The 1,153,433-nt window shown below is 44.2% G+C and overlaps 2 protein-coding genes, 3 long non-coding RNA genes and 1 pseudogene across 16 annotated transcripts; 4 read left to right on the top strand and 2 right to left on the bottom strand.

The window, feature by feature from the left end:
- The first annotated feature begins 272,818 nt into the window (after positions 1-272,818).
- Positions 272,819-273,935, top strand: LOC144694281 (uncharacterized). The gene is made up of 4 exons (XR_013579702.1): positions 272,819-273,015; positions 273,122-273,287; positions 273,329-273,647; positions 273,731-273,935. It is a non-coding gene; the product is annotated as an uncharacterized LOC144694281 (long non-coding RNA).
- Positions 273,936-277,215: 3,280 nt separating this feature from the next.
- LOC144694273 (uncharacterized) lies at positions 277,216-279,661 on the top strand. Its single transcript, XR_013579700.1, has 4 exons — positions 277,216-278,308; positions 278,421-278,698; positions 278,740-279,058; positions 279,183-279,661. It is a non-coding gene; the product is annotated as an uncharacterized LOC144694273 (long non-coding RNA).
- Positions 279,662-280,222: 561 nt separating this feature from the next.
- Positions 280,223-281,886, top strand: LOC144694265 (uncharacterized). The gene is made up of 4 exons (XR_013579699.1): positions 280,223-280,876; positions 280,989-281,154; positions 281,196-281,432; positions 281,803-281,886. It is a non-coding gene; the product is annotated as an uncharacterized LOC144694265 (long non-coding RNA).
- Positions 281,887-288,403: 6,517 nt separating this feature from the next.
- Positions 288,404-325,561, top strand: zcchc9 (zinc finger, CCHC domain containing 9). 3 transcript variants are annotated; one of them, XM_078564589.1, is made up of 6 exons: positions 288,404-288,518; positions 291,456-291,852; positions 299,349-299,502; positions 310,128-310,220; positions 318,807-318,875; positions 325,207-325,561. In XM_078564589.1, exons 2-6 carry the CDS (start codon positions 291,466-291,468, stop codon positions 325,326-325,328), a joined length of 825 nt encoding a protein of 274 aa, XP_078420715.1. In that variant the 5' UTR covers positions 288,404-288,518; positions 291,456-291,465; the 3' UTR covers positions 325,329-325,561. The 3 variants fall into 3 exon arrangements, with proteins under 3 accessions (XP_078420715.1, XP_078420729.1, XP_078420722.1); XM_078564603.1 differs by having other exon boundaries at positions 288,517-288,761; XM_078564596.1 differs by lacking the exon at positions 288,404-288,518 and adding an exon at positions 288,640-288,765.
- A 120,652-nt stretch (positions 325,562-446,213) lies between these two features.
- LOC144694155 (single-stranded DNA-binding protein 2) lies at positions 446,214-1,033,634 on the bottom strand. Of its 10 annotated transcripts, none has more exons than XM_078564501.1 (18): positions 1,033,520-1,033,634; positions 868,846-868,918; positions 867,795-867,856; positions 794,848-794,932; positions 605,922-606,011; positions 600,356-600,439; positions 596,575-596,634; positions 582,020-582,086; positions 576,123-576,196; positions 575,739-575,830; positions 565,580-565,628; positions 563,203-563,238; positions 531,691-531,745; positions 524,475-524,545; positions 523,723-523,801; positions 516,110-516,138; positions 512,027-512,125; positions 446,214-447,355 (listed from the first exon to the last, which is right to left on the bottom strand). In XM_078564501.1, exons 1-18 carry the CDS (start codon positions 1,033,573-1,033,575, stop codon positions 447,257-447,259), a joined length of 1,260 nt encoding a protein of 419 aa, XP_078420627.1. In that variant the 5' UTR covers positions 1,033,576-1,033,634; the 3' UTR covers positions 446,214-447,256. The 10 variants fall into 10 exon arrangements, with proteins under 10 accessions (XP_078420627.1, XP_078420634.1, XP_078420650.1 ...); XM_078564508.1 differs by having other exon boundaries at positions 575,739-575,806; XM_078564517.1 differs by lacking the exon at positions 446,214-447,355 and adding an exon at positions 460,284-466,419.
- Positions 923,278-924,016, bottom strand: LOC144690342 (ornithine decarboxylase antizyme 2 pseudogene; annotated as a pseudogene).
- Positions 1,033,635-1,153,433: the final 119,799 nt, after the last annotated feature.

Genomic DNA, 1,153,433 nt, shown 5'->3' with positions numbered 1-1,153,433 from the left:
TTTCGGCCTGAATCCAGTGAGCATCTATGCATGTCAGGTCCAAGGGTACACCTATGTTGGAGGCAGCTCATGCTGTCACTCGCTCTCTCCTATCTCACTTACAGGCACCACCAGGAAGAGGGCAAGGGCTGAACCACAGGAAGCACACTCTAGCTCCAACACAAGCCCAGAGAGCAGCGAAGACATCACAGATCACCAAAGTGTACCTGTAGAGGCATCACAACAGACATCTGCACCCTCCACCAGCCCAGAGAGACGCACCTCGGTGGGTATTAGCTTTAGTATAGGACAGGTCTCACACTCTGGTGGTCACCGCACAGACACATGTTTGAAGCAGGAGGAGGCAGGGTCAGCTGAGCTCACAGTGCTTGGAGGAATGCTGCGGAAGAGGCATCTGCGATGTCCAAATCCGATGACGGGCCTCTGGAATCGGCCTTCCAACTGATAGTGGAGATTCAGCAAGAGGCAGAGGAACATCAGGCAGAGGTGTTGGAGGCCCTCAGCAGGATGGCACATGAGGCGGAGGAGGTCGTCCACCTGCTGGCTAATGAAGTGGTGCCAACATGTGCACACATCGAGGTCTCCATGGGTAGGATGGCAGACTCCATGGAGATCCTAGTCCAGCAAATTCTGCCAGAGATGTGCACAGACCTGCACTGCACCGTGGTAGCCATAGGGGAGCATCTGCAGTGGGTATGTGAGAAGGAGATGGGGCATCTCAACCTCCCTCCAGGTGCCCCTTCCCCTCGAGGGGTCAGTCAGGGGCCTTTGGGCATCCAAAGGGACGAGGACCTGCATTTAGACACCCCTGTGACCTCCACTCAGGACTCTTGGGGGCTGTCCAGTCCTTCCGAATCCCTTTGACTCTGCATAGTTGTGACCAGCCCAGCCATGGTGGTAGTGACCTGCTACCTGGACTCTAACGCCTTTTCCCCTTCTTCAGTCATCCACTTCCTCTCCTCCATAACCAATGACCTCCCTGGTATCACGCTTGACCTCCCCATCACCTTCGGTAATGTTCACCTTCCTTCCCGAGAATCCCAGCCCTGTTACCATAAGCTTGTCCACTCTCATCCTGCCCACCCCTGAATCCGTGTCAATCTCCACATCTTCACCAACAACCCCTGATGCCCCTTTATGTGACATTGTCACACCCTCACCCTCCCTCCATACCAGCTCCCACTGCCCCCTTTAAACTTCACCATCCTCTCTCACCATGGTTGCCCTCAGTTTGCACCCCAGGAATCCACCAGTAACTCCACCAACCCTTCCCTCTGAATCCCTTCACACCTCTACACAATGCCCCCATGCCACTTCACACCTCTACACAATGCCCCCATGCCATTTCACACCTCTACACAATGTCCCCATGCCACATCAGACCTGCGCATGCCACCTATCAGCCAGCAACCCAATATGGCCCTTCCCACCCTCCCACTCCATTGCAACTGACTCGTTGAAAGACCGCTTCTGATTTCCTTTTCTCCCAGTACCCCAACCTCCCCCGCCCCCCCTCTAGGTCTGAACCCCACCCCACCTCCTCATTCCTCTCCTATCCATCTTTTGCTCCCCATCCCACAGACCCTTGCTGCCAACATCCCACAGCCTTCCACCTGCAGCATGAAGATTTGATCCCTCTGGATGAAGATCTGCTCCCTGGACAAAGTCTCTGGATGAAGATCCGAGCCCTGGGCAAAGTCTCTGGATGAAGATCCGAGCCCTGGGCAAAGTCTCTGGATGAAGATCCGAGCCCTGGGCAAAGTCTCTGCATGAAATTCCGAGCCCTGGGCAAAGTCTCTGGATGAAGATCCGAGCCCTGGGAGAAGCTGTTGTGCTGAGAAGAAGCACCTCCTGAATGCTGCTGCGAGGAGAAGGTCCACATGGTTGAAGCTCCACCCAGCCCGGTGCTGCATGTGGTGTTTCAGGGTCCGGTTACTGAAGGCCTCCATCTTGTCCTGCATCTCCACAAGCTACCTAAGGCCTACTTAAGATAAGTCCTAACTTTTATATGTCACGTTGGTCCAAACATGTTCTGGACTGGCATGATTTTCTACTGGCATCATGGATGATCGGGTGTGGGGAGGCGATTCTGGTCAGGCCTTCATCTGCATCCCATTCGCAGGATACAAACTGGTTCCACGTCAGTCTCTGGTGGGAAATGTGACCCATTACAATGGGGAGTCCGTTCAATTATGCTCAAAGAGCTGAGCAAAGAGAATGTGGTTTAAAAGGACACTGGAAGACTTACCTTGGCCAAGCGGGGAGGGACTGGACTTGAAACTTAAGACTATGGCTGGATTTTATGCTCCCCCCTCCACCAGCAAGTTTGAAGGTAGAGGGCTTGAAAATCCAGTGGGTGGCCTGTCTGCTACCTACCCGTCCGCCACCCCCCCCCACCACACCCGTCTGCCCCCCGGCCTGTATGAAATTTAAGAGGAGTGGAGACATTGGGCAACTCACCCACCCTTGGGCCTATTGATGCCCTTAAATGGCCAATTAACGGCCACTGCATGGGACTGCAAGGAGGCCCATGGATGCCAGAGTGAGGTGAGTTTGTCCTCTTTGGGGTTGGCTAGAGAGGGATGGGGGGTGTGGGGAGGGGGTGTTCAGGTTTTGAAGGCCAGGAGAGGCACAATGAGGGGTCTACCATCTTGAGTGGGGTTTTGTCCCCGATACACACAGGGCACTCCTGAAGGAGTTACCCCTCCTTCCTCCCCACTTTTTCACAACCTGAAGTGAAAAGGCCGGCTTCCCACTATAGTCTGCCTTCCACTGCCCAGCATATTATGGTAGGGGAGGCAGAATGAGACTCATAATTGCCACTTAATTGGGCAGTTAAGGTCCTCAATAGGCCAAAGGGCAGGTGAGCGCCTTACGCACCTACCATTATGGGTAATGGGTTGGGGGTGTATGGGAAGGAGGTGGGCAAGCCATCTGTCATAATTTACAAGTCTCCCGTGAAAACACGCCCATTGGGGAACCATAAAATCCAACCCAGTAACTCAGCTCCTTCCTCCAGGGATGCCATTTGATCTGCTGAGTATTTCCAGCATTTTCTGTTTAAAGAACAATAGTACCTGTCTTCTGTCCAAGAACAAAGCATAAACAAATACAATGATGGATCTTTCTCTTTTTTTGTTTTTTTATTTGTATTCTATAAAGGAAATTTCATTTTTTTCCGACTATTACTATTGGATACTGAAGCAGGCTTGTGGGGGTTGTTTGTGTGTGGTGTATGTGTGACTAATTTAATTAAACTGAAGACAGTCAGACTGCAAGGTTTAAATTATCATAGGGATTAGGTGTAAAACCAAGCAATGGAGATGGGCAAGCTAGGATGAGATCCCAGTAGATACAGCATGAATGGTAATTTGCATTAAGAGATAAGTTAAGAGGTCATTTGAATTTTGAAAGAGACATAATAGGAAGTTTTACAACTGGCAAAATCATAAATAAATAAGGCAAAGTTATTAAGTTTATTTTTCCTGAAAGTTCTGGCCATAATGACAACATGAAACATTTTTATATCCTGGGAAAGGTAACTTCCAAAGAAAGTTTAAAACAATGGGTTTTAAAGATAAAAATGGAGAAAATATATTTAAGGAAAGATTGAAAGCTGTATGGGGAGTGGACATTTGAGATCTTAAAAAGTGTGCTGTGAAGTAACAGCTTCTAGCCACGCCAGAGAAGTACTTGCTTGCTCCAGAAGGCAAAGTTTTATTAAAAGCCTTGGAATTCCATTGTCAAGTGAAAGGGAGAGAAGCTGTAAAATACCTCCCTTATAGCAACAGTGGGTGCCTTGTGGTAATATTACTTGACATCTTATAGATTAAGAATTTATTTGGACTGTTGCCTGGAAAAAGTTGTTTATTTGGGAGTCTAGCTAAGTAGAAATCTTTTGGAAAATGTTGTAAGACTAAAATTAACTGTGTAACTGTAATCTTGTGCATTTATGTTTTCTTTTCTTTTGTTGATAAATATTTTAATTATTATTTTAAATCCCCAAAAGTGGTAGTGGAATCTTTACATCTGACTTCAGTGCCCATAACATCTCGTAATAAAAATACAAATTGCAAATCATTGTGATAGCTTGGCCAAGTTTCTCTTTGGGATTTAGTCAGCCCAGCAATTACCACCTGCAATATCATAACAGTTCTTGGTTGTGGGTATCACTGACAAAGCTTAGCATTTATCACCCATCCCTAATTGCCCTTGAACGTTTCTAAGAATGTCAGTTTGGTTTGGTAAGAAAGCTAGTAAAGTCAAGTTTACCTTTTGACAAATCAGTAACGTCATTAGGCTAATAATCCAGAGGCCCAAGATAGTACTCTTGGGACAGGGGTTCGAATCCCACCACCACAAATGGTGGAATTTAAATTCAATTAATAAAAATCTGAAACTAAAAGCTAGTCTAATGGTTTGGAAGGTGCTGGCTAAGGAGCCTTGGTGAATTCCTACAGTGCATCTTATAGATGATACACACTGTTGCTACAGTGCATCGGTGGTAGAGGCAGCGAATATTTGAGGGCGTGGTGCCAATCAAGCGGGCTGCTTTGTCCTGGACGATGTCAAACTTCTTGGCCTCATCTTCACCAATCTCCCTGTCACAGATGCATCTGTCCATGTCAGTGTTGGTAGGAATGACCACCGCACAATCCTTGTGGAGAGGGAGTCCTGTCTTCATTTTGAGAATACACTCCATCGTGTTATGTGGCTCGACTGCCATAATAAATGGCATAGATTTCGAACAGATCCAGCAACTTAAGACTGGATGTCCAAGAGGCACTGTGGGCCATCAGCAGCAGCAGAATTGTACTCATCCACAATCTGTAACCTCATGGCCCAACTCTACCATTACCATCAAGCCAGGGGATCAACCCTGGTTCAATGAAAAGGTCAGGAGGGCATGCCAGAAACAGCACCAGGCATACCTAAAAATGAGGTGTCAACTGGATGAAGTGACAACACAGGACAACTTGCATGCCAAACAGCAGAAGCAGCATGCAACAGACAGAGCTAAGCGATCCCACAACCAACAGTTCAGATTTAAGCTCTGCATTCCTGCCACATCCCAGTCGTGAATGGTGGTAGACAATTAAACAACTAACTGGAGGAGGTGGCTCCACAAATATCCCCATCCTCAATGGTGGAGGAGCCTAGCACATCAGCGTGTAAAACACAAGGCTGAAGCATTCGCAACAATCATCTGCCAGAAGTGCCGAGTGATGATCCATCTCATCCTCCTCCTGAGGTCCTCAGCTTGACAGATGCCAGTCTTCAGCCAAACTCGATTCACTCCATGTGAAAGGGAGGTAGAGAGAAAACAGGGAATTATAGACCAGTCAACCTGACGTTGGTAATAGGGAAAATTCTAGAATCCATTATAAAAGATTTAATAGCTGAGCACTTGGAAAACAGTGGCAGAATCGGACAGAGTCAGCGGGGATTTACAAAAGGGAAATTATGCTTGTCAAATCTACTGGAATTTTTCGAGGATGTAACTAGTAGAGTTGATGAGGGGGAGCCAGTGGATGTGGTTTATTTGGACTTTCAGAAGGCTTTCGACAAAGTCCCACATAAGACATTAGCGTGTAAAATTAAAGCGCATGAGAGTGGGGGTAGTGTATTGAGATGGATAGAAAACTGGTTGGCAGACAGGAAACTAAGAGTAGGAATAAACAGGTCTTTTTCCGAATGGCAGGCAGTGACTAGTGGGGTACCACAGGGATCAGTGCTGGGACCCCAGTTATTCACAATATATATTAATGATTTAGATGTAGGAACTAAATGTAATATCTCCAAATTTGCAGATGACACAAAGCTGGGTGGGAGGGTGAGCTGTGAGGAGGATGCAGAGATGCTTCAGTGTGATTTGGACAAGCTGAGTGAGTGGGCAAATGCATGGCAGATGCAGTATAATGTGGATAAATGTGAGGTTATCCACTTTGGTAGCAAAAACAGGAAGGCAGATTTTTATCTGAATGGCTATACATTGAGGGAGGGGAATGTGCAACGAGACCTGGGTGTCCTTCTACACCAGTCACTGAAGGTAAGCATGCAAGTGCAGCAGATGGTAAAGAAGGCAAATGGTATGTTGGCCTTCATGGTGAGAGGATTTGAGTACAGGAGCAGGGATGTCTTGCTGCAATTATACAGGGCCTTGGAGAGACCACACCTGGAATATTGTGTGCAGTTTTGGTCTCCTTATCTGAGGAAGGATGTTCTTGCTATAGAGGGAGTGCAGCCAAGGTTTACCAGACTGATTCCTGGGACTGACATATGAGGAGAGATTGAGTGGGTTAGGATTATATTCACTGGAGTTCCGAAGAATGAAGGGGAATCTCATAGAAGCCCATAAAATTCTGACAGGACTAGACAGGGTAGATGCAGGAAGGATGTTCCCAATGGTGGGGGAGTCCAGAACCAGGGGTCACAGTCTGAGAATATGGGGTAGACCATTTAGCACTGAGAGGAGGAGAAATTTCTTCACCCAGAGAGTGGTGAGCCTGTGGAATTCCCTACCACAGAAAGTAGTTGAGGCCAAAACATTGTATGTTTTCAAGAAGGAGTTAGATATAGCTCTTGGGGCGAAAGGGATGAAAGGATATGGGGAGAAAGCGGGAGCAGGCTATTGAGTTGGATGATCAGCCATGATCGTGATAAATGGCGGAGCAGGCTTAAAGGGCCGTATGGCCTACTCCTGCTCCTATTTTCTATGTTTCTATGTCAAGGAACAGCTGAAGGCACTGGGTACTGTCAATGCTATGTGCCCTGACAACATTCTAGCAATAGTACTTAAGACTTGTTTTCCCATACTATTCACGCCCCTAGTCCAGCTGTTCTAGTACAGCTACAACATTGGCATCTGCCCGGCAATGTGAAAAATTGCCCAGGTATGTCCTGTCCACAAAAAGCAGGACAAATCCAACCTGGCCAATTACTGCTCTGTGAGACTACTCTCTATCATCAGCAAAGTGATGGTAAGTGTCATTGCCAGTGCTATCAAGTGGCACCTACTCAGCAATAACTTGCTCACTGACACACAGTTTGGGTTCCGCCAGGGCCACTCAGCTCCTGACCTCATTGTAGCCTTGGTCCAATCATGAACAAAAGAGCTAAACTCAAGAGGTGAGGTGAGAGTGACTGCTCATGACATCAAGGCAACATTTGACCGAGTGTGGCATCATGGAACCCTAGCAAAATTGGAGTCAATGGAAATCAGGCAGAAAACTCTCCACTTGTTGCAGTCATATCTAGCACAAAGGAAGACGTTGGAGGTCAATCATCTCAGGCACGGGACATCACTGCAAGAGTACCTCAGAGTGGTGTACTTGGCCCAACCACTTTCAGCTATTTCATCAATATTCTTCCCTCCATCCTAAGGTCAGAAGTGAGGATGTTCATTGATGAATGAACAATGTTCAGCACCATTCGTGACTCCTCAGATACTGAAGCAGTCCATGTCCATAAACAGCAAGACCTGGACAATATCCAGGCTTGGGCTGACAAGTGGCAAGTAACATTCGCACCAGACAAGTGCCAGGCAATGACCATCTCCAACAAGAGAGAATCTAACCATCCCCCCTTGACATTCAATTATATTACCATTGCCGAATCCCTCATCTTGAGGGTCCCCATTGACTAGAAACTGACTGGACAATCCATATAAATACTTTGGCTACAAGAGCAGGTCAGAGGCAAGGAATCCTGCAACGAGTTACTCACCTCCTGACTCCCCAAAGTCTGTCCACCATCTACAAGGCACAAGTCAGGAGTGTGATGGAATACTCTGCACTTGCCTGGATGGGTGCAGCCCCCACAACACTCAAGAAGCTCAACATCATCCAGGACAAAGTTTGATTAGCAGTCCATCCGCCATCTTCAATATCTACTCCCTTCATCAATGACACATAGTGGCAGCAGTGTATACCATCTACAAGAAGCACTGCAACAACTTGCCAAGGTTCCTTCATTATCACATTCCAAACCCATGACCTCTACCACCTAGAAGGACCAGGGCAGCAGATGCATGGGAACACCACCACTTGCAACTTCCCTTCCAAGTCACACACCATCCTCACTTGGAACGATATCACCACCCCTTCACTGTCGCTGGGCCAAAATCCTAGAACTCTCTTCCTAGCAGCACTGTGGGTGTCCCTGTAGCACATGGACTGCAGCGGTTCAAGAAGGCAGCTCACCACCACATTTGCCAGGGGAATTAGGGATGGGCAATAAATGCTGGCCTAGCCAGCAATGCCCACATCCCATGAATGAATATTAAAAACAGCTTCTATAACTTCATCTTGTTCAAGATAAAGTACTGATCAAGGGTCAAGAGTGAATCTTTGCATGATTATTCAATCAATTTTTAAAGAAACCTGCCCAGAAGATTATGGGATTTTTTTTTGTCAATTCAATTACCACTTTGACTGTTCTTAAGAAGTATTTCCTTCATGGTCATAGTCAAAATCATTCAGTGTTTTTTTTTAAAAGCAACAGCATCTATTTGTTCTCCATTTATAAACAATCAATTATATGTAACCTATCTTTCCGCTCCATGTACTCATCACAGGTTTATTAAATTGTGTTATTCATTCAAATCAGGCTCCTTCAAATGTGTCCTTGGTTTTTTTGTCTTGAACAATTTTAACCAAAGGGAAAATGAAAGAGAGGTTACTAACCATGTCTCCCTCACTGTTTTTACAGCAATTTATCATTTCCGCTGTGGGACTTAGAGGAGCTACCCATTTCTCCAAAGTGAGCTCCCAAGGCACTCACACTCTAATCTTACTGGCAACTGTCTATAAACCATTTTTTTAACCTCAGTCATAGGTGAAGGGGGAAGGATGATGATAAGTTTTCACATAGTACACTCCAATTAATTTGTAATTGTGATGCATGTATAAAAAACTGGGTTTTGAATATTATTTTTACAGTTTCTAGATTTCTGATTTACAATTCAACAAAAGGCCTGCAGTCACATCGTTTTTAAGTATGGATTTTCGATTTATATCGTTTTCGTCACATTTAAGATCATAATTTGTGACTGCTAATATTTGCATGCAATTTACAGCTAGTTCAGAGAGTGTCTCACTTTAATAAATTGCCTTGGATGAGAGGTTGTAGCAAAGCTATCCCCATAGGGACAGGAATCCAGACATCAGCACTGACAGTTACTAGCTAAAAAAAGAAATTACACAAGTATATGAAGTCATTACTTACCATGCGGAAAACTTGGTGTAACCATTCCTGGCATAAATAAACAAACACACAAAGAAATAGGCTAAATGATGACAGTATTATACGCACATTTAAAATGTAAAAAGAGAGAAAAGACATTTTGTATGTACGCAGCGAGGTATATATCTTTGATTTTGTGCAGGAAGGGACGATTATAACCAAAAGATTTACATATCAAAAGCTGATGATTACAGATAAGTTAATGTATTTACTAACTTTAATTTAGCTGATGTTTTCAGTAATTCTCAGATGAGTGTTAACTATTAGCTATCATACAAAATCTGAAACCTTATTCAACTACAAACAGTAATCATATAGGACAACCAACTATCACTGCAAGGTGTGGGAAATACCTGTCTCACTGAAATAATTGCTAACTTTACAGTAATAAACAATACGGTTGTAATTCAGTGGAGGCTCAGCAGAAATCTGCAAAAGCCAAATGGCCATTTAAATCATTTCTTCAACAAAAACAAAATATGCTGGAAAAACTAGTATACAGACTCGAAACGTTAACTCTGTTTCTCTCTCCACAGATGCTGTCAGACCTGCTGAGTTTTTCCAGCATTTTCTGTTTCAGATTTCTAGCATCTGCAGCATTTTGCATTTAAATCATTTCTTCATTGTTTTCCTCAACCTCCTATCAAAGTTATAGCAGAAGGTTGGGGGAGTACCTCTGGATCTTTCACAGATAACAAGCAAGTCCATCCAGCTTTCCTTGTAGTTTAAGATTATCAGCTGAATCCCTTTACTTATTGCAATCTTCATGAATATTGAAAGACTTCAAATTGCCCAGGAATTTCCTCAGTGCTTCTCCCACCCACTGCCATAAATTTGGCAGCAATGCACCAGAAAACCATTTACAGGCATATCTATAACTATTACCACATCTCTGATGAAGTTACAGTTACAGAGTAGGAGCAAATCCAAGGAAATTCCTGGCCCTTACATGCAACATTCCCGATGGTCAATTGTCTATAATTACAAAAAAATTACATAATTACAACATAACTTTGCTGAGGTTACATTGGCAGAGAATCTGACACAAGGCAGTGAAAATCTACAGCAACCTAAAATCATAATATGGTAGTGTATTAGACTTCACAATATTGTGATATCATTGGATTAATACAAGTGTTATATATAAGGAATTATATTCCTCTAAATTGTAGCCAAATAAAGTTTAATTATCACTGGATTCTTAGTCACATGCTCTGCTATCAATTGAGTATGACTGCTACATTTATTAATCAATTTTGCCTGAACCAATTCAGCCATTTGATTACTCGCCACTCAGCTCCATTGCTCCAATGTACTCATTGGGTAATTAATATTAATATATATTCGAAAGTATGATAAATCTGTGGAAGTATCGGTCAGGTCATTAATTCATCTAATGACAGACTGATAAACTGCTCAAGTTTAAATTTACATCTGTCTCAACCATCTCTTATAAATAAAAACACAAATGCTGGAAGCACTCAGCAGGTCAGATTTAGCACATGGATTTTTGTGCGGTGGGGAGGTTAAAACTGGAGAAATTGACAGCACTTTAGGAAGTAAGTTTCAACTCACTGACTTCTACATTTTGACCTCAGTTCAGCAGGTTGCCTGTGAACAATCATCTCGGAGTGGGTTGTCAATTTCTCTGTGCTAACCTCTCAATTCAAATGATATTGACACATTGCTTTTTGTCTAACGTGGTGTCCAAGCATTTCCCGGACTTCCTGAAACTCACCAGTGAAATCAAGATGGATTCACGGCTGCAATGAGGGAGCTGAAGCAATCTCAGCCAACGAGGCCAATAGATACTTGGTATTCATAAGTGCCTTCTTTCCTGCTGGTGTAATAGGGATTCTTCCAAGGCTTTTCCACTGTGCTGAAGAACACTTTGATGCAGATCAGCGTGGCCAAGGCTAAAAATCTGGCAACCTAATTAGGTAGACATGTGGGCATCCAGAGTCTGCATGGTGCTGTTGAAGGCACGCAGGGACTCATTTGATTGGAGCAAATGATGCTCCATGGTGTTGGCTATTCACTCCATGGAAGGCTTCACCTCAGTGAGCTGTGACACCACAGCCCCCAGCCCTACTCTTGACATAGATTCCTCCATCTCATTGCAATCATGGTGAATCCACTTTGAAGGCTTGTCAGTGCATCACACATTTTACTCACTGTTGAAATCAGGTCAACATGGTATCATATGACATGTATGACATGGCTTTCATTCCATTGTGTCACCAGGAAGCTAGAAGCTCCGCATCTCCCTCTCTCCAATGGCCAGGAATGCCAAAACTCCACTGATTTCCAGTGTCTCCTCCTCTCCGCTTGCCAGTTGCAAGATGTTTAGAGGGTTCCCTCCAATTTGTTCCCTCTCCCTGATGTGCAATGCTCCGCCCTCCTGTAAGGAAGGCAAGAAGAGATGTGTGAATGCAATGGTAAATGTTTATCTGATGGAAGGAGTGTATTAGGTGAGGGGGCAATGAGGAAGAGGAATGAGATTGCATAAGGATAAGGGTGAGTGGGAGTGGTGGATGGACAGATGGTGATGTGAGGAAGTGAGTAGGAAGAGAGGGATGGGTGCATCTGCAAGGTAAGTGGTTGTGAGGAGTGATATGCTGGAGTAAACTTGATAAGGTAGAGTCTGAGGAGGGATCGCATGTGCAGCAAGAGGTAGGTGGACGTACCATGATACATACCCTCCCTGACCTTAAATCGCTTTCCGCACTGAATACAGGAGTGAGGCACCAGCCATGACTTCTTTGTGTCAGCTGCAGGCTTCTTCCTCCAGTTGGTCGGGGAGAGTCTTTTTTGCTTTCTCTCTCTCTCTTTCTCTCAATGTGGAGGCTGCTGGAGTGGGAGGTGAGAACAAGGCCTTCATCATGGTTCTGGGAGAAGGGGATGGATTGTGAGTAAAAGTACAGAAAAGGGGACAGACACAGTCAAGAGCCCTCTCAACCAAGGTGAAGGGGAATCTTCTATGAGGAAAAAGGAATACACATCGTAAGCACTGGTGTTGAAGATGGCTTAGAGCAGATACGATAGTGACGGAGAAACTGGGAGAAAGGAATAGAGTACTTACAGTAATTGAGGTAGATAGAAGTGTAATCACGGTAGCTTTGGGAGTCAGTGTGCTTTTAGTGGATAGTTGTTGACAACCTATCCCCAGAAATGGAATAGGGAAGTTGAGGAAGGGAAGGGAAGAGTCAACGATGGACCATGTGAAAGAAAGTGAGGAGTGGGAATTGGAAGCAAAGTTAACAAAATTTTCCAGTTTGGGCTGAGAGCAGGAAACAGCACCAATACAGTCATCAACATAGTGGAGAAAGAGGTGAGGTAAGGGAGTGGAACTGTGTAGCACTGGGACAAAAATGTTCCACATATCCCATGAGAAGACAGGCTTAATTAGGACACATATGAGTTCTAATAGCAACACCTTTTATCTAAAGGAAATGAGTGATGTTAAAGGTGAAATTGTTCATTCCCCCATCCTCAATGATGGAGGAGCCCAGCATATCAGTGCAAAAGATAAGGCTGAAGCATTGTCTACAATCTTCAGCCAGAAGTGCTGAATGGATGATCCATCTTGGCCTCCTCCGGAGATCCCCACCATCACAGATGCCAGTCGTCAGCCAATTCGATTCACTCCACATGATATCAAGAAATGGCTGAAGGCACTGGATAGTGCAAAGGCCCTGACAATATTCCAGCAATAGTACTGAAGTCTTGTGCTCCAGAACTTGCCACATCCCAAGCCAAGCTGTTCCACTACAGCTACAACACTGGCATCTACCCGGTTATGCAGATAATTGCCCAGGTATGTCCTGTCCACAAAAAGCAGGACAACTCCAACCCAGCCAATGACCGCCCCATCAGTCTACTCTTCATCATCAGTAAAGTGAAGGAAGGGGCCATCAACAGTGCTATCAAGTAGCACTTACTTAGCAATAACCTGCTCACTGACACACAGTTTGGGTTCCGCCAGGGCCACTCAGCTCCTGACCTCATTGCAGCCTTGGTCCAATCATGAACAAAAGAACGGAACTCCTGAGGTGAGGTGAGAGTGAGTGCCCTTGACATCGAGGCCACATCTGACCAAGTGTGGCATCAAGGAGCCCTAGCAAAACTGGAGTCAATGGGAATCAGGTGGAAAATTCTCCGCTGATTGGAGTCATACCTAGCGCAAAGGAAGATGGTTGTGGTTGTTGGAGGTCAGTCATCTCAGCTCCAGGACATCACTGCAGGAGTTCCTCAGGGTAGTGTCCTCAGCCCAACCATCTTCAGCTGTTTCATCAATGACCTTCCTTCCATCATAAGGTCAGAAGTGGGGATGTTCACTGATTATTGCACAATGTTCAGCACCATTGGTGACTCCTCAGATAGTGAAGCAGTCCATGTCCAAAAACAGCAAGACCTGGACAATATCCAGGCTTGGGCTGACAAGTGGCAAGTAACATTTGCGCCACACAAGCACCAGGCAATGACCATCTCCAACAGGAGAGAATCTGACCATCGCCCCTTGACATTCAATGGCATTACCATCACTGAATCCCCCACTATCAACACCCCGGGGGTTAACATTGACCAAAAACTGAACTGAGCTAGCCATATAAGTACTGTAGCTACAAGGGCAGGTCAGAGGCTAAGAATCCTGTGATGAGTAACTCACCTCCTGACTCCCCAAAGCCTGTCCGCCATCTACAAGGCACAAGTCAGGAGTGTGATGGAGTACTCCACACTTGCCTGTTTGAGTGCAGCTCCCACAACACTCGTGAAGCTTGACACCGTCCAGGACAAAGCAGCCCGCTTGATTGGCTCCATATCCACAAACGCTCAGTCCCTCCACCACCCACACACAGTAGCAGCAGTGTGTACCATCTACGATATGCACTGCAGGGATTTACCAAGGCTCCTTAGACAGCACCTTCCAAACCCATGACCACTACCACCTAGAAGGACAAGGGCAGCAGATAGATGGGAACACCACCACCTAGAAGTTCCCCTCCAAGTCACTCACCATCCTGGCTTGGAAATAACTGGGTCAAAATCCTGGAACTCCCTTCCGAACAGCACTGTGGGTGTACCTATACCACATGGACTGCAGCAGTTCAAGGAGGCAGCTGACCACTACCTTCTCAAGGGCAATTAGGGATGGGCAATAAATGCTGGCCCAGCCAGTGAAGCCCACATTTCCTGAATGAAGAAAAAAAAATGTGAGAACAAGTTTAGCCAGGTGGATTGGAATAGTGGTAGATGGGGACAGGCTGGGGGTCCATTATGCGTAAATAATGCATACTTTAAAATATGCTTTTGCATTGTGCAATTACATTTTTCTTTTCATCATTCTGAATCTATCAAATAGCAAGACAACAGGAAAAGTGAGGCCATCCAAAGCCATACCTTTCTTATTCTCCAACAGATTACAGTGGACACACTTATAAACATAAAAACACTGCCATACAGCCTAAGTATCACCATCCAGTTATAAAGGGAGTTTTAAATCTCTCAAATTGGTGGTGGGGGGGGGGGAAGGTACTTGAGAGAAGTTAACATGGAGCAGGTCCTTTTCTCACATAGTTCTCGATAATTTCCCATTTTGTCACCTCTAGTGTGATGGGGCTCTCACGTAAATCGAGATTGGGATCCATGATGTATGTGGTCTGTTGACATTTTAATGCACCCTGTTGATAGTAGGTAGGAGAGAGGATGTTGCAGCTGCCCAGCCAGGTAAAGTTAACAGGATACGAGGGTGCCTATCTAAGGCAAGCTAAGAAATAATTCCTTAATAGGAGCCGAGGAAAGTAGAAAAAGGCTTGTCTGGGCCCCACAATAAATGTCTGGGCCTTTCCTTCTTTCCTCCTCCACATCCAGCCTGAGACCCTAACAAAATCTTCCACCCAGACTTACACTAGATTTAGCCACAAGTCCAAATTCTCTCTCATGTAGAATCAAAAGGCAACAATAAAGCGTTGTAATTTACAATGTGTTGATACATTATAATGCAGACATAGAAACTAATTATGTGTCTACAGATGGTAAGAATACATAATAATGAAATTCAGTAACCCACAAAAGACATTTGGCAGCTATGTTTCTGAGAAAACAGATTTTCTGGCTTGCCTGTTGTTTCTGGCTGCGCTTAACCAACCTCATCAGAGCAACAAACCATAAATCAACATATTTTTGACCATGTAAGAGGCAGCCATGTTATTCCATTGTTATCCAATCTCCCATTATGGACATCAGAAAATTTTCTGATGGTTGATAAAGGGCAGTGAAATGGAATTGTTTAAGTACACAACAATGATAATAGTTGCAGTTACTTACACAGGTCTTGTTACATTGAAGTTAGTTTCTCCAGGTTACTGCACATATGAAGATTATTAATGCTTTCATTTTTATTACTTTTAAAAATCTCTGTGTAATTGAGAGAATAAAATACTTTGTCAGATGAAATAGATGTATCCCCAATCCACCTTTTTTCTTGACATAGTGTGTTCTTGGAGCATTAAAACCAGCAGCAAACGAAGTTCTGAGGTGCACTGCAATCTTTATAATTATGATGGAAATGCCCTCAATTTATTTATTGAACTTAGGGCCATTGATCACAGTATCAGTATTAAAAATAATAAACATTGAGCTTTTTACATTCAGGCTTACATGATTCTCATCAAGCTCTATGTTCACTGCCTCCTTCCTGCATGGTGACTGACTAACAATTTCTTTAGTCTTTCAAGCACAGTATAAAATAATATCATCAGCATACTGAAGGAATTTTATAATATCATAGCACATTACTGCAGGAGGTTGAAAATGCCTCAAAATTCATTTTTCAAATATTTGAATACATACATCTAAATCATCTTAATTGTATTTCAGTAAATCTTACAATATTCAATCAGTTGTCTGAACTTCAAAAATGTGGCAGTTATGTTAATTTATATAAAGTCATGTTATAAAGCTGTTTCTTTAAAGCCATTTACAATGAAAGCAATTAGTTCCAGCGATTTGATTTTCACCTTCTTTAAATGCACCGTATTCAATTTTCTTAATGTTGCAATTTTATAAAGATTAAAATCACTGAAGATGTTATTTTAAATTACAAATTGAAAATTAATTGGAAATACAAATTTAAATATGGCTCTCAGCATCCAAAAGCACACATCTTTACAGCTCATAGAAGCAAAACCTCCACCACAAAAAGCCACTGTCAGTATATTTGATCAAGTGACAGCTACAAGAATGGTACAAAGCATTCTTTTCAATGAGAAACTGAATTATTTACTCCACCATACCTACTATTAAATTTATAACAATTTAGAAATAATGGAGACACAAGAGTGAATGTAAGGCAGCAATGTCATTAAAGCGTTCAAATAATCTGAAGCTGGTGAGCTCTGCAATGCTATGGACTTGTAACTACATCTCCATTTTATAATAATATATGCAGTTAGATTCACAACTTAGGAAACGGTTATTCTATTTGTGGATCTTCTGTGCTATTTCTCACAGTAAATTAGTTATTACATTGTTTTGTAGCAAAGGAATATTATATCTCATAACGATTAATATCTTCCTCTTCTAGAGCTCTGTTTGAGTTGGCCTATCCCTTTAAGACCACAAAGTCTAATTACTCCAAATAAGCAGAAGCCCGAGGGCCATGGCACTTTAATTGCCATTGATGAGTGAAGTAGCAGCTTGCCTGGTTCTCATAAATAACTGGCTCCAGGTCAATCTGAAAATTCCCACATCAATGCCAACTAACCTGTAATTGATGTCAGCATGAAAATGCCTGCATTTGTTTTAATAAATTTCACACTTTGAAATGTAATGTTTGAAGTGTAATTGTGGCTCTTTTTCAGATAGAGCTAGTTTGTGCTATAAAACCAGCAGCTACTTCATGGCATGCATGGAATGAATACAAGGAATAAAGGCACATGCTTGCTTCTTTAAGACTTCGATTTAGAATGTCTTTCCTAGAATGGTTACACAATGAAGGAGGCTATTCAGCCTGATGTGTCCTCTGTAAGAGCAATTCACTTAGTGCCACTCCCCCACCATTCACCATAGCCCTGTACATTTTTCCTTTTCAGATAATGATCCAATTCTCATCTGAAGGTCTTGATTAAATCTGCCTCCACCACACTCTCAGGCAGTGCATTCCAGACCTTAACCGCCTCATAAAAATGTTTTTCCTCATATCTCCATTGTTTCTTTTGCCAATTACTTTAAATCTGTGTCCTCTGGTTCTCAATCCTTCCTCCCATGGGTATTCATGATTTTGAATACCTCTATCAAATCTCCTCTCAACCCTCTCTTCTCCAATGAGAATAGCCCCAACGTTTCCTATCAATCTACATAACTTTATGTCAAACTTGTAATATTGCATGCAGCAAATAAAGTATGGTTTAAAAAAACACATTACTGTCAGATGGGGAAAAGAGGAAATTTGAACCTGCCATGTGTTCAGATGTGTATAATTCCAATAACTTTCACCTGGCTCATCCAATCTCCTTTTGGATTACTTGTTTTCTAGTAGAGAGGGGAAACGTGTCCTTATGTTAAGTTGTGTCCATCTAATTCAGTGTTGTGTCTATATAATTCGCGGTCATCTGTTGGCCAGGGCAGGTTGACAATTGAGAATCACAGTAAAGTATATTGATGAAGGTGACCATTTGGCCCATCGTGTCTGTGCCAACTCATTCAGCGAGCATCCAGTTATTCCCACTCCCCTGCTTTTTCCCCATGCCCAGCATTTTTTTATGCTTCATTTATTTATCCAGTTCCCTTTTGAAGGTTACTATTGAACCCAACACTCTATCAGTTCTTTGCAAATCTGTAGTCTATGCCTCTATTTATGAAGCCCAGGATCCCATTTGCTTTATTAACTGCTTTGTTAACCTGACCTGCTCACTTCAAATTCTTGTGCACAAGTACCCCCAGGCCCAACTCTTCATGCACCCTCTTTAAAATTATACCATTTAACATGTATTATTTTTTCCTCATCCTTCCAAACAAAATGTATCACCTCACAAATTTCTGTGTTAAATTTCATCTGCCATATGTCTGCCCATTCTACCAGCCTGTTATGTCCTCTTGATTCCTATCTTTCTCCCTGTTTATTTCTATACATGCATATATCAAAGTTTTGCACCTGCAAATTTTGAAATTGTGCCCTGTACCTTAAGTCATTAATATATGTGATAAACAGCTATGTCCCTGGTACTGAACCTTGGAAAACTCCACAGCATACATACCTTAATTTGAATAGTAACTATTCATCAGAGCTCTCTGTTTTCTATCCCTCAGCTAATTTTGCATCCAAGTGCTATAACATTTTAAACTATTCTTTCACCTAAGTGAAATCATTAGATCACAAATAAAAGTTTCAAATTCAGAGCATCAGAAGCCAAACCTTGAGTTAAAAGTTAGAATTCATCAAACTATTGCCACACAATTCAATTCTATTTTACTGAAATTCATTGCTCAACAGATACAAAAATGGTTGAGCATTATCAATAGCATATATTGCTGAAAAGAGAGACATGTTACCAAAGCGTTTCATCATGCACTCATCCCACTCATGCCAAATTTCAAACAATCGCATCAATTTATACTACAGGAGAAAAGGGTACTGATTGGTTGGCAACTCGACTCTGATTGGTCAAGGCATTGCTATGGGGAAAGCAACGAGAAACTAAAGGCTCCTCAAGCTCCCAGGTAATTCAAAAAGCTTTTGTTTGCAGAGAATAGCTATATACGTACAGTGAAGCTTGGGAAATTATCTTGTAGCCCAATCTTCAGAGTCCTCATTAAGTTCCATAGCAAATCCTCAAAATGATGTGCGCACATGCCGGATTATTCTTTGCAAGCTAATTATTTGGTCTCTTAACAATAAAAATGATGTGACCACAAATGGTGCCAGCGTTGGACACAGGCAGCATCTTATACTCTAGATTTGATTAATTGGATTTAAATTTCCCCAGCTGCCATGGTGGAATTTGAACACGTGTTCCCAGAGCATTAAGGGGTTACTAATCCAGCTCTGCCTACAAATGTCTAGTGATCTCTTTGGCATGGTTTTGCCCTTTCCTGATGGTAGTTTAAATCTGGCGCCAAGTCAAAGGGATCCCTTGGCATGCAGTTCACGTGGTATCAGCAAACAAATAAACAGCCAATCATATTGAAATATTTACACACAGCAAACCAGGTAGTTAAACGCACCTAATATCCATCACTTTTAATTTAAGTTTTCAAATAGTGAAATAAATGATTATGATTGGATTAAGATGGGAGCTAAAATACAGACAAACAAATTAATAAAAAAGTGAGAATTTTATATATCTATTGAAACAAGCGCTTTTTTTATCATTATGGTGAAATTTGACATTCCACAAATATATAATTAGCTCTCTCCACTGTCGATCAGCCTGGCGGGATTGCACTCGTTTGGTTCCATTCCTTTCGATCTAATCATAGCCAAAAAATCGCCATCAATGGTTTCTGCTTCCATTCCCTCACAGTTACCTGCATTGTCCCCAAAAATTCTGTCCTGTTTCTCATCTACATGCTGCCCCTCAGCGCATCTTCTGAAAACATGAAAGTTTCCGCATCTACTCTGACGACACGTAGTTCTAGCACACCACCACATCTCCCGTCCCCTCTAATGCCTCTAAATTGTCAGATTGCTTATATAACAACCAGTGCCAGATGAGCAGAAATTTCCTCCGATTAAATATTGGGAAGACTGAAGCCATTGCCTTTGGTCCGCAGCACAAGCTGCACTCCCTCATTACCGAAACTACCCCCCTCCCTGACAGCTGCCTGAGACTGAACCAGACTGTTTGCAACATTGGTGTTGGATTTTATCCTGAAATAAGCTTTCAACCATCTATCTGCACTGTTATTAAGGCCACATATATCTTTAACATCGCCCATCTCTGCCCTTTTCTCAGCTCTTCTATTGCTGAAACTCTCATCCCTATCTGTCATATCTCCAGACTTGTCTATTGGATGCACTGCTGGCCAGCCTCCAACATTCTACCCTCCATAAACTTGAGGTCATCCAAAACTCTGCCGCCTATTTCTTAACTCACACAAAATGCCATTCAGCCTTCACTCTGTGTTCGCTGACTTATACTGGCTCCTAGTCTCGATTTTTAAATTCCCACCCTTATTTTCAAATTCCTCCATGGCCTGGCCCCCTCCCTCTCTCTGTAATCTCTTCCAGGCCTACAATCCTCGAGGTATCTGCATTCCCCTCATTCCCCTTGAGCATCCGCAATTTTAATCACTTCAGCATTAGTGTCCGTGCCTTCAGCTGCCTAGGCCTGGACCACTGGAATATCTTCCCTACATTTCTCCACCATCATTGATCATCCGACTAAATATTTCCTTATGTGGCTTGGTGTCATTTTTTTAGTAATGCCTCTGTGAAGTACCTTGGAACGTTTTATTACATTAAATTTGATACATAAATATGAGCTGTTGTTCTTATTGTTTCAGAGCCAGTGAGGGTGTTTCACTATGATTCTGAAGTTTATAACCTGTTAAAACCTAGTTACGCATTTTTCATCAAGGTCGAACTTTTTCAAGGGTTTTTAAAGTGACACTAACAGTATAAGAGTAGAAGTTCTGATCATTCTAATTGATTTCCATTGATTGTAGTCTGGAGATACCTCAAAGGGTACTACTCAACCCTTTGGAGAAATGTAGAATCACTGACATGTTATCCATGAGCAGAATTTTCTGGTTGGCGTGTGGGGGTGGGCCCCATACGCACGCACTTAAAATGACATGCGGTGATGTCGGGTGAGCATCCCGACGTCACCGCGCGCCATCGTGATATTTCGTTGGTGGGCACACGATATACGCCTGCCATTAATTAATGGGCCACTTAAGGCCCTTGATGCTCCAATCAACCGCGATTTTGATGCGCTTGTACGATCTTCGGGTCAGCGCATGGGCACAATGGGCAGGCGAGGACACATTTGTATAAACCTCATCCACGGGTGGGATAAAAGGGGTCGTGAGTGTGATCTGTCAAATATTAATGTTTCAAAGCTTCTGATGCTTTCCTGTGTGATCTGCAATACTTCAGAATGCATATCTGCTGCTTGGTCTGGACTCTCAACCTTCAGGTCAGCACTCTGCAGTGAGGAATAAATTTTCGGCCTGCAGGTTTCAGGCAGCCTTCCCTTAGCCTGGGAATGGGAGCTGAACTCTCCACAGAAGGCACCTCCTCTGAGGAGGAAGGGAGGGCTAGAAGGGGTAGTGGGCTAGGAGTGCACATGCAGCCTCCAGGGGAGCCACCTTTGGGAGGTCAGGTGCAGGCACAAGGGGTGCAAGGCCAAGATGTAGACCAAGGTGGAAGGGGCTGCAGAAGATGCCACTATCCTGCTGCCAGGGTATACAGGCAGCGAAGCAGCTAACTCAATATGTCTGAGGTGCAGTGCCCAAGGAGGCTCCATCTCTCAAGGGAGGCAGTCAACTGTATCTGTCAGATGATAGGGCCTGAGATCTCCGCTAACTGTGTGGGTGGGCACCCCATGCCAATGGCTCTAAAGGTCACAGCTGCCCTCAACTTCTATGCCTCTTGCTCCTTCCAGGGGTTGGTGGGTGGCCTTTGCGGTGTCTCCCAATCAGCTGTGCACACTTGTGTCAAGCAGGTTACAGATGCTCTGTTCAAATGTGCATTGACCTTCATCCTCTACCATTAGGACCAGGCAAGCCAGACACAGCGAGCCAGAGGCTTTGGGGCCATTGTTGGCTTCCCCCGTGTCCAGGGTGCAATAGACTGCACACATGTGGCCATCAAGGCGCCAGCCAGTGAGCCCGGTGCCTTCGTCAACAGGAAGGGCTTCCACTCCATGAATGTGCAGATAGTGTGTGATCACAGGATGCTGATTCCACAAGTCTGTGCAAGGTACTCAGGCAGCTCTCATGACGCCTACATCCTCAGACACTCCCAGGTGCCGGGGCTCTTCAGTGCTCCAGCCCGGCTGGATGGATGGCTGCTGGGTGACAAGGGCTATCCCCTCAGAAGGTGGCTTATGACACCTCTCCGCCATCCAAGAGCAGAAGCTGAGCAGCGGTACAATAGGTGCCACGCCTCCACAAGGGCTGTGGTGGAGAGAACCATTGGTCTTCTCAAGATGCGCTTCCGATGCCTGGACCGCTCAAAGGGCGCACTCCAGTACCCCCCAGATCATGTGTCGGTGATAGTGGTTGCATGCTGCACTCTCCACAATCTTGTGCTGGAAAGGGACAATGCTGTGGACGATGAAGTTGTCGAAACATTGGCTGCAGATGCACACGATGAGTCCAGCAGTGAGTCCGAGGATGAGCACGCACAGGGAAATGCTGAGGGGGTAGACGCTGACCCGGGCATACTCCAGGGAGGCAGGGACACCTGGGAGGCTTTAATCCAATGAGCCTTCAGCTAGCACACCACATATGGATCTCCAGGATAAGCCTGGGCTGTAGGCTCCATATTCAAGACCTAAGTGCAAAATCTGCTTGGTTAGGAACATTAACTGAGGTCCTTGTTAATAAAGCTGAATGTCCCACAAAACACGCATTACATTATTGGAAACCATCCACCTGAAGAACAAAAGAGGCACCCTCAGCCATGGTGACACGTCTGAATTTATTTTTGCAACCAAAGAAACTTAATGAAACAAAATGAAAAAGGTGTTAAAAATCACACCAACTCATAAAAACCTCATAAAAGCCAACACAAAAGCATCAGTGATAAACCCGTGGTGTGCGAAGATGCCTTATGTTTGCGCTTTCAGGTGCTACATCTTGGTGCTGACCCCTCGCTGGGAGTGGCATCTGAGACAGCCTGCTGACTCTGCTGTCCTGTTGGCCTCGATGACTTTGGCAGTCGTCCTCTGGCCCGTGGAGCCTGTGCTGGCCCTGCCTGGGAGGGATCTGCCAGTTCCATAGCTGGCATCTCCCCAGTCATCACAGCCTCACTGGATGTACCGGTCACTGGCAGAGGGGCGGAGGAGCTGCCGCCCTCATCCGGAGCGCCCTGAGAGGACCCCACAGAGACGACAGGCAGTTGCTGCACAGACGTGAGGTCGCTTCGGGCCTCCCTGCTCACCGTGGATGGATGGGCACTGAGTTGGGAAACTTGGTGCCCAGACCATCTCCCATACTGGCACTGACCGCGGGGGGTGATTGTGAGGGCTTGCTGGTCTAACTGCATCCCCAGGAAGCCTTGATTGATCTCCTGGAGGATCCTCTCCACGAGAGTCGCCACTCTCTCCATGGAGGACGCAGAGCGCTCAGGCATGAAGCTCATTGATTCAGCGATAGTCTGCATAGACTCCTCTACCACGGACACCGAGCCAAGCATAGCCTCATATATCTCCCCCAGATGCTCCTGCACACCCGGCCACATTTCCTGCATTTGCTGCGTCACGGACGGCTCCAGAGGCACATAATCAGCCACCGACTGAGCATGTGCCTGGTCCCCTGCAGTCCTTCAACTGCTGGCACCATGGGCACTCTCTGTCTCTGCCAGCTCTTCCAGCGACTGTGAAGTGCCCTCACCGCAGTGCCCCGGAACACTAGCCGATGTTCTAATTCCCATCAAGATGCTAGCATCTGCGCTGTGCCTGCCTGGCAGAGATGGTGTGACGCTGGTGAGACTTCAGAGCCCTCAGGCGTGAGAGGGGGCCTCTGCTGCTCCTCCTCCCGGCCCTGCTCTGCTGATGCTGAAAGGAAGAACAAGGACATTGGATCAGTTAACGTGGAGACAATGACAATGTGTATCCTTGTCCCCCGGATCATTATACCTCATCCTTCCATAAGCAATGGTCAAGCCATGTTGCAAACTTCAATCACTGAACATTCAGCACTGCCATGGCTGCTGGGAGAACAATGGTGACCTCACTGCTGGGCAAACATACCTGCCCGTGGCACCCCAGCCTCACCGATACCGGTGGACCTGGGCGCATGGCGCCTCTCCAAATCTAGGGCCTCCTGTTCGAAACAGCTGAGAATTGCTAACTGTGCCAGCCCGCCACCAGTCCTCACCCGCTCGGCGGCATTGTGTGCATTATTCTCCTAAAAAGGAGAGAAGAGCATTGAATAGTGCTACTTGTACCCGGACTCTATTCGCAGACAGCCCATCCCAACCAACAACTCAGGGCTCCAGTGTCTTCTCACCCCGTTGCTGTCGACCACTCACACAAAGATGCTAGGCCTGTCCTCAACCCCCCACCCTCTTGGCCAAATGCTGCCTACATCGCATCAGGCACCACACAGCATAGCAAGAAGACACAAGCACGTGAAGCGCAGGGGACAGCAGGTCGATCAGTGCCACGCCACCTTGAAGCTCCCCTCCCAGCATGTCATCACCCTGAGTTTGACATGTCCTGGAGTTCCAGCACTGCGCCTAGGTGCAGCTCCTCCAGGTTGCCCCCAAAACAGACATGTGGGTCTCCGTGTACCACATGCTGCGGGGGCAGAACCCATCTCATCACTACCCTCTTAGGGTGACCTCAGCATGGGCAATATCTGCTGGCCCACCCAGCGAAGGACACATGCCACCAATGATTCAATGCCGTCACTACACTCAGACCTGGGGGGAAAGCCTACCTGCTGGGTTAAGTGACCAATGCCAACATGGTACTCACTCTTCCTGAGCGCAACAGGTTGTTGAAGTGCTTGCGACACTGGATCCAGGTGCGCCGCACCACATCGCGGGAGCTCACCACCTCCGCCACCTCCTCCCTGGCATGTTTGGTCATGTGGGGGGGCCTCCTCCTCCTGTCCTGGGGGACCAGGACCTCCTGCTGTTCTGCCACCAACTTGAGGAGGGCAGCAAGTCAATCATCGGAAAAACGAGGGGCACAGTGCCCCCCTGCCCTACCCTCCTGCCTGGCCTGCTCACCAGCAGCGCTCTGGGCAGCCCTTCAACTGGCCGTGATTCACAGCCTTTCAAAGGCTGCAGCAACATTTTAAACAGTTCACTGGGTCACCATTGGACCCCATGGTCATTGCAGACCCACCGCCGCCCACCCACTCCCACTGTCCTCGGGATCCGCGATTCATGCTGGGCCGGCCTTAACTGGCCCGCCCGGGTAAAATGGCGGCACGGAGCCAATCGCGGGCGGCAATCGGGTCTGCGAATGCCCCCCACCCACTCCCGGTCTGCCCCCCCCACCCCCGTCAGCCAGAAAATTCAGCCCCATGTTATTTGTGTGGACTCCAGAAAGTGCTGTCAGTTTCAGTGATGTAATGAAGGCAAACACTGACACTTTTTGCCATCATTACCATTGCAAATTCCAGGTTTTTATATTTTCAAATGTAATTTAACTCATTCTAACAGTTTAGCCTATACTGAAGGATTTTGTTGAATCCAGCTCTGAGCTTGTGTATAATTCAATGCTTCATTAATCAAAGTTATTTTCCTTTTTTAAACTGATAAATGCATCCTCTAAACATAGAAGTCTATAGACACAAGTGTGATGTATAATTTCCTATTTATACAAATGTGTTAGTTATATTCAGCTCAAGCTATGACATTGAACGATTTAGATTTTGTTGAATTGGTACTGAGTATCAGTTTTGTTCACTGTAGTCACTGGCAGGGGATCTTATAACAGTGCTTAACTGTAGTTTTGCAGATGTAATTAGTAAACATTGAATGTTTCTGCATGTTCTTGTATTCCCCCTAGCAACTGCTAGACTTGTTCTTCCGCCTTTAAGTCACATCTATATTAGAACATAAGAAATAGGAGCAGGAGTAGGCCATTTTGCCCCTCAAGCCTGCCCCGCCATTCAATAGGATCATGGCTGATCTGCCCCAGGCCTCAACTCCTCTTTCATGCCAGCCCCTCGTAGCCCTCAACTCCCCGATATTTCAAAAATCTATCTATCTCCTCTTTAAATACTTTCAGTGATCTAGCCTCCACAACTCTTTGAGGTAAAGAATTCCAGACATTTACTACCCTCTGAGAGAAGAAATTCCTTTGCATCTCAGTTTTAAATGAGTGTCCCCTTATTCTGTAACTATGTCCCCTAGTTCGAGATTCCCCCACTTGGAAACACCTTCTCAACATCTACCCTGTCAAGCCCCCTGAGTCTTGTGCTTTTCAATAAGATCACACCTCATTCTTCTAAACTCTAATGAATAAAGGACTAACCCGTTTAGCCATTATTGATAAGTCAACCTTTTCACCTCAGGAATCAGCCTAGTGAATCTCTTTTGAACTGCCTCCAATGCCAGTATATCCTTTCTTAAATACGGGGACCGAAACTGTACACATTACTCCAGGTGCAGCCTCACCAACACCCTGTACAATTGTAACAAGACTTCCCTATTTTTAAACTCGAACCCCCTGGCAATACAGGCCAAAATTCCATTTGCCTTCTTAATTACTTGCTGCACCTGCATGCTAACTTTTTGTGTTTCATGCATCAAAACACCCAAATCCCTCTGTGCTGCTCTTTTTTGGAGTCTCTCTCCAATTAAATAATAGTCTGCCTTTTGATTCTTCCTACCAAAGTGCATGACCTCACACTTTCCTACATTAAACTTCGTCTGCCAAGTTTTTGCCCACTCACTCAACCTATCTATATCCCCTTGCAGATTCCTTATGTCCTCATCACAACATGCCCTCCCACCTATTTTTGTATCATCAGCAAATTTTGATACAATACTCTCTGCCCCCTCCTCCAAGTCAGTAATATAGATAGTAAATAATTGAGGCCCTAGGACTGATCCTTGTGGCACTCCACCAGTTATATCTTTCCAACCTGAAAAAGACCCATTAATCCAAACTCTCTGTCTTCTGTGTGTTAACCAATCCTCAATACATGCTAACATTATCCCCAATACCGTGAGCTCCTATCTTGTGCAATAACCTTTTATGTGGTACCTTATTGAATGCCTTCTGGAAATCCAAATACACAACTACCAGTTCCCCTTTATCACCTCTGCTTGTTATATCCTTAAAGAACTCTAGCAAATTTGTCAAATGCAATTTCTTTTTCACAAAACCGCATTGACTCTGTTTGATTGCATCAAGCTTTTCTAAATGTCCTGCTATTTCTTCCTTAATAACGGACTCTGGCATTTTCCCAACAACAGATGTTAGGCTGACTGGCCTATAGTTTCCTACTTTCTGTCTCCTTCCCTTCTTGAACAGGGGCATCACGGAAGCAGTTTTCCAATCCGCTGGGACCCTCCCAGAATCCAGTGAGTTCTGGAATATTTCGACCAATGCCTCCACTATCTTTAAAACCTTTGGATGCAGGTGATCAGCTCCTGGTGACTTGTCTGCTTTTAGTCCCATTGGTTTGTCAAATACTTTGTCCCTCGTGATAAGACTGTTGCAAGATCTTTCCTCCCATTAGCTCCTTGATTATCTGATATCTTTGGGATGTTTATAGTGTCCTTCACCATGAAGACCGATGCAAAATATTGGTTTAAATTATCAGCCATTTCCCTGCTCCCCATTATCAATTCTCCAGTCGCATCCTCCGAGAGTCCCACACTCACTTTAACCACTCTCTTTCTTTTTACATCCCTGTAGAAGCTCTTGGTGTTTGTTTTTATATTTCTTGCCAATTTACTTTCATAATCAATTTTCTCCCTCTTTATTAGCTTTTTAGTCATCCGCTGCTGGTTCCTAGAAAATTCCCAATCCCCTGACCTACCACTAATTTGGTTAATTTTGTTTAAGACCAGCTGATAAGTTCATCCAAAAATGTTAGCAGATTCACACGGACAGCTCAGTTAATTTGAAACTCTTTCAAGTTATCAACAGTCACAGATTACAACTTCTTTCAAGTACAATCACAGTTCTTGGTTTTCCAGGAGTGGGACATGAACCCACAACCCTCTGATTCAAAGGCAAGGGTGCTATGGACTGAGCCACCAGTAAATTTGAAAGATGGACTCGTTCTGAGTATTTGCTTATGTTAACTAATTGGGAAGCTCTATACAGCTACTGTTGGCTTTGTTAATTCCCAATCTTGCTCATTCATTAGGTCAGATGGAAAGAAGGCTGCAATGCAGGTGTGCAGCCATGTTCAAAATCATGAGGGGTTTGGACAGAGTAGATGGGGAGAAATAGTTCCAATAGGCTCTAGGACTGAAAACCAAAGGCCACCGATTTAAGGTGATTGGCAAAAGAAGCAACAGTGACATGAGGAAAACTTTTTTTATGCAGTGAGTAGTTTGAGCTGAAATGAACTGGCTGGGAGTGTGATGGCAGCAGATTTAATCGAGGCCTTCAAAAGAGAATTAGATTATTACCTGAAGAGAAAAATAATTGCAGGGCTACTGGGAAAAGGTGGGGGATGGGACTAGGCAAGTTGCTTTTGCTGAGAGCCGACATGGACAAAAAGGATTGAATCTGCTCTGTAACAATTCTATGATTCTATGAGTGTGATAGCCTGAGGGTTCCCTGCTCCTCCATTCTTTACATTATGAACTCAACTGAAAGGCAAGCATTTGTTCAGCCAACCTCCTCCCAGCTGGCCAATTCTGAAGCAGTCCAAACTGGATAAGTAAATCAACTAAATGTTTTTATCTGTCTTCACTTACTGGGGTCTTCTCTGTTGCTTGTCAGACCTGTGCATTTGTCACTGTAATATTTTATGTAATACCCAAAAAATACATTGATTATTTAGATGTTTTGCTTTATTTCCAAAGTACTTCTGACCTGGTGTGGTAAAGTGGAGTTCTGTGTACTTTTAAGAGAATGTAGTTGATTGACTGCGTGACTGTATTGACCAATCGCTATACAGCTCGGGCTACTTTGGTAACTGTAAGTCTAGAGCTGAAGGTGATTGAAGACACACACAATGTGTTAGCGTTCTGTTCTTAGTTCCAATAAACCACCAGTGTTTGTTCAGTCAATCAGTCTCTCTGCCTATATTCATCAAGCACCAACTAATGTTTTAATATCGAGGGCACAACTCACATTCGCAGGCTAAAGTGAACTTGATAACCAAAAAAACCGGCGATGAGGATGGGATCGGGTCAATTGACAGCAATCAAGAAAGCTGCAGTAAGCTAGCTACATTACTTCGCCACTGCTTTGAAAGCTGTTTGAAACATAGTTTCCTTATTCATTGAGTATGCCGCAGTTTGGGCGTCTTGAGCCATTTGACCCCTTTTCCAATGACCGATCTCATTACGTCGACTAGCGTTCTTCTTTACTGCTAATGGCATCGCAGGGGAGGACAAGAGGGCGATTCTTTTGTCCAAATGCAGCCTCACGTCACCCAACGCCCCTGATGTGAAAACAGGTGTAAATATTGTAAAAAACCACCTGAAGCCAAAGCCCTGAGTCACTATGCAGCGTTTTAAATTCAATTCGAGGAATAGGCTTCCAGGAGAGACAATTGCTGGCTATGTAGCTACTTTAAATGAATTAACAAAACATTGAGAGTTCAGAATTTCAATTAATAACATGTTGAGAGACTGATTGATATGCGGAATCGGGGACATTGCTATTCAGAAGCGATTACTATCTGAAACTAATCTAGACTTCAGTAAGGCATTAGAATTGGCAACAGCCATGGAGAGCGCTGTTGGAGACTTAGAGGCAGTAACAGGTTACACAACATGGCACTGTCCATCTTGTAGGGCGGGAAGGACTGGTAACAAAAGGCGTGTAAACATCGGACTCTGCAGAAAGGTGGGGAACGCCCACTGTTATGATCCACAGCCTGAGATTACCCCTGGACAAGCCTGATCCTAGGGTGGAAACCAGCTTGATAGATCCTAACTTTTATTTTTGTTTGTTTAGATACGTGGAGAGTAGCTACTGAACAGATGCGCAGGGGTCAGCTGATGAACATTTAACAAAAGAATAAAGCATTTATTAACAAGAAAAGATTAACTATATTACAATACTCCTTCACCCACAACTATACCTTTACAGATGTATACAGGTTTGTAAGGGTAACGCAAGTTACAGATGCTATCTTATACTCTAATGTCCACAGTAAGTACATAGTTCAAGTAAACCTATGGCACCCTGTGGGCAGACACACCAAGTAACAGATGCCTCAACTCCCCTCAGATGCTTGTCACACTGTGAGCCAACCAGTCTCACTGAATTCCATCCATCACATGAGGGATTCCAATCTCCACTCTCCAGGATCTCGCCTTGGTATCTTCTCCCAAACTGATGTTTTGACTCAGACATCCTCCACAAGGGTTCACCTCCAGGGTTTCGAATTCTCCTTCTGATGTTCCACTTCCCTGGGTCACCACATGCATTCAAGCTGTCTTCCGTGCACCATCTCTCATCAACTCAGCCTTAACAGTACGTCATTGCTTCACATGCCCATAGCAAAGAATTACAGACCTTCAGTTGTCTCTTTGAACCTTCTTGCTACTTGCAAGCTGTTCTCAAGTTAAATCTGAAGCTTGGAGTCTTTCTCTCTGCCCCTCACCCTTAACTTCACTTAACAGGACCTTTTCCCAGGTTCCTGTCCTTCCTTTAACTAGAAGGGATTCTTTGGACTTTCTCTTCTTCCACTCTCCTGGACTTTTAGGGTTTTTCTTAGCTTGGGACCTTTTTGTTCTTTTGGGAAATCTGCAGTTCCCTCTCCCAGTGTCCAGTCTCTCTGGGGTCCTGGCTTCAAACTGAACTTAAAACTGTTGTTTCTTTAGTTCTGTGTGTATGTCTGTGGGAAGAACCTGCCTATTTGGCCCCTGTTGCTAGGCAACAGCATTGTTCTTCCTACTCTTGTGTGTTTACTTTCACTTTATAGGGGTCGTAAATGTCTCATTAGAAATGCAAGCAGCCTTTTAAGTGAAACTAAAACTCCATTTGACCTTTCTTAACACACAGTTACAGAAATACAAATCAAACTTAAACTTTAAAGCTAAAGCTCAATCCTAACACTCACAAATACAAATATAACTTACTTAAGCTATCTCTAGTTCCTAATACCCACTATGAACAGACCATTGTAGAACAACAGTACTACAGTGAAAGCCCACAACATTAATGAGAGAAATGCATCCAGGCAGCCTGCAGGCGATCGACAGTTCAGAAATATCGAATGCTTTTTCTGCCACCGCAATGGTCACATAAGGTGGCACTGTCAAGATCGGCTGAGACAGCATTTTAAAACAAAGGTAGAAAGCATGAAATCTATCTCATTGAAGAACCAGAGGAAGCAGAATCTGACATCTATTCATTATACAACCTGAAAGTGGTAGAACTGAGCCAATCCAGGTAGTCATTAGAGTCAATGAACAACCCATCAAGATGGAGGTCGATACTTGGGCATCAATGCCTGTTATAGGAGAAAACACATTTAGATACTTGAATAAAGGAGTCCATCCTTTAAGTTTGGAAGAGTTTGCCACTAAATTAAAAACATATATTGACAAAGAAATAAGAGCGAAAAGGATATGTCAAGTCCTGGTGCAGTATGGGGATCAGTCTGCAAATTTACCCCTTATAGTAGTAGCTGGGGCGGGCCCCAGTTTAATTGGTCACAACTGGCTCAAAAAAATTAAATTGCAATGGGCCGAGATTTTTCAAATCAGAATGAGAAACTTACAGGAATTGTTACAGAAGTACGCTTCCACTTTCAGTGACAGGCGAGGAAGGATTCATGGGCTACAAGCCAAAATCCATGTAGACCCTAACGCAACCCCAGATTTATCAGAGCCAGACCAGTCCATTATGCTCTATGGGACAAGGTTGAGACCGAGAAAAAAACAGGCTGGAAAAGTTGGGTATCTTACAAGTGGTGCAATTTTTCGAGCGGGTGGCATCCATAGCACTTGTACTAAAGCCAGACCAAAGTGTTTGCTTACGCGGTAACTATAAGTTAACCGTAAGCAGAATGGCCAAACTTGATAGACACCTGATCCCGAAGATTGAAGAATTATATTCGAAATTGGCAGGGGGCATCACATATTCAAAACTCAACATAAGCCACGCCTAGCATCAGGTAGAGTTGGAAGGCGGCTCTAGGGAATTCATGACCATCAATACACATCGAGGATTGTATCAATATACTCGACGACCCTTTCGGGTCTCATTGGCATGTGCTATTTTCCAATGTACCATGGAAAATCTACTTCGGGGACTGCCCCATGTTGTTGTTTATCTGGATGATGTCTTAATCACTGAACTAACTGACGAAGAACACTTAGTTACTTTGGAGGAGGTGCTGAAAAGCTTCACACAAGCAGGGGTATGCTTGAAGTGAGAAAATTGTCTTTTCCAAGCCTAAGAGGTAGTTTACTTGGGCCATAAGGTCGACGCACAGGGCCTGCATCCCGTGGAAGAAAAGATCAAGGCTATTCATGAGGCACCTGCACCGAGAAACATTACAGAACTAAAGGCCTTCTTAGGCATGATAAACTACAATGGGCAATTTCTCACAAATCTATCAACCGTACTGGCTCCATTATACACACTGCTTAAGAAAAACCATAAATGGATTTGGCACACTCCGCACCAGGATGCGTTTCTGAAGGTAAAGCAATTGTTAAGATCATTGGCCCCACTGGTCCACTTTGACCCAAAGAAAGAATTGACTTGAACTTGCGACGCATCCCCTTATGGAGCAGGAGCTGTATTTTCACATCAGATGGCATCCTCACATCCTCATCCCACCTCTAATGGCTTGACTGAGCGAGCGGTCCAAACCTTTAAGTCCGGGATGAAAAAGCTGGATGGGGATTCCATCAGCACCAGATTGTCATGGTTCCTGTTCGCATACCGGACGATGCCACACACGACTACCAGTATTGCCCCCGCTCAATTACTGATGAAGAGATGTCTCTGCACCCATCTAAAACTTATCAGGCTGGATTTAGTGGGGAAGGATGAAGAGAAGCCAAGAGGCCCAGAAGACTAGACATGATGGCCATAATCATGGAAGAAATTTCATGATGGGAGATGCAGTTCCCGCGAAGAACTTTGGAGATTGGCCCAATTGGCTATTAGGCGAAGTGAGTGCAGTGACAGGACCTCTCTCCTATAATGCGTCGGTAAACGGCCGAATAATTAGACAACACGTGGCTCATCTCCAGAGACGAGAGACAGTCCCACAAAAAGGAATGCTGTCATCATTTGCGTTTGAGTCTGCAATGCATGTGAAAGAAATGTCACACGATTCGGAAGTACCGGTGGGGCCTGTTGGACCCAAGAAGGTGGAAGACACAAACTTGCTCACTTCCACCTAACAGCCTGGTGGACAGTTGAGAAGGGGGCTAAGAAAAACCAGTCGAGGTCGTTGATCTGCGATGCTCGTCCGAGGAAGCCTCTTGAGAGACTTGACTTGTAAAAAGTTATTCATGTAAATAATTGGGATGTTGTGAAGCTTGTCAATTGCACTTTCAAGTAAAGGGGGAGGGATGTGGAAAAGTAGAGTGCTATACACCTTTAAGAGAATGTAATTGATTGACCACGTGACTGTATTGACCAATCGCTATTCTTGGGCAATTGTAAGTCTAGAGCTGGAGGTAATTGAAGCACACATGGTGCTAGTGTTCTGTTCTTAGTTTCAAAAAACCACCAGTGTTTGTTCAGTAAATTGGTCTCTGCCTATATTGTACCAAGCACCAACTAATGTTTTAATGTCAAGGGCGCAACTTGTGTTTGCAGGACAAAGCGAATTTGATAACCAAAAAAAACATAAAACCCAGCCAGCCTCAATAATGTTAAGCTGAACTGCTTCAAGCACTAACAGTCAGAAGATTCAAGGTCTACGCACTCCTCTCTGTAGCTGCCTTACTAGTGTGGCTTTGTATAATTGCACAGTGCCCTTGCTTTACTCTAATGTTCCTTTACAAATATCTGTCCTTAGTCAATGTAACATTGTCATCTGAAGCCAACAGCAGCATTTAATGCTTCAGAGACAATGGGAAAGTGAGAAGAAAGAGCTGTATTGTTCACTGTGGGAACACTCAGACATGGAATCATGCACCACTGGAAATCTGATAAATTATTTCCCATTTTGCCTTTTCATACCTCATTTCCTTCCTTTCACAATTGAGCAAACCTAAAACCAAGCCCCAGTTATTGAGCGTTCAATCACTTCAATCCAACAGAATCCACACAGCTTTATTGCAAACATTGATTATGCTGTCACTAAGGATATCCTTCCCTAATAACAAATTGTCACAATTGCTTGGTTCATTATTTTACAAATACTTCATATTTGTAATTATTTGTGAACTATCCATTAGATTCCAGTATCTATCATGTGCTTAAGGTTCATTTAAGGTGCATAAAAATGTATGCATTTTCTATTTTTCAGTGTAGCTGTTTTTATTAAGCTTTATCACCTTGGGAGTCCTAAAATTCTTTCACCAGTAACAACTTGCATTTATTTACATAGCCACAATGAGAATTTATTTCACCTATTAAATTGATAGAGCCAAATTTGATCAGTTTAATTTACAATCCAGCGCTGTAAATTGAATAAAAGCACATTAATATCACTCCTTGAAACAATTGGCATTACATTGTCAAATTGTTTAGGAGATGCCCATCGAAGATAAATTAAAACATCCAAATTCTTTTGGTGACATTGCTTTCTGTATGTCAAATCATGTGTTTTGATTAGGGCAAATAAGCATAAAAATACAGTTTGATTAGAATCAGGAAAGGGGAACAAAAAGGTGATGCAACAAAAAATAAAGGCTAATGTGAATTGTCAATTGGCTTTTAGATTAGACAATTAATATTTTTTTAAATCATTTGGAACGTATGGAGACAACATCAATGTTAACTGAAAGGTGTATTTGGAGTAAGGGTGTGACCCACTATTATATGAAATTTAAAGTGGCACTCCAACCTGGAGGAATTTAGAGTTAGAAGCAAGAACAGATTAAAGTCATTTGGCAAAACACCTCATCGCCAGAACTTTTCAACAAGCACCAAGATGTAGCTTGGCTGGTGGTGAGAAAGGCCCTCCCCATTAGATCCTTCCTACACTCCAGGAATCTCGCCCCTCCGCACGTTGCCCTCGAGGTGGCTGTGGTGGGGAAGAGATCGTTTTTCACCTTCTTGTGGAATGTGCCTTTGCAAAGGTCTGGAGATGCAGTGGTTTTTGTTGAGGTTCATCCCGAGCAGTTCTGTGACACAGGACTCTGTTTTATTTTCTATTTATTCATGGGATGTGGGCATTGCTGGCTGGGCCAGTATTTATTGCCCATCCCTAATTGCCCTTGTTCAGAGGGCATTTAAGAGTCAACCACATTGCTGTGGGTCTGGAATCACATGTTGGCCAGACCAGGTAAGGACGGCAGATTTCCTCCCCTAAAGGACATTAGACTCTGTGCTCTACGGGCTGTTCCCAGGGACATACACCAAGACAAACATCAACTGCAGCTTTGGTCTGCCCAAAATCTGTTGGTCTTCCAGTGCAAAGAGTTGTCCCCAACCAAATGTTGCAGACTGGCACATTCCAAGGTTCAGGACTAAGTGCTGAGGGGCACACTAAAGCTTGGGGCAGCCGCCACAAAGGCGCAATGGGGAAAGGTCGCTGTCTAAGACCTTTCTGCCATAGTGCACCAAGGGGCTGGGAATTGTATAGACCCCTCAGGTTGTACGACTCATATTAAATGTATGCAGCGAATGCTACATGCATCGCAATTGTATTGAAGCACCTCACAGTGCAACATGATCTATGTAGATAACTTGATTGTCTGTAATAAGCATGTTGAAATGTCTGTAATGTTCATTGATTGTATTGAAGCACCTCATGATCTATGTGGGAAACTTGAATATTATTGCACATTTTGTGATGACCATTTTGAAATGTTTTGTAATGCTCTTACAGATATTTTATGAATAAAATATATTTTTTTTAAAAAGCAAGAGCAGATTAACTGTGAGTGACTACTTAAATTAAATTACAAATAAATTGCTACCCACCTCTTCCAAAGGAGTTACAAGCAACAAGATCAAAGTGCTTGAGTAAAAGGCGATTAACAGCACAATGGAGTCAGCTTCTGGGCACACTTACATTTCTAGAATTACCTGGAAAAACTCAGCAGGTCTGGCAGCATCGGCGGAGAAGAAAAGAGTTGACGTTTTGAGTCCTCATGACCCTTCAGCAGAATATCTGTAATGCCCTGTCAATCTTTCCACCCCACCCCCACTAGAGCTGTACCTTGAGTGTCCTGCCATCCATTCTTAATTAGCACATTCTCTTAGATAATATCACCACCTTTAATACCTCTTTGTTCCTTTGTCTGTAACATCTTTTGATTATCTGCTCCTATCACTGCTTGCTTGTCCCTACTACCACCACCCCCTCCCCCCCCCCAACTTCTCTCCCCCCACCTTAAACCAGCTTATATTTCACCCCTCTCCTAACTTTACTCAGTTCTGCTGAAGGGTCATGAGGACTCGAAAAGAAAAAAAGTTCTGCTGAAGGGTCATGAGGACTCGAAACGTCAACTCTTTTTTTCTCCACCGATGCTGCCAGACCTGCTGAGTTTTTCCAGGTAATTCTGTTTTTGTTTTGGATTTCCAGCATCCACAGTAGTTTTTTGTTTTTAATACTTACATTTCAGCCCACTTTAACTCCCCCACTCGCACCTGAACCCACACACTGTTCCAAATTAAAACTCCCCACCCCTGACAAAGCATTAGTAATTATAGGGTGCTTCTGTTTTCTGACTTGTTTCATGTCCGCCACTTTTTTATTGACTCCTAAGGGCTGATTTAAATCCGGGCTGACAGGCAGTTGAAATGGCCGATTGGACTTATCGCACCCATTCCACTACCTTATCAGTTCTGATCTTAACTCACTGTTCTGAGCAGGTAAGGAAATCTGCTGAGCCCTTCTTTAAATATGCACATTGGGCTTTGATGAAAGTATCATGGTACAATTGCCATTTTAACTAGAGGTCTGCACTGCAGTCATAGAGGCTTCCCTGCTTAGCCAAACTGGCAGGATGAGGAGCTATGGCCTGCCGGAGCCCAAAGAGGAAAATGGTTATTTATTTTTACTTGTGAGGCCATGAAGGGCAGGAATGCTCCTTTGAAGCCCTATAGGACTTTCATGCCTTGGGTTTCCCTACCCTATCCTGACCACAGGACTCTCCTGAACTCCCTCCTAACTTGTTACAAGTGCAGGGGACATACTGCTCTTGGAATCACCAACAATCACTTCCCACCAAATTCATGAGGGAGTTTGACTGGACCTATGCTGATGAGTCCCAGAAGTTAATATCTCTGGTGCCTCACACTGCAGAGTGGTTTGCCATCCATTTCGGCTCCAACCCTCATAATTTCTATCCTAAGTTAAAAATTGGCTCTGAAAGATCAGCTAATGGACTTGGTTTCACACAGATTTATGTGTGTTTCTACATTTTTTCTGTCTGCCCTATTTGTCCTCAATATCACAATTATCAGGAATAGCGCATTAGTCCGACCTCTGCAGAAGTGTTAGGGTAGATTTTGGCCTTGTGTGACAAAGGCCGGGATTTTCCGTGCCCTCCGCCATTGGGAATGTTCGGTGACATGAGCAGGAAATATTGAGCGATCGGTGTCACGACAGCGTGAAACCAGTTTGCGATCGTCCGCTCAGCACACCAATGGTGGGCCATGTTTCCAGCCATCAGACATCGGGAACCTCATTGTAATACATCAGCATATCACCATTAGGCCAGTCCGCCAGACTCATCCACCCCCACTGGATCGTCCACCCACGTCAGCAGGAAAACACGCTGATGTGTTTCACAACAGCACATAAGCGACGTGCACCTGGTGAGCTACACTTCGCTCGGGACTTCGAGGTTTGTTTGCCTACCTTGCTTTGGGCAACACTCACAGTCATTAGTGCCAGGCTTCACAGACAACACCACATCACTTTTAGGGGGGCCTCACAGCAGGTCTCTGCTTACCAGATCAGCCATATGTGGGTGGTTTTTCAATGGCTACAGACCTAGGGCTTGCTTGGGGAAGGGGGGGAAGTGGCCTCAGGCAAGGGAAGAGGCTGCTGGACGAGAGCTGTACTGGAGAATGGGAGTATTCCAGGGTGTGTGTGGGGCACATGTTGATCTGTGCAATATCCTCAAGATGGTGAGGGCTGAGGAGGCAGTCTCCAGAGGAGATGAGGCCAGGTGGACATGTGAGGCTATGTGTGTGAGAATGGATGGTGATGTCCCTTGAGCTGGCAGTGAGTGAGATGCCAATGAAATTATGATGGGCTTGGGTGTGCGTTTAGAGTGATAAGATGGTTGCCATACCCTGGCTGCACGGATGAGATCATTCATCCTCTATCTGCATTGGATGGCCAATCTCTTCTGTGCAGCATTGACACTGATCACCACTGTCATCGCCTCCCAACTTGGTTGATCACACTGCTGCCCATCCTGTGGCCAGAGTGGGGGTAGAGGACATCATGGCGGGCCTCCATGGTGTCCAAAAGGCATTCCAGTGATGTGTCACTAAGCCTGAGGGCTGCAGTCTTTTTGCCTTTCGTGGACATCTTCCCTGCTGCAGTCCTGGGTGGAAGCACTGAGGTGTATAAGCACGGCTGGACTTTAAATATGGCGTCCGGTTTGATGAAGCGGTGAGGTGATGGCGTGGTGGGCGAATGAGAGCCAAACGGCATGTTTCCTTGGAATGCGTAACTAATGAAGCGGGTTTGGGGTGATACAACGTGAAAACCCGTCATTGCTGCCTACAGGTCAAACCGTCCGCTACCACACATAGAACAAATCTGGAGCAATTCCACACAAAGACTTCAGGTGGAATTTTCCGGTCTCACAAGCAGCGGGAATCCTGGCGGGTGGGGGCACTTAATTTGGCAGGAGGCAAAAAGATCTGTTTCCCGAGGGTGGGATAAACTGTTGGAACTTTGTTCTCCTGATTTCCAAGGCTGGTTAAAAGCTGGTTAAGCTTCCTGATGAACAATGTCTGGAACCCCCATTTGCATTTATTAGCACCTCATGCATGATCATTAAAAGGCCACATTGCCAGAATAATGTTTGCCCTCCAAATTAAGTTCCCCACCAGCAGGAATTTAGTGGAGACAAGCGGAAAAATGTCCATGTGAGGCTTCTTGCACATGGCTGTCATCACCCCGGTCAAAGAGCAATGTCTCCAAACGCATTCATGTATGAACAGGAGGAACACTCATCTCTGGTCTTCCAGCATGCCTTTTACCTGGATGGGGCATGGCAGGGATGCCATGTCTAGATGGAGGCCAGTTGAAGGGCTTAGCGCTTGCCTGCTGGCTCTGAGATGGAGGGAAACCTGTAAAGGATATTTTCACTTAATGTATCACTTCAGTTGATTCACACATCCACTGAGGCATCAATGATGCAGGCTGGTAGGCAACCCTCTCTTAGCAATGGCTCTAATCCAGATGAAGATGAAGAGGGCCCATTGTTATTTGGCAAAGGGCCATGAAGAGCAAGGGCCTAAACAGCAAGAGGCAGCAGGGCCTCTATAAGATCAAGAGGATAGTGGAAATGGACCACTTCAAAAGTGAGCATTAGCCTGACCATGGGTATATTCCCGGTGGTGCCCTTATCTAGAGATGAGTGAAAGGCAATGCTGGATGTGTCCTTGTACGTTCCTGGATGTGGTTGCTCACATCTGCCAGCTTCTCCAGTACGAGCTGCGGCCACAAGAACTCTGGAGGAGTAGTGCAGAGCTCCTGGTCTGCATTAAGTGCATGCCTGTCCGGGTGCCCTTTAAAGATGGCACCAGGATCATGAGGTAAGTGTGGGGCAGTCAACTTCCTGCCCACCCCATCAAGAGATTCACCGAGCTCCTCTGATGCATAAATAATGGGCTGAAAATCAGAAGATCGAGCATGTTCATCTGCCCCGCCATTCAGTGGGAATCGCACCAACTTTCCAGCTCGCCACAGGACTTAGTCTCCAGAAAGGAAAATTCTGTCCTTTGACCTTCTAGATATAATAATTGGGAGAAGTGTAAAGAAGTAAACAGCCCATCAGTCACCTGTCTTTTGCAATTGTGTGCCACTGACTGGAAGATCAAGGATATCTCTCTGGAAGAACGCTGGAAGGATCAGGAGACAAAAAAGTTCAGCATCATGGTCACTTTCATAGCCAGAGGTAATGCATGGCCACGATCCTGCAGGAAGCTGGTGGCCGGTGTTGCACAAAATCTACTTTACTCCATTGATAGGGCGAAATGTTCTGTTCTGCTTCCGCCAGCAAAGGGGATCATGGCGGGCAGGGGCACTAAATTTGGCGTGATGGAAAAAGTTCGTTTCCCACCAACGGGAAATTAGTTTGGAATTTTGTTTTCTCAACTTTGATGTCGGGTTAAAGGCAGCTCGAACTTCCCGCTGATCCATGTCGGGAACTACATTTGCATTCATTTGCATCTCATGAATGCTACTTAAAAGGCTAACTTGCCAGAATTATGTTTCCCTTCCAAATTAAGCGTCCCACCAGCAGATAATTAGAACGGCCTGTTTGACGACTCTATATAAGTGGCATGTACCTGGCAAGCTTCATTTCATTCACAACTTGGAGGTCAGCAGATGTTGCTTTCGCCTTCCATTAAGAGCTTTGCTGCAAGATATCAGGGACCTGTAGCACAAGTTGCGCCAATGCTGGACACAGGAGGCAAGATCAGTGGGGAGCGGGAGACAGAGGCACAACTGGGGGGGGGATGTGTGGAACACGAGAGGGGAGGGGAAGATGGAGGCAGGACACGGCGGGAACACGTGAGTAGAGGGGATGGACAGCAGCAGGCCGGGGGGCAGATACAAGAGCGGAGGGGAGAGACAGAAGCAGGAAAAGTGGGGGGAACACAAGAGAAGACAGGGGAGACAGAGGCAGGACTGGGGGGCGGGGAAACACAAGAGGGGATGGGGAAAACAAAGGCATGACTAGGGGGTGGTCAAGGATCAGAGTGGAGTAGTGAAAGACTGTCCTGGGGCAAGAGTTATGAGACTGTCCAAGAAGAGTCAGAGACTGCACTAGGGATGATGCCATACTGACAGGGGAATATTGAAGCAACCGTCCTGTGGCTAAGGCCACGCTGTCAGGAGCATATTGAAGAGACTATCCTGGGGCTGTACGGGTCATGTTAGAGGGCTTTGGATGGCACACATCCCAGTCTTGTACTGGAGAAGGCCTCTCTGGGCAGTGACAGCTGTGCACAGGGCATGGTCACCTAAGGTATTCGATCCTGGAGATTCGAGGCAGGCGGCACAGTTAAGTTCAGGGGAGGCATCTGGATTCTGTATGTTGGTAGCTGAAAGGTCATGGGGGGGGGCGCTATTAGATGGCCTCATGGTTGGGGATGGTCCCAAAAAGTAAGGGTGCATATGGCCTCAAGAAGGGGAGGGGTCAAGTCGACAAAGGGTATGGGGACATCAACATTAAGGGGTTCGGGGGGAAGAACAGAAATATCCACATGGGCAATGATGGGGTCAAGTGTAACTGGGGAGGATAGTCTTGGGGGAAGGGGAATTAGGAGGTGGTGAGTACAGGGGAGGGTGGGAGGAACTTGGTGGGTGATGGGGAAGTTGGAAGCTGGTTTCATGGATAAAAGTCAGCAGCACAATTTTCGCTTTCACCTACAAATGAAGCAGTTTCAAAAACAAGCTAGAAAAAAATTGTTTGGGAAGGGTTCTCTGGGCTGTGGGACGAGTTCAGCACAGCAATTTTTGGCTCCGATTGAAGGGCACCCAATAAATATCCTGCTCAAACCATGGAAAGCATGGCTCAGCTGAGTACTGGACTTAAGGGTTTAATGCACAATGAATGAGCTTGGCTCTTTTACTCATGTTGTATATATAGGCGGGAATCCATTAAGTTTAGGAGCTGCACTGCATATGGTCTTAATTGGCATCTGATCCTTACAGAGGCATGTGGGAATGGATTTAGGGTCAAACAATCAAGCTGCTGTGCAAAAGCAGCATGGACCCCACAAGCCTCCATGTTCCCAGTATGCTGGCGATGGCATTCAAGGCATCATGCTTGCAGTCATGAAAGAAGTGCAAGGATTGGGTATCATTAGTTATTGTCAAGACCACTGGAGGACAACCACCAGAAGCCTGACTGTGGATTATAGGACATTGGTCTATTGACCCTAATTAAGATCCTCATTGTGAATGCGTAGGGGAAAGCTCAGCTCCTTGGCAGGAGCCTATGAGATTCATAAATAGAAAAGAATTTCACTCTTGAACACTCAGCTAATTTGTGATCATAGAAAATAGATCAAGCATACATTGTGCTAGGTACCCAGGGAGCTCACATAACTCATACATTTTACTCCGAGGTGCCAGAGATATTTGAGGGAGTTCTGTGCTTAAGGGGTTGGCTCCTCGGTGATAAGGGGTACCCCCTCAAGATGTGGCTCAAGACGCCCGATCGTCAGCCACAGAGTGCATCTGAGGAAAGATACCTTGCTGCACATTTTGCCACAAGGTCCTTAATAAAGCAGATTATTGGCCTCTTAAAGATGCATTTCCAATGTTTGGACAACCTCATAACTATAGGATTTCAAGAGGAATATGGTGAAGACAAGTTTTAATGATTGGAGTTCTCTTCGGGCTTCAATGCATGGGACATAACAAAACCTTCATTGTCAGGATCAACATATCATGAAAGGTCATAAATCTCACAATGATCATGGAGCCAGCATAAATCATCTTCATCCCTAACGATGGGATCATCCTTGGAAGGCACCGTAGCCTAAAGAACATATGGCTACTGTGGAATGTGATTAGCACTCGATTAGCTCATCTTCTTAAGCAACTACATGTAGTACAGTCCTTTCAGCCATGACATCAATAAATCAGTGGGTATAACAGCTTTCAAGCAGCTGAATCACCATTGCACACATGGATGAACTCAAGCCAATATGACAGCAGCTTAGCAAGACGGTGCTGGCAGGAAATATATTCGTCAATGGTTAGCGCTTGTCTGTCTCAAGAGGAAACAGCATCTGGACAACAGATTCTCCAAATGCCAGCTTTCATAGATGAATAATGCAGAGACCTCATCTGAGCTGCAATAGGTCTTCGGACATCAGGACGTGGTGACCTGCCACTCTACAGCATGTACCCAAAGCTGCCAGTTATGTTCACATTGTCCTCACAAACAGTGGCTTAGCAGGACCATCATTTAATTATTGACAAACACTCATGACCCTGCACTTGTCAGAAGCCTGTCAAGTCCACGTCCCAAATCACCTTGGCCCAGCCAGTATTGACACAACAGTCGATGACAACTTTCCTTCATAGATTCTGCTGAGCACTCAGGAGATGTGTCAAAGCATTGCTTTCATAGCATTACAGTCCTCGACATTGTCCAGCTCACAAAGGCCAGTCCTTTCAATCTACCCTGAGTCAATGAGTGCACATAATTTCATATCAATTTGCACACTGTGCCTTACAGAAAGATTCCATAAAGCACCATTAGGCAGCCGTTCAGGAGCAAAGTAAGATCTTCACAGGTAAGTAGACAGCTTCATCAGGATGAGCACACGCCTCTGACATCACACACTCATTCCCCTCTAGCAAACCTTTCTAATGTCACCGAGTGGAACCTACTTCCATTGTTCAGCATCATGCATGGAGAGAGAGTGGGAATTAAGGAATGAAAAACATTCAGCCTTAAACATAGAGACGAATACACTCTGCAGGGAGGCATGAAAGGCTAAGTTGCTTAACAATGAATACTACTTTTCCCAAAAACTCAGTCATAATTAAATGACATTGCAAAGTATGCTTGGGAGAAAAGATTCTAACGTTGGTCACGACAAATACTTGTTACATCCACAAACTACAGACTTCAGTATGACAGCATCAGGATAATCATTAACCTTGATGAACAATTCTCCTGGGGCCAAATAATGTCTGCCTGAGATCCGAGGGTCAGCGGTGTGTTATCCAGCCGTCATTTTCACAAATGAAGTGCTTTGTAAATGTTGCAGCTTTTGAAATAAAGGCGAATCACTGTGATGAGATTGAGTAAGACTTAATGGAACTGAGGGACAAGATGGGAGATAACTGGGGGGTGGGGTGGGGGAGGGTGGGTACATTTTGTACCATTGAATGAATGTGGGACCTCGCATCATATCAATTAGCCATTGAATACCTGAGACTTGGAGAGGGACAAATGCGAAATATATTTACAATAATGATGGGTATATACAGTGAATGAACACCCATGCCACCATTGTGCATTCAGAACTTCTTAATTTTTCTAACCCTACCGCTACGTCTAGACGCAGCCCCAACATCTGCTGCAGAGCTCGATGCAGCTTGCTGTCTGCTATGCCCTCTTGTCTAAGATGACTTTGGAGGGTGTCCTCTGGAGGCCCGAGGCCTGGAGGGCCCCAAGCTGGTAAGGGCCTCTTCTGGGGCAAGTGCACCCTCCTCAGCCTGAACTGCTGGAGTTCAGGAGGTCACAGGCAGGGGGGATTTGGAGCAGCAGGACATGCTTGGAATGTTCTGGGTGAATGCCCCTGGGGAATCTGGCAGGAGCTCCTCCTCTGTTTGTGTGCCCAAGGGCCCCTCCCTGACTTCTTGAGGAGAAGGGGCACCTGGAGGGAGGTTGAGGGCCCTATCCCCCCCTCCGTTAGCCAATGCTGGAATGCACCCATGGCTAGAGCGATGGCGTGCAAGTCCAAATGCAAATCCGGCAGAAACCGCTGGACTTGGGTCTCCAAGGTGGCCTGCACCCTTCCAATGGAGACTTCGGTGTGCTTGCAAGCCAGAGCCATGACATCAGACAGAGGGCGGAATCATCGCACATTTGCACTAAGTGCAGTAGCGGGCGGGTTTAACACTCGCCAGATGCTATGGCGGGTTTTCAGGCTGTATCAACCTAATCCTGCCATATTAATTATGCATTCCCGGGAAACACGCCGTTTCAATAGCACACGGGCTCTCATTTGCCCACCTGCCATCACCTCACTGCGTCATCACGCCGGGCGTCATATTTAAAGTCCAACTACACGCACAAATCTCAGTGCTTCCAGACCACAATTATTGCAAGGAAGGTGTCCACGAAAGGCAAGAAGACTGCAGCCCACAGGTTTAGCGACGCGTCACTGGAAGGCCTTTTGGATGTCGTGGAGGCCCACCGCAATCTCCTCTACCCCTGCTCTGGCCGCAGGATGTGCAGCGGCATTACTAACCAGGCTTGGGAGGCAGTGGAATGGAGGTCAGCGCCAATGTCTTGCAAAAGAGGACAGCCACCCAGTGCCGCGACAGGATGAATGGTTTCATCCATTCTGCCAGGGTAACTGACTCTTCTCATCACTTTCAACTCACACACACACAAACCCATTACACATCCACAGGGATCTCACACCTCAAGGGACAACACCACTAACTCTCACACACACCCTCACATCTCCATCAGGCTCATATCCCCTGGAGCTCGCATCCACATGCCGTCCATGGCTCCATTCACCACACAAACATTCCAGGCAGTGCCATGCATCCTGCTCACACTCTCTTCATCTGTTTTCATGCAGGAGAGGCTGGCTCACATCAGCAGGGAGAGGTCCCAGACTGGGAGTGGAGTGGCCCACATTAGGCCTCGCACTCACTTTGAGGAGTGTGCCATCATGCTGACTGGTGAGCATGTGGACCCTGCCTGCGGCGACGATGAGGTCAGCGGCGAACACCCACCTGAGGATCCTGCACCCATCATCCCTCCCTCAACGCAACTGTGAGTGCTCTCTCTCCTGCTTTTGACTCTGCTGCCATACACTATTCATCACTATTTTGGTTCACAGGGAGCTCTGCCAAGGGATCGACACCCTCAGCAGCCAGTACCTCAGCTCCATCCATGTCCTCATCTGCAGCCAAGAGGACTTCTCCTCCAGTGAAGAGGTGGAAATAAGTAGCCCAGAAGTTCCATCACCACAGAGGGAGCAGCCGGCCCAGGAGGGATTCTGGAGGGAAAAGTGTGTGTGTGCAAGCACTCTGCCTGATGTCCCACTGCCTTTCTCTGCTTCTCCAACATTTCTCTCAGGACTGATTCCAGAGGCTCGTCATCGGACTCGGATTCAGCAGGGCCTGGTCTCCAACACTCCTGTCACTTTCACTGCCTCCACCTGCTGTGGACCCGTGTCTGTGAGGTAATCATCAGATTGTGAACCCAAGCCTACCCTAGAACTAGGTCCCACCATATGGACTACAACGGTTCAAGAAGGCAGCTCACCAACAACTTCTCAAGGGCAATTAGGGATGGACAATAAATGCTGGCCTAGCCAGCGATGCCCAGATCCCATGAATGAATAAAAGAAACAGGTGTGTGTGTATCTGCGTTGGTGGAGGGTGCAGGTGAACACAGTGCCCAGTCTTCGTCTGATGGTTCTTTGGCATTCACATTTGTGGTGGTCTGGGACTGGGCTGAGGCGCTTGCTGGCGGTCTTCCTTCACCTTTTCTTGTTGGCAGCTGGAATATAGAGAACAGAGAATTAACGATTGACTTGGCAGGCTCCTACACTATAGGGCACTCACAGTCATTGCCTGGACATGGCCAGAGTATACATGATGTACCCCCACTGGTTTATTGTGGGATGCTGATCTCGACATCAATGCAGGAGCGATCCATCCCCCCCAGCGAACTCTGCCACCTGCTTCACATGGGAGGAGGGTGTTCTGAACTCTGGGGTGCCCCCTCCAGTCGATTGTGGGCCATCTTGTCCTGCATGAAGACAAGATTGACTGTCAGCACTATGGATGAAAGGGCAGTTCAGAAGTATGCATGCCTGTTAAGTGTGTGCTAAGCCCTCCCAAGTAAGGGATTAAGACACTGTTTGTGCAGGAACTTACATGAGATGATGAGCTTAAAGTGGCAGGCAGACATTTAGTCGTGATGTCCCATCTGCTAGTCATGTGCGACATCCCTGTGGACTCTGACTCTTAGATTGCCTGATGCCCTTATGAAAGCGTGAGTTTGAAGTAAGTAGAAGTTTCACTTACCCTGGCAGAGCACATCAGATCATTCATCCTTTTGCTGTACAAGCGTTGACCTCGCTGGCAACCTGCTCCCAGGCCAGAGTAGTCAGGTGGGAAGGCCTTCCGCTCCCATCCCGAGGAAAGATAGCTTCCTGGATAGCTTGGAGGACAATCAACGGGGAGGCCTTGCTGAACCATGGAGCAGAGTGTTTGGTTCTTGAGTTCACCATTGAGAACCAGAATGAAACAACACACCTGGCCTGCAGTGAATGAATATCTTTGTGGGTGCCGTTTAAATATGGCGCCAGGACCTTCGACCCCATGAGGTAACAGCAGAGTGGACAAACCCCTGCCCGCCCCACCATGAGATATCAATGAGCTAATTGTTGATGCATAATTAATGAGCTGAAAAGTGGAAGATTGTGTGGATTATTCTGACCCGCCGCCTAGTGGGAATCATCCCACCCACCACAGCACTTAGTCGCCAGAATGCAAAATTTTGCCCTTCAAGTCTTAATTTAAACCTAATGATATGAAAAATTATGGCAATTATGGAACTTAAGATCAGCAAATCTGTGAATTGAGAACACTTTTCTGGCCTCATGTCATGAAAGGAGGTCTTGTGGTGTTGATGGCTGCTTCCCTGCCTCTGAGCCAGAAGCTCTGGGTTCAAGACCCGCTTCAGGGGTGGAATTTTCCCAGAATTGCACTAAGTGCGGTAGTGGATGGGTAAAATGGAGTCCTACCTGCCGATGAAAATGATGGGTTTTCTGTATCATCCCGAGCCCGCCCCGTTATTTATGCATTCCTGGGAAACATGCCGTTTCCATGGCAGGCGGGGTCTCATTCGTCCGCTCGCCATCACCCTGCTGTTGCATCATGCCGGCCACCATCCTTAAAAGGCAGCCGCCAGCAAAGAGCTCACCACCGCTGCCTAGGAGACATGGCCAGCAAAGGCAAAAAGACTGCAGCCCCCCACTTCAATGACGGGTCCCTCGAGCGACTGCTGGATGCTGTGGAGGCCTGCCAGGATTTGCTCTACCCCAGCTCTGGCCGCAGGATGGGCAGCAATGTCACCAACCCAGCTTGGGAGGCAGTGGCAATGGTGGTCAGTGCAAACACCCTGCAAAAGAGGACAGCCACCCAGTGCTGCAAAAGGATGAATGATCTCCATTCTGCCAGGGTAAGTCACTCTTTTCATCACTCCCAACTCACACACTCACAAACCCATCGCACATCCACAGGGCCCTCACTCACTGTCAGTGCAAGGGACATCACCATTCACTCTTCCACAGACACCATCATTGTCTTCATCCCGTCCATGGGACCGCTCACCACCCACACAGGCCAGGCATACTTATCATCTGGCCTGGCAGGTGTCCTGATACGTTCTCCCAATCTCTATCCATGCAGGACAAACTGGCTCACAACAGGTGGGAAAGGTCACAGACAGTTGGAGGGATGGCGGAGATCAAGTTCTGAAAGAATTTGAAAACAGAGCCATCCTGCTGGTCGCTGATGACTGGGACCAGTTCTGTTCTGATGGTGAGGTCGGTGCTGCTCTATCACGTGAGGATCCAGTAGTGCAGCATCCATCAGACAACCATGCCATGAGTGATGTGTCCTCTTTCACAGGCCACATTTATGCACTAATTATCTCCCCTTGCTTTCACAGGCACATCTGCCAAACAGCCAACAGAGTCCATGACCCAGGGCCTCCAATCAAGCTCCGAAGAAACTTCTGAAGAGGAATCTGAAGGCATCCTCCCTGAAGCTCCATCACAGCACTCACCCACACCCTCCACCAGTGCAGAGACACACACCTCAGTGGAACCTAGCTTTAGAGTAACCTCAGGATTACAATCTGGTGAACACATCGCACTGTCTGATCCACAGCAGACAGAGGCAGGGACTTCCCAGGTCCCCAGCACTTGGAGGATTGCTGGAGGTCAGAACGTTGCTGAGTCCAAGTCAGATGATGAGCCTCTGGACTCGGTCATGTTACAGTTGTTGGGGCTGCAAAGGCAAGCTCGGGAACAACAGGAAGGGATGTCCGCTACACTCCTCAGATTGCGAGGCACCATGGAGGAGTCCATCCGTCATCAGGCTGAGGTAATAGTGCCGGCATTGCAACGCACCCAGGTCAACACTGACAGGATGATGGCCGTCATGCAGACCTTGGTCCAGGACGTTACTCCTGCACTGCTGCACAGGCTAAACTCCATCGCTGATGCCATAGTTGCCACATAAAATGGCGGCGCGCCTCTGACTGGAGGCGTGGATCAGGAACCCGCCCGTTCGCACCCACTCCCACACAACCCCCCCCGACGGGGGGATAATGCTGCCCTATGTTTCAGAAATGGCATTTTAATCCAGTATGACCATTCTTATTTTTTATTGCAGTTTGGTCTATTAAGTAGAACCATATTCAGGCAGGATTTGTTGCATTTCCAGCTAACAGTGGGAGTGATGAGTATGAATGTCTGTACTGAGAGCAGAATCATCCCTGATTTGCATTAAGTGCAGTAGCAGGTGGGAGAAACAACGTTTCCCCCGCCGGCTGCAATGGTGGCTTTTCACACCATATTGTTCCAATCCTGCTGCATTAATTATGCATTCCTTGGAAACCCGCTGTTTCCATGGCGGGCGGGCTCTCATTCGCCCACCATGCCATCATCTCACTGCTGTAACGCACTAAGCACCATATTTAAAGTGCAGCCACGCGCACACCTCTCAGTGCTTCCAGCACACGACTTCTACAAAGAAGACATGGCCCTGAAAGGCAAGAAGACTGCAGCCCCCTAGTTTAATGACGCATCCCTCGAGCACCTTTTGCACGCAGTGGAGGCTCGCTGTGATGTCCTCTACCCCCACTCTGGCCGTGGGGTGGGCAATAAATGCTGGCCCAGCCAGCAAAGCCCACATCCTGTGAATGAATGCAAAAAAAATCACGGTGACGTGGTCGGACCCGCCTTCGGGCAGAGACCTCAAGAAGAATGTTGCGACCCTAGGTGGGCCAGTGTTTGTAGATAATATTAAGAACATGTTATCTCCACAAGCCAATCAAATCAATGATAGTTTAGGCCTGGTAACATTTCTGGCCATTTGTAATGTAGAAAATCAATAATTACAGCTCATTTGTCCAGTAAATTTCACTAGGCCTTTGCTGATCCTCAATAATTATTTCTGAAAATATTCAGCAGCCACATATACTTCAGTAGGCTGATTGCAGAAAAGCATATGATGTGGCACTGTGAGGTTCCAAATGCTTTTAAAATCAGATCTAAGCTTTTTGGTCATTTTGAAATTTGGAGTTAGGGAGAAAACATTGATAAGAGCCTGTGGTCTGCAACAGTTCCGTGATTTAAAGGGGGGCCAAAAACTCAGAGCTAACCCGTCATTAATGAATTCCAGAGGTCTCCTTCATGTGGCTTTCAATACTTTCCCATGTAATATTCAGTGAAATTAATACATCCATAAGCCCATAAGACATAGGAGCAGAAATTAGGCCATTCAGCCCATTGAGTCTGCTCTGCCATTCAATCATGGCTGATAAGTTTCTCAACCCCATCCTCTAGTTTCATGTTACTGCGATTATATACTTTAAAACATCTACACCTATTATGTTCGGATTGTTTGTCCTTTCCTCTTTTAGGTGTAGACTAAGTCATTTTGTTCTTTCAGCATTTTTAACTTTGATTCAAAATCTCCAGTATTTATGGGCAGGATCTTGCATTCATCAGGCAGGCGCACGCCCGGCCCGAATGAATGTAAAATGACACACGAGGACGTCGAGCGAGCGTCCTGACGTTATCGGGCACTCGTGCGATAGTTCTGTCGGCAGGTGTGCGCCGGAGTCGGCAGTGTGCCCGCCGACAATGAACAAGCCTATTAAGGCCATTAAAGCTCTAATTAAATGAAATTTTTTGCTGGCCATCCAACCTTACGGTTGGTGGGCAGGCTAAAAGGTGAAGCGGCTTTTGGATTTTTTGCGAAACCTCACCCACGGGTGGGATGAGGTTTGGTTCAGTGATTTAAAAAATATAAATTTCAACTAATTTCCAACATATCCGTGCTCATGTGACCATGTGACAGAGTCACATGAGCAGGTGCATGTTATTAACATTTTTTAATTCTTTATTTTTAATTTTCAAAATTCTTCAGCTCCCCGTGCGTCAGGAAGCTTTTACTGCACGCACCCGCGCGCATGCACACACTTCCATGCCCGCGCTCCTCTCACCCCCCACCCTGGCAGCAGTGAGTGCTGCAGCGCGGGTTTCATGCTGTCTGGCTGTTAATTGGCCAGTCAGCGTGAAATCCATGTCAGGGCCCAATCACGGGCGCCAGTCGGCTTCACAATGGCTCCTGGGGCAACCCGCTGCGCCCGCCCGACGAGGGCAAAATTCCGCCCAAATGCTTTTGTTTTCAATTGTTGTTTATTCTTCAGTAAAGGCATTTTAATCCAGTATAACCATTTTTATTTATTATTGCAGTTTGAGCTACTACTAAGTAGAACTATTTTCAGACGGGGATTGTTGCATCTCCAGCTAGCACTAGGAGTGATGAATACGAATGTCTATACTAGAGTGGCATCGTCCCAGATTTACACTAAGTGCAGTAGCGGGCGGGAGAAACAACGTTTCTGCAATGACAGCTTCTCACACTGTATCGTCCTAATCCCACTGCATTCATTATGCATTCCTTAGAAACACGCTGTTTCCATGGTGGGTGGACTCTCATTCACCCACCACACCATCACCTCGCCGCTTCATCACGCTGGGCACCATATTTGAAGTGCAGACTTTCACACACCTCTCAGAGCTTCCAGCCCACGACTGCTGCAAAGAAGACATGACCCCGAAAGGCAAGAAGACTGCAGCCCCCCGGTTTAATGACGCATCCCTTGAGCGCCCTATGGACACAGTAGAGGCCTCCATGATGTCCTCTATCCGTGCTCTGGCTGCAGGATGGGCAGCAGCATCACTAATCCAGCATCGGAGACAGTGGCAGTGGTGGTCAGCAGAGGACAGCCACCCAGTGCAGCAAGAGGATGAATAGTCTCATCTATTCCGCCAGGGCACGTCACTCTTCTCATCACTCTCAACTCATGCACTCACAAACCCCATCACACATTCACAGGAATCTCACACCTCAAGGGACAACACCTCTAAATCTCCCACACACTCTTACATCTTCCTCAGGCTCATATCCTCTGGAGCTTGTGTCCTGATCCCGTCCATGACTCCGCTCAGCATACAAACATTCCAGGCATTGCCATGTGTCCTGCTTACACTCTCTCCAACTGTTTTCATGCAGGAGAAGCTAGCTCACATCAGCAGGGAGAGGTCCCAGACTGGGGGCAGTGTGGCCCACATTATGCCCCTTACTCACTTTGAGGAACATGCCATCTCACTGACTGGTGATGACATGAACCATGCCTGCAGTGATGATGAGGTGAGTGGCGAACACTCTTATGAGGATCCTGAACCACATCATCCCTCTCTCAATGCAAATGTGCGTGCTCTCTCTCCTGCTCTCTGCTGCCAAGCATTAATTATCTCTACTTTGGTTCACAGGGAGGTCTGCCAAGCATCAATGCCCTCAGCCAGCCACTCCCTCAGCTCCATCCACATCCTCACCTCCAGCCAAGAGGACACCTCCTCCACTGAGGAGCTGGAAATAAGCAGCCTGGAATGCCCATCACAGCAATTACCCACACCCTCGACCAGCGCATAGACACACACCTCCGTGGGACCTAGATCTGGAGCAGGCTTGAGTTCACAACCTGGTGGACACCGCATGGACAAGTGTCTGCAGCAGGGGGAGGCAAGTTCAGCCAAGCTCCCGGGCACTCAGAAGACTGTTGGGGAAGAGGCATCTGCGAGGTCCGAGTCAGATGACAAGTCTCTGGATTTGGCTTTCCAAATCACCCTGGAGAGTCAGCAGAAGGCATGGGAACATCACGCAGAGCTGTTGGAAGCCCCCAACAGAGTGGGTCACAAGTCAGAAGAGTGCGTCCACCTGCTCTCTGATGAAGTGGTGCCCACATGTGTGCGTATGGAGGTCTCCATGGGGAAAAATGGCAGGCGTCATGGAGACCCTGGTCCAACATAATGCAGAGATGTGTGCAAACCTGTACTCCACCTCAGTAGCCATGGAGAGAGTGGCGAAGTGAGAAGGAAACAGGGCACCTTGACGTCCCTCCAGCTGCTCCTTCCCCTCAAGGAGTCAGGCCAGGGCCCTCAGGCACCCGAAGGGAGGAGGAGCAGCAGCTGGACACCCCTGGGTCATCCATTCATGAATCTCAGAGGCTGTCCACTCCCTCCGAGTCCCCTTTGCCTTGTACCCCCTCAACCTCATCCTCTGACACCATAGAGGGAGCAGCTGTCCCACAGGAAGACAGCCAAAGCAAGCCAGGGCCCCCAAGCAAGGCCTTGGCTCTCCATGGGACCCATGCCGAAGGCATCTGAGGCAACAGGGTCCACCATTGCACAGGCTGTCTCCACCTCTGCTGCCAACGTCAGGGCAGCAACTAGAAGTCTAAGGCGTTCAAAAGTTAAGAAATTCTGATCACAGTTGGCTGCATGGGTGAACACATTTTGTCACTTTCCAATCTGGAAACATATTCATCTGCATTGAATAATGTGTAATGGTGTCTTTCAGCTTCATTGACAGGCTTCGCAAGTCCTCCTACTGCATCTTGCCGCCCCCCCCTAGCAGTTCAGCAGGCGGCCCACGAGTGATGCTGGAGGGAGAAGTGTGAGTCAGAGCCTCATGCCAGCATTCTCCCACGCACGTGGATCCTTCCTGTATCGCACTCATCTCAATGTCCTGAGCAGTTTGAATGCTGCCTGCTGGGATTCGCTTTCAGTTGACCATCTGAGCCGACCTGCATCTCCGCCCACCCATTAATCACACCTCCATGCAGTACCTGATCTCACCCACCACGACTCTCGTTTCACTTTTGATTTAGCAAGCATAGTAGTGCTACAGTTTTTCCTTCACTCCCCCAGACTTTCCCCTCCCCCAGTCACCCATTTCCTTTCCCCCACCACTATCAACCCTCCTGGCATTACCTTCAACCCCCAAACTTTCACCTACCAGTCATAACCCTTTCCTTTCAGGGATGTCCAGGTGAACATGCACGTTCCCTTCCTTCCTGAAAATCCCACCCCCATCCACATTAACCTCCCTGACCTCCTCCTCCCCACGTCCAGGGTCCGTGTCTGCCTCCGAGTCCCCACCAACCAGCCTCGTCTCCCCTTCTACTGCTACTGTCAAACCCTCACCCTCCCATCCTAATGCCTCACTCTGCCCTCGATCATTCTCACTCTTCACTCATTCCACATCCACACTCAGTTTGCTCCCCAAGAGGCAGTCATGGACTTATCAAAGCCCTCCCTTGCATATTCCCCAGGACACCGCCCCCCCCCATCCAGACACCTCCTCACTTTGGAACTCCTGCCCCCCTCAGAACTCATCCCACCCCCCACCCCGGTCTCCGTCCCCCATTTAGTCCTTCGGACTCCCCAGCCCAGGCTTCCCCCCAATTAGTCCTTTCACTTCCTGACTCTTTCAGACTCCCTTACTTCTTCCTCTACCCTTACATCACCCTCTCCGCACTCCTTCCTCCCCCACCGGACTCCTTCCTCCCCCTGGTCTCCCTCCCCGCTCCGAACTCCTTCCTCCTCCAAACTCCTTCCTTCCCTGGGCTCTTTCCTCTCTCTGAACTCCTTCCACCCCCCAGGCTCCTTCGTCCCCCTGGATTCCTTCACATCTCTGCACTTCCTCCTCCTTTGAACCCCTTCCCTTATACTTCCACCCCAGTTGCCATCTTCTGCCCCGTTAACCCCTTCTCCCCCATAGTCCTTCCCCCTCAACCTCCCCCTGACATCTTTGTTTCTCACTTCCCAACCTCACCCCATGCTGACAACTTTGTTTCTCCCCCGCCCTGCCTCACACCCCACCCCCCGACACCTCTTCCTCCCCCAGTTGACCCTAGACCTTCCTCTCTTACCCCGGTACATCTTCCTCTCCCAAAAACAGCTGGACCTTCCTCTCCATCCCATCGACAATCATCCATTATGAGCAAACCCTCAACGCTGACTTTCCACCGTCCATGAGCTGCTTCATGGCAGAGCCACATCCATGAGAATCCTTTCAGCAATCAATGGATATTCCTCCAGGATTCTGTTGCTATTTGGCTCCAGCATCGTCTGCTTCTTGGATGTCCGCAATTTGAGCATGTTTTCCGCCAACGTGGGCGGACGATCCAGTGTGGAGGGATGATTCCGGCAGGCCAGCCTTATAATGATATGCAGATGCATTACAATGAGGGTCACAACGTCTGATGGAGGGAAGCACAGCCCACCATTGACAGGCAGAGTGGATGATTGCAAACTGGTTTCATGACATCGTGAAACCAATTTTTGGCCTTTTCACTATATTGTCCGTTCACGCCACTGAACACATCTGATGCCAGTGTGCATGGAATACTCCGCCTTCAGTTTTTAAAAAAATTTTGTTGCAGTCTAGAAAGTTGTAACCTCACAAACGACATTGAGGGAGGTGCGGGTGATAAGGAAGTGACTGACATTTCCAACTGTTTATTGTATGGCGTTTTTGGTAATGCGCCTGGCAAAATCAGAGGCTAGAAATGAGTGGACTTCATGGGCACGATTGACCGTTTTGTGGCAGAGTAACATCATGACAGTTTCCACCTGCTGTAACCATGACCCATTTTGCTAGGTCAGGGGAAACAAACCCTTTAAAAGAATGGGTTCCCCCAGGGATTACTGCCAACAGGAGAGAGCCCACCACTGCAAGTCTGGAAAATCAGGCAGTGCTGCCTCATGCCCAATTTTGTTCCAATTTCCATTGCTATCTGAATTTGTGCAGGATTATATAGTAAAATCCAGTACCACATGTCGCTTGCAGTAGGAGCGACATGATTGTTTCATGATATAATTCACTGCCCATTAATATTGAGTACAAGAAAATGATGAGCCAAATGCTATGATGAATCCTCAGCTGGCAGATTGTCTATGGCCTGTCTGCCCAGGATCAGCAAGATTTCCTCTGAGACTCTGCGGTTTACGAGGCCACAATTTGATGTCAATATCTATTATGTCTTCTTGAAAAAATTGCAATTGTCTTTTGCACCTGTTGCATAAGAAAGTATGAAAAGAAAACTCAGGAATACCATCCAAATCATGCTATAAGGACATGATATAACCACATACACCATTGACTACTCACCAAGCACACACAGCTAAAAATTGGGTGAGGCCCATTAGTGAGCCTTTTGCTGCCTGCTCATCTTCATGATTGTAGCGCACAACCCAACCCTAATTGCACTGCTGACTGGCTGCAAGCTCAGCAGCAGCCACAGCTTCTACTGCAGCTAGCATTTAAAGCTGGGGTGCAATGGAGCTGCAGGCCAGAGAAAGGGCCTCCAGGTTTTCCCACGCAGTGCTGGAGGCCTTGGTGCAGGAGGTTAAAAGGACATGTTTCCGCTGCGGGTTGGGGAGGCATTCCAGACATAGATTTAAAAGGAAATGAGAACAAGTAACCACGGAGGCCAATGCAAGGGGTCGGGCCCCGAGCGCTGCAAAATGTTCAAGAGCCTCATACAAGGCCACCAAATGCATCTTCAAATTCCATATTCTACCCACTGCACCATCAGCCTCACACTGCCATCACTCATTCATCAGCAATCCTTCATCAACATTATCTTGGATGCATGTATAATCCAAGTTATAGTGTGATGCTCTTCACATTTCATGGTAGTTGCCTTTTTCTCCAATGGGACCATTATGCCCTTCAAATAGTCCTCAGGCTATTCTCCTTTAGTGTCCAGCTCCTTACACAAGTTAATCAACCCTCTTGTTGCCTTCTCTCCAAGTCTTTTTATCATTTCCACAGGGGATTTTACATAGTAAAATACTTTTTCTCAGGTTAATTTCTTTAAGCACTTTCCTATTAAGGCTTCACTTTACTAAGAACCTTTCTTTTTACCTTATGGATACACAAAGTTTCTTTGGACATCAGCATAAATTCAAGTTTATGTTAACTCCAGGGTCAAGCTGATTAGAATAAATAGAGTAAGCTTGAAAGATCTCTTCAATTGAGAGCTCAGCTGTTCCAGGAGGTAAATAACTAACTCCTGCAGGATTTAGAGGTTAGAGGGGAAGAACACCACATCCCTTTTTACTGTGAGAAACCAATTTATTGTTGTCTAAATGCTGGCAAGATCTGTTGCAGATGTTGAAGTGCTGTTACAAATAGTTACACTGGGGAAGGTGGTCTGTTTTAGAACTGACAGATAGTAGGTTTGATGTAAAGCTGTTAAGGGCTGGTAGAGAAGTGGCCAGGGCAGTCAGTGCAGATACACATTCTGCCATTCCACATCAGAAAAGATTTAATAACCTTATCTATCAGGTAAGGCATGTGAAGCCAGTTACACATTACAAAAATCATAGAATCTGAGCCCAGGGTTTTACATGGAGGTGGTGGCTCCGCCTACAAGCCGGAAACTTGGGAGCAACCCCATCTCTGCTGGTTTTGAAAGCCACGACTCAATATTATGTTGTTCAGGCAATTAACTGCCTGCAATCGTGGCTTGTGAGCCTCTGAGGCAGGATGCTCTGCTTCCAGGAGCTGCCAGCCAACCAGGGGGCCACAGCAGCTCTTCAGTCCCAGCCACCCCACCAGAAGTGGTGGCCACTGTTGGAATTGCAGCAGGCCCTGTACCAGTGACGATAGAACAGGCCCAGAGTGCAGCTAAGTGAGGCCGGGGCTTGCTGGAGCCAATCAGGTAGGCCCCCCTGGCACAGGGGGTGGGGGTCGATTGTGAGGTCTTCCAACTCTTGCTGCTGTGGAGAGCTCACCATGGGCCATAAGATGTTAAATCAGGGGTGGGGGTGGGGTGGTGAACAAGTTCCCCAAAGCCACAGGGAGGCCACCAGGTTTTACTGGACAGCTCCCCAAGTGGTGATGTGCCCATCCACTGTTGGTAAAATACCAGCAGCAGTGGGTAGAGGCTTTTAAGCAGTCATTAATAGGCTTCAAGGACCTTAATTGTCCTAAGGGCGGGAAGGCAACACAAACCTACCCCGTTGCTGGTAAAATACCAGTGAAGGCAGGAAGGTGATGGGCATGGAACCCCCCTGTCCACTCATCTGCTCCTTGGGGTGGTGGGAGAGGCATGTAAAATTCTGGCCATAGATTAGCACAGGAGAGAAGGAGCCATTCAGCACATCGAGTCTGTGTCGCCTCTATTGGGGAGCAATACAGCTAGTCCCCCTCCCTGGCTCTTTTCCCAAATTCCTGAAACTTTTTTCTTCTTCAAGTAGTAATCCAATTCCCTTTTGAATTTTTTTGGCAATCACCTTAAATCTGTGCCCTCTTGTTATCGATCCTTCAGCCATTGGAAACTGTTTTTCTTTATTTATTCTATCCAAGCCTTAATTATTTTAAACAAACCTCCTCTTAACCTTCTCCCTGCCATGGAAAACAACTTCAGCATCTCCAGTCTATCCAATTAACTGTAATCCCTTATCCCTGGAATCACTCTATTAAATTTCTTCTGTCCGCTCTCCAACACCCCCAATTCCTTCCTAATGTGTGGTACCCAGAATTGGACTTATGCTGCTGCTGGTGCTGAACTAGTATACTGATGTTCTTTCACCATCGCTGGTCATGACCCTGAAATTACCTAACTAATGGTACTATGGGAGTATCTTCATCAAAAGTACTGTAGAGGTCCTAGAAGGCAGCTTAGCACCATCTACTCAAGAATAATTGAGGATGGACGATGCTGGTCTTGCCAGCAATGCTCATATCCCATGAGTGAACAAAAAAATAGAGGATTATAGAGGTTTAGCATAATTTCTTAGCTTTTTTGCCTTCTATTTGTAAAGGCGAGGATGCTTTATTAACTGAATTGTCAACCTGGGCTTAACCTTCAAAGACATGCACACAAACAACCCCAAACCCTTCTCTTCTTGCACCCTCTTTAAAGTTGTAACATTTAGCATATATTGTCTCCCCTCAATCTTCCTACCGAAGTGTATCACTTCACATTTTCCTGTGTTGAATTTCAGCTGCCATGTTTCCACTCATTCCACCAGCCTGGCTCTGCCCTCTTGGAAGTTTATTACTATTGTCTTCAGTATTTACCACACTTAAAAATTTCATATCATCTGCAAATTTTGAAATTGTTCCCTGTACCTCCAAAGTCCAAGTCATTAATTTCAAAACAGCAGTGGTCCTATGGGGAACTCTTGTATAAACCTCTCTCCAGTCCAAAAATAGTGAGTGACAACTCTGTTTTCTATTGTTTAGTTAATATTGTAGCTGTGCCAATGCTGTCCATTTTATCCCATGGGTTTCAATTTTGCTAACAAGCATATTATGTGATACTTTATCATACACCTTCTGAGAGTCCATATAGACAACTTCACTGCCATCATCAACCCTCTTTATAACCTGATTAAAAAACTCAATCAAGTTGGTCAAACACAATTTGCCCTTAACAGATCTGCGCTGGCTCTCCTTTAGTAGTCCATGCTTGTCCAGGTGTTATTTCCTGAATTATTGTTTCTAAAGCTTTCCCACCCCCTATGTCAAACTGACTGACCTGTATTTGTCGAGTTTATTCTCCTCGACATTTTTGAACAAGGGTGTAACATTTGCAAACCTACAATCCTTTGGTACCATCCCAGTATCTAAGGAAAATTAGAAAAACTAAGGAAGATTGTGGCTAGCAGCTCTGTAATTTCTACCCTTACATCACTCAGCAACCTAGGATGCCACCCATCTGGACCAGGTGACTTATCTACTTTAAACTTTGTCAGCCTTCCGAGTACCTCCTTTTTATCTATTTTTATCTCATCCAGTATCCCAGCAATCTCCTTATTTACAATTGGTTTGTTAAACCCATCTTCCTTAGTAAATACTGCTTCAAAGTGCTCATTTACTACCTAGGCTGTGCCTTCTGCCTCTATCAATATATCTCCATTTTGGTCCCTAATTGGTCCCACTACTCCTCTGGCAACTCTTTTACTGTTAATGTGCATGTGGAAGAATTTAAGATTACCTTTTATGTTAGCCACCAATCTTACCATAATGTCTCTTTGCCACTCTTATTGCCTTTCTCACTTCTCCTCAGTACTTTATTGCATTCAGCTTGATTTCCCCTGGTGTTATCAAGCTGTCACCTGTGATACACCCTCTTTTCCTGCTTCGTCTACTTTCTGGGCAGGATTTTTAGGTCGGCGGGCACAATTAGCGGTCCCAGGATCGGCCGGGGAACGGACCGCCAACCATGATTGGCCCCTGACTGTCATTTCACGCTGGCTTGCCAATTAACAGCCAGCCAGCGTGAAGGGCGCACTGAAATGCTCAGCGCTGCCGGGGCGAGGACGGGCGCTGATATCAATGCAGGCACAGTCGAGCGCAGAATGAAAGCTCGCTGAAGGTAGAGAGCTGAAGACTTTAAAACCAATAAATAAAGGTTTTAAAATCCGTAAAAAAAATGTCCATGCGTCACAATCAGTCATCTGAATATATACATGATAAAAATGCTATCCATAAATTTTTGTAATAACAGAAGCCTCATCCCACCTTTGGATGGGAGTTTCTGCCTCAGCCAGCATTTATTACCATCCCCAATTACTCTTGTTCAGAGAGCACTTTAAGAGTCAACCACATTATTTTGGGTCTGGAGACAAATGTAGGCTAGAACAGGTTAAGGACTGTAGATTTCCTTCCCTAATGGACAATCATGGTCATCATGAGACTTTTAATTACAGATTTCTATTGGATTCAAATTCCACCATTTGCCTTGATGGGAGTTAAACCCCGGTCCCCAGATCATTACCCCAGGTTTCTAGGTTATCAGTCTCGTGACAATATCACTACAGCACCCGCCTCCCCAGTGGGAGAGTAAACAAGCCACCTGCTCTTTAAAGGTACCATTTTTACTTCCCAGTCAAAAGCAAAATACTGCGGATGCTGGAAATCTGAAATAAAAAAAGAAAATGCTGGAAAAACTCAGCAGGTCTGACAGCATCTGTGAAGAGAGAAACAGAGTTAACGTTTCGAGTCTGTATGACCCTTCCTCAAAGCGGAAGCTTCAGCTGCTTCATCCTACTTTCTGGGCAGGATTTTTAGGTCAGCGGGCGAGCGCAATTGGCAGGCCCAGGATTGGCTGGGGAATGGACCACCTGATACAATGGACCAGCTCTGAGGAAGGGTCATCCAGGCTTGACCATTAACTCTGTTTCTCTCTCCACAGAAGCTGTCAGACCTGCTGAGTTTTTCCAGAATTTTCTGCTTTTATTTCTACTTCCCAGCACTTGACTCAAACTTACCTGGCCAAACTGCTTCCCAAATTCACTGAAATTAATCTTCCTCCAGTTAAGTATTTTTATTCTAGATTGTTCCATTCTTTTTCACATTACTAATCTAAACCTTAAGATGCATTGATCACTATTTCCAAGATGCCACCCTGACTGTGACATTATCCACTTGGCTCATTTCATTCCCCAGGACTAGATCTAGCAATGCTTCCATCCCTATTGGGTTGGAAACATACTGATCAAGAAAATTCTTGTGAGCTCACTTCAGAAATTCTTCCCCTTCTCTGCACTTAACGCAATATTTTCTCCATTCAATATTGGGGTGGTTATGTCTCCCATTATCACCACTTTATAGTTCTTGTAATTCTCAGTAATTTCTTTGCAAATATGTTTTTCTGTCTCCTTCCCATATTGAATACAAGTAGCAATATCTCTTTTACTGTTTCTTAGCTCCAAACAAATAGATTCTGTGATTCCTCAAGGACATCCTCTCTTTCTAAGCATTGTAATATTTTCCTTAATCAAAATTGCGAACTCTCCTTTCTTTCCTTCTGTCTTTCCTAATACCTTGTACCCAGGAATATTAAGCTTCCAAAGCTCCCCTGCTTTGAACCAGGTCTCAATTATATTCTCACGTGGCTATTTGTAACTGCAGCTGACCAACTTTATAAACCACACTCATGCGTTTACACACATGCACTCCAAACATAACAGAATAGACCGCTTTGTATTTTTTTGGCCAATCTAATTCTGTATTATTTCTAACTCTGTCTCTTCCAGTTCTCTGTGCACCTTGTTTCTACATTTTCATAGCACATCTTGGTGCCCAATCCCCATAGCACCAGTTAAATTGCCTGTAAGGATATTGGCACTAGTTTTGTTAAAACCTGTCCATCTTAAACAGGTTCCTCCTGCCACAGAGCTATTCTCAATATCAAAGGCATCTGAATCCCTGTTTCCTGCATCATGTCTTCTTCCGCACTGCCCTAGACTTCTACTTGTACTCTCACTAGCACATTAAATTGGGAGTAATCCAGAGATTATGACCTGTGAGGTCCTGCTTTTTAACTTCATCTTGAACACGTTGATGGACCCGAACCCTCATACTCCCTATGTCTTTGCTTACCACATGGACCAGGATTCCTACCTCTTCTCCTTTCCCCACTTTCCATAATGTTCCTTTTCCTGGCACCAGCAAGGCAACATGCAATATGGGTGTCATGTCGACAACAGTAAAACTGCCAGCTATTGAACCACTGCATTCCTACACTTTGTAGTACCCCATGCAGTTCTTTGCATCACAGTTCCAGGCTTGGGACTGTACTCCTTCAAGGTGTCAGGCCTTACCAATATTCAATGCTGAATATAAGTTTGAGGGTGCCACTCTCCCAAAGGATTCTCAAACTGCATGTCTCCTCTTACCCTGCCCAGGAGGTCATCCACTTGCTAATCTGAACTCTAACTGGCTGTGTGATGACCATCTCCTGGAACCTGTGTTACAGAAAACATTCAGCCACCCATACGCTCTGCAGTGAATTCAGCTGCCCCTCCAGCTCAGAAACCATCAGCTGGAGGCACTTCCTGCCTACTGGACAGATGAAGCATCCTGAAGTTTCTACATTATGCAGGAATTGCAGGCTACAGGTTGCAAATGCCCATGCATTCTAATTAGAAATTTAAGATTAAACTACACTGCTACTTTTCTATTTGCTCCTCAAAGTGAGCAAAGACTAAATTATTTATTCACCTTTAGAAGAACTCCTGACACACTAAACCCAAAGAGCCTAACCATTAAGATACCTTGATACTTAACCTAGATACTTATCGTAGAATTCTCAGGTTCTGAGGCTCCAGTTCTTTTGAGCTGGGTATAAAAATCTACCTTCCTCCTCTCTGTTGAATTTCCACTATCACCAAAATCTCACCTAGCTCTGCACCTTTTACATTTTTGGTTATCAGGTTCACTTTGTCCGGCGAGCGCTAACTGTACCCTTGATATTAACACATTAGTTGGTGCTTGAAACAATATAGGCATAGAGACCAATTAACTGAACAAACACTGGGAGTTTATTTGAACTAAGTACAGAGCACTAACACCATGTGTGCTTCTCCGATCACCTCCAGCTCTAGACTTCTTGTTAACCAAGAAGCCTACGCTGTGTAACGATTGGTCATTACAGTCACAAGATCAACTAACTACATTTTCTTAAAGGTACATAGCACTCCATTTTACCACAGCGCTTAAGCTCAATGCACTGTGCTAAGTATGTCTGCTATGTACAATGACTGCCAACATACCCCACTTCTTTTGATGTGTTTCGGGTGATAGTAGATTAATGTGTATGGCTGTCAGTCCCTTTAAATTGTTGTGGACATTTAAAACCTGCAGGAACATGCTACTTCACTCTTCCAACAGGCATGCACTCAATTGGAAACATCTTTCATACTCACTCTATTGATCCAAACAAGCCTAACCCTGGAAATGATCATAGGGTCAGTGCTAGGTGTCACTAGTTGTTATCATGGATCTTGAGCCATGATTTTGGCATTCTAGAATATTAATCTCTGCATTCTTGCAAACACAGAACTTCTAATAGATGTATTGCTAAATGATATAAAAACATAAAACGCTGGAGAAACTGAACAGGTCTGGCAGCACTGTAGAGAGAGGAACAGAGTTAACATTTCAAGTCCGTATGACTCTTCTTCAGAGCAGATTTCCAGCATTTGCAGTATTTTGCTTTGATAAATGATATACCTGTTTTTAGAGTTCTACCTTGGCCTGTATCTGAGGTCATGATGTTTTTCACCCCAATTCAGGCTTCTTCCTAAAGGGAAATATGACTTTCTGTTCAAAACATTCTCGCATGGAAAGTTCCAATGATATAACCCTATCTTCCCATTCAGTGAGATATCACTACAGGACCTGTTTTAAATTAAGTTAAACCGAATTCCCAAGGAAGGCACAGCTGAGGTCAGACAGGCAGTATTGTGTGGTATCTACTTTTGGCATGGCTTTGAGTGTTACTAACTCCCAGCTTGACTCAACAATGCTCGCCACACGTGGAAATATTTCTTCATTTTCCCAACCACTCTGCACAAAACACAACGCATAAGAAACGCTTTGACATAAAACCAATTAGTTCTTCTTGATGGTAATCACTTTGTCCTTGCTTATTTCCCTCAGGCTTGCATTTACTGGGTTAGATCCAGACATCTGCTGATATTACTATAATCTACTCTATGCGATCTTGCGCAGCGGACTATTAAAGCTAGAGAACAGCTGGCAATCTCAAAGGCCTAAGCTAGTCTTAATAAGCGAAAAAAACTTTTTAAAACGTATTAATTATGAGTAGGAATTGTCAGATCAGCATTAAATGTGATACAGCTTCTCCACAAATTTCACTAGCTTTGCTGGCATCTACTTATCACATAGAAATTACAGAAAAAGAAAATTAAGGACAATAATTTTGGGCCCTCCACAATGATTGAAATTAAAAATTAATTGTACCTTTTTTCCAACAGCAGGAGAATAATCGGCAACATTGGACATTTGGGGCCCAATCTATCATATGGTTAAGTTAATAAAAGAAAAAGTGCTGGAAATAGGTCCCCATTTTAAGTTGCCCCACTTTAAGCTGTTTCACTTTAAAGCCACGCTGGTTTTGGGGCTGTTATTCCAGATTTGCCTTTCCCATTTTGATTTAATGTAATTTTGTATTGATGCGTGTCATTTCACGTCATTGCATGTTTTTGCACATTGCTTTGCATCAATGTGATGTTGGGTCCCATGACCCGGTCACAGACATTCTGAAGTAAGTGCGGCTGGAGGTGTTTGTTCACACTCGAAGGTATCACAATCTTTTTTCAAAAAACTCTGAAACACAGTTCTCAGCGATGAATATTCAAACCAACAGGTTTTTTGCAAGGAAGAATTGAGGGCTGAGCTGCCCATTTCTTGACTCTGCAAGCTAATTTTAATTTTGGAGCCCCAGGTCTACCTGTTGTGGAGCTTTACATCTGGGTGAGGCAGAGTGGCCATTTCAAAGCCTGTGAGAGAGAGACATTTGCTACTGTACACAGTAAAATTGCTTTCCTTTTCACAGATCTTGCTTGGGTGAAAAATACAGGGGGCAGTACTCATCCTTCAGGAGGCTGACCCGGCAATTGTCTGATTAATTTCGGAGCCCCAAATCTGGCCCTTGTTCAACACTGCAGCAGGCGAGGCAGAGCCACCATTGTAAAGCCTGTATCAAGTATCAAAGTATCACGGTCCTAATCACTCAAAGCCACCTCCACTGAAATGCTTTAGGGATGTCCTCAAAGCATCCCAGAAGATGCTGACTCATGGTGACCGGCCAAAGTGGGAGGAGGTTCATTCAGGAAGGCATCGAACACAGAGAGACTTCGCCAGGAACATGTGGAGGTGAAGCCAAAGTGATAGACAGAATGCACAAACCTCCAAACAACTCATCCAACTGACTCTCCAAGCAACACCTTGCCTACATGTGGCAGGCTCTACAAATCGCGCATTGAATTTATCAGCCATTTTAGAACCCATCAAACAGTGGAAGCAAGTCATCCTTAATCCCGAGGGACCACCTAAGAAGAAAGAGAGACTGGTGATTGTTTTGAATTTATAAGGTATTTCTTTTATATTTAATGATTTATTTTGCAAGTTATTTCAGCTAGGAGTGGCACTGCACATGTACAGTACAGTATTTCAACTTGTACATTGGTCTTTCTGGGTGAGAAATGTCCAAAGGAACATAACTCCAGGTTTAACATTGACTCCTATGGGAAACCATGATTCACTGCAAGTTGTTTCATTTGAAGTTGTAATTTTCAGGAATGCAACCATAACTTTAAGTGAGGACTTACAGCAGGTCAGGCAGCATCTGCCTCTCAGAGAGAAACAGAGACCATAATTTTACCAGGCCATTTAGGGTGAGTTTGGAGGCAGCATGGGGTGGCCGGGGAGATGGCATAAAATGGGAATAGAAGGCATTTGTCCAGAAGTCCGCTTTCGGACTTTACCAATGGTGGGAATCATGAATGGCAGACTTTGGACACCAAGGCAGCAGGACACCAATCAAGGGACTGGAAAGGCCAATTAATTGCAATTTTACAGGGCATTTTTAATCTTACAGAAAGCACAAATCAACCATGGGGTTTCAGAACTTTGCCTGGTTAATGAGGCAGTTGGGGAGCAGGGGCTAAATTCTGTTTCATTTGAAAAGCTAGCGTTGGCAGGAAGGGTGGTGCACAGAGAGAACCGCCAGATATTCCACAATGAAAAAGAAGTAAAAACTGGGAAATAAGAATACTGGTCCGAATTGGCCTTGTATGCCTTTAAATGGAACACCAGTAAAAACTGGGAAATAAGAATACTGGTCTGAATTGGCCTTGTATGCCTTTAAATGGAACACCAGTAAAAACTGGGAAATAAGAGTACTGGTCCGAACTGTTTTTTCCTTCTGGGTTATCAGAAGTGGGTGGGGGGGCGGAGAAGGTACCATGACTGTGGGAGCATGTTGCCAGGGTTACATAGAGGCATTTGTTCCAGGGAAAGGACCCAGGAACAGGTTTGGGGCTAGGAGGTGGGCACCTGGATTGAAGGCCTAGGAATAAGAGAGAAGCCACCTTCCATGGATCTCATCCACCCAGGGCCTCAGAACCCGCATTGAGGAGAAGGGGCATCTCAGAGGGAGGGAGGTCCAGGCACTGGCAAGGACACACCAGCCTGAGGACCAGCAAGAGAGCCAGCCCAGGGTGGACATGATGCAGAAGGGCACAATGAGACATGCCAACAGACACCTGCGCGCAGAAGAGGCCATCCTAGGAGAGAATGTACTGGCCGAGGCTGATCTCTGCCTCATGCCACAGGACAAGCTAAATCCATGGGGGTTGGTGGACACCCAATTCTATTTGCGCTTAAGATCACCATCGCTCTTAACTTCTATGCCTCTGTTTCTTTCAAGGGATCCACTGGGAACATGTGTGGGATCTCTTGGTCTGCAGCCCATCGGTGTCAATGCCATGCTCAACAATTATGTCAGGTACAGAGGGCCGTTGGGTTTGGGGCTATCTCTGGATTCCCCCAGGTGCAACGTGTCATTGACTGCGTGCATGTGGCCGACAAGTCTCTCAGGGACCAGCCAGTAGCCTTCATCAACAGAAAGGTCTTCCATTCCATCGATGTACAACTGGTCTGCAACCATCGAAAATGGATCCTTCAGGTGTGTCCACGGTTCCTGGGAAGCAGCCATGGTATCTACATACTTCAGCAGTTGCCTCAGCTTTTCTGTCCAACACCTCCCACTCCCCCACTCCCTCCACCAGCCGGGTATCTTCAGGGATGGATCTCAGGGAAAAGGGCTGCCCACTAAAGACATGGCTGCTTACGCCTATGAGGAACCAACGAACGCATACAAAGGAGAGTTATAATACCTGCCATGAGTTAACTAGAACAACCATCAAGAAGGCCATTGGGCTTCTGAAGATCTGATACAGGTTCCTAGAATGATCTCGTTGAGCCCTTTGGTATGCCCCAGTGAATGTCTCACATTTCATGGTGGTCCAGCGTGCACTGCACAACCTGGCACTGCCGTGGGTGGAGGGATTGAATGATGACAATGCTGATCATGTTTCCTCCTCTAATGAGGAGGATGTGGAGGAAGCAGCTGACCAGGTGATGCAAGGTGAGGGATCACTTGGATCACTGGAACAAAGAGATACGCACAATGGAGGTTCAGGATATCCTAATACAGAGCCATTTCCTGTAACCCTGTGTCCTGTCAGAAATAAAGCCTGCCTTTCCTCAGTCCTGCTGTTGCCCCCTTTATTTTGCATTCCATAACCCAGCACCTAGATTCACAGTGGCAAGGCTGAGAGGCTGAATGGACACACCTTAGCTCATCGCTTTGAGCCTCAAGGGAGCAAGGTTGTACATGAGGTCTGGTATGACAGCAAGAATTGGAATAACAAGCAGCAACAGTGAATGAAAGGCTTATTAAGCTGAACAGTTTTACATCAATATTACGTAATCACCGAGGAATTCCAAGTGCAGCTAGGTGCTCTTCTTAACTCTCTTAAGAATGCTCCTACATGGTGCTGCCCCTGTACTTTAGCTGAGGTGGAAGCAGACTGCTGATCGTGCTGCCCATGGCTCAGGATGAACTTGGCGGTTGTCCTCTGACTATCTGAATCTGGAGGACCCTGGCATACTGAGGGGCTCCTTCACAGGTGCAGGATCCTCTACTGTTGTCATGGCAACTTCAGGCGACACTGGCACAGTGGAGACACTGACCATACCAGGCGTGCTCTGGGAGAATCTCAGAAGCAGAAGACAGCCACTTCCCCCAGATCAGCAGTGGGGTACAGGGGCCTGACGGAACCTCCAAATGCCTCACCCCATCTCACCTTTCCACTGCTCATTGGAGCTCAAGGACAAGGTGATGGCATGCAGGTCACCACACACCTCGGCATCCACTGAATGGTCTGCTGGATCTGGCTTTCCATGACGGCCACCAGTCTCTCCATGGAGGAAGCCAAGCACCCACCTGTAACAGACATGGAAGCCACTCATGGCCTGAATGGACTCATCCATTGTCTGTACATGGGTCTGCAATGTCTCTGGAACTCCATCAGATGTTCCTACCTCTCTCTGCAGCTGCAGTAGTTGCCTTGTTGCTGATTCCAGAGGCCCATCATCAGCCTGGGACTCAGCATGGGCCTGGCCTCTGACAGACCTCTAATCATCACAGCCTCGGCTGGCATAGCCTCCAACAGGTGCATCTGTAGTGTGCCTCACCAGGTTGTGATCCTGAATCTAATCATGAATGCACACCCACCATGTTGCAAGTATCTGCACTGGTGGAGGGTATTGGGGAATGATATGTTGGTGCACCCTCTGAAGACCCTTCCTCCTCCTCAGGGGTAGCTGGCTGTCTCCCAGTCTCTCGAGCTCTACGTGCCTTAACTTGACCCCGACCTGCATGGGAAAGCATAAACGTTTAAGGTTTAAGGACTCCTCATTTCCTCATCCCAACTATGTTTGCTGTGGAGATCCATGTGTCCAGCAGTGGTCACATGGGCATTGTGCCTTGTGTGTGCCAGTAGCACCCTGCACACCTGCATTCATTCTCTCACCCTCTTGGGTTGGCACTTCTGTCCCACCATCAGCAATCGCCAACTTCAAGGCCACCTCCTCCATGGGGATCTGGGTGTGCAGGTATGGCATCCATCCACCAGCCTTGGCCCTCTCTTTGTTGTTGTTTTCCATCTTCTCCTGCAAGCACAAGAAGGAGGCTATTAGTTTCACAACGGAAACAGTCATAATCTCTATGCTGTTCACAGCCCAATAGCTCATGATGGGGGCACATGAATGCCACTACATATTGCCACTCTCAAGAACTCAGTCATCAAAGACAGACTGGCGCAACTCACCGAGATGCAGTCATGACTCTGACAGGTTATGTTGTTACTTTATCCCATGGTCACCAACTGAGTGGTCACTACCCCTCCATCAATTGCACCCTCTCACATTGCTAAATGGAAGGCCCAAAGGGAAAAGACATATGGAGTATTCACATTGGCACAGTGGATAAGGTAATTGACGTGCTTGCGGCACTAGATCCAGGACCTCTACAATATCTATCCAGGCTTGCTTAGTCAGTTGAGATCCTTTCCTCCTATTGTCCTATGGAAGAGGACCTCCTACTTGCCCTGGCAGCCTGGATAAGAACCTGTAGGGAGGCATCGCTGAACTGTGGGGCTAACTGGAGTCTTTCTTCAGCCATTCCTACTGGAGATAATAGAATAGATAGAGAGAAATTATTTCCACTGGTTGGAGAGCCTACGACTAGTGGGCATAGCCTAAAATTTAGAAACTTTTAGGAAACATTTCAAGGGAAGTTTGGTACTCTGTCCCCAAAGGCAGTTGGTGCTAGGTCATTTGTAAGTTTTAAAACTGAGATTGATGGATTTTTGTTCATCAAAGATATTAAGCGATAGGAGGCAAAGGACGTTATATGGCAGGTCAGCCATGTTCGCATCAAATGGCACCACAGGCTTGAGGGAGTACTCCTGTCCCTATGTCCTTATGTTCCTAACTCATGTGTGATTATGGGCGTTCCCGTGCTATACGTGTCCGAGCTATCTTTCTTGAATGTACAAATAATTCCTACTCATGTGCAGCAAAAGCTGTACTCGCCTTCTGCTGGACATTTTCTGTAAGGACTACATTTAATTACCATTCTTAATTACCATTACCACATAAATGTTGTTTAAAAGACACAGTGACATCTATGGAAAACATGAAATACGGCACACAGTAAAATATAAAAAATATGTTCGACAGTGAAAGAATCCATTCTTTGCAGTACAAAACAAAAATACTTTAATCAATATAAAGCTTCAAGATAATATGAAACACGGGTGTGTCCCTATTTTACTAATCTAGTGTGCGTGGACAATTCTGGACTATGATTTTCCTTTGTAATTAACTAAGTCACATTTTGGTGCTGATCTTATCCGTACTCTTCACCTATTCCTAAAAATGTTTTCTTACATTTACACAGTTAATCCTTTATGTTTTCCATTTTATGTAAATTATGTGGTTATGGGTTTTATGTGATAAAAAACCCTTATACATCTGGAGTCTGGTGTCCAATTCTAAGCACCACACTTTAGAAAGGATGTGAAAGTATTACTAAAAGTGCAGAAAAGATCTATGAAAATGGTTCCAGGGGTGAGAGAATTCAGTTACGTGAATAGGTTGGTGAAGATGGGGCTGTTGTCTTTAGAGAAGAGAAGGTTGAGGGGAGATTTGATAGAGGTGTTCTAAATCATGAGGTGTCCGGAGAGAGCAGATAGAGAGAAACTGTTCCCACGGGTGGAAGTATCGAGAAGCAGAGGGCTCGGATTTCAGGGCACTGACGAAAGAAACATTGGAGACATGAGGAAAACCTTTTTACACAGCGAGTGGTTAGAATCTGGAATGCATTGCCTGAAATTGTAGTAGTGACAGATTCAATTCTAGCTTTTGAAAGCAAATTGTATAATTATCTGAAGAGAAAAAATTCCAGGGCTGCGGGGAAAAGGCAGCAGAGTGGAAATAGTTAAGAAGCACTTACAGAGAGCTAGCATGGTCACGATGGACCAAATGACTTCCTTTTGTGCTGCAACCATTCTATGATTCTATGAACAATACAGTATATTCTAGATAAGTATGGGCATATTATTTTGTCACCATATGGTCACTGAAACATAGGGCACAAAACTGGAAGGTCAACTGGAAATGGAAAACAAAGGACGGATATATATTTTCTGAAAATCTTTATCATTTTAAGGGAAGCTCTGATAACAACCTAAGACATATCAATACAAGGAGTGCTAGTGACACACTGGAGGCGTGGGATTGCAATATGTGATTAACCCATGTCTTTTGATTGCAATACAGGCAGCATGCCAAATTCATGCTGCTTGCTCATATCATTGATTTCAGAATCCAGCCAATGTTAACCGTACTGTTCATTGGCTGGTTGCATCAGCAGGGACTCAATATCGTGAGTGGCTAACACCACTTAAAGTTAGCCTGCACTGCTTTAAGGGACGTGCAATGTGGCTGGAGTAGGTGCTAGCAATCCTGCAGGAAGTGAATCTGACCTTGGAACCATTGAAGAATGGCTTCATGTGAGAGAGTGGGTTCCACGGTTTTCAAACACAGTCCTGGGGTTTTGATGGAGGAGGCGCAAAGGAGGGGACGCCACAAGGAGACAAGCAACTTCCAGACACATGCTCAAAAGGCAGTGGAACAGTTAGCCATGGAGGTCAATGCCAGGGGTCAAACCCTGGGGACCTGAATAAAGTCACCAAGAAGTTCAATGGCTTTACATGAGTGGTCAAGGTCGCCAATCAAGATCTTCAAATGTCATATCCTACCAACTGAATTAATAGCCGCAGCCCCTGCTCAATTCATCACATCTTCATCAATCACCTATCAACAATCTCTAACAATAATGACTCATACTTGGCATTCATATGCTCCATCACACTCTCAGACACTGAACACTGCTGTAAACCTAACATCTCACAGCTTGGGCACACTGCCAGCTGTTCAACCAGGACAGCCACATCAGCCAAACAGGTTACGCAACCCTCACTGACAGACTTCCCTCTCTCTTGCAGGACAAGGCAACACACAATCAGAAGCAACAGGGGTTAACTGGAGGAGGACAAGCAGGCCTGTATCTCCTCACCCCCATGGAGGAGATGGTGCTGGACATTATTGTGATGCCCATTTCTGAGACAGTAGCAGGGCTGAAACCATCAAAGATTATGGTATCTGCATAACAATCTTCCTTCTGGCATCCCACTTCCCCATCATCTCACACATACTGCAGATAGTGCAAACATGCACCTCTAACTGCCCCCCCTCCCCTCAACACAATCTTACCCTTGTGCCTTTCTCCTTTCAGATAGCTAAGAGGTGTAACCTGGCCAGGTAGTGGAGGAATACCGAATAGATAGTAATGATGAAGATACATCGTCACTTGATTTCACATTCACAGTCATCACCTCAGAAAATGACACTGCATGTAATTTATAGGTGCTTATGGAGACAGGTTCTGCAAAAGTGAAACACCGGCATGAATGGCCTGCAGCCAGGGCCGGAAGAAGAATAGCACACATATCAGCTTTCTGGAGGGTAAGTTCACACACGAGTTATGCTACAGAGGACTTAGATGCATTTTGATGGGACAGTGTACAGAAGAAGAGGAATGCTGAAGGGGTACGTACAATGAAATGCTTGGTATATTAGAATGCCTACCAGAAAGCCAGTGTTCAATGTCAGAGGACATGGAGGAGTCCATGGCCAATGTGGCACAGGGCTTTGGACAGCAATTGGAGTCCATCCTTCCAGAGGAAGTGGTGTCCAACTCCATTATTACAGTTGTAGACCCCCATGGTGCAGCACCTGATTAATTCTATTTAAATAGAGAACATCAGTCACCTCTCTTGTACAATTGTGGGCGGCAAACTGCAAGATGTTGCAAATATCTCCAGCCCCAGCTTGGAACAAGCCAGACTCATAAAAGCTCATCATCACAGTCACCTTCATATCTACAGGCAATGTGTTGCCTCTCCAGTTCTGACATTGTAATTATGGCTGCAGCAGATGGCAGAGTTCAGTCAAGACGGCTTTGTTGAAGTACAGATGTCTCACAATTGTTCTTCACTGAGGATCGGGTGGGATAATTGATCCCTAAATGTGCTAGGTGGGTATGACCTCTTGCTAAGAGCCCTTCTCCCCACCTGCTTCCTCCTCCCTTTTGCAGCAACTTGTACTGCTCTGGGTGGTCTCTGCTCATTCTCCCAATTATTCTGTATTCCAAAAGGAATACCTACTACATGCCCATCCCATCTCTGGCAGCAATTGAATTGATTTGAGATCAGTAAAAAGTACTTCACCACTGCCACACCCCAACCTGTACTTTGGCAACTTGAAACAACTAATAGGAAGCAACAAACTCTTGTAGGAATGTCACAATAGCCAAAAAGATTCAATCAGCAACTAAACTGAAAGTAGTTGATGAACCCTTTAAATAACACTGGTAGAGCTTCCTTCGTTCTGTGGAACACATGTCCAGCTGTACAAGGTTAAATAAGGGCATTAAGTGGAATGCTGACCTCCAAAATAGCACCACTGGTGTCAAATCAGTGTTACATACCAATTAGCATCATGATCTGCCTATTCTTCACACTTTCAGTGGATGTTCATTGTGCACCCACGAACAACTTCATCAATATAGCATCTGGCGCGATTCACCCCAGAAGTGTCATGGACACCATTTTGGAGTTCTAAGGACACTCAGAGCAGCCAAAAAAACGAGCATTACTGATTTCAATTTCTCACTCAAAATTCCGTATTTCAGATGAAAGATTTCAACTTGAACCAGATGAAGCCATGTCAGCATCTGAAAATGCATCCATGTGCAGAAACATTACTGGTGTGTTTATTTTGACAATGCTTTCAATAGCAGACACAAATCATGCACAGCCACACGAGTTACATTAGAACATTCAAATTTTCCATTTTACAATGAGAGGAGTGACAATAAGATTTCATTCTTTTCCTTTCTTCCATTACCATGTTAAACAGAGGGTACATTTTTTTAAAGTAGTTAAACAAAGTTTTATTGAAACATTGCTAATTGACATCAGGCAGTGTTATGTAGGTTTTGTCATAAAGTAGTTTATTATTAAATAAATCACCATTCACAAGTAATTAATCCAGTTTATGCCATATTTTTAGAGCAGCGTTCAACAGGCTTTTCTAGCAGTGGCTCATGGGAGAAATATACCTTTGCTAATAAACCTGATGCCTGGAACTATCCCATGTGTTTAATAAAACATCAGGTCTTAGCATTGTTTTATCTTTCTTCCCATAGCTATATTTTTAGTTTAAAAGTGGAAAACCAAAGTAATAGCAGAGTTCCTAAGTATGCCACACTGTATAGGTCAGTTTATTGCTGTTAAAAATTTATAACATACATCACCCTTTACATTCAAAATCTTTCAACAAAATGTTTTGGGCCATAAATTTCCTTGTCCAAAACTATTAAGGCACTAGGGGATAAAGGTAATGCCATCAAAGCACAGAGATGAAGACTGCTTCCTGAGAAGCATTTTTCAAACAAGGTACAAACTAATATTTCTTCACTGAATGGGGAAAAGGAACATAATGCAAATATGATTGAATGTATTCCTGTGCTTCCAAACTTCACTGACTCAGAAAGAGTAAAGGGAGGTCATAACTGATGAAGCAAGAACTAAATGTATAAAGGAACAATGAGAAAAAAAAATAAAACAAACACAGGGCGGAATTGTCCCAGATTTGCACTAAGTGTGGTAGCGGGCGTGAAAAAAGACGTTCTATCTGCCGGCCGCAATGGCAGCTTTTCACGCCATATCGTCCCCATCCCACCTCATAACTTATGCAGTCACGGAAAACACGCCAGGTTGCTGGCAGACGGCCTCCGATTTGCCCACCACGTCATTACCTCGCCGCTTCCTCAAGCCGGGCACCATATTTAAACTACAGCCACACACGCACTTCTCAAAGCTTGCAGCCCAGGACTGCTCCAGTGAAGACATGGCCCCCCAAAGCCAAGAAGACTGCAGCCTCCTGATTCAGTGACGCATCCCTGGGATGCCATCTGGACATCGTGGAGGCCCGCTGCAATGTCCTCTACCCCTGCTTTGGCTGCAGGAGGCCCATCAGCCTTACCACTCTGGCTAGGGAGGCAGTGGCAGTGGTGGTCAGCACCAATGCTTCACTCAAGAGGTCAGCCATCCAGTGCAGAAAATGGATGAATGATCTCATGCTTGCCACCAGGGTAAGTCAAACGTCTCATCAATCTCAACCCACTCACTCACAAGCCCATTACACATTCACTGGCATCTCGCTCTCTGCCAGCTCAGGGGGCATCACCACTCACTCTCTCACACACATCTCACATCTCCATCTGGCCTCTTCTCCTCTGGAGATAGCCTCCTCATCCCGGCCATGGCTCTTTTCAGCACGCACACACCCCTGGCATCCTTCTCATTTGGCCTGGCATGCTCCTTGCCCACACTCTCTCCAACTGTCTTTATGCAGGACAAGGCCACGCACAATCAATGAGAGAGGTCCCAGACCGGGGGTGGAGTGCCAGACATCAAGGTCCTCACTCCGTTCGAGAGTCAAGCATTGGAGCTGGCCGAAGTGGATGTGGACTGTTTCTGCAGCAAAAGTGAGGTCAGCTACGAACACCCGCATGAGGATCCCGCACCGCATGATCCCTCTCTCAACACTGCTCTGAGTTCATTATTCTGTGTTCAATGCAGTTGCCAAGCACTAATAATCTCCACTTTGTCTCCTAGGCACATCTGACACATCGCCCTCAGGCAGCCTTGATCTCGACCCCAGCTCCAAGGGCACTTCAGAAAAGGACCCTAAGGGCTGCACCGTTGAAGACCTGTCACGGCGCTCACCTACACCCCCCACCAGCACAGCACACACACCTTGGCGGGACCTAGATATAGAGCAGTCTTGGGATCACAATCTGCTGAGCACAACACACATTCTGTTCCACAGCAGGCGGAGGTAGGGACTTCTTAGTCGCTAGCACTCGGAGGACTGCTGGAGGCAAGGAATGTGATGAGTCCGAGTCAGATGATGATCTTCTGGACCCTGCCCTCAATCAGTTGGTGGAGCTGCAAAGACAATCAGGAAGGGATGTCTGGTGCACTCCTCAGGTTGCAAGGGACGATGGAGGAGTCCGTCCGCCTTCAGTCCGAGGGGATAGCACCGACATGGCAATGCACCGAGGTTAACACTGGCAGGATGGCAGTCCCCATGGAGACCTTAGTCAAGGACATTGGCCTCCAACAGTGTCAACGTGAGAGGGGTGCAGGGCAGCTCGACCTCACTCCAGCTTCCCCTTCTCCTCAAGGAGTCAGCCAGAGGCCCTTGGGCACCCATAGGAGGAGGACCAGAGGCTCGACACCCCAGGGCCATCCACCCAGGTGACTCCAGGAATGTATGGCCCATCCAAATCCCCACTTCCTGTGACCCCCGCATCTCCAGTTGAACAAGTCAAGGAGGGTGCAGCTAGCTCACAGCAGGACAGCCAAAGCAGGCTGGGGCCCTCCAGGTCTCGGCCCTCCAGAGGATGCCCCACCAATGTCATCTTAGATAGGATGTAGCAGTCAGCAGGCTGCCTCCACCTCCGCTGTGAATGTCAGGGGAGCACCAAGATGTAGCGGCAGGGTTAGAAAGGTTAAGAAGTTGTAGTTGCACAGCCTGGACATGGGTGTTGATCACTTGCACATAACCTTCACTGTTGTAAATAAACTCCCAAGAGTTCTGGCCTAGCCAGCGCCGCACACGTCCCATAAATAAATTTTTAAAAAGAATGTCTCCCTGCTTATGGATACTTGTTAAGATGAGCAGTGTTCGTGTCACTCAGATGTGAAACCTTGGTTCCTGCACAAGATAAAGGCAAGTGCCTCAGTCCGGGACCCTTCCCTGTGCTCTGTGCAGCCTTCAGATCAAACTGTTGGTCCGGCTTCATACTCACTGGACACATCAATGACATCTGCACCTCGATGGTGCTTGTTATTGCTGCCAGAATGTCATGGGCAGGCATCACAGAGTTCAGGCTGACAAAGGATCAGGTGCATTTAAAGTTTCACTGCTGTGTCTCCATATGACCCCGATCACAGAGCGCAAGCAAGCTGCCCTCAGCCAGACAAGAGTCTAACATTCACAGAAGCTATGTAAAGATCTATGGAGTGTCCTCACTGCATCCTCCTGGAATCTAGTGACGATTCTAGGGCCTCTGCTGCGTCTCCATGACAAGAGCCCGAGCACTGAGGGTATGTGCGCTGCCATCTGCCACATGGGAGTCAAACATTCACAGATGCAAGGTGAATATGTCAGGACTGTCATTGCATCTCGTCATCACCCTTTACAAATCTTGCGGCTATGAGAGCCTCCCGGGCTTGCCTGCCTTGTCTGGCCAGTGCGATAGCCTCATCGCCGGTATCCTCATCTTTCAGGACCTCATCATTGTCATAATATTTGACATCTGCCCCATCAGAGGAGACGTGCAGCTCTTCCATCTCCTCATCAGCCAGGTCCTCCCCCTGTTGCAGCACCAGGTTGTGTAGCGCGCACCAAGCCGCTATGATGCGTGACACCCTCTGGGGACTGTATTGCAGTGTTCCACAGACCTGTCAAGGCACCGGAACCTCATTTTCAAGAAGCCTATCGTTTGCTCCACCAAAATCCGGGACACGGCATGAGCCTCGTTATGCCCTCACTCTGCTGCAGACTGAGGCCACCACACAGGACTCATCAGCCAAGTCCCCTGTGGGTAGCCCTTGTCCACGAGGACCCAACCCTGCAGCTTCTGTGGACCTTGGAAGATGTCAGGGATCTGAGACCTGCTAAGGATGTAGGAGTCATGGATTCTCCCTGGGAATCATGCACAGATCTGTAGAATGCATTTGTGGTGGTCACAGACCAGCTGGACATTCAGCAAGTGAAACCCATTGCTTGTTGCCTTGGAGATCTGAGCGCCACATGAGTACAGTCGATGGCACCCTGCACCTGTGGGAAACCGGAGATCTGCGCAAGTCCCAGCACTCTTGCTTCCTGCCTTTCCTGATCCCGGGCAAAAAGCACAAAGTACTGTGCCTTTGTGAAGATGGCATTCGTGATCTCCTGAATATGCTTGTGCGTGGAGACTTGCGAGATCCTGCACAGGTCACCTGTGGAGCCCTGGACAGAGCCACTGGCATAAAAATTGAGCACCGTGGTCATTTTCATGGCCACTGGCCTTGCGGTGCAAGTTAGGAGAATGCCTGGGCCTGAGCTGAGAGCACAGTGGATGCCCTCCATGCCCCCATGGGGCCAAATCCTACAGCAGGTGGCATATGTGACCGACCAGTTCCTCAAACATGCGCAGTTTGGCGACATTAATTCTCAGTCATCTGCAGGAATGACAGGTACAGTCTGTAGACCCTGGGTCTAGTGAGGTGCTTATGAGCAATGGCTTGCTGTGGATCTCCAACTGCATGTGCAGCAGGCCCTGCCACCCCTACATCTTGAGGGAGGTGCTCCTTCCTTTGCCGAGGCAGGCACCTCCGCCGCTCTCTTCTTCTTCTTCTCTGCTCCCTGTAAGCCATGAAGCATACCGTTAAATCACCAGGCTCCATGTTCCTGATATTCTCCTCCTGCAGGATCAAAGAGAGACAAGTGGGTTAGCATGCGTGTCCTAAGAACCTCTCTTGGTTAAGTCTGAAAGCCCCTTAATGCATGCCCGAGAGTGCTGGCCACCATTTGGATGGCCAATATGTAGTGCGCTCATTGGCTGTCCAAAACCCTCCCCCACCTCCCCCCCCACTCCGCTTGGCCGATTGGCAGCAGCTTTGGTCATTGGACTGCATGCTGTCCTCTCAGCTCAGGTGCAGGCATTCTCCTAACCCGCACTGTAAGGCTGTGCTGTTAGCTTGAACCTAGAGGGACACTGGTCCAAACCTTAATAAAGACGTTGTAAAGGGGCTGTGAGCGCCTCCACCAGTGACTGCGCCATGGCCACCTTTCACAAGGGGAGTCTACAACTTGCCCAGTTGGCCAGTTGTTCTGCAGCCCCCTAAAATGCACATTAATTTGCAGTCAGTGCCTGAGGGGGTGAAAGGTTCTGGAGGATATGGTGGCATTTTCATGCTTTTGCGTTGCTTGAGTGGGCAGAAAAGCTTCAGGGGCCGGACTCCAAGCATGTCAATGGAGCTGCTGCTGAATGGTCTCAGCTGCGGAAGAATGTTCACTTCTGACAAGCTTTTCCAAGTAGGCAGCCACTTCCCTCACCCCCACCCAGCATGTGCTTGTGTACTTCCTTCAATCTGTGCTGCTTTGCAAACCCCCCCCCGCCACCCAGCTTCTCCCCCACTGGAGCCCTTGCTCCACCACCACACCAAAAGCCAACCAGGAAAAAGCGACTTCCTTGTGGCCCCCCAGAATCTTCCTTGATGTTCTACAGGTGATCCTCACGAGTGCTGCACAAGATTGTGTGCACTCGCCTCCATATTCCCCCAAAGTTCAGCTCGCCACAAGCGCGCCTTTTAAAGGCATTCGTGGAGCACGCCGTTCTGAAGTCACACCGACATGGGCAGTAAACATGTTGTGCGGGGATGATTCTGGCATGAGGGCACAATAATGAGTTGCATTAAAATTAAGTTCCCGATGTTGGACGGTAGGAAACGTCATTGACAGGCAGAGCGGAAGATCGCAAACTGGTTTCACAATGGCGTGAAACCGATCTTTAACCTTCTCACCATATTGTCTGCTCATGCCCACCACGACACCAATGGGACCAGATGATCACGCTCACAGTAAGGATGCAAAATACATTAGATAGTCATCAAATTAATGTGATTGATGTTGTCAACTAATTAAAAGAGAATGTAATTAAGTTACAACAGGGACACACTGTTAATCTAACAAGTCAAAAGCTGAAAAATAGACAAAACTAAATTTAAATACAAACTTCTGGGAAATCCTTTCTTTTTCTGCCACAGTATTTGGAACAATGTGCACCATCCTATATATGTAGGAATTTTAACTTAATCATAATGATTGTGGTGAGTATTAATTTCACCAGGTTGTGGTGATCTATGAAAGGAACTTTTAAAAATTAATGGTATTCTCATCACTGTAACTTTAGGCAGGGTTTTCCCATGGACTTCAGTGTCTCGATGTCAGGACCAAGTTTGGGTCCCAAGCCTGCACTTGCCGGGAGCCACACCAAGGTGCTATTTTCCTCATAACTGGCCGCCTCCGTGCTTGCTGCTCTGTGAAGAATGGCAGGTGGTCTTCCGATGCCGCTGGCCCATTCAGAGGAACTCGCAGCTTCAGACCTCAGCAGCCCCACCAAGAAAGGTGGGTGCTGCTGAGCCAGGAAGGAGACCTCAAGCGCACCTCAACACGGAGGCACATTGGAGGCACAAATTTAATCTATAAATTCAGAGGGGAGAAACAGGCAAACATCTCAGACTGGAGGGGAAAACCCCTCTATTGTGATAGCCCCCCCAGTTTACTGCAGGGAGGCTTCCCCCATTCCTCCAGGGTGGCCTACATGGCTACAGACCACTGTGTCACCAATGAACTGGAGAAAATTTGCATCCTAGCCCATCTCTGAGAAGCTTCCACAGCAGTAGGAATGTGATGGAGAGCCATTCCAATGCAGCACCCCACTATTTTCCCAGCCCCCTTCCCCCCTAGTATGCCATCCCAGGACCAGGAAAATTCAGCCCAATGCATTAAGCTTATTATGGTTGCTACATGATTAGATAGACCATTCAATATAAACCTACAAAAGAGTTTGTACATATTCTTAACTTATGTATATTATATAAATGATAAATATTATATCTTATACGATGGACCTCAAAATAATTTAATACAGCAAGTCTGTTTTTTTTATGAAATAATGTCCATATTATGACTCACTACCAAAGAAGCTGTAACGATTATTAATATACTTTAATAGAAATTCTTCAGATAAACTGACAAAGCCACCCACAGCTGTTGTAGAGATGTGAAGCTTTGGGATACTAAGTTATCATGCCTCATGAATTTGATCTCACCAAGTAATAGCTGGCCAAGCAAAACATACTAACATTGATGTATTTTTCACCCTTTGGATTAATCCAGCAGTCATTTCAAACAAACCATAAATACAGCTGTGCAGTGAGGAAATCAGAATGCAGGGTCAGTGAGTGCTTGTAACATGTGAAGAAACTGTTCTTGTCTGACTAAAGGCATGGAGAGTTCACACAAAGAGTTAGTAAGACTTCAGGATAACCAGCAAGATAATGTGAAAATAGAACTGCAAGTGCGGCAGCCTTTTATTATGCATTATATTAACATGTTCCAATCTCACATCTTCATCTTTTAAATGTTGTCATTGGAAATCACACTTTGCCTTGTTCTGAGACAGATATAGTTGTCTGAAAATGTCACAAAGATGGCGTTGGAGTTTTTTAAAATGCCTTACAATGGCAGAAAACCAGTGTAGAAAACCAATGATGAAAAGGCTATGCTCATAATCTGGTGAGGTTTGTTCTCCCAATGATCACTGACAACCAGAACCTCATTCGTGTGGAGGAGCTGCAATGCATACCTCTTAGGCTGCTTCCCTGATAGAGGTAGCGCAGAAGAGTATTCCATCTTGTCTCTTGGAAACCTACACAATTGCAGGACTAAACTGCCTCAGAGCCCATGACAAAGATTCAGGGCGGAATTTTCTGTGCCCACTGGCATCGGGCATCATGGTGGGCATGAGTGGGCAATATGGCGGGAAGGCCAAAAGTCGGCTTCACAACGTTGTGAAACCAGTTTGCAATCGTCCGCTCTGCCCATCAATGACGGGCTGCGTTTCCCACTGCCGCATGTTGGGAACTTCATTGTAATATATCTGCATATCATTATAAGCCCAGCTCGCCGGAATCATTCCCCCAAGCTAGATCATCCGGGCACATCTGTGTGATTACACACCAACGTGTTTCACAACTGAAGCAACATGTACCCGGCAAGCTGCACTTCACTTGGGACTTTGAGGTTTGTTTGCCTACCTTGCTTCGGACAGCACTCGCGGCCGTCAGCGCCAGGCTTCACAGGCAGTACCACATCATTTTTAGGGGGGCTTATGGACAGGTCTCGACTTATGAGACCAGCTTTTCAACAGTTGCCCGGTTATGGCTTGCTTGGGGAAGGGGGAGAAGTAGCCTCAAGCAAGGGAAGAGGCTGCAGGGCTAGGGCATTACTGGGGAAGGGGGGCATCCCAGGGTGTCTGTGGGGAGACATGTTGATCTTCACAAGTGGTTTCAATGAGGGCTGAGGAGGCAGTCTCCAGAGGAGATGAGCCAGATGGAGATGTGAGGGTGTGTGTAAGAGTGAGTGGCGATGTCCCTTGAGCTGGCAGTGAGTGAGCGGCCAGTGAACGTGTAATGAGCTTGTGAGTGTGTGCATTTAGAGTTATGAGATGGTTGCCTTACGCTAGCAGCACGGATGAGATCATTCATCCTCTTTCTGCTCAGTATGGTGAACTTCTTGTGTGCAGCGTTGGCACTGCCCACCACTGCCACCACTTCCCAAGCCAGAGTGGTGATGCTGATGAACCTCCTGCAGACAGAGCAAAGGTAAAGGACATTGCGGGGGGCTCTAATGGTGTCCAGAAAGCATTCCAGCGATGTGTCACTGAATTGGGGAGCTGCAGTCTTCTTGCCTTTCGGGGCTATGACTTCTGTGCAGCAGTCCTGGGCTGGAAACACTGAGAGGTGTGCGCACGACTGCACTTTAAATATGGTACCCAGCGTGGGGAAGTGGCGTGGTGACAGTGTGACAGGTGAATCGGAGGGCGCCAGCCAGCGAAACGGCAAATCTGGGACAATTCCACCCTCAGTCTGTTCCATTTCCATTCCAGAACTTGGTAAAGAAGAGCCATCTCAATCCCCAAAGGCTCATAATATATTTCCAGCATTCATCCACAACACAGACCCTCGTTCCTCATGTAACATGTAGAAGAAATGTTAGAAAATGGCAGAGAAAAAATCACATGCTCTCAAAGGGGGCTGGATTTAATGCAGGCTGTCACAGAGGGAATCATGGCAGTTATGCCCACTTAATTGCAGGCGACCCTGCATTAGTCTCTCAGGATCAGGAGAACATACCCTGATTAAGTCAGAGGGTGGAAGGAGCTGATGCGGGATTCCCAGCTGTGACCGGTGGGATGTCCATTTGGGTCATTAATGAGCCAATTGAACCCCATTAACCCTGAGGCCACCACAACATGTTATTAACATGTTATCATGGTCAGAGACCATGAGGCCGCCTCAACATGGAGATGCCCACAGCGTGGTTAAATGAGATGAATAAATTAGAGGGACCAAGCCAGTCCCTGACTCCGCAACATTCAGATTCAATCAGCCTCTCCAGCTCTCTTTCTGAATCGTTCCCATTCTCCCTCTGCCTCTTACCTCATAGTATGTGATTCACCTTTTTTAAAACCCAGGAACTGAAGCCAGACAATGTGCACTGTATCAAAGATATGTTTCTTTTTATTCATTGATGGGATGTGGGCATCGCTAGCTAGGCCAGCATTTATTAACCATCCCTAATTGCCCTTCAGGAGGTGGTGGTGAGCTGTCTTCTTGAGCCACTGCAGTCCATGTGGTGTAGGTACACCCACAATGTTTTTAGGGAGGGAATTCCAGGATTTTGACCCAATGACAGTGAGGGAATGGTGATATATTTCCAAGTCAGGATGGTGAGTGGCTTGGAGGGGAACTTCCAGGTGGTGGTGTTCCCATGTGTCTGCTGCCCTTGTCCTTCTAGATGGTAGTGGTTGTGTGTTTGGAAGGTGCTATCTAAGGAGGTTTGGTAAGTTACTGCAGTGCATCTTGTAGATGGTACACACCACTGCCACCATGCGTCAGTTTTGGGGGGAGTGAATGTTTGTGGATGGGTTGCCAATCAAGCAGGCTGCTTTGTTTTGGATGGTGTCGAGCTTTTGAGTGTTGTTGGAGCTGCACTCATCCAGGCAAATGGAGCGTATTCCATCACACTCCTGACTTCTGCCTTGTAGATGGTGGATACCATTTGAGTTTCAAGGGGTGATAGTTAGATTCTCTGATGTTGGAAATGGTCATTGGCTGGAACCTGTGTGGCACCAATGTTATTTACCACTTGTCAGCCCAAGCCTGGATATTGTCCAGGTCTTGCTGCATTTGGACATGGACTGCTTCAGTATCTGAGGAGTCAAGGATTTGTGTGGAAATGCCATTTGGTAGTACTTTTGTGTCTGAGTTAGTAGCTGATGGCTTTGAATCCCCTATCGGAGCTGAGATCACAATTCCTCAAGTATCATGAGTTGAATTTTCCCCCACTCAGGGTGGTGGGTTTTGAGGCAGGGGGGTGGTCAAGAAAAATAGTGGTGTCACATTGGGTCCGCTGCCAAGGAAGTTTCCCAGAGGTGGTCAAGGATGGGGATTTGTTGCCCACTGAACGGAGGCAGCCAATTTACATCATTAAGGCTCCAATTAGGGACGATTTTACTGACTCTTTTTTTGGACCTGAAAAGTGCCCAGTCTATCTTAAATACCCTAAAAGGCTAAGTATCTCAAAAATTTAAACAACAGGTTCAACAAGCTATTTTACATTGCTACTATGCAGTGGCCATGCAACTGGCATTCTCCATTAACAGGATGCTGCCATCAGTCCAAAAAGATGTTCTGCCTACCACTCAATTGAGCAACATTGTGTATGGATCTCAGTGCCAGTGCAAGCCAGTTACGTAGGCCGTGCCTTCCAGTGACTGGCTGATCGAATCAAGTAGCATGTTCCTACGGTTGTTTGTAATAGGCAAAGTACAGAGCGTACACTACCAGCTTCCACTTGCAAAGCCAGGGCAAAATGTCTACAGTTAAATGTGATTCTGTGATTGGACAGCATATGCTGAAGAATCCTGAGTGCATTAATAGCTAACCTAACAAACAATTTAAGATAATCAGCCAAGTTGATAGCGTGGTTCATTTATGCTTTCTAGAAGCAACATACATTCACATGCAGGGACATGTTCTCTGCAAACAGAAGGAATGTGTTGAAGCCTTGCTTCTCTTTTGAATTACCTGGGAGCTTGGCGAGCCTATATTTCCCCATTGTTTTCTCCATGACAATGCCTCAGCCAATCAGAGTTGACTTACTAGCCAATCAGCACCCTTTTCTCCTGTAGTATAAATTATTGTGATTGTTTAAAATTTGACATTGTGGCATTTGCTCTGATGAGGGCAAGATGCAAATGCTTGGCAACATGTCTCTATTTTCAGCAATAAAAAATGTTTTCCTCATGTCGCCATAGCTTCTTTTGCTAATCACCTTAAATCAATGTACTCTGTTTCTCGATCCTTCCACCAGTGAGAACAATTTCTCCCTATCTAACCTGTCCAGACCCCTCATGATTTTGAACACCTCTATCGAACTTCTCTCAACCTTCTCTTTTCCAAGGGGAACTGCCCAAGCTTCTTCAATCTATCCACATAGCTCCTCATCCCTGGAACCATTGTCATGAATCTTTTCTGTACCCTTTCTAATGCCTTCACGTCCTTCCTAAAGTGTAGATGCAATATCCAGTTGAGGCAAAACCAATATTTTATACAGGTTTACCATAACTTCAGTGCTTTTGTACTCTATGCTCCTATTTATAAAGTCCAGGATCCCATTTGTTTTTTTAACTGCTCTCCTTGTCTTTCTACTAAAATAAATCACTTCACACTTTTTTGCATTAAATTTCATCTGCCACTTGTCTGCTTAGTCCACTAACCTGCCTATGTCCTTTTGAAGTTCTACACTATCCACTTCACAATTTACAGCACTTCAAAATTTCATATCAACCACAAATTTTGAAATTATGTCCTGTACACCTAAGTCAAGGTCATTAATAGATATGAAGAAGAGCAGGGTTCCTAACGCTCCTCTTTGCTGTGTAACAGTGTTGTCACCTAGTGCTCTGGCCTTTGCACTAATTAATTCAAATGCAGAATTACCCATCACTTGTCAAACCAGGGTTTAGAAATATTTTTCAGACCACAAAAAAAAATTGTCGACCACTTCTCAGTGCCTGAGTACATTTTCATTTTTCCAAGCCTTTCTCTGTTCCCAGGTTTACATTAATGAAAAATTGAGCAAGTTGCAATTGCTTCCAGTTACATAGTAATGTTCTGCTGCCTACCAAGCAAACAAGACATGAGTCTGACACTACTCTTCATAGTGGATGATTGCAAAATAGTTTGAAAAAATGTTGGTTATAAATGAGGATAACCCCAAGCTAAGGTTTTCTCTTCTGGCGACAAACTTATGAGGGTCTTGGCTGTCTGTATAATACTAAAGATCCATTCATTAAATAACTTTTTAAAGCAGAAACCTGGTATTCTGATGATACAATCAGAATATACATATATATTCATAGCTTTATAATAAGCTTCATACTTTATATTCACAGCTTTCAAGAGCTAGAAATTAAACATTTCTATTTTGGTATTTGCATTCCAGATTTATACTGCTCGATTATATTCTAGAATTAATTATTGATTTGCTGTGCAATAATTTTTATTTTTAATGACATATTTATAGGCAAATAGTAAAGATGCTTTCAGAGATTACTTTTAATGTTTAAATCACAAGTAGAATTAGATGAACTGGGCCTAAGACCACCTTCATCCAAAGCATTTTATAATCATTTTGCTTACTTCCAGCAATGTACAAATGGACAGAGAAATAATGGGCAAAATCTTCTGGTCGGTGTGCGGAGACGAGCCCCGCATGCTGATATGTAAAATGACACGCAGTGACATCGGGCATGCGTCCTGACATCATCGCGCGTCATTCCGATCTTCAGTTCGGCCGGTGTGCACCGGAGTCAGCTGCACGCCCGCCAAACTGTCAAAGGCCTATTAAGGCCATTAATCAACTAATTGAAGTAGTTGTCAGGGCTGCCCGTCCAACCTTAAGGTTGGCGGGCAGGCGGACAGCCCAGGCGGCCTTTGCATTTTTCATGAAACCTCATCCACAGGCGGAATGAGGTTTCATGAAGAGTTTATAACTTTTATAAAAATTTTTATTAAAATTCATAGACATGTCCAGTTCATGTGATACTGTCACTGAGGTAGCTCCGTGCCTCAGGGAGATTTCTGCGCTGTTTCGCGCGCAGGCCCCGAATCTCCCTCCTCCCCCCACCTGCACAGGTAGCGCTGAGAGCTAACAGGCGCGCGTCACGTTGGGCGGGCCTTAATTGGCCTGCCCATGCAAAATGGCGGCACGTAGCCAATCGCGGGCGGCCGCGTCCACTCCTACCCAGCATGCCCGACGGGGAGAAAATTTTCCCCAGTGTAGTTCAACATGAATGTAGTAGTGAACAAGCTTTAGATTAAAGCACACTCCTTAGGAAAGCTCGATATAATAGCTCGTTAGAAATACTTAACCCTTGCAATACTTAAAGCCATGATGACTAATATAGGTAAATGAAAATTCCTTTCACAGATAAAAAGACTTTTGTAACCAGAGTTACTCACAGATTTAGAACATCAAGGTGACAATTGTAAAAATGAATAGAATAATTTATTGTGTTCCATATTCAGCCAAAGAAATTAGAATTTGTCAGATTCAGGAATAGGTCAAGTGGAAAATTCTACACATTGATGGCAAGTCTAAAGGAGGAACTTCTGGGATATTTAGTTTAGAAAATGGGTAGAGTAGAGAAATTATAGCTCATATCCAATGGTGTCAGCATGTTATCAGTACTGATTTGAGATTGGGAACAGTGTGATATATGAATCCAAGATATGCTGCTGATTGCACATTGCTTTCTGCACAGTAATAATTTTATTCGGCGCAAGTATGAGCATAATTGGAGGTCTGGTGGTGCAGTGGATTACACCCTTGCCTCTGAGCCAGAAGTTCTGGGTAAAGTCCCACTCCAGGACTTGATGGCCAAAGAAGGTGTATTCAGAACTAAGTCAAACATGTTGAATATCAATCCTTCCAACATACATCAATGGCAGGTGGTAAGAGAGAGAGAGATTCCTGGTCAGCCATGTGACGGAAGGAAATTGGAGCCTCTAGCATCACTATCCACAGCTCCAGGCTACAACATGCTTGTAAAAGTATATGTTGCCACAACAACTCAGACTTCTTGGTGGAGGGATGGTTGGCTCAGTTGGCTGGACAGCAGAATGGACCTGATTGGTGCTAACAGCACGGGTTTCAACCCCTGTTCCAGCTGTGGTGGATTCGGGACCTGCCTCCTTGCCCTACTTGTGGTGGAGATTGCAGCACTCTGAGTTGGACCTGCTATTGGGCGAAAATTGAAGAAGATAAGCAATATAGTCCACTCATTGCATGTTGAATTTTAATCTTATGTCTCTGATATTGGGAGCATTATTTCTTCCTTAAGATTTAAAATACTAATTTTTAAGTTGCAAAAAGTTAAATTGAGCAGCTGGGAACTTTACAAAATTTAGTTTTGCCTCATGTTGTTATTACATCACAACTAAGAGTGTGAGGTGGAAGACCATCTCCTCAGAGTAAAGCACCAAAATATAACTGGGCCATAACATATTGCTTGAAGAATAAATTAAAGCCCATAGAATAAAGGAATAGTAGATTTTTGACAACATATTTGTAGTTCAGAAACTGGATATTCTGCAAGAAGTGATTCACCCCCTGACTCATTAAAACCTTTCCAGCATCTATAAGGCACAGGTCAGTACTGTGGTGGAATACTCTACTTGCCTGGATGAGTGCAGCTCTGACAAAACTCAAGAAGATCAACACCATTCAGGACAAAGTAGCCTGCTTGATTGCCACCTTATCCATCACCATAACGGTAATACAGTAATCATGGGGGGTCTTTAAATTTCATACAGAAAGGGGAAACCAAATTTGCAGCAATAAGAATTTATGAAATGTATATAAGATAGTTTTCTAGACCCTATGTCGAGGGAGCGACTAGAGAACTGGCTATTTTGGACATAGCATTGTGCAATGAGAAAAGACTAATTAAGAACCTTGCAATAAAGCGGCCTCTAGGCAAGGGTGATCATAATACGATAGAATTTCATACCGTGTTAGAAAGTGATATAGTTAAGTCAGAAACTAGGGTCTTAAATCTAAACAAGGCAATGGTTTGTCAATGAACAGGGAACAGAGAACAGAGATAAATGTTTCAAGTTGGAAGGCCACACTGGTGTACTGCAAGGTCAGAGCTGGCACCTCAGCTATTTACAATCTATATTAATGACTTAGACAAAGATACAGAGAGTTGGATGTCTAAATTTGCTGACAATACAAAGCTAAGTGGAATGGAACCTGTGAGGAGGACTCAAAGAGGCTGCAAAGAGATATGGACAGGTTAAGCAAGTGGACAAAAAGGTGGCAGTTGGAGTATAATGTGGGGAAGATTGAGATTATTCACTTTAGTCATAAGAATAGAAAAGCAGAATATGTTTTAAAAGGCATGAAACTTGTAAATGTTGATGTTCAGAGAGATGTGTGTGTACTCATAATGCATAAAGTTGGCATGCAAGTACAGAAAGCAATTAGGAAAGCAAATGGCGTGTTGGCCTTTATTGAAAGGGGAATGGAGTACAAGAATAAAGAAGTCAAAAATTGCTGAAAAGAGGTTTCCAAAGCTTTGCGTTTGCACTCATCAGGACAAATGCAAGAATGGCAAATTTCAAACAATCACAGCAATTTATACTACAGGAGAAAAGAGCGCTCATTGGTTGGCAAATTGACTAGGATTGGCCGAGGCATTGCCATAGAGAAAGCAACAGAAAACTACAGGCTCCCCACAAGCTCCCAGATAGTTCAAAAAAAGGCACAAGACTTGAGCATATTCCTTTTGTTTGCAGAGAACAGGTTCCTGAGTATGAATGTATATTGCTTCTAGCAAGCATAAATGAGCTAGGTTGTGAGCTTGTCGAGTGACCTTTCATTGCAACTGATCACTCGACTTGAAACATTAACTCTGTTTTTTTCCACAGATGTTTCCTGACCTGCTGAGTTTTTCCAGCATTTTTTGTTTTTAATTCAGATTTCCAGCATACAGAGTATTTTGTTTTTGTGTTAGGATACAAGCTCAAATGATTATCTTAAATTGGTAGTTAGTGTAGTTATTAGTGCACTCAGTACTCTTCAGCCAGTACTGCCTAATCTCAGACTCACATCTAAAGATAGATGTTTTGTTTTGGATTTTGCATGCATGGGCTGGTTGAACACAGTCTGTACTCTGCTTGTTATGAACAACCAAAGGAACATGCTGCGTGATTTGATTAGCCAATCGTTGTGACGTATAGCCGGTGGTACGTGAGGTACTCACATAGCACCGGCACTGAAATTCATACACTACATCGCTCAATTATGTGGTAGGCAGAACGCCTTTTTAGACTGATGGCAGCATCTTGTTAGTGGAAAATACCGCTTGCATTGACACTGCATAGTTGCGGCATGGAACAGCTTGCTTAACCCATTGTTCAAACTTTGCCTTTCCAAGGTAATTTGAGGCAGATAGGACACTTTTCAGGTCTGAAGTGGTTGCCTTTGGCCCATTTGTGAGTTTGCATGATACAGAGTGAACAATGATCTGAACAGGATAGCCATTGTCCTGCAGGATAGCTTTGATGCGATCTATTCCTGCATCAAGCTTGCAAGGTGAGAAAATGACTAAGGTCCTATTTACAAGATTGCTGATAAGTCAAGTCTTATAGCATGTGGAGATATACGAATCTCAACATGCATATTGACTGGTGAAAGTAGGCTTGCAGTTGACAGTAGTGGAGAACCAATTAGCGGATTTTTCAACTAGCATATTGAGGAAGGTTAGACTGTTCCACCTCAAAAGTAAATTTGAGTATGGGATGGAGCATATTAAGGTGTATAAGGAAATCCTTGCAACACGGCTGCTGATTTGAAGATCACAGACCTATCATCTATGTATCGGAAATATGCATGGGTTTAAAGAATTGGGCTCAATCCAACAATAATTTTTTTTATTCATTTATGGGATGTGGGCATTTCTGGCTAGGCCAGCATTTATTGCCCATCCATAATTGCCCTTGAGAAGGTGGTGGTGAGCTGTCTCCTTGAACTGCTGCAGTCCATGTGCTGGAGGTACACCCACAGTGCTGTTAGAGAGGGAGTTCCAGGATTTTGACCAAACAACTGTGAAGCAACTGCGATATATATCCAGGTCAGGATGGAGAGTGACTTGGAGGGGAACTTCCAGGTGGTGGTGTTCCCATCTATCTGCTGCCCTTGTCGTTCTAGATGGTAGCAGTCATGGGTTTGGAAGGTGCTGTCTAAGAAGCCTTGGTGAGTTCCTGCATTGCACCTTGTAAATGGTACACACTGCTGCCACTGTGTATCAGTGGTAGAGGGAGTGAATGTTTGTGGATGGGGTGCCAATCAAGTGAGCTTCTTTGTCCTGGATGGTGTCAAGTTTCTTGAGTGTTGGTGGAGCTGCACTCATCCAGGCAAGTGGGGAGTATTCCATCACACTCCTGACTTGTGCCTTGTAGATGGTGAACCGGCTTTGGGGTGTCAGGAGGTGAGTAACTCTCCACAGGATTCCTAGTCTCTGACCTGCTCCTGCAGCCACAGCATTTATATGGCTAGCCCAGTTCAGTTTCTGATCAATGGTAACCCCAGGATGTTGATAGTGGGGGATTCAGTGATGGTAATGCCTGTAAAGGGGCAATGGTTAGATTCCCTCTTGTTGCGCCACCATTTTCCAAATCTGAACTTAAGAACTCAGCAACTTGCGAACACGAACAAACACGGGCACATGAAATAGGAGCAGAAATAATCCATTTGGCCCCTTGAGCCTGCTCCACCATTCAATAAGATCATCACTGATCTGTTTGTGTTTCGAATTTCACGTTCCCATCTACCCCCAATATCCTTTGATTCCCTCATCTAACAAAAATCTATCTACCTATGCCTTAAAAATATTCAATGACCCCGTCTCCATTGTCTTCTGAGGCAGAGTTCGAAAGTTGCACAACCCTCTGAGAGAAAAGATTTCTCCTCATTTCTGTCCTAAAAGGGCGACCCCTAATTTTAAAACAATGTTCCCTAATTCTCACCCACAAGAGGAAACATCCTTTCCACATCCACTTTGGTCGAGACCATTCAGGATCTTATATACTTCAATCAAGTCACCCCTCACTCTTCTAAACTCCAGTGGAAACAAGCCCAATCTGGCTAACCTATTCTCATAGGACAACCCACTCATTCCAGGTATCAATCTAGTAAACCTTTTCTGAACTGCCTCCAACGCATTTATATCCTGCCTTGAATAAGGAGACCAAAACTGTACCCAATGTTCAAGATGTGGTCGCACCAATGCCTTGTATAACTGAAGCATAGCATCCTTACTTTTATGTTTGATTCCTCTCATAATAAAGGAAGCATTCCATCATCCTTCTTAATTACTCATTGTACTTGCATACTAACTTTTTGTGATTCAGGCACTGGAGCACCTGGATCCCTCTGCACCTCAGAATTCTGCAGCCTTTCTCTGTTTAAGTAATACTCTGCTTTTTTATTCTTCCTGCCAAAGTGAACAACTTCACATTTTCCCACATTATACTCCATCCGCCAGAATTTTTGCCCACTCACTCAACCTATCTATATTGTCTGCAATCTCCTTATGTCCTCTTGACAACATATTTTCTTACCTATCTTTGTGTCATCTGCAAATTTAGCTACCATGCCTTCGCTCCCCTCATCTAAGTCATTGATATAAATTGTAAAAAGTTGAGGCCCCAGCACAGACCCCATGGGACTCCACTCACCACATCCTGCCAACCATTTATGCATAGTCTCTGTTTTCTGCCAGCCAGCTAATCTTCTATCCATGCCAACATGTTACCCCCTACACCATGAGCTTTTATTTTCCGCAATAACCTTTGATGTGACACCTTATCAAATGCTTCTGGAAATCCAACTACAGTACGTCTACAGGCTCCTCTTTATCCACAGTGCACATTCCTCCTTCAAAGATCTCCAATAAATTGGCTAAACACGATTTCTATTTCACAGTCGAGCTCAGTTTTAATGACACCATGTATGCCCAATTAGATGGTATAGCCACAGAACCTCTGAGATATCTGCACTCCCCTAATTCCAGCCTCTTGAGCATCTCTGATTTTAATCATTCCATCATTGGCTACCATGCCTTCAGCTGCCAAGGCCCTAAGCTTGAGAATTTCTTCCATCTCTCTACCTTTCGTTCCTCCTTTAAGATAGTCCTTAAAACCTACCTCTTTGACCGAGCTTTTGACCATCTATCAAGTGGGAGCACAGGATGGATAGACAGGAAGGGCAGTTAGGCAGGGTTGAGGACTACTGTGCTGAGTAGGCTTGACAAGGTGGAGTGGGGTCATGCGTGCAGCAGGGTGTAAGTGGATGTACCATGGTACTCCACTATCTCCAACCACATCTACACCTCTGCTGCAGGCTTTATCCTCCTATTGGTAGGGAACAATATCCCTTTCTGAATCCTCATGGCCTACAGCAGCACATCCAGGGAGGCATCATCGAAAGCAGGCATAACCCATCTGGACTCCATTCTGATACTTCAGTTCTTTGGTTCCCAACTCCAAACTCCTTCAACTGCATATTTATGGTGTCACTCTAAATACTGTCATTGAGATCATGTCCTGTGGGTCCACATAACAGCTGCTGCTGCTGATTGGACAGCAAACCAGGAATTAAAATTACAGTGAGGTAGCTGAGTTAAGAAGCCACTGACAGACACAATGCACTTTCAGGTTTCCCACACACATTATCCCCTGCCCCACTCCCAAAAAGCCATGGAATTACAAGGAGGCCTACAATTCTCTGATTTTAATAGTGAAAAAAAAGCTAAATATATCCCAATGTTTATTTTGTCTGACTCATAATTGACTGGTTCCTAAGTCCAGCTTATGGAAATAGAAGAAATTCAATGAAAAAATAATTTTCCAACTTTAAACAACAAACCTCAGGCAATTTTCTGAAAGTATTCTATTTAATAATGGTGTACCAAAGTTTCCCAGAGAAATTAATTGTATTCCTATATGTCATACATAAGAGAACAGCAAAAGTGGAGAATTAGGACTGAATAAGTTTTAGGAATATCTTTTTCATGCATATGTATCTATTACCCTGCTTAAAAATGTTGTGGTATGAAAAATCCGTGTTCTATATGGACTATTTAATAATTTACAACATTAAACATCCTATTAGTTTTTACCAATATAAACTAATAAATATTTATCTTTTATTTTAGCTTTTGTTTTATTATCGCTGTGCTTGATACAGCAGATTATAAATAATTGACAATTAAAAACTAGAGCATAAATTTAGGTAGCCCATTTATATTATAGTCACAATAGGGTTCCACCAATCAACCAAGGATAAAATGTCTTGGAATTTGCAGTCAGCAACAAAGGAAAGGGCCTTGCTGTTTGCCTTGCTGACAGCGATCCTGGCCTTTAGGATAGAGACTTAGGACAGAATCATTCCAGATTTGCACTAAATGCAAGAGCAGATTTGCACTAAGTGCAATAGTGGGTGGGATAAAGGACATTTTACCTGCTGGCCACAATGGCAGCTTTTTGCGCTGTATCGCCCCATTCCCACCTCATTAATTATTCAGCCACAGGAAAAGTGCCATCTTGCTGACAGCCAGCCTCCGATTTGCCCACCATGCCATTACCTCACTGCTTCCTCACACAGAGTACCATATTTAAACTGCAGCCATACACATACTTCTCAATGCTTGCAGCCCAGGATTGCTCCAGTGAAGAGATGGCCCCAAAAGACAAGAAGAGTGCCACCCCTTGATTCAGTGATGTATCCCTGAGATGCTTTCTGGGCACCATGGAGGCCTGTGCAATGTCCTCTACTCCTGCTCTGGCCTCAGGAGGCTGATCGGTCTCACACTCTAGCGTGTGAGGCAGTGGCAGTGGTGGTCAGTGCCAATACTGCACCAAAGATGTCGGTCACCCAGTGCAGCAAACAGATTAATGATCTCATCCATGTCGCTAGGGTAAGGCAACCATCTCACCACTTTAAACTCAGAGACTCACAAGGCCATCACACATTCACTGGCATCTCACTCACTGCCACCTCAAGAGACATCACTAAGATAAAAGCAAAAAACTGCAGATGCTGGAAATCCAAAACAAAAACAAAAATGTCTGGAAAAACTCAGCAGGTCTGGCAGCATCTGTGGAGAGGAGCACAGTTAACGTTTCGAGTCCACATGATTCTTCAACAGAACTAAGGAAAATAGAAAAGGGGTGAAATATAAGCTGGTTTAAGGGGTAGGTGGGACAAGAAGAGCTGGATAGAGGGCCAGTGATAGGTGGAGATAACCAAAAGATGTCACAGGCAAAAGGACAAAGAGGTGTTGAAGGTGGTGATATTATCTAAAGGAATGTGCTAATTAAGGGTGGAAAGCAGGATGAGCAAGGTACAGATAGCCCTTGTGGGGGTGGGGTGGGGTGAAGGAATCGAAAAAGGCTAAAAGGTAGAGTTAAAACAATGGATGGAAATACATCTGGCCCCATCTCCTCTGGAGGCAGGCTTCTCAGCCCTCATCATCTTGAGGCCATTTGCACAGATCAACCCCCACACACACCCTGGGATACCCCCCCTTCCCCTAGCAAGGCCTAGCCCTGTAGCTTTTGAAAAGCCCCTCCCATAGTACCGCTCGTCTGGTAGGTAGAGACCTGCCCGTGAGCCCCCCTAAAAGTTATGCGGTGCTGCCTGCGAAGCCTGGCACTGATGACTGCGAATGCTGCCTTAAGCAAGGTAGGCAAACAAACCCCAAAGTTGCGAAGTGCAGCTCACCAGTTGCATGTCGCTTATGTACAGTTGTGAAACACATAGGCGTGCAATCACGTCAACTTGCCCGGATGATTCCAGCGAGCAGGGCTTAGAATGAGATGCTAAAGTATTAGGTTCCTAACGTGCAGTGGCAGGAAATGCAGTCTGCCATTGACAGACAGAGCAGAAGATCGCAAAATGGTTTTATGATGGCATGAAACTGATTTTTGGCCTTCTCGCCATATTGTTTCCCCCACCCCGTCCTGCCTACCTTGAAACCTGGCACCAACGGGGCTGGAAAATTCCAGCCTTACTCTATCCTGCATCTGATCCAGTGTGGCACCCTCTATACGGCATGTGTGCAAGCAGCACCAATTATCTTCAACCATTGAGATTGGAGAATCCCTACTGAGCTACACAGCGTTTAATCCAGGAAGTATAAAGCAGAGGGAATGAATTAGATTTAAACCATGTGCAGAAAGCAGAATTAAGGTTGTGAAAGAGGGATTGAATTTAAAGAGAGAAAAAGAGACAAACACAAAGAAATCAAAGAATCATAGTAACTTAGAGCACAGAGGGAGACCATTATGCCTGCACTGGTTCTTTGAAAGAGCATTCATGCTTATTTGCACAACCCTGTTAATGTTCCTCAGCCTCAAGTACCTGTCCAACTTCCTTTCAAACTATTCATGGAATCAGCTTTCACTATCTTTTCAGATAGGGCATTCCAGCTCCCAACAACTCTCTGAGGAAAAAAGAATTCTCTTTATCCCTCTAGGCCTTTTACCAATGATTTTGAATGTATGATTCAAGACATTGACCCACTTGCCAGAGCGAATAGTTCTTTTTTTATCTATCTACACTGTCAAAATCACTCATCAGCTTGAAAGCACCTCTTAACCTTAGGAACATAGGAAAATAGGGCTTAGGAGCAGGAGTAGGTCATTCTGCTATTTGAGCCTGCTCTGCTGTTCAAGGCTGAGCTGGTTGTGGTCTCAACTTCACTTCTCTGCCTTCCCCCAGAAACCCTTGTGTTGTAATTCTAGTTCTGATAAATGTAGGACTGTAGGTTTAGGAATAATCCTGTGTTGTAAGGTCACACATTCTGCGTAAACCAAAGAGTTAGCAGCACAGGTAACCTCTGGGAAGGAGTCCATCTTTAGTTATAGAGTTAGATACACACATATTGCTGCTGCTGCTTGTAAATAAACTTCAATGTTTCCACCAAGAAAAGTTGCCTAGAAAATCAACTCTATAACAAACTGGAAACAAGAATAAATCAGATTTGGTGCTGTCCCTCGCCCAGCGATTGTGAGTATCTAAGATAATTTTAAAAAGGAAAATATACTCATCTCAGATGCCACAGTTCGGCAGAATAAATCCCTTTGAACCAACCTCAGATGACTGGTCTCAACGTATAGAATGTCATGTGTTCTACTTTCAAGCCAACGAAATCAAGAGGGAAGAAAAGAGAGCAATTCTCCTGAGTATTTGTGGGAGCAAAACCTACAGTTTATTTGAAAGTTTGACGTCCCCCAATTTCCCTGATTCAAAGTCCTTCAGTATATTAGTAGACCTTGTTAAGTGACCTTTTCCAACCAAGCCCCCAGTCACAATGCAGAGGTTCAATACATGGAATAGAGCCCCGAGGTAAGCCATTGCTACCTACGTGGCAAAATTAAAACAACTAACGGAATATTGTGATTTCTGTGAAACCCTGAATGATTTACTCAGGGGTTTTTTTGGCCTGTGGCATGCAAGGGGATGCTATTCAGAGAAGATTGCTCGCTGAAGTGGATCTTGATTTTAAGAAAGCATTAAAAATAATGCTGGTATGGAAAGCGCTATAAGGGAGTCACAAGCAACTCAAGGTGTGCAAAATGGCATAGTTTTCCTAGTTGGGTGGAAACACTCAGCCGAAAGTGGCATAAAAAGTCAGGACTCAGTGGAAAAGCAGGAAACAGCCCCAGCTAACCAAAAAGTTAGAGGAAACAGCTTAGCAGCAAAGTCGAACACTAATTTTTATCAACATGGAAATAATCATACTCCTAACGATTGGCAATTTAAAAAGGTGTAGTGTTATTTTTGTCACAAAAGTAGGCACATATTGAAACATTGCAAAGCAAGAATAAAACAGGTTTCCAGGCAACAAACAAATATATATATATTCTTTTATTCAGTCACGGGATGTGGGCTTCGCTGGCTGGGTCTGCATTTATTTCCCACCCCTTGTTGCCCTTGAGAAGGTGGTGGTGAGCTGCCTTCTTGAACTGCTGCAGTCCATGTGGTGTAGGCACACCCACACTGCTGTTAGGAAGGGAGTTCCAGCATTTTGACCCAGCGACAGTGAAGGAACGGCGATATATTTCCAAGTCAGGATGGAGGGTGACTTCAAGGGGAACTTCCAGGTGGTGGTGTTCCCATCTATCTGCTCCCCTTGTCCTTCTGGATGGTAGTTGTCGTGGGTTTGGAAGGTATTGTCGAAGGAGCCTTGGTGAATTCCTGCAGGGCTTCTTGTAGATGGTACACACTGCTGCTATTGTGCGTTGGTGGTGGAGGGAGTGAATGTTTGTGGATGTGGTGCCAATCAAGCGGGTTGCTTTGTCCTGGATGGTGTCAAGCTTCTTGAGTGTTGTGGGATCTGCACCCATCCAGGCAAGTGGGGAGTATTCCATCACACTCCTGACTTGTGCCTTGTAGATGGTAGACAGGCTTTGGGGGGTCAGGAGATGAGTTACTTGTCGCTACAAGTAACTACAATTCCTAGCCTCTGACCTGCTCTTGTAGTCATAGTATTTATATGGCTAGTCCATTCAGTTTGCAATCAATGGTAACCCCCAGGATGTTGATAGTGGGAGATTCAGTGATGGCAATGCCAAGATTGGAAGTGTGGAAGAGCCAGAAACAACCAATTCTCACATTTATTCCCTATTCAACATGGAAGTTGGGAAGACAGCCAATTACTGTCATTTGCAAGTGAATGGTAAACCCTTAAAAATGGAAGTAGACACTGGTGCGTCTACCACTGTAGTAAGAGAACACACTTTCAGATATTTAAATAAAGGTGATCTTTAATTAAATTTGGAACAAACCTCTTCCAAGTTGAAAATCTACACAGGCGAAGAAATACAGGTGATAGGTATCACCAGAGTACGTGTTTATTATAGATACCAAACAGCACAACTGCCAGTGATGGTAGTAGAAGGTGAAGGACCAAGTCTTCTAGGTTGTGATTGGTTGAAAGAGATTAAATTAAACTGGTCCGAAATCTTCGAGTTGCGAGTAGGCGGACTGCCAGAGCTGCTAAAATAATATGACACCGTCTTCAAGGGTGAACTTGGAAAAATCAAAAGCTTACAGGCCAAGATTTACGGGAACCCAGATGCAACTCCTCGCATCTTGAAAGCAAGACCGGTGTCATACGCCCTGAGAGAGAAGGTTGATGCTGAGTGGAACCAGCTAGTGAAGCTTGGTGTCATAAAAGCGGTTCAGTTCTCAGAGTGGGCAGCACCCATTGTCCCTGTCCTAAAACCAGATCACACCATCCAGATCTGTGGGGGCTATTACCTAACAGTCAATAAAGCAACCAAACTGGACAGGTACCCTATTCCCAAGACTGAAGACCTCTATGCCAAACTAACAGGAGGGACAACATATACAAAGCTTAAAAGCAAAATACTGCGGATGCTGGAAATCTGAAACAAAAACAAAAATTGCTGGAAAAACTCAGCAAGTCTGACAGCATCTGTGGAGAGAAAGACAGAGTTAACGTTTCAAGTCCATATGACTCTCCATTAGAACTAAAGAGAAATTGAAATGTGGTGAAATATAAATTGTTTAAGGGGGGTTGGACAGGTGAAGCTGGATAGAGGGCCAGTGATAGGCGGAGGCAAAGGAGAGATTGCAAAAGATGTCATAGACAAAAGGTCAAGGGATGTTGATGGCGGTGATATTGGCTAAAGGAGGTGCTAATGGTGACATTAAGAGTAGAAAGCAGAATGAGCAAGTGACAGATGGCCCTAGTGGGGATGGGATGGGGGAAGGGGATCGAAATAGGCTAAAAGGTGGGGATAAAACAATATGGAAATAAATTGTAAAAATAATGATAGAAATAGGTGGGAAAAGAAAAATATATATAAAAAAATATTTTTAAAACTATATATAATAATTATTAGAAAAAAGGGGATCAAAAAGGGGTGAGGATGGAGGAGAGAGTTCATGATCTGAAGTTGTTGAACTCAATATTCAGTCCAGAAGGCTGTAAAGTGCCCAATCGGAAGATGAGGTGCTGTTCCTCCAGTTTGCATTGTGCTTCACTGGAACATTGCAGTAGGCCAAGGACGGACATGTGGGCATGAGAGCAGGGTGGTGTGTTGAAATGGCAAGCGACAGGAAGGTCTGGGTCATGCTTGTGGACAGACCAAAGGTGTTCTGCAAAGCGGTCACCCAGTCTGCATTTGGTCTCTCCAATGTAGAGGAGACCGCATTGGGAGCAGCGAATGCAGTCATCTAAATTGAGGGAAGTGCAAGTGAAATGCTGCTTCACTTGAAAGGAGTGTTTGGCCCCTTGGACGGTGAGGAGGGGAGAAGTAAAGGGGCAGGTGTTTCACCTTCTGCGGTTGCATGGGAAGGTGCCGTGGTACAGGGTTGAGGTGTAGGGGGTGATGGAGGAGTGGACCAGGGTGTCCCAGAGGGAACGGTCCCTATGGAATGCCTACAGTGGTGGGTGAAGGGAAGATGTGTTTGGTGGTGGCATCATGCTGGAGTTGCCGGAATTGGCGTAAGATGATTCTTTGAATGCGGAGGCTGGTGGGGTGATAAGTGAGGACAAGGGGGACCCTATCATGGTTCTGGGAGGGAGAGGAAGGCGTAAGGGCAGAGGCGTGGGAGATGGGTCAGACACGGTTGAGACATGTCAGAAGAACTGTTTTTGAAAGTGGCATCATCGGAACAGATGCAACAGAGGCAAAGGAACTGAGAGAATGGGATGGAGTCCTTACAGGAAACAGGGTGTGAGGAGCTGTAGTCGAGGTAGCTGTGGGAGTAGATGGGCTTGTAATGAATATTGGTGGATAGTCCATCACCAGAAATTGAGACAGAGAGGTCAAGGAAGGGAAGGGAAGTGTCAGCGATGGACCATGTGAAAGTGTTGGAGGGGTGGAAATTGGAAGCAAAATTAATATATTTTTCCAGGTCCACAAGAGAGCATGAAGCGGCACCGAAGCTGTCATCGATGTACCGGAGAAAGGGTTGTGGGAGGGGGCCTGACTAGGACTGGAACAAGGAATGTTCCACATACCCCATAAAGAGACAGGCATAACTGGGGCCTATATGGGTACCCATGGCCACACCTTTTATTTGGAGGAAGTGAGACAAGGTTAAGGAGAAATTGTTCAGTGAGAGAACAAGTTCAGCCAGACAGAGGAGGGTGGTGGTGGGTGGGGATTGTTCGGGCCTCTGTTCAAGGAAAAGGCGGAGAGCCCTCAGACCATCCTGGTGGGGGATGGAGGTGTGGAGGGATTGGACGTCCATGGTGAAGAGAAGGCGATTGGGGCCAGGGAACTGGAAATTGTTGATATGATGTAGAGCATCAGAGGAATCGCAGATGTAAGTGGGAAGAGACTGGACAAGGGGAGAGAGAATGGAGTCAAGGTAGCAAGAAATGAGTTCCATGGAGCAGGAACAGGCTGACACAATCGGTTTGTGGATTTTGGGTAGGAGGTAGAAGCAGGCTGTCCGAGTTTGGGAGACTATGAGGTTGGAAGCTGTGGAGGGAAGATCTCCAGAGGAGATGAGGTCAGTGACAGTCCTGGAAACAATGGCTTGATGTTCAGTGGTGGGGCCATGGTCCAGGGGGAGGTAGGAGGAAGTGTCTGCGAGTTGACGCTCAGCATCTGCGAGGTAGAGGTCAGTACGCCAGACAACAACAGCACCACCCTTGTCAGCAGGTTTGATAACAAAGTCAGGGTTAGACCTAAGAAAGCAGAGTGTGGCAAGTTCAGAAAGAGACAGGTTAGAGTGGGTGAGAGGAGTAGAGAAATTGAGACGGCTGATGTCATGCCGACAGTTCTCAATGAAAAGATCAAGAGCAGGTAAGAATCCAGAGGGAGGGGTCCAGGTGGAGGGAGAATATTGGAGGCAGGTGAAAGTATCCATTGAACCCAGGGAGGACTCCTGCCCAAAGAACTGAGCATGGAGGCAAAGGCAGTGGAAGAAGAGTTCAGCACCGTGACGAGCCTGAAATTCATTGAGGTGAGGGTGTAATGGTATGAAACTGAGTCCTTTGCTGAGCACTGAACATTCAGCATCAGAGAGGGGAAGGTCAGGAGGTATGGTGAATACACGGCTGGGGCTGGGATTAGAAGAGAGGATGGGGTCAGAGGGATGGGCAGGGGTGGAGGGTCCTGGATGGACGTTGGTGTCGTTGAGTAGTTGGAGCTTGCATTCCTTAGCACCTGAAAGAAAGAGACAAAGTTTCTTGTTAAGGCGTCGGATGAGATGAAGAATAAAATGAAACTGGGGGAAAGGGCAGCTTAGAGATAAGGTGAGTTGATGCTGCTGGAGGGAGAGGTCGAGTATGTTCATGCAGCGGCGCATGGCACTGAGTGTGGATCTCAGGATGCGATGAGAACAACAGTCCGAGGAGCGTTGTATGTCCCGGTGGTACCTGTAATCCTGGGTGGGTTCGAAACATAAGGGATGGAACTTCAGTTGGAATCCACATGGGGTAAGTCAGAGACAGAGACAATCACTGAGGAAGGAAATATGGCTGTGAAAGTGAGTTTTAATAAACACCTTGTCAAGCACCAGGAGAGAAATGGAAAGCAATGAGCAAAAGCAATGGGCAAAAGAGACAAGCGGAAATCCTGTCGGAGAGAAGAGCAGCACTTCTTCAAGGTAGGCATTCCTGGAAGAGGAGTGGCAGTCAATTAAACACTAAGATAAAAGCAAAATACTGCGGATGCTGGAAATCTGAAACAAAAACAAAAATTGCTAGAAAAACTCAGCAGGTCTGACAGCATCTGTGGACAGAAAGACAGTGTTAACGTTTCAAGTCCGTATGACTCTTCATCATTTTTTAAAATATTTTTTTTCTTTTCCCACATATTTCTGTTATTATTTTTAAAATTTATTTTCATTTATTGTTTTATCCCCACCTTTTAGCCTATTTCGATTCCCTCCCCCCACTCCACCATCACTAGGGCCATCTGTCTTTGCTCATCCTGCTTTCTACCCTTAATGTCACCATCAGCGCATCCTTTAGCTAATATCACTACCGTCAACACCCCTTTGACCTTTTGTTTATAACATCTTTTGCAATGTCTCCTTTGCCTCCACCTATCACTGGCCCTCTATCCAGCTTCACCTGTCCAACCCCTCTTAAACAGCTTATATTTCACCAAATTTTAATTTCTCTTTAGTTCTGATGAAGAGTCATACGGACTCGAAACATTAACTCTGTCTTTCTCTCCACAGATGCTGTCAGAACTGCTGAGTTTTTCCAGCAATTTTTGTTTTTGTATACAAAGCTTAACATGAGTCACGCATATCAGCAACTGGAACTGGATGATGCCTCCCGAGAATTTGTGACCATAAACACCCACAAGGGGTTATATCAATACACACGCCTGCCCTTCAGTGTTTCTTCAGCTTGTGCCATTTTTCAGAGGACGATGGAGAGCTTGCTACAAGGATTGCCTCAAGTTGTGGTCTCCCTGGAAACTGTACTAATAACTGGATTCACGGAAACAGAACATTTGACTAATCTGGAGGAAGCCCTGAAACAATTTTTAAAAGCAGGAGTGTGCCTAAAGAAGGAGGAATGCACTTTTCAGGCAAAAGAAGTAATTTATTTGCACCACCGGGTAGATGCCCAAGGGTTACATCCTGTTGAAGAGAAAGTTAAACAATCAGAGGGGCACCTTCACCTAAGAACATCTCTGAACTTAAATCATTTTTAGGGATGGTAAATTATTATGGCTGATTTTTACCAAATTTATCAACGGTCCTAGCCCCTCTACATTCACTGCTAAAGAAAAAACAGTGTTGGGTTTGGAAGTCACCCCAAGAAGAAGCCCTCATGAAAGTAAAACAGCTCTTGCACTCTTCAAATTTGTTAGTGCACTACGACCTGACAAAGTAATTGGTGCTAACCTGTGATGTGCCCCCCTATGGAGTGGGAGTGGTACTATCTCACAAGATGGATAATGGTACAGAGAGGCCAATAGGCTATGTATCCAGGACACTTACCACAGCTGAAAAAGGATATACTCAGATCAAAAAGGAAGGTCTGTTGATTATTTTCAGAGTAAAAAAATTCCACCAATACATGCATGGATGACATTTCACAATAGTATCAGAATCAGACCACAAACTACTTTTGGGTCTGTTTAGCGAGGAAAAGGCTATACCCCCCATAGCTTCTGCAGGAATTCAAAGATGGGCCCTAATTTTAGCGGCATATGAATACACCTTTGTGCATAGCCCATGGGTTCATATAGCCAATGCCGATGCTCTAGGTCTCCTTCCTTTGCAAGAGAACAATGACCATGTCCCAATTCCCTAAGAGCTCGCATTAGTGATGAATTTCCTGGATCCCTCACCAGTCTGTGCCAGGCAGATAAGAAACTGGACGAGTTTTGATCCAATCTTGTCTCGAGTGAGAGACCAAGCATTATATGTCTGGTCCCTGGAATCAGTCTCTGATGAATTGAAGCCATTTTTCAACCAAAGACACAAAATGAGCAGTCAAGATGGTATTCTATTTTGGGATGCACAGGTAGTAGTTCCTTCACAAGGAAGGGAACCACTCTTAGTAGAGTTACACAGTGCCCATCCGGGAATCTCAAGAATGAAGACGATTGTGCAAAATTATCTTTGGTGGTGGGAATGGACAGCAATATTGAGAAGGTGGTTAAACAATGTGTGCAATGACAACAGCTGCAAAAGTTGCCAATGGCAGACCTATTACACCCATAGAAGTGGCTTGGTAGACCCTGGGTGAGAGTGCACATAGGTTACATAGGTCCTTTTCTTAGAACCATGTTTCTATTGATTATAGATGCTCATTCCAAGTGGTTAGACATTTATGAGGTTAAGTCACCAATGTCAAGCACTACTATGAAAAAATTACGCCAAGCCTTTCTATGCATGGATTTCCAGAAGTAATCATCTCAGATAATGGTACTGCATTTACTAGTACTGAATTTCAAAGATTTATCAGCCTAAATGGTATCAACCACATGAACATGGCACCATACTATCCGTCATCTAACAGACTGGCAGAAAGAGCAGTACAAACACTTAAGGCAGGAATGAAAAAGTTAACAGGTGAATCGCTGGAAACTAAACTTGCTCTTTTCCTATTTCAATACAGAACAACCCCCAACAGTACGACAGGTGCAACACTTGCAGAGTTACTGATGAGGCGTCACCTTCAAACAAGACTAAGCCTGATACTTCCCAATTTGGAGGGGAGGTTAGAGAAAAGTCAAGGGAATCAAAAAGCGACTCATGAACTTGCATAGTCATGAGTGACAATTTACTGTTGGAGAAGCAGTATATGTAAGGAATTTCGGTGGGGAGGACTGAAGTAGTTACCTGGTAAAGTAAGCCGGATCACCCATGAGCATGCGGATCATTTAAGAAAAAGGGAGATACCCCAACAAAATAATGTAACCATTGATGAATCTGTGGTTCCTGTTGAAGTTGCTCAACCAAGAGTAGACATGCCCAATGTCTCTGTCAGAGCAGAAGACACTGAACTGCCTGTGCCTAATGAGGTACCTGATGTTGATGTGGTTCCAGAGTATGTGGTTCCTGTCAAAGAATCAGAAGTCATGGAACTACGACGTTCTACACGGATCAGGAAACCACCTGAAAGACTGAACTTGTAATTTCATGGCCTGTGTAAACATTGTAATCTCATGAGATAAATATCCTTGTAAATACAAAATGTACAGAAAAGTAAAGGGGGAGGAATGTAGTTATTGTAGCTTTGATAAATGTAGGACTGTAGCTTTAAGAATAATCCTATGTTGTAAGATCACATGTTCTGTGCAAACCAATCAGTTTACAGCGTGAGGAACCTCTAGGAGGGAGTTCTTATTTAGTTATAGAGTTAAATACACACATTTGGCTGCTGCTGCTGCTGTCTTGTAAAGAAAGTTCAATGTTTCCACCAAGAAAAGTTGCCTGGAAAATCAACTTTATAATACTTTGACTCCCTTGTCTATCAAAAGTCTGCCTAACTCTGCCTTGAATAAATTCAATGACCCAGCCTCTAATGTCAAAATTCCACATCCTCACGACTCTCTGAGATGAAAAAATTCACCTCATTTCCACCTTGAAAGGAAGACCATAAACTGTGGATTCTTAAATGGTGTCCCCAAGTTCTAGCCTCCACCACAAGTGGAAATATCTTCCTGGTATATACCCTATAAAGTCCCCTCAGTTTTAATAAGACCAACTCTCATTCTTCTAAACTCCAGTGGGTATGGGTCCAACCTGTTCAACCTTTCTTCACAGGATAAGCCCTTCATCCCAGGAATGAGTCGAGTGAACATCCTCTGAACTGCTTCGAATACAATTATATATTTTTTCAAATGAGAAGACCAAAACTGCACACAGTATTCCAGATGTGGGGTGGAATTGTCCGTGCCCACTGGCATTGGGCATGCTCGGTGGTGTGAGTGGGCAATATGGCGAGAAGGCCAAAAATCGGTTTCACGGCTTTGTGAAACCAGTTTGCGATCATCCGCTCAGCCCGTCAATGGCAGGCCGGGTTCCCTGCCATCGGATGTTGGGAGCCTCACTGTAATCCATCAGCATATCATTGTAAGGGCAGCCCGCCGGGCTCATCTGTCCCCCACCCCACTGGATCATCCGTCCACGTGGGCAAGATTGCATGCTGGTGCAGAACACGTCTTGACAAGTGTGACATCCAGAAGTTGGGACTTACCGTTAGTGCCTTGCTCACATCGTGGACATCCAGGGAGCAGAAGTTGCTGGGGCCCGACAGCAACGGCAAACTGGAGGAATGTCCATGGCATGCTGGGTGGATTCTCTTGGACATGGCTCTGCTATGAAGCAGCCCATGGAAGTTGGAGGGTCACCGTTGAGGGTCTGCTCACAACAGATGATTGTCGAGAGGGTGGAGAGGAAAGTCCAGCTGTGGTTGGGAGAGGAAGATGTACCGTGGGGTGGGAGAGGGAGGTCTAGGCTCGACTGGGAGAGGAAGAGGTGTCAAGATGCAGTGAGGTTGGGAGGGAGGGAATGAATGTGTCAGGATGTGGTGAGGTTGGGAGGGGCGAATGAATGTGTCAGGATAGACTGAGTTTAGGGGTATATTAAGGTGTCGGGGGGGAGGTTGGGAGTAGGAGAGGGAGTGCAGTGGGAGGAGGGGATAACAAAGGAGAAGATGGCAAATAGCAATGTAGGTGTAAGGGGTGGAAGGTGGAAGGGAGCAGCGGAGAGAGGAGGGAGTCCGGGGGGAGGAAGGAGTGTGGAGAGGGGAGTGAGTAAGGCTGGAGGAAGGAGTAAGGCTGAAGGAAGCAGTACGGCTGGAGGAAGGAGTCAGGAAGGAGGAATGACTAAGGGTGGAGGAAGAAGTAAGGCTGAAGGAAAGAGTTGGGAGGAGAGAAGGACTAAGGGTGACAAAGCAAGTAAGGGTGTCTGAAGGAGTCAGGAAGGGGGAAGGACTAAGCAAGAGTCCCGGGGGTGGGTGGGGGGAGGACCAAGGGGGGAGGTCCAGTGGGGTTATGGATTCCAAGGGAGGAAGGGGTTCCAAAGGGACAAGGAGTTCCAAGAGGGGGAAGTCTGGAGGGGAGGACGGGGCTCCAAGTGGGGAAGGGGTCAGAGGGGATGTCCAGGTGAACGTGCAAGGTGGGGCCCTGATGAGTCCATGACAGCCTCGTGGGGAGCGAACAAAGGGTGGGCATGGTACAAGGGAATGGTGAGAATGACCAAGGGCAGGGTGAAGCATTAGGGTGGGAGGGTGAGGGATTGATGGTAGCGTAGAAGGGACGGTGAGGGTGGTTAGTGGAGACTTGGAGGCAGACACAGACCCTAGGGGTGGAAAGGAGGAGGTCGGGGAGGTTAATGTGGATGGGGGTGGGATTTTCGGGAAGGAAGGGAATGTGCACGTTCACTTGGACATCCCCAAAGAAAAAGGGTTGTGGCTGGTAAGCCACAGAGGGGAGGTGGAAGGTGATACCAAGGGGGGGTCGACTGTGAGGGGGGAGAGATAATGGGTGACTGGGGGAAGGGAACTGGCAGGGGAGTTTACGACAAAGCAAATCAAGACCATGCTGTCTAAATCGAAAGTGAACAAACAGTAGTGGTGGGTGAGATCAGGTGCTGCATGGGAGTGTGATCATTGGGTGGGCGGAGATGCAGGTTGGCTCACATGAACCACTGAAAGTGAACCCCAGCAGGCAGCATTGAAAATGCTCAGGACATTGAGGTGAGTTTGATACGTGAAGGATCCGCGTGCGTGGGAGAGTGCTTGCACAAGGGTCTGAAAGACCCTGCCACAAACACACTATCCTCTCCAGAATCACTCATTGACCAGCTGCTCCCTCTGTGGTGACAGAGGACAAGGTTGAGGGGCTCACAGGCAATGGAGACTCGGAGGGAGAGGACGGTCTCTGAGATTCCTGAGGGGATGACCCGGGAGGTACCCAGCTGCCGCTCCTCCTCCCTTCGGGTGCCCGGGGGCCCCGGCCTGGCTCCTTGAGGGGATGGAGCACCTGAAGGGAAGTTAAGGTGCCCCGTTTCCCTCTCGCGTTGCCACTGCAGAAACTCACCCATGGCTCCTGCGATGGAATGCAGGTCTGCGTGCATCTCTGCATTCTGCTGGACCAGGGTCTCCATGGCGTCCGCCATTCTCCCCATGGAGACCTCCATATGCGCACATGTGGACGCCACTTCATCAGAGAGCAAACAAACGCACTCCTCTGACTCACGTGCCACTCTGTTGAGAACTTCCAACAGCTCTGCATGATGTTCCCCCACCTACTGCTGACCCTCCAGGATGAGCTGGCAGGACGATTCCACAGGCTCATCATCTGACTCGGACCTCACAGATGCCTGATCCCCAGCAGTCGTCCGAGTGCCAGAGAGCTTGGCCAAACTTGCCTCCTCCTGCTGCGGACACGTGTCTGTGCGATGACCACCAGATTGTGAACCCGAGCCTGCTCTACATCTAGGTCCCACCAAGGTATGTGTCTCTAAGCTGGTGGGGGGTGTAGGTAAGTGCTGTGATAGGTCTTCCAAACTGTTTATTTCCAGCTCTTCAATGGAAGGGATGTCCTCTTGGCTGGAAGTGAGGACATGGGTGGAGCTAAGGGACTAGGTGAGGGTGTCAGTTGTTTGGCAGAGCTCCCTGTGAACAAAAGTAGAGGGAAGTAGTGCACGGCAGCACAATCAAAAGCGGGAGAGAGAGCACTCACATTTGCATTGAGAGAGGGATGATGCAATGCAGGATCCTCACGAGGGTGTTCACCGCCAACCTCACCGTCACTGTAGGCATGGTCCATGTCCTCAACAATTAGTGCGATGGTACACTCCTCAAAGTGACTGAGGGGCCTACTGTGGGCCACTCCACCCCTGACCTGGGACCTCTCCCTGCTGATGTGAGCCAGCTTCTCCTGCATGAAAACTAATGGAGAGAGTGTGAGCAGGGCGCTTGGCACTGCCTGGAATGTTTGTGTGGTGGGCAGAGCCATAGACAGGATGAGGACGCGAGCTTGAGAGGGTAGGGGCCTGATGGAGATGTGAGGGTGTGTGTGAGAGTTATCGCTGTTATCCCTTGAGGTGCGAGATCCCTGAGGATGTGTGATGGGTTTGTGAGCGTGGGAGTTGAGAGTGATGAGAAGAGTGAATTACCCTGGCGGAACGGATGAGACCATTCATCCTGTAGCGGCATGGGATGGCTGTCCTCTTTTGCAGGACCTTGGCGTTGATCACCACTGTCACTGACTCCCATGCTGGATTGGTGATGCAGCTGCCCATCCTGGGGGCAGGGTGAGGGTAGGGGACATTATAGCAGGCCTCCGTGGCATTCAAAAGGCACTCGAAGGACACATCACTGAAGCGGTGGGGCTGCAATCTTTTTGCCTTTTGAGGCCATCCTGTCTTCTGTGCGGCAGCCCTGGGCTGGAAGCACTGAGTGCTGTGCATGCAGCTGCACTTTAAAAGTGGCGCCCAGTATGATGAAGCAGCAAGGTACTGGCGTGGTGGCTGAATGAGAGCCTGCGCCATGGAAATGGCATGCTTCCCTAGAATGCATAATTAATGTGGCGGGTTTGGGACGGTACAGTGTGTAAAGCCGCCATTGCGGCCGGCAGGCAAAACGGCATTTTAACCCAACCGCTACCACACTTAGTGCAAATCTGGGACGATTCCGCCTGTGATCTCACCAAAGCTGCAGTAAAACTACTTTTATATTCCATTCCTCTTGCAATACATTTGCCTTCCTAATCACTTTCTGAAGGAGTGGGTCTGAGACTATATTTTTAAACTTGGATAAGGGCAATTATGAGGGCATGAAAGCTGAACTGGCTAAAGTGAAATGGCAAATTAGTTTAAGGGATCGATCAATAGAAATGCAGTGGCAAACATTTAAGAGGACATTTCAGAATACACAGTATAGGTGCATTCCAACCAGTAAGAAAAAGTCCAAGGGACGGACACACCATCCATGGTTAACTAGAAAGGTTAAGGATAGTATTAAACTTAAAAAATATATAATTGTGCAAAGATAGGTGGAAGGTCAGAAGATTGGACAGAATATAAGGAACAGCAAAGATTTACTAAAAGTCTAGTAAGGAAAATTTAGAGTACGATAGAAAGCTAGCCAGAAATATAAAAACAGATAGTAAGAGTTTTTATAAATATTTAAAAAAGAAGAGAGTTAACAAAGTGAGCGCTATTCCTTTGGAAAGTGAGTCTGGGGAATTGTTAATGGAAAACAAGAAGATGGCAGATGAATTGAACAGGTATTTTGCATCAGTTTTCACTATAGAAGATACAAGTAACATCCCAGAAGCAGCTATAAACCAGGAAATGGAAGTGAGGAAGGAAGTCAGGAAAATTACAGTCACCAGAGAAGTGGTACATAAGAACATAAGAAACAGGAGCAGGGCTAGGCCATTCGGCCCTTCAAGCCTGCCCCACCATTCAATAAGATCATGGCTGATCTGCCCCTGGCCTTAACTCCTCTTTCACGGCAGCTCCTCATAACCCTCAACTCCTCGATATTTCAAAAATCTATCTACCTCCCCTTTAAATACTTTCAGTGATCTAGCCTCCACAGCTCTCTGGGTAGAGAACTCCAGACATTCACTACCCTCTAGAGAAGAAATTCCTTTGCATCTCAGTTTTGAATGAGTACCCCCTTATTCTGTAATTATGTCTCCTAGTTTGAGATTCCCCCACTAGTGGAAACATCTTCTCAACATCTACCCTGTCAAGTCCCCTCAGAACCTTGTACCTTGTACCTTTCAATAAGATCACCCCTCATTCGTCTAAACTCCAAAGAATAAAGGCCTAACCTGTTTAGTCATTCTTGATAAGTAAACCCCTTCATCCCAGGAATCAGCCTAGTGAATCGCTTTTGAACTGCCTCCAATGCCAGTATATCCTTTCTTAAATACGGGGACCAAAACTGTACACAGTACTCCTGGTACAGCCTCACCAACACCCTGTACAGTTGCAACAAGACTTCCCTATTTTTAAACTCGAACTCCCTAGCAATATAGGCCAAAATTCCATTTGCCTTCTTAATTACTTGCTGCACCTGCATGCTAACTTTTTGTGTTTCATGCACAAGAACACCCAGATCCCTCTGTGCTGCACTTTTTTGGAGTCTCTCTCCATTTAAATAATAGTCTTCCTTTTGATTTTTCCTACCAAAGTGCATGGCCTCACACTTTCCAACATTAAACTTCATCTGCCAAGTTTTTGCCCACTCACTCAACCTGTCTATATCCCCTTGCAGATTCCTTATGCCTTCATCACAACATGCCCACCCACCTATTTTTGTATCATCAGCAAATTTGGATACATTACACTCTGTCCCCTACTCCAAGTCATTAATATAGATAGTAAATAATTGAGGACCAAGGACTGATCCTTGTGGCACCCCACCAGTTATGTCTTTCCAACCTGAAAAAGACCCATTAATCCCAACTCTATGTCTTCTGTGTGTTAACCAACCCTCAATCCATGCTAATACATTACCCCCCATATCGTGAGCTCCTATCTTGTGCAATAACCTTTTATGTGGCACCTTATCAAATGTCTCCTGGAAATCCAAATACACGACATCTACCAGTTCCCCTTTATCAACTCTGCTTGGTATATCCTCAAAGAACTCTAGCAAATTTGTCGAACATGATTTCCCTTTCACAAAACTCTGTTTGATTGCGTTAAGCTTTTCTAAATGGCCTGCTGTTTCTTCCTTAATAACGGACTCTAGCATTTTCCCAATGACAGATGTTAAGCTGACTGGCCTATAGTTTCCTGTTTTTTGTCTTCCTCCTTTCTTGAACAGGGGCATTTTATTAGCAGTTTTCCAATCTGCTGGGACCCTCCCAGAATTCAATGAGTTCTGGGATATTTCGACCAATGCCTCACTATCTGAGTGGTAGTGAGTAATTTGTTGGAGCTGCGAGCTGACAAGAGCCCGGGTCCTGATGGACTTCGTCCTAGGGTCTTAAAAGAAGTGTCTAGTGATGCATTGGTTTTAATTTTCCAAAACTCCATAGATTCAGGGAAGGTCCCATTAGATTGGAAGATAGTAAATATAACTCCATTATTGAAAAAGGGAGGGAGACTGAAAGCGGGAAACTGCAAGCCAGTTAGCTTAACACTTGTCATATGGAAAATATTAGAAGCTATTATTAAAGAAGTTATAGCAGGGCACTTGAATAAGCTCAAGGTCATCAGGCAGAGTCAACATGATTTTGTGAAAGGGAAATCATGTTTAACCAACTTGTTGGAGTTCTTTGAGGAAGTAACATATGCTGTGGATAAAGGGGAATCGGTGGATGTACTGTACTTAGATTTCCAGAAGGACTTTCATAAAGTGCCACATCAAAGGTTATTGTGGAAATTAAAAGCTCATGATATAGTGGGTAACATATTGGCATGGATAGAAGATTGGCTGACTAACAGGGAGCAGAGAGTAGGCATAAATGTGTCTTTTTCGGTTTGGCAAGATGTAACGAGCAGTGTGCCACAGGTATCAGTGCTGGGACTTCAACTGTTCAATATTTATATAAATGACTTGGATGAAGAGATTGAAGGGATGATTGCCAAATCTCCTGATGACACAAAGATAAGTAAGAAAGTAAGTTGTGAAGAGGACATAAGAAGGCTACAAAAATATATAGGTAGGTTAAGTGAGTGGGCAAAGATATGGCAAATGGAGTTTAATGTCGGAAAATATGAAATTGTTCATTTTGGCAGGAAGAATAAAAAAAAATCATATTATCTAAATGGTGAGAGATTGCAAAGCCCTGAGGTGCAGAGGGATCTGGGTGCCATGGTGCATGAATCACCAAAGGCTAATATGCAGGTATAGCAAATAATTAGGAAAGCTAATAGAATGTTATCATTTATTGCGAGAGGAACTGAATACAAAAGTAGGGAGGTTATACTTCAGTTTTACAGGGCATTAGTGAGACCAGATTTGGAGTACTGCGTACAGTATTGGCACCTTATTTAAGGAAGGATGTAAATGTATTGGAAGCAGTTCAGAGAGGTTTTACCAGACTAGTACCTGAAATGGTGGGTTGTCTTATGAGGAAAGGTTGGACAGACTGGGCTTGTATCTGCTGGAGTTTAGAAGAGTAAGAGGTGACTTGATTGAAACATATAAGATCCTGAGGGGTCTTGACAGGGTGGATGTGGAGAGGATCTCCCTTGTGGGAGAATCTAGAATTAGGGGTCACTGTTTAAAAATAAGGGGTCGCCCATTTAAAACAGAAATGAGGCAAAACATTTTCACTCAGAGGGTCGTGAGTCTTTGGAACTCTCTTCCTGAAAAGGTAGTGGAAGCAGAGTCTGAATATTTTTAAGGCAGAGGTGGATAGATTCTTCGTAAGCAAAGGGGTGATAGGTTATCGGGGATAGGTGGGATGCAGGTTACTACTAGATCAGCCATGATTTTATTAAATAGTGGAGCAGGCTTGAGGGGCTGAATGGCCTACTCCTGCTCTTTGTTCATATATTTGTAAACTAACTTTTTGTGATTCATGTACCAGGACACCCAGATCCCTTTATACCACCGAGTTCTGCAATCTCTCTTCATTTAAAAACCAAAGTAGACAAGTTCACATTTCCCCACATTGTACTCCATCTGCCAATTTTTTATCTACTCACTTAACCTGTCTATATCCCTTTGCAGACTCTTTACCTCCTCTTGACAACTTACTTTCTACCTATCTTGGTCTCATCGGCAATTTAGCTACGATACATTAGGTCCCTTCATCTAAATCATTGATGTAAATTGTAAATAGTTGAGGCCTCAGCAATGATCTCTGTGGCACTCCACTAGTTACAGCTTACCAAACCAAAAAAGACCCATTTATCTCTACTCTGTGCTTCCTAACCACTCCTTTATCCATGCTAATATGTTACCCCCTACACCATGTTCTCTTATCTTGTATAGCAACCTTTGATGTGCCATCTTATAAAATGTCTTTGGGAAATAAATCTTCTCTGTTCCAAGTAGAACAGTCCTAACTTTTCCAAACTCACCGTACAAATGAAGTCCCTTATCCCTGGTAACATTTTGGCAAACCTCCTCAGTATCCTTTATAAGGCATATACAACCTTCCTGAAGTGTAGTGCCTAGAACTGTCCACAGTATTCCGTCTCAGGCCTAACCAGTGATTTATAGAATTCTAGCATCATCTTTTTTCTTTTATATTCTCGTCCTCAATTTATGGCAATCCAGAGTCTTTCCACGTTAATCCTTCCAAAGTACATCATTGCATGCTTCTCCACATTGAACTCCCTCTTCTATGCTTCTGTCCATTTCACCATCCTATCTATGTTATCCTGATGTCTAGAACTATCCTCATCACTACTACTTTGTCAAGTTTCATATTATACGCAAACAGCATAGAGTTGCTTCCCATACCCTAGTCTAGGTTGTTTCAAAATATTGAAAATAAATTTGAAATCTCCAACACCAATTAAGTTTTGAAGGAATGAGATTTCATACTTGTAAAATAGAATATTCTGGGCCAGAGAGGTTGTTTGGCAGTAAACATCAAGAATCACACAGTTCAAAATTCATTTACTCTTGAATTCACCAGCTTTTCCTGGTATCTTGAGTGGGGAACCATTGGGCAAATACTCCAAGTACACTGCATTGCATGTATTCCAATTCCTAGTCCATCAGCAAGGACTGCTACAGCATACCACCTGGAGGAGTGGGGGTATTTCTGATAGCGACTTCTAGATTTCAATGTTTAAATGAGCATGTGTGAATGCCAGATGTTGCTGTCCAATTGACTCTGTAATAATGGTGAGCACCATTAGCCTCTCTGTAATTATTAATATAAAATCCCAGTCAATGATTATGAGATTTGCACATTGTTAACATCGATGCCTATATATGGACTGCATTGTAGTATCTTTTTGAATTTCCTTTATTCTCCTATATTAATAATTCACACCCCAAAATAAAATATGTATCCCTCACCCAATCCGGCAACAACTTAATTTCCCCCATGCGGTAACAGCTCATTGGATTTTGCAGGTTCTTTGTGTCAAACCTTTATTTCAATTTCCTGACTGCACAAACCATACAAAAGTAAACAAATCGAACGGAAACACGCAGAAATCTATGCACATAAATTGTGAAAAGATATAAACTCCATCACCCACCTTCCCCACCCCCATTGCCACCTTTTATGACATTAGGCACAAATCGGCTTTAAAAGTTTGTTTTTCTCCAATTATATTAAATCCCACAGTCAACTTTCTAAGTTGTATTCAATTGCCTATTGAAGAATTACTTCAAAACACGAAGATCAAATTCACCCACAGCAGGCAAGGAAAAGAATTGTATCTTGTTACTTCCAGCTGCTCAAGTTGGCCAATGATGTTAGATCATTTTGCAGCCAGAGTTATATCAATCACCAACATATTTGACATCCCTGGTGTAGGTTTAACAAACAACCAAAAATTGTGAGAAATATTAACTGTTACCAGATCATGCTCAGATGTTTCTTGTATATTGCACATTTTCTTCCTGCACTTTCCCTGTATTTCATTGATCATTTTCTACATGCAGACATGAGTGAGAACACACCAAGCAAATTACACAAATGAGAAAATTGAAATTACTTTGATGTAAAGTTATAAGATTCATTAAAAATACAGCTTATCAGATCACATGACACAAACAATTGAGATCATTAATTTCTGAGGCCAATAATAAATATTAGTCAGTATATAAGTGATTTGGAAATTCAATTAGGAAACTTAAAGAAGAAAAATAACATGTTGACAAAAAAACATCTGATTTTGTTTATGCTTATCACATTGGTCTCTATGTATCTCTTTCCCTGCAGTGTTTCAGTAAGTCCTTGCAAATCCTACTCCTATTGTGTATTGTGTGAATACCCATTATAACATCCAAGGTAGTTTAGAAAAGCAAAGCATAAGAAGTGTGAAGTAACACAATTCTAAGTAGTAAATGTTATATTTTTAATAAAGACTTTCAAAATGGCCAAAAGCTATCCTTAACACAAAGATAAAAACAAAAAGCTAAAAGCTACTGCGGATGCTGGAAATCCAAAACAAAACAAAAACAGAATTACCTGGAAAAACTCAGCAAGTCTGGCAGCATCGGCGGAGAAGAAATCAGTCAACGTTTCGAGCCTCCATGGCCCTTCGGCAGAACTGCAGCATAGTTTCAACAAGGGAGAGATATAAATTGGTTTAAGGTGGGTGGGGGGGGGGGGGGTGTGGAAGAGACACATTGAGGGTGTGGTGTGAGCAGATAATAATCAAAAGATGTCACAGACAAAAGGGTCAAAGAGGTGTTGAAGGTGGTGGTCTTTGTCTGAGAAAAGTGCTAATTAAGAATGGAAAACAGGATATTCAAAGTACAGATCTAGTGGGGGTGGGGTGGAAAGACTAAAGGTTTTAGTTTTAGATTTAAAAATAATGGAAATAGGTGGGGAAAGAAGAATCTATATAAATTATTGAAAAAAAAGCGGGTGGGGGGGGGAAAAGAAACGGGGTGGGGATGGGGGGAGGGGGAGTTTAAGATCTAAAGTTGTTGAATTCAATATTCAGCCCAGAGGGCTGTAAAGTGCCTAGTCGGAAGATGAGGTGCTGTTCCTCCAGTTTGCGTTGGGCTTCACTGGAACAATGCAGCAAGCCAAGGACAGACATGTTGGCAAGAGAACAGGGTGGAGTGTTAAAATGGCAAGTGACAGGGAGGTTTGGGTCTTTCTTGCGGACAGACCGCAGGTGTTCCGCAAAACGGTCGCCCAGTTTGCGTTTGGTCTCTCCAATGTAGAGGAGACCGCATTGGGAGCAACGAATGCAGTAGACTAAGTTAGGGGAAATGCAAGTGAAATGCTGCTTCACTTGAAAGGAGTGTTTGGGCCCTTGGACGGTGAGGAGAGAGGAAGTGAAGGGGCAGGTGTTGCATCTTCTGCGTGGGCATGGGGAGGTGCCATAAGTGGGGGTTGAGGAGTAGGGGGTGATGGAGGAGTGGACCAGGGTGTCCCGGAGGGAACGATCCCTACGGAATGCCGTCAAGGGGGGTGAAGGGAAGATGTGTTTGGTGGTGGCATCATGCTGGAGTTGGCAGAAATGGCGGAGGATGATCCTTTGAATGCGGAGGCTGGTGGGGTGATAAGTGAGGACAAGGGGGACCCTATCATGTTTCTGGGAAGGAGGAGAAGGCGTGAGGGAGGATGCGCGGGATATGGGCCGGACACGGTTGAGGGCCCTGTCAACGACCGTGGACGGAAAACCTCGGTTAAGGAAGAAGGAGGACATGTCAGAGGAGCTGTTTTTGAAGGTAGCGTCATCAGAACAGATGCGACGGAGGCGAAGGAACTGAGAGAATGGGATCCTTAACTGTTGGCTAACAATTATCCCAACCAACATTTGAAAATAGGCTTTTATTTCTGCAATAACATAAAGCTAAAAATATCAGCAAAAGAAGTACTGACAAGTCTGTTAAATAGATGAAGCTCAACTTCTACAATTCACAATAAGGCAATTAAGGATTAGTGCTCCAAACATCTGGATGTTAGATCCTGTGGGAAACAGACTGAGGCAAAGGAAGCCATCTTATGGGCTGTGCTGGTAGATTTTCATTGACATTCTCCAGCACCTTTCAAGACATAAATAGAAAGACAACATCTAGCATCTGGCCATTGTCTCTCCTCTCTAAATTTTCTTTTGGATCTTGAAGTCCTCTCCAGCTGTACATGCTGCGAAGAGCATATGCTTCCACTAAGTGAAATAGTCATGTGATTCTGATTAAAGGTCACACTGTCTGGCCTCAAGAAGCTGCTGCACACAAAACACAGAACTGCTTTAATCCTCAGAGCTGTACATGAGCTTTAGTTTTTGTCTGATTTTAGTCATTTTATTTGATTCATTTCCTGCTCTGTTGCATTTTAAAGATGAACAGCAAGGAAAGTTAAAGATGTCTCTCACAATATACATATTGTTTCTAAGGAGCTGTTATACGATAAGATAAGATAGACAATTCACCAGTCAAAAATTAAGCAGAGTTTTTTTATATTAAAAAGTTCACTTAAAATTACATTTTCTTGAATAGTTCAGGTAGAAAAATGTAGGGTTACAACCAAATCTTTTAATCATTGAATTTGTGCAAATGTCTTTATTTCTGTGATAACCATTTCACATATCTTAGTATCAGTTCTTCATAACAACAACATTTGTTATTATACCACCTTTAATATTTCATAATATCCTAAAATACTTGACAAGGGGAATTGTTGGATTTAAAGCTGAAGCTGGAAGTTACCCAAAGGCATGATCAATGAGGCAAGTAAAGGTGGAGAAAGATCCAGCAGCGTGAGTGTCTTTGGGAAGGAAATCTATAGTGTAGGACCATGATGGCTGAAGATTCTGCCATCAATGATGGAGCAAAGGGTGGAGAATATACAGTAGAACCCAGTTCAGAAGGTTGGAGGAGGAGCAATTGATTCAAATAAAATATCAAAAGTAGATACCAATATACTACTGATAGTGTAGTAATGCAATGAGATATAATGATAAGGATAGATGAAAATAAAGAAGATAATTCTCATTCTACAGCAGAATAATCCATTAAGATTAATATCAATGTGATATCAAGATTAGAGGAGCAAAGGAGTCAACACAACAGAAGATACACTTGCAACAGTGGACATTAGAAGAAAATCATGACCTGTAAAGCTTTCTCATATCACAGAAGCTGAAAAGGGTTCTGTTCAGAAGTGAAACGCTGAAACAATGTCAGAGTTAGAGAAGGGCCAGCAGAGTATGGAGGAAAATGAAGAAGTTCTGTAAAGTAGCTGCTATGGTACCTTGGTGCAAAAAAAATGGCTGCCAAATTGCTCTCTCACTCATGATATATGCATCCTTTTGGAATATTTTTAAGAATTTGGGCCCCAAAATTCAGATGCACAGTGTCTGTTTTTTGCGCTACCAGTACCTTTTTGCCTCCAAATTGTTGTGTGTGGGACACAATTTCCATTTCGGTGAGGACATAGAGTTGTGGGGAAGGAAATATCCAATTGGGGTTAGCAGAGCAGGCAGATTGTAACATCAATGTCAATGTTGCCTTTTTGAAGCTCAACATTCGAGCTAATGCTGAAGATGCATTCATCAGCAGGAGCTATTTTCAAGTTAGTTGCTGATCGATTTCTACTGGCTCTTGGTTAAAGTTTGCTGAAGTCTACAGGAAGTGCTGTGGCATGTGCTAAAGGACTTTGTCCTGATTTTATTGATTCTGCACAAATCACTTTCTTTCTGAAATAGGTGCAGTAATTTGTACCCTCCTTGGTCTACAGTATGACAGAGAGAATGAGCAAAGGCAACACTGAGCAGGGCAAGTTGCTGGAAGAGGGAGGAGGAAGAGGCATGGTCGTACGTAATGAATCATGAAGGTCAATACCCGATATCCTGGCAGCAGTTATGATTATTTAATTTTGCAGCAGTCTTCTGTACCATTTGCATTTGAGCCACCACAACAATCCAGAGGGTGGTTACTGAGTGACAAAAGCTATCCACTGATCACATAAATATGACTCTGGTGCACGATCCACATATAAGTGGGCATATAACAAAAACTATGTCAGTTATTCAACCATGGCAGCCACATCAGCCAAAAACATTGCGCCACACTCATTGACAAAATGTGATTGCCCATCGGAATGCTTAAACAATGCTTCTACTGCCTGCCACTCTGGGGGAGCCCAGCGCACCTATCCAGATTTGTCATAGTCTGCTGCATGCTGCACAGCCTCACCATCATGAGGGAACAGCCTTGGCCACAAGACATACAATGACCAGCTGAGGAGGAGGATAAGGAGGCCAGGAGGATTAAAAGAAAAAAGAGGGGGTGGGGGGGGGGAAGAGGAAGGTACAGGAGGCCCTTTCGTAACCAAATCATCCAACTGTGGTACCAGTGAAATCAACCCCAATTCCTCTTTGAACACTAGTATCCGCAGCCATGGTGATAGCTTGTGACACTGCATGGCAGCAGGCTGAGCTTGTATGATTTCAGTCTGAGCTTCCACTTCAGCACCCAGACGATGGGTAGTTCTGCTTGTGCTGCAATGCGAACCTGAGATATTGGTCATCAGACACTTCATCATGGATGGGTTTGCAAGTGTACTCATGGAATATACTTACACATGACTGGAGAGGATGGCCTCCAAGCTCTGTGCAAAGTCTGTGCAAGTAGATAGCAAACCCATCCATGGTCCTTGACATTGACTGCAGGCTTTCCTGCAGGCCAGCAAATCTACCAAACATTTCATTGTGCATACTCACCAGCCTTCTGTAAGTTGCCTCATCTGTGATCTCTGCAGCAGAACTCATGTGCAACCAAGCCCTCCGATAAATGTGCCCAGTTGCTCACCAGGTACAGTGTATGAGCAGGTGGCTGTGATGGGTGATGGCGTATCTTCTTTATCACTGCCTTCCTCTCTTCCAGCTCCTTCCTTTCTACTGCTGCCTAGCCAGATGGAAGCTTTTGCTTATCTGACAGAAGAAAGACAGAAGGCTAGAGCTAGAATTTTGTTAAGGGAAGTAGGGGTGAACGTAAAAGTTGTATGCTTACACCATCTGCAGCTTGTAAATCAGAAGAGATTCTGAGATGAGGGGAAAGTAGAACGGACGAAGGAGGATTAAGTAATCTGTCACCTTGGATGATTTTGGCTGTGCCACTAGACACAGACTCAGTAGTAGCCTCGTCAATGATAGCATCCATCATCTCCTCCATGGGCATCAGGATATGTAGCAGTGCCTGTTCCCACCAGCTTGGTGCTGCTGCATCTGGTTGTATAATACCTTGTCCTGCAAGTGAGGGAAATGTGTCAGTGAGTAAGGAGCAATGTGTTTGATTGAAGTGGCTGTCATAGCTTAATACTGCCAGTGTGCGCAAGCTGTGAGATTTGGCTGAGAGACTTGTAACAATGCTAAGTGTGTGAGGGTGAGGTGAAGCTGTGAATGTTAGGAATGAGTTGTGATTGGTAGTGATTGTTGGTAGTGTGAAATTCTTGGCAAGAAACAGTAAGATTCAGTAAGAAGCAAACCTGCTGCCAATGCTGTTGACACGTCGATTCCTTTATTCTCCTTTCAGACTCCCTGTGCTGATATATATGTATGATAGCCGTAAGTGAACAAAACGCACAATACAATTTTCAGTGCACTATATCCCTCCCCTTTTTATTAAATGAGAGGCATTGCATGTTTCAATGGTTTGTTTCCAAAAGGGTAAAGAATAATCTTTGATGAGTGAGGTCAGGTGGTTCACACACATACTGAACTCACCTCTGTTGAATGGGGGTCTATTGACACTTCTCACTGTTTGAAGGACTCCAAACAAAGTAAAAATCTGGTCAAGTTTTGGATTGACTGCTATAGTTGATGAAGACGTAACTATTTCCATGACTGGAATCTGCCTTCAGTGACAACAAGCAAGTGTTCACCAATGGGCAAAGCTGCAGAATCATCACTGACTTCAATACATGGTCTGGATCAGACATCTTGAGAGGACCATGAAGATTTGACACTGTGGTTGCTTCACATGGCAAACACTGAATTGATTTTGTGTTCTACCAAGCAGTCAATTCCTGGGAACTATACCTTTTCCCTAAGGAGCTGTTTGATTTTGACAGTTTCCTGGTGACTTTCATGTGTTATATCGACAACACATTCCCTTAATGATTGCAGAATAACAATACAGTTGCTGTATAATACAAGATCAGATGAGATTGCATAGGTGAAATCATTTCAAATATTATGAAGACCTTGTAGCATGTGATCTATTTCATTTGTAGACCCTCTCTCAATCACATCTTTCCAGTTTTGCAATTCCATGGCCATCACATAGTTGCAATGCCTCATTTTGTTTTGTTGCTTCTTTGATGTCAGCTAGTTTTAATGACTTTGACACGGCTTTTAGACTTATGTAGTTAACTTTTCTCTGGTTCCATGGTTCTAAGAAGTTGTTTGGCAAAATTTTCTTCACAACTAGTAGGGCTGACTGTCAGCAATAGATGTTGAGAGAAGTGCCTGATGGGTTGATCTTGCCTGACTGGTACTCAGCATGGAACCCATACTCTTGAAGTTTGAGTATCCAACGCTCTACTCGAGTGGGTGGTTTGCTATGTTGATTTTTGAATAAGCTTACAAGTGCATCTATGAGTGGTTAATACTTCAAACTCACTTCCATACACGGATGAAAGTGTAAGATACCCTATGTGTTTGAGAACGCTTCTCTCTTTTTGTGAATAGTGTTGCTCCACAGGGATTAGTGATCTGCTTGCCATTGCAATGATTGATGGGTTATCTGCCTTGTCTTTCTGTATGAGAAATGCACCTAAGCTAACTGGGCTGGAACCTGCAACTAACTGGGTGGTTTTCTAAGGGTCAAAATAGGCATTTGTGCAACTTGATGACAACTGTTTTTTGATCTCATGTTTGTGTGATTTAGTCCACTCCTGTTTGGTGGTTGTAGAGTAAAGGGTTAATGGTTCTGTTAATGAGACAATGATGTTAATGATGATGTAAGCATGACATCAAGAGTCAAATGTCCAAGAAGCGCCAGGAGAGCAAGACACACAATCGTCGATGCTTACAGAACTATGTGCTTACCATAAAGTCTTGTAAATAGTTTTTAATAAATAGTTTTAAAAAAAACTATATACTGGCTATCTCCAGTCACTCATAAAATAAGCAAAACCTCATCGAGGCATGGAGACAGGTCAAGACAGTGGTCTCTTTTATCCTATCGCATAAGAGGGACAGATAACAAAGCAAGATCAAGAATGAAACAACTACAGTATATACAGTTTGAGTAAACTCTGGACTTCCTGTGTGTTTGTAGGTTCAGCAGTATTTACAATGGCTTCAAATTTCTGTGGATCAGGTGATACTCCTTCATCACCAATGATTGCTTGCACACGTGGCTGGCAGCTGTGTCCGAAAGATGGTACAAAAGTACTTTCAGTGTGATCTACTTATACATTCACTGCATTCTCTCACCCTTTTGCTGTGGTGCACATATGGGGCATCCTTCTTTTGGTATTGGTCTTTGACATTGAGTTTGCAGATAAGCAACAAATGCAAGCAAAGTGGTTGTGGTTTCCACAGGTTTTACACTGTGTGCCAGCAGGATGACACTCTGTCCAGTGTGGATAAGCACTGCCACAGTGGAACATTGTTTGGACAAGCCAAAACTCTGTGAGACTGCTGCTATTGCTTTGCAGGTGGGTTCCTGGCACTTGAGCGATGAATAGTGTTCACAGGAGTTGAACTTGGAGGGTGGTAGTCACTGTTGGCAGCCTCACCTTAGTTGTTCTGGACTCTAAAAGTGATAGCAACCTTGTTAACTCCAGCAGCACTGACAACTTTCTGTCTTTCATGAATGCTTTTCGACGTAGTTGACTAGAGCAATAACCTTTAATTATTTACGTTTTGATTTCCTTTTTGACATGTCAAACATCCCCAAAATACTCTTTGTTTACTAGTTGCCTCAATTGCGCGTAGTATTGGCTAATTGGTTTGCTTCTTGCGTAGTGCATTGGAAGACAATTGTTTCATATATTGTATTTTTCTTCTTCAAAAAACTATTTCTTGAAATAGTTTGTTAGACCATTTTTTGCTGAGTTGTGAACATTTTGATCTTGTGCAGGCTTAAGTGTCTCAAAAGTATCTTTCTATTTTCTTGCCTATTTTCCTTCGTCATCTGTGATTGCAAAATCTGCCATCACACCTTTGAAACAGCACAGCCACTTTTGCCAATGTGGGAGTACAGGTGACAGTTCTGAGTACACATCAAAATGTGATAGATTGGACATAGACAATGCTATCTTGATCTGCAGTGCAGTGATAGTGTGTGATTAAGGATCTGGGATCATATTCCTTTCAGAAAAAAAACTCTCTGGAATGATCTGAGATTATTATTTTTTTCTTGGGATGGTTATTTTGGCAAGATCAATGTGTGTGTATGACTGTGCAGGCTTTCCTCTTGCTAAACCCAAGCTGGAGTGCCTCCTGAGTGTCTCTAGCATAGCCTCAATGTATTCCCCAAATTCCCAATTTAACAAAGAGCAGAAACAGTAAGATTCAGCAAGATTCAGTAAGAAGCAGAACTACTGCATGTACTGTTAAAACATATTTTCCACCTAGATTCTGCTGGTGTATGTGTACGGCAGTCTTAAGTTGACAAAATGCACAATGCAATTTTCAATACACTAAAGTAGGTGAGTAATGGGCATGTGATGCATTAAGCAGTGTCTGAGGCTAGTCGAACAGTTACTGAGATATGGAATTTGGAGATACATTTACTGTTGTTGACTACTTGTGCTAGGTCATCCAAGGCCTCAGGGCTAGAGTCCTGGCATTGACTGTCTCAGCTAACTGGTCCCAATGCCTTCTGAGAATTTCTTTGGAGGGCTCCTAACCCCCTGCAGATAGACGACATCTTTCCTCCCCTACACCTCCTCTATCAAAGCCTCCAGTCCAGTGTCTGAAAATCTTGGAGCTATGCTTCCATATTTTACATTAGTTTTGCTCACACTCTCTTCTGCGATCAGTTCTAGCACCTGCTCCAGTTAGAGTGCGCCTCACCACCATGAGGTGCCAGCTGGCTTTAAGTAGTGCAAGCTAGCTTTAAGTGGTCCTAGCCTCTCGAGATTTTGCACCCTCTGCTCAGGCACTGCAATCATTTCAATGAGCAGGCAGCACATTGTTTGCCTGCTGCCTCCATTTCAAGCAACAGGCATGAGTTAACCACATATCTTGATTCCCCAAGCTTGGTTTTGGGCCTTAGCGAATTTTGTGACCATAATATGATGCTCTATAATTTGGCACGTTCTTTCTTTGTATTTGTGCATAGTGGTAACGTCCCTTTGATTTAAGTAAAGCTTTCCTCCTGAGCCACATATGAAAAATTCCTAAACTGTATATATTCTGTATGTCTTCAGATAAACAGAAGAAATGAGAATTAAATTGGTTTCATATACCTGCCAGCTGAAAAGAAACTTCCTTTGTCTATTTTGTTTTATCCAGTGTTCCAATAAGAATCAGCTGACTTCTTTCATTCGTTACACTGCCTACTCAGAGTTAGATAAACATTTTACTGATGGGCCATTATTTCTCTGAAGTGCTAAGATTTGCTAACTTGTGTATAGTAGGGAAGTAGTCAAATTCAAATTGATTCAATGGGGGTATCTGAAGGGGAAAATAGTCAACGTCTCAAAATTAAAACATGAAAATTATTTTGGCATAAAAATAGTGTTATATCTGCTCATCTTTAGTTCAGTGGTCAATACATTTAGTTCAGTTTCTGAAATTGACATTTACAGCTGGGTTTTCCTCCACCATTTCAGTGCAGATGGATAAAATTGTTATGGTAGTGGAAAGGTTATTTATTATTAGCTCTATCTACTCCTCAAATAACTAAGATTCCTGCACCTTGAGCTGAAATGTTGTTGATTTATTAAGCATATAGTATATGCAATACTAATAGAATATACACTTAAAAGATCATACAACCATACCCAATAATGGTTTATTTGGGGATTTAGCCAAATTGTTCTGAATTCAGTATCTGCAGCCTTATACAAATCCAAATTTTCATTACAAAATGTCACTTTTTAGACCTTTTTCTCATGCCCTCTACATAACAATCTAAATGTTTCTGCGTTACATGATTATATACGATTAAAGTACAGCTCCATTTCAGGATAATACAATTGAAGCACACTTTATCAATAACTTTAATTAATAAACAAATCTTCCTGCTTACTGAGGTCCTTTTATCCACTGGGCTAATGAGGTCAATAAACGCTATTACTTTGTTACCTTATCAATGCTTTTGCGTACAGTTGCTATTCTATCAAGTGCAACCTTTATAAGTCTGCCTTTATTTTTATAGCATTCAAAGCCAATTCAAAAGGGTATTGTGTGCCAAGATGTTTTCCTTTGCAGAATGAACTGTTTTCTCACACTTTGTGGTCAAATCATTAAAGATCTCTGAAACCTATTAAATATTAGTGAAATTTCAATGGATCAGTAATCACTACTTCAAAATTAACTTATACCAGTTTAAGAGGCAAAGGTTAAAGGTTAATATAATAACAATAGAAAGATAAATCAATTGTAATATAATATTAGTAGACTTCAGGATAGTCTGAATCACCCTTTCCTCATGCATTTCTATAATTTTGATGAAGCTGATACATTTTAATATGACAAACTCGATCCCAGATGCGCACAGTGATTATTTTTACTTTTCAAGAAGGGCATAATCTTGTTTAGTTTTCTTTATAATAGTCCCTATTTAGGAGTTGAAGTTCTAAATTGTTACCAAAAATATGGCAATATGCCCAATTCACTTGGCTACTAAGTTGAGGCACCTGGATCAGATGGGATTTCTTTGTGGAAGGCATTTAGCCAATAATGGCTGACACTTACTGGAAACCATCCATGGCTCGAGGATGCATACTGACATAGGACTTTACCCAAGGCAAAGAAAGCCTTTTATTTAGCTAAATGTGAACAACTTTGTGGAGCCTTAATGACAATGGGTTTAAGTAAAACTTCTAATGTCGTTGAACATTTTGTTGTCTCCTCAATCAAGGCTCTTCAATCTTATAGCTCTATGAACTCTCCAGCTAGCTTTCCTCCCTTGTCAGAGTACTAAAACAGCCCTAATCAAAGTCACAAATTACATCCTCTGTGTATGTGGCTGTAATCCACTGACTCAGAATGTCATCAGCATAGCGTCCATTTTTTCAGGCACTACTGACCTCCTAAGCCTAAGTAATATGGTGGGTAGGATGTGCAGGTTCGTTGCAGGCCTGAAGTAGCACCCACATATTAGTAAAGGCTGAAAGATTGATGTGCAGTGTCCATGCCTGAAACAAATGTTAATCCTGTTTCAGATGCAAATCCACATCCTAATTTCTGCTTGAGGCCCCACTCGCATGTGCTGGCTGAACTCAGGAAATAAGGTCAAAATTTAGCTTAACAGCAAACACTTAGCCTTTGATGTTTTTGGAATATGTCATCACATTTATTGTGCATTCCTTTGAGAGGCTGGTGCTGAACCTTTTTCTTGAACCGCTGCCGTCCGTGTGGTGAAGCTACTCCGCAGCGTTCCAAGATTTTGACCTGGCGACAATGAGAGGACAGTGATATATTTTTAGGTCAGAGTGGTGTTTGATTGTCTTATAAAGAAAGATTGAGCAGGTTTAGTTGCACATAAATTTCTTGGCCCCGATACTTATTCATCCATATCATCCCCTCTGGAGACTTTGACACAATCCCAACTATTTCCCTCTACTAGCTCTCCTCCATAGTCCAGATGGGGTACTGCAATTCCCTGGTTGTGCTTCTACCTATCTACCTAGTCAGAGCCAGAGTATCTCCGGCAATGGCTTCGTTTCCTGCACCCACATCCTTATCACTGAAGTTCCCCAGGAATATATTATTGCCACATCCCTGCTCTTATGTTTTTTAATTCATTCATTCAAGCATTTATTGCCCATCCCTAAATGCCCCTGTTCAGAGGGCATTTAAGAGCCAATCACATTGCTGTGGATCTGGAGTCACATGTAGGCCAGACCAGGTAAGGACAAAAGATTTCCTTCCCTAAAGCACATTAGTGAACCAGATGGGTTTTTACAACAATTGGCAATGGTTTCATGGTCATCATGACTTTTAATTAAATTCAGATTACAGCATCTGCCATGGTGGAATTCAAACCCTGGTCCCCAGAGCATTACCCTGGGTCTCTGGAATACTAGTCAGTGACAATACCACTATGCCACCACGTCCCCATCACCTGCATAACATCCCTTGATGACATAATCCAAAGACATGACATCAGGTTCTACATGTACAGATCTACCTAACCATAATCTCTTTTGACCTCTCCACTGCATTGTGCTGTCAGACTTATCAGACTTCTGGTCCTGGATGAGATTCAATTAAACATGGAGAATGAAAATGTCATTGTCTTTAGTGAACACCACAAATTCCATTTCCATTGCCATTGATTCCATTTCCCTCCTTGGCCTGCTCAGCTAAATTGAACCTCAGCATCCTATTTCATCCTGAACTGAGCTTCTGACCTCATATTCTCTCCATTTTCAAAATCACCTACTTCACTTGTGTAACACCTTCCATCTCCAACCCTGCCTTAATCTGCTACTGAAAGCCTCTGCCATGTTTTTTTTTTAACCTCCAGAATTGACTAATCATTGCTAGTCTCCCATCTTTCATAAACCTGAGCTCATCCTAACCCACCCCAAGTTCACTCATTGTCATACATGGTATCCTAGTCTCCTAACAACTCCAGTTTAAAACTCAATCACCCTTCCCTATCTCTGTCACTTCCATTAGCCTTAAAACCCTCCAAAACTCTGTGACTGGGATTTTACAGTGGGGTGGTGACCCCACCAGGAGCAACCCTGCCTCTGTGGGTCATGGAAGCCATGACTGCATTTTATTTTGAGCAGGCAGTTAATTGCCTGCAGTTCCACCCCTCTGAGGAAAGATGACCTACCCCCAGGAGCTGTTGCCAATCAGAGGGCAGACAGCACTTCAGTCCCAGCAGTGCCACTAGGAACAGAGGCCAGTGCTGGGACTGCAGCAGGCCTCACAGCAGCCATGATGGAGGAGCCCCGGACTGCAGGTAAGGTGGGTTTGGGATTCTCCAGGCCAATCAGGCAGGTCTTGGCAAGGAGACGGGTCAATCGCAAGGAGAGGAGGGTTTTCAGTTAGGGGGCAGCTGCCACAGAGTGCCCGGTCAGGAGGGCCCTCCATCATGGCTTGTGAGGCCTACTGTAGTCCCAGCACTGGCCACTGCTTCCAGTGGAGCCTGACATCATCGCGCGCTATTTTACACCCAATTGGGTCGGGCACACACCCACCCAAGGGACATAAAATCCTGCCCAATGTCTCACTCACTCGACCCACACACACTATCATTCATAGAAAGAATAGATACAGATGAAGGAAAAATCAAAATAATTTCAAGGCAGTCCCAGTCTCTCTCTTTCGTAGTAGGCCTGGTGATTCTTCAATGAATTGATGCTTGTAGTGAATGTCTTGTAAGCAGAAGGTTGTCCATAAGCTGCAAGGCTTCTCATAGTTGAATTTCCAGGAGGTTTGTTCTCAAGCGAACTTGAATTTGGAACAGGTTGGGGAGAGTCCTTCTCCTACTTCCAAGGTACAGTTGTTTATTACCTTGACTGCGTAGTTAACTTGCAGCTGGTTTGATGGTTGTTTGATGGATTTGGATGGAATTCCTATCACTGTAAGCAGTTTTTGCTGCTTTTAAAGCAGACAGAAAACATGGTTGTGCCAATCTTATGACTTTTACAAGGTCAAAGTCCTTTTCCAAAGAAAGGTGTTGTGTTGATTATACATCCTGGGTTGTCATTTGACACTTTGAAATTTCATCATCGTCTGGCTTGGATGAGGGGACGTCATAATACAATGAAAGGTTGACGTGATCCATTTCATATTCATCGAACACACACCGAGTTTCAATGTTTTGTTTGCCCATGGTGAAACTGAAAGACAGGTCAGCTGGAATGCTACAATTCTTTTCGTTGACGGTCCATCATTAAACAAAGGCATGCGTGAATTTCCCGAAATGGCTGGAGACTCAGGACTGTCTGGTTCAGAAAACCAAAAGTCACGTGATTTTCAGTGGCCATTTTAATAAACTGTTAGTGTCCAACATTTTAAAAGTATTGTCTAAAAGTTCATAATATCCTGGAACGTGATAACTCTTTTTAATGTTTTTGTAGATTAAATACAAGACATTTCTAGCAATTCCTGCAGCAGGGCTGGTACCAAACAGTACTGGTTTCATCCTTTCCTTTGGACAACATTAGCAATGCCAAGAGAGGGACCCCTGAAGCTTGGGCAACTCAGGATCCCCATACTATCTGCCCAGGCCTGCACCATGGAGAGGACGCTCCAGATTTGTGGTTAATATTGGCATAAGACAGGAAGAAACAGTTAGATAAAAGCAAAAAACTGCGGATGCTGGAAAAAGTCATACGGACTCGAAACGTTAACTGTGTTCCTCTCCGCAGATGCTGCCAGACCTGCTGAGTTTTTCCAGGTATTTTTATTTTTGTTTAGGAAGAAACAGTTACTGGCTATAAGCTGTCGCTCAAGTGGCATAAAGCACAAGCGCCAGGTAGCCAGGTATAACTTCTGATGGTGGGAGAGATCATTACATCTCATTGGATAGCTACTGCCTGCCTCAATCCGGGTAGCACCCCAATCAGTTAGGTGCTGTCCCGCCATAGTCTGCTTGCTTCAATGGATGCTTGGATCTTAGAGGGACATCTTGCAACAGGCGGATTGCTAATCTATGCACCACACAAGACAAACTCAAAAAAGAAGACACCAGTCTTTCACACCGCAAGCTGGAACGTAAGGACCATGTGTCCTTGTCTTACTAACAACCTTCTACAGGTTGGTGATACAAGCAAGGCAGCTGTAATCGATGAAGAACTTATAAGGCTTAATGTGGACATTACTGCACTGCAAGAAACTAGACTCGCTCAAAGTGAATTCTTTTTGGCAGGGAAAAATCCAATAGGCAACACATGAGCATGGAGTGCATTTCACAGTAAAAACCATACCACTCGTGAAGATTGAACTCCCCACAGAAAGCTCAGAGAAACTTCTTACACTTCGCTTGGCAACAAACACGGGTCCAGTTAACCTCACGTGTATCTATGCCCCGACACTCACCTCCACCCTAGATGTCAAGGGTTAATTATATGAGGCACTTGACGCTGCCATCAGCAGAATCTCCAGCACTGAGGGATTGTACCTTCTAGGGGACTTCAACGGAAGGGTGAGTACCAACTATACAGTTGGCCAACATGCCTATGAAACCAGGGAATAGGCAAGACAAATGAAAATGGACAGATGTTGCTGGAGCTATGCTCTTAGCATGAGCTCTGTGTGACTAACAGCTGCTTTCAAACCAAGCCTTGCCACAAGGTGTCCTGTAGACATCTGATATCACACCAGTGACCCCAGCTAGATCTCACCATGACCAGACATACCACCCTCAACTGTGTCCTCATCCCTCATAGCTATCACAGCACTGACTGTGACACTGACCACTTCCTGGGGTGTAGCAGATTCAGGCTTCCGCCAATGAAACTATACCACTCCAAGAAGCAAGGTTGTCCTCAGATCCACACTTGCCATACCACTGATCCAGAAAGGACCCAGGAGTTCCTCAACACCAGGCTCTTTTGCCCAAGGCCAGAGTGCAGTGTCAAAGTGGGATCATCTGCACAACACCATCTGTAACTCTGCACTCACTGTATACAGGAAAAAAGATCAGAGGAATATTGATTGGTTTGAAGCTTACTGGACTGAAATGGAGCCAACTACTGCAACCAAGAAGAGAGCCCTCATGAACTACAATCAAGTCCCCGGCAAACAAAATCCAGATGCTCTCAGAGCTGCCAGAATCAAGTCTCAGCAGCCTGTTCAGCACTGCACCAATCAATACTGGTTGAAATTCTGCAACAACATACAATCTGCTGCTGAATCCGGGGTTGCTAGAGGAATATATGAAGGAATTAAGAAAGCAACAGGCCTAGCAGTAATCAAATCAGCTCCCACTGAACCTAGCAAGCAGACAGTAAGATGGCTACAGCATTATCTTGAACTTTAAGCATGGAGAACGTTGCCACTGAACAAGCTCTCAGCGGCATTCCAGACTCTCCGATAATGGAGAGCTGGGCAGCGAGCCCACAATTGTAGAGCTCAACAAGTTCATTGACACCTTGCCCGTGGTAAAGCACAAGGAAACAATGGCATTCCACCTGAAATCATCAGAAGTGGAAAACCAGCACTGTTGCAACATCTCCATGAGGTTTTGTGTCCCTGCTGGAAGGAAAGATCTGGGCCCCAAGTCATACACGATGTAAAAATAGTCACCTTGTGCAAAAGCAAAAAGGATCGCAGTGATTGTAACAATTACCGGTCCATCTCCTTGTAAATATCGTGGGGAAGGGCTTTACTTATGTTGCTCTGACCAGATTGCAGACCCTGGTGTCACACATCGACCCTGAGTCTCAGCGCGGCTTCAGGGCTGGCAGATCGACAGTTGATGTAATTGTCTCATTTTGGCAGTTCCAGAAGAAGTACCACAAACAGCGCAGACCAATTGTCTTCATAGACCTCACCAAGGGCTTCAACCTTGTCAGCCTAGACGGACGCTTTAAACTGCTGCGGAAAATATACTGCCCACCTGAACTCCTGGATGATGCTTCTTCTTTCGACAAGAACAGTTTCATCAGTTACAATGGAGCATCATTGGAGGTTTTCAAGATAAGGGTTATGCAGGGCTGCGTCCTGGCGTCAACTCTCTTCGGCATATTTTTCTCCATGATGCTCTTGTGCACTTTCTGCGACTCAAATGAGGGTGTTTACTAGCTGATATCAAGATATTCAACTTGGCAAGACTGTGCGCCAAGACCAAAGTGTGTAATGTCCTAGTTCGTGAATTGCGGTTTGCTGATAACACCGCACTGGTATCCCATGCTGAAGTTCATTTGCAACAGCTTGTAGATCAGTTCTCCCAGGTCTGCAAGGAGTTTGGACTGACAATCTGCGTCATCAAAGTTATTGGCCGGGACATAGAGACTCCACCTTCCATCAACATTGACAGCCTCACTCTGGAGTTTGTAGGCAGCTTCACATACCATCGATCAACAATTGCCAGGGCCTCAATTTTACCTGTGGCAGGCACGTGTGATTGACAGTTCCAGGAGCGGTCGGAAATTAGACCATCGACCACAATCGGCCTCCGACCGCAATTTCACGCTGGTTGGCCAATTAACGGCCAGCTTGTGTGAAAGATGCACTGAAATCCTCAGTGCTGCTGGGTGGGGCAGGAAGAGGGCGGGCAATGACGTCACTACAGGCCCGGGTGAGCACTTCGAGAAAGCTTCCTGAAGGCAGATAGCTGCCTCAGGGAGTTGCAGACCTGAAAATGCCCAAATAAAGGTTTAAAAAGCTGAAAAAAATGCCCATGCATCACAATCAATCACCTGAAAATATAGCTGATAAAAATGCTGTCCACAGATATTTATTTTTATTTTATTTCATAACGGAGACCTCATCCCACCCTCGATGAGGTTTGATGAAAAATGCAAAGGCCGCCTGGCTGATTCGCCCATCCGCCAACTGTAAGGTTGGACTGGCCACGAAAAATCAGAGACAATTATGCCATTAATAGGCCCTCTTAATTGTTGGCGGGTGCGCTTCTGACTTATGCGAGCGCCCACCGAGCGAAATATCATGTGAGTGCGCGATGATGTCTTCTCATGCGATTCTACGCCCGATCGGGTCGGGCGCCGCACGTAAAATTCAGCCCCAGCAATCTGTTCCTTGATGCTGAAACCAGCACCAGGATTGCCAAGGCTGCAAAAAGTTGAGAAGTCGAGTGTGGACCAACAACAAGCTAACCAAAAATACAAACTCTGGGTGCACTAGGCTTGTGTTCTCAGAACTCTCCTTTTCAGTAGTGAGGCATGGGCAATTTTTGCAAGCCACAAAAAGCAGCTTAACGGCTTTTACCTCCGCTGCCTCGGACGAATATTGGGCATCTCCTGGCAAGGCAGAGTGTGGAATGTGGAAACATACCAACATGTAGGGATCCCCAGCATATTTGCCCTCCTGATTCAGCAGCGACTCCATTGGCTGCCTCAGGTGAGCCAAATGGATGACAGCTGCATCCCCAAAAACATGACCTATGGCAGGCTTGCTATTGACACAAGACTAACAGGCTACCCAAACCTGAGATATATGGGTGTCTGCAAGCTAGACTTAAAGTTGGCCAGGGTCAGAGTCAATGAATGGGAAGTCCTCACTGCTGGCCAGACTGCCTAGAGACAAGCAGTCAGGAAGGAAGTGAAAAAGCAGAGCACTAAAGAAATAATCAGATGGCAGAAAAATGAACCCACTGGAGGGAAGAAACATCAGTTGACCTTGGGTCAATGCTATTCATCAGTGCCAGCTGTGAAAGGAACTGCCAACCACGAAACAGTCCCTACAGCCATTACAGACCATATTTATTATAGGGTGACATACATCCTGGCACAGTCCATCATCTCCTGAGACAGACGAATGCCATCATAAATGCAAGTTGCTATTGATTATTCTCTGTCATACATTCAGATCTGGCCCATTGTCCAGTTGATTTCTGATCTAATTTGGGGAATTATGTTTTAGGGAGCAGTGCAAGCAGACAATAATGATTTGGCAGCTTATCTTACAGTAAATTTGCTGTTGCCCATTTGTGCTGTATGGCAGCATAAATACCACCCCCTTTTCTCTTGTTTGTAATAGATGATGAGTTTGCCTTCTATTTGTTCATCATTCAGCTTAAAACCACTATTGCAAAAGGCAGTTGTGAAGTTTGAGAAATTCAGTTGAAATATCAGGACCATAATATATTTGGTGGATATTTTATCATACACCTTTGACCTCTTGTTATCCCTGCAAATATCATATCCAAGTGGAAGAAGGTTTGATCTGCATGGTTATGATCATTTGCACCAACAATGAGTGGGAGAAATTCCTCTTCTGGACGTTCATTTTGCAGCCACCTCTAAATTTTGTGTCATGGTCTGTTGCGGGGACTAGAAAGACATCAGGTGCTATATGTTCTGACGGGACATTTAACTGTTTAGGGTACCCACCTGAAATAGCCAATAGACTTCTTAAATATACAAACTTGGTTCCGATGACAGTTTGTAAGACCCTGAATGTGAAACTCAGCTCAAATGGGCAATGCTGGCACAATGCATGTTCCACCCCATACCACATCTTGGATTTTAAAAAGTGCAAGAATGTTGCAGATTTAATTGTGGGCGTAGGTAAAACCAGAATGTTCCTTCTGGGCTCACAAAAAAAATCTCTAGCACTCTGCCGGCATATTTGAAGCCATCTGGGATCATTCCCCACTACCACCACCGCCCCCACACACCACAACCAGACCCAACTCCACAAGAGAGCCTGACGGTTTCTCGTCCTCTCCAACCATTTCAGGTGCAAGTTGAATTATTCCCCAGAAAGGACAAATACTGGTCCCTTGTCAAGTAAAAGGCAGCATAAGGGAGAATTTCTGTAAGGCTTTATCAATCTCCTGCCGTAACTTCATATCCTCTTTGAAAAAGCAACAAATGCCATGACAAGCATCGGTTTGTTGAAGTGACAGATGTTCCAAATATCCTGGGAGCAAGGAATTGTGCACATGTGTGTCCAGGACCACCTGCACACAATAAGACTTTAAAGAATAGGAAGTGAATCCATTTCATGAGTTTGCAGATGGTCTGGATGCAAGTAACCAATTACTGCATTAACGTTGTTGCCAAGTTCCCAGGTCTTCCCATGACTCATATCTTCCAGCTGGCCCTGCTTTGGTATGATGATTTACAACACATTGGGCTGCAGAGGATACTTGTCGAGTAAACCTCATTATTGATAGTTTGTAAATTTGGGCTGGACACATTCTCAATAACATCTACATGTTGATTTGATATTTCCAGTTAATGGTTAGCAATCACACACATCCAACAAAAAAAAATTGAAATAGAACTCATTGAGATCAGTTTCCAATTTACACCCAGATTGGGCGTGAATTGGGCAGGGCATTTGCATCTCCCGCTTGATGATGTGGGAAAGAAGGATGAGGCATTTTCTGTACAATACGTCAGCCCTCAGTATCACTTTTGATGGTTATTGGCTGTCAGCCATTTGGGGAACTTAGATGGGATGGGCACCATTTACAGGCAGCCAGCACAGTTAACTGCATTCAGTTAACCAGAGGTACAATGTTCTTGCCCTGTAAACCTTTGTAGTGTAAGGCCTCCTGTGTCCTCTCCTCTTTTACCCTCTTCTCCCTGTAGCTGCAGGCCTCTCCACCCTTGCTTGCTGCTTTCTCCTCTCCTCTTCTTGGTCCGCAAGCTACAATGGCTGACCAACCAGCACAGCCATTTTTCTCCACATTTATGGAGATATCCCCAGCCAGAAATTCTCCCCCAACTCCAGACACCAAAGCAAGAATCCTCACCCTGGATACCAGCTATGCGTCACATGAAGCCACGTGATTCTCCTCTTTTTTACAAACTTGTTGAGATAGCACTTTACTGTGACAAGGCGATTTCAATCATCCAGTAATTTATTTTACATAAAGTCTACAATGACCAATATACAGTTTCTACTGTGTATTATCAGACCTCCTATAGTTCTCACTTGTTGAAAATGATAAAGACACAACTTGCTAATACAAACTCACTTGCTCTCTCTGAAGCTAAGCTGGTCCAGACTTTCAATGCACAAGTAATTGTTTACTGGTTCTGCACTTACGCAGATTATTCTCCATGTGAGAGTGATAGGAGCTACCCTATCCCTAAGATGATAGGATCAGGACTTGGCCCTTGAACTGACAATTAATCGCACTTAGACCATGAGGTAAACATGTAGGCCTGGATTTGCATCCTCAAAGGCAAGTAGCTGGAGTTGGGAAAATTCCCGGCTCAGCCCCGCTGCCTTGGGAGAAAGTACCCGCAAGGGCAGGATTTTCATTGTTGGGATGGTGTTGGGGGGGGGGGGTGTGGTGTAGCCTGGAGTCAGTTTGGAGGCAGCCACAGGGGCTGCTGGGGGCTGCAGCAGTCTGTTTAAAAGGCCCACCTTGGTCCTGTGGGACTTCATCCAGTTAAAATAAAAACAGGAAGGCCCTCCAGCCTTCACCTCTCATACTCCCTCACCCTCCAAACACTCCGCACATCCATCCATGCCACCTACCTCCCATGTCCCCTCATGCCCTGTATGCCAAGGTATGCCCCCCATGGGCTCCTAAGGCCCCTCATGCCCTCTGTACCAAACTATGTCCCTCCACCCACCCCACATAGCCCCTCATGCCTCCTATACCAAGCTTTAAAGAATAGGAAGTGAATCCATTTCATGAGTTTGCAGATGTTCTGGATGGCACTTCCATGGCCATTAACCAACTATACATTCTATACATTTTATAGAACCAATGAACCCTATAGTGACAATAGGATGTGTAAAAAGAAAGCCTTAAAGAACAGTAATTCATGCATAACTTTCTACTGTTTAACAAAAAATTCCTTTTTACTATAGGGCAATAAAAGTGTCAATCACTCAGACCCTTTAAAGTTTCAATAACTGAAACAGCAAGCACTTGAAACCTCTTAACATTATGTAAATAAACATTGTGAAATTGACAGCAGAGATCAGAGAGCCGGAGCCATCAATCAAGCAATGTTTTCTCTGGGTTCAGGTATTTCAACAGACAAATGGATTTTTGAGCTCTCAGCCAAGCTTCATTATGTATTATTGCCTTTCACAAGGGCTTTCACAGCATCACAGTACTCCTGCACTCTCTTCTTGTGCAGAATTGTAGGAGTGTTGAGACATAGCCCTGAAACAATAGCTCCATGGGAAAGGCACTAACTGTCTTATCCCAAGAACTTCCAGTACCATATGTCGGGATAAAACTATTATCACTTGTTAATTTAAGAGGACATAATAGATTTGTAAGCATAGGTTTTGACGAATACATCATTAGCAATAATCCCTTTAGACTTATTATTCTTTGCATTCCAGGCACAAATTGGTTCTACTGAATTATAGTCTGATAACTCCTGTAGAATACAACATGTTGTTGAGATATTTGCAGGAGACTCAGGCATCAAGATCAATTGTCTCAAAAACTGTTTCACATTCTAAATTTAACTGGCTCCTTTAAAAATCCATAAACACCCAGCCTATTATTGTACTTCTCTCAGAGATATCATATACCCAGCCTATTCTTGTACTTATCTCAGAGATATCATATGCCAGTGACATAAGAGCAGAATTTTCCCAAGGGTTTCAGGGTTCTGACATTGGGATCAAATGGGAGTCCCAAGCTCACATTTGCCAGCAGCAAGACCAGCATCGCAATCTTCCAGGAGGTGGCTTCCTAATTGGGCAGGCAGGCCGCCTCCTGATTCTGCCAGCTCAGTCAAAGGGCCGGCAGTTCTAAAGCCTTGGCCTCCCACCAGGAGAGATGGGCACTGCTGAGGCACTCCAGGAAGCATGAGGTGACCTCGCTAGCCTGCACGTCAATCATTAAAAATCTAGCATTTAGACCAGGTGAATTGGGCTGGAGGAGAAATCCCTCAATTGGGTCAGTCTTGGTCATGATTGTGGCCTTTGGTGAATGCAGCCCCATGACCTTCAAAAGTAGCAGGGCCAAACGGCCACAGGAAATGCTGGTGAAGCCACAAAATTGGCCCTAATTAAGGTCTCGGCAATGTTAATTGGCTGCCCACCTCCATGGTGTAGGCAGCCAATCCACTTTCAATGCCTGTCCTACGATATTTCCCCATTGGTGAGAATGCATTGTGGGACCACCCTGATGCAAATCCTCACTATTTTCCTGCCACCCCCGCCTCAAACCTGCCACCATGTGACCAGGAAAATTCAATCCATACTCTCCATTCCTGCTCCCTTAAAAAAGTCGAGTGCAGGCCAGTGAGGATCAGCTAGCAGAACAGTCCAAATAATCCATTGATTTGTTGAGTTTTTTTTTATTTTTGTTCCCTGAACTTGTCCATTCCTTTTCATTTTCCTGAAATGTCTTTTTGCTAACATTTACTAAACATTATATGCCTATTTTTCAGTCCCAGCTATGGCTCAGTTAACAGTATTCTTGTCTCTGAGTCACAGGTCCCACTCCAGAGGCCAGGTTTGCATCTTCAAGATGGATAGCTCGGGTCGGTGTGGGATAAAGTCAGGCCCACCATCCCTGGAAGCAGACCGGAGATGGTCACAGGCGCAGCCCAGTGCCATGCAGGACTGGTTGGAAGGCCCACCTCAGTTCTCTGGGACTTTGTTCTGGTTGTTTGGTTCCATTTTAGGCCCTCTAGCCCTCACCCCTCAGACACAATCACCCATTCCCCCACCTTCATCCCAACTTAATACCAACTCAATGCAACTCATGCCCGGCCCATCCTGGTTGCTCATTATAGCCTCCATGTCAACTCATGGCCCTTCAGTGCCCATTCACTGAGAATACACTATGTACAGATCCAATGAGCCCTATAATAACAATGGCATGTGCGAAGCTGCTTAGAAAAAACACCCATTCATAACTCTTTGAAAAAAACTGGTGTCTCTACAACTCTATAGAACTGTCAATCAAATAGATCATTAAAATATCAATAATAGAAGCTGCAAGTACTTCACCTCTCTTAATTTTGTGCAAATAAATTTTGAGGCATTGGAAAAAGAGGTCATAGAGAGAACAGCTTATAATAACCACATAAAGATGTCAATCAAGCAAAATGAACAGTTCTGTTGAGCTATGCAAACAATGTCCCACTCAAATAATCCCTTTATGAATCTGAGCTCTCAGCCATGTCCCATGAATTGACATTGAATTGGCATGGGGGCTACAAAGGGTCATTGGGATGGGTGGAAGGAGATGATTTGGCATTTAGTTGGCATGGGGGCATAGGGGAGGTATGAGGGGCATGGGATGCGGTGGCTTAGTGGTATTGTCGCTGGACTGGTAATCCAGAGACCCAGGGTAATGCTCTGGGGACCTGGGTTTGAATCTCATCATGGCAGATGGTGGAATTAAAAATCTGATGATGACCATGAAATGATTGTCAATTGTCATAAAAGCCCATCTGGTTCACTAATGCCCTTTAGGGGAGGAAATCTGCCATCCTCACCTGGTCTGGCCTACATGTGACTCCAGACCCACAGCAATGTGGTTGACTCTTAAAAATGCCCCCTGAACAAGGGCAATTAGGGATGGGCAATAAATGCTAGTCAGTGATGCCCAGATCCCAGGAGTGAATTTTTTAAAAATGGGTAAGATCTTTGGACCTATTTGTTGAGTTCTGTTTGCATTCCTTACATTGCAATAGTGACTACATTTCAAAAGTACCTAATTGGCTGTAAAGTGCTTTGGTGTGTCCAGTGTTGTAAAAAGTGCTATATAAATGCAAGTTTTTTCTTTCTTTCTTAGTTGGAATACTCCACTTTTGATTCTTAAGCATTTTATTTTGGATTTGCAAAGCCAGGTTTTTTCTGATGGGCTGACTTGAACTCAGGAGAGTTTATAACACTTGAATAATCATTTAGAATTTGGTTGCATGTCCAAAGCACTTTTTGTTTTAAGCTATAAATTCCAATCCCTTGGTATTGTAGCTTTTAAGTTCTGCTTACAAGAGACATGGACCCTGCTGTTTCCTGCTTTTTTTTGAACACCAGCTCCTAAATAAAAATGTGTGCAATCGCAGTGCAAAAAGTGATAGTTACTGCTGAAATATAATTGCCATGTGATTTAAATGGTTTTGTAATGTGAATTTTGCGTATTTGCAGATTTTAAAAAAAGATTTACTGAGTACCACTTTATCTGACATTATACAACCATAATCTGCCTTGGTACAACACCTAAAGACATTGCTTGTGTCAACAAGCTGAAACTATTGTGTGAAAATTTTAATAAACAGGCTTTGCAGGTGCATTGGATCAAACCACAGAGGACTTGTAACACATTTTGCAAAATTTACATTGGAACTAATATCTCTTTCTGTCTCCCTTCCCCTCTGCCAGAACAAAATACAAAAAAAAAATTCAATGAAGATAGTTAGAAATATCTAACTAGTTAATCAACAGCTCAACCATCCAAAAAGAGAACTAACATGCCTCATTGCTACTTGCAACAAAAAATGATCCAGTGCCAACATCCACAACGATGTTCATAATAACTACTATTGTACAGAAAATGGTTGGTGCAGCAGCCAAAATATAAGACTTCAGTATGTTGAGCTCAGGGAAGCAAAAAACAGCCTCATAATGGAAAATAAGAAATATATTGCTCCAAAAGGGTGTGTAATCTTATATTTGGCTGCAATGGGATAGCTTCATTTCATTGACTGCCTATATAATCTAAATATACAAGCGCAATTATGTTTTACAAATTTCAATTGCATTCAAATTATTTTTTGGGAAAAATATTTAATTAAAATATTTTAAAAGTTGCATGAACTAAATTAGTAATTGATATACTTGACCCCCATCAACTATCCAGGCAGCTACTTTTCTTCACAAATTAAAGGCACAAATTTCATCTTTGTAGCATTGCATCAGCTATACTATAGAAGCCTAGTGCGCTCTTGATAGGTTGTACTGCACCACCAGCCTTTTCTGGCACAGCCCACATGGCATACCCTCTTGGTAAGGATGAAGGCGGCCCCATGGTGTGTCAGAAGCCTCAAAAAAAGTGCTATTCTGACTTCACACAGCCCTCCCTATGGCTGATACGATGCCAGAATGCCTAATTTGGACAATGCAAATCCAGACATTAAATTTGCAGGTCACTCTACAAAGAGCAAGCACTGAGCTGCGGGATGGGTGTTGAAATAGTCATTTTTGGAGGTGTTGTGGTAAGTTCCTAGATTTGCCAGAGAGTGTTGCTGTTTTGTCACAGGGAAGGCAGGGGATTAGATGGCCTCTCCATACAAAGGCTGCAACATATATTGGGATTGCAGTGTCTCTGGAGATGGAGCAGAGGCTGCAGAAAGTGCAAGCTCTGTGCTATGCCTCTGCCAACTTGGTGTCAGTCTCCTCCGTGTTCCTTGGCAATGATCAGAGGCTGTCCAGCAGGCCAGTAAATTCATTCCGCGTTCTCCTGTCTGCTGCCTCACTGAGGGCCTCATCTGACTTGTCTGTAGCAGAGCTTGTCTGCAACCTACCCCTCCGTTAAGCTGGTAAATGAATCATTTATTATCCCTGGTCCAGCTGCAAAACCCTTTCATGCCTGGTGACTTATCGTGTACTGATCCCAAATCTGTAGTTGCCTCCAGGGTACGTGCAGTGTCACTATCTGAGTTGGTGGCTACAAGAGTCAGATCAAGTGATGGGGCCTCCTCATCCATGCTGTGTTGCTGCTCTCTCTCCTCCTCCTTGGGCTGCTGTGGCTGGGCAGGTGGCAGATCTTGGGTGTCTGAAAGTAGGAAATCAGAAAGGGAAGTGAGTTGGTGCTGGAGTGCAAACTCAGGAATCCAGAGGAACAGAGTCTCGGGAGATCAGATTGAAACCCTGCGAGGTGAGCCATTGTTGAGGCTATATGGCCGGAGTGATTTTTGGAGAGAATTACAAGGCAAGATCTTCAAAAGTGAAGACCAAAATCCCTTGTGAGAAACAGAGTTTCAATGAGATTGTTTGGCCCACAGTGTTTACTGATGTCTGGGTGGGTTGATCAGAAAACCATGGCATCTGTCTTGGTCCCACTGGCCATTTATTACGCAGTGTGGTGTGTTCGACTACAATTTGCCTGTTCAGTCACATGTACTTCATATTGATTCTGAATGTTAAGAGTATAAGATAGATATTGTAAATTGTTTTACTTTTCTGACTGTGTATAGTAAAGTTTGTTTATTTGTTCAAAACCCATGCAATCTTGCAGCTTTGTTCTCTTAATAAGTGTCTTGAACCTCAAAATTTGTCAACTTTAAACAAAATGTTATTGGTCCTGAAATGGATCTTACCAAAAACTTGGGGGCCTGATCCAGGATCATAACAAGGATAAATATATCATACTTGAATCTCAAGCATTTGGCAGTAGTTAACTTCACAACTGTGACTTGCATACACTTTGCCTGTTCAGAGAGTTCAGGCGCCTCTTCTTGTTAATACAAATTAGAGGATTATTCCTTGTCCATAATTGAACAAATACAATCTAACACAAATTGAGGGGATCCTGCAAATGCATCATAACATTCCTACCTTTGCTAATTATGGCACTTTATTCAAAAAATAAAGTAAGTGATGCATCATTAGAGATTCAATCAAATTCTACACAGACTGAGATTTTGCATTCATTGCAATGTTGCAATAATTCCTTCCCAGAACTTGAAAGGACCATGTGGTGAGGAATTAAATGTAACATACCTTAAGTCAAATTAATAGGCTGATAGAAATTGTGCCCAACAAGCTAGTCCTAAATATCCAGGATGACCTCTGTGACATTTTTGGACAGTTACCTATGTAACCCAGAAGGTATTTTGTTTTAATATTGATAAAAAGATATAGCTGAATGGCATTGCAATCAGATCTATGAGTCAATACAACATTGAATCCTTAAATGATAAATCTGATATCTGGACAGGCCTGGTGGCTTTGTGCATGATAGAGTTATTGAAAACAATTAAACAAAAATTGGATGGGCGGTACAATGATTGTGTAATCCATTAGATGACTGCCCAGGTAGGAAAGCTGAAAATTAACTCAAATTGTAACAATAAACAAACAGAGGTGAGCTGAGGTGACAGTGTCTGATAATGCGGGGATGGACTGCTGTTGGGAACCACTGTCTTCAATCTGAAACGATGAAAAATTGTCGCTGCTGCAACAGAACTTGTGCAGTCTAAGCATACAGTCAAAGGGAAATTCCAGAATAAAAGCTGCACTGTCACCATTTCAAATAATTTACGTTAGTTAGGTTTTATTTGCATTTTTGTATGCTTAATTATATTTTTATGTTAGCTTTCTCAAATCCTTCATTCACAGTATAAATGGAGATGAAACTTGACCATTTGAAATTTCAGTTTTGTTATACGTGAAAGAACATGTACAAATGCACTTTTCTCAAACATGGGTAGAAGACTTAGAAAACTTCCCAAGATACTTGATAATCATGAGGTGATAGTGAGGGATGAACTTAAAACAGTCATGATCACCAGGAAAAATCTGCGAGGAAAACTATTAGACTAAAGGCTGGCATGTCCCCAGGAAAAGATGGTCTGCATCCTAGGGTCTTAAAAGAAGTGCCAGCGCAGATTGTAGATGCATTGGTTATGATCTTCGAAAATTCCTTGGATTCTGGAACGGTCCCAGAAAACTGGAAAATAGTTAATGTCATGTTTTTATTTAAGAAAGGAGGGAAGCAGAAAGCAGGAATCAATAGGCCAGTTAGCCTAACATCTATCATAGGGACAGTGCTAGAATCCATTATTAAGGATACTTAGAAAATCACAATGTGGTCAGGCAGAGCCAACCTGGCTTTATGAAAGGTAAACAATCTTCAGCCAGAAGTGCCATTTGGATGATCCATCTCAGCCTCCTTCAGAGGTCAACAGCATCACAGATGCCAGTCTTCAGCAAATTCAACTCACTCCACGTGGAATCAAGAAACAGCTGAAGGCACTGGATACTGCAAAGACTATGGGCCCTGACAACATTCTGGCAATAGTACTGAAGACTTGAGCTCCAGAACTAGCCGCACCCCGAGCCAAGCTGTTCCTGTACACGTACAACACTGGCATCTACCCAGCAATGTGGAAAACTGCCCAGGTATGTCCTGTACACAAAAAGCAGGACAAATTCAACCCCATCCAATTATCACCCCATCAGTCTACTCTCCATCATCGGTAAAGTGATGGAAAGGGTCATCAACAGTGCCATCAAGCGGCACTTGCTTAGCAATAACCTGCTCACTGATGTTCAGTTTGGGTTCTGCCAGGGCCACTCAGCTCCTGACCTCATTACAGCCTTGGTTCAAACATGGACAAAAGAGCTGAACTCCTGAGGTGAGGTGAGAGTGACTGCCCTTGGCATTAAGGCAGCATTTGACCGAGTATGACATCAAGGAGCCCTAGCAAAACTGGAGTCAATGGGAATCAGGGAGAAAACTCTCTGCTGGTTGGAGTCATACCTAGCACAAAGGAAGATGGTTGTAGTTGTTGGAAGTCAATCATCTCAGTTCTAGAACATCACTGCAGGAGTTCCTCAGGGTAGTGTCCTCAACCCAACCGTCTTCAGCTGCTTCATCAATCACCTTCCTTCCTTCATAAGGTCGGAAGTGGGGATGTTCGCTGATGATTGCATAATATTCAGCATGATTCGCGACTCCTCAGATACTGAAGCAGTCCATGTCCAAATGCAGTAAGACCTGTACAATCGCCAGGCTTGGGTTGACAAGTGACATTTGTGCCACACAAGTGCCAGGCAATGACCATCTCCAACAAGAGAGAATCCAACCATTGCCCTTTGATATTCAATGCCATTACCATCACTGAATCTTCCACTATCAACATCCTGGGGGTTACCATTGACCAGAAACTGAACTAGACTAGCCATATAAATACTGTGGCTACAAGAGCAAGTCAGTGGCTAGGAGTCCTGCAGCAAGTAGCTCACCTCCTAACTCCCCAAAAGCTGTCCAAAGCACAAGTCAGGACTGCGATGGAACACTCTCCACTCACCTGGATGAGTGCAGCTCCAACAACACTCAAGGAGCTTGACACCATCCAGGTCAAGCAGCTGCTTGATTGGCATCCCTTCGATAAATGTTCATTCCCTCCATCACTGACACATAGTGGAAACAGCGTGTACCATCTACAAGATGCACTGCAGAAACTCACCAAGGTTCCTTAGGCAGCACCTTCCAAACTCACAAAGGGTACCTTCTAGAAGGACAAGGGCAGCAGATATATGGGAACACCATCACCTGGAAATTTGCCTTGAAGCCATTCACCATCCTGACTTGGAAATATATCACTGTTCCTTCACTGTCGCTGGGACAAAACCCTGGAACTCCCCCATAACAGCACTGTGGGTATACCTACACAACAGGGACTGCAGCGATTGAAGAAAGCAGCTCACCACCACCTTCTCAAGAGCAATTAGGGATGGGCACTAAACGCTGGCCTAGCTAGCAAAGTTCACATCCTGTAAAATAGAATTTTTTAAAATCTATTAGTTTTTCGATGAAGTAACATTCAAGGTGGGTAAAGGGAAGCCAGTAGATGTGCATTTCCAAAAGGCATTTGAGCTGTCAAGCTGTCAAGGAATTTAAAACTCCTGTCCTTTAAACTTAAAAAAAAAGTCTGTAATTTAAAAAAAATATATGCTTATTATTTCACACTGTCTGTTGGCATATGTCTGAGGGTTATCATCATAGGATTTGTGCTATATGACTGATTCCACAACCCATCATTATCACAGTGGGGTGGCTATCAGTTCACAGTTTGATTGATTGTTTCAAGTGGTTATAAAGCCTTTGATGTGGGGCTATGAATACAAATGCCTGTTTTTATAAGAAATTAAGTAGTTGAAGGAATTCAAAAGTAGTGAATGGTTCTTTATCAATGAGGTTTTTTTTAAAAAAATAGTGCCCATCAAAAACCACTTAAAATTTTATTTTATTTCATGTCAGCATGGGACCTAAAGCCTGGCCATGGTTGATATTGGGTGAGTTGGCATGGAGAGTGTAAAGGCAAAGAGTGTTGGGTGGGGGAGATGAGTTGGCATGAGTTTGCAGTAAGTTGGCACAGGGGCTATATTGGCCATGGGGTGGGTTGAGGGCATATTTTGGCATAAGGGTATGAAAGGCCTTGTAGGGTGGGTAAAGGGCATGGGTTGGCATGGAGGGTATGAGGACCATGGGCATTTGGTGGGGGGCATGAGATGGCATGGGTTAGCATGGATGGGGCATGGGGGGTGTGTGGGGTTGAGGGTAAAGATCTAAAGAGCTGTTTTTTGTTTTCTTGTCTTTTTCACATCTGGGACGAAGTTCAGGATCACCGAGGCGGCTTACTCACACAGCCCGCCTCAGCACCTGGCAGCCCCTATGGTTGCCTACGCACTCTTTATGGATTGGTAAGGTTTGTGGATTCAGGAAATTTTGCATCTCTGTGCTCCCGACTTGGGAGCAAAAATTCAGACCGTGGGGCGGAAACGTCTGTGCCCATGTGTTCAGCGGCTTGAGCGGACAATATGTTGAGAAAGCCAGAAATCAGTTCCACGATGTAATGAAATCAGTTTGCAATCGTCTGCTCAGCCCACTGATGTTGGGCCAAGTTTCCAGCCATCAGCCATTAGGAACCTCATTGTAATACATCTGCATATCATTATTAGGCCAGCCCACTGAAATCATCCCCCCCAATCCCCAAACCCAGGTGGGTCGTCCGCCCACATCAATGTGATTGCACACCAACGTTTTTCACAACAGCATATATAAGGCATGCACTTGGTAGGCTGCACTTTGTGGGGAACTTGGAGGTGACTGCACAGTATCATTGCGCAGTGCTCACCTGGGTCGCCTGTTGGACTCCAAGACTGAGGTGACTTGGGAGTAGGGGTACGGACTGCCCAGCAGTTGAAGGTAGTGCACAAGCACTTGTGGGGTGGAGGGGGAGGGAAGTGGCCACGCATTAGGGATACCTTGTATAAAGTGACCATTCCTTTGCAGCTGAGACAGTTCAGTAGTTCAGGCACAGCCACACTGACATGAATAGAGTCGGGCCTCTAGCTTATCTGCCCACTCAAGCAACGCAGAGGCATGAAAGTGCCACCAAGTGCTCCAGAGCTTTTCACTCCTTGGGCACAGACTGCAAACTAATGAGCATTTTAGTGGACTGCGGAACAGTTGGATGACTGGACATGTTGTATAATCTCTTTGCTAAAGCTGGCCATGGAGCAGTCAGTAGTGGAGGCGCTCACAGCCCCTTGCAATGTCCATCATCCCAGTTTGGACCAGTCTCCCCCATTGTTCAAGCTAACAGCACAGCTTTGCAGCGCAGGTTAGGAGAATGCCTGCGCCTGAGCTGAGAGCACATCATGCAGTCCAATGGGCAAAGCTACCGCCAATCAGTCAGGTAGAGTGGGCTGGAGGTGGTCGGGGTTTTAGGCAGCAATGCAGCGCACTAAACTCTGACCATCTAAGTGGTGGCCAGCACTCTCTGAGATGCATTAAGTGGCCTTCAGGCTTAACCAAGAGTGGTTCTTAGTACACTCACGCGAGTCTCTTTTTCATCCTGCAGGAGGAGTACATCAGGATCATGGAGCCTGGTGAAATAGCTGTATGCCTCGCAGGATACAGACAGAGGAGACAAAGACGGAGGTGCCTGGTTGGACAGAGGGAGGAGCAGCACCTTCTGGAAGAAGGGGCGGCAGGGTCTCCCACACATGCTGCTGAAAAGCCACAGCAAGCCATCATTGGTCAGCATCTAGCTAGTGTCTATAGACATTGCCTTTCATCCCTGCAGATGACTGACAACCAGTGTCACTAAAGACTGCACATGTCTGGTCAGTCACATCTGCTAGCTACTGCAGGATTTGGCGCCACGTGGACATGGAGAACAGTTTTTTTTTTATTCGTTCATGGGAGGTGGGCATTGCTGGCTAGCCCAGCATTTATTGCCCACCCCTAATTGCCCTCATTCAGAGGACATTTTTAAGAGTCACATGTAGGCCAGACCAGGTAAGAGCAGCAGATTTTCTTTCCTAAAGGACATTAGTGAACCAGATGGGTTTTTACAACAATCGGCAATGGTTTCATGGTTATCATCAGACTTTTAATTCCAGATTTTTATTGGATTCAAATTTTAGCATCTGCCGTGGTGGGATTCGAACCCAGAGCATCACCCTGGGTCTCCAGTCACAATACCACTATGGCACCACTTCCCCCGGCATCCACTGCCAGTGGCCGTGAAAGTGATTGCAGTGCTCAATTTTTACCCAAGTGGCTCCTTTCAGGGTTCCACAGGTGACCTCTGTGGGTTATCTCAGGCCTCCACCAACAAATGCATCCATGAAATCATGGATGCCATCTTTGCGAAGGCACACAACTTTGTGCATTTCACCTGGGACCAAGAGAGCCAGCATGAAAGAGCGATTGGACTTGCCCAGATCTCAGATTTCCAACAGGTGCAGGGTGCCATTGACTGCACTCACGTGGCGCTCAGATCTCCATCGCAACAAGGGGTCAACTATGTCAACCGCTTCCATCCGCTGAACGTGCAGCTGGTGTGCGACCACCACAAATGCAACCTACAGGTCTACGCACGGTTTACAGGGAATGTCCATGACTCCAACATTCTCAGACGGTCACAGATCCCTGACGCCTTCCAGGGTCCAGAGTCTGCAGGGTTGGCTCCTAGGGGACAAGGGCCACCCGCAGAAGCCATGGCCGATGACACCCGTGTGGTGGCCTCAGACTGCAGCAGAGCGATGCTACAATGAGGCTCATGCTGCAACTCGCAACTTGGTGGAGTAAACCATCAGGATGCTGAAAATGAGCTTCCAGTGCCTGGACTGGCCTGGTGGAGCCCTGCAATATAGCCCACTGAGCGTGTCACGCAGCGCTGTCGCCTGCTGCGCCCTTTACAATTTGACGCTGCAACAGAGAGAGGAACTGGCTGAGGAGGAGATGGAGGAGCCGGAGGTCTCCTCCAATGAAGAGGACGTCGACGGTGATGTGGGTGGCAAGGTCCTCGAAGGCGACAATGATTGCAATGAGGCCCTCGCACTGGCTAGACAAGGCAGGCGTGCTTAGGAGGCCCTCTTAGATGCTAGATTTGTGGAGGATGGTGACGTCATGCAGTGAGGAGATGCCACGGATCCTCACATTGCATCAATGAATGTTTGACTCCAGCCTGGCTTATGGCAGTGTACTTACCTCTGTGATAATGCTCCTGTCATTGAGACACGTTAGAGGCCCTAATAGTTGCGCGATTGCAGGAGATGCTAAGGAGCTGGGGCCAGCCCCACTTTAAAAGTGCTGAGAGCACACAGGGAGAATGGCGGAACTCTGTGATGCCTGTCCACAACATTCTGGCAGCAATGACAAGCATCGTCAAGGTGCAGGCATCACTAATATGTCCAGGAACAGTAAGGCCGGACCATCACTTTGGTCTGAAGGCTGCACAAAGCACAAGGAAAAGGCCCTGGACTGAGACACCTGCCTTTATCTTGTGCAGAAAGGTTTCACATCTGAGTGACACAAACACTGCTGATCAGAACCAGGAGCCATAGGCAGGGAGACATTCTTGGGTGTTTATTTACAATAGTGAACTGTGGTAACTGGATGTGTAGTCACTCCCTCCTGCCAATCACGGGTCATGTGATGTACTGTGGGGGCTCCGGCCAGTGAGCTATCAGCGCGGGCAATCCGTGGGGCAGGGTTTTTCCAATGAGAGATCTGATCGGCCGTGCAAGCATTAAAAATGTCTTTGTAATAAAGTTTAACTGTTACTTGATGAAATCAGTCTGTTCTATAGAGTCATCACAGTTGGTAAAATCAGTTTCGACTATGCACCTCGTCCTGTTCCTGTGAGTAAACCAATTTTTTTTTAAAAACTACTCACCAGTCATGCCGCTGTTCGGGAGAATCGATCCATTTGATGCTAATATTGAACATTGGAGCCAATATGTTGAGCGCCTTGGATTTTACTTTGTAGCAAATGAAATAACCGCTGAAGAAAAACAGAATGTGATCCTCTTAAGCGTCTGTGGCAGCAAAACATGTAACCTGATACCTAACCTGACTGCCCCAAGCGCACTCAAATCCAAGTCATATAGCAAAATAGTGGACTTAGTGAAAACACACTTCCAGCCGAAGCCATCCAGGATAATGCAGCGCTTTAAATACAGTCCAAGAGTTCGGGCCCCAGGAGAGTCCATAGTAACCTATGTAGCAAACCTCAAGCAGTTAACAGAATACTGCAACTTCGGAGACGTTTTAAACGATATGCTGCAGGACCGATTGATATGTGGAATTAAGGACAATGTCATATAGCGCTGATCGCTTGCCGAGGTCGATATTGATTTTAAACGCGCCCCGGAAATCTCCCTCGCCATGGAAAGTGCTGCGAGATACTCACAGGCTTTGCAACACATGGATAATGGCACCGTACTTCTTGTTGGGCAGGAACCTGCCACCGAATGTGGCGCGAAAACCAGACCTGCAGAATTAAAGCACGATTCAATGACCATTGTGAGAAACATTAAGAAGCCTAACAGAAACGCTTCATCATCAGTTTCAAGACAAAATTGCTATCGGTGTGGAGGTGACCACAGAGCAGATACCTGTAAATTCAAAGAGGCAGAATGCCATTACTGTCATAAAAATGGTCATGTGGTTAAACAATGCTGGACAAAGTTGAAGCAGTATGAAAAACAGCAAACAAACATGATAGAAGTAATGGGTACAGCAATGGCTGAAGCTGCTGCTCCTACCTCCTGACTGCTGTGAAGGCTGAGCCTATAACGGTGACAGTACAAGTAAATGAGAAGCCACTGACAATGGAAGTGGATATTGATGCCTCAGCTACGGTGTTAGGAGAGCATACTTAATGAAGGAAGACAGCCAATAAACTTGGAGAGGACAACCGCTAAATTAAGAACTTACATGGGAGAATCTATTTACGTAAAGGGCATCGCCATTGTTCCAGTCTCTTACAAATGATTACAGCACAATTGCCTGTAATAATAATGAAAGGAGAGGGACCCAGCCTTTTAGGACGGGATTGGCTACAGAAGATGAAACTCGCCTGGTCTGAGATATTTCACCTAAAATCAGTTGGAATCCCAGAACTTCTAAGGAAATACAACATTGTTTTTTGGGGTGAATTAGGGAACTTAAAATGCAGGCATGCCAAGATACATGTTGACCCTTAGGCAACACCACATTTCTTTAAGGCCAGACCTGTGCCTTATACATTGAAAGAAAAGGTGGATGCAGAGCTGTACAGGTTGGAAAAGCCAGGCATCATCCAACCTGTCCAGTTCTCAGAGTGAGCCGCAACCATAGTTCCAGCAGTTAAGCCTGACCACACCATACACATCTGTGGAGACTATAAATTGACTGTAAATAAGGCAGCAAAACTAGATAAGTACCCCATTCCAAGGATAGACGATTTATATGCCAAACTGTCTGGAGGCAAGTCCTGTACAAAATTGGATATGAGCTACGCCTACAACAATTAGAACTAGATAGAACGTCGAGAGAATATGTGACTATTAACATACACAAAGGTCTTTATCTGTACACTCACCTACTCTTTGGAGTCTCAACAGCATGCACTATTTTCCAGAGAACAATGGAGTGTCTTTTGAAAGGACTCCCATGAGTGGTAGTATATTTGGATGATGTTCTCATCACTGGGTCAACCTAGACTGAACATTTAACCGACCTGGAGGAGGTGCTAAGAAGGCTTTTGGAAGCCGGCACATGGTTAAAGAAGGAAAAATGCACATTTCAAGCACCAGAAGTCACTTATCTATGTCACAGGGTGGATGTCATGGGCTTACATCCAGTAGAAGAGAAAGTTCAGGCAATAAAAGATGCGCCAACTCCATCTAATGTTACACAACTCAAGTCCTTCCTGGGTATGATCAACTACTATAGCCTCTTCTTACCAAACCTATCAACTGTCTTGCCCCTTAACACTCGCTGCTAAAAAAGAACCACCATTTGTCATGGGGTTCACAACAGGAAGAAGCCTTTGTGAAAGCAAAGAAATTGCTGCATTTGCCGTGTTTATTGGTGCACTATGCCCCATCGAAAGAGCTGGTATGGCCATGTGATGTCTGACCTTACTGTGTAGGAGCCATGTTTTCACATAAAATGGAAAATGGATCAGAAAGGCCCATTGGCTATGTCTTGAGAACCCTTTCCTAAGCCCCCGAGAAGGGCTATCCTCAGTTAGAAAAAGAAGGATTATCTGTAGTGTTCAGTGTAAAAAAAGTTTCACCAGTACCTACGTGGACAACATTTTACCAGAGCGTCAGATCATAAACCATTAACCGAATTATTCAGCGAGGACAAGGCCATTCCGCCAATAGCCTTGGTAAGAATACAACACTGGGCACTGACATTATCTGCATATGAGTATGCTTTTATGTACCGCCTACACATTGTATATGTGGACACACTCAGTCGCCTCTCGTTACCAGATAGCATTGTAAATACTCCCGTTCCACAAAAATTAGTGCTATTACTGAATTTCTTAGATTCTTCGCCTGTGTATGCAAAATAAATTAGAAATTGGATGAACAGAGATCCAATATTGTCATAAGTCGAGGACTTTGTTTTGCAAGGATGGTGAAGAATTGTGACCATTCCACATCAGAAACACGAAATTAAGCAGTCAAGGCGGAGTTGTGTTGTGGGGTTCAAGGGTTTTCATACCATCACAAGGTAGAGAGCCACTCTTGACAGAGATCCACAGTGTGCTTCCAGGCATATCAAAGATGAAAATGCTTGCGTGAAAGCTATGTATGGTGGCCAGGCATTGACAGGGACATTGAAAGCATGGTCAGGCACTGTCTCCACTGCCAACAACAACAGAATTTTCCTGTTTCAGCTCCCCTGCATCTGTGGGAGTGGCCTGGACGACCCAGGGTTTGACTACATATCCATTATGTAGGACCATTCTTAGGTACCGTGTTCTTGTTGATTGTAGATGAACATTCACGGAGGAGGCAATGGCATGGTGGTATTGTTGCAGGACTAGTAATCTAGGGACCCAGGGTAATGCTCTGGGGACTTAGGTTCAAATCCCACCATAGTAGATGGTGGAATTTGATTTCAATAAAAACCTGGAATTAAAAGCCTAATGCTGACCATGAAGCCAATTTTGATTTTAGTTGTAAAAACCAATCTGGTTCCTTTAGGGAAGGAAATCTGCTGTCCTTGGCTGGTCTGGCCTACACGTGACTCCAGACCCACAGCAATGTGGTTGACTCTTAAATGTCCTCTGAACAAGGGCAATTCAGGATGGACAATAAATGCTAGCCTAGCCAGCAACACCCACATCCCATGAATAAATTTTTTTAAAAATTCAACGTGGATGTGTCTGAAGTCAAATCAGCAATGTTGAACGCAACTATCGAGAAGCTATCTCACTATTTCAGCATACATGGCTGACCTGAAATTGTCATTTCTGATAATGTTACAGCCTTTATCAGCACATAGTTTCAGAAATTTATGGATCTGAATGGAATCAGGCATATTAAAACAGCCCCTTGGCATCTCTCATTGAATGGTCTAGCCAAGAGAGCTGTACAATCTTTTAAGTCTGGTATGAAAAAATTACCGGATGGCACTCTGGAATCTCGACTTTCACGGTTTCTTTTCAGTTATTGTACAAAGCTACATTTGACTACAGGTTCAACATCGTTGGAGTTATTAATGCCACCCTGTCTGTGTACACATTTACACCTGCTTTTTCCAAATTTAGAGGGGAAGGTGGCGCAGAACCAGAGTAATCAGAAACTTAGCCATGACATACAGAGTAAAGCCTGCACATTCAGTGTAGGTGACCCGGTATACATGCAAAATTTCAGCAGTGGACCCTGCTGGGCTCCGGAAGCCATTTCTTCAGAGACTGGTCCATTATCTTTCCAAGTACAAGCGGGAGATAGAATCGTCTGTAAGCACGTAGATCACTTCCATTCCAGAGAGACATTCCAACAATCATCTGATCAACCTGTGATTAACTTTGAACCGTTCTGATCGACCTAGAACAGACATTCCAGATGTTTCAGAGGAGCTGCCAAATCCTGAACTGCCTAATTCTGATGATGTGTCTCACTGTGCAGCTCCAGATCCTGTTGATTCTGTTCAGAAACCTCCAGTGGTAGAGCTATGCTGCTCTGGCCATAGAAGAAGAGCACCTCAGAGACTTGTTTTATAATCACCTGAAATCGTATTTTGTTTGTTGGACTGTTTGGGATTGTTTAAATGTTTCCTGTAAAGAGTAATTGTAAAAAACTAAATGAATTGAGGGGTCTCTGACCAGTGAGCTCTTAGCTCAGGCAATCTGCAGGGTGGGGCTTTTCCGGTGAGAGATCTGGTCAAGCGTGCAAGTACTGAAAATGTCTCTATAATAAAGTTTAACTGTTTCTCGACTAAACCAGTCTCCTTCATAGAGTCATTACATGAACATTATGTACAAGTGATTAACACCCGTGACCAGACTGTGCAACTACACCTTCTTAATTTTCCTAACCCTGCCACTACGTTTTGGTGCTCCCCAGACATCTACAGCGGAGGTGGAGGCAGCCTGCTGACTGCTACACCCTGTTATCTGTGATGACCTTGGTAGGTGTCCTCTGGAGGGTCGAGACCTGGAGGACTCTGGCCTGCTTTTGGAGTTCTGCTGTGTGGCAGTGGCATCTTCCTCATCGTGTGGAGCTGGAGCTGCTGAGGTCACAGGAAGAGAGGACTCAGATGGGCCGGGCACTCCCGGAGTCACCTAGATGGATGGCCCCAGGGGGTATCACCTGCTGATCCTTCTCCCTATGGGTGCCCAAGGGCCCTTGGCTAACTCCTTGAGGAGAAGGGGTAGCTGGGGTGAGATCGAGCTTCCCGGCACCCCTCTCATGTACACATTATTGGAAGCCAACTATGGTGTCAGCGATGGAATTCAGCCCATGCAGCAGTGCAGGAGCGACATCCTGGACCAAGGCCTCCATGACAATTGCCATCCTACCAGCGTTGACCTCAGAGCGTTGGCATGCCGGCACTATCACCTCAGCCTGAAGGCACACGGACTCCTTCATTGTAATGTGAGGAATGCAGAGAACATCCCTTCCTGATGTTCCCGAGCTTGCCTTTGCAGCTCCAGCAACTGTGACATGACCAAGTCCAAAGGCTCGTCATCTGACTCAGACTGGCCTCCAACAGTCCTCCGAGTGCCGGACACCAGGGAAGTCCATGCAGTCACCTGCTGTGGATCAGAAAGTGGGATGTGCTCACCAGATTGTGATCCCGAGGCTACTCTAAAACTCAGTCCCACTGAGGTGTGTGCCTCTGCGCTGGTGGAGAGTGTGGGTGAGCGCTATGATGGGTCTTCAGGGAGGATTTCAGCAGATTCCTCTTCTGAGCTTCCCTTGGGGTTTGATTGGACCCTGGGTCATGGACTCTCTTGGTTGTTTCCCAGATGTGCCTCCAAAAGCAAAGAGAATAATTAGTGCATGGCAGTGGCCTATGAAACAGGACACATCACTCGCGGCATGGTTGTCTGATGGATGTTGCACTACTAGATCCTCACTTGGTAGAGCAGCGCTGACCTCACCATCAGCACAGGAATGGTCCTGATCTTTGCTGGCCAGCTGGATGGTTCCGTTTTCAAAGTCTGTGAGGACCTTGATTTCAGACAACCCTCCACTGGTCTGCAAATTCTCCCCCTTGTTGTGTGTCAGCTTGTCCTACATGAATAGAGATGGAGAGATTGTAAGCAGGATGCCTGCCAGGCCAAATCATAAGTATGCCTGGTGTGTGTGTGGGTTTTGAATGGTCCCATGGATGGGATGAGGACAATGAAGGTGTGTGTGAGAGAGTGAATGGTGATGTTGGCAGTGAACTTGAACTGACAGTGTGTGAAGGCCCTGTGGATAAGTGATGGGTTTGTGAGTATGTGAGTTGAGAGTGTTGACAAGAGTGACTTACCCTAGCGGAACGGAGGAGATCATTCATCCTCTTGCGGCACTGGCTGGCTGGCAGGTTGGCTCTCCGTCCCTTAACCCACCTTCATTCAATCCAGATGTGGGCGGGTTGCAGGTGGGTTGGGGTAATGCCGGATAAGCATTTTTTAAAATGTTAACATCTGACCCAACTCCCAGCCCACCTATTTTTGGGAGTTAAGGTTCAGACCTGAGTAACAGAACTTAGCCTGAATATATTCTCATTACCTGTTTCTAGTGTCAGCCCTGCTTCAGGTCTCACATCTGAGTCAGAAATTTGTCAGTTTAAGTTCCACTCCAGGACCTGAGTGCAAGAACTAAAGCTGACACCCCAATGCAATACTGAGGGATTGCTGCACTGTCAGAGGTGCCGATGTGATATTAAACCAAGACCCTGCCTGCCCTCTCAGGTTGACATAAAGCTCCCCTGGCACTATCTTGAAGAACAGCAAGGTTGTCATCCTCAAATCCTAGCCAATATTCAAAACCCAATCAACATCACATATACAGATTATCTGGCCATTACCTTGTTACTGTTTGTTGAGTTTGTGTGTGCAAATTGACTGCTGTGTTTCCGATATTACAAAAGTGTTTAAGTTTCAAAAGTACATCATTGGCTGTAGTACATGCTTTGGGGTGCACTGTGGTCATGAAAGTTGCTATATAAATGCAAGTCTATCTTTCTTCTCAGCTAATATTGACACAACACATTTCACCAGGGATAGTGATCAAGTACAGAAAACCTATTTGATAGTTTGACCCCTCCCTACTTCAAGAATGTTGAGACTAAAACTGGGACTACAAGTTCAATGGTTTGTATGGCTTAGGGCTTAACCTGGCATTGTCTTTACCCAATAGACAATTACTGGCTTTTATTGCAATTGAAAAGCCAATCAGTTGCTTTGTTTGTGTTTCCTTTGGGGTATTATTCCAGAACTAATGAGTTATTTAAAGATAGAAAAATACTGTCATTTATTCATAATTTCCTCTTCTTTTATTAAAACCCGCACTCCCCACTTCACACTACGTTAATTTATTTCCCTCCTTTTAAGTGATTCCCTGTTTCGCTGCCCCCCAACCTCAGCTTTCTGTAAGCGGAAGGATAGAAAGGCCTTTAGAAATTTAATTTTGTAGCACAGCACTAGATAAATGAGAGTACTCTAGTTGATTTGCCTGCTGTTGTATCCATTCTCCCTGTGAAGATCCACTTTGTTCCCCTCCAGGCCTCCAGCACATTGTAAGATGCAAAACAAACTAAATGTGTGAGAACCCACAGGTCCAGATCCATATCCTACATTTCCTTAGAATTTTTTTTTTAATTTTAGCTTTCAATTTTTCTTGATTTTATCAAATAATAATCACAAACATTTAGTTATTTGAAATTGACCCAGTTTACATTTTTTTAGGTAAGAATAAATAAAATGATATGAAAATCCTACAGTCAACTTATTTTACTAGTGGCTGATTTAACACTTGGTAAATCACACATTTTCTTGTAAAGCTTGTATTTAATTGTAAGCTATGGATCTATTCCTCCTCTAAACTCTGAGTAATTATTAATCAGCGTCTTTACTTCCAAACTGAGGTCCAATTCTAGTCAGTGCACATTTATCCATTCTATCAAACACATTATAATAATTATATATTACATGAATTTTGTGCTACTGAATTGAATTGGCACAATTAAGCAATAACATTGTGCAGCTGTGCCCTTATTAAAATCAGGCCCTGCAGCTAACCTCATCTGAACCATTTTCTTTCACCAAGTAAATTTCAGTTCTCAGCTAGGCTTCTATGTGAAATGTGACATGACAGTAAGGAATTCCTGATGTGGGGGTGATGAGAAGCACAGCTTGCTCATCTTAATTGATGTCTCCTATCTCTATGACTACCACTCTAAACTATTCATTGAAGCCAGGAAAATTGAAGATAGAGAAAATAGCCTTCAATGTACAAGTTGGATGGATCTAAACAACTGCACATGTATATAATTCTAGAAGGCAGCTGAAAAATTTGAATGGCAAAATATTAAGAACTTCAAAAACGTACAAAATATTGTGTGGACTAATGTTTGCAAGATGTGCAAATAGTAAGCACAGAACCACAAGGTGTAATAAAGGGCTCTGCATAGACAACTTGTTGGCTACAAATCTGAAAAGGTAACAAGGAAGATTTTTATTTTGCTACCACCCCATTCACAGTTAAAAATGCATCCAAAATCATGTGGTGGCTAATCATGCCAAGTTATCGTTGTGTTGACATCCATCACGATTTTCAAATGGACCTGCAGCCTGGCAACCAGTGTTCCTCTCAGGAAGAGACTGGAGACCCTATAAAAATATATGGACATGGTGGTCAAGTGACACACTCAGAAGGTTTTATCTGCCACCGGGTTCCTGCTCCTTCCCAATAACCATGGATCTCACAAGATGGAAGTAACTATTTCCAGCAAGGATTAGAGAAATCCTTGGAGAACTGATGTCAGGAAAAGCTGGATGGACCTTCTCAAGACACTTTTTGGCACTCACTTGAGGATTTTTGCACCTTAAAAGCTTTGGAATGTTGGCACAGAATTTCCTGGGAAGGCACAATATTCCTGTTGCAAATCTACACCGAAATTTCCTGGAAAAGGAATTTGAATCTGCCGCAGTGAGCGTAATGGCACATCAGGGACCTAAGAAGTGACACAGCCAATATTAGATCCCATCTGCAACAATGAACGAATTGGGCAAATCAATAGTGACATTACCCAGGTCATAGAATTCTGAATTTCAAAATCCTTTTACTAAGTTTGATCACCTGCAGAAAATTGTTTGAAGTAATGGCTACACTCAGCTCCCTAAGTGTTCAGAAGCAATGTTAAAGATTTATGGCCCAGATTTTGTCATGAGTGGTGAATGAACAGTGCTCACTATTCATTATACTTACACTTGACCACAGACTTTTGGTGTGCGTCTGTACTGCAATTTGTGGTAATTAGAGAGTCACAGCTGAGCAGGGATCTAGGATCTGTCTGAACCAATTAGATTGAAGGATTCTTATAGAGGCATGCAAAGCCTAAACAAGGGAGTATAAGTGAGAATACTTGATTCAATGTAAAATCACATGCAGAAAGCAAAATAAAGGGAAAGAAAAATGGGGTTAAGAAAGAGAGAAAAGTGACAGAAAAGGTATAAAAAATAAACAATTACTTTTTTTTAACAATCTCCAACATAAATTAATAATGGATTCATAGATTGTTACAGCACAGAAGGAGGCCATTCAGTCTGTCATGTCAATGCAGATTCTCCTCGGGAGCAACTTAGCTAGTTCAAATCCCCTGCCTTTTCCCAATAGCTTTACAATCTTTTTCTCTTCAGATAAGGATCCAATTCTCTTTTGAAAGCCAAGATTGAATCTGCCTGCACCACATGTTCAAGTAGTGCATTCCAGATTTTAACTAAGTGCTGCATATAAGTGTGTTTTCCTCGTCACCTTTGGCTTTTTTGCCATTGACCTTAAACCAATACCCTATGGTTCTCGACCCTTCCACCAACTACCAATGGGAATACTTTCCCTCTATCTACTCTGTCCTTCCACCTCATCATTTTGAACATTTGAAGAGGGCAGATCGATGACAATCAACTTTTCACAGCTGTGCTGAGGTATTGATAGAAACATCTAAAATTATGGTGCAGTGTAAATCATTGCACAACTTACTTGTGCCATTATTCCCTGGGGTTTTTACACTGGAAAATACACCCAATGCCATTGATGCACCACTCCAGTGGTGCAACTCGCCAGGAAATCTTGCAGCATTATGCTCTACGTTATGGGCATGTGTTTCTGATGTTCAAAAGTCTTGCTTCTTTGTATTCCTAGGGCTAAATGCACCTCCATTTTAAGGTCTTACTGAGGGCACTTCACAAGTAGCTACTATGCCCAGTTTCCTAATTCTAGATCAGCAGGCTAATTACAGAGGACACCAACCACATCTCCCGGTCTGCAGAACATAGCTGCTTTAAGCAGGTCACCGATACTGTTTGTCAGGGCTGAACAGCCCATCACCATCCCCACTGATCTCGATAGCCAACATGGGAACATCCATGTAATGTCCTGTGCAAGGTACTGATGCAGATGTCATCTCTCCGGTGAAAGTCTGAGAATCCTGTGCATCACAACCACCAACACTCAATGCTTCCAGAAAAGCAGCAAGATGACTGGTAGGGAACAAGGCATAGCTCTCACATAGATGGCTCATAACACCTCTCTGCAACATGAAAATGTAGACTATTCAAATGTACTCGAATCTGAGCTGTCGTTCAACTAAATCATAGCTGATCTGCACACAATTCTATTTACCTGCCACTGGTCCATATCTACTGATACCTTTCCCTATCCAAACTCTATCTATCTCAGTCCTGAAAGCATCAATTGTCCCAACGTCCACAGCCTTTTGAGGGAGAGGGCTGTAGATTTCTACTACTACTGTTCAAGTAAAAAAATGTTTCCTGATTTCAGTTCTGAATGGCCTGGTTCTAATTTTAACATTGGGCTGAATTATACGAGGCACCATGGTCCCCGCCCCTCCCCCTGCCCCGGCTGAGAAGTCGGTGGGGGAGCCAGCCCAGTGGTAGAACAACTGCCCCACAGTCATTTAACAGCCAATGGCCATTAATAGGCTGGAAGTGGGAATTCTGCCCCTCATGCACAGGAGGTCCTGCCTCAGAGAGCTGCCGGCCAATCAGGTGTACTGATAGTGCCACCAGGAGAGACGTGGACACAATTGGTACAATCAGCACTGAGGAAGCGAGCTTTGATGGATTAGAACTTTAAGTTTTTCGGGGAAAGTGAGGGGTCAGTGAGGGGGAGGTGGGGAGCCAGTATTTGAGAGGCCACAGGAGGGCAACCTGGGTAGGTTACAGCTTGGGGGGGCCCTCAGATGGTCCAGGAGGCCAAATAAGGAGGGACACCCCCTGCCCACCACCACCCTCCACAGGGAACACTGCTGGGCTGGCCGCTTCGCATTAATCTCTCCTGCCGCTGATTAAATGTTGGCGGCAGTGGTGTGACCATTAATTGCCAACTTAAGGACCTCAATTAACCCACTTGTGGGAGGCCATTAGTGCTGGTATAATTGTGGTGGGAGCAGGGATGGGCCGCTAGGTGGCGGGCAGGCTACCTACTGGGTTTAACAAGTGACATTCCCACCTTCAAACAGGGCAACAGTGGATTGTTTAATCCAACCCATTATATCCCAGTGAAAATAACTTCTCCATATCTACCCTATCAAATTCTTCAATCGAATTTCAACACCAAGTCATTCCTCAATTTTCTATACTCAATGGAATAGAAGCCAGCTTTATGCAACCAGTCCTAATTAACCACTAAAATAGATAAAGGATTGGTTAGTTAACAGAAAACAAAAACTAGGCATAAATGAGTCATTTTTGGGTTGGCAAGATGTAATGAATGGTATGCCGCAGGAATCAGTGTTAAGGCCTCAACTGTTTACAATCTATATTAATGACTTGACCAAATGTACGGTTGCTAAATTGACTAATGACAGAAAGATAGTTAGGAGAGTAAGTTGTGAAGAAGATATAACTCTGCAAAGGGATATAGATAGGTTAAATAAATGGGCAAAAGTTTGGCAGAGCCGCAGATGGAGTATAATGTAGGAAAATGTGAACTTGTCCACGTTGGCAGGAAGAATAGAAAAGCAGCATATTATTTAAATGGAGAGAGACTGCAGAACTCTTGAGGTATAGAGGAATTGAGGTCCTGATACATGGGTCACAAAAAGTACAGCAAGTGATCAGCAAGGCAAACAGATTATTGTCATGGGAATGGAATATAAAATTAGGGAAGTTTTGCTGCAGCTATACAGGACATTGGTCAGACCACATTGAGACTATGTACGAACATACGAATTAGGAGCAGGAGTAGGCCATTCAGCCCCTTGAGCCTGCTCCACCGTTCAATAAGATCATGGCTGATCTGAATGTATCCTCAACCCCACATTGCTGCCTACCCCCGATAACCTTTCACCCCCTTGTCTAATCAAAAAATCAATCTAGCTTTGCCTCAAAAATATTCAAAGACTCTTCTTCCACCGCCTGTTGAGGAAGAGAGTTCCAAAGACTCACAACCCTCCGAGGGAAAAAATTTCTCCTCACCTGACTTAACTGAGCGACCCCTTATAAGCCCTGTACAACTGAAATGTAACTTCCTCCCCTTTAGCTGCTTTGCAATATAGGCCAACATTCTATTAGCCTCCCTGACTCTAATTTTTGATATTCACATTCTCTGTATTATTATTAGTCTTAGGGCAGAATCATCCCAGCGCAGTAGCAAGCAGGAAAAAGGATGTTTTACCTGCCAGCCGCAATGGCAGCTTTTCGTGCCATATTGTCCCATTCACGTCACATTCCGCCTCATTAATTATGCATTCACGGTTGAACACACCAGCTCGTTGGCAGGTGGGCTTGGATTTGCCTGCCACACCATGACCTAAGCGCTTCTTTGCTCTGGGTGCCATATTTAAAGTGCACCAGAGCGCATGCCAACTTCAGGTCTTCAGACCAGGACTGCTCCAGGTGGCAGATGGCCCCAAAAGCAAAGAAGACAGCAGCCTCCAAATTTAGTGATGTCTTTCTGGGGCCCCGGCTGGATGCAGTGGAAGGCTGCCATGATGTACTCTGCCCCAGCTCTGGCCGCAGGAGGTCCACCAGAGTCACCGATCTGGCCTGGGAAGTGGTGGCAGTGGCAGTCAGCGCCATCGGAACATTGAGGAGGTCGGACATCCAGTGCAGGAAGAGGATGAGTGCTTTCATCCATTCCACCAGGGTAAGCCAACCACCTCATCACTCTCAAATCACACAGTCACAAACCCATCACACATCCACAGGGATCTCACATCTCAAGGGAAAACGCCACTAACTCTCACACCCACCCTCACATCTCCATCAGGCTAATACCCTCTGGAGCTCGTGTCCTCATCCCATCTATTGCTCCGCTCACCACATAAACATTCCACACAGTGTCATGAGTTCTGCTCACATGCTCTCAATCTGTTTTCATGCAGGAGAAGCTGACTCATAACAGCAGTAGGAGGTCCCAGACCAGGGGTGGAGTGGCCCACATTAGGCCCCCCCACTCAGTTTGAGGAGCGTGCCATTGTGTTGACTGGTGAGGACTTGGACCATACCTGTGGCACTGGTGCGGTCGGCGGTGAGCACCCACAGGAGGGTCCTGCACCACATCATCCCTCTCTCAATGCAACTGTGAGTGCTCTCTCTCCTGCTTTTGACTCTGCTGCCATGCTAATGCTCTGCTAATCATCTCTCTGTGGTTCACAGGGAGCTCTGCCAAGCAACCGACACCCTCAGTCAGCCGGACCCTCAGCTCCATCGAGATCCTCACCTCCAGTGAAGAGGACTCCTCTTCCAATGAAGAGCTGGAAATAAGCAGCCTGGAAGACCTGTCACACCGCTTACCCACACGCTCCACCAGCGCAGAAACACACACCTTGGTTGGACCTAGATCTAGAGCAGGCTCGGGTTCACAATCTGTTGGTCACTGCACGGACATGTATCCGCAGCAGGAGGGGGTAGGTTCAGCCGAGCTCCCCAGCACTCAGAGGATTGCTGGGTCTGAGGCATCTGTGAGGTCTGAGTCAGATGGCGAGCCTCTGTATTCGGACTTCCAACTCATCATGGAGGGTCAGCAGAATGTGGGGGAACATCACGCAGAGCTGTTGGAAGCCTCCAGCAGAGTGGCACATGAGTCAGAGGAGTGTGTCCGCATGCTCTCTGAAGGGGTGCCCAGATGTGCACATGTGGAGGTCTCCATGGGAAGGATGGTCGATGCCATGGAGACCGTAGCCCAGTAGAATGTGGAGATGCACACAGACCTGCACTCCATGGTGGTAGCCATGGGTGAGTTCCGGCAGTGGCAATGCAAGAAGGAAACAGGACACTCCAGTTGTTCCTTCCCGTCAAGGAGTCAGGCCAGGGCCCTCAGGCACTCAAAGGGAAGAGGAGCAGCAGCTGGACACCCCCGGGTCATCCACTCTGAGATCGCAAAGGCTGTCCTGAGACTCCCACCCTTCCGACTCACTCTGTCCCCTCTCATACTCACCATTCCCTACTACCACGCCCACCTTCAGTTCGCTACCCAGAAGGCAGTCATTGACTCCACAGACTCCTCTCTTGCACCTTCACCTAGACATCTCCCCCCGACTTACTCCCTCCTCCACCCTTACTCCCTCTTCCACCCTTACTCCCTCCTCCACCCTTCTTCCCTCATCCACCCTTCCTCCCTCCTCCCCCCGCCACCGCCCCCCTAGACTCTTTCCTTTCCCTGGGCTCCTTCCTCCCCCTGGACTCCTTCACCCCTCTGAACTCCTCCCCTCTACAAATTCGTTCCCTCACACCTTCCTCTCCCTTACATCAACCTCCCCAGTTGCCGCATTCTCCCCTATTACATCCTCCTCACTTGTATTCCCTGACCCCCCATCCCAACCTCACCCCCACTGACTCCTTCATTCACCCCCTTCCAACATCACCCCCCTTCTGGTAAACCTTCCTCTATCAAATCTAGACCTTCCTCCCCCGCCCCTACCCCACCCGGTACACCTTCCTTGCCCACTCACAGCTGGGTCTTCCACTTCCCCACCTCACCAATCTTCCTGAGCAGCCCAGGGCCAAGACCATAATGTCCCGAAGCAGACCCCAGACACCAGCGGGGTCATCCCACCTTCCGTGAGCTGTTCGTGGCAGGGCCATGTCCATGAGAATCCTCACAGCATGCGATGCACATGTTCCTCCAGGGTCCTGTAGCTTTAGGGCTCCAGCATCTTCTGCTCCTCAGATGTCCGCGTTTCGAGCAAGGCCCTAACGGTAAGTCCCGACGTTTGCACACTTGCCCAGACATGTTCTGGGCTGGCATATTCTCCCAACGATGTGGGCGGTAAATTTGATGTGGTGGGATGATTCCGGCAAGCAGGCAAAATGATGAGATGCAAATGCATTGAAATTGGATGAAGTCCTCTTTCCTCGCATGCGATTCCTCTGTCACCTACCTGACCCTCTGTGCACAGCAACCTGCAACATTTTGCTAATGTTGCCTGCTCCCACCTGGAAGAATCCTATTGCAACAGTAATCATCGCAGCCTCTGGGAGGAACGTCCTTGCTATAGTCTGAGCCTCCAGATCTTTCCTCCTGAGGCACTGCTCCTTGCTTGTTGCAACATAAGAGTGGTGCACCCCCAAAGACCCTTTCTAGGCAGTGCCGACATTGGACAGCGGGAAAGACGGCCCATCATTGACAGGTGGAGTGGACGATCGCAAACTGGTTTCACAATGGGGTAAAACCGATTTTTGGCCTTCCCTCCATATTGTCCACTCAGACCGGCCATGACACCCGATGCCAATGGGAGCAGAAAAATCCAGCCTTGGCCTCTGGGTTACTAGACTAGTAGCATAACTATCATCCCCATTAGTTAAATGAACTATAAAATAAATGTTCCTATCCTATATAATTTTGCTCATATAAGGATTTTGTTTGATAATGGCAAGAACAAAATTCTGCTTTTTTTCTGGGGCTGGAAGAGAGCTAACTCGACCACATGAAGCATTATCAGCCTAGTGTGAGTCAGCTTACTTTATACATTGTAGATCCACCACACTATCTATCTTACTGCTGAGTCCTGCATTCTTGTGTAATTACAAAGACAAATAGTTGCCATTTAACAGAGATTCTGAATCATCTCAAACTGACCTGCCTTCAAGTTTTGAAACAGCTGCTCCTTTGTGAAAAAAACATCCTTAAGTTAGTTGTGTTTACCACAAGGTTTAGCAATAAGGTTTTACAAGAGTGACCTCTAGTGTTATGGACAATGATTGTAACACCAAGCATAAATGCCACCAAACGAATGCAATGGGGTATGAGGATCAGCCTTCACAATTAGTTTTAAATATTAAATTGTAATTTTTATTTGGGGTTCAAAGTATCAAATGTAAAACTACAAGGAGGCCAAATTGTATTTTTCCAGTAGGTTGCAATTCACAAGCAAAATACTGCAGATGCCAGAAATCTGAAATAAAAACAGAAAATTGTGGAAACACTGGCAAGTCAGATGGCATCTGTGGAGAGAGAAACAGTGAGAGATGTTTATAAAATCTGTATAATGAGCAATATAATTAGTTTTATGTGCAACGATTTGCTGGACACTAAGTGAATAACTTATGTTTATATGTATGGAGTTAAATGCAGTCCAACTACTAAACATTTTACTGCCAGAATATATACTATTTAGAAATTTTAAAACATTGTGACAGGAAGTGTCCAAAAATGGTTAAATGAACTATTGCATTCTAGGTGTAAAATGCCATGTTGTAGCTCTGCATAGTTTATAATTGGCAAAATTACTGTACTTTCCATATTGTCATGACACTTGACAATTAAGAGACAAAATACCTGTGCCATGCAATGAGTGCAGAAAAACAGCTATGAATCAACATATTGTGCCTTGTTCATTGTATCAAATGCACAGTAAGGAATAACTAAAATATAAGTTAATAGAGAGACACCAGCAACAAGTAAACACAGACAACAATGTTGTAAAGAAGATTTTTTGTTGTTTTATTTTAAGTAAGTTTGACAGAATGGAATCCCTATGAATTCTACAAAACATTCCGGACTCTAATTTAATTCGCATGAAACAGGTTCTAGTGACACTATGAAGACCTGATATTGTACAGCGTGCAAGTCTTCCTGCATTTCCCATACAGCATAACTGAACTAGAGTGGCATACGCCGGTGCCAATCTGTGTGCCCCTGAAGAAGGTGTGACTGTGATATCACCAATGTCAATGAGCTGATGCGACCCTAGGATACCAAAATTGGGCAACGAATGTGCAGGCCTGACTTCCTTATTCACTCCTTCAAACCAAGATGGATCCTGTTCTGGGGCTATTTAGAGGGCCACTCAACAAATTACAGCTGTGGTGCTTGGTCACTTACTTGTGCAGAGGCAAAGTTGGTGGAAGCTCAGTGGTGAGTTGCTGGAGGAGTTTGGAGGTTTTTGCTGACCAGAGAAAGGCAGAAATAACATTGCCTTAGATAAGTAAGGGGGCAGTAGTTGCAGTGCTACTTGTTCTGTAATTCAAGCAGGACATGCAAAGGAGAAGGCAAAGAGGGGAACCTCTACTAGGAGGGAGGAGAGAGAGGGCACTGCACAGAAGGCCCTGCCTAGAAAGGGTCTTTGGGGAGCACCACCATTATGTTGCAAAAAGCAAGGAGCAGTGATCCAGGAAGCAAGATCTGGACGCTCAGACCAGAGCAATGACGCTCATCCCTGTGGCTCTGATGATAACCATTGCCCTTCTTTGCAATAGGATCATTTCAGGTGGGAACAGGCAACATTAGCAAGATGTTGCAGTTTGCTATGCACAGAGAATCAGGGAGGTGACAGAGGCACCATATGCAAGGGAAGGAGACGTCATCTATTGGTCCCTGAGGAAGGAAGACCAGGATGGAAAGATACTTGGGTTCGCCAGGATAACGGCTTCCCAATGGTTCAGTATGCGATTGACTCCACACTCATGGCTCTGTGGGCCCCACACACCAATGGGGGCGATACTATAATCACAAGGGCTACCACTCTGTCAATGAGCAGTTGGTATACAACCACATCAAGAAACTCATCCAGGCAAATGCTTGCTATCCAGGCATCACCCACAATGATTTTATCCTGCAACAGACAGCAATATTAATCATCTTCAGGCCTGCAAGACACACCACAGGATGGCTGCTCAGTGACAAGGTCTAACCCCTCTACACATAGCTCAGGACCCACTTATGCCAGCTGTCCATGTGAGGCCGGAGGGCCTTGAATGAGAGCCATGGAGCTACCCGCGATAGTGTGGAGTGAAAAATCAGCCTCCCATAGATGAGATTTTGCTGCCTAGATCTGTCATGGGAATCTCCGCAGTACATGCCCGAGTGGATATCCATGTTTTTGGTGGTGAGCTGCTTCCTCTACAACCTCGCAGTTATGAGGGTTTAGCTATTCTGTAGAAGTTGGTACTGTTTTCCGTGTGGAGAAGAAAGCTAGAGGAGACTTGATAGAAGTTTTCAAAATCATGAGGGGTCTGGACAGATTAGATAGGGAGAAACTATTCCTGTTCCTAAATGGATCAAGAACCAAAGGGCACACTTTTAAAGTGTTTTGTAAAAGAAGCAAATGTGAAGTGAGAAAAAACTTTTTCATACAGTGCGAGGTTAGGGTTTGGAATGCACTGCCTGGGAGTGTGGTGAAGGCAGTTTCAATTGAGGCATCCAAGAGGGCATTGGATGATTATTTAAATAGAAACAATGTGCAGGGTTATGGGGAAAAGGCAGGAGAATGGCACTAAGTTAAAATGCTCAGACAGCCGGTGCAGACACGATGATCCAAATGGCCTCCTTCTGCACCGTAACAATTCCGTGATTCTTTGATACCTCATGGAATTCGGAGGCCACCTTGGGAAGGGGAGAAAGAAGAAAGAGAAGGAAAAGTAAGAGGAAGATGATGGTGCAGTGGTAATGTCACTACACCAGTAATCTGGAGGCCCAAGTTAATGCTCTGGGGGATGTAGGCTCAAATTCCACCATGACAACTGGTGTAATTTTAAATTTAATTCATAAATCAGGAATATAAAGCTAGTCTCAACAATGGTGACCAGAAACTATTATTGTTTGTTGTAAAAACCTACCTGATTCACTAATGTCTTTCAGGGAAGGAAGTCTACTGGCCTTACCTGGTTTGGCCTACATGGTGTGCTTGACTCTTAACGGCCGTCTGAAATGGCCCAGCAAACCACTCAGTTCAAGGACAAATAGGGGTGGACAACAAATGCTGGCTTTGCCAGCAAAACCCATGTTCCATGTCAGGATAAATTTTTAAAAAAGAAGAGGAGGAAGGAAGCAGATCAACATCTACCACATGCAGCTGAACGAAACAAGAGGGACCATGAGATTTCTCTTCAGCTGAAATGAACATCCCCACTCCAAGACAGACCCACATTCCCCTTTCCACCATCTCATTTCAGGATGAGGGTGAGGAGTGAGTAGAGAAAGTGCATAAGGCAGCAGCTTTTAAAACTGGAGTCAATGGGAATCAGGGGGAGAATTCTCCGCTGGTTGGAGACATTCCTAGCATAAAGGAAGATGGTTGTGGTTGTTGGAGGTCAATCATCTCAGATCTAGGACATCACTGCAGGAGTTCCTCAGGGTAGCGTCCTAGGCCCAACCATCTTCAACTGCTTCATCAATGCACTCCCATCATAGGGTCAGAAATAGGGATGTTCGGTGATGACTGCACAATGTTCAGCACCATTCACGATTCCTCGGATACTGAAGCAGTCCATGTCTAAATGCAGCAAGACCTGGACAATATTCAGTCTTGGACTGATAAGTGGCAAGTAATATTTGCACCACATAAATGCCAGGCAATGACCATCTCCAACAAGAGAGAATTCAACCATCGGCCCTTAACATTCAATGGCAGTACCATTGCTGAATCCCCCACTATCAACATCCTAGGGGTTACCATTGACCTGGTTTAGCCATATAAATAGTGTGGCTACAAGAGATGGTCAAAGGCTGGGAATTCTGCAGGCAGTAGCTTGCCTTCTGACTCCCGAAAGCCTGTCCACCATCTACAAAGCACAAGTCAGGATCATAACGTAATATTCTCCATTTGTCTGGATGAGTGCAGCTCCAACAACACTCAAGAAGCTCGCCACCATCCAGGACAAGGCAGTCAGCTTGACTGGCACCCCATCCACCACCTTCAACATCCACTCCCTCCACCAGCGATGCACAGTGGCAGCAGTGTGTACAATCTACAAGATGCACTGCAGGAACTCACCAATGCTCCTTAGACAGCACCTTCTAAACCCACAAGTTCTACCACCTACAAGGACAAGGGCAGCAGATGCATGGAATACCACCACCTGGAAGATCCCCTCCAAGCTACTCACCGTCACTGACTTGGGATTATGTTGCCATTCCTTCACTATCACTGGGTCAAAATCCTGGAGCTCTCTTCCTAACAGCACTGTGGGTGTACCAACACCACATGCACTGCAGCGGTTCAAGAAAGCAGCTCACCACACCTTCTCAAGGGCAGCTAGGGATAGGCAATAAAAATGGCCTAGCCAGCGATGCACCCGCCCCGTGAAAGAATAAAAAAAATTAGTAGTCCAGTGACATAACCATTACACAAGCATTGTTATTCATTCCTATGATATTGGCATTGCTAACAAGACCATTCCTAATTGACCTTGAAAAGTTGGTAGTGAACTGCTCCAATCCTGACTTGTGCTTTTTAGGTGGTGGAGAGAACTTGTGGAGTAAGAAGTCATGGCACAAATCATGGAATTCCCAGCCTCTGACCAACTCTAGTAGCTGCATTATTTATGTGGCTGGCCCAGTTACATTTCTGGTCAATGGTGACCAGGGATGTTGACGCTGAAGGATTTGCCGATGATAATGCCACTGAATACCAAAGAGAGGTGGTTCAACTCTCTCTTGTTGGGGATGGTCATTGCCAGGCTTTTACGTGGCTGATGCAGCCTATTGGAACTCAGCACTGAGTTGAAATGGCCCTGCTGAGTTCAGGTTTCCCATTTGTGGGAGATACATCCTGCCGCTGTTCTTCCCCTCCCCTCTCTGGAGAAAATGGTTTTTGCCAGATATGGGAGCAGGACTTCCAAATCTGAGATCCGTCTGCCATTTTGGATATGCCACAGAGTTTCCATAATGCTGCAAAAATCCAAGCATTGGTCTTTCATTCCTACCAATGTTGTAATGGAGTGATGCATCTGCATCATGTAGATTGATGAGGACCAAGTCATTAGAGCATTTTCTATTGTTGATTCCATCAGCACTGGCCGCAAGTCCAGTGTGGCAGTTATGTCCTTGAGGACTCTGCTACATCTTGAAGGAGAAAGGAGTGGTCAACTGTGCCAAAAATTGCAGACAGATTGAAAAGGGTAAGGTGGGATAGTTTTCAGATTTCCAGTGTCCACAGTATTTTGCTTTTATCAAGGCGGGGTAGTTACCTTTGTTACAGTCACATAGGATGTCATTTGTGACTTTGATTAGAGCTGTTTTTGTACCGTGATAGGATGGAACCCTGAGAGGAGGACTTCAAACATTGAGTTCCTGCAGATTTCCTTGCCCATGTTTGACCTGAAGCTATAAGATTTCATGTGAAACAGGATCAATGTTGATAACTCCCAGGGTCGCTCCCTCCACCATCCCCCACTTGCAATTGAAAGCTGTCATGTCCTTCTCGCTGGTAGGTCTGTCCTACTGATGGAACTCGAAAAACACAGGGACGGTGACGAGGAAGTTTGGAATATTGGCTGGTGAGTATGACTATGGCCGGAATTTTCCGGCCCAGTTGGCATCGGGTGTGTTGACAGGCGGCAGTGTGTGTTGGGGGTGGGGGGGAGCAATATGGCAAGAAGGCCAAAAGTTGGTTTCACAGCGTAATGAAACCAGTTTTTAATCATCCGCTCCACCCACCAATGGCGAGCCGCGTTTTCTGACGCGGCATGTCAGGAACCTGATTTCAACGCTTTTAGCGTCTCGTTATAAGCCCCGCTTCCCGGAATCATCCCCCACACTGGATCATCTGGGCACATCAGTGTGATTGCATGCTAATGTGTTTCACAACTGTACATAAGCGACGTGCACCTGGTGAGTTGCACTTCACTCGGGTCTTTGATGTTTGTTTGCCTACCTTGCTTCGGGCGGCACTCGCAGTTGTCAGCACCAGGCTTCACAGGCAGCACCACATCATTTCTAATGGAGATCACAGGCAGGTCTCTACCAACCAGGGCAGCCGTAAGGCAGGGGTGGGTTTTCAATGGCTGCAGGGCTAGGGCTTGCTCGAGTAAGAGGGAGAAGTGACCTCAGGCAAGGGAAGAGGTTTCAGGGCAAGGGCTGTACTGGAGAAGGGGAGTGTCCCAGGGCGTGTGTGGGGCACAAGTTGATCTGTGCAAGTGGCCTCAAGATGGTGAAGACTGATGAAGCAGAAGGAGATGTGAGGGTGTGTGTGAGAGAGTGAGTGGTGATGGCACTTGAGCTGGCAAAGATTGAGATGCAAGTGAATGTGTGATGGCTTTGTGAGTGTGCGAGTTTAGAGTGATAAGATGGTTGCCTTACCCTGGCAGCAAGGATGAGATCATCTATCTGTTTTCTGCATGGGATGGCCGACGTCTTGTGTGCAGCATTGGCACTGCCCACCTCTGCCACCACCTCCCAAGCTGGAGTGTGAGACTGAAGGGCCTCCTGTGGCCAGAGCAGGGGTAGAGGACATCACAGCGGGCCTCCATGACATCCAGAAGGTGTCCTGGAGCTGCGTCACTGAATCGGGGCTGCACTCCTCTTGGCTTTTGGGGCCGTGTCTTCATCAGAACAGTACTGGGCTTCAAGCATTGAGAAGTGTGCGTGCGGCTGCAGTTTAAATATGGCGCCTAGCCTGCGGAAGTGGCGAGGTAATGGAGTGGCGGGCAACTCGGAGGCTGCCCGCCAACGAGACGGCATGTTTCCTGTGGCTGCGTAATTAATGAGGTGGGAATGAGATGATACGGCTCGAAAACCCATCAATGTGGCTGACGGGTAAAATGACTTTTTTCCCACCCGCTACTGCACTTTGTGCAAATCTGGAATGACTCCGCCCTATGAGTATGACAAGCTCTACCTTCAGGTAAGTATTTTTAAAATGTACTTTTTTTGGTGGTGGATACCAGTGGTTCCTTTAAGGATTGTTAGTAGGCTGCTGACCTAGAAATTTAAAGGCACCAGGCCAACTTTTAGAAAGCTAAGCTAATCCTCTGGTATGATAGCAGGAAAAAACTAAAATCGACTCTTCAATTACAGCACATCATACGTCACTGCATTATTGTGAAAACTTGCAGGCTGACAGGGAGTCAACTTCATTAAAGGGACTTTTAAAAAATCTTTTTCAATTGATTTTTTGTATGATGTAAATTTCAGTATGGCACATTAAAGCAAAAATCTTCAACTTAAGCAACAAATATCTTGAGTTAACATATAATTATATCACTTTTATCCCCATTTCATCTGTTTGGTTTTAGGCCCAAATGGTGGAGAGGATTTTTCTTCCCCTTTCCTTTTTGAAGTCAATTATTTACCACCATGAATGCGAAGGATGTCAGTGCCGGGGAATTGAACAATTAATCCCCCTTTTCTACCCATTTTTACTGCCGGTTTGGTCTTTTCTCTTGCCCAAGGCAGCAGACAGGCAGAATTTGTAGGCTTCTGCTACAGAAAAACAGCAATTTTATAAAGCCATGTAATTCATTTCTTTAAAAACCAAACTTGGGTGGCCATGACATTGAAACAGTTGAGTGCTTGGCTCATAAGTGAAAGGTTACACAATCAAGTCCAAGTTCTGCTTGTTACTCAGATTCTCTTTGATGGATCACTCAGGATGAGTCACATCAGCTCTGAAGCATGCTGCCTATGCTGTCTCAGCTGTAAAAAAATCAGAGGCCAGGGAAGAAAATGGCATCTTCTGTATTTGCATGAGGGAAGTAAGAAGGAAATTCTATATTTAAAAAACTTAAAATGAATTTGTCACATTATTAGTACATGTAGCATGAAGTAATTACTATAAATTAAGTGTCACCTCAAAATTGAAGCAAATAATTCGATTATGAAAAAGTCCTATGTGTTTCTTTTAAATATATCTGTATTTACAGACTACCACTCTTAGCTGAATCAACACTGCGTGAAATTACATTTAAATCTGATTGTGTGGTGTAATACAGTTCTTAAAGTGAAATAGCAGTTAAGTAAACATAAGGATTCATGAAGTTCCCAAATAGCATGGGTGTAATAAAGGAAAATTAAATGAAAACAGATCTAAATATCTTTTTAAGCAACCTCAACCCTATCATTCATAAAATATGTCATCTAGAAAGAAACATAATACTGCAGTATTTGCTACTGTGATGAATGGGAATATCACTGAGTGCATATTGTTCCAAGTCAATTGGTGTTATTTACTGAACCGCTGGCATGTGTAATCAAGGGGTCGTGATGCTACCCAGCTCTTTCTTCCTCACTCTATGTCTTTATGGAAAATCAATTTAATCCATTCACAATGTTCATATAGTGCTGGCAGGGAACCGATTCAAATCTATTACACAATTTGCTAAATATAGTGCACGATAAAGATTTGTTGCTATTGAGTTGGTTACATATTATGGAGGTTCAAAACTAAAAATATTTCTTTTTTAAAAAACTGTTTTATTCCCATTTTTGATTGCCGGAAAGCAAATTTTCACTTCTACATAAATATCAAATTAAACTTTTTTAAAAAATAAATAGGCATAGATATGTCAAGTGGCAAGTGAAATTTAATGCAGAGATTTTTGTTTTATTCATTCATGGGATGTGGATGACATTGGTGAGGCTAGTATTTATTGCCATCACTGACTCTTCTTTAATCTTGCATGGGGTTTGGGCGTCACAGGGAAGACCAGCATTTGTTGCCCATCCCTATTTGCCCTTGAGAAAGTGGTGGTGAGCTGCCTTCTTAAACCTCTGCAGCCCATCTAGTGTCGGTAAACCCACAGTGTTGTTAGGAAGGGATTACCAGGATTTTAACCCAGCGGCAGTGAAGCAATGGCGATATAGTTCCAAGTCAGGATGCTGTGTGGCTTGGAAAGGAACTTGCAGGTGATGATGATCCCATGCATCTGCAGCCCTTGTCTTCCTAGGTAGTAGAGGTCATGGGTTTGGAAGGTGCTATGGAAGGAGCCTTGGTAACTTGCTGCAGTGCATCTTATATATGGTACACACTGCTGCCATTGTGGGTCAGTGGTGGAGGGACTGAATGCTTAAGGTGGTGGATAGGGTGTCTGTCAAGTGAGTTGCTTTGTCCTGGATGGTGTCAAGTGTCTTGAGTGTTGTTGGAGACACACTTAGCCAGGCAAGTGGGGAGTATTCCATCACACTCCTTACTTGTGCCTTGTAAATGGTGGACAGGCTTTGGAGAGTCAGAAGGTGAGTTACTTGCCACAGATTTATCAATCTCTGACCTGTTCTTGTAGCCACTAAATTTAGATGGCTGGTTCAGTTCAGTTTCTGTCAATGGTAATCCCCAGGATGTTAATGGTGGGGATTCAGTGATGGCAATGCCATTGAATATCAAGGGGAGATGGTTAGATTCTCACTTGTTGGAGATTGGAGATATTGCCTGGCATTTATGTGGCATGAATGTTACCTGCCACCTAGCAATACAAAATAAAAATAGAAAGAGCTGGAAAAACTCAGCAAGTCTAGCAGCACCTGTGGAGAGAGAAATGAAGTTAATGTTTTGAGTCTGTAGTATGAAGGTCTGCCACATAAAGTGTTAATGTGGGACTGAGTACAGTACTGCCCACACAGAGATGTAAGAGAATACATTACACGCACCTAGGGACCAGCGTTGTGTTGGACAGAGCCATGTGTAGAAGCAAGCATGGACACAGCTCTTAGCTTGCACCATTACTGTGCCTAAGTATGTTGTTCCTAATAGTTAATAAATACCTACAGTTGAACTAGCTAAGACTACGAATATCTTAATAGGACCCACCAAACTACACTCACCAACTTACAACATGGTGGCAGCGAATGAAACAACTCAAAGTCTTAAAGAGACTGCTGAAGAAAATTGAAATCCTGGAAAACTGAAAGAAAAATTGAAAGAAGCATTTTGACCTGAAGAAAAGCTCAAGAAGTGAAGGCACAGAACGAAATCGCTAGAGAAAAGCTCCAAAGAAAGGCTAAGGAGCTGAAGGCAAAAAATGAATTCCTCACTGCAGCAGAAGATTCCTTTGAATCCTATGGAAGTCCACCTTCAATACCCAGAGTCTGAAGGGTCAGCAGACCCAGCAGGATTGAGCTAAAAATTTAAAATTCCTGGACAGCACAAGTCCTGAAAAAAAAAGTTAAATACAGCAGTGGTCATAAATTGCCATTTAAATTGCAGTCCGATTAAACTATTTCTGAGTTGGCGCCTGAACATGTGATGGCCAAGCTCGCTCTGAACAAAACATATTACTAATTAATTAAAAATTAATCATGCCTGAGTAGGCAGCTTTAAAAACCCAGCCAAAGCCGGGAATAAATGCTTCCAAGAGCCGAAAACATTGTCCTAAAGCGGGGAAGACTCTAAACAGTCGATCCAGACAACCATTGTCGAAAAAATGTAAACGCTAAGATTGCAAACACCATTGCTGCGGGTGCGAGCCAAAACTGGCAATATGCAGAAAAACCCTTTGCGAAGAAGCGTACAATGGCACCATCTTGGATTTTTTGGAAACCTCTTAAAGCTGAACCTGCAATTTAAAAATTTTAACCCTGGATCAGAAATCCATTCTTCCAGATCAATTTGGACTTATCCAAGACCTAGATCAAACACAAATCTAGGGACACTGGAGAGATTCCTGAGATACATGATTACTTCAAGTCTGGATAAAAAGACGGAAGCTGAACAAGTTAGTACTGCTTTAATTAGTATGCCTGATAGAGGCAAGGAATCAACAAATCATCTGCAAAACCTGATGAAGTTTTAAAATCCTTCGATGCTTATTTTAACCTCAGAAGTAACAAAATCTTTGAAAGGGCTAAATTTGATATACCAGCCAGGAAAACCTGTCAACTCCTTCATCAATGAGCTGTAGAGAATGGCTGAAGGCTGTGATTACAGTGAGCCAAAATCTGAGCTAATCAGGAATAGGATAGTTGTAGGAGTAGCAGACCATGCACTCTCAGACATACTTCAAGTGAAGGAAGATCTAATCCTTGAGAAAGCCATCCAGATTGTCAGGCAATCTGAAATATGTTTGCAGCACAGATCCTTATTAAAAATAGAAAACAAACCGTAGTAGCCCTAATGTCCAGTTAGTGAAACAGCACAGAAACATGGGCAGAATTTTCCGTGCCCACTGGCATTGGGCTTGTTAGGCAGCATGAGCAGACAAAATGGCGAGAAGGCCAAAAATCAGTTTCACGATGTTGTGAAACCAGTTTGCAATCGTCCACTCTGTCCATCAATGGCAGGCCACGTTTCCCACTGTCAGACATCGGGCGCCTCATTGTAATACATCTGCATATCATTATAAACCCATCCAGCTGGAATCATCCCCCCCACGCTGGATCATCCACCCACGTCGGCGGGAAACCACACCGGTACAGAACACGTCCTGACAAGTGTGACAGTATTGGTAGAAGGGATGGCGAGGGTGGTTGGTGGGAACTCGGAGGCAGACAAGGATGCTGGGGCTGGGAAGAGGAAGGTCGGGGAGGTTAATGTGGGCGGGGGTGGGATTTTCAGGAAGTATGGAAACGTACAAGTGCACCTGGACATCCCTGAAAGAAAAGGGTTGAGCGGAGGTGGAAGGTGCTGCCGGGGGCCGACAGTAATGGGGGAAAGGAAATGGGTGACTGGGGGAGGGGAAAGGATGGGGGAGTGAAGGAAAAACTGTAGCACTACCATGCTGGCTAAATCAAAAGTGAAATGAGAGTCATGATGGGTGGGAACAGGTGCTGCATGGGAGTGTGATCGTTGGGTGGGCGGAAATGCAGGTCAACTCAGATGGTCAACTGAAAGTGAACCCCAGCATGCAGCATTGAAAATGCTCAGGATATTGAGATGAGTCTGATGCGGGAAGGATCCGCGTGCATGAGAGAGTGTTTGCACAAGGCTCCAAAAGGCCCTGTCAACACACAGTACTGTGGGTGTACCTACACCAGGTGGACAGCAGTGGTTCAAGAAGGCAGCTCACCACCACCTTCTCAAGGGAAACTAGGGATGGGGAATAAATTCTGGCCTAGCCAGCAAAGCCCACAACCCATGAATGAATAAAACAAAACACACACTTCTCCCTCATCATGGGCTGACTGCGTGCACTGAACTGCTGGTGTTGGGGGTGCAGACGCAGTGGGAGGACTCACGAAGCCTGACAATGAAGCTGAAAGACAACGTTACAGATTACTCAGTGAAAGTGAATATATTTTCAGGTCGTAAAGTGACAAAATGTGTTCACCTGTGCAACCAAATGTCATCAGAACTTCTTAATTTTTGAATGCCTTAGAATTCTAGATGCTGCCCGGACATCTGCAGCAGGGGTGAAGACAGCCTTTGCAATGTTTGGCCCTGTTGCCTCTGATGACTTTAGCATGGGTCCTCTAGAGAGCTGAGGCCTTGGGGGCCCTGATTTGCTTTGGCTGTCCCCGGCAGCACCTTCCACCTCCGCTCAACCCTTTTCTTTCAGGGGCATCCAGGCGCACTTGTACGTTCCCTTCCTTCCGGAAAATCCCAGCTGCTCCCTCTGCGGTGACAGAGGATGAGGTTGAGGGGGGTCACAGGCAAAGGGGGCTTGGAGAGAGAGGACAGCCTCTGACATTCCTGAGGGGATGACCCAGAGGTGCCCAGCTGCCGCTGCTCCTCCCTTCGGGTGCCTGACTGCCCTGGCCTGACTCCTTGAGGGGAAGGAGCACATGGAGGGATGTCGAAGTGCCCCGTTTCCCTCTCGCGTTGCCACAGCATGGCTACCGTGATGGAGTGCATTTCTACACACATCTCCACATTCTGCTGGACCAGGGTCTCCATGGCGTCCGCCATCCTCCCCATGGAGACTTCCATATGCACACATGTGGGCACCACTTCATCAGAGAGCAGGCAGACACACTCGTCCAACTCACTCTGTTGAGGGCTTCCAACAGCTCTGCATGATGTTCCCCAGGCATCTGCTGACTCTCCAGGAAGAGATGGACAGCCAAATATAGAGGCTAGTCATCTGGCTTGGACCTCACAGATGCCTCTTCCTCAGCGGTCTTCTGAGTGCCAGGGAGCTCGGCTGAACCTGCCCCCTCCTGCTGCGGGCACGTGTCCGTGCGGTGATCACCAGATTCTGAACCCAAGCCTGTTCTAGATCTAGGTCCCACCAAGGTTTTTATCTCTGCGCTGCTGGAGGGTGTAGGTCAGCGCTGTGATGGGTTTTCCAGGCTGCTTATTTCCAGCTCTTCAATGGAGGAGATGTCCTCTTGGCTGGAGGTGAGAGCTCGGTGGAGCTGAGGGACTGGCTAGCTGAGGATGTCGCTTGGCAGAGCTCCCTATGAACCAAAGTAGAGATAATTAGTGCATGTCAGCGGAGTTCAAAGCAAGTGAGAAAGCATTCACAGTTGCATTGAGAGAGGGGTGATGTAGAGCAGGATCACTGCCGACCTCACCGTCGCTGCAGGCACATTCCAGATCCTCACCAGTTAGCGCGATGGCACCCTCCTCAAAGTGAGTGAAGGGCCTAATGTGGGCCACTCCACCCCAAGGTCTGGGACCTCTCCCTGTTATCGTGAGCCAGCTTCTCCTGCATGAAAACAGATGGGGAGAGTGTGAGCAGCTCACATGACACTGCGTGGAATGTTTGTGTAGAGAGCGGAGTCATGAGTGGGATGAGGACACGAGCTCCAGAGCATATGAGCCTGATGGAGATGTGAGGGTGTGTGTGGGAGTTAGTGATGTTGTCCCTTGAGGTGTGAGATCCCCATGGATGTGCGACGGGTTTGTGATGGGTTGACAGTGACAGGAAGAGTGACTTATCCTGGTGGAATGGATGAAACTAATGCAGCACTAAGTGGTTGTCCTCTTTTGCAGGGCGTTGGCACTGACCACCGCTGCCACCACCTCCCATGCTAGATTGGTGACCTTGCTTGCTGGCCTTCGCCCAGAGCAGAGAAGAGGACATCATGGCGGGCATCCATTGTGTCCAAAAGGCACTTGAGGGACACATCATTAAACCGTGGGAGGGGTGCCTACTGTCTTCTTGCCTTTTGGGGCCATGTCTTCTTTGATCAGTCATGTGCGTGTGGCTGCACTTTAAATATGGTGCCCAGTGTGATGAAGCAGCAAGATGATGGCATGGTGGGCGAATGAGAGCCCACCCGCCATTGAAACTGCGTGTTTCCCGGGAATGCAAAATTAATGAAGCGGGATTGGGACAATACGGCGTGGAAAGCTGCCATTGCAGCCTGCGGGTAAACCATCCCTTTTCCCACCTGCTACCACACTTAGTGCAAATCTGGGATGATTCTGCCCATGGACACTCCAGGCCAAGGGAAGCAATACCTTGCAATTCTTGATCTTCTCATTGAGAACTGTCAGCGTGACATCGGCCATCTCAATTTCTCTGCTCCTCTCACCCACACTAACCTGTCTCCTTCTGAACTTGCCGCACTCCATTCTCTCAGGGCTAACCCTGACTTTGTTATCAAACCTGCCAATAACAAATGTTGTCTGGCGTACTGACCTTTATCTCGCAGAAGCTGAGTGCCAACTCGCAGACACTTCCTCCTATCTCCCCCTCGACCACCAAACATCAAACCATTGTTTCCAGGACTGTCACTGACCTCATCTCCTCTGGAGATCTTCTCTCCACAGCTTCCAACCTCATAGTCTCCCAACTTCGGACAGCCCGCTTCTACCTCCTACCCAAAATCCACAAACAGGACTGTCCCGGTACTCCGATTGTGTCGGTCTGTTCCTGCCCCACGGAACTTATTTCTTCCTATCTTGACTCTGTTCTCTCTCCCCTTGTCCAGTCTCTTCCCACCTACATCCACGATTCATCTGATGCCCTACATCATATCAACGATTTCTAGTTCCCTGGCCCCAGCCGCCTCCTCTTCACCATGTACATCCAATCCCTCTACACCTCCATCACACACCAGGATGGTCTGAGAGCTCTCCGCTTCTTCCTTGAACAGAGGCCTGAACAATCCCATCCACCACCACCCTCCTCCATCTGGCTGAACTTGTTCTCTCACTGAACAATTTCTCCTTAAGCTGATCTCACTTCCTCCAAATAAAAGGTGTGGCTATGGGTACCCGCATGGGCCCCAGTTATGCCTGTCTCTTTATGGGGTAAGTGGAACATTCCTTGTTCCAGTCCTACTCAGGCCCCCTCCCACAACTCTTTCTCTGGTACATCAATGACTGCTTTGGTGCCGCTTCATGCTCTCGTCTGGACCTGGAAAAATTGATTAATTTTGCTTCCAATTTCCACCCCTCCATCACTTCCACATGGTCCATCACTGACACTTTCCTTCCCTTCCTTGACCTCTCTGTTTCAATTTCTGGTGATAGTCTGTCCACCAATATTCATCACAAGCCTACCGACTCCCACAGCTACCTCGACTACAGCTCCTCACACCCCGCTTCCTGTAAGGACTCCATCCCATTCTCTCAGTTCCTTCGCCTCTGTCACATCTGTTCCAATGATACCACTTTCCAAAACAGTGCTTCTGACATGCCTTCCTTCTTCCTAACCGAGGTTCCCCACCTACGGTGGTTGACAGGGCCCTCAACTGTGTCTGACCCATCTCCCACGACTCTGCCCTCACACCTTGCTCTCCCTCCCAGAAACATGAGAGGGTCCCCGTTGTCCTCACTTTTCACCCCACCAGCCTCCACATTCAAAGGATCATCCTCCACCATTTCCACCAACTCCAGCATGATGCCTCCACCAAACACATCTTCCCTTCACCCCCACCCCCCTGTCGGTGTTCCATAGGAACTGTTCCCTCCAGGACACCCTTTTCCACTCCTCCATCACCTTCAACAGCTCAACCCCTTCCCACGGCACCTTCCCATGCAACCGCAGAAGGTGAAACACCTGCCCCTTTATTTCCCCCCTCCTCACCGTCCGAGGGCCCAAACACTCCTTTCAAGTGAAGCAGTGCTTCACTTGCACTTCCCTCAATTTGGTGTACTGTATTCACTGCTCCCAATGTGGTTTCCTCTACATTGGAGAGACCAAATGCAGGCTGGGTGACCGCTTTGTGGAATGACTTCGGTCTGTCCACAAGCATTACCCAGACCTCCCTGTCGCTTGCCATTTCAACACCCCACCCTTCTCCCATGCCCACATGTCCGTCCTTGGCCTGCTACCATGTTTCTGTGAAGCTCAACGCAAACTGGAGGAACAGCACCTCACCTTCCAATTAGGCACTTTATAGCCTTCTGGACTTAACATTGAGTTCAACAACTTCAAATCATGAACTCTGTCCTCTATCCTCACCCCTTTTTGATCTCCCTTTTTTCAAATATTTACTATGTATATATATACTTTCCCCACCTATTTCTATTATTATTATTTTAAATTTATTTCCATTCATTGTTGATCCCCACCTTTTAGCCTATTTTGATCTTTTTTCCCACACCGTCCCCTCCCCCCACCCCCACTAGGGCCATCTGTCATTTGCTCATCCTGCTTTCTACTCTTAATGTCCCCATTAGCAACTCCTTTAGCCAGTATCACCACCATCAACACCCCTTCGACCTTTTATCTATGACATCTTTTGCAATCTCTCTTTTGCCTCCACCTATCACTGATCTTCTATCCAGTTTCACCTGTCCCACCCCCCTTAAACAGTATATATTTCACCACAGTTTTACTTCTCTTTGGCTCTGAAGAAGAGTCACACGGACTCGAAACATTAACACTGTCCTTCTCTCCACAGAAGCTGTTAGACCTGCTGAGGTTTTCCAGCAATTTTTGTTCTTGTTTCAGATTTCCAGCATCCGCAGTATTTTTCTTTTAACCAAGGAAAGCAATACCATATCCAACCAGTAGAGTGACCATGCCAGCACTTTGGAGCAAAGCACCCCCACAGGCATGATCAATGTCTGGCAATTTCAGCCCAATGCTTTCAATGTGTCCAAATAGGACACTTTGGGAAGCTCTGCATGGCCAACATACCAAAACACACAGTAGATCCCAAGAGGATCCATGAGGTCGAGACAGCACACCAAGAGAACACACCACCATGCTTCATAACTGAGGTTAAAATCCAGGATTTTTGTTCTGGAATGCAAACGTCTCAGTTAATGCCTTTAGCTTCTCGGCCTTTCTTTGGATCTTTACTCGAGTGCTTTCCTTCTGCGCCTTCGATCCTTGAGCTTTCCTTCAGGTCAGAATGCTCCTTTCGTTTTTCTTGCAGTTTTCCAGGATTTTAATTTTCTTCTGCAGTCTTTTTCTCTCTTGAGCAGAGATGCTTGTGTAGCCCTGAACCTCCTCAAAATGGCAGAAAATGTCGAGACAACCACTGTTGGTTGTCTTGCTCCAACAAGAAAGATTCTCTCAACTCGGACTTCAGCTCTGAACTGTCTTCTCTGTTTGCAGAAAGTGTATCCACTTTCATTGCAGGTGCCTGAAGCCCCTCATTGGTTGGACCAGCCAACCACTCAGATAGTTACTATGGCACCTCGAGTCAAGAGAAGAACCAGCAACAAGAAGAGCTTCAACCCCAGCTCCGACATCAGTTGGAGGGATAAACCCTAAGACCACAGAGTAGATACTGCAGTTCCCCAACTAGCATGACAGTGCCACAAACAACACTGGAACCGAGTAGCAGCCATCCATTGACGACAGCATACTTCACAGCCAAACACAAAGGTAAGCTTATTACCAAGTCACACCCTCACAACAGGAAGAGCCATCTTCCATCCCAGCATGCGTCACAAAGGAAAAAGAGGAAAAAACACTATAGAGACAAGCCCAGAGTTGGTCCACCCCGTAAAGAGCAGGATAAACCTAACACTTTTATCACATACAATTGGGGAATCAACAAAGAGCAATTCAATGCCAAAGAGTGGAAAAAGAGGATGAAAGACACCCTGATGCCAGAATGACCTCCAATTCAACAATGTTTACCTGCAGCGACAGAACCTAACACTGCTCTGACAGTAGTGAGAACAAGATATGGAATGGTTATAAGGCCTCTAGACCACCTGAACCTATGAACTCAGAGACCTGGGGTGGGAAGATTGGGTAATAGTAATGATGTAATACATGGGGTAAACTGGGATAACTTGTAAATATGTTGGATAAAGACTTGGAGGAGCTGTAGTATAAGGGTCAGGCATATAAATGGTTAACATGGGTCTGGGTACAGTACTGTTCAAAAAATGAAGTAAGAGAACACATGACCTTCACCTAGGAGTCATGTAGTGTTGTACAGAGCCATGTGTAGAAGCAAGCATGGAGACAGCTCCTAGCTTGGACCTTTACCGTACCTATGTATATAGTTTCTAGTAGTTAATAAATACTTACTGTTGAACCACCTAAGACTATCAATACCTTAATAAGACCGACAACACAATTCAATATGTTATCCAGGTTGTGCTGCATGTGCACACTGACTGCTTCAGTGTCTGACAGTTGTGAGTGGTACTGAACACTGTACAATCATCAGAAAGCATTCTAACATCTGACCATACATTGGAAGGAAGGTTATTGATGAAGCAGCTGAAGATGGTTAGGCCTAGGGCATTGCTGTGTGGAAATCTGTGAGGATGACTGGCCTCCAACAACCATCTTCCTTTTTGCTAGGTATAATTCTAGCCAGTGGAGAGTTTTCCCCGTGATTCCCATTTACTTAGTTTTGCTGTGGTTACATTTAGCCACAAGTTGCCCTGATGTCCAGGGCAGTCACTGTCATCTTACCTTTAGAATTTAGGTCTTTTTTCCATGTTTTGGATCAAGGCTCTCATGAGGTCTGAAGCCAAGTGGTACCAATAGAATTGAAATTAGTCATTAGTATGCAGATTATTGGCAAGTATGTGCCACTTGATCGCACTGTTGGCAACACCTTCCATTGCTTTGCTGATGATTTAGAGTACACTGATGGGATGGTAATCGGTCTGAGTGGATCCATCTTGCTTTTTGCAGACATTGCGTTCTGTAAGGAAGAATGAGGACAGGGAATATAAATTAAATGGTACAAGTTAAAGGGATTGCAGGAACAGAGAGGTAAGTTGGCAAGGCTGTTAAAAGAGTACCTATAGGTCCTGGGCTGTATAGAGGAATAGAGTACAGAAGCTGAAAAGTTATGCTAAACCTTATAAATCATTGATTAAGCTTCAACTAGAATATTGGCCCATAACATCCGAGCTCCCCAGCATCGGATTTGGGGGGTGCCCCAAAGATGTGCTGTGGAATCCTTCTGGGAAGTTCCCAGGTAAGGGTTTGCATGGCAATTGCCCAGAAGTGCACACTTCCTCTGGACAATTGCGCTGTGCTAGGAGCCATGCGAAAACACGGTTTAAATCGTGAACTTCAGATGTTTCTGCCGGGAGTATACCAATAGTTACTCAGAGAAACTTAGAAGAATTAAAATCTCTTCTAACTTCCGAGTAACTATTATAAAGACCCAGGCCAATCCCACAGGACTCCCCCACACCGCCGAACCCCCCCACAGGGATCCCCCCGACCTCCAACACCTCCCCACCCCCGACCTCCGACACCTCTCACCCCCCCAACCTTCTTCACCCCTCAACCCCCCCCGACCTCCAACACCACTCACCCCCCGACCACTGACACCCCCACCCCCAACCTCCAACAACCCCCACCCCCTGACCACCGACAACCTCACCCAATCCAACTTCCGAAACCCCCCACCCCCAACTTCCACCCCCCACAGCCCCCGACATCTGACACCCCCCATCCCCGACCTCCAACAGCCCCACTTCCTGATCTCCGACAGCCCCCAACCCCCGATCTCCAATTGCACCCCCCCAAGCCCCCAACCTCCGACCCCCCAATCCCCCGACCTCCGACCCCCCCCCGGACCTCCGTCCGATTCCCCCCAGATCTCCTGGACCACCGAACAATCCCCCCTTTGACCACCGGTACTCCAAACAATCAATCCCCCCCATCTCCCGGACCACCCCCGCCCCACAAATCCTATGCACTTACCTGAGACACTTAACTTCTCCCTGGCCTGCCAATTTCTCTGGCCCTTTAAAATTACCTGCTTTACAGCAGCAAGTGACATAAAAAATGGGGGCATGACCTCCTTGAATACCCTGGAGCTACACTTCACTGGGTCCTACGAAGAGTCTTTCAATACAGGCCCCAATCAGCTCCAGCAAACAGAAGTGGCAATGTAATTTTCAAGACCAGGTGAGTAGGTTTTTATTTCTTCTAATTGCTGCAGGCCCACACTTTCCGACGCTAGTCGGAGGTTACAACACAACATGGACAAACTCTGGGTACCGTACTTTATGGTCTGAATTTTACCCTTGGCAGGCGTGCGCGATCGGCGGGCCCGGGAGCGGTCAGGAAACAGGCCCCCGACGGCGGTTGGCCCACGACTGCACGTGGAACGCATCTTCCCAATGATCGGGAAGGGCTGGCCGGGGGCGGGGTCCTGACGGGCGTTGGGTTCAATGGTGGGCCGGCAGGCAGTTTACAAACAGCATAGACAGCTACTTGAAGGCGGCCAGGGAAGAATCATATATTCTGCGTTCTGGAGAGTGAAGCTATGGCCTCAACAGCAGCTGGAGACGCCAGGCGAGGAAGCAGGTCAGGTGGGCACTCAGACCCCCAGCCCCCCCCAACACTGTTTTTCAGACGAGTGCTGCACGGTGCTCTTGGAGGACGTGGCTGGCAGGAGGGACATCCTCGCTCCCAGAGATGGAAGGAGGAGGCCACCGCACCAGAGAAAAAAAGCTTGAGAGCAGATGACAGCTGAGGTCAGCAGCCACGATATTGTGTGGCGCACATGGGTGCAGTGTCGCAATAGGTTCAACAACTTACTGTGCTCAGGCAAGGTGAGTACCAGGTTGGCATGGATCAGTGTGGTGAAGTGCTCCACCCCCCATGGAGCTCAGGGGCCCAGGGGGTGAGCCCTGGCTGCTTGGATTGGGTGCCTTGTGGCTCAAGGGCCATGACTTGGACATGCCCTGCAAGGTGCTCCTCAGCTGGGGTTGACCAGGCTGCAAAGGTGCTGCAGGTAGAGAATGGACTAATCAATGCTCCTCTGTCCTTTCAGGAGAATACAAGCCTTAACCACATTGAGAGGTCATGGACAGATAGAGGCCCCAGACCTCATATTATTGACCAGATTTGAGCAGGATGCCTTGGAGTTGGAGAGCCGCTATGCACCACATTCAGCCTGTTGTGGAGAGGCGGGGTGTCAGACGAAGGTAAGAGTGCAGTGCTCAGAGGAGAGAGTTTTGGATGATACAAACATTCTTGTATAGTCTCTTAATTGATGGGAGCCTCAAAACTGGAGTCCCCGTTGATCATTGAAAGACGATAGCACCATGATGCAGATCTCCATGGTCTCACCAGGGTGCCTGGCATGCACAGTGACAGTGTGATGACTTAAACTAATGACATGTTGTTGTTCCCCCTTAGATTCGCCGGTATGCACTCATTTGCAGAACCCCGAAAAGCCACCCCTGACGCCAGAGGACCGCTGGGCTTCAGCTGCACCTGCGCGACACCCTCTCTCCGAACCAGTCACCAGCGAAGATACCAGCACTTCGGTGGGCATTAGATCTGCAGCTAGAATGTCGGTGTACAGCGGTGAGGGCACTTCACACTTACTTGAGGTGCAGGCGGAGGCAGAGAGTGCCCAGGCCGCTGGCAGTCGGAGGACTGCTGGAGACCAGGATGATGCTGAATCGAAGGTAGATGATGAGCCTCTGGAGTTGTCCATTAGGCGCAGATGCTAGATGTCCAGTGGGATATGCGGGATGATCTGGCGGAGATCCATTAAGGTATGTGTGCCATGGTCTTTGTTATGGAGGAGTCCGTGCAGAGCATAAACACTGCATTGACCCACATGGCCGAGCGCAATGCTTCCTCCATTGAGAGAGCGGCAACTCTCATGGAGAGGCAGCTCCAGGGACAAAATCAGGGACTCCTGGGGTTTCGCTCAGGCCTGCAAGCTCTCATACAGGCACTGATCTCAGATGGTCAGTGCCAGTGTGGGAGATGGATGAGGCACCCAGTATCCCAGCTAGGTGCCCGTCCATCAATGGAGTGCAGGGAGGTCCAGAGCAACCTCATGTTGGCACATGAGCTGCTTGTCTTCTCTGCGGGCTCCTCTCAGGGTGCTCTGGATGACGGCAGCAGCTCCTCCGCCCCCTCTGCCAGTGACGGTAGAATCTGATGAGGCTATGATGCCTGGGGATTTGACAGCCGTGGCACTGGCTGCTCCCTCCCAGATGGGGCCAGCAAAGGCTCCACTGGCCAAAGGACGACCACCAAGGTCATCAAGGCCAACAAGACAGGAGAGTCAGCAGGCTGCCTCCAATGTCGCTGCCAGCAAGGAGGGGGGTGGGCGTCGATGACGTAGTGGTATTGTCACTTGACTAGTAATCCAGAGACCCAGAGTAAAGCTCTGTCCGCCATGGCAGATGGTGGCATTTGAATTCAATAAAAATCTGGAATTAAAAGTCTAATGATGACCATGAAATCATATGTCGATTGTTGTAAAAACCCATCTGGTTCACTAATGTCCTTTGGAAAGGAAATCTGCTGTCCTTACCTGGTGTGGCCTTCATGTGACTCCAGACCCACAGCAATGTGGTTGACTCTTAAATGCCCTTTGAACAAGGGCAGTTAGGGATGGGCAATAAATGCTGGCCTAGTCAGTGATTGATTCATCCCATGAATGAATTAAAAAAAAGACACCATGAGCACAACAGGGACTGGTCACAGGTGATCTTCTGTTCTGTAATGTTTTGTTTATATGTTTACTGGTGTGAAAATGAACACCAGAGATGGTAATGTTAATTTGTTTTGAGTGTGAAAATTACATAAATTTTGTTTTTGTCGTAATGGCCTGAATGTGCTTCACCTTTTTTTTGGTGCAGGGTACGCCAGTATGTAATGCTGTGCATGAGTGGCTCTAAAATTTATGGCACAGGCACTGAGTGGACTTTGTATTCAAATGAAAGGGTCATTTCAGACATCTGGGATGGAGGTGGCAGCCCTGCCATGAGGCAGAAGCAGATCTTTGGCAGCCTAGCTGGAGGAACGTTGGATCAAGGTGTCCCTGGTGTCCCTGCCTCCCTGAAGAAAACAGAAGTCTGCCTCCACATCCTCAGTGTTCTCCTCACCATGCTCCTTTTCAGACTCACTACTGGATTCATCCTCTGTGGCCTGTGGAGTTGCCTCAAGATCCTCTGCCTCCAGTGGGTCCCCACTTGCCAGTGCCAGATTGTGGAGAACGCAGCATGCTACCGCCATCAGTGACACCCACTCTGAGGGGTATTGTACTGCTCCCCCTGAACAGTCCAGGCATCGGAAGCGCATCTTCAGAAGACCTCTGGTGTTCTATATCACAACCCTTGTGGAGGCATGACTCCTATTATAATGTTGCCCTGCCTCTGTTATTGGGTGGCAGAGAGGCGTCATGTGCCACCTTTTCAATGGATAGCCCTTGTCACCCAGCAGCCAGCCATGCAGTCGAGCTGGAGCACTGAAGAGCCTTGGCACCTGGGAGTGTCTGAGGATATAAGTGTTGTGGGAGCTGCCTGGTACCTTGCACACACTTGCAGTATCTGCATCTTGTAGTCACACACTATCTAGACATTCATCGAGTGGAATCCCTTCCTGTTGACGAAGGCATCCGGTTGACCTGCTGGCACCTTGATGGCCACATGTGTACAGTTGATTGCGCCCTGGATGTGGGGGAACCAGCAATCGCTGCAAACCCTATGGCTCATTCAGCCTGGCTGGCCTCGTTCATACGGTAAAGAATAAATGTCATTAGCTGGCTGAGCAGAGCTTCTGTCATCAGCTTGATCCTACTGTTGACAGCTGACTGGGACACTCCACAAGGATCGCCCACTGACCCCAGAGGCATAGAAGTTGAGGGGCACTGTGACCTTCAGAGCCACTGGCATGGAGTTTCCACCCACACAGGTGGAGGTGATCTCAGGTCCAATCAAACAAATGAAGGTCATGGTCTCCCTGGAGAGGCGGAGCCTCCTTTGGCATTGCACCTCGGACATATTGAGGTAGCTGCATCACTGCCTGCGAATCCTGGCAGCAGGATAATGGCATATTCTGCGGCCCCTTCCACCTTGGACTACCTGCTGGCCCTGCGCCACTTGTCCCCTCCCACAGGTCCCTCCCCTGGAAGTTGCATAGGGACACCCGGCCTCCTTCCCCTTCAGACCACCTCTTCTTCCTCAGATGAGGTACCTCTAGCGGAGAGCACAATTGGCATTCCCAGGGTGATACCTGGAAGGGTCCACATGGTCAAAATCCTCCGAGGGCCTTGGAGGCACCAATGAGTCCTGAAATGAAGCCTGGAAATGCTAAGGCTGAAGCTCAGAACAGAGATGAGGCTGTCAAGTTCAAATAAGCAACCAACAGCAAACTATCTCCTAAACTCCTCACTACTCTCACTGGCAATGCTGCAGACCCTTTTTATCCTGCCCTTGGGTGAGGTTTTGCAAAATGTGCACTGCCCACCTGCCCGTTTTGCCCTTGCAACGAGCATGAAATCGCACGGGCAGCGTAAAATCAGGTTTCATTGGGTTTTTAATGGCCTTAAGTGGCCTTTGGTTGATGGCGGGTGCGGCTCCGACACCCACAGCGCCCGCCAACCTGAAGATTGCACACATGCGGGATGGCGCAGGAGGTTCACCCGACCTCTTCTAGCGCCATTTTGCACCTGATCGGGTCGGGATAAACAAGCTCCACTGGAGGGCAGTTGATTAGTTAATTGGCTAACTATTCCAATCTAGTTGCTGAGAGTACAGCAAGTTCATAAACTTTAGTTTATGAACTTTGGAAAGATATTGATATACAAAACTCTCCACTCACCAAATATAGAGGTCTGGGTGCAGCTTTGCAAGCAGAGTGCAGATTGCAAGCAGAGTGAAGAGGACATAAGGAGGCTATAAACAGATATAGGTAGGTTAAGTGAGTGGGCAAAGATCCACCAAATGGAGTATAATGTGGGAAAATGTAAAATTGTCCATTTTTGCAGGAAAAATTTTAAAAAGCTTATTATCCAAATGGTAAGAGATTGCAGAGCTCTGAGATAAAGAGAGCTCTGGGTGTCCTAGTGCATGAACTGCAAAAGTCTAGTATACAGGTACAGCAAGTAATTAGGAAAGCTAATAGAATGTTATTGTCTATTGTGAGGGGAATTTAATACAAAAGTAGGGAGGTTATGCTTCAGTTATACAGTATAGTGGCGAGACCACATCTGGAGACCGTGTACAGTACTGGTCTCCTTATTTAAGGAAGGGTACAAATGCATTGGAAGCAGTTCAGAGAAGGTTTACTAAACTAATACCTGGAATGGGTGTGTTGTCTTATGAGGAAAGGTTGGACAGGCTAGTCTTGTATCTGCTGGAGTTTAGAAGAGTAAGAGATGACTTGACTGAAACATATAAGATCCTGAGGGGACTTGACAGGGTGGATGTCAGTGACTCGGGGTCACTGTTTAAAAATAAGGTGTCACCCAGTTAAGAAAGGGATGAGGAGAATTTTTTCTTTCAGGGAGTCGTGAGTCTCTTCTCAAAAAATAGTGGAAGCAGAGTCTTTGAAATATTTTTAAGGCAGAGGTAGATAGATTCTTGATAAGCCAAAGGGTGAAAGGTTATCGGGAGTAGGTGAGAATGTGGATTCAGATTACAACCAGATCAGCCATGATCTTGTTGAATGGCGATGCAGGCTCAAGGGGCCAAGTGGCCTACTCCTGCTCCTAATTCATATGTTTGTATGTCCTTAGACCAGAGAAGTTAAAGGGAAGTTTGAATAGAGTATTCAAAATTATGGAAGGTTTTGAAAGAATACATAGAGAGAAACTGTTTCCAATGGCAGAAGGTCGGTAATCATAAGAATCACAAGATATAAGAGCAGGAATAGGTCATTCAATCCTTTGAGTCTACTCTGTTATTCAATAAGATCATGGCCAATCTTCTACCTCAGCTGCACCTTCCCTCGCTATGCCTTTATCCCTTGAATCCTTTTGTATCCAAAAACATTTTGTTCTCTGACTTGAATATACTCAATGGCTGAGCATCCACAATTCTCTGTGGTAAAGAATTCTAAAGGTTCACATCCGTTTGAGTGGAAAAATTTCTCCTCATCTCAGTCCTAAATGACTGGCCCCTTATTCTAAGGCTGTGACCCCGTGTTCTGGATTTCCCAGCAAGGTGAAATATCCTCTCAACGTCTACTCTGTAAAGCCCCTTAAGAATTTTATGTTTCAAGGAGACCACCTCTCATTCTTCTAAGCGCCAGGGAATAAATAATAATCAACAGTTTTACAAATAATATTGTATTATTATAAGCAAAAAGTGGTATCAAAAATAAAGTTTACTGTGACAGTTATAGTAAGAACGATAAATATCTGGTAACATTGCTGTATTTTAACAGTATAATAGTAACATGATGTCACGTAAATGTGTCATAAAATATGACATGACATAAAAGTTGATGCGGCATAAAATGTGATGTGACAAAATTTACAATGACATAAAATTTGTATCATAAAACCCTATAAATCAGTCATATGGCTTTGTAGATGAGGCCTTCTTTGTGGTTCAGCTCACTTACTTGTTAACATTCATATTTGTATGAAATAAAATTCAGAAAGATTATGTGTCCAGTGTCTGACTGTTTAAAAACAGCTGCAACAACAAAAATCTTCAGTGACAACAAATGCACCCTTACCAGCACAAGATCTGGCAGCACTCTTCAAAAAAAAAACCTGGTTTTTCCATTTGTTAGTGCAAAATGTTTCCAAATGTACCCAGAGATTTCAACCTCTGTAACCTTCTACACAGACCCTCACTTTTTCTCTCTAATATATTGCTCTCCTATGGCTTAGAAATTGGAACAAAGCCTAACTGCCTTTACATGGGGTAATTCAAGTCAAATTTACCAACAGGCCTATTTTGCCTTGCATTACTGAAAAGAGGATTCAATTTCTAAAACAACAACATTCTGACTTGATAGATGAAGATTCTGCTCAACTGATCCAGCTCACTTCTAAGAAACAGTAGCAATGGATCTAACAGCTGTGTCACATGTTTCTAAATCAACACTAGTGAGTGGCATCAGCATAACTTATACCTAGCTGTAAAATGCCATGTTATTTTAACATCTTTTGCACCTACCAGCCAAACAGAAAGTATAATTTATATACCGGACTGTCACATATGTTCATACCACTTAGAAAGCATTTTATAGAAGCAGAAACCCTGGCTGTGATTACATCATACAATCCAACTTGTTTTGCTGAACAAATTCTCAAGTGAATTTATATATAATTAAAACATACATGCCCATTGAAGTCCATGCCAATCATTACCTGAACTATTTGTTAGTAACACTGTTATGTAAAACTGAAAGCATATATCTTTGTGAAGACATCCGTATTAAAAACAAATGGAATTGTCGCAGGCAACTACTCACTTTAGATAATGTAAAAATCAAAATACAAGAAATGTTGATCTTAAAATCAATAATCTATCTACCCACACAGAGCATTATGATGGCATATTCCTAAAGTTTAAAACATTGGCCCATAATTTGCTAAGAAAAATAGCAGCATGTTTCCAACAAATCCTGAACTGCGAATCACCATAAATTTCTGGCTACCCCACGTTAGCTTTACAAAAATAAAATCTCCCCATTGAATTTCATGAAGCTGGTGCACTTGCACCTTATTTGACAATTTAATTCAGCACAGAAAGTGGACCCTATTAATACTAGAAATACATTTAACAGCTTGATCATTGTTAATGACTGCCAATCAACCTCTCTTGCCCAGAAAGTAAATTCAAATTTCAGAGTCTCATTCCTTCAGATAGTGAACTCTCAATGGAGATATTGAATATGTTAAATTGTAATCTATTTTTCTAATTATTCTTTTCTTCCCCTTTTCTCTCTCTCTCTGGGCAGTATTTAATGGAGGTGATGTGCTCTCGAAAGCCATGCGTCACCTTCTTTGGCTGCCACATTAAGTGCCATTCAGGCACTTAACAGGACATGAGCGAGCCTCCCCCGGGATCAAGAGCTCCCAGCCACAGGCTCCTCTCCTGCAAATTCTGGACCAATCTGGTTACCCAAAGTCTTATCCACTTTCAAAGCAACTTTAATGCACAATTTGCAAAAGAAATTCACTCTGTATTTTTTCAAAATAGTTGTATTTTAAAATTGGAGACGTACAAGGCCAAACATGCTTTCTTTAAAATAATTGGTAACCCTCCATGCTTACCAATGTGAGGAATGCTTATCTTTGCAGGCTTTTGCAGAGGTGGCACCTGCGAAAACATCAAACACACTCAAGACAAGCACAGCATCAATTAAATGCTGAATAAAATGACTGATACTTCAGCCAATAATTATTTTTTATCTTCAGCTTTATTGTTATCACCCTAGTATGATTTTTTTCTATTTCCCAAACCATCACCTCCCCCCCCCCCCACCAACCACACACACACATATGCACACACACACACAAAAAACACACACTATGCAGAACAGACAGATCATGACATCAATTAACAAGCAACATAGACTTGATACCAGCACTGCCATTTTGGGACTACACACACAAGCTAGCACTCTGTGTTAACCATGCTCAGGTGAATGTTAAGCAGTATGAAGGACCCCACACCAGCATGATTTAAGGGAATCATCAAGAAGTTACATGTCAGTTGCTGGTTTATTTCATTTGGCTTTTGCTGCAATTCTACACATTTTCGTTGCGTTCTATAATTGTCCACAGATTTTGGAGTGGTAGGTGCTGAAGTACTTTTGCTGGCATCAAGGCTCCTGCACAAACCAGTTGCTCACAGACATGAGTACACCGGGAATGGAACATGACTGGGAGAAATAGCAAAGCCCATGCAAAGACAGATGAATTCATTTAATTCCCTTTTGCCAGAGAGAAGCAGGTGGAGCGAGCACAAGGGTTTGTAAGATTTACAATTTCCATATGCTGCAGGGTGCCATTGACTGTGTGCACATCGCTTTGCATGCACCTCACATCAACTCTGCCTTATACCAGAACTCAGCCTACAGCTGGTGTGTGACCATAGACAGCTCATAATGCAGATCAATGTCCGATATCCTGGCTGCAGTCAAAATGCCTTCATTCTGCTGTAGTCCACTGTGCCAGCTGCATTTCTACCATGACGTCAAAGTAAAGGCCGGCTACTGGGCACAAGTTCTATTCGTTGACGGCATGCCTCATGACTCCGGTGCACAACCCACACACACGTGCACTGTATGCATACAATGGGAGCCATGCTGCCACAAGAAATCTGATAGAACAGACCTTTGGCATCCCGAAACAACAAATCCACTGGCTGCAGCACTCTGGAGGAGTGCTGTAATATATAGCTGAACAAGCCTTCTGGTTTGTTGTGGTATGTTGCATGCTGCACATCCTTGCTATCATGAGAAAACAAACCTTGCCACCACCTATCTTAAGAAGTTGAGGAAAATGAGGACAAGGAGGAGCAAGAGGAGGAGGAGGTAGAGAAGCAAACCCAAACTCCATTCACCAACAGCCCCTTCTCTCTCTCATTGACCATCACATCGTCCTCTTGCCCATAATTCAAAATTAAAAGCCAAAACAAAATACACATTCCAATCCAAATTTGTAAATTAAATCATGCCATATTGCATAAAAAAATAAACCAATCACCCTTCTGAATCCCTTGAATGCCTGTCTTATGGGTGCTAATGCCTGGCCTACCGCTCGTACACAGTGCTACCCAGTGGCTGTAGCAAGCCTGCTAGAAGGCTGCTGGCTTTCAGTGGAGGAGACTGCAGATGACCTTTGATGATAACCTTCAGTAGCTCCGCTCAGAAGTGTAGCAATTTGCAAAAAACTTTTAATAAAATGCATATATTCTTGCAAATAACATCAATGAAAATTACATTCAATCAGCTTCAAGCTCTAGAATTTGACAGAAACATTCATCATTCTCTCTGTAAGGCTGAAAATGAAGTAGCTCTGGTTTTAGGTTTGGTCTAAAAGTTTTGCAATTAGCCTAAAAGAGTTAGAGGAATCCCAAAGCAGATAATAAAAAGCTGGCAGAACACCTCAATGTGCTTCTGAGTCAATGTGTTTTTTGAGTGTAGTCACTCTTGTTAAGTAGGCAATCAAAGCAGTCAATTTACATGGCAATACTGTAAGCATAGTGGCCCTGAATTCCTTAGAAGGAAATTCTACCAATTTCCAGATGTAAGTTTGAGAGATAAGTGGAATTAGAGAAATGGCATAAGTAACTGAAAATGGTTGATTCTGCAAGAGTTCTGCCAATTCATCTACCAAAGTTACCATGATGAACTGGGACAACTGTGGCAGAAATTCAGGGCTAATTTGTTTTGGTGGTGTTGATTGAGGCAGCGATTTTGGCTGGGGCACCAGAGGAACTCTCTAGTCTCTGAAGAGCAGCAGAGGCTCTTTTATATCCACCAGAATAGAGAGATGGGCCTCTGTTCTACTTAATTACATCATTACAAATGAGTACTATAAAGAAGATAATTAAAATATGAATGGGGGAAATGCCGGCCATGACACACAGTATTCTCATAACAGTGGAAAAATCACCAGTAGACAACAGTTAATATTTTCAATAAAATCTATGTGTCTGAAATATATGGGGACACTTTTTTAATGAGCAGCTCTGCTAACCACATTATCTATTTTGGTCTAGTGGCAACATTATGCAAATCTATAGCACTGCAATACATTACTCTCAAGCTTGGCCAAGTTTCTATTCTGTTATGCTCACTTCATCAATGGAATAATTCAATTGCATGTCAGAAGTACAAACATTGACAATAACATACAAAGGACAGTATTTTCTTATTTGGGCTCAATAGCAGGAAAACAGGTAGTGCTTATGCTGCCAAATTACAAAGTGAGAAGTAATGAAGTGTTCCCTTTCATTGTAGGGGTAACATCAATGGTAATGTTATTGCCAAGCAGTACATAACAGGATTAGTTTTGAGTTTTTATTTGCAATTTGGGCAAGTTACTCTCAGGCCACATTAACACAAAGCTTTACTGCTTGCAAAATCTAGGAAGTATATTAGTGAGACTGCATGGCAGTAAAAGAAAAGTTGTACAAAGAGTAAGGTTGATAATAGAAGGAATCCTGAAATGTGCATGTGTGCTGAATTTGTTTTATGCAGTAATATCCTCATTCTGATTTCAGTGGTTGACTGCTCTGTTCAGCCATTTCTTATATTTATACTGATCCATCTTTCAGTTATAGATGCTGCTTCTCAATCCAGAGGGAAGGGAACAATCAATAGCCTACTCAGTGACAAGAATAAAATAAACAACTCTTGTAATCCAATCTGATTAATCAACCAATCTCTGAATAACAGAGCTGGTGAGACAAGATAATAGATAGGAAAGCAGCCCATGAAAGCAAAATCCTACCTCATTATTGGGGTGCCATATCAAATAGTGTATCAAGTGGGGGGAAGAATTTGAAGAGCCACATGAGCACAGGTAAATCCACAATCCCAACAATAACTCAAAGGGTAATGAAGAGAATAATATACTACGTTCATGAACAAAGTTAAGTTCAAGACCTATATTTTGCTGTTTTATTATTACAATATGGTGAATTGTTATTAAATTATACACAATTTACCAAATTGTGGCTTCATACTAAACGGTTCAGATGGCAGGGCACACGTGTGAAATATCAACAGTCCAAAGGTTAATTATTCCACGCACAACTGCTTTAGTTGGAATGGGAAATTATATATGCAATGCAATTAAACCCCTTTCTTGTATTTTACTTGCTGGTGCATTGGCTGTTTGGTCTTTAATACCACCTGTGAATAAAAGCATCTATATGGCAACTGCATTTGGAAAATGTTGCCTGTTGTGACAGATCTTTCTTCAGGCCAAGGCCAAATCATGTTCCTTCTTGGACCTTGTATTGTATTCACATTAAAATGTCCCGCACATGTGCGAGGAAGCTAACACAACTTCATGACCGCAGTGCAGCTAAGTGTTTTCTATATTCAACCTTTCTTTTTTAATAGCTTATTTTCAGTATCTTATTTTATTTTCAATTAATGATAGTGCAGTGAAACCGGATTTGAAGCAAGTCTAAACCGTGGGTAGATTGCAATTTTTGAAATATTAGTGTTAAAACTTGCAGGAATGTGTCAGTTCTGTTTCTCATACTGACCACTCTGCTGAGTAATGGAATACATTCCTCCTAATCTTTCTCATTAATCAAGAGGGGACGAACTACAGAATGGTATAAATATTATTAATAGTCCTCACAATCCAGCCTGGCCTTTGGCTCTCAGAATAACAAGAATAACAAAATTGATTGGACAAGATGCTAGCTAGAAAACTTGGTGTTGGAACCTGGTCACCAGTTTGTTGGGGCTTATAGATCCAGGTTGCACACTAGTTTTGGGTTGGCCGAGTTGGTACAATGGACAGAGTAGGTCAGTAGACGCTTCTTAGGTTGAACACATTCTGTTTATTTACTAAGGTACTCAGCAGCTACACTTGTGTGCTTTCAACTCAAACCCTGTCTCTACATTACAGACTCTAACTATAGACTACTGACTACTGAGGTAGCCCGTGCTACTCTTCTATTGGATACTAAGACCGTGTGGTCTTCCATTATAATATTCTTCTTATACGTATATTACATATCAAATTACCACACTTGGCCAATTAGTACAATAAATTCCTCTGCAGCCAGACGTGTCATTTTTGGGATGCTAAGTCATTTACTGCATCGAGAAAGTAGGGGTTTGAAGAGTCAATTGAGCAGGTAAGAGTTAAAATCTACACTTTGGTGAATCAGATACAAGGCACCAAATTTAATGGAAGAGTTTTCTTGTCAGCGAGCAGGGGCAGGTCTGTAAAATGACACACAGTGACGTCAGGCAGGTGTCCCGACGTCACCGCACGTCATTTAGATTTTCAGTTCGGCAGGCATGCCCGCCGAACTGTCAAAGGCCTATTAAGGCCACTTAAAACCTAATTAATTCAATTTAATGAGCTGCCCATCCATCCACTGGCGAGATGAGGTTTCATGAAGTGTTCTAAAATCTAATAAAAATGTATACATTTATTCTTTGACATGTCCCAGCCCATGTGATAGTGTCACATGAGGGGACATGTTTTAAAAGTGTTAAAAACCTTTATTTAAAACTTTAGCGCTGAAATAAATCTCCCTAAGGCACCTCCGTGCCTCGGGGAGATCTCTGCGCTCTTTTGCGCGCGTGGGCGGAAGAGCACAGGGAGCCTCTCAGGGAATCCACCCTCGCCCGCACAGGGAGCACCAAGCCCGCCCATGTAAAATGGCGGCGTGTCCCCGATCGGGGGTGCCAATCGGGTTCACGCCCGCCCCCGCCCACTCCTGCACAACCACCCCCAATGAGGGGGTGGGGGGGTGGGGGCGGAGGATTTCTAGCCAAAGAGTTTTATTTCAAACATTTAAATTTAGGAAAGAGTATTTTTGGACTTTTAATCATTCCTGCTCTTACAAACTGTAAAACACAGGATGATTCAGGCCAAGTGTGCCATTAGCTATTTAAATGGTTTTAGGGTGGAGATTATTTTTTATTATTTATTCTTCTGCAGGATGTAGGTATCACTGGCTCGGCCAGCATTTATTGCCCATTCCTAATTGCCCTTGTCAATTGTCAGCATTTGCCAACATGACTCCACTAAGACCAACAGCAACTTCGGGTGGGCAAGCACAGAATAACAAGGAAATCCAGAAGTTGATGCTAATGAGTCTACACTGCACCATTATAGAGGTTCTCAAAAAGTGCAGTTTCCCTTGCAATCATAAATTGATGAGAACTTCCACTCTAACATGGTTGGTCTCACTGTAAAATCTCTGGAAAAAGACATACTGAGGTGCAACTGGGTTTTAAATGGTACCTGTGTTAACTTTACAATTCCTGATAAATACCCTTACTAGCCCTGAAAAGCTAATTCTATGTTTGTGGAATGTCAAATTTCTCCACAATGATTAAAAATTCCACGTACTTTTCAAATCATGTTTAATTTTTTTTTTAGAAGAAATTTGTCTTTATTTTAGCTATTATCTCTTAACACAGTCATACATTTATTTCGGTACCTGAAAATTTAAATGAAAAGTGAAGGATTAAAATCAAATTAAAATCAATTAAAAGTGCTTTTAACTTTCTGGTTTGCTGTTTTGTGAATAATTCAATTTGATTGGTTGCTTACCTGCTTGATGGCATCACTGCTGCTGTACACCAAGACCCTCGCACACCTCCCCTCCCCCCCATCCCACCCACAGCACCCTCACCCGCCCTTGATTTGGCGTCAGATTTAAACTACCATAGAGCAAGGGTAATTTCCCATCACAGAGACTGACAGATTTTTGTGAACAGTTTTCTTCAGCTTCAGCAACAAGCACTCTTGCTTTGTCACTAACTGCAAAGTTCAGGCCAACGTTTCATACATACGAACCTACGAATTAGAAGCAGGAGTAAGACACTCAGTCCGTTGAGCCTGCTCCGCCATTTAATAAGATCATGTCTGATCTGATTGTAACCTCAACTCCACATTCCTGCCTACCCCTGTTAACCTTTTACCCCCTTGTTAACCAAGAATCTATCTACCTCTGCCTTAAGAATATTCAAAGGCTCTGTTACACCGCCTTTTGAGGAAGAGTTCCAAAGACTCACAACCCTCTGGGAGAAAAAAAATTCTCCTCATCTCTGTCTGAAATGGGTGACCCCCTATTTTTAATCAGTGACCCTGAGATCTAAATTCTCCCACAAAAGGAAACATTCTCTCCACTTCCACCTTGTCAAGACCCCTCAGGATCTTATATGTTTCACTCAAGTCGCTTCTTACTCTTCTAAACTCCAAGGGATACAAGCCTAGCCTATCGAACCGATCCTCATAAGACAACCTGCCTATTCCAGGTATTAGTCCTGGAAGGACTAATTCTCGGAACTGCTTCCAATGCAATGGAATATTCCTCAAATATTTCAAATTTTATCAGAAGTGACAAAAGACATACTTTATACATTAGCCTAACTTTCTCCTTGTTGATTTGACATCTTTATTTAATAGTCCATCTACATCTTCATATTCTTAGCCTATATGTATCCAAATATGTATCTGCCAGTTAAACACTGCCAAAATGGAAAACATTTCCTAGAAAGCATAAATTATTACATGCAATTGAATAATCATTCCAGTTGTACAGATATCTTTGGTGGTATCTCTTTGTATGAGCTCAGTGCTCTGTTTTTAAGCATAGCTACAGCCATTGTAATGGACTGGCATCGTGGAGAAAAGCAGGCAGTTGGTGCCCTCTGCTGGATTATTGTAGGCAGTTCTGACTATAAGAAGATGCATCTTAGAACATGTCTTGACTACTGTTACTTATTCAGAATCAGCATGTCATCGAAGGTCTTTTTATTTTGGATGTCATTTTCCCACACAATATAATATTTAGCAGAGATAAATGGTGAAAGCAACAAAGTCATGTACACCTGTGGACTATGTTTTATGGTGTGTTATTTATGCATTGGAGCCAAAAATGACCTCTGCTCCTGAAACCATTTGTGGGTTCAGGGCAGCATTACATAAATTACATACTGCGATCTGTAGGATCGGAACCCCCTCCAACTGGGAAATTTATGGAACATAATTTCAAACCCACAGACATGTTTTGACCTCATGATTAGAACTATAAATTACAAAAAGCTAAGTTGCAGTCAGCAGTACAGGGATGGGCAGCAAGGGGTTAATTCGAACATTTAGTAAAAACACAGAGACTCATCAAAAGGGTTTGGACATTGAATAATGCAATCAAGAAGCCTGATTACCCAATACAATGGCACAAAGGGCATATCATCAATACAATACACTCAAGGAATTATGCAACTAAGGTCTGCATTACAGACAAAAGTACTGGAAATCGGGTCATCTAAACCCTCATTAAATTTGGAGCCAGGTGTTGTTACTGTGCCACTTCAAACAGCAGGAGAATTGCTCATACAATGGGAACTGATAATATTCGTCTGGATACATCTTCCATGGAAAACTCTATATTGTTTCAACCAGCAAGAGCTGATGACATTTGTCTGGACTTTGCATGGAATCAACTAAATGGACATTGGAGCAACAGGAAATATATTTTGACATGTCTGAGTTAAATCATTATAAAAGCAGAGCAGATCTGAGTATCTGGGCTGCAGTTGGAAGGTGGGTCAGGGCTGGTCACCTTGATTCAGGCCTACATTCTACACCAGACAGACCAACCATGTTGGGGATTGTAAGTGTCAGCCAAATCATAGAGATATTGGTCTGAGGATTTTGTGAAGGTTTGGGGCGAAAACCTGGTGTTATTTGCTGGTACCTTGTAACTTGTTTCCACCATATCTTGGTGATATCGGTCTGAGGGTTTTTTCTTCAGGTTTCAGGGCAAGATGCGGTGTTTTGCCTGTGTTTTTGTAAGTTTAAACCGAGTCGTCGGGGCTTTGTGTGGAGTTAGCATTTTTGTAAGTTTAAGCCTGAGTCGTGGTGACTTTGTGTCAGGTACTGGGAATGGGTTGTTTTAAATTTTGGAGTTTTGTGCTGTGGGGTTGTGGGTGATTCAATAAAGCAATTGTAAATTATCAGAAGAAACTTGTCTCGCTGGTCATTCCGTTCAAGCCATACACATGTGAATCTGGTGTCATGAGCTTGAGTGTGGAGAGGGTCTCTGAGGGAAAATGGGAACCCCTACAAAACAGGCATGTTGGGAACATCTTGGCACCCACTAAAGAAAGGAAGGGGGGTGCAGGGAAGCAGGAAAAGCAACACTGGAGAGCCACTCACTGGCCAGCTGGCACCACAGCAGAGATTTATTTTGCACAAGTTCCAATTGATCCTCTTTATAAAGGTACCTATAGCAACACTGAAGCAGGAATTAAAATCGGGTCTAGGCCAGGACTCAGGGCTGGACCACACTTGCACTTCTGAGTTGTCCTGAGTATAAGATTCACCCCAGCAATCAGACCGTTCAGGCCAGGGCCAAGAAAATTGTTGGTGTTGGAATTTACCACACCTCATTCCTGCCATCTCAGATGTTAAGGGCTTATTTTTGGCATTGACAGAAGTTCAGGCTCCTGCATGAGCTTGTAGCCAGGGGAATCCAACTGGAAGCTTCGCAATCTGTTTTGCTGCTTCAATCAGACCTCCTACACCTCATTAGCACTGTAAAACTGTCATGAGTAGTAAAAGTCCTTTTCTGCTTATTTAGTTAAATTATAGCCCTAGCTGCTGCTAGTGCAGATAATCCACTAAGGCACATGTTGCTATAGTTAACTAAATATTCTGTTACTGAATTAATTACAGTCACAACTACTGTTCATATTTCTCATTTGCACAGTAACAACTATTTGCAATGATATCATCTGTTTAAAGAAATAAAACATCCCAAATTAATTACTAGAGATTAAATTAACAAGCCTTTGAGAAATGGTGGGAAAAATATTGGGAGTGACGATTAAAGGGTTAAATTTGAGAAGACTTTTAAAAGAGACAAGTGATATCAAGGCAAAAAGGTTTAGGGATTAGGGACAGTGGTAGAGAGTGTGGGTTCGAGATGCTAAAGAGTGCTGTTGTGTGTGCCTGCATGCTGTTGTAATGTTAAGGTGCTCGGCAGAGCAAGGGTTAATGTGGGACTGGAGAATAGCACTGCCCACGGTATGATGTATAGAGTCACATGGTAATAGACTCAGAACAGTCAAGAAGGAACTATGCATGGCAGTAACTGGGATTTGTGCATAGTTAAGGATTACTAATAAATGGTTTATATTTAAACATACAAGTCTCAAGATCTCATCAATGAGACACCAAATGGTGTCACAACATGGTGATCTGTAGTGGTATGAACGGTGGCATTTAAACGATGAACCCAGAACAGAATTCCAAGATACAAAAAACTAAAAGCAGCTGAAGTCTGACCAGAGAGATACGTGCCTAAGAAAAAAAATTGAAGAAACAGTTGAAGAAGAGTCACTACAGACTTGGAAATTGAGGAATCTACAAGACTGAGTGAAGATCTATTGCAAGACCCTGAGCAATGCAGAGCGAAGGAACCTGGTCCTTCCTGGTCACAAGATGGGTGAGCAAAGCTACAAAATAGAAGTTGTACTTACATTGTAGAATAGGCAGCAGTCCCAAGAGCTTAGCAAATTGCAGAAGCTGAAAGATAGCAGCAAGTTAAAAAAAGTTATAAAGGGAAAGCCTGCAAAAATTTGAAAAGTTTGAAAGCTTTGGAAGGGAATGAGGCTGTCAGTCTAAAGAGTCCGCTAAAATCATAAAAGGGCATGAAAAGCAAGAACAAAGAAACCGACAGGCTGCCGATAGCCTGCGTGAAAAAAAATGGTTACTGCCTTAAAGAGGTAATGACATTTAAAGCTGCAACTAGTACAAAAAATACAGCCATGGACATAAAATTAGAAAAGCCAGACCCATTTTGGATAAGGGCCCAAGAGTGGGAGTCTTGGAAAAAATAATTCTTAATTTACAGGAGAATTACAGAATTAAATAAGGAATCCGAAGAAGTACAAGTTGACAAGTTTTTATTTGCATTAGGTTCATTTGCAGGTGAAGTACTCCACAGCCAAAGTATAGATCAATAGTGGACAACATTTGGGGAAATATTAAAAGGCTTTGATAGAAATTTTAAACTCCAAATTGTGGAGAGTGCAGACCCTAGAAGAAGATCCAGCATACCCCCAATAAAGTGCTGTGGGCAACAAAAGACTCCAGATAGAGAGCAACAAAAGGACCCAGGGAGAGGGCAAGAGAAAACCCCAGAGAGGGGGAGCCAACAGACCCCAGGCCAAGGGCGATGGAAAACTCCAGAGCAAGGGAGACAATATTCAAGTAAACCACAAGATGATTGCTGACGATGTCAGTGCAATGAAATGCATGAGCCAGAGTTTAATGCAGAAGGAAGAAATGGTTAAGAAGCAACTGAATGACTTAAAAGTAGAGCTTTTTGAAAATGCTGACACAGTACCCAAACTGCAAAAGCAGGTGGCAGTGTGGATTGAGCAGATGGCTGTGAATGAAGGAAAGCTATCTGAGGTAACTCTAAAGCAGCAAAATATGCAAAAGGTAAATGAAGCTGCTCTATAAGAAAATGTTTGCATGATAGCTGAACTAGAAGATTTGAAGCACAAGATCCAAGCTGAGCATATACCTTTGAAAATGCATAATAAACTGAAGTCTTCAATGAACTAAGCTGTTCGAGATCTGAACAAATAAATTTGAGAGACAACACAAAGGTATCAAGTGGAAATAATGATCCTCAATTTCACAGTTGGCAAATCAAAGCAGGAGTTGGGAAAACTCAACCAGATGTACAACCAGCCAAAACAGCAGATAGAAAAGGCAGGCAAAGAAGTTGCAACCCTGAAAGACAACTTGAAGAATCAATATGTAGCCATGGAAAAACATGAGGAACTAAAACGGACGTTAAATGTTACTTCAGAAAAAACTGTATTGGAACTATCAGTAACAACAAAATGATGCACCGAAGCCCAGACTCAGTTGGCAAGAGGTCAACAAGAAAATAAAAAGTTGAAAGAACAGCTGATTGTCCTTCAAAATCAAATGCAAAAGGAATACGTAACCATTCAGCAACATGAAGAAATAAAGACTGTCTTAAACAGCAGCATGGAAGAACAGCAGAAGAAACTCAACAAGACTCTGCTTAATTACAGTAAAACTCAAGATGAAGCAAGTGAGCTTCATAAAGAAAAGGAAAACCTGTTGATAGACCTTCACACGCTACTAGGATCCCTCAGGTCAAAGTTTGTACCTCTGGAAAATTACGAAGAGAAGCAAAATGAATTTACCGTCACTCTAAACAAGCTAAAGAGCCAATTGGCGAAGAAGACTCAGCAATGTTCAATATCCTAAGAGGAAGGTGAAAGCTATAAGAAAAAGACAGAGGAGCTGAAGAACCAGCTGAATGATAATGAGGAGGCATTGAAAGGAATAGCCATAGAACTTCCCAAGCTGCAAACAGATAATGAAGTCATGAGTAACACAATTACAGAACTGAAATAAGTTAAGACTTCGCTGAAGACAGACCTGGCCAACAGTGAAACCAAATGAAGGACAAGGACAAAGTCCTGCTGCAGACAGAGAAAGAAAAGACAGGAATGAGGTCAGAAAATGTAAATTCGACACTGAAGTGCAAGGAACTAGATGAAGAAATTGCACTGGATGTCTCAGACTTACTGAGAACCAATGAGTTGTGAAAAATGAAATGGCTGAAATTGTGAAACAAGTGGAAATGAATCTTCCATTTGTGAAACATCAACATCTAGCAAAAACATGGCAGATACCATGAGAAAGAAAATTCGAGTCCACTCTAGGGATGAAGGAATGGGACAAACCCACAATGTCCGAAAAAAAGCAGCTGGGTTGTTAATAAAGTGAAGCACAGCTCAAAGGGTCGCAAAATGTGAACCAAATTGAGATAACCAAGTACCAGAAACATAAAAGACTACTACCGTTCCTCAAATGTGACAAACCGAGATGTGAAAGAACTGTCAAGCCTCAAGACAATCTGAATTTATGAAGTCAGAGACTTGAAGTGGGGAGAAGGGTTAGCAAGTTAAGATTGTATTGTAAATAGCTATACTCTGTTGGAAGGGAGGACATTTTTCTTTTGAGAAGAAAAGGAGCTGTTATGTGCGCCTGCATGCCATTGCAATGTAAAGGTGCTCAGCAGAGCAAAGCTTAATGTGGGACTGGAGAATAGTACCATTCATGGTATGATGTATAGAGTCACAAGGTAGTAGACTCTGAGAACAACCTAGAAGAAACCTGCATGGGGGGGTGGGGGGAAGCACTTGGACCTGTACATAGTTAAGGATAACCAATAAATGGTTCATGTTTAAACATACATGTCTCAAGATCTCATCAATGAGACACCAAACAAATCCATAACACAACAAGTACACTTAATATAAAAGCAAAATAGTGCGAATGCTGGAAATCTGAAACAAAAATAAAAATAGCTGGAGAAACTCAGCAGGTCTGACAGCATCTGCAGGGAGGAATACAGTTAATGTATCGAGTCCGTATGATTCTTCATCAGAACGTTCTGATGAAGAGTCATATGGACTCAAAAGTACACTTAATGGGCTGAAATTTGCCGTCACAAGCAGGGTCGGGTCCGCTCGCCGATGTGCGAAATGATGCGGGATGACATCGGGGGGAATGCCCGATGTCATCCCGCCCCATTTAAATATTCAGGAAGGCGGGGGCACGGCCAAATCAGCTGTGCGCCCACCGACCTGTCAATGGCCAATTGAGGCCATTGACGGGAACAATTAAGCAATTAAAGGACCTGCCCATCCAACCTTAATGTTGGCGGGCAGGCCAGGAGCCCCGGCAGCAAATAGAGAAAACATGAAACCTCATCCACGGGCAGGATGAGGTTTCATGCAGGGTTTGAAAAAGTGTAATAAAGTTTGTGTGAAATTTATTAACATGTTCCATCTCGTGTGACATTGTCACATGAGAGGGACATGTTAAAGATTTTTTTTTCTATTTTTAATGTTTGGGCAACTTTCAGCGATCCTCCTGAGGCAGCACTTAGCCTCAGGGAGATGTGCGCTCTTTCATGCAGATGCACGAAAGAGCGCACTCTCACATTTGAGGAAGGCCCCCCCCGCCCGCACAGAAAGCGCATAGCACTTCCCGCTGGGCGTCACACTGGGCGGGCCAATGGCGGCGGGGCCCACTTCTCTGGTGGGGATCGGCTCCCCGCCTGACGGAGATTGGGTCAGGCCCGCCCGCCCGGCAGGCAGAAAATTCTGTCCAATAATTTTGTTTCCTCTCCTATTCTCTAGTCTATGGAAGTTCACTGAAAAGGGACACTACAATCGGTGGATATGCATACCACCATGGAAAAAGTGGATAAAGGAGAAGCACCATGATAATAAAGATCAGAGGCACACACTCACCATTAATTAATATATCACTCAGTTATTGTTCTGTCTTTGTATTTTACTCTACACAAAAAGGGAAAATGTGTGGCTACATACACTGAAGATTTAGCAATAAGAGGAAAGTCAAGGTTTACTATCAATCATCTTCTGGAGCTCTCGCGTGGAGAGGTGAAAACAGGATTGATGCTCTTTACAAGTGAAGCAGTTGGTGGTGGCTTAAGAATGTCTTCATCAGCTGTCAAAGCAGCTTGTCGTTGTTACTCCTCATCTGTCTCCAAATAAGCCATGTTGTGAAAGGGGGGTTAGCCACTGTGTGGTGTCCATCAGTGAGTAAAACGAAGTTACAGCATTCTGCAACAATTCCCGAAGCTGACAACTCATGTTTTATTCAAAGGAACAAAAATAAAGACATTCCCCAATAACATCGGTCTGTCTCTTTAAGATGGATTTCACCTAAATATCATGTTAGGTTTTTTTGGGTGAAGATTTTTCCGTAAACTAAGGAAACCTGATTGGACAGCTTTCTGATACGCGTCTGTGTGTAATTTAGGTCAGGTACAGCCGGCTGCAACGCTCTGAAAGATCAGACAGAAAATTCAGAGGCAGTACCATTCAGGTGCTGAACAAGGTCAAAGGATAAACACCCATTTTTCTGTGCATAGCAACCACTTTTCAGGCCGAATGTTAGCACGAAACCCAGGAAAATCAGTTTCCAATCACAGCTTCCAATTATCTCTTAAAGGAACTCAAGTTTTGTCTCCACTAGTCGACCTACAAGTTCATTCCCAAATATTGCTCAGTAATTGCATGAAAAATATCCTGAGCTCTGTTTTGGTGTTGGTGCCAAATAATGATAGAGCTGAGATACTATACACACAATGGTGTCAATGATAGAGCATTCCAGATGTTGCAAACAACCTTTACGTAAAAAGAAGAAAGGAAATAGCAAATTTGTTTCAATAACTGTTCATCTACATAGAAATGGAACTCAGCATTTGGAGAATTAATAATTAGCACAGGAGTCACAAATATTGAAGCACAGCTATTTGTCTGTCCATATCTAGATATACTATAGTACATGTGTCATCCTGTAGAGCAAAGGGTTAGTGGTTATGTTAATTAGACAATGATGTTTATGATGTTGTAAGCATGATATTAGGGGCAGATGGCCAAGATACTCCAAGGGAGCAAAACACAGAACATTCTACATCTAGAGAGGTCTTGGATGTAAATAGTTCCAAAAAAATATTTTCAAGAAAAATGAACTCCAGACTATCACCAAGTCACTCATAAGAGTAGGTGAAAGCTCATTGAGCCAGAGACAATACAAGTAAAGGACAATAAGCCAAACCATGGTGGCACTGTGACTACAGATTGGTAACCCACAGGTGAAGACCTGAGAATAGCTCGACTTCACAAAGAAGAACAGAAAAAACATGTACCTTGGTAGGGGACAGTGAACAAACTAGGTCAGTGCACTTTTATATGTGATGGGGCCATAGCTGATGATGTACCGGCAAGTCAAGGAGCCCTTAGCATCCTACAAGGAGGTTTTGAGGGCCTTTGATAATTACTTCAGCCCTAAGAAGAATCTGGTCATTGAACGGGTGAAATTCATCCAAAGGAGCCAAAGCCCTGGTGAATCCATTGTCTTGTATAGACACGCCAGTAGTTGTGGCTACAAAGCTTTAAACATGAGTTAATTCATGACCACATTGTAGTTGCTGTGCTCGATGAAGTGCTGTCAGACTTCTTGCAAACTAAGGAGGATTTAGCATTAAGGAAAGCCAAACAGTTTGCAAGGCAGGAGGACTGTAAAAGTAGAATCAGGGTCTACTTCAGGGAGATGTTGTGGCTTGGAGGGGGTCGACCAGTATGTAGGCCCAAAGTCGGAAGCCCTGCCTACCGAAAAGCCTATGAAAAAGCCCACCAAAACTGCATAGGGGACGGGAATAACCCTTCCAACTATTTTAAAATGTTCCAGGTACTGCATCAAAAAACAGCATCCCCATGAAGATTGCCCTGCAGGGGTAGCCAACCGTTTTCTCCGTGACAAGACTGGACATTTTACACAATTTTACAAATCTAAAGCACAATTTAAAAGAAGAAAGCTGGAACAAGTTCCCAACCATTGGAAGTCCACGAAATTGGAAATACAGTATTTTAACCTGACAACTTCCTAAGGGAAACCAAAGATCCTAATAAGCAGTTCTGGTCTGTAGAGCTGTAAGTCCAAGGATACCAAACAGGATTTGAACTGGACACCAGGGCTGAGATCACGGTCTTATCGGACAAATTGGACTGGCTTCAGGACTGGCTTAAGGAAGTAGAAATCCAACCACCTAAAATAAAGCTACAGAGAACAGGGGGCACGGACCTCAAAGTGAAGGGTCATTTCATTACAACCATTAGGAATGAAGATAGAGAAATTAACAAAACCCTTTATATCTTACACAACTAGCAAATTTCTCTGCTCAGCAAGACAGTGTTGTGCAAGGCTTAGTCTTCTACAAAATGTCAAAGAGGCAACAATAGATGAGGCTAGTGCAATACTCAGGAATGAATTTCCAAAGTTGGTCTGAGGACTGGGAAAGCTCAAAACTGCAGCAGAAATTGAAGTCGACTCACTACGCAGTGAGCCAGCCTTTATTGAACAAACTCCATCCATTGGATCACAGCAGGAGACTGCAGATCTCTCACTTCTTTTTGGAGAAAGGCTAGAAGAGGCGAAAACAGGGTGCACTAACAAAGACAGTGACCATCTGCTAGATGAACTTCTGGACCTTGGCTTGCTCTTTTGGGACAAAGCTTTTTGCCTGCCAAAAGCACCGAAGGGGTGGAAAGAGCGATTCCAACTCAAGAGAGTGATGCCGCCGCAGAGGCAGATGATCTGTTGGAAGCAGAGGTTCTCAATCTCACTACACTCTTTGACTTTACTGCCAATGATCATGAAGTCTTTGCTATCACTTTTGAGGAGAACCATCCTTTTGTGGAAGAAGTTAATAAAAAAGTGAATTTGTCTACTTATTCCACGGAGCCCACTGACGATATGCATCAACAATTGCTTGCAGCCAGCAAAAAGCTATCCAGGGAGAATAAGATGCTTCACCCAAAATGGATGAAACCAATAGTGAAAGTTTAGAGTTTATTAATTTGCATAAACATAAGCTGGAGCTTACACTTGGATATCCTCAGCAAGCCATGGATGCACTCAAGCTTTCTTTAAGTAAAAAAGCAGAGGCCCAAACTTTTTTTTATTCAGTCACGGAATGTGGGCTTCGTTGCTGGGCCAGCAATTATTGCCCATCCCTAGTTGCCCTTGAGAAGGTGGTGGTGAGCTGCCTCCTTGAACCGCTGCAGCCCATGTGGTGTAGGTACACCCACAGTGCTGTTGGGAAGGGAGGTCCAGCTTTTACAGCTGATGAGTACCTTAGAAAAACTTAAAGTCAAACATTAAATGGAGCCTGAACATGTTGAAATTAAGCAAGAGTTGGAGAAATCTAACTATATAAAAGAGAATGCCGAACTAAAAGCCCAGCCATTAGCAGTCAGAGAGCACTACCAAGACACAGAGAAGGATTCACACATTAGAAATGGTGCAACAAAAGTAATTGAACATTTTGCTGTACAGGAGTGTATAAATGCTATATATCTAAGGAAACTGCCACAGCCTCAGGCAGAAGAGCTGGCTACCTAAGAAAGGATATACTAGAGGGAGTGCAGCAAAGGTTCACCAGAATGACTCCTGGGATGGCAGGATTGTTGATTGAGCAGAGATTGGGCCGACTAGGCCTGTATTCACTGGAGTTTAGAAGAATGAGAGGTGATCTCATTGAATCATATAATATTCTAACAGGGATGGACCGACTGGATGCAGGAATGATGTTTCCTCTGGCTGGGGGTGGTCTAGAACAAGGGATCACAGTCTCAGGATATGGGGTAGGCCATTTAGGACTGAGCTGAGGAGAAGATTCTTCACTCAGAGGGTGGTGAAACTGTGGAATTCTCTACCATAGAGGGCTATGGAAGCCAAGTCACTGAGTATATTTAAGAAGGAAATAGATAGATTTCGAGCTCAGGCAGTATAGCATCAGCACCTGGAGCATGACAAGCAAAACAATAGCTTCCCTAATCTCCTCCACTGTGGGTTCGATATCCAGCTCTGCATTACAAACAGGCTTTCGATGGTGTTTTGAGCTTCCTCGGTGACAGTGTTCTTTCTAGAATACAGCTCAACATAGTGTTCCACCCATCTCTCCGACAGTTTATTGCTGTCGGTGATGACCTCCCCTGCCTTTGTTTTCAATGGAACCGTTTTCTTTGTTGATGGGCCTTTTTATTCCCTTCATACATGCCCCTGGCATTCCCTGTGCCGAAGGACATCTGGATATTCTGCCAGAGTTGTAACCATTCTTCATGAAATCATGAAGCTCCTCATAGAACTGGTCTTTCACCTCGGTAGTGGAGCACAGCATTGGAGCACAGATATTCACGAGATTGACTGGCCTATTTGAGTTGAGAAGTGGATGGGGAGAACATGTTCTGAACCATTTGTGGGGATTCTGTCATGGAGATTAATAATCCATAATGATTTATCCTTGAGACAAAAAGTTCCATACCAAGGCGTTCCCACGGTTTGGATGGCAATGAGGACACCATCAGTGGTTCCTTGTGGTCTCGCCTATGGATGGCACAAGTAATAGAATTGGAAATCATGCCTCAATAGCATTGGAGATACCTGGCCACCAGACTGAATTTGGGCTCTAGTCCTGTGTCCCTGGTGCAATCATTGGAGAATATCTAGTCTAAAGACCCTGGGAATTAAGATTCAGTAATTATAGATTAACAAGTCATGCTGTTCAAAGTGCTGCTTTAGAATATAATTGCTAGGAACATACGCAGGCCATCTGGTAACACAATACTCCCTCATCTGTGCACACTTGGCATCAGCTTCCTGGGCTACTTCAATTTCTTCTAGTTTCTAGGTGGCCACCGGGAGGAAATTGGACTCCACATCCTCAGCAAAATGTACACCGTTTTGTGCAGGGTTCCCCACAGGAATGTGGAACAACGCATCAGTTGTGGTTTGGTGTTTACCCTGGACATATTCTGTAGTGGCGTCAAACCTCATGAAGCCACAATCGAAACCTTTGAATTCGGGACGGCATCTTCACTAATTCCTTGATGTTAAACAGGGTGACTAAGGGCTTATGATAGGTCTGGATCATGAATTTGAGTCCCAGGATGTGGTCCGGAAACATTTTGCAAGCCCATGTGACCACCAGGGCCTCCTTATCAATGACAGCTGCCACTGCTCTGTTTCTGTCAGTGCCCTCGAGGCATAATATACTGGTCTGCGAGGGTCATCCCGCTGAATTTGTAACAATGCAGTCCCTAGGCCAATGGACGATGCGTCCACCCCAACTATGGTGCAAGGCCTGGGCCAGTGCTTCCATGGGCATGAGCATGTCTTTGATTGTGACAAATGCCCTCTGCTGGTGTTCATCCCAGTACCAGGCCTGGTCCTGCTTCAGTTGTCGTAGTGGCTCGTTGATGCGTGCAAGATTGGGCGAGAACTTCCCAGCTGATTAACCATGCCCATAAAACCTTGAAGCTCTGTAACGTTAAAGGGCAGTGGGAAATCCTTGATGGCTGTGGTTTTCTGGGGATCTGTTTGGATGCCAGATGTATGAACAACGTGGCCTAAGAAGTTAATAATGGTTCAAGAGAACTCGCATTTATGATAAAGTGTAAGGCCCGTGGCCTATAAGCATTGTACTGCTACCACCATGAAGTATCATCATCAGGTCCCAGGTTGTGTTTAACAGAGATTTCTGGAAACAAGGCATTCAGGAACGTCCAAACATTTATTATCTATATATGACTATGCAAAGGGATAGATAAGCATGAGGGTCCTTTCAGAAGCATCTCTCTCTCTGAGTTCCAGTGAGACATGATCTGACATCATTGATTATGTATGTTAGCTATTAGTGTAATAGCTATTAACCCTTTATGCTACACAGCCTATCAAGTTTCATGCCGCTCACAGCTGTCTTGCACGCATTATTGACCACTTGCAGGTCATCTGTCAGTCCCATGCACATGGTCCTGACATTCCAGCTTGCCAATTGAAGAGTTGCCATCTTCTTTCTTTTTGTTTGTTTCATTTATTTGCCTGATTCTGTCCACTTGTTGAGCAGATTACTCTAGGATTCAAGCACGCTTTGAAAGAGATGGACCATGGCAGGTTAACACCTTACTAGTCAGGGGCTGATCAACTTGAGATGGGCGATGGCCAACCAGTGGGACATGATGGCCCTTCCCAACATCAGAGACAGCCCACAGCAGCTGTTCTCTACGCCTGTTGAGTTGAGTTGAGTTTATCACCCATAACTGCTGTCCCCCGTGTGGTCTTAATTTCTGCAGCAAAACTGGAGTGTCCCCTCCAGAGCACAAGCCTGGGCAAAATTTATGAAGACTCTGGGCTGCCCAAACATCAGGGTCCCCTCTCAACCTCCCCAGTTGAGTTCAAAAGAATGCAAAGCACTATGTTTGGCACCGGCTTGGTTGCAGGAGTTGCTGGGAAGATGACATATTTAGACATCAATCCACCTTTGGGCCCAACTTCAGATCTTTTCGTCAGGATTTACTCCCTTAGCCTTCAACTCTCCCTAGGTATCTACAAGACAGTGGAGCTATCCGCCCATAGCTGGGAGTTTGGTTCATGATGCCAGGGTCTTTCCACATGCTGGTGGGCCTGCACACCACATGTCTGGAGACCAAACCTCCTCTGAGATCCTCTGAAGCTTTAACCTGGAGCCATGAGGGACCCAGTTTTCATGTACAGCCACGAGGGGGCACAGCTGAGAACTTGCCGATGGAGAGGCTGTACGCTGACAGGGAGAGACTTACACATTTGGCTCACTTTTTTTCACTTGCTACTAGCCAATATGAAAATAAGAAGTAAACTAGCACGCAAAAGCAGAAAGCAAGTTAAATGTCTTCAGCCATACACTAGACGCATCACATCGACCTGTTCAGTTTGATTAAATATTTAGTTTTCTCACAGGCTTGTTTTACTGAAGCCTGCACTGCACAGGATCCTGGCCAGGGCTTATTAAACAGCAGCCATGCAGTGTCAATATCAGCAGCCCTATATTAGCAGCTGTGGCCAAATTACTATGTCTCAAATGCAAAATGGAGCAGAACAAACACTTATTTTGAATAGGAAATGTTAATAATCACTAAATTGCCAGGCTGGCAGTTGGTGCACAATTTGCATTAAACTGGAAAATTTACTTTTTTTGATTTTATTACGAAGATATTCAGGGAAAATATAACATTCCTCCAAACATGTAATGTTGCAATATTTGAAGAGTTAATATAGTAAATCAATGTCAGGCATCAATCTAGCATGACTTTACACAATGAGTAGTAAGGCCTGGATTTTCACTACTGAGACGAATAGCCCGAGTCGGGAAATTTCCTGGCTCTCCGCACCCATTTCAGTAGAAATGCCCTCAAATGGCAGGTTCTTCTCTCTGGGTACAGATACGAGGTAGGGTCGGGTCCGCTGACCCTGGAAGCAGGCTGGAGGCAGCCACAGGGATGGCTGAATGCCAAAGCAGGCTGATTAAAAAAGACACAGAAAATGCTGGGAAAGCTCAGCTGGTCTAGCAGCATCTGTACAGAGAGAAACAGAGTTAAAGTTTTGAGTCCGTATGACCCTTCTTCAGAGCTGAAGAGAAGTGGAATTGTGATGAAATTTATACTGTTTAAGGAGGGTGGATCAGGTGAAGCTGTAGAGACGGCCAGCGATAGGTGGGGGCAAAGGAGAGATTGACAAAGATATCATGAACTAAAGGACAAAGGGAGGGTTAATGGTAGTGGTATTGGCTAAAAGAGGTGCTGATAGTGGCATAAAAGTAAGAAAGCAGACTGTGACAAAAGCAGAACAAGGGTAGTATTGTGTGAAAGAACAACATGGAACAAGTAACAGATGGCCCTTTTGGGGATGGGGTAGGGGGAGGGGGCGGTAGTGGGGCAAAAAAGGATAGAAAATGGAATAGAAGGGAGGATAAAAAAGGGTATAAACCCACAGATAAATGAATAAAAATAAAAATAAGTGGATAAAAAATAAAAATGAATGTAGAAAAAAGGGGATTAAAAAAGGAGTGAGGATAGAGGAGAAAGTTTATGGTCTGAAGTTTTTGAACTCAGTGTTAAGTCCGGAAGGCTGTAAAGTGCCTAATCGTTTGCCTACCTTGCTTTGGGCAGCACTCATGGTCATCAACGCCAGGCTTCGCAGGCAGCACCACATCACTTTTAGGGTGGCTTACGGGCAGGTCTCTACCTGCCAGACCAGCCATAAGGCGGGGGTGGCTTTTCAATGGCTGCAGGGCTAGGGCTTGCTTGGGGAAGGGGGAGAAGTGGCCTCAGGCAAGGGAAGAGGCTGCAGTGGAAGGGCTGTACTGGGTGATGGGGATATACCAGGGTGGGTTTGGAGGCACATGTTGATCTGTGCAAGTGGCCTCAAGATGGTGAGGGCTAAGGAGGCAGTCTCCAGAGGAGCTGAGGCCAGATGGAGATGTGAGGAAATGTGAGAGAGTGAGCTGGCAGATTTCTCTTGAGCTGTCAGAGAATGAGATGCCAGTGAGTGTGCGATACTTTGTGTGTGTGTGAATTTAGAACGATAAGATGTTTGCTTACCCTGGCAGCATGGATAAGATCACTCATCCGTTTTCTGCACTGGATGGCCGACCTCTTGTATGCAGCATTGGCATTGGCCACCTCTGCTACCGCCTCCCAAGCTGAAGTGGTGAGACTGATGGGACCCCTACAGCCAGAGCGGGGGTAGAGGACACCGCAGCGGGCTTCCACGGCATCCAGAAGTCATCCCAGGGATGCGTTACTGAATCAGGGGGCTGCAATCTTCTTGGTTTTGGGGCCATGTCTTCACCGGAGCAGTCCTGGGCCGCAAGTATTGAGGACTGTGCGCGCGGATACAATTTAAATACGGCATCCTGTGTAAGGAAGCAATGAGGTAACAGCTTAGGCAAATCGGAGGCTGCCCACCAACGAGATGGCATGTTTCCTGTGGTGGCAGATGTGACCGACCAGTTCCCCAGACATGTGCAGTCTTCGGTAACGTTGGATCTCGGTGAGGAGGGTGAGGAGATCCTCGAAGGCAACGGCGATGGGGATGAGGCTCTCGCACTGGCTAGAAGGCAGGCACCCTCAGGAGGCCCTCATAGCTGCCAGATTTGTGGAAGGTGATGATGAAGTGCAGTGAGGAGACCCCATAGATCATCACATTGCATCTGTGAACACTTGACTCCAGTCTGGTTTATGGTTAAGCGCATACCTTCTGTGATAATGCTCCTGTCATGGAGACACAGTGAAGGCCTTAATAGTTGCCCGATTGCAGGGGGATAATGACGACATACAGTGAGGACACTCCATAGGTCTTCACGTAGCCTCCGAGAATGTTTGACTCCTGTCTGGCCGAGGGCAGCTCCCTTGCGCTCTGTGATCAGGGTCATATCATAGAGACACAGCCATTAAACTTTAGAAGCACCTGATCCTTTGTCCTCCTTCAGCACCTGAGTCCTTCAGGAGCACAGCGTCACTGGTCACAGATGCTGAAGAGATGGGGGCCAGCCCCACCTTAAGTGAGGCCGGACCATCACTTTGGTCTGAAGGCTGCACAAAGCATAGGAAAGAAGGCCTGGACTGAGTGTTAGGAAATAGAGATAGTTTAAATATGTTTCATTTGCATCTGTGGGTGTTAGGAATGAGTTTTAGCTTTAAAGTTTAAATTTGATTTGTGTTTCTGTAACTGTGTGTTAAGTGAGGTCACATGGAGTTTTAGTTTCACTGTAAAAGGCTGCTTGCATTTCTAATGAGGATTTTACAACTGCTATAAGGTAAAGGTAAACACACAAGAGTAGAAAAACAGCGCTGTTGCCTAGCAACAGGGGGCCAGATAGGCAGGTTCCTCCCACAGACATACACACAAGAAGAAGAAAGACAGCAGTTTGATTTGGAAGCTGTTGAAGTTTAGCTGGTTTTGGAGTTGCTACCTGGAGACACTGGAGCAAAGGGGACAGAGTGTGGTATGTCTGACCGCAGGGTGCCATAGGTTTACATGGACTGGCTATTTGCATTAAAGTATAAGATAGCTTTTGTGACTTGCGTTATCCTTACAAATCTGTATATATCTGTAAAGGTATAGTTGTGGGTGAAGGAGTATTGTAATATGGTTCATCTTTTCTTGTTGAATAAATGTTTTATTCATTTCTAAAAAGTTCATCAGCTGACTCCTGCAACTCTGTTCAGTAACTACTCTCCACATATTTAAACAAACAAAAGAAGTTAAGATCTATCAAGCTGGGTTCTACCCTGGGATCAGGCTTGGGGTAATCTCAGATGGGGATCATAACACTGCAACACCTGCCTTTATCTTGTGCAGAAAGGTTTCACATCTGATTGACATGAACACTGCTCATCAGAACAAAGAGCCATAAGCAGGGAGACATTCTTGGGATAAAAGCAAAATACAACGGATGCTGGAAATCTAAAACAAAAACAGAAAATGCTGGAAAAACTCAGCAGGTCTAACAGCATCTGTGGAGAAAAAAAAAATAGAGTTAACGTTTCAAGTTCTTATGACTCTTCTTCAGCTCTGATGCTGTTAGACCTGCTGAGATTTTCTAGCATTTTCTGTTTGTGTTTCAGACTTTCTTGGGAGTTTATTGACAATAGTGAACAGTAGGTACAAGTGATTAACACCTGTGCCTAGGCTGTCCAACTAATTCTTCTAAACTCGCGGCCGGGTGTCCCTGGAGAGGGAGAACGCAGTGTCCACCGCAGCATTGAGGCCTTCCATGCTTGGTGGGCACCGCGGGGGCTGGGGTGCTTTATCGATCCCCTTAATCACATTTTGATTTGATGTTTGTAAGTTTTTTTTAAACTTTGTCTTTGGTTTTACAGCTAACCTAACTTAGGGGCTGTGTTTACTTTATCCCTCATTTTGTTAATTTAGTTTACTAGGCTGGCTTTAAAAGAGCTAATTCTTCTAAACTCACGGCCGGGTGTCCCTGGAGAGGGAGAACGCAGTGTCCACCGCAGCATCGAGGCCTTCTGTGCTCGGTGTTTTATCAACCCCTTTAATCACCATTTTGGTTTAAAAACATTAAAAGTTTCCTTTAAATTTTGTCTTTGGTTTTGCAGTTCCCTAATTTAGGGTCTATGTTTATTTTGTCCCTCATTTTGTTTATTTTAGTTTATTTGGTTGACTCCAAAAGAGTTAATTCTTCTAAACAGTCCCAACTCTGCCGTTATGTCTTGGTGCTCCCCGGACATCCACAGTGGAGGTGGAGGCAGCCTGCTGACTGCGACGCCCTGTCTGTGATGACCTTGGCGGGTGTCCTCTGGGAGACTGAGACCTGAAGGGCCCCAGCCCGCTTTCTGGGTCTAGTCATGTGGTAGTGGTACTCTCCTTGGTCTGTTGAGCTGGAGCTGCTGAGGTCAAAGGAAGAGGGGATTCGGATGTGCTGGACACTCCCTGGGTCACCTGGTTAGATGGCCCCGGGGTGTGCACCTGCTGATCCTCCTCCCTTTAGGTGCCTGAGGGCCCCAGGCTGACTCCTTGAGAAGGGGTAGCTGGAATGAGATTGAACTACCCAGCACCCCTCTCACATACACACTACTGGAGGCCAACTATGGCATCAGCGACGAAGTTGAGCTCGTGCAGCAGTGCAGGAGCGACATCTTGGACCAAGGTCTCCATGGCGGCAGCCATCCTACCAGTGTTGACCTCGGTGTGTTGGCATGCCGGCACTATCACCTCAGAGTGAAGGCGGACGGATTCCTCCATCACACCTGGCAAACTGAGAGTGCAGCAGACATCTCCTCCTGATGTTCTCAAACTTGCCTTTGTAGCTCCAGCAATTATGACATGACCGAGTCCAGAGGCTCATCATCTGCCTCAGACTCAGCAAATTTCTGACCTTCAGCAGTCCTCCAAGTGCCGGACACCAAGGAGGTCCCTGCCACCGCCTGCTGTGGATCAGACAGTGCGATGTGCTCACCAGATTGTGATCCCGAGGCTACTCTAAAGCTAGGTCCCACCAAGGTGAGTGTCTCTGCGCTGGTGGAGGGTGTGGGTAAGCGCTGTGACGGGACTTCAAGGAAGGTGCCTCCAGGTTTGGGCCAAACGGCGTGAAAACCCGCCATCGTGGCCAGTGGGTAAAATGCCGTTTTACCCACCCGCTACCACACTTAATGCAAATCTGGGATGATTCCGCCCATGGGTTCAGTCAACAATGTCCTGGATTTGGGGGAAATCCCACATCCCGTTTGAACTCCAGGTCCCCATCCTGCTGCTTCCAGATGTCTATGCGGAAACTGATCAATGTGTTTGCTCTGGCAAACAAGGCATGAGTCACCTGTTTAGTACAAGGATGGACAGTAAACAGTGATGCTGCAGGTTTCCCACGTGGCAGCCTGGAAGGAACTAGCAGAAAAGAATTTCAGGACTATAGGAAGCTTCACTGCAACAGACCATGCTGTGTCAGCTGATTATCTTGGGGTTCCCCCTATTGGACCCAGGGGACCCATAAGGGAGATCCCCTTCCACATGGCGGGCAAATTTAATGGCCTCCCCAAAGGTGATTTTCGTTGGGGGGGGGGGTGCGGGGAGCCTGCCACCTTTCCACCTCAGCCCCGAATAGGTCCCTGGCGGCAACAGCCTTCCCCTGTGCCACCAATTGAGAGCCTTAAATGGACAATTAATGCCCACTTAAGGGCATCATCCCACCACCACAGGTATGCACCCAGCGGTGGGCAGGGTTCTTGCAATGCGGGCAGCCCAAAAAACAAAATCCTATCAGGGTTGCTTGCTTCTTGGGGACAGTGGGGGTTCCATTGTTCAAAGACACTCAATGCCTGATCGAGGGACCCAACTTCAGAAAGGGGGTGCCTGATGAGAGCCGCCCCCACCCCACTTCTTTGCTGCCAACCTCCTCTCCTCCTTCCCCACGACCCCCACCCCACGACCCCCTCCTTCCACCACTCAACTGTGGCCTGGGTCCCTCAGCATTCCTGGGCCTCAGGCGGGTGCATTACCGGCAGCCACTGACGGCTATCTGGTGGTTGCTGGTATAGCTGGGTCTTTGATCCGGGGGAAGGCCCACCGCTGCCCAGTTAGATGCCTGATTGGCACTTAATGACTTCCCCAAAGGAGGCGACATGGGACTCTTGCCAACTCTTCATGGGTGGGCAAGACTCCTGCCACCTCCATTAAATAATGCCTGGCTTGGGCTTCGCCCCGTCATGGGTCAAAATACTAGCGGTGGCAAGATTAGGCCCTTAAATTGCCATTATTGCCCACTTTTGGCCTCAATAGGCCTGACACCTCCCTCCCCCCTCCGCTATAAAATTTCAGACAGCTCAGGTGTGGGCGGGTAGGTGACGGGAAGGTTACCCAGTGAATATTACGTGCCGCCTGCCTTCAAACCCACCGGCAGCGAAACGTAAATTTCATTCTAACATTTCCTGGGTTGCTTTTTGACTGATCTGCTGTGATCTCTTAAAGAGCCTCTGGTTAGGAGTGACCAGCTGCCCCATAATCTGGGCTTTTGTCCCTCGTCCCGCGTCAGGCCTTCCTGGCGCATGTTTAATTCATTTCTGCACATGTTTCCGCCCCCAGACTTTTTTTCCTTAAACCCTGTGCACATATCATGCTGTTGGAGTTCAGATGGTATAGCAGCAACCCCCACCCCCTCTGCACTAACCCTCGTGGTGGCGAACCCCTCCCCTGCTCTTACAGCTCTAGCAGCACCTCCCACCTTCTTCCTTTACATCTCTTGCTCCCACCCCTTGCAGCACTCCCCACCCACTTTTACAGGCGCACCACCATGTCAAGGTGTCTCTTATTTTTCAGTGGGAGTTGGTCACCCTGCTGCTCTGTGCCTGGTAGGTATGGACTGATGTGCAAGATGGTAGGTATGGACTGATGTGCAAGACGCACTCCCTATCTGTTTCTACCTTGAAATTGCAGGGTCCGGTGTACATTATACTCTATCAATTTGCATATTACGAGTAGCCGCCTGCCTGAAACCAGCAGATGCTCCAACCACCCATCTCAAGCCCATCTCAGGTGGCAGCAGCCATGGTGGCGACAAAAACCAAGAAGTCAGTGGCCCAACACCATGGTTGCATTGCTTGCGCCAGTCGGGATGAGTTAAAATTGCCATAATTCAGTCAAAGTAGGCAGCAGCTTATGAGTCATGGTTGCCAGTACCGAATAATATAAGCTATCCGCTCACAAGGAATTCATAAATAATTCATTAATTAGTTGCATGAGACAACATGAATGTTTGTCTAAGCCAAAAAATCTGCATGGGAAAATTACCAATTCAGATTTTGTCTACCAGAGGCAAGACTACAAGGAGGATATCTGCCATTTGATTATAGACAACATAAGTCATTTGACAGCAAGATTTTGACAGGCTCATAGCAAATGTTACACTGAGTCAAGTAACAAGGACAGGAAATACAAAAGCCACGTGCCATCATGCAGTTAAAGCTTTCATTGATGGTGATGTGAAGTGGGCATTCAGATCTTTACCTAGGGGATATGTTAAAGTATTTATTAATGATTATTATTTCAAGAGAACGGATCTTACGAAGGTTATGACTACACATCTCCAAAAATAATTTGATCACAATATTGCAGTGTCATAATATCTTTACAGTGCAGAAGGAGGCCATTCAGCCCACTGAGTCTGGTCTGGCTCTCTGAAAGAGCATTCTACCTAGTCCCGCTCCCCTGCCGTAACCTTGCAGATTCACTCTTTATAGGTAGCAATCCAATTCCCTTTTGAATACTTTGATCGAACCTGCCTCCACCACCCTTTCAGGAAGTTTGTTCCAGACTCCAACCACCCTCTGGGTGAAAAAATTTTTCTTCACATTTATTCCTTTTGCCAATTATTTTGAATCTGTGCCCTCTAGTTCGTGATGCTCACGATGTACCCTGTCCATACCCCTCAGGATCTTGAATACCTCTATCAAGTCTCCTCTCAGCCTTCTTTTCTCCAAGGAAAGCAGTCCCAACCTCTCCAATCTATTTTCATAATTACAGTTCTTCATCCTGTGAATCATTCTTGTGAATCTCCTCTGTACTCTCTCCAATGCCTTCACATCCTTCCTCAAGTATGGCATCTAGAACCAGACGCAGTACTTGAGAAGAGACCTAACTAGTGTCTTGTACAAGTTCAACATGACCTCCTTACTCTTGTACTCAATGCCCCTATTAATAAAGCCTAAGGTACTATGTGCTTAACTGCTCTCTCAACATGCCCTGCCATCTTCAATGACCTATGTACATATACACCGCTGTCCCTCTGTTTCTGCACCTCCTTTCAAGTTTCTCCCTTTATTTTATACTGTCTCACCATATCTTCCCTGCCAAAATGAATCACCTCACACTTCTCTGCATTGAACTTCATCTGCCACTTGTCTGCCCAATCCACCAACATGTCTATGTCCTTTTGAAGTCCAAGAATATCCACATCACAGTTGACAACAGTTAATAATATTTCAATTTCCCCCTACATTGCTCCTTTCTGCTGCTAGGAAAGCAGGACAATCTGAGCCATGGGCTTCCCCAGCGCCAGTTTTACTTTTTGACCTGCTGATAGAAAGTTTCAACAGGAGCTGGCTGCTCCTGGCAATTTTTTCTCCCTAATGAGAGACAACTCCACCATTATATAGTGTTCCATCTAGCAGCTTGGATAAAAATTGGCAACAAACAATTTCAGAGATGATTTCAGGCAGGTTGTCAAACTTGCGACTCCCTGGCTTGAAACTCCAAAGCATTTCACAAAAGCTGCTGATTCCAGAATATTCTAATGCAAGGGAACTTCTGTAATCCTCAGAAGGATTATGCCAATTTGCATGCAATGCCAGTTTGAGCAGTCGGCTGTCAAAGCAGACTTTTCATTGATTCTATTGAAGTTTCTTTCTGAAAGTTGTGATATAAAATGTTCTGTAGATGCCATGAGCTCAATTTAAAAATGGGATGTTCCGTAGTGCACTCAGTCAAACCACAGAGACATTTCTAAGTTTAATGTTGTGCGCTGGACACACTTTACAAAGGAGAAAAATAAACAAACTATCTTAAAGGGAGAAAATATTGTACTTCATGCATGCAAATTTAATACTCTAAATTTATTTAATACACTCAAGAATAAATTTAAGCTATTTTAGTAACAAATTTACGCTGTTATAGATGGAAATGGTCACTAATTTTCCATTGGTAGGATTTTTTGAAATTCAATATATTAAATATACTGGATAATTACAAGGTACAGTAGTTTCTATGTTTGGTATCCCATTCATAATATCCAGGTGATAAGCACAGGCATGTAACAATTTAGGAAAAGGGTAAGAATTTCCCAATCGGATGGTCTGTGATCAATTCTCTTGATTCATTCTAGCACAAAATATGGAACTCAATTAATTAATTCCTCCCCACTCCTGTTCATGACTACAAATACACATAGACAGAAATTCATTCCAGTTAAGCCTTATTGTAAACATTAGCCAGGATTTTGTGTAATCAGCGAAGCAAGGTCACTCACCACTCACCTCGAAGAAAGCCTCGCTGAAAGATCTAATGATATCTCTGGTGAGAACCTAACCTCCTCTCACTGTGCAGTGGATTGTAGCATTGTTCAATAAGATTTCCAGCATGGAGCTGCAGTGATATCACCAAATGGCCAATCACATTAAAGAATTCTCACAGACAGCGAACCAGGAAATGAAAAGCACAAATAATCAAATCACTTTTTAAGATTTTACATTTGAAAAAAAAAGTTGGGAGATGCAATATAGGGTGAAGGCAGAAGGTGAAATATTCTGAAAGACCAATTTGTTTTTAAAGTTTTTTTTTAAACTTTTAAAATTAACAATTTAAGAACAATCCACAAGTACAAAATGACTTCAAGTATCAGTAGAACATTTAGGGGAGTGTGATCATTGTACCAGGAGGTTTAGGTTGGCTATGGAAAAGGACAAACAATAATCCAGAGTAAGAATAATTAATAGGGGAAAGCCAACTTCAATGAGGTAAGAATGGAGCTGGGCTGAATAAATTGGAATCAAAGGTTGGCAGGAAAAACGGTAGCTGAACAATGGGCTGTCTTCAAAGAAGAAATAGTTCAGACACAGTTAAGGGTGCATTCCCTCGAAAGGGAAAGGTAGGGCAAACAAATCCGGAACTTCCTGAATCACAAAGAGATAGAGATCACGAAAAGGAAGAAAAAGTGTGCTTATGACAGATGTCAGGTGGATAATACAATGGAGAACCATGCTGAATAAGGAAGGTTAAGAGGGAATATGAGAAAGCAAATAAGAGATGCAGAGAGAGAGTATGAAAAGAGGTTTGCAGCTAACATAAAAGGGAATTCTAAAGCCTTCTATAGGCATATAAATAGTAAAAGTGTGGTAAAAGGAGAGGTAGGCATTATTAGAGACCAAAAAGGAGACTTACACATTGAGGCAGAGGGTATAGCTGAGGTACTAAATTAATACTTTGCATCTGTCTTTACCAAGGAAGGAGATGCCACACAGGCCATGGTGAAAGAGGAGGTAATTAATACACTAGTAGGGTTTAAAATTGACAAGGAGGTGGTATTGGATAAGCTACCTGTACTTAAAGTTGATAAGGCACCAGGATACATCCAAGGAAACTGAGGGAATTGAGAGTGGAAATTGCAGAGGCATGGCCATAATTTTCCAGTCTTTCTTAGGCTCAGGGTGGTGCCAGAGGATTGGGAAATTACAAATGTTACACCCTTGTTCAAGGAAGTTTAACTTTGGTGGTGAGGAAACTTCTCAAAACAATAATTCGGGACAAAATTAAAAGTCACATGTACAAATGCGGGTTAATTAAGGAAAGTCAGCATAGATTTGTTAAGGGCAAATCGTGTTTAACTATCTTACTGAAGTTTTTTGAAGACATGGTCATGTACACGGCACAAGTTCAACATTTTCAGATGGTACGAAACTTGGAAGCATTATAGAATGTGAAGAGGGTAGTATAGTATAGAACTTCAGAAGGACATAAATAAGTTGGTAGAATAGGCAGACAAGTGGCAGATGAAGTTCAATGCGGAGAAATGTGAAGTGATTCATTTTGGTAAGAAGAGCATGGAGAGACAATATAAAATAAGAGGTACAATTCTAAAGGGTGTGCAGGAGCAGAAGGACCTGGGTGTATATGTGCACAAGTTACTGAAGATAGCAGGACAGGTTGAGAGAGCAGTTAATAAAGCATACAGTATCCCAGGGTTTATTAATAGGAGCATAGAGACCAAGAGCAAAGTGATTATGTTGAACTTGTATAAGGCTTTAGTTCAGCCTCAGCTGGTGTATTGCATTCAGTTCTGGGTGCCACACTTTAGGAAAGATTTGAAGGCATTGGAGAGAGTGCAGAAAAGATTCACGAGAATGGTTCCAGAGATGAAGAATTCCAACTATGAAGATAGATTGAAGAAACTCAGAGTGTTTTCTTTGGAGAAGAGAAGGCTGACAGGAGATTTGATAGATGTATTCAAAATCATGAGGGATCTGGACAGGGTGGTTTGGAAGAAACTGTTCCCATTCATGGTAGGATCAAGAATGAGAGGGCACAGATTTAAAGTAATTCGTAAAAGAAGCAAAAGCGATATGAGGAATAACTTTTTCATGCAGTGGGTGGCTAAGGTCTGAAATGCACTGCCTGAGAGAGTGGTGGAGGTAGGCTCAATCGAGGCATTCAAAAGGAAATTAGATAGTTATCTGAAAAGGAAGAATGTGCAGCATTACTGAGAGAAGGCGGGGGAATGGCACTAAATAACTCGCTCATTCAGGGAGCTGGTGCAGACACGAATGGCCTCTTCCTGCATTGTAACAATTCTGTGATACTTTTTCAGGGCCAGAATAGTTGTTCAGCAACAGCTATCAATCATATCACTGTTAAAAACCTAAGGCGGGATATTTCAGTCTCGCCTGCCACTGGGATCATCCGGTCCAGCCAATAGTCAATGTACTTTTGGCTGGGCAGTCGCATTCCCCATAGCACGTCTCACCACGATGGGGCCGTAATTAAGCCTGAATAAAGATACCTTTATAAGGTAACTAACAGGAATGCAAAAGTGGAAAGGTGGTCAATCTCACCACTTCACCTGTTTTCATTGATTGCTGGCTCTGAGAAGGCAGGGAAGCATACCCTACAGCAGACTACTGAATGAAAGACTGCAACTTCAATATTTCTGCTAAATCTTGAAGTTGCAGCCAGATTCAGAGGGGTAATGACGATGAACACTAGCAGTTCACCATCAAACCCCCTTCAAAATCTTCACCATTGTTGTCTTTGCCTGAGCTATTCTTTGAAGTCACTAGACCAAAATTCTAAAGAATGCTGCAGATAGTTGGAAACCAACCCATTTACCCAGGTCTGGGATCAGTAAGATTTCAAAGCCTAGGCCCAATATTTGAGCCTTTTGTTTTTAAAGGTAAAAAAATGTATCAAAATATACCATAGCATCATATTGGCCTGTAACTTCCAAGCTCGAGGGCAGTGTATCTGGGGGTACCCCAAAGATGCATGAGGAATCCTTCCCAGGGGTTCCCAGGTAAGGATTGCACAGCAATTTCCCAGGAAGTTCAAACTTCCGATGGGCAATTGCCCTGCACTGGGAACCATCAGAAAATGTAATTTAATCACAAACTTTGGATGGTTCCAACTGTGTTACAGTAATAGATACACAGAAAGAGTTAAAAGAATTAAAACTGATTCAAGCTTCTGGGTAACTATAGCGCTGACCCATACCAACCCCACATGGGACTCCCCCACCACCCCCAACCCGCCAATTTCCCACAGGCCACAAGACTCCCTTCAATACACCCCACCACACCCCATTCCCCATCCACCTGCCTCTCCCCCCACCTTCCCACCCCAAAACCCACCTCCCCTCCCTCCCCCAGCCTTTCGCACCACCCCCCCCAACCTCCTCCCCCACTTCCCTCTCCAGCTCCCCCTCCCCCCACCTCCCCCTCTCCCCACCACTCCCACTGCCTCCCCCCTTCACCTCCACACTGCCTCCCCCACCCTACCTCCCCCATCGCCTCCCCCACCCTCCCCCCCACCTCCTCCCCAAACCTTCCCCCTAATTCCGCCACCCCCCCACCTCCCCCCACACCTGGGAAAATTCTGCCCAATGTCTTCTGGTAGGTGATGTACACTAAAACATTGGTGCAGCTTTTCAATAGTTGCACATGGTGTCGGTGATCTAACTTCATAAACACCCATCCACTTAGAATGCACGTCGGTGATCAATAAAAACATGGTACCTAAAAATGGACCTGCATCGTCCATATGTAGTCTAACCTAGGGTCAACCAGGCCACTCCCACGGATGCAGTGGAGCTGAAACAGGCAACTTCTGTTGTTGCTGACACTGGAGACAGTGTTTAACCATTTTTTCTATATCAATGTCTAGGTATAGACCTGGCCACCAGACAGAGCTTAGCGTAAGCATCTTCATTTTCAAAATGCCTGGATGCGCACTATGAAGCCCTGTCAAGAGTGGTTCTCTTCCTCTGAAGGGACAATGACTATTGGCCCCCACAACAAGATTCCATCTTGACAACTTAACTCAGCTTCACAGGCATAAAATAGTCTTATCACTTCAGAGACTGGTGCATTCGAACATCCTTGCAATACCTAGTCTCAAACTTCTGATAAAATTGGAACCCAGTGTGTTCAATTCTTTATTTTTTTAGCACAGACTGGCGAAGAGTCAATTCAACACAAGTACAACTTCTTGTGGCACTGGAGCATGTGCGATGCTGTCTGGCAATGGAAGATGCCTGAGTGTATCTGCATTTGCAATGTGCACATCAGGATGATGCATAAAATTGTACTCATATGCTGACAAAATCAAGGCCCATCATTGAATTCTGGCAGAGGCTTTTGATGGAATTGCTTTATCTTCACTAAATAACCACATTAGTGGCTTGTGATCTGACAATATGGTGAAATATCGACCATACAGTTATTGAAGGAATTTATTTACTCCAACTATTACAGATAAACCTTACCTTTCAAGTTGTGAGTAGCCCTTCAGTTGCAAAGAGGGTTCTGGAGACATATCTTATTGGTTTTCAGAACCACCTTCCATCCTATGTGACAACACTGCTCCCACACCATAAGGAGATGCATCATAGGTTAATATTAATTCTTTTGATGAGTCATAATGTACTAGCAGACATGATGAGTGCAATAGTTCCTTGACTTTTACAAAGGCTTCTTCTTGTTGTGCCTTCCATGACCACCTATGGTCCTTTTTCAGTAATAAGTGTAAAGGGGCTAACTGCTGATAAATTTGGCAAAAAGTGACTAATAATTTATCATGCCCAAATAAGACTTGAGTTTAATGACACTGGTAGGAGAGGGCACCTCCTTGTTTGCCCTGACGTTCTGCTCTATTGGATGCAACCCCTGGGCATCTATTTGATGACCCAAGTAAGTGACTTCAGTCACTGGGAAAGTACACTTCTCCTTCCTCAATTGTACACCAGCATCCAAAAATCTCCTTAAAACTTCTATGTTGGCCAAATGTTCAGCTTCCATTGATCCTGTGATCAGGACATCATCCAGGTACACTACAACTCAGAGAAGTCCTTGTATTGGGCTTTCAATGGTTCTTTGGAAAATCACACAGACAGATAATAAACCAAAGGGTAGGCATGCATATTGGCACAGGCCCTTATGTGTGTTGATGGTTACATATCCTCAAGATGTGCTGTCCAGCTCTAGCTGTTGGTATGCATGGCTCATGTCCACTTTGGTGTAGGATTTTCTTCCAGCAAGCTTAGCATACAAATCTTCAATCCTCAGGATAGGATATTTATCTAATTCTGCAGCCTTGTTCACAGGTAATTTGTAGTTTCCACAAATGCTGCTAGTTTGATCTGGTTTCATCACAGGGACTATGGGTACTGCCCATTCTGAAAACTGGACTGGCTGGATTATTCCTAACTTTTCTAAGTGGCACAATTCTGCATCCACCTTCTCCTTAGGGCGTAAGGCACAGGTCTGGCCTTAAAGAACTAGGGTGTCAACTCCGAATCAACATATATTTTTGCATGTGGGCCTTTTATCTTTCCCAATTTGTCACGAAATACACTGCCGTACTTCCTTAAAAGTCAGGAATTCCTCCTGTTCTAACTTGAAAAAATTCTGACTAGTTGAGCTTAATTTCTTTGAACCAATCGCAGCCCAGAAGACGAGGTCCTTCACCTGTTACAATAAACACAGGAAGCTGGGCTGTCTGTTGCCAGTTGGACACAGGTAAAGAGGCAATGCTTATACCGGTATTGCCTCTCCAGTATATATTTTTTTGAAAAATATACTTTATTCATAAAATATCTGGAAAAACATTACAAAACATTTCTAAATCACCATCACAAAAGGTGCAATCGGATTCAACTTTTACATATGGATCCCGAGGTGCTTCAATACAATCAATGAATATTACAATCATTTCAATATGGTCATTACAGACAGTCAGACAGTGCTATGGTATTGAAGTTATCAACATATATCATGTTGCACTCCGAGGTGCTTCAATACAATTACAGTACAATTAGTATTCAATGCATACATTCATTGTGAGCCATACAGCCCGAGGGGTCTGCACTTTTCCCAGCCTCTCGTTGCACTATGGCAGAAAGATCTTAGACAGTGACATTTCCCCTTTGCGCCCTTGCGGGGGCTGCCCCAAGCTTTAGTGCGTCTCTCAGCACGTAGTCCTGGACCTTGGAATGTGCCAGTCTGCAACTCTCAGTCGGGGACAACTCTTTGCGCTGGAAGACCAACAATTTCGGGCAGACCAAAGAGTGTCTTTCACCGAGTTGATGATCCTCCAGCTGCAGTTGATGTTTGTCTCGGTGTGTGTCCCTGGGAACAGCCCGTAGAGCACAGAATCCTGTGTCACAGAACTGCTCAGGATGAACCTTGACAGAAACCACTGCATCTCTCTCCAGACCTTCTCTGCAAAGGCACAATCCACAAGGAGGTGAACAACGGTCTCATCCCCACCACAGCCACCTCGAGGGCAACGTGCATAGGGGGTGAGACTCCTGGCGTGTTGGAAGGATCTGACAGGGAGGGCCTTTCTCACCACCAGCCAAGCTACATCTCGGTGCTGGTTGGAAAGTTCTGGCAAGGAGGCATTCTGCCAAATGACTTTGAAAGTCTGCTCGGGGAACCATCCGACAGGATCAGGCATCTCCTTTTCCCACAAGGCCTCTAAGACGTTACATGCCGACTACTGCCTGATGGACTTGTGGTCAAAGGTGTTTGTCTGTATAAATTTTTCCACGAGGGACAGGTGGTCCAACTACTTGGAGCGTTCCGCGGCAGCGTGGCCAGACCCATCCTTCGCAACGCCGAGGACAGGTAGAACCTCAGCACACAGTGACAGTTGGTGTTTGCGTACCAAGGGTCTACACACAGCTTGATGCAACCGCACACAAAGGTGGCCATCAGGATGAGGGCGATGTTGGGCACATTTTTTCCCTCTTATCTAGAGGCTTGTACACCGTGTTCCTGCGAACACGATCCATTTTCGACCTCCAGATAAAGCGAAAGATAGCTCAGGAAATTACCATCGCGCAGGAGTGTGGGCCAGACCTGCGCCACGTACAGCAACAGCGAGAGTACCTCACACCTGATGACCACGTTCTTACCCGCAATGGAGAGGGAGCGTTGCTCCCACATGCCCAGTTTTCTTTCCACCATAGCCACTCACTTCTTCCAGCTTTTAATGCATGCCCTGGTCCCTCTGAACCATATCCCCAGCACCTTCAGGCCGTCAGTCCTGACGGTGAAGGGAATAAAGAACCCCCATCGACTGCAGCCGGAGCAGTTTCTGCATGTTTTTCTGGAGTCAGGACATTTCCCTCTGTTCCTTTCTAGCTTTCTGGACGCCTTTGAGGATGAAAAACCCCTTGATGTTTTTCTTGATCACTTCCCACCAGTGTGCCAGGGACTCAAAGAGGGGTTTTGTTCTTCCTTGAACATGGCCTTGCTCTTCCCATGATTTACCTTGGCTCCCGAGGCCAGTTCAAACTGGTCGCAGGTGTGGATCAGTCTGCGCACCAACAGCGGATCCAAGCAGAAGACGGCGACATCATCCATGTACAGGGAGGCTTTGACCTGAGTGCCTCCACTGCCTGGGATCGTCACTCCTCTTATGCCTGGATCCTTCCTGATGGACTCAGCAAAGGGTTCTATGCAACACATAAACAGGACAGGGGAGAGAGGGCAGCCCTGCCTGACTCCAGATTTAATAGGAAAGCTATCTGATTCCCACCCATTGATTGAGACTGTGCTATGATGTTAGTGTAGAGCAGTTGGATCCAGTTGCAGATTCCCTCCCCAAATCCCATTTTGGACAGTACATCCACCATGTGGGTGTGCGATATTCTGTCAAAGGCCTTCTCCTGATCCAGGCTGATGAGGCAGGTGTCCACGCCCCTGTCCTGCACATAGGCAATCATATCCCTGAGTGCGCAACGCTGTCAGAGATCTTCCTGCTGGGCATAGTGCAGGTCTGGTCAGGGTGGATCACCAATTCCAGAGCGAACTTGACCCGATTGGCGATGACTTTGGATAGAATCTTATTGTCCACATTCAACAGTGAAATGGGTCACCAATTTCTAATTTCCTCCCTTTCCTCCCTGTACTTGTAGATGAGGGTGATGATGCCTTTCCTCGTGGATTCTGACATGCTGCCGGCCAGAAGCATACTCTCATACAATTCTAGCAGGTCTGGGCTGATCCAGTCCCACAGAGCCGAATATAACTCAGCCGGCAAGCCGTCGCTTTAGGCTGCTGATCACAAAGCTCTCTCCGTCTACCTTTTGGAAGAAGAAACGTGAGCACATCTCATCCTGCTCCATGGAGCGGACTCTGGACCAGAAGATGATCATGGCGGCCTCCAAGGCAAAGAGCGAGGCTTGCTGGCTCTTCACCTCTTGGAATTCCTCCTTGACATTGACCCCCATCGACTGCAGCCAGAGCAGGTTCTGCATGTTTTTCTGGAGTCAGGACATTTCCCGCTGTTCCTTTCTAGCTTTCTGGACATCTTTGAGGATGAAAAACCCCTTGATGTTTTCTTTGATCACTTCCCACCAGTGTGTCAGGGACTCAACGAGGGGTTTCACGGTTCTTCAACCTTCGCAATCCCTCTTGAGCTCCTCAATGTTCCCTGGGGTCAGCAGTTGCACGTTCAGCTTCTATGTCCCCCTGCCAACCCTCTGGACTTCCTGTAAGTGACAGTCAGCCAACAGTAGTCAGAGAAGAACACCGGCTTGACATTGGTGGACTGACTGCAAACGCACGGGACACAAACAGGGAGTCTATCCTGGAACGGATGGATCCGATTGGCCGTGACCAGGTGCGATATCACACACTCCTGCAGAAACAGCAGGTCAGCTTTGACCTTGGCAAGGTAATCCAAGGTTGCAACACATTGCGTAGTAGATTTAATGCTACGCACATTTATGGATACAATCTTTATCCTCATTTTTAAAGCATTTTGTCACTTACCAAACCTGTTGTCTTTGAGAGTTTCAGACCTTTGGTCTGCTCCTGCATACCCACAGTGTTCACAAATTGTCTCACTTTGGATGGGCTGAGGAAACTGTCCTGAACCACCCCATTGGAGATGTTCCACTCAGGTGGCATCTGGGAGTTCGTGCAAGGAACGAGCTTTGAATTGTTCTCCGTTGGAGAAGTCTCTCCGATCCTCTCCCCCTTTGGGGTGTTGCTGCTCCCGGCTTCCCGGAGCTGGGGTGCACTGAATGCTTCACTGCTCCCAGATTTCTGGGGCTGGGGTGCGCTGGCCTCTTCGGGTTGTGGGCAAAGTTGAGGTGCGCTGGTCTCCTTATTGTCTCCAATGTTCTGGAGCTCGGATGTCTCGTCCTCCAACTCCCTAGAGCTTTGCCGCTTCTTCTGTAGGTGCCACCCTTGCCCTTCTTCATCCGAAGAGCAGCAGCCCTTGTCACCCGTGCCGGATGGGAGATGCCTCTTGCCACTCGTCTGGGAAGCGGCTTGGTCCCTTCTTAGTCCCTTCTTCTTTTTGGCTCTCTTCACCAGCTGCCACTCCCCCTGATGATTTTTTGCTGCTTCCTTCTCCATTGATTCGCTCTGCTGAGGTGTGGGAGGTTCAGGGGACAGTGCAGTTGTTTGGCTGTCTGCTGCCTCAACCTTTTCCTTCATCTTGTCTCTCTCCATGTTCTCCTTTGTCCCATTGTGTTCATTGGAGGCCTTGGTGGTTGGAGGGTTGCAAGTCTCCCTGGTAGTAGTGAGACTAAGAATTTAATCTGCTTCCCCCTCGTTGGCTTTGGCTGCCTGTGCATAAGTGAGGCAGCGTTTGGGGCAAGTCCTGTAGAGGTGGCCTGCCTCGCCACACAGGTTGCAGCACTTAGTCTGTTTGCAGTCCTCTGTCTGGTGCCCTTCCTGCTAGCAATTCTTCCAGAGGGCAACATGACCAGACTTGCCACATGAGCGACAAAGTTTGGGCTGCCCAGTGTAGAAAAGGTAGCCACGGCTTCCCCCGATAGAGAAGCTGGAAGGAGGGTGGAGGACTGCTCCCTTACCATCCACCTTGAGTGTGACCTTGACCTGGCATTTGTTTGTCCAAATCCCAAAGGCGTCTTTAACCTTGGTGCAGCTCCCAACCTTGTCGACGTACCTGGCGAGGAAGGTGAGCACATCGGCGACAGGGACATGGGGGTTATAGAGATGCACAGTCCCCACACGGTCCCGTTGTAACAGCAGAACAAAGAGTGACTCCACCGTCAGGATCCTCAGCTGCGGCTGGTCTCTCTTCTCCTCGAACGCCTTCAGTACTTGACACAGGCAGCCACATTCTTGAAGGTCACGTCGAAGTATCCAACGCTGGGGTGTCCTACAGGCAGTAGATCTCCGCGGCTTCAAATCCACACGACTCCAAAAGGATTTGCTTAATAAAGAAGCCCCGATCCATGGATGTTCGCCCTTCGCTGTCCTTCACCGTCACCCTAATGGTATTACGTACCCCATTGTTTGGGGCTCGACTGGCTATAGCCATCACCTCACTCCGCTTGATCACCTCTCCACTATATGTCTTCACCTGAGCCGTGGTTTGCTCCAGATTCAGTGGCTGGGTAGCTTAATTTAGGTATTTAAAGGGTGTTTTCCCAGCACTGTGGTTGATACTCCTGTGTCAACCTCCATGATTGGAGGCTTCCCATTCACTTTAATGGTGACGGTGACTGGTTCAGTTTTTACTGCTTTGACATTGTATAGGGAATAAATATCAGTATCAGCAGCTTCTGGTTCAGTTATATCGTACACTTCAATCATCTTGGTCTGCTGTCTGATTGGCTGTCTCAGTTTCACCCTGCATTGCTTTATTACATGCCCTTTTTCCAGATAGAAGTGACATTCTGCCTCCTTAAATCTGCAGGTTTCCGCTACATGGTTATCCCCACATCAGTAACAAATTAATTCCTGAATCGCTGGTGAGATGCTTCCAGCATGCCTTTTCATTTTACAGCAGCAGAGACTTTCCCGCTTCGTGGCTGCCTCCCTGGTTTTCGCACCATGCCCGGTGGTAGGTTCCCGCCCCAACTGAAGAACGGTGCCATGTTACACACTCTGCAAATCCCTCTCAGCACTCTCCATTGCTAGCGCTATTTCCATGGCGCGTTTCAGGTCAATGTTAACTTCTGCAAGTTAACGGCCCTGAATGGCATCGTCGTGTATGCCGCAAAGCAAACAATCTCCGAAGTCGCAGTGCTCAGTCAGCTGTTTTAATTTCCTGATATAAGTTGTGATTGACTCACCCGGAGCCCTTACTCTGGAGTTGAACTTAAATCTTTGCGTAATCACCCAAGGCTTCGGCTGAAAATGTGTCTTCACGAGATCTACCAGCTTGCTAAAAGATTTAGAATTAGGTGTGTTCAGGGCCATCAGATGACAGATGAGGTTAAAATTGCTTTCTGCTTCTCCTCCAATGTTATTTCATTCGCCACGAAATAAAAACCTAGGCGCTCTATCTACTGGCTCCAGTCTTTCATAGATGAGCCATAAGGGTGGATTCTGCTGAAGAGTGGCATGATTGGTGAGTATACTTTTCTTCCTTTCCTTAAGAACTGATGTACTCAAATCAGGAGGCGGGCTCCAGTGTTGGAGCTATTTATCCTCATTGCCAACTGTAATAAAGTTGGTGCACTGGACAGGTTTCTTACTTGAAACAGTTAACTTTATTTACAGAGCTCCTGAAGAAGCTACACGAATGAACCATGTCAACGACTAGAAAAGCTCCGCCCCTAAGATTACCCGCACTTCGGGCTGATTCGTCCATACAATCACATGAATGATTGCGAATCACCCGCCCGTGGGTGAGGTTTCATTAAAAATGCAAAGGCCACCTAGCCTATTCGCCCGCTCGCTAACCAAACGGTTGAATGAGCAGCGAAAAGTGCTACTTAATTAATTACTTAAGGACCTTAATAGGCCCCTTAATTGTCGACGGGCACACCCGTCAACCGAAAGATCGCGAGAATGCACGATGACGTTGGGACGCTCGCCCGACGTCATCGCGCATAATTTTACTTTCAAGTGGGTTGGGCGCGCGCCCACCTGCTCAGGACAAATTTCTGCCCATGAGGTCTTTTTATCAACAAATGGGAACAGTATGTATAAATCAACAGATCCAGCTGTGCTACAGCAAACAATGTAAACCACATGTCAGCATTTAATGTGATGAAATTGTTTTCGCTGAACATTTCAACACCTATTCATGTATAAAACCCAAATAGTTAACTTTATAAGTAGAGCTTTTTATTAAGAGATCAATATCAATGTGTATGGTACTTTTCAGCAGTTCCTCAGTTTTCTTTCTTGGCACAGGTGTTACTCGATTACTGGTTAAAGGAGCCCTTCAGCAAAAATCAAGCAGCCAGAGGATGAGGAATTAAAACATCCTTATAAAATCGCTCATCCACTTCAGGGAAGTTTTATTTAACTTATTGAATTCAGCACATATTGGCATTGTATTTTTAATTATTCTCCCAAAATGAACCAAAGCTGAAAAAAACTAAAACCTGAACTGTACTATATTCCGAGACCTAAGTATATCCATTACTGCTATATCATTTCCTAAAACCAAAATTTTCCTCAGCTATGCAGCTTCTCTTGCTAAGTATTGAATTTTAACTTTGAAGTGTAGTCAACAGGTTGGCACAAAATGAATGAATATATTACCTTTGCATCGACCTTAACCCTGGGTATATCGTATTCTAAAAATTTTAAACTGATAAACTTCTAAAATATACCATTTTTTTCAAATAATTTTTAAGTTATTCTGCAATATATATTCTAAAATATAACCAGCATTTGGAGTCTTACCATATTTCTCAGAACGTCCAATACACAAAAGATGAGTTTCAAGTGCATTCACTGTCGGTGTGTAAACAATGGGTAGAATTTTCCAGCCTCGGTGTTGGGCGTCATGGCAGGTGTGAGCGGAAAATATGGCGGGAAGGCTAAAAATCGGTTTCACAGAAACCAGTTTGCGATCGCCTGCACTGCTCGTCAATGACGGGCCGCGTTTCCCGCCACCACACATCGGGAACATCATTTTATACATCTACATCTCATTATAAGCCCTGCTCGCCGGAATCATCCCCCAACGCTGGATCATCCGGGCATGTTGACATGTTTCACAACTGTACATAAGCGACGTGCACCTGGCGAGTTGCACTTCGCTCGGGACTTCGATGTTTCTTTGTCTACCTTGCTTCGGGCAGCACTCATGGTCATCTGCGCCAGGCTTTGCAGGCAGCACCATACCACTTTTAGTGGGGGCACACAGGCTGGTCTCTACCTACCAGACTAGCCATAAGGCAAGGGTGGTTTTTCAATGGCTGCAGGCCTAGGGCTTGCTTGGGAAGGGGGAGAAGCGGCCTCAAGCAAGGGAAGAAGCCGCAGGGCAAGGGCTGTACTGGGGAAAGGAGGTATCCCAGGGTGTGTGTGGGGGCACATGTAAATCTGTGCAAGTGGCCTCAAGATGGTGAGGGCTGAGGAGGCAGTCTCCAGAGGACATGAGGCCAGATGGAGATGTGAGGGTTGTGTGAGAGAATGAGTGGTGATGTCACCTTGAGCTGGCAGAGAGTGAGATGCCAGTGAATGCATGATGCCTTATGAGTATGTGAGTTTAGTGATAAGATGGTTGCTTTACCCTGGTGGCACAGATGAGATCATTCTTCCATTTTCTATGCTGGATGGCTGACCTCTTGTGTGTAGCATTGGTACTGGTCACCTCTGTCACTGCCTCCCTAGCCGGAGCGGTGAGACTGAAGAGACTCCTGCGGCCACAGCAGGGGTAGAGGACATCGTGGTGGGCATCTAGGAGTTGTCCCAGGGATGCGTCACTGAATCAAGGGGCTGCACTTGGCTTTTGGGGCCATGTCTTCAGAGGTGCCCTCCTGAGCTGCAAGCATTGAGAAGTATGCGCACGGCTGCAGTTTAAATATGGTGCCCTGTGTGAGAAAGCGGCGAGGTAACAGCCTGGCAGGCAAATCGGAGGCTGCCCGCCAGCAAGATGGCATGTTTCCTGTGGCTGCATAATTAATGATGCGGGAATTGGATGATATTTGAATGAAAAGTTTGCTTCTGTAAGAAATTAAGTAGTTGAAGGAATTTACATGTATTGAATGGGTTTTTATAAATAAGAGTGTTTTCTTTAAAAGTAAATTCTGCAATAGACACTTAGAACTTTATTTTATTTCAGCTCAGCATGGCTTCTGAGGTCTTCCAATGGTGGATGCTGAGTGAGTTGGCATGGAGCGTGATGGGTGGGGCGCATGGGTCAGCATTAATTGGCACTAAGCTGGCAAAGGGGATATAAAGTGTCATGGGTGTGGGTAGAGGGGCATAGGTTGGCATGGAGGGATGAGGACCATGCGGGTGGGTAGGGGCATGAGATGGCATCGGTTGGCATGGTGGGGCATGGGGAGTGTGTGGGGGGTGATGGGGTATGAGGGGTGAGTGATAGTGGGCTTTTTTTTTGTTTTATTATTATTATTACTACAAGTCCCAGAGAACTGAAATGGGCCTTTCATACCACCCCTGCTTCCAGACCTAGCAGCCCCTGTGGCTGCCTCCAAACTTTTTCCAGGGGCAGCGGGCTGGACTCCTGTTAACACCAGTCCCCCTGGAATGAAAATTAGAACATCCAGGGCACTTCCTCCCAAGTCAAGTTTGTGGAGAGGGGAATTTTCCCAACCTTGCACTCCTGACCCGCGAGCAGAGATTCGGCCCTCTATCTCCATCATTAGACTGGAAAGCTAATTGCATCAGGAATAGGAGCACACTTTAGCGTTTGAATTAAGAAACAAACAAACAACATATATTTATATAGCAGCTTTCGCACCTTCAAGGCATTCCTAAATGGCATCCAATTAATTACTTTATTTTAAATGCAGTCACTGTTAATCACATAACAAATGAAACAGCCAAACTACACACAGCAAGGTGCTACAAACAGGAATGGAGAAAAAAATAAAAAACAGAAAGTGCTGGAAATACTCAGCAACTCAGGCCGCATCTGTGGAGAGAGAAACAGAATTAATGTTTCAGGTCGAAGGCCTTTCATCTGAACTGTTTACTCTGTCTCTTTCTACGGATGCTACCTGAGCTGCTGATTATTTCCAGCATTTTCTGTTTTTATTTCAGATTTCCAGCATCAGCAGCGTGGTAATTATGGTTCCATTCAGTGTGTAATATACCCTTAAGAAAAATGCTTGTTAAGAAAGGTCACATGGGCTGAATTTTCTGGTCGGCAGGGGGTCAGAGCGGGAGTGGGCATGGGCGGGTGGCCAATTAAGGCCCGCCCAACGTAATGCATGACTCCCGAGGATAGCGGGAGTGGGCGGCAGCGAGGGTGCATTGTCCGCCGGGTCCAACGGTGACCCATCGGCCTGTTTATCTGAACCGCTTGCAGCCTTTGCAAGGCTGCTCACAATGGCAAGTGGAAGGGCTCACCAGAGGGCTCCTGGTGTGCAGGCCAGTCCGGAGGGCAGGGCAGCGGGACAGGCCAGGCCGGGCCAGTGGGTAGGGGGGGGGGTGCCAGTGTGCCCCTCGTTTTTTTGATGACTGCCCTGCTGCCCTCCTCGAGGAGGTGGCAACACGGCAGGAGGTCCTGGTACCCCAGGGCGGGAGGAGGAGGCCCCCCCCACATGACAAAACGTGCCTGGAAGGAGGTGGCGGAGGTGGTGAGCTCCCGCGACGTGGTGCGACGCACTTGGATCCAGTGTTGCAAGCGCTTCAATGACTTGTTGCGCTCTGGCAGGGTGAGTACCATGCTGGCATTGGGCATTTAACCTAGCAGGTCGGCTTACCCCCCTGCTGCACCCACCCCCCCAAAGTTTGAGTGTAGTGACGGGATTGAATCATTGATGGCATTTGTCCTTTGCTAGGTGGGCCAGCAGATATTGCCCATGCCGAGGTCAGCCTGAGAGGGTGATGACGAGATGTGTTTTGCCCCCGCAGCATGTGTTACCTTGAGTCCCACATGACTGGTTTGGGGGCAACCGGGAGGAGCTGCACCTAGGCGCTGTGTTTGAACTCCAGGACATGTCCAAGTCAGGGTGATGACATGCTGGGAGGGGAGCTTCAAGATGGTGTAGCAACGAACCATCTGCTGCGCTCTTTGCTCCACGTGTTTGCACCTCCTTGCTATGGAAGGATGTATCGTGTGATGCCTAATGTGAGGTAGGGATGGGGTGCAAAGGAGAAAGTAGAAAATAACTTGGGAAAGAAAGTTAGAGGGATGACTTTATGTAAAATATAATCATTGCTTCATTTGACATCAAAGTCATTTGTTACTTGGAATGAATAGTGATTTCCTTTGATTAAATAACCATAATTAAAACACAAAAGATCTTCTTCTTTGACCCTGAATAATGATCTTTTTTCAATTAGGTCATTTTGCACTTATGAAGAGTAATTGATTATTCTGTTTAAATACTTATTCTGAAGATAAGCAATTTATCATAAATATCTGACAGAACTATAATAGTGAGTCATTAATGCCGTCAATAATTAGTAGCAGAGGGGAAAATCACCAACTGGTTACAGGTAATTATGTTTGATGTTGATGTGGCCAAGACAGGGGGTGGGGGGTTGTGGAGCAGGCCTAGCACCTTTGTGTGAGCACCTTTGGCAGCAGCGGGGTGAGGAGACACTGGATCCCTGATATGTCCAACTCTGGTTGGGGTGGACTGCGCGCGAAGAGAGTCCATGAGAAATTTTCACTAATCGAAGCTCATCTCTCATTTTCAGGAGAATGTTCATAACGCGGCAGAGCATGCGAGGACTAATAGTGACCAGGCTCAGATCGCAATTCTTAGCTACTTCGAGCAGAAGGCCCTGGATCTGGAGAGGCGCCATGCGCCCAGGTCCACTGGTGTCTGTGAGGCTGGGGTGCCACGGCCAGGTATTTATGCCCAACAGTGAGGTCAGCATTGTTCTCTCAACAGCCATAGCACTGCTGAATGTTAATTGATTTAATTTTGCAACATCGCTTGACCATTGGTTATGGAAGGATGAGCATATAATGATCCGGGGGACAGGGATGCACTTTGACATTGTCTCCATGTTAACTGATCCACTGTCCTTGTTCTTCAGGATTCACAATTTCAGCATCATCAGAGCAGGGCCGGGAGGAGGAGCAGCAGAGGCCCCCTCTCACACCTGAGGGGCCTGAAGTCACACCATCTCTGCCAGGCAGGCAACTGCGCAGATACTAGCACCTCGGTTGGAATTGGAACAATGGCTAGTGTCCCGGGGCACAGCGGTGAGGGCACTTCACAGTCGCTGGAGGAGCTGGCAGGGACAGAGAGTGCCCATGGTGCCAGCAGACGGAGGACTGCAGGGGACCAGGCACATGCGCAGTCGGTGCCTGATGATGTGCCTCTGGAGTCGTCCGCGAAGCAGCAAACGCAGGAAATGCTGCCGGGTGTGCGGGAGCATTTGGGGGAGATACATGAGGCTATGCTTGGCTTGGTCTCCGTGGTGGAGGAGTCTACGTGGACGATCACCAATGCAATGAGCCTCATGGCCAAGCACCATGCATCCTCCATGGAGAGAGTGGCGACTGTCATGGAGAGGCTCCTCCAGGAGACCCGTCAGGGCTTCCTGGGGATGTCCTCTGACCAGCAAGCCCTCACATCGGCATTGACCTCAGCTGGTCAGTGCCAGTGTGGGAGATGGTTTAGGCATCAACTTTCCCAGCTCGGTGCCCATCCATCCACAGTGAGCAGGGAAGTGACCTCACATCAGCGCAGCAGCTGCCTGGCGTCTCTGCGGGCTCCTCTCAGGACACTCCGAATGAGGGCGCCAGCTCCTCCCCTCTCCCAGTGACCGTATAATCTGGTGAGGCTGCGACAACTGGGGAGATGCCAGCTGTGAAACTGGCAGGTCCCTCCCAGGCGGGGCCAGCACAGGCTCCACGGGCCAGAGGACGACCGCCAAGGTCATCGAGGCCAACAGGACAGCAGAGTCAGCAGGCTGTCTCAGATGCCAGTCCCAGTGAGGGGTCAGCACCAAGATGTAGTACCTGTAAACATAAGGCACCTTAGGCACACCATGGGTTTATCACTGGTGCTTTTGTTTTGGCCCAAGATGAGGTCCTTAAGATTTGTTTGGATTTGTCTTTTTTTTTAATAAGTTGGTTTGCTTGACATATTAAATTCAGATATGCCATCATGGCTGAGACTGGCTCTTTCCTTCTGCGTGTGTATGGTTTCCAAAACTGTAATGAGTGCTTTGTTGGACATTTAGCTTTATTAACAAGGCCCTTAGTGACTGTTCGTAACCTGGCAGATTTTGCACTTAAGTATCGAATATGGAGCCTGCAGCCCAGGCTTGTCCTGATGGTCCATCTGTGGTGTGCTAGCTGAAGGTTCGTTGGATTAAAGCTCCCAGGTGTCCCTGCCTCCCGGGTGTCCCTGCCCGGGTCAGCGTCTACCCCCTCAGGATTTCCCTGGGCGTGCTCATCCTCGGACTCACTGCTGGACTCATCATGTGCAGCTGCAGCCACTGTGTCGATGGCTTCATCATCCACTGCGTCCCCCCCTTCCAGTGCAAGATTGTGGAGAGCGCAGCATGCAACCACTATCAGCGACACACGATCTGGGGGGGTACTGGAGTGCGCCCCCTGAGCAGTCCAGGCATCGGAAGCGCATCTTGAGAAGACCGATGGTTCTCTCAAACGCAGCCCTTGTGGAGGCGTGGCTCCTATTGTACTGCTGCACAGCTTCTGTTCTTGGATGGCAGAGAGACGTCATGAGCCACCTTCTGAGGGGATAGCCCTTGTCATCCAGCAGCCATCCATCAAGCCGGGCTGGAGCGCGGAAGAGCCCCAGCACCTAGGAGTGTCTGAGGATGTAGGCATCATGGGAGCTGCCTGGGTACCTTGCACAGTCTTGTAGAATCAGCATCCTGTGATCACACACTATCTGCACATTCATGGAGTGGAATCCCTTCCTGTTGGTGAAGGCACCAGGCTCACCTGCTGGTGCCTTGATGGCCACATGTGTGCAGTCTATTGCACCCTGGACGTGGGTGAAGCCAGCAATGGCCACGAAGCCTCTGGCTCGCTGTATCTGGCTTGCCTGGTCCCAATGGTAGCGGATGAAGGTCAATGCACGCCTGAGCAGAGCAGCGCCTTTAACCTGCTTAACACAAGTGTGGACAGCTGATTGGGAGACATCGCAAAGATCACCCACCGACCCCTGGAAGGAGCCAGAGGCATAGAAGTTGAGGGCAGTTGTGAACTTCAGAGCTGCTGGCATGGGGTGTCCACCCACACAGTTCGCAGAGATCTCAGGCCCTATCATCTGACAGATATAGTTGCCTGTCTCTCTTGAGAGACGGAGCCTCCTTTGGCACTGCACCTCAGACATATTGAGGTAGCTGCTTCCCCGCTTGTATACACTGGCAGCAGGAGAATGGCGTCTTCTGTGGCCCCTTCCGCCTTGGACTACCTCTTGGCCCTGCTCCCCTTGTGCCTGTGCCTGTCCTCCCAAAGGTGGCCCCTCTAGAGACTGAATGTGCACTCCTGGCCTCCTCCCCCTTCTAGCCCTCCCTTCCTCCTCAGAGGAGCTGCCTCCAGTGGACAGTTCAGTTCCCATTGCCAGGCTAACGAAAGGCTTCCAGGAACCTGCAGGCCCAAAAAATATTCCTCACTGCAGAGTGCTGACCTGAAGGTTGAGAGTCCAGAAAAAGCAGCTGGTATGCATTTTGAAGTACTGCAGATCACACAGACAAGTTTCAAAAACTTTCATAAATAAATGCTCGACTGTCCACACTTGCGACCCCAGTGAGCCCTCTTATCCCGCCCATGGATGCGGTTCATAAAAATGTGCCCTACCCGCCTGCCCGTTGCGCCCGTGCGCCGACCCGAATATTGCACTGGCGCCGAAAAATCGGTGTCGATTGGTGAGTCAAGGGCCTTAAGTGGCTCGTTAATTAATGGCTGGTGCACGTCAGACATCATCGCGCGCCTGCCCAGCGAAATATCGCGATGGCGTGCGGTGACGTCGGGACGCTCGCCCGACATCACCACGCATCATTTTACGTGTGGATGTGTGGGGCACACCTCCACATGCCAACAGGAAAATTCTGCCCATGATCTTTGGTACCCAATAGGAGAGTAGCGCGGCAACCTCTGTAGTTTGTAGTTTCTAGTGTAGAGATAGAGTTTGAAGTGAAAGCACATGTGTAGTTGCTGCTGAGTACCTTTGTAAATAAACTTCATGTTTCCATCTAAGAAGTGTCCGCTGATCAACTCCATCAATAGTACCAACATGGCCATCTCTCACAACAAACTGGCAATGAGGATCCACAGGATCCAACAAGCAGTATTCTGCTCTTTGATGGAGATAAGATGATCAGTTTATTTATCATCAATGTTGAAGGGCAAATATTGGCTAGGATACGAGGAAAACACACTACTATACTTTGAATAGTAACATTTGCTCTTATGCATCTATCTGAACAGGTAAAAAAAGCTTCAGTTCATTATTTCATCAGAAAGGTGGAACATCTGACAGCACTGCAGTGAAGTGACAGCCTAGATTACGCACTTGAGTGTGTATCGCTATCCTATGGCTTAAAACCATAAGTGCTACCAGCTGTGCCAAACTGACCTTTATAGCTTGTTAAAAACCAAACACAAACTTTTAGAAATCCAAAAGCTAGCAAATCTTGATATTGTGGCTGTCATTACACAAAGCGACAAAAGGGGCACATCAAAATCTGTCAAGAGTTTTGCAAAATCATTATCCCTTCATGGAATGTCTGAGCAACAGACCCTCTTAATGGTGGAACCTTCTGCAAGGTTGAGTTCCACTGGGCCAGCTATCAAAATGGCTAGAATTCCTGAATTGCAACAGGAACACACAAGCATCCCAAGTGGTCCATCAGGGGCAGGTCTAAGCGCAACCCAGAGTGTGCACAATTTTCAGCAAGCATTATATAAGCTTAAAGACCATCAGATGCAGGTTCCATTCCAAATTGCAGCCTTGTCATCCAAATTGTGCTACATTATGTCCTCCCCGGCCAGTTTTTGGCCAGTACATTTCAAAATTGTCACATCATTAACAATTACTGTGGCATTATTTATACTATTTCATATCCATGCCCATCTTTCCCAGAACTTCATGTTTGAATCTTTCCAATCAGGTTCCCGCCATTGCCATCATGTCCAAACAGCTCTTACCAAAGTCACAAATGACATCCAACATGAATGTGACGAAGGTAAACTATCCCTCCTCATCCTCTGACATGGTTGACAACACCATTCTCATCCAGCAAGGTGGAACTGCACTAACCTGGTTCCATTCTTCTTGTAACCAATACTTAATCTAACCATAGTTAAATAATCCTCCCACTGCTGCACCATTACCTCTGGTATCCCCCAACGATCTATCCTTGGCCATCTCCTATTTCACATCTACATGCTGCCCCTTGATGACATCATTCAAAAACACAGCGTCAGTTTCTTCAGGGTCAGAGAATGGCAGGAAGGAACAGAGAGAAAAAACCTAAGAATATATCAACAGTCAAGGCTAGATATTGCAAAGGTAACAAAAAGACAAAGCTGAAGGCTATCTGAATGCACGTAGCATTTATAACAAAGTAAATGAATTGATGGCCCACATTGAAGTAAATAAATATGATCTGATAGCAATTGTGGAGATGTGGCTGCAGGACAACAAAGATTGGATCCTTAATATTGAAGGGTACATGACATTCAAGAAGAATAGGAAGCTATGTAAAAGTGGAGGGGTAGCACTCTTAATCAAAGAAGGCATTGGTGCAATAGTTAGAGATGACCTTGCTTCAGGAGATCAGGATGTAGAATCAGTTTGGGTGGAGATGAGGAATAGTCAGGGGAGAAAAGTCATTAGTGGGAGTGGTCTATAGGCCTCCTAACAGTAGCCACAGTGTAGGACAAAGTATTCAAGAGAAAATGTTGTGTGCTTATGATAAAGGGACAGCAATAATCACGGGTGATTTTAATCTACACGTAAACTGGAAAAATCAGATTGGCAGTAGTAGCTTGGATGAGGAGTTCGTAGAATGCTTTCTAGATAGTTTCTTAGACCAGCATGTTCGGGAACCAACCAGACAGCGGGTTATATTAGATTTGGTATTGTGTAACATGACAGGATTAATTAATGACCTCAGAGTAAAGGCACCCCTAGGTAGCAGCAACAACAATATGACTGAATTTTATCCTATGATTGAATTTTATAACCAGTTTTAAAGGGAGAAGAGCAGGTCTAAGACTAGTATCTTCAACTTAAATAAGGGCAACTATGTGAGGATGAAAGCTAAGCTAGCTAAAGTGAACTGGGAAACTAATCTAGAGAATACATCAATAGAGAGGTAGTGGCATACATTTAAGGGGATGTTTCAGAGTATTCAGAAAAAGTACATTCCTACTATAAAGAAAAATTCTAAGGGGAGGACCCACCATCTGTGGTTAACTAAAGATTTTAAGGAAAGCATCAAACTTAAGGAAAAAGCATACAACTCTACAAAGATGAGTGGCAGGACAGATGATTGAACAGAATATAAAGAACGGCAGAGAATGACGATAAGAAGATCAGGAGAAAGAAATTAGATTATGAGAGGAAGCTAGCTAGAAATGTAAAAATGGATAGCAAGAGTTTCTACAGGTATTTAAAAAGGAAAAGAGTAAGTAAAGTGAGTATTGGTCCTCTAGAGAGTGACAATGGGGAGTTAATAATAGGTAATAAGGAAATGGCAGAAGAAATGAACAAATATTTTGCTTCTGTGTTCACTATAGGGGATACAAAAAACATTTCAGTAATAGCTGCAAATCAGGAGGTGAACGGGAGTAAGGAACTTGGTGAAATTGAAATCACTAGGGAAACAATATTGAGCAAATTGATGGAGCTGCAGGCTGGCCAGTCTCTGGGTCCCGATGGATTACATCCTAGGGTCTTAAAAGTGGTGGCTAATGAGGTAGTCAACGCTGGTGTTAATTTTCCAAAATTCACTAGATTCTGGAAAGGTTCCATCAGATTGGAAAGTAGCAAATATAACCCCTCTATTAAAGAAGGGAGGGAGGCAGAAAACAGTAAACTATAGGCCAGTTAGCTTGACGTCTTGTCATGGGGAAGTTATTAAAATCGATCATTAAGGAGGTTATGGCTGGGCACTTAGAAGAGCTCAAGGCAATAGGGGAGAGTCAGTATGGTTTTGTGAAAGGAAAATCATGTTTAACCAATTTATTGGAGTTTTTTGAAGGAGTAGCATGCGTTGTGGATAAAGGGGAGCCTGTAGATGTACTGTTCTTGGATATCCAGGAGGTATCTGATAAGGTGTCACATCAAAGATTGTTATGGAAAATAAAAGTGCATGGTGTAGTGGGTAATATGTTAGCATGGATAGAAGATTGACTGGCTGGCAGAAAGCAGAGAGTATGCATAAATGGGTCTTTTTCTGATTGGCAGTGACGAGTGGAGTCCCACAGGGATTTATACTGGGGCCTCAACTTTTTACAATTTACATCAATGACTTAGATGAGTGGAAGGAAGACATGGTAGCTAAATTTGCAGATGACACAAAGATAGGTAGCAAAGTATATTGTGAAGAGGACACGAGGAAGTTGCAGATGGAGATCGATAGGTTGAGTGAATGGGCAAAGATCTGGCAAATGGAGTTTAATGTGGGAAAATGTGAAATTGTTCACTTTGGCAGGAAGAACAAAAAAGCAGAGTATTACTTAAATGGAGAACGGCTCATAATTCTGAGGTGCAGAGGGATCTAGGTGTTCCAGGTGTTCTAGTACATGAGTCACAAAAAGTTAGTATGCAGATATAGCAACTAATTAAGAAGGCTAAAGGAATGCTATCCTTTATTACGAGAGGGATTGAACCTAAAAGTAAGGATGTCATGTGTCATGAAGCTATTAATGTATATAATATTTTGGAAAATATTTTTCTTTTAAAATAGAGGTTTGGTCTGTGGGTGTGTCTTAATTGGATTAAAACCAGCCAGTCTGGGTGCTTTGATATGTACTAGTTTTGATATGTAAGAGAGATAGCGTGCATTTGCATTTTTTGAATAGAGCATTCAAGAAGTGGGGTGAAACTTGACGCCTTTCTAGCAGCTACCAAGCAATATGTTTATATTACTAATAAAATTGGTACTATGAAAGGGGTTTCATTGTTAAAAGATGAAGTTCAAAGAGGCTAGTGAGACAATGAGAATTTTAATTCAATCAGTGGTGGTAGGTTTAATTTCAGTAGTTTTCAGGTGTATAGACAGAGGCAATGTAAGATCAAAAGGCAGCTGCAAGCCTCCAACTGGCTCCACAGTGAAAAGAACCTCATTTTGAATTTGTAAGGTGAAAATGGTTTGCCTGGTGTTTGGTTAAGTCTATGGGTTGTTGTTGCCTTAATGGAGATCAGTTTGCGAATTTGTTAAAAAATTATGATAGTAGTAATTTGTAGCCATGTGTATATATATTTTAACCTGTGTAAATTAATAAAATGTTTCATTTAGTTTAATGTAAAACCTCGAGAACTAGTGGTCTAATTCCTGAGTTTAGAGTCGCATCTCAAACAGAACACTTAAAATTATTGGTAATGACAGTTTTTTAAAGTTTCCCTCTGGGATCTTTAAAATAACTCCGCTTTACCAACTGCATCAGTCATAACAATTGGGGGCTGTGCCGTGATAAATTATATTTCTAGTTCCTGGATTGGTTAGGAATTGGTGAATCCAGAACTAGGGGGCACTGCTTTAAAATGAGGGGTCTCCCTTTTAGGACAGAGATGCAGAGAAATTTTTTCTCTCAGAGGAATTGGAATTCTCGGCCTCAGAAGGTGGTGGAGGCAGAGTCATTGAATATTTTTAAGGCAGAAGTGGATGGAGTCTTGTTAGGCTAGGGAATCAAAGGTTATCGGGGTTAGATGGGAATGTGGAAATCGAAACACAAGAAGGTCAGCCATGATCTTATTGCATGGCAGAGCAGGCTCAAGAGGCCGAATAGTCTACTCCTGTTCTTATTTCTTATGTTCTTATGTACACTAACAACATCCAGACATCGTTACCACCTCTCTCAAGTCCTCCTCTCTTACTAAATAATCAGACTGCTTGTCCAGCATCCAGCACAAAATGAGCAAAAATCTCCTCCAATTAAATATTGGGAAAACCGAAGCCATTGTCTTTAGTCCCACCACAAAAACCATTCCCTAGATTTGATATTATCCCTCTCCCTGGCAACTATCTGGGGCTGACCCAGAATTTTCTCAATCTTGGGTGCCGTATTTGACCTCGAGATGAGCTTGTGGCCATATATCCACATCGCCACTAAGGCCGTCTATTTCCATCTCAGCAACAATGCCCAACTCCACCCTTATTTCAGCTCAGCCGCTGCTGAAACCCTAATACCTTACTATTATACTTGACTATTCCAGCGCACTCCACTTCCATCCTCCATGCACTGGAGGTCATCGAAAATTCTGCTACCTGTGTCCTCCCTTGGACCATGTGCCGTTCACCAATCAATCCTGTGTTGTTGACCTACATTGGCTTCCGTTAAGCAACACCTGAATTTTCTCCTCCTTGTTTTCAAATTTCTCAATGGCCTTGTCCCTCCCTATCTCCGAATCTTTTCAGCCCCACAAACTGCTGTGACATCTGTACTCCTTTAATTCTGGCCTCTTGATCATCCCCAATTTGGTTCACTCCACTATTGGTGTCCATGTCTTCATTTGCCGAGGCTCTAAGCTCCAGAATTCCCTCCCTAAATTCTGTGATCACAAGATAAGACAAGACACAGATTCTGCAAATCTGTGCAAGGTATGCTGGCAGTTCCCATGATGCATACATCCTGCAACACTCCCAGGTGCCAAGGCTGCTCGTGGCTCCAGCTCAGCTAGATGGGCAACAAAGGCTATCCCTTGAAAAGGTGGCTCATGGCACCACTCCAGCATCCCAAGACAGGAGCAGAGGAGAGGTACAACAGGAGTCATTCCTCCAGAAGGGCAGTGGTTGAATCACAGAATCACACAGTGCAGAAGAGGCCCTTCAGCCCATCAAGTCTCCGCCTCTCTTTCTTCCTTTAAGATACTCTTTCAAACCTACCTCTTTGCCCAAGCTTTCTGTCATCTGCCCTAATATCTCCTTTTCAGGTTGGCGTCAAATTTTGCTCAATAACACTCCTGTGAAGCACCTTGGGGTGTTTGTTATATTAAAGGCACTATGGAAATACAAATTATTGTTATTGATACTGTTTGTCCAATAGTTGAAAATGTATGAATCTACTCTTTGGTCGGTTTGCATGGCTTTCACTGCTGTAGGATAGGGCTTGATGGTCTGCTGTACAAGTAATAAAATAGTTACTCTTTCCATTCTGCAGATGACCATGAATTTGAAAAAAAAATAATTCTTTGTGCTTATGTCATTAAGCAAACAAAATCATCCCAGTTCTGTCATTCACCAGAGTAATAAATTACAAGTGTGACAAAGTGTGTAGTATTAACATTTAATCCTTACGTGGGATTAGCAGGGTCATCGCCTGGTGGAGTCTTCATAGAAATGAGGGGATTTCACATCGCTTGATGTGGAATATCAGCAGCCATTTTGCACATTTAATTTTCTTTGTTAAAACCAGACAAAAAAGTGAAAACACAAATTATAGAACTATAAAAGCAATACATGTGTCATAAATATGGCATTATTGTTACTCACGAGCTAGACCATAACACACTTTTGCCTTTGTTGCCTGTTAGTTATCAAATTTGCCTTTTTTGTGGAAATAAAAATCTCATTTTGCTGCATTTTATAGCTTGTTCATTGCCATTTCATTCATCCTATTTATGCTCCTGTAAAGCATACAGCACAGACACTAGCACTATTGCTGCAACAATAACTCACAAGGAGAGTTCATTACTTTGGTTTCTTTTCTATTACCTATACATTAGTCAATACTTATTAATAATTTAACAAACAGAACCAAGTGATGTGCTCTAACTGCTTGCTGAATGAGACATAAATTCATTGAGAAGGTAGTTTTACTAATTATTTTGGCTACATTAATATTTATGAAAAGGAGACAAATCTGCTAATGCCACTGCATCTCTTTCAGAAAAACTTCCTGTGTGAGGAAGAGGATGGGTTACAACAATTGCTTTATCACAAAGTAAATTGTTTCAATTCATTCTTTATCATAAATATACATATAAGAACACTTTAAATTAAATAGAGCATTTTTACAACTTCTGTCAATCTATACTGGCACATTTTTCGAGCCTGGATGTAATTAAAGGACTTGATGATTACAGTAACATAGTCGATATGTTACTGGACTCATAATCCAGCAGCCTGGACTAATGTTGGGGACATGATTTCAAATCCCACCACAGCAGCTGGGGAATTTAAATTCAGTTAATTAAATAAATCTGAAATTAAAAAGCCTGTAGCAGTGATGATGACTATGAAATTACTGGATAGCTGTAAAAACCCATCTGGCTCACTAATGCCATTTAGGGAAGGAAATCTGCCATCCTTACCCAATCTGGCCTATATGTGACTCTAAATTGTCCTCTGAAATAACCTAGCAAGCCACTCAGTTGTATAAAACCACTAATCAGTGGTTCAACTGTGTGGTTCATCACCACCTTCTGAAGGTCAATTAGGGATGGACATTCAATGCTGCCCCTGCCAGCGACGCTCATATTCAATGATATAAAAAAAAGGAATTGATGAGGGTTTTGGTAGAGGATGGGTTGAGGTGGGGAGAAGTAGACAATGTATGGAGTTGGAAGTGAGCACTCTGTAATGGAGAGGATATAAGTTCAGAAGCTTAGCTTGGGGTTGAATAAGGCTTTGGGCAAGTGGTCTGATAGCACAGGGGCATTGAAGGGGGTGAGCGGTAGAAATGGTGGTATCATGGCTTTTTATCTTTTGTTTATAACTACCCAATAGTATTCTAGCTTTCTTTTCTGTCATCACTTTATAATAAATTCTTGCAAAAATGTTAACCTTTTATTTCCATTGCTCTAAAAAGGAAAAATCAGTCATGGCCAATTTTTTTTTTAGAAATGTGTGTCTCCCAGTCCACTTCTTACAGCAGTAGGAGACATTTATAGACCCAACTAGGGACAAAACCAGATGTTTTTTCTTACAGCATTTCTTTTGTGTTTTTTTGGCACCAGCCAACAAATTGCCATATTTATTGAATACAATTTTGCAACTTGCAATGGGGGTGATTTAAACTTCCCATCTTTAGGCTGTTAGTTCAACTGCAATGCTACTCGATCCATTTTCTTAATGCAAGCTGGTTGCTGATTCTAGCAAAATATTTCTTGAGAAATCACTTCTACGTCCAACCAGATTCAACTGTGGGTGAAAAACCAAGGCTGCAAAAAGAATAACCTCTAGATGGAGCTGTGGATATGCATAAATGGGAAAATGCTCTATCCACATTAAAGCTGTCTTTTGCTATTCTCTACACAATACTGACTAGGTTAAAAGTATGAGTCAGCCCCTGCCTAAAGATTAGCTACCTGTATTTTTGTATTAGATAGTATGTTTACTGATGTAGAAAAGTAACATTTCTCTGTCATTTTAATGAAATAAATCACTAGAATGTCAACAATGCAGATTTTATAAATCTAATTTTGGATTCTATTATTCCCTAATTCTTCTTCTCCCATTGCTCTGCACTGAGTCCTTCAATCGGAGAAATGGTTTGTGCTAAGCTGTTGTTTTCTCTCTGTTTTTCAAAATGCAGCTCCAAGAACGGTTGAATGGAAGGTCACTGTAATGAACAAACAAAGGAAACCTCCAGTTTATCTGCACAAGGTTTTTTTTTATCAAGGACGGGATTATTCTAGGATCTATATTCAGAGCTAAGTAAATTAATTGATTGTTAGCTAATGTTACCCTTAAGTTATGATTCAGGTTTTCTCCCAACACTTGTGTCTGTGCTCTGGATTTATTCCCTGTTCCTGGTAGTCAGTGATTTGATCCCTGTTTATTTCCTGTTCCAGATACACTTCTCAGGATGATTTAAGACCTGATATTTTGGCGGGTGAAATATTTACAGCTATAAAAGAACTGAACAAAGGATAAGCAGAAGGATGTGTAGGAATTCCCACAGAAATGATAAAATGACTTGGAGAGAAAGCAACAAGAGAATTGATTAACTTGTGTAAGGAGATGTACACTAAAGGAGAATAGCCTGAAGAATTTTTGAGGAATTCAATGTCCCCATTGGAGAAGAAGGCAAATACCATGAAATCTGAAGAATATCACACTATAACTTTGATTATACATGCATCGAAGGTAATGTTAAAGATTCTAGCAAATAGATTGGAAGCTAAAGCAAGCCATTACATCGACTCTGATCAATTTGGTTTTAGGAAGGATGTGGAATTAGAGACGCTCTAGCAGTGATGAGAGTGTTAAGCAAAAGAAGCCATAGAATACCAACAAGAAGCGTACACCGCTTTGTGGATTATGACAAAGCTTTTGGCAGGGTGAACTGCAAAAATGTAGAATGTGCTCAAGGTGATCAGAGTTGACAGAAGAGAGAAATGATTGCAGCTCTGCCCTTGGTACAGACTGCTATATTCATCTTTGATGAAACTGAACCTGGTGTACACTTGGGCGATGGTGAGTGTAGGGGGTGGTGGTGTGTGTCAGTTTCACCTCTGACTTCTGAGCGGTTTGAATCGCTCCCACTCCCTGGGTTCCAGACCTTGGACTTATTTGGGGGTTGTGACAAAGTGCAGCAGACAACTGGTTTTGGTGCAAGAAAAAGACTATGTTTCTTGAAATCACAAATGAACTTAATAACATTAGGATTACACTGAGGTTATACAGACTTACAAAGTACACTTAGTTAAGAATGGGGAACACACGGCATAATGAGGGAAAATCACACTACTATTCCCCTTACCCTTGTCCCACCCCCAAAACCTAACTAAATTGAACTAGGAGAGGTCAGGGATCATGCTCACCAACCCAGGGTTCCTTCACAGTTCGAAATCCAGCCAGGTAAGCCGGTTGCAGCTTTGGGGTACGCTACTTGTGTCCTCTGGGGCCTGCCGTCCCCACATGGTCCTGGTCTGTGGAATCTGCGAAGGTTCTTCAGTTGAGTGGAGGACGCGTTTGTGGGTGGTCGATCTTCGTGGAGGGCTGCAGTTGCGGCTTTGTTGTCTTTGGTTGAGCCTGCCACCCCGTGCCCCTCACCGTGATGTCACCTGCGGGCCTGCAAACCTCTGGATCTTCTTACTTAAACTCTGTTTCAACCGCTCCCAACTGTTCACTGCCCTGTGTCAGCTTCCAAAACTGCAACCCTTCTGCTAGCTGGTTTCTCCCTCCCCTTCGCAACTGACCACGCCAGTTATACTGTTTTTCGAATTTCTTATCGGAATCCAAATCAAGGTTAGTTCTTTGTTTGACTTTGGTGGGCTTCCTTAGGTGATTGTAGTCTCGTTGTTTTTAATGGGCTCGCATGATGTTTATTGTTGACCTCCTGTCCTAGTAACTAGTTTTGAACTGAAAGCCTTTGTATGTGTGGAATATTGATGGGTTTGCATAATTGAATTGATTGTGCCTTCCTGCCTTAGTAGTTAGTAGCGATTATTTATGCAAGATTTTGATGGGCTTCAGTTTCGTATGAGGTGAAGTCTTTCTCTGGGTTGATTATATTAAAGGGAAGAATGTGTATTCTGTCTCTCTTGTCTGGTTTCAGGCAAAACAATCCACACTGCACTCAACAAGCCCGGGCATGTGCAGCCCCAGGCCTTCATGGGCCCAGCCTCCTGTCTGCAGGGTTTTACACTTAACTCAGCAGTTTAAATGTCCAAAAGTCATATCCTTGTTGATGATATGAAAAATGTGGGAATTTTGAGAACCCTTCATGAGACAAGGCTGTCCACTATCACCCTTACTCTTTAACATTTGTGGAAGCCATGATAAAGAAAGAGCTAGATGAAGTACAGAAAGGTGTGAAAGTAGGAAATCATTGGTGAGGTTGTAATGAGGTTTACCATGACCAGGCCCTTGTGGCCAGCACAGTAGGAGATCTACAGATACTAATAGATAGAATGAACGAAGTGGTGAGAGCTTCCAGTATGAAAATTAATGCAAAAAAGGCAAGTTAGGGAGATTGGAAGAAATAATGTCAGGAAAGCAGAGGTCAAGATAAATTGTTAACAGCTGGAACAGGTATCACAAATTAAGTACCTGGGAAGCACCTTATCAGAAGATGGTTATTGGGTTATTGTTGTAGGGTGTTGGATACCATTCAGTAGGTCTGCTTAGATTGACTAGCTGCAGACTTCTCAGTTTCAGCTTTTCTTTAGGGTCGTGAAAGGGTCGAATCCTGGCCTTTGCTGGTCTTTAAAGCTGATTCTTTGGTCGTGATTCTTCCAAATTAAATGATTTTTCCCGTTTTAGACCAGGCTCAGACGCCACATGTTCAGGCACAACTCGGGAATCTGGTTTATCCGACAGAGTTTTTAAATGACAATTTCTGACCACTGAGCTATTTGAAAGTTTCTCAGGACTTGCTCTATCCTGGAATTTAAAAGTGTTAGCTCACCCCTGCTAGGTCTGTACTCTGGGAATTGAAACTGGACTTCCAAGAGATCCTATGGAGTCTTCTGTTGCAGTGAGGAATTTTAAATTTCTGCCTTCCACTTCTAAGCCTTTCTTTGGAGCTTTTCCCTGGTGATTTTCCTCTGCACGTCTGCTTCTCGAGCTTCTCTTCAGCTCAGAATGCTTCTTCAAATTTTTCTTTAGTCTTGCAGGATTTTCATTTCTCTCTGCATTTTGCGAGGTTTTGGGTTTTTCCACTCACTGTTACCATGTTGTAGGGTGTTGGATACCGTTCAGTAGGTCTTAATGAAGGCTTCGTAGTATTAAATAGATTAACTGTATGAAACTATGTACATATATACAGTAAAGGATTCAAGCTAGGAGCTGTCTCCGTGCTTACATGTGTACATGGCTCCGCCCAACACTAGGCTGTCATCTAGGTGCAGGTCATGTGTTCTCTTACATCACTGTGTGAGCGGTACAGTACTCAGTCCCACATTAACGCTATATATGTCTGACCCTTATACTACTATTATTGCCATAAATAAATCACATCTAGAATAGCAATGGTAAAGAATGCATTCTCTAAGCATAAAGGATTGCTCAGCATAGGAACGGGTAGAGATCTTAAGAGAATGATTATCAAGACTGTGATTTGGAGTGTCTTGTTGTTCAGGCTGAAACATGGACCAAAAGAAAAGCTGACATCCAAAGATTAGAAAATTGTGAAATGTTGATTTGGAGAAGAACGGAGAGGATCAGTTGGAGAAAACACAAGCAATGAAGAAGTTCACAGGGTGGTAGAGGAAGAAAGATCCATCTGAGTATCATCAATGAAAGGTAAGGTTAGATTGGCCTTATCCCAAGGCATGAACTTGCTGAAGGAGGTGATTGAAGGAAGATTAGAAGGATGTAGACCAAGAGGGAGAAAGAGAATAATGATGTTAGACAACTTGAAATGGGAGGTTCCTACAAGCAATTGAAGAGGAAAGTGCGAGACCACAGGGCATTTGGGAAATGAACACCTGAGAACCTGCCCATCGGCAGATCTCTGATCCTGGTTCCAGAAGAGCCAGTGTGTAGTAACTGAAGGTATAGCCTCTCCTACTGGCTATCAGGATCATGTGATCGTTCTTGGAGGCACCGACCAATGAGACCTAAGCACGGATAATCCGGGGGAGGGGAGTGGGGGTTGGGGAGGGGCTTCTTGTTGAGGACCTTGTTCAAGTATGTAGCATCAGAAAAGCTCTCTGTAATAAAGTTAACTGTTTCTTGTTCAAACCTGTCTGGTACGTCAAGTCATTACATTTGGTGATGAGGGTAAAATAACTCCAACGCTGCACCTCACTTGTTAACGTGCGTACATCAAATCTTAAGCAAAAAGAAAAGAATACTCACCAGTCATGTCACTCTTCAGCAGAATCGACCCTTACGATGAGACTGGAAGGCTGGAGCCAGTAAGTAGAGCGCTTTGGTTTTTATTTCGTAGCGAACAAAATTACCACGGAGCAAAAGAAGAAAGCAACCCTCTTCGGTGTATGTGGTAGCAAGACATACAATCTCATCCGCAGCCTGACTGCCCCGAATGCACCCAATTCTAATTCCTTTAACGAATTAATGGACCTCGTGAAAAAGCTTTTCCAGCTGAAGCCATCCCACATTGATAGTATCCTCATTCACAATGTCCCCATTGACAATATCCTCATCCACAATGTCCCCATTGACAATATCCTCATTCACAGCATCCCCATTGACAATAGCCTCATTCAGAGTGTCCCCATTGACGATATCTTCATCCACAATGTCCCCACTGACAATATCTTCATCCACAATGTCCCCACTGACAATACCCTCATTCACAGTGTCCCATTGACAATATCCTCATCCACAGCATCCCCACTGACAATATCCTCATTCACAGTGTCCCCATTGAAATTGTCCTCATCCAGAGTGTCCCCATCGACAGTATGCTCATCCACAGTGTCCCCATTGACAGTATTCCCCTCCAGTGTCCCCATTGACAATATCCTCATTCAGTGTCCCCATTGACAATTTCCTCATCCACAGTGTCCCCCTTGACAGTATCCTCACCCGCAGTGTCCCCATTGACAGTATCCTCATCCACAGTGTCCCCACTGACAGTATTCCTCTCCACAGTGTCCCCATTGACAATATCCTCATCCACAGTGTCCCCGGTAATAATATCCTCATCCACAGTCTCCCCATTGACAATATCCTCATCTACAGAGTCTCCATTGACAATTTCCTCATCCACAGTCTCCCCATTGACAATATCCTCATCCACGTTGTCCCCATTGACAATGTCCTCATCCACATTGTCCCCATTGACAATATCCTCATCCACATTGTCCCCATTGACAATATCCTCATCCACGTTGTCCCCATTGACAATATCCTCATCCACATTGTCCCCATTGACAATATCCTCATCCACATTGTTCCCATTGACTATATCCTCATCCACATTGTCTCCATTGACAATATCCTCATCCACATTGACCCCATTGACAATATCCTCATCCACATTGACCCCATTGACAATATCCTCATCCACATTGTCCCTATTGACAATATCCTCATCCACATTGTCCCCATTGGCAGTATCCTCATCCACAGTTGGCTCATTGACATTATCCTCATCTGCAGTATCCCGATTGACGATATCCTCATCCACAGTTGCCCCCTTGATCGTACCCTCATCCACAGTTTACCCATTGAAAATATCCTCTTCCACAGTGTCCTCATTGACTTTAGAAGGCAAATGGAATGCTATCCTTTATTACAAGAGGGATTGAACATAAAAGTAGGGATTTTATGTTTCCATTATACAGGGCATTCGAGAGACTGCACCCCGAATACTGTGTGCAGTTTTGGTCTCCTTATTTAAGGAAGGATGTAAATTCATTGGAGGCGGTTTAAAGGTTTACTAGATTAATACCTGGGATGATTGGGTTGTCTTATGAGGAAAGGTTGGACAGACTGAACTTGTTTCCACTGGAGTTTAGATGAGTGAGGGGTGATTTGAGTGAAGTATACAAGATCCTGAACAGCCTTGACAAGGTGGACATCGAAATGATGTTTTCTCTTCTGTGTGAGTCCAGAACTAGGGGGCATTGTTTTAAAATTAGGTGTTGTCCTTTTAGGACAGAGATGAGGAGAATTTTTTTGTCTCAAAGGGTTGTGCGACCTTGGAACTCTCTGCCTCAGAAGGTGGTGAAGGTGGGGTCATTCAATATTTTTAAGGCGGGGTAGGTAAATTCTTGTTAGGCAAGGGGATCAAAGGTTATCAGGGTTAGATGGGAATGTGTTAATCGAAACACAAGAAGATCAGCTATGATCTTATTGAATGGCGGAGCAGGCTCGAGGGGCTGAGTGGTCTACTCCTGTTCCTATTTCTTATGTTCTTATTGAATAATGCGGAGGTTTAAGTTTAACTCCAGCATTAGAGCCCTGGGAGAGTCCATCACAACCTATATAGCGAAGTATAAGCAGTTGATAGAATACCAGAGCTTCGGGGACACACTCAATGATATGCTGTTGGACCAATTAGTTTGCGGAGTTCATGACGACGCCAGTCAACACTATTTACTTGCAGAAGTCGATATCGATTTGAAGTGCACCATGGAAATAGCACTCGCCATGGAAAGTTCTGCGAGACACCCGCAGGCTTTAAAACATTTACAACATGTTCTTCAGGTGGGGCGGGAACCTACCACCGAAAACCAGAGACACAGCAGCGAAGCGAGAGGCAATGTCCGCTGTTAGAAAAATGAAAAGGCCTCATAGAAACATTTCATCAGTGACTCCAAGGTTAACCTGTTATAGATATGGGGGTGACCACGTACCAGGCACCTACAGATTCAAGGAGGCAGAATGCCATTACTGCCATAAGAAAGGTCACGTAATAAAGCAACCCCAGACAAAATTGAAACAGCCTATAAAGCAGCAAGCCAATATGATTGAATTGAATAATACAATAGAACGTAAAGCTGCCGATACCGACATCTATTCCCTGTAGAACGTCACAGCTGTACAAACTGAACCTATTAGTGTCACAATCCAAGTTAATGGGAAGTCACTAATAATGGAGGTAGATACGGGAGCCTCAAATACAGTGGTGGGAGAGCACACATTTACATGCCTAAATGACGATACCCAGCCACTGAGTCTGGAGCGGACAACTGCTCAATTGAAGACATACACTGGAGAACCTGTACAGATAAAGGGCATCACCACAGTACCTGTGTCTTATCGACAACAGACAGCCCAGCTTCCAGTGATCATAGTGACAGGTGAAGGACTTAGTCTTCTGGGCCGAGACTGGTTACAAAAATATCAAGCTTAACTGGTCTGAAATATTTCACTTGAGAACAGGAGGAGTTCCTGAACTGTTAAGGAAATACAACAGTGTATTTTGTGACAAATTAGGGAAATTAAAGGGCTTGCAAGCAAAACTATATGCAGATTCTCAGGCGATACCCTGATTCTTTAAGGCTAGCCCTGTGCCTTATGCCTTAAAGGAGAAGGTGGATGCTGGTTAGAAAAGCTAGGCGGCATCCAACCAGTCCAATTTTCAGATTGGGCCGCGCCCATAGTCCCAATGGTGAAACCTGATCAAACTATATGCATTTGTGGGGACAGCCAAACAGGATAAATATCATATCCTGAGGATAGATGACTTATATACAAAGCTAGCTGGAGGCAAATCCTATTCAAAACTGGACATGAACCATGCTTACCAACAATTAGAGCTAGAAAGCACGTCTAGAGGATACGTAATCATCAACACACACAAGGAATTTATCAATATACTTCCCTACCCTTTGGAGTATCACCTGCCGGTGCAATCTTCCAAAGGATAATGGAGAGTCTTTTGCAAGGACTTCCCCGAATAGTAGTATACCTAGATGATATTCTGATCACAGGGTCAACTGAAACCGAGCACTTGACCAACCTGGAAGAGGTGCTAAGAAGATTCTTGGAAGCTGCTGTATGATTAAAGAAAGAGAAATGTACATTCTAAGCACCAGAAGTTACTTACCTGAGTCACAAGGTGGATGCCATGGGTTTGCATCCAGTAGAAGGGAAAGTTAGGGCAATCAAAGATGCGCCCTCTCTGTCCTGTGTAACCAAACTCAAGACTTTTCTGGGCATGATCAACTATTAAAGCTGCTTCTTGCTGAACTTGTCAACAGTGTTAGTGTCATTACACTTGTTGTTAAAAAGAAATCACTGTTGGCTGTGGAATTCACAACAGGAAGAAGCTTTTATGAATGCTAAGATGCTATTATGTTCATCATGCTTGTTGGTACAGTACGACCCATTGAAAGAACTGTTATTAACATGTGATGCATCTCCTTATGGTGTGGGAGCTGTGTTATCATATAGAATGGAGGACGGATCAGAAAGGCCCATTGGTTAAGTAAAAAAGGAAATAAGGAAATCAAAGAGAGGGCATGAAAAAAGGTTAGCAAGTAAAGTTAAAGATAACCCAAAGATGTTTTACCAATACATTAATGCTAAAAGGTTAGTTATCAGAGATGAAGATGGAAACTTGTGTGTGGATGCAGAGGCTGTGGGAAGGGTTTTGAATGAATATTTTGTCTTTGTGTTCACAAAGGAAAGGGAGGATGTAGATATAGTAGCCCAGGAGGAACACTGCGAGATATTGGACGGGATAGTCATAAAGAGAGAGGAAGTACTCGAAGGGTTGAAATCCTTGAAAGTTGATAAGTCAACAGGGCCAGATGGATTGTTTCCAAGGCTGCTGAAGGAAGTCAGGGAGGAGATAGCAGATGCTCTGAGGATGATTTTCCAATCTTCACTAGATACAGGATGGTACTGGAGGACTGGAGAAATGCAAACGTAGTTCCATTGTTTAAAAAGGGATCAAAGGAAATGCCAAACTTATAGGCCAGTTAGTCTTATATCGGTGGTGAGCAAATTAGTAGAATCAATCCTAAGAGATAGGATTAACTGTCATGTGGAAAGGCATGGACTAGTCAGGGATGGTCAGCATGGGTTTGTTAAAGGAAGGTCTTACCTCACAAATTTGATTGAATTCTTTGAGAAAGTGACAAGAAGGATTGATGAAGGTAGTGCAGTGGATGTTGTGTACATGAATTTTAGCAAGGCATTTGACAAGGTCCCACCTGGCAGATTGGTCAAGAAAGTAAAAGCCCATGGGATTCAGGATAATGTGGCAAACTGGATAAAAGGTTGGCTTTGTAACAGGAAACAAAGGGTAATGGTCGATGGATGCCCTTGCGAATGGAAAGTTGTCTCAAGTGGTGTTCCACAGGGCTCGGTGTTGGGACACTTGTGTTATATATTAACGATTTGGACGTGAATGTGGGGGGCACGATTGGGAAATTTGCAGATGACACAAAGATTGGCCGAGTAGTGGATAGTGTAGGGGATAGCCATAATCTCCAAAACAATATAGATGGGTTGATGGAGTGGGCGGTAAAGTGGCAGATGGAAGTGTGAGGTCATACATTTAGGGAGGTCAAACAGTTACAGGGATTACACAATAAATGGGAATATACTAAGAGGGGTAGATACAGTCAGAGATCTTGGCGTACAAGTATACAGGTCCCTGAAGGCAGTACACAAGGTTGTAAAGAAGGCATATGGAATGCTCTCCTTCATTGGCAGAGGTATAGAATATAAAAGTAAGGATATAGTGTTGGAATTGTATAAAACACTGGTGAGGCCACAACTGGAGTATTGTGTGCAGTTCTGGTCACCACATTACAGGAAGGACATAATAGCTATGGAGAGGGTGCTGAGGTTTACAAGAATGTTGCCAGGGTTAGAAAAGCGTAGCTATGAGAAGAGATTGGATAGGTTGGGGTTATTTTCCTTAGAACAAAGAAGGCTGAAAGGTGACTTGATTGAGGTGTACAAAATTGTGAGGGGAATAGATAGAGTGGACAGGATAAAATTGTTTCCCCTTGGTGGAGAATTCTAGAACCAATGGACATAGATTTAAGATAAGTGGCAGAAGGTGTAAGGGGGACATGAGGAAGAACTTTTTTATGCAGAGGGTAGTGGGTGTCTGGAATTCACTGCCCAAGTTGGTAGTAGAAGCAGAAACTCTATACTCTTTTAAAAAGTACTTGGATCTGCACCTTAAGAGCTGTAAGCTGCAGGGGTATGGGCCGGGTGCAGGAAGGTGGGATTAGAAAGGGCACCTGGGTGTCCTCGGGCTGGCATGGACAAGATGGGCCAAATGGCCTCCTTCTGTGCTGTAACTTTTCTATGGTTCTATGGCTCTATGTCTCAATAACCCTCTCCACAGCCGAGAAGGGTTATTCCCAACTGGAAAAGGAAGGTTTATTGGATATATTCAGAGTGAAGAAATTCCACCAGTATCTGCATGGATGGCATTTCACCATTGTGTCAGACCATAAACCATTAATGGGTTTATTCAGTGAGGATAAGGCCATTCTGCCAATAGCATCAGCAAGAATTTAACGTTGGGCTTTGATATTATCTGCATATGAATATACCTTAATGCACCATCCTGTCTTCTATATTGCAAATGCAGACGCATTCAGTCATCTCCCATTACCAGATAGCATTGTAAATGCTCCAGTGCCACAAAAAGTTGTGCTGAATTTCGTGGATTCTTCACCTGTGTGTGTGAAGCAAGTTGGAAATTGGATGAACAGAGATCCAATTTTGTCAAAAGTCCGAGACCTTGTATTGCAAGGGTGGTCAAATTCACCAGTGTGTGAAGAGATCAGACATTCCATGGCTGAAAATCAGAGTTAAGTTGTCAAGATGTAATCTTGTTGTGGAGATCAAGAGTTGTCGTCCCTTCACAAGGAAGAGAACCACTCTTGACAGAGCTTCACAGTGCGCATCCAGGCATATTGAAGATGAAAATGCTTGTGCGAAGCTATGTCTGATGGCCAGGCATTGACAGTGACACTGAAAGCATGGCCAAGCATTGTCTCCATTGTCAGCGACAACAGAAGTTGCCATTTTCGGCTCCACTGCATCCGTGGGAGTGGCTGGTCAACCTGGGTTTGACTACATATTGATTATGTAGGGCCATTCTTAGGTACCGTGTTTTTATTGATCTAAATGGATGGGTGTGTATGAAGTCAGATCACGGACATTGAGCGCAACTATTGAAAAACTGCATCAATGTTTTTTTATACATGGCCCACCGGAAGTCATCGTTTCAGATAACAGTAGTCTTTACCAGTACAGAGTTTCAGAGATTCATGAGTTTAAATGGAATCAGGCATAGTAAAACAGCATCATATCATCCCTCATCAAATGGTTCAGCTGAAAGAGCAAACTTTCAAATCTGGAATGAAGAGGTTATCGGAAAGTATCGTAGAAACTTGACTTTCTCTCTTTCTTCTCAGTTATCGTACGACGCCTCATTCAACTACACGTTCAATGTCGTCTGAATTATTGATGAAACGCTGCATACATACAATGTTAAGTCTGGTGTTTCCAAACTTAGAGGGGAAAGTAGAGAAGAATCAGAGTAATCAAAAATTGGATCACGGTATTCATAACAAAACTCACAGATTCACTGCAGGAGACAGTTTTCATGTGGAATTTTGAAAGTGGACCTTGTGGAACAATTATCTCAGAAAGTGGTCCCTTGTTCTTCCAGATGAAAGTGGAAGACTGAATTGTTCGAAAACATGTGGACCATCTTTGGAATAGAGAGACATTCCAACAACCAGCTATTCCACCTGTGATTAACATTGAACAATTAATCCCTGAGGTGACAGATCAACCTAGAATAGACATGCCCGATGTTTCTGTAGAGTTGCCAAACCCTGAATTGCCACTTTCAAATGATGTTTCTGGCACTGCAGTTCCTGATTATGTTGATCCTGTGGAAGACCCTCAAGTAGTAAAGCTACGCCTCTCTAACCGTCTAAGGAAAGAACCTCAGAGACTTAATCTTTAATCACCTAAATTGTATATATGTATATGTTGTGGGATATTCAAATTTTCTCTGCAAAGAGAAACTGTAAAGATCTAAAGGGCGAAGAAATGTGGTCACTGAAGGTATAGCCTTTCCTACTGTCTATCAAGGGTCACATGATTGTTCTTGGAGGCTCCCACCAGTGAGCCCTAAGCGCAGATAATCTGGGGGAGATGACATGGCTTCTTGTCGAGGTCCTGGTTCAAGCATGTAGCATCTGAAAAGCTCTCTGTGTCTTGTTGAAACCTGTCTGGTACGTCAAGTCATTATACAGTGACTGTTCCTGTTGGAATCAGTGATTTTCTCCCTGTTTATCCCCTGTTCTTGTACAGTCAGTGATTTGCTCCATGCTCCCTGTTCCTTCTTGCATCCTTGTTCCTTGAACAGCAGTGATTTGCTCCCAGTTAAGTATTCTCTGTTCCTATGGAATCAGTGATTTTCTCCCTGTTTACCTGCTTCTGAGACAGTCAGTGATTTTCTCCCTGATCCCTGATCCTGGTGCAATCAGTGATTTTCTCCTTGTTTATTCCCTGTTCCAGGTACAGTCAGTGATTTTTCTCCTTGCTTATTCCCTGTTCCAGGTAGTCAGTGATTTTTCACCTTGTTTATTCCTTGTTCCAGGTACAGTCAGTGATTTTTCTCCTTGTTTATTTCTTGTTCCAGGTACAGTCTGTGATATTCTCCTTGTTTATTCCCTATTCCAGGTAGAGTCTGTGATTTTCTCCTTGTTTATTCCCTGTTCCAGGTACAGTCAGTGACTTTCTCCCTGTTCCTGATACAAGTAGTGACGTTCTCCTTGTTTATCGCCTCTCCTGGTACAGCCTGTGATTTTTCTCCTTGTTTATTCCCTGTTCCAGGTACAGTCAGTGATTTTTCTCCTTGTTTATTCCTTGTTCCAGCTACAGTCAGTGATTTTTCTCCTTATTTATTCCTTGTTCCAGGTACAGTCTGTGATATTCTCCTTGTTTATTCCCTATTCCAGGTACAGTCTGTGATTTTCTCCTTGTTTATTCCCTGTTCCAGGTACAGTCAGTGAAATTCTCCCTGTTCCTGATACAATTAGTGACGTTCTCCTCGTTTATCCCCTCTCCTGGTACAGCCTGTGATTTTTCTCCTTGCTTATTCCCTGTTCCAGGTACAGTCAGTGATTTTTCTCCTTATTTATTCCCTGTTCCAGGTACAGTCAGTGATTTTTCTCCTTATTTATTCCCTGTTCCAGGTACAGTCTGTGGTTTTCTCCTTGTTTATTCCCTGTTCCTGGTACAGTCTGTGATTTTCTCCTTGTTTATTCCCTGTTCCTGGTACAGTCAGTGATTTACCCCTCATTTATTCCCTGTTCCAGGTACAGTCTGTGATTTTTCTCCTCGTTTATTCCCTGTTCCAGGTACAGTCTGTGACGTTCTCCTTGTTTATTCGCTGTACAGGTAGAGTCTGTGACTTTCTCTTTGTTTATTCCCTGTTCCAGGTACAGTCTGTGACTTTCTCCTTGTTTATTCCCTGTTCCAGGTACAGTCTGTGACTGTCTCCTTGTTTAATCCCTGTTCCAGATACAGTCTGTGACTTTCTCCTTGTGTATTCCCTGTTCCAGGTACAGTCTGTGACTTTCTCCTTGTTTATTCCCTGTTCCAGATACAGTCTGTGACTTTCTCCCTGTTCCAGATACAGTCTGTGACTTTCTCCTTGTTTATTCCCTGTTCCAGGTACAGTCTGTGATTTTCTCCTTGTTTATTCCCTGTTCCAGGTACAGTCTGTGACTTTCTCCTTGTTTATTCCCTGTTCCAGGTACAGTCTGTGACTTTCTCCTTATTTATTCTCTGTTCCAGGTACAGTCTGTGACTTTCTCCTTGTTTATTCCCTGTTCCAGGTACAGTCTGTGACTTTCTCCGTCATCCTGATACAAGTAGTGACGTTCTCCTTGTTTATCCCCTCTCCTGGTACAACCTGTGATTTTTCTCCTTGTTTATTCCCTGTTCCAGGTACAGTCAGTTACTTTCTCCCTGATACAAGTAGTGACGTTCTCCTTGTTTATCCCTTCTCCTGGTACAACCTGTGATTTTTTTCCTTGTTTATTCCCTGTTCCAGGTACAGTCAGTGATTTTTCTCCTTGTTTATTCCTTGTTCCAGGTACAGTCAGTGATTTTTCTCCTTGTTTATTCCTTGTTCCAGCTACAGTCAGTGATTTTTCTCCTTATTTATTCCTTGTTCCAGGTACAGTCTGTGATATTCTCCTTGTTTATTCCCTATTCCAGGTACAGTCTGTGATTTTCTCCTTGTTTATTCCCTGTTCCAGGTACAGTCAGTGAAATTCTCCCTGTTCCTGATACAATTAGTGACGTTCTCCTCGTTTATCCCCTCTCCTGGTACAGCCTGTGATTTTTCTCCTTGCTTATTCCCTGTTCCAGGTACAGTCAGTGATTTTTCTCCTTATTTATTCCCTGTTCCAGGTACAGTCAGTGATTTTTCTCCTTATTTATTCCCTGTTCCAGGTACAGTCTGTGGTTTTCTCCTTGTTTATTCCCTGTTCCTGGTACAGTCTGTGATTTTCTCCTTGTTTATTCCCTGTTCCTGGTACAGTCAGTGATTTACCCCTCATTTATTCCCTGTTCCAGGTACAGTCTGTGATTTTTCTCCTCGTTTATTCCCTGTTCCAGGTACAGTCTGTGACTTTCTCCTTGTTTATTCGCTGTACAGGTAGAGTCTGTGACTTTCTCTTTGTTTATTCCCTGTTCCAGGTACAGTCTGTGACTTTCTCCTTGTTTATTCCCTGTTCCAGGTACAGTCAGTGATTTTTCTCCTTGTTTATTCCTTGTTCCAGCTACAGTCAGTGATTTTTCTCCTTATTTATTCCTTGTTCCAGGTACAGTCTGTGATATTCTCCTTGTTTATTCCCTATTCCAGGTACAGTCTGTGATTTTCTCCTTGTTTATTCCCTGTTCCAGGTACAGTCAGTGAAATTCTCCCTGTTCCTGATACAATTAGTGACGTTCTCCTCGTTTATCCCCTCTCCTGGTACAGCCTGTGATTTTTCTCCTTGCTTATTCCCTGTTCCAGGTACAGTCAGTGATTTTTCTCCTTATTTATTCCCTGTTCCAGGTACAGTCAGTGATTTTTCTCCTTATTTATTCCCTGTTCCAGGTACAGTCTGTGGTTTTCTCCTTGTTTATTCCCTGTTCCTGGTACAGTCTGTGATTTTCTCCTTGTTTATTCCCTGTTCCTGGTACAGTCAGTGATTTACCCCTCATTTATTCCCTGTTCCAGGTACAGTCTGTGATTTTTCTCCTCGTTTATTCCCTGTTCCAGGTACAGTCTGTGACTTTCTCCTTGTTTATTCGCTGTACAGGTAGAGTCTGTGACTTTCTCTTTGTTTATTCCCTGTTCCAGGTACAGTCTGTGACTTTCTCCTTGTTTATTCCCTGTTCCAGGTACAGTCTGTGACTGTCTCCTTGTTTAATCCCTGTTCCAGATACAGTCTGTGACTTTCTCCTTGTGTATTCCCTGTTCCAGGTACAGTCTGTGACTTTCTCCTTGTTTATTCCCTGTTCCAGATACAGTCTGTGACTTTCTCCCTGTTCCAGATACAGTCTGTGACTTTCTCCCTGTTCCAGGTACAGTCTGTGACTTTCTCCTTGTTTATTCCCTGTTCCAGGTACAGTCTGTGACTTTGTCCTTGTTAATTCCCCGTTCCAGGTACAGTCTGTGACTTTCTCCTTGTTTATTCCCTGTTCCAGGTACAGTCTGTGATTTTCTCCTTGTTTATTCCCTGTTCCAGGTACAGTCTGTGACTTTCTCCTTGTTTATTCCCTGTTCCAGGTACAGTCTGTGACTTTCTCCTTATTTATTCTCTGTTCCAGGTACAGTCTGTGACTTTCTCCTTGTTTATTCCCTGTTCCAGGTACAGTCTGTGACTTTCTCCTTGTTTATTCCCTGTTCCAGATACAGTCTGTGACTTTCTCCCTGTTCCAGATACAGTCTGTGACTTTCTCCCTGTTCCAGGTACAGTCTGTGACTTTCTCCTTGTTTATTCCCTGTTCCAGGTACAGTCTGTGACTTTCTCCTTGTTTATTCCCCGTTCCAGGTACAGTCTGTGACTTTCTCCTTGTTTATTCCCTGTTCCAGGTACAGTCTGTGACTTTCTCCTTGTTTATTCCCTGTTCCAGGTACAGTCAGTGACTTTCTCCTTGTTTATTCCCTGTTCCAGGTACAGTCTGTGACTTTCTCCTTCTTTATTCCCTCTTTCTGGTACAGTCTGTGACTTTCTCCTTGTTTATTCCCTGTTCCAGGTACAGTCTGTGACTTTCTCCTTGTTTATTCCCTGTTCCTGGTACAGTCAGTGACTTTCTCCTTGTTTATTCCCTGTTCTTGTACAGTCAGTGATTTGCTCCATGCTCCCTGTTCCTTCTTGCATCCTTGTTCCTTGAACAGCAGAGATTTGCTCCCAGTTAAGTATTCTCTGTTCCTATGGAATCAGTGATTTTCTCCCTGTTTACCTGCTTCTGAGACAGTCAGTGATTTTCTCCCTGATCCCTGTTCCTGGTGCAATCAGTGATTTTCTCCTTGTTTATTCCCTGTTCCAGGTACAGTCAGTGATTTTTCTCCTTGTTTATTCCCTGTTCCAGGTAGTCAGTGATTTTTCTCCTTGTTTATTCCTTGTTCCACGTACAGTCAGTGATTTTTCTCCTTGTTTATTTCTTGTTACAGGTACAGTCTGTGATATTCTCCTTGTTTATTCCCTATTCCAGGTACAGTCTGTGATTTTCTCCTTGTTTATTCCCTGTTCCAGGTACAGTCAGTGACTTTCTCCGTGATCCTGATACAAGTAGTGACGTTCTCCTTGTTTATCCCCTCTCCTGGTACAACCTGTGATTTTTCTCCTTGTTTATTCCCTGTTCCAGGTACAGTCAGTTACTTTCTCCCTGATACAAGTAGTGACGTTCTCCTTGTTTATCCCTTCTCCTGGTACAACCTGTGATTTTTTTCCTTGTTTATTCCCTGTTCCAGGTACAGTCAGTGATTTTTCTCCTTGTTTATTCCTTGTTCCAGGTACAGTCAGTGATTTTTCTCCTTGTTTATTTCTTGTTCCAGGTACAGTCTGTGACTTTGTCCTTGTTAATTCCCCGTTCCAGGTACAGTCTGTGACTTTCTCCTTGTTTATTCCCTGTTCCAGGTACAGTCTGTGACTTTCTCCTTGTTTATTCCCTGTTCCAGGTACAGTCTGTGACTGTCTCCTTGTTTAATCCCTGTTCCAGATACAGTCTGTGACTTTCTCCTTGTGTATTCCCTGTTCCAGGTACAGTCTGTGACTTTCTCCTTGTTTATTCCCTGTTCCAGATACAGTCTGTGACTTTCTCCCTGTTCCAGATACAGTCTGTGACTTTCTCCCTGTTCCAGGTACAGTCTGTGACTTTCTCCTTGTTTATTCCCTGTTCCAGGTACAGTCTGTGACTTTGTCCTTGTTAATTCCCCGTTCCAGGTACAGTCTGTGACTTTCTCCTTGTTTATTCCCTGTTCCAGGTACAGTCTGTGATTTTCTCCTTGTTTATTCCCTGTTCCAGGTACAGTCTGTGACTTTCTCCTTGTTTATTCCCTGTTCCAGGTACAGTCTGTGACTTTCTCCTTATTTATTCTCTGTTCCAGGTACAGTCTGTGACTTTCTCCTTGTTTATTCCCTGTTCCAGGTACAGTCTGTGACTTTCTCCTTGTTTATTCCCTGTTCCAGATACAGTCTGTGACTTTCTCCCTGTTCCAGATACAGTCTGTGACTTTCTCCCTGTTCCAGGTACAGTCTGTGACTTTCTCCTTGTTTATTCCCTGTTCCAGGTACAGTCTGTGACTTTCTCCTTGTTTATTCCCCGTTCCAGGTACAGTCTGTGACTTTCTCCTTGTTTATTCCCTGTTCCAGGTACAGTCTGTGACTTTCTCCTTGTTTATTCCCTGTTCCAGGTACAGTCAGTGACTTTCTCCTTGTTTATTCCCTGTTCCAGGTACAGTCTGTGACTTTCTCCTTCTTTATTCCCTCTTTCTGGTGCAATCAGTGATTTTCTCCTTGTTTATTCCCTGTTCCAGGTACAGTCAGTGATTTTTCTCCTTGTTTATTCCCTGTTCCAGGTAGTCAGTGATTTTTCTCCTTGTTTATTCCTTGTTCCACGTACAGTCAGTGATTTTTCTCCTTGTTTATTTCTTGTTACAGGTACAGTCTGTGATATTCTCCTTGTTTATTCCCTATTCCAGGTACAGTCTGTGATTTTCTCCTTGTTTATTCCCTGTTCCAGGTACAGTCAGTGACTTTCTCCGTGATCCTGATACAAGTAGTGACGTTCTCCTTGTTTATCCCCTCTCCTGGTACAACCTGTGATTTTTCTCCTTGTTTATTCCCTGTTCCAGGTACAGTCAGTTACTTTCTCCCTGATACAAGTAGTGACGTTCTCCTTGTTTATCCCTTCTCCTGGTACAACCTGTGATTTTTTTCCTTGTTTATTCCCTGTTCCAGGTACAGTCAGTGATTTTTCTCCTTGTTTATTCCTTGTTCCAGGTACAGTCAGTGATTTTTCTCCTTGTTTATTTCTTGTTCCAGGTACAGTCTGTGATATTCTCCTTGTTTATTCCCTATTCCAGGTACAGTCTGTGATTTTCTCCTTGTTTATTCCCTGTTCCAGGTACAGTCTGTGATTTTCTCCTTCTTTATTCCCTGTTCCAGGTACAGTCAGTGACTTTCTCCCTGTTCCTGATACAAGTAGTGACGTTCTCCTTGTTTATCGCCTCTCCTGGTACAGCCTGTGATTTTTCTCCTTGTTTATTCCCTGTTCCAGGTACAGTCAGTGATTTTTCTCCTTGTTTATTCCTTGTTCCAGGTACAGTCAGTGATTATTCTCCTTGTTTATTTCTTGTTCCAGGTACAGTCTGTGATATTCTCCTTGTTTATTCCCTATTCTAGGTACAGTCTGTGATTTTCTCCTTGTTTATTCCCTGTTCCAGGTACAGTCAGTGATTTTCCCCTCATTTATTCCCTGTTCCAGGTACAGTCTGTGATTTTTCTCCTTGTTTATTCCCTGTTCCAGGTACAGTCTGTGACTTTCTCCTTGTTTATTCCCTGTTCCAGGTACAGTCTGTGACTTTCTCCTTGTTTATTCCCTGTTCCAGGTACAGTCTGTGACTTTCTCCTTGTTTATTCCCTGTTCCAGGTACAGTCTGTGACTTTCTCCTTGTTTATTCCCTGTTCCAGATACAGTCTGTGACTTTCTCCTTGTTTATTCCCTGTTCCAGGTACAGTCTGTGACTTTCTCCTTGTTTATTCCCTGTTCCAGATACAGTCTGTGACTTTCTCCCTGTTCCAGATACAGTCTGTGACTTTCTCCCTGTTCCAGGTACAGTCTGTGACTTTCTGCTTGTTTATTCCCTGTTCCAGGTACAGTCTGTGACTTTCTCCTTGTTTATTCCCTGTTCCAGGTACAGTCTGTGACGTTCTCCTTGTTTAATCCCTGTTCCAGATACAGTCTGTGACTTTCTCCTTGTGTATTCCCTGTTCCAGGTACAGTCTGTGACTTTCTCCTTGTTTATTCCCTGTTCCAGATACAGTCTGTGACTTTCTCCCTGTTCCAGATACAGTCTGTGACTTTCTCCCTGTTCCAGGTACAGTCTGTGACTTTCTCCTTGTTTATTCCCTGTTCCAGGTGCAGTCTGTGATTTTCTCCTTGTTTATTCCCTGTTCCAGGTACAGTCTGTGACTTTCTCCTTGTTTATTCCCTGTTCCAGGTACAGTCTGTGACTTTCTCCTTGTTTATTCTCTGTTCCAGCTATAGTCTGTGACTTTCTCCTTGTTTATTCCCTGTTCCAGGTACAGTCTGTGACTTTCTCCTTGTTTATTCCCTGTTCCAGATACAGTCTGTGACTTTCTCCCTGTTCCAGATACAGTCTGTGACTTTCTCCCTGTTCCAGGTACAGTCTGTGACTTTCTCCTTGTTTATTCCCTGTTCCAGGTACAGTATGTGACTTTCTCCTTGTTTATTCCCCGTTCCAGGTACAGTCTGTGACTTTCTCCTTGTTTATTCCCTGTTCCAGGTACAGTCTGTGACTTTCTCCTTGTTTATTCCCTGTTCCAGGTACAGTCAGTGATTTTCTCCTTGTTTATTCCCTGTTCCAGGTACAGTCTGTGACTTTCTCCTTCTTTATTCCCTGTTTCTGGTACAGTCTGTGACTTTCTCCTTGTTTATTCCCTGTTCCAGGTACAGTCTGTGACTTTCTCCTTGTTTATTCCCTGTTCCTGGTACAGTCAGTGACTTTCTCCTTGTTTATTCCCTGTTCTTGTACAGTCAGTGATTTGCTCCATGCTCCCTGTTCCTTCTTGCATCCTTGTTCCTTGAACAGCAGAGATTTGCTCCCAGTTAAGTATTCTCTGTTCCTATGGAATCAGTGATTTTCTCCCTGTTTACCTGCTTCTGAGACCGTCAGTGATTTTCTCCCTGATCCCTGTTCCTGGTGCAATCAGTGATTTTCTCCTTGTTTATTCCCTGTTCCAGGTACAGTCAGTGATTGTTCTCCTTGTTTATTCCCTGTTCCAGGTAGTCAGTGATTTTTCTCCTTGTTTATTCCTTGTTCCAGGTACAGTCAGTGATTTTTCTCCTTGTTTATTTCTTGTTACAGGTACAGTCTGTGATATTCTCCTTGTTAATTCCATATTCCAGGTACAGTCTGTGATTTTCTCCTTGTTTATTCCCTGTTCCAGGTACAGTCAGTGACTTTCTCCGTCATCCTGATACAAGTAGTGACGTTCTCCTTGTTTATCCCCTCTCCTGGTACAACCTGTGATTTTTCTCCTTGTTTATTCCCTGTTCCAGGTACAGTCAGTGACTTTCTCCCTGATCCTGATACAAGTAGTGACGTTCTCCTTGTTTATCCCTTCTCCTGGTACAACCTGTGATTTTTTTCCTTGTTTATTCCCTGTTCCAGGTACAGTCAGTGATTTTTCTCCTTGTTTATTTCTTGTTCCAGGTACAGTCTGTGATATTCTCCTTGTTTATTCCCTATTCCAGGTACAGTCTGTGATTTTCTCCTTGTTTATTCCCTGTTCCAGGTACAGTCTGTGATTTTCTCCTTGTTCATTCCCTGTTCCAGGTACAGTCAGTGACTTTCTCCCTGTTCCTGATACAAGCAGTGACGTTCTCCTTGTTTATCCCCTCTCCTGGTACAGCCTGTGATTTTTCTCCTTGTTTTTTCCCTGTTCTAGGTACAGTCAGTGATTTTTCTCCTTGTTTATTCCTTGTTCCAGGTACAGTCAGTGATTTTTCTCCTTGTTTATTTCTTGTTCCAGGTACAGTCTGTGATATTCTCCTTGTTTATTCCCTATTCTAGGTACAGTCTGTGATTTTCTCCTTGTTTATTCCCTGTTCCATGTACAGTCAGTGATTTTCCCCTCATTTATTCCCTGTTCCAGGTACAGTCTGTGATTTTTCTCCTTGTTTATTCCCTGTTCCAGGTACAGTCTGTGACTTTCTACTTGTTTATTCCCTGTTCCAGGTACAGTCTGTGACTTTCTCCTTGTTTATTCCCTGTTCCAGGTACAGTCTGTGACTTTCTCCTTGTTTATTCCCTGTTCCAGGTACAGTCTGTGACTTTCTCCTTGTTTATTCCCTGTTCCAGATACAGTCTGTGACTTTCTCCTTGTTTATTCCCTGTTCCAGGTACAGTCTGTGACTTTCTCCTTGTTTATTCCCTGTTCCAGATACAGTCTGTGACTTTCTCCCTGTTCCAGATACAGTCTGTGACTTTCTCCCTGTTCCAGGTACAGTCTGTGACTGTCTGCTTGCTTATTCCCTGTTCCAGGTACAGTCTGTGACTTTCTCCTTGTTTATTCCCTGTTCCAGGTACAGTCTGTGACATTCTCCTTGTTTAATCCCTGTTCCAGATACAGTCTGTGACTTTCTCCTTGTGTATTCCCTGTTCCAGGTACAGTCTGTGACTTTCTCCTTGTTTATTCCCTGTTCCAGATACAGTCTGTGACTTTCTCCCTGTTCCAGATACAGTCTGTGACTTTCTCCCTGTTCCAGGTACAGTCTGTGACTTTCTCCTTGTTTATTCCCTGTTCCAGGTACACTCTGTGATTTTCTCCTTGTTTATTCCCTGTTCCAGGTACAGTCTGTGACTTTCTCCTTGTTTATTCCCTGTTCCAGGTACAGTCTGTGACGTTCTCCTTGTTTATTCCCTGTTCCAGGTACAGTCTGTGACTTTCTCCTTGTTTATTCCCTGTTCCAGATACAGTCTGTGACTTTCTCACTGTTCCAGATACAGTCTGTGACTTTCTCCCTGTTCCAGGTACAGTCTGTGACTTTCTCCTTGTTTATTCCCTGTTCCAGGTACAGTCTGTGACTTTCTCCTTGTTTATTCCCCATTCCAGGTACAGTCTGTGACTTTCTCCTTGTTTATTCCCCGTTCCAGGTACAGTCTGTGACTTTCTCCTTGTTTATTCCCTGTTCCAGGTACAGTCAGTGACTTTCTCCTTGTTTATTCCCTGTTCCAGGTACAGTCTGTGACTTTCTCCTTCTTTATTCCCTCTTTCTGGTACAGTCTGTGACTTTCTCCTTGTTTATTCCCTGTTCCAGGTACAGTCTGTGACTTTCTCCTTGTTTATTCCCTGTTCCTGGTACAGTCAGTGACTTTCTCCTTGTTTATTCCCTGTTCTTGTACAGTCAGTGATTTGCTCCATGCTCCCTGTTCCTTCTTGCATCCTTGTTCCTTGAACAGCAGAGATTTGCTCCCAGTTAAGTATTCTCTGTTCCTATGGAATCAGTGATTTTCTCCCTGTTTACCTGCTTCTGAGACAGTCAGTGATTTTCTCCCTGATCCCTGTTCCTGGTGCAATCAGTGATTTTCTCCTTGTTTATTCCCTGTTCCAGGTACAGTCAGTGATTGTTCTCCTTGTTTATTCCCTGTTCCAGGTAGTCAGTGATTTTTCTCCTTGTTTATTCCTTGTTCCAGGTACAGTCAGTGATTTTTCTCCTTGTTTATTTCTTGTTACAGGTACAGTCTGTGATATTCTCCTTGTTTATTCCCTATTCCAGGTACAGTCTGTGATTTTCTCCTTGTTTATTCCCTGTTCCAGGTACAGTCTGTGACTTTCTCCTTCTTTATTCCCTGTTTCTGGTACAGTCTGTGACTTTCTCCTTGTTTATTCCCTGTTCCAGGTACAGTCTGTGACTTTCTCCTTGTTTATTCCCTGTTCCTGGTACAGTCAGTGACTTTCTCCTTGTTTATTCCCTGTTCTTGTACAGTCAGTGATTTGCTCCATGCTCCCTGTTCCTTCTTGCATCCTTGTTCCTTGAACAGCAGAGATTTGCTCCCAGTTAAGTATTCTCTGTTCCTATGGAATCAGTGATTTTCTCCCTGTTTACCTGCTTCTGAGACCGTCAGTGATTTTCTCCCTGATCCCTGTTCCTGGTGCAATCAGTGATTTTCTCCTTGTTTATTCCCTGTTCCAGGTACAGTCAGTGATTGTTCTCCTTGTTTATTCCCTGTTCCAGGTAGTCAGTGATTTTTCTCCTTGTTTATTCCTTGTTCCAGGTACAGTCAGTGATTTTTCTCCTTGTTTATTTCTTGTTACAGGTACAGTCTGTGATATTCTCCTTGTTAATTCCCTATTCCAGGTACAGTCTGTGATTTTCTCCTTGTTTATTCCCTGTTCCAGGTACAGTCAGTGACTTTCTCCGTCATCCTGATACAAGTAGTGACGTTCTCCTTGTTTATCCCCTCTCCTGGTACAACCTGTGATTTTTCTCCTTGTTTATTGCCTGTTCCAGGTACAGTCAGTGACTTTCTCCCTGATCCTGATACAAGTAGTGACGTTCTCCTTGTTTATCCCTTCTCCTGGTACAACCTGTGATTTTTTTCCTTGTTTATTCCCTGTTCCAGGTACAGTCAGTGATTTTTCTCCTTGTTTATTCCTTGTTCCAGGTACAGTCAGTGATTTTTCTCCTTGTTTATTTCTTGTTCCAGGTACAGTCTGTGATATTCTCCTTGTTTATTCCCTATTCCAGGTACAGTCTGTGATTTTCTCCTTGTTTATTCCCTGTTCCAGGTACAGTCTGTGATTTTCTCCTTGTTCATTCCCTGTTCCAGGTACAGTCAGTGACTTTCTCCCTGTTCCTGATACAAGCAGTGACGTTCTCCTTGTTTATCCCCTCTCCTGGTACAGCCTGTGATTTTTCTCCTTGTTTTTTCCCTGTTCTAGGTACAGTCAGTGATTTTTCTCCTTGTTTATTCCTTGTTCCAGGTACAGTCAGTGATTTTTCTCCTTGTTTATTTCTTGTTCCAGGCACAGTCTGTGATATTCTCCTTGTTTATTCCCTATTCTAGGTACAGTCTGTGATTTTCTCCTTGTTTATTCCCTGTTCCATGTACAGTCAGTGATTTTCCCCTCATTTATTCCCTGTTCCAGGTACAGTCTGTGATTTTTCTCCTTGTTTATTCCCTGTTCCAGGTACAGTCTGTGACTTTCTACTTGTTTATTCCCTGTTCCAGGTACAGTCTGTGACTTTCTCCTTGTTTATTCCCTGTTCCAGGTACAGTCTGTGACTTTCTCCTTGTTTATTCCCTGTTCCAGGTACAGTCTGTGACTTTCTCCTTGTTTATTCCCTGTTCCAGATACAGTCTGTGACTTTCTCCTTGTTTATTCCCTGTTCCAGGTACAGTCTGTGACTTTCTCCTTGTTTATTCCCTGTTCCAGATACAGTCTGTGACTTTCTCCTTGTTTATTCCCTGTTCCAGATACAGTCTGTGACTTTCTCCCTGTTCCAGATACAGTCTGTGACTTTCTCCCTGTTCCAGGTACAGTCTGTGACTGTCTGCTTGCTTATTCCCTGTTCCAGGTACAGTCTGTGACTTTCTCCTTGTTTATTCCCTGTTCCAGGTACAGTCTGTGACATTCTCCTTGTTTAATCCCTGTTCCAGATACAGTCTGTGACTTTCTCCTTGTGTATTCCCTGTTCCAGGTACAGTCTGTGACTTTCTCCTTGTTTATTCCCTGTTCCAGATACAGTCTGTGACTTTCTCCCTGTTCCAGATACAGTCTGTGACTTTCTCCCTGTTCCAGGTACAGTCTGTGACTTTCTCCTTGTTTATTCCCTGTTCCAGGTACACTCTGTGATTTTCTCCTTGTTTATTCCCTGTTCCAGGTACAGTCTGTGACTTTCTCCCTGTTTATTCCCTGTTCCAGGTACAGTCTGTGACTTTCTCCTTGTTTATTCCCTGTTCCATGTACAGTCTGTGACTTTCTCCTTGTTTATTCCCTGTTCCAGATACAGTCTGTGACTTTCTCCCTGTTCCAGATACAGTCTGTGACTTTCTCCCTGTTCCAGGTACAGTCTGTGACTTTCTCCTTGTTTATTCCCTGTTCCAGGTACAGTCTGTGACTTTCTCCTTGTTTATTCCCCATTCCAGGTACAGTCTGTGACTTTCTCCTTGTTTATTCCCCGTTCCAGGTACAGTCTGTGACTTTCTCCTTGTTTATTCCCTGTTCCAGGTACAGTCAGTGACTTTCTCCTTGTTTATTCCCTGTTCCAGGTACAGTCTGTGACTTTCTCCTTCTTTATTCCCTGTTTCTGGTACAGTCTGTGACTTTCTCCTTGTTTATTCCCTGTTCCAGGTACAGTCTGTGACTTTCTCCTTGTTTATTCCCTGTTCCTGGTACAGTCAGTGACTTTCTCCTTGTTTATTCCCTGTTCTTGTACAGTCAGTGATTTGCTCCATGCTCCCTGTTCCTTCTTGCATCCTTGTTCCTTGAACAGCAGAGATTTGCTCCCAGTTAAGTATTCTCTGTTCCTATGGAATCAGTGATTTTCTCCCTGTTTACCTGCTTCTGAGACAGTCAGTGATTTTCTCCCTGATCCCTGTTCCTGGTGCAATCAGTGATTTTCTCCTTGTTTATTCCCTGTTCCAGGTACAGTCAGTGATTGTTCTCCTTGTTTATTCCCTGTTCCAGGTAGTCAGTGATTTTTCTCCTTGTTTATTCCTTGTTCCAGGTACAGTCAGTGATTTTTCTCCTTGTTTATTTCTTGTTACAGGTACAGTCTGTGATATTCTCCTTGTTTATTCCCTATTCCAGGTACAGTCTGTGATTTTCTCCTTGTTTATTCCCTGTTCCAGGTACAGTCAGTGACTTTCTCCGTCATCCTGATACAAGTAGTGACGTTCTCCTTGTTTATCCCCTCTCCTGGTACAACCTGTGATTTTTCTCCTTGTTTATTCCCTGTTCCAGGTACAGTCAGTGACTTTCTCCCTGATCCTGATACAAGTAGTGACGTACTCCTTGTTTATCCCATCTTCTGGTACAACCTGTGATTTTTCTCCTTGTTTATTCCCTGTTCCAGGCACAGTCAGTGATTTTTCTCCTTGTTTATTCCTTGTTCCAGGTACAGTCAGTGATTTTTCTCCTTGTTTATTTCTTGTTCCAGGTACAGTCTGTGATATTCTCCTTGTTTATTCCCTATTCCAGGTACAGTCTGTGATTTTCTCCTTGTTTATTCCCTGTTCCAGGTACAGTCTGTGATTTTCTCCTTGTTTATTCCCTGTTCCAGGTACAGTCAGTGACTTTCTCCCTGTTCCTGATATAAGTAGTGACGTTCTCCTTGTTTATCCCCTCTCCTGGTACAGCCTGTGATTTTTCTCCTTGTTTATTCCCTGTTCCAGGTACAGTCAGTGATTTTTCTCCTTGTTTATTCCTTGTTCCAGGTACATTCAGTGATTTTTCTCCTTGTTTATTTCTTGTTCCAGGTACAGTCTGTGATATTCTCCTTGTTTATTCCCTGTTCCAGGTACAGTCAGTGATTTTCCCCTCATTTGTTCCCTGTTCCAGGTACAGTCTGTGATTTTTCTCCTTGTTTATTCCCTGTTCCAGGTACAGTCTGTAACTTTCTCCTTGTTTATTCCCTGTTCCAGGTACAGTCTGTGACTTTCTCCTTGTTTATTCCCTGTTCCAGGTACAGTCTGTGACTTTCTCCTTGTTTATTCCCTGTTCCAGGTACAGTCTGTGACTTTCTCCTTGTTTATTCCCTGTTCCAGATAAAGTCTGTGACTTTCTCCTTGTTTATTCCCTGTTCCAGGTACAGTCTGTGACTTTCTCCTTGTTTATTTCTTGTTCCAGGTACAGTCTGTGATATTCTCCTTGTTTATTCCCTATTCTAGGTACAGTCTGTGATTTTCTCCTTGTTTATTCCCTGTTCCAGGTACAGTCAGTGATGTTCCCCTCATTTATTCCCTGTTCCAGGTACAGTCTGTGATTTTTCTCCTTGTTTATTCCCTGTTCCAGGTACAGTCTGTGACTTTCTCCTTGTTTATTCCCTGTTCCAGGTACAGTCTGTGACTTTCTCCTTGTTTATTCCCTGTTCCAGGTACATTCTGTGACTTTCTCCTTGTTTATTCCCTGTTCCAGGTACAGTCTGTGACTTTCTCCTTGTTTATTCCCTGTTCCAGATACAGTCTGTGACTTTCTCCTTGTTTATTCCCTGTTCCAGGTACAGTCTGTGACTTTCTCCTTGTTTATTCCCTGTTCCAGGTACAGTCTGTGACTTTCTCCCTGTTCCAGATAAAGTCTGTGACTTTCTCCCTGTTCCAGGTACAGTCTGTGACTTTCTGCTTGTTTATTCCCTGTTCCAGGTACAGTCAGTGACTTTCTCCTTGTTGATTACTGTTCCAGATACAGTCTGTGACTTTCTCCCTGTTCCAGATACAGTCTGTGACTTTCTTCCTGTTCCAAGTACTGTCTGTGACTTTCTCCTTGTTTATTCCCTGTTCCAGGTACAGTCTGTGACTTTCTCCTTGTTTATTCCCTGTTCCAGGTACAGTCTGTGACTTTGTCCTTGTTTATTCCCTGTTCCAGGTACAGTCTGTGACGTTCTCCTTGTTTATTCCCTGTTCCAGGTACAGTCTGTGACTTTCTCCTTGTTTATTCCCTGTTCCAGGTACAGTCTGTGACTTTCTCCTTGTTTATTCCCTGTTCCAGGTACAGTCTGTGACTTTCTCCTTGTTTATTCCCTGTTCCAGGTACAGTCTGTGACTTTCTCCTTGTTTATTCCCTGTTCCAGGTACAGTCTGTGACTTTCTCCTTGTTTATTCCCTGTTCCAGATACAGTCTGTGACTTTCTCTCTGTTCCAGGTACAGTCTGTGACTTTCTCCCTGTTCCAGGTACAGTCTGTGACTTTCTCCTTGTTTATTCCCTGTTCCAGGTACAGTCTGTGACTTTCTCCTTGTTTATTCCCCGTTCCAGGTACAGTCTGTGACTTTCTCCTTGTTTATTCCCTGTTCCAGGTACAGTCTGTGACTTTCTCCTTGTTTATTCCCTGTTCCAGGTACAGTCAGTGACTTTCTCCTTGTTTATTCCCTGTTTCTGGTACAGTCAGTGACTTTCTCCTTGTTTATTCCCTGTTCTTGTACAGTCAGTGATTTGCTCCATGCTCCCTGTTCCTTCTTGCATCCTTGTTCCGTGAACAGTAGAGATTTGCTCCCAGTTAAGTATTCTCTGTTCCTATGGAATCAGTGATTTTCTCCCTGTTTACCTGCTTCTGAGACAGTCAGTGATTTTCTCCCTGATCCCTGTTCCTGGTGCAATCAGTGATTTTCTCCTAGTTTATTCCCTGTTCCAGGTACAGTCAGTGATTTTTCTCCTTGTTTATTCCTTGTTCCAGGTACATTCAGTGATTTTTCTCCTTGTTTATTTCTTGTTCCAGGTACAGTCTGTGATATTCTCCTTGTTTATTCCCTATTCCAGGTACAGTCTGTGATTTTCTCCTTGTTTATTCCCTGTTCCAGGTACAGTCAGTGACTTTCTCCCTGATCCTGATACAAGTAGTGACGTTCTCCTTGTTTATCCCCTCTCCTGGTACAGCCTGTGATTTTTCTCCTTGTTTATTCCCTGTTCCAGGTACAGTCAGTGATTTTTCTCCATGTTTATTCCTTGTTCCAGGTACAGTCAGTGATTTTTCTCCTTGTTTATTTCTTGTTCCAGGTACAGTCTGTGATATTCTCCTTGTTTATTCCCTATTCCAGGTACAGTCTGTGATTTTCTCCTTGTTTATTCCCTATTCCAGGTACAGTCTGTGATTTTCTCCTTGTTTATTCCCTGTTCCAGGTACAGTCAGTGACTTTCTCCCTGTTCCTGATACAATTAATGACGTTCTCCTTGTTTATCCCCTCTCCTGGTACAGCCTGTGATTTTTCTCCTTGTTTGTTCCCTGTTCCAGGTACAGTCAGTGATTTTTCTCCTTGTTTATTCCCTGTTCCAGGTACAGTCTGTGACTTTCTACTTGTTTATTCCATGTTCCAGGTACAGTCTGTGACTTTCTCCTTGTTTATTCCCTGTTCCAGGTACAGTCTGTGACTTTCTCCTTGTTTATTCCCTGTTCCAGGTACAGCCTGTGACTTTCTCCTTGTTTATTCCCCGTTCCAGGTACAGTCTGTGACTTTCTCCTTGTTTATTCCCTGTTCCAGGTACAGTCTGTGACTTTCTCCTTGTTTCTTCCCTGTTCCAGATACAGTCTGTGACTTTCTCCCTGTTCCAGATACAGTCTGTGACTTTCTCCCTGTTCCAGGTACAGTCTGTGACTTTCTCCTTGTTTATTCCCTGTTCCAGGTACAGTCTGTGATTTTCTCCTTGTTTATTCCCTGTTCCAGGTACAGTCTGTGACTTTCTCCTTGTTTATTCCCTGTTCCAGGTACAGTCTGTGACTTTCTCCTTGTTTATTCTCTGTTCCGGGTAATGTCTGTGACTTTCTCCTTGTTTATTCCCTGTTCCAGGTACAGTCTGTGACTTTCTCCTTGTTTATTCCCTGTTCCAGATACAGTCTGTGATTTTCTCCCTGTTCCAGGTACAGTCTGTGACTTTCTCCCTGTTCCAGGTACAGTCTGTGACTTTCTCCTTGTTTATTCCCTGTTCCAGGTACAGTCTGTGACTTTCTCCTTGTTTATTCCCCGTTCCAGGTACAGTCTGTGACTTTCTCCTTGTTTATTCCCTGTTCCAGGTACAGTCTGTGACTTTCTCCTTGTTTATTCCCTGTTCCAGGTACAGTCTGTGACTTTCTCCTTGTTTATTCCCTGTTCCAGGTACAGTCAGTGACTTTCTCCTTGTTTATTCCCTGTTCCAGGTACAGTCTGTGACTTTCTCCTTGTTTATTCCCTGTTTCTGGTATAGTCTGTGACTTTCTCCTTGTTTATTCCCTGTTCCAGGTACAGTCTGTGACTTTCTCCTTGTTTATTCCCTGTTCCAGGTACAGTCTGTGACTTTCTCCTTGTTTATTCCCTGTTCCTGGTACAGTCAGTGACTTTCTCCTTGTTTATTCCCTGTTCCAGGTACAGTCTGTGACTTTCTCCTTGTTGATTACTGTTCCAGATACAGTCTGTGACTTTCTCCCTGTTCCAGATACAGTCTGTGACTTTCTTCCTGTTCCAAGTACAGTCTGTGACTTTCTCCTTGTTTATTCCCTGTTCCAGGTACAGTCAGTGATTTTTCTCCTTGTTTATTCCTTGTTCCAGGTACAGTCTGTGACTTTCTCCTTGTTTATTCCCCGTTCCAGGCACAGCCTGTGACTTTCTCCTTGTTTATTCCCCGTTCCAGGTACAGTCTGTGACTTTCTCCTTGTTTATTCCCTGTTCCAGGTACAGTCTGTGACTTTCTCCTTGTTTATTCCCTGTTCCAGATACAGTCTGTGACTTTCTCCCTGTTCCAGATACAGTCTGTGACTTTCTCCCTGTTCCAGGTACAGTCTGTGACTTTCTCCCTGTTCCAGGTACAGTCTGTGACTTTCTCCTTGTTTATTCCCTGTTCCAGGTACAGTCTGTGACTTTCTCCTTGTTTATTCCCCGTTCCAGGTACAGTCTGTGACTTTCTCCTTGTTTATTCCCTGTTCCAGGTACAGTCTGTGACTTTCTCCTTGTTTATTCCCTGTTCCAGGTACAGTCAGTGACTTTCTCCTTGTTTATTCCCTGTTCCAGGTACAGTCTGTGACTTTCTCCTTGTTTATTCCCTGTTCCAGGTACAGTCTGTGACTTTCTCCTTGTTTATTCCCTGTTTCTGGTACAGTCTGTGACTTTCTCCTTGTTTATTCCCTGTTCCAGGTACAGTCTGTGACTTTCTCCTTGTTTATTCCCTGTTCCAGGTACAGTCTGTGACTTTCTCCTTGTTTATTCCCTGTTCCAGGTACATTCTGTGACTTTCTCCTTGTTTATTCCCTGTTCCAGGTACAGTTAGTGACTTTCTCCTTGTTTATTCCCTGTTCCAGGTACAGTCTGTGACTTTCTCCTTGTTTATTCCCTGTTTCTGGTATAGTCTGTGACTTTCTCCTTGTTTATTCCCTGTTCCAGGTACAGTCTGTGACTTTCTCCTTGTTTATTCCCTGTTCCAGGTACAGTCTTTGACTTTCTCCTTGTTTATTCCCTGTTCCTGGTACAGTCTGTGACTTTCTCCTTGTTTATTCCCTGTTCCAGGTACAGTCTGTGACTTTCTCCTTGTTGATTACTGTTCCAGATACAGTCTGTGACTTTCTCCCTGTTCCAGATACAGTCTGTGACTTTCTTCCTGTTCCAAGTACAGTCTGTGACTTTCTCCTTGTTTATTCCCTGTTCCAGGTACAGTCAGTGACTTTCTCCTTGTTTATTCCCTGTTCCTGGTACAGTCTGTGACTTTCTCCTTGTTTATTCCCTGTTCCAGGTACAGTCTGTGACGTTCTCCTTGTTTATTCCCTATTCCTGGTACAGTCAGTGACTTTCTCCTTGTTTATTCCCTGTTCCAGGTACAGTCTGTGACTTTCTCCTTGTTGATTACTGTTCCAGATACAGTCTGTGACTTTCTCCCTATTCCAGATACAGTCTGTGACTTTCTTCCTGTTCCAAGTACAGTCTGTGACTTTCTCCTTGTTTATTCCCTGTTCCAGGTACAGTCAGTGACTTTCTCCTTGTTTATTCCCTGTTCCTGGTACAGTCTGTGACTTTCTCCTTGTTTATTCCCTGTTCCAGGTACAGTCTGTGACGTTCTCCTTGTTTATTCACTGTTCCTGGTACAGTCTGTGACTTTCTCCTTGTTTATTCCCTGTTCCAGGTACAGTCTGTCACTTTCTCCTTGTTTATTCCCTGTTCCAGGTACAGTCTGTGACTTTCTCCTTGTTTATTCCCTGTTCCAGGTACAGTCTGTGACTTTCTCCCTGTTCCAGGTACAGTCTGTGACTTTCTCCTTGTTTATTCCCTGTTCCAGGTACAGTCAGTGACTTTCCCCTTGTTTATTCCCTGTTCCAGGTACAGTCTGTGACTTTCTCCTTGTTTATTCCCTGTTCCAGGTACAGTCTGTGATTTTCTCCTTGTTTATTCCCTGTTCCAGGTACAGTCTGTGACTTTCTCCTTGTTTATTCCCTGTTCCAGGTACAGTCTGTGACTTTCTCCTTGTTTATTCTCTGTTCCAGGTACAGTCCGTGACTTTCTCCTTGTTTATTCCCTGTTCCAGGTACAGTCTGTGACTTTCTCCTTGTTTATTCCCTGTTCCAGATACAGTCTGTGACTTTCTCCCTGTTCCAGATACAGTCTGTGACTTTCTCCCTGTTCCAGGTACAGTCTGTGACTTTCTCCTTGTTTATTCCCTGTTCCAGGTACAGTCTGTGACTTTCTCCTTATTTATTCCCTGTTCCAGGTACAGTCTGTGACTTTCTCCTTGTTTATTCCCTGTTCCTGGTACAGTCAGTGACTTTCTCCTTGTCTATTCCCTGTTCCAGGTACAGTCTGTGACTTTCTCCTTATTTATTCCCTGTTCCTGGTACAGTCAGTGACTTTCTCCTTGTTTATTCCCTGTTCCTGGTACAGTCTGTGACTTTCTCCTTGTTTATTCCCTGTTCCTGGTACAATCAGTGACTTTCTCCTTGTCTATTCCCTGTTCCAGGTACAGTCAGTGATTTTCTCCTCGTTTATTCCCTGTTCCAGGTACAGTCTGTGACTTTCTCCTTGTGTATTCCCTGTTCCTGGTACAGTCCGTGACTTTCTCCTTGTGTATTCCCTGTTCCTGGTACAGTCAGTGACTTTCTCCTTGTTTATTCCCTGTTCCTGGTACAGTCTGTGACTTTCTCCTTGTTTATTCCCTGTTCCTGGTACAGTCAGTGACTTTCTCCTTGTTTATTCCCTGTTCCAGGTACAGTCAGTGATTTTCTCCTTGTTTATTCCCTGTTCCAGGTACAGTCAGTGATTTTCTCCTTGTTTATTCCCTGTTCCTGGTACAGTCAGTGACTTTCTCCTTGTTTATTCCCTGTTCCTGGTACAGTCTGTGACTTTCTCCTTGTTTATTCCCTGTTCCTGGTACAGTCAGTGACTTTCTCCTTGTTTATTCCCTGTTCCTGGTACAGTCAGTGACTTTCTCCTTGTTTATTCCCTGTTCCTGGTACAGTCAGTGACTTTCTCCTTGTTTATTCCCTGTTCCTGGTACAGTCAGTGACTTTCTCCTTGTTTATTCCCTGTTCCAGGTACAGTCAGTGATTTTCTCCTTGTTTATTCCCTGTTCCAGGTACAGTCAGTGACTTTCTCCTTGTTTATTCCCTGTTCCAGGTACAGTCAGTGATTTTCTCCTTGTTTATTCCCTGTTCCAGGTACAGTCAGTGACTTTCTCCTTGTTTATTCCCTGTTCCAGGTACAGTCAGTGATTTTCTCCTTGTTTATTCCCTGTTCCAGGTACAGTCAGTGATTTTCTCCTTGTTTATTCCCTGTTCCAGGTACAGTCAGTTATTTTCTCCCTGTCCCAGGTCCAGTTAACGATTAACTCTGGATTTTGGTCCTGTCAGGGGGGGGGAACGTTTCTGCTGCTCTCTGGACCGGCCGGGTCAGTTTGCGTGCGACACCGGAAGTGAGGAGTCGGCTGGAAGATTCTTGATTTCAGGTAAGACGCCGATTCGATGTTCAGGAAATGTCCATCCGCCATGGGAGGCCGGAGTGGGGTCGGGTCTGACCCTCCCTCCCGGAGGGGAGCAGGGGCCGCCTCCTGACCCAGTCCCAGGACGTTGCTCTGGTGTTGACCCCGTCCTGAGCTCAGGATGGGGTCTGTTCACTGACAATCCCTCCAATTCCCAACCCCTGCAGTAAGGAGCAGCCCGCAGCGCCTGTGCGGGCTCAGACTGACAGGGTAGGTAAGGTAACGTTAGCGCCAGGGTAATGACCACCTCAGAAAACCAGATTATTCCCCTGGCTATCGTGGGACCTCCATCACCAGTAACTTCTTGGCGATCACCTTTGACCAGAAGTTTAACTAGTTCAACAGTATCAACACTTATTGGCTACAAGAGCTGAATCGGGAACTAAGCAATGAGTGCCTCGTGCCTCAAGAAGGTCAGAAGTAGAAGCAGTAGTAGGTCAAGTGCTGGTAAATGGGATTAGGTAGATAGGTGGGTCAGGTGTTTCTCACGTGTCGGTGCAGACTCGATGGGCCGAAGGGCCTCTTCTGCACTCTGATTCTGTGAAAGGAGGACAAAGGGATTGATTAAGAAAGGGAAAATAGGGTACGAGAGTAAGCTTGCGGGGAACATAAAAACTGACTGTAAAAGTTTCTATAGGTATGTGAAGAGAAAAAGATTGGTGAAGACAAATGTAGGTCCCTTACAGTCAGAAACAGGGGAATTTATAATGGGGAACAAAGAAATGGCTGACCAACTAAATACATACTTTGGTTCTGTCTTCACAAAGGAGGACACAAATAACACACCAGAAATGTTGGGGAACACAGGGTTTAGTGAGAGGGAGGAACTGAAAGAAATCAGTGTTGGTAGGGAAATGGTGTTGGAGAAATTGATGGGATTGAAGGCTGATAAATCCCCAGGGCCTGATAATCTACATCCTTGGTGGTCATCTTCCGAATAGTTCCTCCAGATTGGAGGGTAGCTCATGTAACCCCACTAGTTAAAAAGGGAGGTAGAGAGAAAACACAGAATTATATACCAGTCAGCCTGACGTCGGTGGTGGGGAAAATTCTAGAGTCCATTATAAAAGATTTGATAACTGAGCACTTGGAAAACAATGGCAGAATCGGACAGAGTCAGCATGGATTTACGAAAGGGAAATCATGCTTGACAAATCTACTGGAATTTTTTGAGTATGTAACTAGTAGAGTTGATGAGGGGGAGCCAGTGGGTGTGGTTTATTTGGACTTTCAGAAGGCTTTCGACAAAGTTCCACACAAGAGATTATCGTGTAAAATTAAAGTGCATGGTATCGGGATGGATAGAAAACTGTTTGGCAGGCAGGAAACAAAGAGTAGGAATAAATGGGTCTTTTTTCAAATGGCCAGCAGTAACTAGTGGGGTACTTCAGGGATTGGTGCTGGGACTCCAGCTATTCACAATATATATTAATGATTTAGATGAGGGAACTAAATGTAATATCTCCAAATTTGCAGATGTCACAAAGCTGGGTGGGAGGGTGAGCTGTGAGGAGGATGCAGAGATGCTTCAGTGTGATTTGGACAAGCTGAGTGAGTGGGCAAATGCATGGCAGATGCAGTATTATGTGGATAAATGTGAGGTTATCCACTTTGGTGGCAAAAACAGGAAGGCAGATTATTATCTAAATAGCTATAAATTGAGAGAGGGGAATGTGCAACGAGACCTGGGTGTCCTCATACACCAGTCGCTGAAGGTAAGAATGCAGGTGCAACAGGCGGTAAAGAAGATAAATGGTATGTTGGCCTTCATAGCGAGAGGATTCAAGTACAGGAGCAGGGATGTCTTGCTGCAATTATACAGGGTCTTGTAGAGACCACACCTGGAATATTGTGTGCAGTTTTGGTCTCCTTATCTGAGGAAGGATGTTTTTGCTATAGAGGGAGTGCAGCGAAGGTTTACCCGACTGATTCCTGGGATGGCAGGACTGACATATGAGGAGAGGTTGAGTCGGTTAGGATTATATTTGCTGGAGTTCAGAAGAATGAGAGGGGATCTCATAGAAACCCATAAAATTCTAACAGAACTAGACAGGGTAGATGCAGGAAGGATGTTCCCGATGGTGGGAGAGTCCCGAACCAGGGGTTACAGTCTGAGGATACAGGGTAAACCATTTAGGACTGAGATGAGGAGAAATTTCTTCACCCAGAGAGTTGTGAGACTGTGGAATTCGCTACCACAGAAAGTAGTTGAGGCCAAAACATTGTATGTTTTCAAGAAGGAGTTAGAGATAGTTCTTGGGGCAAAAGGGATCAAAAGATATAGGGAGAAAGCTGGAGCAGGCTATTGAGTTGGATGATCAGCCATGCTCATGATGAATGGCGGAGCAGGCTCGAAGGGCCTACTCCTGCTCCTATTTTCTATGTCATCAAAAAAAAATTGCCATTTTTTTTGTCACAATCGTCCCAAGTACAAATGATGGAATATTGTGTCTTTCTAACAATTATTTATTATTTATTCCTGTATATCCTGACCTACAGTCTAGCTACTGTTAGGGGACCTTTATAGTACTCCCACAAGTGACTTCCTACCATTACTATCTCTACCTGTAACTCTACCTCATCCAAATGGCCACCCTGAGCCCAGGTAGCATCAGCAAACGAATAAAACATGGAGACAAAGGAACACTTGACCCTATAGAGGTTCCATCACTTCTGGATTGCTAGATGTCCCCAGTTATTGCCAAAAGAATTTCTGACTAGAGTTTTATGAGGACAAACCTCTAAGATGTTCATTTTTACCAGAAACCCATATCAAGACCTTTTTTATTGTGACTGAATAAGTCAAATTCTGTTTTTATCATTCTCTTGCACAGTGTAATTGTTGTGCTAAAACGTTATGCCTCTTATTTTCATTAAATATTCTCTTACTCTGCATTGTTACAGAAAGAATACAATGACACGTTGGGCTCGTGCTAACAACATCCACAAAAAGAAGCTCCTGGAAGCTACACCATGGAGTCAGATGAAACAGAATGGTGATAATGGCCTGAAAAGGGCAAAACCAAAAAACGGTCGGGTTAAAAAACAGCCGGCCAGAGATTATAAGAAGCCGGAAAAATTCAAACGTAAAGAAAGCGAATGGTACCACAAGAAAGAAGAGTATCAGAGTGAAGATGTTAATGGCTTCATGGATTACCTGAAAGAAACAGGCCAGGTTCTCCATAGAGGAACAGTAGTGTCAGCGGACAGTGAAAAAGTTGATGCAGCACTAGCTCTGAAGAAAGACCAGAGACGGGAGCACAGAAGGTTGAAGAGGCAAATGCAAAAGAAAAATACCATGGTAATTTTCAAATGTTGTTCATTCAACTTGAAATAGCCTTAGAGATTGTAGATACAAGTGTCTCTAAATCTTTATCCAGACTAGTATTTAAGGTAGAGAATTGTGACAACTCAAAAATATAGTTTACCCTTTTCAGCTCTCCTATGTCCATAGAAGTTCTCACATAGGCAAGACTAATGTGCCAGTTTAATCACAACAACTGTGTATAGCATATTAAAGCAGAATTCACAGACTTATGAAGTGACCTTCATACATGATTTTAAAAATGGTATCTTTTATCTTTCTCCTGTCCTTTCAAATGTTTTAAAATACACCTTTTTTCAAAATTTTGGGCAGAGCATTGCTGGGTTTTCAAAAATTGAAAATGACTGGAAATCTCTAACCAGAAAAAATTACTTAAATGCAAAATACTTGTTGTCTATAATAAAACATAAATATTCAATGGGCTAAATAATGCACAAGTGCTATAGTTATCAAGGTATTGTTATATTGAACCAATTCAGCAACACTTCAGGTCCTCAAACTGAGATCAGAAACTCCTGGTGAATTGCAAATACAAACCCATATTGTACAAGTCAACAATGTAGTGGGAAAAGATTTGTGATAATGTGACTTCTAAAGCATATAATGTGTTGAAAGTTGATAGCCTTGGTTTCAGAAGGAACCAGAAAAGAGTACTGAATGCAGCGAGAAGCCATAAGCAAACTTAACAGTTCATGGCTTCTAACCTTAATAATTTAAGTTACTCACCTTTTATCAGTTGTGTATGAGAAATTCTTGCAGTCTGTAATAACATCTTGATTAGACCTCCCAAGACACACACAATTTAAATCCAACAAATTACACTGTCTAAACGATTCTGACATCCTGCAAGCAACTCCAACACGAGTAAACATGCTGACATCTGCGTTGGCATCCCTCAAACTAAGCATGTAAGTAAGTTAGTTGTGAATAGTTATTCATGCAATGTGGAAAATGGTGAAATTAACTGTAAGAAAAAGTATAAAATCATCGAGTTTCTAGGCAATGAATTTTTCTCGGGAGACATAGACAAATGGCCAAGTCTAAAATGCAGGACACCACCAAGACTGAAATAAAGTGAGAGGTGAGGTAAATTAAGCAGTTATGGTCAGGGGACACAAAACTTGCGAATTCAAAAAAGAACTGATGCTTATGAGATGAAAGGCAGACTGAACAGATGGTAAGGAGCTCTATAGTTTAAAGGACCTTGGAAAGAATTCACAGGTTTTGTGCTTTGCTGGCCAGGCTGGCATTTATTGCCCATCCCTAACTGTACAACTGAGTGGCTTGCAGGTCCCTTCGGAGGACAGTTAAGAGTCAATTGCATTGCTGCGGATCTGGATTCACATATAGGCCAGACCAGCAGGTTTCCTTCCCCAAAGAGGACTAGTAAACCAGATGGGGTTTTTCAATAATCTGGGAGCTTCATGATCACCATTACTGATAACGTAAGAATATAAGAAATAGGAGCAGAAGTAGATCATATGGCATCACAAGCTTACTCTATCATTTAACACTTTCATGCTTGTTCTTTTGTCTCAACTCCACTTTCCTGCCCACTCCCTATGTCCCTTGATCCCTGAGTGATCAAAAATCTATCTATCCCAACCTTGAAATATACTCCATGATGGAGCATCCACAACCCTCTGGGATAGACAATTCCAAATATTCACAACCTTCTGAGTGAAGAAATTTCTCATCATCATCAGTCCGAAATGATACTTTTTTTTTTCCAGATTTATTTAATTAATTGAATTGAAATTCCCAGCTGACATGGTGAAGCTTGAACTCCCATCTCTGGACCCTTAGTCAAGGGCTCTGGATTACTGGTCCAGTTACATAACTACTATGCTACTCTACCCACTATGGTAAAAGAAAGTGCCATGAGTGTTAATTTTAACACTGTAAGGATAGAAAGAACAGGAAGAAATCACAGGTTAATTTATTTGCAGTTTAGGAAATATGGAGTGCCGGCAGTCTTTCAAGTCTTTCGCTATGCTGTTTTATACTCATAATTTTGTATGTGGCTTACCCCATTACTATACATTTGTATTGAAAACATCTTCAGGATTGAGAAGTGTTCAGTGAAGCAATGCTTTTACATTAGACTTTACCTACTTGTAAAAGGAAACTTCTACAAATAGCTTTTGTTCTCAATTACCTGTTTTTAGCTGTTAGAATGTGGGTATCATGATTCGGAAAAATTGTTCAATTTGGGGAAAAACTTGAAAATTCCTTTAAATATATGCTTCTGCAATTTATTTTATAACTAAATGAAATAACCTTTAAAATCTATGCATTTCGGAATATCTCCATATCTAAGAGTCTCCATTGAATTCAGTAGAAGATAGTTTGATCTGAAGGTTACACACTGAAGTATTCTTTTAAGTTTTAACTTTTGTAATAAGCAATATTTAACCCAAAGTATGTTCTACTTGATTTACTTCAGTGCATTCCCTAGATACACTTTTGCTGTACAGGCGCATTTAAAAAAAAATAATTGATTTAGATTCCCATGGGATATAGTGCAACTGAGAACATATAATACCTTTATTCTCATTCAGCACTAGCCTAACCTGGGCCAGTCTTCCTCTAAGGTTTTCCCCATACTGACCCTGAACTTGCATCTTTCTGTGGTTTCATATCCTCTCTGGGCTTATCTTGTCCAATAGACCACCTCCTGCTCCCTCGACCCTATTCCCACTAAACTTCCCACTAGTACATGCAAAAATACTTCACTTGCTGGTTCCTGTGTTAGTTAATATCATTACTGGTTCCCTCTCCTCAGCTGCTGTAAACCTCTCCTTAAAGTCTGTTGTCGTCATCCCGTTCCTAACAAATTCAACTCTTTACTTGCAAACTGCAACCCCCACCCCATCTTCAACTTCCCTTTCTTCTCCAAATTCCTTGAATGTGTTGTTGACTCCTAAATTTGTGCCCATCTTTCCCGGAACTCCATATTTAAATCCCTCCTATCAGGTTTCTGCCCTATCTAAACAGCTCTGATCAAAATCACAAATGACATCTTATGTGACTGTGGCAAAGGTAAACTATCATGGCTGATCCTTTATCTCAATGCCATACTCCAGCTCTCTCCCCTTAGCTCTTGATGCCTTTAGTGTTTAGAAATCTGTCCATTTCCTCCTTAAATATATTCAGTGACTTGATCTTCACAGCCTTCTGTGGTAGAGAATTCCATAGGTTCACCACCCTCTGAGTGAAGAAATTTCTCCTCATCTCAGTCCTGAATGGCCTACCCTGTATCTTCAGACTGTGACCCCTTGTTCTAGACCCCCACCACCCCCAGCCAGGGGAAACATCATCCCTGCATCCAGTCTGTCCATCCCTGTCAGAATTTTATATGTTTTATTGAGATCCCCCCTCATTCTTCTAAACTCCAGTGAATATAGGTCTAGTTGACCCGATCTCTTCTCATATGACAGTCCTGCCATCCTAGGAATCAATCTGGTGAACTTTCACTGCACTCCCTCTATGGCAAGTATATCCTTTCTTAGGTGAAGAGACTAAAACTGCACATAATACTCCAGGTGTGGTCTCACCAAGGCCCTGTACAGCTTCGGCTGTGTGAGACTCCTCTCACCTGGGGTCCTTCTTTTCTAATCAGTCATAGCCAGAGAATCATCCGTAATGGCTCTCTTTTTGCTCCTGCACCATTACCTCTCATGACCCAAGGTTCTATTTTATGGCCCCCTTGTACTCTGCTGCCTGTGTCCTAACTCAGACCAGGTCCTGTTCACCTGTCACTTCTGTGCTCACTGACCTACATTGGCCACTGGTTAAGCAACACCTCGATTTTAAAATTCACAACTTTGTCTTCAAATCCCTCCATGGCCTCACCCCACCCCCTCATCTTTGTAATATCCTCTGAGATATCTGCTGTCCTCCCATTCTGACCTCTTTAGCATTCCCAATTTTAATCACTCTAGCATTTGTAACAGTGCCTTCAGCTGCAAATGCCAAAAGCTCTGGAATTCCCTCCCTAAACCTCTCTGCCTCTCCTATTCTCTTTCCTCCATTAAGACGCTGCCTAAAACTTAGGAGAGAATTTTACCCCCATCGAGGGGGTTATGCGCGGGAGGGCACGGACCCGATTGGTGCCCCTGATCGGGTCCGCGCCACCATTTTACATGGGCGGGCCAATTAAGACCCTCCCAGCGTGACACACACCTGGAAGAGCTGTGCGCTCCCTGTGCAGGCGAGGAGGGGTTCCCTGAGTCGGGAGTGCAATACGCGCGAAAGAGCGCAGAAATCTCTCTGAGGCACAGAGGCACCTTTGCCTGCCCGCCAACCTTAAGGTTGGACGGGCAGCTTTCTCAACAGGCTTAATTAGTTAATTAATGACCTTAACAGGCCTTTGACAGTTGGCTGTGCGCCAGCCGAACTGAAAATCTAAATGACGCGCGGTGACGTCGGGACGCACGCCTGACATCACCCCTCGTCATTTTACACCTCGGCGAGTGGGACCCGCCCCTGCTTGCTGAGGCGACGATTCAGCCCTTAGTTTTTTTGCCAAGCTTTTGATCATCAGCCCTAATGTCTTTCTCTGTGGCCTGGTGATAAATGTGTTGATCACGCTCCTGTTAAGCACCTTGGCACTGCTTAAATACAAATTGTTGTTGTTGATCTAAATTCAGTTTAGATGCAGTATAAGGTCTTGGAATACTGTACCAATTTAAACTGTTGAACTATGGATCTTCATAAAGGTGAATTTTACATTTTGTCGTCTTGTTTTAGAATGGTTTTATTTATGATTAAATGTCATATATATTCCTCAAAACCTATAAGGTTCTTGAAGCATTGAGGCCAAGTGTTGATAGTTTAATTATGCATTCGGTACATGCAAAAATACACTTAAAATATAGTATTTACAACCACACCTTATGGCTGGGGACTCGAATGTTTTATAGTTCTGAGCTCAGTATTTAGCTTGATCAAACTCTCTGAATCTGAATCCTCCTTACAAATTGCCACTTTTTATACAACTTGCTTATCCTTCCTACCTGACCCTCAGGATGGCTCCACATTCATAGTTACATCAAATATATCAATACTCAGTTAATCAGCTTTCTTACGTTGAATTAAAGAAATCAGTCTAACTCTTAATTTCAGTTATCATATCATGTTATAATTCTGTCTTTGCTTATGTAGTAATCCACTGATTTGATTTTAGGTGCTGAATAGATATTGATCCAGATTTTTGCTGGAGTGGGGAGTTTCGTAGGTATCACATTAGACTTACTCCTGAACATTTAAGTTTTAAAAAATTTTGCCCACAAAATTGTCCGAAGTGATAACAAGGCAGCAAGGAAAACAGGACATCTGGGACTTTGATGAACAAAAGGGCAAACAGTGTATCTCCTTGACTAATAAAGTTGAAGGATTAAGAAATAAACAAGAACTGAGAAGCAGGTTAAATTAGAATGGGTGAATTTAATGTTATATCAGGTACAGGAAGAGAGGGAAAAATGATTGGATTGAGAGGATAAAAAGAGATAAAGTAAAGTAAGATTTTTCTTTTAATTGACATTTTAAACATCAATAATTTACAAACTGAAGGAATGAGACTCTAAACTTGTAATCATTTATTTTCTGTACAATGGTTTTTTTTGGTAGTCATGGATAAAATCACATTGTTAAAAGATACGTATACTGATGATTACTAAGCTTAACTTTCTTTGGGGAGTTTGATGGGCACTTAATGTGCAAATACAGCAACATCATTAAAATAAGTGTAAGATGTCATTTTCGCAAAGCTAATGGTGGAGTGACAAAAACTGGCCAGCAAGATTGTGGCAATTTGCAACTCATGGGTGTCTTCCTCACTACAAATTGTTGACTGATTTGAACATTAATAATTGCATGCATCTTTCAGCCATTACTTCTTTCAGCAAATTCTGGCCCAATGTTTTACACAGATGTTCTGCCCGTGCAACTGCAGATCACTGCTATTGTGATTGACCTGAATGAAAATAACTCAATCTTCAAAACATTTTTATGTCACATTCCCTTTTTCTCCCCCACGTTCTGAAGTTAGTAACTGAAGTTATAACTATTAGGAGAGATGAATCAAGCTCTTTTCAATCAAGACCGAATAGAGGTCTTTAAAATTATAAAGAGTTTAATGGAGAATATGTGCCCTTGCCCAAAAACTAGGGAACATAAATATAAAGTAGTCACTAATAACCCCAATAAAGAATCTATGAGGAACTTTGTCACCCAGAGTGGTGAGAATGTGGAACTTATGACACGGAATAGTTGAGGTAAATAGATTTTATATAAGTACATGGGGAAGAAAAGAATAGAAGGATATGTTGACGGGGTTACATGAAGTAAGCTGGGAGGAGGCTCGTGCGGAGAGATCAGTTGGGCCGGATTACCTGTTTCTGTGTTGTAAATTCTATTAACCCTTTCTTACCTGTAGCCTCTTATTAACCTTTCTCTTAAGCAAGTAGTGATTTCTTCCTAGAATCCACTGGTACTGTAAGGGCCAATCTCAGTTCAAACTTTCAATGGGCATTTTAGGATATACAGTTTAAGAATCATACTTCTCTATTTAATTAATGCAAATGGAAAATACTGCAATTTAAAAACAAATCGATAATGGCATTATATTAGCACACCTCAAGTCAGTCTGCTTAACCTTTTCTTTGCACTGTTTGCACTATAATTTTTTTTTTGAAAAATGAACACTTTTGCACATAAATCACAAGGAGCAGATATCCAATGTTAGAGCAAATCCACATAAATCCATAATCAGTACCATGGGAAGTTAACTAATATTAAAATGAAAATTCCCTCATAGAACTCCTTGACTTCAACTACATTTCTCAATGTGGTCGTAGCTGAGATGGAATTTGGTACATGGGGAATCTGCTGCTCTGTCAATATCCCACTCCTTTGGAGTACAAATTGATGGTACACTAAACCATTGCATCATCATCAAAGATTGATACAATGAATGTAAATATATATATATAAGAAAAATGATACCATAACATGCAGACATTGTTAATTATCAAAAGCAATGTGGTTTTATTATCCAACGATAATGTTGTAATAATTGCCATTTAAATCAGTGTTCAATCTGCCTACTCAATTCAGCCTGCTCAGTAATATAAGATATTGTAATTATTTTAATGACGTTTATCAGTAGGACAGCAATACTGGTGTCTCAGTTTAAATTGCGGAAGAGTAAAGCATTTGTATTTAACAGTGCATTTTGGACATTATGACATACTGGAGGTGAGATAAAACTATATTTTTGAATTGTGACGCAAGTGTAAGAATTACTGCTCCATAAAACATAAGTGAGAGTCATGGGCAGCTATGCTTCTTTTGTATTGCAGAAAACATTCAGTGCTGAGTGGATTAATAATTGCAGTTGAATGATGGATTAATAATTGCAGTTGAATGAACCATGCTGACATTTTTGTTTCTCTTCTCTCCTTGTAAAGATATGTTTCCACTGCAGAAAAGCAGGGCATGGGATGGAACAATGTCCAGAAATGGACAGAGATGAAGAAGAGATGGGAAGTGGTATCTGTTACCGATGTGGCTCCACAGAACACGAGATCCAGAAATGCAGAGCAAAAGTTGACCCTGCTCTAGGTAAAACTGAGCATAGAACCTCACATATAAGTGGATACACCCACTTTAAAGAGACAGCCCTTTCAGAAGTAGTTTCTTGAATTATTTCTGTGGATCTGGTGCACTCCTTTAACAGAATAGCCAAGTCCTGTTATCTAGTTAAGCAGGACAGCTGATGTTTCGTCAGTTGACAGCACAGTAGCCGTGCAACAACTCTTGTTCGTGTGCCAATGGAACAGTTGAGTCACATGGCTGAATGAAATGCTGGTAGACTAAGGGGATCACAAAAAGACATGTTTGTGCAGCTTCTCTTGAGCGGGCAATCACTTAATCCAGCTAAATCTGTTTCCATTGAGGTACCCTGATCAAATGTTTTTATACATATTGTCCCTGTCCTTGTCCCTGCAGAGCCATGTATTATTTATTAATCTTTGTGTTAATCAATTTGATTTAACATGTCTTTGATTATTTTGTACCATTATCTAAGTGTAGACAGCATACTGAATACCCATGGATAATTAGCTTGAAAGAACTATTTGGTACTGCTGGAAATTGAAAATAAATGTTAAATAGCGGATTTAAAATAGCTTTTCCTTCACCATTTTTTCTCCTCCTCCTCCTCTCTTGATAGCACTGACTCATGCTGGCATATGACTCCCTGAGTGCCAGTCACTATCCTGTATTTTACCTCAACAGTTACTCTTTACTATGAGCTTAGGCATTGAATGCTGCAGGTCTATGTGACCATGAAGGAGCAACCAAACCAAACCTGTCCTCATCCAATGTTGACATGTGGATCCAGCGGGCTCCAGAAATTAACCATCAGGAGCTGGAATGCTGGTTGTTATGTCCCAGCCTGTGAAGAAGGTACTGAGATCAGTTGTAGAATCCTACATACCACACAAGATGAAATCAGCTTGTTGAACAAAGAACGGCTATGGAACCTGAGACATACAAACATACAAATTAGGAGCAGGAATAGGCCATTCAGCCCCTCGAGCCTGCTCCGCCATGCGTTAAGATCATGGCTGACTTGATTGTGGCCTCAACTCCACGTTCCCACCTACCCCCAATTTCCTTTCATATCCTTGTTAGTCAAGAATCTATCAACCTTTGCCTTAAAAATATTCAATATATAAAAATACTCCGCCATTCTCTGGGAAAGAAAGTTCCAAAGACTCTCAACCCTCTGCAAGAAAAAATTCTCCTCATCTCCATCTTAAATAGGCAACCCCTTATTTTAAAACAGTGGCCCCTAGTTCTAGTCCCTCCCACAGGGAGAAACATCCTTTCAGCATCCACCTTGTCAAACCCCCTTAGGAGCTTATATGTTTCAATAAGATGACCTCTCATTCTTCTGAACTCCAATGGATACAGGCCCAGCTTGTTCAACCTTTCCTCATAAGATAAGTCCCCCATCCCAGGTATCAGTTGAGTGAACCTCTGAACGGCTTCAAATGCATTTATATCCTTTCTTAAATAAGAAGATCAAAACTGTACACAATACTCCAGATGTGGTCTCACCAACACCCTGTCCAACTGCATGTAAAACTTGCTTACTTCTGTACTCCATTCCCCTTGCAATAAACACCAACATTCCATTTGCCTTCCTAATCATTTACTGTACCCGCACACTAACTTTTTGTGATTCATGTACCAGGACATTCAGATCCCTCTGTACTGTAGAGTTCTGCAATCTCTCTCCATTTAAATAACATACTGCTTTTCTATTCTTCCTGCCAAAGTGGACAATTTGCATTTTCCTACATGATAGTTCATCTGCCAAATTTTTGCCCACTCACTTAATCTATCTATGTCCTTTTTTTCAAGCTCCTTATGACCTCTTCACAACTTACTTTCCTACCTATCTTTATGTCATCAGCAAATTTAGCAACCATACATTCGATCCCTTCATCCAAGTCATTGAATGTAACATAAGAAATAGGAGCAGGAGTAGAGCACACAGCCCACCGAGCCTACTCCTCCATTCAATACAGTCATGGCTGATCTTGGGTTTCAACTCTATTTTCCTGCTCCCTAGGCCTTTTAATTCCCTGAGGGACCAAAAATCTGTCTATCCCAGCCTTAAATGTGTTCAAAGATGGAGCATCCACAACCCTCTGGGCTGGAGAATTCCAAAGGTTCACAACCCTTTGAGTGAAGAAATTTTTCCTCATCTCAATCTTAAATGATTGGCCCCTTATCCTGGGATGGTGCGCCCTCTGTTCTAGATTACCTGACCGGTGGAAATAATCTCTCATAGTCCACCATATCAAGCCCTTTCATAATTTTGTAGGTTTCAATGAGATCACCTCTCATTCTTCTAAACTGCAGAGAATATAAGCCCAAGTTACTTAGCCTCTCATCATAGGATATCCCCTCATCCCAGGGACCAACTTAGTGAATGTTCACTGTACTGCCCCCAGTGCAAGTATATCCTTTCTTAAATGTAGAGACCAAAACTGCACACACAACTCCAGATGCAGTCTCACCAAAACCCTGTAATGCTGTAGCAAGACTTCTTTATTCTTGTACTCCAAGCCTCTTGCAATAAAGGCCAGCATGCCATTTGCCTTCCAAATTAATTGATGCACCAGCATGCTACACTTTCAGGTTTCTCACCTTTTAAAAAATATTCTGCTTTTTTATTCTTACAACCAAAATGAATAACTTCAAACTGCCCCTCACTATACTCCATCTGCCATCTTGTTGCCCATTCACCGAACCTGTCTATGTCTCCTTGTAGCCTCTCTGTGTCCTCCCCACAGCTTGCCTTTCCACGTGGCTTGGTATCATTGACAAACTTAGATATATTACTCTCTGTCTCTTCATCAAAGTCATTGGGCCTGAACTTCTATGGAATGGCATCCAGAGTCTGATTGCCACTCCGCTCCTACTTTTTTACCTGAAATTATTTTTGATCCCATCTCGCTTGACCTTCTGACTCAGGGCGAGTGAGATCTGCAGCGTGACACTGGGGCCTAGCATCGAAGGCAGCTCAGTCAGATATACGGAGGCCACGTCCCCTTTTTACAGCACTAGCTCCTGTGGGGAGGTCGGTGTAGGTCTGTTCAATACTTGCACAGAAATTGGAAGTGGTTTTAATCCTTCTAACTATCTCTGGGTAACTATTGATGTAACACAGTCGGAACCATCTGAAGTTTGCAATTTAAATCACACTTTCACAGGGCAATTGTCCGAGGGAAGTTTGCACTTAATCTATCTAGATCCTTACCTGGGAACTTCCAGGGGAGTTGCGGGGGTGGGTATGGGTTCCTCAGTGCATCTTTGGGATACCCTCCAGTTTCACTGTCCTGGAGCTCGGACGTTACGGCCCATTAATGTAAATTGTAAATAGCTAATGCCCCAGCATTGATTCTTGTGGCGCTCCATGAGTCGCTGCCTGCCAACTTGAACATGCCCTGTTTATGCCCACTCTGTTTTCTATCTGTTAACCAATCCTCTATCCATGCTAATCTATTACCCCAACTCCACGAGCCCTTATTTTGCCTATTTACCTTTTGTGCTGCACTTTATCGAATGCCTTTTGGAAATCCAGCTATACCACATCTACTGGTTCCCCTTTATCTGCCCTACTAGTTACATCCTCAAAAAACTCTAATAAATTTGTTAAATAGGGTTTCCCTTTAGTAAAACCATGTTGACTTGTTCTAATCATATTATGCTTTTCTAAGTGCATTTTTAAAACTTCCTTAATAATAGATTCGAGCATTTTTCCATCAACTAATGTTGGGCTAACTGGCCTGAAGTTCACTGTTTTCTCTTTTCCTCCTTCCTTGAAAAGCGATGTAATGTTTGCCAACTTCCAATCTAGTGAGACCGTTCCTAAATCTAAAGAATTTTGGAAAATCACATCTAACACATCCATTATCTCTGCGGCTATCTCTGATGGTGTAGGCCATCAAGTCCAGGGATCTGTCAGATTTTAGTCCCTTTAGTTTCTCCAATACTTAATCTCTGCTAATATTAATTTCCCTAATTTCCTCACTCTTTTTAGCCCCTAGGTTATTGCCTATTTCTGATATTAAAAACAAAGAAATTAGGAGGAGGAGTAGGTCATTTGGCCCTTTGAGCCTGCTCCGCTATTTAATATGATCATTGCTGATCCTCTATTTCAACGCCATACTCCCACTCTCCCCATACCTTTTGACACCTTTAGAGTCCAGTAATCTATCTATTTCCTTCTTAAATATATTCAGTGACTTGGCCCCCGTAGCCTTCTGTGGTAGAGAATTCCACAGGTTCACCACCCTCTGAGTGAAGAGGTTTCTCCTCATCTCAGTCCTAAATGGTCTACCCCGTATCCTGGGACTGTGACCCCTTGTTCTAGACACCCCAGCCAGAGGAAACATCATTCCTGCATCTAGTCTGTCCATCCCTGTCAGAATTTTACATGTTTCGATGAGATCACCTCTCATTCTTCTAAACTCCAGTGAATACAGGCCTAGTCGTCCCAATCTCTCCTCTTCCAACAATCCTGCACTCCCTCTGTGGCAAGTATATCCTTTCTGAGGTAAGGAGACTAAAACTGCACACAATACTCCAGGTGTGGTCTCACCAAAGTCCTGTACAGCCGCATTAAGACATCCTTGCTCCTGTACGTGAGTCCTCTCGCAATGAAGGCCAACATACCATTTGCCTTCTTGACTGCTTGCTGCACCTGCATACTTGCTTTCAGTGATTGGTGTACAAGGACACCCAGGTTCCTTTATACATCAACATTTCCCAATTTAACACCATTTCAGTAATACTCTGCCATTCTGTTTTCCCTACCAAAGTTGGTAACTTCACACTTATCCACATTATACTGCATCTGTCATGTATTTGCCCACTCACTCAACCTGTCTAAGTCACCTTGAGGCCTCTTAACACCCTCCTCACCACTCTCATTCCCACCAAGTTTCGTGTCGTCAGTAAATATTACATTTGGTTCCCTCATCCAAACCATGGAACTTGTGACCTCTACTGTGAAGGCAGACAAAAAAGATTTGTTCAATGCCTCCACCACTTCCTCGTTCCCCATGATAATTTCTCCTGTTTCTGCTTCTAAGGGACCAATGTTTACTTTAACTACTCTCTTCCTTTTTATATACTTATAAAAGCTCTTACAATCTGTTTTTATATTTCTGGCTAGTTTACTCTCATATTCTGTTTTTTCCCCTTTTTAGCAACATTTTGGTGGCCCTTTGCTGATTTCTAAAACACTTCCAATCTTCAAACTTGCAACTGTTTTTTGCAACATTGTAAGCCTCTTTTAATCTAATACTGTCCTTAATTTCCTGAGTGAGCCACAGATTGGTCCTTGCTGAGTTTTTGGTCTTCAGTGAAACGTATTCTTGTTGAGCTTTGAATTGTTTCTTTATATGTTTCCCATTGTTCATTTACCTCCACACCTTTTAGTCTATTTACCCAATTAACCACAGGCCAGCTTTCCCCTAATACCTATGCAATTGGCTTTGTTTAAGATTTTTGTTTGTGATTGGAACATGTCACTTTCAAACTTAACATGGGGCAGCATCCCACCCGCCCCCGACCGTCGGGGGTGGTTATGCGGCGCGGGCAGGCAGATTTCAGGGGCGTGCTGCCATTTTATGTGGGCAGGCCAATAAAGGCCCGCTCAGCATTACGTCCACCCAGAAACACTGTGCGCTCCTTGTGCAGCCGGGGGGGGGATTCCCTGAGCCAGGAGTGCACTCTTTCGCGCATGCGCACGGAAGAGCGTACAGATCTTGCCTCAGGGAGCTCAGCTCAAGTTCAAAAATTTTATTGAAGGGAGGAAAAAATATTCCTGACATGTCCCTGCTCATTTGACACTGTCACATGAGCATGGACATGTCAGTTACTTTTATTTAAAAATTTTATATACATTTTGACTCCCTCATGAAACCTCATCCCACCCTTAAGGTTGGACGGGCAGGTCCATTAATTGGGTTAATTACTTTTTTAAAGGCCTTAAGTGGCCGCTGAAGTTCAGCTGGTGCGCAGCCAAGCTGGCTATGCACCTGTCGAACTGAAAACCTAAATGACGCGCATTGACATCAGGTTGCCAACAGGAAAATGATGCCCATGGAATTGAATGGTATTATGGTCACTATTTTCACATAGATCTTTTACTATGACATCACTAACACTGCTTCATTATACAATGCTCGATCTAAGATAACTTTATGCCTAGTTGGTTCCACTATGTAGTACTCCAGGAAACTCTCAAAAACATTCTACAAACTTATCTTCAAGACCATTCTTGCCAATCTGATTGTCCCAGTCTATATGAAGATTAAAGTCCCCCACAACTATTACGTTTAATTTGTTACAGGCAACAGTATAACTACTGTAAGGGGACCTATAAACTACTCCCAACATTATTTTCTGAATCTTGTTATTCCTAATTTCCACCCATACTGATCCTCCTGCATGATCTTCAGAGGCCTGATCCTTTCTTACTAATGTCCTGATGTCATCCTTCACTATAAGAGCTGCCCCACCTCTTTTGCCATTCTCCCTGTCTTTCCGAAATATTGTGTACCCTGGAATATTTATTTCCCAACCTTGATGAACTTGTAACCATGTTTCTGTCATGCTGATTAGATCAAAATCATTTGCCTCTATTAATGCCACTAATTTATCTATCTTATTGCAGATGCTTTGTGCAGTCAGACAAAGAACATTTAATTTCAGTTTTTTGTACTTCTATTCCCTGCTATGATCTTATTCGCTGATGTATATTTTTTTGTTAAACTCTGCTTTTCTTTACCCATATCACTATACTGTTCTGATACCTTGACCTTTCTCTTTGGATTTCTAAGTCTCCCTTCACTTGAATTCCACCACGCCCCCCCCCCCCCCCCCCCGCCCCCCGCTCAACCCCTGTTAGTTTAAAGTCCTGTCCACAGCCCTATTTATACAATTGGCCAGGACAGCAGTCCCAGCCCGGTTCAAGTGGAGCCCTCTCAGTGGAAGAGCTTACTCTTCCCTGAGTACTGATGACAGTACCCCATGAATCAAAACCCCTTCTTCCCACACCACACTTTGAGCCTTGCATTTAATTCTCTAATCTGTTTAACTCTATGCCAATTGGCGGGTGGCTCAGGTAACAATCTAGAGATGAATACCTTTGATGTGTTGCATTTTAATTTAGTCCCAAACTCCTCAAATTCTCTTAGGTAGTACCAGGAATGATGTTCTATGTCTTTGGTTCCCGTGACAACTGAATTCTCTCCCTCCCTGTCCAAGTTCCTCTCTAGTCGTGAGGAGATGTCTTTAAACCTGGCATCGGGCAGGCAACACAGCCTTTGGAACTCCCTGTCACAACTGCAAAGAACAGTATCTATCTCCCTGACTATATTGTTTCTTATCACTGCCACATTCCTTTTTGCTCCACCCACTTGAATGTCATCCTTCGCCATGGCGCCATGGTCAGTCCACTCATCCGCCCCGCAGTCCTCTTCCTCATCCACACAGGTAGCAAGCACCTCGTACATGTTGGACAAAACCAGGGGCGGAGGCTCCTCCATCACTACATGCTAGGTCTCCATACCTGCCTGACCCAGAGTCCCTGACCATTAACCAACTCTAAAGTTGTGCCCAGCCTAAGGGGTGTGATCGTTTCCTGGAATAAAGTGTCCAGAAAACTTTCACCCTGATGCATCGTAATGCCTGCAGCTCACCCCGCAGCTCGATGACTCTGGGCTGAAGCTCCTCAAGCCATACTGCAGACATGTTTGCCCTGGAGCCCCCGCTTTCTGCAGTCGCAACATATCACCTGCCCTGTTATCTTTATTATGTGTTAATTCATTATTTTTCCTTAATTAATTCATAATTAATAAATGCTACTACTCCCAATAACCTTTACTACTGCCAGTAGATCTTAATACTACCAATAAAACCTTACAATTATTAATAAATTACAGTTTTGAAAGATAAAGGAGCAAAATACTCACCAACCAGTCACTTACCTGTTTGCCTGTGACCTCACACTTTGATTATTACTCACTCTCACGCAGCTTTAAAATGGACTTTCTCCTCTCATGCTGTTTTCAAATTCCTGCTGCTCTAGCCTCTTGCGCTGTTTTCAGTTTCCCGCTGCTCTCGCTTCCTGCACTGTTTCAAAATGGACTCTTGCCTCTCGCGCTGTTTTCAAACTCCAATTGATATCAATTGTAAATAGTTGAGGCCCAGCATTGATTCCTGTGGCACTCCACTTGTCACATCCTGCCAACCCAAAAATGACCCAGTTATGCCAACTCTCTGTTTCCTGTTAGCTAACCATTCCTCTATCTATGTTGATATGTTACCCCCTACACGATGAGCTCTATTTTGCATAGTAACTTTTGATGTGGCACGTAGTTGCCAAATATCTTCTGGAAATCTAAATACAGCATGTCCACAGGTTCCCCTTTATCCATGTTGCTTGTTTGACTCGGCCTGATTGCATTGAGATTTCTAAGTGTACCCTGATGACATCCTTAATAATAGATTTCAACATTTCCCCTACGACAGATGTTAAGCTAATTGACTTGTAGTTTCTTGCTTTCTGTCTTCCTGCTTTCTTGAATAGAGGAGTTATATTTGCTATTTTCTGATCTGATGGGACCTTTCCAGAATCTAGGGAACTTTGGAAAATTAAAACCAATGCATTTACTATTTCAGCAGCCATTTCTTTTAAGACCTTAGGATGAAGTCCATCAGAACCTGGGGACTTATCAGCTTTTAGTTCTAATAATTTACTCAGTACCATTTCCCTGGTGATTATAATTATTTTAAGTTCCTCCCTCCCTTTCGTCTCTTGATGTACACTTATTTGTGGGATGTTATTTGGATCCTCTGCAGTGAAGACAGACACCAAAAATCTGTTCAGTTCATCTGCCAATTCCTTATTTTCCATTATTAATTCCCCAGACTCTGTCACTCGAGGACCAACGCTTACTATTTTCCTTCTTAAGTAACTGTAGAAACTCTTACCACCTGTTTTTATATCTCTAGCTAGCTTTCTCTCGTACATTAATTTCTCCTTCCTTATTAATCTTTTACTCATTATTTGCTGTTCCTTATAGTCTGTCCAATCTTCTGACCTGCCACTGATCTTTGCAGAATTATATGTTTTTTCTATCAATTTGATGCTACCTTTAACTTCCTTAGTTAGCCACTGATGGTCCGTTGTTCCCTTTGAGTCTTCCTTTTTCACTGGAATGTATTTTTTCTGAGTATTCTGAAATATCTCCTTAAATGCCTTAAACTTCCCAGTTCATTTTAGCCAGCTCTGTCTTCATGCCCTCATAATTACCCTTATTTAAGTTTAAAACACAAGTGTTAGATCCACTCTTCTCTCCCTCAAACTGAATGTGAAATCCAATCATATTATGATCACTGCCACCTAGAAGTGCCTTCACCACGAAGGTCATTGATTAATCCTGTCTCATTGCACATTACCAGATCTAGTATACCCTGCTCTCTGGTTGGTTCTAGGACGTGCTGCTCTAAGAAACTGTCCTGAAGACACTCTTTGAACTCATCTTCCAGGCTACCTTTGCCAATCTGATTCGTCCAATCTACATATAGATTGAAATCGCCCATGACACTCTGGGTTGGATAGTTAGTTACAGGCTTCTATTACCAACTGAGCAATCATGTCAACTATGCAATTGTAAGAGTTTAAGATTATTGATGATAATCTTGAATCTTTCAGAAGAGCAGTGCAGAGCTGAATTGGCTGTAGTCTGTCAACTTCTGGGAAACAAATTGGCAGAAAGTGGCTCATTGACACTAATTAATAACACTGTAAAGTTAGATAATGTGTGTAATGGAATGTTATTCTAGTGCCGTAGGAGGTGCTTTGCTAACTTTGTGTTTTAGAATATTGTCAGAGTATTGCAAAGAGAGCTGTTTATTGCTCCTGACTCTGGTATAAATGACTTGGGAATACTTAATCCTGCAAGCAAGATGCAACTGTGTTCCATTCTCTATCTTGAAATGTACAAATAAAAACTAAATAGAACTGTGATCATTTCTCCCGTTGTTAATTGCTGATGTGAGGTATATACTCACTGTGTAAGCACAGCACAACAAATACAGGGCTGATATTTTTGAAAACTGAATGCTCCAAAGTTGATTTAAAATCATCCGTTTCTTTCAGTTCCATATGTATACAGAACGTTTATTTTCTATTTTAATTTTTTGTGCTTTTCAAGGTAAGGGATGTCAATGCTGAAGAATGGAACACTTTTTTCTATTTTTGTCTTCCAATGTTTGCATCAAATACTCCTAGCTCAGGTATAGTGCATCCAGATACAAAATAAATTTCCCTTCAATTAGTCTTAATCCCAAACCTCAGCAGAATATCCTCAACTTCAACAATGTGACAACTTATCACATCTACATGAGAGTGAGCCAGTTTGTGGGCAGTGTTGCACTGCTGGCTCATAATCCATAGGAAATGAGTTGAAACTGTCTTCGCGCATCCAACATTTAATATAGAAAGATTTTCATATTAACTGATGCAGTATTTAAGCCCAGAGGTGAATGAACAGATTGCTAACTCATTTAACTAACATATTCCTTGTTTTAACGCATTTCTAAAATAATTTCTCAAAACTTTCTGATAAAATACCATTGCTTCAATTTTGCAGGAGAATTTCCATTTGCTAAATGTTTTATTTGTGGTGAAACGGGACATCTCTCAAGGTCCTGCCCAGATAACCCAAAGGGACTATATGCAGATGGTAAGAATATTTGTTTTAAACTGCTATTTATGATACAGCACATCTGTAGTTCAGTTTACATTGTAAGAATTACATTTTCATATAAATTCTTGTTTTGTCGCATGTTTCAGTAAGTGATAAATGGAGGTTCGAACAAAGCAAACATTTATAAACTTCCTCTCAGTGAAATGGGCCATTCTTTTAGAATGCTTCCCCAAGCTGAAGCATGTTTCTTGCTCTACCTTGTGGATATTCACTAACCCTTTATCAAGGCTAGCAATTTCAAACAGTGTCTACCTCAAGGGCCACTCGGGAATGCTGGAACACACTGCGCCATAAACAGAGTTGGAGCGTGTGAAATCTGACACTGATTCCTGATTCCAAAAGTGCTTGTCTGGACAGTTGCCAAGTAAATGCTAGGCATCTCCTCACAAAAGGAGAGAAGGACTAATGGATTGATACTTACATTAATGCTCTAGACTTAAAGCTTAAAAACAGCACTGAATTCCAGCTCTGCAGAAGTGTAGATCCAGAAATATGCAAAGCAAGAGATCAATCAAGGACCACTGGTAAAGAGAAAACAAGCAACCAATGGCGTTCAGGATCATAAATAATATTAAAAACAAAAAACTGCGGATGCTGGAAATCCAAAAAAAACCAGAAATACCTGGAAAAACTCAGCAGGTCTGGCAGCATCAGCGGAGAAGAACAAAGTTGACGTTTCGAGTCCTCATGACCCTTCAACAGAACTAAGTAAAAATAGGAGAGGGGTGAAATATAAGCTGGTTTAAGGTGGGGTGGGGGGTTGTAGGGACAAGCAAGCAGTGATAGGAGCAGATAACCAAAAGATGTCACAGACAAAAGAACAAAGAGGTATTGAAGATGGTGATATTATCTAAAAGAATGTGCTAATTAAGAATGGATAGTAGGACACGCAAGGTATAGATAGCTGTAGTGGGGGTGGGGTGAAATAAGACTAAAAGGGCATAAATAATGGAAATAGGTGGGAAAAGAAAAATCTATATAAATTATTGGAAAATACAAAAAGGAGGGGGAAGAAACAGAAAGGGGGTGGGGATGGAGGAGGGAGTTCAAGATCTAAAGTTGTTGAACTCAATATTCAGTCCGGAATGCTGTAAAGTGCCTAGTGGGAAGATAAGGTGCTGTTCCTCCAGTTCAACAACTTTAGATCTTGAACTCCCACCTCCATCCCCACCCCCTTTCCGTTTCTTCCCCCTCCCTTTTGTTTTTTCCAATAATTTATATAGATTTTTCTTTTCCCACCTATTTCCATTATTTTTAAATCTATACCTTTTATGCCCTTTTAGTCTTATTTCACCCCACCCCCACTAGAGCTATCTGTACCTTGCGTGTCCTACTATCCATTCTTAATTAGCACATTCTTTTAGATAATATCACCACCTTCAACACCTCTTTGTTCTTTTGTCTGTGACATATTTTGGTTATCTGCTCCTATCACTGCTTGCTTGTCCCTACAACCACCCCTCCCCCCACTGCCCCCCCCCCCCCCCACCTTAAACCAGCTTATATTTCACCCCTCTCCTATTTTTACTTAGTTCTGTTCAAGGGTCATGAGGACTCGAAACGTCAACTTTGTTCTTCTCCGCCGATGCTGCCAGACCTGCTGAGTTTTTCCAGGTATTTCTGTTTTTGTCATAAATAACATTGTTCTATTTATTAACTTGTCTGTTTCATTTATAAATTGCATCATTAATCTTTCTGTTAATATTAACAACTTTGAACTGTGCCATGTTTATGCATATCTTGTCATTTATATTTATTAAATGTATTTACTAGCAGAGATTTGATGTTCAACTTCAAATATTTTGTTTTGCTATAGGATCATACAGCATGTAACATTTCTTTTAAGGGCAGGACTTACTCAAAGCAACTCTTAATATGTGGTTTTACCTTGCAATTGGCATATAATTTCTGTTCACAGTTTCTGGAATGAGGGCTTCCTTTATAATTGATTCATTATGATCCATGTTACTGGTAGGTCAATCTAGATGCACATACCTACTGCTGGTTTGATCTGGCACTTTTGGTCTTCCTGGCTGGTTTCCCATTCACCAATTGCATCGATGAAGAATGTTGACAGAGTGCAAAACAATCAGCGCACCCATTAAAATCAAATTTCTTAATCGCTGCAGCGCCTGGCCAGTGACTAATAAAACAAATCTCTAGAAAGCGAGAAATGTTATTTTAGTACGCGAGTTGACTATACTGTGCATCGCTGCCTCTATACAACACAACAATTAGCATCTGGGCAATGGGAGCTAAAAGGGGGGAATAAGAGGTGGAGCCAGAAAGGGGAGAGCAGCTGGCAGAGAGAGAGGGACTCACTGATTGTATAATCAATTTTCACATTTAGCAGCAACTGCGACATTCTCAATGAAAACAACAAAACAATAATCAGAGGCTCTACTGCAGTACAGGAACTTAACAGCAAATTAAGTTTGCTGGCATTTATAATACAACTAATCATACTTCGTATTTACAACAGAGATCTCTATCAGTGGATCAGACAGATAAATTTATGACACAAGACTACACATCATTCTCCACAGCTGCTTTGTTATTATGCCACACTGCTTGGCGTTACTTGACAGTGTCAAGCAAAAACAGGACTTGAGGCAAATGGTGCCAAATACACAATAAAGTGCACAGAAGTTACTAAAGAATACCATAGAATTAGCATTTTACAGCACAGGAGGAAGCTATTCAACCCATCATGTTGTGCCAACTCTCAGAGACAGCTATCCACTTCCACCTGTTATTCTGCTCAATCCATCACGCTTAATTTTTTTTTTCAAATATTTACCCACTTACCTTTTAAACTCTGATGGATTCTGCTTCCATCACTCTTTATGATGCAACGAAAACTTACATTTTCTAGCACTTTTAACAGACCATAGACTGCAGCATCTAAGTCAACCATTGAAGCTTTCAAAAATGGGGGTCGACTTATATGCTGAGTATAAAATGTGAACTAGTGGTGTTCATGTGGGTGGTCGCCATTTTAAAATGTGACAAAAATAACACCGGTAATACATATTAAATAAATGTGCCACAGTTTATTGAATAAAATATTGAATAAATAACTGTACAAAGATACCTTTAACCACAATGAAAGCATTTTAAAACTGTCAGATTCATTGTCTTTGGCATCTGACATATAGAGTTCATCGAATTCATTCTGAGTTACTTTGGCTATAACATTATAGTAAGGACCCCACTCTAGATCTGATGTGGCACTTTTGCTTTCAGAATCATCCCTCCACTACTAATCATCTTCCTCTCCACCCATTGAATTGGATACTCCACATCTTTTGAATGATTTGATGACACATTATGCACTAATAGTATCCCATAATTTGATAATGAAACCACACAAAACATCATTGTTGAATAGCTTCCTCCTGTGCTGTAAAATGCTAATTCTATGGCATTCTTTAGTAACTTCTGTTCATTTTATTGTGTATTTTGGCAACATTTGCCTCAAGTCCTGTTTTTGCTTGACACTGTCAAGTAACGCCAAGCAGTGTGGCATAATAACAAAGCAGCTGTGGAGAATGATGTGTAGTCTTGTGTCATGAATTTATCTGTCTGATCCACAGATAGAGATCTCTGTTGTAAATACGAAGTATGATGAGTTGTAATTTAAATGCCAGGCTATTTGCTGTTAAGTTCCTGTACTGCAGTGAAGCTTCTGATTGTTGTTTTCATCAAGCAGGGCAGCACGCAAATTTCCACTCTTTGTGAAGGGATTTTTTCTCAGTCAACCATCCTTTGTGTGTGAACATGATCCTTAATTGGCTTGTTGAGGCACACATCCAAAGATTGAATTACAGTGTTAGACTTCCCAGTATAACTGCAATGTGAGTGTTACTTCTTCTCAGGCACCTCTTGATCTCATCGGTTATATGGGAACTGAACATGTCCAACACTAATAAGCTGCATTCTTTGTGTAGGGCCTCCTATTCCACACACATGCCATAACTTCATTCCATCCTCATTCATCCAATTATTGTCATGGACATACACAAAACATACATAAAAACTAATGCGCAAACTTGATGTTTGGCACGGTTTTATGTTTGAAAATTACTATAAGCTTTAATTTAATTCTGTCGACTATGCAAGCTAGTACCACTGTGAATCTTTCTTCTCATGTGCTGTTTTTTTCACTAGAGCTGTTTTCGAACTTTTCCACTCCAGTTTAGCTGCTGGACATATTGCAGTTCATGGGCATTTCATCCATGTTGCCAATGTGTTTTTGCCACTGTGTGATGATGAATCACTTGAAACTGGTATTTTTGGCATTGAGGCCTTTTGGTAGTCTCTGAGCGACCTTGGTCTTCTGCTGCAACACCAGACTGTTTTGTTCCCTCAGATAGCTACACCAACTAGCAGTCTGAAATCTTTGCTGGACTCAGGGTTTGGTTTGGCCCTCTTAACTGTGTGTATATGCATTGCATTCTGGCGATTTTTGAGAACCCACTCTGATACATGCTTCTCAAGATCAGGCAAGTGGCAAGTCCCTGTTCTCATGGCACATTTGGCCTTGGGCATTTTCTTTAAGGCAGATTCCTTCTTCCATTCTCGCACCAATTTTTCACGAACACCAAATTCCCTTGCTACAGCAAGTTATTTGACAAGCTAGCAAATGTTATGACTTTTAGCTTTTAGCATTCACTTTGCTGGTGGACCCATTCCTGTTCGTCACTCGCCATGCCTTGCAGGGTCTGCTCTGCCTGGGCATGTCTTATACGCCAAGTATATGCAAAAGCTTGATTTTTGGCACTGAAAATATGGTGCCATCTTACATGCTGCAATCTACAGTAATAAACATCCCAAGGCACCTCACAGCATTTATCAAACAAAAGTTGACACAAGCTTGGTCAGGGACATACGTTTTAAGTAATGTATTAAAGGAGGGTAGAGAGGTTTAGTGGGGAATAGGTGTGCTTAGAGACACTATTTCTGCCTCAGCTGAAGTATTGCGTCCAGGTCTGGGCACCACAGTTTAGGAAAGATGTGAAGACATTGGAGAGAGCGCAGAAAAGATTCACAAGGATGGTTTCAGGGATGGGAAACTTTAGTTATGTAGATAGGTGGAGAATTTGGGACTGTTTCTCTTGGAGAAGAGAAGGCTGAGAGGAGATCTGACAGAGTTATTTACGATCATGGGCGTAGACAGAGATGATAGAGAAAGACTGTTCCCACTCATGGAAGGATCGAGAACAAGAGGACACAGATTTAAAGTAATTAGCAGAAGTGACATGAGGAAAAACTCTTTCATCCAGGGAGTGATTAAGGTCTTGATTGAAGTGCCTGAGAGTGTGCTGGAGGCGGGTTCAATTGAGGCATTCAAAAGGGAATTAGAATGTTATCCGAAAAGGATGAATGTGCAGGGTTATGGGGAGAAGACGAGGGAATGGCACTCAGTAAATTGCTCATTCGGAAAGCTGGTGCAGACATGATGGGTTCACTGGCCTCCCTCCGCACTGTAACAATTCTGTGATTCTGTAAATTCCAGAGTTTAGAGATCTGGCAGCTGAAGGCATGGCTGTCAATGATGGAGCGGTTAAAATGGAAGATATTCAAGAGGCCAGAATTGGAGGAATATTGAGATGTCAAGAGAGCTATAGGGCTGGAGAAAGTTAGAAGTGGTGAGGGAAAAGGCCACGGAGGGATTTGAAAACTGAGATGACAATTTTAAAACGAAGGTATTACCAGACCGGGAGCCACTGCAGGTCATTGAGCACATGGATGATGGGTGAATGGGATTTGGTAAGATTTAGGATACAGGAAGCAGAGTTTTTGTTCAACTTGAAATTCTTTGGATGGTGGGGTTTCCCGTCCCACCAACCGAAGAGCCCATGGAGTGTTAATTGGCTGGAATTGGGACTCCCACTCCCTCACTCAGGAGATTGGCTGGCAGCACTGTAGGTCCAGCAGTGCCAGTTACAGCAGTGGCCAGGATTGGGACTACAAGCAGTCCCCAGATTCTAATTCCTGGAGTCTGGGACCAGGCATGTGTTGGTGGTCTCACAAGGAGGTGGGGAAAGAGGGGCGAGGGTCTTGATGGAGAGGCCAGAGGGGTGGGAGCACCTGTGGGAGCAGACATTTGGGGTGGGGGGTGGGGGTGCACCCAATGTGAAAAGGAGGTTATTGAGGGAGGTGCCAGCTCCCTCCACACCCAATTCTCAAGCAGGGTGACTTGCCAGGCTTCCTGCTGCCCCCAGACTCCTCCAAACAGTCTCAAAATTGAGGCCAGGCAGGAACTTAAGGGTCTCAATTGGGGAAAGGGCGGGCCTAGGCCTCACTGTACCACCATAAAACTGTAAACAGGGTCAGCAGGAGGGCAGTGGAAAGGCCATCTGAGGAATTTTACAGGTCCCCCTGCCTGCAAACTCACTGGTGGGGGACTGTAAAATTCTGCCCATAGTCATGGAGGATGTGAAGTGCAAGGTCAGCCAGAAGAGCATTGGAATAGCCAAGTCTAAAGGTAACAAAGACATGGATGAGGGCTTCGGCAACAGCTGACCTAAGGTGGGAAAGGAGGTGAGTGAGGGCACAGAGACAGAAGTAGGTGGAATGGATATGGTGTTGGAAGCTTGGCTCAGGGTCAAATAGGATGCCAAGATTGTGAACAGTCTGGTTCAGTCTCAGACAGTGGCCAGGGAGGGACAGAATTGATGGCTAGGGAGTGGTGTTTGTGGTAGGGACCAAAGATGATACCTTTGGTCATTCCAATATTTCACTGGAGGACATTTATGCTCATCCAGTATTGGGTGTCAGAAAACCAGTATGACAAATCGGAGGCAGCAGAGGGATCAAGAGAGGTGGTGGTGTGATAGATCTGGGTGTTGTCAGAGTATATGTGAAACCTGAAATTTTGTTTTTTGATGGTATTGAGGGGCAGGCAGCATGTAGATGAGAAGCAGGAACGGGCCACGGATAGATCCTTGGGGACTCTTGCTGTAATGGTGCAGGAGTGGGGAGAGAAGTCTTTGCTGGAGAACAATTAGAAACCATGTTGTTTTAGTTCAGTAAGACCTCACACCAATGTGCAATAATGTTGCATGTTCTTTGTTTACATTATATGGAGACAAGTTGTACGGATTGAATTAAGTAAGTCCTCTTTACAGAGAAAGCTCCTCTGTTAAAGTGCTCCTTAAAATCTACTTCTTTCACCGAGCTTTTGTTCACCTTCCCTAATATCTTCGTATGTGGCTCATTCTCAGATTTTATTTAAGGATTGTTCCTTGGAGCATTTTAGTATGTTAATGGTGCTATATAAATGCTAGTTGCTGTTGTCCTACCTTAACATCAGCTCTGCATGTTCACTTAATTGTGAAATACAACAGTTTAATAATTTGCATTAAACCAAGTCTTTTACTTGTTCTGCCTTTGGAGAGATTGAAACTTTTTTTTTAAAATATAAGTATCCAGTTCAAAACCTCTCAGACTTGGAATTTCTTTGTTTAGTCCAATTTTGTTCTATTGAAATGAGTACCAGTTCCTCTAGCCTGTCCTCACAGCTGAAGTTTTTCCATATCCTAGTCTTTTTTTACTATCTTGTCTTGTTTGATCTCCTTCACCCTTCCCACTACTTTATTACCTATGCATCGAAAGTTCACTTTTCCTTCCAAGTAGCCTACCATCTTGTTTCACCTCTGTGCCCTGTTACATTAGTTTAGGACCTCCACTGTGAGCCCAATTATGTCCTAGTGGTACTGACATAATTGTCAGAGAAACAAAGCCCTATCTGATTGATTTCCCCCTGTCTCCAACTCAGAAACCCTGTAACAAATTATTGCTATTGTAAGTATGACCAGCTTACCTGGCATAGACCAAGGATCAAATCTGGAATCTAATGAGTCAACATAGCTCAGCAAAGCATGGTACATTTAACTATAGTTGTGATGATTTAAACTATGACTATAAATGCCATAACTGTCAGTTAAATCTAGCTTTAAGTCTGCAATGTTAGAAATTATAGTTAGGGACCATAATATTTATTTAACTTACTCTTGTATTACCATCTTCATTATCAAGTGCTTTGCTTTGACAAGTAACAGTTTACCGATTCTTCAGTATGAAATATAATTTGAACCAATAAAGAATAAAGCAAGAAAAATTAAAAAGAACGATAGCTGTGAAAGTTGAATTGTTAGCTGGGTGTCTGAATCATGAAGATGATCGTACCCATTTGATGACGTTGGTCGAGAGTGTATATTTTCTGACAGACCACTAAATCGGGTGTTGTGAAACGGTTTGACTGGAAAAAGTGAAGGGGAACTCTGGCGTGACCTAGTTCCATCCTACTTCCACCTTTCTTCCCCAGATAGATTTTGCAGAAAAGCATAATTGATGCTTATTAAAATCTACGATATTGATATATTGAAATGATCGTGTGTTACAATTTTATAGTTCCGCTGTAATTCTCTACATTACAAACATGCAAAAATAAAATGTGTAGTTGTTAATATATGTAAAACATATTTATTTTTTGAAAATTCAAAAGATATTCAGCTACCTTTGAGTATTCCTTTACTAAATGGTGCTGTCTTACAGGTCGCTGTTGCAAACTCTGTGGCTCAGTGGAGCACTTTCAGAAGGACTGCCCAGACCATCAGAACATGAGTGAGTATGGTACTGCATAAATTACATTTAATTTTTAGAAATCCTATGGTGTAGAAAATCTCCAAGAGCACAAGCCCAACATAGATTCTAGAGCAAAAGCAAAATTCTATGGATGCTGGAAATTGAAATAAAAACAGAAAACGCTGGAGATACTCAGCAGGTCAAGAGGCATCCAAGGAAAGAGGAACAGAGGTATCATTTCAAATCGATTTTTTTTCCCAGTTCTGATGAAAGATCATCCACCTGGAACGTTAACTCTGTTTCTCTCCACAATGCTGCCTGACCTGCTGAATATGTCTATCATATTCTGATTTTGTTATAGATTCTACAGAACTGATAAACTATGATTGTTAAGTAACAGCACCAAGATGCACTTTTTTTTTAATGTATGATTGTACAAATAGTTTTCTGCTTATTACCTGACCATGTATAACATTCTTGAGGCACTAGTTACTATTGTGAATAAAATGAATGTTTAGTTAAAAAAAAAGATCGGGATCAGAGGGGAAAGAATGAAAGTGCCATTGGCATTTTCAACTTTGAACCAAAAACAGTGTTTTAGCTATAGCCAAATATTGCCAAGTAATTCTATTTTTATACATTGTGTAAGTAAGGTCTCTGCAGGCTCTCAGTATTGGTGACCCCGAAGTAGAGCCAACTCCCTAAGTATGAGCTGTAATGGATAACTTACCTCATTTCCTCTCCTGCTGAGGAGTCTTATCCATCAGAATGTATATCAAAATTCAGGCCAGAATTGCAGATGATTTTCTGACCATTTAAATGAATCATAGGGATACTGTGTATAGTGTTTTCCCACATTTCCTGTGTATCTTCTAGGTGGGTGAGGTTTCCCTGCCAAGAGTATGATGTCAAAAAATTACGCTTGCAGCCTGACTCATGAAGGAAATTGCAGCTGTTGCATAGATTCTTATTTCTATATATTATGCACAGTGACCTAGAAGACATCCTTTCAGATTATTAACACATTTTTTTCTAGGTATTAGTGCAAGGCTTGATTTAATGAGCTTAGGTGTCACTTAGATTTGGGGCAGCATGGCAGCAGGATAATTCACCCTTGGAAACTCAAAATAGCCTGCAAAATATCAAAGGCAGGGTCAAAAAATTCAAAATATTAAGAAAAAAGTTGCCCCATACAGATATCCCCCACTTAACTTTTTACAATTTATATAAATGACTTGGTGAAGGGACTGAAAATATGATGGCTAAATTTGCTGATGATACAAAGATAGGTAGGGAAATAAGTTATGAAGAGGACATGAGGAGGCTACAAAAGGATATAGATAGGTTAAGTGAGTGGGTAAAGATCTGCCAAATGAAGTATAATGTGGGAAGATGTAAAATTGTCCATCTTGGCAGGAAAAATAAAAAAAGAAACATATTATCTAAATGGTGAGAGATTGCAGAGCTTGGAAATGCAAAACGATCTGGTTGTCCAGGTGCATGAATCACAGAAGGTTAGGATGCAGCTCCAGCAAGTAATTAGGAAAGCTAATACAATGTTATTGTTTATTGTGAGGGGAATCAAATACAAAAGTAGAGGGGTTATACTTCAGTTGTACAGGGCATTGGTGAGACCACATCTGGAATACTGTGTACAGTATTGGCCTCCTTATTTAAGGAAGGATGTAAACGCATTGGGAGAAGTTCAGACAAGGTTTACTACACTCATACCAGGAGTGGAAGTGTTACCTTATAAGGAAAGACTAGGCTTGTATCCGCTGGAGTTTGGAAGAGTTAGAGGTGACTTGATTGAAACGTATAAGATCCTGACAGGGTGGAAAGGATATTTCCTCTTGTGAGAGAGTCTTAGAACTAGCGGTCGCTGTTTAAAAATAAGGTGTCACCCATTTAAGACAGATGAGAAATTTTTTCTCTGAGGGTCGTGAGTCTTTGGAACTCTCTTCCTCAAAAGGTTGAATATTTTTAAGACAGAGCTAGGTAACTTTTCACCACCTTGCATATGATGAATCTATCAGTGGTAGGTGGGAATGTGGAGCTGAGGTTACAGTCGGATCAGCCATGATCTTATTGAATGGCGCAGCAGGCTAGAGAGGCCGAATGGCCTACTCTTGCTCCTAATTTGTATGTTCATACATTTGTACGTTCGCATTTAAAGTGCATTCTAATTGCACGATTTGTCAATTAGGGAACTTAGCTTGAATCGAGCTGCCTCCATGGGCAGAATTTTACATTCCCCCACTGGCGGGTTTGTAGGTGGGGGGTGAGTATAAAATTTCTCTTCCTGCCAGCCCCAACATCTCTACAATTTTGCGCATGGACGGGCAAGGCCTAGCCTGGCTTGCGTGCCCTTTTCCCAGTTGAGGCCCTTAAGTGGCCAATTATTGACCACTTAAGGCGGTTTCCCACTCAGCCTCAATTTTCCGGCTGGCGGGATGAGTTCCCAGGCAAGGGGAGGCCCGAAAATAAACCGGATCCAAGCCTCGGATGGAGGGGGGAGGTCTTCCATCAGCAGCCTCCTTTTAACATCGGGCAACACCCCCCATTCCCCCATAAGGTCAAGTCCCTGCAGATCCTGCCACCTCCCCGGCCTCTCCTCCAACAACCACACCTCCCAAGGCCTCACCTACCCTCCCTGCCCTGAGAGCCCCAAAATATATCGGGCCCTGGAATCATGGGCAGGATCTTCTGGTTGGCGAGCAGGGGCGGGGCCCGCTCGCCGACACGTAAAATGATGTAGGATGACGTTGGGTGGAACACCCAACATCAACCTGCGTCATTTCCATTTTCAGGTTGGTGGGGGTGCAGCCGAGTCAGCTGTGCGCCCGCCGACCTGTCAACGGCCTATTGAGGCCATTGGAAAACTAATTAAGGTCGTTAATGGACCTGACCGTCCAACCTTAAGGTTGGCGGGCAGGCCGGGAGCCCTGGTGGGCTTTGGAAAAAGCATCAAACCTCATCCACAGACGGGATGAAGTTTCATGAGGGTATTTAAATTTTTAAGAAAGGTTTCATTAAACTTATGGACATGTCCCAACTCATGTGACAGTGTCACATGAGGGGACATGGCAGGGAAAATTTTTAAGTATGCTTATTAAAAGTTTAAAATCGGAGCTATCTCCCTGAGGCAGCACTTCTCAAGGAGATCTGTGCTCTTTTTCGTGCGCATGTGTGAAAAAGCCCACTCCTGGCTCAAGGAATTTCTCCCCCGCCCGCAAAGCTACCTGGTGGACATCATGCTGGGTGGGCCTTAATTGGCCCACCCATGTAAAATAGCGGCACGCCCCCAATCAGGGGCACCGATCGGAGGCGCCCCCGCTCCCATACTCTCTCTCTTCCCCCCACCCTGGGGGGGGGAAGTTTTTCCCCTTAGGGCAAGACCTGGAACCTGCTTGCAGTCCCAATTCTGTCCACTGCAGCTTCTGGCACTGCAGATATGAGAGAGCTGCCCGGCAATCAGATTGTCTGGTAGCTCTCTGAGGCAGGTCTTGGTGCCGAGTGAGGGGCCGAGATCCTGCCTCCAGCCAGTTAATGCTTGTTGAAGCATTAAATGGCTCAGGGAGCACAGTATCGGTGGAGTTGTGTTCTCTGCCGACTCTTCGGATGGCGGGAAGGGAAACCCTGCCATCTCTAGAAATTCCAGCCGATGTTCATTTTAGCGGGGTTACTACACATGCACTAAGAACCACGCTATAATTCCACATGTTCAGTGCTCAGTATATTCTTTAAACACTTCCCATTGCTTGGCTCAGCATTGCTATCCCAAGCCCCCCCCCCCCACCCCCAACTCACCAGCCCTCTTGGCTCCCTCCCATTCACCAGTACTCCCGACCCCTTGCCGCTCACCGGTTCTCCCGACCTGCTGTCCCCACCAGTACTCCCGACCCCCTCCCACCTGCCAGTCCTCCCCACCCGCTCTCCCCTCCAATCCTCTGGACCCCTTCCCACTCTCCACTCTTCCTGGCCGCCTCCCACTCATCACTCCTCCTGACCCCCTCCTGCTTGCTGCTTCTACCCAGCCCTTGCTTGCTGCTTCTACCCACCAGTCCTCTCGAACCCACCCCTCCCACTCACTGGTCCTCCCAATCCCCTTCCACTCACCAGACTCCCTGAGCCCCTCTCCCCTGTTGGCCCTCCCGAGCCCGTCTTTACCTGCTAGCCTTCCCGATACACCCCCCTACCACCCGCCGGTTCTCGTGGACCCCTCCCACTCGCCAGAACTGCCAAACCCCTCCCACCCCCCCAGCTTGCCTGATCCCTTTCTACTTTTCAGACCTCCCGGCCCCCACCTGTCGCTGGTAGGATATTGACTGGTACTTTTACATTGTTGTATAATTATACTTTTTAACATTTATTCTTTCATGTGGTGTGGATGTCAGTGTCTAGGCCAGCGTTTATTACCCATCTCTAATTATCCCTGAGAAGGTGATGGTGAGCTGCCTCTTGACCCACTGCAGTCTGTTTGGTGTAGGTACATCCACAGTGCTGTTAGGGAGGGAGTTCCAGAATTTTGACCCAGCAACAGTGAAGGAACAGCGATATATTTCCAAGTCAGGATGGTGAGTGGCTTGGAGGAGAACTTCCAGGTGGTGGTGTTAGCACCTGTCTGCTGCCCTCGTCCTTTTAAGTGGTAGGTGCTTTTGAAGGAGGCTTGATAAGTTGTTGCAGGGCATCTTATAGATGGTATATACTGCTGCCACTATGCATCAGTGATGGAGGGAGTGAATGTTTAATGTGGTAAATGGGATGCCAATCAAGTGGGCTGATTTGACCTGGGTGATGTCGAGCTGCTTGAGTTTTATTGGAGCTACACTCATCCAGGTAAGTGGAGAGTATTCCATCACACTCCTGACTTGTGCCTTGTCGATAGTCGACAGGCTTTGGGGAGTCAGAAGATGAGTTACTCCCTGCAGAATTCCCAGCCTCTGACCTGCTCTTATAGCCACAGTATTTATACAGATGGTCCACTTAAGTTTCTGGCCAATTGTGCATCGAAGTCTTTCTGTTTAGCATCTTACAAACAGTTTGCACAATTATTGTGAACAGCTTGAATTATTCCTGAGGAATAAAAGATGTAATAATATATATAAAATGATTGGTTTCTAAAGAGGGTTACGCTCAGCTCAGGGTCAAGGTTGCACACTGTTGGATCAACCTGCTTCATCTGGTATTAATTGTCCTAAACAACATTGTAGATGATGATGGAAGCATGGAACCCAGGAGCAAGAGCGTGAAAAAAATTCTATTTTGCAAAAGAATTAGCTGTTCTGCACAGCACAGCGGTGATATCGCAAGTAAGGTTGCATTCTAAATAATAACAGAAAATTCTGGAAGTAGTCAGTAGCTCAAGCAGAATCAGTGGAAAGAAAAACAGAATTAACGTTCAGCTCCATGATCTTTCATCGGAACTTTATTTCCAGCATCAGCAATGTTTTGTTTTTGCAAGGTTCCATTATTTCACTTACTTTTATTTGTGGGTATGAAATTTCTCTCTTCCCCCCCCCCCACCCACCTTAGTCTCCTCTAGCTACCCATTGATTGGAGTCAAAAAGACAAGAAAGCACCTGCCTCTTGGTGTCTATTAACTGTTTAGATCCTTTTGTTGAGAAGTGCAAAAGACAGCCTGGAGGAAAACTCCACCCCCCACCCTCACCCCCAGTTTTCAACTCCAGAATTCCCCCAGAGCCTTTCCCCATTAACATGGCTGCAATCATAAAGTGGAACGCAGAGGATTGAGCTAGCATCCTAACGTTTCGTATCCTAATGTATTAGAACTCCAAATCACTATGCTCAGCGCTGAGTGTCATGCTGGTTATCTTGGACAATTGCTGCAATAGCATAAAAAGAAACCTTACTGACAGAGTCCATAGGAAGCTTACTGACAGGATTATCTAAGAGTTCCAATTACATTGCATTATATAAGCAATTAAATTCTTTAACAAAGATGAGTGACACATTTATGAAAATAATGATCAGCAAATTCATACAAACAGGTTCATAGGCAGTATCTCTCTGGTGATTTCAGTCCTAAAGTGTTATCATGTAAATCACACTCTACCAAAGAAGACAAAAATATTTAATTCCAGTAAACTAAAAAAAAAAATTGCTTTTCTACCATTCTCAATACTGAATGCAATAGATCCTGCCAGAGGATTGTGCTCAATCCACATACTTTATTCCATAAACTACCTCTTGTTGACACACACAATATCTTCCTCTTAGGCAGTCCCTCAGGATCAAGGATGACTTGCTTCCACTCCAGTTACTTTCTGCAATCATTAAAACATTTGATTTTTCTTTTAATTTGATGTAGTCTATTGTGTTTTTAACTATGCTGTTTCTCACTCTTCAGGCAATTGTGTTTTAACTGTTGGCCGATGGACAAAAGGAATGAGTGCTGATTACGAAGAAATTCCAGTGACTTCAAACGTTCATAGAGCAAAGCAGAAAATTCCAAAGATTGTCAATTTTTAAACAGACCTTTGAAATTAGGATTTCATCGACCTGCCTATAAGGGCATCCAGCAAGTCCAGAACATTTTTCTTGATTTAAAAATCTGGATGTTATATTTAAATGGGAAGCATGCAAAAAATCCGTTTAATACCAGCAGGTGGAGCCATTGTGTGTCAAATTCAGGCCTAATACAACCCAAAACAGTGTTCATTGTACATAATTCAAATAAATGATTCTATGAGGTTGCACTGGGATTACATTTAGTCCATATAATTTAGTGTAAAGTTACAAATAAAAAATTGAACGCGGTGCTTTGCAACAACAACAACTTACATTTATATAGTGCCTTTAATGTAGGAAAATGTGCTTCAGAGTGAGAGAATTGGACAAAAATTGGCACCAAGCCAAAAATGGAAATAGTGGGAATTTTGGTCAAAAAGGTACGTTTTAAGGAGGGTCTTAAAGAGGTAGAGAGACAGAGATGTAGAGAAGGAATTCCAGGGCTTAGGGCCCAAATGGTTGAAGACATAGAGAATAGTGGATGCATGAGAGGCCAGAGTTGGAGAAACACAGAGTTCTCGGAGGGATGTAGGCCTGTAGGAGATTGTATTCTGTTTATAATTTATGTGGGGGAGGAGCAAAGAGGTTGTTCCATGTTTAAACTTGGCTTCATTCTCCTCTGCATTATATCTGTTCCTTATTTTTAAAGATCAGATTCAAATCATTAATTTACAGGGTAGCCCTGACAGCACGCACCAAATACTATATGAAAGGACGGGGCTCACATTTGTAGTCATTGCTGTAACGTTTAAAATATCATAAGATTTGCAAACAGTGAAGTAGCACATGCAGCAATGCCATTCATGAACTGATAATCTGTTTTAGTGATTCTAGTCGAGTGAAATAGTCTAGGCAGGATGCCAGTAGAACTTTTTTGCTCTTCTTCGAGTAGTGCCTTGGGGTCTTTTATTTCTATCCAAGAGGACAAACAGTGCCCTTTTTTAACATCTCATTGGAAAGCTGGGATCTCCAACAGTACATCACTCCCTCAGTGCTACATCGAAGTGTCAGCCTGCAATATGGGCTTGAATCTCTGGAGAGCTCTGACTGGCTAACACCAACAGTGACAGATTTAGCAGTGCTCAGATAGTTACGGTACAAATATCTGAGACTTACAGATCAGAATGATCACAGGTTTGCTTTTCGCACATGAATGATTGCAGCAACAATGGACACCTATGAAAAGACACCCAGCCTGGGGGACAATAGATTCACAAGATAAGGGAAGTAATTTGGCAGAAAAAAGAGAGACAAATCCACCAAATCACCAAGGCATGGCTGTTGTTAGCAATCAAGATTGTGAGGAAGCTCCTGGGATTTGTTAATACAACTTTGATATTCATTTGCTGTAATCAGAGCTTTATCATCAGTCTCAATCCCTTTCTCTTTAACTGTATTTACCTTTCACCAATCCAACCTCGTCAATTACCCGTCAGCCAATTTCCAATCAGTCTCCTCTCAGTCAACTGGTGGCAGGAGTAACCAGCAGTGCTTTTCAAGTGGCACCTACTCACCGATAACCAGATCACTGCTCATTTCAAGTTTCACCAGGACCAGTCAGCTCCATACCTGTATAAGGAACACCAAGATGACTTTAGCAGACATATACAGAGAAGGTTTTTAATCTTTGCTATTAGTGGAGTTGATTATAGCACAATTAACACTCTGCATTTGGATTTGTACTTCTGTGAGTTTAATGTATTTGAATATTAAGGTTGCACGTAGAAAGGTTAAAACTGGAAAATGTGAGCCTGAATTTTGCAGTTGTGATGATGGGGTTCAATGACAGCAACATCTGGGATCCGCACATGCTCATTTTAACTGTGGAAATCCAGAAGTTGCTGTCAGTATTTCCCTGCTCCTTCACAGGCTTTGCTGTTGAAGTCCCCTCAGATGAAGACCTTTGGAAATCATTTGAACTAATGTGAATTTCTACTTTTTGATGTTCTAATCTTGCTTTAAACCCCCTTCCTCCCCCCCCCGCCCCCCCCACAACAAAGTTACACTTTATTGAATAAGATGTAACTGTGTTTTTAATGGCATACTAAATCATAATGACTACCAAACAGCCTTTCTGGCCCTGAAAAACTAAATTTATGTTGGTGTCATTCAAATTTCTCAATTAGGAAATGAAATCCATAGGTTTTTAATTTTAAAAAAATTAAGTTTATGTTATTTCAGCGACCTTAATTCCATGTCCTCTGGGCTGTATTTTACGTGCCCCCTGTGTTTTGTGGCAGGGGGGGGAGGGTGCACGTAAAATAGGGTGCCCAGCCCAACACCTTCCCACTCACCTCCATAATATGGAGGGTGGGTGGGCACCAAAAAGTAATCAAGGGTCAATTAGGCTTGTTATCAAGCCATAAAACATTTGGCATGGGCAGGACTGGGCAGCCCAATTTTTTTTAATAAGTTCTTCAAAGGGTGGGAAGGTGCTGGGGGAGGGGGGGGTTCGCTCTTCAGGGACTGTCCTTTGCTGATGGCGGGGCAGCCCCCTACGAGTGAACCACCCTCTTCCTACCCGACCGCAGCCTTAAACCGATCCTCTCCCCTTCTTCACCTTGCCCCCCTCCCTGACTTACCCAAACCCTCACTGCCCAAGACCCTGGACTTACCTGTTTCTTCCTTCTTCTCCTGCAGTCCCGGTAGCGGCCACTGACGTGCTCTTGGTTGGCAGCTCCAGAGGACGGGACTTCCTCCCCAGTGAGGGGCGGAAGTTCCATTTGGCCCTCATCTGGCCATCCTGCAGTGCTTTATGGCTGCGTGGCATGTTGACATGCTCCATGCCGACTTCTGGGAGGGGCGGCGGGCCATCCAGCCCCCTTTATTATTCAGCCCCTTATTTCACTCTATAAAATGATTAAAAAGTGAAGGATAATCAGTGCATTTTACCCCCTGGTATGCTGACTGTGAAAATTATTCAGTGTGATTGGCTGCTTCACCCACTTGATAACATCACTGTTACTAAATGCCAGAGATCCCCTATTGATGATGCCAGAGTGAAATTAATGTTTGGAAAGGTGAAATCTCCTGTGTAGATCACTAGATCTTTGTGGGCAGTTTTCTTCAAAGGCAGGAGTGAGAACCGTCACTTTGCTGCTGACCAGAACTACGAGTCTTTGTTCTTAAATTTCAGTTAGGAAAAATCTGTGTTCCATTATATGTTCCAGGCTGCAAACACCGGACTGCTCAATTAATGGAAACTATTGAAATATGTTCAAATGTACAACTAACTTAGAGATGTTTTCAACTGGATCTAACGATGTAGATTCAATTATGTGAATTGTCTCAAAAGGTTGACATTAGTAGATCTTAGGCACTAAAATATTATTTAATTTTTTTTGTGTTCAGATGTGTGAGATACTTATTCCCCTGCATTGTACCCAACACTACAGAGGTTCAGCATTAAAATAAGGCTAAAATAAAACATTTCCCCCCCCCCATAAGTCAACAGGACTGTACAGCATGCACAAATTGTTTACCCTCGCTCGTGATTGAGTGATTCACACAACAAGCTGTCACTGAAGGCGGTTAGCCTCATTTTTGATAGATCAACCCCAACTCACCCAGGTTCACATGTAATTCCTGCATCCCTGCACTCCAGAAATGACTTTTATTGTTCCAAACCAGTATACACTGTCCAGCCCAATCACTTACCTTGGGAACATTTGACTACTCAGTTCCAACTGCATTCTACCTGACTCTGTATATATGCATGGTTGTTGAAGCCTTTGCCCACTATAAGCAATTTAATCGTTTGGTAGTACAGAACTTGAGTATTGCTGAAAAAATACTTTTTTGTCAAAGCTTTTCGTTTTGCACACAACAGGGCAATTCCTGATGAGTGCAAGACGAAAAGCTTCAGCAAAAAAATATCTTTTTCAGCAATACTGTAAGCAATTTGTTGAATGAACTGTGTCAATTAGTTTCACAATCTTAAAAACTTCAATTGGACCACCTTAACAGTCTATTTTACCAAGAAAGCTGTTCCAGCACACTTGTTTGAGCCGCCATGGGCTTATATTAAAACAAACTTTCTGGCTTTTCCCTCAAAATTAGTTTTTGATGTTCAATAATCTTTGCTGCTTGCCTTTCTACGTTGATAATATCCTGAGTTTGACCACAGAAGAGCCACCTTCAGTTTGTTGCTTCAGTTTCAGAGGTAAAAGGATGTTTTTTTTAATTAATTCTCAAAAATAGCAACATTGACAAAGCCAGAAATATTGCTCATCTCCAGTTGCTTTGAGAAGAGGCAGTGGGCGGCCTTATTGACCTGCGGCCATGGTTGCTTCATGACAGTGCTGAGAAAGGAATTTCAGGTTTTACCTGGCAACGATGAAGGTATGACAAGTCAGAATGTATGTGACTTGAGGGATACTTTTAATTGATGTCATTCAAACTATCTTGCTGCTCTTAAGCTTCTCGGGGTGGTAGATCCCCTAGGGCAACGAGCTGACATCGAATTAACTTTGTGAGTTGTAGTGAATGGGTCTGCTGGTTTGAGGTCAGGGAAGCTGGAAGGAGGAGGACTGAGGTGGGGAGCAAGATCAGAGTTTTGAGCAGGTCTTGTGCTCATGGTATATAGCCAGGCAACATCAGAAAGGCTAGGGGTCGGGGAATATCAGAAGAGTCCAGTGGGAGCCAGAGTCATAGGAGATCAGAGGGATATCGGGGTGGGTGGTCAGAGGAGATTAGACGTGTCGCAGGAAGGGGAGATTGGAGTCAAGGTTGGGAAAGATGAGACAGTTCGGGGAGTGGTAGTGATCATAGGCCGGGGGTTGGGGATGTGGATCGGAAACCTCATGAAGGAAAACGGAAAATGCTGGAAAAACTCACCAGGTCTGACAGCATCTGTGGAGAGAAAGACAGAGTTAACGTTTCACGTCCATGTGGCTTCTTCAGAGCTAAAGAGAAGTAAAAATGTGAAATATTCCTTTTTTTCATGACATCTTTGTCAATCTCCACCTATTGCTGGCCCTCTATCCAGCTTCACCTGCTCCACCCCCCTTAAACAGTATAAATTTCATCACATTTTTACTTCTCTTTAGCTCTGAAGAAGAATCATATGGACTGGGAACGTTAATTCTGTCTTTCTCTCCACAGATGCTGTCAGACCTGCAGACTTTTTCCAGCATTTTCTTCTTTGTTTCAGATTTCCAGCGTCCACAGTATTTTGCTTTCAACCTCATGGAGGAGGTTGATGAAGCAGGCATGTTGAAACCAGCAGGTTCTGGCAGTTCTTGCCTTTAGCCATTGGATTTCTCCAAGGCCCAGAAAACTTGGCCAGCGAGGATGCTGGTTAAAAATGAGGCACACAGCCTCAATACAATAGTTGAATTTCCAACCTACCTCCTCGAAGAGGTCGGTTCCACCTCCTGAACCACTTCTGTTAAAAACAGAGGCTTGGGGATTCAGATAGAAATATCATTAAAATAATCAAAAAGATCAATGGAACACCACAATTTCTACCGCGAGGGATCAAATACAAGGGGATAGAGGTCACACTTCAAATTAATATAGAGCCCCAGGTAGACTACCCCGAGAGTGCTGTGAGTTGTTCTGGGCACCACACCTTCGAAAGTATATATAGCCTTGGAAGGAGGGTAGATTTAGCAGAATGATTCCTGGACTCCACGGGTTGAACCTTCGGCTCGGCCCCCACATGCCGAAGAGTAAAATGACACAGGGTGACAGGCGTGCGTCCCAAAGTTACCATGCGTCATTTAGATTTTCAGTTCGGCGGGCTTGTTAAGGCCATTAATGAACTAATTGACAACAACAACAACAAAAATAGCTGGAAAAACTCAGCAGGTCTGACAGTATCTGCGGAGAGGAATTTTTGTTTTTGTTTCAGATTTCCAGCATCCGCAGTATTTTGCTTTTATCTTAGTGAACTAATTAAGCCTATTGAGAAAGCTGCCTGTCCAACCTTGAGGATGGCAGGCAGGCGAAGAGCCCAGGCAGCCTTCACATTTTTCATGGAACCTCATCCATGGGTGGGATGTGGTTTCAAGAATGATTTAAAATTTTTATTAAAATTAATGCATGTATCCCAGCTCATGTGACAGTTTCACATGAGGGGACACATCATAAAAATTTTTACAACACTTTATTAAACTGTTTAAACTTAAAACTACTCTTCCTGAGGCGCCTCTGTGCCTCAGGGAGATTTCTGCGCTCTTTCACGCGCGTACTGCACTCCTGATTCAGGTCGTCCCCCCCCCCCCCCCCCCCCCACCCGCACAGGGAGTGCACAGCACTTCTGGGCGCGCGTCACGCTGGGCGGGCCTTAATTGGCCCACCCACGCAAAATGGAGGCGCGGAGCTGATCGGGGGTGCCGATTGGGTCCGCGCACAACCCCTCCAACAGGGAGGAAGATTCTACCCTAAGAGTTTGATTGCAAGATTACACAAACCAAGGTTATGTTCTCTGGAATTTAGAAAGTTAAGGGGTGATTTGATTGTAGTTTACAAGGTATTAGGGAAAACGTGTAGGTAGAGAGAAACTGAGGAACTATTTTTACTGGTTTTACTAGTCTAGGAGGAGGGTGAGCTGTGAGGAGGATGCATATATGCTTCAGTGTGATTTGGACAAGCTGAGTGAGTGGGCAAATGCATGGCAGATGCAGCATAATGTGGATAAATGTGAGGTTATCCATTTTGGTAGCAAAAACAGGAAGGCAGATTATTATCTGAATGGCTATAAATTGAGAGAGGGGAATGTGCAACGCAACCTGGGTGTCCTTGTACACCAGTCGCTGAAAGTAAGCATGCAGGTGCTGCAGGTGGTAAGGAAGGCAAATGGTATGTTGGCCTTCATAGCCATATGATTCGAGTACAGGAACAGGAATGTCTTGCTGCAATTGTACAGGGCCTTGGTGAGACCACACCTGGAATATTGTGTGCAGTTTTGGTCTCCTTATCTGAGGAAGGATGTACTTGCTATGGAGGGAGTGCAGCGAAGGTTTACCCGACTGATTCCTGGGATGGCGGGACTGACATATGAGGAGAGATTGAGTCGATTAAGATTATATTCGCTGGAGTTCCAAAGAATGAGGGGGGATCTCATAGAAACCTATAAAATTCTAACAGGACTAGACAGGGTAGATGCAGGAAGGATGTTCCCAATGGTGGGGGAGTCCAGAACCAGGGGTCACAGTCTGAGGATATGGGGTAGACCATTTAGGACTGAGATGAGGAGAAATTTCTTCACCCAGAGAGTGGTGAGCCTGTGGAATTCATTACCACAGAAAGTAGTTGAGACCAAAACATTGTATGTTTTCAAGAAGGAGTTAGACATAGCTCTTGGGGCGAAAGGGATCAAAGGTATGGGGAGAAAGCGGGAGCAGGCTATTGAGTTGGATGATCAGCCATGATCATAATGAATGGCGGAGCAGGCTCGAAGGGCTGAATGGCCTACTCCTGCTCCTAGTTTCTAGGACTAGTCTCAAGAATTAGAGCCAGACCTTTCAGGAGTGGAATTAGAAAACACTTCTGTGGAAAAAGAGTGGTAGAAGTTTGGAAAGCTCTTCTACAAATGGCAATTGATGCTAGATCAATTGTTAATTTTAAGTCTGATGTTGATAGGTTTGTGTTAACCAAAGGAATTAAGGGATATGGTTAAAGATGGGTATATGGAGTTAGGCTGCAAATCAACCATAATATCGTTGAATGGCGGAACAGGTTTGAGTGACTAGATGGCCAACTCCTGTACCAATGTTCCTATGTTCAGGGGATGATATCTCTGGGATGTAATTATGGTGGTATACAGTTATGCTGCTAATGCATACTGCTAGATTGCTCCTTAGTCCCAGTGTAGCCCAGTGGTAGTACTACACTACAATGGAGGACATTCTCACAGCAGAAACATGTTGTTGGAGCTGCACTCGTCCAGGCAAATGTATTCCAAGAGAGTATTCCATCACACTCCTGACCTGTGCCTTGTAGATGGTGGACAGGATTTGAGGAGTCAGGAGGTGAGTTACTTGCTGCAGGATTCCTAGCCTCTGATCTGACTATACAATAGTCCTACCAATGCTATCATGAATGGATCATGGACAGAAATAAAAGCAGAAAATGCTAGAAACACCCAACAGGTTCTTCAGCATTGCTGGAGAGAGAAACATAGATCGACAGCCTGAAATCTTCATTATCATCAGAATAGGAAGAGGTCAGAGATGAACAACTTTCAAACAAGTGCAGAGCCAGGCAAAGCAGGTGGGGAAATAGCAGAAAGCAAAGGTTTGTAGTTTGGATTAAATAACAAAAGTGATGATGGTTTGAAGGCAAAAGGAAGTGATAATGCAACAGTGTACAAACAGAATATGAGGGAGAACTTTCTCCCCATCAAGGGGTAGGTTGTGCAGGGGTGGGCGCGGAGCTGATCCGCACCCCCGATCAACTCCGTGCCTCCATTTTACGTGGACGGGTCAATTAAGGTCCGCCCAGTGTGACGCGTGCCTGGAAACGCTGAGAGCTCCCTGTGCAGATGGGAGGGGGTGTGGGGGTGGGGGGTTGCCTGTGCCGGGACTGCACTCTTTTGTGTATGCGTGTGGAAGAGCACAGAAATCTGTGCCTCCGGGAGATTAGTTCTAACTTTAAACAGTCTAATAAAGTGTTGTAAGAATTTTTATGACATGCCCCCTCATGTGAAACTGTCACATGAGCTGGTACATGTGCATTAATTTTAATTTAAAAATTTCTGAAAATTTTAAATCACTCTTGAAACTTCATCCCGCCCATGAATGAGGTTCCATGAAAAACCCGAAGGCCACCTGGGCTCTTCGCCTGCCCGCCAACCTTAAGGTTGGACGGGAACTTTCTCAATAGGCTTAATTCGTTCATTAATGGCCTTAACAGGCCTTTCACAGTCCGGCGGGCGCGCAGCCGACTCAGCTGTGTGTCTGCCGAGCTGAAAATCTAAATGACGCGCGGTGACATTAGGACGCACGCCCAACGGCACCCCGCATCATTTTACGCCTCGGCAAGCAGGGCACCAAAGATTCAGCCCATGAGTCCAGAAGAGATGTAAAGGGCTACAGAGGGGGAGGGAAGCATAGAAAATTGGGTAAAGTGGAGTGTACTTCCATAGCCCAGGAAGAAAGGCAAATTGACCCCCAGCTTGACCACCTCACCAGCCATGTACTGATAGGGGATCCCCACCCAAACGGAATCACCGAGATTGGAGGAGCAATGGGCTTGTCCACAATGTTATTCTAATATATCTGATGATATTGGGTTATTAGCATAATCAGATTTTTGATAGTCATTAATGGGATTTGGCCATCGCTGGCTAAACCAGCATTTATTGCACATCCCTAATTGTCCTTGAGAAGGTGGTGATGAGCTGCTGCCTTGAACCTCTGCAGCCCATGTGGTGTAGGTACACCCACAGTGCTGTTAGGGAGGGAGTTCCAGGATTTTGATCTAGTGACAGTGAAGGCATGGCAATATAGTTCCAAGTTAGGATGGTGAGTGGCTTGGAGGCAGTGATGTCTGCTGCCCTTGTCCTTCAAGATGGTAGTGGTCATGGGTTTGGAAGGTGCTGTCTAAGGAACCTTGGTGAGTTCCTGCATTGCACCTGGTATATGGTACACACTGCTGCCACTGTGCATCGGTGGTGGAGGGAGTGAATGTTCGTGGATGGGGTGCCAATCTAGTGGGCTACCTTGTCCTGGATGGTGTCAAGCTTCTTGAATATTGTTGAAGCTGCACTCATCCAGGCAAGTGGACAGTATTGCATCACACTTCTAACCTGTGCCTTGTAGATGATGGAAAGGCTTTGGGGAGTTAGGAGGTGAGTTACTTGCCATAGGATTCCTAGCCTCTGACCTGCCCTTGTAGCCACAGTATTTATATGGCTAGATCAGTTCAGTTTCAGGTCAATGGTAAGACCCAGGATGTTGATAACGGGGGATTCAGTGATGGTAATGCCATTGAATGTCAAGGGGTGATGGTTAGATTCTCTCTTATTAGAAATGGCCATTGCCTGGCACTTGTGTGGTGTGAATGCTACTTGCCACTTGTCAATCCAAGCCTGGATAGTGTCCAGATCTTGCTGTATTTGCACATGGACTGCTTCAGTATCTGAGGAGTCGCGAATGGTGCTGAACATTGTGCAATAATCAGCGAACATCCCCACTTCTGACCTTATGATGGAAGGAAGGTCATTGATGAAGCAGCTGAAAATGGCTGGGCCTAGGACACTACCCTGAGGAACTTCTGCAGTGATGCCCTGGAACTGAGATAACTGACCTCCAACAACCATAACCATCTTCCTTTGTGCTAGGTATGACTCCAACCAGCGGAGAGTTTGACCCCCCGATTCCTATTGGTTCCAGTTTTGTAGGACTCCTTGATGCCACACTCAGTCAAATGCTGCCGTGATGTCAAGGGCAGTCACACTCACCTCAGCTCGGGAGTTCAGCTCTTTTGTCCATGTTTGAACCAAGGCTGTGATGAGGTCGGGAGCTGAGTGGCTCTGGCGGAACCCATACCAGGCATCAGTGAACAGGTTATTGCTAAACAAGTGCTGCTTGGTAGAATTGTTAATGACCCCTTCCATCACTCTACTTTTGATCGAGAGTAGACTGATGAGGCAGTAATTGACTCTGTCTTTCGCTTGTTGCCTATGCTGTTTGGCACAAAAGTAGTTCTGTGTTGTAGCTTCACCAGGTTGACACCTCATTTTTAGGTATGCCTGGTGCTGCTCCTGACATGCCCCCCTGCACTCTTCATTGAACCAGGGTTGACCCCTTGATTTGATTGTAATGGTTTCCTTTGTGTTTTAATTTCTTTACCTCATTTTCGCAGCCTTGTACTTCTTTCTCCATTAGACTTCTTCAAGTGCCAGTCTCATTACATCATAGCCATTTCATTATTCTTGACATTATGTATATTACAGCTGTTTCAAGATGCTGAGAAGGTCTACTTTAACTGTCCATTAGGAGGAAAGACAAAGCTAATAATATGGACCTGAGCACATGCAAAAACATAAGTAAAATGGGACTTTCTCAATCTCCTTTGAGCTATTTAACACAAAATTTGACATGAGGATTAAGTAAGTTTGGGCAATAATACTGATTATTAGCTGTTTGAAAAAAAAATTAAGAATTATAATTGCAGGTGCAACATTATTGACTGCTAATCCACTGCCCAATGAAATGGCACACCTAGAAAGCAATGGTGCATTACTATAATTTTTTAACAATTTGTTAATCATAATAAAAACACTTTTTGCTTAGCATTTTAGATAATAGGAATTTTGGTTCCAAAATTCCTAGCATATTAATAAATGACAACAAGCCCAGCTTTCCTCGACACATGTACAGAATCAGTCAGAGGATTTTCTACAAAAATTGGAAATAATTGTTCTGAGATATGTGTGGCATTAAATATTGATATTTTTGGTGGCATGACACACAGTAGAAAAATAAATTAATAACAAAACAACATCGGGGAAGGAGCTGTCACTTTATGATATGAGCGTTTGATATATGTTAGTGAAAGGGATGGTCAAAATAAGGGTACCTGATTTTTGTTACATTGTGGTTTCAAGTAAAAACACTAAATTTATGTGTGTTGGTGGATCTGCCAAGATTCCCAGTTCAAAAAAGCCATGACTTGATCCAGCTGGTGCTTTATGCATAGTGCTCTATCTCAGTGGAAAGGGTAGCATATCAAAATCAGATTAAATGATGCTGCACAGGGAAAGAAGGAATATAAATTTTTAAAATAAAAATTTATTTACCATCAGCACAACTCAAAAATCTTAAGATCCAGCATTCCTATACCATAACATCACTGATAGCTATTAAAGCAATCAACCAAATAGTTTTACATATTTATAATGTGAAACAAAGAACAAACCATGTTCTTTCTCATTGCTTTCAAACATCCAAGAGATATTACTAGATCAATTTCCCTGTTGCCATGGATAATGTGAACATTTGCTAAACTATAAATATTAACTAGATCAGCCTTGTTGTCTTTCACATATAAATGTGTGTTGCCACAGAAGCAAATGATTTACTTGGTTTGTAAAATAAAAAATGCTGTAATGGTATTGCATGAATTAGGCTGAAGCATTACCATCTAGGGCTTATAAAAAGGTTATACTGTCATTTGGCTTGTGACTACCAAATGTGCCTTGAGTATCTAAAATTAATGTACAAAATAAAGCGAAACCTGGCATATCTGTGTGATGGCAGGAGACTAACCCAGATGTTTGCTCAAAGCAATTGCAGTGAAAATGCAGCTTCAATCTCATAGATGTGCAATCAAACCTATCTGAATAAATTATTTACAAATATGACTCCCTAGAATTAGTGTCATTGCCAGATTATTCTAAAGATACATCACTTAATTTATGAAAACAACACCTATTTAATATGTTGTATTAATGGACATTGATCATTTCAAGTTTTCTACTTGGAAGCATCCTTTTCATTATATCTTTCATGGAGATTGATTGTAATAAATGTGAAATATCAGTTTACTAATGAGGAATGTTTGAGAGATTTCAAGTTTGAGGGGATAGCTGTTAAGAGATATTCAATGGATATCTTACTTAGGTGAGCACTGTAGGCTCTTTGTAGCCTTTCTGTGGAATGAGCTTCAAATTAGCCTACATATTTGTAGATGCCATATGCTCATAACTACATCTTTTTGACAAATGCCACCTTGTTGAGGTGATTGTTCACTTCCATGTTGCTGCTGCTGTAAATGGCGAATGAAGCTGGAGATAGACCCATGGTTGTGGTGTCCTGTGTTTGGCAGCTCTTCCCAGATTTGGATGACAAATATGGAACCCTGTCTGTGTTTCTGGAGGAAGAAACATCAGGCTAACTTGGTCTAAATGCGTTCAGTCAAATAAGTGGCTTTTTTGAATGGGCTAAGTAGCTTATTCAATTTACAGACTTGAGAAGCTGTCTCCCAACAACAGCCACGGACAGCACCTGAACAAAGACCTTCCATTTTGTCAACTTCATTACATTAATTGTTGATGTTGAAAACATTCAATACATATTGATTGTATTGAGATTAAATAGGCATTAAAATCTTTGTTATCTGCTGTTAGAATATTGAAGTTATACATTAGAAGTTGCACAGTATTAAATGGATGTTATTATTGTCCCATTTTATAAAAGTTCTTATGCCAGTGAATGACTTAGAGAACATTATTTTAAAAGTTCTTATTGCTTAGCACAGATATCTTTGAAAGCGTTGTGAAGCCCTGCTAACAAAAAGGGCTTAATTGAAAAAAGGCAAAAGTCATGTGTTTGTTGCAGAGAAAACCAGAACAAGTGTTTGATTTGACTGACATTGCCGAACTGCCCATATCATGATTGCAAACTCCTTCCAGTTACAAATATTCAACACACTGGCTTGGTGATTACACCTGATCTACCCTGGGGCACACCAAAGATAGAGATATTTGCAAAACTTACAGTAGAGTAGCAATTCTCAAGAAAATCTAATCTTATTTATCACTCACATTTCCAGTCTATTATAAGCTAGTGGTGGTGTTGTAGTCAGCTTTGGCAGATGATAATATGTATTAGTCCTGCGGAAAAGTAGGCTGGAATCAGTTGGCCTGCTTCAGATGAGAGCCTACCCTCAACATCAACAATGTGGTTAGCCCGAATGTCATTTTTAACATTAAACATTTACAAAATTTACCAGGTACTTTTGCCAGACCACCACATTTGAGCCATGAACACAAGGATTATTGCAGCTGTGCTTTAACATTCTGTACCAAGCCAAAACATTTGCATAATTCCAGCTATGAGGTTTCACAAACTTTATTTGTAGGGCTCTCTCCCAATACATTGTCAGCACTCGCAACATTCTGCGTGCAGAAATTTAAGCAGATGTCACGCATCAGTGGATGGTAGAGAAGCTGAGGCATATGTTAGCCAATAGCTGCTGACCTTCAATGCACTGATGCAATTTCTCCAATTTTGTTCTTGCAAAAAACACCCTGGCCAACTTTGTGTGATATTGATTTTTACTAATAGTCTCGAAATGTGCTGTATTATACTGCTTAATATATAAGAAACATGCTATGAAAATCATAATCAAAATATTTTCAGAATTTTCCCTTTCAACCAAAGATGGCTTCATCATTGGGAGATTTGAAATCTATACTGATTATGTGGCATTTTACCTATGTGGAGTCCAATTAAAGGAATACCTCAAGAAAAGACCCTGCAATTCCCTTACTCTCAAGATTTCATCTGACACACAAGATCTGTTCGAATGGAGAACTTTCATCCCAATTGATTTTATCCGTTCAAAAATAGTTCTACCATTCTCTAGTTATAGCATCTTTCTGTTTCTCGAACAAATCCAATCTTCGTAGCCTCAATTACCATTCCAGAGAGGCTATTCTAGTTATGAATCACTTTCTGCGCAAAGAAATGCTTCTTAATCTCCAGACAAAATTTTCTTATCACAGCACTGAACTTCTGCTACTTTATCCTGTTACTTGGCGGGCCTAAAGTATTGTTTTATGTTTACTTTCTTTACCCAGTTAAGAATTTTAATAGTACCGTTGAAGTTTACCACACCGGATGAGGCCATTCCACTCATTCAGAGAGCCGGTATAGACACGACGGGCCAAATGACCTCCTCCTGTGCTGTAACAATTCTGTGATTATGCCTGTTCTGGCTCTTTGCTAGAAAAATCCAAAAGTTTTAAAGACCAAAACTGTTATCCTACACCCCCTCTCTCCACAGGTGCTGAGTATTTCCAACACTTTATATATTTATCCCAAAACTAGGCCCACTGCCCAAAAGCCTGGAAAGTGGTGTGCGTTGGGGATGGGGGCTGAGTGATGGTGAGTGATCGATATACTGCGGAATTAGAGAACACTTCCACTCTTCCTGACTCCACAGCAATTTTTTTTAACTCTTATTTTTGAGCAGCAATTGCCTAGCAGGCACTTAAAAATTACATGGTATTATATAGTTACATGTTATTTACAATACAGAAACAGTTCATTTGGCCCAACAATTCCATGCCAGTGCATGAGCCTCCTCCCGCCCTTCCTCATCTAATGACATCAACGTACCCTTCCATTTCATTCTTCCTCGTGCATTTATCTAGCTTCCTGTTCAACCGTTTAAGCAAGTTGCACATTTTAAAAACTTTTTGGGTAAAGAAGTTTCTCCTGAGCTCTTTATTGGATTTATTTGTGACAATCTTATATTTATGGTCCCAGTGAGTTGCAGCATGAGCCTCGTTATACCTTCGTTCAGCTGCAGTCTGAGGTCACCGCGCGGGTGTCATCAGCCACGGCCTCTGTGGATAGCCTGTCTATGAGGAGCCAGCCCTGCAGCTTCTATGGACCCTGGAAGACATCAGGGATATGTGACCAACTGAGAATGTAGGAGTTATGGACACCCCCTAGGAATCGTGCACAGACCTGCAGGATGCGTTTGTGGTTGTCGCACACCAGTTGCACATTCAGCAAATGGAAACTCCTGTGGTTGACATAGTTGACCGCTTGTTGCAGTGGAGATCTGAGCACTACGTAAGTGCAGTCGGTGGCACCCTGCACCAGTGGGAAACCTGAGATCTGGGCAAATCAAATCACCTTTGCATCCTGGCTTTCCTGGTCCCAGTCGAAATGCACTAAGTTATGTGCCCTCACGAAGATGGCATCCGTGACCTCATGGATGTATTTGTGGGTGGATGCTTGTGATTTCCCACAGAGGTTACCTGTGGAGCCCTGAAAGGAGACACTGGTGTAAAAACTGAGTGCCGTAGTGACTTTCATGGCCACTGGCAGTGGATGCCCTTCATGTCCCCATGGCACCAAATCCTGCAGCAACTGGCAGATGTGACCGACCAGTTCCCTGGACATGTGCAGTCTTTGGCAACACTGGTTCTCAGTCATCTGCAGGAATGAAAGGCGGCATCTATAGACCCTGGGTGTGGCTAGGTGCCGGCCAGCGACCGCTTTCTATGGCTCTTCAGTAGCATTTGTGAGAGCCCCAGCTTCCGATTCTTCCTGAGGGTGCTGCTCCTCCCTCTGCCCAGCCAGGTGCCTCCATCACTCTCTTCTCCTTCATCTCCACTCTCTGTATTTTACGAGGTATACACCATGCTACTTCACCAGGCGCCATGCTCCTGGTGTACTCATTCTGCAGGATGAGAGAGAAAGAGAGAGAGATGCATGGGTTAGCATGGGTGTTCTAAGAACTTCTCTTGGTTAAGTCTGAAGGCCCCTTAATGCATCCCAGAGACAGCTGGCCAACACTTGGATGGCCAGAGTTTGATGCACTGTATGGCTGCCCGAAACCCCGCCCTTCTCTGCCCCACCTGACCGATTGGCAGCAGCTTTTTCCACTGGATTGTATGCTGTGCTCTCAGCTCAGGCGCAGTCATTCTCCTAACCCACACTGTAAGGCTGCGCTGTTAGCTTGTACCATGGGACTGGTCCAAACTGGGGTGATGACATTGCAAGGGGCTGTGAGCGCCTCCACCAGTGACTGCTCTGCGATCAGCTTTAGCAAGGAGATTGTACACCGTGCCCAGTCATCCAGTTGTTCTGCAATCCATTGAAACAGTCATTAGTTTGCAGTCTGTACTCAAGGGGTGAGAAGCTCTGGAGCACTAGGTGGCACTTTCATGCCTCTGCATTGCTTGAGTGGGCAGATAAGTTAGAGACCTTTTTTTATTCATTCCTGAGATGTGGGCATCACTGGCTAGGCCAGCATTTATTGCCAGTCCCCAACTGCCCTTGTTCAGAGGGGATCTAAGAGTCAATCACATTGCTGTTAGTCTGGAGTCACATGTAGGCCAGACCAGGTAAGAACGGCAGATTTCCTACCCTAACGGACGTTAGTGAACCAGATGGGGTTTTATGACTATTGGCAATGGCTTCATGGTCATCATCAGATTTTTAATTCCAGATTTTTATTGAATTCAAATTTCACCATTTGCTGTGGTGGGATTTGACCCCAGGTCCCCAAAGCATTACCCTAAGTCTCTGGAATACTAGTCCAGTAATAATACCAATATGCCTGACTCCAAGCATGTTAAGTGGCTGCGTCTGAACTGCCTCAGCTTTGGAGGAATGGTCGCTTTATACAAGGTTTCCATAATGCGTGGCTGCTTCCCCACTGCCCACCCCACACGTGCTTGTGCACCACCATCAAGCACAGGGCATCCCTTGCCCCCTCCTGCCAAGTCACCTCAACCACAGTGCCCTTCCCGCCCCAACTCGCCCCAACCGCAGTGCAGCCCTTTCCCCCCCAACTCACCTCAACTGCAGTGCAGCCATTGCCCCTCACCCCAAGTCACCTGAACATTGAAGTTCAACAGGGGACCCTCGCAAACGCTGCGCAACGTTACTGTGCGCTCACCTCCGAGTTGCCCTCAAAGTGCAGCCTGCCAAGTGCACACCTTATATATGCTGTTGTGAAACACCACGCCGATGTGCTCGGATGATCCAGCATGGTGGGATGATTCCAGCGAGCTGGGGTTATAATGATATATAACGAGATTCCCAACTTCCAACTGTGGGAAATGCGTCCCATCATTGACAGGCAGAGTGAATGTTTGCAAACTGGTTTCACGGCGTTGTGAAACCGAATTTTGGCCTTCTCGCCATATTATCTGTTCATGCCGCCAAATACACCCGATGCCAGCGGGCATGGAAAATTCCATCCCTTGTGTCTTATTTGCTTTATTATGGCCTTATTGGCCTGTGTCATTAATTCTAGTGATTTTAGATCCTTCTTCTCCTCTATCCTATTTTCCTATCTAGACACTTGGGCCCAGATTTTCGCCATGATGAAGGACTCGCCATCGTGGCCAAAATCCCGGAAATGGCCTAAATTTCTAAGTCCCACCCCTGAGCCCAGCATCGCCCATCTTCGTGGGAATCGGGCTGGGGTTTGCGCATGCGTGATTCACAGAGTCAGCTGACCATTTAAATCACCAGCTGCTTCCATTGAAGTGGGATTTTGGTAGGCCAGGAGTGTGAAACCCAGAGTATGCAGATTAGAACAGACAAGAGGAGGCCTGAGATTGGTTGTTTCATTTGGATTGCCAGGGTACCCCTTTGGAGAGGTAAGGTACACTTTTGGATAAGGGCCCAGGACCCTTTTGGGAAAGGCAAAGCACCTTTTGGAAGTGGTAAGGCACCTTTTGGGATTGTTAAAACTTAAAATGTTTGTGCACTTTTTAATGCTCAAACTCATTGAAACTATCCAGCTGTTAAAGAACCGTCAAAGAAGTGTCCAACTGTCAAAGCTGCCAAGGAAGTGTCAAAGCTATCAGGGAACAGCCCAAGGATACTAAGTGAGTTGGCATAGTGGGGGAGTGGGGTGGGGGTGGGCAAGGGGAGGGGAAAGAGTGGTGCTGGGGACATGGGTTGGTACTAAGTTGGATTAGAGTGGGTAGAGGGGCATGGGTTGGCATGGGGGTCTGAGGGGCGATTGGGGTTATTAGAGGGGTATGGGTTAGCATGGGTTATGAGGGACCATGTGGGGTGGGTGGGGATCTATGGGTTGGCATAGGAGATATGAGAGGCCAAGGGATGGGTGTGGGGCATTGATTGGCATAGGAAGTATGTGGGGCCATAGATGGGTGGGTGGGGGCATGGGTTGGCATAGGTTTGCATGGATGGGCATAGGGCATATGAGTGAACGGCTGAGGGCTGGAGGATGGAAGGCTATTTTTTGTTTTATTCTTTTTGTTATTTATTTCAACTCAATGCCAGACCACAGAGGCAGGCCTTCCGCCCAGCCTGCCTCTGCACCCAACAGCCTCTGCAGTAACTTAGGGATTGCCTTCCCCGACTCCTATTTCAACTATCCTACCCCGACCAGAAATCCAACCTGCGGGCCAACATTTTTAAAGGTCGGGTGTGCTGAGCTGGGAAATCTCCCTACTCTGCACATCCAACGTGGGGCGAAAATCTGAGCCTTATTTTTCAATGACCTTTTTGTTCTTACTGAAATGTACCACTTCGACTTATCTGTATTAAATTTAATTTGCCGATTATGTACCCGAACTGCAAGTTTATTAATATCTATCTTTATTTGTCACAGTACTCTTCTATATTAACCATACACCCCAATTTGGGGTTGTCCACAAATTTGCAAATTGTGCTTCCATTCTTGAGTTTAAATCATTTACACACAAGCCAATGTAGTACAAGCATGATGAGTAAACAGGATAAAAGCGAAATACTGCGGATGCTGGAAATCTAGAACAAAAACAAAAATCCCTGGAAAAACTCAGCAGGTCTGACAGCACCTGCGGAGAGGGATACAGTTGACGTTTCGAGTCCGTATGACCCTTCATCAGGACTGATGAAGTTTTGATGAAGGGTCATGAGTAAACAGGACTTGTTTCAAGTTGAGATATGGGCAGCAGAGCTTTCGGTTGCCTTAGTTTTATGGAGGGTGTAAGATGGGAGGCTGGAAGGAATGCATTGGAATTGCCAAGTCTAGAAGTAACAAAGGCATGATGAGGGTTTCAGTTGCAGAGGTTGGGTGGGGTCAGGCAATGTCACATAGATGGAAATAGGCAGTCTTAGTGATGTGTGGAGCAGGAGTTAAACAAGAGACTTTCATGACTGTATTTCATAATACCACATCTCATAGTGTATTGGCCCACTGTGTTTTTAGTATTTCCAAAACTGCAAAGTTCTCCAGATCCATGTTGTAACTCCAGCAGAAGCTTCATAGAAGCCAGACCAAGTGAATGTTAAGGCCATTGACAAGCCTCCTGGTCCTGCAAATCTTTCAATATTTCAGCTGGATCAAGGGAATGAACAGAGCAGGTTGCAGCAGACATCAGAACAACTCAAATAGAGTGTAAAATCAGCACAACCAGGTCCCAACCCAAAAGCTGCCATCTAGCGCTCTCATTGTGTCCAGAACTATCTGAAACATTGCAAGGTTTTAAATCTGCATTCCTATTAATTTGAATATCTCTCAAATTGCTGATGTTCTATGAATAAATCTTCGAGTTTGGATATGGATTTATCCACCAATGGGGCAGCAGTGCCAAAAATAGCCTTTGCAGGCCCCCAAATTTCAAACAGGCAAATCTAAAAAAAGAGTATAAATAGGATTGAGTTGTAAATGCACTGAGATTGTCTGGGTTCAGGAACATAAATAGGACACTCCCAGCCTATAACATATTTGATGATGTGATGTTTCTTTTTATCCTATATGTTAGCTTTTAAGTGCATTTTGAAATGTGTGGCAAATGGCAGATTGTTGAGTGATAATTAGCTGTAGTTTTTCGTTATTTTTGTTTTTTAATGCAGTTAATTATCACCTTTCTGAGCTGTAGAGTTATCAACAACATCTACTGGTTAATGATAAATATAGTATTTCTTTCCAGCAGATGTTAAAGTACGCGTAATTCTAAAATGCACAGTCCTCAAATAGAACTTGAATGTTTAATGCTTCTTTGGCATAATAAAAGCAACATATTTAAATTATTTTAAAAATTTCTGACAGTGTATCAGTTGTTTCTGAAATATTGTGATTTACTATGTGTCAGACACTAGTTTACAGACTCTCTATACAAACTGCAATTGCCTACAATCCTGTTTTCCCTGTCTCTGGTCCATGAAGATGATACTTGTTCCTCTGATTTAGACCAAGCAATGAGACTTGTAATAAACTTCCGATATTATCTGGTCGTAGTAAGGTAGCTAGCAAGTCAGAGTAGAAAATGAAACCATTTGAGTGACAAACCCAATTATGTGTATAATACAACACATAGAAGGGCTTCCTCCTGATTCCTGACCAGTTTCCCTAACATTAATGCAGACTTCAAACAGGTTCTGTGCAATATATGAAAACGTAAATGGCTTCACTTCTTACCAATTGTTAATTCTGTCTAGAGTAGTGGTAGCAATCTGCCTAAGGGCAATTCCTCATTTCTCTACACTCCACAGTTTTGCACTCATGGAAGCCTTTCACTTTCACTTTCAGTTTCACTTTCACTTTCAATTTCAAGTTGTCTAACATCATAATATTCTTCGTCCCTCTTGGTCTTGTCAAGAAGATATAATTATTCTCATAATTTTATTGGAATTTATTGTATAGTAGAGTAATAGTGGGGTCTGTGTCTAAGTCTGTGTGTGTGTATGTGTGAGACTTAATTGAATTAAAGGCTGCTGGTCTGAAGGCTTTGATGTAACAGAAGATAAGTTAGGTGTGAAATGTTAAGTAGGTAAACACAGGTGTAAAGGGAACATTTGCATTTTTAAATAAACCAGACTAGATTGATTTCAAAGGAGGGTGAAATGTGTCACCTAGCCAGGAGAAGTTCAGAAACAGTGTTTATTTTTCCCAAAGATTACTGGTGAAATTGGTACTATGAGAGATTTTTATCATCAGAGCGGTAAAGTCCAAAGACATAGTGAAACATTGTGAATTTGTATTCAAAGGGGAAAATACGTATAAAGGAGTAAAGGCTGTGTGTAAGGGTAGGCATTCTAAGATCTGACAAATGTGAAAACTTCCAGCATCTAAGCCTCAAGCTGCTGTCTACAAAGAACTGAAGTTATGAAAATTCACTTTTAATTGGATTGTTCAGGGTATCATATTTCTTTGCCTGGGCCTTTTAAAATCTTGCTGTTGCCTTAGTGAAAGTGTAACTGGGAGTTACATTAACTAGGGGATTTAGAAGTTACCATAGTAGTAATTTGTAGATCTGTGTGTGTATTTAAAATAATTTCTTCTATTAATAAAGGTTTAATTTAGTTTTGTAAGAAAACTATAAGACTTGGTGGTCTTATTACACTGAACTCAAGGCACGGATCTCAAAATTTATACAAATTGTAAAGCAGTTGTGGCATTTGTTTCAAGTTTCCCATTGGGGTTTGAGCAGCTCAGCATTTACCGTCAGCTATGCCATAACAAAGTTGGGGGCTCTTCCAGGACATATTTGAAATTCCTTGATTGGATTGGAGTTGATGAATTTTAAGGTTACAAGTGTGAGGATCACTTTGAATTCAGGAGTTGGTGTGAGGTATTTTTAAAGTGATAAGACTGCAATATGACTTTGGTGGTTGACGTTATAACTTTGGCTGGTTTACAAAAGGTAACTAAAGCTAAGTTAATAGAGTTGGCAGGTCAGTTACAATTGGGATTACCTGCAGGGGCAAAGAAAGCAGACATAATTTAAGGTATAGCACAGCATTTAAAGTTGTAAGTGATACCTGACATTAGTGAGTCACAGCTGAAGGTAGTGAGACTTCAGTTAGACATGAAGGACCCTGAACTTGAAGAAGCAAAGGAAATGAAAAAAACTTGAGCTTAGAGGCAGCAGAGAAGGAAATGGAAGATAAAGAAAAAGAAAGGGCAGGATGAAAGAAAGGAAACAGGAACTAGAATTCCAGGTAATAGAGAAGGGTAAAGAAAGAGAGGCAAGGGAAAGAGAGAAGGAAAGAGAAAGGGCATACCAGCTTAAAAGGCTGGAAGTTAAAAAAAGAGATCTCAGATTCTGAGGAAAATTCTGATGAGGAAAAAACATTTAACCTAAAACCCAGGGGAGAGATGTTTAAATTTGTACAAGCTCTTCCAAAGTTTTGGGAAAGAGATGTTGAAGCATTCTTTATTTCATTTGAGAAGATAGCTAAACAGATGAAATGGCCACAGGAAGACTGGACATTGTTGTTACAATCCAAGTTGGTGGGTAGGGCACATGAGGTTTATGCTTCACTGTCAGAAGAAATGTCGGTAAATGATGATGTGATTTAAAAAAGGCAATTTTGAGTGCATTTGAGTTGGTCCCTGAGGCGTGTAGGCAGATCTTTAGGAATATGAGAAAACAGCCTGGGAAAACTTATATTGAGTTTGAAAGAGCAAAACAAAGTAATTTTGATCAGTGGATATGGGCATTAAAGATAGAGACAACATATGCAGCTCTTAGAGAGGTAATTCTTTTGGAAGAATTTAAAGATTCTTTTAATTCCTTTGGTAGTGAGAACAGAGTGGAGGAACAGAGAGTTCAAACGGTAAGACAAGCAGCAGAGATATCTGATGATTATGAGTTAGTTCATAGAGCTAAATGTTTTTTTCATCACCCTTTTAAATCAGAAAAGGATAGATAGTGCGAAGATGAAAGGAAGGCAGGTAGTTAGGGAAGAGGAGTAGGTAAAAATTCACAGGAAGTTTTTTTCTCAGAATAAAAAGGAAGGTGCTGAGGGTAGAAGTGACATTCAAAAATTGAGATGTTTTCATTGTAATAAAGTTGGACTCATGAAATCTGTGTTGGGAATTGCAGGGAAAATCTGTTGGAATTATAGGGCTACAGAAAAGTTCTGAAAGCAAAAGTTCCTTCAGTTCTGAGGTTCAGGCACAGGAAAAACCAATGGTTTGTGTACAGGTAAAACAGGAAGAATTAGTGATAGGTAAAGAAGTGGGAATGTGTTCAGAATTTACCCAAGAGAATTTTGAGGACCAAGTTGCAGAAATGTTTAAAGATTTTGTATGTGATGGGGAAGTCTTTCTATGTGTACAGGGTGGAGTAGGTAAAGATGTTAACATTTTAAGAGACACAGGGGCTAGTCAATCCTTAATGTTTTGGGATAGTGATGTTTGTTGTTCAGAGGGAGTATTGCAGAAACATGGGTTCATGGAGATGCTAAATCTATTCCATTCTGGAAGGTAAATGTAAAGAGTACGTGGAAAACAGGTGATGTGATTGTTGGAGTAATGGAAAAAAATGTCCATTGCAGGGGTTCAAGTTATTTTGGGTAATGATAAAACTGCGTCACAAATGTGGGTGATGCCTATGGTAGTTGAGCAGCCTTTAGAAGTGTTCTCAACAGAAGTGTTGCAGAGCGAGCATCCTGGATTGTTTCAAAATTGTGTGATAACGAGATCATGGGCTCATAGATTGTAACAAGAAGAACAGGAAGTTTAAAGGCAGAGGGAAGATGTAGAAGTCCAATTTACTGACACTGTGTTTGATAACATTCAGAAGGAAAGGACAGAGGACAATTCAGCTGAAGTGTTTAATTCAAGGTGGTTAGTGGAGTTATGAAAAAGGATTCGCAAATACAACATTTGTATCAGACAGCTTACTCAGAAACAGGTAAAATGTATTCCAAAATGTACCTTAAGGGTAATGTTTTAATGAGAAAATGGAGGCCTTATCATGCTTCAGCAAATGAAAGCTGGAGGGAGGTGCATCAGATGGTAATAACGTTTGGATATAGAAATGAGATTCTAAGGATAGCTCATGAAATTTAGGGGACATTTAGGAATTAAAAAGACACAGGCAAAGATACAAAAACATTATTTTTTTTGGTCTGGATTGCATAGGGATGTAGTCAAGTTCTTTAGAACATGACACACATGTGAGTTGATAGGAAAACCACAAGCCGTGATTAAGTTGGCACCTTTAATTCCCATTCCAGCATTTGAAGAGCTTTTTACTAGGGTTATGATTGATTGATTGTGTAGGACCCCTCCCTAAGACTAAAGGTGGAAGTCAATACTTACTGACAATAATGGATGAGTCTACCAGGTTTCCTGAAACAATACCTCTAAGAAATTTTACAATAAAGACATTTGTGGAAAAGTTAACAACATTTTTTACAAGTAATGGTTTACCTAAATAAATACAATCAGATCAGGGTTCAAATTTCATGTCACAGCTGTTTAAGAAAGTAATGAACAGTTTGGGGATAAAACAGCTTACCATCCTGAGTCACAAGAGGCTTTGGAAAGATGGCATCAAACTCTAAAACTATGATGAGGACGTATAGTCAGGATTATCCACAGGATTGGGTTGGGGAATTCCATTTTTGTTATTTCCCATTAGGGACGTTCCTAATGCATTGACAGGTTTTAGTCCTTTTGGACTAGTTTATGGTCATGAGGTGAGATGACCACTGAAATTGATTCATGAGAAATTGGCGGGTCAAAATTCAGAAACTACTCTCCTGGATTATGTATCAAACTTCAGAGAGAGATTGGATAGAGCATGTGAGTTGGCTAGGGAACATTTAACGATGCCAAAACCGATGAAACACAAAGACTGTGTGTGGACTATCGAAAGGTGAATGCGGTGACAAAAGCGGATTCATATCCTATACCACGATTGGAAGATTCTATTGAGAAAGTGGGATGAGAAAATCTGATTGCAGGTGCATTGGGCAGGATTTTACACATCAGCGAGCGGGGGCAGGGCCCACTCGCGACATGTAAAATGGCGCACGGTGACGTTGGGGGGAGATCCCAACGTCACTGCACCCCATTTAAATTTTCAGGAAGGCGGGAGCGCAGCAAAATCAGCTGCACGCCCGCTGACCTGTCGATGGCCAATTGAGGCCATTGACAGGGTCAATTAAGTAATTAAAGGACCTGCCCATCCAACCTTAAGGTTGGGGGGCAGGCCAGGAGCCCCAGCGGGAACTAGAAAAAACATGAAACCTCATCCACGGGCGGGATAAGGTTTCATGTAGGCTTTAAAAAATTTTAATAAAGGTTTTGTAAAAATTATGGACATGTCCCAACTCATGTGAATTGTCACATGAGGGGACATGTTAGGGAAATTTTATTTTTCTATTTTTATCTTTTTTACATTTACAGCTGATCTCCCTGAGGCTGCACTTAGCCTCAGGGAGATGAGTGCACTCTTTCGTGCGCATGCGCGAAAGAGCGTATTCTCAATTTTGGGATTCCCTGCCCACCCACATAGTGGGCGCATAGCGCTTCCGTCCAGACATCACGCTGGGCAGGCCTTAACTGGCCTGCCCATGTAAAATGGCATCGCGCCTCCGATCGGGGGCGCTGATTGGAAGCGCGCCTGTATGTGCCCGCCCTTCAACTCCCCCCCCCAATGGGGGGAAAATTCAGCCCATTGTCAAGAGTTTGAAGGTTAAAGGGAAAATTGGACATTTAAAACCTGGCTGGACACTGGAGTAGAATAATTTCTGTTGATACCAAGGATTTGTGTATATATTGTTAGGTTAGTAGATGAATCTGATAATGTAATAGTGTAATAAGTAAAGGAGGTAATTTAAGATGGGTTCAGAAATGAAGCCGTCTTTTTAAATTATGGTGGTTCATTTGTTTAATAAGGAGGGGGATGACCGAAAGATATAATAATTCTCATAATGTTATTGGAATTTATTGTAAAGTAGAGTGATAGTGGGGTCTGTGTCTATGTCTGTGTCTATGTCTGTGTGTATGAGTGTGTGTGACTTAATTGAATTAAAGGCAGCTGACCTGAAGGCTTTGATGTATTAGAAGATAAGCTAAGTTTGCAATGATAAGTAGGTGTAAAGGGAATATTTGCATTTTTAAATAAACCAGACTAGACTGATTTCAAAGAAAGGGTGACATGTGTCACCTAGCCAGAAGTTCGGAAACAGCACGCAGAATTTTTTGTCCTGCAGGCGGGCACGACCAATCCAATCAGGAGTAAAATAGCGCGCGAAGACATTGGCAAGCATCCCGACGTCATTATGCATTTGCATGGTATTTTGCTCGGCAAGCACATACAGGTGCCGGAGCGACACCCACCATTAATTAATAGGCCCTTAACAGTCCAATTGACTGTGATTTTACCTTGCCCATGCGATTTTCTGCTCATCGCATGGGCAAAATGGGCAGGCAGCCAGCTGACATTTTCACAAACCTCATCCCAGGGCGGAATAAAAAGGGTCAACAGCATTGCCAGTGTGAGTAGTGAGCAATTTTGGTGATAGTTTGCAGCTGGTTGCTTATTGGTATTTGGCAGCTTCATCTCTGTTCAAGGCTTCATTCTTGCCATTTCCAGCTTCAATTCAGGAATCATTGCTGTCTGCCAATGCCCCGGAGGATTCAGGCTGTGTGGACCCTTCCAGGTATCAGACAGCCTTCCCTTACCCTTGGAATGGGGATTGTGGTCTCCACTGGAGGCACCTCCTCTGAGGAGGAAGAGAGGAGCAGAAGGGAAAGGAGGCCAGGTATCACTATGCAGCTTCCAGGGGAGGGACCTGTGGGAGGAGAGGCGCAGGCACAAGGGGTGCAGGGCCAGCAGGAAGTCCAAGGCGGAAGGGACCACAGAAGACGCCACTATCCTGCTGCCAGGGTTTACAGATGGCAATGCAGCTACCTCAGTATGTCTGAGGTGCAATGCTGAAGGAGGCTCTGCCTCTCAATGGAGACCGTGACCCCCATTTGGCGGATGATTGGGCCTGAGATCAGCTCTAACTGTGTGGGTGGACACCCCATGCCAATGGCTCTGAAGGTCACAGTGGCCCTCAACTTCTAAGCCCCCAGCTCTATCCGGGGCTCAGTGGGGGATCTTTGTAGAGTCTCCCAATCAGCTGTCCACAGTTGCATCAAGCTGGTGATAGAAGCTCTGTTCAGGCAGGTACTGACCTTTATTTTTTACCACATGGATGAGGCCAGCCAGGCTGAGGGAGCCAGAGGGTTTGCACCAATTGCGGGTTCCCCTGTGTCAACTACACACATGTGGCCATCAAGGCGCCAGCAGGTCAGCCGGGTGCCTTCATCAACAGGAAGAGATTCCACTCCATGAAGTTGCAGATAGTGTTTGACCACAGGATGCAGATTGTGCAAGTCTCTGCAAGGTACCCTGGCAGCTTCCATTACGCATACACCCTGAGACACTCCCAGGTGCTGTGGCTCTTCAGTGCTCCAGCCCGATTGGATGGATGGCTGCTGGGCGACAAGGGGAAGTCATTGAAGAGATGGCCCATGATGCCTCTCTGCCACCCAAGAGCAGAGGCAGAGCAGCGTTACAATATGAGCCATGCCTCCACAAGGGCAGTGGTAGAGAGGACCATTGGTCTTCTCAAGGTGCGCTTCCAACGCTTGGACCATTCAGGGGGAGCACTACAATACACCCCAGAGCGGGTGTCACTGATCATGATTGCATGCTTTGCTCTCCACAATTTGGCACTGACAAGGGGGGCCCACTGGAGGAAGGGGATCTTGACACAGCTACACAAGCCACAGATGATAAGTTCAGTAGTTATTCCGAAGATGAGCACAGTGAGGTGAACACTGCGAGCATGGAGCCAGAACTCTGTAACCTCCAGGGAGGCAGGGACACCAGGGACGCCTTGATCCAATGATCCTTCAGCTAGGCTGCCAAAGATCAGCTTCAAACATATGCCAGGGCTGCAGCCTCCATCCCGGCTGTCTGAAATGACCCTTTCATTTGAACACAAAGAACACTCAGTGCCTGTGCAATAAAGTTCAGAGCCACTTACACCCAGCATTACATACTGACATACCCTGCAGCAATAAAATAAAAAGGTGAAGCATACACAGGCCATAACGACAAAATACAAAATTATCTCCTTGTGACAGTTCAAACCTATTTACACAAACGTTCCTGGTCTTCAATCCCAGACCAGTATAGATAAAGTAAACAGAAATGAACATAACATCATCCATGACCTGTCCCTCTTGTGCTCATGGTGCTTTTAATTTACGTTTGCAAGTGCTACATCCAGGTGCTCCCCCCTCGCTGGCACCGGCATTGGAGACAGCTGCTGACTCTGCTGTCCTCTTGGTCTCGATGACCTTGGCGGTCGTCCTCTGGCCAGTGGAGCCTGTGCTGGCCCCGCCTGGGACGGAGCGGTCAGTGCCACGCCTGGCATCTCCCCAGTCGCCGCAGCCTCATCAGATGGTGGCTGGCAGAGGGAGCAGAGGAGCTGCTGCCATCATCCAGAGTGCCCTGATGGGAACCCGAAGAGACAACAGGCAGTTCCTACACCAACATGAGGTCACTCTGGACCTGTGAGAAGTAACAGCTTTACAGTGACATCTGGTAAGAAATGAAAGAACTGTAATGATTATTTGCAAAACTAGTGACACTACAGTGAATCTCAATGAAACGGCCTATGGCAGAGAGCTACCACAAGCCTCAACAGTAAGGTTGAGGGGGCTAGGGTGGAATCGTTCCAGATTTGCACTAAATGTGGTAGCGCGCGTGAAGAAAGACCGGCCGCAATATTTTCGTGCTGTATCGTCGCCTTCCTGCCTTATTAATTATGCAGCCACAGGAAACACACCGTCTTTCTGGCTGGTGGCCTCTGAATCACCCGCCATGCCGTTACCTCACTGTCTCCTCACTCCGCGTGACATATGTAAACTGCAGCCGCCCACATAGTTCTTAATGCTTGCAGCCTAGGACTGCTCCAGTGAACACATGGCCCTGAAAGACAAGAAGAGCTCAGTGACTCGTCACTGGAATGCCTTTTGGAGGCTCGCCGTGATGTCCTCCACCGCACACAGTGGCAGCAGGTCCAGCAATCTCACCGCTCCAGCTTGGAAGGTGGTGACAGTGGTGGTCAGTGCCAACGATGCACAGAAGAGGTTTGCCATTCAGTGCAGAAAGAGGATGAACGATCTCATCTGTGCCGCCAGGGTAAAGCAACCATCTCATCACTCTAAACTAACACACTCACAAGGCCATCACACATTCACTGGCATCTCACTCACTGCCAGCTCAAAGGACATCACCATTCATTCTTTCACAAACACCCTCACATCTCCATCTGGCCTCATCTCCTCTGGAGACTGCCTCCTCAGCCCTCAACATCTTGAGGCCACTTACACAGATCAACATGTGCCCCCACACATACCCTGCCCCAGTACAGCCCTTGCCCTGCAGCCTCTTCCCTTGCCTGTGGCCACTTCTTCCCCCATCCCCAAGCAAGCCTCAGCTCTGCAGCTATTGAAAAGCCACTCCCATCTTATGGCTGATCTGGTAGGTAGAGACCTGCCCCTGAGTCCTCCTAAAAGTGATGTGGTGCTGTCTGCAAGGCCTGGCGCTGATGACTGCGAGTGCTGACTGAAGCAAGGTAGGCAAACAAATCTCAAAGTCCCAAGTGAAGTAGCAGCTCGCCAGGTGCATGTCGCTTATGTGCAGTTGCCCAGTGTGGAGGGATGATTCTGGTGAGCAGGACTTATAATGAGATGCTAAAGCATTGCAATTAATTTCCTGAGGTGCGGTGGTAGGAAAGGTGGCCTGCCATTGACAGGTGGAGCGGACAATCGCAAACTGCTCTCACAACGGCATAAAACTGATTTTTGGCCTTCTCCCAATATTGTCACCAACCCCCCCACCCTGCCCACCATGATGCCTGATGTCAATGGGCGTGGAACGTTCCAGCCCTAGTCTGTGATCGCACACCAGGTGCATTGTACTCATGGCAGGGAATGAGGCACTATTTGCTATACAGATGTACATTGAAATACACAGATGTTACAACTTGGAAACAGGCCATTTAGCTCAACCAGTCTGTGTAGGTATTTACCTTCCTCATAAACTAGTTTTCATCATAATACCTAGGCTGCTCCCCTATTTCTCCAGTTCTTTTTCCTTTATCCACCAACCCATTTAATGTTGAACACTGGCATAGATTTTGGCTTAATTACTAACCCTGGGAGTGAATTTTACAGCCTATTATCATAAGCTACTTAATGTTGCAGCTTAAATTTCACTCCTCTTTCCCTGCTAGGATCACTGATGACTTCTCCTTCCCCACACACACATGCAAATGCCAATAAGGAGTAGTTGCAATCAAGGTCTGGACCCATTTCCCTCCTGTGTGTCCCCATTACTGTAAGTCTGGATAGGAGGGAGATGAAAACAAAAAGCTAAAAGCTACTGCGGATGCTGGAAATCCAAAACAAAAACAGAATTACCTGGAAAAACTCAGCAAGTCCGGCAGCATCGGCGGAGAAGAAATCAGTCAACGTTTCGAGCCTTCATGGCCCTTCGGCAGAACTGCAGTTCTGCCGAAGGGCCATGAAGGCTCGAAACGTTGACTGATTTCTTCTCCGCCGATGCTGCCGGACTTGCTGAGTTTTTCCAGGTAATTCTGTTTTTGTTTAGGAGGGAGATGGCCTGGTTATGGCCTTCTCTCCCTCCACATAAGCCCTAACTCACCTCTTTAGATCTCAGGCTCTGATCAAGGCCTACATGAGGACCTATTGATCAGTCCTGCAGTACTGTGGGGATCCTGGGCAATGCTGGTTTCCTCTTAGCAATGGGAAGCCCCATGAATATCCAACGTCTTAATGAGTTAAGGAGATGTATCAAGGTAGAAGTGAATCAGAGGGGCAAACAGAAGTCTAGCCCTGTTGCTACTCTACCCCAAATAAAAATTACAAAGAAGGATATCTTCTATAAACAAGAGTAATGAGAAGTCGATGGGAGAAGTGAGAGTGGTGTGTTGTGGTTGTAAATAAGGTGATCTGAGGTGATAAAGTGTGAAATGAGGGAATGATGTAACGTTGCAGTAACCATGCAAGTTGAGAATGCTTTGGAAATGTTTGCATGCTGTGTACTGAACTGGCCAGTGAATACAAACCATGTGCTTTGATAAATTGCAGTCTTTGCTAATTTGTTATTAACCGAACTTGATAACAAATGCCACATGGTGTCAGAATGGAAATAGCTCACTCTGAACCTGCCAGAATATTTTGCTGGAGAAAAAAAGAAAGAGAATGGTTGGAAGCCAGAAAGGCTACTTCCTAAAAGACCATATCCAGATCAGCAGTGTAAGTCTATTCTAAACATTTGTTTTATTCGTTTATGGGATGTGGGCGTTGCTGGCTGGACCAGCATTTATTGCGCATCCCTAGTTGCCCTTGAGAAGGTGGTGGTGAGCTGCCTTCTTGAACCGCTGCAGTCCCTGTGGTGTAGGCACACCCATAGTGCTGTTAGGAAGAGAGTTCCAGAATTTTGACCCAGCGACATATATCAATTTGCTTGACTGTCTCTTTTTCTCACTGTATCAGTTGAAAAATAATTTTAAAACAAGGAATTAAAATGTGCAGTAATGGGAATTTAGTTATTGTACGCTTTTGTGCATTCATTATTCAAAGTGTACTGCTCTCAATGAAACTAAAGGTGGTAGGCAACCTTACCAGCAATTGGAAAAGTTTTTAAAGAAAATTCTAAGATTGCATTAGAGTCCTGAAAAGATGTCAGAATTGGGGCACTGATTTACCTGTATGAGACATTTGAAAGTATCGGATGCTCTTCAGCTTGAGACAAATGAAGACAACATCATCGGTGTGTTCCCAAGGAAATCCACTTCTTGGCAGTCAGTCGTAGAGATCGGTCGACACTATTTGTGGAGTTGGCTGGAGTGTGATGGTATTGTAGAGTAAGCAAGGTGGGTGGTTCCGAGCGGTTCTCGGGATATGTGGATGAAGGAAATAGTGACAGTAGCGAGTGAAATAAAAGTAATTTCTGGAATAATTGAACTTTATAATGTAATTTTACATCTGATGTATTCAGCTTAAGTGTCAAGTTCTATTACATATCAAACTATTGAACTTTTGCTGGTAATAATAATTTGTACTCAATGACATCAGACAGCTCCATTCCAAAGCTTAATTTGTAGATTCTGGACAATAAACTACAGTCCAATTCATTGCAGCAGCGCATAACTGTGGTAGTAGAATTTACAAGTGTCAGCCTTAAGGCAGATTAATTACATAATCCATGCTAATATTTCCATGCAGTACTGAGGAGTGCCGCATTCTCAGAAATGCTGATATTTAGATGAGATGGTAAACCTTGGTCTCATATCTGTGCTTTTGAGAGACTATTTGAAGAAGAGGAGAGTTTTCCTAGTGTATTAGCCAGCATTTATCCATCAATCAGTGTCACTAAAACAAATTATGTATTAATTTACCTCATTATTGTTTTTGGGACCTTTGGTATGTGCAAATTTGCTGCCATAATTCCTCACATTCCAACAGTGACTATGGTCTTGATATTAATTGACCCACAACAGACCAATAAAAATAGTTGGGATGGGAGGTTAAAAAACACGAAAGATGGCCCCAATTTGATGCGTATGTGCCTGCCATCATTTTTACATAGCAACACATGCAAATGTTCCATGTTGGAGAGGCAGGGAGCTTTGTTAAGATATTTAAGTCTGGCTCTCACAGTTCCATTGGGAGCCTGATGCAAATTTAACTGCTGCCAGCTGGGTTTCCAGGACTCAGGAAATCCAGCAGTGATATGGAGGCGGGAACAGCCAGTTCCAGAGCTTAAGTGCCTTAGCACTCCTTGTGGACCGGGAGGAGCAGGAGTGCACCCCCCTGCACCTCAAAGAAGCCTTTGGCCTCCATCCTTCCAATTGCACCCCTTCACTAGCCCATGTCACATCACCGACCCCCCAAATACCTGATGACCTCGGGGCTGACTGCGCCCTCCAATACGTAAATCTGTAGTCTGCCCCCTCCCGATTGCCAGGGACGGTGGTTGGAGATAGGGTGAGAAATGGAAAACAAAAATGCTAATGAGGACTTGCCTTTAGATTCATCAGGACCACCACACCCCCAGCCTTAATGGGTTAATTGACCACATTTGGCCTCTTGTACCCTCCCTGGCACCCTGTGAATACTGGAAATCTTATATTTAGAACTTTATTGGTTGTGAAATGCTTTGGGATGTCCTGCGAATGTGAAAGGCACTAAATAAATGTAAGCGCTTATTTTAAAAAAGCACAGGAGATAATGCATAAAATTCACAAATGTGTGCCTTTGAAATAGACATGTTCATTTATATTTTCATTGGACCTTTAGAAGCTGTGGTAACATTTAATAATTGATGCTTCTTTCTTTAAAATTATATGTTGCAGCTTATTTAAATAGGACTTTTTGATATTTTCTAGTGTTGTGGAGTATTAGCGCATGCGCCTCCAATCTGTCTAATACGTGGGCGGGATTTTATGTCCCTTGGGTGGGCATGTGCCGACCCAGTCGGGGGTAAAATCACATGTGATGACATCGGGTGAGTGTCCTGACGTCATCGCGTACTCGTGATCTTTCGGTCGGCAGGCCTGCACGAGAGTCGGCAGCGCGCCCGGCGACAATTAATAGACTATTAAGGCCCTTAAGCAAGTAATTCATTTGCATTTTTCACTGCCCGTTCAACCGTTTGGTTGGTGGACGGGCGAATAGGCCAAGGGGCTTTCGTATTTTTTATGAAACCTCATCCACAGGCGGGATGAGGTTTCCAATGGTAAATAAAAAACCAGGAAAAAAATTCCAACTTCATTTTAAACATGTCCCTCTTCGCGTGACTGACTCACATGTGGGGACATGTTTATATCAATTCTAAAATCTTTATTTTTGTTTCCACAATTCTTCAGCTCCTGAGGCAGATCTGTGCCCTCAGCGAGCTTTCAGTGCGCGCTCCCCTGCACATGCGCAGACTTCCATGCTTGCCCTCCTCCTGCCCCTACCCCGGCAGCACTGAGTGTTTCAGCATGCCTTTCACGCTGGCTAACCATTCATTGGCCAGCCAACGTGAATTCATGGTCAGAGGCCGACCATGGGCGATGGACCTTTTCCCGGCCGCTCCAAGGCCTGCCCACCGCGTCCACCCGACAAACGGAAAATCCTGGCCCAAATGTTTGCACAGAAATGCCAACACCCTATATCACATCCATCCAGATATATGGCTTTGTCCCAATTTTTGCATTTGTATCGCATTTTTCATGATTTTAGCACAGCACAAAGTGCTTAAAACCAACAAAGTACCTTTGAAACGTAGTCGATGTTATAATGTTGGAAACACAGCATAACAAGGCCCCACAAGCCGCAATTAAGTAAATGACTGGATCATCTGTTCCAGATGTTGCTTAAGGAATAAATGTTGGCCAGGACGCTAGACAAATTCCCTTGCTCCTCTTTGAATTGTGCATTGGAATCTTTTACATCCACATGAGGAGGCAGGTAGGACCTTGGTCTGTTGATTCATCCAAAAGGTAACACTTCCAACAACACAGCACTCCCTCAGTTCTGCACAGAAATACCAGCCTTGATTATGTATTCAGGTTGCTGGAGCAGGGTTTGATCTCATACAGTCTGACTCAGAGGTTAGAGTGCTAACAGTGAGCCAAGGCTTTATGTTGGAACTGACTGGATAGATTGCAATGGTCCTTTTAAGCGCTGAAGATTCCTATGTTCCTATGGATCTGTGCCACAATTACAATTGAATGTCTACTTCGCAAAATACATATTGTAGAATAATATTTGTTTCTCATTCTTATTTATTTTTTCTTATTGGGCCAATGCCACTCTGTAATTGCTCACTTGGAGATGCATGAGAGCAGTTTATGTTTATGTCCCTCAAATATTTCCTCCCCACCCACCGGCAAGATCCTGATCTGAAGTCAACTTCTGATCCTGACAGCTTATGAACACTTGCCAATCAATCAGCATGAACCTGTGCCCTATAGTCTAAGGACTGCTCCAAATTCAAGCTGCTTCCGTCTTTATTTTTTATTATTCAGAGAGGAATATTGATAGACATATGACGACAACTAAATGGAATTTAATGAAAATTATCTGTCTGGTAAAACTGGGTATCAGACTGATGAACTGTTATCAAGTGATATGGGCGGTATGGTGTCATTCCACATGCTGTTTTTATTTGCAGCCTTGTTTAGTGGTGCAGAACGAATCACTTTGCTTCACTGTACAACTGGAATTCATATTTAAAACAAAATTGCACAGGTCAACATTCTAGAAAATTGATATTTTTCATTTTTACATTGTTATCCCTTGGCGCTGTAACATAGGATGGAATTTTCCAAGCCCACTAGCGCTAGGCGTGTTTCGCGGCGTTAGCGGACAATATAGTGAAAAGGCCAAAAATCGGTTTCACAACGTCTGCAAACCAGTTTACAATTGTCCACTCTGCCCATCAATGGCGGGCCGTGTTTCCTGCTGTCGGACGTCGGGAACTTCATTGTAACACATCTACACATCATTATAAACTCAGCTCACCAGAACCATCCCCCACGCTGGATCATGCGAGTACACCATGCCGACATGTTTCATAACTGAACATAAGTGACGTGCACTTGGCAAGCTACACTTCACTCGGGGTTTCGAGGCTTGTTTGCCTACCTTGCTTCTGGCAGCACTCATGGTCATCAGCGCCAGGCTTCACAGCCAGCATCACAATACTTTTGTGGGGGCTCACTGGCAGGCCTCTACCTACCAGACCAGCCATAAGGCGAGAGTGACTTTTCAATGGCTGCTTGGCTAGGGCTTGCGTGGGGAAGGGGGAGAAGTGGCCTCAGGAAAGGGAAGGGGCTGCAGGGAGGGGGCATTACTGGGGAAAAGGGTTACCAAGGGTGAGTGTAGGGGCACATGTTGATCTGTGCAAGTGACCTCAAGAGGGTGAGGGCTGAGGAGGCAGTCTCCAGGGGAGATGAGGCCAAATGGAGATGTAATGGTGTGTGTGAGAGAGTGAGTGGTGATGTCCCTTGAACTGGCAGTGAGTGAGATGCCAATGAATGTGTGAGGGTCTTGAGTGTGTTTAGAATGATGAGATGGTTGCCTTGCCCTGGCGGCACGAATGAGATCACTCATCCTCTTTCTGCATTGGGTGGCCAACCTCTTCTGTACAGCATTGGCACTGATCAACACTGCCATTGCCTGCCAAGCCAGAGTGGTTAGATTGCTGGAGCTCCTGCGGCCAGAGGGGAGTAGAGGACATCACAGCAGGACTCCACAGTGTTCAAAAGGCTTTCCAGGGACACATCACTGAATTGGGGGGTTGCAGCCTTCTTGCCTTTTGGGGCCAAGTCTTCTGTGCAGCAGTCCTAGGCTGGAAACACTGGGAGGTGCGCATGCAGCTGCACTTTAAATATGGCACTCGTTGTGATGAAGTGGCGAGGTGATGGCGTGGCAGGGGAATGAGAGCCGGCCCTCCATCAAACTGCGTGTTTCCTGGGAATGCATCATTAATGAGATGGGATTGGGCTGATAAAGTGTGAAAAGCCGCCATTGTGGCCAACGGGTAAAACGTTCTTTTACCCGCCCGCTACCTCACTTAGTGCAAATCTGGGACGATTCTATCCATAAATGTTAAAACGTACAACTCTAGACAGAAGTTATGAAGGTTGGAAGAAATAATGGTGGGAAAGCTGAGGTCAGGATAAATTGTCAATCATTGGAACAGGTATCACAATTTAAGTACCTGGGAAGCATTTTGTCAAACACATCTAGTCACCACATTACAGGAGGACATAATTTCTCTGGAGAGAGTACAGAGGAAATTTACAAGAATGTTGCCAGGGCTGGAAAATTGCAGATATGAGGAAAGATTTGATAGGTTAGGGTTGTTTTCCTTAGAACAGAGGAGGCTGAGGGGTGATCTAAGTGAGGTGTACAAAATTATGAGGGGCCTAGATAGGCTAGAAAGGAAAGACCTGTTTCCCCTAGCTGAGGGGTCAGTTACCAGGGGGCATAGATCTAAGATGATTGGTAGAAGGATTAGAGAGGACATGAGGAAAACCTTTTTCACCCAGAGTGGGAGGCATCTGGAATTCACTGCCTAAGTTGGTGGTTGAGGCTGAAATGCTCAACTCATTTAAAAGGTATCTGGATCTGCACCTGAAGTGCTGTAACGTGCAAGGCTACGGACCAGGTGCTGGAAAGTAGGGTTAGAAATGAGCAGTTTGTTTCTTTTTCCCTCTTTTTTTGGCTAGTGCAGACACGATGGGATCTTTCTGCACAGTAACTTTTCTATGGTTCTATGGTCATTACCATGAATAAATCACAGCTAGAATAGGAATGGTGAAGAAAGCATTCTACAAGCATAAATGATTGCTCAGCATGGGAATGAGTAGAAATCTTAAGAAAATAATTATCAGAACTGTGATTTGGAGTGTCTTGTTTTACAGGATGAAAACTTGGACCTTGAGAAAAGCAGACATCCAAAGTTTTAAAAGTTGTGAGAAATGGTTCTGGAGAAGGATGCATCAGGTCAGTTAGAGAAAATACAGGAACAATCTCAGGATGTTTGAGGGTGAAGGATGGCTATAGTGAATATCATCAAGGAAAGGCAACTTTTACAAATTTATTCTTTCATAGGATGAGGGTGTGGCTGGCTTGGCCAGTATTTATTGCCTACTCCTAATTGCCCTTGAGAAGTTGGTGGTAAGCCACCTTCTTGAACTGCTGCAGTCCATGTGGTGTACGTACACCCACAGTGCCGTTAGGAAGGGAGTTCCAGGATTTTGACCCAGTGATCGGGGAGGAATGGCGATATAGTTCCAAGTCAGGATGGTGTGTGGCTTGGAGAGGGACTTGCAGGTGGTGGTGTTCCCATGCATCTGTTGCCCTTGTCCTTCTAGGTGGTAGAGTTTGCAGGTTTGGAAGTTGCTGTCGAAGAAGCCTTGCAGATTGTACACACTGCTGCCACTGTGCATCGGTGGGAATGAATGTTCAAGGTGGTGGATTGGGTGCTAATCAAGTGAGCTTCTTTGCCCTGGATAGTGTTAATCCTCTTGAATGTTGTCGAAACTGCACTCATGCAAGTACAGAGTATTACATCACACTCCTGACTTGTGCCTTGTAGATGGTGGACAGGCTTTATGGAGTCAAGAGCTGAGTTATTCGCTGCAGAATTCCCAGCCTCTGACCTGCTCTTGTAGCCACAGTATTTATGTGGCTAGTCCAGTTCAGTTTCCGGTCAATGGTAACACTCAGGATGTTGATAGTGGGGGATTCAGCGATGATAATGCCATTGAATGTCAAGGGGAAATGGTTAGATTCTCTCTTGTTGAAGATGGCCATTGCCTGGCACTTGTGTGGTGTGAATGTTACTTATTACTTATCAGCCAAGCCTGGATATTGTCCAATTCTTGCTGCATTTGGACATGGACAGCTCAGTATCTGAGAAGTCGGAAGTGGTGTAGTGGTGTTGTAACTGGACTAGAAATCCAGAGACCCAGGGTTAATGCTCTGGGGACCTAGATTCATTTCCCACCATGGTAGATGGTGAAATTTGAATTCAATAAAAATCTGGAATTAGGAGTCTGATGATAATCAAAAAATGTGACCCCAGACTCATAGCAATTTTCCACGGAGTGCATCCCCTAGCAAGAATCTGCACACAAAGTCTTCTAACATGGAAGAGGCTGCTGCACTGCAGCTACCACATGATTCTGGCTGACCAGGAGACTCTGCTGCTCTTACCACTTGCCATAGACATTTTGGACATCCATGTTATGAATGCACCTTCCATGATCTTCAAGTCCTGGGGTGGGACTTAAACCCAGAGCTTCTGGCTCAGAGGTAGGGACACTACCCACTGCGCCACAAGACCTTAAATGACTCTTTGCTGTGGTTGACTCTTAAATGCCCTCTGAACAAGGGCAATAAATGCTGGCCTAGCTAGTGACGCCTACATCCCGTGAACGAATAAATAAGATATAGTGCAATCATCACTTCTGACCTTATGAAGGAAGGGAGATCATTAATGAAGCAGCTGAAGATGGTTAAGCCTAGGACATGATTGGGTTGGCTGTATTCTAAGGCATGAGAACTTGCTAAAGGAGGTGATTGAAAGAAAATTAGAGGGATGTAGACTGTTATGGCACAGCCAATGGTAAATGCTGAGCTGCTCAAATGCCAAAGGGAAACTTGAAACAACTGTTTAACAATTTGTATAAATTTTGAGATGCATGCCTTGAATTCAATAGTAATTAGAACATCAAGTTTTATAGGTTTCTTACAAAACTGAATTAAATCTTTATTAATAGAAATGATTTTAAATACATGCATAGATCTACAAATTACTACTATGATAACTTCTAAATCCCCTAGTTAATTTAACTCCCAGTTACACTTTTGTTAAGGTTACAGTAAGACACATAGATTGTAAAAGATTCAGGCAAAGAAATATGATACCCTGAATAATCCAATTCAAAGTGAGTTTTCTTAACTTCAGTTCTTTGTAGACAGCAGCTTGAGGCTTAGATTCTAGAGGTTTTTACGCTACCCTTACACACAGCCTTTGCTCCTTTATATATATTTTCCCCTATGAATGCAAATTCCCATTGTTTCACTATGCCTTTGGACTTTACCTCTCTGATAATAAAATTCCCTCATCGTACCAATTTTACCAGTAGTCTTTGGGAAAAATAAACACACTAGCCAAGATTTTCCCCATGTCAGGTGGGCATGGTGGGCAGGCCTGGGAGCAGCTGCGAAACTGACCGCCGCCCGCGATCAGACCCCGACTGCGATTTCACGCTGGCGGGCCAGGGTGAAACGCAGCTCTGCACTTGCCAGGAAGGGCCGAACAGAAGCGGGGGGTCTGTCAGCCGCTAAGCCCAGTGGCGACCTGGTGGCCGGTTTAAAAATGGCCCAGGCAGCCCCAGAAAGGCTGCCAGGGAAGGACCTCTGTCTGCCGTTCTAATGATGGACTCGAGTGCAGCTACAAATACTGGTCGGGTGGGCACTTGGCCCCCTACTTTTCTGCTGAGTACCTCTCTGTCCTCCTGGAGAAGGTGGCTGCCAGGAGGGACGCTCTTGTCCCCAGAGATGGAAGGAGGAGGCTACCTCACATCACCAGGAGGGCATGGGAGGAGGTAGCAGCCCAGGTGAGCAGCCATGATGTGGTGTGGCGCACCTGGGTCCAATGCCGGAAGCACTTCAATGAATTTCTGTGCTTAGGAAGGGTGAGTGCTGTGTCGGCACGGGGTAGTGTGCAGATGTGTTAAGGTCTGGCTGTCTCCCTGTGGACCTCAGGGGTGCAAGAGTCTGAGTATCAACTGTTAATCATGCCGGAGCTGGCCAAGGGGGTGAGCCCTCGCTGCTTGGAATGAGTGCCTTGCTGCTCGAGGGCCACGACTTGGATGTGCCCTGCTAGGTGCTTCCCAGCTGGGGTTGGCCAGGCTGCAATGGCACTGCAGGTAGAGAGTGGACTAATCAACGCCCCTCTGACCTTTCAGGAAAAGACAAGCCATAACCAAGCCCAGATGGCACGTACCGGCGGAAGCCCACCCAACCTGCTGCTGCTCTCCCGGTTCGAGCAGGATGCCCTCCAGCTCGAGAGCCGGCACGTTCCCCATGCAACTGGGCGTGGAGAGGTGGGGGTTCCAGGCAAAGGTAAGAGTGCAGTGCACAGAGGTGAGACTTTCGGATTGTGCAACCATTCTAGTGCAGCCTCCTCATTGATGTGAGCCTCGAACCTGGAGTCCCCATTGGTCATTGAAAGACAATGGCACCGTCATGCTGATCTCCATTGTCTCACCAGGGTGCCTGGCATACACAGTGACAGTGTATTGACTTTAACTAATGACATGTCCTTCTTCTCCCTTTTATGTTCATCAGCAGGTGTCCAATCTGCAGAACCTGAAGGGCCACCCCTGACACCAAAGGACCACTGGGCATCATTTTCAACTGCATCACACCCTCACTGAAGCAGGCACCAGCGCAGATACCAGCACCTTGGTGGACATTATATTGGTGGCTAGTATCTTGGTGCACATTGGTGAGGGCACTTCACAGTCACTTGGGGTGCAGGCAATGGCAGTTGGAGGACTGCTGGGGACCAGGACGATGCTCAGTTGAAGGCTGATGATGAGCCTCTGGAGTCGTTCATTAGGTGACAGATGCTGGATATCCAGCGAGATATGCGGGACGATCTGGCAGAGATTCATGAGGGTTTAGGTGTCATGGTCTCCATGATGGAGGAGATGGATTCTTCCTCTGCATGGAGCAGAGTGTGAGCATTGCTTTGACTGTCATGGGCGAGCGCACTGCCTCCTCCATTGAGAGAGTGGTGACTCTCATGCAAAGGCAGCTCCAGGGACAGAATCAGGGGTTCCTGGGGTTGCGCTCGGACCTGCAAGCCCTCACACAGGCACTGACATCAGGCGGTCAATGTCAGTGTGGGAAATGGATGAGGCACCCAGTATCCGAGCTATGTGCCCGTCCATCAATGGTGTGCATTGTTCTCCAGTGTTAAAAAATTATTTTCCCTAAACTGCCTCTGACTCTTGGAATTTTCCTTCCTTCATCAACAAGATTTGTGTTATCGTGTCTCAAAAACTTTCTATTAATCACTTTGAGATTGAGCAGTGGTTTTCTTGTAAGCAAATGCAGCAGCCATTTTGTCAACAACAACAACAGCACATAGCAATCAGATGATTGACCAGCTAATCTGTTTTTTGTCAGGTAATTGGAGAAATCTTCGCTCTATTCGCTTGGGGATCTTTAATGTCAACCTGTTCCACTTTAGCAAAATGACAGGACCTTGACTTTAGCATCTTATTCAATGAACAGCACTCATCCAGTATTGCAGTAGAATGTTAGTCTAGATGTTGAGTTCAACAGTGGTATAAAGCATGAAAATATAAGTTCTGACTCATAGACAAGGGCACTATCAACTGAGCCAAGTTGACACATGTTAGGTCTTGTAAGAAGGGAGTGACCCAGAGTATACAGGCTACCTTACACTAGTTGAACAGCAACGTTACTTCCTTGCCTCAAAATCTGTAAGTTGCAAGGACTTTTTACTGATTGCACTGGCCAGAAGTGAAGTACCACTCTATGGACAACTTAAGAGCAGTTGATGCTGTAAATTCTTTCAAGTCTTTCACAACCAGTGTTACAGAGATCTAGGAACAGCCTCAATACCAATTCCATCAGATATAAACCATGTACAGCATACTTCTAGCAATTACTCAGTGGTCACTTAAGTAGCATAACATCAGTTGAAATTAACAATGAAGTTAATTATGTTTTGCATGCCCTAATATCAATTCTGAAGTAAAATTAATTCTAATTTATTTACTTTTTCGAGTAAAATCTTGGTTTTTCCAACTCTCCACCTGGTATTTCTTTTAACCTTGATTCCACAAACTTTTATAATATTGTCAGACTTTTAAAATAAACGTATGGTGTAAATCTTCACTTTCAGTGCTCCTAATTACCAATAAGTGTTCCCAGCACACAAAGAGCAAAACTGAAGTTGTCAGGTGCTCCAGGGTAAATTTACATAACTGTTAAACAGAAAGGCGAGAAATTCTGCCAATCCCTTAAGGGCTTGCTTGCACTGGTACCCCAGGTCCCAGGATCGGGTCATTTAAGTATTTGGACTGTCTGTCCCACAAATAGAGTCCCCTGCTTTGGCAATGGAGCTAAGAACAATAGCCTGCAACTCCAAGGGAGTCTTTCATGTCAACACCTCTTTGTCCTTTTGTCTATGACTTCTTTTGGCAATCTCCACCCTCCACCTATCACTGGCCCTCTATCCAGCTCTACCTGTCCCACCTCCCCCGCCCCCTTAAACCAGCTTATATTTCACCTCTTTTCTATTTTTCCTTAGTTCTGATGCAGAGTCATTCAGACTCGAAACGTTAACTGTATTCCTCTCCGCAGATGCTGTCAGACCTGCTGAGTTTTTCCAGGTATTTTTGTTTTTGTTCTAGATTTCCAGCATCCGCAGTATTTTGCTTTTATCTTTTTGCTTTCATGATTGTAGGTGGCTGTAGAAACCCCTTTGTGCTAGTACGTAGTGAATGAGTACCTTGCTGTCATTACTCAAAATGGCTGACCACTACACTCTTGTTAGTGAGTCACCACATTTTTCTTATGTACTGCTTGCCCATATATATGTCCCTCTCATTTTCTCGGCACTTTGCCATTATACCGGAGGGAAACATTTTTTCCAATAAATTTCTTGACACCATTATATAGAGAAACATTACAATTCTCCTAATTATACCAATTCTCCTTTTTATAGTAGAGCTTTGTGATAAAAGCTACCTTTTTAAATGAGATTGAGGGCACTTTCAAAACACATCAGCTATGAACAAAGAAATCTGCCAGAGTTAAAACATAGAAAATGTATCTGCTGTATAGTTTTGTAGAATACCAGAGGGATTTTTTTTTTCTTCAAGCTTCAGAAATTTATATCTCTAAAAATATAAAATTGCCAAAAGCTTTGTGAATAGATTAGTGCAACGTAATAATAATTGCTTTACTTCATGCATCAGTGATGAACAGGTACAAATCTAAATAATGGCAGATTTCTGTTCTGTAATGCTTCTGGCTTGGTTCCCAACTTGTGAGAGTGCTTTTTAGACTTAATGCAGTACTTACAGATAGTGCTTGTCCCAACAGTGCCAGAGGCCGAGGTCGAAGCGGGGATGGAAAGCTTAGATTGCTGACATCAGTGCATTTATTGCTACTTTTGCTGATAAGGTGTCGCACTGTTTGTCGATAAAGGTTCTGATCCTCAGTAATGAAAACATGGGTTAAAAGTTTAAGAATTAAATTCTTCACTTGATTATCCCACCTGATTATTTTATGACAGCTTGATTTAATATGGCAACTTATGTTAATGGGTAATATAAAATCTTATACCACAAAACTGGATCTACAAAGTGCAAGATATATTCATGGCACTGCATAGTCCCTATTCAACAAAGCTTGCAGTTATATGAATAAAACATTGACACCTGGGTCGGGAGGGATGTGGGGGAAAGGTGGTGGTCTAGCAATCCAGAGGCCAAGACTATTGCCCAAGGTGCACGGATTCAGTTCCCATTATACAGCTGTCGGAATTTAACTTCAATCAATAAAAAAAAATTTGGAATTGAAAGCTAACCTCAGTAACGGTGACCATGAAACTGTCATTAATTGTCGTAAAAACCCATCTGGTTCACTAATATCCTTTAGGGGAGGAAATCTGCTGTCCTTGCCTGGTCTGACCTACATGTGACTCAAGACCTGCAGCAATGTGGTTGACTCTTAACTGTCCTCTGTAATGGCCTAGCAAGCCACTCAGTTCAAGAGCAATTAGAGATGGGCAACATATGCTGGCCTTACCAGTGATGCCACATTGTTGCAATTGGGATGGGAGGAGGGCTCAGCTGATCTAGCCCCACTACTCCACAAGTCATAACATTAGTTTAAATGTTCAATTCACTCACCAAAATGGCCAATTATTTACCTTCACTACTTTTACTCAGAATAAAAGAGATTTTAACCAGGCTTCTTTCAATAAACAACAAACTTGTCAGTTTATTATGAAACCAGTCTTGTCGAATAGAAAGGCAAAGCTACATACAACATGAAATATTAAATTATATTAATTACTCTTTTGAGATACCCTAAGTCTCACACACACACACACACAAACACACACACACACACACACACACACACCAATGAAATAAAAATAGAAGTGGAGTAATTCAGCCAGAGGTTAAAAGTCAATGGTTCAAAGACAAAGGATAGATGGTGGAGTTCTTGGAATGGCGTCCAGGTTATATGGTTGGTCTCTCAGCACTGATCCACGAAACAGTCATTGACTCTGGCACTGCTTTCCAGGTGGACTCAAGGATTACTTGAGGGTACTTTATTCCAGCGTGTAGAGCATCTTAGGAGCAGCTTATATTCACTTCCGGCTGTGGACTGGCTCTGGGCTGCGAAAAGTCTGCTGTCTTCCTTCTCACGCAGTTGGTCCTTCTGTTTTCAAAAGCAAAAGCAAAGCCCACCTTTAAAACACAGCCTTCCAGGCATGGTTTTTTTTCAGAGTCATAAAAACCATGTGATCCCCTTTGTACGCAGTGCACCAGGGTCAAGAATTTTCCAACCTTTTTTTCAACTGCTTAATTATTCTTTCATGTAAGGGGATACTTTTTCCACGAATAGCAATCAGATTTCTGCATTAACCCTTTAAGGGACAGTGTCTTTTAAAACACAAATTCTTTCAGAATGTCCTTAGTCCTTGAAGATAAACCACTTTCTGTGATTAAAGTGTTCATGACACTTCTGACCTTGGAGAACTTTTTTATTATCCATTCTTGGGATATGAGCATCACTGGCTAGGCCAGCATTTATTGCCCATCTCTAACTGCCCTTGAGAAGGTGGTGGTGAGCTGCCTTCTTGAACTGCTGCAGTCCATGTGGTGTACTTGCACCCACAGTGCTGGCAGGGAGGGAGTTCCAGGATTTTGACCCAGCAACAGTGAAGGAACGGCAAAATATTTCTAAGTCATAATGGTGAGTGGCTTGGAGGGGAACTTCCAAGTGATGGAGTTCCCATGCATCTTCTGCCCTTGTCCTTCTAGATGGTAGCTGTCATGGGTTTGGAAGGTGTTGTGTAAGGAGCCTCGGTGGGTTCCTGCCGTGCATCTTGTAGATGGTACACACTGCTGCTACTGCTCGTCGGTGGTGAAGGCAATGAATGTTTGTGGATGGGATGTCAATCAAACATACTGCTTTGTCCCTGATGGTGTCGAGTTTCTTGAGTGTTGTTGGAGCTGCACTCATCCAGGCAAGTGGAGAGCATTCCATCACACTCACTGACTTGTGCCTTGTAGATGGTGGACAGGCTTTGGGAGTGAGGAGATGAGTTACTCACCACAGGATTCCTAGTCTCTGACCTGCTCTTGTAGCCACAGTATTTATATGGCTAGTCCAGTTCAGTTTCTGGTTAATAGTAACCCCCAGGATGTTGATAGTGGGGGATTCAGTGATGCTAATGCCATTGAATGTCAAGGGACGATGGTTAGATTGTCTCTTGTTGGGGATTGTCATTTTGTGGCATGAATGTTACTTGCCACTTGTCAGCCTAAGCCTGGATGTTGTCCAGACCTTGCTGCATTTGGACATGGACTGCTTCAATATCTGAGGAGTCGCGATGTGTAATCATCAGCGAACATCCCCCCTCCTGACCTTATGATGAACGGAAGGTCATTAATTAAGCAACTTGAGCCGAGGACACCATCTTCAGCTGCTTCATCAATGATCTTCCTTCCTTCCAAATGAAATGCTATATTCATACGTGTTTCATTACAATGTGTAATAAAACATAAACAAAAATACTAAAACACACCCTCACACTCATTCGTTCACTTTTTATACAAAGCTAATACAGTTACTTTTATAATTTTGGCCTTTAGCAAATTTAAGCCAAATTTAAATTCGAAGAAAAGCTTCAGCAATTACATTGTTTATCCCCACAATGTGCACAATCTTTAAGTGATAATGCTGTAATAATAAACTCCATCAAAATAGTCTGCATTCTGGTTTATAAATTTGTTCACAAAGGGTTATGATCATTATATACCAGTGTCTCCCTGTATCCATGGAGGACATACATGTCAAAATGTTTAAGAGCCAATAGCAAGCCCAGGGTTTCCTTTTCCACTGTGGAGTATCTTTTTTGGTGTTGATGCAGCTTTTTGGAAAAGTATCTCACTGGCCTTTCAATGCCCAATTCATCTTCTTGTAGCAGGACTGCAACTTGCCGAAGTCACTAGCATCAATTGCTACTCTGAAGGGTTTAGTGAAATTTGGAGTAGTCAGCACTGGCCCATTGATCAAAATTGCTTTCAGCCTTTCAAAAGATGTTTGGCACTCTCCTGGCCACACTACCTCGGCTTTCTTTTGTAGTTAGTCCATCAGTGGAACAGCCATGGTACTGAACTTTGGTACAAATTGTCGGTAAAACCCACACATCCCCAAAAACATCATAATATCTCACTTAGTTTTGGGGGCAGGGAACTCCAACAATGCCTGTACTTTTGCTGTTCTTGGCAACACTTGTCCTTGCCCTACGGATGCCCTAAATAAGTTATTCACGCTTTCGCGAATTCACTTTGAGCAAAGTTCATTACCAAATCCGTTAACTGTAGTTTTTTTAAACAGGCTTCTAGTTGTTTCAGATGGTGTTTCCAAGTGTCACTATATATCAGTACATCATCAATATAAACCACGCCATTAGGACACTAGCTACCATTTGGTTCATTAGCTTCTAAAAAGTTGCTGAGGCATTTTTTAGCCCAAATGGTTCACTCAGCATTGGAAAAAACCGTCTGATGTGACAAAGGCTGATATTTCTTTAGCTCGGGGGTTAAAGGAACCTGCCAATATCCCTTTAAAGATCTATTTTGGTAAGAAACATGGCACCACCTATGATGCCAATACAGCCTTTCAAGCAAGGAATTGGGAAGAATCTGCTGTGTTACTGCATTGACCTTTCTGTAGTCTATACAGAATCTGGTTGAACCACCTGGTTTAGGTGCTAACACAACAGGGGAACTCCAGCTACTTTGGCTGGGTTCAATGAGGTGATTTTCCAACATGTACTGGATCTCGGCTTTCACCTGAGCCTGTTTCTCTGTCCCTAAGCGATAAGGCTGCTGTTTTATAGGAGGGAATTCTTCTATATCCACATCATGGCCTGAATTTTTCTGTCGGCAGGCGGGCTCAGCAGGAGCGAGCGGGGGCAGTCACGTAGCTGACCGCCGCCAACGATAGGCTCTGCACCGCCATTTTACACAGGTGGGCCAATTAAGGCCCACCCAGCATAAGATGCTCAGCGCTACCTGTGTGGGCTGGGGGAGGAGGGAGAGTCGGGACCAGCGCTCTTTCATGCGCATGGAGTTCCTCAGGGCCACTATTGAAATTATTAAATAAATGCATTAAAAATTTATTTAAACATGTCTCCTCATGTCACATGAGATGGGATATGTTTTTATATTTCGGGAAATTTTTTATTTAATTAGTAAAAGCTTTAGGAAACCTTATCCTGCTCCATGGATGAGGTTTCCTAAAAAACGTGAAGGCCGTTTGGCCTTTTCGCCTGCCCACCAACCTTAAGGTTGGGACAGGCAGCGTTAATAATTACATTAATTACTTCCGTAATGGCCTTAATAGGCTGTTCAAATATCGGCAGGTGCGCAGCTGACTCCAACGCGTGCCCACCAAACAAAACATCGCAATGACGTCGGAACACACGCCCAACATCATCGCGCGTCATTTTACGCGTCAGCATGTCAGGCCCGCCTCTGTACGTCGACTGAAAAATTCAGGCCCACGTATAGCTGAGTTTGTACATCATGGTTTGTGCCTACAGATTCCTTTAAATTCTGTAAATAACCTTACTATTGTGGGGAGGTGGTGGCATAATGGTATTGTCACTGGACTAGTAATCCAGAGACCCAGGGTAATGCTCTGGGGACCTGGGTTCAAATCCCACCATGGCAGATGGTATAATTTGAATTGAAGAAGAAAATCTGGAACTAAAAGTCTAGCGATCACCATGAAACCACTATCGCTTGTCATAAAGACCCACCTGGTGCACTAATGGGAAGGAAATTTGCTGTGTGACTCCAGACCATAGCAATGTGGTGGACTCTTACATGCCCTCTGAAATGGCCTTGCATCAGTTATATCAGACCACTAGAAAGCCCAGAAGAAATGGAACTGGACAGACCATCCAACAATGGCAAGCTCAGCCCTGTTGACCCTGCAGAGTCTTCCATAATAACATCTGGGGGCTAGTGCCAAAATTTGGAGAGCTGTTTCACAGACTAGTCAAGCAACTGCCTGACGTTGTCATCCTCACAGAATCATACCTTACAAATAATGTCGCAGTCACCCCCATCACCATCCCTGGGTATGTCCTGTCCCACTGGCAGGGCAGAGGTGGTGGCACAGTGGTATACAATTGGTAGGGAGTTGCCCTGGGAGTCCTCAACATCGGTTCCAGGCCCCATGAGGTCTCATGGCATCAGGTCAAATATGGGCAAGGAAAACTCCTCCTGAATACCATGTACCACCCTCCCTCAGCTGAATCAGTGCTCCTCCATGTTGAACATCACTTGGAGGAAGCAGTGAAGGTGGTAAGGGCACAGAATGCACTCTGGGTGGGAGACTTCAATGTCCATCACCAAGAGTGGCTAGGTAGCACCACTATAGTCCAAGCTAGTCGAGCATTAAAGGGCATAGCTGCTAGGCTGGGTCTGTGGCAGGTCGTGAGGGAGCCAACAAGAGGGAGAAACATGCTGCAGATGCATCTGTCCATGACAGTATTGGTAGGACTAACCGCTGCACAGTCCTTATGGAGACAAAGTCCCGTCTTCACATTGAGGATACTCGCCGTTGTGTGGCACTACCGCCATGCTAAATGGGATAGGTTTCAAACAGATCTACCAGCCCAAGAATGGACAACCATGAGGCACTGTGGCATACCAGCAGCAGAATTGTAACCTCATGACCTGGCATTTTCCTCACTCTACAATTACCACCAAGCCAGGGGTCAACCCTCGTTCAATGAAGAGTGCAGAAGGGCATGTCAAGAGCAGCACTAAACATACATAAAAATCAGGTGTCAACCTGGTGAAGCTACAACACAGGGCTACTTGCATGCCAAGCAGCATAAGCAGCAAGTGATAGACAGAACTAAGCAATACCAAAACCAAGGATCAGATCTAAGCTCTGCTGTCCTGCCACATCCAGCTGTGAATGGTGGTGAACAATTAAACAACTCACTGGTGGAGGAGGCTCCACAAATATCCCCATCTTCAATGGTGGGGATCCCAGCACATCAGTGCAAAAGATAAGGCCAAAGCATTCACAACAATCTTCGGCCTCCTCCAGAGGTCCCCGGCATCACAGATGCCAGCCTTCAGTCAAATCAATTCACTTCTCGTGATATCAAGAAAAGGCTATGGGCCCTGACAATATTCCAGCAATAGTACCAAAGACTTGTACCCCACAACTTGCCACACCCATAGCCAAGCTGCTCCAGTACAGCTACAACACTGGCATCTACCCAGCTATGTGGAAAATTGCCCAGGTATGTCCTGTACACAAAAAGCAGGATACATCCAACCCGACCAATTACCACCCCATCTGCCTACTCTCTATCATCAGTAAAGTAATGGAAGGGGTCATCAACAGTGCTTTCAAACGGCACCTGCTCACTGATGACCAGCTTGGGTTCCGCCAGGGCCACCCAGCTCTTGACCTCATAACAGCCTTAGTTTAAAAATAGTAAAAAGAACTGAACACCAAAGGTGAGGTGAGAGTGACTGGCCTTGACATCAAGGCAGCAAGGGGCCCTAGCAAAACTGGAGTCAATGGGAAGCAGTGGGAAAATTATCCACTGTTTGGAATCATACCTAGCACAAAGGAAGATGGTTGTGGCTGTTGAAGGTCAATCATCTCAGCTCCAGGACATCACTGCAGGAGTTTCTCAGGGTAGTGTCCTAGGCCCAACCATCTTCAGCTGCTTTATCAATGACCTTCCTTCCATCATGAGGTCAGAAGTGGGGATGTTCACTGATGATTGCACAATGTTCAGCACCATTCATGACTCCTCGGATAGTGAAGCAATCCATGTCCAAATGCAGCAAGACCTGGACAATATCCAGGCTTGGTCAGACAAGTGGCAAGTAACATTCATGCCACACAAGTGCCAGGCAATGACCATCTTCAACAAGAGAGAATCTAACTATCATCCCTTGACATTCAATGGCATTACCATCACTGAATCCCCCAATATGAGCATCCTGGGGGTTATCATTGGCAAGAAACTAAACTGGGCTAGCCATATAAATACTGTGGTTACAAGAGCAGGTCAGAAGCTAGGAATCGTGCAACGAGTAACTCACCTCCTGACTCCCCAATGCCTGTCCACCGTCTACAAGGCACAAGTCAGGAGTGTGATGGAATACACTCCACTTGCCTGGCTGAATGCAGCTCTAACAACACTCAAGAAGCTTGACATCACCCAGGACAAAGCAGCCTGCTTGAATGGCATTCCATGCACAAACATTCACTGCCTCCACCACCGACGCACAGTTGCAGCAGTGTGTACCATCTACAAGATCTCACCAAGCATCTTAGACAGCATCTTCCAAGCCCACAGCTACTACCATCTAGAAGGACAAGGGCAGCAGATACATGAGAACACCGCCACCTGGAAGTTCCCCTCCAAGCCACTCATCATCCTGACTTGGTTCTTCAATGTGGCTAGGTCAAAATCCTGGAACTCCCTCCCTAACAGCACTGTGGATGTACCTACACCACATGGACTTTGTCAAGGGTATTTAGGGATGGGCAAGAAATGCTGGCCCAGCCAGTGATGCCACATGGCATGAAGGAATTAAAAAAAACCTAGACCCTCTTGTCATCCTGTCTCTAAGTATGAAAGTATGGTGTTTAAGTGTTCTAATATTTCAGTATTAGCTAACTGGATAGTAGGAGTTTCAATTTATGAACTGTCTAAATCTCCTACCACTTCACTCTCACTGTCTCTTCGTTCTGTGCTTTCGTTCTGTGCTTTCTCTTTGACAGACTTGCTCCTTCTTATCCTCTTCCCTATGATGACATTGTTTCAATGTATTGATATGACACAGCTGATTCTTTTTCCTACAGTCTGGAATGTCTATCAAATAATTTACTTTACCAACCCTCTTAAATACCTTGTATGGACCACTGAACCATGCTTTCAGCAGTTCCCCCTGTAAAGGCAATAACGCTAACACTTCATCTGCTGGTTGTAATGTTCGGGTCATAGCTTGCCATTCTCCCGTTCCTTCATCTTTGTTTAAGAAACATTAAGATGTTCTTGAGGCATTTTGCAGTCTCCCGTGAGCTGTTCCTGGAACACGGACACATAATCTAACATTGAGGATTCGTCGCTCTGTCCTAAAAACTTCTCTTTGATTAATTTCAAAGGGGCTCTTATCTCATTGCCATAAACTAATTCAGAAGAAGGAAATATTCGACCTTGAAGTACAAAATATATTTTCTAGATACTGAAATATTAACTTTAATTTTATTTTTCTATAATTCATTACCACATAGGTAAATGGAAAACTTGGTCACCATTTTCCCAATTTTTGAATGGAATCTCTGTTTTTTGTTCTTCTTGTTAATACATCTTTTAATTTTAAAATCCTAAAAGTGTTACTAGGAATCCATGTTTCTGGGATCAGTATTTTTCCCCTCATTTTCAAAATATAAAAAAAAGTTACAATCAGTAAGACAGGCTTCCCTCTGGAATTTGGCTTGCTCAGTGAATAACATCGGCTGCGGTAGTAACAAGGATAAGATCAAACAGGGCTCCATTGCCAGCTGATTCAGGCTCAGTCCGTCATTTAGGGCTCAGTTGGCTCAGTCAGGCTTATCCCATCCATAGCAATTTTGGGCCCAGATTTTTGCTCCAGGGTCATGTGTGCAGAGTCAGGAGAATTCCTGGCTCTGTGAACCCGACTTCTAAAAATGTCCGCCCAAACTTACCATTTTAGGTTCAGGGGGGCATGCTAGAATAGGAGTCAGGGCAGGCCAACCCAGGAATAGTGAAGGGTTGGAAACAGGCCCAGCATGGATTGGGAAACTCAGGCACAGGTAAAAAGTGGGCCATTCGAAAGGTTCTTTTGAGACATTGGTCATCAATGCTGAAGTCCCAGTGCCTTGGAGGAGATGTAATTGTCTTGTCAGGTGAGTGTCCAAGCTGTAAATGTTGTCCAACTGTTAGGTGACACTGGAACAGATCATGGGATTTCCCTATGGGTGAATTGTCATTGTTGTTGCCTAATCAAAGTGTACCCTACTGAACCACTGAAAGCATGGAGTGGATTCACAAGACACAGCCATGGAGATGGCATAAGCTTGCCACCACTACCTGGTACAGATATTATGTAGTCATGTAGTTAGCTGCAAAGACACAGTGGGTGGATTAATGATGAACAGTGCTGTATTAATTATCCCATCCGCTTACCCTCTTGCCAAACATCAGGATGCACCTACACTGCTGACCCTTGACCAGGTCCCTCACAGCTGCACTCTGACCTGGTATAACAGTGTGACAGTGAGGGAGGAAGCCAGTAGGGCTGTCAGCGATCGCAAAGCACATCATGCTACCTTGGAGTTACTGCTGCAACACACTTGGCACCAAGCATTTGAGCAGAGCCATTTTCTCCACCAAACCTTGATAGCAATCATTGAAGATGTGGTGAAAATGGGTAGTACATGCAAGCATACAAAAGTGAATAAGAGCATTGTAATCTGAATGGCTCACAACTCTGCACCTTACATTTTTATTCATAGCATCTCACACAGAAGAGACATGGGGGAAGGGATAGGTCCAGCTGTCCAATGCTTTTCTGACCATGACCTTCAAGTTTTGGGGGAAGAGGTCCAGAAAAGGGGACCAGTCCTCTACCCTCCTGGCTACCGTAATGCCCCTGCAGCAACCAAGAAGGCCTCCTAGAGCACTAATGGGTTCACTGGTTACACTTTTCATATTATATATAGCAGAGTTGAGCACTTCTTGAATATATTTACTTACACTTGTACATAACTTGGTGCGTATTTATATACTAGAGAACTCTCCCTGGTGAGGGCATGAAAGCAGAGCTAAATAAAGTGAACTGACAAATGAGGTTAAGGGATAAGTCAACGGAGATCCAGTGGCAGACATTTAAAGGGATATTTCAGAATACACAGAGTAGATACATTCCAATGAGAAAGAAAAGTTCCAAGGGGAGGACCACTATCCGAAGATTGGACAGAATATAAAGGACAGCAAAGAATGACTAAAATATTAATGAGGGAAAAATTAGAGTACAAGAGAAAGCTAGCTAGTAATATAAAGAAATAAGAAAAGGGTTAACAAAGTGGGTGCTGGTTCTATAGAAAATTCGTCTTGGGAATTAATAATGAAAAATAAGGAGATAGCAGATGAGTTGAACAGGTATTTTGCATCGGCCTTCACTATAGAGGATACAAGTAACATCCCAGAAATGGCTGCAAATCAGGAAATGGAAGAGAGGGAGGAATTCAAGAAAATTACAATCACCAGCAAAGTGGTGTTGAGCAAATTGTTGGAGCTGCAGCCTGACAAATCCCCAGGTCCGGATGGGCTTCATCCTAGGGTCTTAAAAGAAGTAACTAATGAGATAGTTGATGTATCGGTTTTAATTTTCCAAAATTTCCTAGATTTGGGTTTGGCTCCATTAGGTTGGGAAATGGCAAACTTCATTAAAAAAAGGAGGGAGACAGAAAACAGGAAACTACAGACCAGTTCGCTTAATATCGGTCATAGGGGAAATGATAGCAGCTATTATTAAAGATGTTATGGCAGGGCACTTAGAAAAATTCAAGGCAATCTGGCAGAGTCAACATGGTTTTGTCAAAGGGAAATCATGTGTAACCAACTTATTGGAGTTCTTTGAAGAAGTAAGATGTGCTGTGGATAAAGGGGAACGGGTGGATGTACTGTACTTATGTTTCCAGAAGGCATTTGATAAGGTGTCACATCAAAGGTTATTGAGGAAAATAAAAGCTCATGGTGTAGGGGGCAACATATTGGAATGGAAAGAAGATTGGCTAGCTAACAGGGAAACAGAGAATAGGCATAAATGGGTCATTTTCTGTTTGGCAGTATGTAATGAGTGGCGTGCCACGGGGATAGGTGCTGGGGCCTCAACTTTTTACAGTTTATATAAATGACATAGATGAAGGGACCAAAGGTATGGTTGCTAAATTTGCTGATGACACAAAGATAGGTAGGAAAGTAAGTTGTGAATAGGACATAAGGAGGCTACAAAGGGACATAGATAGTTTAAGTGAGTAGGCAAAGACCTGGCAAATGGAGTATAACGTGGGAAAATGTGAAATTGTCCAAATGGCAGGAAGAATAAAAAAGAAGCATATTATCTAAATGGTGAGAGACTGCAGAGTTCTGAGATACAGAGGGATCTGGATGTCCTAGTGCATGAATTACAAAAGGCTAGTATGCAAGTACAGCAAGAAGATTTACAGTTCTAATTTGCAAATGTGAAGTATGCCTACCTGCAGTATAAGCATGCATAATGAACAATGGAAATATTGTTTAATGAAATCTCTGTGAAAGGCCTTGAGATATTTTTATGTGTTAATGGTTAAAATTGTTGTAACTGATAATTGAAGGAAGACACTTTGTAGGCGCATGTTTTACACATAATCTTTCTGCATGGCACTGTTTGCCTCAGCACAGTTTGACGCCTCAGAATTCCTATGCATTAAGTTTCATGTGCACTGCGTGAAGTTGTTAGCTTCACCATGGCTACCATCTCAGGCACTGTGCACTGTGTCTTTAGCCCTCTGCCTCCTCTTCTGTGGATAAATGTCTTGGAATATTGAACCCTCCTTTAGCATACCTTTTTCAATAGTACCCCTGGTCTATTTCTGAAAACCCATGTAGCTTTCATCTTATATGGCTCCATCACAGCTTCGGCCTACAGCCCTTTAACCCTGAAGCAAAAAAAAATCTATGCTCCAGCCTTTCAATTTCTGCCCCTGTATAAGAAACCCTTGCCTCTCCAAATGTGCAAGCTCTGAGCCGTGGGCTCAAATCATGCTTGATTTTCACTCTGCATAGTTAATAAAAAGATAGACTTGCATTTACATGGTCTTTCATGGCCACAGCCCATCCCAAAGAACTTAACAGCCAATGAAGTACTTCTTGAAGTGATTACTGTTAAAATGTAGGAAATAAGTCCTGATCTGGAAATTTGGGCAGAAGTTTCCTCCCATTGCAGGGGGGGGTTATGCGGGGGTGGGCAGGGGCGGGTGTGAACCCGAACGGCGCCCTCAATCGGGCCCGCGTCACCGTTTTACGTGGGTGGGCCAATTAAGGCCCGCCCAACGTGACGCGCACCCGGAAGCGCTGAGCGCTCCCTGTGCGGGCGGGCGGGGATTTCCTGAGTGGTTCCCTGCGCTTTTTCGCGCCTGCGCACGGAGGTGCCTCAGGGACATTTGTTTAACTTATGGAAATTTGAATAAAGGTGGGAAAAAAATTTAAGGACATGTCCCCTCATGTGAAATTGTCACATGAGCTGGGGCATGTCCATTATTTATTTCAAAAATTTTTATTAAATAATAAACCCTTCATGAAAACTCATCCCATCCATGGATGAGGTTTCATGAAAAATGCAAAGGCCACCTGGGCTCTTCGCCTGCCCACCAACCTTAAGGTTGGACGGGCAGCTCAGTTAATTACGTTAATTACTTTTTAACAGGACTTAATAGGGATGCACGCCCAACGTCACCGCGTATTATTTTACATGAGAGCAAGTGGGCCCCGTCCCCAGCTCCCCAACCCAAAAATTCTGCCCCATGTGTCTAATTTGCGTGTGTGTGTGAACTGTACATTCTGCCAATCACACCACTGTCAACTATCATGTAATTTCTACTGTTTTGTGTGAGGTTGTGCATTGTCAGCATTAACCACATCAGGAATTTAATATTTTACACAGAAATGGCAAGAAGTTAGCGAGCTCCCAGGCTCTCAATTGTCTGGCCTCTTTCACTCAATATCTGGTAGTGAAATTTCATCAGCTAGAATTCCATGATAGAATTTTTTTTTGTTTGATTTTATATTAAATCATTTTCTAATTCAAATTTGCCATTATAACCCTAGAGGTAAAGTGTATTTCTGGCTCATCACATTGCTGGTGGAGAGTCTTACCCACTGGAAGCATATAGCAGACATCTGAGTGTGCATTGCGTATGATTTTATAATCATTATTTTAAGAGATGTGATGAATATCTAGTTCATGGCTCATGTTAATATTTTAGAGGAAATGTTTAGTTCAGGGAAAATTGTTGTTGTGAAGGTGAGATAACTAAAATGCTGTGTTTTAGAGACTGCCAGAACAGCTAAAAGAAAATAGCAGTTCAGAAGCTTACCAATGTTTATTTAATAAAATCAGAATAGAAGAGGTGGAGCCATAAAACATCAGGTGGGCTTACTTAGCCATAAAACTGGAGATGTGATATCTACACTGCTTGCAAAGAAGTGGAGTCCGAGAGATGTTTTGTTTTGGGAGTTAAAGCTAAATTAGTTTAAAAGCATTCAATGAACCCTGAAAGGCTATGTCATCATGGAGATGGGTGGAGCTTAAGAAGGTTCTCTGTTTCAATTTACCTGTTAGGGCTCAGCAGGAGTTTTGGGAGCCATTTATAGTTTGGTGCAGCTAGAGACTGGAGTTCGGAGAAACCCAGGGGCAGTGCCAGCTTAGTGAAGCTAGCAGACTATGAAAGGACTGGAATTGAGCTGGTAATTAGAGGCAGGAGTGCAGTTTTGTGAATCCCATGGAACACAGTCTCAGGAGAAGAGATTGAACCATTGGGAGCTGAGCAGTCATTGAGGCAGTCTGAGTCAGAGCAGCTTTTGAGGGAATTCAGAAACTAGATCTTCAAAAGTGAGGAGTTGAAATCCCTTGTCAAGGAGACAGAGTTTTAATGAGATTTTGTGATTCAGAGTGGTCACTGGATGGGTTGCTGAGAAATCCATGGGATCTGTCTTGGTCCCATCTGCCATTAAATGTGGTGCAGTGAGTTTGACCACAGTTTTCCTGTCACTTCATATTTACCTCATGTTAATTCTGAATGTTAGAGTATAAGATAGATATAAATTGTTTTACTTTTCCAACTTTGTATAGTTAAGTTTATTTTGTTTGTTTAAAACCGTGGAATCTTGTGGCTTTATTCACTTGGTGGGTAACTATGATTTCAAAATTTGTCTACTTTAAAGAAAAAGTTGCTGGTACCTAACCAAATTGTAACTGTGTTCAGAAAAATGAGCCCTATAACTTTTAACTCCCTATAATATGCTTCAGGCAGAGAGATATAATACGTATCATGAAAAACCCAGTATTTTTACACCGATTTGGTGGTATCTAATGAAGACAACCCGGGTCTCTTCACCTCCTTTGGGTAAGGTTGGTATTAAGTGACTCTCAGCACCGTGGTGGGCTTTCCTTGAGAGCAAGAACCACTGAGGTGGAAATCCCTCCACCTAAGGGCTGCCAGCCAATCAGAGGACAGCAGCTGTCCATTGCAGGCAGTGCTAGTGGGAGTGGTGGCAGCTACTGGAAATGCACCCAGGGAGAGGTATGGTATCACTAAAGGACCAAGACCACAGGTGAGTGAGGGCAGCATGGGGGGCGGGGGGCGGTGGGGGGGTGGGGGGGGTGGGGGGGGTCACAGGGAGGGAGGTGGAGGGTCAGAAGAAAGGTTACGGGAGTCCCTCTCAGTGGGCATCCCCCTTCCCGATGCAGGGTCCCTTGAACAGGCATCGAGAGTCTTTGAATGATGGAACTCCCCCATCCCCAAAACCTCCACCCGGGAGCCCGGAAGCAACCTCGACAGGGTTTGCTTTTTAGGTTTCTTGAGTGACAGCTGTCCCGCCCACTACTGGTTGAATAGCAGTGCCAATGGGATGTAGCCTTTAAGTGGATATTAATTGCTCAGTTGAGGGCCTCAATTGGCGGTGGTGCAGAAAGGCCGTCCACAAGCCTTTCTGCCCCAGACTTAATTGGGGCAGAGGTGGGATGGTGGCGGGGTCCCCACCTGGCACCCTCCCACCTGATTAAATATCCCCCCACCTCCAAACTCTCCTCAGGAGAGGGCATTAAATGCCACCTACTGTGTGTATAACATGCAGGATCTACCTATCATCTGTACGGTTGATATGGGATATATTTTCTATTTATGTGGCAGAGATGCAATACAAAAGAATATCAGCTCAAGTATCACCAATCCAGTCTGTCTTGCTCTTTGATAGCATCTGCTTTGCCAGCATGGGTGTATAATAAGCCCAGTTTACAGCGTCCATGTACAAGCTGCCAGTGAGACAAGTGTGAGCCACACAGTACCAGCTGTGCATCGTGTGCAGCCAGTCATGTCATCATTTATCTCAATACTATATCTGACCATTTAATCTGCTTTTATTCCCAGTCTCTGCCAGGCATATTTAAGCTACAACTATGTTGCAGCTCTGACAGTGTCAAGTTGTAAATGTGGATAGGAAATGGCTCACACACAAAGAGAGGTACATCATAACAAGATATTTCAAAACAAAAAATCAATTGCCTTTTTTATTATTTTATTACTTTCCTCTCCTAGTGGGCAATAGTCTGACAGCTATTGAAGGAAGGGCTACGTTGAGGAGAAGCAGCACAACCTTATCTGCCAGAATCCCTATCTGTTACTTCCAGAGTGACAGAATGACTTTTGTTGGCTTTTGCCTGCTGCATACTAACAGACTTCTTTTGCAGCATTTGTACGTGCCCATGACTTTACATATTAGAATAGCACATGTGTACCAAGATCCAAAATCTAACAAGGTGCATTTATTCGGTTTTTTTTCATACCAAAAATTTGCTCTGCAGATTATGACTATGATGTACACCATGCAGCATCTCATCAGGCAGGCATCTGTAAATTATCATTTTTATGCTCTAATTTATAACTAGAACATCGTCATGATCTGCAGAGCAAATTTTTGGAATAAAAAAACTTACGAATAAATGCACCTTGTTAGAATTTGGACCTTGGTACATGTGTGTTATTCTAATATGTAAAGTCAAGATTATAATTTAGGGATGAGGGCCAGAAATCCGAACTAAACAGCATTTAATTTGTGTCATCAAGCTAAAACTAGGGGCAGAATCTAAAGCTGCTCCCTGGAGCAGGAAACGAGGCATGCAGGGAAACTAAATTGTGGTAGATGTGAAATTTCAGCTTCCCCCATGTCAGGATTAAAGGTGAGAATTAATCAGAAGTGGATTGGAGGCGGATTGGTGTTCCTAACAGCAAGCGACGCGGACCTATTGGTGTTGCATTTGCATGTCATGCATATTCGTTAATGCACATGGTCGCCAGATTAAACTGTACTTCTGTGATTAATTCGACAGTAAATAAGAAGCTATTATTAAAGAAGCTATATCGGGGGCACTTGGATAAGTTCAAGGCAATCAGGCAGAGTCAATATGGTTTTGTAAAAGGGAAATCATGTTTAACAAAGTTATTGGAGTTCTTTGAGGAAGTAACATGTGCTGTGAATAAAGGGGAAACGGTAGATGTAATGTACTTAGATTTCCAGAAAGCATTTGATGAAGTGCCACTTCAAAGGTTATTGCAGAAAATAAAGGCTCATGGTTTAGGGGGTAACATATTGGCATAGATAGAAGATTGGCTGGCTAACAGGAAGCAGAGAGTAGGCAAAAATGGGCCTTTTTCAGGTTGGCAAGATGTAACGAGTGGTGTGCCACAGAGATCAGTGCTGGAACTTCAACTGTTTACAATTTATATAAATGACTTCGATGAAGGGATTGATGGGATGGTTGCCAAGTTTGCAGATGACACAAAGATAGGTAGGAAAGTAAGTTGTGAAGATGGCATAAGGAGGCTACGAAAAGATATAGATTGTTTAAGTGAGTGGGCAAAAATCTGGCAAATGGAGTGTAATGTGGGAAAATGTGAAATTGTCCATTTTGGCAAGGAGAATAAAAGAGAAGCATATTATCTAAATGGTGAGAGATTGCAGAGCTCTGAGATGCAGAGGGATCTGGGTGTCTTAGTGCATGAATCACAAAAGGCTAGTATGCAGGTACAGCAAGTAATTAGGAAAGCTAATAGAATGTTATCATTTATTGTGAGGGGAATTGAATACAAAAATAGGGAGGTTATGCTTCAGTTATACAAAGCACTAGTGAGACCACATCTGGAGTACTGTGTACAGTATTGGTCACCTTATTTAAGAAAGGATATAAATGCATTGGAAGCAGTTCAGAGAAGGTTTACCAGACTAATACCTGGAATGGGCGGGTTGTCTTATGAGGAAAGGTTGGACAGGCAACGTTTGTATCTGCTGGAGTTTAGAAGAGTAAGAGGCGATTTGATTAAAACATATAAGATCCTGAGGTGTCTTGACAGGGTGGATATGGAGAGGACGTTTCCTCTGGTGGGAGAATCTGGAACTAGGGGGTCACTGCTTAAAAATACGGGGTCGCCCATTTAAAATGGAGATGAGGCAAATTTTTTTCTCCCAGAGGGTCATGAGTTTTTGGAACTCTCTTCTTGAAAAGGCGGTAGGATCAGAGTCTTTGAATATTTTTAATGTAGAGGTGGATAGATTCTTGGTAAGCAAGGGGGTGATAGGTTATCAGGGGTAGGCAGGAGGCAGAATTGAGGTAAGTATCAGATTGGCCATGATTTTATTGAATGGCAGAGCAGGTTTGAGAGGCTGAATAGCCTAACCTGCTCCTTGTTTGTATGTTCATAAGTAAACGCGTGCTTTCAGATTCATAACTGGTTAAAGGTGGTGTGCATCAGGCAAGGTAGTCTTCATGGTGGATTTATTAATGAATAGAAGTGGCTTTTCTTGCATGGGGAACTTTGTTGAACCGGGAGGGAGAGGAGGTTGAGCTGTTACATTGAGCTTGGGTGCTGGTTGTCCAGGCAGGTCAGGCATGGCTGTCAGTGGAAGGAGGACAGGTTATGGCGGTCCTAAGAAGAGTCATGGAGGAACAGAGGAAGGAAGCTGGACAATGCAGGGAAGATGAATCTCTACCGACGGGAGATCAAGCATGATAGAAGGAAGATCAAGAGTGATTGAGAGCAGGTCAGTGCTGGGATTGGGAAAGTTAAGGCCAGGTAATAGGTGATGGAGGGAGGGTCAAAGATGATGGATGGCAGGTTGAGGGTAATGGGGGTGTAGGTCAATGGTAACAGACAGTTGATCAAGGATGATGGTGAGTGATTCGAGGGTCACTAAAGGCAGGGCAAGGGTGATGGAGGGAGGGTTGAGGGCAATGGAGAGAGGTCAAAAGAGAGGCAGGATGATGGCTTGTAGCTCCAGTGTCAGAGTTGAAATGTCCAGGGACATAGCTGTGACTGCTGGACAAGGTGGCCAGAGACTGGGTTGAGGAGGAAGTTGGCCACAGTGGGGATGGGGGGGGAATGGGGTGTAGTCGATGCACATCAGTGGGCTCCACCTTGGTCCACAGTTATCAAATCAGAAGGAGGGTCAGATAGACTGTGCTGACCAGAGCTTTCAAGATGGAAGCTGGAAACATTGCAAGCCTGATGATTTCTTTTTGCTTCATTGAAGGAAATGGAGGTTGGAAGTTCCTGCGGTGAATTTTACTCCTCGCAACTGTAGATTTCTGGCTTTGCTCTGGTTGAAGTTGTGGCTTGGTTCTGCAGATCTGCAGGTAAAAGCATAGCCTCACTTTTCTGCCTGTTAATGAGCTTCAATTCGGGGTTCTTCCTTTGCTGCGTGGGATCTCTTCCCTTTGAGTCCCTTTATCTCCCAGGCTGACTGACATAAGACTGCTTTATAAGCTTGTTTCTGTCAGGTGAGCATACTGTCAGTGTCCACATTATCCACACAATTGGTCCCTGACAAGGTTAGTACTGACAGACAACAGGGTTTGAATCTTGGCCATTTGCATCTCTTTGTGATCGAATGCTTTTTTTCTTCAGACCAGGTTTATGGATTTCATTCTGCAGCCACAGTGGGCGTAATTTTCTGTGCCCATTGGCGGTGGGTGTGTTTGGCAGCGTGAGTGGTCAATATGGTGGGAAGACCAAAAATCAGTTTCATGGTGTTGAAACTAGTTTGCAATCGTCCGCTATGCCCGTCAATGGCGGGCCCTGTTTCCAACCATCAGGCCTGCAACGTTTCCAGCTTCCACCTTGAAAGCTCTGGTCAGCACAGTCTATCTGACCCTCCTTCTGATTTGATAATTGTGGATCAAGGGGGAGCCCACTGCTGTGCATCAACCACACCCCATCCCCCCACCTCACCCCACTGTGACCAACTTCCTCCTCGACCCAGTCTCTCGCCACCTCGTCCAGCAGTCGCAGCTATGTCCCTGGACATTTTCACTCTGACACTGGAGCTGCAAGCCATCATCCTGCCTCTCTTTTGACCTCCCTCCATCACCTTTGGGCATCAGGAACTTCATTGTAATACATCTGCATATTATTATAAGCCCAGCTCACTGGAATCAGCCCCGCACACTGGATCATCCGAGAACATCGGCGTGATTGCACACTGACATGTTTCACAACGGCATATATAAGGCATGCACCTGGCAAGCTGCACTTTGCTGGGAACTCAGAGGTGAGTGCACAGTAATGCTGCGCAGCTGTCACGAGGGTGGCCTGTTGGGCTTCAAAGTTGAGGTGCCATGCATTCAGGTGAGGCACAGGCAAGTCGCTTTTTCCCAGCTGGCTGACAGTGCTGCCCTGTGGTTAAGGTGACTTGAGGATGGGGGGAGGGGGGTGGGGGGGTGCGCGGTGGGGGGCGGGGGGGTGGATGGGGGTGCAGGGCAAGGGCTACCCTGTGGTTGAGGGGAGTTGGGGGGGTTGGGGGCAAGGGCTGCACCTTGGGGTCAACTGTGGTTGATTGTAGTGCACAAGCACGTGTGGTGTAGAGGGGAGGAAAGCGGCTATGCATTCGGGATACCTTGTATACAGTGACCATTCCTCCGCGGCTGAGACAGTTCAGATACAGTCACATTGACATGCTTGGATTCAGGCCTCGAGCTTATCTGCTCACTCAAGCAATGCCGAAGCATGAAAGTGCCACCAAGTGCACCAGAGCTTTTCACCCCTTGTGCACAGACTGCAAACTAATGAGCATTTCAGTGGACTGCAGAACAATTGGACGACTGGGAAAATTGTACAATCTCCTTGTTAAAGTTGGCCGTGGAGCAGTCACTGGTGGAGGCGCTCACAGCCCCTTGTAATGTCAGCATCCCAGTTTGGATCAGTCTCCCCCATGGTTCAAGTTAACAGTGCAGCCTTACAGTGTGGGTTAGGAGAATGTCTGTGCCTGAGCTGAGAGCACATCATGCAGTCCAATGGGCAAAGTTGCTGCCAATCAGTCAGGTGGAGTGAGGCGGAGGTGGGTGGGGTCTCGGGCAGCCATGCAGCGCACTAAACTCTGGCCATCCAAGTGGTGGCAACACTCTCTGGGATGTGTTAAGGGGCCTTCAAACTTAACCAAGAGAGGTTCTTAGAACACCCATGCTAACCCACGCATCTCTCTCTTTCATCCTGCAGGAGGAGTACATCAGGAGCATGAAGCCTGGTGACCGAGCTGTATGCCTCATGGCTTACAGAGAACGGAGAAGAAGCAGAAGAAAGTAACGGAGGTTCCTGGCTGGGTAGACGGAGGAGAAGCACCCCCCAGGGAGAAAAACGGCTGGGGCTCCCGCACACGCCACTAAGAGCCACAGTGAGATGTCATTGGTCAGTGCCTAGCTAGACCCAGGGACGATAGATGCTGCCTTTCATTCCTGCAGATGATTGAGAACCATTGTCACCAAAGAATGTGAATGTATAGGGAACTGGTCAGCCACATCTGCCAGCTGCTGCAGGATTTGGCGCCGCGGGGACGTGGAGGACATCCACTGCCAGTGGCCATGAAAGTGACCACAGCGCTCAAATTTCAGGGCTCCACAGGGACCTCTGTGCGATCTCACAAGCCTCCTTGAACAAATGCATTAATGAGGTCACAGACTTTGCAAAGCTCACAACTTTGTGCGTTGCAGCCGGGACCGGGAAAGCCAGAATGCAGGAGAGCTGGGATTTGCCCTGATCTCAGGTTTTCCACCAGTGCAGGGTGCTATCGACTGCACTGACGTGGCGCTCAGATCTCCGTCACAACAAGCAGCCAAACTACATCAACCACAAAGGCTTCCATTCACTAAATGTGCAGCTGGTGTGCGACCACCACAAACACATCCTGTAGTTCTGCGCACGGTTCCCAGGGAGGATCCACAACTCCTACATCCCAGTCGGTCTCAGATCCCTGACATCTTCCAGGGTCCACAGAGGCTGCAGGGTTGACTCCTCAAGGACAAGGGCTACCTGCAGAGACCGTGGCTGATGACACCCATGCAGCGGCCTCAGGCTGCAGCAGAGTGAAGGTGTAACAAGGCTCATGCTACAACTCGCAACTTGGTGGAGCAAACCATCGAGATGCTGAAAATGAGGTTCCAGTGCCTGGACCGGTCTGGTGGAGCCCTGTAATATAGTCCACAGAGAGTGTCACACTTTGTCGTCACCTGCTACACCCTTCACAAAGAGAGGAGTGGGCCGAGGCCAAGATGGGGGAACTGGACATCAACTCCAATGAGGAAGACGTTGACGGGGATGAAGGTGAGGCCATCCTTGAAGGCAACAATGACGGCAATGAGGCCAAAGCACTGACCAGATGGGTCAGGTGCACTCGGCAGGCCCTCATAGCTGCTAGATTCGTGGACGATGATAACGACTTGCACTGAAGAGACACCATAGATCCTCACATTGCATCTGTGAACGGTTGACTCCAACCTAGCTGGTGGCAGCGCCCTCTGTGATAACGCTCCTGTCATGGAGATGCAGCGGAGGCCCTAATAGTTGCTAGATTCCAGGAGGATAATGACAACATGCAATGAGGACACTCCACATATCTTGACATTAATTCTGCGAATGTCTGACTCCTGTCTGGCTGAGGGCAGCTCGCTTGCGCTCTCTGATCAGTGTCATATCATGGAGACGCAGCCGTGAAACTTTAAATGCACCTGATCCTTTGTGAGCCTTCAGCACCTGACCCCTTCAGGAGCACAGCGTCACTGGTCACAGGTGCTGAAGAGATGGGGGGGCCAGTCCCACCTCAAAGGTGCTGAGAGCTCATAGAGAGAATGATGGAACTCTGTGACACCTGCCCACGACATTCTGGCAGCAATGACAAGCACCATCGAGGTGTGGGCATCAGTAATGTTTCCAGTGAGCGTGAAGCCAGACCATCACTTTGGTCTGAAGGCTGCACAAAGCACCGGGGAGAGGCCCTGGACTGAGACACCTGCCTTTATCTTGTGCAGGAACCAAGTTTCACATCTGAATGACAAAAACACTGCTCATCAGAACAAGGAGCCATAGGCAGGGTGACAGTCTTGGGAGATTATTTACAATCGTGAACATTATGTACAAGTGATTAACACCCGTGCCCAGGTTGTGCAACTATAAGACCATAAGACCATAAGACATAGGAGCAGAAGTAGGCCATTCGGCCTATCGAGTCTGTCCCACCATTCAATGAGATCATGGCTGATCTGATAATCCTCAATTCCACTTACCTGCCTTTTCCCTATATCCCTGATTCCCTTAATATCTACATCTTCTTAACATTCCTAAGCTTGCTGTTTCATCTTGGATGTCGGATCCACAGCAGAGGTGAAGGCAGCCTGCTGACTGTTACGCCCCATCTGTGATGACCTTGACGGGTGTCCTCTGGAGGACTGAGACATTGAGGGCTCGGCCTGCTTTCAGGGTCCTATTGTGTGGCAGTGGCACCCTCCTCGGCCTGTGGAGCTGGAGCTGCTGTGGCCACAGGAAGAGGAGAAATGAAAGCAGGAGTGCGATCGAGCTGCCCGCACATCTTTCGCATCGATACTGCTGGAGGCCAAATATGGCATCAGCGATGGAGCTGAGCCCACGCAGCAGTGTAGGACTGATATCCTGACCAAGGTCTCCATGGCCACCGCCATCCTACCATTGTTGACGTCAGTGTGTTGGCATGCCGGTGCTATCACCTCAGACTGAAGGCGGATGGACTCCTCCATCGTGCCTTGTAATCTGAGGAGTGCATTGGACATCCCTTCCTGATGTTCCTAAGTTTGCCTTTGCAGTTCCAGCAACTCAGGTAGGACCTTCCAGAGGTTCATCATCTGACTCAGACTCAGCAGATTTCTGGCCTTAAGCAGTACTCCGAGTGCCGGACACCTGGGATGCCCTTGCTGCTGCCTGCTGTGGATCAGACTCCGTCGGCTGCTTCGCAAATCTGCCCGCAAAAGCAAAGGGAGATAATTAGTGCATGGCAGTGGCCTATGAAAGAGGACACATCACTCACGGCATCGTTGACTGATGGATGTTGACTGATGGATCCTCACTTGGTAGAGCAACGCCGACCTCACCAGCAGCACAGGAACAGTCCAGGTCCTCACCGACCAGCCGGATGGCTCTGTTTTCAAAGTCCGTAAGGACCTTGATTTCAGGCATTACTCCATCAGTCTGCAACCCCTCCCTCTTGTTGTGTGCCAGCTTGTCCGCATGAATAGAGATGGAGACAGTGTTAGCAGGATGTCTGCCAGGCCAGATGGTAAGCATAAAAACAAAAAACTGCAGATGCTGGAAATCCAAAACAAAAACAGAATTACCTGGAAAAACTCAGCAGGTCTGGCAGCATCGGCAGAGAAGAAAAAAGTTGACGTTTCGAGTCCTCATGCCCCTTCAACAGAACTGAGTAATATTAGGAGAGGGGTGAAATATAAGCCCCCCCCCCCACCACCCACCTTAAACCAGCTTATATTTCACCCCTTGCTTAATATTACTCAGTTCTGTTGAAGGGTCATGAGGACTCGAAACGTCAACTTTTTTCTTCTCCGCCGATGCTGCCAGACCTGCTGAGTTTTTCCAGGTAATTCTGTTTTTGTTTCAGATGGTAAGCATGCCTGGCATGTGTGAGTGGTGAGTGGTCCCATGGATGGGATGAGGACAATGAAGGTATGTATGAGGGAGTGAATGGTGATGTCCCTTGAATTGGCAGTGCGTTAGATCCCTGTGGATGTGTGGTGGGTTTGCGAGTGTGTGAGTTAGTGATAAGAAGAGTGACTTACCCTGGAGGAACGGAAGAGTTAATTCATCCTCTTTTGGCACTGGGTGACTGTCCTCTTTTGCAGGGCGTTGGCACTGACTACTGCTGCCATTGCCTCCCATGCTGGACTGGTGATGTTGCTGCCCCTTCACCAGCCAAAGCAGGGGTAGCGGACATCATGTTGGGCCTCCACGGCATCCAAAAGGTACTCGAGGGACGTGTCACTAAACCAGGGGGGGCTGCAGCCTTCTTGCCTTTAAGGGCCATGTCTTCTTTGCAGCAGTCGTGGGCTGGAATCAGTGAGAGGTGTGTGAGTGTCTGCACTTTAAATATGGCACCCGGCTTGATGAAACGGCTAGGTAATGGCCTGGTGGGCGAATAGGAGGCCACCTGCCTTCGAAACGGCCTGTTTCCTGCGAATGCATGATTAATGAGGCAGGATTTTTCCTGCCCACTACCACACTTCTGGGACGATTCTACCCTATGTCTATGTGGACATTGTAGATCAGTTTTTGTATTTAGAAAATAGTAGCTGCTAAGTCCACAGGAGAGATCTGTTGCATTTTTAATGTCTTCAATGGAATGCCTCAAAAAGGTAATTTACATTTTGATGTCCTGTCCAGACACTTGCACAGGTATAACCACAGACAATTCTGATATTTGAGAGAGCCAGCAGTAGAAAAATTACTACAAATCAATCAGATTGTCATAAAAATCCAAACAGTTCATTAATGTCCTTCAGGGAAAAAAACTTACCACAGCTACTTGGTCTGACCTACAAATGACTCCAATCCCAAATTATATGATTGACTCTTAAATTCCTCTGAAGTGGCCTAGCATGGCACATAGTTGAAGGACCAATGCAACAAAATAAAACAGAACCATAAAAGTAATGTTGGGAGGATCTATTGGCAATTACCATGGCCTCGGCTCTCCCAATTCTGTCAGCCCTCCAGTCCTGCAATGCTCTGAGATCTCCTCATTCCTACAATTCTGGTCTCTTGTACATGCTTAATTTCCATTGCCCATCACTGAAGGCCCTGCCTTCAGCTGCCTATACCCTAAGCTCAGAAATTCCCTTTGTAAATCTCTCAGCCTCTCTGCCTTTCCTCCTTTAAGATGCTTCTTAAAACTAACTCTTTGGCTAACTTTGTGGTCACCTGTTTTAATAATTCTTTCTATTTCTCAGTGCCAAATTGTGTCTGATAATGCTCCTATGAATCACCTTAGATCTTTTACTATTTTAAAGATGCTACATTAGTGCAAGGTGCTGGGAATCATTGTCCAGTTGATCCAGCAAAGTTCTCCTCACCAACAATAGGGGACTGGTGTCCAAGTTGAGGTTACTAACCCACAGACCAAGCAACAATAGCTTGCTATATTGATATTTACAGGCCTAGCTACTGACCAACATCCCAGCCTCCTCTATCATCATCACTGGGTATGTCCTGTCATGTCCCATAGGATAAACCTACTAACGATTAAGCTATGGTGGTCTAGAATTGAGTGAGCTTGGCCCAGGGAATCTTCAACATTGATTGTAAACCCATGAAGCCTCATAGTTTCAAGTCAGTTAAAATGAGTAGAACTTGCTACTGATCACCTTCAGTGCCCTTCAGCTTCATAATCAGTGTTCCTCCATTTTTAGTGTTACAAAACTATCGTACTTTTTACAATAATTTTGTGGGATATTGTAAGGTAAGTTTATGGTTGTGAGTGTGGATTGTTCTTTCTGTGTGACTGATTTAATTGAATTAGAATCAGATAGACTGGAAGGTTGAAATTATCAGAAGTCAGGTGTAAAAAAGGGCATTTAAAATTTAATGAGTGAGCTAGAGTATGAGTCAATGGATAAGGGGTGAATGAAATTTGCACTTTAAGATAAATGGGGAGTTGTTTGATTTTCAAAGGGATGATAGGATGTTTACAATTAATAAGATAAACAGGACAAGGTTATTATGTTTATTTTTCCAAAAAGGAAAGAGGCCATATTGGAAACATGAAAGATTTTTATATTATGGGAAAAGTAAATTTCCAAAGACGTAGAACAATGGGATTTTATACGTTAAAGAGAAAAACATATATAAATAGGGATAGAACAAAGGGATCTGGGAGTTCAGATACATAATTCCCTGAAAGTGGCATCACAGGTAGACAGGGTTGTAAAGAAAGCTTTTGGCATACTGGCCTTCATAAATCAAAGTATTGAGTATAGGAGTTGGGATGTTATGGTGAGGTTGTATAAGACATTGGTGAGGCCAACTTTGGAGTATTGTGTGCAGTTCTGGTCGCCTAACTACAGGAAGGATATCAGTAAGATTGAAAGAGTGCAGAGAAGATTTACTAGGATGTTGCCGGGTCTTAAGGAGTTGAGTTACAGGGAAAGATTAAACAGGTTAGGACTTTATTCTTTGGAGCGTAGAAGAATGAGGGGAGATTTGATAGAAGTTTACAAAATTATGAGGGGTATAGACAGAGTAAATGCGAGTACGCTCTTTCCACTTAGATTAGGAGAGATAAACACGAGAGGACATGGCTTTAGGGTGAAAGGGGAAAGGTTTAGGGGGAACATTAGGGGGAACTTCTTCACTCAGAGAGTGGTGGGAGTGTGGAACGAGCTGCCATCTGATGTGGTAAATGCGGGCTCACTCTTAAGTTTTAAGAATAAATTGGATAGATACATGGATGGGAGAGGTCTGGAGGGTTATGGACTGGGTGCAGGTCAATGGGACTAGCGGAATAATATTTTGGCACAGACTAGAAGGGCCAAATGGCCTGTTTTTCTGTGCTGTAGTGTTCTATGGTTCTATGGAAGGCTGTGTGTGTGTGTGTGTGTGTTTGTGTGGGGGGGGGGGATGGGGGGGTGGGGTGGGGGGACCATGTAACACCTTGAAAGATATAACGTGTAAAGCAACCTTGGAGAAAAGCCTCTAGCCACTTTTGCAGATGTCTACTGTGTCAAGTGACTAAAGTTATGTTAAAAACCTTTGGAATTCCACTGTCAAGTGGGTGCTGTAGTAACCTTGCTGGATTGCTTATTTAAATTTAAAATCTATTCTGGATTGTTGACATAAAGGGGGTGTGTAGTTGGGAGTCAGGTTAATTAGGAATTTTGGGATTTGTTATAATAGCAAGTAACTGTAATCTTATGTCTGTGTTTGAATTCTTTTCTTTTGTTAATAAATGTTTTAATCTCTAAAGGCTTTAGTGGACTCATTACTTCTGAATTCAGTGCACAAATTTTCTCGTAATAAATACAAATTGCAAAACCATTGTGATAGTGTGGCCAAGTTTCTCTTGTGGATTTGGTCTGCCTATCACACATCATCTGCCACGTCATAATGGTGACCATGAAACTATCATCGATCGCAAAAACCCATCTGGTTTACTAATGTCCTTTAGGGAAGGAAATCTGCCATCCTTACCCAGTCTGGCCTACATGTGACTCAGACAGGAATGTTGTTGATTCTTAACTGCCCTCTGGAATGTTCCATTCAAAGGCAATTAGGAATGGGCAACAAATGCCAGCTTTGCCAGCAATGCCCACATCCAATGGAAAAAGTAAAGAAAAAAAAACTACCAAGGGAAGCAAAGAATATACTCTGGGTGGAGGAATTCAATATCAAACATCACAGGCCAGATTTTTGCCACAATAGACAGCCTCTCAGAAATAGCAGAACTGTCCGAAATTTGTAAGTTCTGCCCCCGAAATCGGCACTTTCCATTTTGCCTTGGTGAGGCATGTTTTGTGAGTCTTATTGAGGCAGCTGGCCATTTAAATCATCAGCTGCCTCCTCTCTAGTTGGATTTTGGTAGCCTAGGAGTGTGAAACCTAAAGTGTTCAAAGTAGACCTGGTAAGAGCAGGTCTGAACTTGGTGTATTTCTCTGGACAGCCAGAGGCCCCTTTGGAGAGGTTGTCGGGGGACCCCTGTGAAATTTGCTTTAAAATGTTATTCACAGCCCCAGACATAACAGGAAATAAATTGCAACTGTCTTCCCTTAACCCAAGGGAATAGGAGGGTGGGGGCTTCAGGTCTCAAGGGCAATTATTGTTGCCCCCACTGACTTCAGCATTCAGGCACCAGGAAAATCTTTGTGCTGGAGAAAGGCACATAGCGGTTTCTGTGAAGATAGAAGATGAGCATGGCACTGTCGTACATAGAGGCCAAATAAGCCAGTCACCATGAGCAAGCCACAGGCCAAAGAGAGGGCAGAAGGCCAGGAAGAAGAGATCACTGTACATGCACCAGGAAGGAGGAGGAGGAGTGGCAGGACAACCAGGTACTACCCTGTGGGAAGGATGTACAGATCTAGAGCATCCTACCTCAATATGACAGAGAACCAATGCCGAAGGTGACTGAGACTGAGCCATGAGGTGGTGACAGACATGTGTTGCATGGTCCAGCAGCAACTTGAATCACAATTCATCAGCCCCCATGTCCTGCCAGTGGCAGTGAAGGTAACTGTCACTTTTAACTGGATCTTTCTGAGGATCATCAGGAAACCTGTGTGGTATATCCCAGTCAGCAACATGCAGCTGCATTAAAAGTGTAACTAATGCCCTATTTGCTCATGTGGGAGATCACATTAATTCCTCTATAGATTTGACATCTCAGAGGCAGAGACAGCTTTTGCCCAATTAGCAGGCTCCCCTCAGGCAGGGTGTTATTGATTGCACCTATGTTGCCATAAAAGTCCCAACTCAGCATACAGACACCTTTGTCAACTGGAAGTCCTTTGTGGTTTGTGACCACAAAAAGATCTTACTTCATTTGTGTGCAAGGTTCCCTGGCAGCTTCCACGACTCCTTCATACTAAGGAGCTCACAACTCCCTAAGATATTTCAGCCGCCAATGAAGATCCATGGTTGACTTCTAGGAAACAAGGGGCTTCCCCTTAAGATTTTGGCTTATGATCCCCTTTGGGAGCCCACAAATGGAAGCAGAATGTGACTACAACAGCAGCCATGTCATCACCAGGAGTACCATTAAGCAGGCAATTGGCATTTTAAAGATGCACTTCAGACCCCTTGATCACGCAGGTGGAGATCTGTAATGTGCCCCAGCAAGGGTATCAAGGAGAATAGTGGTGTGATGTATACTGCAGGGGAAACCAATTTGATGACGATGACACCATGGGCAGAGCTCCAACCTCTGAGGAGGAGGAAGATGAGGAGAGGAGGAGGAGGAACATATGAATTAGGAGCAGGAGTAGGCCACTCAGCACCTCGAGCCTGCTCTGCCATTCAATAAGAACATGGCTGGTCTGGTTGTAACTTCAACTCCACATTCCCACCTACAACCAATAACCTTTCATCCCCTTGCTCATCAAGAATCTATCTACCTCTGCCTTAAAAATATTCAAAGACTCTACTTCCACTGCCTTTTGAGGAAGAGGCTTCCAAAGACTCACTTCCCTCTGAGAGAAAAAAATTCTCCCCATCTCTGTTTTAAATGGGTGACATCTTATTTTTAAACAGTGACCCCTGGTTCTAGATTCTCTCACAAGAGGAAACATCCTTTCCACATCAGCCCTGTCAAGACCCCTCAAGATCTGAAAGGTTTCAATCAGGTCATCTCTTACCCTTTTAGACACCAGTGGATACAAGTCTAGCCTGTTCAACCTTTCTTCATAAGACAATCTGTCTGTTCCTGGTATGAGTCTACTAAACCTTCTCTGAACTGCTTCCAACAGATTTACATCCTTCCTTAAATAAGGAGACCAGTACTGTAAACAGTACTACAGATGTGGTCTTGCCAATGCCCTGTACAACTGAAACGTGACCTCCCTACTTTTGTATTCAGTTCCCCTCACAATAAATGATAACATTCTATTAGCTTTCCTTGCTTGAAAGATGAGTCCTGAGAAAATTCTTCCAACACACTCACTGAGAGTCAGGATACTGTAGATATTTTGGTGTCACTGTATGTACTTTTACAATTTCCAACATCGCAACACTACTCCTGTGCTTATGTGACAAGTGAAACTTTGTGATATTTTGTTTTGTGATATATACTCAGCACATGAATCTCTTTTTTCCTGTGCATATGGCAAAGAAACCATAAAAACAAGAACTGGACAAAACGCATTAACATAAAGTCAGGAAATCATGGAAGGAATGTACCATTATTGAAGTTAAGAGGCAAAGTTTGAGCAAAAGGTCTTCGACCCAGATTTTGCAGTTATAATGATGATGAAAGTGAACATCATTGCTGTCAGTGATTCCCTGCTCCTCCATAGGGTGTGCTGTTCATTCCCTGCAAATGGAAATCTTCCGAAATCACTTGAAGAGACATAAACTTCCATTTTTATGGTGGTCGTCTTCCTGAAAAAACCTTGAAAAAGTTTGGTCATGACATTTCAGTTTTTACCTGAATCCTATGTATATGTGCCAATCTTTATTACAATCTCAGCAAAATTATTAAAAAATGAAAGTAATCATTTTACTTGCTGATTTATTGATTGTGAGAATTCTCCAATGCGAGTGATGGCTTAGCCTGCTTGATGACATCATATTGTTGGATGCCAGAGATCCCCTATAGGTGGTGCCAGACTCATATTAACATTGGGAAAGGTGAAATACATGTCATTGTGATTGTTAGACTGTGATGTGCAGCTTGCTTGGAAATCAGCAGTGAAAACTGTCACTAGGTTGCTAAATGCAAAATCTCGGCCTTGATTTTAGTCTGAGGGCAGAATTTTCCTGGCGTTAGGGTTATCTGGCGGAGTGGGCAGGCAATATGGGGAGAAGACCAAAAGTCGGCTTCACGACGTCATGAAAGCAGTTTGCATTCATCCACTCTGCCCTTCAATGGCGGGCCACGTTTCCCGCCGTCGGATATCGGGGACCTTATTGTAAGACATCTGAATATCATTGTAAGGCCAGCCCAAAGGAATCATCCCCCGCACCCCCCAAACTGGATCGTCTGCCCACGTCAGCAGAAAAACACCTCAGTGTAGAACACACCTTGACAAGTGTGACGTGCAGAAGTTGGGACTTACCGTCAGTGCCTTGCTCACATCGCGGACATCCGAGCAGCAGAAGTTGCTGGGGCCCAACAGCAACGGCAAACTGGAGGAACATCCATTGCATGCTGGGTGGATTCTCTTAGACATGGCTCCGCTATGAAGCAGCCCATGGAAGTTGGAGAGTCACCATTAAGGGTCTGTTCACAACAGATGATGGTCGAAGGGGTGGACGGGAAGGTTCAACTGTGTTTGGGAGAGGAAGGTGTACCGGGGGAGAGGGGGAACAAAGGTGACGGGCGGGTGAGTTTGTTGGGGGTGGGGGGGGAATGAAGGTGTTGGGGGGTGAGGTTGAGAGGGTGGGAATGAAGGTGTCAGGGTGAGGTTGGGGGGGGAAATGAAGGTGTACCGGGGGTTGAGGTTGAGAACGGTGGAACAAAGGTGTAGGGGAGATGGGGTTGGGAGAGGGGAATGAAGGTGTTGGAGGGATGAGGTTGGAAGGGGGAACAAAGGTGTCAGGGGGGTGAAGTTGAGGAGGGGGGAACAAAGGTGTTGGGGGGGTGAGGTTGGGAGGGGGGGAACGAAGGTGTCAAGGGGGCGAGGTTTGGGGGGGGATGGGACTACAGGCGGGGGAGGTGTTAATGGGGGAAAGGACGGCAACTGGGGAGGTAGGTGTAAGGGGGAAGGAAGGTGTAAGGGAAGGTGTTTGGAGGGGGGAAGGAATCCAGGGAGGAAAAGGAGTCCTGGGGGGAGAAAGGATTGTAGCAAAGGGAAGGAGTCCAAGGGGAGGAAGGAGTGCAGAGAGAGAAAGGCATCTGGGGGAAGGAAGGAGTAATGGTGGAGGAAGAAGCAAGAATGGCTGAAGGAGTCCAGAAAGGGGAATAATTAAAAGTGGAGGAAAAAATAAGGTTGGAGGAAGGAGTAGGGGTAGAGGAAGGGTGTCAGAAGAAGTAAGGGTGTCTGAAGGAGTCAAGAAGGGGGAAGGACTAAGGGACAGGGGAGTCCGGGGGTGGGGGGAGTCCGGGGGGATGGAGGGGAGGAGTTCCTGGGGGGGATGTCCTGGGGGGGGTGGGGAGTTCCAAAGGGGGAAAGGAGTTCCATGAGGGATAGAAGTTCCAAGGGGGGAAGGAGTCCGGAGGGAGAATGTCCAGGTGAATGTGCAGGGGAGGGCTCCAATGAGTCCATGAATGCCTCTTGGGGAGTGAACTGAGGGTGGGTGTGGTAGGAGGGAATGGAGATAATGACCGAAGGCAGAGTGGGTTGGTAAGGTGGGATGGTGAGGGTGAGGGTGCAACAGAATCGGTAGAAGGGACGGTGAGGGTGGTTGGTGGGGACTCAGAGTCAGACACGGACCCTGGGGGTGGGAAGGAGGAGGTCAGGGAGGTTAATGTGGATGGGGGTGGTGTGATTTTCAGGAAGGAAGGGAACGTGTACATTCACCAGGACATCCCCGAAAGAAAAGGGTTGTGGCTGGTAGGTCATGGAGGGGAGGTGGAAGGTGATGCCAGGGGGGTCAACAGTGATGAGGGAAAGGAAATGGGTGACTGGGGGAGGGGAAAGGACAGGGGAATGCAGGAAAAAATGTAGCAGGATCATGCTTGCCAAATGGAAAGTGAAACAAGAGTCATGGTGGGTGAGATCAGGTGCTGCATGGGAGTGTGATCATTGAGCGGTTGGAGATGCAGGTCAGCTCAGATGGACAGCTGAAAGAGAACCCCAGCAGGCGGCATTGAAAATACTCAGGACATTGAGATGAGTGTGATGGAGGAAGGCTCCATGTGCGTGGGAGAGTGCTTGCACAAGGCTCTGAAAGACCCTGCAACAGACACACTTCTCCCTCCAGAAGCACTTGTGGGCCAACTGCACGCAGCTGAACTACTAGTGGGGGCAGATGCAGTGGGAGGACTCACAAAGCCTGTCAATGAATCTGAAAGACACCATTACACACTGTTCAGTGAAAGTGAATATATTTCCAGATTGGAAAGTGACAAAATGTGTTCACCCATGCAACCAACTGCTCAGAATTTCTTAACTTTTGAACACCTTAGACTCCTAGTTGCTGTCCTGACATTGACAGCAGGGGTGGAGACAGCCTGTGCAATGGTTGGCCCTGTTCCCTCTGATGCCTTCAGGTCCTCTGGAGAGCCGAGGCCTTTGGAGCCCTGGTTTGCTTTTGCTGTCCTCCTGTGGGCCAGCTACTCCCACTGCGGCGACAGGGGACGAGGTTGAGGGGGTGAAAGGCAAAGGGGACTCAGAGGGAGTGGACAGCCTCTGAGATTCCTGTGTGGATGACACAGGGGTGTCCAGCTGCTGCTCCTCCTCCCTTCGGGTGCCCGAGGTCCCCAGCCTGACTTCTTGAGGGGAATGAGCACCTGGGGAGACATTGAGGTGTCCTGTTTTCCTCTCACGTCGCCACTGCAGGAACTCACCCATGGCTACCGTGATGGAGTGCAGGTCGACGCACATCTTCACGTTCTGCTGAACAGGGTCTCCATGGCGTCCGACATCCTTCCCATGGAGACCTTCATATGTGGGCATCACTTCATCAGAGAGCAGGCAGACACACTCCTCCAACTCAAGTGCCATTCTGTTGGAGTTTCCAACAGCTCTGCGTAATGTTCCCCCACCTTCTGCTGACCCTCCAGGGTGAGTTGGAAGGCCAAATCCAGAGGGTCTTCATCTGACTCGGACCTCACAGGTGCCTCTTCCTCAGCAGTCCTCCAAGTGCCAGGGAGCTCAGTTGAACCTGCCTCCTCCTGTTGTGTTCATGTGTTCGTGCAGTGACCACCAGATTGTGAACCCGAGCCTGCTCTAGATCTAGGTCCCACCAAGGCGCTGGTGGAGGGTGTGGCTAAGCACGGTGACGGGCTGCTTCTTTCCAGCTCTTCAATGGAGGAGGGGTCCTCTAGGCTGGAGGCGAGGATATGGCTGGAGCTGAGGGAGTGGCTGGCTGAGGGTGTCGGTCGCTTGGCAGAGTTCCTGTGAACCAAAGTAGAGATAATTAGTGCATGGCAGCACAATCAAAAGCAGGAGACAGAGCACTCACATTTGCATTGAGAGAGGGATGGTACAGAATCCGCATGAGGGTGTTCACCGCCTACATCACCGTTGCCGCAGGTACAATCCACATCCTCACCAGTCAGTGTGATGGCACGCTCCCCAAAGTGAGTGAGGGGTCAAATGTGGGCCACTCCACCCCCAGTCTGGGACCTCTCCTTGCTGTTGTGAGCCAGCTTCTCCTGCATGAAAACAGATGGAGAGAGTGTGAGCAGAATGCATGGCACTGCCTGGAATGTTTGTCTGGTGAGCGGAGCCATGGACGGGATGAGGAAGTGAGCTCCAGATGTTGTGAGCCTGATGGAGATGTGAGGGTGTGTGTGTGAGAGTTAGTGGCATTTTCCCTTGATGCACAAGATCCCTGTGCATGTGTGATGGGTTTGTGAGTGTGTGAGTTGAGAGTGATGAGAAGAGTGACTTACCCTGTCGGAATGGAAGAGATCATTCATCCTGGCAGAATGGATGACACCATTCACCCTGTTGTGGCACTGGCTAGCTGTCCTCTTTTGCAGGGCATTGGCACTGACCATCGCTGCCACCGCCTCCCATGCTGGATTAGTGATGTTGCTGCCCCTCCTGCGGCCAGAGTGGGTGTAGAGGACATCGCGGTGAGCCTCCACTGTGTCCAAAAGGTGCTTGAGGGTCGCATCATTAAACCTGGGAGCTGCAGTCTCCTTGCCTTTCAAGGCCATGTCTTCTGCGCAGCAGCCCTAGGCACTGAGAGGTGTACGCGCAGCTGCATTTTAAATATGGCGCCGAATGTGAGGAAGCAGCAAGGTGACAGCATGGCAGGCAAATGAGATCCTGCCCACCATCGAAACGACATTTCCCAGGAATGCATGATGAATGAGGTGGGATTGGGACAACACGGCGTGAAAACTCGCCATTGCAGCAGGCGAGAAGAGCATTCTTTTTCCCGCCTGCTACCACACTTAGTACAAATCTGGGACGATTCCACCCTAAGTGTATAAGTATGTATAACTAAAATTTATTTTTAGGAACCATATATGCTATTTCAGAAGTTTTGATGAAAAAAGAAAGATGCAATTTAAATTACTAATTTGGGTTTAAAGCCCCTTCCTCTGGCAGCTTATATAGTGTGTATTTAATAATTGTGTCTAGGAAGCAGTTCTATTTGAACTAAATTTAAAAGCAGACCCACAATGGTCACAATCCCTGAATTGCTACCTGATCCATGAGCTAGCTGGCATAGGTTAAATAGGATCAGAGAGCTGAATGCGTAGCTCAAAGATTGGTGTTGGAGAAAGGGCTTTCAATTCATGGGTCACTGACACCAGTATTGGGAAAAATGGAAGCTGTGTCGTTGGGACAGCCCTCGCCTGAACCGTGCTGAGACCAGAGTATTGGTGATTCAAATAATGGCCAATAACTAGGGCTGTAGAGAGAACTTTAAACTGAATAGTGGGGCTGGAGGGCTCATTTAAAGGGAGATTTGGAAAGTTAAAGAGAAAGGATAAGGCAATAATACAGGGTAGCGATGCAGATAATGATAATCAGAATGTAACAAGAAGGAGCAGAGTACACAAACATAGGGGAGAATTTTTTGGATGGCAGGGGAGTGGAACGGGAGTGGGCGCAGGTGGGCACAGACCCGATCGCAGCTCGCAATCGTGTCCACACCACCATTTTACGTGGGTGGGCCAATTCACGACTCCCGGGCATAATGGGAGCAGGCGGGCGACGGCGGGCGCGCTCAGCCCGCAGGGTCCAATGGCGACCTGGCAGCCTGTATAAAGGAAGGCCTGGCAACCTTGGAAAGGCTGCTCGCAATGGCTGGACGAAGGGTTCTGCAGAGGGGCAATGGCGGTTATTCAAGTCCAGAGGCTAGGCCATTGGGGCAGGCCAGGCCGGAGGGTAGGGCGGGGGCCAGTGTGCCCTTCGTTTTTCCAATGACTGCCTTGCTGTCCTCCTCGAGGAGGTGGCAGCACGGCGGGAGGTGCTGGTTCCCCAGGACAGGAGGAGGAGGCCCTCCAACATGATGAAACGTGCCTGGGAGGAGGTGGCAGAGGTGGTGAGCTCCCGCAACGTGGTGCGGCGCACCTGGATCCAGTGTCGCAAGCACGTCTCAGGGAGTTCCGGATGAGGGCGGCAGTTCTTCTGCCCTTCTCCCAGTGACTGTTGCAGCCAGTAAGGCTGCGACGACTGGGGAGATGCCAGTTGTGGAACTGGCAGCTCCCTCCCAGGCGGGGCCAGCACAGGTTCCATGGGCCAGAGGACGACCGCCAAGGTCATCGAGGCCAACAGGACAGCAGAGTCAGCAGGCCGTCTCAGATGCCACTCCCAGTGATGGGGCAGAACCAAGACGTAGTACCCGAAAATATAAGCATATTATGGCACATTACGGGTTTATCACTGGTGCGTTTGTGTTGGCCCGAGATGAGGTTTTTATGATTTGCTTTGAATTGAAACACTCTTGTCATTTTGTTTCATTAAGTTTTTTTGCCTGTGATATTAAATTCAGACATGTGGCCATGGCTGAGGGTGCCTCTTTTCTTCTGCTTGTGTATGGCTTCCAAAAATGTTAGGAGTGCTTTGTGGGACATTCAGCTTTATTAACAAGGCCCTGAGTTACTATTCCTAACCTGGAAGATTTTGCACTCAGGTATCGAGTATGGAGCCTACAGCCCAGGCTTGTTCTGGAGGTCCATATGTGATGTGCTAGCTGAAGGTTCATTGGATTAAAGCCTTCCAGGTGTCCCTGCCTCCCTGGAGTATGCCCGGGTCAGCGTCTACCCCCTCAGCATTTCCCTGTGCGTGCTCATCCTCGGACTCAGTGCTGGACTCATCGTGTGCAGCCACAGCGCTGACATCTTCATCATCCACACCGTCCCCCCTTTCCAGCGCAAGATCGTGGAGCGTGCAGCATGCAACCACTATCAGAGACACACGATCTGGAGGGTATTGGAGTGCGCCCCCGAGCAGTCCAGGCATCGGAAGTGCATCTTGAGAAGACTGATGGCTCTCTCCACCACAGCCCTTGTAGAGGCGTGGCTCCTATTGTACCGCTGCTCAGCCTCTGTTCTTGGGTGGCGGAGAGGCGTCATGAGCCACCTTCTGAGGGGATAGCCCTTGTCACCCCAGCAGCCATCCATCCAGCCGGGCTGGAGCACTGAAGAGCCCCGGCACCTGGGAGTGTCTGAGGATGTAGGCATCATGGGAGCTGCCTGGGTACCTTGCACAGACTTGTAGAATCAGCATCCTGTGATCACACACTATCTGCATGTTCATGGAGTGGAAGCCCTTCCTGTTGACGAAGGCACCAGGCTCACCTGCTGGCACCATGATGGCCACATGTGTACAGTCTATTGCACCCTGGACGCGGGGGAAGCCAACAATGTCCGCGAAGCATCTGGCTCACTCTGTCTGGCTGGCATGGTCCCAACGGAAGTGGATGAAGGTCAATGCACGCCTGAACAGAGTGTCTGTCACCTGCTTGACACAAGTGTGGACAGTTGATTGGGAGACACCGCAAAGATCACCCACTGAGCCCTGGAAGGAGCCAGAGGCATCGAAGTTGAGGGCAGCTGTGATCTTTAGAGCCACTGGCATGGGGTGTCCACCCACAGTTAGCGAAGATCTCTGGCCCAATCATCTGACAGGTATAGTTGACTATCTCCCTTGAGAGACAGAGCCTCCTTCGGCACTGCACTTCAGACATATTGTGGTAGCTGCTTCGCTGCCTGCATACCCTGGCAGCAGGATAGTGGCATCTTCTGTGGCCCATTCCACTTTGGTCTACCTCTTGCCCCTGCACCCCTTGTGCCTGCGCCTGTCCTCCCAAAGGTGGCTCCCCTGGAGGCTGAATGTGCGCTCCTGGCCTCCTCCCCCTTCTAGCCCTCCCTTCCTCTTCAGAGGAGGTGCCTCCAGTGGGGAGTACAGCTCCCATTCCCAGACTAAGGGAAGGGTCCCAGAAACCTGCAGGCCCAAAAAAGATTCCTTACTGCAGCGTGCTGACCTGAAGGTTAAGAGTCCAAACAATGCAGCTGGTATGCGTTTTGAAGCATTGCAAATCACACAGGCAAGTTTCAAAAACTTTGAAAAATCAATACTTGAGAAGGCACACTCGTGACCCCAGTGAGCCCTCTTATCCCACCCGTGGATGAGGTTTATACAAATGTGTCCTACCCGCCTGCCCGTTGTGCCCATGCGCCGACCCAAAGATTGTACGGGTGCTGAAAAATCAGCGTCGATTGGTGAGTTAAGGGCCATAAGTGGCTCGTTATTTAATGGCGGGTGCGCAGCAGATATCATCACGCACCTGCCCAACGAAATATCGCGATGACGGGCGGTGACGTCAGGATGCTCGCCTGAGGGCACGTGCGTCATTTTACACGCGGACGTCCGGGGCCCACCCCCACACGCCAATGGGAAAATTCTGCCCATTAGAATGCACCAGCAAATAATGTCATAGTAAGAAAACATGGTCAAAAAACAGAATTAACGGCTCTTTATCTGGATGCATGCAGCATTTATAACAATATGGACGAATTGATAGCACAAATAGAAATAAATATGATGTGATAGCCATTGGGGTTGCGAAGTGACCAAGGCTGGAACCTGAATATTCAAGGGTATTTGACATTTCAGAAGGATACTGAGTGCAACTTTGAATAGAGTGCTGGGAGTTGGGTGAGTGAGGGAGTTAGGTGAAGAGTTCAGTGAACTTCTTCACTCTGTAGGAATTGGCTCTTACTCTATTATAGGGGAAGAAGCTAACTGTTTGGTGAGTATCTGGTGAGTATCTGATAAGTTGTTAAGGTCTATTCTATTCCATGGTTTAAAATAGTACACAAACTGGTGGTAAGGTTAATAAAATAATAAAAAAGGAAAATAATTAATTGAATAAAATAATTAAGGAGTTAATTAAGACACATTAAGGATGGCAGGACAGGTGATGAGTCATAGCTGCAGATGTGGGAGCTCTTGGATGCCAGCGAGATCCAGGTCAAACACACCTGCAGTAAGCGTTTGCGGCTCAAGGAACTTCAGCTGAGCTGGAGGCTGAACTGCAGACACACGGTGCATCAGGGAGGGAGAAAGTTACCTGGACACTTTGTACCTGGAGGTTGTCACACCCCTTAGGTTAGGGTCTTCTGATTTGGTCAGTGTTCAGGGTGCGATTGCGAGTGAGGCAGGTAAGGGGACCCAGAGGACAGGAATGCAGGAGCCTCAGCCTTTCCAATTGTCCAACAGGTTTGAGGTTCTTTCAGCTTGTTTGGATGAGAGTGGAGGCTGCAGGGTGGATGAGCTGACTGGCTGTGGCACCATGGTACAGGGAGCCATTCAAGAGTGAGGTGCAAAAAGTGGTAAGAGCTAAAAAGAAAGGTGCAGATAATGGCAAAGGTGAGAAAGCAGAGTGTGATAATACTAGAACAAGGGTAAGCACTCTCAAAAGAACAACATGAACAAGTAACCGATGGCCCTTGTGGGGGTGGGGTGGTGGGGGAAAAGGATCAAGAATGGGATAAAAAGGGGGATGAAAAAGGGGATAAAACAATGAATAAATGAATAAAAATAATAATAAATAAAAAATAATTAAAGAAATAAAAATAAGTGTAGAAAAAATAAAAATTAACTTTGTAATAGGGGCCAAAAAGGGGGCGAAGATAGAGGAGAGAGTTCATGGACTGACATTGTTGAACTCAATGTTAGGTCCAGAAGGCTGTAAAGTGCTTAATCGGAAGATGAGGTGCTGTTCCTCCAGTTTGCGTTGGGCTTCACTGAAACATTTCATCAGGCCAAGGATGATCATGTGGGCATGAGAGCAGGATGGGATGTTGAAATGGCAAGCGACAGGAAGGTCTGGGACACACTTGCGGACAGACCGAAGGTGTTCCGCAAAGTGGTCACCCAGTCTGTGTTTGGTCTCTCCAATGTGGAGGAGACTGCACTGGGTGCAGCAAATGCAGTAGACATTACCACTACCATTAACACTCCTTTTGTTCATGACATCTTTGTCAATATCTCCTTTGCCCCCACCTATCGCTGGCCTTTCATCCAGCTTCACCTGCTCCACACCCCCCCCCCACCCCCAACTTAAACAGTATAAATTTCATCATGTTTCTACTTCTCTTTAGCTCTGAAGAAGAATCCTACAGACTTGAAACATCAGCCAGTTAGTTTAACATCTGTCTTTGGGAGAATGCCAGAATCTATTATTAAGGAGGTAGTAGCAGTACATTTAGAAAACCAAATTATAATCAGACAGAGTTAATGTGGTTTTATGAAAGGGAAAGAGTGTTTGATAAATTTATTAGAGTTCTTTGAGTATGTAACAAACAGGGTGGATAATGAGGAACCAATACATGTAGTGTATTTGGATTTCCAAAAGGTATTCGACAAGGGGCCACATAAAAGGTTACTGCACAATATAAGAACTCATGATGTTGGGGGTGCTATATTAGATGCATAGAGGATTGGCTAACTAATGGGAGACAGAGAATGAGGATAAATGAGTCATTTTCAGCTTGGCATACTGTAACTAGTGGTCTGCCACAAAGATCAGTGCTGGTGTCTCAACCATTTACAATCTTGGATGGAGGGACTGATGGTATTGTAGCCAAGTTTGCCTGTGATATAAAGATAAGTAAGGAAAACAATTTGTGAGAAGGTTACAAAGAATCTGCAAATGGATAAAAATAGGTTAGGTGAGTGGACATAAAATTAGCAGATGGAGTATAGTGTGGGAGAAGGTGAGGTTGCCCCATTGGCAGGAACAATAGAAAAGCAGAATATTATTTAAATGGAGAGAGGCTGCAGAATACAGATGAATCCTGGTGTCCTTTTACATGAATTGCAAAAGGTTGCAGGTGCAGCAAGTAATTAGGTAGGAAAATGGAACGATGGTTTTTATTTCAAGGGGGATGGAGTATAAAAGTGGAGAAGTCTTGCTAAAAATGTACAAGGTATTGACAATTCTGCACCTGGAGTACTGTGTACCGTTTTGGTCTCCTTACTTAAGGAAGGATATACTTGCATAAGAAGCACTTCAGAGAAGGTTCACGAGGCTGATTCCTGGGATGAAGTGGTTGTCTTATTAGGAAAGTTTGGGCCTATACTCATTGGAGTTTAGAACAATAAGAGTTGATCTTATTGAAACATAAGGTTCTGAGGGGGCTTCACAGGGTAGACGTTGAGAGGCTGATTCCTCTCATTGGGGAATTTAGAATTATGGGAGCATAGTTTTAAAATAAGGGGCAGGATTTTGCCGTCAGCGAGCATGGGGCGGGGCCCGCTCGCCAACGCGTAAAATGACGCGGGATGATGTCGGGCGGAACTCCCAACGTCATCCCGCCCCACTTAAATTTTTAGGAAGGCGGGGGCGCAGCAAAATCAGCTGCGGGCCCACCGACCTGTCAATGGCCAATTGAGGCCATTGACAGGATCAATTAAGCAATTAAAGGACCTGCCCATCCAACCCTAAGGTTGCGAAAGAGCGCACTCTCGAGCGCTTCTCGTGGCCTGCCCACGTAAAATGGCGCTGCACCTCCAATCGGTGGCGCCGATCAGAAGCACGCCGGCCCATCAACTCCCCCCCCACCGATGGGGGGATAATTCAGCCAAGGAGTCTCTGGAGATGCAGAGGAATTTCTTCTCTCAGAGGGTGGTTAGTCATTGGAAATCTCTTCCACAGAGACCAACAGTGGCCAGGCCATTGAATATATCAAGGCTGAGTTAGACATATTTTTGATTGACTAGGGAGTTAAGGCTTATGGGCGAAAGGCAGGAAAGTGGAGTTAAGGCCACAATCAGATCAGCCATGACCTGATCGAAGGCGTAACAGGCTTGATAGGCCGAATGGCCTTCTCCTGCTCCAATTTCTTATGATCTTATGACCTAGCACTGATTATCTCAACTTTAAGAACATGCAGATTGTTAATCTTATATCATTGACTACACTGTCAAAGGGCTCAGTTCAGTATCTAAAATGAATAAACTTGCAAGAATTGCAGTGGTACAGGCAGACCTGCTGATGTTCAACTGTGCAAACCACCACCTAACAGCTATCTAGTTCTGCCTTTACATAACATGAGGTTGTAACACCTGACCCTCTCTAAACTATTCAGTTGAAACAAAGGCTTGGATTTTTGCTTACATTACCCACCCAGAAAGTGTGGTCAGAAACTTGTAGGGAACCCTGGAATTCACCCTCATGTTGTGGGTGACTCCACAGTGTTCATGTGATGCCATCGATCGGTTCCCTGCCATGACTGATTGATAGGGAGGCTCCCAGTCAGACGGGAAACTGATCGGTGAAAGCCCCGGGACCAGGTAAGTTCATGCGAGGCATGGGTTAGGGGGGTTGTGGCAATCACAGAGGAGAGGAAAGGGGTTGAGTATTGGTCCTGGAAGGGAGGAGGAATATCTTTCAATCCCAGAGTTAGGCCTCGATGGCAGGGAATTGGAGGGCTGGGGGCAGGGGAGGGGAGGCCTGCGGAAAAGACTGGAGGTTTTAGGAGTTTGGGAACTCAGAAGTCTCATGGGAAAGGTCAGTGGAGCCTACTGGAAGGGGTTGCTTAGGGAGCAAGGTTGGATCCAGGAGGTAGGTATAAGGCGCTCACCTTTCGGATCACTAGGTCCTTACCTGGTTGTCATTGCCATTTTCCCAAAACTCAGGAAACCCAGCCAACAACAGTTAGAGTTGAATAGTTGAATGGCAATGAGGCTTATAGTCTCATTATGATATTTAAAATACAAATTTGGCTCCTGGGAGTGGGCTGATTGCCCAGTCACATTCCTGCCTCGGTTAAAGCTGGAAATGGCTTTGCTGGCTGTGGGTTTGAGTTGGGAATCTGGTAATGTGCAATGAGATAGGATTAATTAATGACCTCATAGTAAAGGAGTGGCAGTGTGCATAACATAGTTGAATTTTGTATTCAGTTTGAGGGAGACGAGTGGGTCTAAAACTAGTGTTTAAAACATAAATAAAGGCATTTGTAAGGATACAAAGATAGCTGGCTAAAGTGAACTGGGAAATTAGGTTAAGGGGTAGATCAATAGAGATGCAGTGGAAAACATTTAAGGAGACATTTCATAACACTCAGCAAAGATACATTCCAGTGAGAAAGAAAGATTCTGGGGAAAGGATTCATTATTGTGGCTAACTAACGAAGTTAAAAATAGTATCAATTGAAAGAAAATGCAAACAATTCCATGAAGATTAGTGGCAGGTCAGAAGATTGGCAGAATATAAAAACCAGCGAATAATTGCTAAAAAATAGGAGGGAGAAATTAGAGCATGAGAGAAAGCTAGCTAGGACTATAAAAGAAAGATAGTAAGAGTTTCTACAGGTATTTAAAAAGAAAAAGTAACTAAAGTGAGTGTTGTTTCTCTAAAGAGTGAGTCTGGGGAATTGATAATGGGAAATAAGGAAATGTTGGATGCATAAACAGATATTTTGTGTTTGTCTTCAATGTAGAAGACGCAAATAACATCTTAGAGATAATTGTACAGAAAGACGGTAAAGGGAGGGAGGAACTTAAAACAATACAATCACCAAGGAAAGGGTACTGAGAAAATTATTGGAACTAAAGGCTGACAAATCCCCAGATCCTGATGAACCTCTTCCTAGGGTGTTAAAAGTAGTGGCTGCTGAGATAGTGAATGCATTGGTTTTAACTTTCCAAAATTCCCTAGGGCAGAATATTTCGCTTGTTGGGCAGGCTTGCGCCCAACCCAGATGAGCGTAAAATGATGCACGATGATGTCAGGCGAGCGTTGCGATGTCATCGTGCACTCACGCGATATTTCAGTCGGCAGGCGCGCACGGGAGTCGGCAGCACGCCAGTCGACAATTAAGGGGCCTATTTAAGGCCATTAAAGACATAATTAAAAGAAATTGTTGCTGCCTGGCAACCTTACGATTGGTAGGCAGGCTAACCGGCCAGGTGGGCTTTGGATTTTTTGCGAGACCTCATCCACGAATGGGAATGAGGTTTTGATCAGCTGTTAAAAGAAAAATACAACATTTTCAAACTAATTTCCTGTGCCTCAGGGAGCTTTTACTGCGCACACCCATGCACATGCACAAACTTCACAATCACCTTTCTCCCCCTCCCACCCCGGCAGTGCTGCAGCGTGCCTTTCATGCTGGCAGGCCCTTAATTGGCCAGCCAACGCGAAATCGTGCTCGGGGCCCAATCCACTCGCCTCTGCCAAGCCCGCCCAAAGACCAGAAAATCCTGGCCCTAGATTCTGATAAGGTCTCATCAGATTGGAAAATAGCAAATGTAACTCTTCTATTCAAGAAAGGAGGGAGATAGAAACTACAGGCTAGTTAGCCTAGCATCTGTCATAGGAAAAATGCTGGAACTTATGATTAAGGAGGTTATAGCAGGGCACTTCGAAAATCTTAACACAGTCAGAGCCAACCTGGTTTTGTGAAAGGGAAATTCTTTTTGACTAATTTATTAGGGTTCTTTGAGGAAATAACAAGCAAAGTAGATAAAGGGGAACCTGTAGATGTGGGCCGTGATTTTCTGTGCCCGCCGGTGTCATGGGGTTCGGTGGTGTGAGCAGACAATATGGTGCGTTTGGTTTCACAACAGTGTGAAGCTAGTTTGTGATCGTCCGCTCAACCTGCCAATGGCGCGCCACGTTTCCCACCATCGGACGTCGGGAACCTCATTGTAATACATCAGCATATCATTATTAGGCCTGCCTGCCAGAATCGTTCCCACCCCACCCCCACTGGATTGTCTGCACACGTTGGCAGGAAAACACGCCGTCGTGTTTCACAAAAGCACATAAGCAACGTACACCTGGCGGGCTGCACTTTGCTCAGGACTTCAAGGTTTGTTTGCCTACTTTGCTTTGGTCAGCACTCGCAGTCATCTGAGCCAGGCTTCACAGACAGCACCACATTACTTTTAGCGGGCTCATGGCAAGTCTCTACCTACCAGATCAGCCATATATGGGTGGCTTTTCAATGGCTGCAGGGCTAGGGCTTGCTTGGCGAAGGTGGGGAAGTGGCCTCAGGCAAGGGAAGAGGCTGCTGGGATGGGAGGTGTACTGGAGAAGGAGCGTAACCCAGGGTGCGTGCGGGGGGCACAAGTTGTGCAAATGGCCTCAAGATGGTGAGGACTGAGGAGGCAGTCTCCAGAGGAGATGAGGAGAACTCCCTTCCTAACAGCACTGTGGGTGTACCTACATCACATGGTCTGCAGCAATTCAAGAAAGCAGCTCATAACCACCTTCTCAAGGGCAGCTAGGGATGGGCAATAAATGCTGGCCCAGCCAGTGAAACCCACATCCCATGAATGAATTTTAAAAATATGTACATGTGAGGGTATGTGTGTGAGAATGGGTGGCAATGTCCCTTGAGCTGGCAGTGAGTGAGATGCCAGTGAATGTGCGATGGGCTTGTGTGTGTGAATTTAGAGTGATGAGATGGTTGCCAAGCCCTGGCTGCACGGATGAGATCATGCATCATTTCGGGCAGCCATGCAGTGCACTAAATTCTGGCCATCCAAGTGCTGGCCAGCACTCTCCGGGATGCATTAGGGGCCTTCAGACTTAATCAAGAGAGGTTCTTAGTACAATGCTAACCCATGCGTCTCTCTGTTTCATCCTGTAGGAGGAGTACATCAGAATCATGGAGCCTGGTGACCTAGCTATATGCCTCATGGTATACAGAGCGTGGAGCCGAAGGAGAAGAGAATGGCTGAGGCGCCTGGCTGGACAGGGGGAGGAGCAGCACCCTCTGGAAGAAGGAGCAGCCGGGGCTCCGTGGCACACTCTGCTGAAGAGCCACAGCAAGTCACTGTTCGGCGCCTAGCTAGACCCAGGGTCTATAGACGCTGCCTTTCATTCTTGAAGACTCTGAGAACCAGTGTCGCCGAAGGCTGCACATGTCTAGGGAACTGGTCAGTCACATCTGCAGCTTCTGCAGGATTTAGCGCCACGTGGACATGGAAGGCATCCACTGCAAGTCGCCGTGAAAGTGACCGCAGCGCTCAATTTCTACGCCTGTGGCTCCTTTCAGGGTTCCACCCACAAATGCGTCCAAGAGGTCACGGATGCCATCTTCACGAGGGCACAGAACTTAATGCAATTCACCCGGGGCCAGGAGAGCCAAGATGTAAGAGCAATTGGATTCGCCCAGACCTCAGGTTTCCTATAGGTGCAGGGTGCACATGGCACTCTAATCTCCATTGCAACACATGGTCAACTGTGTCAACAGCAAGAAATTCCATTCGCTGAGTGTGCAGCTGGTGTGCAACCACCAGAAACACATCCTGCAGGTCTGTGCACGGTTTCCAGGGAGCGTGCACAACTCCTATATTCTCAGTTAGTAACAAATCCCTGACATCTTCCAGGGTTCATAGAGGCTGCAGGGTTGGCTCCTCAGGGACAAGGGCTACCCACAGAGGCCATGGCTGATGACACCCCTGTGGTGGCCTCAGACTGCAGCAGAGTGAAGGTATAATGAAGCTCATGCTGCAGCTCACAACTTGGTGGAGCAAACCATCGGGATGCTGAAAATGAGGTTCCGAGGCCTGGACCGGTCTGGTGGAGCCCTGCAATACAGTCCACAGAGGGTGTCATGCATCGCCATTGCCTGCTGCTCCCTTTACAACTTGGTGCTGCAAAGGGGAGAGGAGGTCTCCTCCGATGAGGAGGACATCGATGGTGATGAGGGTAAGGAGGTTCTTGAAGGCAGTAATGACGGCGCTGATGGCGATGAGGCCCTCGCACTAGCCAGATGAGGCAGGCGTGCTCGGTAGGCCCTCATTACGGGAGCCCCTCATAGCTGCTAGATTTGTGGAGGATGATGATGACATGCAGTGAGGAGACACCATAGAGCCTCACATTGCAACTATGAACATTTGACTCCAGTCTGGCTTATCGCAGCATGAATACCCTCTGTGAGAATGCTCCTGTCATGGAGACGCAGTGGAGGCCTTAATAGTCGCTCAATTGCAGGAGGATGATGACGACATGCAGTGAGGACACTCCATAGATCTTCAAATAGCCTCTGAGAATGCCTGACTCCTGCCTGGCTCGCTTGTGCTCTGTGATCAGGGCCATTTCATAGAGATGCAGCCAAGAAACTTTAAAAGCATCTGATCCTTTGTCCTCATTCAGCACCTGAGCCCTTCAGGAGCACAGCATCACTGGTCACAGATGCTGAAGAGATGGGGGCCAGCTCTACCTTAAAGGTGCTGAGAGTACACATGAAGAATGAGAGAACTCTGTGATACCTGCCTGCTACATTCTGGCATCAGTAATGTGTCCAGGGGGTGTGAGGCCGGATAATCTCTTTGGTCTGAAGGCTGCACAAAGCACAGGGAAGAGGCCCTGGACTGAGCCACCTGCCTTTACCTTGTGCAGGAAGGTTTCACATCTGAGTGACATAAACACTGCTCATCAAGACAAGCAGCCACAGGCAGGGAGACATTCTTTGAAGATTATTTACAATCGTGAACATTATGTACAAGTGATTAACACCCGTGCCCAGGCTGCGCAACTACATCTTCTTAACCTTCCTAACCCTGCTACGTCTTGGTGCTCCCCAGACATACCCAGTGGAGTCAGCCTGCTGACTGCTACTCCCTTTCTATGATGACCTTGATGGGTGTCCTCTGGAGGGCTGAGAACTGCAGGGCCTCAGCCTGCTTGCGGGGTCCTACTGTGTGGCAGTGGCACCCTCCTTGGCCTGCAGAGCTGGAGGGCACAGGAAGAGCTGATTCAGATTGGCCGGATATTCCTGGAGTCACATGGATGGATGGTCCCGGGGGTACACCTGCTGATGCTCCTCCCTATGGGTGCCCTAGCTGACTCCCTGAGGATAAAGGGTAGCTGGAGTGAGATCGGGCTGCCCCGCACCTCTCTCACGTACACAGTGTTGGAGGCCAACTATGACGCCAGGGATGGAGTTGAGCCTGCAAAGCAGTGCGGAAGCACTGCCCTGGATCAAGGTCTCCATTGTGGCCCTATCCTACCAGTGTAGACCTGGATGCATTGGCATGCCGGCGCTATCACCTCAGAGTGAAAGCAGACGGGCTCCTCCATCGTGCCTTGCAATCTGAGGAATGCAGCGAACATCCCTTCCTGATGTTCCCGAGCTTGCCTTTGCAGCTCCAGCAACTGTGACATGACCGAGTCCAGAGGCTCGTCATCTGACTGGGAATCAGAAAATTTCTGGCCTCCAGCAGCCCTCCAAGTGCCAGACACCTGGGAAGTCCCTGACGCCACCTGTTGTGGATCAGACAGTGCGATGTGCTCAGCTGATTGTGATCCCGAGGCTACTCTAAAGCTAGGTCCCACCGAGGTGTGTGTCTGTGCACAGGTGGAGGATGTGGGTGAGCGCTGTGACAGGACTTCAAGGAGGGTGCCTCCAGATTCCTCTTCAGAGGTTTCTTCGGGGCTTGATGGGAGGTCCTGGGTCATGGACTCCATTGGCCGTTTCCCAGATATGCCTGCAAAAGCAAGGAGAGATAATTAATATATGGCAGTGGCCTGTGAAACAGGACACACCACTCACAACATGGCTGCCTGTTGGAAGTTGTACTGCTGGATCTTCACATGGTAGAGCACCGCCGACCTCACTGTCAACACAGGACTGGTCCAGATCCTCGCCGGCCAGCTGGATGGCTGTTTTCAAAGTGCATGAAGACCTTGATTTCATGAATTCCTCCACCAATCTGTGACCTCTCCCACTTGTTGTGTGCCAGCTTGTCCTGCATGAATGGAGATGGAGAGAGTGTAAGCAGGATGCCTGCCAGGCCAGATGATAGATGCGCCTGGCATGTGCGGGCGGTGAGTGGTCCCATGGACGAGCTGAGGACAATGAAGGTGACTGTGAGAGAGTGAATGGTGATGTCCCTTGAACTGACAGCAAGTAAGGACCCTGTGGATTTGTAATGGGTTTGTGAGTGTGTGAGTTGAGATTGATGAGAACAATGACTTACCCTGGTGGAACGGAGGAGATCATTTATCTCTTGAGGCACTGGGTGGCTGTACTGTGCAGTCACTGCCTCCCAAGCCGGATTGGTGATGTTGCTGCCCATCCTGCGGCCAGAGTGGAGGTAGAGGTAATCACAGCAAGCCTCCATGGTGTCCAAAAAGCACTCAAGGGACGTGTCACTAAACTTGAGGACTGCAGTCTTTTTGCCTTTTGGGGCCATGTCTTCCATGCAGCAGTCGTGGGCTGGAAGCACTGAGATGTGTGCGCACAGCTGGACTTTAAATATGGCACCTGGCATGGTGAAGCAGCAAGGTTTTTTTTATTCATTCACAGGATGTGGGCGTCGCTGGCTAGGCCAGCATTTATTGCCCATCCCTAGTTGCCCTTGGTGATGGTGTGGCAGGTGAATGAGAGCCCGCCTGCCATGGAAACGGCATGTTTCCCAGGAATGCATAATTAATACCGCTGGTTTTGGACGATATGGCATGAAAAGCTGCCATTGCGGCCAACAGGTAAAATGTTGTTTTACCCATTCACTACCGCACTTGCTTAAAATCTTGGACGATTCCGCCCAATAACTTGGATGATGGGACTGATTGTATGATTGCTAAATTTGCTGATGACACAAAGATAAGTAGGAGAATGAGTTGTGAACAGGACATAAGGAGTCGGCAAAGGGATACAGATAAGTTGTGAATGGGCAAAATTTTGGCAGATGCAGTATAATGTGGGAAAATGTGAACTTGTCCACTTTGGCAGGAAGAATAGAAAAGCGTTATGTTATTTAAATGGAAAAAGCTTGCAGAACTTGGTGGTGCAGCGGCATCTGGTTGTCCTGGTACATGAATCACACAAAGTTATTATGCAGGTACAGCAAGTGATTGGGAAGGCAAATGGAATGTTGTCATTTATTGAAAGGAGAATGGAATGTAAAAATAGGGAAGGTTTGTTACAGTTGTACAGGGCATTGGTGAGACCACATCTGGAGTACTGTGTACAGTTTTGGTCTCCTTATTTAAGAAATAATATAATTGCATTAGAAGCAGTGCAAAGAAAGTTCACTTGACTTATTCCTGGGATGAAGGGGTTGTCATTTGAGGAAGGGTTGAACAGGTTGGGCCTGTATCCACTGGAGTGGAGAAGAATGAGAGATGGTCTTATTAAAGCATATAAATTCCTGAGAAGACTTGACAGGATGGATGCTGAAAGTATGTTTCCCCTTGTGGGAGAAACTGGAACTAGGAGACATAGTTTAAAAATAAGGGGATTCCCATTTAAGGAAGAGATGTGGGGATTTTTTTTTCACTCAGAGGCTGTGAATCTTGTTATGATATGGCAGATGGTATTTGCTAGGTTGGCCAAATCCACAAGGGAAACTTGGCCACACTATCACAACGATTCTGCAATTTGTATTTATTATGAGAAGGTTTGTGCAATGAAGTCAGGAGTAATGAGTCCACTACCACCTTTAGAGATTTTAAAGATTAAATTAAAACATTTATCAACAAAAGAAGAACAAACTTACACACACAAGATTACAGTTACACAATTCCCAAAATGTCTACTTAACCAGACCCCCAACTACACCCCCTTTAAGGCAGCAGTCCAAATAGATTACAAATACATAAAGTCATCCAGCAATTTTACCACAAGCACCCACTGGACAATGGACTTCCAAAGGTTTTTAATACAACTTTGGTTATTGGAACAGCAAACTTCTGCAGGGTGGCTAGAGGCTTTTTCTCCAAGTCTGTTTCACACAGTCACCTTTCATGATCTCTCTCGGACACACCTCACACAGCCTTCCATACTTCTTTAAATATATTTTAATTCTTTTGATTTGTAAATCCCATTGTTTCCACTTGTCTTTAGAAGTTACTTTTCTGAGAATATAAAAATATTTCATGTCATTACAGGAAGGACATAATAGCTCTGGAGAAACTGCAGAGGAGGTTTATAAGAATGTTGCCAGGGTTAGAAAAGTGTAGCTACAAGGAGAGATTGGATAGGTTGAGGTTATTTTCCTTAGAACAAAGAAGGCTGAGAGGTGACTTGATTGAGGTGTACAAAATTATGAGGGGAAGAGATAGAATGGACAGGATAAAATTGTTTCCCTTGATGGAGAATTCTAGAACCAGGGGACATAGATTCAAGATGAGTGGCAGAAGGTGTAGGGGGGACATGAGGAAGAACTTTTTTATACAGAGGGTAGTGGGTGTTTGGAATTCACTGCCCAAGTTGGTGGTAGAGGCAGAAACTGTAAACTCTTTTAAAAAGTACCTGGATCTGCACCTTAAGTGCTGTAAGTTGCAGGGCTATGGGCCGGGTGCAGGAAGGTGGGATTAGAAAGGGTACCTGGGTGTCCTCGGGCTGGCATGGACAAGATAGGCTAAATGGCCTCCTTCTGTGCTGTAACTTTTCTATGGTCCTATGGTTATCATTATGGCTAGCACTTTTGGGAAAAATCAACGTAATAACCTTGCCTTATTTATCTTGCTAGTTGTAAAAATCGTATCATGTCACTTTGAAAATCAAACACTTCTCCACTTGTCTAAAAATGCAAATTTCATCCACACCGTATCTATAGACCTCATCCTAGCTTTACTCATCTCCATTTCAAACATCTGTTTTACACCTCACTTCTTTGATAATTTAAACCGTACAGTCTAATCGTCTCTAGTTTAATTACATTAGCCACACACACGGAACCAAGCACACACACACACATAAGCCTGCTTTAAAATATCCCACAGTAATATCAGGAAAAATAGGATAGTTTCTGGACAGTCTGTTGAATTCTCTTCCCCAGAAAGCAATGGCAGCTGGCTGATTGAGTATTTTTAAGGCTAAGTTAGATAGATTCTTGACTGACAAGGCAGCCAGAGGGCATAGAGTTAGACAGGAAACTAGAGGCCACAATCAGATCAGCCATGATTTTATCAAATGTTGGAGCAGGCTCAAGAGGCCGAATGTCTATTCCTGCTCCTATCTTGTATTTTCGTATGTACATACGTTCATATTTTTTCGTCTCTAACCCACACCCAACTTAAAGCTACCTTTTTTAGCTAAAACTCCCCCTAAATTTTCTACACAAACACAATTTAGTCCCTGTATTATTTTTTAATACCTCAAATCAAATCACTCCTAAATCTGTGCATCTCTAAAATTCTCTATCTTGGTAACTATGATGCTTTGCTTTACAGTGTGAACTATGTCAAGAACTCAACTGATTATAGTAAATTGGTTGATTATTGGCTGATTGATTTTCGTAACGTGGTTCATTCATGCTTGCTAGAAGCGACATACATTCTTACGTAGGGACCCGTTCCCTGCAAACAAAAGGAATATGTTCAAGCCTTGCGCCTTTTTAGAATTACCCAGGAGCTTAGGGACTCTATAGTTCCCTGTTGCATTCTCCATAGCAATGTATCAGCCAATTGGAGTTAACTTGCCAACCAATCAGCACCCTTTCATACTGTAGCATAAATTGTTCTGATCATTTGAAATTTGGCATTCTTACTTTTATCCTGATGATTGCAAGTTGAAAAGCTTTGGCAACATGCCTTTCTTTTTGCAATATTCATTTTCACATTGCTACCAAAGTTGTCCATGATGCTTTTTCCATTAACCTTTTAGCTAATCCAAAAGCAGCTTTCATATATCTTTTAGCTCTTTCGGGTAGCTCACTTTGTTTTTTTTTTTGTTTATTATATGCCTTCACTTTGGAAAAAATATTTTTGTTTACATCTGATTTGTCTTTGGACATGGTCAATCAGTCACCTTGGGTTTTACTTACAGCAGTGTCTTATTTTGACTTTTGAGTATGTGCATATCTACTACATGTTTTACTTTAGATTTTTGTAGTTAAAACCAAGAGGTGGAGATGCAACTTGTGTACATAAGTTACTAACCTTTCCTTTGAGGTTGCACTTCCTATCAATAATAAAGCTAGAAACCTGGCCAAAAAATAGTACAAATCAGAATTGTAAATTTATAAAGCATTCTTACAGTTATCAACCTCCCACATGTCGTAATGAATCATATTCAGAGGTAATTTACTTTTCATGGCTTAACTTACATACAAAATGGTACAATCTTACTCCATTTCTTGCTTGTTAGCATACAATCAACATATGCACGCACAAGTCTCAAGTGTAAGATGAGATATTATTATGAAATGACAACAGCAGACAAATAAGCAATTAGAAGAGTCAACAGATGTGTCACCTTAATTTGGGTGCTAGTATATTGTTTCCTAATTGTTGCATCTGTATGAAACCCTTAGGCATAACTCTATTATAAACAAGTGATCAAATTTATCTAGGATATCCTGTACAAATGTTTACAATAAATAATGCAATGGAATTAATATTGAAATAAAAATATATTGATTAATTTGAAAAAAGTCAATAGTATTATTTGTAATTACTTTAGGATCTTTCAGTACTGCAAATGCACTCTCCAAATTCATGGGAGTAATACTAACCTAAACTACTAGGCTGGGAAAGGGTGGGTTTTATCTCAATGGAGTATAAAATTGGGTAGCTTGTAAAACAGATGCCTGGCTTGAACCTGTTTCCCACCAAATTGGTTAGATTAAAATTGCCCCTAAAGTGGCACAATACTGCAAGTAATGGTGTATAAGATCAACACATCTCCAAATGAGTATTAAAATGACTCAGGTGATTCAATCACAACTGATTCCACTGGCTGGAGCAGGTCATTAAGCTTAATGATCCACCTCAACCAAGCATCTCAGAGGAACTTGTGTCACATCCACTTTACTTTAGCAAGTATAAGCTTATATATGTCCATTCCAGAGAGGTCTGTTAGTGAGTTGATGATCTCCTAATGATATTTGAATAAAAGGGTAGCAGCAACATTGAAAAATAGAAACAAAAACAAAAATACCTGGAAAAACTCAGCAGGTCTGACAGCATCTGCAGAGAGGAGCACAGTCAACGTTTCGAATCCATATGACTCTTAAGAGACCTGCTGAGTTTTTTCCAGGTATTTTTGTTTTTGTTTCATTAAGAGTCATACGGACTCAAAACGTTGACTGTATTCCTCTCCGCAGATGCTGTCAGACCTGCTGAGTTTTTCCAGGTATTTTTGTTTTTGTTTCAGATTTCCAGCATCCGCAGCATTTTGCTTTTATTGAAAAGTAGAATCCTGTTTGCATCAATGAATCTACCAATGATCTCAGAGAGAGTAGCAGCGGACACCTCAGTGAGGTTGTACCTTATAGAGGGTAAAAGCTGACTTGCAGACTATAATGCAAGTGGGAAGGGAGAGGCTAGGACTGCTGATAAGCAAATGAATGAGGAGGTTTGGTCTATTTAGATTGTTTTCTTTCTAATTTGCTCTTCTCACTTAAATCTTTCCTTTTAAAAAAAATAGCTTTTCTAAATTTTGTTTTAGTCATTCATGGAATGTGGTGTTGCTGACAAAGCCAGCATTTATTGCCCATCTCTAATTGCTTGTGAGAAGTTGGTGGTGATCTGCCTTCTTAAACCACTGCAGTATGTGGTGTAGGCACACCCCCACAGTGAAGTTAGGAAGGGAGTTCCAAGTTTTTGATCCAAAAACACTGAAAGAAAGGCAATATAATTTCAAATCACAAAGGTGTGTGGCTTGGAGGAGAACTTGCAGGCAGTGGTGTTCCGATGTGCCTGCTGCTCTTTTCCTTCTATGTGGTAGAAATTGTGGGTTTGGAAGGTGGTGTCGAAGGAGAAATGGCGAGATGTTGCAGTGCATCTTGTCGATGGTACAAACTGCTGCAGCTGTGCACCAGTGGTAGAGGGAGTGAAAGTTTATCATGGTGGATGGAATGCTAATTGAACAGGCTGCTTTGTCCTGGATGGTGTCGAGCTTCTTGATTATTGTTGGAGCTGCACTCGTCCAGGCAAGTGGAGAGTATTCCATCACACTCCTGACTTGTGCCTTGTGGACAGGATTTGATGAGGGGTTGAGTCACTTGCCACGGAATAACCAACCACTTATCTGTTGTAGCCACAGTCTTTATGTGACTGCTCCAATTAAGTTTCTGTTCAATGGTGACCCCCAAGGATATTGATGGTGGGAGGTTCAGAAATGATAATACCTGTGAGTGTCAAGGGGGAGTGGTTAGACTCTCCCTTGTTGGGTATGCTCATTGCAAGGTTCTTGGGTGGCACAAATGTTACTATCCACTTATCAACCCAAGTCTAAATGTTGTCCAGGAATTGTTTCATATAAACACAGCTTCAGTATCTGAGGAGTCTCAAATAGTACTGAACATTGTGTAATAATCAGTGATCATCCTCATATCTGACCTTATAATGGAAGGAAGGTCACTGATGAAGTAGCTGAAGATGGTTGAGCCTAGGACAATGCCCTGAGAACGATGTCCTGGAGCTAAGATGATTGTCCTCCAACAACCACATCCATCTTTCGTTGTGCTAGGTATGACTTCAGCAGTGGAGAATATTCCTCCTGATTCCCAATGCTTGCAATTTTGCTAGGGCTCCTTGATGCCACGTTCAATCAAATGCTGTCTTGATTTCAAGAGCAGTCACTCTCATCTTACTGCTGGAATTCAGCTCTTTTGCCCAAGTTTGGACAAGTATGAGGTCTGGAACTGAGTGGTCCTGACAGAACACAAACTGAACACCAGTGAGCAGGTTATTGGTGTGTAAGTGCCACTTGACAGCAATGTCCTTCTATTACTTTGCTGATGATCGAGAGTAGACTAGTGGGTGGTAATGGGCTGGGTTTATCCTGCTTTTTTGTGGTCAGGACATTCTTGGGCAATTTTTCACATTGTCCAATAGATGCCAGTCAAGCTGTAGTGGAACAGCTTGACTCAAGGACTGGCTAGTTCTGGAATACAAATTTTCAGCAATACTGTTGGGATATTGTCCTGGCCCATAGCCTTTGTTGTATCCAGTGCCTTTAGCTTTCTCTTGATATCATGTGCTGTGAATTGAATTGGCTGAAGTCTGGCATCTGTGATGCTGGGGATTTCAAGAGGAGGTCGAGATGGTTCATCCACTCGGCACTCCTGGCTGCAAATATTTCAGCTTGGTATTTTCACTGATGTGCTGGGCTCCCCCATCATCGAGGACGGGAATACTTGTGGTGCCTCCTCCTCCAGTCTGTTGTTTAATTGTCCAGCCTTTCACTACTGAATATGGCAGGACTGCAGAGCTTTGATCTGATCCTTTGGTTGTGGGTTGTTTTGTTCTGTCTATAGCATGTTGCTTCCACTGTTTAGCATATATGTGGTCCTGTCTTGTAGCTTCGCCGGTTTGGCACCTCATTTTTAGCTATGTCTAGTACTGCTCCTGGCATGCTCTTCTACACCCCTCATTAAACCAAGGCTGATCCCCTGGCTCAAAAGCAAAACACTGCAGATGCTGGAAATCTGAAATAAAAACAGAAAAATGCTGCATGTACTCAGCAGCTCTGGCAGCATCTGTGGAAAGCAAAACAGAGTTAGTATTTCAGGTCTGTGATCAGGTTCTGATGAAAGGTTACAGACCTGAAATGCTAATTCTGTTTTTCACTTTTCAGATGCTGCCAGACCTGCTGAGTATTTCCAACATTCTTTATTTTTATTATTGAGCCTCTGGCTTGATGGTAATGGTTGAATGAACGGTACGCTGGCCCATGAGATTATAGATTGCAATGGGGTAATTCTACTGTTGCTGAAGCCCCACAGCACTTCACTGGTGCCCAGTTTTGAGTTGCTGGATCTGTTCTGAATCAATCCCATTTAGCACGGTGATAGTGCCACACAGCACAATGGAGGGCGTTCTCAATGTGATGGTGCAATTTCACCTCCATGAGGACTGCATGGTATTCAATTCTACCAATACCATCATGGATAGACATATTTGGTATTATTGAGCCACTCTTGGTGATGGACATTAAAGACCCCATCCAGAGTATAATGTTTGTTCTTGCAAATCACTGCTCCCTCAAACTGGTGTTCATCATGGAGGAGTCAGCTGAGTAGGGGTGGTAGGTGGTGATCAGCAGGAGGTTCCCTTATCCATTTTTGATGAGACTTCAGGGTCTGGAGTCAATGTTGAGGTTTCCCAGGGCCATACCTTCCCTGTATACCACTGTGCCGCCAACTCTGGTGGACCTGTCTTGCTGGTGGGACAGGACATACCCAGGGGTGGTGATGGAGGAATCTGGGATATTGGCTGAAATGTTTGTTTTCATGAGTATGATTATGACAGGCTTTTGGTTGACTCGTCAAGGGACAGCTCTCCATTTTGGCAGAAGTCTCCAGATGTCAATGAGAAGAACTTTGCAGGTACAACTGTGTCTTTGTCATTCCCTGTACCCAGTTGATGCCAGGTTGCCTGTCTGGCTTTATTCTTAGACATTTTTGTAGCGGTTAGACACAAATGAGTGGCTTGCTAGGCCACTTCAAGGGGCATTTAAGAGTTAAGTCAATTACTATGGGTCTGGAGTCAACATTGGCCAGACCAGGTATGGACAACAGATTTCTTTCTCTAAAGGACATTAGTGAACCAGATGGGTTTTTATGACAATCTGGTGGTTTCACATTGCTTTTTATTCCAGATTTAATGAACTGAGTTTAAATTCCCCTGCTGTCATGGTGAAATTTGAACTCATGTCTCTAGAACATCACCACGATGCTACCATACCTCTAGCTTGAAGTTACTTCTCCAAGTAAAGGTCCTTAGTTCTGGGAAATGAAACACGTCTATCTTAAATTCATACCATTCATATCATGCACTTGTAAGTTAGCTATAAGACAGGTAGAGAGAGTAAAGCTCCTCCTCTGTCCCTCAACCCAGAAGTTTCATTGTAACATTGTCAAATCCTTTAGCCACTGAGATTGCTAAACTTGTGACAAGAATCCATCCTCATTAGGAAATGAATTAGATGGCAAACACTCATTTCACAAAGGACTATGGCAGCAGCCAACAAAAAGAGACTTTCATTCCATTAGTTTGAACTGATCTTGAACGCAGGGTATTGAAATGAAAGATCAATGTTGTGATAGAATCCATGGTTTCAAAGCTTGTATTTTTTTTTTGCATCAGAACCTCAATGAAAGGGAAATTGAACCTTCAGATTTTAATGGAAATTATAACGGAAACTGAAATGGAAACTTCAGGTTCCTGTGAAAACTGAAGCTGTTTGACACCAGGTAAAAAGAGACAAATCCAGCTCAGCGTGACCCAGTAGTGCAGTGCTGGCAGGCTGAAGAACACAAAGGCTGGATCTGGGAGCAGAAATAAAGGAAATGAAGCTATTGTCGCTGCTTCAGTTATTTTAAATGAACTAACTGACAAGATTCAGCCCATTTGCGCACAGGGTGGGTCCATTCTGTCAAGACTATAGTGAGCAGAGTTGAGGAGGGTCTGCAGGAGTGCATTATTTTGGTAAAGACTATGACCCTCAAAGTCTGGTAATTTGGGAGCTGCTGAGGGATGAGAATTGGTGGCTAAATCCCTGAAGAAAAGGAGCTGGAATTTTACTTGAGGAAGTTAAGAGTTTTGAAGGACTCTGCAGCTGAAATTTGTGCCATATATGCTGAATGGATTGCCCAGTAAATCCATGAGATCCATCATTGTTGTATCTGCTATTTGATGTGTATTTACAATATAAATTGACCGTGATTTTCCTGTTAATTCATATTTTGTTTAAGTTGATTTTGGTTCGATTGTTAACATAAAAGTTATAAAAATGAAATCTTGTCCAAAGGTCTTTCATTAGGGTCATTCAGTAAATTCAGTCTTTCTAGTTTGTTGGTCTCCATGGAGATCCTAACCCATCTTCTGAACCATTCACAAAACATCCAGACATCACCTATGTAATAAACTGGGTGTGGAACAAGCCATTAAACATGGTCACTTTGGACAATGGACCCCTGCTGAGAAGGGAACTCTATCAGCCGTACTCTAATCATTTCTAAACAATAGACCTAGAATCAGCTTGCTTTAACTATTTTTATTTAACTCTTTTTCTATTTTTCCTTAGTTCTGTTGAAGAGTCATACAGACTCGAAACGTTAACTGTGTTCCTCTCCGCAGATGCTGTCAGACCTGCTGAGTTTTTCCAGGTATTTTTGTTTTTGTTTTGCCTTAACTATGTTTGCTTAACTGTTTGTGAGGGGAGATCATGTGATGAGCACACTTTGTCTTTGTCTTTAAGAAACTGCTTTCTCCAAGCCAACCAGAGAACAAGAGTGTGGGACAGAGTGTGAGATCAGAAAGACCCTGAGTGCCTGCTTGTTGTTCGACCAGCCACACACCACGGGTCATAAATATTAACCCAGCAGCTGCTGACTCCAGAAGAAAAGATAGAAATCATCCATTGTCTTTATATAACCTCAACGCAGAACCCAAAAAGATCATCGAGCCCAGTCTGAAACTATCCAAGTCGTCACTCTACAGGATCCATATACAATGACATATGTGGCTTCTTATCCAATTTAACATACCCTCCCACTTTGTAACTTATTTGTGTGTGTGTGAACTCTGGAATACACATGTGTGTTGGAGCATTCTTATTATTTTATTTAAATCGGGTGTTAAGAACACCTGTTTGTGTGTGTCTTTTACAGTCATAGCACTTAAACTGTTAAACACATACTGAATCGACAAGTAAATTCTTTAATAAAATACCTGTTGCGGCCAAGTGAGGAATGGAAAGAGAGGGGAGCCATTCTACCACTTCTCAACTAAGCATAACACTAATGAAATGTGGGGAGATGGAGAATACCATATCAACTGCATGGAGTATCATCTGTCTTTACCAATACATTTGACTTCCTGACTCTTAAGCAGGTAAAGCTTTCAGTGTATTATCTCAGTATGGAGCCAATAATGGCCACTTGTCAGGATCTTGCAGACTGACTTAGGGAGAAATTCTTTAGTGACAATCACCCAGCTTGTTGTCAAGAAAGCAAATCCAGCATCTCTGTCATTTTGCTCATTTCAAATATCATTTATAAGCAACACAGGCAGCAGTCAATCTGAGCTGTATAAGTGTATTAGGCAGGTGACTGTTTCAGTGGACAGTAGCAGATCACTCTCTGGAATAATGGTTGCACAGAAAACAAGACATGAATTTGACAAATTCATCCTGAACATTAAATACTGACACTAGTATTCATCATCCATTTGAAATTGATCTGAGCATTATGGTGATGTTGTGCCTCTCTTCCACACCAGCCCACATTTTACAAGCAGAAAAAGCCTAGGTGGTAATAAGACAGGTGACAGTGATTCTGGTTTGAGGCTTCAGTTTAAATGGTCCTTTGCCCCAATCCCACCAACTCTACCGAACAGTTTCTATTTCATGTACAGCATAAATCAGTTTCCAATGTGTGCATAACACAAGAGTTTCTGATCAGAAGTAACATTATATCTCAATGATATATTGTGTTCTCTACTATATTGCCTTATACGGAATATGGGTGGATAATAGACTTAACTGTGGAACCGCTGGGCACTTATGGACAACAGGCTGTGACTTTACATGTCTCTGTACCTTGAACAGTTGGATGTGCAAGAGACAATGCAACTAAGAGGCTATTTGAACAAAATATTTACAATCACTGCTAATTTCCTGTAGTTATTACTTACAGAGAGAACAAATCAATATCCAAAAAATGAAGGACTGAAATGGTAACACAAATATGATATCTTGTGCTTCACAAACATAGCGGTACTCTCCACCCCAACCAGAAGTCACATAATTGCCTGGAAAAGTAAAAAGAAACAGATGAAAATCAACGTCAATTGGGAAAAAAAATGTGGAAAATTCATGGCCAACTTGTCATATGGGGTGATCTCCGCTGTTATGATTTTGGTAGAGACCAATTATGGTTTTATTTATTTATTGTTTTAGAAGGCTTTAAACATTGCCCTTGAAATCCAACCTCCCCTGACCCCTCTGTGTCACCCGCCCACCCAGCCCCCAAGCCTGATACCCAAAGTCTTAAAAAGGGTGGGAAAAGGGTATTGAGCACATAGGTAAAGCAACATTTGAGATCCATAAATACAACTGAGAAATAATCAGAAGAAAAGGAAAAGGAAATTGAGGATGAAAGGACTAGATTGTGCTTATGTAGACAATTGATTTCAGCTAAATAGGTTAGGGTGGACAATATGTGTAAAGTTAAATTATGTAAAGGCAGAACTAGGTGAGATGTTAGGAGATCTGTGTTAAACTGGGAGTCTGCAACTATGGGAGAGTTGGAGGAGATTTGAAGGGAAAACCTTGCTGGAAGTAAGCAGAAGGGCCAAGAAATCTCAACCCTTATTCAAATCTTTGAAACAGCACTCAAACCAAATGGCTAATTTGGAAGGTTTGGTAAGCATCTGATTTCAGCTTTTTGGGGTCTAATTCAAATGACTGCAGAAGCAATTTGAATTAAGAAGTTCGGTTTAAAGTGTAAGCATCTGCGTTCATTATACTTTTAATGTCTTTAATGTAACTGACTATTTAAGATAGAGTGTTAAGATAGAGTATTAGTGTTCATGTTCTTTGATTTTTGTGTAGTAAAATTCTTTTGACTGAAACTGTGAACATTGTGGCTTCATTCTTTTACTAAATACCTGGGATTCCCAATCTAACACCACTGTGAGAGTACCATCACCATAAAGAGCACGATGGTTTAAGGAGAAGGCCCACCACCACATTTTCATTATTCATTCACAGGATGTGGGCTTCACTGGCTGGGCCATCATTTATTGCCCATCCCTAGTTGCCCCTGAGAAAGTGATGGTAGGTACACCCACAGTGCTGTTAGGAAGGAAGTTCCAGGATCTTGACTCAGCCACAGTGAAGGAATGCCGATATATTTCCAAGTCAGGACGGTGAGCGATTTGGAGGAGAACTTCTAGGTGGTGGTTTTCCCATCTATCTGCTGCCCTTGCCCTTCTAGATGGTAGTAGTCGTGGATTTGGAAGGTGTTGTTGAAGGAGCCTTGGTGAATTCCTAAAGTGCATCTTGTAGATGGTACACACTGCTGCCACTGTGCATCGGTGGTGGAGGGAGTGAATGTTTGTGGATGTGTCTGCTTTGTCCTGGACGGTGTCAATCTTCTTGAGTGTTGTTTGAGCTGCACCCATCCAGGCAAATGGAGAGTATTTCATCACATTACTGCCTTGTGCCTTGTAGATGGTGGACAGGCTATGGGGTGTCAGGAGGTGAGTTACTCGTCGCAGGATTCCTAGCCTCTGAGCTTGCTCTTGTAGCCACAGTATTTATGTGGCCAGTCCAGTTCAGTTTCTGATCAATGGTAACCCCCAAGATGTTGATAGTGGGGGATTCAGTGATGGTAATGCCATTGAACGTCAAGGGGCAATGGTTAGATCCTCTCTTCTTGGAGATGGTCATTGCCTGGCACTTGTGTGGCGCGAATGTTACTTGCCACTTGTGAGCCCAAGCCTGGATATTGTGCAGGTTTTGCTGCATTTGGACATGGACTGCTTCAGTATCTGAGCAGTCGCGAATGGTGCTGAACATTGTGCAATCATCAGTGAACATCTCCAGTTCTGGCCTTATGATGGAAGGAAGGTCATTGATGAAGCAGCTGAAGATGGTTGGGCCTAGGACACTATCCTGAGGAACTCCTGCAGTAATGTCCTGGAGATAAGATCCTGGAGATAACTCCAAAACCACAACCATTTTCCTTTGTGCTAGGTATGACTCCAACCAGCAGAGAGTTTTCCCCTGATTCCCATTGACTCCAGTTTTGCTACGGCTCCTTGATGCCACACTCGGTCAAATACGGCCTTGATGTCAAAGGCAGTCACTCTCACCTCACCTCAGGAGTTCAGATCTTTTGTCCATGTTTGAACCAAGGCTGTAATGAGGTCAGGAGTTGAGTGGCCCTGGCAGAACTCAAACTGGGTGTCGGTGGGCAGGTTATTGCTAAGCAAGTGCCACTTGATAGCACTGTTGATGACCCCTTCCATTACTTTACTGATAATCGAGAGTAGACTGATGGGGTGGTAATTAGTTGGGTTGGATTTGTCCTGCTTTGTGTGTACAGGATATACCTGGGCAATTTGCACATAGCCGGGTAGATGCCAGTGTTATAGCTTTACTTGAACAGCTTGGCTAGGGGCATGGCAAGTTCTGAAGCACAAGTCTTCAGAACTATTGCCGGAATATTGTAAGGGCCCATAGTCTTTGTATTATTCAGTGCCTTTAACTGTTTCTTGATATCACGGGGAGTGAATTGAGTTGGTTGAAGACTGGTATCTGTGATGCTGGGACCTCCGGAGGAGGCCGAGATGGATCATCCACTCGGCACTTATGGCTGAAGATAGTAGCAACTGCTTCAGCCTTATCTTTTGTACTGATGTGCTGGGCTTCCTCATCATTGAGGATGGGGGTATTTGTAGAACCTCATCCTCCAGTGATCTGTTTAATTATTCACCACAAACAGGACTGCAGAGCTTAGATCTGATCCGTTGGTTGTGGGATTGCTTAGCTCTGTCTATCACTTGCTACTTATGCTGTTTGGCATGCAAGTAGTCCTGTGTTATAGCTTCACCAGGTTGGCCTCATACTTAAGTATGCCAGGTGCTGCTCCTGGCATGCCCTCCCGCACTCTTATTGAACCAGGGTTGATCCCTTGGCTTGATGGTAATGGTAGAGTGGGGGATATGCCGGGTGATGAAGTTATAGATTGTGTTTGAATACAATTCTGCTGCTGCTGATGGCCCACAGTGCCTCATGGATGCCCAGTCTTGAGTTGCTAGATCTGATCTAAATCTATCCCATTTAGTACAGTGGTAGCACCACACAACATGATGGAGGGTATCATCAATGTGAAGGCGGGACTTCATCTCCACAATGAGTGGTGGCCACTCCTACCGATACTGTCATGGACAGATGCATCTGCGGCAGGCAGGTTGGTGCGGATGATGTCTAGTTTGTTTTTCCCTCTTGTTGGTTCCTTCTCCATCTGCCGCAGACCTGGTCTATGTCCTTTAGGACTCGGCCAACTTGGTCAGTAGTGGTGACACTGAAGACCCCACCCAGAGTACATTCTGCGCCCTTCCACCAAGTGGTGCTCAACATAGAGGAGCACTAATTCATTAGCTGAGGGAGGGCAGTACGTGGTAATCCATGCCCATTTCCTTGCCCATGTTTGATCTGATACCATTGACGACTCCCAGGGCAACTCCCTCCCGACTGTATACCACTGTGATGGTGGTGTCTGGGACATTATCTGTAAGATTTGATTCCATGAGGATGGCTACGTCAGGCTGTTGCTTGACTAGTCTGTGAGACAGCTCTCCCAGTTTTGACACAAGCCCCCAGATGTTAGTAAGGAGGAGATTGCCGGGTCAACGGGGCTAAGTTTGCCGTTGTCATTTCAGTGCTGAGTGGTCCGTCCGGTTTCATTCCTTTTTTGAGGCTTTGTAGCGGTTTGATACAACTGAGTGGTTTGTTGGGCCATTTCAGAGGGCATTTAAGAGTCAACCACATTGCTGTAGGTCTGGAGCCACATGTAGGCCAGACCAGGTAAGGATAGCAGATTTCCTTCCCTAAAGGACATTAGTGAACCAGATGAGTTTTTACATCAATTGACAATGGTTTCATGGGTCATCGTTAGACTTTTAATTCCAGACTTTTTTTGAATTCAAATTCCACCATCTGCCATGACGGGATTTGAGCGTGTGTCTCCAGACCATTACCCTGGGTCTCTGGATTACTAGTCCAGTGACAGTACCACTATGCCATCGCCTCCCCCCTGAGGGCATCTGCGGTGGTAATAATTGCGGCTTTGCCAACATTGTCCACAGCTTAAGAGCAAAGATTTTCTAAAAAAATTGGTTACTCCTGATAATAGGAAGATCCATTGAGTTTATATATATACTTTGTGCAGTTCCCAGCAGTGAATGAAACTGGAAGCTGATCTCCATGAAGTGACAATTTGCAGATCAGCAAAATTTACAGAGTAGCAAATACAGTAATTTACAGTGGCTTGGACCCAACTGAATGCGAAAATTGGTATTCAGCAAAAAAAACATCCAGAGGTCACTTCATAAATAAACGTATCCATAAAACATCAGGAACAAAAAGTTACATTAAAATTGTAGAGGGCTGAGAGTTAACAGAGTTACAAAAAGCTTTTGGAATGAAGTGTGATAAGCGTCAGTGAGGATCAAGCTGGGACATGGTAAAATATGCTTTAACTAGGTATTGCTTGTCTGATAGACGCGCTCTATATATACTCTGTTCAGAAACCATTTATTTTGCAATGAGAATATATTATTATGGATGTTTTATATGATATCTGCATTACTGATAGAATAGAAATCAATGGATGTCAAAGCCAGGCTTCTTATATTTGTTAGATGCTTCTGTATCAGCAAAGTGAAGATTTTAATGTTCTGAGCGAGGCTTTGAATAAAAGACTACCATAGTTCAGAATTTTTGTGCACTAAAGAGATTTTGTTCTGATATAACCATCAAATATTACTACCCACTTTACACCTACAGTAGTTCTCAGTGTTAATTAATTGCCGGTCTATTACATTGATACTAATAAATAACATTTACATTTAGATTAATCAAATTGCTTACATTTGTATGTGTAGTTCCTGTTTACAGTTGTAAATTAAAATTAAACCATTTCTACTTACCATTTCCTACATTAAATTATTTAAAAGTTTTTCATTGAAGATGTTTGCTGCCTGTACTCTAGGTGGTCTTTTCAAATGTGACATTTAATAACATTAACAAAACTGTTTTAAAATCAAGAGAGTATACACACTTACACTCAGTTCTGAATCAGCCCTTTCATGGAGTTCTGGGAGGGTTAAGGGGGACTGTCTCAGGGGATTCTCTTTTTGACATGAAGGGCAACTTCCTGTTTCTTTCTGCCTTGCATAGAGTTATTGTGTTCCTTATATTACTGTTTGTATTCCTCCCAACCTATTATCCTGACCATTCCATACGTCTCAGCTTAGTACAGTGAGTCTTAACGGATATTTACAAAATGAAAATATACCCTATTTGAGTATCATCATAGTTCTGGCCTGTCTCTTTTCAGCACCATTTAAGTGGCTGTTTATGAGGTAACCACAAAAAGAACAAATATTTTTGTAATTAATGTGGAGTGTCGAAGGACACAACCTGAATAAAGGCAAATTACATTTTAAGTGAGAATAATAAATTACAAAAATTGCAGAATATAGAAATACAAGTACAACATTAAGCTCCTTGAGATGTTCTATCCTTGGATGAGATCATGGCTAATCTGTTTTCTTAACTCCATCCCACTTGCCTTGGCTCCATATCATTTTATACCCTTATTTAGCAAAAATAGGTACAGAAAGAAAAAGGGAAAACAAAGGAGGATAATATTTTGTGCACTATGCTGAGTCTATGGCTTAAACAGGTTCTGAAATCTCACCTTAATATCAATGGTACATTGCCTGAATTTCATGCTCCTCTGCTGACGGGTTTCTAGGCTGGGGGGAGTGTGAAACAGAGCAAATGGGTTCCCCACTGGGTTCCCACCTATCTCGACCTCTCAGCAATTTTATGTTGGGGCGGGCGAGGCCTCGGACGGGCTCTTTCTGTCCTTGCCCCATTGAGGCTCTTACGTGGCCAGTTATTGGCCACTTAAGGGCCATTTCCTGCCCAGTCTCAATTTTTAGGCCTCGGGTGGAAAGCAAGGAGGTGGATGTACACCTCCATCAGAAGCCCCCTAATAACTTTGAGCGCCCCCCCACCCCTCCCCACCACCTCCCCCCACAAGAAGATCCAGTGGCTACTGGGCCTTCCTCTCCCCTGACCTCACTCCCGACACCCCAATCACTCACTATACAGCCCCCCAAGCCTTCCCTACCCTCCCCACCCTGAAAATTTATCTTTCCATTCAGTCCCAGGACTTAGGCTCTGATGTCTTCAGGATGTTCCTCTTCTGCACAGTGCAGCTTCTGTCGCTGAAAGGACTAGAGAGCTGCCGGCCGATCAGATTGGCTGGCAGCCCTGTAAGGTGGAACTTCCTCCCTAGTGAGGGGCAGAAGTCCCGCCTACAGCCAATTGACACTCATTCAGGTGTGAAATGACTGAGTGGGCTGGCAGAGTTGGTGGGGATATGTTCCCCGTCGACTCTTCAGGTGGCATGATGGGAAACCCCACCATCCGAAATATCCTGACCCTGTTGTTAGCATTTGTGTAATATTAATAATGTTATTAAGTTTTATGAATTTACATGTTGCTGTAGTTTGTCATTGTCTCTCATTAGCTATTTAACATTATCATTTAATTATCAGGATTTTTTTCTTACTTTTACTTATAAGGGTTTTCAACCTTTGGGCCTGGAATTTTCCGGTGGCATTTAAAATGGGTGGGAACCAATTCTGGGATACCCACCCCCGTTCCCGATGCCCCCAATTTTTGCTGGAGTAGTGAGCCTGCATCCTGAACTCCTGACCTGACCAGCTCTATTGCAGGGATAGGCACCTCCAAGCTCTTCACAATTTTCATGGAGTTGGACCAGCTTCTCCATGACATGTGGTTCATGGCTCCTCAGAGGGGTCCTGAAGAATAGTCTGGATTAAAGAACCTTTTGAAAGGTATGCTTGAAAGGTCTTACCATGCCCCCTCTATTCCAACCCAGTGTCAACTCATGCTCCCCACCAACCCCCATGGTCCCTTATAGCCTTCATGCCAACTCTTGCCCACCCATCCACCACCACGCCCTCCTCCATGGCTCCTCATACCCTCCATGTCAACTCATGGCCTTTCCATATCAGTTCATCCAGTGTACACTAAAGACAGAAACAATGAGGCATATAGTACCAGTGGCATGTGTGCAACTGCTCAGAAAAAATATCCATTCATAAATCTTCTTTTGAAAACAAACTGCTCTTTCTACAACTCTATAAGTGTCACTAAAATAGGCCTTTAAAGTATCAATAACAGAGGCTTCAAACACTTTACACCTCTTAACCTTGTGAAAATAAACATCATGACATTAACATAAGAGATCACAGAAAGAACAACTTGTTATGACCCCATAAAGATGTCAATCAAGAAAAGCCAACAACTCCCTCCAGCTGTCAAAACAGAACCCCTCCTGCTGAGATAATCCTTTTATGAGTGTGGGCTCTAAACCAAGCAGCATAATGAAGACAGGTATACAAATTCTTTCAGTAGAACTGGATGGCCTCATTATATCACATAGGAACACTGCCTGGATTGTACAAACACATCCTCTGGGGGCAGGAGCAGGCGCAACTGCAATGTTCTCACGGTTCTGTAGCCTAGAATTCTGTAATCTCTTTTGTTAATATCATGATGTTTATTTTCACAAGATTGAGAGGTGTAAAGTGTTTGAAGCCTCTGTTATTGATACTTTAAAGGCCTGTTTTAGTGACACTTATAGAGTTGTAGAAAGAGCAGTTTGTTTTCAAAAGAAGATTTGTGAATGGATATTTTTTCTGAGCAGTTGCATACATGCCGTTGGTACTATATGCCTCATTGTTTCTGTATATAGTGTACACTGGATAAACTGACATGGAAAGGCCATGAGTTGACATGGAGGGTATGAGGAGCCATGGAGGAGGGGGTGGTGATGGATGGGTGGGCAAGAGTTGGCATGAGGGCTATAAGGGACCATGCGGATGGGTGGGGAGCATGTGTTGTATTAGAAGAGTTGCCACTGCTGGTGCTTGAAAGAGGTTCTGGTGCCTGTGGATTTTACTCCAGTATTATTCATTGTTTTCAGGAGGGGAGGAAATTGGAAAAAGAAATAAGGTGACCAGATTTTTCCCTCTGTCCTTAAGACAACAAAGATCCTTCTCCTGAACATCAAACATATAATCTTGGAACACTTACTTCTTACAGGGCAAGCCACCATAAAGGATTGAAATTAGCCCAGAGTCTCCATTGGTCATGGAGTGATAAGGAAAACTGAAACAACTGCAGACAGACCAGGCTTCTGGCCAGACAGCAGCCAGTCAAAGGACTAGAGTCAATCAATGACCCTGCCCTTGGACATAATTCTCACTGCAGCTGTCAGTAAAAACCACCACACCAGCATGCATGATACTTCTTACCTTTTAGAGACTTGTTTCAAGGTCTAGTGAACACAAGCTATTAACAAATTGAAGTATGTAAAAATATTTAGATCAACTGCCATTTTGCATTACCAAACATAATGGGTGGAATTTTCCATTTTTGAAACTAAGAGCGCTGGCAGGAGTGTTCCGCGGCACGGTTCCTGCAATGTGGTGCGGTGGGAAGTCGCGCCCAATTTCATGCTCATTTGTTTATTAGTTATGTGTAGACGAGTTTCACTCCGAATCACATGGCGAGTCGGGAACTGATTCATCTGCCCCACCGACACCTAATGGGTTCAAAGGTCTGGGTGCCATATTTAAACACCAGCCTCATTCTCTCCAGCCCAGCTTTCAGAAGGAGACATGTGGAAATGGCGGCTGCAAAGAAGAAAGCTGCTCCTTGGTTCTGCAATAGCTCCCTGTAGGCTCAGATAGATGGTGTGCGGAAACACAGGGACACCCTCTACCACAGGGACGGCTCCAGAAAGTCCACCACCCTCACCTTGCTGGCCTGGGGATGCCACTGCGAGTGCGGTGAGCGTATTGGGAAACCACCTGCAATCCAGTGCAGGAGGAGGACGAAAGATCTCGTCTGCTTTGCAAGGGTAAGACAACCTTCTCCTCAATCCAATCTCACACTCTCATAATTACATCATGCACTCAAGGGGTTACACTGCTCGAGGTTCTCACACAATATTAGCAGGAGACACATCGCCACTAATTGTCTCACGGACATGTTAACATCACCAGCATCCCATCTATCATGCTGCACAAACTCCATCCTCACCCCTTACTGGGGAGGGCTCAGCACACACATTAGGCATGCCTGCTTCCCACCCTCTGCTCCATCTCTTCGCATCATATTCCATCTACTTTTCTTCATACAGGCCAAGCTCGCGCACAACAAAAGGGAGAGATCCAAGACCGGAGGAGGGAGGGCAGATATTGAGGACCTCACAAAGCTTGAGGACGGTGCTGCCGAATTGGCAGGGGAGGACAGGGACCGCTCCTGGGGGGAAGGTGAGATCAGCATCTCACAGCAAGCCAGTATAGATCAGCCCTCCTTGAGTTCATCACATCCTCACATTCTCAGTGAGTGACTTGCAATGTTGCATTTGATCTGTTCCTGAACTAAATCTATCTGCTCTCCCTTACAGACACCAGCAGGTCCACACAGACACTGCCAGACCCAACATAAGCCCCAGCCCCCAGGCCACCTCAGGCAAGGAAGCTGAGGATCCATTCGAGGAAAACCCTTCACTACATTCACCTGCACCCTCCACCAGCTCAGGGACATTCACCTCGGTGAGTCCTAGTTGTCAAGTAGGCTCAGGGTCACAGTCTGGGGAACACCTCACTGACACATCTCCCGAACAGTCGGAGACAGTGACAGCCCAGGTCTCTGGCACTGAGTGGACTGCTGGAGAACAGGCATCTGCTGAGTCCGAGTCTGATAATGCACATCTGGAAATGACCATGGCACACAGGCTGGAGATGCAACAATGAGCGACACAAAATCAGGTGTGGTGCGAGAGGTAGTCAGTAGTGTAGAGTGAACGAAGGAGGAGTCCGTCCCCATTCTTTTTGCTGATGTAGCTCCGACATACGAGTGCCTCGATGTCTCCATGTGAAGGGTGGTGACCGCCTTGGAGACCTTGGTCCAGCAGGTCCTGCTGGAATTGCCCTTGGACCTGCATTCTACAGACATAGGCATTGGTGGGATCCATCAGTGGCTAGGCGAGAGGGTGGCAGGGCACCTTGGCCTCCCTCCAGGTACTCCTTTTCCTCAGGAGGTCCCTTGGGCACTCATAGAGAGGAGGACCAGCAGCTGGACACAGCAGGGCCAACCACCCAGGTGACTCCGAGAGAGAATCCAGTCGATCCCAGTCACGGCCTGTGACCCCATCACCTCCAGCTGTACAGGCCGAAGGCCTGCCCCAGAGCTGGACACCCAAAGCAGGCCAGGGCCGTCCAGATCCCAACCCTCTAAAGGCAACAGCACATACTAGGGAGCAGGCTGCCTCCACCTCAGCTGCTGATGTTGGGGATGCACCAAGACATAGTGGTTGGATTAGAAACTTTGACATCACTTCTGGGTCACGGGTGCTTAATCACTGTAAATACATTTGCTGTTAATAAGAATGATGTATTCATTTGAAAGCATTTTACATGTGCATCTATCTGCCCTCTTATTGCGAGGGTGATCCATGCTCCCACTCAGTGTTCACCTTCCTTTCTGAGCCTGACATTCATGTGATCTGTAGCTGACTTGTGATAGTTTCTCTACCCTTGTGTTATGTCAGGGACATGCCAAACTCTTTACTGAAGTGTCTGCAAAATGCACTAGCAACCATGCTCCTTACAAGAAAACATGGAGTTAGGCATTCTAACTAGCCTTGCAGTGGTAGCTGTAATTGCCTCACCAAGTGACAAGGCTGCCTTTATTGTTAGTGCTAAAGCACTAGATATGCAGCCATGATGGTCTCTCCAACCATGTGCACACCTTAGTGTCCGCAAAAAGCTTCCCATAAAGGTGGCGACCACTATGTCAAGTCCTTTCACGCAGCGTCTGCACTGTTGTGGTGACTATCACTTCCCATAGCACACCAATGGAGGGTTTGCCGCTGGCCTTCCCAACGAACAGGGTCTAAGGTTTGAAGGTGCAAGGCCGGATGGTGAGATTGCTGCCAATGTCACTGTAAAGGCCTTTCAGTCTACTGACATGGCAGCAAGAGACAGAAGGAATGTTACAGTGTTCCATTGCCTGTACCTTAATAATCCTGGAATCATGTGACTATCAGTTTGTCATGGGCATGTCTTCCATGCCGTTCTTCTTTGAGAGCATCCTCATATGGAAACAGACCCTCATCTCCCAATTCAATTTCCTGCCCATCCTGCTCTTCATCAGTCGAGGAGCTCAGCCTCCTCCATGTTTCCCACTGGCAAGGGACACCCAGCTTGAAGCGCCAGGTTGTGAAGGGTGCAACATACTATGATTATGCGGGACACCCTCTGTGGAGAGTATGTACTGAAGAGCCCCACCTGAGCAGTCCAAGCATTGGAACCGCATCTTCAGGATGCCAATAGTATGCTCAATGATGGATCGTGTTGCCTTATGTGCCACATTGTGTCGTTCCTCTGAGTGACCCAGAGGACAATGTACTGGTGCCATGAGCCATCTTGTGAGTGGTACCTTATCCCCATGCAGCCCTCTATTCACTGAGGCCTCTCGAATTTGTGAGGTACCTTCGAGTGCCTCAGGATGTATAAGCCATGGGAACTCCCAGGGTACCTGGCACAAATGTGCATGATGTGCTTCTGAAGATCGCACACCAGTTGAAAGTTGATGAAGTGAAACCCCTTCTTGTTAATGAACATCAAGGGCTGCTGCCATAGAGCTCTCAAAGCCACATGTATGCAAACAATTGCACCCTGTACTCTAGGGAAGCCTGAGATGTCTGCAAACCCCCAAATTCTAGCAGCCAGGCTAGCTTCATTGAATGTGAAGTTGACATAATGTCATACAGTAGACAGCACCTGTCACCTCCTTGACACATTTTTGTGCTGAGGATTGTGAGATGCCACACAGGTCCCCTGTGGATTCCTGGAATGATCCACAGGCAAAAAAATGAGTGCAGCAGTGACCTTCAGGAGCACTGGTAGGAGATGTCCTCCCAGTCCATGGGGCATTAAGTCCTCCTGCAGAATGCAGCAGATGTGATCCACCAGCTCTCTTGGCAAGCACAGGTGGGCGTGGCATTGCCTGTCACTCTTCTCCAGATAGGTGAGTCTTCTTCAGTAGACCCTTGGTTGTGCGAGTCACCTCCTTGGGATGGGTCTAATCTCCTCATCCTGTGGTTGTTGCTGGGGATCCCCTGCACCATCAATAAGGCACATTGACCACAGGTTCCACCATTCAATCCTCCTTCTCCCTGGGGAATGATAGATGCAAAAGATTACTGAACACTGGGCAGAAATAGTTGCCCTTCCACTCGCGCACAGAAAGACAATGCCATGCCGCAGAGCTGTGCCAGTGCTAATAGTGTTTTGCTGAAACAGCCTTGCAGCTGAGGCACACACTCACATATTTAGGTGCCCACGATACCAACCCTGACGGTTCACATCTCAATCCCACAGAGCTTGTGAGAGCTTTGTACATATTACGGATTGTGAGACCTTACCGAAGGAATTCCTGCAACCTATTATTTTGTTTGCTGATCAACGTTAACTTGCACATCAGCAATGACAGGATGCCCTTTGGCCATTCACCCATGCCAATTGGATGATGCACATTACAGGCTTTCATTGATGATCTGGCACAGCTGTGCTTCCTAGACATTCTCATATACATCTGTACTGAAGCTGAAATGGAGCGACTGCAATGTCTAGCCAGTGACTCCTGCAGTCTCTCGTTAAAGTGCAAAAAGAGGCCATGCCTCCAATGGAACCTTCTTAAGGAAATGTTCTTCTTTTCTATCAGCTCTGACTCCATTTCAAGCTTTTGAGTGCAAGCAGGTTGAGGCTGCCTCATGAATTGGGCCCCTGAGTTCAGCCCTGGGCTACTCCCACAGTGACTCTGACCCACCCCATCCAGATTCTTTTCCACTTTCAATTTGTTACTGCGCCATTGCCTCGTCTAACCAAGATGGTGGTGATTTGATTTTACTATGAGACCAGCTTCAACCCTCCCTCTGTGTGTTTGTGTCCCTCCAATGTTCCTGGAATCCTACAGTGTGCAGATAGAGCTCCCTCCCGTTATTCTCCAACCTCCCCAGTAATCCTGAATCCCATAGTTATAGTGTTCGATATTCCAATCTCCCACCTGAACCCATAATTGTTGATGTCCCCATGCCCATTGTAGACCTCACCTCAGTGATGCTGTTTCTGGTAGGCTCTGAATGTTGCACTCACCTTGAAGTCAGGAGCAAAGTGCATGCCACTTATTTGCAAACATGTTTCAGACCGGTCTAATTTCCTGTGATGTGGCTGGATTGGGAGGGGCTACGTGATTCCAGCGAGTAGCATTTTTAATGACCATTTGTGAGATGGTAATGCATGTGTCCCAGCCAGAAGATAGGAAGGAAAATATATATTTCAACCTGACTACTTTATAAAACTATTATTTTATTTTGAAAATGGACAAGGCATTACCCTGACTAGCCATGACTCATAATAGAGGAATTGCTAACCTTCAGAAACCAGCGGGGATTTTGCTATCTTTAAAGAGGTGCTAGTGCATCTTGAGGCTGTGTGCACAGTCTGTTACAGAGGAGATGCCCCCCTCCCCACCTCAGGAAAGTTTTGAATACCGCCTCTGGATTACCTTTTCCCCAGTACAGTCTGCAGATGCCTCCTCTAACCCTGACCATCCCATCTGCAGCCCAGTACCAGGCCAGACATGACCATGGCCAGCAACATTAAGATCATGACCACGCCCTGCACACCAAGCTGTGCCTTATCCCAACTGAGCACACAGCCCTTGCCCCTGCTTAGAGCAGGACTACAATGTGCATGCCATGCATAGCCTTGTAGCATGGCCTGCAAAGCCCCAGGACTTATTTCACTCTCGCACCCTGATTATCAGGTGCACTAAGCCCCAGGACTTGGCCCTAGGCAAGGGAATATGACTGTCTTTCTCTTTGCTCTCCCATTCCTTCTTGACTGCTGACAACACAGTGTTCCTCCCCACCCTGCTCCATGAGTCTCTGTGCAACCTGTTCCTCATGTGCAAGCCTACCCTTCCCCCACCTCCATCAGTCTCTGTACAAGTCTTACCCACTTATGCCATGCTAACACAACCCACATCATATTACACTGTAATCTGCATGCATCCTCTCGAATTCGTACAGTTCTGTTCCCATTCCACTCGCCACTGTGCCTGTGTTCCAGTCTTTTTTGTTGGGCTCCAACTTCCCCACCCTTGGTTTCCCCTCTGCCTGCCATCATTTGCCCCCCTCCCCCAACCCCACCTTTGCCCATTGTCCCCTGTGTCTCATTCCTTGTTCCCCCCTTCCCCGGTTGCAATGCTGGTCTCTGTTTGGGTTCCTGCTCTGCCTTAGCATGCAGATAACACCCTCCCAGACAATGGAGGAAGCCAATGAGGGGAGCAAGCCCACACCCCCACCAGTGTAGTGTCTCAGTGGCTTTGGTGAGAACCCAGAATGGTGCTATTTCTGGTAGGCTCTGAATGTTGCACTCACCTTGAAGTCAGGAGCAAAGTGCATGCCACTTATTTGCAAACATGTTTCAGACCGGTCTAATTTCCTGTGATGTGGCTGGATTGGGAGGGGCTACGTGATTCCAGCGAGTAGCATTTTTAATGACCATTTGTGAGATGGTAATGCATGTGTCCCAGCCAGAAGATAGGAAGGAAAATATATATTTCAACCTGACTACTTTATAAAACTATTATTTTATTTTGAAAATGGACAAGGCATTACCCTGACTAGCCATGACTCATAATAGAGGAATTGCTAACCTTCAGAAACCAGCAGGGACTTTGCTATCTTTAAAGAGGTGCTAGTGCCCTCTATTATGGCTAACAATCAAATTCCAAAGAAATGCCCCGACCTCTTTTGCATTTCTAAGCCAGAGCTCCGGCCAACGGAGATGGTATGTTTGCAAAGGACAAAAGGGACCTGACTCCTCTATTAAACACCTCAAGATTCCAGACCTGGGAAAATATATCTCTTGTCCGACACCGAGGAGAAGAAATGGGGGGTGGGGGGGTATTTCACATGACTTCTCCCAAGCTCCCGGAACCTGTAATATTTCTGTGTGGAACTGAACCCAGGCAGTCTACAATTTATCATCTAACAGGTAGCAGCAGAAAGAGCTCTGTCCAGGTGAAGTGCCTGGCCCATCATCTACACTGTGAACTACTGGAACATTGGAATTTCTGTATCTGCGCTTTCAAGACTAATACATCTCTAAATGCCTTCTCCCAATGTGGAAGTCCTTGCTTCTGGAAAGTCCGATCACCCTGCAACGGTTTCAGCCTGCTAACCTCTGAAGGAATACGCCACGGGACTTTTGATTCTGGACTCTGGACTCACGTGAAACCATAAATCTTATTTTTATTGTGGTCTTGTCTTGTACCCTTTTTTTTAACCTTTTATTGTATGAGTGCATAAAGGGGCAGATATTGTGAAAGTCCTTTCCCAAGCAATAAAGCAATCATCTTATTTTACCTTATCTCGAGTTTGCTGTGGAGTTATTAATAGGTGATTGGATCACCCTAAACTGAAGGGTTGGGGAAAACATGCCACCACTTATGAAGGAGGGAAATAATAAAAAAAGCACCTTGCTGTTTACGGATGGGTGATGAGAGGAGAAATCAGGGCTATTTAAATTAAGCCTCCTCTGGTCCACAATGCATGCAAGTGGGTTTCCCGCCAAGGAACAGCAGGAAACTCGACCCGCCATCCACCCGCCATGAAAGTGGCGAGGGGAAAATTCCAAACTGTTTTCCCGCCAGTGGGTTTCCAATTTTTGGCTTCTGTCTGAATTTTCCAGCCCCACCTGCCACAAAACCTGTCATGGACTGGATGAGAAAATTCCACCTCATGTTTATGAAACCAGCATAGCACCCCTGTGGTTTAGAAACATTGTTATGAAAACTTTGGCCATGTAAACAATTAACATGTCAACCTCTCTTTTATTTGACAAGAATTTGAACTTGGATGCATATTAATTGATTCTTGGCCTGTCTGACTGTTATATGTATTCCTGCACCTTAAAGAAACCAAAATTCACCCTGTGTTTATTGTCCAACAATAAATAATTCAATTGATAAATGAACATGGACAAAAATGCTTTATTTTGGTGCACTATTATCTCAAAGGTGTAACTCAGACTCACTGGTATAATAGTCCCTCAATGATACAATAATAGCTTTCCACCTGACCATTTATCACTAAAAGTGACTTCCTTTTTTATTCCTTTACAACTCTGATAACAAGGTACCTTCTGATCCCTTATAGAGGTAGCTAATTTCCTGAATTGCCAAAGGCAACAGCAACTTCCTATATGGTTTACTGCGCTGATAGCATACTTGCTCGTTGTCCCTTAGAAGTGATGTATTCTTAACATTCTGCAGCAACAGGGAGTCAATTCTCTTTTGGTTCATTATAGTTAAAGTTTCCATCTTAGTCTTAAGCATCAATAGTTTCCTTCCTGGCCCCTCACAGAGGGGACAGCTTCCTTCCATCAATAGTAACAGTGGTGCCTTTCCTCCAGGTCCCCTGAAGTGGAGCTAGATGACGTCAGAATCCTTTCTCCAATGTGGATGGGACCCAAACTGCAGTTTTTCCTTTTAAAACCCTCATAGTAGTAGTTAATTGTGTCAGTTGTGGCTCAGTGGTAGCGTGTTTACCTCTGAATTAGAAGGCTCCAAAGCATGAGCAAAATATAGCAAGTATGACACTCCAGCGGAGTACTGAGGGAGCATTGCACTGTTTGAGGTGCCATATTTTGATGAGATGTTAAACCAACACCCCATCTGTTGGCTCAGGTGGATGCAAAAGATCCTGTGGCACTACTTAATCCTGGCCGATATTTGTCCCTCAATGAGTAGCACAAAAAAACAGATTACCTGTTCATTATCATATTGCTGTTTGTGGGAGTTTGCTGAGCTCAAATTAGCTGCTTTGTTTCCACAATACAATAGTGGCTACACTTCAAAAAGTACTTCACTGGCTGTAAAGCACTTTAAGACATTTGGTGGTCATGAAAAGAGCTATATAAATGCAAGTATTTTAAATTTCCCCTGCATCATTGTTCCATGCAGTCAGTCCAATTCTCATGCAGAACACAGAAACAACTGTTTCACCAGTAGACTAAGTGCACAACTGAGACAATCTCGGTGACTTGTGATACTCTGAGCACATCAAGGAAAGTGTCAAGCAAGGCCCTGTTCTCCTCAGGAGGAAATGTTCCTGTAGAAAATATAATAGAACAACTTTACCAATATTTAAAATAAAAAGATACTCTGGAAATAGAATACTTATTATTGTGGTTAGAATGTCCCTCATAGCTTGTTCATGCTATATATACATGTGGAATGCCAGTTTGATGTGGTGGAGAGACTTGTGCATTCCAATGGTTCCTTGAGTGATTCCATCAGGGCCTCCTTGCTCCTGGGAGGGCCGCCCATGGTGGTAATTTTGAGGGGGAGGTGCCAGATGAAGTGTGGCCCAAAAAGTCCTCAACGGCAGAACAGGTGAAGGAAGACTATGCATCTCACTAGCTATGAAGGGGAAAGATGGCTGCAGCAGCAAGATGGTCCCAATCATCGTGATTCGACATGTCATCAAAATCTGACCATGAATTCAACCAAATTGTGTGAACACTGATGGCGTCTCAAGATCCTCATGTTAAATAAAGTTGCGCACAGGCTTCTACCAGAGTCCAACTACCCAGTCCTGTGGTGATTGAGAATTGGCAATGGCTGCAGGGCTGTGAACTTGGGAGTCCCTATTCAGGAATCTGCGCTTAGACAGATGGATGAAGGATTTTGGACACCTGTGTTGGAACCGAGGTGTCCTTGGGCAGCAGCATCTGTGACTGAGTAGTCCACATCAGGATACTGTCTGTTCATTCCAAAAAGAGAAGGAGCTAGAAAAGGTACCCTAAAAAATAGGCTGTCCCACTTTCTCTTAACTGGGGGACCCAGTGGAATCAACAACTTGGTGGGCAAGAAAAGAAAAATACAGATTTTGTTAGAAAGCTCATGGATAATCTCAAGAGTGACCATCCAGAAAGAGCCACTATCACATTAGGTGAGCTATCAAGACTGCAAATTGACATCACTGCCCTCCTGAAGAGGGGCAGGTGAGGAACAAGCAGGGAGATACACCTTCTACTGGAAAGGGAAGACTGACAGTGACCCTCTTGCCCATGGAGTTGGTTTTTCTTTCCAGAGTAGGGTCTTAGATATATTGCCAGAACTCCCTAGTATCAATGAAAGACTCATGACACTTCATCCACAGCTCAGCCATAGCCAATATGCCACTGTCATCATCGCTAATGGCCGACCATTGACTCCAATAAAGATGTTAAGGAAAAGTTCTATTCTGACCTTGATGAAGTCCTCACTGCCATCCTAAAAGGAGAAAAAAAATCATTCTTCTTGGGGGCTTTAATGCCAGGGATGGTTGATTCCAAAGTCTGAAACTGAACCATTGGAAAAAATGGGGTGGGAAAAGCCAATGCAGATGGCAGCCTCCTGCTAACATACTGTGTTCAGCATAGCCTCATTATAATTAACACCCACTTCTCCCAGAAAGACAAATACAAAACCACATGGGGCATCCTAGATCAAAGCATTGGAACCTCCTGGATTATGTCAATGCTCAGGTCAAAGATCTAAGTCATGTCTGCATCACTCGATCCATGTGGAGGACTGATGCCTGTTACACAGGTCATTGGTTTGTTCAATTGGTGATGAACATTTACCTAGCACCAAGATATCGCAAGGCCCAAAGGTCTAAGAGGAATAAGATCAATGTCTGAGCCCTAAAACAGCCCGACAGAAAAGAGGATTTCCAAGAACAGCTCATGACCAATCTGGAAAAACTTCACACATCAAACTCAACTCCAGAACAACGGAATCAAATAAAGTCAGCTGTACTAGGCCCCTGTGCCTAAGTCATTGGGTTCAAGCCTCATCGTCATCAGGATTGTTTTGAGAAAAATGATACTCAAATATATGACCTCCTGGAAAAAAAAAACCAAGCAACCTTCAGTGCCTCACAGAACAACCCAAGGTTACAAGTGAAAACTCAGAAATCCAACAGCTCAAGACTGACTCACATTGACAATTCTGGAAGATAAAGAACATTTGGTGGACAGAGAAAGTCCAAGAGATCCAACAATACGTTGATCATCACGACATGCAAAACATTTTCGAAGCCATCAGGGTCATCTATAGACCAAGGTCAGATTAACAACATCATTTTCATTCACAAAATAGTGTTTCCCCTCTTAAGGATGACAATTCCATCTATCAATGGTGGAAAGAACATTTTGAACAACTCAGCCATGAATCCACAGTGGCATCTGATACTCTCCAAGCTATCCTCAGTACCATGTGGCGGAATCCATGGGTTGACCACCATTGATGGGAGAAGGGCAACAAACAATCAAACAGATGAAAACCAACAAAGCCTGAGTCCCAGCTGAGGTCTTCAAAGCTGGTGGACTTATGCTCACACCTAGACGCCATGCATTCATTTTTTTGGGAGGATTTGGAGAAGAAGAACTCTCTTGTTCAAGGGATGGATTTTATGGACCCCACAGGGCATGTTTTCAGCAGGGGGGAAGGCTTGTAAATTATAGGTAGACCATTGCCTTCCTGCCCACCCCCAACTTGGTCCCCATAATACAGGGCTGGATAGCCCACCTGCTCTTCAGCCTATTGAGGCTCTTAAGTGGCTAATTATTGCCCTCTTAAGGCCCTCAATCTGTCTCCAATGCTGTAATATGCTGGGCAGCAGAAGGTGGAAGAGCATGGGCCAATTTTTCACCCTAAAGGCGGGGGGGGGTGGGGGGAAAGGGGTTACATCCTTTGGGGAGTGCCCTATGTGCATTGGAGGAATCCCCCTAAGATCACATCCCCACTTTGTGCTTCCAAAACCCAATCCCCCAACACCACTTGTCACCTCCCTAAGGGGCCCAATCCCTGCCCAAAAAGCCTAGAACTTACCTGTTTCTGGCATCCATGACAGGGGATTTCTTCCACTGAGGAAAGGAAGTCCAACTCTCAGCTTGTTAAGGCCACCCAGAGCGTCTTATTGCTGTGGTGAGGCCTTTTTTAAAGTCACTCAGATTCCAGGGGAAAAATTCAGTCCCAGGAATGCGACAATGCAACTACCTTCAAGAAAAATATAAATCATGCTGTGGAAACTATCAAGGTGTTTCCCTCTTATCCATTGCAGGGAAAATGCTTACTCACATTCTCTTGAATCACCTACTTCCTGTGGCTAAGGATATCCTCCCAGAGACACAGTGTGACATTAGGTCTTCCTTAGGAACCTCCAGCATGGTTGACAGCCTGTCCACCATCTACAAGGCACAAGTCAGGAGTGTGATGGAATATTCTCCACATGCCTGGATGAGTGCAGCTCCAACAACACTCAAGAAGCTTGACACCACCCAGGACAAAACAGCCCATTTGATTGGCACCACATGCAACACCTTCAACATTCACCCCAGCCACCAAATATTCACTCCCTCCACCATCAATGCACAGTGGCAGCAGTATGTACCATCTACAAGATCCACTGCAGCAACTCACCAAGGTTCTTTCAACAGCACCTTCCAAATCTGCGACCTCGGCCACCTACAAGAACAAGGGCACGAGATGCATGGGAAAGCTACCACCTGCAACTTTCCCTCCAAGTCACACACCATCCTGACTTGGAATTTTTGGAACTATCACCTTGGGTCAAAATCCTGGAGCTCTCTTCCTAACAGCACTGTGGGTGTACCTACACCACATGGGCTGCAGTGGTTCAAGGAGATGGTTCACCAGCACCTTCTCTTGGGAAGTTAGGGATGGGTAATAAATGCTGGCCTAGCAAGCGATGCCCATATCCTGTGAAGGAATTTTTTTAAAACCAAGAAAAATGTCAAGAACAACAGCAGGAACTCTTCATGGCATTCATCGACCTGACCAAAGCATTTAATTCAGTAAATAACAAGACGCTATGGATTGTGCTCCAAAGATTTGGATGTTCAAGAAACCTAATCACAATCCTGCAATTGCTGACTGATGAAATTATTGTAACTGTCTTGAGCAGGAGATCTGACCCAGCCACCTTTGAAATCCAGACCAGAGTGAAGCAAGGTCGTGTGATAGCCCTCATACTATTTACATTCTACCTGACAGTGGCTCATCACCTCATCAAAGATCAAGTGTCCTCCAGTGTCAGTATTAATTATATCTAGATGGAAAACCTTTTAACCTTGGTCACCTACATGCCGAAACTAAACTGACCACCATAGGTATGCGTGACCTACAGTTTATGGATGACTGCAGTGTCGTTGCCCATTCTGCATCAGATTTGCAAACCACTCTCAATTTCATCAATTCTGCATACAAGGAACTTGGCTTGTCCTTGAATATTGTTAAAGCAAAACCTATGCAAAAACCACACCTGGTCAGCCAAATATTCTACCTTCAATACATGTTGAAGAAGAGATTCTGAAATATGTTGAGCACTTCCCATACCTCAACAGTCACCTCTCACAAAAGACCACCATTGATGAGGAGATCCAACACCCGATCAACTGTGTCAGCTCAGTCTTCTACAAACTATGGCAGTGAGTGCTTGACAACAAAGGCCTCTGCAAGGCAACAAAGGTCTTGGTGTACAGAACAATTGTCATCACCACACTCAAGTACTGCAGCGAGGCCTGGACTGTGCACCAGTGACATTTAAGAGTGCTAGAGAAATTCCATCGGCAATGCATCTGCTGCACCCTCCCAACACATGGGAGGACCATCAGAAAAACTCTAGTGTCCTTCTTGAAGCCAGGTCCACAAGCGTTCAGGCAAAATTCATGAAAAATCACTTTTGATGAACTGACCACTGTGCGCAAGGCCAAAAATCATCTACCCCCCACCAGGTTTTGTTCTTTCAACTCTCAAATAGCCAATGTTCCAGGGGAGGATAAGGAAAACACTTCAAAGACCCTCAACTGGCAATGAAGTGAGGCAGCATTCACCTTAATGACTTGTAGGAGCTTGTTGTCAATCGCTCAGAATGGCAACAACTTGTCCATCAAGCTGCACCATGCTTTGAGACCCAACGTCTTAATGATGAGGCAGAGCAGCAGAAAGGGAGGAAAGAAAAGGAAGCAAATCCTGTATTCTAGATCCCATTACCATGTGGGACGTCCTGCCCCATGTGCCCAAAGATCTGCAGATCGAAAATTGGCTTGTTCAGTCACATGAAGACCTATGGCAGAAACTCATGACTCTGAGTGGACCTTGAATCAAAGGGCAGCTGATGAAATTATATAAACATATTTTCCTTCCTTGGTTCTCTCCCATGCATAGCGGCAACAGATAAATCACATGCTTATGTCTGTTTCCATGGCAAGGTTTTCCTGAAACAGGTCACCAGAGGCTATATAAGGGGCACAATTCCACACCAAGCATGGCTGAACAGGAGACTCTCCCACCTGCCATTGGTGCATTGGAAGGATTTACAGGTTGATGATCAACTTGTTTGGCCACATTATAAACACATTTTCCATGGCCATCAAGTCCTGGAGTGGGACTTGAACCCAGAGCTTCTGGCTCAGCTGCTACCCATTGCGCCAGAAGACCAGTTATAAACATATCCAGTCACGCTTTGTTTGTGGAAATAATTTTTTGAGCTTACAGTTTGAAAATGTCATTTAGGTATTCACGGAAAAGCTCATTGCGATATCTGTAGTACAAAACAAAACATTCACTATACTCAAATTTTAAAAATGCATCTTGGCATAGTGGAGTTTCATATGTTGCATTAAGCAGTATGCAGCAAATAAGTCAAACCAGAACTCTCCAGTTTCACTCAAGAATCAAAAAGAACAGTATCCAATGTTTCAAACGTGTAGCATCCTCTAATTATTGGGGAGAAATAATGAAATAATACAGTGGCATCTTAAAAAAAAAAACAATTAGACAAGCTTTAAAAGGTTCCACTGAACCAAGTTTTTAAGTGATAGCACAAACAAGCAGCTTTGGGCTCAGTCTGCATGAGGCAAGTAGCTGATTAAAACCTAAAAGCTCATCACACATATAATATCATTAATGTGTACCACTGAGCTTCTGGGAGTTTTTGTGCTATGTTGGATCCCTGAGGAGATAGTTTCATCATAGCATTATTTCATTAGAGCATTCAGGTGGCCTGCACCTGAGATGCTCTCTCGCCTGCCAGGTAAGAAAAAAAAATCAGGTACTGAACTGAGCAACTTCAGTAGCTTTGAGCCAGATTGTATGAGCATAATGATGGTAGTCAGTCAGACATCCTATTCCGGATGGAATATAGTTTAATGAAGTAGCAGCTAGTCAAAATATTAATTAGCATAAAGGCTGAAACTCTGTGCACAAAGATAACAAAATCCATTACTTTTTGTTCTAGAATTTGTACCATTAATTACAGCAGGTATGGGGAAATTCATAGGATGGTTATTGGAAAATTAAACTTTAGATGTGAACAGAATAATATACACTATAGCACAAAAAAAGTATCCTTAAAAGCTCCTATGCAACCAACAGGAAATCTAGTTATGCAGAAAGATGGTCCTGTGACAGATCACAGAGTGCGTGCATGGAACAATGAATATCAAAGGGAAGCAACTACTGGCACATATTTTCATATGTTCAGTGACTGTGAACCTTGATGAAGTGCTTAGCTGGGATTCATAATGAATTGAGAAGTGTGGGTGGTTCATGGAAAAGTGTAAATGAAGAAAGCCTAGAACAAATGAACAGTGACTGGCAGATAACACAAGAACACAGCTAGAAATTGAAATGCCTGTTAGATCATTTCCCAACTAATGTAGTGCATGTAATTGAAGAATGTACTATCACTGTTTCATAGATATCCCTGTCAACAAATCCAATTTCCTGAAGTCAACACTAAATAAAAGTAGCTAACAAGCTGAAATGTGCTGTCCTTAGATGGCAGAATATGCTGTAGGTTTGAAGTACTCAACGATAAAACATTGCACAGAACACGACTGCCAATCCAAATAGTTCTGGTTAAGACATAGTGGTCCAACACATTCCTCTAATATTAATATTTTGCAATTGCACTATCACATGGTATGGTATTTTGAAATAATATGTTACCATCAGCAACATGTTTTCCATTATTAGAATTCTTTCCCTTACAACAGGCTGTTGTGTTTTCTACCTTACAAAAATACACCAACCACACAAAGAGGACTGGTAACTCAATTAGGTGGGTTCTTGAAGAGATGAAATTATATACAATATCTGGGAGGCTAGTTAAACACGTCTGGTCTCTAGGGCAGCTCCTATCTCCTGCCTGATGATTACATGAGTATATACATCACATCCTGTCTGGTGGTGGTCTGCAGTTTTAGGTCCGGCCCTTAAAGGAATACCACAACACCCCCTTTTTACTAACTTAAAATTGTGTACTTAAATAATCAGAACTATTTACATCACATCAAAAAAAACTGTTAGGCGTTTAAACATACAATTATACAAAGTGATAAACTAATGAGTCCCTGAAGTGTAATTTGCAGATATGCCCAGACTTGGTTACTGTGAAATTGGTTTGAGATCACTGTGTGTTCTCACAATTCTGGTTGACTGTATGAGTGTTGCATTTGGATCATGTCTTAGATCATGTTCTACTTCAATGGGGTTAGTGCTTCTTGTCGGCAGTTGGTGTATAATGTCAGAAAATGTGAGGTTTTCCACTTTGGCAGGAAGAATAGAAAAGCAGTATATTACTTAAATAGAGTGAGATTGCAGAACTCCATGATACAGATATCTGGGTGCCCTGGTACATGAACCACAAAAAGTTAGTATTCAGGTACAGATTACGAAGGCAAATGGAATGTTGTCATTTATTGCAAGGAGAATGGTATAAAAAGGTAGGGAGGTTTTGCTACAGTTGTACAGTGTGTTGGTGAGACCACATCTGGAGTACTGTGTACCGTTTTGGTCTCCTTACTCAAGAAAGGATATAATTGCATTGGAAGCTGTTCAGAGAAGGTTGACTTGACAGATTTCTGGATGAAGGGGTTGTCATATGAGGAAAATTTGGACGGGTTGGGCCTGTATCCATTGGAGTTTAGAAGAATGAGAGATGATGCTGAAGTGAATGCTGAAATGATGTTTCCCCTTAGGGAGAGATTAGAACTAGCGGACACAGTTTAAAAATAAGTGGTTTCCCATTTAAATCAAAGATGAGGAGAATTTTTTTCTCTCAGAAGGTCATTAGTCTCTGGAATTCTCTTCCCCAGAGAGCGGTGGAGGCTGGGACACTGAACATCTTTAAGGCTGAGTGAGATATATTCTTGAATGACAAAGGAGTCAAAGTGGGAGTCAAAGGGGGTAGACAGGGAAGTAGAGCTGAAACCACAACCAGATCAGCCATGTCATTGAAGCATTTTGTAATTGAAGCATTCAAAAGGAAATTACACTGTTACCTGTAGAGGAAGAATGTGCAGGGTTGCAGGGAGAAGGGGGAAGATTGGAGGATTGTGCAGACATGAGGGCCTCCTCCTGCACCGTAACAATTCTGTGATTTTGTAAAAACGATCTTATCAAATGGCAGAGCAGGCTCGAGGGGCTGATTGGTCTACTCCCGCTCCTAAGTTATATTTTCGCATGTTGTCTGGTACTTTCCCACATTTGGCATCGGGTTCTTTGCAATGTCATGCTGTTGGGTGTTCGTGCTTATATGCTTGTGGTTCTGGACAGATACTAATGATTTCAGCTGGATTCCATGTTCCATCGGTTAGGTGTTGTATTCATATGTCCAATGTTTGAGTTGGGCAATTCTTTGCCTACATGCCAGTCATGTGCATCCGTCATTTTCCCTTGTTTTTCAATGAATGCATCTCGTGCTTGGATGAAGGGACTGAAGGTATGGTTGCTAAATTTGCTGACGACACAAAGATAGGTAGGATAGTAAGATGTGAAAAGAACACAAAGGAATATAGATAGATTAAGTGAATGGGCAAAGATCTGGAAAATGGAGTATAATGTGGGAAAGTGTGAAATTGTCCATTTTGGCAGAAAAAATAAAAAATAAGCAAATTATCTAAAAGGTGAGAGATTGCAGAGCTCTGAGATGCAAAGGGATCTAGGGGTCCTAGTGTATGAATTGTAAAAGGTTAGTATGCAGATACAGCATGTAATTAGGAAAGCTAATAGAATGTTATCATTTATTGCTAGGGGAATTGAATAGAAAAGTAGGGAGATCATGCTTCAATTATAAAGGGGATTAGTGAGACCACATTTGGAGTACTGTGGACAATATTGGTCTCCTTGTTTTAAGGAAGGAAATGTGTTAGAAGCAGTTCAGAGAAGGTTTACTAATACCTGGATTGGGTGGGGTATCCTTTAAGGAAATGTTGGATAGGCTAGGCTTGTATTTGCTGGAGTTTAGAAGAGTAAGAGGTGACTTGATTGTAACATATAAGATCCTGTGGGATCTTCACAAGGTCGATATGGCGAGGATGTTTCCTTTTGTGGGAGAATCTAGTACTAGGGGCTACTGCTTAGAGATAAAGGATCACCCATTATGACAGAGTTGAGGAGAATTATTTTTCTCTCAGAAGGTTGTGAGTCTTTGGAACCCTCTTCCTCAAAGGTAGTGGAAGCAGAGGCCAGGATTTTCCCCTCGGCGATTTGGGGGCGGGGCCCGGTCGCCGAGAGGAAAATGACGCGGGATGATGTCGGGAGGAATCCCCGACGTCATCCCTATCCATTTAAATTTTTAGGAAGGCGGGTGGACAGCGAAATTGAGGCCATTGACAGGCTATTTAAAGTAATTAAAGACCTGCCAGTCCAACCTTAAGGCTGGCGGGCAGGCCAGGAGCCCCAGCGGGCTCCAGATTATTCATGAAATTTCATCCACTGGCGGGATGAAGTTTCATGTCCGTATTTTTAAAAATTAATAAAGTTTATGTGGTCCCATCTTGTGTGGCGTTGTCACATGAGGGGGACGTGTTAATAATTTTTTAATTTTTGTATTTTTAAAGTTTTTCGGACTGTCACTGATCTCCCTGAGACACCACTTTGTCTCAGGGAGAAGTGCGCTCTTTTGCGCGCATGCATGAAAGAGCGCACTTTGACAGTTGGGGAATCCCTCCCCCCACCGCACAGGGAGCGCATAGCACTTCCCGTTGGGGATTCCGCTGGGTGGGCCTTAATTGGCCCGCCCACTCAAAATGGTGGCTGGCCCCGTTTCAGTGGTGGGGGTCGGCTGCCATCCAAGGGCAAGATTCTGCCCAGAGTGTTTGAATATTTTTAAGGCAGAGGTAGATAGATTCTTGATAAGCAAAGGGGTGAACAGCTATCGAGGGTAGGTGGGAATGTGGATTTGAGGTTACAGTCAGATCAGCTATGATCTCATTGAATGCCGGAGTAGGTTCGAAGGGCCTGAGTGGCCTACTCCTGCTCCTGATTCATATGTTCATTTGTACTCCTGGAAGTATCGATGGATGATGATAGGAAAAGGTTGTTCGCACTTGTCTGAACAATAATTCTGCTGGTGAAGGAATGGTTGCACTGAGCTGTGTGGCTCTAAGGTGTAACATAGTGACGTGCAAATGTTGTTTCGTTTGCCAACATTATATAATTAAGGACTTTACTGTACATACCATATATTCCGCCTCACCATTGGACCTGGGATAGTGTGGTGATGAGATAGTGTAGTTAACTTCAACTTTTCACACATTGCCTTGAATGGGTTTCCAGCATATTGGGGTTCATTGTCCAAAACAACCTCTTGTGGTGGCCCCAATAGACTAAACTTTGAACTTAATGGGCAGAATTTTACTGCCGCATTTCGGCAGAGACGGGGCCGTAAAATGCGGCAAGCCATTATGAACCCCATTGAAGACAGCGGGAACGTAAAATCCCGCTGTCGTAAAATTCTGCCCAATGTGTCTGCAATGGTTGTGCTGGATGTGTTGTTAAATGACAGATAATGGGAAAATTTGATAAATAACCAGTCGCAACCAAGAAGTCTTCTCCAATGCAATTCTGGTCCATCGACATTCGGGTGCTTTTGTGAGGTAATAATGGTTCTTTGCGATGACTGGAGTAGGCTTGGCATACCTCACATTCCCCCATGGCTGTTTCGATGTCTCCATTCATCTCTGGCTTGTATACTGTTTTTATAGCCAGTATCCCGGTTCATTCTATCCCCATATGCACTTGGTTCTATTGCTTTAGGAGGTCAGGTTTAAGGGGTTCTTGAATAGAGAGTTGCTTGCCTTTGAAGATAATACCTTGGGATATCCTGAGCTCATTTCTACCATGCCAAAATGTCTTAGAACCTCTGGAAAGTCTTGGAAGGATTCTGGCCAGCCACCAAAAACAGTCCTCCATAATTGTTGCAATACGGGATCACTGGATATTTCTTGGTGCAGCTGCAGGCATTTATACTGCCCAAAACTCATGAGGTCGATATGTAAGGTGTCTTCTATTTCAGTATCGATGAGATCTACTTGTAGGTCTAAGGAAATATCTGCAGTTTTAGACGGGTTGAGTCAACGACTTAAAGTATCAGATGTGACCATGGAACTGCCCGGCTTGTTGCATATGTCACTGTCATAGCCTTGTACTTTGATGAGTAAGCGCTGTAATCTGGGTGGTGTACTAGTTAAAGGTATTCTCCAGATCATCTCAAGCAGTGTGCAATCAGTTTCCATGATAAACTGTTTTTACAAAAGATTGGAAACATTGGATTCAAAAAACCAAGGCTAATGTTTCCTGTTCGATATTCGAAGATACACCCTGGAATTTCATATATGATGCAGTCTATGACCAGAATTTTTGGCTTTGCGAGCAGGGGCGGGGCCCGCTCACCGAGGTGTAAAATGACGCGGGGTGACGTCGGGCATGAGTCCTGACGTCACCGTGTGTCATTTAGATTTTCAGTTCGGCAGGTGCGCAACCAACTCGGCTGCGCGTGCGCTGAACTGTTAAAGGCATATTAAGGCCGTTTAAAGACTAATTAAACTATTAAACTGAGCTGCCCATCCAACCTTAAGGTTGGTGGGCAGATGAAGAGCCCAGGCGGCCTTCGCATTTGTCATGGAACCTCATCAACGGGTGGGATGAGGTTTCATGAAGTGTTTAAAAATTGAATAAAAATTTTTATAAAAATTCATTGACATGTCCCAGCTCATGTGACACTGTCACATGAGGGAACATGTCTTAAAATTTTTTTTCTATATTTAGGTTTTTAAAACAGTGCCTCAGGGAGGTTTCTACGCTTTTTCGTGCGCATGCGTGAAAGACCACAGTGAACCCCCCCACCCGCATAGGGAGCGCACAGCGCTTCCGGATACATGTCACTCTGGGCAGACCGAAAATAGCAGCATGGACCCGATCGATGACACCCCATCCATCCTCGATGGGGGGAAAATTCTCCCCTGTGTGTTGTTGGAAAAGACCTTGGCTTATGAAAAATCCAAATGGTAATCATTGGAAACAGTGTCTTCCAAATGGCATGCAGAATGTCATTAGCTCCTGACAGATCTTTTCCAAATATACCAAAAAAGATGGCTTGATATGAGACCTGTAGTGGGTTCCAAAGACTCACAACCCTCTGAGAGATATAGAATATCTAGGATGACCATAGTGAGTTGTTGTAGTGATATTGAAGTGTGATGGATACCAGGGATAGAATCTCTGAGCTAATATAGGCTGTGAGCTTGGCAGTGATTGGTTGAGCAATCACTTTCCACTTCTGTGTGTACATGTTTTTCAGTATGCAAAGTGGAACAATGTTAGCACTCGCACCCATATCAATTTCTGTCCATAGCATATGGTTCCTAAGCTTCTGTGGGCATACAATGTGAATAGTTACAAAGGCTTCGGATAGTACAACGGTGTCAATACGCTCTGTGCTGTTGACTGTATGAATGCCTGCTCACTGTGTATGTTAATGCTCTGGTCATCCACAATCCACAACAAAATTGTGCAGACACTAAACTGTGCAAGAAATTTGGCCCACAAGTTTTCACCCTCAGACCACTGATTCACTTGGATAGGCATATCTTTAAAATAATTCCAAGTCTTTGCCTAATAGCAATATCTCTACTTAAGAAACTTGGCACATATCTAATGTTTAAATCAAGGAACAAGGCCTATTATACATTTGTTGTAACAGTTTAATGAGCATTTTTTCAATCTAAGAAATTTTACAATTTAAAGAACATACAAATGGTGTAATACATAATGTGCTGAACAATAAACCAGGACACATCGCTAATTAGTACTCAGGAACACAAAGAAAAGTGAAGGTAAAACTATTAAATACAATACTGTTGTGCCTGCAGGAACAAATACAAAAATGTAAAACATTGGGGTAAGGAAATTCATTTTACACATAGTTCATGCAATGTTGTGCAGTGCTGGGCAGCCATCAAGATATGCTTCAAACTTTATACAGCAACTTCTATAAGCCATCTGCATAAATTAAATTTGCCCTAAAAACCTAAAGTTATATTACTTTTCAATTTTAAATGGGTACTGAACTGATAAGTTGATTCTTTCACATACTCATGGACAACACATAATAAAGGTTGGAATTTGCAATATGTATTGTTAAATTAACTGAAAAGTAAGATATGTATTGATTTTATTCTTAATAGAAGAAACAAATGGAAATTCAGAATGTTTAGTGACTGCTTATTATATCAAATTGATTTGAAGAACAAAGTAAAAAAAGCACATTCTTTTCTTTTGTGTATAATATAGTTGTGGCAATGTCACCGGTTAATAGATCTGTGACAGTTTCCAGTAAAATCACTAGAAATCATGAATTTCTACCTCCTGGAGTTTCATTCTAACCCTACACACACAGAAACAACTCTTTTCAGCAGTTTCTTCAGATCAGTTGGACCTCAGCAGTTGACACCAAGTACAAATGCAATCCAAATACTGTGACTTCCCCTACTACTGTACAAATAGTTTAGAGCAAATGGTTATCTTCTTTAAGCCTACCTGGCAACACAAATTTAACTGGTTAAAATATTATTTACCATTTTATATGCATTAGAATAAAAGTCAGATTACCTGTTTTCCAGAATGAGAGTCTAACTACCCAAGTACAGCACTAATGGAACAGTGAATTTGATTCAGAAAGAACCGTACTAAAAAAATCAAGTTGTCTGAAAAACACAGTATGGCTGCTCTTTGGCCCAACTCAGCTAAATGGATATTTAAAAAAAACATTACTATACAACAGCTTTTAGAGTAATTCATCTATGTTTTCTTCAAGAAATTCAGTTAAGTTTTAAAGTGTGGATCACTCAAAATAAGTCAAAACAAAATAACTTCCAATGCACTTAATTTTCTGTAAGTATATGAACTTCATAAAAAGTTTAGGTTACATAAAAAAGAATGTGCGATTTATTTGATACTTAGGAGAAAGTATAAACCAATAAAGAGAAAAATCAAAACAAAGCAGGCCCATAAGCATTTATTTGATATTGTACCTCCTTCTGTAAATTAATCGTTTGGAAAACAAATTGTTTAGCTTTGCAGTTTTTATATAAGTGCAATTTACATTATGTGTCTATAATGGAACATATCACTGGATTCTACAGGGACATGCATCTTTATTAATGTTTAATCTAGAATTTGCCATTTTAAAGTTAGAGGAAAATATACTCAATTGTTCTTTTCATTAAAAAAAACTATAGATATTCAGGGCAAAATGATATTTCAATTAGAAGAGCTGAATTTAGTGTTTCTGGCAGTTTGTTTAGTTGGCTGAAATCTTTAATACAATCCACATCAGAGATTCCAGAATTGGTTAAGCATGCTCGACAAGGCAAAAATCAAATACAAAAAGAAAACCAAAATAATAAAGAATTGGCTAATTCAGTGACATACTAACAATAACTACAGAAACACACGCTACATGGAATCAATTTGCGCTTTACAACAGTATTTTACAGTATAAACCATAGTCAAGACAAAGTTTCTTACACAAACTACATTATTTTACATAACACACCAGAACGACTTTTGGAACAATTACCACTCTGTTATTGCAGCTACCTATCCATCGCAGAATTAAATTTATTTATATTTACCTTTAATAATCTCTTGTGCAAATGTTGGAAAAATAGTGGCAAATGGTAAAAGATCACTTGATTTTCTGATTCCAAAAGTGTGTGGCCTATTAGATCCTAAGAGTACTGCTTAAGGGAATTTCCCATTAGAGGTGGGATTTCCTCTCAAATAACCATTTCTCAATGAGAGGCACAAAGTAAAGGCAATATTATAGAAATCATGGCAAAACACATGGGAAAACTGTCACAAAATTATTTTTCATAACTAACTTACATGGTTTACAAGTTGGCCTTTTGAACTTCACTGACTTGAACAAATCCTGCTAATCGGAAATATTCTGTGTTGTACTGTGGTTCTACTTACACAATTGTAACATAATTGAACTAGTTTTAGCATGTGACCTGAATAGATACCAGTCAAATGTGAAATATAATTTCAGTTAAAAGCAAAATACTGCAGATGCTGGAGATCTGAAATACAAACAGAAAGTGCTGGAAAAACGCAGCAGGTCTTGCCGCATCTGTGGAGTGAGAAACAGATTTAATGTTTTAAGTCCAATATAACTCATATTGAAGAGTCATATTGGACTTGAAACATTAACTCTATAATTTCAGATATTTGAATGAATATTCATCATTGTACATTTTGAATTAAGCAAAATATCCCTACAGCCAAACAATTCGGACAAATTAAAAGTATGTATCATAAATAATTGGCTGTTAAACATGTTCAATTGCTTGGTGGACATGAAGCAATTCCAATGGTCTGAAGCCAGGAGAGGGACTGAGAAATTGGAAATGTACTTTATTAAAGTTATTGACCTAACAAATATGATACAATGACATACTGGGCTAAACCGGACTCCAGTTTAGAAAAATAAACAGTGCTACCTCATAATATTCAGTGCTTATATGAACATAAGGGACAGACCATGCATATACAAATAATGAATGCAGTTAATATAGGCCCTCTAAACAAACTACCCCTGTGGGTAAAACAATAAAAAAAAATAAGGTGATTTTCATCTAGGTTTTGGGCAGAAACAGGTGGTAGTGGAATATAAATCATGGTATAGCTCCAGCCACCCTATTCCCGCTGACAATCAGCTAACTGTGATTTTGGAGCAGTCTGGGAAACAGGTGAGCAGTGTCCTGCCTGAAATAAGTAGGAGATTACTTACATTGTATGAAAACCAGGGGGTCTTACACCATATTTAGGATCTCAATGCAAATTTAGTTAACAGTGGGTGAAGTACACACTTTGAGTGGAGCTATAAGCATTGAAATTTTTTAAAGCTCTTCCTGTTCATTGCAGGGCTCCTGTAATTTCCCACTCGAACCCCGTTAACGTCTGGCTTGGCTCCACAGAGCAGCTGCAAATATCCCAACTGTTCCCAACCTGGTTATTCAGTATTGGAAGTTCACCAATATTACTGAAATGAGGCTTGATCATGCAATGATTCAGACCTCATGCTGATGACAATACCTTGTCCACCCCTGCCAGATTTATGCAAATTTTAAAAATCACCCCCGTTGTTTTAAGAATAATTTTGATATACCTTATTTCTCAGCAAGAAAATCAAATGAATTTCAATGAGTTATAAATAGTTTATAAAATGGAAACAATAAACAACAAAGCAAGAAAGCGCATTTTCTTTCAGGTTGTTGGTGGTGGGCAGTGGCTTATGAAAATATAAACCAGTTATCTGCTATCAATATGTAACCCAAATACTTAATGCGCTAATGCTGTGATATCTTTTTCACTTAAATCGTTTAATATAACAAGGCTAGATGAACCACTTGGATGAGTAACACTGATCATCCCAGCTCTAAAGAACAACTCTCCAGAATTCTAAAACAAGACAAAATATAACTAAGTCTTAATGCACTCAGGATTCCATGAAGCTTACAGAGATAGTAGCATTTTGGCCTGGTTCAGTAAAAAAAAGTCTGGAAGTTCAAAATGTCTTTCTTTAGTACAAGCCATGGCTTGTACAACAATATTACTTGCATGCTCAGATCATTTGGTGAGAACAGGCCAGTTCTTCCTAGAACCAGAATGCTCTAAATCACAACATTAAATATGCCATACTGGCATAACTTCACAAAAGTCACAAAATTGTCATCATATTTCAGCAAACTGTCACTAAAAGAAAGCTAACTATAACCACCTCAACAAATAGGCATTGTATTCAGACTGAAATTCAAAATTGTATGTGATTACTAAGCATTTGACTTGGTACTGGCATTACATTTCTGGTTAATATATAAATCATCTGCAAAAGATAATACAAGAAAAAGGTCTGACTGACCATATTAAAGTTCGTTTTTTGGGGTGTGGCGGTGCCTTTTTTGTTTCACTTATACATATCATTTCATGCAAGCAAAAGATTATAATGATCAAATTGTTGTACAGAAACTCCATACCTGTTAGGGCCTTTTCAAATGAGGAACCATGGAAAGGATTACATGAACAATTTTCTTATTTTGTTATTTCACTAAGTGTTCACTGATTGCTTAGTTTCACAATACATTTTAGAGGGATTCACTGCCATAATTATAACTGATCACCAAATGTCACAATTACATTGATCAGTGACAAAAAATTGCCCCCGGTGTTGTATTGGGCAATCATTATTACTAGTTCCCACGTTGAAGTCTTTGAAAAGTTAAAAAAACACGTTCTATACTTAAATTTATTGGCCTCCAATAGAAAATTGTATTAGTAACAAGAGATGTCAACTGCAGTGAGTCAGTTAACCTCTAACAGTTACAGTATAATTGTATAATTCTTTAATATATATAATTAAAGTGTATTTTAAAATCATTATTCCATGTGGGAAAATGTTGGTAATTCCCATTGAAATATCTTCCTTTTATGTGGTCTGAGAACTGAAAAAGTTAGCCTGCATTTTGTACAAAAATTTTACACTGATTTCACTCTCAGTCCAGAAAATATTCCCATAGGAAAAGGCCCTAACTGCAGTAACTTTGAGAACCCTCAATCTCATACACATACAAATCAAAAACCAAACAAAACAAAAACTGCAGTTTGTTACAATCTACACAATGTACATTTACAATATATCATTTTGCACAGAAGGAAGAATAAGGAATACATGAAAATTTACAAAAGATAGTTTCATTTTCATTTTTTTTAAAAAGAGGTAATGGCTAAAATGCAGATCTTTATGGGGTGACATTAAATAAGGAAGATTGGCCATCTTCTGTTAGTGGTGGACCAAGGTCACACAGGTTGTACAATTTACCTCAAATATTCCTAGTCGCACTCCCAGATCACTATGTCTTAGCATATTTTACTGTTATCAGGGTAGAGAGGAAAAAAGAGAAATAAAAAGAATATTCTGCAATTTCTGAGCTGCAATGACTATAGCACTTATTGGCTATTATCAGTGACCATAAGCATATCCCATGTAGTGTTCAACACTGATATGCCAGAACTGTATTTATGGACCTGAATCCACCACCACACTCTATGATTAAAAGACAGGCTCTCTCCTATAACACAGGACAATTAATGTAGTTCTAATTCAATGAATAACACTTACTGAACACAATGTTAAGTGCAAGCTTTTCATTTGCTTTTCTTTTTCCCTTCCATGTTTATCTTATCCTATGGTGTTTGGCTAGTATATTTGCTCTGCTAACCAGCAATGATATCTCATAAAGCATAAAAAGAGGTATTATTGGGAGCCTGTTTATGCAATACAAAATTACAAGTAACATAACTTGAGATACTTAGACTAAAAAATGAATTTGGAAGGGAAAAACAGAAGAAAGAAGACTCACATTAAGCCGTGTTTCTGATTGTATTCTTTCAAACAGCTGAATCAAGCACACCATGTCTTATTAAACTGTGGGAGGTCATGTAAGTTACTGTGTGATGCCTAGATCAGGCATCTCCTACATTTAAATGATTGAACTGTTCAGTCTCTGAGGTTTTGTAAACTTAAAAAGAATATTTTGGACCCGCTTTCAGTACACATTGAGACACTATTGTCATTTACAGAAGAACAACAGGGTCTTTGCTAGAGTCAAAACCTCTGTTTCCTGTAGACCTTTGTAAAATATTTCATTCTTCTCTTGGATGTACTTATTTCATCTTTTAAGAGGGAAAACCATTCTGGTCTTGATCAAGAGGATGGATACAAGATCACACACTCATTGTCATGCTTGGTGAATACTGTGAAGAACAAACAAAACAGCATATAAATGTCATTTAAGGATCAAGTGTTTTGTTTTATCAGCAAATATATGGAAACAATGTCAACATATTATGAATGTAAACATCTATACTAATCAATTCTGCTTATTGCATTCTAATCAATATATAACCATGATTTAGAATATTTTACACTGGTCCAGGAAAAAGCATTATGAATTCAAGTCTGCTCAAATTCTCCCACTAGGTGAGCTATTAGAGGTTTAAACAGGTACTGCAATGTTAATTGGAATGGGGGACAACTACAGGCATAATACAGCTGGCATGAGCGATACAATGGAATTTGCTTGATATATGGATTCTGAGTGCTGCTGATGATTCGAAGTTGTTCCCATCTCCATTTTGTACTGGGTTGCACGGCACTTAAACTGAAGCTCTAACAATGCTTCATCAGAAATCTATCATTATCCAACCTCTTCCCCACAGGAAATTTGATTGAATTAATGATTGAATTTTTTGAAGAGGTGACTAGGTGTGTAGATGAGGGCAATGCATTGGACGTAGTCTACTTGGGCTTCAGCAAGGCTTTGGATAAGGTCCTGCATGGGAGACTGATAACGAAGGTAAGAACCCATGGGATCCAAGGCAATTTGGTAAATTGGACCCAGAATTGGCTTAGTGGCAGGAAGCAGAGGGCGATGGTCAAGGGGTGTTTTTGTGACTGGATGCTTGTGTCCAGTGGAGTACCACAGGGATTGGTGTTGGGTCCCTTGCTGTTTGTGGTATATATAAACCATTTAGACTTGTATGTTTAGAATGTAGTGTAAATTTGTGGATGACACGAAAATTGGTGGGATGATAAATAGTGAGGATAGCCTTAGATTACAGGAGGATATAGACGGGCTGGTCAGATGGGCTGATCAGTGGCAAATGGAATTTAATCCGGATAAGTGTGAGGTGGTGTTCTTGGGCAGGACAAACAAGGCGCGGGAATACACGATGAATGGTAGGACCCTGAGAAGTACCAAGGATCAGAGGGACCTTGGTGTGCATGTCCACCAGTCCCTTAAGGTAGCAGGACAGGTAGATAAGGTGGTTAAGAAGGCATATGGGATACCTACCTTTATTAGCCGAGGCATAGAATATAAGAGCAGGGGTGTTATGCCGGAACTGTATAAAATGCTGGTTAGACCATAGCTAGGGTATTGCATGCAGTTCTGGAATCCGCATTATAGGAAGGATGTGATTCCACTAGAGAGAGTGCAGAGGAGATTTACCAGGATGTTGCCTGGGCTGGAGAGTTTTAGTTATGAGGAGAGATTGGATAGACTGGGGTTATTTTCCCTGGAGCAGAGGAGATTGAGGGGGGACATGATTGAGGTGTATAAAATTATGAGGGGCATAGATAGGGTAGACAGGAAGGAACTTTTCCCCTTGGTGGAGGGATCAATAACCAGGGGGCATCGATTTAAGGTAAGGGGCAGAAGGTTTAGAGGGAATCTGAGGAAGAATTTTTTCACCCAGAGGGTGGTGGGAATCTGGAACTCACTGCCTGAAAGGGTGGTAGAGGCAGAAACCCTCATAACATTTAATAAGTATTTGGATGTGCACTTGCGATGTCATGGCATACAAGGCTATGGGCCTAGTGCTGGAAAATGGGATTAGAATCGTTAGGTACTTGTTTGACTGGCACAAACTCGATGAGTCGAAGGGCCTTTTTCTGTGCTGTAGACCTCTATGATTCTATGAAACTGTGGCAACTCACCAAACTTACTATGACAGCACCTTCCAGCCAGGTGACTTCTACCACTGAGGAGGACAAGAATGCAAATATCATTGGAACCCCACCAAGTCAAGGTTCCCCTCCAAGTCATACACCATACTATCCTGAACTCTGTTCCTTGAAGCATTTCTGTTAGAAAACTCAATCTTCAATTATCCACTTTCTCATGGCTCTCAAGCTCTTCTTCCTCAGGAGACACATCTATTTGCTCTGTCTACTTAACTCCACAACTCATACTGTTTAAGTAAAGAAGCTATTTCTGAAGTCCCTATTTATTACTTTTCTTTTTTTAAACATGTGTCCACCTGGCATTTGAACCGTTAAGCATCATCAATTTACACTGTCAGAATTGCTTAATATTTGAAAATCTCACTTAAAAAATTAACTTTATGCAGTTTTTGAACAAAGATTAAAAATAGACAGAATGTTGCTGAATACATCTAATCAAATCGCACATAAGAACTCAAGTCACAGAAAGGCTTAGGGAAACAGTGGGAGATAGAGAATGCTGACAAACAGAAAGACTTGAAAGGGAAGGGGCAATACTGGACCTGATATTAGGGAAGGAACCCGGCCAGGTGGTCGAAGCTTCAGTGGGAGAGCATTTCGAGAAAAGTGACCATGATTCAATAAGTTTCAAGGTACTGGTGGATAAGGATAACAGGAGTCCTCGGGTTAAGGTGCTTAACTGGGGGAAGGCTAATTATAACAATATTAGCCAGGAACTGAGGAATCTAGACTGGAGGCGGATATTTGAGGGCAAATCAACAACTGACATGTGGGGGGCTTTCAAACGTCAGTTGATAAGAATTCAGGACCGGCATGTTCCTGCTAGAATGAAGGATAAGCATGGCAAGTTTCAGGAACCTTGGATAACGAAGGATATTGTAAGATTAGTCAAAAAGAAAAGGGAAGCATTCATAAGGGCTAGAAGGCTGGGAACAGATGAAGCCCGTGGAGAATATAAAGAAAGTAGGAAGAAACTTAAGCAAGGAATCAGGAGGGCTAAAAGGGGTCATGAAAAGTCATTGGCAACCAGGATTAAGGAAAATCCCAAGGCCTTTTACACATATGTAAAAAGCAAGAGGGTAGCCAGGGAAAGGGTAGGCCCACTCAGGGACAGAGGTGGGAATCTGTATGTGGAGCCAGAAGAAATGGGAGAGATACTAAATGAATACTTCTCATCAGTATTCACCAAAGAGAAGGAGTTAGCGGTCGATTTGCCTCGGGAAGAGTGTGTAGATAGCCTGGATCATGTTGAGATCAAAAAAAAGGTGTTAGGCATCTTGAAGAATATTAAGGTGGATAAGTCCCCATGGCCAGATGGGATCTACCCAGAGTACTGAGGGAGGCAAGGGAGGAGACTTGACAGAAATCTTTGTATCCTCACTGGCTACGCGTGAGGTCCCAGAGGACTGGAGAATGGCCAATGTTGTTCCATTGTTTAAGAAGGGTAGCAGGGATAATTCAGGAAATTACAGGCCGGTGAACCTTATGTCAGTGGTAGGGAAATTATTGGAGAAGATTCTTCGTGACAGGATTTACTACCATTTGGAAGCAAATGGGCATATTAGTGAGAGGCAGCATGGTTTTGTGAAGGGGAGGTCGTGTCTCACTAACTTGATCGAGTTCTTCGAGGAAGTGACAAAGATGATCGACGATGGAAGGGCAGTGGATGTTATATACATAGATTTCAGTAAGGCCTTTGACAAGGTCCCTCATGGCAGACTGGTACAGAAGGTAAAGTCGCACGGGATCAGAGGTGAGCTGGCAAGATGGATACAGAATTGGCTTGGTCATAGAAGACAGAGGGTAGCAGTGGAAGGGTGCTTTTCTGAATGGAGAGCTGTGACTAGTCGAGTTCCGCAGGGATCAGTGCTGGGACCTTTGCTGTTTGTAGTATACATAAATGATCTGGAGGAAAATGTAACTGGGCTAATTAGTAAGTTTGCAGATGACACTAAGGTTGGAGGAGTTGCAGATAGTGAAGAGGATTGTCAAAGGATACAACGGGATATAGATCGGTTGGAGACTTGGGCGGAGAAATGGCAGATGGAGTTTAATCCGGACAAATGCGAGGTAATGCATTTTGGAAGGTCTAATACAGGCAGGAATTATACAGTAAATGGCAAAACCGTTAAGTGCATTGACGGGCAGAGGGATCTGGGTGTACAGATCCATAGGTCACTGAAAGTGGCAATGCTGGTGGATAAGGTAGCCAGGAAGGCATATGGCATGCTTGGCTTCATCGGCAGGGGTATTGAGTATAAAAGCTGGGAAGTCATGCTGCAGCTGTATAGAACCTTGGTTAGGCCACACTTGGAATATTGCGTGCAACTCTGGTCGCCACATTACCAGAAGGACATGGAGGCGATGCAGAGGCTGCAGAGGAGGTTTACCAGAATGCTGCCTGGTCTGGAGGTTATTAGCTATGAGGAGAGGTTAGAGAAACTCGGATTGTTCTCACTAGAACGACGGAGATTGAGGGGCGACTTGATAGAAGTTTACAAAATTATGAGTGGTATGGACAGAGTAGATAGTCAGAAGCTTTTTCCCAGGGTGGAAGAGTCAATTACTAGGGGACATAGATTTAAGGTGAGAGGAGAAAACTATAGAGGAGATGTGCGGGGCAAGTTTTTTACGCGGAGGGTAGTGAGTGTCTGGAATTTACTGCCAGAGGAGGTGGTGGAAGCAGGTACGATAGTGCTGTTTAAGAGGCAGCTTGACAAATACGTGAATAGGATGGGAATAGAGGGATACGGACCCCGGAAGTGCAAAATGCTTTAGTTGACGGGCAATATGATCGGCGCAGGCTTGAGGGCCAAAGGGCCTGTTCCTGTGCTGTACTTTTCTGTGTTCTTTGAAATGATCAGAAAGTGCCAACTTGCAGTGGGGCTTTTTGACTGTCAGAACATAAACAAAATTTATTAACAAAGATGCTGGGTAATGCTAATGAACAAATGACTCCAAGATAAAAGCAAAATACTGCGGATGTTGGAAATCTGAAACAAAAACAAAAATTGCTGGAAAAACTCAGCAGGTCTGACAGCATCTGTGGAGAGAAAGACAGAGTTAACATTTCGAGTCCGTATGACTCATCTTCAGGACTAAAGAGAAGTAGAAATGTGGTGAAATATATACTGTTTAAGGGGGGGGGGCGGGACAGATGAAGCTGGAGAGAAGGCCAGTGATAGCTGGAGGCAAAGGAGAGATGCAAAAGATGTCTTAGACAAAAGGTCGAAGGGGTGTTGATGATGGTGATACTGGCTAAAGGAGGTGCTAATGGTGACATTAAGAGTAGAAAGCAGGATGAGCAAGTGACAGGTGGCTCTAGTGGGGGTGGGGTGGGGGGAGGGGATGGTGTGGGAGAAAAGATCAAAATAGGCTAAAAGGTACCGGATAAAACATTGAATGGAAATACATTTAAAAAATAATAATAGAAATAGGTGGGAAAAAATTGTATATATAAAAATTAATATTTGAAAAAAGGGGATCAAAAAGGGGTGAGGATGAAGGAGAGAGTTCATGATCTAAAGTTGTTGAACTCAATGTTAAGTCCGGAAGGCTGTAAAGTGCCTAATCAGAAGATGAGGTGCTGTTCCTCCAGTTTGCATTGAGCTTCACTGGAACATTGCAGCAGGCCAAGGACGGACATATGGGTAGGAGAGCAGGGTGGTTTGTTGAAAGGGCAAGCGACAGGAAGGTCTGGGGCATGCTTGCGTTAACTCTGTCTTTCTCTCCACAGATGCTGTCGGACCTGCTGAGTTTTTCCAGCAATTTTTGTTTTTGACTCCAAGATAAGTCTTGAACAGTTTAAATTCCACTCAACAGTGAAACCTCATTGTTCATTCACAGGATGTGAGCTTCACTGGCTGGGCCAGCATTTATTGCCCATCCCTAGTTGCCCTTGAGAAGGTGGTCGTGAGATGCCTTCTTCAACCGTTGCAGTCCATATGGTATAGGTACACGCACAGTGCCTTGGTGAATTCCTAAAGTGCATCTTGTAGATGGTACACGCTGCTGCTACTCTGCGTCAGTGGTGGAGGGAGTGAATGTTTGTGGGTGTGGTGCCACACAAGCGGGCTGCTTCGCCCTGAATGGTGTCAAGCTTCTTGAGTGTTGTGGGAGTTGCACTCATCCAGGAAAGTGGGGAGTATTTCATCACACTTCTGACTTGTACCTTGTAGATGGTGGAGAGGCTTTGGGGAGCCAGGAGATGAGTTACACGTCGCAGGATTCCTAGCCTCTGACCTGTTCTTGTAGCTATAGTATTTATATGGCTAGTCCAGTTCAGTTTCTGGTCAATGGTAACCCTCAGGACGTTGATAGTGAGGGATTCAGTGACGCTAATGCCATTGAACATCAAGGGTGATGGTTAAGTTCTCTCTTGTTGGAGATGGTCATTGCTTGGTACTTGTGTGGCCCGAATGTTACTTGCCACTTGTCAGCCCAGGTCTTGTCCAGGTCTCGCTGCATTTACACATGGACTGCTTCAGTATCTGAGCAGTCGCAAATGGTGCTAAACATTGCGCAATCATCAGCGAATATTCCCACTTCTGACCTTATGATGGAAGGAAGGTCATTGATGAAGCAGCTGAAGATGGTTGGTCCTACGATACAACCCTGAGGAACTCCTGCAGTGATGTCCTGGAGATGAGATGACTGACCTCCAATAACCACAACCATCTTCCTCTGTGCTAGGTATGACTCTAACCAGCGGAGAGTTTTCCCCTGATTCCCATTGATTCAAGTTTTGCGAGGGCTCTTGATGCCACACGCAGCCAAATGCGGCCTTGATGTCAAGGGCAGTCACTCTCACCTCACCTCGGGAGTTCAGCTCTTTTGTCCATGTTTGAACCAAGGCTATAATGAGGTCAGGAGTTGAGTGGCCCTGGTGCAACCCAAACTGGGTGTCAATGAGTAGTTTATTGCTAAGCAAGTGCCACTTGTTAGCACTGTTGATGACCCCTTCCATTACTTTGCTAATGATCGAGAGTAGACTGGTGGGCCAGTAATTGGCCAGGTTGGATTTGTCCTGCTTTTTGTGTACAGGACATACCTGGGCAATTTTCCACATATCTGGGTAGATGCCAGTGTTGTAGTTTTACTGGAACAGCTTGGCTAGGGACGTGGCTAGTGCTGGAGCGCAAGTCTTCAGTACTTTCCACTTAGATTAGGAGAAATAAACATGAGAGGACATGGCTTTAGGGTGAAAGGGGAAAGGTTTAGGGGGAACATTAGGGGGAACTTCTTCACTCAGAGAGTGGTGAGAGTGTGGAACGAGCTACCATCTGACGTGGTAAATGCGGGCTCACTCTTAAGTTTTAAGAATAAATTAGATAGATACATGGATGGGAGAGGTCTGGAGGGTTATGGACTAGGTGCAGGTCAATGGGACTAGTGGAATAATATTTCGGCACAGACTAGAAGGGCCGAATGGCCTGTTTTCTGTGCTGTAGTGTTCTATGGTTCTACTATTGCCGGAATATTGTCAGAGCCCATAGCCTTTGCAGCATCCAGTGTCTTCAGCTGTTCCTTGATATCACGTGGAGTGAATTAAATTGGCTGAAGACTGGCATCTATGATGCTGGGGACCTCTGGAGGAGGGCAAGATGGATTATCCACTCGGCACTTCTGGCTGAAGATTGTATCAAATGCTTCAGCCTTATCTTTTGCACTGATGTGTTAGGCTCCCCCGTCATTGAGGATAGAGTCATACAGTTACACAGCATAGAAACAGGTCGTTCTGCCCATCATGTCTGTACCGGCCATCAAGCACTTATCTATTCTAAGCTCATTATCCAGCACTTGGCCCATAGTCCTTTAAGCTATGATGTTTCAAGTGTTCCTCTAAATACTCCTTAAATATTGTGAGGGTTCTTGCCTTTATCACCGCTTCAGGCAGTGTGTTCCAGATTCCAATCACCCTTTGAGTGAAAAAATGTTTCCTCAAATCCCTCTAAACCTCCTGCCCCTTACCTTAAATCTATGCCCCCTGGTTATTGACTCCTCCACTAAAGGGAAAAGTTTCTTCCTATCTATCCTATCGATGCCCCTCATAACTTTGTACACCTCTATCAGGTGCCCTCTCAGCCTTCTCTGCTCTAAGGAAAACAACCCAACCCATCCAGTCTCTCTTCATAGCTGATACGCTCCAGCCCAGGCAACATCCTGGTGAATCTCTTCCGCACCCTCTCCAGTGCAATGCCCAGGATGGGGATATTTGTGGAGCCTCCTCCTCTAGTGAGTTGTTTAATTGTCCACCACCATTCATGACTGGATGTGGCAAGACTGCAGAGCATAGGTCTGATCCGTTGGTTTGGGGTTGCTCAGCTCTCTCCATCACCTGCTGCCTATGCTGTTTGGCATGCAAGTTGTCCTGTGTTATAACTTTACCAGGTTGACACCTCATTTTTAGGTATGCCGGGTGCATGCCCTCCTGCACTCTTCATTGGACAGGGTTGATCCCCTGGCTTGATAGAGTGGGGGATATGCCGGGCCATGAGGTTACATATTGTGTTCGAGTACAATTCTACTGCCGCTGATGGCCCCAGCACCTCATGGATGTCAAGTCTTGAGTTGCTAAATCTGTTCGAAATCTATCCCATTTAGCACGGCGGTAGTGCTACACAACACATTGGAAGGTATCTTCAATGTGAAGGCGGGACTTCATCTCCACAATGATTGTGCGGTGGTTACTCCTACTGATACTGTCATGGACAGATGCATCTGTGGCAGGCAGGTTGGTGAGGATGAGGTGAAGCATGTTTTTCCCTCTTGTTGGCTCCCTCACCACCTGCCGCAGACCCAATCTAGCAGCTATGTCCTTTAGCGCTCAGCCAGCTCGTCAGTAGTGGTGCTACCGAGCCACTCTTGGCGACGGATATTGAAGTCCCCCACCCAGAGTACATTCTGCATCCTTGCCACCCTCAGTGCTCCCTCCAAGTGGTGTTCAACATGGAGGAGCACTGATTCATCAGCTGCGGGAGGGCAGTATGTGGTAATCAGCAAGAGGATTCCTTGCCCATGTTTGACCTGATGCCATGAGACTTCATGAGGTCCGGAGTGGATGTTGAGGACTTCCAGGGCAATTACTTCCCGACTGTATACCACTGTGCCCCCACCTCTGCTGGGTCTGTCTTGCTGGTGGGACAGGGATGGGGATACCCAGGGATGGTGATGGTGGCGTATGGGATATGATTCCGTGAGGATGACTATGTCACGCTGTTGCTTGACTAAAAAGCTCTCCCAATTTTGGCACTAGCTGCCAGATGTTAGTAAGGAGGGCTTTGCAGGGTCAACAGGGCTGAGGTTGCCTCTATTGTTTCTGGTGCCCAGGTGGATGCCAGGTGGTCCATCTGGTTTCATTCCTTTTTTGAGACTTTGTAGCGATTTGACACAGCTGAGTGACTTGCTAGGCCATTTCAGAGGGTGTTTAAAAGTCAACCTGGAGTCACATGTAGGTTAGACCAGGTAAGGACAGCAGGTTTCCTGAAGGACATTAGTGAACTAGAACTTTTACAACAATTGACAATGGTTTCATGGTTATCATTAGACTTTTAATTCCAGATTTTTACTAAATTCAAATTCCACCACCTGTTGTGGTGGGATTCAAGCCCAGGTCCCCAGAGCATTACCCTGGGTCTCTGGGTTACTAGTCCAGCAACAATACCACTATGCCATCAATACAAAGCTGTAGCAAGTATATTCAAGGCACTTCATTTCATTTTATTAAGGATTTAGAACTGTGAAGTGGTTTCATTATGAAATCCTATGAACCATATGATCCTGTTAGTTTGCAGTGACATTACAGTAAACACAGCATTCAATCAACATGACTTTAGCAAAAGCTTAAAATATCTTGCATTGTTTCAGAAATAATAAATCTGTTCAACAAGAAAGGATTAATATAAGGCTTTAATTTAATCTCAAGATAACATCATCCATAAACTATTCAGGTTTTGCTCTCATGGATAATGACGCCACATGAATTCCCCATTAAAATTATAGCCTTATTGCTCAATCCATAGCATCCATTATTGCAGGTGTTGAACACTGTAATATCTCACACATAGAAGTAACAAATACATCAGTAATGGTTTCCAATCTTCCATGCTACCCAGCAATTTCTGCTATCAATGTGTGTGGAGTTAGGACACAGTCAACCTCAGTTATGAGGGCCCTATGGTTGAACAGGCAGCCAATAATAATCACAGATGATGAAGGTTTATTTTCATGAGGTACTTATGGGAACCTGCACCAATGGAAACATAGGGAAGAATCATCCCAGAATTGCACCGTGCGGTAGCGGGTGGGAAAAAAAGACGTTTTACCTGTCAGCTGTAATGTAATGGTGGCTTTTCGCACCGTATCGTCCTATTCCCGGCACATCCCACCTCATTAATTATGCATTCACGGGGAACACACCAGCTCACTGGCAGCCAGGCTCAGATTTGTCTGCCACTTTGTGACGTTAGCGCTTCCTTGTTCCAGGCGTCATATTTAAAGCATACCAGAGTGCCCCCTACTTTATGTTTTCAAACCAGGACTGCTCCAGGTGATAGATGGCCCCAAACGCAAGGAAGACGGCAGCTCCAAAATTTAGTGACGCCCTTCTGGGGCGTCTGCTGGACGCAGTGGAATGCGCCGCGATGTCCTCTATCCCCGCTCTGACCGCAGTAGGTCCACCAGAGTCACCAATTCAGCCTAGGAGGCAGTGGCGGTCAGCACCAGTGAACCACAGAGGAGGCCAGCTATCCAGTGCATGAAGAGGACGAATGCTCTCATCCGTTCCGCCAGGGTAAGGCAACCATCTCATCATTCACAACTCACACACTCACAAACCCATCACACATCTACAGGGATCTCACACCTCAAGGGACAACACCACTAACTCACACACACCTTCACATCTCCATCAGGCTCATATCCTCTGGAGCTCACGTCCTCACCCTGTCCATGGCTCCGCTCACCACACAAACATTCCATGCAGTGCCATGTGTCCTGCTCACACTCTCTCCATCTGTTTTCATGCAGGAGAAGCTGACTCACAACAGCAGGGAGAGGTCCCAAGCCAGGGGTGGAGTGGCCCACATTAGAACCTCACTCACTTTGAGGAGTGTACCATCGCACTGATTGGTGAGGACATGGACCATGCCTACAGCGACGCTGAGGTCGAAGGCAAACACCCATGCGAGGATCCTGAACCACATCATTCCTCTCTCAATGCAAATGTGAGTGCTCTCTCTCCTGCTTTTGACTCTGCTAACATGCACTAATTATCTCCATTTTGGTTCACAGGGAGCTCTGCCAAGCGACCGACACCCTCAGCCAGTCACTCTCTCACCTCCATCCAGGTCGTCGCATCCAGCCAAGAGGAAAACTTCCATCATTGAAGAGCTGGAATTAAGTAGCCTTGAAGGTCCCTCAAAGCGCTTACTCACACCTTCCAACAGCGCAGAGACATACACCTTGGTGGGACTTAGATCTAGAGCAGGCTTGGGTTCACAATCTGGAATGGAAAATGTGCACAGCAGGAGGAGGCAGGTTCAGCCGAGGACCCTTGCACTTGGAGGCACTGTTGAGGAAGAAGCATCTGTGAGGCCCAAGCTAGATGACGAGTCTCAGGTTTCAGCTTTCCAATTCATCCTGGAGAGTCAGCAGGAGGCGGGTGAACATCACGCAGAGTTGTCGGAAGCCCTCAACAGAGTAGCACACGGGTCTGAGGAGTGTGTCCACCTGCTCTCTGAAGAAGTGATGCCCACATGTGTGCACATGGAGGTCTCCGAGGAAAATATGACAGACGCCATGGAGGCTCTGGTCCAGCAGAATGTGGAGATTCATGCAGACCTGCACTGCACTGTGATAGCCAAGGGTGGGTTCCTGCAGTGGCATTGCGAAAGGGAAATGGGGCATCTCAACATTCCTCCAAGTGCCCCTTCCCCTCAAGGAGCCAGGCCGGGGCCCTTGAGAACCAGAAGGGAGGAGGACCGGCAGTAGGACACCCCTGGGTCACCCACTCAGGAATCTCAGAGGGGAGAGGAAGGTCCAGGTTCCCTTCGCCTGTGACCCCCCTCAACCTAGTCCTCTGTCCCCGCAGAGGGAGCAGCTGGCCCACAGGAGGGCAGCCATAGCAAGTTGGTGCGCTCAAGGCCTCAGCTCTCCAGAGAACGCACGCCGAAGTCATTAGAGGCAACGAGGCCAACCACTGCACAGGCTGTCTCCAGCCCTCCTGCGGATGTCAGGGCAGCACCTAGAAGAAGTGGTAGGCATAGAAAAGTTAAGAATTTCTGATCACAAGTGGTTTCACGGGTGAACACATTTTGTCACTTTATAATCTGAAAATATATTCACTTCCACTGAATAATGTGTAATGTTGTCTTTCAGCTTCATTTACAGGCTTCACGAGTCTTCCACCTGCACCCGCCTACACTAGCAGTTCAGCTGCACACAGCTGGACCCTGAATGATTCTGGAGGGAGAAGTGTGTGTGTGGCAGGGCCGTTTGAAGCCTCATGCAAGCACTCTTCCACACACACGGAGCCTTCCTCCATCACACTCATCTCAATGTTCTGAGCATTTTCACTGCTGCCTGCTGGGGTTCTCTTTCAGTGGTCCATCTGAGCTGACCTGCATCTCCGCCCACCCACTGATCACACTCCCATGCAGCACATTTGTCCTTCCAACAGAGGCTCTGCTCACTTTTGATTTCAAATGCCATGGTAGTCATTAAATTTCTTTTCAGCTCGCCCATTCCTTCCCCTCCCCCAGTCACCCATGTCCTTTCCTCCATCACTGTTGAGCCCCCGGCATCACCTTCCACCTCCCCACCATCACCTACCAACCAGAGCTCTTGTCTTTCTAGGATGTCCAGGTGAATGTGCACATTCCCTACCTTGCTGAGAATCCCAACCCCATCCACATTGACCTCCCCGACGTCCTCCATCCCACCCCTGGGGTCCATGTCTGCCTCCGAGTCCCCACCAACCACCTTCAGTCTCCCACCCTTATGGCTTCATCTGCCGCCTCTCACATTTACCATTCCATCCTACCACGCCCACCCTCAGTTTGCTCCCCAGGAGCAGCCATTGACTCCACAGATGCCTCCCTTGCACATTCACCTGGACATCTCCCCCAACCACCTTACTCCCTCATCCACCCTTACCCCCTCCTACCCCCTCTTAACTCCCTCTCCAACCTTACTCCTTCCTCCCTCAACTCCTTCCCCCCACACCAGAACTCTTTCCCCCCCGAACCCCTTCCCTTACATCTTCCTCCCCCCTTACACCTACCTCCCCACTTTCCGCATTCTCCCGTTTCACCCTCCCCCCCCCGTACTCCCTCCCTCACCTCCCAATCTCACCCCCACCGACACCTTAGTTTGCCCCCTCCCAACCTCAACCCCCCCGACACCTTCATTCTCACCACCCCCTCCCACCCCACCAGTACACCTTCCTCTCCCACTCACAGCTGGACCTTCCTCTCCCCTCTTCGATGATCGTCCGTAGCAGCCGATGGCCAAGATTGTGATTTTCCGAAGCAGACCCAAGACATCAATGGAGATCTCCCACCTCTGTGAGCTGCTTCGTGGCAGAGCCTCGCCCATGAGAATCCGCCCAGCATACAATGCACCTGTTTGACAAGGGTCCGGTAGCTGTGGGGCTCCAGTATCTTCTGCTTCTCAGATGTCTGCGATCTGAGCAAGGCCCTAACAATAAGTCCCGACTTCTGTATGTCAAACTTGTCGAGACGTGCTCTGGGCCAGTGTGTTTTACTGCTGACGTGGGTGGTAAATTGGACATAGGCAGATGATTCCGGCATGCAGGCAAGATGGTGAGATGCAAATACATTGAACTTAGGTTCCCACCGGCGGCCTGCCATTGTCGGGTGGAGTGGACGATTGCAAACTGGTTTCACGACAGCGTTAAATTGATTTTTGGCCTTCTCTCCATATTGTCTGCTCACACTCGCCATGTTGCCCGAAGCTACGGGGGTGAAAAATTCCAGCCACAGTCAGTAACTAGTAGTAAGCAGATAAGTAGTCAAAAGGTAGAGAAACTAGAAAAAAGTGGAAATTAAAAGAAAGCTGTCCATGGGACATACAATCTTCTTGACATTATGAACTGAATGCTCAATGCTTCCGAAATGTTTAAGTGCCATGCTAAATAAACCACAATGCATTGGCCTGAAAATATAATTATAAATCCAAGTAATAATTTTGGTTAGTCCAGTGTAGAACAGAATCAGAGGCTGCTGTTATGATGTTCCCAGACCCTTGTACAGAATGCACTGCACGAAAAAATAGATCTTTGTTTATGTGCTTCAATGCATGCAGCTGATTTTAGCATTTGTCTTTTCTTAACATTTAAAATACTATTTTCAAAGCTTTAAAAATTCCCAAGAGTATAACAGACTGCTCAAGCACTTCTGAAATGTGGGCCAGAATTTTCTCAAATGCAAGGTTGCCCTGCCGCTGGGGCCGGATGTGGGTGGCGAGCCCACGGGGATGGGCTATGAGTCTACAGGAGTAATATTACCAGAGGCGACCAAGTAAGAGGCCGCTGCCAGGACTGCTGTCTATTTGAGGATCGCAGCCCACCTCACAAAGCTTGTCAGCCAAATCAGAAAGTGAGCAAAAATAAAAATACGTGGAAAAACTCAGCTGCTGAGTTTTTCCAGGTATTTTTTATTTTTGTTTTGGATTTCCAGCATCCGCAGTTTTTTGCTTTTATCAGAGAGTGAGCAGCTTGGCAACGTCACTGGGAGAGGAAGAAAAAGAGGCCGGGAAAGCTATTTTATTTAATGTGCTGGGGGCAGATAGACTGGTCCCAGCGATCAGAGAGTTGAACCTTCCAGCAGTGGTGTCCGAGCATGAGTGGCAGCCACTGATGCTTTGAGGCCCCTCTTTGGGCCATGGTCCTAACACCGGTAAAATGCCGTTGAGGGTGGGAAATGGTCCTTAATTGGTCTATTAATGGGTTGAACTGGTCATCCACCTCTGGTCGGTGGGTGGCCACATCACAGCCATTCCTGCCATTCAGAAAATCCAGTGGTGGCAGCAAGACATCAGGCTCTCCTCCCAATACCTTCCGCCACCATTTTACAAGGCCTCCCACCTCTCTGCCCATCTACAGAGGGCCGACAAAATCCAGCCCACAAGTTCACACTGGTTTAGCGATTTACTATAGCCAATGCAAAATCAAAGTGGTGTGAGAGACCCTCTTGGAGATGGTCTTGTTCTCTGATTCTCAGGTTTGGAAGCAACACCCCAGCTATGCTGTCACATTGCACGTTAAAATCACTTTCTATCAATGAAAAAGTGGTGTATAATTAAAAGACAATGTGTTCATAGTAATGAAGCATATCAATATTGGCCAATTCACTTGCATAATGATCATATTAATTAAAATGTTTAATCAATCATTACTAATTTGTATAACATGTCGCAACTTGACACTCATTTAATCACTGAAAAATTATAGTGATCCACACAAGTAAATCTCTTCACTGTTTCAGGTTTGGCTGAGTGGTAGCATTCATCTCTGAGGTCAGATGGTCACAGATTGAACTCCCACATTTGAGACATAGTGACATAATCTAGAGTGTTGCTTCAGTTCAGTACTAAGATCTTTTTTGTTGACATCTGTTCCATTATTCTAAAGTGGGCGAGTGGGGAGGCTGGGGTGTGTGTGCGTGTGTGTATGCGTGTGTGTGTGTGTGCGCGCACACTCAGGCACATAAGGGCATGTATCACAACTGTGCCCGAGTCCGAAGGTTCTGTGTTCAAAATCCACTCCAGGAGCCTAAGCACTTAATCTTAGCTGACATTTTAGATAATGATTGTGCAATTGCTTTATTGTTGGAGGTGCCATCTTTTGGATCAGATGTTAAACTAATTCCATTGCGTTATTCAAAGAAGAGCAGTGGCATATTCCTAATGTCATGGCCAACATTCACCATGAACAGATTAGCTAGTCATTTATCTACTGTAATTGCTGTATGCAGGCAAATCACTTTAGGGCATCCTGTGTATGTGAAAGGTGCTAAAAATGTTATTTATTTTTCTCTTTTGAATGTATGGATTTCCTCGAAGCTTATTGAATGTGCTTCTGCAAACACTGGTTAAATTAATATCCACATTGTCAATGCTTCTTCCTACCATAAATATCTGAATAATGACTTCAACTTATTTCTGATGAAAACAAAGCCAATTGTGTGGGTCTCTCTTCATAATTCAAGGATCCCAGTTCTTTAAATAACCCTACTTGAATTTCAAACATCTTTATCTAATCCATTGGATATCGTTCCCACTCAAAAAAAATCCAGATCGATGAGGCATGACCAATTCCTTCTATAACCATATACCTTTTTTATGTACCTTCTGTATTTGACACAACTATTGAATGCATTCTGTACAACACCATGCAGCATTTGCCCCCAGCATGGATCTTAAACTAATAAATCTATAATTACCAGGAATCATGAATCACTCTGAGATTGAATATTGGAATAAAACCCTCGATCCTCCAATCTTCAGGTGCAGCCCATACAACAAAAATTTAAACCAGGGCCTTGCCTATTTCATCCCCTGATTTGAGTATTCTAGGGGGTATGCCATCTGACCTAGGTACCTCATGGAGAAGTCTGCACTACCCTGTCCTTCCAGTCAAAGGTGATGCAGATGCTAAACAATCAGCAAAAATGTTTCAGTCAATATACAAAATAGTAGCAGAATTCAAATCAAGTCAATTAGCACTTGCTCTTAATTTCTCCACTGTCAACTGCAGCTTTGTAAAAAAATATTAGATTTCATCTTTGCGAACATATGAAATAAGCTTGGTAAAATCAGCTACAGCAAATTGAATCTAAGTAAGACTTGAAATGGGTATTCAAATATCGAACTTTTCACAAAACTATGGTTGAATCACGAAACTAGCATTAACATATATCAAGTCACAATTCTTGTATTATATGTAATAATGGAAAGTATAGGTACTTATTCCTAAGGAAGAAACCAATTATATTATGTCAATATTGATTGTTAAGCGAACTATTGAACTTTCGGGCATAGAATTGGACTCAAATGTGTTACCATACTCAAATCCAAGGTTTAAGTATTGTACACTCAAAACCATTTTTGCCACAGAAGAGGCCTTCAGCTGTAATCAGTATTTGTTTGACTAGACAGTTTCCATAATTTAGTAGTTAGCTTTTCATAAGATATGGACACATGATTAACATAATTTGAGGAAAACAAATTGGAAAGTTGAAAAACAGTGACAGGTTACACAGAGTTCTAAACAGACCTTGCAAAGAAATCATTAAATGATATTCTTAACTATTTGCTACCGTATAGTTTAAGACTTTGAAGGATATTTATTTTGAAATCAATATTCAAACATGTTTATTTACAAATTACACTAGCATCATTTCCATAAACTTACTTCTGCCAAAATAGAACCAAAAGCTGTTTTTTTCATAAAGCTTGCTCTTGGCATGCAGACAACACTGGCATGACTGCATATATTCCCCTAATTTCCCTGAAAAGGTGGTGGTGGTAGCCCTTTTTCTTAAAAAACTGCAATCCTTCACTTCTGGTCCTCTTACCATGAGTGGGGAATTAAGTAGGGTACTCCAGAATCTTAACGCAGCAACAATGAAGGAACAACCATATTTGGTGCTGCTGCTTTTTTTGTTTCCTGAGAAACTCCTTCAGTAATGTCATGGACTGGCACTCTAGTGGTTGGCCAAAACGAAGCATTATCGTCTTTCTTTCTGTCAGGAATGACTATAGTCATATATAGACACATAATAGTGGAGTTTGGATAGTTTCTGTGTGTGTGCGGGTGTGTGAGACAGCTGGTCTGGAGGCTTTGACTCATCATCAGAAGCAAGGATTGAAATGCTAAATATGTAAACATGGCTGAAGTCTTAGAATGTGAGGTGAGGAGAATTTGCAATTTTAGATAAATCAGAACAGTTTGAATTTCAAAGAGATGGTAGGATGTTATACCTAGTCAGAGAAGCTAGGCCAAACAGTGTGTTTATTTTTCCCAAAGATTACTGATAATATTAGCACCATGAAAAGATTTATATTATGAGAAAGGTAAAGTTCCAAAGACATATGAGAATAAAGGGGTTTACATTAAAAGGGAGAAACATGTATAAAGGTGGATAAAGGTAAGCATGCAGGTGCAGCAGGCAGTAAAGAAGGCAAATGGTATGTTGGCCTTCATAGCCAGAGGATTCAAGTACAGGAGCAGGGATGTCTTGCTGCAATTATACAGGCCTTGGTGAGACCACACTTGGAATATTGTGCGCAGTTTTAGTCTCCTTATCTGAGGAAGGATGTTCTTGCTATAGAAGGAGTGCAGTGAAGGTTTACCAGACTGATTCCTGGGATGGCGGGACTGACATATGAGGAGAGATTGAGTCGATTAGGATTATATTCGCTGGAGTTCAGAAGAATGGGGGAGGGGGATCTCATAGAAACCTATACAATTCTAACAGGACTAAACAGGGTAGATGCAGGGAGGATGTTCCTGATGGTGGGGTCATTCAAAACCAGGGGTCACAGTCTGAGGATATGGGGTAGACCAGTTAGGACTGAGAAGAGGAGAGATTTCTTCACTCAGAGAGTGGTGAGCCTGTGGAATTTGCTACCACAGAAAGTAGTTGAGGCCAAGACATTGTATGTTTTTAAAGGAGGAGTTAGATATAGCTCTTGGGGCAAAAGGGATCAAAGGATATGGGGAGAAAGCGGGAGCAGGGTATTGAGTTGGATGATAAGCCATGATCATGATGAATGGCGGAGTAGGTTCGAAGGGCCGAATGGCCTACTCCTGCTCCTATTTTCTACGTTTCTATGAATCAGGCTATGTGTAAGGAAAGACATTGTAAGATCTGCCAGAAGTGTGAAAACCCTCCAGAATTTGTGCATTAAGCCTGCTGGCTACAGAAACCAAAGCTGGGAAAAGGCACTTTGAATTCTACTGTCCAGGATATTGTGTTGACTTGCCTGGATCTGTTTAAATCTATTTTTTTTTTACCGTTGCCTTAATGGGAGTGTAACTGGAAGCCAGACTAATTAGGGGTTTTAGGAGTTATTATAGTAGTAATTTGTAAACCTATGTACGTGATTAAAATCTTTTATTTTGTTAATAAATGTTTAATGTTGTTTTCTAGAAAATCTCTGAAGTCTTGGTTATTACTACTGAATTCAGGGCACGCATCTTGAAATAAATACAAATTGCAAAACCATTGTGATAGCAGGATCAAGTTTCCCTCTTGGATTTGATCCGCCTGGCGCACATCATCTGCCGCTAACAGTAGGAGGTTCATGGGGTAGCAATGGTCAGGTTTCACTTATCCTACTTTTTGTGAATAGGACTTACCTGGTCAATTTTCAATATCTGCTAGATGGATAACAGCGTTATTGCTGGGCAGAGGTAAGCTCTAGTGCACACACCTTTAGCACTACAGTTGAGATGTTGTCAAAGGTTCAGAGCTTTCTGTGTGTCCCATGCACTGATCATTTCTTAATGTCAAGTGGAGTGAACAGCATGGATCAAGTAGGACTGCCCACCCTTCACTTATAGGTGAAGATGTTTTCAAAATGTATTCTATTAGATGGCCTCTATTTGGCACAGAATTTTAAGTGTTAGCCTTGAAGCATTTAAACTGAAAAGCACAATCATAATTAAAGCGTGAACATTATGAAAGTAAATTAAAAACAGAAATAACTATACCTCATACAGTCCTTTATAAATTGGCATCTAAATTAAAGAAAGGGGTTTGAGGAGAAAAAGAAATATTCGATATGGTAACAATGCAGAAGAGCATTAAGATGGGAGAGCATGGGATTGGGGTAGTATTTTGAGATGGATAGAAAACTGGTTGGCAGGCAGGAAACAAAGAGTAGGATTAAACGGGTCTTTTTCTGAATGGCAGGCAGTGACTAGTGGGGTACCGCAGGGATCAGTGCTGGGATCCCAGCTATTCACAATATATATTAATGATTTAGATAAGGGAACTAAATGTAATATCTCCAAATTTGCAGGTGACACAAAGCTGGGTGGGAGGGTGAGCTGTGAGGAGGATGCAGAGGTGCTACAGTGTGATTTGGACAAGCTGAGTGAGTGGACAAATGCATGGCAAGTGCAGTATAATGTGGATAAATGTGAGGTTATCCACAATTCACAATCAGTCCGAATGCCCTCATTTCTGAAAGCAATTTAAATGATTTTCACAAGCAATTCCAGCAGTACTCTTTTCATTACCACATTTAAAGGCTTACTTTAAACGTTTCATAATATTAAACAAAATACTGAGTTTTATATTTTCTGTTTGTGAACACATTTCCATAGTTTTCTTAGCTTTCAGAATCTTTTTCAACAAGGCTATACTTTTCACCAATTACCTGGCTTCATGCCATAATGAAAGAGACATAAGCTTGGCTTTTTCCCCACTTTGTATGGTAACTGCCCCTCTCTGATTCAATCTCAGCTATTCCTGGGATGGCGGGACTGACATATGAGGAGAGATTGAGTCGGTTAGGATTATATTCGCTGGAGTTCAGAAGAATGAGGGGGGGGATCTCATAGAAACCTATAAAATTCTAACAGGACTAGACAGGGTAGATGCAGGAAGGATGTTCCCGATGGTGGGAGAGTCCAGAACCAGGGGTCACAGTCTGAGGATACGGGGCAGATCATTTAGGACTGAGATGAGGAGAAATTTCTTCATCCAGAGAGTGGTGAGCCTGTGAAATTCGCTACTACAGAAAGTGGTTGAAGCCAAAACATTGTATGTTTTCAAGAAGGAGTTAGATATAGCTCTTGGGGCGAAGGGGGTCAAGGGATATGGGGAGAAAGCAGGAGTAGGCTATTGAGTTGGATGATCAGCCATGATCATAATGAATGGTGGAGCAGGCTCGAAGGGCCGAATGGCTTACTCCTGCTTTCTATATTTGATCTCAGAGAGAAAAAAACCATGCTGAATGGTTAAAAAGTTGCAGTCTAAATATGATGCTGTGAAAAACAGAATCACACACACAAGGGTGAGCTTCACAGCAAAAAGAAACCCGGGAAAGAAAAACAAAGTATATTTCTCAACAAAGGAATTACGAAGAAACTTTAATTTGTCTTTATAACTTTAAAAACAGTACTTTTGCTGAAAGAGACATACTGTCTTAGCTTTTCATCTTGCACTCACCAGGACAGATGCAAGAATGCCTAATATCAAAGGGAGCAGCAGTTTATACTGCATGAGAAAAGGGTGCTGATTGGTTGGCATGTCATCTCTGATTGGCTGAGGCATTCCCGTGGAGGATGCACCAGGGAATTACTGTCCACCATGCTTTTCTTTAATTCAAAAAGATGCAGTTTCTTTACATGTTCTTTTTGCCTACAGAGGCCAGGACCATGCGTATGTATATACGTAGCTCTGAGCTAGCATAAGTGTGACACATTGTGAGCCATCTGATAACCTTAAATTGGTTGTTAGTGTAATTCTTAGCATACTTGGGATTGTTAAGCAAGTGCTGTCCAAAATCACAGAATCACAGCTAACATTAGACATTATATTCTGAGTTTTGCAGGCATGGGCTGGTTGAGTACAGTCAGTGCTCTGCCTATTGCGAACAGCCAAGGGCATGTGCTTTTTGATGAAATCTATAAATTGTTGGGCTGTACGGCCTACATACCTGGCATTGCACCTACACTGAAATTCCTATGCCATATTACTCATTCTTGTAGTAGGCAGAATGTCTTTTTGGCTTGATGGCAGCATCCTGTTAGTGGAAAATACCATTCATGCTGGAACTGCATAGCGCTGACAGTAACTTCTCTGGTAGGAGCCTCCTTCCTGGTCTTTGTAATCCAGTCTTTTCCCATGATCTTGATAATATAATCAAACGCATTGAAGGAGGACAATTGGGTCTTTTCACGGTTAAGTCTCCTCATCTCCACCTGGACTTTTACATCCCTCACTGCTTTAGCTAAGTGATTTTGCATGCCCCTTGTTCCTTTGAAGGAGGGATTCTGTCGAACATATCCACAAGCTCAAGGGATACTGAGACTAAGTCCTCACCTTCAGACTGTTTATGCCTGTAGAACTTCTGCTGCAGCAGACTACTGCTGCCCCCAGTCACCCTCCTGCTGCCCCCAGTCACCCTCCTGCTGCTCTCAGTCACCCTCTTGCTGCCCCCAGTCACCCTCGTCAGGGCTTCAAAGATCAATTGCGGGCTCCTTTGGACATCAACACCTCTCTCCAGTCTTTCTCTATGAGCTTTCCTGAACAGGTGCTCCATTAAGAAAGCCGCCTGCTCCCTCTCAATGAGGCCGCTGGATGCCATGACCACCTGTGCATCCTTAATCCAGTCTTCAGCCAAAAGGTTGTTTGCATTTCCAATCTCCCTCCAAATCTATCCAGTTTCCTTACAGTTGGTAGGTAGAATGTCCACAAAGGGGTGTTTCTTCCCTCCTCTGCTGGGTTAATAGGAGAAACATTGGGAGCCTTCTCCTGGTCCTGGCTTAAATGTTTGACTTACTCCTCTAAAACCTGTACTCCCTAAGATTCTGGAGCTGCTTTGGCCTCCCTCATGGACATAGTCAGTTTCAGTTCCTCCACTGTCTCTCCATCTCATCTACCATGATTCAGACACTGAGTATTTCACAAGAGTTTGAGCAATGGCAGTGTCACTCTGGACCTTGGCAACTGCACTTGGAGAATTTTTTTTAGGTTTGATACCTGCATTGTGGAATCCTGTCAACTATGCCAAAATGTAACACTGGATTTAAGCACACAGAATGGAATGCACAAAAGTTCCAGCACAGTGATCTTTTATTCCACTGGCATCAAACCGATATATTCATATAAAAGCTTATCCCAAAGAAACAAACAGCGGACAACCATCACTCGGCACTACAGAACGCAGAAAAACCATGGAGAGCTCAACTCCTTATTTTGAATCAACAGTGTTGCAGACTTGTTCGTTAAACAATGGGAGCTGGTGTGCCTTGAGTTCCAGAGGGGTGCCTCATCGTGATCCTGAGCCTTTTCCTGTTATGCCCTAACCCCACTCTTTGCAAAATGGGCTTGGCATAAACTGGACATGAAGCACAGCAGAGAAACAAAGTTGAGAGCTGGCATGTTCCTAGCACTCCTTTCGCTAGTTCCCTTTGACCACGCAAGCCAAGTTCCAGCCTGCGAGCAGCATCTCCATCTTCTCAAGGCTCCTCAAGCTCTGGGGGGGATTCTGAGCTAGCTAGACCTTCCTTCTTGTTCCCCATCAGCTGGATGGTCTAGGCATATAGGCTCAGGCTGATCACTCCTGCTTCTACTTTAGCCTGCTCCTCATGGCCTCTGGCTCTGCACCCCGCCTGCTAAAGACACCACTTCCTAACCTGGAGGGACCCACAGAGGCTGACAATTTACTGCCCAGTGTTTGCCCCAACCATCAGCACCTGCTGGCGTGACTCCCCCTCAGCCTTAAATATATTCAATGAAGACGCCTCTACAATCCTTTGAACTCAGAGGATTCACAACTCTTTGAGTGGGGAAATTCCTCTGCAGACTTGATTGAGGATGTACAGTGTTACGACTGGGATGGGAGGATTGCGCAAATTATCAAGCCCTACTACTTCGTGGGCTGTACCATTAATTTAAATGTTTAATTTTCTCACCAAAATGGCCAATTGTGTACCTATACCTCTAGTACCCATCAGAAAAGAGACCAGGCTTCTTTCAAAAAATTCAGAATGATTAATTTATGTTTAAAACAAAACTTCTTTTAACAAGTTGCAAGTGCTGGTTAACACAATTGTAATCAGGAAGTATAACTATCTGTCTCTTCCTAAAGAATTCCTCCATCACACATACAGGAAAACGAAGGACAAACAGAGAGAGTCTCTCTGCAGAGATGGACTTTGGAGAATGGGCGTTATAAAATAAAGGATAAAGTCCGCAGGGTCTCGACGCTGTCGACCTAGCATTCTCTTGTGTGACGGTGGATGCCTGGAAGTTCTCACCAGCTTGGCTCAGCTTTGTTGGTCCAATTGCTGACTAGTTACACACAGATGAGGGTTTTCTGACTACAGGTTGATAGCCACATGCAACTTTAGGCAAGGTAGAGAGAAGGAGCCAGTCAAGGAAGCCTTCCTTTCTCAGCTTGTTCTCCAACAAAACTGCTTTCAAAACAAACAGGTTCACAATTTAAGTTTTTTCCCTCTCTCCCATGTGAGTTATTTTGTCTCCCAGCTTTGCATTGATTAAAGTGCTTTACAGTTCAACACAAATAAACAACTTCTTCTCAAGTACCATAAAGGACAGGTGATTTCTTGGAAGAGGCCTGCTTGTTGACAGTTCGAAGGTGAACTTGTGACCTTCTTTAAAAAAACATCATAGGTTAGCATCCACAAGTCCAGATCGTGCCAAATTCTTCCATTTTGTAAAAGAAAACTTGAGTCTTGAGAGATATGATTCTAACTACAGATGGTCAGTATAGGCCTTTCACTGTGGCTGACTACAGGCTTACTGGCGTCGCCCTTTCTACAATTCACTCAGTTTCACTCAACGATGAGTTCCTACTGTGCACTCACCTTCTCAAACCTGGTGATGTGCAGATACAGCACGGAATCCATGCACAGTTGGGAAAGGGGGAATTTTATTTTTAATTGCCTCAATTGTTTTCCTGCCAGACCCATGGGGGTTTTCCGTTGGGTTCAGAACCTGCCAAGTGGAAAGCGGAAGAGGGGGAGATGATGGTGGGGATCCTGACCAGACCTCTTTACCACCCCGCATGCACTGGATGCCATCTCCACTTGGCTGGGAACTCTGCTATCTTTCCTGGGTGTTCACTTTGCATTGTAGTAAAATTTTTATACAACCTCCCCCTTTAAGGTCCTGGCTGCCTTTAAAAAAGCAGGCTGGCTGCAGAACTTGTCCTGCAAACAACGTTGCTGGGGCCTCCTACAGCGCACAGAGACTGCAGGCATCTTAGGAAGCAAAGGAGCCATGCAAGAGCACCACTGGAGGTGCAAAACCCACTTCTATCAGTCAAATGTGGGGGAGGCAATGGCATAGTGGTATTGTCACTGGACTGGTAATCCAGAGACCCAGGGTAATGCACGGGGGACCCGGGTTCGAATTCCACCACGGTAGATGCTGGAATTTCAATTCAATAAATATCTAGAATTAAAAGTCTAACGATGACCATGAAATTATTGTTGATTGTCATAAAAACCCATCTGGTTCACTAATGTCCTTTAGGGGAGGAAATTTGCTGTCCTTACCTGGTCTGGCCTACATGTGACTCCAGACCCACAGCAATGTGGTTAACTCTTAAAAATGCCCTCTGAACAAGCGCAATTAGGGATGGGTAATAAATGCTGGCCTAGCCAGTGACGTCCATATCCCATGAACGAATAAAAAAAAATGAGGTGGGTGGACAAAAATTATGTCCTTCCCACTTCAATTTCAACTGCGTAGGCAGGTTGTGAATCACAATCCCAATGCCCAAAAACCACAGAACACTAAATTTTAGCTCTAAATTTCTTTCATTGCTTATCATACATTTCCATATTCCATCAAGGCACAAAGTCGAGCTTTACATATTTAGTATATTCACATTTTGAAAGAGCCTGATGCATAAGTACATTGTAACAGAGACTACCTGCAGGATGTATGATCACTTATTGACATAAATAACTTTTCTTCCATTGGGAAATATAGCAAGTGATGGCTTTGAGTGGCTATATGGGAATTTCTATTTGGTGAAAAGTGCCAATCTATGGGTCAGTCACCTATATGAAATATGTGAAAGCACACATGCCGTCAGTGAGCATGATTCTTATACTAGACTCGAAAGAGACGGAACTGAAAGAAAGTTGAGCAAGATGGTGACCTGGAATGCCTCTGTGGCGCAGTTGTCCTTGTGGTGCATTGCACAGATTTGCATATAGCTCTTTGCTGACTCCTGGATCTTACAGGGCCAATTTCCATAATGATGGACAGGTCGTTCTGCTGACAATATGGCAGATATTACCAATCTGGGTGTGGTACCTGCTAATCTCCATTGCTTACCTTCTTTCATTTTAACCATAAAACAATGCATTGTGGTGAAAAGCTAACCATCATTAATTTAAACAACTGTCAAAGGGCACTATACTCAGGTATCTTATTGCTGCCCTCGCTCCCATGAAAGCTTGTATGCCAAGAACTTGTTTGTCATTTTCCTCTCTTTTCTAGCTCATCCTATTCTGCCTTGGAAATGCTTTAATTACGGTCAGCTTTCCAGTGAATCTGCTCACAATATTTTGTTATTTTAACATAAACAACAACAACCTATATTCAGGCAGCACCCTTAACATAATAAAACATTGTAAGGCACTTCACAGGAGCACTTTAAAGCAAAGTATGCCACATAAAGGGATATTAGGACAGATTACTCACAGCTTGGTCAAAGAGGTATATTTTAAGGACTGTTTTAAGGGAGGAAAGTGAAGTAGAGTGGCAAAGAGGTGTAGGGAGGGAATTCCAGAACTTAGGGCCTAGGCAGTTGAAGGCACCAATAACAGAATAATTCAAATTGGGAATGCTGAAGAGGCCAGAATTAGAGGACTGTTGCCAGGGAAAGGGATGGAGTTGGTAGCAAGAGAATGGAATTAGGAACAGGGCCCAAAAACAATTGTTTCAGTCTTTCTAATATTTAATTGGTGGAAATTTCTGCTCATCCAGTACTGGATGTTGGACAAGCAGTCTGATAATTTAGCAACAGTGGCAGAGTCGAGAGGGGTGATTTCTATGTAACTCTTTCTAATAAGGAAATGATTAGTGAGTGTCTACAAAATGAGTATCAACACTAAGGGCAGGATTTTGTCCTTGGCAGGGGTGCTCAGCAGGGGTGGTCAGGAAGCACAGCGATTTCACGCGGGTGGGCCAATTAAGGCTAAGCGCTGCCTATGCAGCAGGGGGAGGAGGGGGAGCTGGGCCTAGCGCACAGTTCACACATGCATGAGAAAGAGAGTTTCAATCTCCCTGAAGCACGGAGCTGTGTCAGGTAGATTGAAGCACTGTGTAAAAAAAAAATGAAGTGAATAAAAATTTAATAAAACATGTCCACTCATGAGCTGGGATATGTTTTTAATTCAAAAATAAAGTTTTTATTTAATGTTTATTTGCTTTAGGAAAGTGGATGAGGCTTCCTAAAAAATGTAAAGGCTGCTTGGTCTTTTCGCTTGCCCGCCAACCGTTAGGTTGGACGGGCAGCGTAAATTTGAATTTAATTGGATTGTTAATGGCCTTAATAGGCTTTTTAATTATCGGTGGGCATGCAGCTGACTCTGGAGCACCCCTGCCGAACGAAATATCGCGAGACTGCGCGATGACATTGGGATGCATGCTCGACATCATTATGTGTCATTTTATGCTCGGGCGTGTCGGGCGCACGCCCACACGCCGAGTGTAATATTCTGACCTAAAAGTATACTGTAAAATTGGTAATAAAAGGGTAAAAAGACAGAGAAATGTGGGGAAGGAGTTCCAGATTAGATTTCTAAATGGAAGGATTAATCCAAATTCTAAAGAATGCAGAAAGAAAGCTACTTTCTGCAATTGTAGGAAAAGGAACAAAATATATTACAATAGAAGAAATGAAACAAGAAAATAAAGTGGCACCTGATGAAATTGGTTAATGATCACTTTGCATGCAATACAGGATTAAATTTCACTCAGAAACCAAAAAAGAGTGGAAGAAATCTTCAACTTTAGGATTCAGTTTCAATCAACCATCAAATTATTTCCACAACTTGTTTGGTGGTGTGTTACAGTTCACTCAGCGGGTCCAAGTTGCCATGGCAACATACATCTTTTGCATGCATGTTGTACTTTGGAGCTATGGATAGTGACAGTAGTGGCTTCAATATTATTTCCATCATATGGCTGATCAGGATTCTCTTTTACCCTTACCGCCTGCCATTGGCATGTGCTGGAAGGATTTGCAGTTTGATACTCGGCCTGTTTGGCTGCGTTATGAACACACCTCCCTTGGCGATCAAGTCCTGGGGTGGGACTTGAACGTAGAGCTTCTGGCTCAGAGGAAGGAACTCCACCCAATGCACCACAAGACTGCCTCAATTTATTTAAATCATTTTAAATCATAATTTGATTTAATTTTTTTTACATTAGCTGATGTATTATTATATTAGAATGTATTATATATTGGAATAGAAAAACAAAAACCTCTCCTGGCCATCTTCCCGACACCCAATTTATGTTATTTGTGTTTAAATCAATTTCATTTTTTTTCAATCCAAGGAAATTTGCCATTTACTTCATGAAATAGTTATGCCAATATAGGAACAGTAGAGGGCACCAGCTTGTCACCGAGAAAGCAAAAAATGGAGAAATCTAAAATTTTATGTATTGGGAGTAATTGATGATGGGATCATAATTTTGCACTAAAAAATTAAGTCCACAAGACTACAACAGAAGTTGCGAAGACTTTTGTAATAACAGTGCATTTTATTAAGATGCTGTACCTCAGGCACATTTTAAAATTGACAATTATAACATTTAGTCAGCTTTTCAAATGGAGTGAATTAGAAATCTAAGCTCACACTTGCCATCCATTCAAAATTAAAGATACTGGGGAATGATTAGCTCAGGATATCCACCTTCCTCCCCAACAGAGCTACATCCATTACAATTTACTCATACCCTTCATACACAATATGAACCATGGAGTTATAATCTTGTGAGGACAATGTATGAAGTACTATGTAAACACAATCTAAACTGACTGAATCTATTATGTTAAAGTGTTTCATGTAATGTATTTGCCTGAAAGTAAAATTTAAAAGTAAGAAATATGTTAAAACTGCAGCTTAAAGATCATCTGATAAAACTTCAGGATACTAACTCATCCCCAGATCTCCACTATTCTACCTGGGCTAACTACCTTTTTTCCAAGATAATGTTATCACCTAGCCTCAGCAGTACAAGAACCATTTTGCCCTTGAAGTGGAGAGAATTATTTACACAGTCTTGCTTTAAACAGGTTAATTTGTGGCTTGTTAATTTTAAAACCCATGTCCTCTGGCTCTGTGCTCATACAATAACCTGACACAAATATTCTGCTGTATTTATATCAATGCTTATCAACATTTTATATGTTGCTTTCTTCCCTCATTCTTTTTCATGCAATGAAAACAAACTCAACTCTGAGAATCTTTCTTATAACAAGGAACCTGCACCCCACTGTGACCAAGTCCCAGAATCATCTTTGGTCATCTTTTCTGAACTTCTCCCATATATTAATGCCCAACTAAAAATAGCACCCAAATTTGCACACAATATTCCAAATGTGCACTCACCAGCAACTTAAATTAGGCAGAATGACTTCTTCCTACATATAGTCAAATGCCCTTGAGATGGTTCCTAGTATTTGATTTGCTTTCTGATAATAGCTTCATCTTTACTTTACAGTGAATGAATAGTAATTATACCATTTCATTGTTAATATTTTACTTGTTTCCTATTCCAATACACTCATTTAAATGAAAGTGCATGTATTGTTCCTTAAACAATTAGAATGAATGGTCTAGAATCTTGAGCTTTCTAAATCTTCCTTGTGTTTTCACACTGATCACAAAGCTTAGTATCATGTTTACTATTTTACAGTAAGTATTCTCTAAGTTATTTACTAACAAAACCAGTAGGCCTGAGCAAACTCCAGTTTAACTCTGCTAGTTAGTGCTCCTCGACAGAACTTTCCCATTTATCAGCTTGTACTTCCTCGTTCCAAAACTTTACACACAGAACTTCTTTTAAATGCTTTCTGGAAATTATAAGCAATATTCTCATCCTTTAGTACAGTGACTCGTTCGAAGACATTTAGCTGATGAACCAGGCATGACCTATTGGTTCCAAATCCACACTGAATATTTCTTAGTGCTTAAATAATGTTTAGATGATCACAGGCAACATTATGTGTAGTAACATAAAAAATAGGATTGGGTGTAGGCCATTTTTTTTTATTCATTCATTCACGGATGTGGGCTTCACTGGCTGGGCCAGCATTTATTGCCCATCCCCAGTTGCCCTTCAGAAGGTGGTGGTGAGCTGCCTGCTTGAACCGCTGCAGTCCATGTGGTGTAGGTACACCCACAGTGCTGTAAGAAAGGGGGTTCCAGGATTTTGACCCAGCGACAGTGAAGGAACGGCGATATATTTCCAAGTCAGGATGGTCAGTGACTTGGAGGGGAACTTGCAGGTTGTGGTGTCATCTATCTGCTGCTCTTGTCCTTCTAGATGATTGTGGTCGTGGGTTTGGAAGGTGCTGTCGAAGGAGCCCTGGTGAATTCCTACGTTGCATCTTGTGGATGGTACATACTGCTGCTACTGTGCGTCAGTGGTGGAAGAAGTGAATGTTTGTGGATGAGGTGCCAATCAAGTGGGCTGCTTTGTCCTGGATGGTGTCAAGCTTCTTGAGTGTTGCTGGAGGTGCGCTCATCCAGGCAAGTGGGGAGTATTGGATCACACTCCTGACTTGTGCCTTGTAGATGATGGACAGGCTTTGGGGAGTCAGGAGGTGAGTTATTCATCGCAGCCTCTGACCTGCTGTTGTAGCCACAGTATTTATATGGCTAGGTCAGTTTCTGGTCAGTGGTAACCCCCAGGGTGTTGATAGTGGGGGATTCAGTGATGGTTATGCCATTGAACATCAAGGGGCGATGGTTGGATTCTCTCTTGTTGGAGATAGGCATTGCCTGACACTTGTGTGGCGCAAATGTTACTTGTCACTTGTCAGTCCAAGCCTGTATCTTGTCCAGGTCTTGCTGCATTTGGACATGGACTGCTTCAGTATCAAAGGAGTCGTGAATGGTGCTGAACATTGTGCAATCATCAGTGAACATCCCCACTTCTGACCTTATGATGGAAGGAAGGTCATTGATGAAGCAGCTGAAGATGGTTGGGCCGAGGACACTACCCTGAGGAACTCTTGCAGTGGTGTCCTGGAGATGAAATGACTGATCTCCAACAACCACAACCTTTGTGCTAGATATGACTCCAACCAACGGAAAGATTTCCCCCCTGATTCCCATTGACTCCAGTTTTGCAAGGGCTCCTTGATGCCACACTCGGTCAAATGTGGCCTTGATGTCAAGGGCAGTTACTCTCACCTCACCTCGGGAGTTCAGTTCTTTTGTCCATTTTTGAACCAAGCTTTAATGAGGTCAGGAGCTGAGTGGCCCTTGTGGAACCCAAGCTGTGAATCAGTGAGCAGGCTCCTGCTAAGCAAGTGCCGCTTGATAGCACTGTTGATGACCCCTTTCATTATTTTACTGATGTTCGAGAGTAGAGTGATGGTGCGATAATTGGTCGGGTTGGATTTATCCTGCTTTTTGTGGACAGGACATACCTGGGCAATTTTCCACATAGCAGGGTAGATGCCAGTGTTGTAGCTGTACTGGAACAGCTTGGTTAGGGGGCAGGGCAAGTTCTGGAACACAAGTCTTCAGTACTATTGCCGAAATATTGTCAGGGCCCATAGCCTTTGCAGTATCCAGTGCCTTCAGCCGTTCCTTGATATCACGTGGAGTGAATGTAATTGGCTGAAGACTGGCATCTGTGATATAGGGCACCACGGGAGGAGGCCGAGATGGATCATCCACTCGGCACTTCCGGCTGAAGATTGTAGTAAATGCTTCAGCCTTATCTTTTGCTCTGATGTGCTGGGCTCCCCCATCATTGAGGATGGGGATATTTGTGGCTCCGGGCTGCATATTGCAGGTGGGCGGCGGGGTGGCTCACCGCCACCCCCCCCACCCCCCAACCGCCCCCAGAAGCAAAGACTGCATGGAGCTAACCTGTTCCACATCGGCCTGCCCCGCGGCCATAACATGCTGCAGGCAGGCTAAACAAGGGCTGAATGGGATTATAGCCCCTCACTGGGGAGGAAGTCCCGCCCTCTGGTGCTGCCAGCCAATTATCAGTGGCAGCAGCTGGGAGTGCACGAGGAGGAGGAAGGCCCATGGATCCCAGAGACAGGTAAGTTCAGGATCTTAGGCAGGAAGAGTTTGGACAGGTCAGGGAGAGGGGAGGTGGGGCAGGTTCAAGGCTGTGGGTGGGTAAGAAGAAAGGAGGAGTTCTATCTTACGGGCACCAGCCTCCGATATGCAAAGGGCAGCCCCTGAAGGTAGGGTCCCTCACTTTCATTCCCACCCTTTGAAGAGATTATTTAAAAAATCAGGCTGTCCACTATCTCCCAACTGCCTAGGCTAAATCTTTTAGGACTTGGGCATTAATTGACCCTTGATTATCTATTTAAATATGACAGGCAGGCTGTGATTGTGGCACCTGCCCATCCCAATGTATTATGAGGGTGAGCTCAGGGGTGGGTGGGAAGGTGGTGGGGTGGGCACCCACCCTATTTTATGTGCCTCCCCCACCGAAAAAGCACTGACGGGGGCACATAAAATGCAGCCCCCTGTCTGTCTAAGAATGTTAAACATTTCAATGAAATCACTTCTTATTCTTATAAACTTCAGAGAATATGGGCCCATTTTACTCGATCTTTCCTCATCGGACAATCCTCTCATCCCAAGGATCAATCTAGTGAACCTTTGTTGCAACATATCAAAGGCAAGTCTCCCCTTCCTTAGACAAGGTGCCAAAACTGTACACAGTACTCCAGGTGTGGTCTCATCAAAGACCTATAGGATTACAACAAGGCCTCCCTACTCTTATACACCAACCCTCTAACAATAAAGATTAACATATCATTTGCCTTCCTAATGCTTTGATATTTCAATATCTAGATGACAACTTTCTGTGATGCATATACAAGAACACCCAAACCATTCTAAATACCAACATTTACTAGCCCCTCACCTTTTAAAAATATTCTGGTTTTCTATTCTATATAGTGGATAATTTATAAAAATGGGTAATTTCACATTTTCACACATCATACTCCATCTACCACATTCTCGCCCAATCACTTAACTGGTCTATATCCCGTTGCAGCCTTTCACAGCTTACATAGGAACATAGGAAAATAAGAGTGGGAGTAGGCCATTTGGCCCCTCAAGTCTGCTCCGCCATTTAACTAGATCATAGCTGATCTTCTAACTCAACACCATCTTCCCGCACCATCCTCGTATCCTTTGATGTCATTGGTATCTGGAAATCCATCAACCTCTGCTTTGAACATATTTAATGACAGAGCATCCACAGCCCTCTGGGGTAGAGACCAATCATCAAATTTCCTACCTACTTTTGTACTCTCAAGTATTTCCACAATCCAGTCATTAGGGTAACTGATAACTTATTTTCATATTCATATCCTGTTTTTTAAACATTGAGGTAACAATATTTGTTGTCAACTGCTTCCAGCATTTATAAAGATTCTCTTTTCCTTGAAGATCCCATGATTTATCCCATCCGGCTTGTGCACCTTATAGACTTTTAATCTTAGAGTTTTTTTAAAGATCAAATTGTTTTGGCTCCTGACCACAATGACTCAAATTGTGTTCAAACTGACTCCTGGCCACAATGGTGCTAGGTAGGAAATTCCAGGGTTTTGACCCAGCAATGAAGAAGTAAGCAATAGTTATATTTGGTCAAACCAAGATTTAAAGGGCATCTTGGAGGGAAAGCTGATCCCACAACATTGCTATTCTTGTTCTGCTTGATGGTTGTAAGATTAAAGATATTTTGATGAGTTGCTGCTGTGCATCATACAGGCTGCATATACTGCAGTCACAGTGCACTCATGAGTACAAAACCAATGGCAGCGAGGTGCACCCTCTTGGATGGTGTTAAGCTTTTTAAGTGCTATTGCTGCTAAAACCATCTGAGCCAGTGCGTGATATTCCAACATGCTTCTGTAGATGGTGGATAGTGATTGAGGTTTGAAGAGATGACATAGTGATCACCGAATACCCAACCTTAGTCCTGCTCTTGTAGTCTCAATGCTGTTAAACATCTGGTCAATGATGAACCTGAAGATGATGGTAGAGGCACTAGTGATAATGGGGCTGTAGAGGGTCAGTTGGCTGGGCCCTCTCTTGTTTGGAATGGTGATCAATCATTTGCCAATTAGTCATCTAAATCTGGATGTTGGTCCAAGTCTTGTTATATAGAAGCACAGAAAATAGGAGCAGGAGTACGTCATTCGGCCCTTCGAGACTGCTCCACCAATCAATATGATCATTACAGTATCTTTACAATGCAGAAGGAGGCCATTCGGCCCATCAAGTCTGAACTGGCTTGCTGAAAGAGCATTCCATCTAGTCCCACTCCCCTGCCTTATCCCCATAACCTTGCACATCCTCTCTTTTCAGGTAGCAATCCAATTCCCTTTTGATTACTTTGATCAAACTGCCTCCACCACCCTTCCAGGAAGTTTGTTCCAGACTCCAGCCACCCTCTGGGTGAAAAAGATTTTCTCACATCACATTTACTCCTTTTGCCATGTATTTTGAATCTGTGCCCTCTAGTTCTTGGTGTTCTCTTGAGTGGGAACAGTTTCTCACTATTTAACCTGTTCATACCCCTCAGGATCTTGAATACCTCTATCAAGTCTCCTCTCAGCCTTCTTTTCTCCAAGGAAAACAGTCCCAACCTCTCCAATCTATCCTCATAGCTACAGTTCTTCAACCCAGCAATCATTCTTGTGAATCTCCTCTGTACTCTCTCCAATGCCTTCACATCCTTCCTCAAGTATGGTGCCCAGAACTGGACGCAGTACTCCAGATGAGGCCTAATTAATGTCTTATACAAGTTCAACATGACCTCCTTACTCTTATATTCAATGCCCCAATTAATAAAGCCTAAGATACTTTATGCTTTATTAACTGCTCTCTCAATATGTCCTGCCATCTTCAATGGCCTATGTACATATACACTGAGGTCCCTCTGTTCCTGCACCTTCTTTAGAGGCTCTCCATTTATTTTATACCATATCTTCCCTGACAAAACGAATCACCTCACACTTCTCTGCATTAAACTTAATCTGCCACTTGTCTGCCCAATCCACCAACATGCCTATGTCCTTTTGAAGTTCAAGACTATCCCCATCACAGTTGACAACATTTCCAATCTTCGTATCATTTGCAAATTTTGAAATCATGCCCTGCACACCACAGTCTAGGTCATTAATATATATCAGGAAGAGCAAGGGTTCCAACACTGACCCCTGAGGAAGTCCACTACAAACTTTCCCCTAATCTGAAAAACAACCATTTATCACTGCTCTCTGTTTCCTGTCACTCAGCCAATTTTTTTATCCAAGTGCCTCCTTTCCCTTTTCTTCCATGACCTAGAATTTTGCTCACAAGTCTGTTGTGGGACACTGTATCAAATGTCTTTTGAAAATCCATATACACATCAACAGCGTTTCCTTTATTAACATTCTCCTCAAAAAACTCCAGCAAGTTAGTTAAACATGATTTTCCCTTGATGAATCCATGCTGGCTTTTATTAATTATCCTGCACTTGCCTAAGTGATTATTGATTTTATCCCATACTATAGTTCCTAGAAGTTTCCCGATCACAGAGGTCAAACTGACTGGCCTGCAGAGTACCTCCCGTGTGTCTAGCTGGGAGGTTATCACTAGGGCCTCAGCAATTTCCATTCTCACTTCCCTCATTACCCTTGGATGCATCTCATCTGGTCCTGGTACCTTATCTATTTTAAGTAAAGATAGCCTTTCCAACACCTCCTTCCTCTCAATTGTAAGTTCTTCTCATGGACCAGTTATCTCCTCTCTCACCTCGGCCTGGGTAGCAAGTTCTTCCCTTTGTAAAGACAGATGCAAAGTGCTCGTTCAACATCTCCGCTATTTCTCCCTACTCCACATGCAAGACCCCTTTATTATCTGTATTTGGCCTCTTTCTTTTACCACCTGTTTATTATTTACATGCTTATAGAAGACCTTGGGATTCCCTTTTATGTTAGTTGCCAGCCTCTTTCCACGCTCTCTCCTTGCTTTTTATATTAGTTTCTTCACTTCCCCTCTGGTCTTTCTTATTCAGCCTGATTCTCCATTGTATTTTTTACATCTGTCACTTCTTCTATTTCATCTTCACCTCTATATCTCTCATCATCCAGGGCATTCTGGATGTATTTGTCCTACCTTTACCCTCCAAGGGAATATATCTGCAATATTCTTTCTTTGATGTGGCCCATTGTTCAGCCACTGTCTTTTCTGCCAACATTTGATTCAAACTCACTCAACTCAGATGCATTCTCATCCCATCGAAGCAGGCTTTCCCCCAGTTAATTATCCTTGCTTTGGATTGTTCTCTGTCCTTATCCATGATTATCCTAAACCTTATGATACAATGGTCACAGTCCCCTAGAGGCTCTCCCACTGATATTTGATCCACTTGGGTCAGCTCATTCCCTAGAACCAGGTCCAAAAGTGCATGGCCTCTCGTTGGACTGGAAACATACTGCTGTGGAAAATTAGCTTGAACATATTCCAGGAACTCTTGCTCCCTTGTCCTTTTGTACTATTCCTATACCAGTCTATATTTGGATAATTGAAAACCCCCATTGTGATTACACTATAACTCTTGCACCTCTCTATAATTTCTTTGCAAATTTGTTTCTCCACGTCTCTTCCACTAATTGGTGGTCTATATACTACACCAATCAGTGTTATGGCACCTTTCCCATTACTTACCTCTAGCTAGAGAGATTCTGCCCTTGACCCCTCTGGAGCAACCTCTCTGTCCAGGACTGTAGTGCCATCTTTAATGAATATTGCTAATACCCCCCTTTTCTTCCTTTCCTGTCTCTCCTAAACATCTTGTACCCCAGAATATTTAACACCCAGTCCTGCCCTTCTTTGAGCCAGGTCTCTGTTATAGCAATAATATCGTAATTCCATTCGTCAACTTGAGCCTGCAGTTCACCAGTCTTATTAGTCACACTCTGTGCATTCACATACATGCACATTAGCCCTGATTTAGGCTTTTTTACTTTCCCGCTTACTCTGACCTATCTAATGACTTACGGTTGCCCACTCTAATCCTATCAAACTCACCAAGTATTCTATCTACCTTAATGCAACTCTCTGATTTACCCTTGTTATCAGTTGATACTTCACTACTCCACTGCCAGCTTTTCTCCTCTGCACTCTGAATTTCCCCCCAGGTTCCCATCCTCCTGCCAATCTAGTTTAAACTCTCCCCAACAGCACAAGCAAACCTCCCCGCAAGGACACTAGTCCCAGTCCAGTTAAGGTGTAACCCATCCTTCTTATACAGGTCCCACCTGCCCCAGAACGATCCCAATGCCTCAGAAATCTAAAGCTCTCCCTCCTACTCCATTTCTCCAGCCACATGTTGAATTGCTCAATCTTCCTATTCTTATATTCACTAGCACATGGCACTGGGAGTAATCCTGAGATTACTGCTCTTGAGGTTCTGATTTTTAATTCCCTTCCTAACATCCTAAAATCTGCTTTCAGGACCTTATCCCTTTTCCCACCTATGTCATTGGTGCCAATGTGGATCATAGCCTCTGGCTGTTCACCCTTTGTGACATCATTGACCCTGGCACCAGTGAGACAACGTCCTTGGAGTCATGTCTGCGGCCGCAGAAATGCCTGTCTGCTTCCCTAACTATGGAATCCCCTACTGCTATAGCACTTACACTCTTCCTCCTCCCCTCCTGTGCAGCTGAGCCAACTGTGGTGCCACGGACTTGGCTCTGACTACAGTCCACTGAGGAACCATCTTACTCACCAGTCTCCAAAACGGCTGATCCTCTATCTCAAAACAGTACTCCTACTTTCTCCTCATACCCCTTGACACCTTTAGAGTCCAGAAATCTATCTGTTTCCTTCTTAAACATATTCAGTGACTTGGCCTCCACAGCCTTCTGTGATAGAGAATTCCATAGGTTTGCCACCCTCTGAGTGCAGAAGTTTCTCCTCATCTCAGTCCTAAATGGTGTACCCCAAATCCTGAGACTGTGAACCCTTGTTGTAGACCCACCAGCCAGAGGAAATATCATTCCTGCATCCAGTCTGTCCATCCCTGTCAGAATTTTGTATGTTTCAATGAGATTCTTCTAAAATCCAGTAAATCCAGGGCTAGTCGGCCCAATATCTCCTTATATGACAATCCTGCCATCCCAGGAATCAGTCTGGTGAACCTTCGCTGCACTCCCTCTATGGCAAGTGTATCCTTTCTTAGGTCAGGAGACCAACATTGCACACAATCCTCCAGGGGTGGTTTCACCAAGCCCCTGTACAGCTGCAGTAAGACATCCTTGCTCCTGTACTAAAGTCCTCTTGCAAGGAAGGCCAACATATCATTTGCCTTCTTAACTGCTTGCTCCTTTGTACATCAACATTTCCCAATCTATCACTATTTAAATAATACTCTGCCATTCTGTTTTTCCTATCGAAGTGAATAACTTCACACTTATCCATGTTACACTGCATCTGCCATGTATTTGCCCACTCACTCAACCTGTCTAAATCTCCTTGAAGCCTCTTAACACCCTCCCCATCACTCACATTCCCACCTAGTTTTGTGTCATCAGCAAACTTGGAAATATTACATTTTGTTCCCTCATCCAAATCATTGATATATATTGTGAATAGCTGGGGCCCAAGCACTGATCCCTGCAGTACCTCACTAGTCACCGCCTGCCATATTCCTACTCTCTGTTTCCTGCCTGTTAACTAATTCTCAATTCATGTCAATACATTACCCTCATCCCATGTGCTTTAATTTTACACACTAACCTCTTATGTGGGATTTTATCAAAAGCTTTCTGAAAGTCCAAATACACTACATCTACTGGTTTGCCCTTACCTATTCTGCTAGTTATGTCCTCAAAGAATTCCATTAGATTTGTCAAACATGATTTCCCTTTCATAAATCCATGTTGACTTTGTCTAATCCCAATGATATTTTCTAAGTGTCCTGTTATCGCATCCTTTATAATCGACTCTAGCATTTTCCCTACTACTGATGTTAGGCTAACTAATTTCCTTCAATTCCTCCTTCTCACTAAACCCTTAGTTCTCTAGTATTTCTGGGAAGTTATTTGTGTCTTCCTCTGTGAAGACAGAACTAAAGCAGTTGTTTAATTGCTCTGCCATTTCTTTGTTCTCTATTATAAATTTTCCCGTTTCAGACTCTGAGGGAGCTACATTTGTCTTCGCTAATCTCATAGAGTCATAGAGTTATACAGCATAGAGACAGGCCCTTCAGCCCATTGCGTCCGTGCCAGCCATCAAACACCTATCTATTCTAACCCCATTTTTCAGCACTTGGCCCACAGCCCTGTTTCTTTTTACATACTTATAGAAGCTTTTACAGTCTGCTTTTATGTTCCTTGCAAGTTTACTCTCATACTCTATTTTCCCCTCTTAATCAATCGCTTGGTCTTCCTTTGCTGAATTCTAAACTGCTCCCAGTCCTCAGGCTTGCTACTTTTTCTAGCAACTTTATATGACTGCTCTTTGGATCTAATACGATCCTTAAGTTCTTTTGTTAGTGATGGTTGGGTCACTTTTACTGATGTATTTTTGCACCAGAAAGGAATGTATAACTGTTGTAATGCATACATTCGTTCATTAAATATTAGCCATTGCCTATCCACAGTCATGCCTTTTAATGAAGTTCCTTAATCTATCTTAGCCAACTCATGCCTCACACCTTCGTAGTTTCCTTTGTTAAGATTTAGGACTCTAGTTTCAGATCGGACTACTTTACTTTCCATCCTGATGAGGAATTCTATCAATGTTCCCCTGCACAAGATTATTAAATAAACCCTTCTCATTGCACAATACCAAATCTAGGATAGCCTGTTCCCTAGTCGGTTCTTCGACATACTAGTCCAAAAAACCATCTCATACATGCTCCAGGAATGCATCTGCCACAGTATTATTGTTAATTTGGTTTGCTCAGTCTATATGTAGATTAAAGTCACCCATGATTACTGTAGCACCCTTGTTACATGCATCTCTAATTTCCTGTTTAATGACATCCCCTATCTTATCACTGCTGTTTGGAGCCCTGTCGACAACTCCAACTAATGTTTTCCACCCCTTGTTGCTTCTGAGCTCCACCCAGACTGATTCTATATCTAGATTTCTGAGCCAATATCCTCTCTCACTATCGCACTGATTTCATCCTTAACTAACAATGCCATGCCACCTCTTTTTCCTTTTGCCTGTCCATCCTAAATATTGAGTACTCTTAGATATTCAGTTCCCAGCCTTGGTCACGCTGCAGCCATGTCTCCATAATCGCATTCATATGGCACCTGTTTACATCTATTTGCACTGTTAATTCATCTACCTTATTGCAAATGTTCCGTGCACTGAGATACAGATCTTTAGACTTGTCTTTTTAACATTTTTACACATTTTTTTGTACTATGGCTCTATTTGCTGCTAGCCCTTGTTTCCTTTGCTGTCCACTTTTGCTTTCTACTTTTCAGTCTTTCATTCCTATCTTTGTTTCCCTCTCTTGTGTCTCCCCACTCAGGTTCCCATCCCCTGCCAATATAGTTTAAACCCTTCCCCACAGTACTAGCAAATACCCCCGCAAGGATATTGGTCCTGGTCCTGCTGGGGTGCAACCTGTCCAACTTGTACAGGTCCCATATTCCCCAGAATCGGTCCCAATGCCTCAGGAATCTAAATCCCTCCTTCCTACGCAATCTCTCCAGCCATGCATTCATCTGGTCTATTCTCTTATTCCTGATCTTGCTAGCAGGTGGCAGTGGGAGTAATCCTGATATCACACCTTTGAGGTCCTGCTTTTTAATTTATTTCCTATATCCCTATTTTCTGCTTTCAGGACCTTTTACCTCTTTTTACCTTTGTCATTGATTGTTGTGGGATAACATTAAGTTATTTCACATTAGAGGAGTAGTGAAAGGAACTTTAACAAAATTGTTAGTGAACAGGCCCATTTCTGAATTTATGGCAGATGTAAAATCACTGATGAAGCTACTGAGCATTGTTCGCTGAGGACTCTTCCCTGAGGCACTCCTGCAGTGAATTGTGATGACAAACACACCCTCTTCTTTTATGCAGAAATCATAATATTTATTATTTTGCTCTTCCATACTGCTTCTCAAATAATTTCTTAAAGGGCCATCTGGTCTTTAACAAACAGGAGTAAAGTTTCAACTGCCATTCTTGGCAAGGGGGGGGTTTGTGTTCCAGGAATACATAGAAATTAAGAATTCGGGTTTGTACTTTCCACTATTTTCTATGCATTCCAGATCTGTGCCAGGGGCATTAGAGACAACAATTTAGCCCACTATCTACTTTGATCACAGCTAAATAAATCTTTAGCTGTTATCTGCAATTTTGCCTTTCTACTGTCCCTTACTTTTTCTGATGTATCATGACTCACATTTCTATGTCTCCCATCTTTGCTACTTTTTATTTCCTTGTATCATTTAAAAATATAAAGGGACGAGTATTGGTTTCAAGCAAGTGTCATGGATGCCTGGGAAGCTAATACAGCAATTTTATCCATTCTGTCAATAGCTGCTGTAGCCAACCAACAGCTCTCAAAAACATGAGGATTAACACACTATCCTTTCACCTCTGGTACCTGTACTTAAATCAAGCCCCACAATAATAGGATTAAATTTTCCTCTCTGTTTGGTAAACCCATATTAATTTCTGTAGTCTTAACCTCAAGGCATGGAGGTACATCAATAAAGTACACACAATATTGTGGCAAGTGCTACCCTTCCAGAGTACATTCTGTCTTTACACCTTCTGTACTTTATGTTCTCCATTTCACCTCCAGTTTGGCAGCAAACTTGAGGATACATTATACATTATCTGGTCAGTGGGATCTCTCCTACTGCCTTACTAGTTCACCAGAAATACTAAACAAGGGGCCGGATTTTCATACCTCCGTCAGTGTTGGTATGGAGGCTGGCAGGGTTTAAAATGGCGGGCAGAACCCAATTCTAGGAATTGCGCCCCTATTCCCATCATGTAGGATTTTTAAAGGTGCGATAATGAGCCTGCACACAGCAATCCCGCCCTTGCCTACTCCATTGCAGGGGATGGGAATTTTAAACCCTCGACTATTTCCATGGAGTTGGGTGCATTTTGGTAGACGACGTGGTTCACCACACCTCAGAGGAGTCGTGAACCATGGGGAATGCCTAGTCTGGAGTCGGAAACTTTTTGAAAGCTAAGTTCAAAAGTAGTTAACAATTTCACATGTCATAAAGTAATGGTGTAGAATAAGTTGAATGTTTTTAATAGCAATTGATGATAAGTCATTGTTTAGAAAAGGGAAGTGACTATTCAATTAACCAGCATTGTGGTAGTATTCAGATGCATTAGAGTACTTTATCCAGTGGATGCAAACAACAGTATTAAAATTCAGATTTTAACATATCAGTTGTCACCTATGATTTAATCTTTTCTCTCACTGAATGTCCAGCCATCTGTTGAGCCTTTGAAATAGATGAACAGATGGCTGCCTTCTTTGACAGGCAGCCCAGTCATCTGTTGAGTCTTTGAAACAGTGGAACAAATGGCCATCTGACCATTAAGATTCTAATTTAGTCAGCTCTAGAGGCTTTGTTTATACAGCCATGTAATGTAAATCCAATTATGAATGCTCGGCTGAGCTCCAAACCCCAGTAGTGGATTCAGATCAGCAAGGGTTGTTGATACAGTTGCTAATGGGACTGTGAATTTTGTTTTGATTGACAGTTGTATGAGCATCTAAAAGGATAGCGCTTTTTTTCAAGTGGAGATTGAATAGCTGTGTGTTTGATTGACAGTTTTATGCACTCTCAAGAGGATTAAAGTTTTTGAAGCGGTTTTAAATGACTGGTTAGCTTGACGGTTTCATGAGCATCCCAAGTCTTCCCAATGTTATGAGAGGGTTCATGCATTCTTTCCATAGTGGATACTGGATGAGTGGACATGGGTGATAGGGGCGCACTGAGGTGTGGAGGGGACATTGAGGGATGGAGGGGGAATATTGTGACATAAGGAGGAATGAGGGGAATATGGTGGGGTATGGAGGTGGGTGGGGTGAGGGGCGGTGAGGGATAGGATGCCTAACACTCATGTACAGAACTGGGTCAAAATCCCAGTGAACTGAGGGAGGCCTTTTAACCTGCCCACCTTGGCATCTGTCCATCTCCATTCCTGCCTCGCACCTGCTGCAGGAAGCAGATGCCCTGCATCCAGCTTGTGAAAACAGCATGGGCGGGCGCTTTTGGGCAGGAGGCAGGATTGCAACATCAGGAAATAGCCTGACTCGCAATTCCTGTCTTGAGGAAGAAAATCTGGGCCAACAAGTAGTCTGATGGAATTACAATATTAAAATACATTTGAAATTTGCTTGAACATAAAATTACAGGGATGATGATGCTAAGCAAATGACACATTTTCAAATTAAAAGGAAACAATAGACTTTTTGGGGAAAGGGGGCAGGGGATAGGAGAGTAAATTGAAACAAAATTTGTCCACTCTCAACTTTAATATCAGATTGGCTCAATACACAATACTTTGCTAAAAACGTTCTGGGTCAAGTCACACATTGTCACACATTAAGAATTGAGCTAATAATCTAGCCCGATGTTTCAGTACAGCTGAGGTAGTGCTGCAGTGTCTGATGAGGCATTAAGCCAAGTCCTCAAATGACTGCTCAATAAGACATAAATGATCACTCAACATTATCTGAAGAACACAGAGTTCTCTTGGATGCCTAGCCAGCATTCCACCCTCAAGTAACAACACCAAAAACATATACACTGCCATTGCTTCATTTTTGCTGGGTTATTATCCAACAATTCCCTACCTAACACCACTGTGAGAGTACTGTCACCACAGGGACCTTAATGATTTAAAGGAGAAGGTCCACCATCATCTCAGGATATTTAGGGATGGCCAATAAATGAGGCTTTGCCAGCATCACCCATATTACAAGAACAAATATTTTAAAAGTTTGATCGTTCATTTTCTTTTTGCTGCTTGTAAAACTTACTACACACAAATTAATTACCATATTTACCCATGCAAAAATATTAACAACTACTGAAAATGCAATAAGGTGGAGTGTATACACACACACATGCGCACACACACACACGCGCGCGCGCGCACACACACACACACGTTAGTTCTGTTTTCTTTCTGGAGAAAGAACAATTGTCAATGAGGTTTTATGGAGGCCCAGCACTGGGCTTTTTGAATGTTGGCTTCATCTAGGACATCCAGGACCATGAACTCTACTGATTCACACTTAACTAAATCAAAAAAGGGTCCAAGTGTGGCCTGTCAGACATATCAGCCTAACAAGTATTCTCTTTCTCACAGACCAAACATAGTTAATTTCTAGAAGATTGCAGTTACAGCAGTATATTAAAGAATCCCTCAGGGATTACTGCTTCATCTTCTCCCTTCCCCACAGTTATTTCCAATGGGACACATTAGTTAAAAGTAGTGCCAAAATTTATTTAATTTTAACTATGAAAGTTCTATGATCCTTTATGTAATAGTCCAACTGCTTCCACATGCTCACCAGATCGTACTAGTAAAATATTCAATTAACAACATTTTAACACTTTCAATTCCATATATTAAATAAATATATTTCACTGTTTATGATAATCAGAAACTGGTTACCAAAGGTGTGATTTTCAAAATTAATGCAGTATTGGCGTAGAACAGTACAAAAAAAAACACTCACATACAAGTCCTGCCATATTGAAATTACAACTTGTATTGGGTCATTCTATCAAAATTCAGAACATTCAGACCCCAAGCCTCATTGTAGAAGGGGATTACTTATATAGTCGGGTAACCAAAAGGAGACAATTTCAAGAGAAAGTTGTTTTTCTTAACCATCTGTCACTCTAAACAAAATACGGAAAATTGATGACTACTAATAACCAAAGAGTAATTCTGCAGGTATTTGCAGGTTTCAAAAGAAACTTCTAGATGAGAACATAAGAAATAGGAGCACGAGTAGGCCATTTGGCCCCTCAAGCCTGCCCTGCCATTCAATAAGATCATGGCTGATCTGCCCCAGGCTTCAACTACTCTTTCGTGTCAGCTCCTCACAACCCTCAACTCCCCGATATTTCAAAAATCTATTTACCTCCTCTTTAAATACTTTCAGTGATCTAGCCTCCACAACTCTCTGGAGTAGAGAATTCCAGACATTCAGTACCCTCTGAGAGAAGAAATTCCTTCGCATCTCAGTTTTAAATGAGTGTCCCCTTATTCTGTAACTATGTCCCTAGTTCAAGATTCCCCACTAGTAGAAACATCTTCTCAACATCTACCCTGTCAAGCCCCTCAGAATCTTGTATGTTTCAATAAAATCACCCTTCATTCTTCTAAACTCTAATGAATAAAGGCCTAACCTGTTTAGCCATTCTTGATAAGTCAACTCCTTCATCCCAGGAATCAGCCTAGTGAATCTCTTTTGATCTGTCTCCAATGCCAGTTTATCCTTTCTTAAATACGGGGACCAAAGCTGCACACACTACTCCAGGTGCGGCCTCACCAACACCCTGTACAATGGTAACAAGACTTCCCTATTTTTAAACTCCAACTCCCTTGCAATACAGGCCACAATTCCATTTGCCTTCTCAATTATTTGTTGCACCTGCATGCTAACTTTTTGTGTTTCATGCACAAGAACACCCAGATCCCTCTGTGCTGCACTCTTTTGGGGTCTCTCTCCATTTAAATAATAGTCTGAATAGATGAATGATAGCTGCACTTACTCCCCATATGTTTTATCCAAGTAATGAATCTCATGTGCTTAGTGGTACATTGGCCATTAAAAAGCATAAAAGAATACTTACGCTGTCACTCTGAAAGGGATTCAGGAAGTTGCCACCCATCTCTCCGTCATCACGTGGAGTGCCAGGCGGATTACTCATACTTATGTTACTGGGAGAATTCTATGGGCAAACACAAGTAAATGAACATTCTTCAATCTGAATGCAAGCTTTAATCACATTACATTGTTTATGAGGCTTGTTAAAAAACTAATAATAACTTCTGCTAGACGTTCTTATAATATGTATATTAAACAGAGTTTTCACACATTTCATTCTTGGCTGTTCCTATTTGAAACCAGAACGTCTGTGTAGCTATAAAACTGTTTTCACATGACAAATTCCTTAAACAATTAAAAGTAAATTAAACTCCTAGTTAGCTGCAGGTCTCAATTTGTTTCTGAAATGCAAATAAAATGATGGCCACATTTTCTTAACAATTGGTTGTACAAATATACTTGTGCATGGTAATAACGCAATATGCGTCCTTTTCAACAATTTGCACAGTTGCTATATTCTAATCTATATCGCTTTAGTCCTCTTTTATATGTATTGGAAAAAAACAATGCAAATTTGCTACATTTGAAATGATCATTCTTATGGACATTCTTGTTTCCTTCCCTTACTCTCCGTATTACCGTGTTTTTTGAAAAGGGGGAGTTGAATGTTTCTTAATCCATGAATGTGTGTACAATTTGAATAACCAGCAGCAAACTTTTCATGGATTTAAATAGAATTATTTATTCACATTTTCACCCTGAAAATCTAACACTATGTCACTCCTTCACCCACTCAAGGAAAATACAGTTAGGGAGAGTAGTGCACTTTTACAAGTTATAAACAAAAGAATAGTTTGTATTTCACATGATTGGCTTGTCTTGGAAAACACATGGTGCAGGCCTGGTGAACAAGAGGATTTTCACTCCTTTAGTGTAGTTAGGTGAATTTAATAGTTGAAGCTGAATACCCGAGTTGTTGTAGCATTCTTTTGAAGAGATGGACTTGCTGCAAGTCACAAAGTTAGTGACTTGTTATCTTGTTACCAGGCAGTAAGTTTTCTGATGAAGAGTCATTCGGACTCGAAACGTTAACTGTGTTCCTCTCCACAGATGCTGTCAGACGTGCTGAGTTTTTCCAGCTATTTTTGTTTTTGTTTGAGTAAGTTTTCTGTATTGGTGGATTTGTAAAGGAAGAGGCTTGGAGGCCTTATGATGTTGCAATCTCCAGGTTTTAAGGTGCAAATGTTGCTGCTCTTGCTGTTGCTGATGTTGTGCAGTTCTGGAGATTTTGTGTCCTTTTGCAGCACTTAAGGATTAAAAGGGAGACCAAAATGGCTGCCTTACCATGTGGTTTATCACAATGCCCATATCCAAACATGGTGCTGTGCTTCAGTGAATTACCCACAACCTGGGCTATTGTTTGCAGACACTCACCCTGGGGGTTTGAGACAATCATTATCTTGGTTTCAGAAAGACCCTTTCAAGTAAGGAAACACCTTTTGGGTGATTTCAGGAGATAAATGGTGACACTTCTTAGTCTGAAATGTGTAATTTTGAACTTTCGAGACAATGTGGTAGTTTAAATCCACAGACCAAGTCAGATAACTCTTGGCACCTATCTTTTGCAGCATTTTAATGTCCATTTTTAAAAGAAAAGTCAATTTCAGAAGATTCCATACTGATTACAGTTCATGTTTTAAAGTTATGGATAGGGCATGCCTTTACTGGGCATGGCAATCATAATTAATCCAGAGGTCAGAATTTGTACTAGTATAGTTGTACATCATACTTACTACGACATGCCTAAATCAGAGTTGCATTACAAACTTTAAAACAGCTATCTTCTCCTATCAAAGGATATAATGCCATGCAATTGCTACCATGGTGTATGGCATTTAGCAAATATGAGTTTGGCTTTTTTTTGTAATGGTTGTTATGGGCATTTATATCTTTCTCATAAAAGCATAAAGTCATCATACAGAATGTTAATTGAAACGTAATAAGAAAATACATTTTCAGGTTTTAAAAATTACCAGTATAGTATATAAAGGTAAACTTAATGCTTAGTGAATATACCACTGCCTGGAAAGCCAGAGCCAACTGACACCTCTGCTCTTTCCTGAAAGTGCAGCCTACACTTCCCACATTCTGGCCACCCAAAACTGAGTCAGAGGGCAGGACTTTTGTCTCTATATATGGGGGGTTGGCGGGGGGAGGGGTGGAGATTACGGAGGTGGGCAGGTCTGTAATTTTGAGGCACCAGCCAGTGTGTTGGCTCCACCTGATCCCCAGACATTTTGCAGGAGGCCAAATTGGCAGCAGAATGGCTGCTTAACTGCTTATGCTAATTAAAAGACCAATTAAGGCCATGGATCAGAGCGGCTGAAATTTTTCAGTCGACTTATCAGCCTCCCTGTGGCACTGGCAACACGGCAGTTGCCTGGATGCAGTGGTGGGTGGGGGGACAGCACTCTAGGCTAACCTTGAGGCACCTGCCACCAGGCCCCTCTCAACTCCTACCTGGCTACAACTGCGGCTGCATTCTGCCCTGTGGAGGGATTTTCCTTCCAATTGGTGGCGCCCTCTTTCTTCCTTACATGCAAGAGCAGACTGCAACTCCTTCTGTGCTGGAGGCCATTTTATCGGCCCTCCTGGAGGGCCTCTTGTTGCCTGTCAACGCGCAAATTGGATGGCGAACGTGCCCTCTGACCAATAATCAAAACAAAGTCACTGTCGGGTGACTGCTCCCGACAAAGTGTGGGGCCGGGTCCTGCATTTGACCCCGACATCGGGGTCCCAGCCCTAAGCACAAAATCCTGCCCTGAGTAACCTGGTTCTCCTCAACCAGGTACTTGGGTAGACACTTCCCACTTGAGGTGCGAGAGCACTTCAAGGCCACTTGAGCTATCCATTGCTGCAAATCAATTTTGAGGACTATAGACTAAATCACAATAATCTGGAGCTTCCGGCAGAGGCAGCTCCCTGAAGGCTGCCAGGGGAGAATCTTTGGAGTCTGTCCACGAAACCATTTCATTTGAACAATGGCCTCACTAGCAGCTGGAGATGTCAGGTGGGAGGGCAAGTCAGGTGAGCACTCAGCACGCCATTTCGCCAGTGAGTGCCGCGTGGTCCTTGTGGGGAAGCTCAGTGTCAGGCGGGACATTCTGGTACCCAGGGATGGCAGAAGAAGGCCACTGCACCTAACCAAAAAAGCCTGGAGAGGCGGAACCTCCTTCAGCATTGCACCTCGGACGTGTTGAGGTAGCTGCATCGCTGCCTGTAAACCCTGGCAGCAGAATAGTGGGGTCTTCTGCGGCCCCATCTGCCTTGGACTACCTGCTGGCCTTGTGCCCCTTGTGCCTGCACCTCTCCTCCCTCAGGTCGCTCCGTTGGGAGCTGCATAGGTACACGTGGCATCCTCTCCCTTCTGCCCCTCTCTTCTTCCTCAGAAGAGATGCCACCAGAGGAGACCACAATCCCCATTACCAGGATAACAGAAGGTTGTCTGGTGCCTGGAAGGGTCCACATGGTCAAAATCCTCCGGGGGCCTTGGAGACACCAATGAGTCCTAAAATGAAGCCTAGAAATGCTAAGACTGAAGCTCAGAATAGAGATGAAGCAGTCCAGTTCAAATAAGCAACCAGCAGCAAACTATCTCCTAAACTCCTCACTACTCACAATGGCAACGCTGCAGACCCTTTTTATCTCGCCCTTGGATGAGGCTTCATTAAAAGTGGGCTGCCCTTGCGACGAGCATAAGCAACATTAAATCGGGATCAATTGCCTTTTGAATGGCCTTAAGTAGCCCTTTAATTGTTGGTGGGCGCGGCTCCGACACCCACGCGTGCTCACTGACCTGAAGGTTGCTCGTGTGCAGGATGATGTCAGGACGCTTACCCGACGTCATCTTGCGCTATTCCACGTTCATTTGGGTCGGGCGCGCGCCCGCCCGCAAAACATAAAATTCTGGCCACGGTATTTATAACATTGAATCTTAAAACATCAAGCCCTAAAAATTTATTAAGATTGTAACAAAAGTTGGTCTTCTGTATATTTAACTTTTATGTGAAAAGCTAAAAATAGCATGCTTATTAAACATGATGTTTACCTTGGAAATGCCATCCATGTCTCCAGAGCCTGAAATTAAAAGACAAACATCCTAATTAGGTTTTGTTCCATCCATCTGAACTCTATTACTTCCCTGCAGCACTTGATGGAGATCTTTCAGTCAGGTAAAACTACTAGCTGCACAGGAAAGGTTGAGGTAAATTAAATCAGAGTACATCTTGGCAACATTAATAGCTTCATTGTTTCAGAGCCACTGGCCAAAAAATGACATTGGTTTGCAAAAAAAAAACATACAGGTGGTTTAACTTCAGGTTTCCTTACACCTTCAAGTTCACTAGAGTTTAATAAAAGTAGGATTGCACTTTATGCGCAGAAACTACCGTAAAGAGACGGGATTAACATTTTCAGCTTGGCCTTCAAACTTCACATTTATATCATATGCAAGCCTCATGAGTCTCCATAATTTAAAAAACATGTTACTAGAAACTGAACATTCACACATTAGATCCTGTAAATCATTTCAGGTGACAAACATGTATTGGCCCAGATTTTGTAGTTAGAGGCAAAGTGAGCACGCTCGCTGCTGACCTCGGGAAAGTTGCCCACAAAGATCCTGCAAATTTTGTAGTATAGATGTCATTTTTCTCAACCTAAGTTGAAATCCAGAGCCAAGTCAAGAGGACCTCCAGGTGTCCAGCAACAATGGTGTCATTAAGCATGGTAAGCAGCCAAACAGACCAAAGTATTCCCATAGACAGCAAACCAGGAAGTGAAATGTACTGATATCCATCACTTTTAATTAAATGTTATAGACACTGAAATAAATGATTGGGACATACACATGGGTTTAATGTGGGAGTTGAAATGTCATAAGCAAGCTTTAAGAAAGTAAGCACTATAAACCATATTTTTAAAAATGTGTTTTTAGGAAGATAGGAACAGGAGAAGGCCATTCAGCCCATTGAGCCTGCTACTCCATTCAATACGACCATAGCTGATCGAACACTTCAATGCCTATTACCCACACTATCCCCATAACCCTTTACATTATTATTAATAAGAAATCTATCAATCTCTACCTTAAACATACTCAATGACTGAGCTTCCATGGCCCTCTGGGGTAGAGAATTTTGTTATTTTAATGGAGAAATTTGACATTCCACAAATATGAAATTAGGTTTCCAGGACGAGCAATGCTCATCAGCAGTAACTTAGTACACCAGTCACATCTCATTCAACAAAATGTAATTTTTTCAAGGGTTTTTACGGCAAGACTAATAATGTTTAAAAAGGAAGGTTCTTGTCAGTTCACTCATTTCTATTTGATTGTAGTCTTAGTGACCTTCAACAGCCTACCCAAAAGAAAAGCATCTGGATTTCCACATTTAACTGCATGGGCAGAATTTTCTGGCTGGCGGGCAGGTGAAGTGGGAGCGGGCAGGCGCGGACCTGATCGCTGCCATTTTATGCAGGCGGGCCTTCCAGCGTGAATCGCAGCTCCCGAGGACAGCGGGAGTGGGTGGGCGGCGGCGGGTCTGCAATGAGCGCCGGGTCCAATGACGACCCGGTGGCCTGTTTTAAAAAGCTGCTGCAGCCTTTCAAAGGCTGACAAACATGGTTAGTGGAAGGGGTTCCCAGAGCACTACTGGTGAGCGGGCCAGGCAGGAGAGTAGGGCAGGGGGGCACTGTGCCCCTCGCATTTCTGACGATTGTCTTGCTGCCCTCCTCGAGGAGGTGGCAGCACAGCGGGAGGTCCTCGTACCCCAGGACAGGAGGAGGAGACCCCCCCACATGACCAAACGTGCCTGGGAGGAGGTGGCGGAGGTGGTGAGCTCCTGCGACGTGGTGCGATGCACGTGGATCCAGTGTCACAAGTGCTTCAACGACCTCTTGTGCTCGGGAAGGGCGAGTACCATATTGGCATTGGTCACTTAACCCAGCAGGTAGGTTTTCTCCTCTGGTGCGCCTTCCACCCCCCCGAGTCTGAGTGTAGTGACTGCACTGAATCATTGATGGCCTGTGTCCGTTGCTGGGTGATCCAGCAGATATTGCCCATGCCGAGGTCATCCTGAGAGAATGGTGAACAGATGGGTTCTGCCCCCGCAGCATGTGGCACACTGAGACCCACATTACTGTTTTGGGGGTAACCTGGAGGAGCTGCACGTTGGCGCAGTGCTGGAATTCCAGGACATGTCAAAGCCAGGGTGATGACATGCTGGGAGGGGAGCTTCAAGGTGGCGTGGCACTGATCGACCTGCTGTCCCCTGCACTTCACGTGCTTGTGTCTTCTTGCTATGGAAAGTTAGGCTGTGTGGTGCCAAATGTGATGTAAGCAGCATTTGGCCAAGGGGGTGGAGGGGAGGGGGGGGGACAGGCCTAGCATCTTTGTGTGGGTGTTCGGCAGCAGCGGGGTGAGGAGGCTCTGGAGCCCTACAATGTCCCACTCTGGTTGGGGTGGGCCGTCCGCGAAGAGAGTCCAGGTACAAGTAGCACTAATCAATGTTCTTCTCTCCTTTTCAGGAGAAGAATGCACATAATGCCGAGCGGGTGAGGACTGGTGGAGGGCTGGCCCAGGTGGCGATGCTTAGCCAGTTCAAGCATGGCGTCCTAGATCTGGAGAGGCGCTATGCGCCCAGGTCCACCGGTGTCGGTGAGGCTGGGGTGCCACGGGCAGGTATGTTTGCCCAGCAGTGAGGTCACCATTGTTCTCCCAACAGCCATGGCAGTGCTGAATGTTCAGTGATTGAAGTTTGCAACATGGCTTTTCCATTGCTTCTGTAAGGATGCGTGCATAATGATCTGATGCGCATTGACATTGTCTCCACATTGACTGATCCAACATCCTTGTTCTTCCTTTCAGCATCTGCGGAGCAGTGCCGGGAGGAGGAGCAGCAGGGGCCCCCTCTCACACCTGAGGGCCCTGAAGTCTCGGACTCACCAGCGTCACACCATCTCTGCCAGGCAGGCACAGCGCAGATACTAGCACCTTGGTGGGAATTAGAACATTGGCTAGTGTCCCGGGGCACAGCAGTGAGGGCACTTCACAATCGCTGGAGGAGCTGGCGAAGACAGAGAGTGCCCAAAGCGCCAGCAGTCGAAAGACTGCAGGGGACCAGGCACATGCTCAGTCGGTGCCTGATGATGTGCCTCTGGAGTCATCAGCGATGCAGCAAACGCAGGAAATGCGCAGGGTGTGCGGGGGCATCTGGGGAAGATACATGAAAATATGCTTTGCTTGGTCTCCATGGTGGAGGAGTCCACGCGGACCATCGCAAATGCAATGAGCCTCACGGCCAAGCACCATGCGTCCTCGATGGACAGAGTGGCGACTCTCGTGGAGAAGCTCCTCCAGGAGACCAATCAGGGCTTCCTGGGTATGTGCTGGGACCAGCAAGCCCTCACATCAGCATTGACCGCAGCTGGTCAGTGCCAGTGTGGGAGATGGTCTGGGCGCCAAGTTTCCCAGCTCGGTGCCCATCCATCCACGGTGAGCAGAGAGGTCCAAAGCGACCTCACGTCGCGCAGTAGCTGCCTATTGTCTCTGCGGGCTCCTCCCACGGTGCTCCAGATGAGGGCAACAGCTCCTCAGCCCCTCTGCCAGTGACCGTTGCATCCGGTGAGGCTGTGACGACTCAGGAGATGCCAGCTGTGGAACTGGCAGCTCCCTCCCAGGCTGGGCCAGCACAGGCTCCACGGGCCAGAGGACGGCCACCAAGGTCATCGAAGTTAACAGGACAGCAGAGCGAGCAGGCTGTCTCAGATGCCACTCCCAGCGAGGGGGCAGCACCAAGAAGTAGCACCCGTAAACGTAAACATGAGGGACCTTAGGAACAACATGGGTTTATCACTGGTGCTTTTGAGCTGGTCTACAATGAGGTCTTTATGAGTTGGTGTGATGTTGAACACCTTTGTCATTTTGTTTTCTAAGTTCCTTTTGTTATAATATTAAATTCAGGCACGTCATCATGGCTGAGGGTGCCTGTTTTCTTCTGCAGGTGGATGGTTACCAATAATGTAATGAGATATTTGTGGGACATTCAGCTTTCTTGACAAGGCCCTTCTTCCAGGTCGATTTAGCACTCAGGAATCAAGTATGAAGCCTGCAGCCCAGGCTTGTGCTGGAGGCCCATATGTGGTGTGCTAGCTGAAGGTTCGTTGGATTAAAGCCTCCTGGGTGTCCCTGCCTCCCTGGAGTATGTCAGGGTCAGCGTCTACCCCCTCAGCATTTCCCTGTGCATGCTCATTGGACTCACTGCTGGATTCGTCGTGTGCAGCTGCAGCCACTATGTGTCTACACCTTCGTCGTCCAGAGCATCCCCCCTTTCCAGCGCAAGATTGTGGAGAGCGCAGCATGCAATCACTACCAGCGACACACGATCTAGGGGTTGCTGGAGTTGGCCCCTTGAACAGTCCAGGCATCGGAAGCGCATCTTGAGAAGACCAATGGCTCTCTCCACCACAGCCCTTGTGGAGGCGTGGTTCCTATTGTACTGCTGCTCAGCTTCCATTCTTGGATGGCGGAGAGGCGTCATGAACCACCTCCTGAGGGGATAACCCTTGTTACCCAGCAGCCATCCATCCAGCCGGGCTGGAGGGCTGAAGAGTCATGACACCTGGGAGTGTCTGAGGATGTAGGCATTGTGGGAGCTGCCTGGGTACCTGGCACAGACTTGTAGAATCTGCATCCTGTGATCACACACTATCTGCACATTCATGGAGTGGAAGCCTTCCTGTTGACAAAGGCACCAGGCTCACCTGCTGGCATATTGATGGCCACATGTGTGCAGTCTATTGCACCCTGGACGCGGCAGAAGCCAGCAATCGCCACGAAGCCTCTGGCTCGCTGTGTCTGGCTTGCTTAGTCCCAACTGTAGTGGACGAAGGTCAATGCATTCATGAACGTAGCGTCTGTAACCTGCTTGACACAAGTGCGGACAGCTGAGTGGGAGACACCACAAAGATCACCCACCGACCGCTGAAAGGAGCCAGAGGCATAGAAGTTGAGGGCAGCTATAACCTTTAGAGCCACTTGCATGGGGTGTCCACCCACACAGTTCGCAGAGATCTCAGGCCCAATCATCTGACAGATATAGTTGACTGTCTTCCATGAAAAACGGAGCCTCCTTTGGCACTGCACCTCAGACATATTGAGGTAGCTGCTTCGCCGCCTGTACACCCTAGCAGCAGGATAGTGGCATCTTCTGGAGCCCCTTCCACCTTGGACTACCTCTTGGTCCTGCAGCCCTTGTGCCTGTCCTCTCAAAGGTGGCTTCCCTGGAGGCTGAAGGTGTACTCCTGGCCTCCTCCCCCTTCTAGTCCTCCCTTCCTCCTCAGAAGAGGTGCCTTCAGTGGAGAGTTCGACTCCTCTTCCCAGGCTAAGGAAAGGCTTCCAGAAACCTGCAGGCCCAAAAAAGATTCCTCACTGCAGAGTGCTGATCTGAAGGTTGTGAGTCCAGTCCAAGAAGCTGGTATGTGTTTTGAAATATTGCAGATCACAGAGGCAAGTATCAGTAACTTTGAAAAATAAATATTTGACTGAGCACACTCACGACCCCACTGAGCCCTCTTATCCCGCCCATGGATGAGGTTTATGCAAATGTGTCTTACCCGCCTGCCTGTTGAGCCCGTGCGATGACCCGAAGATCGCATGGGCGCCGAAAAATCACCATCAATTGGTGCCTTAAAGGCCTTAAGTGGCCCATTAATTAATGGCGGGTGCACATTGGATATCATCGCGCGCCCGCCCAACGAAATGTCGCGATGGCGCGCGGAGATGTCAGGATGCTCGCCTGACATCACCATGCGCCATTTTATGTGTCGGCATGCAGGTCCCGCCCCACGCCAACGTGAAAATTCTGCCCCATGTGTGGATTCCAGAAGTTGCTGCCAGTTTCAGAGAAGTAATAATGGCAAACGCTGCCAGTTTTGCCATAATTACTATTGCAAAATCCCAGCCAGAGAATTATCGGCCTCTCACTGCTTTTGGGCTTCTGTGACATAAAACTCAGGCCTGTAGATGTAATTGAGGTACAGCTCAATCATGATCTAATTCTGAATCAAAAACAAAAATAAAAATACCTGGAAAAACTCAGCAGGTCTGACAGCATCTGCGGAGAGGAATACAGTTAACGTTTCGAGTCCGTATGACTCTTCAACAGAACTTTGTTGAAGAGTCATACGGACTCGAAACATTAACTGTATTCCTCTCCGCAGATGCTGTCAGACCTGCTGAGATTTTCCAGGTATTTTTATTTTTGTTTTTGTTTTGGATTTCCAGCATCTGCAGTTTTTTGCTTTTATCTAATTCTGAATGGTGGACCAGGCTGTAATACACATTCTACAATTAAAGCAATCCATTGTTTCCATTTCAATTTACCTGCACTCCAATTTTCTTTGAATGCTTGTCCCTGTAAGTGGCATCTACCAGCACACTTTCTCCACCAGCTCTACAGACAGAACTTCTTACTTAGGGCTGTTTACTTCATTCAACATGACTCAACAATCAGTACAGCAGCAAGCCAAATTCAAGAAATGCAAATAATTCTGTCCAGTTTCTCCTCCCTTCCTCCAAATGGAATGTCTCACTTCCAGCTGCTTGGTTGATAAAATAAAAACTTTATCCAACTGAGGCAGTGAGTCAGAGTAATAGGTCAGAGATTTGAACTTGCAACATTTGGCACCCAGACACTAACATTCTGTACTGGCCCATACTTACCCTGTGATTATAAATCAGGAAAATAATAAAGATCAAAAGGATGTAGAATATAAAATATTCACTAGTAGAGAATGAAAGGAAGGCAAAAAGACTATGCAGTGTTGGATAGCGCTGTCCACTCAGTTCTTGATTAAAAACACCGCTGTGTTTCTGCACTATGATTCAATCTGCTCTTAATACCTTGCTTTAGTTTTCCAAGATACATTCAAAGATACATTGGTAATGCGGATGTGCTGTATTGGCGGGCATGCTAATCTCAAAGATGAAAAATCATTTTTTCTGGTTAAAATCAAATTCAATATGAATAATAATATTATCACAACTGAGACAGGACAGAAAAATAGTAGAATGCGGAAAGAGTAACCAAGTATTTTCTTATCAATATACAATGTGCAGCTGAGCCCAAGAGCTTGCAAGAAAGGATTTCTCTTTTCTTTTACCCTCGGTAATGTTTTCCCTACCATAAACAAATAATTAGTAAATACAATAACTACCATGATAAAATATATTTGCTGAAGTGTCAGGAGAGAAAAATACATAAAAGGATCACTTGTAAATGTTCAAATTGAGCAGTTTGCTTAATTCTTTTTCTTACTCTCATAATCAGACTCAGAGTAAACAAGATCAACCAAGGGGTAAAATGACATTAGGAAATGTTACTCACCTGAGGGTTGATTATAATCAGAGAGCAGCTGTCTTATGTTGGTGTATCACATTAATACTGAATGAGATATGCCAACTTAAGGTTGTTTGTGTGGATTGGAATCAAGCCCCTCTGGTATTGTTGTATACACATCAGGAAGTTTTTGAAGTGCATTCATAATTATCATGAGGTTCACAAGAGAGTTAAAAAGCTACCAATTTGGAGAAATACAGCAGAATAACTAATATGGCAAAGTGAGTAAAAATTCATTATGCTTTATTCGTGTTCTCTTTACCTAATGATCCGTTCATGTGATGCGGTTCCATTCCACCCATTGCCCCTATTGGACCATCTGAGCCAGGACCCATTGGAAACTACAAATAAAAAGCACAATCTAAATGTACCTTTTGTCAATGGGACTTACTGCATATACAACAGAGTACATTTACATGCATGCTGTTCAATTGCTTCAACTTCCTTATTAGTTGCATTAAAGGAAGTTTATTTCACAATTCATTTGATACATTAAGCATGAGTAGTCAATGACAGAGGCAGCCACATGGAAATCTTGCATTCGTGTCTATAGTCTTTTCTTTTTTGTAGTAAACACTACTTAAAGCGGCTTTTTTACATGCTATGATGCCACCAATCATTTCGGTGTGATCCTGGCAAACAAAACTGGAAGACTATGGTAGTCAACTTCAGTTTGACAAATATTGTTGGTGAATGCTCCACTTCCCAATGATACTTGCATCATGGTTCCCGGTGGCATCAGAATGAGATGTAAATGCCTGATCAACCATTATAATGGAAGATCCTTCAGAAGCATCACAAGCAGAACATGCTTTACATGCTATAGATGCCACAAAACATGCCTGTGGGTCCTGGCAAACAAACCTGAGAATGACTGAAGAGAAAAATCACCACTAATGTTTAGTGGATCTTGAGCACAAGTTCACCTTTCATATCTTATGGTGTACTGAATTGGAAAATTTGTATTAAAATTAACTTGAAATTAAACCAAAAGTTAATGCTTGTTTCACTTACATTAGACCTGCTGGCCCCAGGAGGTACAGCATTCATCATTGTGTACATATTGTCACTGGAGTTTGTTGAATCTGAAATAACCAGAAATACAATTTGTTAAAAGCAATCTTTCAAGGATACCACAGGGTATTTATACTGGTAGTACACACATTTACTGCTTTTGTCTGCCTCAAAGGAATAATGAGAGGAGCAGATGCTCATCTGTTGCTGGATCCCTCATCCAAGCCTTTATTAATTCTAGACTTGACTATTCCAATGCACTCCTGGTTGGTCTCCAATGTTCTGCTCTCCATGGCCTTGAGCCTCCATAGCTCTGTAACCTCCTCCAACATGACAACTCTCTGAGATAACTGCATTCATCTAATTCTGGCCTCTTGAGCATCCCAGATTTTAATCAGTCCACACCGTTGGTGGCCATGCCTTCAGCTGCCAAGACCATTAGCTCTGAAATTTCCACTCTAAGCCTCTCCATCTCTGTGCCTGTCTTTCCTCGATAAGGCGCTTCTTAAGATCTACCTTTTTGACCAAGCTTTTGGTCATTTGCTCTAATACCTCCATATGTTGGTGGGTGTCAAATTTTGCTCCATAAAGCTTCTGTGAAGTGCCTTGGGGTGTTTCGTTGCATTATAGGTGCTATTTTCTGTCCTTGTTAGGGTACCAAGTGGAGACAAGGAGCTTTTTTACAAGGAATTTTCATATGATATCCATATGATAGTAAAATTAGAGACAACTTTAATCTGTACTTATCCATTTTTTATTCTCATGCAAAATAATCCATCATATCTAAAGTGAACTATTTTAGGCACCACATGATTCTATTAAGGAATGCAAATGTCAGTAAAGGTATTGATTGGTTATGTTGCACTCTTCTTTTTTCATTTAGCTGATTAATTAAACTGATGAAATACTCCAACCCAAGACAACCACTGAAATAAAACATAGATGCCATGACAGAACACAGCATGAATAGTATGCAAATTGGGCTGAATTTTCATCTTGGAGTTGGGAGACAGGAGTTGGAACTGTTTCCAGGTCCCGAACCCGTCCATGGAGGGAAACAGTCGCTCATTGGGATTTTGAAAGAGGTTCCCCCTTAATTAACATGGGGACAGGTTCCCTGCCCAATTAAGATTAGAGGGCAGGTTCTAGAAACTGGAGGGCTAATCAAAGGCCTTCTAGCTTGAGAAGGGCAGAGACTGCAGTAAATGGTAAATAACTTCAGCACAGAGGCAGTCTCTGTCCCAACTTTTTTAAAGCTTCAAGTGAATAATAGGTAAAACAGTCATGCCATTGTGAGAGTGGTGTGGAGGGAAGGGGCTAGGATCCCCCTGCAGGGCAACCATTCATGCACCACATGCAGGCAAGCAGGGAGGGACTGTAGGCCTGCCTTGAGAACTTACTCCCTGGTCTGCCACTAGATGCATGACTCCAGGCAGTGCAACGGCCCCCACTGCATTGGGAAACTGGAGTGGAAAATCCCAGTTAGCTTCCGTTAAATGTCCTGAACAAGGTTCTTAATGAACCTAATTGGCTACTTGCCTGGTGAGGGCAGGTAGCAATGCTGGCTCAGACCCTGCCTCTGTAAAAAAAAAGTCACATGCATGGAATAGGGTTAGGAAACTGGCACACCGGCTGGTGCCAGTATTTTGCAGCTCCTTCACCTCTGTTTTCAAACTCGGCAGGGCCCAAAAATTCAGCCCACTAAGTTTTCTTCTCTTCTTCAGGTGCCATGCTTCACAACATCAGTGGTCATGGGTCTCCAATTTTCACAGTCCTTGACAGCAGCCAACATTTTGGTGTTTTCAAATCTTGTACCTGTTCTGCTTCTTAAGCTGTTGGTGTATTTTCTTCTTTGTCTCCCCTACCCTCAATTTTACCGGTCACTACCAGATATTCTGGTTTCTCTCTCCTAAGTACCTGCCCAGAGAATTGTAGTTGCCTCTTGGTGTTCAACTGCAATAATTCTTCTTGTGTGCCGGCTTTCCTCAAAACTTCCTCATTAGTTGCATGCATGACAAATCTGTTAGAATTCTTTGAGGAGGTAATGAGTAGGTTAGACAAAGGAGAGCCAATGGATGTTATCTACTTGGACTTCCAGAAGGCCTTTGACAAGGTGCCGCACAGGAGGCTGCTCAGTAAGATAAGAGCCCATGGTGTTAGAGGCAAGATACTAGCATGGATAGAAGATTGGCTGTCTGGCAGGAGGCAGAGAGTGGGGATAAGGGGGTCCTTCTCAGGATGGCGGCCGGTGACTAGTGGAGTTCCGCAGGGGTCAGTGTTGGGACCACAACTTTTCACTTTATACATTAATGATCTAGATGAAGGAACTGAGGGCATCCTGGCTAAGTTTGCAGATGATACAAAGATAGGTGGGGGGACAGGTAGTTTTGAGGAGGCGGGGAAGCTGCAGAAGGATTTGGACAGGTTAGTTGAATGGGCAAAGAAGTGGCAGATGGAATACAACATGGGGAAGTGTGAGGTCATGCACTTTGGTAGGAAGAATAGAGGCATAGACTATTTTCTAAATGGGGAGAGAATTCAGAAATCTGGAGTGCAAAGGGGCTTGGGAGTCCTAGTCCAGGATTCTCTTAAGGTTAACTTGCAGGTTGAGTCGGTAATTAGGAAGGCAAATGCAATGTTGGCATTTATTTCGAGAGGACTAGAATATAAAAGCAGGGATGTGCTGCTGAGGCTTTATAAGGCTCTGGTCAGACCACATTTAGAATATTGCGAGCAATTTTGGGCCCCGTATCTCAGGAAGGATGTTTTGGGCCTGGAGAGGGTCCAGAGGAGGTTCACTAGAACGATCCCAGGAATGAAAGGCTTAACATATGAGGAACGTTTGAGGACTCTGGGTCTATACTCAATGGAGTTTAGAAGGATGAGGGGGGGATCTGATTGAAACTTACAGAATACTGAAAGGCCTGGATAGAGTGGATGTGGGGAAGATGTTTCCATTAGTAGGAGAGACTAGGACCCGAGGGCACAGCCTCAGAGTAAAGGGAAGATCTTTTAGAACAGAGATGAAGAGAAACTTCTTTAGCCAGAGAGTGGTGAATCTATGGAATTCATTGCCACAGAAGGCTGTGGAGGCCAGGTCATTGAGTGTATATAAAACCGAGATAGATAGGTTCTTGATTGGTAAGGGGATCAAAAGTTACGGGGAGAAGGCGGGAGAGTGGGGTTGAGAAACTTATCAGCCATGATTGAATGGCGGAGCAGACTCAATGGTCTGAATGGCCTAATTTCTGCTCCTATGTCTTATGGTCTTGTTCAACTAATCCTCATCAGCATAATGGAATGCTATCCTTTATTACGAGAGGAATTGAATATAAAAAGCAGGGCATTGGTGAGACCACATCTTGAATACTCTGTGCAGTTTTGGTCTCCTTATTTAAGAAAGAGTGTAAATGCGTTGGAGGCAGATCAGAGGAGGTTTGCTCGATTGATACCTGGAATGAGCGGTTTGTCTTATGAGGATAGGTTAGACAGACTGGGCTTGTTTCCACTGGAGTTTAGAAGAGTGAGGGGTGACTTGATTGAAGTATATAAGATTCTGAATGGTAGTGACAAGGTAGATGTGGAAAGGATGTTTCCTTTTGTGGGTGAGAGCAGAACTAGGGATCACTCTTATAAAATTAGGGATCGCCCTTTTAGGACAGAGATGAGGAGAATTTTTTTCTCTCAAGAGGGTGTGCAACTTTGGAACTCTCTATCTCCGAAGGCTGTGGAGGCGGAGTCACTGAATATTTTTAAGGCAGAAGTAGATGGATTCCCTTGCCTAACAAGAATCTAAGGTTATCGGAGTGAGGAATGTGGAATTCGAAACACAAACAGATCAGCTATGATTAAATTGAATGGCGGGGCAGACTCAAGGGGCTGAATGGCCTACTTCTGCTCCTATTTTACATGTTCGTATCATATATTTTCAAAAGCACATCTCCCTGTTGCCTTTTATTTATCTTGCATTGTCTGGCTTATATTCCAACTTATGCATCCATATAGTAATGTTAACCAGATGTAGCATTTTCGCAATCTCGTTTCTGCTTTCTACAGATATGTTCTTATTCCTTAAGAGGTCTGACATTTTTGTGAACATCTGTTTTGTAAAGCCTTATGCACTTCCTAAGTCTTGATCACATTTCCAATCCAATGTTATTAGGCTACCCAGGTAAGAAAATGGTTCTACTTGTTTTACTTCTTTTGATTCCACTGTTATTTTGCATCCAGTAAGTCTACCTTTCCTTTTCACTAAATACCCCTTTTATTTCTTAGAAGCAGGGTTTTTTATGGCTAAAGTTAATAGCAGAAACATCAAAGTGAAAACACTCAATGTAAATTAGTAGACTTCTTGATATCTATCATGGTCTCAATTTATTTATTTCACATGTTGTCAAATTATTATGACATAATTCAAGCACATCTTTCAATGTGTTATAGAAATCTATTATTTCACTCTACTGGTTTGATTGTGAATCTGTGCAAATACCAAAAGCCTGTAGTTACAGATGTATTCATATCATTTATGTACATATATTTTTGATTAATTCTTCTTTACATAACAATTCAAATTCTCTGAACATTTAATACTTATCAATATAATGCACGCTCAGGATGTACAGTAGGGTCAGGTCTGAGATCATCCATGCCAATGAGGCCTCATTAAGTTTGTGGTGGAGGCAGTAAGTGGAGACTGGGTACTTCTGTATGTTAGGAAAGGGGAAAGAAGACCCTCTAGCAAACTGTATAAGAATGCCATCAGTGAAAAAGATTGAAAGCTGAGGGTGGGAAAAACACAACAGAAACCTAGACTATCACTGAGAATTAGAAAATGCTTTTGACCAGATTAAACGACGGTGTTCCCTCTCACAACTATACAAATTTGGTCCAAGTCCAGCCTTCATTAAAGGGATTTGGAAAAACCTGTATCACTTGCTAAGCTTCACCAGTGGCAGATGGACTTTCCTCGAACCCTTCCAAGTGTAGACAAAGAAAACCACAGGGCTGCCTTACATCTCAATTGCTATTTCATTAACACTAGACCTCCTAGCTGGAGCCATCAAGGCAGTGTGAAAATCCAAAACCTTTCAATCAAGGATCATGAATATAGGCCCCAAATTTAACTGGGTGAAGTGGGGCTTGGGGACCTGAGTCCCAGTCACTGAACCTGAGGAATCTGGCCAATCTTATAAAAGTACATTCAAAATTAAAATGACACAGTAGGTATGGCAGGTTTACATTGAGGTTACAGCTGGCTGCATGGCATCCACGCTTTGAGGACTGGTGGCGCAAACACAATGCTTACATCAGTAAAATGAAGATTGCCTGTTTTTGCAGAGGTCTTATTAACTACTGTCACAAAGAAGCTGCAAAGTGATTATTAAACCAGTAACTGCTTCTTCGTTAAAAGCAAAATACTGTGGATGCTGGAACTCAGAAACAAAGACAGAAGATGCTGAAAAAATTCAGCATGGCTGACAGTGTCTGTGGAGGGAGAAACAGAGTTGACGTTTCGTGTCTGCTCTGAAGAAGGATCGAAGCAAAAACAGCATTTTCTGTTTTTGTAACTGCTTCTTTGTGTTAGTGGTTAGTGTATATGTGATTTTTCGCTGTTAACTAATGACTCCCTTCCCCCTTCAGTTAGTTCAGCCCTATATAGGGTGTCAGTGCCAGTTCTTCTGAAAGATTACATTCAAAATGCCAATCTATCTTTTCTATTTTCATATGAGAATGGCTGTGTTGTGTATTTCCAATATGTTATTTTCAGTTGTAAGCCTTTATTGTAACATTGGGCAGAATTTCTCTGATCCCACCCGGCCAACACCGAAATCAGTAGGGAATGCATCCCCGCCAATCAGGGCTGCCCTGCTGCCAGTTAACACTCCAGAAGGGAAGAGTAGAGAGGAGAGGGGTGTAGAGGGGAGGGTGTGGGGAGGAGGGGAGGGAGAGGAGGCCTGGCAGGGTGGGGGCTGTGATTTAAGGGGCAGAAGGGGGAAAGGTTCAGCCAGGGGCCCAGATGTTTGCAGGGGCACCCAATCTGGAAAGAAATGGAGGTTTCCCCATCCCACTGCTGCCTGAGCAGGATAACATGCCAGGCTTTCCCCCATCCCTAAACCCCTCCTGCCAACCTCAAAATTGAGGCCATTAATTGGACCCTTAAAGCCCTCAATTGGGGTGTCGGTGGGCAGATGGTCCTTGCCTTAACCTGCTCCCTGTAAAACTGCAGATAGGTCGCTGGCGGGAGGGCAGCGGGAAGGCCACTTGGGGAATTTTATCTGCCTTGGGGGCTTGTAAAATTCTGCCCAATTTGTAATTAAGTTTGTTTTACTTAAATGAGTCTCCAACATGCCACATACTTTTTCATGCTTGCTTTTAAATCAGTTGAGAAAGAGAAAGATTACTTATAAAACCTAATGAAAGTCTTTACCAGTGTGGCTCTCCCTAAAAGCACATATATTTATCTTTGCAAAGTGGTTGCATTTAAGGACTTTGCTGTTGAGCCTTGTGGGTAATAAATTGAATGAGTGAGTGAAACAAGGAAGAGAGGATTTGTGTAATGGAGTTGGACAAGGGGACTCTTTTGGAGGTTATATGTTCCCTGGCGATAATTCCCTCCCCAACCTCTGTTGTGATACCTGCATAACTTTAAAAACAGAGACTTATCTGCATGCTGCAGGTCAACTTCCTCACCAAGATTTGTGTGAAGTAACAGTTGGCTGGCGAGTGGGAATGGAAAAGAACATTGTCAGCAAAAAGCTATGATGTGATGGGAGGCTCTAGGAGAGTCTCGTCGGAGGGAAGATGGGGGAGCCAGTATTGGTCAGACATGGGAGCTATAACATAAATGCCTGGTTCTCCAACTAGTGCCCTTTGCTATGGGCATCTGAGCACAAAATTAACTCTAATATTTCAAACAAAAATGGCAATTTACTTCTTACTGACACTAGTTCAACTCAAAATAAATTTATTTTGTTCAAAAGGTTCACAACATCCTGCAAATTACAGCTTTTAAAAATAAGGCAAATGGTATTCGTTTACTTCCCATTGACTCCTTGTAATCAGGTAATCTAATAATTTGGAAATAAATCCAAACACTTTTGATTCTGTATTTGCTATCGATGAAGGCAGCAACAAATGCATATTCATTACTCATCAAATCCTGCAATATCCTAGAATGACAAAAGGAAACAGAAACATACAAGGTAACTTTTTTTACCTCCTGGGCTAGGCATGATGGGAGTTCCTGGAGGCCCTCCACCACCAGGGGGTCCCTGCAAAACAACAGTCATCAGGAATTTAGTACACACAATACCCATCTGAAATGCAATAGATATAATCTGCTAATTAAGTACAACCATGAACTTTTTTGTGTTTACAGCCATGTCTAAAATAAAATCAGCTAATCTGTGCTACACAGCACTAGCTTATTTTTTTCAAATGTAGAAAAGACTGGCACTATACATATAGATCTACACAGCCAGATGCTACCACTGGTCTCAATACCTCCATGCTGGGCAAGAGGGCGAAATTAGCAATGGTCTATCTCCTGATTATTATCCAGTGACCTCTGCAGGAAAGTGTGCAGATGTGAATGTCAGGATCAAACTGATCGATGATTATTCTTACAGTTCAATAGCCTGGCAACACACACTGTCTAGGAAAGTGTATGATAATTGGTCACTTGAGCCTGGACCAGAAACCATCTGTGCTTGTGAAACTGCACCTTACTAAAAATGAATGGCTCCAAGATCGGAGGAACAAGTTGTCCACAAAGAATGACATTTTAACCAATCTGAATTATTGATTTGATTATAATGCTTATATCATGGTAATATTAGCTTATTTAAAAAGAACATGATTTATATAGCATCTCTAATAGTGTCATGACATCCCAGAGTGCTGTACAACCATTGAAGTACATTTGAAGTGTCATCGCTGTTCTAATTTATGAAACACGGTAGCCAATTTGTGCACAGCCAAGTCTCACAAACAGCAATATGGGTAATAACTAGGTAATCTAGTTTTAGTGATGTTGTATCAGAAGCAAACGTTGGCTAGAACACTGGGAGAACTCCTCTGTTCTTCTTCAAACAGTGCCAAGGAAAAACAGGTGGAACATCTCTGAAGGATGGTGCATCAGACAGTGCAGCATTCTCTCAGTATTACACAAAATTGCCAACCATGAATTTGTCCTGATATCTTTAATTTTGACATTTGCAACAGTTGAAACTTGTGTATAACGTGTAAAGTTGTACAAAAACTGAACTAAAGGGGAAAAAAAATTAAGGTAGCAGACAATCAAGCTCAGTATCACAACAGATGCAATACCCTTTGTCCTTGATCATGACAGCTGAACATGTACCTACACCACATGGACTGCAGCAGTTCAAGGGGGTGGCTCACCACCACCTTCTCAAAGATAATTAGGGATGGGCAACGAATGCTGGCCTAGGCAACGACGTCCTGTGAAAGAATAAATGTATGAAGTAGACACCAGGAAACATCAATGTCAATTCAATCTTGGGCCTGAATTTTACCTTTGGCAGGCATGCGCAATCAGCGGGCCTGGGAGCGGTCGGGAAACGGACCCCCGACCGCAATTGGCCCCCGACCGCAATTTCATGCTAAAATAAAGGTTTAAAAAGCTGCAGAAAATGTCCATGCATCTCAATCAATCACCTGAAAATATAGCTGATAAAAGTGCTGTCCACAGATATTTATTTTAATTTTATTTCATAGTGGAAATTTCATTCCACCCTTGGATGAGGTTTGGTGAAAAGTGCAAAGGCTGCCTGGCCGATATGCCCATCCGCCAGCCGTAAGGTTGGATGGGCCACAAAAAATCGGAGACAATTGCTCCATTAATGGGCTTAATACCCCTTTTAATTGTCGGCAGGTGCACTTCTGACTTTTCTGTGCGCCAGCCAAGTGAAATATCACGCGAGTGCATGATGACGTCGAGACGCTCGCCCAATATCTTCTCGCACAATTTTACCACCGATCGGGTTGGGCGCGCGCCCACCCACGAGACATAAAATTCAGCCCTTGAAGTCCCAACATTCATAAGTCATTTAAGTTTTTCATGGTTTGTGACATTAGTAAAGTTCCTTGGTTATGCTATTTTCTTATAACTGTATAAATGCAAATCCTTTTTACATGCTTTGAAAAAACACCTGTTATACTAGAAATACAATCATTTTAGTTTGAATCACATTATTCAATCATAGAATCTTATACCTGCCTGAAACGTTGGTCTATATTTGCTGATGCTGCAACTGCAGAGGCTGCACTCCTTGTACATGTAGTTGCAGTGCTTGTAATGTCACTTCTGTCATCACAGGCACTGCAACTGCATGTGCAGGCACACACAGTGTATGAAAAGCACACTCATTCACATGTTATTCGTCACTCATTTAAAGTAGTAACTGATCCAAAAACAAGTGACAATGTAGCATTGAGCTCCTAGTCTGCAGCCCACCTCACTGATTTAGAGAACTTTCGAATGGTGTTTTGGAGCAATTACTTGATTCAGGATGGATCTGATTGAAACAGAAAATGCTGGAAATATTCAGCAGGTCAGGCAGCATCTGTGGAGAGAAACAGAATTAATGGGCGGAATCTTCTGTTCCTGAAGGAAGTGAGGAAGGAGGTGGGAGGGTGGGGTGGGGGTGGGAGGGGGTGCGGGGTGTTGCTCCAGCAACTGCCACGGCCTCTGATTGGCTGACAGCTCTAGGCAGGCGGGCGGAATGTCGTACACCAGGGTCCTCAGTTGGGATAGTGCCTGATGGGCAGAAGGTACAATGGGCCTTCATCCTAAGAGTAAGTTTCGGTATCTCAGCGCTTTTTCAGGCAGCACACAAGCCACCTGCTGAAAACCGAAGGTTCCACCCAATGGGCAGAATTTTGCCCTCAGATGGCGGGCGGGCCCCAGCGGCTCGGCGGCGGGCGGACGGCCGACCCCTGCCACCAAGATAGGGCCCTCTGCCATTTTGAGTGGATGGGCCAATTAAGGCCCGCCCAGCGTCCTGCCTGACAGGAAACACTATGCGCTTCCTGTGCTGGGGTGGGGAGGGAATCCCCATCTGTCAAAGTGCGCTCTTTCGCACAATGCTCCCTGAGGCAAAGTCCTGTCTCAGGGAGAGCACTGACAGGTAAGTAAAGTCTAAAAATAGAAAAATATTAAAATTATTAACATGTCCCCCTTATGTGACAATGTCACACGAGATGGGACATGTTAATCATAAACACTTAAAATTTATTACATTTTTAAAAAACGGACATGAAACTTCATCCCGCCATTGACAGATGGCGTGTGAACAGCTGATTTCGCTGTCCGCCCACCTTCCTAAAAATTTAAATGGCCTGGGATGACGTCGGGGGTTCCTCCCGACGTCATCCCGCGTCATTTTCCCCTCGGTGAGCGGGCCCCACCCCCAAATCGCCGAGGGGAAAATCCTGGCCAATGTTTCAGGTCTGAAACATTAACTCTGATTCTCTCCACAGGTGCTGCTGAACCTACTTAGTATTTCCAGCATATCTTTTTTATTGATTTCCAGCATCTGCATCAGAGGAGCCTGGGTGTATATGTGCATAAATGATTGAAGGTGGCAGGTGGTGGAGAGAGTGGTTAACAAAGCATACAGCATCCTATGTTTTAGTAATAGGAAGGTTGGGAGGAAATTTAATAGACATATACAAAATCATGATGAGTCTGAACAGAGTGGATAGGGAAAAACTGTCCCTTTTGATGGAAGAATTGAGAACAAGGGGGCACAGATTTAAGGTGAATGTCAAAAGAAACAATGGCGACATGAGGAAAAACTATTTCACACAGCGAGTGGTTGGGATCTGGAATGCACTGCCTGAGAGTGTGGTGGTAGCAGCTTCAATTGAGGCATTTAAGAGGAAATTGGATTGTTATCCGAAAAGGAAGAATGTGCAGAGCTACGGGGAGAAGGCCGGGGAGCGGCACTAAGTAAATTGCTCCTTCAGATAGCCAGCGCAGATACAATGTGCCGAAGGTCACCTTCTGTAATCATTCTGTGATTCTGTCACCTATGTAGTATTTTGCTTTTGGATCCAATTGGATTTGTGCACAGGTCAGAGATGGAGCTGTAATCCCATGAATGTCTATTAATCTCAGAAGGGAAGGTTCGGTAACTTTATTCTGTACCCAAAACAATAAACGAATTGAGCTCTGGTACAATAGCAACATACAGCGGATGCTGGAAAACTGAAATAAAAACAGAAAATGCTGGAAATACTCAGCAGATATGGCAGCATCTGAGAGTGGAAAAGAATTAAAGTTCAGAATTTTACGCCCTTACTGGGAGCAGGCTGGCAGGGGGGGTGAGAGGGAGAGAGGTATAAAATCAGGTGGTATGGCGGGAGGGCAGTGGCATGCCTTTCACCTACCCTGTTCTACTTGAGTTTTACCAACAGCAGGTTACTTGGCAAGCTCAACCACTCTTCGTCGAATTGAATCCCTTAAGTGGCCATTGAGGGCCTCCTCCTGCCACCACTAGTATTATATTCAAGGCTGAGACAGATCTTTAATCAGTAAAGGAGTCAAGGGATATGGGGAAAAGGCAGGAAAGTGGAGTTAAGGATTATCAAATCAGCCATGATCTCATTGAATGGCAGAGCAGACTCGATGGGCCGAATGGCCTACTTCTGCGCCTACACCTAATGGTCTTATGGGTGCCCATGCCATTTGGTGAGGTCACCAGGTAAACCCTGGCAACCTGGCTGTGGGTGTCCCTTCTACTGGGAGTCCAACCGAGGGCCCCTCATTGTGATTGCAAAACCTCCCCTTGATCCCCAATCCAATTGCAGCTCCCCCCACCCCCCAACCCACTCACTGGGGCTTGCCTGATTGGCCCTCACTTACCACAGAATCCAGTTTCCAACAATGATCTTGCTGTCCACAACAGTGGTACCACTCCCAGTACCAGTGGTACAGCTGGGAGTGTAGTGCTGCCGACCATCGCAGTTCTCTGGCCAGCAGTTCTCTGAGGCCGGACTTCCACGGGATGGGGACGGAGGCTGCAACCTGAGCCAATTAACAGCCAGCAGGTAAAATCAAATCAGCTTTCTGACTCTGCCTACGGAGGTGGGTTCACCCCAGACTTTTCAGCTGGGAGGTGGGGTCACTGCCTCTGCAAAAAGTTCTGGACAATGTTTCAGGCCTGTGACCTTTCATCATGTGTCTGTGAAGCTCACCAGCACTTAGATTTTTCAGCCTGCAACAAACACAGGATTGAAGAGTAGACTGGGGAAGGCTGCTCCCCCATTCTCTCACTCTGAACTAGAGATCCTGCTGAGTGATTTGAGGGACTGATGTGTGGATGTAAGTGGCCAAGGAAGTCAGCAGCAGAATTGTGATCCCTCCAACCTGGAGACAGTGCATGAAGGGGATCTAGGACCTCAGGAAGGTATGACAGGTGAGTGGCATAATACTTCCAAATGCCAAGCCCCAGACTTGCCCAGCATTCTCCTGCACAGCCAACTCAGGTTGCCACACCTTGAAACCCCACTTATTCCTCTCACTGCAGGCACCTTACATCACCATCTGATCAGCGTACACTCACTCTCATCCTACTGCTCTCTCGCATGCATGCCTCACAGATACTCTCCTCAAATGATGCCCTTCCTTCCTCTCCACATAAGTCATTATGGACATTCACAGCTCTGGGCTGAATTTTGCCATCGGCGAGCAGGGAGCAGGGCCTGCTCGCCGACCCGTAAAATGACGCGGGATGAGGTCGGGGGGAGCCCACGCCATTTAAATATTCAGGTAGGCGGGGGCACAGCAAAATCAGCTGCGGGCCAGCCGACCTGTCAATGGCCAATTGAGGCCATTGACAGGATCATTAAAACAATTAAAGGACCTGCCTGTCCAACCTTAAGGTTGGCGGGCAGGCCAAGAGCCCCCGGCGGCAAATAGATAAAACATGAAACTCATCCACCGGCGGGATGAGGTTTCATGTAGGGATTTAAACAATTTAATAAAGTTTTAGTGTAATTTATGAACATGTCCCATCTCATGTGACATTGTCGCGTGAGGGGGACATGTTGAGGATTTTTTTTCCCTTCTATTTTTAACGTTTTTAAAACTGTCAGCGATCTCCCTGAGGCAGCACTTAGCCTCAGGGAGATGTGCGCTCTTTCGTGCGCATGTGCGAAAGAGCGCACTCTCGCATTTGGGGAATCCCTCCCCTGCCTGCACAGGAAGCACATAGCACTTCCCGCCGGGCGTCACGATGGGCCAGTCCTAATTGGCCCGCCCACGTAAAATGGTGGCGGGGATCGGCTTCCCGCCCGCCGGAGATTGGGTCGGGCCCACCTGCCTGGTAGGCAAAAAATTCTGCCCTCTGTTTTTCCTTCTTGCAGAAAAAAACAGACTTGGAAAGAGGCAGAGAGCCAGAGAGAGGTTGGAGGGAGGAGGGTTGGTGGGTGGGTGCTCGCTTGTAACCGGCACCCCGTCGGTCATTCGCAATGTGTGCCCACCTGGCCCACTGGGACGGAGGTCTTGTTCCAGGGGATTGCAGATGTCAGCAATGACCTCCAGTGACAGCCGGACCCTCCTGACGCAGTGCTGCTCTGACACGTCGAGAGAGCTGATCCTCTGCCTGTGGTGCCTGTGTTTGAGGTCTCACCACCTCCTGAATCGAGGTGTCAATGCCTTCTGTTCTGTGGAAGGCCTGTGACTGAAAACGCAGCTGGTGCTGTGCTGATGGTGGTGATATTACTTCTGCTCTTGTCCCTCATCAGAGGTGCAAGGTGCAGCTGCATAAACTGCTTCCAACTGTGGTGAAGGCTAATAGATGGGAAGTGAACCTGAAGGTGAGTGAAATGCTGCACAGGTGAAGTGCCGTCCAAGAAGTTGGTAATTACTTGTCAAGCACTAACAGCACTCTCTGAGAAAGTGTGTAGTGAGCAGCAGCCTTTCACCTGGGCATGGGTGCAGCTCTTCAGTTTCACTGATCAAAGCCTTCCTAGCTGATCGGTTTTACTGAAGAAGTTCTTCCTGCTTTGCATGCACCTCGTTGACCCTGGAGAATTGCTGACATGTTGGGAAACAGTTGCCCTGGATGGGAAATTCAGAATTGAGGGTTAAAACATTTTTAACTAGCTTCTTATCACTTATCCAACAGATCCAAGGGGGTCCCCACTTGCCTTTAATCCCACCCCACAGAAATATGGAGGAGGGCAGAATGATGTCAGGATCTCAACCCAACATCAAGCTCAGGGGTTTTAACTCCCCACATGCATGCAAATCTGCTTCCCTTTGCCTCAGGAAAATCCCCTGTGGGGCTGAAATTCACTGTTTTCAATGCCAGCAGTTACCCCGGGATAGTCCTCACCAGCGCTGCTCCCATTACTACAGGAACTACAGCAACTCAGATACCCAACTGCAGGAGGTTCCCCTTACATGGTCTAGCAGGATTTCTTAATGGCAGGTAAAACTTTTTTTGGGTTCTGGCGTTTTCCCGATCTGTTCTGCCAAACTCAAACTACAGAATTGCCTAGGAAATTTATATGCCATCTATTCCTTAAAATCAAAAAACACAAAGCGCTTTCTGAATCTTTTTATCAGAGGTGTACTTCCTACTTGACTTTCACCCTCCAAATTCCATTTTGGAACAGAATAATCTCTGACACACCACGGTGAATACCACCAGAGTTCAACCAGTGTGTATCTGGTGTGCCTGATCTGCCTTAGTTGGTAACAATCTCACTTTGACTGAGAAGATTGTAGGTTCAAGTCCCACTTCTGGACATGAGCAGAAAAATCAAACCTGGCATTCCAATGCCGTAGAGGGACTGCCACACTGTTGGTAGTGCCGCCTTTCAGATGAGACGTTGGGTGGAATTTTCCATGCCCGCTGGCATGGGGCGTCATGGCGGGGCCTGAACAGACAATATGTGGGAAGGCCAAAAATCGGTTTCACGACATTGAGAAACCAGTTTGTATTTGTCCGTTCCACCAATCAATGGCGGGCCACGTTTCTCGCTGCCGCATATCGGGGACGTCATTGTAATATATCTGCATATCATTATAAGCCCAGCTCACCAGAATCATCACCCACTTTGGATTATTCAGGCACGTTGGCGTGATTGCACGCCGACGTGTTTCACAACTGAACATATGCAACGTGCACGTGGAGAGCTGAACTTCACTTGGGGCTTTGAGATTGTTTGCCTACCTTGCTTCGGACAATTTCAGAGACCAGCCATGAGGCAGGGGCAGCCTTTCAACTGCTGCAGAGCAATGGCCTGCTCGGGGAAGGGGAAGAAGTGGCCTCAGGCAAGGGAAGAGGCTGCAGGGCTAGTGCATTACTGGGAAGGGGGTATCCCAGGGTATGTGTGGGAGCACATGTCGATCTGTGCAAGTGGCCTCAAGATGTTGAGGGTTGAGGAGGCAGTCTCCAGAGGAGATGAGTCCAGACGGAGATGTGAGGGTGTATGTGAGAGAGTGAGTGGTGCTGTCCCTTGAGCTGGCAGTGAGTGAGATGCCAGTGAATATGTGATGGCTTGTGAGTCTGTGAGCTTAGAGTGATGAGATGGTTACCTTACACTGGCAGCTCGAATGAGATCATTCATCCTCTTTCTGTACTGGATAGCGAACCTCTTCTATGCAGCATTGGCACTGACCACCTCTGTCACAGCCTCCCAAGCCGGAGTGGTGAGACTGCTGGGCCTCCTGCGGCCAAAGCGGGGTTAGAGGGCATCACGGCAGGCTCCAATGGTGTCCAAAAGGTGTGACAAAAATGCGTCACTGAATCGGAGGGGCTGCAGTCTTCTTGCCTTTCGGGGTCATGTCTGTTGTGCAGCAGTCCTGGGCTGGGAGCACTAAATCAGTGCTCCGCCATGTTGAATATCACTTGGAGGAAGCACCGAGGGTAACAAGGGCGCAGAATGTACTCTGGGTGGGGGACTTCAATGTACACTACCAAGAGTGGCTCGGTAGCACCACGACTGACCGAGCTGGCCATGTCCTAAAGGACATAGCTGCCAGACTGGATCTGCGGCAGGTAGTGAGGTAACCAACAAGAGGGAAAAACATATTTGACCTCGCCCTCACCAACCTACCTGCCGCAGGTGCATCTGTCCATGACAGTATTGGTAGGAGTGACCACCACACAGTCGTTATGGAAACTAAGTTCCAGCTTCACACTGACGATACCCTCCATTGTGTCGTGTGGCATACCACAGTGCTAAATGGGATAGATTTCGAACAGATCTAGTAACTCAAGACTGGGCATCCACGAGGCTCTGTGGGCCATCAGCAGCAGCATAATTGTACTCCAACACAATCTGTACCCTTATGGCCCGGCATATCCCCCACTCTATCACTGCCATCAAGCCGGGGGTCAACCGTGGTTCAATGAAGAATGCAGGAGGGCATGCCAGGAGCAGCACCAGGCATAACTAAAAATGAGGTGTCAACCTGGTGGAGTTATAACACATGACTATTTGCATGCCAAACAGCATAAGCAGCAAGTGATAGACAGGGCTAAACAATCCCACAACCAACAGATCAGATCTGAGATCTGCAGTCCTGCCACATCCAGTCGTGAATGGTGGTGGACAATTAAACAGCTCACTGGAGGAGGAGGCTCCACAAATATCCCCATCCTCAATGATGGAGGAGCCTGGCACATCAGTGCAAAAGATAAGGCATTTGCTGCAATCTTCAGCCAGAAGTGCCAAGTGGATGATCCATCTTGGCCTCCTTCGGAAGTACCCAGCATCACAGATGCCAGTCTTCAGCCAATTACATTCACTCCACGTGATATTAAGAAATGCCTGAAGGCACTGGATACTGCAAAGGCTATGGGCCCTGACAATATTCTGGCAATAGTACTGAAGACTTGTGCTCCAGAACTTGCCGCGCATCTAGCCAAGCTGTTCCAGTACAGCTACAACACCGGCATCTACCCAGCTATGTGGAAAATTGCCCAGGTATGTCCTGTCCACAAAAAGCAGGATAAATCCAACCCGGCTAATTATCGTCCCATCAGTCTACTCTCCATCATCAGTAATGTAATGGAAGGGGTCATCAACAGTGCTATCAAGTAGCACTTGCTTAGCAATAACCTGCTCACTGACGCCCAGCATGGGTTCCACCAGCGCCACTCAGCTCCTGACCTCATTACAACCTTGGTTCAAACATGGACAAAAGAGCTGAACTCCCGAGGTGAGGTGAGAGTGACTGCCCTTGACATTAAGGCATCATTTGACAGAGTGTGGCATCAAGGAGCCCTAGCAAAACTGGAGTCAATGGGAATCAGGGGGAAAACTCTCCGCTGGTTGGAGTCATACATAGCACAAAGGAAGATGGTTGTGGTTGTTGAAGGTCAGTCATCTCAGCTCCACGACATCACTGCAGGAGTTCTTCAGGGTCGTGTCCTTGGCCCAACTATCTTTAGCTGCTTCATCAATGACCTTCTTTCCATCATAAGGTCAAAAGTGGGGATGTTCGTTGATGATTGCATGACGTTCAGCACCATTCGCAACTCCTCAGATACTGAAACAGTCTATGTACAAATGCAGCAAGGCCTGGACAATATCCAGGATTGGGCTGTCAAGTGGCGAGTAACATTCGTACCACACAAGTGTCAGGCAATGACCATCTCCAACAAGAGAGAATCCAACCATTGCCCCTTGACGTTCAACGGCATTACCATCACTGAATCCCCCACTATCAACATCCTGGGGGTTACCATTGACCAGAAACTGAACTGGACTAGCCATATAAATACTGTGGTTACAAGAGCAGGTCAGGGGCTAGGAATAGTGCGACGAGTAACCCACCTCCTGATTCCCCAAAGCCTGTCCATCATCTACAAGGCACAAGTTAGGAGTGTGATGGAATACTCCCCACTAGCCTGGATCAGTGCAGCTCCCACAACACTCATGAAGTCTGACACCATCCAGGACAAGGCAGCCTGCTTGATTGGCGCCACATTCACAAACATTCACTCCCTCCACACCAACTCACAGTAGCAGCAGTGTGTACCATCTACAAGATGCACTGCAGGAATTCACCAAGGCTTACCAGGAATTCACCAAGAAAGCACCTTCCAAATCCACCACTACATCATCTAGAAGGACAAGGGCAGCAGATAGATAGGAAAACCACCACCTAGAACTTCCCCTCCAAGTCCCTCACTGTCCTGACTTGGAAATATATCGCTGTTCCTTCACTGTCACTGGGTCGAAATCCTGGAACTCCCTTCCTAACAGCACTGTGGGTGTACCTACACCATGTGGACTGCAGCGTTTCAAGAAGGCAGCTCAACCACCACCTTTTCAAAGGCAACTAGAGATGGGCAATAAATGCTGGTCCAGCCAGCGAAGCCCACATCCCTTGAATGAATAAAAAAAAGGGTGCAGGTGGCTACACTTTAAATATAGCGCCCGGTGTGAGGAAGCAGCAGGCTGATAGTGTGGCCGTTGAATCGGAGGCCGCCTGTCAGCGAAATGGTGTGTTTACTGGGAATGCATGACTAATGAGGTGAGATTGGGACGATATGGTGCAAAAACCTGCCATTGCGGCCAGCGGGTAATGCATCCTTTACTCTGCCTGGTACTGCACTTGGTGCAATCTGGGACGATTCTGCCCATTAAATTGAAGCCCTGTCTGCCTTCTCAGATGGATGTAAAACATCCCATGGCACTACTTTGAAGAAGGGTAAGGAAGTTATCACCAATGTCCCAGCCAATATTTAATCCTCAATCAACATCACAAAACAAGATTATCTGGTCATTATCATACTGCTGTTTGCAGGTTTTCACTGTGCACAAATTGGTTGCCACATTCCCTACATGACAACAACTACTACACTTCAAACGTACATAATTGACTTAAAGTGCTTTGGAACATCCCGTGGTCATGAGAAGCTCCAAGTAAATGCATGTTTTTCTTTATCTAGTATTGTTTTGTCCTTCACAGTTGATGCATCACACTTCCTGTGTCACATGTACTTATATGCATACGTTTTGTCACCCTTAGACTTTTTTGTTTCAAGTTTCAAATTCATAAAGCAACCGAAGAGGTAGGAAATGTGCCGACCAACATATGGCCAACAGGAATATTACCATAAAATTATTAACTTGATTGATACTATAACAATTTCTGTCCTTAAAATGTACTAACAATACTTGCATTACAACAGTGACGACACTTGAAAAGTGATTTGGGACATCACGAGATTGTGGAATACAATATATAAATGTAAGCTTTTTTTTCAATGAAAGCAGTGAGTTATTCCTTCTGACTTTTTCTGTACATTGAATGCGTTAGTTTCAAGAAACACAAACCTGTGGCGTTGCAACAAACTGATGCCTGCAACTCCATAAGTGTTGAGTTATTGATTTTGCCCCCCATTTTCTTTCTTTCAACACAAAATAATTTTGTTCACTATTTTTTGATATTGATGCACTTTTTGCAATCTACTCTGAAAGCATCACATTCAGCTACATTACTCAAAATCTGAGTGAGCAACTAAGGAGCCAGTATTAATTTTTCACACCTGAGGGCTACAACCTTGGTCCTGATGCATTTTATGAGGCACGTCTGGCTAAATGACTTCAATATATTCCAAGTGGAATCTAAGCAGTACAATTAAAAATTATTCAAATCCACCTGTGAATGATGAGTTTCAACTTTCTGAGTATTGTTTAAAACAATTAAATTGATCTGATGTTGAGCAAACTCAAATCATTGTAGGTATTTCCAGGGTGGCAGGTGGGGGAGGTGGGCAATGAGAGGGAGGGTAAGTGGGAGGGGGGCACAGTGGGAGAGTGAGTGAGAGGGCGAGGGCAAGGGACGTTCAATTGTTTGGCTTTTGTGCACTCTTACAGGTGACAGTCCAACTGCATTGATCAATACTGTTACGATCTGGTTAGGGATCAGTAACTTTTTGTTTAAAGTGGACAAAGTTTGAAATCCCAGATGCCCATGAGGAGAGTAAAGTCATAAGATTTCACGGTTTTAAACAAACAAAATAAACTTTACAATACAAAGTCAGAAAAGTAAAACAATTTATAATATCTATCTTACTTGTAACATTCGGAAGTAACAAAGTAAATATGAATTAACCAGCAAAACGTGGTCAAACACACTACACTGCACATTAAATTGCAGATGAGACCAAGAAAGATCCCATGGATTTCTCAATAGCCCACCCAGATGTCAGTGACCGCTGAGAGTCACAAAATCTTGTTAAAACTCTGTCTCCCCTCATGAGGGATTTCAACTCTTCACTTTTGAACATCTAGCCTCTGAACTCCCTGGGAAGCCGCTCTGACCTGGACTGCCTCAATGAATGATGGTTCAATTCCTTCTCCTGAGACTGCATTCCATAGGATTCACAAAGCTATACTCCTGCCTCTAATTACTGGCAAAACCTCAACTCTTTTACAGATGGCTAGCTTCACTAAGCTGGCACTGCCTTTGGATTTCTCTGAACTCCAGTCTCCTGGCTGCCATGAGCTATAAATGGCTCCCAGGGCTTCTCTATGCCCTTACTGCTTGGAGCCTGCTAATAGCTCCCAATACTTCTTCCTGTGAGCTGCAAACCAAAAGAGGCCCACATGCAACCAACAGCTGCACCAATGGCTCTCAGGACTTCTTCAACCCCTAGCTGTCCGGAGCCTGCTAGCGGCAGTACCCTTATGGTATAGTCTCGTGCTGCAGGACACTCAGATAAATTGAAACTGGAGAACCTTCTTAAAGCTTCACTCATCTTCATGCCAACATAGGGCGCAATCGTCCCAGATTTGGACTAAGTGTGGTAACGGGTGGGAAAAATAACATTTCCCCCCCTCAGCCGCAATGGCGGCTTTTCACGCCATATTGTTCCAACCCTGCCTCATCAATCAAGCATTCCCAGGAAACACGTGGTTTCGATGATGGGTGGGCTCCGATTTGCCCCCCACGCCATCACCTCGCTGCTTCATTACACTGGGCGCCATATTTAAAGTGCAGCCGCTCGCAAACCTCTCAGTGCTTCCAGCCTAGGACTGCTGCAAAGAAGACATGGCCCTGAAAGGCAAAAAGACTGCGGACCCCCAGTTTAGTGACATGTCCCTTGAGCACCTTTTGGATGCCGTGGAGGCCCAACGTGCTGCCCTGCACCCCCACTGTGGCCGCAGGAGGGGCAGCGACATCACCAATCCAGCATGGGAGGCGGTGGCAGCAGTGGTCAGTGCCAATGTTGTGCAAAGGAAAACAGTCACCCAGTGCCGAAAAAGGATGAATGATTTCCTCCGTTCTGCCAGGGTAAATTACTCTTCTCATCACTCTCAACTCACACTCACAAATCCATCACACATCCACAGGGATCTTACTCGTTGCCAATTCACAGGACATCACCATTCACCCTCTCATACACACCTTCATTGTCTTCACCTCGTCCGTGGGATCACTCACCACCCACACATGCCAGGCATACTTATCATCTGGCCTGACAGGCATCCTGTTTATGCTCTCTCTATCTCTTTTCATGCAGGACAAGAAACATAGGCCAGAATTTTTCGCTGAGCAGGCGGGCGCGCACCCGACCCACTCGAGTGTAAAATGATGTGCGATGACGTCGGGTGAGTGTCCCAATGTCATTGTGCACTCGCGCGATATTTCAGTTAGCGGGCACGCGCAGGAGTCTATTAAGGTAATTGAAGTAATAATTAAATGCACTTTTTCACTACTTGTCCAACCTTATGGTTTGAGGTGTCAGCTGTGGCTCAGTTCATAGCACCCTCGCCTTTGAATCAGAGGGTTGTGGGTTCATGTCCCACTCCCGGAAACCAAGAACTGTGATTGTACTCGAAAGAGTTGCAATCTGTGACTGTTGATAACTCGAAAGAGTTTCCAACCTTATGGTTGGCGGGCAGGTGAATCGGCCAGGCGGCTTTTGGATTTTTATGAAACCTCTTCCAAGGTAGGGATAAGGTTTCCAACAGGAATTAAAAATAAAATTAAAATGTTTAAATCTCATTTATAACATGTCCCTGCTTTTGTGACAGAGTCACAGGAGGGGACAAGTTTTTAACATTTTTAAATACTTCATTTATGTTTTTAAATTCTTCAGCTCCCTGAGGCAGCTCTGTGCCTCCAGGGAGCCTTCAGTGCATGCTCCTGGGTGCATGCACAAATTTCAGCGCTCGCCCTCTTCCCGCCCCCACCCCGGCAGCACTCAGTGTTGCAGTGCGTGATTCACACTGGCTGGCCACTAACTTGCCAGCCAGCATGAAATCGTAGTAGGGGCCCAATCGTGGTTCAGCGGTAGATTTTGTGACTGCTCCCAGGCCCACCCGCCGCACCTGCCCAACGAGGTAAAAATACTGCCCACAGAAACATAGAAGCAGGAGTAGGTCACTCAGCCCTTCGAGCTTGCTCTGCCATTCAATACGATCATGGTTGATCCTCTATCTCAACGCCAAACTCCCACTCTCTCCTCATACTCCTTGATGCATTTAGAGTCTAGAAATCTATCTATTTCCTTCTTAAATATATTCAGCGACTTGGCCTCCACAGCCCTCTGTGGTAGAGAATTCCACAGGTTCACCACCCTCTGAATGAAGAGGCTTCTCCTCATCTCAGTCCTAAATGGCCTACCCCGTATCCTAAGATTGTGACCCCTTGTTCTAGAACAACCCCCCCAAACCAGAGGAAACATCATCCCTGCATCCAATCTGCCAATCCTTGTCAGAATTTTATGCATTTCAATGAGACCCTCTCTTCTAAACTCCAGTGAATACAGGTCTAGTTGCACCAATCTCTCCTCATACAACAATCCTGCCAACCCAGGAATCTGGTGAACCTTCGCTGCACTCCCTCGATGGCAAGTATATCCTTTCTTAGGTAAGGAGATCAAAACTGCACACAATACTCGAGGTGTGGTCTCACCAAGGCCCTGTATAGCTGCAGTAAGATATCCTTGCTCCTGTACTCAAGTCCTCTTGCAATGAAGGTCAACATACCATTTGCCTTCTTAACTGCTTGCTTTACCTGCATACTTGCTTTCAGTGATTGGCGTACAAGGACATCCAGGTTGCTTTGTGCATCAACATTTCCCAATCTATCACCATGTAAATAATACTCTGCCATTCTGTTTTTCCTACCAAAGTGGATAACTTCACACTTATCCACATTATAGTGCATCTGCCATGTATTTGCCCACTCACTCAACCTGTCTAAATCACCCTGAAGCCTCTTAACATCCGCCTTACAACTCACAGTCCCACCTAGTTTTGTGTCGTCAGCAAACTTGGAAATATTACATTTGGTTCCCTCATCCAAATCATTGATATATATTGTGAATAGCTCGGGCCCAAGCACCAATCCCTGCCGTACCCCAATAGCCTGCCATTCCGAAAAAGACCCATTTATTCCTACTCTCTGTTTCCTGTCTGCTAACCAATTCTCAATCCATGCCAATATATTACTCCCATCCCATGTGCTTTAATTTTACATACTAACCTCTTATGTGGGGCTTCATCAAAAGCTTTCTGAAAATCCAAATACACCACATCTACTGGTTCTCCCTTATCTATTCTGCTAATTACGTCCTCAAAAAACTGCAGTATGTTTGTCAAATATAATTTCCCTTTCATAAATCCATGTTGACTTTGTCTGATCACATTGATATTTTCTAAGTGTCCTGTTATCACATCCTTTATAACAAACTCTAGCATTTTCCCTACTACTGATGTTAGGCTAACTAGTATGTAATTCCCTGTTTTTTCCCCTCCCTCTTTTTTTAAATAGTGGGGTTATACTTGCCACCCTCCAATCTGCCAGGACTATTCCAGAATCTACAGAATTTTGGAAGATGACAACCAACGCATACACTATTTCCATGGCCACCTCCTTTAGTACCCTGGGATGTAGATTATCAGGCCCTGGGGATTTATCGGCTTTCAGTCCCATTAATTTCTCCAGCACTGTTTTTTTTTTACTAATAATTAATAATAATACTAATAATTAATACTAATTTCCTTCAATTCCTCCTTCTCACTAAACCTTTGGTTCCCTAGTATTTCTGGGAAGTTATTTGTATCTTCCTCCGTGAAGACAGAGCTAAAGTAGTTGTTTAATTGCTCTGCCATTTCCTTTTTCTCCAATATAAATGCTCCTGTTTCGGACTGTAAGGGACCTACATTTGTCTTCATTAATCTTTATCTTTTTACATACTTATAGAAGCTTTTACAGTCCTCTTTTATGTTCCTTGCACGTTTACTCTCATATGCCATTTTTTCCCTCTTAATCAATCCCTTGGTCCTCCTTTGCTGAATTCTAAACTGCTCCTATTCATCAGACTTGTTACCTTTTCTACTTTATATGACTCCTCTTTGGATCTAATACTATCCTTAATTTCTTTTGTTAGCCATGGTTAGACCACATTTCCTGTTGTGTTTTTGTGCCAGAAAAGAACATATAACTGTTGCAATGCATACATTCATTCCTTAAATATTAGCCATTGCCTATCCACTGTCATGCCTTTTAATGCTTTTAATGAAGTCCCCCAATCTATCTGAGCCAACTCACGCCTCATACCTTCGTAGTTTCCTTTGTTTAGAGTTAGGACCCTAGTTTCAGATTGGACTATTTCATTTGCCAACCGAAGGAAGAATTCCACCATGTTATGGTTACTGTTCTCTAAAGAACCCTGCACAACAAGATTATTAATTAAACCCTTCTCATTGCACAATACCAAATCTAGGATAGCCTGCTCCCTTGTTAGCTCCTTGATGTACTGGTCTAAAAAACCATCTCATACACACTCCAGGAATTCATCCACCGTAGTATTATTGCTAATTTGGTTTGCCCAGTCTATATGTAGATTAAAGTCACCCATGACTACTGTAGCACCCTTGTTACATGCATCTTAAATTTTCTGTTCAATGACATCCCCTACCTTATCACTACTATTTGGAGGCCTATAGGCAACTCCCACTAATGTTTTCCCCACATTGCTGCTTCTCAGCTCCACCCAGAATGATTCTACGTCTACATCTACAAGCTGGCATACAACAAGAGAGAGAGGCCACAGACTGGTGGAGGAAAGCCTGAAATTAAGGTCCTCATGGACTTTGAAAATAAGAGTCATCCAGCTGGACGGCGAAGATATGGACCATTCCTGTGTTGACAGTGAGGTTGGTGGTGCTCTACCATGTGAGCATCCAGCAGTGCAACATCCATCAGACAACCATGCTGTGAGTGATGTGTCCTGTTTCACAGGCCACTGCCATGCATTAATTATCTCTCCTTGCTTTCGCAGGCACACTTGGGAAACAGCCGAGGGAGCCCAGGGCCTCCAATCAAGCCCCAAAGGCACATCAGAAGAAGAATCTGAAGGCACCCTCATTGAAGATTCGTCTCAGTGCTCACCCACACCCTCTTTCAGCGCAGGGACACACACCTCAGTGGGACCTAGTTCTAGAGTAGCCTTGGGATCATAATCTGGTGAGCACATCACATTGTCTGATTCACAGCAGGTGGTGGCAGGGACTTCCCAGTTTTCTAGCACTCAGAGGATTGCTAGAGGCCAGGAATCTTCTGAGTCTGAGTCAGATAACGAGCTTCTTGACCAGGTCATGCCTCAGTTGCTGGAGCTGTAAAGGCAAGCTCGGGAACATCAGGAAGGGGTGTCCTCTGCACTCCTCAGATTGCAAAGCACGATGGAGGAGTCCGGCTGCCTTAAGTCTGAGGTGATAGCGCCGGCATGCCAATGCACCAAGGTCAACTCTGATAGGTTGGCGGCCACCATGAAGACCTTTGTCCAGGACATCAGTCCTGCAATGCTGCGCAGGCTGAACTCCATCGCCAACACCATTGTTGACCTCCAGCAGTGTCAACACAAGAGGGGTGCAGGACAACTCGATCTCACTCCAGCTTCCGGGTACCCATAGGGAGGAGGATTAGCGGGTGCACATCCCAGGGCCATCCACACAGGTGACTCCGGGAATGTCCGGCCCATCTGAATCCCCTCTTCCTGTGGCATCAGCAGCTCCAACTCCGCAGACCGAGGAGGGTGACACCGCTACGCAGCAGGACCCCGAAAACATGCCAGGCCCTCCAGGTCTCGGCCCTTCAGAGACACCTATCAAGGTCATCACAGACAGGGTGTAGCAGACAGCAGGTTGCCTCCATCTCCGCTGTATGTCAGGGGAGCACCAAGATGTAGCGGCACGGTTAGGAAAGTTAAGAAAATGTAACTCTTTCGAGTTATCAACAGTCACAGATTGTAACTCTTTCGAGTACATTCACAGTTCTTGGTTTCCGGGAGTGGGACATGAACCCACAACCTTCTGATTCAAAGGAGAGGGTGCTATGAACTGAGCCACAGCTGACACCTCATTAAGAAAAATGTAGTTGCGCAGCATGGGCAAGGGTGTTAATCACTTGGAAATGATGTTCACTATTGTAAATAAACTCCCAAGATTGTCTCCCTGCCTATGGCTCCTTGTTATGATAAACAGTGTTCATGTCATTCAGGTGTGAAACCATGGTTCCTACACAAGATAAAGGTGGATGTCTCAGTCCAGGGCCTCTTCCCTGTACTTTGTGGAGCCTTCAGACCAAGGTGGTGGTCTGACATTACACTCATTGGACGCATTAGTAATGTCTGCACCTTGATTGTGCTTGACATAGCTGCCAGACCGTTATGGACAGGCGTCACACAGAGTTCCAGCATTCTCTCTGTGTGCTCTCAGCAACTTTAAGGTGGGTCTGGTCCCCATCTCTTCAGCATCTGTGACCAGTGACGCTGTGCTCCTGAAGGGCTCAGGTGCTGAAGGCTGACAAAGGATCAGGTGCATTTAAAGTTTCACGGCTGTGTCTCCATGATATGACCCTGATCGTAGAACGCAAGCGAGCTACCCTCGGCCAAACAGGAGTCAGACATTCACAGAGGTAACGTGAAGATCTATGGAGTGTCCTCACTGCACATCGTCATCATCTTCTTGGAATTAAACGGCTATTAGGGCCTCCACTGCGTCTCCATGACAGGAGCTTTATCACAGAGGGTATTTGCGTTGCCATCAGTCAGACTGGAGTCAAACGTTCGCAGAGACAATGTGAGGATCTATGGTGTCTCCTCACCGCATGTCATCATCATCCTCCATGAAGCTAGCAACTATGAGGGCCGCCCGAGCATGCCTGCCTCATCTGGCCAGTGTGATGGCCTCATCAACGTCATCGTCGCCTTTGAAGACCTCCTCACCTCATCCCCTTTGACGTCCTCCTCATTGAGGAGACCTCCAGCTTCTCCATCTCGTCCTCAGCCAGCTCCTCTCCCTGTTGCAGTACCAGGTTGTAAAGAGCGCAGGAGATGACAACAGTGCAGGACATCCTCTGTGGACTATAATTGCAGGGCACCACCACACCAGTTCAGGTACCGGAACCTCATTTTTAGCATCCCGATGATTTGCTCCACCAAGGTGTGAGTTGCAGCATGAGCTTTGTCATACCTTTGATCTGCTGCAGTCTCATGCCACTGCAAGAGTGTCATCAACCATGTCCTCTGTGAGTGGCCCAATTCTGGATCCAGAATTGGGCTCCTCAGTCATCTGGTCTCACCAAGCCTAACGGATGTCATCCTCTATTCCAAGGGACTGCTGCTGCCGACCTTCACTCTGCTGCAGTCTGAGGCCCTGCACAGGTGTAATCAGCCATGTCCTCTGTGGGTAGCCCTTGTCAGAGGAGCCATCCCTGCAGTCTCTGTGGACTCCGTAAGACAGCAGGGATCTAAGACTGGCTGAGAATGTAGGAGTCATAGACACTCCCTGGGAACCGAGCGCAGACATGCAAGATGCGTTTGTGGTGGTGGCACCCTAACTGAACATTCAGTGAGCGGAAGCCCTTGCGGTTGACATAGTTGACTGCTTGTTGCTACAGAGATCTGAGCGCCATGTGAGTGCAGTCGATGGCACCCTGCACCTGTGGAAAACCTGAGATCTGGGCAAATCCCAGCGCTCCTGCATCCTGGCTTTCCTGGTCCCAGACGAAATGCACAAAATTGTGTGCCCTCGCGAAGATGGCATCCATGACCTCATGGATGCATCTGTGGATAGAAGCTTGCGATATTCCACAAAGATCGCCTGTGGAGCTCTGAAAGGAGCCACTGACGTAAAAATTGAGTGCCATTGTCACTTTCACAGCCATGAGCAATGGATGCCCTCCATGTACCCGTGGCGCTAAATCCTGCAACAGGTGGCAGGTGTGACCAACCAGTTCCTACACATGCACAGTCTTCAGTGACACTGCTTGGTCATCTGCAGGAATGAAAGGTGGGATCTATAGACCCTGGGTCTAGCTAGGCACCAACGAGTGATGGCTCGTTATGGCTCTTCAGCGGCTTGCATGGGAGCCCCAGCCGCCCCTTCTTCCTGAGGGTGCTGCTCCTCCCTCTGTCCAGCCAGGTGCCTCTGTCTCTTTCTTCTCCTTCGTCTCTGCTCTCTGTAAGCCATAAGGCATACAGCTAGGTCACCAGGCTCCATGCTCCTGATGTACTCCTGCAGGATGAAAGAAAGAGATGTATGGGTTAGCTTGGGGGTTCTAAGAACCTCCCATAGTTAAGTATCAAGGCCCTTTAACAAATGCCAGGGAGTGCTGGCCACCACTGGGATGGCCAGAGTTTAGTGCGCTGCATGGCTGCCCGAGATCCCGCCCAATCCGCCCCACTCCACCTGACCAATTGATGGCAGCTTCGCCTAATAGACTGCATGCTGTGCTCTCATCTCAGGCCCTGGCATTCTCCTATCCCACTCTTCAAGGCTGTGTTGTTAGCTTGAACCATGGGGGAGATTGGTCCAAACCTGAATGATGGCTTTGCAAGGGGCTGTGGTCGTCTCCACCAGTGACTGCTCCATTGTCGTATGAGGAGGGATTGGGTCGACTGGGCCTGTATTCACTGGAGTTTAGATGAATGAGAAGGGATCTCGTTGAAATGTATTAAATTCTAACAGGGATGGACAGGCTGGATGCAGGGAGGATGTTTCCTCTGGCTGGGGGTCTAAAGGAGATGGGGTAGGCCATTTAGGACTGAGATGAGGAGAAACTTCTTCACTCAGAGGGTGGTGAGCCTGTGGAATTCTCTACCACAGAAGGCTGTGGAGGCCAAGTTGCTGAATATATTTAAGAAGGAAATAGATAGATTTCTTGACTTTAAAGGTGTCAAGGGGTGTGGGGAGAGAGCGGGAGTGGGCATTGAGATAGAGGATCAGCCATGATCATATTGAATGATGAAGCAGGCTTGAAGGGCTGAATGACCTATTCCTGCTCCTATTTTCTATATTTCTATGGCCAGCTTTTGCAAGGAGATTGTACAACTTGCTCAGTCGTCCAACTGTTCTGCTGTCCACTCAAATGCCCATTAGTTTGCAGTCTGTGTGCGAGGGGTGGAAAGCTCCAGAGCACTTGCTGGCACTTTCATGCCTCTGCGTTGCTTGCTGGCCAGATAAGCTCGAGGCCCGACTCCAAGCATGTCACTGTGGCTGTGTTTGAACTGTCTCAGCTGCGGAGGAATGGTCATTTTATATAAAGTTTCCCTGATGCGTCGCCGTTTCCCTCCCCTCCACACCACATGTCCTTGTGCACTACCATCAACCGCAGGGCAGCCCTTGTACCCCCGCCAACTCGCACCAACCGCAGGGCAGCCCTTGCCTACCCCTCCGCCCCCCTCCCCTAAGTCACCTCAACAACAGGGCAGACCTTGCCCCCCTCTCCCAAGTTGTCTCAGTCACCTCAACCACAGGGCAGCCCTTGCCCCGGCACCGCACAATCAGCCAGCCAGGAAAAAGCAAATTTCCTGTGTCCTTGCTTGAATGCACAGCGCTTCAACCTTGAAGTCCAACAGGTGACCCTCACGAGTGCTGCACAACGTTACTGTGTACTCACTTCCGAGTTCCCCTCGAAGTGTAGGTCGCCAAGTACAGGCCTTATATATGCTGTTATGAAACACGTCAGCATGCTCAGATGATCCAGCATTGGGGGGGATGATTCCGGTGAGCTGGGCTTATAATGATATGTGGACGTATTACAATGAAGTTCCTGACTTCCAACTGTGAGAAGCATGGCTCGCCATTGACGGGCAGAGCAGACAACTGCAACCCTGTTTCACGATGTCCTGAAACCGATTTTTGGCCTTCTTGCCACATTGTCCACTCATGCCACCAAACACGCACGCTGCCAATGGGCACAGAAAATTCCACGCATAGCCTTTCAGGCTTCACTGAATACTTTTAAACTAATTTAGCTGTAACTCCCAAAACAAAACATCTCTCTGGACTGAACATCCTCTCCACATGAACCCTGTCAAGACCCCTCAGGCTCTTAAAGGTTTCCAGTAAGTCGCCTCTTACTCTTCTAAATTTCAGTGGGTACAAGCTTAACCTGTCCAGCCTTTCCTCATAAGCAACCTGCCCATTCCTGTAAACCTTCTCAAAACTGCTTCTAATGTATTTACATATTTCTTTAAACAAGACGACCAGTACTGTACACAATACTCCAGGTGTGGTCTCACCAATGCCCTGCACAACTGAAGCATAACCTCCCTACCTTTGTAATCAATTCTCCTCACAATAAATGATGACATTCTTTTAGCTTTCCTAATTACGTGCTGTACCTGCATACCATCCTTTTGTGATTCATGCACTAGGGCACCCAGATCCCTCTGAATCTCAAGAGCTCTGCAATCTCTCAGCATTTAGGTAATAAGCTTTTCTTTATTCTTCCTACCAGAGGCCCAAACAAGCAAACCTGCTGTGTGATCCCACAACCAACGGGTCAGATCTAAGCTCTGCAGTCCTGCCACATCCAGTCATGAATGGTGGTGGACAATGAAACAACTCATTGGAGGAGGAGGAGCATTCAAAAACATCCCATCCTCAATGATGGGGGAGCCCAGCGCATTGGTGCGTAAGACAAGGCTGTAGCATTTGCAGCCACCTTCAGCCAGAAGTGTTGAGTGGATAATCTTGGCCTCTTCCAGAGGTCTTCAGCATCATAGATGCCAGCCTTCAGCCAATTCGATTCACTCCACTTGATATCAATAAATGGCTGAAGATACAGCAAAAGCAATAAGCCCTGATAACATTCTGGCAATTGTACTGAAGACTTGTGCTCCAGAACTAGTTGTGCCCTTAACCAAGCTGTCCCAGAGCAGTTACAACATTAGCACGTACCCAGCTATGTGGAAAATTGCCCAGGCATGTCCTGTACACAACAATCAGGACAAAGCCAACTTGGCCAATTACCACGCTATCAGTCTACTCAATCATCAGTAAAATGATGAAAGGTGTCATCAAAAGTGCTATCAAGCTGCACTTAATCAGTAATAACCTGCTCACTAACACTCAGTTTGGGCTCCATCAGGGCCACTCAGCTCCTGACCTTATTCCAGCCTTGGTCCAAACATGGACAAAAGAGCTGAACTCCAGAGGTGAGATGAGAGTGACTGCCTTTGACATGAAGGCAGCATTTAACTGCGTGTGGCATCAAGGAGCCTAGCAAAACTGGAGTCAATGAGAATCAGGGGGAAACCTCTCCACCGGTTGGAATCCTATCTAGTACAAAGGAAGGTGGTTGCTGGAGGTCAATCATCTCAGTCCCAGGACATCACTGCAGGAATTTCTCACAGTCATGTCCTAGGCCCAGCCATCTTCAGCTGTTTCATTAATGACCATCCATACATCATAAGATCAGTGAGGATGTTTTCTGATGATTGCACAATGTTCAGCATTATTCGTGACTCTTCAGATACTGAAGAGGTCTGTGTCCACCTGAAGCAAGACCTGGACAATATTCAGGCCTGGGCTAATAAGTGGCAAGTTACATTCATGCCACATAAGTGCCAGCCAATGACCATCTCCAACAAAAGAGAACTTAACCATCTCCCCATGACATTCAATGGCATTAATATTGCTGAACCCCCCACTAACAACATCCTGGGACCATATAAATACTGTGGCTACAAGGGTAGGTCAGAGGTTGGGAATTCTGCAGAGAGTAACTCACCTCCTGACTCCCTAAAGCCTGTCCACCAATTGCAAGGCACAAGACAGCAGAGTGATGAAATACTCTCCATTTGCCTGGATGAGTGCAGCTCCAACAGCACTCAAGAAGCTCGACACCATCCAGGAAAAAGCAGCCCACCTGATTGGCACCCCATCCACTACCTTAAACATTCACTCCCTCCATCACTGCACAGAGGCAACAGTGTGTACCATCTACAAGCTGCAATGCAGCAACTCACCAAGGCTCCATCGACAGCACCTTCAAAACCCGCGACCTCTGCCACCTAGAATGACAAAGGCAGCAGATACATGGGAGTACCACCACCTCCAAAATCCCCTCCACACCATCCTGACTTAGAACTATATTGCTATTCCTTGTCGCTGAGTCAAAATCCGGGAACTCCCTTCTTAACTGCACTGTGGGTGTTCCTACTACACATGGGCTGGAGCGGTTCAAGAAAGTAGCATACCACCACCTTCTTAAGGGCAATTAGGGATGCGTAACAAATGCCGGCCTAGCCAGCGACACCCACATTCCATGAACGAATATTAAAAAATACCCGGCCCTCACCTTTTCCCACCAGCATTAAATTTGTAGCCGGGTGAGATATGGTCCTCATTATGCATTCTTCACTGAGAGCCCATACATCCATTAGAGTATTGAAACACCTGAGCCCTGTTTTACTACTTTACTGACAGCCCTGGCTCTCTGATCTATGCTGTCAACTACACAATGTTCATTTACATAAGATAAAGAGGGTTCAAGTGCTTGTGATTTCAGCTATGGCTACTTTAAAGGGTCTGGTTGATTGATACTTTTATTGGGCTGCAGTAAAAAGGAGTTTTATAAAAGAAATTGTAAAGATATCAATGCATTTTAAAGCTTTTTTTTTACACATCCTAATGGCACTATAGACTTCATTGGTTCAATATAGTGTATAGTGGGTGAATGGGCATGAAACTGCCATAGTTTGACATGGGGGGCATGGGGGCCATTAGAGTTTGGTTGGGGGGGGGCACACTGGGCATGAGGGGCATGAAGAGGGCCTTTTGAACTTACCTTTCAAATGGTTCTCTCAAGCAGACAATGGTTCATCATACCTCTGAAGCTCATGACCCAAACCAGCACACACCCTTAAAAGGCCCTGCTGAAAATTGGAAACCTCAGGAATGGGGTCAGGAATCCCGGAATCAGGTACTGGCCGCCATTTTTAACTCTCCATGGAGTCTCCCCGACTCCATGAAAATCCATTCGCTGTGTCAGTGGAACCTTCCTGTGCAGAATTCACAACAGGTCTGTCAACCAAACTAATTATATCCTCTCCCAAAAGTATATTCTTCACTGACACATCATACTGTGTCCACATGAATAGAATTTTCTTCACCACAATGTCTGTTCGTGCTTGTTACTTGTCTGAGATAAACTGCAAAATTGCACAACATCCTCATGCAAATGTTCCTGGGCTAAGGGAACAGTTCCTCAGTATATTAGTCTGAAATACACTGAAAACTGTGGCATTTCCTTAACTGACTTGTCTGCTTTAATACATAGTCTTTTTTCCCGAACATGTGTGAATTCATTTTTAAAAAAAAGCATAACTAAAACCGAAGAGCCTTTCAGTGAAGCAAAATGATCAAAACACCCAAAACCTGACAAGCATTTTGGGTTCTGGGCACAAAATACAAGAATAAACAAGTAATAATAAAATGATACAAAATATCTGTGGAAATCAATTTGAGAACTGCGAGTAGCTTTGAATGTCCTTATAAAAGGAACACTAAAACTATAGAGAGTGCATCATGGAGATTCCAGGTTGACATATTTATTGATGAGAGATTTGATTTGCTTGAGCTTGAAGCAAAGAAGTTGAAGAGGAGATTTTATGGCAGTGGGGGTTTAAAATTATGGTGCATTTGACAGAGTGAACAAAGAATTTGTCCTCTGGTTAGAGGATCAGCGATCAATTTAAAACTGTAATAGAGTGAAGGCTGAATCTAGGCAAACTTTACGCATAGGACTTGCTCCAGGCTTGAGCACAAAAATCATGGCCAGAATTTTACGCTCCCCCACCAGCAGGTTTTCATGCAGGGGAGGAGAGTGTGAAATTGAAGGGGCAGGATTCCCTCCACCCACCCCGACCACACAGCAATTTTACGCAGAGGCAGGCAAGGCCTCGGATGGGAAGCCCGCCCTTGCCCCAATTAAGGCCCTTAAGTGGCCAATTATTGGTCACTTGAGGGCCATTTCCCTCCCAGCCTCAATTTTTAAGCTGGCAGGAGGATTGAACTGGGAGGGAAGCCCCCTTCAAGTTGGGCACACTCCCCTTAATGTTTGGTGGCCTCCGGACTTCCCTACCCACCCTGGCCTCTCCCCGAGACCCCGATCACTCCCTTCGCACCCCCCACGTTACCCTCCCCTCCCTGGGGCTCCTTGAACTTTCCTGGGCCACTGCTCCCTGGATTTAGGGTCCGAAGTCCACCTAAAGTTCCTCTTCTGTCCACTGCAGTGCTGTTGCTGCAGGGTCTGGAGAGCTGCCGGCCAATCAGATTGTCTGGAAACTCTCTAAGGTGTGACTTCCCCCCGAGTGTGGGGCGAAAGTCCTGCATACAGCCACTTAATGGGGCAGTCAGACCCACCGACTCTTCAGATGGTGGGAAGCGAGACCCCACCATCTGAGGAAATTTAGGCCCAAGGCTGCCACACCACTGCAATTTTGCAGGTGCCTTCGTTTGGCTGACATTAAGCCAAGGCCCCATCTGCCCTCTCAAGTGGATGTAGAACAGAATCTTCTGGTCGGCGTGCGGGGGCGGGTCCCGCACGCCGACATGTAAAATGATGCATGGTGACGTCGGGCGTGCGTCCTGGCATGATCGCGCATCATTCCGATCTTCCGTTCGGCAGGCGCGCATGGTGAGTCAGCTGTGCACCCGCCGAACTGTCAAAGGCCTGTTAAGGCCATTAACAAACTAATTAAAGCAATTGTCAGGGCTGCCCGTTCAACCTTAAGGTTGGTGGGCAGGCAAAGAGCCCAGGCGGCCTTCGCATTTCTCATGAAACCTCATCCACGGGCGGGATGAGGTTTCATGAAGGGTTTATAAATTAAATAAAATTTTTTATTAAAATTCATAAATATGTCCCAGCTCGTGTGACACTGTCATATGAGGGGGCATGTCTGAATAATTTTTTTTTAACATCTTTTGCACTGAACTTAATCTCCAAGGCACAGAGCTGCCTCAGGGAGATTTCTGCGCTCTTTCGTGCATCACGCTGGGCGGGCCTTAATTGGCCCACCCACATAAAATGGTGGCGTGCAGCCGATCGCGGGCGGCGATCGACTCTGCACCCTCTCTCGACCTGCCCGCCCGATGGGGAGAAAATTCTCCCCATAGTGAAGGCGCCCCTAGGTAGCAGCAACCACAATATGATTGAATTTTACATTCCATTTGAGGGAGAGAGGAGAGGGTCCAAGACCATGTTTTTAAACTTAAATAAAGGCAATTATGAGGGCCTGTAAGCTGAGCTGGCTAAAGTGGATTGGCAAATTAGGTTAAGGAATAGGTCAATGGAGATGCAGTGGCAAACATTTAAGGGGATATTTCATAATACACAGAATAGATCCATTCCAACGAGTAAGAAAAAGTTCAAGGGACGGGCACACCATCCATGGTTAACTAGAAATGTTAAAGATAGCATCAAACTTAAACAAAAAGCAGATAATTGTGCAAACGCAGGTGCAAGGTCAGAAGATTGGATAGAATAGAAAGAACAGCAAAAGATTAATAAGGAGGGAAAAATTAAGAGTACAAGAGAAAGCTAGCCAGAAATATAAAAACAGACAGTAAGAGTTTCTATAAATATTTAAGAAAGAAATGAGTTAACAAAGTGAACATTGGTCCTATAGAAAGTGAGTCTGGAGAATTGATAATGGAAAACAAGAAGATGGCAGATGAATTGAAGAGGTATGTTGCATCAGTTTTCACTATAAAGGATACAAGTAACATCCCAGAAGCAGTAATGAATGAGGAAATGGGAGGGAGAGAGGAACTCAGGAAAATGACAATCACCAGAGAAATAAGTGGTATTGAGTAAATTGTTGGCGCTGCGGGCTGACAAGTGCCCAGGTCCTGATGGGCTTCATCCAGAGTCTTAATAAAAGTGGCTAGTGAGATAGTTGGTGCATTGGTTTTAATTTGCCAAAACCCTCTAGATTTGGTGAAGGTCCCATTAGAATGGAAGATAGCAAATGTAACTCCACTATTCAAAAAGAGAGGGAGACAGTAAGTGGGAAACTACAGGCCAGTTAGCTCAGCATCTATCTTAGGGAAAATGTTAGAAGCTATTATTAAAGAAGCTATAGCAGGGCACTTGGATAAGTTCAAGGTAATAAGGAAGAATCAACATGGTTTTGTCAAAGAGAAATCATGTTTAACCAACTTATTGGAGTTCTTTGAGGAAGTAACATGTGCTGTGGATAAAGGGGAATTGGTGGATGTACTGTACTTAGATTTCCAGAAGGCATTTGATAAAGTGCCACATCAGAGGTTATTGCATAAAATAAAAGCTCATGGTATAGGGGGCGTTACATATTGGCAAGGATAGAAGATTGGCTGGCTAACAGTAAACAGAGATTAGGCGTAAATGGGTATTTTTCAGGTTGGCAAGATGTAATGAGTGGTGTGCCACAGGGATCAGTGCTGGGACCTCAGCTGTTTACAATATATATAAATGAACTGGATGAAGGGATGGATGGGATAGTTGCCAAATTTGCTGATGACACAAAGATGGGTAGGAAAGTAAGTTGTGAAAAGGATATAAGGAGGCTACAAAAATATATAGATAGGTTAAAGTCAGTGGGCAAAGATCTGGCAAATGGAGTATAATGTGGGAAAATGTGAAAATGTCCATTTTGGCAGGAAGAATAAAAGAGAAGCATATTATCTAAATGGTGAGAGATTGCAGGGCCCTGAGATGCAGAGGGATCTGGATGTCTTAGTGCATAAATCACAAAGGGCTAATAAGCAAGTACAGCAAGTAATTAGGAAAGCTAATAGAATGTTATCATTTATTGCGAGGGAAATTGAATACAAAAGCAGACAGGTTATGTTTCAGTTATACAAAGCACTAGTGAGACCACATCTGGAGTACTGTGTATAGTATTGGTCACTTTATTTAAGTTTGGATGTAAATGCGTTGGAAGCAGTTCTGAGAAAGTTTACCAGACTAATACCTGGAATGGGAGGGCTGTCTTATGAGGAAAGGTTGGATAGGCTAGGCTTGTAACCGCTGGAGTTTAAAAGGGTGACTTGACTGAAACATTTAAGGTCCTGAGGGGACTTGACAGGGTGGGTGAGGAGAGGATGTTTCCTCTTGTGGGAGAATCTAGAACTAGGGGTCACTGTTTAAAAATAATGAGTCGCCCATTTAAAACAGAGATGAGGCGAATTTTTTACTCTCAGAGAGTCATGAGTCTTTGGAACTCTCTTCCTGAAAAGGCGGTGGAAGCTTGAATATTTGCCTTTGAATATTTTTAAGACAGGGGTAGATAGATTCTTGGTAAGCAAAGGGTTGATAGGTTATCGGGGGTAGGTGGGATGCAGATTTGAGGTTACTATCAGATCAGCCATGATCTTATTGAATGGTGGGCAGGCTCGAAGGGCCAAATGGCCTACTCCTGCTCCTTGTTTGTATGTAACCTTCCTTGGTGGTGACAAACTTTAATTGTCTTCCAATGTTCTCATGGAAGAGCAGTTGCATTGTTATGTTTTCAGGTCACTTAATTCAAATAGAAATCTTGAACAGGTAAAACATGCCAACAAGCTGGGTCAAAATCTGGAACTCCCTCACCACATGGACTGCAGCAGTTCAAGAAGGCAGCTCACCCCCACTTTCTCAAGGGCAATTAGGAATGGGCAACAAATGCTGGCTTAGCCACATCCCATGAACAAAAATAAAAAGCGAAGAAGTTATTAGAATAAAAACAAGACTTTGGTGCCTTTTTTCTTTCCTTGAAAATAGTATCACAATATATCATGTGTTTAGCACAAAAAGCTGTATTGTTTAAGCAATACACTTCTCTTTTTAGCCAGTTATCAGGGGGCACAATTTGTGTGGATCAGTTTAAAAGTCCTTTTCCACTAGTGTACTGAATACTACATTTCTAGCCGGGGACACCATCATAGAATTGACAAAGCTTGCCAGGAGTCCTACCTCATAACAATCCAAGAGTTCAAATTGATGGCATCATGTTTAGGAGTTTCCTCCACCACATGGCATACATTTTGATGTTGAGTCTGAATATTGCACTGTTTACTAACAACTTGCACATAAAACATGTACAAACTATTATGAGCAAATCAACTTCCTTCTATTAAAGCATTTTTGATGTCATTCAAATTTAAATATGCAAACGCCTGTTGCCAGCAATGTGTTGTCTTTTCTTGTTTATTTTCGAAGACAATTTGCCATAGCACCATATGCTGATGCATAACAGTTCTCAGAGCAATTTTGACCAGACTGATTACTGATTTACTAATGAACATCAACATATGCAGTATGAATGCCAGACAAAACAACCAAACACAAAAATCAGATGTTCACTTCTCAGCCAAAACATTTGGCACTGCTGTTAACATCTGGACAACTATTTCCATATTTGGGACTAAACAGCATAACCCACAAAAACAGTAAAATACCACTCACCACATAATTGCCAGGCGATGCCGATGAATATGGTATCTGTAACAAAAAAAAACTGTCAATTCACCTTTTCTCCCTTTCCAATTTGACAGTTAAAGCCTAAATCAGAAAGAATTCTGAACAAGTAATTCACAATTGCTTTGCTGTTACTTAACTGATCACAAATAAACTACATGGGCAGAATTTTACGGCAGCGGGATTTTACGTTCCCGCTGTCGTCAATGGGGTTTAGAATGTCTCGCCGCATTTTATGGCCCCGTCCCCGCCAAAGCGGGGCCGTAAAATTCTGCCCCATGAATTCTTCGGTCTTTCTTTCCCTCTATGGGTTTCAATTACAAATATGTTTTAACCACGATTATCATTATTCAGGTAGATAAACTAAAATTTTATACAAATTTATGTCTGTTAATAGACTTTGATTCTGAAGCCTAAGCTCAACTGGAGCATCACTGATGATACTGATGCTGGAAAGACACACAAATTCTGATGTAAAGCTAAACATACTAGAATTACTAAAGCGATACAAGAGAAAAAGCTTGACAATTAGTTACCAACCAGACAGTTTCTTGGCAGTTTTTGTCAGTGGTGGTTTGCCGTTGCTTTCCACTAGCAGGGGCAGGGCAAGGAAGCATGTCCAAAGTCTACCTCAGCCGGAATGGGAATCATAAGGCCATAAGACATAGGAGCAGAAATTAGGCCATTCGGCCCATCGAGTCTGCTCCACCATTCAATCATGGCTGATAAGTTTCTCAACCCCATTCTCCCGCCTTCTCCCCGTAACATTTGATCCCCTTACCAATCAAAAACCTATCTATCTCGGTCTTAAATACACTCAATGACCTGGCCTCCACAGCCTTCTGTGGCAATGAATTCCATAAAATCAAAACCATGCTGTTGCTGTCATTCTGAACTACATATTAGCCATCTAGCCAACTAAGCTAACCTGCCCTAATCTACTTAATATGTACTGGAAAAAAATATTAAGGTGAATTTTCAGTCCCCCGCCAGTACTTGAAGGCGGGAGCGGACATGTAAAATAAAGTGGTTGGCCAGCCCACCGCCTCCCCACCCACCCCTGACCTGTTCCCCTATGCTTTGGGGGCATGTCAGGTGTAAGGCAGCCACCTTCCCTTAAACCTACTGAGGCCCTTAAATGGACAATTAACTGCCCTCTTTAGGGCCTCACACTGCCTCTGCTGCAATTTTTCAGCCTGTGGGGGAAGGTGACAGCTTTGAGAGTGTGGGCCGCTATTGGGCAGGAAGGTTGGCCTACCTCCCATTGTGCTCATTGGGCGCATCCCCCCCAAGATGGTACCCCCCACCCCTTTTGTCCTTCTTACCCCCGCACCCCCCCAGCCTCTCTAATCCAACCAACCACCCCATTCCCTGGGGTCTCAGAGCTGTGCCCGCCCCAAATCCCCGGACTTAACCTCAGGTCTGATATCTATCTTTACTTCTTCTTTAGGACTGATCGTAGTCACAGCAGTGGCCACTACTCTCTTCTCGTGCTGCTAGGACTACAGAGCTACTGGCCAAAAAGATTGGCCGGCAGCTCTCATAGGCAGGACTTCCTGTCCCTGGGGTTGAAAGTCATACTCTTAACTAATTAAGGCCACCCCCAACATAATATCGCTGCAGGACAGCCGAATTCCACATCTGTGAAGCGCTGACAGACTTTTAGGCTGGTGGGGCGGGGGAGGTGGGGGGTGTGGGTAATCACATTGCCCTGTAAAATCCATCCCATCATTTCTTAGGTGCGGTCATATGATTAAAAATGGAAACTCATTCTTTAGAAAGAGATTCAATGCAATACCGTAACACGAAGCCAGCATTTTTATATCCAATCATGAGTGCAACCTTTTGCAAAGTCATCAATGGTCGCCTTGCATCTTGCTCAATATAATGACAATAATTACTTTGAGAAACACTCAAAGTAATAAGGCAAACAAGCAGCATGGAAGATGTGCTGTTCCACCCAAATACGTTGACTCCACATACTGACAGAAATGTTCAAATTTTATTTTGTGAAATGTTCATAAATTCACTGAAAATAATGCAAAATTTAAAAGCAGCAAATCACTATCAAGTTTCCAGGAACCAAAGAACACTGGGAACCAAAAAAAAAACAAAAGGAAGAACTGAATTTCAAAAGAAAAAAAATGCATAAGATTCCATTCACTGTTGCACCACATTGCTTGCCTAGAGGAGTTCAGTTTTTTTTTTAAATGGTGGAACAATTCCTGTAATTATGAAATAAATGTTTTTATAATATGAGGAATAATATTTCAGCATGTGCATCACAGCTGACCACTTAAATACACAGAGCTACAGGTGTATTCCTTGCTGTGTGAGGTTCACACGAGCATTAAGACATACTTACTGAGTTGGCATTAGGTGGATTTGGCCATGGTCGACCGCCTCCGGGACCCCTGTAAGAAACAGTGACAGATGGAGTTTTAATTCAAATAACCAAACAATCTTTGGCACTCAACCAACAAGCAAACCATGCTACTGAGAAACAAAATGTTACTGTCTCGCTGGCAACAACAGCCTTTCCAGTAATCCTCTCCCTGATGCAAATGCAATCACCTTTTACTGTCATCTTCTCAGGTGCCATTCAAGTAAGCAGTTCTCAAACTGTATCACCATATAAGCACAATCTCTATGGTCGGATTCACATATGGATGCTTTCACAAAAAAACGAGGAAAAACCAAGATTAAATGGTTGAAAAAATGGCAAGCCAAACAGTGAATCAGCATTGGTAGGTATTTAAATAGGAGATGGCGAAGAATCAGGTTAAATACATTCCTACTAAGAGTAAACAGGGTTTGTCAAATGCTGGGTTTCCATGGATAAAAAGCAGAAGAGGCAAATGATCAACTTACAGTGCATAATTTGGAATAAACCTTAAGAAATATGAAAGGTATAAAAGAGAAGTAAAGAGAGAGATTAGGTGGCTGGAGTACAAAAGAAAAATGGCAACAGCTTTTATAAGCAAATAACTGAAAGGATAGACAAAGAAGTGGGACCACTTAAGATGAGGGGGATCATCTTGTACTTGTGTATCAGGGTAGGCAATTCAGCCCTGGAACCTGCTCCCCCATTCAATGAGATCATGGATAATGTGTATCTTAATTCAATCCAATGGCCTTGGCTCCATTTTCTTTTATTCCCTTGTCTAGCAAGACTGTATTGATCTCAGAATTAATATTATCAGTTGAGTTAACATGTACTGCTTTTTGTGGGAGAGATTTCCACACTTCTACCACCTTTTACATGAAGAAGCGTTTTCTAACTTCTCTCCTGAATGGCTCGGTTCTGATTTTAAGGTTATGTCCCCTTGTCTTAGACTCTTCTACCAGTAGAAAATTTTGTTCTATTTACCCTGTCATTTCCTTTCAAAATCCAAAAAAAACTCAATCAAATCACCCTTTAACTTTCAATATTCCAGGGAATACAAGCCTAGTTTATGTAATCTCTCCTCAAAATCTAACGCTTGGACTCCTGGTAGTATCCTGGCGAAACTGAGCTGCACCTCTTCCAATGCCAATATATCCTTTCTAAGGTGCAATGATCAGAAGGGAAAGGCGGAGATGCTGAACAAGTATTATGGTTCAAAATTTGCAGCAGATGGAAAAGCTGGGACTGAAGGAATTGGGGAAGTGCCATCAGTGAAGATAAATATTTAAACGGAAATTGTACCAAAAATGTTAATGAACCTAAAATTAGGAAAGTCACAATTGTAAAATTAGGCTTTTCCTTGTGGACTAATTGCTTGTGTGGCATGGTGTCAAAGGCTTTGCTCAAATTTAAAAATAGCACACACACACAATTTCAGTCATCAGAAAAGCCCTTCTTTTCTTTTAAAAACTCCAGTGAATTTATTAGAGGCCATCCTTTGGTCCTTTCAATCCATTGAGACTTACGTCAAACTGTGCCTTTCCATCAGTTGCGTTATTTGTTCTTTCAGGAGACCTTCAAAATAATTTAACCACATTTTTACTACAATTTCCTTTAAAATATTATCTCTAGTAGCAGCTCTTCCACAACCCCCTCAGATACCTCTACAGTTCCATTTACTTCTTTCTCTGTTAAAATTGAGTTGTAACACTTCTTAAGGATTTCCATGTTTCACTCAGGCTCAAGCACACACATAAAATGCTACACCTGTTTTCAGTTTGTCTTTTCTACCTCTGTAAATGATTTGTATCACTACATTTAGCCTACATGTGTCATTGTTGAATCATATCTTCATGATGCCCTGGATAATATTGCTTCCCTTGCCAGCAAAGATTTCCAGATCACAAATTTTATTCTCAAGAGTCTTGGCATTCATCTATAAAACTCAAAGGTATTAATTTCCCTCACATCCTAGGCTGGGCTCATTAATTTTGCCATTAATTTGTTGTGAGGTCATATCCTTACACTCTGTAGTGGGTAAATAAAAGGGATAAACTTAACCAAATCTTGGCAAGACAAGGGCGCATCAGGGCAGGTCAATGCAGATTTGAAAGAGAGCATTTCATGCTTGACTATGTTTTAAATTTTTGTACATCAGCATGTACAGATAAAGAGAATTTATTTTAATGGGTAAAAAATTGTGAGCAGTGTGCCACAATTTCCTGAAGAAGGTGGTTGGTGGCCCAGGATTCGTGTTATGTATTTGGATTTTCAGAAACATTTGATAAGATGCCACATAAGAGACTTATTATGAACGCTGGTGCACATGGTATAAAGGAGTGCAGTCATATCAATAGAGGGCTAGCTGGGAAACAGAACAAAGTTGCAAAATGAGATATGGGGGAAAATTTTCCTCCCATCGGGGGGGGGAGTGCGGGAGCGGGCGTGGGCGGGCATGCCTCTGATCAGCACCCCCGATTGGGGGGTGTGCCGCCATTTTACGTGGGCAGGCCAATTAAGCGCTATTGTGCGGGCGGGGGGGGGGGGATTCCCTCAGCCGGGAGTACGCTCTTTCGCGCCTGCATGTGAAAGATCGCATTGACCTCTCCGGGGGCTAAGTGCTGCCTCAGGGAGATCGGCTCCGTATTAAAATTTGCAATAAAAATGATAGGAAAATTTCCCTGACATGTCCCCTCATATGACACTGTCACATGAGTTGGGACATGTCCATAACTTTAACTGAAACCTTTATTAAAAATTTAAAAACCCTCATGAAACCTCACCCCGCCCGTGGATTAGGTTTCAGGTTTTTTCTGAAGCCCACCAGGACTCCCAGCCTGCCCACCAACTTTAAGGTTGGACGGGCAGGTCCATTAATGATTTTAATTAGTGTCTCAATGGCCTCAATAGGCCGTTGACAGTTAACTCGGCTGCGCCCCCACCGACCTGAAAATGGAAATGACGCGGGGTGACGTCGGGAGTTCCACCCGACGTCATCCTGTGTCGGCGAGCGGGCCCCGCCCCCACTCGCCGACTGGAAGATCCTGCCCATGTAGTCAAATTAAGAAAAACATATAGAAACAGCATAGCTATAATAATCAGTAACTTTGATTACCTAAAGATTTTTAAAAATTCTTTCATTGGATGTGAGCGTCACTGGCAAGGCCACCATTTGTAGTTCATTCCTAATAAATAATAGATTAGGGGTAAAGTAATATAAGGGAAAAAGAGTGGTTGTAGAGTGCTTTATAGATCTGTGCTGAGACCTGTTTGTTTTCCATTTATATAAATGATTTGCACACAAGCATAAATAGAATGACAATAATAAATTAGGGGGCATGGCAAACTATGAGGGAGAATGCAGGAGATTGTAAGAAGATATTGACAGGTACGCAAAATGATATTGCAGCTCTAACCATAAAATTGAAGTTGTGCATTTGGCAAAAAAGACCAACAAAGAAAGAATAACCTCAACAGCATGATTCAAAACCAGATGAGAAACAGAAAGATCTAAAGAAATGGAGAGACTTAAATCTTTAAAGGCGGAGGTGCAGTTAGAAAAGATCATGGAAAGAAAAATGCGAATTATACATAAGGATATTGACTATAAAAGCAAGAAAATGATAGGAAATTTGCACAAAACACAGTTGACAAAGATTGAAGATTATTGTTAGATGAACAGAAGGTAATATTTGAAGAAATGTTATCTCCCAGAGGGGTATTAGAACATGGATGCGACAAATTAACTCTTGAGGCAGACAGTACATCATAATTTATAAAATAATTGAGTTAATATTTAAAAATGAAAAATAATGAAATATGGGGAGCAGACAAGGAAATAAGATTAGAGCAGATAGCTTCAAATGGAGAGCTAACACTGGAACAGGTGTGCTGAGCCAAGTGGTATGTTTTTGTGCTGTAATTCCTATGTTCCTAAGAAACAGGTCTGACAGCATCTGTGGAGAGAAAGACAGAGTTAACGTTCGAGTCCATATGACTCTTCTTCAGGACTAAAGAGAAGTAGAAATATGGTGAAATATATACTGTTTAAGGAGGGCGGGACAGGTGAAGCTGGATAGAAGGCCAGCGATAGGTGGAGGCAAAGGAAAGATTGCAAAAGATGTCATAAACAAAAGGTCGAAGAGGTGTTGATGGTGGTGATACTGGCTAAGGGAGGTGCTAATGGTGACATTAAGAGTAGAAAGCAGAATGAGCAAGTGACAGATGGCCCTAGTGGGGGTGGGGTGGGAGGAGGGGAAGGTGTGGGGTAAAAGATCAAAATAGGCTAAAAGGTGGGGATAAAAGAATGAAGAAAAAAGGAAATACATTTTTTTTAAAATAATAATATAGGTGGGAAAAATATATATATATAAAAATTTAAAAATAGATATCTGAAAAAAGGGGATCAAAAAGGGGTGAGGATGGAAGAGAGAGTTCATGGTCTGAAGTTGTTGAACTCAATATTCAGCCTGGAAGGCTGTAAAGTGCCTAATCAGAAGATGAGGTGCTGTTCCTCCAGTTTGTGTTGAGCTTCACTGGAACATTGCAGCAGGCCAAGGACGGACATGTGGGCATGAGAGCAGGGTGGTGTGTTGAAATGGCAAGCGATAGGAAGGACTGGGTCATGCTTGTGGACAGACCGAAGGTGTTCTGCAAGGCGGTGACCCAGTCTGCGTTTGGTCTCTCCAATGTGGAGGAGACCGCATTGGGAGCAACAAATGCAGTAGGCCAAATTGAGGTAAGTGCAAGTGAAGCGCTGCTTCCCTTGAAAGGAGTGTTTGGGCCCTTGGATGGTGAGGAGGGGGGAAGTAAAGGGGCAGGTGTTGCACCTTCTGCGATTGCATGGGAAGGTGTCATGGGAAGGGGTTGAGCTGGAGGGGGTGATGGAGGAGTGGACCAGGGTGTCCCGGAGGGAACGGTCCATGTGGAATACCGATGTGGGGGAGGGGAAGGGAAGATGTGTTTGGCGGTGGCATCATGCTGGAGTTGGCAGAAATGGCAGAGGATGATCCTTTGAATGCGGAGGCTGGTGGGGGCAAAGAGGACCCTATCATGGTTCTGGGAGGGAGGGGAAGGTATGAGGGCAGAGGCATGGGAGATGGGCCGGATATGGCTGAGGGCCCTGTCAACCACCGTGGCTGGGAAAAAGTCCAAGGGCCCAAACACTCTTTTCAAGTGAAGCAGCGCTTCACTTGTACTTCCCTCAATTTAGTCTACTGCATTCGCTGCTCCCAATGCGGTTTCCTCTACATTGGAGAGACCAAACGCAGACTGGGTGACCGCTTTGCAGAACACCTTCGGTCTGTCCGTAAACATGACCTAGACCTTCCTGTCGCTTGCCATTTCAACACACCATCCTGCTCTCATGCCCACATGTCCGTCCTCGGCCTGCTGCAATATTCCAGTGAAGCTCAACGCAAACTGGAGGAACAGCACCTCATCTTCCGATTAGGCACTTCACAGCCTTCAGGACTTAACATTGAGTTCAACAACTTCAGACCATGAACTCTCTCCTCCATCCACACCCCTTTTTGATCCCCTTTTTTCAAATATTTATTTTTAAATTTTTATATATGTATATTTTTTTCTCACCTATTTTACTATTACTATTTAAAACATTTATTTCCATTTTTATTCATTGTTTTATCCCCACCTTTTAGCCTATTTTGATCTTTTTTCCCCACACCTTCCCCTTCCCCCACCCCACCCCACCCCCACTAGGGCCATCAACACCCCTTCGACCTTTTGTTTATGACATATTTTGCAATCTCTCCTTTGCCTCCACCTGGCCTTCGATCCAGTTTCATCTGTCCTGCCCCCTTTAAACAGTACGTATTTAACCATTTTTACTTCTCTTTAGTTCTGAAGAAGAGTCATACAGACTCGAAATGTTAACTCTGTCTTTCTCTCCACAGATGCTGTCAGACCTGCTGAATTTTTCCAGCACTTTTTGTTTTTGTTTCAGATTTCCAGCATCCGCACTATTTTGCCTTTTTCTAGGCAACAGATTTGTTACATAGTCTGGAAGCAATTCAAAATAAAATTAACTGACTTTAGTTAGGATGGTGCAAAGACACAAATTCCAATCCATTTTAAGTGTCTATTTACAGTTCTATTTTCCAAGCCACATTTATTTTGCTGAACTAGGTGGTTATTGTTTAACAGAATTAAATTTAAAACATTTTGGAGCTGGTACTGAATCTCTTTACCAACTAACTGTGGAACATATTGTTATGATCCCCAAAGTTTAAATAGCGACCAAAAACATTTTGTTTAAAGTAAACGAAGTTTGAGATTTAAGTCACTTGGTCAATGAATAAAGCCACAAGATTCCATGGGTTTTGAACAAACTAAAATAAACTTCACTATACAAGGTCAGAAAGATAAAAGAATTTACAATATCTATCTTATACTCTAACATTCATGGTAATTATACTTAAGGTACATGTGAATCAACATGCAAACTACAGTCGAACACATCACAATGCACAGTAAATGACAAATGACAGAGTCCACAACAGAAAGCACAGTGAGATTTCTCAATAATCCACCCAGATGTCAACCAATCTCGCTGAAACTCTGTCTCTCTCATGAGGGATTCTAGTCTTCACCTTCCAAGATCTAACCGGGAAATTCTCTCCAAAGTCGCTATAACTCAGATGGCATCAACAACAGCCCACCTCACAGGGTTTCAATCTCACCTCCCGAGATTCTGTTATCCTGGATTCCCAAATATACACTCAAACGCCAACTCATAAACACAACTTCAGCTGTTTGGCCACACTGAACAGAACACTACTGCTCCAAAGGGGTATCTTTGCCCCAACGGCTGATAGCACGGAGTCACCAACCTTTGGCTACCTTCTTGGATCTTCACAGGGCTTCCCTTGCGCCCTCTTCATTTAAAGTCTGCTACCTACAGCCTTTTTCCTATTTGGAGTCTTTTTCTCTACTCCTGTCTTTTTAACTGCACTGGGACCCCTTTGGTTTTTAACAGTACAAAACGACAAAAAATGGGATAATTTGTACTCACACCCATAAAAACCATTAAGATAAGTAAGGCTGATATTTTGAATTCACGTTACTAACCAGGAGCCTTGCCTCCCAGCAACACAGAAAGAAATTGTGGGTATGCCACCAATTAATTTTAATGGATGAAAATTCGCAGGTAGTGTGCCATGATTTTGCCATTGGGGCAGGTTTCCTGCTGTAGCACTAACTTTGAAAATACACCTAATCGAATGGCACTTGCTTAGAACTAACCTGCTTATTGACGCTCAGTTTGGGTTCCACCAGGGGCACACAGCTCTTGACCTCATTGCAGCCTTGGTTCAAACATGGACAAAAGAACTGAACTCCAGAGGTGAGGTGGGAGTGACTGCCCTTGACATCGAGGCAGCATTTTACCAAGTGTCGCATCAAAGAGCCCTAGTAAAACTGGAGTCAACGGGAATCGGGGAAAACTGTTTGGAGTCATACCTAGCACAAAGGAAGATGGTCGTTGTTGAAGGTCAATCATCTCAGCTTCAGGACATCACTGCAGGAGTTCCTCAGGGCAGTGTCCTAGGCCAAACCATTTTCAATTGCTTCATCAATGACCTTCCATCCATCAGAAGGTCAGGTGTGGGGGTGTTTACTGATGATTGCACAATGTTCAGCACCATTCACGACTTCTCAGATACTGAAGCAGTCCATGCCTAAAGGCAGCAATCCCTGGGCAATATCCAGATTTGGGCTGACAAGTGGCAAGTAACATTAGTGCCAGGCAATTATCATCTCCAACAAGAGAGAACCTAACCATTTCCCCTTGACATTCAAAGGCACTACAATCGCTAAATCCCCCACTATCAACATCCTGGGGGTTACCATTGACCAGAAACTGAACTGGACCAGCTGCATAAATATTGTGGCTACAAGAGCAGGTCAGAGGCTAGGAATCCTGCAGCGAGTAACTCATCTCCTGACTCTCCAAAGCCTGTCCACTATCTAGAAGGCACAAGTCAGGAGTGTGATGGACTACTCTCTACTTGCCTGGATGAGTGCAGCTCCAACAACACTCAAGAAGTCTGACACCATCCAGGACAATGCACCACCTGGAAGTTGCTCCCCAAGACACTCACCATCCTGACTTGGAAATATATCGCCGTTCCTTCACTGCCACTGGGTCAAAATTCTGGAACTTCCTTCCTAACAGCACTGTGGATGTACCTACACCACATGGACTGCAGCAGTTCAAGAAGGCAGATCACCACCACCTTCTAAAGGGAAACTAGGGATGGGCAATAAATGCTGGCCTAACCAGCGAAGCCCACACCCCATGAATGAATAAAAAAAATTGCTCGTGCTAATCATATGTGGAGTGCGTTTGTGTCAATATTTATGTTGGGCAGAATTTTCTGCCTGTTGGCAGGTGGAGCGGGAGCAGGCGGGCGCGGAACTTTTCAGTGCCCCCGATCAGGTCCGCGCCGCCATTTTACATGGGCGGGCCAATTAAGGCTCACCCAGCGTGACGCACATCTGGAAGCGCTGCGTGCTCCCTATGCGGGCGGCGTGGGGGTTGCCTGAGTCGCGAGTGCGCTCTTTCGTGCACATTCTCCCTGAGGTGCCTCAGGGAGATTAGTTATAAGTCCAAAAAGTTGAATAAAGTGAGAGAAAATTTTTTATGGCATCCCCTCATGTGAAACTGTCACATAAACCAGGACATGTGCATTAATTTCAATAAAAGTTTTTGTCAAAATTTAAAATCATTCATGAAACCCACCTGCGGATGAGGTTCCATGAAAAATGCAAAGGTCCGTCTGGGCTCTTCGCCTGCCCGCCAATCTTAAGGTTGGACGGGCAGCTCCGTTAATTATTTTAATTGAGAGTTAATGGCCTTAATAGACCTTTGACAGTTCGGTGGGCGTGCAGCTGACTGACGCGCCGTGACGTCGGGACGCACGCCCGACATCACCACACGTAATTATACGCCTTGGCGAACGGGTCCCGCCCCCGCTCGCCGAGCCGAAGATTCAGCCCATTGTCTAAGTGAATAGCTGCATTCATACATCAAAATGTTTAGCCAGCAAAACTGAAAATTTGTGCTTGTCTCTTAGTAAATTGCTGCAACTAATTTCACAACACACAGCAATATAACTATATTTCAGCACTCTTCAAAAGGAGACAAACATCAAGGCACAAATTAGCATTACACTAAATCAATGTATTTATTATAGTTCCCTGATAGTGCAAGTTGCTTCAATATTGCCTCCTTGTAAGCTGTTGGCTATTAACATTTTTCTAATTTCATGTAGCTCTCTTTGATAATTATATTTTCATGAAAACGTTTCAAGCGCCAGCTCTTTAGTATACACTTCATTCCTTCATAGTAGAGAAGACTGTGTACCACATGCCTTTGGAGATCTTTTCTGATGTTAGCTGGCTTTTTGATACACATTACATCCCAATGGAAAATTGCTGAGCCTTTCGTTGGGCTTCAGCTTGCTGAAATTGATCAATACCTTCTATCATGTGATCAGAGAAGCAATAGTTATGGTAAAATTATAGAATCCCAGTGATAGGATATGAAATTAAGAAAAGAAATATGGATTACAAATATAATAGTCAAGATTTTAACTTTACTGCAAGAAGCACAATTACTAAAATGTAAGTTCAGCAATTAGAAAATGAAAAGCTGAATTTATGATGTTAATAAATTGTTATTGTATATAATATAGTATATCAACAGGTCCATACTTGTTTCATTTACAAAGTAAAGTTAACCCAACGATCTGTTACAAATCTTGAACTGTTTATCACTGAACAGAATTACCATAAATTACAATGTCCGCATTCAATTGAGGATGAATTACAATCAGCAATTAATCAGGCTACTGAATTGTTAAAAAATCTAAGTCAGAAAAATTTCCAGCCTTAACCTGCCTAAAGTTACCATATCTGTAACAGTGACATAGCGACCCCCACAGCAACTTTAATGCAAAACAAGCAATCCAATTATTTAATATAGTTTAAAATACAAATGGACACAAATTAAACAATGGTCTACTTTAGTTTGGCCCCATTTATGTCCATGTTCTATTTTCTAGTTAATGTTTCTCTGTGAAAGGCTACATGCAATAAGCATCATGGCTTTACTTACATGTTCATGCCAGGCATGCCTGGACCACCTAAAGCATTCAGCGGGGGCCTCATTCCTCCTCCGTAACTCTGCAATGATAACCAAGGGTCAGACTACCATAAAGAAAAGAAAAACCAGAGAGGAAGGGGGAAAGAAAGGAAAGTAGGTTAATGATTTCCCTAGTAAAATTCTAGGACAGTGGCCTGTGTTTTCAACATGAATAATACTGAAAGTTCAGTGGAAACTTAAAGCTTCACATCTACATCAAAGAATGGATTACTTGCCAGACAGGATTTTTTGAAATATGTACAACTTAGCCAATTACAAATAAATATATTGCATCTCTGACCAATTAATACACAAACTTTAACATCTGCAAATAATATAAATACATTTACTTATTACCTGTGGTCCTAAGGGGGGAACCATGCCCCGTGGAGGAGTCATTCTCTGCATCGGTCCACCCATGGTTGGATGTCCTGATTGGTAAAATATTACAAATGTAAATTAACTCTCCCATGGTTTACCAATTCCTTCAGGACATCATAAAGAACTATGGAAAGGGTAGTACATTTCAGTTGCTATGGATTTCATCAATTAGAACATACATTATGCAGCAATAAAATTAGTAGCAAAGTACTAAATATCCCTATCAAAAGAATTAATAGAATACAACGTTTTAAATGCAATAATCATAACATATACAAATGCATGTACATTAAAATAAAAAAATGCTAAGTAGATATATGCAAAAAGCTTCCACTCAATATAGTGTCATCAAGGTAAAATTTTCTGGAACTTGGATTTGCTTTATACAAGTATAACACTGGTTACGCTTGGCGCCCCCGCAATAATAATGGTGGTGGGTTTGTGGGTAAGAAGAGGAGAAATATAGTATATGCCATCTTCACCAATTTGAAAAATCACCACTGTAGTCCCATAGGCTGCTCTCTCATTAGAGAGAGAGAGACAACTGGTGGAGAGTTTAACCTGAGGGTCACCACACCTCAGGCAAGGGGTAAGGTTGAGAAGGCGGGGCCTTCATGGATGACCTCAGCCAGTACAGGAATTGAACCCACACTGTTGGCATCTTTCGACATCACAAACCAGCCCATCCAGCCAACTCAGCCAACTGACCAATTTAGGAGGCACTATATTCAGCCAGAAGATGCAATTTGTTATGCATCTTACAAATTACAGGTAATACTTTTAGTAAATATTGTGAATAATCTTTCCATACTGTACTGTAAACATTTCTAATATTGTCTTGTCCGTATAAGGGTAGTTTTTTGGAGACTTTGGGCCTGATTTTGTGGTCCTTATTCGGGACTGCATGGAGCCAGGTGGGAGAAAGAAAGACGGCCAGGGCCAGTTATTTTCAGTGGTGCTGGTAAGGGGTTGGTGTGGGAATTTTATACACTTCTGTTTAGAAGTTGCAGGCACCATTCTAGAAGTGGGCATTTCAGCACTTCTGCAATTTTCATGGAGCCTTTCTAAAGCATATCAGGTGAGTGGTGACATCAACCATGGATTGAAGGTGGGAAGAATATAAAAGGTGAGTAAAATGGTGTTGACCTCTTTACAGTTCATCATTAAATTCTGTAGCCTGAGTTATATCTGTGTTTACTAAAGTGAGTTGTGATAGTGCTGTGATTGGAAAAAGTGACCGTTACACGATGGGCGGAATGTTCCGTGCCCGTTGGCGCTGGGCTCATGGCGGGTGTGAGCGGACAATATGGCAGGAAAGCCAAAAATTGGCTTTATAACGTCGTGAAAGCAGTTTGCAATCATCCTCTCTGCCCATGAATGGCGGGCCGCATTTCCCACCATTGGACGATGGTAACTTCATTTCAATATATCTGCATAACATTATAAGCCCTGCTTGTCGGAATCATCCTCCCAGGTCAAATTTACCACCCACGTCGGCAGGAAAACATGCTGGTGCAGAACATGTTTTGACAAGTGTGACGTGGAGACGTCAGGACTTACCATCAGGGCCTTGCTCACATTGTGGATATCCGAGGAGCAGATGATGCTGGAGCCCGACGGCAACGGGACCCTGCAGGAACATCCATCGTTATCTGGGTGGATTCTCATGGACATGGCTCCGCTGTGAAGCAGCTCACGGAAGGTGGAAGGTCACCGTTGAGGGTCTGCTTCGGGACACCAGTGTCTTGGCCATGGTCTGCTATGGATGATCATTGAGGGGGTGGAGAGGAAGGTCCAGAGCTGTGGGTGTTCAGAGGGGGCAGGACTTCGGGGGAGGAAGGAGTAAGGGTGAAGGTAGGAATAAGGGGGGTGGGGGGGATGTCCAGGTGAATGTGCAAGGGAGGGGGTCTGTAGACTCGATGACTGCCTCCTCGAGAGCAAAATCAGGGTGGGCGTGATAGGAGAGATTGGTGAGGATGGGACAGGGCAGCGTGAGCCAGTACAGTGGGAGGATGAGGGTGCGACAGTAGTGGTACAAGGGATAGCGAGGGTGGTTGGTGGTTGGACTCTGAGGCATGGGAAGGAGAAGGTTAGGGAAGTCAATGTGGATGGGGTGGGATTCTCAGGAAGGTAGGGAACATGCACATTTACTTGGACATCCTGGAAAGAAAATGGTCCTGACTGGTGGGGGAGGTGGAAGGTGATGCAAGGGGGGGGATCAACAGTGGTGGGAGAAAGGACATGGGTGACTGGGGAGGGTAAAGGATGGGGGAGCTAAAGACATACTTCACCAGTACCATTTTGCAAAATCGAAACTGAAAGGAGTCTTGTGTTGGGCTGGAGGAGGAGCTGTATGGGAGTGGGATCAGTCGGCAGGCAGAGATGCAGGTCAGCTCAGATGGACAACGGAAAAAGAACCCCAGCAGGCAGCATTGAAAATGCTCGGAACATTGAGATGATTGTGATGGAGGAAGGATCCGCGAGTGTGGGAGAGTGCTTGCACGAGGCTCCGAAAGGCCCAGGCCCTGCCATACTCACGCTTCTCCCTCCAGAGTCACTTGTGTACCGGCTGCGTGCAGCTGAACTGCTAGTGGGGAGGGGATGCACGGGGAGGACTCGTGAAGCCTGTCAATGAAGCTTAAAGACACCATTATACATTATTCAGTGAAAGTAAGTATATTTTCAGAATATAAAGCGACAAAAAAAATGTGTTCACCCATGCAACCACTTGTGATCAGAAATTCTTAACTTTTCTAGGCCTACCACTTCTTCTAGGTGCTGCCCTGACATCCGCAGCAGGGGTGGAGACAGCCTGTGCAAGGTTGGCTCTGTTGCCTCTGATGACTTCGGGATGGGCCCCCTAGACAGCCGAGGCCTTGGAGTCCCGGCTTGCTTTGGCTGTCCTACTGTGGGCCAGCTGCTACCTCTGCAGTGACAGAGGTTGAGGTTGAGGAGGTCACAGGCAAAGGGGACTCGGAGGGAGAGGACAGCCTCTAAGCATCCTGAGTAGATGACAAAGGGGTGTCCACCTGCCACTCCTTCTCACTTCGGGTGCACAAGAGTCCCGGTCTGACTCCTTGAAGGGAAAAAGCAGAAGGGACGTCAAGGTGCATTATTTCCCTCTCGCATTGTCACTGCAGGAACTCACCCATGGCTACCATGATGGAATGTAGGTCTGCGCAGATCTCCACATTCTGCTGGACCAGGGTCTCCATGGCGTCTGCCATCCTTCCCATGGAGACCTCCATATGGGGACATGTGGGTACCACTTCATCAGAGAGCAGACGGACGCACTCCTCCGGCGCATGTGCCACTCTGTTGAGGGCTTCCAGCAGCTCTGTGTCATGTTCTCCTGCCTTCTGCTAACTCTCCACGGTGAGTTGGAAGGCCAAATCCAGAGGCTTGTCATCTGACCTGAACTTCACAGATGCCTGATCCCCAGCAGTCCTCCTCCTGCTGGAGATCTCGGTTGAACCTGCCTCCTCCTGCTGTGGACACATGTCTGTGTGGTGACCACCAGATTGCCAGATTGTGAATCCGAGCCTGCTCTAGATCTAGGTCCCACCGAGGTGTGAGTCTCTGCGCTAATGGAGGTTGTGGATAAGCGCTGTAACGGGTCTTCCAGGCTGCTTATTTCCATCTGTTCAATGGAGGAGCTGTCCTCTTGGCTGGAGGCGGGGACCTGGATGGAGCAGAGGGTCTGGCTGGCTGAGGGTGTTGGTCGCTTGGCAGAGCTCCCTGTGAATCAAAGTAGAGGTGATTAGTGCATGGCAGCAGAGCCAAAAGCAGGAGAAAGAGCGCTCACAGTTGCGTTAAGAGAGAGATAATGGTGCAGAATCCTCACATAGGTGTTTGCCACCAACCTCACCTTCACCGCACGCATGGTCCATGTCCTACTAGTCAGTGCAATGGCACGCTCCTCAAAGTGAGTGAGGGGCCTAATATGAGCCACTCCACCCCTAGTCTGGGACCTGCCCCTGCTGCTGTGAGCCAGCTTCTCCTGCAATGAAAACAGATGGAGAGAGCGTGAGCAGGACACATGGCACTGTGTGGAATGTTTGTGTGGTGGGCGGAGCCATGGATGGGATGAAGCCGTGAGCTCCAGGGGATATGAGCCTGATGGAGATGTGAGGGTGTGTGTGAGAGTTAGTGATGTTGTCCCCTGAGATGTGAGATCCCTGTGGATGTGTGATGGCTTTGTGAGTGTGTGAGATCAGTGTGCTGAGAAGAGTGACTTACCGTGGCGGAGTGGATGAGACCATTCATCCTCTTTCTTCACTGGGTAGCTGTCCTCTTTTGAAGGCCATTGGCACAGACCATCGCTGCCACCGCCTCCCATCCAGGATTGGTGATCTTGCTTGGTGGTCTTCGTCCAGAGCAGAGGTAGGGGATACCACAAAGGGCCTTCACGGCACCCAGGACACGTTCCAGGGACGTGTCACTGAATCGGGAGGTTGAAATTTTCTTGCCTTTTGGGGCCATGTCTTTTGTGCATCAGTCCTGGGCTGGAAGCACTGAGAGGTGTGCGTGAAACAGCACTTTAAATATGGCGCCCAGCTTGAGGAAGCGGCAGGGTGATGATGTGGTGGCCACAGAAGCCACCCACAAGCGAAATGGCATGTTTCCCGGGAATGGATGATTAATGAGGTGAGATTGGGGCAATACTGTGCGAAAGCCCGTGATTGCGGCAAGTGGGTAAAATGTCCTTTTTCCCGCCTGCTACTGCACGTAGTGCAAGTCTGGGAGAATTCTGCCCAATGTGTTTGTCAAATTGTTACTGCTGGCAACTGGCAAACTTTCAAGTAAAAGAACAGCATTGTAAAACTGGAAAAGTCTTCAGATGTATTAGAATAGATCATCCACTGGCTAAAGTGTTATTCTGCATTGTACACTATTAAAAGCATAGCCCCATGTGAGATTAGTAGCTAATTGTCAAAACTTTTCCCATGGCTTCCATTCATTTTTTACAGAAGAGCTCAGCCATACGTTTGGTTGTTTCAAAGCTTTGACACGTCTGAGCTTTCATTCATTTTTTAAAGAACAGCCCCGCCAACTGTTTGGCTGTCTGAAAGGTTTGACAGATGTCTGAATTCCTGGCTGCCTTCAGAAGCACTAATGGATTCTGGACTGCAAGGTTTGCTTACACAACTGTCCAGGAGAATGTGAGCTTGTTTACCTTGACAGATTTATGAACTTCTAAGAGAATAATGGCTTTTGAGTGCTTATTCAAGTGATTTTTGATTATTTCTGACAGGCCTATGAGCAAAGACTTACAAATGTTATTATAGGGCTCATGAGTTCTGTTTATAAAGTGACCGGGTGAGGAGGGTGAAAGGGGCTGAAGGGAATATAAGGTCTGCAGAAGTTGGCCAATGTCTCAGTGAATGGAAGACAGGCCTTTTAACCTGACCCCGCTTCAGCATCAGCCTGAGAGGCAGCTGGCCTGACTCCAGGCCATTCCTGCCTCCCATTGATGAATATCCTGTCAGCCGGCCCTACTAGGACGGAGGCGGGGTCGCGACAATGGGAAAATTCCCAACTCTTGATTCCCGCCTCCATGATGAAAATCCAGCTCTTTGTTCCCAGTGCAAAGTCTCAATCAACTTGAGTGCAGGTCAGAGACTGACCTCTAAGCAGCCTATTCACCAATCCTGCAGTGGGAAAATCTGCACTGGGAGTGATTTTGTCAAAAATGGACCATGTACATTAAAGTCAATTCAAATTCTAGACCTCAACCATTTCCTGGCTTCAATTCCACCTCTCTGCCACATAAATAAACACAAAATGTTAGACCTGTTTTAAAATGTTGGAGCATCTTGTAAAAGCAGTGACAAGAAATGTGAAGTATTTATAGAATTGGGAAAGGTACTTACCTTGCTGTCGCGTTGGATCTATCCCACTGGGTAGCAATGGTTGTGTTCCTGGGACTCCTCCAAGTGACTGTTGGCGATAGAAGAAAAGAAAAAGAACAAACCCACTTAACTAAAAATGTATTTATTTCAATTCTAAAGGCACGCTACTCGTTCAACCAAAATGTTAATGTACCAAAATTTAGATTTTTAGATGTAACTGTTCACCACATACATGTATTACTCTCAATCCCGCCTGTTTTACACAATAATATGAGTAGATTCAGCAATTCTACAGTGCTGTTGTCCATTCTCAGTCTACACTCCCATCGAGTAAAATTTAGCACTGGGAACATAGGATTATTGTACAAACGCAATATTCTGGAAACAAAGAGTTAGCATAATAATGTACATTGAGTTTCCTTTGATACTTTTTGGAACGCAGTTAAGATGTTCAACAGAGACATTAAAAACAAGCTAGAGAGTACCTGCGTATTGCCATTTATAAAAGGCAAATCGTAAAGAAAAAATGACAAAAGGCGGAAAAGGCCAAAAAGCCACCATACGGCCTATCTACACAAAGCATTATTCACAGTATCACTGTATGCACTGAGGATATTAAGAGGATAGACAATAGAGGAATAGAACTACATTTTCAGGGCTGCAACTTTTTTTAAAAAATTATCCAAAGTCTGCAGGTCAGGAATAAAAGGCAACAAAATTTGGCTTTTCTGGTGTCAGCACTAAAGAAGCTTGGTGACGAAAAATTGACAGAGCATTTGCCCCCAACAACCTCTGATGCAGCCGGTGCTGATCACTATGGGCAGAATATTCGGCTCGGGGGTGGGGCCTGCTCGCCGAGGCGTAAAATGACATGCGGTGATGTCGAGCATGTGTCCCAACGTCACCGCGCATCATTCAGATTTTCAGTTCGGTGGGCATGCACCCAAGTCGGCTGTGCACCTGCCAAACTGTCAAAGGCCTATTAAGGCCAGTTAACTATCAATTAAAACAATAAACTGAGCTGCCCATCCAACCTTAAGGTTGGCGGGCAGGCGAAGAGCCTAGGTGGCCTTCGCATTTTTCATGGAACCTCATCCACGGGCGGGATGAGGTTTCATGAAGGTTTTTAAAGGTTTGAAAATTTTTAAAATAAAATTCATAGACATGTCCTAGGTCATGTGACAGTTTCACACGAGGGGACATGTCCTAACATTTTTCTTTCCTTTAATAAATTTTTTTAAACTTAAACTAATCTCCCTGAGGCAACTCTGTGCTAGGCAAGCCTTAATTGGCCTGCCCATGTGAAATGGTGGCGCCCAGCCGATCACAGGCGGTGATCGGCTGCGCACACGCCCATGCCCGCTCCAGCACAACCCCCCTGACAGGGAGAATATTCTCCCCTATGTTTTGAAGGGCAGTAGCGCAGGTGTCCCACGTGTGTGCCAGAAGAATACAGAGAGTGGACAGAAGGTGGCGTCAGTCAGTGCCGAATGCTGATTTGCCATTTTGGTCCTCACCAGTCCTGTTAACACCCATGCTTAAACATACATAATTAAATATTGCTCAGAAGCTTGAAGGACCGCACCCAACCCCACCCCCCCTCCCCCACCCCAGCATTATTTAAAGGCATTACTATTTAATTTTCAGATGAGGTGCTTTCGACTTCTTTTTTGCTGCTGCACAGTTAATGGAAGTACTGTGTTGACAGAGGAATTGACTGAAGTTCTTTCAGTGCAAAGGGAGTGGTGCTGGACCTTCGGAAAGAGAGTTGTGCTTTTGAAAAGCCTCAGAATACATGAAGCCAGTCTTGGAGGCTATAGTTGCAGTTCCTCTTGGGCTGCAGCATGACAAGGAGCTGGAGCAGAGGCAACAGAGAGAAGCTGTTCCCAGAGGAAGGAGGAGGTTAGCTTCCATACCCAACTCGGGTCTTCAGAGAACACTCTTCCTGCCTGGACAGCAGCCATGAACAGTGTCTGCCTCAGCTATGTTTCACCAAGGAGGTGGTCACGGAATTGAGCTAACTCCTCAAACCGGATTGACAACCACAGAGCAAAGTGAAGACGGTGATGCCAGTTGCCATTAAAGTCACCGTAACCTTCAATTTCCATACCAGTGGATCTTTCCAGGCTGAAGTCAGCAATATTACCAACATATCCCAGTTCACCATCCATCATTGTATGCGGATGTTCCTGAGGCCCAGTATGCCACAACAGGGGACTTCATTGACTTGTCTCTAAGCAGAGAGAAGCAGGAGGAGCGGGCATGTGGCTTTGTCAGGATAGTTGGCTTCCCCATAATGAAGGAAGCCTGCACGTATGTGGCTCTGTGGCCACCACATCTCAATGGGGAGATGCTCTACAACTGCAAAGGGTCTCCACTCCCTGAAGATGCTGCTGGTGTGCAGCCACACAAATCATTGTTACTGGAGTCCAATTATCCTGCCAACAGACAGGATGTATTTTCCTGTGCTAGTCAGCCGTTCCAGCCACCTTCGAGCCACCACTTTGAGCCAGAGGTTGGCTGCTCAACAACAAACACTACTTGCTGATATATGTGGCTGATGATTCCCCTCCGCCGCTCAATCACATGTGCACAGCACTTTTACAATGCTGCTGCAACTAGAAATATCTTGGAGCATACCATCTGTATTCTGAAGCAATGGTTTCACTGCATGAACAACTCGTGGGGGCCTTCCATTCTCAGTGGAGCGTGCCTCCTGATTTGTGCTGATCTGCTGTGTCCTCCGCAACCTGGCCATCATGAAATGTGACCACTTCAGGAGGACGACGAAAAGGAGGAGGACGGGGAAGCATCCAGGACATCATTGCTCCAGATAGGTTGTCCCTGAGTATCTCATCAGACCCAGATTTCCCTGAAAAGGTCCCCAAATCACTGTTGCTCCACCATTCCCCACCTCACCATCCCAAACATTTCAGTGTCCTGTTGGTTAGAATCCTGAAATATAGGCAACACAAACAAAAAATCCATATCAACTTTATCCAACAACACTTCAAATATTACATACAATAATCAAATTTTCAACCTTGTGCTTTCCCTTGGTGCCTGTCTTCGTCAGGCCTAATGCTCCAGATAGTGGTACTCCTGTGGCTGCAGCATGGCTGATGGAAGACTTTTGACTTTCAATGGGGAAAGACTGCAGATAGCCTTGCAGAATGTCCTCAAGCAGCTCTGGGCCTTGAGGGCCCAGCTTCAGACTGTACCATCGCAGCATGGGAGGCAGCAGTCTGTGCTGGCTAGCTGACAGGCAACACCAGGACCACTGCTGCTGCCATCCTGAGCGAAGACAGCAGGATTGTGCACCAGAGAGCCACTATCACTCCCTGGGACCCTGCCTCAGCAACCCAGTAATCTGTTGGAGGACAGATTGCTGGACTGATGTGAAACCCTGCAAGCCCCTTTGAACACCGGTATTCACAGCCAGGATGGCAGCAGTCTGAGTGTGAATGGCAGAGAACTGAGCTTGCAAGGCAACAGGCTGAGATCCCACTCAGACTTTTGATGAAAGCTTCCCGTTCTGCAATTGGAGTCATCAGCCATCATTCGCTGTATTATGGATGGGTTCATTTGTGTGTTGATGGAGTTGGCCACAAAGTTGGAAAAGATGGGCTTCAAGGTCTGTGCCAAAGCCCTGTGTCAAGTTGTGGATAGACTCCACCATGCTCCTTGACACTGAATGCAGGCTTCCGGGCAGGCTAGCCAATGCACCAAGCATTCTGCTGTGTACAGCCTTTAGCATCCTTCTACATCCTGGCCCAGCAAACTACCCATCTAAGTCCTCTGCATGCACTCACTCTTCAGTGAGCTTGGACTACCCTTGTCTCTGCCATGGCTGCTGTGTGCTTGTACTCAGTGTTCCATGATGTGCAGACCCTGCCTCTATGCTATCTAAAATATGCACATTTTTAGTATCTGAGCTGTTGTAGCGAGTGCAAAATCAAAAGATGGTGTGTCTTCATCATTACTATCTTCTTGGTCTTCCTCCAATGCCTAGCTAGGTTCCACTTCTTGGGTTATCTGAAAGGAAAATGGAGCAAGGGTAAGACTTTGGTAAGGGGAGGGAAGGGGAAGTAAGAGATGCTTACACCATCTGCAGCTTGTAAATCAGAAGAGAATGTGGGATGTGAGAAGCAGGATTAAGTTTGAGGACACTTTATCTTCATTGGATTCAGCTGTGCTGTTGGCCACAGCCTCAGCAATGTTGCTTCCCATATGGGCCATAACCACCTCCTCCATGGGGCTTAGAACGTGGAGGTGTGCCTCTCTACCTCTGGATAGTTCCTGCTGTCTCAGGTTTATGCCATCTTATCCTGCAAGAGAAAGGTAGCGTGTCAGTGAGTATCATAGCGTATGCTTGTGTGATGTGACTGCCATGGTTGAATAGCTGGCAGTGTGGGCAATTTGTTAGGCTTGCAGCAGGGTTAAGTATGTGAGAATGAGGTTAAGCATATGAATGTCAGTTATGAGTCCTGATTAATAGAGGCTGTTGATAGATGAGTGATGGGGGTGTGGTGAATTGAGCAGTGGCTGAGGTTGTCACTGATCTTGACCACATGTGGGAAGCAATTAAACTTCTTGCAGCACTGCATCCAGTTCCTCAGGGCTCAACTCCTAGCATTGATTGACACAATTATCGTGTGTCTCGAGAGCTTCCTACCCTCTGCGAATACAGGACGTATCTCACCTCTGTTCCACTTCCTCCACCAAGACCTCCAGTGCAGTTCAGAAAACCTTGGTGCAGATTCCCTCCCATGATCAGCCATTGTTGTTTGTTGATCCATTCTATTCCCAATGATGTCAGCACCTCCGGCTGTCACAAAAGATGCAGACTAGCTTTAACTGGTGCAGGGTAGCTTTAAGTAGTGCTAGCAAGGAACGATATTGGGCCTCTTGCTGATGATGTAGCCAAAGTACAGCATGGATAGCACTGTCTGCACGCAGTAAACATTACAATGTGCAGGCTGCATGAAAATCGCACAAAGTGCAATTCCCACAACCCTTTTCGGAAGCGATCCAATTTAGCCCCCAAATAATTCAGCATGTGGAAAATTACAAATCACAACACTCTCTACTGGTGTGCAGTAATGCACCACCGGAATGCATTTGTTTTTCCTGCTTTCAGTTTAGCCTTTACAATAACATTATTGTTCAAGTACAGAAAAATGAGCTAGTTAACTAAAATATAGTGTAACCAAAAAAGTGTAACTAAAATATATTTTCAGACTGCTCTCACTTAGTTTCAGCAGCGATATCAAAAAACTAATGAACATGAGGAGAAAGCTTCTCACGTTTATCACAATATAACAAATCCATTACTTGTGTAGCGTCTAAGACTTGCTAATAAAAATGTTCCAGTCATAAACTTAACTCTTTGCAGTGTCTGAACCACGTACATTATCATCAACTCATTTAAGGATACAGATATACAATTAATAAAGAATGTTTAGTTTTGAATCCGATAGGTTTTCCAAGCCAATTCTCATTCATCTGCAATTGTGGTTGATTAAACAAAATCCGTAATAAGACAGCACATTAACAGGTTATTCTTTCATTGTTTACTAAATTCCCTGCAAATTGATTTGATTTAGAGGATCACTTTGCAGTTTGGTGAGCACAGCCTGCATACTATTTTTCATTTAAATTCCTATTACATTTCAGCACAGTTCCTTTCTGTCCTTAGCCCCAATGGAATATATAATGTTGGTGTTTTTAACATCACCAACTGCAGACCATTTCTGCAACACCAGTTTCTGTACATTCAGCAAACATAAAGGGGGAAATTTGAACATGATCCACTGGTTGGGAATCTGACATGATCCGGTGCAATGATGGTTTTATATCCTGCTCGGGTGTAAAACTGATGTTCCACCCATTCCATAGATTTTCCAGCCAGTGAATTATGTTACAATTATCCCCCAAAAATCCAAAATTTTATGGATTGTCAAAATCTTTGGCAGAGTATTTGTATATTTAAATAAAGGCCCAGCACAAAATGAATATACTCAGATAGCACTTCCAGTAGTGCAAGAAATTTACACTGTCTATTAACAAATTGTATCATGTATCTCTTTTTATTTTGTAAGGAACATATCTTTTTATTTCTGTTGCACTGTTGTAAAGAATATAGCTTTTTATTTTCTGTTGGACTGGGAATTAAAATTACAATGGCTGCAAGTTGAAAGACATGTCCACTGGAACAGGATGAGAGATATATACAATGTTGCAGTCCTGGAACATAGTGTGCCATGAAAGACAGGATGGTGCCGGAAAGGAGTCCTGCAAGGAAGCTGCCTGACAAAAGCATTTTAACTGGCTCCTGACCAGGTAACTAGGTTTTGTGTGAGAGCAGAGCAGAATAGCTCCTAGCCTGAAAGGAACAAGACCTAAAACCTCTTTCTCCTGTGTGTGGAAGATTCCAATAATTCCACAATAATAGCTAGCTGGTTTTATTTCTTCTCATATCTCTAAAACCTGCTCTCTCTCTGAAAACCCCTGTCAAAAGGCAAAGGGGAAAATCACTGTTAGAGACATTGAAAGGCAAGTGCTCAACCAGTGAACTAAATACTAAAAGTGCTGGAAGACAACCTCATGTCATCAACAAGAACTGAAAGGAATTTGGATGACATCGATCAAAATCAACCCATCAAATGCTGTAGTCTGGAATTTATACTATTGAGCTGTTTTATCCCACCCTTAAAATCCATATTTTTGTGTGTCTTATGTGTCTTGTGTGTGTATAGGGATTTAAGAAGGGGTAGAGTTTAAGTTATAGTGTTAGAAATTAGCGGTTCATATTTCTTTCTTTTGCCACTGGTTAACGACAGTTTGTCCGATAAACAGTTATTTACTTATTAAGTTTACAAAACTGGTCTTGTATTCTGTTAACCTAAATTAAACAGTTAGGTAGAATTGGGGCAATCTGGTGGTTTGGTCAAACTTTTCACATTTGTCATGGCTCGGGGAAAGGTGGGGCTTGATATTACAGCGCACCATCCCCCGTCAGTTGTGACAATTTGAAGTTGATTAGTTAAAAAGTAGCAAAAGCATTTGCACAGATGTCTTTGTTATATCCTTTTATGGGCCAGCACTTTGTGTCCTATTCCTATAAACAGGAAGGAAATTGGATTCAAAATGAACTGCTGGATTTAGAATTACTTTATTATGCTCTTGACCCCTCCTATCTTTAAAATATCAGACTGCTTATGAGACATCCAGCACTAGATGAGCAGAAATTTCCTCCAACTAAAAATGGGAAGCCATTGGACTGAATTTTCCTACTCCCCCACCCGCCATGGTGACAGGGCTTGGAATCAGTGCGGCTGGGAAAATAGGAGGTTGCAGAGGTATTCCTGCTGCATAGGAATGTTCCTAGGGTAGTTTGGGAAGCAGGCCGGCTGCCAGCTCCTGGGATGTGGTCTGCCAATTTACATGGCTAAGGCGCCACTTAGAGATGATTTTGTGGCATCACTAACATTTTGTCAGTGGTCCAGCGGCCCCCACCATGTGCGGAAGCCACCAGCTCAAAGGAGGTTAAAGCAGGCTGGGAGAGCCACAAAGAGTCGACAGCATTCCTAAACAAACGCCAAGACCAATTGAGTGGAGGGGTTCATCTTTATTCCTATGTACCTACGAGCTTGGGACCTTTTTTATTTGCTTGCTGCTATGCAGGCCAGTGTGGCCAGCTCTGTCTTAAGGCCTCAACTGGGCCCACCACACTTTGTGGAGCTGCTGTGGCTTCAGAGCTGCCAGCCCTCTGATTGGGCTAGCAGCATCGGAAACCCTCCCACCATCCAATTAAGGCCCTTTTGGAAACCGACTCTGGGAGTGTTGTTCCATTAGTCTCACTGCAGGCGCAGGATCCCCATTTGGTCCCAATGTCAAGTTCTTGAAATCTGTGGCAAAATTTAGCCTATTGGAGTCTGCAGTCCCTGGCAACTGTCTAAAACTGAAACAGACCTCAAGATGAGCTTCTGACCACATTTCCGCATCATCATTAAGACTGTCTATTTTCACCTCTGTAGGTGCCCAACCATGCCCCTTCCTCTGCTCATCTGCTGCTGAAATCGTCAGCCGTACCTTTTATACCTCTAGACATTAGTATTCCAACATGCTCTTAGTAAACCTCTGCTTCCTTAAACTTGAAGCCATCCAAAACCTTGATGCCACATCCTAACTTGAACCAAGTCTTGTTCATCCATCAGCCCTGAGCTTGTGGATCTATGTTGGCTCCCAGTTAAACAATGCCTCAACTTTAAAATTCTCAATCCTTTTTTTCAAATCCCTCCATGCCCTCACTCCTAACAATTTCTGTAATCTCTTCCAACTCTGCAGTCCTCCGAGGTATCGTATTCCTCCAATTCTAAGCTCTTGTGTGTTCCTGGTTTTAATCACTGCACCACTGGCGGCCGTGCCTTCAGCTGCCAAGGCCCCAAGTTCTGAAATTTCCTCCTTAAGCCTATCCTCCTCTCTTTCTCTCTTTCCTCCTTTAAGATGCTGCTTAAAACCTACCTCTTTGACCAAGCTTTTGGTAATTTCGCCTAATATTGCCTTATGTGATTTGGTGTCAAATTTGGTTTTATACACTCCTGTAGCGCACCTTGCGGCATTTTATTATGTTAAAGGCGCTATAAAAATACAAGTTGGTGTTTTTGAAAATATGCTACACTATTTGGATAAGACTTAAGCTTGGATTTCATGAGGCCCCAGCAAGCATGCTGGGATGTTGAGGGAGGGTTGGGGGAAACTGGATGGGATTGAGGCAGTGCTATGCCTGGTGCCTTCCTGCTGCCACTGGCATGTGGGTGTCGCTGGCTAGGCCAGCATTTATTGCCCATCCCTAATTGCCTTTGAGAAGGTGGTGGTGAGCTGCCTTCTTGAACCACTATAGCCCATGTGTTGTAGGTACACTCACAGTGCTGTTAGGAAGAGAGTTCCAGGATTTTGACCCAGCGACAGTGGAGGAACGGCAATATATTTCCAAGTCAGGTCGGTGATTGATTTGGAGGGGATCTTCCAGCTGGTGGTATTCCCATGTGTCTGCTGCCCTTGTCTGTCTAGATGGTAAAGGTCGTAGGTTTGGATAGTGCTGTCTAAGGGATTTGGTGAGTTCCTGCAGTGCATCTTGTACATGGTACACACTGCTGCCGTGGTGATGGAGGGGACGAATGTTCGTGAAACAAAAACAAAACTCCTGAAAACCTCAGCAACTCTGACAGTATCTGCGGAGAGGGATACAGTTGACATTTCGATTCCGTATGACCCTTTATCAGAACTAAGACATATAGAAATGAGATGAAATATAAGCTGGTAGAAGGGGGTGGGACAGCAGAGCTCGATAGGGGGGCCAGTGATAGGTGGAGGCCAAGAAGAGACGGCCAAAGATGTCATAGACAAAAGGACAAAAGGGTGTTGATGGTGGTGATATTATCTAAAGGATGTGCTAATGGGGGCATTAAGGGAAGCAAGGTAGTGGCAGATGGCCCTAGTGCGGGTGGGGTGGGGGGAAGAGATTGAAATGGGCTAAAAAATGGAGATGAAACAATAGATCGAAATACATTTAAAAATAGGAGGGAAAAGAAAAAAATATAGTTGTAAAAAAATTATAAATTATTGGAAAAGGGGGGATCGGAAAGTGGGTGAGGATGGAGGAGAGAGTTCATGATCTGAAATTGTTGAACTCAATATTAAGTCTGGAAAACTGTAAAGTGCCTAGTCGGAAGATGAGGTGCTGTTCCTCCAGTTTGCGTTGAGCTTCACTGGAATATTGCAGCAGGCCAAGGATGGACATGTGGGCATGAGAGCAAGGTGGTGTGTTGAAATGGCAAGCGACAGGGAGGTCTGGGTCATGCTTGCGGACAGACCGAAGGTCTTCCACAAAGCAGTCACTCAGTCTGCGTTTGGTTTCTCCAATGTAGAGGAGACCGCACTGGGAGTAGCGAATGCAGTAGACTAAATTGAGGGAAGTGCAAGTGAAGCGCTGCTTCACTTGAAAGGAGTGTTTGGGCCCTTGGACGGTGAGGAGAGGGGAAGTAAAGGGGCAAGTGTTACACCTTCTGCGGTTTCATGGGAAGGTGCCGTGGGAGGGGGTTGAGGTGTAGGGGGTGATGGAGGAGTCGACCAGGGTGTACCGGAGGGAACGATCCCTGCGGAAAGCCGCCAGGGAGGGTGAAGGGAAGATGTATTTGGGCTGAGCGTCAACTCGCAGACGCTTCCTCCTACCTCCCTCTGGACCATGACCCCACCACTGAACATCAAGCCATTGTTTCCAGGACTGTCATTGACCTCATCTTCTCTGGAGATCTTCCCTCCACAGCTTCCAACCTCAGTCTCCCAACCTCAGACGGCCCGCTTCTACCTCCTACCCAAAATCGACAAACAGGACTGGCCCGGCAGACCGATCATGTCAGCCTGTTCCTGCCCCACGGAACTCATTTCTTGCTATTTTGACTCCATTCTCTCTCCCCTTGTCCAGTCTCTTCCCACCTACATCCACGATTCCTCTCACGCCCTAATTCCTATCAACAATTTCCAGTTCCCTGGCCCCAACCGCCTCCTCTTCAACATGGACATCCAATCCCTCTACACCTTCATCCCCCACCGGGATGGTCTGAGGGCTCTCCGCTTCTTCCTCAAACAGAGACCCGAACAATCCCCATCCACCACTACTCTCCTCCATCTGGCTGAACTTGTTCTCTCACTGAACAATTTCTCCTTAAACTCATCTCACTTCCTCCAAATAAAAGGTGTGGCTATGGGTACCTGCATGGGCCCCAGTTATGCCTGTCTCTTTATGGAGTATGTGGAACATTCCTTGTTCCAGTCCTACTCAGGCCCCCTCCCACAACACTCTCTCCGGTACATCGATGACAGCTTTGGTGCCGCTTCATGCTCACGTCACGATCTGGAAAAATTTATTAATTTTGCTTCCAATTTCCACCCCTCCATCATTTTCACATGGTCCAATCACTGACACTTCCCTTCCCTTCTTTGACCTCTCAGTCTCAATTTCTGGTGATAGACTGTCCACGAATATTCATTACAAACCTACCGACTCCCACAGTTACCTCGACTACAACTCCTCACACCCCGCTTCCTGTAAGGACTCCGTCCCATTCTCTCAGTTCCTTCGCCTCCATTGCATCTGTTCTGATGATGCCACTTTCCAAAACAGTTCCTTTAACATGTCTTCCTTCTTCCTTAACCGAGGTTTTCCACCCACGGTGGTTGACAGGGCCCTCAACCATGTCCGTCCCATCTCCCGCGCATCCGTCCTCACACCTTCCTCTCCCTCCTAGAACCATGATAGGGTCCCCCTTGTCCTCACTTATCACCCCAGCAGCCTCTGCGTTCAAAGGATCATCCTCTGCCATTTCCGCCAACTCCAGCATGATGCAACTATCAAACACATCTTCCCTTCACCCCCTCTGGAGGCTTTCCACAGGGATCGTTCCCTCCGGGACACCCCGGTCAACTCCTCCATCACCCCCTACACCTCAACCCCCTCCCACGGCACCTTCCCATGCAAACGCGGAAGGTGCAACACCTGCCCCTTTACTTCCCCCCTCCTCACCATCCAAGGACCCAAACACTCCATTCAAGTGAAGCAGCGCTTCACTTGTACTTCCCTCAATTTAGTCTACTGCATTCGCTGCTCCCAATGTGGTCTCCTTTACATTGGAGAGACCAAACGCAGACTGGGTGACTGCTTTGCAGAACACCTTCGGTCTGTCCGCAAGCATGACCCAGACCTCCCTGTCGCTTGCCATTTCAACACACCACCCTGCTCTCATGCCCACATGTCCATCCTTGGCCTGCTGCAATGTTCCAGTGAAGCTCAACGCAAACTGGAGGAACAGCACCTCATCTTCCGACAAGGTACTTTACAGTCTTCCGGACTTAATGTTGAGTTCAATAATTTCAGATCATGAACTCTCTCCTCCATCCTCACCCACTTTCCGATCCCCCCTTTTCCAATAATTTATAATTTTTTTACAACTATATTTTTTTCTTTTCCCTCCTATTTTTAAATTTATTTCGATCTATTGTTTCATCTCCATTTTTTAGCCCATTTCAATCCCTTCCCCCCACCCCACCCGCACTAGGGCCATCTGCCACTACCTTGCTTCCCTTAATGCCCCCATTAGCACATCCCTTAGATAATATCACCACCATCAACACCCTTTTGTCCTTTTGTCTATGACATCTTTGGCCGTCTCTTCTTGGCCTCCACCTATCACTGGCCCCCGTATCGAGCTCTGCTGTCCCACCCCCTTCTATCAGCTTATATTTCATCTCATTTCTATATGTCTTAGTTCTGATGAAGGGTCATACGGACTCGAAATGTCAACTGTATCCCTCTCCGCAGACGCTGTCAGACCTGCTGAGTTTTTCCAGGTATTTTTGTTTTTGTTCTTGATTTCCAGCATCCGCAGTATTTTGCTTTTATCTTAGTGAATGTTTGTGGTTAGGATGCCAATCAAGTGGGCTGCTTTGTCCTGGATGGTGTCAAGCTTCTTGTGTTTTTGGAGCTGCACTCATCCAGGCATTTTACCAGCAGCCAAATGGCGGGTGACCCACTTGCCTTTAGGCAAATTGAGGCCCTTAAGTGGTGAATTAAGGGAAACTTAAGAGCCCATTCCTGCGAGTAGACACTTCACTATATGGGGAAACCATCAGGTAAACCATGGTGGCTTTCTTCTGTGCTTGGGGGGTGGTGCTGGGGAATGGGCGCTTCTTATTGGATACTCCGTGGCCCATGGAAGGCACTCTCCAGCGGCAAGGGCCACCCTCTCGGTAGTACAACTTGTGTGTTCTTCTTTCCCTTGCCCTTCTGTAACACTAAATTATGCCTAAGGTTCAACTATCAAATTAAGATTCTCCCTGGTGATTATTGAGAAAAATGGCACACAATGGGAGAAAACTTGTGGAGACCGCCAGCTGCAGGGGCTTTTTAGGAAGGTCCGCCACATCTTGTGCCACTCAAGCACGTAGCAGGCCAGCAACAGGTCCTCCCCTGGGGGTCAAGGGCCCCAGGGATGGAAGTCACGCCTGCTGAGAGCTGCCACCCAATCAGAGGCCAGAATAAAAACAGAAAATGCTGGAAAAACTCAGCAGGTCTAGCAGCATCTATGGAGAGAGAAACAGAGTTAACATTTCGAGTCCAATATGGTACTTCTTTGGAAGTGAGGCAAGAAGCTCTTCCGTACTCAGTAGCACCACCAAAGGGGCAGTGGCTGCAGCTGGTACTACAGCCATCCAAGACCTCGCATCGAGGAAGGACCCAGGCACAGATCAGTGATGGTGGGAAAGGACTCCCAGGGTGGGGGTTGTAGAAGTTGGGATTGGCAAGCCCCCTGCCAGTAAACTTGGGCAGAGTACAAGATTCTGCCCATGTTTTGGTGAAAATGAAGCAAAAGGATCAGTGCAGCAATTTGTTCTTGAGAAATCATGAACAATCCATTTAGTGCATCTGCTTTTAAAATATTTCTTCATTCGCTGCCCCAAAGAAGGAATAATATTACAAATACAGTTTTTTACCCAATCCTCACCAACAATCAGAATGGCTATTGAAAACCGAAGACTACAAGCAGCATATTATGGGAAGGTGGCCATGATGCGCTGCAGGTGGGCTAAAATGGGGAAGTGTGGGACTTCCGTCCCTCACTTGGGAAGAAGTCTCACCCTTGGGAGAAAATCGGATTGGCCGGCAGCGCCATCAGTCCTGGCAATGCCAAGGGCGCATTTGTGAGCGGCGTCAAGATTGCAAGCAGGCCCAAGAAGAAGGTCCATGGATTCTGCAGCCAAGTAAGCCTGGGGTCTTGTGAGGTTTGGGCAGTTTAGGGAGAGGGGCTGGGGGAGTGGGGGTGATACGTTTTATAGAGCAGGCAGATCGGAAGAAAGGTGGGGGGGGGGGGGTACTATCTTAGAGGGGGCTGCCCCCCAAAGCGCAAAGGACACTTCCCAAAGATAGCACCTTGCCTTCCTTCCTGCACTTTGAAAGAATGTTTTTTAAAAAGCAGCCTTTCCACTCCCGCCCGACTGCACACGCCAATCATTTTAAGGCTTAGGCAGCGTATTATTGGGGCCAATTGGCTTGTTAGCAAGCTCAATCGACCCCTAATTATTTTCTTAAATATGATGGCGGGCTGCTGATTTCGACGCCTGTCCACTATCCCCTGTATAATGGGGTGAGCTCGAGGGTAGGCAGGAAGCTGATGGGGTGGGAATCCACCCTATTTTACATGTTTCCCCCCTCAATTGCCGAAAACACGTCTGGTGGGGAACATAAACTGCAGCCCTACATTTCTTAGCTTTAAGTATATGAAGTATCAAGATTACAACAGTTCCTTTTTATTTGGAAATGTAGCTTGTAATGTGTTGTGTCTTTATTTTATTTTCTGCAATTGTAGCCCATACCAAAGAATTGTTAAAAAAGAGATATTTCAACAGAACAAATATTTGTAACAATACAGCAAACAGCAATGAGTATAACCTTTCATAAGATACAACATAAATATGAAGGAAGTTTTTAATATCATGCAGTAGAAATTTAATTTTACCTGGTTAGGTATTCTGAGGGGCGGCCTGGGGCCTCCTGGATAACGAGGTGACATGAAAGGCTGCAACAGGAAAATAAATGGAAAAATGTGCTTTTTAACAAAAATAATTGAAGTTCAGCACCATGCTTATTTTTAAGTATCCAATTTCATTTTATGTTCTACTTTCACAGGCTCTTTCCTCTGAAAAAATCTTCAGGAGAGAAAGGGGGCACTAGATCATGGATGTTCAACATCCACTTAACTGCATTCATCCTCGAAAAGTTCACTGTTCCAGCTAGTTTTCTTTTCTCACACAAATGGTGGTGGTGTTATGTTACAGATCACTCAGGGAGGTTGGGTTGCTGTGGCAACATGCACGTTTAGATGCATGTGGCAGCCTGGAGCTTTTGGATAGTGACAGAGGCTCCAGCTTTCTTTCCTTTTTTTTTCGTTTGTTCACAGGATGTGGATGTCGCTGGCTAGGCCAGCTTTTATTGCCCATCCCTAATTGCCCTTGAGAAGGTGGTCGTGAGCTGCCTTCTTGAACTGCTGCAGACCATGTGGTGTAGGTTAATCCACAGTGCTGTTAGGAAGGGAGTTCCAGGATTTTAACCCAGCGACAGTGAAGGAATGGCGATATATTTCCATGTCAGGTTGGTGAGAGGCTTTGAGGGGAACTTGCAGGTGGTGGTGTTCCGATGGGTCTGCTGCCCTTGTCCTTTTAGGTGGTAGCGGTCATGGGTTTGGAAGGTGCTGTCTAAGAAGACTTGGAGAGTTCCTGCAGTGCATCTTGTAAATGGTACACACTGTTGCCAATGTGCGTCAGTCGTGGAAGGAGTGAATGCTTGTGAATGGGGTGACAATCAAGTGGGCTGCTTTGTCCTAGATGGTGGTGAGCTTCCTAAGTGTTATTGGAGCTGCACTCATCCAGATAAGTGGAGAGTATTCCATCAGAATCTTGACTTGTGCCTTGTAGATGATGGACAGGCTATGGGGAGTCAGCAGGTGAGTTACTCGCTGCAGGATTCCTAGCTCTTGTAGCCGCAGAATTTATATGGCTAGCCCAGTTCAGTTTCTGGTCAATGGGAACTCCCAGGATGTTGATAGTGGGAGATTCAGTGATGGTAATGCCACTGAATATCAAAGGCAGATGGTTAGATTCTCTCTTGTTGGAGATGGTCATTGCTTGACACTTGTGTGGTGTGAATGTTCCTTGCCACTTGTCAGTCTAAGCCTGGATATTGTCCAGGTCTTGCTGCATTTCGACATGGACTGCTTCAGTTTCTGAGGAGTCGTGAATGGTGCTGAACATTGTGTAATCATCAGTGAATGTCCCCACTTCTGAGCTTATGATGGAGGGAAGGTCATTGATGAGGCAGCTGAAGATGGTTTTTCCATCACATGTTTAACTAGGAATCTCTCCCACTCTTACCACCTGTGACTGGCATTTGTTGGAAGGATTTGCACGTTGATAATCGACTTGTTTGACCATGTTATGAACTCACCTTCCTCAGCCATTATGTCCTGGGGTGGGTCTCCAACCAGAGTTTCTGGCTCAGAGGCAGGGTTGCTGCCCACTGTGCCACACAACCTCCCTTTCTCCCATAACTAGGAAGCATTATTATCAGAAGTGAAGAAAATTCATCACGCATTCAGCCAGGGAATCTTAACATGAACCATTATGGGGTCACAAGCCTACTCACAGTGATATGAAGCAAGCTTCTTAATTGTTAAGTCAATAAGCCAAATGTGGTTAATTCATAGTGTCAAACATTCTCAGGTTTATCAGCTTGTAATTTAAACAGTAAATAAATCTGTGCAAATTGAAAATGTACAAAACCCAACAGCTATCTGCACATTTAAACTGTACAGCAAAAACAAGCCAACGTGCAAAATAAAAAGCAACTCAGTTGATTTGCAAATGGTTGTGCCTCAACCTGTTGCCCACAGCAACAACTACAAATCAAACACCATATAAATATCCCAATATATTCCTCGTTAAGTTATACTGTTCTTAGATAACAAGAGAAACCATACACTGCAACAATTGTAGTAACAGTTTGGTACGATATCAGCCTTCTATATTCATTACCTGGACACTATCTCTGCCTTTGTGCATCTCTCAATTGTTGTAAAAGTAAAAAGGAAAGGCACATCAACAAGCTTGGTGAACGTCAGGATGCTACTTCATACTGATAATTCCCATTCTGAACTGGCTCAAATTCCTACACTCTGGACCATAAAAGTGATCTCAAGCAAGAGGGTCCACTACTAATAGGCTACACCACAGTGGCAAACTTTTTTTTAATATTTAGAATATTTAGAATTTGCCAGTTCTAAATACTTAATCTCATATGCTAAAGCAGTTTGTTGCATTGTGCTGTACCACACATCTTTGCAGGTTTCTGATATTCTTTTTAAGTCAAGTAATTACAACAAGTAACATCTAGCGTTAACAAAATTATTTTCAAAAGGAACATTTAGTTTTAAAAGGAAACTAGTCAGGCTGCTTAACCTCTCCACGTGAATTTAACAAATTGGCAACTGACAAAAAATGCACATACTTATTGTATATTGTTTTTAATTTTTCATTAATTAAACATGTAGCTATATAGAATAATAGGCATTCTGTAATATTTAAAGTATTTAAAACTGAACTAATGTTTACAAACATAAAATCGCAACCTACTTTTTAAAACTTATTTTTTAGCACTTATTTTAGAACTTATTTTAAAGGTGACCTTTCTAAAACATCGATAAAATACTTTTTAGCACAGCACACCCTCAAAGAAACCAATTTCCATTTGTTTTCAGTTGCCATCAGCACACTGGGGTCATCCAAGATTAGTTTCAAGTACCAAATATGATTGAACACAGATTGAATAAACAGCTGCCAACTGTTTTCTAAGAATCAATGACAAACTGGTTGTGGGTAGGGATGGGGTAGGTAAGTGGGGAAAGCAAAGAAAACAGTTGCCAGCGTTTTTTTCTCAATTAAGTAAATGCACAAACATTTGATAGACCGACATGGTGTTAACTTCTTTGGCTTTTTAGCAATAGCTTGTTACAAAAAAGGATTATTTGTGGCACAAGTTTCATCTTCATTGAATACCTGATAAGTTATTATTGAGTGCAAAAATTTTTTATGCATGCTTTGATACGCAATGTTTGTGCTGTGAAATACTAACATTTGCTTGGACTTTAAATTTGTTTTCCACTTATAAAAAGACATAGGCCGGGATTTTCCAGCCCCGCTGTGGCAGACTTGGCGAACCATTCAAATGTCCATTGACTTCGGTGGGACCAGAAGATCCTTTCAGCGGCAGCAGCCGGAAAACTCTGGCCATAGTATTAATATCTAGCATTAATTCTCACCAAATTTCAATGTTTGGCAGATCATGTTAATGCTCAGAAACATTACCTGTTAATTCTAAATATAATAATTAGAAGAGAAGCTACTTTAAACAATAAACCAATGCCATTGATTTATCTGCTAAAGAGATATACTTAAAACAATGCAGCTGTTAATCTGACCTGGAATAACTTTTATGATGTTATGCAGGAAATATATAGATCTGTGCCAGTGAGAAAAGTTAAAATTTCTCACCAAGCTACAATAAACATGCAGGTCAATGAACATAAGCCAATGCTGCAGACGAAAAGAAAAACTTTAAGAGCCAAATCATAGCACTGCTGGAAGTGATGCATTAACAAGCCACAAGACCGACTATTGGTGCTATCAGAGATGGTACTCAAACAACCTTGGTTTGTTTGTGCTGATTAGCTACTTGTGTCTTCCTACCTGGCTGTGAGGTCCCATCATGGGATTGCTGGGGTTGTGTGGTGGAGGCTGTGCATGTGGCGAGGGCTGTGAACCTGGTGGTCCCTAGAGATAATTGCAAACATAAATTAGCCAGCAGCACAACTATTAACAAAATTATTGACCAGCTATGTCGAGAGTTTCTCAAATTGAAAACTGGTTATACCTTTTTAAAATCTTTTCATTCTTGAGCACTTAAGTTTCATTATAGTAAACAACTAATAGCTCTGCCAATAAGTGTTCCCGGTATTCTAAACTGTGGTAGAAATATGTCACTGGGCTGAAACCATAGATGTCATCATCAAATTCCTAAAATAAATTGTGAAAAAATAAGGATGTAGCCTACAAGTGTTATGAACAGCCGACTTTAGGACAAACGATGAGATATGATGAATGTAAATTTGCTGAAATTTGCATCACTTCTCATTGCTGGCTGTAACACACCTTAATTTCTTTCCAAATATTCTCCAGTCTATGAAGCATAATCTCCCACTGAAACAATTTAAAGATCCCTCATCGTGCAATAAAATTATTTAAAAAACAAGATTAAATACCAAGAAGACACTAAGAATAGCTCACTAGTGATATGGAGCTATTCTACATCTTTCATGAGAGACTTAGCAGTCAGGAGTGCCTTAAATGATCTTTCACACTAAATGTGTGTATTTTATAATGTTTCCAATTTAAGTGCACTAGAGTTATTGGTAGAAATACTAATACAGTGATCATCACAGTGGTAAAACAATCCACAAAAGTTTTTTTAATACTTTCTTCACTTCTTTGGAAAGGAAGAAAAATCCACCCTGAAGCACACTGACTGCTAATTGTCTCTTCCTTTTCCACCAGCCAAGCTTGACACTATTTCAATAAGAATGAGTGACAAACCCTACAGGCTCACTGATTTACTTGACAACACATCTGAACTTAAATAACCTCAGTTTAGCACCAGATCAGCAGGAATTGAGGGTGTGCTGATGTAAAATTATTTTCAATTGAATTAAATTATTACATAATTACACATAGCTTATTTGCACTGTTGTGAATGATGAATAATAGGACATGGTCTCATAGCTATGGTTTCCAACATAGCAAGTTGCAGATCACAAGGGTGAGCCACCCAAATCAACTACTATGATTCCCCAAGCTAGTTACACATTGGAATTGGGAAGAGGGATACCAACAGGCCCTCAGTCATAGAATGGTGCATAGCTTCGGGGAAATGAAAGATGGAAACAAAAAATATTCCTTAATGGGGAAAAATGTAAATGACAAGGTCTAAACATATTTCTGCTCACTTAAATAAATGAAATTAAACTGTATACTGCTGCTGACCACAATTGCTATTGCATATTTTAATCATTCTGCTGTTTCACACATTCAAAGTACTGTCAACCCAACATATAGTAAACACCAGTTTGGCATGCTAAATATTCATTATATCTGAACATTCATTCAATGCAGGGTTTAAAGTATTTCTTAGTAACTAAGGTTGCTGGCAATCATACAATTTATTCTAGTCAGGACATCTACCAATCCTCCTTTTCAATTTCTTTCAAAATACCCATTTTTTTCTATACTCAGTTGGCAGCTACAATTTCCTTGCTCACCCTTAGGCCTGTCATTCAGATGGCACCCAGTTACTCGGGGTTGATGCTATCAATTAACTAGCTCCTGGAAGCCCATGCTTATTCTTACAGTCATACTAACATAGTGTAAGACTGTTCCTTGTAACCAGTTCACTTTCATGGGATATTTTGATCATTATTGCAGCATACATTTTCCAAATTGCATTATATTACCACTCATGTCACATTGGAAATAGGTAGCTTATTCAATGAGAATGAATAGAAATAGGTATTATTTCACTGAATTCAAATGGGGATGCATTAATATGGTGTTTATTGTTGGGCACTTGTTAAACTGGGTATGTTATTAAAGGTTCTAGTGCATCATGAATAGAACAACATGCTGATGTTCCAATAAGCTTCATCAGAGAATGGTAGTATATCCATTCATAATCTATTATTTCTTAAATTGAAAATTTCTAGATCCATCCTGTAGCATCAGGAAAGGGTTAAGTCAAAGTTTAGTATTTTCTCAAAGGTAAAGAGGGGAAATTATAGGCTAAGTTATTCTCTGTTACTCTCAACCAATTCCTTACTGTTGCTTTCTCAGAATCATAGAATGGTTACAACAGAGAAGGCCATTCAGCCTGTCATGTCCATGCCAGCTCTCTGCGAAAGCAATTCATCTCGTCCCACTCCCCGGCTTTTTCCTGTAGCCCCGCAATTTTTTTCTCTTTTTTCTCCAGTCTTCTTTTGCAGGTCTCAATTGAATCTGCCTCCACCTTAATCTCAGGCAGTACATTTCAAATGCTAATTCTTCACTGTCTAAAAAGGTTTTTCCTCATATTGCCGTTGTTCTTTTGCCAGTGACCTCAAATAAGTGTCCTCTGGTCCTCAATCCTTCCGCCAACAGGTAGAATTTAAGAAATGGACATAATACTCCAGTTGAGGCCAAACCAGTGTTTAATACAGGTTTATCATAACTTCCTTGCTTTTGTCCTCTATGCCCCTATTAATAAAGCCCAGGATCCTGTATGCTTTATTAGCCGCTTTTTTAACCTACTTTGTCGCCTTTAATGATTTATGCACATAGGTCCCTCTGCTCCTGCACCTCCTTTAGAATTGTACCTTTATTTTGTCTCTCCTCGTTCTTCCTGCCAAAATGAATCATTTCACATTTCTCTGCATTAATTTCTTCTGCCACTTGTCTGCCCATTCCACCAGCCTGTCTATGTCCTCTTGAAGTTAATCACTATCCTCAGTTTCATAATATTTCCAAGTTTTGTGTCAAGTGCAAATTTTGAAATTGCGCATTGTAGGAAGTTCCCTTGTCCACCTTCTTAGCTGGAAAATGATGTTTATACACGGAGTTTGAACAATGGGATGGTTGGGCGGGGGGGGGCATGAGGGAATACTGTATTGCTGTCAGCAAGATAATTATTAATCCTATTCAAAAAGTATTCCAAAATACATAACAAACAAAACAATTGCATGCAAGTATTTGCATAAATATCATGTGCACACATGTCTGCTGTAGGTATGTAGGTAATTTAGGATCTTGTATGTGAAATGGATGCTTGTCATAAAGCAAACATATTCCCCCAAAACATTTATGGCCGGGGAGGTACCAAAATGTAAATGTTAATTAAGAATGTTAAATATATTGAATTCAATGTATGAATGTTTGGTTATTTAAACAACATGAAAGAAGGAAGAAGACCATATACATTATTTGAATTTTTTTTGACTTGATGGAAAGAAATAAACATATTGAGCTGAATACCACAATCTTACTAGCTGCTCTACTAGTTTCTGTCTGTATACTAAATGGAAGATCACCTTCCACTAGGAGGCAATAATACTCCACTAACCTAACAACAGAACAGATACAAACACATTCTAAATTTTACTACATTAAGCTGTGAATGTAAATATTAACCTATTTTGAGGGGGTTTTTTTATAACAGAACTACACTGAAAATCTGCAATGAAAATCAAAGTCTTTATTCAATTACAAAGCATACTTACTATTTTAATAATTACCAAATACAAGAACATAAAAACAAACTGAGGTGAATTGGTAAAAGTGGTTAATCCTGTTAGCAAATGCTCACTTGTGGTTTGAGAATAACAAGATGATGCGAGGGTCTGAAGATGGGGGATGTGAAAGAGATCAGTCATATGTACAACTTATGCCCAATTTATCATTTTCTGCAAATCTACAGAACAGCAACAACTGTATAAGTATAAATAGTAAGAATTTATCTTTGTTGACCTCCAAATCATAGCAAAATCTCCTGGCTTTTCCTTTAGAGATGTCTGGGGCTATGAAGCAAGACCTTTTGCATCAGACTGTATTGAATGAGAACCTCCTGCTGATTTTAGCTGGAAATCAAGACCCAGCGCATGCGTAGGTAAGTCATTTAGGATCTTATGGTGCATGAGCTGACTCGGGCAGCTCTTAGTATAAACCCTGGGGGGAATTTTATTCAGTGCAGGTCATCCTGACCTGCAATGAATACAATCTATATTAGCATTGAAAATAAAAACAGGCCTTCTGTCAAATTCTGAATATTTTGAATTTAAATGATACATCAAGCCTGAATGAAATTTGTTGTATGCTGTACATTGTTACAGTGATATAATGTAATTTTTCCTTCTTTCCTTTTTCACTTGTAGCAACAAAAGTGTAAAAAACTTCCATTTGTCATTTTTTCTTTCAGATTAAATTGCAAAATCAAGCACTGTAAAATTAATATGAATGATTGGAATGGATGCTGGTGGTTTTCGTTGAACAAAAAAGCATTCAATGGATTGTTTCCCAGAGAAATTAACTAAGTTACCACAAAACTCTTTGGACAGCAAATAAACCAGGCAAAAAATAATGAAACCCAAAGAGCATTATGAAATGCTGAGAAAGAACCTACAATAAGAATCTATCAGCCTTGACACATGGCATCTCTGTACCATTGATAAATATGGCATCAATTCAGGTCTAGAAATTTGTAGTCTAACCTACACATTTTATAATATCGCTTTTACATAAACTTTCACTGTTATAATTACGCACGTTTGTGCTTTTTTTGAATAGAGAGCATAAAGCACAGTCTCCCAGGTGATTCAGGTAAAAACCCTCAACTGTCAGAGCTGGAAAAAAAATTGCCTTTTTTTATACAATCTGAAAATGTGCTATGCTATGTTCGCTCCTTCAGTGAAGAAAACCAAGTATATGTCCAGAGGTTATTTTTCTGAAGATTGCTCCCTCCCTTAATTTTCTTTTCTTCAACAGTATGTACAGAATGCAGTAGGTCAGTGTAACTGAGATTTAGGCTCTCTAAAGAGGTATCCAGAAGCTAAGTTTAATTTACTTTTTGTGGAACGGGAAAAGCAGGAGACCGCCCCCCCACCCCCGCCACTGCCCACATCCTTAGACCTTCCTTTCTCCAGACCCAGAGGCTAGCCCTGCAGCACAATGTTGCAGTTACCCTGGGACAGTGGGCTTCCCCAAAACATTTTTTTCTACCTGAATCCCAGTCATCCTAGGTTCACTACGCTGCCCTTGAAGCCAGGTCCAGTTACAAGTGGGCAGGAATGTCTGTTTGCAAAATGGGAGCACTAACAGAGTTAGCAAAGTAGAACTCTGTTTTGAAGAGATATTTTTGTTTATTGTAGTAGTATCAGAAATTCGACCATTAATATCCCCAATTCAGGGGATACTTTAAAAACAAAAATACATATATAGAGTGATTATCAGCAAATTAAGATGCACAATTCAATGTGTTTGTGGTTTAATTTGAACCTTATAAAAACCCACCCAGATTCATGCGTGTCATCCTAGGAGTTTTGGAGTCCACCATCTGCTTCAAGTGGATTATATTTTTCAGTGATAATTTAGAGGGATTCTGCACAGGTCTCTTATTCTTATTTTGGAAATCATTTAGTCACATGAAAAGGCTTTTCCTATTGCTTAAGTCTCTTATTACCTGAAAGAATCCCGGTGGTACCGGGCCTACTGGCATTCCGTCTCCTGGGGGAATGTTTCCTAGCACTGGACTGGGAGCTGCGGCTGCACTCTGAAAAGAAAGGCAACTCCTGTGTCATTACATCCTGTAACAAGGAATTGGCATACTTCCTAAGCGTAAAGAATAAAATAACACATACTCTGAATCAATTAAACTTATGACAAAAACAAATTTAAATATAACTTCTATGTGTAGCAAGTGTTTACACAGATATACCAAAATCGTAACTATATTTAAAAATTTAGCTGTTTATTTGAAAAACAGGCCAATCTTCTTTACTATGAATGGCTGGTTTTGCTAACAATTAGTGCTACCTAAATCATGTATTAAATTTGCACATCTGAGCATTTATCACTATCTACCATAGTCACAAAATAACATTTCCAATTGCACAATACAATTGCTAGGGTGGAGGGTTGGGGTATGTGTGAAGGGAAGAGCCAGCGTAGGATTCAGTAATTCTGGTTTGTTATATTGAAAGTGTTCTCCTACATTCTGCTGTTTATAGAAGTTATGTTTAACGACCAGTTGGAATTTTTTTGGTAAAACTGAAATTCCTGAGGTATTGTCAGATTTGGAGGTAACTGAATATTTCTTTTTCACTGAGTTCACCACCTCTTAAAAGCCAAAATACTATCCCATGGGTTGCAAGTGGCCACATTTCAACAATACCTTTCTCTTGCCAAAGTTTGAAACTATTTGAGGCTCGAGCTTCTGAAAGTTCACTGTTTTGGCAGATGGGAAAGAGGACTTGACATACCATAGAAAATCTTCAGCAAATGTCACCATATATTTTCAATTCGATCAATTGTTTTTTTTGCTGGGGGGGCGGGAAGGGTGGTGGTGGTGGGGAGGGGGGAGTCAATGAAGAATAGATAATATGGGGTAAATGGAAGGAAGCTTCAGTTTCAGGATCAACATGTTTTATGATGAAAGACTGCATTTCAGGAAATAATTCCACAGAATGGGACTGGCAAGTGATAATACCTAAAAGGTTGGGAGGTATTGTGTCAGGAGTTTAGTCTGAGCCTTTTTATCAATCTTATCAGTACAGTCAATATGCATGTTTAGTTCCTAAAAGTGCTGGCTATGAGTCCCAGATTGATATCATGGGCAAAATTTTACGACAACGTGATTTTACGGTTCTGCCTGAAGTCAATGGATTTTAGAATGGCTCGCCACATTTTACAGCCCCGTTCCCGCCACGACGGGGACATAAAATTCCGGCCCACGTCTTATGAAATGATGAAGAGAAAATATTCATCTTTCACTATTTAGCTAGCAGAAAGATGAGCATGGTATTCTTATGTAATAATAACTTAGTGAGAAATATATGTAATTGGTTTTGAAAGCAAGGATGCTTCACAATCCTCTTCAAATTTGAATCGTAGAATCATAGAAATATACAACACGGAAAGAGGCTATTCAGCCCATTGTATTCATGCCTGCCAACAAATAGCTATCCAGCCTAATTCCACTTTCCAGCCCATGGTCCAGAACCTTGTAGGTTAATAATCAACACAAACAGAATTCCCGATGATATGGTTTGTTTGGACTTACAGGAAGTATTTGACAAAAGTCATATTTGATAGACATGTAACTAAAATTTAGAGGTAGTAATCCAGTTTAGAGGTAATAGAAAATGTCAAACTGAAGGCAAGAGTTATGCGGAGGTGGGAGTGAGAGAGTTGGGTGTTGACATTGAGTGGAGTCCTGTACAGTTTAGCATTTGAATCCCGATGTTCCTAGCATTCAGCAATAATCCTGGATACCAAACTTAAATGTAAACTTTTAATAATTGCTGACAACACTAAAAGGGAGAGAGCAATAGAGACAGTGATTGGAAAAAAATATAGATTGGTTTAGATCAATTTTGTAATTGGGCAGGCGAAGAGCAAATGAAATGTAACAGAGAAATATAAAGCTGTGCACATTGATTGATACCGCAATGTATAATTTTTCAATGAGTTGAACTGAGTTAGAAGAAAACATAAAAAAGAACTAGGGAGTAACAATATATTCATAATTATCAATGTATAATATAGAAAAACAATTAAAAATCAAACAGAATATTAGATAGAATAGTTGTTTTTTAGGAGGGATATGGAAAAGCAAGAATGCATACATTGAATCCCTTACTATTTTTGTGCATTGGAATTATTTCCACGGAAATAATTTTACAAATAGTAGCGCCAGATCAGAGAGAAAGTTTCTTAAAAAAGCTTTCCTCCTCTCTTAAAGACAGCCCTCTGAATCATATCTCTGTAGCCAATATTCATAATTGAGCCTTGACTGGGAGTGCCAATGGGTGTTCAACTAAACATCGCTGTTTAGCTTGAACCTGTCCTCTACCAACATCTATATATTGGGCAGAGGATGCAGGGATAAAAAGCAGGAATCTTGAGTAATTTTGCCCTCCCTAAAAGGTGGGCACTTCTCAATTGAGAACAGCTAAACAAGCGCAGACTGATATTCAAACTTGGAACATTCACTGACTGTGTGACTCAGCTACTGACAGGTAAACTCATTGAGACATTGGAGAGCTCTTGGAAGAAAAGCTTCATTAGACTAAGTGATGAACATGTTGGATTCAGGATCTCCCAGGTTACAGGTCTTTTACCTCCATGTGGGCCTCCTCCAGAGAGATTGGGGAATCCAAAGACTTTGAATCAGTCTCTGTGAAATGATGAGGGTGACATGGGAAGTTAACTAGGTACTGTTCTGTTTCTTGTCAAGGGGCCCAGGATCCTGAGGCATATAAGGTATTGCAGAAGTCTGCAAATTCTCTGTTGATCATCATAGAATCAAAGGAGCATTTGCCATCTGTTTTCCTGACTATTGCAATTTCTTTGCCTTGGGCCTATTTATGCAAGGTGCATGCAAGAAGCTTTCACAGTTCATCATCCTGTTCATAGTATTTAGGTCTGGTGTAGCCGAGCAGTTTTTCTGTGCCTGCTGATAACAGACTGCTTAACTGTCCTCTGGTTTGGATTAGGGCTCTTTCTATGCTCTCTGACTGGCACTTCCTGCAGCGACTCAATTTTTGAAAATGTTATCACCTTTATGTAAAAAAAATATACTTCATGGACTTGACATCACTACTGAGACCAGATGGCATTGTGGAGGGCTGATTTATAAAATTCACTTTTAAAATTAAGAACTATAAGACCATAAGAAAATTAAGAACTATAACACTATAAGAAACCATAGTCTGTGAGCTATTTCTAAGTTATGATGCGAATGATAAATTACTACTTGCAACTTATGAGAAGATAGACTTCATAAATAGCAAGGAGGAAAGAGATTCATTATAAAATTCTCCGTCATAATTGAAATCAATTTTGTACTCTCATTCTATTGTATAACATGTTTATGTCATTTAAAAATGTTTAATTACATAGGCCACTGCGTATGCAATTTATTTTTTCCATACGTGGGGATGGCATTTCAAGCATCTTCCGAGATCACAGGATATATGAAGATAAGAAATGCAATTGTACCCATCCCAGCTCACCCTGCAAGGAACAACTACAGTCCCAGTCTGCCCACCCATCCACCTCTACCGGTCATAGTATCCAGCTACTTACCAAAGGACTCCACTGTTTTGACCTTCACAACTCTACCCAGAAATCTACTCTGCTATCGATCCCATTTTACATCAAAAACCTCCAAACATTAGTTGTAAATACTTTGTACCAATGTCCCCCCTCTTGTATTTTCAGAGTTTCATCTGAAATGTTATTCTGAACCTACTGTTTCCATACATTTTACCAGCTTAAATTGGTAGATGAAATCCACTCTCAGGTGTCTTTATTCCAGAATAAAAAAAAGATTTTTCAGTCTTATTTTTCATGTCAGTGCCCTGACACAAGGGGCTTGATTCTCTTGGCCCTGTAGAGAAGGGGTTGGAGGTGAGGGTGGAGGTGGGAGGCAGGATACTAGGGGGGACATGCTTTGGGATGGCTCCCCAATGAATTCCCACCACCAGAGACCATTCCCAGGGCCAGGCTGGTCACAGGATCGGCTGGTCTCTCCACAGAGGCAGGCAGCCATTTAGGGTGGTTAAGGCCCCAGTAAGGTGTGATTTTGCTGCCTCATGGGAACTTTCCCGCTAGTAGAACAGCCCACCAGCTCCCTGGAGGTGGCCTCCTTGTGACAGGGGTTATAAGTAGTATTAGGGGTTGATTCTAAATGTGTGATACACTAATGAGACACAGTATAGTATACGTCATCACAGAAAGCGATGCATGCCTCGTGATCTTGCTCTCTATTGTACAACCTCGTGGTGAGATGTAGCTCACAGTGTTTCAATAAAGTTAATGTTTCTGTGCCTCAGCACAGTCTGTAAATATTCTGTGATACCACAACGAGACTAAGAATATAACCACAGCCCACCCATCACCTCTGTCAAGGTCTAGCACCTACACTGCAATTTTGTGGCCTGCTTCATAAACTGGGCAATAGTGGAAATTCACTTGGCGGGAGCCCGCCAATGACCTCCTTCCCTATGAAGGCTCATATTTCAGCAGGGTCAGCAGCAGGATCACTGGCCCATAGCTATTCAGGTCTATAAACTATAATATCTCCCACTTCCAGTAACATACCACAGAATCACAGTACAGAAGAGGCCCTTTGGCCCATCGAGTCTGCACCAACACGTGAGAAACACGTGACCTACCTACCTAATCCCATTTACCAGCACTTGGCCCATAGCCTTGAATGTTATGATGTGCCAAGTGCTCATCCAGGTACTTTTTAAAGGATGTGAGGCAACTCACCTACACCACACCCCCAGGCAGCGCATTCCAGACCGTCACCACCCTCTGAGTAAAAAAGTTTTTCCTCACATCCCCCCTAAACCTCCTGCCCCTCACCTTGAACTTATGCCCCCTTGCGACTGACCCTTCAACTAAGGGGAACAGCTGCTCCCTATTTATCCTGTCCATGCCCCTCGTAATCTTGTACACCTCGATCAGGTCGCCCCTCAGTCTTCTCTGCTCCAACGAAAACAACCCAAGTCTATCCAACCTCTCTTCAAAACTTAAATGTTTCATCCCAGGCAACATCCTGGTGAATCTCCTCTGCACCCCCTCCAGTGCAATCACAACCTTCCTATAATGTGGCGACCAGAACTGCACACAGTACTCCAGCTGTGGCCTCACCAAGGTTCTATACAACTCCAACATGACCTCCCTACTTTTGTAATCTATGCCTCGATTGATAAAGGCAAGTGTCCCATATGCCTTTTTCATCACCCACTAACATGCCTTCAGAGATTTATGGACACACACACCAAGGTCCCTTTGTTCCTCAGAACTTCCTAGTGCCATGCCGTTCATTGAATACTTCCTTGTCAAATTACTCCTTCCAAAATGTATCACCTCACACTTTTCAGGGTTAAATTACATCTTCCATTTATCTGCCCATTTAACCATCCTGTCTATATCTTCCTATTGCCCAAGACACTCAACCTCACTGTTAACCACTCGGCCAATCTTTGTGTCATCCGCAAACTTACTAATCCTACCCCCCACATAGTCATCCATGTTGTTTATATAAATGACAAATAATAGGGGACCCAGCACAGATCCCTGTGGTATGTCACTGGACAGTGGCTTTCAGTCACTAAAGCATCCTTCTGTCATCACCCTCTGCCTCCTACAACTAAGCCAATTTTGAATCCACCTTATCAAATTACCCTGTATCCCATGTGCCTTTCCCTTCTTTATAAGTCTCCCATGTGGGACCTTGTCAAAGGCTTTGCTGAAATCCATATAAACTACATCAACTGCACTACCCTCATCTACACACCTGGTCACCTCCTCAAAAAATTCAATCAAATTTGTTAGGCATGACCTCCCTCTGACAAAGCCATGCTGACTATTCCTGATCAAACCTTGCCTCTCCAATTGGAGATAGATACTATCCTTCAGAAATTTCTCCAATAGTTTCCCTACCACTGACGTGAGACCCACTGGCCTGTAGTTCCCTGGCTTATCTCTACAACTCTTCTTAAATAGCAGAACCACATTTGCTGTTCTCCAGTCCTCTGGCACCTCCCCCGTGGCCAGAGAGGAATTAAAAATTTGGGTCAGAGCCCCTGCGATCTCCTCCCTTGCCTCCCTCAGCAGTCTGGGACACAAATCATCTGGACCTGGAGATTTGTCCGCTTTTAAGCCTGCCAACACCTCCAATGCCTTGTCACTCCCTATATCAATTTGCTTAAGAACTTCGCAGTGTCACTCCCAGAGTTCAGTACCTTCATCCTCATTCTCTTGGGTGAAGACGGACGTAAAGTATTCATTCAACACTCTAGCGATGTCCTCTGGCTCAACCCATAGATTGCCCCCTTGGTCCCTTATGGGCCCTACTTTTTCCCTGGTTATCCTCTTCCCATTTATATATTTATCAATTTTCCCTACTTATACCAGCCAGAGCTTTCTCATATCCCCTCTTTGCTCTCCTAATTGCTTTCTTAAGCTCCACCCTGCAATGTCTGTACTCCACTAATGCCTCTGCTGATTTGCTTCCCTTGTACCTTCTAAAAGTCTCTTTTCCTTCTCATCGTAACCTGAATATCTCTCGTCATCCATGGTTCTCTGGGCTGGTTACTCCATCCTATCAACCTAGAGGGAACATGTTGAGCCTGTACCCTCCCCATTTCCTTTTTGAACACCCCCCACTGTTCCTCTGTAGATTTCCTCACAAGTAACTGTTCCCAGTTTACCTTGGCCAGATCCTGCCTTATTTTAGTAAAATCCACTCTCCCCCAATCCAAAACATTTTTTTGCAACTTGTCGCTTTCTTTGTCCATAACAAACTTAATCAAAAGTTATAAATTTAATAAACCAAAGGAAACAGCAAAAATAGCAATGGAACCGGAATTAAACATGAAAAAATTCCAAAGAGCATCAGAAAATGAGGGATTTTTGATTATAAAGGTTAAGTTGCATTTAAGAAATGAAGATGACCATGTCCCCGGCAGGAAACTTATATTCTTTCCCATCAATTCAATTTCCACACACAACAGAATTATGTCCAACTAGTGCATGTAGTGGAGGTGGGAAATTTGATTAATTGAATATTAAGGTCACATTGGCAAGCAGCACCAAAGTGCTCATCGTTTCATACTATCAAATCAAGATAATACTGGACTTAGAGGCATTGACAGCAAAATTCTGAAGTATGTTGACCTCAAAGCTAACCACAGTACAAGCATAATGAATTTTAACTTTCCCTGATGGTTCTAACCTCTAAAGATTATTATGTAACTTAATTTGCTAATCACTGTCTAGCAATATGTTTTCCTAAGGTTTTTCTATAAAATCAAAAAATTACCGAGACTGGTGAAGGTCCCTTTTTCTACATAAATAAGCAGTAATACTTCAAAAGTGTTATATCCAGGAATAAATAGTAAAGCTTATACAGTTTGGATTAAATTGGTAGATGTGCTTTGACAATTGCCCTATTTGAATGCCTACCAACAGAGAATAAAGCTCATGAACTGCAGGTTGGCATTACAGCAAGAAAGGTAAATGCAAAGCTTTTGTCAATATTCTGAATACGGATGTGATTTGTTAACTTCCCTTTTTACATGCTGAATCTCAAGTACTTTCAGTGGGATTCCTGAATTCTGATGCAAAATTGATCACCATCAAGGGCCAGGAGTTTCTATTCCATTGTCCTGTGTTATCAGCCTAATTTTCCCAATATCAATGTAAACAATGAAAAAAAATTGCAACATTTCAAATATTCAGCACAACACAATTTTTTGTGATCTTTTGGGCTACTTTTAAAAACATCACACTAGAAGCAGGTCTGACCCAAAACTGGCCATATGTCCCCCAGGATGAATTAATCACCATTAAGAGTTTCCACTAATTGTGCTCTTTTGTAGACCTTCGAAAAGGCTTCAACAATTAAACTGCATCTTTTGGGTGCAAGGTAATCATAGGTATGTTTAGAAAGTTCAGATGATTTGCTTTTATGTTTAAGGATCTGGCTATTGCACCCCAATCTGACTAGAAAATAGTTCTACATCTTTTTTTGAAAGTCATTTTCTGTTATTTAAAATCAGGCTACCTAGAGGTGGTGAATTGACACTGTGACTTAAACTTCTTTACTTTGTGATAAACCCATTTTCAGCTGCATTAATCAAACTTTATCAAGTTATCACTTTTAAATATATCGAGGAAATATTTTAAAGCAATTTTTTTTTAAAGGAGGATTTAACTTCGGAGCTTCATTTGAAAGACCCAAGACTCACTCCTGCCTGAACACAAGCAAGGAACAGCAGGGGGCCACGATTTAGAACCTGAGGGGATGGCCCCTGGGACTAAGTTCAGTGCAGTGTTGGGGGTGAGTGAGTGTCCAGGGACAATCATAGCTAGAGGTAGGGGAGACACAAAGTTCCGTTTCTGAAGGCCTGGAGGTTCATTCATGCTCCATCCAGCCAATAAGAAGGCTTTAAAAATTTAAAGTATCAACTTGGCTGGACTTCTTTGGCCAGGAACCTCCTTGCTGCCAGATTTCACTGGTAGTTCCAGCACAGGGCATTACTGCCATGTTCAGCAGTCAAGATCATACTGGGTCCCAATAAAACCACCGGACTCAGAAATTTAAATATTAATGAGGAGAATAAAGAATTAATTGGAGACCCCAATATCAGCAATTAAAACGGCGCTGAGCGCAAATGCGTCAGATGCACAGAGTACCCAGCTGTCATTTTAATCACTTGCCCGTCCCATTCCCACTAAGTGCACAAGATCAAAATTAGGTTTAGGGGTCTCATAGCTCTTCTCTGCTTTGAGTTTGAATGTCTCCCGTGTTTCAGCACCAAGAAGTGACAAAGTACTCCAGGTATGATCCAGTCAGAGTACTACACAGTTTCAGCATGAATTCCCCTTATGTATTGTGTTTCTTACATAATTAAGCATTCTATTTGCTTTGTTGATTGCTGTTGTGCAGCAGTTGAAGAAGTCTACTCGAGCTCCTTGCTCTTTCATCCTTAGCTATTTGAATACCATTTATGGAGCTTGTGTGTCACAAAGTCTACACTAAATTCCATCTAAAATGGTTTTACCTCCTTACATATTTCATCCAACTCATTTTGTAATTTCTCAGTTATATATGTATAAAAGCTTCATCAATTTGTTCTACTTTTAAAGATTTCTATATTTGTACCCCGTAAATCTTTGAGCTCTTTGCTCCTCTTAAAGTTATGCTATTTGATGTATATTTGTTCTCCTTATGTTTCCTCCCAAAACATTTTACTTCACATTTATCACATGAAATTGAATCCTACGTCTATATATGTAATTTATTAGCCTGGCCATATTTCCAAGAATTTGCTTATTCTTCAGAATTAACTACTTTTATCATATGTGGCATGCACAAAAATATTAATAATATGACTCCTAAGTCCAAGTCCAGATTATTTACATAGTGAAGAGCAAAACCAACATCTTTCAAGGCTAGGCTGGTCCTTGTGCTCTCACAACTTGGGTTGAAGAGGAGCTAAAGAAACTAGAGAGAAATGGCATGCTGTGAAAAATTATCACAGTTATTGGGCAACTCCAATTGTAGTCATGTCCAAGTCACACAAAATCATATTATGACTGGAATTTTACAGTTTCCCAGGTGCAGTATGGCTGATCAGGATGGGCATAAAATTGAGCATCATGGCAGCAGCGCATGCCCATTGCCTACCCCCCCCATCCCTCCCCTGCCCCCATGCCTACCTGCCCCAGCTGCGATTTTACCAGTGGTGGGGGAGGCTCAGGCAGCGTGCTCTGTACTGGGCCAATTGAGGCCCTTAAGTGGCCAATCAATGGCCACTTAAGACCCTCTTTCAATCACCACTGGGGTTTTACCCTCAGTGGCGGATGTCAGTGCCAAGTGTCCAGCTGCCAGATGGTATAAGAGACTGGCCCCCAAGGTATTTCTCCCCCCAGATTTCCCCTTCCCCCTGCCCTAATGATCGAGGACCCCGCAACCCCATCCCCAGAGCCTGCCAGTCGGGGCCCGATAAGACTCCAGACTTACCTTTAAGTCTGGGCTCCATCAGCTTTGGAACTGCCTGCAGTTCTAGCAGTGGCCATTGCTGTTGGTGGCGCTGGTGAGAAACAAGTGCTCCCAACTCTCTGACTGGCTAACAGCTCTCAGAGGCAGGACTTGCTCTTAGATGGGGGCAGAAGTCCTGCTGTGAGCCAATTAAAGACCTGATGGCCGTTAAATGGCTGCAGGGTGAGCCAGCCAAGAGGAGATGGGTTCACTACTGACTTTAATACTGGGGGGCAGGGATCCAACCCCCAGTGTAAAATTCAGCCAAGTATGGAGGCTACAAAGTCATGATCAACGAGACAGTGAATGAAAAGCAGTATACATTACCAACCTCCCAACATGTGTATGCAGAGTTTGCAGGATTCAAGCTATTCACATATGTGGATTTGTTCCATGCTTATGCACAGCTCAATGTGGATTCAAAGAGTCAATATCATCGCAAGATAAAGACACACATAGGGCAGGATTTTACCGTCGGCGAGCATGGGGCGGGGCCCGCTCGCCAACGCGTAAAATGACACGGGATGATGTCGGGCAGAACCCCCGACGTCACCCCACCCCATTTAAATTTTCAGGAAGGCAGGGCGCAGCAAAATCAGCTGTGCACCCGCTGACCTGTCAATGGCCAATTGAGGCCATTGACGGGATCAATTAAGCAATTAAAGGCCCTGCCCGTCCAACCTTAAGGTTGGTGGGCAGGCCAGGAGCCCCGGCGGCAACTAGAAAAAACATGAAAGCTCAACCACCAGTGGGATGAGGTTTCATGTAGGGTTTTAAAAATGTTAATAAAGTTGTTATGGAAATTATGAACATGTCCCAACTCATGTGACATGAGGGGACATGTAAGGGAATTGTTTTTTTTTCTCTATTTTTAATATTTTTAAAAGTCAAGGCAAACTCCCTGAGGCTGCACTTAGCCTCAGGGAGATGAGTGCGCTCTTTCGTGCACCTGCGCGAAAGAGTGCACTCTTGATTTTAGGGGTTCCCCCCGCCCGCACAGGGAGCGCAAAGCGCTTCTGTGCGGACGTCACGCTGGGCAGGCCTTAATTGGCCCGCCCGCGCAAAATGGAGCCACGGCCCTGATTGCCAGCGACGATCAGGTCCGAGCCCGCCCGCGATTGGGTCAGCCCTGCCCGCCCGACGAACGGAAAATTCAGCCCATAGGGTTATATTCCTACACAAAGTTGTTCCATGGTGTGAAGTCTTCTCCAAATATCTTCCAAGCTACAAGGGATAAGATTTTGTAAGGAGTGCCACCCTATATGTTACAATCCTTATCTTCCTTCTCGAACAGAAGTGTTAAATTGCCATCACACCAGGCATCTAACACAACTGTAAAATAAAAGCAAAATACTGCGGATGCTGTAAATCTGAACTAAAAACAGAAAATGCTGGAAAAATTCAGCAGGTCTGGCAACATCTGTGAAGAGAGGAACAGAGTCCACGTTTCGGGTCCATATGACTCATCCTCAGAGCTGGAGAGAGGTAGAAATGTGATGGGTTTCATGCTGTTGAAGAGGTGCAGGGGGCAGGTAGAGCAAATAGAAGGTCAGAGATAAGTGGGAGCTCAGGAGGGATTTGACAAAGATGTCATGGACACAAGACAAAGGGAGTGGTAATGATATTAAAGACTAAGGACAGAAACATCCCAGATTTGCACTAAGTACGGTAGCGGGTGGGAAAAATGATGCCTTACCCACTGGTCGCAATGGCTGGTTTTCAAGCTGCATCATTCCAATCCCACCTCATTAATCATGCATTCCTGGGCCACACGCTGTTTCACTGGTGGGCAGCCTCTGATTCATTGGCCATGCTGTCACCTCGTTGCTTTCTCATGCTGGGCGCCATATTTAAAGTGCAATCATGCACACGCCTCTCAGTACTTCTGGCCCAGGACTGCTGCACAGAACTCATGGTCCTGAAAGACCACCCCCACCCCCCCTACCCCCTTCAGTGGTGCATCCCTGGACGCCTTCTGGACACCTTTGGAGCCCGCCACGGTGTCCTCTACCTCCGCTCCGGCCGCAGGAGGCCCATGAGTCTCACCACTCCGGCTTGGGAGGCGGTGGCAGAGGTGGTCACTGCCAATGCTGCACAGAAGAGGTTTGCCATCTAGTGCAGAAAGAGGATGAATGATCTCATCAGTGCTGCCAAGGCAAGGCAACCATCTCATCATTCTAAGGCCATCACACATTCACTGGCATCTCACTCACTGCCAGCTCAAGGGACATCACCACTCACTCTCTCACACACATCCTCACATCTCCATCTGGCCCCATCTCCTCTGGAGGCTGCCTCCTCAGCCCTCACCCTCTTGAGGCCACTTGCACAGATCAAAATGTGCCCTCACACACACCATGGGATAACCCCCTTCCCCACTAATGCCCTAACCCTGTAGCCATTGAAAAGCCATCCCCACGTTACGGCTGGTCTGGTAAGTAGAGACCTGCCCGTTAGCCCCCTAAAAGTGATGTGGTGCTGCCTGTGAAGCATGGCGCTGATGACCATGATTATTGCCTGAAGCAAGGTAGGCTAACAAGCCTCAAAGTCCCAAGTGAAGTGCAGCTCACCAAGTGCACGCCGTTTATGTTCAGTTGTGAAACACACTGGCACGATCCAGCTGGGGGAATGATTCCGGCGAGCAGGGCTTATAATTTCACAACGTTGTGAAACTGATTTTTCGCCATATTGTCTGCTCACGCCCACCATGACGCCCCATGCCAACGGGCATGGAAAATTCTTTCTTAAGGCAGGTGTTAATGGTGGCATAAAGGTCATATAGCAGAATGTGTTATTAGCAGGACAAGAGTCAGTGCTCTCTGAAAGCAAAACATGAAAACAATTTACAGGCTGACCCTTGTGTGGAGTTTGGGAAACAAAAATATCAGAATGGAGGGCAGAGTTCATGGTCTGAAGTTGTTGAACTCAATTTTAAGTCCAGAAGGCTGTAAAGTGCCTAATCGGAAGAGGAGGTGCTGTTCCTCCAGTTTGCGTTGGGCTTCACTGGAACATTGCAGCAGGCCAAGGATGGACATGTGGGCATGAGAGCAAGATGGTATGTTGAAATGGCAAGTGACAAGAAGGTCTGGGTCATGCTTGTGAACTGAGCAAAGGTGTTTTGCAAAGCGGTCACCCAGTCTGCATTTGGTCTTCCCTATGTAGAGGAGACCATGTTGTGAGCACCCAATATACTAAATTTTTAAAAATGCAAGTGAAGTACTGCTTCACCCGGAAGGAGCATTTGCGGTCTTGGACGGTGAGGAGGGTGGAGGTAAAGGGGCAGGCGTTACACCTCCTGCGATTGCATGGGAACGTGCAATGGGAAGGGGGCGAGGTGTTGGGGGTGACAGAGGAGTGGGCCAGGGTGTTACAGAGGGAATGGTCCCTATGGAATGCTGACAAGGGAGCTGAGGGAAAGATGAGTTCTGTGGTGGTATGATGCTGGAGTTGGCGGAAATGGCAGAAGTGATCCTTTGAATGCAGAAACTGGTGTGGTGAAAAGTGAGGACAAGATAAAGCCTATCATGGTTCTGGGAGGGAGGGGAAGGGGTAAGGGCAGAAGCGCAGGAAATAGGTCAAACACGGTTGAAGGCCCTGTCAACCACAGTGAGAGGTGGGGTTGTGGGGGGAACCTCAGCTCAGGGAAAAGGAAGACATGTCAGAAGTGCCATTGTGAATGGTAGCATCATTGGAACGGATGCGATGGAGGCGGAGAAACTGGGAGAATGGAATGGAGTCCTTACAGGAAGCAGGGTGTGAGGAGGTGTAGTCAAGATAGCTGTGGGAGTTGATGGGCTTGTAATGAATATTGTTAGACAGTCAAACACCAGAAATGGAGACAGAGAAGTCAAGGACCTTGAAAACTTGATCAATTTTGCTTGCAGTTTCCACCCTCACCTTCATGTGGTCCATCTCCGACACTACCTTTCCCTTCCTTGACTTCTCTGTCTCCATTTCCGGTCAAATCTCTCCTGAACTCTCACCTATCTCTGACCTTCTATTTTGCTCCAGCTGCTCCACTCCCTCTCTTCAACATTATACAACCCATTACATTTCTACCTCTCTCCAGCTCTGAAAAAGAGTCATACAGACTTAAAATGTTCACTCTGTCTCTCTCTCCACATATGCTGCCAGAGCTGCTGAGTTTTATCATCACTTTCTGTTTTTATTTATATCTAACACAACTCTCTGAGAAATGCAAATTTGGAGCCAATCAGCTGTGAAGAATTTATATTTAAGAGAGGGACCACTTGAAATGTGACACAAAGTATGATGGACATGTAAGAAATGGGCAGAGTTGCACATCTTTATCCATAATAATGTGTTAAAAATATTCCATATTGCACATATTTCTAGTTAGTGTTACACTTATACCTCTACAGTTTCCCTGTTTCATGTTTGTTGATGGGCAGGACTTTCACCCCAAAATGGGGCCAGCAACTGAGGTGGGTGGGTGTGTAATTTCGCATTGTCAGCCGGTGTGCCATACTGGCACCATAACACCCCCCAGCCATTTTCCTGGAGGCGGATTGGGGCAAAACGGCTATCTGCCCACAAGTGGCAGGTAGCTTGTTAAGGTGATTAAGAGGCCTCTTAAGGCCATTGATAAGAAACTGGCTGGAATTTCAATTCTTTTTCAATTTTTTCAGTTTAGTGTACTTTATTTGCTGCTCACAATGCAGTCTCCTCTATACTGGGGAGATGCAGGTTAACTGATCGCTTTTGTGGAACTCATTCATACAGTCCGCAAACATGATCCCAAGCTTCTAGTTCCTTGTCATTTAATTCTCCGCTCTGCTCCTACTCTGACCTCTCTGTCCTCGGCTTTCTAAAGTGTTCCAAATAAGTTCAGCATAACCTCAAGGAACAGCACTTCATCGTTTCAGTTCGGCGCTTTACAGCCTTCTAGACTCAACACTGAGTTCAACAATTGTAGGCCATATTACTGCCCCATTTTTTTCAGAAAACAGCTGTTGGTAATGATTCTGCTTTTCCAATTTACACCTCCTGTTTCTTGTCCCATTACCATCTCTTTTTACCTTGCATTATCATCGTCATTGTTATTTCATCTTACCCAATCACAGACCCTTCCTTTTGTTCTTTCCCCTCTCCCATCATTGCTGCCTCTGTACTTGCTTAAAATATGTTACATCTCTAATATTTTTCAGTTCTGGCAAAATGTCATTGACTTGAAATGTTACATCTGCTTCTCTTTCCACAGGTACTGTCTCACTTATTGAGCATTTCCAGCATATTCTGCTTTAATTGCAGATTTCTAGCATTCATAGTATTTTGTATTTTAATAAATACTGTGGACGCTGGAGATCTGAAATGTAAACAAAGTACTGGAACTGCAAAGAGTCATATGAGACTCGAAACACTAGCTCTATTTCTCTCTCCACAGATGCTGCCATACTAGCTGAGCTTTTCCAGCACTTTCTGTTTTCATTAAGTTTTTTTAAGATTTGGTTACATTATTGTAAATGACCTTCATTGTTCAACCCATATATACAACTAGTATTAATGCTCAGATTCAAACTACTTTCCACTTTTCATTACTAACTGTCCTGGGACTAATATTAATAAAATATATTACAGACTTCTCAGATTCCTAACTAAGTTAGAACACTTCTATTTATTTTGGAAATACTCCTATTCTGTAATTGATGTAGATTGGCTGATGTGGAACAATGGCATGAATGTAGGACTCATGACAAACCAAAAATTCTGCTCAACAAGTTACTACTATTTCACTGCTTCTCACTCAAGAATCTTGAAAATAATTTTTTCAGAAATGCTTTGGAGCCCACCCAATCCATTTGATCAGAAAACCTAGTTTGTCTTATCTGAAATCACCATGTGGTTGTTTTCATCTCTCCTCTTTTGCCTGTATCACTCATTTTCTCTTCTCTGTTGCATTTCTTGGACTCAAATCTTATTTTTGTTTCTATACATGTCCTCTGCTGCTTCTCTCTCTAGACTTAACTTTTGGGCGTGAGGTGCTATATACCTTGGTGTGGTGGGGAAAGGAGCTACCGATGATTGCTAGCTATATTTGGGGTGGATGTTACAGACAAACTGTCATACTGAGCAATTTCCTTCACCGTGCCACTGCTTCAGGTCCCACGGTACATCTGCTTCCTAACACCCCATCTCACTTCAACCATTACTCTTACCGATTCCACTTTGGACTACCCATTCAATCCCTTCACTTTCTCCATTGTTGCTCACCTTGCCCAAACCCTCCATCTAGTTCCCAAGGGCGGATGAAGGCCAGAGGTATCACCCCCTCAACCAATGTCCTTCTTTCCTTCCCCATTCTACCCACCACTTTTCTATCCATTTCCGTCAAAGAGGTTTTTCTTGCTTTCAAAATTTAACTTGGTGCAAGTTTGGATACAAGCAGCAAGTACCATTCACTCTTCACCTTTGTGTTTACTGACCTAAATTGGCTCCTTAATCCATCAATGTCTTTAAAGCTCACATCAGTGTGTTCGAACCCATCAATTTCTTCACACTTCCTAATCTCTGTGATCTACACCAGCCTGAAAGCCCCCAAGAACCTCTGCATTCTTCCAATTTTGGCCTCTTGAGCATCATTGAATTCCTTCATCCATCACTGGCAGCAATGCCTTCAGTCATCTAGGCCCTAAGCTCTGAAATTTGTTCCCTAAACCTTTCCATCTCTCTCCCATAAGACACCCCTTAATATGTATCTCTCTGACCAAGCTTTGGATGATCTGTCCTTCTTTGGCTAGGTGTCAATTTTGCTTGCATGACTACACTCCTCTGAATCGCATTGGGGTGTTTTACTATGTTAAAGGTGCTATATAAATGCAAACTGTCAGTTTTAAAAAGAACTTGAATTAGAATAACAAAGAAACAACCTGTTTTCTATTCATGTATTTTTCTATCTCTCATGGACGCACGTCTACTGGTTGGAAATTAGAATCTCTGTCTCGTGGATGTACAAAATTAGCTTTGGCCTTTTCTGTCAACAAGCAGAAATAATTTGTTGCTTTTGAAATGTGTGTTATTATTTGTAAAATTGAAGTAGCATTAAATGATGAAAGTCACACATTCTCTCTGATGCTGCTTCTCTCACCCCGACACCAATCTTTTTCACTCCTCAATTTTATAAATGTTATAGAACATAAAATCAAAGCTACAACATGTATGAAATCAGAACACGGTCACCTGTCTCTCAGACACACAACTTCTGTTTAGTTAAAATATAAATTTTAATTCAGTAAAACTTCTGAAATTTGTCTTCTTTCAAAAAATATTTGTACATGCACATTTGTGGTGTATCTAATGCTAAATAAAAATACATGCTACAGGGAATGGTTCTAAAGCCTGTGATGAAAGAAAAAGATTTGGGTCTTAGAGTGCATCAATCTTTAAAGGTTCACAACCAATTCCCTGCAGCTATATCTAAAGCGAACAGGGTTCTAGGCTGTACTTGCAAAACACAGAGGGGACTCCTTCTCCCTCTTCCCATGTATTCAGCTGAATGTTGAGGAAGCCCACCCGGTGACAGGAAAGGGGCAATAAGGTCCTGAAAATTTCCTGTTTGTTTCTAGGGGACAAATAGGTGTGTTCCTTTGAGCTCCACAAAAATACTAAAGGTTGCTGCGGGCCTGGGTTCGCCCTTCCTTGGCCTCATGCTTCCTCTTTCTCCCAAAGCACAAAGATAACTGCTACCGGCATGCAGCCAGTTGACATTCTTGTTGCCCAAAGCCAGCAAGGTGCCTCAGATGTCCGTTCGGAGTTTGCAACTGACTGGTTGGATTGAAATAAGACACTGGTCTTAATATGTCAGTGGCCTTTAAGCCCCCACCATTCTCTCCCATGTAACTGCTAATAAATTCACTCAACATTCTGTGACCCTTCCTGTCTCACCCCACCCTTCCCACTAGACAGCATATCAGCCGCTGGGAACCCTCATCCACCATGATGGAGAAGGGAGGACCAAGAAGATAGAGGAAAATAGGAGGAGGAGGCTTGTAGAAGGAGGTGAGAAGCAAAGATAAAGAGATTGGGATGTGTGTGGGTTGCGGGGGTGGAGTGGGGTAGTGTGGGTTATGAATAAGCCAGGGGAAGGGGACAGAATGAATATTAAAAATCATTCCAACCCCAGCCTCTTTTTAACTGAACTGCCTGTTCAATCCCTGCACATTCCCTTCACCCATCCTCATACCCAATTCTACTACTTCCCCTCCCTCCTCCTATCCATCATATTCCATCATATCCTGGCAATGGGGCCTTATGTGGCTGGCCGATCCCACCTACCCGTTGCTCCACCAATCTCATGGATGTCACACGATGTATCCACCCTGCATCCACTCAGTGGTATGCTCCATGCGTCCCTCCATGAAGATCGCCACTCTCTCAAAGGAAAAGGCCAGAGAAATGGCACTACTCATGACATGGATGGACTTCTCCATTGTTTGTCCATGGCAGTGCATTGCCTCTGGAAACTCCAACAGATGATCATACATTTCATTCTGCTGCTCCAGCATCTGTCGCTTCGCTGATGATACCAGAGGCTCACCATCTGCATGAAGGTCAGCATCGCTGGGCCTCTCCTCACTCCTCTGAGGTGAAGTGGCCATCTCCGGTCACTACCTTCATTACCTCTTCCTGCGTGTCTGTGTTATGCTCACCAGGTGGTGCCACCCCTTCTAGACACATGACAATGTTCACCAATGTGAAGGTATCTGTGTTGGAGAAGGCTGTGCTGGATTGAAATGTTGCTGAATTGTTAGATAGCAGTGGATTTTCTGAGATGTTCAGTGGACCAGAATCCCTAGTCTCTGTCTCATTCACTAATGGACATGCTGGAGAGACATGATGTAAGTGAAACAGCTATTCCTCAATATCCCCTGGTGCCTACCCTTGATCAGGAGCTTCCAGTGATGCGAAAGACCCACACAGATGCTAAAGGTCAAGGGTATGATGGATAAAACCATCACTTCACTCACTCTCCATGGGCTCTACACCTGTCTCATCCCCAGTGACAGGCTGCCCTGTTGTAACTCACCTAATCTTCATCATCGCCTAGATAAAAGCAAAATACTGTGGATGCTGGAAATCTGAAACAAAAACAGAAATTGCTGGAAAAACTCAGCAGGCCTAACAGCATCTGTGGAGAGAAAAACAGAGTTAACATTTCGAGTCCGTATGGCTCTACTTCAGAGCTCATATTGGGACCTCAACACAAACATTAAACTCCGGCCCAAAGAATAATACAGCACAGAAGGAGGCCATTAGGCCCATAATATCTGTATTGGCTCTTTTGTAGAGCTATGCAAATTATCCCACTGTACTGCTGGTTCCTCGTCGTTCTGCAATTTTTCCCTTTCAAATATTTATCCAATTTTCCTTTGAAAGCTACTATTAAATCTGCTTCTGCCACCCTTTCAGGTGGTGCATTCCAAATTATAACTAGGGCCCTATGTAAAAAAACTGTTTCCTCATGTCACCTCTGGTTCTTTTGCCAATCATTTTAAATTTGTGTCCTCTAGTTATTGATCCTTCTGCCACAAGAAACAAATTGTTTCTTATTTGCTTTATCAAAACACTTCATGATTTTGAACCTCTGTCTCAAATCTTCTCTCAACCTTCTCTGCTCTCAAGGGAACAACCCTAGACAAGTACCAACCCCTGAGGAACACCAGGAAAAACAACCGTTCGCTAGTACTCTTTGCTTTCTGTCTCTTTGGCAACCACAACAAATATTTATATTATGCCTTTAAGGTAATAAAATGTCCCAAGGCACTTATTTTGTATCCACACTGCCAATGTCCCTTTAATCCCGTGGGGTTTAATTTTGCTAACGTATCTATTATGTGGTACTTTGTCAAACAATTATTGAAGATCCATATACACATCAACCACACTACCCTCATCAAAACTCTATACTACTTCATCAAAGAACTCCATCAAGTTAATCAAACATGATTTGCCTTTGACAAATCCATGCTGACTTTTATTTATTAGCCCATACTTTTCTAAGTGCCAATTAACTTTGTCCCAAATTATGATTTCTAAGAATTTTCAAACCACAAATCGATTCATTGGCCTGTAGTTGCCAGGTTTATTTCTTTCCCCTTTTTAAACAGGGGTGTAATATTTGCAATCCTCCAGTCCTCTGGCACCACTTCTATATCTAAGAAACTTTTGCTACTGGGGGGGTTTCTATTTTACTTCACCGCTGCTACACAACTGAAAGCAACTTTAGCATTCCAGTATACCTACACGCAGCTAAATGACATCGTATCATGTCTCCCATTCATCAGGAGACAAAACTATACCAGTCTGCTGCTTCACCAACATCACAACAGTGGCATGTTTACAGCCCTGTACTTTTACATCGAGGATTAACCCTTCAAGTTGCAGTCACAATTTCAATTTCTGTTGGTGAATAATAATCAAACAGAGAAACAAGCACATGACCCCAAAGTCATTCTCCTCCTAGTACTCCCTCATATCAGGACTGTCTCCCAGACAATAATTCCAGCACATCTGATTTCTGAAGTACAAATACACGAGAGGAATCTTCAGGACAAGAGGCCAGATCACAAAAGAGTTGAATTCTCGTTGCAGTAGGATGGGGCAGAATTGTTGACAGGATTTCTCCAGCAGTAACTGGAGGAACATTTTTTTTTTGCAATATCAATATTCCATTCTAGTTTAACTGATACCAATTTCCCAAATCACTACTGGAGAAACCCTTTAAACAATCATCCCCCAAGCCAAGACCAAACCATTTCACCATTGCCAAATGTGCTCACCGCTGCTTCAACAACTATAATCTCTCCCCAACAAACACTCATGACCATTGCTGAAAAAAAAAGACATGCGGTCTAAGCTTTTTTGCCTTACACTGATCAGGACAGATTACAAGACAGTAACTCTTTCGAGTTATCAACAGATTGCATGTAACTCTTTCGAGTACATTCACAGTTCTTGGTTTCCGGGAGTGGGACATGAACCCACAACCCTCTGATTCAAAGGTGAGGGTGCTATGAACTGAGCCACAGCTGACACCTCTTTGCAAAGCACAATGGATTAGCAGTCCATTGCCTTAACCTCTCGGCAATTTAAACTGAATGAGAAGAGAGTGCTGATTGGCTGGCAAGTGGACTCTGATCGGTAGAGGCATTGCAATGGAGAATGCAGCAAGGAACAGTTAACTACCAAGCTTTTGTTCAAATTCAAACCAGGCAGGTCGACTCTAATTGATAAAGGCATTGCCATGGAGAATGAACCAGAAAATGGCTGTCCCCGAAGCTTTTGTTTCATTGAAAAAGGCGCAATGCTGTCAAAGAATTGTCAAGATGTAAAAGACCTGCGAAAGCTGTCAAAGAACTCAAAGCTCATTGGAACTGTAATAGCTGTCAAGGGATTTAACTCTACTGGACTTTAAAAAACAGTGCTGGCTATTTCCCTCTGCCTGTTGACATAAGCCTGAGGGTTATCATTATAGGATTTGTCCTGCATAACTGATTTTGCAGCTTGACATTATCACAGTGGGTGCCTGTTAAGTGAGCAGTTTGATTGGCAGCTTCAATTAGATATAACATAGGGATGTTTGTTTTCATAAGAGATTAAGTACTTAAATGAAATGTTTGTTCTCATAAGGGATTAAGTACTTAAGTGAAATGTTTGCTTTCATACGAGATTAGTGGAAGGAATTTCAATGTATTGAACATTTTTTTTATCAATGAGAGTGTTTTAAAAAAAAACGATGTTATTAATAGTCAGATTATTTTATGTCAGCATGGCTTCTGAGGTTTGCCTAGGGTGAATACTAGGTGAGTTGGCATGGAGGGGGTAAGGTCAAAGGGTAGTGGGTGGGGGCCATGGGTTGGCATGAGTTCGCGCTAAGTTGTCATAGAGGCTATAAAGGGCCATGGGGATGAGTGTGGGGCATGGGTTAGTATAGAGGGTGTGAGGGGCTGGGTTGGGTAGAGGGATATAGGTTGGCATTGAGGGTATAGGGGTTCAGAGGAGTGGGAAGAGAGGCATATGTTGACATGAAGGGTATGGGGAGTTGGTACAGAAGCATGAGGTGTTATGGGTTGGCATGAATGGGGAATGAGGAGTATGTGATGGGAATGAGGGCTGAAGGGCTTTTTTTGTTTTCTTGTTTTCTTTTCAATCTCTCACATAATGCCAGTTTACCGAGGCAGCCCTTCAGGCCAGCCTGCCTCTGCACTTGTTCAGGGGGGACAGGCCCAACTTCAAATCCAGCCATTCACCACATTCCTCCCCCCCACCGCTGCCACCACCACCCTTATCCCCCTCCCCGCCCCCCACAACAACCCCGGAACAAAAACCTCAACTCCCGGGTGTCTTTTTGCTGGGTTGAATTCACCGAGTTGGAAAAAGTCATGATTCTGCTTTCTTGACTCAGAAGCAAAACTCCAGGCCAAAGAGCCTGATAGCACCAGGGCAATTAAAAGATCGAAACAAATAGTGAAGCAGTATAGCTTCACATCACAAATATACAGGTAAAACCTGACCTCTGGTCTGTAAATGATGTTAGCAAGGTATGGCGTATAGATAAGGAAGAGAAGGTATTTTGGATGGATTCTCTAAAACTTATTAAAAGTTTCTACATATAATACACATGGATACCAACAGTACTGAAGAGCAATAAAAAGTTAGCACTTCAGACTTTGCTGCTGGTATATTGTGCAATTGGTTATATAATAAAAAGGAAAATAGCCATGGCACTAGCAAGACCACATTTATTGTCCATCACTAGGATGGTGGTGACTCTTCTTCCTGAATCAATGCAGTGTTTGTGTTGATGGAGGGGTGGTGGTGGTGGTGGTGGAGAGGGGGTGGGGGAGAGTACAAGGAGAGAGAGGGGGAAGAAATCTGAGGGAAAGTCAGTCTAGGCCTCTCCCAACTTTTCTTGCAGCAATCATTAATTATGGAGCTGCCAAATGCCAAGAAGCAGTAGCAATTCCTCTGCCTCACATCAAAACTGGGGAGATATTTTATGGTACAAGGTAGTGAGTGAGGCAGCAGAGAAGCACGATGAACCTATGAGGTACAATATAGTAGAAAAAGTTGACAGATTTGAGTTTTAATATGTTTACTGCTTTGACATGCTCCATAATTAAACGCAAACCATTGCTTTCTGTGCTTAACAACTGACAATATACCATTAGAAATGTTATGCATATTTCTGCCAACCACCATATGTGACTGTTGGACAGATATTTACATCTGTATAACATTTTACACAGTTGACAGCATGCTTCTACATATCATAATAATCTCTTATTGGCAAACTAGTTTACATTCTAGCAAAACATTATCCTCCATACGTGTAATATGAAGGTTCATTAAAATAGAAATTCTGGAATTAAGTGCAAAAAAAAATACAATTTAAAAAATAGTTTTCAGTTTTTCAGCGCAACTGCATATAATCAGTCATAGTTTATCCAGAAATATTTGGTCAATGGCATAAGAAATACTAGCAGGCTTCATCAAAAAAAAAATGCAACTTTTTAAAAATAAGACTATTCAACTAAATGAATACCTTACTAACATAGGGATACATTAAATGTTTGATAATTAAATGTTTGATACATTAAATGCTGATGCATCAGCCATGGTTCAGTTGGTAGCATTGTTGCCTCTGATGTGGGTTCACATCCTGCTCCAGGATTTGAGGACATAAATAAGGCTGATATTCCAATGCTGTACTGAGAGAGTGCTGCACTGAAATGTTAAACCAAGACCCCATCTGCCCTCTGAGGAGGAAATAAAAGATTCCATGAGACGATTTCATAGAAAACTAAGGGAATTATCCCTGGTGTCCTGACTAAAATTTATCCCTCAATCAACATCACCAAAACAAATTACTGGTCATTATCACATCGCTGTTTGTGGGAACTTGCTACGTGCAAATTGGCTGCTGCATATCCTACATTACATCAGTGACTACGCTTCAAAAGTACTTCACTGGTTGTAAAGTGCTTTGGGACAGCCTGTGGTCATAAAAAGTGCTACCATAAATGCACATTTTTCTTCTTTTCTTTGTGTATACTAAATTAAATGTTAGGAAATGTAACAGTAGACATGCTACAATGATATTTAAAAACATTCCATAAAATAGTGCTTCCAGCATTTTCTGTCTTTATTTTAGATTTTGGGCACCACAGTATTTTGCTCTATTAAAAAATAGGTTAAGGCCTGAATTTTTCAGTCGGCGGGCAAGCTCAGCGGAAGTGGGTGAGGACGGCCGTGGAGCCGACCGATACCCGCGATCGGATCCGCGCCGCCATTTTACCCGGGCAGGCCAATTAAGGCCCACCCAGCATAAGATGCGAGCAGTAGCGCTCAGCATTACCTGTGCAGGCGGGAGGAGGAGGGAGAGTTGGGGCCAGCACTCTTTCGCGCTTGCCTCAGGGAGATTGAATTGATATTGAAATAATTAAATAAATGGGGAAAAATTTAATTAAATATGTCCCCTCGTGTGACTGTGTCACATGAGATGGGACATGTTTTTATATTTCACAAAACCTTTTTATTTGATTCATAAAAGCTTTAGGAAACCTCATCCCGCTCGTGGATGAGGTTTCCTAAAGATCGTAAAGGCCGCTTGGCCACACTTGGAATGAAGGGAAACACACCAGCCAATCTTCACAAAGAATCAATGACCAAATTATTTCTCTTAGATTTTGTTTGAAGGATAAATATTGGACAGGGGGACAATATGTAGAATTCCCCTGCACTTCTTTGAAATGGTGCCTTAGTATCTACCTATATACCTAAGAGGGTAGACAAGGCAGAACTTCAAGTGCTGCACTCCCTCAGTACTATGCTGAAGTGTCAGCCTAGATTATATGCTCATGAGCAGTGTTTCTCACTCTGAGGTGAGCATCAACACTGAGCCAATTCTGACACGTTAAAACTATGATGTTTATTTTGTGGTGAAACTTAAACAGGGTAAAGGGTTTCAACCAGCTATATAAAACGTAGACTAAGGGCAGAATTTTTAGTTTGGTGGGCACGCACAATTGGCGGGCCCAGGAGCAGCCAGGGAACAGACTGCTGAACGCGATTGGCCCCTGACCATGATTTCACACTGGCTAGCCAATTAACGGCGAGCTAGCGTGAAACACGCGCTGAAATGCTCAGCGCTGCTGGGGTAGGGCCGGAAGGAGGGTGGGCACTGACACAAGCGTGGGCGAGGTGGGGGGGAGCACAGAATGAAAGCTCCCTGAAGGCAGAGAGCTGCCTCAGGGAACTGAAGAATTTAAAAGCAATCAATAAAGATTTTAAAATCCAGAAAAATTGTCCATGATTCAGAATCAGTCACCTGAACATATAGGTGATGAAAACTCTGCCCAAGCATTTTTTAAATTTAATAACAGAAACCTCATCTCGCCCTTGGATGAGGTATCATCAAAAATGCAAAGTCCGCCTGGAGGATTCACCTGTTCACCAACCGTAAGGTTGGACAGATCACGAAAAATCGGAGTCAATTGGAACTTTAATGAGCTTAATTGTCCTCTTAATTATAGGCGGGCACGCTTCCGACTTTTGTGCATGCCCACCGACTGATATATTGCTGGAGCGCAGGACAACATCGGGACGCTTGCGAGACATCACCACATGCTATTTTAACGCTCAAGGGGGTCGGGCACGCGCCTGCATGCCAAGCTAAAAATTCTGCCTGCAGAAGGCATAACTAACAAACTGTACTATGGTCACCTGTAGCTCTTTCAATGAACTGGGGAGGGACAATCTGTACGTTACCCAACGCATAGAAATTTTCAATTTTACCATTAAGTGGGGTTCAAGTTTAGAAATTTTCGGTTTTATAATTAAATCTACATCTATAGTGGGGCTCTAGTTTAGAAATTTTCAATTTTATAATTAAATCTGCATCTATGATGGGGTTCAAGTTTCTCAGTTATATTCTTCTTCGTCAATTAAATATTTGTTTTTGTGCTTCTTATTTCTAATTTGCGATTTTTTTAACCAATTATATTGCAAACAATGATTTTCTTCGGCCAGAATTTTTACCTTGATGGGCGAACGGGCCCCGCCGGCTCAGCAGTGGGTAGGCAGCCAAACTCTACCGCCGAAATGGGGCCCGCCGCCATTTTGAGTGGCCCGCCCAGCGGGCTATGTGCTTCCTGTGCAGGGGGTTGGCGGGGGAGGATTCCCCATCTGTCAAGGTGTGCTCTTTCACGCATGCACACGAAAAAGCACACTGCTCCCTGAGGCAAAGTGCTGTCTCAGAGAGATTACTGACAGGTAAAAAAATTCCAAAAATAGAAAAATATTAAAATTATTAACATATCCCCCTCATGTGACAATGTCACACGAGATGGGACATGTTAATAATAAACACATAAACTTTATGCAACTTTTTAAAAATGGACATGAAACTTCATCCTGCCAGTGGATGAGGTTTCATGTATAATCAGGAGCCTGCTAGAGCTCCTGGCCTGCCCGCCAGCCTTAAGTTTGGACGGGCAGGGCCTTTAACAAGTTTAATTATCCTATCAAAGGCCTTAATTGGCCATTGACAGGTCGGCGGGCGGACAGCTGATTTCGCTGTCCGCCCGCCTTCCTCAATATTTAAATGGACCGTGATGACGTCGGAGGTTCCTCCCGACGTCATCCCGCGTCATTTTCCCATCGGTGAGCGGGTCCTGCCCCCAAATTGCCAACGGGAAAATTCTGCCCGAATTCTCCCACTATATTGCACACAAGCCCTTCAAAATAACTTTTTAGTACAATACAACTTATCATATTAAAAAATTGTACTGATACAAATGTAACAGAAGCATAAAGCTCCCTGATGAGACCCTGAACATCATGGTCTGCCAACCCCAAAAAAGATTGAGACAATTCATTAAATCTGTCCATCAGTTATCAGCCATGTTTCTTTCTTTGTAGAGAAACTCCCAGGAAACAAAGTGTGCCAATCAGTTACTTCCATTTTGCTTGCTTCTGCTCCCTTGTATCCTCGTACCTGACCACCCCCTGCCCTCCCCACTTCTTACCTCTTTTCCAGTTGTCTACTGATGTTGAGCTTACCTGTAAAAACGGACGCTAGGGTGAATATTCTGAAAAGCATACTCAATTGGATTACTTTTCTCCCAGTCTCTCTCTGCTTTTTCAGCGCATCAGCCCCAGAGCTCCACTTCCCCCTCCTCTTCAAGTCTACTTAAAATTCATTTTGACTAAGTTTTTGATCATCTCTCCTAATATTTGCTACGGCTCAGCATTATTTTTTATTATTTGATCTCTGTGAGTCACCATGGGAAATTTTACTATAGTATCATAGAAATTTATAGGACAGAAGGAGTCCACTCAGCATATCATGCATGTGCCAGCTCTTTGAAAAAAACTATCCAATTAATCTCACTCCCCTATTCTTTCCCCACAGTCCTGCATTTTTTTGCTTTTCAAGTAATCAATTTCCTTTTGAAAGTTACCATTGAATCTGTTTTAACTACCCCTTCAGGGAGTGCATATGCATAATCATAAACCTCTATTAAATCTCCTCTCAACCTTTGCTACTCTAAAGAGAAGAATCCCACCATCTCTAGTTTCACCAAATAACTGATACTCCTCACCCCTGGCACCATTCTACTAAATTTCGTCTGTACCCTCTCCAGAGCACTGGCATCATTCCTAAAGTGTGGTGCCCAGAATTGGACACAATATTCTAACTGAAGCTTCACTAGTGATTTATAAAAGTCTAGCATAATTTCTTTCCTTTTTGCCTCTTTTGCCTCTATTTTTAAAGCCCAGGGTCCCATATGCTTCTTTTTTAAACAGTCACAACAACTTGTAATACTAGGTTCAAAGATTTGTGTATGGGAACCTCCATTAAAGGCACTACTTAAATGCAAGTTGCTTTTCCACTACCCTTTTAAACAGCAGGAATGTGCAAGAACAACAGTGGATTTTTGGCCTCTCTGGTTGAAATTCCTCCATGTGCTATTTTTAGCATACTAGTTAATATGGTTGTTTAAAAATGTGTGTGCAAGTTGCCAATCTGTTTCAGAACTAACTGGCTTTAAATCAGTGGATGGACTCACAGGGCTTACACCAATGGTTAGTGTAGGAAACTTCAGGTGTCATGCTGTACCAATTAAAAAGTTCTTCTAGCAGGGGCTTCATTGGGACAACCTGCATCTGAGGCCTAAAGTTTTGCTCCCATTGGGAAACTTCCTGACTCCACAAACACGACTCAGGAGAAAGTGCCCCAGATGGTCTGATCTACGCTCTGGGGTCCAGGGAGTGGGGAGGGGGTGGGTGGTGTTGTTAACAGGGGTCAGGCCACCAACCCCAGAAACAGCCACAAGGGCTGCCAGGTACAGAGGAAGACTGCCTGATACGTCTTCCTCAGTGCTCCAGCACTTTGCCCTAGCTGTAAAAACAAGCAAGTAAACAAAAAAAAGCCCTCTAGCTCTCATCCCTCAGACCCTCTCACTGCTCGCACACTCTCCATAACCCATTCAGGTCAACGCACGCCACCTCATACCTGCCACTCATCCCCATGGCCCTTCATATCCTCCATGCCAACCTATGCCCTTCTACCCACCCTACATGGCCCCTCATATCTCTATGCCAGCCTTTGCTTCTCTACCTAACCCCTATGGCCCTTTATTGCCCCTATGATAACTTCGTGCCAATTCATGCCAACCCATGCCCTCCCACCTACCACCTTTTTCCTTTACACTCTCCATGACAACTCACCCAGTATCCACCCTGGAAAGACCTCAGAATCCATGCTGAGATTAAATAAATTAAAGTTCTAAGTGTCTATTGATGATGTCACAATTAAAAAAACACCGTCAATGATAAAAACTCATTCACTACATTTGAATTGCTTCAGCTACTCAATCCCTTGTAAAAACAAGCTTTTGTATTCATAGTCCAACATCAAAGACTTTATAACCGCTTTATAATCAAACTGTGAACTGACAGGCACCCCAATGTGGCAATGATAGGTTGTGGAATCTATCATATCAGACAAAACCTATAATGATAACCCTCAGGCTTATGTCAACTGAGAGAGTAAAAAAGCAAGCACTGATTTTTTTTTAAACTACAGGCTGTTTTTTTTTAATTTAAAAGGCCAGAAGGTTTAAATGCCTTGACAGCTTGACAGTTCCAATGCATTTATCCACTTCTTACACACATTCATTTCTACTTTTCGGAATCCCAAAAGGCATTTGGCTTCTCCCAAATGTGTCCCTGGACCTATCTAAAAGGGTACCTTACCACTCCAAACGGGTAACCTACCTCTCCAAAGACCTCCAGTAAGTTTAGACCTTGTCTTGAAAAGTGTAAAGCCCACAAATCGCAGTTTGGACTTCCCATTAACAAAAATTGAATCTGTTTGAAGGCAGCTGTACTTTTACATGTGCAGTTGTCTCCATGAACCACAGTGTGCAAACTACAACTCACTCCCATTCCCCATCCACTCCCAGAGAAAATTATGAGTGCCGGGTTTGGGACGGGACTTCTGGAATCGAGGTTTCAGTGCCATTTTGGCTAAGCTAGAGACCCTCTCCACCATTGCAAAAATTTAGGCCTAAGTTACTCTACTTCAAATAAATCAAAAAAGAGATTTTATTAGCTAATAATGTTCAATTTATAGTGATCACAAAATCATTGTTTATTTTTTCAGTAAATTAGATACATTTCATGGGATAATTCAAATCTTGTGAACTACACTTTTATGCAAGTACAGGTTTTGCTTATTCAAAGTCAATTGGTATAAAAACAGGCTTGCGTATTCTTAAACATTATCTTTCAAGGTCAAGAAATGTTTTAGGAGTATGTTTGATGTACACTATTCGTCCTCCCACCCCAAATCTGAATAAGGACTAAAAAATGCTTAACTTTAACTTGTTTGATATTCAAAGTTTTTGTTATTTTTCATCTCTTGCATAAATTTGTTACTTTAGTTTGAAGTTAGATTGCCATAATGGATCAAATAGACCTAATTAATTTATAGTAAGCTTTTTTTTTAAACGTGTTTCAAAGTACCCCAAACACTATTGAACAATGAAGAAACAACAATGAGCTTTGTTTTGCAACATCTCAGAAGTTAACGTAGGCCAAATGTAGTGTTGCCAAGACTCCTGTTTTTCAAATGATGCATGTGGCTGTAATCTCTCAGCTAACCCTGTGTTGTAAAGTGAAGCAATTTCATTATAATAAATATTCAGTACTCATGGCAGACAACACATGATAGGCTTGGGAGCATTACATCAACTGCTCTTAAAGGGACGCTGATGGCTTTTAAAGCTTTCTTGCAAATAAAACGGCTAGTGACTGACAAAAAGTACAGAACTCCAAGATTCAGTGACGCTGTTTTGAAGGTTTTGCAAAGAAGCAAGGTTGTTTTCAGAAATGAAAGGCACGCTGCAATAAAAGAAGAGTACCAGGGCAGTATGGCTGGAAGAGACAGAGTGAGTGAATATTGTCTCACCTGTCTGCAACCTGGGAGCAATCAGGAAGAAATTTGCTGGGCTACACAATGTTGGCAAGATAAGTGTGCATACACGTGGCTTAATTTTACAATGTTAGCTTACAATTTAACTTTCCTGCAGTAAACTCTAAGCTTGATGCATTAACCTTGCACTATGCAAAGGTATAGTTTATGGACAGAATTTTACGCCTCACGGGTGGGCGCGCGCCCGAACCGATCATACGTAAAACAGCGCGAGAAGATATCGGGGGAGCGTCCTGACGTCATCCCACATGCATGCAATTTTCAGATCAGCAGGCGCGAGGGGGAGTCGGAGCCACGCCCACCATCAATTATGAGCTACTTAAGGTTATTAAAAACCCAGTCAAAACTGATTTTACGTTGCACATGTGATTTCATGCTTATCGCATGGGCAAAAAGGGCAGGCAGGCAGTCCACATTTTGCAAAATCTCATCCAAGGGCAGGATAAAAAGGATCAGCAGCATTGCCAGTGTGAGTAGTGAAGAGTTCAGGAGATAGTTTGCTGCTAGTTGCTTATTTGAACATGACAGATTCATCTCTGTTCTGAGCTTCATTCTTAGCATTTCTAGGCTTCATTTCAGGACTCTTTGGTGTCTCCAAGGCCCCCAGAAGATTTTGACCATGTGGACCCTTCCAGATATCAGTCAGCCTTCTGTTACACTGGTAATGGGGATTGTGGTCTCTGCTGGTGGCACCTCTCTGAGGAGGAAGAGAGAACTAGGAAGGAGAGGAGGCCAGGTGTCCCAATGTAGCTTCCAGGGGAGCGACCTGTGGGGGGAGAGGCACAGGCACAAGGGGGGCAGGGCCAGCAGGTAGTCCAAGGCAGAATAAGTTGCAGAAGACGCCACTAACCTGCTGCCAGGGTTTACAGGCAGCAATGTAGCTACTTCAGTATGTCCGAGGTGCAATGCAGAAGGAGGCTCCGCCTCTCCAAGGAGACCATGACTTCCATTTGTCAGATGCTTAGGCTTAAGATCATCTCAACTGTGTTGGTGGAAACCCCATGCCAGTGGCGCTGAAGGTCGCAGTGGCCCTCAACTTCTATGCCTTTGGCTCTTTCCAGGGGTCAGTGGGGGATTTTGTAGAGTGTCCCAATCAGCTCTCCACAGTTGCATCAAGCTGGTGACAGAAGCTCTGTTCAGGCGGGTAATGACATTTATTCATTCCTGTATGGATGAGGCCAGCCAGGCTGAGCGAGCCAGAGGCTTTGCCACGATTGCTGGGTTCCCCCGCATCCAGGGTGCAATCAGCTGCACACATGTGGCCTCCAAGGCGCCAGCGGGTCAGCCGGGTGCCTTCGTCAACAGAAAGGGATTCCACTCAATGAACACCCAGGTAGTATGTGACCACAGGGCACAGATCCTGCAAGTCTGTGCACGGTACTCTTGCAGCTCCCATGATGCTTATATCCTCAGACACTCCCAGGTGCCAAGGCTCTTCAGTGCTTCAGCTCGACTGGATGGATGGCTGCTGGGTGATAAGGGCTATCCATTGAAAAGGTGGCTTATGATGCCTCTCCACCACCCAAGAATAGAGGCAGAACAGTGTTATAATCGGAGTCATATCTCCACAAGGGCAGTGATAGAAAGGACCATAGGCCTTCTGAAGATGCGTTTCCAGTGCCTGGACTGTTCAGGGGTAATGCTACAATAACCCCAGAGTGGGTGTCACTGATAGTGGTCGCATGCTGCACTCTCCACAATCTGGCACTGGCAAGGCGGGACCCACTGGAGGCAGAGGATCTTGAGGCAGCTTCAAAGGCCACAGAGCATGAATCCAGTAGTGTCAGAAGAGGAGCACGGTGAGGAGAACACTGAGGGTGTGGAGACAGACCTCTACATCCTTCAGGGAGGCAGGGACACCATGGCCTCTTGATCCAACGCTCCTTCAGCTAGGCTGCCAAAGATCTGCTTACACCTCTTGCCAGGGCTGCTACCTCCATCCAGGATGCCTGAAATGACCCTTTCATTTGAACCCAAAGTCCACTCACTGCCTGTGCAATAAAGGTTAGAGCCACTCACACCAAAAAAAGTGAAGCATACTCAGGCCCTTACGACAAAAACAAAGATTTATCTCATTTTGACAATCCAAAAAAATTAACATAACCTTCTCTGGTCCTCATTCCCAGACCAGTAAACATAAACAAAACATTACACAACAGAAGATCACCCGTGACCTGTTCCAATTGTGCTCATAGTGCCTTAAACTTACGTTTGCGAGTGCTACGTCTTGGTGTCTTCCCTCGCTGGCAGCGGCATTGGAGGCAGCCTGCTGACTCTGGTGTCTTGTTGGCCTTGATGACCTCGACGGTCGTCCTCTGGCCAATGGATGCTTTTCTGGCCCTGTCTAGGAGGAGTGGCCCCTGCCACAGTTGGCATCTCCCCAGTCATCACAGTCTCATCAGGTGCCATGGTCACTGGCAGAGGGGCGGAGGAGCTGCTGCCAGTATCTGGAGCGCCCTGAGAGGAGTGCGCAGCGATGACAAGCAATTTGTGCACCAATATGCGGTCATTCTGGGCCTCCCTGCTTGCCATTGATGGACGGGCACTTAGCTGGGATACTGGGAGCTTCATCCATCACCCACACTGGCACTGACCACCTGAGTTCATTGCCTGTGTGAGGGCTTGCAGGTCTGAGCGCAACCCCAGGAACCTCTGATTCTGTCCCTGGAGCTGCCTCTCTATGAGAGTCGCCGCTCTCTCAACGGAGGAGGCAGTGCACTCGGCCATGAGGGTCAATGCAGTGCTCATGCTCCACATGGACTCCTCCACAACAGAGACCATGGCACGCATACCCTCATGGATATATGCCAGATCCTCCTGAACATCCTGCTGGACATCCAGCATCTGCCGCCTAATGGACGACTCCATAGACTCATCATCTATCTTCAACTCAGCATCACCCTGGCCTCCAGCAGTCGTCCGGCTGCCGGTGCCCTGGGCACTCTTTGCCTTTGCCTGCTCCTCAAGTGATTGTCAAGTGCCCTCACCAATGTGCACCGACATTCTAGCTGAAAATCTAACACCCACCGAGGTGCTGGTATCTGTGCTGGTGCCTGGTTCAGAGAGTGGGTGTGATGCAGGTGCATGTGAAGTCTGGCGGTTCTCTGGCGTCAGGGGTGGCTCTTCAGGGTCCTGCGATTAAGTGCGTGCTGGCGAATTTAAGGGAGAACAACAACATGTCATTAGTTTAAGTCATCACACTGTCACTGTGCAAGCCAGGCACCCTGGTGAGACAATGGAGGTCCGCATCATGGTGCCATTGTCTTTCAATGATCAAAGGGGAATCCAATCTTGAAGTGCCCATCAATGATGAGACTACACAAGAATGTTTGCACCATCCAAAACTTTGTACTGCACTCTTAACATTGTCTGACACCCCAGCCTCTCCACGGCTGGGCGACCGAGGTGCATGTCGCCTCTCCAGCTCCAAAGTGTCCTGCTCGAATTGGGATAGGATTAGGAGGTATGAGGGGGCGTTCGCCTGTCTGTGACCTTTCAATGTTGTTATGGGTCGTCTTGTCCTGAAAGGACAGAGGAGCATGGATAAGTCCACTCTCCACCTGCAGGGCCATTACAGCCTGGCCAACCCCACCTGAGGAACACCTTGCAGCGCACATCTGAGTTGTGGCCCTCGAGCTGCAAGGCACTCAGTCCAAGCTGCCAGGGCTCACCCCCTTGGCCAACTCTGGTGTCGTTGACAGTTGGCACTCAGAACACCCCTGAGCTCCACGGGGGTATGGCCAGACCTTAACACTTCCACACATTGATCCATGCCAACATGGTACTCACCTGAGCACAGCAGGTCGTTAAACCTTTTGTGGAACTGCACTCATGTGTGCCGCACAATGTCGTGGCTGCTGACCTGCGCTGCCACCTCCTCCCAAGCTCTTTTTGTTATGTGCGATGGCCTCCTACTTCCATCTCTGGGCTCAAGGGTGTCCCTCCTGGCAGCCACCTCCGCCAGGAGGACTCCGATGCACACGTCTGAAAACCGGAGGGCCGTGTGCCCACCCATTCTGTCCTCCCACCTGATGTGTCCAGTCGCACTTGAGGCCATAATTTTGATGTTCAGAATGCTGCAAGTATGTTCTTCCCTGGCAGCCTTCAAAGAGCTGCCCGGGTCTTTTTTAAGCTACCCTTGGGTCGCCATTGGACCAGCGGCCGACAGGCCACTGCCCCCACCTGGCCCTTCCTGACCATTGGGAAGACCCGTTTCATGCTGGGCAGGCCTTAATTGGCCAGCCAGCGTGAATTTCCGGTCGGGGGCCGATCACAGGAGGCGGCCCATTTCCCGACTGGTCACGGGCCCACTAATCGCGCCCGCCCGCCAAGGGTAAAATTCAGGCCTATGTTGTTTCTGGGTACCATGTAATGTTGTCAGATCACAGCATTGACTTGTGCCTATTAAATGTGCCAAGCAACAAGCACCAAATACACCAACACAAAGAATCATGCACGGTCTTAAAAAAAGTTGGCTGTTGGCCTGGGCACTCCTTTGGCATGCATTTACTCTTTCATCCCTCTTTCTAACATATGTGCTTTTATAATTGCTTGCAGAAGGCTACACATAATAAGAGGCAATGCATGGAGAACGAAAGATCACCAAAGCTGAAATCCAAACTAAAGAAGCCACTTAGGCGGCATACAATTAATAATTAGTGCTTAGTCTATTGATAGCTGTTCAGACACTCCACTTCGGTGTATTAAACTTGAAAGTTTCATCAACAAAGCACACAACTGATACTTAGGCCTGGATTTTCACCTTCAAGGCAGGAATCATAAGTTGGGCCATTGCCTGACGTAAAGATCCAACTTCCTACCAGTCCATTTTTGTAGTGGGATGGTGGGAACGGGCTGGATTCAGGCCGCAGGATGGAGGTGAAAACAAAAGCGGACAGATGCTGAGGGAGGCAAGTTAAAAGGCCCGCCTGCATTCACTGGAACGTTGGCTCAGTTCTGTACACGAGTGTTAGGCACCCTAGCCCTCACCATTTATCCACCCAAACACACTCCATGCCCCCTCCTATCCATCCATGCCCCCTCCATACCCCCAGTGCCCAGTATCCACTATAGACAAAACTCATGAGCCCATAAGAACATAGGGAAGTCTTTGAGATGCTCATAAAACTGTCAAAATAAACAGACATTCAAAAACCTCAATCCTCTTGAGTGCTCATAAATCTGTCAATAAAACACAGCCATTCAAAATCCATTTGGAAAAAATAATCCTCTTACGTGCTTATAAGACTGTCAAAATAAACAAACAGCCATTCAAAACCTCTTCAAAAGCATAATACTATTAACTGCTTACAAACCCATGAATCAAAACAAAGCTCACAGTCCCCTTGACTGCTGTGTCAACGAGCCCTGCTGAGCTGACTCCATCCACAAGGTTTGGAATTCCACTGCTCCGCTGCTGCAAAGGCTCGACAGATGGCTGGACTGTCAATCAAAGAAAGTATTAAACCACTGGGTAAAATGTATACTTTTAATCCAGGCGACAGGGGTCTTGTCCTCCTGCTGGGGAGCCAGCAAGAGACCCACATCGCGTCCTATGGTATTAACTGCCAATCAGTGGCCAGCAGCAGGCCTGCCACAGGATCAAGGAAATTGTTCCCACCCCGAGAACTGCTGGCCAATCCATTAGTTAAACACAATTTGTCTTTAACAAATCCATGCTGGTTTTCCTTCATTAATCTGCACTTGTCCAAATGACTGTTAATTTTGTCCTGGATTATCATCTCTGAAAGATTTCCAACTGCAGAGGTTGAACTGTAGTTGCTGAGTTCATCCTGACACCCTTTTTTAAACAAGGATGTAAGATTTGCAATTCTTCCATTCTTTGGTACTACCCCTGTATCTAAGGAGAATTAGAAGGTTATGACCAGCGCCTCCGCTATTTCCACCCTAACTTCCCTCAGCACCCTTAGATGCATCCCATTCGATCCTGGTAACTTATCAACCTTAAATACAGCCTTTCTGATATCTCCTCTTTATTAATTTTCAGCCCATCCATTGTCTCAACTACCTCCTCTTTCACTAAGAATTGGACGATGTCTTCTTGCTTGCGGAAGACAGATGCAAATTATTGATTTAGCAAGTCAGCCATGCCCTCTGCCTCCTTATGCAGATCTCCTTTTTGGCCCATCCCTCCTTTTACTATTAAATGCTTGTGAAGAATTTTGGATCCCCTCTATTGCTAGCTGCCAGTCTCTTCTCATGCTCCCTTTTTGTCTCTTTGACTTCCTTTTCCACTTCTCTGAAGTTTCTATATTTAGCCTGGTGCTCAATTGTATTATCAACATGACATCTGTCATACACTTCATTTTTCAGTTTCATCTTACTCTTCATTTCTTTCATCATTCAGGGAGCTCTGACTTTGTTTGACCTACCTTTCCCCTTCATGGGTATGTACCTCAATTATACCCAAAATATCTTCTTTTTAAAGGCTGCCATTGTTCTTTTGTAGTTTTGCCTGCTAATTTATCTGGGACAGATCTGTTTTCACCCCACTGAAACTGGCTCTCCTCCTGTCTAGTATTTTTACTTTAGATTGCTCCTTATCCTTTTCCATGACTAACCTAAACCTTATACTTAACTGATCTTTGTTCTCTGACTAGTGCTTGATCCACTTGACCCACCTTTTTCCCAAATCAAATCTAGCACTGCCTCCTTCCTCATTGGGCTGGAATCAGACTGATCGAGAAAATTTCCTTGAACAAACTTCTCAAACTCTTCACTTTCTCTGTCTTTACACTATTATCATCCTAGTCTATATTCGGATGACTAAAGTCCCCCATTATCACCATGCTATAGTCTGTGCATCTCATGGCTGATCTGCAGGCTCACTCCATATCTCCACCTTTGCCTGATGTCTCTCATACCTTTGGTTAACAAAAATCTATCGATCTCAAATTTAAAATGAAAAATTAATCTGGCATCAATTGCTACAAGGGCCTGCAAATGTTGTCAATGAGAAACATAAAACAGAAATCTGGTGGCTGCAAAACTCCACTTGCACTTGTACACATGGAATAAGATGACAAAGTGATTACGAAGCAGAAACCCAGCACTGCTGCAATGGCATTTAAATCTCAGTATCCCAGACACGTAGTCATTGGTACATGTTGAGACATGTTGATGTAATAGCCTGTTCAAAACATATCTAAGCTGAGATACTGAAGGTTAAATTACAACCGAGCAGAGGACCATTAAAGCATACACAATCTCTGGGGAAAGTGGAAATACAGTCTGATCCATATCTTTCCAGTTTAAATCACTGGTCTGAAAACCTTCTTCAAACATCTGAGCACTATGCCATCAGGATATCTAAAAGGGAGCAAAGTCTGTTCAGATCGGTATATTATTGTCCTGTGATGTAATTTGAGCGCTTCATGTAAATTGTGTCTAATAGGTTGTTTAAACTGATTGCAGTCATAAAGGCAGATGAATAAAAGAAAGAGCTTGCTCCACCATTAAATAAGATCATGGCTGATCTGATCTTGGCCTCAAACCCACTTTCCTGCTTGTTCCCCACAAACCTTGATTTCTCTATGGTTCAAGGGTCAAAAATCATAATGATTGATTCTATTGTACCGTATTTCAGTATGGTTGACCGGTGTCACTGGGGCAGTTTTAGAAAGATGGAAGAAATTAAAGTCCTTAAATAAAAGTTTATAACCTGAAATCAGTTTAGTATTTGGTGATCCATGCTTTACAAAAACTATAGGACAAAAAGAAATGATAGAGAACGGAAACAGTCTAAAATTTAGTTTTAACTCCAGGGCTTTTAAACCTTCTAATTCTCTTTAATAAACAGTACAGGAGATGTGAAAAAACTATGGTCGATGTGACAATTCCAGCTCTCAAGTCGCAGCAAGTGGCCCATAGAAACTAAGCAATTTATTTGTCCTTGTATTTCTTACTCTCAGAAGGGTCCAAGCACTATTCTAGAGACTTAAGCACATACTCTAAGTTGATGCTCAGTGCAGTACAAAGGGAGATGCTGCCCTTCAGATGAAACTTTAAACTGAGGAACTAAAGTGAATGTAAAAGATCCTAATACACTATTGGAGCAGGGCAGTTCTCCTGATATACTGGCCAACACTTATACCTCAACCAGCATTCTCAAAAACAGATTATGAAATCATTTATCAGGTTACTGTTTATAGGACCTTATTGTTCACAAGTCTCTATGATGCCACAAAAATCCAGCCCATGGTCTTTTTTCACTGGATTTCATGCCACATAAATTCTATAGGTATTTAAAGTCATTTCATTTGCACATAAAAATAATCTTATAACCCAAAAAAGAATAGCCTTGAAAGAGATTGACAATCAACATCATTCAGAGAGGCCATGTCACATCACAAACCACAACTGTATAGGGCATTGGTAAGACCAAACCTAGAGTACCGTAAAGAGTTTGATCTCCTTATTTAAGAAGGGATATACTTACATTGGAGGCAATTAAGAGAAGGTTCACTCGGTTAATTCCTGGGCTGAAGGAGTTGTCTTATGAGGAAAGGTTCAGCAGGTTAGGCATCTACTCAATGGAGTTTAGAAGAATGAAACAGATAAGATTCTGAGGGGGCTTGACATAGTAGATGCTGAAAGGATGTTTCCCCTGGCAGGAGAATCTAGAACTAGGGGGCACAGTTTCAAAATAAGGAGTTTCCCATTTAAGATAGAGATGAGGATGAGGGTGAAATTCTTTTCTCAGATGGTCATTAATCTTTGGAATTCTCTACCCAAACAGCAGTGAAGGCTCTCAGTCATTCAATTTATTCAAGGCTGAGTTTGATGGATTTTTCATCAACAATGGAGTCAACGGTTATAGGGGATGGGCGGAGGCAGGAAAGTGGAAATGAAGCCACAATCAGATCAACATTGATCTTATTGATTGACGGAGCAGGCTCAAGGGGTCAAATAGCTCTAACCTCTAACTCCACCCACCCCACCCATGATTCCAATTCTCCAAACCCAAATCTGTGACTTCCTGTGATTTCCAATTCCGCTCACCCTGACTCCCCCAAGCCCCTGTAATCTCTGGCTTGTCTTACCCCAGCTCCCCTGAGCTACAACTCCCCCAGTCTCTGCAATCTCTGACTCCACCCACCCTGATCTCTGACTCTTCCATGATTAGCTATTTTTTTAAAGCACTTTTTAAAGACTGTAACTTACCTCTTTTCCTTTGAAAAGTTGTAGCAGCAAAAAGGGACAAAGCCTTCCAATTATTTTTGTGAAGAGCTTTTGCCAAGTCAGCAGTACAAGTTTGTTGTGTGCCCTAAAGTTTAAATATTATTAAAAATGTGCTTTCTTGAATTCCTGAGCTAAACAGTGGAATAGCTTCATCCATCCCTTTTTATTAGATCCAGACACCATCCATAGTAATCCTAAATCCTTGAACTGTCCAGCTCCAAAATAGTAGGCTTGCTCATGGTCACCAATGATTTATTTATCATTCTGAGACAGGTTGCAACAATCCTCCTTCCTCTGAGTTTCTGCTTATGTACTAGCTATTTTATAAACTCAGTGGGATAGTGAATCCTTTAATCTAATTGCGCAAAATCATTGGCAGTTGTTTTCATGTTTATTCTTGAAACACCAAAGTTTCCAGAAGACATTCCAGACATTCCTGTATAATTTATATTACCCTCCATTTTTTAAATCTCTAAGCCAAGAACCAAGTCAGTAAAAGGATGACAATCTCCCAGGCCATCAATAATGCACTTGAGGCAGCCCCATAAAGATGCACCTGAATGGTCCAGGGACAGTTCTCCTTCCCTCAGCTCAGTGCTTCAAATAGGAGTATGAATAAGGTTGGGAATGAAGAGTGGCAATTATTGCGCCTGCATCCTACATTATATGCTACTGTACACGGGTGCTTCAAAATACTACACCATCTCACTGTCAAATTTTATTTTAGATTTTAAAAATTAAACAGTTGAATGCATTCTTCTATTGAAAGAAAATGCAATTTAAAGGCTGTTCCAAAGTACTTCTCTAATGGTCATTGTGTTTTTAACTCAGATTCTTGCTTCATTTCTTCCCAGCTCAGTTCTATTCTTTGGAAGTCTTTCTTAATCAACATTCCTCTGGAACTATTCTGGTCACGTTTACCTTAAAACTCTTTCTTTTTCCTTCAAATTGGTTTTCTTTTCTCCACTGCTAAACTTCATTTCTTTCTCATTAGGTTACTCATTATGTTCCTCCTAAGTCCCCTGCTCACTTGCCTCTGGATCATTTGAAGCAGCCATACTTTGCATCTGTATGGATCCATTCTATAAAATGAATTTTTTTTCCCAAATAGGTTGTTCTCTCTCACCAATATTAAGACAAATGACAAATGAAGCGTTGATCCATTCTTCTACTCAAAAGAATGGAAAATCTTAAAACTTCCACGCACAGTCATATGATTTCAGCTTAAGAAACTGTTATGGGAGAAAGTTAATAGCAAATACTTTGTTACAATTGTAAGAATACAATGGATTGTGATTTGAGGCTTCTATGTGTGAAGTCTAATTTGACTGAAATAGCTCAACACAATTACAAGAACACATTTAATTTTTGGCTCACATGACACAGTGTAACAAACAACTAATTGCAGCTTTAATGGACAAGTTCTCATCTCAGCCTGCAGATGTTCCTCAGGTTAGTGTCCTAGACCCAAGCATCCTCCGTTGCTTCATCAATGGCTTTCCTTCTATCATAAAGTCAGAAGTGGGATGCTCTCTGATGATTGCACAGTATTCAATTCCACTGGAAACTGCTCAAGTAATGCAGCAGCCCATGACCGCATATGGCAACCCTGGACAACATTCAGCTTGGGCTGATAAGTGGCAAATAACATTACACCACACAGGTGCAAAACAATGACCATCTCCAACAAGAGAGAATCTAACTACCTCCCCCTGACATTCACTGGTGTTATCATCATTGAATCCCCCAATCTGGGGCTTACCATTGGCCAGAAACTTAACTGGACTAGTCACATCAAATACTGTGGCTGTAAGAGCAGGCAAGAGGCTGGGTATTCTGCGGTGAGCAATTCACCTCTTTATTCCCTAAATCTTGTCTGCCATCTCCAAGGCACAAGTCAGGAGTGTGAAGCAATACCTTACACTTGCCTGGGCGAGTGCAGTTCCAATAACACTTCGAGTAGGACCTGGATTACTCTCAGTGCCACACACTGAGAGTAGAAATAGGAAGACAGGGAGGATCAATACATAACCTGAGGCATGGCGCAGAAGGAAGGGCTTCAGATTCTTGGGACACTGGGACCAGTTCTGGGGCAGAAAGCACCTATTCAAAAGGATGGGTTGCAACTGAATAGGACTGAGGCCAATGTGCTCATGGCAAGGTTCACTACTGTGGCTGGGGTGGGTTTAAACTAAAATTGACAGTGGAATGGGGACCAACATATAGAAGTAGAAAAGGGGAATAAGGTGCATAATGCAGTGAGAGCCTTGGATGGTATAAGAGAAGGAAGTCGTACCATATCAGATAGGGGCAGACAAAAAATTACCACGAGGAGCACAAAAACAGGTTCACAATACATGTATGTAAATACACAAAATGTGGAGAATAAGGTTGGCAAGCTATAAGCACAAATTGCCTTTTGGGACTATGATGTAGTGGTAACAATGGAAACAAGGCTTAAAAACTATGAGGACTGGATGCTTAATGTTTAAGGATATAAAGTGCTCAGAAAATATAGGAAAGAAAAAAAGGGAATTGGGGTAGCAGTACTGATTAGAGAAGACGCTGACATGTTGGAAAAAGATGTCCTAGAGGGGCAAAGACAGAATCAATTTGGCTTGAGTTGAGAAGCAAAAAGGAGATGATCACACTTTTGGATGTATTCTACAGATCACCAAATAGTGAGGGACAAATAGAGAAGAAAATATGAAAGGAAATCACGAAAACACAGTTGGACTTCAATTACCCAAGTATCAATTGAGATAATGTTACAGTAAAGGGTAAGGAGGGAGGGGCATTTCTGAAATGTATTCAGGAGGACTTCCTTGACTGGTATGTTCTCAGTCCTACAAGGAAGGAGAGATTGCTGGATCTGGTGCTGGGGAATGAAATATGCCAAGTGGACCAAGTGGCTATGAGGGAACATTGGTTAATAATGATGTTGTACCATAAGGTTTAGATTAGCAATGGAAAAGAGCAAAGAACAATCTAAAGTAGAACTTCTAAATTGGAAGATGGCTAATTTCAATGGGATGAGAGAGGATCCAGCCAGGGTAAAATGGAATCAAAGATTGACAGGAAATATGTATTGGAACAATGGATGATCTTTAAGGAAGAGATGTTTCAGGTACCGACCAGCTACATTCCAACAAGGGTGAAAGATGAAGGAATCTTAAGCCAGGGCTCCTTGGATGACGAGGAAATAGAGAGTATGATGAAATGAAAAGAGAAGGCGTTACAATGCATGTCAGGTGAATTTTCTAGGTGAGAACCAGGGCAAATACAATATGTTGTGAGGGCCAGTAAAGAGGAAAATATGCTGGCAATGATAGAATACCAGAATAAAATGGCAGTCATCACAAAAAGGAACCCAAAAATCTTCTACTAACATATAGACAAATAGTAAGCAGGTAGTAAGCGGTGGGGTAGTGCCCATTAGGGACAAAGAGAGTGATATATACTTAGAGGCGCAGGGCAAGACTAGAATGCTTGATGAGTGCTTTGTATTGGTGCTTACCAAGGAAGAGAATGCCGAGAAAATTTCAGTAGAAGTGGAGATGATACAGGTAGTGAGTAGGGTGGAAATTGATAGGAAGGACATAGTGGAAAGGCTGGCTGTGCTTAGTATGGATAAATCACCTGGTCTGAATTTCATGCAACTAAGGTTGTTAAAAGAAGTTAGAGTGGGAATAGGAGGAATCACTTACCATAATCTACCAAGCTTCTCTAGATACAGAGGTGGTGCAGAAGATTAGAGAGTAGCAAATGTGACACCCTTATTCAAGGAAGGGTGTAAGAACGTTCCTAGTAACTGCAGGCCAGTCAGGTTATCATCAGTGGTGACTAAGATTTTAGAAACAAAAACCAGGGGGAAAAAATCAACAGGCACTTGGAGAGGTTTGAGTTAATTAAGGATAGACAGCACTGATTTGTAAAGGCAGATTAAACTAATCAAATTTTTTGATGAATTAACTGAAGGCTGTTGTGAAAATCTAGTTCATAATTCGTATGTTTTAGAATATAATTCTTAGTTTTAGCAATATAACTTTTGGTTTGGGAACTGGAACTATTCAATTTAGTTAAATGGTAAACACAACAATGGCAATGAGCAATCAAAGGGTTGGGGCTATGTTGACTTTTTTTTATTCTTTCACAGGACATGGGCTTCACTGGTAAAGTCAGCATGTGTTGCCTTTTCCTAATTGCCCTTGAACTGAGTGGCTTGCTAGGTAACTTCAGAGGGCATTTAGGGATCTACCACATTTCTGTGAGTCAGGAGTCACAGGTAGGCCAGGCTGGGTAAGGATGGCAGATTTCCTTCTCTAAAGGACATTAATGAGCCAGACAGGTTTTTACAACAATCAATGATAGTTCCATGGCCACCATTACTGAGACTAGCTTCATATTCCAGATTTATTAACAGAATTCAAATTCCATAAGCTGCTGAGGTGGGATTTGAAACCACATCCCTACAGCATTAGCCTGGGCCTCTGGATTACTAGTCGAGTGACACTGCCATTTTAACACTATCTCCCCATTAGAGTCAGGGCTAGAAAGGTAAGATGATAAACAGCAGGGAAGTTGCTCTTAGCTTTGTAATGGTGACAGTAAGTCTAGGAAGTATGATTCTTTCTTTGTTAGAAATATAAGTTAATCATATGGGTCCCCAGAATCAAGGAAAACTTTGGGACTGAAAGGTAGTTAATCCAGGATTTCTACCTGGCAACAGGCTGTGTGTGTCACAATGCCAGTGGGAAAGTGATTCAGGGTGGAGCCCTAGTTCGAAGGCTCTTTTGATTAATTTATCAGTGTGTGTTTACTGACAGAAACAGGTAGGTCAGTTTGGGGAACAGACAGAGGCAGCTTTGCTGTGGTCTAGACTGCTTTTCCATGGATTGAGAGCGCCAAAGGAGATGTTAGCCAGTTAGGCCAGCAATTCAAGCAGAGAAAATACTAACTTCATCGTTCACCACATGAAGGGTGGGTGGGGCTCAATCTCAGTTTGGATTTTGTGAGGGAAAAGCAGCTAGAAGAAGAATATGTAATGAGACTTGGCAGAGAGCCCAGATATTCATTACTCCAATGAAATGTCTGAGCCCCAGGGAAAACACGACTTGATTGACAGCTCTGGCTCTCTGATCTCTGCTGTCAATTGCACAATGTTTATTTCGACATAGTTAAGAGGCTTCAAGTGCCTACAGTTTCTGTTATTGATACTTTAAAGGGTCTGGATGACTGACACTTTTATTGTCCTGTAGTGAAAGGACTTTTTTAATATAGTGGAAAGTAATGAATGAATGACTGTTTTATCAAAGCTTTTTTTTTCCACACATCCTATTGTTAGTATAGGGCTCATTGGTTCTAAACAGTGTATAGTGAGTCACTGGGCATGGAAGTGCAGTAGCTTGGCACAGAGGGCATGAAGAGCCATGGGAGGTGGGTGTAAGGCCATAGCTTGGCATAAGGGGTATGAGGGGCCAAGGTGGGTGTGTTGGTGGTATACCTTGGCATGGGGAGCATGAGAGGCCATGAGGTGTGAGTGAGGGGGTACTGCCTGGCATGATGGGCATAGCCAGGCATGTGGGAGGTGAGGGGGTGTGAGGGGTGAGGGTTGGAGGGCTTCCTGTTTTTACTTTAATTAGGATGAAGTCCCACAGCAATGAGCTGGGCCTTTTAAACAGTCCGCCTCCACACCCGGCAGCCCCTGTCGCCTCTTTCCCAGTTTGGTTGGCGCATCTGCAGCCTGCACCCACCCCTCGACAATGAAGATCCTGCCATTGTGGGCACTTTCTCCTGAGGTGGGCAGGCAAAGCTGGGAATTTTCCCAACTCCTGCAACCCACCTCATTGACGAAAATCCAGACCGAAGACTTCTTTTCCTTAGTTTTTTTTTCTTAGTTTGCTTTTCTATTTCTTTTTTATCCTTCTTATAATCTCATCTTTCTTTCGCTCTATTTATTTCTCTTTCTGTGCCTGATTGAAATGTAATTTACCTTTGGAGTACTTTCAATGCTAAGGTTTTCATCCATTGGTTTCCCTTAAAAAAATTAGTTTCAATATTTCAATTAAATTCAATTGGAAATATTTCTGACAGTAAATGATACCATTATCCTCATAACAGACATAATTTTATTGTATTAAAGTAATGAGTTAATGGTCATCGGTCTCTGATATTTTATCTCTTCTACATGACCCACTCTTGAAATCGTTTGTGAAGCAAGTAGAATTCTGGCTTTAACTCTACATCATAACAGAAGTCTAGAAAGCCAGTGAAGCAACTCTAATTGCCTAAAAATTGCTATATTCTGCATTATATAAATTTACCAGGTGATTTTAACAGCAAATTTCTCTCTTCTACCTCTTCCCTTCACCAAGACATCAAAACTGAAGTAGTAATACACCAAAAAACAACCATGACTGTTTTAAAGTTGAGCATTCAAAGAACAGACTGGCCAAAAACTTCACTTTTAACAGAAACAGGTTACAGTTTCCAAGCAATAAAAATAATTCTCTATGTACATTGTTTCCAAACTGCTAAACATCCATTATGCTATCTCCTGATTCCCTGGTTGGGTGAATCCACTATTGCAGAATTAAGATCAGTATAATTTATAAACATTGCATTTTACAGTTCTAAGTCTCACTTAGAAAAGTACATTTCTATAGTTTGCATTGCAAATGTGATTCGTAAAAAGGTACTTGCTTAAATTATGTGCCTTTAAAATTATGACCATCAGCAAGTTATTACGGCCTAATTAATTGTTAATCTAACGACCCTCATCTACAGAACATTATGAACGAGATGAGCTTTTGACCTCACATTTGCACCATCACTAAGGCAGCCTGTTTCCAACTCCGCAATGTTGCCTGATTTCACTCATTTCAGCTCATCTGCCGCTGAAACTGTCATTTATGCCTTTGTTACCTCTAGACATTACTATTCCGATGCACTCGTGGTTGGTCTCTCACATTCTACCCTCGTTAAACTTGAGGTCATCTAAAACTCTGCTACCCCTGTCTTAACTCGCACCAAGTCCCGTTGGCCTATAACCCCTGTGATTGCTGACATACATTGGATCCTGGTCAAACAATATATTGACTTAAAAATTCTCAATCTTGTTTTCCAATCTCTCTATGGCCTTATCCTATCTATCTCTGTAATCTCCTCCACCCCTACAACCCTCTGGGACATCTACACTCCTCTAATTCAGGCCTCTCAGGCATCCTCGATTTTAATCACTCTACTTTTGGTGTGGCGCCTTCAGTTACCTAGGCCTGAATTTTTCCCATGTCGGTTGGGCTCGGTGGGAGCAGGCGGGGGCAGTCATGGAGCCAAGCACCACCCGCGATCGGCTCTTCACTGCTGTTTAACGCGGGCGGGCCAATTAAGGCCTGCCCAGTGTTATGCATGAGCAGTAGTCTGTGCGGGCAGGGGGAAGAGAGAGAGTTGGGTCCAATGCTCTTTTGCGCATGCGCGCTGTCTTACTGAGCTGCTTCAGGGAGATTGAAGGGCTTTTGAAAAAAATAAATGAATGTAATAAAAATTTAATTTTTGTGTCACATGAGATGGGACATGTTTCTATTTTTCAGAAAAACTTTTTATCTAATTCGTAAAAGCTTTAGGAAACTTCATCTGCTCGTGAAAGAGGTGCCCTAAAAAACATAAAGGTTGCTTGGCCTTTTCGCCTGTCCGCCAACCGTAAGGTTGGCCGGGCAGCGTAAACTTGAAATTAATTACTTCGTTAATGGCCTTAATAGGCCTATCAATTATTGGCGGGCGCACAGCCGACTCCGGCGTGCGCCTGCCGAACAAAACGAGACGCACGCCCGACGTCACTGCGTGTCATTTGACGTGCCGGCATGTCAGGCCCGGCCCCGCATGCCGACTGTAAAATCCTGGCCCTACTCCCCAAGCTCTGGGATAAAATCCCTACACCTCTCCGTCTCTCTTTCCTCCTTTAAGACATTCCTTAAAACCTACCGCTTTGACAAAGCTTTTGGCAATCTGACCTTATAACTCCTTATGTGGCTCATTTTTTTTAATGTTGCTGTGAAGGGCCTGGGAAGATTTTATTATGTTAAAGCAGCTACGTAAGTATAAATTGTTGCTGCTGTATTAGTCAGTCAGTAACATATTTAACCATTAACCACATATAACAATCATGTACATTTTCTGCCCCAACAGTGGTCAGAACTTTCCGGCCTCGAAGGCTTCAGTCGTCCTGGCGAGCAGGGGGGCTGCAATATGGCAAGAAGGCCAAAAATCGGTTTCATACTGGTGTGAAAGCACAGCGGGATCATCCAATGGTGTCTGCCAGGCAGAATGCCAATCCTGCTGCAGGCTGGTGTGAACCCACTTTGCACCCCACTAGTGGGATGCAAAGTAAGGGCAGACCAGAATCGTCCCCCTACACCAGATTTTCCATTACGCTGGCAGGAAAATACACCAGCCCAGAACGTGTCTGGACAAGTGTGACATGCAGAAGTTGGGACTTACTGTTAGGTCCCTGCTCAGATCGTGACATCCGAGGAGCAGAATATGCTGGAGTCCTACAGCTACCAGACTCTGGAGGAACACATGTATTGCTGCTGGGTGAACTCTCAGAGGTATCGCTTTGCCACAAAGCAGCTCACAGAATGTGGGAGGTCTCCGCTGTTGTCTCGAGTCTGCTTTGGAACATCATCGTCTTGACCATGGGCTGCTATGGATGATCGGTGAAGGGGGACAGAGGAAGGTTCAGCTGTGAGTGGGAGAGAAAGATGTACCGGGGGCTGGTGGTGGGGGAGGAAGGTCTAGGTTTGACTGGGAGAGGAAGGTCTACTGGGGTGGCAAGGGGAAACAAAGGTGTTGGTGGGGTAATGTTGGGAGGTGGGGAGAAGGTGTCAGGGAGGTGAGGTTGGGACAGGGGAATGAAGATGTCGGAAGTTGGGACGGGGTAGGAGGGAGGAACAGGGGAGAGTGTGGCAACTGGGGAGGTAGATTTAAGGGGGTAAGAAGGTGTAAAGGAAGGAGCTCAGAGGGGGGAAGGAGCTCAGAGGGGTTTAGGACTCAGAAGGGGGGAAAGAATTCGGAGGGGGGAAGGAGTTTGGAGAAGGGAAGGAGTCTGAGAGGAGGAGGGAAAAAGGGTGGAGGAGGGAGTAAGGGGGAGAATGTCCAGGTAACCGTGCAAGGGAGGGGTCTGTGCAGTCAATGACTGCCTCCTGGAGAGCAAACTGAGGATGGGCATGGTAGGAGGGAATGGTGAGTATGAGAGGGGGCAGAGTGAACCAGAAGGCTGGGAGGGTGAGAGTGCAGCAGTAGTGATAGAAATGATGGCGAGGGAGGTTGTTGGGGACTTGGAAACGGACACAGACCTTGGGGGTGGGAAGGAGGAGGCCGGGGATGGTCAATGTGGATGGGGGTGAGATTCTTAGAAACATAGGGAATGTGCACGTTCATCTGGACTTCCCGAAAAGAAAAGTGTTCGGGTTGGTAAGTGACGGTGGGGAGGTGATGCCAGGGGAGTCGACTGTGATTGGGGAAAGGACATAGGCAACTGTGGGAGGGGAAAGGACAGAGGAACTCACTGGAAATTTGACAACAACTATTATTTTTAAATTGAAAGTGAGTGGTGCCCCGTGTTGGACAGGCACAAGTCCTACATGGGACTGCGATCAGTGGACGGGTGGAGATGCAAGTGGACAATTGAAAGAGAACCCCAGCAGGCAGCATTGAAAATCAGGACATTCAGATTAGTGTGATGGAGGAAAGCTCCGCATGCGTGGGAGAGTGCTTGCACAAGCCTCTGTCACACACACTTCTCCCTCCAGAATCCACTGTGGGCCGGCAGCGTGCCGACTGGCGTGAACTGCCAGTAGGGGGGATTGCAGAGGAGGACTCGCAAAGCCTGTAAATGCAGCTGATAGATAACATTACCCATTATTCAGTGAAAGTGAATATATTTTCAGATTATAAAGAGACAAAATGTGTTCACCTGTGCAACCACTTGTGATCAAAATTTCTTGACTTTTCTAGGCCTACCACTTCTTCTAGGTGTTGCCCAGTTTTCCGCAGCAGGGGTGGAGACAGCCGATACAATGGTTGGCCCTATTGCCTCTGATGACTTTGACGCGCATCCTCTGGAGAGCCAAGGCCTTGAGGGCCCCGGCTTGCCTAGGCTGTCCTCCTGAGGTGACAGGGGACTTGGAGAGAGAGGACAGGCTCTGATCCAGGGGTGTCCAGCTACTGTTCCACCTCCCTTCGGGTGCCCAAAGCCTGACTTCTTGAAGGGAAGGGGCACCTAGAGGGACAACGAGGTGCCCTGTTCCCCTCTTGCATTGCCACTGCAGGAACTCACCCATGGCTACCGCGATGGAGCGCAGGTCTGCGCACATCTCCGCGTTCTGCTGGTCAGGGTCTCCATGGCGTCCACCATCCTTCCCATGGAGACCTCCAGATGGGCACATGTGGGAGCAGGTGGATGTACTTCTCCAACTCATGTGTCACTCTGTTAAGGGCTCCAAGCAGGTCTGTGTGATGTTCCCCCACCTTCTAACTGTCCACAATGAGTTGGAAGGTCGAATCCAAAGGCTCGTCATCTCACTCAGACCTCACAGTATTCCGAGTGCCAGGGTGCTCGGCTGAACATGCCTCCTTCTGCTGTGTACACATGTCTGTGCGGTCACCACCAGATTGTTAATCCAAGCCTGCTCTAGATCTAGGTCCCACTGAGGTGTGTGTCTCTGCACTGGTGGAGGGTGTAGGTAAGCGCTGTGATGGATCTTCAAGGCTGCTTATTTCCAGCTCTTCAATGAAGGAGATGTCTTCTTCGATGAGGGTGAGGACATGGATGGAGCTAAGGGACTGGCTGGCTGAGGGTGTCGGTCGCTTGGCAGAGCTCCCTGTGAACCAAAGTAGAGATAATTAGTGCATGGATGAAAAACAGGAGGGAGAACATTCATAGTTGCGTTGAGAGAGGGATGATGTGGTGCAGGATCCACACGTGGGTGCTCTCTGCTGACTTCACCGCTGCCGCAGGCATGGTCCATGTCCTCACCATTTTGCACAATGGCACTGTTCCTCAAAGTGTGTGAGTGGCCTAATGTGGTCTTGGACTTCTGCTGTTGTGAGCCAGCTTCTCCTGCATGAAATCAGGTGCAGAGAGTGTGAGCAGGACATGCTGCGCGACATGGAATGTTTTTGTGGTGAGCGGAACCAAGCATGGGATGAGGGCACGAGCTTCAGTGGGTATGGGTCTGACGGAGGTATGGGGGTGCGTGTGAGAGTTAGTGGTGTTGTCCCTTGAGGTGTGAGATGTATGATGGGTTTGTGAGTGTGTATGTTGAGAGCGATGAGGTGGTTGACTTACCCTGACGGAACGGATGAGAGCATTCATCCTCTTCCTGCACTGGATGGCTGACCTCCTCTGTGGTCCAGTGATGCTGACCGCCGCTGCCAATGCATCCTGGGCCGGATTGGTGACTCTTTTGGACCTCCTGCAGTCAGAGCGGGAGGTAAGGGGCATCGTGGCAGCCTTCCACTGCATCCAGCAGGCGCCCCAGAGAGGTGTCACTAAATTTGGGTTCTGCCGTCTTCTTTGCTTTCAGAGCCATCTGTTACCTGGAGCATTCTTGATCTGAAGACATGAAGAAGGCATGCCCTCTGGTGCGCTTTAAATATGGTGCCCAGAGTGAGGAAGCTTTGAGGTGGGCAAATCCGAGCCCGCCCACCAGCGCTCCAGCATGTTACCCAGGAATGCATTATTAATGAGGCGGGATGCGCTCGGAATGGGACGATATGCCGCAAAAGCCACCATTGCAGCCGGCAGGCTCACCATCGCACTTTGTGCAAGTCTGGGATGATTCCGCTCAGTATGTTCGTACAATTCCGTTTAGTAGCAAATTATTATTAGCTGGAGCAACCAATGTTTTGAAATTATGCTCAGTGCCTCATAATTCTTGACTTTGCCCATCACATTTACTCTTGTGAAAACAGAAATATTGTAATAAGTGCTCACAAAACAACTGAATAAAACAGCATAAAATGAATTCTGTTTAGAACTAATATTCTGAGGATATTCACAAGCTGTTATTGAACATTATACATTCTAAGCCTGAAAAACTCCATTTTATTTAACTCACTGTGTAACTGTACAATAGCAAAAGGGTACATTTATTAGCTAACCTGAAGGACAAATAATGCAACAATTGTTAGCATTACCTACCATTCTATATATTGCTCAGACAATCTTGCTTTAAGGTTTTCCAAGATTTGTTAACTTTTTTACCTTAATTATTCAACAGCAACTTGCCCTTATACAGCTTCTTTAACCTGGTAAAATGTCCCAAGATGATTCACAGGGGCGTAATTTAGAATTCTTTAGCAACATTTATTTAGTTTGGATAAGCCTTTGACTAAATGTATTCTTGATGCAAAGCACCATAAAAACCATCAACATGTTAAAAAATATAACTGTACCCAGCAACTAAAGTAGTTTGTGAAAGTTAAATGACTATGCAAATAAGTGTTTCTCAAATAAATGTGTTGTTGTACAGCTACTTGGTTTTTTTTGATAATATCTATAACCATTATTTCCAATTCCAAGGTCGGAATTTCGCGGCCCCATGGCGGGGGAGGGCCGGGGCCATAAAATACGGCGAGCCATTCTAAACTCCACTGACTTTGGCGGGAACGTAAAATCCTGTTGGCGTAAAATTCAGCCCCAAGTTTCAAGAGGAGTTGTTTCATTTAACACAATAAAAAATGGCCAAAGCGCAGAGCAGCACTAGGCTTTTATAAGTATGCATGTACTTTTAGCACCTTGGTTGTCTGACCAGGAAATTGTTTATTTAGTTCTTGAACCCTGTAGAAAGTAGAAAAATCAAGCTTATTCTGTTCATGGTAAATATTCCAAGCTATGGTATGTTTAAAAATGCCCCCAAGTGTCTCATTTATAATCAAAGGCGTCATTTTTGTTCATATGAACAGAGCAGTTTTCAAATCTGAATCAATCCCAATATGACCAGTTCAAATGTAAGATAATCAAGTTTTGCGGATTGTTAAAAAGCATGTTAGCTGTATTGCATCAAAATTTTTGAAATCTTTTAGCATAGATAATTGGGTAGGTAATCCCTTTCAGTGACCTTTTCATTTTTTATGCATTCAATTTGTGCTGTATTGTTGTGGATCTGCCCATACACTTCCTTGTTGGTCTGTGAAGGTGTTGAAAGCATCAATTTCCCTGGTGATCCAATGAGATTACTTTCGTTTACAACATGCATTTTACTTTTAAAAAAATTTGATTTGAGCTTTGCTCGTTTCAGCAGCCAGAAATGTTAGAAGTGGCTATGAAGTATTTCAAAAGTATGTGAATTTTATAAATGTGTGTGCATATATTAATATTGATGTTAAAGCATCTTCTTGTTTCAGTTATAAAAGCAGATTCGTTTTTACAGCTGGATGTAAGTTCATGTCTACAACTATGCAGGAAGTAAAAAAAAAATACATTTCTTAGGAAGGAAGTTGATGCATTCCCCTTGCCATTGTCATTAGAACACTTCCTGAATAGCTCAGGATCCCATTAATTCAGGGAGATGAAACAGGCAATGTTAGCCACAGTCTGCAAAAGGAAAAAGCTATGCTGCTGTAATTAAGGAATTTATACTTCTTGCAGATTACTTCCAAAGCTTTAAGGAACTGCAGTATTTCCCCACAGCTTTTTACACATGGAAATTCCTTAAATTATAATAGCACTTCGTTTTCTGGTTACCAACTGTGAAAAATAGCATTTTTCAGTTAAAAATTTTATAGTGATCTTACTGAATTTGTACTGTTTACAATGCAGCTGTCCTTTATCTTTTCAGGACATTTGATGCTTAAAGCAACAGCATCCCATTAACAACATGTATCCACTCCAGGTTCATTTCACATATTTAATGGCATGCATCACCATTTTTGTCGGGTCCAACTGATTTAGAACAAACATCATCAGTAAAGAAATCAACAAAATTTTAACTCCTTCTAAAAGCTAATCAAGTGTGTAAATTCAAATTAATGACAATATTATTTTGTTATATATTTTTACAAACATAACATAAAAATTCAGAAGGAAGGTTCAGCATTAGTTATTGAAACAAAGAATGGATGCAGTTTCCACTGAAGGAAGCTCTTTGGGATACACATCTCATGATTTTACAGATGATCCAACTGGTGATCTTACGGGACCCCAGATGTGTGAAAGAACCTCAGTTCTAATTAGGGAGATCCATGGAAGATACTACTCATCTGTACCCAATATGATCTCCAATTTATTTTAAAACTCAATGACAGCAAATGGTAGCGTGGTACACAGGAGGCATGCATGTTGTGCAGTTGTGTGAGTTTTATACCGCAATAAATATCCCAACACCATGAACACAAATGTAAAAATCGGAGTGTCAAGGTCAGCAACCTTGAATTTATTTTCTAACAAAGACCTTCTGTAATAAGGTCGGGGTACATGGTGATTCACAATTTTGTGCATTATGGCATTATCCATTTATCACATCCTCAAACAGATCCAAAAAGCACAGATGGCAAAAAATGATCAACACAGACAAACATTGATTAGGAATTTCTCAGTCTGCCTCAATTACCATCTTACAGCATTCCTAAAAAAGACAAAAAAAAATTGGATAATGCTAAAGCAGATTATGGTCTTTGTAAACTTTTTTTCTCATTAGCTGGAAATGGATGATGATAACATAGCTGTGCTATACCATTCAAAAATGTTCAAGGTTTATATGTCAAGGTGTTCATTGTCCACTGTGTTAAATGTGGAGGAATGCTGTGTTGAAATTGTGGTGAATAGAGAACACAAAATAAGCAGATAATGTTGGTATATTGAAATGTACAATACAAATGAAATGCCAAACTGAAAGGGTTAACTTCCTGCATTCAGCCATTTTTCTCCCGAAGGACTTGAAGCAACCTTTACAATTCTAGAGTGAGTATTTTTTCTTCTTGCCTGTGATGGGGAGGGGTAGGAAGGTAGGTTGGACAAAGGTTGTAGTCATTTCCCTTGCTTTGCAGATCCTAATCATTACTGATGACCAAACAGTAAAACAGACAAAAGTCAAACTTCTAGTTTGCTGAAGCTCATTTACAAAGTCGCAAAAAAGCTGCCTGCCTACTCATAGCCAAAACCAATAAGCCTTGGGCTACAAGACGTTATAAATCCCACCAAACATTACTGTGCACAATCAAACAACTTTAAAATTATTGAGAGGGAAACCTTCTAGTGCCTTTAATAGCAGTCTGAAGCATGCCTGGGTCAGTGCCAAAACTACTAGTCCTCTCAGACCACATTTTGTTTATGACAACCATATGCAAACAGAAAGAGAAATCCAAAACGATACAGGCTGCTGTTCAGCAGCCACTTCACATGTTTTTCACCAATGGCAAGCGAAAAAAAGACAGACACGGTTCATTTAAACCATCTACATGCCAGTAAATTCTAACTTAATTTACGCTTCTACGAAGCATTGTACAAATTATGTCCTAAATCTCCACAATGATTTGGAAAACAGTTAATAACTATACTAGGGGTAAAATCTTCGGTGCGGCGAGTGGGGGCGAGGCCCACTCGCCGGGACGTAAAATGTCGCGGGGTCACTTCGGACGAGTCAGCTGCATGCCCGCCAAACTGTCAAAGGCCTATTAAGGCCATTTAACAATCAATTAAATCATTGACCTGAGCTGCCCGTCCAACCTTAAGGTTGGCAGGCAGGCGAAGAGCCCAGGCGGCCTTCGCATTTTTCATGGAACCTCATCCACAGGTGGGATGAGGTTTCATGAACGTTTTTAAAGTGTTGGAAAATTTTTTATTAACATTAATGGACATGTCCCAGTTCATGTGACAGTTTCACATGAGGGAACATGTCCTTAAATTTTTTTTCTCCCTTTATTCAATGTTTTATATGTGAAACTAATCTCCCTGAGGCACCTCTGTGCCTCAGGGGGATTTCTGTGCTCTTTCGCATGCATGTGCAAAAGAGCACACTCTCCGACTCAGCCTACTCCCCCTGCCCGCACAGGGAGCGCTCAGCGCTTCTGGGCGCGCGTCATGCTGGGCGGGCCTTATTTGGCCCGCCCACGTAAAATGGCGGCGCCCAGCCAATCGCGGACGCCGGTCGGCTGCACGCCCGCCCGCGCCTGCTCCTGCACAACCCCCCCAACGGGGAGAAAATGCTCCCCTAGCATTTTTGTGGAATTTTTTGTTTCAGTGAACAGTGGGAGACATATTTCATTATTGGGAAAAGAAGGAAAACTGGACACATTTCCATCTTCAGCTCACAATACAATTACTTCTCAGGAAGATAGTGCATTTTACCCAACAAACTACAGTAATGTTTTTACTGTTGAAATTACAAGCTTTTTGGCATCTGCATTTGAAAAAAGATGTTACACATACAGCTCATTCCATGATATCTAATTATGGATTAAGGTTAATTAGGGCCTCCACTTTTCATTAAACAAACTGCATTTTACATTTCAATTGACAGAAAAATTTGCTTTATTATTTAAGACTCATATGTGTCCGAGTCAGCAGGTCAGTATTTCTTTACATTGAGGAAACAGTCCAACTAATTTTCAGGCTAACTCATGAGGGCAATGGCATTAGCGAGAAGGAAGGGTATATAACGTTCAAATGCATTCCTAGATCTCGTTCCAATTTCACAAAGTAGCTGTATTATTAAAATTTCACTTCACACACTGTAACTATTTACCAGTCCCGTATCACCGTAACTTCTACTGGGACACTGTAATTATCACATTATTTCTCACTGCAACCAGCTTTATTTGTTTTTTCATTTTTCTCAGTTTCCAAAATACAATAAACTTTGGTTAGAAAACTCTCTTAACGTACAAAGACCTCTAAAAAAAAAATCAGGAGGCCCCCTGTTATCAGAAGCCATGTAAACAATCTTCTGTAACACAACCCTTGTTAAAATATATACTTTTGCATGACTATAAAATAAAGCAGTATAGAGAGAAGGCTCATGCACCTTCATATACATATATTTCACCAGACAAAGCAATGATTTTTTTTAGAATTAACATAATAGCATGATTTTGGACTTTTTAAGCCTAGCACACTAATCACTGCCATGGCAGAAATGAAAAGCAAAATGGTCCCTCTATAGCAACTAAGCACAATTTACTATGGCTGGATTTAGTGGAGTGTTTCCTCCCCCAACCGCTAACATAATTGTTCTGGCTACTGTATTGCTGGAACTATAGATCACACATCCTTATAGGTCACATATATGCATTCACAGCATTTGAGAAAGAAAGGAGGTAACTAGGCAACATACCACATACCCATTTTGACAAAGGACATATCTACTTATGTGCACCTGTGGTCTTAATACTGGGGTCTAGCTGGAAATTGAGTGCTGAAACAACTAGTTCTAAAGAACTGCAGTTGACAGGGAGTGAGTCAGTGCTTCATAACTTGTTACCTCCTCATATCTAGACTTAGTTTTGTAATATTAGAGTAAATTCTGCAATCTCAGTAGAAAAGAATGTAGGTCAATGTAGCAAAGACTCTTTACCATGACTTTCAATGGTTCATGGAATTACCCCAATTCAGCTTATGATGTCCTCCCTATGAACAATTGTACCGAACTTAGTCAAAGCTCACAGTTACACCACCAACTTCTCCCTGTCCTTCCCGCAGCTCCGACCACTTCTACCCTCTCCTCCTCTGGTTATCCTGAGCCTCAGAGCAACTATCACATCTGATCTGAGTCACTAGGTGGAATCTTGCATTCTCACTCGTGAGAGCTTGGAGGCAAGAAGGGCATGTAATTAAGTGGGATGGTAGCATACCTTAACCCTGCCGTCTTCCTGTCTCCACCAGAAGTAAGTTCTGGGCAGGAAGGCCCATGGTTGACCATCCAGTCCTGCCTACTGAGACCTTTAAATGGTCAATCAATGACCACTTAAGGGTGTCATTCCCCTGCCGCTGTTATAAACCCAGTGGCGGGCCAGCTTGTCGACATGCAGCGTACACAACAGGTAAAACTGAGTGGCTAACTTGTCACCTCTGCGGGGTGGGTTCCTCAATCAAAGGCATTCAGAGACCAGCCCCCTGCCCTTGCTGCCGACCCTCCCTACATTCCTCTCCCAGTGGCCCCCAACCCCCAACATTACTTACCAGCGACTTGGGTCACTCTGCAATCCTGGGACTCTGGTTGGTGTTCGTCCTGCAGCAGCCATTGCTCCCCATGTGGCACTGGTGAGCAAATAAGCTGCCGGTCTCTGATTGGCCAGCAGCTCTCAGTAGGCGAGACTTCCGCCCCAGGATCTTGAATCCAGGGGAAGGCCACTGCCTGATTAGCTTGTAGTTCGGTGGGCCTTCCCAAAATGAGGCAATGCAGCTCCCTCATTGGATGCCTTAACAAGATTCCACCCATTGAGTCACAAGCACAGGTCATGCTTCTTGTAAAACTCTGCAGACAATCTAAATTGCAAGTTAATGCATACATTTGAGGCATTTAAAACATTTGGTCATAATGTAAATTTCATCTGCCGCTATTATAGTGTTTATTCAGGGGAAAAATACATGCAGTAAAGATCACAAATGACTATAGAGGATGCCCCAGTTACTTTGAAACACAAAGGGCTGGATTTTCATGTCTCCGTCTGTGTCTGAATAGAGGGGTGGGAGATTTAAAAATGACGGGTGTGACCCAATTCTGGGATTCCTGCCCCATTCCATTGTGCGAAGTTTTTATGGCCTTGGAATAAGGGTATGGTAGTAAGCTTGCACACAGCAATCCTGCCCTTGCATACTCCATTGCGGCGGTGGGCATTTTAGACGCTTCACTATTCCATGGTGTTGAGCCTATTTTGTTGGGAGATGTGCTTCATGGCGCCTCAGAGGAGTTGTGAACAATGGGGGAGCTTAGTCTGGAACTGGGAACCTCTTGACAGGTAAGTTCAAAAGGTGTTGACAACTTCATATATCATAAGTTAAATATGTTTTCAATAGTGATTAATTATAGGGTTTTTTTCTTAAAAGGTAAGTGATCATTAAATTGACCTGCATTGTGAAAGTGTTCAGATGTATTAAGAAACTTAATTAAGTAGATAAAATGCTCTTCTGCATTCAACAATATTGAGATTAAGCTTTTAATTTGCCATATGGATCCCGCACTTTCATATTTACATTGATTTAGAGTCCAGCCAATTGTTGAGCCTTTGAAATAGGTGATCTGATGCCCGACTTTCTTTCATAAGTCTTTGAAAAAAATGAACATATAGTCACCCGTTAATGCAACATCAAAGACTATTGTATTGGGATTTGGAGGATTTGGTTATTCAGTTGTGCAATGGAATCTCATTATGAAAGCTTAAATGATCGTTGATCCCAACTAATGAATTTAGCTCAGGAGGGTTTGATTATACAACTGTGAAGGGTAATTTATGCTTTGTATGATTGACAGTTTTATGGGCAGTGAATATAATTAAAGCTTTGAAATGGTTTTTAATGGCTGTTTGTTTATTTTGACAGATTTATGAGTGCTTCAAAGACTCCCCAGCATTATTATAGGGCTCATGAGATCTGTCCAGGGTGGATACTGGATGAGTGGGTAGGAAAGGAGCACGGGGTTAGAGAGGGGGCATGGTGAGGAATAAGGGGCAATGGAGATATGAGGGGGTATGGAGAGGGCATGGTGGGATATGAGGGGGTATGGAGAGGGCATGGTGGGATATGAGGGGGTCTGAAGCAGAATATGAGGGGATGTGGAGTAGCGTGGGAAATATGAGGAGGTATAGAGAGGACATGGGTGATACGAGTGATATGGTGATGGCATGGAGGATATGAGGGGGCAAGGGAGATATGAAAGGCATGAGAGATGTGAGAGGATTTAGAGGGGACATGGGAGAGTGAGTGGAGGGTGGGAGTGTGAGGGGGGTGAAGGGTGAGGGCTAGGGTGCCTGACGCTCTTTTACAGAACTAGGCCAATGTCCTAGTGAACCTGTGGCAGACTTTCTAACCAGTCAGCCTCGGCACTTGCCCACTTCTGTTCCTGCCTCTTGCCTGCTTCTAGCAGCGAAGGCCCGAACTCCAGTCCTCCTCCCCACCCCAATATGAATATAGCATGGGCAAGCACTGCCAGGCAGGAGGCAGGATACCAACTCACATTTTCTGCCTCGGGGATGAAAATCCGAGCCAAAGCATTATAACAAGTTGCTGCCTACAGTTGCAGAAATACAGTGCTATCTTGCACTTTCTAATTCACTAATTCTTTGTTCTGACCTTAATAGTAAGCTCAACACCGAGTTACCCTGGCTTTATTTTATGGAATATTGTATATTATATTCAATTAAATTGCAAGAAATTTCCCCTCAGCACAACAGTCTGTAGAGATGAAACAGCCACAACTATTTGAATATTTTTCCCAATTAAACAATTGTTGCACAAAGGAGCAAATTTGAAGGAACAGGTCTATGAGCTGTATTTAAGAGCATTTTTTACTTTAGCCAAACAATATAATTTTAAACTTTAAACTGTGAAAAGGTTAATTACAATTAATTTCATGTCAGGCTGTCCCTTGCAGTACTCACTTATTCACTGAAAGAATGGCTGAAAACCTGCATAATCAACAGTGAACAAGCCAGTTCCTGCCAATCATGCCTAGCCTCATTTCACAACAATGAGAAAGAAACCATTGCCATGGTAACTGGTCAAGTAGTTTGCAATCCCTATGGCATATGGCTTTACACAAGAATCAAATTATGTTTGTGTCCATATTTTACTTCAATAACAATTTTTAAGTTGATGCCAATTTTTTTAAATTAAATTTGCACATTCTTTAAAAAAACTACATTTCCTTGTGTTAACTGTTACCTCAGTTAAGCACTGAAGTTTCAGTGGGATATTATGACACATAATGTGTTGATATACCACAATACATTAAACCAATGATTAGTTATCCCTCGGTGATATCAGATCATGATATATACTCCAATTCCTCATCAATCAACCCTAACTTTGTGCAACAATTGAGAATCCAGATTAAAATTATGAAGAGCAAATTGGCCACTGCTTATTAAAAAGATCAAAAACAAAAACCAATCTGGAGAAAATTGAATAATGAAAATATTTGAAAGGGCAGAGAAAGAAAAGGAAAATAATTATTTAAGAAACTCTTGTCCCAATGTTTATAAACAATCTATTTAACCTTTCCAGGATTTGAGGTTTGGGCAATGGCTTGAGAAAGAAACTGATAATTGATACTTATGTTTTTATAAAAACAAATTCCAAACAGACTTCAATTTTAGAAAGTAAAATATGTTCAGAGCATAGATACAAAGGTCATTTAAAATGACCCATTAACACACTTAAAAATAAATTGGTTCATATCTTTACTAAAATGGAAGAGAAAGGAATTTCACAGAGTCCAATTAAATATTTGTCTGTTAGTATCCCACGGTATAATTTCAGTACCATGCTGTCTTTTAACACACCTGGACAGAAACAAGAACAACCTGCACAAAGTATCAACCATTATAGGTTTGTCAAATGCTTGAAGTTTTTCATGGGTTTTTGTTGCTTGTGATATGACAAAACACTCTAAGTAATGTGTGATATTCAGTAAAATGTACACTGAAACAAAGTAATTTTTGTCTTCAAAATAAATTATTGGGTTTTTAAGTTAAATAAAGAAAAGCTTTAGTAAATTCGCATACACAAATAAATCTTTCTTTTATAAGTCTATAAAATCTTGCTATAATGATTGTCCACAACTAACACTATATTGTATCACTCAACAATTATGCTTTTTTTGCCCAAGTGGCCACCACTGACCTCTGGAATAGTGTTTCACCTCTGCATTTGAAGGCCGTGAGGTTCAATCTCAAATGATGAACTTCAGGCCAAACATAATACTAAAAGCTCAGTATAAAATGAAGAGGTCACTGCCCCCTGGGAAGCACTGTGTTTCAGATAAAATGTTAAAACAGAGGTCTTGTCTGCCTGTTCTGGAGGGCAATTAAGATTGTAAAGATAAGAACACAACTACTGTCCTCGGCATTTTCTCTGAAAAACCCTCTATTACACTGTACAGCTCACTTTCTCTTGTTACCCTCCCAGTGACATGACAGGACTTAAAAAAGATGCCATGGTTAAAATACCTTAAAAAGCAGCAATATTCACCACTCCTACTCCTCCTTTCATAATCCTAATGTCCAGCTATCATTGATATACTAAGACATCACACAGTAAATGGGTCATCTTAGATCTACATTGCATCATTTTATCCAGTTGTTTTATTATTGTAAAAGGATTTAATTTTGATTATTGCGTTCAAATTGCTGAGTTAACACTATATGCAAGTAATATGTGACATTAAAGTAATGCCACCATAGAAACTGGCATATGGATATAAAGAAAAAAGATGTGAGCAATATTTAAAATATTTTAGGAATTGCAAGTAATTTTAAATATAAGCCAATGCGAATTACTTAAGCTGAAATAGCATCAGACGATATACAGTGAATGCTGATGTTAAAAACTGTATCAGTGCAGCAATAACTAGTGACGCTGATAACACTTTCAAAGCAGAGGCCAAAGACAAAATTTATAACAACTGAATCAATACAATTAAATTTTGAATGGTAAATCCTAAATAACTGCCTAAATAAGGATGCAGTTGCAAAAACAAAAGAAACACACATTCCTACCCCCATCCCAAGAGGCAAAGACCCCCAAATTCTTGGGGCTGCAGAAGGCATAAGTCACAAAGGAGCTGAAATATTTCAGACCCTGGTTCCACCACAATAGTTCCATCACCCAGTCAGAGTGTTTCCTGATGATTCTGCTCTCTCTCAGAAGGATGGTTCAGATTGGCTTAAGCAAAGGCACTTATCATTGATATACTCTTGCAGGTACCGACTATTTTTTAATTCGTTTATGGGATGTGGGCGTCGCTGGCTGAGCCAGCATTTACTGCCCCTCCCTAATTGCCCTTGAGAACTGAGTGGCTTGCTAGGCCATTTCAGAGGGCATTTAAGAGTCAACCCCATTGCTGTGGATCTGGAGTCACATGTAGGCCAGACTGGGTAAGGACGGCAGATTTCCTTCCCTAAAAGATATTAGTGAACCAGGTGGGCTTTTACAACATTAGTTTCATGGTCATCATTAGACTTTTAATTCCAGATTTTTTATTGAATTCAAATTTCACCACCTGTAGATCCCCAGAGCATTATCCTAGCTATCTAGAGTACTAGTCCAGTGACAGTACCACTACGCCACCACCTACCCTGTGATGCAAATAACCCTATCCCTGGAATTTGGGGTGGGATCTCTAGCGTGGGTGAAGATGGCAGGAGTTCCATTCTGTCATACCTGCACTGGTGATGTGACAGGGTTACAGGAAGAAGGGTGGGAGGGGACTCAATGTGCAGCATACACATTCTGGTATGGACGTTGGACCAAATGGCCTGTTTCTGTGATGTAAATACTGTGTAAAACTTCAATCCCATTACGTGAATTGACACAAAGATGAGGACCTGAAATTGAGTCAAAACAGTAACAACTTTGAAATCAAAGGTTCTTGCTTCAGCAGAAACCTTCTGACTATGGTGCTTGTTGGAGGAACTTTTAAAGCCTAAAGCATTATATGCGCCCTTGCCATACCTGACAGTCAACCGCACTAACAAAATGCCTTAGGTCCAATAACACATGCCAAAATCACTGTCTCAGGGCAAGAAGTAGAACATGACTGCTGAACTGTATAAAATGCTTTTTTCTTGTTAGCCATCTAAGGTAGCATAGTACCTCCTTGACCATGCTGTAATAACTGACTTGTCCTATAGCCAAGGATAAGTCATCCACTGGCTTTCAATTACTAGACGGGTGCTGTTGCAACAACAGTCAAACAACAGAGATCCTGAAATCCAGGAACCCTGGCTACAGTGTGACCTGGGCAAATGATGGTTACTGAGGTGGCCTGGGTCTGACTGCTCTGTCTCCAGTGTATGGAACCTTGTGTCTGCAGCTCAGCTCATTTCTCCGGACTCTGAAAGCCCTGCTGGAGATGCACTGACCACGTTTGATTGAAATCTGAACTAAATTATCACTGAATCTTCCTTAAAAAAAAAAGTCAACAAGCTCCACACCATCCAGGATAAAACAGTCCACTTGTTCGGCACTCATTCCAGAGAATGCAATGCAGTAACTCACCAAGGATTCTTTGGCAGCACCCCACAAACCTGTGACTTCCACCAAGAAGGACAAGGGCAGCAGATAAATAAGAATACTATTACCTCCAAGTTCCTATTCAAGTCACACAACACCCTGACTTGGAAATATATCACTATACTTTCATCATTGCTGGGTCAAAATCTTGGAACTCCCTATGTAACTAATGCCAAAAGTGAAAGTCCTTTGTGAAATCTCCCTACTAAGGAAGCAACAGAAAAATTGTCTGGCAGGACAAAGAAAAAAACTAACAAACTAATCTGAAGCTCTGTACAGCTTACGACCAGGGGTTGGAGTGGCTATAATGAAAGTGCAGAAAACAAAGGTGTAAACCAACATATTCAACAATCAGTAAAAATTCCAGTTACAATAATTTCATATCTCATGCTCTGCCAATGCTGGCCAATACACTTTCTCTCCTATAACATTTATCAGTTCCATGTCATGCCTTTATCAATGCTGAGTTTACATTCCATTGACTCAAACTAATTCCTTCTGCTATAAATTATATGCTTTTATGTGAAGGAAGCCAGTAGATATAAAACATGATGGAGAATACCTCCACACACGCACAGCAGGTGCTGATGTGATTCTTTTTTTTAGTGGAGGCGCAGTCAGCACCTTACCAATCGGCTGTGTTATATTGTGCACTGCATCTCCCGAATAGCCAAGTTTATAAATTGTCAAAGTTTCTATTCTGTCATTGTTCCTAAGTATTCTAAAACAATGCCTTAAATGAATGGGAGTGGAATTTAAATGATTACTCTCTGTAAGACTTTATAGCAGCTGCAAAATTTATCGTATAATAGCAATTAGATTTTAAAGACTCATTTAACATATACCACCCCCACTTACACAGCTGGTACCTCCTGACAAGTAAACAATTTACAGCCTGACCTGCCACAGCACATTCTGATACAGGAAATCAAATTTAGCGGTGCTAGCCTTTTTACATGGTCAAACATCAAATTACTTTGCTGGTAAACAAAATTAAATTGGCATTCTGGAAGTGGGAGATTTTGTTGCACAACGAATTTGTCAACAAACCCACAGAACATAGATGCCCACAAGTAATTCAGCAAAGCTGTTGATTCACTTACAAAAAAATAAATTAGCAGCTCGGGTAAAAACAAAACATAAGAAGGAAATACCCCTGTGGCTTTACCAATGCGACAGTCATCTTCACTGGTGTCATACAGGAAAGACTTTAAGGACAGGATTTTGAGTTCGGCATGCGGGCGCGATCAGCGGACCCAGGAGCGGCCGGGAAATGGGCCGCCGCCTGCGATTGGCCCCCAGCCACGTTTTCATACTGGATGGCCAATTAACGAAATTAATGAAATGCTCAACGCTGCCTGGGTGGGGTGGGAGGAGGGCGAGCGCTGAAGTCAGCGCGGGCGCAGTGAAGCACTCACACAAAGCTCCCTGAGGGCAGAGAGCTGAAGAACTCAAAAGCCATAAATAAAGATTTTAAAATGCCGAAAAAAGTGTGCATGAATCAGAATGAGTCACCTAAACATATGGAGGCTGAAAATACTGTCCAAACATTTTAATCTTTTTTAAATTAATCTCGGAAACCTCATCCCATCTTTGGATGAGGCTTCCTCAAAAAGACAAAGGCCACCTAGCCAATTTGTCCGCCAACCGTAACGTTAGATGGGCAATGAAAAATCCCCGGTAATTGCAGCATTAATGGCCTTAATAGGCCTCTTAATTGTCGGCAGGCACAGTGCCAACTCTTGTGCACGCCCTCCAACAAACCAAAATATTGCGCGAGTGCGCGATGACATCAGGACGCTTGCCTGACGTCATCACGTGCTTTTTCACGCTTGAGCATGTCGGGCGTGCACTCACACGCTGAGTGAAAAGTTCTGCACTAAGAAAGCAAAATTTTAAACGCAACTCTAATCAAATTTTGTAAAATTAAATGCAATTCTGACTTTGCAATATGAAAAAGATGTGCATTCCCAGAAATGATTGCAACCACAACAGGCTTCTAGCCAATGTTCGGTCTTTCCTTCCATTTTCTTTCCTCCACTTTTAAGGAGTGTCCCTGCAGCACACTATTTTAAGAAAAAGAACATAAGCAGGTTGGAACTGACGTCAGGAAAACAGCACTCTTGATTTTTCTACTAGAAAGCATGATGGTGATGAAGCGGACTTTCCCTTTGATATCCCCTCCCCAGCGGATGTGCACTGCATCTGCTCATTGTCTCCTCTCAGCAGTGTAGCAAACATTGCAAAAAGCTTTGTGAGGAACTCTGGTTTTACCAGTCAGTAGTACATCGCATTTCATCAACACATTGGTTGGAATTTTACAACTCTCCAGACATGGGCTGGCAGGTGAGGTGGTGAGGGAGCATAAATTGGGTGAGATTATGAGGGTGCCATGCCCGTCGCCTAACCACCTCTTGGGACAATTGAGGCCCTTAAGCGGGTCTCCCCCTACAGTGGCAAGGATTGCCCCTGCTTGAACCTTCCCCTTCCCCCCCATCACCTGCCTCTTGATTGCCTCAGCGAGCCCACCCACTTTAAGTATGGGCATCCAGCAATGTTCCAGGTCCAGAGCCTACTGCAGTCCCAACAGTGGCCGCTACACCCGATGGCGCTGCTTGGACTGAAGAGTTGCCAGTCCTCTGATTGGCTGAGCAGCTTGTAGGCAAAATATTCTGTCTCAAAGGGTCAGAAGCCACAACTTCTGGCAACTAATTGCATGAGCCAAGTAAAATTCAGTTGCGGCTTCCAAGGCAGGTGGAGGCAGGTTCACCCCTGACCTTCCAGCTTGTGGGCAAGAATTGTCGCTTCCGCGTTAAGTTCCAGGCATTGTATCTGCATATAAATAATCTCCAGCAAATATGTAGCTGTTCTTTTTTGTTTCAATTACTATGCCCTACAAAACATATATCTTCAAAAGAGAAAGGCAGAACTTGGCCAGTGGGGTAAAGAGGGTGGACTTTAAATGTAAAATACTCCCTCTTGAATTATTATAATTTTATAGTCAAATTTAAGTCCAATTGCATTCCAGCTACATATCCAAAGTATTGCGGCTGTGCAATAGCATTGTATCAGATCTCGTATCATATCAAAACTGCCACAATTCTTCAGGATACAATTTGTATCATGACACCACGGTTCACATTGGATCTATCTTATAATGACTTACCAGTGAGTGTGTCCCAACTTGTTAAATGGTGTTCCAGGCAGTTGCTAGACATAAATGCATTTAGGTTTTGATAACTACATATATGTGGCACACTTAAGAATGGCCTGCCCACATGCACAGGAACATGTACAGCCATGGCACACTTAGGAGCTACTCATCTGCCTATAAATACACAAGCAGCACTCAGGATTTCCACGATCCATGAAGATAATACAACACAGTTAGTGCAACTGAATTGATTTCTTTTACTGAATCTCACTCGTTGCAGCCAGCCAGCATAATTAGACCACATGTGTACCAAACACCACAAATTTCTAGCACAGGAGAAAATGTCCTTGCTTCCATTATCAATTTCACCTGAGGAGGTCCAACATTTCAAGTTTCTCTCACAAAAGGAGCCTCTACCATAATTTTACAAGTGCTCCATAAGGAAAACCTGAAATTGGCAGGCATGAGACACATATAGGCCAAAAGAAATCAGTACCAGCTATTTATATTATTAATATCCTTGATACAGTGGAAAGATAAATCCAAAAATGAAAGCCTGTGATTTTGTATTTACGAAATGTTCATAATTCATATCACTGATAAACATTGTAATGATGAATGGAATTAAATGAAAATATGAAATATACAATGTATATTACTGTAATGAATTGAAATTACTGGTGCTTTTTCATTATCCACCCATAGTGAATATTTTCACATTAGTATTTAGCAGTCTTTAAGATTTTGAATGAGCAGGATTAAATCACTTCCAAACTATTGGTTTGTAACAATTTAGAAGTAATAGTAAGAAGATATCAAAACATGTAACTCAAGTTTGTAATTATTGGTAATTTATTTAAAATCCAGCAGTGCACACACAAGATCCTGCTGCTGTCTCCTAATTCCTGGGGAGCTGTAACATATGCGTTTGTTGGAACTGAATAAGTAGCCTAACACTAGAAAATTTCACACTGGGGCATCAGCACAATAGAAACAAACTCATAAAGGGGATACACTACTCTCTCTCAAGAATGATTTACACAGTGGGTAGAACTTGTTGTGTATTTGCATCCAGAGACACTTGTAAGTGGGGCATAAACTTTAAAGCATAAAGCGTTCCAAAAATTGATTCCTGTGGCAGAATTTTACGTTCCCCTCCATGCAGGTTCTTCTCAATTTCTCTGCAATTTTATGGTCCTAGGTCGGCCCGCCCACCCTTGCCCCAATTGAGGTCCTTAAATGTCCAATTAAAGACCATTTAAGGGCTGTTTCCAACCCAGCCTCAATTTTCAGGCTGGCAGGAGGAGTTCATAGGCAGGGGGAAAGCCCAGAAAATGACCCTGCTCAGGCAATGGGTGGAAAAGGGTAGGGCAAGGTGCCTCCATCACTGATCTCCTTCCAACATTGGGTGCCCCCCCCTCCCACCCTATCCCCTAATCACAAAGTCTGGCTTCCTTGGGTGCTCCAGTCCCCCGATCCCAGCCCTTCCACCAACAACACAGCCCCCTCTCCTCTGCCCACTACTCCAGGCCTCACCTCAACTCCCCACCCTGTGACCCCCCCCACATTTACCTGGTCCTGGACTCCTGGGACTTAGACTTTGGGGACTGCTTGCAGTCCCACTCCTATCCACTGCAGCTTTGGCGCTGCTGGGACTAGAGAGTTGCCAGCTAATCTAATTGGCCGGGAGCTCTCTGAGCCAGGACTTTCTCCCAACTGAGGAGCAGAAGTCCTGTCTCCATATAATTAATGTTCTTTGGAGCATTAAATGGTTGTGAGGCAGCCAGTATTGGTGGCAATGAAATCTCCACCGACTCATCAGGTGGCAGGGTGGGAAACAGCCTAAAAACGTTGGTCCTGATATACCACATGAGTGTAAAATCTATGCCACTGTGCCTAGTGAGCACAAATGTAAGTTGAAATGTTAATTTTCATACCTAAAGAAGGAATAAAGAAGGACATAGGTTGGTGGAATGAGCAGACAAGTGGCAGATAAAATTTAATGTGGAGAGGTGTGATGTGATTAATTTTGGTAGGAAGACAAAGGATACTAAGGGAAGTGAGAGTGGAAGTTGCTGAGGCACTGGCCATAATGTTCCAACCTGACTTAAACTCAGGGGTGCTGCCAGAGGACTGGAAAATTGCAAATGTTACACCCTTGTTCAAGATAGGGTGTTTAGATAAGCCCAGCAACTACAGGTCAGTTAATTTACCCTCGGTCGTGGGAAAGCTTCTAGAAATGATAATTTAGGACAAAATTAACGGTCAATTGGGCAAATTCAGGTTAATTAAGGAAAGCCAACATGGATTTGTTAAGGGCAAATCGTGTTTAACTAACTTGCTTGAAATTTTTGATGAGGTAACAGAGAGGGCTGATGAAGGTAATGATGTTGTCATGGTGTACATGGACTCTCTAGCAGGTTTCAAGAGGTGATCACACCACAGGTTAGGCACGTGCAAACAGAGAAGGAATGGGTGACCGCCAGGCAGTCTAAGAGAACCAGGCAGGTAGTGCAGGAGTCCCCTATGTCGATCTCGCTTGCTAACCAGTTATCCAATTTGGGTATTGATGAGGGTGATTGTTCCTCAGAGGACTGCAGCAAGAGCACCTTATCAGGACTGGGACTAACATCTTCACATGGAGGTTTGCTAGTGCTATTGGGGAGGGTTTAAACTAGATTGGCAGGCGGATGGGAACCTGAGAGGGAGCTCAGGTTGGAGGGAAACAAAACTGGTAACAGGGAGTAGAAAAGCAGAAAGCAAAATTAGAAGGCAGATGAAAGAAAGGCAATCATCAAATTGAGTCAGAATGTGGGATAATGTTAAAAAGACAAAGTTAAGGGCACTCTATCTGAATGAACAGAGAATTCGCAACAAGGTAGATGATTTGAAGGCACAAATAAAGGTCAATGGGTATGATTTAATTGTCATTGCAGAGATATGGTTGGATGAAGGATGACCAGGACTGGGAACTGAACATTCAGGGATATTCGTCATTTAGGAAGGATTAGCAGAGGAGAAAAGGAAGCGGGATAGCACTGTTAATAAGGGATGAGATCAGTACACTAGTGAGCGAGAATCTTAGAATGAAGAATCAAGATGTAGAATCAGTTTGGGTGGAGCTAAGAAACAGCAAGGGGCAGCAAACATTGGTGGGAGTTGTTTACAGGCCATCAAACTATAATGGTAATGTTGAGCACGGTATAAATCAGGAAATTAGAGCTGCATGTAACATGGGTAATACAGTAATAATGGACAACTTCAATTTACATATAGACTGGGTAAACCTAATTAGCACTAATGTTATGGAGGATGACTTCCTGCAGTGTGTACGAGATGGGTTTCTGGAGCAGTGCGTTCAGGAACCAACGAGGGATCAGGCTATTTTAGATTTAACATTGTCTATTGAGAAAGGGATAATCAATAACCTTGCTGTAAAGGAACCATTAGGAAATAATGACCATATATGATAGAGTTTTACATTAAGTTTGAAAGTGATGTAATTAATTCTGAAATTAGGGTCCTAAATCTGAACAAAGGAAATGATGAATGTATGAGGGGCAAGTTGGCTATGGTTGATTGGGAAAATTTGATGGTGGGAAGACAAGTTTTTAAAGAAGTATTACATGGTCTACAGCAAATATAGATTCCTCTAAGACAAAAAACCCAACAGGAAAGGTGAATCAGTCACGGATAACAAAAGAAGTTAAAGATTGCATTAGATAAAAGGAAGTTGCATTAGGTAAAAGGAAGTGGTTTATAAGGTTGTCAGAAAAAGTGATGAGCCCAAAGATTGGGAGCAATTCAGAACACAGCTAAGGATGACCAAGAAACTGATAAATAAAGGGGAATGCAAGCTAGTGAGTAACATAAATATGGACTGTAAAAGCCTCATTAGGTATGAGAAAAGGAAAGGATCAGCAAGGATAAATCTGGGTCCATTACAGCCGAAGACAGGAGAATTTATAATGGAGAATAGGGAAATGGTGGAGAAACTAAACAATTACTTTGTGTCTGTCTTCACAGAGGAAGGTACAGAAAATCTCCCAGAAATACTAAGAAATCAAGGGATAGTGAAAATGAGGGACTGAAAGGAATTAGTATTAATAAAATCAAATCAAATATAGTATTAATAAAATACTTGAAAAATTAATTGGATCAAAGGTTGACAAATCCCCTAGACCAGATGAGCTGCATCTCAGAGTATTAAAGGAGGTGGCTACAGAGATAGTGGATGTATTGGTTATCTTTCAAAATTCTATAGGCTCTGGAAAGGTCCCTGAAGACAGGAAAATAGGAAATGTAACCCAACTATTTAGGAAGGGAGGGAGAGAGAAATCTGAGAACTACAGACCTGTTAGTTTAATGTTAGTGGTAGGGAAAATGTTAGAATCTATTATAAGGATGTGATAACTGGACACTTGGAAAATAATGATCTGATTGGGCAGAGTCAACATGGATTTATGAAAGGGAAATCATGTTTGACAAACCTATTGGCGTTTTTTGAGGATGTTCGTTGTAGTATAGATAAAGAAGAACCAGTGGATGTGGTGTATTTGGATTTTCAGAAGACTTTCGATAAGGTCCCACACAGGAGGTGAGTAAACAAAATTACAGCACATGGGACTGGGGGTAATATACTGGTGTGGATTGAGAATTGGTCACAGACAGAAAACAGAGAATAAAAATAAATAGGTCATCCTAAGGATGGCAGGCTGTTACTAGTAGGGTACTACAAGGACCAGTGCTGGGGCCACAGCTGTTCACAATCTATTGCCATGAACATTTTAATCACAGAAAATGGTCCACCTTCAAGGGCTAATGGGAGGTGTCAGCTGTGGCTCAGTTCATAGCACCCTCGCCTTTGAATCAGAGGGTTGTGGGTTCATGTCCCACTCCCGGAAACCAAAAACTGTGATTGTACTCGAAAGAGTTGCAATCTGTGACTGTTGATAACTCGAAAGAGTTTCAAGGGCTAATGACACTCTGGAACACACTGTTCCTTAAAGGGTTAATGCAGGATTCTGATTGCTTTTCCTGGAAAAGGCATTCTTTTATAAGAAAGGGTAATTAAGCAGTCGAGAAAAAGGCTGGAAACCTCTTGACTCTGGTGGACTGTGTACAAAGGGGATCACATGGTTTAATGGCTCTGAAAAAAAACCATGCCTGGAAGACTGTTTAAAAAGTGGGTTTTGGTTTTGCTTTCGAGAAGAGAAGGACCAACTGCTTAAGAAGGGACATAGCAGCCTTTTCACAGTCCAGAGCCAGTCCACAACCAGAAGCGCTTCTAAGATGCTCTACAGCTGGAATAGAGTACCCTCGAGTATTCCTTGAGTCCACCTGGAAAGCAGTACCAGAGTCATTGATTGTTTTGTGGATCAGTGCTGAAAGACCTTACACCATTTTAAGAACTCCGCCATCTACCCTTTACCTTTGAACCATTGACTTTTAACCTTTGGCCGAATTCCTCCGTTTCTATTTTTACTTCATTGTTTTTGCGCGTGTGTGAGAGAAACTATGTGTGTGTGACTTAGGGCATCGAGAAAGAATATTTAGTATAATTTCATATTCCATGCTGTATGTTGATAAGCTTTGCCTTTCTATTCGACAAGACTGGTTTCATAATAAACTAATAAGTTGGTTATCTATTGAGAGGTCTGGTTAAAGTCTCTTTTTTCCTGGGTAATAGTAGTGAAGGTAAATAATTGGCCTTTTTGGTGAGTGAATTGAACATTTAAACTAATGTTGTGACCTGTGGAGTAGTAGGGATAGATCAACTGCGCACTCCTCCCATCCTGGATGTAACACTATATAAATGATTTAGATGTGGGGACCAAATGTAATATTTCCAAATTTGCTGATGACACAAAACTAGGTGGGAAGGTGATTTGTGAAGAGGATGCAAGGAGACTTCCAAGAGGATTTGGACAAACTAAATGAATAGGCAAAAACATGGCAGATGCAATATAACGTGAATAAGTGTGAAGTTATCCACTTTGGTAGAAAACTCAGAAAGGCAGTATGTTTATTAAATGGTGAGAGGTTGGGGAATGTTGATGTCCAAAGGGACCTGGGTGTCCTTGTTCATGAGCCACTAAAAGCTAGCATGCAGTGCGAACAAGCAATTAGGAAGGCAAATAGTATGTTGTCCTTCATCGCAAGGGTATTTGAGTACAGGGGTAAAGATGTGTTGCTGCAATTGTATAGAGCCTTGGTAAAACCACATCTGGAGTATTGTGCAGTTTCGGTCTCCTTATCTGAAGAATATATTTGCCATACAGGGAGTGCAAAAGAGGTTCACCAGACTAATCCCTGGGATGTTGAGATTGTTTTATGAAGAAGGATTGAGGAAACTGGGCCTGTATTCCCTAGAGTTTCCAAGAATGAGAGGCGATCTCATTGAAACTTACAAAATTCTTACAGGGCGTGACAGGGTAGATGTAGATAGGATGTTTCCCCTGGCCAGTGAGTCTAGAACCAGGGAACATAGTCTCAGAATAAGGGACAGGCCATTTAAGACTGAGATGAGAAGGAATTTCTTAATTCAAAGGGTGGTGAATCTTTGGAATTCTCTACCCTAGAGGGAAGCTTAGTCATTGAGCATGTTCAAGACTGAAATTGATAAATTTCTGGATACTATTGACATCAAGGGATATGGGGATAGAGGGAAAAATGACGTGAGTGGTAGGTGATCAGCCATGATCTGTTTCAATGGCGGAGCAGGTTCAACAGGCCAAGTGGCCTACTCCCACTCCTATTTCCTATTTTCCAAAAGGCATTTAATAAAGAGCCACACAACAGACTTGTGAGCAAAGTTAGAGCTCATGGAATAAGAACGTCAGTAGCAACAAGGATACAAAAATTGCAGAGCGACAGGAAACAGAGTGTGGTCATTAACAATTGTTTTTCAGACTGGGGATAGATTTATAGTGGATTTACCCAGGGATCAGTGTTAGGCCACCTGCTCTTCCTGATATATATTAATAACCTAGACCTACAGGGCACAATTTCAAAATTTGCGAATGAATTGTGAAAAGGATAGTGTTAAACTTCCAAAGGACAAAGACAGGTTGGTTGGCTGGGTGGACAAGTGGCAGATCAAATTTAATTCAGAGAACTGTGAAGTGATTTATTTCAGTAGGAAGAATGCGAAGAGGCAATATAAAATAAAGGGTGCAATTCTAAAGTGGGTGCAGGAGCAAAGGGACCTGGGTGTATAAATGCATAAATCATTGAAGGTGGCAGGACAAGTTGAGAGAGCAGTTAATAAAGCATGTGACATCCTGGGCTTTATCAATAGGGGCATCAAGTAAAGAAGCAAGGAAGTTATGTTAAATCAGTATGAAACACTGGTTTGGCCTCAACTGGAGTATTGCATACAGTGCTGGGCACCACATTTAAGGAAAGATGTGAAGGCATTAGAGAGGATGAAGAAAAGATTCATGAGAATGGTTCCAGGGATGAAGAACTTCGGTTACGTGGATAGATTTGAGACATTGGGACTGTTCTCCTTGGAGGAGAAAAGTTTGAGAGAAGATTTGATAGAGGTATTCAACATCATGAGGGGTCTGGACAGAGTAGATACGGGAGAAACTTTTCCCATTGGTAGAAGGATTGAGAACCGGAGGGCACAGATTTAAAGTAATTGGTGAAAGAAGCAATGGCGAGGTAAGGGAAAATGTTTTTATGCAGCAAGTAGTTAGGATGTGGAATACACTATATGAGAGTGTGGTGAAGGCAGATTCAAGCATGGCTTTTGAAATAGAATTGGATTATTATCTGGAAGGGAAGATTGTGCAGGGCTACGGGGAGAAGGCAGGGTGAATTGCTCCTTCTGAGAGCCAGCACAGACATAATGGGCTAAATAGCCTGCTGTGTTGTAACCATTCTATGATTCTATGAAAATAAAGGGTATAATTCTAAATGGGTGCAAGCGCAGAGGGACCTGGGAACAAAATGCACAAAACATTGAAGGTGGCAGGACAGATTGAGGGAGTAGTTAATAAAGAATGGAGTATCCTGGGCTTTATCAATAGGGCCATCAGGCACAAAAGTGAGGAAGTTATGTTAAACTAGTATAAAACATCAGTTCAAACTCAACTGGAATACTGCTTCCAGTTCTGGACACTACACTTTGGATGGTTGTGAAAGCATTAGAGAGGGTGCAGAAAAGATTCCCAGGAATGGTTCCAGGGATGAAGAACTTCAGTTAGGTATATAGTTTGGAGATTATTGTTTTAAACATTTCCCCACCACTGATGTTAGGCTAACTGGACTGTAATTGCCAGATTTTCCCTCTCCCCTTTTTTGAATAGGGGTATATCACTTGCAATCCTCCAGTCCTCTGACATCACCCACATATCTAAGGAGCATTAAAGATTTGTGGATAAAGCCTCTGCAATTTCCACTCTTACCTCACTCAACAATTTCAGATGCACCCTATTCAGATGGGGCAACATTTCTACTTTCAGCATTTTCGTTCTCCTTGGAAAAAAGGTTGAGGAGAGATTTGCTCAAGCTATTCAAAATCATAAGGGATCTGGACAGAGTAGAGAGGGAGAAACTGTTTCCAGTCCTAGATGGGTTAAGAACCAGAGGATACCGATTTAAAGTGACTGGCAAAAGAAGCAATGGGGACATGAAGAAAAGCTACTTCATTTAGTGAGTGGTTAGTATCTGGAATGCACTGCCTGAGAGTATCATGAAGGCAGATTCAATTGTGGCTTTCAAAAGAAAATTGAATCATTATCTGAAGCCAAAACATTTGTAGGGCTGTGGGGAAAAGACTGGGGAATTGCACCAGGTGAACTGCCCACGATGGGCCATATGGCCCCTTCTGTGCTGTAACCATCCTGATTCTATAAGAAAATAGATAGAGAGAAGGTTTTTAAAATGCTGAAAGTAGGAATGTTACACCATCTGAATAGGACACATCTGGAATTGTTGAGTGAGGTAAGGGGAGAAAATGCAGAGGCTCTATCCACAAATCTTTAATGCTCTTTAGATATGGGGGTGGCTTCAGAGGACTGGAGAATTGCAAATGACATACCCCTATTCAAAAAAGGGAGGAGAGAAAATCTGGCAATTACAATCCGGTTAGCCTAACGTCAGTGGTGGGGAAATGTTTAAAAACAATAATCAGGGACAACATTTATGGCACTTTGAAAAGTATGAGCTAATAAATGAAAGTCAACATGGCTGCTAAAGGCAAATCCAGTTTTACTTACTTGATTGAGTCCTTTGATGACGTAATAGAAGTTTGATGAGTGTGATGTGGTTGATATTGTGTATCTGAACTTTCGCAAATCTTTGAAGGTGGCAGGACAAGTTAAGAAGCTTGTTAAAAAAACATCGGATCTTTGACTTTATTAATAGAAGCATAGACTGCAAAAGTAAGGCAGCTATGTACCTTAATAAAACACTAGTTAAGTCTCAGGTCGAGTATTCTGTTCAATTGGGGGCACAACACTTTGAGAAGGGTGTCAAAAGCTTAGAGTAGCTACAGATGTGATTTACTAGAATGGACTCAGTTAAATGGAAAGACTGGAGAAACTTGGATTGTTCTCCTTTGAGCAGAAAAGATTGAGAGGAGATTTGATGAAGGTGTATAAAATCATGAATGAGTAAATCAGGTGAGACCATTTCCAGTGGCAGAACCAGTGGTCACAGACTTAGTTAGAGTGATTGATGAAAGAATCAGAGATGACTTGAGGAAACTTTTTATTGCAGCGAGATGTTGTGATCTGAAATACACTGCCTGGTTGGGTGACGAAAGCAGATAGAATAGTAACTTTCAAATGGGAATTGGATAAATACTTAAAGAGAACAAAATGGTAAAAGAGCAGAGGTGTGGGTCTAATTGGATAGCTCTCAGAAATAATCAGCATGGACACAACGGGCCATAAGGCTGCCTTCTGTGCTGTATAATTATATGATTTAATCATGAGATTGAAAGTAGATCAGCAATACATCATTTGTGCTGTCATGCTAATTTATTTTAAAGAGATCCACGTTACAGAGCAAAATTCAGAGTTTTTTTAGAATGATTTTATATAAATACTCATTTGGTAGTACAGAACTTGAGTACTGTTGAAGTGACATGCTGTCGAAGCTCTTCATCTTGCTCTCTTCAGGACCGGTTCACAAGAATACCAATTGTAAGGGGAACAACAATTTATACTGCATGAGAAGAGAGTGCTACTTGGCAAGTGGATTCTGATTAGTGAACACTGTCAAGGAGAATGCACCAGGGAACAGTTAACTGTCAAGCTTTTGTTTAAATTTAAACCAGGCAGGTCAACTCTGGTTGGTCAAGACATTACCATGGGGGTTGGCTGTCCTTCAAGCTTTATAGTTGAAAGAGGCGCAATGCATGGACATGCTCCTTCTGTCTGCAAATGTCAGGACCCTGTGTGTGAGTATTTGCAGCGTCTAGCACGCTTAAGTGAGCCACGCTGCAAGCCCGACTGATAATCTTAAATTGGTTGTCAGTGTAATTCTTAGCACAATCAGGATTGTTTAGCAAGTGTTGCCAATTGCAGAATCACATCAAGTGTTGGACACAATGGCCGGGATTTTCCATGCCCGTTTCCGTCGGGCGTGTTTGGTGGCATGAGCGGACAATATGGCGAGAAGGCCAAAAATTGGTTTCATGATGTCATGAAACCAGTTTGCAATCATCCACTCAGCCAGCAACGGCAGGCCACGTTCCTTGCCATTGGATGTCGGGAACCTCATTGTAATACATCAGCATATCATTATAAGGCCAGCCGACCGGACTCACCCTCCCCAGCTGGATCGCCCACCCACATCAGCAGGAAAACACATTGACGTGTTTTACAACTGCATATATAAGGCGTGCACTTGGCGGGCTGCACTTCACTAGGGACTTCAAGGTTTGTTTGCCTATCTTGCTTTGGACAGCACTTGCAGTCATCAGCACCAGGTTTCACAGACAGCCCACATCACTTTTAGGAGGGCCCAAGGGCAGGTCTGTACCTACCAGATCAGCTATATGGCCTTTTCAATGGCTGCAGGGCTAGGGCTTGCTTGGGGAAGGGAGAGAAGTGGCCTCAGGCAAGGGAAGAGGCTGCAGGACAAGGGGTGAACTTGGGAAGGGGGGGTGTCCCAGGGTGTGTGTGGAGGCACATGTTGATCTGTGCAAGTGGCCTCAAGATGGCGAGGTATAAGAAGGCCGTCTCTAGAGGAGATGAGGCCAGATGGACACGTGAGGGTATGTGTGTGAGAATGGGTGATGATGTCCCTTGAGCTGGTAGAGAGTGAGATGCCATTGAATGTGTGATGGGCTTGACTGTATGAGTTTAGAGTGATGAGATAGTTGCCACATCCTGGCTGTATGGATGAGATCATTCACCCTCTATCTGCATTGGAAGACCAACCTCTTCTATGCAGCACTGGCGCTGATCACCTCTGCCACTGCCTACCAAGCCACAACGGTAATGTTGCTGCCCCTCCTGCGGCCAGAACGGGAGACTGAGGACATCACAGCAGGCCTCCACTGTGTCCAAAAGGTGCTCGAAGGCTACAGTCGTTTTGCCTTTTGGGGCCATGCCTCCTTTTCTCAGGCCTGGGCTGGAAGCACTGAACACAGCTGTACTTTAAATGAGGTACCTAACATGATGAAGTGGCGAGGTGATGGTGTGGCAGGCAAATTGAAGCTTGCCTGCCATTGAAATCGCGTGTATCCTGGGAATGCAGAATTAATGCAGCCGGTTTGCGATGATACGGCATGAAAAGCCGCCAATGCAGCCAGTGGGAAAAATCTGGGGTGAGTCCGTCCTCTGTTTTGAGTTTTGCAAGCACAGGCTGGTTGGGTACAGTCAGTACTTTCCCTGTTGTAAACAGCCAAAGGTATGTGCTGTTTGATACGATCCGTTGTATCAAACAGCACATACCTTCGGCCGTTCGCAACAGGCAAAGTACTGGCCGTACCCAACCAGCCCGTGCTTGCAAAACTCAAAACATAGTGTCCAATATTAGATAAGATTCCGCAATTGGACAGCACTTGCTAAACAATCCTGATTGTACTAAGATATACACTAACAACCAATTTAACATTATCAGTCGGGCTCGCCGTGTGGCTCACTTATGCATGCGAGCAGCTACTCACAGACAGGGTTTTGTCCTTTGCAGACAGAAGGAGCATGTCCATGTATTGCACCTTTTTCAACTAAACAAAAGTTTGGAAGACAGCCATTCCCCATGGCAATGCCTTGACCACTCAGAGTTGACCTGCCTGGTTTGAATTTAAACAAAAATTTGGCAGTTAATGTTCCCTGGTGCATTCTCCATGGCAACACCTCTACCAATCAGAGTCCACTTGCCAACCAATCAGCACTCTCTTCTCATGCAGTATAAATTGTTGTTCCCTTCACAATTGATATTCTTGCAAACCTGTCCTGATGAAAGCAAGCCGAATAGCTTCAACAGCATGTCTCTTTTTTCTGTAATTTTGTGTTAAATTTTCTATTAAATAGTTAAATACAATGCTAGAAGTTTTCACTAGCTGTATGTAACTCTAAATCATGGTTAACTTCAGGCTGTAAACACTTGCATTGTTTCAGTGGAATATTTATTTTGTAATTTTAATATGTTCAACAAATTTCCTTATAGACAGGTGGAAACTGCATCTCATAACGTGAATCCTTTATGTGCTAGCTATAATAGTTCCAGTTAATGAGCATATTTAAGAAATAGTGAATGAAATTGGTTTTGGGCAGTCATTTAAAAATGTGAATCAGCAGAACCTTGATTGGATCACATTGAAATACTATGTCCAGTTCTTGCCTCCATACTACAAAAAGGATATTGAAGCATTGGGGAAGTGCAGAAAAGATTGATAAGGATGCTGTCAGGAGTCAATGGAATAAAAATGGAAGTAACGTATAAAACATACTGCTGATTTGCTATCGCTGGTTTTGTTCTATTGCCAAGACTAATTTCATCTCCAATATCTTTAACTTTAAAAATATAATTATGTAAATACTGCGGGGCTAATTATGGACTATTACTTTCATTCTGCTCATATTTATAACTGGAAAATATAATGCATTCACAAGCACGTAAGATTAGGGTTATAACTCCGTGAGCTTTAACTCACCTGTCTATTTTCTGAACACCTGTGTAGTTGCTCAGTAACATGCGTTCTTAAAAATATTACTAAAATATTGTCTTCATTGATAAAGTTGTATAGCAAGTACTGAAAAGTATTTATGCCTATAGCAGATTTAACTTAAAACTTGAACTTCACTTTCCAGCTACACTTTCCTGAAGGCACCAACCATTGCATGTTTGTCATCAGTACAACCTCCTTGTTGTTTCAAGGAAGATAGTTGAAGTAGTGAGGCAAGGTTTTATGAATCACATTTCTTCCAGATTCATAAATATATATTTTATTATGAAGCATGACATGGAATCAGTTGGAGGTTATAGTACTGTTTCCCCCAGGAAACAATAGCACTTTGTTAATCAACAAAGTTTAATGATATGCAATGTGATGGGCCGAGAGGATTAGCACTTGGCATGTTAAACCGCTAAATGTTGTTTTGTGATAATAATATTGTGCCCTTTATTTTATATTGCCTCTCCATGTTCTTTCCACCAAAATGAATCACTTCCCACTTCTCCACATTTAATTTCATCTGCCACCTGTCTGCCCATTCCATCAACCTGCCTATGGCCTTTTTAAGTATAACACCACATCCTCACTGTTCACAATCCTTCCAAGTTTTGTGCTAGCCACATATTTTGAAATTGTACCATGCATACCAAAGTCTAGGGTGTAGATTTTTGCAGAGTTGTGGAGACTCCTTGGACAATTATAAATGGCAGGCGGGACCGAGATCCAGAAGTCCCGTCCCTATTTCCGACAGATTTCACTTTTGCTGGTCGGACAAAGGCCACCCCTGCAAGGAGCAAGCATTTTTCAAAGGATAAGAAGCTGCTGGGAACTGATTGCTGCCAAAGGGAGGAAACATGCTGCCCCCAGATTTAGCGATGCCTCCCTGAAGTGCCTACTGGATGCAGTGGAGACCACCGCAATGTCCTCTACCCCTTCTCTGGGAGAAGGCCAGTAAGCAAGGTAACCAATCCAGCATGGGAGGAGGTGGCAGCGGTGGTCAGCACCAACGCCCTGCAAAAGAGGACAGCTATCCAATGCAGGAAGAGGATGAATGGTCTAATCTGTTCTGCCAGGGTAAGTCACTTTTCTCATCACTCTCAACTCACACACTCACAAAACCATCACACATCCACAGGGATCTCACACCTCAAGGGACACCACCACTAACTCTCACACAAATCCTCACATCTTCCTCAGGCTCATATCCTTTGGAACTTGCATTCTCATCCCGTCCATGGCATCGCTCACCACACAAACATTCCATGCAGTGCCAAGTGTCCTGCTCACACTCTCTCCAACTGTTTTCATGCAGAAGAAGTAGCTCACAACAGCAGGGAGAGGTCCTAGACTGGGGGTGGAGTGGCCCATATCAGGCCCCTCACTCACTTTGAGGAGCGTGCCATCATGCTGACTGGTAAGGATGGGGACAGTGCCTGCGGCGACAGTGAGGTCGGCGGCAAACACCCAGGTGAGGATCCAGCACCACATCATCCCTATCTCAACGCAACTGTGAGTGCTCTCTCTCCTGTTTTTGACTCTGCTGCCATGCACTAATTATCTCTACTTTGTTTCACAGGGAGCTCTGCCAAGTGACTGACACCATCAGACAGCCAGACCCTCAGCTCCATTCAAGTCTGCACCTCCAGCCAAGAGGACACCTCCTCCATTGAAGAGCTGGAAATAAGCAGCCTGGAAGACCCATCACAACGCTTACCCACACCCTCCACCAGTGCAGAGACACACCTCACTGGGACCTAGATCTAGAGCAGGCTCAGGTTCACAGTCCGGTGGTCACCAAACAGACACGTGTCAGCAGCAGGAGGAAGCGGTTCAGCCGAGCTCCCCAGCACTCAGAGAACTGTTCTGTGAGGTCTAAGTTAAATGACGAGACTCTGGATTTGGCCTTCCATCTCATTGTGGAGAGTCAGCAGGAGGCAGTGGAACATCACGCAGAGCTATTGGAAGCCCCCTACTGAGTGGCTCACGAGTCGGAGGAGTGCATCCGCCTGCTCTCTGAAGTTGGGAAGTGGTGCCTACATATCCCTGTATGGAGCTCTCCATGGAAAGGATGGCGGACATTATAGAGACCCTGGTCCAGCAGAATGTTGAGGTGCGCATAGGCCTGCACTCCATCTTGGTAGCCATGGGTGAATTCCTGCAATGGCAATGCAAAAGGGAAACAGGGCACCTTGATGTCCCTCCAGGTGCTCTTTCCCTCCAAGGGCCCTTGGGCACCCGAAGGGAGGAGAAGCAGCAGCTGGACATCCCTGGGTCAACCACCCAGTAATCTCAGAGGCTTTCTGCTCCGTCCAAGTCCCCTTTGCCTGTGACCCCTTCAACCTCATCCTCTGTCACCACAGAGGGAGCAGCTGGCCCACAGGAGGACAGTCAAAGCAAGCGGGGCTCTCCAGAGGACCCACGCTGAAGTCATCAGAGGTAACAGGGCCAACCATTGCACAGGCTGTTTCCACCCCTGCTGAGGATGTCAGGGCAGCACCTCAAAGAAGTGGTAGGCCACAGGTGAACAGATTTTGTTCCTCAGCCAGCCTACGAGTGATTCTGGAGGGAGAAGACTGTGTGTGGCAGGGCCTTTCGGAGCCTCATGCAAGCACTCTCCCACACACGCAGAGCCTTCCTCTATCACACTCATCTCAATGTCCCATGCATTTTAAATGCTGCCTGCTGGGGTTCTCTTTCAGTTGTCCATCTGAGTTGACCTGCACTGATAAGAGCAAAATACTGCAGATGCTGGAAATATGAAGGCTCACTTGCATCTCTGCGCACCCACTGGTCGCACTCCCATGCAGCACCTGTGTCCACCCAGCACGAGACTCCTTCCACTTTCAATTTTACAAGATGGTTGTTGTGAAGTATGTCTTTAGCTCCCCCATCCTTTCCCCTCCTCCAGAAACCCATGTCCTTTCCCCCAGTACTGTTGACCCCCCTGGAATCACCTTCCACCTCCCTATTGTCAACTACCAGCCAGAACCCTTTTCTTTCCGGGATGTCCAGGTTCTCTATCTTCCCGAGAATCCTACCCCCATCCACATTAACCTCCTCAACCTCCTCCTTCCCATCCCCAGGGTCCATGTCTGCCTCCAATTCCCCACCAACCACCCTCGCTGTCCCTTCTACCGTTACTGTTGCACCCTCACCCTGCCACCTTACAGGCTCACTCTGCCCTCTCTCATTGTCACCATTCCCTCCTTCCATGCACACCATCATTTTGCTTCCCAGGAGTCAGTCAGCAATTCCACAGACCCTTCCCTTGCATGTTCACCTGGACACCACCCCCCCCACCTTACTCCTTCCTCCTCCATCACTCCTTCCTACCACCTCCCCAAACTCCTTCCCCTCTCCGAACTCTTTCCCCCCCACCGGACCTCTTTCTCCCCTCTCTGCACTCCTTACTCCGCCTGAACTCCTTGTCCCCCTCCAAGTTCCTTCCCGTGCACCTTCCATCCCTCCCTTACACCTACCTCCTCAGTTGCCACATTCTCCCTGTTACACCCCCGTCCCTGTACTCTCTCCCCCACAACCTCGCTCCCGACACCTTCACTCCCCCCCCTCGCAAACTCACTCCCCCCGACACCTTCATTCCCCCCTGGCAGCCTCACCCCCTCCCAACACCTTCACTCTCCCACCTCCCAACCTACCCCACCCCCCCCGTATCCCTTTCTCTCCCAGTTACACCTAGACCTTCCTCTCTCACCCCGCCAGTACACTTTCCTTTCCCAGTCAAACCAAGACCTTCCTCTGCACCCCCCTCAATGATCATCTGTAGCAGACCATGGTCAAGACACTGATGTCCCGAAGCACACCCCGGACATCAACAGTGACCTTCCACCTTCCGTGAGCTGCTTCGCGGCAGAACTATGTCCATCAGAATTGACTCAACATGCAAAGCACGTATTCCATCAAGGTCCAGTAGCTGTAGAGCTCCTCAGATGTTCACAATGTGAGCAAGGCCGTAACAGTAAGTCCCGACTTCAAGACGTGTTCTGGGCTGGTGTGTTTTCCTGCTGACATGGGCGGTAAATTTGATGTGGGGGGATGATTTTGGCGAGCAGGGCGTATAACTAGATGCAGATGTATTAAAATGACGTTCCGACGCGTGGCAGCGGGAAAGGTGGCCCGCCATTGACAGGCGGAGCGGACGATCGCAAACTGGTTTCACGACGGCATAAAACCGATTTTTGGCCTACCTGCCATATTGTCCACTCATGCCCCCCATCATGATGCCCAACACCAAGGGGGATGGAAAATTCCAGCCCTTGTTTTCATTGTATCAAGGACCTTAACATGCTGTATGAAAATTAAGAACTTTTCGAGTATTTGTAAATGCTCTTGAAGAGCAGATGTGGTCTGTAAACTGTCAAACTGTGAAGTTATTCAAATCCTTTAAAAATTAAAAAAAATAGGCTGCCTGTGCCAGTGGGAGTTGAAAAAATCTGGTATTGCAGTTAGAATAGCTCTTTGTTGACATTACCAAAGGGTTATTTTTTATTCACTCATGGGATGTGGACATCACTGGTGAGGCTGGCAGTTATTGCCCAGCCCTAATTGTCCTTGAGAAGGTGATGATGGCCTGCCTTCTTGAACCACTGCAGTCCATGTAGTATAGGTTTCAGACTTTAAGAGGCAACCACATTGGTCTGTAGTCACATGTAGGGCAGACCAAGTAAAGACAGCAGATTTCTTTCTCTAAAGGGCATCAGTGAACCAGATGGGTTTTTACAACAATTGTTTCATACTCATCATTAGACTTTTAATTCCAGATTTTTATTGAATTCAAATTCCACCATCTGCTGTAGTGGGATTTGAAACCAGGTCCCCAAAGCATTACCCTTTGTCTCTGGATTACTCCAGTGAGAATACCACTACTCCACTGCCTCCCCATTATCTTTATATCATTATTAACGCTTGCCTGCTTTCCACAACAGATCCGTATCTCAGTAGAGAATACTAAGTTCACAGTTTGATTAACAGCTTAAACAGGTTATTAAAGAGTTAGCTGTCTCTGATGTGGGGCCATGAATGTAAGTCTGCTTGCTTTTATAAGCGATTAAGTACTTGAGGTATTTAAATGTTTTGAATGGTATTTTTTTTAATATAGTGAAGACTATAATGGATATTTAGAACTTTACTTTATTTCATTTCAACATGGGACCTGAGGTCTGCCCATGATGGTTACTGGGTGAGTTGGCATGGAGGGTGTAAGGGAAAAGATGGTAGGTGGGTTGGCATGGGGTGCTATAAGGATTGAGTGAGGGCATTGTTAGCATGGAAAGTATGAGGGGACATTGGGTGGGTGGGGGCATGGGTTGGCATAGATGGGGCATGGGCAGTGGATGGGGTGTGAGGGGTGAGGGCTAGAGGGCCTAAAATTTAACAAAACAACTGGGTTGAAGTTCTGAAGAACCGAGGCATGCCTCAGCACTTGAGATCCCACAGCTGTCTCCAACCTGTGTCTGTGGTGGTGGTGGTGGTGGTGGGTGGGGGGGGGGGGAGCACTCCATCCCCTCCACCACAAGACCAACCTGGAGATACCGCTATTTGGGTGAGTTTCTGCCATGGTAGGTGTGACTAGCCAGGAGATTTCCCAAGTCCTGCTATCTGACCCAGTAGCAAAAATCTGGGTCTGGGTTATTAGTATATATCAAGAAGAGAAGGGGTTCCGACACAAGCACCTGGGGTACCCAGTACAAACCCTTCCTCCAGTGAAAGACAACCATTCACCACTACTCTCTGTTTCCTGTCACCCAGCCAATGTTGTATCCATGTTGCTACTATCCCTTTTATTTCATGAGTTTTAACTTTGCTGACAAGCCTGCTTTGTGCCATTTTAGCAAATGCCTTTTGGAAGTCCAGGTACACCATATTAACCACATTACCCTCTCTGTTACTTCATCAAAAAACTCAAGCAAGTTAATTAAACATGATTTTCTGCCCAATATCGCTGCTTCCTTTATGATTACTTCATTTGCACCGTCCTTTTCTCTCATGAAGACAGATGCAAATTACTCATTTAGTACCTCAGCAATGTCCTTTGTCTTCAGATGATAACTCCTTTTTGATCCCTAAATGGTCCCAAACTTGCTTTAACTATCTTTTCATTATTTATGTGTCTATGTTTCTAAAATTCATAAATAGTATGCAAATGCTGGGAATTTAATGAACTTAACCTGACAACATATGATGTACAGACTTTAATAAAAAAAATGCAGAGTGTAGAAGACTTTCAGCTCTATCCTGTAAATTAAGGAGGCCTTATTTTGCAACGTGTTGTAATTATTTGTGTGCTCAAATGTTCATAATTGTGCAATTATTTTATTTTATACTTCATTTTAATTTTAATGATTGTTGATTATAATGTCATGAATTCTGGTTACTTGCTTTATTTGTATCGTCATTACAAATGATAATTTTTCAATAAACCAAATATCTATCTGTCTAAAAGACTTTTTGGGTTCCCTTTCACGTTAGCCACTAATCTTTTCCCATATAATCTCTCTTTATCCATCTTATTCCCTTTTTTTAGATCACTAATTTAATTCCTGTATTCAGCTTCATTCTCTGCTGTATTATGTATCTTACATTTGTCATAAGTCTCTTGTATCAGTCTCATTTTAACTCTACACTATTAGTCATCCTGAGAGTTCGAGCTTTGGTAGCCCTTTCTTTTCTGCTTCTGGTAATGTGCCTACTCTGTACCTAAACTATCTCCACTTTGAAAGCCTCCTTTTGTTCAACTAATGCTTTGCCTACCAGTTTTTGATTCCAATTCACCTTTGCTGGATCTGTTTACAACTCACTAAAATTTGTCATCCTCCAATTAGGTATTTTTACATTGTTCCTTGTCCTTTTCTGTAACTATTTTAAACCTGGTGATATTATGATCACTGTTTCCCAAATGTTCTCTCACCGAAGCATGCTCAGCTCCTCCCACTTAATTCCTTAGAACTGGATCCAACACTGCTTCCTTCATGAGACTGGAAACAGTGATAAAGAAAGTTCATGCACACATTTCAGGAATTCCTCCCCTTCTTTTGTTGTTACTATCCCAGTCAGGATAATCAAAGTCTCCCATTATCACTACTCATAGTTCTTGCATCTTTCTGTAATTTGTCTGCAAATTTACCCCTCTATCTGCTTCTCACTATTTGGTAACCTATAGTGTAAGAGCTTGATAGCTCCTCTATTATTCCTGAATTCTAACCAAGCAGATTCTGCCCGTAACCCCTCAACAATAACATCCCTTTCCAGTGCTGTAGTCGTTTATTTGATCAATATTGCCAACCCTTTCCTTTTCTTTCTTCCCTATCTTTCCTGGATGCCTTGTACCTAGGAATATCAAGTTTACAATCCTTCCCTTCTTTGATCTAGGTATCTGTTATTGCCACTAACCTAGCCCCATATGACCATAACAACATAAGATCTGCCATTCAATAAGATTATGGCTGATCTGATTGTGGCCCAGATTTCACTCTTCTGCCTGCCCCCCACAATCCTTGACTCCCTTGTTGATCAAAAATCCGTCTAACTCAGCCTTGAATATTTTCAATGACATAGTCATGTCGCGACTTGTGCCTGCAGCTCACCAGCCTTGTTTACCATGCGACATGCATTTACACATATACACTCCATACCCACCTTAGACTGCCTTGCATTTGCCCCTGTCAATCCCTCTTATTTTTAGTTTATTCACTAGTCTAATGCTATTTGTTTCTCCCAGTCTTCTATGTACCTTGTTCTCGCCACTGTTTCATCCAAGTACCAAACTACCCCCTGCCAAGTTAGTTTAAATGCTCCTCCCACAGCACGAGTGCAACTTTCTGTGAAGGCAATGGTTGCAGCTGAAGAGGTCCATCTTAAACAGGTTCATCCAACCCCAGAACTAGTTCCAATGTCCTAGGAAGCTGAAGCTAACCCTCCTGCACCACTTCCTGAGTCATGCATAATCTATTTTATCCTACTAATCCCAGTCATTGGCACATGGCACTGGAAGTAACCCAGTGATTATTTTTAACTTCCTGTTTTCTTTAACTTTCTCTCTAGTACCTGAAGCTCTGACTGCAGAACCTTTTCCAATAGTAACAGTAACTTACATTTATAAAGTGCCCTTGACATATTAAAATGTCCTAAAGTGCTTTACAGGAGGATAATCAAAAATAATTTGACAGTGTGCCATATGAGATATTAGAAGAGGTAGGTTTTCAGGAATGTTTTAAAGGAGGAAAGATGGGCTAAGAGAATGAAGGGAGAGAATTCCAGAGCTTTGCTCTTAGACAGCTAAAGGAATGGACGCCAGTAGCACAACGATTACAATCAGGGATGCACAAGAAACCAGAATGGAGGACTGCAATGATCTTAAAGGGTTGTAGGTGTATGTCACTGGTTCCCACGTAGACCTTGAATCCTGGCTGTTCCCATTCTCTTTACAGAATGTTCTACACCTTCTCAGCGATGCTGTTTACCCTGGCACCAGGGCAACAACACACCATGTGGAATCAAGCTGGCGATTACAGAAATGCCAGTCTAACCTCCTGACTACTGAATCCCCGATAACCAGTGTATTAATAAAGTTTTCAATTAGTAATTTTAAGTCAACATTTGGGAATATTTAGGTATTGTCACATTGTAAAGTAATTTTCTCACAACAAAATATAAATTTTATTACTTTTGTAGTAATAATATCACAGGTTCTTAAACAAAAATCAAAATCTCACTGGGTGGGTTTTCATTATATCAATCAATCATCTCCTGGGGATTAGGCTGAAAGTTGAGCTGGTCATAATATTATTCTATAGATAGCCATAATATTTTTTATTATATCAGGCTAAAGGCCACATGACTACTATAAGAAGTGATAAAAATACTTTTAAAGTTACTGAATTGCCAAATTAATAGTCACAGATGGATTGTCAGCACTAGGTCATAAATTTCCCTTCCAATCGCACAATGAGGGGGAAATAAAAGGGGAAGAAAGCTTATTGATCTAAAACTCACACTGAATAGTCTGTCACAATAATCTTATTTATCACTAGAACAATGGATATATCCCCCTTTTCACACTCTTGCCAAATTCCTCACTCCAAAATATGCCACCATTCCACCACTACATATTAAGATTAAATTTTATCCTCACTTTTTTATTTATCCATGGTGTCTCATTCTTGGCTAATTTCTTCTCGTTTCATAGTGAAATATATTTCTCCTGAAATGTATTGATTCCTCCTTTAACAACACGCTATTGTTCTACTCCTTTGTCAATATTTTCCTCCAATTTACATCCCTTAGTTCCATTCTTATTCCCTCATATTGGCTTTTATCAAATTTACCACTTTGATCTTTGTACTATCTCTCTCTCTCACTCCCTCCCTCCCTCCCTCTCTCGCTCTCAATCTTTACCTTCAATCTTATTATACTGTGATCACCACTCCCTCAGTGTTATTCCACATTCACTCTCTTATCCTCTGTGGTTCATCCCCATCACTAGATCCGGTAATGTGTTCTACCCTAATGGGCTTTTTTCACATTTTGGGTAAGAAAGGGTCTTGCACACACTAAAATCTACAAAGTCTTTTCCCCTTTCAGTCCCTCTCCATACTAGTTTAATAGTGAATAATTTGGATTCCCTATGATTCTGCATTTATTACTCATTTCATAGATTTGGTACATATTTCTCCCTCGTCCTTCCTCTCCACTATTTGGTGGTCTTTTGTATACTCTGAAAAGTGTGAACAATCCCATCTATTCTCTATTTCAATTTGTATGGAACTTGCTTCTATCTGTTTGTTAGTTACGTCCTTTCTTCTATTGTCATTATGCTGTATCTGCTTAACAGCTACTCTATTACCCTTTCAACCTTGTCTATCTTTTCTAAATCCATTGTAACATGCGATATTTAACTGCTAACCCTGCCCTGTTTGCAGCCATGTTTCTGCTGTCCCTATTTTATCTATTTCTTCAATTCTAACTACTGCTGACAATTCCCACATTTTGTTACTGATGCTCTGTACATTGCTATACATACAATTTAATATTCTATTTTTCATTACTCTTAACTTCATCCTTAACAAGTAAGACATATGTAAAATATATAATAATAAGAAAGGGTGACAACCGGGGCACGTGAGGAATAATTTTTCACGCAGCAAGTGGTAATGACCTGGGACTCGCTGCCTATGGAGGTGGCGGAAGGGGAGTCGGCCTACAGTTTCAAAAGAAAGTTGGAGAGGCACTTGAGGGAAATAAACTTTCAGGGCTATGTGGAGAGAGTGAAAGAACTGTTCCCATTGGCAGAAGGGTTGAGTACCAGAGAACACTGATTTAAGGTGAATGGCAAAAGAACCAAAGGCTAAATGAGGAAAAACTTCCTTATGCAGTGACTGGTCACAATCCAGAATGCATTGTCTGAGATTGTGGTGGAGACAAATTCAATCAGGGCAAAGAGAAATGGATAATTATCTGAAGAGAAAAATTTTGCAGGGCTCCAGAAAAGGTGGGGGAGTATATTCATGCTCTTGCAGAGAACTGGCAAGGACACAATAAGCACAATGGCCTCTTTCCATACATTCTATGATTCCTGCTGCTCTTGGTGCAGCCAATGTGGTGGCATGGATTGATCCCTCATGATGGCAAAATTATGGTGCAATACCACAAATCTGCATACCTATTCAGGGAAGTACTGAAAAGTTCACCTGAACCATGCAGACAGTAGAGATGTTGCTTGAGCACGACAATTGTTCACCCAATGATGTTTCAGGTGGTAGCATGGCTCTCATTGTAGGCCAGGCCTGCATCTGTCCCCGGGTTCCTGACAGAAGTCATCAATCAGGTTTGGAGCAGATATTTCTTATCATTCAATTGCCTTCCTGCAAACTGACAGCCAGAGCATTTCCAGCACTTTATGTTTTTATATCTTGAGAAGATATCTAGCTGTTCCTCCTGGTGTAGAGAGCTTCAGTGACCACCCTGATGGAATTCAAACTATGATATGTCACTGAAGTTAGCCCCTGCAGCCTGAAGGAGCTAGTGGAATATAAGTTAAGGGCCATGGCAGTCTTGAGAGCCATAGGCAGTGCTGTCCATTCCCTGCTGCAAGGCTCAAATCATGTCAGTAGTAAGTGACATAGCTCAGTTACAACCTTCTTTATGAAACAAAGGCACCACATACATTGTTGCTCTGAGAAGTTCATCTGGAAGTGTGCTCCCTGAATACCCACTGTGGGTATGGCCTTCTGAGCAGGCCCTCTTCTTTCTTCTGGTCACAGCTGCTCCTATTGTCCCTTTGCCTTGCTGCTCCTCTTCCAACCCCAAAGGCAGCCTAAGCAGACAACTTATACTTGTAACACAACTTTTGTGAAGGCAGTTAAGTACAATGCCACACTTCTTCACAACCATCAGAATGAAGTCTTTAGACTCAGATTGGAGGCCAAAAATACCCAGAAGTTAGCTAGCAGCCTGAAATGCTGAAAAAGCAGCAACTAACCATTAAATACTGCAAGAACCCATAAAATAGTACTAGTGAAGGTTCCTCCCTGTCCATTTGCACCATGAATTGCTAAGCAGGGTTAGCACTTGCCGGGTTGGGTGTAGGGGTAATCCAAGATCACAAACAGGTACCAACAAGCGTCGGACCTCAATTTGAATATTTTAGTCATTGCTTTGAGACCAACGTGTAGGTAAGGTGACTTTGAAGAACTTCTGCTATTGCAAAGTGTCTGAAAGTATTCTGGATTATTTTTGGAGGTGTTGTGTTGAGTTCCAGGATTTGACAGGAAGTGTTGCTGCATCCTCATAGGGAGGGCAGAGGAGAAGGAAGTCTGTCCACACAGAGACAATAAGATTTTGGGGGTGTAGCATGATGGGGAGATATAGCAGAGACTGTGTAGAGGACAAACTGTGTGCCATATCCTAAGCCACTTTGCAGCAGGACTCCTCCATGCTCATGACAATGACAGGAGGCTGTCTGAGAGGCCAAGAAATTCACTCAGGATCTCAGTGTGCACGCTTATCTGCATTCTCTTGTATGCTGCCCCATGAAAGTCCTCATCTGAGTCACTTGTCCCAGATCTCATCTGCGATCTTGCCCTCCTGTGAGCTGGCACATGAACCATCCGTTACTCCTGGCTTGGCTGCAGCCTACTCATGCCTGGTGACTCATTGTACAAAACACTGTACAAGTCTGCAAAGATTAGTGGTAGGTCAGAGGATTGGACAGATTTTAAGAACTAGCAAAGAATGACTAAACAGATAATAAAGAGGCAGAAAGAAGAGTATGAGAGAAAGTTAGCAGTAATATAAAAACAGATAGAGTTTCCACAAGTATTTAAATAGGAAAAGAGTAACTAAAGCTAGTATTGGTCCTCTAGAGAGTGTCTGGGGAATTGGCAATAGAAAACAAAGAAATACAGAGGTGTTGAACAGGTATTTTGTGTCTGTCTTCACCGTAGAAGACTTAGAAAAATTCCCAAAGATACTTGAGAACCAAAAGGTGATGGGGAGGAATGAAAAGAACAAGCACCAACACCAGGGAAAAGTGCTAGGAAAACTATTAGACCGAAAGGCTGACAAGTCCCCAGGACTGGATGGCCTGCATCCTATGGTCTTAAAAGAAATGACGGCACAGATAGTAGATGCATTGGTTCTAATCTTCCAAATTCCTTAGATTCTGGAACAGTCCCAGTGGATTGGAAAATAGCTAATGTAACATCTTTATTCAAGAAAGGAGGAAGGCAGAAAGCAGGAAACTATAGGCCAGTTAGCCTAACATCTGTCATAGGGAAAATTCTAGAATCCATTAGTACGGAGGTTATAACAGGATTCTTAAAAAATCACAATGTGATCAAGTGGAACCAACACGGCTTTTTAAAGGGGAAATTATGCTTAACTAATCTATTGGAGTTTTTTTGATGAAGTAACATTCAAGGTGGATAAAGGGGAACTGGTAGATGATGTGCATTTAGATTTCCAAAAGGCATTTGGTAAGGTACCATATCAAAGGTAACTACACAAGATAAGAGCACATGGTGTAGGGGGTAATATATTAGCATGAATAAAATGAGATCAGAATAGATAGGTGTTTGATGGCTGACACAGACACGATGGGCCAAAGGGCCTGTTTCTGTGCTGTATAGCTATATATATATAAAAGATATGGAGTGCACTTGAGATGCATACAGAACAGCCTGATCCAATATGGTGGGTGATGCACGTCCAGTTCCACTAAGAATATACTTCCTTCCCACTATATTAGACAGCTGATCATCCTGAAAAATTGGTGCAGCATAGTCGAATTTCCAGACAATGTTTTCTCAAGCTTTATCGTTTTAAATACAACTAAATGATACACTGCATAATTCTCAAAGCACTGCATAATTTTAATACCTTAAATTCTCTTAAAATTTCTAATTTCTAAATATTCTGCTTGCAAACAGATGCATGCATTACAACATTTATTCATTTCATACTCTGAATCAGACATTGCTTGAGTGAATCACGCTATGACTCAAGTTCAGCAAATCTTTTCCCCTCTCTAGACTAATAATACGCAGGAGAAAATGTGCATATAATAAGCAGTCTGATTCTCTGGTCACCTGGTAGATCTGGGCCATATCACTATGGCAACTCCATCTTGCATATGTAAAACTAGGGTGCTTTGGGACTATAAATGACGTCATTCATCCCCTCACTCCCCTGGTCTGGAGATGGCAGCTGCAAGGAGGCAGGGAGTGATCAGCTATACGTAAAGAACAGAATTGTAAAATTGTAAAATTAATTTGAATTTTTCATCATTTTTAGGCATACATGCATGTGTGTCACTTGTTCTACAGTGAAAATAAACACTGGAATTGAAAAAATTAAAATTATTTTTAAGCAAATGGATATGAAAAATCAATTGCTAATCACAGAATAACAAAATATACTCATTCAAGGTGATCCCATAAAACAGAAAGTACTCATATAAAATGCACTATTTTTGGCCAAGAAAATTTCAACAACAATCCCGCAAAGGTTCTCCAATGGATTGCTTTTTAAAAGCAAAGGAAATCTATACTTTAACCTGAAGCACTTCTGAAAAATATTAGTGGTTTCTGGTATATAAAAATATTTCTGAAACCTATTCTCCTCCCCAGCGTTTATCCCCAAGCTAGAATTTATTCGGTAATTGTCACCCCTCCCCCACATTGATTTTATCCAAAGAAAATGGTTTTAAGCGGGTGGAATTACACTGTGTTCCCTGCTCCCATACATCAGATATCATGGCACAGTTGAAGCAAAATATTCAAAGCTTAGATTCCCTTTCTTGGACTTGACAACATAATGATCAAAGCTTCAGATTTGTAAAGCCTGCTCTCCTTATGACTGTAAAAAATGGTTAACAATATGTATGTTTTTAAGTTAATGTTTGGTAATTTCATATCATGAAAAAAATATGATCGAAGCTGCAAATTTCTAACTATAATAATTTAAGCCATCTTAATTAATAACAATAAACCAAAGCGTTATTTTACAAGTGGGCTCTTTACAAAAACATTTAAATTAAAATAAGTATGGTGAGGTCTACATCAATTAGTACTTAAAAAATATTTTTGCATAGGCACTTAAAAGCAAAGAAGCAGAAACCTATTTTTAAAGCCTTAAGCACAGACAGTGATGCGAGTGTAAACCTCACTAAATAAAAGGAAAGCTCAGACTATGCTCTAAGTCTTAAACATCACTGCGATTGCACGGTTTAGATCTTAATTTTTTAAGATTATATATATTTCAAATTTTGCATCATCTGATCACTGAATCCTATCAAATGCATAGTCATTTTGTGCTGGTAAAATGAAATGATATATATTCAAATTCTATGTTTGGATCAGATATACATGCTCCTCGATCCTCTGTCCTCACAAAGTACATCAAAAATATAGGAATAACATAAAAAGTTACAAAGACTGTTCAAGTTGCTTTAGCTTGCTGCCCCATTCATATGCAGTTATCTGAATTTGTGTGTACAATTTGCCGTTGCTGCAAAGCACTTTAAAGCTGTGCTGACACAAGAAATTGGAATTGAGCATGTTTTTTGTGTGTCACAGGTCTGTTTGTAAGTTCCCTTTCTCTTTTTAATCTGTATAAAACAGATGATTCACATTTAACTGGTCATTGAGGGAAGAGCAGAAAAGATGTTAGACAGTGTATATACATTTATATATATGTGTGTGTGTGTAGATGGCACCCAAACAGCCTGCAGCTAAAGCCTGTACTTCCTGCAATTACTGAAACAGAAACAGATGAAACCTGGGCGGTAAATGTCAAAACAGTTTTGTGATCTCAAAATCTTCCAATAATGCTCAAGTACCACACACAACTCTTGACATCACTTCTCATCTAACGCTGAAGAACAATGTAAATTTAACATCTGCAGATTTGTTGAAGGAGCTAATACTACAAGAACACTAAATACAAACTTCATTTAAACTAAAGCAGTATAGCATTAACAATATTGTCATTTTCTTTATTTATTCATTCTTCTAACAATACCTGTTGAGAAAGCCATTTAAAATATTCTATCATTCTAATGAACTTCGAATCATGTTTAGTTAATATATGGTCAATTATCACCGTACTTGGTAAGAGCTGAACTTGCCATAATTTCATCTAGCAGTGATGTAAAAGGTTGGTGTAAAGGAGGCAGTCACAAGATTGGGCTCAGTAGTCCCTGTTGCTTTTGCACCACAGGGGGCCATTCAGTAACCAAAATGTTGCCCAAAGGATGCGTGCACACTTCTATCATGAATCATCCCAGATGCTATATTGCTGAAGGCGTTAGTAGGTGTGAATATAACATCTGCTAGGAGAATGCAGAGGAGGATCATGGCATCAATCAGTGTGCAACATGGATCTAAATGCCAGCACTGCCATTTAGGAGCTGAATGCTTCAGCCAGAGCCCTCTTTCAACCTTGCACAACTAACCATACCTTAAGCAACAGAAGGACCAACCTCCACCCCAGCTCATCAACAGTATTTAAAGGGATTATCAACTCAGTTTATTTACTGGTTGATATCTTCTTTGTTGCTATGATTCTACAAATGTTTGGTGCTTTCCATATAGTTCTTTCAAGTTGGAAAATATCTACAGGGAGTGGGCTGAAGGACTCGTCACCGACTTCCAGGTTTCTGTATAAATCAGCTCAGAGACATGGGTGTATTAATAGGCATTCCCCTTGGAATACTGCAAAGACCGCATTGCCAATGACTGTGAAGGTAACAGTGGCAATTAAATTTTTGCGTGTGGCTCCAGGAGACCTGGGGATATCTGCAACATTTTGCAGTTTGCCATCCACTTTTGCATAAGACAGATCAATGATGCTCTCTATTTAAAGGGAGATAACTACATTTCATTGCCTGTTGCCAGAAACCAAAAGGCAGAGCGAGCATGCAGCCACCATGATTACAGGATTCCCAAGGTACAGGGTGCCATTGATTGCACACATGCTTTGAAAGTGTCACATATCAACTGTGCCATATCTCGTAACCATGTACGAACTTTGCCACATTCCACTCCCTCGACTATAACTATAGGCAGTGCATCGTGCAGGTCATGAATGAAATCATGGCACATTGTGTACAAATGTAAACTAGTCACCCTTGTGCATCCCCTTAGTGTCTATCTTCCATGTGTCTTTATCTGACCTAATGCTCCTATGCAGTGGTACCTCAGTGGCTGTGGCACAACTGGTAACAGGCTCCTGACTTTCAGTGGTGGAGGCTATAGATGCCTTTTGCAGGATGACCTCAAGCAGCTCTGGCCTGGAAGGCCCAGCTAAGACTGCATCAACTTGGCATCAGCAGCAGCACCCTGCGTTGGCTGGGTAATAGGCAACAGCAAAGGCTCTGGCAAAGTGTCAGAGTGGGAGGAGAAACACCATCATCCTGAGAGAGGAAAGATGGTTCATGTTCCATGGGAGCTACTGCTGCTCCTCTGGGGCAGTGCCTCAGCAATCCTAGTAATCTAGTGGAGGACATATTGCTAGACTGCTGTGACACCCTCTAACACCTTTTGAACACTGGAATCCACAGCCATGATAGCAGCAGTCTGAGCTTCCTCTGCAGCACTCAAGACATTGGGTGGCTGCTACTTGTGCTGCAATTAAAGTTGCACCACTGGCAATCAGAAGCTGCATCATGTTGGATGCACAAGTGTATGAACAGAGTTGACCATGATGCTGAAAAGAATGGGCTCCAAAGTTCAGTGCAAAGCCCTGTGCCAGGATAGTGCTGGACTCCTCCGTGGCCCTTGACATTGACTGTAGGTTTTCTGGCTGGATTCCCAATGCATCAAGCATTTTGTTGCGCATACCCATCAGCCTTCTTCTGTGCTTTGCTCCAAAAGTCCTCAACTGAGATTTCTGCAACACAATTCAAGTGCAGCCTCACCCTCAGGCGAACTGATTCATGAGCGATCCTTGTCCCCTGCCCTGGCTCCAGCATTCTTGTGCACAATGGATCATCACATGCAAATCCCACCTCTGAGCTGTAAGATGCAGCTCAGCACCTACTGCAGCCACAATACAAATTTCCTTCATGAGGTGCACACTAACTTTAAACAGCACTGGTTAGCTTTAAATGATGCTAGGGCTTCACGATTTTGGGCCCCTTGCTGCTGTGCCCAGCCAATGAACAGTGTGGTTAGCCCTGGTTGCACACAGAAATCATTATAATGAGCAGGCTGCATGAAGCTGGCACGATGCCTAAATTTCAATTAATAGACATGGGTTTGTCACAATCCAGGCTGTCTTAACGATCAAGACAATAAGCAAATTCAAATGAACAAGTTAAGTTTTTCTCCTTTATACAATTATGCCAATTAAATTCAGAAGACCTTATGCTACTCAGATAAAAATATGTGCAATACAACGATAATTGTAGAATGATAGAGCTCCAACTGACTTGCTCAGTCAATAAAACTATGGAGGCACCACTGCAAAATATACTTATTAAATTATGTGAAGGTATCAGAATATTTAGGCATTGGTTACTCCTGTCAAACCAAGTTAAGTAGGGGAAGAGGGCAATAATGCACCAGATACGAGTTAAAATCCAAAACAGCCATATAAACAATCCACTCAACCCCAAAAAGTGAGCTGGACTTAGCAGCTCACAGAGATTTGATGCTATCTGGATTATGTGAAGGGCATGAGAAAGCTAAGGAGGGTTCTGAATATATTCGGGGAAGCAACAATTTGGTGGATCAGAATATAACGGGCTTACTGCCTCAATCTCCTTCTGCTTGAATATTGGATACCATTTTTCAAGTGAAAGGATAAATGGAGTGATTATATAAAAGAGGGCATTAAGTCAAAAAGAAACTACACAAATTACAGTCTAGGGTACAGTAACAATGGCTGGAATTTTATGCCGCCCCAATCCAGAAGTTGGCTGGCAGACAGGTGAGCGCAAAATCAGGTGGAAAGACAGGGGGACACTTTTTCCATTGCCTACCCACCGCCATTGGTATTTTACCAGTGGCAGAGTTGGTGTCGGGCAGCCGGCCTGCCTCGGGCCAATTGAGGACCTCAATCACAGAATCACACAGTGCAGAAGAGGCCCTTCGGCCCATCAAGTCTGCACCGACACATGAGAAACACCTGACCTACCTACCTAATCCCATTTACCAGCACTTGGCCCAAAGCCTTGACTGTTATGACGTGCCAAGTGCTTATCCAGGTACTTTTTAAAGGATGTGAGGCAATCCACCTCCACCAACCTCCCAGGCAGCGCATTCCAGACCGTCACCACCCTCTGGGTAAAAAAGTTTTTCCTCACATCCCCTCTAAACCTCCTGCCCCTCACCTTGAACTTGTGTCCCCTCGAGACTGACCCTTCAACTAAGGGGAACAGCTGCTCCCTGTCCACCTTGTCCATGCTCCTCATAATCTTGTACACATCAATCAGGTCGCCCCTCAGTCTTCTCTGCTCCAACGAAAACAACCCAAGTCTATCCAACCTCTCTTCATAACTTAAATGTTTCATCCCAGGCAACATCCTGGTGAATTTCCTCTGCAACCCCTCTAGTGTAATCACATCCTTCCTATAATGTGGCGACCAGAACTGCACACAGTACTCCAGCTGTGGCCTCACCAAGGTTCTATACAACTCCAACATGACCTCCCTACTTTTGTAATCTATGCCTCAATTGATAAAGGCAAGTGTCCCATATGTCTTTTTCACCACCCCATTAACATGACCCTCCGCCTTCAGAGATCTATGGACACACACGCCAAGGTCCCTTTGTTCCTCAGAACTTCCTAGCGTCATGCCGTTCATTGAATACTTCCTTGTCAAATTACTCCTTCCAAAGAGTATCACTTAAGTGGCCAATTAATGGTTCTTTCCAATGCCACTGGGAGGTGCCAGGTAAATGCTGGCAACCTGGCTGCAAGCTCAAAGGGATGGGGATTGGCTTCCATTCAGGCAGCATGTGTTCAATGTGGCCACCCCTATTTCAACACTTCCCAATTGCTGTCCCCTCCCCTTGTCTGGGGCCTGCCTGACTGGCCCAAGCAAGGCCAGCCCTCTTACCTTCCAGTTCAGTCCCCTATATGGTTCCTCATCAGGGACCAACTGCAGTCCCAGCAGTGGCCACCACTCCCAGTGGCATTGCTGGGACTGGAGAGCTGCTGGCCACCTGATTGGCCAGCAGCTCTGAGAGGCAGGACATCCTCCCACATGACCTCAAGCAATTAACTGCCAGTCGTGGCTTCCTGGGCCAGCCAAGGTGGTTTCACTCCCAATGTTTCAGCCAGTGGGCCACTGTATCCGCATAAAATCCAGCCCAATACTATGTACAGTTTGTGTGCCCTATTTTAGGAGGATGATAAGGCCATGGAGAGGTTTCAGAAATGATTCATTGAGGGGATGAACGGCTTCAATTATAAGAGATTAGAGAAACTGGAGGTTGTTTCATTCCAGCATAAAAGTTTAGAGGATATCTAAGAGATGCGTTTGAAGTTATGATTAGTTTTGATAAGGTAACTATAGCAAAAATACTTCCATTCGTCAGTGAGTCAGTGACCAGAAGCACCAAATTTATTATCACCAAACGAACAATGTGAGAGGTTATTAAAAAGTTTTAGAGGGCTGTTAGGACATGGAATGCTCTAACAGCAGTGGAAGCAGGATCTATGGTCTACAGAAATATGAGAAAAAGAAACATTTAAAGGTTATGGAGAAATAAAAATAAAATTCAGAATTTGCTCTAAGTGGATAGATTTATCAGAGAATCATACAGGCATGAAGAGTAGAATTACCTTCTTCTGTATTGTAAAGATCTATGATTCTATGCCATAGGTTTATAAAGTAGGTACCTGCATGGTACTGTGCCATTACAGTACAACACCACAATAGTTTCTGGAAACCTGGCTAATCAGACATAAGGGTGAAAATCAAGACACAGGTTATTTGCAGCTTGGAGGGGCAGGGGTAAAAGGATCTACTCAAGAACTTTAGTAGCATATTATCAAAGATGTTAAAACAAGTGCAACATTCAAGGCCCAGTAAAAAGTCAAAGGAGTTCAGAAATCCAGAGAAGGTAATCTTCTAGTGACTGAAGAAACATCTACTGATGTTCACCTCTCCCCCAAAAATATATTATAAGCAGGCTGATATATCAATCCTCCATTAGATAGACTAGAACTGGTGACCAAACCGACGGGAGGGATTCCTCAAGCACCACCGAGATGTTAAAGTTGTGATTTAAAAGTTGCAATATTCTGCCAAACAGACAGAGCATTATACAGATTCTAATTATGCTCCTTTCCCACCAGACAGAAATATCAAGAAATTAGAGTTACTTCTTTATAGTATTACTTTAAAAACTCTTGCCAGTTTTAGAGTAGAAAACAACATTTGCTTTGAGAATAGCTCTGGAACAACAGCTTGTTCAACAATAAAAAATTTTGAATGTAAACATAAACATGTTTTGTCACCATAAAACAAGATCTTTTGTACATATCATTAATGTTACTGTGTTAAAAATATAGTGTAAATTGTCAGAAACCAAACATGTCGACCCCAATACTTACAGAGAGACAGCGAGGATTTGGGGGGAAAATCTTTGACAATGGCCTCAAGCCTCAAGGTGGAAAAGTGCAAGAAGACAGCAGTCTATCTCTCCAAGCTGTCCAATCAGAGGGCAGTAGCTCTGCAGCCTCAGAAATGCCACCGATAAAGGTAGCTGCTGCAGAAACTGCAAGAGGATACAGAGGTCGCCATCAGAGGGCTAAAAGAAAAATTATTCATGTGCCGGGCCATGCAGGTGATTGGAGGGGCCACAGGAGTAAACATTGCTGCCGCTGGCCCCCTCCAGCAAAGGATGACTTAAAAAAAGGGGAGAAATTGGAATATAAGAGAAAGCCAGCAAGAAATATAAAAACAGACAGTAAAAGCTTCTACAAGCGTATAAAGAGGAAAACGGTAGCTAAAGTGAGCATTGGACCCTTAGAGGGTGAGACTGGGAAATTAATAATGGGAAACTAATGGAACTAAAGGCTGACAAGTGCACAGACATGGTGCCTGCATATCCTAAGGTCTTAAAAGAAATGGCTGCAGAGATAGTGTACGCATTGGTTGTAACCTTCCAAAATTTGCTACATTTTGGAAAGGTCCCACCAGATTGGAAAACCACAAATGTAACACTTCTGTTCAAGAAAGGAGGAAGACATAAAGTAGGAAACTGCTAGTTAGTCTAACGTCTGTCATTGGGAAATTGCTAGAATCTATTATTAAAGAGGTAATAGCAAGACTTTTAAAAAATGATAATATAATCAGGCAGAGTCAATATAGTTTTGTGAAAGGGAAATCACGATTGACAAATTTAGTAGAGTTCTTTGAGAATGTAACAAACAAGGTGGATAAAGGGGAACTAGTAGACGTACTGTACTTGGATTTCCAAAAGGCATTTGATAAGGTGCCACATAAATGGTTACCACAGAAGATAACAGCATAATAGCATGGATAGAAGACCAGCTAACTAACAGGAAACAGAGAGTTGGGATAAATGGATCATTTTCAGGTTGGCAAACTGTAACTCGTGGAGTGCCATAGGGATCAGTCTATATTACTGACTTGGGTGAAGGGACCAACTATATTGTGGCCAAATTTATTCATAATATGGAGATAGGTAGGAAAGCAAGTTGTGAGAAGGATACAAAGAGTCTGCAAATAGATAGGTTAAGTGAATAGGCAAACATTTAGCAGATGGAGTATAATATCGGAAATGTGAGGTTGTGCACTTTGGCACAAAGAATAGAAAAGCAGAATATTACTTAAATGGAGAGACACTGCAGAAAGCTGCAGTACAGGGATGTTATGACCGATGCAGTTGGTAAAGCTGAGTTATTTAAAAATTTAAAGAGGGAAATTTTAAACAACTGTCATAACCCATAATTTTAAGTGTTATTTATGAGATGTGACTCTAAATTCAGGAATCAGATCATTATTATTTCCCCAGCCTCATTCTCTAAGGGGCCTATGTTCGCTTTGGCCTCACTCTTTTTATATATTGAAAGAAGCTCTTACTGTCCATTTTTATATTACTTGCTAGTTTACCCTCAAAGTTTATTTTCTCCCTCTTTAATTTTTTTTTGTCATCTTTTGTTGGTTTTTAAAACTTTCCTAGTCCTCTGGCTTACCACTAATCTTTGCCACATTATATGATTTGTCTTTCAATTTAATACTATCCTTAACTTCCTTGGTTAACCATGGTTGGTTTATCTCCTTCCTAGAATCCTTCTTCCTCACTCGGATATATCTTTGTTCTGAGTCATGAACTATTTTCTTAAACATCTGCCATTGTTCATCAACTGCCTTTTCTGCTAAACTCCTTTCCCAGTCTACGCCAACCAACTCTGCCCTCAGTCCTTTGTAATTACCCTTATTTAAGTTTAGCACAGTTGTTTCTGACCCAAGTTTCTCACTCTCAAACTAAATGCGAAATTCTACCATGTTATGGTCACTGTTTCCTAAGGGATCTCTTACTCTGAGATCATTTATTAAACCTGCCTCACTACACATTACCAGATCCAAAATAGCCTGATCCCTGGTTGGATACACAAGATATTGTTCTAGGAAACTGCCCCGAATATACTCTATGAATTCTTGCTCATGGCTACCTCTGCCAATTTGATTTTCCCAATCTACATAAAGATTAAGCCACCCATGATTAATGTACTGCCTTTTTTACATGCCCTCATTATCTCCTGACTTATTCTCTGTCCTACAGAATAGCTACTGTTAGGGGGCCTATAGACTACTCCCACCAATGTCTTCTTCCCCTTGTTATTTCTTTCCTCCACCCCTATGGATTCTGTATCTTCTGATCCAAGATCCTTTCTTGCCATTGTACTTATTCCATCTCGTATTAACAAAGCTACCCCACCACCCTTTCCTTCCTGCCTGTCCTTTCCAAACGTCACATACCGCTGAATATTTAGTTCCTAGCTTTGATCTCTTTGTAACCATGTCTCTATAATGGCTATAAGATCATACCCTTTAACCTCTATTTGTGCCATTAATTCATTTATTTTGTTCCAAATACTACGTGCCTTCAAGTAAAGAGCCATTACTTTTGCCTTTTTAACATTTTTTACTCCTTTACCGTATTTGCTGTTTTTTTTATGTTTGTACACTCTGTCCCTTCCTGTCACACTCTGGGTATCATTACCTAAATAGCTGCCCTGCAGGGCTGCCATGTCCTTTTGCTTTGTAAGCCCATATATCCTCCACCCCCAGAAGCCCCCCCCGCTATTTATTTTAATGCCCTCTCTAGAGCCCTAGTTATTCGATTCACCAGGACACTGGTCCCAGCATGTTTCAAGTGAAGCTCGTCCCACCGGAACAGCTCCCATCTACCCCAGTACTGGTGCCAGTGCCCCATGAACTGAAACCCATTCCTCCCACACCAATCTTTGAGCCACATCCTTAACTCATTCACTTTATTCACCCTATGCCAGTTTGCCTGTGGCTCAGGTGGTAATCCTGAGATTATTCTCTTGGAGGTTTCGCTTTCTAATTTAGCTCCTAACTGTTCAAATTCTTTCAGTAGAACCTCTTTCCTAGTCCAATGTCATTGATACCAACATGGACGATGACAACTGGATCCATCCCCTCCAACTCCAAGTTCCTCTCTAGCCCTGAAGGAATGTCCTTACCTCTGGCATCATGCAAGCAACACAGCCTTTGGGACGCACACTCACGGCTGCAGGGAACAGTATCTTTCCCCCTAATTATACTGTCCCCTACCACTGCTACGTTCCTATTTCCTCCTCCCCACTTGAATGGCTCCCTGTTCTATGATGGCGTGGTCAGTTTGCTCATCCTCCCTGCAGTCCCTGCTCTCATCCACACAGCTTGCAAGAACCTCATAACTGTTGGACAGTTGCAGGGGCTGAGGCTCCTCGAACGCTACCCCTGGGGGCCCCATTTACATCTCATCTGCAGTCACACCCTCCTGTCCCTGATCACAGACCAAATTTGAATGACCTAATCTGCGGGGTGTGATCGTCTCCTGGGGCAAAGTGTCCAGGTAGTTTTCATCCTTCGTCATGTGACGCAATGTCTGCAATGCGGATTCCAGCTCCTTAACTCGGATCCGAAGTTCCTCAAGCTGCAAACATTTACTACAAATGTGTTCACTCTGGATCACCTTGGTGTCCAGCAGTTCCCACATGCTGCAGTAGCAGCACATCGCCCGTCCTGCCATCATTAACGTATTTTATTTATTAATTAATTACCCTAGTATCCCTGTTCTTTACAGTCGAGGAATCCCCCGCTCTTTACACTTGATTGTAATTATTTTTTACACCAGTATCGATCTTATACTTAAGAAGCTATTTTTAATGGACTCTCGTCTCTCTCCCTCTCACGCTCTTCAATGGACTCTCATCTCTCTCCCTCTCTTTAATGGTCTCTCGTCTCTCTCTCCGCACTCTTTAATGAACTCTCGTCTCTTCCTCTTGAGCTCTTTAATAAACTCTTGTCTCTCTCCCTCTCACGCTCTTTAATAATCTCTCATATCTCTCTCTCCACACTCTTTGATGGACTCTCGTCTCTCCCTCCGCACTCTGTAAACAACTCTTGTCTCTCTCTCCACACTCTTTAATGAACTCTCGTATCTCTCTCTCATGCTCTTTAACGAACTCTCGTCCTCTCGCTCTCACACACTTTAACAAACTCTCGTCTCTCTCTCCTCTCATGCTCTTTAATAATCTCTCGTATCTCTCTCTCCGCGCTCTTTAATGAACTCTCATTTCTCTCTCCACGCTCTTTGCTGGACCCTCGTCTCTCTCTCTCTTCGCACTCTGTAAGGAACTCTCGTCTCTCTCTCCGCACTCTTTAATGAACTCTCGTCTCTTCCTCTTGTGCTCTTTAATGAACTCTTGTCTCTCTCCCTCTCACGCTCTTTAATAATCTCATATCTCTCTCTCCACACTCTTTGATGAACTCTCGTCTCTCCCTCCGCACTCTGTAAACAACTCTTGTCTCTCTCTCCACACTCTTTAATGAACTCTCGTATCTCTCTCTCATGCTCTTTAACGAACTCTCATCCTCTCGCTCTCACACACTTTAACAAACTCTCGTCTCTCCTCTCATGCTCTTTAATAATCTCTCGTATCTCTCTCTCCACGCTCTTTAATGAACTCTCATTTCTCTCTCCACGCTCTTTGCTGGACCCTCATCTCTCTCTCTTCGCACTCTATAAGGAACTCTCGTCTCTCTCTCCGCACTCTTTAATGAGCTCTCATCAATGACCTCTCATCTTTCTCTCTGCGCTCTTTAATGAAGTCTTGTCTCTCTCTCCGAGCTCTTTAATGGACTCTCGTCTCTCTCGCCATGCTCTTTAATGAATTTTTGTCTCTATTTCCGTGCTCTTTTCCCCCTCACACCTCTTAATGAAGTCTCACTGCGCTCTCTCCCTCTCATACTCTTTAATGGTCTCTCGTCTCTCTCTCTCCGCGCTCTTTAATGGTCTCTCTCTCCGCGCTCTCTAACAAACTCTCGTCTCAGTCTCTGTGTTCTTTAATGAACTCTCGTCTCTCTCTCTCCCTCTCACACTGTTTAATGGACTCTTTCCTCTCACTCCACGCTCTTTAATGGACTCTCATCTCTCTCTCCGCGCTCTTTAATGAACTCTCGTCTCTCCCTATCGCGCTCTTTAATGAACTCTCGTCTCTCTCTCTCTCTCCGTGCTTAAATATATACAGTTTTGGTCACCTTACTTCAGAATGGATATACTTGCTTTGAAGCAGCTCAGAGGAGGCCCACTAGGCTGACTCCTGGGATGAAGTGGTTGTGTTATAATGAAAGGTTGAGCAGGTTGGACCTATACTCATTGGAGTTTAGAAAAATGAATAATGATCTTATTGAAACATGTAAGATATTTAGGGGCTTGACAGAGTAGATGCTGAGAGGATGGTTCCCCTCGTGGATGAATCCAGAAATAGGGGGCATACTTTCAAATTAAGGGATCTCCTATTTAAGATGAGGAGTAATTTCTTCTCCCAGGCATTCATGTATGTTTGGAATTCTCTTCCCCATCGAGGAGTGGATGCAGGGCCATTGAATATATTCAAAGCTGCATTAGACAGATTTTTGATTGATAATGGAGTCAAGGATTAAGGGAGACAGGTAGGAAAGTGGAGTTCAGGCCACAATAAGATCAGCATGGTCTTTTAAATGGTGGAGCAAGCTCAATGGGCCAAATGGCCTACTCCTGCTCCTATTTCTTATGTTCTTGTGTTCTTATGGTGCATGGGCCACGGAACCATCAGAAAGGAGGGACCCCCACTCCCCCCACCACCCTCCACCATTCCCCGTTTGCTTAAGGAGACATGCTGTTGCTTGCTCTGTTCATACAATTCCCATGTAGGAGTTCCCACGTTATTTTAGCATACTAATTATCGCAAATTGCCAAAAGGGAAGGTCTGTGATATAGGGGTGGCAGGAGAGAGTAAATGATTAAAGGAATTATTGGGAAAAGAAGCAATGGTGACATGAGGAGAAACTTTTTATACAGTCAGTGGTTAGGATCTGGAAAGCACTGCTGAGAGTTTGATGGAGGCAGATTCAACCTTCGAAAGAGAATTGGATAATTAGCTGAAGAGAAAAAAACTGCAGGATTATGGGGAAAAGACAGGGGAGTGGAACTAAGTGAGTTGCTCTTGCAGAGAGCTAGCACAGACATGACAGACCAATTGGTCTCTTTCTGTGCTGTAACTATTCTATGGTTCTGTAAAGTTTATATCTAAAGGGGGTGTAAACAAGAATCACAGAACCAGTACCAACAGCTGCTGTTGGAAAAAATGGGGCAGAGGATATGATCTAAAATTGTTGAATTCAGTATTGACTCCTGAAGGCTGAAAGTGCCAAATTGAAAAATCAGGTTCAGTACCTCAAGCTTATGTTGAGTTTCTTTGGAACAGTGTAGGAGGCCAAGAATTAAAATGACAGGTGACTGGAAGCTCATGGTCATGGTTCCAGACTGAATGGAGATATTCAAAACAGTCAATCAATCTGCATTTGGTCTGCCCACTGTAGAGACCACATCATGAGCAGCAAATACAGTATAACAAATTGAAAGAAGTACAAGTCAATTGATGTTTCACATGAAAGGAGCGTTTGGGGCCCTAAACAGTGGAAAGGGAGAAGGAGAAAAACAAGTGCTGCATCTCTTGACCTTGCATGGGTAGGTGACATTGGAAGTGATGAGTTTTCTGAGGGCGATTGAGGAGTGAACCAGGGTGTTGCGCAGGGAGGAGTCCCTTTGAAATGCAGAATGGGGAAGGAAGGAGAAGATATGTTTGGCGGTGGCATTACACTGGAGGTTGCAGAAATGGCAGAGAATGATGAGTTGAATTTGGAGGCTGTTGGGATGGAGGAAGGGAACAAGTTGAACCCTGTCATTGTTCTGGGAGGGAGGAGAAGAGGAGAGGGCAGAAGTATGGGAAATGGAATGGGGGGAATTCTAGGTATGAAAAAGGAAGATATAATGGGCACACTGGTATGGAAGGTGGCATCATCAAAACAGATGCAACAGAGGAGAAACTGGGAGTTGGTCAATGATCAGGGACTAGAGGATGTGACTGTGAGTCATGCAGTTATGTAGATCCAGGACACTGTGATAGAGGACCATATGGTCAGAGGAATAGATGCTGTACTCTGCAGCTGTCACCGGGAATTCTGAAGGTAGTACTGCCTTTCCAATGCTAGGGTTTAAGACATCTCCTCAAGAAAAACTTGGAGAGGAATGGGGAGGATGCGGTTGTTAAGGGAAGGCTGGGTCTGACTAACATGATTAAATTTCAGTGAGGGTAGGGTATTTCATTTAGTCTATATGGATTTTAGCACCGATTACAAAAGTAAAAACCCATGGGATCCATGGCAAAGAGGCATGTTGAATCCAAAATTGGCTCAGAGGCAGGAAGTAAAGGATTATGGTCAATGGGTCTTTCTGTGACTGGAATGTTTTTCCATTGGTTTCCAAAGGGTTCAGTGCTGATCCCTTGCTTTTTGTGGTATATATCAATGATTGAACCCCACACTGATAAGTTTTGTTTCATCTGCAAACTTCTTAATTATACCCCCACGTTCATCAGTGTGGTTGATAATGAAGAAGAAAGTATCAGGAAGATATGAATAGACTTAGTCAGATGGATGGAACAGTATCAAATGGAGTTCAATTCAAAGAAGTGTTGTATGAGGTATTGCATTTGGGGAAGGTTAGCAAAGCAAGGGAATAAACAATGAATGGTACAATACTGAGAGGTGCAGAGGAACGGGGACTTTGAAATGCATTTCCATGGATCCCTGACGGTGACTGGACAGGTGGATAAGGTGGTCAATAAGGCACCTTAGGATTCCTTTATTAGCTGAGGCACAGAATATAAGAACTGGGAGGTTATGCTGGAAATGTATAAAACACTGGTTAGGCCATAGCTATAGTACTGTGTGCAGTTCTGGTCACCGCACTATAGGAAACATGTGCTTGCACTTGACAGGGTACAGAAGAGATTTATGAACACATTGCCAGGACTGGAGAATTTTAGCAATGAGGAAAGATTGGATAGGCTAGCGTTGTTTTCTATTGAAAAGAGGAGGCTGAGGGGAGGCCTAATTGAAGTGTAGAAAATTATGAGGGGTCTAGATAAAGTAGATAGGAAGATCCTAGTCCCTTTGATGGAGGGGTCCATAGCCAGGGGACACAGATTTAAGATAAGAGCTAGGAAGTTTAAAGGGGATTCAAGGGGAAATGTTTTCAACTAGAGGGTGATGGGGAGCAGAAACTCACTGTCTGAAAGGGTCGCATTGGTAGAAACGCTCATAACCTTTTAAAAAAGGCCTTACTTTATTCATTATAACTGGGCCAAAGTCCCACAGCACTGAGGTGAACTTTCTAAACAGCCTTCCTTGTCACCTGGCGACCTCTGAACTTTATCCTGGGTTGGCTGGCCTGATTGCAGCCTGCACCAACAAACCCCACCCCTGCCACAGACTGAAAATCCCATCTTTCCTGGCTCTTTCGCCTGGGATGGATGATTGAGCCGGGAATTTTCCAAAATCTCGCTACCTGCCTCGAGGATGAAAGTCCAGTTCATAGATTCAGAATAAGACATTGGCCACTTGGCACTGAAATTAGAAGAAATTTCATCACTCACTGGGTTGTGAACCATTGAAATACTCTCTCGCAGATGCTTAGTCATTGAATATATTCGCATTAGGGAGCTTAAGAAAGCAATTAGAAGAGCAAAGAGTGGGTATGAGAAAGCTCTGGCTGGTAAAAGTAGGGTAAATCCCAAGATTTTCTATAAGTATATCAATGGGAAGAGGATAACCAGGGAAAAAGTAGGGTCCATGAGGGACCAAGGGTGAAATCTATGGGTGGAGCCACAGGACATCGCTAGAGTGTTGAATGAATACTTCACGTCCGTCTTCACCCAAGAGAATGAGGATGAAGGTATCGAACTCAGGGAGAGAGATTGCAAGGTTCTTAAGCAAATTGATAGAGGGAGTGACAAGGTATTGGAGGTGTTGGCAGGCTTAAAAAGTGGACAAATCTGCAGGTATGGATGATTTGTGTCACAGACTGCTGAGGGAGGCAAGGGAGGAGATCGCAGGGGCTCTGACCCAAATTTTTAATTCCTCTCTGGCCACGAGGGAGGTGCCAGAGGACTGGAGAACAGCTAATGTGATTCCGCTATTTAAGAAGAGTTGTAGAGATAAGCCAGGGAACTACAGGCCAGTGAGTCTCACGTCAGTGGTAGGGAAACTACTGGAGAAAGTTCAGAAGGAGAGTATCTATCTCCAATTGGAGAGGCAAGGTTTGATCAGGGATAATCAGTTTGGCTTTGTCAGAGGGAGGTCATGCCTAACAAATTTGATTGAATTTTTTGAGGAGGTGACCAGGTGTGTAGATGAGGGTAGTGCAGTTGATGTAGTTTATATGGATTTCAGCAAAGCCTTTGACAAAGTCCCACATGGGAGACTTATAAAGAAGGGAAAGGCACATGGGATACAGGGTAATTTGATAAGGTGGATTCAAAATTGGCTCAGTTGTAGGAGGCAGAGGGTGATGACAGAAGGATGCTTTAGTGACTGGAAGCCACTGTCCAGTGGCGTACCACAGGGATCTGTGCTGGGTCCCCTATTATTTGTCATTTATATAAACGACATAGATGACTATGTGGGGGGTAGATTAGTAAGTTTGCGGATGACACAAAGATTGGCCGGGTGGTTAACAGTGAGGTTGAGTGTCTTGGGCTACAGGAAGATATAGACGGGATGGTCAAATGGGCAGATAAGTGGCAGATGTAATTTAACCCTGAAAAGTGTGAGGTGATACACTTTGGAAGGAGTAATTTGACAAGGAAGTATTCAATGAACGGCATGACACTAGGAAGTTCTGAGGAACAAAGGGACATTGGCGTGTGTGTCCATAGATCTCTGAAGGCGGCGGGGCATGTTAGTGGGGTGGTGAAAAAGACATATGGGACACTTGCCTTTATCAATCAAGGCATAGATTACAAAAGTAGGGAGGTCATGTTGGAGTTGTATAGAACCTCGGTGAGGCCACAGCTGGAGTACTGTGTGCAGTTCTGGTCGCCACATTATAGGAAGGATGTGATTGCACTGGAGGGGGTGCAGAGGAGATTCACCAGGATGTTGCCTGGGATGAAACATTTAAGTTATGAAGAGAGGTTGGATAGACTTGGGTTGTTTTCGTTGGAGCAGAGAAGACTGAGGGGCGACCTGATTGAGGTGTACAAGATTATGAGGAGCATGGACAAGGTGGACAGGGAGCAGCTGTTCCCCTTAGTTGAAGGGTCAGTCACGAGGGGGCATAAGTTCAAGGTGAGGGGTAGGAGGTTTAGGGGAATGTGAGGAAAAAGCTTTTTACCCAGAGGGTGGTGACGGTCTGGAATGCACTACCTGAGAGGGTGGTGGAGGCGGGTTGCCTCACATCCTTTAAAAAGTACCTGGATAAGCACTTGGCACGTCATAACATTCAAGGCTATGGGCCAAGTGCTGGTAAATGGGATTAGGTAGGTAGGTCAGGTGTTTCTCACGTGTCGGTGCAGACTCGATGGGCTGAAGGGCCTCTTCTGCACTATGATTCTGTGATGTGATAGATTGTTGGATACTTTGGGAATCATGGGATATGGAAAAAGCATGGGAAGATGTAACTGAAGTATGAAATCAGTCACAATCTTACTGAACGGCAGAACATATTTGAGGGGCTGACTGGTCTACTCCTGTTCCTATTTCTTATGTCCGATGTAAAAAGAGGTGAGGGATGAAACTTAAGTAGAACTGGGACAGAGGGTGGTAGTGAGAAGTGACTGAGAAGCATTCTGGGAGAAGTCAGCGCAGTCACCGCAACTCAGAAGGGAATCGAGGAGAAAGGACCCTTGCACTCAACAGGAGGAAGAGCATCCAACAGAGGGCGGTGGTGAGAAGTGACTGAGGAGCATTCTGGGAGACAGGACTCTGTGCTCTACGGGCTGTTCCCAGGGACACACACCGAGACAAACATCAACTGCAGCTGGAGGATCATCAACTCGGTGAAAGACGCTCTTTGGTCTGCCCGAAACTTGTTGGTCTTCCAGCGCAAAGAGTTGTCCCCGACCGAGTGTTGCAGACTGGCACAATCCAAAGTCCAGGACTACGTGCTGAGGGACGCACTAAAGCTTGGGGCAGCCGCCACAAAGGCGCAATGGGGAAGGGTCGCTGTCTAAGACCTTTCTGCCACAGGGCACCAAGGGACTGGGAACTGTTTAAATCCCCTCGGGCCGTACAGCTCAAAATGAAAGGCTGTAAATGATTGTAATATTGTTTGTACTGATGCACCTGGTGATACATTTTGTAAAAGTTGAACCGGATTGTACCCTTGTAATCGTGTTTTTGAAATGGTTTGGGATGTGGTTGAAGATATTTTATGAATTAAGTATATTTTTGCAAAAAAAAAAGCATTCTGGGAGAAGTCAGCGCAGTCACCACAACTCAGAAGGGGTTCGAGGAGGACCTACTGTCAAAGAACGGAATAGCCCCAAACATTACATTGCTGTAGTGTTTCCATCCCTCCTCCTCAAACCAAAAGAAAGATAAAAAGGGAGAGGCAATACCTTCAGGAGTGCACCAGATCTGCGAGGGACACTCTTTTTAAAGTGGATTTTTTTTAAAAAGCAGCTGACTGGTGAGTAAATCCTGGTGAGTTGTTTTCTCCAATCTATTATAGTAATTCATTGCTTAATACTGAGGTGGGAGCTAAAAAAAAGTATAGAGTAGTACTGTACAAGTATAATTAGTCAGGAAACAAGGTTCCTAGCTAACATAAACAAGGCCCCGAGCTAGCCTATTTTTTTAAGGGAGTAACTAGCTAAATCATAAGACCATAAGACATAGGAGCAGAAATTAGGCCATTCGGCCCATCGAGTCTGCTCCGCCATTCAATCATGGCTGATAAGTTTCTCAACCCCATTCTCCCCGTAACCTTTGATCCCCTTGCCAATCAAGAACCTATCTATCTCCGTCTTAAATACACTCAATGACCTGGCCTCCACAGCCTTCTGTGGCAATGAATTCCATAAATTCACCACTCTCTGGCTAAAGAAGTTTCTCCTCATCTCTGTTCTAAAAGGTCTTCCCTTTACACTGAGGCTGTGCCCTCGGATCCTAGTCTCTCCTACTAATGGAAACATCTTCCCCACATCCACTCTATCCAGGCCTTTCAGTATTCTGTAAGTTTCAATCAGATACCCCCCTCATCCTTCTAAACTCCATCGAGTATAGACCCAGAGTCCTCAAACGTTCCTCATATTTTAAGCCTTTCATTCCTGGGATCGTTCTCGTGAACCTCCTCTGGACCCTCTCCAGGGCCAGCACATCCTTCCTGAGATACGGGGCCCAAAATTGCTCACAATATTCTAAATGTGGTCTGACCAGAGCCTTATAAAGCCTCAGCAGCACATCCCTGCTTTTATATTCTAGTCCTCTCGAAATAAATGCCAACATTGCATTTGCCTTCCTAACTACTGACTCAACCTGAAAGTTAACCTTAAGAGAATCCTGGACTAGGACTCCCAAGTCCCTTTGCACTCCAGATTTCTGAATTCTCTCCCCATTTAGAAAATAGTCTATGCCGCTATTCTTCCTACCAAAGTGCATGACCTCACACTTCCCCACGTTGTATTCCATCTGCCACTTCTTTGCCCATTCTCCTAACCTGTCCAAATCCTTCTGCAGCCTCCCCGCCTCCTCAATACTACCTGTCCCTCCACCTATCTTTGTGTCATCTGCAAACTTAGCCAGGATGCCCTCAGTTCCTTCATCTAGATCATTAATGTATAAAGTGAAAAGTTGTGGTCCCAACACTGACCCCTGTGGAACTCCACTAGTCACCGGCCGCCATCCTGAGAAGGACCCCCTTATCCCCACTCTCTGCCTCCTGCCAGACAGCCAATCTTCTATCCATGCTAGTACCTTGCCTCTAACACCATGGGCTCTTATCTTACTGAGCAGCCTCCTGTGCGGCACCTTGTCAAAGGCCTTCTGAAAGTCCAAGTAGATAACATCCATTGGCCCTCCTTTGTCTAACCTACTCGTTACCTCCTCAAAGAATTCTAATAGATTTGTCAGGCATGACCTCCCCTTGATGAAACCATGCTGACAATGAACACGTGGCTGGAGAGATGGTGTAGCCGGGAGGGATTCAGATTCTTGAGGCACTGGGGAAGGTGGGACCTGTACAAACCGGACAGGCTGCACCCAGGCAGAGCTGGGACCAGTGTCCTTGCGGGAGCTTTTGCTGGTTCTGTTTGGGAGTATTTAAACTAGTGTGGCAGGGGGATAGGATCCCAGGAATAGGATCAGATAGGTCAGATTCAGATCAGAAAAATGGAGGGAGAACATTAGCTAGGGACGTTGTGATAGACATGGAGTTACAGGAGAAGCAAAGGTTAAAAAGTGTCCAGCAAGGGAAATTGACGGGGTTAAACTGTAATGCAAGGAGTATTACAAACAAGGTAGATGAGTTAAGGACACAGGTAGACACAGGGCAGCAGGATGTCATTGCTATAACGGAGACCTGGCTAAAGGAGGGACAAAACTGGCAGCTTAATATCCCTGGTTATAGAGTCTTCAGACACGATAGAGTAGGAGATAAAAAAAAAGGGGGGGGAAGTTGCACTAATGGTTAAAGAATCAATTCCAGTTGTGAGAAGGGATAATATACTAAATGAGTCAACAAATGAGGCTTTATGGATTGAGCTTAGAAATAAAAAAGGGGCAGTCACACTACTGGGAGTATACTACAGACCCCCAAATAGTGAAAGGGAGATAGAAGAACAAATATGTAGGCAAATTTCTGCTTGTAAGAATAAAAGGGCAATAATAGTAGGAGACTTCAACTATCCTGATATAAATTGGGATTCAAACAATATAAGGGGCACTGAGGGAGAAAAATTCATACAGTGTGTCCAGGAAAATTTTTTCAACCAATTAGTGACAAACTCAACGAGAGGAGATGCAATTCTAGACCTAGTCTTGGGGAACAAAGAAGGGCAAGTGGGTGAAGTTGGCAACCATATCAGGGACAGTGATCACAATTCAGTTAGATTTAGCATTACCATGGAAAAGGACAGAGATAAGGCAGGAGTAAAAGTCTTGAACTGGGGGACAGCAAATTTTGCAGAAATGAGAAGGGACTTGGCTGAGGTGGACTGGACAGCACTGCTGGAGGATAAAACAGTGGAAAACCAGTGCACTAAAAAGCAAGATCCTAATTGTACAAAGTAGACATGTCACCTACAAAACATAAGAGTGGTACTGCCAAATCTAGACTCCCCTGGTTGTCTCGAGGAATACAGGGGAAGATCAAACAGAAAAAGAAAGCGTACGATAGGCACAAAGAACTAAGCACTGCAGATAGCCTAGACGAATATAGGAAGTGTAGGGACAAAGTAAAAAAGGAAATAAGGAAATCAAAGAGAGGGCATGAGAAAAGATTAGCAAGTAAAGTTAAAGATAATCCAAAGATGTTTTACCAATACATTAATGCTAAAAGGTTAATTAAGAAAAAAGTGGGATCTATCAGAGATGAAGATGGAAACTTGTGTGTAGGTGCTGAGGCTGTGGGAAGGGTTTTGAATGAATATTTTGTCTTCATGTTTACAAAGGAAAGGGAGGATGTAGATATAGTAGGCCAAGGGGAACACTGCGAGATATTGGATGGGATAGTCACAAAGAGAGAGGAAGCACTCGAAGGATTGAAATCCTTGAAAGTTGTTAAGTCACCAGGGCCAGATGGATTGTTTCCGAGGCTGCTGGAGGAAGTCAGGGAGGAGATAGCAGATGCTCTGAGGATGATTTTCCAATCTTCACTAGATTCAGGGGAAGTACCGGAGGACTAGAGAAATGCAAATGTAGTTCCATTGTTTAAAAAGGGATTAAAGGAAATGCCAAACAATTATAGGCCAGTTAGTCTTACATTGGTGGTGAGCAACTTAGTAGAATCAATCCTGGGAGATAGGATTAACTGTCATGTGGAAAGGCATGGACTAGTCAGGTATGGTCAGCATGGATTTGTTAAAGGAAGGTCTTGCCTCACAAATTTGATTGAATTCTTTGAGGAAGTGACAAGAAGGGTTGATGAAGGTAGTGCAGTGGATGTTGTGTACATGGGTTTTAGCAAGGCATTTGACAAGGTCCCACATGGCAGATTGGTCAGGAAAGTAAAAGCCCATGGGATTCAGGGTAATGTGGCAAACTGGATAAAAGGTTGGCTTTGTAACAGGAAAAAAATGGGTAATGGCCGATGGATGCCCTTGCGAATGGAAAGTTGTCTCAAGTTGTGTTCCACAGGGCTCGGTGTTGGGACCCTTGCTGTTTGTGTTATATATTAACGATTTGGACGTGAACGTGTGGGGCACGTTTGGGAAATTTGCAGATGACACAAAGATTGGCTGAGTAGTGGATAGTGTAGAGGATAGCCATAATCTCTAAAACAATATAGATGGGTTGGTGGAGTGGACGGTAAAGTGGCAGATGAATTTTAACATAGAGAAGTGTGAGGTCATACATTTAGGGAGGTCAAACAGTTACAGGGATTACACAATAAATGGTAATATACTAAGATGGGTAGATGAACTGAGAGATCTTGGCGTACAAGTACACAGGTCCCTGAAAGCAGCAGTTCAAGTAGACAAGGTTGTAAAGAAGGCAAATGGAATGCTCTCCTTCACTGGCAGAGGTATAGAATATAAAAGTAAGGATATAATGTTGGAAATGTATAAAACACTGGTAAGGCCACAATTGGAGTATTGTGTGCAGTTCTGGTCACCACATTACCGGAAGGACGTAATAGCTTTAGAGAGAAAGCAGAGGAGGTTTACAAGAATGTTGCCAGGATTAGAAAAGTGTAGCTACGAGGAGAGATTGGATAGATTGGGGTTATTTTCCTTAGAACAAAGAAGGCTGAGAGGTGACTTGATTGAGGTGTACAAAATTATGAGGGGAATAGATAGAGTGGACAGGATAAAATTGTTTCCCTTGGTGGAGAATTCTAGAACCAGGGGATATAGATTCAAGATAAGTGGCAGAAGGTGTAGGGGGGACATGAGGAAGAACTTTTTTACGCAGAGGGTAGTGGGTGTCTGGAATTCGCTGCCCAAGTTGGTGGTAGAGGCAGAAACTCTGAACTCTTTTAAAAAGTACCTGATCTGCACCTAAAGTGCTGTAAGCTGCAGGGCTATGGGCCAGGTGCAGGAAGGTGGGATTAGAAAGGGCACCTGAGTGTCCTCGGGCTGGCATGAACAAGATGGGCCGAATGGCCTCCTTCTGTGCTGTAACTTTTCTATGGTTCTAACTTGATCCACATATCCTACGAAAAGTCAGGCAAAGCTAGAAACAATACAAGCTTGCTTAGCGACAGCTTTTACTTGGAAGAAGTGAGTAGATAGAGTTTTTTTTAAATCAGGCAACAGTAAACAAAAACAAATGTCTGACAGATTGACTGTATTGTTCAATAGAAACTCAGACAAATTTGGTGGAATTATTTTGGATTATCAAAAGTCAAGCCAGGTTTCTCTCAATGTCCAGTACATGCTCCAACAATCCTGATTTAACAAGTGATGGATGGTAACTGCATTGGAAAAAAGGTCCAGGCAATGAAATAAGAGTTCCACCCTGGCAAGAGAAGTAGTGTGCAATTCCAGCCAACATCCCTGTGGCTCGATCACTGTAATCAAAGCTGCAATCTTGGCTTGACATCGAACATGGAGCTGCCCAATTCAATAAACTATGTTAAGAGTTAACAACACAACTGATTCCATTCAGTAGAGCCAGTCCAGATTACCTCCTCTTCAATAATGCATGGCAGCAAGTGAGACCAATTAGCAAAACTGAGGTCGAAGCAAAAAAACAAAACAAGATGCTCAAGGACGTCAGAAGCCAATCAACACTGCCTCAGAACATCATTGCATGGCGACATATCATTATTGAATCCCCCATCATCAACATTCTGGGGGTTACCATTGACCAGAAACATAGTTGTGCCAACCATATAAATACTGTGAATATAATAACAGTTCAGAGGCTCGGAATTCTGCAGTGAGTTACTCAACTCCTGTCTAGCATCTACAAGGCACAAGTCGGGATGGGGTACTCTCCACTTGCCTGGATACGTGCAGCTCCAACAACACTCAAGAAGCTTAACACCACCAAGTCAAAGCAGACCAGTTGATCTTTCTCCTGTTTTTGACTCTGCTGCCATGCACTAATTATCTCTACCTTCGCTCACGGAGCTCTGCCAAGCAACTGACGCCCTCAGCCAGCCAGTCCTTCAGCTCCATCCATGTCCTCACCTCCAGCCAAGAGGGCACCTCCCCTATTGAAGAGCTGAAAATATGCAGCCTGGAAAAGCTGCCACAGCACTTATCTACACCCTCCACCAGCGCAGGGACACACACCTTGGTAGGACCTAGATCTAGAGCAGGCTTGGGTTCACAACCTGGTGGTCACCGCACGGACACGTGTCTGCGGCAGGTATAGCTGAGCTCTGCAGCACTCAGAGGATTGCTGGGGAAGAGGCATCTGTGAGGTCCGAGTCCGATGACGGGTCTCTGGATTCAGTCTTCCAACTCACCATGGAGAGTCAGAAGAAGGCAGGGGAACATCAAGCAGAGCGGTTGGAAGCTGTCAACAGAGTGGCACGTGAGCTGACGGATTGCGTCCGCCAGCTCTCTGATGAAATGGTGCCCACATGTGCCCGTATGGAGGTCTCCATGGGAAAGATGACTGACGCCATGGAAACCCTAGTCCAGCAGAACGCAGAGATGCGCGCAGACCTGCACTCTATCGCAGTAGCCATGGGCGGGTTCCTGCAACGGCAACGCGAGAGGGAAACGGGGCACCTCGACATATCTCCAGGTACTCCTTCCCCTCAAGGATTCAGGCCAGGTCTCTCAGGCACCCGAAGGGAGGAAGAGCAGCAGCTGGGTCAGCCACTCTGGAATCTGGGTGCTGTTCGCTCCCTCTGAGTCCCATTTGCCTGTGACCCCCTCAACCTCATCCTCTGTCACCGCAGAGGGAGCAGCTGGCCCACAGGAGGACAGCCAATGCAAGCTGGGACCCTCAAAGCCTCGGCTCTCCAGAGGACCCACTCTGAAGTCATCAGAAGCAACAGGGCCAACCAATGCACAGGCTGTCTCCACCCCTGCCGCAAGTGAGAGGCCAGCAACTAGAAGAAGTGGTAGGCCTAGGAAAGTTAAGAAATTCTGATCACAAGTAGTTGCACGGGTGAACATATTTTGTCACTTTATAATCTTAAAATATATTCACATTCTTTGAATAATGTGTAATGTTGTCTTTCAGCTTCATTTACAGGCTTCGTCAATCCTCCCCCTGCATCACCGCCCACCACCACCGCAACCCCCCACCCCTAGCCCAAGCAGTCCAGCTGCACGCACCTGTACCAGGAGTGATTCTGGTGAGAGCCTCATGCAAGCACTCTCCCATGCACGTGGAGCCTTCATCCGTCACACTCATCTCACTATCCCGAGCATTTTCGTTGGTGCCTGCTGGGGTTCTCTTTCAGTTGTCCACCTAAGCTGACCTGCATCTGCACCCATCCACTGATCACACTCCCATGCAGCACCTGTGCCCGTCTGACACGAGGCTCCACTCACTTTCGATTTGAAAAACATGGACGTAGTCAGATTTCTCATAAGTTACCCCATCCTTTTCATTCCCCAAGTCACCCATGTACTTTTCCCCATCGGCATCACCTTCGACCTCCCTATCCTTACCCTACAGCCCGAACCCTTGTCAACCAGGATGTCTAGGTGAATGTGCACGTTCCCTACCTTCCTGAAAATCCCACCCCAATCCACATTGACTTCCCCAACTCCTCCTTCCCAACCCCAGAGTCCATGTTTGCCTCTGAGTCCCCACCAACCACCCTCACTGCCCATTCTACCTGTATGAATGCACCCTCACCCTCCCACCCTACTGGCTCCCTCGGCACCCCCCGACACCTTCGCCTCCCCTCAACCTCACTCCCCACTGACACCTTTGCCTACCCCCCCAAGCCTCACCCCCTGATACCTTTGCCCCCCACTAGGCCTGACCCCCCCTGACAACTTCTCCCCCAGCCTCTGCCCCCAACACCTTAACCCTTCCCAACTTCCTGACACCCCCGACACCTTTACGCATCCGCCCCCCAGCCTCACCCCCACTGATACCTTCACCACCCCATTCCCAGCCTCACCCCCCGACACCTTCACCACCCCCCCATTTCCATCCTCACCTCCCCCCTGACACCTTTGCCTCCCCCCAACACCAACCTCACCCACCCCCCCCCCCCCACCCCACCAACCACCGCCACCCCGGGTGCACCTTCCTCTCCCACTCACCCTTGACCTTCCTTTCCTCACCCCTCCCTTTGCCGATCACCTGTACCAGACCATGGCAAAGTCTATGAAGTTCCAAACCAGGCCCAAAGCATCAACAGAGACCATGGGAATGGTACGAGCCTGTGGCAAAGTCCGTGGAGGTCTGAAGCCCCAGCAAAGTTGAAGCTGCTGCGAGGAGGCCTCCCACCTTCTGAGAGAGGCTTTGTAGTGGAGCCATGTGCATGAGGATCCACCCAGCATGCCACACGTGTGTACCTCCAATGCTCCAACATCATCTTTTCCTCGGATGTCCGCGATCTGAGCAATATCCTAAAGTTAAGTCCCAAATTCTGCACATAACACTTGTCCAGACGTGTTTTCCCATCTCTGGCCTTACCTTGCATCCCATTAGCGGGACGCAAATCTGGTTCAAGCTGGCCTCCAGCATTATTCACGATCCACCATGGCAGATGCTATTGAATGATTCCGCTGTGATTTCATGACAGCGTAAAACGGATTTCTGCCCCTCCCACCGAATTCTCACCCCCGTCCTCCATGATGCCCGCCGCCAACAGGTGCAGAACATTCCGGCCCTAAGGGTCGATTTTAACACAACCTGCCTGGAATGAACAGACAGTTATGGTTAAAATGGCATTTGCACAACTACTAGCATTTTAACAGTCAGGACTTTGGCATTGTCAGAGGCCTCATTAATATTTAAATGTAATGATTATATGACGCAATTAAAATCACAACGGAACTTTACTCCAGATCGTGGCAGCCGTTTACAGTGCCAGACCCGCCAGTGAAACCTGGGGCCGGATTTTACCCTTGGCGGGGGTGCTCAGCCCATGATTGGCTCCACACTGCGATTTTACACGGGTGGGCCAATTAAGGCCAGCCCTGCGTGGATCGCAAGTGGCAGCAGTGAGCGCTGCCTGTGCGGGCAGCTCTGTGCCTCAGGGAGATTGAAGCACTGTGTAAAAAAAAAATGAAAAGAATAAAAACGTAATAAAACATGTCCCTTCATGTGACTCTGTCAAATGAACTGGGACATGTTTTTAATTCAAAAAACGTTTTTATTTAATGTTTATTTGCTCCAGGAAACCTCATTCTGCTCGTGCATGAGGCTTCCTAAAAAATGTAAAGGCTGCTTGGTCCTTTCGCCTGCCTACCATTAAGTTGGAGGGGCAGTATAAATTTGAATTTAATTAGATTGTTAATGGCCTTAATAGGCCTTTTAATTATTGGGGGGTGCTCAGCTGACTCCGACGCGTGGTCCCTGAAAGAGATATCGCAGGGCTGCACGATAACATCAGGACGCACACCTGAAGTTATCGCGCGTCATTTTACATTCAGGCGTGTCGGGCATGCGCCCGCACACCGAGCGTAATATTCTGCCCCTGGTTATAAGCAGAAGGTGAGCTAGAAGAGAACCAGGAAGGTGTTTATTTTTAATCTTAATATGGTTTGATTGGAGACCAGAAGTCCCCCTTTGTGCAGAACAAAGAAATTATTGGCCTCCCCTCCCCCAGACAAGTTACGATATCACTTCAAATCTTCTGCTCTATAGCAAATGTTTTATATTTTATAAAATTGGTACTTCTCCAAGACCTTCTGTCTTATGTAAAAGAAGTTTTACATTTGTCTTCCTATATTTCCTTCCTTATTCCTATATTAGGTTAAGGGAAGGCAGCCTAAAACCAGGGCAAAGCAACATGAAGACATAGGGCAGAAGTGTGGTAGCGGGCGGGAAAAAGGACGTTTTACCCGCCGGCCGCAATGGCGGTTTTTCACACCGTATCGTCCCATTCCCGATTCATTAACTATGCAGCCACGGAAACACACGGTCTCGCTGGCGGGCAGCCTCCGATTTGCCCGTCACACCATTACCTCACCATTTCCTCATACAGGGTGCCACATTTAAACTCCAGCAGCGCGCACACTTCTCGATGCTTGCAGCCCAGGAATGCACTGGTAAAGACATGGCCCCAAAAGCCAAGAAGAGGGTAGCCCTCTGATTCAGTCTCGCACCCCGGGACACCTTCTGGACACCATGGAGGCCTGCCAGGATGACCTCTACCCCCACTCTGGCTGCAGGAGGCACATCATTCTCACCACTCCGCTTCGGAGTCAGTGGCAGAAGTGGTCAGTGCCAATGCTGCACACACGAGGTCGGCCATCCAGTGCAGAAAGCAGATGAATGATCTCATCCGTGCTGCCACGGTAAGGCAACCATCTCATCACTCTAAGCTCACACACTCACAAGCCCTCACACAGTCACTGGCATCTCACTCACTGCCAGTTCAAGGGATATCACCATGCACTCTCTCACACAAACCCTCACATTACCATCTGGCTTCATCTTCTCTGGAGACTGCCTCCTCAGTCCTCACCATCTTGAGGCCATTTGCACAGATCAACATGTGCCCTCACACATCTCCTGGGATACCGATTTCCCCACTACCACCCTCACCCTGCAGCCTCTTCCCTTGCCTGAGGCTATTTCTCCCCCTTCACCAAGCAAGCCATAGCCCTGCAGCCATTGAAAAGTCACCCCCGCCTTACGGCTGGTCTGGTGGGTAGAGACCTGCCATGAGCCCCCTTAATAGTGATGTGGTGCTGCCTGCAAAGCCTAGCGCTGATGACAGCGAGTGCTGCGCGAAGAAATGTAGGCAAACAAACCGAAGTCCCAAGCGAAGTGCAGCTCACCAGGTGCATGTCGCTTATGCACAGTTGTGAAACACGTCGGTATCCAGCGTCGAGGGATGATTCTGGTGAGCAGGGCTTATAATGATATGCAGATGTTTCAAAATGAAGTTTCCGACGTCCGGTGGCGGGAAAGGTAGCTGCCATTCATGGGTGGAGAGGATGATTGCAAACTGGTTTCACGACGGCGTGAAATCGATTTTTGGCCTTCCCAGCATATTGTCTGTTTATGCCCACCTTGATGCCCAATGCCAAGGGGCATGGAAAATTCTGCCCATAATATACAATATAAATAAAACTGTTATCACTTCTTTGCAGAGAAACTACTAGGGAAATAAACAATTCACGGATTTGCCTCCATCTGTTTTAAATATTACGTAATCAGTTTTGTAAAAATTATAGTGCCACTTATTTCATAAAAGTTTTCAAGTTTACACTCGGTGCACCTATAAAGTATTATCTAATTATACAGTTCCATTTTTGTCAGGTCTTTCTTTCTCTTCCTCTTTTCTCCCGCATTCCATCCCCAACCCCTCATGCTCATTAACTGGATAACAGCCATTGCTGAAATATAAACAGAAAATGCTGAGATAACACAGCAGGACAGGCAGAATCCACGAAGACAAAAAGAGAGTAATGGACCAGATTTTTGCAGAGTCAAGGAAGACTTTAAAAATGGCAGGTGGGACTCTGATATGAAAGTTCTACCCCCATTTCCGACAGATCCAATGTTTTTCGGTAAGGGAAAGGGGGCGGGGTGTGATTAACATAGCTGGGGAACCCGAACTGAGCAGGACCATTTAAACTCAGTACTGAGTTCAAACAGGCCCAATTTTGGCTTATCCAAAGGTCTTAACCCTCAATGTGGGAGTTACAAATTGATGGGATGGACACATGATCTGAAATTTTTTAAATTCCCCACTCTTTAAACTTAAAAAAAAACAGGCTGCAGGTGTCAGTGAGAGTTCAAAAGAACCCTCTGCCGAACTGCTTTGTTAGATGGGCATAGACTAGGGAAAAAGGATATCGTCTGGTCATGCAATTTCAATAGAGTTCTTTATTGACATTTTCCCAAGAGCTAGCACTATGTCATTTTGAATGTTTGGCTGAGTTCCAAAAGCTACAATTGTCTCAACAGGGTTTCTGAGCTCACAGTTGATTGACAGCTTAAAGAGGCTGTTAAAGAATTAGCTGTCTTTGATGTGGCCGCTAAATAGAAGTTTGTTTTTATAAGAGATTAACCACTTAAGGAGATTTAAAAGCTTTGAATGGATTTTATGAAGAGGAGTTTATTTCACTAACAAGTGTGAAGGAGTGAGAGCTGTGTTAGATTGAAAGAAGTTTATTTTTTCTCATCCCCACATGGCTCCTGAGGTGTGCCCATGTTGGATGCTGGGTGAGTGGCTATGAAGGTGGCATAAGGGGTATGAGGGGCCAAGGGGGCAGGGGGGAGGAGAGTGGGCGGATTGAGACGGTTTGAGGGATGAGAGCCAGAGGGTCTAACAACTTTTAAAACAACTGGGACAAAGTCCCTGAGAACTGAGACAAGTATTCTAACCAGTCTGCCTTGGCATTTGCCAACCTCCATAGCTGCCTACACTTTGCTTCTGGGGTGGGCGGACCAGAATCTATCCTCCCCCAACCTGCCAGAGTGAAAATCGCATGTTTTAGGGTACTTTCTACCGAGGCGGATCCGGCGAGTCACGGAATTTACGTACTCAAGCCACCAACCTTGATAGCCAAAATCCAGCTCAATGTTTCAAGTCAATTACCTTTATTGGAACAGCCACTGATGCTTCTCAACAGAGATCAGCTGTTGACCTGTGAACAGTTTTTGTAACTGCTGTGTGAGGGAATGAGTGACTGAGTGACTTCTCTAAAAAAATTATTCCTTCCCTTTTCTATGTTTTTGCAAGTTCTGCCCATTTAAAAAAATCATATTCCCATTACAATCATTTTAGAGAAAAGATACAGTTTGAGTAAACATGGCTGTTGTATAGATATAAGACATGTTTCACGGTTTTTACTTGGCGTACTTCGTAAAGGAAAACAGTCTGTTTTGCGTAGACTGCCTTCCCATGAACTAACATGGAAAATACAAAGAAGATAGAAATTTTGCATTTTATGTTTTGTGCTACCTAATGGAATAGCATATCCTGAATATCTTATGTATCTAGCAACAGATTAGATGTCATGCATCGATATGCACATCCTGTAAGTGTCGCACTTACTCTTCGCAATACTCCACTGCTATGACTATTTCTATCACACGAGTCTGTGAAACTTAATTTATTTTACTTACCTCTAACTGAATCATCCAAACTTACTCTCTGATGTAGGTGGTGCTGTGGCTTCCTTACATAAACCTCCAAACTACAGCTCCAATACAAGTAGCAATACTGCCTGGAGTACCAGCAACCTTATACAATCATAGAATGGTCACAGTACAGGAGGCCAATCAGCCCATCACATTCTTGTCAGCAATCTGGAAGAACATTTCACCTTGTTCCACTCCCCCACCCTTTCCACCTAGCCCTGTAAATTCTTTATCTTCAAACAATTATCTGAAGGCAATGGTTAAATATGTTCCCACCATGTTCTTGTGTATTCCAAATCCCAAACGCTTGCTGTGTAAAAGGCTTTTTCCCATGTTATCTTTGATTATTTTGCCACTCACCTTAAATCAATGACATCTGCTACTTGACTCTACTGCCAGTGGGAACAATTTTTCTCTTTCTACTCTGTCCAGACCCCTTCATGATTTTTAATCAGCTCTCTCAAAGCTCCTCTCAACCTTCTCTTCTCTAAAGACAACAATTCTAGCTTCTCCAATCTATCCCATGTAATTGAAACCCTCTTTCCTGGAACCATTCTCCTAAATCTTTTCTGCACCTTCTCTAATGCCTTCACATTCTTCCTAAAGTGCAGACCTAGGATTAAACACAATACTCCATTTGAGGCCGAACCAGTGTGTTGTAAAGGTTCACCATACTTCCCTGCTTTTACTCTCTCTGCCTCTGTTTATAAAGATCTGGATACTGTGTGCATTATTAACCACTTTCTCAACCTGTCCTGCCACCTTCAACGATTTGTGCACATACCGCCAGGTCCATCTCCCCTTGACAATTGCATCCTTTATTTCACATTGCCTTTCCTCCTTCTTCCTACCAACTCTATCACTTCACACTTCTCTGCATTAAATTTCACCTCCCATGTGTCCACCCATTCCACCAGACTGCATATGTGCTCTTGAAGTCTATCACTATCCTGCTCCCAGTTCATAATACTTTGAAGTTTTCTGCTTTCTGCAAATTTTGAAATTGTGCCCTGCACACTCAAGTCTAGCTCATTGATATATATCAAGGGACGAAGTGATCCTAGTAACGACCCCTGGAGAACCCCACTGTATACCTTCCGCAAGTCTGAATTGCAAGCATTCACTACTACTCTTGGTTTTCTGCCACTCAGCCACTTCACCTCCATGCTACCACTGTCCCTTTAATTCCATGAGCTTTTACTTTGCTGATAAACCTTTATCAAACGCCTTTCGAAAAGTCCATGTGCACCATATCAACCACATTACCCTCAACAAGACTCTGTTACATTATTAAAACCTCAATCAAGTTAATTAAACATGATTTGCCTTTAACAAATCCATGCTGGCTTTCCTTGATGTATCCACATTTGTGAAAATTACTGTTAATTTTTTCCCAGATTTTCACTTTTAAAAGCTTTCCCACCATCGATGTTACACTGTCTGTCCTATAGTTGCTGGGCTTATCCTTACATCCTCTTTTAAACAAAGGTGTAACATTTGCAATTCTCTTGTCCTCTGGCACCACCCCTGTATCAAAGGAGGACTGTAAGATTATTGCCCGGGCCTCTCCAATTTCCTCCCTTACTGCCCTCAGCATCCTTGAATGCATCTCATCCAGCCCTGGTGATTTATCAACTATAAGTACATTCCTTATACAGAATTTTCTAATATTGAATTAATAATTCTAATAATAATCAGTATTTCTAAGACTTTATCATTATCAATTTTTAGCTCATCCAGTGTCTCACCTATCTCCTCATTCACAACAATTTGGGCCGCATCTACCTCCTTGGTAAAGACAAATGCAAAGTACTCATTTAGTATCTCAGCCATGTCCTCTGCCTCTATGCTTAAATCCCTTTTTTGGTCCCTAATCATCCTCATCCCTCCTTTTACTACCCTTTCACTGTTTATATGCCTGTGGAAGACTTTTGGATTCTCTTTTATGTTAGCTGCCAGTCTCTTCTCATACTCTGTTTTTGCTGCTCTTATTAATTTTTCACTTCCCCTCTGTACTTTCTATATTCGCCCCACTGAAAATAGTGACATCCCTCCCCCACAATCAATTATGTTTACTTTGGAATGCTTCCTCTCCTTTTCAAAAGCTAACTTAAACCTTATGATACTATTATCACTGTCCTCTAAATGTCCCTGTAACTACACTCTGAAATAGTCCAGCAAGCCATTCAGTCGCATCAAACTGCTAAAGCAAAATCTTATAAAAATAAAAGCAGATGGATCACCTGGCATCTTTCTAGGCATTGGAAACGGCTAAGGCACATCCTGCTCAGTTGACCCTTCAAAGTCCCCCTTACTAACGTCTGGGGACTTGTTCCAAAATTGGGAGCACTAACCTACACATAAGTTATGTAACAGCCTGACACAGTCATACCTACCAAATCATAAATTACAGGGCAGTGCACTAGGCATCACCATCAGAGGTGGTGGTATAGCGGTGTACAATCAAGGGGGAGTGGCCCTGGGAGTCCTCAACATTGACTCCAGACCCCATGAAGTCTCTTGGTATCAGGTCAAAGATGACTAAGGAAACCTCTTGCTTATTACCACCTAATGCGCTCCCTCAGCTGATGAATCAGTGCTCCCTCATGTTGAATACAACTTGAAAGAAGCACGGAGGGTAGCAAAGGCACAGAATATACGCTGGGTGGGGATCTTCAACATCCATCACTAAGAGTGGTTCAGTGGCACGACTACTGACTAAACTGGCCAAGTCCTGAAGGACAGATCTGCTACACAGGGCCAGCATCAGATAAGTGAGAGAACCAAAAAGAGGGAAAACCTACTCAACCTTGTCCTCACCAATCTACCTGTCGCAGATACATCTGTTCATGACTGAATTGGTAAGAATGACCACCGCACAACCTTTGTGGAGATAAAGTTCTGTCTTCACATTGAGAACATCCTCCATCATATTGTATGACATTATCACTGTACTACATGGAACAGACCTGGGGCAGATCTAGCAGTTCAAAGCTGGGCATCCATGAGGTATTGTGGATCATCAGCAGCAGCAGAATTGTATTCAACTACATGTGGAACCTCAAGGCCTTACGCTACCATTACCATCAAGCCAGGGTTGAACTTTGGTTCAATAAGGAGTGCAGGAGAGCAAGCCAAGAGCAGCGTCAGGCATACCTAAAAATGAGTTAGCAACCTGGTGAAGCTGTAACACAGGACTCGAGCACATAAAACAGCAGAAGCAGCATGCAACAGACAGGGCTAGGCAATCCCACAACCAATGGATCAGGTCAAAGCTCTGCAGTACTGCCACACACAGTTGTGAATGGTGGTGGACAATTAAACTACTAACTGAAGGAAGAAGCTACAGAAACATCCCTATCCTCAATGACAGAGGAGCCCAACAGGTCAGTGCAAAAAGCAAGGCTGGAGCATTTGCAACCATCTTCAGCCAGAAAAGCCGACTGGGTGATCCTACTTGGCCTCCTCCTGAGGTTCCCAACATCACAGATATCTGTCCTCAGCCAATTCCATTCACTTTACGTGATATCCAGAAGCAAGTGAAAACACTGGTTGCAAAGGCTATGGGCCCCAACAATATTCCGGCTGTAGTACTGAAGATTTGTGCTCTGGAAATAGCCATGCAGCAGGCAAATTATTCCAGGACAGCTACAACATCTGTTAATGTGGAAAATTGCTCAAGGATGTTCTGTCCACAAAAAAGCAGGACATACTGTTATAATCCCAGCTGATGTTACTACTGGACAAGTCGGATCCCAGAATGGAACCCAGCTTGATAGATCCTAACTTATATTTTTGTTTAGAAACCTGGAGGGCGGCTACTGAACAGAGTCACAGGAGTCAGCTGTTGAACTTTTAACAAAAGAATAAAACATTTATTAAACAAGAAAAGATGAACTATATTACAATGCGCCTTCATCCACAACTATACCTTTATAGATATATATACAGATTCGTGAGGATGATGCAAGTTACAAAAGTTATCTTATACTCTGACATTCACAGTAAGTACACAATCCATGAAAATCAATAGGCAACCTGTGGTCTGACAAACCACACTCTGAAACCAAATTACCGATGCCACCTCAACCAGATGCTATGGATCTCTCATCAACTCTCTTAGACGCTTGTCACACCGTGACCCAATCAGTCTCACTGAACCCCGTCTTTCACAAGGGGGTTTCCAATCTCCACTCTCGAAGAACTCGCTTTGGAATCTTCTCCCAAATGGCACTTTCTCTCGGATGCCTACCACAAAGGTCCACCTCCAGGGTTCTGATCTTTCGTTCTGATGTTCCTCCCCCCTGGATATCCACAGGCATTCAAGCTTCGCCTTCCAAGCACTCTCTCTCAGATACTCAACTATGCCAATAGAATACCGTTGCTTCACATGCCTATAGTAAAGAGTTACAGACTCACCAGCTGTCTCCTTAGATCTTCTGGCTTCTCACAAGCCTCTTTTGCTTTAATTCTGCTTCCTGCAGCTTTCTCTCTTTAATTTGAGCCTTCTCCTCTGCTTCTTACTTTAATTTCACTGAACAGGATCTGTTTTCGATCTCTGTCTTTGTTCCTTGACTTAGCTGTCCTTTTGGGACTTTTGTTGTACCCACTCCCTGGTTTTTGGGCTTCTTCTTTAGTTTGGGGCTTGCTCTCTGTCCCTTCTCATGTCCTGCCTGTTCTGGCACTTTCTTCTAACTGAACCCGAATCGGCTTCTTCTGTCTGTGTAGCCCCGCCACCCCCCGTTGCTGGGCAACAGCATAGTTTTTCCTACTTCAAGAGTCAGAAAACCTCATTAGAATGCAAGATTACAAACAAACCCCCCCCCTCCCCCAGAGTTACAGGCATCAAGTTAAAGTGAAACGAAAACTCAGGTTCCCTTAGCACACAAATAAAGAAATATAAATTAAGCTTAAACCTATACCTAAACCTTAAACTTAAAGCTATAGCTTATTCCTAACATCTACAAGTGCAAATACAATTTACTTAAAACTATCTCTAGTCCCCAACAATACCCAATCCAGCCAATCATCATCCCAACAGACTACTCTCAATCATCAGCAAAGTGATGATAGGAGTTTTTGACAGTGCTATCAAGTGACACCACTCAGCAGTCTCTCAAATACATGCTCACCTTTCCCAAAACTCCATATTTGAATCCCTCTTGAATCAGGTTTCCACCTGCCATGGTACCAAATCAACTCTTATCAATGTTATAATTGACATTCTATATGACTGTGACAAAGGTACACTTTTCCTCCTCATCCTGCTCAACCTGTCTGCAGCCTTTGGCACGATTGACCACACCATCCTCCTCCAATGCCTCGCCACTGTAGTCCAGCTGGGTGGTACAGCTCTCACCTCGTTTCATCCATCTAATTAGAGTCAGAGAGTCACTTGCAATTGTTACCTCTGGTGTCCCCAAATTCTGTTCCTTAGATAATCTTCTCTAGCCCCACAAACCTCCGTGATATCTGTGCTCCTCTAATTCTGGTCCCTTGAGCATCCCTGACTTTTATCACTTCACAATTGGTGGCCATGCCTTCAGTTGCCTAAACCCTAAGATCCGGAATATTCTCCCTACACCTCTCTGCCTCACTTTCCTCCTTTAAGACAGTTCTCAAAACCTACTTCTTTGACCAAACTTTTAGCCATCTGACCTAATATTTCCTTACTTGGCTCGGTGTCATTTTTTATTTTATAATTCTCCTGTGAAACACCTTGGAATGTTTAATTACGTTAAAAATGCTATATAAATATGTTGTTGTAGTTGTACCTGTATGTAAGCACATTTCTTAAAGCATTATTAAAACACTCTGCATGCAATATTTTAATTTTTGAGTATTATATAGTACTAAAAAATCAAAATGTTGCATGCAGAGTATTTATAGTATTATAATTTAGATGGGGGAGGGGCCTTGGTTTGTGATTACTAATCTAATTGCAAAGGGATCCTCCAACCAAAAAAAATTGAGAACCACTGATATCGAGGCATCACAGCTAAATCTAATCCTGTTCTCATCTAATTTACACACACGCGAACTGGATAACAACTATCTGCAAGAAACCACCAGAAACCCTGACACCCCACTGACATTGGCTAACTCAACACAGATTAGGGATCAAGTATATAACTGTCCTCATCGCTATAGCTCATGCAATACACAACAGTGTACTTACCCACTGAGTCATCAAATAATTTCTTTCTTTCCAAAGGAATAAATTATGGGTTATTCCAGTTATAAAGTTTGACTATAATATTTTGACAAATTAACACCAATTGACTCATGTTTTAAAATGGTCCTTCTCATTCAGAAGTCTCCAGTGTTATTCTAAAGGAACATTATCACTCAATTTACTTTGTGCACACAAAAACCAACTGACATTTTGGTTTGAATTTCTCTGTTTACGTAAACCATAAATAATAATTAAGGCTTTATCAAGCAATTATTTTTGTAATTGACAATTATCGACCTAGTCAAAAGGACTGCCATGTCCATTGAACAATGAAAAAGTATTAGTTTGCATAAATAATACTCATTCTTTTGCATGGTAACATCAAAAAGTTTAACCATGCATCAGCTTTTCAGCTAATAGATATCTATTTTTACCTCAAATAATCAACTCAAACATATAAATCATGTATTTTAGCCGTTGGTTAAAACAAACAGCAGCAGCGTTCTATAGAATACAAGCTGAATAACTAAGTTCAGAGTACTTACAGTTATATATCACACTGAGTTCTGATAGGTCAACTAAGCAAACCTATTTTTAGTACATTTGGCTTTCAAAAGAAGTCCAAAATAATTGTACATAGTCAACCATTGCTAATAGGGTTTACATTTCTTTGAAGTAATCTTTTTTACTGATAGTACCTGTCATAACGCAAGCCAGACAGAAACATCAATTTGGGATTGCCACTGCAAGGTTTGTCAAAGTAAAGAAACACACAATGATGCAAAATACAATCAGTTCTCCTTTTCTTCCATCCACCTTTACTCCTAAAATTGGAAAAACCCTATTATGTCAGAATTCACGATAGCATACATTTAAACAAAGAATGGTATTAACACACAGGTGGTTTTAACCCACTCCTCCTGTCATGAACAGGGCAGGCATGCAGTTTAAATTGCCCCAAAAAATGTAGCTTCCAACCTGCAAAATCCTGCCTAAAACATAGGAACAGGAGTAGGCCATTCAGCTCCTTGAGCTTGCTCTACCATTCTATTTGTTTAAAACATACCTGTCTCACAACTCCATTTACCTACCATTGAACCATATGCCTTGATGCCTTTATTTAACAAATAGCTATCAAGCTCAATCTTCAAAATTTTAATTCATTGTTAACCTTTTGGGGGAGTTCCAGATTTTCACTACCCTTGTCTAAACAACTGCTTCCTGATTTCAATCCTAAATGACCTAGTTCTAATTTTAAGGTTCGTCATCTGTGTTGTTGTCATCTTGTTCTGGATTTAGTGGAAATAGTTTATCTGTACCTATCTTTTCAAATCTCTTTAAACAGCTCAATAAGATCATCCAGCAACCACTCAAACTCTTGGGAAAAGAAAACAAGTTTATGCAATGTCCTAATAGTTTAACCCTTTAAGCCTTGATATCATTCTGGTAAATTTGTGCTGTATTCTCTCAAAAGCCAATTTATCCTTCCTGAGGTTTGTTGTCCAAAACTGAATGCAATAGTCCAGATAGAATTGGGCTAAGGCTCTGTATAACTAAAGCATCACTTCCTTAGTTTTGTATTCCAACTCCTTCAAGCCAAAAGCCAACAATCTATTATCCTTTTTGATTAGTTTTTGTGCCAGTGCACTAGCTTTTCATGATTGGTGTACACAAACACGTAATATCTTTGCTGCTCCTCTCGCTATTAAGAAGATATTCTGATTAGTGTTTCTTGGAGCCAAAGTAGCCTCATACTTACCCACATTCAACTCAACTGCTACAGTTTTTCTCACTCATTTTCTTTTCATTCTTTCACTTAACGTAGGCTTTACTGGTAAGGCCAGCATTTTGTTCCCATCTATATTTATTCTTGAAAAGGTGGTGGTGACCTGCCTTCTTGAATAAAAGTGAGTGGCCATTTCAGAAGGCAATTAAGAGTCAATCACATCGCTGTGAGACTGGAGTCACATATAGACCAGGCTGATTAAAAATAAGTGGTCTCCTACTAAGCTGGAGATGAGGAAGAATTTCTTCTCTCAGAGTGTTGTTAATCTTTGTAATATAATACCGCAGAGAGCAGTGGAGGCTGGGTCACTGAATATATTCAAGGCTGAGTCACAAGATTTTTGATCTACAAGGATCAACATTGAGGGTTATGAGGAGTAGGCAGGAAAATAGGAGTTTAGGCTACAATTAGATCAGCCATGATCTTGCTGAATGGCGGAGCAAGTTCGAGGGGTAGAATGGTCTACCCCTGCTGCTATTTTTTATTCTTACGATCTTTGTAAGGGCAGTAGATGTCCTTCCATACAGGACATCAGTGAACCAGATGGGACTTCATGACAATTTGGTAGTTTCATATCACCACTGATGATGATACTAGCTTTTTATTCCAGAAATATTGAATTAATTGAATTTAAATTCCTCAATTGCCACTGCGGGATTTGAACTCATGTTTCTAGATCATTAGTCCAGGATCACTAGTACAGTAACATAACCAGTATGCTACCAGACCCCTAAACTTAATCTTTCTAGGCCCCTTTCTAACTTGCTGCTCCCATCTGTATTAACTCAATCTGCCTCCTTAGTGTCACCTACAAACTTGCATATACAATGTCCTATTTTGTTTTCTGCATTATGCCTACAGTATAGTACAGAAGTACTTCATTAGCTGTAAAGCATTTTGGGACGTTCTGAGGTCATGAAAGGCACGATATAAATGCAATATCTCTTTCTTCCTATTCCTTTACCTATTCATTTGATAAATATAGTGAAACGTTGGGCCTCAGTACAGATCCTTGGGGAACACCACTCATCACCAGCTTTGAATAAGCACAGGCCAGTGGAATATAAATAGGCTTAGAAATTAAAATAAACCACATTTCACGCTGATGCTGTTGAAAGGGTTTGTTGCTCACTCCACCTTCATGTTTGCCCAAAATCTAGTCCTGGTTAAAAATATCTCCCAGCGGCAAAAACCTCCCTGATTTAAGTTGAAGAGTGGAGGGGGCTGACACGGGATTCCTGGATGCTGGCAACGGAATATCAGATAGGCTAATTAATGAACCAATTGACACCCATAATCTCTGAACCCACCCAATTTAGTGGTGGCTCAAGGATTAACTGGGGGCCCCATGGCTTTCCCACACTCTCAGAAAGCCGCCCAGAAAACCCTGTCAGCCTCCGAGGAAGGGAGGTGGGGGTCCCTTGTAGTCACGCGCTCTGTGCTTAATCAAGGAAGCAGCATTAAGGCATGGGGATGACTGTTGAAAGCCACACTACTGCCCTTGCTTCTGACCCCACTTCCCCCTCCCATGAGCCTCACCCTATGAACCGCAGCCCACCCTCACTCACCTTTGACCTGGAGGTCCTGCGATGATCCTGGGCCTCTGGTGGGTGCATTGCCGCTCGCAGCTACGTGGCCTCTTGACTGGCAGCTCTCAATGAGCGGGACATTGTTGGAGACCTCAGTCGCAGGTAATGTCCGATGGTGGCCACTTAAGCACCTGAAGGGGAATTGGTTCCATCAGGCAATCCCCACGGAACTGACAGAGGTTTCCCCAGCAGGTAGGCAAGACCCCCGTAGGCCCAATAAAATCCCAGCTTTTGTTCATCAAAGAAAGTTAAACCAAATCAGTAGAAAAATCTTATAATCCTATGGCTGCAATATCTAAAAAAACACCATTTCAAATTTTTAAACTCAAAAATCCTCATGTATTTTTATAGCTGACAGCACAAATAAATACCAAAAAGAAATAAAGGACATTGACAGTGAATGGTTACAAATTTTAAGATGACTTTGAAAAATATATGTCATCTTCTCAATGCATTTCAAAATTTAACACCAATTTTCTTAGTACAAACTTCTTCTACCCACCAGATGACACAAGTGGTACAATGAGGAGAACATAAATTATAAAAACAAAAAACTACTGCAGATCCTGGAAATCCAAAACAAAAACAGAATTACCTGGAAAAACTCAGCAGGTCTGGCAGCATCGGCGGAGAAGAAAAGAGTTGACGTTTCGAGTCCTCATGACCCTTCAGCAGAACATAAATTATAATAGCCTATGCCACAGTATCTTAAGAAAATCACATTTTATCATTCTTGTAAGTACTACATCTATCTCCCAGTAGGGAATGGCTTTGTATCAATTAAACAGTTTTCCCAATCCATGCAAAGATAGTTTATTCTATAGCAATGTTGGAATCATTTCAGCTTCACAAAAATTCATGGGCAACAGACTTACATGGCACTCCACAGTGTGGATGAGAATAAATTGTCTGATTTTTTTTTTTGTGACTGCCTGGACTTTCTGATTTGCCTGTTATCCTCAGCTGTCTGTACTCTTCGCTGTTCGAAGGAAGCAACGGCACTACTTGAGATCGCTCCCCAGCTAGTTCTTTCTTGCGTATTTTTCGCCCAGTCCATGATGAACATGCAAATTTCCTCTCCCGCAAACCCCTAATCTCCCCAGCAACGTACAAGTACAATGGCCAATTTTGGACACCACAATTTAGGAAGGGCGTCATGCTTTAGAGAGGGTGCAGAGGAGGTTTCTAGAATGGTACCAGGAAAGAGGAATTTTAGTTACATGGAGAGACTAGAGAAATTGTGGTTGTTTTCTTTAAAGAAGAGAAAGTTGAGGGGAGATTTGATAGAGATTTACAAAGTCACAAAGGGTCTTAATAAAGTACATAAGGAGAAACTGTTTTCGGTGGCAGAAGGATCAGTAGCCAGAGGACACAAGTTTAAGGTAATTGGCAAAAGAGTCAGATGTAACACAGGGAAAATGTAAAAAAACAGGTAAGTTGCTATGATCTGGAATGCAGTGTCTGATGGGTGGTGGAAGCAAATTCAATAATAACTTTCAAAGGGGGATTAGATAAATACTTAAAAGGGAACAATTTGCAGATCTATGAGAAAAGACTGGGGTCGTGAAGTTAATTGGAAAGCAAGATCAGTTGAATGGTCTCCTTTTCCATTGTCTCATTTGGTGATTCCATAAATTATTCACACTATCAGAAAAAAAGGTCAAAATAAAAATTTGACTGGGAGAGTTCCAATATGTAGCATGTCAAATCTTTGGTATTTGTTCTTGGGAGGTGGGTAATACTGAGAAGATGAATATAATTTTGTCAAAAGTTTGCAAACAGAAAGTTGATTTTGTGAAAGTGAAAGAAATGAGTCACATTAGTTACTGCAAAAAAAAACAATAATCCTCATGCAATCAAGATATTATATATTAAAATGGATAGGTAAGTTACAACTTCCACCCGGCCCTCTGTGACTGGAAGAGTTTTTAGTGTTTTGAAAGCATAGTCAGCTGCCACTGGGGCAAATCAAAAATCATCAGAAGATGAAAGCACCAATATCCTGCATTTAATAGGATTATTACTTATCTGCTCGGAGAAAGGCTACTGTTCAATCAGCATGAGATAGATTCAACCCAGTTCATAAAGGAAAAATATACACTTTTCACTGGGCAATGGAGTTCACCATTGCAGTGTCCCTTTGGGGTGAGATGGCAAGCCTGGCAGTGGTAGGCTGGAACTGAGCCAACATTCAGTAGCAGATTTGGTATCTATTCCCTGAATCAGGAAGATCCATATACTCCAAGATGCTTGACAGTTGAACAGCTAGCTGAGATCTTTAATGAGACCCTGAGGAGTGAGGTTAGGGAAAGCAAGGATTCGTTCCAATGACTTAAAATAGACTTGACAGCCAGTTACCCAAAATTAAGAATACTCACGGCTAGATCAACAGCAGGAAGCAAACTCTGGCTGGATGTATTTCTGGACGTTTCACCATAGATCCCCTGCTTCCAAATATCCTGGCCAGTTAAATGGCTTTTCTCCCCAATTTCCAACATTTGAATATATAATACACTAAATTGTTCAAAAAAATGTATAAAAGCAGAAATTTTGTAATGCTCCAAGGATTTTACTCTTTGGTTGCTTACATTAGCATCTAGGAAATTAATCTTTCATTCCTAGAGACTCCAGAACAATCCTGGAGGTTCGGTACTGGGAAACCCATCAGTGGTCTGGGCTAATTAGTTTCCAGTAGTGCCACCATGCATACTTGGAGGTCCATAAACCCTGGTTCAAACAAATTTGTGCTTAGGTTCTCTGAACTGAATTATGTGGGGTGCAATTCCACAAGGAAACCACATGCACTCCATTCATTTGTCAAACAGGGACTCTGCCTGCATGGATTTTTCAATAGCATACTGATGGTCTACTGTATATGTCAGAAATTTAGCATTATGCCACTGTATGCTGTGCACACTGAAAGCAGCTGCATTATTAAGAAAATGCAATAAGAGTGTATTGTGATTAACTAACAGGCAACAAATGCTATAACCATCGCAAGATTTTTTTGAGAAAAGATTACAGAATTAAAATAATGCACATATATTTTTCCAGGAATAAACTGCAAATAATTTTTTGATGAAGCTATAATAACGATGAGAATTATTAATTGCTCTATAGTAAGGCTTCTTGCAAATCTGCAATAGCTTGTGCAAAATCAGAAAAAATCTAAAATGTTAAAACAAGGTATTATGAAATAAGGTATACTACACATAACAAGTAATACAGTGATCTCAATCTAATGCAATCTAATATTCACAATACAGTTACAGCTCTTTCAGCTTCACCCTGATATCACCAGAATTAAATTACCATTTATTATGAATTAATTCTCAGGTATTTTTCTATACATATACTGTACCATATAATGCAAGATTGTGTTGCATCCTATAAAACTGTTACAATAGTCTCATATCTTCCATTAGATGTGCAATCTGTTGTATATAATATTTTTTGCATACCACAATGTTTAGTAGTCTGCTTATGAGCCTTATTCTGTGGCTACAGATGGTACATGACTTTTTGGTTCAGTGATATTAACTATAAACTGAGTGCCATCCTATCAAACTAGTATTACTGCAGTAAACATAATCATTTTCTATATTAAATAATCTTTCAGGTTATACAAATTTTACTCTCAGTATATTGGTATTAAATAACCCTTAGTACAGCCCAATAAATTAAACAATTAACTTCATAATTAAGTTAATTATCTAATTAAAAGTTTATAAAGGCACCCCAAGATGGAACACTTAGATTTGATCAATCAAATTCAAAAAAATTACAGAATTAAATATCAGCAACAATTGCAATAATTATTTAAACAAAATTCTTTAACAAAATAAGCAAAATTTCAGGAATTCTTCTTATCAACAAACATGCTCTCTTCTTTTATGTCTTAGGGTTAGAAATAGGAAGAAAGCAACCAACTGCTCTCAGATTCTCCTTTCTAGCATTTTTTCCCAAGCTCTCTCACGTCCATCGCAATTTAACTCCTAAATGTCCAAACTTCTGTGATTTCAATGCTACAATTCTCATACCACTTAGAGCAACTAAGCTTTTTCATGATCATTCTGATACCAATTCCATTCTTCTGCAAAAAATTGAAATACAGGTTTACCTTCATTTTCAAAGTGCTGTTCCTAAGCCTAACTGCACAACCCAAATGCCAACTCCCAAAATTCAGACAGCAGTATAGGCAAACACACAGTATTTCATTAGCTGTAAAGCATTGGAAACATTCAAGTGGTAGTGAAAAGCACTATACAAATGCAAAACTTCCTTTCTTTCATAGTAAAGAGTACTTGTCTACTACTATCTGCTTTTCGAGATGTGGTATATTGTTCAATATATTGTAATACAATATATTGTTGAACTATGAAGGATCTTAACGATACATCATCCAGCATCAAAAACAGTTTGTGCATTCCAAGGTGAAGCTAGTGAAGCAGAATCAGAATACAATTAAAGGACTGAAAAATAATAAAACCCCTGAGACAGAAGGACTGTTTCCCAAGGTACATTTTAGAGGTAGCAGTTGAACTATAATTGAAGCACTGGTGCAGTTTCACTTCACATTGATATTGAGACTTAACATGTCCAATCAATGCACAGCAGAAATCAACAAAGCCAATAGAACGTTTAATAGCATAGCCAAAATAGTACAATACAAGTCAGAAAATTACGACCAAACTGTTGTGGTGTTCTGGTCTGATTGTACCTTGCATATTGTGTTCAGTTCTGGTTGGTAAGACGTTAAGGGTTACAGCTGAAGAGATAAGTCACAAGGCTGTAGAATGTCCCACAATGCCTCGAAGAGGAGTTCTTGAGGTTTTCGAGTCAACCTTTCTCCAGCAACCAACACCAGAAAAACAGATTAACTGGTAATTCATCTCATTGCTGTTTGTGGGGTGATGTTGGAACAGAGTGATCCTTAATTTTATTTAGAAATCAACAGTGCCTGCATTTCAAACATAATTCATTGGCTGTAAAGTGCATTGGGACACCCGGACATTAAATCAAGCATGAAATAAGTGCAAGATCTTTCTTTACATTTGATTTCTTGATCTCTACATTGTAAGTTTTCAAGCATTGAAACTATTTTGCACCAATGCTAAACTACAAATGACAGTTTTACAGAACAGCTCATTCCATCCATTATGCCTCCATTGCCTCTCTAAAGAACACTATCCATTAGTCTCATTACCCAGCCTTTTCAAAAAAAAAATAATTGCCAGTTACCTTTTGAAAGATATTAAGGATTCTGCTCCCAAATACTGTGCAAAAAATGGGGGTCATTTACATCCAATTTTTGGCAGCCCTTCATGCTCCAAAATGGCAGCCACAGCAGCGTGCATGGATAGGTTGAGTAAATCGCGCTAGATACCATACTCCAGTAGGTAGTGAAAAACTGCCAAAAAAATGCAGAGCAGGCAGGGCATGAAGTCAATCAGCAAAATACTGATTTGGTGCCAGCTCTGCCATTTTGGAACAACACTTCAGCTAATGCTATCTTCGGGTCACACAAGTGAACATCCATTTAATAAAAGGTAAAAGAAAAACAACCAGCAATATTCAGAGAGGTTTGAAGGGTTGCTGGTTGATTTCTTCTAGCTGCTGCTTCATTGCGAGGAACAATGCAGCCCATCACAGCAGCAAACATGACAGCCTTTAATCATAGGATAAGCCCGCATCAGTCTCCCTGAGCCAGCAAAACTTCCCTCGATTAAGCCGGAGGGCATAAGAGCTGACGTGGGATTCCCGACCTTCAGCAGTAGGGTGTCAATTAGGCTCATTAATGAGCCAATTTCTACCTGTTAGCCTAAGCCCACTGCAATTCAATGGTGGCTCAGGGATTTAACTGAGGCTGTATGGCTTTCCCATGTCCTCCGAAGGCCACCCAGCAAAGTCAGGTTTGCCTGCGCCCTCCTGCATCTTGGCGGGGGGAGGGGGGGGTGGTAAGGAAGAATCCACGTAGAAACTCTGTGCTCAATCAAAGGACCAGGCATTGGGCAGGGAGGGCATTGAAAGTCACCCTCTGCACTTGCCTCCTAATCCCTCCTCCCTCCAGACCCCAATGCCGCAAACCGCATCCCGCCTTCACTCACCTTTGGTCTATGCTCCCGCAATGATCCTGGGTCTCTGGTAGGTGCATTGCCACCAGAAGCCATCTTTCCCACTGGCTCCAGCAGCATGTGGTGAGGTACACCCACAGTGCTGTTAAAAAGGGAGCTCCAGGATTTTGGCCCAGCGACAGTGAAGGAACCAAGATATATTTCCAAGTCAGGATGGTTTGTGGCTTGGAAGGGGAACCTCCAGGTGGTGGTGTTCCCATGCATCTACTGCTCTTGTCCTTCTAAGTGGTAGAGTTCGCAGGTTTGAAAGGTGTGTTAAAAGAGCCTTGGTGATTTGCTGCAGTGCATCTTGTAGATGGTACACACTGCTGCTACTGTGCATCGGTGGTGAAGGGAGTGAATGTTTGTGGATGTGGTGCCAATCAAGCGGGCTGCTTTGTCCTGGATAGTGTCGAGTTTATTGAGTGTTGTTGGAGCTGCACTCATCCAGGCAAGTGGAGAGTATTCTATCACACTCCTGAACTTATGCCTTGTAGATAGTAGACAGGCTTTGGAAAGTCAGGATGTGAGTTACTCACCCCTGAATTCCCAGCCTCTGACCAGCTCTTGCATGCACAGTATTTATATGGCTGGTCCAGTTCAGCTTCTGGTCAATGGTAATTCCCAGGACGTTGAGAGTAGGAGATCCAGCAATGGTAATGCCATTGAATTTGAAGGGAGATGGTTAGATTCTCTCTTGTTGGAGATGGTCATTGCCTGGAACTTTTGCAGTATGACTATTCCATGCCACTTACCAGCCCAGCCTGAATGTTTTCAAGTCTTGCTGAACATGGACATGAACTGCTTCAGTATCTGAGGATTCATGAAAGCTACTGAACAATGTGCAAGCATCAGTCAACACCCCACTGCTGGTGAAGGGAAGGTCATTGATGAATCAGTTGAAGATGAGGATTACACCTTCCAAACCCACATTCTCTTCCACCTAGAAGGACAAGGACAGCAGATGCATGGGAGCACCACCATCTTCAAGTTCCCCTCCAAGCCACACACAATCCTAACTTGAACTTATACTACAGTTCCTTCTTTGCCACATCAAAATCTTGGAACTCCCATCCTAACAGCACTGTGGGTGTTCCTTCAACAAATGTAGCGGCTCAAGGCTTGCCACCACCTTCTCAAGGGCAATTAGGGATGGACAATAAATGCTGGCCTTGCCAGCAATGCCCGCATCCCATGATCGAATTAATAACTTTTAAAAACCCTGAGAAAGTCCTGCTGCGATATCTGGGACTGAGAGGATTGACCTCCAACAACCACAACCACCTTCCTTTGTGTTAGGTATGACTCCAACTAGTGGAGAGTTCTCCCCCTGATTCCTAGTGGTTTCAGTTTTGCTAGGACTCCTTGATGCCACACTTGGTCAAATGCTGCCTTGACGTGAAGGGCAGTCACTCTCACCTCATCTTTTGAGTTCAGCTCATTTGTCCATGTTTGAACCCAGGCTGTAATGAGCTCAGGAGCTGAGAGGCCCTGGTGGAACCCAAACTGAACGTCAGTGAGCAGGTTATTGCTTTGTAAGTGCCGCTTGACTTCACTGTCGACGATATTTTCCATCACTTTGCTGATGATCCAGAGTGGGCTGATGGGGCAGTAATTGGTTGGGTTGGGTTTGTCATGATTTTTGTGTACAGGGCATATCTGGGCAATTTTCCACATCGCCGGGTAGATGCCAGTGTTGTAGATGCACTGGAACAGCTTGGTTAGGGATGTGGCTAGTTCTGGAGCACAAGCCTTTCGTACTGCTGTTGGAATGTTGTTGGGGCCCATATCCTTTGCAGAATCCAGTGTCTCAAGCCGTTTCTTCATATCATGTGGAGTGAACTGAATCGGCTGAAGAATGGCATCTGTGATATTGGGAATCTCAGGACGAGGTAGGGACGGGTCATCCAGAAGGCACTTCTGGCTGAAGGTGTTTCAGAATGTTTCAGCCATGTCTTTTACACTGATGTGCTGGACTCCCCCATCATTGAGGATGGGGATATTTGTGTAGCCTCCTCCTCCTCTGGTCAGTCTTTTAATTATCCACCGATATTCATGACTGAAAATGGCAGGGCTGCAGAGCTTTGATCTGATCCATTGGTTGTGGGATCACTTAGCTCTGTCTACAGCATGCTGCTTCCATTGTTTGGCATGCAAGTAGTCACCTGGTGAAGCACAAAACTGCTTCCTAGTTCCCTTACCAATATGCAATTTCACTCAAAGGCCAAAGGATAGATTGTGTAGGAAATAGGAAATAGAAAATATCCATTTGTTTTTCTTAGATTTTAGCTGACTGCATCTTGTTGGACAGAGTAATGGGAATTTTCATTCCTCCAACAAACACCTCATGTTGACAAAGGGAAATGTTCCATTCCACAGCACAACCATCCTCTCTTTGATGAGAAACAAATTCATAGTTTTGTTTTTAAATCACCTCTGTACCAAATGTACATCAATATTCGGCGTGGCTTTAACTAACTCTGGAAAGAAAGAAACACCCTTTTTGATCCTGAATTCCACTGAAAAATATAAGCAAATTGAAAATAGGATATTCGCTAGACATGGTTGTGTTGCAAAAGGTTGTCATAGAATTGTATCACAGAATCATAGGATGGTTACAGCGCAGGAAGAGGCCATTTGGCCAGTTGTGTCCTTGGTAGTCTTTGCAAGAGCAATTTAGCTAGCCCACCGCCCTTCCCCCACAGCCCTGCATTTCTTTTCTCTTCAGGTGTTTATCTAATTCTCTTTTGAAAGCCATGATTGAATCTGCTTCCACCACGCTCTTAAGGACTTCATTCCAGATCCTAACCACCTGCTCTGTTCTTCTGTCAATCACCTTAAATCGGTGTCTTCTGGTTCTCCACCCTTCCTTCAATGGAAGCAGTTTCTCTCTATGTCTAAACCCCTCACAATTTTGAAAACTTCTAATAAATCTCCTCTCAAACTATCCTTCTGCGAGGAGAACAACCCCAGCATCTCCAATCTATCCACATTACTAAAAGCCTCTATCCCTGGAACCATTCTTGTAAATCTTTTTTGCATCTCTCCAAGGCCTTCATATCCTCCTCTCCTCCAAAGATTAAAAAAAAATCCTAAGAACTAAATTGGATGGTAAGATGTGACATCCACCACATCCAGGATATGGTTTCAACACTTCAATTGGTGTGAGAAGACTATTCAATGATGTTAGAGCAATTAATTACAAGGATTTTTTTTAGATTAATCTTTGACACTTTATTTTTGTAACATACATTTGTAGACATGTAGGCCCAGGTTTTTGCTGAAATTTCTAAGTGCTGCCCCTGAAGCCGGCATTTCCCATCTTTGCGGGGGCAGGACAGGAGTTGGGCTGGGGTTCACGCATGTGTGATTCGCAGAGGCAGCTGGCCATTTAAATCACTAGCTGCCTCCACTGCAGTGGGATTTTGAAAGAACAGGAGTGTGGAATCTGGAGTGTGCAGAATAGAACAGGTAAGAGGAGCTCTGAACTTGGTGGATGCGTTTGGATAACCAGAGTATGCCTTTGGAGAGGTAACACACCCCTTTGGATGGAGTCCTGGGACACCTTTGGGAGGAGTAATGCATCCTTTAGGAGAGTTAAGGCACCCTCCGGGATTGTTAAAAGTGAATGTGGTTATGCACTTTTTATGTACAAAATAATTGGAACTGTCAAGGAACTGTTAAAGAGCTGTCCAGCTCTCAAAACTATCCAGGAAGTTCAAAGCTGTCAAAGCTATACAGGATGTGTCAAAGATGTCAAACCTGTCAAAGCTATCCAGGAAGTGTCAAGCCTGTCAAAGATGTAAAAGCCATCAAGGAAGTATCAAACCCCTCAAAGGTGTCATTGCTATCCAGGAAGTGTCAAAGCTGTCCAAGAATACTAGGTCAGTTGACATGGAGGGGTAAAGGCAAGGGGTGGTAGGTGGTGGGGCATGAGTTGGCACTAAGTTGGCATAGGGGTTATGGGGGCCATAAGGTGGGTGGGGAGGCATGGGTTAACATAGGTTGGCAAGGATTGGACTTAGTGAGTGTGTGAGGGTTGCAGGGTGAGGGCTGGAAGAATATTTTTGGTTTTCTATTATATCTTATTTATTTAAACACAATGCCAGGGCACAGATGCTGGCCTTACGCCCAGCCCGCCCCCGCACCCGGCAGCCTGCGCATTTGTTCCGGGGTCGCCCACCCAGACTCCTGTTTCAGTCTGCCTCCGCCGACCAAAAATCCGACCTGCAGGCAGAGATTTTTAAAGGTCGGTTTCATGAGCTGGGAAATCTCCCGATTTGGTGAACCTGACCTGGGGATGAAAATCTGGGCCGTAGTTTACAAAATGGACCCAAGATGTCCATTCTCACAAATCAAATTCAGTCAACTGATGGAAGGAAACGAAAACAAATATAAAATGTCATGGCACCTGTAAAGACAGATATGAAACGGCATGCACCTGTCATGGGTAACAAGTTATCCCATGTCACGAGAACTTTTGGCTGGCACTCTTGCAACAGCTGTCCTAGCTCGTGTATTTCTACTACCGCAGTAAACATGCCATCATTAGCAGCTCCCATGAAACCGGAACAAAACTGCTCTTCATACAGCCAAGCAGAGTGGTTGAAAGTGTTAAAAACAAATGTTCAGCTCTGTTCAATCCTTCAGGCTCAGGGGTAAAACTTTAAAACCTTTCATGGGCAATCAAATGTTTTGGTAAACGAATAGAAGGCATAAATTTCATGGATATTCCTGTTTCATGATTTTATTATATATTCTAGAAAGACATCAATGCTTTAAGAGCTGTTTGCTACAAACAGTTGATTGCCAGCCAAACCAAAATAGACAAAACAAACTCTTCAAATCCACCTTTTTGAGTCAGCAATAACAGACACTATCTCAAATTCTGCTTAGGTGGACAGCTAAAACAGAATAATTTTTGCAAATTAGAGCCAAACATCATCATTAAATGCTAATAAGTTACTGCTATCATGGAAATCTGACTAAGCAAATAGAGGAATAGGTATTGTTGTATTACTGCATTGCGGTTGGACACAAAAACAAACACGGTGTAACACTATTCTTCAGCTCAAGCATCAGGTATTTCCAATTTACACAAATATTTAATTTTATTCAAAAAATCTGTGATCATTATGTAAACAGCAGTAACATCAGTATCACATTTATGAAAAGGCTATTCAATGATGTTAGAGCAATTAAATATAAGTATTTGTTTGAAATTAATCCTTGATATTTTACTTTTGTAACATTCATCTGTAGACATGTAATTTCATTTAATGTACGAATAACTGTATTATAAAAATGGACTCTAAGATTCCATTCTCATAAATCAAATTCAGTCAACCAATGGAAGGAAACAAAAAAATAAAAATGTTATGGCACCTGTAAAGACAGATATGAAATGGTATGCAAAAATGGAAATGAAAATGAAGGAAAACTATCTCATCTTGTTCTTAAACCCCACAAGAAAAAATTGGAATAACTTGGCGTAAATGTTATATAATGGTTATGTACCCCAAGTATAAAAATTTCTCCCTATTTGATGGTTAAAACTTTACAAAACACATCAACATATAAGCCACTCTGCTATATGTTAAGGACATTCATAAGTTACTTAAGTATAACTATGCGAATACTAGCAACAGCCTTACAAAAATTCCTTATGGTACTTTGTTAAGCATTAATTAAAAGGAAAAAAGGACAACATCCATGTTTTAATCAGCTTTGCTTAATAGCTACTGTATTTACTAAATAATCATTGACTTATGAAATTTTCTGCTTTAACATTAATGTAGCACGTTAATTTTTTCCAGTACAACTAAAATGATTCCTGAGAGTAAAAAAGATGTATGATTTGTTACCTTATGTTACCTAAATGTAAAAAGATGTTATTGTTTCTTGTTCATAACTGCAGTTACAGCAATGGAAGAAACAGGAAATTGCCCAAAGATACTTGAAGCAGGCAAAGCCAGAAGGTGCAACATTGGGGAAAACATGACAAATGCTAAAGTGACCAGGACAGTATAGATATAATTCCAGGCTATACTAACAAGAAAGTATCTGCATGCTGCAAACAATTCTATTGGTATTGGTTACCATTAATATCAAGGTTACCCGTTATATTCTTGTATTAAGGCTGACTTGCACTTGAGAAGCCAGAATTTTGAATGGTAACACAAAATTATGTTAAAATATAAACTTCATATTTCTGATGAGCATGTTTCCAACCATTCTGAAATGTAATATGCCTACTGATATTCAAACTGGAAACTAAAAAGGGATAAACAAGCACGATATGTGTTTGTCTAGATTTTGTGATGCCTCAAAAGGACTCTTTTTGAATGGAGTACAGGACAATGCCTCCAAGTTTCATCACTTTTTCAGTATTTATTGTGAAAATAGTAAGGAGTTCACAAGTATCATGAATATGTATCTGAAATTGCAAGACAGATACTACTTATTTGAAATAAAATAGAAAATACTGGAAATACACAATAGGTTATAACACATGTTAGGTAACATTAACCTATTTTTGCTACTTGCTGATGCTGGCATTTCCTGCTCAGTGTGTCTAGCCTTCCTGTTTTATTTCAGATTTCCAACATCTTCCATCTTTCTTTTTAATAATTTAACTGCATTTCCTTTGTAAAAGGTTACTTTTTCACTTCTAACACATACTTAGTTAGGGCCTGTTGTATGATATCATCTTCAGTTGTTCAGCAAATATTGAACTGTTGCAGTATTTTGTTATGTACGTATAAGCTATGTGGAAAGCAATGAATATTTCTAAAAATAATTATTTTAACAAAGGTTTCAATTTCATTACTAAATGAGCAAAATGGTTGCCATAATAGGTGTCAGCTCATACAGGACCCTCTGGATACTTCACGGGGTACAATCTTGTCTTCACCACATAGACAATAACCTGGCACAGCAGATTGCCTGCCCATTGCAGAATCTTTTACCTGTGCCAGAAAAAGCACAATTGAAAAGCATATTGCAGATTGACTCCTGAGAAGACGACTTGTTGTAACCATACCTACCAGCATACTAAGAAGGAATAAAGATTAATTCCCATTTAAGCCAATCACAGTGAACAATAAATGTTACCTCCCACAGCTTGTAATATTAGTAAAGAGTGCATTATATTCTAGTTGGAGTGTCTGTGAAAAAAATGTTTGCTTCACATCAGCTGTACATAGGATTACATAAAGCATATGAAACATGTGGCACAGAAACAGGTAATTCAGTCTGACTTGTCCATGTTTACACTCCAGTCCAACCTCCTCCCATCTTTCCTCATCTAACTCTATCAGCATAGCCTTCTAATTCCTTTTTCATATGCTTATCCAGCCTCCCCTTAAATGCATCGTGAACCTTCGCTTTAACCATTCCCTGTCATAGCAAGTTCCACATTCGCACACCTCTGGGTGAAGAAGTTTCTACTAAGTTACCTATTTGATTTCTTGGTGACTATCTTATACTGATGGCCTCTTGTTTTGCTCTTCCTCACGAGTGGTAACACTGCCAACTATATCAAAAATGTTCATAATTTTAAAGACCTCTAATAGGTCACCTCTCAGTCTCCTCTTTTCAAGTAAAAAGAGGCCCAAACTATTCATCCTTTCCTGATAGGTAAATCCTTGCATTTCTGGCATCATCCTTGTAAATTTGTTTGGCATGATGTTCAGTGCCTCAATCTTCTTCTTCATAATACACTTTTTATAATATGGCAACCAGAAGTGTACACAGTACATTATTTCTCTACTTTTCAATCCGCTTCCTCTGCAAATAAACCCTAGTGTTTGGTTTGCTTTTTTATGGCCTTATTAACCTGTGTTGCTACTTCTAGTGATTTGTGTTTTTGTACTCTCAGGTCTCTTTGCCTTTCTACCCCTTTTAGATTCTTATTTCCCAAGTAGTATGTGGCCTCCTTATTTTATCCTTCACAATTAACTGTTTTGAAACTCATTTGTCAATTATATGGTCATTCTACAAGCTTATTAATGTCTTCTTGCAATTTGCTCCTTGAAATTGACTGCCACCCTACCTACTTTCATCAAAATATTACTTTATAATATTGAAGTCACAAAGGTATATCAGTGAAATTATGCAAATATTTTTATTTTCTTTCATGGGATGTTGGCATTGGTGGAAAGGCTAGCATTGTTTTTTTTTCCATCCCTTGAGAAGGGTGACGAGCTGCAGTCCACCTGCTTTGTTATACCTACAGTGTTGTTCGGAAGGGAGTTCCAGGATTTTGACCCAGTGACAGTGAAGAAACGGTGATAAAGTTCCAAGTCAAGCTGGTGTGTGCCTTGATGAGGAACTTGCAGTGCTGTTCCCATGCAGCTGCTGTCCTTTATCCTTGTAGATGGTACAGGTTGTAGATTTGGAAGCTGCTGTGGAAGAAGCCTTGGTGAGTTGCTGCGGTGCATCTTGTAGATGGTACACACTGCTGCCACTGTGTGCCGCTGGCAGATGGGTGCCAATCAAACCGGCTGCTTTGTCTTGGAGCTTCTTGAGTGTTGTTGAGGTTGCACCTATCCAGGCATGAGGGCAGTATTCCATAATACTCCTGACTTGTGCCTTGAAGACGGTGGACAGGCTTTGGGGAGTCAGGAGACGAGTTACTTGCTGCAGAATTCCCAGTCATTCACCAGCTCCTGTAGACACTGTATTTATGTGCTGATCCAGTTAAGTTTCTGGTTAATAGTAACCCCCAGGAATTTGATGTGGGAATTCAACCATGATAATGCCATTGAATGTCAAAGGGAGATAGCTAAGTTCTCTTTTGTTGGTGCTACACATAATGAGTGTTTTAATAGTGCTTTTAAGAAAACAGGTATTTACTTACAGATATCAGTGAGATGGGTATGTCTGCATATGTACTGCCCTAAATACTTACATTTTTAAATGTTTAAAAAACTCCCCTCTCTTGAACAGGGCTCAAATTCACCTGGCGCCCTCCACAAGCCTTGGTAATGGCAGGCCCACCTGACAATCTTCAGCACTCTCAGCACTCCTCTCCTAGGTGAAAAGGCCAGCCCACTCTACACTGAACATGTAGAGGCCAACGTCATACCCACTTCCCCTTCTTCAATTATTTTGCAGGCAAATCTCTACAGACCCCAGGACTCTGTAGACATCAGCTTGAGAACCACTGATTTAAGTTAACAGAGCGGCCAATTTGTGCACAGCAAGCTTCAACAAAAAGCAATGAGACACAGACCAGATAATTTATTTTTTAGTGATGTTGATTGAGAGGTAAATATTGGCCATGATACTGGGAAAACTCCAGTTATTCACCACTTGAGAGGGCAGATATGGCCTTGGTTTAATGTCATATGAAAGATGGCACCTCCAACAGTGCAGCACACCCTCAAGTACTGCAATGATATGCTCAAGTCTCTAAAATGGGACTTGAATCCACAACCATCTTAGGCAAGTATGCTACCGCTGAGTCAAGGCTAACATTTATGAAAGCTTTTATGTTGTGCTAAAAAGCTTTGAGCATCTGATTGGGAGACACAGAGAATGAAACAACACAAGGCGATCATAGAAAGGATGTCTCAATCCATCTAGAAAGAGCTATCTAACATATTGACCAGTAGTCTGTGGAGCCTTTTAATGTGAATCTGAAAAAGCAACAGGGAGTGAAGCAAACTTTGAGAAAAAATTCACCTTCTGTCACAACACAGGATTGGATGCTTCAACAAAATTTAGGCACCATGTTTTATTGCTTCCAATAAGCATAAGCAGTTGGGTAGGTATGTGATGGCAACTCACTCTCAGGTTTCTCCTAATACAGCACTAAATCAACCATGAGGTAACATGTAACTGCAGCCACTGATGATTCTGCTGGAGGATTTTTTTTATCTATATGATCTTACTAGCACCTAACTTTGTTCAATGCATCTTCATAACACCAAACTGAAAATCAAAAACTTAAACAAATGGAAAGAAGGAAAAGCCTACCCAGCGGAACTGAAGCTTTAATATATGGCTTCACCTTGTCATCTATATTTGGGCATTATTTTACAATAACTGCCGTTTATAATAGAATTGCTCGGCAGTAAAGAAAGAGCTTGCATTCTTCCTTTCACACCTTCAAGACCAATGAATTAATTTTGAAATGCAGTCACTGTTATGCCTGATTGGCATAAGATAAGGCAGGCCTTCCAAAGAAGAGGCAGTGCAGGATTCTTGCCAGCTCTCCAGGCGGCAGGCAAGACCCTGGCCACCAGCAGAAGATTCTGCCCGAGGTTAATAACCATTTGACCTATATTAGTGTTGAACAAAGGGTTAACATCAGCCAGGATAGCAGTACACCATGGACTGAATTTTGCCACGGGTTCTGGTAACCCAACGTCGGGGTCATTTTCGGGTTGTGAATCTGCTCAAGGCAGCAGTGCAACATTTGGCAGAACTTGACTCAAGATGGCCAATTAGAAGGTCATCTTCAAGTTTGTAATCCAGTTAGGGATGGTGGGCAGGAGGCTGCAGCTGCACTTAGTGCGGCCCACTGCAGGGGAGGCTGGCAGCCCTTACTGTAGGACCAGTGGAAACGCTGCTGAGGTCCAAGAAATAGGAAGGGGGAATCATTGGAGCTGCCATCAGTATTTGGGGAGCAGTTGAGACCTCATTAGACCCATGATGATCAAAGATATCCGTCACCAGGAATTGCACATTCAGTGGCAAGGCTGTGAGACATGGGAAGACGCAGCCTTGTCATTTTCTGCCAGAAATATTTAGATCTCCTTCAGCTGTAGTGCAGCTGCCTCTTTTCACTTGCTGCGTTGTGGACACAGTGGGGGCCCCTCATGACATTGGCAAAATCACCGTGTGGTGCCAATAATTAGTCACTCAACAACCCTAATTGGCATACTGCCACAGACATGCCAGTTGCCGGCATCAGGCACAGCCTTCCCCTAGGAGAAGCAGGTGGAGGCAGGAACCACCCCCAACACATTTTTTCTAGAATTTCCTGCCCTTAGCGAGTAGCCAGATGATAGAGGCTAAAATATTCCTGACTTTATTTTTCCTTTCTTGAATACACTTGATGCCTTGAAATGTTACAAATGGACAACAGTCACATGCTGTGTTGTGTATGCTACAAGTGCTTCATATGGAGCAACTAAGTCTTTGTGAGTGCAGTTGATTAATTATGAACTGAACACAGGGGAAGCCTGGTATTTTGGAAAATAGACCTAGAAGTCCACAAGCAGTCATAAACAACCAACCAGAGGTAACTACACACAGCTGAGGATCCTTTTAAATAACGATAGCCTAGCCTTCTTCTGAATTGCTGTCGCGAAGGGTTTGTGAGTTTGTTATCAACAGTAGAGTGCTCCCCAAGTTCAATTTCATAGAAGGGTCCTTAATCAGGTGCAAGACCCCAATTTGCATACATTAGGCACCCTCTGTTTTAATAAATAGTCCTGAACAACTAAAAGTCTGTTAAGTTAATTTGGCATTCAGCACAGTTCAAGCATATTACAAAATAAAATTACATAGTCTTAATTCAATTTTACGCTAATAAGATGGATGGCTGTGAGTTGAATTTCTGCTGCATTGTCACGTTGGCCAAAAAGATCCTAACATGCATGAAATTGGGCAATAGGTCAAATGCAACAAAGAAATTAAATAGAAATACACAAATTCAAGGGAATTAAGAAGCACAACTACATGAAATATAGAAATTTACATTTGAATTTCAATAAAGAAAAAGGAAAGAGCTTGAAATTACAAAAGGCCTTTCATATTCATTGGAATCCCAAAGCATTTCACTTTTGAAGTGCTGTCACTATTGTTATGTACACAAACATAAGAGCCCAATTGCACAAGACACAAGTTACATACCAGAAATAGAGAGTAATCTAGGGGTTGATAAGAGTGAGGAATTTAAGCTAATTAATATCAGCAGAGAAAAAGCACTGAAGAAACTGAACAAACTGCAATCCGACAAGTCCCCAGGACCTGATGGCCTACACCCTAGGGTTTAAAAAAACACAGCTGCAGAAACAGTGGATGTATTGGCTATGATCTTCCAAACTTCCCTAGATTTTTGAATGGTTCCAGAAGCTTGGAAGTTAGCAAACATAACACCGCAATTTAAGCAAGGAAGGATAGAGAAAACAGGGAACTACAGGCCAGTTAGCCCATCAGTCATCAAGAAAACGCTGAAATCTATTATTAAGGACATCTTAACAATGCACTTAAAACAGCATAATATGATTAGAGTAAATAAGCATGGTTTTACAAAAAGGGTTTCCTGTTTAGACAAATTTATTAGAGTTTTTTGAAGATGAAACAGCAGGGGAACCAGTAGCGTGGATTTCCAAAAGGCATTTGAAAAGGTGCCACACAAAAGATTAATGCAGAAGGTATGGGCTCATGCAGTTGCAGGTGATATATTAGCGTGGGTAGCAGATGGGTTAATGAACAGGTAGCAAAGAGTAGGGATAAATGGGGTATTATCAAACTAGTAAGCTGTGGTTGGTGGAGTGCCGTAATGATCAGTGTCGGGGCCTCATTTACAATCTATATAAATGACTTAGACAAAGAGACGGAGAGTAATATATTTAAGTTTGCTGATGACAGAAAGCTAAGTGAAAATGTAAGCTGTGAGGAGGGCAAAGAGAAGCCGCAAGAGATAGAAATAGGTTAAGTGAGTGCGCACAAGATGGCAGATGAAGTATAATGTGGGTAAGTGTGCAGTTATTCACTTTGGTCATAAGAATAGGAAAGCAAAATATTTTTTAACATTTACACATTTCATGCCTTTGATCTTCAGAGAGACTTGGTTGTGCTAGCACAAGGAAAACAAAAGTTAGCATGAAAGTGCAGCAAGCAATTAGGCAATTTTGATCTCTGGATTTAAGGAAGAATCTACTTACACTGGAGGTGGTACAGCGAAAGTTCACTAGCTTGGTCCCTGAGATGAGAAAGTTGTCCTATGATGAGAGGCTGAGTAAATTGGGCTTATATTCTCTGGAGTTTAGAAGAATGAGAGGTGATCTCATTGAAACATACAAGGGACTTGAAGGGACTTGACAGTGCAGACACTGAGAGGTTGTCCCCACTAGCTGGGGTATCTAAAACATGGTGACACATTCTCAGGATAAAGGAACGATCATTTAGGACTGAGAGGCAGAACAATTTCTTCACTCAAAGGGTTGCGGATCTTTGGAATTCTCTACTCCAGAGGGTTGAGGATGCTCCATAGTTTAATATATTTAAGGCTGAGATGGAACAAATGTTGGTCTTCTTTTACTTATTCATTCATAGGATATTGCTGTTGCTGGCTAGACCAGCATTTATTGCCCATTTTTAATTGCCCTTGAGAAGGTGGTGGTGAGCTGTCTTCTTGAACCACTGCAGTCCATATGATGTAGGTATATCCACAGTGCTATTAGGGAGTTCCAGAATTTTGACCCAGTGACAGTGAAGGAACAGTGATATGGTCCTACGTCAGGATAGTATGTGGCTTGGAGGGGAACATGCAGGTGGTGGTGTTCCCATGCATCTGCTTGCTGCCTTTGTCCCTTCTAGGTGGTACAGGTCACGGGTTTGGAAGGTGCTGTTGAAGAAGCCATGATGAGTTGTTGCAGTGCATCTTGTAGATGGTACACACTGCTGCCACTGTGTGTCGGTGGTGGAGGGAGTGAATACTTAAAGTGTTGGGTGGGGTGCCAATCAAACAGGATCCTTTGTCCTGGATGAAATAGAGCTTCTTGAGTGTTGTTGGAGATGCACTCAACCATGCAAGTGGAGAATATTCCATCACACTCTTGATTTGTGCCTTATAGATGGTGGACAGGCTTTGGGAAGTCAGGAGATGAGTTACTTGCCACAGAATTCCCGGCCTCTGACCTATTCTTGTAGCAACAGTATTTATATGGCTGGTCCAATTTGTTTCTGGTCAATGGTAACCACCACGCCCCACCCCGCCCCATGATTTTGATAGTGGGTGATTCAGCCGTGGTAATACTAGTACATGACAAGGGGACATGGTTAGATTCTCTCTTGTTGGAGATGCTTCTGGCCTGACACTTGTGTGGTTCAAATATTCTTTGCCACTTATCTGCCCAAGCCTGAATGTTGTCCAGATCTTGCTGCATGAATTGCTTCTGTATCTGAGGAGTCACAAATGGTGCTGAACACTGATGCAATCATCAGCGAACATCCACACTTTTGACCTTATTATGGGGGAAAGGTCATTGATGAAGCAGCTGAAGATGGTTGGGCCTAGGGCACCATCATGAGGAACTCCTGCAGCAATGTCCTGCTATAGAGATGATTGACCTCCAACAATCACAACCATCTTCCTTTGTCCTAGGTGTGACTCCAACCAGTGGAGAGCCTTCCCCCAATTCCCATCAGCTTCACTTTTGCTAGGGCTCCCTGATGCCACACATGGTCAAATACTGCCATGATGTAAAGCAGAATCACTCTCACCTCACCTCTTGATTTCAGCCCTTTCCTCAATGTTGGGACCAGGTAATGTGTTCAGGAGCTGAGTGGCCCTGGCGGAACCCAAACTCCGCGTCAGTGAGCAGGCTCCTTCCATTACTTTGCTCATGATCGAGAGTAGAGTGATAGGATGGAAATTAACCAGATTGGATTTGTCCTGCTTTTTGTTGTCAGGACATATCTGGGAAATTTTCCACATTGTCAGGTAGATGCCCAGTGCTGTAGCTGCAAGAGCTGGAAAATCTTGGCTAGGGGCATGGCAAGTTCCGGAGTACAAGTCTCCAGTACTATTGCTGGAATTTTGTCCAGGCCCATAACCTTTGTAGTATCCAGTGCTTTCAGCAGTTTCTTGGTATCACGTGGAGTGAATCAAATTGGCTGAAGTTTGGCATCTGTGATGCTGGGGACTTCAGGAGGAGACCGAGATGAATCATCCACTCCGCACTTCTGGCTGAAGATGGTTGCAAATGCTTCAGCTTTGTCCTCTGTACTAAAGAGCCGGGCTCCCTCATCAGTGAGAATGGTGATATTTGTGGAGCCTCCTCCACCAGTTAGTTGCTTAATTGTCTACCACCATTCACGACTGGAGAGCTTAGATCTAATCCACTGGTTGTGGGATTGCTTAGCTCTGTCTATCACATGCTGCTTCTGCTGTTTGTCATGCAAGTAGTCTTGTGTTGGAGCTTCAGTAGGTTGACATCTCATTTTTTAGGTATGCCTGATGCTGCTCCTGGCATGCCCTCCTGTACTCTTCATTGAACCAGAGATAATCCCTCAATTTTATGGTAATGGTAGAGTGGGGGATATGCTGGGCCGGAGCTTACAAATTGTGGTTGAATACAATCTGCTGCTGCTAATGACCTAAAGCACATCACGACTGCCTAGTTTTGAGTTGATACATCTGTTTGAACTCATCGCCACAAGGGCTGTGCAATGGTAACTCCTACCAATGCTGTTGTGGACAGATGCATCTGCGACAGGTAAACTGGTGAAGATGAGGTCAAATAGGTTTTTCCCTATTGTTTGTTGCATTACCACTTGCCGCAGACCCAGTGTAGTAACTGTGTCCTTTAGGACTCAGTCTGTTTGGTCAGTAGTGGTGCTACTGAGCCACTCCCGGTGATGAACATTGAAGTCCCCCACCCAGAGTACATTCTGTGCCCTTGCCACCCTCAGTGGTTCTTCCAATTGGTGTTCAACATAGAAGAGTTTTTTTTAATTCATTCATGGGATGTGGGAGCTGCTGACTAGGCCAGCATTTATTGTCCATCCCTAATTGCCCTTGAGAAGGTGGTGGTGAGCTGCCTTCTTGAACTGCTGCAGTCCATGTGGTGTAGGTACACCACATTAGGAAGGGAGTTCCAAGATTTTGACCCAGCGACAATGAAGGAACACCGCTATATTTCCAAGTCAGGATGGTAAATGGCTCAGAGGGCAACTTCCAGGTGGTGGTGTCAGTCAAATGCTGCCTTGATGTCAAGGACTGTCACTCTCATCTCACTTCTGGAGGTCAGGAGCTGAGTGATCCTGGTGGATCCCAAACTCAGCGTCAGTGAGCAGGTTATTGCTAAGCAAGTGCTGCTTGCTAGTACTGTTGATGACCCCTTCCATTACTTTACTGATGATCGAGAGTAGACTAATAGGGCAGTAATTGGCCGGGTTGGATTTGTCCTGATTTTTTGTGGAGGGCATACCTGGGCAATTTTCCACATAGCCAGGCAGATGCCACTGTTATAACTGTACAGGAGCAGCTTGGCTAGGGGCGTGGCAAGCTCTGGAGCACAAGTCTTCAGTACTATCGCCGGAATATTGTCAGGGCCCATTGCCTTTGCAGTATACAGTGCCTTCAGCCATATCCTGATATCACGTGGAGTGAATCGAATTGGCTGAAGACTGGCATCTGCGATGCTGGGGCCCTCTGGAGGAGGCCAAGATGGAGCACTTCTGGCTGAAGACTGTGGCAAATGCTTCAGCCTTATCTTTTGCACTGATGTGCTGGGCTCCTCCATCACTGAGGGCAGGGATATTTGTGGAGCCTCCTCCTCCAGTGAGTTGTTTAATTGTCCACCACCATTCACGACTGGATGTGGCAGGACTGCAGAGCTTTGATCTAATCCGTTGGTTGTGTGATCATTTAGCTCTGTCCATCACTTGCTGCTTATGCTGTTTGGCATGCAAATAGTCCTATGTTGTAGCTTCACCAGTGTGATAACTCATTTTTAATTATCCCTGGTACTGCTCCTGGCATGCCCTCCTGCACTCTTCATTGAACCAGGGTTGATCCCTTGACTTGATGGTAATGGTAAAGCGGGGGATATGCCGGGCCTTGAGGTTACAGATTGTGTTCGAGTACAATTCTGCTGGTGCTGATGGCCCACAGTGCCTCATGGATGCCCTGTCTAGAGTTGCTGATCTGTTCAAAATCTATCCTGTTTAGCAACGTGGTAGTGCCACACAACACGATGGAGGGTACCCTCAATGTGAAGGTGGGACTTTGTCTCCACAGCAACTGTGCAGTGGTCAATCCTACCGATACTGTCATGGACAGATGCATCTGCGGCAGGCAGGTTGGTGAGGATGAGGATCAAGTATGTTTTTCCCTCTTGTTGGTTCCCTCACCACCTGCCGCAGGTGAGTTTAGCAGCTATGTCCTTTAGTACTTGGCCAGCGGTGCTACTGAGCCACTCTTGATGATGGACATTGAAGTCCCCCAACAAGAGAACATTCTGTGCCCTTGCCACCCTCAGTGCTTCCTCCAAGTGGTGTTCAACATGGAGGAGCACTGATTCATCAGCTAAGGGAGGGCAGTACGTGGTAATCAGCAGGACGTTTCCTTGCCCATGTTTGACCTGATGCCATGAGACTTCGTGAGGTCCGAGTCAATGTTGAGGACTCCCAGGGCAACTCCCTCTCGACTATATACCACTGTGCCACCACCTCTGCTGGGTCGATCCTGCCAGTGGGATAGTTCATACCCAGGGATGGTGATGGTGGTGTCTGGGACATTATCTGCAAGATATGATTCCGTGACGATGACTATGTCAGGCTATTGCTTGACTAGTCTGTGAGACAGCTCTCCCAATTTGGCACCAGCCCCCAGATGTTAGTAAGGAGGACTTTGCAGGGTCGACAGGGCTAAGATTGCCATTGTTGTTTCCAGTGCCGAGGTAGATGCCAGGTGGTCCATCCGGATTCATTCCTATGACTTATCCCTACACCTTTCTTTGACATTTAAAATCAATGAGTTCTAAAAAAAAAGTCACATCGGAACTTTGCGTTTAAAGCGGTGTTGATAGGCTGCACGATAATTGTAACTACCTATAGAAATACTGATTACAGTTCATGGTCCCATCTGTGTTTTTCTTTAAAGCTGATATTTGTTTTACACTAATCAAATTTTTCCCTAAGTGCTGAATGGTTATATACATTGTAAATAAGTCCCAATGAGATTTTGTTTCTTCAGATGTATCACTGGGATGCAAATCTCTCTGATGTGTCCCTCTAAGGACACATTCTACAGTATAAACTAATACATTTCCTGGGGCTATACCAGTAATGACTTTCTACCAAATATAGGAAAAAAATCAGTTCCAAGTGAAAACAAGGTGGCAAACCTCCTTAGACGCCTTTGCTAACTTACTTCACTACAAAAACATGCCCGAGTTATACAAGTAGCTATTTACAGGACAAGACCAATGCTAATGACAGTACTTCACTAATTTAAAACAACTGTTCATCATATTGGCAACATTGCACATCATACCGCTCTCGCCCCCTTTAAGACGCTCCTTAAAACCTCCCTCTGATTAAGCTTTTGGTCTCCTGTCCTAATATTTCCTTGTGCTGCTTCATGTGAATTTTTGTTTACTACTGTAGTGCTCCTGTGAAGCATTACTCAACAGGTCAGGCAACATCTGTGGATCCACATAGGCTGCCTGGCCTGCTAAACATTTCCAACAATTTCTGTTTTTATTCTATATAAATACAAGTTGTTATTGGTTGTGATACCCATTGACTAACATATTCAAGCTTTCAAACAGTCAATATCATAGCAATTCTTTGAGAGCTATCACTGTCCTGCTTTCGCCGCTAATGTTCCTGTGCTTCAAATGTTTATCTACTCTTCCCTTGAAAAATGCAAAGATCTGTTACCTCGATTACTTCATAGGATAGGCCATTCCAAGCTCTAATAATTCTCAGAGAATGAACCTCTGCCCTCATTCTGTTAAAATGATGACCTATTGTTACTGACTTTCCAACCAGTGGAAAAATATCTTCTCTAGTCATCCTATCAAAACCCATCATGATTTTAAAACATCCATTTATTTATTTTTATTTGTTCTCATGATCTGGCTGACACTGGGAAGGTCTATATGTTTGCTTCCTGTCCCTAATTGACATGTGGTGGTAATTTTAAGGCTTTCTCTTTAATTTCTGCACTCCCTATTGTAATGGTGCAACCTCAATAGTGTTAGTTGAGGAATTCCAGTATATTGACTCACTGATGAAGGAATGGTGCACATGTCCAAGTCTGTGAGGTGACAATATTCCTATGACAGTATTGGAGTAATCAGGACAAGTCCAGAGGTGACAAAAGAATGGATGCAGGTTTCAGAGGCAGCTGAGATAGGGTCTCACCCTTAATGAGGTAAACTCTTAAATGTCTTTGGAGGTTGTCCACCAAGCCACTCAGTCAGATTAACTGGGTATAGGCAATAAACACCAGCCTTGCCTGTGATGCTTGCAACACGGGCTAAACTTTCATTCAGGGCTTAGGGACTCGGCATGATGACCAGTTCCAGCTAACAACCCAACAGACACGTCCACCATTATTTCGAAATGGGAAGCCAATAAAAGCCCAGGGAACGAGCTTGTCATCCAATCAGGGAAGGCAGGCAAGCTCCTGATGTTGGAAGAACAATGGGAGGCCCTCCTGCACTCACAAATGAGCTCTGCAAATGAGCACAATTACTGGAATATGCTAATTGTGATTAATTCATCCTTGGGGCATGGACAGCTTTGTAGATATGGCTGGCTTCTACTGCAATGTTCTTTTAAGCTAGTGCAAAAGGATTGTGAAAACCTGAAATAAAACAGAAAATGCTGGAAAAACTCAGCAGGTCTGGCAGCATCTGTGGAGAGAGAAACAGAGGCCTAAATTTTTCCCTCGTCGAGCCGGCTCGGCGGGACAGGGAGGGGGTGGTCGCTGAGCCAACCACTGTCCACGATTGGCTCCACACCACCATTTTACACAGGTGGGCCAATTAAGGCCCGCCCAGCGTAATATGTGAGTGGTAGCACCAGTGCTACCTGTGTGCGCAGGGGGAGAAGGGAGTGTCGGGCCAGCGCTCTTTAGCGCATGCGTGCGAAAGAGTGCTTCAATCTCCCTGAGGCACAGAGCTGCCTCAGGGAGATTGAAGCGCTTTTGAAATAAATAAATAAATAAATGGAATAAAAATTTAATGAAACATATCCCCTCATATGACCATGTCACATGAGATGGGACATGTTTTTACATTTCAGAAAAAGATTTTATTCAATTTGTTAAAGCTTTAGGAAACCTCATCCCGCTCGTGAATGTGATTTCCTAAAAAACGCTTGGCCTTTTCGCCTGCCTGCCAACCATTAGGTTGGGCGAGCTGCATAAGTTTGAAAGTAATTACTTCCTTAATGGCCTTAATAGGCCTTGTAATTATCGGTGGGCGCGCAGCCAACTCCGGCGCGTGCCCGCCAAACAAAACATCGCAAGACAGCACGATGACATCGGGACGCACACCCGGCATCATCGCACTTCATTTTACGTGCCCATGTGTCGGGCCCACCCCCGCACACCAACTGAAAAATCCTGGCCAGAGTTAACATTTTGAGTCTAATATGACTCTTCATCAGAGCTTGTCATGTGCGTTTAAAATTCTGCCACGTTTGACATGGATTATGCCGCTTTCGGGTGAAATACACTGAAAAAGTAAGTGTAACAAGCAGAAACATCCAGGTATTAAAAGTTACTATTCACATTTAAATATATAATTTTAAGTTACTTAAATTAATGTATTGCATAACAGAAGATGTGAAATTGGTGAATATCATCTAGATTGTATGCGTGCTGTAGACTGAGAGTTATCTGGTCAGCCTGCTCACTTGATATAAATCATGTCCCACTTTTGCACAACACTCATTATTTATTCCTTGGACATAGTTCCTTACAAGAACACAGGGTCTGGGGCTTTAGAAATGTTTAGCAATGTAAGTAATACAGGATTTAGACATATTTAATTCAAATCAGTCTTGTCCAACAGAAGATGCATTTTTAAAATAGCTAACGGAAAAATTAGCACTGCACAATTCAATTAGTGCATGATAAAGGTTACTTATTTATAGGACAATAGTGGCTTAGATGATAGATCTTGCCCCCGGAGTTTATCTGTAAACCATTTCAAAGTCTGAGATCCAATAACAGGTATTGGATGAATACAGAGGTCTTGTGATGAGCTGTATTGATCTCTTAAAGTCTCTCAGCGACTCTTTACAGAGTTGCTTCACACATGAAAATGAGCAATAAAAAGACCCAAACTGGTAGTGATTCCAAGTTACAACAAACTTTGAAGATTATGAATGATATTTGCCTTTAACAATTAATAAGAGCAGCTGTATATTTAACTATGAGTCTGTAGTGTGAGCAGAAGCAAAGTTGGCAGTGAATGAAGTGTAAGAAAACTGTTTAGCAAAAATTGTCCATTCCAGGGAACACAAATGATAAATATATATATATATATATACACACATACATATAATTACACATATGTATATATATATAAAATATATAAATGCATATGCACACATATTGACACACCAATAATTTCACATCTACCAATACTACCTGTCTTGTAACAATATTTTTTGTCATGTCTGTACATCTGTGATTTTCTTCTTTGTAAATTAAGTGTCCATTTTTCTGCTTTCAAAATGGATAACCTCACAAAAATGGTTTAATAAATTCTACCAAAAAAATTTTCCTTTCTGAGTTTTTTCATTCACCAAATATATTCCACAAAAAAGAAAAAGCAGCTGCCATGACAGTTATCCACTCGGAAAATGTTGGCTCCAGCCACCTAATTGGAAAGTTCCATATAGGAGAGAAGAACAATTTTTGTCATGGTCCTCACATAAAGGATGATGACACTGGAGAGATTTACACTGTGGAGTAGATGTTATACATGAGGAAAGTAAGGAAGAAAAGATTGGGGTCAAAGACAGAGTTGAAACAAATGGCTCCGAGAAGGATTTTCAAAGCAGAGAGGGAGGTTGGTCTACAAAGGGATCTAGGTCAAGCAGGGACTAAAAGAGCAGCCACAGAGTATCTACGAGAACTGGAGCAAATGCATTGTGGAACTGCTATCAAAAAAGTAGACAGTATGACTGGAAATAATTCCTTAAGTAGAACAGCATTAGGACATGGTGGGATTTGAAATCGTGGATAGGATCTTGAAGTTGATTTACTGTGGCATTGAAAGCTGGTGAAGCTCAGAGAGAAAGGAACAATGTGACTGTAAGAGATAGAATTGGTGGAAAATGAAGGCTCAAGGTCACAAATATGTGTAATAGGATTTTGTTGATGATGGGGAAAGAGATGGAAGAAACCAGTCTTGGGTAATGAAACAAATGTGGTAAAAGAAGCTCAGTTTGGGGTCAAGCACTAGTTCAAGGCTCCATATACCAGTCTTGGCCAAAGATGGCAGCTATGGAGGTCAATAGTATCAAGGCATATAACACCTTATGGGAAAAGAATGCAGTTGTTATTTCTGACATTAAACTGAACAACATGTTGCTCAGACAGGTGTCACTGTTGGACTGACATTTGGAGTGCACAGTAACAGCCTTTAGATTGAAGGAAGAGGCAGCAAAGTACACCTGGGTGTCATTAGTATATATCTGGAAGTTGACGCTATAGATTCAGATGATGATCATCAAGAGAATGGATGACGGAAATGGTGGAGGTCATTGATGGAGGCATTTGTGCACACAGAGATGGAAGGCGATGTAATAAGCATGATGTGATGGATAGGAGTAAAACCATGAAAGAGCAGTACCACAGACTTCAAAGGAGAAATGTTGGGAGAGAATGATGTGGTCAATGGTGTGAAAGGCACTGGAAGGATCATAAGGTTAAAGAGAGATAAATAGGCAGGGTCACAGTTCCAGAGGATGTCATGTGTCAATTTACCCAATGCAATCTGTGTTGTAAGTGGCACTAAAGGCAAATTGTCAGACCATGGACAAGGATTGACAGGCACCAACAAGAAAATATACTTATTTAGCACCTTTAACACAATAAACCAAAATATAACATGAGATATTACAGCAGTTGACCAACACCTTGTCAAAGAGTTGGGTTTTAAGAAGAGTCTTAAAGGAGGAAAGCAAGGCAGAGGCAAAGAGGTGCAGGGAATGTATTCCAGAGCTTAGGACCTAGGCAACCAAAGGCACAGCAACCAGTGGTGCACCGATTAATATCGGGTTGCACCAGAAGCTAGAATTAGAGGAGCACAGGTATCTTGGAGGGTTGCATGGCTGGAGGACATTACAGAGATAAGGAGGGGTGTGGCCATGGATTTAAAAACAATGATGACAATTGTAAAATCAAAACGTAGCTTGACCAGGAGGCACGGTTGATTAGTGAGCACATTAAGCATTGTACTGTTTAAAATCACCAAATTAAAAATAGTCAAGCATCTCTAACAACAAATCCAACATTCCAATTTGACATTACTAATTTGGACATGATTATTCCATTTTGTGAAAATTTTGTCTTAAAGCAATGAAAAGCAGGAACTTATGGGCAGAATATTGAACTCAATGGGCGGGCACGCGCCCAACTTGGCCGAGCATAAAATGACATGTGATGACATCGGGCGAGCATCCCAACGTCATCGCGTCGTCCCGCAATATTTCGTTAGGCGAGCACGCGCCGGAGTCGGCAGCGCACCCGCCGACAATTTAAAGGCCTATTATGGCCATTGGAAAGATAATTAAATTCAAATTTATGCTGCTCGTCCAACCTTACAGTTGGCAGGCAGGCAAAAAGGCCAAGCGGCCTTTGCACCTTTTATGAAACCTCATCCTCACTCATGGCCCTGTATAGTCCCTATGCCAATGTGCTGCTACCTTATGCCCACCTGTGAGCCCCCAAACACCATGCTTTGCCCTTACACCCTCCATGCCAACTCACACAATATGAACCAAGGGCAGACCTCAGGAACCATGTTGATATAAAATAAAATTTTAAGTATCTATTACAGACTGCACTATATTAAAAAAAACGCTCTCATCGGTAAAAGCCCATTCATTACATTTAAATCCCTTCAAGTAGTTAATCCTTTATTTAAAAAATGTTTCCTTCAAGTACTTAATCCCTTATAAAACAAATGTGTATTTGTAGCCCAACATCAAAGGCAGCTAATCTTTTTATGACCATTTGGAGCTGTTAATTAAACTGTGAATTTACAGCACCACCACCACCCCCTCCAATCCCATAGTATGATAATGATAGGTTGTGGAAGCAGTCAATCAGCACTAATGTCATAATGATAACCCTCAGGCTTATGTGGACAAGCATCTACTGAAATTGTAATCACTGATTTTTATCACTTGTAGGCTTTTTGTCAATTTTAAAGAGCAAGAGATTTAAATGACTTAACAACTTGACAGTTTCACAGGCCTTATCCAATTTTTACACGAATTCATGTGTACTCTTAACAATGGGGTACCTCGACCGCTCCAAAATGGTATCTGATCTCATTCAAAGGGTACCCAATTACTCCCAAAGGGGTACCTGATCTTTCCTGAAGGGTACCTTACTTCTCCCAAAGGGTATCTTACTTGTCCAAAAGGGTACCTTACCTCTCTAAAGAACTCTGGTAGATTTAGACCTTTTCCTCAAATGTCTAAAGCCTACAAGTCATCTTCTGGAAATCCCAGTAAAGAAAGTTACTTCTTTTCGAAGGCAGCTGGACTTTTGAATATGCTTCTGCCTCCATGAACTGCAGATGTGTGAAATACCTCCCCCACCATTCTCCCCCCACCCCTCAGATGAAAATAGTGAATGTCAGGTTCAGGGGCAGAACTTGTGGATTCCAGGCTCCAGGGCTATTTTGGGCTAAGACATAAAGCCCTTCCAACTTTGTGAAAATTCAGGCCTATGTTTACTTATTGAGCAGCAGCAGGATTAAAATTGATTTATGTAAAGATTTTACTTTGAATATGACTACACTGCATACATTACTCATGTAGCTCAAAGGGAAATTAAATCCAGTTGTAAATAGTTTCAATAAACATGTGGAAATATGTTGATTTCCAATGGTTTATTTCTCACCCATTTCTTTTAAGCAAAGAACATGTATGCTTTAATCAAAGTTATTCTGCAACTCAGTGGGCAGAATTTTTTTTTTTATTCATTCACGGGAAGTGAGCTTCACTGGCTGGGCCAGCATTTATTTATTTATTTATTTATTTTGCAAAAATATACTTTATTCATAAAATATCTTCAATCACATTCCAAACCATTTCAAAAACACCATTACAAGGGTACAATCCAGGTTAAACTTTTACAAAATGTATCACCAGGTGCATCAGTACAAACAATATTACAATCATTTACAGCCTTTCATTTTGAGCTGTACAGCCCGAGGGGCTCTAAACAGTTCCCAGTCTCTCGGTGCGCTGTGGCAGAAAGGTCTTAGACAGCGACCCTTCCCCATTGCGCCTTTGCGGCAGCTGCCCCAAGCTTTAGTGCGTCCCTCAGCACGTAGTCCTGGACTTTGGATTGTGCCAGTCCGCAACAATCGGTCGGGGACAACTCTTTGTGCTGGAAGACCAACAAGTTTCGGGCAGACCAAAGCGCGTCTTTCACCGAGTTGATGATCCTCCAGCTGCAGTCGATGTTTGTCTCGGTGTGTGTCCCTGGGAACAGCCCGTAGAGCACAGAGTCCTGTGTCACAGAACTGCTCGGGATGAACCTCGACAGCAACCACTGCATCTCTCTCCAGACTTTCTTTGCAAAGGCACAATCCACAAGGAGGTGAACAACGGTCTCTTCCCCACCACAGCCACCTCGAGGGCAACGTGCAGAGGGGGTGAGACTCCTGGCGTGTAGGAAGGATCTGACGGGGAGGGCCTTTCTCACCACCAGCCAAGCTACGTCTTGGTGCTTGTTGGAAAGTTCTGGCGATGAGGCATTCTGCCAAATGACTTTGACAGTCTGCTCGGGGAACCATCCCACAGGGTCCACCCTCTCCTTTTCCCTCAGGGCTTCTAGGACGTTACGTGCTGACCACTGCCTGATGGACTTGTGGCCAGCATTTATTGCCCATCCCTAGTTGCCCTTCAGAAGGTGATGGTGAGCTGCCTTCTTGAACCGCTGCGGTCCATGTGGGGTGTGGTGCACGTGAAGGTCAGTCTAGGGCTGGTCGGGTAGTTGGGGCGGGGGGGTGGTTGTAGTCGGGTTACCCAGGTATTACACTAGCTTTTAATTTGTCTAACATTTCCTGGGTAACTACCCAGCTAAGTACTGCAAAACTGTCCGAAGTCTCTAACTCAGTGCCAGAGACATTCACAGAGGGTCTCGTGGAGCAGGGGAATTGCCCATTGGAAGTTGTAACTTCCCAAGCAATTCCCACATAGGTCCGCACATCAGAGCTTCCACACAGTCCTGACACACATCTTTGGTTGTACGTCCAGTCTTCAACAATGCAGAGGTGGGTAGATTTGGCTCATAATATTTTTCCACCCAAAACAAGACTAAAGATCATCCATGTGTATTTTCATCAATTTGCTAAGAAGGGTTGAGAAATATAATCTGATACCGAATTACAAATTTGCACACTGTGACAAGCATATTGTGATTCTCAATTTTAACAAGTTTAACTTCAGTGGCTGGGAAACTCCTAAAAACAATAATTCAGGACAAAATGAATAGTCACATGGACAAATGCAGGTTAATTAAGAAAAGCCAGTATGGATTTCTTAAACGAAAATCATGCTTAGCTTGCTGGAGTTTTTTTGAAGAGGTAACAGAGAATGTTGATGAGGCAATGCTGTTAATGTTCTGTACATGAGCTTCTAAAAAGCATTTGATACAGTGCCACACAAGACTTGTGAGAAAAGTTGTAGCTCATGGAATAAAAAGGGCAGTAGCAACATGGATACAAAATTGGCCGAGTGGATAATATTAATGACCTAGACCTTGGTGTAGGGAGCACAATTTCAAAATTTGTGGATGACACAAAGCCTGGAAGCATTGTGATATGTGAGGATGATAGTGTAGGACTTCAAAAGGACATAGACAAGTTGGTGGAATGGGCAGACAGGTGGCAGCTGAAGTTCAATGCAGAGAAATGTAAAGTGATTCATTGTGGTAGGAAGAACATGGAGAGAAATATAAAATAAACAGTACAGCTCGAAAGGGGATACAGAGGGACCTGGGTGTATATGTGCATAAGTCACTGAAGATGGCAGGACAGGTTGAGAGAGCAGTTAAAAAGCATACAATATCCTAAGCTTTATTAATAGGGGCATTGAGTACAAAAGCAAGGAGGTTACATTGAACTTGTATAAGGCAGTAGTTTGGCCTCACTGGAGAAGTGCGTCTAGGTCTGGGCGCTGCACTTTAGGAACGATGAGAAAGCATTGGAGGGTGTGCAGAGAAGATTCACGAGAATGGTTCCAGGGATGAGGAGCTTCAGTTATGAAGACAGATTGGAGAAATTAGGATTGTTTTCTTTGGAGAAAAGAAGGTTGAGAGGAGATTTGATTGAGGTATTCAAAATCATATGGGGTCTGGACAGAGTAGACAGAGAGAAACTGTTCCCATTCGTGAAAGGATTGAGAACGAGAGGGCACAGATTTAAAATAATTGGCAAAAGAAGCAAAAGCGATATGAGAAAAAACTTTTTCACGCAGCAAATGTTGAGGTTCAGAATGCACTGCCTGACAGCGTGATAGAGGCAGGTTCAATCAAAGCATTCAAAATGGAATTAGGCTGTTATCTGAAAATGCAGATTATGCAGGGTTACGGGGAGAAGGCTCATTCAGAGAACTGGTGCAGCAGACACGATGGGTCGAATGGCCTCCTTCTGCATTGTAACAATTCTGTGATTCTGTGAATTTGTCTACATAGCTATAGTTAAAGGGAGCAAATTACCTTTTTAACTGAGAGTCTTGTTCTGAAATGGTGCTTCCTTCCTGGACTCTTCTTTCTTGGGCCTGAATTTTCAGCTCAGCAGGCCGGCACGATTAGCGGGCCCGGGAGCGGTCCAGAAACAGACCCCCGACCGTGATTGGCCCCATACTGCAATTTCACGCTAGCTGGTCAATTAATGGACAGCCAGCGTGAAACGCATGCTGAAAAGCTCAGTGCTGCCGGGTGGGGGCGGGTGATGACACTTCAGTAGGCAGAGGCGAGCGCTGAGAGAAAACTCCCTGAAGGCAGACAGCTGCTTCAGGGAGATACAGACCCGGAAACCATGAAATAAAATTCTGAAAATCAGGAAAAAATATGTCCAAACATCACAATTAGGTATCTGAACATATAAATGATAAAAATGCTGTCCATAGATTCACCCATCTGCCAACTGTAAGGTTGGGCGGCCCATGAAAAATCCGAGATAATTGCACCATTAATGGGCTTAATTGCCCTCTTAATTGTCAGCGGGCACGTTTCTGACTTTCGTACGCGCCCGCTGAGCAAAATATTGCATGAGCACAGCTTGACGACAGGACGCTTGCCCGACATCTTCTCGCGCGATTTTACGCCTGATCGGGTCAGGCACACGCCCACCCATGGGCGTAAAATTCTGCCCTTGGACTCTATCTTGGTACTTGGTTCATAGGCACAGTCATAGATTGTAGACATACTCTGTTATCTGCTTCACACTTGTTTACTAGTACTACTTCTAAACATGTTGCAGAATAGGCATGTTGCACCTAGGCAGTGTTCCAGCTTCTCTCGAGAGACAGTCTAACGCATGACTGACTGATGTCAGTGATACATCATCATCTACATCATACATTAGCATATCCCATCTGTTAAGTATACTATCCTACTTTCAACAACAATATGAAACTATGCCATTAGCTAGTTACACTGCAACTCCCTTTTTACAACTACAGATTCTCCAACTCGAACTCCTACTCTTCCCCTCCCCAAGACACAGCCCTGGGGGATTCAACCTCACAGAGTATTCTCAGCCCTTAGGGAGATATCTTGGAGACATGAGGGCTTTCTTCTGCATCTCTTAGGACACCATCATCTGCAAAATAAGGCTGCACTTCGGCAGCATTGCTGGGAAGCAGTGTAAAGGTTGCAGGATGACTGAACTGTAAGGACAATGAAGACTTCTGAACAAAAAACTGATCCAACAGAGAAGACTGAAGAGCATCACCCTTTGGACTCTCTAAGGCTAGAAGAGAATAATTTAGGACACCTGAGGAACTTGTTACTCCCTCAAAAGACCTTCAGAAGAAGAATGATCTTCAACTTCAGGGAAGACTGTCACAGCCGTGTCATCAGCTGCTGTGTCGATGACTGAAAAGGCATTGAAGATCCAAGATTTCGATGAACTTAGACGACGAAGGAAAAATTGACCACATTCCTGTAAGACTGTCAGGAAAAGAAGAAGAAATTATTTCCCAATGATATTTTGGGAGGTCTGTACACTTTCAGTAGGCAGTGAGAACCACACTTTTTCTCTGTTCAAGGTTGCTCCACTACAGAAAATGGGAAGTTGTTGAGAACACGAAAACAAGGCAGCCTCATCTTCTGTAATAAGACAAATTTCCTGTAGACAATTAATCTGGGACAAGATTGCTGTACAGGATTCTGCAGTTTCAGAAGTGCTAAAGATTCTGCTGCAGCTTCTCTGATGATCTCCAGTTCTGGAGGGAAGACGACTTTCAGCTGGGACTTAAGTATGGGAATCAATTGAGTTTCACCCCGGAAGGTACCAGCTCTTTAACAGTGTGATCCACTATGGACTCTGTCAAGGCATTCTCTACGTAAGACATTTCATGGACAACAAGGGATAGGTTAGGCAATACATTGGTAGGTTCAAAGATATGCTACTCCTGCACTACCCATGCCCCCTTTTCCCAAGAAAATGCTGACCTGGTCCTGCGTCTGAAATTCCAGCTTCATCCCATTTTGTCATGTACTACTCAATAGGAACCTTACATTATACGACAAAGTTTATAGCTAACGGAAGCAACATCATCATTTTTTACTGTGCTTCTTAGATTTTTATTAAATGTTGCAATTTTCATTTACATATGATCAACCTTTCTCATTGATTACACCTACCAGTGTCAGAGAGCTAGGGCTACATAACCGGTCCCAACGAGTAGGAGAGTTGTCCTAAGCAAGCTGGAAACTGAGCCACAGAACCAACGAACCACAAAAAAGTTACGGTGCAGAAAGAGGTAATTCAGCCCATCGTGTCTTGCCGGCCAAAAAGAGAAAAAAGAAACTAGTCTTTCATTTTTAATTCCACTTTTCAGCGCATGGTCCGTAGCCTTGCAGATGCAGATCCAGGCACCTTTTAAATAAGCTGAGCATGTCAGCCTCAACCACCAACTTAGGCAGTGAATTCCAGATGCCTATCACCCTCTGGGTGAAAAGGTTTTTCCTCATGTCCCCTCTATTCCTTCTACCAATCACCTTAAATCTATGCCCCCTGGTAATTGTTCCCTCAGCTAGGGGAAATAAGTCTTTCCTGTCTACCCTAACTAGGCCCCTCATAATTTTGTACACCTCAATTAGGTCACCCCTTAGCCTCCTCCATTCTAAGGAAAACAACCCTAGCCTATCCAATCTCTCCTCATAGCTGCAATTTTCAAGCCCTGGCAACATTCTTGTAAATCTCCTCTGCACTCTCTCCAGAGCAATTATGTCCTTCCTGTATTGTGGTGACCAGAACTGTACACAAAATTCCAGCTGTGGCCTAACCAGCATTATATACAGTTCCATCATTTACATCCTTACTTTTATATTCAATACCTCACCCAATAAAGGAAAGCATTACATACACTTTCTTGACCACCTTGTCCACCTGTCCTGCCACCTTCAAGGACCTGTGGACATGCACTCCAAGGCCTCTCACTTCCTCAACGTCTCTCAATAACTTTCCATTTCTCGAGTATTCCATTGCTTTGTTTGCCCTCCCCAAATGCATTACCTCACACTTATCCAAATGGAATTCCATTCACCACTTCTCCGCCCACTCAACCAAACCATTGATATCATTCTGGAGTCAACAGCTTTCCTCTTCATTATCAACTACATGGCCATTTTTGTGTCATCTGCAAATTTCCCAATCATGCATCCCACATTTAAGTCTAAGTTATTAATATATACAATAAACAGCAAGGAACCCAACAGTGAGCCCTGTAGAATGCCAATGGAAACCATTTTCCATTTGCAAAATCATCCATCGACCATTACTCTTTGTTTCCTGTCACTGAGCCAATTTTGGATCCAACCTGCCACCTTCCCCTGTATCCCATGAGATCTCACTTTCCTGACCAGTCTGCTATGTGGGCCTGACTGAATCCTTACTGAAATGCCTTACTGAAATCCCTGTAGACAACATCCACTACACTACCCTCATCAATCCTCCTTGTTACTTCCTCAAAAAATTCTATTAAGTTAGTAAGGCGCGATCTTCCCCTAACAAAACCATGCTGACTATCCCTGATCAATCTGCCTTTCTAAGTAACAGCTTATCCTGTCTCTCCGAATTGTTTCCAATAATTTGCCCACCACCAAAGTCAGACTGACTGATCTACAATTATCTGGCCTATTCCTTGCACCCTTTTAAAATAATGGTGCAATGTTCGCAGAACTCCAATCCTCCTTAATGAAGGAGGACAAAGTACTCATTGAGAGCCCTGCCCAAATCTTCTGAATAAACCCACAAGTTACCATGTATATCTCTGATAGACCATACCTTTTCCTTAGTTATCCTCTTGCGCTTAATGTACTGGTAAAACATCTTAGGATTTTCTTTGAGCCGATATATAGGTGATGTAAGAGAGGATATTCCATCTACTATATAGATGCAAGCTATACTGAGATATGCTGTACCTAAAATGTGAGATCTTTGTTAATTAAAAAATTGTCTGGAAGGAGCACTTGCAGCATTCTCTCAGCATGTGGATTTTTTAAATTAAGCGATTCATCTCCTATCCAGTAAGAGAGATCTTTAGTTTAGTCACTCACTTATTCTGATCCCACTCAAATACAGAGGGCAGAATTTTAAGGCCCCTCCTGCTGGTGGGATCTTCTGGACCCGCCGAAGTCAATGGACTTTTGAAAGGCTCGCTGCATTTTACGGTGCCGCCCTCACCACGACGGAGCCGTAAAATTCCGCCCAGGGTCTGTTTTTCAGCTTCATTTTACAGATAAAGTAACAGTTTGGAATGAATTAAATGAATTGCTAATAAGATTGTTATCCTTGGCTGAAAAGGCATGGATGGAGGTGCTGGAAGACAGAGAGCCTGACAACATTTTGAAATTTCCTTTTGTAAAGCATACTGTATAGTTATCCACAGTACGACATAGCCAGGGGAGTAGGGCAAAATTTGAAAATATACCCAAGGATTTTATTTTTTACAACAACTGTACCATCACTTTTTGTTCCACTGTAAAAAAAAACACATCAATCAATGCAGGGGGAAAAGTAGGTAACCAGAGAAGTTAATTAAATTAAGGCACAGAATATTAAAGGGATATGGCAGGATGGAATTGGTTGAAGGGTAGGAAACAAAGAGCAATTATTAAAGGATGTTTTTTTACACTGGAGGGATGCAACATAGTAATGTCCCCCAGGATTCAATGTTAGGACATTGCTTTTCTCGGAGCTCTGGAACTCAATATAGGGAGCATGTTTCTTTTCTTATTCATTTACAGGATGGGGTGTCACTGGCAAAGCAGCATTTATTGTCCATCCCCAACTGCCCTTGAGGTGGTGAGCTGTCTTCTTGAACACAACTGCTAGGCCATTTCAGAAGGCAGTTGAGAGTCAACCACGTTGCTGTGGGTCTGGACTCACATTTAGGCCAAACCAAGTAAGGAAGGCAGTTTCCTATCCTAAAGGACGCTAGCACCCAGATCGCTTTTTATAACAATTGGGTAGTTTCATGGTCATCATTACTGATGCTAGTGTTTTTATTCCGGTTTACTAACCTAAATTTAAATTCACCAGCTGCTGTGGTGGGATTTGAACATACATCTCCAGATTATTAGTTTAGACCTCCAGATTACTGGCCAAGGACTATGCTACTGCACCTCTGTATATAATAACAAAGGTGACACAAAGACAGGGAGCATGGTTTTACTATCAAAGGAGCTGTAATCAAATTAAGGAAGGCAGAGACAGGTTAGTAAATACACGTCAGCTGAAATGTGGATGTAAAAGAGCCTATTTCAAAGAAGAGCAGGAGATTCTCCCCACCGTCATGCCCAATATTTATCCCTCAATCAATAGCTAAAAAGATATGATCTGGTCATCATCACATTACTGTTTGTGGGAACTCTCTGTGCACAACTTGTTTGCTTCATTTCCTACATTACAACAGTGATAATTGTAACAGTACACGCCAAAAACTACTTCACTAGCTATAACGGGCTTTGGGATGTTCTGAGGTTGTGAAAGGTAGTATATAACTGCAAGTCTCTTATTTTTACTAATTGTACAGCCAATTTATTCAACTATTTTATATACTGCACGATACTGTTTACACATGTACAACTATTTTTATGGCATTTGTGAGCACAATCCTCTTGTTGTATTGAAGGTATCTGCTGTAATAGAATCCATTGTCAACATACAGCTGAAAATACAACATGAAATATACACTGATAATATAAAACAGAATTTCATACTGCTGTAATCCATTTAAAAAACTGAAACAATCACCCACACATCTAACACTAAATATATAACGCTGATGATTCAACGAGATGATTAGGTTTCTTTGTCTCAGGATTGCTCACTCAAATCTACCTGTAAGAATTCTTGTCCAAAATATTACACATTGGGATAGCAGGAAGAGCATCAGGAGAAGACGACACTGACCAATTTCTCCAGGTCTAAAATTTGAACAACAGATTAAGCAATATATCACACTGCTACTATGCAATGGCTATGGAGTAGTATTTTCAACTAACAGGATGCTGACTTTGTTCTGCCTACCACACAATTGAGCAACACCATTGTCGGTGCAATGCCAAGTACATAGGTTACATGTCCCAAAGATTGTCTGACTGAATCAAACAGCACGTTCCTTTGGTTGTTCGTAATAGGCAGAGTACAGAGCATACTCGGCCAGCCAACGCTTGCAAAACCCAAGGCAAAATGTCTACTCTTAGATGTGATTCTGCAATTGCGCAGCACCTTCTGAACAATCCCGAGTCCACCAGTAACTACACTAACAAACAATTTAAGTTAATCAGTCAAGCTCATAATGTGGCTCAGTTACACTTGCTTGAAGCGATATACATTCATGTGCAGAGACCTGTTTTCTGCAAACAAATGGAATATTTTCAAGCCTTGTGCCTTTTACGAATTACCCAGGAGCTAGGGGAGCCAATATTTTCCCTGTTGCTTTCTCTATGGCAATGCCTTGGCCAATCAGAGTTGACTTGCCAACCAATAAGAACCCTTTTCTCCTGTGGTATAAATTATTGTGATCAATGTGTAGCATCCTTGAATTTGTCCTCATGAATGTAAGATGAAGGGTTCAGTAACATGTCTCTCTTTTCAGCAATATTAACCAAAAAGCCAAAAAAAGAATACAGGGATAAAGTCCAAAAGGAGGAATGTTTGACCAAAAAACAAGGAAATGATTAACCAAAAAGTTAAATATAACATTTTTTTATTCATTCATGGGATGTGGGCTTCACTGGCTGGGCCAGCATTTATTGCTCATCAAGAGTTGCCCTTGAGAAGGTGGTGATGAGCTGCCTTCTTGAACCGCTGTAGTCCAAATGGTGTGGGTACACCCACAGTGCTGTTCGAAGGGAGTTCTAGGATTTTGACCCAGCAACAGTGAAGGAACGGTGATATATTTCCAAGCCAGGATGGTGAGTGACCAGGAAGGGAAATTCTAGGTGGTGGTGTTCCTATCTTTTTGCTGCCCTCGTCCTTCTAGATGATAGTGGCTGTGGGTTTGGAAGGTACTGTTGAAGGAGCCTTGGTGAATTCCTGAATTTTGAAGATGGTACACACTGCTGCTACTGTGCATTGGTGGTGGAGGGAGTGAATATTTATGGATGTGGTGTCAATCAAGCAGGCTGCTTTGTCCTGAATGGTGTCAAGCTTTGTGAGTATAGTAGAAGCTGCATTCATCCAGGCAAGCGGAGAGAATTCCATCACACTACTGACTTGTGCCTAATAGATGGTGGACAGGCTTTGGGGAGTCAAGAGGTGGGTTACTTGTCGCATGACTCCTAGCCACTGACCTGCTCTTGTAGCCACAGTATTTCTATGACTAGTCCAGTTCAGTTTCTGGTCAATGATAACCCCCAGGGTGTTGATAGTAGGGGGTTCAGTGATGGTAGTGCCATTAAACATCAAGGGGCGATGGTTGCATTCTCTCTTGTTGGAGATGGTCATTGCCTGACACATATGTGTGCGAATGTTACTTGCCACTTATCAGCCCAAGCCTAGATATTGTCCAAGTCTTGCTGCATTTGGACATAGACTGCTTCAGTATCTGAGGAGTCGCGAATGGTGCTGAACATTGTGCAATCATCAGCGAACATCCCCACTTCTGACCTTATGATGGAAGGAAGGTTATTGATGAAGCAGCTGAAGATGGTTGGGCCAAGGGCACTACCCTGAGGAACTCCTGCAGTGATGTCCTGGAGCTGAGATGACTGGCTTCCAAAAACCACAGCCATCTTTCTTTGTGCTATGTATGACTCCAACCAGCGGAGAGTTTTCCCCCTGATTCCCATTGACTCCAGTTTTGCTAGGGCTCCTTGATGCCATACTCTGTCAAATGCTGCCTTGATATCAAGGGCAATCACTCTCACCTCACCTCTGGAGTTCAGCTCTTTTGTCCATGTTTGAAACAAGGCTGTAATAAGGTCAGGAGCTGAGTGGCCCTGGCGGAATCCAAACTGGACGTCAGTGAGCAGGTTATTGCTAAGCAAGTGCCTCTTGGTAGCACTGTTGATGACCCCTTCCATTACTTTACTGACGATCGAGAGTAGACTGCTGGAGCAGTAATTGGCCAGGTTGGATTTGTCCTGCTTTTTGTGTACAGGACATACTTGGGCAATTTTCCACCTAGCCGGGTAGATGCCAGTGTTATAGCTGAACTGGAACACCTTGGCTAGGGGCACAGCAGGTTCTGGAGCACAAGTCTTCAGTACTGTTGTTGGAATATTGTCAGGGCCCATAGGCTTTGCAGTATACAGTGCCTTCAGCCGTTCCTTGATATCACGTGGAGTGAGTCGAATTGGCTGAAGACTAGCATCTGTGATGCTGGGGACCTCTGGAGGAGGCCGAGATGGATCATCCACTTGGCACTTCTGGCTGAAGACTGTAGCAATTGCTTCAGCCTTATCTTTTGCACTCATGTGCAAGGCTCCTCCATCATTGAGGATGGGGATATTTGTGGAGCCTCCTCCTCCAGTGAGTTGTTTAATTGTTCACCACCATTCACGACTGGATGTGGCAGGACTGCAGAGCTTAGATCTGATCCGTTGGTTGTGGGATCACTTAGCCCTGTCTATCACTTCTGCTTATGCTATTTGGCATGTAAGTAGTCCTGTTATATCTTCATCAGACTGATACCTCATTTTTAGGTATGCCTGCTGCTGCACCTGGCATGCCCTCTTGCACTCTTCATTGAACCAGGGTTGATCTCCTGGCTTGGTGGTAATGGTAGAGTGGGAGATATGCCGGGGCCATGAGGTTACAGATTGTGCTCAAGTACAATTCTACTGGTGCTGATGGCCCACAGCAGCTCATGGATGCCCAGTCTTGAGTTGCTAGATGTCATGAAGCTATTAATGTATATAATATTTTGGAAAGTACTTTTCTTTTGAAGTAGAAGTTTAGTATGCGGGTCTTTCTTAATTGGGTTAAAACCAGTTAGTCTGAGTACTTTGATGGGTACTAGTTTTTATATGGAAGAGAGTTAGCGTGCAGTTGCATTTTTTGAATAGAGCATTCAAGAACTGGGGTGAAAACTTAACACCTAGCAGATACAAAGCCATATGTTTATATTACTAATAAAATTGGTATTATGAAAGGAGTTTCACTGTTAAAAGGTGAAGTTCAAAGAGGTTGTTGATACAATGAGAATTAACATTCAATGGGCTGTTAGGTATGACTTCAGTAGTTTACAGGTGTGCAAGCAGAGGCAATGTAAGATCAAAAGGCAGCTGCAAGCCTCCAACTGGCTCCACAGTGAAAAGAACCTCACTTTGAATTCATAAGGTGAAAATGCTTTGCCTGGTGTTTGGTTAAGTCTATGGGTTGCTGAGCCTTAATGGAGATTAGTTTGGGAATTTGTTAAAAGTTATGATAGTAGTAATTTGTAGCCATATGTACATATATTTTAACCTGTGTAAATTAATAAACTGTTTAATTTAGTTTAATGTAAAACCTCAAGAACTAGTGGTCTGATTCCTGAGTTTAGAGTCGCATCTCAAACATAACACTTAAAATTATTGGTTATGACAGTTGTTTAAATTTCCCTCTGAGATTTTTAAAAATAACTCCACTTTACCAATTGCATCAGTTATAACATTAGATCTGTTTGAAATCTATCCCATTTTCAACGGTGGTAGTGCCACACATTATGGAGGATATGCTCAATGTGAAGCCGGGACTTCGTCTCCACAGTGACTGTGTGATGGTCACTCCTACCGATACTGTCATGGACAGATGCATCTGCGGCAGCTAGGTTGGTGAGGATGAGGTCAAGTATATTTTTCTCTCTTGTTGGTTCCCTCACCACCTGCCACAGACCCAGTCTAGCAGCTACGTTATTTAGGACTTGGCCAGCTTGGTCAGTAGTGGTGCTACCGAGCCACTCTTGGAGATGGACATTGAAGCCCCCCACCCAGAGAACATTCTGTGCCCTTGCCACCCTCAGTGCTTCCTCCGAGTGATGTTCAACATGGAGGAGCACTGATTCATCAGCTGAGGGAGGGCGGTACGTGGTAATCAGCAGGGGATTTCCTTGCCCATGTTTGACCTGATGCCATGAGACTTCATGGGGCCCGGAGTCGATGTTGAGGACTCTCAGGGCAACTCCCTCCCAACTGTATACCACTGTCCCACCACCTCTGCTGGGTCTGTCCTGCCGGTGGGACAGGACATACCCAGGGATGGTGATGGTGGTATCTGGGACATTATCCATAAGGATGACTATGTCAGTCTGTTGCTTGACTAGTCTGTAAGACAGCTCTCCCAATTTTGGCACTAATCCCCAGATGTTAGTAAGGGTTGACAGGGCTGAGATTGCCGTTGTCGTTTTTGGTGCCTAGGTCGATGCCAGGTAGTCCGTCCAGTTTCATTCCTTTTTTGTTACTTTGTAGTGTTTTGTTACAACTGAGTGGCTTGCTAGGCCATTTCAGAGGACATTTAAGAGTCAACCACATTGCTGTGGGTCTGGAGTCACATGTAGGCCAGACCAGGTAAGGGCAACAGATTTCCTTCCCTGAAGGACATTAGAACAATCAGAATTTGCGGCCATTAGTGGAAATTATTACCCAAAATGCACGTAGACAGTAAACTGAAAGCTACAAAAATGAGTGAATAGTGGGAAATCATTAACTGAAAGCAAAATAAATACCTGCAGAGAGAAAATTCATATGTGCCTTACTGAAAAAATGTTGCACTCTGTGGGAGAGGGCTTGGAATTGTTATTTGTTCATAGAATGTGGGCATTGCTGGCAAAGCCAACATTTATTTCCCAAACTTAATTGCGCTCAAGGTGGTGGTAAGCCACCTTCTTGAACTACAGCAGTCCATGTAGTGTAATTACTCCTGTTAGGTAGGGGGTTCCAGGATTTTGACCCAGTGACAGTGAAGGAACAGTGATGTAGCCCCAAGTCAGGATGGTGTGTGACTTGAAGGGGAACTTGCAGGTGGTGGTGTTCGCATGCATCTGTTGCCCTTGTTCTTCTATCTGGTAGAGGTCGTAGGCTTGGAAACTAATGTTGAAGGAGTATTGGTGTGTGGCCTCTTGTAGATGATTCACACTGCTGCCATGCAGCAATGTTGGTGGAGGGAGTGAATGTTTAAGGTAGTGGACAGGGTACCGGTCAAGCGGGTTGCTTTGCCCTGGATGGTGTGAACTTTCTGTTATTGAAGCAGCACTCATCTAGGCAAGTGGGGAGTATTCCATCACACTTCTCATGTGTGCCTTGTAGATGGTGGGCAGGCATTGGGGAGTAGGGAAGGGAGCTATTTGTCACAGAATTCCCAGCCTTTGACTGGCTTCTGCAGCCACATTATTTATGTGTTGCTACAGTTAAGTTCCTGGTCAATGCTGACCAGAACAGTGATGTTGATGGTGGGGGATTCAGCGATGGTAAAGCCGCTGAATGTCATGGGGTGGTGGTTATTCTCTCTTGTTGGAGATGACCATTGCCTAGCGGTTGTGTGTTATGAATGTTACATGCCACTTATCAGTCTAAGTCGGAATGTTTTCCAGGTCTTGCTGCATATAGGCACAGACTGCTTCATTATCTGAGGAGTTGTGAATGATATTGAACATTGTGCAATCCCCACTCCTGTCTTTATGATGGAGGGAAGGTCATTGACGAAGCAGCTGAAGATGGTTTGGCCTAGAACACTGCTCTGAGAAATTCCAGCAAAAGGAGATAATTGGCCTCCAAAAACCACAACCATCATCCTTTGCGCTAGGTATAACCCCAGCCCGTGTATTCGCCCTGATTCCTACTGACTTCAATTTTACCACACTCAGCTGAATGCTGCCTTGAAGTTAAGGACAATCAGTCTGATCCCACCCCTGGAATTAAGCTCTTTTGTCTGTGTTTGGACCAAGGTTGTAATGAGGTCTGAAGTCATGTGGTGCAACCCAAACTGAGAGGAGATTCATTTATTCTTTCATGGGATGTGAGCATCGCTGGCAAGGCCAGCATTTGTTGCTCACCCTTAATTGCCTTTGAACTGTGTGGCTTGCTAGGCCATTTCAGAGGGCAGTTAGGAGTCAACCACATTGCTGTTGATCTGGAGTCACACTCCAGGATGGCAGAATTCCTTCCCTAGATTAGTGAGCCAGAGAGTTTTTTACAACAATTGATGATCATGCCATAGTTACCATTACTGAGACTGGCTTTATATTCCAGATTTATTAATCAAATTTCAATTCCACCAGCTGCCATGGCAGGATTTGATTGCATGTACCCAGACGATTAACCTGGGCCTCTAGATTACTAGTCCAGTGACATATCACCATGCCACTCTCGCCCCAGAGACATTTTACTCTAGGGATCTGAGTCTAAGTTCCTCCATGAGTGGCTTGTTGGAAAACCTGACACTGGTGTCAACCCTATATTAACTTTGGGCAGGATTTTTTGGATGGTGGGGTTTCCTGCCTCACCACCTGAAGAGTCAGCAGGGAACGCATCCCCACCGATACCGGCTGTCCCACAGCCATTTAACGTTCAGTAGGGTGTTAATTGGCTAAGGATGAGATGTCTACCCCCATTTGGGGAGGAAGTCCCACCTTAGAGAGCTGACAACAATCAGATAGCCGGCAGCTCTCAATCCTAGCAGCACAAGGTTTGAACAGTGGCCACTGATGAGGCTATTGCTAGTCTACGAAGAAGAGGAGCTAATGGAGGCCAAACTGAAGTTAAGTCCGGGGTATTGGCGGGGCCTGTCTGGGGTGAGCGGCAGGCCACAGTGAGGGGTGAGCAGGTTGGGGGCCAGGTTTGAGAGGTTGGTGGGGGGGTTAAAGGGGAGTATGACCTTGGGGCCGTGCATCCGATAGGCACAGTGGACCCCCAAAGTAAGTGCATCCATCTTGCCTGAACCAGCTATTGATGCCGGGCTCCCCACATAGTGTGGGTCTTCTCCTGCTGCGGGTGATATAGCGATGGGAATGCGATGAGGCCCTTAAGTGGCCATTAATTAAGACCCTCAAAAGGCGCAATGGCAGGTGGGCCACCCAATTCCTCCATCACCACCGCATAAAATGAGACAGGTCCAGGGCAGGCAAGTAGGCAACAGATGGGCCATGCGCTGCATTTTACGAGCCCAGCACCAACCCTACCCCCAACCCCGTGCCTTCAAACACATCAGCAGGGCACCTTAAAATTTGTAAAAGTCCATCCTTTGGGTTGATCTCCTCCAGCTCAATAACAAATGAAATAGCTTGCTGAGCTGGGGAGGGCAAAAATGAGCCTATGCTGCTGCACCCTTGATGGATGGAGCGACAACAGAGAAACAGAAAACCACTTTCTATCTGACAAATCCATGAGCCATGCCCGGCCATCCTGGTTGTGCCATTTGGACTCGCCAAGGTAAAGGGGCACCAATCAATACTGGAACTAACCCTATCAGCCACCAGCAAGCGGTCACCAAAATCTATCAAGGCGGATCTGTTGAACCACAGGAATCAAGGCTGCCCCACCATCAGTCACCTTGCCTCCGAATTGAATTTTAAGTTCATTAGTCAACATTTCTGGGGTATTCTGGTCAGATGCATTTTGCTCTCGAGTTCTCAGTCCAATTTGGCAACCCCTTGAAACCTTATCACTGACCCCCAGTTGAGAATTGTTGATCTAGACCACAATTGCAGCAAACACATGGCTGTAAACCAAGCTTGAAACTTTATATGAAGGCTGCAATAATAGCACATGCTCATTTAAAAATAATACATTTCACATAATTCTTGTTAAATCTACTGCAGCTACACAACAGGATGGAATCCATTAGTTAAAAATATCTGATGGTCAACATGCCCAGGGACTGGTAAAATTGAAGAAAAAAATATGTTTAAAGGACACCAACAAATATATTTTTAAAAAATCAACCTACACAAGCATTTTTATTGACTCACTTACAAAAAAGTGTTTTCGAATCTAATAACAACTGGATTAGAATCAATTCTAAGGTACACCACAATGCCCTGTATGTGTTATACTATTCTCTGTGGGTTGACAAATAGAAAATATTAATACAAGGAAATCTTGCAAATTGGGGCATTATAATTTCTGTCTATAACATATAATTAGATGCATTATCTACTATTAAATGGAACAAAATGCATGACAAATATGCTTGAATCTTTACAACTGGACAGCAACAGTAAAAACAGACAAATGTTGGTGCATTTTCATTCAAAATATTTCATTTAACCATTGAGCATTTTCTCAAATGCTGTTTTCTTTTTACAAGTAACAAATAACATGTAACAAATTACTAAGCTTTGTCCTAAGGCAAACTTTATTTGCCAAACAAAAAGTAATGGAATTAATTATGATATCCAGGTATCATTTGAAGCTTTAGCATTCTGCTTATTAAAATAGCTAACATGAGTTACTTATTTCGTATATAAATACCTAATATCTGGGAAACGAGAGATGGGAATCTCATAGACATATAATGCAAATAAATATTTTTGTAGGAATTACAATTTCCCATACATGTTCAAATATACTTTCTGTGAATATCACCATGAACTTGTAAGATTACTGGGAGTGCAAACCAGGTTTCACAGTACATTGAACTTCCAGAAAGTAGTTTCATATATAAATATTATGGTAAGTAATGCCAGTGTTTTGATTTGTATGTTATTTAGGATTAATATGTAAAATAGATTAAGAAATCAAATGAAGCCAGTTACATTATTCAAAATGTCCAAGCTCCTCAGCATTCACAAAACTGTTCACATATGGAAACAAAACTTGTTTGTTATTATCCCAATATAATCCCTCAAAGCCTCTGGATAATCCCAGTAATCATCAGAAAGATGAGATGTGTTCTGCTTACAGGTGACCTCCAACTATAACTTAATACCATCAAAAATCACAATAATTAATATGCAATTGTTGCATGCAACTATCATGTTTGGTTCAATAGTTGGGTTACATATGCATTTTATTCTCTTCAACCCTGTAAGTGTCCTCACATAAAATGAATTTGCAGTTTCAGCCTCATCCCTGGTGGCCATTGGCATAAATTTGCCCCTTAATTTGGAATTAAACTGGCAATGGGCTGAATTTTGTCATAGTAATGACACTGAAAATTCACTGTTCGCCTTTGTTACTCCTATGAAACTGACAACAACCTCTGGAGTCCACACCTAACCAGGTAAACATAGAGATGTAGAAGGTGCTGTCAGTGATTCTACTCTTGTTCATAGGGTGTGTTGTTGCAGTCTCCACAGACTGCAATCAAATAGAAATCGTTGAATTGTTAATAACTTGCATTTTCAGGCTGACATGATAATCATCACTGTTGCTGGATGCCTGGAGATCCCCTTAACTTGGTCACAAATTCAAATGAAAGTCGGAAAAAGGGAAATCTGCACCACAGAGATTTCTAACCTCTATAGGCAGCTTCCTTCGAGGTCAGCAGCGAGCACTGTTGCTTTGCTGTTGACCAGAAAATTCAGGCCAGTGTATCACAGAAAGACCATAAAAAGAGCTAGTATATGAAAGATGCAAATATCACATTTGCACAGCATTCGGTGCTATTCTGAGATTGTGGCAAAATGGAGGGAATTTTAGTCTTTAGCTGACTGGGAGTGCTTGTTTGATGGCATTAGGCACTTCAAATGTGAAAAATATTGAACGTCCTGACGTTACCTATTTTAATAGATAAATAACTCCCAAAAGAAAACTGCTAAGTTATATATGGAAGATAGAGAAGCTGATATACTAAACAATTTTTAAAATCCCCCAAGTGAGGCTTGTTTTCAATTGTTAGGCTCAAACCATATTGGTAGATTTTCTTGCACATTTCGAACAATTAGAGTATGAGACATGCTAATGCATTGGATAAAATCTAGGCATTTTGGAATACAACTGCATAAGTGCAACAGGCTAGATTTATGAGGATGATTTAGGTTCAGAGAATTAGTATGAAATTAGCTAACTGGATTGAGAACTAGCTTGGGCATAGAAAGTAGGTGATGACAAATCAAAAAAATATCTGGCTGGGAATACTAAAGCAGGGAAGACTAAGAGGAAATTTAGTAGAGGTTTTTGCCATTCTGATGAGCTTAGATAAAGTAACTAGAGACAGAATGGTCCCTCTCGTTAGAAAGTCAATAACGAAGGGTCGCTTCCAGCTAGACGGTCACAAATTTGATTGCCTGTCATAAAAGGTCATTGGGTCAGGGGTAGAAGAGAACACAGATAACAGTCTGGAGACCACAGAATGGCAATCAATAATAATAGTGTGGAAAAGTGCTGATCAACATGAGTAAAAAAAATATTCTTTTTTCTATTAATTCATGGGATGTGGGCTTCGCTGCTGGGCCTGCATTTATTGCCCATCCCTAGTTGCCCTTGAGAAGGTGGTGGTGAGCTGCCTTTTTGAACCGCTGCAGTCCATGTGGTGTAGGTACACCCACAGTGCTGTTAGAGAGGGGGTTCTAGGATTTACCCAGCAACAGTGAAGGATCGACGATATATTTCCAAGTCAGGATGGTAAGTGACTTGGAGGGGAACTTACAGGCAGTGGTGTTCCCATCTATCTGCTGCCCTTGTCCTTCTAGGTAGCAATGGTTGTGGGTTTGGAAGGTGCTGTCGAAGGAGCCTTGGTGAATTCCTGCAGTGCATCTTGTAGACAGTACACACTGCTGCTACTGTGTGTCGGTGGTGGAGGGAGTAAATGTTTGCGGATGCGGTACCAATCAAGCGAGCTGCTTTGTCCTGGGTGGTGTCAAGCTTCTTGAGTGTTGTGGGAGTTGCACTCATCCAGGCAAGTGGGGAGTATTCCGTCACGCTCCTGACTTGTGCCTTGTAGACAATGGACAGGCTTTGGAAAGTCAGGAGATGAGTTACTCATTGAAGGATTCCTAGCCTCTGACCTGCTCTTTGTAGCCACAGTAATTATATGGCTGATCCAGTTCAGTTTCTGGTCAATAGTAACCACCACCCCCCCACCCCAAGGATGTTGACAATGGGGGATTCAGTGATAGTAATGCCATTGAACATCAAGGGGTGATGGATGGATTCTCTTGTGTTGAAAATGGGCATTGCCTGACACTTGTGTGGCGCAAATGTTACTTGCCATTTGTCAGCCCAAGCCTGGATATCATCCAGGTCTTGCTGCATTTGGACATGGACTGCTTCAGTATCTGAGGAGCCATGAATGGTGCTGAACATTGTGTAATCATCAACAAACATTCCCACTGCTTATGATGGACCTTGATAAGGAACATTGAATAAAGACCAAGAGGGAAGTCAAAAATTGTCCAAAGATTTTATGAGAAGATGCACCACCTACATAATTCTAGCTCATGATCTTATGACAGTAAAATGTGTTACAGCATGAAAAGAATATCAATGATCTGTGCTGGATTATTTCTGGAAGAATTTATTAAAACCATAACCGAGAGTGAAAGAAAAGGGAAAACCCACAGGGCACACAGTGTGTACCAGAATGGCAGCAACTTTTGAAACTGATTTGTAGACACAGAATATAGAACTTCCCAGCACCACAAGAAGCCTATCAGAAGTCAAATTTCACATTGCACACTTTAAACCTTAAAAGCTCCGCAGAAAAAAAAAACTAGAAATGTCAGGGAACGAAAAGGATGAATCCGTACAAGAATCAAAATGAAGAAATTGGCTGTCATCTCAATGGTTATTCCTGAACTTCCAAAATAAAATATCCTCAGTTCCAAAATGAAAATGAATATAAATGCCACTGTATATAAAAGAAATGTAAAAGTGAACCCATACTTATAGAACGCATTCCACTGCAACAATTGGGCTATGCGGAGCAACATTTCTGATTATGAACTTACATCGCCACTGGAATACTACAAAGTACTCAGGAACTTGAAGCAACGTAACAAATATGCAGTATGATTAGACCTGCAAATTCGACAAAAGATGGTGTCTTCACAGCAAGCATTAGCACCCCCAGAAAAAGGCATAAAAATGCAGACTGAGCCAAAAGACAATATTGAAAAATTATACCAAACTCACCAACTCAATTAACGTATTACAAGGGACTAATAATTACTAAACAAGATTTCAGTTTGCTTAGCTAACTAAAAGCAAAAGCAGTGTTTGACCCATTTAATTATCATGCGTATTAAGTAATACAGATCAAGTAGCCTTTATCCAAGCATCCGAAAACCGGGCACATCCAAAAACTGAGCTTTTTTTGCACAGGAGGTCTGTGACCCGAGCCGATACAAGCCTCGCCCACCGGACCCGGCCTTTAGCGAGGGAAGTCAAGTTGTTTGCCTTACCTTGTGCCCAGCTGCTGTGAGAGTTTTTGCTTCTGACCCAAACCCTACCATGGTAAGTTCAACCAAGAAAATGCTGCCCCTCAGGAAAATAACGATATCTGATCCAAATGGAACCAACAAGTCTCTGGAAGTACAGGTATGAGTGTAAAGCCCGGTCTGCCAGAGGCTGCTTTCTCTTGCTTCACAAACTGTTTAACGTACCACTGAGGGACACAAAACCTTTTCCCCCAACTCTTCATTACCAGCTAGGGTTCCACAACTCACTACTTATTCATCCTAACTATATTCAATACGATAGGCAAATAAAATCCAAAAACTGAAAATAACCGAATATCAAAAAACAATCAGCCCAGAGGTTTCAGATAAAGGACACTTGACCTGAACATACACTCCTAACCCTGGTACTATAAAAATAAACCAGAATGACAAAAAAGCAAAACAAGTCACTATCAGCCACAGCTACCCTAGGCATTTCTACATTTTGATAACATAAATGCGAACCTTGAGTCAATATTTACTTCTGCATTGGACACACCTCACATAAGAGGTGAAGAATACCTCATCTTATCAATGATTCTTTGGATGAAGATTCAAATTTTAATTAACAAATGCTCTGGTTTGTTGAAATTATAACTAAACAAAATTGCTCCTAATTTTACTTCTACAAGTTCTACGTTTCCCATATTGTCTAATTATTCAACATTATTGATATCACAATAAAAATACCAAATACTAATTGCAGTTTTGAATACTCACAACATGTATAGAAGTGAACCCATACAACTATGCTAGTCTTTCACAATGCCAAGTCCCCAGAAAATAAAGTCATTATGTTGTTTTTTTTAAAACAAAAAAATTGTAAAATTCAGACAATTTATTGTACAATTAAGGTGCACAATGGACTTTGGTGGTGTACCAAAAAGATGCAACACCATGTCAAGCCAATCAATATATTTCACTTACCTGCATTTTATTTTTCAGTAAATCACCAGGATCAATTACACCCACCAACAGTTTTTAAATGGCGTACTTTCAGTATAACATTCAGTGGCGCTCAGCTTATTTATCAAAAGCTTTGAATTAACTGAAAGGTACTTGCTCACAAAAACAAAATTGCACCAGCTGTGAGCCAAGTAATCAGTACGAGAGGTTACAATACGGCAAGATCATCAAGGTTTCAAATCAGAGGGTGAAGAAAGTCAGGAAACTTTTGCAAGTAAAAATAGCTTATTTTTGTCAGTTTTACAATTAATTTTTGCTTCTGCAACACAACTCAAATTATAATTGAAACTCAGAACCTTATTACAGTCCACTAGAGACCTCCAGTGAGCTGACAAACCCATTTACTTCCAGGCAGAAACTTGACTCTGACAACTTTGCTAAAACTAAGATCTGAACTAGATCACAGTTGTGAGGCAATAGGTTCAAACCGCTAAACTTCAGGCTCATGATATGAAAATGGATTGTTGTCACTGAAGGATCCCCAGATTTGATCTATGACTTACGTAATCGTGAAAGGCTTTTGCTTCACTTGAATGTTCACAAGTTTCTCTTCTTTCAGGTGCCGCACAGTAAAGGTCCCAAAATACACTGCAAGAAATAAACTTTTATTAACAATACTCCATATAATTCCATCTTTGTTTTGAGAGAATGAAAAAAATCATATATTTTATTTATATTTATCTCTAAAAATAATCAGTTTTAAGACCATTAAAATCATTCAGATTTATTTACATAGGTTTAGTTGACAAACTATTCTAATGAATACTTCCAATAAAACAGCAAGGCAAGTCAAAATATCCTATAGGTTCGCCTTTATTGACAGTTTTTAAAGAACTGCAAAAATCAAAGCAAAGCAACTTTTAATGATACAGACTTTACTTAGAATGAGGTAGTTTGTGGTACGGTACCCAGCCTTGGTAACTGGCCACTTAAGGACCTTAATTAGCTCACAGGTGAGTGGGCCGCCTGACACCTCTCTCACCACGGGTAAAATAGCTGTGGAGGTGGGTAGGCCAGCAGTCACAACGTCACCGCCAATGCACCCAATTTTACCCCCTCCAATCTGCACCATCGCAGCCCCAGGGGAAGCATAAAGTTCCAGCCACACTGTTTTGATTTCCCACACACAAAAAGCTCATGAAAATTGAACAGGCATGTCTGACTTATGGTGGGTGCTGCTTGTCCCCAACCTCTAGCAAATTCGGGTCCAATAATTTTGAAACAGCAATGAACCACTTGGGACCTAGAAATTTAAAGAACTTTGAAAATCCAGGGCCTGAGTGGTCCAAAATGGCTCTGATTCAGCAACAAAATCAGCATGTCTGCAAGTTTTGACAAGTACTTATCATGAAGTGCTGCAAGCCCAGCATGGTGAAGAAGGCCAACTCCTTCCGTCTCCACAAGCAGAGAAAGCATGAACTGAGATGATCAATCAAGTTTGTCACAGATATGGGTACAGAACTTCTGCATGCTCTGAAGCTTTGTAGGTGGCTAGGCAGTCATTTAGCTGGGTTTCAACTTCAACTATGGGAATGCTCAGGAATTTAGAACATTCACCATCAAGATGAATAAGGTCACAATGAAAACAAAATATTTCACAAAAACACATTAATCAGGCACATTACCAGCACTGTACAACTTAAATTGGTTACTAAAAAGCTGTGGTAGCATCTTTTATGCTGCTTGGACACAATGGTTCCTGCATGTGAGTAGACAGGGGTCATGTGTGGCGATTAACAAAGCTGGAATCCTTACTTGCCCATCTGTGCTTTCTTCATTTTCATGCCAGGATATTGCAGAAGAGGCCAGCTGCTGAAGGAGTGGGTGCGGTGGCGCCCAACCTCTGCGACCAGGACCTCCAGATTCTGATCAATGATGTGCAATGAAGAAGGGAGATCTTCATATACTCCAGAGAAAGCCGACAGCCTACAGTGGCAAAGAGGGCGTGGCAGGAAATTGCATCCACTGTGAGCACAGCAGGTGAACATCAACCCTCCTGCATCCAATGCCACAGGAAGCTTCATGACCTACTGTGCTCCGGCAAGACAAATTGTTTGTGGTGAATGACGTCTGAATGCTGCACCTTGGCACAAACTTGGTGCATACAATTGTCCATGTTATAGGAAGGGTATGCCTAAGGCACTCATGTAGATGTGGGTTGACATCTGAATGGCCACATTGAAATGCTTTGTCCCTGATGGCACGACAGAATAGGCTTACATCACTCAGTATGTTGCATTTGCAGGACAAGACCTCACAACGTCAGAGAGATGGCCCAGACTGGGCATAGGTCCATGAGGCTTCTAGCAATTCGCAACATCGAGGAGACAGCAATGGAAATAGCAAGGGTTCCAGCTGAGCTCATTATCGGTGATGGAGAATCGCCAATAGCAGGTGACAAAGGTGCTGTTAGAGGCACTTTTGGACATAGTGTCAATGGTGGAGGTGATTCTGTTGATGCACTAAGCAGAAGGAGGCATTGGTGTGAGGGAAAGTGCAAAGGGTGGGTTGCATGATAAGAGTTCTGCAAAGATGGTTGAAGGCAGTGGCCTGGATCCATGGGCAGAATTTTGAGTTTGGTGGGCAGACGCTATCGGTGGGCCCCGGAGCGGCCGGGAAAGGTGCCTCCGCCCACGATCGGCCCCCGACTGCGATTTCACGCTGGCGGGCTAATTAAGGCCCGCCGAGAATGAATGGCGGCTCCCCAATGGTCGGGAGGGGGCAGGCAGGGGATGGGACCTGTTTAAAACTGGCACAGTCAGGTCCTGAAAGGCTGCCAGCGACGAAGACATCATCGGTGTTGTCAACAGGAGATTATAAATTATGGATTCAAATGCGGCTGCATACACCAGGCAGGAGGGCAGGTCAGGTGGGCACTTAGCCCCCCAGTTTTCTGATGAGTGCCTCACAGTTATCCTGGAGGAGGTGGGCTGCCAGGATGGGACACCCTTGTCCCCAGGGATGGTAGGCGAGGCCACGGCACCTTCCAGCTTGGAAGGAGGTGGCAGGGCTGGTCAGCAGCTATGATGTTGTGTGGCGCATCTGGGTCCAGTGCAGCAAGAGGTTTAATGACCTGCTGCGCTCAGGAAGGGTGAGTACCGTGTTGGCATGGATCAGTGTGTTGAGGTGTTAAGGAGTGGCTGTCACCCTGTGGAGCTCAGGGATGTTAGGGCCTGAGTGCCAACTGTCAATAATGCCGTAGCTGGCCAAGGGGGTGAGCCCTGGCTGCTTGGACTGAGTGCCTTGCGGCTCGAGGGCCATGACTCGGATGTGCCCTGCAAGGTGCTCTTCAGCTGGGGTTGGCCAGGCTGTAATGGCGCTGCAGGTAGAGAGTGTACTAATCAAAGTTCCTTGGTCCTTTCAAGAGAAGATGGCCCTTAACAACATTGAAAGATCGTGGACCAGCGGAAGCCCCGCAAACCTCCTAATCCTAACCAGATACGAGCAGGACGCTTTGAAGCTGGAGAGGCACCACACAACTCGGTCAACCGGCCGCGGAGAGGCTGGGGCTTCAGACGAAGGTAAGAGTGCAGTGCACAGGGATGAGAGTTTTGGATGGTGCAAACATTCTTGTGTAGTCTCATCATTGATGGGAGCCTCAAAACTGGATTTCCCATTGATCACTGAAAGATGATGGCACCATGACGCAGATCTCCATGGTCTCACCAGGGTGTCTCGCATGCACAGTGACAGTGTGATGACTTAAACTAATGACATGTCATTGTTCTCCCTTAGGTTTGCCACCATGCACCCAAGGTCGAAGGAACCCAAAGACCCACCCCTGATGCCAGAAGACCGCCAGGCACCAGATGCACCTGCATCACACCTGCTCTCTGAACCAGGCACCAGCACAGATACCAGCACCTCGGTGGGCATTAGATCTTCGGCTAGAATGTCGATGCACAGCAGTGTGCGCATATCACACTTGCTTGAGATGCAGGCAGAGACAGAGAGTGCCCAGGGCGCCAGCAGTCAGGGGACTACTGGAGACCAGGACGATGCTCAGTCAAAGGCAGATGATGAACCTCGGGAGTCGTCCATTAGGCGGCAGATTCTGGATGTCCAGCGAGATGTGCGGGAAAATCTAGCATACATCCATGAGGGTATGCTTTCCATGGTCTCCATTACAGAGGAATCCATGCAAAGCATCAGCACTGCATTGACCCTCATGGCCGAGCAAATTGCCTCCTCCATTGAGAGAGAGGCGATTCTCATGGAGAGGCAGCTCAAGGAACAGAATCAGGGATTCCTGGGGTTGTGCTCAGACCTGCAAGCCCTCACACAGGCACTGATGTCAGGAAGATATTAATAATTTTATTGTAAAGTAGAGTAATAATGGGGTCTGTGTCTATGGGTCTGTATGTGTGAGAGACTTAATTGAATCAAAGGCAGCTGGTCTGAAGGTTTTGATGTATCAGAAGGTAAGCTAGGTTTGAAATTTTAAGTAGATAAACATGCATGAAGTGTTAGAATGTAAGGTGTAAAAAGAAAATTTGCATTTTTAAATAAACCAGAATCAAAATTCAGAATTGAATCAGAGTTCAAAAGAAGGGGTGAAATGTTTCACCTAGCCAGGAGAAGTTAAGAAACAGTGTGTTAATTTTTCCCAAAGATTACTGGTAAAATTGGTACTATAATTGCTTTTTATTATTCGAGGTAAAGTCCAAAGACATAGTAAAACAATGGGAATTTGCATTCAAAGGTGAAAATATATATAAAGGTGAGAAGGCTGTGTGCAAGGGAAGAAATTCTAAGATCTAACAAGTGTGAAAAGCCTCTAGCCTCTGTACCCAAACTGCTGCCTGCGAGAACTGAAGTTAAGAAAACTCACTTTGAATTCGACTGTTCAGGGTATTGTGTTACTTTGCCTGGTCTTTTAAAATCTATGTGTCTTATTATTGCCTTAACGGAGTTATAACTGGGAGTTAGATTAATCAGGTGAGCTAGAAGTTTATTATAGTAGTAATTTGTAAACCTATATATGTGCTTAGAATTATTGTTTTTATTTAATGAAGGTTTAATTTAGTTTCTAAGGAATCTATAAGACTCGGTGACCTTTTTACTGAATTCAAAGCTTGCATTTTAAAATACGTAAATATTGCAAATAGTCGTCGCAGCTGCTTCAGATTTCCCTCTGGAATTTGGGCAGCTTGGCATTTACCATCTGCCTGCCATAACAACTGACCTCAGGTGGTCAGTGTCTGTGTGGGAGATGGGTGAGGCACGCAGTATCCCAGCTCGGTGCCTGTCCATCAACGGTGTACAGGGAGGTCCAAAGCGGCCTCATGTTAGCACACAAGCTGCCTGTCATCTCTGCGGGCTCCTCTCAGACTGCTCAGGATGATGGCAGCATCTCCTCTGCCCCTCTGCCAGTAACCGTGGCATCTGATGAGGGTGCAGCGACTGGGGAGATGCCAGCCGTGGAGCTCCCCACTCCCTCCCAGTCAGGGCCAGCACAGCCTCCACTGGCCAGAGGCTGATCGCCAAGATCATCAAGGCCAACAGGAGAGCAGAATCAGCAAGCTGTCTCCAATGCTGGTGCCCACCCGGGGGAGTACCAAGACGTAGCACTCGCAAAAGTAAGTTTAAGGCACCATGAGCGGAAGGGGGACTGGTCACGGGTGATCTTCTGTTGTGCAATATTTTGTTTGTGCTTACTGGCCTGGGGTTGAAGACCAGAGAAGGTTCTGTTAATTTGTTTTGACTGTCAATTGAGATAAATTTTCTTTTGTCGTAATGGCCTGGGTATGCTTCACCTTTTTTATTTAATGTGGTGCAGGGTATGCCAGTGTGTAATGCTGCACAGGGGTGGCTCGAAACTTTATTGCACACTTAGTGGACTTTGGGGTCAAAAGAAAGGGTCATTGCAAACATCCAGGATGGAGGTGGCAGCCCTGTCATGAGGTGGTAGTACTTATTTGGCAGTATAGCTGAAGGAGCACTGGATCAAGGTGTCCCTGCCTCCCTGGAGCTTATAGAAATCTGCCTCCACAACCTCAGCATTCTCCTCACCATGCTCCTCTTTTGACTCATTACTGGATTCATCATCTGTAGCCTGTGCAGCTACATCAAGATCCTCTTCCTCCAGTGGGTCCCCCCTTTCCAGTGCCAGATTGTGGAGAGCGCAGCATGTGACCACGATCGTTGACACCCACTCTGAGGGATACTGTACTGCTCCCCCTGAACGATCCATACTTCGGAAGCAAATCTTCAGAAGACCTATGGTTCTATCACTGCCCTTGTGGAGGCATGGCTCCTGTTATGCCGCTGCTCTGCCTCTGTTCTTGGGTGGCGGAGAGGCGTCATTAGCCACCTTTTCAATGGATAGCTCTTGTCACCTGGCAGTCATCCATCCAGTCAGGCTGGAGCACTGAAGAGCCTCAGCACCTGGCAGTGTCTCAGGGTGCACGCGTCATCGGAACTGTTAGGGTACCTTGCATAGACTTGCAGAATATGCATCCTTCACACACTATCTGCACGTTCACGGAGTGGAATTCCCTTCCTGTTGACGAAGGCACCCGGCTGACCCGCTGGCGCCTTGATAGCCACATGTATGCAGTTGATAGCACCCTGGATGCAGGGGAACCCAGCAATTGCTGCAAACCCTCTGGCTCACTCAGCCTGGCTGGCCTCGTCCGTATGGAAATGAATGAAAGTCAATACCCACCTGAACAGAGTTTCTGTCACCAGCTTGGCGCAACTATGGGCAGCTGATTGGGAGACTCCACACAGATCCCCCACTGACCCCTGGAAAGAGCCGGATGCATAGAAGTTGAAGGCCACTGTGACTTTCAGAGCCACTGGCATGGGGTGTCCACCCACACAGTTGGAGGTAATCTCAGGCCCAATCATCTGACAGATGGAGGTCACTGTCTCCCATGAGAGGTGGTGGCATAGTGGTATTGTCGCTGGACCACCTGCCATCACCCTGTCACTGTCTCCTCCCTTGAGAGGTGGTGGCATAGTGGTATTGTCGCTGGACTAGTAATCCAGAGACCCAGGGTAATGCTCTGGGGACCTGGGTTCAAATCCCACCACGGCAGATGGTGGAATTTGAATAAAATAAAAATCTGGAATTAAAAGCCTAATGGTGATTGCTGGCTGTTGCAAAAACCCATCTGGTTCACTAATGCCCCTTTAGGGAAAGAAATCTGCTGTCCTTACCTGGTGGGTTGACTCTTAAAATGCCCCCCTTAATAAGGGCATTTAGGGATGGGCAAAAAATGCTGGCCTAGCCAGTTACACCCACATCCCATGAGCAAATAATAAAAAAAATTGCACTTTGGACATATTGAGGATCTGCATTGCTGCCTGTAAACCCTGGCAGTGGGATAATGGTGCCTTCTGTGGCCCCTAACACCTTGGACTGCCAGTTAGCCAAGCACCCACTGTTCCTGCACCTCTCCTCCCTCAGGTTGTTCCCCTGGAAGCTGCATTGGGACACTTGGCCTCCTCTCCCGTCTGCCCCTCTCTTCCTCTTCAAAGAAGGTGCTACCAGCGGAGACCACGATCTCCATTATCAGGATAACAGAATGCTGTCTGATACCTGGAAGGGTCCACATGGTCTGAATTCTCCAGGGTCCTTGGAGACAAATGAAATGAAGCCTGGAGATGCTAACAACGAAGCCCTGAACAGAGATGAAGCTGCCATATGCAATAAGTCACCAGCAGCAAACGATCTACCAAACTCCTCACTACTCAGACTGGCAATGCTGCTGACCCTTTTTGTTCCGCCCGTGGATGAGGTTTTCAAAATTGTCGGCTGGCTGCCTGCCCATTTTGCCCACGCAACGAGCGCGAAATCGCACGGGCAATGAAAAAATTGGCGTCAATTGCCTTTTTAATGGCCTTAACTGGCCTCTTAAATAATGGCAGGCGCGGCTCTGGCACCTGCGCACGCCTGCTGACCAAAATATCACGCGAGTGTGGGATGATGTCGGGACGCACTATTTTACACTCAAGAGGATCAGGCGTGCCCACCTGCTCAGCGAAAAATTCTAGTCCATGTATATTCGCAAAATGTCAAGGACTTACTCTAATTACCCCCTTCTGTGTTTCACACTGGTTCCAGCAGCACTTGCCCACCCTTCCTGACTGGCTCATCCCTCAGGCATCAGGAAGAGGAAGAGATGCAAGGTCACATCTGACCAGCCTACTATCCACCACACAGATACTCACACGTGTATGGATATAGAGCACGTATAGAGTCGGTGGCATGTGGTGAAGGGCACCTCACAGATTGCAGGAGGAGGTGTCCAAGTCAGAGTCATCTCTGCACAATCCCCCTCAGAACAGGGAGGGCAGTAATGATGAGGATCCCGTGGGCATTGAGGTAGGGCCTCAGAAGTCATCTTACAGGGCCCAGTGCTTGGAGCATCAGCAGAGATGTGTGGACATCTGGCAGATTTCCCTGAGGCATTGAGAGCTCACATGCTTCGAGTGGAAAAGAGTCCATCGTGGTGATGACCACTTGGGCAGAATCATCCCAGATTTGCACTAAGTGAGGTAGCAGGCGGATAAGACGATGTTCCACCCGCTGGCCGCGATGGCAGATTTTCACGCTGTATCATCCCAAACCCGCCACAATATTTATGCCTTCCCGGGAAACACACCGCTTCCACAGTGGGCAGGATCTCATTACCCACCTGCCATCACCCTGCCGCTGCATCGCGCCAGGCGCCACGTTTAAAGTCCAGCCACAAGCACACATCTCAGTACTTCCAGACCACCACTGCTGCATGGGAGACATGGCCCTGAAACTGAAGAAGACTGCACCCCCGGGTTCAGCAATGCATCTCTCAAGCGACTTCTGGACGCCATGGAGGCCCGCCAGGATTTCCTCCAGCCCCCGCTCTGGCCGCAGGATGGGCAGCAACACCACTAACCTGGCTTGGGACGCAGTGGCAGTGGTGGTCAGCACCAACGATCTTCAAAAGAGGACAGCCACCCAGTGCCGCAAGAAGATAAATGACCTCCTCCGTTCCACCAAGGCAAGTCACTCTTCTCATCACTCTCAATTCATACACTCAAAAACCCATCACACATCACAGTGATCTCACTCAATGCCAGTTCAAGGGGCATCACCATTCACTCTCTTACACTCAATGTCATTGTCTTCATCCCATCAATGGGACCACTCACCACCCACACAGGACAAGCAAACTTATCATCTGACCTGGCAGGCATCCTGCCTACAGTTTCTCCATCTCTATTCACGCAGGACAAGCTGGCACACAAGGGGGAGAGGTTGCAGACTGGTGGCAGAATGCCCGAAATCAAGGTCCTCATGGACTTTGAAAACAGAGCCATCCAGCTGGCCGGTGAGGATCTGGACCAGTCCTGTGCTGACGGTGAGGTCGGTTATGCTCTACCAAGTGAGCAGTGCAACATCCATCAGACAACCATGCTCTGAGTGATGTGTCCTGTTTCACAGGCTACTGCCATGCACTAATTATCTCCCCTTGCTTCCACAGGCACAACTGCCAAACAGCCGACGGAGTCCACGATCCAGGGCCTCCAATCAAGCCCCAAAGGAAGTTCTGGAGAGGAATCTGGAAGCACCCTCCCTGAAGTCCGGTCACAGCGCTCAGCCACACCCTCCACCAGCGCAGAGACTGATACCTCGGTGGGACCTGGAATAACTCCAGGATCGCAATCTGGTGAGCACATTGCACTGTCCGATCCACAGCAGGTGGAGGCAGGGACTTCCCAAGTTTCTGGCACTCGGAGGACTGCTGGAAACCAGAAATGACAAACCTCTGGACTTGGTGATGTTACAGTTGCTGGAGCTGCAAAGGCAGGCTCAGGAACATCAGGAAGGGATGTCCGCTGCACTCCTCAGACTGCAAGGCACAGAGGCGGAGTCCGTCTGCCTTCAATCTAAGGTGATAGCGCTGGCATGCCAACTTGCCAAGGTCAGCACTGGTAGGATGGCAGCCGCCATGGAAACCTTAGTCCAGGACTTCGCTCCTGCACTGCTGTGCGGGCTCAACTCCATCACTGATGCCATATTTGGCCTCCAACAGTGTGTACACAAGAGGGGTGTCGGGCAGCTTGATCTCACTCCAGCTATCCCTGCTCCTCAAGGAGTCAGCCTGGGGCCCCCAGGTACCCATAGGGAGGAGGAACAGCAGATGCACACTCTGGGCCCATCCATACAGGTGACTCCAAGAGTGTCCAGTCCATCCGCCTCCCCTCTTCCTGTGACCTCAGCAGCTCCAGCTCCACAGGCTGAGAAGGGTGCCACTGCCACACAGCAGGACCCCAAAAGTAGGCCAAGGCCCTCCAAGTCTCAACCCTCCAGAGGATGCCCGCCAAAGTCATCACAGACAGGGCGTCACAGTCAGCCGGCTGCCTCCACCTCCGCTGTGGATGTCCGGGGAACACCAAGACCTAGTTGCAGCGTTAGGAAAGTTGAGAAGAATTAGTTGCACAGCCTGGGCACGGGTGTTAATCACTTGTATGTACTGTTCACTATTGTCAATAAACTCCAAGAATGTCTCCCTGTCTATGGTTCCTTGCTCTGATGAGCAGTGTTCTTGTCACTCAGATGTGGAACCTTTCAGCACAAGATAAAGGCAGGTATCTCAATCCAGGGCCTCTTTCCTGTGCTCTGTGCAGCCTTCAGACCAAAGTGATGGTCCAGCCTCACACTCCCTGGAAACATTACTGATGCCTGCACCTCAACAGTGCTCATCATCACTGCCAGAATGTAGTGGGCAGGTGCCACAGAGTTCTCTCATTCTCTCCATGTGCTCTCAGCACCTTTAAGGAGGGGCTGGACCCGATCTCTTCAGCATCTGTGACCACTGATGCTGTGCTCCTGAAGGGCTCAGGTGCTGAAGGCAGACAAAGGATTAGATGCTTCTAAAGTTTCATGGCTGCATCTCTATGATATGATCCTGATCACAGAGCACAAGTGAGCTACCCTCAGCCAGACAGGAGGCAGACATTCTCAGAGGCTATGTGAAGATTTATTGAGTGTCCTCACTGCATGTTGTCAACATCCTCCTGCAATCTAGCGACTATTAGGGCCTCCAATGTGTCTCCATGACAGGAGCATTATCACAGAGGGTATTGACGCTGCCATAAGCCAGACTGGAGTCAAACATTCACAGATGCGATGTGAGGATCTATGGAGTCACTTAACTGCATATCTTCATCATCCTCCACAAATCTAACAGCTATGATGGCCTCCCGAGCCATATCAAGGTGGCTGCGCCTGAACTGTCTCAGTTGCAAAGGAATGGTCACTTTATACAGGTTTCCCTAATGCGTGGCCACTTCCCTGGCCCTGAATGCTTATGCGCTATATTCAACGGCAGCACCCTTGCACCCCCACCCCCCCGGTCGCCACCAGTCGCCTCAACGGCAGGGCTGCCCTTAACCCCGGCCCCCCCGATGCCCCTGAAGCTCGACGTCCAACAGGCGACCCTGGCGAGTGTTGCACAAAGTGCAGGCCACCAAGTGCACGCCTTTTATGTGCCGTTGTGACGATTCCAGTGGGTTGACCTGATAATGATGTGCTGATGTATTACAATGAGGCTCCCGGCGTCCAATGGCGGGAAACATGGCCCGCAAATGGCAGGCTGAGCAGACGGCCTTGAACTGGTTTCCCACCTTCGTAAAACCGATCACGCCATGTTGTCGGCTCACGCCACTGCCCAATGCCCAATGCCAGCAGGCATGAATATTCTGCCCCTTGCCTCAGGGGCTCAATCATACGAACTCCAAACATGAGAGAATGGCCAATCTCATGGAGACACATATGCAGCATCACACAGAATAAATGCAAGAGCAATGTGACACTCTGCAAAGGGTTCATGGCTCACTCAGTAGCCTGGAGCAGGCTGTTCATAGTACGACCGCTGGTCTCCAAGAAGTCTGCGAGGATTTGCGTACCATAACAGGATGTTCGTACTGGTGGCGCAAGGGTGACTGAAAGAGATGACTGCTGTGCCACAACCTATCCCAGCCTCACCTATCCCGTGTGAAAGCCAGGAACCGCGCATGTGTGGAACACGTGCCCCCTTTCCCCTATCAGCAAAAATGGATTCTCCCGGCAATGAGGGCAGGGCTTATGAATCCAGGCACCGGCTATTTTTGAATGCTGCACGGAGTCCCTACAACTCCGTGAAAATCCAGTTCACTGCATCAGCAACCCAGCAGCCCAGGCACAGTGTCTGCACAGCAGGAGTTTGAAACTGTGTGAAATTTTTTTAATGTTTATCACCAATAAGTAGCCATTCCCATGTCACAGCATCAGGATCCCCAGAGATTGACATCTCTGATAGTGCTTATACTGATGCAGTACCAGCCGTTACCCTGATCATGACAGCATCTCCATTACATCCCTGTCACTCCTGCTGCTTGCCTTTCAGCAGCATTCTCACTGGTGACACTGAAGGCACTGGCCGATTTAGCAATGGTCTGGTGCTTTATCCACCTTCCACTTCCAGAAACCACCCATCCTCCCTCATGCGATGAAAGTCCTGGAGGTGGGTTCTTAATTGGCCAATTCACGTAAGATCAGGCCTGAAATCCCGCTGCTGGCAATGGGAATATGATCCAAAAATGATACCAACGACCAAACATTTTCAATGCCCGAGTGATTCAGTCCATCTTCTCTACATTTTTGTTGCATTTTCAGTTACCACATGTAAATTATTTCCAAATTTCATATTAATACTGTGATCATGGATGCCCTTCATTAGAAACACTGGGCTGAGTTTTACGACCCGTGGGTGGGCACACGCCCAACCTGATCGGGCGTAAAATCGCACAAGAAGACGTTGGGCGAGTGTCCCGATGTCACTGCGCACTCGCACTATCTACTTCACTCAGTGGGCATGCTCAAAAGTCGGAAGTGCGCCCGCCGACAATTCAGCGAGCAATTAAGCCCATTAATAGCGCAATTGTCTCCGATTTTGTGGCCCATCCAACCTTATGGTTGGCAGACGGGCGAATCGGCCAGGCAGCCTTTGCATTTTTCATCAAACCATATCCAAGGGCGGGATGAAATTTCCGCTATGCAATAAAATAAAAGTGTAGGCAGCACTTTCATCAACTATATTTTCACGTGACAAAAACAGAATTACCTGGAAAAACTCAGCAGGTCTGGCAGCATCGGTGGAGAAGAAATCAGTTAACGTTTCGGGTCTTCATGACCCTTCGGCAGAACTGAGTATAGTTAGAAGAAAAGTGAAATATAAGCTGGTCTAAGGTGGGGGGGCTGGGGGAGAGAGAAGTTGAGGGTGTGGTGATCGTGGAGATAAGCAAGCGGTGATAGGAGCAGATAATCAAAAGATGTCACAGACAAAAGGATCAAAGAGGTGTTGAAGGTGGTGATATTGTCTGAGAAAAGTGCTAATTAAGAATGGAAGACAGGATACTCAAGGTACAGCTCTAGTGGGGGTGGGGTGGAAAGACTAACAAAGTTTTAGTTTTAGATTTAAAAATAATGGAAATAGGTGGGAAAGGAAGAATCTATATAAATTATTGAAAAAAAAGGGAGGGGGGAGAAACGGGGTGGGGATGGGTGGAGGGGGAGTTTAAGATCTAAAGTTGTTGAATTCAATATTCAGCCCGGAAGGCTGTAAAGTGCCTAGTCGGAAGATGAGGTGCTGTTCCTCCAGTTTGCGTTGGGCTTCACTGGAACAATGCAGCAAGCCAAGGACAGACATGTGGGCAAGAGAACAGGGTGGAGTGTTAAAATGGCAAGCGACAGGGAGGTTTGGGTCTTTCTTGCGGACAGACCGCAGGTGTTCTGCAAAGCGGTCGCCCAGTTTGCGTTTGGTCTCTCCAATGTAGAGGAGACCGCATTGGGAGCAACGAATGCAGTAGACTAAGTTAGGGGAAATGCAAGTGAAATGCTGCTTCACTTGAAAGGAGTGTTTGGGTCCTTGGACGGTGAGGAGAGAGGAAGTGAAGGGGCAGGTGTTGCATCTTCTGCGTGGGCATGGGGAGGTGCCTTCTCCTCCTTCCTAGAAACATGATAGGGTCCCCCTTGTCCTCACTTATCACCCCACCAGCCTCCGCATTCAAAGGATCATCCTCCGCCATTTCCACCAACTCCAGCATGATGCCACCACCAAACACATCTTCCCTTCACCCCCCCCGACGGCATTCCGTAGGGATCGTTCCCTCCGGGACACCCTGGTCCACTCCTCCATCACCCACTACTCCTCAACCCCCACCTATAGCACCTCCCCATGCCCACGCAGAAGATGCAACACCTGCCCCTTCACTTCCTCTCTCCTCACCGTCCAAGGGCCCAAACACTCCTTTCAAGTGAAGCAGCATTTCACTTGCATTTCCCCTAACTTAGTCTACTGCATTCGTTGCTCCCAATGCGGTCTTCTCTACATTGGAGAGACCAAACGCAAACTGGGCGACCGCTTTGCAGAACACCTGCGGTCTGTCCGCAAGAAAGACCCAAACCTCCCTGTCGCTTGCCATTTTAACACTCCACCCTGTTCTCTTGCCCACATGTCTGTCCTTGGCTTGCTGCATTGTTCCAGTGAAGCCCAACGCAAACTGGAGGAACAGCACCTCATCTTCCGACTAGGCACTTTACAACCTTCCGGGCTGAATATTGAATTCAACAACTTTAGATCTTAAACTCCCCCTCCCCCCATCCCCACCCCGTTTCTCCCCCCTCCCTTTTTTTTCAATAATTTATATAGATTCTTCTTTTCCCACCTATTTCCATTATTTTTAAATCTAAAACTAAAACTTTGTTAGTCTTTCCACCCCACCCCCACTAGAGCTGTACCTTGAGTATCCTGTCTTCCATTCTTAATTAGCACTTTTCTCAGACAATATCACCACCTTCAACACCTATTTGATCCTTTTGTCTGTGACATCTTTTGATTATCTGCTCCTATCACCGCTTGCTTATCTCCACAATCACCACACCCTCAACTTCTCTCTCCCTCCGCCCCCCCACCTTAGACCAGCTTATATTTCACTTTTCTCCTAACTATATTCAGTTCTGCCGAAGGGTCATGAAGACCCGAAACGTTAACTGATTTCTTCTCCACCGATGCTGCCAGACCTGCTGAGTTTTTCCAGGTAATTCTGTTTTTGTTTTGGATTTCCAGCATCCGCAGTAGCTTTTAGCTTTTTGTTTTTATCTCTATATTTTCACGTGATTGACTTGCAGCTTTTTAAACCTTTATTTTAGCATTTTCAGGTCTATTGCTCCCTGCAGCTCAGCGGTCGGGGGTCAACCGTAGTCAGTGGTCCATGTGCCCGCCGATCGCGCACACCCACCAAAGATAAAATTGAGGCCATTCAGCAAGTATGCAAATGCATTTTACATCAAAACATTCAAAATGGGTATCACTTTCAAAGTAAATGAGAAGTAGAATATTTCCACTGCGCATGAGAGAAGACAGAACTACCCATTCACAAACAAGTACCTGAGATAATTTGGGCCGCCCACCAATGGGCCTAAAAACAAGTGACAACCTTGCCTCACCGGTCTGCGGGATCCTGGGTCACATCTTGTCAGCTGCAGGCAACTAATTTGGTTGCCACTGAGGCAGATGTCCCTATTAAGAACGGCTGACTGCTCCCAGGAGCTGCCAGCCAATCACAGGGCTCTCAGTTCAGCAGCTCCACCAGGAGCAGTGGCCACCGATGGAACAGTACCCAGAAGACGAGGAAGCAATGACATATAAGCAAAATACTGCGGATGCTGGAAATCTGAAACAAAAACAGCAAATGCTGGAAAAGCTCAGCTGGTCTAACAGCATCTGTGGAGAGAAAAACAGGGTTAACGTTTCAAGTCTGTATGACTCTTCTTCCAGAAGGAGTAACAGGTTGGCACCCTCATAACCAGGTGGGTATAGGGCGCATGGGGCCAGAGTCAGGCAGACCCCGAAGCGGGAGGTGTCAGATGTTGAGGGCAGACAGGGCTGTTGCTATGGGAACAGCCATGACACCGGGTTGTGCTCCATGGGCCGAAGAGTTCCTAAACACGAGGGTTTCAGCCACCCCACACCCCCCAGCTACACCCCCCAAGCCCACTAAGAGGTAACCAGGTTTACCAGGCAGTCTCCCCATGTGGTAGAGGGTCACTCCCACAGCTGGTAAATGCCAGCGTCAGAAATAAGAGGCTCCTTAATTGGCCACTTAAATGGCTAAATTTGTTCTGGGTGGGAGGGGCATCTGCCACCTCCCCGCTACTGGCAAGATGGTATGTCCGGGGGAAAGCAGGCACAACACCCACTTTCCCATACCATTTTAGGCCCACCCCTACCTCTAGGTCTGTCCCCAGAGGGCTGGTAAAATCCAGCTATGTTTCTATTTCAGTGTTCATTCATTAGACATTTTTCATTGCCTGAAGTTCAGAAAAAGCACACAAAATACATCAGATGAAAGTTTGGACTTCAATCAGCAGGTTATGCATTTGCTGGCAATGATTTTGTTTTTTGAATTATGTTTTTCAGCATCATACTACCCATAAAACCACTGTTTACTCAGAACCCTCCCTCAGCACAGCAGTATTTTAGGGCCAAAATTAAATAAGGCACAAATGTATAAATTAATCCAGGAGTCAGTTGCTTAAACCTAAGTTAATTTCTCAATGCTTCCAGCAACAAGTAAAAATAGCTGTAATAGAGACATGTCTTATGATCGCCAACTGTTCAATTGATCTTTCAACATCTCACAAATCATATACATGACATCTGCTTCCCACGTGCATTCTAGTATTTTCATTTGGAGGAAACACTTGCAAACAGTCCATAAGGACATAAATTTGGGGTTTTAATTCCAGCCAATGCATGTGGACTTGAGTTTTTGTTTCATCAGTATCAATAAAAACCATCATACTGCTTCCATGAACGTAATGTTGCTGGGATGGCTTCTGGGAGAAGCAGAGGATAAGTAACCATTGCATTTCAAAACCATTTTTTCACCCTTCCTCAATAGAGCTAATTAGCACAGAAAATGTAATTAATTGGAACTCATACCAGCTAAGTCCACTCGTTGGGCCCAAAGTTACTCTTCCCCTCCCATTTTTATAGAATCTACAACGCAGAACAGTCCATTCATCCTAACTTGTCCATGCCAGAATCTATGCTCCACACAGGCCTACTTCCACTGTAATTACCTCTTTGTACCACATCCCCATACCCACCTATTCCCTTCCAACTCATGCATGCAAACTCATAAATACACTCAAATAAAAGCAAAATACTGTGAATGCTGGGACTCTAAAATAAAAACAGAAAATGCTGGAAAAATTCAATAGGTCTGGGAGCATCAGTGGAGAGAAAAACAGAGTTAACGTTTTGAGTCCAATATGACTCTTCTTCAGAAGTTCTGAAGAAGTCTTACTGGACTCGAAATGTTAACTCTGTTTCTCTCTCCATAGACGCTGCCAGACCTGCTGAGTTTTTCCAGCATTTTCTGTTTTCATTTCATAAATACACTCACCTGATTCCATTCTTATCCATCCAGTCGTAGCCAGAAAATCACTTTTGTTGCCTTCTCATCTCACTTCTGCATCGTTATCTCTGGTATCAACCAAGCATCTAATCCTGCCCCCTCCTAATTCTCTTCTACATGTTGCACTAGTGGCATCATCCAAAATGTCAGTTTTCATAAGTATATTGACCCAGCTCTACCTCACCACCATCTCTCTCAACCCCTCCACTGTCTCTAAATTGTTGGACTGTTGATCATTCAGTCCTGGATAAGCAAGAATTTCCTCAAATTAAATATTGGGTCACAGTAGGCAATAATTAGCCAGGAGTTTCTTGGTTTTATTTATCCGGTAGCCATGACGTTTCTTGAGGCCTGGAACCAATGTTGAGGAATCCCACCTGACGGTATGCCACTTTGTCCTACAATTGTGGATCTGCTATCTCTGCTACAGACATAACTAAGGGTAATGGACGTGTCTGGAACGTTAGGCATTATTCTATGAATATGACTACGTCAAGTTGTAATATCTATCAGACTAGTCTCCTAACTTGAGAACCAGTTCCCTAAATGGTCGGAAGAAGAGCTTGGCAAGCTGACATTATTTTAATACTTGTTCTTGGGATCTGTGTGATCTTATCAAGGCTGCACCCTTACTTGCCCTGACATTAAACTTCCAGTCTCCAGTTCTCAGTTTTCAGTTTCTAATCTTCAGTCCTTAGTTTATTCCTAGTTCTAATAATACTTTGTCTAACATATGTACAAGGTCGTCTCTGTAAAATTGAGAAGTTAATCTCTGAGAAAGTGAAAAGTTACAGAAGTTAAGGCTGTATAGCCATTCTAACTAAATATATGCAGATGTGCGCCAATCAGGTATGCAACTCATGAAATCGAGGAACATGAAACTTAAGCCCAATAATCTAGAAACAGCTACCAATGCAAAAGATGCATTCAACCAGAAGCAGAGGGTCCAGGAGGAAGAAAGAAGACATCAAAACAGAGACATTTCTATGTCTCAGAAGGCAGAAGTGCTATTGCTTTGTGGATAGAAACTGAAACCTTACAAGAGGGGTTTCTCTAGAATAAGCAAGAGCTACATGGCAAAGGATTGTATCAATGGAAAATTAACTAAAGAAATTTTACTTTTAGTTAGAAGTGAGTTCTCATTTAAAATGCACTGATGTTATATGGCAAATGTCATCCTCTATATTTATTAACAGGGCACCCAAAGAATTCTCCATAATTTTAGATCCTAATTTTGTTGATATAACTGCATTAAAGCTATTTTTAAAAGTCTGCTTTAATTCACCCTTAGTTTGTCTATTAGAATTGCAACAACTAAAATGGTAAGAATATGCATGTACATATTGAATATATTTGGTTGTCACAAATGACATCAGGCAGAATCTTTCTGGCCCATGGAGGTGGGTTAGGAGGTGGGATTGGGGAAAATTGGGAAGATTAGGAATTAGTGCATTGGATCTTCTACCTGAAACTTTCATGCTTTCCACTTCCATGCAATTTTGACGGAGGTGGTGTGATACCAGCATCAGCTACATGCCCGGCAGAGTGGCGAGCAGCTAATGATAAACAATTATGGGCCCGCTTATGGACTGCAACGGTTCTAGAAGGCAACTCACTGACATTTTCTCAAGGGCAATAAGGTATGGGTAATAAATGCTGCCCTTGCCAGTGACACTCATATCCCACGAATAAATAGGTGAAAAAAAAATTGGTGACATGCCACTAGGATTTTACCAGCAGAGGACAGACCCTCCTGGCTAAGGAAGAAGCCCAGCAGGTACATAAAGGCAGCCTCCCAACAACGGGCCAGGGGAAGGGGAGGCAGCACGACCTGCTTCAAATGCCTCTTCTTTCCCCTTCATGCCCACACGGATGGCAAAGGGCCGCAAACCTTCCTGTGGAGCGGTTCCCCTCCACAATGTTGGCCGAGCAGCTGTGGCCAGTTTATTAAACTTTTAATTGAAGTAGATAGGGAGTGCCTCCATCTTAGGGCGCCCTTGCAGTTTCCCCCCTACATCTGGTCCTCTTACCAATGCAGTCCGCTCACCATCCTTAATTGAACAGGGCTCTCGAAGGCAGCTTGTAATTGGTCACCTCTGGTATGATTGCGCAGGCGGAGGGTCTCATGGATCATCAGAGACTGGATCCAACACTGGCCCAACCTTCATTTGAAAACTAAGAATCCACCCATCGTTACCTGAATTACAGATGCTGGTGTAACACAGGGCAGAATTCTCCCTTCAGTGACCAGGGGCGGGACCCGCTTGCCGACACGTAAAATGACGCACAGTGACGTTGGGCGGACGTCCCAACGTCACCACGCGTCATTTAGACGTCGAACTGTCAAAGGCCTGTTAAGACCTATTGAGAAGTAATTAAAACAGTTAAAGGAGCTGCCCATCCAACCTTAAGGATGGCGGATAGGCGAAGAGCCCAGGCGGCCTTCAGAAAAAACATGAAACCTCATCCAAGAGCGGGATGAGGTTTGATGGGGGATTTAAAGTTTGTGTTACATTTTTAATAAAACTAACTGACATGTCCCAGCTCATGTGACAGTGTGACATGAGGGGACATGTCAATAAAATTTTTCTCTTCATTTATTATATTTTTAAAAGTAACACTGATCTCCCTGAGGCAGCACTTAGCCTCAGGGAGATCTGTGCGTTCTTTCACGGCTCAGGGAATCCCCCCCACCCGCACAGGGAGCGCATAGCGTCCACATAAAATGGCGGTGCGCCCCCCCCCAACCTGGGGCGCTGATCGGGAACCCGCCCGCTTGCGCCCGCTCCCACACAACCCCCCGACAGGCGGAAAATGCTGCCCATACTTACTCTGTGAACTGACATTGTGGGCAGAATGTTGCCCTTGATGGGCGGGTGGCCCTGACCGACTCACTGACGGGCGGGGAGCCGATTGCCGCTGCCGAAACAGGGCCCGCCGCCATTTTAAGTGGGCGGGCCTTACGCCCAGTGTGGCGCCCGACGGGAAGCGCTATGCGCTCCCTGTGCGGGCAGGGGGGGATTCGCCAACTGCCAGAGTGCGCCCTTTCGCGCGTGCGCGTGAAAGTGTGCACATCCCCCTGAGGCAAAGTGCTGCCTCAGGGATATCGCTGAAACTCTGTGAAACTCTAAAAATAGAAAAATTTTAAAAATCATTAACATGTCCCCCTCATGTGAAAATGTCACACGAGATGGGACATGTTAGTGAAGAACGCAAACACATTATTGAAAGTTTTCAATAACTGATATCAAACCTCATCCCGCCACTGGATGAAGTTTGTAAAAAAATCACTTACCCGCCTGCCTGTTGGGCCCGTGCGTCAACCTGAAGTTCGCACGGGCCCCTCAAAATCCATCTCGATTGGAGAGTTAATGGCCTTAACAAGGCCTTTAATTAATGGCAGGCGCACGTCCCACTGCATAGCGCGCCCGCCGACTGAAATATCGCGATGCCGCACGCTGATGTCGGCACGGTCGCGTGACATCAGCACATGATATTTTAAGCATTGGTGTGCGGGCTCCGCCACCCGCACGCCAGCCAGAAGATTCTGCCCTGTATCTGCAGGATAGAATGCTTATTTGTGCTTGTAAGGGGTGACAGAGCACTGCAAAAGTACAATCTCGCATAATCTTTTTGGAGAAAATTGATTTTAATATTATTTTCGATCCAGTTTCTACTGGTGGATGAGGTGGTTATTCACAACTAGGTTATCAGTGGAAATGAGGACAGTGATGATAGGAGGTCACTGTCCTTGTCAATTTGCCATACCACGCAGTAAATCAAGGAGTGAAACAAAGAGGTATCCAGGGGCTAGATTGTGCGTCTCTTGGGATCAAAAGAGTGTACTATGGACACAGGGAAACAGGGACACAGCCTTTGTTCAAAAATGGACAAAACAGCTGAACTCCAGAGGTCAGCACAAAGGAAGATGGTTGTGGTTGTTGGAGGTCAATCATCTCAGCTCCAGGACATAACTGCAGAAGTTCCTCATGGTAGTGTCTTTGGCCCAAACATCTTCAGCTGCTTCATCAACGACCTTCCTTCCATCATAAGGACAGAAGTGGGGATGATCACTGATGATTGCACAATGTTCAGCACCATTTGCGACTCCTCAGATACTGAAGCAGTCCATGTCCAAATGCACCAAGACCCAGACAATATCCAGGCTTGGGCTGACAAGTGGCAAGTAACATTCATGCTACACAAGTGCCAGACGATGACAATCTCCAATGCGAGAGAATCTAACCATCGCCCCTTGACATTCAATGGCATTACTATTGCTGAATCCCCCACTATCAACATCTTGGGGTTTACCATTAACCAAAAATTAACTGGACTAGCTATACAAATACTATGGCTACTAGAGCAGGCCAGAGGCTAGGAATCCTGTAGAGAGTAAATCACCTCCTGACTCCCCGAACTCTGTCCACCATCTACAAGGAACAAGTCAGAAGCATGATGGAATACTGTCCGCTTGCCAAGATGAGTGCAGCTCCAACAACACTCAAGAAGTTTGACACCATCCAGGACAGAGCAGCCTGCTTTATTGGTATCCCAGACCCAAACATTCACTCCCTCCACCAGCGATGCATAGTAGCAGCAGTGTGTACCATCTACAAGATGCACTGCAGAAATTCACCAAGGCTCCTTAGACAGCACCTTCCAAACCCACGATGCTATCATCTAGAAATACAAGGGCAGCAGATTCATGGGAACACCACTACCTGACTTGGAAATATATCATCGTTCCTTCACTGTCGCTGGGTCAAAATCTCGGAACTCCCTCCCTAACAAACACTGTGGGTGTACCTACACCACATGGACTGCAGCAGTTCAAAAAGGCAGCTTGCCACCACCTTCTCGAGGGCAATTAAGGATGGGCAATAAATGCTGGCCTAGCCACCGATGTCCACATGAATTTTAAATGTTGGATAAGTTAAAACATATTGCATTATATATTACGAAATGCAAGCAAAATGTGCATTTGTTTACTTGATTTTTAATGCAAATTCATTGAACTGAAAAGTGTTGCTTTATCGACTGCATTTAAACAGTAGTGCTCCTACAGTTTTGGAAATTCTGCCAAAAAGTGAAGGAAATTAGTTGAAGCTGTATTTCTTCATGGTACTACAAAGAAAGACTTGCATTGATATAGTGCCTATCAGACCACCCCGAAGAATTTTTGCAGCCAGATAGTACAACTGAAGTGTAGTCACTGCTGTAATACAGTAAATTATTAGTATAAAATCATTATTAATTGCAGGGCAAAATGGACAATGTAAATTAATCTCTATCTATTGAGGTAGAACGCACTGATGATAATTTTGACTTTGTGTGATAACTGTGAATCGGCTTTAATGTATTTACCTATTTTAAATATTTTTGCTGATTTAAATTGACTTTGAAGTCAATGGAAATAAAAACTAAGAGATGTATAAAGGGTTGCTGACTCACTATCACACAAAGTGAACGGTATCCCCATTGTTTTTGTATGCCATTTCACTGAGTGTTAGCCAAACACCTCCAAGCTATAGCATGGACATGTGAGTGACAGATTAACTACTGAGTTTGAATGTATAACTATCCAGGTGGGAAATAAACGTCATCCTATTTTTAGTATCAGGATGTCATTGCATGATTAATTTTAATAGAAATATATTTTCTTATTTATCTACTACAATTCCTTAATTGAGCAATGAAATTGCTAAGTGTTTTAATTTAAACAGTTGCATGGTAGTACAGAACTTGAATGTTGAGTCTTGCACTCATCAGGGCAAATGCAAGAATGCCAAATTTCAAACGATCACAACAATTTATACTACAGCAGAAAATGGATGCTGATTGGTTGACAAGTCGACTCTGATTAGCCAAGGCATTGCCAAGGAGAAAACAATGGGGAATTACGGCCTCCTCATGCTTCCGGATAATTCAAAAAATGCACAATGCTTGAACATATTCCTTTTGATTGCAGAGAATGGGTCACTGCGTACTAATGAACATTGCTTCTAGCAAATATAAATGAGCCACATTATGAGCTTGACTGATTACCTGATATTGGTTGTTAGTGTAGTTAGTGTAGTGTTAGTTTTGGTGCATTCAGGATTGTTCAGCAAGTGCTGTCCAATCACAAAATCGCATCTAACAGTACATGTTTTGGTTTGAATTTTGTAAGTGCAGGCTGGTTGAGTACTGTCTGTACTCTGCCTATTACGAACAGCCAGAGGAACATGTTGTTTGATTTGATAAATCAATTGTGCCTGGTCTACCTCAAATTACCTTGGAAAGGCATAGTATCTAAAAAATTTTAACAATATGTTAAGTGAGCCATTTCATGCTATTATGATGCAGTGGTGACTCAAGTGGTACTTTACACTAATAGGCTGCTGCCATCAGTCCAAAAAGAAGCTCTATCAACCACACTATTGAGCAACATATGAACTTCAGTGCCCGTGTGATGCCTGGTATGTAGGCCATATGTTCCAAACGATTGGCAAGAATGAGAGTTTTTTTGAAATCAAGTTTACTGAGAAAAGTGATCCAATGGAGTGAAGATGAAAAGAAAGAAGTAATCATAGACCTACATTCTGACTTTCCCATTCTGAGTTCCTCTACCTCCATAGAAGCTCCAAACTTTCCTCCTTGTGGGCATGAAAGGGGTTGAGGTTGACAGGTCTATCAACTGTGGCCAAGCTCTCTCTCTCATGTTACTTTATTTTTCAGGAAGAACGCACAGTTTAGTGCGTTACATGCATGCAAATGGGTGAATAAAACACTTACACAATGAAGATTGCAAGTGTGGATGACTGTAACACCTCTTGGAGATTTATGGTAAACTCTTATAACATCAACAAAGTTACCAAGTGGCAAATGTAGCTCATGTTCATTCTTGGAACATGTGGTTTACTCATCTTACCTTAGCAAACCTGGTAATGTCACTGCTCAATTGACTTGCCGTGTTTGGGGTCATGAATTTGGCTATTATTTCTATCTCTTCTGTAGTAGCTGAGCACTACTTTGTGACATCTTCCTATTCTCTATTATATTAAGAAAACCCCTCCTCAAACTTCATTGGGTCAGCAGCATCTTCGCTGAAGCATCAGATATTTCAAGAATGCTGTGCAGACCTGTCAGTGCAATAACTGTCAATACTACTTGCAGGGGAAAAAAATGGTTCAGAATGCTGAAAGCCTTTTCATAGGGTTAGAGCATTGCTTGCAATACCAGCGTTTGTTGCCCATCACAAACTGCCCTTGAGGAGGTAATTGGGAGCTGCTTTCTTGAACCACTGTAATCCATCTGGTGTAAGTACACCCACAGTGCTGTTAGAGAGTCCCAAGATTTTGATTCAACGATGGGGAAGGAATGGTAATATAGTTCCAAGTCAGGATGGTGTGTGGCTTGGAGTGGAACTTGCAGGTCGTGGTGTTCCTGTGGATCTGCTGCTCTTTTGCTTTGAGGTGGTAGAAGTTGTAGGTTTGGAAGGCGCTGTCAAAGGAGGCTTAGCTAGTTGCTGCAGTGTATCTTGCATATGGCACACATTGCTGCCACAGTCTGACAGTGGTGGAGGGAATGAATGCTTAAGTTGGTGAATACAGTGCCAATCAAGCAATCTGCTTTGTCTTGGATGGGGCGGACCTCCTTGAGTGTTATTGGAGCTGCACTCGTCCAGGCAAGTGAAGAGTATTCTATCACACTCTTGACTTGTGCCTTGCAGATGGTGGACAGGTTTTGGGGAGTCAGGAGGTGAGTTATTTGCTACAGAATTCCCAGTCTCTGACTTGCTCTGGTAGCCACAGTGTTTATACGGATGGTCCAGTACAGTTTCTGGTCAATGGTAATCCCCGGTGATGTTGGTGATGCTCCAGCGATGTGTAGCAGTGCTAAGACTTCACACTCTATTTTTTTATAACATATATATCCTCATAGCTACTTTCTAAAAGTTTAAAACTAGACAATGGCCTTTGAAAATGACTGAAGCTATGTCTGGCTGTAACTCTCGAACATAAGAGCAATCAGAGCAGTATCGCAGAGGCTTGCACCTCTTTATCTCTGAATATATGCTAACAACCCCTGTGAACTGCAGAGACAAAATTCAAAGGGAACTATACAAAGGCCATCTCCATTTCATAAGCCAAGCCTGGCCAACCAGAGCCGAGTCATCTGCTAAAACAAAGGACTCTGCAATGTTCCTTTCAAATTATTAATGGTAGGTACATTAACAATCTCAGGAACCCAAACAAAGGAATATACACCCTTTGTCAAAGGCAAAGTGATGAGGTGGGTGTCATGTGATGCAACTCTTGTCTTGCTGTACTACAAATCAATCTGCCATCTTCCATTTACCAAGCAGCAGCAGAGAAGAGGGGCCCTTCTGTGTTTTGCGTGTATGCGAATAAACTAACCCTCTAAGTTCAACCCAACACGAGTTTGCTGTGGGGTTATTAAAAGAAATCGGATCACATCCTAACTGAGAGGTTGGGAATATGCCGCCACTTATAAAGGGGGAAATTAAAATCAAAACACCTTTCTGTTTACAGATGGATAGTGAGAGGAGATATCAAAGCTGTTTAAATTAAACCACCTACTGTCTGTAACAGAGGGTAATGCCATTGAATGTCAAAGAGAGATGGGTAGATTCTCTTATATTGGAGATGGTCATTGCCTGACACTTGTGTGGCTCGAATGTTACTTGCCATTTACTAACCCAAACCTGCACATTGTTCAGGTCTTATTGCATGTGGACTTCTTCAGTATCTGAGGAGTCATGAATATCCAAACTTCTGACCTTATGACAAAGGGAAGGTCTTTGGGTGAAGCAGCTGAAGATGGTTGGGCCATGAGGAATTCCTGCTGAGAGGTCCTGTGGCTGAGATAGTTAGCTTCCAACAATCATAACTATCTTCCTTTTGTGCTAAGTATGATCCAACCAGTGGAGAGTTCTCCCCCAAGACGATTCCCATTGCCTTCAATTTTGCAAGGGCTCCTTGATATCACACTCAGTCAAATGCTGTCCTGATATTAAGGGCAGGCACTCTCAGCTCACCTCTTCAATTCAGCTCTTTTGTCCATGTCTGGACCAAGGATATAATGAAGCCAGGAGCCAAGGCGCCATGGCGGAATCCAAACTGAGCATCAGAGAGTAGGCTATTGTTGTGTAAGTGCTATTTGATAACACTGTCGACATCATCTTCCATCGCTTTGCTCATGATTGAGAGTAGACTGATAGGACAGTGATTAGCTAGATTGGATTTATCCTGCTTTGTGTGGACAGGACAAACCTGGGCAATTTTCCACATTGTCTGATGGATGCCTGCGCTTTTAAATCAAGCAGCCCACCTGAAATGGGCAAAACCCCAACCACAGGCATTGATGGTGCCAGCATCTTCTCAAAATATTCAAAGGATGCTATCCCTACACAAGATATATAAAAGCAGGCATTAAAGTATGTTGTGAAAAGGACATAAGGAGGTTGCAGACGGATATAGATGGGTTGAGTGAATGGGCAAAAATCTGGCAGATGGAGCATAATTTAAGAAAATGTGAAGTTGTTCACCTTGGCAGGAAGAATAAAAAAACAGAGTATTGCTTAAACGGAGAATGGTTGCAGAATTCCAAGGTGCAGAGGGATCCAGGTGTTTTTGTGCATGAGTCACAACAAGTTAGTATGCAGGTACAGCAAGTAATTAAGAAGGCTAATGGAATGCTATCTTTTATTACAAGAGGAATTGAACATAAAAGTAAGGATGTCATTCTTCAGTTAGACAGGGCATTGGTGAGATCACATCTCTAATACCGTGTGAAGTTTTGGTCTCCTTATTTAAGGAAGGTTGTAAATGCATTTGAGGCAGTTCAGAGGAGGTTGACTAGATTGATACCTGGAAGAGTGGGTTGTCTTATAAGGAAAGGCTAGACAGACTGGGCTTATTTCCACTGGAATTTAGAAGAGTGAGGGGTGACTTGATTGAAGTATATAAGATCCAGAGCAGCCTTGGCAAGGTGGACGTCGAAAGGATGTTTCCTCTTGTGGATGAGTCCAGAACTAGGTGGCACGTTTTTCAAAATTAGGGGTTGTCCATTTAGGGCAGAGATGAGGAGAATTGTTTTACTCTCAGGGAGTTGTGTGACTTTGGAACTATCTGCCCCTGAAGGCGGTGGAGGTGAGATCAGTGAATTTTTAAAAATTCATTCATGGGATGTGGGTTTGCTGGCTGGGCCAGCATTTATTGCCCAACCCTAATTGCCCTTGAGAAGATGGTGGTGAGCTGCCTTTTTGAACTGCTGCAGTCCATGTGTTGTAGATGCACCCACAGTGCTGTTAGGGAGGGTGTTTGAGGATTTTGACCAAGCAACAGTGAAGAAACAGCAATACATTTCCAAGTAAGGACGTTGAGGGGAACTTCCAGGGGGTGGTGTTCCCATATATCTGTTGCCCTTGTCCTTCTAGATGGTAGTGATCGTGGGTTTGGAAGGTGCTGTCTAAGGAGTCTTGGTGTGTTTCTGCAGTGCATCTTGTAGATGGTACACACTGCTGCCACTGTGCGTCGGTGGTGGAGGGAGTGAATGTTGGTGGTTGGGGTGCCAATCAAGTGGCCTGCTTTGTCCTGGATGGTGTCAAATATCTTGAGTGTTGTTGGAGCTGCACCCATCCAGGCAAAGGGAGAGTATTTCATCACACTCCTGACTTGTGCCATGTAGATTGTGGACAGGCTTTGGGGAGTCAGGAGGTGGGTTACTTGTCGCACTATTCTAGCCTCTGACCTGCTCTTGGAGCCACAGTATTTATATGGCTAGTCTAGTTCAGTTTCCGGTCAATGGTAACCTCCAGGATGTTGATAGCGGGGGATTCAGCGATGGTAATACCATTGAACATCAAGGGGTGATGGTTGGATTCTCTCTTGTCGGAGGTAGTCATTGCCTGGCACTTGTGTGGCGCAAATATTTTTAAGGTATATATTCTTGTCAGGCAAGGGAATCAATGGTTAATGTAGGTAGATGGGAATGTGGAATTCGAAAGACAAACAAATCAGCCATGGGCCAGGATTTTCCCCTCGGCAATTTGGGGTGGGGCCCACTCGCCAAGGGGAAAATGACGTCCGGGATGACATCGGGAGGAACCCCCGACGTCATCCCAGTCCATTTAAATCTTCAGGAAGGCGGGCGGACAGCGAAATCAGCTGTCCGCCCACCGACCTGTCAATGGCCAATTAAGGCCATTGACAGGCTAATTAACCTTGTTAAAGACCCTGCCCGTCCAAGCTTAAGGCTGGCGGGCAGGCCAGGAGCCTCAGCGGGCTCCAGATTATTCATGAAATTTCATCCACTGGCGGGATGAAGTATCATGTCCGTTTTTTAAAAATTTAATAAACTTTATGTGTTTCTTATTAACATGTCCCATCTCATGTGGCATTGTCACATGAGGGGGACATGTTAACAATTTTAATATTTCTCTATTTTTTGACTTTTCTTACCTGTCAGTAAACTCTCTGAGACAGCACTTTGCCTCAGGGAGCAGTGCGCATGCGCGAAAGAGCGCACTTTGACAATTGGGAAATCCCTCCACCCCCCGCACAGGAAGTGCATAGCGCTTCCTGTCGGGAAGGCCGCTGGGCAGGCCTTAATTGGCCCGCCCACTCAAAGTGGCGGCGGGTCCCGTTTCGGCGGCGGAGTTCGGCTGCCTGCCTGCCGCCGAGCTGGTGGGGCCCGCCCGCCATCCAAGGGCAAAATTCTGCCCATGATTTTATTGAATGGTGGAGCAGGCTCGAGGGGCCGAATCCCCTACTTCTGCTCCTATTTTGTATGTTCCCCTGTTCATATGTCTCACCTTGCCACAATTCTACCAGCAATTACACCAAAGACACTTCTCTCCTCAGTCACCAAGCCACAATATAATCTATCTCTGCAAATTGGCGGAATTAGTTTACTATGAGCTCTGTCAAAAGCCTTATTAAAATCTAAGCATATAACACGTGCTTTCTAATTTTTCCTATGCCTTTGTTACTTTATCAACATTTTTTATTAAATTGTTCTGACCTCCTATTACTAATTTCAGGTCTGCATTAGATAGCTAGATGTATAATTGTGTTACTTATCATTGTTTGAACTGAGTCCTGTAATCTCACACTTGTGCCCAAATGTCTCATCTTCCAGAAGGCAGAATGACTTCTAGCGAAACAAAGTCAAGGCAAAGTTATTTTATCTTGAATATGCAAACAGACAGGATAATTTAATTTAAATGTAATCTATTCATTGTATTCCTCATAACAGAAAAAATAAACTACATCACACTATCCCCATAGGCTGAATTATATGAGGCGCCGATTCCCCCCACCCCCCACCAAGCTAAAAAGGCAATATGGGGGAACCCAGCGAGGGATCACCTGCTGCCCCACAGCCATACTGGAGGCAGGATTTACGTCCCTTAGGTATAGGCCTCAATGAGAGGCTAGCAGCTCTCCAGCACTTTGGGCATGCGGATCTGGCACCGTGTGTCACGTTGGCAGACCCTGTAAAGGGGGCTGGGGTCTAGGGTTCAGGGGCCATGTAGTCGGGGGGGGATAAGGAGAACTGGGTGGGAGGGTAAAAATTTGGGGAGCCCTCTGCTGAGCCCAGGGGGCCCCGTTAAGGAGGGGCCTGCTCCTGCCTGCCAGCAGTCCACACAGGAAAACCTTTGTTCCAGGCTGTTCGATGTGGGCCTCTCCCACTACTGGTTAAATTATGGCAGTAGCAGGCTGAGGCCCTTAAGTGGACATTAATTGGCCTGATGCCACCCCCGCCACTGGTAAAATTGCAGTGGAAGCTGAAATGGGCAGGAAAGTGGTGGCCAGGCTGTCCACTGGATTTAACAAGCCCCCAGCCTTCAAACCCACCGGCAGGGAAGTGTTGAATCCAGTCCAGCTAGCGGGTTATATTCACTTTTCTGACTAGCAAATCTCTAAGTTAGTCAGTGCTAAACTTAGAAATATAGTTTTCACTCTGTATTAGACCGTCATTCTATCAATTTATCACCATCCCAGATGTGGATTCTTGACAGTTGTAGCAACCCAGGATGGGCTCATAGAACTGCAGCCATTGCCAAAAATAGATGAAAGTTCACTGGAATGTGTTAATAAACATTCAAGCTTACATCAGTAGGAACCACAATTTCTCCAATCTATGGATCGATTCCACATTCCCATAAGTTTTTTATGCAGATTTGTCCCTTGTTTTATAGATTCAACTTGATAGTATCATCTTGCTATAAATTACCCAAAATTACCCTCCTTTGGTAAATAGTCTAAAATGTCAAAATGTCAGACTTCAATTTTTTTAAATTTATGTTAGGTTGTGGGGACTGATTAGCTCAGTTGGCTAGGTGGCTAGTGCGTGATTCAGTGTAACACCAACGGCGTGGTTTCAATTCCGATTCCAGCTGAGGTAGACTTCTCAACCTCCTCACCCTGCCCCTGAGAGTGGAAGGTAATAGCCACCACCATGAAGGAAAAACTGCCAAGGAAATCACGCAGCATGAAGCAGCAGCAGACAATGAGCCAAAGGACCTGTCTTTGGGCAGGGCAGGCATGTATAAATGTTAAGTTTTACCAATTGATATATGTAAGTGTTCCACTACCATTTCCTTGGCAATTCTTTGTAAAATTCTCCTTGGCACCAACGTGAGACTAAGTTGGTCTCTAGCTAACTCGAGCCTTTTAAATATGGCATCACATTTTCTGTTTTCCAGAACCACTATTTTTTCTAATGAGTTGCTAAATATTTCTGCTTTACTGGTGCTAGTACATCCCTGAGATCCATCCAAACTAGGTGTCCTATTCACTTGATTCTTAATCTAGTGGCCAACTGCCATCTCAATAGTGTAGCTAATTTTTATTATTTGGCTCAACCTGTCTTGGAACATATACTTTGTTTTTACTTTACACTTCTGTTTAATATTAAACACAAGAAAAAAAATAATTTAACTTCAAATAGTAATGTTGATAGCAGATAAGGCACAATGTTAAACAAATGACCAAAAATGTATATTTGTAAGACAAGAAAAAATGGTATCCTGTTTTTAAAAATGTAGTTTGCTAAAGCATCTTCTTAGGAGACACAAAATATGTTCTGCTTTGCGGAGAGTGAAGGAACAGAAAAGGAGAAGTAAAAAGACAGGGCAATGTGTAGGGGAGGGAGAAATATAATGGGCGGGAAGATAAATGTGGAGAAACAGGGAAATGGCTTTGCAGACGGAGAAAAGCTTGGCACAGTGCTTTGGCAGGGAAGAGAAAAATGCTGAAAATGGCATTTCAGGAGGCGGAGAAACAGGGAAGAAACCAGGAATGATGGAGGAAGGAAGAAGAGTGCCAGTGTCAACAGGAGAGGGAAAGAGCCAACCTAAACTTGGAGGGAGAGGAGACAGCTTGAACTAAGACAGTTGGAGCAAGTGAAAAAATAAAGAGAGCCAGCTTGAAATGGGGGCTGACTGGGGTTGGGGCTGGAGAGGAACAGGGAAAGAAGAGTTCCAAAATGAACTGGGAAAATTGAGGAAGGAGACAGAGGTACTGTTAACACTTATTATGAGTGGATTTCACTTTATTTGGAAGCTAAAGTGTAATAAAGTGTAATAAAGCCAAACCCAACCCGCATCGAATCCACCTACCTCCAGTTTTAACAGAGGTGGGATCGAGGCGGCAGACAACCAATCCATCCTCAGGAGACAAGTCCTTCACTTAAACATTTCAATAAGGATGCGGGCATCAGATTTTATTTCTGTTCCAGCTTTAACACTGGCCAGCCAGGTTTCCCGAGCCTCGGGGAATCCAGCAGCTGAGCTGAGACAAGGACTGCTGAATGTAACAATTATGTGTCTTTCTAGCACTTCTTGTTCATCAGGAGGAACAGCAATGCTTCTTCTTGGTCCTCTAAGCTATGTTGTTAACGTTCGCGGCAACCAGACCTACTCCCACCCTGTCAACTGGACCATCCAACTGCCCCCATCTTACCCCCACAAACTTTATGACTGCTAACTTATCTCCCCAGTTCCTCTGATACCTCAGCCAACCAACCTACAATTTTTTCATGTCCCCTGCGCACTATACAAGTCAATCCGACCCATGATCTCTCTCTGGGTTCCCCACCAAGTTCATCCTACCATTTCATAATAGAGTATTTTCTAGGAGAGCATATCCTAGGAATAAATCCTGATCCCTAGAAACCTCTCACTACCACGCCTCCACAAACCCCCCAACCCCACCACCTGCCTCCCCGCCTGCTAACATCACAAGCTTATATAGACATTAGGAAGGAATGTGCACAACTCAAAATTTACTGCCTACAGACCTGTCTAAAACAACGTACTAGAGAGAAAAAAGAGCCAAATACTTTTTAAAAATTAATTTGCAAAATTGCAAAATTCAAGAAATGTTTCCTTTTTAAATAGCAAAAAATAATGCCCGTGTGAACTACAAACTACTAGAAAATATAAAGTGTCAAAAATTTGCATTTCCTGGTAGGAGGGAAACGTTCCCAGACATTCAAACATAAATTTACAAATCTTCCATCCCCTATGTGGTGAAAGTAGAAGCTACTGCTATTCGCTAGGTAATTCATGATCAATAACAGAACAAAGGCGTTTTCCCTCCTGTACTTAGGAGAACAAGATCTCCAGGTACAGCAGGAATAATGTAGCACTTTTAGCACTGCATTATTATTCTAGCTTTTCATAACACTCATCAAAAATTTATCCCGGTGAAAAAGAAGGACTCGATGAAACGGATGAACCACCCATGGTTAACAAAGGCGGCCACAGAGAGTATCCAATCAAAAACTAAGGCTTACAAAGTGGCAAAAACTAGTGGTAGGCCAAAGGATTGGGATTTTTTAAAGAACCAGCAGTAGATGACTAAAACGCTAATAAAGAAGGAGAAAATTGATTAAGAAAGTAAATTGGCAAGAAATATAAAAACAAACACCAAGAGCTTCTATGGGTATATAAAAAGAAAGTAGCTAAAGTGAGCCATGGGACCCTTGGAGGATGCGACTGGAGAATTGATAACGAGGAACAGGGAAATGGCAGATAATTTAAACCAATATTCTGCATCAGCCTTCATGGTGAAGGACGCTATAAACATTCCAAAGATATCAGGTAAGCCATAGAGCCAATGGGAGGAAAGATCTTGTAACAGCCTCTGTCACGAGGGACAAAGTATTTGACAAACTAATGGGACTAAATGCAGCCAAATCGCCAGGACCTGATGACCTACATCCAAGGGTTTTAAACAAAGTAGCTGCAGAGATAGTGGAGGCATTGATCGAAATATTCCAGAACTCACTAGATTCCAGGAGGGTCCCAGCGGATTGGAAAACTGCTAATGTGATGCTTCTGTTCAAGAAGGGAGGGAGACAAAAAGCAGGAAACTATAGGCTAGTCAGCCTAACATCTGTCGTTGGGAAAATGCCAGAGTCAATTATTAAGGAAGAAATAGCAGAACATTTAGAAAAGCTTCACACAATCTAACGGAGTCAACATGGTTTTGTGAAAGGGATGTTTGACAAATTTGTTAAAGTTCTTTGAGGATATAACAAGCAGAGTTGATAAAAGAGAACCGGTAGATGTATTTGGATTTCCAGAAGGCATTCGACAAGGTGTCACGTAAAAGGTTACTGCACAAAATAGGAGCTCACGGTATTGGGAGTAATGTATTAGCATGGATTGAGGATTGGTTAACACACAGAAGACAGAGAGTTGGGTCTTCTTCAGGTTGGAAAGGCGTAACTAGTGGAGTGCCACCAGGATCAGTCCTAGGGCCTCAATTCTTTACTATCTATATTAATGACTTAGAGAGTGGGCAGAGTGTAATATATCCAAATTTGCTGACGATACAAAAATAGGTGGGAGGGCATGTTGTGATGAGGACATAAGGAATCTGCAAGGGGATATAGATGGGTCGAGTGAGTGGGCAAAAACTTGGCAGATGGAGTTCAGTGTAGGAAAGTGTGAGGTCATGCACTTTGGTTAGAAAAATCAAAAGGCAGACTATTATTTAAATGGAAAGAGACTCCAAAAAAGTGCAGCACAGAGGGATCTGGGTGCTGTTGTGCATGAAACACAAAAGTTAGCATGCAGGTGCAGCAAGTAATTAAGAAGGCAAATAGAATTTTGGCCTGTATTGCTAATGGGTTGAAGTTTAAAAATAAGGAAGTCTTGTTACAACTGTACAGGGTGTTGGTCAGGCTGCACCTGGAATACTGTATGCAGTTTTAGTCCCCGTATTTAAGAAAGAATATACTGGCATTGGAGGCAGTTCAAAAGAGATTTACAAGGCTGATTCCTGGGATGAAGGGGTTGACTTATCAAGAACAGTTAAACAGGTTAGGCCTTTATTCATTAGAGTTTAGAAGAATGAGGGTTGATCTTATTGAAACATACAAGATACTGAGGGGGCTTGACAGATGTTGAGAAGATGTTTCCATTAGTGGGGGAATCTCAAACTAGGGGACATAGTTACAGAATAAGGGAACACTCATTTAAAACTGAGATGTGAAGGAATTTCTTCTCTCAGAGGGTAGTGAATGTCTGGAATTCTCAATCCCAGAGAGTTGTGGACGTTAGATCACTGAAAGTATTTAAAGAGGAGGTAGATATATTTTTGAAATATCAGGGAGTTGAGGGTTGTGAGGAGCTGGAACAAAAGAGGATTTAAGGCCTGGGGCAGATCAGCCATGATCTTATTGAATGGCAGGCCAGGCTTGAGGGGCCGAATGGCCTACTCCTCTCCTATTTCTTATGTTCTTATGTGCAGCAGCTTAGAAAATTCAACATTATTTTCGTAGATCACATTAGTGCTCCAGCATAATTTCTAAGTGTTAGACCCTAGATTCTCCTCCACAATCTCCCACAAAGTGTTTGTGGTTCGTCTGGGGAGGCTGTTTTCTACAGCCCCATTTTTCACCATCTGGGAATATGTAGGCTTTCTTCGCTCACAATTAAATTAATGTATATCTTTCTTATAAAACTCCTACAAAGCGCAAGTCTTTAAACAGCGAAAAGCTGACGAGGACCTCAGACATCTGCAATCTTGGCAGGCTGATAGGAATGAGATCTTGTCAACAAGTTGTCTTAATAAAGACACATATGGAGCTGGTGAGGACCTTGGTGGATTAACACCATAAAAGTTTGGCACAAAAGGACTAATGCTCTCGAAAGAATTCAAACAAAGAATGATTCTAAAACTGAAAATGCACTCACTTCATGGAGCTTGTCCTCGATAAAGGTAGAGAAAGGGTATGATCCAGGTATTCAAGTTGCTGAGATATGTGGATAATGTGCTTAATAATCTGTTACTTAGCTTGGATGGTAAGCATGGGACTAGCAGGCAAGTACAAGATTAACACGCCCAAAAGTAGAGATGAGAATAAAATCACCCCCATCCCCCAAGCCCACCCAAACAGATTCACGAACATCTGGGCGTTACTTCCACCAAAGTAAGTTCATTCCTTGCAAAACAGTTAGGTGAATATCTGGTTAGGAGTGGAGTTCATGATAAAAGGGATATATATTGGTGACAAATCAGAAAGCCCATGGAACACAGCATTTCGTTTGCTGCCTGAACTAGTGGAAACTAACCAGCCAGGGCTGAATGTTGTGAAGTTACATAGCTAATCTGGGTTTTCACTTTGGGCATTAGGGAAAAATTTTGAATAACCCTTCCAAGAAAGTTAAAGAAGATTTTAACAATAAGAGATATTTAAGAGTGTCACTTTCTTTTTAACAACAGTTTCCCTAAATGAAGTTTGTCACCAAATACTCCCAAAGCTTGAAATTTTTTTGATATTTTGGGCCAGATTTTCATGCCTCCATCCATGTTGGAATGGAGGTGGGTGGGCTTTAAAATTGGCAGACAGGACTAAAGTCTGGGATTCCCGCTCCCTTTCCTGCCACTGGCTACTTTTAGTGGCACAGAATAAGGGGGTGGGTAGCGAGCTGGCATGCAGCACTCTCAACCTTGCGCCAGAGCAGGGTTTGCTATTTTCATGGAGTTGGGCTCATTTTCATAGGCAATATGGTTTGCAGCATCTCAGAGGAGTTGTGAATCTTGGGCAGACCCTAATCTAGAGTTGGGAACTTTTAAACATGTAAGTTCAAAAGGCTTTCCCAACTTCATGTGTCATGATCTAATGGCGTATGATAAGTTAAATATGTTCTTAACACAGTGATTTGAGATGGGCTTTGTTTAGAAAAGGCAAAGAGACCATTAAATTGACCAACATTGTGAAAGTGGAAATCTTTTCAGATGCATCAGAATACATTATCCGCTGGATAAAGTGCATTTCTGCATTCAGCCGTGTTGACATTCAGATTTTACTGTGCCAATTGCACCCTGTAAGTGTTTTCAGGAGAGGTTCTTTGAACAATGCATATGATACCACCCAGGGAATAGGCTATTTAAAATCTGGCAACGTGCAAGGAGACTGAATTAATCAATGATCTCATCGGAGTACCCTCTGGGGAAGAGTGATCATAACATAATAGAATTTCATATACAGTTTGAGAGTGGGAAATATGGGTCTGAAACTAGTGAATTAAACTAAAATAAAGGCAATGACAAATGTGTGAAGATGGAATTGACTGTAAGCGGATTGGGAAACATAGATTAAAAAGTAAGACAGTAAATAAGCAGTAGTAGACATTTAAGGAGCTATTTCATAATTTGCGACAAAGATATATTCCATTGGGAAAGAAATAGTCTACAAGAAGGACGAATCAACTATATCTAACTAAAGAAGTCAAATTGAAAGAAAAGGCATACAACGTTGTGAAAATTCGTGGTAGTCCAGAAGATTGGGAAAATTATGGCGAACAGGCAGGTAAGTGGAGTTCAGGCCAAGGTCAGATCAGCCATGATCTGAATAACAGAGCAGTCTGGATGGACCATATCGCCTACTCTTGCTCCTATTTCTTAAGTTCTTACAAAATTAATAGTATCACGTTTTCAATCATCGATCTACAGAATTAGCTGCAGACCAGCACCAGGTTGAATCAGCAGAATACCAAATTCAAGTCAGAGTATTTTTGTTGAAAAAAAAGAGTAAGGAAACCAAAGTAAAAGAGTGAAATATTAAACAATTCAACAAAAACGAATGAGCAATTTTCTTACAAGATGTCAAAGAATAAGGGGACGCACGTAGAGGAGATTACACCTGAGTGTGGCGTGGACCAAGTACAAAGTAAGGAATTTGGTTCACGTGGAAATCTGGTGCAGAAGGGAAAAGAGTTGCTCCTTTTCTATCTCCTTTACAGCCTCCAGTAGCTGTAGAAGACACAAGTTTCATAACAGAAATAAAGGGTAACCTAAAGACAGTGTGACATAAACAGGAAAGAAGGTGCGTGTTTGGTTGGTGAGTATTTTCTCTTTTTCTCTTATCTAAGATCGGGAATTTTAATCAGGGTACGTTTAGCATTAATTGAAGTAATAAGAATAAGAAGAATATAAGCACAAGCAGGACTACAGACACTAAAATTTCATTAAGAAAATAATTAGTTATTTAGTTAAGATGAGTTCATAGAGTGTATTTGGAACAATCTCTTAGAGCAGTTCGTTCTAGTACCAACCAGGGAGCAGGCTATTTCAGACCTGGGAGTGTGCAATGAGACACGATTAATGAATGACCTCATAGTAAAGGGGCTCTAGGCAACAGTGATCATAACATAATATAATTTCACATTCAGTTTGAGAGTGAGGAATGTGGATCTCAGACCAGTGTCCTATTTTTAAATGATGGCAATTATAAGGTTAGGAAGACAGAGTTGGATAAAGTGAGCTGGGAAAATAGGTTAAAAGGTAGGACAGTTGAAAAGCAGTGGCAGATGTTTAAGTAGATATTCCATAACTCTAAGCAAAGATATATTCCATTGAGAAAGAAAGACTCAATGAAAAGGGTGTATCATCTGTAGCTAACTAAGGATGTTAAGGATAGTATCAAATTGAAAGAAAAAGGGTGCAATACTGCAAAGATTAGTGGTGGGTCAGAAGACTGAATACATTTTACAAACCAGCGAAGAATGACTAAAAAAAGGAGAAATCAGAGTATGAGAAAAAACTAGCTAGAAATATAAAAACAGATAGTAAGAATTTCTACAAGTATTTAAACAGGAAAAGAGTAACTAAAGTGAGTGTTGGTCCCTTAGAAAGTGAGATTGGGGAATTCTTAATGAGAAACAAGGAAATGCTGAAAGTGATGAACAGGGATTTTGTGCCTGCCTTCATTGGAGAAGACAAAAACAACCCAAGGATAGTTGAAAATCAAGGGGTAAAAAGGAGGAAGGAGCTTAAAATGATCACAATCACTCAGGAAAAGGTAGTGGGAAAACTATTAGAGCTAAATGTTGACAAGTTCCCTGAACCTGTAGGCTTTCACCCTAGGGTCTGCTGCAGAGATAGTAGATGCATTGGTTGTGATCTTCCAAAATTTCCTTGTGTAGAATTTTCCCCCTGTCGGAAGGAAGTTGATGGGCGGGCGCGAGTGGGCGTACTTCTGATTGGCATCCCCGATTGGAGGCGTGGCGCCATTTTACGTGGGCGGGCCAATTAAGGCCCGCCCAGCGTGACGTCCGCAGGGAAGCGCTAGGCGCTCTCTGTGCGGGCTGGGGGGAATGCCTAAAATCGAGAGTGCGCTCTTTCGCGCATGCGCACAAAAGAGCACATTCATCTCCCTGAGGCTAAGTGCTGCCTCAGGGAGATTTCCTCTACTTTCAAAAGTATTAAAAATAGAAAAAAAAATTCCCTTACATGTCCCCTCATGTGGCAATGTCACGTGAGTTGGGACAAGTTCATAATTTCCAAAAAAACTTTATTAAGATTTTTAAAACTCTACATGAAACCTCATCCCGCCTGTGGATGAGGTTTCATGTTTTTTTTACTTCCCACCAGGGCTCCTGGCCTGCCCGCCAACCTTAAGGTTGAACAGGCAGGTCCACTAATTACTTAAATTGATCTGTCAATGGCCTCAATTGGCCATTGACAGGTCGGTGGGTGTGCAGCTGATTTTGCTGCGCCCCCGCCTTCCTGAAAATTTAAATGGGGCGCGGTGACGTCGGGAGTTCCGCCCGATGTCGCTGCGCGTCATTTTACATGTCAGCGAGCGGGCCCCGCACCCACTAGCCGACAGTAAAATCCTGCCCCTTGATTCTGGAAAGGTCCCAGTGGATTGGAAAATCACTAATGTAACACATTTATTCAAGAAAAGAGGGAGACAGAAAGAGGAAACTATAGGCCAGTTAGTCTAACATCTGTCATTGGGAAAATGCTAGAATCCATTATTAAGGAGGCACCAGCAGGACATTTAGAAGGACAGCTGTCACATAGTCTATACTTCGGTGTGGATTATGATGTTATCAGAAAGTTGCCAGTTCAAGTCCTGCTGCAATAAATCTGTTCCAATTCAATGAAACCAAACCACAATAATACTTATTTACTGAAGGCCCTGCTTTGACTCACCCAAAGACGAGCGGGAGCAAAGACAGGGGCGGACCTGGAAAGGAATTGCTCGGCCAGCTGCAGCAGAACGTTAGGTTTGAAAAAAAAAAGTCAAACCGTGACATCACAAGCAAGTCATAAGGTGACTGGCTGGTGAGTATTACTGCTAAGGGGCTGAGTCTAAACAACTGAGAGTTTTAAAAGACGTTAGAAATATTAACTATTAGTAACAGGTAACAAGTGGGTAACTGGTTAATCTTATCTTCGATTTTTAAGTAAAGTTTACTAACATTAGTAAGGTGAATTAAATATTTGTAGCTTTTATCAGTACTGGTAAGGTTTATCAATAGTAGTAAGGTTTTCAGTATTGGTAAAGGTTTATTATTATTGGTAAGGTTTACTACCAATATTAAGTTTAATTAGCAATAACATTATTAGTTAATAAATAAAAAAATGGCAGGGCTGCTCCAACCTTATAAGGGTCTACAGGGAGACAGGGAATGGGTGACCACCAGAGAGTCAAAAAGGAACAGGCAGGTAGTGCAGAAAGCCCCTGAGTGCATCCCACACTCTAACCAATATTCAGTTCTGAATGTTGGTGAGGGTGACAGTTCATCTGATGGCTGCAGACAGAGCCAAGTCCATGGGACTGTGGGTAGCTCAGCTGTATAGGGGGGATACAAGGAAGACTGGAAGACCAATATTTGATAGGGAGTACTACAGTTAGAAGAGCAGACGGGCGTTTTTGCAGCTGCAGATGTGAATCAAGATGATATGTTGCCTCCCTGGTGTCAGGGTCATGGATGTCACTGAGTGGCTGCAGAACATTCTGGAGGGGGTGGATCATCAGCGAGAGGTTGTAGTCCATATCGGTACCAATGACATAGGTAGAAAAATGGACGAGGTCCTGTGGGCAGAGTTTAAGGAGTTAGGAAAGACGTTAAAAAACAAGATAGTAATCTCCAGATTAATCCCAGTGCCACTCGCAAGTGAGTGTAGAAACAGATTAGAGCAGATGAATGCATGGCTGGGGACATGATGCAGGAGCAACAGCTTTAGATTCCTGGGGCATTGGGACCAGTTCTGGGGGAGGTGGGACCTGCACAAGCTGGATAGTTTGCACCTCAACAGGGCCATGACAAATAGCCTGTGATGAGGTTTGTTAGTGCTGTTAGACTGGGTTTAAATTAGTTTGACGGGGGGGATGGGAACCTGAGGGTGAATTCAAGACGGGAAAAAAACAGAAATGGAAGTGGAAGTCAGAAAATTAGTGATTGAGTCCGGAAGGCAGAGGAAACAAAGCTTAAATTTTTTTTTTAAAAAAGCTTGGCAGTGCTCCAACGCAAGGGGTATAGCAAATAAAGCACATGAGCTGAGGACACTGATAGATATCATATATGATATCATATAGTATATCATAGCTCTGGGTTTTCAGAGGAGATAGAGATGGGATAAAAAAGGGGAGGTGGCAATTCTGCTCAAAGAAACAATTTCAGCTGTGAGGAGGGATGATATGTTAGAAGGATCATTAAATGAAGCCATATGGATTGAGCTAAGGAACAAAAAAGGGGCAGTCACACTACTGGGAGCGTACTATAGACCCCCAAACAATCAGGGGGAGATAGAAGAGCAAATATGTAAGCTAGTCTCTGAGAAGTGCAAATACAATTGGGCAGTACAAGTAGGAGATTTTAACTATCCTAATGGTGTAAAAGGAATGGAGAAAACAGAATTCTTAAGGTGCATTCAGGAGAACCTTTTTGGCCAGAATGTAGCAATTCCAACAAGAGAGGGCCGGGTTCTGGACTTAGTTTTAGGAAATTAAGCTAGGCAGGTAGAAGGAGTGGCAGTGAGAGGGCATTTGGCGGTAGCAGTAATAATTTGGTTAGTTTTATCATAATTATGGGAAAAAGGACAGAGATAAAACAGGGGTAAGAGTTCTAATTTAGGCTAAGGCCAATTTTACTAAGCTGACGAGTGATTTAGCAAAAGTGGACTAGAAACAGCTACTTTAAGGTAAATCAGTGTTAGAGCAGTGGGAGGCATTCAAAGGGGAGATTCAAGGGGTTCAGAGTAAATATGTCCCCACAAAGAAAAAGGGTGCGACAGCCAAATCTAGAGCTCCTTGGATATTAAACAGCTTACAAAGTACGATAAGGCAGAAAAGGAAGACATACATCAGACACCGTGAAGTCAATGCTACAGAAAGCCGAGGGGAGTATAGAAAGTGGAGGGTGAAGCCAAAAAGGAAATTAGGAAAGCAAAGAGAAGGCATGAAAGAATATTGGCAAGTAAAATCAAGAAGAGCCACATGATGTTGTATCAATACATTAAGAGTAAGAGGATGACTAAGGAAAGAGTATGGGCAGAATTTTCCATTGTGGGGGGGGGGGGAGAGCGGGTGCGGGTGGGCGCGGACCCGATCGCCGCCCGTGATCAGGTCCACGCCGCCATTTTATGCAGGTGGGCCAATTAAAGACTGCCCAGCATATTTGCCGACTCCCGTGGATAGCGGGAGTGTGCGGGCAGCAGCGTGCGGGCAGCGGCGGGCGTGCACAGACCACCGGGTCCAGTGGTGACCCGGCAGCCTTTTGTAGGCTGCTAACAATGGCCAGTTCGAGGGCGCACCACAGAGGGTCGGCTGAGCAGGCCAAGCTGGAGGGAAGGGCAGAGGAGAAGGCCAGGCTGCAGGGTCTGCCACAGGAGCAGGGCAGGCCGCAGGGTAGGCCAGCAGGGGGCCAATGTGCCCTCGTTTTTCAGATAATTGCCTTGCTGCCCTCCTCGAGGAGGTGGCAGCATGGCAGGAGGTGTTGGTCCCCCAGGATGGGAGGAGGAGGCCCCCTACATGACCAAACATGCCTGGGAGGAGGTGGCAGAGGTGGTGAGCTCCCACGACGTGGTGCGGAGCACCTGGATCCAATGCCGTAAGCGCTTGAAGGATTTGTTGCACTCTGGCAGGGTAAGTACCACGTTGGCATTGGGCATTTAACCCAGCAGGTAGCCTTAGCCTTTGAGGCTCCCCCACCAAGTCTTACTGTCGTGACTGCATTGAATCATATAGGGCATTTTTCCTTCGTTGGGTGGCAAGCAGATAGTGCCCATGCTTCGATCAGCCTGAGTGGTTCATGAGGAGATGAGTTCTCCCCCGCACCATGTGCTGTTCTTAGTCGCACATGACTAGTCTGGGGGCAACCTGCAGGAGATGCAGCTAGGCGCATACTCAGGACTCCAGCACATGTCCTATTCAGGGTGATGAGATGGTAGAAGGGAAGCCTCAAGATGCCGTGGCAAAGGACCATCTGCTGCCCTCGACGCTGCACGTAGTTGCACATCCTTGCTATGGGAGCAAATACCGTGTGGTTCCTAAAGTGATGTACCCAGCATGTATCCAAGGGGCCGTTGCGGGGGTTGGGAGCAGGCGTACTATCTTTGTGTGAGTGATCAGCAGTAGTGGGGAAAGGAGGCACTGGAGGCTTGATATGGCCCACTGTGGTTGGGGTGCGGCGTGCGCATGCAGAGTCCATGTGCAATTTGCCATAATGAATGGTATTCTCTCTTTCTCAGGAGAAGAATGCTCATAATGCCTCGGAGCATATGAGGACTGCAGGCAGCCAGGCACACCACCTCATCTTAAGCCAAATCGAGCAGGAGGACTTTGAGCTGCAGAGGCAGCATGCACCCAGGTCAACTGGTGTCGGTGAGGCTGGGGTGGCACGGCCAGGTATTTGAGGCCAACAGTGAGATCGGCAATGTCCTCCCAACATCCATAGCACTGATGACTGTAAAATTTGTTATTGTTGCAACATTGCTCGGTCATAGAATTATAGAGTCAGAGGTGTGCAGCGCAGGAAAAGGCCCTTCGGCCCATCGAGGCCCATCTTTAGGTCAAACACGTACCTAACTATTCTAAGCCCATTTTCCATCACTAGGTCCATAGCCTTGTGTGCCATGGCATCACAAGTGCACATCCAAATACTTAGCATATGTTATGAGGGTTTCTGCATCTGCCACCCTTTCAGGTAGTGCGTTCCAGATTCCCACCACCCTCTGTGTGCAAAAGTTGCTCATCACATCCCCTGTAAACCTCCTGCCCCTTACCTTAAATCCATGCCCCCTGGTTACTGATCCCTCCGCCAAGGGGAAAAGTTCCTTTCTGTCTACCCTATCTATGCCCTCATAAGTTTATACACCTCAATCATGTCCCCCCTCAATCTCCTTTGCTCCAGGGAAAATAACCCAGTCTATCTAATCTCTCCTCATAACTAAAACTCTCCAGGCCAGCCAACATCCTGGTAAACGTCCTCTGCACTCTCTCCACTGCAATCACATCCCTCCCATAATGCACATTTCAGAACTGCATGCAGTACTGTAGCTGTGGCCTAAGCAGTGTTTTCTACAGTTGGAACATTACCTCCCTGCTCCTATATTCTATGCCTCGGCTAATAAAGGCCAGTGTGCCATATGCCTTCTTAGACACCTTATGTACCTGTCCCGCTACCTTAAGGCACCAGTCGACATGCACACCAACGTCCCTCTGATCCTCGTTACTTCCCACGGTCTGACCATTCATCATGTATTCCCGTGCCTTGTTTGTCCTGCCCAAGTGCATCACCTCACACTTATCCACATTAAATTCCATTTGGCACTCATGAGCCCATCTGACCAGCCCGTCTATATCCTCCTGTAATGTAAGGCTATCCTTCTTACTATTTGCCACCCCACCAATGTTCGTGTCAATTGGTTCTGGAAGGTTGAGGGCATAATGAGCCAGGGGGACAGGGATGAAGTTTGTCACTGTGTGCACACTAACTGATCCACTGCCCTTATTGTTCCTTTTAGCATCACCAGAGAACGGCCGGCAGGAGGAGCTGAAGATGCCCCCTCTCACACCTGAGAGCCCTCAAGTCTCACCAGTGTCACACCATTTCTGCGAGACAGGCGCCAGCGCAGATACTAGCACCTCGGTGGGCATTGGAACATCAGCTAGTGTCCCGGGGCACAGTGGAGAGGGCACTTCACATTCGATGGAGGAGCTGGCAGAGACAGAGAGTGCCGATGGTGCCAGCAGTCGGAAGACAGCAGGGGACCAGGCACATGCTCAGTCGGTGCCTGATGATGTGCCTCTGGAGTCGTCCGCAACAGAACAGCTGCAGGAAATGCAGCCGGGTGTGTGGCAGCATCTGGATGTGATACATGAGGCTATGCTTCGCTTGGTGTCCATGATGGAGGAGTCTATACGGATGCTAGCCGAAGCTATGAGCCACATGTCCGAGCGCCATGCATCCTCCATGGCGAGTCTCGTAGGGAGCCTCCTCCAGGAGACCCGCTAGGACTTCCTGTGGATACGCTCAAACCAGCAAGCCCTCACATCGGCAATGAGCTCAGCTGCTTACTGCCAGTGTGGGAAATGGTGTGGGCATCAAGTTTCCCAGCTCGTTGCCCATCCATCCACGGTGAACAGGGAGGTCCGAGGCAACCTCATGTTGGCGCAGCAGCTGCCTGTTGTCTCTGCGGGCTCCTCTCAGGGCACTCTGGGTGCGGACACCAGCTCCTCCGCCTCTCTCCCAGTGACCGTATCATCCAGTGAGGCTGCGAAGACTGGGGAGATGGCAGCTGTGGAACTGGCAGATCCCTCCCAGGTGGGCCCAGCACAGGCTCCACGGGCCAGAGGACAACCACCATGGTCATCGAGGCCAACAGGACAGCAGAGTCAGCAGGCTGTCTCAGATGCCACTCCGAGAGATGGGGCAGCACCAAGACATAGCACCCGGAAACGGAAACGTAAGGCACTTTAGGCACACCACAGGTTTCTCACTGGTGTTTTTGTGTTGGCCCAAGATTAGACCCTTAGAATTTCTTTTTGCTTGCCTACAGTATTGTTTAATAATTGGAAGATCTTCTGATCTGAAAATTAAAATTCAGATCTGTGACCATGGCTGAGGGAGGCTGGTTTGTTCTGCAGGTGCATGTTTAAGAAAACTGTCATGAGTGTTTGTTTGGACATTCAAATTTATGCACAAGACCCTTAGTTCCTGCTGATGACCTGACAGATTTTGCACTTAGGTGTCGAGTATGGATGCGCCAGGCAAGGCTGGTCCTGCTGATCCATTTGTGTTGTGCTAGCTGAAGGTTCATTGGATTAAAGCCTCCCGGGTGTCCCTGCCTCCTTGGTGTAGTCCCGGGTCAGCGTCTACCCCCTCAGCATTCCCCTGTGCATGCTCATCCTCAGAATCAGTGCTGGACTCTTCATCGTCCACTGCGTCCCTTCTTTCCAGCGCAAGATTGTGGAGAGTGCAGCATGCAATCACTATCATCGACGCACAATCTGGAGGGTACTGGAGTGTGCCCCCTGAGTGGTCCAGGCATCGGAAGCACATCTTGAGAAGACCGATGGCTCTCTCCACCACAGCCCTTGTGGAGGCATGGCTCCTATTCTACAGCTGCTCAGTTTCTGATCTTGGATGGCGGAGAGGCGTCATGAGCCACCTTCTGAGGGGATTGCCCTTGTCACCCAGCAGCCATCCATCAAGCCGGCCGGCAGCACTGAAGAGCCCCAGCATCTGGGAGTGTCTGAGGATGTAGGCGTCATGAGGGCTGCCTGGGTACCTTGCACAGTCTTGTAGAATCAGCATCCTGTGATCACACACTATCTGCACGTTCATGGAGTGGAAGCCCTTCCTGTTGACGAAGGTACAGGGCTCACCTACTGGCGCCATGATGGCCACATGTGTGCAGTCTATTGCACCCTGGACGCGGGGGAAGCCAGCAATGGCCACAAAGCCTCTGGCTCGCTGTGCCTAGCTTGCCTGGTCCCAGCCGAAGTGGATAAAGGTCAATGCACACCTAAACAGAGCGTCTGTCACCTGCTTGACACAAGTGTGGGCAGCTGATTGGGAGACACTGCAATGATCACCAACCGACCCCTGGAAGGAGCCAGAGGCACAGAAATTAAGGGCAGCTGTGAACTTCAGAGCCATTAACATGGGGTGTCCGCGCACACAGTAAGGGAAGATCTTAGGGCCAATCATCTGACAGATATAGTTGACTGTCTCCCTTGACAGTCAGAGCCTCCTTTGGCACTGCACCTCAGACATATTGAGGTAACTGCTTCGCCGCCTGTATGCCCTGGCAGCAGGATAGTGGCGTCTTCTGCAGCCCCTTCCACCTTGGACTACCTCTTGGCCCTGTGCCCCTTGTGCCTCCGCCTGTACTCCCAAAGGCGGCTCCACTGGAGGTTGAATGTCCATTCCTGGCCTCCTCCTCCTTCTCGCCTTCCTTTCCTCCTCAGAGGAGCTGCCTCCAGTGAACATGTCAGATCCCATACCCAGGCTAAGGGGAGGCTTCCAGAAAGCTACAGGCCCACAAAATATTCCTGACTGTAGAGTGCTGATTTGAAGGTTAAAAGTACACAAAAAGCTGCTGGAATGCATTCTGAACTACAAGCAAAACTACAGGTAAATCACACAGGCAAGTTTAAAATACTTTCTCCAACAAATACTTCACAAAGCAGATCGATGACCCCACTGAGCCCTCTTATCCCACCCTTGGATGAGGTTCATAGAAAAGTTTCTTATCCGCCTGCCCATTACACCTATGCGCCGACCCGAAGATCACAGAGGCGCCTAAAAATCAATGTCGATTGAAGACTAAAGGGCCTTAACTGGCCCGTTAATTAATGGCGGGCGCGCGTCGGACTTCATTGCGCACTTGCCCAGCGAAATATCGCGATGGCGCATGGTGACGTTGGGACGCTCGTCCGACGTCACCACGCATCATTTTACACGCGGACGTGTGGGGCCCACCCCCCACACGTCAAACTGAAAATTCTGCCCTATGTCTAGAGGCAGAAGATGTGGCTTTCATACTTAATGAATACTTTGCAACTGTCTTCACAAAAGAGGGGTAAAATGCAGACACTGTAGTTCAGGAAGAGAAGTGTGAAACATTGGATGCGATAAACGTAGAGAGAGAGGAATGTTAAGGGGGTTAGCATCCTTGAAAGTGAATAAATCACCAGGGCCAAATGAAATGTACTCGAGGCTGTTAAAAGAAGCAAGGGAGGAAACAGCAGATGGTCTGGCCATCATTTTCTAATTCTCACTGGATGCAGGTGTGGTGCCGGAGGATTGGAAGACTATTAACATTGTACCTTTGTTTAAAAATTGAGTGACGGGGAGACCAAATAATTCCTGGTCAGTCAACCTAACCTCAGTAGTGAGCAATTTATTGGAATCAATTCTGAGAGACAGGGGAAACTATCATTTAGATGGGCATGGAGTAATAAAGGGCAGTCAGCATGAATTTGTTAAGGGAAGATCATGTCTGACTAATTTGAATGAATTTTTTGAGGAGGTAACGAGGAGGATTGATGAGGGCAGTGCAGATGATGTCATCTATATGGATTTTAGTAAGGCTATCGACAAGGTCCCACATGGCAGACTGGTTAAAAAAATAAAACCCTATGGGAACCAGGTATATGTAGAGAGCTGGATAGAAAATTGGCTCAGTGGCAGGTAACAAAGAGTAATGGTTGACGGAAGATTTTGCGACTGGAAGGCTGTTTATAGTGGGGTCCCGTGAGCTCAGTACTTGGTCCCCTGCTTTTTGTGGTGTATATTAATGATTTGGACAGAAATATAGGAAGTATTATCAACAGATTTGCAGACAATACAAAAATTTATCATGCGGTGTTACGATCCCAGCTGATGTTAATACTGGACAAGTCAGATCCCAGAGTGAAACCTGGCTTGATAGTTCCTAACTTTATTTTTCTGGAAACCGTGGAGGAAAGTTACTGAACAAATTCACAGGAGTCTGCTGATGAACTTTTAACACAAAGAATAAGGCATTTATTCAAAAAGAAAAATGAACCTTTTTGTTTACTTTTTTCACTGTTATGGCACGGCGGATGGTAAATGCTGAGCTGCTCAAATCCCAGAGGGAAACTTGAAACAGCTGCCAAAACATTTTTTGCAATTTGTATAGCATGACGAGTGGTTCTGAAATCAGAAAATGATTTCCATGACTACTTGTGGTGGTTTTATAGTAAAGTAAACATGTATTAAAGAATAAAGGAAAAGAAACACAATTACATTTAAACACAAGAATAGCTTCACACGGTAAGCAGTACTTTAAAACAGTTCCACAAATCTTAACTTAACTATCCCCAGAGCTAACCTTTCCCTTTTCTGTTCAGCAACTATCCTTATAGATTTCAAAACCTATAGAATTCCAATAATTTTTACCACACCGTGCCTTTTTCCCTTGGGGTGTCCTTTAAGATTGACAGCAACTGGGTCTTCAGGTCTGGCCTTGTTCACATTGTTTTCTTGGAGTTCTGCCAGCAATCCTGCTGCCTTCTGGAAAATCTGACCAGCTGATCTGCTGTTTTTTGAGAAATCTGACCAGCTAACCCTTCACATAGGCTTCAGTATTTCCTTAAATATGTTCCTTCCCTTTGATCTCTCTATTGTTTCAATCGGTCTCTTCAGAAATGCTTTCTTCCCAGAATTGATTAAATCATCCTTTGCATTAGCGCTTGGACTTATACAAAGAAACTTACTCTATCTTTACCTCACTTCCTTACACCTTTTTACAACCTGCATATATCCCCCTTTGAACTAAAACAACTCAAATCAAATTATTCCTGTTACTGCTTTATGTAAAACTCTGATTGAAGTTCCTCTTGGTTCATTAACATATCAAAACCATGTCTTACTGTTGACTTTAGACCCTTGCCGTCACTCTAGCTCTTAATCCAATTACAGTCTGACTTCCAGTACATAAGCAAATATGCCAGGGTTATTACCAGAGGAAAAAAATTACAATTTCTTGTTTTCTTGACATCATTCATGGGATGTGGGCATTGCTGTCCAGGCCAGCATTTATTGCCCATCCTTAATTGCCCTCGAGAAGGTGGTGGTGAGCTGCCTTCTTGAACCGCTGCAGTCCATGAGGCGTAGGTACTCCCACTGTGCTGTAAGGGAATGAGTTCCAGGATTTTGACCTAGCGACAGTGAAGGGACTGCAATCTATTTCCAAGTCAGGATGGTGAGTTGCTTGGAGGGGAACTTCCAGGCGGTGGTGTTGCTGCCCTCGTCCTTCTAGAAGGCAGCACTCATGGGCTTGGAAGGTGTTGTTTAAGGAGCCTTGGTGAGTTTCTGCAGTGCATCTTGGGTGGACGTTGAGAGATGTTTTCCCTTGTGGGGGGCGTCTAGAACTAGGGAACACAAATTAAAAACTAAGGGTCTCCCATTTAAGACTGAGAAGAGGAGGAATTTCTTCTCTCAGAGGGTCGGTCAGTCTGCATAATTCTCTTCCCCCAGATAGCAGTGGAGGCTGTGTCATTGAATATATACGAGGTTGAGTTACATAGATTTTTGATCGACAAGGGAGTCAAAGGTAATGAGGGGCAGACGCGAAAGTAGAGTTGAGGCCGCGATCAGAGCAGCCATGGTCTTATTGAACAGGGGAACAGGCTCAAGGGGCCCAATGGGCTGCTCCTGCTCCTAATTCTTCTGTTCTTTTCAATTACGTCTCCTGATGTTCTGCGAAAGCCTTCTGAGAAGCACAAACTTTGATTAGGTGAATTCTTTTCGACTTCTCTTGTTTTTCTTGCCATCTCTGTATTTTTGAAAATAAACTTCAATTTGCACAAGCCCGAAGTCAAAGAATTTATTTATTTTTTTGTGTGGCTAAATTTCAGAATTCAGAGATGGAATGCACTATTTCTTTTTAAGAGTCCTTTTTTAAGCTTTTTTAACTCTTTTGAAATTAACTGATCAAATAAGGTTTGACGGCTTTACATTCATAATTACAATTCGCAATGTTTCAATGATATACATTTCAAAATATACAAACAGCTTATGGCAAATAATTAAACATGATATGCTACAGACATCAAACCATAATTCTCATCTACATAGTTCAACACTATTTGCATATAACGAAACTTAGAATGAAACATCACGTCAACCAGGATAAGCTACTTGCGCTGAACGGGTCATCCGTACTTTACACCAGCATACTAATTTAAAGGAACATAGAACCTTCTTAACCCTCAAATAATCACACTTCTTTTTTTGTTGAAAAAACACAAGTACCACCACCCAATTGCAACTTCTCGTAAAGTTTATGCTTCAAAAGAAGAAAAGGCATTCATGTCTCAGAAATCACAGAATCACACAGTGGAGGAGAGGCCCTTTGGCCCATCAAGTCTGCACCGACACATGGGAAACACCTGACCTACCTACCTAATCCCAGTTACCAGCACTTGGCCCATAGCCTTGAATGTTATGATGTGCCAAGTGCTCATCCAGGTACCTTTTAAAGGATGTGAGGATCAGATAAATTTGGAAGAATTCCAAGAGAGATACTAAAGCCTTGAAATTAAACTGCACATTAGTAAATATGAACACTTAAGTGTATTTATTGGAAATGCTCTTCCACTATTTTAGTTGGGCTATAATCAGTTTAAAATAAACAGGTTACTAATTCTGTTAGAATAGTAGAGCGGGGAACATAATAAAAAGAGCAAAGGTAAATTGTGAAAGAAAACTAGCACAAAACGTAAAAACTGATAGCAAAAGCTTCTACAAGTATATAAAAGGAAAGAGGGTAGCTAAAGTGAATGTTGGTCCCTTGGAGGATGAGACTAGGGAGTTAATAGTGGGGAACGCAGAAATGGCAGAGACGATTAATCAATATTTTGCCTCAGTTTTCACGGTGGAGGACACTAGTACCACCCCAATAGTAACAGGTAGTGCAGAGGGTATAGAGAAGGAGGAACTTAGAACAATCACCATCACTACAGAAAAAGTACTGAGCAAGCTATTGGGATTAAAGGGTGACAAGTCCCCAGGACCTGATGGCCTACATCTCAGGGTCTTAAAGGAAGTGGCAGCGGAGATAGTGGATGCATTGGCTATAATATTCCAAAATTCCCTGGATTCTGGAAAGGTTCCAGTGGATTGGAAAAATGTTAATATAACGCCCTTATTCAAAAAGGGGGGAGGCAGAAAGTAGGAAACTACAGGCCAGTTAGTTTAACGTCTGTCATTGGGAAATTGTTGGAATCCATTATTAAGGAAGTAGTAATGGGCATTTGGAAAGTCAAAATGCAATCCATCAGAGTCAGCATGGTTTTATGAAGAGTAAATTGTGTTTGACTAATTTGCCAGAGTTCTTTGAAGATGTGACAAGCAAAGCAGATAATGGGGATCCTGTAGATGTAGTATATCTGGACTTCCAGGAGGCCTTTGAAAAGGTGCCGGACAAAAGATTAATACACAAGATAAGTTCACACAGAGTTAGGGGTAATATATTAGCTTGGATAGAGGATTGGCTAACCAACAGAAAGCAGAGAATCAGGATAAGTGGGTCTTTTTCTGGATGGCAAGCTGTAACAAGTGGGGTGCCGCAGGGTTCAGTCCTTGGGCCCCAACTATTTACAATCTATATTAATGACTTGGATTCAGGGATAGAAGGTACTATAGCTAAATTTGCAGATGACATCAAAATAGGTGGGAAAGTAAGCTGCAATGAAGAAATAAGAAATCTACAAATGGATATGGATAGGTTAGGTGAATGAGCCAAAATTTGGCAGATGGAGTTTAACGTGGCTAATTGTGAGGTTATCCATTTTGGTCGGAAGAATAAAAAGGCGACTTATTATTTAAATGGAGAGAAACTTCAGAATGCTTCAATGCAGAGGGATCGGGGTAGCCTTGTGCATGAATCGCTGAAAGCTAGTACGCAGGTACAACAGGTAATAAGGAAGGCAAATAGAATTTTGGCATTTATTGCTAAAGGAATAGAGTATAAAAATAGGGAAGTGTTGTTGCAAGGCATTGGTGAGTCCGCACCTGAAGTACTGTGCACAGTTTTGGTCCCCTTACTTGAGGAAGGATGTAGTTGCATTGGAAGCGGTTCAGAGGAGGTTCACTAGATTGATTCCAGAGATGCGGGGCTTGTCTTATGAGGAGAGATTGAGCAGTTTAGGCCTATACTCGCCAGAGTTTAGAAGGATCAGAGGAGATCTAATTGGAGGTATATAAGATGCTAATGGGCATAAACAAAGTAGACATGGAGCAGATGTTTCCCCTTGTGGGGCATTCTAGAATGAGAGGCCATAGTTTTAAGCTAAGGGGTGGTAGATTTAAATCAGAGATGAGGAGGAATTACTTTTCTCAAAGGGCCGTGAATCTGTGGAATTCATTACCTCAGAGGGCAGTGGATGCTGAATAAATTTAAGGTGGAGATGGACAGATTTTTAATTAGTAACAGGTTGAAAGATTATGGGGAGAGGGCAGGAAATTGTAGTTGAGGCCAAAATGAGATCAGCCATGATCATATTGAATGGCAGGGCAGGCTCAAGGGGCTGAATTGCCTACTCCTGCTCCTAGTTCTTACGTTCTTATGTTCTATAAAGTGCTAGTGTCTATCTATTCTGTATTAAAAACAATGAGTGAAAAATCTTGGTAACTGCACACCAGAACAGTGCAAAAACCATTAGCTGACTTAGCGATCCTATGTACAAGGAGAGGAATCATCTCAGAGAGAGCACTGAATGAGGAGAACAGGCCTTATACAAATTTATCTTTGGTCCGTAATTCAGCAATTTTCAATTTCATGCACAAATCTCATTAAGATCCCAGATTTCTTGCAAAAATATTGAAATGAACACATAGTGCAGTTCATGAGTATTTCGATTGAATTTGCTTTTTTTCCTTTATGTACCCATTTTGAACACATAATGGTTTCTGTAATGTTCCAGTACCTTTTAGTGGTTTTTGGTCAACATTTTGTGTAGAAATTTGAACATTTTTATTGATAGTCATGTTTTAAAAAAATGCAATTTTTTCCTTACTCTTTCCAGTAAGTTTATTTTAAAAGTACATCAAAAACAAGTCTTTCATGGATGAGGTGATACAAGATGAAAGAAAGCATGCCAAGATCAATTGGCCTCTCAAATTCACAAAGGCCTGTTGGTGACTTAGGAAACTGCCTCAGATTGCTACAGGTGAGTGCACAACTAGCAATATAAAGGCAACAACAGAAAATGCCTTGGAAAAACTCAGCAGGTCTAACAGCATCTGTGGAGAGAAAAAAACAGAGTTAACGTTTCGAGTCAGTATGACTCTTCTTCAGAGCAATATAAAGGATTCCCTAAACAACTGGCAAGGTCAACAGTGCTCTCAATGCTGTGCCTATTCTTCATTCCTGGTTAATTACAGTGCTTCCCACATACAGATCAGAAAATGTCAGCACTTTCATCTCTTTAGCATTGAATGTGTGTCACAGCTGCTCAACATCGCCATCTTGAATTATTTCTGCAGCAGGCAGAGGGTAGTCAATGATGGCTGCCATGTGCTGAAACTGCAGTACTCGCCTCACCATGGTTTTAACTGCCAACTCTGAGTTCCATCCTGACTGTGCATCCTTCCACAGTAAGAGTATATGTTAGATACAATGGATAAAACTGTACAGTTTTGCAATTTGTTACAAATATGAAGTTTGTAGGATTGTTATGTTTTTGGACTGTCTCTTTAATTTTAGGAAAAATGGAGGAATGAAGGGGTCATATGACCTGTTCTGCTCAACAAGAAGCTTGGATGGCTTGGTTGTTAAAGGTTAAAGGAGGGCCCAATTGTCTTGCTGATAAGAAAATGTGAGACAATCACACTGGTAAAAGAATGACCAATATAGTGGACTGTAATTTGACTTTTGCCTCATGTAGGAATTCTGGACTGGCGTCTGGCACTTCACTCTTAGTGAATGTTCCGTCAACACTAATATCCTGGTTGAGGTTTAAATCTTGGTCCGTTTCATTTTATTTACCAGTGGGTAACCCTGTATGGGTTTCACTGATATTCCCCTTGTGGTCTCTGCATGTATTATTTGTTTTGGGTATATTCCCTTCCATTCTCCCTTTATTTTGGGAATGGGCTTTCTCCTAAACTGTTCCATATCCCCTGGAACACCACTGCCCCCAAGTTCAGCTCCGTCTGTACTCCCCTGTGGCTCTTCAACTGAATGGGCATCACCCTCACTCCTTCTCGGTCTAGTTGGGAACTTCCCTGACCCCCATTTAAATCTGCCATGAAGATGGCTGCTAAACCGATCACTGGCTCTCTTCCCTCATCCTTTTTAACCTTTACAGGCCCTACATGGACCCCTTTTACTTCTACTGGCCTGGCTTCAGCCTTTTTAAATTCATGTGGCTCTCTCCATCACTCTAACCCTCACAGGTTTTACTGCACCCTGTAGGGCTTCCAAAATTCCCTTGGTTCCCTGCAATTCAGCAGATTCTTGCTGGCTTTCTCCAATCTTTTCAGCCTCTCCGGACTGTCTTTGACATTTTGGGAGTATTATTCTCCAGCCTGCCCCAGCTGCCTCTACCTCCTTAAGCAGTTCACGCAGTCTTTTCTCCCTTTATGGCAGTCTTTTGTGGAAAGCCTGTTCTCTATGCCTTTCTGCTTTTCTTTCCTCTCACTCCCTTCCGTCCCTCTTTCTTTTAATTTTCACTTTCCTCTCTCTTCCTTTTCAATGCTTGGAGTTCTAGCTATATTTGTCTCTGTTCTAGCTGTAATTTTGCTAAAGCTTTTTTTTCACTTTCACTTGTCTCAGGTTTGCAATCCAATTCTCTGGCCACTAGTTTTAAAATTTCAAATTTCCTGGCTTTTGGGCCAAACTCTACCTCTAATCCCTAACTATACTTCTTAACTCCTCGACAGGCAGAACCTTTAAATCCTCAAAAGGAATTTCCATCTATTTTAGAAAGGCACTGGCTTTGAATGTGAACATTTTGTTAGTTCAGTTGGGGTACTGGAGGAGGATTAATTTAAACAGTCCTGATTTCTCCTCTCACTACCTGTCCGTTTCTGATTTCCCCTTTTATAAGTGGTGTGTTTTCCCCAACCCTTCAGTTTTGGAGTGATCCAATCCTCTATTAATAACCCCACAGCAAACCCGAGATAAGGTAAAATAAGAGGATTGGTTTATTTTACACACACACAAAACACAGGAAAGGGCTTTGACAACGTCTGCCCCTTTTTTTACTCAAACAATAAAACAGGGATAAGGGAAAGAAAGGGGTACAGGACAAGGCCACGATAAAAATAACAGTTACGGTTACATGTGAGTCCAGAGTCCAAAATCAAAAGTCTAATGGAATATTCCTTCAAGAGGGTAGCAAGCTGACTATTGCAGGGTGACCTGTCTTTCCCAGAAGCAAGGACTTCCATGATGAGAGAAGGCACATAGAGTTGAATTAGTCCTCGAAGCACAGATACAGAAGTCCCAATATTCCGGTAATTCACAGTGTAGGTGAGGCCCAGGCCACTGAATTGGACAGAGCTCTTTCTGCTGCTCCTGTTGGATGGTAAAATGGTAGACTACCTGGGTTCAGTTCCACATGGCATTATGGCACAGCCGATGGTAAATGCTGAGCTGCTCAAATCCCAGAGGGAAATTTGAAACAAGTTCCACAACTTGTAATGCAATTTGTAAAAATTTTGAGATGCGTGTCTTGAATTCAGTAGTAATAAAACCACCAAGTCTTGTGGATATCTTACAAAACTAAATTAAACATTTATTAATAGAAGAAATGCTTTAAATGCATACATAGATCTACAAATTACTACTACGATAACTTCTAAATCGCCTAATTAATCTAACTCCCAGTTACACTTTCATTAAGGCAACAGTAAGACACATAGATTTTAAAAGACTCAGGCAAAGAAACTGATACCCTGAACAATCCAATTCAAAGTGAGTTTTCTTAACTTCAGTTCGTTGTAGACAGCAGCTTGAGGCAAAGATGCTGAAGGATTTTCACACTTCTTAGATCTTAAAGTGCCTGCCCTTATACACAACCTTCGCTCCTTTATACATATTTTCCCCTTTGAATGCAAATTCCCATTGTTTCACTGTCTTTGGAATTTACCTTTCTGATAATAAAAATTTCTCATAGTACCATAGTACCAAAACGGGCCCCGCCGCCATTTTAAGTGGGTGGGCCAATTAAGGCCCACCCAGCAGGCCACCCGACGGGAAGCGCTATGTGCTTCCTGTGTGGGTGGTGGGGGGGAGGGGGAAATTCCCCAACTGCCAGAGTGCGCTCTTTTGCGAATGCGTGCGAAAGAGCGCACATCTCCCTGAGACTAAGTGCTGCCTCAGGGAGAGCGCTGACAGTGTTTGAAAGTTTAAAAATAGAAAAATATAAATATTATTAACATGTCCCCCTCATGTGACAATGTCACACGAGATGGGACATGTTAATAAATATCACAGAAACTTTTTTAAAGTTTTTTAAAACCGACAAGAAACCTCATCCCGCTGGTGGATGAAGTTTCATGTTTTCTCAGGAGCCCGATGGAGCTCCTAGCCTGCCCACCAACCTTAAGGTTGTTTTTTTTTATAATCTTTAGAATTGTCTTCCTAAACAGAGTTGGTGTATTTGGTGACCGCTTTGGTGCCTTCGGAGACGGCGTCTTTGGCCAATTCCCCTGGTAGCATGAGGCGGACGGTGCTCTGGATCTCCCGGGCCGAGATGGTGCGGCGCTTGTTGTAGTGAATGAGGTGCGACGCCTCGGAGGTGATGCGCTCGAAAATGTCGACAACGAAGGAATTCATAACACTCGTGGCCTTGGACGAGATCCTGGTGGAAGGGTGGACCTGGGTCAGCACCCTGTACACGTAAATGGAATAGCTCTGCTTGCGAGATTTTCTTCGCTTCTTAGGCGGCTTCTTGGTGACTTTAATCAGCGACTGTTTCGGGACGCACCGCCCTTCGTCGCAGCCGCCAAGTCAGGCATTGCACTCAACTCGGACCAACACAAGGGACGGGCAGGTCCTTTAATTGATTTAATTATCCTGTCAATGGCCTCAATTGGCCATTGACAGGTCAGCGGGCGGACAGCTGATCGTACTGTCCCCCCGCCTTCCTGAATATTTAAATGGGGCGGGATGACAACGGAAAAATTCTGCCCACTGTTTCTGAACTTCACCTGGCTTGGTAACACATTTCACCCCTCATTTGAAAACAATCCAGTGTGGTTTATTTAAAAATGCAAATGCTCCCTTTATCCCTATGTCTACCTATTTAACATTTCAAACCTAATACATCTTCTAATCTAATGCATCAAAGCCTTCGGACCAGCTGCCTTTAATTCAATTAAATCACACACACAGACATAGGCTCAGACCCCACTATTTCTCAACTTAACAATACATTCCAATAACATTATGACAATTATTAAAGCCTCCTTACATTGCCCGCCTTAAAAAATGAACCATCATAATTTAAAAAGACAGCTTCATTTTCTGAACTCATCTTACACTACCTTCTATACTTATTACACTATTACATTACCAGATGTGTGCATTAACACAATAATAGATACACAGATCCTTGATATCAATAGAAATCATTCTACTCAACTGTCAAATTGTCCCTTTAAGCTTCAAACTCTTGACAATGTATCTGCATCAGATTTTCTCATCCCACTACATGTATAATCTGTAGATTAAATGATAATAAACTCCATCTGAATAGCCTTGCACTTCTGTCTCGCAATTTGTCCAGAAACTTTAAAGGATTGCGGTCTGTACAAATAATTGTTTCTGACGAGTGGTTTTCAATGTAAATTTCAAAATGCTGCAATACTAACACCAGACCCAAAGGGCAGGATCTTCCAGTCGGCGAGCGGGGACAGGGCCCAGTCGCCAACACGTAAAATGACACAGGGTGATGTCAGGCGGAACTCCCGACATCACCCCGCATCATTTCCATTTTCAGGTCGGCGGGTGCGCAGCCGAATCAGTTGCACGCCTGCCGCCCTGTCAACGGCCTATTGAGGCCATTTAAAAAGTACTTAACATAATTAATGGACCTGCCCGACCAACCTTAGGGTTGGCGGGCAGGCCAGGAGCCCTGGCGGGCTTAAGAAAAAGCATGAAACCTCATCCACGGGCGGGATGAAGTTTCATAAGGGTTTTTAAATATTTAATAAAGGTTTCACTAAAAGTGATGGACATGTCCCAACTCGTGACATTGTCACATGAGGGGACATATCAAGGAAATTTTGTTTTCATCTCTTTAACATTTTTAAATTTGGAGCTGATCTCCCAGAGGCAGCACTTAGCCTCAGGGAGATGAGTGCGCTCTTTTGCGCGCATGCGTGTAAGAACGCACTCTCGGCTGAGGGAATCCCCACCCCTGCACAGGGAGTGCATTGTGCTTCCTGGCGGACATCATGCTGGGCGGGCCTTAATTGGCCCACCCAGGTAAAATGGCAGCGCGCCCCCACTCGGGGGCGCCAACTGGAGACGTGCCTGCCCGCACCTGCTCCTGCACTTCTCCACTGACAGAGGGGAAAGCTTTTCCTAAGGTCTCCTTTTCGATCATTGAGTATCTTCTCTATTGTAAACTCAACTTCAGTGAAAAATACCCTGTCGGTTTTTCAATTCCAGCGTCATCTTCTTGTAACAGTTCAGCCCCAAGGCCTATATCACTTGAGTCAACGGCCAACTTAGATTGCTTGGCGTAACTGGGTACTGCAAAAACTGGTGTTGTAGTTAATACAGTTTTCAGACTGTCAAATGCCTTCTGACACTCCTGTGCCCACTGAAACTTCTTGTTTTTTTTTAATAGTTCAGTCAATGGAGCAACCACACTGCTAAAATTTGGTACAAATTTCCCATGAAACCCACTCATGTCCAGAAATCTCAAAACTTCTCATTTTGTTGAGGCACTTGAAAATCCATGATAGCCTTGACTTTCACATCTCTCGGAGCCACCTTACCATGCCCAATGGTATGGCCTAGATACATAACTTGCGCTTTTGAAATTTCACTTTTAGCCAAGTTCACCACCAAATTAGCTTCTTGTAATCGAGTAAATAATTCTTACAGATGTTGTAAATGCTCCTCCCACATCTGGCTGAAAACTATCAAATCATTAATATAAACAGCACAATTGCTCTGACCTGCAAATACTTTGTTTGTCAGTCTTTGAAATGTGCAGCCGCATTTTTCATACCAAACGGCACAACTTTAAACTGATATAGTCCATTTGGCATCACAAAAGCCAATTTCTCCTTTGCTCTCTCCGATAATGGCACTTGCCAATATCCTTTTAGCAAGTCAATCTTTGTGATAAATTTTGATTGTCCCACTTTCTCAATACAATGGGCAGAATCTAGCTCTTGTCTGGCGGGCTCGGCAGGGGCAGGCAGGAGCAGTCAGGAAGCCAACCGCCACCTGCGGTCGAGGCCGGAAAGCGATTTCATGCTGGCGGGCCAATTAAGGCCCACCCAGCATGAAACACGAGCCGAGGCGCTCAGCACTGCCTGTGCGGCGGGGGGAGGAGGGCGAGCTGGATGAGCGCGAACTTCGCACATGTGCCTGAGTGCGCACTTGAGAATCTCCCTGAGGCACAGGGCTGACTCAGGAAGATGAAGCGTTGTGAAAAAACAAGAAAAGAATTGAAAAATGTAATAAAACATGTGTATGGCTCTGTCACATGAGCAGGGACATGTTATTATTTAAATTTTAAAACCTTTATTTTACTTTATTTGCTTTAGGACACCTCACCCGCCCGTGGATGAGGTTTCCTAAAAAGTGCAAAGGATGCTTGGCCTTTTCGCCTGCCAGCAAAAAATTTATTTTAATAGCCTTGTTAATGGCCTGAACAGGCCTTATAATTGTCGACGGGCACGCTGCCAACTCCGATGCGTGCCCGCTGACCGAAATATCGTGTGACTACTTGTTGACATTAGGATGCTCACCCAATGTCAACACACATCATTATACGCTTGAGTGGGTCGGGTGCGTGCCGGCTCGCCAAGCTAAAAATTTTGCCCAATCTTCCAACCGTGGTATGGGATATGAATCTGCTTTTGTCTCTGCATTCACCTTTCGATAATTCACACACAGTCTTTGTGTTCCATCTGGTTTCGGTACCAGTGCAATAGGTGAACTCCAGTTACTACAACTAGACTCAATGACATCATTTTGAAGCATTAATTCGATTTCTTTCTGCACTTGTGATAACTTTGCTGGATTTAATCTATAAGGATGTTGCTTTAGCGAAGATGAAACTTCTACAGACACATCATGTATAGCTAAACCTGTCCTTCCCAACTTATTTCCACAAATAGATTTGTGCGACTGCAATAGCTTCTCCAAATCACTTTGACACTTATCTGGAAGGTAACTCAATATTACATTTAAATTTTCAAGTACAGTATGTCAAACATCTCCGGTTCATATCCTCACTGAAATCTGCCACTTGCTGCAGCACAATGGCAGCCTCAGAGCAGAACAAGGACCATATTGCTAGTGGCTCTGAATGTCAACATGATCATGAATGTTTATACTTCTGGTGACTTCCAAACAGGAGCAGGTAGTATTTGTATCAGCTTCTCAGTCTGCCGTACACTATTGCATAAGGGAAGTTAATGAGGTTCTATATTCCAAGACAGCTAAATACATTTCATTCTCTCTTGCCAGAGAAAAGCAGATGGAGTGAGCACACACAGCTTTACAGGGATTTCAGGCTTCCCCATGTCACAGGTGCCACTAAAAGAATATGAATATTACTTCTAAGTCATGGGCCTGAATGTTTCAGGTGGCGGGCAGGCTTGGCGAGGGCGGTCGCAGAGCTCAGCACTACCTGTGCGGGCGGGGGGAGGAGGGAGAGTTGGGGCCAGCGCTCTTCAATCTCCATGAGGCAGCTCTGTGCCTCAGGGAGATTGAATGGATATCGAAATAATTTTTTTAATGGGTCAAAAATTTATTTAAGCATGTCCCCTCATGTGACTGTGTCACATGAGATGGCACATGTTTTTATTTTCAGGGAAAGTTTTTTATTTATTTAATCAAAGCTTCAGGAAACCTCATCCAACTCGTGGATGAGGTTTCCTAAAAAAACGCGAAGGCCGCTTGGCCTTTTCGCCTGCCCGCCAGCTTTATGGTTGGACAGGTAGCATTAACAATTACATCAATTACTTTGTTAATGGCCTTAATAGGCCGTTTACATATTGCGGGACCGCGCGAGGATGTCGGGATGCACTCCCGACGTCATCGCCCGTCATTTTACATGTCGGCGTGTCGGGCCCGCCCCCACACGCTGACTGAAAAATCCTGCACAGGGTTAATATAGATTATTGTCAGGCGAGTCAAGAGGGTGTGGTGCACTGAATAGTGCACGGGGCTGGTAGTGCAGTTGGTGGGAAATGATATTTGAAGATGTATTCACTGCCTTGACAGTAAGCCCTCACTTTAAGTTGCCCGCTAAAGTTGTTTCATTTTAATGTTGTTTATTCTTTAGGGCCTGTTTTTCCAATTTGCATCGCCATTTTCAGTTTTACATCATCTGCACTCTAATCCAGTCGGATTGTGTGATAATTATGGTTTTATGTAATGTGTAGTATACCTTTAAGAAGGATTTATAAAGGAAAATCATGTGATCTATGTAACCAATAGAGGAATAGCACGGGCTACCTCTGTAGTCAGTAGTCTGTAGTTAGTAGTCAGTAGTATGGAGATAGGGAAAGCATACATGTGTAGCTGCTGAGTGCCTATGTAAATAAACAGAATCCACCTAAGAAGTGTCCACTAATCAACTCTATCTATTGTACCAACTCCGCCATCCCACAACAAGATGTTGTTGGGATCCCATTCCATAAATCCCAACAAACTGGTTAACTAGGATCCAACAAACTGGCAACGAGTAAAAAGCGAGGAAAAGCCAAGGAAAAAGCAGGGAAAAATGAGGATAAAGCGAAGATACAATAAACTGGCTTTATGAATAAAACAAGTTAACGAAATAAATCAAGGGAAATGAAATTGGGCTGTACCTCGCAGTGTAATTGTAAGCAGAATTTCCGTCCTAATCATCAAAGCAATCCCTTCACAGAATGCAACAATTTGGAAGAATTGATCCTTTCGATCCAGCCACGGACAGTTAGTCTCATTATATTGAATGCTTTGCGTTCCTTTTCCAAGCGAACGACATTTTGGGGGAAAAGAGACAAGCGATCCTCTTATCTATGTGTGCGAATAAAGCCTACGGCTTGGTTCGTAGTTTGTCAATCAATGCCCCAGATTCGAAAAGTTTTGAGGAATTGGTGGGCCTCATGAAGGGTCATTACCAGCCAAAGCCCTTGGTAACGATGCAACAGTTCAAATTTAACTCAAGAAATAAAGCCCTGGGGGAAACAGTTGTTATGTGGCAAGTTTGAAACAGTTAACAGAACACTGCGAGTTTGATGCATCTTTAAATGACATGCTCATAGATCGCTTAGCGTGCGGTGTGAATGAGGACACGATTTGGAAGAGATTACTGTCTGAAACAAATTTGGATTTTAAGAAGGCTCTAGAGATAGTACTGGTCATGGAAAGCACAGTAATGGATTCAAAAGCCATACAGGGAGCACAAAAAGGCACCGTCCTTCACGTTGGGCAGGAAACCCCAGCCAAAAAAGGGTGCAAAAATGCAAGGCTCTGCCAAGCAGCGGGAATCAGCCACCCGCTAGCAGAAAAATAAAAATAAGTGACTAAGCAGTGAAAACAAGGAATAATTGTAACAGAGGTGGAAACAAGCAACCTTATAACAATTGGCAGTTTAAAAAATCAAATGTTTTTATCGTCATCAAAACAGATACATAATGAGACAGAGCAAGGAAAGAATCAGGCAGACTTTCAAACAAACGAAAATACCCCAGTGAGATCTACAATGTAGAAGAGCCTGAAGCAACAAATTCAGATATTCATTCATTATTTAATTTGAAGGTTGTAAAGGCAAAACCAATACATGTAACAGTGAAGGTAAATGGCAGGCCTGTTAGAATGGAAGTGGACACAGAAGCTTTCACGACAGTAATTGGTGAACACACCTTCAAATATCTGAATTATGGTGAACAGAAATTAAATTTGGAAGAAACTAGTTCCAAATTAAAAACTTACATGGGTGAAGACATCCAAGTCAAAGGCATAAGCAGAGTTACTGTCCATTATGGAAGCCAATTGGTAAAACTACCTTTGATGGTGGTAGCAGGCAAGGGGCCAAGCCTTCTTGGATGAAACTGACTAAAGGGAAGTTAGAATGGGCTGAAATTTTCCAGCTGAGAGCAAGTGGGTTACCAGAGCTACTTCAAGGATGAACTTGGGAAGATCCAGGGGCTACTAGCAAAAATTCATGCGGATCCAATGACCATCCCCCGATTCATGAAGGAAAGTCCAGTACCTTATGCACTGCTGGAAAAGGTCAACATCGAACTGGACAGGTTAGAGAAACTAGGCATTATACAACCTATGCAGCTCTCAGAATGGGCAGCACCAATAGTCCCCATCCTTAAACCCGACCAAAGCATTTGAATTTGTGGAGATTACAAATTGACAATTAATAAAGTGGCTAAGCTGGACAGACACCCCATACCAAAAATGTATGCCAAGCTGGCAGGTGGAACTGGCTACACGAAGCTTGATATGAGTCATGATTATCAACACTTAGAATTAGAGAAGGCCTCCTGGGAATTTGTCTCAATTAATACACACAAAGGGCTGTACCAATATACCTTTGAGGTGTCAGCTGTGGCTCAGTTCATAGCACCCTCGCCTTTGAATCAGAGGGTTGTGGGTTCATGTCCCACTCCCGGAAAACCAAGAACTGTGATTGTACTCAAAGAGTTGCAATCTGTGACTGTTGATAACTCGAAAGAGCATACCTGTTGCCTTTTGGCCTCTCCTCAGCTTGCACCATATCGCAGAGAACAACGGAAAGTTTACTGCAGGGACTGCCCCATGTTGTAGTTTATTTACATGATGTTCTGGTGACAGAGCTCATTGAAAAGGAGCATTTGGCGAACTTATAACAAATCTTAAAACGTTTCTTGCAGTCTGGAGTGCATTTAAAAAAAGAGAAGTGCACGTTCCAAGCAAGGGAGGTAATCTATTTGGGCCACCGGGTAGATTCACCAGGCCTCCACCGGTTGAGGAAAATGTGAGAACCATAAGAGAGGCACCTGCGCCAAAGAACACCTCCAAGCTCAAATCATTCTTAGGGATAATCAATTGTTATGGGCAGTTTTTACCCAATTTGTCGACAGAACTGGCACCCCTGCATTATCTACTCAAGAAGAACCAACGTTGATCTTGGCAGGCACCACAGAAAGCAGCTTTCATAAAGGTGAAACAATTGTTGCACTCGTACAACCTATTAGTATATTATGGCCAGAGGAAAGAATTGACATGTGACACATCTCGTTACGGAGTAGGAGCAGTGCTCTCCCATCAAATGGACAGTGGCATAGAATGGCCCATAGGATAAGTATCAAGAACGTTCACCACAACAGAAAAAGGATATTCACTGATAGAAGAAGCATCAATCATCTTTGTCAATTATCTTTGGTGTCAAGAAATTTCACCAGTATGTACACAGCCATCATTTTACTATTGTTTCAGACCATAAACCATTGCTAGGATTGTTCAGTGGGGACAAGGTTATACCATCCATAGCCTCAGCAAGAATACAACGATGGGCTCATCCTGGCAGCGAATGAGTATACTTTCATCCATAGGCCTGGAAATCAGATTGCAAATGCTGATGCACTGTGTCATTTGCCCCTACAAGAGAAAGATGAGGATGCCCCAGTTCCACAAGAGCTAGTTTTATTGTTAAATTTTTTAGATTCATCGTTGGTATGTGCTAGACAGATCAGAGACTGGACAAGTCAAGATCCAGTCTTATCCAAAGTACGAGAACAAGTACTTCATGGTTGGTCACAAGAGCAGGTATCTGACAAAATGAAGCCGTACTTTAAGAGAAGACATGAAATAACCAGCCATGATGGTATCTTATTATGGGGAGCACGGGTGATTGTTCCTCCAAATGGAAGAAAGCCATTGTTAATTGAACGACATAATGCTCATCCAGGAATTTCCCGAATAAAGACCACAGCATGCAGCTACAGAGGTGGCCTAGGATGGATGAGAAAATAGAGAGCTTAGTGAAGAATTGTGTGCAGTGTCAGCAATTGCAAAGGTTACCTTCAACAGCTCCATTACACCCTTGCGAGTGGCCAGGAAGGCCATGGGTGCAGTTACACATTGACTATGTGGCACCTTTCAAGGGAATAATTGTTAATGCCCACTCAAAATGGATAGACATATATGAGGTGAAGTCACCAGCATCTTCTGCTACAATTAGGAAGTTACGTCAAAGTTTTATCATTCACAGACTACCAGAAGTAATCGTATCTGATAACGGCATGGCATTTATGAGTGCTGAGTTTCAACAGTTTATCAGCCTTAACGGTATCACTCGTAAAAACTTCACTGTACCACCCTTCCTCAAATGGAATGGCCGAAAGAGCAGTTCAAACATTTAAGTCAGGCATGAAAAAGCTAACTGAAGATTCCATAGCAACCTGGCTAACACACTTTCTTTTCCATGATAGGACCACCCCTCACACAACAATTGATGAAACGCCATCTCAGGATGAGATTGAGCTTAATAATGCCGAATTTAGAGGGGAAGGTGGAAAGGAGTCAGAGAAGTCATAAGCCTAGACATGAATGGCATAGTCGCGATGGGAAGTTTACCGTGGGAGAGACGGTATATGTGAAAAACTTTGGAGATGAACCAAAGTGGTTACCGGGTGAAATAATGCAATGACTGGACCTCTATCTTACCACGTGAAGGTGGAAGGCAGGGTCATATGGAGACATATGGATCATCTAAGGAAGTGAGAAACAAATCACCAAGAAATGATTCTGCCAGTGTTCACGACCAGGCCAATGTTTCCTGTTGAGAGAACTCAACCTAATACAGATGTGTCTGATGTGTCTGTTGTACCTGTAAGAGTTGAGGAAACAAATTTGCAGGTTGCCGCCGAAGAGCTTGAAGTTCAGTCAACTTCGGAAAAGGAGGTTCCTGACAAGTCGTCTGAAGTTGTAGAGCTGAGACGTTTTACATGCATAAGGAAACCCCCAGAAAGACTGAATTTGTAAATTACTTAACTGTGTAAATAATTTGCTATTTTGAGAAAATTGTACTTGTAAATGTACAATGTGTTTCCGAGTAAAGGGGGAGGGATGTGTTAACGATGCTTTATGCAATGTGCAGTATACCTTTAAGAAGGATATTATAAAGGAAGATCACATGATCTTATGTAACTAATAGAGGAGTAGTGCGGGCTACCCCTGTAGTCACTGGTATGGAGATAGGGTTTGAGTTGAAAGCACACAAGTGTAGCTGCTGGGTACCTTTGTAAATAAACAGAATGTGTTCCACCTAAGAAGTGTCTGCTGACCAACTCTGTCTCTCGTACCACCTCAGTCACCCCACAACAAGCGTACAACCCAAATCCATAAGTCCCAACAAACTGGTAACTAGGATCCAACACACTGTGTGCTGCATTCTGGACCAGCTGCCACCATGTTTTGATGCCGAAGCCACTGCTGCTGTCACCAGAGGCCAAGGCTGTGGGGAGAGCCGGGAGCAGGAACGCAGGGCAAGGACAGGAAGCTGCCAAGCGCCAATCAGATAGTGAAGTTTAAGTAACCCAGGGGCAGTTGGGGGGCAGTGGGTGGTGGGGGTGGGGGGGTGATTGAAGGGAGCAAGGTCCCTGGCTCCATCCCACCTCCACCTCCTCACCTCAGGGTCCATCCGCTGCCCCCTCCCCCAGCTCCATCCGCAGCCCGGGACAGGGCCTTAGCTCTCTGCAGAATGTCAGGAAGAGGACCAGGCTCCCAGTCTCAGGTGGGAATTAGCCAGAGCCTCAGGTTGTTAAATCACTTACTGGGCTGGGCTGGGCTGGGGTGAGGATGAGGAGGGTGAGGTGATACAGAGTGGGAAAGGAGAGAGAGGGGCAGAGAGAGAGACACACACAGAGTGGAAGGGAGAGGGACAGAGTGGGAGGGAGAGAGAGTAGGAAAGGAGAGACAGAATGGGGAAGGAGAGGGAGAGAGACAGAATTGTAAAGAAAAGCAAGCAAAAACTTAAGCTGAGTTTCAGTAGTGCTGTGGGTGAGATACAGAAGCGGTGCTACTCAGGGCTTGTTTGGGTGATGTAGTGTTATCTAATTTGAATTTATAAAGTATTTTCTGTTAGATCCAGTGAATTATTTTACTTTGCAAGTTATTCCAGCTAGGAATGCACAGTGCTGCACATGTATGGTACAATATTTCAACTTGTACATTGGTTTTTCTGGTCAAGAAACGTCCAAACCCTAACAACGGCTTTAACATTGATTCCTAGGTTCACATAAAGTTGTTTCACTTAACGTTGTGATTTTCAGAAACACATCCACAACTTTAAGTGACAACTTACTGTATTCATGTGAGGTCACTGAATTACTTGTGCCACTGCATCCAGATCCTCAGGGCTAAACTCCTAGCATTGATGACCATGGTTATCTACTTCCATTAAGGAAAAACCAGCAAAATTCGGGAAATGACTGGTACGCTCCTGGACTGGCCTTGTACACCTTAAAATGGAACTCCAGCTTGGACCAGTATCAGTCATTTCCAAGTTTTGCCAGTCATTCCTTCTGGCAAGTGGGCCCCTCTCTCCTTCTGCACAGCCCCAGAGAACCTTTGAGACTGTTCTCTAGCCTTTGTGCCTTTAATGTCCTTCTTGCACACACCCTCTTCTGCAACCAGTTTCAGCAGCCACGTCAACCAGAATGCAGCTCCCCTGTAAGAGATGCAGGCCAGCTTTAAGTACTGTGGGCTTGCTTTAAGTGGTGTCTGCGTTCAATAAACTTGGATCCCCTACAGAATCATGCAGCCATTTAGCAGCACAGCTAGCATTGGTAGCACGCAGTTATCATGCAAATCAACAGGCAACTATAATTATCACGCATCATGATACTCGCTGCCATTTTCAAGGCCGGTCCAATTTCATGTCCTTGGTATTTCGTCAATGAGTTAGCTCAAATTGTGAATTAGTTACTCCTCAAATTAGAAAGCACTCCCCTCTATTTTTAAATCTTCTTTCATATACGCTAAGGAGTACAAGTAAACATTAACTCCTACTGTCAGACAAACAAAAAAAAACAAAGAGGCAGGGGCGGAAAAGAATCTGCCTGTGTTGCCTTGTAAACTATACTTCTCACTGTGAGTGCAATCAGTTACAACAGAACAACCACATTCAGTGACCTCCAACTATGGCACACAATTGATTAAATCCAATCTCTGTTTGTGCTGGATACATCAGAATCCAGAGTATACTGATGAGAGGGGAGGGGAGGAATGATAATGATTTATATGATTTCCAACTAACGGTTAGGAAGCAAGCAGTCAGTTTCTGACAGTCTAGTGGATATGTTTTCCTGGTTTCAAACCGTCACCCTCCAAAAAAAAACTTAATTACATTTCGCTCCTGTAAACTTTTATAGTTGTTAACCATTATTATATCTAAAAGGTTACATATTTTCACTAATACTTTTGCCTAAATATGATACTGACAGTCAATACTATTTAAATAAATGATGCAGCCATTTATATCAAAACTTATATTTTAGGAATGCTATTGTACTGAATAACAAGAGAGATGTCAGTGATGGGAATTCTATTTTACACATTTGTCATCCACCATGTGCAGCAGGCACTCCAAAGCCAAGTACTACTGCAGAATAAATCTTTCTATTTCAACTTACATTATTCTCAGCTTCAGGAGACCATCCAATTTCCATCAGTACATTTTACCATTTGTACCCCAACCATCCTTGTGGCCCAAATGAGTTTGCCAAATGTGACCAAAGTGCACCAAACCGCGAACAGCAACTGCTCACATATATTTCATTTGGAATCCTTGATGCCAACACACAGTGACAAGCCTTTCATTCCATCAGAAATGATCAGATCCTAAACCAGGTCCCAAAGGTGAAATGATCTGATTTTAACTATATTGCTATACAAATAAAGCTTGCATTTTTTTAAAAATTAATTCACGGGATATGGGCTTCGCTGGCTGGGCCAACATTTATTGCCCATCCCTATTTACCCTTAAGAAGCTGCTATCTTGAACCGCTACAGTCCATGTGGTGTAGGTACACCCACAGTACTGTTAGGAAGAGAGTAGCAGGGTTTTCACCCAGCAACAGTGAACGAATGGTGATATATTTCCAAGTCAGGATGGTGAGTGACTTGGAGGGAAACTTCCAGGTGGTGGTGTTCCCAACTATCTACTGCCCTTGTCCTTCTAGGTGGTAGTGGTCGTGGGTTTGGAAGATGCTGTCTAAGGGGCCTTGGTGAATTTCTGCAGTGCATCTTGTAGATGGTACACACTGCTGCTACTGTGTGTCGGTGGTGGAGGGGGTGAATGTTTGTGGATGTGGTGCCAATCAAGCAGGCTGCTTTGTCCTGAATGGTGTCCAACTTCTTCAGTGTTGTAGGAGCCAAACTCATCCAGGCAAATGGGGAGTATTCCATCACACTCCTGACCTGTGCCTTGTAGATGGTGGACAGGCTTTGGGGAGTCAGGAGGAGAGTTACTCATTGCACAATTCCTAGCCTCTGACCTGCTCTTGTAGCCACAGCATTTATATGGCTAGTCCAGTTCAGTTTCTGCTCAATGGTAACCCCCAGGATGTTGATAATGGGGGATTCATGATGGTAATGCCATTGAACATCCAGGGGCGATGGTTGGATTATCTCTTGTTGGAGATGGTCATTGCCTGACACTTGTATGGCGCGAATGTTACTTGCCACTTGTCAGCCCAAGCCTGAATATTGTCCAGGTCTTGCTGCATTTGGACATGGACTGCTTCAGTGTCTGAAGAGTTGGGAATGGTGCTGAACCTTGTGCAATCATCAGCGAACATCCCCACTTCTGGCCTTATGATGGAAAGAAGGTCATTGATGAAATAGCTGAAGATGGTTGGGCCTAGGACACTACCCTGAGGAACTCCTGCAGTGATGTCTTGGAGCTGAGAATACTGACCTCCAACAACCATAACCATCTTCCTTTGTGCTATGAATGACGCCAACCAGCGGAGAGTTTTCCCCCAATTCCCATTGACTCCAGTTGTGCTAGGGCTCCTTGATGCCACACTCGGTCAAATGCTGCCTTGACGTCAAGGGCAGTTACTCTCACCTCACCTCGGGAGTTCAGCTCTTTTGTCCATGTTTGAACCAAGGCTGTAACGAGGTCAGGAGCTGAGTGGCCCTGGCGGAACCCAAACTGGGCATCAGTGAGCAGGTTATTGCTAAGCAAGTGCCACTTGATAGCAATTTTGATAACCCCTTCCATTACTTTACTGATGATGGAGAGTAGACTGATGCGGTGGTAATTGGCCGGGTTGGATTTGTCCTGCATTTTGTGTACAGGACATACCTGGGCAATTTTCCACGTGGCCGGTAGATGCCATTGTTGTAGCTGTACTGGAACAGCTTGGCTAGGGCCGCAGCAAGTACTGGAGCACAAGTCTTCAGTGCTAATGCCAGAATGTCGTCAGGGCCCATAGCCTTTGCAGTATCCAGTTGCTTCAGCTGTTTCTTGATATTATGTGGAGTGAATCGAATTGGTTGAAGACTGGCATCTGAGATGCTGGGGACCTCCGGAGGATCATCCACTCGGCACTTCTGGCTGAAGATTGTTGCGAATGCTTCAGCCTTATCATTTGCACTGATGTGCTGGGCTCCTCCATCATTCAAGATGGCGATATTTGTGGAATCACCTCCTCCAATGAGTTGTTTAATTGTCCACCAACATTCACGATGTGGCAGGACTGCAGAGCTTAGATCTGATCCGTTGGTTGCGGGATCGCTTAGCTCTGTCTATCACTTGCTGCTTATGCTGTTTGGCATCCAAGTAGTCCTGTGTTATAGCTTCAGCAGGTTGACACCTCATTTTTAGGTACACCTGGTGCTGCTCCTGGCATGCCATCCTGCACTCTTCATTGAACCAGGGTTGGTCCCCTGGCTTGATGGTAATGATAGCGTGGGAGATATGCCGGGCCATGAGGTTACAGGTTGTGATCGAGTACAATTCTGCTGCTGCTGATGGCCCGCAGCACCTCATGGATGCCCAGTCTTGAGTTGCTAGATCTGTTCGAAATTTATCCCATTTAGCACGGTGATAGTGCCACACAACACGATGGAGGGTATCCTCAATGTGAAGGTGGAATTTCGTCTCCACAATGACTGTGCCATTGTCATTCCTACCAATGCTGTCATGGACAGATGATTCTGTGGCAGGCAGGTTGGTAAGGCTGAGGTCAAGTATGTTTTTCCCTCTTGTTGGTTCCCTCACCACCTGCCGCAGACCCAGTCTAGCAGCTATGTCATTTAGGACTCGGCCAGCTCGGTCAGTAGTGGTGCTACCGAGCCACTCTTGGTGATGGACAATGAAGTCCCTCACCCAGAGAACATTCCGTGCCCTTGCCACCCTCAGTGCTTCCTCCAAGTGATGTTCAACATGGAGGAGCACTGATTCATCAGCTGAGGGAGAGCGGTACGTGGTAATCAGCAGGAGGTTTCCTTGCCCATGTTTGACCTGATGCCACAAGACTTCATGGGGTCTGGAGTCGATGTTGAGGACTCCCAGGGCAACTCCTGACTGTATACCACTGTGCGCCACCTCTGCTGGGTCTGTCCTGCTAGTGGGACAGGATATACCCAGGGATGGTGATGGTGGAGTCTGGGACATTATCTGTAAGACATGATTCCGTGAGGATGACTATGTCAGGCAGTTGCTTGACTAGCCTGTGAGACAGCTCTCCCAATTTTGGCACGAACTGAAATGTCAAATGTGTCTTTTTTTTATCCATTAAAAGTCATGACCCTTTCATTTCAGTCTCATGTTCTGTTGTCTGTCTTTGCTTCAAGATGGTAATAATTGTTTGTGCATTTAAAACTGGGTTTTAATTTTTAAATAAACATTAGAACATTAATTTCTAAAACGATCAATAAAAATTAAAAACTTGTGTACAAATCAACTGAATTATGCATTTAAACACCTCTGAAATAAAATCCGAATTGTACAATTGAAAAAGCTCTTTCTTGCAGGCTGCTCAGTGTAAATATCTGTCTGATATACACCATTATCAAAACAAGTATGTTGCCAACATATGCAAACAACTCAGTTGACAATGCATGCATACATTGTATCAAGAATCCGCACATCAAAGTGGAATTTGTACATTTGTATCATGTATTTAAAGCATGAAAACAGATGGGCATTTTTAATATCAAAGCAAAATACTTTGGATGCTGGAAATCTGAATTATAAGCAGAAAATGCTAGAAATACTCAGCAAGTCTGGCAGCATCTGAAGAAGAGTCATATTCAACTCAAAACATTAACTCTACTTCCCTCTTCACAGGCGTTGCCAGGCCTGCTGAATATTTCCAGCACCTTCTGTTTTTACTTCGGGTATTTTCAACACAGCAATAAGACATTCGGCACATGAAGTTAATTATTGAATAATCACAATGTATGCTAAAATCATTTAATAATATCCAGCTCTATAAATGATATCAAAGTCCTGGAAGGAACGTATGAGATATATTTATTTATTATTAAAATAAACTTACCACCACCATGAATGTAAGAATCCTGGTGGTTCTCCTAATGTAATGTTTTTCTCCCATCGTATCTAAAAGATAAATTGAGATCACACCATTGTATCTACAGATGTACACCATGTTTACAACAACAACTTTGTATAGCGCTTTTAACGTAATAAACATCCCAAGGCACTTCACAGGACCATTGGAAGCAAAGTTTGACACCGAGCCACACAGGGAGATATTCGGTCAGATGATTAAAAGCTTGGTCAAAAAGGTAAGTTTTAATGAATGTCTTAAAGGACAAAAGCAGAGTAGAGAGGCAGAGAGGTATACAGAGGGAATCCCAGAGCACTGGGCCAAGGCAACTGAAAGCACAGCCACTAATGGTGGAGCGATTTTAATTTTGAATGCACAAGAGGCCAGAATTAGAGATAATTAGAAACTAACAAAAAAATTATTAATATAATATCCAAAATATATCCACCCACCCTACAGTCACTAACTTAAAAATGTGATTTTATACCACACTGACATGTTGGATGTGAATCCAGGTTTGTTGTAAATTTATGGTCTTTCTTCATCATAATATACCATGTAACCAGTACACATTTGTGTACTTCAATTTAAGTCAGAATTTAAACATACATCTCCTGAAATTTAAAATTGGCTCTAAAAAGCAACTGGATGCAAATTCAAGTCCCCTCTTTCAGATTACCCTGTGTATATAACAGCACAGTTGCCAGTTTGTAACAGCATAGCATGGTGTGAGGTCTCTGCATTGATTTAGGGAGAAAGTTCCATGTGAAGTAATCAAAACTGAATCGTATCTGAACATAGGATATTAGGAATGTTGCAAATGTCTGCCTAAACCCACAAGGGTTTACAATTATTCTAACTTATTTTCACAGCTATAAATAACATGCATACTATGTTATTTAAAATGTATGCAAAGTGGAAATCCTATTTAAGGCATATTTGAACCAGTTTATTGCACAAGGCAGAATCTGCAAGTCCACAGACTGAAAATTCATAACAAACAGAACCAAAAATACGTTAAGCTTAAAGGAAGGCTCACCTCTGATAAAAATGTTTGTGCTGATTTTTGTGCTCCTACATGGAGTAGATATTCATATACATACAGTGCTAACCTGAAATGTAAACACAAATGGTTTCAGTGTTTTACCAATTTTGAATAAATAAAAGTTTCAACTTAAAACTATTCACAACCATATATGGCATGTTTCAGCCATCTCAGCCATGGTATTATATTAATGTACCAACATTAAAAAAATTAAGACATTTTAAAGTTTTTTTTTAACAAAATTTAACGGCAGTCAGCAGAAAAACATTGATCGTGTTAATGCCAAGGTTTTATAAAATTCTGATGCCTTGAGTATAGTAATCCTTCTGAGTTAATGGATACAATTTTCACCAAAACTGAATAGAAATTATAATTTTTATGTTAAATCCCAATATTTGTTTTCAATTTTGATGCAATTAGTGTCCATGTGCAACAAGTTAATTTACAAATTGAATAAAAAGTTAAGGGAGAGCTATCAGGAAATTATAGCACTTGAAACCATCACCAAGAAAACATTCTAAAAAAGAAAAGCCAAGCATTCCCCACCTGAAGTGTTGTAAACTGGACTTATCCACAACATAGCAGATTGCATTCAGAAAGTGCCAGTTTTTACTGATGGTGCATTATCATTGAAACAGAAACTTACTGAAAATGCGATAGACGCCTGTCAATTTTATTTGGTGATGGTGCCCTGTAATATGAAATTTTCAATCTAAGGCTATTTTCTTTAAAAAACAGCACGTTTTTATACCATGTATTTACTGCATGTAATGCTCCCGTTCTGTGATAAGAGCGAACAAGAATGCCACTGTTAGGTCACTAAACTCTGGCACATGTGTAATAACTTTAGAAGAAGGCCTTCTCTATCTGATCCTCATTTCCAGCAAAACAATAAAGACCATGTTAGATGATTTGACTTAATCTCAGACGCCGATCGATCAAACTTATTCTACAATGTCGATTTCATTGTGGACTGTTTCAGCAAACAAACAAATTCCAAAACCAAGTTATTCCACCAAGAGCCAGGAACGTACTGGATGATGGTATGGAAAGCAAAACACAAACAAACAAACACACATACACTATCCTCATCTTTTTGGGTCTCCCTTTACCAAACCCCTTGTTGCACTTCAACTATGGCATCAGGTAGACATTCCATTTTCAGACCCTGGCTAATTTCAATATATGAACACACGAATTAGGAGCAGGAGTAGGCCACTCAGCCCCTCGAGCCTACTCCACCATTCAAAAAGATCACAGCTGATCTGATTGCAACCTCAACTCCACATTCCCACCTACCCTTGCTTCTCAAGAATCTATTTATCTCTGCCTTAAAAATATTCAAAAACTCTGCTTCCACCACCGTTAGAGTTGGAGAGTTCCAAAAACTCATGGCCTTCTGATCTCATCTCCGTCTTAAATGGACAACCCCTTACTTTTAAAACAGTGACCCCTAGTTCTAGATTATCCCACAAGAGGCAACATCCTTTCCACATCCACCCTGTCAAGACCCCTCAGAATCAGAGTCTAGTCTAAATTATCAATTCTTTGCATTCAGAGAAGTAGTTCTTGATATCAGTCCTAAATATACTTTAAAAATTTGATTCTGCATTCCCTAGCTCTACTCCACAATTAATTTAATGTAATATTCCAGGCTACCTTTTTCTATATAATTAGCAACTTCAGGAACATTGGACACAGGGGCAGGAGCAGGCCATTGGCCCTTCGAGCCCACTCCGCCATTCGATAATATCATGGCTGATCTGACTGTGGTCTCAACTCCACTCCCCTGTCTGCCCCCCATAACCCTCGACTCCCTTGTCTATCAAAAATCTATCTAACACAGCTTAGAATAAATACAATGACTCAGCCTCTACTGCTTTCTGAGGAAGAGAATCCCACAGGCTGATGACCCGCAGAGGAAGAATTTTTTCTCATCTCCATTTTAAAGGGACACCTCATATTTTTAAACTGCTCCCCGAGTTCTAGACTTTCCTGCAAAAGAGGGGACATTCATCCTCTCAAGTCCCCTCAGGATCTTATATGTTTCAATAAGATCACCTCTCATTCTTCTAAACTCCAACAGGTGTAGACCCAACCGGTTCAACCTTTCTTCATAAGATCAGCCCTTCATCCCAGGAATGAGTCATGTGAACCTTTTCTGAACTGCTTCTAACACAATTATATCTTTTTTCAAAAAAGGAGACTAAAACTGTACTTTAAGTCTCACCAAGGCCATTTACAACTGCAGTAAAACTTCCCTACATTTATATTCCATTTCCTTTGCAATAAACACTAACATTCAATTTGCCTTCCTAATCACTTGCTGTACCCGCATACTAACTTTTTGTTGTTCACGATCCCTCCCTGCCACCAAGTTCCGCAATCTCTCTCAACATTTAAATAACATAACGCTTTTCTATTCTTCTTGCCAAAGTGGACAAGTTCACATTTTCCCACATTATACTCCATCTGCCAAGATTTGGCCGACTCACTTATATCACTTTGTAGACTCTTTACCTCCTCTTAGCAACTTACTTTCCTACCTATCTTGGTGTTATCGGCAATTTAGCTACCAAATATTCGGTCTCATCATGGGACAAATGGCCTCCTGTGTTGTATGGTTCTATGATTCTCTGATTGATATTGCACACCTTTTTTTATTCATTCATGGCATGTGGGCTACGTTGGCTAGGCCAGAATTTCTTGCCCATCCCTAGTTGCCCATGAGAAGGTGGTGGTGAGCTGCCTTCTTGAATGGCTGCAGTCCATGTGGTGTAGGTACACCCACAGTGCAGTTAGGAAGGGAGTTCAGGATTTTCACCCAGCGATAGTGAAGGGACGGCGATATATTTCCAAGTCAGGATGGTGAGTGACTTGGAGGGGAACTTCCAGGTGATGGTTTTCCCATCTATCTGATGCCCTTGTCCTTCTGGATGGTAGTGGTCTTGGGTTTCGAAGGTGCTGTCTAAGGAGCCTTGGTGAATTTCTGCAGTGCATCTTGTAGCTGCTACTACTGTGCGTCGGTGGTGGAGGGAGTGAATGTTTGTGTCAATCAAGTGAACTGCTTTGTCCCGGATAATGTTAAATTTCTTGAGTGTTGTGGGAGCTGCACTCATCCAGGCAAGTGGGCAGTATTCCATCACACTCCTGACTTGTGCCTTGTAGATGGTGGACAAACTTTGTAGAGTCAGGAGGTGAGTTACTTGTCGCAGGTTTCCTAGCCTCTGACTTGCTGTTCAGTTTCTGGTCAATGGTAACCCCCAGGATAGCGGGGGATTCAGTGATGGTAATGCCATTGAACGTCATGGGGCGATGGTTAGATTCTCTCTTGTTGAAGATAGTCATTGCCTGGCACTTGTGTGGTGCGAATGTTACTTGCCACTTGTCAGTCCAAGCCTGGATATTGGCCAGGTCTTGCTGCATTTGGACATGGACTGCTTCAGTACCTGAGGAGTCACGAATGGTGCTGAACATCATGCAATCATCAGTGAACATCCCCACTTCTGGCCTTATGTTGGAAGGAAGGTCATTGATGAAGCAGCTGAAGATGGTTGGGCCAAGGACACTATCCTGAGGAACTCCTGCAGTGATTTCCTACAGCTGAGTTGACTGATCTCCAACAACCACAACCATCTTCCTTTGTGCTAGGTATGACTCCAACCAGTGGAGAGCTTCCCCCCTGATTCACATTGACTCCAGTTTTGCTAGGGCTCCCTGATGCCACACTCTGTCAAATGCTACCTTGATGTCAAGGGCAGTCACTCTCACCTCACCTCGGGAGTTCAGCTCTTTTGTCCATGTTTGAACCAAGGCTATAACGAGGCTGGGAGCTGAGTGGCCCTGGCGGAACCCAAACTGAGTGTCCGTGAACAAGTTATTGCTAAACAAGTGCAGCTTGACAGCACTGTTGATGACCCAGTCCATTACTTTACTGATGATCGAGAGTAGGCTTATGGGGTAGTAATTGGCCAGGTTGGATTTGTCCTGCTTTTTTTTTTGTGTACAGGACATATCTGGGCAATTTTCCACATAGCTGGGTAAATGCCAGTGTTGTAGCCATACTGGAATAATTTGGCTAGGGGCAGGGCAAGTTCTGGAGCACAAGTCTTCAGTACTATTGCCGGAATATTGTCAGGCCCCATAGCCTTGGCAGTGTCCAGTGCCTTCAGCCATTCCTTGATATCATGTGGAGTGAATCAAATTGGTTGAAGACTGGCATCTGTCTTGCTGGGGGCCTCCAGAGGAGGCCGAGATGGATCAACCACTCGGCACTTCTGGCTAAAGATTGTTGTAAATGCTTCAGCCTTGTCTTTTGTAGTGATATGCTGGGCTCCCCCATCAGTGAGGATGGGGACATTTATGGAGCCTCCTCCAGTGAGCTGTTTAATTGTCTACCACCATACACGACTAGATGTGTCAGGACTGCAGAGCTTAGATCTGATCCGCTGGTTGTGGGATGGCTTAGCTCTGTCTATCACTTGTTGCTTATGCTGTTGGGCACGCAAGTAGTCCTGCATTGTAGCTTCACCAGGTTGATACCTCATTTTTAGATATGCTGCTCCTGGCATACCATCCTGCACTCTTCATTGAAACAGGATTGGTCCCCTGGCTTGATGGTAATGGTAGAACGGGGGATATGCCAGGCCATGAGGTTACAGGTTGTGATCGAGTACAATTCTGCTGCTGCTGATCACCCACAGTGCCTCATGGATGCCCAGTCTTGAGTTGCTAGATCTGTTCGAAATTTATCCCATTTAGCACGGTGATAGTGCCACACAACACGATGGAGGGTATCCTCAATGTGAAGGTGGAATTTCGTCTCCACAATGACTGTGCCATGGTCATTCCTACCAATACTGTCATGGACAGATGATTCTGTGGCAGGCAGGTTGGTAAGGCTGAGGTCAAGTATGGTTTTCCCTCTTGTTGGTTCCCTCACCACCTGCCGCAGACCCAGTCTAGCAACTATGTCATTTAGGACTCGGCCAGCTCGGTCAGTAGTGGTGCTACCGAGCCACTCTTGGGTGATAGACATTGAAATCCCCCACCCAGAGTACATTCTGTGCCCTTACCACCCCCAATGCTTCTTCCAAGTGATGCTTGACATGGAGGATTCATCAGCTGAGGGAGGATGGTATGTGGTAATAAAGATATTTCCTTGCCCATGTTTGACCTGATGCCATGAGACTTCATGGGGTCCAGAGTCACTGTTGAGGACTCCCAGGGCAACTCCCTCCTGACCGTATACCACGGTGCCGCTACCTCTGCTGGGTATGTCCTGTCCCACCGACAGGGATGGTGATGGTGGTGTCTGGGACATTATCTGTAAGGTATGATTCCATGAGGAGGACTCGCTGAGGCTATTGCTTGACTTTGTGACTAGCCCCCAGATGTTAGTAAAAGAGGACTTTGCAGGGCCATTGTCATTTCCGATGCCTAGGTCGATGCCAGGTGGTGCATCCGGTTTCAGTCTTTTTTTGAATCAACCATTCTCTGGTCACATGTAGGCCAGGCCAGGTAAGGACGACAGATTACCCTCCCTAAAGGGCAGTAGTGAACCAGTTGGGTTTTCACAGCAATCATTAGACTTTTAATTTCAGATTTTTATTTAATCCAAATTCCACCATCTGATGAACACTGGTTCCCGGAGCATTACTCTGGGTCATTGTATTACTAGTCCAGCAACAATATCACCACACCATCGCCTCCCCATGATCAGTTTTATTCCTGATAATCAATTTCATTAAGTTACATGAAATGCACAACTAACGGGTCTATAGTTTCTATTTGCTTCATCACCCTTTTTGAATACGAGATCTACATGACCCAGTTTTTATCTGCAACAACAGATATCTTCAACATCAAATAACTCCCTCACATTGAATATCAGTGCCTCACAAATCTCCTCACTCGTCTCTCTCAGCCCTTTGGGATGAATGCCATCTAACCCAGGGACTGATTTTTTTAAGAGCTTTTAACTCTTTTCACAGCTTTCATCTTATTACTAGGTTTAAGTTATTAATTTTACTTGAGATATTTTTGATGAAGGCAGGATGCTTATGACTTCCCCTGTGATTATTTGGACGAAATAGTCATTCAGAGTATGCACTATGTTTTGCTTGTTCTCTGTTTCCAGGCCCTTTTCACTTTTTATGATTTTAATCTCTTCACTGACTGCTCCATTGCTGTTATGGTATTGAAATATTTTTTGTATTGTTATTGCTCAGTTTTGGCAGCTATGTCTTTTTGCAAATCTCTGTTGAATGATTGAGGGTCACATTTCTTTAGACTGAGCATGTTCCTTTTGGGAATGAATTTATCCTGCATGCTCAGCATTTTACCTTTAAAGGTATTTTATGTATCTTATAATGAAGTGTTCTAATCCAGTCATGCTCCATAACACGGTTAATATTTTTCTCAAAAGTATTTTCTGAACTCCACAGAGTTGTTTCCACAGGTTTTAGTACAAACAGGGTGGAATTGTACAAAGTTTACAATTTATACAAAGCCGTCTCCATTTCACATCAATTTAGGCACAAGGACAAGAGTAATGCACGAATATAAATGAGTACAGCATAGTAAGTAGCAGAATTCTGGATGAGTTAAGAGTTTGTGTAACACCTGCTTGCAAGGCCACAGAGAACACATTGAAACAGTTGATCATAGTGATAATAAACGTGCAGACTAAAATTTTAGTTCAGCTGAAGGTGAAGTTGGGTCACTTATAGGTAATCATTCAGAGATGAAAAATGGTAGTTTAATGATGAACTGAACCTTGGGATTTAGGTCCCTGAGTGAGCAGCATATTGAGGCTACACACCATTAATTTCATCCTGAGTGATTAAACAGAAACAGGGGTGGATCAAAGTGTTCAGTCGAAAATTTCTGCCAAGAATCAAACATGGCTTCAGTCTTGCTTATGGTTCAGGGAACCTCAAACATAATATTGAGGTTCAAATTACCTAAATAATCTTGAATAATATCCCCCCCCACCCCACCTCCCTGATTTCTCTTCTCCAGAGTAAACAATCCCAGACTTCTGAATTTCTGCTCATAGCTTCGATGTTGAGAACTCAGTGTTGGTAGCATTATCCTGCACTGCCTCCAATGCCTGAATGTCTTTTTATGGTTCTGTAAAGAGAACTATACACTCTAGAAATTGAAAACATAATAAGAGTAGTCAGCAGGGATTTCTAAAGGGAAGATCATGCTTGGACAACCTTCCTGATTTCTTTGAAGAAGTAACCAAAATAGTAGATGAGGATAATGCAGCTGGAGTAATATATTTGGATTTTCAACAGACTTTCCATAACAGCATGATTCATGACTAATGTCAGAATCAGAAAAGAGGTAGAAGACTGGATAGCAAGCTAACTACAAAACAGAAAACAGAGGGCAGGATTTTCAAAGGCCAATGAGGGTGGGACTGTAGTCTGACGGGCCCAAACTTGACACTGCTGGCTGGCATGCTGGTTTTTAAAAAATCATTCACGGGATGTAGGCTTCACTGGCTGGGCCAGTAGTTATTGCCCATCCCTAGTTGCCCTTGAGAAGGTGGTGGTGAGCTGCCTTCTTGAACCGCTGCAGTCCATGTGGTGTAAGTACATCCACAGTGCAGTTTGGAAGGGAGTTCCAGGATTTTGACCCAGCGACAGTGAAGGAACAGCGATATATTTCCAATTCAGGTTGGTGAATGGCTTGGAGGGAAAATTCCAGGTGGTGCTGTTCCCATCTATCTGCTGCCCTTGTCTTTCTAGATGGTAGTGGTTGTGGGTTTGGAAGGTGCTGTCGAAGGAGCCTTGGTGAATTCCTGCAGTGCATCTTTTAGATGGCACACACTGCTGCTACTGTGTGTCAGTGGTGAAGGGAGTGAATGTTTATGGATATGGTGCTAATCAAGCGAGTTGCTTTGTCCTGGACGCTGTCAAACTTCTTGAGTGTTGTGGAAGCTGCACTCATCCAGGCAAGTGGGGAGTATTCCATCGCATTCCTGATTTGTGCCTCGTAGATGATGAACAGTCTTTGGGGAGTTAGGAGGTGGGTTACTCGTCGCACGATTCCTAGCCTCTGACCTACTCTTGTAGCCACAGTATTTATATGGCAAGTCCAGTTCAGTTTCTGGTCAATGGTAAACCCCATGATGTTGATAATGGGGGATTCAGTGATGGTAATGCCATTGAATATTAAGGGGTGAAGAGACTTGTATGTTAGTTTTTTGGGATTCATGCATGAGGGCTCTCAAATCCCTCTGTGCTGCAGCTTTCTGCAATCTTTCCCCATTTAAATAATATTCAGCTCCTCTATTCTTCCTGCCAAAGTGCATAACCTCACATTTTCCCACATTATATTCCATCTGCCAAGTTATTGCCCACACACTTAACCTCTCTATATTCCTCTGTAGACTCTGTGTCATCCTCACCACTTGCCTTCCCACTTATGTTTGTGTCAACCGCAAACAAGGCGATAGTACATTCACTTCCCTCATCTAAGTCATTAACATATATTGTAAATAATTGTGGTTCCAGCACTGACCCCTGTCGCACTCCACTAGTTACAGGTTGCCATCCTGAAAATGCCCCCCTTATCCCAACTCTCTGTCTCCTATCCTCTATCCATGCTAATATACTATCCCCAGCATCATGGGCTCTTATCTTATTAAGGAGCCTTATGTGTGGTATCTTATTGAACGCCTTTTGGAAATCCAAATATATTACATCTACTGGTTCCCCTTTATCTATCCTGCTTTTACCTCCTCAAAGAATTCCAATAAATTTGTCAGGCATGATTTCCCCTTCATGAAGCCATGCTGACTCTACTTGATTATATTATGCATTTATAAATGCTCTGCTCTTACATACTTTATAGTAAACTCTAACATTTTCCCAATGACAGATGTTAAGCTAACTGGCCTACACTTAGCTGTTTTTTGCCCCCCTACCTATTTGAATAAGGGTGTTACACTGGCAGTTTTCCAAGCTTCTGGGACTTTTCCAGAGTCTAAGAATTGTTGGAAGATTACTACCAGTGCATCCACTACTGTGTAGCTACTTCCTTCAATATCCTAGGAGTAACCTATCAGGTCCAGGGGACTTATCGGCCTTTAGCCCCATTAGTTTCCCTAGTACTTTCTCTCTAGTGACAGTTATTGGGCAGAATTTTCTGCCTGTCGGGCGGGTGTAGCGGGAGCGGACCTGATCGCTGCCCATGATCAGGTCCGCGGCACCATTTTACACGGGCACGCCAATTAAGGCCGGCCCAGCATGAATCGTGGCTCCCGAGGACAGCAGGAGTGGGCGGGGCAGTGCAATGACCTGGGGTCCAATGGCGACCCAGTGGCCAGTTTTAAAAAGCTACTGCAGCCTTTCAAAGGCTGCGAATCACGGCCAGTGGAAGTGCTCCCCAGAGCGCTGCTGGTGAGCAGGCCAGGCAGGAGGGTAGGGCAGAGATGCACTGTGCCCCTCATTTTTTGGATGATTGCCTTGCTGCCCTCCTCAAGGAGGTGGCAGCACGGCGGGAGGTCCTCGTACCCCCCCCCACATGACCAAACGTGCCTGGGAGGAGGTGGCGGAGGTCATGAGCTCCATCGCCATGGTGCAACACACCTGGATCTAGTGCCACAAGTGCTTCCATGACCTCTTGCGGTCAGGAAGGGTGAGTACCATGTTGACATTGGCCACTTAACCCAACAGGTAGACTTTTCCCCCCTGGCAGCCTCACCCCCAAGCCTGATTGTAGTGACGGGATTGAATCATTGACGGCATGTGTCCTTCGTTGGGTGGGTCAGCAGATATTGCCCATGCCTAGGTCACCCTGAGAGGGTGGTGAAGAGATGGCTTCTGCACCCGCAGCAGCATGTGGTACGCTGAGCCCCACATTACTGTTTTGGGGGCAACCTGGAGGATCTGCGCTGAGCGGAGAGCTGGAACTCCAGGACATGTCAAAGTCAGGGTGATGACATGCTGGGAGGGGAGCTTCAAGGTGGCGTGGCACTGATTGATCTGCTGTCCTCTGTGCTCCATGTGCTTGCGCCTCCTTGCTATGGAAGGTTAGACCGTGTGGTGCCAAATGTGATGTAGGCAGCATTTGGCCAAGGGGGTGGGGGGGAGGGGGGGACAGGCCTAGCATCTTTGTGTGAGTGTTTGGCAGCAGCGGGGTGAGGAGGCACTGGAGCCCCACAATGTCCCACTCTGGTTGGGGTGGGCCAGCTGCAAAGAGAATCCAGGTACAAGTAGCACTAACCAATGCTCCTCTCTCCTTTTCAGAAGAATGAACATAATGCTGCTGAGCAGATGAGGACTGGTGGAGGGCCGACCCAGATGGCGATGCTTACCCAGTTCGAGCAGGAAGCCCGAGATCTGGAGAGGCGCCATGCGCCCAGGTCCACTGGTGTCGGTGAGGCTGGGGTGCCACGGGCAGGTATGTTTGCCCAGCAGTGAGTTCACCATTGTTCTCCGAACAGCCATGGCAGTGCTGAATGCTCAGTGATTGAAATTTGCAACATGGCTTGACCGCTGCTTATGGAAGGGTGAGCACATAATGATCCGGGAGACAGGGATGCACATTGACACTGTCCACGTTAACTAATCAAATGGCTTTGTTCTTCCTTTCAGCATCTGCGGAGCAGGGCCGGGAGGAGGAGCAGCAGGGGCCTGAAGTCTCGGATTCACCAGTGTCACACCATCTCTGCCAGGCAGGCACCAGCGCAGATACTAGCACCTCAGTGGGAATTAGATCATCGGCTAGTATCCCGGGGCACAATGGTGAGGGCACTTCACAATCGCTGGAGGAGCTGGCGGAGACAGAGAGTGCCCATTGCGCCAGCAGTTAGAGGACTGCAGGGGACCAGGCACATGCTCAGTCGGTGCCTGATGATGTGCCTCTGGTGTCGCCCGCGAAGCAGCAAACGCAGGAAATGTGACCGCATGTGGGGAGCATCCGGAGGAGATACATGAGGCTATGCTTGGCTTGGTCTCTGTGGAGGAGGAGTCTACGCAGACTATCACTGATGCAATGAGCCTCATGGCTGAGGACCATGCCTCCTCCATGGAGAGAGTGGCGACTCTCGTGGAGAAGGTCCTCTAGGAGACCAATCAGGGCTTCCTGGGGATGTGCTCGGACCAGCAAGCCCTCACATCAGCATTGACCTCAGCTGGTCAGTGCCAGTGTGGGAGATGGTCTGTGCACCAAGTTTCCCAGCCCAGTGCCCATCCATCCACGGTGAGCAGGGAAGTCCAAACCGACCTACGTCTGTGCAGGAGCTGCCTGTCGTCTCTGCGGGCTCCTCTCAGGGCGCTCCGGATGAGGGCGGCAGCTCCTCCGCCCCTCTGCCAGCGACCATTGCATCCGATGAGGCTGCGACAACTGGGGAGATGCCAGCTGTGGAAGTGGCAGCACCCTCCAGGCATGGCCAGCGCAGGCTCCAAGGGCCAGAGGACGGCTGCAAACGTCATCGAGGCCAATAGGACAGCAGAGTGAGCAGGCTGTCTCAGATCCCACTCCCAGCGAGGGGGCAGCACCAAGGTGTAGCATCCGAAAGCGTAAACATAAGGCACCTTAGGCACACCATGGGTTTATCACTGGTGCTTTTGTGTTGGCCTGCAATGAGGTGTTTATGAGTTGGCGTGATGTTTAACACCTTTGTCATTTTGTTTTCTTATTGTTATACCATTAAATTCAGACATGTCACCAAGGCTGAGGGTGCCTCTTTTCTTCTGCAGGTGGATGGTTACCAATAATGTTATGAGTGTTTTGTGGGAAATTCAGCTTTATTGACAAGGCCCTTAGTTAATGTTCCTATCAAGGCTGATTTAGCAGCCAGGAATCAAGTATGAAGCCTGCAGCCCAGGCTTGTGCTGGAGGTCCATATGTGGTGTGCTAGCTGAAGGTTCACTGGATTAAAGCCTCCCGGGTGTCCCTGCCTCCCTGGAGTATGCACGGGTCAGCGTCTACCCCCTCAGCATTTCCCTGTGCGTGCTCATCCTCGGCCTCACTGCTGGACTCATCGTGTGCAGCCACAGCCACTACGTCCAGATTTTCTTCGCCCACAGCATCCCCCCTTTCCAGCGCAAGATCGTGGAGAGCGCAGCATGCAACCACTATCAGCGACACACAATCTGGGGGTACTGGAGTGCGCCCCCTGAATGGTGCAGGCATCAGAAGCGCATTTTGAGAAGACCGATGGCGCTCTCCACCAAAGCCCTTGTGGAGGCGTGGCACCTATTATACCACTGCTCAGCTTCTGTTCTTCGATGGTGGAGAGGCGTCATGAGCCACCTTCTAAGGGGATAGCCCTTGTCACCCAGCAGCCATCCATCCAGCCGGGCTGGAGCATTGAAGAGCCCCGGTACCTGGGAGTGTCTGAGGTTGTAGGCGTCATGGGAACTGCCTGGGTGCCTTGCACAGACTTGTAGAATCAGCATCCTGTGATCACACACTATCTGCACGTTCATGGAGTGGAAGCCCTTGCTGTTGACGAAGGCACCGGGCTCACCTGCTGGCGCCTTGATGGCCACATGAGTACAGTCTATTGCACCCTGGAGCGGGGGAAGCCAGCAATCGCCGCGAAGCCTCTGGCTCACTGTGCCTGACTTGCCTGGTCCCAATGGTAGTGGATGAAGGTCAATGCACGCCTAAACAGAGCGTCTGTAACCTGCTTGACACAAGTGTAGACAGCTGATTGGGAGACACCGCAAAGATCACCCACCTGGAAAGACCCCTGGAAGGAGCCAGAGGCATAGGAGTTGAGGGCAGCTGTGATCTTTAGAGCCACTGGCACAGGGTATCCACCCACACAGTTAGCGGAGATCTCAGGCTCAATCATCTGACAGGTATAGTTGACTGTCTCCCTTGAGAGACAAAGCCTCCTTCGGCACAGCACCTCAGATATATTGAGGTAGCTGCTTCGCCGCCTGTATACCCTGGCAGCAGCATAGTGGCGTCTTCTACGGCCCCTTCCGCCTTAGACTACCTCTTCGCCCTGCACCCCTTGTGCCTGCGCCTCTCCTCCCAAAGGTGGCTCCCCTGGAGGCTGAACGTGCACTCCTGGCCTCCTCTCCCTTCTAGCCTCCCTTCCTCCTCAGAGGAGGAGCCTGCAGTAAAGAGTTCAACTCCCATTCCTAGGCTAAGGGAAGGCTTCCTGAAACCTGTAGGCCCCAAAACGATTCTTCACTGCAGAGTGCTGACCTGAAGGTTGAGTCCAGTGCAAGCAGCTGGTATGCGTTCTGAAGTATTTCAGCTCACACAGGCAAGCATCGGTTCCTTTCCAAATTAAGTATTTGACAGTGCACACTCGTGACCCCACTGAGCCCTCTTATCCCATCTCTTGGATGAGGTTAATACAAATGTCTCTACCCGCCTGCCCGTTGCGCCCATGCAACGTCCCGAAGTTCACACAGGTCTCGAAAAATCGCCGTCAATTGGTGTCTCAAGGGCCCTAAGTGGCCCGTTAATTAATGGTGGGCGTGCATCGGAGATCATCGCACGCCCACACACTGAAATATCGCAATGACGCATGGTGACGTAGGGAGGCTCATCCGACATCACCACGTCATTTTACGCGTTGGCGTGCAGGTCCCGTCCCCGCACGTCAACGAGAAAAGTCTGCCCATTGTATTTATTTCCTCCCCCACTTTTGCCCCTTTGTTATTTAGTATTTTTGAAATGCTATTGGTGTCTTCTACCATGAAGACTGATGCAATGTGTTGATTCAACTCCTCTGCCGTTTCTTTGTTCCCCATTATTATTTCCCCAGACTCATTCTCTAAGCGGCCTATGTTCACTTTGGCCCCTCTCTTCCTTTTAACATACTTAAAGAAGCTCTTACTGCCCATTTTTATATTACTTGCTAGTTTACCCTCAAAAGTTTATTTTCTCCCTCTTTATTATTTTTTTGATCATCTTTTGTTGGTTTTTAAAACTTTCCCAATCCTCTGGTTTACCAATAATCTTTGCCACATTGTATGTTTTTTCTTTCAATTTGATACTATCCTTAACTTTCTTGGTTAACCATGGTTGGTTTATCCCCTTCCTAGAATGCTTCTTTCTCACTGGGATACATCTTCGTTGTGAGTCATGAGCTATTGTCTTAAACGTCTGCCATTGTTCATCAACTGTCTTTTCTGCTAAACTCTTTTCCCAGTCCACTCAAGCCAACTCTGCCCTCATTCCTTTGTAATTACCCTAATTTAAGTTTAGCACAGTTGCTTCCAGCCCACGTTTCTCACTCTCAAACTGAATGCTAAATTAAACCATGTTATGGTCACTGTTTCCTAGGGCATCTTTTACTCAGATATCATTTATTAAACCTGCCTCATTACACTTTGCCAGATCCAAAATAGCCTGACCCCTGGTTGGATCCACAATATATTGTTCTAGGAAACTGTCCAAAATACATTCTATGAATTATTGCTCATGGCTACCTCTGCCAATTTGATTTTTCCAATCAAATGAAGATTAAAGTCACCCATGATTAATGTACTGCCTTTTTTACATGTTCTCATTATCTCCTGATTTATTCTCTGTCCTACAGTATAATTACTGTTAGGGGGCCTATAGACTACTCCACCAGTGACTTCTTCCCCTTGTTATTTCTTACGTCCGCCCATATGAATTCTATATTTTCTGATTCAAGATCATTTCTTGCTTCCGTACTTATTCCATCTCGTACTAACAAAGCTACCACACCACCCTTTCCTTCCTGCCTGTCCTTCGAAAAGTCACATACCTCTGGATAGTTCGTTCCCAGCTTTGATCTCCTTGTACCCATGTCTCCATAATGGCTATACGGTCACACCCACTAACCTCTATTTCACAGAATCACAGAATTTTAATGGCACAGAAGGAGGCCATTTGGCCCATTGTGTCTGCACCGTCTCTCCAAATAAGCATTATGACCTAATGCCATTGTCCTGCCTTTTCCCCATACCAATGCACATTGTATCTATTCAAATAATCATCTAATGCCCTCTCTTCAATGCCTCGATTGAACCTGCCTCCACCACACTTCCAGCAGGTGTATTCAAGACTCAAACCACTCGTTGTGTGAAAAAGTTTTTTCTCACGTCACATTTGCTTCTTTTGCAAATCACTTTAAATCTGTGCCCTTTCATTCTTGATACGAGCAGTAACAGCTTCTCCCTAGCTACTCCGTCCAGCCCCCTCATGATTTTGAACATCTCTATCAAATCTCCTCTTAACCTTCTTCTCTCCAAGGAGAACAGTCCCAACCTCTCCAATCTATCCTAATAGCTGAAGTTTCTCAGCCCTGGAACCATTCTTGTAAACCTCTCTGTACTCTCTCCAATGTGTACACATCCTTCCCATAATGTGGCGCCCAGAACTGTACACAATATTCCAGCTGAGGTCTAACAAATGTCATATAAATTCAGTACAACCACCCTGCTCTTGTACTCTATGCCCCTATTAATAAAGCCCAGGATACTATATCCTTTATTAACTGCTCTCTCCACCTGTCCTTCCATCTTCAATGATCTATGCACATATACACCCAAGTCTTTCTGCTCCTGCAACCCCCTTCAAAATTTCACCCCTTATTTTATAATGTCTGTCCATGATCTTCCTACCAAAATGCATCACCTCACACTTCTCCACATTGAACTTCACCTGCCACCTATCTGCCCACTCCACCAACTTGTTTATGTCTTCTTGAAGTTCCACACTGTCCTCGCAGTTCACAACACTCCCAAACTTCATATCATCTGCAAACTTTGAAATATCCCACTGCACACCAAGATCTAGATCATTAATGTATATCAGGAAAAACATGAGTCCCAATAGCGACCCCTCGGGAACTCCACTACAAACCTTCCTCCAGCCCAGAAAATATCCATTGACCATTACTCTCTGCTGCCCATTTTCCAGCCAATTTTGTGTCCATATTGCTTCTGTCCCTTTTATTCCGTAAGCAATAACTTTTCTCACAAGTCTATTGTGTGGCACTGTGTCAAATGTCTTTTGAAAGTCCACATCAGCATTACCCTCATCAACCTTTTCTGATATCTCTTCAAAAAACTCCAGCAAGTTAGTTAAGCATGACTTCCCCTTCAGAAATCCATGCTGGTTCTTCCTTATCAACCCATATTTTTCTATGTGATTACTAGTTCTATCCCAAATAATTGTTTCTAGAATCTTGCCCACCACTGAAGTTAAACTGAGTGACCTGTAATTACTGAGCTTATCCTTACAACCTTTTTGAACAAGGGTGCGATGATTGCAATTCTCCACTCCTCTGGCACTACCCCCAAGTCTATGGAAGACTGAAAGATTATGGCCAGTGCCCCTGCAATTTCTCCTCTCACTTCCTTCAATATCCTTAGATGCATCTCATCCAGTCCTGGTTGCCTTGTCAACTTTAAGTACCGATACTCTATTCAACACTTCCTTCGTGTCAATTTTGAACCCTCCTAATGACAGAGTTTCCGAATCTGTCACCATGGCCTGCATAGCATTTACTTCCTTGGTAAAGATGGATGCAAAAGTATTCATTTAATACCTCAGCCATGGCCCCTTCGTCCATGTGTAAATTCCCTTTTAGGTCCCCAATCACCTCTACTCCTCCTTTTACCATCCTTTTACTATTCATATGTCTATAGGAGACTTTGGGATTCCCCTTTATGTTGGCTGCCAGTCTTTTCTCAACATCTCTCTTTGCTTCTCTAATATGCCTTTTCACCTCCCCTCTGAACTTTCTGTATTCCTCTTAGTTCTCAATTGTATTTTCTACCTGACACCTGTCATAAGCACATTTTTTCTTCTTTATCTTAATTTCAATCTCCTTTTTCATCCAGGGAGTTCTGGATTTGTTTGCCCTACCTTTCCCTTTCAATGGAATATACCTTGACTCTGCCTGAACCAATTCTTTTTTGAAGGTAGCCCATTGTTCAGCTACAGTTTTTCCTGCTAATCTTTCGTTCCAGTCTATCTGGCCCAGCTCCATTCTTGCCCCATCGAAGTTGGCTCTTGTCCAATTAATTATTCTTACTCTGGATTGCCTATCGTCCTTTTCTATCATCATCCTAAAACATACAATACAATGATCACTGTCTCCTAAATGTTCCCTCACTAACACTTGGTCTACTTGGCCCTCCTCATTTCCAAGAACCAGGTCCAAAAGTGCGTCTTTTCTGTTGGACTGTACACATACTACTGTAGAAAATTCTCCTGAACACAATCTAGGAAATTTTGCCCCTCTCCGCCCTTTACACTATCACTGTCCCAGTCTACATTCGGGTAATTAAAGTCCCCCATTATTACTTCTCAATAATGCTTGCATCTCCCTGTCATTTCCCTGCAGATTTGTTCCTCTACATCCTTCCCACTAGTTGGCGATCCATAGACTACACTGAGCAATGTAATTGCATGCTTTTGTTCCTTAGCTCTAGCCAAATTGATTCTATCCTTCAACCCTCTGGGATATCCTATTTCTCCAGCACTGCAATGCTCTCCTTAGCCAATTCAGCCACCCCTCCTCCTTTCCTTCCTTTCCTATCGCTTCTGAACACCTTGTACCCGGGAATATTTAACACCCAGTCTTGCCCTTCCTTGAGCCAGGTTTCTGTTATCGCCACAACATCATATTTCCATATGGCAATCCGCACCTGTAACTCCCCAATCTTATTTACTATACTCCGTGCGTTCACGTACATGCATGGCAACCCTGATTTAGGTTTTGTTACTTTCCCCCTTGCCCCGACTTTACCTATTAACTTCCTATTCTCTATGTTAGTGCTATCTATCCCTCCCAGCATTTTGTGCACCCTGGTATTCCTCTCTAATATTTTCTCTTGGTTCCCATAACCCTGTCAAGTTAGTTTAAAGCCCTCCCAACAGCACTAGCAAAACAACCCGCAAGGAACTCAGTCCCGGCTCTGTTCAGGTGCAACCTGTCTGGCTTGTACAGGTGGCATCTCCCCCAGAGCCAGCCCCAGTGTCCCAGGAATCTAAAGCCCTTCCTCCTGCACCATCATTCCAGCCATGCATTCATCTGCCTTATCCTTCTATTTCTGTACTCACTGGAACATGGCACTGGGAGTAATCTGGAGACGACTACATTTGAGGTCCTGCTTGCTAATTTTCTACCTAGCTCCCTAAATTCTGATTGCAGGACTATATTCTCCTCCCTACCTAAGTGATTGGTACTTCTGGCTGATCATCCTCCCCCAGAAGGATGTCCTGCAGCTACCTGTGACATTCTTGACCCTGGCACCAGGGAGGAAACATACCATCCTGGAGTCACGTCTACGGCCACAGAAACGCCTGTCTGTTCCCCTAACCAAAGAATCCCCTATCACTATAGCTCTTCCTTTCTTCTTCCCCACCTCCTGTAGAGTCGAGCCGCTTGTGGTGCCACAAACTTGGCTCTGACTGCACTCCTCTGAGGAACCAGTGCCCTCACCAGCTTCCAAAACAGGAAACCAATTTGTGAGCGGGACCCCAGGGGGCTCCGGCACTACCTACCTACTTCTCTTGGACTGCCTGGTGGTCATCCATTCCATCTCTGTCTCCAGGCCCTTAAGCTGCGGTGTGACCACCTCTCTGAACGTGCTATCCACTTGGCTCTCAGCCTCATGGATGTGCCACAGTGGCTCCAGCCGTTGCTCGAGCTCTGAAACCCGGAGCTCAAGTTTCTACAGCTGACAGCACTTCCTGCACATGTGATCAGCTAGGACACCGAGTAGCGTCCATAACTTTGCACATATCACAGGACACGCATTCCACTTGTGCCATTAATTCATTTATTTTGTTCCGAATACAATGTGCATTTAAGTAAATAGCTGTTAATTTTGCTATTTTACCATTTTAATCCCTTTGACCCTATTTGCTGCTTTTTTAATGTTTGTACACTCTGTCCCTTCCTGTCACACTCTGGGTGTCATTACCTGAATAGCTGCCCGGCAATGCTGCCATACCCTTTTGCTCTGTAAGCCTACATATCCCCTCTCCAGGACCCTCCACTGCTCTATTTAGTTTAAAGCCTTCTCTACAGCCCTAATTATTCGATTCGCCAGGACACTGGTCCCAGCATGGATCAAGTGAAGTCCATCCCAACGGAACAGCTCCCTTCCACCCCAGCACTGGGGCCAGTGCCCCATGAACTGAAACCCATTCCTCCCACACCAATCTTTGAGCCACGCATTTAACTCCTTGACTTTGTTTACCCTATGCCAGTTGCCCATGGCTCAGGTAGTAATCCTGAGATTATTACCTTGGAGGTTCTGCTTTCTAGCAGAAACAGCTCTTAGCTGTTCAAATTCTTTCAACAGAACATCCTTTCTAGTCCTATCAATGTCATTGCTACCAACATGGACAACGGCAACTGGATCTCTCCCCTCCCACTCCAAGTTCCTCTCCAGCCCTGAGGAGATGTCCTTAACCCTGGCACCGGGCAGGCAACACAGCCTTTGGGATGCATGCTCACGGCTGCAGAGAACAGTATCTATCCCCCTAATTATACTGTCCCCTATCACTACTATGTTCCTATTTCCTCCCCCCACTTGAATGGCTCCCTGTACTATGGTGCCATGGTCAGTTCGCTCATCCTCCCTGCAGTCCCTGCTCTCGTTCACATAGTTTGCAAGAACCTCATAGCTGTTGGACAGTTGCAGGGGCCGAGGCTCCTCGAACACTACCTCCTGGGACCCCATGCCTGCTTCACCTGCAGTCCCACCCTCCTGTCCCTGATCACAGACCAAATTTTATTTACCTAACCTGAGGGGTGTGACCACCTCCTGGAACACAGTAACTTTCCCCTTCCTGATGTGGTGCAATATCTGCAGCTCGGACTCCAGCTCCTCAACTCGGATCCGAAGTTCCTCAAGCTGCAAACACTTACTACAGATGTGTTCACTCTGGGTCACCTTGGAATCCAGCAGGCCCCACATGCTGCAGCAGCAACACACCACCCGTCCTGCCATCGTTATCATATTTTAATTTATTTATTAATTAATTACTCTAGTATCCCTGCTCTTTACGCTTGAAGAATCCCCCACTCTTTATGCTTTATTGTAATTATTTTTTACACCAGTAGTGAACCTATATTTAACAAGAAAAAGAGAAAGACTAGAGACCTAAACGCAAACTAAAGACCTTACTTTTAATTTAAAGCCTAGAAATACTAACCAATACTGCTCACCAATCAGTTGCTCTCCATGCTCTTTTCCCTCTTGCGCTCTTTAATGGTCTCTTGTCTCTCTCTCTCTCTCTCTCTCTCTCTGTGCTCTTTAATGGCCTCTCGCATCTCTTTCTCCGCTCTTTAATGGTATCCAATCAGGAATTCATTCATGTTCATTTTGTGAGGTTGCACGAGATTAACAAATCTTCATTCTCTGACCAGGAATTGAACCCGGGCAACAGCAGTAAAAGTGCTGATGCCTAACCACTAGACCACCAGGAAAACTAAAATCCACTCTGCACTTCTGGCTGAAGATTGTAGCAAATGCTTCAACCTTATCTTTTGCACTGATGTGCTGGGCTCGCCCATCATTGAGGATGGGCATATTTGTGGAGCCTCCTCCTCCAGTGAGTTGATTAATTGTCCACTACCATTCACGAATGGATGTGGCAGGACTGCAGAACTTAGATCTGATCCATTGGTTGTGGGATTGCTTAGCTCTGTCTATCATTTGCTGCTTATGCTGCTTGGCATGCAAAGAGTCCTGTGCTATAGCTTCACTAGGTTGACACCTCATTTTTAGTTATGCCTGGTGCTGCTCCTGGCATGCCCTCCTACACTCTTCATTGAACCAGAGTTGATCCCCTGGCTTGATGGTAATGGTAGAGTGGGGGATATGCCGGGCCATGAAGTTACAGGTTGTGCTCGAGTACAATTCTGCTTCTGCTGGTGGCCCACAGTGCCTCATGAACGCCCAGTCTTGAGTTGCTCGATCTTTTCAAAATCTAACCTATTTAGCATGGTGGTAGTGCCACACAACACGATGGTAGGTATCCTCAATGTGAAGGCGGGACTTCATCTCGACGGCTGTGCGGTGGTCACTTCTACCGATACTGACATGGACAGATGCATCTGCGGCAGGCAGGTTGGTGAGGATGAGGTCAAGTATGTTTTTCCCTCTTGTTGGTTCCCTCACCGCCTGCCACAGATCCAATCTAGCAGCTATGTCCTTTAGGGCTCGGCCAGCTCAATCATGGGGCAGCACTCCAGAAAGAATCCCACTCCACAATGGCAGCCTGGCAGCTGTGGATGATCTGATTATTCAAACTTTTCAAAGTGCTGACAAGACACCTCCATCCTGAGGCACACTCAATCACTCACTCTTGCATCAGCAGGCTGCAGCTCTCTCGGTGCTGGAGGGTCTCCTGTTGGCTCTCCAGCTTTGGGTGCACTCCCACCATCCTTAATTGGATAGCAAGTGCACCGTCTGGCCATTAATTGGCCACTGCTACAAAGAACCATGTCGGGTGCCTGTTTCCGACATGGTGCAGGGTCAAGACCTGGAACTTGTGTCGCGTTGGCTTTCCAACTCCAAAACTAAAATTCAACCCAGAGAGTAGGGGTGTTTTGGCTGCAGTTTCTCAGAAGTCTGAAAGAAAATCATACCTTTAGACACAAATCTTGGAGCTTAGATTGAGTAACTTTTTCCTATCTGATCATGTGCTGCAAAATGATACACTTTCTATGGCTGAACCTCGAAGCAAGGAGGATGGACGCAAGGGTTCCATGGCAAGAGCTTGCACATAGAGTCTTTTAACATGGGGGTTCTGGTTTGCTGCATAGATCAAATGGTGCTAGCTGACCAGGAAACTCTCCCTCTCTTCCTGCCTGCCATAGGTGTGTTGAAACGACTGACAATCAACCTGCTTGGCCAAGCCATGAATACACCCTCCGTGGCCATGAAGTTCTGCATGGAGTGGGACTCGAACCCACGGCTTCTAGTTTAGAGGTAGGGATGCTCCTCACTGTGCCACAAGACCTACTGCAGAATGATGCATTGTTACTTTGTACATTGATTGTAGTACAGTATTAAGTGATGGGACATGTATACAAGCACATAACAATATAGTTCCTAACTCTTTTTGAATAAGATAACAATATAACAAGTGGTTAAGGGTAACTACTCAACTTGGCAAAGGTGTCCTACAGGTATCAGTGCTGGAAACAATGTTGTTCACAATTTACATTACCAATTCGGACTCTAGAATCAGAAATACAATTTCAAAATACGCAAGCGACACCAAATTAGGAGTGTACTTAACACAGTATATTAATCATGGGTGACTTTATTTTTCATGTAGATTGGGAACATCAAATTGGCAGAGGTAGCCAAAAGCAAGAATTCATAGAATGTATTTGGGACTGTTTCCTAGAACAATATGTTGTGAATCCAACCAGGGATCAGGCTATTTTGCATCTGATAATGTGCAATGAGGCAGGTTTAATACATGGTCTCAGAGCAAAAGATCCCCTAGGAAACAGTGACCATAACATGGTGGAATTTAGCATTCAGTTTGAGAGTGAGAAACTTAGGGCTGAATCTTACCTTTGTCGGGGGGGGCTGGGCGTGAGCGGGCATGGAGCTGATCGCCGCCCGCGATCAGCTGCGCGCCGCCATTTTACGTGGGTGGGCCAATTAGGGCCCGCCCAGCATCATGCGCAGCCGACAGCGCTCAGCGCTATCTGTGCAGGCGGGGGGAGGAGGGAGAGTCGGGGCTTGTGCTCTTTCACGCACATGCGCGCGAAAGAGTGAAGCAATCGCCCTGAGGCACGGAGCTGCCTCAGGGAGATTAAGTTGTTCATAAAACTTGTTCATAAAGGAAGTAAAACATTATTTAAACATGTCCCAACATGTGACAGTGTCACATGAGCTGGGACATGTTCGTGCATTTTACAAAATTCATTTAATTTTTTTATGAAGCCTTCAGGAAACCTCATCCCGCCTGTGGATGAGGATTCCTGAAAAAAGTGAAGGCCGCTTGGGCTCTTCGCCTGCCCGCTAACCTTAAGGTTGGATGGGCAGCACTGTTAACAATGTCAATTACTTTTTTAATGGCCTTAATAGGCCTTTGCACTCACCAAACGCAATATCGAAATAACGTGCGATGACGTCGGGACGCACGCCCAACATCATCTTGCGTCATTTTACATGTCAGCATGTCGGGCCCGCCCCTGCACGCCGATGGAAATATTCTGCCCTTACTTTGGAAACAACTGTGCTAAACTTAAATAAGGGTAATTACAAAGGAATGAGGGCAGAGTTGGCTGGAGTGGACTGGGAAAGGAGTTTAGCAAAAAAGACGGTCGATGAACAATGGCAGATGTTTAAGAAAATAGTTCATGAGTCGCATCAAAGATATATCCCAGTGAGGAAGAACGATTCTAGGAAAGGGATAAACCAACCATGGTTAATCAAGGAAGTTAAAAATAGTATCAAAGTGAAGGAAAAAACATACACTGTGACAAAAATTGGTGGTAAACCAGAGGATTGGGAAAGTTTTAAAAACCAACAGAAGATGACCAAAAAATAATAGAGGGAGAAAATAAACTTTGAGGGTAAACTAGAAAGTAATATAAAAACGGACAGTAAGAGCTTCTTTAAATATATAAAAAGGAAGAGAGGGGCCAAAGTCAATAGAGGCCCCTTAGAGAATGAGGCTGAAGAAATAATAATGGGGAGCCAGGAAATGGCGGAGGAGTTGAATAAATACTTTGCACCAGTCTTTACAGTAGAAGACACTAATAGCATACCAAAAATACTAAATTATCATTTGGGCAAAAGGCGGGGGGAGGAAATAAATGCAATAACTATCACTAGAGAAAGAGTACTAGGGAAACTAATGGGGCTAAAGGATGATAAGTCACCTGGACCTGATGGGTTGCATCCTCGGATATTAAAGGAAATAGCTGCAGAGATAGTGGATGCACTGGTAGTAATCTCCCAAGAATCCTTAGATTCTGGAAAAGTCCCAGAGGATGGGAACACTGCCCTTAGTCAAAAAGGGAGGGAGACAAAAAACAGGTAACTATAGGCCAGTTAGCTTAACATCTGTTATTGGGAAAATGTTAAAGTCTATTATAAAGGGTGTAACAGCAGAGCATTTAGAAATGCATAATATAATCAAGCAAAGTTAGCATATCTTCATGAAGGGGAAATAATGCCTGACCAATGTATTAGAATTCTTTGAGGTGGTAACAAGCAGGATAAAGGGGAACCAGTAGATGTAATATATTTGGATTTCGAAAAGGCATTTGATAAGGTATCACACATAAAACTACTTAATGAGATAAGAGTCCACGGTGTTGTGGGTAGTAAATTAGCATGGATAGAGGACTGGCTAACTAATAGAAGGCAGAGAGTTAGGATACAGGGGGACATTTTCAGGATGGCAACCTGTAACTAGTGGAGTGCCACAGGAGTCAGTGCTGGGGCCACAATTATTTACAATATATATTAATGACATGGATGAGAGAAATGAATGTACTATCGCCAAGTTTGCAGTTGACACAAAAATAGGTGGGAAGGCAGGTGCTGAGGATGACACAAAGAGTCTACAGAGAGATATAGACAGGTTAAGTGAGTGGGCAAAAACTTGGCATTTGGAATATAATGTGGGAAAATGTGAGGCTACGCACTTTGGCAAGAAGAATAGAAATGAATATTACTTAAATGGAGAAAGACTGAAGAAAGCTACAGCACAGAGGGGTTTGGGGGCCCTCGTGCACGAATCACAAAAAGCTAGCATACAAGTTCAGCAGCTAACAGGTAAGGCAAATGGAATGTTGGCCTTTATTTCAAAGGGAATGGAGTATAAAAATAGGGAAGTCTTGATAAAACTATACAAGGCACAAGTTAGACCACACTTAGAATACTGTGAACAATTTTGGTCCCCTTATCTAAGGAAAGATATACTGGCATTGCAGGCAGTCCAGAGAAGGTTCACCTGGTTGATCCCAGGAATGGGGGCACTTTCTTCTGATGAGAGGTTGAGTAGATTGGGCCTGTACTCATTGGAGTTTAGAAGAATGAGAGACGACCTTATTGAAACATATAAGATTCTTAGGGGGCTTGACAGGGTAGATGCTGAGAGATTGTTTCCCCTTGTGGGAGAGTCTAGGACCAGAGGGCACAATCTCAGAGTAAGGGGGCACCCATTTAAAACAGAGATGAGGAAGAATTTCTTCTCTCAGAGGGTAGTCAATCTGTGGAATTCTTTACCGCAGAGGGCTATAGAGGTTGGGTCGTTAAGTATATTCAAGAGATAGACAGATTTTTAATCAGTAAGGGAATCAAGGGGTATGGGGAAAAGGCAAGAAAGTGGAGTTGAGGATTATCAGATCAGCCATGATCTCACTGAATGGCAGAGCTACTTCTGCTCCTCGGTCTTATGGTCTGTCACATGATGGGGCATGTTTAAATAATTTTTTACTTCCTTTATTAACAAGTTTTATTCTCAACTTAAATCTCCCTGCGGCAGCTCCATGCCTCAGGCAGATTGCTGCGATGCGCGCGAAAGAGCGCAGGCCCCGACTCTCCCTCCTCCCCCCTGCCCGCACAGGTAGCGCTGAGCGCTACCGGTTGCACGTTATGCTTGGCGGGCCTTAATTGGCGGCGCACAGCCGATTGCAAGCGGCGATCGGCTTCGCACCCGCCCCCGCCTAGACGCCCGACATAGGTAAGATTCAGCCCAGGAAGTTGTTGGTATCTGGATAAAGTAGATTGAATAGATAGAGTCATGAAGTCATTTACAGCACAGAAGGAAGCTATTTGGCCCATCAAATCCACGTTGCCTTCCCCTGAAGCAATCCAGTCAGTCCCACTTCCCTGCTCAGTCCCCATAACCCTGCAAGTTTATTTCCTTCAAGTGTTCATCCAATTTCCTTTTGAAATCTTTGATTGTCTCTACTTCCATCGCCCTCGTGGGCAGCTTGTTCTCGGTCATTACCATTCACGGTGTAAAAAAGTTCTTCCTCTCATTCCCCCTGCACTTCTTGCCCAAGATCTTTAATCTGCCCTTGTACCAGCAGCTGATAGGAAGGGATTTTCCTTGTCCACCTTATCTCAGTCTGTCATAATCTTCTGCACCTCTATCAAGTCTCCCCTCAACTGCCTTTGTTCCAAGGAGAACAACCCCAGCCTTTCCAATCTAACACTTGTATTTAAACCCCGCCTCCGCGGCTCCCCCACTAAACTGGAACCATTCTGATAAATCTCCCCTGCACCTCTCAATGATTTTCACATCTTAAAGTGTTTCCTAAATTGCTGTCTTTTCTGTCCATTAAAAGAAGCTAAAACGGAAGTTAAAAGTTACTTTGAATCGAAATATGTTACAGTAATAAAAGCAAAAACTGATTTCATAAATAATTTAAAAGGGGCTTGGACTGCTACTTGAGTCTAAGGAAATTACAGGATTATGGACAAAAAGCGGGCTTGTGGAACTTATCACAACTGTTCCTTCAAAGAGCCAGTACAAACAAGAAGGGCCAAATGGCCTTCTGTGCTCTAAATATCTATGATCCTATGAGGTCTTTAAGATTTTGAAAGGTTTTTTTTCTTTAATTTGTTCATGGACAATATGGGCAGGACGAACATTTATTTCCCTCCCTAACTGCCCTTAAAAAAAGGTGGTGTTGAGCCACCTTCTTGAACCACTGCAATCATTAAAATCCAACTCCATTCCATTACATCATGAGATGAAGACCAATTTTCTAAATAAAAGGAGTCAATTTAAAACACTGCAATCCCTCTCAACTAAAGAAGAATGTACTGCAATAGAATGAGTAGTGAGACATTAAGGGGGATGGATTGAATAATAGAAGTGCAAAAACTCAAAAAAGTGTTGTTTTAATTCTAAACTTATCACCATAATTTAAATTTTCATCTTTTAGAACTAGCATACAAACAAAAATGGTGCAACACCCCAGAATCAATGTTACTCCTCCTATACATACATAGTAAAGTCACACATTTTTTGGCAATAATTTTGCCCCATTTTAAGAAATGAACAGGTCTCAAACAGCTACATTACCAGTCCAAGGTACTTCATATCTCATCATCCCTAAAAGTAAACTAACCATCCCTCTGTTGCCAGTTTCGTCTCGTACTGGCTTGAATTAAGGGTGTAAGTATATTGGCACTTTCACACTGATGCAAAGCTGTTTTGGTTGTGCAACAATGTGCAAAACAGCTGTATAACTCAGGATTCCCTCCCAATCAGATATCCATACGCATAAAAAAATAAGCACTGCAAGATCACCTCCAAGAGAGTGCTTCACAACACTTCAGCTTCATCATATAAAGACCTGTAGTGTAATACGAGCCTAATACAATATCAAATTTCAAAAGTGCAAAGGCAGTCCCCTTTGAAATGGTTTCAATGTTAGAAAATAGTGGACACTCCCACTATGATCTCCAAACATTAGAAGTAGTTGGCACTGGGCAACAGGTCTATGCATGTGTGAGTACAGATGCACAGTTCTATTATCACTGTGCTTGGGTGCCAGTCGTTATTATAATTAGGGTCTAGTGACTGCACATCATAGCCAGTGTCAGCTATTGGCTACACTGCAACTTGCAGCCTGAAACTTAATAAGACCACCAAAGGCTGCATAAAATTAGTTCTATTACTTCTGGTTTCAGGTTTTGCAAATTTACAGATTTTCAGGTTCCCGGCCACTTTTTACTTCAACGTTTTTCCGGGACTTCCTCAAATTCTCTTATTTATCTTCATTAACAGAAAAGAGACAGGGGGCTGAATATTCCTACCCTATTAGAGACTGGCTGGGTGGCAGGATGACTAGAAATATGGCAGGGGAAGGCATCCAGCAGAGAGCCCATGGTGTACTGTCAGCAGCGGTAACCTTGGCGACGTGGCCACTCACGAGGCAATCAATTGAGCCACAGAACTACCCAGCTTAGGATCGTATCCCACCTTGCAAGCATTTTGCTCACATCAGGAGGGCTGTCACCATATGGAGAGAATGCGAATGGGTTCCCAGGGGCCCTCCTTAATGAGTGCTCCATGGCCCATTGGCACCAATGGCCACCCCTGCACCCAAGGTGATACTTCCTTAACAACCCTGCAGCACAGCACCCCCACCCCTCCAGCCTCCCCGATCAGCGGGGCCAGACTTTGGCCTCTCCAAAGGAACTTACATGGCTTCAAAGGCACCTCAACATTGAAGTGCCCTATCCCTGGCGATGCAACCTCAACACAGGCAATCGCTAGTGGTGGCGCTGCTAAGAGCTTCTGGCACTAATTGGCTGAACAGGTCTTGGGGACAGGCCGCCCCATCCCCAATTCAACAGTGTTGCTTGAGGCAGCCTGTTAATTGGGCACTGCTGGTGAAATGCTGCCCCTGGGCCCCGCTGCCTGCCAGAGTGAGGTTGACTCTCCTTTTCGGCCCCAAAGGCAGGACTTCAGGTGATTAGTAGATGAGGAAAAACTTTTACACCCAGAAGGCGGTGGCCATCAGGAATTCACTGCCTAAGTTGATGGTTGGGACTAAAAACACTCAATTCATTTAAACGGTACCTGAATATTCATCTGAAGTGCTGTAACCTGCAAGGCCACAGACCAGGTGCTGGAAAGTGGGATTAAAATGAGTGGTTAGTTTCTTTTTTCTCTTTTTTTTAATTCATTCACGGGATGTGGGCTTTGCTGGCCGGGCTAGCATTTATTGCCCATCCCTAGTTGCCCTTGAGAAGGTGGTGGTGAGCTGCCTTCTTAAACTGCTGCAGTCCATGTGGTGTAGGTGCACTCACAGTGCTGTTAGGAAGGGAGTTCCAGGATTTTGACCCAGCGACAGTGAAGGAACGGCGATATATTTCCAAGTCAGGATGGTGAGTTACTTGGAGGGGAACCTCCAGGTGGCGGTGGTGTTCCCATCCACCTGCTGCCCTTGTCCTTCTAGGTGGTAGTGGTTGTGAATTTGGAAGGTGCTGTCTAAGGAGCCTTGGTGAATTGGCCAGCGCAGACAAGGTGGGCTGAATGGCCGCTTTCTGCACTATAACTTTTCTATAGTTCTATGGTTCAGCCTCCACAGGAAACCCATTTTTGTATGAATTTGCCATGATTCCACATTTACGATGTTACTTTTGATAATAGGAAATAGGAGCAGGATTGGGCCATTTGCCCCGTCGAGCCTGATCCGCCATTCAAACAGATCATGGCTGATCATCTATCTCTTACACCCATTTTCCCCACCAATGCCATATCTCTTGATGTCATTAATATCCAGAAATCTATTGATTTCTGTCTTGAACGTGCTCAATGACTGAGCTTCCACAGCCCTCTGACGTAGAGAATTCCAAAGATTCACCATCCTCTGAGTGAAGAAATTCCACCTCATCTCAATCTTAAATAACCTGCCCCTTATCCTGGACATTTGCCCTGGTTTTAGACTCACCAATCAGGGGAAACATCCTAACCACATCTACCCTGTCACATCCTGTAAGAATTTTGTAAGTTTCAATGAGAACATTTCAAAACTTCGAAACTCTAGAGATTAAAGGCCCAGTTTCTTCAATCTCCCCTCGTAAAACAATCCTGTCATCCCAGGGATTAGTCTGGTGAACCTCCAGTGCACTCCCTCTATGGCAAGTACACCCTTTCTTAGGTAAGGAGATCAAAACTGTACACAATACTCCAGCTGTAGTCTCACCAAGGCTCTATACAATTGCAGCAAAACATCCTTACTCCTGTACTCAAATCCCCTTGTGACGAAGGCCAACATACCATTTGTCTTCCTAATTGCTTGCTGCACATGCATGCTAGCTTTAGTGACTCATGAAGGAGGACACCCAGGTCCCTTTGGACATCAACACTTCCCAACCTCTCACCATTTAAGAAATACTCTGCCTTTCTGTTTTTTCTACCAAAGTAGATAACTTCACACTTACTCACATTATATTCTATCTGCCATGTTCTTGCTCTTTAACTTAGCCTGTCCAAATCCCCTTGAAGCCTCCTTGCATCCTCCTCACATCTCACATTCCCACCTAGTTTTGTGTCATCAGCAAATTTGGAAATATTACATGTGGTCCCCTCATCCAAATCATTTATACAGATTGTCAACAGCTGTGACCCAAGCAGTGATCCTTGCAGTACCCCACTACAGACAACCTGCCATCCTGAGAAGGACACATTTATCCCTACTCTGTTTTCTGTCTGTTAACCAATTCACAATTCTTACCAGTATATTACTCCCAATCCCACGTGTTCTAAATTTGTTTACTAACCTCCTGTGTGGGACCTTATCGAAAGCCTTCTAAAAATCCAAATACACCACATCCACTGGTTCTCCTTTATCAAAGCTATAAGTAATATTTTTAAAGAAATTCTGAAAGGTTTGTCAAAGATGATTTCCCTTTCATGAATCCATGTTGACTCTGCCCAATCATATAATTATTTTCCAACTGTCCAGTTATCACATCCTTTATAACAGATTCTAACATTTTCCCTCCTACTGACATCAAACTAACAGGTCTTTATTCTCTGTTTTCTCTCTCCCTCCCTTCTTAAATAGTGGGGTTACATTTGCTACTTTCCAGTCTGCAGGAACCTTTCCAGAATCTACAGAATTTTGAAATATAACTACCAATGCATCCACTATCTCTATTGTCACCTCCTTCAACACTCTGGGATGCAACTCATCTGGTCCAGGGTATTTATCAGCCTTTAATCCAATTTTTTTTTGAGCACTACCTCTTTAATAATACTAATTTCTTTCAGTTCCTTATTTTTTCAAGTCCCTTGGTTCCCTAGAACTTCTGGGAGATTTTCTGTATCTTCCTCCATGGAGACAGACACAAAATAATTGTTTCGTTTCTCCACCATTTCCCTATCCTCCATTATAAATGCTCCCATTACCAGTTAATAAAGTTGAGCTGAACGCTCTAAACCATGGTTGCATTGCAAAGCTTGTTTCATTCCCTCAAAAGAATGCCAATATTAAAAAACACAGCTGAGTTCTTAATATTGTTAAAAACACTGGAAGAAACTGTGAGAAGATGAAATATCAAATCAATGACAAAAGGTTAGGTTATTTTACCTGGGGTTGGGTATAGGGGGTTGCAAATGTCCCTCCTGTGAACCCGGAGTGTGAGAGGGCAAGAGTCCTCCCTTTTCATCTATTTATCTATGTATTAGAAAGTTTTGCATTTAATGCTCGCCTGTAGGGCAATAAATGCACCACTGAATAAGAAAGTTTGTACGGTACAAAGAATCCAAATGCTTTTAAGTGAATGGAACATTTAAACCAATTAAACACCAATCCATTTAAAAAATTGTAAAATCAAACAATGAACAACCAGTCACTACAAACGCAATCACATAAATCACTTGAAAAGCTACTTTGGTTGTCTATCCAACAATCTGCATATCACTAAAATAGAATAATAAACAATTAAAATTATTTTTAAAATTCTAAAAACTTTAACTCAGATTATAAATTTTGCTTTCCAGTCTTTCAATAATTCCAAAGACATCCCTCTGCACAGGGCTTCACTTTCCCTGAGGCTTTGGATTTATCATCTGTTTTGTTCCCAAACCTTGGATATTTAAGTTTGATCTTCCATCCCAATATTTGTCAGGAATTTTTATGCATACTTCTTAGAATACCTGTCCTCCTGGTCTGGGTTGGATATAAAATGATAATATACTTTTTTTTCAATTCTTACCAAATCAGAGCCTGCTTTTTTCACTTTTTCCCAAGTTGTGTTGACTCAGAACATAAGCGGTAGGAGCAGGGTAGGCCATTTGGCCCCTCGAGCCTGCTCCGCCATTCAAGAAGATCATGGCTGATCTGACTGCGGCCTTAACTTCACTTTCCTGCCTCCACTCCATAAACCTCGGCTCCCGTGTAGATCAAATCCTTGTGGCTCATAGGTCAAAAATCTGTCTAACTCAGCCTTGAATATATTCAATGACCCAACCTCCACTTCTCTCAGGGGTAGAAAATTCCAAAGATTAATCCTCAGAGAAAAAATTCCTCCCCATCTCTGTCTTAAATGGGAGGCCACTTATTTTTAAACTGTGCCGCCTGGTTCTAATTGCCCCAATAGAGAAAACATTCTCTCAGCATCTACTCTATCAAGCCCCTCAGAATCTCATGTTTTAGTAAGATCACCTCTCATTCTTCTAAACTCCAATGAGTATAGACCCAACCTGATCAACCTTTCCTCATAAGACAACCCTTTCATCTCAGGAATCAACCTAGTAAACCTTCTCTGAACTTTTTCCAATGCAAGTATATACCCGCTTCATTAAGGAGACCAAAGCTATATGCAGTACTTTAGGTGCGATGTCATCACTGCCCTGTACAGTTGTAGCAAAACTTCCACACTTGAAACAAAGGCTAACATTCTATTTGCCTTCCTAATTACTTGCTGTACCTGTATGCTAACTTTCTGTGATTCCTGTACAGACACCCAGATTCCTCTCGACAGCAGCATTCTGCAGTCCCTCTTTGTTTAAATAATATTCTGCTTTTCTATTCTTCCCATTACATTATATTCCATCTGCCAAATTTATGCGCATTCGCTTAACCTATCTGTATCCCTTTGCAGGCTCTGTGGGCAGTATTTAATACCCTCCCCCAGGGTGTGTTTTGTGGCAGGGTCCATTTAATCAGGCGGGGGGAGAGGGCCTTGGACCCCATCACCTTCCTGCCTCCGCCCCGAATAAGTCCATGGCAAGAAAGCCTGTGAGCAGTCTTCTAGCCAGCTGTCAATTGAGGTTCTTAAGTGAGCAATTAAAGGCCTCATCCCGCCACTGCTGTTTTTAACCCAGCGTTGCATGGGGGGCTCGCCACGTGGGGAGCACGACAAGCAAAACGGGGTCCCTTGTCAAAGGCACTCAGTACCTGATTGAGGGATTCAGCATCAGGAGGGGGGCTGGAGCCGCTAAAAGCCAAATCTTGCCCTTGCTGCTGATGCCCCACGCCCACAATATCCACACCACGACTCCGTCCCACCAACAGTCACCTGTGGTTTAAGAACCAGCGACGATCCTAGGCCTCAGGTTCATGTCGTACCAGCAGCAGCTCCCAGAGGCACTACTGTTCAATTGATCTGCCAACTTCAGATGGGTCCCCAGCTCTCGACAGGCAGGACTTCCAACCCCGGGGTCCTTTATCCCGGGCAAGGCCCATTGCTGTCCAGTTAAGTGACTAATTGGCACTTAATTCAGTGGGCCTTCCCTAAAAGAGGCAATGCAGGGCTCTAGCGGCTCTCCAACCAGCGGAAGAGTCCCTAGTTGCCTCCGTTAAATACCGCTCTTTATGTCCTCCTCACAACTTGCTTTCCTATCTATCTTTGATTTGTCAACAAATTTAGCTACAGTACACTTGGTCCCTTTCATCCAAGTAATTGGTAAAGATCATAAATAGTTGAGGCCCAAGCACTGATTCCTCTGGCACCGCACTAGTTACAGTATGCCAACCTGAAAATGACCCATTTATCCCAATTCTGTTCCCTGTTAGTCAACCAATCCTCTATCCATGTTGATATATCACCCCAACACCATGAACTCTTATGTTGTGTACTAACCTTTTATGTGGCACCTTATCAAATGCCTTTTGGAAATCCAAATGAAATACACATACCAGTCCCCCTTTCTCTACCCTACATGTTGTATCTTCAAAGAACTCTAATAAATTTGTCAAACACTATGTCCCTTTCACGAAACCAAGCTGACTCTGCTTGATTCTATCATGATTTTCTAAATGTCCTACTACTATCTGCTTAATAATGGATCCTAGCATTTTCCCAATGACAGATGTTAGGCTAACTGGCTTATAGTTTCCTACTTTCTGTCTCCCTCTTTCTTGAATAGAGGTGCTACATCTGCAGTTTTCCAATATAGTGGGGCCTTTCCAGAATCTAGGGAATTTTAAAAGATTACAATTAATGCATCCACTATCTCTGCAGCCCTCTTAAGACCTTATCTCTTAAGATCCTAAGATACAGGCAATCATGTACAGGGGACTTGTCAGCCTTTAGTCCCATTGGTTTTCCTATTACTTTTAGTGATTGTTTAAAGTTCCTCCCTCCCATTTTCCCCCTGATTTTCTATTAGTTGTGTGCTTTCTACCTTGAATACAGATCCAATTGGTGAATCGATATCTAGGCTGGTGAATCTAGGAGTAGTTTCATGCTTCCACCTGATGCTCTCCACAAACATGAACAAAAGCCACAATCCAATCTCAGTTGATCCTAAGATTCTCAGGATCTTTCCAGCACCCAAGCCACCATTTCCAGCACTGAAAGTCTCATGAACTTGCATAAGAATAGCACAGGTGGCATGATTCTCCATTGGTCTTTAACCTCCGTCTCACCAAACGATTGTAAAAAGCTGCATTCTGCAGCATTCCTAATTTTTACATATAAAGGTCTGTTTGGGCCACACCTGGAGAACTGCAATCAGGTTTGAGCACCATACCTCAGGTGGGAGATATTGCCCTTGGAAAAGGATCAGTGCAGATTCACCAAAATACCAAGGTAAAAGAAGTTAAAAGATAAACATAAAAGGTTCAGGGTCAATCTAATTGAGGTGTTGAACCTCTGCTCTAAGTCATTAAATAATATGCCAGAGTAAATACAACTTTTGAGTTTTACCAGATATATACTTGGTTATTTTAAAAAAACTTAACATTTTAGATTACTAATTTTTGTGGGGAAAAAAAGAGCTAAAAAGGGAGACAAACTAGTTTAAAAGGAAAAAAGACAAATCTGAAAACTGGACATAATAACTGCAATGGGTATGTACCTTGTAAAAACTGGCAGGTATGTTTTAAGCATTTATTCTTGTGCCTAAATGACAGAGTAGCATTATTAATTTTCAGCAGGTAAATTATTTCACGCTTAAAGTTGATCCTTTATAATCTGCTTAATATTCAGCAAGTTCTACACTGGATAATAGTGAGTTTAACAGGTCATCAGATTTCTGTATTTCACTGTATTGACTTACTGACTTGCTGTGTACACTGCAATGATACCCTACTTTCCTATAGGTAACTCACACCGTCTTTCAGAAAGATAGATAGGCTGTCCCAGTGAGTGTGTCAATACTGAAAGGCGATCTCCCTCGCAGAAAATATTGAATACCACAACTCTGATCTAGGGCACCTCAAATGTGAAATGTTATTTGAAACTGGGATTCAGATTCGAATCTACAAAACAGACAAAAGTCAAATGGTCAAGTGCTGTAACTATACTGTCAATCTTTTCTGTAAACTTTTTTCATACATTTAAAACTTAACCGAATAACCATTTCAAATAAAAGCTAATATTTGTACAAATGCAAAATGCTGCGGATGCTGCAAGTCAGGTATCATCTGTGAACAGAGAAATAGTGGGTGGAATTTTACGGCACCGTGGAGGTGGGGATGGGGCCGTAAAATGCGGCAAGCCGTTCTAAAGTCCATTGACTTCGGCCGGACCATAAAATCCCACCAACGTAAAACTCAACTTTGTGTTAATGCATCAGACAGAACATGAAAGAACAATGGTAAAGGTGTACAATAAAATCGAGGACGAGTGATTTTTCATGACAAAAAAGATGATGGTGGAAGGCAAAAGTTGGTGATAATCTCTTTTTATTCTTTCATGGGATGTGGGCATTGTTTGGAAGGCCAGCATTTATTGCCCATCCCTAACTGCCCTGAAAAGTTGCTATTGAGCCACCTTCTTGAACCAATGTAGTTCACGTGGTGTAGGTACACCCACAGTGCTGTTGAAAAGGGAGTTCCAAGATTTTGACGCAGCGACAGTGAAGAAACGGCCAAAGAATCCCAAGTCAGGATGGTGTGCAACTCGGAAGGGAACTTGCAGGTATTCCAATGCATCTGCTGCCCTTTTCCTTATAGGTGGTAGAGGACACGGTTTTAGAAGGTGCTTTTGAAGGAACCTTGGTGTGTTGCTGCAGCGCATCTTGTATATGGTACACACTGTTGCCACTGTGAGTCAATGGTGGAGGGGGTTAATGTTTAGGGGAGGGATGGGGTGTTAATCAAGAGCACTTCTTTGTCCTGAATAGTGTCGAGCTTCTTGGATAGTGTTGGAGCTGCACTCATCCAGGCAAGTGGAGAGTATTTCATCACACTCCTGCCTTGTGCCTTGCAGATGGCGAACAGGATTTGGGGAATCAGGGGGTAAGTTACTTACCACAGAATTCCCAGCCTCTGACCTGCTCTTGTAGCCACAGTATTAATTTGGCTGGTCCAGTTCAGTTTCTCGTTAATGGTAACCTCCAGGATGTTGATAGCGGTGATGCCATTGAATATCAGGCAGGGATGGTTAGATTCTCTCTTACTGGAAATGGTCATTGCCTGGCACTTGTGTGGCACAAAAGTTACTTGCGACTTATCAGCCCAAATCTGTTGCGTCCAAGTCTTGCTGCATATGGACACAGACTGCTTCAGTATTTGGGGAATCACGAACGGTGCTGAACATTGACGATCATCAGCAAACTGGCAAAGGAGGAGATGGTGGCATAGTGGTATTGTCACTGGACCAGTATTGCTGAGGCCCAGGGTAATGATCTGGGGACCGGGTTCAAATCCCACCACGGCAGATGGTAGAATTTGAATTCAATAAAAATCTGGAATTAAAAGTCTGACGATGACCATGAAACCATTGCCGATTGTTGTAAAATCCCATCTGGTTCACTACATGTGACTCCACAGTAATGTGGTTGACTCTTAAAATGCCCTCTGAATAAGGGCAATTAGGTTTGGGAAATAAATTCCGACCTAGCCAGTGATGCCCACATCTCATGAACGAATTAAAAAAAGGATCCTGTGACCCAGGCATGTACCAGAAGAATGGCCAAGGGATGTGAACCACTTTGCCTCTGGTGTGAAAATGAAACAGAACTTCTGCACTGCAAGATATCCAGCAAAGACAATTTGTTCCAAAACTCAGCTGTTCCTATTCACTGCACTGTCTTTAGATTGCAAGACTGCTTGTCCAACATCCAGTATCGGATAGGCAGAAATTTCCTCCATTCCTCCAACTAATTCACAAAGTCACTGTCTTTGTTCCCCACCACAAAGTTTGTTCCAAAGCCACTAAATCCACCCATCTTCATGGAACTATTTGAAGCTGAACCAGACTGTTTGCAATCTTGGGTGTCATATCTGACTACGAGATGGTCTTCTGACCACATATCTGCCTATTTCCATCCTCATAACATTGCCCAACTCCATCGCACCTCACCTCATCTGCTGCTGAAGCCTTTGTTACCTCTAGACCTGTCTATTCCAATTCACCTGGTCAGCTTTCTGTTCTACTTTCTGTAAATGTGAGTCCATCCAAACTTCTGCTGCCCATGTCCCAACTTGCACCAAGTCCTATTCGCCCATCATCCCAGTACTCACTGACTTACAATGGTTCCTGGTAAAACAATGCATCCATTTCAAATTATCACTCGTTTCAAATCCCAGGTTGATAACTCTTGATGGGCAGTTCTAATGAAAAGCTGACCTGAAACATTAACTGTTTCTGCTTGATCTGTTGAGTGCTTTCCAGCATTTTCTATTTTTGCTACAGGAAGGCATTATCTGGAGGGCAAACATATATCCAGAATTCTGTGGTTGCAGGTTACACTGCAGTGAAATGAGCAAATGTTGCTCAAACTCTACAAATTCAATTAGTGGATGGGACAAGTGTATGCCCATGTTATAGTGGGAGGGTAGTGAAAATATACTTACACATTTTACGCTGTGCTGCATTACTCACCTTGCTACTCATGAGATTCCCAGAGGGAGGTAGAAGGAAATGTCTACCTGGCTCCAAGGTGACATGCTTGGTAATAGAAGATTGGAAGGTAGTCAACCCTCTCAGGGAGACTTGGAAAGATGTTAGTTCTGTAGCACTCAGCTTGGCTCACTGGGAGACCGTCACCTCGAAGAACAATGTGAAGTTCAAACCACACTCCATGAAAGAAACTGAAAGAACATGCATTTATATAGCATCTTCCATGACCTTAGAGCATCCCAAAGTGCTATTACAGCTAATGCACTACTTTAAAAGATAACCACTGTTGTAACATAGAAATTGCAGTAGCCAATTTGTACAAATTAACAACCACAAAATCCAGTACAGGTAACCAAATAACCTGGGTTATTTTTACGTGATGTTGCTTGAAGTATAATATTCACCAGTACACCGGAGAAAATTACCCCACTCTTCTTCAAAATGGGATGCCATGGGGTCTTTCATGCCCATTTGAAAGAGCATACAGGCCTCAATATAACATCTCAACAGAAAGATAGCATGTCTGACAGTGCAGTGCACCCTTGCTACTACACAAGAATGTCAGGAACTCGTCTGGACCTGGAAAAATTTATTAATTTTGCTTCTGATTTTCACCCCTCCATCATTTTCACATGGTCCATCTCTGACACTTCCCTTCCCTTCCTTGACCTCTCTGTCTCAATTTCTGGTGATAGACTGTCCACCAATATTCATTATAAGCCTACCGACTCCCACAGCTACCTTGACGACAGCTCCTCACACCCTGCTTCCTGTAAGGACTCCATCCCATTCTCTCAGTTCCTTCGCCTCCGTCGCATCTGTTCTGATGATGCCACTTTCAAAAACAGTTCCTCTGACATGTCTTCCTTCTTCCTTAACTGAGGTTTTCCACCCACGGTGGTTGACAGGGCCCTCAACCGTGTCCGGCCCATCTCCCACGCATCCGCCCTCACACCTTCCTCTCCCTTCCAGAACCACGATAGGGTCCCCCTTGTCCTCACTTATCACCCTACCAGTCTCCGCATTCAAAGGATCATCCTCCGCCATTTCCGCCAACCCCAGCATGATAGCACCACCAAACACAACTTCCCTTCACCCCCCCCAGCAGCATTCCACAGGGATCGTTCCCTCCAGGACACCCTGGTCCACTCCTCCATCACCCCCTACACCTCAACCCCCTCCCACGGCACCTTCGCATGCAACCGCAGAAGGTGCAACACCTGCCCCTTTACTTCCCCTCTCCTCACCGTCCAAGGGCCCAACACTCCTTTCAAGTGAAGCAGCATTTCACTTGCACTTCCCTCAATTTACTCTACTGCATTTGCTGCTCCCAATGCGGTTTCCTTGACATTGGAGAGACCAAATGCAGACTGGGTGACTACTTTGCGGAACACCTTCGGTCTGTCCGCAAGCATGACCCAGACCTCCCTGTCGCTTGCCATTTCAACACTCCACCCTGCTCTCATGCCCACATGTCTGTCCACGGCCTGCTGCAATGTTCCAGTGAAGCTCAATGCAAACTGGAGGAACAGCACCTCATCTTCCAACTAGGCACTCTACAGCCTTCCGGACTGAATATTGAGTTCAACAACTTTAGATCATGAACTCTCTCCTCCATTCCCACCCCATTTCCGATCCCCCTCTTTTCCAATAACTTATATAGATTTTTCTTTTCCCACCTATTTCCATTATTTTTAAATGTATTTCCATCCATTGTTTTATCTCTACTTTTTAGCCTATTTCGATCCCTTCCCCCCACCCCACCCCCACTAGGGCTATCTGTGCCTTGCTCGTCCTGCTTTCTACCCTTAATGTCACCTATTAGCACATTTCTTAGCTAATATCACCACCATCAACACCTCTTTGTCCTTTTGTCTATGACATCTTTTGGTAATTTCCACCTATCACTGGCCCTCTATCCAGCTCTACTTGTCTCCCCCCCCTCCCCCCCCCACCTTAAACCAGCTTATATTTCACCTCTCTTCTATTTTTCCTTAGTTCTGTTGAAGAGTCATACGGACTCGAAACGTTAACTGTATTCCTCTCCGCAGATGCTGTCAGACCTGCTGAGTTTTTCCAGGTATTTTTATTTTTGTTTTTGTTTTGTTGTTTTGTGACAGGAATGTCAGCCTAGGTTTTGTGCTCAAGTCCCTCCAGTGGGACACACAAACTCCTAACTCAGTGATGAAAGTGCTACCACTGAGCCATAGCTGAGCATAGCTGACAGTACTGAAGGTGTTGTCTTTCACATGAGATGCTAAAATACAAAGCTCTATTTAGGTGAATATAAAGTTCTTCTGGCTCTTTGCAAAGTGAAACAGGGAATTCCTGGCGTCCTGAACAATCTGCCTTAACTAATACCGCCAAAAACAGATTGGTCCTTTATCACATTTGTTGTTTGTGGAACTTATATGAAAAATGTCTCATTTTTCCTACTGAACATAACTTCAATAAGTAACTCTCTGCCTGTGAATCTTTGGGACTTGCTGTGGACTTAAAATGTGTTGCATAGATACAAGTTATTTTTCTTGCTTCTCCTCCAGGCTATCACTGGCACCTGACCATCCAGCCTGGCTCATTAGTGGTACCTGAAAAAGGTGACCTGTCACTTAGAGTTAAGATTTCTCCCACTTGGCTCACTGCAAAAATCCTCTTTCTGATTGGAAAAAGTAGGAGGCTTCCTAGTATTCTGCTGATTTTCTTTGATTCTAGCTCAGCAAATTGCAGTCTTAACACTTGAGGTGAAGGGAGAGGGAAGGTGATCCTTAGTTCTGGCTCTCTCCCATCTGCACCTAAACTCTCTGGATTTAAGTGGATGTATCCCTATAGAAAGAGTCTGTACATGTCAACAATCAAAACCTCTACTTCTTTGGATTTTTTTTCAGTAGGTTCTTTTGCATTCTCTTCTTACATATACATTTCCACTAATGTCAAGACACCCAGCTGACCAATAAAAAAACAGCTAAATCAGCACCCTCTGTGGATTGAGACCAGTTTTTATTAACTTAAGACATCTGAATATAGCTAATTCTCTCATTACTTGACATTTTAGAAGACTTAGAAGAGGAATTGCTCAAGAGAAAAAAACATTCCCAGAACTAGGAGTAAAGTACTTCAATTTTAATATTGATGCTGCAAACAAATATTCTTATCATGAACTTCCAACATTACACACCTGTAACACTAAAATAATCTTCAACAACAGTACTTTGTAAGTTCAGGTATTTAAAGCAAACATCCCAAACATCAGAACAAACCTTAGAGTTCACTTAATCTTAACAGGGTGGATTTGAAAGTACTGTATCTAAAACTGCCTGAAAAGATTATATGCCTCTTACCCTAGTTACACAACTCCAAGAACTGAGGATTTAGTAACTAGCAGTTCTTAGCAGAGTCCAATAAGGAACCTTGGACAATGTTCCATCTTTTATAGGTCACTGAATGGATACTCAAGTTGAAATGAAATGATTCATAGCATCGCTGCAGCATTTTCCCCTTTGGCTTTGACATTAAGTTCATACGAGGGAAGGGTGACAGAGAATAATTGCGAGTTCACAATTCAAATACAAGGTGCTCAATAGAAATCTGAACCAGTCAACGGTGAGAAAGGATAGAACAGGAGATGTGGATCTATCTCTTTATATTCCCAACTGAAATAGAATCACAGAATGGTTACAACACAGGAGGAGGGTATTTGGCCCATCGTGTCAGTGCCAACTCTCTATAAGAGACATTCAGGCAGTCCCACTCCAATGCCCTTTTTCCCCACAGACCTGCATTTCTTTTTTTAGGCGCTTAACCAATTCCCTGTTGAAAGCCATGTTTAAGTCTGCCTCCACCACAACCTCAGGCAGTGTATTCAAGGTCCTTATAACTCACTGTGTAAAAAAGCTTTTCCTCATGTTGCCTCAGGTTCTTTTGCCAATCACCTTAAATTGATGACTGTTTAAAATTAAAGTACAGGATTGCAGGCAAAGCTGCAGAAGAGCCATCAAATTCAGTGAACTGAACTCATGACTCATTAACCATTACAATTGTGGATTACAGAAATTATCTCATGAAATTAATAACTAGTCACCAGTCTCTTCTGAAACAGTGGGCAGAATTTTCCATTCTGGAGACCAAGGCCGGGGCCGGGCAAGAAAGTAGGCGTGATTCCCACTGGGTGGCGGGGCAGGTGAACATGCACGATCTTCTGCTTTTCAGCTTATTAATTATGCATCAGCGAGGAGCTTGGCAAATCTCATGGCCATTACCTCATGGCATCAAAGGTCCTGATGCCATATTTAAAGGGCACCCGGACAGGTATTCACTCAATGCAGGCCAGGAGCACTGCACTACACCTCCTTGCAGCCGCAGATCGTACTGGAGAATATGGCAAATGTGAACAATCACATCCAAGGATATACAAGGACATCTCCAGCATTGCCTTTTGTTCATTACTAGATAAGAGCACCGCCAGCAACACACCCATGATCAGGCCAATGCTTGCCATTGCAGTGGTCTATGTTCACCAACCCCTTGACCTTATAGAGGCCCCGCTGCCTCTTGCTGCTCAGGCCCTTGCTCGTCATGGTCCTGTGCCAAGTGGCAACGAGTCCTCCTTGTCCTCATCTGGATGAGAGCCATTACCAAGGCAGGGTTTCCTGCAGCCTGCACCATCAACGCCTCAGTGAAAGTCTGAACAAATTGAAGTGATACATTAAGTGAGCACGTCCTTTACAGGTTTCCCTCCATCTCAAAGCCAGCAGGCAAGTGCTAAGCCCTTCACCTGACCTCCTTCTAGACATGGCATCCCCACCTTAGCCCTTCCACATAAAGGACATCCTGGAAGAGCATAGATGGGTATTCCTCCCGTTCATAATGAATGCATGTGGAGACATTGCTCTTTGGCCAGTGTGATGACAGCCATGTGCAAGAAGCCTCACGTGGACACTTTTCCGTTTGTCTCCACTACTATAGAGACTCTACAGAGAGACCATTGCCTTAGCAGCATGGAAGACTAACTTCATGATCCCTTGTCATCCATGACCATTCACCCAGGAAGATGGAAGTCTGGAGTCGCGACTTGGCCGCCCTCCACTAGCCGTGCGCATTGGAGGCATTCCACCTCCCTCCCACCCTTCATCCCTGCCTTTAACTGCAGCCGGTGGCAAATGACACAGAATGAACAGCAGCTCCGCACCTTGCTGAGATCTTAATGTTATGAGACGGGATCAAACCTGCTGCAATATGGGCTTCACAATAGAGAGGAGAATACAACTGAGCATCTTTAACATCCAGTTGCCTCATAATTATTTGGGTGGCCCTTTAGTCAGCCACTTGTGCTGACCTTGAACTCCAATCACCCAAAAAGACCCTCGTCCCACCTCGAAAAATCTCACTGACTGACTAACTGCGTGGTCAAGGTCAGTTTGGAAAAATGATGTGTGTCACCTTCCGAACTTGGTCCACCACCTTCTACCCTCCCCCGTCACCCACCAACTTCCCCCATCACCATAGAGTCACCCAAAATCACCATTCTTCTCCCCTCTGTCACCCTTGAACTACGCCCCGTCATCCTCGACTTTATTACGATTCACCTCCACATGCCTTTCCTCTCCTCAGAGTCGACACCTGGTACCATCCTCAAGCCCACCCTGTACTGCCCCTCCCGTTATCTGAGCCACCTGTCTTGTTCCCCTCTGTGACCCACCCGATGAGACTTTCATCTACCAAACTCTCACCCTGGACCTGCCACACTACCACATCCCATCCTCCTTCTGACTGTGAATGTTTCCTCCTATCACCAGTACCCTGAGTTCTCCCCTCTTTTCTACTGTGTTTTAAATGGCTACGGCCGATTTAAAAAAAAACATAATTTTGATACTTGAAAAAAAATCTACACTTGAAAAAATCTAACCACCTGCCTCCTTACATTGATTGACAGGCACTCTGCTTTGAAACTGAAATAAGCACATGCTGTTCTCTCCTTCCATGAGAGTAGTCTATTGTTTGGGCAGCTGTGATCATTATCAATGCCCGGCTGATCACACCCTCTAAGACATAGTCCCATACTCCCCCTGGCCTTCCAGACATTCTCCCATCCCTTTTCCAGACATTCTCCTCCCACTTTTACAGATATTCTACCCCCTCCCCCGAACACTCCCCCCACCCTTCCCCCTTAGGCCTGCCTCCCTTGTCCTGCCTTCACTCTACCCTTCCAACTGATGAGCCACCCCACCACCGCACCCCACCCCACCCAGACGCCACCTGCCTCCCTTGTCCAGCCTTGGTGCAGCGTTTGCAAACGCCAATTGCGTGAAGTTATGCAAGGTCCCCAAAAAGGAAGCAACATCTATGGAATTTAAAGTCATGGTAAGGCGAAGCTCGCCAGGTGCTTCTCTGTAAATCTGAACATTCTAAATTCTCACTGGTGAGGAACATAATTTGGAGGGTAAACTTAATTCCAGCAAGATGGCCTGTTAATGAGCATGCATGAGATGCTAATGCATGCAAGCAGTGCTCCCGGCATTGTTTGTCAGGAAGCTTGCCTTGCCTTGAAGGTCAGGGTAACAAAATTCCAACAGTTTATCCCGCCGTTGGGAAACGGATTTTTTGCCTCCAGCCAAATTAAGAGCCCTTGCCCGCAATGATTCCCACTGCTGGCGGGAGCAGAAAATTCTGTCAGTAACTTTGTAATTTTGCAGCGCTAAATAAATTCAACAGTCAGAACAACAATTTTAAAAAGTAAAAGCAAACAGTAAATCAACTGCCACTTATAGTAAGGTATTCCATGTTTTCTACAAAAAGATTCTGATTTCCTCTTTGTTCTTCCAGTGATAGTCCTGACTTAATGACAATTGTTATGAATTCACCAATGATGATATTTTTTTCCGTTTATCCACTCAAAACCTTTTATGATTTTAAAAGGTCTTTAGATTCCTTGGGTTGAATTTTTGTCTGGACGTGGAGGTGCAATTCAGTGCGTGAATGACCACATTTAAGATTTTTTTTGGAAGAAATCCGATTTTCCTCCACAAACTCAACCCTCTGCCATTTCTGCCTGGCCTTTTGGAGGGGCAGAAATGCCTGGTGTGGGATACGCACATCTGCCCCAGCTGAGGTCAGGTTCCCCATTTTAAACGGGGGATGAAAACTGAATTTCCTCCTGCACACCATTTTTGACTGGTACTGCGGAGCTTTGAAAGTCAATCAAAAGCACAATAGGTTCGAGAATTCATGAACAAAATGGAAAGTGTGCTGAGGAGTTGGGAACATTCTGAAAGGTAAGAGTAAAGTGTCGTCACGCAATCGAATGTCACTATTAGGTGCTGAAATGTGATGTAGATGCGTTTTCAATGCACTGATTCATTATAGGCATGTGTCCTTTAAAGGTTAGTTGACCCTTACACTGACCAGCCTTGTGTATTTGTTCACACACATTATAGTGATTTTCCAGTGGAGAAAACACCATAATGCAGTGAAAAATCTTACAAAATGTCCTATCAGTCTGTGCTGTCATCTTTTCTACTGTGTTTTAAATGGCTATGGCTGATTAAAATAAACCTGGTTTTGGCACTTGCAAAACCAATCACACTTGAAAAAAATATAACGAACTGTCCCCTTACATTAAATAACAGGCACTCTGCTTCGAAACGGAAATGAGCACCTGCTGCTCTTTCCTTCCGAGAGATCAGTTTATTGTTTGGGCAGTTGTGGTCATTATAAATGCTCAGCTGAGTACAAGTTTTTTTTAATTCACTCATGGGATGTGGGTATCACTGACAAGGCCAGCATTTATTGCCCATCCTTAATTGCCCTTCAGAAGGTTGTGGTGCGCTGCCTTCTTAAACCACTACAGTCCATGTGTTGTACATTAACACATAGTGCTATAAGGGAGGGAGCTCCAGGATTTTGACCCAGCGACAGTGAAGGAACAACGACATATTTCCAAGTGAGGGCAGTGAGTGGCTTGAAGGGGAACTTCCAGGTGGTGGTATTCCCATGTATCTGCTGTCCTTTTCCTTCTAGATGATAGTGGCCGTGGATTTGGAAGGTGCTGTCTAAAGAGGGTTGGTGAGTTCCTGTGTTGCATCCTCTGGATGATACACATTGCTGCCACAGTGCATTGGTGGTGGAGGGAGTAAATGTTTGTAGATGGGATGCCAGTCAAGTGGGCCGCTCTGTCTTGAATGGTGTCAAGCTTCCTGAGTGTTTTTTGGAGCTGCACTCATCCAGGCAGTGGACAGTATTCCATCACACCCCTGACTTGTGCCTTGTAGATGGTGGACAGGCTTTGGGGAGTCAGGAAATGAGTTACTCGCCACAGGACTCCCGACCTCTGACCTGCTCTTGTAGCCACAGCATTTATACAGCTAATCTAGTTCAGTTTCTGGTCAATAATAACCCCAGGATGTGGATAGTGGGGGATTCAGTGATGTAAGGTTCATTGAATGTCAAGCGCTGATGGTTAAATTCTTTCTTGTTGGAGATGGTCATTGCTTGGCACTTGTGTGGTGCAAATGTTACTTGCCACTTGTCAGCCCAATCCTGGATATTGTCCAGGTCTTGCTGCATTTAGACATGGACTGCTTCAGCATCTGAGGAGTTGCAAATGGTGCTGAACATGTGCAATCATCACTTCTGGCCTTATGATGGAAGGAAGGTCATTGATGAACCAGCTGAAGATGGTTGGGTCTGGGACACTACCCTGAGGAACACCTGCAGTGATGTCCTGGAGCTGAGATGATTGACCCAAGAACCGCAGCCATCTTCCTTTGTGCTAGATATGACTCCAACCACTTTCCGCTCCCCACCCCCCACCTACCGATTCCCATTGACTACAGTTTTGCTCACGCTTCTTGATCCAGATTCAGTAAAATGCTACCTTGATGTCAAGGACAATCACTCTCACCTCACCTCAGGAGTTCAGTTCTTTTGTCCACTTTTGAACCAAGGCTGTAATGAGGTCAGGAGCTGAGTGGCGCTGGCGGAACACAAACTGAGCCTCAGTGAGCAGGTTATCACTAAACAAATGCCGCTTGATAGCACTGTTGATGACCCCTTCCATCACTTTATTGATGATCAAGGGTAGACTGATGTGGTAGTAATTGGCCGGGTTGGATTTGTCCTGCTTTTTGTGTACAGGACATACCTGGGCAATTTTCCATGTAGCCAGGTAGATGCCAGTGTTGTAGCTGTAGTGGAACAGGTTGGCGAGGGGCGCGGCAAGTTCTGGAGCACAAGTCTTCAAAACTATTGCCAGAATATTGTCAGGGCCCAAAGCCTTTGCAGTATCCAGTGCTTTCAGCTGTTTCTTGATATTACATGGAGTGAATCAAATTGACTGAAGACTGGCATCGGTGATGCTGGGGACCTCCAGAGGAGGCTGAGATGGATCATCCACTTGGCATTTCTGGCTGAAGGCTGGTGCAAATGCTTCAACCTTGTCTTTTGCACTGATGTGCTGGGCTCCCCCATCACTGAGGATGAGGTTATTTGTGGAGCTTCCTCCTCCAGTGAGTTGTTTAATTGTCCAACACCATTCACAGCTGGATGTGGCAGGACTGCAGAGCTTAGATCTGATTTGTTGGTTGTGGGCTCACTTAGCTCTGTCTATCACTTGCTGCTTATGCTACTTGGCATGCAAGTAATCCAGTGTTGCAGTTTCACCAGATTGACACCTCATTTTTAGGTACGCCGCATGTTGCTCCTGGCATTTCCTCCTGCACTCTTCATTAAACCAGGGTTGATCCCCTGGCTTGGTGGTAACGGTAGAAAGGGGGATATACCAGGCCATGAGGTTACAGATTGTGTTCAAGTACAATTCTGCTGATGGCCCACAGCACCTCATGGGTGCCCAGCCTCGAGTTGCAAGATCTGTTCAAAATCTATCCCATTTAGCACGGTGGTAGTGTCACACAACACAATTAAGGATACCCCCAATGTGAAGACAGGACTTCATCTCCACAAGGATTGTATGGTGGTCAGTCCTACCAATACTGTCATGGGCAGATGCATCTGCAGCAGCCAGGTTGGTGAGGATGAGGTCAAGTATGTTGTTGTTGGTCCCACGTGTTGGTTCCTTCACCAACTGCCGCAGACCCAGTCTAGCAGCTATGTCCTTTAAGACTCCACCAGCACAGTCTATGGTAGTGCTACTGAGCTACTCTTGGTGATGGACATTGAAGTCTCTCACCCAGAGTATATTCTGCACTCTTGCCACCCTCAGTACTTCCTCCAAATGGTGTTCAACATGGAGGAGTACTGATTCAGCTGCTGAGGGAGGGCGGTACATGGTAATCAGCAGGAGGTTTCCTTGCCGATGTTTGACCTGATGCCATGAGACCTCATGGGGTCTGGAGTTGATTTTTAGGACTTCCAGGGCAACTCCCTCCCGATTGTATACCACAGTGCCGCCACCTCTGCTGGGTCTGTCCTGCCAGTGAGACAGGACATGGTGATGGTGGTATCTGGGGCATTATCTGTAAGGTATGATTCTGTGAGTGTGACTTTGTCAGGCTGTTGCTTGACTAGTCTGCGAGACAGCTCTCTCAATTTTTGGCACTAGCCCCCAGATGTTAATAAGGAGGACTTTGCAGGGTTGACAGGGTTGAGTTTGTCATTGTCATTTCCAGTGCCTAGGCTGATGCTGGGTGGTCCATCCGGTTTCATTCCTAAGTACTAATGTGTTTCAGCAGGGTAGATGCTCCATTCATCTGAGAAAGAAACTCTTTCGAGTTATCAACAGTCACAGATTGCAACTCTTTCGAGTACAATCACAGTTCTTGGTTTTCCGGGAGTGGGACATGAACCCACAACCCTCTGATTCAAAGGCGAGGGTGCTATGAACTGAGCCACAACAGATTGTCCCTTTGATAGGTTTCTGGTGTGTTGACACAAGCTAATAGGATTAGAACTATTACAAGGTTTCTTTCACATGGCAGAAAGCATTTTCTCTCAGTATCAATGATTATGGAGGCTTTTATTAGATGCTCAGAGGTTTGTTATTTATCCCAAGGAATGCAAAATATCTTCCCTTCATATTGCATGGAAACCAAAGGCTGTACATAGTGCATACTAGGTGAGTGGCTATCGAGGATAGACCAGGGGCATAGAGGTGCCATTGGGTGGCAAGGGTGATCTGAAGAAGCATGTAGGATATATGGGTGGGGGGGGGGTGGGGGGGGGGGGGTGTGGCATTGTGTAGCATGGGTGATTTAAAAGGGGCATAAAAGGTTAAGGGGCCAAAGAGGTGGCTTGGGCGATTGGTGGGGGCATGGACTGGCATAAGGGGTGGATGGGGTGTTGAGGGAGGTGAGGGATGAGTTCTAGGGAACATTTAAACACTTTTACGAGCTGGGATACTGCATTAGAGAACCAAGACGAGTCTCCTAACCGACCTTCCTCTGCACTCACACTCCTCACACACTCCCATGCAGCTTGCAAACTTCATTGCTAACCTGACCCCGGTGTGAAAAGACAAAAATGGCATGTGAAGTCACACATTAGTCCAGTGTGCAGTTTGCAGGGGACTGGGGGTGGGGGGCAATAGGGGTGGAGTTTTACAGCCCCCCCTCCCCCCCCCCACCACCATCCTATTTGAAAGAGAGGGCTACATGTAAAATAAAGCCAGCCCATCACCTCCCAGCCCAACCCCAACCTGTCCCCCATATTATAGTGGGCAGGTAGGGTGTAAGGCTGCCCGCTCGCCCTTAGGCCTACTGAGGTCCTTAACCAGCCAATTAAGGACCTCTTTCCACCTTCACCACCATATCACGTTGGGCGCATGGAAGGCAGAAGGAAAGTGACCACCCTGTAACTTTCCTTACTTGGAATAAAAGGTGGGAAGGAAGGTGGGGGTACCGCTTTTGGGGGAGTCCCCTTGCCCATCAGGACACTGCCTCCAAGATAGCACCCCACCACCCCCCCAACCCTTCTGTGTCTCCCTGTCCTTGGCTTCCATAATTTGAGCCCCCCACCTCCCTCCACTCTCTTGCTAGTGTCCCCAATCCCTCCCCTGGACTTACCTAAGTATGGTGTCCATGCTGCCTTCTTCCCAGGGCTCCTTATAGTCCCAGTAGCAGCCATTACTGCATTCTGGCACTGTTGGGACTACTCAACTGCCAGCCAATCTGATTGGCTGGAAAATCTTGAGAGCAGGACTTCCTGCTCACCTTGTTAAGACCGCCTCCAGCGAATTATTGATGGCACTCCACTGAACTACCTATGTCCTCTAGTAATTTCATTCACCTTTTGCCTTTACGCAAATCAATTATATAAATGGAAAACATAACATCAAGGTCCAAGTACAGTTCCTTGGGGCACACTACTAACAGCAAGCTACCAACTAAAAATGTCTATTTACCACAAATCTTTGCTTTTTGCTATATATATGTAATTACATTCCTTTTAATTTTTGCAGCAAGTCTTATCACTTTGTCAAGCACCCTCTGAAAAACATGTCTACATAACATCCATTGAATCCCTTTGTCTTGTAAATTGCTGTTTCCTAAAAATAAAGCAACTGAATTAGAGAAGCAAAACTTGCCCTTAACAAATCTATGCTGACTGACCTTGATTATGCCTTTCTAGCTGTTCGTTAAAGTTCATCCTGCGTTAAGGACTCCAGGGATTATCTACAACTGAAGAAAGATTAGTTTGCCTAAAATTTTCTGGCTAATCATTTTCATATTTCTTGAACATAATTCCCATTTCTGTCAATTTTTAGAAAAGCATATATGGTTAATATTTCTGCTATCTCTTCACCAAACTACTGCAATAGGTTGAAATGCACATCATTTGGATATGGTGGCCTTTTTTTAAAGAAAGAACTCCTTTCTCATCTCACAGCCAACAAATTATATTTGGTACAATCACCATTGTTTTGTAGACGAATTTGGTATCCAAATTGCATAAAGCAAGATCGCACAAAAGGCAATGAGATAAGTGATTAGATAATCTGTTTTTGGTAAAGAAATTAATGTTGGCCATTTTCGGTGGCATTCGTTATAGTGTCATAGAACATTATGAGCAAGGAAGCAGGGATTTGGTTTAACATCCCATCCAAAAGATGGCATCTCTGACAATGCTGCATCTCTTTCATATTGCACTAAAGCAAGAAGCAAGACCAGGGAAGGAGTCACAAGTTTCTGACTCATCGGCAAGTATATTGCCATTCGATCAGCTGCCAAATTAGTTTTAGTTCATTAACATTTTAATTATTTGTCCAATGTCTTTTGAATAATTATCTCTAATAGTGGTCCACCTCAGCAACAGTCCTACTCGTTGCACTTTCCCCATATTAAGCATTTCCACCATTCCATCATTCTCAAGCGCAAAATGTCCACTCATCAAGTCTTTTCTATCATCTCTAAATGGTCCCAATCTTTTTTTGACTATGCTTTTACCTCTCAAGTCATTTTAAAATACAGAATTTTCCTTTACGTTAATGGCAGCTCCTTTTTACATTCTTGCCAAGCCTCCTTGGGCTTCGTGACTCTTTTCCATGCTTTTTATAGTTTGAAATTTCTTCTGCACTATACTCTCAGCCCACTGGATATTTATCGCATGCCACTCTTGAATCTCATTTCTATCCTAAACTTGGAATTTATCCATGTAACCCCTATATGATACGCATTTATCCCTGGTTAGAATTAATTTAATCTCCCACTGCTGATCCACTGTTTGATCTGTCATTTCTCCAACTAATTAATCTGGGCTTGATCCCCTTTCATCTGACTGAAATTAGCTGATTGCCACTCCAACATCTTTATCTTTGATTCCCCTTTTGTTTCATATCTATTGTTAATACGAACATAATTAGATTAAGGTCACCATTTCCCAAGTGTTCTACTGTAAGGTCATTTACTTGTCCTACTTCACTACCAGAATCAGATCGAGCACTGCATTCTTCCTGTTTACACATGCAACAGAGTAAGGAACAGTCTTGGATGGATTAGAGAAACATTGTCATATTTTGATCTCCAAAGTTTGTCTTATTGCAGTCCACCTCAGGATAGTTATGAAATCCCCAATTGTTACGACTGTAAATTGTCAACAAATCTCATTCTTCATCTTTTTAACTATTTGTTATCTATAACATACTCCCAATATAACACATTCCCTTTTAATTCTTAATTCTACCCAGGCAGACATTACCTGTGTCCATTTTTGGATGGAATTTAATCCAAGTGACGGGGTCTCACCCACCCAAGTCACCTCCTTTGAGTGGCCTGAGTCAGGCCTTCCCCAGGATCAAGGATCACGGGGATTGAAATCTCGCCCCAAGAGCTGCCGGCCAATCAGAGACCAGCAGCTCTCATTTGCTGACACAGGATGAGGGTCACGGGGAGGTCAGGGTGTTTAGAAAGAAGGTGGGGAGTCGGCCCTCATGGGCCCCCTTCCCAATGCCAGGTCCCATGATCAAGCACTGTGCCTTTGAACAAGGGACCCACCCTCCAAGAGCACACAAGCAAACGTGACGGTTTGCTTATCGGACTTCCCTGCCTACCGCTGGTTGAATACCAGCAGCAGCTGGATTAGCCCCTTAAGTGGGCATTAATTGCCCACTTAAGGGCTTTAATTGGCAGCAGGGCAGGAAAGTCGTCCATGAGCCTTCCCACCCAGCAGAGGCGATAAGATGGTGGGGTCCCCACCCCATATCCTGAGCCCGATTAACTTGCCTTGGAGGAGGGCATTAAACTCCATTTTCATTTTTATGTTCTATGGTTGTAAATTAATCTTTAATTATTATTGGCAACTTTCCAACCATTTATTTCCCTCTCTACATCACTGAAAATTTTTCTAACAAGGAATACTGATTTCCTAATCTTGCCCCTGCTGAAACAAAAGTCAATTCTACATCATGTCCCTCCACATTTTTCTACATATCTAGCCAAATTTTGATTTGGGGGCTAGTTCCAGGTCCTGATCCTGCACAGCAAGCTTCAGACACATCCACTGGCATTTTAAAAGCTGCGTCCAGCTAAAGTCCTGGCAGTGGGCTTTGCTGTCCAATCAAGGACAGCAGGCGGGATCCTGTTGTTGGAGCTCTGAGGTAGGAGCTGCCGATTTGAAGATTGAGAGAGAGGGAAAAAGTCAAGTACGTTTTAACTACTGTTTAAAAAAGCCACAGCTATGTGGCCATGGTCCTAGGTGGGAAACCCCTCCAGGGGTTACCACAGCTATGGCCTGGCAGCTGTTATGGGTTGGGGCGGTTGGAGGGGTGGGGAAGGAGATTTCCATCACATGATCCACCGCTCCCACAACCTCATTTCCCACCCTGAGTCCACAATTCATCAGCCTGGACATAGTTCAAGCCAATGTGGGTTGCCCATTTTGCTAATGGAAAATTTTTGTAGGTATGAGAATGGCCCTTATTAGGACCCTGTAATTATCAATACTTGGCCTCAATTGGCTGCCCACTGGGAAGCAGTGAGCAGACGATCCAACCCCAAACCACTATCATTGAAAATGGCTCAGAGTTGGGATTGTGGTGGCGAAATGGCATGGAGGCCAGTGGCACCAAATTGCGCACCTGCCTGCCTCTGATCCAGACCCCACACTAATGTAAAAATCGCAGTCGTATGATCTATTTCTTCATCAAGAACCTAAAGTGTGGCAGAGAGTATAATTCTGCTTGTCAGATTGGATCAGTGATAACAGTCAGAAGGTTTTGAGTTCAAGTCCCAGAACAAGATTTGAGTACATTATCTAGACTGATGCTGAATGGAGAGTAAGGGCAGAATTTTCATGGACCAAATCGGGTTGAAATGGAGGTGGGTGACCAAAAAAATTGCACTGATGACCTGTGTGCCAGTCTGTTGTTTCCGTTCCTGGCCCAAGTGATTTTCGTGAGGGTGAGAGAGGTAGGCTAGGGAACAAAAACAGCTGCTAATACTGAATTAACAGCTAGTTGCTAAAATCGCAAACAGTCTAGTGAATACATTTCCAAAATAATAATTTAGTACTTATTCAATCATTTACTCCAATTCAAACCGAACTTCCTCTTGTCACTCAACTTCCTTCTTGCAACTAAACTGGCAAACATCCTTACAACATTTTCTGTAAACAGCAAAGACAAATAGTCACACAGTTCAAGAGACAAATGACAAAAAAAAACTTGACAAATTTGTAATTCGAGACAAACTATTCCTGCTCAGTATCAACCCAAGAAGCTGAATTCAGCCCAGACTGCCTAAAGAACATCTAGGCAAGATGAGGACTCTGGGTCTATACTCGATGGAGTTTAGAAGGATATGGGGGGATCTGATTGAAACTTACAGAATACTGAAAGGCCTGGATAGAGCGGACGTGGGGGAAAATGTTTCCATTGGTAGGAGAGACTAGGACCTGCGGGTACAGCCTCAGAGTTAAGGGAAGACCTTTTAGAACAGAGATGAGGAGAAACTTCTTCAGCTAGAGAGCGGTGAATCTGTGGAATTCATTGCCACAGAAGGCTTTGGAGGCCAGGTCATTGAGTGTATTTAAGACCAAGATAGATAGGTTCTTGATTGGTAAGGGGATCAAAGGTTATGGGGAGAAGGCGGGAGAATGGGGTTGAGAAACTTATCAGCCATGATTGAATGGTGGAGCAGACTCGATGGGCCGAATGGCCTAATTTCTGCTCCTATGTCTTATGGTCTTATGATAACATTTTGCCTCATTTTGCAAAACACAACAAAAATCTGCACCTTTTACAGGCCGTAGCTATGGGTATTACACAGCATTTATACTAAGGACTACCCTCTCCCAATAGAGCTACAATAAAAAGTAGGAAACAGTAAAGTGTTCCTTGATGCGGTTACTCCTCCTCAGACAATGACTACTCAATGGAGGACACCAAGAACAAGACATCAGGCCAAGCTGGAACCGAGGGATGGCCTGGTCTCACAATCTCAAAGCCCATGAAGCTGAATATCCTCAGAAGCAAGGCTCGATCCTCTCTGTTTTTGTGGAAGCAGCAAATACATATTCCACCTTCATTTTCTCCTCAACAAATTCTAACAGCGCAGTTAACCATTCTTTGCTTCCTTCTGCCAAAACGCCATTAGGAATTTCCACAAAGAGATTCTTATTGGAGAAAACTGCATCCCATTTGGGGACCTTTGAGTCTGTTAACTTGTACTGAAAATGGACAATATGCTGCTTTCCATTTGCCAGTAGCTCTTGCGTTACAGTTAGCTTCTCATCTGTGTGAGAGAGCTGTAAGAGTGTGATCCCTTCCATTCCCTCGCCCACCCGGGATCTTCACTGAACGGTGAGGGGCATCAGGGGCACCACAGAGGCTCTGGACTGAGGTGTCTGCAGTACTGTTGCTGAGATGTAGACCTCAAGGAAGGAATACTACTCTCCTGGGTATTTATCATGGAGGAAGCTGGGCTCTTGTCTCTTTCTTTTCCGAAGTAGTGGCTGTTGAGTATCTGTTCGACGGAGCTTCTCACCATCCGGTTGCAGACAGCCCGCTCGCTGGGTTACGCTGCCAGTGGCTGCCCCTCCATCCACTCCGCACCCTCCGCCTTCCAGAAACTTCAGCAGGAGCACACATTGTTACAATGACTCAGCCAATCAAGCCTGCAGGCAGTTAAGCACACAGTAAGTGAATTCCGAAGTTCAATCCTTGATTAGTTGACTTCAACAATGGTAGTGGTGGGGTTTGCTGTTAGTGACCCCGAGTTAGGGGGCAATTTAAAAAAAATATTCAGATGGAAGGTCATCAACTTGAAACATTAACTCTGGTTCTCCCTTCATAAATGCTGTCAGACCTGCTGATTATTTCCAGCATTTTCTGTTTTTATTTCTGAATTTTCAGCATTCGCAGTTTTTTACTTTTGTATTGGTGTTTAATTCACTACCACGTCTTCCTGCCAGGAATGCCGAGCTTGACGAAGTTCTGCTCTTCTCTCAGGCAGTATTTTCATTTGTCTCTTTTACCAGGTTCACCTACATTACTTTTCATTTCCATTCTCATGTTTGATTAAGTAGGTACCAAAACTCTCCTTCACAGCCACATCTCTTCTCATGGTAACTGTCTCTGCCTCCAAATGTTCTGATGAAAGGCCATCAACCTAAATGCCAGACCTGCTGAGTATTTCCAACATTTTCAGTTTTTATTAAAAAGCACTTTGCCTGGACTCCCACTTTTGAGAGACCCTCACTGAGACGAATGTATGGGCATTGAATATTAACAACATTAACTGTTATGCTGCTTCCAGTTAAATAGCTAATTGATAATAAAACTGACCACTAATAAGTTAACAATAACTACTTGCATTTATATCGTGCTCCAAATATAGAAAAATGTCCCAGGGTGCTTCACAAAAGTATAATTGACAAAAATGGACATCAGCCAAAAAAAGATGCTTGTTGAACAGCATCCAGCAGGTAGTCAATGACATAAAGGAACAGGAGAAAATTGGCAGAAATAAAAGCGGGAAAAATATAATCATTTTGTATTGCTGAAAAATGAGACATGCTGTCAAAGCTTTTCATCTTGCACTTATCAGAGCAGACGAAAAATGCTAAGTTTCAAATATATATGACCCTTGCATATTTCCAACATAGATGACTCGTTTGGTATATTTAAATCTGTAGCTGCATGTATGAATTTCCTTACATACCTTTATACATTCCATTCTATACTCAAATGCACCTTTGAAATGGAGTAACCTAACAAGCACTTTTTCCTCGACGTGCTAGGTGAGAAATCCACTAATGGGTTCTCTGCTACCATCCACCGCAAGCCTACCTTCACTGGTCAAAATATCCGTCAGGATTCTTGCAGCTCCACATGCTACAAGATTGGCCTTATCAGTAATCTCGTAAATATGGCCCAAACCACCTGCTCACCGTGCAAGCTTGACTCCAAATTAAGGCACATCAAAGCTATCCTGCAAAATAATGGCTACCCTAATCAGATCACTGCTCGCTGTGTACTGTGCATACCCATGAATGGGCCTAGGGCTGCCACTTTCGGACCTGAAAGGTGCCCAGTCTACCTCAAATTATCCTAGAAGAATAAAGTATCTCAAAAATTTGAGTAGCAGGTGAAGTAGCCTACTATGCAGTGGCAACAGCAGTGATGTTTTCCACTAACAGGATGCTACCATCAAGCCAAAAATGTGTTGGGTAGAATTTTCCATTCTGGAGACTAAGTGCGGTGGCGGGCAGGAAAGTGATTCCCGCTGGATGGTGGGTCAGATTTATTCGCCTGATTTCGTGCTTTTCAGCTCATTTATTACGCATCAACAAGGAGCTTATTGAATCTCATGGCAGGGCCGGCAGGGATTTGCCTGCCCCGCCATTACCTCATGGGGTTGAAAGTCCTAGGGTCATATTTAAACGGCACCCACACAGACATTCACTTACTGCAGGCCAGGTGTATAGTACAGTTCTGCGTCACCATGGTGATAAAAAGAACAAAACCGTCTGCCCCACAGTTGAGCAAGGCCTCCCTGGGGAATTGTCCTCCAGGCAGTCCAAGAAAGGCAGGAGGTCCTCTTTCCTCAGGACGGGAGCAGGAGGTCCTCCAACAGAAAAAGATCGCCCTGCAGTGCAGAAAAAGGATGAATGCTCTGATGTGCTCCACCAAGGTAAGTGAAACTTCTTCTCACTACAAACTCACACTTTCATAAGGACACCTGGCAGTTTAAGAGATAGAGTCCACAGGGGTGTCACACACAACCAGCAGATGGGACAACAGGACTGAATGTCCGCCAGCCACTTTAAGCTCACCATTTCATGTAAGATTCTGCACAAACGGTGTCCTAGTCCCATACAGGGAAGGGCTCAGCACACACAACAGGCATGCATGCTCCTGAAATGCACTTTCATCCATGGTGCTCACAGTTAATTCTTCTGTCTTTATGCAGGACAAGATCTCTCACAATCATGGGGAGAGAGTGAAGACCAGTGGGGGGTGTTGGGAACCCCTGAGCTGAGGACACTTTCCTCTCACGAAGAGCTCGCTGGAGAGGATAGGGATTGTTCCAGCATGCAAAGCGAGATCAGCCTCCCACAACAAGCCTGTGAAGGTGCATCCAGTATACTTCGACAACATGCGGACAATAACTCTGAGTGACCTATACTGCTGGAGCCTGTCTAGTCAATCCCTAATTATCTCTTCTCTCTATTCCAGCTACCAGCAAGAAAAGGCAGAGGAAGAGTTCCAGCAAGTGCCTCAGCCCCAGCCTCCACAACACCTCCAAAGAGGAGTTAGAGGAACCATCCAATGAAGACCTGTCACTGCATTCACCTATATCCTCCACCAGTGTAGTTACATGCGCCTTGGTGGGTCCTAGTTCTAGAGTAGGCTCGGGTTCATTATCTGGTGATCACCTCACCGACATGTGTCCACAGCAAGCGGAGGCAGTGCCAGTCAAGGTCTTTGGCACTTGGAGAACTGCTGGGGATTAGCCCCCTGCTGAGTCCATGAGCACGATTTTCCCGTCGGCGAGCGGGGTAAAATGACGCGTGGTGACGTCGGGTGGAACTCCCCACGTCACCGCGCCCCATTTAAATTTTCAGGCAGGTGGGGGCTCAGCAAAATCAGCTGTGCGCCCGCCGACCTGTCAATGGCCAATTGAAGCCATTGACAGAGTCACTTAAGTAATTAATGGACCTGCCCATCCAACCTTAAGGTTGGCGGGCAGGTTGGGAGCCCTGGCGGGCATTGGAAAAAGCATGAAACCTCATCCACGGGCGGGATGAGGTTTCATGTAGGTTTTTTAAAAATTAATTAAAGCTTTTCAAAAAATTATGGACATGTCCCAGCTCATGTGACAGTGTCACATGAGGGGATGTCAGGGACTTTATTTCTCTATTATTAATAATTTGTACAGTAGAGACGATCTCCCTGAGGCAGCACTTAGCCTCAGGGATATAAGTGTGTTCTTTCATGTGCATGCGCAAAAGAACGCGCTCTCAGGTTTAGGGAGTCCCCCCGCCCGCACAGGGCGCGCATAGCGCTTCCGTGGACGTCACGCTGGGTGGGCCTTAAATGGCCCGCCCACATAAGATAGCAGCATGCCCCCAATTGGGGGCGCTGATCGGAGGCACACCTCTGCACACCCGCACTTCAACTTCCCCCCCGATGGGGGGAAAATCCTGCCTCAAGTCTGATGACGAGCCTTTGGAATCAGCCTGAGAGAAATGTTGGAGATGCAAAGATGGGCAGGGGAACATCAGGCAGAGTTGTCAGAGGTCATCATAAGACTGGAACGAAGGATGAAGGAGTCAGTCCACTTTCTGTCTAATGTTGTGACTCTGGGGGGAGACGGAGGCAAAATTATTGTGCTGAACTCCTCCCACACGCCCAGAGATGCCTCACCGATCAAGCTTTTTCTAGCTTCTTTTTCGAACTGCATCATTCTTAAGTGAGATTGAAAATGGTGCTGTTGACTTTCGTCTGTGACACCAGCTTCTAACCTTCACCAACACCCACCAAATCCCTCCCATGCTCCTCCATACTCACTGCCTCCAAATTCTCCTTCCTCCTGCCACTATCCAGTCTCCCTCTGTTACACTTGACCCCATAATTGTCCAAGTGGATATTCCTGTTCTCCTCGAACCCTTTAATGATGGTGTCCCCCACACTCTTTGTCGACCAGCCCCCTCTCCCCTTCTTGAGGGCACCTGCACCCAGAGACGCCCCAATGAGACTATCCGATACCACCATTGCTTTTCAGGTACCGATGCCTCCCTGAAGGTTACTATGCCATCTGCCTCACAATACCATGACTCAAGTCCCCAGGACCAAATTCCTTAGGTGACTGATCATGCCCTCACACCATACTGTGCACAACCGTCACTGCCCAGAGAGGCTTTCCCCCATACAAGGCAGGGACCAAAACATGGCATGCCATCCGGAGCCCTCTAACATGGCCCGTACAGCCATGGACACTCTCTTCAATACACTGACAGCATGGTCTCAGCTCTAGGACAGTTTCTTCAATATGTCCCCAACAGTGTGGCCTCAGCTCTAGGATGGTCTCTAACTCTTCCTTGGACTTCCTTATAACTCTTACCCCAGGACAGTCTTTCACCATTGCACTCTGTTCCTTGACTACCCCCTAGCCCTGCCTCCATCTCCCCTTTCTACTCTTGTTTTGCACCCCCTATGTCCTGCCTCCATCTCCCTCCTCTGCCCTCATGTTCCACACAAAGCCTGCAACCCCCAGTCCTCCCTTCATCTCCTCCCCACCAGCTCCCCCGTCCCCTCTCATGTTCCACACAGGCCCCCAAGAGTCCTGCTTCCATCTCCCCTCTCATGTTCCACACATCCTCTCCTGCCTCACACCCCACCCTCTCCAGAGTCGTTACTCCGTTTCCCTCGCACCTGCCCCCCTCCACCCCACTGGCCTTGCCTACCGTGCACAGCCTTGGTGCAGCTTGTGATACAGGCACTCGATACCTCGCAGCAATGCTCTTAAAGGTAGGTGAAAGTAATGTCTACTCACCTCCAAGTCGTTGGTGAAGTGAAGCTTGCCAAGTGCGTGCCACTGATATACAGTCAGGGAACAGACCGTTCTATCTGCTGGCAGGGCAATTAATTTGGAGGTGGATAGTAATTCTGGCGAGTTGACCTTTTAATGCGCGTTCATGATATGCAAATGATAACAAATATGGTTCCCAACATAGATCAGAAGGAAACTCGAGCCGCCTTTAACCCACCATCAAAGTCAGGAGAACAAAATTCCAAACTAATAAAAGAAACTGACTCTTTCCGTTGCACCAAATTGAGTCCCCCACACTCACCATGATTCCCACCGCTGGCAGGAGCGTAAAATTCTTCCCATTCTGTCAACCACACAAATGAGTAATGTGATATATGATCTTCAGTGCCACTGCGAAGCCAGGTACATAGATCCACAATGACTGGTGGATCATATCAAACAGCATTTCCCTTAGGCTGTTCACAATAGGCAGAGTACTAGCCATAATCAACCAACGCGTGCTTGCAATACTCAGAATAATGTCTAACACTAGATGTGATTCTGCAATTGCACAGCACTTGCTGAATAATCCCAAGTGTGCCTAGAGTTACACTAACAACCAATTTAAGATTATCAGTCGGGCTCACAATGTAGCTCACTTACACTTACTAGAAGCTTCATAGGTTCATACGCAGGGGCCTGCAGGCAAAAGGAATATATCCGGACATTGCACCTTTTTGAATAGCAAAAGCATGAAGGACAATAGTTCCCTGGTGCATTCGCCATAGCAATGTCTCAACCAATCACCACCTCTTATCTCATGCAGTATAGGTTGTTTTTCCCTTTGAAATTTAGCAGTCTTGCAATTTTCCTGATGAGTGCAAGATGAAAAGGTTCAACAGCATGTCTCTTTTTCAGCAATACTCAAGTTCTGTACTGCCAAGTGATTGACTCATTTAATATGTATTTGTAAACATTTCAAATCATACATCAAACCAGTTGAAGGCTTCCAAAATGTCTAGCTGCACCAAGGTCTATTGAGAGTAAAAGCATTCACATACACTTCAGATACGCTTACATGTGACCACAAAAGTGCTATGGAGAGATATGATTTCAAAATCAGCACAGGAAAGTCATCAGCCATTCACTTTAATTCAAGTATTCTATCACTTCTTACAGATATTCACTGGCATTATCACTGCTAAGTTCTCCACTATCAATATCCTGGCGAGCCAGCATTGAGCAGAAACTGAACTCATAGACTCATAGGCTCATACACATTTACAGCACAGAAGGAGGCCATTCAGCTCATCATGTCCACGCCAGTCAACAAAGATCGGGCTACAGTAACCCCACTTTCTAGCTCTTGACCCATAGCCCTGGAGGCTATGGAACTGGAGCAACCACATAAATGTAGTGGCGACAAGTCAGAGGCCAAGGACTAGATTTTCGCCCCTGAGTCAGGTAGCAGGAATCAAAACTTTCCCAGCTCACTGTGCCTGCCTCTGGAAATAGTACCTAGAATAGCAGGATCTTCAGTCCCGTGGGTGTGGGTGTGGGGGTGGGTGTGAGGTGGAGTTGGGCTTGCTGCCCTGGATTCAGATTGGAGGTGGCCACAAGGACTGGTGAGTGTCAAGCTGGATGCTTAAAAGAGCCGCCTTGGTTCTCTGAGACTTCTAGTCCTCACCCCTCACAATCCCTCACCCACCCCCTCCCCGCTATCCGCTACCCATGTCAATACATGCCAACTCATGCCAACCCATGCTGTCACCCACTCCCAACGGTATCTCATACTCTCCACCCATCTCCACGGCCCCTTATATTCCCAATACCAATTTATTGCCAACTCATGGCCCCGCCACCTGCTTCCACAGCCCATTATAACCCCTACGCCAACTTAGTTCCAACCCACCCCAACTCATGACCCCCCAGCCATCCTCACAGCCCCTTATATCTCCAATGCAACTTAGTACCAATTCATACTAACTCATGAACATCCCCACCCATCGTTATTGCCCCTAATAACCCCAAGCAAAATTAGTGCCAACTCATGACCCCCACTCACCACCCCTTGTTCTTACACCCTCCATGCCAACTCCCGAGCATCCATCATAGACAGATTTCAGGAGCCAGACTGAGATCAAATAAAATTAAGTCTAAATATCTAAAACAGACTTCACCATATAAGATCCCACATCCCCATTCATGAAAGCCCATTCAATAAATTTTAAATCCCTCAACTACTTAATCCCTTATAAAAACAAACATTTGCATTCATAACCCCATATCAAAGACATTAACATGAGATCGCAGGATTAGACCATTCAGCCCCTTGAGCCTGCTCCTCAATTCAATAAGATCATGGCTGATCTGGTTGTGTCTCAACTCCACTTTGTTGTCGGCCCCCCATAACCTTTCACTGCCTTGCCTATCAAAAATCTGTCAAACTGTACCTTGAATATTTTCAATGACTCAGCCTCCACTGCTCCATTGAGGGAAAAAAATTCTACTCATCTGCAATTTAAACAGTATAGCTCTTAATCTTAAACTGTCTTCCCTGGTTCTAGTCTCTCTCAAGTCAAATCATCCTCCTGGTATCTACCCTATCAAAACCCTTCAAGCAATATGCTTCAATAAAATCACCTCTCATTCTTCTAAACTTAATGGGTATAGGCCCAAACTGTGCAACCCTTCTTCATAAGATAAGCTCCTCATCCTAGGATTGAGTCAAGTGAACATTCTCTGAATTGCTTCTAATGCATTTGTATCTCTTTTCAAATACGGAGACGCAAACTATACACAGTATTCCAGATGTGGTCTCACCAAGGCCCTATACAGCTGCAGTAAAGCTTCCCTACTTTCATATTCCATGCCCCTTGCATTAAATGCCAAAGGACAGCTATCCTTTAATAACATCTTTGAGCTGCCCATCAAACTGTGAACTTACCCCCACTGTGATGACAGGTTGTGAAAAGCAGCCAACCATTAGTAATGCTATAATGAGAGCACTCAGGCTTCTGCCAACAAACAGCTATTGAATCAGCTAGAACAGGTTTTTTTCAACTCTCACTGACACAGGGAGGTTTTTTATCAATTTTTAAAGGGCTGGCCATTTAAATAACTTGACAGCTCAACAACCTGCAGACCCTATCCGCCCTTCAAGAGCATTTATGACCTCTAATGATTTGTAACTCCCACATTGCAGGATAAGGCCCTTGCTCCAGGAAAAATGGGGTTTGTCTGAACTCAGCAGTATGTCCCACATGTGGGAGTCATATCCCTCCCCTATTCCCTCACACTCCCCCCTCCTCCCCGGAGTGAAAATAGAATTTGTCGGAAATGCGGGTGGGACTTCAGGATTCAGGTCCCACACACCATTTTGGAAGGTCCACAGAGTCTCCATGATGCCGTGAAAATCGAGGCTTTGGTATTCTGCAGTGAGTGGCTCATCTCCTGACTTCCAAAAGCCTCCATACAACCTACAAGCACAAGTCAGGAGTGTAATAAGACCATAAGACATAGGAGCAGAAATTAGGCCAATCGGCCCATCGAGTCTGCTCCGTCATTCAATCATGGCTGATAAGTTTCTCAACCCCATTCTCCCGCCTTCTCCCCGTAACCTTTGATCCCCTTACTAATCAAGAACCTATCTATCTCCGTCTTAAATACACACAATGACCTGGCCTCCACAGCCTTCTGTGGCAATGAATTCCATAGATTCACAACTCTCTGGCTAAAGAAGCTTTTCCTCATCTCTGTTCTAAAAGGTCTTCCCTTTACTCTGAGGCTGTGCCCTCGGGTCCTAGTCTCTCCTACTAATGGAAACATCTTCCCCACATCCACTCTATCCAGGCCTTTCAGTATTCTGTAAGTTTCAATCAGATCCCCCCCTCATCCTTCTAAACTCCATCGAGTATAGACCCAGAGTCCTCAAACGTTCCTCATATGTTAAGCCTTTCATTCCTGGGATCATTCTCGTGAACCTCCTCTGGACCCTCTCCAGGGCCAGCACATCCTTCCTAAGATATGGGGCCAAAAATTGCTCACAATATTCTAAATGTGGTCTGACCAGAGCCTTATAAAGCCTCAGCACCACATCCCTGCTTTTATATTCTAGTCCTCTCGAAATAAATACCAACATTGCATTTGCCTTCCTAACTACCGACTCAACCTGCAAGTTAACCTTAAGAGAATCCTGGACTAGGACTCCCAAGTCCCTTTGCACTCCAGATTTCTGAATTCTCTCCCCATTTAGAAAATAGTCCATGCCTCTATTCTTCTTACCAAAGTGCATGACCTCACACTTCCCCACATTGTATTATTCTTTGGCCATTCTCCTAACCTGTCCAAATCCTTCTGCAGCCTCCCCGCCTCCTCAATACTACCTGTCCCTCCACCTACCTTTGTATCATCTGCAAACTTAGCCAGGATGCCCTCAGTTCCTTCATCTAGATTATTAATGTATAAAGTGAAAAGTTGTGGTCCCAACACTGACCCCTGCGGAACTCCGCTAGTCACCGGCCGCCATCCTGAGAAGGACCCCCTTATCCCCACTCTCTGTCTCCTGCCAGACAGCCAATCTTCTCTCCATGCTAGTACCTTGCCTCTAACACCATGGGCTCTTATCTTACTGAGCAGCCTCCTGTGTAGCACCTGTAATACTCTGGATGAGTGCAGCTCCAACGCTGAAGGAGTTTAATACTATCTAAGACAAAGCAGTCAGTTTAATCAGAACTACATCCAGTGGCTTTAACATCCATTCCCTCCACCATTGTAGTGGTGCAGTGTGTGCTATCTAGAGGATGCATTGCAGCAACTCGTCAAAGCTTTCTCAGCAGCACCTCCCAAATACATTGCCAACACACCAGAAGGACTGGGATAGCAGATGCATGGAAACATGATCACCTCCAGCCACACACCATCCTGACATATATCAGTGTTCCTTGTCGCTGGGCCAAAATCCTAGAACTTGCAAACTTACAAAATTTTGGGAATATCGTCACCACATTGACTGCAGCTGTTCAGGCGGAAGGCCCACAAGTCAAGGGTAACTACAGCTATATTCCAAGAATGAATTTTAAACTGAAGATGTGTATTTTTAAAGGATGGAAAATGTGACAACATATACCTTCCAGACAGATTAAAAGCAATTCCCCAAACCCAAATTATGCAATTATTTTATTCTCACACAATATGGAAGGGGTCATCAACTGTACTATCAAGTAGCATTTGCTTAGCAATAACCTGCTCACTGACGCCCAGTTTGGGTTCCACCAGAGCCACTCAGCTCCTGACCACATTACAGCCTTGTCCACACATGGACAAAAGCACTGAACTCCCAAGGTGAGGTGAGAGTGACTGTCCTTGTCATCAAGGCCGCATTTGACCAAGTGTGGCATCAAGGAGCTCTAGCAAAACTGGAGTCAAAGGGAATCAGGGGAAAAACTCTCCGTTGCTTGGAGTCATACCTAGCACAAAGGAAAATGGTTGCAGTTGTTGGAGGTCTGTCATGTCACCTCCAGGATATCACGGCAAGGGTTCCTCAGGGTAGTGTCCTAGGCCCAACCATCTTCAGCTGCTTCATCAATGACCTTCCTTCCATCATAAGGTCAGAAGTGGGAACAATGTTGAGCATCATTCGTGACTCCTCAGATACTGAAGCAGTCCATGTCCAAATGCAGCAGAACCTGCACAATATCCAGGCTTGGGCTGACAAGTGACAAGCAATATTCGTGCCACACAAGTGTCAGGCAATGCCATCTCCAACAAGAGAGAATCCAACTATCGCCCCTTGATGTTCAATGGCATTAGCACCACTGAATCCCACACTATCAACATCCTAGGAGTTACCATTGACCAGAAACTGAACTGGACTAGCCTATAAATACTGTGGCTATAAGAGCAGGATGGAGGCTAGAAAAAGTGTGACGAGTAACTCACCTCCTGAATCCTCAAAGCCTGTCCACCATCTACAAGGCACAAGTCAGGAGTGTGATGGAATACTCTCCACTTGTCTGGATGAGTGCAGCTCCCACAACACTCAAGAAGTTTTGACACTGTCCAGGACGAAGCAGCCCGCTTGATTGGCTAAACATCTACAATCATTCGCTCCATCCACCTCCAGCACACAGTAGCAGCAGTGTGTACCATATACAAGATGCACTGCAGGACTTCACCAAGGCTCATTTGACAGCACCTTCCTAACTCACGACCACTACCATCTTGGAGGACAAGGGCAGCAGATACATGGGAATACCACCACCTCCAAGCCACTCACCATCCTGACTTGGAAATATATCACCGTTCCTTCACTGTCGCTGGGTCAAAATCCTGGCACTCCCTTCCTAACAGCACTGTGGGTGTACCTACACCACATGGACTGCAGCGGTTCAAGAAACCAGCTCACCGCCACCTTCTCAAGGGCAACTAGGGATGGGCAATAAATGCTGGCCCAGCCAGCGAAACCTACGTCCTGTGAATGAATATAAAAAAATACTTAATTTTAAAAAGTTAAATATATTATCCCGGGTATTCAGGAGACTTTAATATTTTTGCCCTTCTTGCCCACAGTTCTTGATCCCAAAATGAATCATGAGTTTGAATCAGGTTCTGGTCACAATATTTTGCAAATTGTTTGTTGGTCAGTTTGGGAGTATCACAAATGATCAAATAATTTGCAAAACAGATATGCTCTCTTACCTCAAAACTCCATGAAAAGAGCTACAAGGCTATCTAACGTTTTATATTTGTCACTAGTTTTAAAAGCAAAAGCTTTAGCTTTTCGTGCCAGGCCTTTCATAACAGAACAGAGTTAAATAACTTCATATACTCCAACAGAAGTGTTCAGTCATCAGTTATGGTCTTTAATTAGCAAGAAATCAAATTAATGCAAATCCAGAAACACAAAACAGAAGGTCAATAGATAAGTAACTTTCACTCCAACTCTGACCACTGAAATCTAAGCGTGTTTAATTAAGCCAAAGTTTGTCCAAGTCCTAGAACTGTCATCTATTTTGGGTTTAGGACATGCAGCCTGTCTGCTAAGAGAACTTAGCGGTGGAGTTTATGTAACTAGAAATGCCATCTTCAATTAAAATACATATAGTTACAAGCTATTTAAATGCCCAGAACCTTTGTCCGGTGTAAGTACCATGCCAGTCATATAGATCAAATCTAGAATAGGTGCATGCATATAACAAGAATCACAGATGAAGGGATTTGCATACTAGCCTTTCATCAAAAATGTTCAGGGGGGAGGAGGCACTGATGCATTGAGATTGGGCGGTGGCAGGGCAGGGAGATGGAAGGTTGAGGCTGATGAAGGGAAGGTCAAAGGTGGCAGAGGGAGGGCACAAGGTGATGGTTTCCAGCTTCAAGGTTAATGTGGGAGTATCCAGGGACATCGCTGCAACAACATGAAGAGATCTCCTTGAGTACAGGTCAAGGATGGAAATGATCATGGTGGGGTGGGTGCAGATCAGAATCTGGTGGCTGCAAAGTATAGGGCTTCCCACCAGTTAAAAGTTCAGAGGTCAGGAGGGAGATTCTCCTGCTGCCATCATACATAGATACGAACATATAACATAGGAACAGAAGGAGTCCATTCGGCCCTCGAGCCTGCTCTGCCTTTAATTCCCTTGCCTAACAAGAATCTATCTACCTCTGGAACCCGTCTCCACCGCCTTCTGAGGCAGAGAGTTCAAAAGTCGCACAGCTCCCTGGGAAAAAATTTCTCCTCACCTCTGTCCTAAAAAAGGTGACCTGTATTTTAAAACAGTGCCCCCTAGTTCTGGATTCACCCACAAGAGGATATTCCTTTCCACAGCCACCGAGTCAAGGCCATTCAGAATCTTATATGCTTCAATCAAGTCGTCCCTCAATCTTCTAAACTCCAGTGGAAACAAGCCCAGTCTGTCCAACTTTTCCTCATAAGACAGCCAGCTCATTCCAGGTATCAATCTAGTAATCACTGGGAAACAGGAGCTCCTGCCCATTGTTCCTAGACAGACTGGAGGAGTAGCTGCAGGGAGGCATCACTAAACTGTGCGGCCACTCATTGTCTACTCCGAGACATCACTCCAGGATAGCAGGTGGTAGCTGCAGTCGTAGTTATCGTGGGGACAAGATGAGCAGATGGTAGCAGCAGTTGAGGTTATTTGTGGGGGAAGATCAGAAGATTCTAGCAGTAGCTGTTGTCTCAAGGCATCCAGTCACACAGTCAGGTTCATGTTGCTGGATTGCAGGAATGAATGTCTGTCTGGGTGCCCTGTAAATAGGATGCCCGGATCTTCAGCAGTAGAACTCGCTGAAAACTCCAAAATTAACTTTAGTTTTAACTGCTTAAGGAGCCTTTATCCCATTAGTTTGGAGTTGAGTCATTGAGTAATAACAGCACAGAGGAGGTTATCCAGCCCCTCAAGTCCTTGTCAGCTCTCTGTAGAGAAATCCAGTCTGTTCCATTCTCCCACTCTATCCCCGTAGCACTGCAAGTTTATTCCCCTCAAGTGCCCATCTAACTTTCCTTTGAATTCATTGATCATCTCCTCTTCTACCAAGCTCATAGGCAGGAAGTTCCAAGTCATTACCACTCACTGTGTAAAAACATTCTTCCTCACATCCCCCCTGAATCTCTTGTCCAGTACCACAAATTGGCATCCACTTTTCCTTGTACCATCAGCTAATAAGAATAGCTTTTCGTTGCCTACCTTATTACAATCTGTCATATTCTTGCACATCTCTATTAAATTCCCCCTCAATGTCCACTGCTCCAAGGAGAACAAGCCCAACTTCTCCAACCTAACTTTGTAGCTAAAATCCCTCACCCCTGGATCCATTCTGGTAAATCTCCTCTTCACTGCTCCTGTACTCGAATCCTCTCGCTAAGAAGGCCATTTGCCTTCTTTATCGCCTGCTGCACCTGCATGCTTACCTTCAGCGACTGGTGTATGAGGACACCCAGGTCTCGTTGCACATTCCCCTCTCTCAATTTATAGTCATTCAGATCGTCGTTCATATTTTATAATGGACTCTAGAATTTTCCTCACTATCGACGTCAGGCTGACTGGTCTATAATTCCCTGTTTTCTCTCTACCTCCCTTTTAAATAGTGGGGTTACATTAGCTACACTCCAATCTGTAGGAACTGCTCCAGAGTCTATAGAATCTTGGAAGATGTCCACCAATGCATCCACTATTTCTAGGGCCACTTCCTTAAGTACTTTGGGATGTAGATTATCAGGCCCTGGGAATTTATCGGCCTTCAATCCCATCAATTTCTCCAACACCATTTCCCTACTAATACTAATTTCTTTTAGTTCCTCCCTCTCACTAAACCCTGTGTTCCCCAACATTTCTGCTATGTTATTTGTGTCCTTTGTGAAGACAGAACCAAAGTATATATTTCGTTGGTCAGCCATTTCTTTGTTCCCCATTATAAACTCCCCTGCTTCTGACTGTAAGGGACCTACATTTGTCTTTACCAATCTTTTTCTTTTCGCGTACCTATAGAAACTTTTACAGTCAGTTTTTTATGTTCCCCGCATGGCTTATGTAAATGTTTGACTCCTGTCTGGCTGATGGCACCTCACTTGCGCTCTATGAACAGCGTCTATCATGGAGATGCAGCGGGGAAACTTTAACTTCTCCTGATCCTATGGCATCCATCGTGAGCTGAACCCTTCAGGACCACACTGTCACCGGACACAGATGCTGATGGGATTGGGAGGGCTGGTGGAGCGGGCAGCTGTATTTCAAAGTTGCTGGAAGTACACAAAATAACGGAACTTTGTGCCGCTGGCCCAGGTCATTCTGGCAGCATGAGGTGCAGGCATGATTGATGTGACCAGTGACTGTGAAGGCATACCATCAGTGTGCCAAGGAGGTTGCACAAAGCACATGGAAGAGGCCCTCAACTGAGACACCTGCCTTTATCTTGTGCAGGGACCAAGGTTTCACATCTGAGTGACACGAACACTGCTCATCAAAACAAGGAGCCATAGGCAAGGAGACACTCTTGGGAGTTTATTAACAAAGTGAACATTATATCCAAGTGATTAACACATGTGCTCTGGCTGTGCAACTACATCTTAATCTTGAGGTGTCAGCTGTGGCTCAGTTCATAGCACCCTTGCTTTTGAATCAGAGGGTTGTGGGTTCATGTCCCACTCCCGGAAACCAAGAACTGTGATTGTACTCGAAAGAGTTGCAATCTGTGACTGTTGATAACTCGAAAGAGTTTCCTACCTATGAATATTTACCCTTTCTGATGAGGTGTCAGCTGTGGCTCAGTTCATAGCACCCTCGCTTTTGAATCAGAGGGTTGTGGGTTCATGTCCCACTCCCGGAAACCAAGAACTGTGATTGTACTCGAAAGAGTTGCAATCTGTGACTGTTGATAACTCGAAAGAGTTTCCTACCTATGAATATTTACCCTTTCTGATGAGGTGTCAGCTGTGGCTCAGTTCATAGCACCCTCACCTTTGAATCAGAGGGTTGTGGGTTCATGTCCCACTCCCGGAAAACCAAGAACTATGAATGTACTCAAAAGAGTTACATCTTAATCTTGAGGTGTCAGCTGTGGCTCAGTTCATAGCACTCTCGCCTTTGAATCAGAGGGTTGTGGGTTCATGTCCCACTCCCGGAAACTAAGAACTGTGAATTTACTCGAAAAGAGTTACATCTTAACCATGAGGTGTCAGCTGTGGCTCAGTTCATAGAACCCTCGCCTTTGAATCAGAGGGTTGTGGGTTCATGTCCCACTCCCGAAAACCAAGAACTGTGATTGTACTCGAAAGAGTTGCAATCTGTGACTGTTGATAACTCGAAAGAGTTTCCCGGAAACCAAGAACTGTGAATGTACTCGAAAGAGTTACAATCTGTGACTGCTGATAACTCGAAAAGAGTTACATCTTAACCTTGAGGTGTCAGCTGTAGCTCAGTTCATAGCACCCTCGCCTTTGAATCAGAAGGTTGTGGGTTCATGTCCCACTCCCGGAAACCAAGAACTGTGAATGTACTCGAAAGAGTTACATGCGATCTGTTGATAACTCGAAAGAGTTACATCATAACCTTCCTAACCCTGCCTCTATATCTCAGTGCTCCCCAAACATCCACAGTGGAGGTGGAGGTAGCCTGCTGACTGCTATGGGCTGTCTGTGATGACCTTGACGGCGTCCTCTGGAGGGCCAAGACCTAGAGGGCCCCGGTCTGCTTTCATGACCCTGCTGTGTAGCAGTGGCACCCTCCACAGCCTGTGGAGCTGGAACTGCTGGGGTCACAAGAAGGGGGGATTTGGATGGGCCAGACACTCCCAGGATCACCAGGATGGATGACCCCAGGGTGTGCACCTGCTGATCCTCCTCCCTATGGATACCCAAGGGCCCCTGGCTGACTCCTTAAGGAAAAAGGGGAAGGTAGTGCTGGAAACCTGGGAAGTCCCTGCCTCCGCCTGCTGTGGATCAGACAGTGCGATGTGCTCACCCAGTTGTGATCCCGAGGCTACTCTAAAGCTTGGTCCCACCGAACTGTGTGTGTCTGCACTGGTGGAGGGTGCGGGTGAGCACTCTGATGGATCTTCAATTAGGGTTTCAGTAGATTCCTCTTCTGAGGTGTCTTCGGGACTTCAGTGATGGACCTGGGTCGTGGACCCCTTCGGCTGTTTCCCAGATGTGCCTGAGAAATCAAGGAGGGATAATTAGTGCAGGGCAGTGGCCTGTGAAACAGGACACATCACTCACAGTATGGTTGTCTGATAGATGTTGCACTGCTGGATCCTCACTTGGTTGAGCACTGCTAACCTCACCATCTGCACAGGAATGGTCCAAATCTTCACCGTCCAGCTGCATGATTCTATTTTCAAAGTCTGTGAGGAGCTTAATGTCGGGCATTTCTCCACCAGTCTGCAACCTCTCTCTCTTGTTGTGTGCCAGCTTGTCCTGTGTGAATAGAGATGGAGAGAGTGTAAGCAGGACGCCTGCCAGGCCAGATGATAAGTATGCCTGGCATATGTGGGTGGTGAGTGGTCCCATGGATAGGATGAGGACAATGACGGTATTTGTGAGAGAGTGACTGATGATGTCCCTTGAACTGGCAGTGAGTGAGATCCTTGTGGATCTGTGATGGGTTTGTGAGTGTGTAAGTTTAGAGTGATGAGAAGAGTAACTTACTCTGGCAGAACGAAGATCATCCATCCTCTTTTGGCACTAGGTGGCAGACTTCTTTTGCAGGACGTTGGCACTGACCACCACTGCCAATGCCTCCTGGGCCGGATTGGCAATGTTGCTACCCCTCATGTGTCTAGAGCTGGGGTCGAGGACATCACGACGGGCAAAAAGACGTTCCAGGGACACATCACTGAATCGGGGGGAGCTGCAGTCTTCTTGCCTTTTGGGGCCATGTCTTCTGTGCAGCAGACCTGGGCTGGAAGCATTGAGAGGTGTGCACTTTGAATATGATGCCCGGTGTGATGAAGCAGCAAGGCGATGGCATGGTGGGCGAATGAGAGGCCGTCCGCCAGCAACCCGGCGTGTTTCTTGGGAATGTATGATTAATGAAGCCAGATTGGGATGATATGGTGTGAACAGCTGCCATTTCGGGCAGCAGGTAAAATGTTGCTTTTCTCGCCTGCTACCACACTTAATGCAAATCTGCGTCAATTCCACCCAGAATTATAATTGTGCCTCACCCAAAGAGGGTGATTGGAAATTCAATCTTAAACAGAGCAGAGCTGTAGCAGTGTAAGCTTGATAAGTGAGTTTTGAAGATGAATGTGTGCTTATCCCTGTTTTTTTGAACAACCTTCCAGTGGGACTATGCTTTGCAAAAAATGACTTTATGAATTTACTGGCTGGAAACATAAAGTGAATTTTTAAAAAGGCTAAAGCCATATTCCAATGACTTGAAATCACAGTCAAAGGTAGCCAAACATTTGCATCACTGTACCTTCTACATTCCAAAGCCATTGAAATGGAAAAAACCTATCAGCAAAGCCTCACCTAAAGCCATTGCCTTGAAGGAGTATTAATGGGGGCCATCTTCTATCCCATTAACAAAGCATCCAGACAATCACCTAGCTACTCAACTGGGTGGAAACCATTAAACATAATCACTTGGACAATAACACTCTGGCTATGAAAGGAAGTTGTCCAGGCATAATCTAATCATGTGATCCAGGCAACTGGAGTCCACTAGCCATGAGAATATTTGTGTCAATGGGCAGTTGGAGAGAGGGACATGTGACAAGCCAAGTGAACCTGTGTGTGTGTAGACCAGGTTAAGTACATTAAATACTGTTATGTTTCTTTTTAAAAACTTAAGGAAGCTTGTCATTGTGTTTTTTATAGTCACAGCATGTAAACAGTTAAACATTCACTGAATTGCCAAACATATCCTTTTAAAAAAAACACAAGGGGCTGAGTTTACATCCTGCAGGCAGGTGCACGCCCGACCCGATCGGGCGTAAAATCACGCAAGAAGACGTCGGGTGAGCGTCCCGACGTAATCACGCGCTCGCACGATATTTCACTCAACGGGCGCGTACAGAAGTCGGAAGTGCACCCGCCGACAATTAAGATGGCAATTAAGCCCATTAATGGCGAATTTGTCCCCGATTTTCCGTGGCCTGTTCAACATTACGGTTGGCATGTGGGCAAATTAGCCAGGCAGCCTTTACATTCTTCATCAAACTTCGCCCAAGGGCAGGGTGAAATTTCCATCAAGAAATAAAATTAAAATAAATATCTGTGGACAGCATTTTATCAGCTATATTTTCAGGTGCTTGATTGTGATGTATGGACCTTTTTTTGCAGCTTTTTAAACCTTTATTTGAGCATTTTCAGATCTGCAGCTCCCTGAGGCAGCTGTCTGCCTTCAGGGAGCTTTCTCGCAGCGCTCACCCAGGGAAACGTCATCGCCCACCCTCTTCCAGCCCCCACCCCAACCCCAGCAGCACTGAGCTTTACAGCGCGCATTTCACACTGGCTGGCCATTAATTGGCTCTCGGGCCCGTCAATCGCATGCGCCCACCAAAGGTAAAATTCAGGCCAAGGAGTGGGAAGAGAGGGGAGTCATTCAACCCCTCCTCACCTGATTGTAACACTCTCAATATGAACTGCCACCTTCAAAGATCTATACATACTTTTTAGAACTATGACATTAAGATTATATTGCTTCACCCTATCCCCGCTGCCAAATTGCATCATTTCATATTTCTCTGTATTAAATTCCATCTGCCACATCTGTTGATTCTGCTGGCCTATGTCCTGTTACAATCAATTGGTATCATCCTCACTGTCTGCCATACCTCAAAGTTTGGTACCACCGGCAAATTTTGAAATTTTACTTTGTATTCCTAATATCCAATACATTTATCGCAAAAATCACAAAATCACAGAACTGTTACAACACAGGAGGCCATTTGGCCCATTGTATCTGTTCAAGCTCCCAGAATGAGCAATTCCCCCGCCTTCTCCCTGTAACCCTGTACATTCTTCCTTTTCAAATAACAGTCCAATTCCCTTTTGAATGCTTCGATTGAACCTGCCTCCACCACACTCTCAGGCAATGCATTCCCGACCTTAATACACACTGCGTTAAAAAGTTTTTCCTCATGTTGCCTTTGTTTCTTTTGCCAATTACTTTAAATCTGTGCCCTCTCATTCTCGGTCCTTTTATGAGTGGGAACAGTTTTTCCCTATCTATTCTGTCCAGACCCCTCATGCTTTTGAATACCTCCACTAAATCTCCTCTCTGCCTTATCTTCTCCAGGGATGACAGTCCCAACTTCTCCAATCTATCTACGTAACCTAAGTTCCTCATCCCAGGAGCAGTGGTCCTAGTACTGAACCTTGGAGAACACTACTGCCCACCATTCTCCAGTTTGAAAAGCAATCATTTATCACAACTCACTTTTTTCTATCCTTAAGCCAATTCCTAATCTAAACTGACACAAAGTCAAACATAAAAGATGAAAGGATTGTATTTAACCAATTCTTAAATTTATATTTGTAAACAGCATAGTCTTATTTCTGAAATGAGTCAAAGCCTATTTTTTTTCATTGATGAAATGTGGGCATCGGTGGCTAGGCCAGCATTTATTGCCCATCCCTAGTTGCCCTTGAGAAGGTGGTGATAAGCTGCCTTTTTGAACAGCTGCAGTCCATGTGGTGGAAGTACATTCACAGTGCTGTTAGGGAGGAAGTTCTAGGATTTTGACCCAGCAATAGTGAAGGAATGGTGATATATTTCTATGTCAGGTTAGTGAGTGGCTTGGAGGGGAAGTTTCAGGTGGTGGTGTTCCCATGTGTACGCTGCTTTTGTCCTTCTAGATGGTAGTGGTCATGGGTTTGGAAGGTGCAGTATGAGGATGCTTGGTGAGTTTCTGCACTGCATCTAGTAGATGGTACGCACTGCTGCCACTGTGGAGGGAGTTTGTGGAAGGGGTGCCAATCAAGTGGGCTGCTTTGTCCTGGATGGTGTCAAGCTTCTTGAGTGTTGTTGGAGATGCACTCATCCAGACAAATGGGGAGTATTCCATCACACTCCTGATTTGTGCCTTGTAGATTTTTTTTCCCTCTCTCATTCCCGAAAAGCTGTAAATCTCTGTCCCACACACTCTCTCTCCATTCTCACTCTGCTGTACCTAATATATATCCTCCCAATTCTCCTGAAGGTGCTGAATCATGCTGATCAACAGAACCATGTTCACTGGACTAAAAATGTGTAATTTACAGCACTGTGTTACATGATTAGAATAAGATGTTTATTTAGCGAGCCAACAGTCATGAGCTGGAACTCGCTGCCTACAAAGTTGGGGGGGAGGGGGGGCGTTCGAACTGGAGATGATCAATGGTTTGAAAATGAAATTGGATAGGCATTTGAAGGAAATAGACATTTTGGGAATGGGCAAATAAAGATGGAATGGGGCTGACTGGATTGCTCTAGAGTGTCAACATGGACTCAAGTTACCGAATGCACTCCTTCTGTGCCGTAATGATTCTATGACTGGAAATATACAACGTAGTGACAGTATTACATCATCAGATTAGAACAACTAATGGTGGACAGGCTTTGGGGAGTCAGGAGGTGAGTTACTCGCCACAGGATTCTTAGCCTCTGAGCTGCTCTTGTACATGGCTAGTCCAGTTCAGTTTCTAGTCAAGGTAACCCCCAGGATGTTGATAGTGGGGTTTCAGCAATGATAATGTCATGTTACAGTAAAATTGTGAGACAGAACAATTACATGAATTAACAAAACTTGAATAAATACTGCAATATTGAATCACAGCAAGGTTATGGTCACCATGAAAATTATTGTCTTTAAACAAAAGTTATGCTGATAACTCTTGCCAAATAATCGTTGACCACCCAGTTTCAACAGTTTACATAGAATTCTTGGACAAATTGTATACTGTGCAAGCTAAAAGTTGCTATCAATTCAGTCCCTTTCAAAAGAAAATAAGAGTGCTGATTATTTTTTGCAAGAAAAGAATGTCAGATCTAGGCACAATCTCTCAAGAGTGCAATTGTTATGACTTGAACATATGCACATCTTATAAGTGAGCTGACATTCATATGTATAAAGAAACAGTTCACGTATTGTAAAGCTAACAATTTTAAAACTTTTCAAGACATCCAAATGCTGTCATGCATTAAATTTCATGGAGAATTCAATTGTAATTATGCTAAACAATGAATTACAATACAGCAATCAACATCTATTATACGTGTAGTAAGTCCTTACATATATTCTTATGGTGTTTGTTATGATCCTTGGCCGGACCCCTAAGTTGTTGGTAAGATCCGGTTAGGGGCTGATAACATTTTGATTAAGTTTAAGTAGACAAAGTTTGAGATTCAAGACACTTGCTCAGTGAATAAAGCCACCTGATTCCACGTTTTGAACAAGCAAAAATAAACTTTACTATACAAGGCCAGAATGATAAAACAATTTACAGTATCTATCTTATACTTTAAGATTTAAGGTAAATATGATGCACATATGAATCAACAAGCAAACTGTGGTCTAACAGACCACACTACACAATAAATACCAAATGCAACCAAAACACATACTACAGATTTCTCAACAACCCACCCAGATGTCAGTAACAATGTGAGTCAACCAATCTCACTGAAACTCCATCTCTTTCACGAATGGTTCCAGTCTTCCGCTTCGAAGATCTTGTCTTGGAATTCTCTCCAAAGTCACTCCAAATCGAACAGCTTCAACAATGGCCCACCTCGCAGAGTTTCAATCTCGTCTCCCGAGATTCTGTTCCCTTGGACTCCCAAGTCTACACTCAAGCACCAACTCACAAGCACAATTTCAGCTCTTCAGCTGCACCAAGCAGAACACTACTGCTCCAAAGTGGTGCCTTTGCCCCAACGGCCCACAGCACAGAATCAACAAGCTTCGGCTACCTTCTTGGATCTTCAGGGCTTATCTTGAGTCCTTTCAATTACCAGATTTGGACAGCATCAACAACGGCCCGCCTCAGAGGATTTCAATCTCATCTTCCAAGATTCCATTCTCCTGGATTCCCTGGTACTCACTCAAGCACCAAGTTATAAGGACAACTTCAGATCTTTGGCTGCAGGGTGCAGAACGCTACTTCTCCAAAGGGGTACTTTTGCCTCAATTGCCCGCAGCATGGAGCCATCGACCTTTAGCTGCCTTCTTCACTTAGAGTCTGCTCCCCACAGCCCTTTTCCTTTTTAGAGCCTGTTTCTCTGCTCCTACTTTTTTAACTGAACTTAACTGGAATCTATTCCTGTCCTCTGTCTCTGGATCCAACCTGGGATTCTTCTTTTTGGGGCATCTCCCTGTCCCCTCTCCCCATCCCCTGCCTTGGACACTTGCGCCTCACCCAATCACCTGACCTGGGTTTTTGCGCCTTTTTTTCTCTCTCTTTTTCTCGGCCTGTCCTGGGCCCAAAAAAGTTACAAGTTGCAGAACTACGCATGTGCAGCCCGCTCCTGGCCTGCACATGTGCTGAAAGATGTTGGGAGATGAAGTTCCCGACCTCCAAGCTCAACTAGGTACGTATAAGCTGTCATAATTTATCCAGAACACCCACATATTTCTCAGATTGTTCTTCATTACAAAAATCAAGGATTAGTTTAATGATCCAAGGACAAAATGTGGTGTAACTTTAGCAATATTTTAATGCTACATTAATTTGAAAGATTTAATTTCCTTTGCCCGTGCTAAGCAAAACAAGCTAAGCATCTTAAATCAAGTTTCACAAGAATCAAGATCACTGTATTTCATCAATTTTAATGTGAAATTTCACCAAGCAATAGATTTGTACATCTGTGTATCTCTAGAAGTACTCAGTGTTTGTAGAGCTCATAAGCTACAGTGTCAAGACAATCTGAAAAATATATAGGCCAATACCCTCTGGAAAGGTTTCTACTCCTCTGTATAATACCAAAGCAAGAGGCGAGGGTTGGATGCTGAAAAGGGAAAAGGAGGCATAGAAATTAATGAATGAGTTTTATTTGAGCACCTTTAGCAACCACAAAAAAACTACACCACAGAAGGCGGCCATTCAGTGCATCTTTCCACATATGCTGCTGGCATCCACTCCAATCCCATTTCCCTGTTCTTTACCTGCATCTTTTCATATTTTTCCTTTTCAAATTCTTATCTAATTTCCTCTCAAGCAAAATTATGCCTTTAATTCAATTTATCCTTGTAGAAAATCATTTTACGTTCTGCTAATCCTCTACATGAGAAAAAAATACTTATTTCTTTCTTTATTATTCTTGCATTAAGCCTGGGTATATCCCATTCCAGAACTTCAGCATAAAAATCAAGGCTAATGCACTATTGGAAGTACCATTGGAGGTACCACTATTGGAAGTACCCTGTTTCAGATGAAGCTCTGTCCTCCCAGGTGGACAGAGGTACCATGGCATTATTTATAACAGCAGGAGAGATATCCCCAGTGTCCTAGCCAATGTTTATTCCTCAACCTTTCACTAAAAGGGATTATCTGGTCATCATTACATTGTCGTTGGTGATAGCAACCTGAATGCAAATTGGCAGCTACATTGCCTCTGTTACAACTACACTTCAAAAGTGCTTCACTGGTTGTAAAACACATTGGGTGGGCTGGTGGTCATGAAAGGCACTCAATAAATACACATCTTTCTTTCTTTACATGAGAACTTGTCAGTTTGATAACCAGTGGAAACACTCTTTTCCTATTTATTCTCTCAACAACTATCATAATTTTGTAAACAACGTAAGATATTGCCCCTTTAGCCTTGTCAATTCCAGTAAAGACCCAATTTTAGAAACATTTCTTCATGATTAAAACCTGTCATTCCAGGTATCATTTGAGTGACTATCATTCCATGGCTCTAACACCCTTCCTATAATTGTATGCCTGGAATTGCATAAAATATTCTATGTTTCATACAAACTCAACATTACTTGCTTGCTTGCTTGCTTTGGCATTCAATGTCCCATGCATACAATTCAGAATCCCAATTTACCTTTCTACCTGCGGTCCCAAGATCCACAGATCTAAATCTCTCTTGTTTCTCAAGTCATTTATTGTCTTCTTTCTTTTACTAATCTTTATGCTCAAATACACCATTTCAAATTTCTTTGCATTGACTGGTGCCCATCACATAACTGGCAACACTGCTATCCTATGTCCTTTTTAAAATTCAGAACTTCTCAAAAGATGGGTAGGGTAAGGTCCATAATAGGTTACACTGTGCCTGGAAGAAGCAGCAGACATAAAGGCCATTCTCATATACAAAAGGTGGGCCTAGAAATTATGAATAAAATGAAATTTATATGGCCCTAGGGGACAGTGACAACAAATTATAAGGATAAGCATCATCTGGGAATCTGAAATATCCCCAAGACAAGCAGCCAGATTCTTAACTTTGAAAAGGACAGCTAATTTCAATGAAATGAGACAACAATTACAAAGAGTAGATTGGGAGAAAGTGTTCAGTAACACTTCACAAAAAGACAAGGGAATCAGTTAAAAAGTCACAATACTTTACATACAGGATAAAAACATTCCTAAAAACATTGAGCTTATACTGACAAATATGAACCTACATCAATTAACATACAAACGAAAAGTGAGACAAAGAGGGAAGATGGCCAGTACAAATCCTCAAAGTACTTGCAAGCAAAGACATCAGCAACATATTTCCTTGAAAGAAATCCCAAGTCAAATCAATGACTCCAATATACACAACTTTTTTTAAAAAATTAATTCATGGGGTGTGGGCATCGCTGGCTAGGCCAGCATTTATTGCCCATCCCTAATTGTCCTTAAGCTGGTGGTGAGCTGCTATCTTGAACCACTACAGTCCATGTGGTGTAGGTACACCCACAGAGCTGCTAGGAGGGAGTTCCAGGATTGTGACACAGTGACAGTGAAGGAACAGTGATATATTTCCAAATCAGGATGGTGAGTGACTTGAAGGAGGACTTCCAGGTGGTGGTGTTCCCATGGTGCTGCCCTTGTCCTTCTAGATGGTAATGGCCGTGGGTTTGGAAAGTGATGTTGAAGGAGGCTTGCTGAATTCCTGCAGTGCATCTTGTAGATGGTACACACTGCTGCCACTGTGCATCGGTGGTGGAGGGAGTGAATGTTTGTCAAAGAAGTGCCAATCAAGCGGGCTCCTTTGTCCTGGATGGTGTCAAGCTTCTTGAGTGCTGTTGGAACTGCACTCATCCAGGCAAGTGGAGAGTATTCCATGATGCTCAGGAGGGAAACTCTCCGCTGGTTGGAGTCATACCTAGCACAAAGGTTGTGGTTGTTGGAAGTCAATCATCTCAGTTCCAGGACATCACTGCAGGAGTTCCTCAGGGTAGTGTCCTAGTCCCAACCATCTTCAGCTGCTTCATCAATGATCTTCGTTCCATCATAAGGTCAGAAGCGGGACATTGATGATGCACACACATCAGGCTAGTGAAGAATATTCCATCACACTCCTGACTTGTGCCTTGTAGATGGTGGACAGAGTTTGAAGAGTCAGGAGGTGAGTTACTCGTCACAGGATTCCTAGCCTTTGACCTGCTCTTGTAGCTACAGTATTTATATGGCTATTCCAGCTCAGTTTCTGGTAACCGCCCCAGGATGTTGCTAGTGGGGGATTCAGTGATGGTAATGCCAATGAATGTCAAGGTGTGATGGTTAGATTCTCTCTTTTTGGAGATGGTCATTGCTTGGCACTTGTGTGGCGCGAATCTTATTGAATGGCGGAGCAGGTTCAAGGGGCCAAGTGGCCTACTCCTGCTCCTAATTCATATATTCGTATGAATGTTCCTTGCCACTTGTCAGTCCAAGCCTGGATATCCCGATATTGTCCAGGTCTTGCTGTATTTGGAAATGGACTACTTCAGTATCTGAGGAGTTACAAACAGCCCTGAACATTGTGCAATCATCAGCGAACATCCGCACTTCTGACCTTACGATGGAAGGAAGATCACTGATGAAGCAGCTGAAGATGGTTGGGCCTAGGACACTACCCTTAGGAAATCCTGCAGTGATGTCCTGGAGCTGAGATGATTGGCCTCCAACAACCAAAACCATCTTCCTTTGAGAGTTTTCCCCCTGATTCCCATTGACTCCAGTTTTGCCAGGGCCCGCAGATGCCACATTCGGTCAAAGGCTGTCTTGATGTCAAGGGAGGTTACTCTCACCTCGAGTTCAGCTCTTTTGTCCATTTTTGAACCAAGACTGTGATGAGGTCAGGAGCTGAGTGGCCCTGGCAGAACCCAAACTTAGCATCAGTGAGCAGGTTATTGCTAAGCGGGTGCCGTTTGATAGCACTGTTGAAGACCCCTTGCATCACTTTAATGATGACCGAGAGTAGAATTAAGGGGCGGTAATTGACCGGGTTGGATGTCTTGTTTTTTTTGTACAGGACATACCTGGGCAATTTTTCACATCGCCGGGTAGATGCCAGTGTTGTAGCTGTCATGGAACATCTTGGCTAAGGTCGCAGCAAGTTCTGGAGCACAAGTCTTCAGTACCATTGCCAGGATATTGTCAGGTCTCATAGCCCTTGCAGTATCCAGTACCTTCATCTGTTTCCTGATAGCACATGGAATGAGTCAAATTGGCTGAAGACTGGCATCTGTGATCCGGGGACCTCCAGAAGAGGCCAAGATGGATCGTCCACTCAGCACTTCTTGCTGAAGATCATTGCAAATGCTTCAGCCTTATCTTTTGCTCTGATGTGCTGGGCTTCCCCAGCATTGAGGATGGTGATATTTGTGGTTCTCCAGGGAGTTGCTTAAGTGTCCACCACCATTCATGACTGGATGTGACAAGACTGCAGAGCTTAGATCTGATCTGTTGGTTGAGGGATCGCTTAGTTCTGTTTATCGCTTGCTGCTAATGCTATTTGGCACACAAGTAGTTCTGTGTTATAGCTTCACCAGTTTGACACCTCATTTTTAGATACGCCTGCAGCTGCTCCTGGCATGCCCTCCTGCACTCTCCAATGAACCAGGGTTAATGCCCTGGCTTGGTGGTAATGGTAGAGTGGGGCATATGCCAGGCCATGATGTTACAGATTATGTTAGAGTACAATTCTGCTTCTGCTGGTGGTCCACAGCACCTCATGGATACCCAGTCTTGAGTTGCTAAATCTATTCAAAATCTATCCCATTTAGCATGGTAGTAATGCCACACAACACAATGGAGGGTATCCTCAATTTGAAGACGGGACTTCGTCTCCACAAGGACGGTGGTCACTCCTACCCATATTGTCATGGACAGATGCATCAGCAGCAGGCAGGTTGGTGAGGATAAGATCAAGTATGTTTTTCCCTCTTGTTGGTTCCCTCGCCACCTGCCGCAGATCCAGTCTAGCAGCTATGTGCTTTAAGACTCGGCCAGCTAGGTCAGTAGTGGAGCTACCAAGTCACTCTTGGTGATGGACATTGAAGTCCCCCACCCAGAGTACATTCTGCACCCTTACCACACTCAGTGCTTCCTCCAGTTGGAGAAGTATTGATTCATCAGCTGAGGGGTGGGACAGTACATGGTAATCAACAGGAAGTTTCTTTGCCCAAGTTTGATCTGATGTCATGAGACTTCATGGGGTCCGGAATCAATGTTGAGGCCTCCCAGAATGACTCCCTCCCGAATGCATACCACTGTGCCACCACCTCTGCTGAGTCTGTCCTGCCGGTGGAACAAGACATTCCTGCCGGTGGAACAAGACATACCCAGGGATGGTGACGGTGGTGTCTGGGACATTATATGTAAGGTATGATTCCAGGAGTATGACTATGTCAGGCTGTTGCTTAACTAGTCTGTTCCAGATAGCTCTCCCAATTTTGGCACTCCCCCCCGCCCCCAACCACTGAAGCACCACCACTGATGTCAGTAAGGAGGACTTCACAGGGTCGACAGGGCTGAGTTTTCCGATGTCTTTTCCGGTGCCTAGGTCGATACCGGGTGGTCCGACAGCTGTGCAGAGAAATAATTGACATTTTAAAGAGGTTGTAATAACTCATTCCGCCTTTGATATGGTTTCTGAGTACATGGCTGTTTGTTTCCACAACTTTATGGCTACTTAAGGGATTGAACTCTTATTCCATAGAAGTACTGTTTTACTTTGCAGCATCAGTGACAGGTTTCTGCATGAACTTTATTAGATTGTCAAAGGTTTAATATTTTTACATCTGCATTTAAAAGAATTCCCATTTCTGTTACATGGCTCACAAAGACTGTACATAGTGTATACTGAGGAGGCATGAGACAGTGTGTGAAAAAGAGAGGGCAATGTTTATCAACAAGGGATAACCCAATTCTAAGGCAGACGTAGCCTCAATTCAGGCAGAAGGGGAAAACGAGATGTCTCGTCAGACAGCGTGCGAAAGGAGGGCAACGTCCACCACTTACAGTCATTACTCTTAGTAATGTAAAGTCAGTGAGAAATAAGATTGATGAGATTCAGACTTACACAAGATTTTTGTCAAAATTCAGTAAGTCAAGTGTGCTCTGTTTCACATACTTGGTTAACTTCAGTCATTCAAGACAATGCCAATGATATTGATGGATTTCATCTACAATGGCAGGATGAATCCACTACTGCTACAAATAAATCTGTAGGAGGTGCTATATGTATGTAAATAAATGTTGGTGCCAAAATTTTCAGGTTAAGAAACTTATTTGCTTTGCTAACACTGAATTACCGTGTGTAGCTTTTAGACCTTTCCATCTACCCCTTGAATTTAATTACATATTATTTTGGTATATATTCCACTGGATGCAAATTCAAGGGATGGCAGGAGTTGTATATTAAAACAGTCCAAGAAATGGCCGCTCCTTCTCCAGATTCCCCAAGGATCATCCATTGTGGTATGAAGCATTGTGGCTTTACTTTGAGGGATGCTCCGTAACTGCACTAGGTGGGTTGACAAACCAACTCATGGAGAAAAGAAACTGAATCAATGTTTTTGAACCATTCTTCGCTTTTACAAGTCTTTGATTTGACCGGGGATTGAAGATTCAGATCATAATGTTGGGCATCTCCTCCCTAAATATCGTCAAAAAACTGAAAACAGTAAAACCTGTTAGGAAAGCAGTTAAAGTTTGGGTAATGTGGCTATTCACGATCTGCAAATTTGCTTTGATAATACGAATTGGGATATTTTTCTGGAGGATGAAGACATAAATAAGAGCACAGCTATCATAAATGATATACCTGTGAACAGCTTCATGTCCAAATTAACACATTTAAGATATATCTAAATGAGAAACCCTGGATTACAAAGGACTTGAAAGCAATAATGGAGGAAAGACAAATCGCATTTAGTGCAGGGGATCAAGACAAGCTAAAAATCAAGGTGAGGAAGGAAATTCAGAATGCAAAAGATGAGTATGGAGATAAGCTGCATAACTGTTTTGGGATAAATAATCCCAGAGATGCATGGAAGTGTATGCATAAAATGTCAGGATTAACCAAAAAAAGAGGAATGACCCTTCTTTTGTCTACAGATAATCCTCATGATGTTGCGAATGAATTGAATGGATTTTTTAGCCAGTCTGAAAATGATGAATTTAAGGAACATGTGATTCTGCAGCAGGCTTCACATCATGAACTAGGATCTGGTGTTGCTATCAACAAATGTGAGTTAGAGAAGTAATTCAAGCAAGTGAATCCACGGAAAGCTTGCAGCCCAGATCAGATCAATGGAAAAATTCTTAATGAACTCATTGGTTGACAGTTCTTTTCTCTCTGGTCTTTCAGAAATCATTTGACACGCATACTGTTCCTTGCTTTTGGAAATCAGCCATCATCGCCCCGGTTGCTAAGAACTTGCAGCCTGCTGAGCTGAATGATTACCGACCAGTTGCTCTTACATCGATAGTCGTGAAATGTTTCAAGCGTATTGTGTCAAAGCAGCTTTTAAACGCTCTTTTTCCATATATAGATCAGTTTCAGTTTGCCTATCAACCTCATAAGTCAATGGACGATGCTGTTCTGACCTTGGTCCATCTTATTCAACAGCATATGGATATATTAGACAACTATGCTCATGCTACCTTTGTTGATTTTGCTTCAGCTCTTATTACCATGCAGCCATTCAAGCTTATTAAAAAATTGAAAAGCCATGATGTCAATCCTACTTTCCTACTTTGGATCAGTGGTTTCCTTCACAATAGGACTTAACGTGTGTTAGTTTCTGGGATTTACTCAGGGCCCCATGTTAACGAATATTGGGTCTCCTCAGGGTTATGTACTGGCATCTTTACTTTTCATCCTCTGTACAACTGATTGTCAACCAGAGTATGATGACATAACAATCCTGAAGTATGCTGATGATACAGTACTCATGGCTCTCATCAGGAATAATCAAGTATACTATAGAAACTCAGTGCAGAAGTTTATAAAATGGTGCAATAACAATTCTCTTAAACCGAATGAAAACAAAAGAGCTAGTTATAGGCCTTAGGAAAAAGCCTGTAATGATACAGTTCCTGTGAAGATTCATGATGTGGAGATTAAAATAGTTATTAACTACAAGTATCTAGGTGTAAAAGTAGATGATAAATTGAATAGGAGGCAACACTGTACAGATGTAGGGGCCAAGGGACATATGCGATTATACTACCTCACAGTTGAAATATTTTCAAGCGAATCCTACAATTATGAAGCTCTTCTATACAGGTGCAGTTGAGAATGCTATTCTTTGTGGATGTCTCTGTTGTCTTAGGAAAGCAGACTCTTTAGGAGAGCAGGGATTATTGCACAAGGCAGGAGGGGTATTTGATGAGCAGATCTCTTTTGATGAAATCTGCTCTCAAAGAATTTTGACAAAAGTAAAGAGTGTCATGAACAATGAGATTCACCCCTTGTCTCAGTATTACTGCTGGTTGCATTCAGGGAAAAGACTGCAATCCCTCAGATGCAGAAAAAATATGTTCCTGAACTTGTTTATGCCCCGCTCCATAAGAACTAACAGGAGTTTGATGTATGGACAAGGGTAAGCACTCAGGGTGAGACTCACTGGCTGATCATTTTAATGCATTGGAATAGTTTTTTTAGTACATATTTAATTAAAGTTAGATCCCTGTGGTGGGGTAATTTTCTTTCTTTTATTGTTATTTTTCATTTATATATAATTTCTTTTCAACCAATGAGCAATGCTATCCAAAATTAATTTCAGAATGAATTTCTATATGGACAATAAAGTTAAACTGATTGACTGATTGATCGATTGATTGATTGATTGATTGATTGAAACAGTTCTTACAGCAAGACAGAAATAGACATCAGATTTCCACACCAGGAAAACACATTTGAAACTGAAGTGCTATTACAGCCTGAAATTTGAACCGCAGGAATAGAAGTCTCATTTCACAGTATTTTGAAAATAAATCATTATGTTGGCACTTTGGGTATTGAGAAAACTGAATTTGCGCTGCTAAAAATGCAACATGTGACAATATCGTTAAAATTTATTGCCTCAGCCTTTCCAGACTTCGTTCGGGTCTAGAAAGAAAAGTTGAATTGTGTGATCCACTAAAAAGATGCATCAAAACAAAACCTTAAGTTCATTACCACAGAAGTTATATTAGAGCAGAAGGCCATTCAGCAGGTGTGTCAGTGGTAATGCTTCAAAATTGGAGCAATCAACTGGACTCCAATTCCCCTCCTTTTATCCACTCTTTTTTCCTGTTGAGTACTTGTTCAGTTACCTTTTCAGTAATGCTAAAGTCTATTTCAATCATTATAAGCATTCCATGTTCTAACTGGGGAGAAAAAAATCTTCTAATTTCCTCCTCTCTTTTAGCGTTAATCCTCAGTCTATGTCCTTCCTATCAATTGATAAACCAGAGAAACAATCTTTAACTTTCAAAACATTTCAGAAGTTTGAAAAGTTATATTAGATGTCCCCACAGCTTCCCTATTCTAGAGAAAGTACTCCATATTTTTGGTTCTTTCAAAATTACATCCTCACATTCCCAGGGAATCTTTTCTGTGCCCTTCCCATGACTCTAATATACATCCCATTATGGAAGGACTAGATTGCATTCCAACTGTAGCCTAACCAACATCTTGTACAAATTCAGTGTCATTTCCTTGCTTTAGTCTGTATTTAATATTTCAGCATTTTCAAAAATAGTGCCTAGGTGGTATTAAACATATTCAATTTAGTAAACAGATTACAGTAAGAAGGGCAAATGTTAAAGATTGGGGTCATAAAACTCTGCAAAGGCAGATTACTGAAAACAGCTGCCCAACATACAAAACAAAATCTGCTTATGGAGCTGGGAAACTTAGGGAAAAGAACATGAGGGTATAAAATATCCAAAACTATTATAATGAACTTGAAGGCATTAATTTATTTACTCTCCTACTGGATGGTATTGCTCTAAGTTACTTACAAAGGTAAAAAATAGCCATGAATTTTCTATTTAGTCCATAAAGGAAGTAACCTGCCGTGAACAGAATTTATAACATCAGATATGAAGAGCTACACACTTCTTTTTGCCTTTAAATTCTGTCCATATCATTCTCGAAGATACTGATTTATACTGATACTTCATAATTCAAGCATTTTAAATAGTTTTCAACAATTGTATACTACTTTACCTAGCACAACCCTACAAAATACTCATAAAAATACTCTTACAAAAATTATGTTGCGCAGCCACCCATGCGCAGTATCTTAAAGGAGACAACTTGTGAGTGGCCTATGCGGTACTTTCAGGTTGCCACACGGCCACGCATGTACAATTTACAGGGAACTTGCAAAGATCGCTTGAGAGTTTCTTTCACACTCCCTTTTTGCAGTTCTGCTTTGTTATCCTTTGTTGCTCTTTGTATCTTTCTCATTTGTCAGGTGCTGTGCGATTATTTTAGTTTTATGTCATCTTTTACCTCTTTCGTTATCCATGGCTATTTATTTTGGCAGGGTGAACTCTTGCCCAGTATGATGTGGCTCTATTATGCTAAATTCTTTTCTGAACATTTCAAAGTGATGTCTGTCACTTTGCCCATTAACAGATTTGTCCAGTTTAATGTCTCATCCCATTAAAGACAGCATTCCCTAAATCTTAAAGAATTTTGTAGCTGTTTCTCATTTCCCCCTTTCAAACAATACGTTGAACTCGATCATATTATCGCTCTTTGATAAGTGTCCACACACAAACTAAACAATTTAGTTTGTTAACTAAATCTGGCTCATTATTTACTAAAATCTGATGTGGCATGTCTCCTTGTTATTTCCAGGAAATATTGTTGCAGAAAACTATTCTGAACACGCTCAAGAAATTCACTCCCTTTCTGACATGTGAAGAATTAAGAAATAACCAAAGTGCAAGACAACAATGTTTATAAGAACTTGGTATATTCTTTTCTAAAACAATTGGTCCTTCAGCTATTAAAGAAACATTGGGCAGAGATTTCCAAGCCAGTGAAGGCAGGTTCAGAGGCGAGAAAGGTGACTAATTCCCAGAAAGTGACCTTGGGTCGGGATCCTGACATGATCCCTTATTCTTCCAACTTTCCCCAGGAAAGACGAATTGGAAACCTCCTTAAGATCTGTTGGATAAGTAGTTAAAAGCTTGTTGAGGTTGTTAATAATTATAAAGTCCTTTAGCCTTGATTCCTGAATTTCCCAGCCTGGGTCACTGTGGTGTTTACACAGCAGGTAGAGCTTCCTTAGGGCAACTAACAAGATGGGAAGGCTTTACTCAGTGACACTGAAGAGCTCCAGCCATGGCCATTCAGAGACTGCTGTTCACAGCTGTTTTTCTGCCAGAGTCCTATCACTGCTTGGCAGTGATTGTCAACTGTTTAAAAGGCACTTCACCTGTCTAGTGCTTCACTTACCTTCAGCTGTATCTCCTTCTGCCAACCTTTACCACAACAGGGTGATGCTTATCCAGTTCCATCTTCCACCTCTGATGAGTAGAGCTGAGCCAATACCACCGGCAACTTCTCCAGCAGTAGCAAAAGCAATACCAGGAGTAACAGCAACAGCTGCCTTCTCCTCATACCCCTTCATTGGCCAGAGGAGATGAACACCAAGATCCAGCTGGAAGGAAGGGAAACTCCCAACACAAGGTCTACAGACAGAGGATCATCTCTCTCAACATGTCTGAGCAGCAGTGCCTCAGGAGGCTCAGGCTCTCACGCCAGGTCGCTGCTGAGATCTGCAGCCTCCTGGAAATGTACCTCCTTCCCAGTGGAACAGGTGGCCGCTCATAACCAATGGTCGCAATGGTTCCTTCCACTGAAGAGTCCCCAAGTCTCTGCCTTTCACTAAGTTGTATGTTCTCTTCTTCTCCAAGGAGAGGAAGCAGAGAGATGTGCCCTCATAATGGCTTATGTGCAGAAGAAGGAAGGACACAATTCTTCTTTCGTAAGGCTGGGTACAGAGCAACAACCATAATTTTACATCAAGGTGGTCAAGCCAGGGTATTACATCAGAAGTGATGGTGTGTATCACTGTAATACATGCTTTGCATTTATGCATTGGACACTAAGTTGTTTTGTGTTCTATGGTCTGTTCTGGGCAACCACAGTCGCACACAGGAGAGTTTTTCATTTTCCATTTGTGCATCAGGTATCCTGAGCTTTGTGGGACGTCAAAACCGTTAGGTCTTTCGCAGGGTATTTGTTCCTGACTTTTTGTGAAGACCATTCATTTTTCCAAGCTTCCTCAGGGTTGAAATTGCATTGCCCAAGGTTGACTGCATGGGTCCAAAAGAGCTTACATGACTTCAAGCAGCAGTGTGGGATGTTGGTGAGATCCGAATTAATGGGGAGGCATTTGTTTTACTCAATTTGCTGAGCTTCACGGAGGGTTGCCGCATTGTGGCAGATCAATGGGAAGGTGATGTGTGCCAGCATGGGTAACCAGGGTGTAGGGGTCAGCTTGAGGGTTCCAGTGATGCATCTCATTGCAGTGTTCAGTTGCACATCAACCAATCGAATGTGGCTACTTCTGGTCCATACCAGTGCAGAGTACTCAGCCACGGAGTACACAAGGACTATCAGTGCTGAGGTTTGCCAACTGGTGTTTGCCACTTTCTAGATCAAGTTAACTCTTCAATTCCTCCTGGTGACTAACTTCTTCAGGTGGTCATGGAAGGTTAGCATGCAGTCCACCTTCACTCCAAGGTAAGTTAGACTGGGGTCATGTTGTACAAGGTGCTACAGAAGGTCACACTCAGGGTGCATTTAGCATTCTTGTCTTCACGATGAGATGTGGTGACTGTTGTTTTGTGGGAGTTTGGTTTGAGCCTCCATTTCTGGAACTACTCAGCCATGAGTCCTTCAAAGTGGACTCAATGTCGTTGAAGATGGCTGCTTGCGTTGTTAGGACAAGATGGTCCGCATATGCAAATTTGCGCGGCTTTGTTGGCGGCATGTCACTCATGTAGATGTTGAAAGGCGTCAGTGCCAGTACTGAACCTTGTGGCAGTCCATTGTTGAGGGATTGAGGTGAGCTGACTTTGTCACCAAGATGGACACTTAGCCGTCTATTGCTCAGCATCGCCCAAAGCAAGCATAGTGTTTTGGGGCAGGGGATGATCATTGCGGGTTTCAGCATCAGGCCTTTAAACTAGGCTGCGTCATAAGCCAATGACTGGTCTATGAGGGCTGCACCAGTCTTGAGTTCCCTCTGCAAACCAGCTCACTGTGCATTGTGAGGGCAAGAGTTTGGCCGAAGCAACTACGTTTAGGCCGGAAACCCGTTTATTCTTCAGGGATCGTGGCCTCGACAAGAGGGCTAATTCTCCATAGAATGATATGTTCTAGGAGTTTGTAAGCTGTGCAAAGTAATATTGGCCTACAGGACACCATTTATGGAGGGTGACTGTGAGGCATGGGTGTGAGAAGGTAATAAACTGAGGGTAGGCTGTTCAGATGGGGATAGGATGTGCCTGAGGGAGAAGAATGAGTGGAGCTGGAAGGTATTTTGACCCGAGGAGTGCTGTGCAAGAAACTGTTGGGCAAGTCAGAGTGTGGGACTTGGCACCTGCAAGTGTTTTGTCACTCATCCGTCAGGCGTCCTCGGTCCTAATTCCTCTTGGTGCAATGTCTCTGGGTCAATAGGAAGCACACTCCTGCTGCGGACTTCCTCAGCCCCTCCCAGCCATACCTGCTTGGATGGAGAGGTTGTCCACTTTCTCCCATCCTTTGTAGAATTCACCTCACAGCAGTCCCTCAGATCTCTCAGCAGGACCTCCAGCTAAGAGTGAGAGACCTAAGGTGTAGCATTCCCAGTTCTCCTCTCCATTCCTGTGGTTGTCACAGGCTGAAAAATGTAAGTGCTATATGAGCTTTTCTGGCCAATGCCATCATTCCTTGAATTAGAAACCCTTCCTTTGACAGAATTGACACATCATCCCACCCTCCTTCCCGAATTGGTCAAGGTGCCCGGAAGCAGGATGTCAATTTATTTGTTCTGCTAAAGAGCAACTGCCACACACGCTGTGCAGAGAGTTGGGTCCCAAACCTCAAAATGGTCCCACTGTTGTGGCAGGGATTAAGGTCGTAAGAATCTACCCATTGTTTCTTTTCTAACTACAAGTAGACTAAAAACTGACCATCTTTCTTCAATGCACTGTTTAGTTGAAAACATAAGAACAAAAAAAAATAACAGGAGTAGGCCATTTTGCTCTTCAAGCCTGTTCCGCCATTCAATAAGATCACAGCACATCTTCTACCTTCAACTATACAACTATACAAATGTATGGTGGCTAAATTTGCTAATGATATAAAGATAGGTCGGAAAGTAAGTTGTCAAGAGGACATAAATAGTCCGCAAAGGGTGTTAGTGAGTGGGCAAAAATTTGGCAGATGGAGTATAATATGGGGTACAGAAAGTGCAGGGTGGAGCTTAAGAAAGCAATTAGGAGAGCAAAGAGGGGATATGAGAAAGCTCTGGCTGGTAAAAGTAGGGAAAATCCCAAGATATTCTATAAGTATATCAATGGGAAGAGGGTAACCAGGAAAAGAGTAGGGCCCATAAGGGACCAAGGGGGCAACCTATGGGTGGAGCCAGATGACATTGCTAGAGTGTTGAATGAATACTTCACATCTGTCTTCACCCAAGAGAATGAGGATGAAGGCATCGATCTCGGGGAGAGAGACTGCGAGGTTCTTAAGCAAATTGATATAGGGAGTGACAAGGTATTGGAGGTGTTGGCAGGCTTAAAAGCGGACAAATCTCCAGGTCCGGATGATTTGTGTCCCAGACTGCTGAGGGAGGCAAGGGAGGAAATCGCAGGGGCTCTGACCCAAATTTTTAATTCCTCTCTGGCCACAGGGGAGGTGACAGAGGATTGGAGAACAGCTAATGTGGTTCTGCTATTTAAGAAGGGTTGTAGAGATAAGCCAGGGAACTACAGGCCTGTGAGTATCACGTCAGTGGTAGGGAAACTATTGGAGAAAATTCTGAAGGAGAGAATCTATCTCCGCTTGGAGAGGCAAGGTTTGATCAGGGATAGTCAGCATGGCTCTGTCAGAGGGAGGTCACGCCTAACAAATTTGATTGAATTATTTGAGGAGGTGACCAGGTGTGTAGATGAGGGTAATGCAGTTGATGTAGTTTATATGGATTTCAGCAAAGCCTTTGACAAGGTCCCACATGGGAGACTTATAAAGAAGGCAAATGCACATGGGATACAGGGTAATTTGATAAGGTGGATTCAAAATTGGCTTAGTTGTAAGAGACAGAGGGTGATGACAGAAGGATGCTTTAGTGACTGGAAGCCAGTATCCAGTGGCGTAACACAGGAATCTGTGCTGGGTCCCCTATTATTTGTCATTTATATAAACGGCATAGATGACTATGTGGGGGATAGGATTAGTAAGTTTGCGGATGACACAAAGATTGGCTGGGTGGTTAACAGTGAGGTTGATTGTCTTGGGCTACAGGAAGATATAAACGGGATGGTCAAATGGGCAGATAAGTGGCAGATGGAATTTAACCCTGAAAAAAGTGTGAGGTCATACACTTTGGAAAGAGTAATTTGACAAGGAAGTATTCAATGAACGGCATGGCACTAGGAAGTTCTGAGGAACAAAGGGACCTTGACGTGTGTATCCATAGATCTCTGAAGGCGGAGGGGCATGTTAGTGGGGTGGTGAAAAAGGCATATGGGACACTTGCCTTTATCAATCGAGGCATAGATTACAAAAGTAGGGAGTTCATGTTGGAGTTGTATAGAACCTTGGTGAGGCCACAGATGGAGTAGTGTGTGCAGTTCTGGTCGCCACATTATAGGAAGGATGTGATTGCACTGGAGGGGGTGCAGAGGAGATTCACCAGGATGTTGCCTGGGATGCAACATTTGTTATGAAGAGAGGGTGGATAGACTTGGGTTGTTTTCATTGGAGCAGAGAGGACTGAGGGGCGACCTGATCGCAGCATACAAGATTATGAGGGGCATGGACAGGGTGAATAGGGAGCAGCTGTTCCCCCTAGTTGAAGGGTCAGTCACAAGGGGGCATAAGTTCAAGGTGAGGGGCAGGAGGTTTAGGGGGCATGTGAGGAAAAACTTTTTTTACCCAGAGGGTGGCGACGGTCTGGAATACACTGCCTGGCAGGATGGTGGAGGTGGGTTGCCTCACATCCTTTAAAACAGTGCCTGGATGAGCACTTGACACGTCATAACATTCAAGGCTATGGGCCAAGTGCTGGTAAATGGGATTAGGAAGGTAGGTCAGGTGTTTCTCACGTGTCGGTGCAGACTCGATGGGCCGAAGGGCCTCTTCTGCACTGTGTGATTCTGTGGGAAAATGTGTCCAATTTGGTAGGAAGAACAGAAAAGCGGTATATTACATAAATGGAGAAAGAGTGTAGAACTCTACGGTACAGAGGATCTGGATGTCCTCGTACATGAATCACAAAATGTTTGTATGCAGATACAGCAAGTAATTAGGAAGGCACATGGAATGTTGGCGTTTATTGCAAGGGGAGTCAAAAACAAAAGTAGCGAAGTGTTGCTATAGATGTACAAAGCCTTAGCGAGACCGCATCTGGAGCACTTTATGCAGTTTTAGTCTCCTTACTTAAGAAAGGATATAAATTCATTAGATATAGTTCAAAGAAGGTTCACTCAAATAATTTCTGGAATGAAGGGGTTGAGGAAAGGGTGGACAGATTGGCCTGTATCCACTGGAGTTTAGAAGATCTTGTTAAAACATGTAAGATCCTGAGCAGACTTGGCAGGGTGCATGCTCAGAGGATGTTTCCCCTTGTTGGGGCGTCTAGAACTATGGAACACTGTCTTAAATGGGAGACCCCAATTTTTAAACTAAGATGAGGAGTTTTTTTTCTCTCAGAGAGTCATTGGTCTTTGGAATTCTCTTCCCCAGAAAACAGTGGAGGCTGGGTCATTGAATATATTCAAGGCTGAGTTAGATAGATTTTTGATTGACAAGGGAGTGAAGGGTTATGGGGACAGACAGGAAAGTGTAGTCGGGCCACAATCAGATCCATCATGATCTTATTGAGTGGCAGAGCAAGCTCAAATGGGTCAAATGGACTACTCCTGCTCCCAAATCTGGTGTACCTCAACTACCCCTTCAAGCACTATCCTGATATCCCTTGATTCCCTTAGTATCCAGAAATCTATCCATCTGTCTTGAATATATGTGTTTTTATTCTTTAATGCAGCGTTGGGGAGCTTTTTTTCTTATCAAGGGCCACAAAATCAGTCACGGGCAACACACATATAAAAACCAACTTTATTTATTTTTAAAGAGAGAATACAGAAACATTCAACTAATCCACTGCTTTAATGCGATGGCTGAGTTTGCTTTTCCTTAATGAGCCTTGTTTTGTCTGCTGGCACTGAAGGTGTTGCTACTTGCAACTAGCTTTTCTTTCTCTCTCTCTCCTTTCACACACTCTCTCTCTCCTTTCCCACTCTCTCTCTCTCTCTCTCTCTCCTTTCCCCCTCCCCCCCGCACACCTCTCTCTTATCCCTTTCTCCCCCTTCTTTTTCTCTCTCTCTCTCTTCCTCTCCTTTCCCAATCTGTCTCGCCACCAAGCCAGCCCAGGGCAGTCACTCAACAACCCAAGGCTCTGGCCAATTGCCAGTCTGAGGCTGCACCTGGGCCTGTAGCCTGGGCCTCTTCTTCGGACAACAGGGGCTGAGGCCCTGTCCTGGGACACCAATGGAGCTGGGAGGGCGTGGGGGGTGGAGGGGAGTGAGCCGCCAATGGAGCAGGGTGTCTTGCTCCCTTTCTCCCCCACCCCGGGTTACTCACACTTCACCACCCGATCAACAGCCGGCAACTTCTCGTCCCTGCTGTGCGCTCCTGCTCCTGGATCTCGGGCCTCGCTCTCTCCCCACAGCCTGGGCCTCAGGTGGCTCTGGCCGAGGCTCAGGCATCAGAACATGGTGGCAGCTGGCCCAGAATGCAGCACACGGGGAGATGCGAGGCCGGATTTCGACAGCTCTTGGGAGATGGGCTGGGAAGTGCAAGCCCTAAAATGGCGGAGGCATAGACAGCATACGCACATGATATATTTTTGTTCAAATCTTACCACTGTCAGGGAGCTCCCCATCCCGGCTTTAACAGGATGTGGGCATCACGGGATAGGCGAGCACTTATTGCCCAAAATCAACAACATTACATCCACAGCTCTCAAGAGGTAGAGAATTCCAATGATTCACATCCCTTTGAGTGAAGAAATTTCTCCTCAGCTCAGCTCCAAATGACCAACCTCTTAATGTGAGATTGTGATCCCTGGTTCTATACTCCTTTGCCAGGAGAAACATCCTCTAAGCTTCTACCCTGTCAAGCCCCTCAAGCATTTAAATGTTTCAATGAGCTCACCTCTCATTCTTCTAAATTCCAAAGAATATGGGCCTGGTGTACTCAATGTCTACTTGTTGGGCAATCCCCTCATGGCAGGAATCAGTGCACAGTGCAGTGAATCTTGCTCTCCCTCTTAAGCAATTAGTATATCCTTCTTTAGGGAAAGAGACCAAAACTGTAGACAGGTACTCCAGGTGTGGTCTCACTATTGCTCCATACAATTGCACTCAGACTTCTTTACTCTTACAATCCAAACCCTTTGAAATAAACATTAACACACCTTTTGTTTTCCTCATTGCTTGCTGAACCTGCATGTTAACTTTCTGTGGTTTGTGTACAAGGAGAACCAGGTTCCTCAGTCTACCAACATTTTTCTGACTCATTTTTTAAAAAATGTTTTTCTTTATTTTTTTCTACCAAAGTGGATAACTTCACACTTCTCTGCATTATATTCCACCAGCCACAATCCCATCCACATCTCTGAAGCAGAATATATCTTTCTGCAGCATCCTTGTGTCCTTGCAACTTACTTGCTCACCTAACTGCATTGTCAGCAAACTTGGATATATTACAGTAGTAATGAGCACTTGCCCTATACTGCTTTTTCAGATGAACTACCATCTTCTTTCAATAAATACATTGTTTTGTTGATGAGTACTTGCCCTAAACAGCTCTCAGGCAAGCTTAAGGTTGATGCTCTCCAGTCATAAAATATTGCTTCTTTTAAACACTTTTTTCCCTTTTGCAGTTTTGCAATCAATTGAGGTACACAACAAAAGTCACACTTAATCTGATTATAAACTTCCTTAGAGATTTTTCACATAATAGCAATTACCTTTCACACTTAAAAATGTGAACCTGCCAATCATGTCTGAAGGACCACATATAAATCAATACTGTTTGAAATTTAACAATTGCAATTGTTTATATATAACTGTTAGCATAAAAATCTAATTAAACAAACACAAAATCAAAACATAAGCCTTCTGGCTCTCACAATGTTAATCATTAAAAAAATGATAGGATCTATTTTGATTCTGGTTACAAGAAGCAAAAAAAGTAAACAATGTTTTCAATTCCTGTCATATGATGAATATCACAGCTGCCTTCAGAACTTCAACCGAGTGGCTATTTTCCCATGTGAGCTGAAGCAGTGAATGGCAGCAGATTATTTGACGGTGGGCCAGATGGGGCATCACAGCCAAGCCTGATCTTGTCCTTAATCAACACAAGCATGCACACTTCCTGACACAAGACATCCACGCCAGGTGTAGGCACTCTGACTGCATGATTGATGTATTTGGCTACTGGGATACTGAGGACAATTGTTTTGCTCTTACATCTGTCCAGCAGAGATCAACTAACTCAGAACAGGCTAGGGTCCAAACCAAGGCTCTTTTGTTTGTGTCAAACCTGATAATCAGATGGATAGAACCTTTAGATGAAATAAACAACCTATATTAATTCATTGTTGTGATCATGACCATATCACCTGATCCAAACGTTGCGCTCCTGAGATATTTTCCGAAAGATGAACTTGAACTAGTTTCTCATTTTCAAATTTCTCAGCTGTGAATACTCTGTGAAAGCCTTTCAGCATATTGAAAAGTTGTCATGGCTGACAAAAGTTGAGGATTTCATTATGTAATTTCTATTGCTTCTTTGACAGTTTTCTATTTTGCACCCATGCGAGTCACGAGTGACTTTATACTTCCAATCTGTTTGGCACTAGTACTCTGGGCGCTGCAACGTGCCCAACTGTTCAATTTTCGCTAAGCCTAGGCAACCAAGTGCGCCTGAGCACAGGCCCTGGAAAATCACCTGCTGTGGAAAAGGGAGGGAATTGAATTTGCAATTGTTACGATCGGAATGGGAGGAATGCGTAGTTTCTTTAGCTCCACTACTCCACAGGTCGCACCATTAGTTTAAAAGTTTAATTCGCTCACCAAATGGCCAATTATTTACCTTCACTACTATTAGACCCAGAATAAAAGAGACATTTACCAGGCTTCTTTCAATAAACTCAGAATCATTAATTTATTACAAAACAAAACTTATTTAAAACATCTTGCAAGAACTGGTTAACACACAATCATAGTCTGGAACTTTGGCTATCTATCCCTTTTAAAATTCCCCAGCATACACACAAACAAACAAAGGACAAACAAGTCGAGTCTCTGCAGAGATGGATGGTTGAAGAAAAGCTTTTAAAGAAAAGAATCAAGCTCACAGGGTTTCAACACTGTCAATCTGGTGCTTCCTTGTGTGAAGACAGATCGCTAGTCCCAGTAGATGCCTGGAGGTTCTCACCAACAGAAGTTCAGCATGGAGGAGAATATAGCTGAATCAATCCTCCTTGTCTCAGTCTCTCGGGTTTCCAGAGACAGACAAGTTCCACTGAAATGAGGACTCCTAGCTGATAACCATTCCATTTCAAGCAAGGCAAGGAGAGCACGAGTTGGGCAGCTTTTCCCTTCTCCGTTAATTCCCAACTGAGTTCACAAAAAAATTCAAAACTTGAAGTTCCCCCATTAGGTGATTTCCAGTAAATCACCAGGCCTTTACCTCTAAAACAGTTTTTTTCAGCAATTAAAGTGATTGCAGTTCAATAAGCAAACAGTTCCCTCCCCGCAAGCACCATGCTGGTGAGGTGATTGCTTGGGAAAGGCATGCTTGTTTCAGTCCAAGATGAATTTAAGACCTTTTTTAAAAAAAATCTAGGTCAGCTTCTAAATGTCCAAATAATGCAATGTCCTTCCAAATTTTAAAAGAAAATATTGTCCTGGAAGATATGGTTCTAACACAATACAAAATTGTTTAACATGTGCAGAAGTATTATTATTTATATTTGGAAATGAGCGAACTAAATAAAAATGCCACTGCTATCTATTTTTAATTTTCGAAGCAAAATAAGTTTTTTCAGACTTTTACTTCCCCTACTTAAAAAGAGAATTTATTTGTCCATTAGAAAGAGAACTATGGTGTTAAGTGTTAAGATCTAGCATTCCTATGTAACATAACTGTCAACATTTAATGTAGTGATAAATGCTGCAAACCAATGGATCCCACAAGCAACAGATCAGATCTACGCTCTGCAGTCCTGCCACATCCAGTCGTGCATGAATGGTGGTGGACCATTAATCAACTGACAGAAGGAGCAGGCTCCACAAATATCCCCATCCTCAAAAATGGGGAGGCCCAGCACATCAGTGCAAAAGACAAGGCTGAAGCATTTGCAACCATCTTCAGCCAGAAGTGGTGGTAGATGATCCATCTTGACCTCCTCCAGAGGTCTCCAGCATCACAGATGCCAGTTTTCAGCCAATACAATTCACTCCACTGGCAATACCCAGTGCCACTGCAGGCAGTGGATACTGCAAAGACTATGTGCCCTGATAACATTTTGGCAGTAGTTTTTTTTTAATTCGCGGGATGTGGGCATTGTTGGCTAGGCCAGCATTTATTGCCCATCCCTAATTGCCCTTGAAGTGGTGGTGGTGAGCTGCCTTCTTGAACTGCTGCAGTCCAAGTGGTATAGGTACACCCACAATACTGTTATGGAGGGAGTTCCAGGATTTTGACCCAGTGACAGTGAAGGAAAGGCGATATATTTCCAAGTCAAGATGGTGAGTGGCTTGGAGGGGAACTTGCAGGTGCTGGTGTTCCCATGTGTCTGTTGCCCTTGTCCTTCCAGATGGTAACGGTCGTGGGTTTGGAAGATGCTGTCTAAGTACTGAAGACTTGTGCTCCAGAACTAGCCATGCCCCTAGCTAAAACAAAAACAGAATTACCTGGAAAAACTCAGCAGGTCTGGCAGCATCGGCGGAGAAGAAATCAGTTAACGTTTCGAGCTAGCTATGCTGTTCTATTACAGCTACAACACTGGCATTTACCAGGCAACGTGGAGAGATGCCTAGGTATGCCCTGTCCACAAAAAGCAAGACAAATCCAACCCAGCCAGTTACCACCCCATCAGGCTTCTCTCAATCATAAGCAAAGTGATGGAAGGTATCGTCAAAGTGTTATCAAGCAGCACTTACTTAGCAATAACATACTCACTGACATTCAGTTTGGGCTCCACAAGGGTCACTCAGCTCCTGATTTCATTACAGCCTCGATCCAAGCATGGACAAAAGAGCTGAACTTGAGGTGAGGTGAGTGACTGCCCTTGACATCAAGGCAGCATTTGACTGAGTGTGCACCAAGGAGCCCTAGCAAAACTGAAGTCAATGGGAATCAGGGGGAAAACTCTCCACTGGTTGGAGTCATATCTATCAAAAAGGAAGATGATTATGGTTGAAGGAGGTCAATCATCTCAATCACGGGACATTGCTGCAGGAGTTCCTCATGGTCCTGTCCTAGGCCCAATCATTGCAGGTCCAGTGAACACATTCTCCTAAGCACTCACTGCTGAACATAAGAGGGAACCCATATCACTAGTATTATTTAAAGGGCCAATCAGCCAACTTTCAGATGTTATGCTACTGACTTACTATTGCTTGGGCCAAGTTTGTGGAAATACTGTGGTGTGTTTTGGAGGAGTTTAATATCGAGCTAGACTGGGAGGTTAGAGGAGTTTTGTGGCCTGACTGATAATTGTATATTAATTGTATGCAGGTGTTGGGCATTAGCTGAGGATTTACTTGTGTTCCTAGGAATAGATTGAAGCAAATGGAATGTTGGCCTTTCTTTCAAAGGGAATGGAGTATAAAAATAGGAATAGATTGAAACTGTGGTAGGTGGGTTACAAGGTGCATGTTTCTAATTTGTGTTTCTGTAATTAAAGCTTATTGAAAATGTGTAAAGGTAGGCTCCTGTTCTATCCTTCACCATGTGGCTGTTGGGAAAATAACATGGTCCACAGAAAGACTGTTGTAGTTATGGAGGCCATAGTTGTAGTCCTCCATAAATGGGGAGATGTTCCTTAACCGCAAAGGGTTCTACTCCATTAATGTGCAGTTAGTGTGCACCATATCCAGACCATCATGTAGGTGGGTGCCCACTATTCTGGCAGCCTTCATGCTGAGGCAAGTTGGTCATTCCCGTCGTCTTCAGGCCTCCATGAAGAACCAGAGGCTGATAGCTTGGAGACGAGGGATATCCTCTGTACAAATGGCTCATGACTTCCCTCCGCCACCCAACCACACAAGAACAACGGGCCTACAATGAAAGCCATGCTGCCACCAGGAACATCATAAGGCAGATCATCAGTTTTTGCAAAAAATTATTCCGCTGGCTGGACCCTTGCAAGATGGTGAAGTAGGGGAGCCCTACAATATCTGTGGGAACATGACTCCAAGTTTGTGGTAATCTGCTGCATCCTGCACAACCTCGCTATTGAAGGTGCAGTCCTTGCCACCAGGCATACGGAGGCCACCTTAGGAGGAGGAAGAGGAAAAAGAGGAGGAAGGTAGGGGGGAAGGGTATCAGGTACCACTTCACTCTGGATAGGCTGTCCATGAGCACCTGCTAAGACTCTGGTTGCCTAAAGATGCCATCCCACCATCACCATTGCTCCACAGTTTGCCCTTCCCATCTTTCTGCAATATTCCATGACAATGTCCTCTTGGTTAAAGTTCGAAAATAAAAGACGGCAACAAAAAACCTTTCCGTAATGACTTTATCCAACAATACATCTAAAAATACAAACAAAAGCCTTTGTGGTTAAGGAACATCTCCCCATCTATGGAGGACTACAACTATGGCCTCCATAACTACAGCAGCCTTTCTGTGGACCGTGTTATTTTCCCAACAGCCACATGGTGAAGGATAGAACAGGAGCCTACCTTTACACATTCATCCTTATGCCTCCCCTTTGCCTGTCTTGCAGTTGTCTTTGCCTGGCCTAGCGCTCATATACAATGCTACCCCAGAAGCTGAAGCTGGTGAAAGGCTGCTGACTTTCACGGGAGAGACCACAGATTACCGTGCAGGATGACCTTGAGCTGCTCAGGGCTCTGAGGACCTGGCTTTGGGCTGAACCAACTCGGCATGGGGAACAATAGTCTAGGTTGGCTGGCTGAGAATGGCAGTGATGGCAGCACGAATGCTGTCATCCTGAGACAGCAAATTCATACACCATGGAGTCACTGGCACTCATACCAGCAGGTGCCTCATCAATTCTAGTAATTTGTTCACGTGCAGTTTGTTGGGACTGCTGTGACAGCCTACATACCCACATCCACAGCTATGGTGGCAGCTGTCAGAGCCTGCATGGCAACAAGCATGGATATCATTGACCTCCATCTGAGTTTCCATTGCAGTACTGAGACATTGAGCATCACCTACCTGTACTGCAATGGAAGCTGAGACAGTGGCCACCAGACAACAACAACAACTTATATTTATATAGCACCTTTAGCATAATGAAATGTCCTCAAGTGCTTCACAAAAGCATTACAAAACAAAATATGGAAACAAGCCACGTAAGGACATATTAGGTCAGATGACCAAAAGCTTGGTCAAAGAGGTAGGTTTTATGGAGTGTTTTAAAGAACGAAAGCGTGGTAGAGAGACGGAGAGGTGAAGGGAGGGAACTTCAGAGCTCAGGGCCTAAGCAACTGAAAGTATGTGCACCAATGGTGGAGCAATTAAAATTGGGGATGCTCAAGAGGCCAGAATTAGCTGAGTGCAGATATCTCAAAGGGTTGTGGGGCTGGAGGAAATTACTGAGGTAGGGAAAGGGGAGGTCATGGAGGGATTTGAAAACAAGGATGAAAATTTAAAAGTCAAGATACTGCTAGATTAGGAGCCAATAGAAGTCAGCAAGAACAGGGCTTATAAGTGAAAGGGATGGTGAGAGTTAAGACAAGGGCAGCTGAGATTACCTCAAATTTACGGAGGGAAGAATTTAGCCAGAAGTGCATTGGAATATCAAGTCTAGAGGTAACAAGGGCATGAATGAGGATTTCATCAGATGAGCTGAGGCAGTGGAAAAGTTAGGCAATGTTACATGGGTGGGATTAGGCGGTTGTAATGATGCTGCAAATGTGTGGTCAGAAGCTTATCTCCAGGTCAAATATGACCCCAAAGTTGCAAATTGTCTAGTTTAGTCTCAGAAGTTGCATCACAGCAGAGTCCGCAAGTGCTCTCATAGAGCTGGCCACCACTTTTACTCTGAGAAGGATAAGCTCCAAACTCTGTGCAATGCCCTGTGCCACGCTGGACTCACACTCCTTCATGCACCTTGACAAGAGCCTGTCTGGCAAGCCTTCCAATGCATCAAATATCTAGTGTGTACGCTCATCAGCATTCTCCTGTAAGCCACCCCATCCAGTCCCCTGCACATGAATTCGTCTGCGGGTTCGCCTTCCTGAGAGCTCGCTCACAAATTATCCTTTCCCCTTGGCTTGTGTTAGCATGTTCCATGACTCACCCCATGCAGAACTTGACTTTATACTGTGTTAGTAACTGAGGTGGTGATTGAGAGTGTCAGATCAAGTGATGGTGCTTCTATCTTCTGTACTAACTCCTGCCCTTCCTCATAAAGACTGCAGTAGCTGGTTAGGCAACAGGCTTTGGGTACATGAAAGCAGGAAATCAGGAGGAAAGGGGGTGGGAGCGCAGGTGTGGACGGAACTGCAAGAGGTCCATGGTCATACTAACTGCAGCTTGCATTTTATGCCAGATAGCAGGATCAGGATAAGGTGGGATTTGAGAAGTGCCATAAGACAGGAACATACCATCATCCTTAATGTGCCCAGTGAATGCAACGACCTCTATGATGGCCATGATCAGAGCAGTCTCCTCCAGTGGGCCTAGGTGATGTAGACATGCCTAACCCCCTCAAGTTCTGCTCTGCTCCCTGCGGTTATGGGCCACCTTGTCCTGCAAGAGAGAGGGAAGAATGGCAACAAATGTGTTGCACTGTGTCTGGGTAAAGTGCCTGCTGAATAGCTGAAGATATATGGAAGCAGCAAGAGGTGCATGCGAGGTTGGCATCATTGGCAGGTATGTGAGGATGAGGTGGATCATCTGAATATTGGGCTGAAGTCCTGACTGCCAAAAACAACAAAAAAAAAGACTTGTATTTATATGACACCTTTCACAACTTCAGGACATCCCAAAGTATGTTATAGCCAATGAAGTACTTTTTAAGTGTAATCACTGTTGTAATGTAGGAAGTGCCAATTTGAGCACAGCAACCTCCCACAAACAGCAATGTGTTAGGGATCAGATAAGCTATTATTGAGACATTGATTAAGGGATAAATATTTTCCAAAATGTCCAGGTTAACTCCCCTGCTCTTCTTCGAAAAGGTGCCTTGGGATCTTTAACATCCACCTTAAGGGCATACAGGGCTTTAATGGCTAATGCAATAGGTGGCATCTCCAACACTTCCTCAGTACTCCATTGGAAAGGGCAGCCTAGATTTTTGTGCTCAAGTCTCTAGAGTAGGTCTTGAACTCACAACCTTCTGACTCAGAAGCAAGAATGCGAGCAACTCAGTCACAACTAATACAACTGCTAGGGATTACTGATGGGTGAGTGATGGAGGTGTGGTGCATTGAGCAGCGTGGAAGGTTGGTAAAAGCAAAATACTGCAGATGCTGGAATTCTGAACCAAAAACAGAAAATGTTGGAAAAACTCAGCAGGTCCAAAAGCATCTGTGGAGAGAAAAACAGAGTTAACGTTTCGAGTCCGTATGACTCTTCTTCAGAGCTAAAGAGAAATGAAAACGTGATTAAATGATGGCCCTTGTTGGTGTGGAGTGGCAGGAGGGGACGGTGGTGGAGAAAAAAGATCGGAAATAGGGTAAACGGTGGGGATAAAACAATGAATAAATGAATAAAAATGAAAATAAGTGGATAAAAAATGAAAAATAAAAACTTAAGCTTAAAAAATAAAAATGAATATTGGAAAAAGGGATAAAAAAGGGGTGAAGATAGAGGTGAGAGTTCATGGTCTGAAGTTGTTGAGCTGAATGTTAAGTCCAGAAGACTATAAAGTGCCTAATCGGAAGATGAGGTGCTATTCCTCCAGTTTGTGTTGGGCTTCACTGGAACATTGCAGCAGGCCAAGGATGGATATGTGGGCATAAGAGCAAGATGGTGTGTTGAAATGGCAAGTGTCAGGAAGGTCTGGGTCATGATTGCGGACAGACCGAAGGTGTTCCGCAAAGCGGTCACCCAGTCTGCAATTGGTCTCTCCAATGTAGAGGAGACCGCATTGGGAGCAGCGAATGCAGTAGACCAAATTGAGGGAGGTACAAGTGAAGCACTGCTTCACCTGAAAGGAGTGCTTGGACCCTTAGACGGTGAGGAGGTAAAGGGGCAGGTGTTGCACCTTCTGTGACTGCATGGTAAGATGCCATGGGAGGGGGACGAGGTGTTGGGGGTGATGGAGCAGTGGACCAGGGTGTCCGGAGGGAAAGGTCCCTATGCAATACCGACAGGGGAGTGAGGGGAAGATACGTTTGGTGGTGATATCATGTTGGAGTTGATGGAAATGGCAGAGGATGATCCTTTGAATGCGGAGGCTGGTAGGGTGAAAAGTTAGGACAAGGGGAACCCTATCATTGTTCTGGGAGGGAGAGGAAGGTGTGAGGGAAGAGGCGTGGGAGATAGGTCGGACACGGTGAGGGCCGTGTCAACCACAGTGGGTGGGAAACCTCAGTTAAGAAAGAAGGAAGACATGCCAGGAGCGCCATTTTGAAAAGCAGCATCATCAAAACAGATGCTACGGAGGTGAAGAAACTGAGAGAATAGGATGGAGTCCTTACAGGAAGCAGGGTGTGAGGAGCTGTAGTTGAGGTAGCTGTGGGAGTCAGTGGGCTTGTAATGAATATTGGTGGACAATCTATCACCAGAAATTGAGACAGAGAGGTCAAGGAAGGGAAGGGAAGTGTTGGAGATGGATCATGTGAAGGTGATGGAGGGGTGGAAATTGGAAGCAAAATTGATAAATTTTTCCAGGTCCAGGCAAGAGCATGAAGCGGCACCAAAACAATCATTGATGTACCGAGAAAAGAGTTGTAGGAGGAGGCCTGAGTAGGACTGGAACAAGGAATGTTCCAAATACCCATAAAGAGACAGGCATAACTGTGGCCCATGCGGGTACCCATAGCCACACCTTTTATTTGGAGGAAGTGAGACAATTTAAGGAAAAATTGTTTAGTGAAAGAACAAGTTCAGCCAGACGGAGGAGAGTGGTGGTGGATGGGGATTGTTTGGGTCTCTGTTCAAGGAAAAAGTGGAGAGCCCTCAGACCATCCTGGTGGGGGATGGAGGTGTAGAAGGATTGGACGTTCATGGTGAAGAGAAGGCATTTCAGGCCAGGGAACTGGAAATTGTTAATATGACGTAGGGCATCAGAGGAATCACGGATGTAAGTGGGAAGAAACTGGATAAGGGGAGAGAAAATGGAGTCAAGATAGGAAGAAATAAGTTCCGTGGGGCAGGAACAGGCTGACATGATCGGTCTACCTGGACATTCTTGTTCATGGATTTTGGGGAGGAGGTAGAAGTGGGCAGTTGGTAGAGCAGTGGGTTGAAGGTGAAAGGTTGGTCATGTGGTGGGTTGGAGGTATCATGTGAAGATATATTCACTGACCCTGTTCACCCATACAATGTCAATTAACTTCTTGCAGTACTGCTGTGAGGTTCTTGGGGTGAGACTCTAGGAATTTACCTCTGGCCACATGCTCCTGTTGCCTTCTCAAGGGCTTGAGGGCTTCCTGGTACTCCGCAGAAATAGGGCTACTCTCCTCCTATCAACCTCCCAGACTTAAAGCCTCCAGTGCCGCATCTAAGAATCCGGGAGCCCTCTCTCTCGGCTGTTCTCCTTACATCCACTTGCACCACTGGTAGTCAGCAGCAGCTTCCTTGTAATTAGAGCAGCACTCCTTTACAGTGGGCAGACTGCTAAAAGAGGTGCAAGGACAAGTGCTAATTATGCACACTGCTGGGCCCCATGCCGAGCATCCAGCCAGCCAGCAGTGCAGGTCGTTCTCGGCTGAATACTACAATCATTTAAATGAAAAGGCAGTACAAAGTTTGTGTATCACCTGCCTCAATAGGAGTGGGTTCAAGTTGATCGAGCATCATAACCCTGTGCCCAAAAATGGGAGCAAGCTAATTTTTAGTCCAGAGAGATGAATTATTTTCTTCCTTCCCTTCCAAGCTCAGGACTTCCATTTCCCAAACCCCCAATCACCCATCTACTACAAACCAGCAGAGAGAAGTATCAGCTAAAGTTGCTTAACTACTTCCAGTTACATAAAATCTCCACTGATATTAGAAGTTTAATAAATTGAGAACAAAACAGCTGGGAAAAAGTGGTGCAGAGATGGAGCAATACTTCAAAGTTTGTGCACAAGGACAGAGTTAGGACGAAGGGAACAAACATTTCTTGTAAGCAATTTAACAGCTTCTTTGCATTAATGTTACCTCCATTAAAGTATAATCAAAGTATAAATTTTTAGTGATGCAGATGCGAATCCGTGTTTCATGTCACTGGTACAATGTGCTCAATCTATTAATGCAATACAGCCAGGTAATATTGTGACACTCTCAACAAAAAGAAAATGTTGGATTGATTTCTGCAGCTCAACTTTGGAAGTGATCATTTATCAAACCAAGCAAGTATTTATTGCAAAATATTTAAGCAAATTTAGCCAATATCACTGTTAAACTTCTGACAGACATATCTTCCACCCTTCACCTACAAACACTGAAACACCTTAAGGCCAGGATTTCCTGGTCAGCGAGCGAGGGGCGGGGCCTGCTTACCGACACGTAAAATGACACGAACGCGCCCGCACCTAAACTTCCCCCCACCAATGGGGGGGAAAATTCTGCCCTAAGAGAATTCTCCTACAGGGCTTTGCACGTCACACTGGCACAAAACAAGTTACTTCACTGGTAACCAACAGGCATTGTTTTCATAGAAAATAATTGCCATTTTAAAGTAGAACACAAAAGATGTGGGGGCTTTCTACCAAAGTAGGAAGTTCTGGTACACTCTTACAAAGTATATTTGAAGTGGGTCTTTTCTAACTTGGTTCTTAAAAGACTCAAAAGATCTCATAATAGTGCAGAACATTAAAAATGAGCTGGGGGAAAAGAGATCAAAAAGAAAAATTATACATTAGCCCAAAATAGAATAGCTGTAGCAAAAAAAGCCAGCATTTGTCATTGCAATCATAAAATATAGTAAAGAAACACATTGTCACCCAATAATTTTAATGCAATGTCACACTGATTTATGAAGAATTCAAAATAGCAGATATTCATCATTTCAGAAATATTCAACACATTGGAAAAGTACTTGTGAAATATCCAACAATTTGCCATTGAACGATAGCACAATCCAGCCATCCAAATTACATGGTGCAGTGTTTATGGGCAGATAAGTGTGAGGAGAGCTTCCAAAATGTTAACATTTAAAAATGAATGTAGTCTAATGTCAGGAGTTCACTTAGCATTTTGGTAAAAGTTTATTAAGACATTGTTTTATTGAGATGATAAGTTAGTCTTCAGACATAGAACTGAAAAGTACCAGAACATGAATTTTAAATATTTACTCTATCATGCCCACCTTCTCTTGAATTATTAATGCTTTGTAAATAACTTTGTCCTGTAAACTTACTTCTAAAGCACATAACTGCTTTTTTAAATCTACTGATAAATTGTCAAAACCAGAGAGAGCTCTAAAATAAACTGTTTCAGACATATGATATTAAAGGCACATTTTTACAGTTTAGTGGTATAATTCTCCCATTCAAAACATTTATCAGATTCCCTCCAATAATCCAGATTTTGATACTTAGTTAAATAATTACTTCAATTTTACCAGACAAAACAGTACACAAGCCACACCTTTCTTGATATCTTACTCTACGTAAGGGAAGTTATAATATCACGTTTGCAATGGCACTTGTGGTTTTGTTTCCAAACAGACACCAAGCAATAGGCTAAATCAGGTACCAGGTCTTGATTTAACAGTGGAATGGATTAAGCGTAAGCGATATAAGATCCACTCTCAGGGAAGCAGTACATCTCCATTGTGCTGTGCAGCTCAGTTTATAAAGTGCTCAAGCAGTCTGCTGGATGTTTTAAAGTTATACAATCTTTGCAATAAGAGAACAATGTTTCCATTTGCACCCTCAAAATGTGGCCAGAGTAGAACTCCACACTTGTGCAAAAAAAAGGCGCTATTATTTCTTCTGGTTGATACAATGTAATTTGCCTTTAATATCACATGGCTCTTAATTGCTGCACTTAACACTGCTACTGCCAGATTCTGATTACTAATGCAATAAAACAGCAGGCTATGACACAGTAAAGTCAACCTCATCTCCTAATATTTATAGGTTTTCAAGTGGACAAGTGACAATGGAGAAACTTAAGGTGAAGGAACCCTTAGGAGGAAGTGACCATAATATGATAGAATTTACCCTGCAATTTGAGAGGAAAAAGCTGGAATCAGATGTAACGGTATTACAGTTGAATAAAGGCAATTACAGAGGCATGAGGGAGGAGCTGGCCAGAATTGACTGGGAGATGAGCCTAGCAGGGAAGACAGTGGAACAGCAATGGCAGGAGTTTCTGGGAGTAATTTGGGAGACACAGCAAAAATTCATCCCTAGGAAGAAGAAGCATACTAAAGGGAGGACGAGGCAACCATGGCTGACAAGGGAAGTCAGGAACAGCATAAAAGCTAAAGAGAAAGCATACAATGCGGCGAAGAGCAGTGGGAAACCAGGGGATTGAGAAGCCTACAAAGACCAACAGAGGACAACTAAAAAAGAAAGAAGGAGGAAGAAGATTAAATATGAGGGTAAACTAGACAGTAATATAAAAGAAGATTGCAAGAGTTTTTTTTAGATATATAAAGGGTAAGAGAGAGACAAAAGTGGACATTGGGCCGCTGGAAAATGACGCCGGAGAAGTAGTAGTGGGGAACAAAGAAATGGCGGAGGAACTGAATAGGTATTTTGCATCAGTCTTCACAGTGGAAGACACGAGTGACATCCCCAAAGTTCAATAGACTCGGGGGGCAGAGGTGAGTATGGTGGCCATTACCAAGGAGAAGGTGCTAGGAAAACTTAAAGGTCTGAAGGTGGATAAATCACCTGGATCAGATGGATTACACCCCAGAGTTCTGAAGGAGATAGCTGAAGAGCTGAAGAGATAGTGGAGGCATTAGTGGCGATCTTTCAGGAATCACTGGAGTCAGGGAGGGTCCCAGAGGACTGGAAAATCGTTAATGTAACCCCTCTGTTTAAGAAGGGAGTGAGGCAAAAGACGGGAAATTACAGGCCAATTAGCCTGACCTCGGTCGTTGGTAAGATTTTAGAGTCCATTATTAAGGATGAGATTTCAGAATACTTGGAAGTGCATGGTAAAATCGGGCAAAGTCAGCATGGTTTCATCAAGGGGAGGTCATGCCTGACAAATCTGTTAGAATTCTTTGAGGAGGTAACGAGTAGGTTAGACAAAGGAGAGCCAATGGATGTTATCTACTTGGACTTCCAGAAGGCCTTTGATAAGGTGCTGCACAGGAGGCTGCTCAGTAAGATAAGAGCCCATGGTGTTAGAGGCAAGGTACTAGCATGGATAGAAGATTGGCTGTCTGGCAGGAGGCAGAGAGTGGGGATAAGGGGGTCCTTCTCAGGACGGGGTCCTTCTCAGGACGGCGGCCGGTGACTAGTGGAGTTCCGCAGGGGTCAGTGTTGGGACCACAACTTTTCACTTTATACATTAATGATCTCGATGAAGGAACTGAGGGCATCCTGGCTAAGTTTGCAGATGATACAAAGATAGGTGGAGGGACAGGTAGTATTGAGGAGGCGGGGAGGCTGCAGAAGGATTTGGACAGGTTAGGAGAATGGCCAAAGAAGTGGCAGATGGAATACAACGTGGGGAAGTGTGAGGTCATGCACTTTGGTAGGAAGAATAGAGGCATGGACTATTTTCTAAATGGGGAGAGAATTCAGAAATCTGGAGTGCAAAGGGACTTGGGAGTCCTAGTCCAGGATTCTCTTAAGGTTAACTTGCAGGTTGACGTGGTAGTTAGGAAGGCAAATGCAATGTTGGCATTTATTTCGAGAGGACTAGGATATAAAAGCAGGGATGTGCTGCTGAGGCTCTATAAGGCTCTGGTCAGACCACATTTAGAATATTGTGAGCAATTTTGGGCCCCGTATCTCAGGAAGGATGTGCTGGTCCTGGAGAGGGTCCAGAGGAGGTTCACGAGAATGATCCCAGGAATAAAAGGCTTAACATATGAGGAACCTTTGAGGACTCTGGGTCTATACTCGTTGGAGTTTAGAAGGATGAGGGGGGGATCTGATTGAAACTTACAGAATACTGAAATGCCTGGATAGAGTGGACGTGTGGAAATTGTTTCCATTAGTAGGAGAGACTAGGACCCGAGGGCACAGCCTCAGTGTAAAGGGAAGACCTTTTAGAACAGAGATGAGGAAAAACTTCTTTAGCCAGAGAGTGGTGAATCTATGGAATCCATTGCCACAGAAGGCTGTGGAGGCCAGGTCATTGAGTGTATTTAAGACCGAGATAGATAGATTCTTGATTGGTAAGGGGATCAAAGGTTACAGGGAGAAGGCGGGAGAATGAGGTTGAGAAACTCATCAGCCATGATTGAATGGTGGAGCAGATGCGATGGGCCAAATGGCCTAATTTCTGCTCCAAGCATACAGGCAAGCACGATACTGGGGCTTTCACTAACTTTATATTTTGCAGCTCTCCAGGTGGATGGTGGAATGATACATTGGTGTTTTGGTACATTGAGTCAGGGAGGGTCCCAGAGGTAAATTAGTAAATGGTATGGAATTCTGGGTATAGATGTTTGCCTACACATTACAATATAGTTCCAAAATCATATTGGAATAATATGACAATATAACATCCCTCTCTCTTTGAAAAAATATAATGCTTCTTTATATCAACTTAACTTTTCCAACCATTAACTTTTTTTCTATATATTATTGCTAAACTAAAGAAAATTTACAATCAACTTTTATTATTAAACTTGAAATTTCAATATGGTTTGCTTTCTTCTCTCAAAAAACATTATTCAGGGTATCACTCTAGTGGTAATCCATCTCATGGATCTGATATGCCTCCATCTTGTGGTTTTGATATTCATTGCTATCAGCCCTCGTGCAGATGATCTACTTGCAAAGCAACAGGTTTCTCTCTCTATGGTATATGATGGACTTGTCTCCTTGCACATTACTACTTTGAGTTTGTTGAAACTCCTCCCATGTGACTCTGACCACTGGTACTCAGCATCTTTTCTCATCAACTCATAGGTTTGCTGTGTGTTCTGACAGGAGGTATGAAAGAACTCATACTGGACCAAAGAAGGAAACTTCTCAACTCTTTCTTGACTTTTGGGGCTTCCACCTCAGGGTAGGCATAGCTTTTCCAGGACTCGGCTTGATTCCGTCAAATGTGTACACCATTCTGAAGAACTGGCATTCTGTCACCTTCACAATGCATTTGTTTGCATTTGGCTTGATCCCAGCTTTTCTGGACCTCTCCATGGCTTCATGTAGATAGTAGTCATGATTTTTTTTCATCTACACCATCGACCTGGATATCATCAGCTATGCCAACTGCTCCTTTGAATCCCTTGTATGTTTCATCTACTTTCTGCTGGAACACATCTTCATTCACCTTAAGGCTGAAAAGTATAACAGGAATTTGTACCAGCTAAAAGATGTGCTGAATGTTGTCAACAGTGAAGGTTCCCCACCCAGCTCCAAATTCCAATAGCCATTTCTAGCATCAGGCTTGCTAAAAACTTTTGCCCCTGCCAATGCTGGTGTGATTGCTTCCAGTGTTGGAATAGGGCATTGATTTCTCTTTATTGCATGATTAAGATCTTTGGGATCCAGGCAAATTCTTAGCCGTCCATTTGGCCTCTCTCTCACAACAACAGAATTTAGAATTCACAACAATAGAAACCCAATCTGTTGGCTCTGTGACTCTGGCAATTGCTTTCTTTTCTTCTATCTCTTAGAGCTCACTTTCAAGCTTTTCTTATAATTCTACTGGTACTTTTTGTGGGATGAATCACTGGTTTCTTCTCTGGATCAATGGTGATGTGATACCCAAAATCTCACAAGCATCTAACCATCTCATTAAAACATTCCGGATACATTTGGATCATTTACATGTTTCTTGCTTCTGATTTTCTAATCTTCAGTGACGCCAACTTCATTTATGGTTTACTGAGATCAGCTGCAGAAATTCACAACTGTTCACAACTCCAGGATATCAGGACCATATGTTTCAGTGACATGGAACATCTTTTCTTCTGTGTGTCCCTCTGATTTATGTTGTTCCTTGCTGTTGAATCTGAGTTTCACCATATGCCATCAACATGATTTTACTCGGTTTTAGTGCACCTTTCTTTGGGTAACCACTCTTCTTTCAAATTTTCAGTAAAGATCTTCTGGTCAAGTCTCAGTGGGATGTTATTAACCTGTACTTCAGTATCAAGCTTCAGCTTCAGATTTATGGTTATGGGCTTATTTCTCACCTTTTCCCTAATCTGAATGGCTTTGTGAATTTCTTTTCTCTGAGAACTGTCACATCTAGATATTTCTTCTAGGCATATGGTTCCTAGGAGACTTTGTGGCAGTAGTGCCCCTACCTCTGGACCTGAAGACCTAGGTTCAAGTCCCACTTCAGGACTTGATGGCCATGGAAGGTACATTCATAATATGGCCAAGCAGGTAAATCCTTCCAATATGCCTGATGGTAGGTGCTAAGAGTGGGAGTGTTTCTTGGTCAGCCATACTGTATGGCAAACCACTGCAGTACTTTGCCAAGCATAATCATGGACCAATCCAATGGAAGTCCAGGGCATGGTACCTGGAGGAGGTATGGTTTCAACATCTATTGTGTCCTCAAATTTACCTGTCATCTTCCAGGGCATGGATGTATTGTACCTTTTCTTTCTCATTTGGTCTGTTGCTCTGCCTCAGGTAACTCGTTTACCATCTTCTTTCCTTATTCTGCATATCTTTTCCTAGTGATTGGGTTTTCCACAAGCTCTGCAGTTTGATCCATATGCAGGATATCTCCTTCCATCTGTGAACTCATGTGGTTGTCCACAGCACTTGCATACCTTTCTCTCCGTATGGTGTGCTTTCTTTTGTGCTATTTCACTACATGAACCCTGCAACATTTCCTTTGACTTAACTGAAAGCTAGCATAGTCAGCGTCTTCAAATGTCTGCTCATGGCTTCATGTGGTCTGGTATTGCCTACACCTTGCAATATCATCAGCTTGTCTTTTCGAATCAGAGCTTTCTGTACATAAGAGTATGCTGAGTCCTGTTTCATCTGTTACCTTGAATTTACATTTGTTAGCTATATTTCTCAATCACATTTAGAATTTTTCAGCAGGCTCACCTGATTCCTGCCTCAGGCTCTGAAATTCATATCAGTGGATCCAATGGTTTGACTTTGGCTGCCGAAATGTGCTGAATTTCTCAAAAGTTTTGTCCGAATTTTACTGTCAACTTCACTCATCTCCCAGCTATCGAAAAGATCTAAAACATTCCTGTCCACAAAAGTATGTAGCTGACCCTTTCCTCTTCATTGGTGCCTTTTAGAAAGCCAGTGAATGTCAATCTGCACCTTTGTTTAAACTTCTCATCTGCCTCTATGACATCGTCAGCCTCCCAATTCATCCTGAACTGGAGCTGCATGCTCATTGCTGTGGAGGCGGCCATTTCGTTTTCATCTGACTCACTCAGTTTTTTTCTCTCTTTCTGGCACTAATTTAGGTTAATTTTTCCCAATCTAATTCAGCATTTATTTTCTTTATAATGTTTGGATTTTATTCACAAATACCTACCGCCACCTGTTATGTACTGCGATTCCCAGAAATTTTAAATAATCATACATTTAGGCTCAATACTAGATCTTTAATTGGCTGCATTTCTTACAGCTCTCCATGTAGGCGCTTTGGTATACTGACAGTAGTGCAGTGGTGTGTGATGTGACACACTGGATATATACACACACCTATGCATTACAATATAGTTCCTAAATCATTTTAGAATAATAGAAAAAATATTAATGACCAATATCCCTGTATGTTCGCCAGGCAACAAGTTAAAATAATTCATGTAGACAACCAAACCATAAACAGTACAATATTAAGTCATCTATAAATTAGTTGCTTTATACCATGAGTGGTTCCACAGAGTTATCATAAACTGAGAGCATCAAAAACAGAGTGTAAAGTCAGCAATCTAGTGAGAGTGGAGCTCTCAGAAAAGTAGTGCGTGAGTTAGTCTCACTCAGAAATTTAGTTTAACATTTAGCACTTAGGACTTTAATAACTGTAAAGGAAACTGCAAGTTTGTCAATAGTTACCAGAAACTGCCTCTCTTAGAGTTAACAATCAATCAACTCCAAGTGATTTCCTGAATAAGGGGTAATTACTGTGCTTAGGAATCTGAGTGAGCACTTGTAACTTGGGCAGGACTTGAAAAGAAGTATGAAAGTTAGCCACATCTGCTGACACACAGGGTGGAATTTGCTGATTGGGCTGGTAGGCTGGAAATCTGGTGGCAACTCCACAGTAGCCATTCCACGGCACCAAACCTGATTACCTGGTTGGCAGTGGGGTTCTCATCATGGTCAGGGAGATTCCCAACTCTGAGAGCTGCTGGCCAGTCAGAGCTTGGCAAGTCTTCAGAACCGGCAGTGCCACTGGGAGCAGTGGCCACTGCCAGTACTGCAGTAAGCCCAGGCTGCAGGATCGTCGCTGGAGCCTGCGGTGAAGTTACATCAGGCAGGCTCACCAGGACTAGTCAAGTATATCCTGGTGAGGGGATAGGAGGGGGGACAGTTTAAAAGACAGGTGGGGCTCTTCATATGTGTGCGGCCCTTGCTGCCAGTGGATCTCTCCATTGGACATGGGCTGTCCAAGTAGGAGGGCCCTCTCCCACCAGGCCACAGCCATACCTATCAGTGTTTAGCTGTCAGGTTGCCCACATGGCATAGCCCTTACCCACAGCTTGTAGAACACCAGTTACAACGGGATGAGGCCCTTAAGTGGCCACTTAAGGGCCTCAATCGACCTCCAGGCAGAAAGACCATCCTCAAACCATCCCACCCCGGACTTAATTGGAGAAGGGAGTCAAGAAAGCAGCTGGCTCTTCACCCTGCACTTTCCCACCTGATTACACTGCTCCCTGCCTCCTGGTGGAGCATTAAATTCCATGCACAGAGTAGTTATCAGTGCAGTGGATCATAAACAGCCAGCTGTTCCACCAACTCCAGCATGATGCCATCACCAAACACATCTTCCGCTCATTCCCCCTGTCGGCATTCCGTAGGGACCGTTCCCTCCGGGACATCCTGGTCCACTCCTCCATCACCCCCAACACCTCATCTCCCTCCCAAGGCACCTTCCCATGTAATTGCAGAGGATGCAACACCTGTCCCTTTACCTCCTCCCTCCTCGTCATCCAAGGGCCCAAACGGTCCTTTCAAGTGAACCAGCACTTCACTTGCATCTCCTTCAATTTGGTCTACTGCATTCGCTGCTCCCAATGCAGTTTCCTCTACATTGGAGAGACCAAAAGCAGACTGGGGGATCGCTTTGCAGAACACCTTCGGTCTGTCCGCAATCATGACCCAGACCTTCCTGACACTTGCCATTTCAACACACCATCCTGCTCTCATGCCCACATGTCCATCCTTGGCCTGCTGTATTGTTCCAGTGAAGCTCAATGCAAACTGGAGGAACAGCACCTCATCTTCCGATTAGGCACTTTACAGCCTTCCGGACTTAACATTGAGTTGAACAACTTCAGACCACGAGCTCTCTCCTCTATCCTCACCCCCCTTTATAGCCCCTTTTTTTTTCCAATATTCATTCTCACTTCTTAATTATTTTTCATTTTTATCGACTTTTTTTCCTAATTTTATTTAAATTCATTTTTATTCATTGTTTTATCCTATTTTCAAGCTTTTTTCCCACCACCGTCACCCCCCCCCCCACCACCCCCCCCACCCCACTCCGGCCATCTGTCATGTTGTTCCTTCCAGAATGCTTACCCTTGTCCTCCCATTATCACATTCTGCTCTCCGACCTTAATGCCACCACTAGCACCTCCTTTAGCCAGTATCATTATCATTAGCACCCCTTTGTCCTTTTGTCCATGACATCTCTGGCAATCTCTCCTTTGCCTCCATTTATCACGGGCCTTCTATCCACCACCCTTAAAAACAGTATAAATTTCATTACATTTTACTTCTCTTTAGCTCTAAAGAAGAGTCATAAGGACTCGAATCTGTTTTTTTTTCTCCACCGATGCTGTTAGACCTACTGAGCTTTTCCAGCATTTTCAGTTTTTGTTTCAGATTTCCAGCATCTGCAGTATTTTGCTTTTATGGATCATAAACCGTGTTGAGTTAGGAAATTGGGTGAGAGTGGAAATTTGATGCAGACGTTAAAGGAGCTGCTGCTGCTTGCCTCCAATACCTATGGATTTGTGTAAGCTTGAGGCAGTAAATATTTGAAATTTTGTCCAGTGCTTTAGTGATAGCGCAAGGTAGTGTATGAACAAAAAACTTAGAACAGACTACAAAGTAGATATGAATAAGTTAAGATATATGGCAGAGCAGGTTGTGTGTCTGGATTGCAACATGTGGGAGTTTGGGGACAGCGTGACTATCCCAAGCAAACATGTAGATATCACTGGCTCGAATCCCTCTGGCTCAATCATTGAGCTGGAGTGGGAGTTTAAGGCATCCCTACAGGAGAGGGAGGGGTAGTGTCTGGACAGGTAGTGTCTGGACAGTGTGCTCCCAACGAATTGTACTGAGTAAGGTGATCCTAGGTGAGATAAGAGAATGAGATTCCGCAGAAACTAATCCTATCCAGCAGGCACTTGTTACCTGGGAGGATGAGGATAAAGCGAGAATTCTGACTTTGGTATCTTTGAGCAGGAGTCTGCCCAAAAGAAATGGTGGGAAGGGGGGATGGTGAGTGGAGAAAGGAGAAGATGAGGAAAATAAGTGTAATGTGGTAGTCCTAGGGGATTCAATAATTAGGGGGACAAAGTAGGATTCAGAGATCCACCTGATATGTTGTCTGCCTGGGGCCAAAGTAACAGACATCTCAAACTGGCTTGAAAGTATATTGCAGAGGGAGGGTCCAGTTGTTCTGTTCCATGTTGGGGCCAATAGTACAGAAAAAAGGTCCTTGATCCTTGAGGTTTGGATGACACCTGGAGCTAGAACTAACTTAAAGAACAGGACCTCAAGAGTTATAATTTCTGAACTACATTCAACCGAGTATAGGAATAAGTAGATTAGGGAAGTGAACACATGGCTGAAAGAGGAACTCCTTTTCATGGGATACTGGCACCAGTACTGAGACAGGAAAGAACTGTACTTTTGGCATGGGTTCCACCTGAGCAAGACTGGAACCAGGCTCCTAGCAGTAAGGATAAATAGTGCAGTCATGATTACTTTAAATCCGTAAGTGAAGGGGAAGATTCAGATGGAAAGGCTAGTATAAATAATAATTTGAAAACAGACCAGAGGGAAAAGAGTAGAGCAATAGTCAGAAATTATGCCTGAAGTGACAGGTAAGGGGAAAACTAAAAGATGTGAAGTAATTAAATCAGGAGAGGGAAATAAGAAATGTGTGAGTAAAACATTATAGCAGGACAGGTCAGAATTTGTGGCCCAAATAAGCTCACTATTTATACAAATACACAGAATACGGAGAACAAATTGAATGAGTTACAGGCACATGTTCAACTTCATGCATATAATGTAACAGCCATTATTGAAACAGGGCTGCAAGAAGGTTAGTACTGGGGACTAAATACACCAAATTGTATGGTCTACGGGGAAGATAGAGGAAATATGGACAGAGGTGGGGGAGTAACCTTAGTGATTAAGGGTGTTATGATCCCAGCTGATGTTACTACTGGACAAGCCAGATTCCAGGGTTGATAGATCCCAATTTTTATTTTTGTTTCGAAACATGGAGAGTGGCCACCGCATAGGAGTCTGCTCACAAACTTTTAACAAAAGAATAAAACATTTATTAAACAAGAAAAGATGAATTATTTTACAATACTTCTTCACCAACAACTATACCTTTACAGATATATGTAGATTCGTATGGATAACAGAAGTTACAAAAGCTATTTCATACTCTAATGTTCACAGTAAATACACAATCCATGTAAACCAAGAGACGACCTGTGGTCAGACACACCCAATTCTGAAACCAAGTGACAGATGCCACCTCAAACAGATACTATGGATCTCTCATCAACTCCTCCCAGACACTTGTCACACCAAGAGCCAACTGATCTCACTGAACTGCGCCTTTCATACAGGGTTTCCAATCTCCACTTTTGAAGGGCTTGCTTTGGAATCTTCTCCCATATAACACCTTCTCTCAGATGCCTTTCATAAGGGTCCAGCTGCAGGGTTTCGAGCTCTCCTGGATCACCGCGTGCATTCAAACTTCTTTCCGTGCACTGTCTCTCAATGACTCACCCATGCCAACAGAACACCACTGCTTCACATGCCCATAGTAAAGCGTTACAGACCTTCGGCTGTCTCCTTAGATCTTCTGACTTCTTGCAAGCCTATTTTGCTTTAAGTATGCTTCCAGCAGCTTTCTCACTTCAAGCCTGGAGCCTTTCTCTGCTCCTCAGTCTCAACTTAACTGAACAGGACCTTTTCCAGGTTCCTGTCCTTGTCCTTTAATTTAACTGTCCTCTTTGGGCCTTTCCTGTTCCACTCCCCTGATTTGGGGCTTCCATCTTTAGTTTTTGGAACCTGCTCCTTGCAGTTCCCTTTCCTGTGTCCTGCTTCTCATGGCAGCTGGTTTCAACTTTAATTTGGGACTTGCTATCTGTCCCTCCCTGATGCTGGCAACTGCTTCCAATAGAACACCAACTGCTTTCGGTTTCTATGCGCTGAATTTTCTGCTTGGCAAGGGGGCGGAGCGGGAGCAGGCGCAGAACCGATCGCTATCCATGATCGGGTCCGTGCCGCCATTTTACGTGGGCTGGCCAATTAAGGAACTCCCAGCGTAATGCGTGACTCCCGAGGGCAGCGGGAGTGGGCAAGCGGCGGTGGGAGTGCATTTTATGAGGAATGTTTGAGGACTCTGGGTCTATATTCGATGGGGTTTAGAAGGATGAGGGGGGATCTGATTGAAACTTACAGAATACAGAAAGGCCTGGATAGAGTGGACATGGGGAAGATGTTTCCATTAGTAGGAAAGACTAGGACCCGAGGGCACAGCTTCAGGGTAAAGGGAAGACCTTTTAGAACAGAGATGAGGAGAAACTTCTTTAGCCAGAGAGTGGTGAATCTATGGAATTCATTGCCACAGAAGGCCATGGAGGCCAGGTCATTGAGTGTATTTAAGACCGAGATAGATAGGTTCTTGATTGGTAAGGGAATCAAAGGTTACGGGGAGAAGGCGGGAGAATGGGGTTGAGAAACTTATCAGCCATGATTGAATGGTGGAGCAGACTCGATGGGCTGAATGGCCTAATTTCTGCTCCTATGTCTTATGGTCTTATGGTCTTTTCCGCCGGGTCCAATGGTGACCCATCGGCCTGTTTATATGAACCGCTTGCAGCCTTTGCAAGGCTGCTCACAATGGCAAATTGAAGGGCTCACCAGAGGGCTTCTGGTGAGCAGGCCAGTCCAGAGGGTAAGCCAGCAGAGCAGGCGAGGCTGGAGGGTAGGGCAGCAGGATAGGACAGGCCAGGCCAGAGTGTAGGGCAGGGAACCAGTGTGCCCCTCGTTTCTCAGATGACTGCCTTGCTGCCCTCCTCGATTAGGGTGCAGCACGGCGGGAGGTGCTGGTTCCCCAGGATGGGAGGAGGAAGAGGCCCCCCCCCCCCGCCACATGATGAAACGTGCCTGGGAGGAGGTGGTGAGCACCTGGGTCCAGTGTTGCAAGCGCTTCAACGACTTGTTGCACTCTGGCATGCCATGTCGACATTGGTCATGTAACCCAGCAGGTCGGCTTACCCCCACCCCCGTCGCCACCACCCCCCACACCTGAGGGACCTGAAGTCTCACCAGCGTCACACCATTTCTGCAAGGCAGGCACCTGTGCAGATACTAGCACCGCGGTGGGAATTCAAAAATCGGCTAGTGTCCCGGGGCACAGTGGTGAGGGCACTTCACAGTCACTGAAAGAGCTGGCAGAGATGGAGAGTGCCCATGGGTGCCAGCAGTCGGTGGGCTGCAGGGGACCAGGCACATGCTCAGCCGATGCCTGATGATGTGCCTCTGGAGTCGTCCACAACGCAGCAGGTGCAGGAAATGCGGCCAGGTGTGCGGGAGCATCCGGGGGAGACACATGAGGCTGTGCTTGGCTTGGTCTACGCGGATGATCGCTGAAGCAATGAGCCATATGTCCTCCATGGAGAGAATGGCGACTCTCATGGAGAGGCTACTCCAGGAGACCCATCAGGGCTTCCTGGGGATGCGCTCGGACCAGCAAGCCCTCACTTCGGCATTGACCTCAGCTGGTCAGTGCCAGTGTGGGAGATGGTTTAGGCCTCAACTTTCTCAGCTCGGTGCCCATCCATCCACGGTGAACAGGGAGGTCCGAAGCAACCTCATGTCGGTGCAGCAGCTGCCTGGCGTCTCTGCGGGTACCTCTCAGGATGCTCCGGATGAGGACGGCAGCTCCTCCGCCCCTCTCCCAGTGACCGTTGCATCCAGTGAGGCAGCGACAACTGGGGAGATGCCAGCTGTGGAACTGACAGCTCCCTCCCAGACGGGGCCAGCACTGGCTCCACGGGCCAGAGGACGACCGCCAAGGTCATCGAGGCCAACAGGACAGCAGAGTCAGCAAACTGTCTCAGATGTCACTCCGAGCAATGGTGCAGCACCAAGACGTAGCACCCGGAAACGATAACATAAGGCACCTTAGGCACACCACGGGATTTTCACTGGTGCTTCTGTGTTGGCCCAAGATGAGGTCCTTATAATTTGTTTTGTTTGGTAACACTATTCTCTTTTTTTTGGAATAAGTTAGTTTGCTTGACATAATAAATTCAGATGTGTCACCAAGGCTGAGGGTGCCTCTTTTCTTCTGCATGTGTATGGTTTCCAAAACTGTAATGAGTGCTTTGTTGGACATTCAGCTTTATTAACAAGGCCCTTAGTGACTGTTTCTAACCTAACAAATTTTGTACTTAGGTGTCGAATATTGAACCTGTAGCCCAGGCTTGTCCTGATGGTCCATCTGTGGTGTGCGAGCTGAAGATTCGTTGGATTAAAGCCTCCCAGGTGTCCCTGCCTCCTTGGAGTATGCCCGAGTCAGCGTTTATCCCCTCAGCATTTCCCTGTGCGTGCTCGGACTCACTGCTGGACTCATTGTGTGCAGCCGCAGCCACTGTATCTACGTCTTCATCATCCACACCGTCCCCCCTTTCCAGCGCAAGATTGTGGAGAGTGCAGCATGCAACCACTATCAGCGACACACGATCTGGGGGGGTACTGGAGTGCGCCCCCTGAATGGTCCAGGCATCGGAAGTGCATCTTGAGAAGACTGATGGCTCTCTCCACCACAGCCCTTGTGGAGGCGTGGCACCTAATGTACCGCTGCTCAGCTTCTGATCTTGAATGGCGGAGAGACGTCATGAGCCAACTTCTGAGGGGATAGCCCTTGTCACCCAGCAGCCATCCATCAAGCCGGGCCGGAGCACTGAAGAGCCCTGGCACCTGGGAGTGTCTGAGGATGTAGGCGTCATGGGGTACCTTGCACAGACTAGTAGAACCTGAATCCTGCGATCACACACTATCTGCATGTTCATGGAGTGGAAACCCTTCCTGTTGACGAAGGCACCGGGCTCACCTGCTGATGCCTTGATGGCCACATGTGTACAGTCTATTGCACCCTGGAGCGGGGTAAGCCAGCAATGGCCGCAAGGCCTCTGGCTTGCTCTGTCTGGCTGGCATGGTCCCAACGGAAGTGGATGAAGGTCAATGCACGCCTGAACAGAGCGCCTGTAACCTGCTTGACACAAGTGTGGACAGCTGATTGGGAGACACCGCAAAGATCACCCACCAACCCCTGGAAGGAGCAAGAGGCATAGAAGTTGAGGGCAGCTGTGACCTTTAGGGCCACTGGCATGGGGTGTCCACCCACACAGTTAACGGAGATCTCAGGCCCTGTCATCTGACAGATATAGTTGCCTGTCTCCCTTGAGAGACGGAGCCTCCTTCGGCACTGCACCTCAGACATATTGAGGTAGCTGCTTCGCCGCCTGTACACTCTAACAGCAGGATAGTGGCGTCTTTTGCGGCATCTTCCACCTTGGACTACCTCTTGGCCCTGCGCCCCTTGTGCCTGCGCCTGTCCTCCCAAAGGTGACTCTCCTGGAGGCTGAATGTGCACTCCTTCTCCCTCTTCTAGCCCCCCCTTCCTCCTCAGAGGAGCTGCCTCCAGTGGACAGTTCAGCCCCATTCCCAGGCTAAGGGAAGGCTTCCTGAAACCTGCAGACCCAGAAAAGATTACTCACTGCAGAGTGCTGACCTGAAAGTTAAGAGTCCAGAAAAAGCAGCTGATATGCGTTTTGAAGTACTGCGGATCACACAGGCAAGTTTCAAAAACTTACAAAAATAAATACTTGACTGCACATTCACGACCCCAGTGAGCCTTCTTATCCCACCCATGGATTGGGTTTATAAAAATGTGGCCTACCTGCCTGCCCATTTTGCCCATGCGCCGACCCGAAAATTGCATAGGTGCCGAAAAATGGGTGTCAATTGGCGCCTCAAGGACCTTTAAGTGGCCCATTAATTAATGGCGAGCACGTGTCGGACATCATTGTGCACCCTCCCAGCGAAATATCGCGATGGTGCGTGGTGACATCGGGATGCTCGCCCGATGTCACCTTGCATCATTTTACGCGCAGATGCGTGGGGCCAGCCCCTGCACGCCAAAGGGAAAATTCTGCCCTATGTGTCTAGGTGGGGACTCTGTCTCTGGACCCTTGTTTCTCGGTAACGGCACAGTTTTTTTTCTATTTTGTTTGTTTTAATTCTCCTTCGAGAGTCATAAACCTCATTAAAATGCAGGCATCTTTTGAAGTGAGACTAAAAGTCAAGTTCTCCCTTTCTTAACACATCAATACAGAAATACAAATCAAACTTAAACATTAAAGCTAAAACTCATTCCTAACACCCAAAAATACAAATATAGCTTGCTTAAACTATTTCCTAACAAGGGTGAAATCACTTCAATGATAAGCAAGGATATAACAAAAATTAGCAGGCAGCGGAGACTTTATGGGTAGAATTAACTTAATGCATTGGAATTAAGAAACAGAAAAGGATTTAAGCTTGTAGCGAGAGTTGTGTACAGACACCCTGATAGCAGCTGTAAAGTGGTAAAATGCATAAATGCAGTAAAGGCAGAGTGGTTTCAATGGGGGGTTTTAACTTTCACTTAGATTGGGATAAACAGACAAACTCATGCCAGAAAGGTAGTAAATTTCTTGAGTATGATCAGAATAGTTTTCTGCAACAATGGCCAGGATTTCCCACTCGCCAATGCATAAAATGACGCAGGATGACGTCAGACATCCCAACGTCACCCCGCCTCATTTCAATTTTCAGGTCGGCGGGGGCTTAGCCGAATCAGTTGTGCGCCCACCAACCTGTCAATGGCCTATTGAGGCCATTGACAAAGTAATTAATGTAATTAATGGACCTGCCCATCCAACCTTAAGGTTGGTGGGCAGGCCGGGAGCCCTGGCGGGCTTCAGAGAAAGCATGAAACCTCATCCATGGGCGAGATGAGGTTTCATGTAGGTTTTTAAAAACTTAATAAAAGTGTAACTAAAGTGATGGACATGTCCCAAAGCATGTGACAGTGTCACAAGAGGGGACATGTCAGGGAATTTTTTTTTTTCTGTTTTTAACATTTTTTAACGTGGAGCCGATCTCCCTGAGGCAGCACTTAGCCTCAGGGTGATGAGTGCGCTCTTTCGCGCACAAAAAGAGCGCACTCTCGGCTCAGGGAATCCCCCCCGCCCGCACAGGGATTGGCCCACCTACATAAAATGGCAGCGCGCCCCCAATTGTGGGCACCAATCGGAGGCGCGCCTCCACACGCACACGCCCACTACTGAACATCCCCCCCCAATTGGGGGGAAAATTCTGCCCAATAAGTCTGAGAACAAACAAGAGGGCAGGTCATATTAGATTTAGTAATGAGTCAGATTCAGTTAAGAGCCTAATGGCACGTGAACACTTATCTAAAAGCAATCATGAAACAAATATACAACAATCGTACATCAAATTTACATTCCTTTAAGGTACAATGACCCAGCAGGAAACGTGATCCAACCATAGCTAACAAGAAAGTTAAGGATTGTATGAGGATTGGGAACATTTTATAATTCAACATAGGAGAACCAAGAAACTGATAAAGAAAGAAAATAGAATGAAAATAAACTAGCAGGAAACATAAAGTGGACTTTAAAGGACTCTATCCTCACGCTACTTCAGGTAACATGCCCTAACAGGGTGTTGGCGGCCATGGACTTCCATTCGATTGGTCCGTGACTATGTCTGGCAAAATACTGCAATGGTTTGCCATTGCCTTCGACAGTATGGCTGACCAGGAAACTCTCCCGCTCTTACTGCCTGCCATCAGGTGTACTGGAAGGATTTACAGGCTGTTAATCAACCAGTTTGACCATTTTATGACCGCATGTTCCATGGCCATCAAATCCTGAAGTGGGACTTGAACCTGGAGTTTCTGACCCAGAGTAGGGAGTCTACCACTGGCCAGCAAGACCTTGAGAGGCTTCTTTAGGTATGTAAAAAGGAAAAGATTAGCAAAGACAAATGTGGGCCCATTACAGGCAGAGACAGCAGAATTTATAATAGGGAATAAGGAAATGACAGAGAAACTAAACAAATACTTTGTGTCTGCACAAAGGAACTGGACGGCAGCAGTTCAAGAAGGCAGCTCACCACCACCTTCTCATGGGCAAATAGGGATGGGCTATAAATGCTGGCCCAGCCAGCGAAGCCCATATCCTGTGAATGAATTTAAAAAAGGTACAAAAAGCCTCCCTGAATTACTAGAGAACCAAGGGACTAGCAAGATTGAGGACCTGAAAGAAATTAGCATTAATAAAAAAGTAGTACCAAAGAAATTAATGGTACTGAAAGTAGAGTGCTGAAAGAGGTGGCTGTGGAGATCGTGGATGCAATGGTGGTCACCTTCCAAAATTCTAGATTCTGGAACATATCCTGCAGATTGGAAGGTAGCAAATGTAATGCCATTATTTAAGGAGGGAGAGAAAAAACAATGAACTACAGACCTGTTAACCTAATATCAGTAGTAGGGAAAATGCTAGAATCTATTATAAAGGATATGATAACTGGACAATTAGGAAATAATGTTAGGATTGGCAGAGTCAACATGGATTTATGAAAGGGAAATCATGTGTGACAAACTTGCTAGAGCTTTTTGAGGATGTAGTTAGCAGAACTGATAAGGGAGAACCAGTGAATGCGGTGTATTTGGATTTTCAGAAGGTTTTCAACAGGGTCCCACACAAGAGGTTAGTAACCAAAATTGAACACAACAGATTAGGGGCAATATACTGGCATGGATTGGTTAACAGGTGGAAAACAGAGAATAGGAATAAATCGGTCATTCTTGGGTTGGCAGGCTGTGACTAGTGGGGTATTGCAAGGATCAGTGCTTGGGCCGCAGTTACTCACAACATATATCAATGATTTAGATGTGGGGACCAAATATAATATTTCCAAGTTTGCTAATGACACAAAATTAGGTGGGTGAGTTGTGAGAAAGATACAAAGAGGCTTTAAGGAGATTTAAATGGGGTAAGTGGGTGGGCAAGAACATGACAGATGGAATATAATGTGCAAAAATGTGAAGTTCTTCACTTTGGTAGGAAAAACAGAGTATTTCTTAAATGGTGGGGGATTGTCACGTGTTGACGTTCAAAGAAACCTGGATGTCCTTGTCCATAAGTCACTGAAAGCTAACATGCAAGTACAATAAGCAAATAGGCAAATGGTATGTTGGCCTTTATTGCAAGATGATTAGAGTACAGGAGTAAAGAGGTCAGGCTGTAGTTGTATAGAGCCTTGGTAAGACTACACCTGGAGTATTTTGTACAGTTTTGGTCACCTTATGCAGGGAAGGATATACTTGCCATGGAGAAAGTGCAATGAAGGTTCACCAGACTGATCCCTGGGGTGACAGGATTGTCCTATGAGGAGACATTGAGGAGACTGGCCTGTATTCTGTAGAGTTTAGAAGATTGAGAGGTGAAGCGCACAAAATTCTTACAAGGCTCAACAGGGTAGATGCAGGAAGGATGTTTTCCCCGGCTGGTGGGGGCGAGGGGGCTGCAGGGGTGGGGCCAGTGTCTCAGAATAAGAGGTAGCCCATTTAGGACTGAGATGAGGAGGCATTTCTTCACTCAGAGGGTGGTGAATCTTTGGAATTCTCCACCCTAGAATGCTGTGTAGGCTCAGTAATTGAGAACACTCAAAATAGATTTTGATATATTTCTAGATATTAATGATATCAAGGGATATGAGGATAGTGCAGGGAAATGGTAGAAAATCAGCTATGATCTGGTTGAATGGCAGAACAGGCTCAAGGGGACAAATGGCCTACTCCTGCCCCGATGTTCCTATAATATAATAAAATTCAACATGGTGTTTGAAATGGAGAAGTGTGGAACATCTACTAAGATTCTAGATTTAGGTAAGGATGACAATGTGTTGAAACAGAGATTGTCCACAGTAATAAAAAGAGAAAACACTGGAAATGCTCGGCGTACCTGGCAGCATCTGTGGAGAGAGAAACAGAGTGAACAATTCAGGTTGATGACCTTTCAGATGCCAAGAACATATATAAAAAAAAGTTCAAAGAGAAAAAGAAATTCAAATCCATTGTCAGCTTTGAATCATTGAAAATTTGCCATTTAATATGTTTGCACAATTTCCACTTTTTTTTATTATTAATTCTCGGATTATGAGCACCACTGACAAGTTGAGCATTTATTGTCCATCCCTAGTTGTCTTGAAGGTGATGGGGGCACCTTCTTGAATCGTTGCAGTCCATGTGGTGTAGGTACACCCACAGTGGTATTAGGAAGGGAGTTCCAGGATTTTGACCCAGCAACAGTGAAGGAACAACAATGAAATTCCAAGTCAAGATAGTGTGTGACTTGGAGGGGAATGTGGTCATGGTGGTGTTCTCATGCATCTGCTGCCTTGTTCTTCTGGGTGAAAGAGGTCGCAGGTTTGGAAAGTGCTGCCACAGTAAATGCAATTTACTATCTGCAGAAAGTTATGGAATTGCTTTGGGACTAGGAAACAACATTACAAGTGATATAAGAACATAAGAGATAGAAAAGGAGTAGGCGATTCAGTACTTCGAGCATACTCCAACATTCAATACAATGATGGCTGACCTTCTACCTTAATTCCACCTACCTGTACAATTTCTCTTAAGCCTCAATTCCCTTTGTATCCAAACAATCTATTAATATATATTCAAGATGTTGTTTCTTAAATCTCAAGATGTTTTACTCAAAAACAATTGGATAGATCCCTTCACAATGTATTGACAACAAATAACAAACACGGAAAAGTTTCTGAAGATAACTTTAAGTTTAACATAAACTGGATGTGTAGGGCAGAATTTAATGCCTTTCCCATGGAAAGTTTGGTGGCGGGGGTCATTGAATCAGGCGGAAGGTGGCGGGTGATGACCCCACCGCCTTCCCCCCATAACCCATATTAAGTCTATGGCAGCAAGATGAGGCCCTGAAGTGGGTAATTAAGTGGGGCTCACTATGCGGGAAGCACAACATTCAAATCGGTGTGGGGTTGCTTGCAGACTTGCTGGGGGGGTCCCTTGTTCAAAGCCACTCAGTGCCTGACCTGGCACTGAGGGGCCTGGCATTGGGAAGGATGAGATACACTGAAAGCTGCCAATCTCGCTCTCCCCCTCCCCCAATCGCTTACCTGTGGCCTGAGATCCAGCCTCGGGTAGATGTCACCTGGTAGAAGCCACTGCCTTCCCAGTGGCACTGCTGTTCAATAGAGCTGCATGCTAGGCGGGATATCTGTTTCCCCCACCACCTCAACCCACCAGCCCGGGCCCTTGATCCCAGGGAAGGCCTGCCACTGTCCAGTTAAATGCCTGAGTGGCGCTTAATATGGTGGGCCTTTCCTAAAAGAGGTGACGCGGTGTTCTCGCCTGCTCTCCAGCTGGCAGGCTCCAGTCGCCTCCATGAAATACTATCCATAGATTCACAAGAGCAGGAGCTACTGGGAATCATGAAGAACTCATATATTTGGTAAGATTATGAAACTCTCCATCACATGGGGAGGTTGAAGGGGATGTCATTAATATACATTTAAAGAGAGGCTTCTTGCACATATGAGGGAGAAGAGAATAGGAAAGAGGGGACATGGTGGGCCAGACAAGCAGAGTGAGAGGAGGATTGTGTGAACTACAAACACTGGCACAGACCATTAGGAACAAATAGCTTGATTTTGCACTTCCAGGTAAATGATATGTAGTTCAATGATATGCATAAAAATAGTAATTTGGATAGTAATGGACAAGAGATTTTTTTTTAAAAAGGGATGTAAAAAAAGTAGTTTTGTGCAAGAAGAATTGATTTCCACATTGGATAAATGAAACTCAAAATCATTTAATAACACACAGCATCTAAATACCATAAATCAAATTATATTTTCTAATTTTGTGTCTGTAATTTATCACCATTTTATTTCCCTCCCTCTCTCCACTCCACAAAGCTTTGTTCAGTACCCTCCACGGTCTCGTCCACCTTGTCATTTCTCACTTTAGAACTTCAACAGTGACCGTCTGTAAGTTATTATATCACAGTGGTGTCACAGCCAAGGCTAATATGCTGTTGTCACCTGATGTCCACATATACACCTCCAACAGGGTAACTGGAGAGTAACCAAAAGCAGAAACTCTGGCTGCTTTTTCTCTCTCTAACTAGCATTGTGACTTATCTCGGTGTCCCAAATGCTGCCCATTTGTGAGATCAGCTATTGCAGCACAAACCAGGCAATAAATTTCCTATACAAAAATAAAAATACCTGGAAAAACTCAGCAGGTCTGACAGCATCTGCGGAGAGGTACACAGTTAACATTTCAAGTCCGTATGACTCTTCAACAGAACTAAGGAAAAATAGAAAAGAGGTGAAATATAAGCTGGTTTAAGTGGGGGTCGGACAGGTAGAGCTGGATAGAGGGCCAGTAATAGGTTGAGATAACCAAAAGATGTCACAGACAAAAGGACAAAGAGGTGTTGAAGGTGGTGACATTATCCAAGGAATGTGCTAATAGGTGACATTAAGGGTAGAAAGCAGTACGAGCAAGGTACAGATAGCCATGGTGGGGTGGGGTGGGGGGGAAGGGATCGAAATAGGCTGAAAGGTAGAGATAAAACAATGGATGGAAATACATTTTAAAATAATGGAAATAGGTGGGAAAAGAAAAATCTATATAAATTATTGGAAAAAAGGGGGATCAGAAAGGGGGTGGGGATGGAGGAGAGAGTTCATGATCTAGAATTGTTGAACTCAATATTCAGTCCAGAAGGCTGTAAAGTGCCTAGTCAGAAGATGAGGTGCTGTTCCTCCAGTTTGCGTTGAGCTTCACTGGAACAATGCAGCAGGCCAAGGACGGACATGTGGGTATGAGAGCAGGGTGGAGGGTTGAAATGGCAAGCAACAGGGAGGTCTGGGTCATGCTTGCGGACAGACCGAAAGTGTTCCGCAAAGCAGTCACCCAGTATGTGTTTGGTCTCTCCAATGTAGAGGAAACCGCATTGGGAGCAGCGAATGTAATAGACTAAATTGAGGGAAGTGCAAATGAAATGCTGCTTCACTTGAAAGGAGTGTTTGGGCCCTTGGACGGTGAGGAGAGGGGAAGTAAAGGGGCAGGTGTTGCACCTTCTGCAGTTGCATGGGAAGGTGCCGTGGGAGGGGGTTGAGGTGTAGGAGGTGATGGAGGAGTGAACCAGGGTGGCCCGGAGGGAACGATCCCTGCGGAATGCCGCCGGGGGGATGAAGGGAAGATGTGTTTGGTGATGACATCATGCTGGAGTTGGCGGAAATGGCGGAGGATGATCCTTTGAAAGCAGAGGCTGGTGGGGTGATAAGTGAGGACAAGGGGGACCCTATCATGGTTCTGGGAGGGAGAGGAAGGTGTGAGGGCGGATGCGCAGCAGATGGGCCGGACACGGTTGAGGGCCCTGTCAACCACTGTGGGTGGAAAACCTCAGTTAAAGAAGACATGTCAGAGGAACTGTTTTTGAAAGTGGCATCATCAGAACGGAGGAGAAGGAACTGAGAGAATGAGATGGAGTCCTTACATGAAGCGGGGTGTGAGGAGCTGTAGTTGAGGTAGCTGTGGGAGTTGGTAGGCTTGTAATGAATATTGGTGGACAATCTATCACCAGAAATTGAGACAGAGAGGTCAAGGTAGGGAAGGGAAGTGTCAGAGATAGACCACGTGAAAATGATGGAGGAGTGGAAATTGGAAGCAAAATTAATAAATTTTTCCAGGTCCAGACGAGAGCATGAAGCAGCACCGATGTACTGGAGAAAGAGTTGTGGGAGGGGGCCGGAGTAGACTGGAACAAGGAATGTTCCACATACCCCATAAAGAGAGAGGCATAACTGGGCCCATGCGGGTACCCATAGCCACACCTTTTGTTTGGAGGAAGAGAGTGGAGTTTAAGGAGAAATTGTTCAGTGAGAGAACAAGTTCAGCTAGACGGAGGAGAGTAGTGGTGGATGGGGATTGTTCGGGCCTCTGTTCGAGGAAGAAGCGGAGAGCCATCAGACCATCCCGGTGGGGGATGGAGGTGTAGAGGGATTGGACGTCCATGGTGAAGAGGAGGCGGCTGGGGCCAGGAAACTGGAAATTGTTGATATGATGTAGGGTGTCAGAGGAATCACGGGTGTAGGTGGGAAGGGACTGGACAAGGGGAGAGAGAATGGAGTCAAGATAGCAAGAAATGAGTTCAGTGGGGCAGGAACAGGCTGACACAATCTGTTTGTGGATTTTGGGTAGGAGGTAGAAGCGGGCCGTCCAAGGTTGGGAGACTGAGGTTGGAAGCTGTGGAAGGAAGATCTCCAGAGGAGATGAGGTCAGTAACAGTCCTGGAAACAATGGCTTGATGTTCAGTGGTGGGGTCATGGTCCAGGGGGAGGTAGGAGGAAGTGTCTGCGAGTTGACGTTCAGCCTTTGCGAGGTAGAGGTCAGTGCACCAGACAACAACAGCACCACCCTTGTCAGCAGGTTTGATGACAATGTCAGGGTTGGACCTGAGAGAACGGAGTGCAGTAAGTTCAGAGAGAGACAGGTTAGAGTGGGTGAGAGGAGCAGAGAAATTGAGATGACTGATGTCACGCCGACAGTTCTCAATGAAAAGATTAAGAGAAGGTAAGAATCCAGAGGGAGGGGTCCAGGTGGAGGGAGAATATTGGAGGCGAATAAAAGGATCCGTTGAACGGGGAGAGGACTCCTGCCCAAAGAAGTGAGCACGGAGACGAAGGCGGCGGAAGAAGAATAAATTTCCTATTCTGTGTGATGCTGTCACTCACTGTCTTAATTTGCTGAACCATTAGCAGAGCCCTAGAAATAAAACCTAAACTACTAAAAATGCTTTTATCACAATTATCACAAAATGATACCAACATTTCAGGAGCAAGATTAGAACAATATGAATATTTCAACATGCCTGTCCACAAGAAAATTGAGCTCCATGCAAGTTATCAAATTCCTAGTATGAATCACATCCCCAACCCAATCAATAATATAATAATAATAATGATCAATAAAGCAAATAATAATAAAACCAGACAGAACACCTGGCATCGACCTAGGCACCGGATACAACAAAGCCACCAGCCAGTCAACCCAGTAAGGTCACATTAACATCAAGGAATTTGCCAAAATTTATAGGATGTCCACAGACTAGCCAAGCAACAGCTTGGCATAGTCATACTCACAGAATCATACCTTTCAATCAATGTCCCAGACTCCTCCATCACTATCTCCGGATATGTTGTTCCATCGACAGAACACTCACCAGAGGTGGTGGCATAGTAGATTACAGTTAGGAGGGAGTGACTCTGGGAGTCCTCAACATTGACTCTGGAGCCCAAGAAGTCTCATGTCATCAGGTCAAACATGGGCAAGGAAACTGCCTGCTGATTACCATCTATCGCCCTCCCTCAGATGATGGTTCAGTAATCTTCCATGTTGAACACTGCTTGGGGGAAGCATTGAAGGTAGCAAGGGCACAGAATGTATTCCAGGTGGGGGACTTCAAGGTCCAACACCAAGAGTGGCTCAGTAGTACCACTACTGACCGAGTAGCCTTGTCAGGAAAGGAAATCTGCAGACTGGGCCTGCAGCAGGTAATGATTGAACCAACACGAGGGGAAAACTGACGTGATCTCTTCCCCACCAATTTAAGTGCTGCAAATGCATCTGTCCATGACAGTACTGACAGGAGTTGTTAATTGTATATTAAGTGTTTGCAGGTGTTGGGCAATAACTAGGGATTCTCTTGTGCCCCTGTGTGTTCTGAAAAAAAATAAAAATAAAAAAAAATAAAGAGGGATAGACCGAAACTGTGGTTGTTGGGTTCAGAGGTATATGCTTGTAACATGTATTCTGTAAATAAATGCTGATAAAAGTGTTTAAAGATTATTTCTAGTTCTAGACTTTACCAGCTGGCTTGCTTTCTGGAATAGAACATCATAGCAGAGGATGGCTGCCTAAAGGTGAAGCTTGCGGGACATAAAATCCTGCCCTTTATGTCTTCTTCACAACATATTTTCCTACCTATCTTTGTGCCGTCTGCAAATTTAGCTACCATGCCTTCGCTCCCCTCATCTAAGTTGTTGCTATAAATTGTAAAAGGTTGAGGCCCCAGCAGACCCCTGCAGGACTCCACTCATCACATCCTGTCAATCAGGCAATGACCCATTTATGCATACTCTCTGTTTTCAGCCTACAGCCAATCTTCCATCCAGGCTAACATGTTACCCCCTACACCATGAGTTTTTATTTCCCGCAATAACCTTCGATGTGGCACCTTATCAAATGCTTTCTAGAAATCCAAGTACAGTATGTCTACAGGCTTTACTCTATCCACCACACATGTTACACCTTCACAGAACTCTAATAAATTGGTTAAAATGATTTCCCTTTCATAAAACCATGCTGATTCTTCCTGATGATATTTTAGCAAGGGTAGAGGATTGGTTGGGCAGTTCATGCATTCCAGATAGTTGGAGGATATAATTCCTATCAATTAGATTATGGGCAAAATCCCAACTTGCCTCTGGACTTTGCAATAGTCCTCCTGGGCTACAAGGTACTACAATTAGTTCCACTTTTCTTTCTGCACTTCTGAATGCTTTACATGTAGAAAGATAGGATTTCATCAACTCAGAGATCTCAGAGAAAATTCAGAGAGCACCGAGACATCATATAAGAGCATCTCAGACAGACTTTAATTCAGGAGATTTAGTATACTATAAAAGAGGGGGGGTCATAGGGAATAGAAAGGCCCAATAAGGTAATAGGCCATAATGATAAGAAAATCTTATCAAACATGGCAATCAAGAGAGGTTAAAGAAAGAGTTAAATAGTTGGAGAGAGTTTGAAATTTATTCTGAGGTACCAGATAAAGGGCAACCAGCTTTGTCATGTATGTGCATTTGAAGAAGTCCTTGCAGATGGGACTTATAAGGCTAAAGTGTGGCTAGTTGCTAGGAGGTTGAAGAGCAACTGGGTGATGCAGATGTGAGAGTGGATCCTCCCACAGCTGCAAAAGCAATATTAAAGATATTTTTAGCTCGTTTGGCCTCACATTCATGGGAGCGTAGTTCAATTGACAGAAAAGTCAAATTTCTGCAGCATGATACCTTTCAGAGAGAAGTCTTTCTAAAACCACCCAAAGAGGCAGCAGGTGCAGAAGGAAAACTATGGAAACTAAACAAATGTGTCAATGGCCTGAATGATGCCTCCAGGTTTGATATTTTTCAGTGAGATTTGTTTTGCTGAAAATAGGTTGTGTTCAACTGAAAGCAGATCCCGTAATGTTTTACTGATATCACAAAGGAAAACTTTCAGGCATCTTCATGGTGCATGTTATGATTTCTTTTGGGGTAGCACTGTGGAATTAGAGACATTTGTTATTAATAAGATTAGATTTGAATTTAAAATTGGAAGTCAGACTTCTGCAGCTTTTAAATATATTGGTTTAGATATTAAGCAAAGTAGGTCTGGAATAACTTTAAAACAGAAATCCTATTTGGAGAGTGTTACTCCCTTCATGATTAATTGCACAAGGGCACAGAAAGATCACGTTATATCTAAAGAGGAGACAGAGGAATTGTGAAAGTTGCTTGGTCAGTTGAACTGGTTGTGCACTCAGCCTAGGCCAGATGTTAATTCTGACATTTCCAAGTTATGTACCATGATGAAACACCCTAAAATAGAGAATGCATTAAGGGCAAACGCTAGTCTCATTAATAATGACCATGAAACTATTGGATTGTTGTAAAAACCAATCTGGCTCATTGATGTCCTTCAGGGAAGGAAATCTGCTGTTCTTTCCCGGTCTGGCTATGACTCTAGATCCACAGTAATGTGGTTGACTCTTAACTGTCTCAGAAATGGCCTAGTAAGCCACCCAGTTGTATCAAATTGCCACAGAAAGTAGCACTGTGTGTGTACCTTCACTAAAAGGACTGCAGTGGTTCAAGAAGGCAGCTCACCACCATTTTCTCAAGGACAATTAAGGATGAACAACAAATGTTGGCCTAGCCAGCAACGCCAACATCCCGTGAATGAATAAAAAAAAATTGTTTTGATATTTCGATTGTACGTAAAACTCTTTTTTCATTTAAAGAGAAAGAGGATAATCTCTTAGTAATATTTAATTGTATGCTGGTGGTGGGCATGAGTTGGAGATTCATTTGCACTCCTATGGAAAGGAACAAACTGAAACTTCAATCAATGGGTGAGGAGGTACATGTCTGTCTCTGTAATAACTGCTTGTAAAAGTGCTTAAACATTCTTTTTTGTTCTATCTTTCACCTCCTGGCTTTCTGGAATATAACAGGAGTAACCACCATACAGTCCTTGTGGAAAGAAAGTCATGTCTTCACACCTAGGACACACTCCATCATGTTGTTCAGAACAGATCTAGCCACTCAAAATTGGGTGTGCATTAGGCACTGCAGGCCATCAGGAGCAGAACTACATTCTAGCACAATCTGTAACCTCTTGACGCAGTACATCCCTCAAATTACCATTACTAGGGGCCCAACCCTGGTTCAATGAAGAGTGCCAGAGAGAATGCAAGAGCATCACCAAGCATACCTGAAAATGAACTAACTCGGTGAAGCTACAACACAGGACTTCATGTATGCTAAACAGCAGAAGCAGCATACTATAGACAGAGCTAAGCGATCCCACAACCAACAGATCAGATCAAAGTTCTGTAGTCCTGCCACATCCAATCATGAATGGTGGTGAATAATTAAACAACTAATCAGAGGAAGAGGCTCCACAAGTACCCCCATCCCCAAAAATGTGGAAGCCCAGCACTTCAGCGCAAAAGAAAAAGCTGAAGTATTTGCAACCATCTTCAGCCAGAAGTACCAAGTGGATGATCTATCTCAGCATCGTCCAGAGCTTCCCGGAGCTCCACAGCATCACAACTCCCAGTCTTCAGCAAATTTGATCACTCCACATAACAGCAAAAAACAGCTGAGTGCAAGGATACAGCAAAGGCTATGGGCCCCAACCACAGCCCAGATATAGTGCTGAAAACCTGTGTTCAGAACTATCCGCAACACTAGCTAAGCTGTTCCAGTACATCTACAGCATTGGCAGCTACCTGACAAAGTATCACTGGCTCAATGGGTCGAATAGCCTCCTTCTGTGCCATCAGGACTCTATGACTCTATGAGGTCTGTCCTGTCCACAAAACGCAGGACAGATCCAATACAGCCAATTTCCACTCCATTAATTTACTTTCAATCATCAGCAAAGTACTAAAAGGTATCATCGACAGTACTAGTAAATGGCACTTGCTCAACAGTAACCTTCTCATTGCTCGTTTTGATTCCGTCAGAACCATTCGGCTTCAGTTCTCATTACAGCCTTGGTCGAAATATGGGCAAAAGAGCTGAATTTCAGAGGTGAGGTGAGAGTGACTGCGCTTGACATCAAACTTGTCTAAATATTGCCTTGATCAAGGAGCCCTAGTAAAATTGAAGTCAGTGGGAATCAGGGGGAAACTCTCCATTGACAGGAGACATACCCAGCACAAACTGTGGTTGTAGTTGCTGGAGGCCAATCATCTCAGGCCCAGGGTGCTGCTGCAGGAATTCCTCAAGCAAATGTGGGCAAATGTGAAATTGTCCATTTTGGCAGGAAGAATGAAAAAGAAGCATTTTATCTAAGTGGTGAGAGATTGCAGAGCTCCAAGTTTCAGAGGGAATTGGGTGTCCTTGTACATGAATCACAAAAGTGTGCAGGTATAGCAAGACATTAGGAAATTTAATGGAATGTTAGTGTTTATTGTGAGGGGAATTGAGTATAAAAGTAGGGAGGTTATACTTCAGTTGTACAGGGCACTGGTGAGACCACATCTGGAGTACTGTGTACAGTATTGGTCTCCTTATTTAAGGAAGGATGTAAATGTGTTAGAAGCAGTTCAGAGAAGGTTTATTAGACTAACACCAGGAATAGGCAGGTTGTCTTATGAGGACAGGTTGGACAGATTAGATTTGTATCCACTGAAGTTTAGAAGAGTAAGAGGTGACATGATCGAAACCTTTAGGATCCTGAGGGGTCTTGACAGAGTGCATTTGGAGAGGATCTTTCCTCTTGTGGGAGAATGTAGAACTAAGGGTCACAGTTTAAAAATATGGGGTTGCTTATTTAAGACAGAGATGAGGAAATTCTTTTTCTTTCAGAGGAACTTGCTTCCTCAAATGGCAGTGGAAGCAGAGTCTTTGACTATTTTAAAGGCAGAGCTAGATAGATTCTTGATTAACAAGGGGGTGAAAGGTTATCAGGAGCAGGCAGGAGGTTACAATCAAATCAGCCATGATCTTATTGAATTGCAAGTAGGCTTGAAGGGCCAAGTGGCCTACTTCTGCTCTATGTTCTTATGTTCATAAGCGTACGAGGCACATATCCAAGACAGCTATCTCCTTTTAACATTTAAAGACATTACTATCGCTGAGTCCTGGAGTTGACCATAAATAATATGACTACAAGAACAGATCAGAGTCTGGGAATTCTTTGGCGAATTCTTCTGATTCCCCAAAACCTGTCCACATCTTCAAGGCACAAGTCAGGAGTGTGATGGAATACTTCCCACTTTCCAGGATGACTGCTGCTCTAACAGTCAAGAAACTTAACATAAACTAAAACAATGTAGTTCACTTGATTAGCATCCCATTCACCACCTTAAACATTCACTTCCTCTGCTGGTACAGAGTGGCAGCAGTGTGTACCATCTTCAAGATGTACTGTGGAAACTTATCAAGGCTCCTTCGACAGCACCTTCCAAACCTCTACTACCTAGATTCTATACAATATGCATACACTCATTGAATGCAAGAGCAGCAGGCGCATACACCACCTGATAGATCCCTTCCACCACCACCTTCAACATTCATTCCTTCCACCACCGACGCACAGTGGCAACAGTGCATACCATCTACAAGATGCACTGTAGCAACTCACCAAGGCTCCTTCAACAGCATCTTCCAAATCCGTAACATCTCCAACCTAGAAAGATAAGGGAAACAGATACACGGGAACACCAGCACCTGGAAGTTCCCCTCCAAGCCACACACCATCCTGACTTGGAACTATATCGCCATTCCTTCACCGTCGCTGTGTCAAAATCCTGGAACTCCCTTCCTAATAGCACTGGGGGTGCTCCTACAACACATGGATTGCAGCGGTTTAAGAAGGCGGCTCACCACCACCTTCTCAAAGGCAATTTGGGATGGGCAATAAATGCTGGCAAAGCCAGCGATGCCCACGTCCCATGAATGAATAAATTTTGAAAGTCACACATCAGCCTAATTTGGAAATATATCACTGTTTACTAAATACATACCTTGGCTCTGTCTTCACAAAGCAGGACACAAATAACATACCAGAAATGTTAGGGAACACAGGGTTTAGTGAGAGGGAGGAACTGAAAGAAATCAGTATTAGTAGAGAAATGGTGTTGGAGAAATTGATGGGATTGAAGGCCGATAAATTCCCAGGGCCTGATAATCTACATTCCAGAGTACTTAAGGAAGTGGCCCTAGAAATAGTGGATGCATTGGTGGTCATCTTCCGAGATTCTATAGACTCTGGAACAGTTCCTACAGATTGGAGGGTAGCTAATGTAACCCCACTATTTAAAAAGGGAGGTAGAGAGAAAACAGGGAATTATAGACCAGTCAGCCTGATGTTGGTAGTGGGGAAAATTCTAAAGTCCAATATAAAAGATTTAATAGCTGAGCACTTGGAAAACAGTGGCAGAATCGGACAGAGTCAACATAGATTTACGAAAGGGAAATCATGCTTGTCAAATCTACTGGAACTTTCGAGAATGTAACTAGTAGAGTTGATGAAGGGGAGCCAGTGGATGTGGTTTATTTGGACTTTCAGAAGGCTTTTGACAAAGTCCCACATAAGAGTATAAAATTAAAGCGCATGGGATTGGGGGTAGTGTATTGAGATGGATAGAAAACTGGTTGGCAGACAGGAAACAAAGAGTAGAAATAAACGGCCCTTTTTCCGAATGGCAGGCAGTGACTAGTCGGGTACCGCAGGGATCAGTGCAGGGACCCCAGTTATTCACAATATATATTAATGATTTAGATGAGGGAACTAAATGTAATATCTCCAAATTTGCAGATGACACAAAGCTGGGTGGGAGGGGGAGCTGTGAGGAGGATGCAGAGATGCTTCAGTGTGATTTGGACAAACTGAGTGTGTGGGCAAATGCATGGTAGATGCAGTATAATGTGGATAAATGTGAGGTTATCCACTTTGGTAGCAAAAACAGCAAGGCAAATTATTATCTGAATGGCTATAAATTGAGAGGGGAATGTGCAACGAGACCTGGGTGTCCTCGTACACCAGTCACTGAAGGTAAGAATGCAGGTGCAGCAGGCGGTAAAGAAGGCTAATAGTATGTTGGCCTTCATAGCGAGAGGATTCGAGTACAGGAGCAGGTATGTCTTGCTGCAATTATACAGGGCCTTGATGAGACCACACTTGGAATATTGTGTGCAGTTTGGTCTCCTTATCTGAGGAAGGATGTTTTTGCTATAGAGGGAGTGCAGCGAAGGTTTACCAGGCTAATTCCTGGGATGGCGGGACTGACATATGAGGAGAGGTTGAGTTGGTTAGGATTATATTCACTGGGGTTTAGAAGAATATGGGGGGATCTCATAGAAACCTATAAAATTCTAACAGGACTAGACAGGGTAGATGCAGGATGTTCCCAATTTTGGGGGAGTCCAGAACCAGGGGTCACAGTCTGAGAATACGGGGTAGACCATTTAGGACTGAGATGAGGAGAAATTTCTTCACCCAGAGAGTGGTGAGGCTGTGGAATTTGCTACCACAGAATGTAGTTGAGGATATGGGGAGAAATCAGGAGCAGGCTATTGAGTTGGATGATCAGCCATGATCATAATAAATGGCGGAGCAGGCTCGAAGGGCCGAATCGCCTACTCCTGCTCCTATTTTCTATGTTTCTATGTTTCCTCATTGCCTTTGTTTCAAAATCCTTCAACTCCCTCTCTAACAGCACTGTGTGTGTACCCCCACATACACTGTAGCAGTTGAAGATGATGGCTCACCATCGCCTTCTCAAAGGTAATTAGGAATGGGCAATAAAAGGTGGCCTCACCAGCGTTGCCCAAATCTCAAGAACAAATATTTTTTTAAATCTGATGGTATGAAAAGAGGATTGGTACATTTTAAGAAAACAATCGGCGAAATTTAATGCCTCTCCGGAACTGGGCTGGGAGGCGGGAGGGCCATATAATTGGGCAGGACGGTGTAGGGCCCGTTGTCTTCCCAACTACCCACTAAGGCTGGAACAAGAAGGAGGCCAATTGAAGCCTTTAGTGGCTACTTAAGTAACTCATCTGGCTACTTAAGGGCCTCATCCTATAGTCTCTAGTATTCAACCAGCAGCAAATGGGAACCATGCTACATGGGCAAACCGCCTGGTGGGTATGTCTGTGGCCTGGTTAGGGGGTTCCCTCCCTCTCAACCACCTTGTAGTCCGGCAGTGGCCACCACCTCAGTGGCGCTGCCAGTATTTGTTAGCTGCCGGCCTCCGATGCGCCCACAAGTCTCGGAGCGGGACATCCACCCTGCAGGAAAAATTGCTGTGGGAACTCTGGGAACCCAGAAGGCCATTAAATTTCACCCAAAGTGTCTTCAGGAACCTCAACGCGATATTATTTAGGTTACACAAGTGTATTCGAAACTACCTTCTGTAGGACAAAGTCAAATAACTTTTGAATTTCAAAATCTGTAATTCATAGGCTTCACTATCTTTATTGTTATATGGGATGTGGGTGCTACTGGCAAGGCCAGCACCTGTTGCCAATCCCTAATCGCCTAAGTGGTTTACTGGGTCATTTCAAAGGGCAGTTAAGAATCAACCATATTGCTCTGGATCTGGAGTCACATGTCGGCCTGAACTTGTAAGGATGACCAATTCCCTTCCCTAAAGGGCATTAGTGAACCAGATAGGTTTTTATGACAATCCATGATAGTTGTCATGGTCACTAGAGTTACCAATCCTCCAGAATTGGTCTGGAGTCTTCAGAGATTGAAGATCAATCTCCAGCACACTGCTGTGTGCAATCCTGGAGAAAAATCATAAGGACATTAAAAAAAGATAGGCCAGGATTTTTACGGCCCCTCCCGCCCAGTGGGATATTACAGTCCTGCTGAACCCAATCGGGATTTAAATGGCTCACTGCATCCACCGGGGGAGACACACCATGGCGGGGCCGTAAAATCCTGGCCATAGTCTTTTTTTTAAATTTCTTTTAACATCTTTCTTTACCAGATATAAACATATTTAAAATGGGGGGAAAAGAAAGGCTACTTGGCTGACAGTCATGACTTATTATCCAATTGGCTAAATTATTTTGCTTTCCAATTGGTGTAGGAAGGCAGTGTGTCACAAGGATAGATGTAACAAGGACTAGCCATTATGTGATGAAACCTCCAGGAATACATTTACTCACAGTTGGCAACCTTAATGGTCAGCATTACTGAGAGTAGCTTTATATTCCAGGTTTATTAATTGAATTTAAATCCTACCAGCTGCTGAGGTGGGATTTGAACCAACGTCCCCAAAGCATTAGCCTGGGCTTCTAGATTACTAGTCCAGTGACATTGCCACTACACCACCATCTCCCCCATAAAAGGTTAATATTAAATATTAGTATTAGATTATTACGTATTTGAAGACCAGACAAATCTGCTTGCTGTTTCAGTCCACTTGCAACATCCTCATCAGTTTTATCGAACTGCCAGAATTATAGAAAATTCAACTTCACAACATTACAGGAGGACACAGAGCTTAATGGTAGAGTGTTTAAAAAAAAGATTTGTGCCAAATGGCGATACTGCCAAGTGTGTGTACGCTTGTGTGTGCATGGCACGTGTGTGCTGCTTGAGTGAACATAAACCACAGAATATTCAAACATCTATAAAAGATTCTCTGTCATGCTCCTGGTGACTCTTGACTCTACATGATGCAATCAATGGATTTTCTACGCTTCTAATAGATTCCTCCACATGGGAATTAGTCACAGATGTTATGACTGCCAAGGTGCAAAACCCTAATGTTTAGGGATTCTGGAGAAGTAGCATAATTTCTAGCCCAGAGAGTACAGAATATTTCTACCTGACTTTGTATGCTCTGGTAAATCCAGTAATGTTGTGTGGTTCTAATAAGAAAAAAAAGGTTAGAAATCGCAGGCTTCATTTGTATTCAAGTATGTATCGCACAACTAGAAGTTCCCAGTCAATTTTCAAAACAAGCTGAGTCTATGGGATGCTTGGATAATAAGTAATTCCAAGGTCAAACAGTAGAACAGAATTAATCAGAAAAAAAATCAATAGCCCCCAAAAACAGGCATGATGATCACAATGCATGATTAACCCATGCCCATTACCTCCAATTCAGGCACTATACAAACTAGGTGCTGCCTGCTAATTTAAATGATGATAGCTCGCAGCCCAATGCTAAATGCATTGTTGAGTGGCTGCACGTCTCAACAGGGGGCCCAAGTTTGTGCGAGTCTAGCACAACTTAAAGTTAGTTTCCACTACGTAAAGCCAGCCAGAACCTCTTAAAGGGGATGTGCGTCCTGGCTGCAACAGGCACTGGAAGCGGCTGGCAAAGGGAGTCAGACCTGTAAAAAGGCGAATGGTGAAACAGTGACTAGAAGACTAATGGTGAAAGTTCTTAAACACAACACTGGTGGCCTTAATGCAGAAGATGGACAAGAGGAAAAATGGCCTTTATCCACAAGGAATCAGAAGACCCTTCACACAAACTCTGAGAAGGCACAGGAACAGATAGCCATGGCAGACAATGCAACAGCGTAACCTGAGGACCTGGATTCAGTGCCACATCGGGGTGAATTTTATGTTGCTCAGCGGTGGGCAAGAGTCCAATACGGAATTGGGTGTATTACCAACTCATGCCCCCGCCTTTGAAAGATGCCTGACAATGTGTCTTTCATCCAATTAGCAAGCAGCCGATGGGACACAGGCCCACATCAGTGAGAAATGTTGGGCAGCACATCCAACCAGCAATTCAAGGGGGCAGAAGGGCGGAAGTCAGTCACGGACAACCATTTTAAAGTACCCCTGGCATGGCACTGTGGCACCTGCAACACAAGTCATAATTTAGAGGGCTGTTAATTGGCCCAGCAGCATGAAATCATGATTGCCGTCGGCGACCCATTTCCCGGCCGGTCCCCGGCCCGCCCAATGTGCCCACCCGAAAATCCTGCCCCATGACTTCTTTAGAAGGGTGAGCGTCTAAACATTTCAGAGGTAGACCTAGATAGAAGGGTGTGAGGGTGAAATGATTTGAATGTGGGGCTGCCTACTGTATTGCCCAAGTGTAGAAGGCAGCAGGATGCAGACATGCCACTCTGCATGACAATAGGGCTTTGGTAGGGTGGGGGAGGGGGAAGAAGATGGTTCTGTAGCATCTTTTAGCTGACAAGGAGCATTGAGAAATGTTGACCCCCTGACAAAGTACATGTTGGCTACAAATTTGAAGGCATGACTGCAGCACAGCAGTCATTACAATGTCCTTTTTCATTTCCAGGGATAGAAGGCACACAATGCAAGGGAAAGGGCCAGACCAGAGGTGGTCAGTCCAACCTGGCCATCTTCACACCACTACAGGAGGCGGTCCTGGACCTGGGGGCCCATCACTGGAGACAATCCATTGGCCAAAGTGAGGCTAGAGGAAGTCCCAGAGCAGTGAGATTCCAAGGGCTCAGAGCTCTCGCTTGAAAACTGTGCTTTGGGGGTAAGGAGCAACTGTCTTGGAAACTGGGGAGGCTGTTGGGCAGGCGGCATTAATGGATTTTACCTGAACAAGCATCAGCCACTACCCTGATGCAGTGATGCACAGCCGGCTACAAAATCCCAGGTCTCCAGCTGAAGCCTGCAAGGGCACGGTGGCAAATAAAATTCAGGGTCACTGTGATCTTCAAGGCCACAGGCATCGAGCGTCCGCCTACACAATTAGATGCAATGTCGGCAGCCAGCTTGTCACAGATTGTTGTGACTATCTCCCTGGACAACTGGAGTCTTGGGGGCAATGGGTGCTCTGTAAGTATGTCATCCTTGAGTCTATTGGCAGGATAGTGCCTTCTCCTCTGTCTGCCTGCCTACTGCCGCTGCCTCCTCTCCACTGGCCCTTGCTTTGCAGCAGGCTGCCTACCTTGCTGGACCACAGGGCACACCTGTTCCTGGCCACCTGCTCTCCTCCTTTTCCTCCTCACTGGAGGAGGAGCCTCCCACTGAATGTACAATTCCCAAATGGGAATTGAACAATGTTCAGCACTATCCTGTAGTGCAAAATATTGGTTGCAGCACCTCCTGATTGCCCCTTCCCTTCTGCAATGTTATGGAAATCCAAAATACCAGCAGTAGCAAGGTCTCCCAGCACTATTCTGATGACAGCAGCCATAATTTTACTCACAGCCTTTATACCGCCTTTGCATCACTTCCTGATTAAAAAAAAATAACTCGCACCAACCAAGTTTCCCATGCACCCATTGCATTACGGCGTGGGCAATGCAAAATTGTGGCCAATAGCCTTGTTAACAAGCCTAACAGCTTGATAATTAGTTTTTTTTAAATGCTGGATAGTGGGCGGACTGCCAATTTCAGCACCCACCCGACTTCTGTATTACGGCAGACTTGCATGTTGATGTCGGGCTCGTGACCCAACATCATGACGCTAGATTTTACACATGCACAGGACAGCAGCTGTCCCAATTCCCAAGTGTAAAATTCACCCCATAAAGTTTGATTACCTCACACGAGTGGTTAAGGTCATTGAACTCATCTTCGATCACAAGATTCAGATACACACTGCTCCACCACCCAACCCATGCCCTTGACTCACCTACCAACAATTTTTATCAATCAAGATTCATTCATATCTAACATTTACAGCTTCATGTCACCCTCACACACTGAGCAGTAAGCACTGATGCAATCCTCACACTGATCTCCCAGTTTGCACACACTGCTAGCTATTCAAACATGACAGGCACATCACCCAAAAGATTGCCCCACACTTACTGACACATTTCCCTTTCTCCTGCAGAAGAGGGTGCCATATAACCAGAGGCAACAGCACCTAACCTGCAGGGGACAGGCGCGCCTGCATGTCCTTAGTCCCATGGAGGAGAGGTCTATAATTGGAACAGCCATTATCGAGTCAGTCGCCAATGATGGGGCTGAAACAGAAAGCTTGTACCTAATCCTTCTCTCACGCACTTACCGCTTATCCCACAATCTCTTCTGATTTGCAAGCTGCACACGTACCCCTTGCATTCCCCCACTCCCTTCACCACAACCTCTCCCTTGGCATTTCTGTCCAAGGCAAGAACTGGCAACTGTCCAGACAGTGGTGAAAAAACAAGAGAAGGAAGAACAGGAAGGCAGCAATGAGGAATAAATACTGTCACTTATTCTTGCACACGCAGTCGCCAACTCAGATACTAACACTGTGCGTACTTTAGAGGGTAGCACAGAGAAGGGATTGGCATGAATGGCCTGCAGCCAGAGTACAGGACAAGGGTAGCACAGGGGCTAGCAACATGGAGAGCGAGATCACACCTATGTTCTGTTGCTGAGATAAGGACTGCGTCGGAGTAGCCTACAGAAGAAGGCCGATGAGACTGCACACCAAACTGTTTGTGGGGAGAGAAGGGGGGATGGCAGCAGTGGCATAGTGGTAGTCGTATCGGACTAATAATCCAGAGACCGAGGACCATGACAGATGCTGGAATTTAAACTCAATAAAAAACCTGGACTTAAAAGTCTAATTTTGTAAAAACCCATCTAGTTCACTAATGCCCTTTGGGGAAGGAAATCTGCTGTCCTTATCTGGTCTGGCCTACATGTGACTCCAGACCCACAGTAATGTGGTTGACTCTTAACTGCCCTCAGAAATGGCCCAGCAAGCCACTCAGTCGTATCAAACTGCTATGAAGCCTATAAGGGATGAAGCCAGACGCACCGCTCAGCATCAACTTAGGCACCGGAAACAACAAAAGCAAACGCAGCCCTGTTGACCCTGCAAAGTCCTCCTTCCTAACATCTGGGGTCTTGTGCCAAAATTGGAATCAAATGCCTGACATAGTCATATTCATGAAATCATACCTTACAGATAATGTCCAAGGCACCACCATCGCTGGGTATGTCCTGTCCCACTGGCAGCACAGGCCCAGCAGAAGTGGCAGCACAGTGGTATACAGCTCGGAGGGAGTTGCCCTGGGAATCCTCAACATTGACTCCAGACCCCTTAAAGTCTCAGGCATTGGGTCAAACGTGGGTGAGGAAACCTCCTGCTGATTAACACCTACCGCCCTCCCTCACCTGATGAGTCAGTACTCCTCCATGTTGAACATCACTTGGAGGAAGCAATGAGTGGGGTAAGGATGCAGAATATACTCTGGGTGGGGGCACTTCAATGACCATCACCAAGAGTGGCTTGGTAGCACCACTACTGACCAAGCTGCCCGAGTCCTAAAAGACAAAGCTGCTCATCTGGGTCTGCAGCAGATGTTGAGGGAACCAACAAGAGGGACTAACATACTTGACCTCATCCTCACCAATCTACCTGCCGCAGATGCATCTGTCCATGACGGTATCAATAGGAGTGACCACTGCACAGTTCTTGTGGAGGCAAAGTCCCGTCTTCACATTGAGGATACCCTCTATCGTGCTATGTGACACGACACCATGCTAAATGGGATAGATTTCGAACAGATCTAGCAACTCAAGACTGGGCATCCATGAGGTGCTGTGGGCCATTAGCAGCAGCAGAATTGTACTCGAATACAATCTGTAACCTCATGGCACCACATATCCCCCACTCTACCATTACCACCAAGACAGAGGATCAACCCTGGTTCAATGAAGAGTGCAGGAGGGCATGCCAGGAGCAGCACTAGGCATACCTAAAAGTGAGGTGTCAACCTGGTGTAGCTATAACACAAGACTACTTGTGTGCCAATCAGTGTAAGCAGCATGCGATAGACAGAGCTAATCGATCCCACAACTAATGGATCAGATCTATGCTCTGCAGTCCTGCCACATCCAGTCATGAATGGTGGTGGACAACTAAACAGCTCATGGGAGGAGGAGGCTCCACAAATATCCCCACCCTCAATGACAGGGGAGCCCAGCACATCAGTACAAAAGATAAGGCCGAAACATTCGCACCAATCTTCAGCCAGAAATGCCTAGTGGATGATCCATCTCAGCCTCTGCTGGAGGTCCTCAGCATCACAGATGACACTCATCAGCCAATTCAGTTCACTCTATGTGATATAAAGAAACGGCTGTACGCACTGGGTACTTCAAAGGCTATGGGCCCTGACAATATTCCAGCAATAGTGCAGAATATTTGTGCTCCATAACATGCCGCGCCCCCTAGCCAAGCTGTTCCGGTACAGCTAAAATACTGGCATCTAACCGACAATGTGAAAAATTGCCCAGGTATGTCCTGTACACAAAAAGCAGGACAAATCGATCCCGGCCAATTACATCTCTATCATTCTACTCTCAATCATAAGTTAAATGATGGAAAGGGTCATCAACAGTGCTATCAAGCAGTAGTTGCTCAGCAGTAACTTCTCACTGATGATCAGTTTGGGTTCAGCCAGGATCACTCAGCTCTTGACCTCATTACAGCCCTGGTTCAAACAGGGACAAAAGGGCTGAACTCCAGAGATGAGGTGAGAGTGACTGCCCTTGACATCAAGGCAGCATCTGACCAATATGGCATCAAGGAGATCTAGCAAAACTGGAACCAATGGGGGCAGTAGGAAAACTCCCCACTGGTTGGCGCCATACCTAGCACAAAGGAGGATGATTGCGCTTGTCAGAGGTCAATGATCTTAGTTCCAGGACATCACTGCAGGAGTTTCTCAGGGTGGGCCCAATTATCTTCAGCTGTTTCACTAAATACGCTTCTTCCATCATAAGGTCAGAAGTGTGGATGTTCGCTGATGATTGCACAATGATAGAAGTTTACAAAATTATGAGTGGCATGGACAGAGTAGATAGTCAGAAGCTTTTTTTCAGGGTGGAAGAGTCAATTACTAGGGGACATAGATTAAAGGTGAGAGAAGAAAACTATAGAGATGTGCGGGGCAAGTTTTTTACGCAGAGGGTAGCGAGTGTCTGGAATTCGTTACCAGAGGAGGTGGTGGAAGCAGGTACAATAGTGGTGTTTAAGAGGCAGCTTGACAAATACATGAATAGGATGGGAATAGAGGGATACGGACCCCGGAAGTGCAAAATGTTTTAGTCGACGGGGCAATATGATCGGCGCAGGCTTGGAGGGCCGAAGGGCCTGTTCCTGTGCTGTACTTTTCATTGTTCTTTGTTCAGCACAATTCATGACTCCTCAGATACTGAAGCAGTCCATGCCCAAATGCAGCAAGACCCGGACACTATCCGTGCTTGGGCTGACAAGTGGCAAGTAACATTCGCGCCACAGAAGTGCCAAGCAATGACCATCTCCAACAAGAGAGAATCTGTCGCCTCTTGACATTCAGTGGCATTACCATCGTTGAATCACCCACCATCAACAGCCTGGGGGTTGCCATTGACCAGAAACTGAACTGGACTAACCATATAAATAATGTGGCTACAAGAGCAGGTCAGAGGCTAGTGATCCTACAGCGAGTAACTCACCTCCCCAAAGCCTGTCCACAAAGCATGTCAGGAGTGTGATGGAATACTCCCCACTTGCCTGGATCAGTGCTGCTCCAATAACACTCAAGAAGGTGGACACCATCCAGGACAAAGCAGCCCACTTGATTGGCACCCCATTCACAAACATTCACTCCCTCCACCACTGATGCACAGTGGCAGCAGTGTGCACCATCTACAATATGCACTGCAGGAATTCACCAAATCTCCTTAGACAGCACTTTCTAAACACACAGCCAGTACCATATAGAAGGGCAAAGGCAGCAGACACGTGGGAACACCACCACCTGGAAGTTCCCCTCCAAGCCATTCACCATCCTGACTTGGAAATATATCACTGTTTCTTCACTGTCACTGGGTCAAAATCCTGGAACTTCCTTCCTAACAGCACTCTGGGTGTACCTATACCACGTGATCTGCAGAAGTTCAAGAAGGCAGCTCACCACCCACTTCTCAAATGCAACTAGGGATGGGCAATAAATGCTGGCCTAGCCAGCGATGCTCACATCTCATGAATTAATAATAAAAGCAAAATAATTAGCATGCCTGTTAGAAAACCTGCATCAAATTCAAGGACCATGGTAGAATCCAACACCAGCTTAACATGGCTTTGCGCAAAGCTTGCAATCCATCCTCTCCAGCATGCAAGTGGTGGCCACTTGTGGACCCATCCATAACACAGATGTCTCAGCTTCCACTGCAGCACAAACTGAAGCTACTCAACATTTGGATGCTGCCATTCAAGTTCAGATTGCTCTCATGCCAGATCATTGTCACGCAAGCTCAGATGGCTTCCTCACTCCTTTTTACCCCCTTTTTCCAATATTCATTTTTATTTTTTTATTTTTTATCCACTTATTTTTATTTATTTTCATTTTTTCAATTATTCATTGTACTATCCCCATCTTTTTATCCTATTTTCGATTTTTTTCTCCCCACACCCCACCCCCACAAGGGCCATCTGTCACTTGTTCATGTTGTTCTTTTCAGGGTGCTTAGCCTTGTCCTGCTCTTATCACATTCTGCTTTCTTACCTTAATGCCACTATCAGCATCTCCTTCAGCCCTTACCACTACCATTAACACCCCCTTTGTCCTTTTGTTCATGACATCTTCCCTCTGGGACACCCTGGTCCACTCCTCCATCACCCCCAACACCTCATCCCCTTCCCACAGCACCTTCCCATACAATAGCAGCAAGTGCAACACCTGCCCCTTTACCTCCTCCCTCCTCACCGTCCAAGGGCCTAAACACTTATTTCAGGTGAAGCAGCACTTCACTTGCACCTCCTTCAAGTTAGTCTACTGCATCCGCTGCTCCCAATGTGGTCTCCTCTACATCAGGGAGACCAAACGCAGACTGGGTGACCGCTTTGCAGAACACCTCTGCTTTGTCCACAAGCATGACCCAGACCTTCCTGTCACTTGCCATTTCAACACACCATCCTGCTCTCATGCCCACATGTCCGTCCCTGGCCTGCTGCAATGTTCCAGGTAAGCCCAACGCAAACTGGAGGAACAGCACCTCGTCTTCCAATTAGACACTTTACAGCCTTCTGGACTTAACACTGAGTTCAACAACTTTAGACCATGAACTCTCTCCTCCATCCTCACCCTCTTTTTTAATCCCCTTTTTTCAGCATTCATTGTTTTTATCCACTTATTTTTATTTTTATTCATTTATCTGTGGTTTTATCCCCTTTTTTATCCCCCCTTCTATCCCATTCTCTATCTTTTTTTTCCCCACCACCGCCCCCTCCCCCCACCCCATCCCCAAAAGGGCCATCTGTTTTGTTCCAGGTTGTTCTTTCACACAATGCTACCCTTGTTCTACTATTATCACATTCTGCTTTCTTACCTTTACGCCACTATCAGCACATTTTTTTAGCCCTAACCACTACCATTAACACCCTCTTTGTCCTTTAGTTCATGATATCTTTGTCAATCCCACCTTTGTCCCCACCTATCGCTGGCCTTCTATCAAGCTCCACCTGCAACCACCCCCCCTCCAAAACAGTATAAATTGCATCACATTTCCACTTCTCTTCAGCTCTGAAGAAGGGTCATACAGACTTGAAACGTTAACTCTGTTTCTCTCTCCACAGGTGCTGCTAGACCTGCTGAGTTTTTCCAGCATTTTCTCTTTTTGTTAAAGGCAAACAGCGACTAAGGGAATGCACAAGTATGATGACGACTTTTGCATAGAATATGGGATGGGTTGATGTATAAATTTGGTTTGGAATGTTTGTTTTGTGGTGGCATTTTTTTTTTAAGTGTGAAAAGCGGATGCTGTGATGGTCAGAAACAGAGGGAAGGTAAGGTGTGGGATTATTGGTGAATGGGCGATTGAGGTTGCATTCATTGGGACCGCAGTCAATGTTGATCACTGACACCCTGGCCAGAATGTTGGTTACCTCTTCCCTTCCTCCTCCTCCTCCTCCTCAGCTATTCAACAATGGCTGTGCCCTCAAGATTAGGTCGTGCAGGATGCACCAGATCAGCACAAATCTTCTGCCGAGTAATGCTGGGCTCCTCCAGTGTTGTCCATGGCAGAAGCATTGTTTAAGCATCCCAACAGACTGTTTGATCACATTTCTTGTAGCAACATGCCTTTCGTTATTTGTATGTATTCCGTGTGTGTGTGATTTGTGCAGCAGAGTCACGAGCCAGGTGGTCAGCAGATAAGGCTCGTCGCTCAGTGGCCACACTCTGGTGCATCATGGTGGCTCGAATGCAGATGGTACAGCATAGTGGCACAGAATTCAGGCATTATTACTGTTGCTGCAGGATACTGAGCAATGACCTGCATGATGTGCTGAGGATGGTCACACACCAGCTGAAAACTGAGGGAGTAGATCCCCTCCGGTTGCGGTACATCTCAGAATTTACATGCAACACATGTGACATCGATGCAATCAATGGCATCCTGCACCATGGGGAAGCCTGTGAAACTCACAAAGCCACATCCTCACTCTGCCAGCTTCTCTCTGGCTAGACAGATTGAAATGTATTCATCTCTCTTTGCATACAGAGCCTCAGTAACCTCCCTGTGAACTGTGGGATATTATATAAAAGGAACCCGACACATAAGAGTTCATGGTCACCTTCACAGCAAATACCCCACTTGCCCTGTCCTGAAGCTGCATTTCTTGATGCAAGAGGTAGCAAATTTCAGTGAGCTCCTCCTTACTGAAGCAAAGACATCTGATACACTGTTCCTCACTGAGGTCAAGGTCAGAGAATTGCTAACCGAAGACTCCGGGTGATATGGCCTCCTGCTGGAGCCCTTCTCCCACCCACCCCTCCTCCTTCTCTTCCATCTTTGAGCAGCTTATTCTCCTCTGTGCAACTGCTGCTCATTCTCCCTTCACTGGTGCAGACGAAGGGGGAATATAACCTATTGTACCTACATCTGGGAGCAAGTGGTCTAAGCAGAATTCTTGAAGTAAGGACCAAATTCTTTCACACCTCAACACTACTCCCTGTAAGCTCAGCAACTCTAAATAACACTACAAGCCATCAAACTCTTCTAGAAACTCAGTAATAACCAGTAGAAATTAATCAGCAACTAACCTGGAAGTAGTTTATGTTGGGGTCCTTCCTGCTGCTGAATGGACGTTCAGCTACGCAAGGTTAATGGACAGCATTAGCTGAAGAATTAAGCTCCAAAATGGTGGTGCTGATGTCAAATGCTGACTGACATCCTAATCTGCCTACTCTGCATACTTGCTGTACCTGCACCAATGCCCTCCCCAAGATAGCATCTGGTATGACTCACATCATGGATGCCATTTTGGAATCAAAATGGTGCCTATAGTGCTGGAAAAAATGGGTGCAATAATCTTTTTCAGGCAATATGTCCTCGTTTTGTAAAGTATGAAATAGCAATCAAAACAAATGTCAAGAATGACACTTTCACCAATGAGATAATATCTAGGTAAAAGGACAAAATGTTGGAATAACATTGTCACCAAAGCAGCCAAAACTATCTCCAGGAGCAAAGAATCCAATTCTCCTACCTAGGCTAAAGGGTCTTAGGGTCCCTGAAGAATGCAGTGCCATTACAAGACTAATCATTTGTAGAATCCAAAACAAATACTCAAAAAAAATTTCAGGGCACTTATTTCATATTATGATTTTTGTATCTGGTTCCATTTTCATAACATTAAAAGGCCACAGGAATTACCTAATACAAAAAAATTGCTGACTTTTAACTCCATCTTCTATCTTTTCGTAAGTTATTAAAGTAACATTCATTTCCTACATTCTGTACTGCATTATTTTCTATTCTACACATAAATTGATATAATTATTGTAAACTAGATATCAAATTTAAATACATGATTGGAATTTGCTCCCAAAGAATCTTAACTCTACAATTCAATTTCTGGCTTCAGCAGTAGAAGTAGTCAGCTGCTTAAATGCCGGAGAGATAGAATTAACAGCAGAGAAAGGAATACTGAAGCAAAGCTAAGTAACAATGTGGAGTTTAAAACCATGCTTGTTAGGTCTTGACCTCCTTACACCCCCAATACCAGGCAAATAGAGAATCATAACTAAACTTATATCTCTATACAAACTTTTTAATGGTTAGTGTCATGATACATTATTATGCAACTGTTAATGTCACAATGTTGAGAACTGATGTTTGTTTACATTAAACATTGCTTTCAAAGGCAGTCCATGTAAACTAAATTTATCTTCAAGTTATTTATTACTATCATTGTGTAGAACACTATACTGAAGAGACACGTGTTCCTAAGAGACAACTACAAGGTAAAATCAAACTATATCATCTCTCCCAAGAACCACCAAATCAATTGATTTTAAGTAAAACACTGATGCAAATTAAGCATTTTTTAAACATTTGTAAACATTCCTCAGTTTCAGGAAAAATATTTTCAAATTTATTCCTGCACATTCCAAAAAGGAATCACCTAAGCAGTTTATATATAGCCCTATAAACTAGACAGACTTAATTCCCTCTTGCACAACTGGTGGATTCTTCAAGCCACTTATCAGTAGAATGTAGACCACATATGCTGGACACGGTAGTTACTTGCAGTTACAGGAAAGGATTTGATACCATCTTGTATGCATAATGGAAATCTCAATTGGCAAAGTGTTTTGAAACACATTAAAACATACACGCCTAAGAAGTTAAAAGCAATTTTTTTTAAAATGAGGACCTTTGATTATCATAGTAAGATGGTAGGATTTCAGTATTCCATATTGTGCCTGAATCAATTTATAACTTTCATTTATATAGCACCTTTAATGTAGAAAAAGCATCCCAAGAGGCTTCACAGAGAAGTAATCAGACAAAAATGGATGCTGAGCCAAAGACGATATTAGAATCGGTGATCAAAAGTTTGATCAAAGAAGTGAATTTTAAGGAGAGTCTTAAAGAAGAAGAAATTGGTGGAAATTTGAAGGAGATTTCCAAAGCGTCTGGGCTAGGCAGCTAAAGGCACTGCTGGAAAAGGTAGTGTAAGGAGGGAGGGACTGGTAGACAAGAGGCCAGAGTGTCAGAAGAATGGAGAGCCTATGGTGGTTGGGGGGCGAGGGGGGGGGGGGGGGGGGCGGGGGGGGGGGGGGTGTGGCAGTTTTAGGGCTGGAGGATGTTACAGAAAAATGGCTTGGTCAGGCCTTGAAGGGGTTCAAACACAAGGCTGTGAATTTTGAGATAAAAGCAAAATACTGTGAATGCTGGAAATCTGAAACAAAAACAGAAAATGCTGGAAAACTCAGCAGGTCTAACAGTATCTGTGGAGAGAAAAACAGAGTTAACGTTTCGAGTCCGTATGACTCTTCTTCAGAGCTCTGAAGAAGGGTCATACGGACTCGAAACGTTAACTCTGTTTTTCTCTCCACAGATACTGTTAGACCTGCTGAGTTTTCCAGCATTTCCTGTTTTTGTTGCTGTGAATTTTAAATTGGACATGTGGGTGGGCGGGGGGAGTGTGGCAATCATAAATGGGGGTAAGGGTAGGCTAATGTGCTGGGTGATGATTTAGTATGGGAAAATTATATGGGTAACAGAATTTTGGATGAGCTGAAGATTACATAGGATGGATAATGGGAGACGGGTCAAGTAGCATTGGGATACTCAAGTCTGAAGGTGACAAATTGCATAGATATGAATGATAGTGGAAAATGGACTGAGGTCCAGATGGAGACCGGTAATGTTACGACGGCGGGAGGAGCTCACTAACCAATGTTATAAATATTTCATCAAAACCCTTCTACTGTAGAACTCAGATGTAGAATATGCAACACTAGTATACGCAACACAAGTACACTGCAGAGTCTCTTGTCTTGCACAAGTCTCAGATAGCCAATAGGACAATCTAAACATGTCACCCTCATTTCCCATAAACTTGTTCAATAGAAACCAAAGGGGAAAAAAATCAACTGTCACTTTTTGAACCACTCACCTCTGAAAGGTATGAAAATGTATTTTATAGTGTTACATTTTATATTAGTATATTGTGAGGAACACAACTAATATCAGCCACTATCAGGAAAAACAAAATTCACTAAATTACTTATTTTAGAATAAATTCTTTTATTATTTGTAGTTTACTAAAACTTGTAGGAAGACTTCACAAATTAGCATCTAGTACTGCAACCAGTACATTAATAAAGTAAGCAGCAGCAGCCTTGATCCACCCTAGCACCATAATCACTGTATACATTACCAAAGTCGATAAATAACCATTGTAACAGGGTTCCACAAGGTCCCTCTCCTGCAATATTCAATTACCTAATGCCTCCCCTGCGGTATTTGACATTGACATCAAGCTTGGAACCTCATGTCTAACTTATCTGGCTTCAGAGGACTAATAATTAGATTATTTGGGTGCGGGGATCATTATTCGTGACCTGCCTGCACCAGTTCCGGTGGAAGCAGACAGCACGTAAATTTGGTGCTGCCTACTTCAATTACCTGAATGTAGTGTAGGGCCAAGCATTTGTCGTGCTGCTGAATGCCTCTGCACTCGACAGGAAACCAAGCAATATGCTCTCATGTTCTTAAAGGAAACCTGTCCCTCAGAAAGGAGAGCTGTACTGAATTACAGGAGGCTGTTGCCGGATAATATTGCTGCAATTCCAAACAAGGAAAATGGAACAGCGGACATTGAGAGGGCTCCAGGGTCATGAATGTGGCACTGGAAGTCTCAATGGTGAAGGCAAACAGTAGGAGAAATACCATGGTTCCATGGGAGCCAAGAGGCCCTCAAGGACAACACTTAGAAGGCACTGAGAGCTTATGGTAAAGAAGAACAATTGCAGATTCTGCAGTTGAGTATCTACAGCAGTACCTCAAGCTAAGTGAATGCATCTTCACATGACATCTCCTACCCACTGTTCCACCAGCCTCTCATCCTGCTCAATGCAACACATTTCTTCACTCACCCAGCACCAGTCCCTGTCACTCAGGACTCATGCTGCCAGTCTCACAATCACCTCTCACCGCCTCCACATACTTGCAGCTATTGAGCTATGGCAGGAACATCACCCAGACACAATGCAACACAATATCTAGCATTCCCCTTTTCTCTTACATGACAAAGTGGCATACAATAGGAGAGAGCAGAGCAGGGCTATGAGGGGACAAGAACACCTGGAACTCCTAACCCTTACAGAGCAGATGGTTCTCTACATCATGGGGCTAGCTGCAACACAGCCTGTGGAATTCCACAGCACTGAGAGCGTTCAGGATAATGGTACGGTCTTGCCTTATGCTCCTTCTCAACTCCCAGCTCACCCTCATGCTGCTATCGGGCAGAATGGGCAAGCTGCTGATGGTCTCATTCCAACTTGTTTCCTCCACCCCAACCTTCCCCTTCTGGATTTTCTGCTTTCAAGCAACCAAGAATTGCCATTTGCCCAGCCACTGCAGTCATTATAGGAAAACAGAGAACAACAGTACTGATGAAGAGGTTCAATCATTCGATCTAACACTTGCAGCCACCAGCTCAGATAATGACACTTAGAGGCTAGCACTGAGTTGGGGTCAGCACTTGGCGAGTCATAGGAACATAGGACTTAGGAGCAGAAGTACAACATTTGGCCCTTTGAGCCTGCTCCGCCAATCAATATGATCATGGCTGATCTGGTTGTGGTCTCAACTCCGCATGGCCCTCATAACCCTTGACTCCTTTGTCTATCAAAAATCAAACAGCCTGGAATAAATTTAAAGACCCAGCCTCCACTACTTTCTGGGGAAGAGAATTCCACAGGCTAATGACCCTCAGAGAAAAAAATTTTCCTCATCTCTGTATTAAAAGGTAGACCTCTTAATCTTAAACTATGTCCCCTAGTTTTAGTCTCCCCCACAAGAGGAAACATCCTCTGGGTATCTACCCTGTCAAATCCCCTCCACATCTTTTTTGTTTCAATAAGATCACCTTTCATTCGTCTAAACTCTAATGGGTATAGGCCCAACCTGTTCAACCTTTCTTCATAGGATAAGCCCTTCATCCCAGGGATGAGTCAAGTTAATCTTCTCTGAACTGTTTCTAAAGTAGTTATATCATTTTTTTCAAATATGGAGACCAAAACTGTACACACTACACCAGATCTGGTCTCACCACAAGGCCTTATACAGCTGCAGTAAAACCTTCCTATTTTTCTATTCCATTCCTCTTGCAATAAATGCCAACATTCCATTTCACTTCGTCATCACTTGCTGTACCTGCATACTAACTTTATGTTATTCATGTACCGGGACACCCAGATCCTTCTGCACCACTGAGTTCTGCAAACTTTCTCCATTTAAATAGTATACTGCTTTTCTATTCTTCCTGCCAAAGTGATGTTCACATTTAGCCATGTTATACTCCATCTGCCAATTTTTTGCCCACTCACTTAACCTGTCTATTTCCCTTTGCAGACTCTACCTCCTCTTGACAAATTACTTTCCTACCTATCTTAGTGTCATCAGCAAATTTAGCTACCAAACATTTAGTCCCTTCATCCAAGTCAGCGATATAGGTCATAAAAATTATGGGTCCAGCATTGATCCCTGTGGTACTCCACTAGTTACAGCTTGCCAATCCAAAGAAAACCCATTTTTCCCTACTCTCTGTATCCTGTTGGCTAACCAATCTTTTATAGAGTCATATAGTTATACAGCACAGAAACAGGCCCTTCGGCCCATCATGTCTGTGTCAGCCATCAAACTGTGTCAGCCATCAAACACCTATCTATTCTAATCTCATTTTATTCATGCTAATATGTTAACCCCTACACCATGTGCTCTTATCTTGTGTAGTGACCTTTGATGTGGTACCTTACCAAATGCCTTTGGGAAATATAAGTGCACCACATCTACCAGTTCCCCTTCATCCACCTTGAATGTTACTTCATCAAAAAAACTCCAATAGATTAGTTAAGCATAATTTCCCTTTTAAAAAGCCATGTTGGCTCCACTTGATCACATTGTGATTTTCTAAGAATCCTGTTATAACCTCCGTACAAATTTTCCCTATGACAGACGTTAGGCTAACCGGCCTATAGTTTCCTGCTTTCTGCCTTCCTCCTTTCTTGAATAAAGATGTTACATTAGCTATTTTCCAATCCACTGGGACTGTTCCAGAATCTAAGGAATTTGGAAGATTAGAACCAATGCATCTACTATCTGTGCCGTCACTTCTTTTAAGACCATAGGATGCAGGCCATCCAGTCCTGGGGACTTGTCAGCCTTTCGGTCTAATAGTTTTCCTAGCACTTTTCCCTGGTGTTGGTGCTTGTTCTTTTCATTCCTCCCCATCACCTCTTGATTCTCAAGTATCTTTGGGAATTTTTCTAAGTCTTCTACAGTGAAGAGACACAAAATACCTGTTCAACACCTCTGCATTTCATTGTTTTATATTACCAATTCCCCAGACACTCTCTAGAGGACCGATACTAGCTTTAGTTATTCTTTTCCTATTTAAATACTTGTTGAAACTCTATCTGTTTTTATATTACTAGCTAACTTTCTCTCATACTCTTCTTTCTGCCACTTTATTATCTGTTTAGTCATTCTTTGCTAGTTCTTAAAATCTGTCCAATCCTCTGACCTACCACGAATCTTTGCAGACTTGTACAGTGTTTTGTACAATGAGTCACCAGGCATGAGTGGGCTGCAGCCAAGCCAGGAGTAACGGATGGTTCATGTGCCAGCTCACAGGAGGGCAAGATCGCAGACGAGATCTGGGACAAGTGACTCAGATGAGGACTTTCATGGGGCAGCATACATGAGAATGCAGATAAGCGTGCACACTGAGATCCTGAGTGAATTTCTTGGCCTCTCAGACAGCCTCCTGTCATTGTCATGAGCATGGAGGAGCCTGCTGCAAAGTGGCTTAGGATATGGCACACAGTTTGTCCTCTATACAGTCTCTGCTCTATCTCCCCGTCATGCTACACCCCCAAAATCTTATTGTCTCTGTGTGGACAGACTTCCTTCTCCTCTGCCCTCCCTATGAGGATGCAGCAACACTTCCTGTCAAATCCTGGAACTCAACACAACACCTCCAAAAATAATCCAGAATACTTTCAGACACTTTGCAATAGCAGAAGTTCTTCAAAATCACCTTACCTACAAGTTGGGTGCCTGGCTCTTTAGGTAATGTTAATGCTGGGTCCCTCACAGTTGAATGCTTATACTTTCGTAAGTAACATGCAATTTTGTCAAATAGACTGCATGGTCCAAACTTGGCATCTGGGTTCACAACAGCCTGTGGGGCTGTATGATATCATGATAGGATGAGTTCAGAGGTTTCCAGACGGTAACAGGGTACACCGACACGAGCACCCTCCTTAAGATGGTGCACCACTGCAGACTGCAGCCATGGCAGCAGAAGGTGGTGGCGCAGACTACACTCCCCGGAGGACGATCGGCCTCCGTAGCAATATGCCTCCAGTAACCTACAAATTTTGCGCCCAGAGGGTTTAGGTAACACAGTAACTGTGAGTATTTTTAAAAATACAGATGCTGTAAGCACATCTAGTTGATCCATAATGTTTTATTTTACAAAACTACTTTCCATTCATTTCCCATGCAAAATTTACAAATCAATTCATAGTACACACTTAAATGGAAAACTTCATTCACTTCAATGGCCAAACAATACTAAAGTTTTATAAAGAACAGTTTTATAAAGGAATCGCTACTTTTACTTATATTTCTCAGTAATCCCTTTATTATTGCTTCATGTGGCTGGTTAGAGAAATGGGGAGAAGATCTATTAGTCCAGAACTCTCTGCTGGCGATTAGCGGATGAACGTCTCACTCATTTGCATGAAATCCCTCTGCCAGCTATTTTAATGGAACTGTCCTCTCTTTTTAAATGGGCTATTATCTATGACATTCTTCTGTCCAATATTTTAACAGAGTTATGTTAAGTGTTTGTCCATCAACATGACCGAAAGTAATTTTTATCCTTTTGCACAGAATTCCTTGTAATATCACTGGAGCAGAACCATTGCAAACTCAGGGAGTTACCACTAATATACTATTTTATAGTCTTCACTCCACTCAAGTACTACTAATAAATGTTTCTCAGAACTACCATTCCAATGCACAATCAAGCAAATGTAAAGTACCAGTCAAATATTAATTGTGTAACTAAATTCCTGTCCAGTCCAATGTCATGTTACTGTCACAGGGCTCCTAACCTTTTAGTCACATGACAGTTTCAACTGCCCAGAACTGAACAGCATAAATGAATGCCTTCCAGCAGCAATTCTAGTTCAATATCACTACATTTGAATTTGAAATGTTACCATTGTAAGGAAACCCATAGAAAATGTCAGCATCCAGGCTTCCTCCAACCAGTACTTGTGATGAAACTGATAATTGAGAATCCTTAATGTACCAATGTCTACCCTTATCGCATTTGGGAATTGCATGTCAGTTCAATAACCGAAGTCTCTATTAACTTTGGAATGTCTTTTATTTTGGTGTACAGATAATTTAACCTGTAAAAATGTATTTCCAAAGAAGCATCCTCTACTTTTTTTTTATTTTGTTAATATTGATCCATACGTACCAAATTTGCAAAGAAAGGTTTTCATGGGTAGTTTCCTTTAGATTATGTCTGTACACAGAAAAGTGTGAATTACATGGAACTACAATTTTAGCTACTAATTCCTGATACATAATATCAACAAGATATCTTGTACAGCTACTGCACATGGCACATTAAAAGATATTGAGTATTGTAGGTGGTTTTAGTTTCGGCACAGAGTAATTGCTTAGTCAACTGGTGGTGCTCTCATTACTAGACTAGGAGGTTTTGCATTCCATGATGTCACCGCTCTAAAAATCAGCATATTGTTGTCATAACTGCATCATCATTTCCATGACTGACACCCAGTCTTGCAGATCAAATGTAAACAATATCTTGGTTTACAAATGTGAAAACGTTCACGCTTACAAACATCAAATGATTTTTAAGTTAAGGATTTTGTTTTGTTACCACCTTGAACTTGTATATTTCTTTTTCAATCCTGCTATTAAAAAAGTATGTTGAAGTAATATTTTAGCCACTTACAAAGTGCATAATTCAGCTAAACATAAAACTGTATTATAAAATAATAGTTAATAAAGGTTTGCATGATTTTTTCCCTCACAAGTGAGATAGGTGGTAAGTTGGCAACTACTTGTGAATGAGATATGATCATCTCATTAGAAAACCATATAGTATAACACGTTTCCATTGTCGATCAAAAATGCCAATATTCAATAAACTGAATACATTATTATATTTTTCTTTGAGGCTAAAGGTCAGTATCAAAAGGCCAAATATATTAGTAAATAAGACAAACTTTAAAAAAGCACTTTTTCATTTACAAAACACACTTTAGTTTCACAATTAACTGAGAGTAAACAAACACTAGAACTATATATTGCATAACTATTCATTGAACAATTGATGTAAGCTTTCATTTGGAAAGCAGCACTTTAGAAACTTGAATGCAATCGTAGTTTTGCATTTCCTGACGTTACCAGCTTTTTTATTTACTATATTGTTTTTCCCCTCTGATACGTTTTCAATTTGAACAAACAATATACAGAGATCACAGACAGTCCTAAGTGTAATGTCTTCGTACTGCAAGCCAAAATTGAGGTTAGACTTAAACATGCTCCTTACAAGCGGCACGACTACTACAACTTTAAACGCTTCACACTTCAGTGGATAAGTAAACCACAAAAAACTTCGGCCTACCTTTCAAGAAAATGCAATAATCTTCTTAAATAAGCGTGTAATAAATTACATTAGTACTTTTTGTAAAGTTGTATTGTTCTTAATTACAAACACCGCTATTTTAAGACTCGTTTTATTGGATTGCTTTGCACTTACTACACAAGTAGAAAACAATAACATTACAGTTCTGTTCTTGCTTCAAACTAATACTAATATACAGCTAAATGCAATTTGAATTAGTAATTAAAAGTAAATGGGTATTATTTATTTTAATTAAAAAGTTACAGATGGCAGATTACATTCACTTGTTTTCTTCTTCCATGGTTCCCCTAAAGCAGCGTGGTGTAACATGGCACCAAGAGAGTCTCAGTTCAATGCAACTTAAAGACTTGGTTGCTCACTCGCTCAGAATGCAAGTATTGTTTGCCAACAAAAAAAAACACATTTATAAAATTCTGAAACATATGATTAAAACCAAGGAAAACCCCGAATCCAAGAACTTCAAGACATCGGTTGGCTTTGTCTTCGCGGAAATAAATCTAGATCCACTAATGCTAAATAAGCGAAATGATGTAAAACAATATGTGTTACTTGTATGTGTTTGTTTTATTACTCGTCGCATTACCAACATGACTTTTCCAGTTCAATGAACAGCATCTTGTATAGGACGACCTAGTAGAGAGCAGTAACAGCTAGTTGTGTCCTAACTCCAGCATAGTGATAATATGGAAGAAAATATTTATTTGAACTATTATACTTTACAAACTTTCCTTCCACAACACTAATATTACTATCACTGCTTAAGTCGTTCATCTGTATTTTTTCCATCTACGACACGATATGTGAACTTCCAGAACTGTAACTAATGTATCTTAGTACAAGATGCAATTACAGTGCAAAATAAAGCATTTTTGCTTAACGCCTTTTCCCCCCTCAAACCTTTTGTTGAACTCTATTTTGCTTTGCCCCTTCTCCCACGTTTTGATCATTCTTGAGCTAAGTTCACCGTGCACCTCTGTAGCTGCAGCTCTCCCTCCTCCAGGACTTCCAAAAAAAGTGTAAATAACCCATTGCACAAAGTGACAGAACACCAGCACAAACCCCGAAGAAACCGGTACAACTTATTGTACTGCTTTCTCCATCAATACGTGTTACTTTTTCTTCCCTGGCAGCATTTCTATGCCCCCCCCCCCCCCCCCCACAAAGCAGCACCCTGTACCTTATGTTCTAATACCAAGAGAACAGCAGCTACTTCTTGTCCTGGAGTCAACTGAGTGTCAGAATTAAACTTAATGTTTTCACACAAACCCCACAGTCCCGAGTTTGACATCTCACTATACCATTCCGGACCCGCCGGAGTTGAATCCGGGGTCAGTTTCCCCGTAAAAGCTGAGGTAAACTTACTTTTCCCTGGCTTGGCTGTCAGAAGGTACAGTGTTACTCTTGCCTTTGGCGTACATGCTTGAAGAGCTGGATTGTCACGCACCTGTCAAGCCATCAGGTCCCGGGAACAACCCCGTCACCATAGCGACAAAACGACGGCTCTCCGCCATTGGCTGGCGCCGGAGCCGAGGCCGCCCCTTCGCTATGGCAACCGGGTGATCGACAGGCCCGATTGGTAGGGTGAGCGGCTGCTTCTCTTTGGGGGAGTTTGAAACCGTTGAAGTTCGGATTTTTGAAAAAAAGGCCCGGCTGTTCTGGTGAAAGGCTCCAACTCCCCTGCACAGGTGACGCAGAAAACCCGGACTGGATCACCAACCAAAAAAAAGAAATAAAAACAACAGCAATTGATACAGTATCCCAGTGAGTTATTCGACTGTACGTCCACGAAATAAATACCAAAAAAAAAATGTTACAATGATTACACTTAAATGTATTACTTTTTTTAATGATTACATACATGGGTCACAAAGGTTAGCCTGAGTAGCACAATTTGTCGCATCTTCGTCTGTCACCCAAAACAAATGTATGTTTCCCTGATACCGAACCTTCTGGAGTTTGCTAACACTGTCTGGCCAAAAGATTATTTCGCTGTTTAGGGGGCTGCCAGGCAAAGGAGGCAAACGTACACCAATTGAAGGAGCTGGTGTTGTTATCTAAACTCGTATCTAATTTCTAAACTGTTGATTGATCATTGTTCAAAGATGTTCACAAAATTCATAAATCTTGCACAGCAGTAAAATACACTGTATTTTTCATAGTTCACTTTTGGGAAGGTTCACGGTTTATTCTACAACACATTTTCCTCAGGAAAAGGAGGATGGGGTTCTCTTAGAAATGACGTGCCTTATATTACCACTGTGAATGTCACTCCATGAACGAGGACACAAGGGAAACATTTTGAGAAGTGTGTGCTAGAGTATGTAAGTTTTTGTTTGTCTAAATTTCATTTAGTAGCCCAAATGAAAGCTTACCAAATTGGCCTAATAGAGTTAAACAGTCCTGAGGATCATCCTGTGAGCTTCATTGTGACAATCAGAAGAGAGAAAATTGTCAATAAAAATGTTACAAATGTTTTTTTTTACTTTATTTTACTGCTTTACATCTCCCTTTTGTTACAAACCTACATACACCCATTTTACTTGGTCAGAAATATCCCTTCCATTGCAATTCCATAGTTGCTTATTGGTTAAGCTCAATAGGAGACAGATATCAACAAAAATATTCAGCAAATTTTCCTTTCTTCCACTATGAAACTGATCTGGGATTAGTGATACTGTCTAATACAAGCCCAAGTGCAAATAGGCTTGTCAAGGCAGTATTTATTGTCCATCCCTTGTTATCCTGAGAACATTAAGAGTCAAACACAGTGCGGAACAGGAGTCCCATGTAGGATGGTAGATTCCTTTCTTAGGTGGCATTAGTGAATCATTTTCCACAGTAATTTTTTTCTCTTACTAGATTTGAATATTGCTGAAAAAAAGAGACACGTCTAAGCTTTTCATCTTGCGCTCATCGGGGCATTTCACAAGAATACCAATATAAGGGGGAAACAACAATTTACACTGTATATGACAAGAGTGCTGATTTGTTGGCAAGTGGAATTGCCATGGAGAATGCACCAATGATGGTGACTGACAGTTAACTGCCAAGCCTTGTTTGAAATTTAAATCAGGCAGCTTGACCCTGATTGGTCAAGGCATTGCCCTGAGGAATGAGTCAGAGAATGGCTGTCACTTATTTTGTTTAGCTGAAATGGGCATAATGTGTGTTCTTTCTGCCTGCAAAGAACAAAGCCCTGTGTATTAATATATGTAGCTTCCAGCACACGCAAATGCGCCACACTGGGAGCATTGTTGTCAGCATAATTCTTAGTACACTGGGGGTTATTTAGCAAATGTTGTCCAATTGTGGAATCACATCTAATGTTGGACACTGTGTTTTGAGCTTTGCAAGCATGGGCTGGTTGGGTACAGTCTGTACCCTGTCTATTGAAAAATGCAGCACCTATTTTATACAGAAATTACAATATGGTGCAGGCCATTCAACACAACCAGTTCATGTTTACATTTATCTTCCATCCATGTGCCTGCCCTTTTCCCATATGGCTTTATCCACCTTAAACCACCTTCCTAACCTATTCTTAAAAGCTAACACAGGTTCTACTTCAGGTATACCATAGCCTCACAACCCTCTGTGTAAATAAGTTTCTCCTGTTCTCTGTTCTAAATTCAGTTTTAAGGTTCTTAAGGTCCAACGAACAACATAGAAATTAATAATCAGTTGATCTTTTCCTGATGGTGTTTGTTGAGGCAGAATGTTGGCATTGATAGCAGGAAAATTTCCGACTCTTCTTTAAAGAATACTATGATATCTTATACATTTACCTGAGCAAGAAAATTGAATTTCAGTTTTAGGTGCAGCCATGGCTCAGTTGGCAGCACTCTTGCCTCTGAGTCAGAAGGCTGTGGGTTCAAGTCCCACACCAGAACTTGAGGGCAAATATCAAGGCTGACACTCCAGTAGCACTATCTTGCAGGAGAGTTATCCCAGTGTCTTTGCAATCTTTTATCAACATCATAAAAGATTATCTTGTCATTATCACATTGCTGTCTGTAGGCTCTTGCTGTTTGCAAAATGGCTGCCACACCTCCTACATTACATCAGTGACTACATTTTAATAGTACTTCAATGCCTGCAAAGCGCTATGACATGTCCAGTGGTCATGAAAGACACTATATAAATGCAAAACTTCTTCTTCTTCTATCATTCTATTTCTGATAATACCCGTATTCCCCTATTACTGGGGAGAAATGCTTAGAATCAAGTCCTGGATGTTTTTTCTTCAGTGTGTCTGGCGCTGTATCATGGATAAACAAAGAAATTAATGGATGGAGAGGAACTGGTTAACTAGAATATATGTAAGGATAGGTGGACATCATTTCTAATATTTACCGGTATACTAGAATTTCCATTTAAGTGTTAAAAATTCACAATTACTACTTGTTTCATCAATCAGTCAATAAACTAGTATGAATCTGAAGTACAACAATTTATAACATATGTCCAAAGTATTAGTATTGTTTCAAATTGTTCATTAGCAACCAAATGGAGTGAAAGTCATCCACACCAATTCAATTCTGTTCAGCAGGTTATAAATATGACATACTTCCATAAAACATGGACAACTATTTCATGTACACAGAATAAATTCTCTATTCCCTGTATAAGAAAGAATGGGGTAAATTTCAAGAGTTATATTTTCCATTGCGTTAAGGCTCGCTAAACAGAGTAGGTCAGATAAGCGAGGCACAGGTGGTACGCCCAATATGCAGCCCTCCTGACATTGTGATCATTAAAATTAATAACTGGTAAATAGGGAGGGTTTGAGTTGGCACATTGACTTTGTCTCCTGATAATCTAATCTACCACCCCATCAAAAAGGCTACCAAAGAATATTCCACAATGAGGGTTCTAATTCATAAAATTTACCCCACCATAAAATGTGTTCCACTATCGCTTTGCAGGCTGTTAAACATATTCATTATTTCACAGTTCTTCCTGTTTTGATACACAAAATAGGAAGACTGTGACTTATAAATAAGACAATCTCTTTCTCCATTTTTAGATCAAAACAGGAATATAATTTTTTATTGTTACATGATTACACACTGTTTATGTTTTAGTTCATATTTCAATAAAAGTTTCAGTGTGTGATCTGAAAACTTACAAAACTGCCCAACTCAGCAGAATACCCATTTCTCTAGGCCAAATAGATCAACTCTCTTTTAGAAAATGGAAGTCCCATGTTGCAGTGGCTATACAACCATGAGAACACACTATTCTAGGGATACAAGGTGTTTTTAAGGTGAGTAGATCCTGTAAAAGAGCTGGTTGATGCAAAAATATTGGCATTTTGTAACAAGATGCTACAGGCTGGTTGGAAAAGTTATCAGACACAAATGCTGTGAGAGATCTAGGCAAAGATCATGAGAGTAAAAATAGACCACAGACAGTGGAAACACTTATGCAAGGGCTCTCTTTCAATAGCTTGAAATGTCTGACTTCGCTGCCGACATATTGCAAAACCAACAAATACCATTGCATAGTATTACACCAGAGTGATTGCCATTATCAGTGATGCTAGGGCTTTCATGGTAGGGCGCACATTGGTACTGAAGAAAATCTGGAGGAAAGAAACCTAGAGCAGAATTTTACGCCCAGCAGGCGGGCGTGCACCCAACCCAATCAGGCGTAAAATTGTACGAGATGACATCAGGCGAGCATCCTGACGTTACCGTGCACTCGCGCAATATTTTGCTTGGTGGGCGGACACAAAATTCAGAAGCGTGGCCGCCAACAATTAAGCGGGCAATTAAGCCCATTAACGGCGTAATTGTCTCCGGTTTTACATGGTCTGTCTGACCTTGCGGTTGGCGGACAGGCGAGTTGGCCAGTTGGCTTTTATATCTTTCATCAAACCTCATCCAAGAGCGGGGTGAAATTTCCATATAAAATAAAAATAAAAGTCTGTGGACAGCATTTTTATGAGGTATGCCTTCAGGTGCTTGATTGTAATGCACGGGCATTTTTTTGTAGGTTTATACACCTTTATTTCACCATTGGCAGGTCTGCAGCTCCGTGAGGCAGCTGTCTGCCTTCAGGAAGCTTTCTTGCAGCGCTCACCCGTGCCCACGGTGACATCATCACCCACCCTCGTTCGGCCCCCACCCCAGCAGCACTGAGCTTTTCAGCGCGTGTTTCATGCTGGCTGGCTGTTAATTGGCCAACCAGCGTGAAATCATAGAAACATAGAAACTAGGAGCAGGGGTAGGCCATTCGGCCCTTTGAGCCAGCTCCACCATTCAATACGATCATGGCTGATCCTCTATCTTAACGCCATATTCCCGCTTTCTCTCCATGCCCTTTGATGCCCCTAATATTCAATAAATTATCAAATTCTTTCTTGAATATACTCAGTGATCCCACCTCCACAGCCTTCTGTGGTAGATAATTCCACAGGTTGACCACCCTCTGAGTAAAGGCATTTTTTCACATCTCAGTCCTAAATGGCCTGCCCCATATTCTGAGACAGCGGCCCCTGGTTCTAGAGTCCCCACCAGGGGAAACATCCTCCCTCCATCCAGTCTGTCTAGCCCTGTTAGAATTTTATACGTTTCAATCAGATCCCCTCTCATTCTTCTAAACTCTAGTGAATACAGGCCCAGTCGAACCAATCTCTCCTCATACGACAGTCCTGCCATCCCCAGTATCAGCCTAGTGAACCTTCGCTGCACTCCCTGTATGGCAAGTATATCCTGGTGTAGGGGTTACATGGTATGGTGGGTATATCCCATGCATCTTATTGTTTTTTGGATTTTGGGTGGTCCATGTCTAAAGCATGTTTGGGACAATAATTGAATCCTTCTGAGACAAGAAATTCTCACTGTTCCATAAACACCTTGAAGTTATATCAGAAATCTAGGGTCAAATTTTGGGTCAAAATCCTAGAATTCCCTCCCTAACAGCATTGTGGGTGCACCTACACCACATGGACTGCAGTGATTCAAAAAGGAAGCTCACCACCACCTTCTCAAGGGCAATTAGGGATGGGCAATAAACGCTGGTCTAGCCGGCAACGCCTGCAACCCATGAACAAATTTAAAGATGCAACTTAGCTGCAGGGATTGGGAAAATGTTACCTGAGGCAAACTTTTTTTAAAAATTAAAAGTTTTGCTGGGCACTTCAACTAAATGAGGCTCTATTCTGACACAAGCTGCTTTATTTTCCACAATATTGAGTATGATTATTGTCTCTTTACTGCTCCAATTATGCTGGAAAAAATAGAAGTGGTGGATGAAAAATAGTGTTTTAATTTTGGTTATCACTGATGTTCCATCTTACCTGATTTTCCAGGGGATGTAATTCCTAGCGACCGGAGCTGTGTGAAGCAAGCAGGAGCCTCATGAAAGTATTCAAATGAGAATCAGGTAACATTGTTACCACACTCACTTCACTTTCCAATTTTTAATGCCTGATTAATGCCAGTTCCTGTTCCAGCCCACTGACCATGGGCAGTACTAATCCTGAGATGGCCATTTCAAACACTATTTAAAATGATCCGTGGCTGTTTGCAGCTAGAGCTGTGCTGAGTTATGGGGCTTTTCATGTTAGTTCTGATCTTTAAGGATTTGGAAATGCTTTTAAGTTAGTATTATACATTATGAATTCATAAGGAATTTAAGTATTGTCATTTTTTTATGGGGGCTCTTCTAGGAATCCCACTTTGGGAGAAGATAGACAAGGAAAAAGAGAAGGAAGCAGCAAACAGAACAACAGCAAATGGGAGAATAAATAGATGAAGGCATGCTTGGAGGAATCCTTGCCTTTCTCACAAAGTTTATCAGCCCTGAACGATATTGCTACAGTTCTCTCAGGAAAACTGTATAATGAGGCTCTGATTCTCCATGGAGACAGTGAGAGTTGCATGATCTCCTGCAAGAAAACCTTCAGGTAACTGCTGCAGCCAGCATAGCATTGCCTGTGAAGTGAAGCCTCACAACAGCCCTTCTTGTTTGTCAGAGAAAACATGTTCATCATTTTTCAAATTAAAAAAATAGGGCACAGTTGCTCACACTAATTGCAGGAATTGCTCAGGTCTAAGGCATCATTGACTGCACCCATATTGTCTTGCCTACACCACCTTCACGAAGCACAAGGATTCCCATTCCATTGTTGTGCAACAGGTATGTGGTAACCAGGAGCACATCTGCATTTGCTTTTCTAGGGCCTGTCAAGATGCTTCATTGGTAAGTCGATCATCCATTCTTCCACCCCACCATTATTTGTCCCTGCACAACAAGTCAACAGTTGGCTGCTTGATGTCAAGAGCTATCCTCTGCACACATGGCTCATAGTGCTACTTAGGAAACCATGCTTGGCTGCATAATTTTGCTACACAGAGGCCTGGATATTCCGCTTGAACTTTCCTCTGCCTCAAAGCTGCTCTGCATTTGTTGCCAGGTCTTCCGAGCTGGGTTTTACCAGAAATGCACAGTGCAACATCCTTCCAAGAGTTCCATTGCAGTGCTGTAGAGTTGTGGGGAAGACAGGACTTGCCCCATTTTTATGGCACTAGCTGCCATATGGTAAGCTTAAATGTCCAGTGTGAATGTTAGTGAATGGGTCAATGGATGAATGAGTAGGTTGGTAGGGCGATTAAGTGGGTGAGTTAAATGGGTAAGTAGGTGAGTTAAATGGGTAAGTAGGTAGGGTAGGTGAGGTAAGTGGGTAGATGGGTAGGATGGGTGAGGTGCTAGGAGGTTGAGGTGGTGGGGGAGGTGGCAAGTGGGTGAAGTGGCAGGTAGATAGGGTTGCAGGTGGGTGAGGCGGCAGGTGGGTAGGATGGCAGGTGGGTGTGTGGGTAGGTGGGTCGAGGGGCAGTCAGGTCAGGTCGGAAGGGGTAGTCAGGCTGGAGGCTAGTCAGGTTGGGTTAGGGTGTAGTCAAGTGATCGGGGTGGTAGTCAGGGGGTCTGTGGGGGTGGTGAGATCAGTTCTGGTCTGGGGATAGTTAGGAGGGTCAAAGGGGTAGTTGGGGGGGCGGTGGTGGCAGGGATGTAATCAGGTGTTTGGGGATTGTCAGGGATCAGGGTAGTCAGTGGGTTGGAGGGGTAGTCGGGGTATTCAGGAGTTCAGTGTGATTGATTGTGGGATCAGTTCTAGAGTCATCCAGGAGTTTGACTAGCTTTTCTCTGCCTAACATTTCCTGGGTAACTTCCTAGATAAGTGCCACGAATCTATCCAAAGTCTCAGATGACCTGGAGACTGGAAGATTTGGGTCCTAGTTCTATAGGTCAATTAGAACCTTCATCAAACAGACCACTGAAGCCCCGAAATTAATCAATTGTCTGGATGGAAATAAAAACAGTATCTGTGGAGAGAAACAGAATTAACGTTTCAGGTCGATGATGACCCTTCATCAGTTCACCCTGAGCCCAGATGAAGGGTCATCATCGACCTGAAATGTTAACTCTATTTCTCTCCGCAGATGCTGCCTGACTTGCTGAGTACTTCCAGCATTTTCTCTTTTTATTTCAGATTTCCAACATCTGTAGTATTTTGCTTTTAAATTGCCTGGGTAGGTCTGGTGGCTTTCTGAAATACAGGAACTATGTTCCATGTCACTGTGGTTTGCTACAAACTTGGCTCTGCAACAGGGACAACACATGGAGCCATATTTGGAGGTGTGTTAAGCACAATGAGGCAGATAATGCTGATGACATAGGAAATGGCAGGGACACAGGAGGGTTCCAACAATTGCCTGCAGCCATAGCTGTTCGGCAGCAGCTCATTGAAGAGAACTTCAACTGAACAATCCGTGCTCTCCTGCAATTAACAGTCATGTCTAACATATGTCCCAGTCCTTCCACCCTGAACAGCATCTGCTAAATACCAAGATTGATATTCATGTCACCTAACATTGCAAGATCATCAGCGACTGCAGAACACTCTGAACAGTATCTAGCTAAAAGAAAAGGCTTACACCAATGTAAGCAAAAGCTAAAATCCAGCAAACTAGGAGAGCTATAAAAAAAAAGCATAAAAGATACAAAAGAAATAAGGAGGTGCAAAAAGGCAATACTAAAAAGCTTGAAGGGATATCAAAGCAAATGGTAAAAAAAATCTAAATATATTAAAAGAAAGAAATGGGAAAAGAATAATGTGGATCCATGAAAGACAGGCACAGGTAAAACTATAATACACAATAGGGAAATTGCAAACTTGCTAAATGAATACTTTTTGTGTCTGTTTTTAGGGTGGAGGAAGAGGACAAAATATCAAGTGAACCTAAATAAAAGACAAGAGGAACTCAGCTGATTTAACTATTTTTTTAAAATGGTAATGTTGAGGATAACAAAATTTCAGATAAACGATTCTCAAAGAACTGACTTTTCCATCCAAGATCCTCATTTATATCAGGGAGAAAATTGCAGATGTTTTTCTGCAGATTAATTTCCAAAGTTTTCTAGATGCAGGAATAGTGCCTTTGGGTTGGAAAATTGCAAATGGTACTCCACTATTACGAAGGAAGGGAAGGAGAAACCAGATAACCACAGAGATATCAGTTTAACATCTTAGATGGGCACTTCAGTTCCTTGAGACTCTTGCTTCAGTTGTTCATTGCCTTGGTCAGACCACATCTGATTATTGTACTGAACCTCCAAAGAGAGGCATTAGTCCTGGAAAGGGTATCGTGAAGATTCACCAGATTGATAGTCAGAGCTTAAAACGCTGAATTCTATGAACAAGTTGCATAATTTTCATTTGTATTCCCTTGAATTTAGAAGATTGAGGGATGATCTATTTGAGGTCTTTAAAATGATATTTGACAGTGTAGATATAGAGAAACAGTGAGAGAATCTAAAACAAGTGAGAATAATTTGAAAAACAGAGCCAGTCCATTTAGAAGTAAAGTTGGGAAATATTTTTCAGGCAAAGGGTAGTGGAAGTATGGAACTCTCTCCTCAAAAGGCCACGGACACTGGAACAATTGAAATTTTCAAGCCGGGGGTTGATAGATTTTTGTTAGGTAAGGATATCAAAAGACATGGTGTAAGATGGGTAAATGAGGTACAGTTCAGCCATGATTCAATTGAATGGCAGAACAGGCTTGAGGTGCTAAATGGCCTACCCCTCTTTCTAAGTCCTTATGCACACAAAAATTTTAAAGTGCATTATGGCTTTACTGGCTAACAGGAAGCCTACAAACAATTTCTCATTCTGATGTGAACCCCTAGTGCCTGCCTACCTGACATGTTATTTTATGTACACTAATGTTTCTATAGGTGTTTTCTGACTAGCTGTGGCATGCTTGGAGGAGGGCTGTTGTGCCTTACTCAGGAGCTTATGGAATGGTCATGATTGGCAAATTCTAGAAGCTTGGGCTGAGAAGGCCCAGATTCAGATTGCAACTTGACAACAGTGAAGCAATGAAGTAAAATTGACCCTGTGGGGTGGGTGGCAATGGTGGGGAGGGAGTGCGGTGGCAATGGTGAGGAGTAAGGGAAAGAGAAAATGAAAGATAATAAAATGGGAGGGAAGGAAAGGAGAATAGATGACAACAAGGGAAAGGAAATTGATGCAATGAAAGGGAGATGGGAAAACATAGCACTGAAGTGTAGAGGGACACATCAGAATCCATGAGTGGTGTTATGAGTGGACAAAGGGTCGAAGTTATTTAAATTTCAGAGGAGTTATGAACAAAGTTGAATAATGTAAGATCATCACCTTGTGATTGAGGGATGGTCATTGATGAAGCAAATGAAGATGGTTGGGCCGAAGACACTGTCCTGGCGAATTCCTGCAACAATATTGAGATGGCTGTGCTTTTTAACCTCCTTTGTGTAAGGTATAACTCAAACCACTGGAGAATTTACCCATGACTTCCATGTGTCTCAGTGCTGCTGGGCCTCTTGGGTGTCATACTGTGTCAAATGCTACATTGAGTCAAAGGCAATTACTTACATGCCTCCTTCAGCACTTAGCTTATGAATCAAGGCAGTGATTCAATGTGGAGCCAATTAATTTTGTCAGAACATTGCCTGAGCTTTGGTGAGTAGGTTATTGATGAATAAGTGTTGCTTGATAGCACTTTCGATGTCTCCTTCCATCACTTTACTGGTGACTATAAGGAAGTTGAGAGGACAGCAGTCGGTCAAATCAGATCTATCCTGATTTTTCTGAATAGAACATACCTGGAAAATTCTCTATATTGTCAGTTAGATGCCATTGGCATAGTTATACTAGAACAACTTAACTAGGGAAGAGTCTCTAGTTCCAATGCACAGGTCTTTAGCACTACAGTTGGCATGTTGTTAGAACCTGTGCACTGTCCACTTAGCTGCTTCTTAATGTGACGCATTGTGAACAAAATTGGCTTGGTCACTGGTTTCTATGGTAAGAAAGACTAGGAGGCTGAGGGATTATCCACTTGGCACTTTTAGCTGAAAACATACGCAGACAGGAACTCTGTCTCTTGTACTCATTTGCTGGATCCAGCATATTGAAGATGGGGATACTTATGAAGACGCCATCTCTTGTTAGCATCCACCACTGTTCTCAACTAAGTTTTGTTCTGATTTATAGGCTAACGGAACACTTACCTCTGCTAATAGCCTGCTGATTTTGGCATTTAGCACGCTGGTGGCTTCATGTTTGCTTCATAGGATTGACATCTCTTCTAAAGTGTATTTGGTGTTACTCTTGGCACATTTTTCTGCACTCTCCACTCAATCATGATTCACCTCCCAGCTTGACCATAATAGAAGGGCATTGAGTTAGGCCATAAAGTTACAGATTGTGGTAACATACAATTCTGTTCCTGTAAATGGTGAACAATTCCTCATGGAGTGCTAGACCTATTGTTGATAGCAGTGGTGCCTGCCACACTAGAAAATGGAGGCTGTTTTGATTATGAAAGCAAGACTTTGCCTTCACAGTAACTGTGCAGTTATCTCCCTACCAATTCTATTGTTGGCAGATATGTCACAACAGGTAAATTGTTGAGGATGAGACCAAGAAGGTTACTCCCTCATGTTAGTTCCTACACTGGCTATCCCAGAGTACGGCAGGTAATAGACCTTAACCAGCTCTGTCAGGACTTGAAGAACATTCTGCTTTATGGCTAACTTTAATACCTCTTGCCTCCTTAGCATGGAGAATTACTGGCTTGTTATTTAGGGAAACAGTAGAGGTAATCTACCAGTGGTATACTTGGCTTTATTTCTCTTGGAGTCATGAGACTTCATGGGGCACAAAATCACTGCTGAGGAATCCCAGAACCAATCCTACCATGATTGTATACCACTTTGCCCTAATTCTGTGGATCTCCTATCTCTCGAAGAGACAAACTAAGGATGACAGAAGTATCTAAAATGTTGACTGATAGTCATACTTATAGAATAATGCCTATGTCATGTTGTAGTTTCTGTCAGATAGATCTCCTAACATGAATATCAGTTCCCTATATATGACTTGGTAGTCTGAGATTATTTTAGCATTTGTTCGTGGGATATCTTAGAATGATTGCATCCTTAGTTTCCCTGACATTAAAGTTCAGTTTCCAGTTTCTAATCTTCTGTCCTTAGTTCTTAACTTAGTCCTTTGTCTTTAAAAATATTTTGTCTATACATAGAAGGGTATTGCTGTAAAATTGATCTCCGAGAGAAAAAGAGAAAGATTACAGAAGTTAAGATTGTATAGCTATTCCAGCTAACGTTATGATCCCCATAGAGACCAATAACTTTTAAAAATAAATTTGAGCTTTTCCAGTTAATAGCTGAACAGATACACAAGATTTCATGCTTTAAGACTTCTACTGTAACAAACAAATTAAAAGCACCATGGGCTAAACACCATTTTTGTAGGAAATCATACTTTAAACTACAGAACAGAAGGTTTAGCACAACCAAAAAATTCCACCATCACGTATATGTTACACTGTCCTTTCAGTAAAAATTCAATTCTCCCAGAATCAGTCCAAAATAATTCTTAGCTTCCGATGGTTTACCTTTGATCTTTTCTTTTCCCAGCCTGGAAACTTTTAACTCCAGAAATGTCTTTCACAGTGCAAGCTTTCCTGGATACTTCTCCCTCTAGCTACAGCTAGGCAAATCTTCCAGCCTTGTTTTAACTCCCCACAAATTTGGTCTTCCAGTCTGAGTGCAGCCTCCCAGTCACACTCCTGCATTGTGATCCAAAGGGCTGAATTGTCCCCCCATCAGGGGGGTTGTGTGGTGGTGGGTGGGGGCGAGCGCGAACCCGATCGGCGCCTCCAGTCAGGTGCGCACCACCATTTTATGTAGGCGGGGGGGGGGGATTCCCTGAGTTGGGGCCTGCGTTCTTTCACACATATGTGCGAAAGAGTGCAGAAATCTCCCTGAGGCACCTCTGTGCCTCAGGGAGATTAGTTTAAGTTATGAAAAATTTAATTAAAGAATAAAAAAATTTTAAGTACACGTACCCTCATGTGAAACTGTCACATGAACTGGGACATGTCCATTAAATTTTTCAAAAGTTTTTATTTAATCAATAAACCCTTCATGAAACCTCATCCCGCCCATAGATGAGGTTTCATGAAAAATGCAAAGGCGCCTGGGCTCTTCGCCTGCCCGCCAACCTTAAGGTTGGACGAGCAGCTTTCTTACCAACTTTAATTACTTTCTAAATGGCCTTAATAGGCCTTTGACAGTTCAATGGGTATGCAGCCAATACAGCTGCGCGCCCGCCGAATTGACAATCTAAATGTCGTGCGGTGACCTCGGGACATCCACCCGGCGTCACCGCGCATCGACAAGGCCCCACCCACCTCGCCAACTGGAAAATTCTTCCCATAGTGTCTTGCTGCTTATAGCTGCTCTTCCTCTTCCAGATCCTGGCAGACTATCTGTATCTGTGAGTTTTCAAGGATATCTTAGAAATCCTTCCAATCTGTAAGCCCATTTCCATGACAACCTGCATCACAAGGGCCTTGTATCCAGGAAGAGTTGCTGATTGGCTATCCTTGAGACCCAAACTCTCTTTTATCTTGGAAGGAAATTAACACTTTAAAGCACAACTATTTAGAACCCAACATGCTCAACACTTTTCTGGGACTTTAGAGATGTAGAGTCTATCCACTATTAGCACACAGGCTGCTGCCATTGTCTCCAAGTCTAAACACCTTGCACCTTCTTCCCAGTAAAACAATCTGGGAACTTTTTAATCTCTAACAACCAAATCATCCAGGCTTGCTGTCAGGCAGATTTCAGAACAGGTCACATAACCCACCCCTTCATATTTCCCTAAATTAAAAACACAGTCCCAAAACATAATAACCTTATAAGCCTCATAAGTGCAACATTAGATACATGCAGATAAGTATCAGGACTCCATTGACTAAAATGGAAATAGTATGCACATATATACTTTCTGTATTTTGTCTGTCATTGATGACATTGTTACCTGTGTTACAGATGTTGGTGTAACATACCTATTTTGTATCTGCAGGGCGCAGTAAAATCCAAACGCTTCACAGTGCTTGTAAGGGGTGGCTGAGTACTATAAAAAATACCATCTTGCATGATTCATTTGGAGAACCTGGATTTTAATATCATTTTCAATTCGGTTTCTAAAGTTGGATGAGTTGATTATTCACAGTTAGGTTATCTGTGGAAATGAGGAGAGCGATGATGGGGAGTTCAGCTTTCACATCAATTTGCCAAACCATGCAGTAAACCAAAGAGTGACAGTGAACCAAAGAGATATCCATGGGCTAGATTGTGATTTTCTTGTGGCTAAAAAAAAAGATGCTGTGGATGGAGAGAAATGTGTTGGTTTAAAGCAATATAAGAAATGCAGACAAAATGTTTATTTTAATGTAAATTTATCGATCTGAAAAGTGTTGGTGTATCAATTGTGAATAAACAGCAGTAATGGTACAGTTTTAGAAATTCTACTACAGTGAGAAATAAATCAGTTGAAGTTGTATTGCCTCATGATATTTATAAGAACCTGCATTTATATAGTGCTTTTCAGGACATCCAAAGAGCTTTAACAGCCAATTTCGTAATTTTGAAGTGTAGCCACTGCTGTAATACAGGAAATTATCAATATATGATTATTTTAACTACTTGCAAAGAGGAATAGACAATGTAAACTTATCTCCATCTTTTGTGGTAATGCGCACTGGGGATAATTTTGACTTTGTGCCATAATGTAAAACAGATGATAGCAAATCAACTGTCTACTTAATATCTCGCCTGACTTGTATTTCCATTGAAGTCAATGGAAATAAAAATTAGGAGAGATGTATTAATAGGCTATTGAGTCACTATCATCTGTTTTACGCTATCACACAAAGCCAACATGATCCCCATTTTTTTTTGTACGACATTTCGCTGAGATTTAGCCAAACTCATCCAAGCTATAGCATGGGCATATGAATGACAGATTAACTACAGAGCTTGAGCCTATAACTATTCAGATAGGAAATAATAATTATTCTATTTTCAGTACCAGGATGCCATTGTATGATTTATTTTAATAGTGTTTTAATGTTTACAAACTGGCTACCGTGTTCCCTACAGTGTAATAGTGACTACAATTCAAAACTATTTCATTGCTGCAAAATACCGTGAGACATCCAGTGGTCACTGAAAAGCGCTACATAAATGCAATTATTTCCTCCTTTCTTTTAATTGTGCTACAGTGGAGAGATTATATTGAAGATAATTTCACAGCATAATACTTGTTCTTTTACTGCTCTCTTCAACTTAAAATTAATCCCAAGTATACACGGCAAATTCAGATCCCTAGCCACTGACTCCGTCCCTTTTCCTGGCAGCTATATAAGGCTGAACCTGACTGTTCACAACCTTGGTATTGTATTTGACCCTGAGATGAACTTCTGATCACATGTCTGTGCCACCACTAACACAAATTACCTCCACCTCCATAGCATCAGTCAACCCCTCCCCTCCATCTGCTACAGCCCTATTCTATGCCTTTGTTACCCTCATCTATGCCTCTGTTAGCTCTAGGTGACTATTTCTAATGCACTCCTGATTGCACTCCCATCTTCCACCTTCCATAAGCTTCAGATCATGCAAAACTCTCCCGCCTATATCCAAACTCGCACCAAGACCTATTCACTCAACGCCCCTACATTCATTAACCAACATTGGCTCCCAGTTAAGCAATGCTTTCATTTTAAAATTCCTACATGGCCTGGCGCCTCCCTATCTCTGCAGTGTTCTTCAGCCTAGCAATAGTCCAAGATGTTTATGCCCCTCCAATTCTGGGCTCCTGCACATCCCCAATTTTAATTATTCCATCATTGGTGGCCGTGCCTTAAGCTGCTAAGATCCCAAGTTCTGGAATTCCCTCCCTATACCTCTCTGCTTCTCTACCTCTCTTTCCTTTTTTAAGATTAACCTTTACGCCTGCCCTGTTATCTCGTGATGTGGTTTGGTATCTAATTTTGTTTCTAAATGCTCCTATGAAGTTCATTGGAGCATTTACTTTGTTAAAGGTGCTATGTGAATGCAAGTTGTTGTTGTTGGCATTATCAATTTTATATTCTACAAGGATCATAATGGCGAAGTACTTCAACTTTCATTATTCCACTCTGTAACACAAAAAACACACCTACTGGTCATTGTATGGGTATCCAAAGTTAATTGTTGATTTGATCCTTAATTACTGCTGTAAACATAAAAAATCCTCTATCTCAAATGTAAATGTACCTCGAAGTGACTATGCACCCAACCTCTAGACACATTATATAATGGTATTGCTGATACTGTAATATTTGGTCATTTGCATAAGTACCATGGTAACCTTAGCACATTCTGTTATGCAAAGCCCTGAACTTGCATATTTCTCTAGTTACTTTGACAATGAGACCTATCTCCTGCTCTATTGATCCTATTCCCACTAAACTACTGGCCATACAGCTTTCCTTCCTGCATTGGTGGCTGTGTCTTCAGCTGCCCGGGCCCGAAGCTCTAGAACTCCCTTCCTAAATCTCTCCACCTCTCCGCCTTGCTTTCCTCCTTTTGCCCAGCTTTCCCAGAACTCCATTTTTGAATCATTCAGACCAGTTTTCCACCCCACCATAGTAACAAAACAACTCTTACCAAAGTCACAAATGGCAACCTATGTGTCAAAAACAAACTATCTGTCCTCCCTCATAAGCTATTTGCAGCTCTTAACGTGGTTGACCACATCATCCTCCTCCAGAGCTTCTCCAACATTATCCACCTGGGTGGGATTGCACATGCCTGGTTCCATTCTTATCTATCTAGTCACAGCCAAAAAATGATATGCAATGGCTTCTCTCTCCACTCCTGCTCTGTTACCTCTGATGTCCATCAAGGATCTATCTTTAGCCCATTTCTATTTCTTACCAAAATGCTGACCCTTGATGATATTATCAGTATCCAGGGCCAGAATACAAGTCATGGCTCTACAAGGGCAGTAATTGAGAGGACCATTAGGGCTGCTAAAGGTGAGGTTCCGTTGCCTGGACTGATCAGGGAGCAGTTCAATATCCTCTAGAGCTCATCTCACTTATTGTCGCTGTGTGCTGCGCATTGCACAATCGGGTTCTGTCAAGGGAGGGACCCAATGGAGGATGAAGACAGCGAGGCAACACCACAGGTTGCAGAGGACGGCTCAGGTGATGGGCCTGAGGAGGAGCCGGAGGAGGCCCAGGTTGAGGACACGGGTGCAGAAGTGAGGAGCCTTATGGGAGGTGAGGAGACCAGGGAGTCTTTGATTCTCCGTTCTTTCAGCTAGGCATCCAAGGCATGGCTTGAAATTGATGGCAAGGATGATGCCACCTTACTGAATGTTCCTGATGAGGCCATCCTGTGATCCTTATGTCAAGTAACGACCTCTGAAATAAAGTTTGCAGCACTTCCTATCTGTCACAAGCCACTTCCATGCCCATCACCTATGAAAAACATGAAGCACAATCAGGCGATGTCACATAATGAGATCTTGGTGTCCTGTTAACACAATTTGTACAGAGTAGAGGCATAAAGTTATATCACCCGTGACAACCCCCCTAGTGTTTACTGTGCCTTAAACTTCCGCTTGTGAGTACTGAGTCTTGGTGCCCACACCCCACCCCCCCAACCCTCACTGGCAGCGGCATTAGAGGCAGCCTGCTGACTGTGATGTCCTGTTGACCCTGATGACCTCGGTGGCCGCCCTCTGGCCAGCTAACCTGTGCAGGCACTGTCTGGGAGGGAGCGTCCAGCACCGTGGTTGGGCACTCCTCAGTCATTGTAGTCTCATCAGGTGCGATGAACACTAGCAGTGGGGGGGGAAAGGAACTGCTGCCTTCATCCGGAGCGCCCTGAGAGGATCCCGCAGATGTGACATGCAGTTCATCTCCCAGCGTGAGGTTTGTTTGAACCTCCCTGCTCACCAGTGATGGTTAGGCACCTAGCAGAGTAACTAGGTACCTCATCCATCTCTCACACTGGCAGTGACCTGCTGAGCTCGCTGCCAGTGTATGGGCTTGCAGGTTGAGCACAATCCCAGAAATCCCTGATCCTGTTCCTGGGGCTGCATCTTCATAACAGTCACCACTCTCTGTATGGATGGGACTGTGTGCTTGAAGCTCCAGGCCAACGCAGCGCTCATGCTCCGCATGGACTTCCCCATGACAGACCATGGCACGCAGACCCTCAGAAATCTCCGCCAGATCTTCCTGCACATCGGTCTGGACATCCAGCATCTGCCACCTGATGGATGACTCCAGAGGTTCATCATCTGCCTCACTCTCAGCGTGGTTTGGTCTTCAGCAGCCCTCCGACAGCCTGCGCCCTGTGCACTCTCTGCCTCCACCAGTTCCTCATGCAAGTGGATTTGCCCTCACCACTGTACACTACCATCTGAACCGACGCGCTATTCCCCACCAATGTGCCTGTGCCTGAGCTTGGTTTGGAGAGAGGATGTGACGCTGGTTCTTCTGTCCTTGACTCATCCTCAGGTGTCAGGGGAAGGTCCTCAGAGTCTCTCTGGTGTCATAAGGACAACGCATCTGAGGGAGGAAGAGAATATGTCAATTGATAACATCATTACAAAGTGACTGCATATCAATGGTTGCTTGTCACAATGGACAACTAACTCACTAGGCATTGTGGTTGGACAAGCAATGAGAGCTCTTGGTTTGAACTTCTCATTGGAGATGCCATGATCCTACAGCTCTTACACACTCCCCCAGTCTCTCACTTGTCCGCTGGACTCTTACCTTCCTCTGAGACCCCTGCCTCTCTGTGACCTGTGGACCTTGCTCCAAGCTTGCATTCCATGTCCAGGGCATCCATCTCAAATTTTGAAAGGATCAGGAGGTTGGCGACACCACCACCCATTCATGTGTGCCCCTGTGCACTATGGCTTTTCTTCTCCTGTACAAACAAAAGTGCTTCCATTTGTCCACCACTACCTGCCACACCATACAAGCCTCGTGCTGGCCCCACCCCAGGAGACCCAGGTTGAGGTGCCTGTCAGATTGGCACACCTCACCCTTGTGCACACCCAAGGCAAGAGGGCACATCTCCCAGCTTTGGCCGCACATTTGGCACTCTGTATCTCACACCCCTGAGTGCCATGAAGAATGGCCATCCTCCAAGACACCTATACACAGTTCCATGCCAAGTCAGCACTCACCCTTGCAGAACACAGAAGGTCATTGAACATTTTCTGGCACTGGATTCATGTGCAGCGCACAACATCATGCCCGCTCACCTGGGCAGCCACCTCCATCCAGGCCTTCTTCATTTGGTGGGGTGGCTTCCTCTTGCCATCCCATGGCATGAGGATTTCTCACTGGGCACTCACTGCCTTCAGGAGAGCATGCAGGCTGTTGTCAGAGAAGCGGAGGGCAGAGTACCCACCGGCATTGCCCTCCTGCCTGGTGTGCCCAGCGACTGCTGAGGCCATAACTCCTGCCAATTAAAAATGCTTCACGTCTCTCTTGAACAGCTCCCTGAGACACCTCATCAACCCCTGGCAGCCTTCAGGGAGCTGCCTGTGCTGTTTTTAAACCCCCTTCCAGGTCCCCAGTGGACCCGGCACCCGCCACGCTCCTGCTCCTGCTGGCAGCGCTGAGCTACTGTCAGCTCTTAATTGGCCAGCCAGTGTGAAATTGGATTCAGCTTGCGATCGTGGGCAGGAGCGGGTATTGCATCCGCTTCTGGGCCCGTCGATTGCACGTCCACAACGTTGGCAAAATTCACAATCACTTTCAAAGCCACATGTATTTTGATGATACCCAGACCTACCTCACCTCCACCTCTGTTGATCTCTCCACTATCTCAAAATGTCAGGCTGCTTGTCTGACATCCCGTATGGATGAGCATAAAAATGTTCTCCATCTAAATATTGAGAAGATGAAAACCATTGTCTTCAGTCCCTGTCACAAACTCCATTCTCTTGCTACCAACTCCACCCCTTCCCTTGGCAACTGTCTGAGGCCAAACCCACCTATTTGCGACCGGTGTGTTATACTTGACACAAGAACACAAGAATTAGGAGCAGGAGTAGGCCATTTGGCCCCACAAGGCTCTCCGCCATTCAATTAGATCATGGCTGATTGGATTGTGGCCTCAAAACCACTTTCCTGTCTGCCCCCTGCTGTAGGGTGTTGGTTACAATTCGGTAGGTCTGAAGAAGTCTTTGTAGTCATACGTTGGTTAACTGTAGGTCTTTATTGACTCTTAGAACTATTAACAAATATACAGTAAAGGGTACAAGCTAGGAAATGTCCCCATGCTTGCTGGTGCACACAGCTGCATCCAACACTCAGCAAAGCCGGGGTGCAGGTCATGTGCTCTCCTATATCATTATGTGGGCAGTACTGTACTCAGTCCCACATTAACCATTTATGTGCCAGACCAGTATACTACACCCTCCATAACCCATGACTCCCTTGTCGATCTTAAGTCTTTCTAACTCAGCCTTGATTGGACTCACTCTCTCAGCTGTAGAGAATGTGTCTATCCTTCTGACTATAATGTCCCCTATTCCCACTACATTTTTATTTACTTCCCTCATTTTAATGGCGCTCTAAACCATAGTGCCATGGTCAGTTCACTCAGCCAATCTGCAGCCCCTGCTTTCATCCATACAAGCTGCAAGAACCTTGAGCCTGTTGGACAATTGCAAAGACTGAGGTTCCTCCACTTCTACTTTTGAGACCCCATACCTGCCTCACTTGCAGTCATTTCGCCCTGTCCCTGACTACGAACCAAATCAGATGACCCTAGCCTGAAAGTAAGGAACAAAGTGTCCAGGGGCAGGATTTTCCCGTCGGCGAGCAGGCCCCGCTCCTCGCTTGCCAACGCGTAAATTGATGTGCGATGCCAATTGAGGCCATTGACAGAGTCATTAAACTAATTAATGGACCTGCCCCATCTAACCTTAAGGTTGGTGGGCAGGCCAGGAGCCCTGGCAGGAATTAGAAAAAGCATGAAACCTCATCCACGGGCGGGATGAGGTTTCATGTGGGTTTTAAAAAATTTAATTGAAGTTTTTAAAAATATTATGGACATGTCCCAACTCATGTGACAGTGTCACATGAGGGGACATATCAGGGATTTTTTTTTTCTCTATTTTTAATATTTTTGATAGTAGAGGCGATCTCCCTGAGTCAGTGCTTAGCCTCAGGGAGAGGAGTGCGCTCTCTTGTGCGCATGTGCGAAAGAGCGCACTCTCAGGTTTAGGGATTCCTCCCCGCCCACACAGGGAGCGCACAGCGCTTCCATGCGGACATCACGCTGGGCGGGCCTTAATTGGTCCGCCCACGTAAAATGGCACCGTGCCCCCGATTGGGGGTGTTGCTGCACTTCAACTTCGCCCCCAACGGGGGGAAAATCCTGCCCCAGGTAACTTTCCTCTTCCCTAATACATTGCAGTGTCTGAACCTCAGCCTCCAGCTCATTACCTCTGAGCTGAGGTTTCTCAAGCTGCAAACACTTAAACCCAGATGTGGTTGCTGTGGATTACACCAGCTCCCATATGGTACAGCTGCAACATGACTCTCAGATGAGCTTCCTACCACATATCTGAGATATCGCTGTCTATTTCAACCTCCAAGCAGTGCCCGAATCCGCCCTTGCCTCAACTTATCCACAGCTGAAACCTCATGCATGCCTTTGTTACTTCTAGACTCGACTGTTCCTATACACTTCTGGCCAGCCTCCCTTGTTCTGCCCTCCACAAATTTGAGGTCATCCAAAGCTTTGCTACACCAAGTCCTGCTCACCAACCAACTAGTGCTGTTGTGGAGAATTTAAACCAACTAGGCAGGGGGATGGGAAGCAGAACACCGATTCAGAAGGGAGATAAGAAGAGCTGGAAATGGAAGGCAGAAAATTAGCAAAGCAGTTTGAAAGACAGAGCAAACAGACAAAAAAATGTTCAGCTGTGCTTAATGGTATATACCTAAATGCAAGGAGTATCAAGAATAAAATAGATGAGCTGAGAGAACAGGCTGACATGTGGAAGTATGATTTTCAGTTATGAATGAAACATGGCTTAGAGAGGGGCAGAAATGGCAGCTTATTGTTCCTGGTCACAGGATTTTCAGATGAAATGGGGGCGGGTGGGGGTGCAATAGCAATATTGATTTAAAAAACAATTACAGCCATGAGAAGGGAACCATCAAATGAAGCTACATGGGTTGAACTAAGGAACAAAAAAAGGGGAAATCACCCTGCTGGAAGTGTATTACAGACCTCCAAACAGTCTGAGGAAGATAGAAGAGCAAAGTTGTAGGCAGGTTTCTGACAAATGCAAAAACTATAAAGCAGTAACAGTGGGGAATTTCAATCACCTTTATATTAGCTGGGATACAGTCAAAGTAAAAGATCCAGGGGGCACAGAATCGTAAATTGATTTTAAGAGAATTTTTTTTTAGCCCATATATGGCAATAGGGGGGGAGGGGTAATTCTAAATTTTGTTTTTGGGAATGAAGGTGGATAGGTGGAAGGATTATTGCTGGGAGAGAACTTTTATGTAGTGATCATAATTCAGTTAGATTTAGCTTAGTTATGGAAAAGGACAAAAATAAAATAGGAGTAACGATTCTAAATTGAAGGAGACCCATTTTACTAGGCTGAGAAGCAATTTAGCAAAAGTGGACTGGAAACAACCACTTGAAGGTAAACTGGTGTCAAAGCCGTGGGCATTCAAGGAGGAGATTCAAGGGGTGCAAGATAAACATGTTCCCACAAAGAAAAAGGGTGGGACAGCTAAATTTAAAGTTCCCCGGATGACAAAGTGCATACAGGGTAACAGAAGACAAAAAAGGAAAGCTTATGTCAGAAACTGAGAGCTTAACACTGCATAAAGCTTCGAAGATTACAGAAAGTGCGAGCGTGAAATTAAAAGGGAACTAAGGAAATGAAAGAGAAGGCATGAAAAAATACTGGCAAGTAAAATCAAGGAAAATACAAAGATGTTCTATAAGTACATAAGGAACAAAAGGATAACAAAGGAAAGAGTAGGCCCTATTAGCGACTGGAAAAGTAACACATTGCCAAAATTTTGAGTTCGGCGGGCGGGCGCAGTCGGCGGGCCTGGGAGCGGGTGGGAAATGGCCCCCGACTCTGATTTCACGCTGGCGGGCCAATTAAGGCCTGCTGAGCATGAACAAAGGCTTCCCAATGGTCAGGAAGAGATGGGCGGGGGCCTGTCGGCCACCGGGTCCAATGGCGACCCAGCGGCCAGTTTAAAACCAGCACAGTCAGGCCCTGGAAGGTTGTCAGCGACGAAGACATCTTCAGTGTTGTCAGCACGAGATGAAAAGTTATGGATTCCAATGCGGCTGCAGACACCAGGCAGGAGGGCAGGTTGGGTGGGCACTCAGCCCCCTGGTTTTCTGATGATTGCCTTGGGGTCCTCCTGGAGGAGGTGGCTTCCAGGAGGGGCACCTTTGTCCCCAGGGATGGAAGGAGGGGGCCACCCACACCTTACAAAAAGAGCTTGGGAGGAGGTGGCAGTGTTGGTCAGCAGCCAGGATGTTGTGTGGTGCACCTGGGTCCAGTGTAGCAAGAGGTTTAATGAACTGCTGCGCGCAGGAAGGGCAAGTACCATGTTGGCATGGATCAGTGTGGAGAAGTGTTAAGGGCTGGCCATCCCTTCATGGAGCTCAAGGTAGTTAGAGTCTGAGGGCCAATAGGCAATGACACCGGAGCTGGCCAAGGGGGTGAGCCCTGGCTGCTTGGACTGAGTGCCTTGCGGCTCGAGGGCCAGGACTTGGTTGTGCCTGGCAAGGTGCTTCTCAGGTGGGGTTGGCCAGGCTGTAATGGCCCTGCAGGTAGAGAGTGGACTAATCAATGCTCCCCTATTCTTTCAGGAGAAGACGGCCCTTAACAACATTGAAAGGTCGCTAACCGGTGGAGCCCCTGCTAACCTCCTAATCCTAGCCAGATATGAGCAGGATGCCTTGGTGGAGATGCACCACGCACCTCAGTCAACCATCCATGGAGAGGCTGGGGTATCAGACGAAGGTAAGAGTGCAGTGCACAAAGGTGAGAGTTTTGGGTGGTGCAAACATCCTTGTGTAGTCTCAGCATTGATGGGAGCCTCAAAACTGGATTCCCCATTGATCATTCAAAGACGATGACACCATGATGCAGATCTCCATGGTCTCACCAGGGTGCCTGGCATGCACAGTGACAGTGTGATGACAACCTAATAACATGTCGTTGTTCTCCCTTAGGTTTGCCACCATGCACCCAATCGCAGGACCCCAAAGACCCACCCCTGATGCCCATCTTCAGATGCACCTGCATCACGCCTGCCCTCTGAACCAGGCACCAGCGCAGATACCAGCACCTTGCTGGGCTTTAGATCTTCGGCTAGAATGTTAGTGCACAGCAGTGAAGGTACTTCACAATCACTTGAAGTGCAGGTGGAGGCAGAGAGTGCCCAGGGCACCGGCAGTCGGAGGACAGCTGGAGACCAGGACAATGCCCAATTGAAGGCAGATGATGAAGCCCTGGAGTCGTCCATTAGGCGGCAGATGATGGATGTCCAGCGAGATGTTCGGGAGGATCTGGCGGAGATCCATGAGGTTATGCGTGTAATGGTCTCCGTAATGGAGGAGTCCATTCGGAGCATCAGCACTGTATTGACCCTCATGGCCGAGGGCATTGCCTCCTCTATTGAGAGAGTTTCAACTCTCATGGAGAGGCAGCTCCAGGAACAGATTCAGGGGTTCCTAGGGTTGCGCTTGGACCTGCAAACCCTCACACAGGCACGTCCTCAGGTGGTCAGTGTCCATGTGGGAGATGGATGAGGTACCCAGTATACCAGCTAGGTGCCCGTCCATCAATGGTGAGCAGGGAGGTCCCAGAGTGACCTCACATTGGCACACGAGCTGTCTGTCTTCTCTGTAGGCTCCTCTCAGGGCACTCAGGATGACGGCAGCAGCTCCTCTACCCCTCTGCCAGTGACCGTGTCACCTGATGAGGCTGCAGCGACTGGGGAGATGCCAACCGTGGAACTGGCCGCTTCCTCCCATGCACCCCGCAAGGCTCCACTGGCCAGAGGACGACTGTCAAGGACCGCAGAGTCAGCAGACTGTCTCCAATACTGGTGCCAGTGATGGGGGAGCACCTAAACGTAGCACTCGGAAAATTAAATTTAAACTTAAGGCACCAATGGTCATGGGTGATCTTCTGTTGTGCAATGTTTTGTTTATTTTAACTGGTCTAGGGTTGAAGACCAAAGAAAGTTCTATTAATTTACTTTGACTATCAACATGAGATAAATTTTCTTTTGGCCTGGGTATGTTTCACCTTTTTTATTTAATGTGGTGCAGGGTACGCCAGTATGTAATGCTGGACGTAGGTGGCCCAAAACTTTATTGCACAGGCACTGAGTGGACTTTGGGGTCAAAGGAAAAGGTCATTGCAGACACCCAGGATGGAAGTGGCAGCCCTGGCATGAGGTGGTAGAGCTTATTTGGCAGCCTAGCTGAAGGACCTTGGGTCAAGGCATCCCTGGTGTTCCTGCCTCCTTGGACATTACAAAGATCTGCCTCCACGCCCTCAGAGTTCTCCTCACTGTGTTCCTTTTCTGACTCACTACTGGATTCGTCATCTGTGGCCTGTGGAGCTGTGTCAATGTCCTCTTCCTCCAGTGGGTCCCCCCCTTTGCCAGTGCCAGATTGTGGAGAGCGCAGCATGCAACCACTACCAGTGACACCCACTCTGGGGGGTATTGTAGTGCTCTCCCTGAACGGTCCAGGCATTGAAAGAGAATCTTCAGAAGACCTATGGTTCTCTCTATCACTGCCCTTGTGGAGGCATAACTCCTGTTATACCACTGCTCTGCCTTGGTTCTTGGGCGGTGGAGAGGCGTCATAAGTCACCTTTTCAAAGGACAGCTCTTGTCATCCAGGAGCCACCCATCCAGTCGGGCTGGAGCACTGAAGAGCCTCGGCACCTGGGAGTGTCTGAGGATGCATGTGTCATGGGAGCTGCCAGGGCACCTAGCACAGACTTGCAGAATAAGCATCCTATGGTCACACACTATCTGCGCGTTCATGGAGTGGAATCCCTTCCTGTTAACAAAGGCACCCGGCTGACCCGCTAGCACCTTGATGGCCACATGTGTGCAGTCGATTGCACCCTGGATGAGGGGGAATCACTGCAAAGCCTCTGGCTCGCTCAGCCTGGTTGACCTCGTCTGTACAGATATGAATGAAGATCAATACCCGCCTGAATGTTGCTTCTGTCACCAGCTTGACACAACTGGACAGGTGATTGGGAGACTCCACACAGATCCCCTACTGAACCTGGAAAGAGCCGGAGGCATAGAAGTTGAGGGCCACTATGACCTTCAGAGCCACTGGCATGGGGTGTCCACCCACACAGTTAGAGTTGATCTCAGGCCCAATCATCTGACAGATGGAGATCGCTGTGTCCCTTGGGAGATGGAGCCTCCTTCGGCATTGCACCTCAGACATAATGAGGTAGCTGCATCGCCACCTGTAAACCCTGGCAGCAGGATAGTGGCATCTTCTGCGGCCCCTTCTGCCTTGGACTGCCAGCTGGCCCTGCACCCCCTGTGCCTGCGCCTTTCCTCCCACAGTTCACTCTCCTGGAAGCTGCATAGGGACACCTGGCCTCCTCTCCTTTCTGCCCATCTCTTCCTCCTCAGAGGAGGTACCTCCAGCAGAGAACGTAATCCCTATTACCAGGTAACAGAAGGTTGTCTGATACCTGGAAGGGTCCACACGGTCTGACTTCTTGGGGGCCCTTGGAGGCACCAAGGAGTCCTGAAATGAAACCTGGAAATGCTAACAATGAATCCCCGAACAGAGATGAAGCTGCCATATAATAAATCACCAGCAGCAAACTATCTACCAAACTCCTCACCACTCACACTGGCAATGCTACTGACCCTTGTTATCTCGCCCTTGGATGAGGTTTATGAAATTGTCGGCTGGCCGCCTGCCCGTTTTGTCTGTGCAATGAGCACAAAATCGCATGGGCAATGAAAAATCAGCATCAATTGACTTCTTAATGGCCTTAACTGGCCTCTTAATTAATAGCAGGTGCAGCTCCAGCACCCGCGCCCGTCTGCCAAGCAAAATGTTGCATGAGTGCGCGATGATGTCGGGCCGCTCACCCAACGTCATCACGCCCTATTTTACGCTCAAGCGTGCAAAAAATTCTGTCCCATGTGTGGAGACGGAGGATTTAGGTAAAGTTGTCAATGAATACTGTGTATTCACAAATGCTTCATAAAAGAGGGGGCTGGTGATGACATTGTAGTTACGGATAAAGAGTGTGAAATATTGGATGGGATAAACATTGTAAGAGAGGAAGTATTAAAGGGCTTGACATCTTTGAAAGTATATAAATCACCAAGTTGGGCTGAAATGTATCCCAGATTGTTAAAGGAAGTAAGGAAGGAAATTGTGGAAGCTCTGATGATCATGTTTCATTGCTCTCTGGTAACAGAAGTGGTGCCAGGATGCGGAGGACTGGCAAAAAGTTGTTTAAAAAGGGAGGAAGGGATAATCCGAATAATTATTGGTCAATTAGCTTAACTTCAGTGTGGGAAAATTATTGGAGTCAATTCTGATGGATAGTATAAACCTGCATTTAGAAATACATAGAGTAGAATTTTCGGCCGCAATCGAAGGGCCCGGGATCGGCTGGGGAATGGACTGCCGACTGCGATCGGCCCCTGACTGCGATTTCATGCTGGCTGGCTAAATAACGGTCAGCCAGCGTAAAAGGCGCGCAGAAAGGCTCAGCGCTGCTGGGGTGGGGGTGGGGGGAGGGCGAGTGCTGGAGTCAGCACGGGCACGGGGAAGTGCAGAAGAAAAGCTCCCTGAAGGCAGAGACCTGCCTCAGGGAGCTGACAAATTTAAAATCAATAAAAACAAAATTTAAAATCTGGAAAAAAAAGTCCACGCATTTGAATGAGTCACCTCAACATATAGGTGCTGAAAATTCTGTCCAAACGTTTTAATCTTTCTTTACATTAATCTTGGAAACCTCATCCTGCCCTTGGATGAGGTTTCCTCAAAAAGACAAAGGCTGCCTGGCTGATAAGCCTGCCCACCAACCATAAGGTTGGACGGGCAGCGAAAAATCGCTGTCAATTGCTACTTTAGTGGCCTTAATAGACCTCTTAATTGTTGGCGGGCTGCTGCCGACTCTCGCACCTGCTGACTGAAACATCGCGTGAGTGCGCGATGATGTCGGGACACTCGCCCAATGTCATCGCGCATTATCTCACATTCGAGCATGTCGGGCCTGCGCCCACACGCCGAGTGAAAAATTCTATCCATAGATGAATCAAGGAAAGTCAGCATGGACTTGTTAAGGGAAGGTGATGTCTGACTAACTTGATTGACTTTTTTGAGGTGGTGGCAAGATAGGTTGATGAAGGCTGTGCATTAGGTGTGGACTACATGGATTTTAACAAAGCTTTTGGCAAAGTCCCACATGGCAGGCTGGTCAAAAAAGTAGAAGCCCTTGGGATACAAGGGGGAGGGCTAAATTGTTTTCAGAATGGATTAGCAAAGGATAATGGTGACGGGTGTTTTTGTGACTGAAAGGTTCTGCAGGGCTTGCTCATCAGTCCCTTGCTTTTTATAGTATATATTACTGATTTAGATTCAAATGTAAGGGAATGTGATAAAGAAGTTTGCAGATGATACAAAAATTGTCTGTTGACCATGAGGAGGAAAGCTCTAGACTGCCAAAGGATATAGACAGTCTGGTCATTTGGGCAGAAAAGTGGAAAATGGAATTTAATCAGGAGAACTGTGAGGTAATGCATTTTGGAAGGTGCAAAAGGCAAGGGAATACACAATAAACGTAAGGATACTGAGTAGGAACAGAGGGACCATGGAGTATATGTCTACTTACCCTTAAAGGTAGTTGGATGGATCAATAAGGCGGTACAGAGGGAGATTTACAAGGATGTAGCCAGAAATTGAGAACTTTAGCTGTGAGGAAAGATCAGATCATCCTGGACTGTTTTCATTTGAGATGTCTAAAATTATGAGGTGCCTTTAGATAGAGTAAATAGCGATGACCTATTTGTCTTAGACAAGGGATCAAAAAGTAGGATTAGAGGGGAGATGAAGAAAAAGACTTTCACCCAGAAGAGGGTGATAGGGATCTGGAACTCACTGCCTGGAAGAGTGATAAAGGCAGAAACTCTCACCACATTTAAAAAACACTTAATGTCTACTTGAGGAGCCGTTACCTGCAGGGATATGGACGTAGTGAAGGAAGGTGGGATTAAATTAAGTAGCTCTTCACCAACTAACAGGAAATGATGGGCTGAATGGCCTCCTTCTGTGTCATAAATTTTATATGATCTCCCCTGTGCTCACTGACCTATATTGATCCCAGTTAAACAATGCCTCGATTTAAAATTCTCATCTTTATTGGTAGCATGCACACCGCTGAGTTAGAAGGTTGTGGGTTCAAGTCCCAGTTCGGGACTTGAGCACAAAAATCAAGGCTCATACACTGTAATGCACCAGGGATATGGAAAGTTACCTGGACAATTTATTTCAGGAGGCAGTCACACCTCTTAGGCTAGGTATTTCAGATTTAGTCCATGATCGGGGACAGGAGGGTATGACTATGAACGAGGCAGGTATGGAGCTCCAGTAGATAGTAATGAAGGAGCCTCAGCCCTTGCATTTGTCCATCAGGTTTGATGTTCTTGCAGTTCTGTGGATGAAAGCAGGAACTGTAGGGAGGACGAGCAAACTGACCGTAGCACTGTGGGGTAGGGGGCCATTCAAGTTGTGGGAGTAAAAAGGAATGTAGTTGTACTCGCGGACAGTAGAGTTAGGGGATGGATACTGTTCTCTGCAGCCAAGAATGTGAGTCCCGAAGAATGCAATGCCTGGCTGGAAAGGAGCTTGGAGTGGGAGGGGAAGGATCCATTTGCCATGGCCCACTTGGATACCATGACGTAGGTAGGACTAAGAAACAGGTTCTGGTGATGTTGTATGAGCAGCTGTGGGCTAAACTAAAAAGTGGGACCACAGCAAATTGGCATCAGGTAAATAAGATCAGACAGTTGCATGTGTCTAAAAGATTAGGGTGTGGGTGAAGTGGGTTTCGATCATAGGGCACTGGCACTGGTACTGGGAAAGAGGGAGCTTTACTGTTGGAACAGCCTTCATCTGAACCATGCTGGGATCAGTGTTGTGACAAATCATATAACTAGGGCTGTAGTGAGGGCTTTAAACTAAATATTAGCGGGTGGAGAGTTCACATGAGTGGAGGTTTGGAAAGCTAAGGAGAAAAGACAAGGCAATAGTGCAGGGTGCAGGGTAGCAGTACGTGTAATGATAACCAGAGTGTGACAGGAAGGGACAGAGTGTACAAACATAAGAGTGCACCAGCAAATAGGTCAGAGGAGGGAAAATGGTAAAAAAACAGATTTAAAGGCTCTTTATCTGAATGCATGCAGCATTTGTAGCAAGATGGATGAATTGATAGCACAAACAGAATAAATAAGTATGGCATCATTGACGTTACAGCGACATGGTTACAGGGTGACCAGGGCTGTGAACTGCATATTTCAAAGCTGACATTTTGGAAGGACAGGAGGAAAGGAAAAGGAGGTGGGGTAGCTCTGTTAATAAAGGATGAGATCAGTGCAGTAGTGAGAAGTCATCTTGGCTTGGCAGATCAAGATGTAGAAACAGCTTAGATGGAGATAAATAGCAAAGGAAAGAAGTCACTGCAGTTTAAGGGCTTTCAGGAAGAGCAAGGGTTAACATGGGACTGGAGAACAGTACCGCCCATGGTATGATGTAGAGAGTCACATGATGGTAGACAATGTGTAGTAGAGTCTGGAAGAAACCAGCATGGAGGCAGCACCCATGCAGGGCTGTACCTTGGAAACGTATATAGTTATGGGTTACCAATAAACAGTTTATGTTCAACTATACAAGCCTCCAGACCTCTTAGTGAGACAGTCACTGGTGGGAATAGTTTATGAGACCCCTGACAGTAGCTACACTATTGTCAGGAAACAATGGAGTAAGAAAGGTGTCACAATAATCATGGGTGATTTTAATCTTCATATGGATAGGATAAATCAAATTGGCAAAGGTAGCTTGGAAGATGAGTTCATAGATTGAATTCGGAACAGTTTCTTAGAACAATATGGTTTGGAGCCAGCCAGGGAAAAGGCTATTTTAGATCTGGTAATACGTAGTGAAACAGGATTAATTAATGACCTCATGGTAAATGTTATGATCCCCATGGGGGAACTGTAACCCAAAATAACCAAATTTATTGAATGACCCCAAAATTGGGAAATTACTAACAAGATTTTACTCTTTGTAACTTTTACTTTAACATGAATCAGAACCAAAATAAATTAAACATGAATTAACAGACAAATGATACTTCAAATAAAAAAGTAAATTTCGCTTTAAATAGTCAATATAACAAAGATACATCTTCACAACCACAAGCATGCATGGGATTAAGTAGCTGCACAGTTCCCCAATATGCCATTCTTTATTAATGCAGGGTAGGTCAGGAATCCTATCCGACAACAGCTTTCAGCTCCAAGTTTCACTGGTATGATTATCATCAGCAAGGCACACATTCACAAACCCTCTCTCCCTTGACAGCCCTGATGTTGTAGCTTTTCAGAGTTCCTTTTCAACTGAACAACCAATAACATGCTGGTTCACGGTTTGACTGCTTTTGGGAAAACACCCAGCTCTTCAGCATCTCCTAACAGTTCACACAGCTTTCCAGGTTTTAGACCTTTTTAACCAGCTCCATATTGTCTTCAAGATCTATTGTCTTTTTTTCTGCCAAACAGAAAAACCAACCCCTTCCTGAGAGTGATATGGTTCTTCACCTCATAAGAATACAGTGTGCTCCTCATTCTGACTCTGTCTGCTCTCTCTTTGCGCCTGCATCTGAGTCTTCACCGTCCAGCTCCTATGCTTGTAGCTAACACTTGCATCTGCAGGTCTCCTTTATGTCTGGCTACACAGCTTCTTCATATTCCTTCGTGTTGGTACTGCTTCGAGGTCAAGGGTCACTAGGTCACATGGACCAGTATTCTTATTATTCAAGAAACTTCCAATTGATCCCATTACAATTGATGCAAGTGCGTAAAAGTCCTTTCCAAACATTCTTAAAACAATTAGGAATTCCACAGATAGCTTAAAGAGGTTACACATTTTCCTTGTGGTACTGTTTCTGGGTCAAAGTTCATCACAGCAGAGTAATCAAACATGATAGAATTTCACATTGAATTTGAGGGTGAAAAATGTGGGTCTGAAACTATTGTCTTAAACTTAAATAAAGGCAATTATAGTGGTATGAAGACAGAGTTGGCTAAAGTGGGTTAAAAGGTCAGACATTAGAGCAGTAGCAGACATTTAAGAAGATATTTCATAATTCTCAACAAAGATATATTCAATTGAGAAAGAAAGACTCTACAAGAAGAATATACCAGCCATAGCTAACTAAAGAATTTAAGATGGTATCAAAGTAAAGGAAAAAGCATGCGATATAGTGAAGATTAGCAGTGGGCCAGAAGATTGGGAAATTTAAAAACCAGCAAAGGATGAATAATAAAGAGGGAGTAATTAGAGTATGAGAGTAAACTGGCAAGAAATATAAAACCAGGCAGTGAAAGCTTCTACAAGTATAAAAAAGGAAAAGAGTAGCTAAAATGCCTTAGAGGATGAGACTGAGAACTTAATAATGGGAAACAAAGAAATGGCAGAGATGTTGAACAAATATTTTGTATCTTTCTTCGCAGTAGGAGACAAAAAAGCATTCCAAGAATAGTAAAAAATCCTAGGGCAAAAGAGAGGGAGGATCTTATAACAATCAATTTCACTACAGAAAAAGTACTGGAAAAACAAATGGGACTAAAGGCTGACAAGCCCCTTGGATCTGATGGCCTGCATCCTGGGGTATTAAAAGAAGTGGCTGCAAAGAAAGTGGATGCATTGGTTGTAATCTTCCAAAAAACTCCCTAGATTCTGGAAAGATCCCAGCAGATTGGAAAACCACAAATGTAAAACCTCTATCCAAGAAAGGAGAGGGAGACAGAAAACAGGAAACTATAGGCCACAGCCTAACATCTGTCATTGGGAAAATGCTGGAATCCATTGTGAAGCATGTAGTAGCAGGGCATTTAGAAAATCAGAATTCAATCAGGCAGAGTCAATGTGGTTTTATGAAAGGGAAATCATGTTTGACAAATTTGAGGATGTATTTTGAGGGGGTAACAAGGGGGTGGATAGAGGGGAATCAGTAGAGGCATTTGATAAGGTTCCACATAAAAGGTTACTACACAAGATGGAGCTCATGGTGTTGGTGGTTGGGGGGGAGGGAAGGTTGGGGTGAGTGAAGGGATATATGCATGGCTGGAGGATTGGCTAATTAACAGGAGACAGAGAGTCAGGGTAAATGGGTCATTTTCAGGTTGGCAAACAGTAACTAGTGGAGTGCCATAGAGATCAGTGCTGGAGCCTGAACTATTTACCATCTATATTAATGGGCTGAATTTTTCCCACATTGGGTGGGCTCGGTGGGAGCAGGCAGGGGTGGTCGCAGAGCCGATTAAGGCCCACCCAGCATAAGACGCGAGCGGTAGCATCAGCGCTACCTGTGTGGGCGGGGGGGGGGAGGAGGGAGAGTCGGGAGCCAGCGATCTTTTGTGCACATGCGCGCGAAAGAGCACTTCAATCTCCCTGAGGCAGCTCCATGGGAGCTCAGGGAGATTGAAGTGCTTTTGAAATAAATAAATAAATGGGGAAAAAAATTCATTAAACATGTCCCCTCATGTGGCTGTGTCACACGAGATGGGACATGTTTTTATATTTCAGAAATTTTTTTTATTTAGTTCATCCGCTCGTGGATGAGGTTTCCTAAAAAACGTAAGGGCCGCTTGGCCTTTTCGCCTGCCCGCCAACCGTAAGGTTGGACGGACAGTGTAAAGTTGACCTTAATTACTTCCTCAATGGCCTTAATAGACTTTTTAAATATCAGCAGGCATGCAGCCTTCTCTGGCATGCGCCCACCGAACGAGACATCGTGAGACAGCGCAATGACATCGGGGCACACACCCGCGTCATTTTACACGCCAGTGTGTCAGGCCCACCCCCGCACACCGACAGAAAAATCCTGGCATATGACTCAGATGAACAGACCATGTATTGTAGCCAAATTTGCAGGGGATACAAAGATAGGTAGGAAGGCAAGTTGTGAGCAAGATGTAAAGGGCAGAATCATCCCAGATTTGCACTAAGTGCGGTAGCGGGCGCGAGAAAAGCTATTTTACCCGTTGGCTGCAACCGCGCTGTTTTGTCCCCTTCCTAGTGTGCGTCACCTCATTAATATGCATTCACGGGAAACACTCCGGATTGCTGGTGGGTGGGCTCAGATTAGCCCACCACATCGTGACCTCAGCGCTTCCTCACTCCGAGCGCCACATTTAAAGTGCACCAGAGCATAGCCTACTTCCTGTCTTCAGACCAGGATTGCTCCAAATGGCCACGAAAGCAAAGAAGACAGCAGCCCCCAAATTTAGTGACGCCTCTCTGGAGCACCGCTGGACACAGCAGGAGGTTTCCGTGATGTCTTCTACCCCGCTGTAGCTGCAGGAGGACCACCAGAGTCGCCAATCCAGTCTGGGAGGTGGGGCAGTGGCAGTTATCACCATCGGAGCACAGAGGAGGTCAGCCATCCAGTGTAGGGAAGGATGAATGCTCTCATTCATTCCACCAAGGTAAGTCAGCCACCTCATCACTCTCAACTCACACACCCACAAACCCACCACAGGAATCTCAAACCTCAAGGGACAACACCACTAACTCTCACACACACCCTTACATCTCCATCATGTTCATATCCTCTGGAGCTTGCATCCTCATCCTGTCCATGGCCCCGCTCACCACACAAACATTCCATATAGCATCATGCATCCTGCTCACACTCCCTCCATCTGTTTTCATGCAGGACAAGCTGGCTCACAACTGCAGGGAGAGGCCCCTGACTGGGGTAAGGGGGTGGGGAGTGAGGGGGTGGGGGGGGGGTGGGGGGGGGTGGTGGTTGTTGGTGGAGTGGCTAACATTAGGCCCCTCACTTACTTTGAGGAGCGTGCCATTGCACTGACTGGTGAGGACGTGGACTGTGCCTGCTCCGATGGTAAGGTTGGCGGCGAATGCCCATGTGAGGATTCTGCACCACATCATCCCTCTCTCAACGCAACTGTGAGTGTTCTCTCTCCTACTTTTGACTCTGCTGCCATGCATTAATCATCTCAACTTTGGTTCACGGGGAGCTCTGCCAAGTGACTGACGCATTCAGCCAGCCAGTCCCTCAGCTCCAGCCATGTCTTCACCCCCAGCCAAGAGGACACCTCTTCCATTGAAGAGCTGAAAATAAGCAGCCTGGAAGACCTGTCACAGCGCTTACCCACACCCTGCACCAGTGCAGAGACACACGCCTCTTTGGGGCCTTGATCTAAAGCAGGTTCGGGTTCACAATCTGGTGGTCACTGCATGGACACACATCCGCAGCACGAGGAAGCAGGTTCAGCCGAGCTCCCCGACATTTAAAGGACTGCCGGGGAAGAGGCATCTGTGAGGTATGAGTTAGATGACGAGCCTCTGGATTTGGCCTTCCAACCCATGGTGGAAAGTCAGCAGAAGGCAGGAGAACATCACATAGAGCTGTTGGAAACCCTCAACAGAGTGGGACATGAGTTGGAGGAGTGCATCTGCCCACTCTCTGATGAAGTGTTGCTCACATGTCCACATATGGAGGTCTCCATGGGAAGGATGGCTCACGCCATGGATACCCTGGTCGAGCAGAACATGGAGATGCGTGCAGACCTGCAGTCCATTGTGGTAGTCATCAGTGAGTTCCTGCAGTGACAACGCAAAAGCAAAATGGGGCACCTAGGCGCCCCTACAGGTGCTCCTTCCCCTCAAGGAGTCAGATCAGGGGTCTCGGTCACCCGAAGTGAGGAGTGGCAGCTAGACACCCCTGGGTCATCCATTCAGGAATCTCAGAGGCTGTCTGGTCCCTCTGAGTCCCCTTTGCCTGTGACCCCTTCAACCTCATTTTCTGCCACCTCAGAGGGAGCAGCTGGCTCAAAGGAGGACAGCCAAAGCAAGCCGGGGCCCTCAAGGCCTCGGCTCTCCAGGCAACAGGGTCAACCATTGCAAAGGCTGTCTCCACCCCGGCTGTGGATGTCAGGGCAGCACCTAGAAGACAATGTAGGCCTAGAAAAATTAAGAAATTCTGATCACAAGTGGTTGCACAGGTGAACACATTTTGTCACTTTATAATCTGAAAATATACTCACTTTCACTGAATAATGTGTAATGTTGCCTTTCAGTTTCATTGACAGGCTTTGCAAGTCCTCCCACTGCTTCCCCTGCCACTAGCAGTTCAACTGTAGTTAGCCGGATTATAAGTGATTCTGAAGGGAGAAGTGTGCGTATGTATGGCAAGGCCTTTTAGAGTTTCATGCAAGCACTCTTCCACGCACGCGGAGCCTTCATCTATCACATTCCTCTTACTGTACCGTGCATTTTCACTGCTGCCTGCTGGGGTTCTCTTTCAGTTGTCCATCTGAGCTGACCTGCATCTCCGCCCACCCACTGATCACAGTCCCATGCAGCACCTGTTCCTGCCCATCAGGAGGCTCAGCTCACTTTCGATTTTGACAGTCTTGGTAGTTGTTCAGTTTCTGATCAGCTCCCCTGTCCTTTCCCCTCCCCCAGTCACCCATGTCCTTTCCCCTAGGCACTGTCGACCACTGCTGGCATTCACCATCCACCTCCCCACCTTTACCTACCAACCCAAACCCTTGTCATTCCAGAATGTCCAGGTGAACATGCACGTTCCCTACCTTCCCTACTCCCATCCACATTGACCTCTCCAACGTCCTCCTTCCCAGCCCCAGGGTCCGTGTCTGCCTCCCAGTCCCCACCAACCACCCTCGCTATCCCTTCTACTGCTACCAACGCACCCTCACCCTCCCAACCTCCTGGCTCCCTCTGCCCCCTCTCATACTCACCATCCCCTCCCACCATGCCCACCTTCAGTTTGCTCCACAGCAGGCAATCATTAACTCCACAAACCCCTTCCTTGCACATTCACCTGGACATTCCCTCCCCTGACTCCCATCTGCACCCTTATTCCCTCCTCCCCTGGACACCATCCCCTCTCCAAATGCCCTACCCTGCCTGGGCATCCCCCCCAGACACCTCCCCAACTTCGGACACCTTCCTCCAGCCGGACACCTCTCCCTTCTGAACTCCTTCCTTCCCCCAGACACCTTCCTCCCCTCGGACACCTACCCCCTCTGAATTTCTTCTCCCCTCTGAACTCCCTCCCTTACATCTTCCTCCCCACTTACATCTACCTTCCCACTTGTCGCATCCTCCCCTGTACTCCCTCCTCCCCCCACAACCACACCCCCAACACTTTTGTGCCCCCCTTCCTCCCAACCTCACCCACCCGACACCTTCATCCGCCCCCCCCCCACCCCCCTCCCCACAACCTCACCCCCCCGATATACCTTCCTCTCCCAGTCAAACCTAGACCTTCCTCTCCCACCGTCCCCCAACCCCCGGTACACCTTCCTCTCTCCACCCACAGCTAGACCTTCCTCTTCCCCCACCCCACCACTTCACCGATCATCCGTAGCACCCATGGCTAAGGCCATGGTGTTTTGAAGCAGATCCGAGACATCAGTGGAGACCTCCCACTTCCGAGAGCGGTGGAGACATATCCCTGAGAATCCACCCAGCTTGCGGGGCATGTGTTCCTCCAAGGTCCGGTAGCTGTAAGGCTCCAGCATCTTCTTCTCCTCGGATATACACAATCTGAGCAAGGGCTTAACGGTAAGTCCCGACTTCCGCACATCACACTTGTCCAGGTGTGTTCTGCGCTGGCATGTTTTCCCACCGGCGTAGCAGTAAATCTGGCGCGGGGGGCGGGGGGGACAATTCCGGTCGGGCCTCACTTTGCATCCCATCGGTGAGACTTATTTTCCCCATGGCAGAGAACATCGGATGATCCCACTGTGCTTTCACGCGAACATGAAACCAATTTCTGCCCCTCACGCTGAATTGCCCCCCCACCTGCCATGACACCTGATGCCAATGGGGCCAGACAATTCTGCCCAAAGAGTCTGCAAAGGGATATGGATAGATTAAGTGAGTGGACAAAAAATTGGCAGATGAAGAACAATGTGGGAAAATGTGAGGTTGTCCACTTTGGCGGAAAAATTAAAAAACGGAATATTATTTAAATGGAGAGAGAATGCAGAATGCTGTGGAATAGAGGGATCTGTGTGTCCTTGTACATGATTCACAAAATGTTAGCATGCAAGTACAACAATTATTAGGAAGGCAAGTGGAATTTTGGTCTTTATTGCAAGGGGGGGGTGGAATATAAGAGAAGGGAAGTCTTGCTACAGCAGGGCATTGATGAGACATCACCTAGCGTACTGTGACCAGTTTTGTCTCTTTACTTAAAAAGGGATATACTTGCATTGGAAGCAGTTCAGAGAAGATTCACTTGGCTGATTCCTGGAATGGAGGGGCTGTTTTATGAGGGAAGGTTAAGCAAGTTGGGCCTAAACTCATTGGAGTTTAGTAGAATGAGAGGTGAACTTATTGAAACATGCAAGATTCTGAGGGAGCTTGACAGCGTAGATGCTGAGGATGTTGCCCTCATGGGGGAATCTAGAACTAGGGGGCACAATTTTTAAAAAGTCTCCCATTTAAGATGGAGATGAGGAATTTCTTCTCTCAGATGGTCGTTAATCTTTGGAATTCCTTTCCCAGAGAGCAGTAGAGGCTGGGTCATTGATTATATTCAAGGTTGAGTTAGATAGGTTTCTGATCAACAAGGGAGACAAGGGTTATGGGGGATGTGGTTGGGGGTGGGGGGAAGGCAGCGACAGGAAAGTAGAGTTAAGGCCACAATCAGATCAGCCAGGATCTTATTGAACAGCAGAATACGTTTAAGGGGCCGAATGGCCTACTCCTGCTCCTATTTCTCATGTTCTTAAGGCTGGTACATCAATGAGATACTGATGGGATGCTGCACTCTTGAAGATGGCATCTTTCAGATAGAAATGTAAACTGAGGCCCCATCTGCCCCCTCAGGTTGATGTAAAAGGCACCAGCGCACTATTTCAAAGAAAAGCAGGTGACTTATCCCCATTGCCCCAGTCAATATTTATTCTTTAATAACTATCACAAAGGCAGATTATCTGGTCGCTATCACATCTCTGTTAGTGGGAGCATATTGTGTGCAAATTGGCTGCCACATTTCCTACATTACAACAGCAATTGGCTTTAAAGCACTTTGGAATGTTCTGAGGGCATGAAAGGTGCTATATAAATGCAAGTCTTTCTTTTCTTTCTTTTGTTTTCAAGCTCTCCATGGCTTTGCCCAATGTTTCTCTAAGCTGTGCAGATGCATGCCACACAACAGTCAGGAATGTGCCAAACAGAGAACTAATAGGTCGAGCACAAACAGGGGTCCCTTTAAGTGGCATGTTTGTATGGCCACATGACAATCATAAAGGAGCTACACAGTACTGCATATGGTCCATGCATAGCGAAGGGACCCCTTCCTATCTCTGTGATATCCTCCAGCTTTACGGCTCCCCCAAAATCTCTGTGTTCCACCAATTCTGGCCTCTTGAACATTCCCAATTTTAATCGCTCCACCAGTGGCTGCTGTGCCTTCAGCTGTGAAGGTTCCAAGCTCTGGAATTCGCTCCATAAATCTCTCCGCCTCTCTACCCCTCTTTCCAACTTTAAGACGCTCCTTAAAACTTACTTCTTTGGCCAAGCTTTTGGTCATCTACCTAATATCTCCTTCTGCAGTTCAGTGAAATTTTGTTTCATAATGCTTGTAATGAGTCATGGTTGTTTTATTATGTTAAAGGTGCTACATAAATGCAAGCTGTCATTGCTGTTGTAGAGTTTGCTAATAATCTTCAGTTCAAGGGTAACTGTAAGCCTACAAACCATCTATTCATCTTGCTCTTCTTTAATCAATTATACTTCACTGTGTCTCAAATCTCCTGGCATTATAATGCTTTCTTAATTTGACTTTTGACAGTCCCACAGATTGGGTCATTGGTTTATATGATTACTCTATCACTATTTCTTCACACTAACATGTAGCAGATCACTGAGTTCTGGAATCAATTAGGAATAGAGTTCAGTGGTCATATGTGCAATTTATGGCATTCCAGTGGTAGACTGCTATTCTGCCTTATTCCTAGTCAGTTCAAATGTGAGTGGCACTGTGGGAATCTACTTTTTTCTGAATTAACAACCAACATTTATCTATCCTGTGAACCATGTTGCTTATAGGACTGACATTTACCAGCCATTTTCCTCAGCAATTTTAACAAATTTATATATAATAATCCATATCAATAATTATCAATAACACCAGGCACCAGTTGTAGCTGAACTTAGTATATATACATTAATGTTGAATAATTACAAAACTGTTTATATTTTCAAATCACCTTCATAAAACATTTTCTTCTAGTAGGGAGTTTTCCTTTCTTAAATGTTCATAATACTGTGCTACATTAGGTTATCAACCCTATCAACAGTTAAATATACTGCTGCTCCTTGTACTTGTTTCATCAATTACCACCAAGATGCATTTACAAGCAAGAAATTGTTTTATCCATTAATCACATGTGCATTCTAAACAGAACTACATGAATACATATTTACATAAAAGTAAGATTATCTAAATGTTGGTCACATTTAGGATTAGAAAAATATTTATGCCTTAAATGTTGTAGTTTGTGAGTCCACAAAGCAAGTTAATACATTACATTTTATTTCAATAGCAATGCAATTGTTCAAAAATAGGATTTTGACATATGATCAAGTATATCGTTTTTCATATACGTTTTTTTTAAAAAAGCGAAGCATATTTATCAGTTTTGCCACGCTTCGTAGTTTCAAATTACTTCTCAAGGAGCTAATTCACACGGCTTTTCACTCAGAAACATGATCCATAGTTCCGGGTTTTTGGAGTAGCCCGTCTCTAATAAGGTCGAACTAGGAAAGAAGTTTTAGAGCGAGTGGAAGTAACTCCCTCCGCTGCATCAACTACTACTACAAGCATATTCTTCCATATTTTGAAACTACTGATCGTAAAACAATCAGAAGGTTTAATGTATTTTTGCATTAGTATACATTAAATATAAAACGCACTATATTGGAAAGCTGACAAAAAAAATCCTAACTTTATGTTGTAATGAAACTATATATCTCAAAACGGGACAAATGTGACATGCCACTGCGAAATGGGCTGTTGTTTACGCATAGAATGTGGTGCTGAGTTCACTGCTGTCCGCTTTGGACATCAATATTTTATATATACTTTCAGAAAGGGTTAGCTGGTAAAAATGTATTTAAATCTCAACCCCGGTAAAATAATTACCAAAACGAACCCAATACAGGTGTCCTTCGTGAAAGTGAAACACACTTCCAATGTTCCTTCAGCCTAAAACACTTTTTTTCTTTAAATCCCCCGAGATTTCCCTAGCATTCGCTGGCTCTTTTATTGCCCAGTGGGAGCAGTGAAAACAATAGAAACCTTTAAATAATCACTCCATTCGCCTTAAAACAGTGTATATTTGACCACGACTGTACAGGGGAGTTTGTGCCCAGAAAATAAAAATATTTAAGGGTTGTGTGGGATACCAATTTTTGGCAACTTTTTTTTAAAAAACAGCCAATATATAAGAGCAGGCACATGCACAATACGACGTTAAATGAGTTGGGATTAAAGCAATCATTATTGATCTGTACAGTGAGCTTTATTCGTGGCTCGGTTACAAATTCTGCACAAATTACGGGTTGTTCTGTGCGTCACTGTTTCAGCTGTAGAATGACTCATTCGGACAACAGGTTAGATCGTTTTCTGTTGTCTCAGAAAAGACATGTTGCTCTATACTCGGTGAGGATGGTCTATGTGCACAGGGCAACATGCGCTTTGCAACGGAAAGAACCAGTTTATAAAATTCTGCAGTATATCGTTGCTGCACGAGGAATAATTCAACATGTGTACGTTTCTTTTTTTGGCTACACTGAGCCGCCCACTGGATTGCCTTAAGATTCAAATTGGAGGTTACAGAATCTCTGGTTGAGCATAGTGCCAAAGTTATCCTATTGTTAATAGTCTTCAAGGTATTTGCTGAGGATACAAAGCTAAAACATAAACCCACGGTCCAGATTAACCAACACTTGTTCGAAGTCAATGCAGTTTTTCCCCCTCTAGATTTTTAAATATTCATGACCCCAGCCAGCTAGCCTCCTGTGTCTTTGCCCCTTGTAAATTGGCAGAGTGCCAAAACCACAGATTTCCATGGAAGGTATATTTGCCAGTTTTTAATTTATCTAACAAGATACGAGTCGGGTGTGCTTCCCTCAAGAATGCGCTGGGACAATGCTATTTGCATAATGGTACAGGAAGGAGGTGCAAGCGTTCACGATATCACACAGGTAAAAGCGTGGAGGTTTAGGTCATGCATAGTAAAAGTACGTACACAGAGCTAAATGTATCAGCCTCTTGCACTACCACTACATCCTCCGATAACTAAAAGGGCCTGGTTTAACAGGTTTTTTTTTGTAATTAGAAAGGAATTAAACGGCAGTTTAGGAGAGCAACTATTTTTTTTAAAGTAAGGCTGCGGAGGCTGTTGCAATTATACAGGAACCGCTAGATACAAAAGCATTACAGTCGTAAGAGTTGGTGTGAGTCAAGATTGCAGTATTTTACTGCACTTTCACAGATTGCACTAGTCCCAAAATATAACTAGAGCATAAGACCATCCAACCAAGACTGATAAACGTTACCCTTCAGAGGAAGCTGAGTGTGAATGCCCAGAGCTGCAGCTGCCATGTTACACTAAGATCAAATCCTGTTCCGTTAAAACATTTCTTGGATGCCACATAATATAACTAATTAAATAACAGACACCAGAATGTTTGCCTTTAACTGCAACAGTGTTACTAGATCATTTTTTTTAGCAAAAGCAGAAGATTAGAACCAGAATGAGCAAGAATGGTAAAAAGTCAAATCTTAAGGCTCTTTATCTGAATGCATGCAGCATTTGTAACAAGAAAGATGAGTTGATGGCACAAAGAAAAGTAAATGATTATGACTTGATAGCTATTACAGAGACGCGGTTGCGGGGTGACCAAGACTGGGAACTCAATATTCAAGGGTATTCAACATTCTGGAAAAATAGGCAAAAAGGAAAAAGAGGTGGGGTAGCTTTGTTAATAAAGGAAGGTAACAGTGCAGTGGTGAGTAGGGATATAGGTGCAATAGATTGTGATGTGGAATCAGTTTGGGTGGAAATAAGGAATAGCAAGGGGAAGAAGTCACGGGTGGGAGTTGTCTATAGATCCCCGGAGAGTTGCCTCACTGTAGGACAAAATATAAATCGGGAAATAATGGAGGTGTGTAAGAAGGCGTGTCATGGGTGATTTTAATCTATATATTGACTGGACAAATCAGATTGGCAGGGGTAGCATGGAAGACGAATTTGTAGAGTGCATCAGGGATTGTTTCTTAGAGCAATATGTTGCAGAACCTACCCGGGAAAAGGCTAGTTTAGATCTATTAATGCGTAATGAAGTGGGATTAATAAGAGATATTGAAGTTAAAGATCCTCTAGAGGGGAGCGATCACAACATGGTAGAATTTTAAATTCAGTTTGAGGGCGAGCAACTCGGGATTCAAACCAGTGTCCTCAACTTAAATAAGGGCAATTACAGAGGTAAGAAAAAAGTGTTGTCTAAAGCGGGCTGGGAAAACAGACTAAGGAGAAGGTCAGTGGATGAGCAGTGGCAGACATTTAAACAGATATTTCATAACGCTCAGCAAAAGTTTATCGCGGTCAAAAAGAAGGACTCGATGAGGAGGATGAACCACCTGTGGTTAACAAAGGCGGTCAAGGAGACGTAACTAGTGGAGTGCCAAAAGGATCAGCCCTAGGGCTTCAATTATTTACTATCTATATTAATGACTTAGAGGAGGGGGTAGAGTGCAATGTATCCAAGTTCACTGATGATAGAAAAATAGGTGGGAGGGCATGTTGTGATGAGCACATAAGGAATCCGCAAGGGGATATAGATAGGTTGAGTGAGTGGGCAAAAACTTGGCAGATGGAGTTTAATGTAGGAAAGTGTGAGGTCATGCACTTTGGTAGGAAGAATAAAAAGGTAGGCTATTATTTAAATGGAGAGAAACTCCAAAAAAGTGCAGCACAGGGGGGTTGGGTGTTCTTGTGCATGAAACACAAACAGTTAGCATGCAAGTGCAGCAAGTAATTAAGAAGGCAAATGGAATTTTGGCCTGTATTGCTCGGGGGTTGGAGTTTAAAAGTAGGGAAGTCTTGTTACAACTGTACAGGGTGTTGGTGAGGCAGCACTGGAGTAGTGTGTGCAGCTTTGGTCCCCATATTTAAGAAAGAATATACTAGCATTGGAGGCAGTTCAAAAGAGATTCACTAGGCTGATTCCTGGGATGGAGGGGTTGACTTATCAAGAACAGCTAAACAGGTTAGACCTTTACTCATTAGCGTTTAGAAGAATGAGGGGTGGTCTTATTGAAACATACAAGATTCTGAGCGGGCTTGACAGGGTAGATGTTGAGAAGATGTTTCCAGTAGTGGGGGAATCTCGAACTAGGAGACATAGTTACAGAATAAGGGGACACTCATTTAAAACTAAGATGTAAAGATGAAGGTAAACCCGAAGGGTTTCTACAAGTATATTAAGAGTAAAAGGATAGTAAGGGACACAATTGGTCCCCTTGAAGATCAGAGTGGTCATCTATGTGTGAAGCCTCATGAGATGGGGGAGATCTTAAACAGTTTTTTTGCATCAGTATTTACTCAGGAAACTGGCATAGTGTATAAGGAAGGAAGGGAAACAAGCAGTAGTGTCATGGAACATATAGAGATTAAAGAGGAGGAGGTGCTTGTTGCCTTACAGCGAATAAAGGTAGATAAATCCCCCGGGCCTGACATGATATTCCCTCGGACCTTGAGGGAGACTAGTGTAGAAATTGCAGGGGCCCTGGCAGAAATATTTAAAATGTCTTTAGCCACGGGTGAGGTGCTGGAGGATTGGAGGGTAGCTCACCTTGTTCTGTTGTTTAAAAAAGGCTCCAAAAGTAAACCAGGTAATTACAGGCCAGTGAGCCTGACGTCAGTAGTAGGTAAATTATTGGAAGGTGTTCTGAGAGATCGGATATATAATTATTTGGACAGCCAAGAGCTGATTAAGGATAGTCAGCATGGCTTTGTGCGTGGTAGGTCGTGTCTAACGAACCTTGGAACCTTGTAGAGTTTTTCGAGGAGGTTACCAAGAAAGTAGATGAAGGAAAGGCTGTGGATATTGTCTACATGGACTTTAGTAAGGCCTTTTACAAGGTCCCACATGGGAGGTTAGTTCAGAAGGTTCAGACACTTGGTATCCATGGAGAGGTTGTAAACTGGATTCGAAATTGGCTGTGTGGGAGAAGACAGAGAGTGGTAGTGGATGATTGCTTCTCAGACTGGAGGTCTGTGACTAGTGGTGTGCCTCAGGGATCTGTGCTGGGACCATTGTTGTTTGTTGTCTATATCAATGATTTGGATGATAATGTGGTAAATTGGATCAGCAAGTATGCTGATGACACTAAGATTGGAGGTGTTGTGGACAGCGAGGAAGGCTTTCAAAGCTTGCAGAGGGATCTGGACCAACTGGAAAAATGGGCCAGAAAATGGCAGATGGAATTTAATGCGGAAAAGTGTGAGGTGTTGCATTTTGGAAGGACAAACCAAGGTAGGACATACACAGTAAATGGTAGGGCACTGAGGAGTGCGGAGGAACAAAGGGATCTGGGAGTTCAGATACATAATTCCCTGAAAGTGGCGTCACAGGTAGACAGGGTTGTAAAGAAAGCTTTTGGCATACTGGCTTTCATAAATCAAAGTATTGAGTATAGGAGTTGGGATGTTATGGTGAGGTTGTATAAGACATCGGTGAGGCCAACTTTGGAGTATTGTGTGCAGTTCTGGTCGCCTAACTACAGGAAGGATATCAGTAAGATTGAGAGAGTGCAGAGAAGATTTACTAGGATGTTGCCGGGTCTTAAGGAATTGAGTTACAGGGAAAGATTTAACAGGTTAGGACTTTATTACTTGGAGGGTAGAAGATTGAGGGGAGATTTGATAGAAGTTTACAAAATTATGAAGGGTATAGACAGAGTAAATGCGAGTAGGCTCTTTCCACTTAGGTTAGGAGAGATAAACACGAGAGGACATGGCTTTAGGGTGAAAGGGGAAAGGTTTAGGGGGAACATTAGGGAGAACTTCTTCACTCAGAGAGTGGTGAGAGTGTGGAACGAGCTACCATCTGACGTGGTAAATGCGGGCTCACTCTTAAGTTTTAAGAATAAATTGGATAGATACATGGATGGGAGAGGACTGGAGGGTTATGGACTAGGTGCAGGTCAATGAGACTAGCGGAATAATAGTTTGGCACAGACTAGAAGGGCCGAATGGCCTGTTTTCTGTGCTGTAGTGTTCTATGGTTCTATGGTTCTATGTGAAGGAATTTCTTCTCTCAGAGGGTAGTGAATGTCTGGAATTCTCTACCCCAAAGAGTTGTGGAAGCTAGGTCACTATTTAAAGAAGAGGTAGATAGATTTTTGAAATATCAGGGAGTTGAGGGCTATGAGGAACTGGCACAAAAGAGGATTTGAGGCCTGGGGCAGATCAGCCATGATCTTATTGAATGGTAGGGCAGGCTTGAGGGGACGAATGGCCCACTCCTGCTCCTATTTCTTATGTTCTTATGGTTCTACCAGTTATGCCATGTATGCGGGCTACATTTGTGATACTCTTTGGCTTCGTTTTTTGACAGTATCATTTTCTAATAGGTTGAGGGTAGCCACTCTTAGTATCACTTACATCTTCATTATTACATGCACGTTTTTCACTCTTTAAAAAAAGTGATCAAGTCGTCAATATAAACTGTCTCCAATAAGAGGAGCTGACATGTGCTGGAAAGAGTTTTGTCTTCCCGTCATATCAGTTGACATCTTGCAACATTTTATAACTCCAGTCATGTCCCAAGATAGAAATTTGCTTCAGATTTACTTTTAGAGTAGCAGGAGTCCCTAAATCCCAATCCTAAATCTAATGTAGAAAAGACTGGGGCACCAACCAGATGGTCTTGCTTGGAAAGGGAAAAAAAGGTGAACAATTATTTAATTAATCAACGGCAGTCAATACAAATCCTACTTTTCTTTTTGTTGCAAGCTATATTGGGGATTTGGTAGAAGAGCATAGTGATTCACGATAAAGTAGTAAGAAAAAAATCCCTGACAGTATAGAGCATGTTTCAGCAAGCAGATTAATGGGGATGGGGTATGTATGCCTATGTCGGAAGACCAGGACTGTTGGATGGTCCTAACTAAGAAAAGGCAATATAGAGGTCTAAAACTAAGGTTGTAGGCCTGAGGCCTGCAGGCCTGCAGCCACTAATTTTTGAAATGTTGTGTTTTTGCATTTTATTTCTGCTTTACCCTCGATTTTAAGCCTATAGTGAATATTTAAAGTTATTTTGTATTAAATCTTACTTGGTAGACATTGATCTTCACCCAGCTTTGATTGTGCTTTGATTAATTAATCAATAATAATCAGGAGTGACCTGTTCTCCCAGACTTTTTTTTTTCATACCGGCTATGCAAAGCTGGTATTTAGACAACATCTTTGTTTTCCATTTTTCAAGCTAGAATACTAAAATAAGTTGTCTTTTGTTTATCATTTTTCTTACTGCATTCAGTGACCCTTGGACTACAGGCCAGGGCGATGAGTAACCTTATGGTGGTCAGCTAGTATGGTCATCAGAAAATGAAGTTTGATTGATGGACAGAACACTTGAAGGATGACAGATGAGAATATCTGAATGAAAGTGTAATGGGAGAATGGCAGATCAAGCAATTAAAAGAGAAGGAACATAATAATAAGGTTGGGTGGCATCCATAAGCACTCTAATTATGCTCACTGACTGGCCTTAGTAATCCACGGATAATTGCTGACTTCAATTGCCTCCTTCCTGCGTTGAAAGCAGGAGGTCCCATAAGGGAGTGATTCAGGAAGATGGCAGATACAATAGAGCAATCTCCACCATCTTAAGAACTACAACACAGTGCAGTATTCACACCCATGAACTGAGCTGGTGCTGGTGGACGGCAATCAAGAACAGAATCCATAGAATTTCAGAGCAATAACAACCATATGTAGCACCTTAAACATGGTAAAACATCCCTAAGCTCTTCACAGGCGGATTATCAAACAAAATTTGATATGGAACCACAAAAGGAGATATGAGAACAGATGACAAAAAGCTTGATCAAAGAGATAGATTTTAAGAAATGTCATAAAGGGGAAAGAGGTTTAAGAAAGGAATTCCACTGCTTAGGGCGCAGGCACAACTGTAAATGGTGAAGTGATTAACTTCAGAGATGTACAAAAGGTCAGATTTGGAAGAGTCCTGTAAATTAACGGGTTGGTAAGTATTGGCCTTTCCCAACTCGGCACAGAGGAGACGATTGGTGAGCGAAAGGTGAGTTATTGTATTATACCATACTGTAGCAAACACTTTATATAAAGTTTAAAGTATGTGAATGCAGCTTGGCCATGTGGAATGTGCAATCTGTGGGATGTGCAAAGTCATGCAGGCACAAAGTGCCCTCGATGACTACATCTGCAGATGTCACCAGCTGCAGAAGCTTGAGCTCTGGTTCGCGGAACTTGAGCAGTGGCTGGAGTCACTGTGGTGTATCTGCAAGGCTGAGGATTATGTGGCTAGCACGTTTAGAGAGGTGGTCATGCCGCAGCTAAGAAGTACGCAGGCAGAGAGGGAATGGGTGACTGCCAGAGTATCTAAGAGAAACAGGCAGGTAGTGCAGGAGTCGCCTGAGACTATCTCACTCTAACCGTTTGTCCATTTTGGATACTGGTGAGAGTGAGATGGTTCCTCAGAGGACTGCAGCAAGAGCCAAGTACATGGCACCACAGGTGGCTCAGCTGCAGGGGAGGTGGAAGAGTGTAAGTGCTATAGTAGTAGGGGATTCCTTAGTTAGGGGAGCAGACAGGCATATCTGTGGCCGTAGACTTGACTCCAGGATGGTATGTTGCCTCCCTGGTTGCAAGGTCACAGATGTCACAGAGTGGCTGCTCTGGAGGAGGGTGAACAGCTCGGGGCCAAGGCCCACATTGGGACCAATGACATAGGTAGGAAAAGGGATAAGGTCCTGAAAGCGGATTTTAGGGAGTTAGGAAGGGAATTAAAAGTCAGGAACTCAAGAGCAGTAATCTCAGGATCACTCCCAGTGCTACATGTTAGTGAGGATAAGAATAAGAAGATTGAGCAGTTCAACACGTGGCTGGAGAAATGGAGTAGAAGGGAGGGCTTCATATTTCTGAGGCATTGGGATTGGTTTTGGGGCAGGTGCGACCTGCACCTGTGGAGAGGTTTGCTAGTGCTGTCGGGGAGGGTTTTAACTAAATTAGCAGGGACATGGGAACCGGAGAGGAAATTCAGAGTGGAGAGGAGAGGAATTGGCAGTGGGAAGTGGAGAAGTATTAATTGATAAGGACGATATATTAGAGGGTAGTATCAAGGTAGATAGAATACTTGGAGAATTTGAAAGAATTAGAGTAAGCAATAGTAAGTCATTCAATAGTGTCAGAGTAAGAAGGAAAGTAAAAAAGCCTAAATCTGTCTTTACAAAGGAAGAAGATGCTACCCAGGCTGAGGTGAGAGAGGAGGTAACAGGTACACTAGAAGAATTTACAATTGAGAAGGAGGAGGTTTTAGAAAGGCTACCCTTACATAAAATTGATAAGGTACCAGGACTAGAGGAGATGCATCCAAGGGTACTGAGGGAAGTGAGAGTGGAAATTGCAGAGGCACTAGTGATAATCTTCCAGTCTTCCTTAGACACAGGGGTGGTGCTAGAGGACTGAAGAATTGCGAATGTTAAAATGTCAGAAAGGGGTGCAAGAATAAAGCCCACAATTACAGGCCAGTCAGTTTGACCTCAGTGGTAGGGAAACTTCACAAAATTGTAGTTTGGGACAAAATCGATAGTCACTTAGACAAATGCAGGATAATTAAGGAAAGCCAGCATGGATTCATTAAGGGAAAATCATGTTTAACTAACTTGCTAGAGTTTTTTGAGGCGGTAACAGAGGAGGTTGATAAGGGCAATGCCGTTGATGTGGTGTATATAAATTTTCAAAAGGCATTTGATGCAGTGCCACACAACAGATTTGTGAGGAAAATTCTAGCTCATGGAATAAAAGGGAGAGTAGGCATTTGGTTAAGAAATTGGCTGAATGACAGGGAACAAAGTAGTTGGATGCTTTTCGGACGGAGGAAAGTTTGTAGTGGAATTCCCCAAGGGTCAGTGTTGGGACCCTTGCTCTTCCTGATATATATTAATGACCTAGACTGTGGTGTTCAGGGCATGATTTCAAAATTTTCAGATGATACCAAGATTGGAAGAGTTGTCAACTGTGATGAGGATAGTCTTGAACTTCTTGAAAGGACATAGACATGTTGGTGGATTGGGCAGAAAAGTGGCAGATGTAGTTCAATGCAGAGAAGTGTGAGGTGATTCATTTTGGCAGGAAGAATATGAAGAGACAGTATAAAATAAAGTGAGAAACTCGAAATGAGGTGCAGGAACAGAGGGACCTAGGTGTAAATGTACATACGTCATTGAAGATGGCAGGGCATGCTGAGAGAGCAGTTAATAAAGCATATAGTATCTTAGGCTTTATTAATATGAACATTGAGTACAAGAGTAAGGAGGTCATGTTGAACTTGTATAAGACACAGGTTAGGCCTCATCTAGAGTACTGCATCCAGTTCTGGGTGCCATACTTAAGAAACGATGTGAAGGCATTGGAGAGAGTATAGAGGAGATTCACAAGAATGATTCCAGGGATGAAGAATTGTAGCAACGAGGATAGACTGGGGAGGTTGGGAGAAAATAAGGCAGGGAGGAGACTCCAAGATCCTGAGGGGTATGGACAGGGTGAGAAACTGTTCCCACTCAAGGTAGCATCACAAAATAGAGGGCATAGATTCAAAATAATTGGCAAAAGGAGTAAAAGTTATATGGGGAAAAACATTTTCACCCAGAGGGTGGTTGGAGTCTGAAACAAACTTCCTGAGAGGCTGATGGAGGCAGGTTTGATTGAGGTATTCAAAAAGGAATTGGATGGCCATCTGAAAAGAGAGATTGTGCAAGGTTACAGGGATAAGGTTAGGGGAGTGGGACTAGGTAGAATACTCTTTCAAAGAGCCAGTGCAGACTTGATGGGCCAAATGGCCTCCTTCTGCACTATAAAATTTCTGTGACTCTGTGATTTTGTGAGCAGGGATCATGGGAGATTTTAGAGCTCGAGGAGGTTACAGAGATAAGATGTCACGAGGTCGTGAACAGATTTGAAAAATAAGGGAGATAATTTTAAAACTTAGGTGTTGCTAGACTGGGAGCCAATATAAGCCATAAAAAACGTAAGAAATGGAAGTAGGAGTAAGCCATTCAGCCCCTTGAGCTTGCTCCACCAATCAATAAGATCATACCTGATCTGATGTGGCCTTAACTTCACTATCCTGCATGTACCCTGTAACTCTTGACTCCCTTGTCAATCAAAAATCTGTCTAACTCAGCGTTGAATATATTAAATGACCCAGCCTCCACTGATCTCTGGGGAACACAAATCCAAACACTAATGACATTCCGAGAGAAGAAATTTCTCCTCACCTCCATCTTAAATGGGAGAACTCTTATTTTGATACTGTGCCCCTCGTTCTAGATTCTCCCGTGAAGGGAAAAATGCTACAAACATATGAACATATGGGGGAGAACTTTCCCCATGTCGGGCAGGTCATGGGGGAGCGGGCGTGGGCAGGCGTGGACCTAATCGCCGCCAGCGATCAGGTCCATGCTGCCATTTTACGCGGGCGGGCCAATTAAGTCCCGCCTAGTGTGTTTTGCGGCTCCTGGGGACAGCGGGAGTGGGCGGGCGGAGGCGGATTGGCAATTGTCGCCGGGTCCAATGGTGACTTGTTTAAAGGCCAAGCTGCAGCCGTACCAAGGCTGCTGTACATGGCCAGAGGTCGGGGCCAATGCAGATCCAAGCTGGCCATGCAGGAGGGTAGGGCGGGTGGTCAATGTGCACCCAGGTTTTCGGATGAGTGCCTTCCTGCCCTCCTCGAGGAGGTGGCAGCATGGTGGGAGGTGCTCGTCCTGGAGGACGGGAGGACGAGGCCACCCCACTTGACAAAACGTGTGTGGAAGGAGGTAGTGGAGGTCATGAGCTCCCACGATGTGATGCGACGCACATGAATCCAGTGCCGCAAGCGCTTCAAACGTCCTGCTGCACATGGGAAGGGTGGGTAGCATGTTGGCACCGTTCATTTCACCCATCATGTAAGCTTCTCCCCTGTCCCGGCGCCCCACCCATGTCTGACTGGCCTGAATGCAATGAGTCATTGACGGCATGTGTCCTTAGCTGGGTGGGCCAGCAGATATTCTCTATGTGTTGGTCAGCCTGAGAGGGTGGTGATGTGATAGGTTCTGCACCCGCAGCATGTGGTGGACTGAGACCCACATGACTGTGGTGGTGGCAACCTGGAGGATCTGTACCCAGGCGCAGTGCTCAAACTCCAGGACATGTTGAAGTCAGGGTGATGACATGGTGGGAGGGGGTCTTCAAGGTGGCGTGGCACAGATCGATCTACTGCCCTCTGTGCTCCACGTCATTGTGCCTCCTTGCAACGGCAGGTTAAACTGTGTGCTCCCAAGTGTGATGAAGGCAGCATGTGGCCAAGGTGGGTGGTGGGGGGTGAAGGATAAACCTGGCCTATTTGTGTGAGTGTTCGACAGCAGCGGGGTAAGGATCCATTGGACCCTTGCAATGGCCAACTGAGCTTGGGATGGGCCGGCTACGAGGAGATTCACGGTATAAGTATCACTTATCAATGCTCTTTTCTCATTTCCAGGAGAAGAATTCTCACAACACCGCTGAGCAGGTGAGGACTGGTGGTGGGCCAGCCCAGGTAGTGCTGTTTAGCCACTTCGATCAGGAGGCCCTCGACCTGGAGAGGCGCCATGCACCCAGGTCCTCCAGAGCCGGAGAGACTGGGGTTCCACGGGCAGGTATGTGTGGCCAGCACTTATGTCACCAGTAGTCTCCCAACAGCCACAGCTGTGCTGGTTGTTGAGTGAGTGACGTTACCAACACGGCTTGCCCATTGCGTGTGGAATGATGAGCGCATGATGATTCGGGGGACAGGCATGTACATTGACATTATCCGCATGCTAACTGATCGAATTTCCTTACTCTTCCTTTCAGCATCATCGGCGCAGGGCCGGGAGCAGCAGCAGGGGCCTCCTCTGACACCTGAGGGCCATGAAGGGTCAACATGACAAGTGTCACATCATCTCTGCCAGGCAGGCACTAGCGCAGATACTGGCTCCCCGTGGGCATCAGATCTTTGGCTAGTGTCCCGGGGCACAGCGGTGAGGGCACTTCACAATCGCTGGAGGAGCTGGCAGAGACAGAGAGTGCCCATGGCGCCAGCAGTTGGAGGACTGCAGGGGCCCAGGCACATGCTGAGTGCATGGCTAATGATGAGCCTCTAGAGTCGTCCGCGATGCAGCCAACTCATGAGATGCGGCCGGGTGTGCGGGACCATCTGGTGGAGATACATGAGGCTGTGCTTGGCCTGGTGGAGGAGTCAGCGGACCATGGCCGATGCATTGAGCATCATGGATGAGCGTCAAGATTCCTCCATGGAGAGAGTGGCAACTCTCATGTAGAGGCAGCTCCAGGGACAAGATCAGGGGTTCCTGGGGTTGCGCTCGGACCTGCAATCCCTCACAATGACAATGACCTCATGTGGTTAGTGCCCATGTGGGTGGTGGTTTGGGCACCAGGTATCCCACCTCAGTGCCCATCCATCTACGGTGTGCAGGGAGGGCCGAATGGACCTCATGTCAGCTGCTGGTGCCTCTCAGGGTGCTCCGGATGAGGCTGGCTGCTCCTCTGCCCCTCTGCCAGTGACCGCGGCACCCAATGAGGCTGCGACGACTGGGGAGATGCCAGCTGCGGAGCTGGTAACTCCCTCCCAGGCGGAGCCAGCACAGGCTCCACGGGCCAGAGGACGTCCGCCAAGGTCAACGAGGTCAACAGGACAGCAGAGAGAGCAAGCTGTCTCAGATGCCAGTGCCAGCGAGGGGGCACCACAAAGACTTAGCACCCGCAGCTGTAGAATTAAGGCACCTTAGACACACCCTGTTTCATCACTGGTGGTTTTTTGTTGGCCCCCCCATGAGTTCCTTCTGATTGTGTATCCAGTGCGACACCATTTTATTTGTGTTATGTTAAGACACTTTTGTGAAAGCATTAAATTAAGATCGTCTAACATGATTAGGGTGCCTCTTTTCTTGGGCAGTTGGATGGATTCCTGAGATTTGATGAGTGATTTGTGTGTCATTACATTTATTGACTGGGCCCGTCGGCAATGATCCTATCCTGACAGATTTTGCACTAAGGTCTCCAGTATGGAGGCTGCAGCCCAGGCTTGTGTTGGAGGTCCATATGTGCTATGCTAGCTGAAGTTTCCTTGGATTAGAGCACCCCTGGTCTCCCTGCCTCCCTGGAGTATGTCCAGGTCAGTGTCTACCCCCTCAGCATTTCCCTGTGCATGCTCATCCTCGACTCACTGCTAGACTCATCGTCCTCAGCCACCGCCACCCCATCTACATCTTCTTTGTCCACAGCGTCCCCCCTTTCCAGCACAAGATTGTGGCGAGCACAGCATGCAACCACTATCAGCGACACTCAATCTGGAGGGTACTGGAGTGCGCCCCCGGAACGGTCCAGGCATCGGAAACGTATCTTGAGAAGACCGATGGCTCTCTTCACCACAGCCCTTGTGGAGGAATGGCTCCTATTGTACCGCTGCTCAGCTTCTGTTCTTGGATGGCGGAGAGATATCATAAGCCACCTTCTGAGGGGATAGCCCTTGTCACTCAGCAGCCAACCATCCAGCCGGGCTGGAGCACTGAAGAGCCCTGGAACCTGCAAGTGTCTGAGGATGTAGGCGTCGTGGGAGCTGCCTCGGTACCTTGCACAGACTTGTAGGATCAGCATCCTGTGATCACACACTATCCGCACATTCATGGACTGGAAGCCCTTCCTGTTGACGAAGGCACTGGGCTCACCTGCTGGCGCCTTGTTGGCCACATGTGTGCAGTCTATTGCACCCTGGACGTGGGAGAAGCCAGCAATCTGGCTAACGTTGTCCCAGCGGTAGTGGATGAAGGTCAATGCCCACCTGAACAGAGCATCTGTAACCTGCTTGACACAAGTGTGCACAACTGATTGGGAGACACTGCAAAGATCACCCACCGATCCCTGGAGAAAACCAAAGGCATAGACGTTGAGGGCAGCTGTGACCTTTAGAGCCACTGGCACATGGTGTCCACCCACACAGTTAGCTGAGATCTCAGGCCCAATCATCTGACAGGTAGTGTTGACTGTCTCCCTTGACAGATGGAGCCTCCTTCAGCATTGCACCTCAGACATATGGAGGCAGCTGCTTCGCCGCCTGTATACTCTGGCAGCAGGATAGTGGCATCTTCTGCGGCCCTTTCCACCTTGGTCTACCTCTTGGCCCTGCACCCCTTGTGCTTGCACATGTCCTCCCAAAGGTGGGTCACCTGGAGGTTGAATGTGCACTCCTGGCCTCCTCCCGCTTCTAGCCCTCCCTTCCTCCTCAGAGGAGGTGCCTCCAGTGGAGAGATCACCTCCCATTCCCAGGCTCAGGGAGGCTTCCTGAAACCTACAGGCCCCAAAACAAATCCTCACTGCAAAATGCTGACCTGAAGGCTATGAGTCCAGTCCAAGCAGCTGTTATGTGTTTTGAAGTTTTCTAGCTCACACAGGCAAGTTTCAGTAACTTTTGTACAATAACTTTTAAATCTGTAGCATCGCGACCCCATTGAGCCCTCTTCTCCCGCTCGTGGATGAGGCTCATACAAATTTCTGCCACCCGCCTGTGCAATGAGCCGAAGATCGCACGGGCGCCAAAAAATCCCCGTTAGTTGGAGGCTCAAGGGCCTTAAGTGGCCCGTTAATTAATGGCGGGTGTGCAACAGAGATCGTCACGCGCCCGCCCACCAAAATATCATTATGGCACGCGGTGACGTCGGGACACTCGCCCGACATCACCATGCATCATTTTACATGTCGTTGTGCGGGTCCCACCCCCACACATCAACGGGTAAATTCTGCCCATGAATTAAGAACAGAGGTAGGCCATTCAGCCCCTCAAGCCTGCTCCACCATTTGATAAGATCAGGCTGATCTGATTGTGGCCTATAATTTCCTGTTTACTCCCTAAACCCTTTTACTCCTTTGTCAGTCAAGAATCTCAAGAATCTATCTAACTCAGCCTTAAACATATTCAATGACCCAGCCTCCATTGCTCTCTGGGAAAGAGAATTCTACAGACTAACAACCCTGTGAGAGAAAAAAATTTCCCCTCACCTCCATCTTAAATGGGAGACCCCTTATTTTTAAACTATGTCCCTCAGTTCTAGTCTTTCCCATAAGGGGAATCATCCTTTTAGCATCCAACTATCAAGTCCCCTCAGGATCTTATATGTTTCAATGAGATCATCTCTCATTATTGTAAACTCCAATGGATATAGGCCCAACCTGTCCAATCTTTCCTCATAAGACAACCCCTTCATCCCAGGAATCAGTCGGGTGAACCTTCTCTGCACTGCCTCTAATGCAATTATATCCTTTCTTAAATAAGGAGATCAAAACTGTACCCTGTACTCCAGACGCAGTCTCTGCATTTGCTACAACTGTAGCAAAACTTCCCTACTATTACATTCCATTCCCCTTGCAATAAATGACAACATTCCATTGGCCTTCCTCATCACTTGCTGTGCCTGCATACTAACCTTTTGCGATTCATGTACCAGGTCACCCAGACCCCTCTCAGAGTTCTGCAATCTCCCTCCACTTAAATAATATGCTACTTTTCTATTCTTCCTGCCAAAGTGTTCAAGTTCACATTTTCCCACTTTATGCTCCATCTGCCAAATTTTTGCCCATTCACTTAACCTATCTATATCCCTTTGCAGACTCCTTATGTCCTCCTCACAACTTACTCTCCTACCTATCTTTGTGTCATCAGCAAACTTAGCGACTACAATCAGTCCCTTCATCCATGTCATTAAAATAGTTGAGGCCCCAGCACTGATCCCTGTTGCATTCCACTTGCCATTCTGGGTCTCAGGTCTTGCCAACCTGAAAATAACCCAGTTATCCTTACTCTCTGTTTCCTGTGAGCTAACCACTCTTCCATCCATGCTAATATGCTACCCCTAACACCATGAGTCCATATTTTGCGTAGCAACTTTTGATGTGGCACCTTGTCAAATACCTTTTGGAAATCCAAGTACAGCGCACCTACAAGTTCCCTTTTATCCATATTGCTTGTTACTTCCTCAAAGGACTCTAATAAATGCGGGTGGGAACCCATGAGGTTTTGAGTGAGTTGTTTGACATTGAGCTTTATTGACAAGGGCCTAAGTTAATGTTAGTATCCAGGCTGATTTAGCACTCAGGTATCGAGTGTGGCGCCTGCAGACCTGATATGTGTTGAAGGTCCATCTGTGATGAGCTAGCTGAAGGTTCTTTGGATTAATGCCTCCCAGGTGTCCCTGCCTCCCTGGAGCATGCCCGGGTCAGTGTCTATCCCCTCAGCGTTCTCCTGTGCGTGCGCTTCCTCGGACTCACTGCTGGACTCATCGTGTGCAGCCGGAGCAACTGCGTCTAGTCTTCCTCATCCACTGCATTGCCCCTTTCCAGCGCCAGATTGTGGAGAGCGCAGCATGCAACCACTATTAGTGATACACAATCCGGGGGCTATTGGAGTGGTCCAGTCATCAGAAACGCATCTTTAAGAAGACCGATGGTTCTCTCCATCGCAGTCCTTGTGGAGGCTTGGCTCCTATTGTACTGCTGCTCAGCCTCTGTTCTTGGATGCAGAGAGGTGTCATGAGCCACCTTCTGAGGGGATAACCCTTGTCACCCAGCAGCCATCCATCAAGCCGGGCTGGAGCACTAAAGAGCCTCAGCACCTGGGAGTGTCTGAGGATGTAGGCGTCATGGGAGCTGCCTGGGTACCTTGCACAGACTTGTAGAATCTGCATCTTGTGATCACACACTATCTGCACGTTCATGGAGTGGAATCCCTTCCTGTTGACGAAGGCACCGGGCTCACCTGCTGGTGTCTTAATGGCCACATGTGTGCAGTCTATTGCACCCCTGGACGCGGGGGAAACCAGCAATCGCTGCAAAGCCTCTGGCTTGCTCTGTCTGGCTGGCCTCGTCCCAGCGGTAGTGGATGAAAGTCAATGCATGTCTGAACAGAGCATCTGTCACCTGCTTGACACAAGTGTGGACAGCTGATTGGGAGACTCCGCAGAGATCATTCCCACTCCCAGGCTAAGAGAAGGCTTTCTGAAAGCTATAGGCCCCAAAAATGATCTTTACTGTAGAGTCCTGACCAAGGCTTTTACTCCTGTCCAAGCAGCTGGTATGAGTTTTGAAGTATTCCTGCTCACACAGGCAAGTATAAGTAGCTTTCACACTTAAATACCTGAAAGATCATGACCCCACTCATCCCTCTTATCCTGCCCGTGGATGAGGTTTATACAAATGTGTCCTACCAGCCTGCCCGTTGTGCCACCTGTCCTGAAGATTGCACGGGCTGCGAAAAATCGAATTCAATTACTGCCTCAAGGGCCTTAACTGGCCCATTAATTGATGGCGGGCACGCACCTGAACTTATAGTGCGCCCGCCTTCCCAAGTATCGCAATGGCGCGCGGTGATGTCGCGACGCACTGCGTGTCATTTTACGCATCGGGATGTGGGGCTCGCCTCTGCACGCCAACGGGAAAATTCTGCCCATAGGGCGGAATCATCTGGTCCTGTTGGCGGCGGGCGTTGTGGCGAGTGTGAGCAGACAATATGGTGAGAAGGCCTAAAATCGGTTTCACGCCGCCATGAAAGCAGTTTGTGATCGTCCACTCCACCTGTCAATGGCGGGTTGCATTTCCTGCCAACACATGTCGGGTACCTAATTTCAATACTTTAGCATCTCATTATAAGCCCTGCTCGTTGGAATCAACCCCCCTCCATGTCAAATTTACCACCCACATTGGCGTGAATTCAGAACGGCGTGCTTCACAACTACCTTTAAAAGACGTTCACCTGGCGAGCTGAACTTCGATGGGAACTCGGAGGTGAGCGTCCACGTCCTTGTGCAGTGCTCATGAGCATTGCCCATAGGACATCAAGGAAGAGCACCACACATGTGGCAGGGTGGTGGGGCGTGAGGGGTTGCAGGAGCATCAGCAAGTCAATTTTTCCAAGCTGACTTTCAGTGCAGTGCCGGGGCAAAGGCTGTAGTGCAGCTGAGGCTGGGGGGAATGAAGGGGTGGTGGGGGCAAGGCAGCACAGACTGGAGGAAGTACACAAGCACATGCCAGCATGTGGGGAGGTGGCAGACAGGGAAGCGGCCTCTGACTTGGAAAAGCTTGTCAAAAGTGAGCATTCTTCCACAGCTGAGAATGTTCAGCTGCAGCTCCATTAACATGCTTGGAGTCGGCCTCTGAACCTTTTCTCCCCACACAAGCAGTGCAAAAGTATGAATATGCCACTAAATGCTCCTGAACTTATTGCAGGCTGCAAATTAATGTGCATTCTAGGGGGCAGCAGAACGGTTGGCTGACCGGGCAAGTTGTAGGATCCCCTTGCAAAAGGGGCCATGGCGCAGCCACTGGTGGAAGCATTCAGAGCCCCTTGCAATGTCTTTATGAATGTTTGGATGAGTATCCCACGTGGTTCAAGCTAACAGTGCAGTTTGCAGCATGGGTTAGGAGAATGCCTACACCTCAGCTGAGAGCACAACATGCAGTCCAAGGCTGAGCTGCTGCCAATTGGTCAAGTGGAGTGGGGCAGAGGTGGGTGGGAGTTTGGACAGCCATGAAGTGCACTGCACACTGGCCATCCAAATGGTGGTCAGCACTCTCCTGCACACGTAAAGGGGCTTTCACACTTAACCAAGAGGGGTTCTTAGGACAAATATGCTAACCCACGTGTCTCTCTCTTTGATTCTGCAGGAGGAGAACATCAGGATCATGGAGCCTGGTGATTAAGTGGTATGCCTCATGGCTTACAGAGAGTAGAGAAGAAGAAGAAGAAGAGTGTGGCGGATATTCCTGGCTCGGCAAAGGGATGAGGAGCACCTCCCTCAAGTTGAATGGGCGGCAGGGCCAGCTGAGCACACAGCTGAAGATCCATGGAGAGCTGTTGCTCACTAGACCCAGGGTCTGAAGACAGCTCTTGCCATTCCTGCAGACAACTGAGAACCAGTGTCGTCAAAGATTGCGCATGTCTAGGGAACTGGTCGGTAACATATACCACCTACTGCAGGATTTGGCACCACAGGGACACGGAGGGCATCTACTGCCAGTGACCATGAAAGTGACCACAGCGCTCAATTTTTATGGCAGTGACTCCTTCCATGGCTCCACAGGTGACCTGTGCAGGATCATGCAAGCCTCCACGTACAAGTGCAGCCAGGAGGTCATGGACGCCATCTTCGAGAAGGCACAGACCTTTGTGCATTTTGCTCGAGATCAGGAAAGCCAGGAAGCAAGAGCACTTGAGATTTAAGCTGATCTCAGGCTTCCCATAGGTGCAGGATGCCATCAACTGCACTCACGTGGTACTTAGATCTCCGTGGCAACAAGCAGTTAACTATGTCAACCACGAGGGCTTCCACTTGCTGAATGTTCAGCTGCCGTGCAACCATCACAAATGCATCATACAGGTCAGGGAGCGTCCACGACTCCTACACCCTTAGCAGGTCTTAGATCCCTGCTATCTCCCAGGGTCCACAGAGGCTGCAGGATTGGCTCCTTGGAATAACGAGGCTCATGCCGCGACCCAGACTTTGGTGGAACAAACGGTAGGCATCTTGAAAATGAAGTTCCGGTGCCCTGACAGGCTCAGTGGAGCACTGCAGTAAGGTCCACCGAGGGTATTGCGCATCATCGTAGATTGCTGTGTACTACAAAACCTGGCACTGCAACGGGGGTGGACCTGGCTGAGGAGGAAACAGAAGAGCTGCACATCTTCTCCGATGAGGCGGACGTCGAAGGGGATAACAGTGATGAGGTCCTCGAAGGCGAGGATGCTGTTGATGAGGCGGGACAATATAATGTGAAAACCCGCCATTGCCGTTGGCAGGTAAAACATCTTTTTTCATGCCCACCACCGCACTTAGTGCGATTCTGGGGTGATTCCACCCATATGGCTGAGAGGAGATTCCCTGCACACCTTATCAATCATGAAATGAAAATGAATGATGAGAAGGAAGAACGATAACTTCAAAATAGGGGAAATTAAGATAAATGAAATTAAAAATTTAATTTATTCTTATGTAAAATATTATATACTTTGTACTGTACACTGCAAACTCCTATGAATACATTTATACAGTAGAAAGCCCAATTGGATCAAAAACGGTTGTTTCAGGCAGGTCTTAGAAAATGTGTATGTTTAAATCATCTTTTGATGATTGCATGGTATTGTAGATGTTACAGTAAAGGATGAAACCCCAAATATGCACTGGGGAGAAATTCTTGCCAATTCAAGCTTAAGTCTTGTAACAATCACAACTTTTGATATACAGAAATAAAAACTATTGCAACATTGTGGCAATCTTCATATCTGCCAGCATCTTTGATTATTTTTTAATGACTGCATTTGTTTACAGGAAGGCCTGACAGCCATCCAATAATTGTCGCTGATATTGTCTCTTCAGTTTTGAAGGACTTTTTAAGCTACCAAAACGTACTTCTTTAAACTTCTTCAAAGGAGTCTCTTTAAAGAGCTTTGCTGTGTTTATGAATGTACGTGTTACTAGTAGGAAGTAAAAACTGGGGATAAGTACAATATTACTTAATTCAGAGCATTCTATGATTAACAACCACCCCTGCCGCCCTCAACCTTCCCACTACCATTGTGATCACTGTAGAATTTGAATTGGTGCCGAAACACCACTGCAATCGTTAAAGGACTAAAATTCTAGCTTCTATTTAATGGAGGATCTTGCCTGATTCATATCATTAGTGCAAGAAATTCATAATATTGCTATTATTTATTTATTTTATACACTTGAATAAAAAGATTTCCATCAGTCAATGATTTTGAACATGTGTCAGTTCAGGAACTAAATATCAGTATTTTCTCTCCTTCTGCCTCTCCACAATCAGTTCCTATTTGAAATAGTGCATGGTATAGTGCTACTCCAGTACTTTTCCTATCACATTTCTGACACAATGAACTGAGAACATAAAAAACAGAAAATGCTGGAAATAGCAGGTCAGGCAGCATGTGTGAAGAGAAGCAGATATAATGTGTCAGGTCGATGACCTTTCATCAGAACTGATGAAAGGTCAATAACCTGAAACGTTGGCCGGAATTTTCCAGCCCTCCCGTGGTGGGGCCGTCGCGCCATTGAAATCTTTGTTCACATCAGCGGGACTGGAAGTTCCCACCAGTGTGAAGGGCTGGAAAATTCCGGCTGTTAACTCTGTTTCCCTCCACATATGCTGTCTGACCTGCCGAGTATTTCCAGCATTTTCTGTTTTTATTTCAGATTTCCAGCATCTGCAGTATTATGCTTTTGAACTGAGGAACATTATGGTTTTGATCATTAGAAAGGTTTTGCCCTCATTTTTATTTCATTTTATTTGTATCTATAAATAATATATTAAATATCCATTGTTATATTGAAAACTGTCTGTGTAAACTCAGAGGGCGGAATCTTACCAGCATTGAAAAGGCAGCTTTGGAGGCAGAGAGAGGGGAATTTGTGGAAGTTTCAATTGTGCGCCAGGTTGTCTACCTAATGCATCCCTCCTCTGAGCAACCTTACTGACGTGGGTTTAGAACGGCAGTATCTAGCAGCGTGGCAGGGACAGGAGCCAATTATTGGCAGTTGTGCCTAATTGGGTGCAGAATGTTCATGTTGGCGGAATCTTCCCAACAGCGGATCGGCACCCCAGCCGCCAGAGCTTGGAAGATTGCTGGAGGCAGCCTTCCAGTGGCAGGCTGGAGGGCCAGCAAGCCCTTCTTTAATTGCACTCCCACCCCCACCCCCCTCCCCACCTCAGCTGTGGTTTCCAGAGAGTCACAGAGCAATTCCATCTTGAGGTGCCCTCTGAAGATGGAGGTGCGCTTTTGTTTCCTTCCCACATCGGCATTGTCTACCTCCCTGATAACGTTGCTGACTGTCCACTGTCCATAATTGGACAAAGTTTCTCAAAATGGTTTCTTAATGGCCAACCAGGAAGATCAGCAAGGGTCGGTACTTGGACACCATCGCGGTCAGGATGCACATTTGGTCCCGGTGCCTGAGAATCTTCTAAGGTGGTTAGATTCTGCCTATAGTGTTTGTTGACACTGCTGTGCCAACAAATGAGTTGCACTCTGTCAGCAAATGCATTAGAGGCAAGGCAGATCAGGACTATGGTACGACTGAGAGTGCATAGTAAATTTTACAACAAAGTAATATTCGTGTCACACAAGTGCCAGGCAATGATCATCTCCAACAAGAGAGAATCTAACCATCTCCCCTTGACATTCAATGGCATTACCATAACTGAATCTCCCGCTATTAACATCCTGGGGTCACCATAGGCCAGAAACTTGAACTGGACCAACTATATAAATACTGTGGCAACAAGAGCAGATCAGGGGCTGGGAATTCTGCAGAAAGTAACTCACCTCCTGACTCCCCAAAGCCTGTCTGCCATCTACAAGGCACAAGTCAGGAGTATGACGGAATATTCTCCACTTGCCTGGATGAGTGCAGCTCCATCAACACTCAAGAAGCTCAACATCATCCAGGACAAAGCAGCCCACTTGATCGACACCCTGTCCACCAGCTTAAACACTCACTCCCTCCACCAGTGACAGCAGTGTGTACCATCTTTAAGATGCACTGCAACAACTCATCAAGACTCCTTCGACAGCACCTTCCAAACCCGCGACATCTACCACCTAGAAAGGCAAGGGCAGTAGATGCATAGGAACACCACCACCTGCAAGTTCCCCTCCGAGTCACATACCATCCTGACTTGGAAGTATATCACCATTCCTTCACTGTTGCTGGGTCAAAATTCTGGAAGTCTCTCCCTAACAGCACTGTGGGTGTTCTTACAACACATGGACTGCAGCGTTCAAGAAGGCAGCTTGCCATCAACTTCTCAAGGGCAATTAGGTATGGGCAATAAATGCTGGTCCAGCAAGCGACACCCACATCCTGTGAAAGATTAAATTAAAGAAGTCTAATTACTCAGCAAACAACAAAGCACAGAAGAAAATGCCGATGTAGGAAGGTAGCAACGAGGGCACCTCAAGATGGAGGTCCCATCTGAAGAATTTTTTTATTCAGAAAACAGTAAAGCAAACAAGGTCTATTTACAAAGTCTACTTAAAAAGAATCTGTACAGATTGCAGCAAACAGATCTCATGATCGAAATTGCAGCAACTTCTCCTGATTTCTCCAGCAAAATGCAGAGTGGAGGATAGTTCTCTATTACAACTTATGAGCATAAAATCAATCCCAGTCATTTACAGTAATGTGGTTTCCAGCTGTGATTGATGAGAAATAACCTTTCATCTCTATTCAGACCAGGAATAATGCTGTCACTAAATGAAGCCATGTAAACTCTTCCTTCTATAATTACAGCCTCTATGCTGTATAGCCTCAATTTTCCATCTCGCCATTCCTCAACCTATACTGCACAGATATCTCTATACTTTCTGCTTCTGAAATTGTCAAACTTTTCTATTTAACTTAAGACCATAAGACCATAAAATGTAGGAGCAGAAGTATGCCATTTGGCCCATTGAGTCCTCTCCGCCATTCAATGATATCATGGCTGATAATCCTCAACTCCACTTTCCTGCCTTTTCCCCATAGCTCTCAATTCCCTTCCTGATTAAAAATCTGTCTATCTCAACCTTGAATATACTTAATGACCCAGCCTCTGTGGTGAAGAATTCCACAGATTCACGACCCTCTGAGAGAAGAAATTCCTCTTCAGCTCTGTCTTAAATGGGCAACCCCTTACTCTGAGATTATGCCTTCTGGTCCTAGACTCTCCCACAAGGGGAAACAACCTCTCAGCATCTACCCTGTCAAGCCCTCTAAGAATCTTATATGTTTCAATATGGTCGCCTTTCATTCTTCTAAACTCCAATGAGTACAGGCCCAATCTACTCAACCTCTCCTCATAAGAAAATCCCTCCATACCCGGGATCAACCTAGTGAACCTTCTCTGGACTGTCTCCAATGCCAGTATATCTTTCCTTAGATAAAGGGACCAAAACTGCTCACAGTATTCTAGGTATGGTCTAACTATTGCCTTGCATAATTTTAGCAAGACTTCCCTATTTTTATACTCCATTCCCTTTGAAATAAAGGCCAATGTTCTATTTACCTTCCCTATTACCTGCTGAACTTGTATGAACTTGTATCACTTTTCGTGATTTATGCATGAGGACCCCCAAATCCCTCTGGGCCACAGCTTTCTGCAATCTTTCTCCATTTAAATAATATTCAGCTCCTCTATTCTTCCTGCCAAAGTGCGTAACCTCACATTTTCCCACATTATATTCCATTTGCCAAGTTTTTGCCCATTCACTTAACCTGTCTATATCCCTCTGTAGATTCTTTGTGTCATCCTCACCACTTGTCTTCCCATCTATTTTTGTGTCATCCGCAAACTTAAACTATAATATTTGATTAAAAATCTTACATCTTTGTGTCCTTGTCCAATTATCACCTACCATGTACCTCCTGCTTCACTTGAAAGCTACACTTTGTGTAATGCCTTTGAAGGTCATCTAATACATTAAAGAAATTGCCTATAGCTCCTTTGTCTATCACTTTCACTGTTTCATAGATCCTGTGTCACACACATGTACAGGTATGTATGCAAATTTATTTCACTTGATCATCTCAAATTTCATATCATGAAGCAGCAACATATTATAATTGAATGGGGCAGGAATTCATCTGGGCCACACTTGGCACAGTGTACCCCAAACAGGAGGTCCATGACTGGCCTGCAATTGAGCCTCAAGCCTCATTAACATTTTATATGTGAGATGCTGGCATCTGTTGTGGCTCCACAGGCAGTTCAGGCATTGAATTTGGCAAATGTTGAGTCACTTGACCCACTGGCAGAAGCAGATCTAAGTTCCAAAATGCGGTCAGAGCTGGCTACAAGATCGAGTCAAATGTGATGACTGCAGAGTCTGGGGAGTTCTTCTGTTCCGCCTAGCTTCACAAGAAGTATTTAAAAGTACGGTTTTAAAAATGTGCCTTTCATTGGCAGTTACATGGGTAGCTGATGAATTCTGAAAAGGGCCTGGAACCTATTTCTCTAATTGTAATAAAAATCCCAGAGAGGGCTTTCAACATGTGTTAGGCCCCTACTTAACGTATGCAGGGGGCCTAATACCTGTTTACACTGGCCCTTGGGGCATTTAAAAAATGGTTGTGATGAATTTAGCAGTGGCCTGCATGCAAGTGCAGATTAGAGGGGGCAGTCTACTGCTAAACTTGTCAGTGTTGTACTTGCTTAGCACCGGAAAAGCAAATGCAACAGATAGCAATTTCTAAATCTCCATATTTAAAATGATATTGCCTTTTTTGAGTTTTTACATCTTATAATTTCCTCCAGTTCCATCACAGATCTTTCCTGTAAATCTTTTGTGCAGATCTTTCGTGCTACATGTGACCTAGGTTGTATCTTTGCTTGGCAAATTTTAGTTAGATGTGATAAGCCCAGGGGCCAACGGAGAACCTTCATCACTGCATTCGAATTTATTGGATATACCACGTGATTTCCTTGACTTTGGTAGTTGAAAGAATAAATACTCTGTTAGACCTTGGCTTAAGCTATAAATTATTACTAAGATTTATTGATCAGTAACCAACAAATGAACAATATTAAATACAAACAGTAAATTTACAGTAATCAGACTTCACTATTATCCTCAGAATATCAAAACACTCAACACAAAACCTCACCATTGAAATAAAATGCCCATTCACTGTTTTCTTCAGAATAAATATTGACTACGAGAAAGTTAGCCTCAGAATCAACATTCAAATCCTTTGAAGATACATTGAAACAAAGGATGATTCAAATTTATCTCTCATAAACACAATAGATAATCAGTCACTCAAAAGCTCCAAAACTATATTTTCTCACACAAATATAGCTGCTATTTGATGGCAAATTAGATTGGTGAGCTGCGGACATGAATTATCACATAGATTATGATGCGGTGGTAATAACAGAGCTTGGACCCAATCAAAGGAAGATATGGCACTTAATGTTCCTGGCTGCAATATATTCGGGAAAGATGGGGAAGAGAAAAAAGAAGGGAGTTGGATTGGCAATATTGAGCAAAGGTATTGTTATAGCACCAGGAAGGGGATGTACTTGGGGGTTCAAAGATAAAATATCTTTGGTTAGGATTAAGGAACAATCGAGGAGCAATTATGTGTGAAGAAGATAGAGGAACAGATTTTCAAGCAAATTGCAGCAAGATGCAAGAACTTTCAAGTAGTATTAATGAGGCACTTCAACTTTCCTACTGGAGGTATGGAAAATAATAGTGTAAAGGGCAATGAGGGGTGAGTGATGTCTGAAACACAGAAGTACTTTCTTAATCAGAAAGTTTCCAGCCCAAAGAAGAAGGAAATAGTGCTGGATCTGCTTCTGAAATTGGAATTGGAGCAAATAGAGTGTGTTTCAATGCAAAAGCATTTGGGAAACAATGATTGCAATACAGAATGAGACAATTCAGTCCATCAAGTCGATGCTGCATCCCTGTAGAGCAATCCAGTCTGTCCCATTCTGCCGCTTTATCTCCGTTACCCTGCAGGTTTATTTCCCTCTTGTGCCCATCCAATTTCCTTTGAAATCATTAATCATCTCCACTTCCAACACCCTCATAGGCAATGGGTTCCAGGTCATCACCACTAGCTGTGTAAAAAAAAAGTTCTTCCTCACATCCCATGTGCATCTCTTGCCCAAAATCTTAAATTGTATCTCCTAGTCCTTGTACCATCAGCTAATGGGAACAGTTTTTCTTTTTCTACCTTATCTAAAACTGTCATAATCTTGTATACCTATATCAAATCCTCCCTCAATCTCCTCTACTTCAAGGAGATCAACCCCAGCTCCTCCAACCTAACCTTGTAACTAAACTCCCTCATAACTGGAACCATTCTTGTAAATTTCCTCAGCACCCTCTCAAGGACCCACACATCCTTCCTGAAGTGTGGTGACCAGAACTGGATGTAATACTCTGGTTGTGATCCAACCAGACCTTTATAAAGGTTCAGCATAACTTCCCTGCTTCTATACTCAATACCTCTTTTTATGCAGCCTAAGATCCCATATCATTAAGCTTGGAGTAGTAATAGAAAAGGACAAGGAAAAATTAAATGTGAAAATATTACATTCTTTTACATAGTATTTACAGCACAGGAACAGACCTTTGATCCAATAGGTCCATGGGCAGGATTTTTAGATGGCTGGGTTTCCAGTCTGCCATCTGAAGAATCAGTGGGGAAAACAACTTGGCTGATGTCGGCTGCCCTGCAGCCATTTAACGCTCCATAGGACTTTAATTGGCTGAAGACAAGACTTTCACTCCTCACTTGGGAGGAAGACCCGCCTTTGAGAGCTGCCAACCAATCTGATTGACCGTCAGCTCTGAAGGCCCCGCAGTGTAGTTTTGAGTGGTGACCACTCTGGGTTCTACAGGCAGTCACTGAAGAAGAGGAGCTAATGGAGCCCGGCCTTCAGCTAAATCCGAGGTTTCGGCGAGGCCTGGCTGGCAGGCCCCAGTGAGAGGGGTGAGGGATGTGGGGGACTGGGTTCGAGAGGCCAGAGAGTTAAGGGGGGCTTATGACCTTGTGGGGGGGCGGTGTCTCCAAAGGAGGTTTTCCCCTTTGCCCGGCACCAACCTGCCCAGTAAAAGCTGCTGCACTACTCCCTGCTGCAGTTAAAATAGTGGCAAGGGTAGGATGAGGCAATTACATGGCCATTAATTGGTCACTTAAGGGCCTCAATAGGCCCAAGGCTGAGTGGGCCACCCAACGCCTCCTCTGCACTCTGTAAAATGGAAGACAGGTCGGGGCAGGCTAGTAGACATCGGGTAGGCCACAAACTGCACTTTATAAGCAGCATCCCCCGCCTTCAAACCCACCGAAGGGGCCCTTAAAATTCTGCCCCGTGTATTTATGCTCCATACGAGTCTTTAACCCCATCAAAATATTTTTATATTCCCTTCTCCCTCATGTGTTTATTTAGTTTCTCCTTAAATCTATCTACGCCAGTCATCTCAATTAAGTAAGGGGTGCAAGGTGAGGAGAGGACACCTGAGTGCAACATAGACTGAGTGTGAAGTCAGGGATTTGGTTCACGTGGGAATTTAGTACAGAGGTGAAAAGAGGTCCTGCTTTTTCTACCTTTTTTCAGCCTCCAGTAGCTGGTGAATCTTCTTCCTTTGTCTTAAGTCTGAATGTAACTTCCTATTACATTAACTGTGTAAATGAATAACTAATTGACTAAATAAATAAGGTTAGACAGACATAGTGCTGTGACATGACTGCAGCATGTAGGAATCTGTGGAATGCACTGCAATCTCAGACAATCATATCTACAGTAAGTGTCTGCAGCTTGCACAACTTCAGCTCAGAATAGAGTTTCTGAGCTGGAGTCTGAGTTGATGACATGCAGGGTGTCAGGGAAGGGGAGAGTTACCTGGATGCTTTGTTTCAGCAGGCAATCACATCCCTTAGGTTAAGCAGAACTTTAGAATTGCTCAATGGTCAGGGACAAGAGTGTGTGACTGCAAGTCAGGCAGGTATGGGGAACCAGTATGTAGTGATAGAGAAGGCTTAGCCCTGACCTTGCCCAACAGGTACAAGGTGCTAGCTACCTGTGTGGATGAGGAGAAGGGCTGCAGGGTGGTTGAGCGGAGTGACCATGGCACCATAGTAAAGGATGTCAATCAAGTGGGGGCAGAAAAAGAAATGTGGTACAAGGAGACAATATAGTCAGGGGGATAGATACTGTTCTCTGCAGCCTCAACCAGGAGCTCTGAAGATAAAAACAAAAAGCTAATAGCTACTGCGGATGCTGGAAATCCAAAACAAAAACAGAATTACCTGGAAAAACTCAGCAGGTCTGGCAGCATCGGTGGAGAAGAAATCAGTTAACGTTTCGAGCCTTCACGGCCCTTCGGCAGAACTGAAGCATAGTTAGGAGAAAGGAGAAATATAAGCTGGTTTAAGGTGGGGGGGCGGGGGTAGAGAGAAGTTGAGGGTGTGGTGATTGTGGAGATAAGCAAGCAGTGATAGGAGCAGATAACCAAAAGATGTCACAGACAAAAGGATCAAAGAGGTGTTGAAGGTGGTGATATTTGTCTAAGAAAAGTGCTAATTAAGAATGGAAGACAGGACACTCAAAGTACAGCTCTAGTGGGGGTGGGGTGGAAAGACTAACAAGGTTTTAGTTTTAGATTTAAAAATAATGGAAATAGGTGGGGAAAGAAGAATCTATATAAATTATTGGAAAAAAAAGGGGGAGGGGGGAGAAACAGGGTGGGGATGGGGGGAGGGGGAGTTTAAGATCTAAAGTTGTTGAATTCAATATTCAGCCCGGAAGGCTGTAAAGTGCCTAGTCGGAAGATGAGGTGCTGTTCCTCCAGTTTGCGTTGGGCTTCACTGGAACAATGCAGCAAGCCAAGGACAGACATGTGGGCAAGAGAACAGGGTGGAGTGTTAAAATGGCAAGCGACAGGGAGGTTTGGGTCTTTCTTGTGGACTGAAGGTTTGCCTGCTTGATACCAAGGTTAAGGACATCTCGTGGCTGGAAAGAAATTTGGAGTGGGTGGGCGAGGATCCAATTGTAGTCCATGTGCGAACCAACAACATAGGTAGAACCAAGAATGATGTTCTGCTAAGAGAGTTCGAGGAGTTAGGGTCCAAATTAAAATGCAGAACATCAAAAGTACTCATCTCTGGATTGTTACCTGAACCACCTGCCAATTGGCATAGGCTTAAACAGATTAGAGAATTAAATATGTGGCTTAAAGAGTGGTGTGAGAAAAAAGGCTTTTGATTCATGGGGCACTGACATCAGTACTCAGGGAAGGGGAGCTATTCCATTGGGATGGGCTCCACTAAAATCAAGCTAGGACCAGTGTCCTGGCCAGTTGCATAACTAGGGCTGTGGTCAGGGTTTTAAGGTAACAGGGTGTGGAGAGGGTTCAGATGAAGAGAGATTTAGAAATCCAAAGAGAAAGGTCGAGGCAATAGACGATGGATTGTAACAATGCGGGTACAGACAGGCAGAGTGGGACAGGGAAGGACAGAGAGTTTAACATTTTTTGTGCACCAGTGAATATGGTCAATGCAGAGAATAGTGGTTTAAAAAATGAAATTAAAGATTCTTTATCTGAATGCACTAAGTATCTGCAATAAGATAGATGAATTATGATAGATGCACAGATAGAGGTAAACAGTTTAGATTTAATCACCTGAGAAATGGTTGCATGGTAATCAAGGTTGGAAATTAAGCATTCCAGGGTACACAATATTTTGGAAAGACAGACAGAATGGCAAAGGAGGAGTAGTCCTGACAGTAAAGGATGACTAGTGAGAGAGGGTCTAGCCTCAGAAGATCATGAAGTAGAATCTGTATGAGTGGAAATTAGGAATAGCAAGAGTCAGGAAATGCTGGTATGAGTAGTTTAGACTCCCTAACAGTAGTTATACCATTGGACAGAGCATTAAACAAGACGTTAGTGGAGCTTGTAACAAAGACAATGTAATAATTGATATCAGCAGAGAAAAAGGTATTGGGGAAACTTAAGGAATTAAAATCCGACAAATACCCAGGACCTGGTGGCCTACACCTCAGTGTTCTCAAAGAGATAGCTGCCGAGATAGTGGATGTGCTAGTTATGATTTTCCAAAATTCATCAGATTTGTGAACAGTCCCATCAGATTGGAAGTTGTCAAATATAACACCACTTTTCAAGAAAGAAGGGGGCGAGAAAACGGAACTGCAGACCACTAAGGCTGATGTCAGCTGTTGGGAAAATTCTGTAGTCTATTCTTAAGGGAGTCTTAACAATACACTTAGAAAAGCATTGTATAATTAGAACAAGTCAAGAAGGCTTTACAAAAGGGAAATCCTATTTGACCAATTTATTAGAGTTTTTTGCGGATGTAACTAATAGGGTAGATAAAATGGGACCAGTAGATGCAGTATACTTGATCTCCAAAAGGCATTCAATAAGATGTCACACAAAAGATTAATAGGCAAGATCCAACATGGCGGGGCGGGGGGGATGATTCCAGCGGGCAGGCAAGATAATGAGATGCAAATGCATTGAAATTAGGTTCCTGATGTTGGATGCAGGGAAAGGTTGCCCGCCATTGACGAGATGATCACAAACTGGTTTCACAACGGCATAAAACCAATTTTTGACCTTCTCGCCATATTGCCTGCTCACACCCACCATGATGCCCAACGTCAACGGGGGTGGAAAATTCCAACCAGAGAGTCTGCTGATGATACAAAGCTAGGTGGAATGGTAAACTGTGGGGAGGACACAGAGGCTGCAAAGAGAAATAGACAGGTTAGTCAGTGGCCAAAAAGATGGCAGATGTAAGTAAAGTATGGGGAAGGGTTAAGCTATTCACTTTAGTCATACAAGGAACATAGAAAGTAAGCATGCAGGTACAGCAGGTAATTAGGGAGGCAAATTACAGGTTGGCCATTATTGCAAGGGGTTTAGAGTACAGGGATAAAGAAATCTTGCTACAATTGTACAGAGAGTTAGTGAGACCACATCTGGAATATTGTGTGCAATTTTAGTCCCTGTCATGAAGCTATTAATATATATAACGTTGGAAATCATTTTTTTTTTAAATAGAGGGTTAGTCTGTGGGTGTGTCTTAATTGGATTAAAGCCAGCTAGCCTGGGTGCTTTGATGTATACTAGTTTTGTGATGTAAGAGAGGTAGAATGCATTTGCATTTTATTGAATAGAGCATTCAAGAAGGGGAGTGAAATCTGGCACTTAGCTAGCAGAGACCAAGCAATGTTTATATTACTAATAAAATTGGTGCTATGAAAGGGCTTTTATTGTTATAAGAGGTGGAGTTCAAAGGGGCTGATGATACAATGAGAATTTACATTCAATGAGATGTCAATGAGATGTACTGGGTATAACAGATAGCAGTTTTTTGTGTGCAGGGCAGAGGCACGTAACATTGAAGCTTGTAAGCCTAACACTGTCTACAGAGGAACCAAAGTGAAAGGAACTTTGTTTTGAATTTATAAGGTGAAAATGCTTTGCCTGGTGTCTGCTTAAAGTCTATAGGTTGTTGATGCCTTAATGGAGATTAGTTTGGGGATTTGTTAAAAGTTATGATAGTAGTAATTTGTAGCCATGTGTATATATTTAACTTGTGTAAATTAATAAATGTCTCATGTAGTTTGATATAAAAACCTCTGGAGAGCAGGTGGTCTGATTCTTGAATTTAGAGTTGCATCTCAAACATACCACTTAAAATATAGGTTATGACAGTTATAACTCAGCTTTACCAACTGCTGTGACATAACAGTCTCTAAGGAAAAATATGCTTCCATTGGAGGCAGTACAACAAATGTTCACTAAATTGGGTCCTGAGATAAGTGGATTGTTCCATGATGAGAGGATGAATAAATTAGGCCTACGCTCTCTGGACTTTAGAAGAATGAGAGGCAATCTCATTAAAACATACAAGATTCTGAAGGAGCTTGATTGGTAGATGTTGAGAGATTGTTTCCACTGGTCACAGAATCTAAAACATGGGGTCACAATATCAGGATAAGGGGCTGAAATTTCTTCACTCGAAGTGTTGTGAATCTTTGGAATTATCTACCCCAGAGGGGTGTGGATGCTCTATCGTTGAATACATTTAGGACTGAGATGGAAAGATTTTTGGTCTCTCAGGGGATCAAGGGATATGGGGAGCAGGCAGGAAAGTGGAGTTGAAGCCCAAGATCAGCCATGATTGTATTGAATGATGGAGCAGGCATGATGGGGCGTATGGTCTACTCCTGCTCCTATTTCTTTTGTTCTTGTGTTTTCCATGTGGCAGCAAGTTCCACATTCTAACCACTCTCTGGAAAAAGAATTTACTCCTGAATTCCCTATTGGATATATTAGTAACTATCTACTAATTATGCCTCCTAATTCTGGGTTCACCACAAGTGCAAACATCTGCTCTAACAAGCCCTTTCTTATTCTTGAACATCTCTTTTCAGGTCACTTTTCAGTCTTTTTTTACCTGGAGTAAAGAGCCCCATTTTTTTCAATCTTTCCTGATAGCTATAGCCTTTCAGTTCTGGTATCATTCTAGTAAATCCTTTTTTACATATTCTTCAATGCCTTTATCTTCTTGTTATAACATAAAGGCCAGAACATTTACTTCAAATGTGGTCTAAACAAAATTTGATACAAGTTTAATATAACCTCTTTGTTTTTTAATTCTATCCCTCGAGAAATGATCGCCCGTATTTTTTTGAATGGCTTTATTAACCAGCATCACTACTTTTGGTGATCTGTGTATCTATACCCCTTAACCCCTTTATTCCCTCTTTCCAATTTAGACACTTATTTTCCAAAGAATATATGACCTCCTTAATCTTCCTTCCAAAATGTACCACTTCACAAGATGTAGAAGTCCATTTGCCAAATACCTATTATGCTAGTTTATTAATGTTTTCCTGTATTTTGTCACATTTCACCCATGTTGTAACTATACGCTCCCAATTTGTTGATGTCTGCAAATTTTGCAATTGTACTTCTGGGTCCCGAGTCCAAATTGTTTGTGCAAATTGCGAACAACAGCAGTCCCAGCATTGATCCTTGTGGGACACCATTTCCCACCTTTTGCCAGTCTGAGTAACTGAGTATTCAACTGGAGGGGTGGGGGGTTGCGGCCGGCGGGGGTGGGGGGGGGGGTGTGGTGTGGCGGGGGGGAGGGCAGGTTAATTTCAATGAGATCAAAGGGATCTGATTCAGATGGATTGAAATCAAAGATCGACAGTAAAACAGTAAATGAACAATGGGAGGCCTTCAAGGATGAGGTCATTTGGATACAGAGTAGACACATTGCTGGGAAGATGAAGGAAAAGTTATTTGGGTGACCAAACATATAGGGCAGAATTTTTGTTGGCCGACAAAGGGATTAGAGGAGGGGATGGCCCTAATTTCAGATCCCTGAGTGATGTGCCAGATTTCCGATGTGGTCCCACCTACCAGCAATTTAAGAAGGACCATCAGTACCTGTGTACCAGCAATTTGCTCAAATGTGGCAGTTCAGCAATTAATCATGCAAATGAGCTAATTAATGCCTGCTTAAAGGGCAGAAAGAGGTTTTTATTTGGAGGCACAGGAAACACAAAGAGTCACAACCAGGCCACTAAATAGGAGGCAGCAATGCAGCAAGAAGGCAGTTGAGGAGTTGAGCCCATTTATTTTCATTTCATAGAAGGTGGGGGGGGGAACTCAAGGAGTTGCTCAAGCAGTGCCATACAGCAGCCACTGAGTATACAGAGATTGTATAGGGTTAGCTCTATAGACACTGGACCTATTGGGAGGGAATGACCCAACAGGGGCAAATGGGGCATGGCAGGGTGCTTCAGGAAACTGTGATAGTCCTTCTGGAGGCAAGGAAGGCCACCTGTGGACATGAGGCTGAGCTGGAGATAAGTAGCAATGAGAAGCAGCTCTCCAAGGCCACGAGTCTTGAGGTACGTAGAGGTGTTGCATGAGAGGCATGGAGGGAAAAAAGGCACTACCATCCACACAGGCTGTACCAACAGCCCAGGAGCTTCCTGAGCCTAACAAAATGCCAGTGTTGCCAAAGAATGCACCTATTAGGGCAGATGCCAGCACTGTTGTGTGCCCTGGTGAATGGCCACCTAACTCCTCGTCAGGCAGCGAATTTTTCTAACCTGAACTTTGGTATTGGGCAGCTTTTTGCTTCCCTGATTGGTTTGCCTTTCAATACCCTGATTGGCCATTCAGTCAGAATTCTCCGATTGGCTAATTGGGGATTCCGAGGACACGCTCAATTTGAAAGTGCTCTAGTGCATGTGGCAGAATAGAGATCCTGTTTAGAAGAATTCACTTTGCTAAAAAGAAATCACCTTTTACCGACCTCTACTAGAAAGAAGGATATGGCTCAGGATAGTCAAGGGAATCCTTTTTCGAATACTGTGAAAGTGAGTCAGATTAGTGGAGGTTTTGTTTTGAAGGGAGAAGTGTTCCCTTACTTCTACAAAACAAGTAAACAAATTAACATTTTGAGAGACACTGGGGCAGATCAGTCATTGATGGTGGCTGATGATAAAATTTGTGTCACCACTGGTTTAATGAAGGAAAAGGTATTAATAGGGGTTATTAATGGGAATTTTGAACCTGTTCCCTTATGTAAAGTCAATTTATGAAGTGACTTAGTAAATGGAATTGTTACTGTGGCAATTGTTCCTAGTTTGCCTATTGAAGGGTAGAATTTATATTGGGTAATGGTTTGGTTAGCGTAGCCAGTAACATGGATATGATTGTGTTGCAGCAGGCACTTGATCATGCTGAGCTTGCCAAGCTCCTAAATTTTATTTTTATTCTCTCATGGGACATAGGCGTCACTGGCTAGGCCAGCATTTTTATTGCCCAACCATAATTGCCCTTTAGATGGTGGTGGTGAGCTACCTTCTTGAATCGCTTCAGTCCATGTGGTGTAGGTACATGCACAATACTATTTAAGGGGGAGTTCCAGGATTTTGACCCAGCAACAGCGAAAGAATGGTGATATACTTCCAAGTCAGGAGGGTGTATGGCTTGGAGGGGAACTTGCAGGTGGTGGTGTTCCAATGCATCTGCAGCCTTTGTCCTTCAAGGTGATAGAGGTCGCGGGATTGGAAGGTGCTATCAAAGAAGTCTTGCTGAGTTGCTGCAATGCATCTTGTAGATAGTACGCACTGCTGCCACTGTACACGATGGTGGAGGGAGTGGATGTTGGAGGTGGCAGATGGGGTGCCAATCAAATGGGCTGCTTTGTTCTGGATGGTGTCAAGCTTCTTGAGTGTTGATGGAGCTGCACTCGTCCAGGCAAGTGGAGAGTATTCTGTCACACTCCTGATTTGTGCTTGCATAAGCTTTTTAAAGATTTGTGCTCCAGAACTTGCTTTGGAGAGCTTTGGGAGTTGGGAGGTGAGTTACTGTCTGCAGAATTCCCAGCCTCTGACCTGCTCTTGTAGCCATAGTATTGATATGACTGGTCTAAATCAGTTTCTGGTCAATGGTAACTCCCAAAAAGTTGGTAATGCCATTGAATGTCAAGGGGAGATGGTTGAATTCTCTCTTGTTGGAGATGACCATTGCCTGGCACTTGTGTGGCATGAATGTTACGTGCCACTTATCAGCTCAAGCCTGAACGTTGTTTAAGTCTTGCTGCAAATGGGCATGGACTGGTCCAGTATCTGAAGAATCGCAAATGGTGTTGAACATTGTGCAATCATCAGTGAACATCCTCACTTCTGACTTTATGATGGAGGGAATGTCAATGATCAAGCAGCTGAAGATGGTTGGACCTAGGACACTACCCTGAGGAACTCCTGCAGTGATGTCCTGGAGCTGAGATGACTGACCTTCAGCAACCACAACTATCTTCCTTTGTGCTCGAGATGACTTCTCCAGTGGAGAGTTTTCCCTCTGATTCCCATTGACTCCAGTTTTGCTATGCTGTCTTGATGCCACACTCGGTCAAATGCAGCCTGGATGTCAAGGGCAGTCACTCTCACCTCACCTCTTGAGCTCAGCTCTTTTGTGCATGGTCAGGAGCTGAGTGGCCCTGGCAGAACCCAAACTGAATGTCAGTGAGCAAGTTCTTTCTGAGTAACAGCCGCTTGATAGCACTGTTGATGACCCTTCCATGGCTTTGTTGGTGATTGATAATAACTGGCAGGTTTGGATTTGTCCTGTTTTTTGTGGACAGGACATTGCTGAGTAGATGCCAGCATTGTAGCTGTATTGGAACGGCTTGGCTAAGGGTTCAGCAAGTTCTGGAGAACAGGTATTCAACACTATTGCTGGAATATTGTCAGGGCCCTTAGCCTTTGCAGTATCCGGTGCCTTCAGCCGTTTCTTGATATCACGTGGAGTGAATCGAATTAGCTGAAGACTGGCATCTGCGATGCCCAGGACCTCCAGAGGAGGCCGAGATGGATAATCCGCTCGGCACTTCTGGCTGAAGCCTGTTGCGAATGCTTCAGCCTTGTCTTTTGGACTAATATACTGGGCTCCCTCATCATTGAGGATGGGGATATTTGTGGAGCGTTCTCCTCCAGTGAGTTGTTTAATTGTCTACCACCATTCATGACTGGATGTGGCAGAACTGCAGAGCTTAGATCTGATCTGGTGGTTATGGGATCACCTAACTCTGTCTATCTCATGCTGCTTTCGCTGTTTGGCATGCAAGAAGTCCTGTGTTGTAGCTTCACCAGGTTAACGCTTCATTTTTAGGTATGCCTGGTGCTGCTCCTGGCATGCCCTCCTGCACTTTCATTGAACCAGGGTTGACCCCGGTTTGATGGTAATGACAGGGTGTGGGATATGCCAGACCATGAGATTACAGATTGTGGTTGTGTACAATTCTTCTGTTATGGATGCCCAGTTTTGAGTTGCTAGATCTGTTTGAAATCTATTCCATTTAGACTGATGGTAGTGCCATACAACATGATGGAGAGTATCCTCAATGTGAAGGTGGGACTTTGTCTTCACGAGGACTGTGCGGTGGTCACTCCGACCGATACTGTCATGGACAGATGCATCTGCAGCAGGCAGGTTGGTGAGGATGAGGTCAAGTAGGTTTTCCATTTTGTTGGTTCCCTCACCACCTGCCACAAAGCCAGTCTAACAGTTATGCCCTTTAGGACTCGGCCAGCTCAGACAGTAGCGGTGTTACCGAGCCACACCTAGTGATAGAAATTGAAGTCCACCACCCAGACTATATTCTGTGTCCTTGCCACGCTCAGTGCTTCCTTTACATGGTGTTTAACATGGATGAGCACTGATTCATCAGCTGGGGGAGGTGGGGGGTTGGGGGGGCAGGGTGGGTAGTGCGGTGGTATGTGGTATTCAGCAGGATGTTTCCTTTCCCACGTTTGACCTGATGCCATGAGTTTTCACGGGGTCCAGAGTCGATGTTGAGAACTCGCAGGGCAACTCCCTTCCAACTGTATACCATTGTGCTGCCATGTCTGGTGGGTCTGTCCTGTTGGTGGGACAGGACATATCCAGGGATGGTGATGGTGGTGTCTGGGACATTATCTGTAAAGTAGGATTCAATGAATATGACTATGTCAAGCCGTTGCTTGACTAGTCTGTGGGACAGGTCTCCCAATTTTGACATAAGCCCTCAGATGTCGATAAGCCAGACTTTGCAGAGTTGACAGGTTTGCCACTGTCATTTCTGGTGCCTAGGTCAATACCGGTTGGTCCATCTGGTTTCATTCCAAAATTACTGTGGTCAAACATGAGAAGCTTATTAGCAATAACGAGCAATTGAAGGAAAATCTGATTATTGTGGAGGACCAACTTTCAAGCATGAAAGGTGAGTTTGCTGATGAGAAACAAGAACTGATGAGAACACTGGAGCGTCAGCCACAGGAAAATGAATTGCTGAGGAATCAGAACAGCTGGCTGAAAGCAGAATTAAATAGCAAAATTGATGAAGTGTTGAACTTCATTATGAAAAGAGCAATGAAATTCTTGAACTTTGATGCATCCTGGAGAACATGAAAGATGAGATATGTAGTATAGAAGGGCAAATCCAGACTTTATAAGCAGATGAGAAAAATTTGAAGAAACAGATTGAGGATGTACGAGTGAATTGAAAGAAGTCTAAGGAGCAGTCAGTGACCATGGAAGAAAGATGCTGAAATGAACTGAATGCCCAGGTGATGTTGTTAATCTTGTATAAGGGTTCCTCAAATGACTTTGAAACAAAGGTAACTGAATTTTTAAAAAAATATTCCATGGGATGTGGGTGTTGCTGGTTAGGCCAGCATTTTTACTGCCTATCCATAATTACCCTTGAGAAGGTGGTGGTGGTGAGCTGCTTTCTTGAACTGCTGCAGTCTATGTGGTGTAGGTACACCCACAGTGCTGATAGGGAGGGAGTTCCAGGCCTAAGCAGTTGCTGAGCTGAATGAAAGGATTAATAAACTTTAAAAATAGTGGAAAAATAAGAGAGTAAACAAATATATGGATAAAATTGTGAAAGAAATGGAGATGAATGTTCAATTTTTCAACGAGCAGAATATGAACGCATGCAGAAGACTGTAGCATATCTCTTGGATAAAATAAAAAATGATTTGAGTAAAGGGAGGAAAACTCCCTCATTGCAAGTTTATTCATCTAGTGTTGATCAGAACATTGAACAGAGAAAGTCTGTTGTGGCGTAAGAGAATGAAGAAGATAATTTTGAAGCTAGTTGCCAGTCCAGCATACATGGTTTCCATTGCAAACTTAAAGGACCAACTGAAGGCATGTTTCCATTAACAGAGGAGAAGAATAAGAAAAATCTCATGTTCTTCTGTATTAAAGTTGAGAAACTTATGCAAAAGTCAGTTATAGCATATAGTGTGACTAATAAGCATCCATATAAGAAGGGACGACCACTAGAGTATTGGTTTGCAGTCACACCAGCAAGCTTGAAAAACCCTGGTACAAAATAGAAATAGAAGCTGGTCAAGATGTTGCTAAAGAAAACTTTAATGTATCTTCACTATCTTTGGTTGATCGTGAAGATTATGGCCAAAAACCATGTAACTGTTGATGTTCTATTCAGAGTTAAAGAACGGGTGTAGGAGGCAAGGCAGCTTCTGAACTGTGATAATTCTATGATGTTTAAATCCTGCTAATCCCACCTGTTACATGTATTGGCTTTTGTTTTGGTTAAACCTTTGTAACTTGAGAATACAATGCATGTAACTGTGCAACAAAATGAAAGGTTATCTATATAATATGTAATAAGCTATTTGTTAGAAGTTTATGATGTTAAATACTTAAGAAAGTGTAAAGCCATTGTAAAGAAACTTTCTCTGTAGTGAAGCTTTCTTTCTTCCAAGGGAAAAGGTGTTATGAAAGTCAGACTTACCTAAATGCTGAGAGCGGAAGTCAAGAACTTCAACCCCCAATGGGCCTCAGAGCTCTTGCACATGCGTAGACTGAGAGTGGGCTGCACATGCATAGATTGGCATTTTTACGTTCTTTGGGCTTAGTGCACCTGTGCAAGAAGGAAAATGGTGCGAAAACTCAGGTCAGGTGACTGGGAGCAGAGAAAAGAAAAGAGTCCCAAACAGGGAAGAGGGAGAGAGGACAGAGAGAGATTCCGAAGGGAGAGGGGACAGGGAGAGGTCCTAAAAGAACAGTGCCAGAGAGGGGACAGGGACAGGAGCAGGAAGAGGTTCCAGTTCAGTTAAAAAGAGAGGAGCAGAAAACAAGGCTCCAAATAGGAAAAGAGCTGTGGGTAGCAGACTTTAAATGATGAGGGCTCAAGCAAAGCCCTGGTAATTGAAGAGGGCTCAGGAGAAACCCTAAAGATCAAAGATGGTAGCCGTAGGTTGGTGACTCTGCTCTGAGGTGAAGTGGTAGTGTTCTGCTTGGCATAGCTAATGATTTGAAATTGTGCTTGTGAGTTGGTGCTTCAGTATATACTCGGGAATTCAGGGGAATGGAATCTCTGGAGATGAATTTGAAACCTGCGAGGTGGGCCATCGTTGATGCTGTCCAAGTTGGAACGACATTTGTAGAGAATTCCAAGGTTATATCTTCGAAGGTAAAGACTGGAATCCATCATGAGAGAGACAGAGTTTCAGTGAGATTGGTTGACTCACAGTGTTATCGACATCTGGGTGGATTGTTGAGAATTCCATGCACTCTGCCTTGGTCAGATTTGCCATTTATTGTGTAGTGTGGTGTGTTTGACCACAATTGGTTTGTTAATTCACATGTACCTCATACTTACCCCGAATCATAGTGTATAAGAATCACAGGCTCCAACCACCCTCTTGGTGAAAAGGTTTTTCCTCACATCACAATTCTCCTTTTGCTAATTATTTTGAATCTGAGCCCTCTTGTTCTTGAGTGGGAACAGTTTCTCACTATTTACCCTGTCCATACCCCTCAGGATCTTGAATACCTATATCAAGTCTCCTCTCAGCCTTCTTTTCTCCATGAAATAGATATTGTAAATTGTTTTATCTTTCTGACCTTATATAGTAAAAATATTTTTTGTTTGGTTAAGACCCATGGAATCTTGTATCTTTATTCATTGGTCTTGAATCTCAAACTTTGTTTACTTTAAACAAAACATATTGGTCCCTAACCTTAGATCTTACCAACAACTTGGAAATCTGGTCTAGGAACCTAACAATGTTCACCCTTTAAGACAAGCCTGCTGCATCAATCTCCCGCCTCCTCACCACATCCACTGTCCCCAATTGGACAGTGAACACGTAATCTGGGTACTGATTGGCCAGGTCATTGAAAATCGTGTTAGTGAGAATGTGCTAACACAACATAGGGTAAGCACCCTGAAATGGTCCCGACACAGCGAGCCTAACCCAAAGTGAAAATTCTAGCCATATAAGTTCAAATTAAACAGAAAACTGTTTAACTAGGTTAAACTGACTGACCTGTAATCAATGAGCTTAGCCTTGTACCTTTTCTGGATAAGCAGGTAACATTTGCAATTCTCTAGTCCTCTGGCATAAATGGCCGGTTAACAAAATTGAGGATTATGGAATAGGAGGGTCAATATTAGATTGGATAAAAAAAAGTGGCTCAAGGGTGGAAAACAGTGGGTCATGTTAAATTGTTGTTATTCAGGCTGGAGGATGGTAGAGAGTGGTGTTCCTCCAAGATTTTGTGCTAGGACACTGTGTTTCTTGTTATATATAAACGGCTTGGATCTTGGAATACAGAGTAAAATTTCAAAATTTGCTGATGATACCAAACTTGGAGATATGGTAAAGAGTAAGGATGATACCAATTGACTGCAATGGGGCCTAGATAGGCTAGCAGAATGGACAGACAAGTGGCAGATGCAATAAAATACAGAGAAACATGAGGTGATGCATTTTGGTAGAAGGGATAGGCAGAGGCAGTTTAAATTTAATGGCACAGTTCTAAAGAGTACATAAGGGCAGAGAGACCTAAGGGTTCATGTTTATAGATCTTTAAAGGTGCCAGGACATATAGAGAGGGTAGTTAGGAAAGCATATGGGATCTTGGGCTTCATCATAGATAGAGGTATCGCGTACGAAAGAAAAGAAGTAATGCTGAACTTTTATAAAGCGCTGGTTAGGTCACAATTAAGGTATCATGTTCAGTTATGGTCACCACACTTTGGGAAGGATGTGAGAGTCCTTGAGAAGGTGCAGGCGAGATTTAACAGAATGGTTCCAGAGATGAAGGAATTTAGTTCCAAGGTTAGGTTGGAGAAGCTGGGGTTATTTACCTTGGAACAAAGGAAGTTTAGGGTAGATCTGATAGAAATGCACAAGATTATGACAGGTTTAAATAAGTTAGACAAAAGCTGTTCTCATTAGTTGATGGTACAAGGACTTGGGGATGCAGATTTAAAATTTTGAGAAAGAAATTCAGGAGGAATGTGAGGAAGAACATTTTTACACAGTGAGAGGTAAGGACTTGGAACTTGCTACCTATGAGGGGGTGGAAGTGGAGATGATTAATGATTTCAAAGGGAAATTGGATAGGTGCTTGAAGGTAATATACTTGGAGGGCCATTTTATTTATTCAAGGGATGTGGGCTTCGCTGGCTAGGTCAGCATTTATTGCCCATCCCTAATTACCCTTGAGAAGGTGGTGGTGAGCTGCCTTCTTGAACCGCTGCAGTCCATGTGATGTAGGTACACCCACAGTGCTGTTAGGAAGGAAGTTCCAGGATTTTGACCCAGCAGCAGTGAAGGAACGGCGATATATTTCTAAGTCAGAATGGTGAGTGGCTTGGAGGGGAACCTCCAGGTGGTGGTGTTCCCATCTATCTGCTGCCCTTGTCCTTCTAGATAGTATTGATTGTGGGTTTGGAAGGTGCTGTCTAAGGAGCCATGGTGAGTTCCTATAGTGCACCTTGTAGATGATGCACACTGTTGCTACTGTGCATCAGTGGTAGAGGGAGAGAATGTTTGCGGATGGACTGCCAATCAAGTGGGTTGCTTTGTCCTGGATGGTGTCAAGCTTCCTGAGTGTTGTGGGAGCTGCACTAATCCAGGCAAGTGGAAAGTATTCCAGCACACTCCTGACTTGTGCCTTGTAGATTGTGAACAAGCTTTGGGAAGTCAGGAGATGAATCATGGCAGGATTCCTAGCCTCTGACCTGCTCTTGTAGCCACAATATTTATATGGCTAGTCCAGTTCAGTTTCTGGTCAATGGTAACCCCTAGGATGTTGATAGTGGGGGTTCAGCAATGGTAATGCCATTGAATGTCAAGGGGCATTGTTTAGATTCTCTCTTGTTGGAAATGGTCATTGCCTGGTACTTGTGTGGCGTGAATGTCACTTGCCACTTGTCAGCCCAAGCCTGGATGTTGTCCAGGTCTTGCTGCATTTGGACATGGACTGCTTCAGTATCTGAGGAGTTGTGAATGGTGCTGAATATTGTGCAATCACCAGCGAACATCCCCACTTCTTCTGACCTTATGATGGAAGGAAGGTCATTGATGAAGCAGCTGAAGATGGTTGAGCCTAGGGCACTAACCTGAGGAACTCCTGCAGTGCTGCCCTGGAACTGAGATGACTGACCTCCAACAACCACAACCATCTTCCTTTGTGCTAGGTATGACTCCAACCTACTAGGATAGAGTGAGGTAATGGGACTGATTGGATTATCTACAGAGAGCCGGCATGGACTCAATGGGCCAAATGGTCTCCTTTTGTGCTGTAATAACTTTCTGAATCTATGACTCTAGGAGGCCAGGAAATGTAAGTGACAGAGCAAGGCCCAACATTGACTTTCCCAGCACTCTCCAGAATAATATACCTTGCTGCTCCAATTATTTCCCTCTCATCATCACATCCCCATCTGAGCAGCCAACACTCACACTCACCTTCATCCTATTGCCCTCTTGCATCTATGATCATAATCAGCCGACACAAATGTTATCCTTCCCTCTTCTCCACACAGGCCATATGAACATTTAGAGCTATCTGCTTTCTCTCTTTGAAGAAGAAGTGAGTATATAACCTCAAGGAGAGACAGATCGAGGTATGGCCGGGGTGGTGGGGGTGGGGGGTTGGGGGGCGGGGGGGGGGGGGGGGGGGGCGGTGCGTGTGGTTAGCCCTCCAGTGATAGGCACATTGACAGCCACTGGAAATGTATGCCCACCTTGTCCACTGGAAAGGAGGCCATGTTCCAGAAGGCTGCACTTGTGAGCAATGGCGTGCCATGGAAGGCTAAGTCTCCTGAGACACTGATACTCAAACATGTTGAGAGAGCTGATCTTCTGCCTGTATGCTCTGTGTTAGAGGTCTTGCCTTCTTGGAGTTGGATCTCTATATCCATCCCCTCTGCCCTGTGGAGTGGCATGTGGGTGAGGAGAAGGCAGCTGCTGCTGTTGGCGTTGCTGTTGCTTCTCCTCTTGTTCCTCATTGCAAGGGCAAGGCAGAGCTGTATAAGCTGCTCCCATGCCATGGTGAAGGCTGTAGCAGAGAAATGCAGCTGAAGGTGAGTGAATGCAAGACAGTTGAAGTGACTTCCAAGGGTTTGTCAATCACCTTGTCAAGCAGTGAAAGTGCTTTCTGAGAAGGAGCACTGTGAGCAAGGGCCTCTCACCCGGCTATGCCTGGAGCTCTTCAGTATCACTGATCAAAGTCTTCCCAGCTTGCCTGTTTTACTGAGTAGTACTCCCCTCATATAAAATTGTTAGGTTGACCCTGGAAAGTTATTCAAAGCATGGAAAACAGATGTGCTGGCTATTAAAGCCAGAAGCCTTGAATCTGCCCCTCAGAAACTATCCATTAATTTTTGAGATATAGGCCTGAATTTTACCCTCGGGGTGCACCTAAAGTCGGCGCAGCTGGAAGCAGATGTAAAACCTGCTCCCGGCCAAGATCGCGCTGTGAATGCGATATTACACTGGGTAGCCAATTAAGGCTCGCCCAGCATGAAACGCAACTGCTGGTTGGTTTTTCCGTGCACGGGGGTGGGAACAAGCCAGGCACCCAATGGGAACCTGGCGGGGTGTTCAAAAATAGAAGAGGCAGCTTCCTGAAGGCTGCCAGAAGTTGTGGGAGGTGGGGGGAGCTGTTTTGAAGCAATCCAAGAAGCATCCGGCTGTGCAGTCATGGCCTCAGCACCTGGTGGATCACGGAAGGCGGGAGGGCAATTCGGCTGAGCGCTCTCTCCCCTGTTTCTCAGATGAGTGCCTGAGAATGCTGGTCAAGGAGGTCAGTGCCAGGCAGCATATCTTAATGCCCAGGGATAGCAAGAGAAGGCTGCCCCAACTGACCAAGAAGACCTGGACTGAGGTCACAGCCCAGATCAATGGGCACAACGTGGTGTGTCGCAAATGGCTTCAGTGCCACAAAAAGTTCAATGATCTTCTGCAGTCGGCAGAAGATAAGTGCAGAGATAGCACGGACCTGTGGGGAGAACTTTAGTCGGGTGCCCATTGCTCGGAATGTTCAGGGATCTAAGACTGTATATGCCAACTGGCACTGAAGCCTGTCCTGCCAAGGCTGGGATGTCAGCACAACTGGCCTCAATGCATTTCAGGGTGAGATGTGCCACAGTGACATGGCCCGCCTAATGCCCAGGTGGGCGGGGGGGTAGAGGGGAAACCAGGAAAGGACCTTCAGGGAGACGGAGCAATAGTGAGGCTCTCTAAAACAAAAACAGAAATACCTGGAAAAACTCAGCAGGTCTGGCAGCATCGGCGGAGAAGAGCAAAGTTGACGTTTTGAGTCCTCATGACCCTTCGACAGAACTAAGTAGAAATAGGAAAGGGGTGAAATATAAGCTGGTTTAAAGGTGGGGGGAGGAAGAATGGGGGGTTGTTGGGACAAGCAAGCAGTGATAGGAGGAGATAACCAAAAGATGTCACAGACAAAAGAACAGAGGTGTTGAAGGTGGTGATATTATCTAAAAGAATGTGCTAATTAAGAGTGGAGAGCAGGACAAGCAAGGTAGCTCCAGTGGGGGTGGGGTGAAATAAAAGATGGGTGGAATACATTTAAAAATAATGGAAATAGGTGGGAAAAGAAAAATCTATATAAATTATTGGAAAAAACAAAAGGAAGGGGGAAGAAACGGAAAGGGGGTGGGGATGGAGGAGGGAGTTCAAGATCTAAAGTTGTTGAACTCAATATTCAGTCCGGAAGGCTGTATAGTGCCGAGTCGGAAGATGAGGTGCTGTTCCTCCAGTTTGCGTTGAGCTTCACTGGAACAATGCAGCAAGCCAAGGACAGACATGTGGGCAAGAGAGCAGGGTGGAGTGTTAAAATGGCAAGCAACAGAGAGGTCTGGGTAATGCTTGTGGACAGACCGAAGGTGTTCTGCAAAGCGGTCACCCAGTCTGCGTTTGATCTCTCCAATGTAGAGTAAACCGCATTGGGAGCAACGAATGCAGTAGACTAAGTTGGGGGAAATGCAAGTGAAATGCTGCTTTACTTGAAAGGAGTGTTTGGGCCCTTGGACGGTGAGGAGAGAGGAAGTGAAGGGGCAGGTGTTGCAAATTTGCATTTGCATGGGGAGGTGCCGTAGGTGGGGGTTGAGGAGTACCCCATAAAGAGACAGGCATAGCTGGGGCCCATGTGGGTACCCATAGCCACACCTTTTATTTGGAGGAAGTGAGACGAGTTAAAGGAGAAATTGTTCAGTGTGAGAACAAGTTCAGCCAGACGGAGGAGATTAGTGGTGGATCAGGATTGTTCGGGCCTCTGTTCGAGGAAGAAACTGAGAACCCTCAGACCATCCCAGTGGGGGATGGAGGTGTAGAGGGATTGGACGTCCATGGTGAAGAGGAGGCGGTTGGGGCCAGGGAACTGGAAATTGTTGATGTGACGTAAGGTGTCAGAGGAATCATGGATGTAGGTGGGAAGGGACTGGACAAGGGGAGAGAGAAGGGAGTCAAGATAGCGAGAAATGAGTTCCGTGGGGCAGGAACAGGCTGACACGATCGGTCTGCTGGGACAGTCCTGTTTGTGGATTTTGGGTAGGAGGTAGAAGCGGGCCGTCCGAGGTTGGGCGACTATCAGGTTGGAAGCTGTGGAAGGAAGATCTCCAGAGAAGATGAGGTCAGCAACAGTCCTGGAAACAATGGCTTGATGTTCAGTGGTGGGGTCATGGTCTAGGGAGAGGTAGGAGGAAGTGTCTGCGAGTTGACGCTCAGCCTCTGCGAGGTAGAGGTCAGCGCGTCAGACAACAACAGCACCACCCTTGTCAGCGGGTTTGATGACAATGTTAGGGTTGGACCTGAGAGAACGGAGTGCAGTAAGTTCAGAGAGAGAGAGGTTAGAATGGGTGAGAGGAGCAGAGAAATTGAGATGACTAATGTCACGCCGACAGTTCTCAATGAAAAGATCAAGAGAAGGTAAGAATCCAGAGGGAGGGGTCCAGGTGGAGGGAGAATATTGGATGTGGGTAAAAGGATCCGTTGAACGGGGAGAGGACTCCTGCCCAAAGAAGTGAGCACGGAGACGAAGATGGCGGGAGAAGAGTTCAGCATCGTGCAGAGCCCGAAATTCATTGAGATGAGGGAGTAAGGGTATGAAACTAAATCCTTTGCTGAGCACTGAATGTTTAGCGTCGGAAAGGGGAAGGTCAGGGGGTATAGTGAATACACGGCCGGGGCTGGGATTGGAAGATGGGGTGGGGACGGAGGGACAGGCAGGGGTGGAGGGTCCTGGCTGGGTGTTGGTGTCGATGAGTTATTGGAGCTTGCGTTCCTTAGCACTTGAGAGAAAGAGAAAAAGTTTCTTGTTGAGGCGTCGGATGAGACGAAGAATAAAATGAAACTGGGGGCACGGGCAGCTTTGAAAAAGGGTGCGGCGGTGCTACTGGAGGGAGAGGTCGAGTGTGTTCATATGGCGGCGCATGGCACTGAGTGTGGATCTCAGAATGCGACGGGAACAGCAGTCCGAGAAACGTTTTATGTCCCGGAGATACCTGTAATTCTGGGTGGGTTCGAAACATGAGGGATGGAATTTCAGTTGAAATCCACGTGGGGTAAGCCGGAGACGGAGACAGTCACTGAGAAAGGAAATATGGTTGTGAAAGCAGGTTTTAGTAAACACCTTGTCAAACACCAGGAGAGAAATGGAAAGCAATGAAGGTGAACAAGGCAAAAGAGAGATTCGAAAATCCTGACGGAGAGTATAACAAAACTTCTTCAAGGTAGGCATTTCTTGAAGAGAAGTGGCAGTCAATTGAGGCTCTCTATTTTTCCCCGTCAGGAGAAGAGATAATGCTGCGGAGTGCTGCAGAACGGGTGGAGGAGTGCCAAATCTGTGCATCCTCACAAAATACAGAAATGATGCACTGGAGCTGGAATGCCATCGGCCAGCTTGCTCCTCCAGTCGTGGTGAGACAGGGGTCTCGGGTAAAGGTATGAGTGCAGGTGACAGATTCATGTGCGATGGGTACTAGAAAAATAACGGGCTCCTCTCATCAGAAACTGAACTGTCATAGCCAGAGAGTCCATTGATGCTGCAATGCAGATGGCACCATGCAGCAGGTCTCCTCAGCCTGCCTATCATGCATAGTGACTTTGATAATTGTACGTACTGATGTTTTGCCTTCCTCCCGCAGATGCGCATCCGCAGGAGCCACTGGCAACCCCGAGCAGCCCCCACTGAGCTCCAAAGAAGACATAACACCTGCACCAGCGTCACACCATCTCTCTGTGCACTCGGACCTGCAAGCCCTCACACAGGCAATGACCTCAGGAGGTCACTGCTAGTGTGAGAGATGGATGAGGCACCTAGTTTCTCTGCTGGGTGCCCGTCCATCAATGGTGAACAAGGAGGTGAAAATGCACTCATGTGGGCGGACGAGCTGTCCGCCATCTATGTGGGCTCCTCTCAGGCATTCTAGACAAGGGCACCAGTTCCTCCGCCCCTCTGCCAATGGCTGCTGCATCTGATGATGCCATGATGGCTGAGGAGTGCCCCCTCATCGGTCCAGGCATCTGAAGCACATCTTCAGCAGCCCGATGGTCCTCTCCACCACCGCCCTTGTGGAGGCATGACTCCTGTTGTATCTCTCCTCAGCCTCAGTCCTTGGGTGACAGAGCGGTGTCATCAGCCACCTCTTCAAGAGATGGCCCTTGTCACCCAGGAGCCATCCATCCACTTGTGCAGGAGCCACGAACAGCCTTGGTACCTGTGAGTGCCGCAAGATGTAAGCATCGTTTGAGCTCCCAGGGTAACAGGCACAAACCTGGAGAATTTGTGTCCTGTGGTCACAGATGATTTAAACATTCATTGGGCGGAACCTCTTTACGAAAGCTCCTGGCTCACGTGGCCACTTGTGTGCAATCTATTACGCCCTGGACGCAGGGGAACCAGCCATCGCAGCGAAGCCTTGTGCTCTCTCCACCTGGCCCACCTTGTCAGTCTGGAAGTGGATGAAAGTGCGGACATGACTAAAGGTGGCATCAATCATGAGCTTGATGCAACTGTGTGCCGCTGATTGAGAAACGCCACACAGATCCCCCACTGAGCCCTGAAAAGAACCGGAGGCATAGAAGTTGAGGCCACGTTGACCTTCAAAGCCACCAGCATGGGGTGTTCGCCCATGCAGTTGGAGACAATTTCCAGACCTATCATAATGCTGTCACTGTGTCCCTGCAGAGGTGGAGCCTTCTGCGGGACTGGACCCCAGACATCTGGAGGCAGTTGGAGTGTTGCCTGAACACTCAAGCCGCTGGGTAGAGGCACCTTCGGTGTGCCTCTCTTCTTAAAGGTCTGTTCCTGGGATTCTGCCTGTGCTCGCCTGGCCTCCTCTCCCTCCTGCCCCTCTCCTCCTCTTCAGAGGAGGTTCCACCAGCGAAATACACTATCCCCATTAAATGGGATGCAGAGGACCAGTGCCTTGAAAATGAAGGAGCATTGTGCTGCAATTCTTAGGGGAACCTTCCTGGGAAGAGGAGGACCTGAGTTCCTGAAAGGCAGGCTTGACAATCAAACAAGATGCAAAGAAACTCTGGGACAACTCTGTACTCACACAGCAACGAACTGGCAATTATCTTTTATCCCGCCCATGGATGAGGAAATGATTAAGACATGATTTCCGCTCATCCGTTTTGCCTGTGCGACAAGCTAAAAATTGCACAGGCAGCATAAAATCACTGTCTATGGCTTGTTAATGGTCTTAATTGGACCTTTAAATACCAGTGGGCGTGGATCTGATTTGTGCACATGCCCGCCAACCGCGAAATTGAGTGCATGCATGATGACGTCGGGAAGCACAACCGATGTCATTTGACGATATTTTATGTTTGGTTGGGTTGACTGCACGCCCAACCCCCGAATGTAAAATTCTGGCCATATTGTTTACAGACAAACAGACTATTACACGGGTGAAAACACTGTCAGAGATAGTTCCATACCATGCCCCTCATCCTGGGTCAGAGGGGCTCAGTTGAAAGGTTCCTGAATAAGGTGTTCCATGACATTCTGATAAGACCTTTGTGCCCAGCCGCCTCCCTGTGCAGCTGGAGCACCTTGGTATTTTGCATCTTCTCCCTCTGCCTCTTCTTTCTCCTCCTCCTCCATGTTCTTCTCCTCTTCCTCTGATGAGCTCCTCCCAAGACCTCACTGTCCACAAGGTCCATATCTCTCTGTAGGACCGTGTTATGGATAGCGCACCAGACCACCACAATGAGTGAGCCACTTGCAAGAATGTATTAGAGGGTGTCACCTGACCAATTCAGGCACTGGAAACACATTTTGTGAAGCCTGATGGCCTGCTCAATAGTTGTCCTAGTTAGCAGATTGCTTCAATTATAACACCTCTGTGCCTCTGCCTTGGACTCTTGTAGAGGGGTAAGTAACCATTCTTCAAGAGACATCCCTTGACTCCTGGGACTTTGGGGCTAAGGCAGCCTGGACTGTGGGAGGATGAAGGAGTTATGACAATTACCAGGAAAGCGAGTGCACACCTGGAGGAAGCTCTTGTTGTGGTCGCAAATAGTGAAGGAGTAGAAACCTTTTCTGTTGATGAATTTGAGTGGGTGGCCATTGGGCGCCTTGATGTCCACAGTGAATTCAGTCAATGATACCCTGCACCTGGTGGAATCAAGCAATCGTGACAAAACCTACTGCTCTCTGTGCCTGTAAAGCCACGTCTGTCATGAACTGAATGTACTGTCCAGCTCGGGCAAATATGGCATCACAGAACTTGAGATGCAGTGGTGTGCTGCCGTTTGCGAAAAGTCAAGATCCACAACTGCTCCTTGGAAGGAGCCAGATGCAATAAATTTCAAGGTCACACAGACTATGATGGCTGCTGGCAGGGCATCGCGGACAGTGTTGTGAGGTATGAGGTCTTTGGCAGTGAGGGCACAGATGTCGGCAATCATTTGCCTGGAAGTCCACAGCCCCCTGCGGCACTGGATCTCAGTCATCTCCAGTTAGCTGCGTCCTCACCAGTAGTTCTTATGGTGAATGTATGTCTTTTGGGTCCTTGCTGCTCTCGTTCCTGTCCCCTGACCCCCTGATGCATGGGGCTCTGCCCTTCCTCTGGAGGGTGTTGATCCTCATCACCACTGGGCCTAAAAATCTGAAAGCTGTGCTCCCAGCTGCAGCCTTCTTTGTGGTCAGATGGCTGCCCAAATGTCCTTGGCAGCCTTGCACCCTTGTTCTTATGGCTCTGCGATGCCAGAAGGATGACGATCTCCTACATTGTCTGATCGCTTCCTGCCAGCTCACCTCACCACCTGTGCTGCGCCAATGGCATCTGTTTGTCAGTGGGCAACTCCCACTCTTCGCAGTTCATCCTTTAATGGTCCACATAATTCTCTGGCTCTCCACTGTGTACCCGTCTCCCTTCACTTGGTCTATTTTAGACAGTGCACGCAGCCCCTGCATCCTCTAAGAATCACAACCCCCCTCTCAGTAACAAGCTTTTAATTAGTTCCTCAATTACCTTAATTGGTCTTAATGCAGTACCAGGCACGATCACATGCTGCCCCCACCCCACCTCTCGCAGCCCTCCCATAACCCCCCAGGTGCTCCATATTGATTCTCCTAGTACAGCAAAGTTCTGGCAGATAGAACAATGAGGATGTGTGATTCTTTGTTTGAGTAGTAATGGAGGATGTCGCAATATGTCTAGGCATTTGAAAGAGACAGAGGCAAAAACATTCAGTGATTTTAATTGCTGACTGGCATTCCATTGACTACACTGGAGTTTGACTGGATGTCATCTGGAAGCAAGTGACACAATTGTTATCACCATTTCCCTGGTAAATTTAGGCCTTTGCATGTCTTGCTCCTGATCAAAGTGAGATAAATTTTCTGTGGAATTTTGGAAAATAAATTTCCCAAAGTAAATACAGTTGGTAGGAGTTTGTAACCTGACTCCTTTTGCTACCATGTCTCCACATCATTCTTCTTCTTCCAAGTAACCCAAATAAAGGGAAATTTCCATACGAACATCCATATTTAGAACTATTTCTGCAACAAAAGTAACAAAGCATTTCAGATTTCTTAGATCCTTTCTCAAAGCCCTTTAATGTGTTATTTGATTTACTTAATAAGAGCTATTCAGCTCTATGCAATTTCCCCCTTTTGCTGTGATGTAATTCCACCTTGACTAAGTGAACTAAGAATATAGGAAAGGAATAGTAACTATACTTGGTCCAGACAGGTTCTGATGCCTCATGATCAAAAGCTGGCTTGTCACAATAAACAAGCATTATTGAAGGAAACCCAAACTCTTTCTCAACATATAGGTATGCAACCCTTTGTGTTATCACAAGTGAATAGAAACAAAATATCTTGGAATGTTTCATCTGGGCACATTGTAAAATATCCTGAATTAGTCATGTCAAACAGACGTGAGACAATTTTTATTTATAAGTTCTTAACAGATAAAGGGGTTTCCTTTTGAGTTACTTTGATTTTCTAGTGTTACTTATGTGTGTCTTTGTTCTGCAAATGAGAGGGATGAATATCAGTGAATGGGTTGAAATGTGCTTTGGTGATCTAGTGGATGTGAGCCTGCTGTCATTGGGAAAGTTATGTGAAGGTGAGGTGGAACATCTAAATGTTAGACATGAGTTGTGATTGTTGATTGCTGAATGATGGGGCTGTAGTGCATTGAGCAGCATGAGAGGTTGGTGGTGTAGTGCCTAAGAAATATAATTTGAAGATACATTCACTGACCTTGATAACTCTTGTGAGGTAATTGAACTTTTTCTGGCAGTGCAGCCAGATCCTTGGGGATGGACTCCTGGAATTCACCTCATTGGCAACTTGCTTCCATTCCTTTCAGAGAATAGGCCATGGCAGCTTCCTGACCCAATTTGGAACCAGAACGTTGAATTTCCCAAGCCCTGTGGTGGCAGGCTTCGAGGCAAGGGGCCGGGAAAATAGGGAGAATGGCTCCACGATGCATTCCTGCTGCTGGGGAACTTTCCTCGGAGTGAGAGGAGACTGGATCAGCTGCCCTCACCACAGAGGCAGCCCAAGACCATTCGGAGCCCGAGACTCTATTTAATGGAAAACGCACCGCACTTATAAACAGCTACAACCATGATAGAGCCATTTAGTGTGGGGACCTTTCCCCCTCCTGTCCGACGGCCCCAATCCTCATGCCCTCTATGTACTTCTGCAGCACCCATTTCTGATGCCAGGGCTGCTGAGGCTTTAGAGCTGCTGGCAGCAACATGAGCCCACCCACCAAACTTAATAGGATGGCAAGCGTGGAGGCGCTCAATTAGGAGGCTGTCTCCAGGAAGCTTGCAACACTGGTCACTCTGCCAGCAAATGTGGGCTCAAGACCCTATTTAGTCTTGATGTCAAAGCCCACAGAAAAATTCTGCCCATACCCTGTCTCTCTTCCTTGATTAAAACCTCAACCACTGCACCCAAGAACCTTGCAGCCCTCTCTATGGCCTGTTGTTCCATTGCAGTCTCCTTCCGTTGTTCCATTACCAGTCTCCTTCCTCCTGTAAAAGTCTTCCAGACAGTCCACCAGCTGCTGTAGCCTAAGCGTACCTCCCCTTTCAGAGGGAAATGCTGCTTTTAAGAACTGCAGATTTAGCTGTATGTCATGCTAACCATACACGCATCAAGACCCCTTGCTGAACATGCAGTCAGTCAAGTCGTGTACTTTGTGCTGGTCTGCATGTCACAACATGGTGATGAGCAGACCACAAGAAGCTTGCATACTGCCTTCCTCAGGACCGGCATGGGGTAACCACACATCGCAATTCCCGCACCTGATAACAGATCTAATCAAATTTTTTGCCCAAAATTAAAGGCAATATTTCATTCTAAGACATTGCATTAAAGTTGTGAGTAACAACAGATCTCGTTCAGTGTATATTTCTTATAAGGTTCAGTTGTGCATTCATTTATTTTGTTTCAACATAATTTTTAAAGATCTATTTGTAGCTGCAGTGTGACATTTCACAGCAGTAGCTCTGATACAGAATAATGAAGGAGTTTGAGACTGAGGAAACTGCTTATTGTGGGGTTTGCAACAGTTTTCAGCCAGTCAAAAAAATTATTTATTCCTACCTATAACCTAATACTTATTATTCTTTAACTATGAATATAAGCAAGTCATATTCCTCAGAATTAAATCCTGAGTTCACATTCAAGAAAACAAAAAAAAAACAGTGCCAAGTATAACAGCTAAAAGCGCACTCATTCCACTGCTTTATAATTAATTCAGTACACACACCACTGTTCTAAACACAGATGCCGCACATCCAATGATTCACTGCTTTGTAGAACAGAGAATGTCAGCTTCCTAGAATTTGAGATGTATTATTCGAAAATTTAAATTACGAACACGCAGAAACATATTTGCTTTGTTTATTCCATCTATTCCTTAAATTTGTTCGCTGTGTTAGGCCCCTCCCTTCATACTATCTTCCTCAGCAGGAAGGGCGGGATTGTCCAGTCTGCAGACATTTCCTCAAATGGCATTAATGCTGCTTCTTGGCTGACTTGCCAGAAAGTGTACTTAAGCAGTTTGGAAGGGGATCCCCTTCATGTTTTTTTTTTGTCTTTGCCATATTGACTCAGTTGAACTTAACAAAAATCCACTCCAGTGCAAATGTCAGCTAAAATTGGGTCACTTTTAAATAAAATACTTCTAAAAGGAGAAATTTAAAGCTGCATTTTCTAATAATATCATGTGCAGATAAAATTATTAAAACTGCATATGTAAAATGCCTACGTCTCCATCTTAATTATGTTTGTAAAGATAATTTGTATGGCCCTCTGCTTCTGTCAAAATTGAAAACCTTCCTCCCATCTCCCTTTGAGAAACATAGATTTAATATGTGAACAGTGACAGGCAATAGTACAGCATTTTGATAGAATTAAAATATACATTTTCCATGTGATAAAAAATATATCAATATCATGCAAGGAACATTTTCTCTTTACCTAATCATTTATTTTGTAAATATAAATAAATGAATTAAGCAATGCCTCAGCAATTGTTCTCCTAAACAAAGAATTCCATTACCATGCTACCATTAACGGCTGTCTCAAGTGCCACATTTTCGCCATGCATAGCTATTGAGAGCTGCCTCCATCAGCCTTTTACCAAGAGGGAGATTTTTTTAACACCAAGACTCAGAGCGATGGTTTGTACTTAGTAATTGGCAGTAATATAACTGGTATAGAGAAAAACAGCTGAGACATAAACAGTGACTGTAATCGGGGCAGATTTGTATTTGTATAATGATTGTTTTGGATTTGTAATTATTCTCACTCTTCCTGCTCATAAAATCTCACTCCTGGCAATGGGACAATTTCAGAGTGGAGCATATAGAAAACAGTTAAAAATTTGACACAAAAATAGGCAGTTTTACTAGAAAAGGCTAAGACTTGGCAGGCCTACATAGTTTAGAAATCAAATCACTGACAGTTGCTTCCTTTGCAATCTAAAGGGAAGCATAGTGAACTGTTGCTGTATGTGTGAATCCTGATGCTTCTTGCAAATTTGCAAATTGCACTTATTTTCTAATCCAAAATCTTGGCTGTTTTTCAATGCCTCAGGCATGACAGCAACTAACAGAAACTGACCAGGATGATTTCAAGGAATATTTCATGCAAACTGAAGCATGTCACTGAAAATTCAGTTAATACAGAATTCTGTTTATTCTTTTTACCACGTTTCTAATAGTTACCATTCTAAATTTTTATGATGATATTTTGATCAGTAGTGAATGCGCTAATTTATTCAAAATGTGCCAACTGATTTCTTTTAAAGTCTTAACAAGGCATGACTTTAAATGTGTACTTTTGGGCAGTTTTACTATCTCTAATCTTACAAATTTCTACTGTACATAATATATAATATAACCAAATGATTTTGGAAGAATAGTTTTCAATATAGAGGCATCCTTTGGGCATTTTGTGCAATAGGATGAAATCATTATACTCTGTGTTATAAGTGATTAACAGGTCTACGGATTTTGGATTGAACAATCATATTCAATTAAAATTGAACTTTTCAGCACTCATAATTAGGTGAACTTTTATCCCTTTTTTCAGAAGTTTATTCCTTTCGTGAAAATGATTGAAATGGAAAATAAATTGTACAGCAGGGCTTTAAACATCATGTTTTACAGTGATTTATGCAATTGTATGACAATTTGTCTTATATGCAGTGATGAATCACTACAATAAATATTTTTAATTCATATTTTAGATGTTTGCTTTGGCAACTTGGTGCCTACTCTTGTGCCATGCACAATAACCCCATTTGGGCGAGTAAGCAGATGACCTACTACCATACCACTGCCAAATACTGCTGTGGATCTGGCTTCTAAGCGTGTGAGAGTAACCTGGGGTAATGGTTTCAATTTTCTCTTCCTTCCTATGGGGAACTGACAGCTTTTGCTGGGTGGTTCTTCCAATGGCACAGCCAAAGTCAGGAATTCAGCGCACAGGGAACTATGTGCATCATGTTACTCTGAGTAATCGTAAGCCAGTGAACCAATTCTGTATGACACTACGTGCTTATTAACATATGTTCAAAACTTGGGAAGCTGCTCTTCATGAGGCATAAAAAATCCAGACACACAATGTTTCACTTACCAATCAGAAGAAACAAGTTCAAGATGTATAAAAAGAGAATATTGCTTCATACAGCGAGCAGATCAAGGTCCATGTTAACAAGGACCATGCAAAGTGCACCTAACAATTTTTTACTCAAATTGTTGAAAACATTATAGAAATGGAAAAGCACCCATGACCTAAAGCAAAAATATGAACAGTGTACATTACATAAACTTCAATGCATACTACTGGCCTTTAGACATAATTCACCCAGGGTCACCCATAAAGTATGAATAGCGCACATGAGAAAAAAGAACCCTTAAAATATTTGCCATTTATTCTTGAAAAGTATTAAGAATGACAGCGCTTTTAAAAAAGGCAAAGAAAAAAACCAGGAACATGCATAAGCAACAAATGTAAATTTGACTAATAGAGTATATAATATTTTAAATAGTTTCCAGGAGGCCCAAATGAGAAATAACAGCACGAGCATTAAAGTGTTAGATAGTCTGGGACAGAAAAACACCTCTAAAATGGATTATATACATTTTCTATTTGGGAATAGTGATCTGCCCTCCCCTTCATTATGTTGATAGTTTGTTTCTCAGCATGTTGATTGCTTTTGTGTTGTAGACCGGGAGCTTAATAAGGTGTAAATGTTGGAGTCCTGTTCCCTGCATTTAATAAAACTGGATCCCTTAATCTGATGGCACATTCAAAGACTGATTTGTTCATGAGACCAAAACATTGTTGTCCAGCAGAAATTACTGACCTGCCATAGGTGTGGATATGGTGACACCAATTTATCCGCATCCATTAATATTGCTAGAAAACACTTTATAGTTAATACAAGGATGGAGGGGCACTTAGCTCAGCTGGCTGGGCAGTTAACATGTAGTTCAGAATAACACCAACAGCGCAGGATTCAATCCGTGGTCCAGATGAGGAAGACTTGGAGCCTGTCTCCTCACCCTGCCCCGTAGAAAAATCATGGCATAAGCCGTGCATCGGGGATCCTCAAATAATCAAAGATGCTACCTGGGGAAGAAGAAGTTAATACAAATAAATATACTTCACATGTATGCTTACTTAACAAACATATACCACCATTCATGTCAAAACTTTGTAGTCTTTCTCTTTCACCTAAGTTTGTCATCCTGGCATGAATTTATCTAAGGCAACACTACCTGATGCAGTTTCTAGATTTTTACCCAGCAGTTGTGAGCAGTATTCTGATTTCATCAAAGTAATTGCTGAGCACTTGTACTCACACAGATGTGAGATGTTTTAGACATTCCCCCCAATCCCACCCACGCTCTACCTAGAACACAATAATATGCCACTTGCTGTTTGTAGCGCAAAGATGTATATGCCTGTTGCTTTTGATTTTCTGTCCATTCATTTGCTTCTTTTAAAACAAAAGCTAATTTGAAGGTTCAATAGGCTGATACCGAGGATGGCAGGACTGCCGTATGAGGAGAGATTGGTTCGACTGGGCCTGTTTTCACTAGAGTTTAGAAGAATGAGAGGGGAACTGATTGAAATGTATAAAATTCTAACAGGGCTAGACAGACTGGATGCAGGGAGGATATTTCCCCTGGAGAGTCTAGAACTAGAGGCCACAGGATACAGGGCAGGCCATTTGGGACTGAGATGAGGAAAAATTTCTTCACTCAGAGGGTGGTCAACCTGTGGAATTCTCTACCACAGAAGGCTGTGAAGGCCGGGTCACTGAGTATATTCAAGAAAGAAATTGATAAATTTTTGGACATTAGGGGCAACAAGGGGTATGGACAGAATGCGGGAATATGGCATTAAGATAGAGGATCAGCCATGATCATATTGAATGGCGGAGCAGGCTCCAAGGGCCGAATGGCCTACTCCTGCTCCTAGTTTCTATGTCTCTATTTGGATCGCATGCCCAAATGTCTCATTACTCATTTTTCATTCACTGACTGGAAATGAAATTGGCCACATCTGGATTCTCAATTAACCACATGATGATAGTGGCTAATGTGTTGGAAACAATGGCTTAACAACATTGGGGTGTTCTGTGGAATGCAGCTAATGAATGGAGACACATGCATCTTGTATCAGTTGCACCCCTATAGTATTAATGATTTTGACGGGCTGTTCCCTGCAGCAATAAAGTTGTAAAAACAAAGTAGGGTGTTCTAAATGAAATAATTTCACACCAATTTAACAAGTGAAAAATTATTTCAGTGTCTTCTATCTCATTAATGAACCAAGGAGGGTTTCTGCAAAAGGATAATGTAAAACAACGCATTTACACTCAAAAATAGCCCACAGTTTAGTTTTTTTTCTTCTAAAAATTTTAACTGGGACACATAAGCTTTGTACATCTCTAAATACTACTGTCGATTTTCCATTATTAAATCTGATTTTCCTGCCAGCCAAGAGGCAGCTAAAGTAGCTAACTTCTACACAACTTCAAAAAGCTCATTTAGTTAAGAGCAAGATGTAATATGCCAAAGTAAAAACAGAAAATGCTAGATACACTCAGCAGTTCAGGCAATACCTGTGGAGAGAGGAATTAAAAGCATCAATGTTTCAGGTCAATGACCAAGTTTTGATGCAAGGTCATTGTCCTGAAAGGTTAATTCTATTTGTCCCTCTGCAGATGCCGCCTGACTACTGAGCATTTCCAACATTTTCTGATTTTATTTCCGGTTTTCAGTAACTACAGCATTTTTATTTTGTACTTTTTTTATTCGTACTTGGAATGTGAGCATTGCTGATGAGGCCCAGCCCTAATTGCTATTGAGAAGGTGGTGTTGAGCTGCCTTCTTGAACCACTGCCGTTCATGTAGTGTAGGTATACCCACAGTGCTGTTAGGAAGGAGTTTCTGAATTTTAACCCACTGTCAATGATCAAACCAAGTTCCAAGTTCAAAGTCAGGATGGTATGTAGCTTGGTGGGGAACTTGTAGGTGGTGTTGTTTCCATGCATCTGCTGCCCTTGTCCTTCTAGGTGGTAGGGTTCATGTGTTTAGAAGATGCTGTTGAAGGAGTCTTGGTGAGTTTAACCATTTAAACTTATCAGCAGAAATGTGTTTAATTGATGAAGCTAAAGGTTTTTGAAATGTTGCAAGTCATGTCTTTATTCCAATGATTTAGTCAAACATATTATAAGGCAGTCATGCATACTTTTAGTGTACAGAATACAAGTTGCTGTAATTAAGAAGTAATTAGAAAAATATACATGACCTTTCAAGATCTTTAAAAGATGAACCTGTGTATAATCTTTGAAACCATAACTCAATCAATCTTCTTATCATGTCCACGGACAGTCTATACATGGCCCAGCCAGAACTGGACACATTTTTGTGCCTTGTTGTTGAATTCGGCAAGATCTGCAACAGTGCAGGGTTCCTCTAGCGATAGGCATTGCAGGAGATGTTGCATAGTCTGTGGCTCAGTTCCACATTCACAAGTTGTCGGGCTGGTTGTATATCCCCATTTGCTTAGTGACACCTTTGAACGACCTACACCAGTCCTAAGTCTGTTAAGGCACTTCCAGGTTGCCCAGTTGCAATTAGCTCCTGGGGGAAGGCTTTCATCTGGTAGAATTTCCATCAATCAATGAAAACACACAATCAAGAGACAGTGACACTGGTGCAAAAGCACTGTTAATGATGCAATGCAGAGGTTAAGTCATTTGGACTTGCTGATGTTGACTGGATTTTATGGGCAGTTTTTATTTCACTATGAGCATTATCTCTGGCTTTGAAATGTGAAAAATAATAGTGAATTGTCAGGAAAACCAATGATGTTGCACATATATTCATAGACTGATGCTTTGCTGTGGCGCACTGGAGCACATAGACACAGTGAGGAAAGTAGGTTGGACTGATGCCCCAATGCACAGAGCTTACAATCTTTATTGTGTTTCTGTGGACACATCCTGAAGGAAAGCAAGGTGGCTCTGTTCCCTAAAAGGGAGGAGACTATTTTTTACCAACCCCACCATTGTACTTCAGCTGAAGCAACCTGAGAGTGAGCTGATGATTGTCAATGGTAAAAGCTTGTGGGTAGGTAAACTTCCCTCTTAAATGTTGGACATGTGTGGCCACGTGAAACTAAAAGAATTGGGGGAGAAAACACAGGAACATTACGAGACAAATCCTATACTTGTGTCATTATTAGCAGATAGGCTGAAAAAGCAAAAATGAAGAATTTGCATTTTTATAGCACCTTTCATGACCACAGGATATCCCAAAGCTCTTTACAGTCAATGAAGGGCTTATGAAGTGTTGTCACTATTGTAATGTAGGAAATCTCTGTAGGAATGTATGGCGATAAAACAAAGAAATGTTACTTTGGAGTTTGAAAACTTCCTTGAAACACAAACCCATAACTGCACTTGTGGGCTAATTCCACGATCAGACACTTCCAGTGAGAAGCGCTATGCATAGGGAGTGCAGGACAGGAAATTGTGATCCTGTCACTTCTGATTTTCTGTCCATTCATTTGCTTCTTTTAAAACAACAGCTAATTTTCTGGAGTAGCCTTGAGCATTATCTATTTACATTGCACAACAATTCCTATTACTTTCTCCATCTTGAGCAATAATAATTGTACACATGTTAAAGTAACATTCACAGACTCTAAGCCATGAGAGATGGCTGGAAGCTTGATTAATAAGATGATTTTAAGAAGGCTTTGAATATGTAGAAAGAACTAGAGGGAAGGAGGCCTTTAGCCAGGGAAGGTAAAGAAAAGGCTTTGCTATCAATAATTAAGCAAAGACAGGATCAAGATGCAAAGAAGGTCACAGCATGAGGCTGTAAGGTTGCAGGAGATTTCAGAGGTACAGTGGGGTGAGGTCTTGAAGATATAAGGATAAGGATTTTAACTCAATGCACTCGGAGGTCAGTCGACAGATAGACAATATAACCAGTGATGATGGTCAAGTAGAACAAGATTTATCTGGCAGTTCTTTGGGCAAGTTGGAATTTATCGAGGGTGGGTGATAGTTGGCTTCCAAGGTGGATATTGAAGAAACTTAGTCTCCTGGTGAGGAAAATGTGAATAAAGTGAGACTGAGGTAGGGAAGTGAGTAATGTTGCAGAGGTGTTTTTGATTGTTCTTGGGATATAGGTAATGCTGACAATTCTGCATTTATTACACACTGCATTTATTACTCATCCTTTGTTGTTGTGAGAAGGCAGTGTGCGTCTTCTCTGTAAATCATGACAATCCTGCTGCCAATGGTGTTTTCATATTAGTGTAGGAAATTTCAGGACTTTGATCCAGGAACAATGAAGCTAGAAATGCAGCTAGAAATAGGAAGTTGGGTGTGAAATAAAGCTCTGAGTCAAACAAGATGTTGAGCTTTTCACAGCCTTTTTCAATCTGTGACTGGCTGGGAGCAGGATGGAGTCACTGGCAATGGTGAGACATTTATGGCAGGCTCTGAAAACAATGGTTTTATTCTTCCCAATGCTTATTTGAGGGCATTTTGATTTATTGATGACTTAATGCCTGATAGACAATCTGACAGCCTGTTGTAATATTGTCAAGGGAAGTGGTGGAGAAGTATTATTAGTACACAGACAGAAGCTGGTCTCATACCTGTGAGTCGTATTATTGAGATTCACAATGTAAATGTAGAAAAGGGGGAGGGAGGGATCGGTCCTTGGGGAACACCAGAGGAAGCTGTATTGAGGCAGGAAAAGGAGCCATTTCTGAAGATTTGCTGGCTGAGTTGGGGCACATAGAAATGGAAACATGTAAGAGCAATACCATGGAGTTAAGAGAGGAAAGGAGTTGGAGGAGGATAGTGTGCATGGCCTACCATGGCCTACCATCACTGCCAGTTTGAAAACAAGGTGGGGGGAAATGCACCATGATCACAATTACAGAGATGCCATTTGTGACTTTGACCAGAATGCCTCAATGCTGAGCAGGCCAAAGGCCAGACTGGAGGTGTCTGGATTGAAAGTTTGGAAGGGCTGTTGTGGAGACAGGAAGGGATGCCAGAAATGAGGACTGAGAGACAAGAGAAAGGCTAGAACTGGAATAATGATAGATATTGAATTTTATTTCATGAGCATTACACACTATAATTTAGAAATTACTACTAGTGCACTATTTGGTACCTTTATAATGTTTAACACATTTTATGTGAGCAACTAAAGTTTTTTGAGAGAACCTGCCAATTAACTTCAAAATTATTGTTTTTGTGACATGTGCAAACTGTGAGATCTTCTGCTTACACAGCAGATAACAAGTGAAAGGTAACAATGAAGTACTGGAATCAATTGTATTGTTGAGCAGCACTTAGTTTGACAACACAAGCATTTACACTCCTGCATTTTCGGAGAGGCAAGTGCCACCTTATCTTTGTGAAAAGGCAACTACCAGAGTGAGAACTGTGAAATCTTTTGACCAAGAACTAAATGTCCTTATCCATGAAGTGTGGGAAAGGGGGCTATGCTGTATGGAGTTGAATGGCACCATTTTCTAAACAGATGGATTCAGAAAGCTTGGATCCCTGACAGTCAGTGCTATTTGCAGCTTTCAGAGAGCCTGAATACAGGTCATGAAGAAGATGGGTGACATAAAGAAAGCTGTCAAGTAGGCTGTAATGGTGCTTTCTATGCCAAATGCCTGCCCAAAGTATGCAGTGCGTCCTTATAGCCTGTATGACATTTTGTGCTCAACATTCATAGAAGCTTATCCTGCATAATCTTGCTATGACCAAAAGCCCATTGAACACTTGCCACTTATGGCCATCCTAGAATATGGGACAAATATAAGCAGCAATGTGGCACTGAAACTGAAGTAGAAATGATAAAGAGTTTGAGACAAGGAATTCCTATAAGCCAATTTGTCAATCTGGTGTACATGCATTTAGGGCCAAATGGGATCTAGTATCTAATGGCCATCTATATGTTACTGTAAGTGGCCTTTAAGTTAGAAAAAAAATAAAATTACTTATCTGTTTGCAGGATAAGGTGACCCATATGCAGAGCAAGTCCAAGGAACTTTAAGTCTTTGACCCCATTTCAGCAGTCCATTTAGGACATCATTGTGCTTGGAAGTACTGAAGACTTGGAGAGGATGAAGATGGAGGCCTTCCCCAAACACAGAGCTAGTTGCATTTGCTCAGATTATGCCTTGCTCCCTAATTAATTATTGATACATTGGCATGTATCAATATTGCACATATATTGCAATGCAAGGACAGCTTAAAGCTACAAAAGTGAAGTACACAGATGCTGGAAATCTGAATTCCAAATAGAAAATGCTGGAAACACTCAGCATATCTGGCAGCACCCGTGGGGAGAGAAGCAGAGTTAACATTTCAGATCTGTGACCTTTCATCAAAACAGGGTTAGAAATGTAATAGTTTGTGAGCAAGTGAAAGGGGAGAGGATGGAAAAAAGTACAAAAGGAAGGGTATGTGGTACAGGAGCGGGCAGGAGAGATGGTTTATAGGTACTTCTTTAGCCTAGAGGAACAAAATGCCAACACAGCCAATGGATCTGAGAAAGCCACAACTCTCTGTGTCATTCTCAGCATTTTTATAGGCACTGTAACACTTATGCATGCTCTACAAGATGTTGTTAGTAGGTAGGTAGTACTGGGTGAGTCAGAATTCATGAATAAGGAGGAGAAACACATAGTGCAGATTAATAGGAAGCACATTGTACAAAGAGAGCCAGCAAAGTTCCTTCCTCAGCTCCAGTGCCTCTGGATTCTGACTGGGCTTATAAAAGGAGATTGTTTTGTCTCGGCCAGAAGACAGGAAGGAAAAAAAAATTTTTTATATATCTATATATATCTACGTCAACCTGGCTATATAAAATTATTATTTTTATTTTAAAAAAGGACAAGGCTTTATCCTGATTAGCTATGACCCACACCAGAGGAATTTCTAGCCTTCAGAAACTAGCAGGGACTTTGTTATCTTTAAAGAGGTGCTAATGCCTTCTGTGACTGCAGGAATATACCACTGGACTGTTGATTCTGGGCTCTGGACTCGTGAAACCATAGCTCTTATTTTTATTGTGGTCTTGCCCTGTACTCCTTTCATTCCCTATTCATTTGTGGTTTTGGAAGGTGCTGTCTAAGGAGGCTTGGGGAGATGCTGCAGTGCATCTTGTAGATGGTACACACACTGCTGCCACTGTTCGCCGGTGGTGGAGGGAGTGATTGTTTGTGGATGGGGCGGCAATCAAGCAAGCTGCTTTGTCCTAGATGGTTTCAAGCTTCTTGAGTGTTGTTGGAGCTGCACTCAATGAGGTAAGTGGAGAGTATTCCATCAAACTCTTGACTTGTGCCTTGTAGATGGTGGACAAGCTTTGGGGAGTCAGGAGGTGAGTTACCCGCCACAGGATTCTTAGCCTCTGACCTGCTCTTGTAGCCACAGTGTTTATATGGCTAGTCCAGTTCAGCTTCTGGTCAATGGTAATCCCCAGGATGTTGATGGTGCGGGACTCAGTGATGATAATGCCATTGAATATCAAGGGGTGATGTTAGATTCTCTCTTGTTGGAGATGGCATTGCCTGACACTTGTATGGCGTGAATATTACTTGACACTTGTCAGCCCAAGTCTGGATATTGCCCAGGTCTTGCTGCATTTGGATATGGACTGTGTGATAATAATAGCTGATTGTGGTTGTGGACTCCATTATTAGACACTATATGGTATTCTGTACTATACATATGGGGTCACCTGACCTGGGGTTTGAAGGTCAGATAGCACATGTTGGACCGTGTCTTGAAAGAGTTCAGACACTGCAGATATGTGTTCATGTGAAACAAGAAACAAGACATGGGGCAGAATATTGCCGTTGGCGTGTGGGGGCGGACCCAACGCGCCGATGTGTAAAATGACGCAAGATGACATTGGGCGTGTGTCCCGACGTCATTGCGCGTCATTTCGATATTGCGTTCAGTGAGCACGCGCCGGAGACGGCTGCGTACACGCCAAGCTGTCAAAGGCCTATTGAGGCCATTAAAAAAGTAATTGACGTTGTTAACAGCGCTGCCTGTCCAACCAAGCAGCCTTTGCATTTTTCAGGAAACCTCATCCACGGGAGGGGTGAGGTTTTTTGAAGGTTTAATAAAATAATTAAATAAGTTTTGCAAAATGCACAAACAAGTCCCAGCTCATGTGACACAGCCACATGAGGGGACATGTTTAAATAATTTTTTAGTCCATTTATTGAAAAGTTTCATTATCAACTTAATTTCCCTGAAGCAGCTCCGTGCCTCAGGGAGATTGCTGCACGAAAGAGCGCAGGTCCCGACTCGCCCTCCTCCCCCCGCCTGCACAGGTAGCGCTATGAGCTACCAGCCGTGTAGCACGCTGGGCGGGTTTTAATTGGCCTGCCCACATAAATGGCGGCGCATAGCCGATCGCAGGCAGCGATCGGCTCCGCACCCGCACCCGTCCAGTCCCTCCCAGCCCACCTGACATAGGTAAGATTCAGCCCATGGTGTCAGAAGTAAACTAAACGCAACAATGGAGGTTCTGAAACCACCAACAGAGCTTGGTTTGGAGGGCAATCTCGCCGAAATTGGAGGAGGTTCTGGCAGCGATTCAAGCTGTACCTCACAGCGACAGGCAGTGATAAAAAAGATCCTCAGGTACAGACTTCCATCTTTCTTCACGTAGGAGGGGAAGAAGCCCTAGAAGTCTATAATACATTCATATTTGAAAGTGATGAGAAATGAAATGACTTGAAAGAAATAATGGAAAAATTTGAAGCCTACTGCAGCCCTAAGAACGACATCACATATGAAAGATACTGATTTTTTTATCTGCATGCATGACAGTGACAACATTAGTCAGTGTGTAACTGAGCTGAGAAAATGAGCTAAGTCATGTGAATTTGGAGAGCTTGAAGAATCACTCATCCAAGACATATTAATTTGCCGGATCACAAATGACCCTCTGAGAGAACGGCTTTTGAGAGAAGTTGATTTCACACTGGAGAAAGCAATAAATATCCGCAGAGCAGCAGAGACGACAAAATGCCAGATTAAACAGATGATAAGCCGCACATGGTCAAGCCATTTTAAAAAATTCATTCACGGGATGTAGACTTCGCTGGCTGGGCCAGCATTTATTGCCCACCCTAGTTGTCCATGAGAAAGTGGTGGTGAGCTGCCTTCTTGAACTGCTGCAGTCCATTTGGTGTAGGTACACTCAGAGTGCTGTTAGGGAGGGATTTGCCTAGGTTGATGCCGGGTGATCCACCTGGTTTCATTCCTATTTTGTTACTTTGTAGTGGTTTGTTAAACTGAGTGGCTTGCTAGGCCATTTCAGAGGGCATTTAAAAGTCAACCACATTGCTCTGGGTCTAGAGTCACATATAGGCCAGACCAGGTAAGGATGGCAGATTTCCTTCCCTAAAGGACATTAGTGAACCAGATGGTTTTTTACAACAATTGACAATGGTTTCATGGACATCATTAGGCTTTTAATTCCAGATTTTTATTGAATTAAAATTTCACCATCTGCTGTGGCAGGATTGAAACACAGGTCCCCAGAGCATTGTCCTGGAGTCATTGGGTCACTAGTCCAGTGACAATACCACTATACCATGCAGTTAAACAGAAACAGCCCTGGGAAAGAACAAATGGACAGCCTGAAGGTAAAAAGAACAGAACTGCTATTAAAACATTTAAATGCAGCCAATGCGGAACAGAGCATTTACCACATAGTTGTCCAGCCTATGGAAAGCAGTTTAAGAACCATGATAAACTAAATCTCTCCGCTAAGATGTGTAAATCGAAGAAAGTGCACACAGTTGCAGATGATGACACAGGCACTGAAACTGAACTTTTCATTGGTGCAGTAGCAACAAATTCCAAAGAAGGCAAATGGAAGTTGATTTAAAAATTGCCAACATGATGGTGAATTTCAAGCTTGACACAGGTGCACAAGCAAATGTCATTCCCATAAGCCTGTATTGTAAGATAAGCAAAGAAAAACAGCTAACTAAAACAAAAGTGAAGCTGTCTACTTATACAGGTGAAAAAAATGCAGTAGAAGGTAAGTGCACATTTAAAGTGAAGGACAAAAACAGTCTCAAGCACTTCCATTCATAGCGGTGAAAACTGATGCAAAACCCATTCTTGGAATCAAAGCTTGTGAAAATCTGAAGCTAATCAAAAGAATAATGACTGTCACCACTGATGACATCCTGAGAGAGTTTAAAGGTGTGTTCCAGGGGATTGGCTGCCTAAAAGGAGAATACACCATCAAGATTGACGAAACTGTGACACCCAAAATACACCCGCCCTGGAAAATACCAGTAATACTGAGACCGAACCAAAGCAGAACTGGACAGAATGGAGAAACTTCACATCACCAAGAAAATAGAGTATGTGTAATTGGATATTATTATTGAATATGAATAAGAAGTGACAAAGTGGGTTAATACAATTGTAATTGTAGAAAAATCAGATGGGAATCTGCGAGTCTGTCTGGATCACAGAGACCTAAATCAGGTGGGACAAAGAGAGCATTACTAGCTGCCCACAGTAGAAGAGATCACATGTAAACTAGCTGATGCTAAACACTATTCAGTCTTGGATGGGAGTTCAGGCTTCTGACAGGTCAAGCTGGGTGAACGCAGCTCCTATCTCTGTACCTTCAACACACCATACGGGTAATACAGGTTTTTATGCTTACCTTTTGGTATTAACTCAGCTCCGGAGGTGTCACAGAACAGTGAAGCAGTTGTTTGAAGGGTTAGGGGGTGCGGAAACCTGTATTGATGATATGCTGGTCTGGGGAGCCTCACAAGAAGAACACGACCACAGACTGAGGCAGCTGCTGGCCAGAGCTAGAGAAGGGAACCTCAAATTGAAGGAGGAAAAGTACAAAATAGGTCTTCATGAAATCAAGTACTTGGGTTATGTGCTAATAAGTGGGGGACTGAAGCCGGACCTGAGTAAAATTGCAGCAGTCGTGAGCATGCCACCCCCAGAATGTAGGAAAGACTTGCAGAGGTTTTTAGGAACAGTGACCGATCTTGAGAAATTCATTCCGAACATGTCAGACCTGACATCACCTCTCGGAGAACTTCTACAAAATGATGTGGAATGGCTTTGGGAACAAAGTCACCAGGAAGCTTTGACCAGTCTGAAGAGAACATTTACCCAGGCACCAGTGTTAAAGTATTACGATGTCAGTCAGCTGGTCAAGATCTCAGTGGACGCTTCAAAGACTGGCCTGGGAGCTGGCCTCTTGCAAAATGAGGCACCAGTGGCATATGCTTCAAAGGCAATGACTGAAATACAGCAGCAGTATTCCCAAATAGAGAGAGAAATGCTAGGAGTTGTGTTTGGCCTAGAACATTTCCGCCAGTTTGTCTATGGCAAAGACATGGAGGTAGAGTCTGATCATAAGCCTTTGGAAGCTATACTTAAAAAGCACCACCAAGAACCCAAAGATGACCAATGCATCTGCAGAAGTACCAGGTCAGAGTTAAATACAAACATTGCAGATACTCTGTCACATGTATACCTAACCATCACAGAGGAACAGGATAAAGAAACTGGAGAACAGGTTCACATGCTGACAAAGAACTTACCTGTGGCTGTAACCAAACTGGATGAGATGAGGGAAGTGACCAAGAACGACACCAGCCTGAGAAAACTACAGCAGGTTGTGCCACACATCGGGGCGGATCCCCTTCTGCTGAACAAGAGTACTGGAACTTTCATGAGGAACTTCATGTAGCAGAAGGAATACTGTTCAAGGGAGAAAAGATAATAATTCCTGCAACACTGAAGAAAGGAATGTTGCAGCGCATACATGAAAGTCAGCTCGGCATAGTGTCCTAGGCCCAACCATCTTCAGCTGTTTCATCAATGACCTCCCTTCCATCATAAGGTCAGAAGTGGGGATGTTCACTGATGATTGCACAATGTTCAGCACCATTCGTGACTCCTCAGATACTGAAGCAGTCCATGTCCAAATGCAGCAAGACCTGGACAATATCCAGGCTTGGGCTGACAAGTGGCAAGTAACATTCGTGCCACACAAGTGCCAGGCAATGACCAACAAGGGAGAACCTAACCATCGCCCATTGACACTCAATGTCATTACCATCACTGAATCGCCCACTATCAACATCCTGGGGGTTACCATTGACCAGAAACTGAACTGGACAAGCCACATAAATACTGTGGCTATAAGAGCAGGTCAGAGGCTAGGGATCCTGTGGCGAGTAACTCACCTCCTGACTCCCCAAAGCCCGTCCACCATCTACAAGGCACAAGTCAGGAGTGTGATGGAATACTCCCCACTTGTCTGGATGAGTGCAGCTCTGACAACACACAAGAAGCTTTACACCATCCGGGCAAAGCAGCCCACTTGATTGGCACCACATCCACAAACATTCACTCCCTCCACGACCAATGCAAAGTAGCAGCAAGATGGACTGCAGGAATTCACCAATGTGCCTTCGACAGCACCTACCATCCAGAAGGACAAGGGTAGCAGATAGATGGGAACACCGCCACCTGGAAGTTCCCCTCCAAGTCAGTCACCATCCTGACTTGGAAATATATCGCCGTTCCTTCACTGTTGCTGGGTCAAAATCCTCGAACTCCCTTCCTAAATGACTGCAGCGGTTCAAGAAGGAAGCTCACTACCACCTTCTCAGGGGCAACTAGGGATGGACAATAAATGCTGGCCCAGCCAGCAAAGAGCACATCCCTCGAATGAATAACAAATAACAAATAAACCACATCACTCACAGCATGGTTGTCTGATGGATGTTGTACTACTGGATCCTCACTTGGTAGAGCACCACCGACCTCATCATCAGCATAAAAATAGTCCAGATCCTCAATGATCAGTTGGATGGCTCTATATTCAAAGTCCATGAGGGCCTTGATTTCAGGCATTCCACCACCGGTCGGCAACTTCTCCCTCTTGTTATTTGCTAGCTTGTCCTGCACGAATACAGATGGAAAGAGCGAAGGCAAGATGCCTGCCAGGCCAGATGATAAGTATGCCTGGCACATATGGGTCGTGAGTGGTCCCATGGTTAGGATGAGGACAATGAAGGTTTGTGTGAGAGAGTGAATGGTGATGTCCCTTGAACTGGCAGTGAGTGGGATTCCTGTGGATGTGTGATGGGTTTGTGAGTGTGTGAGTTGAGAGTGATGAGAAGAGCGACTTACCCTGGAGGAACGGAGGAGATCATTCTACAAGGCACAAGTCAGGAGTGTGATGGAATACTCCCCACTTGCCTGGATGAGTGTAGCTCCCACAATACTCAAGAAACTTGACACCATCCGGGGCAAAGCAGTCCGCTTGATTGGCACCACATCCACCAACATTCACTCCCTCCACCACCGATGCACAGTAGCAACAGTGTGTACCATCTATGAGATACACTGCAGGAATTCACCAAGGCTCCTCAGACAGCACCTTCCAAACCCACTGGGTGGCTGTCCTCTTTAGAAGGATGTTGGTGCTGACCACCACTGTTACCACTTCCCATGTTGGATTGGTGATGTTGCTGCCCCTCCTGCAGCCAGGGCAGGGGTAGGGGACCTCACGGCAGGCCTCCACTGCATCCAAAAGGCACTTGAGGGATGCATCACTAAACCGGGGTTTGCAGTCTTCTTGCCTTTTGGAGCCATGTCTTCTTTGCAGCAGTCCTTGTCTGGGAGCAGAGAGGTGTTCATGTAGCTACATTTTAAATATGGCGCCCTGCGTGATGAAGCAACAGGGTGATGGTGTGGCAGGCAAATGAGAGCCCACCTGCCATCAAAATGGTGTGTTTCACTGGAACGCATTATTAATGAGGCAGGATTGAGATGGTACGGGCTGAAAAGCCACCATTGTAGCTGGTGGGTAAAACGTCTTTTCCCACACACTACCACACTTAGTGCAAATATGGGATGATCTCACCCATTGATGAAGCAGCTGAAGATGGTTGGGCCTATGACACTACTCTGAGGAACTCCTGCAGTGATGACCTGGAACTGAGATGATTGACCTCTAACAACCACACCCCTTTGTACTAGGTATGACTCCAACCAGCGGAAAGTTTTCCCCCTGATTCCCATTGACTCCAGTTTTGCTCGGGCTCCTTGATGCCACGCTCAGGCAAATGCTGCCTTGAAGTCAAGGGCAGTCACTCTCACCTCACCTTGGGAGTTCAGCTCTTTTGTCCATGTTTGAACAAAGGCTGTAATGAGGTCAAGAGCTGAGTGGCCCTGGCGGAACCCAAACTGAGCATCAGTGACTAGGTTATTGCTAAACAAGTGTCGTTTGGTAGCACTGTTGTTGGCCCCTTGCATCATTTTACTGATGATCGGGAGTAGACTGATGGGGCAGTAATTGGCCGAGTTGGACTTGTCCTGCTTTTTGTGTACAGGACATACCACAATGCCGGGTAATTGCCAGTGTTGTAGCTGTACTGGAGCAGCTTGGCTAGGGGCACGGCAAGTTCTGGAGCACAAGTCTTCAGTACTATTGCCGGAATATTGTCTTTGCCATATCCAGTGCCTTCAGCCATTTCTTGATATTGCTAAAAGTGAATCGAATTGACTGACGACTGGCATCTATGATGCTGGGGCCCTCCAGAGGAGGCTGAGATGGATCATTCATTCGGCACTCCCGACTGAAAATTTTTGCAAGTGCTTCAGCCTTATCTTTTGCACTGATGTGCTGGGCTCTCCCACCATTGAGGATGGGGATATTTGTGGAGTCTGCTCCTCCAGTGAGTTGTTTTATTGTCCACCACCATTCGTGACTGGATGTGGCAGGACTGCAGAGCTTAGATCTGATCCGTTCATTGTGGAATCGCTTAGCTCTATATCTATTACTTGCTGCTTATGCTGTTGGGCAGGCAAGTAGTCCTGTGTTGTAACTTCACCAGGTTGACACCTCATTTTTTGGTATGCCTGGTGCTGCTCCTGACATGCCCTCCTGCACTCTTCATTGAATCAGAATCACAGAATCACAGTGCAGAAGAGGCCCTTCAGCCCATCGAGTCTGCACCGACATGTGAGAAACATCTGACCTACCTACCTAGTCCCATTTACCAGCACTTGGCCCATAGCCTTGAATGTTATGACGTGCCAAGTGCTCATCCAGGTACTTTTTAAAGGACGTGAGGCAACCCGCCTCCACCACCCTCCCAGGCACTGCATTCCAGACCGTCACCACCCTCTGGGTAAAAAGGTTTTTCCTCACATCCCCCCTAAACCTCCCGCCCCTCACCTTGAACTTATGCCCCCTTGTGACTGACCCTTCAACTAAGGGGAACAGCTGCTCCCTATCCACCCTGTCCATGCCCCTCATAATCTTGTACACCTCAATCAGGTTTATGAGGGGCATGGACAGGGTGGATAGGGAACAGCTGTTCCCCTTAGTTGAAGGGTCATTCCCCTGGCTTGGTGGTAATGGTAGATTGGGGAATATGCAGGGTCATGATGTCACAGGTTGTGCTTGAGTATAATTCTGCCACTCTGCTGATGGTCCACAGCGCCTCATGGTTGCCCAGTCTTGAGTTGCTAGATCCGTCTGAAATCCATGCCATTTAGCACAGTGGTAGTGTCACACAACACCATGGAGGGTATCCTCAATATGAAGACAGGACTTCGTCTCCACAACAACTGTGCGGTGGTCACGCCTACCGATACTGTCACAGGCAGCTGCCTCTGCAGCATGCAGGTTGGTGAGGATGAGGTCAAGTATGTTTTTCCCTCTTGTTGGTTCCCTCACCACCTGCCGCAAACCCAGTCTAGCAGCTATGTCCTTTAGGACTTGGCCAGCTCGATCAGTACTGGTGCTACCGAGCCACTCTTGGTGATGGACATTGAAGCCCCCTATCCAAAGTATAATCTATGCTCTTGACTCCAAGTTGTATTCAACATGGATGAGTACTGATTCAGCTAGGTGCGCATGCTGGGGGAGCTACATGGTAATCAGCAGGACGTTTCCTTGCCCATATTTGACCTGATGCCATGAGACTTCATGGAGTCCAGAGTCGATGTTAAGGACTCCCAGGGCAACTCCCTCCTTGCTGTATACCATTGTGCCGCCACCTCTTCTGGGTCTGTCCTCCCAGTGGGACAGGACACAACCAGGGATGGTGATGGTGGTGTCTGGGGCATTGTCTGTTAGATATGTTTCCGTGAGCATGACTATGTCAGGCTGTTGCTTAACTAGTCTGTGAGACAGCTCTCCTGATTTTGGCACTAGCCCCCAGTTTTTAGTAAGGAGGATTTTGCAGGGTCAATGGGGTTGAGTTTCTGGTGCCTAGGTCGATGCTGGGTGGTCCATCTGGTTCCAGTTCTTTTTGACCTTTTAGCAGATTAATACAACTGAGTGGCTTGCTCGGCCATTTCCAAAAGGCAATTAAGAGTCAACCACATTGCTGTGGATCTGGAGTCACATGTAGGCCAGACCGGGTAAGGGCGGCAGATGGATTTTTATGACAATCGACAATAGTTTCATTGTTTAATTCCAGACTTATATCGAATTCAAATTTTACCATCTGTGATTCGAATCCGGGTCCCAAGAGCATTACCCTGGGTCTCTGGATCACTAGTCCAGTGACAATACCACTCTGCCACCACATCGCGCAAAACACCCGATGTTTGTTTAGCAAAGAATCTAAGTGCGGAATGTTTGGAAGCCTTTAGCACAGATCACTTGAAAGCTGTAGCTAGGGAAATACAGTTCAAAACAAAAACAGAATTACCTGGAAAAACTCAGCAGGTCTGGCAGCATCGGCGGAGAAGAAAAGAGTTGACGTTTCGAGTCCTCATGACCCTTCAGCAGAACTAAGTAAAAATAGGAGAGGGGTGAAATATAAGCTGGTTTAAGGTGGGAGGGGGAGAGAAGTGGGGGGTGGTGGTTGTAGGGATAAGCAAGCAGTGATAGGAGCAGATAATCAAAAGGTTCCGGACTGAATATTGAATTCAACAACTTTAGATCTTGAACTCCCTCCTCCATCCCCACCCCCTTTCCGTTTCTTCCCCCTCCCTTTTGTTTTTTCCAATAATTTATATAGATTTTTCTTTTCCCACCTATTTCAATTATTTTTAAATCTATACCTATAATGCCCTGTCAGTCCTTCCACCCCACCCCCACTAGAGCTGTACCTTGAATGTCCTGCCATCCATTCTTAATTAGCACATTCTCTTAGATAATATCACCACCTTCAACACCTCTTTGTTCCTTTATCTGTGACATCTTTTGATTAACTGCTCCTATCACTGCTTGCTTGTCCCTACAACCACCCCCCAACTTCTCTCCCCCCACCCCCCCACCCCCACCACCACCTTAAACCAGCTTATATTTCACCCCTCTCTTATTTTTACTTAGTTCTGTTGAAGGGTCATGAGAACTCGAAATGTCAACTCTTTTCTTCTCCGCCGATGCTGCCAGACCTGCTGAGTTTTTCCAGGTAATTCTGTTTTTGTTTTGGATTTCCAGCATCCACAGTAGTTTTTTGTTTTTAATACAGTTCAAATTGCCCAGCAAAATCAAAAGAAAGGAGCTAATCCTGGCATTGGTAGAACACCTGGGTCTGACGTTACCAGTAGACCAGTCAGGCGAAGAGCTCAATCATGACTCCGAATCCCCTCCCCTAGCCAACTTATAGCTGGAAAAGCTTACATTGGAGCTAGAATTTCAAGAGAATGAAAGAGAGAAAGAGAGGGAAGCTCAGGAGAGGGAAAGAGAGAGCAGGAGAACAAGAAAAGGAAAGAGAATTCCAGATCTGAAAATTGGAAATGGAGCTAGCAGCTCAAAGGGAGAGAGAGAGCAGACAACTAGCCGCTGCAAGAGAAAATCTCTCTCTCTACCTGGCAGCATTTCCTATCCCCCTAACCCAGAACAACTCTCTGAGGCCTTCAAGTATGCGAGATTCCTTCTCAAATTTGAAGACAGCGATGTGGAGTAATTTTTTTACCAACTTTGAGAAAGTAGCAGGACAACTAAAATGGCCCTCAATGCTGGAGATTGCGAGACAAGCCAGTTGGCCTAGTAGGGCTTCACATGAGTAGTCCCCTGAAGGGCGCCACGATGATGCAGAGCCTCTCACCACAGAAACTTAGCCATTGGAGAGCATGGCACAATGTGTGTCTGAGCCAGACAAACCCCCAGAGAGCTTCCGGAGTTTTGTCCTTTCTGGGACAGTGTCCCCCTACCCGTCTCAAAATGTGAACAATTCCATGGTACTGCTTCGGGACACAGCGACCACCCGGTCCTTAATGTTAAGGAAAAGCTAAAGCTACCCCCAGAGTCCTCCCTGAAGGCCAAAACTCTGATTGGTGGAGCGGGAGGAGAATCTGTGTTATCGCCCTCCATAAGGTCCAGTTAGAGTGTGACCTTGTTTCAGGCCCTGTTACAGTAGGAATTGTCCCTCAGCTGCCAGTAGCAGGAATCAGTTTCCTCCTTGGAAATGATCTGGCTGACAGCAAGGTGCCAGCCAGCGAAAGAAATGAGGCCAAGACCAAGCAGCAGGAATCTGCAGAAGGGCAGAAAGCTAGAGAAGGTCCAGAGGCCCAAAAGGGCGGGATAGCACCCATTGGCCTCGAGCGATAGCTGCTCGAAGGTAGTAAGTCCGAAGCCAGGCCAACAGAATTAAACGGGATCTAGAGAAGGCCCCAAAATATCCCCAAATTAAATAGGAACCAGAGAAGCCCTGAAGCAGGGAAAGAAATAGTGAGAGAGATGCCCCATGTAGCTGAAAAGCCTGAAAGAAGACAGGTTATTAAGCCTGGAAAGGTTCATGACTTTTGCCTGAATTATTACTGGCAGAAACCTTCTTTCCAACATTAAATAGGGACAAGGGGAGTTCCCAAACCAATAAGCAGATAGCAAGGGAGTGCCTCCCCCAGTCGAAAAGCCACAAGGGAGGGTAGCTGGAGCTGCACTTCCACTCGAAGGCATGTTCCAGAAGGCATGGAACATGTTTGGAGAGTGCCCCCTCCAAAGCCCTGGCCAGGAAGTCAGTGATTGATTTTACTGACCACTTTATGGCGAATTTAAATGTGGAGCAGAAAAGTTCCCAAATTGGCCCAGAAAGAGTGAGGATGATGCCTCATCTAGCTGATAAGCCACCCAGAGGTACAGCAAGAGCTGACCATTCCCCAGGGGGCAGTAGTGTCCCAAAAGACACTGAACCTATCATGCAACTGACCAGCAGAGGGATCCCAACCAGAGAGGACCCCATGCTCACCCACCATCATGCAGAATTGTGAGAGGACTGGACAGAGTTAACCATTCCCTTTAAAATCACCCATAACCTTCCCCCCCACCCTCAACCCCGCCACCCCAACCAGGCTACAGCCCTGTAGCCATATTCGATATGGTTGCAGGAGAAGCCTCTGCCAGAAGGCCATCTTCCTGTTATCCCAGTCCAGGAAGACTGGCCCAAGTTCAGGGGCCAACGACTTGTCTGTTGCTGTGCCAACCAAAAGCACCTAGCACCGGAAACTGGAACTCTCCAGTTGTGCTAGTGCCTTAAGTGGAATCCCCTAAAGAGGCCAAGGTCCCTTTAAAACACCCCACCCTCCTGACCCTCAGCTGAACCTCAGTGTCTGGGTCGAACATGAAAATGTTTTTTGCACTTCCTATTATCCAAATGTTTGAAGTGTGAGTGAAAAGGGGAGGGAATTCCAGATCTTAGGGCCTTGGCAGATTAAAACACTGTCATCAATGATGGAGGGTTTAAAATCAGGGATACTCAAGAGGCCAGAATGACATCGGGTCAAGCATGAGAAATGGAATCTCCTACTGATTACCGCCTACCACAACCCCACACCACTCGCAACCACCCCCCATTCCCCGGCCAGCTGCTGAATCAGTGCTCCTCTATGTTGAACACCAATTGAAGAAGCAATGAGGGTGGCAAGGTCACAGAATGTACTCTGCGTGGACTTCAATGTCCATCACCAACAGTGGCTCGATAGTAACACTACTGATCAAGCTGGCCGAGTCCTAAATGACATATCTGCCAGACTGGGCCTGTGGCGGATGGTGAGGGAAGCAACAAGAGGGAAAAACCAATTTCACCTCATCCTTACAAATCTACCTGTCGCAGACGCATCTTTCCATGACATTATTGGTAGGAGTGGCCAATGCATAGTCCTTGTGGAGATGAAGTCCCATCCTCA

This window comes from Cetorhinus maximus, chromosome 2 (assembly GCF_964194155.1).
Source record: "Cetorhinus maximus chromosome 2, sCetMax3.hap1.1, whole genome shotgun sequence".
In the NCBI taxonomy this organism is placed as follows: Eukaryota; Metazoa; Chordata; class Chondrichthyes; order Lamniformes; family Cetorhinidae; genus Cetorhinus; species Cetorhinus maximus.
This window is presented reverse-complemented; position numbering and strand designations above follow the sequence as displayed.

Bases quoted from the DNA above. Each gene is read 5' to 3' on its own strand.
- zcchc9 (XM_078564589.1), top strand. From the start codon at position 291,466: ATGACACGTTGGGCTCGTGCTAACAACATCCACAAAAAGAAGCTCCTG. The intron at 299,503-310,127 runs GTAAAACTGAGC...TCAATTTTGCAG, and splicing joins AAAAGTTGACCCTGCTCTAG to GAGAATTTCCATTTGCTAAA. The intron at 310,221-318,806 runs GTAAGAATATTT...GCTGTCTTACAG, and splicing joins AAAGGGACTATATGCAGATG to GTCGCTGTTGCAAACTCTGT.
- LOC144694155 (XM_078564501.1), bottom strand. From the start codon at position 1,033,575: ATGTACGCCAAAGGCAAGAGTAACACTGTACCTTCTGACAGCCAAGCC. The intron at 582,087-596,574 runs GTAAAATTAAAT...TATCGCCAACAG, and splicing joins CCCTCAGAATACCTAACCAG to TCACTTGGAGGAGTCCCAGG. The intron at 524,546-531,690 runs GTAAAAAAAGTT...TGGTTATTTCAG, and splicing joins CATCATGCCTAGCCCAGGAG to ATTCAACAAACTCCAGTGAC.